This window comes from Nilaparvata lugens, chromosome 5, assembly GCF_014356525.2.
Source record: "Nilaparvata lugens isolate BPH chromosome 5, ASM1435652v1, whole genome shotgun sequence".
NCBI lineage: Eukaryota > Metazoa > Arthropoda > Insecta > Hemiptera > Delphacidae > Nilaparvata > Nilaparvata lugens.
In genome coordinates this window covers 48,777,264-49,930,696 of record NC_052508.1, presented here as the reverse complement: position 1 = coordinate 49,930,696, position 1,153,433 = coordinate 48,777,264, and the positions used below count along the sequence as shown (strand labels likewise).

Sequence of the window (1,153,433 nt, the reverse complement as noted above, 5' to 3'; positions counted from 1 at the left end):
CTTAGGCAATATTCTATAAAATAGGGATACTTTGTCACTTGTGCACACAATCGTCTTCTTTTCTTTGAGTGAGTAGAAGGCTACTTTTGTGTTAACAGTAATCAGTCCCCGTCTCTACAGTAAAAACACAGACAACAACCAGTCACACACTCTCTCTCTCTCTCTCCTGACAAAGTAAGTAAGTCATCTTATTGATTTTTTGTTTTGCTGGTGAGTGTCTCTTTGACCCAGTCTCTCTCTCTCGACAGAATAAAGAAACTTATTGATTTTTGCTGGTTTTTTATGTGTTGCACTTTTGTTTTGATGAAGGTGTGTATGTCGTTTTTTCCAGACATGAGCAGCAACAGTAATACTAATGAGGAGCAGGTGCCCCCAACTTACCTTCCCCCCTATTCACATTTCCCACATTCCCCACCCCCACCGTACAGCTCCCGACCATCATCCCTGACACCCCCATACATCCATCCCCCCATCTCCCGACCATAATCCCCGACACCCCCATACATCCATCCCCCCTCCTCATCACTCTGGGATATTGATGATGTTAGCAGCACTGATTCACTGCCTTCATCCCCCATTCACAGGCCACAATCCTCCTCCTCCTCAACCCTAGCCCCATACAGCAGCTTTGAAGAGAGGAGGATAATGACATTTTTAAGAAGCAATGTCCAAATCTGGAGTCAGCTCTATATCACTCATAAATACACACTAAATTCACCGTCGTTTGTGAATTATAAATGGTGGTCTGGTCTTTTTCCAACCTCAAGAAGCACACCAACAACATCTGAATGAATTTTAGGTGACTGCTATCAAAACTTACTTACAAACATAGGAAAAATCTATTGTTTATAGGAAGATCAAGTTCAAGATCGAACATTATCATTGTGTAATGAACTATTTTGTACCGAATAAATACCATGACTTTCAGATGTCAGCTGAAGAATTAGTCAAAGCAATTTCAGCAGAAAAAGCTTCTTATAAATTTACAACCTTACAAGAACTGATACCAGATCAAAACTTTCCTATGATTAGTGCTACACATTTGAAAACACAACATGGTGATAGAATTTTAGTGAAACTTGAAGTTGATGGCCTCAACAAGTTGTACGTTTTACCAGAACGCTACTTCAATGAGAAAATGTTCAAATTTGACGAAAAAAAGAATAAAATTGACATGACTGGTTATTTGATGTCTGTTCAACCATATGGTAGAACATTTAATATTAAAATATACCAAAGCGAGTGTACATCATCACAATAGAAAAACAAAACAGGTAATAATCTTTTTATTTTATTGTTACTTTACACACACTTATGTAAATATTGTTGCTGTATTATGTTTTTTCTATTTTCTACCGTAGGTAATTGTAGTAGTAACTACAAATATGGCTCCTATTAAAAGGAAACGATTGGCACAAACTGCAGAAGAAAAAAGTCCACTGCTGCAGCCAGGTGTTAGTGGAGCGGGGAATTTAAAGGACAAAACAGATAATTATAATCCGTTTAGTTTATTAGAAAATGAATTTAGAGGTTGTCTAAAAACTTATTATTATAATAATTTTGCACATAGTAAATCCGGTCACGAACCATTTATAGACTATAACCCAATGTTTAATGGTTTAGAGAATTATATTTACAGTCTATTGGCTGACGAGTTTCATGCAAGCAGGGCTTTAAAGTTCAATATTGTTGTGGAATCTACATACATATCAGAAAATCAATAAAGACAGTGAAGAAATTGTTGAGTTAGCCGATGTGGCTTTTAAAACAATCAATTTCATTGTAACATCACTAGACAATCTACCAAAACAGATTCGCGATTCATTTTTTAATTTACTCATAGAAGAGACAAATTATCAAGGTAAATCCAGTGGTTGGTCATTACGATATATTGATGGATTGATGCTAAGAATTAATAGATACAGACCATTGAAAGATCAGGAGGGGTCTTCATATATTAAGCTACCCAAGAGTATAATGTCTAAAAATTGTATCATAAACCCACAGAATCAAACAGATTCTAAATGTTTTATGTATGCGATACTAGCGTGACACATTAGAGGTAGTTGTAAATATCGTGTTGATAATCGTTATTATTGTTTGTTAAACAAGAACAATCCAATATATAATTTCAATAACATTGATTTTCCAACCCCAATTTGTCAACTAGATAGATTTGAAAAGGATAACCCGACAGTTTCTGTTAATGTATATGGAATTGACTATAAAAATCTAATTTATCCGCGTCGAATTAGCAAAACAACTAGACAAGACCACCTTGATTTATTACTGCTTGTTGAAAAAGTGGATGACGAACAGGAGCAGGAAGAGGGCGGGGGTGAGGGGAATGAGGAGGAGGAAAGGGCAACTGATGTTGTCGATGTAGCTACATGTAAAGTAGAAACCAAAACTCACTATTGTTTAATTGTTGATTTTGAAAAACTTATTAGGAAACAACTAACTAAACATGATGGAAAAATAGTAATCTGCCGACGACGTTTCACTCATTATACCAATAGTCTAGACGGAGAAAGACGAATGAAAGAACACGATGAATATTGTTCTCAACAAAAAGTTACAAGAGTTACTATGCTTAAAATGCAAGAGGATGGAACACCACCAGTTTTAGAATTTTAAAACCCATTGAGAAAATATAAACTACCGCTAAGCTGTTATGCTGATTTCGAATGTCTTCTCATTAAACCACCACCACCACCAAACTCAGAGTCTGATGATGATGGTGATAATGGAGAAGCCGAGGCAACTGGTGAAATCGATAGCACTGCAAGGAGGAGGAGGTTAAAGAGAGGGAATCGATCAACAAACACTAAACATAATCATGTTGTAATGTCCTACTGTTTGTATTTTGTTAGAGATGAAACACAAATACAGGACAGTTCGCTACTATCACAGAAAATACCATCGCGTCCTATACTCTATAGAGGTGAAAATGCTGCCATACATTTTCTAACCACTTTAACTGAATATGCTACCCAGATCATAGAATTGATAGATGAACATCATATTGGGATGTTTCCATTAACTAGAGAACAAGAGCAAATGCATTCTGATGCAAAATTTTGCGATGCATGCGAAAAGCCTTTTGAAAATGATAAAGTTTATGATCATTGTTATCTCACTGGATACTACAGGACTGCTCTTTGCAATGCATGTAACTTACAAAGACAATGTCAAACATATATCACAGTATTTCTACACAATTCAGCATCTTATGATACCCACCTAATTGTCTCTGCACTTGGTTCCGTTTGTAGTAATAATTTTCATAAATTAAAAGTAATTCCTCAGACAAGTGAAAAGTATATATCATTTACTATACAATTGTCCAATCGACTCCATCTCAGATTTCTTGATTCATACAAATTTCTACCCAATAGTTTGGTTTCGTTAACCTCCAACCTACTACAACCAGCTGGCCTTACACCAACTATTGAGCAAATAGCTTGTATTCTCAAACACACATCGAAACATTTCGAACATCAAAGTTCACCTCTTGTATCACATAAAGGAATTTTCCCATACAAATATTGTGATTCTTGGGCTAGAATGAACAAAGAAAGTTTACCACCTATAAAAGAATTTTACAGTTCTCTTTGTGATAGTACAATAAGTGCAGATGATTATCAGCATGCACAAAAGGTTTGGAAACACTTCAATTGTCGCACACTTGGTCAATACAGTGACTTATATTTGAAAACAGACATACTACTCCTAGCTGACATAATGGAATCTTTTCGCAACATTAGTCTCGAAATTTTCAAACTTGACCCAGCTCACTATTTTACACTGCCTGGCTTTTCTTTTGACGCTATGCTAAAATATACTAAAATTAAGTTGGAACTTTTGACAGATTACTCGATGTACACATTTTTCCAATCCTCTATCAGGGGCAGAATAGTTACATGTGTTCACAGACATGCAGTTGCAAATAATCACTATACTGGAGCAGGGGTGCCCACAAGGGGGGGGCATGGCGCAATTTGCGCCATCAACATTTTTTGGGGGGGAGGCATGATTTTTTGTATATTTTATGTCAACATTTTGAATTATGATTAAAAAATCAAGGTATTAAATAGAGATATCCTAATGTAGTTAATTTTTCTCACCTTTACAATGTTATATTTTGCTGAGTGTAACTCAATATAAAGCATAAGCACAATTGATAATATTTTGTATGCAGGGATTTTAGTAATTTTAAGCCTATGAGTTTGGAGGTAAATCTTTGACAAAAATAAATTATAACTCCATCATCCACTATTATTCTGATTCCCTTTGCTTCATTTTAATTTTTAATGGTCCTGTGTTTGAGTTTCCTTGCTGTTGCAAGAAATATGCGATATTTTCCTCATTTTCACAGTCTCGCCAGTTTTTCGATATAACAGTAATGCAAGATCAATTTAGGGCAACTCAGCTTATAGATCATGAAATTTTCTCTCATTTAAGACCAATCGCAAGTTTCTATCATGCATTGTACTCATTTTAGAGACTCTTTAATAACAGTAAAATCGCAAGAAAAATGAGAAAATAAAGATCATCATTCAATTGGCTGTAACTTTTGAACGGTATTGAAAACAGAAGTATATTTCATGGGAGTGAAAAGAGGAGAAAATTCATCACAACCTCGACCACTTTTTGGATTTTGCATCTGAAGTGTTCCACAAGATATGAAACGTTGCATATGCCAGACTGTGAGAATGGGGAAAATATCACAAATTTCTCGCACATTCAAAGTTGCGTATCTTGTGGAACACTTCAGATATAAAATCCAAAAAGTAGTCCTGTGTGACCACTCAATTCATTGGAAATTTATTATCTTTAATATTATATAGAGAATGCTTTTTCTCGAAAAATTCAAGGTTCTCAAGATTAAATGGAAAACTTAAAAAAATCCAAAATTTTGGGGTGAAGTCGCCTTCTGGTGTGTCAGCAAATTTCAGATTATAATTCAGCGCCCCAAAATATATATAGGACCATCGAAAAAAATTATTTCGGGGCTGTTTCCTGAAAAATGACCATTCGACTAGACTATAAGTTGTTATCCTATTATAATAGCGAGCAATTTATGGACATCTGTTTATATTTTTCTATTTCTATATCTGGTTATCTGGCTATCTGGTTATTTATGTTCAACGGATCTCGGAAACGGCTCTAACGATTTTCACGAAATTCGGAATATAGTAGGTTTATGGTATCAAAATTCGATTGCACTAGGTCTCATCCGTGAGAAAACTCCCTGAAGACATGAAAAGGATAATTCATCCTTGGAAAAACAGATGATGATTTCGTCTGTGAATAAATCACAGACGAAATATATTTTTCGTAGTGAATAAATCAGAATTTGGGTAAGTAACAGTTTTGGGCTGTGCCTGTTAGTACTTTCCCAATCATTTTAAAGAAATGATTATCAATGAAATAAATCTGTTTATCAATGAATAAATAATGAGCAAAGCTCAGTGCCCCGATATTTGGTATTAATAGATAGAATTTACAAAATGTACTTGTTCAGATGATATCTTTATTCCAAAAACCAAACCATTTAAAGATACATTTGTTCGACTTGTGTTATTTACTCCTGTAATGTTAAAAAGTAAATACTACCAACAACACAACATCAGTGACAACCTATTCCAATTCATGATAAATATCGGGGCACCGAGCTCCGCTCTAGAGTACCTACAAAAGCATTTACAAATTATTACGAAAGAAGAAATTATAATAAATATTCATAATTCATACAGAAAGGTTCTATCTAATCACAGTGGATTGAGATTAATTCGCAGAGGAATGCAAAAATTTCTCTCACAAAAGCATGTTAAATTTTAATCCTGATTCATGTCACGTGAACCAAATCACAGAAGACCATCTCAAAAAGATAGCTTATCTGATTGGTTTTACTGGAATTAAAATTTAAACGGCTTTTGTACAACTGTCACTAAGTACCTGATTGAATTATGTACAAAATTTCAACAGCTGAGTCATAATTTTGTCTCAGTCCCACACACATGCACTCGCTCACTCACTTCCATCATCAACAGACGCCGAAATTATCAGATGTTTTTCCAAGGATGAATAAATTCTTTTAATGTCATTCAGCGAGTTTCCCCAGGGATGAGACCTGGTGTAATCGAATTTTCATATTATAAACCTACTATGTTCTGAATTTCGTGAGAATTGTTTGAGCCGTTTTCGAGATCCGGTGAAATACAAACATATAAACATCTAAAAATTTAAACATCAAAACAGAAATTGCTCGTTTAATAGTATAGGATTTAGAATACGGTACCTAAACTTGCCGACATTATATATTGTATGAATAAAATCGTTCCAAATTTGTATGAATGTTTACCAAGATTGCTATGCAATATTCTTTTGCAATAAAGAATTATCAATGATATTATTATTCAACTTTTTATAAGTAACCTTAACATTTAAAAAGCAAAGCCTCCCTTACTTATCTTTTAATATCCTATTAAAATATGTGTCATGTAGTTTTTCCTGATAGTTCTTCATGTAGGTAGTTCTTTCTAGTCCTCCCGAACAAGAACGGGTGCACTGCTAGTCTCAAAAATAATATCAAAAAATACTTTATTTCTATTTTAAAGAGATAAGAAACGATGGTATATATTTTTACAATATTATGAAAACAGAAAGAATTCTCACAAGACCAAAGGTAAATAATGTCCTTTGGAAGATTAGAATGTAGAGGTGCGTACAGATATATGCGCCGCGAACATGAGCAATTCACTTTCAATCAGCTGATTATATCTGTATTTTTACAGAAACGGTAAAATACAGATATAAAAAGCTTGGCATCAGCTGATTAAAAGTGAATTGCTCATGTTCGTGGCGCGTATATCTGTAAGCACCTTAAGATGTGAATTTTATTGTCATACACTGACTAATGTTAAAAACTAAAGAGTTGGGGTACTTTGCGGGGGGTCATTACACATGGATGGGGGGGGGCATTACACTTGAATTGGGGGGGGGGCATGCGCCATTGGCCTTGGGGGGGCTGGGCACCCCTGTACTGGAGCACCTTACAATACCGAAAAACCCAACAGTTTTCTAGCTGTTTTAGACATTAATAATTTATATGGGCTTTCAATGTCAAAAAATTTGCCAAAAAAAATTTTTGCTTGGATGAGTCGACACAAAATAGACAATGCTGTTGCCAACATGAAAAATTGGAGCGAGGACCAAACAGTAGGCTATGTTTTGGAAGTCGACATTGAATATCTGGTAGAATTACACAACATGCACAATAATTTCCCTTTTCTGGCAAGAAATCAAAAAGTTTACCCATCCAATCAGACTCAACTCATAACCTCACTTACAAATCAGACAAATTATGTATGCCACTATTTACTGTTGAAACAAGCAATAGAACACGGATTGAAATTGACAAACATTTGTAGAGGCATTTCTTTTGAACAAAGCAAATTTCTAGAACCATACATAAGTTTGAACACACATCTAAGACAACAGTCTAAGAATAAATTTCAAAAAGATTTCCACAAATTACTCAACAATGTAATTTTCGGTCGATCTTGTAAGAATTTATGGAAACAAATGGATTTAAAGTTGATTAATAACGAGAAATTGCTATTGAAATATATTTCTCGCCCCTCGTTCAAAGATCGTTTGATTTTTGGGAAGAACATATGTGGTATAACTCTACACAAAGAGAATATTTTGCTAAACAACCCTATTTACATTGGTTTTTTGGTTTTAGATTTGAGTAAAACAGTAATGTATTCATTCCATTATGATGATGTTTTGAATTGAAAAATCAAGTTTATAGGTCCTTAAATAAAAAAAATTAAATTGAAATACCTTTTAGTAGAAATGTGTCTGTTCTCCACTTGTGGGATGAAGTAATATATTTATTACTAGCTGGCCCGGTGAACTTCGTACCGCCAAATAGTTGATGCATCTCATGACAAACTTTAGCTGGATGCACACCTCAAAATCCATAACCCATACAAACGTGTACATGTATGATAAAATCATAACTGACAGATTAATTGATCATGCATATCATTAGCATATAATCAACATTTCAATCAAACATTTAAACATGAAATCATTTGAACATTTGAACATTAAGAGAAATGCCAAACCTTAGACCTCACTTCGCTCGGTCAATAAAATAATAATCCACTACTTCATGTAAGGAATTAGAACTGTGTGTTTGAACTCAATGATCTGTGCTACTATGAAACTCAAAACAGCTGTTATGTTTTCTCAATAAAAACATCTTTCAGCTTTTATTTTTAATCGATAAATCAAAATTCAATCTATCTTCTTCTCTTCTTCTCCTTCTTCTTCTTCTTCTTCTTCTTCTTATTATTATTATTATTATTTCTCTTCATCTTCTTCTTCAGCTCCTCCTCCTCCTCATCCTCCTCTTTCTACTCCTCCTCCTCATCCTCCTCCTCTTCCTAAGTCCCAACATACTGAAATCACACGACAGCCCAAACTACCGAGCCTAAAAACTTTAATTTTTTGCACAACTTGTTTATGGTAGCCTCAAGACATCCACTAAGAAAGGATTTTTTTAATTTTCCCCCCTGAGGAAGCTGGGGCCTCCCAAAAATGTTGAATTTTTAACAGCTCATTGCACAGCAAAGTCATGAGAAATTTTTTTGTTCAGCTACGAAAATAACTTAGATCTATGTCACACACACACACACAACACACACACACACCACACACACACACCACACACACACACACACCACACACACACACACCACACACACACAACACACACACACCACACACACACACACCACACACACACACACCACACACACACCACACACACACACACACACACACACAACACACACACACACACACACACACACCACACCACACACACACACACACACACACACACACACACACACACACACCACACACACACACACACACACACACACACACACACACACACACCACACACACCACACACACACCACACACACACACACACACACCACACACACACACACACACACACACACGAACCACTTTTTGGACTCAGGGGACCATGAAACGTATAGAAATTGGGGTACCTTTTTTTTTCGGAAAGCAATACTTCCCTTAATATAATAGGGCAAGGAAAGTAAAAAATGAAGTAGTGCTAACTATCATATATAAACTTTCTGTATAATCTTAGGAGTTAGTTATTATAGCTTAGTCATTGAATTTCAAAGATTTATTAACTTTAATTATGTAGGCTTCCCAGAATTTGAACACTCTTTGAATAATTATTATAGTAACTAGTTTAATTATAGAAAATCATGTCGGGAAATGCTCATTTAGGAAATGTTCCAACAGTCGCGCAAAAGTAAAAGGATTGAAAATGTTCTCCTTTCCACGGGATACTGACACAGCAAAGATCTGGGTGATCAACTCAGGTGAGTTTCATTTTTATTCGGTATTTATTAATCAATTCAATGTAAAATATAGCCTATATATTGAACAATATCCATGAATAGAGCTTCACTTTTCAAAGTTGAAAGAAAATTTTCAACTTTTGGATAAGGAGATAGCATACATTTGACGAGTATCTAATTTTTTTCATACATTTTCCTTATAGATTCTTTAAGTAATAAAGCATCGTTAGCACAAGCATGTTGAAATGCGGTATTGTACTTGAAAGGTCTACTTATACCTGTTGCATGAAATAAGATAAAATGACAGCTGAAGAATGCTATATAATGGAGCCATCTAGAGAAGCAGAAGACGTCATTAATCGGCACCTAATCACGGTCAAATTGCATAATATATGTTTGTGCAACCTGGCCCTAGAATAGTAATATTTTTTAAACATTGAAAAACTTAATTGATTGTTGAAACTTTCTTGCAATAATTGATAAAACTTTCTATTCAGAAAATAAAGTAGAGAAGTCAATCATGTGTTTAGATAAAAGTAATAGCATCATGTTGACATTGGTTTGAAGTAGCTAATCCAAGTTCTAAGTGATTTCTCATTGAATAAAATACAATTTTTATTCCAGAAATGTTTTAAATTTCTCAGGGAATCCAGAACTGATAGAATTATCTCCAAAATCACTTGGTAAAAAGGAGATATGCGAGCAGCATTTCCAACAGCAGGATATTTTACCCAGTGGACGTCTCATGAGAGGTACGTAAAACAATAATACTCTAAGCAAAAATAATTAACTTTGTAGGAATCTAATCTAACATTCAGCTAAATATGGATGTTTCAAGGGAGTGCAGTAAAAAATGTAGCCTACTATAACAGGGAGTGTACTATAATGGTGAATGGGGTATATTATATCGCGGTTCCACTGTATATGTATTTTCTTCTTCTTCTTCTTCTTCTTCTTCTAAGTTACCTTCTTTATCTAAGTCATTGAAGAACCTATAAATGCCAACATGCTAGCCTCATCATTACTCATTTTAAAATAACAAATAACGCAGGATTTTCTCTGACTACTGTAAAGATGACAGTCTCATCAAAATGAAGCCACTGCTAGAATTGAGCGAAAAATAATCAATAATTTGCATTCTCTATTCCATTTTATGTGTTTCTGACTGTTTTTTCAAAAGTAGGTATTCATCACTATTCTCAGTATACTTATCTATTTTCTGAACAAATACTATTTCATACATTGAATAACTTCACTAACTAATGCCACGTAATACAGTATTCAGAATACTTTTACTGCAGTGAATATTGGTAACTAGATAAGTATTGTCAAGGAGGGAAATTCAATGAATGCTTCTCTATGAAAAAGTAAATTTTTTACATGAATTGTAGACTACATTTTTGTAGATCAGCATTTATCTAATCCCTCCTTGCCATTATTTATTTAGTTGCCAAAATTCACTGCAGTTGAAGTCATACATAATGTGGCGTTAATTAGTGAATTTGTTCAATAAGTAATAATAATAATAGTATAGTTCTTTAGAGAGCAACTCTATTTCAATACAGTACCAACTGCCTTTTTCTGGGTACAAGAAATCCATTTATACCTCTCTCTCTCTCTCTCTCCTCTCTCTCTCTCTCTCTCTCTCACTACTGTTACTTACACTGTAACATACTTCACAATAATTATTCCCACATTTTGGAATGTTTCTTGTCTTACAAAGTTTGATATTTTTCGAATTCCTGCAGCGTACATTTGAATTGCCCGCATTAACACCTCCCCTATAGGATCTCACTGTACTACACAAGTTCACCCATCGGATCTAAATGAGCGGTGAATTTGCAAATGGATCTCATATTACCGCCTTACATGAATAATACACAAGGTCATCTAACGGATCTCAGTGTGATAGTGAAATTCCAAGTTATGATTTGATGAGTTTTCAAACTTTTTAAATGACCAACGTATTAATATGATAATAAGTAGCAAAAGTGTCATTTATTATTATAGCCCAGTCAATAAAGGTTTTTTCGATCCGAAAATTAAATAAAAGCTGAATCTCTCACCATCGATAGAACCCTCCCAGAGGGTCATTCTCCCAAAAGTCCCAAGAAATCCCCCGGAGCTTTCACCCCTAGCCACCCTCAAAGTTGAAAAATGCAGTAACCATTAATCGGGAAGAGTTTTATTATATGTCATTCGATTATTTACATTATGGACTACAATATCAGATCTCTTCATTTTTCCAATAAAACAAACAGTTTTCTTGATAAAATAATACAAATGTAAAAATTTTGGGGATTTTATTTTTTTTGTTTTCTCCGATTAGCTTCGAAGCAAGTTATTTAAAAGAAAAATGAATCCTATAATTAATGTAGCCACTTCCATTGCGAATACACTGATGTATTTTGTTACGTATTTGTGATTTGATTTGACGCCGTGGAAGGGGAAACAGCCGATGCAGTACAGCGCAGCTCAGTCTCTTCTCCATAGTAAACGGTAAACAGGAAATCAATTATCTCTGTAACCATTAATCGGGTAAAGATCTATCATATGTCATTCGATTCATTACATTATCGACTACAATATTAGTCGTATTCATTATCTCAATAAAACAAACAGTTTCCTTGATAAAATAATATTTATGATAAGATTTAGGGGTTTTTCAATTTGATTTTCCTGTTTTCTCCGATTAACTTTGAAGCAAATGATTTTAAAGAAAAATGAGCCAAATCATTAATGACGTCAATTTCATTGCAAATCCATTGATGTGTATTGTTATGTATTTGCGATTCGATTTGACGCTGTGGAAGGGGAAGCAGCCGACGTGGCAGGGAACGGCTTACTCTCTTCATCATACCACAGAGGAAAGAAGCACTACGGTATGCACTGGTTTGCTTATTCTGTGATCATACTAAACAGTAATTTACCTAGTAGGCCTACTGTTTTCTAAGTTGCATCTTACACTATGGCGCTCGAAACAGTCAATTTCTTCTATTGTCTTGACATGCGCTGAAACTAAATTATCACTTTTCAATTCTCTAAATTCTAAATATTATAATTTTCGAGATTCAATCAAGTTGATTACAGCAATTCAGCTGTCATTGCAGGAAATCAATATTTTCTACGTGAATTAATTATTATAATGCCACTATTACAATACAGTCATAATTATTGATGTTTATGTTTTGATTGAAATGTGATAATTAACTCATCATTTTGTTAACTCATCAAAGTTAATCGGAGAAAACAAAAAAATCAAATTGAAAAACCCCTAAATTTTATCATAAATATTATTTTATCAAGGAAACTGTTTTATTGAGATAATGAATACGACTAATATTGTAGTCGATAATGTAACGAATCGAATGACATATGATAGATCTTTCCCCGATTAATGGTTACAGAGATAATTGATTTCCTGTTTACTGTTTACTATGGAGAAGAGACTGAGCCGCGCTGTACGGCGTCGGCTGTTTCCCCTTCCACGGCGTCAAATCAAATCGCAAATACGTAACAAAATACATCAGTGTATTCGCAATGGAAGTGGCTACATTAATTATAAGATTCATTTTTCTTTTAAATCACTTGCTTGGAAGCTAATCGGAGAAAACAAAAAAAAATAAAATCGCAACCCCCCTAAATTTTTTACATTTATATTATTTTATCAAGAAAACTGTTTGCTTTATTGAAAAAATAAATAGTACTAATATTGTAGTCCATTTAGCCCAGTCAATAAAGGTTTTTTCGATCCGAAAATTAAATAAAAGCTGAATCTTTTACCATCAATAGAACCCTCCCAGAGGGTCATTCTCCCAAAAGTCCCAAGAAATCCCCTTGGAGCTTTCCCCCCTAGCCCCCCTCAAAGTTGAAAAATGCAGGTAATCACGGAAAATCAATTATCTCTGTACCCATTGATTGGAAACAGTTCTATTATATGCCATTCGATTCGTTATATTATGGACTACAATGATAGTTATATTCATTTTTTTTAATAAAATTTACAGTTTTCTTGATAAAATAATATATATGTGAAAATTTAGTGGGTTTGCGATTTGATTTTTTTGTTTTCTTCGATTAACTTCAAAGCAAGTAGTTTTAAAGAAAAATGAGTCAAATAATTAATGTAGCCACTCTCATTGCAAATCCATTGATGTATATTGTTATGTATTTGCGATTCTATTTGACGCCGTGGAAGGGGAAACAGTCGACGCGGAATGGCGCGGCTGACTCTCTTAGCCATAGTAAACAGCAAACTGGAAATCAATTATCTCTGTAACTATGAATCAGAAAAAAATCTATTATATGTCATTCGATTCGTTAAATTAAGGACTACAATATTAGTCAGATTCATTTCCTCAATAAATCGAACAGTTTCCTTGATAAAATAATATAACGTAAAAATTTAGGGGTTTTTCGATTTGATTTTTTTGTTTTCTCTGATTAATTTCGAAGCAAGTAATTTTAAAGAACAATGAAACGAATAATTATTGTAGCCACATTCATTGCGTATTCATTGATGTATATTGTTATGTATTTTCGATTCAAGTTGACACTGTGGAAGGGGAAACAGCCGACGCGGCTGACTCCCTTCACCATAGTAAACAGAATAATACTGCTGTCTACATTGCATCTCATTTACACTATGGCGCTCGGAACAATTAATTTTGTCTATTGTTTTGACATGCGCTGTATATAGATTCTCACTTTCAAATACTCTAAAAAAATATTACAATTTTCTTGATTTAACCATGCTCATGATAAAAATCAGGATTTCGTTGTTTGCTCACAGAATTTATTATATTAATTTGAATTGTGCCTTCTCCATACGAGTCAGAGGTAACACAATTTGATAACTCTAGTTTCAGATATTGATGTTTTTCAACGAAGTTTCATAATATATTATGTGTCCGACTCCTTCATCTTATCCTTATTTTGTGAAAAATGAAGATTCAAAATTTCTTTTCATAGCTTTTCTTGCGTTTTATCTTGTTTCATCGCTCTTTATAATTTAAATAATTGATAATGGATTGAATATCATCAGATCACGTGAACAAAAAAAATAAAAGGGTGGGCCCACCTGAGATACTATATGATAACTCTGTTCTCATGATTAAGTTGAAAATTTTCAAGCTGAAAGTAGATTAATTTGTTGCACATTCGGTTCAAATATTAACAAATGTTACCAAATATCACCAATATTATCTATCATATATAGTGAGAACGAATTACTCTGAAGCTTTCTATTCTTACTGACCATGAAGAGGCAATACCAAGCCAGAATCGCAGTTCTGTTTAAATCATTATTATAAGAGCTTTCAAATTGATGCTATGTAAATTTAACTATGGATGTCATCCCCATCTCACAATTTCCCTATTTATCCTTATCCTGATGTAATTTCTCGGGTAGCTAAGATATTAATGAACTGTTTTTACCAAAGGGTAGACGTGGTTAAAGGAAGCTTATTTTTACTCTATGAAAATTTGTTGTATTCAAACATTTTCTCCACCAAATTCTTACATCAATTTTGACTCTACTCTGGCTGCCTAGCCTAATACAAAAAAAAAAACATTGAAAGAGATTTGGAATGGTACAAACAAACAAGAAAAAACCTATCGTTATGCAAAGAAAGTTCGATCGCCCCTTGTCATTTGAGTAGGATTAATATTCGGGACTCACCCATAATGAAGACGCTGAAGAAGTCCATTACACGATGATTTTGGTGATCCACACTCCCGAAACGAATTGATGTCTGAGCGCGCTGTGTTCGCTTCAACAGTTAAAACAAGAGTGCACGGAAAGAATGCAATTTTTGTCTCAGGTCCGACTCTTCCTAGGCCTACACGTGGAAAACTAGACTACGGCAGGGGGGAAGAAGAGCCGGAAACTGTTGATGGGACGAGTGGATGGAAACTATCTTTCCCAGGCTGGGATGCAAGCTAGGCAGTTCCCAACCCTGAGAAAGATCCTCACCTCGTCCATCGGTTGAAAAAATGCAAGCTTTCCGTAGCCTATGCTAGGCAGCCAGCAAATAAAATATTACATTCTAATTTCACAAATTTCAATAATACTATTTCAATTGCTTCCATTACATCACCCCCTCCCTAGAAAAAGGGCGCACTAGGATTCCCGCGGTTCCTCAGGATCCTGGGTGGGTGGTGTAGAGTCCTCTGCAACATCCATCGTAGAGGACTGCTCTGCTGATACCAAAGCATCCTTGCTCTGGGCTGAGTGACGGTGGCGGTCCCAGATCAACCCTGCAGCCAGCGCAGCGACAGCAGCAAGGGTGGCTCCAAAGGCGAGTGCTGAGGTGAGCCACCAGCTCCACCCCTCAGCATTGGATTGTCCTTCCAGGGATGTCAGATGGTGTAGCAGCTGGTCAATGGACACCTCGTCTACCCCAAGTTCACCAGGTTGCAGGCGACCCTCGGTCTGATGATGGTGGATGCCCTCCAGTATCCGCTCTCTAGTCATGCCTGGGATAGTCAGCATGAGGGCAGGAGGCACACTAAGGAGTGCCAAGTGCTTCTGAAGATTGAGGTGCCCTCTGGCACGAGCTGATGGTAGGATCTGGTAGTGGGACGTACTCAAGGTGCAGCCAGGTGTTGCCTTCATGTGTCCAGTTCCATGGAGTGTCAACTCATGTACAATGATCTGGTTGCCCTGCTGACACTGCGAGACAACCTGCCGCTTGGATGCTATACTGTAGATCCAGGTGTCATCTTGATCATTCCAGACCCAAGTGTCTGCTGGGTCAGCGGCAAGCACAGTCAGCTGACACTGTTGTTGAGCTGCAGCAAGGTCGTTCAGGAACAGTGCACTCAGGCAGGATGGATGATGTCGGCTGTAGACTGGAGTCATCACTGAGCATACAGTCAATGGCCCCGCTTCACACTGCTCCAGTTGTTGTTGGTGGATGACTGCAAACCGAGCCCGATCAGGTGTCATCAGCAAGCGGTGGGCAGGCTTCAGCTGATATTGTACCATCAGCTGGGTCTGGTTGTCACGAACTGGCAATGCAAAAGCCTGGAAAAGTTCAAATCTCCGTCCAGGAGACATTAATGGCACCGTCACAATCAGTTTTATCAAGCCACCAACAGATACAGCACGCACTCTCATGATATTGTAGTACAGATAAGCACTGGTGGGGTTCGTCCCAAATGGCAACTCCAACCCATCTGACAGGCTTGATCGAACTTTTTCCAAAATATTACTTAACTCAACAGGAGACAATAAATTGATACTTAACCTACCATATGACACTTCATTAATAATCGTTATTAGTTTTCTTAAATCTAACAATGCATTGCTACTTGCTAATCTTAAATTCTGTAGGGCTGAGGATGTGTTAATATAGGCATTCAAAAGTTCTTCAATCTTAACCACCTTTTGGTTAAGTTTCTTTATTGCAGAGACTATCTCATTAGTGTTCTTTGAACATTCCCTTGCAATTTCAACCAGCTCTCTACTGTTTTCTGCCACTCTGCGACTTAAATGTCGGGTCAGGGTCAAGTGATCCTTCTCCACATGAATGAGTCCTGCAGTTTGAGTTTGGAGTGCTTCCTCGCTGTGTTTCACTGACTGCAGATCCTCATCTTCTGCCACTCCAAAGATTACACGAAGAAGTTTTCCTCCCGCATTGATCAGCCCCCTTCTTCCCCTTCCTTGGTAGAGAAGATCCATCAGGGTTCGAATGGAGTCAGAGATGTCATCCTGCATATCGCTGATGCTGCTAAAGGCTTGCTTTTGAATGTGTAGTGCAGGCATTTTTTCTGAAGCACTGGTGATGGCATTCTGCATTTCTTGGGTCTGATCGTGTAGTTGAGAGAGTTCGTGAGTGATTTCAGTGATGTTGATAACTACCAGGATCCTCCAATGGTCACCTGTCATAAGGACATCTGCTTTCTTCTGGAACCATACTCCTTGTGGATTGATGATCTCTCCACATGATAGGCTGATAGCACCTGCAACTGATGAAACAGCTGTGTCCAGTCTTGGAACGGGTTCATGTTCTGTTAGTAAACTCATCTGTACAGTGTCCTTGCAGTGTTAGATATCTGACCCTGATACCCTTTTCTTGCCACTCAATAGTTGCATTCCTCAGCCCAGTTATTTACAGCAACTTAATACTATACCAACACAATCAATCTTATCCTTCTAATATTAACCAATACAATTCGTAATCAAAACATCCAGAGAACAAAATACACTATCTATCAATGGCTCTCCATTGAATATGAATATTTCAAACAACTAAACAATAAACTCTTAACCTAAACTCACATGAATCTCAATTACTAGATATTATAGCCGATTACAAAAGGCTCCATACACATCACAGTTAAACACGAATACATCAACAGTTCAAGTTCCTTAAAATTAACATAGATTTCTAACATTTCAACATTAAATTCATCTTAGATGTAACTGCATGTGATCCTTCTACTAGTCCTTGTGGGCTTACACCTTCTCACTAAGGATTCATTAAACCTCTGATCAAACAATACTCCACTCAGCTATGCTTCAGGACAGACACACTTCCTCCCTGCCAGGCAGCCATGCTCCTGCAGTTCCAGATAGCTGTGCTTCCTCTCGACCACATACTGAGGAGTCTCATTTGAGCCAGTGACTTCTTCACTTGCTCCTGATTTCCCATGCATACCCTAATGCATGTTGTAACCTGCACACCCTAGGCAGTTACCTGTGCACACATCTCATGTGTGACTTCCTTGGGGCACCAAACAATGTTGCTTCCGACAGTCGACTACTTATCTCTGTTACTCTAGGTCGAGAGATAGAAATATTCTTCTCATCTTGGCATTGTCATTAATTTGATACCTTCTGTACTCGTTGGACTCCATCCCAAATGATATACATTAACATACAAGATAGAACTATTACAATCTTGATCACATGACAATTATACCCTAAAAGTCTACTGCATCAGTTAAACTAAACACATTACATCATTAAAATTCACCAAAAGCGTTTCAATAACCAATTACCAACAGCATTGCCAAAATACTACTATCCTTGTTTTTTTTCAATCACTTTCTTCATATCAACATAATTACAAAAAAAAATGTTACAAAAATTTTCTACTTCTTCATATCTCTTCATCACACTTCTTGTGGCAATCAGCTAACCCAGAGCCAAACAACTCTGCAGCAAAGAATTTCCTACTCGATCCAGAAATTTTTTACCCGAATTTATTGGTTAGGTTGCCGACCTTCTCTGACTTCTCGTTGCAAGTGGGGATCTGGGAACATCTCTTTGAATTAGATAAAATAAAATCCTGCTTGTACCGCACGTGTGAAGGATCCTCTTATCAGCATGCAAGGCGATGATGTTGCTAGCAGACAGCACTTCTTACAACTCCAGATGACATCACAGTTAGGCTCTCCAACTCTGCTGTAGAGCATACTCCGTCTAGGGGTAGGATGTCATACAGCTCTATTGGGCACCGCGAGAGGTGGTGACGTCGAACGCTGTCATTGTCGCGGCCGCTATCGCTAGCGAGCGCAAGAAGGTGGTCTCATCATCTCATCCTCAGCTACCGAGGAAGTGAAGGGAAATTTCATACCGCTGGAGGGAAACTCCTGAGCACTGGCCGGAGGGAATTTATCAACCAGAGAGGGAAATTGTTCCGCGCAACCAACCGGCGCACTGAGTGATCTTCTCTTGGTTTTCCTTTCACACACTTTTTCACTGGTTATTGGTTGTTTCTTTCTGCTATTCTTCTTATTCATCTTATTGGCTTTTCGCATCGTACGTCCATCCGTAGCTTCAGATTCGGTGCTATTTCTCGGAGATAGATTGTCAACTAGTTCTTCTCCTCTCTGTTTTGTTCGGAACTTCGCTTTCTTTTCCAAGCTACAGTCTATAAGCGGGTATTCTCGCTGTTTCTCCCTTACTTCGCCAGTGTTTTCGACTCTATGCTCGACCATACTAATAAATTATAACATAGTATGCTGTTACCATTTAATATGTTATTCCTATTTCATTCGCTTCATAACCATTGCGAAATTACAATTAACTATACCTTTAAACGAACTATACTGAAACAATACTCTAATGACAATAAAATTTCTTGTGAATAAACTAAATTTATTATCGAATCTCTCACAGAATTATTTATTCCGTATGCAATCATAAATATTGATTCCAGAACGCAATAAATGAAACAAATATGTAAATACTAATATATCCAAACAATTTTTGAAAAAATCTTTTTCAAGGCTTTAATAATTTACTTAACTTTCAAATTCTTTTGTTGTAAGACACATTTCAATAAAATCCTTCTATGAGTTAGTTTTTCCCATAAATTAATTTCTTCACTGATTATTTACCACAGAAAATAATCCCACATTGATAATTCTTGTTCTTCAAAAGTTCGGACATCAATCCTCCTATCGCACGAGATACGCCAACAAGCAACAGCATTCTTTGAAAACATTTTTTTTCCTTCAATTTAATCGTAGACTAATAACGTGTTATATCATCATTTCATAATTACTACTGTATTTTGTTTCCGAAATACAATTCACTGTATTTTAATTTTGCGTAGGCAGCCAACTAATGATAATTTATTAATCATCAAGTTCTTCGTCGAGTAGTGGACTAACAAGATCAATGACTAGTAATGAAGCTTCCATCAACAAATCGTTATATTCGTACATTGGAAGCAGCTCCAATAAAACTTCCACTATGTCCTGTACTAGCGTTAAAAAGTTACGTTTTCTAATTTTATAATCAGTGCTACCCAACATTTTTTTTTTCAATCCACTGATAAATTTTTCTACTGATTTCTACTACTGTATTCTATATTTTTGGCATTCTTGCAGCCAAATCCCACCGCTGCCACCATTGTAATTTCTCGGGTAGCTAAGATATTAATGAACTGTTTTTACCAAAGGGTAGACGTGGTTAAAGGAAGCTTATTTTTACTCTATGAAAATTTGTTGTATTCAAACATTTTCTCCACCAAATTCTTACATCAATTTTGACTCTACTCTGGCTGCCTAGCCTAATACAAAAAAAAAACATTGAAAGAGATTTGGAATGGTACAAACAAACAAGAAAAAACCTATCGTTATGCAAAGAAAGTTCGATCGCCCCTTGTCATTTGAGTAGGATTAATATTCGGGACTCACCCATAATGAAGACGCTGAAGAAGTCCATTACACGATGATTTTGGTGATCCACACTCCCGAAACGAATTGATGTCTGAGCGCGCTGTGTTCGCTTCAACGGTTAAAACAAGAGTGCACGGAAAGAATGCAATTTTTGTCTCACGTCCGACTCTTCCTAGGCCTACACGTGGAAAACTAGACTACGGCAGGGGGGAAGAAGAGCCGGAAACTGTTGATGGGACGAGTGGATGGAAACTATCTTTCCCAGGCTGGGATGCAAGCTAGGCAGTTCCCAACCCTGAGAAAGATCCTCACCTCGTCCATCGGTTGAAAAAATGCAAGCTTTCCGTAGCCTATGCTAGGCAGCCAGCAAATAAAATATTACGTTCTAATTTCACAAATTTCAATAATACTATTTCAATTGCTTCCATTACACTGATTCAGAATAAAGTAGTTGATCTCTATAATCACAAAAATCAATGTACAGTAGCTATAATAAATAGTGAAAATAACAAAATTTCTAGTAATAATGCAACTTCTTCTAGGTACGAATTTCAAGGCTCATAAAATGACTTTTTCTCAATCACAGGCAGAAATTCCAATGATCATAATAATAGTAATTTGAAATAGAAATAGAAATTGTTTCTATTGTACATTGTTCGACGTAAGATAAGCTACATCTTTAAGGTAATCAACGTATTTAGGATTATCATGTTTATGAATGAAAGCGAGACTGTGATAGAAGATTAGTCAAACTGAAATATAAACATTATATACAATGCATATTTCTGATCAACTATAATTACAAATGACAGTATCAATCCAAAATGAATTGAGCAATTGAATTTCAAAGTTACTATCCACTGTTCAAATCGCACTGTGATTCCCTTTTACTTCCAAATGGATTGAATTACTCTTCAACGTAACAATTATTGTAAAAAAACTAGTGGAATGTGAACGTCATCCAAATAGCATTTGAATTTCAATTTTCAGATCATGAAATTCATAAAAAACTAATTCTTGAGAGAATAGTGATGAATTGCAAACAGTGCAAGTAACATTGATACAAAGCGATTCAATGAAAATCAACATCGATTAATTTATACTGGACTTATCAAATTTATATTACCGTTAATTTATATTATTTATAAAGCTTATAAAATGTAAAACCAACATTTAAAATTTTCTCTACTGGAGGAGCAAAACATCAATAGAAAATAAAGAAGATCCCATTATAAGCACAATATACTTGTGTACTAGAATTCACTTGAACTAACTCATCACTTCAACCCTTCAATGATCACAATGAACTAGAATGGTATAAAAACCATGGAATTGATAATCAGGTACATTTTTCAAATAGCTTCACCCAACTTAATCTGTGAATTCTAAGTCATAAAAAATCATGTTCAATAGATTTAATTTGAATGCTTCAAATAGAAAATGATGTATTCTTTTGGTGCCCTAATCAAAATCAATTTCAATCAACATTAATCGACACAAAGAAAAGCTTCTGCCAACCTTGTGTAATGAATGACAAGTTGCGAGTGGAGGTGAAAATCAATATGTTAACAAAAATAATAGAAGATGATGAATCATTTTTCAATTATTAATCTTATAAGGTAGGGTACTTTGTGGTTAAATGTGAAACATTTGTGAAAATGTGAATATTAACAGTAGAAAACAGCAAACACTGCACGCTATGATTTTTCAGGAAATTGCCACTGTTAACACTATTGTAATCTATGATTTATCTCAGTTTTTGACATTCATAACTTATGATAAATTCTAGCATAGAATTATGATCATACACACATATTTTAAATATGTATTATATTATGTAATAGTAGGACTATTTATTTTATCGGTTGCAAACAATATCTTTGTCTGTCATAGAATGCATGATTTAGCACATATATAACAACAAAATGATTTTAGAGAATTTAGAGAATAAAAATGTGAAAAATTAGTTTCATCGAATGTCAAAACAATAGACAAAATTGATTGTTTCGAGCGCCATAGTGTGAATAAGATGCAACTTAGAAAGCAGTACCGTAGGCCTTCTACTGTATTTTACTGTTTACTATGGTGAAGAGTCAGCCACGCCGTACCGCGTCGACTGTTTCCCCTTCCACAGCATCAAATAAAATCGCAAATGAATAACAATATACATCAATGGATTCGCAATGAATGTGGCTACATTAATTATTTGTCTAATTTCATTTAGATTATTTGCTTCGAAGTTAATCGGATAGAACAAAAATCAAATCAAAAAACCCCTAAATTTTTACATATATATTATTTTATCAAGGAAACTGTTTGATTTATTGAGGAAATGGATACGACTAATATTTTAGTCCATAATGTAACGAATCGAATGACATATGATAGATTTTTTTCCGATCAATGGTTACAGAGATAATTGATTTCCAGTTTGCTGTTTAATATGGCTAAGAGAGTCAGCCGCGCCGTTCCGCGTCGACTGTTTCCCCTTCCACGGCGTCAAATCGAATCGCAAATACATAACAATATACAACAATGGATTTGCAATGAGAGTGGCTACATTAATTATTCGGCTCATTTTCCTTTAAGAGCACTTGTTTCGAAGTTAATTGAAGAAAACAAAAAAATCAAATCACAAACCCCCTAAATTTTTACATATATATTATTTTATCAAGAAAACTGTCAATTTTAATGAAAAAATGAATATAACTAGTATTGTAGTCCATAATGTAACAAATCGAATGACATATAATAGAACTGTTTCCGATCAATGGTTACAGACATAATTGATTTTCCGTGTTTACCTGCATTTTTCATGTTTTAGGGGGCTGGGGCAGAAAGCTCCAAGGGGATTTCTTGGGACTTTTGGGAGAATGACCCTCTGGGAGGGTTCTATCGATGGTGGGAAATTCAGCTTTTATTTAATTTTCGGATCGAAACTGCTTTTTTGGACCTTCATTGACTGGGCTAATTATATAACGAATCGAATGATATATAATAGAACTCTTCCCGATCAATGGTTACAGAGATATTGGATTTTCCGTGATTACCTGCATTTTTCATGTTTTAGGTGGCTGGGGGGGGGGGAAAGCTCCAGGGGGATTTCTTGGGACTTTCGGGGGAATGATCCTCTGGGAGGGGTCTATCGATGGTGAGAAATTCAGCTTTTATTTAATTTTCGGATCTTATCAAATATTGAAAAGTTAAGTAGGTTGGGTTTTTAAAGTAAAATTTCCAAGACTAGTTATGACTGGAATATCTGATATATATGTTATATCTGATTCATATTTTCACACTCATTTTTTTAATTTATCACCTTTTTTATGAGTTTACTTTTTCACATGCGCAGTCATCCGGTACACTTTGGTATTTTCGGATCCATTAAGGATTTTGGTTGACTTCATTTTCTTTACGCAGAGTGGAGACTTTCGTTCATCACCTAGATCAAGCATTAGAAAGGCAAAATGTACAAAATCTTGTGGTTCATCTTGCGTAGAATATCAGCTACGGTATTAGGGGAAACAGCTCATTGATATTTATTTTACTTTTTGAATTTCAATTTCAATTATTTCAAGTTGAATTTCATTCGCTTCACCATTTAATATGTTTGCAGCAAGCCGAACATCTGAGCCAGCGGCAAGTTGAATACTTGGCTGCTATTCCCATCGAAGAAGGTGATGCCGTTGCAGGCGAAGGCGACCTGGCCTGCATCACCTGCGGAGTCCACAAGCGCTCCTACATTACAGAGCCTTGTGGACATTTTGTCATGTGCGGGAGGTGCGTGACTGTACATCGGCACTCGGTAAACGAGAATGACATGCCATTACCAATAGTGTGTCCCGTGTGCAGAAACACCTTGTCAGGGTACCGACGGGTTTATCAATAAAATTATTTTACCGAGAATGAGTTTGTTTTGCTTAAGTAATCTTTCACCTATGTATTTCAAAGCCGCCAGACGGGTCGCCGCCAACCTGTCTCCCCGACAACTAGTCTCCTCGCTATTTTGATCACAGGCGTCAGTAAATCCCCTGGTAAAATATACCATTGCCGTCAACTAGTCTCCCCGACAGTAAATCCCCTAGTAGAACGAAGGAGCCTGGTTGTCGGCGACAACTTGGCTCCTCACATGCTCACGACAACTAGTCTCCCCGACAGTAAATCCCCTGCTGGATAGGCCTATGAGGGGTTGTTGTGATCGTACCCGACAACTAGTCTCCCCGACAGCTAATACCCTATTGAAACCAGCTTGAAGCGGGCGGGGAAGTAGTACAATCACAGATACTGCTGTTGTACACATTCTATGAATTCGATTATTAGAAGAAAAGCTTGTTAGAGTTATCACTTCTATTACTGCAAACATAAAATTCAAAAAATAAACTACTTCTCTTTCCGAATTCAACTGACTTGGAAATGTACCTTATTGAATGTCAAGCAGTTTCAGAATGAGTTTGTACATCTCGCAAGTGATTCCTGCATACATGTATGCATAGAATATAACATAGTCTATATCATAAAGCAAAACTCTGATCTACTGTTCAGTCTTCAACTTATGGCATTGAAAACTTCAGATTGAAACTTTATACTCTTATATTTTTGTTTTTCCTTGTAATGTGAATTGTAGGAATAATTCTACATCGAAAGTGGAATCCATAAAAGGAAAATCCACTAAGTCCATAAAAGTAAATTTTTCTGGAAATCAATTTCTAATTTTTAACATCAATCATAATTTCCTTATAGTGATTTTTCATAAAATAGTTTTGTGCGAGGAGCTTGGTTGTCGGGCTCGGTGACAACAATCAAGCTCCTTGCACGCTAGCGTCAACTAGTCTCCCCGACAGTAAATCCCCTACTGGTTCAGAGGGGACTAGTTGTCGGGACCGTAGACGATAACTAAGCTCCTCGGACGCTGACGACAACTAGTCTCACCGTCAGTAAAGCTCCTCTCTCAGTTGAAGCCGTCAGTAAATCCCCTCGAATGTGGTTCTAAAAGGAGCTTTACTGTCGGGGAGACCAGTTCCCCGCCAGACGCTGACTAAAAATGCCTAAAATGTATTCCTGAAATATCCTGTTGTGATCCAATCCCACCAAAGTTAATGATGAGTTCAAAATAATAGAGAGAATAATAGTTCATTTGAATGCAATAGTTATTTGTGCAACTAGTGCGCAAAGTGACAGTTTGCTGCACTGAAAGAAACGTTTATGCCCGAGCCTTAGGCGAGGGCGGAATGGTTTCTTGTTGCAGCAGAGGAACTTTGCGCACGTATTTCACATTATGTTTTTCCTACAGTTACCATTGAATATGAAAAGTGGGTAATTATGGGTAAAATTGCCTGAAATCCATCAAATGTATATCTGTGTAATTTTATTATTAATAAATAAAATAGAATGTAGTATGTGTGTTTGAATGGCTGTGTGCTGAATGAGGTCGCTGTCGCTGTGGCTGTCATCCACCGCCTCAATATTCTTAAAACGTGCACCACAGTCACAGTTACCAACTTAATTTTGATTTTGCTGCACTGGTGCTCCATATAACCTACTAACTATTTTGAGTTGTCATGTTGCAAATCTGGAGTGCGGAAAAAATTTTTCCCGCACTAGAGCGGAAAAGTGATTCTTTGCGTTCTGTAATCAGTGCAGCAATGGCCACTTTTCAACGTAACTGTAGGAAAAATGTTTTTTATCTCTCATAGTTTTCCAACTATTACATGAATTTTAGTAAAGTACTCTCACTTTGGGAATATTTCAAGTCTATATTTTCCGTTGATGAACAATATTCAATTGTTAATGTAGCTTTTTGAATATTAACACAGAAAAGAGATATTGATGCAGATTAGTTAGAAATATTGCCATATTGATGCAGATTAATTGATAAAGTGCCAAGTGTATGAGGCATGAATTATGATGTTTTCCAATTTTTCTATGAAGTTGTGAACGAAGAACTTGTGAGATTCACGAGAATAGTAATTGGTAAGCTTTGTGAAGTTCTGGAGAGCAGTAGGCTTATTTTATTATGTTCTACCATAGAAAAAGGTAACGCTATTGAATTAATTATCATTAGTTTATTTTATGTACAATCGCATCATTGGTCTCTGGTATTATTCACAAAGCGGACATCTCTTTCTAAAAAACACGAAAATATTCTAAGAAATTATAATTATTAAACTAAAATCCCAATTGAATGCTGTAAATCACCCCGAAGACTTCTGCTACTGCAAATATTGACAACAGGGTTATTTAATTGGGATCTTCGTTTAATAATAATTATTTATTTATTTGCATTTGAACAAATGCAACTTCCAATTTATTTCCATCTGTATTCTATGAAATAGTCTCCATTCATTCAAATTATCATATTCTGAGTATGTAGTTTCCCAATGAATACCAGATAGAATATTGTATATGTTTTAATCTTGTAATACTTCAAATTACTTCAGAAGAAACAATACGTGACATTATTTCCAAAAAAAACGTATACTGAGAAATAAAACAAAAGAAAATCTAATAAGAGCAATGAAAAGATTAGGAATAATTCAAAGCAGATAATTTTATTCATTTTCTAATGCAGCACCGATGATAAACTCTTCAAAATTTTTCCTCAGTCTCCTTATATTCATATGTAGAAAGTTAATATTTTCATTTCCTATATTACAATTCGTTATTAAGAAATAATTCTTTTTTGAAATTGACTTTCAAATTTAATCAGAATGATCAATTTCTCACAGTATTCAAATAGAAATGCAACTGGCTATAATGAGATACATAAAGTCAGTATCAGAAGTCAGTATCTGTTGGAAAAAACGTGATTGTGTTCCTTGTATGTTATTAGACAAAGCATATATCTTAGGTTATTCATTTTCTAACGCAGCACCGATGATAAATTTATGTAAGGTATGTAGAAGTATGATAAATCAGGCACCAGAATACTGAGTGTAATTCATGGAAACGTAAAATTAAATCATGAAGACATATATTTTCTTCTTCGTCTTCTTCTTCTTCATGTAAATGTGTGCCAAGTTTTTTTTGTGATCGGATATGGCATGTAAAATCTAGGGGCGCAGCTCATACATTCATGCCGGCTCAGCTCAACACATTCTGAGCGCAATCGGTAGAACCGGTTTTTCTATTTCCTTCTCCAGTTTCTCACTCGGCTATCGGTCTGATGGAATTCGATCTTTTGCGACAAAATTCAAAACTTTTCTACCAAATGAGATTCGACTATTTGCGACAAACTACAAAACTTTTCGACCTAATAGGATTCAACCATTTGCGACAAACAGCAATATTTTTCTATCAAATGGGATTCGACTGTTTGAGAATCGGTCAGATGGGAAAATAAAATTTTCGACCTTTTGCGACAGTTGAGATTTTCGGCCAAATGAGATTACTATTGAAACTTTTCGATCATTTGGGATTCGACCATTTGGGAAAGTTCAAGTTTTAGTGGCATGTCAAATGACGGTCATTGTGACAATGACCGATTCCCATTTGGCCGAAATTATTATTTTGTCACAAAAGATCGAAAATTGAAGATTCCCAAATGGTAGAATTGAAACTTGTACTTTCCCAAATGGACGAATCCCAAATGATCAAAAAGTTTTAATAGTAATCCCATTTGGCCGAAAATCTCAACTGTCGCAAAAGGTCGAAGATTTCATTTTCCCATCTGACCGACTCTCAAACAGTCGAATCCCATTTGATAGAAAAATGTTGTAGTTCGTCGCAAATGATCGAATCTCATCGGCTAGATAGGATTCGACCATATGGGAAAGTATACTTTCGACCTTTTGGGATTCGACCATTTGCGACGAACTACAACATTTTTCTATCAAATGGGATTTGACTGTTTGAGAATCGGTCAGATGGGAAAATGCTTCGACCTTTTGCGACAGCTGAGATTTTCGGCCAAATGGGATTACTATTAAAAATTTTTGATCATTTGGGATTCGACCATTTGGGAAAGTACAAGTTTCAATTCTACCATTTGGGAATCTTCAATTTTCGATCTTTTGCGACAAAATAATAATTTCGGCCAAATGGGAATCGGTCATTTGGCATGCCACCTTATAGCCTGGATTGACCATCGGGTAGAACTCATAGAGAATGTGGTCTTATACACCGTTTGTAAATGATCAGTCTATCAACATTCAGTCTATCCAATTTCAAGGCTGTGTCACTCTTTGCTTCTATATTAGGCTGTATAATTGTAGTACTTTTGATTGGGTACTTTGGTTGGGATCGATTTAGTATGTTATTTTGAGCACAAAATCACAAAAAAAAATGGCGGTCACTATTTATTTTAAAATAAACTTTGTTCAAAGTAGCACAATTTTACATGCATTTAACCTATAAGTAGCAGCCATTTTGATTATTGAAATCATCAAATTATGATATTCCTAATCTAAGTTTTCCTAACCTAAGCTTTCTCAACCAAAACTTTTCTAACCTAAAGCTTTTCCTAGCCTAAAGCTTTTCCTAACCTTAGCTTTCCTAACCTAATATATTAGAGGTGTTTGAAATGTCGTAACAAAGTGAGGTTAGTAAAACTAAATTATTTTTTAAAAATTTATGATTAGTGACCGTCGTTTATTTCTTATGATTTTGTGATCAAAATGACATACTAAATCGATCCCAACCAAAAATTTGATGACAGGTATTTTGGCACTTGGCGTACACTTTAGCCAATAGCTCTATCACTGAATCAAATATGTCTACTTAGCCCACTTGTACACTTTAGCCCATCAGGTGTTGATGATAATTGAAAAAATAGTTCTCCAATTGAAATGAGGATGGACTTGAATAGATTTTTGTAAAATAATCATACATCAGCATGATGCAATTATACATTAGCATGATGCAAATGGATGTATTGTTACTATTGGTATAATGTGAGTGCTCACCTAGTGCTCTCAAGGTCAATCATGATAACCTAACCTTTGTTGTTATAATCTATTATAATCCAATCGAACTCAACTCTTTGGATTATAAGGAAAGCTCAACTGGTTAATTACATTCTGGAAGAAAATAAAAATACAAAGAAAAAAAGAATACAATTAACATAGGTTGGACAACATAGCTACACTTCAAATAATTTGCTCAAAATGCCATCCACCTGTTTGGATACATGCCCTGAAACAGCTTTCCATTGATTGGAAAATCTTCACATTTTCTTCTTGAATGATGGAAATTTTTATTTTCTTACAAAATGTATTGAAGTTTCTGTATTATGTAAATAAAAAGCATATTGTTAACAAATCTTTACCTATTTTTTCTCTACTCAAGTGAAATAAATTACAGTTATTCTAAACTTATGCCAAGACCAAGAGTTTTGTGTAATATTAATTATCATTTGAAATAAATGATTATATCATGATTTATAGTGTTTTGTACAATAAATGAATAAATTAATTAATCTAAAATAGCTTACAAATGACATGCAAAGCAGAGGGAGACTGTTGCATCGTTGTGGCAGACTTTAGCCGCATGCCTTTTGGCATGCACTGCAACTAACCCCCAGTGTTGTCCTATCACTATAGCTGCCATATATCAGTTAATATTAGTCCAATCTTGAAAAATCAGATACCCATCGATGGGAAATTAAATAAACGAAAAAGTTATTCTTGTAAAGTTTTTTGTAAAACCAACGGTTTCTTAGTTATTTAAGAAACAACATTTCAAATGGCCGCCATTTTGTTTTATGAATTTTACAATTATCATAATTTTTGTAGCTTTGTCTAGTTGTCATAAATGATTTTACAAAGTTTCATTTTCGTATGTTTAACCATTATTAAGAAAACAAATAAGTGAAAAAAGCAAAATGGCCGCTGTGTGAGTAACTGAAGACTTCCGGACAATTTAAATATGATATTTGGATATGTTTCTTACCCAGGAACAATGCCCTAGAGTAGAGTATTGGTAGGGAGTTCGTAAACTGTATAAGTTTGGGGACTTGAACTTACTACTAAGGTTCTTGAACTTTGGGTTGCATCCTTCGTGAAACCCACTTTTATCATTTGGTAATTCTCTATATTCAGCAATAATCTATAATTCTGCTTAGTGCTTGAATTGTTGTCAATTCCACTAAGGGATGTATGCACCATATCTCAGTTTGAACAGTTATGTCAGGTTGTTTAAACTCTGCATGTAGCACATTATAATAAATGCGACCTCAACCTCGTATACCGTAATCATAGTTTAGAGTTAAACTTAGATGGTGCTATGGAACTTAATCTTTTCCTTTTTGCAGGTAATGAAACTGTTCTTGGATAAAACGGCCGATAGTGCTTCAGCGCGGAAGCAATTGATAAACGTTCTGACCAAAATGAAACGAAGAGATTTAGCGAAAGTCTTGGAACAAAGCTGATGTGCGTGAGCTCAAAGCAATAAATTATTGTTGTTTGAAACTGCTCTGTACTGCTCGTACTACAACCTCTCAACTGGTGGAGTTCAAGTGAGATCTCGGCATGTCAGAGTGTGGTTGGAAGCAAAATTGTAAAAAGTTTCAATAAATTTATCAATGGCTGGAATAGACAACCAATCGGTGATTGTGAGTGAGACATTTATAAATTAGAGGAATGTGAAGAACAGGAATACCACCAAATTGAACAAAATTATTGGGAATGGGTTAAAGAAGAAATAAATTAATTGACAGCATTGCATGATTTTATGCTGAACCCAGTTCAAAACGCTTTGTAGCTAAAAATGACTTTTATTACCTACATGTAACTTGTATTGTTTTCCGTTTTTGACTATTTTTAATGACACTACAGTCTAATATATATATTATTAGACTATACATACAGACTATATATTAATTATTATACTATTACACTATAGTCTAAATCTATTAGACTGTAGTGTTGTTAAAAATAAATCAAAAACGGATTATCACTTGCAGTTGGTTATGGATAATGAAATAGATGAGCTGTATTGTTTAATGATTTATTCTTATAATAAGATTATACTATAGTAACGTAAATTATTCCTTTCACCTACAATTGATGGAAAATATTTATTATTATTTTATTTTATATGCTTACTTCGAATACAATAATTTTTTGATATGAAGAATAAAATCTCGCCTTTGAAGTATGAAATGTGTCGCTCTTTAAACCAATAGAGCGACGGTACAATATAGATATAATCTTTTTGGTTACGGTACTGATTGCGAAGCTTCGCGATTATCATTGGAATTTATTCGAGTATATTATAAAAAGTTGCTGTAGAAACAAATTTGGAGAGATAAAACACGATCTAGTCTGAAATGTATTTTATCACAGGCTTTTAGCAATAAAAATTGTTATTACCGTACCAATAATTAATTAAATTTATAGATGAAGTGAACATCAATGATTTCTACTAAGGAATAAACAAAAGTTTAGAATGAAGGCAAATTTATTACTCATTTATTTCACTATTCATGACGAACTGCAAGTTAAAGTTTTGACCATTTCATCAAAATAGTTCAAAACGAAGCAAATTTATTGTAACAAAATCATTAATTTGGAATGCTTGTCCATCTAGAGAAGCTTTGTGAAGGAGAAAGGGATTTACCTTTCATTTGTTCAAGTTTCATATATCTTCTAATTTGTTCCAGTGCTGAATTCTTTAAATCCATTTTAATTTATAAATAAAAATATACCTTTTCATGGTTCATTTGTTTACTTTATTGAAGAAAAGCTTTGATTTTCACAGGCAACATACAATAATAGGAGCTACAAATCTGTCATTTACTGATGCATTTTTTATGCATACGGTACAGATTCTAGCAGTAGGTAGCCTACTAAAGTTTCTCTTAAACTCTGTCAGTATTGAACACCCATCCAACTAATGCTGACAGTTTGAAGTGGATCTTACTAAAGCTGCATATAACTACAGTCAGGCGCGCAACCAGTCAGATCGCCCCGCCCCACTTTCCAAGTGGGAAAAAACCTCACATTTTCGGCTCATTTTCCAGTTTTCAGCTATTTCTGCCAAATCTCGTAATCGGACAGAAAAATTTGTTCTTGCCTTTGTTGGAGATTTGTGGGCCCTGAAACATCAAAAAATAGGATTAAAAGCTGTTATTTTAACAATTTTACACTTTTAAGAGCGTATATCTCGAAAACTGTTGGAGATATAACAAATCACCAAATAACAAACATTGTAGGAAATTTATCAAGCTTCATTTCTGGATAGTTAGTCATGTCGGTTGAACGCATTTTTTTCAAGATATGAGCGTGTAAGCAAAACATTAAAAAATTCAACTTTTAAACCACCCTTATCCCTTTAGCACAAGGGGTAAGGATGGGGACTTTTGATATGTTCACCCCTATTTGGTCCCAATAAAGCTTCCAAGCCAAAAATTGTGTTCAAAACATTCTCTCCAAAATCCTTTGTCAGTTGGTCTAATTTTGCATAACTGAAGATATCACACTCAACACAGAAGCTGCTGCAACAGTCGTGGGGATGTGCGTAAACTTGTGAAATCATACATCAAATTGAAGAGGATTTGATGCTCGATAAGCTCATGATCAGCATGAATTTTTCCCATCGATATTCAAAAAGTTATTAGAGCAAAAATAGTAAACAATTGAAGGAAAATGTGTTTTTTCAAAAATGTCACATCTTTTAGAGCGGATATCTCGAAAAGTAAAAGATATTATAGGAAAAGTTGTGGGATCAATATTGTAGGAAATTATGTAAGCTTTAATTTCTTATAAAATAGTCTCTGTAAAATGCATAGTTTTCGAGGTATATGCGAGAAACCAAAAAATGGTACATATTTGAACCATCCCCATCCCTTTAGCACAGGGGGTAGGGGTGGGGACTTTTGATATATGTTTACCTCCTTACTACCCTAAACAGAACTGCGGGGTCAAAAATTGTCTTCCAAACTTCTCCCTCTATGCCTTTTTTGAGCATTCATTGCCTGGACTAAAGTGCGAGATAAATTACTTTTAACACGGCTCTTTCTCGAAGACGGAGAGGTCCGATGCTCTATCCTCCACTAATCTCTCCCACTACCTAGCAGCATTCTCCTTCTTTTGTGTCTGAGTGAGAGAGCTTTGTAAGGCCAGTTTCACACGGCAGAGACCTCGCTCCTGGAATATCATATTATGGAAGATCATATTCATATTTTGCAGCTCTCCTGTACTTTCACATGGGGATCTTACGAATAAGCTGACAGATCTAACAACTATGCTGACGTTTGCTCAAAGTATGACTCATCACTTTTTCTCAAAGTCTAACTTACTTAAAAATATAGATAGAAGATTTCGGATTTGGATTCAGTGACCCCAAATTCTTTAAAGCGTAAGTCCCATTTTCAAAAATACCCGAAAACAAGGGAGTTATAGCTGTTTTTAATATAGCTTTCCATTATCATATGATTATATAGTACGTACTAAGATAATAATACTCCTGCCTCACAAAGGGACAGGCAAAGGTTTTAAGAAGTTTTTGAACACCTGAGAAGTTTATACATAAACATTTTTTAATTATACATAAACATTTTTAATTTTCAAAAGTTCTAGTTTTCCAAAAAAAATATTGAACTATGAAAAGATGAATCCGAATATGAAATTATAAATCATCTCCACTCATCACCCAATAAAATAGGAGGAAAAGGAATGTTGTACAGTAAAATTCACTGAATTTCAATTGTCATTCATCAATCTAATTTATCAGGTTCAAATCGTTGAATATCACTTTAAATTCCCAGCAATTATTGACTATTTCTTTTTACAATCAGAAAAATCTATTATGAACATACAGTATAAACATTGTGCTGATCTGAATCGATCTATGGCAATAATAGGAATTGAAAGAATAGAAAATGTCATGGCATTCCAAGTAGTGATGTCTGTGTATTAGAACTGCTGAGTTGATAATGCATACTGAAAAAAAGTCATGAATAACTCAGACCAGCCTGGCCTGTGATGAACCTGTATAAACAATTCATAGAATTCTTAGAATTCATAGGAACGGTAAAAAAATCAATTTTACGAAAATCAATGTACATGTAACTGGATTTAGAAGATCAATACGATAATGTTCTCTATCACAATTTAATCATAGAAATGTTAAAGTGAAAACGTTGGGCGCAAACCTTCTGCCATGAGGAGACAAATAAATTTATGAAAAGCTTGATAGCTTGAATAGTGATCTGATATTTGTTACACGTTTTTATTCTAAGATATAATAATGTCTTAGACTAATTTTTAATGTTTCTTCAATCGGCAGGGAAACTTTGGTTTTTCAAAGTTATCTTACTCCCTTATTTTGGGGTATTTTCAGAAATCAAGATAAATAACCTACCAAATTTCGTACACGAATACAGTGTAAGTTGTATTATAATAGCTACAGTACTTACGTACTGTATAGTACAGTACCTGTTCGTTTTTACCGTATAAATTATATGATAATAGAAAGCTTTATTAAAAACAGCCATAACTTCCTTGTTTTCGGATATTTTCGAAAACGGGACTTACGCTTTAAAGAATTTGGGGTCGCTGAATCCAAATCCGAAATCAGAAATCTTCTATCTATATTTTTAAGGAAGTTAGACTTTGAGAAAAAAGTGATGAGTCGTACTTTGAGCAAACGGCGGCGTAGTTGTTAGATCTTGCCTCTGCTTGCCTCGAGGGGAAAAGACGTGACAAAACGAGGTTCCTGGATAGGAGTCACCATGTGAAAGACACGATTTGACTCAATGTACTTCGACAAAAAAACGTGAACACTGTTCAGTGTTCAAGTTGCACGTCTCCTATTGTGTGAAACGCGGCAACACTCCCCTCCATCTATTGCTGGCAATGTTCCAAGAAGTGAACTGGTCAGCAGGTATATTGGTTTGTGTATGTTACGGAGATGTGTTCATCACAAGAACATGAAGCAAAATGACACCACGGCGCATCCAATTGAGCGCAGGATGTCCGTCTGTGTCTATGCTACAAACTGTGGAGGGAGAAATGGGTTTCTCCTCTTCATGTTAAAAGTAATTTATCTCGCACTTAAGTACCTATACAATGAAGATAGTAAATTCCAAATGATCTCATATTATTAGGAATTTTATAATCTGAATAAGAAGGTGATAGCATTATTCTCTAATAAGGCCAGTTTCACACGGCAGAGTCCTTGCTCCTGGAAGATCATATTTCATATTTTGCAGCTCTCCTGTACTTTCACATGGGGATCTTACGAATAAGCCGACAGATCTAACAACTATGCCAACGTTTGCTCAAAGTATGACTCATCACTTTTTCTCAAAGTCTAACTTACTTAAAAATATAGATAGAAGATTTCGGATTTGGATTCAGCAACCCCAAATTCTTTAAAGCGTAAGTCCCATTTTCAAAAATACCCGAAAACAAGGGAGTTATAGCTGTTTTTAATATAGCTTTCCATTATATGATTATATAGTACGTACTAAGATAATAATACTCCTGCCTCACAAAGGGACAGGCAAAGGTTTCAAGAAGTTTTTGAACACCTGAGAAGTTTAAACATAAACATTTTTAATTTTTAAAAGTTCTAGTTTTCCAAAAAAAATATTGAACTATGAAAAGATGAATCCAAATATGAAATCATAAATCATCTCCACTCATCACCCAATAAAATAGGAGGAAAAGGAATGTTGTACAGTAAAATTCACTAAATTTCAGTTGTCATTCAACAATCCGATTTATCAGGTTCAAATCGTTGAATATCACATTAAATTCCCAGCTATTTCTTTTTAACTTCCATCCAACTTTTGGCGACTTCATTCCGGTCCTTGTAGATGTCAAGACTTTTATCCCAAAGAGCAGGTCGGTTGCAAACTGCAGTAATCAACAGCTCCACATCAAACTCAGACATCGCGTAATGACAGGTGTCAAAGTCAAGTCAAGTAAACAACTGACAAGTCAACAAGTGTCAACTGGAGAAGTGAGTGAGCAAGCATAGTGCTGCCCTAATGCGAAAAGCATAACCATTGTACCAACTATTCTAAATTATCGTAGGTACTGTATTTCGTGAAGCCATGCTTTGTTAAAGCCAGTTACTCAGAAAGCGTTTTTTTGTTGTTCGATGTTTTGTCGTCCTTATGAATTCTGTTGAAGCAAACATAATGTTATTTAAGAAATTGTGCTGAATCTGTATAAAGAATTGTTAGAATTCATAGGAACGGTAAAAAATCAATTTTACGAAAATCGATGTACATGTAACAGGATTTAGAAGATCAATACGATAATGTGCTCTATCACAATTTAATCACAGAAATGTTTAAGTGAAAACGTTGGGCGCAAACCTTTTGCCATGAGGAGACAAATAAATTTATGAAAAGCTTGATAGCTTGAATAGTAATCTGATATTTGTTACACGTTTTTAGTCTAAGACATAATATGTCTTAGAATAATTTTTAATGTTTCTTCAATCGGCAGGAAAACTTTGGTTTTTCAAAGTTATCTTACTCCCTTATTTTGGGGTATTTTCAGAAATCAAGATAAATAACCTACCAAATTTCCTACACGAATACAGTGTAAGTTGTATTATAATAGCTACAGTACTTACGTACTGTATAGTACAGTACCTGTTCGTTTCTACAGTATAATTATATGATAATAGAAAGCTTTATTAAAAACTGCCATAACTTCCTTGTTTTCGGATATTTTCGAAAACGGGACTTACGCTTTAAAGAATTTGGGGTCGCTGAATCCAAATCCGAATCTTTCTATCTTCATTTTCAAGAAAGATAGTTTTTGAGAAAAAGTGGTGACCGGAGAGACATAGAATCACCATGTGAAAGTGACGATTTGTCCGCTAGTATCTCGATCCAAGCCGGTTTCTGCTTGCCTCGAGGGAAAAGACGTGACAAAACGAGGTTCCTGGATAGGAGTCACCATGTGAAAGACACGATTTGACTCAATGTACTTCGACAAAAAACCGTGAACACTGTTCAGTGTTCAAGTTGCACGTCTCCTATCGTGTGAAAGTAGCCTAAGGCGAGAGCAAATTTTTGGACCATCGTGTATCCAGCACAAGGAAATTTTGGTTTGAAATACTTGGTTCCGAACTTCTCTTCAGTTACTACAATCAGTACTACAATATAAAATGCAAGCATCAATGTATATAGTGACTGGACTACTACTGAAGTTGCAGAGATAAGTATCATGACCTTGGCATTTAAGTTAATTTCAAAAAATACAGCTCACAAATGCTGTTTTCGATTAAAAAATTTTCCGGGTGGAGGGTGACTAACGGGGGGGTCCCCTGTACGACCACCCCAAAATCGCCCCCCCCTCCAGATCAGGGTCCTGGATCCGCGCCTGACTACAGTCTGTGCAAACCGACTGTGATTGCAGCATTGCTCTTATGGAGTACAGTGCTGCCAGATTCCACACAATCCAGAGAGCCTGTGAGAGAGAAAAAGCGAAAAAGATCTTTTTATAGGTTTGCACGAACTATAGAAGCATACTACAAATTAATCAAGCGGGCCATTCACTATCTGATTTTTGTCCAACATAATACTTCCAATATTATGGTTGGACGAGTCGGGTGAACTGAAGACTCGACTCATACAACTTCGCAATGTCAGCCGCCTCGTCATTGTCGAGTTGGGACGTGAGTGAGGATGTTGGACAAACTCGTGGACAACCAGTCGGAGAGTGAGTGGTGACAGATCCGACTAATGGACTTATTACCGGTCAAACACTGTTGAACAAGAAATCGAATAGAGAGTGACCCGCTTTATTGCATGATAAAGATCATAGAGATTTCCCTACATGAATCTCATAAATTTAAAAGGTCTCATAAATTTTCGAGTTCAAGTCGAAAAAATAAATCAACAATAACTAACTAGTTTCGTGCATTTTTTTAAAAATAACTAATGTAAAATTTATTGTAAAGTAGCCTTCAGTACTGTATAATGCTATTGTGAGGTCCACGTTATAATGGCAGTGTTTGATTAGCAATTGTATTGTTATCCTTGTCTATCATTCAACAAAGCGGATAGCGCTGTCTCTCTCTCTCTCGCTTTGCTCTGTTGCCACATCGGCTTTTAACAATGTAGAATTAATAATTAATAAAATATTTCATATTAATTATAAAAATTCTTTATGAAATTATTGAAAAATATAATTTCTTGCTTAATAAAATATAATTGATTATTTTAAACGAGAATGAACAATTAATATTACATTAATAAACCTGTATCAGCGACCGTCAAGAAGGCATTGACAAGACAGTGAGGATCGGCAACGTTGATGTTCTATCTTTCTTCACTGCCATTATAACGTGGACCTCACTATAGAACAAAGGATGTTTACAATTCCTGTTTACTCTCAACTATTATTGTTGGATATATGTCTGGAATGGACACGATTATACTTGGTATAGGATTTCCTGCCGCCTTAAATCAGTACCGCGATAGAGTCACGAAAGAGGTCCTGAAGTATTCAGATTTCACCTGAGGAACAGATCTGAGCAAGCAGAAAACATCGTAGGTATTCCTTTATTAATGGATATTATACAACATGCTTTTGTGCAAAATTTAAAACAATAAAATAACGCCATAAAATACATTTTTATTTGATTATACAAACAATCTATTTACAAAATCTAAAATAATAATGATTTCAATAATTCTTTTGAAGAGTATGCATTTTAAAAATCAATTCCAACAATTCAATCTGATGAATTTTTTAATAAAAATGGAAATGTATTATTAGATGCTATTTTAATATCTTAAAATATCTTTGGGTAAAAATGTATATGATTTCATCAGTCATTCATCTGCACATGCACATATTGAAATGATTCTCACAAAATATATACAATCAATTTACACGGAAACAATCATTGAAATTAATAATTAATAAAATAATATTATTAAAATTAATAATATGAAAATAAATTGTAAACAAATTAAATTGGCATCGAACCTAATCACTACAATAATATCATTTTTCAACTGAATTTTTTCAACTAGTTTCACACGCAACAATGATTTACTTAAAAGCACTTTAAGCTGGATTCCCACATATATTAGTGACAGTGATAATATTATTCCCATAAGTTATAGTGGGACTATTTATACTCGCTCGGCCGAGCTGAATGGGAAGAGTCAAATATCTTCAACTGTATCCAATATCTAATAACTGATGGGAAATATATTGTCATTGTATCTGCTACTTTTACTGTCACTAATATGTAGTAATTCAGCAAAAAATGCAATATCTTCAATTTATTCTATTGTCATTTCTTCTACATGTAGAAAACATAGAAACAATTTTTCATAAAAAGTATTAAAAAATCAATTTCAAATAGATTTTCAATAAAAACTAATTACTATATCTAACTACTAACACCAAAACTTCACTCTGATAAGTTAGTGCCTTTGGCACGTTCTTCCAATTACTATACTTTCAAGTGTCAAACATAGAAACAAGTTACTAAATTTGTGCATAGAAATAATGTCTAATTACTGTAATTTTAAAAAACTTTTATCAAAAATAGAAACACATAAAGTTATTCATTGAAATAACTTTTAAATACTTTCATCAAACATAGAAACAACTGAATATCAAGAGATAAAAATAAAACATCTAAGTAACCTTCTTTTTAAATATGGTACTTGGATTTTTTATTTCTTGATAATTAATAGTAACCCTAACCAAAAAGTTAACCAAATTTATTGATCGAAGGAAGATTTGGATGAACCTAATCACTGCCACTACTCTCCGACAAATCAGCCTCTCGCCTGATGGGCGCCCGAGGGGGCCTATTCACCTTCTTCACCTTCTTCTTAGTTTTGAGCACATTGATGGCCTGAATCTTACGCTTGAGTCCCTCCAACCGGTCACGTTCACGCTGGGGAATGAGCTCCTGCCTCGGGGTGGCCACAGGGTGCCGGGTCTCGGTCGACGACGGCCCGGGAACAGGATGTGGGGGCGTTGGCCGGGGTCGTGATCTCGGCTGCCGACTGCGGAACCTATCTCTCTCCGTCGCTATCCTTATCTCGTCCCGGATCCCGCCTCTTCCCCGCTTTCCTCCTCTAACCCTCCTTCCACGCCCTCTACCGCCTCCTCCTTCATCCTCCTCGCCCTCGGCTAGCAAATCTCTTGCTCTCCTCCTCTGTCCCCCCTCCTCTTCAGCAACCCCCTCACCCACCCCACCACCCATGCGTTCCACGGCCCTCTGCACCCTCCGACTAACTCTGTCGTTGTGTTGCGGAATGGCCGGTTTCATGTTAAAGAACGTTTCTATCCTGGTTTGGCTCTGAAATTGAAATTAAATTCATTTTATTCGCCACATTGCAAAATATATTATTCCAGTCCAAGATTTAGGGACTGGTCAGAGTGATCTGCGATAGGTATATATAATATCTATATCCTTCAAAGAATAGCAGATCGCTTTCTGTGTGACCAGGCACTCAGAAACAATTTCACTTGGGCATAATAACATTGACATCAATATGTCATACTGTTCCGAAGATACTCACACAAAAGCAACTAAATAGAACTTCGATTTTTCATAATCGTCCATGAAACGTTAAAAAAACTTGGATTCAAAGATACTTGACAAACGTAAACGAAGCTTGAGGAATTGCACCTTAACAACTAACAAGTCAGCAATGTGATTCCGTACTGGCTTTTCTTTAGTTGTCGTGGATAGGAAAAAAGGGTATAAAACAGTTTTATATGTTTTTTTAAGCACTCGTAAGATGTTTAAAACAAACTACATTTCTCTACTCTACATCTAACTGGTGCGTTAAAGATCCTCATTATAAAACTGTTTTATGAATCCCTTTTTTTTTATTATTTACAAAACAAATAATCAATTCATTGATTGGGAATAATTTAATGGATTAGAGGATTACTTCAAAACTGTTTCTCTCCCAAATTTGTATACTTTTAATATAGGCCTAGTCTAAATAAGGTTATAATTACTCAAGACATAATATAATAATTGAATGCGTTAATGTTTTTAAACAAATATTTGAAAAATAAAATACAAAAGGAATATAACAAAATACATCCCAGATATCATAACTTTCTTCAAAACTATAGTATAAAATAGTAGAACCCCACTAATTGGGAGTAAGAGTTGATATTGTGGAATTCGACAATGAATCTTGTTGATTCTTCTTTTTATTAGAGCACTGGACTGCATTTGCATGGCTCTAACAGTCACATTTTCATAGGTAAATGAAAATACTTGGATAAAAATATGAATTGATAAATATATCAATTTCTGTCGTCATCGGCGAATCCAGAGATGACCGACCGGACGCCTCGCCTCTGATCGAAATATATATCACAATCAAAATATTCTAAGTTACATTCAACTTTGTTCCACATTATCTGGTAACACTTTTTTCATTAAAATACGAATAAGATTCAAGTGATTTCTACGAAAAAATTCAGTTGAAGCTAACCGTTTTCTGAGTGAGACTTTTGATGACGGGGAGTAGTAGTTGATCGACCTTGCTGGGACTCCATCCGAATTTGCGCTGCGCGTACACCTTGAGGCCGTCGATGTCCGGGCTGCCCCATGAGAAGGCCTCCTCCGACTCGTCAACGCACGGCTTCAGGTAAGCGTCCACTACATCTGCACTCGGAAACCCTGTGCAAACACCAAAACGTCAAATTCCTGTACTTGTATTTTCATAAAATAATTTATTAATTTATTTAAAAATATTTATATTTGAGACAATTATTAAATATATATATTTAATATTGTACTATAAACACAATTATTATATATACATATTTAATACAGTACTATAAACAATCATTGACATTCCATTCAATCTGATTGAATTCCACACATTTTGGCAGGGCCGATTTTACAAACGGTCTTATCCGAGCACACTTTGATGAACAAAGCAGAACATTAAAGCATTTTCAAATCAATGAATAATTTTATTCAACACAATAAAAATCAAAATACAAGAACAATGCAAACAAAATACAAAATTCAATAACGGTAAAAAAATGGGCTTCATGGTGTAGGTGTGCTGAATAGTTCCACTCTATCTATCTATTCACACCATAGCTGAACAAAACTTATTACAAATTAAGAATTGGCTAGATAGAAATACCCTATGTTTGGATATAGATAAAACTAGCTACATAACCTTCTTAGTAAATAAAATAGGGCAGCCTGTTGATAATGAAGATTTAAAGCTCCACTCAAGGTGCACTTCAAACCTAGGTATTTGTGATTGTCTCACTATAAAAAAGTCAATAATATTAAATACTTGGAAATCATAATAGATTATCATCCAAAGTGGATGTACATATCAAGTCCGTCTGTAGAAGGATTAGATGTTTATCTTACAAATTCTATCAAATAAATAAAATTCTAAATAATAAAAATTTAGAAATGGTATATCAGGCTCTAGTTAAATCAATTTTTTTAAATTAAAATGTTTCTCACTTTTTTCCTCTTTTCATCTTCGACAATTATTTGTTGAAGCACCGCCGCGTTATGAAGTACGTCACAATATTATATTATTATTCAAATTGCATTCAATCTTTATTCTCATTAATTAATTTTTCATAACTTTTAAAAATTGTTGAATAATTATTAATACTGTCATTAAATGTAAAATAGAGTATACGCCAATAAATATTGTAACATACATGAATAAAGAACTCTAATCTAATCGAATTCTTCCCTTTGTCACTTCTCTTCACCCTTCATTTATAAGGCATTTCCATATTCTCTGTTAGCCTATTTCTATTACATAGAAAACCATATTTGGCTAGGTAATTTTCCTTGAATAGAATTCACCATGAAGGAGCGTTTCCCCACAACTTTCAATCTTAGACATGTGAGTGTTCAACCTACTAACGTTGAAGATTTTGTATCTCCAATTTTTTTATCAACTCTATTTGAGGTTAGTTTATTTTTCTATATGAGGTTAGTTTATTTTTCCAGTGGTTTATTCATTGTTATTGGATGTTTATTTTATGTTAGAAGCCTCTCGCTGATGATGAACATGTGTTTATGCATGACTAGCAGGTAACCCGTGCTCCGCGAAAGTCTATTTACAAACTTGCCAAACTGAAAACTTGACGTACTGAAATCTTGAAAATTTTAAAATAGGCCTACAACCATTCTCGGTAAATTGATAATCAATATGCAAAATTTCAGTTAATCAGTCCAGTAGTTCAGACGTGATGATGCGTCATTCGTGAATTTCATATTCCGTACGTGTATAAGCCAGTTCTTTTCTTTATTATGATACAGTTAATCATGCATTTTCTGCCATTAGTGGCCAGCCTAATAAGACATCTCATCAATGACAAGTATAACTAATGTGAAATGTTAATAGCGCATTAAATTTTAATAGATTGAATAAATTAAATTGATTTTAATATTAATAGATATAAACAGTACGCTATTAATTGATTTTTTTATTATTTTTTTGTGTAGTTGAGAAGTTGATATTGTGGTAATTATTCTTATTAAATAAAAGGACCAAGAAATTGTCAAAAACAATTATTAAAGAAAAGTCTTTCTAAATTTCAATAAAATCTGTGGTTTTTAACAATTTTTTACTCTTTTTGTTTAATATTATTACTATCCTATTAATATAACTTTCATTATTCTTTTATAATGATATTATTGTTATATTATTATGATTCTACCTTCATCGAGCTCGACATCCTTCAACTTCCTAGCCAGCTGCGAGGTCTTGCTGTTGCTGGGATGCTGCAGCCACTGCTTGAACGCGCGTAGAGTAGAGAGGATGCTCTCTGGCGAGCTGCTCGCGGGACGAAACGTGGAGATGATCTCTAGTGCGGTCACCGGCCCAATGCCATTGATTCCCACTGTGTAGTCACTGCCCACAAGCAGAGCTAGTTCGATCAGGTCACCCCGAGACAGTTCTGTACCCAAAATAAATCCGATCAATATTATAAACTATTCATATTTATTAAAAAATATCGAGAAATCGATATATCTTGAAAACTAGAGATACAATAAGAACATTTTACTGGACATTTTTATTGCAAATTTTATGTAGAATTTATGGTCTTCATATTAATGAGATGTATCAACTTTTTGTTGAGGCTACTCTTAATCATCTTTGGAAATTAGAATGGCATTAATAGGTAACATAAGTTTTTATAAAAACGTACTTAGATTTTTGATTTCCAAAGATGATTAGATATATTATGTGATATACAGAGTGTCCCACGAAAGGTGTAACAGCTAAATACCATAGATTCTACATGAAATTTGCAGCAAAAATGTCTAGTAAAACATATAATAGGCTATAATGTATAGCCCATATCTTATAGGCTAAATTCAATGTGATTTTGATTTTGTGTTCAAACTGATGTTACGACTCTGGAATATAGGAGTCTACCTTTAGCCGGTGTTTTTACCTCACTCAGCATTGTATAATGTGAGAAAGATTATATGATTATCTCTATATTTCCATCGTAGTACCTAGCTGATCTTGTTAATTTACTTAAATTTGAGTTCCTGCAATACCTAATTCTATTTGTTCATTTTTTGGCAAATAAAATAAATTTATTCATAAAATATTAGTAGGGTGAAGAGTTCCCACTCACACCATCCAAACTACTTACTTACTGAAAAAGCTCTTGATGTCGTCAGCGCGGAACTGGAGCACATACTTGTTCTGATTGAAGAAGTTCTTGTAGACTCGGTTGGCGCCAAACAGCCAGATGTCGCTGTCATCGGTGATAGTGCCCTGCGTCAGGCCGACAAGGTCCAGGAAGGCGCACTGGGCTTCCGCCTCCATGGGCGCCTTAACCCAGGGCACGCCGAACAGCTGCAGAAGTTCCTGCCGACACAAACTACAGTCTGTTCTGGGAGCCGACATCGATTCACACTAGTCACCTAACATATTTGTTGGGGCGAACGCATACACCAGTGGACAGACGGAGAAAAAATCCCTCGCCAGGGGCCCGTTTGATAAAAGTCACAAGTTACATATATTCACTGGAGTGGCCATAGTTATTCAGAGTGTATTAGATGCTGCCTCTACATTTCATAGACCCGGGTTCGAATCCCGGCCCGGGCAAAATATTTTTTTTCGAGCCACTCCCGTGTTTCGGATAGACACGCTCAAGTCGTCGGAACCGGATGCCTAATAACAGTCTTTAGGTCACGTCAGAGGCCCTGAAATTGATCAGGTGCGACCTGATAACTGTGTGACACTAGACCTAGCCAGCCAGGTCAATCAATATTATTATTATTATTATACTAGTAAATTTCAACAGACTTCTTGCCTTTTCTGTTTTTTTTAGCAGAATTCACCTTTCTTTTTAGATGATGTCAAAATCTCTTCCTATCAACAGTGAATTTTATCAGTAACGTTCATCTGTTATTTTTTATAATATTCAGTTATTTTTATTGTAACTGGTTATCACTACAGTAACAATATCAAAGATATAAATAGTAAATTGTAGTTATCACTAATGAAAACCGACAAGAATTTTCACAATAATTTTGATAGGTCCGTGAAAATTGCTTTTTCCTACAGTTACGTTGAAAAGTGGCCATTGCTGCACTGATTACAGAACGCAAAGAATCACTTTTCCGCTCTAGTGCGGGAAAAATTTTTCTGCACTCCAGATTTGCAACATGGCAACGAAAAATACTTAGTAGGTTATATGGAGCAACAGTGCAGCAAAATCAAAATGAAGTTGGTAACAGTGACTGGGCTGCTATAGTGAGCAGAGGTGCAACGAAGCACAACGCGCTAATTATTACTATTATATATTATAACGAGGACAGCAACAGCACAGTGCCACCACAGCACACACCACACAGCCGCCTCGCCATTCAAACACTACTAAGTTATTTGATGGATTTCAGGCAATTTTACCCATAATTACCCACTTTTCATATTCAATGGTAACTGTAGGAAAAACTTAATGTGAAATACGTGCGCAAAGTTCCTCTGCTGCACTCAAGAAACCATTCCGCCCTCGCCTACGGCTCGGGTGTAAACGTTTCTTTCGGTGCAGCAAACTGTCACTTTGCGCACTAGTTGCACAAATAACTATTCCATATGCTGACATTTTCATTTGAAATTGAATTTTTAAACGTGAATTATTGATTTTTGAGCCACTACAAAAACATAAAACGTTAACATTGCAATATATATGCATTGTTTTTGCTTAGAATAGTTCGCCTTCTTGCTGCTTTGTTGTGATCAGAATTTATATATACTCCTTCCTGCGCTCAGGTTTTTACCTTTGCAGGGAGATATTTCTTCATAGACTAATGTAATATTTCTGTTTCTGTGAATGTATTTTTTTGAGGAAATAAAAATGAATAAAGTTCTAAAAGTAACAGGTTCGAAATAATGCTATAGTAACCAATGTACCTGGAATTGTAGGTGCATTGATAGTAGCCGTACCACGAGATTGCAAGCCGCATATTGAGACGCGACGTGAGTCGTGACATGACAGGACGCGACTCGAGTCTGCTAGACAATTTTATATCATTGACCGGGCGAAGTGAGGTCTAAGATTCAAGTCGACTGTTTTGCATTTCTCTTCATGTTTATATGTTTCGCATTTACGGCGAAACGCAGCAATAGATTTTCATGAAATTTGACAGGTATGTTCCTATTTCGGTTAGTCGGTCGACTTTTTAAGGTTTTTTGAAATTTTGTATTTTAAGGATAATACAAAAGGATCATACTAGAATTATTCATCATAAAGCAGCTATCGAGTGGATTATTAATTGCAAGCAATGAGGCATGCAATTGATAACGCGAAGTAGCATATCATTTCCTCCCAACTTTTCTCTGCTTTCAACTCTGTAAGTTTTTGATGATAGTAGCGTAGTTGTTAAAAACAAATTATTGTCGATAAAACAACCCAAACAGCCATTAGTTGTTTACATACCGATATTATCTCGCCGACACGTAGGACAGGACATAATTCACTCTGATGGACCAGTATTAGAGGAGGCTGTGGTTTCTAACTGCTAGTATAATCATATTATAATGTTCACGTGTTCCAACATCGTCTCAATGTGAACATTATAATATGATCATATGATTTAAATCGTCCAGCAGAATCGCTTCACATCTCAATATGCGACTAGCCCAAATGAATAGTTTCACTAGTGAATTCGGAGTCACCTGTTCCGTTAAAATTCATAGGTACTTGTGACTTCCATGGAACGGGCCCCAGGTATTCGAATGTTGCAACGCACACACATGTCCGTCTGACTCCATATGTCTGCTCACGTCTACATGCGAGCCTTTCATTTTTTCCGTCGGTCTCCTGCTGTGTGCGTTCGTCTTTAGGCACCAATGGTTGTTAAACCTTACTAGGCCTTTCAAGTACCATTTGGTGGAAAAATATTGATCCACATTTTTTTTTAATTCAAATTAAAATAGAACACTGGTCAAATAATTTGATAATTGCTTTTTACACTCAATTCTAATAATTTTTGAGCCAAAATTATTTTACACATAAGCCTCTGTTTGTGAGTGGGTAATGAGATGAGATAATCAAAAAACCATACCCTTAGCGGGAATCAAACTCATGACTGGGCTTAGCGATAGGATACGTTTTTCCCCCCAGACTACTCGGCTACTTCGGCCGACAAATAATGAAGTCTAAAGCTCAAAACTGAGCTGAACTGAACTTTAAAATTGTAATATAGAAGCATTACGTTATTGTTAAGAAGGCATACAGTATTTGTGTAGCAGATTTACTTACCTCGGCTTCAAGCCTCATCTGTTCAGTAACTGTGGATGCCAATCTCTCTTCCCTCCCTTGTACTTGTATCAATTCTACCTCTTGCTTCTCTAAAATACTCTGAAATGAAAAATATAAACATAAAAACATTTTAAATATTAGAACACGAAGCATAATATAATATTAACATACAGCGTGATTAAAGAGGTATTCATATATAACTCTGTATATTTGATATTTTATGATAGTACTATATATGATGTATCCATATCATCGAATTAATGAAAATTAAATATTAATTAATATCAGTCGCATTCGAAATCCACTAACTGTTTCTCATTTAGACGGTAGAGTCTAAAATTATACCAGAGATGAAAGAAATACTTATACCAGAGATTTAAGAATTAAATATAGTTTTCTTTACTCTATGATTATACTCAATATTTGAAAGATAGGTAACGTATCAGACACAGCACAACACAGTAGCATAGAAGCCTGTTAATTTTTAATCATGATTAAATGCCACGAGAACCAATCAGAGAGAGCTTTCTGAAAAGAAGGCTTCTCCGATTGGTTTTCGTAGCATTTAACAGTTGGTTAGAATTTAACAGGTTTTTTTACATCGTGGCCTAGTGAATTATATAATAAAGTTTTTAAAGCCATTTCTCATTCTATATCTATATGGATAGATTCATTGAAATTGCATTTGGGAATAAATTTATGTCTGACATGAAGTGTTACTTATCTGTCTGGTACTGGCTGAGTAATATCCATATCAACAAGTACTTTCATTCATTATTATTCATTCAACAAGATGTCATCACACTTGTAACACATCACCCATGTGAAGGTAAAAACCCTTGTTTTGCATAATGTGCATGAAAATTCGAAAGAGAAACATACTTTGTGCTTATCTGTTACTTTCTTCCCGATCATTGAATAATTTGTATTTGAATAAATGAATGAATATGTCTGTCAAGTGCAGTTAAGCTGGATCTGCACTTAGCAGTGGCAGTGAACAGTGAAAATATAATTTCCTCATTCAACAAGATGTTGAATGAAAAAGACTAAGAAATTGTCAAAAACCACAGATTTGTTGATACTTAGAAACTAAGTTTACAGTTGAAACGAAGTTTCTAAGTATCAATAAATCTGTGTTTTTTCCACAGATTTATTGATAATTAGAAACCAAGTTTACAGGTAAGTTTACAGTTGAAACGAAGTTTCAAAGTATCAATAAATCTGTGTTTTTTTTACAATTTCTTAGTATTTTTCATCCAATATGAATAATTACCACAATATCAACTTCTCAACTACACAAAAAGTCAACAAGATGACATCACATTTGTTACACATCAACCATGTAATGGTAAAATACCCTTGTTTTGAATAATTTGTATAAAAATTCGAAAGAGAAACATACTTTATGCTTGTCTGTTACTTCCTTCCCCATCACTGGATAATTCATATTTGATTAAATAAATGAATGTCTATCAAGTGCAGTTAAGCAGGATCTGCACTTAGAAGTGGCAGTGAACAGTGAGAATATAATTTCCACGAGTCCTAATTTGACTATTGCCGCTCAGCTCGGCCGAGTCAATATGAATAATACCATTACAACTTATAATAATAAATTATACATTCACGGTCACTGGTGCGGTGCGGATCCAGCTTCAATGTAAAGAAAAAGGATCAAGTCTTGCGTAAACCACGGCAACGATAGCCGGAAAATTTTCAGATAACAAACTGCTACAATATTATAACTTTATGATAATTATTTCAATATTAGCAGTAGCAGAAGTCCTTAGTTCTATTTATACAGCTTTCATTGGATATTTGAAATAGTGTGATGGGCTACCGTAGCAAAATAATGTATTTTCTTTTAAGTTATAATTTATTACGCCAAGTTTATTTATAGAGCGGAGTGGCCTTACTCCTTCTGAGTATTTTTAGTTGTTTCATTAGGAGTAGTACACCCTAATCGGGCTTATGCCTAGGGTTGTCCACTTTTATCTCACATTTTTATATCTTTATTTGTTATTTTGTATTATGTTTGTTTGTGAAATAAATGAATTGATTGATAATAATTATCATTTCACACACGTGGTTGAGATAGTCGCCATCATGCGATTCACAAGTGTGCCCAAAACTTATGAGAGTAATATACTTTTGAATTCTATTGTCTTTTTTCTTTAGGTCTACACTTTTAATATCAATTAAAATATAAATCTTTGTACCCTTTTAAATTATTTTGTCACAACAAATTTGTGACAAAATAATTTGAAGGGTACTGAGATTTATATTTTGAATTCTACAATGATAATACAAAAGGTTGTACATACCTGCAAACCTTTGAGTTCCTTCGTGGAAAGTATCCGCTTCTTTCTTTCGGTTTGTGCGTCTTCTGCTCCATCATTGGTAACAGGAACGTTCTCACTACTCTTTGTCGCCGCAGTGTCAGGAGATTTTGCATTGGATTTCACCAAATCCGAATCGGGCGATTTGAAATACTGGCTAGAATGTGGTTCACTACCTCCATCATCATTTCTAACCTCATCCTCAACATGTCCACATTCCTCCATCACGTTTTCTCTTTCATTTTTCTCAACCTCCTCAGGATCGTCAACTGCAGACGAATCATCTTCAGAAATGATGTCATTGATGACGTCATCACTACTACTCGTAGCCGAACTCATTAATTCTATATCTTTCGCCGCTTCTTGTTTGCCCTCTTTCTCCAGTAGATTCACAATATTCTCACTCCCATTATCATTCGAAAAAATGTCGGCAAATATGTCTTCTTCTTCTTCATCACCACCTTCTTTCTTCTGAGTGCTCACTGTGATTTCCAGAGAATCATTTTCTACTTCAACTTGATCAATTCTAGTTAGATTTGATTTCTTCTCACTCTCTCCGTGAATTTTATGGGAATCATTATCTACCACAGCTTTTGAACCACTTACTTCCTTCTCAAAGCTGACTACAAGTAAATCATCATCATCAATTTTTGATTTTTCATATTTTTTCTGTCTTAATTTTGATAAAACGTTAATCTTCTCAGATTTATTGTCGCTACTTTCTGAGACTACAATTTGTACATCATCATTAGAATTGCTTTTATTGGATGACCCTCGAGTTACTGAATAAGATAAATTTTGCACTTTTTCATTATCTTTAGCAGAATCTACCAATAATGCTTTATTTGATACATCCTTGTTTGCTCTACTACTCAAATCTTTGTTACTGGTCTTTGGTAAAGATTTATCTTTTCTTAATAATACATCTTCATTATAAATATTTACATCATCAACTTTATCAACACTCTGTACACTATTTACATCAGATCTCTTATTTCTCAAACTCTTCTCACAAATCTCATTTATTTCATCCGATTCAACTATTTGATGATCGGTTTTCTCACGTTGTCGATCTTTGGTTATTTTATCAACTTGTGCAACATCTTGGTCCACAAACCTACTTTCCCCCAGGTCTTTGGAAGTTGAAGGCACACTATACTCTGCCGATTCTTTGGCTTCGGATGCATTCTTTTGTTCCTTAATCAACAAAAGAATCTGTTCCTGTGAAATCCCCATGTCGTCGGTTGCAAACTGTTTCCTCAATTCCATTTCTTCTTTGACAATATCTTCGAAAATGGCCGACTCTGAGGAATCCTCTTCCTCTTCAACCTTGACTTTCGTGTTTTGTGAACATTCAGTGGTCTCAACATCGTCATCGTCATCTTTTTCAGTCTTCACTTTGATCGCGCCAGTACAAATAATTTCATCGTCGATTATCATGATTTCATCTTCGTCTTCCCATTTGATGTCTTCATCTTTCTTTACGCCATCTGAGCTTACAGTACTTTGCGATAGCGATTTCGATTGTTTTCCCTCTTTCAATAGTTCTGAAAACAAAAATTACAAGCTCTTAGGAAAACTTTCAAACTAATTATAAAAGAGATTTGATATAATAATGGAATACAGAAATCGAATGGATGACAAAAATAACCTCTGTCTGCGCACGAATCTTTGGCGAATTTGGAGAAAAACTAATAAGTAAGAAATAACTCCTTGATTACCTTTCTAACTTTATTCAAATTTAATGTACTAAAGTTGATTCTACAATCATTGAACACAAAAAATATCCACAATAAATTCATACACAATCATAAATGGGATTTTATAGATTTCGCTCCTATAATTTGCGTGTTAAATTGTGGCCTAATTGACGTATTAAATTCCATTGATTATCCGACAGAGTGCAGATCAGAAGATGCTCATAGCAGGACTTCATTTATATACCGGACCTGCGCCTACGAAAAAAATGGCCGCCGTAGGTGGTGGCTGGCAGTTATATTTTAAACGGGAACTGAACGAACTGAGATTCCGACAAACTGAGGCGCTCTCTAACAGCTGATTAGTGATTTTCTTCTCAGTAGGAATTCCTATAAGACCACCACATACGGCGGCCATTGTTTTTCTAGGCTACGGTCCAGTAGAATATAGGAGGTCCTGCTCATAGCCAAGGTCTATAAATACAGGTCATGACACAATCCCGTGATGCATTGCAAATCGCCATTTTGTGGGGGTTCTAGTTCACCAATTTTCAAATTTATCAGCTGTTATCATTATAGATTAATCGACATGATGTGTTACTTGTAATTTTTTCAAGGGATATTGCTTGGCTTTGAATTATAAAATAAATTCTTCCGACAGAATAATAGTATTTAGATTCCAACTAGTAACTTTCAAAATATGTTTTTGATATTAGCCTGTTGTCTCAATGCCTTATGAATAATTATAACATGTTACAAGAATAAGAACAATTTTTAATAATAAATAAATAATTGAACCATCTATTATTGAAATTTCATTATTAAAAAATCTAAAACCTAAATTTACATAATATCTGAACCAGAATATTGTTTTTAAAATGCATAATTCATGATTTTGTTAACGAGCAAATTGAATTAGATTGGATTTTCAAATGTGCCGTCTTAACAAAAGGCACAAAATGGCCGCTCCATAAGAACACGAATGTCTTGACCTGGTTTTTATACTTTGCTCATAGCCAGGGTCTATAGAAAAAATCTGGTTTGGTACACTCACACAACTTTCCTTGCTCATTGAACAGTAATAAAAATATCGTGTGACCTGGCTGGCTCAAGCCTGGTGTCAGAGTTTTCAGGTCACAACTGATCAATTTCAGGGCCTCTGACCACTACCTCCGTAAACGAAGCCATAGTGCATTCGTGTGACGTCAGCATAGGTAGGGTTCCTACACCAATAAAAATTCGTTGATTTCAGCTGATCTATATCAGTTAGTGTTTTTATTGGTGTAGGAACCCTACCTGTGCTGACATCACACGAATGCACTACGGCTTTGTTTACGGAGGTAGTGCTCTGACATGACCTAACGACTGCTTTTTAGGCAGTAAACTGAACTGTAAGCCCTATTCTTAAACGAGAATAATTTAGGGGAATAACATAATGACGATTGGCGGCAACATATTTGAAACTACGATCGGACTACTGTATATGTGTATATTAATGTTTTCAGAGTAGCCTACTTTTTCCTTTGTGTAAATTGTGAAATTTGATGATTTTTTTTTTAAAGTCGTCAAAGCAGCTGTTCTACAGATGAAATTAATATCTCGACTATGTGTTCTTATTATGAGCTGCTCTACCTACCTACATCATGCACGAGAAGGACGTTACAAAGTCAATTTCTCAAGGATGGGATGGACCCCCCATCAGTTTCCCAGAAAGGAGACTCATGCCAGTTGATAGAGCTGATAAATAACTATATAGGGTATAAATTTGAAAAAAAAAATCAAGTAATTTTTGAGAAAATCGTGAAAAACATGGTTTTTTAGTAATTATCCGCCATTTATCTCAAGAATATTACGGAGCTCCTGCAATTTTCCCAGAAATGAGACTCATGACAGTTGATAGGGCTTATGAATAGCTATCCATGGTATGAATTTGAAGAAAATCGTTAGAGCCGTTTTCGAGAAAACCGTGAAAAACATGGTTTTTTAGTGATTATCCGCCATTTTTCTCAAGAATATTACGGAGCTCCTAAAATTTTCCCAGAAATGAGATTCATGTCACTTGATAGGGCTTATGAATGGTATCCATGGTATAAATTTGAAGAAAATCGTAAGAGCCGCTTTTGAGAAAACCGTGAAAAACATGGTTTTTTAGTAATTATCCGCTATTTTTCCCGCCATCTTGACTTTAATTTTATTGTATTTCTTATTGTCGGATCCTCATGGTATAAGGACCTTAAGTTCAAAATTTCAAGTCAATCGATTGATTAGAAATGGAGTTATCGTTTTCACAGACCTACACACAAACACACATACACACACACACACAGACCAACATACAAAAATCATGTTTTTGGACTCAGGGGACCTTGAAACGTATAGAAAACTTGAAATTGGAGTACCTAAATTTTTTTGGAAAGCAATACTTCCCTTCCCTATGGTAATAGGGCAAGGAAAGTAAAAACAGTCTTTCTACAGATCTTGCTCATAGCCGATAGTTATCTATGTGTGAAAAAAGCATGATGATGGGCTGACCATTGGCGTAGACATAACGCGTGACATTGTCGGAGGCAATCCTCCTGCCGGCGGTGGCGGTGGCGGTGGTGTCGACTCCCTGTTCGGCGAGCAGCGTCTCGATGTCGGCCAGACTGAGCGTGTGGCCTCCCATCTCCTTCTCGGCCTCCTCCAGCGACACCTGCACCGAGCGCCGCTTCAGCAGTCGCGACATCTGGTAGCTCGAGAACCCACCCATATCCTGCAATCCAATCGCTACAGTCACAAAGTCCCCATTCAACACTTTTTTTAATTCAGTGTGACTACAGCCATAGAGAAATATAGCATAAGAAGATATCCCACAGTATGGGCCGTTTATGTTGCTAATTTCACTGTTTACTCGAGCCGATAATCCTAGTAGTTATTTTTCTTGTAGCTATGTGACGCTGGTAGTCTGTCATACTGTGCAGTTCTTACACTCACTCTTCAAAAACAGTAATAATGGACAGTGATCGACAAAAAAATCAGCTTGAAATTTTGAACATAAACGACTTATACCAAATTATATTACGGAGTGATCCGTGGTCTAGTGGATAGAGTGCTTGCGTAGCAGCCTAGAAATCCCGGGTTCAAACCCGCTCATCACTAAAAGTTTTTGATCAGTTCACTCCCGTGTTATCGGATGAGTAAGTTAAACTGTCGGTCCCGGCTGAAGTATGACAGTCGTAAGGCCCATTGACGGCTTAAATTATTTATTCAGGCGAGGTGGAACCTTCTCCCAAGGGACTCTCCACCAAAAAAAGCCTTACGAATTTACTTTTTACCATATTATATCTCCTTATGCTATCTTTTCTCAATGCTACAGACTACTTGATAAAGTGTGACCTGTTGGTAAACTATATAAAACCCAGGTGGTAATCTTTAATACTGATTTAACCCTGAAGCACCTGATTAACATGTGTTTGCTATACTTTTCTGTAAGTGGGAAAAGCAGATTGCTCTATCCTTTCCCAAGACCTCACCGTTGCCAAATCGTTTTTGTAGGCTATGCAGAAATGATGTAATGTCTACCAGAATATTTAATCTCAATTATGAAATGTATTATTAAACCGTTGAAAGATATATTTTATTGATGAATACAATATTATATTTGAGATAGAATTTATATTTGTTAATCTGTAATTTAAAAGAATCAACAATTAATATTGAATCAACTGAATTCTATACCAAGCACTCTATACATAGTATAGTTCTCACTGAGATTAAATAAGATATACCGGTATTACTTTAATCACAGCTATCTGCAATAGAAAGCAGTGATAACACAGAGAATCGGCAACTTTGTAGTCCTATTATTTGCACTGACTTTATAAGGTGAATCTCACTGTAGCTGCAGCTGAAAAATGTGAGTTTCAAATTTGGACAGGTAGAGTATTTTGAGCAAAAATCTATTAGATTTTTAAAAAAAAATGATGAAAAACGCGAATTTTGGATATACTTTGGCAGAATTTTAAAGCCTTTTGGACAAACATTTATTGACTACTAAATTTCAACGTTTTTTGTCCATTTGTACAATTTTATTTTATGTCAAGTGTCAAAACAGAATGAGTAGAAAAATGTGATATTTATTGTATGATAAATTAAACTATTTTGATAAATTTCCAATAATTTAATTTTGACACTTTAAAATTACGAAATGAGTTAATTCATTTAAAAACATATTATAATTTAGATTCTTTTATAATTTACAAATGAAAATAACAAAAATGGATTAAATTCAATGGTTTTATATCACGACCATTGTCATTTTATAAACAGAAATACTACTCACTTCAGGAAGTTCATGTATGCGACCCCATGAATTCTGCTTCCTAGTCTCTTTCAGATCGGTGAGAATGTCATGCCTTATGTCGGCAGGTAGCGCCTTGAATTCGGCACTCTTCACGTCGATTGTATGCAGATCCTTGTATTTCTTCTTCTTCTTGTAGTCATCTTCAGATGAGCTCGAGCATTCTTTGATGTCATCACTGTCCCTGAAACAAACACGTTGATTTTCAATAGCAGAAAATCAAACACTACTGAAGTTTGATAAAGAGAAAAAACAACAAAGGCAATGTTCCTGATATTTTGTCGATTTTAAGAAAGTGGTTGGAATGAGGAAGAAGTTTCCAATAAGATTGATATTGTTTGATGTTTCTGAACTTTTCATGAGCTGCTCAAAGTTGAAAAAGTGCATTCGTCGAGTGCAAAGCCAAATTTCAAATTGAACGTCCATAAAAAGTTCAAAGCGTCGAACAATGTAACAAATTACATGAATCTTATTGGAAATTACTTCCTCTTTTCAACCATATCATTGGAATTAGATTATGAATGACAGTTTTCAAGTAAGTGGAGTTTTTCAATAACATCCAGAAATCGATATATCTGGAAAACTAAGGTCGACATAATTAAATTTTACTGGACATTTTTTGTTACAAATTCCATGTAGAATCTACGATCTTCGACTGTTACACCATTCGTGAGACACCCTGTATTATAAGGTATGGTAAACAATTAAGAGAATAAGCAGTTAACAATTTACAATAATATAATAATTAACAACAATTTACTCAGAGTTATCAATTTGCTGAGCTATGGGAGGCAGCTCATAAAGATCAGGCTGCCGTTGCGAGGAGACACCTGGTGTGGCCTTGAGGTCCTCAAGCACTTGTCCGACTGCCCGCTGTTTCAGCAGGTTCTTCAACAGCTGTTGCCGCGCCTTCTCCGATGCAATGGCCGCCCTGTCCTTCAACTGGTTGCGGTTCGCCTAAAACCATCAATTCTCTAATAATATTTGATACAAAATCACAATGGATTTAACCTATCTACATTCAAAATTTCCAAGTGTTTGCACTGATCACAAATTCATCTAGTGGAAGAAACATAACCTATTTTTTGGACTAGTATACTCGTATATAAATCAGAATTTGGGGGAGGAACAAATTAATTTGAGCTGCGTATTTTGGTCCTCCACCATTCATTTTAATAAATTATGTATAATTGAATCAACTAATGAATATTGATGATTATGGCTTTCAACAATTAATCAATCAGAATTACTGTCATAATGATATAGAAAGAGTCACTTTTAACTGTCAGCCTTAATTGAATGGGAGGTGTTGGTGTTATTTATAAGAAATACTGACTGCTTGAATTTCCCAGAACAAATACTCTGGATAATTTGAAGTTTGCATTGCTGAAAATGTTAGCTTATTTGATGAAATCATTCTTCAAACATGAAGTTGAATAGCTTAGGTGATACAGTATATCCATATTGAATAACCTCCACTTATTTATTAAAAGCTCAACAACGAATTTCAGATTTTGCACTGTTAACAAGAAAATTACTTGAATCTTAACAACAATTAGGCTTTACTGAATATAAACTGTACTTTATTAATTAAAGATAATGAGTTAGTGTATATTCTGCTTTTCCATATTAAAGGCTTTGATACTTTTCAAGATTTTTGTTAGAGACTGATAAGGGTATAAGAGCCAAATCTAGTTACACATTATTTCATTAAGTAAGCTAAACAATCAGATGTTGAAGTGATATCAAAAGAAACTATTTTAACGGGTCCTTTTTCTCAGATGTAAAAAACATTTGAATAATTAACTAAGAAAATGAGGTAGAATTCAAAAAAAAATTCAAAAATCAAAATTGAATTCAAAATATGTTGTACAATTCAAAGTTGAAATAAAACATTCTAAGCCTCAACACTACTACATTTTGTGAAGGAGGATTCCCACATATCAGAATCAGTGTCCGGGTTCGATTTAGTGTCAAATATTCTTCCAATAAGTTTAATGGGACTATTCACACTCAGACCGACTGAGCGAGCTCCATTAGAACTCTGGGGAAGAATATTGTCACTGAATCGGACACAATCTCTGATACTGATATGTGTTTTTTTTCTCTACGGTTAGCGTTGAGTTATACGGCAAGACACAACGCCTGTAACTTTAAAAGTCAGATTATAGGCTGGAAATAGACTACTAGAAAACAGAATACTCACAATAGTTTTCTTCTTGAGTACTGGAACACCACCATCGAACACAAATACGGGCCTGATGCGGAAGAACAACAGTTTGCATATCCTATGGAAGAGACCAACGAGATGAGCATTGGGCACTGTGCTTCCAGCTGAGTCCTGGAATCCCTTCATCAGCTGGTGAAGCCATATCGACACATCTACAAACTTTGTTAAGCAAAATCCAAACAGTAAACACAACAAATTAGTCTATTCCAGCAAACAAGATGACATTCAATCATTTAGGACAGTTTTCATAGTGCCAGTTTAAACGGAATATCAGTTTGACAATGTCAATATAAAGTTTCGATTATTAATTTCCAAATATCCAATGTTTTGATCAAGGCTAGGTCTTCCTGGATGCACCGTGTCAAGTAGTTAAAATATAATATACCTATTAACTGTAGACAGCGTCACAGTCCAGCAAAGTTTACATAAAAAAGTCCTTGAAACATATTGCTGCTAATAAAGTTTTGGCTAAAGATGATGCCTACATGAGAACCAAGCTTGTGGACAGACTTTTGAAATCTGATCTAGCAAGTTATTTCAACTTGGATTTTGTTCAACTAAAAATAGCATAGTTTACAACAATAAAATAAAATAGAAAATTAACTCTTTTGTAAAAGGATACCAACAGCAAGAATCTGGTTTTCCAATGTTTCAACAGGAATTGGCTCTCCAACCGAATCCAGTAGCTTCCATAAACCATGGACTCCCATTTTCAAAACATTTATTTTTAGCAGTCACCGCTGTGTGATGTCAAAGAATGGATTAGTTTGTCTAAATATGTATTTAAATTATCTGAGCAAAGAGAAAAATCTTTAATAATATAACTGAGGTAATCATTTTAATCATGCGTTCTATAATTCTTTGACATAAATATCATTAACAGCATGAAAATGACATAACCTTTATTCATTCACTGTACACACATGACAATAACATCGTATCAGAATAGTAGTTGTTTAATTATCTGCTAATCATTTTGAATAAAAATCGATGACCACTCACAATCGTGTTAATAAACGTGGATAATTATTACAATAAATTATAATGTATTATTTTTATTCTGTAGCTTATCCTGAAACCCAAAACAACATCAAAATCTAATATTATCTAATCGAAATTGAAATCAAAAATTGTATCAACAAAGAGAAAGAATATGATATATCGATGTAAGATATATCGATATACGATTAACCATTACCAACATTGGTATTATTACCGAAATGAGATATAGACCGTATATTAATTAATAATATCACAGAATGAAATAATTGAAGGCATAATGATATTAATATGTATTTTGTGATCACTCACTCCAACGACGTTCTCTTCAAAAGCCAGCTAAAAAATGTATAGCTACAAGAAAGAGATTTTGCTTTCCAATGTTGGCAACGCCAACATTGTAAGTAAATCTTGAAAAGTAAAGAATGAAGAATTTATGATAAAGTTCAAAGTTCAACTTTTGTTTGTTATTAATTTTGTTTATGTTTATTGGTTAGACTTAGCCGGCTCTTATTTATTAATTTATTTGTGATAGAAATTATAATAATTTACTCAAATTTTATTTGATATTTTGTTCAATTGAAGGCAGTCACCAAATGAGTAAGTATTTTGCTACAGCAAAAAAGTTATGAATTTGCTAATAATTTTTAATTTTTTCAAGTGAAATCCTTATACCGTATTCTTTTTATTCCAAGCAGTTATCTTTTGAGTCTCAAATGTAAAAATATATCATTATTACCTAAATGTGGTTCAATAAATTTTTGTATTGATATGTTTTGTATAATTCGTCTATGGGTTTTTTTATTTAATTCTTAACCCAATAAGGACATTTAAAACAAGCAACGTTCAAAGACAACACGTGGTTACCAGTACGCATACAAGTGGTTAAAATAATTTTAAAATATCTAGAAAAACCCTAATAGAGCCATTTATACCACTGTTTATTGAATTTATATAAAAATATAAATTTAATTTATATTAAAATATTGAATTTTGATGTCTTATAATTATGTGATATTTCAAATTTCATCAACGGGTTAAAAAAATTCAATTATTGAATTCTCAACCCTATTTTTATAAAAAGAATACAAACCAAGCAAAGACAACTTGTGGTTAGGCATAATTTTACAAAAAAATATTCTCTTACCATTTTTTTAATTTATCATTTTTTACCCCCATTTTCTAAATGCCAAAAATAAGTAGGCCTACTTTCATTCAGTACCGTAGGCATTCATGCAAAAGAGATAGGATTATAGGTTTTTGTTATAATACCCAACCAAAAGTTCATATTTTTTTCAAAATAGGCCAAAAATTATTGAAACACTTGCATATTCTATTTGAACACTTATGCATAGTCATATTATTTTAAATTTTATACAAGAACTGATAAAATATCTAAAACTTATTATATACTTAAAATCATTTTGCATATACAAACATTCCACTAATTTTAAAACTATAATTATATTTTTTTAGAGAAATTGAGTAGAAGTAGAATCTGGGTTATCCTGTGTCATGCGTGATTAATTTTGTTAGATGGAACACTAAAACATAAATAACTAACAAAAATCACACAAAAAATAACTAAGAAAAAGTAAATTTCTAAAGAAAAAATAAAATAAAATAATAATTCAACAATACAGAATACTGCAAATTTGAATCGAGTTTATTCATTCATTTATTTAATCTTATGGTTCACCAGCCTTGAAATTCTTTTCAGAAAATAAAATAATAATCAGGTCTTAGACCCTCGTCTTCAAAACATAAAATATCAGTATCAGGCCTAGCCTGAAAACAAAAATATTCAGTTATTCTTCCAGAGTCACTCACAGTTCAATTCTTAGCTGCTTTAGCCATTCTACAGCTCTGTTTGTGGCTTCATGCAGCTCTTTTAGGTCTTTTTTTTGTAGTTGAGAAGTTGATATTGTGGTAATATTCATATTGAATGAAAAAGACTAAGAAATTGTCAAAAACTAATTTCTAATTATCAATAAATCAGTGGTTTTTTGACAATTTCTTAGTCTTTTTCATTCAATCTTTTAGGTCTCTTTCAAAAGAATGGATTGGGCATTCAGCATTTATTTGGTTCATGGTTTGTGTTTGGCCACACTCACACAAATCTGACTGCTGTAGGCCATATCTCTTTTGCCCCTGAGCGCATCGCCCTTTTTCCACACGGATCCGATTGAGATCACTCCACTCTTTCCTCTGGAGATCAAATTCATGCACCCTTTCAGTTGGATATTCAACTATGAAGTTATTTGTGGGTGCATATTCAATCAAGTTTATAAAATTAATGAATGTTTAGTAGTACAGAATATTCTACATAATATTGATTTCTATTACAATTACAGGAAAATGGCGGATAATGCTTCAAATGCAGCAACAGTTCATGAGCCATCCCAGAAAATTCCTGGACAGAGACCAGGAAGCTGGGTCTATTATAACGGAGGGTATTGTTATCATATCAACAAAACCACCAACGATAAAAGGTGAGCTAATAGAAACTCCTTCTTCACAACAATAACTTGAAACTCTAGTGAATAAGCAACCATTTAGTTTCACCATTTAGAAATGTGTTGTATGAATTCAGTTTAATCATTATTGATTATGTATTAACTTATAACTTATAGCCATTTTATCAGTAATTTCCTCTTGAAACAGATATTTGGTCTGCGCTCAATCCCGGTGTTGGGCAAAGGCGTGGATGCGGCTGGAGGAAAATGCTCCCATCTTCCAGTTAGGGATATTCGTGCACGCGCACCTCCCTGATTACGAAAAGGCGCCAAAAATGCAGTTCCTCCATAATGTAAAAAAGAGGTCGAGGGAGGAGGCTGATCGCAGCGTAAAGTCTATCTTGTTGGATGAGTCACTTAAGTAAGTTGATTTATTGCTTTTCCATTCAATTTATTGTCCTTGATTGTATCATTGCATATGAACTCTCTTTCAAACCATCAGCATATTCATCTATAATAATAATAATATTTATTCATGCATGCACAATACAGACATGGCAACGGCAGGATCTTAGCTTCCCTGAATAACTCTGCTGGGGTTCCTGGTGGCTTCCTAAATATCATTCTCAGTAGCCGTTGTTGCTCTCCGAAGGCCATTAATGAACCGGTGTCGTACCCCAGAATATCAACCCATATGAGAGAGCTGGCTGAAAATATCCATAGTACTATTCTCTGGACCACTTCCCTTATCAATCTTGATATTGCAAACCCCGCTGTATTGAGTCATTCTACCACCTGATCAATGTGATTGTTCCACTTCATTCGTACATCAACATTGATTCCCAAGAATCCACATTCTTCCACTGGCATTATACTTGTTGAATATACAGCAAAATTAAAGTTATTGGGTGTGTCCGAATGAAGTCATTTACTGCAAGTCGATTTTCCCAAACGATAACCAAATTGACATTCAGACAAAATCCTATTATTCTCCTTATATCTAGATATTCTTTTTTGCGCCAATTTCTCAAATATCTTGGAAAGGGACTCTGAACTGATGCTGGCCTAAAATTGGCTATTTCATTTTTTGCACCCTGTTTATGGGGGGAAATAACTCTGCCTAATTTCAAATGTCTAGGGAAGATTCCTGATCTGAACGACGCATTCACAAGGTGACTCATTACACTCTTTAACGGCTCGAAGCATTCCTTCATTAGAGCACAGGGTATACCGTCAACGCCAATCGTCATTTTATTTGTTATTTCTTCGACAGTAGCAGAAATTTCATCTTTTTGTTCTTTAATGTTGAGGTTACTCTGTCATTATTTTCGAGCAAAGTTATTGGAGATGTAGAGCCCTTAAAGTTTTGACATGTGTTTATGAAGTAATCGTTGAAGATATTAGTTTTGTCAAGTGCTGAATCAACAATTAAATAAAATAAAATTAGAGGTGGAAGTAAAATAAGTGTCTGGTGTATTTATTATTGTATGCATTAATATAATACCTCACCAGAGGAAGGTGATGCAAGTTAGATCTTCAGTTGCTTACCTTTATTTCTGCAGCCCAAGGCACGCATCTAATACAGCAAATATGTGTATCCAAACATTCAATAGGCTTTTAAGCCCCAATACCTACCACAAATACCTGGGACAAGTTTCAAAACTTATCAACTCAAGAAGTGATGATACAAGTAAGTTAGGATAGAAGTTTGTTGCATTGAGAACGAACCTTTAGCGATTTTTGTAAAAAAAAACAGTTTTTCAATACAACAAAATACATAGGCCTCTCTCATACCAGAGCCGAGAAAATTCTGGAATTAATGAGATATCTGGCAATCAAACCAAAAAAGATTCATTTCCTATTCAAAATTTCATAAATGGGAGCCAGACAGAACAGGTAGGGGTATGTTCATCAATATCTGATGTGACAAATTCCTCTATAATTACTTTTCGTAAGTAGGAGAAGCTCTGGCAGATGTGATTAAACAAAATAGTCAGCATTTGAACCAAACACAAATGCATTTTGATTAGTAACTGTATTATTCTGGTCGTCGGTCTTACTGTTTGCAAACTCGAAAGAGGCATTAAATCCCTCTCCATTCGCTTCCTATCCTCTCTGGCCTTCTCTAGCATGAATATCACTTGTGATGCTGCATTGCCATCCTCAGCAGAAGACACCGCACTCATACTCTGCCTCTTCAACTTGGAACAAGGTGGACATCTCCAAATCTGACCCTCGTTGACAATACAGTCCACGTCTGCCTTGGTCATGTTAACACATTGAGGATGACTTAGTTTTTTACATTCACTACATGCAAGTTTGCTTCTAGTCGCCGGAATTGCAACCTGGCATATTGTGCATGCAGATTTATCAGCCATATCAAACAATGTTATGAAATAACACGGTTTAATAGATAAGAATTTAAAATATTATAAGAAAAGCGAACAACTATGGAAATGAAATTTGTAATGAGTTAAGCTATACGGAATTCAGGGTAAATATGACGATAGAAGGTAGTTGAAAGGGAAATTGCGTCAAGAGGGCTATCGTGACGTCTTTATACGGATATTGAAATGGGAAGCTCCTGAAACTGGAAGAGGAATACGACAGACAAAAGAAAGAAGGAAAGTGGATGCAAAGAATAGAAAAATTACGTGAATTATTGCGAAATAGAGAATAAATAATAGAAAATAGCTTGAATAACTTTACGTGTAGAAGCTATCTCTTGTCGAATAGTAGAGTAGCGCAGCAACAGATAACAAAGCACTTGAAAAACAACGTCCTATCGCTCCAAAATCCAGAACTCTACTGAGAACTTCCAAATAATATTTTATTTATTCTTAGAGACTGCCAGTAAATTCCCTGCATGCTGTGTTTTCGAGTAAGCTATTTGATACTAACTTCATAAGTTTTGTCAAGCAGTTTAAACTGTTCTTATACGATGTTTCTGAAGGACGGCTTTTCACAAAAAGTAACAAATCTCTTTTCATATTACAAAGGTATCGTAGCAGAGGCGAACACCATTTCAATTTCTTGCTACCCTTAACACATCTCAAGTAAACCACTGGAAATGACTCATTATAAAACTTCAAAATTCATCCTAAAAAAGGTATCGAATTTCCCATCTGCTGAATCATAATTTTTATTGAGAATGCTTAACAAATCGACTCTCTTTCCAATCAAATCTTAAGTTATTCCAATCAATAAGAACAGAAATTAGATTCTTCACGGATCATTCCAACACATACATTTTATTTATTTATTCACAATGATAACAACGGGTTTCCCCAATTATGTCTCCTTTAAAATAAAAATTGTACAGATACAAATGAAAAAAATGATAAAAATTATACAAACTTATGCAAAAAAATAATACTAATTACAAAAATACCACCTAATTCAAAGAACAATAAATTAAAAGATTTCAAATTATCAACGAGACAAAAATTTTCATTAAGTCACCTTATTTTTATACTAGCCGGCAGGCTCGTTTCGCTTGCCTTATCCCTCTAGCCAGGAGGCTCCGGCTGAATCATCCGGAGATGAGAACAGTGTAGACTCGCTTCGCTCGCCTTCATTCTTCATTTGAGCTTGCTTCCTCACGTCAGCCAAATACAGACTTTTAGGATCGATTCAATCGCCAATTGACTGAGATCACGCAGGAAAACGCCAATTTTGGTCGTATCGCTGGCGAACTTTTCAGGAATCAAGAAACTGCTGTGAAGCTGAACCAATTGAATACGACACGGCGATGAAGAATGCGAGGCTTGCACGAAAACGTCCCGGCTCGGAAACCAGTACCACCGGCAAACGTTCAACTGAGCGTGACAGACCTCTGTCAAGGAGCAATCTGTCTGGAGAGGTGTCTGCCTCCAACCTGGACAATGCATCAGCTGTCGGGGGTGATAATCTGGAGGAGCAGGAACAGGCCCGACTACAGCCCCTCACCTGGCATGAGTTGATGGGTATTGACTTGATCGCCGAGGAGGAAGTAGTCGCTGAATAGGATTTGTAGCAATTATTATTATTATCATACTTCTTCAGTATTGTAAGTTATATTTTTGCATGCAATCATATACGTATTCTTCTCAAAACTGCATGCTTTTGCCAAAATACGCATGCATCTTGTAAAATAGTTTATGTTGTAAAATAGGTTATTAGAGTGCCATGATGTATAGAATACTCTCAATTATTAATCCTTAATAATTAATCTAGTTCTAAGAAGAGTACATTTGGAGTAAAGAGGGGAGAAGGTGGCATTTAAATTCGAAATTCAAATTCTACCCTTAAGCAGATAAATGATTCCATAATCGGTCTTATTAATTTGCAATGTTTTTTATAAGAAGGACACTCTTTGTGCCTACTTTGTGATCGAATGATATGATTTATAAATTAATAAGGAGTCATTAGTAGTTTCTTATTTACAATTACTGACTTATAGTCAGTTATTTACAAACTACATTAGTAGTTTCTTCTTTAGGACACTCTTCAACATTGGACCATATAAATAAAACGAGAGCAAAAGCTCATGAGCATGAGCATGGAGCATAAGGTTTTGCTCATGATCATTAGGTAGAAGCATAAGCATTTGCTCATTTTTATATACCTGTTAGAGCCAGTGAGGTGGACTTCTAAACATGTTACTTAGTAGCTCAGAAAATAAAATTGTTACCTTTAAAGGCGTCTCGTTTGGGTATGGCGGATTCACAGTGGACTGTAAGAGCGGTCTCCTCGTTCTGGTAGGCGGTAACACGTTCAGATAATCACGATTCACTTGCACTGGCGATGATGAATACATGGGCCCATGTCGCAGCGAAGAGATTACACAAAGAAGATCCAAATCTAGATATTTAGCGGAGTACTCTAACAACAACTTTTCCTAACTAGTCGCGGTAGTAGTTTAAATTCAGACAAGCGAAGCGGTAATACATTTATAACTTCTTTAAAAGGAGACACAACCGTGTGGCGTCAGGACAACAAGCTTCATCAGCAGCTGATGGCGGTGGCATGCTAGATGGCCGTGGGTGAGCGCGGTCGATTCAAATGGCTGGCCCATACATACTCCCCCCCAAAAACGAACAGTTTTTAAATCGGGTGAAGCAGCAACAAACACTGTACATTGCGGCAGGGCGGTCAGCAATAACTAGATGGCGATTGGTCTGCGGTCTTGAATACAGTGAGCGGAGAAGTCCAGAGTGATGTGGTGTGAACATGGGAGCATGATGTGAAGACAAGCGGGGCGGCACAGCACAAGTTGCGGAATGCGCGTAGACATGAACTGCGGTGCGGTCATAGAAGTGGAGCTGAGCGTCAACAGAGGTGTGGTCATCAAAACAGCTAAGTGAAGCAAAGCAGCAAACAGCGGTGTGGTCATCAGGATGTTGCGGCAGAGTGGATAACACAAGGCGGTGATAACGAAGTGACACGGACAGTCACAGGTTATGCGGGTAAAACCAAACTATTTATAACATTGTTAGATTGTTCTAAATGAGGCGGTGAGTCGGAGGCGGCAGAAGGCGGAGGCGGCAGAGCGGAGCGGCGGGAGGCGGCAGATCGGAGGCAGCGGGAGGCGGCGACTCAGAGGCAGCAAAAGGCGGAGGCGGCAGAGCGGAGCGGCGGGAGGCGGCAGATCGGAGGCAGCGGGAGGCGGCAGAGCTGAGCGGCGGGAGGCGGCAGGTTGGAGGCAGCGGGAGGCGGTGACTCAGAGGCGGCAAAAGGCGGAGGCGGCAGAGTGGAGCGGCGGGAGGCGGCAGATTTGAAAGGCAGTGCCACAACATACCTTCCTTCAGAGGTGCGATAAGTAGTGGATTGGTTTCTCACACAACTCATCTTCGGGTGGTGACTCTTTTCGAATGGGGATGGCATCTTCGGTTTCCCAAAATTTGTTCATGACAGTGTTGAACTGTGCTTCCTGTGCAAACATAGTGCAAATGAGCTGCATTTCGTTGAGCGGTGCGGGCGAGTCCTCAATATTTAATCTTCCACTTAAAACATAACCAAAGATTGTGGCAAAGGCGGCAGGGTTACCAGGAATAATGGAATTTTCTGCGGATATAAAGATGTTGGAGTATAAATCAGCACCAATCAGTAGGTCGATTTCAGCAGGCTCATCAAAATTAGGATCAGCAAGGTCCAGATGCGCAAACGAATTCTTTAGTGCGGGGTGAAGCGGAAAGACAGGAAGATTGCCAGCAATTTGATCTAATACAAGAGCTTCGGTAGAAAGAGCAATATCAAATTGAGGTTCGGACAATATTCTTAACTGCACGATGCCTTTGACAGATGTCCTTTTTTCAGAGATTCCATTCAGTTGGATTTGAGCGGGCACAACAACTAAACCCATTGCGGTGGCGGCTCGGGTGGTGATAATGGAGCGCATGGAACCAGAGTCCAACACAGCACGCAACAAGAAGGGTTGATTGTATTGGTTCAAGACTGTAACGACAGCGGTACCAAGTAAAGCGGAAGCATGTACGGCCTTCACCTGAGTGCAGCCACTAAAAGTGTGTGGTATAGAAGATAGATAACTGTTTGTTACATATTGTGCACTGGAGGCAGGGCTTGAACTTACGGGCGGAGATGCACAACTGTTGACTGGCGGCGAACTAGGAGGCAGATTAGAGCTGATAGCCAGGTTTGGTGCGCTGCTAGAAGGTGCATGATAAGAGCTTACTGGCGGTTGTGGTGGGGCAGCGGCAAAAGTCGGCACAGGTAGCGGACTGAAACCAGGAGGAGGCGCCTGGTGCACGGCGTTTTGGCTAGTACCGGTATGCGGGCGTCCATATTGATTTGGTGCTTGGTGCGGCTCAGCAAACCGATGTTCAGAGCGTTGTTCTTTAAAAAGTAATGATTGAAGATTATTAGCGTTATTGCACAGAAGCGTATGATGGTGATTAGAGCAGCAGTTCTTGCAGCAAATCGTTGAGTTGCAATTTGCTTTCAGGTGAGACCCTAGGCAAACAAAGCACCTTTTGTGTTGCTTTACAATTTGAATGCGTTTGGATACTGATTCTCTTTTGAAAATGTCGCATCTATACAATTGATGTCCTTCTGAACAAAGAACACAAATACCACCACTGATTGGATACACAGTTTTAGTTGAAGAGAAGGGCTGCTTTCTCTGTTGATAATTACTTGTGCTAGGTTCAGCTTTAACAGAAACAGGATCTACATATTCAATGCTGGCGCTAATTACTTGGTCATATTTGCGGGTTAGTGCGGTCACTTCCAGAGATTTTTCTTGACTAGCCACAAAACTCAATAAACGGTCAAAAGTGGGAACTTGATCATCTGGTATGGATTCTTCAAATTTAGTGCTGACAGAAAGCGGTAATTTGCGAATGCACATCATGGTAATCAAAAAATCAGCTTGGTTCAGGTTCATGTTGAATAGCGATCGTTTGGCTGAGTTGAGCTCGATAGAAAATTTTTTCAAAGTTTCAGCCAGAGTAGTAGAAGGAACAAAGGTATCGAATTTATTATATAAACTATATGCTTGATACCGGATATTGTTGTATCGTTTGTGCAAGCTGTCATAGGCAGCTTTGTAGCATTCAGCGGTGTTGGCGTAATTTTGAACCAAGGTCAAAGCGTCACCACTTAAATATGAAGTTAGAAGATGGTATTTGGCCTCACTGGAATAGTCTTTACTGGTGTGAACAGCAGCATCAAAAAGACAAAAACATTTTTGAAAACATTCCTTTCATGAGGTTCGCCTGAAAATGTAGGTATCTGCAACTGAGGTTTCACAAAATTATTAATTGGCAGTTCATTAGCGGTAACAGCAGGTTTAGGAATGGTATCAACCAGCTTGATACTATCAAATCTGGTTTGGAATTGGATTTGCAGTTCAGCAAACTCCAAGATAACTTCCTCAGATAGCGACTCTTTATCTGTTTCCTCATATTCACTCATTAATTTATCAAATTTTTTATCCAGACCAAAATAAAATTCACTACAAGTCATAGGTACTTGTTCATTGTACTTATCAGCTAGAGAAGATATCGATTGGTGCAATCTTCTTAGCTTATTCAATAATGGAAAATTCGATGCCATGGTTGTTATGAATAATCATACAGAAATAGAAAAATAGGTTACCAGATTGAAATTTACAATCGAAAAAGTTCAGATTAGCGGTCAGAAAAGTCTAAGTTAATGGCTGAAAAAGTTCATATTTAAAGAAATAGTTCAAGATCAATGTTCAAAATCAATAGTTTGTAGATCAATATTCACAATTAATAAAAGATAGGCGGTAATTCACTACGTTTAGCGGTAAGAAAACACACCGTTAGCGGTAAAAGTTTGTAGCTGACTGTTAGGCACTGAAGTTCAAAACCAAAACAAAACTTGTTAGGTTATGTTGAGCCGGGTGTAAAAGTTCGATAGTTAACAGCTCGATAGTGGATATCATAAGTCACTAATCGATGTTTTCAGATTTCGATACAAGATGGCGGTCGAAAGCGTCTGAATCGAAAATTTACGATTTTCCAAGAAAACTCACAAAGAAACTCTCAGAAAAAAATTGAAATGAGCGTTTTCACTGTTTGTAGGTCACTTTTCCTCCAATATCAGGCTACGGTGGACCAGGTTTCGTGTTGTAACCAACCTTATTTGAGTAATCTCAAATAAGACTGCCTAACAAGTAGGAAGCAATGCTGGTCATGAGGGCCAGTGAATATTTTGGCAATCCTGGTTGAAATAAAATTTAAGCCAAGTCCGATTGAATCTTATATTTTCAACATTAAAAATCAATTTCATTTCTGAAGTTACAAAATATTCAGTTTACAAGTTTTGATTATTAAATCTATGTTAGTAACCCGGTAGGCCTACAACTGAAGCTTCAGTGTGATGTGGAATCGTAGATAAGCGACGATTAACGAAGTTTGAAACTCATAAAATTCGATGGACTTGGTTGAATTAGAAGCCGAATTGTAAAACAAGTGTTCTGCTTACCCCACTTCGAATTGTAAATGGAAATTTAACTTTCATACTGTACTTGAATTCCAAAATTTGGAATTTGCTTGAGTTTATGGAAAATGTTTAGTCTCCTTCATCCTGTATTTATCCTGGTATTATATTTGTCCGGTCATTCAAAATTAATGGTAAAATAAAAAAAACCCAACTGGGGTTATTCAAATATAAAATTCAATCAGGCATTGTAGATTTACATTTATGCTACTTTAGCATAATTTAAAAGAAAAATTTTGTAGTAAAATTTTAGATATTTCATAAATCAAATCACATGCTACATTTTGAGATGCCACAGCTAGGCCTTTTAGAACAAGAAGAAAAGGAAATCGCTGGCTGGTCAACCGACAAGGCTTCGTCCAGTTGTACCAATCCAACAAATCAAAATTATTAACTAGAAATTTAATAAATGGATATTCAAAGTTATGTCCAAATAAGGAGAAAATAAAATAAATAAAATAAAATTAAGTAATTAATAAATTTTTGGTACAAACCTCCACAACTGGGGGTATTTAATTTAGGAACCAAATTGTACCAGAAATTTATTCAAGATAGAAGTTAAATAAATAGAAAAGGAGAGTAATTGGTCGGCCGCCCAAAGAAAATGAAAAGTAGAGGGAAGAGAAAGGGAAAGAAGAGAGATCTTTGTCAATTGATCAGGTCGACAAGGCTCAAAGAAGAAAATAAAATCTACAAGCATTGGACAAAACTTCAAAAATCCAAATTACCAAAGAGAAAAGCAAGAGTTAGCATGAGTTACCGAGAGAAAACTGAGCAATGAGTTTAGTGAGCAAATAACACATTATCAAAATAACATATACAACTAAATTGATACACTGTAACTTACTTAGTTACGAAGCAATAATAATTACAATTATTAAATATACAGTACATTCTTCATCATACCATGTTACAATAAATCAAGTGACACAATAATTGTGCAGAATCACAAGTTTCCAAAGAACACAACAAAATTTTACACAAATAGAATAGTTACAAGAGTAACTACCACAAACATATGGGTGCGTCCACCACATATGTGTATTACAATAAAAAAATCTCATTATGAGAAAAGTCTACTTAAGGATTATTTCCCATTTTAAGTTGACTCACATGTGCTCGTCGCACAAATTTTTGTCCATCGGTTGAAAATAATTTCACACTGACTGGACTAATCCATTCTTTTATCAAATAAGATCCAGAATACCTGGGAAGTAATTTGGCAGTAATCTGATTACATGCTTTACTAACAGGATTTGATTTTAGGAAAACAATATCACCTATCTTATATGGAATTGGATTTCTATACATATCATACCTCTTTTTACTGGAATTATGAGACTTCAATAAGTTATGATAAGCATCTTTCCATATTTTGTTAGTATCTTTAACAAACTTCGTTGGTAGTATATCATCAATTTTCCAAATATTGTTTATAGGATTATTAACCTTATGACGAAACATCAGTTCATGAGGAGAAAACTTGCTACTCTCATGGAAAGCACTATTGAATGCTAAGGGAAGCCACAGTAGAGTTAAATCCCATTTATTCTGTTTGTCATGATTAAAGCTAATAAGACAAGATTTTAAATTACGATGTATCCTTTCTACTTGGTTAGGTTTAGGATTATATTCTGTTTGAGTTATATGCAAAATTCCCTTTTGGAAACAAAAGTTTTTAAAGAAATTTGATTTAAATTGAGGACCGTTATCAGAAACTACATATTTAGGGACACCAAAGTTTACAAATATTTTCTGAAGCTCCTTACATAAAGACTCAGAGGTTGCTTTTCGTAATGGAAGTAGCCATGAATACTTAGTGAAAGCATCCATACAGGAGAATATCATGGTGTTACCACTTGTTGTCCTTGGTAATGGCCCTACAAAGTCCAAGAACATTTTTTCCATTGGTTGTGAAGCAATAGATGAACAAAGATAACCATAATTAGTTTTTTGTGCTGGCTTACTCAATGAACATAACTTGCAGGACTTGATGAAAGCAACTAGATCTTTAGAAATACCCTTCCAAATAAATTTTTGTTTTATTTTGTTTAGTGTTTTCAGAAAACCAGAGTGACCGCCATAAGTAGTTTCATGATAATATTTGAAAATCATGGGCTTCAAAATACTAGGAAGAACAATCTTGGGTTCCTGATTATTTCTGCTATTATAAAGAAGTACCCCTTTAGAAATAGAATATGGAAAAATATCTTCTCCAGATTCCTTCTTATTCATTATCTCTATTATGACCGGATCCTTTTTTGATAATCAGAAATCTCAGTAAAACATAGTGGAAAGTCAGATAGAGCAACGTTACACAAAGCAGGAGAATCAAGACTTTCAAATTCATTAGGAGAAACATTATCAGTAGATTCCTTATCAGGATTTTCATCAAACATCCTACTTAGATAATCAGCAATCACATTATCAGTACCCTTGATATGTTTGACATCGAACTGGAAAGAACTTATTCTAAGAATCCACCGGCCTATCCTTCCTAATGGCTTGGGATTCTTAAGTACCCATTGCAGAGCACTATTGTCAGTATGTAAAGTAAATTTCGTATGCTCTAAGAAATATCTGAACTTTTCAATACCAAATAACACAGCAAGTGCCTCTTTTTCATACGCCGAATATTTCCTTTCTAAAGTGGATAATGTTCTGGATGCAAATGCTATTGGGGCAAGAGTACCGTCATAATCCTGACTCAAGACACAGCCAATACCTACACTAGATGCATCTGTTTCCAGAACAAATCTACGATTAAAATCGGCAATTTTTAAAACAGGAGGCTGGGTAATTATCATTTTCAATTTGTCAAATGCTTGCTGGCATTCAGTACTCCAAATGAATTTTACATCTTTCTTTCGAAGTGCATTTAATGGGGCTGCAATGGTTGCCAGGTCGGGAATGAATTTATGGTAAAAATTTAACAAACCAATGAATCTCTGAATGTCTTTCACCCTTTTCGGTACAGGACTGTTTACAATGGCCTTAGTTCTATCAGGGTCGATGCTAATAGAGTTGTGAGAGACAATGTGTCCAAGAAAAGATATTTTTGGAACACAAAATGAGACTTTGGTAGGATTAACAGTTAGACCTGCACTACGAAGACGGTTGAATACCTCTCTCAGTACTTCTAAGTAGGATTCAAGAGTTTCAGTGTATACAATTAAATCATCAAGATAGAAATAAACGTTTTTAAATCTAAGGTCACCAAATATTTTCTCCATTAGGCTGGAAAGTACTTGAGCTCCAGAAGAAATTCCATTTGGAATTCTTTTATATTGGTAAAGTGCAAAAGGAGTAATGAAAGCAGTTAACTTTTTAGAACGTTCGGTAAGAGCAATCTGTCCATAAGCATTATTCAAATCAAGAGTAGAGAAGTACTTGGCTTTCGAAAAATGATGAAAGGATGTATTTAGATTTCCAATTGGTGCAGAAATTAATTCAATATTTTGATTTAGACGCCTATAATCTACTACCAGTCTGAAATCTTTCTCTTCAGTGCGATTTTCAGTTTTTGGTACAAGAAAACAAGGGCTGCTATACTGAGAGTCAGAGTTTTCAATAACTCCATCATCCAATAATTTCTGAATTTTACTTCTCATAACCTGAGTTTTGAAAGGAGTAAGAGGAAAGGTTGACATCTAACAATTTTATTTGAAGTCAGTTTGATATCATACTGTACTAAATCAGTACTCCCTACTCTACTGGTCAATACATCAGGAAAGTCAGCAATGATTTTGTTCACCCTTTTCAATTCAAAATCAGAAAGATGAGAAACATCTCCAGGAATAATTTTTTGAATAACATTACTAACCGAGAAATTTCTTTTATTAGCATTGTTGTTTGCATCACGAATTAAAGGAAATGTAGTACTAGGGTTGAAGCAAAAGAAGTATCGATTATTAGGTAAATCAATAATCATATCTGACATTTTTATAAAATTAGCACCAAGTATTATCTTGACTGGCAAATCACTACTCAAAAGGAATTCAAACTTCCAAGTCATATGTTGCAATCTGATTTTCATAATACAAGCCTTTTTTATAGTCATATCAGAAGAATTAGCAGCAGAACAAATCAGGTTTTTATTGAATACATTGAAATCCACCTCATTATTTATTGGACTCAAAATTGTGTACGAATTATCATTTAAGTTACGTAAGTAGCATAACCTTTAGACTGTGTATTCTAAATTAAGGTTTGAAACAGTTTTGGGCAAATGCCTGTTGTTTTTACCTGAATTGTATTTGCATATGAATAAATAAATAAATAAATAAATAAATTACTTTTAGTCAACTCATGAAATAAGTTGTATGAAAGAAAGGAGTAAGAGGAACCAGTATCAATCAAAGCAGACTGAGTTATTTTGCTATTTCCAAAGCTAACAGGAATAAAAGGCAGATTATTATTAGAATTGATAACGCCACAAAGTCCTTTTTTAATCTTTCCTAATTGGTTTTTGTGAGTATAATTCTTTTTTATTTTTAGACTTGCATTAGAAATCAGGTGTTGTCTTTTGGAAAACCGCGCCGCTCGTTTTTTGAATAACAATTACGAGAGATGTGACCTTTCTGATTGCATGTGTAGCATACACTATCATTCCTACGGTTGAAATTATTTTTATTGGGATTTTTATTATTAGAATTGCCAAAAGCATGATTTTGAACAGAAGTATTATTGTACAAATGCATTCTTTCATTATCAATGAAGGCAATATTTTGAGAATGAACTGCAAGCATATTTAGGTCATTGAATGATTCAGGTTTTTTCATGAATACTAACCTACTTCTCTCTTGAGGATTAAGACCAGATATGATTGTACTTACAATTTCAGCTTCACTCTCATCCAATAATAATAATTTCGCTGCTTCTTTGATACTTGTCACGTATGATGATAGGGCTTCACAAGGTCCTTGCAATCTATCAAATTTATCTCTCTTAATTGTTGAGAGAAGACGCTGAGGGATTGCATGACTCAAGACTTGACAAGTCTTCTCCCAAGGTCATGAGTTCAAAAACAAGGTTAGGTTTCACAAGATAATCAGGAATAATTTTCTGAGTTAAAAATTTACTCAGATCAATTTCATCAGAAATAGTCTGATTTAGTTTTTCCATGATTACAAAATCGATGGTTATAGCAAGTGAAACAATTCAATACGGTACAAAATACAAATCATGAAAATAATTGCTCAGTACTAAGCTCTCTCTCAGTAACCATACTAAATAAATTATACTTCAATTTCAACCAAGATTTCCATATAAATTAAAAGGCAGAACCACGCTCCGCTACCAATTGTAACCAACCCTATTTGAGTAATCTCAAATAAGACTGCCTAACAAGTAGGAAGCAATGCTGGTCATGAGGGCCAGTGAATATTTTGGCAATCCTGGTTGAAATAAAATTTAAGCCAAGTCCGATTGAATCTTATATTTTCAACATTAAAAATCAATTTCATTTCTGAAGTTACAAAATATTCAGTTTACAAGTTTTGATTATTAAATCTATGTTAGTAACCCGGTAGGCCTACAACTGAAGCTTCAGTGTGATGTGGAATCGTAGATAAGCGACGATTAACGAAGTTTGAAACTCATAAAATTCGATGGACTTGGTTGAATTAGAAGCCGAATTGTAAAACAAGTGTTCTGCTTACCCCACTTCGAATTGTAAATGGAAATTTAACTTTCATACTGTACTTGAATTCCAAAATTTGGAATTTGCTTGAGTTTATGGAAAATGTTTAGTCTCCTTCATCCTGTATTTATCCTGGTATTATATTTGTCCGGTCATTCAAAATTAATGGTAAAATAAAAAAAAACCCAACTGGGGTTATTCAAATATAAAATTCAATCAGGCATTGTAGATTTACATTTATGCTACTTTAGCATAATTTAAAAGAAAAATTTTGTAGTAAAATTTTAGATATTTCATAAATCAAATCACATGCTACATTTTGAGATGCCACAGCTAGGCCTTTTAGAACAAGAAGAAAAGGAAATCGCTGGCTGGTCAACCGACAAGGCTTCGTCCAGTTGTACCAATCCAACAAATCAAAATTATTAACTAGAAATTTAATAAATGGATATTCAAAGTTATGTCCAAATAAGGAGAAAATAAAATAAATAAAATAAAATTAAGTAATTAATAAATTTTTGGTACAGTGTTAGAGCCAGTGAGGTGGACTTCTAAACACGTTACTTAGTAGCTCAGAAAATAAAATTGTTACCTTTAAAGGCGTCTCATTTGGGTATGGCGGATTCACAGTGGACTGTAAGAGTGGTCTCCTCGTTCTGGTAGGCGGTAACACGTTCAGATAATCAGGATTCACTTGCACTGGCGATGATGAATACATGGGCCCATGTTGCAGCAAAGAGATTACACAAAGAAGATCCAAATCTAGATATTTAGCGGAGTACTCTAACAACAACTTTTCCTAACTAGTTGCGGTAGTAGTTTAAATTCAGACAAGCGAAGCGGTAATACATTTATAACTTCTTTAAAAGGAGACACAACCGTGTGGCGTCAGGACAACAAGCTTCATCAAGCAGTTACAAAACGGAAGAGAGCTGGGAAGCAAAAAAGGCGGGGGAAGCCAGGGAGAACAGTGCCAACTACATATTGAGCTAGGCGACCTCAGAGCGGCTGATGGCGGTGGCATGCTAGATGGCCATGGGTGAGCGCGGTCGATTCAAATGGCTGGCCCATACAATACCTTATGCTCCTGAAATCTGGATCAAATGCTCACATATCATTTCATCAGCTGATTCGTCTTACTCTGTTCTTATAGAATTCTCATAGTGAAGGGTTAAAACAAAACAAGAGCCCATTTCACTTGTAATAAATATATTTCAACAATTTAATCATGATAAGTTTAATTTGAAGTTAATTTATTAGTTTTTCATTCAACTTAATTTATTCGCAATAATGTCAGATATGGAAGATTTTGAAAACCAAAAAGAATAGGTCATTAGTTTGGAGAATACGCTTATTTTTTTAGCAATGAATATTCCAAGCTACCCGGAGGTACTACAAAAGTCCCAAGCACCAAAAATGAAAAACAAAAAGGATTTTGCATTAAAAAAACTTATAGTACTTTACCAAGAAAACTTGGGGTTCCTATAACAGTTAAGCAGTTGATGAAAAAGATAAACAATAATTATGAAAACGAGACTAAGGAAGAAAACTGACAAGAACAAAACAGGCAACGAGAAAATTGAACTGAATCAATAGAAAAAATTTTAGCACTAACATGTTAAAACATTTGTCATTGATGTGAGATAGGCGACATATCGTATTCCCGAAAATCATACGGTGTCGTGTAGCCGAACTGTAAAGTATTAAAACGACTTATAAGATGAAGAAACTTTGAGGGGTTAAAAGGTGAAAGAGTATGTCAGGGGGTTAGGTTTTTGCTTTTAAATGGCGAAATGCTTGTATTATTCGAATGCTTTGATAATTGTAAAGCAGAAACAGGAAGTTCGTGTTATATAGTTTGGCTATACGTCGCCGTACGACTTTCGGGAATGCGATATTTTGCCTACCTATAGGCCTATAGTTAATCAATAATGGTATCAAGATCAAGACCAACTGGATAACTTCGCGGTTACATTGTATTGATTGGATGCGAGTTACACCGGTTACACATTGGGCAGTTTCTGCCGCAGCGGTAATTTCGCCGTCGCCGCCGTTCGAGCAGTAGTCTATAGACTTAAAGCTTACACACTGGGCGGCAGAAACGCCGCGCGGCCATATTGCCGTTGGCGGCAGCTGTGTAGCCTTCCAATGCCACAACGGCTGGCGGTGTTTTTGCCGCTCTTGTCTACGCAGTGGCGTACGTGACCAAATGGGCGTTTACACATTTGGCGGTTGTCTACCGTCGTCGCTGATCAGTCGTCTTTCCCAGTTGCTCCAAGTCAGATGTTTTTGAAAATCAGCCTTTTAATTTGTGTCTTTCTGTAAAGTTTATGAGTTGTTTATAACATTTATTTATTGTTTTAAGTGTTTGTGGTTGACGAGTGTGAGAAAATAAGTGAGTTAATAGACAATGAGTTGCTAATATCATTTGTAGAACAGAGGCCAGTTTTGTGGGACAAAACCCTCGACATATTTAAGGATCGAGATGCAACAAGGAATGCGTGGAAGGAAGTGTGTATGGTGATTAGGGGGGATTTTGAAACTCTTGATGACAAGGAAAAATGCCTTTAATGTGGCAATGTAACTCATCAAAAATGAAGAAACGGACATACGAAAATAATTAAAGAATTTTGCCTCTTCATTTCTCAAGTCTTCAAACAACGTACAAAATGCTCCAACTTATTTTCTTCTCAGGTTTATGGGATGAATCCAAACAAGACGATTTCTCTGTTGTCTTCTTTTCCTTCGACGGTACAGCAAAAGTGCTAAAAGTTGTTGCCTTTCCATTTTGAGTTAAACACTTAATAATATATACTTTAGAAAAATGTGCAAAATACAATTAACTGAACACTCATGAAACAGAAAAGTCACAACACATTTGCGATGAAGAACTACTGCCGCTCGATGTTTGGCGTTATTTTTGCCACTGAATGAGTTAGCTCGACCTTTTTTGAGGCGGCGACGGCAGTTTCGCCGCCGCGCCAGAAACCGCCCAGTGTGTAACCAGCGTTGGGCCGCGCTTACATTTGATGCAAACTTGCGAACTATAGTGAGGTCCACGTTATAATGGCAGTGAAGAAAGATAGGAGAACAACGTTGCCGATCCTCTGTTTTGTCAATGCCTTCTATAGACGGTTACTGATGGTAGCTGATACAGGTTTATTGATGTAATATTAACTGTCCATTATCGTTTTAAATAATCAATTCTATTTTATCAAGCAATACATTATATTTTTCAATAATTTCATAATGAAATCTTGTAACTAAGATAAAATATTTTGTTAATTAATTATTAATTCTGCATTGTTAAAAGACGATCTGGCAATAAAGAGATAGCGCTATCTACTTTGTTGAATGATAGACATGGTGATAGCAATACAATTGCCTATCAAACACTGCCATTATAACGTGGACCTCACTATAGGTATAATATAAGGAATATAAGTTCTATTCCATGAAAGTAATAGAAGCGCAAACGAACTCAACCTATTTCACTCCTGTGACAAAGTGGTCACAGGCATCCATGGAATAAGGAGTAATTTCAACATGTAATCTCAGCACTTGTGTTCCAAATACAACTGTTACTAACAAGACTGCATTGGATTACATTTTAGATTTGCATTTTCAGGAACAATACAATGTGGGGTTTTGAAACCACACAACAAGCAAGAAAAAAAACAAAACCAAGTAGACCATCAAAGAGAGAGTCAACTTATGATCTGAGCAGCAGCTGCAATGAGCTGCCTGGAGGCACAGCATCTACAGCTTATGCTCTGATCTTAATCCCAATGTGCTTGTTTTGGAGTTTGAAGCACAACCACCAAAGAAACATAAATTTCATTCTAAGTCTGAAAAATTTGAAACCAAAAACTTCTCTACAGCAGAACTGCAGAGAGTTGTTCTTTTAGTACAATTGGCTGCAGCAAGGGCAAAGAAAGAGGCTGCTTTAGCCCAAATAGAATATTTTAAGAAACACAATAAAATCCCTTACCTTTAATCTTGAATAGCACTTTTTTACTGTTTTCATATGTTATAGGTCATGTATGTATAAATTTCTATAAAAACGTTTGATCATAATTTTTTTAATAATGGTAAATATCATGTTTTCATATTTAATTTCATAATTTGAATTTATATTTAACTAGACTAGAAGAAACTTTTGCATTAAATTATTCAATAACAAATTCATCTTGAACTTTCCTTTTTATATTTAAATTAGGATATTCTAAAGGTTAAAGTCTGAGTAACTCATAAATTTAATGAAACTGAACTCATTTTTATAATTATAACAAACAATCGATGGTAGCTGTCAGTTGATGCCTGACTTGACATCCTTTCTGTCGGATTTGTCTCTTTTTATCATTTTCAACAATAACTGCGTGACAATTGTCATCTTCGCCATTCATTTCTTCATCTAATGGGTCGGAAAAGTCTGGATCTTGCAAGTACTTGGCAACATTATGCAGTATTATACAGCATACAACTAGTTTTGGAACTTCTCTTAAAGGTATTCTGCAAGGGTGGTGTGTAAAAGGAAATCTCATCTTTAATTGTCCAAAACATCGCTCAATAATAATTACTCTCGTTCTTATTTGAACAGTCCATACTGTTGTATTTTCTCTTTTCAGGGGTTTGCGGATTCAAATAAGGAGTCATTAACCAGGGTTCAATTGCATAGCCAGAGTCTCCTAACATCATGCAACGTTCAAATCCTTTCACGTTTTCTCTTATCAGTGAGCTCTTCCATATTCTGGAATCGAGAACAGAGCTCGGCCATCTTGCATCTACAATTTTGAATTCTTCTTTTGCATTACAAGTACATTGTACATTAATGGTTGTTAATCCCTTCCTGTTGACATATTCATCACCATGATCAGTAGGCTTTAAGATATTAATGTGTGTGCAGTCAACAACTCGAATACATTTAGGAAACTTGAAGCATTCTTGCCATTCTAATTTTGCTGCATTTATTTCACCTTGATTAGAGGAAATTTCACCCGAACATTAACTTTCTGGACAATCAAATCGCTCACTTCATAAATTGTTTTGGACACTGTTGATTGATGAACATGTAGTTCCTGAGAAATTCCTGATTGATATCCAGGATTGGCCATCTATCTGGAATACAGACATTTCAGATAATAAAAATAAATACTTTATTAAGTACAATTTAAAACGTTATCGGCCAGTTGCACAAAAGAAAATTACATTCAATCATAAAGGATGGAATCATCTTATGGAGCTGAATAGGGAAGTAAGCTGTTGCAACAGCTCAGTTGAATGATGTATCTAAGTTAAATTTAATTTTCTTTAGTGCAATTTGACCGAAGAATTATTAGTGCTTTGAATTTGTACTTTCGTGCATGTGGAACTTTTGTGAAAGGAAAGTTGCTACTCAAGCAAGTAATACCTATTGAGACAGATATTCAATCAATCAATCATTTATTTCTTTCCAAAACATACATGAAAAAGTCAAAAACTAAAACTAACTTAAAGCTAAAGAGAAATTAGTGACTGTATAAAATTCATTTTTTTACAGTAAACTCATTTATACTGTAGCATGCTAAATCCATCAAATATGCTCTCAGCAATTCCTTAAATTTTGATCTATCAGGTTCATGTCTTATGCAACTTGGGAGACAACCAATAAATTTTATTCCCATGTATGTTGGACTTTGTTTATATTTTTCCTTATTGTGTTTCTTTATTGTAAAATTATTTTTATTTCTTGTGTTGTAATTATGTATATCTACTTGCCGTGGGAATCTAGATTCGTTAGTTCTTTTATATAATATTGTCCTATAAATGTACAGGCTGTACACCGTCATGAACTTTAACTTACTGAAGAATGGCTTGCATGATTGCTCTCTATCAAGATTTAGAATTATTCTTATAAAGTTTGAGGATACAATTCGCAATAGCTATACCTCTGTAGTTCTTGGGATCCAGTTTACAGCCCTTCTTAAACAGCAAGAATATTTTAAGCCTTGACCAAGTTGTTGGAATTTCACTCGTATCTAATATTGAATTGAATAGGTGAATCATCAACTCTTTTCCTTCGAAAGCTAAAAATTTGAAAAATTCGTATGAAATCATATCCAAGCCCGGTGCACTCCCATTCTTTAGCCTTCTCAGTTTATTCTCTAACTCCAACAAATCCACTGGTTTATCGATAAGTGGATGTCTTACATCGAACAATATACAATTATTTCCAATAGTAGTTGGTTCATATTTCTCTTTAAAAAATCTCGCCCATTCCTCCAAGTTAATGTGGTTAAATCCTGCATTCTTTTTCCCCCTGACCAGCCGTACCGTTCCCCAGAATTCTTCCGCGTTTTTAACATTTTTAAACTTTTGTCTTATATTATCATTGAATTCTTTCTTTTTCTGTTCTACTGTACTCTTGTACAACATTTTACAGCTCATGAAATGATTTAGTGCGCTTAGATCTTGACTTCTACTTTTAAAATTTCTGTATGCTTTGCGTAACTCCCTCTTCAATTCATTACAATGCCTATCGTACCAGGGCTTATTTCTGAACTCGGTGACTCTTAATATGATATAAAATAATGATTAGGCAATAGAAATAAATATTGGAATAAAACTGGGAGAGGGCTACAGCTTATTAATAACAAATATCGATTTATGTAACAGTTTAATAAGGTTGACAGAACGAAAATGCGTCACTCAACCCAAAACTAATTGAGAGTTTTCGTTTAGGCCTATGCGACTGTGACCGATTACTGAGAAAGAATTCGTCTACCGTTGATTCCTATGGAAGTATTCATAGATTTTCATTCTGTCAACGCGTGGGCACTCCAATAAGAAGTAAAGATATTCTTCCTAGGTTGTCGGCCGAAGTCGCATAAGCGAAAACGTACATTTAAGAGTTAATAATCACCTTCAGGGGCCCCCCACACACAGAGTGATGTGCAATCGTATAGGTTTTTATATCTACATCTCTAAGATATCTATATCTGTTACCCAAATTTGTAGAGTTATAGAACAATGTATCCTTAGTTTCTCTTCCCCGATCATCTGTGCTTAGTTGTGAAAATAGAACAAATTAATAACCATTCAAACCTGAAAGCCAATAAATTCAGATACATTTCTTGGACATAAAGACTCAATTTTTACAAATAATTGAATAGGATCGCGAGTATCCATTCAAGTAATGATTATCCATCTGTACATACAAAAAAAATAATAAGGAATTGATTAAAAACAAGCACGCATTCATCAAAAAATTAATTCACGATCAAATAGAATTAATTCTAATTGATGCATGTTTGCTGTACGAATGTGGTAATTGTCTGTCAAGTTATTGACGGTAGATATGAATGAGGAGGCTTTTGAAATCATCTTGAAAAAATAAAATACAGTAATTACATTGTACTTGACTTCATAGGCACATTCAAATCTTACTGTTTCAAGCATTCAATAATTGATTCAAGCATAGGCTATATTTTGTATTTTAATGTGCCTAATTTTAATAAAACTACTTGATGTTGCCACAAGCAATAACGCGTTTAACTGTGACAATTTCAAGTCACTCTATTCAATATGGATATTCACCTTAATATCAATCACCTCCTCTAGAACTTCAGTAAAAAGTAAAATATATTCTTTTATACTTCAAGAAAAATGTCACGTGCATATTGCCTAATATTCTCCATAATATCACCTTATATTCACCTTAATATCACCTCCTCTAGAACTTCAGTAAAAAGTAAAATATTTTCTTTTATACTTCAAGAAAAATGTCACGTGCATATTGCCTAATATTCTCCATAATATCACCTTATATTCACCTTAATATCACCTCCTCTAGAACTTCAGTAAAAAGTAAAATATTTTCTTTTATACTTCAAGAAAAATGTCACGTGCATATTGCCTAATATTCTCCATAATATCACCTTATATTCACCTTAATATCACCTCCTCTAGAACTTCAGTAAAAAGTAAAATATTTTCTTTTATACTTCAAGAAAAATGTCACGTGCATATTGCCTAATATTCTCCATAATGCGATTCTCTTCAAACTTTCGGTTTATTGACTGAGGTTAACCGTCCACTGGAACCGTATTCAACCGATCCGTTCGACTGTTGGATCGGACGAATCTGCCGGCCGTTAATTCGGCCGAATATGGTCATCCATTGGAACCGTTTATGTCAGTCTAGTTCAGTACTTGGCTGGTTGCCAATTATTTAATTAACTACTATCATAACCATAAAATTTTTCATAAAAAATGATTATATTGAGATTTTCTTTAGATTCTATTTGTTCAGCAATCTTTGTCCACAGATTCCTTTGAACATCACGACGATGATATCTTTTGTCTCTCATACATCCCACATTGAAACATGCTCTTGAACCAAACTTATCAACTTTTTATTGTTCATAGTTACAACTTTATAAAACAGAACAACTTCAAAAAATCTGGTGTGGCGCACTCACACAACTTTCCTTGCCGTTATGAAAATTTATCACCTGACGCTAGTGTACACGCGCATCTCAAGCCACTAAAGTGGACTTCACTATAGTTAGTTCGGCCGGATAGAGCCGGAAAATCTCATTCAATTCGGATCAAAAAATGTATCGGCCGGAGACGGCCGTGCACAGCCGTGTATTAACCTGTTGCAATGGACGAGCATCTATTCCTTTCTTTGTTGGGGGATCGTTCGATCGCGTTCGGTAGTTTTCGGTCGATGCTAGTTCGGACAAAAACGGTTCTAGTGGACGGCCCACCTGAATGGGAAGCATCAATGTTACAAGTAATTTTAACTGTTTGAAGTGAATATCACTTTTATCTCAGCAGAAATTCATTTATCAGTATATTTTGACCGAAACCAACCTCTTTAAGGCTAATTTCCACATATCACTATCAGATTCAGTAACTGGAACTGTGAAAATATTATTTTCATGATTTCTCATGGCACTGACTATTCTCACTTAACCGGACACATACACTAATACTTATATGTGGGAATCCTCCCATATAGGACTATATCAGTTATATTGTTTGTTCTAGTGTGTAGTATTGCTGTAGTGAGATGGATATCATACTGAATAGAGTGACTTGAAATTGTCATAGCCACTTATTATTTGTTTGTAGTTTTTATCGATATTACGTTTTTGGTGTATTAATGTAGTTGTACATGTGTGTTTTGTAATATTCTCCATAATGCGATTCTCTTCAAACTTTCGGTTTATTGACTGAGGTTAACCGTCCACTGGAACCGTATTCAACCGATCCGTTCGACTGTTGAATCGGACGAATCTGCCGGCCGTTAATTCGGCCGAATATGGTCATCCATTGGAACCGTTTCTGTCAGTCTAGTTCAGTACTTGGCTGGTTGCCAATTATTTAATTAACTACTATCATAACCATAAAATTTTTCATAAAAAATGATTATATTGAGATTTTCTTTAGATTCTATTTGTTCAGCAATCTTTGTCCACAGATTCCTTTGAACATCACGACGATGATATCTTTTGTCTCTCATACATCCCACATTGAAACATGCTCTTGAACCAAACTTATCAACTTTTTATTGTTCATAGTTACAACTTTATAAAACAGAACAACTTCAAAAAATCTGGTGTGGCGCACTCACACAACTTTCCTTGCCGTTATGAAAATTTATCACCTGACGCTAGTGTACACGCGCATCTCAAGCCACTAAAGTGGACTTCACTATAGTTAGTTCGGCCGGATAGAGCCGGAAAATCTCATTCAATTCGGATCAAAAAATGTATCGGCCGGAGACGGCCGTGCACAGCCGTGTATTAACCTGTTGCAATGGACGAGCATCTATTCCTTTCTTTGTTGGGGGATCGTTCGATCGCGTTCGGTAGTTTTCGGTCGATGCTAGTTCGGACAAAAACGGTTCTAGTGGACGGCCCACCTGAATGGGAAGCATCAATGTTACAAGTAATTTTAACTGTTTGAAGTGAATATCACTTTTATCTCAGCAGAAATTCATTTATCAGTATATTTTGACCGAAACCAACCTCTTTAAGGCTAATTTCCACATATCACTATCAGATTCAGTAACTGGAACTGTGAAAATATTATTTTCATGATTTCTCATGGCACTGACTATTCTCACTTAACCGGACACATACACTAATACTTATATGTGGGAATCCTCCCATATAGGACTATATCAGTTATATTGTTTGTTCTAGTGTGTAGTATTGCTGTAGTGAGATGGATATCATACTGAATAGAGTGACTTGAAATTGTCATAGCCACTTATTATTTGTTTGTAGTTTTTATCGATATTACGTTTTTGGTGTATTAATGTAGTTGTACATGTGTGTTTTGTAGTGTTCGACGATGAAATGCAACTCGAAAAGTGCTCTGCTATCAGATAACGATGAGTGCCGCAGCTCCTTATCGAAAATGGACGACTTGCTAATGAAACAGGGAAACATGGTGCGCAACATGCACAGTGGTGATGAACCGGCGAAAAATACAAAAGTAGTGGTGACGCCGTGCGAAGGGGGTGACGGCCTGCCCAAGCCCAAGAAAGTGTCCAAGTCAGCACACAGACGTATATAATTGAAAACGTTTTTTTCAGATGAAATTAAACATTTCTAAATAATTAAAAATAGCTGAAACTTTACACTATTTTCTCTTTATTGTATTTTGGGTTCAATTTTCTAGTTTGTTGAAATTTAATTCAATAATGTGACTTTGATAATGACTACGACTACGGCCCGTTTCGGAAAGCCAATTTTCTTACTCCAGCTGTTTAAAGTCTAGAACTTAGCTAAATTCCGAGCTTGGAAACCAGCCCTTAATCATCAATCTGAATATACAATTCAGAATAAAACAAACAATTTTAAATTTAAATAGATTAATAATAAAACTTCAGTAAAAACATAAAACAAACTTCAAATTTACAAAATAATTGTATAAAAACACATAAATTTTGAGCTCAAAAATATCACGTTCACCAAGACAACAGCTGACTTATATCATGTAAAGTAATTTATGGTGTACAGGCTACCACAGGTTTGCATTTTGGTTCCGAATACGTTAATGTGAACATGTTTGTTTTGGCAAATCAAAATATTTATATTCATATTCAAAATTACTAGTAGTTCTGTGAACAGTAGACCTCACGCACAAGTACCTGATTGAAACTATAGACCTTATGGAAATTCAGCAATAGACTGGTTCTCCACACATCTGTGTAATCACTTGTCAGCTGATTTATGATGAATAATTCTATAGTCTGATTTTTACTCTAATATTGGAGGAGGAATATGAAGGAGGCTCCTTTTTCCTTTTATACTAGTAGTTCTGTGAACAGTAGACCTCGCGCTCAAAAAGTTACATTGACCTGTTATGTTTTCTTCAAAAATTAATAAATAATTTATCAATTTAAAATGTCTAGAAAAAATCCTAAAAAAACATAGAGCTTTTTGTTCTATCGTACCGTGACGTGTCGTCCCGGAATGTGAGTGTGAGCGCTGTTATCAGGTCTGGCTGCAACTGTCTACAACCTTTATGGACTATACATTTTCAAGATACCGTATTCGATGTTTTTGAACGGGTAGTATTATAGTCCACTGGACAGCTGATTTTTCATAAAAAATGATTATATTGAGATTTTCTTTAGATTCTATTTGTTCAGCAATCTTTGTCCACAGATTCCTTTGAACATCACGACGATGATATCTTTTGTCTCTCATACATCCCACATTGAAACATGCTCTTGAACCAAACTTATCAACTTTTTATTGTTCATAGTTACAACTTTATAAAACAGAACAACTTCAAAAAATCTGGTGTGGCGCACTCACACAACTTTCCTTGCCGTTATGAAAATTTATCACCTGACGCTAGTGTACACGCGCATCTCAAGCCACTAAAGTGGACTTCACTATAGTTAGTTCGGCCGGATAGAGCCGGAAAATCTCATTCAATTCGGATCAAAAAATGTATCGGCCGGAGACGGCCGTGCACAGCCGTGTATTAACCTGTTGCAATGGACGAGCATCTATTCCTTTCTTTGTTGGGGGATCGTTCGATCGCGTTCGGTAGTTTTCGGTCGATGCTAGTTCGGACAAAAACGGTTCTAGTGGACGGCCCACCTGAATGGGAAGCATCAATGTTACAAGTAATTTTAACTGTTTGAAGTGAATATCACTTTTATCTCAGCAGAAATTCATTTATCAGTATATTTTGACCGAAACCAACCTCTTTAAGGCTAATTTCCACATATCACTATCAGATTCAGTAACTGGAACTGTGAAAATATTATTTTCATGATTTCTCATGGCACTGACTATTCTCACTTAACCGGACACATACACTAATACTTATATGTGGGAATCCTCCCATATAGGACTATATCAGTTATATTGTTTGTTCTAGTGTGTAGTATTGCTGTAGTGAGATGGATATCATACTGAATAGAGTGACTTGAAATTGTCATAGCCACTTATTATTTGTTTGTAGTTTTTATCGATATTACGTTTTTGGTGTATTAATGTAGTTGTACATGTGTGTTTTGTAGTGTTCGACGATGAAATGCAACTCGAAAAGTGCTCTGCTATCAGATAACGATGAGTGCCGCAGCTCCTTATCGAAAATGGACTACTTGCTAATGAAACAGGGAAACATGGTGCGCAACATGCACAGTGGTGATGAACCGGCGAAAAATACAAAAGTAGTGGCGACGCCGTGCGAAGGGGGTGACGGCCTGCCCAAGCCCAAGAAAGTGTCCAAGTCAGCACACAGACGTATATAATAATTGAAAACGTTTTTTTCAGATGAAATTAAACATTTCTAAATAATTAAAAATAGCTGAAACTTTACACTATTTTCTCTTTATTGTATTTTGGGTTCAATTTTCTAGTTTGTTGAAATTTAATTCAATAATGTGACTTTGATAATGACTACGACTACGGCCCGTTTCGGAAAGCCAATTTTCTTACTCCAGCTGTTTAAAGTCTAGAACTTAGCTAAATTCCGAGCTTGGAAACCAGCCCTTAATCATCAATCTGAATATACAATTCAGAATAAAACAAACAATTTTAAATTTAAATAGATTAATAATAAAACTTCAGTAAAAACATAAAACAAACTTCAAATTTACAAAATAATTGTATAAAAACACATAAATTTTGAGCTCAAAAATATCACGTTCACCAAGACAACAGCTGACTTATATCATGTAAAGTAATTTATGGTGTACAGTCTAGTTCAGTACTTGGCTGGTTGCCAATTATTTAATTAACTACTATCATAACCATAAAATTTTTCATAAAAAATGATTATATTGAGATTTTCTTTAGATTCTATTTGTTCAGCAATCTTTGTCCACAGATTCCTTTGAACATCACGACGATGATATCTTTTGTCTCTCATACATCCCACATTGAAACATGCTCTTGAACCAAACTTATCAACTTTTTATTGTTCATAGTTACAACTTTATAAAACAGAACAACTTCAAAAAATCTGGTGTGGCGCACTCACACAACTTTCCTTGCCGTTATGAAAATTTATCACCTGACGCTAGTGTACACGCGCATCTCAAGCCACTAAAGTGGACTTCACTATAGTTAGTTCGGCCGGATAGAGCCGGAAAATCTCATTCAATTCGGATCAAAAAATGTATCGGCCGGAGACGGCCGTGCACAGCCGTGTATTAACCTGTTGCAATGGACGAGCATCTATTCCTTTCTTTGTTGGGGGATCGTTCGATCGCGTTCGGTAGTTTTCGGTCGATGCTAGTTCGGACAAAAACGGTTCTAGTGGACGGCCCACCTGAATGGGAAGCATCAATGTTACAAGTAATTTTAACTGTTTGAAGTGAATATCACTTTTATCTCAGCAGAAATTCATTTATCAGTATATTTTGACCGAAACCAACCTCTTTAAGGCTAATTTCCACATATCACTATCAGATTCAGTAACTGGAACTGTGAAAATATTATTTTCATGATTTCTCATGGCACTGACTATTCTCACTTAACCGGACACATACACTAATACTTATATGTGGGAATCCTCCCATATAGGACTATATCAGTTATATTGTTTGTTCTAGTGTGTAGTATTGCTGTAGTGAGATGGATATCATACTGAATAGAGTGACTTGAAATTGTCATAGCCACTTATTATTTGTTTGTAGTTTTTATCGATATTACGTTTTTGGTGTATTAATGTAGTTGTACATGTGTGTTTTGTAGTGTTCGACGATGAAATGCAACTCGAAAAGTGCTCTGCTATCAGATAACGATGAGTGCCGCAGCTCCTTATCGAAAATGGACTACTTGCTAATGAAACAGGGAAACATGGTGCGCAACATGCACAGTGGTGATGAACCGGCGAAAAATACAAAAGTAGTGGCGACGCCGTGCGAAGGGGGTGACGGCCTGCCCAAGCCCAAGAAAGTGTCCAAGTCAGCACACAGACGTATATAATAAATTGAAAACGTTTTTTTCAGATGAAATTAAACATTTCTAAATAATTAAAAATAGCTGAAACTTTACACTATTTTCTCTTTATTGTATTTTGGGTTCAATTTTCTAGTTTGTTGAAATTTAATTCAATAATGTGACTTTGATAATGACTACGACTACGGCCCGTTTCGGAAAGCCAATTTTCTTACTCCAGCTGTTTAAAGTCTAGAACTTAGCTAAATTCCGAGCTTGGAAACCAGCCCTTAATCATCAATCTGAATATACAATTCAGAATAAAACAAACAATTTTAAATTTAAATAGATTAATAATAAAACTTCAGTAAAAACATAAAACAAACTTCAAATTTACAAAATAATTGTATAAAAACACATAAATTTTGAGCTCAAAAATATCACGTTCACCAAGACAACAGCTGACTTATATCATGTAAAGTAATTTATGGTGTACAGGCTACCACAGGTTTGCATTTTGGTTCCGAATACGTTAATGTGAACATGTTTGTTTTGGCAAATCAAAATATTTATATTCATATTCAAAATTACTAGTAGTTCTGTGAACAGTAGACCTCACGCACAAGTACCTGATTGAAACTATAGACCTTATGGAAATTCAGCAATAGACTGGTTCTCCACACATCTGTGTAATCACTTGTCAGCTGATTTATGATGAATAATTCTATAGTCTGATTTTTACTCTAATATTGGAGGAGGAATATGAAGGAGGCTCCTTTTTCCTTTTATACTAGTAGTTCTGTGAACAGTAGACCTCGCGCTCAAAAAGTTACATTGACCTGTTATGTTTTCTTCAAAAATTAATAAATAATTTATCAATTTAAAATGTCTAGAAAAAATCCTAAAAAAACATAGAGCTTTTTGTTCTATCGTACCGTGACGTGTCGTCCCGGAATGTGAGTGTGAGCGCTGTTATCAGGTCTGGCTGCAACTGTCTACAACCTTTATGGACTATACATTTTCAAGATACCGTATTCGATGTTTTTGAACGGGTAGTATTATAGTCCACTGGACAGCTGATTTATGATGAATAATTCTATAGTCTGATTTTACTCTAATATTGGCGTATGCAGGAGGCTCCTTTTTTCTTTTATATTATCCTAGAAATGCAAAATTTCCAAAAACCTTGTATATACGTCGACGCGCAATCAAAAAACGAACATACCTGTCAAATTTCATGAAAATCTATTACCGCGTATCGCCGTAGATGCGCAACATATAAACATTAAGAGAAATTCCAAACCGTCGACTTGAATCTTATACCTCACTTCGCTCGGTCAATAAAATGCAGACCTGTAGTGAGTAGTGACCTGTATTCCATAAATAACTTTACATATGATTTGCATATCATTTCAATGTGAATCTTAAGCCGCGTTTACACCAAATTTATTAACTACTTAATAACTTAATCCTTATAGATTCTATTAGATTGAACGGGACTTGACAAGCACATATATGTTCATCATGTGTATGATAAGTTATGTTCAATCTAACAGAATCTATAAGGATTAAGTTATTAACATTTTGTTAAAATAACACTTACAGAGATTTTACTTATTTACTTAAAGGCTATCACACTATTATAATTGTTCACATAACATAAGATTGGGATTCAAAATCTGAAAACACGGCTAGCCTATTTCTTGGATGGAGAGCCTAATCCCGATCTCATGTTACGCCAACTATAAACACTAAGCACACTTACTCTCCAGGGTTTTAATAATCAGAAGGCTGTTTAAGGCCCTCTTCCCTTTCCTGCCTTCCCAGCTGAAGTTTGTGGCCACTTCATTAGTAACCAGTCGGACTAGTGCTCTCCGAACCGCGTCCTCCACATTCCCTCCCCCTATCCTTTGTAAGAAAACCACCTACAAGAAAAAAATATTCATGGATAAGGATTTTAGATTACAGAAATTACTATTCAGAAGGTTCAAAAGACTTACTTCACCCTTCATTCATTTTTTCAGCAGATGCACTCAGCTGCTGGGTGGCTCTTAGGCCCGCCGAAAAGTACACCCACGCTAATCCACGAAAAGCAACCACGCCGTGGGATGTTTTGTAAACCACTGCTAGGCTTCTCCAGACATGTGATAATACATGCAATGAATAATCCACTTGTCAGCTGATTGATTATGAATAATCCTATAACAATGGTTTACAAAACATCCCACGGCGTGGGTTGCTTTTCGTGAATTAGCGTGGGTCTACTTTGCGGCGGGCCTAAATCAATTAGAAATTTCAATCAATTTTATCAAAATATCTGATCTGTTAACATGACATGGTATACCATTCAAAATTGAAGTATATCAGAGTTTTCAAAGTTGATCATTATTTTACAGTTTTAGGTGATTAGTGAATGTTATTTTGTTATTCAATTTGTTTACAAATTCTATCAAATTCTGTTTACAGAAGTATCTCGTAAACTATTCAAGATAGAGAGGCCATTTTTCTCTTGAATTGTAAAAAAGAAAAATAATTGATTATCCGCAGAGGGATTTTGAAAAATACATTTTCAAAACATCAGACTGGATATTATGAAATTATCATTTTTAAACCTGCATGAAGCCTCTATAAAACTCTTTGATTTGTAATATTAAGTTAACATATGAATTTAAATGAGAATCATCAAAGGTCTATGTGGAGCGATCTTTGACAAAAGAACAGAAACATTGGTTACGGTTATCAAATAATGATTATTATTGCTCTACTGGTGTTTTCAATGTGGACAATTTGAAAGTTCCACTAAAACCAATCAGCTGTTGAAACTAAAATATGCAACGGTATCAAACATCATTCATTGCGAATAATAATATATTGTAAAAGAGATCCTATCCTTAATTTCAAGATAGCGGTTTTATTCGGTTATTCAAAAAATGATTTTTTTTATTATTGCTGCACTGTTACTTGACAATTAAAAAATTTCACGAGAATAAACTAGATGTTGAAAATGTAATACATGCAATAGGTAACTGTATTAAACATAATTCGTTGAAAATAATTGTAAAGGAGATTCTATCCTTCAATTAACAAACAATTTATATCTTTATAATGAAAAGGCATTCAAAGATAGAATGACAATGAGATAGTCTAGCCTATTTTTCGGAAATAGAATTTCCATATTAGCCTACTATGTCACAATTCAACATTAGTTCAATGGATAGAGTGTTTCTGGAGAAATCTGCTAAACCTTTTGGGCCGATCCTTAGTTGCCGAACGGTACTCAAAAAAATATATTGAGATTCAAGACTGATTCGCAATCTGATTAGGAGCCTTTTTTCTAATAGTTTTTGTTGATAGAAATAGCTTGATAATAGAAATTCTTACGTAAATTTTCGAGTTTTAAATCTTTCAGGATCTGAAGACATGAAAATTGTACAATCCGTTTCTTCTTAATTTAATCAAATAAATGAATTCATTATAATAACAAGACATGCAATTATGATTGTAATTCTCACTCACCTGAACAGACGCAGACACCGCAGAAACACAACTGTCAACAGCTATCGTTACTGCCAGAAACTTGATAATATGAACTACCTAAGCTACTCCCTATTAATTAATCCCCTATTTATTTATCCTATATATCTATATAACCTATCTGTCACCTAATACTAAACTCAAAAATCTATAACTAAACCTATCTGTTTATCTAACCTATTTCAAAACTTAAAAACCTATTACGAAGCCTATCTATTTATCTAATCTATTTCTTACTCAAAAAATTATCACTAAGTCTATCTATCGAAACCTATCTACCACTTATTACAATAAATTTCTGGAGTCAAACTAGAAATCAGCACGATGCTATTCTAAGCTTTGTGGAGAGACGAGTGAACAGTGAAGACGAACGAATGACCAGAAATCGTTGTCTTCTTCAAAAAAAGACCTTCACCCCCTCAAACTACTACCTGAGAGTTAGGAAAATGGCGATTGGGTACCGCTATGTTGAGAATAGAAAGTTTAGGGTGTGTGTGAAAGAGAGAGGGTGAGTCAGTGTGGCAGTAGAGAGACAGAGACAAAGTTCTAAACAATTGGAATTCCCAGTTTCTGGAATGTCACAACTATAACCAATAGTTCCCTTTGAACAGCATGCATTAATTCACCACGTGAAAAACACCACTTATTTAGTAATAATTTTAATGAAATAAATAAAATTACTCAATATTGGTTTCCATTACGAACTGCTTGCTATCATTTTACTGTTTTTGTTTTAATCAACAATGAATTTCATTAGATAATCATTTTCACATTGTTTGGTCCTGCTAAACCCGTGGGTTTTTCAGCAGGTGCCAGATCAAAACAATATTATTTACAACGTTAAATTAAAATTAAGTATAAATAAAATAATTTAGCTTACTTGTCGTTAATCAAGAGTAATATACAAGAAATGAAATAAGATGATTACAGTCATAATGAGGAACCATAAGAAACATAATTAGAATAAAAAGAAAATAACTGAAAATTTATAACATGAAATATTGAATCAAGACATCAATGGAATAATTATAATTTAAATAAATACTTGAACAACACAGCAATATAACAATTATAGATCAAACAATACTTCATAGCATATTACCAAAATTTACAGGAACATTAACATTACATTATAGTACTACTTTGGATTGGTACAGGTACTTTAGGACAGGTACATTACTTAATAATTTTAACTACAAGATTTCAAGCTATTGAATAAACTTACAGGCATTCTAATGAGCATAATGATGGTAGTTAAGTTAGAACGAATTACTTGATTTATACAATAAGACTACACTAAACTTGGATGGACATTCAATTTTTCAAGCCAAAACAAAATGTGATTATTTTACTTGGGGCATGCAATAGCAATCATCACACATATTTTATATGAGTTACAGGAAATCCCACTTGTGAAATCACGTACTCAAGTATCAACACTACAAATCAAGAAGCGAATATCAATTGCTTTTACTAGATAAAGGAATACTCTATTTATTTTCCTCCCACTCAAATTTGATAGAAGTACCATTACTTTGTCGGCATCTGACACAACATTTTGGATGAATTCGCCAAGAAAGTAGGAACGAATAGAGTTATACATTGGACAGCGTACTAAGAAATGTTCTATATCTTCTCTCTCACGAATATTACAAATAGGACAATTCGACATACAGTTCAATTTTGTACCTCTGTTATTAACATACAAGTATATAGATACAAAATAGTATCTATATAGTTCCAAATATAGTAATATAGTTCTAAATTTCAAGTCATTCCGTTAATTGGGAGATGAGATATCGTGTACACAGATGCACATACACTCATACACACACACACACACACACACACACACAGACAGACAGACCAATACCCAAAAACCACTTTTTTGACTCAGGGGACCTCGAAACGTATAGAAATTTAGAAATAGGGATACCTTAATTTTATTCGGAAAGCAATACTTTCCTTACCTATGGTAATAGGGCAAGGAAAGTAATAATAGCATTTAAATTAACACTGTACTCTGCCATTTAAGTAATATTAATTAACTAATTATGAATAGTATTGTATAAGTAATTTTGAAGTTTTCTAAAATATTCGTGATTATACCTAATACTACTCTCATACCTAAAATAAACGGAATTTTCTTTGATGTCAATATTTGAAATAACGTTTTGTAAAAAATCAGTTCATGAAATAATTACACGCCAGGCTATTTTCCGCAAATCTTTTGCCAAGATGAGAATGTTCTCTCAGGTGAATTTTATTTTAGTTGGGAAAAATTCTGCAAGAAAAGAAACAGTCACTCGCTGCGAGTATCACCAGTTTGAGAATACCACTGCGACTTGGAAAATTTAAAAATTGATTTTTTATAGTTTTTCATATCGATATTGAGATTTTTATAGAAAAATCCTATGGTAGTCGCAACTTCTGATACTCGCAGCGAGTGAATTTAGCTTAATGTGACTTTCCCATAAGGGCTCACATACACGAGTCAAGTCGATTTGGTCAAGTAGATGCATTTGATTCAATGTTAATGTAGTCCAACAGCTCATAAATGTTGACACGAAGTCGACTTGACGCCTCTGAACCGACTATCATTGAATCAAATGCATCCACGCATCAATGTGATGAATGCAATTCATGCAATGAATGCAATTGATCAATGTGAATGACTCGTGTATCTGAGGCAACAGGTATGGAAGAATGAGAAGAATAAAGCTTCTAATAAATCCATTGTGCTAATTAGAATTTCCATAGACATAATTCGAATTGAGCGTTGGTGGATTTTTATTTTAAACTTATCATACTTATCGATCGCTATACTATAGGTAGAATTGAGAGTGAACAACAGATTATTCAAATGAAATTATTTATTTTAAATTTGGAGTTGATGGGTAGCCTATTGTATCACGGGAAAATTTAGGAGTAGGAGAGAGGAGGAAGAGAAATGAGAGAATTAAGAAAGAGAATTAAACAAAAAGTGGCAGTGAGGGGAACTGAGCAAGTACCGGTTCTGATGAAGATGAAGAAAAAGAAATAATATGTGAAAAGTGCAATAATTGATAATGAAGGAGTAGGTGGAAGAGAGAATAAGAGAAATGTAAGAGGGAGAAGTGAATAGAGAGGAGAAATGAGTGAGAATTGATTACGATGATGATAATGATGCTTTCTTTCACTTGTGCACAGAAACATTGAATTTTTAATTTAAGTTTTATTGAGATGTTATTGTGGGTTAATTTGATTCGATTGAAGAAACAAAGTACAATAGTCGAAATTGTAATGTTTCATACTCTCGTAGATATGTCATTGATAAGACCATTGATAAATATGGTCATATAAGATATGACCATTGATAAATGGTCAACTGTTGACCATCATAAATCAACATCAATAAAAATTTACGTGAATTTTTCAATTGTAGATGTATCCAATTTCTGACTCTATGAAGAAACTTCAAGTTCAGACTATAGTAATAAATGGATTGGAGTATAATATTGGGTCGTTCAAGTTATAATAATAAAGTTCTATGGTAGCTGGGCAAGACAAAAAGTCAGGAAGAAGAGTTTGTGTAGGCTATAGCAGTGCAGAGTGTTAGAAGAATGTATTTCTTGTAGCCTATGTATTTCTCTCCAACTTGTCAACAGCTATAGAAAAAGTCACTTCAGCAAGGACCATCTGGCAAAGTTCATTGTCCAAGCAAATTCCTTTCTTGGTCTTCTCTCTCACTCATCTTGCTCTCGCGCTGCCTACAACCTCTCACTCACTCTTCCACCTTTTCCAACTATCTTTTCTACAACTGTCTTCCATTCTTTGTTCTTTGAATCTACACAAAGTGTAAACTGACTCATAGAACTATGAACTTAGAATATGAACATAGAACATAGACTATACAGTCGAACCTCTCTATAACGAACCTGCAGTTAACGAAAACCTCTACACAACGAATTTTTACTTGGTCCCATGACATTTTAGAGTTTTAGCTGCTTATTTACCTCTATTTAACGAATTTCGGACCTCTCAACAACAAAGTTTACTCTAGACTTCAACATACAAAATGTAGTTTGTATAGGAAGCAGACGGGAATTTTCAAGGAATTGTTTAGTTTCAGCAGAAAGATCAATAGACTAAAAATAATGGAATTTCAGGTAGGAAGAAGACAGGGTGGTAGACAGTCAATAGAGGTTGAAACACATGTCGGAAATTGAATGCAAGTTACTGAAAATAGAATTTTAAGGATTTGTCATTCATTTTCACTTTCAGATTCACCACTTTCAGTATACATACAATTTATTGACGAATAGGCAATAAAATCGCTATGAAACAATGACAAATCAGTAACATAGCGGCTTTAGCCTCAGTACAATTAAAATTCATCAAGAATTTCATTATAAATAATCGTATCTATAATTCACATAAATTATATGTCAATTGTGAGACATTTATTATATGTAAATGATTTACTTTCAGTATACATTCAATTTATACACGAATAGGCCATAAAATCGCTATGAAACAATGAAAAATCAGTAACATAGCGGTTTTAGCCTCACTACAATTAAAATTCATCAAGTTCTCTTTTTTAAATAAACATATGAATAATTCACGTGAATTTACATAAATCATACGTCAATTATGAGACGTTTAGTATATGTAAATGATTTACTTTCAGTATACATACAATTTATTGACGAATAGGCCATGAATTCGCTATGAAACAATGAAAAATCAGTAACATAGAGATTTTAGCCTTAGTACAATTGAAGTTCATCAAGAATTTCTTTTTAAATAAACGTATATATAATTCACGTGAATTTACATAAAATATATGTCAATTATGAGACGTATATTATATGTAAATGATTTACTTCCAGTATACATTCAATTTATTGATGAATAGGCCATAAAATCGCTATGAGACAATGAAAAATCAGAAACATAGCGGTTTTAGCCTCACTACAATTAAAATTCATCAACAACTTATTTTTAAATAACCGTATCTATAATTTATGTAAATTTACATAAATTATATGTCAATTATGAGACGTTTAGTATATGTAAATGATTCACTTTCAGTATACATTCAATTTATTGAGAAATAGGCCATGAAATCACTTTTAATAAAACAAAAATCAGTAGCCCAATTCTTTTTGCTCAACTATAACTAGAATTCATCAAGTTCTTTTTTTGAATACTTGAATGTATATTGTATGTAAATATACATTAATAATAGGTCAATTCTGGAAGTATAATCCATGTAAATCATTTACTTTCAGTAAACATTCAATTTATTGACGAATAGGCCATAAAATCGCTATGAAACAATGAAAAATCATTAACACAACGGTTTTAGCCTTACTACAATTGCAATTCATCAAGTTCTCTTTTTAAAATAAGCATATATATTATAATTCACGTGAATTTACATAAATCATATGTCAATTATGAGACGTATATTATATGTAAATGATTTACTTTCAGTATACATTCAATTTATCGATGAATAGGCCATAAAATCGCTATGAAACAATGAAAAATCAGTAACATAGCGGTTTTAGCCCTACTACAATTAAAATTCATCAAGAACTCATTTTTAAATAATCATATCTATAATTTATGTGAATTTACATAGATTATATATCAATTATGAGACGTATATTATATGTAAATGATTTACTTCCAGTATACATTCAATTTATTCACGAATAGGCTATGAAATTGCTATGAAACAATGAAAAATCAGTAACATAGCGGTTTTTCCCTTACTACAATTAAAATTCATCAAGAACTTATTTTTAAATAATCATATCTATAATTTATGTAAATTTACATAGATTATATGTCAATTATGAGACGTATATTTTATGTAAATCGTTTACTTGCAGTATACATTCAATTCATCCACGAATAGGCTATAAAATTGCTATGAAACAATGAAAAATCAGTAACATAGCGGTTTTAGCCTTACTGCAATTTAAATTCATCAAGAACTTATTTTTAATCAATCATATATATAATCTACGTGAATTTACATAGATTATATGTCAATTTTGAGACATATATTTTATGTGAATGATTTACTTCCAGTATACATTCAATTTATTGAGAAATAGCGGCCATGAAACCACTTTTATTAAAAAAAAAAATAGTTGCCCAATTCTTTCAGCTCAACTACAACTAGAATTCATTAAGTTCTTTTTTTGAATACTTGAATGTATATTTTACGTCAATATACATAAATAATATATCAATTCTGCTAAGTATATTTTATGTAAATAATTTACTTTTAGTATACATTCATTTTATTGACGAATTGGCCATAAAATCACTTCAATTCAGTCAAATATCAGTGACACAGCCATTTAAGCTCAACTCCATAAAAAATTAATTGAGTTTTTAATCTTAAAATTTTCATGTATAATATATGTAAACTATACGTATTTTAAAATACTTGACATAGTTTACCAAGATTGACCTAAAAAATACGTATTATATACGTGGTGTGCTGACTGGGTTACTTGCATTGCTCGAATATATTTTCTCAAAATTAATATGCATGTATCTTGTGAAATGTTGTAAAATTTGTTAGTATTTATTATTTGTTAGTATCTAGCATGTTATAATATGTGATTCAATTATTAACACGTGACAAATCGCGATCTCTTTTTTAACGCTAGAAGACGCTCGTTAGTAGTCTGCTCAAACATGCATTTTAGGCTCCGATGGCTACCTTTTAAAATTATACGACTTGAATGTACCTGTTACTTTTTACAATTAATTGTTCGTTGATCGTGATTCAATCACTATAAATTGAAACGTTTGAACTCAAGACTATTCAACACTAGATGATTGCACTTGGTCAGAACTGAAGTTTTTTAAGAATCAGTTTCAGAAATATACGGAAAATCGCGTTCTAGTTCAACTATAGAACAATTAATTATACAACATTTCGAAGAAGATTGTTAGAATTGATCTCCACTTTCAATCAATGGGGGAACATCCTGCCGTTTTATTTTATGATTTGGGCATTTTTATTTTTGGAGCAGTTCTTTGCATAAACAGTTCCTTCTTTATTAAACTAGCTTCCTCAGCAATTTTTATAATACATTAAGAACCTCATCAAGGGAAAATACTCGATTACAGCCAAGAATTGATTGTAATAATACGTCGTCGTCCCATGGTAGAGTTGCGTATCTTAGTTTTCGTCAATTTTTATTTTTATTATTTTTTCTGCTTGTACCATCAAAGCATGTTGTGGTAAAATTTCGAAAGTGTATCTCGCATTGCTGCCAAGTTACAGCTTGATGTTTTTTCACTTAAGAGAAGAAGATCAATTCTTCTATAAGATCAAATTCTTCTAGAATAATCTAGAAGATCTAGATTCTATCACAGTAAATTTTCGTATCTACTACATGTTATGTTATGTTTGAAGGGACGGATTCAAGGATCTAAAAGCTCAAAGAACCCCACACGTCAACCGGAGCTTATTCTGTGTCCCAAGTACGTTAGTTGGGCAAGCCAAAGCCACAGGGGGCATCTACTACATATATTATGTATTGTGATATATTTTGAAAAACTATGTATTATATTATGTTTATATGTAGCACATAACAGAAAACACTTTAAAGTTTGTGATATAAATTAAAACAGGAGACACAAGACATAAATAGATTGAACACTTAAAAACTTACATTATAAACGGAAATTATAATGCTCGGTTGAGAAAGAAAACTCAGTTCCCGAAAATTTCCGTTTTTAATGGAAGTTTCTAAGTGTTTTCAATCTATTTATGTCTTGTGTCTCCTGTTTTAATTTATATCATGTTTATATGTATATATGTTTATTATATATTTAAATGTTTATTTTATGTTAATATATTTGTATTATATGTGTGTATATTCGTATTGTATCTTGTGTGTGTAAATGCATGATATCATATTATTGGTACTCTATATATGTGTTGCTTTATAGCCTCAATTGAACATCAATTTGAATATTTGGCTAGTTGAAACAAGGAACTCTCTGACTCTCAATCTATGTATAAGCCAATTATTAATTATTCTTCATAATCGACTCATTGACAAGATTGAAAATTCATTTATTTATTTAATCATTCAGAATTTCACAACTTACAGAAAAGTACCACAGGCTTACGCTCAAAAAAATTACAGCTGTGCTTAGTGAGAGAAGTAGTGTGTATTTTTGCGTTCAAAATTTTATAAAATTACTTGATTAATTCAATATGAAGTGATAATTAAGTGTTATATTTAAATATAGTTTGGTGTTTTAATTTCTCTAAATTCAAAATTTTTAGCTTATATATATATTTTGGACGAAAATTGAACTTGAACGTTTTACAGTACAAACATAACCTATTTTTTGGACATTTTATTAATTTATCAAAATTTGGGAATGGAATAGATTTGGGCCAAGCCTGTTGTTCTTTCCTAATCATATTTATATGATTTGTGATTCTGTCCACAAATAAATAAATAAATATCGGGGCACTAATCACTTGAAATTGTCAAATAACGATCAACTTTGAAAATTATTATATACTCTAAAGAGGATTATCATGTCATGTCAACAAATCAGATTATGTTGATCAAATTGATTAAATTGTCTAGCTAGATAAAATTTCTCGCTGATTGATTATGAATACACAGCTGGAAATAATTCTGAGTCTCTCCCACACTGGCAAACGCATCTTCTGTTATCGAGAGACGACGAAATTATTATCTGTTTTCCAAGGATGAATTATCCTTTTAATGTCGTTCAGCGAGTTTTCCAAAGCATGAGACTTAGTGAAATCGAATCTTTATATCATAAACCTAGGTACTATGTTCCAAATTTCGTGAAAATCGTTAGAGCCGTTTTCGAGATCCGTAAAACATAAATAACCAGATATATAAAGAAATTGCTCGCTTAATATAATAGGATTAATCTGAATATTAGTATTAATTTATCATTGTGCATGTTAGACTGCTCAGAAATAAATAATGATGCAAAAATTATTAGTTGATGAAACTATTGGAATCTCGATCTGTAAGGTCTAGTCAAAGTTGTTTTCTCTTCTGAAAAATTGGGTATTTACAGTGACGCAACTCTACCAAATTACCTTAGTGACAACGAATTGTAATTTGTTTATTCATTGTTCCTTATACTGTTTTGCTTAATAATTAATCACCTATTATAATCAGCTTGCAATGTAGTCTTACATAACATAAAAAGAAAATTAATAATTGCATGGTAAGCCACCTCTATTTGAAGCTGACATTCCTTGCTGAATTGCTTTCATATGTACAACATTCACAGTCTAATAAATGCACAGTCTCGTCAGTCTGATACAAAAGTATTCTCCAGTGGCCAGTGTTGCAAGTAGCAGTCAAGGTGGCCGGCAAGCAAAACTAGTTTTATTTATAACATAATAATTGTTGATATCATATTATGTATGTAGTGATTTAAAATAACCTGGTATTTAGAACCCTAAATACCCAAAATTCTTACACACTGGGGAATATTGGGTATTTATGGAATAATTTATGTTTTTACCCCTGAGTACGTTATTATTGGCATTGTATGATATTGAAATAATCCAAAATATAATTATAAAGACTTATTTGCAATTTTTTCAATGACTTGAAGGGACTGATTTAAGGATCCAAAGGTTCAAGAACCCCACACGTCAACCGACGCTTATTGTGTGTCCCAAGTATGTTAGTTGGGCAAACCAATACCTGTGTCCTTTACAAGATACAGGAGTTTTTCCCTATACTAACATCCCACCTGGTTGCTTGCAGCCAAACAGAGCCCTTCTCCTTGTCCCTAGTCTCTCGCAATCCAGTGTTAAATGCTTGGCAGTCTCTTCAGACTGATTGGTCCTCGTGACATACGTGAGTTCCACTCCTGGCCTTTCTTGTAGGTCCTTGCGCTGAGGGAGGGGTAGCCAAATTCCCTCTAGGGCGTCTGGCACCCTCGACTCAGCCCCACATTTTTGTGCCTGGGGTTACCCATCTCTTGTCTCTCGGGTTTCTTATTTCTGCCCCACCGAAACTTTGCAAGGTCAAAAGCCTAACCTCTCCAAAGAAGTTTTGCCTGAATGGCCGTCCTTCTTTGAACAGTGGTGAGGTTTGATCTCTCAACCCGCAAGCTGTTCGGTTGCTTTATCGCATCCTTGGGCATTCTTGCAGATTCTTGCTTTCCTGGAATTCTGAGAAGCTTATCCTCCCTCATGAGTTGGGATGGTGTGATTGAGCTTTCATCATCCATGTCGTGATCAGTAAAAGCCTTCTCAATGTTGATAGCCTCTATATAAAGGTGCGTACAGATTTACGCGCCGCGAACATGAGCAATTCACTTTTAATCAGCTGACTTTAACTGTATTTTTACAGAAACGGTAAGATACAGTTATAAAAAGCTTGGCTGAGGCTGATGTGAATTGCTTGGCATCAGCTGATGTGAATCGCTCAGCTGATGTGAAAAGTGAATTGCTCATGTTCGCGGCGCGTATATCTGTACGCACCTTTAGAGTGCAACGGAACCTCCTGTGTTCCTGTTCAATGACTTGATTTTTCGAATATCACTCAAAGCTTGTAAATGGATATGATTTTTTAATCCAATAAGAAACTGGGTAAATAATAATTGACTAATTCTACAGAAGTTATATGCTAATTTAGCATAGCAGTGTCGTGACTGTGTATTTATTAGGCAATGCACGAGACATGCAAATGCCATGAGATATAACATGAACCTCAACCCATCAAACGGAGAAAGTTGGCCGGCGTGGTAATGTCTCTCTCACACATCTTCCCCTCTCACTCTGCATTCGTACGGCCAGTGTAGAAATTGTTGGAAGTGAGGGTACCAGCTGCTGAGAAAGAACTGACCAAACTCTTCCCCCAACCTAAAAAATGCAGAGTTGAATCTCATGTGGTGGAAGTCAAATGTTCCAAATTTCGTCAAGTCAAATGTTCATGTTAGAAGTCAAATGTTCTTGTTACATCTCGCTGTCTCGAAAATGATTATTAATAACCATGATCAATTATTATTTAGTATCCAATGCTTCTACACATTAACCCTGCTAGTAGGCTAAGTTACTAATCGCCTTGAAAAAAGTACACATAAATAATTGTTCCAATGAGAAATTTTAATGTCCACTTTCATTTGCTTTGCCCCAAACAATGATAATAAAATATAAAATAATATATAAAAAATATATTATACATTAAATATAATTAATAAAAACAATATAAAACCTTGTAGTACCCTTTAATATTAAAAAAAAACTTCAACATATTTTAACGATAATAAAGGGTAATACAAGTTTTTATATTGTTTTTATTAATTTGTACAAAAATAGCCCATATAAGTGAAGTGTTTTTAATAAATATAATATAACTTATGTAATACAACACAGAACAATCGCCAAAAAAGGTATTAGTTTTAATTGGAAAGAAAACTTTCTTTTAAAGATATATAAAGGCGTAAATAATAACAAATTTTATTTTAACTTTCAATGCATATTTCAATTGACAAATGATAATACTTTCAGATTTACAAAAACAAATGTTATAAACATCAATTATATTTGAACTGATTATGAATAATTCACAAAACAAAATAAATATATTTAATGGGCAACTTGCTTGGCTATTGTCTGTTGTCGCTCAAGAAATTGTAATTGAATTAAATTGGGGTGAACTAAATAAATATTACCTTCTAAAATCCTACCTTTTAGAGATCATTGGTCTCTTGGGCAGCACACAGGTCTCGAATGGTTCTCACTTCCGACTTTGAGAAAAAACATTTTTAAGATGATGCGATTAAAACACTACTTTTCCTTACAAGATCCCAATCCTCCAAATACAATTACGTAGGTTTAAACTTCCCGAACTGAGTTGAAAAATGTACAGTTCAGGTAATTGAAAAATCTATAAATATATTTTCATCAGTTTCTAAGTTTCTCCAAATCATTAAATTTTTAATTATTGGAAAAATTCTTTGCTGTCAAGATTTACAATCATTTTACTTCTCCATATACATATAATAACAGATAACAGTTACTTTTGACGCATTACAATAAAGTATGGTCGTTAAAAAATTAAATTATTAATTATTTGGCAACAATTGATCATTTGTCAATGAAATTTGAGGGTAGTTTCTGAAATACAGTACAATTATCGACTCAGCAGCTCGATAGTTTTTAGATGTGGAACCACTCAGTTGACACTTGTTGCAAAGTTGAAAATTTCACCCTCCACATAGAAGCATTAACAACAGCTTCAAAACATGAAAATAGAGAAATGATACATCAGATTATAATTTAATGATCTACAACCCTACAATAAGCATTCATCTTTACGATGCATTAATGGAGAGTTATAAGCCCTGAAAAAGCAAAAAGTAGGATAAAAGCCTGTAATTTCAACAAATTTACACTTTCAAGAGCAAATACCTCGAAAACTCGAATTTCTCTTGGAAATATCGCTCAACTTCATTGTACAAAAATTATAGAGAATTTATCAAGCTTCATTTTTGAATAGTCATGTCGGTTGAACAGAGTTCTTTGTTTCCCAAGATGAAAGGTGTAAGCATAACATTGCAAAATTCAAATTTTAAACCACCCTCATCCCTTTAGCACAAGAGGTAGGGATGGTCACTTTTGATATATTCACCTCCAAACTGGTCTCAACAAAGCTGCAGTCAAAAATTGTGTTTAAAACATCCCTTCAAAATTCCTTTGTCAATTGCTCTATTGTTGCAACACTAAAGCTGCTGCAACAGTTGTGGGGAAATGCGAAAACTTGTGAAATTATAAATCGAAATGAAGAGGATTTGATTCTCTAGAAGTTCATAATCAGCATGGATTTTTCTATCGTTTTTTAAAACGTTATGAGCAAAAATTGGAGGCAAACGTGTTTTTTTCAAAAATGTTACACCTTCAAAAGCGGATATCTCTAAAGCTGGGAGATAAAGTAAAAGTTGTTAGATCAATACTATAAGAAATTATGTAAGCTTTAATTTTGTATAGAATAGTCATGACTAAAAATGTTAAAATGCGAGTAACCAAAATTGGTATCTTTGAACCACTCCCATCCCCTTAGCATAGGGGGTAGGTGTGGGGACTTTTGATATGTTTACCTCCTTATCCTTAACAGAACAGCGGGGTCAAAAAGTTTCTTCCAACGTCCTCTATATCGTTTTCTGAGCATTCATTGCCAGGACTATGTGTGAGGGTAATGGGAAATGCATGGTTGATTTGATGAGATGATCAAACGTCCATGCCACCGGAGGGATTCGAACTCACAAGGCAGGCGGTGCTAGCCAAATGATCGAAGTTTATAACGCTTCTGTCCACTAGACCAACCCGTTTGAATGCCTTGTTTACCTTCCTGTCCGACGCGGTCAAGTATGTCAAAAGCTTAAGACTATAATCACATTCTATGAACTTTTGAGCAAGTGCACGCGTGCTGCAGATGAGAAACCAAATCTAGAAAGAGCCACAGAAACAAGCTGTGAGTTGTCTGTCGCTGCTCACACTGAACGCACAAGCAAGTGTGCACTTGCTATGCGAGCAGTAACATACAAGTCACAACGTGTTACTATGACTCTTTCCAGATTTTGTTTCTCATCTCAATGTGATAATACCCTAAAGCCGGGTTTTCCTTTGTGCGTAAATGCCGTCGTCGACCACGACAGGGTGAGGATATCTCAGATTGGGTAATTTCAAATTGTCTAAATAACCAAAAAGATTATGTTCAATTATGTTTTAATGGAGGAGGTTGAGTTTATACATTTTTATACTTTTAAATGGCAATATGATAATATTATTAAAAATGTTTTGATTGTTGAATAATGAAAAATTATTTGATCAGCTGTTCTAGTACCTACACTTGAAATTTGCCGTCGTCGACTGCGGAAATTTACGCACAAAAGAGAATGCACCTTATTAGCCTTGTATCGCATTCGACCACCAGTGGGTCGCCAAGTGTCCGATTGAGTCAAGAGGCATTAGTTCTTGTAGCGCTCATTACACTAGTTTTGCAAAATTCCGGCCACCCGGCTGATGTTTAACTTGGTTCGCCAGCCCGGCAGCCAATGCTTGCTCTCTGGTGACCCACTTATGAATAAATGTAATGAGCCTAAACGATCAAAAATATATATATACGTATATTAGAATATTCATGATCATACATAATTATGAGGTCTTTATATTTGACAACTTAAATCAATTCAATTGAGCATTTTCAAATGTAATGACGTCATTGAACTGCACAAAGCTACTACAAGAAATCCGTAGTCAGCAGAATAGTACGGTACATCAAGGACGACATTTTTATAAATAATGATTCTCACGTGAATTTTATCTGAGAAGACTTTTAGCCATGCATGTTGCTTAGCAACCAGCTTCAAAAATATAATTGATAGGTTTTTCTTATGTTCCCAGACAACCAAAGCGTAATTGGCTTAGAATGTTCTCAAGAATAGTTTCTAATAAAATCTCAAAAAAATGCCCTTGAAAAAAAAACAACCTTGAATTGCAGGTTTTTCAAAAATATAGAACATCATTTGTACCTTTTTTTGTTTATTTTCAAAACAATAGTTTATTTATAAATCATTAGACAACTGGTCCGTCAGGTTTGCTCGCTTTGATCTCGCTTGACGGAGCAAGTGGTAGGATTTCCTCTTTTGGCTCAACAACAGACACGTTGTCGGGAAGAAGCTTCTTGGGTCCAATTTTGCCGTTCGCGTCCCAAGGCAACATGATCTTTACCTTAATTCCTAGTACACCTGCAAAATAAAATTCGACATTAGAAAATTACAAGTGTGAACAAGTAATCAAATGAGTATTCCAAATACCTTATTAAATCATTATGTAGAATACTTTCTATAGTTTTAACTCCTCTTAAGTACCTATCGTGTCTTATTTTCAAGAGTATCTCATTTAAATAAAATTTCATCCTCTATTTTATTGAACACAATTTTTTCATCTACAAATATTCAACTCATTTTACTTTAACCTTTTTCTGAAGTATCTATGAGATTTATCTTGAAATACCATAATTGAATGCCCTAAATTACATACTATTGGAACTGAAAATCAGTTACTAAAATTCCGTCATTGTTCATCCCTGTGCAGGTGGTTTTGCAATGGATAATATGTGCCGAATTCAAGACAATTCAAAGTTTGCTTGAGTCAAGTAAACTTCAGTAGGACAATTTCCAGCTGAGAACGGCTTGACAAAAAAATGTGTTCAAAAAATAACTTGAGATTTGGCTTGAAATCAGTAATGGCGGCCGCAGCCATAGGTTTGTACATTAGAGAATATCGCACTGAGGTAAATTTCATAATCAACATATTTTTTTATACATCTATCTTATATATTTTCAATGTCGTATTGAATTATATTAATATGAACAATCTTGAATGTTATAACATGGCCGTGAGTTATAACATGGCCGTGAGTTATAACATGAACCTTCGACTCTCACCAAATGAGATTCAACTCTGCATTTTTTAGGGTGGGGGAAGTTTGGTCAGTTCGTTCTCAGCAGTTGGTACCCTCACTTCCAACAATTTCTACACTGGCCGTATGAATGTAGAGTGAGAGGAGAAGATGTGTGAGATAAACATTCCTACTCCTAGATCCCTACCAAGCCAGCCACTCTTTTACCGTTTGAGAGGTTCAGGTTCATGTTATAACTCACGGCCTATAACTTTGTGATATAAAAGCAAACAAAAAGTACTTCAACAATAGTCCAGTCTCCTGAACGTTTTGACAACTGCAATGGAGGACAAACCATTTTATCATTGTACTCAACTTATTTCTCTCGTAGTTCAAAATTATTTCAACTTCTTCAATGAATTAATAGATAAAACTATAAATCATCTTAATCGAGGGAATATATTGAAATTAAAGCGAATTATTTTCTTTTAAAAACTCCTGCGATATCTCAAGTAAGGTTCATATTCTATTAATCATTCTATCATTACTTATTATTACTCATCTATTATTAAATAGCTATTATTAACATTACTATTACATCATAGTCATAGAGTAAGTACAGCTCAAGTGCGAGATGAATTACTTTTAACACGGCTCTTTCTCGAAGACTGAGAGGTCCGATGCTCTATCCTCCACTAATCACTCCCACTACCTAGCAGCATTCTCCTTCTTTTGTGTTTGAGTGAGAGAGCTTTGTAACGCGACGCGGCAACACTCCCCTCCATCTATTGCTGGCAATGTTCCAAGTACTGTTCTGGTCAGCAGGTATATTGGTTTGTGTATGTTACAGAGATGTTTCCATCACAAGAACATGAAGCAAAATGACACGGCGCATCCAATTGTGCGCAGGATGTCCATCTGTGTCTATGCTACAAACTGTGGAGGGAGAAATGGGTTTCTCCTCTTCATGTTAAAAGTAATTTATCTCGCACTTTAGTTAAGTTAGTGTATTGAATGTGGTGAAAGGTGTCTGACCTTGACGCAGTAGCACATGCCGTGTGGCGGTGTCGACATAGTCGATGCAGGGCTCTCCGCTGTGAATCATGAGGCCGTCGACAAACTTCATCGACTTGGCTCGCTGACCACGCAGCTTGCCCGAGACCACCACTTCGCAGCCCTTGGCTCCGCTCTCCATTATGAAGCGCAGCACACCGTAGCACGCTCTGCAACACATACCAATCAAACATAAGCCTTATCTCAATCATATGTGGTCAGCTTTTCCTTCCATCAGCCGTCTCCTCCTCGAAATCCACAAGATTATGGTAGCCTAATATGATCAAGAGTATAAGTACAGAAGAATCATATTTGTTCCAATAAGACTTCAAAGACACCCAAGGTGTTTTGGCTTGTTGGTTACTACATGGCAACGCATTGCTTTTGACAGAAATGTCATTTCTAATAAGATTTTTTATTAAAAAGATTTATTCTCTCTTAATATTGCTTCAAAATTATAATCGCGAAAAAATTAACTGGATGATATTAAACAAATGACTTTGAAATCTTAGTTTATTCATTGAAACTTCAGAATAACTTATCTTCTTTTTTCTGCTCGATTATTGAAATTTTAACCTTGAACTGCACTTTTATTAAAATTAATCATCCAAGCATTTATGCACCTCATAATAATATGAAACCAAACAAATTGAATTTACAGCTTTAAAAGTGATTAAACATTTTCATCATTACATGATTTATCCCGTACAACTAGCATTTATGTTTTGAAATGAAACATTTCTTGAATCGTTCTAATTCTTCCAGCTGTTGAAGGTTTTGTCCATGTTTGATTCATCTTCTCATTTGAGACTAATTTTATAATATTCCTCAAACTGCAGATTCATTACACAGACTCAGCTTACGAAAAGTTCCTAGAAATTCTACAAAAACATATGGAGAGCAATACACATCATTACAGACAAAAGAAGAGGATCAAGAGCATAAAACCATGGATAACACGAGGACTTATCTCAGCTATAAGAACAAGGGATTCTCTAAATAGAAGAAGGAAGCTGGACCCAGAGAACGGAGAACTCGCTAACTACTACCGAAGATACAGAAATACACTGACGTCACTCATCCAAACTACAAAAGAAAATTATTTCAAGATGCAACTAAATGAAGCAAACAATGATGTAAGGAAGACATGGAAAATAATCAAGGATGCTACAGATTCAGATCAGAAAAAGGATATACAACTGAATGCTTTGAAAATTAATGGTGACATAGTCACACTGAAAGATAATCCTAGAGAACTATTGAGTCATGTAAATAATTTCTTTGTTAATATTGGAGAGAGTATGGCTAACAAAATATCTGAGAGTCTGAATAAAAATATTAACGAAATTATAGCAGATAATGTACCAGAATTGCATGTACAGAGTAATATGTTTCTTTTCCCCATAGATGAAAAGGAAATAATAAACACAATTGATTCTTTACACATCAATAGTGCACCAGGCCTAGATGGATTAGATAACAGGACCTTGAAAGGAATAAAATATTTAATTTCTAAGCCTTTAACTCATATTTTTAATCTGAGCTTGTTATATGGTACTTTTCCAAGAGCAATGAAGCAAATCTGTGTCAGACCTATACATAAAGCAGGCGATAAACTAATTATTAGTAATTATAGACCTATTTCACTGATTAGCAATGTATCAAAAATTTTAGAAAAACTAGTTAAATCAAGATTAATAAGCTTTTTAGAAATTAATAATATTCTTTCTCCTAACCAATTTGGCTTCCGCAAAGGTATAAGTACAGAATTAGCTGTACTAGAATTATCAAAATTTGTAACTAGCAATTTAGAGGAAAAGAATAAATGTCTAGCAGTATTTTTAGATTTAGCAAAGGCCTTCGACTCTGTTTCCCATGATTTATTAATAAAAAAGCTTGAGGCAATAGGTATAAGAGGAGTGCCACTTGAATGGTTCAGATCCTACCTCAGCAATCGACAGCAAAAAACAAAGGTTGAGAACCATATGAGTGCAGAGGGTTCCATGAAGTTTGGAATACCTCAAGGAACAGTTTTAGGACCAATTTTGTATTCGATCTTTGCAAATGAGTTGTGCTCCATTCAAATTCAAGGTAGAGTTATAGCCTTTGCTGACGATACAGCACTCCTTTTTCAAGGAAAAAACTGGGAAGAAGTGTTCCAAACAGCAGAGATAGAACTCACAAAAATCACTAGTTGGTTAAGAAATAACTTATTGTCATTGAATTCAGAAAAAACAAAATTTTTAGCTTTTTCTTTAACAAATAGCACAAAACCACACATGACAACAATGAAGCTCCATAATTGTAATAGAAATTGTAACAATAATTGTAATTGCCCACTAATAGAACGCTCTGACAATATAAAGTATTTAGGAATAATAGTAGATGATTCATTGAAATGGAACAAACACATAACATATACAACTGCCAAAATAAGGAAGCTTATATACAAATTCTATCAATTAAGGCGTATCATAGACAAAGAAATGTTAAAAACTGTATACTTAACATTAGTTGAATCTCTTTTAAGGTACGGTCTGTTAGTTTGGGGTGCAGCTAACTTCAGTTTTATAGATCCATTATTTAAAACTCAAAAACGCATTTTGAAAATAATGGGAAACAGGGAAACCCAGTTTTCAACTGTAGAATTATTTATAGAAAATAGAGTACTCAGCGTTAGGCAATTGTATATATTGTTGTTATTAGGGTATATGAAAAAACATCAAAATAGGAACCATATCATAAATCATAGCCATAATACTAGAATAAGAGAACGTTACAATCAAGAAGTACCAAGAATGAATACAGCGTTTGGGCAAAGATCACTAGGATATTTAGGGCCTACAATATCTAATAGAATACCATTAGAAATCAAAGGAGAGGAAAATTTCAATAGGTTCAAAAGAAAAATTAGACATTGGTTATTCAGTATTGGGATACAAAGTAGTGAGGAACTAATAGTAAGTAGGATTTAGATTTAAGCAGTATTCTTTTTAAATAAGGTAATTTATATGTAGAAAATAGTACCTCGGTTTAGTATCTTTGTACTAGGTGATGCTTAGGGTAATAGATATAGTTTTAGATTTTTGGAATTTTTTGTATTGTCTGTTGTAGCATAAATTAGTATTAATTTGATGATAACCTCGACACATATATTATATAGTGAGGTATCATTTTTGTAAACACTGAATATTGTTATATTATTGAAAATATATGGAAAAAAAAATATGTAATGTATGAATTTATGAATAAACTCCTCTGGATGTGTCGTCCAACATCCAGAGAAATTATTATTATTATTATTATTATTATTAGGCTATTTTGTAATTACACTATTTATTAAAATAATTTTGAACAATTTTTTTATTAAAGTAAAATTATGATAATTTTTTCATTAAAATAATTTTGATAAATTTTTGCCAAGTTGACAAACTTTTTTATTTGCATTTTAGAACAGTAATTCTTGAACTACAAGGCCCTGTTGCACAAAAGCCTGTTAGATTTCAATTGCGATTGCGATTAAATGGCATGCGAACCAATCAGAGAAAGCTTTTTCAAAAAGAAGGCTTCTCTAATTGGTTCTCGTTGCATAATCACGATTGAAATTTAACAAGGTTTTGTGCAACCGGGATCAAAAATCTTTATGGAACTACACTGAAATCTGGCAAAACTATGATGTTTTTGTACCATGTGACCTTGATAGCCAATCAAAATTTTAAAATTTGACAAATCTACGGCCTTTTTTTCACCATGTGACCGACAGAGCCAATTATAACATCATAATGTTAGAATTACAACATCATAATACGTTCAAACTATGATTATACATTCTCTATATAGCCTACTATACTATCAATGTAAATAGTAACTGACCGTCTGACAGCCAGTCCGCCGACCAGTTTGTAACGGAGGGATTCAGCCTGGGCAATGGCGCACAGACCTCTGGTTGCCACTTTCTCGGCATACAAGTCGAGCGAGTTTTCTGGGAAGTTGAACCTCTTCTGGACGAAGGATGTGAGCTCCCTGATGTGACGACCCTTGGGCCCAAGCACCTCCTGTGTTCTGGTCGCCATAATGATGATCTCCGTCTTGGACGGTGTGACGCGCACCTCGACACCCGAGTAGCCATCCTCGTACAGCTCGCGGCTCAAGAACTCGTTCAACTCGGCTTTGAACACGCCATCGGCGACAAACTAAACAGATAACAATTATAATTTTAACAAACTATAAAAATTGATTACACCTAGTTACTAGTTAGCAATGATAAAAATGTCTACGATAATGCGAATCCAGTTTTGAAAAAAAAATGGTTACATTATACTAGCCTATATATCCAAAGTCATTATACATCATACTGTGTTACATTCTGAAACGCTTAAACCAACAGCAGATTAATCTCTGTTTAAACCAAAAGGATACATTAATCTATTATCAAGCTTAAGGTTCTTGATGAAGTACAATTTAGTTTATATAGAATCAAAATTCACAAGAAAAATAAATAACATAACCTAATTAGTTTAAATAACACAGCAACTTGAGTTCAAACTGGGTAGACCCTAAAGAAAGAGTTTTGATTGTCAGTTTGAACATTTGCAATATTAAAAACATTTTAGTTAAATTAAAAATACCTTCGAAACCCCGACAGTTTTTAAAATATGCAAATGAGTAGTTTTAACGCTATGTAAATGAGCGTACAATTAATGAAGCATACGCTCTTCCAATAAACCACAATGTATATTTATTGCAAAAGAATGTAAGCGACGCAACACGTATCAAGGTTACTACTTGAGCCGCGTGGTTAAAGCCCAAAAGCCGCCGCGGCTAGAGCACATAACCTATTAATTTATTAGATTTGATGATTCATTGGATATGTTGTTAAAGGTTCATGCTTATTTGCTAAAGCCGCGCTGGCTGTAGCCACGCGGCTCTAGACGCCGTTAATGAATGGCATCTTTAGAAGATGATTGAATAAGACTAATTTCATTATAGAGAATGTGGATAGTTTCGTATCTGGTGACCCTATTATTATTTTATACACAGCATAGGAGTAATTTCTCTGAGTATCATAGATTGACATTGTATAAAGAGAAGTACCACCAATTCGGCTGCGGAAAATATTTAAGTTTGAAATTATTTCTAAAGAAGTGTTTTTATAGTCTGAAGTGTGCACATAGTCACAATTTTGACTACTGTATAAGAGTAAGAGACTAATAGTAATTTAATACTAAATATAAATTCTTTGTAACATCAATGGTGTCAAGCAATTTTGCTAGCACTTCGACTTGTCTGACGCCGTTCCAGACCAACCAGACGCGATGTATATTTATCTATCTGTCGATATTTAAAAATATTGAATATAGCACCATTAAACACTAACAGTATACTGTATACTATATTTTGAATAATCAATAAAACCAAAATATTTCAAAAAACAAACTTTTCTAAACCATTCCATCCTTAAAGCATAAGGGTTATGAATGAACTTTTATACTGAACCTCTTATGTTCAGAACAGGTGTGATTTGCTGTATCGATAATATTTTAACATCAATAATAAGGACAATTGATATGGAACTTTACCCAATATCAAAAAGTTTTATTATAATCTGCCAAAATTATAATTGAAAATTTGGGTAGAAATTATAAGTTTGATAGTGATAAAAAATCATGTTTCCAACTTTATCATAAAAAAGTTTTGGAGCAAAAATTTTCTTGTCAATGGCTACAATGATAATTCGATGTAATTTTATTTATTTAAGTTTAATTAGTATAGGAGAGCAATATACAGTTGCATCTAAGTCTATTATAATAATTATGTTAACCCCTTGTGGAAAACTAACCTATAAGCTAAATGAAAAATGGTTCACAAACACCAAAATAAAAATCAAAAATCTTCATCAGCCGGTCAAGTTAAAAATGAAAAATTATTTTTCGATAAGGCAATGAATACAAATATAATATGATAAATAAACCATGTTTACAAACTATTGTATTTAGCAGCCCCTGCAGTGCCACATGGAAATAGTCTAGAAAAGGCTCAAACGTGAGTGGATTAACCCAAATAACTAAACTGTGAGATGAATTTACTTATGTCATAAATAAACTACATTGATTAGAGTTAATTATTAAATTACTTACTTTTCGCTTCTTTGATATTTGAGTAGTCATGTTGCTGTACAGAAAATCACGACGAAAAGGAGAAGCAGGAACAGGATATCAACCGGCCATAACAGATCACCACAGACAGAGGGAGACATGATAGAGAAATAATAAATCAATTTTTTAATGATACTGTGTAAAAAATGAGCTTTTAGCTCTAATAAAAATTCAATTTCATGTTAAATTCAATTATTAGTGATCGGATATCACTATATTTAAAATAAAAACGTTGAAGAGGCAAGCCTCTGTACAACGCGTTAGCCTCTTGATCCCGTTCATATTAAAATTATCATATAGAAATATTACCAAATTGAAATTTCATTTATTTATGGATATTGATATTATAAATGTTGAAGTATAAGTTGGAATTATAATCGTATGCTCCAATTATTCATACACGCATTCTTACTATCTAGTCACCTGTGACAATTATAACCGCCAACTTTTAAAAGCATTTAGAATTAAAGCTGAATACCCCTGTTCTTTTCTATCTGTGTTTGTACTATAGAATTCAAACACTGATCATTCAATAAATTGAGAAACCTTCAAATTATACGGTAGTATAATGCCCCTGTATTTTATAACATATTAATTACTCCACCATATGGAATAAATAATATAGTTTGCAGCTATAAACCAGTGAGCTGCTATTATTATAACAGAAGGTTGAGCTGAAATCATTATGTTCAACAGAAACTTTCAAAATCTTTTGTAATTTCTCAGGAAACTGAGACACTTGTGTTGATCACACGGCAGTCTTATCATGTTCCACCACTCTCTATTAAGAGCCACACAACATATGGCTCAATGCTGTGGGGTCATGCACCGCGGCCGGCCATATATTATGATGTGCTGCTCCTTTAATATAAAAAAACCCAAGGATAGTGTTCTTCAGGAATCACCGAACAAGCCTTAAGTTTTACACAATAATTGTGAAGAGCAGACTCCTTGAAAAGTCACTCTTCTCTCAGCAAATAGGTGAGTTGAGTGAGAAGCCTCTGTTTTGAGAATCTATAACACCACAATTCATGCAGTTTATTCTAAGTGTATGTGACAAGTTTTTGACACTGCCTATCTGGGAATTCCAGTCCTTGGCAACTATTTCAAATATAAGCAAGAACAGTATTTATAGATCAACGATTATCCGGTACGCTGGGTCATGTAAGCTAGTCATATTACATATTACTAACTACGCTAGGTACTGTAGACCAGAATGCTGTTTTAATTTAGTCAAGATAATCGGTGCACTACCTATATATGCACTTCCAATACGCTTAATATCAATAGACTAATTTGCACATTTAAATTGTACAGTTGTAAGACTCACATGACAGGGACGTACCTACCTACCCAAAGACAGACATATACGAAATAATTTCATCCCCAAATTATATAAACTGTTACCACAAATCGTTGTAAATCATTGTTCATATTAGCAAAAAGGTACTATAATAAAATGAAACTGCTTACCAGTATAATATAATCCCACTGCCGGAGAAGGGACAAGTTCAGTTCTCCAGAAACATTAACAAACTGAACCAGACTAATCCGGTAAGTCCGAGAAGAATATGAATAGGCTATAGGTAAAATGTTATATATGTTTTCTAAAATTATCAATAATAGGTAACAAGTAAACTGTTCTGGAGATCCGTTTGTGAAAATTAACAGTTGTATTTTTCAATGCATAGACAAAGCAAGTAAAAGTTTAGTTTCGTCGAATAGGCCTGAATAATGATAGAATTCATTAGTTTCAGTAAAAAGAGAAGATGTATCAATAAAACAATTAATACATTAGTAGCAAGAAAAAGAGGCTGCTAAAAAACACAACACGAAAAGATTATAAAAAGTGATATCTTTATTCAATACCTTACAAACTCAAATAATCTACAATTTTCAATAAAACTATAAATTTTGATTTTTGAATTCCCAACACAAGGAAATACATTAGGAACTAATCTCTTGTAAGAGTAGAGCATGTAATAACTACTCGGCTGAAATAAAAAAAGGGGTAAAACGTAAAATTCATTTAAAAATTTAAAGTTTCAAAATTTTGAATGCTGCATTCCTTACAAAAACCAGTTATGCAGGCAGGCTACAAAATCACTAGCCTGATAATAGATAATGTGGAAAGGTAGAAGTAAAAGGTAAATGTTCCGGATCTGGTTTAATACTGCAAAGACTGGAAGCACAGACAGTCGTGATACAAATGTGTAATTAAACAAACTTTTTTGAAAACCACTATTTTCTCCATAAAAAGAATCAAAATAACTTGTTCCTAATAATGATTGTTGTAAAATGACAAGCATTATAGTAAGGATAACCTGCCTTAACTATAATCTTGTGTAAGTACATACCCCTGTTTCTATCTCGCACACCATAAAATACTATTGATAAATTTTGATAAAATAATATGAGAATACATCACAATGAGAAATTTCCATTCAAGAACTAAAAAGTTTTCTTCTTTCACTTAAATATAATTACATAATAAAAGCTCATTTAGAATGGAAATAGTTGATATAAACATAATACAAAAATATATAAGATGACATAAATGGTAGATGAAGGACACTTATTATCAATAGAACTAGAGTAAACGTTACAAAACCGGTTAATAAAAAGGCACAGAAAGTAATAAAAGGATAAATTAATTGTTACATATACGTAGATAAAGACAAATTGGTATTGTAGTTGAATTATTGAAAAATGAAATTAAGAACACATTACTGTATAAAAAATTAATCTGAATAAATTGATCTTAAAAACCGGAATAAAAACTGAAAGTCTACGTTTTAGATAGATGGGAATTAACATAGGAATTTAAATTCAGTGCCTGGAAATACCATGCTGTGGATCCGGTACTAAATTAGTAATACATCTTTGGATACAAATACGAAAGTGGCAGTTGCAAAACTATCAAGACCGATCAATATTAATTTGTTTCAATAAATCAAATAAACTATCAGGTAGCTTCTGTTGACAAATTAAGACAAAAAACAAATGTTCATTGTTTATCAAACTAGAAATCAGCATCCAATGTAAAAACATTTTCGTCCTTTCGGCTCATGACTCCGGCCTTCTGGTATTCGCCAACTTTCTTTTCGAAGAAATTCGTCTTTCCTTCCAGAGAAATGTGTTCCATGAAGTCGAATGGGTTCTCCACGTTGTAAATCTACAATAAGAGAGACAGATACATGAACATCAGTATTTAATATTATTGAGTACGTTTCATGAATAGGTAGTTTTGTAGAATATGTAAGCCAGAGCTGACATAAAACTTGTTATATTATTTGGATGTATGAAAGACAGCTATTCCGAAACTTGTAAAATAGGAACTACAGCGACGTTGTGTAGGTAAAGTACTGTATGTGTTGTATAAAATATGATCAAATAATGGAAAATCTATTTCAATTATTGTTATCTTTGTACAGATCATCAAAATGGAACTACACATTTTCAGCAAAATTACAAACTAGAGTTTCTAGTTACTACTTTACTAGAAATTGGTAATGGTCTAAAAAAGATAACTAGTTTTCCATTTTAATAAATATCTCGTTGTGATTTGGGGCAGTTTCAAGTTCTTCCTATATCTATCACAATGGTTTTTTATTCAATCACAGAGTATCATTTCTAAATGTTACAAGTAGAATAAATACTGGGATGAATAATAACGATTAATAAAACCCAAGGTTTATAGAAAGACGTCGGGACACCAATGAGTCTTAAGTGCCATATTGAGTCTCATATTGAACAACAAATTTAAAAATCGATCAAATTTGAACAACCTTATCTCTCTGGAACATCAGTAGTCTAGTTCCTTTGCAAGACTAAACAAATTGGAGGCGAGCAAAAACAGTTTTTTTCAAGAACCGTACAACCGTAATTTAGTATACTAAAATAAAAAGTGAATGTATTTTACTTTGGTTAATAATGGGCCTTATTGAATTTATGGCAACTGAACAATTTATTTGAATTTGAAAAAAGTAAAAGAAACCTCTCAATAAGACTGACCTGACCTCTTTCTATAGACCTTGATCGAAACCCTACAGTGACATATACAGTAACTCTACACTGTAGATTTACTGAATTCCTTTGTAGCCTTTGAAAGATTTGGCAACAATGAGGATGTGAAAAGGATAGAGCTATCTGCTTTATGTAATGGCAAACAAAAAAACAAACTATAGTTAATCATGAGCTGACTTTATAACGAGAATCTCACTGTAGAAATAAGCGCACCTTGTGGAGCATGAAACTCCTCATCATCAGGGGATGAATGTATTCAATTTGTAATGCACTCAAGTAAAAAAAAGTAGCTACTATTCAGCTTTTCACTAAGAAATAACAAGGTCTGGACACGCGGTTATATTGGTGCTTGTTGAAAAGTTTGTTTACTTGCTGTTAGCCTGGGCTGATAAACAGCTATCGTGTTAATAGTATAAAGAATATAAGCTAGTCTAGTATTATATTATAGTGTAGTATATTTTGATATAATAACATATTAGGTCTCGCTCCAAAATTTACATTGGTGTCATGACCTCTATCTATAGACTTGGAGAAATACAATAGAGATTGGGCCTTTAGCATACCTTTGGGCAATCTAGTTCGACAAGCAGCCTGTCAGCGACAAACTCGATGTATCGCTTCATGAGGGTGCAGTTCATGCCGATCATGGCACAGGGCAGCGCTTCGGTGAGGAACTCCTGTTCGATGAGGACGGCGTCGCGGATGATGCTCGTGATGCACGCCACACTCGGCTTCTGCACCAGGTGTTTGAACATCAGGCACGCAAAGTCGCAGTGCAGGCCCTGTCACAAATTCAACTTTCAATTATTACTTATTCTCTATTTTTACAAAAATGATTAAAATTACAATTTTTTACAAAATTACATCATTAAAATGAACGCGGGAAAAATAAGGTTACCTTGAGCTATAAAAATTACATGATTGAAATGATCCACTACTTCAGTAAACAAAGCCATAGTGCATTCTGGTGACGTCAGCACAGGTAGGGCTCCTACACAAATAAAAATTTGTTGATTTCAACTGATCTATATCAGCTAGTGTTTTTATTGGTGTAGGAGCCCTACCTTCGCTGACGTTACCATCAACCACCTGTCTTGCACTATGGTTTTGTTTACGGAGGTAGTGAATGATCGCGAGAGAACAAATAAAGTTACCTTGAGCTATTTCTGTCCTGAATTTAAAAACGAAAGTCCAAAATCGGGTTACGTCGTTTAGGTTACTTTCACAAAATGTTCATTCTAAAAATATTTATACAAACCTTATTTTAGAATTTCAATACATATCAGGGTCTTGACACACAGAGAGCGATCTGTGATTGATCAGAGCGGTCTTAAGAGGATATACTGTAGGTAAAGATATTTAAGACCATTCTGCTCTCTGTGATGAGCAGGCCCGTGTTAAATTTTATTCAAACTGAAATTAATAAAACACTGTTATCAGAGATGTTGTGGAATAACAATTTCATAACGAAATAGGAATATTGAAACACAATAATTTATTTTTTCCTCTATAGTGAGATTCACTTTAAACTGTCGGCATTGGTTCAATAAGAAGCATTAATTTTATGAGGAATGCTGACAATTTCACAATAGGATAGATTTACTTAAACAAAATACAAGTTTCTAATCTAATCGTCAGTTTTACGATGTACTGAATTAAAACGCAACATTTGAACTTGCTTAAAAACATCAATATATTTGACACAATTATTGAACTAAATGTACGACTTACCGACTAACATTTATGCCATTTTCATAGAAACTTGTATTCAAATAGAACCTTCTTAGTAGAGAAATTAAAAATAGAGGGGCCCGCAGATTTATTTTATGAATGCTAGATGATTTCAATCAACTATCAACTTACAAAGATTGCTACATTTTAAAGATTATAAACGAGTAAGAAATTTCATACGAAACATTTTTCTTGAAAAACGGAAGCGTCAACTTTTATTAAATAAAATACAAAATTATGAGGTGATTTTTTTTTAATTTTCAGGCTATTTATGGGAATAACTTCCTGAGTGAGCAAGTGGTATAACGTTGGAGATTCTTCAGTTCCAGGCTATTTACTATGTATACTAACACCCTGCAAAAATTCAGCTTTCCCCAAATTTGTTGCGCATCAATGTCTTTATTGATTGGGCTAAAAGTAAAAATAAGTTTCGTAATTCCTTGGGCAATGTATTATTATAGTACAATTGTGAAAAACAATTTGATATTACATTGTAGTATATTGCACAACATTTAAAAATTTCGAGGACAACCTCCATTTCAAGATATATTATTAAAAAATATATTAGACTACAAATGCCTCGAATATCAGTTTTGAAAATCAAAACTAGATGATGCCATGAGGCTCATGCGTATGAAAACAAAATATTCGAGGGTTACAAAGTAAGAATCATTTGTTGACCAAGCAATATCTGTTTCATACATTTTAGTAGGAAACTCAATATAAAGTTTTGTCTATATTCGAATCAATCTATCTATCAAACTATCTCTAATAAAGTATTTCAAAATAGGGCTATTTGAATTGTTTGATTAATATAGAAATAGCTAGCTACATAGTACTCTTTTTACATAAAAATGACACTTGAAAATGGCTTGAAGGCTAAAACTAGTAATGCTAATGTAAAAAAGTTTAAAAATGTTACTATGTAGCTATTTCTTTATTGAGTACTATTTTAGTCATCTTATAAGGAAGGTGAAGGTGAAATCAGTTAGATGTATACCTCATCGCGCGAAATAAGCTCATTGCTGAAGGTGAGACCAGGCATGAGACCACGCTTCTTAAGCCAGAATATGGACGCAAAGCTGCCCGAGAAGAAGATGCCCTCAACGGCGGCGAACGCCACAACTCGCTCGCCGAACGTGGCCGTTTGGCTGGCGATCCACTGCAACGCCCAGTCCGCCTTCCTCTTAACACACGGCATTGTCTCGATCGCATTGAACAGGTACTCTCTAAAAAACCACAATTTATATGTTGTTTATTGACAAATCCACATACGCCTGCCACAGGCGGTCAATGGATTATAGGAGATAGAATGAAAACTACTTTTTGGATTAGTATATTATAAATCTGAGTAAAATTTGTTATTTAATTCGGTTTTTGAAAGATCTAAATTTGAAATTTCTTGTTTATACGTATATGCACTTGAAATTGGACACAAAAGTATCAAGTAAAAGAGACCTACTTTTTTGACTGGCATATGAATAAAGATTCGGTGGGGAGAAGTTTTAGGCTTTGTATGTTGGTCCTCTCACAATAATTTTAATAAATTGTGTATCATTGAATCAGGAAAGGATTCATAGTTTAAAAGTATCAAAACAAGCATTAAATAACATACATTATTTATTGAGTTATTTTTTAATAATTATGCATAAATTATTTCTCCTGGATATTAGGAGATATCACCTAATTTTTATAAGTTATAGCATTTCCTATAAAATCCAAGTTGAATTTAGTCAAAGTATCAATTTTGACTAGCAGTTATAATCAAGATTAAGAGCAATAAATTGATACCACAAAAAAAGCAGTTTTAAAACATCACGATTGCATGCACGATTGATAATATATTTCAGTAGATTACTTGAAACGAATCGTCAATATCAGGAATAGTCCAAGAAGAATTTTCAAGCAGATACAGACGCAGAAGCTAGTTTAATCAATTACAAGATTAACAAAAAAAATGTACCAGAATAAGATTAATTGGAAAGAAAGAGAGAGAGAGAACAGGAGGAAGAATAGAGATTATAGAAAACAATTGAACTGATAAGAGATTGGAAAGAAAAAGGAAGAGGAGTAGCAGAAAAACGACGAAATTATATGAGAATGGATTGAGGAGAGAAACGGGTGGAAGAATAGAAAGGTAGAAACCGACTAAATCGATAAGAAATGTGAAAAAGAACAAGTACTGTCGGAAAAATGCAACAGTCAAGATTGTATGTGGGAAAAACACATGTTTGTGGCTAGAAGAACAAACGATTGGAATGGAGGTAGATTGCAAAAAAAGAATGCGAAACAAGACAGTACCGATTGCACAAAAGCCTGCTGAATTTTAACCGAGATTAATTCCAAGAGAATTGATCAGAGAAGACGTTTTTCAAAATAACCTTCTCTGATTGGTATCATGATAAAAATTCAACAGACTTTTGTGTAACCGGGATAAAGTGTAGAAATATGTGACACAATGTACTAAAATGTATGTTAAAATGACAAAAGACGAACCTCTGATCAGGGCAACGAATGTAGGTGTCAATGAGCAAGCTGTACATTTCCGAGTGGACGTTTTCCATGGCGATCTGAAAGCCGTAGAAGCAGCGCGCTTCGGTGATCTGCACCTCCTGACTGAACCGCTCGACCAGGTTCTCGTTGACGATGCCATCCGAAGCGGCGAAGAATGCCAACACGTGTGAGATGAAGTGCTTCTCGTCAGCGGTCAGCTTCTCCCAGTCGGATAGGTCCTGCAAATACGCGGTTCATCTTATCAAAAACTCACCACAGGTCTAGAGGTCACTAATGTCTTACAGTTTTGAATATTAACATTGGACAAGCTCAACAATTTGGGTCAGATGTTGTTAAAACATCTGAAAATAATTAGTCGGATCGTCAGATGCAATTCCCAATATTTATAATAAATACTTTTCGATACCGATAACCCACTTCCAAACCCACAAAACGTTGAGAAGTCTTGTGCAATTCCAATGTTTAATATCACACTATTTCAATGTATTATACAACGACATGCAGTCGATTATTGAAGTAAATATGCAATTTTGTTTACTTACTGACTGGAGTACTTTCGATCGGCAACCATGTAATAATATCCATCCTACATGTTTCTACTGCCTGACTGATTTAGTTAAAAATGAACGCCTGCCGTTTGAAAGTACTCCAGTCAGTAAGAAAAACAAAAGTATTGTTCATTTACTTGAATAGTTGAATGCATGTCGTTGTATGAAACATAAAAATATTGTGTTAATACATTTCGGAATGGATCATAATTTATTGTAGAATATCATTTTTTGATTTCTTCATATTTTGTGTTTGCACACTTTAGAGCGAAAATAATTTAGAATACGTAACGTACTTTGTTATAAATTTCAATTGAATATTTTTGTCATGTACTTAATTTTGATCAAGTTCGCAATTATTAGGTCTAAAGTTGAACAAGGGATGGATATAAATTCATCAACCGTACGGTACTTTAAATAAAATGAAATGTATGATGAATGAAATAACCATTTCTAATTGCATGAATGAATCAAGAAAGTTACAAATTAATAATATTAGTTGTATATTATCTGTTTCATTTTATTGATAATACTGTATTTACTTCCTAAAGTCTTGTCAGTTTGGAAAGTTCAACATTTTAGTGTAAAGTGTTTAAAATTAATGGGAGTAAAGAAAAAGCAATTTTTCTATACTTAAACATTTGTAAATTAACCATCTTGTCCAACAAAATAAATAAGAATAAGTTCAAATGAAGATGTGTAATTTACTCGAAGGTTTAAGCGTATTATAATATATTCATACTACACTGTATTACAATTGGAAACAAATACATAATCAAACATATTGTATTTATTGGAATAGGTCAGTGGAAAAGGAATAATAAACCAACATAGCTAAACTGTGTTTATCCAGCTATTTCAAAAATCTTACTAGCTTAGCTAGCAACACTGGACCATTTATTTGAAAGCGGAATACCTAAAAAAATAAGAATAAATAGTATCTAACCAAACAACTGGACATACCTGAAAGAGAATAATTGACAGAAAATGACAGATTTTCATGTTGTTACCTTGGATAGATCAACCTCTTCGGCCGTCCAGAACGAGGCTTCGGCTTTCTTGTACATGAGCCACACATCGTGGTACTCGATCGGGAAGATGACGAAGCGCCTGGGGTTCTCCCTGAGCAGAGGCTCCAGCTGCGGGTCGAATGTCGACACCTCCTTGTCCTTCGACTTATCAACGTCCATTGCGTTTTCCTTGGCTTCCTGAACGCAACAAAGTTACTTGCTTGATAAATGCAAATTTACAACAGATTAATGAATTGTAATCGGAATTATACTTATAAGGGAAGTGCACTTTTCAATTGGTACTTGAGAACTTACAAAATTAGTTTTTGTCTGATGTCATCTCTAATTTTACTTTTGAAGAGTTTAGCAATAAAAATCTACAATATTGAAGAGTTCAAAGAGTTCAAGAGCTTGAATGCATTCAAGGAGTTGCAACAATTAATTGAAGTACCATTAGTGAAACTTTTCCTTGTATTAGTAAAGATTGAGGAAGATATGTATAGAATTCATTGAAAAATTTAGAAACTAGCTTCTACTTTTGACATCATCATCATTATCAAACGATTGTAAAAGCAGTTTGTATAGTACGGTAAACTCTTTACTGATGAGATTATGTTAACAGTTACTTGACTCGTTTATAAATGGATTACAGTTAGTTTACTGTTTTACAGATAGTAAACTCAAGATTTTAGAGATTGTTTCTAGTGTGAAAACCGAGACTAGTAACTCAAATTTCAATAAATAAGTGATTCTGAGATCTTCAAGTGGTCTCATAAAATTTGTAAAAATATTAAAAGTTACTTAGTACCAAGTTCAAAATTGATCTCTTCTAAAAATATGCTACCTGTTAAGATACTTTGCATGTATTTACTCTAGTACTCACAGTTTTTAGTAAATTATCATAGAGAAAAGATAACTTAAAAAGATATCCCATGGTCTAGGGCGTTCATGTCCCAAATTTCAATGTTAACTCAAGCCGATAGTCTAAGAAGTTATTTTCCGTGAAGCTATGTGACGCTGGTAGTCTCTCATACTGTGCCGTTCTTACACTATCACCTCAACAACACAGTAATAATGGACAGTAGTCGACAGCAATCTACTCGAGTCTTGGAATTAAACATGAAAAAAAATCGTCTTGGAATTAGGAACATAAATTACCTATACCATTGGACATCTTCTTATGCTATCTTTCTCTATGATATTATTTACATAACCTCAATGAAGATGACAACACAATTAAAATAAACTGATTACACAAACGAATATATTGATATGAATTCAGTAATGAATTCAATCAAACTGAAGCTCAAAACAAAAGAGAACTTACATCTTTCAATAGTCCAACTCCATTCAGAATGTTCTTGTTCTCCTGGAAAGGTTGCACTCGCACGTTTTGTGAGAGTGCTTCAGCCTGAAATCAAGTTCACAAATTATAAATCAAGTTCAATGTTATGTCTAGTCAACTTTTTTACACTAAGCAACTTGACCTGAACTAAAACTGATGCCCTACAATGAAGCCATTGATAAAGCTTACGTAATATTCCTAAACTTTCTACTCGATGTAGACATTTTTCATCATAATTTTGTCCTATTATCCTGACTTTTTCTGGCGTTTACAGTATGGTTAGAATTTCCTTTTTACATAGCTAGAGGTCACATCCAAACAAGGAAGACATTCTGGTATTTTGGTCTAATTAACAACTTCTTGTTCAACTAGTTCATTGTAGAATAATATAATATACATCAAATTTAGTTGCAGGGAAACTAATCACAAATATCTTGCCACATACATTGAACATGATAGCATTTCAAAACGTAAATTATCAACTTATAACTGCATAGCCTACTAAAGGGAAGTTTGATGAAACCTAATGTATTTGCATGTCTTCTGTATAATATACATTGGTCCGAGTAAAAATTACAATATGCATTAAGCTACAGAAAGTGGAATGACCCCATTTAAAGGTACCATACATGTATCTACCTGATACAGCGAATCAAGGTTGCTTTACATTATTGAGAGAATATTTATAACAATAAAAAAGAGACAGAGAAAAACAATTGGAAAACTGATCTTGTAGAAATGAAGTTTTGATAAAGTTACTTCAGATTGATAATAATTGTTACTATTCTACATGCTATTATTTTCAGCAGTAAATTAGCTAATTGACATAAACAAATTGAAACAACATTAGAAGTTTTATTCAGCACAAAAAGATCATCAGAACGGTACGGTAATTATGAAGCTAGCATTTAGTAGGCTATAATATTTTATAAAAAATATTGATACAAATTATCAATTCGAAAATTGAGCAAAAATTTAACATACATTCTAATTGATTAATACTAATTTATCATTCTATTTATAAAGCCAACCACTCCTAGAAGGATTTCCTGAAAAAAACAAGTTGCTGTTGCTGAACGACCGTAAAACACAAGAGCTGATGTGTACTCTTGGTATAGTTTGTCTGAATACTGCACCAGTTACTGGTACTGTTTTTATCAACATTTAAAAATTTTACATCTGGGTACGTCAATATTTGCACTTTGCCTTGTTCTGTGAGCATGCATCTGCCCTCACAAGGTGATGGATGCCTAATGAGTCTTGTCACAAACACGGGTTTCAGTGTTGATAACAAAGATAGTTGGGGGCAGCGTATAAAAAAGCTATGCACGAAGCTCTCATGTCTCATGAGATAGGTCAATATATATTTCAACAAAAATTAGAAACCAACTCAGCATTAAGCATCTGTAATTGCGGTAACACTCGGTAATTATATCCAGTATAGTATCCTGCTCTAGGGATTGATTGTTCATATGAAGGACATACTGCTTCTACAGAATGTGATTATGCGTACATTGACATTCAGTGCTTGTGACAAGACTCATTAGGCATCCTTCACCGTGTGAGGGCAGATGCATGCTCACAGAACAAGGTATAGTGCAGATATTGACGGACACAAGAAAAAGACTGTTTTCCTGCATTGGTAATGAAGATTTTAAATGAGTTGTCCTCTTCTCTTTAGACTGCTCAATGCAAAAGTTTAAGAAATGTAATGACACGATGGTTTATTGCAAAGAGTTATAACAGCCTGAGTTATTAACTCAAATTAAGCTACCCTTAAAGTAGCCGACTCTTGCCAATCAGGTGAGAAGTTTTTGTTTTATCGACATTATTAGTCAATATTCAGTCATTGTGTTCATGATGCAATCTATCCAGAGATCCGTTGGCATTTAGGCTATCAACAACAGTATTTATTCAGTAATAGGCCAAGCTTGCTTTAAATCAAACACAGGAACAGCTTTAATCTGTTGTTAACCACTCAAATTGAGTTCGACAACGTCATCACCTACCGTAATTTTTATATAATTCAATTCTAAAAACTATCTAAATAAATCAGTAATCAACCCAAAGTAATTTGAACAGTAATTGAGTGATTGAACCTTACTTGTCTCTAAATAGCAAATAATATTGAATTTGCAAATCATCGGCCATGGCACAGAAAGGTTAGTTTTGGAGGGAACTTGTAATTGCGTTGTAATAAAAACAATACTCATGTATATTTCACAAAAAAAAATCATCTTTGAAAATTTTCTATTATTAACCAATTGCTTTAGTAGCTCGGATAGAAAAATATAAGGAATTTATTTAATGAACCTAGTAGAAGAGGTAGGCAATTGATATTTGGAATCCTTTGTTACATCAGCAATTTTAGCCAATATTAGTGAAAAGTAAAATATATTGATTACTGAAAAAATTGTTATTCATCTTGATAATAATTCATTCAAATAATAATACATAAGAGATGTAACAACAAAAAATAATATAAGAAAAGTTGAATAATTTATGCTTCTTTCGAGCTTACCTTTGCATTGATACGATCTTTGGCGATTATGTTGACATTTTCTTTGTTAAGCGATTGTGTGAAAGGCATTTTGATAATTAATTGCACTTAAAGTTTCTAAATAGTTGGTTATTTTATGAAATTTTAGTTGTTTTACTTGAAATTTAAACTTAGAATGAGTCGGCGTCACCAATTCACAATCGCAATCAACACAAGAAGAAGGAACTGTTGTGAAATGACGAGTATAAATATACAGAAAAACCGCGGGAACTCCAACTGTTTTTTAACAACAGCTGTTCATGAGAACTTGATAAGAGCACAATAAATTTAGTGAAAAACATCTTTAAACTATTGAATTTATGCAAAATATTCATATCAATGATCAATAATCATATTATGTAAGTAACTTTCATGTATTCAAAATTAGTAATTATGTGATATTCATTGATTTTATTTGCAATGAATGGATCAATAGAAGATTAAAAAGGCACTGGTTTCGCGCCAGAGCGAATCTCGTTACATTTTTGAAAATTTGAATTTTTAACTGTAATGTAAACTGTAAACGAGTTTTTGTCCAGAAGACATTTTTGTTCTGAATGCTCAGAAGAGGGTACCTATAGAGGGAAATATTTGGAAGACAATTTTCGACCCCGCAGATCTGTCAAGGGTGGTAAGGAGGTAAACATATCAAAAGTCCCCACCCTACCACGTGTGCTAAGGGGGTGGGGTTGATTCAAAAATACAATATTTTGTTTCTTGCATATAATTCGAAAACTATATATCTTACGAGCATAACTGTTATATACAAAATTGAAGCTTACATAATTTCCTACAATATTTATTTTTAACTTTTTCTATATCTTTTATAGTTTTCGAGATATCCGCTCTTGAAGGTGTGACATTTTTGAAAAAAAAAACACTTTTGCCTCAAATTTAACGATTACACACAAGAACAAAATATCTCGGGAACTCTTGGGAATATCACAAAATTCTACTAAACAAAAAGTGTAGAGCATACTTCATTTTTAAATAGTTAGTTATGTCGGTTGAACGCATTGTTATCAAGATATGAGCGTGGAAGCAAAAAGCTGAAAAGTGCAACTTTTAAACCAACCACCCTCAACCCCTTAGCACATGAGTTAGGAATGAGGACTTTAGATATATTCTCTTTCTAACTAGTCTCAACAAAGCTGCAAAGTCGAAAATTGTGTACAAAATTTTCCCTCCAAATTCGTTTGTCAATATTGGTCTATTGTTGCAAAGCTGGAGATTTCACACTCAACATTAAAGCTGCTGCAACAGTTGTAGGAAAATGAGTAAAAGTGTAGAATTATACTTAAAATTGAAGAGAATTTAATGCCTTATAAGCTCATAACCAGCATAGATTTTTAAAAGTTTTAAGAGCAAAAATAGAGAAAAATGGAAGCAAACTTGCTATTTTTAAAAATATCACATCTTTAAGAGCGGATATCTGGAAAACTAGAAAATATATAAAGTTGTGGATTAAATATTATAGGAAATTATGTAGGCTTTAATTTTGTATATAACAGTTATGTTCGAAGATACATAGTTTTCGAGTTATATGCGAGAAACCTAAAAATTGTACCTTTGAACCACCCCCTTAACACACGGGGTAGGGGTGGGGACTTTTGATATGTTTACCTCCTCACTACCCTAAACAGAACTGCGGGGTCAAAAATTGTCTCCCAAACTTTTCTCTCTTAACCTTTCCTTGACTGGACTATTTGCCGAATAAGTATTTTGTTTTCATGATAGACCTGGCATTATCAATAAAAATTTTTGTTTTATATTCCTTATATTTAGTAGGAATACCCTAAGAAATAGTTATTGTTTGCACCGGACGATTGGATTTTTTATCTGAAATATATCAGTGCATTTCAATTTTTCTTATAATTAGAACTTTTCTGTCATGTTTGTTTTTTATGATAGGCTACTATAATTATTAGTTTTTTGATCAATACAAATATTGAATAAAGATGCATGCGGTACGGAAACTTCAGAGAAAGGAAAACATTCTCTATTGAAACTGACTTCTTTATAATAAATTATTCTAAAAATAAAGTTTTACATAAATGTCTGCCTTTTACCGTGTGAATTTAAAGCTCAAGTAGCCTATAGCTACTAGGTATTCTAGAAGTTTCAAAAGCTGAATTAGATAAACTCAAAGAATAGGAATTGAATATGCTGGAATTATAACTATAATTGTTGACAATAAAGATAGACCAATAATGTTTAGAATCTTTTTGTGTGTTGGTTTTCAGGTGAATTTTAAAATAATCCTTGGCAGCAAAAAACGGCAGCATTCAGACCAATGATACACAGATAGACCAATTCATATGCATGCGCAGGGGTAGTCAATAAATTGATATTGACACATAAAATAATATGTTAGATAGTTTTCAAAAAGATTTATTAAATAGTACATAGTTAGTCGAATGAGTTAGTACCGTACATAAAGGATTTCTTTACAAATGTGTAGTCGGTAAAAGGACGTTTAACATCAAAGCATTTTCACTTTTTGTCACTGAGAAATATTTTATTTGAACCTAGTATATTTTTAGTAACTATCTATAAATTAAAATAATAACAATAGTTTCTGGAATAATATTTTCAAGGCATTTTGCAACTTTTCAGGACACAATGATACTCTAAATTTTATTTAGATTTAAGATCATGTTTCATTCTTCTTGAAGAAGATATCTCCTTTCTATAAGGAAATCAAAGCTCAAAGACCGCTAGAAAATCATGATACATGTTACATGTCAACTGTAATTAATATTACAGTTATTGTAAATGTCAGAATAATTGTCAAACAGTCATTAAATTGCCAGATGAAAACTGATTAATTACCAAAAATTAATGAAATGATAGAATAAGTTTACATAAAAAATGTCGTGTTTATAGTATCTACAAAGCAACTCAACTTTTAGCATTCAATATCCCTTTCGCATGCAATACTATATCATCATTTTCTTATTCATACACTCTTGATCTCTTCAATTTAAAACAATAATAATACGTGGTTAAAACTCAAAAGCCTACAAAAATAAATTATTTTTTGGGAATACACTGATGAGCATTGTCTAAATTTTAGGTGGTATTTTGAGGCATAACAGATATGCAGAGCGTGTGCCGCTGGAACAGAAGGAGAGTTATGGAGGAAAGGAACGTTGGAATTGAATTTTCTTGGTAGAGGTGCTGATCAATCAGGTCTCCCAGTGTGTTCGAAAATGGTGTCTCTAACAGCTCCATGTCTCCTGATTGTGATAGCTGCAAAAGAATAAAAAAATACAATATTAATGTTTAATGTCTGGGAAACCACTTCAAAAAGAAAACATAAAATAGTTTGGGCAAACCAAATTGAATGCCTGCTGTATTAACTGAAAAATGACTGTATGAAGGCCATTCCAAAATATCATGATGGAAACAATCAATGATTTTGTTTATGATTTTAAAAACATAATGCATAAGAAATACAATTGAACATTGGGTCAATTAAATTAAAACTAGAATTTAGTGACTAGCAACTAGTCATTAGTTCTAGCTATACAGATAAGATTTTACAAGTGACTCGAATCCTAGCATTTGCACGAAACTTACTTAGAATTAGCAATTGCTAGCTTTTATTCAATCGACCTTAGTTTTTTTAAATTATATAATAGTTGTTGAAATGCTTTCCTCAAGTTTATTAAATTTGAGCTGTTTGATAGGCTCAACTACACTAATAAACTGTTGAAAAAGGATCTTGAAACCTCGGCTGTTGAAGGTCGAAACATAGTTAGAGGGTAGCGGAGAAAGTGGCTGAAAGTGTTAAAAAGTGAAATGCACGTATTCAAAAGTGTCAGAATATAGTAAGCGACAAAAGTAGATAATTTTTCTAACAGTTTACACGAGGTTAGATTGGTGTAGAATGTATTTATTTTACACTTTACACGAAGTTAAGTTGGTAAGGTGGACGATAGAAGGAAGTGGAGACATTTAATTAAAATAAATAGCTGTACTTTTAAGAGTAAGTTTGTTTTTCTATTCATGTTTAATGAAATTTCTCTCATAAGTGAATATTTACTATTTTGAAAATAACTGAGTGACATAAATTATTATAATTTTGGTATTTGAAACATCTAAATTCAAAAATATGGTTTGCAAAAATATTTTTTGACTGAAAATATTGTTCAAGTGAAAACCTAGCAGATATAACCCTATTTTGGACTTAATGTTACCAAAACTTGGGAGAGAAATAGAACAAGGTTTCCTCAGTTTTTCTCCCCCGATCTTTGATTTTTTTTTTGTAAAAAAATATTGAATAAAATAAAATTAGTTAAATGAATAAATTATAATATACTCTTAGCTAAATACTCTACTATCTCATTTTATTTATTTATTTGAAAATTTACATATTTGAGGGTACCGGTACCAGGAACTGAATCCCATTATTACCCTCATAACGCAAATTGAGCATACACTTTGAAAACAATACATTAAAATGAAGATAAGATAACTTAACTAATATACTATTGAGTTTTAGAAAAAACTGAAAACAAGATACAAACAAAATAGTAGAAAACCTTGCAAATATGAAACTTATAGTAGCAGATAAAAGAAACATCAAAATCATCAATAATATAAACTAAAATGATATGGACTATGAAGCAACACCAAAATTATTACGAAAAGAGTTCCCAAAAATAATTCCACTGTGGCCATTCCACAGTGTTTTCTACACTTCATCTTCGCCGCTCCACAATGTTTTGACTTTCAAGTCATTAAACCACTTACACTTCATTACCAACACCGTCCACTCCTACACACAAAGTTTTTTTCTACAACACAAATACAAAACAGTTTTAATAATACAATGAAGTACATAGTTTGTGCAAACTTGAATGCATTGAATACCTTGAAGAGAAGATGTTGATCGGGGGCGTCCGAGTAGACATTGGTGAGCCTGTACATTTTATTGGCGAGCGCATCAACCTTGTAACCGAGCAGCATGTTGATGGCATCTCGAAACTCTTGCCCGGTCATCTTGAACATTTCACACAGCTTCTGGTTTTGTCGTTCCACCGATTTCAGTTTCTCTCTTAGTTCTGGAAATAAATAACACATTGAATCCAAGTTTTCATTTTCACTAAGATAAAAAAGAGATGATAATCAAAAACATCTCAAATATTGGAGTAAACGTTTACTACATATTGTTAAGAAGTTGCGTAATCATGTAATACGAATTAAATATGGAAATTTCATATTGACAACAGTAGCTACTTAATTCATAGATTGCAGACGGGTTCCAAGACACTGGGCACAGTTTTCAGTGCAAGGTACTTCTCACAGAGTACTCAGGTACAGATTTCACAGTACAGTTGACAGGATACTCAAGAGTAGACGAACCAGGTCCTACGCTGAATGTGCGTAGAGTACTTTAAAATAGCCTACATCTGCAATTTATGAATGTCTTATTTTTAAAGTTTTGTAAAAGTATTGTTGTAAATGTAATTTATTTTTATTATTACATAAATTAAGGTTACAGTACTGACAAAAATCAGTTGAATAAACATGCACACTTTACAGTACTTTATAATTTTGAAATTTAAAAAATGTTCAATGGATACATCATCAAGTCAGTTATTAACGGTCTCATGAAGCCGCGTATGAAAAGTATGATACGTTCGAAATCTCATCATATTATATTAATATCATACATTTTATGATTCATATATCTTATCATTTAATGCAAAGTTGAAGTCTCGATTATTCAAGATTATTCCTATTGGCATTTCAATCGTTTTGGAGCCATAATATTAAATAACATATTTAGAATACCGTAAATGAATATTCTTTTGATGCGTAGGGGATTATATTGACTTGAGGTCCAAGTAATAACACTGAGCAGCCACCATATATTCCCAACTCCCAGTGAATGCACAAGTCAGCGGTACTCAAGTTGGACTCTCAAACTCTCTTAGTAGTTTTATGAGTGACCTTTCGATGGTGAAAATGGTGAAATAATATGATTCATGTACCTTCAACTTCTTTGGCAGTGTTGTAGTCGACTCGCTCGTTTACTTGGTGAGTGATGTCCAGTGTTTTTCCTTCTTGCATGAGCCGAATGCGCTCTTTCAGTCTCAGAATCTCGGCACGACACGTGTCCAGGTCTGAATCATGGCTGGACATGGCTTCTGATATTGGGTTCATTCTGGAAATCAATAAAAATATAATTGACAACTCAAAGAAGGTTGATGGAATCAGTTAAATTTGTTTATTGCTGAGGCTGTTTCTTATCCGTCATTAGTGTAAGAACAGTTCGAACCGATATTCAGCAAGCCCCTGTGGCCTAATGGATAAGGCATCGGTCTCCTAAACCGGGGATTGTGGGTTCGAGTCCCACCAGGGGTAGATTTTTTTGACCTGCCTTCGCACTGTAAAACAATTCAATTTTATTCTTAAATGACATCCCTTGAATCAATTACAGATTTGATTCGTGTTAGTAATTTTTATTTTACTGACTTCATAAAATTTATTATGCTGTTATTGATTTGAATCTACTGTATAATGAATACTATTATGATATTCTTCGTTGTTGTATTTTTCGTTGTAGTTATTTGAAACTAGACTGATTCAATTATTGAGTTATGAAAATTCCATGGAATAATATTAGATTTCTACATAGTAAAGATGTACAGGTGTAACATACAGTATATTGAATAGAAAAGCTTGGATTTGTCACAAAAATTTGCTGAACTGGTGGTTGAAGACTTAAAATTGACTTAAACTCAAAATCCTTCAATTAAAAATTATATTATTGGACATGTCGGAATAGAAACTTCTAGACCAACTACATTTAAAATTCTATCACTATCTTACAATTTTAATTGTAAGGACGTTATTTTGTATTTTCCTTGACGAAATTCTTACCTCAAATGCAATATTTTGTTCTGCCTAATATCGAAGTCTCCTTTGAGCGCTCTGTACTCCATTTGCTCGGAGAGTTCATCGACCTTCTTCAACAGAGCTTCCTTCTCCAGCTGAAGAGCGTTTCGTTCGGCTTTGATCTTTTCCAACTCTGCCGCATTGGCAGGACTACCACCGCAACTGTCTCTCATTCCAGGCGCATTTCCTATCGCTAAACCTAAAATTATTCAATGAATTACATTCATGTACAAATTATCATTGATATGTGTTTGATTTTGGTGTGATGACGAGACGAGACAGCTCCATTCCCTAGAAACTATTTGCAGACTGCACAAAAACCCAGAAAGCTTTCAAAACAGAAACCACAGTCATAACACAAGAAATAGAAACCTTCTTATCACGAACGTGGCTAGGAAGGCAACATACCAACGACACTTAAACCACCTAGCACCAAAATTCCACATTTTACTTCCTGCACACATCAAGATAATAGGAAACTCAAGAAAATTTAAAAGCGCTGTTAAAAACTGGAAGACATTATATTGAAAGTTGTGAATAGTTGGATTGATAGTTGAAATTGATAGTTGGATGATGGCGATACGATCGTCACATACACCATGATTCTTCTACGATCTTCTCGTTGTTGAAAGTTATATTTTGATTATTTATATTAGTTCTTCAAGAACGATATTACCTAAAAGATTGGATAGAAGACTATTGTAAAAGTTGAAAAGGAAATGAATCTCCACATAATAATAATTATTGGAATCCATATAAAGTGGATGGTAGATGTAAATCAGCATATTCAATTTTTTATTATTTTTGCAATAAATGTGTATCAATGTTCTCAAACAATGGATGTAGAACAATTACTTCTTTAAAAGCGATATTAGCCAAATTATTAGATAAGAAAGCAGCTACAGTATTGGAAATGGATTTCTGCAACTAACTTTAACCAACTAGTGAAAATTAAAAAGTAGATTACTTTTGTTAAATGTAGATTTTATTGATTGGAAAACAATAATACTCCTGAGTTAAAACCTATGGATAATAGGAAAAGTGTAGCCTATATAACATTTTTAGGATGAAAACAAAACAATTTTAGTAATGCTACAGAGTAATTCATTCGAAACCAAATAATCAACTTTATTGGTGTGCATTGTAGAGAATATTGGAGTAGGGGATAAAACTAACACAAGGTCAAATAATTTTTCAAGGGCAATGGAAATGAAAATCAATAAGAACTTTGGAAATTTTAGAAGTTTTATGATTTTATCAATCGATTTTAAATGAATTACATCGTGATTGATGAAGTTAAGATGAAAATAAAACATTACACATACAACGTTGTTAAACATTGTAAAGTACTCTCTGAAAATCAGCTTGATAGAAATTCGTATTTATCAAACACTTTCAATTAATCATGGAATACTCACTAGGATCAGCTTCCAGTTTCTCCATACGCTGCCTATAGCCTTCAATAACCTTTTCTAGAGCTTCAACTTTGTTGTTTTGCTGCATGTCCAGTGCTGAGCTAGTTGTTACCGTGAACTCTTTTTGGCATGAATCAACCATTTCACGCAGGTCATTCCTTTCCTATAACATACATACATACATACAACATACCAATTGATTGCATTTATTCAATTTTCTATAAGAATAAGTTTTTATCAAGATTACACACACACACGAGAATCTATCAAGAAGAACATAAAAACTAATTTGACTTCATCCAAATTTCTATAAAAATCTGTTTTTATCAAGGTTACATACACACGGTAAAATCTAATAAAGGGGAAAATAGAAAATTAGAAGTGGTCTGGAGAAGAATAACAACCTTTATGATATAAGGGGAAAACAGAACAGCACAGTATCAATCAATCAATAATCCTTTATTGTCATGAAACACAAAGTGTTGTAACAAACGTCAAAATACAATAAAATTAAAAACAGTCAATATACTTTAAAAATAGTAATATAGTCAAAATAATATTTTTGTAGTTTGATAAACATTTAATCAGAACTAGCATTTAATATGGAATCGAAAATTACAAGAAAGATGGACTGTAAACTTATTTCTGACGATGTCCACATCAGACTATGATTGTGTGTTGGGCAATAAAGTGAGGGATATACAAAGAATGTCAGAAAATAAGGCGAATCAAACCTCTGACATGTGCCGGCTTGCCTAAATTTATAACTGTAAGCAGATATGTATGTGGAAGTATAAGATATACAACAGAAGCAGGAAAGGTCGACTGAGAAATAGGTGTACAGATTATGTGGAACGCGATCCAAGGATGCTCGAAGTTTGTAACTGGAGGAGGCAGGCCGAGGATCGAGACTGATGGAGAGGATATGTGAGGGAGGCCAAGTGTTGTAAAGACCTGTAGAGCTAAGGAGTAAGTAAATAAGTAAGAAGATATGTTATTAATTTAGTAGAAATAAACTGAAATCAGAATACGAACCCAAATAATGAGAGAAAGTTGTCGTTTCAATCGTCGAACCACAGCACTGCTCTGTTCCGCGGTACTCTTCATTTGTGCAATCTGAGACCTCAAAGCTTCAATTTCAGATTCCGATTCTTTTTGTTTCTCCTCAAACACTCGTAACCTGAAAATTTAAATGTCAAACGAATTTCTGTTATCACATGCCACTAATTCTCCATTATAATATTATAATGATAAATAAGGGTTTAATGGACAGTATCGATATTATTGCAGGCCCTAAATAGTTATTTATCAAAGTACTATCAGCCTTCAATTATATTTATGTAATTTATTATAGATATTGATAATAAGATAATTTTATGTTAAATTTCAGCTTTTTAAACATGATAAGCAACAATCAAGAAGAACAACTATTAAAAGTTGTACATTATATCATAAGACAAAGTTTATTCACATCTACTGACACTTGATAGACATGTAACATATCAGAAAATGTAATGGAATTATTACACAATTATTGGATAAAATAATTAGGCAATTAGTACTATTAATGAATTGAAAAACTAACCTAGAAGATAAGCGGACCAGAAGTGACAAATCTATTTTTCCATCAAAATAAACGAATACCTATCTTTTGTTAGAGCAGAAGCATCATTGTTGAATAAGTTCAATTAAATTTTGATAACGAAACGCTCTAAAACAGCAATGGTTTCTGATTCATTCACTTATTTGCACGGGTTCCTAATGACATCTCTTCGATTTTTTTAAACAAATGTCTTGTTTAGAACAGGAGGTCGACGCAGGTTCTTCATGTATTTTTGAAAAATTCCAGACAAAACTTCACATTTAATTTGAGTTAGGCTAATCTTCAATTTTGACCTAATTTATGTTAAATACAAATTAATTATTCTGCTCATATCAGACAAAGCTAACCTTTGTTTCGGCACTAGTGAAAATTTTACAGATATGTTACTAGTATCTTTTCACACAATGAAACAAATTCAATAGGTACTTATTCCCCATATTCCGCCAATTTATTGTATAAGTAATATTATATGGGCATTTTAATAATTCAGTGATAGGTAGTGCGAATTAATGCAAATGATATGAATAAAAATTATGTCCAACTTAATACTAAAATCAAATGATTGAACTGGAAAAAATATATTGAGATTCACGTTATAAAGTCAGCACCTTATTAACATTGGTTTGATATCCTCGTTTGCCTTTAGGCAAAGCACAAAGCTCTATCCTTTTCTAACTCCTCAAATACACACCTATTTCAAATCGTTTGTAGACTAAGTAGAAATACAATCAACTACCAGAATATTCAATCTCAATTATTAAGGAAATGTATTACGGAGAAATAATATTCTCTTGATAAAGAAAATTTACTTGGTAAAGCAAATATAAGGTGAATATAGTCTAATATATTTGAGATATAATTGATCACTATCAACATCAGCAATTAATATTAATAAAAAATACCGGGTCACAGCTATGTTTATTCTATATTTTTACAGAATTCACATAATTGAAATGATTAATATTACTATACTGTACTGAGGAAGCGATTGGTTCGTGGTCGTGCTGATAAGCTATCGATTAGATGAGTTACTTACGCTCTATGCGCCTACTACTACTGTTGTAAAGGTGTAGTAAGAGCCAAACTTATCTAAACCATTTATGAGTTTGAAGAAAATCGCTTCCCGGTGGTTCGGAACCCACTTAAAGGTCCACTCATCTCTCACAATCATTGGTCTCCTTACCAACACACAGTCTATAGTGAGGTCCACGTTATAATGGCAGTGGAGAAAGATAGGAGAACAACGTTGCCGAACCTCTGTCTTGTTAATGCCTTCTATTGACGGTAGCTGATACAGGTTTATTGATTATCTTTTTTCTGTATAGGGCTACTTGTAATAAAAATAAAAAACTTCAGTACCATTTTTGAATTATTTAATCACAACATGTTTCGGACATTGATGCCATTTTCAAGTCTTGACTGAAAATGGCATCTATGTCCGAAATATGTTGTGATTAAATAATTAAAAAATGGTAAAAAGATTTTTTATTTTTCTTTCTATTTTTAGGTTTATTGATGTAATATTAACTGTTCATTCTAGTTTAAAATATCTATTTTATTGAATGATAAATTATATTAGTTTATGCAAAGGGAAGCTTCTTGAAGCCCTAAACAATAATGGACTGCCATCCAAAATTATTAAGCTCGTGGCAGCTACCCTGGATGAGACATAAGGTAATAGACTCTAGGGTAAGGATAGACAAGACTGTTGAAGACTGTTCCCGTGTGAAGTATGGGGTAAGACAGGGAGATGCTCTGTTGGCATTATTGTTTAATTTGGCTCTACACGAGGCTGTCAAGGATATTGCACATGAAAGTACTATCGTGAATCGATTGTGGCAGGTCTGTGGATACGCAGATGATCTGGTCATAATAGCAAGAGCTGTGCCAGCACTGAGAGAAGCCTTGACGCTATTGGTAAATAATGTGGAGCCAATGGGGCTGAAGATAAACCAGCAGTGGTAAGAGGCTGTACTACGAACATGGAAATTGGGCACTACACATTTCAGCAGGTGGACGACTTTGTGTACCTAGGATATTCCAAAGAACCAAGAACCGATATTCCAAACATGTTTTCTCATTTAGTGAGGTCCACGTTATAATGGCAGTATTTGATTAACATTGGTGTTGCTATCCTTGTCTATCATTCGACATCTTGTCTATCATCTGACAAAGCAGTCGAAAAATATCCTTTTTTAGCTCCGCAACGTTGCCGGATCGTTTTCAACAATAAGAAATATAATTAGGAAATATTTTTGATTTCAATGAAAATTATATTTATCAAGAACATTGAAAAATATATTTTATAGACGAAAAAAAATATTATTCATTATTTCAGACAAGAACGAACATATTGCATCAGATATATCGGCGTAAGGTATCCTCTATAGAAGGCAGAGAATCGGTAACGCTGTTCTCCTATCTTTTTCCATCTTATAACGTGGAACGACATCCCTTAGGGACGATGAGGTCCATACGTGAATGATAGAAGTTATTTTTTTTAATTAATATTGAAATAAGAGCCAACCTGGCCTCCAAATGCGTTTTGTCGGAAGTGAGCAGAGCCTGCCGCTGTTGCAGTGTCTCGATGTACTGACGCAGACCGACGGGACTGGCCGCCTGTCCGCCCAGAATGTGCTTGGCTAACTCTGTCCACTCCTGCTGCCGCTGCTGCATTACTCCCATCTCCACGGTCAACTTCACCACCTCCTGTTCGCGCTCCTTCAGGATGGCCAACTGTGCACGCAGATCCGTCACCACGTTCTCCAGGTACAGTTTGTTGCCGATCGCTTGTCTGAACAAAAAAAAAAACCGCTTTAGAACAATATAAATGGTAGCAAAATAAGAATGTTCAAGTTATAATTTTAGAATTTTAAAGTAGATAACGCTATCCTTTTCTAAATCTGCTTTGTTTTTCAACAATGTAGAAATATAATAAATAAGATATTCAATCTCAATTATGGAAATTTATTATTAAATGCTTCTTTATAATTAAAATATAATTGATCAATTGAATCAGTTTAAATGATCATTGAATATTTCATCAGATATACCGCCAGCTATATTCTTTAGAATAAAGAGGCAAGGCAGAGAATTGGCAACGCTGTTCTTCTTTCCTTCTCCACTGCCATTATAATGTGAACCTCACTATATGTGTTCACAAAAATCTCAGACTTATTCTCATTCAGAGGGAAATTGTTTAAATTCACTGTACATGTGATCATGTTTAAAAAAATGTTCACTTGAAAAGTTAAACTCATAGCAAAACTGTTAATGTTTTAATCTTTGACTTTATCAAAGATTGGAAAAGGTTTTAAAATTCAACTCTAAAAAGATTCTAAGTCACGATTCTATTCTGAATGCTGAAGATTTATTGACCTGGTTGTCCTATTTTCTTCGCGTAATGTGGTCACTTCTTTTTCCAATTCGTACATTTTCATCAATTTCTTCTGTTGAAGTTTGGCGGCTTTTATAGCTGAGTCGTTCGTTTCTTGTTCGTATTCCAAATCCTAAAAATAAATCGAACATTTTAATCAACTTCAATTCAATAGATTCATCTATAAAGAAGTTGAATAATTTATTATTACACATTACAACACTATCCATATTAGATATGAGACTAGCAAGCTTATAACATCTCATTGTACAGCATATAACATGTTTTATTTGGACAATAACGTGGCAGATAGATTATTGTTAGTTTTTAAAAATAATTATGTAGTTAAAGGTAAACTAATAAGTCGAAATATATTACATGAATTTCAATATTATTCTATTTCACTTTTCATTAAGAGCTTCTGGTTTATGACTATCGTGGAACACTTTAAAACGACTAAGAAGTCTAAATTTTTAGTAAATAATAGTATAGGCCATCTGTTCTAACATGAGCCTCAACCCCTAAAACGGAGAAAGGGCGTAGGGATGTAGGGGTGAGAATGTCTCTCACACATCTTCCCTTCTCACTCTGCATGCATACTACCAGTGTAGAGAATGTTGGAAGTGGGGATACCAACTGATGAGAACAAACTGATCAAACTTTTACTTCCACCCTAAAAAAAAGAGTTAAGTCCTTCATACAATGGGAGTCGAAGTTTTATATTTCATGTGGAACACTTTTGGACTTGACGACCATCTTCAACAGTGTTACTATTATATAATAAAACTTTAGACTGCTGTCGTTGTTCCAAGTGACGAATTTCAAGTTTGTCAGCTTATTTTTCTGATCTTCAAAAATCAAATATCAGAGTTTAGTTTTGTATAAGTGTTATTAATTTGTTGTTTATGAGAAACAATAAATTCTATTCTATTAAATGGTCAAAATGTATGATAGATATAAACAGGCGTGGAAGCAGAATTCATTTTACTAATTTTGATGGGATTACCACTAAAGTGTACTCATTTGAATATGATTTAGTTTAAAAAGTTAATAAGTTGAAATAAATAAGCTTTAAGGAGAATCACTTTCAAATGTAAGGATTGATGCTTAGAATGCATCCCGACACATAGTCTCTATAGTAGGATACTACACGACAGTTTAAGGAAAATAATCTAAGTATGTAACGGACTTTTTTTATTGTAAATGTTTTTTTCATGTTTAGTAAAGAGAAAAAAAATTGATAAATCAAATTACAAATTGTTATTTAATTATTATTAATTATTATTAATTATAATTATTAAAAAATAAATCGAAAATGAACTTACAGCTAGTGCACAAGTTCGCTTTGCTAGTTGTGCAACTTCTTTTTTCTCATTCGAATGTATTATTCATTTCTATGATTATATATGTATTGTATATTTCAATTATTATTGTACTATTAATTGGAAATATTTTAGTGATTTTATATTTTGGGGAAATAAAGATGTTGATTCAAATGTGGCAAATTCATGTGCAAGATAATTTGATTGTATGTCTTGAATAAAGAGTGATTGATTGATTGATGTTATCGATGCAAAAGTGAATCCCAATGTAATGTGAATGACTCACCCTAACTCGCCTAGATAGCGTACTGAGTTTGGCCTTATCTTCCTCCCACAGGAGACAATCCGCTCTCTTCTGCTTCAATTCGGCCTGCATCTCCTCCATTGTCTTCTTCGTCATCAGCAATTCCTCTTTCAGGTCTTCCAGCTGGCTCTCAACGACACTTAATTTCTTTTCCGTCTGAGAAGTTTTCTCGTCGCTTACAAAGTTTACCTGTAAACATGATTGAATAGAATGTGTATTCCAAGCAGTTTTGGGCAAATGCCTGTTGTTTTTACCTGGATTGTATTTCCATATGAATAAATGAATAATCTATGATATATCTTCTTCTTCTTCTTCTATATGCCGGCACCGCGACGGAGATTGGCGATCATCAATGCAATTTGGATTCTATTGACTGCAGCTCGGAACAGAGATGTCGAGGCAACAGTGAGAATTGCTGGTAAGTTGGTGGAACGTGTACAAAGCTTCAAATATCTTGGATGTTGTGTCAATGAGAAATGGAGTTTCGACCAGGAAGTAAGGAGTAGGATTGAGCAGGCAAGGGCAGCATTTTTCAGAATGAGAGGGGTATTATGCAATCGGAACCTTGCTCTCGAGACTAGAATTCGTTTGTTGAAGTGCTACATCATTCCAGTGTTGTTGTATGGATAGGGGAAGGATGGACATTAACGAAAGCATTGGAGGCAAAGCTGCAGGCGTTTGAACTATGGTTGTATCGGCGCATTCTTCGTATTTCATGGACAGAAAGGGTGAGGAATTCTGAGGTATTAGAACGAATTGGGACTGAAGTGGAGGTTCTTTAATGTATTAAGAGTCAGAAGCTTCAGTATTTTGGACATGTGATGCGCAATGAGAAGTACAGATTCCTGCAGTTGATAATGGAGGGCAAGATTGTAGGAAGACGCCGGCCTGGAAGAAGGAAAACATCCTTGTTAAGGAACCTGAGAGAGTGGTTCAACATTGACATCTCTGTTCCTAGCTGCAGTCAATATGATATATAATGGAGGAAATAATCGGCTTATACACGTAAGGGATTGGAAATTCACGAATGACGCATCATCACGTCTGATCTACTAGACTGATTAACTTGAAAGTTTGCATATAGATTCTTAATTTAACGAGGATGGTTATAGTTTATAGGTCTATTTCAAATTCTTCAAGATTTCAGTAAGTCAAGTTTTTTATTAGCCCCTTGCGGATAACGGGTTACCTGCTAGTTATCAATAAAATAATCAACCTGGGAAGGTTACAGGTAACCTGTTTCAAAATGGTCCAGGTTGGTCTAGTGGCCTGATGCGTTACATCCTTTCCAGTCTGCTAGTTCTGCCTGGTCGGTGTTGAATCCCGCTGGTAGGCATGGACGTTTGATCAATCACTCATTCCATCACCAACGCACAAGCAAAAAAGCTCATGCGGGCATTATCAGCTACCATATAAAAAAATAAAAAAAATTCCAAACTCTCTACCTCTTTCCGGGTTGAAATGACCAATACTATATTTAAGATAGCTATTGCACATAGCACATTCAAAATTCAAATTATGTAAACTGAAAAAGGTTTTAGTAAATAACAGATTTGATCTGAGCTTTCATGAGAGGCCATGAAAATATATGCCTAAAACTGATACAAATTTAGCCTATACGAATAGTGATAATAAGTACTGACCTCACTCATTTTCTCCTTGAGAAGCATGTTTTCTTGAGTCAGCGCTTGGCATTTCTTTTCAAGGCTTGAATTATCTTGACGCATCGATGACTGCAGCTCATTCAATTCTTTTCTTGTTTCCATTTCACGTTTCTTCAGTATCTTTAAACGTTGTTCTACCTCAGCAGCCTACGAGAAGATGCAATATTGGAGTCACATAGACATAAATTCATAATAATTATTATACAAATGACATTTTTGGTATAGGTTGCAAACATTTGTTCAAATAGTATTATTTTTTGTTTAACTAGTACCTCATTACAAATTTCAATGTATTGAACTAATTGAACGATCGTCAGCGAGTTCTCACTTTTGACTTACTAGAGCCCAAAGTCGTTGTCCGTCTGTTTGTATGTTCTACAAATAGAAAGAATTGATCAATCAGCTTCAAATTTTAAACACGTATTCTTAAAAACCTTTTTACAGGTCAAGTTCGTTGGACAACAAAATTGATTCACTCCCTTGTCCTTTTTCAGGATATAAAAGTAACATTGGAAGTGCATAAGAAAAAATTGTTTTGGTTTATCATTTAGCTGGAATTAATTGCATGCTATTTCTATAAATTTCCTATTCATTTAAAAAAGCTGATGCTATTTGGGAGTTATCACACAGACAGACAGACAGACTTTATGCACCGACACATGAATTCAGCTGAATAATACACAACATATTTAATTTATAAGCTAACGTCTGTCTGCCTTTCTATTGTCTGTCTGTAACAAACGCATAATTAATAATACTACTTGTGATTGCAGTTGCTATGACGTTGAAAAATTTGCTATGAACATTTTTTTTGTTCAAATTGTTAAATTTGTGAGTAGAAGCTACTACAGGGTGTTTCAGAGAAAGTTAAATAATTTCAAGAAAAACAAATCTTTTCATATCATTCAATAGTAAAATTATTCTAAAATGGCATTATTTATACTATTGAATATGAAAAACTTTATTTAAAGATTTGTTTTTCTTGAAATTATTAAACTTTCAAAATTTACCGTTTCTCTAAAACACTCTGTATCACTGTTCACTAACACTTGATTATCCAATGTAGGTACTCATTTATTTCATTTTTGTACTATTTATTAGTATCTTTAAATGTTGAGATTATTGAAACGGTTTGAGATATCGGTGTACAGGTTTCGGATTACTCCACATATGAGGGATTCAGGTTGGCGGACAAAAGTTTTGAAGTAACATACAGAATTTTTTCATTTGGAATTGGATCCCCATGGAACTTACTGCCATATCAAACTTGTGAATTCAGCTGTTTTCATAATGAATGTCATCAAATCTGTTGCGGTTTCAGAGATCAATACATTTCATGAGCGAGTTCTTCAACCCAGGGGGTCGCTAGTTATTAAATAATATGAGCTAATAAAAGTGGATTAATTAGGCTTCTAAGGCGAGTGAACTGTGACTGTATTTGTAAAATTGGATAATTTATTTATATTAAAGATTATAGCACTCATAAGTTAACTTACCTTGCTTCTCTCTTTCTCAAGAGATTGTTGTAGACTCTTCTTTTCCTGTTCGAATAAGAGTAAAGTTTCCTTGTGGACAGTCTGCATCTGGGTTATTCTTGATTCCAAATTTGTAACTTGAATGCGAGCTTCAACCAATTCCGATTTGATCCTTCTTGACTCCCATGGTGATGCTGAAATATAAGATTAAATTTTGGTTTATAATACTAATTTGATTTGAATACTTAAAGTCTTTGCCAAGGACTGGGATTATCAGATAGGCAGAGTCAAAATTTCAGTCACATAATTTTAAATGAAACGGCATTGTTATTCATGTTGTAAGGTGCTGAATACCCAAAATAAAGGCTTCTTACTCACATTCCATAGTGAGTCGAGCATGGAGTATGTTTTTCACAAATGTGTAGAACCTGGAGTTCTACTTGCCTTATAACTTCTTGGGAAGGCTGTTGAAGATGTAGATGTTTACAGTAGGGATGGGTATCGGAAGACAAAACATCGATGTTTTTCACCTTAAAATCGATAAGTGAAAAACATCGAACATTAAATATCGAAGTTTTTGATGCATCGCCCTACGTTTTTACGGATGATACTATAAAGACTTATCATGTCGTTAGAGTGATTCAGATAGTGAAAATCAATTTACTTTTTTATGTACATATAAAAGAAAGGGACAGAGCTTTTGAAAAGTAGTAAATAATGAAGAAATATTATTGATTGGCAGCAGCCAAACTGAAAGTTTATAAATGTTTGTAGGTAATCAGACTTGACGTTTAGTAACGGAAATTGATATTTAATTTGAATTTAAAAAAGAAAATCCAATATTCTAAAATATTGTTTTATAGATTTGAATACTTGTTTGATATAAAACGAATTAAGACGGTATTCTATTGTTCAAAATTTGTAAAGACAATAAAGTTGAACTATTAATATTACTTTTTTATTAAATGGATGATAAGAATGATCAAATAATTTTGAAAGAATAAATAATACTCAAAAGACATTTCAGAAACGATGGATGAATTGATTTTCATTAGTATTAATATTAATACAGTAATAATAATAATATCGAGTGACCTGGCTGGCTCAGGTCTGGTGTCAGAGTTTTCAGGTCGCAACTGATCAATTTCAGGGCCTCTGACATGACCTAACGACTGCTTGCTAGGCAGCCGGGACCGACGGCTTAACGTGTCCATCCGAAACACGGGAGTGGCCCGAGATAAATATCTTGCCCGGGCCGGGATTTGAACCCGGGCCTCTGAATCATGAAGCCAGCATCTGATCCACTCGACTACGGCCACTCCATATTAATACAGTGAAAATGATATAATGTGCAGTATAATATGAGGGTTAAAAAAATGAGACGGGGCCGCCGAAAACAATGGATGGACAGGTTCCAGACACTCTTCAGTGGTCACCTACTGTTATTGAATTTCTACATTTTCGTGGTCTATTGTTAAGGTTTCCACTCCGATCAATGTATTGGTGAAACAGTGTGCTTTCTAGAAGGCACTTTCAGTTGTAAACCAGTGATAGCATACAGTGATTGGATAAACACACACATTACTGTCGATGACAAGTACAAATTTAGTCAAACGTACGTGGTGTGTAAAGCCCACATCGATTTTTGAGTTTACAGTCATAGCCTGTGTTGGGAAGCTGTTGCAGGTTCCAGCTAGTCTGCTGCGAGGAATTTCCATTGTAACCATTTGTATAGCCTATCACATCTCTTTTTAGCAGTATCTGATTTTTTGTATATCAGCAAGCACAGTACTGGCTATACTCTGTGATGATTTCGAGGCTCCTAAAGAGTTGTCGGCAGTGGTCCCTGAAGCCTGAGTAGGACACTATCTCAGATTATTTTTCTGTAGGAGCAGCACATCATGGACGGCTGGTGCATGACCCACAGTGGTAAACCATATAATATGTGACTCTGGAATAGTGAGTGGTATTCCATGAAGTGGTTAACCTAGTACCTCAGTTTTCTGAGAAGGTAATAAATGAAAGTTTCCTGCACACCTGTTGAACATGGTGATTCCAGTACAACCTCCTTTCTATCCAGAAAGCCAGCAGCTTTACTGGTTCTTCTGCAGCTGTTTACCTCTTCAATGAGCAGACTAGGATGCTAGTTTTATGTTCATTGAGCTTCAATTTGTTGGCTAGAAACCACACCTAAGCCTCCTCAATGAGTCTGGCAGACTTAACCCTCCCTTTTTCGATGATGTTACCTCTGGAAATCCAAGGTGGCGTCATTCACAAAGAATACTGACTGAAGTCGTTTATCAGCAATATGAACAACAGGGGGCCTAGAAATGATCCTTTTGGTACTCCATGCTTTTCATCTTTGCGGATTTTTGAGGTGGCACCTCTCAGCTGGACCACCTTCTGCCTATCCTCAGGACTGTGCCCCCTAGGGCATATCTTTCAAGTTTCCTGACCAATATTTTGTGAGGGACGCAGTCGAAGGCCTTGTATGATCTGAAATTTGGCATGAATATTTATGCTATGAAAACTCAAATTAAAATAGAAAATTTTCGATGTACATATTCAAAATGGCAGCCATTTTAAATTTCTGATGGCAAATTTTACGAAAACCGTTCACTTTACAGAAAATTTACAAGAGACAAAAAGTTAGCAAATTTTATAAAGATTTCAAGGATACCTTATTTATTAAGATTGGTCGAAGAATAGCAGAGAAATAGATATTTTCGTACTGCATGCATGACCACTTTTCACCATTTAAACATCAATATTACATTTTAAATTCCAATTGTATTATTAAAGATGAAGCTTTGAATCTCGGTATGGCTTCATATGGCCATACAGCTGATTTTACAATGTTTTTCAGATGATCTTGTTTGTCTTGCGCATTCATGCAGTACGGAAAGAATTAATTTCTCTGTTATTCTTTAACCAATCTTAAATATCGGGGACCGAGCTTTGCTCTGGAGTACAAAAGCATAAAAAATGTATTACGAAAGAAGAAAGTTTAATAACATTTATAGTACGTACAGAAATGCTCTATCTAATCACAGTAAATTGAGATTAACTCCCAGAGGAATGCAAAACAAAAAATTTCCCTCACAAAGGCCCGGTTGCACAAAAGCCGGTTAAATTTTAATCCTTATTAATTTCACGTGAACCAAATCAGAGACCATTTAAAAAAGATGGATCTACTGGAATTAATCAGGATTGAAAATAACCCGGCTCTTTTGCAACCGGCACTAAGTACCTGATTGAATGATTACAAAGTTCAACAGATGAGTCATAATTTTGACACAGTCCCACACACATGAACTCGCTCATTCACTTCCATCATCAACAGACGACGAAATAATTATTATCAGCTGTTTTTCCAAGGATTAATAATAATTATCCTTTTAATGTCCTTCAGGGAGTTTTCCCAGGGATGAGACCTATTACAATAGATTTTTTATATTATAAACCTACTATGTTCTGAATTTCGTGAGAATCGTTAGAGCCGTTTTCGTGATCCGGTGAAATACAAACATATAAACATCCAAACATTTAAACATATAAACAGAGATTGCTCGTTTAATAGTATAGGATAAATAAGGTATTCTTGAAATCTAATTTGCTAACTTTTTTGTCTCTTGTAAAAATGTTCTGTTAAGTAAACGGTTTTCGTAAAATTTGCCATCAAAAATTTTAAATGGCCGCCATTTCGAATATGTACATTGAAAATTTTCCATTTTATTTTTTAAAGTTGAGTCTTTATAGCAGAAATATTCATGCCAAATACAACATTTGATCAATACAACATTTTGTTCTTGAGATAAAAATAAGGTATTCTAAGTGAAAAAAAAAACAAAATGGCAGCTACAAGGATAACCGCTGAGTTTTGGACACTTCAAATACATTTGTAATCACCTATCATCCAGGAGCAATACCCTAAAATGTTCGACACTACTTCTGAAACACCCTGTATATAACACCTCCTTTCAAGCAGTACCTGATTTTGTCCGGCAGTGATCTCTAAAGCCTGAGTAGGACACTATCCTCAGATTTTTTCTGTAGGAACAGCACATCATGGACGGCTGGTGCATGACCCCACAGTGGTAAGCCATATAATAGTAAAGTAAATTCGTATGGCTTTGTTGGTGGGAGTCCCTCGCGGGAAGGTCCCACCGCCTGAATATATAATTTAAGCCGTCAATGGGCCTTACGACTGTCATACTTCAGCCGGGACCGACGGCTTAACGTGTCCATCCGAAACACGGGAGTGGCCCGAGATAAATATCTTGCCCGGGCCGGGATTTGAACCCGGGCCTCTGAATCATGAAGCCAGCATCTGATCCACTCGACTACGGCCACTCCATATTAATACAGTGAAAATGATATAATGTGCAGTATAATATGAGGGTTAAAAAAATGAGACGGGGCCGCCGAAAACAATGGATGGACAGGTTCCAGACACTCTTCAGTGGTCACCTACTGTTATTGAATTTCTACATTTTCGTGGTCTATTGTTAAGGTTTCCACTCCGATCAATGTATTGGTGAAACAGTGTGCTTTCTAGAAGGCACTTTCAGTTGTAAACCAGTGATAGCATACAGTGATTGGATAAACACACACATTACTGTCGATGACAAGTACAAATTTAGTCAAACGTACGTGGTGTGTAAAGCCCACATCGATTTTTGAGTTTACAGTCATAGCCTGTGTTGGGAAGCTGTTGCAGGTTCCAGCTAGTCTGCTGCGAGGAATTTCCATTGTAACCATTTGTATAGCCTATCACATCTCTTTTTTAGCAGTATCTGATTTTTTGTATATCAGCAAGCACAGTACTGGCTATACTCTGTGATGATTTCGAGGCTCCTAAAGAGTTGTCGGCAGTGGTCCCTGAAGCCTGAGTAGGACACTATCTCAGATTATTTTTCTGTAGGAGCAGCACATCATGGACGGCTGGTGCATGACCCACAGTGGTAAACCATATAATATGTGACTCTGGAATAGTGAGTGGTATTCCATGAAGTGGTTAACCTAGTACCTCAGTTTTCTGAGAAGGTAATAAATGAAAGTTTCCTGCACACCTGTTGAACATGGTGATTCCAGTACAACCTCCTTTCTATCCAGAAAGCCAGCAGCTTTACTGGTTCTTCTGCAGCTGTTTACCTCTTCAATGAGCAGACTAGGATGCTAGTTTTATGTTCATTGAGCTTCAATTTGTTGGCTAGAAACCACACCTAAGCCTCCTCAATGAGTCTGGCAGACTTAACCCTCCCTTTTTCGATGATGTTACCTCTGGAAATCCAAGGTGGCGTCATTCACAAAGAATACTGACTGAAGTCGTTTATCAGCAATATGAACAACAGGGGGCCTAGAAATGATCCTTTTGGTACTCCATGCTTTTCATCTTTGCGGATTTTTGAGGTGGCACCTCTCAGCTGGACCACCTTCTGCCTATCCTCAGGACTGTGCCCCCTAGGGCATATCTTTCAAGTTTCCTGACCAATATTTTGTGAGGGACGCAGTCGAAGGCCTTGTTGAGGTCACACAGTGTAAGGGCAAGAAAATCACCAGCCTGAAAAGCACTTTGGATGTTGTCTGTCAATGTCAATAGTGCACTCTTGGTGGATCGTCCATTCCTGAAACCATATAGTGAAGGTTGTTTCCTTCTAAGTAGTCAGTCAGCTGTTTATTCATCTTTGTTTCAATCACCTTTAAGAAGACATGAACGTTGGAGATTGGTATAAAGTTTGTAGGATTACTGGTCTCACCTTTCTTGTGTACTGGCAACGTTCTTGCTGTCTTAAGAGAGGTTGTTTCTATTTGGTGGTTGCCTAAAACTTTCCTCATTGACTAGGGGAAGACGGCGTTGAAGACCTCAACACAGCCAGCCAATAACTTATCGAACATGTTTGCTAGACTGAGGAGATTGAAGACCTCCAGCCAGTTGATGCCCTCAAGCTTCCTGCTACGTAGAAGATTACCCTCTTTTTAGTCTTAATCACAGATAGGGAGTAGCAGATGCAGTTTCCCCTTTTGTTTGTGAATCACTGTCTGAAGAACAACTGGCTGATTCGATATCATTGGATCAATCACTTTGACTGTATACACCCAGGTTTCAGGTTAGTTATGACAGTGTTAAGACATAAATCACTTCTTGTAGGACAACAGTTGCAATACATTCCATGAATTGCAATGAATAAACTTAGTTTTCCTAAATAGGATATAAGGATATAGATTTTAAATGTTAAAGACTCACAAATAGAAATAGCAGTATTGATAATAATGGTAGAGTATAGAATAGACCAAGCAAAGAAACTTGTTTCAATACTTGCCGTAACTTACATTTTTATTGATTATAAAGGTCTAGAGTATCTCCATAATGTTTTTTGTACATCTGAGTAGTATCCACCCCAGCGCTATTCTCAGAATTTCGAAAGTTTGGGGGTTTCATTCATATGAGCAATATTTCAAATGTGCGAGTATTTCAACTTTTTGGTACTTCTTATTTGTGGTTATCAACTAAAATTATCTAAACATTTGAAATAACATATTGCCATTTGAAAGCCGGAACATAACTTTTCCTTCTACCTTCAAAACCTAAAATGAACAGAATCTTGAAAGTTATATTCATGCGCTAGATAATTTGAAATCTTGCAGATCTGAGGCACTCCCAGAGCTTGAAAAGATCTCACATCTTCTAAATTTCAATATGTCCTGCCTATAAAGTTGGATAAACATGACCCTTAAACGGTGTACACACGTACGTTTGCCTCATTCGCACGTGTGGACGCTGTTCGCTGAGGCATGTGGGCGAACCGGAACCCTGTCGGTATTTTGGCGTGCTCAAAGGCGCCTCGGGCGAGCATTGAATGTACGTGTGGACGCGATTTTGCCATACGGGTGAGGCAAAACGTAAACATTGAAGGCGTCATAACCTAATTCCAATGAATTAGGTTGATGAATGACAAATCAAATTGTGATCCAATAACTAATTGTAAATTGTAGGATTTTTGTAATTTGGTAGGATATGTGGATTGTCAAATATTTAAATAGAAACATGCATGGAGTATATAATTTGTATCATGATTAACAAATTCAGACCTGCATAATTTGAGTGAAAAAAGCTTCTCTACAGGGTTCCTACAAGAAAGTATTCCTACAAATATTATTTTACTGTGGCTATCAAATCATCTTGTGTTTGTTTCATGTTATCAATCAGAGTTGTTAATTAAAATTGTAATCTTCAATATGATATTATACGTTTTAGATAGCTAGGCTATATCTATATCTATAGAGAGATTTATTCAAACTTTGAACTAGGTAAATCTTGAAGCTAATCTTTTGGAGAATCTTGTTTTGTCATGTGTATGAGCAGAATTAGTTTAAAATGGGCAGCAATTTAGTATTTGATTCAATTTATGGCTAATTTCCTTAAAGAAGACTGTCAATTTTGTGAGACAGTGTTAAGTGCTTTGATTAGGTCATCAAAACTTCTGGAATTATTGTAGAAATTTTCTTTTTTTGAGATTCAGAATAGATATTGGAAACTAACAAATGAATCGCCTAATGCCAAGAATCTCAAAGTTAGAGCCAATCGTTCTTGTGGAGTTATTGCTTCCCTCATGACGATATCATTTGTTTAGATAACTAGTTGAATTAGATTCAGTATATTAACAAGATAATGTTTTGACATCCTAATAAAGTTTGAATTGTCAATCTTATGTCATGTAGCAATTTATTTCCTTACTTCAACCTACAATCGTTCAACCCACCAACATCGTTTGTCAAGTTTTATTTTTGATTTTATTATATAAGTCATTGAAATAAAATGATACTGCTGCAATTTGTGATAACTATCTTCAATGATGGAATGACGCCATTGTTGTCATGTTGTGGAAAATCTACATCTATCATGGCTTCGTGTCGTCTGCAAATCAGATAGCTTTTTGAATGCCGAGGCAAACGTGGATCGCGTCCACAAGGACGTACAGTGAATGTTGAGGCATGTGTACATACGATTGTTCGCGCGAATCTGTACGGACGTGTGTACAAGGCTATAACAAAAGGTTCTGTTGATTTATGCTTTGAAGGTAAAGGGAAGGTTAAGATTTTCAATTTAAATGGCAATATTGATATTATACGACATGTTCTAATAATAAAGGCAACTATTTTATTATTATGCCCGAGCTCTTGTGTGCGGCAAAGACCTTAAAGAGAAAAGACCTTTAAGGTCTTTGGTGTGCGGCAGCTCCAAGCATCCACACTATCACCCAATGAGCAAAAATGATGACACGCGGAGAGCGTGACATCATGTTTGTCAGCGCTCGTCTTTACTGGCCTTCGCCTCAAAGCGGAAAGAATTATCCCTTCTCTGTGCCGTCGCTCAATTTTTTTTGCCTAGACCATATAGCCTACTATCCAAAGACCTTAAAGATATCTCAAAGACCTTAAAGATATACCTTTGATACTATCGTCCATGTTTGTCTTGCCATCCACACTTCTACAATGGGGGGTGTGAATAAAAACGAGTACGTCAAGTATTTACTTACAAGTAAAGTGTAACGAGTATTTGAACTCCAAGTAAACCGATGTGAATAAAGCGTCGAGTTTACTTGTGACCACTGACCATGTACTCGCCAACCCGAGGGTTTACTATAGGAAGTACCGTATTTACTCGCGAGACAACTGAATTCACAAGAAAGGCAAGTAAATACTTGTAGCGCCAAACAGACTACTACGCATCATATCTGTTGTGACTTGTTCTGTTTTCGCCGCTAAACGCCGATTGCACGTGAGTTAAACGCCTATAGCACCAATGACAGTCGGAATGCAAAATTTTGAAGCCCAATCTGCCTTGGCCTGATCCATATCTTCCTTCAATAGTGCGTGTTATCCTTAAATCATCGTGTTATCGGATGGGCACGTTAAACTGTCGGCCCCCGCTGAATTATGACAGTCGTAAGGCCCATTGATGGCTTAATATATTCAGGCGGTGGGACCTTCCCGCAAGGGACCCCCCACCAACAAAAGCCATACGAATTTACTTTTTAGTGCGTGGAAATTTAATCCAATCTTCAGACTTCGACACTATTTTATCCAATACACTTGAAAATGTTCTGCTTACGGTACTTCTTTCAAGTGTTGTCGTTGGCAACACCACTTTGGAATCCTGGATCACTAAGGTATCTCAGAAAAATTTCCATCTTTTTCTTTGCAGTTAATCCTCCACCACTTGCATCAGTTTTTTCATCAAAAAAGTGTGAAGTGAGAAAATCTACGTTTTCGCTCTCAAATCGTTTTAGTCCCTTAGATAGATCGGGACTTATATCACGCCGGTCTCTATAACGTTTCACACCATGCAGGTTCATAAATGCAGCCAACTCTCGTGTACAAGTACGACTGCAAGTCTGGGGTCGGGTTGACTTGCGAATGGACGAGGGTCATTGGGCCATTGCTAATGTTTTTTCAAATTCAAATAATCTTTATTCCTTCTTTACAACATAGGTACTTTACAAAAATAGCAAGCGAGATACATATAGTACACGGAATTCCCCCACAAAGACCAATCGTCTGCGTGTGGAGGAGAGTTCCATGGACAACACATTTGCAATCACTAAATATTTTTTATAATAATTACAAAGTAAATTAATATTTTTTTTAAAAAATAAGTAAAATAAAGAAAGATTACTTATTCATAATGAGAGAGGATGGCTCTGAGACCGTGTCACGCTGGGTTACAAATAAGAGAAAGGACTATAATTTATCATTAAAAAAAAGAAGGAAAAATAACATTTATGTCGTGTCAAGAAAAATCACTTAATGATTTCAAGGAATTTTATCTCTACAAGGGTTGTTGGCGGGTGTACCGAGAGCAGAGAAGGGCTTCAGCTGCCTCCCAGCCAATGCTATATAGCCACCTGTCGACACCCCTTCTATACACGGCCAAACAGCACACCTCAGCCTCTCTGATCTCATTTGGAATGTTTCTATATAAAATGTGTGCTAAGTAATATGAATTTGTGATAGTCGTTTTCACTGTGTAGATATATTTAAAAAATTCAAGATTTTGACAGTACCAGCTATTTACATTCTTGAATGTTTTATGTATGTAAAAATAAATTTAGCAAGTATTTCTGTAAATAGCAACATTCACAACCATTACACTAGAAATTCTGAATCTCTTAGAGTGAACCAGTGCAATTATGCAAATACATTGAACTGTTTTAAGGAGTTTGGTATAAGAGCTTATAATAAGCTTCTTGCACATTTAAAAGAGCTAGAAGTGGGTAATTTTAAAAGAGCCATAAAAAAGATGTTAATAGAAATATGTCCATATAGAAAATAGGAGTTTCTAATTTGAGGGCATTTTGTTTGCTGTTTGTATGCTTGTGTTTGTAAATTTATTTCTTTGAATGTAACAACTTTTTATTTAGGTACTATGTTTAATCTATGACGATGCTATGCATTTGTATAAATGTTTTCTGCAATAAAGAAATCTTGAATCTTGAGTATTTACTTGCTATAGAAGTATTTAGGTACTTATTGCGTTTATTCACACCAAAATTGGCATTTTTCGGGGGTTTACTAGCCTCTCAAGTATGTACTCGCGAGTAAGAGTAAATACTTGTTTTATTCACTTCAATTTTGGCGTTTACTTGTCATTCAAGTATTTACTTGTCCTACTCGTTTTTATTCACACCGCCCATTGTGACCATTTGTGGATGCTCAGCTGACCACTCTTTTTCGCCGGAAAAAAATTTGGAGCAATGGCAAGAAAATGCCAATGAAGACGAGCGTTGGCAAACACTCTGGCGCTCGTCGTCATTTGTACGCATTGGGCGAAAGTGTGGATGCGGCGTTAGTCGAGCGAAGGAGAGTGGCCAGCCGAGCATCCACAATGGTCTCATTCAAGAGTGAATGGCAAAACCAAAGTGGCTTATCAACTTTGGCCAGCGTCTTCGCGATAGTGTGTACTAGGCTTAAGGGTATGATCACATTGGATGCACGTATGTGCAAGTGCACATCATGCTTGACCATGAGAAACAAAATCTGGAAAGAGCCACACTCATATCATCGCTCCACTGAACTCGTGCACTTTTGCTGGTGGCGTTCAGCTTCAGTGTGAACATCTACAGACAAGTCACAACGTGTTTCTTTCTATGGGTCTTTCTAGATTCTTATCTGCGCGCTTGGTCATACATGATCTCACGTCAACTTGCACCCAAAGTGATCATACCCTAATTCTCCTGCACATTCTTAAGTACGACACATTCGTATAGCGACAATATTTTTGGCAGATCTTACGATCCATTTTTGTATGGTTGTTGACCATTGTTCGAACATTCACTGAACCAGTTTCCTCGAATTTGCTTACCACATAGCAAGTAGTCCTCTAGGAAGAAGGATTATTGCAACCGTAAAATGGACGAAGCTCTTGAAACATCGTTTGCACAGAACATATTATTTTGATATAACAATTATTCCATCATTTGTATTAGGACTACTGTTGAACGCTATTATAGCTTTTCACAGCAAGATGAAAGATGTTGAACCAATTAGATACCTAGTAGCTTCAAATTGACGGCCGCAATCAGCTTTCAAACTCAGGAAGTCAATGAAAAAGCACCCAATATAATTTCCATTGATATTTCAGAATTATTTTCAGTACGGTAATGACACTTCTCGATTTCGCATATTCAAATGAAAATGATGCCAGCATATTTACTATTTTTCCACGTGTTAGAATAGTAAATATATTTATTCGAGTAAATATATATATTTAAACGATGTAGCAAGTTCCAACTTTCGACTTGAGGTTAGAGTCATTGTCCATTTATGGATTTGTACGAGTATGTTGAATAATAACTTTCGAATGCTTTCAACAATCAACTTAAAAATGTCAACACATATTCTTCAAACTTAAAATCATATAACTTGAACAGATCGAGTTCGTTGGCCAACGCAATTTACCTACTCCTTTGTCCTTTAGATAAAGGATATAAGTAACAGAATAAGATTTAAAGTGTATTAAGAGAAATTGTAGTAATTTATCATTACAAATCACCAGTGAGCTGTATTATTAATTGCATACAATTAATAACTCGATGTAGCTTAAACTATTTCTCTTGACTTTCCACCGCTTTCAATATTAGAACAGCTGACAGAATATGAGCGGCATTTTGAGCGAGTTCTGTAGCCCGGGGGCTCACTAGCATATAGAATATCCTTACACAATAATTATAATTTCAATTTTTCAAATCTACAAACTTTAAAAGAATAGCAGAACAGCAAGAATAGCACAAAACTGACTAGAATTCGGACGAGTACTGGTTTAAAGAATTATCTGAAAAATAGTCGACAAACTTGAAGTCAAGTCTCAGAAACAAACGTAGAATGATATGGTAGCGCTATAGTGAGGTCCACGTTATAATGGCAGTGGATAAAGATAGAAGAATAGCGATGCCGATTCTCTGAATTAATTAATTATATTTCTACACTGTCAAAAACATAATTGGCATCGTTGTGGACCTAGAAAAGGATAGTACCACCGGCTTTGTCAAGTGATAGCAAAGCCAAAGTTGATCAAATACTGTCATTATAACGTGGACCTCACTATAGGTTTGGCTACTATCAAGAAGCAGAGAAACTGAGTTTTTTTTCTTCATCCACCAATTATAGAATCTCAACTATAGAATCTCAACTCAATATAATAGTAGACTAATCAATACTACAGTAACTATATTACTGTAATATAGTTGATATAGTTACTTTAATCAATACTAGCCAGAGAACCCATGGCTCAAGTTGATGTGTTGCGAATACATCACTCTTATAGTCAGAAATACACTTCAAGTAACACCAAAGATTACTTTCATGTTGAAGTCACCCATTAACCTCCCGAGATTATTTCAAAAACATTTCAAGGAACGCAAGTAACATTCAAAACAACTAATAATGGTATCATTTACTGAATAATATAGATAGGGATTTTAGAAAAATTTCATGAATGAAAGTAGTTCCTTCAAGATACATTACTCGCCCATTACAAGAAAATAATATTAAACGGACCATCATTTCAAGAATGCTGTTGATGGATATTTCATTATCGGGTTAGCCATGTAAAATCGGATTCAAGGTAGACAGCAGCTTCTAAAACAATTTAGGTAAATATCTTACATAAATATTGGATGATGGAATAAGAATGGAATATAATAAACTACTTTTAAGATTTTCCCTAAAATTTTCAAACTGAAAAATTATTGTTGAGTAAATCAACATAATTTAGTAAGTACGCTTTCTAATTTTCATTTGTAGAATTGGATAGACGACTATGACTAACAACTTGAATCGATTGTCCTTTGATTGAAGAAGGTTAAAATTCGAACCAGGTACAATAACAATAATGTCAAAATGTTGAGGAAAATTTTCCCCGTATAATGTACAGAATTTTTCAAACACAAACAATAAGTATAAAATACGAGGAAGATTCTCCAAGCGTAATAATATCAAATGAATAGAATAATTGAGAAAGAGTTGAAGTACTTGAAAAGTGCTTAATATTAGAAGAAGAGAGTAGAAAAATAGAAGTAAAAGAGACTACAAATAAATTAACTAGATTTCAGAATGATCAAGCATACGATAGGTTTCTGTTTGAGAAAGCTATAGCCTGTGTTTCATAAATAATAATAATTATTTTACAGTATAATACTAAATCACTTTCATCAATTTTCACTAGTCATTCGAAATTTATTGACTACAGTTTTGTTTTTGAAGATCGCGAGCGTGCTAATTGTAACTGAGGTTTACAAAAAAAACATTGGATACAAAAAATTTGTCCAACTTTCAATTTCAGATAAATCTTTAGCGTGGATTTCGTCTCATGTGGGCAGATTTTTCTGAGTGAAAGTTTTCCCTTGCATAATGGCTGTGATTTCTTCAGCATCGAGTGTCTCGTACTTTAAAAGTGCTTCGGCAAGCATTTTATGCTCTTTGGCGTGAATTTTCAGAATTGATTTCGCTCGCTCGTACGATTCCTGAAATTAAAAATGAATAATATAAAAAACTTGGTTACATACCAGCATACTACTTATAATATAAGTTGACGGCTTGGCGCATCAATAACTAGAGAATGTTGATAGAATGGAAGATTTTGTCTTGTAGATGATAAAATGATATTCGGATAATTTTGCAATTTTATGGTTAGATTTGCATTTGTGATATCAAATGCATAAAAAATAATTGTCATATTCCGTGTTCTATCATCCCCATATTAAAAGAGTAATGTTGCTATAAATTCTATGATGGAATTTGGAATGAACATACTATGATTGATTCAACTGTATGCTGAAATATACCATCTAATATACCAAACTACACAAAATATTTCCGTCTATACTCCAATTTTATAGAACCATGGCTTACTCTATCTATAGTAGGCTGTGATAGAACACATTTTCTTTCGTCTTCAATTTTAAATAATTTCAAGACAAATCATTCCTTCTCAAAACTTAGGTTGTTATTTTTTTCTGGATAAAGATCCACTAGAATATCCTAATGATACATAGCTCAAATTTGTATAAATTAGTATAATAGCTCAAATTTGAATTAATCAACTCCCCTAGTTTAAATATTCAAAAGACGAAGTATATTGCTTTTTCAATGAGTATTGCTGGAAGAGAAGAAACGAGCTGTGTACTTAAACTGCACATTAATTGTGAGAATTTTAACAATAATCTAGTGTAACTGCCCTGACATAGAAAAAACAGCCACATCAAATACCTAGGTATAATTATTATTATTATTGATGAAGGATTTTAATGAAAAAGACACACATGTGTAAGCGATTAGTTTGTATCTTATAACTTCAATAAATTGCGGTCCATACTCATAGATGCAGTTACCAATGTTAAAAATGGTCTACTTTGCAATTGTACAGTCCTTACAGCAATATGGATTAGTGGTTTGGGGGGGGGGCATTCAACTCTCATCTATTAGCTCTATTTGTAATGCAAAAAATGATAATAAAAATAATACTAAATGGACCAATTAATACACCCTTCTATTTTTTCCAAGCCTTTATTTTTTTTATTTAATTGCGGATGATGCCCACATGAGCTTTTTGCTTGTGCGTGGGTAATGGGAAGTGCGAAGGTGAATTATGAGATGATCAAACGTCCATGCTTATTCGATGGGACTCGAACCTGCGACCAGGTAGCACTAGCAGACTGAAGGGTGCAATGCCTAGTCAACTCGGCTTATCTGGCCGGCTCAATGAAATCAAAGTGATGATTGTGCATATATTAAACGTTTTTAAATACTTTCAGAGTAACAAAAAATATTTTTTTAAAATAAATAATAAATAACAACGAACCAGATACAATATGAATAAATACAAATATTATGACTCAGATCTGACAATCAATAGACGAAATAGTATAAGCAGCTTATTTATAGGCTATAACACCAAAAATGATTAATAAATTTCCAACTGATCTCATTGAATTTCCATTTTATAAAAACTTGCCCAAATAATATAAGAGACTTGATTTGCCAGAATTTTTATTTCAATTTGAATATTTTGTGATTTTTTTTTGTACAGGGTGCTTGAAGAAGAGCTCCCTAGTTGTAGGTGTAAATTTAATGTGGAAATTGATTTAAAATTACATCAACAAGTACATACAATGAAAAAGAGAACCTTCAAGTTTTGTTCAAAATAATACACTTCAACATGGGATCCATTTGTTGCCCTAAACACGTCCAGACGATATTCAAGTTCTCGCCATGAATTCACCAGCATATCAAGTGTAAATGTCCCAACCGCCGTGACGATTCTTTCCCGTAAATGGTTCATGTCTCGGATTTCTTTACTGTACACAACATTTTTCATGTTTCCCCCCCACCAAAAAAGTGCAGAGGAGTTAAGTCCGGGCTTCGTGGTGACAAGCAATTGGGCCAGCTCTCCCTATCCACGTTCCCGGAAAGCCCGAACTCATCTGAGAGAACTGTTCCCTGGCGCCGACTCAAGGTCAAGCAGATCTGCTAACTGCAGGGGGACAAAACTTGGACAGTTGCTGAATCAAACACTACAAACTGGAATAGTTTATATAACTTTTTACACATTCTATGACATATTAGAACTAAGGAGTTATTTTCAAACACTCTGTATAAGAAATACGATTTGCCAGAATTTTTATTTCAATTTGAATATTTTGTGATTTTTTCGTTTGAGAATTATGAGTTGCCTGAGTTTTTATTTCAATTTAAATATTTTGTTTTTTTTGTTCATATAAGAATTACGATTTCCGTCATCCTATTTCCCATAAAATGTTTTCTGTATACCCTTTATGTCTTTATACCCTGTCTTTTAGGGTAATCAGATTTATATTCTTAATTATATTCCTGTATACACTGTATATATGAATAAGAAAGAGAGTGCCGTAGTTTTATAGTATAAGATACTCAAGAGATTTTTTCATTTTGTTGTGAATTTTGTTCCAATTCTACGTTTTATTATTTTCCATTCTGTTCAATTCTTTGCTTCTGTGCTAACGCAATTTAAATCAAGTTAAGCGTATGATAATCTTATATCCTACTCCCACTGGCGAACAGAGTCATCTTATGCCAGTGGTTTTTTTCTATTATTAAATTTTAATTGAATTGTATTGTCATGCTGAACTTTATTTGTATATGTATTTATATGAGTGTGAAATAAATTTGAATTAGAATTTTTTTTGAATCAGCTCTAAATATTAAACAATTATGAATGTCTTGAAAGCTATCTAACGAAACTATTCAGGCCTGACTAAAACTATAGATTTTAATTCTAAGAAAACAATATTTTATTTTACATGCAATACCATGGAACATTGAAGTAACTCAAGCAATAATTCTGATTGAGACAATACTACTTCAACACTAAGGATGGAAACATAGTGGAGCGGCGAAAATAGCTTAAAGATTGAGTGTTGAATATATATAATGCATGTATTTAAATGGTGGCGCATATAGTGGAGCGGTATGTTCTGGCCATTCCAAAACATGCATTATATTCAACAATCTCAATCTTGAAGCTAACTTCACCGCTACACTATTTTTTCACCCTAAGTGTTGAAGCAGTATTGTCTCAATCAGAATTATTGCTCCAATCATTCAATGTTCCATGATATTGCGTGTATAATAATTATTGTTTTCTTAGCATTAAAATCTATAGTTTTGTTAAATAGCTTTCAAGACATTCTTAAGGCTGTGCAAAGGCTAAAAATAAACTTTCTACTCGTGATATTTTTCGAAGTTTTTCGATTTGAATATCAGCAAGCTATCAAAATTATAAAGTTTTCTCAGGAAAACATATTTTCCGATCATTACTTTTTGAGATATGAGCGACTGCAGTTTGACTTTTTGGGACAGAACATTTCAAATTCGGTACGATATAAATCCACGAGATTTAGAGAATGGATTCTTCATGGTATATTGCTGATCTAGTGAAACAAAAACTTTCTGAAAATATCAATTTTTGGAAAAGTTATTCAATTTACCAGAAATAAGCGAAAATAACAACTAAAAGTTATTTTTGGTTATTTTTAGTAAATTGAATAACTATTTTCATAAAAACTCATAATTAAATTCATATTTTCAGAAAACTTTTGTTTTACTAGATCAACAATACCATGAAGAATCTATCCTCTAAATCTCATTGATTTATCTCTTACCGAATTTGAAATGTTCTTGTTAAACTTTAGGCGCTCATATCTCAAAAAGTAATGATCAGAAAAAAAATGTTTTCCTGAGAAAACTTTTTCATTTTGATAGCTTGATGATATACAAATCAAAAAACTTTGAAAAATATCACGAGTAAAAAGTTTATTTTTTGCCTTTGCACAGCCTTAATTTTCAATATTCAGAGCTGATTAATTTGAATTTTAGGTATATATGACCCAACAATACATAGCTCCACTGTTTAATCCCAAACCCATTACAGGATTAACACATTAAAAGCTACATCCTAAACATAATTATAAATAAACTATATTATTAAAAATAGCAACAAACTTACGAGCATTATTCTTCTGATTTCGACGTCCAACTGTTCGACAGTGGAAGGACTGACTTCGTTGACAGCAAAGTAGGCCTTGTTGCTCGGATCGTAGGTTCTGAGTCCAGCCTTGTCGGACATGCCCCACTCCTTCACCATTGACGTTGCTATCGATGTCGCTTGCTGTCAACAACGTAAATACACTTCTTAATTGGCTGCCAATTATACGTATATGAACAACGCAAATGCATTGCTACCCTGTAATTTTTTATAAAAACCAATATTTCTTTTGTTAGGACGCTTTTTTGTTATTTAATTTATTTTTTTCTCATTTTATTTTACTCTTATTTATTTTAAATCGAATTTTTGAATGAAGATGTTGTAATGTTTCAAGGAGACATATAAGGGTTTAACCTGTTGTCTCCATGTATGTATTTATTTAAATAAATATGTAAATAAATAAAGTAATCAATCTTCTGTCAAAATTTGTGTTTATGAAGCACCTACTAGATATTTTGAATTACGACGGAAAAACAAAAATTACTCCTGAACACTGCTGATGTAACACTAGTAGTGTTTTGAATGTATATTTTCCAAGTCACTTATGTAGGCCTACACTGTATTGACATGAAAATCAAAAGGAATGACTCTGTTAAACATATTTTCCCCCGGTTAGGCATATTAAAAATTTATGGGCAATATATTAATAATGTTATAATGTACTATAGAAAATTTACTGATTTTAAACTAAGAAATAGTAAATCACATTGTCATAACACACGATCAGGAAGAATTGTTCAGACATAACTTGGAAATATTTAAAAAGAGGACAACTTATATGGGTGATAGATACTTTAGCATGCTGCCCAGTAATTTGAAGTGTATTGAAAATATAAGATGTTTTACAGCTCATCTGAAGGACTATCTGGTGGGAATGTCTTTGTACTCCTTTCAGGAATTTGATCAGGAGTAATTTTATGCTATTTCGACATTGACTGTATTTGTGTGTTGGTTTGTTTTTCAATTTTATCTGTTTAATGTGACAACATGTGTAATGTGACAATGGTTTGTTCTTTTAATTTTATCTGTTTAATGTGACAACATGTGTAATGTGACGATGGTTTGTTCTTTTAATTTTATCTGTTTAATGTGACAACATGTGTAATGTGACAATGGTTTGTTATTTTAACCTTCTCTGTTTAATGTGAAAACATGTGTAATGTGACAATATTCAATGTACTTGTACATATTTGATGAATAAATATGATTGATGGGGGTGGCTAAGGCTGGCCAGGCCACTAACGGTAATACATGCATGATACACATATATTGTTGTGTCATCGCAGGGGAAGGCTTCGAGCATAATTTTTTGAGGTTGGGTTTTTGTATTTCAGAATTTTTCTTGTTTATTTTTCTTCCTGCTCTATTTTAGGTTAAATTATTTCTCTTTCATTATGATTTGTAATTTTCCATCGGCTTATTTGTTGTTTATTTAATGTTAGACTAGCAGGTAACCCGTACTCCGCAAGGGTCTATTTTAAAACATGACAAACTGAAAACTTGACCGAGTTGAATCTTAAAGAGTTTGAAATAGGCCTAGAGCCATCCAAGCAAAATTTCAAATTAATCAGTTCAGTAGGTTAGACTTGATAATGCGTCAAACATAATTATTTCCTTATCCCGTACGTGTATGAGCCAGTTCTTTCCTTTATCATAGTATAGATATGTTCTTCAACTTGATGCTTACCTAATAAAGTGACAGAACTCAAATCTTGTTTAGAAACCTTCCTAAACTTAATGTCAACCTGACAAAATTAGACTGGTTATTAATTTATTTGCCAATTTTAACCATTTTTTCCAAAGAGGTAGTCCCTCTAGATTATAGTTCTATAATTATTAACATAATGGTATTTTGATGGAATGGAATTTGATCTCTAATTCTAAAAAATCTAGAAGGAAAATTGAAATTTGGGCTTCGAGGTGCACGAGATTGATATTTTTAGAATCTATGTGCAAAATTTGGAGATCTACCGTAAATCATTCCCGTTTTTCCGGTATGCAATCCACAAGTTAACATGTTTTGATGCGAACAACAACAAACTAAAGCTGTGTTCACACCAAAGTTATTAACAAAATGTTAATAACTTAATAGTTATTAACAAAATGTTAATAACTTAATCTTTATAGATTCTATTAGATTTAATGGAACTTGACAAAAACATATGTTCATCATGTGTATGATAAGTTATGTTCAATCTAATAGAATCTATAAAGATTAAGTTATTAACATTTTGTTAATAACTTTAATGTAAACGCAGCTTTACTCTCTTTTCTTATTATAAAAAGCCTCTCGTTGATGACAAACATGTGTATGTACATGATAAATATGAATGTTTCACCGTTAGTGGCCAGCCTTAGAGAAAATTTTGAACACGGACCGAATAACAAACTTACTTCTAAAAACATAGATGTTGTAACATAGGTAGTTTTTTGAATGTTTTAATTTCATCCTTTATTGTCGTGAAAATTTTTACAAATACATGGACATCGCCAGGTACATATACGAGCAAATACCACAAAACAATAATTACAGCCATACAATAGACTAGATATTAGACATTATATTACATACAAATACAAGTTCAGTCAATAGCCACAATTCAACATGGATATAATTTATTATAAAAGAGGCCATTTAACACATTCATGTACTTATCAACAGAATAAAAGCTTTATCAACTTTTTGGTGGAGACTACTCTTATTTATCTTGAAATTAAAAATCTAAGTACCTTTTTTTAAAAAGTTTATTCACAACATGCTTCATTATATTAATGCCATTTTCAAGTTAGTGAATCAAAGTTTCCAAAAAAGGGTACTTGGATCTCTAATTTCAAGATAAGTCACTTATGTAGGCCTATACTGTTTTGTGATGAAGGTGACTAACCTTGAGATCACTGGAGGCACCGGACGTGATGCGATCGGGGCCGAAGATGAGCTCCTCGGCGGCGCGGCCTCCCATCATCGTGTCCATCATGGCCAGCAGCTGCGACTTGGTCACGTGGTAGCGCTCCTTCTCAGGGATGTAGGCCGTATGGCCTAGAGACGGCCCGCGCGGGATTATCGTCACCTATTACCAACATAACACATTCAATGTACTAATGCTCCCCAACCAATGCGCGGTGCACACCAGAGAAACGCCATGAAACACCGTTACGTGGTATCCGTACCATGTAGCCGTTCCTTGTAGCATGCACACCGAAGAAAAGTAATCTACTTTAGTTTCACGATGGATTTCGATGAAGAAGATGAGCACTTATCACTGTGTGCACCGCGCCTAACAATATAGTATCTAATAATTCAGTGAGATTCACTTCAATCTGTCAGCTTTGGATATTATGAATTTACTTCTGATATTATGAAATGATATTATATTATATCTTATTATTACTACTATTACTACTCATTGGGTCATATGAATAAAGTTGAGCATTTGCTTATACTTCTATAATATTGAGCATATGCTTCATTTTCTAGAATAAACGTAAGCAAAACCTTTTGCTCATGCTCATCAAAAAAATAGTTTGAGCATTTGCTCAAAAGTAAAAGCTTATGCTCAATATTGTATGAGTAAACTAGAGCATTCGCTCAACTTTTGAATCAAAAACTTCAAAAAGGTGGAGCAGCTTTTCACCTTTTGCTAATAGTAAAATGCCCCAACTAATTCGTATGAGTAAGAGGAAACTATACCAGATACGATCACAACCAATAGTTGAGAACTATAAAACTCTTTTTAGATTCAACCATGATATATATATTACTATTATTCCTACAAAAGTATAAATATACAAAAGATACCTATCCGATATAAAGATAGCCATCACAGAATAGGAAATAGGCATTTAAGAAGATGAGAGTGTAGACGATAAGAAGGCTATTGATATTATAAGAATATGCTGAAGATTATTATAGAGATGACATTTTTTCACGCTATTATTTCAAAATTCTAAACTCAACTAACCTAAAACTCTATTCATAAAAGAAAACAGAGCAGACGACGCAAACACAAGCGGTGTCTATACTTGCATATTTAGCGCTTACGTGAGCTATAAAAACAAAGTAAGGCCACAAAGGCGAATCAGCTGATGAAAAATATTTAAAATACGTGAGCATTTGCTCCAGAGTTCAGGAGCATAAGGTAAGAGTATAAGGTAAAGCTTATTCATATAAAAATGAGCAAATGCTTATGCTTCTACCTAATGCTCATGAGCAAAACCTTATGCTCCATGCTCATGAGCATATGCTCTGTTTTTATTCATATGCCCCATTGACTCTACGGTCCTTGAATTCTAGCTCTTCTAATTTCTGTTACATTGCTCGGTGGTCCATACAGATTATAGATTTTATAATTTTTTTCTGAGTCGACACCTATCAGCCACTAGCACTGGCCCATAAATTCTTCTTAGGATCTTCCTTTCCCATCGATTCAACAAAATCATATCACCACTTGTCAACACCCATGTTTCACAAGCATACATCACCACTGGTCGCAGCACTGTCCTAGAAATTTTAATTTTACTGCTCCAGCTTAATAGCCTTGATCTGTAGGCTGAAGTATGTTAAAAGTTAATATCTCTATGTTAAAAGTATTATCTTTCGAATTTTAGATTATACTATTCTATTGTTTATTGTACTTTCAAAAGTTGTCAGAATTGTTAGTATCATTTTTTCGCAAATAAATATATATTATTAAAATGTTTGAATTCAGGGCTACTTTCTTGTATTTATAAAATAGAATTATAGTACCATTTAATATCAATAAAATCAACGTAACGTTACGTTGCAATTTGTATTCTTGTTTTATTATTTTATTGATTTAAAGGGTAGCTTACTATAATTCTATTTTATAAATTTATATTATTACAATATTATATGTGTTCCAAGAGATCAAAAGATGTATAGGTTAATGTATAGATGCACTAATACCTAGGCTGATACCTAGGTTGTACCATTCAATTGTTTATTGCACTTGCACAAGTTGTCTGAATTGTTAGTATCACTTTTTGGCAGAAATAAATATATATAATGATTCTATTAATATTGACCTTGTGCAGAGGATGCGAGTCCTTGGTGAAGAATGCGACGAGGGCGTGGCCGGCCTCGTGGTAGGCGGTGATCTCGTTGGCCTCCTCGTCGGGGATGCGGGACTTGCGCTCGGGCCCCATGATTACCTTGTCACGTGCACTCTCCAGGTGCGCCATCGACACTGACTCCGCCCCGTCTATGGCCGCGCGCAAAGCTGCCTGGTTCACCTGCAACGTCACCAATTCATACAATTTGCTGAATAAGGATTGTCAATGGTGATAGTGATATTTTCGAGCTCAAAATTTATGTGTTTTTATAGATTTATTTTGTGAATTCGAATTTTGTTCCATGTTTTTACAAAAGATTTATTATAAATCTATCTAAATTTGAAATTGTTTTATTCTGATTTGTAGTTTAAGATTGATGATTTAGTGTAGAAATTGAAATGGACATAACTAGCATAGGTAATATTTGGACAATTTGAGACAAAATTAGGAAATTGAAGAAGTTTTGGGCAATAGCCTGTTTTTTCTATACCGACTATTGAATTGTTTGCTCTATCTAATAAATAAATAAATAAAACTGTTGTCACCACTTATTACATAAATAACTCTAACCGCGCACATTTGACAAATAGATTGTAGACTATGTAGAAATACCAAAATATTTTATCTCAATTATGAAAACTTGTTATGAAATCATTAAAATTATTGAATTTCAAGTTATTATTCAAGTTTTTGGACTATGTAGAAATACAATGAATTACCAGAATATGTTATCTCAATTATGAAAATTTATTGTTTAAATCATTAAAATGATTGATTGAATTTTAAATTATTTTTCAAGTTTTTGGACTATGTAGAAATATAATGCAATACTAGAATATTTCATCTCAATTATGAAAATGTATTAATAAATCTATAAAATTATTATCATTTATTGGTGAATTTGGACATAAAAAAAATATGGATGATATCAAATGGTATAGGGCGTTTATTTTCCAAATTTCACTGTTAAACTCAAGCCGATAGTCCTAATTTTTTCGTGTAGCTGGTAGTTTTTCGTACTGTGTAGTTCTCACATTCTAACCTGGACAAAACAGTAATAATAGACAGTAGTCGACAGTAATCAGATCGAGTTGACAAAAATTGGGTTGTAATTTGGCTATGGCCGCGCGCAAAGCTGCCTGGTTCACCTGCAACGTCACCAATTCATACAATTTACAACATCAACGACCTATACCATGGGATTATCTTCTCATGCTATCTTTTATCTTTGATTAAGGTTAGGTCAGGTCAGGGTTAGGCTTGATTAGGTTGAGTTGAGTTAGGATTTGGTTGTGTTATATTTAAGATATTATTTATTCCAAAAGTACAGATCGGGAGAGAAAAACTAAGGATACCCCTTGTAATACAGTATTTCTATTAATATTGCACCAGTTATAGCAGATACTATATAAGGCAATGAGAAAATAAAATTGGCAACTATGCTACCATATCATTTCCACTGAATTTATAACGTGAATCTCACTTTATAATACTATATGCCGGTTGCACAAAAGCTGGTTAAATTTTTATCGTGATTAATTCCACGAGAACCAAACAGAGAATCCGTCTTTTCAAAAACGCCTTCTCTGATTGGTTCTTGTGAAATTAATCACAATTAAGATTCAACCAGCTTTTGTGTAACCGGGCCCATGCATTTTATGCTATGTAGTTTATTCTATTTATGTAGTTTACGATATTTGCAGGCTTAAACACTAATTGAAAATAGTGGTATATAAACGAAGTACACAGTGTATATGAAAGATCCTCTAATACTGGAATACGTTTTCAAAGCTTCATCACTCTTGTTTGTCAGCCACTGTAAGCGCATATAGCTTTTGTGACAAATTACATGCGATTTGTGACAAAACCAACATTAGCGGCAGCATCTCTACGTTTACTCAAGTAATAGCTGCGGAAGTATATTACTCCTGTTTCTAGACAAGTTTTTCTCAAGCGAACAGTACCGTATTCATTAACCTGTAATGTTTCCTGCAATGTGATATCACTGAATAAAATTTGATTTGACTGCACATATTATTATGTGTAGGTTTCAATGGGGGCGCGACAGTCAAGACCGACGACATTCGAGACCTACGACCGTAGAGGACTGTTTTACAGTCCTCTACGGTCGTAGGCGTCGACTGTCGGGAGTGTACGAAAATTAGAGTGGCCTCAACTGTCGCCTAACGCAGGCGACATTTGAGGCCACTTTTTCAGGAGTCCTCTCCCGTCGTAGGTCTCGACTGTCGGGGCTGTACAAAAATTAGAGTGGCCTCAACTGTCGCCTAACGCAGGTGACATTTGAGGCCTCTTTTTCAGGAGTCCTCTACCGTCGCTGGCCTCGAATGTCGCTGGTCTCGACTGTCGGGCCTGTACAAAAATTAGAGACTCGCTTGCAGCAGGCGACAGTTGAGGACACATCCTACTGCGATTCCAGACAAAATACATTTTATAATGATTATAACTTCTGATTTGTTGAAAACTAAATAATGGAAACTTCCTTCATAAAAAAAGCATATGAACTTTGAAGGTAGATAGTGCTTATCCTTGAAGGATTATCAGAACGATCATCTTTGTGAAGAATTACAGCTTAATCAGTCAAGTATTTCAAGCGTGATGAGCTCACATACAAACAGACAGAAAGACAGACACCATCTCGTCTTATAGATGGATAGAAGATAGATAAATATTTATATTTGTCAATGAAGGAGGCATAATGCAGTAGTAATGGATTCCCATTACTTAAAAATATGTTTAGGGACCATCATCCTAGTACTGGAATGTATATGACTTGACCACCTTTGTTGACGAAACTCAATTGGAAAAGTCCTCTTTTTCAGGAGTCCTCTGCCGTCGCAGGTCTCGACTGTCGGGGCTGTACAAAAATTAGAGTGGCCTCAACTGTCGCCTAACGCAGGCGACATTTGAGGCCACTTTTTCAGGAGTCCTCTACCGTCGCTGGCCTCGAATGTCGCCGGTCTCTACCGTCGCTGGTCTTGACTGTCGCAGGACTCTTCTGTCGTTTGCCTCGTTTGACATCGACCCGGTTTCAATTATTGAAGCTTCTTAAATGGTTTTGAATGAACGGTGGTGCCAACACTTGGCTTTTTGACAGAGCTGTTCGACCTTGGAGTATTGAATAACAACAATAAGATGGAGGAGGCAAATTTAAATAAGGTATGGAAAGCTTTAAACAGTAGATTAATACTAGTTTCATATATAAACCAAAGATTATTTTTTATATTTGAATATTAACAAGCTACAAATTGACAGGGAGTAAGCTGTATTTCCATGACTAAATCTAAACTCGTTCCTTGGGACCCATTATACGGTTAGATATATTTGATGGTATAATAGGTTTATGATTGGTCTAGTGAATCTCACCATGTTCTCTAGGTCGGCGCCCGTGAAGCCCGTGGTGCCCCGGGCCAGCATCTCCACGTCCACACCTTTGCACAGGATCTTGCTCAGGTACAGCATCAGGATCTCCTTGCGGCCGACTAGGTCTGGCGTTGGAACCTAGACAAGCCAACAAGCATAAAATACTCATTTTTCGATAATAATTAAATATAATTCTATCAAGATGAATGGTGAAATGATTACACTAGACAAATAGATTATTTATAGAAATCAACGGTTCAATGAGAACCAGTTGATTGAAACAAAAATCATTTTCATAGATCGCATTCACCAAAACTCATAAATTAGTTTTTAGTAAGGCAACTTACATTGACTTCAACATCGAATCTGCCAGGACGTAGAAGTGCTTTATCAAGGTCATCACGCCTATTTGTGGCTCCTAGAACGATTACACCCTCATTCTGGTGAAATCTGAAACAAGACAAAAACAGCAATAGAAAAATAAATCAACTAAACACCAATCTTCTACAGCAATGTTTTTTCTTGTGTAATTCATCCCATTACCTAAATAAAGACGGAAATTAACTTTCAGGAGATTGTCAGGATCATACAGAATTTTCAATGATCTTATTCTACATATTTTATCATCCTTTCAACCATTCTTAATTTATTTTCATTTTCACAGTTCAATCGACCCATTTCTTAAAACAGTTTGGACATTAAATACAATAATAACTACATATGATAAAACATGTTACGCTTCAAATTGAAATACCACTAGCATAAAAATATTTATAGACATCAGTCAACATACAATACCGTTATTTCAATCAACGTTTTCTATCTCTCAATATAATTTTGAAATATTGCGTCTAAGTTTCTATGACAATATTACAAATCGTAGTAATGTTCATCACTTACCCGTCCATTTCCGAGAGCAGTTGATTGATAGTCTGATTGGCATAGGGATGCAGGACAGAGTTGGTTCGCTTGGCTCCAACCGAATCGATTTCATCGATGAATATCACGCAAGGCGTCTTGTCCTTTGCTGCTTCTACACAAACAAACAACATTCGAAAAATGTAAAATAATTAGAAAAAAATATTTCATATAAATCCGGAAATAAAGCAATGGCTTCAAAGTGGGATATTCTGGTACAATATTTGCAATATTTTCAAGAAATGTAAATCAGTTTTGTTAAGTATACATTTGATGATCATTAGCAATGAATGATGATTATTATCATTAAAAGATCATTAGCAATGATTTTCAGCTATTGAAAAAACATACCAAAATACACACAAAAACACTGAGATTTTAAACCAAATTGGTACAGTACTCCAAAAGCAACAGTTTTATCAAGTAGGCTAAACTCTGGCAAATTCTTTCAAACCTACATGAGAAGCTGTAAAACTATATTGAGGTCAAAAAATTGTCATTTCTTGATTTGTTATTGTTTGGAAAGCAGCTCATATTCTGATAGTTACCAAAATACTCTCTGTGTTAACTAGATATTGATAGCGGGGTATGACAACCGAAACTAGTTTCTCAATTCAGTATCTCAATGAGTTGTGACAATTTCAATTACAATTTACAGCTTCTAGAAAAAGCTGAAAAAAGGCTAAAGCCCAAAACGGTTCCAATTCTAATTTATACAACAATCCAAATTATCTAGGTTATATTCCACATTTCCTAGTTACACTCCAAATTGGACACTGAACTAATAAAATACTTACTGAACAGATCTCTGACTCTCCTGGCTCCCTGACCGACTAGAATCTCGTCAAACTCGGGCCCAGCCACGTGGAAGAAAGGCACCCCCGCCTCTCCCGCCACTGCCCGCGCCAGCAGGGTCTTGCCGGTGCCCGGCGGTCCCACTAGTAGCACACCTGACGGCAAACAACCATTACACCAACTCAAAACAAAACAACCAGATAAAAACGTGATAAATGGATAAAACAATTAGATAGATTTTAATAGATAAGATGGATAAAGTAAGGATAAAATACCATACATCTGAGTGCCTTCTTTTGAATCTTAAACACTCTGTCCATATTTTGTTGAGATGAATTACCCCATACTAAAATAGCATACCTAATATGAGATAGTATAAGTCCATGGTAAGCAGTTAACAGTAGTTTTTTATCATTCAGCCTAGCAAGCTGCCGCAGGACAAATACCCCAGATGATATCTTATTACATATCCTCTCAATGTAAGGATGCCATGTTAATTTCCTGTCCAATAAAATTCCCAAGAATGCTACTTTCTCTTCTTGGTCTAATTCATTTTCCTCTACAAACACATTTATTTCTCTATCCTCTACTGAATTATATTTACTTTTGAATTGTAGGAATTGACATTTCTTACTATTTATTGTTAATTGCCTTTGCTTCAAGAATTGGACAATTGACTGTACTCCAGTAAAAGCATTTATTTCTAGACTATCTAATAAATAATTGTTAAAGATAAGCGATGTGTCATCAGCAAACAACAGAGCTCTGTGATCTTTTAACTCTTTTGGTAATTGGTTCACATACAACAGAAACAGTAAGGGACCCAGAATTGAGCCTTGAGGTACTCCAGCCTGGACCTCCAGTTTTTGAGATTTAATTTTTACTATTTCATTCCCATCCACCTTGGTAAGCTCAACACACTGGTTTCTACCTATGAGATATGATTCAAACCATTTTAGTTCTATACCATTCACACCTACAGTTTTTAGTATTTCCAATAATATTCTATGGTTCACACAATCAAAAGCTTTGGATAAATCAAGAAATATTGCGGCTGCCTTCTCACCTGAATCTATTATATCTATTAGTCTTTCAACAAGGGATACTATTGCAGTCTTAGTAGATTTCCCTTTCTGGAACCCATGCTGTTCATCACATATGAAATTAATTTCTTCCAGGTGCATCAATAGCCTATTTAAAACTACTCTTTCAAAAATTTTACTTATTACATTTAGAATACTAATGGGTCTATAATTTTCAACTCTTTCAGAATCACCGCTCTTGAAAATTGGCAAAATTTTTCCTTGTTTCAGATCATCAGGGAAAATACCCTGCTCTAGTGAAGTATTAAGGAGATGCAATAAAGGGTCCAGTAATTCATTTTCACATTCTTTTAAAATTTTGCTTGAGACCCCATCCAATCCTACTGTTTTTTTGTTATTCAAATTTTTTATTATTCTTGACAACTCATCTCTTGATAATGGATGAAATTTAAATACCTTTTCAATTGGCTCAGCATTTAATGTAGTTGTATTATAAGTATTAGTGTTCAGTGACTTTTGGAGATTATATGCAACCTGTTGATAATACTTATTGAAAAAGTTACAAATGTCTATACTATCATCCATATAATTTCCATGTTCATCGATTATCCTAGGGACATTAGTAACTGTATCTTTTTGAGCTGCTCTCCTATTTCTATTAATTACCTCCCAAACAGCAGAGTTAAAATTGGTACTAGTTGTTAATATTTCAGCTGTTTTCTTACACTTAGCTTTCCTCACTTCTTTTGCATAGTTTTTCTTTAGACATTTGTATTTGACTTCACTCGGAACATCCCTCACTAATTTAAATTCCTCATAAGCTTCCCTAACAATATTTCTTTGAGTAAGAATATCTTCAGTTATCCATTCATCTACTTTGTTTAATTACTTTTTACTTTGACTTTTTTTATCGGACAGCATACACTAATGTGAAATCTTAGAGTATCAATGAATTGCTTATATTTGTAATTTAGGTTACAACTGTTATAAACACTACTCCAATTTTCTTGAAGCAGTTCCTGCTTCAAACAATTTATATTTCCTAGCTCATATTGCTGAATTTCTTTCACAAAAGTTTTTTTTCTGCTTGGATTCTGGCCCTGCAACTTAACATCTAAAATTTGATAGTTATGATCTGATAGATCTGAGCTACCTAACCTGACATTACAACCTTCTATATTTGTGAGGATATTATCAATAATTGTCTGTGAAGTTCGAGTTACTCTTGTATATTCGTGGACCTTAATTTCTAAATTATTCATATTAATAATATCTCTAATATCCTCTGTCATTTTATCCTGCCTGGCAAAATCGGTATTGAAATCTCCTACTACTATAACATTTGTGAAACGAGCGGTTGTAATTTCCAAAAGTGTATGGAGCAGCTCACAAAATTTTTGCCAGTCTCCATTTGGTGACCTATAGATACCTAACACTGCTACCTCAAATCGATCATCAATTTTTAACCTTAGTCCCGTCACCTCTAAATCCATCTCAACAGAAAATCTCTTAACAAAATCCAGTTCATAAGTTTGGGTATGTTTAGCATTGCTAGTGAATATACATACACCACCACTTCTATGAGCTATTCTACAAAATTCTGATCTCAGTGAATAGCCTGGAATCCTAACTTGATTTATTTCCTTTATTTTTAAGCCATGCTCTGTGAAAATAACAATGTCAGGATCCTCCTGTTTAAGAAATACTTCTAATCTGTCAATTTTGTTGCGAAGATACTGAATATTTTGATGATAAATACTAAAAACCTTACCATCTTGTGCTACTCTATCTCTAGCATTTGTAGCTATTTCCCTTTCCCTGTTTTGAGCCAATTTACTAAAAAATCGTTATTTGTTTTTTTGACTGTTTTAAACCAGAGGATTGCAAACGGCTTTCAATCAGCTCTGCCAATCTATTACAAAAGATTACTTTGCCAGATCGATTTAGATGCAACCCATGATTAGTGAAGTTATGTCTTTTCAGCCTTTCATTTAGAAAACAAATCCCCAGTTGTTTAGAATTCTTATTTTTTAGGCTGTTGATTGTATTATGGATTGATTTGTTTGTCGAATTGATTGCTTCATTTAATTCTGGCCTATCAAACCTATTAGGAATAGTACTTATTATTAAGTTTGTTTTTTTGCTGAGTGGCACAATTTCCTTGATTTTTTCTGTTACTTGAGGAAGATGATTCAAGTTAGGTTCATTTATATTATTTGAGCCAACCAGTACAATTAGATAGTCATTTTCATCAAAGTCTTTAGTTTGTTCCCTAGCTGACTCTACAACTGCATTAATTGATGCACTTGGCTTGAAAAAACATTGGACATCAAATTTATTTTTTAATCTTTTATCAAGGAGATCACTGCAATCACGTCCATGACTGGACGTCAGTAGCAGAACTCTCCCTTTCCTATCTTTATTTCCCTCAGCTATATTTTTGGTTGCTGTCTTCAAAACCTCACTGTACGTTTTATTTCGACCATTTTCAGAGCATTTCCCATCATTTAGGTTAGATTCTATTTTTTTGCATTTGGACGGAGGTTCTATCATACATTTAGTAATATCAAATTTAGATTTTATTTTCTTTATTTCCTCCGACATTAGACTACATTGATTTTTTAGATTTAGTATTTCTTTTTTATGGTCTTCATCTTGTAATTTTATAATCAGTTCCAAAGATTTAATTTCTTCTACCATCCCTAACCTTTCTTCCTCAGACGTTTTTAGAGTTACTTCTAATTGGGTTTTTAAATTAGTGTGGCTACTTTGTAGTTGAGCAACTTTTTCGGCTAAAGTAGTTTGAAGAACTGGGGTTTTTGGTTTTGGCGTTTTTGAATTTTGGTTTTGGGAACGCGTAAGTACTCCCGCTATGTGTAGGCCTATATTTCTATTACTAACCTTCGGTGTTCTACTTGAGCTCATCTTCCTATCTAAGAAATTATATTACTTGCAATAATAATAATTGATTTATAAATGATAGGATTTTAATTTGGTTATAATTTTAGCCAAGTAAACTCTCTGTGTTAACTAGATATTGATAGCGGGTATGACAACCGAAACTAGTTTCTCAATTCAGTATCTCAATGAGTTGTGACAATTTCAATTACAATTTACAGCTTCTAGAAAAAGCTGAAAAAAGGCTAAAGCCCAAAACGGTTCCAATTCTAATTTATACAACAATCCAAATTATCTAGGTTATATTCCACATTTCCTAGTTACACTCCAAATTGGACACTGAACTAATAAAATACTTACTGAACAGATCTCTGACTCTCCTGGCTCCCTGACCGACTAGAATCTCGTCAAACTCGGGCCCAGCCACGTGGAAGAAAGGCACCCCCGCCTCTCCCGCCACTGCCCGCGCCAGCAGGGTCTTGCCGGTGCCCGGCGGTCCCACTAGTAGCACACCTGACGGCAAACAACCATTACACCAACTCAAAACAAAACAACCAGATAAAAACGTGATAAATGGATAAAACAATTAGATAGATTTTAATAGATAAGATGGATAAAGTAAGGATAAAATACCAGAGATTTGAGGAACAAAGAGTTTGGCCCGGCTGCATAAAAGCCTGTTAAATTTCAATATATAAAAATAGATAGAATAAATCAAATAGAGATAAAATAAAAGAAATTGTGTAGTGGTGTAGTGTTGACTGTGATAGTTTAGTTTTCTTCAACTTTGTAACTTATTAATGAATGATGACGTTTGTCTCAACATAGTTTATGTTTTATGACAATAAACAATGAGTTGATGAACAAAGAGTTAGGCTCGGTTGCACAAAAACCTGTTGAATTTCATCATGACTAAACTCCACGAGAACCAAACAGAGAATGTGTTTTTTTAAGAAGGCCTCTCTAATTGGATCTCGTGGAATTTGAATGTAACATACTTTTATGTGAAAACTGATAGTTTTCAGAAAATATTTGCAATTTTCATTTTGTTTCATTGCATTTAAGATTAGAGATTAGAAAAGGATTGGAGAAAATCGTTTGTAGTGTATCATAGCACAGCTTTAGAGCTAATTGCATTCACATCAGAACTAATATTTTTCTAATGAATCAATCAGATTAATATATCTTCAAGTTTTTGAAAGCAAAACTAGCTGCGGGAAATCGATGTTATTATGTACAAAGCCAATACTTAAGATCCAAGCCTGACAAGGAAAATAATACAAATTTATGAAACTCTTATAAAGCCAGTTGTGTTGTATGGAGAAAAGCCTGGGTTTGAAAAAAAAATATGAAGACCTACTGAGTAACTGGAAACGAAAGATTCTGAGAAGAATATACGGTCCAGTATGTTTTGATGGAAAATGGAGGCTTCGTTCAAATCAAGAACTGCGTGACCTTTACAGAAAATCACCTATTGTACATGAGATAAAAGTGAGTCACTTCAGTTGGTTAGGTCACGTAGAAAGAATGAGCGATTCAAGAGTCTTGAGAGAAAACCCAGGTAGAAGAAGGCTAAAAGGACGTCCACGAAAGCGCTGTTTGGAGGATGAAGAAGATGATCTTCGGAAAATGGATGAAGACGTAAGGCTGCAAACAGAGAGGAGTGGAGAGGCATTCTAGAAGAGGCCAAGGCCCTGAATAGGCTGTAGCGCCATCAAGTAAGTTTTCGAAAGATGGGATGTATTTTTTTTATGAAGTGTGACAATAGTATCAACAAGACAAAATCTTCATGCAATCAATACTCATAAAAAATCATCGTAAAATTTGGATGAGTTGATATTAATTAATCAATTTATTTATTATATCAATAAAGCAAAATTACAACATATAGAGACTTACAGCTTTATCTTCAAGCCAAAACAAGTCTCATTGAACATAGATCTGAATGGCACTGAATGAATAACTGAACTATTTTGAATAATGAATAATTGAATGAACATAAATATACCTTTGGGAAGTTTTCCACCTAGAGCTGAAAACTTTTCAGGATTTTTCAGGAACTCTACCACATCTTTCAACTCTTGCTTAGCTTCGTCGGCCTGAAATTGAAAAATCATCAATTTAGAGAGAAAATCTTCAGTTGAAAATCATAGCACAGTTTCCGAGCTGATTCATGGACTTTAGGTCTCTTTACACTTAGCTACGCTACGCTGAAATACGTCCTATCTTCCAATGATAAATCCTATCTTGATTGACCGATTCGTAGCTTGTATTATAACAATGGGACGTATTTCAGCAAAGCTTAGGTAAGTGTGAACAGATCCTTATGAAAGAAGATATATCACTACACATAGCTATATGTCACTTGGAGTAAAACAAGTCGAAAACCAATACAGAAAAGTTTGAGTAAAGTTGATGTATAAGCTTGAGCTTACCCCTTTGACGTCGTTGAAGGTGACACTGATTTCTTCAGGATCCACTTCGACTTGGTTGCCTATTTGAATTCGAAAAACTGCTCCGCCGGTTGCAGCTGCAACAAAATAATTATGATAGTATTATGAATTATCTCTAGAAAATTAAAAAAAAATAAAAAAACACTTTCATTTACGTAGGCAATGACCTAGTACTACATTTTGAAATGTTGAAGAATCAATAAATCGCTAGCAAATCCCATTAGGACAAAGGAGCTATGAGATTCCTTCTAGCATGTGTAAACAAATTGTAGCAATGTCCCGATGCTAGTTGGCCCCAATCAAGACTATTTCCATTTTATATTTACTGATTTATCATCGTATTTTAATCAAATGATTCATTCATCTATTTGAATAAAGCTTAGCAACAAGACTATTGCTTGATCAGTCAATCAATCAATCAATCAATCAAATTTCATTTATTCAAGTAGTTGCATATAAAAGACAAGCTTCACAGCATTGAATCGTCAAATCAATAATAAACACAGAAAGTACAATAGTGCAAGGAGGAGACGTCAAAGAAAAACACTGCCTTCAGGAGCACCCCTAGAAGAGATTTTAAAGGAAATTTTTATTTTGTAATAGTTCTATGATATGTAATTTTCTTCCCTCAAGACATCTACACATTCATCCACTGTGTATGGCTTTTTTCAACAGAACTTTCCTTATACTTCCGGTCATCTTTGAAAAGTTGGAAAAATCTTTAAAATGATGGGGGGAGTCTTTTTATAATTTTTATTGCGCAATAGTGTGGGCCTTTCTCCACAAGGTTTAGTCTACGTGCCGGGTAACCGAGGAGTGAGCCACCACTCCTCGTATTGTAGGAATGATCAAGTAAAACGGATGAGAATGCCTTCCAATTTTTACTAACGTACGTGATGATCTCCAGAAAGTACATGGCTGGCAAAGATTATTCTCAGAGCTCTTTTCTGCCTCCTGAAAATTATCCCAAGGTGTGTGTCATAGCCACCCCAGCATATCAAACTGTAACGCATGACAGACATGAGATAGCCATGATAGATCGCAAGCAGGGAATTATACCATACTGCTCCCCTCACACACCTCAGCGAGAACAGAATAGCAGATATCCTATGCAAGAGACGCTGCATCTGATCACCCCATTTCAAGTCATCCTGCAGCTCGACCCCGAGAAACCTCGTCACTTTTGACTGATTGTAGCCTGATAGGTCTACGTTAGGTATATTGTTTTTTAAAGTTCGACGGGATGCTGTAAATTGAAGAATTTCTGTTTTGTTGGTATTTAGTTTAAGGTGATTCTCATTGAGCCAGTGATTTAAGTCTGAAATTGCCGTTTGAGTTTTGATTTGGATATCCCCTTTTGAGCCCTCAACTAGATGAGCTTATAGATGAGAACAATCTAGTCAATTCTAATGAGTGAAAAAATCAATGTAAGAAAATCAATATAAGAAGTATTCACTGATCTGATATAACTGCTTGAAATCTATAAAAACTATGTGCAAGTAATTTTCCTATGCCTCACATAAAAATGTGCAAAAAGTAAAAAAGACAATGAGCTGTTATTTCGCACGTCAATTGCCTGTTATAAATTATACAAGTACATTTCATATTTGAAGTAGGCCTACAGTATTTCAAATATGTCAAATCTGGTTCGGGAACCACCAATAATCATCAGCATCCTTCCAAATGGACAAAAAAACAAGCCTTGACCTACATACGGGCATCACTCACACCAATATAGAACTTCTAATTAATATTTTATTTTTATGATGATACCCAATTTGGAGCTACATGAGGGAATGTCCGTTTCCAAGGCCGACACTTGGAATTATTGTGATGGCCAATTCTCATAATTCTCAAACCAGATTCATTGTGATGGTAATAGATGATAATATAGATGGAATAATAATAGATGGAATAGATCACCCTTCATTGTGATGGTAATAGCACTGACCAATAATGACGAGAACAACAGCACTGATGATGAGAATGTGGGTGAAGAGCTGTTGCAGCACTTTGTACCACCTGTCGGTGGGGTAGCCGCCGCCTGCCTTCGGCGAAGTGGTCTGGCCGGCCAAATAGCCTTCGGCGAATGCGATCTTCACCCTCTGCCGCTCTTGTGTGTTCAACTGTTCGGTTTCCAGCAGACCTGCAAACAAGTTTTACTTGTCACATCACTAAGTTAGCAACCAAGGAACAGAGTACATCATTTCTCTCATTTTGAAGGTTAAAGTAAACCTTCTCTCCCAAATGAAGGTTAGAGTAAATATCACAATTTATTACAATTATAAAGGGCCTATTACTTTAAAGAACAAAACCTGGATAGTTTATGCAGTTTCAATTTTCTCAAATGACAAAGAAATGCTTGTAAAATACAATAAAAGATTGGAAAATATCATTTCCATTGTCCTAAATTTCATTTGAAACTTCTTCGTTTGAAAACAAACACGTTCATTGACGCTATTTCTAAGGAAATGATAGAATTATTTTAAAAAAAAGAACTGTTGAAACATTATACAACTGATAGGGAGAGGAAAAATAAGGTAACCTTGTGCTATTCCTCTCCTAAATTTAGATAACACATAGTCCGAAATAGGTTAAGTCTTGTGGTTCTTCAATTCAAGATATGTTTTAAAATTTTATTTTTAACTATTACCCACGCACAAGCCTCGGGCTAATGTGGCTATCATTCACACTCAGCAAAATATTTAATCGTTACTTGACTGTGGTACTCACAGCAGCGAGATTTTGTATTTTTATACTATATGAAAATACAAAATCTTTGTACTCTTTTTAATTATTTTGTCAGAACATGTTGTGACAAAATAATTTAAAATGGTACTGAGATTTATATATTTTTATATTAAAATTAGCCCTAAATAAAAAAGACAAGGTTTTTATTCTTCTGCTGAATAGAGCAAATTCAATATTATTTATTCAATCCCGAGAATTGTGAGCAAGTTTTAGTTACTCTTGAGGTGCAATTCCTTAGCGTCGACTCGAGCCGCGTGGTTAGAGCCACCGCGGCTGGAGCACATAAGCTATAAATTCATTAGATTGGATTTCAATGATTCATCAGATATGAATTTATAGGTCAAGTGCTTCTCATTGGATTCGATGATTCATTCAATCGATATTTTATTAATTCATATGTAATGAATCATCGAATCTGAAGAATTTATAGGTTATGAGCTCCAGCCGCAGCTGCTCAAACAACGCGGCTCGAGTCCTCGCTGAGGTATTGCATCTTGAAAATTGTTTTTAATCTCAGTAAAATCTGATCAATATTTAATTTTAATAACATTGTATGTTATTGTGATTAGAGTAGTAGTGGGGTGAAAGTTGTGTGGTCCATACCACCCTATACACCTATCACAAGCTAAAACTATTCCTATTCATCAACAAAAAGTAAAATTCTAAAAATGAAATTCGTGTAGGTACAATGTACATTATTTTAAACGATCAATTGAAAAATTACACATAAAATTTGAAATATTGTTGGAAAGAAGCAGTAAATTGGAAACAACCACTACCTTTCAATTTTTCATTTTCAGCAAGTGAATTGGCTAATAGAACAGGCGTTGCAGGCTGCCTTGAACTGAAAGCTGTTCTCAGCCTTCCAAAAAAACCTGGATTTCTAAGCGATTCGGCCTGTACATTTCGATCAGTCTTGAATCCTCTTCTCTGTACATCTGTGAATGAAGCAGATATATTTTAGGCAGAGTGATTATGTCCAATAACAAAAAATAATATATTATACCGACTCTCCTCAATTTTTATGGTGCAGGAATTGCAGTAATAGAAAAAAACTTCTTGCATTCTGGAAGTAGATTAGATCAAAACAGTATATACATTAGTAATAACATAAATCAGTACTATGGTAGGTGGTAGCTAGTGAATAATATTATATTCACTTGTTAACTTGATTTTTATTGTTTGATAGTGAAAGTAATATTTATTTTATGAAAATATCCATACCACTATCCATAATGAATAAAAAGTCTTTGGAATATAAAAAATAAATATCCATTTACATGAGAATAACAAGAGCAGAGTACTCTAGTAATTTAATAGAGATTCTGATAGCAGGGTACACCCATTATACGGTCCAATTTTCTAAGAAAAGTGTCAAAGTTGCAAATCACTAGTTTTCATCTACAAGCTAATAAGAGTTTTACTCTACTTACAGTTTTGATCAAATTTGGTAAAATCACATTAAACTTGTAATTTCCAATGTATCCTATGCAAATTACTTTTTTCAAAACTTGGATGAGTGTGATTAAAATATAATTCATAAAAACTCACTACAGACTAATAACGGTGTAGCAAACAGGAAAGTTTCTCGTTATTTAATCAATGAGTGTGACAATTTCAGGTTTTGCGATTCTATACAGATATCTACCTCTATAGGTATCTCCTTCACTACTTTTTAATATGGTTCGATAACTTCTTTAAACGCATATAAATAGGAATAAAAGTTATCTAAAAAAATAGTTCAGAATACAGTCACACAGTGAAACTGCTTTTGAATTTTCAAGCTTAAAATCGACTAATATTGTTCAAGTTCTGCAAATTATTTTGCTGATTGATTTTTTTTTTCACTAGCACTTACCGAATAAAAGCGATTTTGATGATAAACTTCTAGCCAGTATAGTATTGACAGCCTTCTTCACGTGATCGGAACTGCCAATACATTTGGTGTTGTGTCTCTGTAGCTGCAAGTGACTCTCAGGAAAGCCGTTTTTGTTTTCGAAAAATGTGTTGGATGAGACGTAAGATACGTGTTGTCCGGCCGCTGCATTCTTCAATTTGTGTTTGTCTCGACAGAAGCAGTGTGTTGCTCTACAATCGAGAAGTAGAAAGTCCTTGCTATGTCTGACGGCCTGGAAAACAACAACATCCGAATTAATTTCTGAACGATGAACGAATTCTGAAAGAATTTCTGAATTAACGATGTTCGTGGCCTATTGTTAAGGAATCACAAGTTTCCCATTCCGAGGAATATATTGGTGGACCAGTCTTGTTACCTAAAGGCGCTTTTAGCTGTAAACCAGCGATTGCCTAAACAGTGATTGGATGTACAAATTTAGTCAAACTAAGACCATATATTTAGTGCTATATAATAATAGAATTGATGAGGACGCCAAAAAATCGTACGTTCAATGATTATTTAATTGTATGTAAATCCACTTAGCTGTATACAGCTTGTGAGCAAGTTGAGTTCCACCAAATGAACCATTGGGAATAACGAAATATTACAAGTATTTGACCAGTGATTTGGATTCAATTGTAGAAAATACAAGTAACAGATGTAAGGTGCAAAGTGATAGATGAGTTGGTGCTCGCTACCAGCTATAAGTGCCTTCCAGAAACAAGAAGGGCCCACTAATGATGGCAATGAAGCGGAATCAGAGGACAATAGAGTGTGGTCTATATTCGCAGTTGCGGAAGTCTTCAAAATGTTTGATTGATTACATTAATGCCATTTTTGTTCATTTAATTGTTATAACAATACTTGCCGGCTACCAGTGATTTCTCAAAATTTCTTGTAGAAGATTTGTTTTAATAATAATTGAGGTGGAAACAAATCGACAGCAATAAAACTTTTGAGAATAAATCACTTTTAATTTACGGATTTCATTTTTGTAGGAATTAATGTGGATGACAACCAATTTTTGTTTGTGTGTGCGTAATGGAATCAGTGCAAGGGTTATTGATTAGAAAATCAAACGTCCATGCCTGCCGGCACGATTCGAGCCCAGGACCAGACAGACTAGAGGTTGTAACGCCCCAGACAATTTGGCGGCTCGCACACTTGAGCAAAAAGCAACGGGCAACATTGGTGTTTGGCTACACAAACATTTTTCAATCGTTGCAGCAGTTTTTCAACGAACGATCATGCATTGAATGAATTGAAGAAGAAAATCGACTGTTACAGGCTGTGGGCTTGAGCTCTGACGATTGTGCGTTTTAGATGGAACAGACAGATGTTTTATCTATCAGAGGTTTTTAATTTTCATTCAATAATGAAAAAAATGAGCATTGTTTATACTATTATGTAGTTTTCTGTTCTTAGATTAAGCAAGAGTGTTTAAAAAAACAGTTATTGTTACCAAACTAAAAATGTAAGAATAAATCTCCTTCTGATTCATTTGAGCCCGGTTTGGAACATAGGCCTAACAGTTTTTATGATTCATGAAAATTTAATTATAAAATAAATCATTCAAACAATCAATTTATTTAATTTCGGATCTTCTTCTTCTTATTTGACTAAGCCTTATCCCAATCATATGGGGTCGGCATTTACCTCCTTCAGCCGTCTCCTCCACGAAATCCTGTCCATCTCCTCCCCGTATCTCCAACCCTTCTTTCGCAGATCAGCCTCCACACTGTCTCTCCACCTCATCCTAGGCCTCCCTCGCCCCCTCCTGCCAGCCAGATCCAAATCCTGCACCCTCCGTCCAACATAATCCTCCTCATGTCTCTGCACATGTCCAAAACACCTCATCCTGGACTCCTGCATTTTCTTACCCCAACTGTAGCCTACATCTAATCACCTTGTAACGAATCCTATCCCTTCTTGTGACCCCAAACATCCATCTTAGCATTCTTATCTCAGCCACTTCCATTTTCTTCTCTTGCCTCTTTGTAATAGGCCAGGATTCCACGCCATACAACAAAGCTGGTCTCACTACCGATCTATACACTTTACTCTTCATCTTACAGTCCACTCTCTTATCACAGAGCACACCACTCATCCTTCTCCAGTTGTACCATCAGACCATTCAGTCTATGCTGTATTACTGCATCCAGCTGACCGTCCCTTTGCATATTGAATACTAAATGATGATAGAATTAATATTGAAAATAATATATTATTAGTAGGCCTTTTGGCCGAGAAAATATCAAGAAGGCTTATGGGCAACATGAGCGACCTCTACTGCTTCTCGACAAGCTGGTTATGTGGCAAGAGACATGTGTATGCTCCACACAGGTGACATCGATCCCATATTGCTCTAGTGAGCGATTGAATGGAGAATCACATTCAAAAGCAAAGTTGCTTGTTGAGTTGTGTTGATTGCTTGTTGCTTGTGTATGTCAGCTTAGTATGGCCAAACATGCAAAAACTGCTGCATTCACACGTGAAAAACAGCTGCTGCATTTGCGAGTGACAAAATGTTTGAGTTTTGTGCAATAAAGTTGTTTGTTGCTTGCTGTTCATATGAATCATGATAAAATGAATGTATGTGCGAGCCGGCCTTAGACGAATCTGGCTGGCAAAAATTACTTGAGACAAATACATTATCCCACTTATCTCAAATTTCAATAAAGCAATATCGAACTTACTTCTAGAAGTGAGTAGCAGACTGAAGGAGCATCATTTTTAGTGCGAGGCAAACGGGTCACAGTTACTGGCCGACGACAGTGAGAACTGTTACCGGCAGTCAGTTGTGTCAAATGGAGAACTATCTGCAAATTAACAATTAAGACAATCAAAAGAATCAAATGTTTTTGATAAATAATAAGAAAAATGTATATTAAATATAGTACACTAACTTAAAGATTTAAAAGATCATCCAAACACACTTACATTTGATTTTTGAATAAAAAAACATGCAGAATTTAACAACAAAATTATTATGTTTGTTACATTTTTTAGGATATTTTTCTATTAAATTTTACTTGACATTCTAGTTGTGACCCTGGGTTTCAGGTCATTTTCGTTATAATTCTTCTTTTTTTTCGTTAGCTATGAGGAAGTATTCCAGAAAGCGACAAAAAAAGATCTCTTCTGAATTTTCTCAAGGCCAGACGACATTCTTGGATTGGACACATAATAAGACGCATTCACGTCAAGTATTCTGGAAGGTACAGTAGATGGACAAAGGGGTCGTGGGAGACCCCGGCTACAGTATTCAAGACAAATGACGAAGGATCTGGGTGCTATAAGCTATGAACAATGGACAGATTTAGATGGAAGGCTGCCAACCAATCAAACGATTGAGCTGTAAGAAGATAATTCTGCTGCCGTGCGAGTTACTGCCTATTGTGACCAATGTTAACTCATTTCAGTAGACAATTTTAACCTTGGTGTAGGTTGTACTCTGTGACTCGTGACTTGTTTTCGTGAAATGAATCTTCTGGGTCACCAGGCCACAAGGGCCACGACTAACAATAATTTCATTTCTTTCAAATTTAAATCTATATGCAATAGTGATTGGATACCTTATATACCTTATATACCTCCTTCTTCATCCATTACCCACATCTGTGGGATCGATGGCGTCATTAGAATTGTCCAAGTTGACTTCTAGATCTCGATTTCAATTACATTAGTGATTCTAAAGATAAATTCATAGTACAAGATAAGAATTCTGACCCTGTGTAGGATGATAGAACCTTTAACCTTCCGGTAGTCGTGCCCTACTTAGTCACACGAGCAGTTGCCTTGAAATATTATATACATTATGGAAAAAAGTGGGTCCACCATACCTAGTGTCACGTCAAATAAATTTAGGGTCCGATTAGAAGGTTAACATATAATTAGTTGAAAATTTATCATTTCCTAGCAGTCACTCGAACTGATCACTAATAATTAGTTTTATAAATATCTATATTATGATCATTACTTCAAATTAATAAGGCCATAGATTAATTAGCAATATTGGATTAATTTAATAATTTGCAAATATTGTTAATTCAAGAGGATTTTTATTTATATTATAGAATAGTTTCCTTACAATTTTTCAAGATTTTAATAAAGAATAAATAATACATAAAACAATGTTCGAATGGATATCATATACACAAGAAACTGGATTATTGTGCAGGAATTGAAATCAAACCATAAAGCTGTGTTTACACCAAACTTATTAACAAAATGTTCATTTCTCCATCCTTATAGATTCTATTAAATTTAACATAACTTATCATACACATGATGAGAAATGAATTTGTCAAGTTCCGTTCAATCTAATAGAATCTTTAAGGACAGAAAAATAAACATTTTGTTAATAACTTTGGCGTAAACTTAGCTTTATAGAACTCTAGGCTACTGAATAGAACGGTATATCAAACAAGTCACGTAGTCTTGTTGATATGGTTGTAAAAATTCAAACCCCTCAGACAGCAAAAACTTTTACATGGGTGTGCATAATCATGCGAGAAATATAGTATATGAACTAGGAAAAGTATAACTACATTAAATTTTTGTCTATGGCAGAATTTATTTAACATTAGGCTAGTAATAATAAAGAGATGTCTTAGGTTAGCTAGGTAAGCTGACCATTTGATAAGAGCAGTAAAATGACATGATATTACATCATAGCAGAATACAAAATTGTCGTATTTTATTACCTGATTTTGTATTGAAAACATTTAAACTTTCAATCTATAAAAATATGCAAAATATCATGAAGTGAAACACTGAAATTATTTTGATTAATTGTGATGTAACATGTCCTTATGATCTTATGGACATGGACAATAATTCAGAAAAAACCAAAAAGGAGAAACAGACAAACAGCAGTCAGACTACAGAGTGCAGACAGCAGCTTATAAAGAGGACTTTGATCAGCTGCTGAATGGAAATGTTTATACATGGTGTTATACTAATTCTGTTTTGAGAATAATATAAAGTAATATAAAAATCGATCTATTATTATGAATATTCAACAAGAAATTGAGATTGCCAGGTAGTTTCAAATCCATCATTTAACATTTTATATACAAATTGTTACATCTAGCAACTCTATTATATTCTACTTCTATGTTGAAAATTACAAACGAAATGAAAACTTCAAGGATTTAGGTTATGCATATCAAGGGCTGCAATATTGCGTTATTTTTTGGTGAATTGTTTCTATAAACCTTATAACATTTGTGATTCTTATTATGAAACAGTGAATATTTAAATAATAGTAAAAATGTACTGTCTTCAGTGGCTGATTCCCGTATTACTCATTCCTAAACCAGTGAATCCTGCACTTTTGCAAACTCATGTGATGTTCATGGTGTTATACTTGACTGGATTTTTCCTTGAAAGAAAGCCCTGCACAATTTGCAGTTTAGTATTTCTAGCAGCAGTATTTTTGATTTGCTATAGTGGTGTTGGAAATTGCTTGTTTTGGAGCACTAGCTGTGACACAGTGCAATGTGAAAATGGTTGATCTCTCATTTGATGACTGGATCTGGAATACTAGGTTGTTGAATTTTACTCTACCTTTTTTAATATTTAGGCCACATATTTTTTCATCTAGGATTTTTTCATGAACGTTAACTTAATTGGAAGACTATATTCTAATACCATGGCAGAGAAGTAAATAATTAGACTTCAGGAATCAGAAACCGTATTATAAAATATTCAATTACCGTACTCTTCTTAAAGAGTTCTTCATTTTGATTCACAATGTTCTAATATTTTGACAATCATATTTTTTTCTGGATTTGTTTTAATTGAGGTTATTGTATACATCTTTATTAATATTATATATTGAATCAATTAGATAATTATGAACTCATTTAGAAAATATAAATTCTTCATCTGCATTCAAATTGCATAAAATTGTTGGTTCCTGTGTTGAACAGGGAGAGTAAAAGTTGAAGAAATTAATTCCAAATTTTTGTATTGAAAATTTTACCATCATTTTAATTACTTTTAAATTACTATATTTTGTGGTACAGTACTGTAGATGTTTTGAAGAACCTTGAAAGGAAGGTATTAAGGTTTCAAGTTACTTGTAGCTGGTATCAAGCTGGTTTCCTAAAGCTCAATCAAACTCATGTATGTTTAATGTTTAAAAACATCTAATAGAACTTAAAATTGAACTTTGTATTGAATAAGTTTTTACAAGTCAATTACGATAGTATAGATTGAGACTAAGAACCTAATTTTAAATCATGTTTGAATATTTTGGTAGAAAATTCCAAACAAAAATGTAATTTTTTCAGATAAATGTTTGTTGCAAACAAAACAGACTTAATAAAACGTCCGGTTTCCATTTTTATTTAACTTTATAAAAATTTACTGTCCGTAGTTTAAGAATAGAATGTAAAAACTGAATTTGTTTGCCTTACAAGACTGTAGCTAAAATATACAATGAGAAGCAATGAAACGGCAATATTTTGGGTATTAAAATAAAATTTTCTAGTCATATATTTCAACAAATCGTATGAACACAAATGGAAATTCTGGGTTTATACAGAAATATTACTGAATGTTACTCGTAAGCTCATTGTTCAAGTCTCACACGAAATTCTCAGTAATATTATGTAAGTAGACAAATTTTTCGGTATTGGGCTGTTGAAAATCCTCAAGAGAGCCACTCCATCTGGCCTAAGTGACTGTCTGGTGTGCAAGGTCTTTAAATGGATAGTTTTTCTATATTTTTTAAAGAATGAAAACAGCCACGCAGTTACACTGACATCAGTTCGCTGTATTCAAATGCTGAACCTTACCTATACCTTATACCTGAACTTCGACAATCTCATGTTAATGAGAACACTCATTCTCAACAATATGGTACAAGTAGCCAAACCTAAAAGAGTATACTTTTGAATTGACCTAAAGAGTATTCTTTTTCCGAACAGCTTTCTTTTTCCGAGTACCGTATTCAGTGTCCGATCACCCGATCTTAGCCCGTGTGACTTCTCTTTTTCGGTGTACCTCACGTCAAAGGTTTTTGAGACTCATCCAGCAACAATACATGACTTAAAAATGCAGATTACACAATAAACTAGAGCAATAAAACTAGATGTGTTACAGCGTGTTAGTGAGAATTTCAGTGTGAGACTTGAACAAAATGTGCAAAGTGATGGTTGCCACCTTTCTGGAGTAATATTCAAAAACAACTTTTCTGTGAAAAACCAAAATTTCTATTTGTGTTCCTTACGATTTGATAGAAATGACTTGAAAATAATATGTTATGTGTATTTCATTTTATTACCTAAAATAGTGCAGTTTGACTAGCCCATCTAGTAAACGCAAATTTCATAGAGTTATATAGTTTGATAGAATCTATGTTAACATAAACCGGAAGAAATGTCTTATTTTATAAAATGAAACATCAGAAAATTTATTTATATAACATCAAATGTCTCAATCAATACAATAAATGTTTGTATATGTATGATGTTGAACAAGGAAGTTTTTTATTATTAAGGATTTCATGTGTAGGCCTACTGTTAGAAGTCTACCATTCCTTGAATAACAAAGATAGATTGATTTCACCCAATTTAAAAATTGATAGTTTTCTAAGATATCAAAAGTTAGTGTTTTTAACAATCAATCCGGTTACATATTAATGACATATTTTGGAAAATCATTATAATACTGGTACAATAAAAGCTAGTTACCGAATTATCTAATTTTTGTTATAAATAACTATCTACTAATATTGTCAAAAACGTTTAGTTTGCTTGGTTAAATTGTTGAATTATTATTGGTTGAATGTGTTTTTCAACTAGCATTGGTTTATATTTGCACTCATGTCTTCTATGGTATTGACGCTAATTATTGTTTGTTATTTGTCGTCAATTCTCACTAGTTGGAAATTCACTTGTATAAGTATAAATTGACAAATTTGTCATTAATGGTTTAAAAAAAATTATAATGTCGGGTTTTTTCAATGATATTCAGAATATGGAAATTGTTGAAAACACTATTTTGGCGAATACAATAATATTTCCTATTCTTAATAGTAGAATGTTTATATGAAAGTAATTAATTCTCTACACAGTATTTAATGTAATGCGTTAGCTCAATCGAGTAACAATAAAGTATTGTTTCGTTCCAAAATGTATTCTGTAAATTAAAGACTGCTCAATTTCTCTAATTTTCTCTGTTTAAATATACTTGTTTTAACATTTACATTATCATTCTTCCACCATAATAGTGATTTGTGATGTAATTAAATTATGTTTCTAGAGATAATTCATAATTCCATATTTTCTTTTCACTTTTGTATAGAAAAAACTTTCAATGTGTACAGTTTTTTATAAACATTCTAGTCAATAAATATTTCAAGATTTGCTAAATCTATAATGGCTGTGTGATTTATTGCAGAATGTAATAATCCTCACTTGTATTGATTGCGCATTTTTCATAGGAAAACCAGGAATGTAATGCAAAATGTTTATTCGAGATGTGTTTAAAATTATTTATTATTTTGACAGCTATCAGAACTGGTTCCCAATTCACCACATAATACATTAAACTATTAACTTAGATGTTCCTTATTATTAATCTATTTTGAAATAGACAGTAAATGTTTGTTTAGTTTTTATTTTTTTATAAATTGCTGCAGTCTAGATTGGAAAATAATCTTTATTTTATTTCTTTGAAACGATGAATATATTGTAAGTCAAAATCTAATTTCTTTGTAACTTACTGTACTTTTCTGTAATATTTTGTTGTTGCTTTTTATTTATTAAATTTTTTATTGTCAATTTTGTTTCAGTTCTTGATTATATCCTCATATTTTTATTCTTTCAACTGTACTGCATATGATTTTTATTTGTAATTAGTTTATTAATTTTATGGATCATGACAACTTGTCAGGTACCGTAGGTACTTTCCTTCTTTAATTAATCTGAAACAAACGGTATTGTTTGTTTTATATCAAAAACAATTATTATTCAGATAAGCATTTTTAAAGCAGTTCTGATGCAATCCAATTCCTTTTAGCTATGTGAAAGATTGAAGAGATATAATGAAGTCCTAAATTCTTAAGAAGTGTAATAATTGGAAATGATATAAACCTCTTTTCTTAGTGTTGAGAATATAAAAATATTATTCAAATCCCATGAATGGATGTAACATATAGGCTACCAATAACATAAAGAATTAATCTTTTTTTGCCATTTACTTTAGTTTTGTTATCAGCAATTCCACCAAGTATAGGATTGGTAAAACTATTGATTTACAAAATATCGATATACTATCTCCATGGGAAAAACGTCAGAAATAGGTAATAATAATAGTACACAGTACGGTATTATCTGTAGTTTTTTTTAGAAATTTGATTATCTCTTTTTTTGAAAGAGATTTCAACTCGACTCAAATTCTGTAGAAATTTAGAAGAAAAATTTATTTCATGTAGAATATTTAAAAAAAAATTGGATTCAAACAAGAAATAATATTTTTGAAACATGCATATAATATGTCACTCCTGAAAAATAACTGCATCAGCCTTTGTAGAGGATAGCGCAATAGAATGAGTACTAATTACTAATCAATTACGGTACTGTAAGAGATTCACAATAATTTTTCAGAATAATTTTGTCATGGAAAACAAAATAATCCAGTCAACTATTCAATAATGAATGAAACAATAAATTGTCTACCATTCTTTATATTATTTGTGCCAATTTATGTTTTACAACTTGTAGAACGTGTACCATATATGTTGATAGTAAAAATAATTGCTATATTTTTAATTGAAATGATTGCAAACACAGTGTAATATAGACAAATTACTGTTCTGATGCAATACAGTTAGTTCCTTGTACTATAAGCAACAGGAAATTATTGTCAAGTATTGAATTCTTGAGAAAATTTTATCTTGGTAGTTTATTCAAATGTAGTATCTATCTGAAGCTATATGTAGTATTGTAAAATATATAGGATATAAAATAACAAACCATCTGGATTCGAATTGAATGTGGTCCGAATGTGATTGAAAAATTCTTCTATTGATGGTTAATTTCAAAATTTCCCAAAACATCAAATCAATGTGAATATTTGTGAACAAGTACAAAGAAATAACCATTTATGGGAAACTGGTTGATAGATTACTAACATATACGAATTTCAGCTGAAAATAGTCCGAATAATTGTGTGCATCAAGACGTTGGTAAATAGGACGTCTACGTCTTCCGAAGAAGTATTTCAGCGTAGCGTATTGAGAAGAGACATTTACTGAAGTGTAGCCTACATTAACTGTATTAACTATATTACTGGGTAATATAGTTACTGTAGTGTAGCCTAGTAATCTGAAGCATCGCAACTTCAGTCTGCTATCGCTGCGCTGTGCACTGGTCAGCCCGGGCCACACTTATCATGCAGCTTTCCAATCCGATCACATATGATCAGTGATGACAAAGTCCTGGAATTGTGCATGTCACACAACATGTGATCAGTCCCACCACCAACCCTTCACCCCACAGAAATCTGACACGATTAGGATCGGCTGGCTGCATGATAAGTATGGCCAGGCTTTATTCGTTCAATCTATATATATATATATATATATATATATATATATATATATAAAAGCGAAATGGCACTCACTCACTCGCATAACTAAAAATCTACCGGACCAAAAACGTTCAAATTTGGTAGGTATGTTCAGTTGGCCCTTTAGAGGCGCACTAAGAAATCTTTTGGCAATATTTTAACTCTAAGGGTTGTTTTAAGGGTTTGAAGTTCGTCTTTTAGCATGTATATTCTTCTTCACCCAATCTCTTAATTATAATTGAAATTTCCGTATCATATGTTACTATAGAACTATAATCTAGATAGAGTACCTCTTCGAAACAGTTGTTAACTGGCAACTAAATTAATAATTTTGTCAGGTTGACATTAAGTTGAGTTAACTTTGTTAGGTTGGCACCAAGTTGAAGATTTAAATGCATTTATCGCGGAAAAATTGATTGGGCACTGCTACTTCAATCCTGGGAATATTATATTTTACTAGCAGTCAGGCTAGCTTCGCTCGCCATATCCGTTTAGCCAGCCGTTTAGTCTATGGCGAGCGAAGCGAGCCTGACGGCTAGTTTACAATATTCTTCTGGCATTTATTTGTTTAATACTTCAATCGAATTATCTACGCACAAGCCATGGGCGTATGTGGACTTCAAAATCAAATTAGATTAAAAAATAATGAATGAGATGGGTACTGAACTACAGATGTTTCTGTCAGAAGAAAAATCTTGAAATTGTAGCCAATCTTTTCCTCATGACTGAGCCATCTTTAGCTGGAAATGATTTCATTGCTCATACAATATTTTATAAAATCTTATGGAAAATTCGTTGATGCACACAATTATTCGGACTATTTTCAGCTGAAATTCGTATATGTTAGTAATGTAGCAACCAGTTTCCCATAAATGGTTATTTCTTTGTCCTTGTTCTCAATAACAAATATATTCACATTGATTTGATGTTTTGGTAAATTTTGAAATTAACCATAGATAGAAGAATTTTTCAATCGCATTCGGACCACATTCAATTCGAATCCAGGTGGTTTGTTATTTTATAGGTATCCTATATATTTTACAATACTACATAGCTACAGAAAGATACTACATTAGAATAAACTACAAAGATAAAATTTTCTCAGGTCACACTTTTTCTCAAGAATTCAATAATTTCCTGTTGCTTATTTATAGTACAAGGAACTAACTGTATTGCATCAGAACAGTAATTTGTCTAAATTACACTGTGTTTGCAATCATTTCAATTAAAAATATAGCAATTATTTTTACTATCAACATATACGGTACACGTTCTACAAGTTGTAAAACATAAATTGGCACAAATAATATAAAGAATGGTAGACAATTTATTGTTTCATTCATTGTTGAATAGTTGACTGGATTATTTTGTTTTCCATGACAAAATTATTCTGAATCTCTTACAGTAGCCTACCGTAATTGATTAGAACTCATTCTATTGCGCTATCCTCTACAAAGGCTGATGCAGTTATTTTTCAGGAGTGACATATTATATGCATGTTTCAAAAATATTATTTCTTGTTTGAATCCAATTTTTTTTAAAATATTCTACATGAAATAAATTTTTCTTCTAAATTTCTACAGAATTTGAGTCGAGTTGAAACCTCTTTCAAAAAAAGAGATAATCAAATTTCTAAAAAAAACTACAGATAATACCGTACTGTGTACTATTATTATTACCTATTTCTGACGTTTTTCCCATGGAGATAGTATATCGATATTTTGTAAATCAATAGTTTTACCAATCCTATACTTGGTGGAATTGCTGATAACAAAACTAAAGTAAATGGCAAAAAAAGATTAATTCTATATGTTATTGGTAGCCTATATGTTACATCCATTCATGGGATTTGAATAATATTTTTACATTCTCTACACTAAGAAAAGAGGTTTATATAATTTTCAATTATTACACTTTTTCTTAAGAATTTAGGACTTCATTATATCTCTTCAATCTTTCACATAGCTAAAAGGAATTGGATTGCATCAGAACTGCTTTAAAAATGCTTATCTGAATAATTATTGTATTTGATATAAAACAAACAATACCGTACTGTATGTTTCAGATTAATTGAAGAAGGAAAGTACCTACCTGACATGATCTTGTCAGATAGTATAAACCAAATAAAATAGTAAATAAAATACATTAGATACTAAACAAATAAATCAGATTCTTGTCTATTTCAAGTAGGTTATTTGTAAGACTGAATAAAAACGTCACCCAGCATGAAAACATTCAATCCACATATTAAGTTGAATTACAGTAACTTGATTGATTTACGGTACTCGTAGCATTAGCAAAAAATACCATTAGATACAGTACTGTACTTGCACAATTTTCATTCATAGGCCTATAACAGAAAGGATGACGAGAAATAAAACTCAAAGCAGATACTGTATGTTTATAATACATGAAATTGATAGAAAAAACCTACTGGTGATCCGAATTTAATTGATATTTTTTAAATTGCCAACAAAGTGAAGAATTATCAAATCAACAGTGTCATAAAATAACTTATGTCTTAATCTAAAAATTTAAATCTATAAAAAATAATTACACAGAAATTTGAACAGGAATAGGAATTTATATTGACAGGGATCTATTTATATAAGCATGGATTTTATTGAAATACACCATAAAATAGTTTTCTGGGTCAAGAAAACTACCTAATCATCAATTGGCCTTAATTCTTTCTATTATAGAGTTATTAGGACAAAACAGCAATAATTATTAATCTGAAATATGCATAAAATATTGACGAAGTAATAACACAACAATAAATGATTATCTTGATTAATCAATTGAATACAGTAAGTGAAAATCTAAAAACAAATTAATACAAAGAATAATATGTGACTCAGATAATTTTTGTGAGTAGCAAACTTTATATTTTACTTTACTTGGAAAGTGAATAAAAATGATCCAATTAATTTATCATTTTCCAACTTCATACTCCCGTACCACGTTGTAAAACATGATATTTTGGAACAATGGAAGGCATTGATGATGAATGGATAAATATTGTGTGTTACTGAATTCAACTGGTACCGCTACTGTACATTGCTGCTTTTGTAGTACCTACACACTACAGAAAATCTAGCCAACAAAACAGTCAAATAAATACGGTACATGGTGTGTGTTCTACATAAATAATTTGTTGCCTTGATGTTTTCTATAGGCCTACACCATATTTAATTTAGAATCCATTCACTGAATAGCATTGAAAATATTCGGTTTATTTTTAAAAGATTATACAAATAGTCCAGTCAACGAAAGATTATAGAGGGAAAAGTTTGAAACACAATTTTCAACTCGACAGCTCTTTTAAGGATAGCAAGAGGATTATCAAAAGTCCTCACCCCTACCCACTGTGCTAATTGGGTGGGGGTGGTTTGAAAGCACATGATGTAGGGGTTGGGATTTTTGATATGTTCACCTCCAAACTAGTCTCAACAAAACTGCAAAGTCGAAAATTGCGTTCCAAACATTCCCTCCAAATTTTATTGTCAACTGATCTATTGTTGCTGAACAGAAAATTTCACTCCCAACACTAAAACTGCTGCAACAGTCGTAGGGAAATGCGTAAAATAGTGAAAATATACATCAAATTAAAGATATTTGATGCTCCGTCAGCTTATAATCAGCACGGATTATTTTTTTTTCATGAATCGTTCAAAAATTATAAAGCCGAAAAGATGGAAAAATTGGAGGCAGAAGGGTGTTTTCAAAAAATGTCTCACCTTCAAGAGCAGATATCTCAGAAACTGTGAAGAGATATGGAAAAATGTAAAGGACAAAACTTGTTGGTAATTTTGTGAGCTTCTATTTTGCACAGAATATACATGTTCATAAGATGCATAGTTTTCGAGATATATGGGAAAAATGGTACTTTCCAACCACCCACACCCCTTTAGCACAGGAGGTAGGGGTGAGGACTTTTGATATGTTAATCCTCTTACTATCCTTAAAAAAGCTGTGAAGTTGAAAATTGTATTCCAAACTTTCCCTCTATACCTTTATTTGAGCATTCGTTGCCTGGACTAAAAAGATTTGCCAAAAGATCTCGTAGTTCAGGCAATGAATGCTCAAAAAAGGGTATAGGGGGAAAAGTTGGAAAGACAATTTTTGACCCCGCAGTTCTGTTTAAGGTAGTTAGGAGGTAAACATATCAAAATTCCCCACCCCTACCCCCTGTGCTAAGGGGGTGGGGGTGGTTTAAAGGTATAATTTTTTGGTTTCTCGCATAAAACTCAAAAACTATGTATCCTATGGACTTCACTGTCATATAACATATTAAAGCTTACATAACAAAGCATACACACTCACACTAAAGCTGCTACAAAAGGTGTAGGGAAATTCGTAAAAGCGTGAAATTATACATCAAATTGAAGAGAATTTAATGCCTTATGAGCTCATAATCAGCATGGATTTTTCCCGTCGATTTTTGAAAAGTTATAAGAGCAAGAATAGAAAAAATTGGTGGTAAACGTGTTTTTTCCAAAAATGTCACACCTTCAAGAGCGGATATCTCGAAAACTAGTGGAGATATAAAAAACGTTGTGGAATAAATATTGTGGGAAATTATGTAAGCTTTAATTTGTTATATGACAGTCAAGTCCTTAGGATACATAGTTTTTGAGTTTTATACGAGAAACCAAAAACTGGTACCTTTAAACCACCCCACCCCCTCAGCACAGGGGGTAGGGGTGGGGACTTTTGATATGTTTACCTCCTTACTACCCTAAACAGAACTACGGGGTCAAAAATTGTCTTCCTAACTTTTCCCTCTATAATCTTTCCTTGACTGGACTATTGTCACAGTAAGTGAATAAATTCATTTATTGAAAAAATGTGACTGCTAGTCGTTGTTTTTAAAAGAAGAAATCGATTTTAGATTATATACTCCATTCAATACAAAATAGAAGTTCAAATACTTGTTTATTGAAGTTTTATTATGTCTTATATGAGTATATACAGCAGATAAATACATAAGTTATTGGATAGGCTACTCATACTCCATAGTCTGATATTTATCTAGGAATCAACAAATTTCTGTAAATATGTTTATAGGTACGGTATATTATGTAGGCCTATACTACTCTCGACCAATGAAATAGAAATATTATTAACAAGGTTCAAAACCTGAGAAGAGAACATTCTAGTAAAGTTGTGAGCAGATTTCTTCCAGCACAATAAGATGTATCCTAGTATATTCTTTATTAGGTATATTTGGTGGAATTATTCTGCAGAATGATTTCAACTCTGTATGATAGAATGATATAGTTTCCACTGTATATGGAACTTGATACAAAGCAAATAATATAGATCTACCATAAATATTCTAATCCAGAGGTATTCGAGCTCATTTACTATTAATTGCTCATAATCATACAATTAATGTAAAATTCCATTGGAGAGCTTTGATTTTCCCATCGGTCAGAGTAGCTAATCAGAACTAACTGGAATAAATTAGGCAATAGGTTCCTATATCATACACCGGTATGCAGATAATATAGAAATAAACTAATATGGCAAACTTTTCCTATAAAATCCATTATATAATAAGAATGCTTTTGTGCAAAACTACGTTGATAATATTTATATTTCTATAATGATTTTATACAGAAGAGGAAAAGCAATAGGTAACTTACGGTACCGTAGTAGCCTACTAATTTAATTTCCCAATATTGAATGGTATCATATATACCACACCGTACCTTATTTCTCTGATAGCCTATTAGAACTGTACAATTAACGGTACCGTAGCCTATACAAAGTATGGTGGTATTATGTAATAAGCCTGTACTAATTACTAAAATTACATTATCCTTAGATTTGCTAGAGTATCAATACTCCTGTAGTGAGGTTCACGTTATAATGGCAATGTAGAAAGATAGGAGAAAAACGTTGCCGATCCTCTGTCTTGTCAAAGCCTTCTGTAGACGGTAGCTGATACAGGTTTATTGATGTAATATTAACGGTTCATTCTCGTTAAAAATAATCAATTATATTATGAAGCGAGAAATTATATTTTTCAATAATTTCGTAATCAAGATGATATATTTTGTTAATTAATTATTAATTCTACAATGTTGAAAGACGATCTGGCAACAGAGCAAAGCGAGAAAGAAATAGCGCTATCCGCTTGGTTGAATGATAGACAAGGATAGCAGTACCATTGCTAATCAAACACTGCCATTATAACGTGGACCTCACTATAGAGAGTCCTCGATTAATTTTCAAATTGATTGAATTAAAAAAGCGTATGATTGTACAATCATACAATCATTTTCTTCTAAAGTTTGGTGTGATTTGTATGATAACTTACTGATATTGTGTACGTTCTGTGTACAGTAAATTGTTCCAGTTCCAATCGTAAATTGTTCCATCACGTGACTAGTGCAAAATGTTCCCATGGAACGCCATCTTCTAAAGTTTGGTGTTATTTGTATGATAATTTACTGATACAAGCAAGGGATAGAAAAGTAAAATGTGTAAAATCAAATTTTGACTAATCATAGGAATATTGTAATACCTATTAGAAAATAGCAAATTGGCCTAGAATAGGTGAAATTGAACCTCGAAGGAATTCATTTTAAACCCATTATTATCAATTGAACTTGTGATTCGTATTAATTCTCAATTCCAATATCATTTGAAAACCTATCTTGAAATTGACATTTAAAAAATATAATATAACACACCAAAATCCCGGTAGTTTGGAAACCACCTTAAAGTTAGTCACTAACTTATTAGACGAGCACAAGCCCAGGTCTTGAAAGTACGGTAACTTCTCAGCAAAAATACCAACGCTATAATTTTCATACGTGCTTGAGGTTCAGTCAACCTGGAACCCTAAGAAATGAGTGATGCAAGAGTATTGATGCCAATTTTATTTGAATGATACCGTATCTATTTTTATAGAAACTTGTAGCTTATAATAGCCTTTGATTGTTTTCATCATCCTGTAGAATAAACTAGTACAATATCAGATAAAAACAAAATAATTAAAAAATTAACATAAAAAGAAAAAGTGAACAAACAACATATAATCTGATCATATTTTATCATCATGAAATTAATATTCAAGATAAAAGGAGCTACTTTATAAAAGTGGTGCCAACTACAGTATAAAGATAATCTATAATTAGTTAGATAATATTTCGAAAATAATATGATCAATAAATTATAAGAAAGTGACGGACCCATCGGATGATTTATCAGGGAAGCCTTCCTGATAAAATTTGAGATCTATGATGCAAGTTCGTTCCATTATTCTTAATTCGGATATTTTTATACAAAAAACAATAGAGCTGGCAATAATCAACCATAAAGATTAGAGAATTTATTGTAAAATTTTATTATTTGCTCACAAATAAGTTGCGTCACTGTTGTAACAAACAAATTTTTCAATGATCCATATGATTTTGAAATGTCACGTTAGATTATTGATGAGGATGTCCATCAGTAAAAAAACGTCAAGCACACTTCTTCAAGATACAATCCTAGGAATCACAGGCGGTTCATTATTTAGCTCTAATTATATCACATCCTAGTTGTGTAGTAAATATCTATTGTAGAGAATATGAATGAATAATGACACTGTTGGAATTGGGAAATTAACTAAAAGAATATGCTGAATCCTGAAATAAAACCTTCCTATTTTTATAAGATTTAACCTACTGTAGTTTCAAAAAATAGAAAAGGTAAACTTCACGATATTTTATAATTTCAAGTTTTATTCCTGTGTGATATTTCCTGGATTATGGAGTCCTTGAGTTAAACCTACTGATAGATGGGTATGTAGTACCCTACCAATGAGGATAACAATATGATACATTTTATTTTCTTCGGTAGTAAACAATATTTACAAACTCTAGCCTTCAAATGTTTCCATAGCCAAGCTATGCTACTTAACGTAGATTACAAGTTCATGCTATGACATCAATATCACTCCAACTGGCCAACTCACACAGTGACTTCAAATACGAGAGCTTTTTGCCTGATCCGAATCGTGATAAATAAGGATGATATAGTATTGTTTCTTATAAATCTCCCCCAAAGGTAAGGCACGAGATTTCACTCTTTTTCCATGAAGAACTAAAATTTTCAATACATGGCCTAATTCCTTTAAAAACACCAAAAAGAGAACATTGAAAAAATAATTCAAGACTCTAAATTCCCCGGAGATACTAAGGATTGAAAGTTGGAAATCCAAAATTTTGTTGAAATAAAATACAAAATCAAAGTGTCCTTTCTGACCCAAGATACCTACTGTTCAATAAAATACAGGTATGGCAATTGCACAGTTTATAGAATAATTGTGATTTACTCTTAAATAAGTACTCTTATAATAAGTGTATACTATAGGATCCCAATTTGATGAACTCAATTTGAAATTTAGGGATGGATTATATTTCACAATGGTACCGTAGAGAGAGATATTGCAATGACATGCAATCTGAAAATCCATACTGGAAGAGAATTATTTTTGAAATTTTTGGATTTTACGTAGCTCCAAACATAAAATATTTTTTTATTTTTGGTCATAAAATATCGATTTGAATGAATCCTAATTACAGTTTTTCAATGAGCTGTTCGTATGAATTAACAAAATACATCTGACCTCACTTACAAAATGTTCGAACATGATACATTCGCTGAGTCTGCTTCAATTTTGTTTCCCCATCTTCAACTCATTTGTTTTTTTATTTCTCATCACTATTTCCATTTAACTGGGTCACGTTCTCCAAAACATTGGAACGATATTAGATTGAAATAATTGAAAAGCCTCACACAGATCAATGTCATGTGTTACATCTCTTAAACTAGACAAAAAGCCTGACATATAATTACTGTGCACACATTTAAACGAAACATTTTTACGTTACATCAATGAGTGTTATTTCTCACTAATAAGAGTTTTATGTCAAATAAAAACAAAATTGAACGAGCTCTGAATTTAAATATTTTATGAAGTTGTTTCTGCTCTTTTATATAGTCTGAAATGGGAAATTATCGATAATGTAGTTAAAATTAATCCAGTCGACATATTAAGGAAGTAATTGGAAACTTAACATGGGTTGTAGAGATTACATAAAGTTAGAATTTTATTTTGGATTATAGTAATACTTGAAAAATAGTTTTTTTATAACTACTAGGTACTCACAGAGAAATCTTTCAACATTTGAACAATTTTCAATATCTTATTCAATCTTAAAGTTTAATTGGTAAGCTTTAGTCTTGAAAGTATACGCCTACCTTTATGCCCTTTTTACGACCCTTATATAATTATATCATTATTATGTTGTAGAAAAAATGAATAAATTCTATATTTTAAGCCTTATCAGTAAATGAGTAAATAAGAGCAAGTTGAATAATAGGAAAGAGCAAGGAAAAACTTTTATGAATCGTTTTTCAAAGATATAATAGGCACTCAAAATTAACAACCTAAACAGATTTTGGAATCGTTTAACCATACAGTATAAATTGTTTGTTAACTATCCCAGGTAAGATCTTAGAAACAATTACCATAATAATTAACATCTACTAAATCAAAAGCCAAACAATATAAGTGGGATAGTTTGGAACTTGAATTATAGTAATTTTACAAACTTTTCTGATTATAAAACCTTTACTGACATGTTCGCCGGTATAGTCATTTTCCAAGATTGACATCAAGAGGAGATATTACATTCGAGCAATATGGAATCGTGAGTAGATTTTTTAAATGAATGCATTATCAATATTACTCAATTATTATTACAAATTATAGATTAAAGCGCCTCCGCGATTTTTTATTCAACTTGATCATCAAAAAATGTATTTTTATCAATTGTTTGAAATTGAAAGAGTTATTATAATCCACGAAAATACCAAAGATAGAAGCTACCAATTTATCTATTAGATTATTTGCATTAATTATGTGTGACATTAACAATGATTGTATAAAAAATCATATAATTACTGTAATAATAGCACAACTAATGATATCCTCAAAAATAAGTTGGCGATAACGTCCTGAAATGTTACCAATTTCAATAGTAATAAATTAAAGCATAATCAGCAATTTGAAGAGCCGCCGTTTAGATAAAGTGACTGCTAAAATGGAGCCTTATTTTTTATTTTCGACAAGTGTCAATGAAAGAATGAGGATGCACCGGTACTTGAATACTGGGGATGAAAATTAATGGTATTGAAGAAGACAGGTGCCAATAGTTATTGAAATTTATATAATTTAAAAAAATGTATTTTTTACAAAAGCAATCTCCAAATTGAAAAATGATATAGCCTAATATGGGATTTGAACATTTTTTCAATACATTTTCGAACTTATTGCAGTTAATCCTTCGCTGATCTTCAATATCCTTATTCAAGGTTCTTATTTTTTTTTAAATTAAGAATCATGAGTTTGGAACCTTCTCCTTACTCAGTGAAACCCCGATTATTCACTGAGGTCAATTTCCAATTTTAATAGTTCATACTTGCAAATTTTCCAATATCAAGAAACGTTCGAGTATATATTTCAATTTTTTTGACATTCTTACTTTAGAAAAATACCATATAAAAATCACCATAATATTGATTATATCAAATTGTTTTACTAAAAAATGCATGTTCATTCATCCATTGGATGAAAAATATTGGAATTGTTGTTTAACATCTAAAAAATATTGAGGAAATTGAGAAAAATGAATCAGAAAGAAGGTCATAAATTAATATATTCAAAGAATGTGGGGATTTTTAATGAAATCAACAATTAACAGTCCACAGTAGTTTTTTTTATAAAATGATTAATCGATAGAGAGTCGAGGAGAGAGCATTATAATGAAAATGAAACATGTAATAATTTTTAAAAAATTATTAATCAATAGCTGAGTCAAGGATAGAGGATTATGATGTAAATGAAAAGATCTATAATATTTTCAATTTTCTAAAATTCTAGACTATCATAGGCCTACAGCAATAATGATGAACGTCACCTTATTCCTTATTATCTTCCAGTAAAGTAGAGATAGCCACGAGTAATACATATTATACTGAATATTGTACCTGTTATTGCTGATCACTCCTGGATCACAGAAAAATTTTTAGAGAAATAAAAAGAAAAAGTCGATTCTTTAAAAAAATGTCAAGCGGTGATATTCAGGAAACAGATTGGAAAAGTATCGTATTTCAAGTTTTTCCATTACCATTTTTTTTCACTTTCACTTGAAAGATGAAAATATGAGCGGTTAAAGCACGATACAAACCCAATTGAAGATGAATAAAAGAGAAGGGAAATATAATTTAACAATTGGAACCAGAAAAAGAAAACAATAATAACTTGGCTATGTACGTAAAAAATACTATATTAAAATAGTCCTCTACAACTTCATTTTTTGACTAAACAATATAAACATCTTCATTATCTTTATTGCTTCAACACTCACTATGTATTATATATTACGGTACCATACTGATTCAAATTGCTCCAATAAACATCACTCAATTAGATAAAAAAATAGATTACAAATATAGTAGGTAATTAATTTGAGATAAGAAGGGTAGTAGGTGTAGGCCTATAGAGTGCCTAAGAGTGAGTGGGAAGAGTAGAATATTAAATTCAAATTTTGAAAAGTTTCCCATATAATACAATTTAAATAGCAGAAAGTTGGCTTTCACAGAATTCATCTATGTTTTTTTTAGCATTTTTTTTATTTTATTGCCATGTTTTTAGTGGTTTGTGTACATAGAATAACGTTTTTGCAAATAAAAATCTAAGAGAATGATTTAATATTTTAGTCACGTCTAGTGGTTGAGTGGTAGATGAAGTGGATAAATTAAAAACAGATAATAATAAAACGAAGGAGGCTTAGCACTACAGTAAAGATGAATAAAGAAAAATAAATGAAAAAATAGGAGGGTCAATGGTCAGAACAGATGACGAAATCCAGAATGAAAGAGCGAAAGAGGAAAAGGAAAATATGGAAAAATCCAACTCATACATGGTGACAAATAAAAAAGACTGGAGATAACAATACATTATTATCAGGCTCTAAAAATTTTGTTATTGTTACAATTATCTACGTAAATTAAAAAAATGTCTATTGTTAAACGATGGCATCTAGTTCAAGATTAATTCCAGATTGTTATCTTTACCAAAACAAGCATCATACACCGCTATAAAATTATGAGGAATCTCATTGAATTACATCATTGATGGTGACATATTTTGTTGTTTACGTATTGCCACCGACTTAATGCGGTTTATTTACAAAACTTGAATGATTTCCCCCTTCTTTCAGACACTGTGAAGATAAAAAATACGCTGATTAGAAATGAATTACTGCACTGTGCGCTGTGCGTACGCTGTTGCGTGGCTAGAGCAAGTATATATAATACTGAGAGCGCGGTGGGCCAGTCAGTAGTTTATGTAATCGAGTGACAGAAGTTTCTTGAACGCACGGCGACAGTCGATTGAATCTATTATCGATCTTTTCATTCAAGTTATACTTGGCATCGAGTAAGAGAGAGAGAGAGAGTGAGAGGTCAAGTGTCATCGATATTGTACATAATTGGATTGTTGATATCAGCAGTTGTTATAAAAGGGACAGAACGTTGTCGGCCGTTATCACACATTTTATTAGCAGTGAATTAGCAGCATTAGACCACCAGCGAGCAAGCAATCATGAAGACCGATCCAATCACTTTCCGAGCCGCTTCTTCTCCCATGAGGGCCGCCTACTCGCCGCTAACTCACTCCTTCTCTAACCTCAAAATTGGAACACCAACTTTGGACGCCGCTATTGCTACTAATAATTCAAATTTGTAAGTAGACTATAATTTTGATTTGAATACTTTATACATACTTTTGAGTGAACTTCATGAATTTCATGGAAACTGCAAACTGTTGCTCACAATAATATTTATTGTTTAATTTTATATCCATTAAATTTTATTTTTCACCATTCTAATAACTTTAAATTGTGAGTAGATTTTAGGCCTATTCATATTTTGATGATTATGAATAAATTTGAGTTTTCTTAATGAATTTCTTTGAGATTTTAAAATTATGCTTACTGTGCATATTATTGTTGATTAGTGCACCTCTATACATTTTTATTTCAAATTAGGAAAACTTTTGTAAGGTTTGTAAGGTTTTTGTAAGGTTTCATGGTGCACCCACAGATTGCAGTTTTTTACTACACTGATAGACAAAAAATTGGAACACTCAATTTGTACCCTGCATTTACAGTACTAGAAATATTATGAATCTGAATAGTTTGTAGTCCAAACTGTATATATTCCGGAATATTCCAAGCCGCACTTATATATATATATATTATATGTCTTGAAAGAAAGTAGCCAGGCAAAGTTGGTGAATCACAGAAGCTAATCCACATTAAAATATATATATATATATATATATTGTATGAAGCAAGGCTAACAAAAATTGATCTGTTATCACACTAGCTTGAATACCAATACATTTATTATTTACTTGACTCACAGAAGAAGGTGTTCTTTCCTCTGTGCTTGATGTTATCCTGCCTCATCAATTAATGTGCAATGTTTACTCGAAGTTAAATGGTACAATCCAATAACAATAGGGGAAAATTGTTCCATAAAGCCGGAATAGATAACGTTGACCAACTTACAAGACAAGAGATAAAATTTATAAATATATACACACTACACACTTATCTGAAGATTATACTTACAGAATGACAGGTAAATTGTGTAAGCAAACAAGGAAATGAAATGAATATTTTCCATCCCCCTAACAAAAATAAAATAATGCCTACTGAAGCACATAAGATGAATGGCGAAAAATCCAATTAAATTCAAATTCATTTATTTTTTTATTCGTGCCTTAGGCTAAAGGAAGTCATTCCACAGTTGTAAATTTAGTACCGATTTATTGAAAATTAAATCAATTGCAAGTAGCTTTTGACAAAATATACCTCAGCTTATCCAAAGATTATCTGATCAAATAATTTATTGTGCTGGTCAGAGTATCTATTAAATACTAAAACTTATATTGAATAATAAAATACCATACATATATTTTTTGAATACCAAAATGTATATCAATTTAATAATAGAATACCGTAAATATATTTTTATTTCATCATTTTCGATTGGATAATTTATCAACAACTTGGTAAAAGAGCATTCAAAGTTACTCAATTCTATTTTATCTAGTGAATAATTCAATAGTTCAAACCTAATTTCAATTGAAAAACGAATAAAACTATTTCGCAAAGTACCTAATTAATTTAGCAATGAATTCATTATTGAAGTAAAGTGAAGGCTTCAACATAAAATGAAGAATATTACAGGAATATGGTCAATATAGACAGAATCTGAATTTTTAATCTATTATTAATAATAATAATATTGAATTGAGCTATGATGATCATTCAAGTCTTCAATGAAGTTTTCCAATAGTTTTCAAATCGATAATTTGGGAGAACTGAGATTAAATACTTTTTTATGAAGTCTTCAATTGAGTTTTCCAATCAAAGCAATGTCGCAGTTAGCTAATATTTTTTTTTTTTTTTGAAAGTAAATAAAAATAAACAAAATCTATCACATCTCAATATCCATTCAAAAGAGTGTCGTAGTAGTTTTTTTGCAAAATAATTAAAAATGAATTGAATCGAATTTGAACCATTAGAAAATGCGAAAGTTTGAAGTCACAAAAAATCCGAATTATCAAACTGATATGAGAAATGCGTTCCTATTTAGTGAAATGCGTTCCTATTTAGTGAAATGCGTTTCATGTTTCCAGATTACAAAACTAGGTACTGATTATGTAAAATATATTTTGAAATATTTCACCCAATACCCTGTGTCGTCTAGGGGACAAAGTTCATAGAAAAATGGTCAAGGCTTTATCATTACATTTTTCTACAGTCCTATATTCAAAAGTAAAATGGATTGTACTAATTAAGACCAATTAAGAATAGACAAATTGGTCAACTGTGACAAATTATATCATTGATTTCATTAAAAATATAATACGCAAATTTTTATAATTTAATAATAATAAGATAATTTTATCAGCAACAGGAAACAAGATTTTAATTATTAATGGTATTAATTATGCACTTTTCAACGCAGTAATATGTATTTGGTTAAAACTAGGAAAAAACAATAATTATCCCCGACGCACTCAATATGATAAGGATTTTTCAATTATTGAAGTTTTGAAATCCCTTATGAATAAACTTTTTCATCTAGAGATTATTCACTGTCTTCATTTATGCGTAACGTTCTTGAACTTCAAAGGAAAATTCGCAATTCATTGACTTTCAATTTGTTTTACAGAATTGATTTTGTGCTATTAATAAAAGGATTTCTTTTTCCTCAATAATAATATTATGATTATATTCATTCATTCTAATATCTTGTACTCCTGGAATGTAAGATTCACATTACTATATTTCATTATAATTATACATCCAATACATTACTGTAAAAAATATAATCATTCCATGAACTTTATAGAATGATGCCTGATCATAGTTAATTTGATGCTTAGTTTATTTCAGTAGCTTCTTTGAGGCATATATATTCATTTAAATTCTCATGGAAATATTAAAGCCCAAATGTTTCCAGTACTCTAAATAATCTTCAAAAGGGATAAGAAAAATGTGTAACTCATCTTCTTTGATAATTTGTATTATTAGCATGGGTGAAATAACTATATTATTTTCATTTAAAATGAGTGATTCTTCAACTTCCTATTCCTATTCAATCAGTCGGTACAATTGATTATTGAAAACGTTTGGAAAAAAATGTATAGTCCTGTATAGATGAAGACGATCTGCTAAAGAGAAAAGAAAAACCTCTACAACGCATCTGATATTGATACCATTTATTTGATCTTAGGGATTCACTTGGGGTAGCCTAGTCATGTAATTAAATCATTTCAAACTATTATGTGACATGCAATTTGGTTTTATGATTGGGATAAAACGCTCTCTTTTATTAGACTATTCTATTTCTAGAAAGTTCAATAGATACTGTTATTCTAAAGTAAGCTTAGAGAAATATTTCACTTTTGGATACTGATGTGATTTTTGACTTACTAGGACCGAGAGATAGTGAAAAAATGATCAAGTTCATTTATATCCCAAAAATATTCTCAATCTCAATTCAATTTCAATCTCAATTCAATTTATTTCCACATGAAATTACAAATTTGTACAATATAGTTAAGTTACAATAAAACAATAAATATAAAGATAAATTACTTTACTATTTTATTTAAAATTGTAACATTATTGAAAAGTGGAATCCCCCAAAAAGACTATACATCTGTGAATGGGGGAGAGTTCCTATGAGCAATAGGAATTGTATTATAGGAATAGTATTACAGGAACATTAAATATAACTATAAACTAATAAAACCGATACAGTATGAAAACTTGTAGTACCACTTTAAATATTAAAAACTTTAGAATATTTTAACTATAAACTAGTATTGTCGATAGATAGTTTAGCAATTGAATTGTATGATGAACTCTCCAGTGGAACTTTTGATCATCTAGAATCCTCTCTTTTGATAACCCTGCATCAATTAAGATAGGGATTTTTCAATGCCCATGATATTATTCTGTAAAGAACCTCATAAATCTCACTTTTTTACCCTCACAGTACTTGTTAGCCATTCATATTACATTATAGTCACGAGTATCTCATGTATTTTTTAATTACATTTTTCAGCAAATAATCAATTTTCAGATATAAGCCGGCAATTTTTTCTATATCGTCGTCTTCCCAATCACTAGTGATGTTGTAAAATAATTAAGTAATCATATTTGATAATTACAAAAAATGGAAGTTCGCAGGTCAAACATTGCGTGATTGACGCGTATCAGCGGTAGAATTCCATTTTGACCAATCTCAGCCTCCTCTCAATGTTTCTGCCCACTGGGATAAAACATTTGACATTGATAATGACAAATTGGGGTTCGGTCACTGGTTCAATAATCATCTACGAGGAAAATGTCATACAATCAACTTTCCACTAACAATTGACAATTATCTCAAATTCATTTTTAAATCCCCAAATATATTGTTAAACTTATTACTTGCCAAATATAGACTAATATTCCAAATGAACAAAATTTTTCGAAATAGTATTCAAGGAGAATTAATAACGAAGGAAGAAAATTTACATTTGAGATTGTTACAGAGAATACGTTACGTTACGTAAGTTTTTCATAAGAATAAAAGAAAGAAAAAGAGATAAAATAAGAATAAAAGCAAGAAAAAGATGTAAAATAAGAATAAAAGACTATTTCTAAAATGTCAAGACCTTCAAAGTTTGAACATAGGCTTCTAGAAGAACTCAGAAATAATTTGAGAACTTCAATTGCAAAGTAAATGTGAAGTTGATTAGGAGGGTTGTATTACAGGGGAGTACCGTGAATAAATTATGGAATCAGTTGAACCATAATATACTATTGAGTGAGATCAATGTGAAGTGTTCAATTCTTGGGATATTTCTTCAAAATGTACACCCACTTAATAATGAACAAGTCACTGTTGCGGCAAGGTTCGTTTTAAAAAAGGCAATAATTCTTTCTAGCTTTAGACGACATATTGCTGTATAAGTAAATTCGGATTTCACCTAGTAGGTTAATAATATTTCGATAGAGTAATCATTATTTTTGTTGAATCAACAATATAGAACATAAAACCCGAAAAGAAGAATTTTTCAGCTGCGAAGGTAAAAACGCTGAAAGACATTTTAGGAAAAAGACACCTCTATAACTCCATAGATAGGATACATTTCAAGGGATTTAATCAATTTCCGTGAATTCCAAGGAAATCTTTTTAGGATAATATACCTTCAATTTCGACCCAAAAAAATTCACAATTATTATTATTTTTACCCTCGTACACTACACGATCACATAGTTTACATCATCGTTCAAAAATTAATTCTAGACATATCGTACTTTATGTTATCGTCACGGTGAGTACCATGTTGGTGGGAAAACAACTCATCAACAAATGTTATTTGCTAGATACAATCTAGACTAAATATCTGCAATGTTTCGCACGTGAAAAACGGCATAAATACACTCCTAATACATTATTTATAGAAAAATTACTGTAGGTCATGGTTTGCAACTGATAATCCAACAATACAAATGAAAGGATGATGAAAGAATGCAGGGAAATGACTTTTATTATCTAAACAAACAATATTGCGAGTTGTGATAATGTTGATGCATTCGTGTGAATCACGGTTCTATTGTTGAAAGTCCATGATAACTACTGTATTGAATTGAAATATGGCAGGGATGACTCTATATCGCATATTGATAGACACAGTTGTACAAGGGTCCAATTGCGTAAAAAATTATGAATGAAATATTTACTACAGACATTTTTGTCAAATGAGCTGTTATGTCATTATTTCAGTCACCATGTAGATGCTGACAAAATTGTAAAATTATGAGCTGAGCTCACTTTAGCATGAATATAATATTATGTCATAAAATTCATGCCTCTTTCTTGAATAACACACCCAATATAATTATTTTAAATATGTTGAATAAGTCTGTATAAACTAAGAGATAGAAAATAAATAGTGATAATAGGCATATAAACAGTCTATGTAGACTAGATAAAGTCTATAGTTGGATTTTTTGTTCCAGTTACACCTATGAATTGCTGCAAAGCATTGCTGAATGGCTGAAGAAGAGGGTGGATATCAGACCAACTGTTGGAATTATCTGCGGTTCAGGGCTAGGTAAGTGTTTGAACAAAATCAAGCAAATTACTATTTTAGTAGAATAACGCTGAAAAATAAAGAGAGTCCAATTTTGTTCGATAAATCAAACGATATCTAGCAATAATTTAAAGAATTTCAAGAAAAATTGAAAGATGAACAAAACTCAGCAAAAACATGTTTTTTGAGTAGGTGAATTCAGCTGCAGTATTTCAAATCTTTCATTCAAGTTAGAAAATTCAAAGAACAGACAGCAAATAAATTTTTTTGGTGATCAAATAATTCATTTTTATCTTATCAAAATAAATTATTTTTCCTCATACTGGAAATTTTCTCAGTTCAAAGAAAATTTGAGAAACATAAATCCAAACGCAATAAAACTATGACATATCCGAAGTTCAAAATACTTTTGTTTTCCTCAAATGAACGTTCCTTTCCATTTCAAACGATTTGTAAAGATTCAAGAATAATTTTGATCAACATCTGAAACTCGAAATTATTTTATCTCAAATGAAAATTCTCCCATCACGGTCAATTTTGAAGAAAAGTTCTAATTTTAATAAAAACTAGTAAACCAAATTCTAAAATGCAAAATTCTCCTTTCATTTTTAGGATCTCTTGCCGATACACTAACTGAGAGAAACACATTCCCGTACGAAATCATCCCCCACTTCCCGAAGTCGACGGTGCATGGTCACGAGGGACAACTGGTGTTCGGAAAACTGAAGGGAGTGCCGGTTGTCTGCATGCAGGGACGATTCCACTACTACGAGGGATATCCTCTCTGGAAGGTACAAATTCAACACATTAACCTCACTATTGACCAAACATTTTCTCACCAGATTGTGCGAAATTTTGACCTTCTCATGTTCTGAATATACTTTATGAATATCCTGCATCGGCTGTGTTGCCAAATTGAATGAATTCAACTATATATATATTCAGCTTGCATGAGAAGATCACAACATTGTGAAGGAATATTTTTGTTTGGATTTGTATTTTGAAATTAATTAATCTGATAAATTCAAAATTGTAGTAGATACATTTTTTTGGTCTCAAAATAGTGTGCGAATTAAGTTATAATTATTAGGTACATAACCTCTAGACTGTGTAGTCCAAATTAAGGTTTAGAGCAGTTTTGGGCGAATGGGCGAATTACCTGGATTGTATCTATTGTCTATGAATGAATAAATAAAATATTTCAGACTACCTGGCAACGCGGATATTTAGTCATCTACAAGCCCAAGTCTGAACTTGCTTTATTCAGAGTATACCACAACCAGAGATGACAGAAATAATCTACTTACTTACTAATAATCTAATATTTACTTACTTTATGCCAATTACTCAACCGATAGAATAATTACCATCCTCGATACAGTGCTAAAATGTCTGGTGGGAAAATTATATTGTTTCTTCCTCTTTATACACTTGTGTCTAATTTTCAGTGCAAACAATAATTTTTTTATTCAGATAGATTAAAAACCAAATCAAATCACAAAATTACACTTACTAATTAAGGAGAATTATAAGGATAAGCTATATAATATTTTATAGCCAGCTAGGATAGTCGATATGACTACCTTTAGTCCCTATAGGACTATTGCACCCTTCAGTCTGCTAGTGGTAGCAGTCGCTACCTAGTCACGTGTTCGAATCCCGCCAGTAGGAATAAACGTTTGATCATCTCTTCAAATTACACTCGCACTTTCCATCAACCACGTACACGCAAAAAGCTCATGTGGGCATCATCCGTAATAAAAACTATCAATTTCCAAGGAATATAGTATAGTACTTTGAAAATAATCAACCCGGTTCCCGGTTTGCTCCTGATTAGAAAATTAATCTACCAATGAATACAACACGTATTGGATGATGAAAATTCATTCATTTGGACAATTGAATCTCATAGCTACGACTAATAATAGTCGGAGGGAACTAAATTGAAATGAATTTGTTTCAGTGCTCGATGCCAATTCGAGTGATGAAGCTGATTGGCGTGAACCAGCTGATCGTGACAAACGCGGCGGGAGGTCTACACGCTGACTACCAGCCCGGCGACATCATGATCATGAAGGACCATGTCAACCTCATGGGCTTTGCTGGCAACAACCCTCTACAGGGTGTCAACGAAGAAAGGTCAGTAACAACAAATTATATTTGAAAATAAACCTGTGCTGGGTTGCCTCGACCAACATAAATTCCAATACAGAATCAGCGCATTGACAAAATGAGATTTATTAGTAGGAAATCATAATTCCTGACTGATGTAAAAATTAATCAATGAATCAACAGGCATTCGCCCATAGTTTATATACAATATATGATTCATCATAATCTATAACTTATGATACCTCATGATCTAAAAGTGATTCTAGTAGTTAAGTTCATAATTTACATAATCCAATTTACTCATAATAAAACAAATTTGGATCGAAGAAAGAGAATATCGTGATTGATGCAACCCGGCACTATTTTTCGGGTAGTCTTATCTCAAGTAGAAATGATTATTTTTGGCTCACTATTCTTGAAATCTTGAAAAAAGTATTTTCGAGTTACAGACTTGGGTTGAAGTCATTTCATGTCAAACGAAATACTTTTATTCATTTTTTGCATTGACTTATCTTTTGATTAATCTGTCGGTAGCGATGTATGACAATTAGTCCATGTGGTTATTAGTTCAAACTCAAAGTAAATATATCATAACAATAAATAGCATTATATTGTAAATTAATTATATTAATGCTTGTCTGATGTTAGCTGAAACCGTTTTACATGACGTCTTATGCATTTTTATGCCACTAACAACGGGATGATAATAATAATATTATATTAATTTAATATTAATTAGTTAATATAATTATTTTAAATTATACAAAATTAATTTATATTATATTAATGTTATTAACAATAGGATAATCGAATTGCTTGCTTTGTTCTCTAGATTTGGACCTCGCTTTATCGCCATGAACCGAGCCTATGACAAAGAGCTACGTGATCACGCTAAGAAAATCTCCAAGGACTTGGGAATTGAAAGTTACGTCAGGGAAGGTGTATACGCTGTACTGGGTGGACCCAACTTTGAAACCATTGCTGAACTCAGGCTACTAAAAACCTGCGGGGTAGATGCAGTTGGTAAGTTTACTTATTGTTCAAAAAATATTAAAATAAATTACGATTTTGATTAAGGCTACTCTTAATTATCAATAAATAAAATAAGAAATCGAAGAACACTTTTTGAAAATTAAAAAAAAGTCAAAAAGGATACGGTACTTGGATTTTTATTTAATGATAATAATTAAGATACGTCTTAGTACAAGTCAGAACAGTTGGGACGAATTTCTCATAGAACAGAATGTAAAAAAATAAGAAATGCAAAACCACAGCATTTACATTCACAATTGAACTTGAGAATAGATATCTTACCAAAATCAATAAATAAATCTCTTCATAAAATGTAAATAAATAAATCTCTTCATAAAATGTAAATAAATGTCTTACAAAATGTAAAAAAATAAGAAAGATAAAACCACAGCATTTACATTCACAATTGAACTTGAGAATAAATCTCCTACTAAAATCAATTGTCTTAATGAATATCTGCCAAACTTCATATTAAATTGAAATAGTCAGAATAAATTTTTCAATAGCCCACCATGAAGATGTAGATACCTCAAAAGCATACCATGTTTAGTGCATTGAAATTTATTTCTGGAGTAGAAAATACATTTTCAATTTGAGCCACTGAGACCGAGCAGGGTTTTTGTTACTAATCAACAATATATTAATATCAAGAACACAATAATAACAAATAAGAAATAAGTTGTCGGTTAACGGCAAACTATCAAGCAAACCATTTTAGGAGAAACTGGATTTTGAAAATCATAGCTAACTCATTACTCAGTTTGATCCTTTCATTTTTTATATTTATTTCTATAGAGAGCTACCTAATAGTTTTTTTTTGTAAATTACTAGTACCCTTATGATACTTAGTATACTTATGATACTTTAAATTTGTATGTAATAATTATCAATATTTTAAAATCCTACTGTAGGCCTACATGTGGATCGTAAGAAACTTTTCATTTGTATGAAATATTTGGTCAACATTTTAAAATCCTAATGTAGGCCTACTGACATAGGACAGTTTTTTTTCTGAATTATCACTCGTTTCTCATCTGAGTTGACTAGTAACTATTGTAGTAGCCCTTATTTATAAATGAATTGTTTGTTTTCAGGAATGAGCACAGTGCACGAGGTGCTAACCGCCCACCACGCGGGAATGAGGATCTTCGCGTTCAGTCTAATATCGAACAAGTGTGTCACCGATTACGACGACGATTACGAAGTGAACCACGCCGAGGTCATTGACACTGGCAAAATGAGGGAGCCAATCCTCAAGGAGCTCGTCACTCGGATGGTCATGAAGATGTGCGAGACAGACAATGAGAGCGAATCGCTCAACAATATTGATCCCGCTTCGTTTTTCGAACACTAAAGCCGAGCTTTCAAAAATAATTTGTAAATAGTTTGACGTTTTTAGATAGCTATGATCGCACTCGCAATACATTCATGTTCGTTAGTCATACTGTACACTTTGTTGCTGTAGTAGAAGAGTGTACACATTTGAGGTGAATAGACACATTTACCTCAAGTTTGAGCTTGCCACCTAGTGGTAAAATCAACTTCAAGTTCGCTACACTAAATGCGCATAATTTTCTCGATTTAACACACGGATTCATGGATAAATCAACGAAAATTGAAATCTTCCAAATCTCATTAAACTAATATTATGGAATTATCTTTGGATATTCACAGAAATAGGAATTTTCCAATCATAATCTTCAAATAACAAAAACAACTTGGATACTTCAATAAAAGAATTGTTATTGTTTTAAAATAACAAAACTATAAACATGCTATCAATATTTATATTGCTATATGCTATTGAATATTGATTAAAAATAGCATATTGTTGTTAGTGGATTCGACAATCATTGTCAGTTAGCTAGACGTCACATTCTGTAAATAGTTCACAAGCCCATCAATATTATTCGACTTAATCAGTCTTTTAATCATTTATGTTTATGATAATTAGGTATAATTTTCCAATTAAGGAATGATTACATTTTTCAAGTCGTATTTGAATTGACTTTGGCAGAACAATTATTAATATTATTGATTCAGAGAATGAACCAATCTCTACTTCTTAGAAATTATTTTTCGTATCTATGTAAAATTAATCAAAACCATACTTAAAGTTGGTTTGGCAAAGCAATAATAATTAATGTTCTCACCAAATAAAGCAATCATTCAAATTGAATTATGCAGTCATAGTCGAATAAGTTACTAATAAGATAGTTAGGCAAAGTTTAATTTTCTTGTTCAACAGTGAAACTATTGAATGAAGGACCAGTATTACTTTGGAAAAGGGAAGTCGTCGTATTAGAAAATTATATTAATTGATGCAGAAATGTTTTGTCTTCCTGAAACTTCTCAAGTCTAGATGTTATCTATTTATACTTTAATGTTTTGCAATTGAAAAAGTTTTTTAGTATAGGTTTAATGTACGAATAGTTGAGAGCTCTCATTAAACTACAGTGAGGTACTATTTTTAAAAGAAAGCTTTTGATATCACACTTGAAGATATTGAATAATTATTGTATATTTGTTGTATTTATTAATAGTTTTCTATTTTTTTCATTGTAAAGATTTTATTTTATACAAATAAATTGTTCACTTCAAAGCACTGAACCGAATAAATCAATTCATTCTAAACCACCACCACCTATCTTAAACCAGTAACCACATTGAAGAGAGATCTTATTTTTACGATGAAAAGGTTTCAGCAGTTACAATATAATATTTACATCAATGAAGTTCAGTGCAGCTTTACTAACATTGGGAGATTTTATTGGCTGATTGGATGAGCTGCACTAGGTTCAGGGATGACATTGGTAGAAAGTCAAACCTTCCTTATTATGGGATGGAGGATTAACAATTATAAAATATCAACAAGGAAACAGCAACGAGAATAATATTTATGGGGGAATAAATCTCTAAATAAATAATATTATTGAATCCTTTAGGAACTGTTACTCGCTAATTCTTTTGTTATTTCATATATTTTGGTCAGAAAGTATGCTCTACTAATACCAAATTTATCTGGACCTACCAAAGAGTGCTAATTCATTAGCCATACGTATCACTTAATGAAAAGCTTATTTTATAAAGCTGCACTGTTCTGAAGTTTTTGTATGATTGAGTAACATTCAAAACAAGTATCTCATTGTTTGTACAAAGTTTTGATGTGATATATTGTGTCTTATTCATCGTGTATAATAATTCTTATTAAGGTAATTTATTCAATGGTTATGGATAGGTTAATTATTTATGTATTTATGTATAGCTTATGGATTACTTGGGTACAAGAAAGATAGAATACTTCGCTATTCCATCCTCGGTTATCTCAAGATTAAAAAACTTGTTAATGGTACAATAACTAATTGTAGGCGTTTTAGTCCTGCGTTCCTGGAAACATAAGTTAATATATTGAGCTAATGAGAGAGAGAGAGAGAGAGAGAGAGAGAGAGAGAGAGAGAGAGAGAGAAGAGAGAGAGAGAGAGAGAGAGAGACGCTTATCATGAAATATTATTAAAACTGAAGCTACAGACCTACATATACTAACTCTATGTCTGATAGTATCTGATTTCTCCTATTTTTTTTAAATGAGAAATCCAACTAGAATGCTTGTATTTGACCATCGCCATTTTGTGCATAGAAAGAAAGTGTACTCCTGAACTCGGAACGCCTGACCGCTCTCTGAGTTCATACACCTAAAATCCATTGATGATTTCATAAGCAAGTAAAGCAGTATCCAATTAGATCCTAATAACTAATTCAGCAGACATAAAAAAGCAATTTTCAGATGAACTAATAGATGATAAATGCAAATAACAGCTAGGAAGGATCTAAATGAAGAAAGAACAATCCATCAAGCGAAAGCTAGATAGACACAGCAAACATTAAGAGTAATTTATATAAAAGCCAAATGAACTGAGATACAGGTCTATCAATGTACTAGCTAGTTTCCACACTTAACCAAAAATAAAGTAACAAAATCCTCAATAGAGTTCGATTCTTTACAAAAAATCAGAGGATCTAAGGAAGTTGATTACACTTTCCTTTCACTACAACTTCTTGTTAATGTAATCAAACCCTAGTATTTCGTTTGAATGGGCCTTGACTTCATTGATCAATGTAACTGCAAAACAACTATCTAGAGATAGCCTATTAACTGTCAACTGTTGAAAAATACTATTTCAAATTTTGAAAATTGATCTACGTAGAAAACGTGAAAATTGAAAAACAGAACATGAAATTCCGGTTTCAGAATCAATGGTTGAGCACGTGATCCTCATTGATTAATTTTCAATTTTGAGAGAAATCATGAACCGTCTAACCAAATATTCACGGGTCACTAATATGTGGCCAACTGATAAGTTAGTAATAACTGAAATGGAATGCGCTAAAAAAATACTGTCCAAATGATTTTAATTAGTTTTATTATATAAGTTCTACACAGTCGAGTACAAATAGACAAGTTTAACATGAAATTGCAAATATAAGGATATCAACAACATATTACGACATAAAGCATTTAATTCAACTCAACAATATAATTGATACTTGTAAGAGGAAATCGAATGGAATAAAATAAAAATCTGTATTGTTTCATGGTGAAACTAAAATAAAATTTAAATAATATTTAAAAATCAACGCATCAGACTATCAACAAACAATATAGATTAACATAAAGCTATTCTAAATCCACTAATTTAATTACTAATAGAAAATCGTTTGAAAGCATTGTGTAATTTTATGAACCCTTAGCGAATAAAATTTTGCAACCGTCTTTTGATCGGTTCAGAGTGCCAAAATTAACGAAAACGCACTTTGTGCTATCATTTTTTGAAAATGACCAACTGAATTATAAAATTTAGTTACGATGAAAGTACCTAGTATTTCCAATACTACGAAATTTGCAATGAAAAATTACTAAACAATTATATATTAATAGATGAACTTATTTACAATACTTATAGTATTCTATCTAGATCCTTCACAAATTGCAAAAAATATCTTACCTAAATTAAAATATAAATCTCTATCTAATAGATAAGATAAATCAAATCAGCTTGAATTTAGTTTGAAAATTAGATTAAATGCGGAGACGAGCACACTTTTCACATTTTTTAGTACCCAACTAAATTGAACCTTTTAGTAGCCAACTAAATTAAACCGCCGTTAAGTAATGGAAGCAATGCCAGAACAACCAATGAACAAATTTGACGGCAATGCGATAACTTCATTTGACGGTGGTTAAATTTAATAGACATACGTGCAATCGGGAGTTAGTTACGAATTTAACATTTTGAAAAGTAATCTAATGTGATAGAATCTCTAGAGTTTCCTCTCATTAAAAAGCTCTAGAAAAATGTATAGCTACTTAAACCATCGATTCATCAAACTAATTGGGATGAATCAATATCTTGTAGTCAGATTAGTAGTCACGTTAATAGAACATATATTTATCAACAATGAATTATTACTGATCAAGAATATAAAGAAAATCATTTTCAATGTGAATTACAACCTATAGTCAAGTCTGGAAGAAAATTAGATTAATATTTGAGAAAATTGCCAGGGACCAAGTTTGAAACAAATTGGCATGAAGTCGAAAAGACATTTTTTGTCAACTCAATAACATTTTTAAACTAAAACTCTTGGTAAGTATGAATATAATCAATCATTGGTTTATTAGGTTATTGCATTCTGTTAAATTGTAGTGATTTTAATGAAATCATATAAAATTGATGACATAGGGATGGCTTTAAAAATAGAATAACTGATGATAAAAACCATTCTCACACCCAGCTTACGTTCATCAAAACTACGTCAAAAGCTTTAATACTCAAAGTGTTCATCATTTGAATTCATATCTACTCAAGTAATTACGATTACAGATAAAAAATGTTCCAACATGACGCTAAATGATTATTACAAGTGTCTCCACACAATCGAGTGATGTATATGAAACTAGTACATCTATAGTAATAATGAACATCATCAGTCTATTGCAACGACTCCCACAGATAAGAATAACATACAACATTCATTTAACCTAGTCTATAATTAGATAAATAATATTCAGGGCTTTTCTTGTACCTGTATAAATCAAATAAGAAGTGTTCTACTAACGTATTTGCACTTATATTAGTAGAATAAGTTACAGAAGAGCATAGAGAACACTGAGAGTCTGTTCTTAATAATAAACATATATTTAAAATATATGAGTAATTCAGTCAAAAGGATAGCTCCAGCTTCATCGTGCTATTTCTTCATTTCATAAAGACTATGTTACATTTCATGTTCAAATTAATTTTGATTGTTGAAAATGGATTATTCGTCCATTTCAACATTAATTATGTACATGAAACATGATACATGACTGGTCATGACATTTATCATGGGCACTCGCATATTAGATTACTTCCAGCCATCGATTGAAATTCATACGCTGAACATACTGCTTCTTGCAGGATTTTCTGTCACTGCCATGATAACAGACAGCAACATAACAGACTAGTGGATAGGGTTAGAGTTGTTTAACTAAAGTGAGTGTTGTAATTATTATAATTACTGCATTACTTGATACCTTCAGATAAGGTACTGAGATTGTTAATAAGTACTTGATGCTTGGAGTATCTCTAGTAACGCTAAGTAATTTCCATAATTTCAAGTGACTGAGAAATATTTAAAGATCGCTCTACAATCTTGAATAGGCTATAAGTGTTTAACAGATTTTTTTATCAAGAAAACACTACTTTATAAATTCAAGTGATAGGAGATTATTCATATATTTAAATTCCATTCAGTTTTTTTTTAAACCTGAATCAAATGCTATTTTATCCTTCATTATACTTTACTCTCAGTGTACTTTTAAAATGTCAGCTTTCCTTCTAGTTCATATTTGTTTTTAAAAATGGGCATACTATTAATGCAATCTTCATGAAGAAAATCTCATAGCTAACAACTGAAAGTTAACTGGGACAATACACGAGTATAGAGCAAAAATCAGAAATAGTAAATCCCTAATTTTGATACACGTACACTGATAAACTTTCATACAAATTTTTGCATACCAATTACATTCGAGCAGATATCATTCCAACGTATCACGTAAATACGCGTTCAATACGATGAAACGTACGGTATTCAATTTTTTGTTATTATATCATAATATTATACGTATTTATATTAATGTATGTAGCATTTTTGCAAAATCCACTTTCCCCATGACATCAAACAATAGAAACTCATTTATTCACATCCCTTTACATTGAAAACAGTGTGAAATCTTACCTCTATTTTTGAGTAAAGACTGAACTAATTATTGATCGACATCATTTTATAAGTTGGTGAATGTGATGAGACGTGGGCAAGGATCCTGAATGCAACCTAGAGATCGCTGACGTCTTGGACGCAGCAGTTGCACAAGTCTCAGACGTGGCAGACCCATCATCCAAGTCTCAACTAGTCACTAGGCAGTCCTCCATTTTGTCAACATCCACACTTGCCGCACTTTGGGCATTTGCACTACTACTCTTCTTGTATTTTCTATAAAGTCAAGGAGAATATTTCAAGCTCAAATAGTAACAAAATCGGTTAAGCGAGACAAGAAGCTGAATCCAAAAATTACATTTGATGAAGACTAAAATGGAAGATTTTACTTTAAACGATTAAATTATTATTTGGATTGATTATTTTTTATTTGATTAATTCAGATTGGTTCAAGTATAGCTATTGTATTTTATTAAAAATTGTTGAATTCTCGATAGAAAATGTAAACATCAAAATTATATAAACTTATTATTCTATCTGTCAATGTTATTGAAACTATTTCTTAATTGATAGAGAAACATGTATTCGTTCTGTAATAAAATACTTTCCAGGATCAGATCTCAAGCCAGAACTTGATGGAAGTTATATGATAACAGTTTCAATATGTTTAAATCTTCAATGTTAGAGCTTATTAATCAACGTAAAAATGAACGATGTCGAATGATATTGATGATGAGTAAAATTACAGATAATGGCATTATTTGAATCATTCGACATTCTGTAGACATGGGTTCTGCCCGTTACGAATTAAGTAATAGTATTATCATTATTTATTTCAAGTGAAAATTAATTATTCGAAAAAGTTAATTGTTTAGTAATAATTCATCTATTAATACATTTTTCAATGTCAAAAAATCAATGGAAGATGGCAAATAAAAAAGTGAAACTTCCAAAGTATTTAAATTTTACTCCTAATATTATTGTTTCAATTTATTCAATATCAATAAGCAATATAATTTTTACTTAATATATGGAAATTGATTAGAAATGGCATTTGTTCAAATGATAATTAATGAATAATTATTTTTAAATGAAAATTCTAATTAAATGCTGTAAATCACCTAGAAGACTTCTGCTACTGCAAGTACAACAGGGTTAACAGCTTTTAATTAGGATTTTCGTTTAATAATAATATAATTTTTTAGATAATCAATTGGATTCAGCTTCTTTGGAATACAAAAACATAAACAAGAACACCAAACATAACGTAATGAAATAGATAAGACCATGACACATGAACAGAAAAAGTGTTGAAACATCAGACAGATAAACTAAATAAATTCAAAACGAGATGGAGTAAAATGCATGAAATAGCAAAAATAACCTAATATACATATTATACTACTGAAGCTGGACACCTATTTGGGTTATACATGGAATACATATATATAAAGTGTTGATTATTGAAAACATACAATACAGCAGTTAAGGATAAAAAGTACCCTAGACATGGGAACCTATAATACTGAGCTGCATATAGAAAAACTTAGCAATGATGTCTTACTAGATATATTGTTAGGGTATTGAGAAGTCTTGAGAAGGCCCTAAATCGATGAAATATCATGTTCAGCATATTGAACAAATTAAATTACTTGTAACCTTTTACTTCAAATAAAAGGGGAACAAACGAAAATCTATAAATAGAATACAAAATAGAAAGGAGAAGTATCATGGTTGTTGAAAAGAGAAACTATTAAGTATGAAGGTACACCTACATAATATAGAGAAGACAACCAATACTAATTAATTAGTTATTGAATTAGCATGGAAAAAGGAACTATTTGCCTATTTTACATAAGTATTTTAAACCCTACAACCTACAATACTGGAGAAAAATATCAAGTACATTCTAAAAAATTTAGATACTATCTAATTCTGGATGATGATGATAATACAGAGTTCGTAGCTATTTGCCAATCCAAAGGCTAAATAAAATATGAAGTTAAAATGTAGAGCGTTGGGTGGGTGGAGGGAGGAAGTGCTAATCTACATGACCCTCTTGGGGTCGGGCAAAGCGGTCTGAGACATGGAGACCCGCTTCGCATCCATCATGGCGTTCTGAGCCGCCATTGCGCGTTTCGGGTCAATTGTGCTCTGCGGCATCGAAACACGTTTCGCATCGAGCCCGGCGGCTTGCGCATGCGCAACTGACAGACTCCGTTTATTGGGGTCGAGGCCCGTTTGCGGCACCTGCACTATGCTGTCGCACAGGTCCTCTAGACCAAGACTTTTTCTGAAAACCAGTCAAAATTCGCTTCAATCATCCGAGCACAGCTTGTTAGACATGCTACGATGCTAGAGCACTCAAAGACAGTACAGCAAGTCGTTCTTGATGCAGCTTGTACTTTATCCAAGCAGCCACAGAATATTGAGAGTACAGCATTCATAGACAGTAAAGCAAACCATTATTGATGCATAATGTACATTATCCGAGCAGCTACAGGATAATTATTAACATTCGAGCAGCTACAAGATACTCAGTGTACAACATAATTACAAGCCATTTGTGTACACCATGTACATTATCTAAACAGGTACAAGATTTTACAGCATTCAAAGACAGTATTGTTGACAGGTTTTTGATGTATCATTTATATTTTAAGAGCAGCTAAAATATATGCATTGTACATCATTCAAAGAAAACAGTACTGCAAGCATTATAAGGACAACAAAAGATTGTACAAATTGATTGTATCATTGTACGGCATTCAAAGACAGTTAAGCGGTGAATTTCCAAGGCATTTCATATTAAAACGATCAGAAGCAGTATTTCAAGCCGTTCTTGATGAATCGAGAGAACATTATCAAAGCAGATACAAGAAATTCATTGTATGGCAATCAAACAGTATAATTTTGTAAGCCGTATTTCATCAGAGCAGCAAAAAGATTGTACAGATTACAGATTCACTGTACAGAAACTGAAAGACAGAATTTCAGGCCGTTCCTAAAGTACTTCATGTACATTATCCGAGCAGCCACAATATAATCATTATAACTGGAATGATGAATAACAACATATCCTTAGTACCTATATCATGATAAATATTGTAACAAATATAATATCGAAAGCTATATTTTACGTATCATGTATTCACGCTAGCATCTATTTCATTTGACTCATTAGCATGTATGTATCATGAACAGCATGTGTGATTAGTACGTCATCACTATTCTGAAGCAAAGACCAACCTTGCAGATTGTTTGTTTGATTTTCTGGAATATTATTTAATGTGAGTGTAGGCCTATGTACCGTGGAAGGCAATGCAGCTAATAAGAAGATAATAAATAATATGGGGAAACTATTAAAAACATCAAAACCACAAACAAGTTAATAAAACATATAAGCAGATATTTGTGTTATACTATTTCTTCCATTATTGCTATTTGGCATTGTGAAATTATGATACCACTCAGTGGCGTATCCAGGGGGATGTATCCCCCCCCCCCGAAATGGTATATGGGACCTCATTTTTTTTGTGGCCGGATCAGCCACTAATTAGCTTCAGTCATATTTTCTTTATATTGTATAAGTTGAAAAAATATAAGAGCTGGACAGTGAGTGGTCCAGTGCATAGGGACTAAGATAGCAGAAAACTAAAGATAACACTTGAAAAAGTTAGTCAATTTTGTTACTTTTCATCATCTATAGAGTACACAAAAAATTCCCCAGTTATGATCAACGGGCGCAGTTTACACTGTGGACAGGGGGGACACACATCCCCCTAAGATGCGCACTTTTGCTATGTTCACCTACTAACTAGTCCAAATCAAGCTGCAAAGTCAAAAAATGTATCACAGACACCCCCTTTATATGGCATTGTCAAACGATCAATTGTTGCAGCAATGAAAATTTCACCACCTACATTGAAGCTGCTATAACAATGAATAGAAAACTTTTAATTGTGAAGTAATAAATCATTCCAAAGAGAATTCAATGCTCTACAAACCTACTATAAGCATCAGTTTTTATGATGCATTGTTGGAGAGTTCTAAGCCCTGAAAGAACAAAACATTGGATAAAAACCTATTATTTTAACAATTACACACCTTCAAGAGCGAATATCTTGGTAACTGTTGGGAATATCACAAAATTCCACCGAACAAAAAGTGTAGAGAATTTATCAAGCTTCATTTTTGAATAGTTAGTTATGTCGGTTGAACGCATTGTTCTCAAGATATGAGTGAGGAAGCAAAACGCTGAAAATGCAACTTTTAAACCACCCTCATCCCCTTATCACATGAGTTAGGAATGGGGACTTTTGATATATTCTCCTCCTAACTAGTCTCAACAAAGTTGCAAAGTCAAAAATTTTGTTTAAAACATTCCCTTTAAATTCCTTTGTCAATTGGTCTATTGTTGAAAAAGTGGAGATTTCACACTCAACACTAAATCTGCTGCAAAAGGTGTAGGGAAATTCGTAAAAGTGTGAAATAATACATCAAATTGAAGAGAATTTAATGCTCTATAAGCTCATAATCAATATGGATTTTTTCCCATCGAGTTTTAAAAAGTTATAAGAGCAAAAATAGAAAAAAATTGGTGGCAAACATGTTTTTTTTTCAAAAATGTCACACCTTCAAGGGCGGATATCTCGAAAACTAGAGGATATATAAAAAAAGTTGTAGAATGAATATTGTAGGAAATTATGTAAGCTTTAATCTGTTATATGACAGTCAAGTCCTTAGAATACATAGTTTTTGAGTTTTATGTGAGAAACCAAAAAATGGTACCTTCCTCACACCCTTAGCACATGGGGTAGGTGTGGGGACTTATGATATGTTTACCTCCTTACTACCCTAAACAGAACTGCGGGTCAAAAATTGTCTTCTCAACTTTTCCCTCTATAACCTTTCCTTGACTGGACTATACTTCAATATCATCACTTTTTGAAACAGTTGAATGACTTATAAAGTTGTATTCCATTCCATTTGTTATTAAAAAAAAACCCATAGACCTACGAAATTTTCAAAGGAAAATCGAAATAGTAAAGTAACGGTCTACCAGTATAGACAATTAGAACGGAGTGCTAGTTTTTTATTGGAAATTGGACGGTATATTCTCAATATTTTCTGGGGGAGAACCCCCGGACCCGCCACACCCACTGGTAACCCCCAAAGCTTAGGTGCTTTCTACGCCAATCTTATAATCCCCCGCCCGAATTATTTTTCTGGATACGCCACTGATTCCACTAAATCTTTCTCATTCTTCCATTACCTTCTATAGTCATCACAATGTAGACTACCGATTGTTAATATTGGTTAGTAGTTCATGTAAGAGGAAAGAAAATAATACATTATTCTATTCAAAAGTCTCATTTATTACAAATATGCAGTTTATTCTCCTCTTAGGATCCTTTTTACTACGCTATATAACATTAATATTTTTTCTAATCTTAGTAATAGGCAGTCATTCTATAGTAGTTAATGTATTTTGTGAGTTAGCTAATCACTCAATCTCTTTATTCAGAGATTGATTGAATGATTATGTCAGTAAATGTAATTCTTCATTCTAAGCTTGTTGAAACTACTGTGCAAACATTGCAGCCTGATTACCCCACATCTAAATTACGGATTAGTAGAGAGTAATGAAGTTTAAAAGTAAAATTGCAGTTTAAAACATTCTGCACAGAACGATTAGAAAAACGAGAAATTTAGGATTAATTTTAAAGCAACTTGATGTAACATCTTCACATGCATTTCTGGAAACGGATCTCATAATATCTAACATTCAACCTTATTAAAGAAGTATTGAAAAACAAACATTCTAGTGTATGGATAAATATGTGGAATTTTCAAGCATTCACTACAATCTAAAATTTAGCGATACATTTACCTACATTCAATCAATTTATCATGCATAGTTACACATGCAATAAATTGTAAAATTTTCAGAAGAGAATTGAAGAAATTAATTTTTATAATCATTCCATATATTATTTTATAAAATCCATTTGTAGAAGAAGATAGGTTCTTCTTCATTGAATATTTATTTGAATGAAAACGTCTTTTTATTTAATATAATTTCACCAAAAAGCTTGAATTGATTGAAGATTCAAGATTATCCAGTGATAGAAGATCTGAATGGACGATTTTCAAATTAGATCATTTTATTATTAAGATTAGGTTGACATCAGAAGAATTCTTCAAACATCTGTCCTATAAAAGATAAAAGAGACCGAAGAGAAGACTAGATTAGAATAGAAGTTAGTATTAATTCCAAACAATAACATTCAGGTTAGTTAATCATTGTTATTTATGTTACTTTCAATCTTTTGGTACGTCTAAATATAAATAATTATACAATGAATGCAATCTTACCTATGCTTGTCTTCATTCTTCCAACTGCTGACTGCTATATGAGGTGGAGGCAAAAATGAGCGAAGAGATTGCACCAATTGAATTGTATCCAAAAGAGCTGAAAATGCAAAGACAATGTTTTATAAGACAGTAGTCGAGAATCTTCAAAACATAGTTTGAGTTCATTATTGTGTAAGTTAGCTAATAGCCTAAGTGAGATTATTTGATTTACTTTTAAACTTTATGTATACATTTATTTTTGTATGATATGCAATATATTTAAAAACTGATATATCTTGTAATGATTTATTATAGAAGTATCTCATAGAAAGGAATACAATTTAGAAAAATATTTACTTACTTTTTTGTAAAGATTCAGATTGCTTTCCATAAGGCTTGCACATGGAAGGTCTCACACATGACTTCATTCGAGACATATTTTTCATTATTTCAGCAAACGCTCTCACTATTTTCTCTTGTCCAACTGGAAAAATAGAAATATTCTATCATGATCCTTCCTCTAATAAATTATATCAACCTACAGCTTTCTCACTATCAGAGAAATACACTTTTGAATATTGAATTTACACATGATAATTATAATAGGTTATTTGAAGCTACAAAACGAATCAACGTTATATATTGATTTACAAAAAATGAAAGAGAATGAGAAAAAGATGATGACGTTGAAGTAAGTTACCTAAAACAAAGAAAGGATCAACAATCAGCCAATGCCTAGTCTTCATTACATTTGACGAAATATTGTTCTTTATGAAGATTTACAATGTCACTCAATTGAATTAACATAATGTAAATTATACTCGAGAGTATTAATAATAAAGATTTAGAACGAAACATGTATGTCAAAATTGAACAGAAAAACTGAAAGACAGCAACATAAAATCGGTCATTATTGAGTGAGTACTGCCAAATACTAATAATAATTGTACCTAATTCAGCTGTCAAGAATTTACATAAAATCTACCACACATGAAACAGCAGTTTCTGTGATTTTCAAGATTAGTTAGTTATCAATATAGGCTCAACATTCATTAATATATTCCATTATGTAGAAGTCTCAAATTAGCAGAGAGGCATAACAGGATTATTCTCAAAACTGGCCCTATTCCAATTCATACAACAGTTAATAGCTTCAGAGAAGGTTCAGCCTAGAAATGTTACATGATTTATCATCTACAAATGAATATCTACTGTTAATATATTATACAAATGTAAAATATCGGTGTGACAATCAGTGAAAAATCAAAAAATGAAAATAAAAACAGTTAGAATACCTTGATTTTGTAGATGTCCTTTACCTTCAGTTGATGATGACTGATGTCTTTTAGAGTCATGACTGTCATGATGACTGGTCCAAGATCCATTGTGAGCAGCCAGAAGATCCTGTAAAAATGTTGTGGAAAGTTAGGAATTGGGATGATTCATTGGTAAGAAATAATATGCACTAATATTCAAGAAAAATTTGAATAGTCGAGCAATTCTATCTAATAAACATGTTTATGAACAAAACGTACATCTTTATAAAGTGCAAATTAAAAATTGAAAAAATGAAATAAAATGAGCGCAGTTATGAGCAATGATATAATTTTTAAGAGTGTAGTTGCAACCGAAACAGTTTTCAAACAGCCTATATTTTATTTTAGTGATTTAGGAGACAGAACATGTTGTCTGAGATTGCTAGAGTAGTAAAAAACGTAGTAATTAGTATCTCCTATTCATTCATCTAATCCTATTGATTGAGCTAAGGTTGTTTGTTAGAACTTCTATAACCAAAACTACTATCTTTTACTCTACCAACGAACCTCAGTAGCATCGCTGAGGTTATCTCTGAAGTTGAGTTAGTCTGTTACTGTCGAACAAACTTTTCTACCATTTCTGTGGATTTCTCTCAAATATATTATGTAAATTCAACTATAATTTTGCTGTATTGTAAGCTATTGCATAGAAGTGTATAAGCCAGTATATATATGGTGATGTACATGAATAAAATAATCAATCAGATTGTTTGACAAAGCTATAATATCTAAAAATGGAATATTTTAAGCCAACAGCCGAACGATATTGAAATAATTGAGGTAATCGAGCAAGTAATGAGTTGGTACAGGCTGTTTGGCCCAGACTGATGGTGCAATAGCTTGCATTCAACTGGCGAGCCATCATAACCTGCAGTGAGATTCAGGTTATAAAGTCAGCATCTGATTATGATTTGCTATCCTTGTCTGTCATTAGGCAAGACAGATATCTCCATCCTCAACTCCTCACTGTCACCAAATTGCTTGTACACTATATTTAAATATAATAAGCTATTAGAATATTTAATGTCAATCATGATAATGTATTACAGTATTGGATCATGAAAGATTTTCTTGGTGAATATGATATAAAAAATTGAGATAATATGAACACTATCTCAACGATCATTAAGATAAATTTGATCATGATTGATTATTAATAAAAAGAACCAATAAATAATATTGAACCTTAACCTATTTCGGACTATGTGTAACCTCATCTAAATTTGGGAGAGGAATAGCACAAGGTTACTTTATTTTTTCTCTCCCCATCATTTTGATTATGTAGCCTACTTATTGTATGAATCAATGATGATATATTAGTATATCAGTTATACTGGGATAACTTGAATCACAGCTATCTACTATTGGAGGCAGTGGAAAACTGAAAGTGGCAACTATGCCTTCCTGTCACTCCACTTTATAATGTGAATCTTACTATAAAGGTTAGAATTTGAAGTAAGAGAAAGTCAGTACATATCGCTTTACCTATTATGAGATCGATTCCTAGTGCAGAATATGTTGAATTGAATTATTTCAACTCTCATCTCATTACCATCACAAGAATCTTTGCCAGAGGACATCATCAAATAAACCTCTTACATTATTTCCTTTAGTGAAATTTACTATGAGGATGAGAGATAATGATGAGGATAATGAGTGAGTAGCGATTTTATCGTCATGGCTACAGCCAATGGTATTGATTTGAGAAGGAAGGAGTTGAAATGTGAGTATTCCTTACATCCTATCCACTAGAAAGTGGGATGTCATTCATATGTGCAATATTGTAAATGTGAGAGCATTTCAACTTTGTGATATCCAAAGTTATCAAAACATTTCACATGATATTGACATAAATAGCCATGTAAAAACCAAAGCCTAACCTCTCTTAAAATTTCCTTTTACCTTTAAAATCTAATTGAACAGAGCCTTGTAGGTTATGTTCATACACTAGGAAATTTGAAATCTCGCAGATCTGAGGCATTCCCATCGAAAAGAATGGTATTCCAACTATCCAAAGCCTAATCTCCCTAACTTTTCCTTTTACCTCTAAAACCGAATTGGACGGGGGCTTTTAGGTTATGTTCATACATAAGACAGTTTGAGATCTCGCAGGTCTGAGGCATTCCCATCGAAAAGAATGGTAGTCCAATTCTCCAAAGCCTAATCTCCCTAACTTTTCCTTTTACCTCTAAAACCTAATTGGACGGGGGTTTTTAGGTTATGTTCATACATAGGACAGTTTGAGATCTCGCAGGTCTGAGGCATTCCCATCGAAAAGAATGGTAGTCCAACTCTCCAAAGCCTAATCTCCCTAACTTTTCCTTTTACCTCTAAAACCTAATTGGAAGGGGGCTTTTAGGTTATGTTCATACATAGGACAATTTGAGATCTGGCAGATGTGAGGCACTCGCTTCAAAGTGAATAGTTGGCGAACGCACCTTGTTGGCATCGCTGAGGTTGTCGAGTGACTCGAGGTTGGCCTTGAACATGTCGGCGACCTTGCGTTGTTGCGCAGCGGCAGACTGCTGCTGTTGTTGTTGCTGTTGTTGCTGCTGCTGCGGCGACTGGCGGTGTTGTTGCGCCACCTGTTGTTGTTGCTGCTGTTGTTGCTGCCGCGAGCCCGAGGCCGACAGCTTGCTCAGTCCCACCTCGGAGATGTCGCTAGAACTGCCGCTGTCTGACACGCCCACTGCAAAACATATTCATTTTTACAAGGCTTTCATTCATTATTTTTCTGTAGAAAGTATAATATGATAAACATGGAAGCACACATCATTTCATTCAAGTATTTTGTTAGAGCTAGTTGAAAGTTAATTACAGAGAATCACTAGTATCCTTTTCCTTTTAGACACTAAAATAACTTAATTAATTTATACTAGTAATTAATAGAAATGATTTTTAATTGAGCATTTCTCGCTTTGCCAATACAATAAAAACTCATGTTATAAACAAAAAATTATATAAAGCGTTTTTCTGTTGTTCATCTTGTTTTTGTTTGTTTACTGAGAACAGATGAACAGAGAATATATAATTTTGGTACAACTCAGTTGAAGTTTAAATGTTTTGTCACAAAGTGAATTTTTGTGACGGATGGAGAGCCGTCGACTAATGCATAATTTAGCGAATTTATTCTGTTTTAGAATAGGAATAGGATCGACTTCCAGATATATTTTGTTAGATTTGCAGTTGTGTACATGCACATTATCACCATCGCCGTCAACCCCTTTAAATCATCAGCAGCGGATTCATCTAACCAGATATTTCCAGATCTTGTTTACCACTCGGCTACCGAGTTGAGTCGGTATCGCTCTTCATGAAATTTCTGGAATAGAAATATTGTTTACCGGCCTAATCTACTATATGAATCAGCAGTATTGTCATCATTTGCTGCACCCTTAGCATCAGGAGCAGCTGAGTCAAAACCCCGTCACATGACCAGTGGCGTGATCGTCTTTTCAGACTCTCATTGGTCAGGAAGCTCTTTTCCCCCGGCCTCCTAATTTTCAGCGACCCGGTGCAGCTCCAAGAGGACGAGAGAGAAGGCAGTTGTTCGGTGAACGGGTTTGTGTACGGCTGCGTTCCGAGCGGCGCTCCTAATAGTGGTGTATTAGTGGGTTAATATTCCATTCTGTGTTTTAGTGAATGGAATATTGTATGTCGAATTGCCGACTGTATTTGAAGATAGAACTTCCTGGGGGATTTTCTTTCTTGTTGGTTAGTTTTCCTAAATTCGTATCACTGGGGGTGAACGAATTATCTTTGGTTTTGCAACCAACCTGCAAGGGATCTCAAGTTTGTTTTACAAATAGTTGAGTGGGAAATTTAGCTAGGCTCTTATAGCGGGTTATTTTTGGGTACTTAATTTATAAGTCTCGACTCTGTCGCTTCACGACGTTTTTAATTATAATACGGGAAGTGGGAATCGGTTCGCTATTCTCCGTATCAGTATCCACGTCGATTCAGGTAATCGTATGTCAGGACTGGTAGTCCGTATATTTTTCCTTCTCTGTAGTAAGGTGGCCTTTAGTTTAAAGAGTAATTTTTCTCCATTGAATTTTTATTCTTGTAGGGAAATCCCTGTCCTTTTTAAGAATAGTTTTTCTCAATTAATTTTTATTCTTGTGGGAAAATCCCTGTCCCTTTTGAGAAAAGTTTTCTCGATTAATTTTTATCCTTGTAGAGAGGTTATTATCATTTATGGTAAATTTTCCTTGCTTAGTTTTCATACTATAGAGTGGCCCAGTATTTTAACTTTTCTTAGCAGTTTCTGACTTGCTGTAATTCCAAGTAGGAAAATTCCAATCATTTCCTAGAGAACTCAGGTACAGCTTGAGTTCGTCCTTGTCGAAGTTGGTAGACTGCGACGTCCTTTCTCTTTCTTTCTCTTCACTTTCCCTATTCTAAAATCCTTCTAGCTCTCAGGTACAGCTTGAGGACTTCCTCGCCGAAGTTTCTAGACTGCGGCATCCTTTCTCTTTCTTTCTCTTAATTCTTCCTGTGTTAAAATCCTTCCTGATCTCAGTTCCAGATTCGAGATCGTCCTAATCGCGGGTTTTCAGACCCGCGAATCCTTTCTAAAATTCTGAGAAACCTGTCTTCTTTAATAGCAAATATTATTTGCTGGCTTTACCTGTGGAAAATTCACGAATTTTCCCGTGATCTCAGTTGCAAATTAGAGATCGATCTTTTGGTAGTCCTTAGACTGACAATTACTTGGAAAAGTCTATTGAAATCTTTTCCTGAATTAGGAGTCTCTGACTCGATATTTTCCTTGGGGAAATCCTGGAAAAATCCTTTCCTATCCTGACAACGACAGACTGTTGTCTTCCCGATATTATTCTACAGACTGTGTCTGTGAAAAATCTTTTCTATCCTCTCATAATAGTCGACATACTGACTATTAATTAAAAGCGTTTCGGACGATTGAGAGTGATTCCCATACCCTTAAGGGCAGTCACAGATTGGCTCTTAATAACCGGCACGCAGTCATCAGATTAGCGTGGAAATCCTGTTTAGCAGTTTCAGAATTGCTGAAAATCCTTTCGCAGCTGCAGGCTCGCGATTCAGAAATCCAACACCTAAAACCTTATCCTCCAAACTTTAATTACCACATAATTGAAATTGATATACTGTATTTAGCTAGCAGGTCCAGCTTGCTGAAAGCTAGAGCGCAATTCTCAGATTGCGGATTATTGAGCAGATATTTATTTGCTGTAGAGAATAATAATCTTATTATTGATTCTCTGTTCCCTATACCTTATACCTTATACCTCATACCCTGCACCCTATTCTCTAAACCACATCCCGGGCTTGCAGGTACAGCTTGCTCGCCGTCAATTCGCAGTTGGTTCAGATTGCGTACTACCTTTATAGATAGAATTATTGGTAGGGATCTGATAGTCAGATCCGTCTCCTTGTGTAGGGTTATCTTAATATCCCTTAAAACCCACCCTGTATTCCAAAGGCCGAGGGCCGAATCGGCCAGCAACGGCACGGGCAAACACTCTTCCCCTGAAAGTAAAAATCTCGCGAAAGAAGCAGAGGGTAAAGAATCAGGATAGAGGGAGAAGTGTAGGTCCGGTAACTCCACCTGTCAGTACGGCTACTGACCCCGACCCATATCCGACTGTAGCTAGTCCGCGTTGTAGCAATACTTCGCAATTATTAGGAAACCTAGAGGGTGGAATAGGTCATGCTAATAAAACTGACGTCTCCCATCGTGGGGCTAAGACGTCTGGCGCCCAAGAAAATCGCGAAGAGGGTTTAGGTGAATCCCAATCCGCGATGAGTGTACACGAAGAGACTACTCATCAGGATGATGAAGTCGTACAGGCGGTCCGCCGGGAGGACCTCGCGGAACGCGAAGCCGACCCCAGAGTGTCGTGGGTGTATCGGCTGAATAAGGAGGAAGCGGTCGGCTACCTAGAGAGTCTCGGCCTGTCGGCAGCGGGGACTGTGAAGGAGCTGAGGAGGAGGATTGTCGAGCACCTTCGATCCCGGACCGCTGCTGCCTCTCAACCAGGTACAGAGCCGGCACTGTCCCGCTCTTCAGGCACGTATAGTCAGGGAGAAGTCTGCGACAAGGTAAGAAGTTGGAATTTACATTTTGATGGTGTATCGGATGCTCCCAGTTTCATCGAGAGGCTCGCGGAACTCCAGGGCGCATATGGGATCTCTGGGGAGCAATCTCTTATAGCCTTGCCGGAGCTGATGGAGGGAGGGGCCCTACTTTGGATGCGGAATCGTCGCTCCCAGTGGAGGACGTGGGCTGATTTTGTAGAGGCATTTAAACTCCGTTATTATCCCCATTCTTATAGTAACGACCTTGAGAGTCAGATCATTGCAAGGAAGCAGAGGGAGGGCGAACCGGCTGATGAGTATGCCGAAGCCTTGCTTACCTTAATGAGACGGTTAGGTAGTTATGAGGGGGATAGGATGCTTCAAAGATTGTATTTGAATTTATTACCGAGGTATAAATTATATGTTCGTAGTGTAGGGGTTAAAAATGTAGATGAGTTGTTAGATGTAACCAGAGAGTATGAGGCGATTCGTGCTGAAGAGAAAAACGGGAGGTTATCTCTGAAAAACACGAAAAGTGAAGAACAAAAACGGAGTGATTTTCAGTCTAAAGCCGCACTGAAAACGCGAGAAAATAAGGTAGGAGAAATCCAAGAGCCTAAGTGTTGGAATTGTGATAAAGTAGGGCATTGGAAGTCGAATTGTCCCGAAATTTCTAGTTGTCAAAAGTGTAAAGAAATTTTTGATTATTGTGAATGTGTCTCACAAACCAATAAGGTATCAGGAATCGCTGTAGTGAAGTTATCACGTGTTTTAGATACGAGATCAATGTTGGGGGATGAGCGCATTTTTATTGATGTAGAAATTGCAGGGAAAAAATTTATTGCACTGTTAGATATGGGAGTAGAGGTATCCTGTATTAGCGGAAAAGCTCTTAAAGTGTTAGAGCAAGTAGGGTGTGTTAGGAAAGAAAAGTGTAGTCACCATGAAGTATTAACTAATGGGAAGTATAATAATTTTTCCACAAAAATTATAACTAACTTAAAAATAGAAAATATTTTAGTTTCATTTCAACCGGTAGTTGTAGAGGGGCTTTCCCACGATGTGTCATTGGGTATGTCATTTATGAAGCATCATAATATGAATATTCAAATGCGTAATAGAATTGTAGAGTGGGAACCTAGTATAGTAGATAATGGAGTAACAGGTAGCTTTAAGCGTGAAGGGATGTCTAAGTATTGTATTTCAAAAGTTGCTACAGTAGCTAGCGAGAGACGGGAGAGTGAGAGTGATGGAGGTGGGATTTATGTCCATGTGGGAGTAGGTGGAATGGATCTCAATGCTTCAATTGATACGACGACAGATAAAACATTTATCTCTTCTGAAGTAGCTAACCGTCTTGGAGTAGAGGGGGAGCCCATATTACCGGTTATCGTTTGTGGGAAAAATTATAATTGGAAGGTATCTATCACACCTAATATAAGTTCGCGAATGGTTTTAGGGTTGAAAAATCTCCGTGATATGAGAGCTGTAATAGAGTTACAGCCTCATGGTATTCGCTTAAGGAGTAGGGATGATGAGGGAAAATTATCAGTTGTCTCCGGGATGGAGAAGGTAGAAAAACCCCCTGTAAGAAAACTTGAAAAGTTTTCACCTATCTCTGAACAAGCTCCTGTAAGCGGGAAAAAAGTAAAACTCCATAGAAGAGTTGAATCTATTGAACTTTATACTTGTCCTAGAAATATAGAGAAGCAGGGGAATGCTTTAAATATTGAGAATAGGCAGGGTAAGGTTGTGGTACGGGATGTACTGTCACGTTTTCCTCATAGAGAGGGGGGCGAGTTGAACAGAGCTAACTCAGGTTGTAGTACAACTTATTCAATTGGAAATCGCCGTAGCGGTAGCAAATTTAGTGGGAAAGGAGAATTGAAAACCCGATCCGTGGCAAAGAGATCAGGGGTGAATGACTTTGATAATAATTTATCGTATTACAGTTTTCAACGGTATAGGGGCCGACGAAGAAGAGCGAAAGAAATAGGTAGTATTGCTGATGGGTTGCCGAATGTGCGTTTCAAGGCGCTCGAGTGTAGAAACAGTACTGTATTGATTAGGTAGATCTGTAATGTGTTCCATATGAGGGGTGTATGGTACTCTTTTCATCTTTCATCTTTTTCTCTTTTTTCTTTTCATTTTTCACAGGTTCTGCGCCGCCGTTTTACTTTTCCTTTCCTTTCAGATTATTATACAGCTGCTTTCAGCCAGGGGCTGTCGTTATCGGTGTTATCGGGAGGTAACAAGCGATGAGGTCTATTGCTAACTGCTGTTACAATAGTTGGAGCAACAGGTTGTTTCTTTTTCAGCGTTAGGTCATGCTTATCTTGTGGCTTGGGGAGCCTGACCTACTGCACTAATTATTCTTCTTTTCAGCTTCGAGGAGTCAACCGGTGCCTCGGATGCTGTATTTTCTTCTCATCGCCAACCCCCCCCCCTCCTTAGTAGGAGTGGGGTGTCACAAAGTGAATTTTTGTGACGGATGGAGAGCCGTCGACTAATGCATAATTTAGCGAATTTATTCTGTTTTAGAATAGGAATAGGATCGACTTCCAGATATTTTGTTAGATTTGCAGTTGTGTACATGCACATTATCACCATCGCCGTCAACCCCTTTAAATCATCAGCAGCGGATTCATCTAACCAGATATTTCCAGATCTTGTTTACCACTCGGCTACCGAGTTGAGTCGGTATCGCTCTTCATGAAATTTCTGGAATAGAAATATTGTTTACCGGCCTAATCTACTATATGAATCAGCAGTATTGTCATCATTTGCTGCACCCTTAGCATCAGGAGCAGCTGAGTCAAAACCCCGTCACATGACCAGTGGCGTGATCGTCTTTTCAGACTCTCATTGGTCAGGAAGCTCTTTTCCCCCGGCCTCCTAATTTTCAGCGACCCGGTGCAGCTCCAAGAGGACGAGAGAGAAGGCAGTTGTTCGGTGAACGGTTTGTGTACGGCTGCGTTCCGAGCGGCGCTCCTAATAGTGGTGTATTAGTGGGTTAATATTCCATTCTGTGTTTTAGTGAATGGAATATTGTATGTCGAATTGCCGACTGTATTTGAAGATAGAACTTCCTGGGGGATTTTCTTTCTTGTTGGTTAGTTTTCCTAAATTCGTATCACTGGGGGTGAACGAATTATCTTTGGTTTTGCAACCAACCTGCAAGGGATCTCAAGTTTGTTTTACAAATAGTTGAGTGGGAAATTTAGCTAGGCTCTTATAGCGGGTTATTTTTGGGTACTTAATTTATAAGTCTCGACTCTGTCGCTTCACGACGTTTTTAATTATAATACGGGAAGTGGGAATCGGTTCGCTATTCTCCGTATCAGTATCCACGTCGATTCAGGTAATCGTATGTCAGGACTGGTAGTCCGTATATTTTTCCTTCTCTGTAGTAAGGTGGCCTTTAGTTTAAAGAGTAATTTTTCTCCATTGAATTTTTATTCTTGTAGGGAAATCCCTGTCCTTTTTAAGAATAGTTTTTCTCAATTAATTTTTATTCTTGTGGGAAAATCCCTGTCCCTTTTGAGAAAAGTTTTCTCGATTAATTTTTATCCTTGTAGAGAGGTTATTATCATTTATGGTAAATTTTCCTTGCTTAGTTTTCATACTATAGAGTGGCCCAGTATTTTAACTTTTCTTAGCAGTTTCTGACTTGCTGTAATTCCAAGTAGGAAAATTCCAATCATTTCCTAGAGAACTCAGGTACAGCTTGAGTTCGTCCTTGTCGAAGTTGGTAGACTGCGACGTCCTTTCTCTTTCTTTCTCTTCACTTCCCTATTCTAAAATCCTTCTAGCTCTCAGGTACAGCTTGAGGACTTCCTCGCCGAAGTTTCTAGACTGCGGCATCCTTTCTCTTTCTTTCTCTTAATTCTTCCTGTGTTAAAATCCTTCCTGATCTCAGTTCCAGATTCGAGATCGTCCTAATCGCGGGTTTTCAGACCCGCGAATCCTTTCTAAAATTCTGAGAAACCTGTCTTCTTTAATAGCAAATATTATTTGCTGGCTTTACCTGTGGAAAATTCACGAATTTTCCCGTGATCTCAGTTGCAAATTAGAGATCGATCTTTTGGTAGTCCTTAGACTGACAATTACTTGGAAAAGTCTATTGAAATCTTTTCCTGAATTAGGAGTCTCTGACTCGATATTTTCCTTGGGGAAATCCTGGAAAAATCCTTTCCTATCCTGACAACGACAGACTGTTGTCTTCCCGATATTATTCTACAGACTGTGTCTGTGAAAAATCTTTTCTATCCTCTCATAATAGTCGACATACTGACTATTAATTTAAAAGCGTTTCGGACGATTGAGAGTGATTCCCATACCCTTAAGGGCAGTCACAGATTGGCTCTTAATAACCGGCACGCAGTCATCAGATTAGCGTGGAAATCCTGTTTAGCAGTTTCAGAATTGCTGAAAATCCTTTCGCAGCTGCAGGCTCGCGATTCAGAAATCCAACACCTAAAACCTTATCCTCCAAACTTTAATTACCACATAATTGAAATTGATATACTGTATTTAGCTAGCAGGTCCAGCTTGCTGAAAGCTAGAGCGCAATTCTCAGATTGCGGATTATTGAGCAGATATTTATTTGCTGTAGAGAATAATAATCTTATTATTGATTCTCTGTTCCCTATACCTTATACCTTATACCTCATACCCTGCACCCTATTCTCTAAACCACATCCCGGCTTGCAGGTACAGCTTGCTCGCCGTCAATTCGCAGTTGGTTCAGATTGCGTACTACCTTTATAGATAGAATTATTGGTAGGGATCTGATAGTCAGATCCGTCTCCTTGTGTAGGGTTATCTTAATATCCCTTAAAACCCACCCTGTATTCCAAAGGCCGAGGGCCGAATCGGCCAGCAACGGCACGGGCAAACACTCTTCCCCTGAAAGTAAAAATCTCGCGAAAGAAGCAGAGGGTAAAGAATCAGGATAGAGGGAGAAGTGTAGGTCCGGTAACTCCACCTGTCAGTACGGCTACTGACCCCGACCCATATCCGACTGTAGCTAGTCCGCGTTGTAGCAATACTTCGCAATTATTAGGAAACCTAGAGGGTGGAATAGGTCATGCTAATAGTTTTGTCTTGAGAATACTTCAAAATTTCGCCATAGATACGTCCGAAATTATCAGGGTTTCAGAGTTTCCTATGCTTTTTTAAGAACTAATTGAGAGAAAATGTTCAAATTAGGTGCACAGGCAGGCTAAGTTAAGGTGTAAAAATGTTTTGTTAAGAGTGCTTCAAAGTGATGCCGAAGATACGCCCAAAATCGGTTGGTTTTCTGCGCTTTTTCCACAACAAATGAACAAAACACCTTCAAATTTATTACAGAGGTTGGGCTAGAGTATAAAAGCTTTGCGTAGATATGGATTTAAAATTCCACCACTGGAACGACCGAGCTTGAAATTCTAATTCTGTTCAGAGTTCCAAGGATAATTATATTATATCTAAGTGCTCAATTTTTTCTTCATTTCGTCATGTGGATATTTCTTATGAATTGATATTCCGACATAATTATATCTGATCCTGAATTTAGGCTATAGCGAATGAATTTTGAATCTTACCAGGCTAATCTTGAATGTAGGTAGGCTTGTGCTCAATATTTTTTCATTTCGTCATATGGATTTTTCTTATGTAATGATATTCCAACACAATCATATATCTGATCCTGAATTTAGGCTATAGCGAATGAATTTTGAATCTTACCAGGCTGATCTTGAATGTAGGTAGGCTTGTTGTGCGACAACTCGAGCTGCGTTTTGTAATAGCGACATGCTGGATTCGGGCAGTTCTGCACCACCTCAATTATGAACTCTTTTTCCATCCCAAAGTTTTCTCGACCAATTGTGTAAGAGTCCATCACCTGTTGATATACACAATTCATGTTAAAACACGTAGCGTATTAGGCCTATATCTAGATTTATTGAGTAGTCTCTGTTATAACTAGATCCATGAGTTATTTTTCTAATAGGCTACAAAAAATTATTAAAAATCTGGTGTGGCGCACTCACACAACTTTCCTTGCCGTTATGAAAATTGATCACCTGACGCTAGTGTTCACGCGCATCTCAAGAGTCTACTATTCAAAGATCTGAGCCAGCTGGTGACAGGACAATAACGCTGGATACACACGAGATCTGCTATCTCTTCATAGTGAATGATTCAATAGAATCAACAGTTGCCAACAGTTTGCAATTGAATAATCACATTTTCTAAAATTTCAAGCTTATTTTCAATTTTAGGTGAAAATGTTACTGGACGTTAATTGAAGAGATTTTCATGCTCGATCTTTTCCACTCAAAATTTTTCGTTTGAATTATATCTGAGACCTGATAATTGGAAATCCAAAATCAAACTTTGCATAGATGGGGCGGAGCTCCTGAATTTTTTACAGATATAGGACTTGTGGCAGTTGATATAGCTTATCAATGACTATTTTAGGAATAAATTTGATTAAAATCATTGGAGCCATTTTCGAGAGAATCGCGAAAAACCCTGTTTTTGACAACATTTTTGCCATTTTAGCCGCCATCTTGAATTGCATTTGATCGAAATTGTTTGTGTCGGATCCTTATACTATAAGGACCTTAAGTTACAAATTTCAAGTCATTCCGTTGATTGGGAGATGAGATATCGTGTACACACACACACACACACACACACACACACACACATACACACAGACCAATACCCAAACACCAATGAATGCGATACTTTCCTTACTTATGGTAATAGGGCACGGAAAGTAAAAAACTCTTGTTTATTGTAACATGAACAATTAGGCTATTACTACATTTTATTATGTTTTCTATAATTTTGGTAAAATTGAATGAGATTAAATTCATATATATGTTGATTATTGAAATGGAAGTGGTTTCGACGGTTTCGAAAAATCGAAGTGGTTTCGACATCGTGCAGGATTTGTGTTCTCATTTTTGAAGAAGACTGAAAATTGAAGCCTGGCACTCCAAGCAATATTATGCAATATAACTTACAGCATTATGAATTGAGAGTACTATATATATATATATATTTTTTTTTTTTTTTGAAAAGAAGCTTACAGCTCGAACGGTGCCCTCTATTCCCAGATGAAGACCATGGGGTCCATTCATGTGCTTCAGCATGACAGCGTTGGCAAAGTGCTCAAAAGGTAGGATTATTTTGCCATTTTCTCTGAGAACCAATCTGCCTTGGTTGTCCAAAGTCACTCTACTAGCCATCATCCTGGAAACAAAAAATTGAATATTAGCAGAAAATTGAAACTGTGAATAATAAGTTTGCAAGTATAAGTATACAAGTTTGCCGTATAACTTTGCAAAAGGTATTGCAGACGCAAAGCAAAGCTGCCATATGCCCGTTAATTGACCAAACCTAAAAGTTTATATAATGTAATTATATATATAGAATGCAGTTTTAGGTAGCCAAAGATAAAGAACATAGAAGTCTACAGTGCGTTAAGTTATGACCAGAGCAAATCGACAAACCAAATCCCAACTGACTAACTAAACCCCTAAAAACTAACTAACCTAGTTGTGAAGAATAATCATCTATCTCAGTCTCAATATGGTTTCAGAAATTGTCCATCAATAGCTATTGATCTACTTGCCCTAGCAAGTAAAATACTGACTTTGAGCTATTTATGATATTTCATGACTTATGATATTTCTTGCACTTTATTCTCTAGCAATCACAAGTTTATGTGATCCAAGTAAAACTTTTGATTGTGTGCCTATGACACTGTATATGGATTGGAAAATTACAGAAATACGGTGTCCAGGGTAAACTTAAATAAAATCAAGAGCTCACTTCAGGTGTTCGACGTGTGTGACCACAGGGTTCTGTGTTAGGCCCTCTGCTTTTCATCCCGCTCATGAACGACTTTTCAGATAGCCACAACCACGCCAGGGGACCATCCTCTTTGCAAACGACACCACACTGACTGCTAGAGTAAAAACTATTGATCAAGCATCAGAAGGTCGGTTGAACAACTGAACACGCTAAGGCCTGGTTTTCTGCAAACAGAAGCTGAATAAAGAGAAAACAAACTTTTAATCTGCTCCTTAAAGAAATCTGCAGAGTTCGAGCCAGTGAAACTGCTTGGCTTTTGGGTGGACAGCAAGTTGAGGTGGAACCAGCATATGTCATGCCGGTTCCAAACTCTTGTCAAGTGATTACAAATGACAAGCGCGAGAGTGTGGATAGCTACTATGCTGCCGCTCGCCACCACTCCACCCGTATAGAGCCAGCCGCTCGGCCAGAAATTTGGCAAATAGCTTGGCGAGAGTGTGGCGCTGGCATCAAGTCCTTTGAAGCATGCTATCTCGGGTGATCTACCCACTCAGAAAGCTGAGACACATTGTCGGAAGGAAATAAGTTGTGACACCGTATCAGAAAGAACTTTTCCAAGCACAAAAATCTAGCTCACACAGATGCATGCCCTACGATATAAAAATATATTCAGCAGTCTACGTAATCAAAAGAATACGATATATTTCCGACTAAGGCACAGCTTTTGTTACCTATCACTCAATCTTCGCCTCACACCTTAGATATGGCATAACTACCTGAGGATCCTCAGCTCAAGCAAACCTGGTGAGGATACTGCGGGTACAAAAGAGGGCTGCAAGAACCATGCTAGGAGTTGACAGGATTGAGCACTGCAGAGCCCTCTTCGTAAAATACAAATTCACTAATGTTAATTCTGGAATCCATCATCCAGATGAAGAGATCAACTCATGTACTCAGACCGGCATAGTTACAATACTAGGAACAAACAACATAGACTCCCACAGCATAGACTCCAGAGGTCTATCCAGTTTGTCGCGAAATCTGCCTCATGATCAGGAACCTGTGAAGCTGCTGGGCTTTATGCTGGATTCAAAGCTCAGCTGGGCCAGCGACATCCAGCAAGTGACCAAGAGACTGTCCCGAATCTGTTTCCTTTTGCTCAAACTGAGGGGACACGTGACGGAGGCATATTTGGTCATGGTGTATCATGCACTTTTCCACTGGCATATCTCCTACGGTCTACTCATGTGGGGTCACTCAGCCAAGATTATGGACATACTGAAACTGCAAAAATGGGCCACCAGGATCATTACTGGAAGCGAACATCTTGCTAATTGCAAGACCATTTTTGCTAGGCTGGGTATTCTAGCTGTAATCAGCCACTTCCTCATTCTTTGCCTCATTTACGTGAAGAAGAATCAACAAAATTTGTTGACTCGGAATGATGTGCATCACCACAACACTAGGCATCGAGAGCTGTTTGACGTCCCCAGGGTGCGCCTCCAGAGATCCTGTGTATGCTATAGGAGTTCAGCGCTACGCTACTTCAACAGGCTGCCTGCAGAGGTGAAGCAGCAGTTGGAGCTCAGCGTGTTCAAAAGAGTTGTGACCGGCTTCCTGAGAACCAGGGCTGTTTACGATGTACGGGAATATGTGAATGATGACCTGTCTCAAATGTTATCTGGCTAAAGTGCCATTACGTTAAATAGCAAGACCTCATAATTATGAAAAAGTTTTTGATCTGAACTTGATCACTGCCATCTTGATAAATTTAGTGTTTATATTTTTTATTTCTTTTTATTCATGACATGACGCCATCGATCCTACAAGTAAGGGTAATGGATGAAGAAGGTCAAGATGTTGTATGTCAAGAAAAATCAAGATAAACTACTCAAGCGGAGTGACATACACAGCCACAACACTCGACATGCTGCCAAACTGGAATCACCTCGATGCAGACTGGCGGGGACCTACAGCAGTTTTCCTGCTCAGGCCATTCGACTTTTCAACACACTGCCCAGGGAGGTGCAAGACATGCGATATATGGAGTTCTGTGCTGCAGTAAGAAATGGGCTGCTAGATAGGCCTCTGTATTCCCTACAGGAGTGGGATGAGATGCCTCTTTTTGGGTGGCTGCTCCTCCACTACACGAATGACCATTTTGTGGTTATTACTACTTCTGAAATGACACTGCCGATCTGGAAACCCCAGTCCTGGGCAACGACCTCAAGTATCAAGTAGGTATCAAGCACAGAAGGTTCCATGTACACCGGACCTCTCCTCTATAACAAGCTGCCAACACAAAAGCTTTCACTAAGAATCTAAAGCACTACCTACGCATGAGATCGTACAAAAGCTTAGACGATTTTGTAGAGGAGCATAGGCCTACTTACAGACCATAAGGTGATAAACGTCCCCTACAAAAGGGAAGATGAAAGGACGGTTCCCGAAGCCCTGGCTGCTGGTAAATACTACACAAGTAAAATAAGTATTCTCATCAAAAACTGATCCAAATAGGCCTACCGATTTATTGTTTGGTCGGGTTTCTGATAAGCCATTGTTTTAATAATTGTTTTTCTTGGCACAATCTGTGTGATAAGTTATTAAACTTAAGCTTGTATTCAGTCAAAAACGACAAGTATTCCTTTACAAGCGTCAAAATTCATAGCTTAACATTCCTCACCAACATTACTACAAAACATTTCTTAACATTTACTACAAACTACCATAATGAGATAAACCTATAGGGATACCATAAAGTAACCTTACATCCAAATTAAATTATCTACAGGCAAACGCGCTAGGACATAGCCTATCCAATGAAACAATGATTTTTTAATATTGAAATAATAATATACAATCAACTTAAATCTTAAAACAGAGATAAGAAAATTATAATCATAAATCCCGCCTACAGTATAGTCTACTCTTGTCACGCTAACCAACATTCATGAAAACGTTAAAAAGTGAATGATTAAAATATAAAATAAACCTGTCAAGACAGGATAGCTTTAAAGTATGATAATCTATTGCATGAAAAGAATTCAAATTGGAATCAATACCGTATTTCAATAATTGAAATATTTAATAAAGAATTATTCTGTATTTAATTTAGATTAGATCTCTAGTCAAAAAGGACTTTTGGCTAGTCCAAAAAGTACGTTCGTCTATTAAAATAAATTTTATAATAACGATTGATAATCTTATTTCAATCATTTATTTAAATTAAAACTTAATTTGAAACCAAAAGTCAATTTTGACGTGTAAAACTAAATATAATTAGTAATTGTCAAATAAAATTACGCTCATAATCAATGTAAATAAAAAATAACGTAGCCTACGAACGCAAAAACAGACAACAAAGATGTCCAATACTCACTGTAAATAGTTTGCACTTGGCAATAATGATGCTTCTTTCAGTTCCGTAAAACACTGCAATAATTCTACCGAAGGATTCCATCCTTTATTTTGTAAATACAATTGCAGAAGCATATATAATTTTTCGGTAACATAACCTGAACCGGGAGCGTACGAGGAAGCCATTTCAGTCTGAATGCCTTTGGCCACAATGTTTTTCATGGTTTCAGCCAGGCCAAGGCCCAGATCCATCGTCAGATGATGGGAGCAAGAAATGTAGATTACAGAATGTTCACTTGGCACTCGACAAAAAAGGTAAATGCTCCAAATTAGTTGCCAGACCAGACCACTGTTTTCGTTTCGTATTCACTGTACTCGGATCTGATCGCTCCACTCCACCCCCGCTCCACCACTCCAGGCTCCACTCCACTATTCTATTCCTATTGACGTTCGCTTCAAGTTCCGATCGAATGCGGTTCATTCCGCGGTTAGTTCACAATCGAGTAATAGATCCTCCAAGTGAACTGCTGTTCATTACAGAAGAGATATTTCATTTTGCTATCATGAATTTTATTTGATTAATTTTATTTAATTTTGCAATCATGAATTTTATTTGATTTATTTTATTTAAATTTATTTCATTTTGCAATCATGAATTTTTGAACATTTTATAATAATGTTTTATTATTGTGAAATTATTAATTTATTCCATTATAACATTAATTATTTTTACTTGACATTCAAAATTAATTATTTTAAAAGAAAATTTTGAATTATTGCATGTTCTAGCTGAACTGTTTTTAATTATTATAAAAATTGAATTTTGATTCTACTACTATGGGTACTTTGAGTTATATTGCTGTGAGAATTGGATTAATCCATTTTCATTTGCAGATAGAATTATGATTATAGTTAGCCTAAATTACTGTAATTCAGAAATCAAGACGAATTTCAAACAGTTTTTCTTGATTTTTTTCAGGTTAATAATATTATATATTTTAAATAATTGAAAAACTTTGCCATTTTATGAGCTTTTGAATGAGTAGGTACTTATAGATTTGTAATTGAAATTTTATTCAATACCAAAGTAATTAAAACTACAAATATCCTAAATTTAGAATCTATGGTCTCCGGCTTACACCTTTCACGGGACAGTCTGTATAGTAAAAAATCCATTCATTACAATTCCTTGAGAGAAATAGATATAGGCAGTCTTTACATAATATCTTTAAGGTACGCACAGCATTAGCTGCCTGAACAGGTAGATACTCTCAAAGACAAGAAATATAGTGCTTATGCTTAGGCCTATCCTTTATCTATGATACTCTGGACAACATTTTACAGATGTGGTCAATATATATATATGGGTTCCATGTCAATTTTGGATCCACATGAAAACCTATAGTAGGCCAACACTTCTCAACTGGTCTGTGACATTTCTGAAGGCAAATAGCATCCTTTGATACTCTTCCTCATTTAGTTTGAAGTAACTTAATTGGACTCAAACCAACAAGCTGAGACAGTACACAAAGACTGGTCTATATTCACTGTTAAGGGCCCTACACACCTACGGATTTGGCCTGTCTTGGCTCGGCTCGGGAGAAATCCGTGAGTGTGTTTAGTGAGGTCCATGTTATAATGGCAATGAATAAAGATAGAAGACCAGCGTTACCGATTGTCTGCCTTGATTAATTATATTTCTACATTGTTGAAAACGGATTTGGCGACGTTGTGGAGCTGTAGAAAGATGATAGCGCTGTCTGTTTCGTCGGATGATAGACAATAAGGATACCAGCATCAATGTTAATCAAATACTGCCATTATAACGTGGACCACACTATAGGCGATTTTATTGCGAGCCGAGCCAGGCCGAGCCGAGCCAAATCCGTCCAGGGTTCCTGGCGCGGTTCGGCTCGGGCGAAATCCGTGAGTGTGTAGGCTCTCCCGGCCGGGCGCGTGTAGTTAACAAAAATCGAAATCGCCTAAAAATCGAGATAGCAAAATTTTGATTTCAGATTCGGATTCAGCGCCCTCGAATTAGTAAAACGGTTCGCGGGGACTCTAAAATAGTCGAAAATAAAAACTCTGTGAGCAATTTAATGTTATTAATGAAGAATTCAATTTATATGAAGAATTTTGGTTGAACCTATAGCAAGAAAGTACTAGTACTGTAAAATAATAATAATAATACCAGTGTTTCCCCAAAATTGTTATTAGCTGTAGAATAAACATATTTCAATTTTTATTCAATAAAAATCAACTTATTTTTGTCTACTTGTGTGAAATTTTGAGGAAGCTGAAATTGAATCACAATTTTTTTGTCTCTATTTTTACAGGATAATATCGAGTATGACAACCTTTTTCAATCAATGAATTGTCATAGTATTTTAAATAATATATTACACAAGATGTAAAAGTTCTATATCGTACTTTGGGAGCTGGTTGAGGCTTTACAGTATCAAGTATAGAGGTTCAATTCTCTATCTACTGCTACGCTGTGTGAATAAATTACGGTAAGAGTTGGTGTGTGAGAAAGAGAGAGAGATTGATTGATTGATTTTATTGATAGTGTGTCTCGACAGACCCATTGCACAAAAACAGCATTACTAAATATATATCTAGATAATTTAACAAAATAAACGATAGTATCGTGAACAAAATAGTATTAATGCAATTAAGAAAAAGAAACATTGGTAGATAATTGGAAAATGGCAGATTATTTGTTATAATTATACAATAGCAGAAAGCTCTATCAAGGAGCTGGAGAGAATAGAGAAAAATGAGGGGACCGGGAGAAAAGATGAAGAAGAAAAGTTAAACATATATTATATATATAATATATATATATATAGGGTGTCCCAGATAAGGTGTAAACCCCGGCTACCATAGATTCTACATGCGCAAAAACTTCCTTTTTTAATTATCTTTCGAATGAGACCAAATACAGGTGTCTAGCTCAAATCCTCGAATCAGAATTTCAGTTTAAATTCAATTTTTTAATTAAAAACGAGATTTATCTTGTTTGAGTGTGAATAATATTGTCTACAATTTGATAGCTTTGTGCCGAGTGATTGAGGGCGTAAAAATACTTTTTCTATAGGAAATTTGGCTGAAAAATTCAATGAAACTGGTTAGAAGTTCGTATCTGCAATTGTTATTGAGATACAAGTTGAAAATCGTTAAAAGTTGAGTTAAAATCTAAACTTTTCAAACAGTTTTTTCTTGAATTTTTTTCACAGTAACAATATTATTTTTCCAATAATGAAAAAGCTTTGCCATTTTATAAACTATCGAATGAGTATAAATTTTCCAGGAAAATTTCAAAACTAGAGTGTTAAAATATGAAAATTTTCAAGAAGAGCACCTCAGAAACAGCTTTCTTGGTGATTCCTAGGTAAAACATGTGTTAAGTCTGTGACAAAGTTCATCCTCTAATGAATATTTTCTATCCACTATAATGCATCAAATCAAATCCATTTATTTTCCATAAAAAATATCTGAGTATAATAATTATCATGTCATGTAATATTCTCTGTGGCCTAATGATATGCCTACCTGTTTTGTGTTAATTGATTAACATCAATTGGAAGTATTGTGGATATAGTCCATATGAATAATCATTGTCCATTGATTGAATAAAATTGATATACTTTATTCAACGAAATTCAAAATATCCTCCATTATTCTCTCTGCACCTTCTACTACGTTGCAAGGGGAACGCGGAATTGGCAAACTGGAATTTGGCTAACTGTGATTGTGGAAGTGACTGGCTAGGAACTCACTGATTCTGTCGCAGACAGGATTGGCTAACTCTGGAACCCGCTGATTCTGGCCAGAGAATTGTGGAGAATTGGAAATGGCTAACTTTGGAAGTCGCTAACTCGCAACTCACTGATTATGACGTCATCGTTTTCACCTTTCTCCTTTCGTCATCGGCTCCTCATCATCCTCATCCACCTCCACCAACCCCTCTACAACCACAAGCTCCTACTCCTACTCCTCCTCCTCCTACTCCTTCACCTCCTCCTCCTCCTCCTTGTCATCATTATCCTCCGGCCAAATTATCATTTCTTTATATAATATTCTAGAGGGTATTGAATATATAGCCATGATTGAATTCTCATTATTGCTGGGGTTCCTGTTCTATTATATGAGCCTATTCATTCTATTATTATTGTTTTGTCATAATAACAAATTATTCTGATTTTAAAACTTTGGCATAGCTTTGTACTAATGATAATAACATTGTTGTTATTATTAGTACAAATGTTATTATATTATTATTATTATTATTATTTTGACATTTAAAACAATAATAATAGAATTATTTGAATGAATTTGAATTCGAATTAATATTGTATAATATTACATCAATAGAATTAAATATGATAATAACATTGTTGTTATTATTATATATTCGTTTTAACTCTGTAACTATTATTCAGATATTTTTAACTCAATTACATTTATTATGAGCGTTAGCGAGTTGACTTGAGCCGCGTTTGGACCGAAGTTATTGACAAAATTTTAACCTAATCTCTATACAGAGTGTCCACTGAATCAGGCTCAGGAAATTCCCGTACATTCCCCGTATATTTCACGTTCTTCCCGGTTTTCCTTGCTGGTTGAAACACATGTTTATTGGAAGAATATAATATTCTCAAATAACAATTTCAAAAGTGCAAAAGTATGTTATTCATCAAAATGTAGCATCATTATACGATTATAACTATGTATTTTGAATAATACAAAAAAGGCAATTTAGAAGAAAAATCGAAACTCGCTAATCTACCCTTTACCCTTTAAAACATTATAGTCCAGTCACTACCGGTATATACATTGGTGTTTGCAATATATATTTTAGTTTGATTTTTCAATGAATCGTTTGGATTCATTAGAGAAGTCTAGAGTCTAGAACCAATATTTCATGCAAAATTTTCAATATCCTCTAATTGTCACAATTTAAATGTACAATTCAAAATCCCTCTGGGCGTAATTTTGTGCTCTTCAACCTGAGACCGGAGAGCGCACAAAATCACGCCCAAAGTGATTTTGGATTATACATTTGAATTGTAGCAATCAGAAGATATTGTTGATTGAAAACTAAAATTCATTAAAATTGATTATTTTGTTGAAATTTTACTCGTTTTTGTGACTCAGAACACATTACATATAGATTGATCCCTCACATAGTATATTTTCTACTATTTGATTCTGTACATATCTTCTGTACATGAATTCGTAACAACTGGTTGAATCAGACTGACTCAAAACAAACCTTTCACATACCAGATTCTGCTAACCATGATAGTATCCTCACTGCAAGCTTTTCTCACTTGAAAACGTTTCATTACTCAGAAGCGAATAGTGTTATCAAATTAGCACCTCCACTCGACAGAAAAGTTCTCTTCCCAAGTTCCATAGAAAGGCAAAATGTCAAACTATGTGTTAAGGTATTTGATGAGAAAAATGTAGCAGCTTTAAAAGAATGCAACATTCAAAATGAAAATTTTGAAACCCATGGAGAAAATCCATGCTAATTGTGAGCTCATAGAGCATCAAATTCTCTTCAATTTGATGTATAATTGCACACTTTTACGCATTTCCCTACGACTTTTGCAGCAGCTTTATCTAGTGTTGAATATGAAATTTCCAGTTTTGCAACAATTGACAATTGACAAATGAATTTTGAAGGAGTGTTTTGAACACAATTTTTGACTTTGCAGCGTTGTTGATGCTAGTTAGGAGGAGAACATATCACAAGTCCCCATCCCTACCCCATTTTTTGAAGTGATGAGGGTGATTTAAATGTTGCATTCTTTAGCTTTTTGCTTCCACGCTTACATCTTTGCAACAATGCGTTTAACCAAGATAACTGCTCTAAATTAAGTTTGATAAATTCTCTACAATTCCTGTTGAGTGGAGTTTTGTGATATTTCCAACAGTTTTCGAGAAATCCGGTCTTGAAAGTATGTAATTGTTGGAATAACAGGTTTCCATCAAATTTTTGAGTTTTTTTTATTCAAAGTATGGAAGGTATAGAAAAAGTCGTGGAATGAATATTGTAAGAAATTATGTAAGCTTCAATGTTTTATTGTATAGTCATGTCCGTAAGATGTATAGTTTTCGAGTTATATGCAAGAAACCAAAAAATTGTACTTTTGAACCACCACCACCACCCCCTCAGCAAAGTGGGTAGAGATGGAAACTTTCGATATGTTCACCACCTTACTACCCTAAAGAGATCCGCGGGGTCAAAAATTGTCTTCCTAACTTTTCCGTCTATAAACGTTTTTGAGCATTCATTGCCTGGACTAGTACCCGCAATGCAAAAACGCATTCTTCGATGTGTTCATATTTTCATCAATAAATTGTAAATCTCTATGATATTTTTTATTCAATTTGTTCAGCCTCTTCCTCATTTAAGACATCAAGTCAAGTCACTGATAAACTGACTGACGCACTGTACAGTTGGCCGAAAACGCTGTGGAGTGTCGTGCAGAGTACAGTTCAGTACTGTTCTGAATGTTGCAAATCTGTCAATTGGAAATTTATAATTTAGAAATACAATTAGAAATCTATTTTTATGAAAACTAAATATTGGTGCTATTAAATAATGTTTATACCTCTTATATTTAAACACTTGAAATAAATCTACTGAATTCAGGCAGTGACAATATCAGCCTGTGTATATTTCAAAAAGTACAAAAGCAACAACTGCCAAACAGAATTAGAATTTGAAATAGAACTAGAAATCTATTTTCTGAAAAGCATATATACTTTTACAAATATATTGTTAGTAGACCTAAATATTTTTAAATATTTACCGTAACGATTTTTACATAAACTTGATATTTTGTGCTAAGATGGTTACCATGTGTAATTCTCAGGAGAGACAATAAAAAAAAATATATTATCATCTGTATTCATTTCCAAAAAAGAGGAAATTCCTTTTCCTTTCATATTATCCTTATTTTTTAAAGTCTCTAATAATGAAGGGTACTACAAGATTTTTATATTGTTTTTATTAATTTGAACAATAGTAACCCATGTAAGTAAAGTGTTTCTACTGCAAATATTCTATATCCTTCGGCCGAAGTTCCTAAATAAATAAAAAAATGATGATCACTTGAGAAACCAGAACAGTATTCCGTATTCATGGTACCGTACTGCAACAATGAAATGAGACAAAAAAAGAAACGAAATGAGACGAATAGTGGATTGGTTTCATATTATCCTTATTTTTTAAAGTCTTTAATAATGAAGGGTACTACAAGATTTTTATATTGTTTTTATTAATTTGAACAATAGTGACCCATGTAAGTGAAGTGTTTCTACTGCAAATATTCTATATCCTTCGGCCGAAGTTCCTAAATAAATAAAAAAATGATGATCACTTGAGAAACCAGAACAGTATTCCGTATTCATTGTACTGCAACAATGAAATGAGACCAAAAAGAAAACGAAATGAGACGAATAGTGGATTGGTTAGAAATAGTCAGGAGGGTGATAATAATACTGTAGAAACTGGTAAGTTCCCCCGGGCTAGAACTTGCTAATTTTAGGATTTTGACAAGAGATAAGCTTCGTGCTTCGTTTAGATCTTCGTTTCATTGCAAACATTGGTCCACTCAAAACGATATTGTCCTTTTAATGTAAATATTGCATAGTTTGACCCTTGAATGTTCCATTCCAAAAAGTTAATAGCCTAAATTGAAAATTATATCTTCCTCCAAGTGCAAGAAAACTGTCTACAGCTTCAGATACAATCATTCTTCCCTCGAATAACGTTGTGTTAATCACTATTTACTTGCTAAAGACAATTCTGTTTAAATCAATGATAATTCAGTAATGTAATAATAGAGTAATTTTATCCAATTAGCCTCATGTATTATTTCTAATTTCATCTGTGTGTTGTGTAGGCTACCTATTGTGTAATCACATAGTCATCTTTGAAGAACATTCACATATCAAATGTGGAATTATAATTTGCCCTAATTGTATCTTCTATTAAAAAACCTTATCTTGTGTTGTGTGTACATATTATCATTGGAGAACATGTAGGTATCAAATGTGGAGTACTTATTTGCCTTATTATCATTATTATTTTACTTCCAGTGTACACTATTAAACTATTGTATTTATGAATAATTTAACAATACGATTTCTACAAGAAAAATAAGCTTCTCACACTTTTTATAGCTTCGTGGTAATGACTTGTTTATTATTTTCATGTTTCCTATTGTCACATAGAAAGTAATTATTCTCGTATTTGTTGAGTTAACTAAAGATACCATGGTTGAAATATGAAAACTAGTTTCTATTCCAATGAACAGGTAGTTGCCAGGGCAGCAAGACTTCTTAGGCCTATGTTTTGGGCTATGAATACAGCGACCACATAATACAATAATACAATAAATTTGTGCCATGTGGTTGCTGTATGAATAGGCCTTTGACCTATTCAATAGGAAATCTAATTATAAATCACAAGATATTTTATGATTACTCCAAATTGAACAAACGCATTTTCCCAGTTGCACAAGAGCCTGTTGAATTTTAATCATGATCAAATGCCAAAAGAAGCAATTAGGGAATTCTTTTTTGAAAAGAATGCTTCTCTTCACATAGCATTCAATCATGGTTAAAGTTTGACATGCTTTTGTGCAACCGACCCAATCCTGGATGGCACACTACCTGCTGGCTGTTGTTTCTCCATCTCTTTCTATTCAATGCCATTTCCTATCTTCTTCCTTGTCTCTCAGTTTCATGGCAACTACGTCTTCGAAACAATGACTTTTGTATAATTCATGAGAGAAGAGTTGAAATAAATTCAGAATTATCTAACGTTTTATTGGATAATTCTATCGAAAGAAAAGGTTTCAACCAAAAATGAATTATAAACCAGAAAAACATTTTCAGTGGTGCCGGGGGCGAAGCCGAGTGCAAAGTGCGAATTATAAATACTAGGCACAGGATCATTCCTTTTAGAACTGAATCTTAGATCTCGAAGAAGGGTGGTGGCTTTAAACAGGTACAAAATTATATGACTGATTATATATAGTAATTGTTAGAGATCTTTAGGGTATAGTTTTCAAAAACACAGTAAAAATATCTTTAAGGATGAAGGTTTATATAAAGTTGCCGATTTTTACTTTCCTTGCCATAGGTAAGGAAAGTATATTGCTTTCCGAAAAAAATTAAGGTACCCCAATTTCTAAATTTCTATACGTTTGAAGGTCCCCTGAGTCCAAAAAACTGGTTTTTGGGTATTGGTCTGTATGTGTGTGTGTGTGTGTTGTGTGTGTGTGTGTGTGTGTGTGTGTGTGTGTGGTGTGTGTGTGTGTGTGTGTGTGTGTGTGTGTGTGTGTGTGTGTGTGTGTGTGTGTATGAGTGTATGTGCGTCTGTGTACACGATATCTCATCTCCCAATTAACGGAATGACTTGAAATTTGGAACTTAAGGTCCTTTCACTATAAGGATCCGACACGAACAATTTCGATCAAATGCAATCCAAGATGGCGGCTAAAATGGCGAAAATGTTGTCAAAAACAGGGTTTTTCGTGATTTTCTCGGAAACGGCTCCAACGATTTTGATCAAATTCATACCTAAAATAGTCATCGATAAGCTCTATCAACTGCCACAAGTCCCATATCTGTAAAAATTTCAGAAGCTCCACCCCATCAATGCAGATAGAATCCCAATTTAAATTCGAGAAAATGTGATTATTCAATTGCAAATTATCGTCGATTCTATTAAATCATTCACTATGAAGAGATAGCAGACCTCATGTGTGTCTCCAGCGTTATTACCCTGTCACCAGCTGGCTAAATCACTGAATAGTAGACTTGAGATGCGCGGGAACACCAACGTCAGGTGATCAATTTTCATAACGGCAAGGAAAGTTGTGTGAGTGCGCCACACCAGATTTTTGAAATTGAAATCAACTTCCTAGATTGTAATTATAAGAAGGTAAATTTTGATATAACTCTTTGATATAACTTTTGATTAGACTAATCATCATACTATGTAACCTTTTTATATTGTCTGAAGCTTATAAATTATGTAACTTTAAAATTGTTGTGACGTTGGCCATTCATTTTAAAATGTGTTAATGTGTCAATAAATGAATTTTTAATTATATTAAGTTCAGCATGTAAAATAAAGAAATCCGCATCTTTTCATCCTCCAATATACTTTCGTTAACAGAGGTGGTCAAGTCTTATCAAATTGGAAAGAAAAAATTCTCTTTAATTTGATGGATTATTTAATCGTTTTATGATTTCCATCAATTGTTATAGCAGCTTCAGTGTTGAGTGTCAAATTGTCAATACAGCATCAAGTGTCAACTTGTCGGTACTTCACCTTTAGCACATGGTTTAGGGATGAGGATTTTCAATATGTTCAGCTCCTAACTAGTCTTAATGTATCTGAAGAATCAAAAATTGTGTTCCAGATATTGTGTTCAAATTACATTGATAAATGATCAATTACTGCTGTATTGAGAATGTTGAAATAATACATCAAATTGAAGAGAATTGAATCCTCTACAACTCAACGTTCAGTACTCATTTTCTCAATGCATTTTTGTTAAGTCATAAGCCCTGAAAGTGCAAAAAGTTGTAAGAAAAACTGTATTTTCAAGGATTTCACACTTTTAAAAGCGAATATCTGAAAAATTAAAGGAGATATCACAAAACTCCACTGTACAAAACTTGTACAGAATATATCTAGCTTAAATTTGGTTCAGTTAATCATGTCGCTGAAATGCATTATTCTCAAGATACATGCGTGTAAGCCAGGAATAAAAGAATCAAACTTTCAAACCACCCTCATCCCTTAAGCACAAGGGGTAGGGATGAGGACTTTTGATATATTCACCTTCTAAGTAGTCAAAACAAAGCTGCGAAGTCAAAAATTGTGTTCCAAACATTCCCTCCAAATTTCCCTGTCAATTGATCTATTGTTGTTGAACTGAAGTTTTTACACTCAACACTATAATGGCTGCAACAATCGTGGGGGGATGCGTAAAATAATGAAAAGATTCATGAGATTGAAGAGAATAAGGTGCTCTATAGGCTCATGATTGGCACAGATTTTTTCATTCAATCGTGGAAAAGTTATAAGGCCAAAAAGATGAAAAAATCTGAGCCGGATAGAAAAATGTTAAGGATGAAACTTGTAGGCTAATTCGTAAGCTTTAATTTTGTATTTGACAAAAATTTCCGAAAGACGAATTTGTTTAAGATATATGCAAAAAACCAGAATATGGAACTTTTAAATAACCCCCACCCACTTAACACAGGGAGTAGGAGTGAGGACTTTTGTAATGTTTACCTACTTACTATCCTTAAAAGTGTTGTGGGGTCAAAAATTGTATTCCAAACGTTTCCTTCTATAATCTTTCATTGACTGGACTGGACTCTGAGTCAGTAATGTTATATGACAATATTAGCCTATATTTATTTGTTTGAAAATATATATATATATATATATATAATATATATATGTATAATAAATACATATTAAAAATAAACTACAAATAAAGCACCATTACTTTTAAGTGGTGTTGAAAGATCTGATAATGAAACTGCACTTCAGCGGACCTCAAAAAGCCTACTGAATTCACATCCGTCAGAGAGAGAGAGAGAGAGAGAGAGAGAGCGCGTGTGTGAGAGAGAGAGTGTATAGAGAGACATAAAATATAACATAACAATATGGAGGAAATAGAAGTGAAAATGGTCAGAGTTAAATTCATTAACTCTTTTCATATTCATAGTTGATTTTATGATTTCATATTTGGATTTATCTTTTCAAAGTTTGAATAAAAAAAAAACGTTTTAAAAATGTTCATGTTTAGACCTGAAATTTAAAGTGTTCAAACCTTTCCCTTTGTGAGCAAAACATTATTATCTTATTAGCCTAGTACGTTTTTACTATATAATAGAAAGCTATATTAAAAACAGCCATAACTCCCTTTATTCGGGTATTTTCGAAAATGGGACTTATGCATTAGAGAATTTGGGATCGCTGAATTCAAATCTGAAATCAAAATTCCTCTATCTCCATTATTGGACGATTTAGATTTTGGTGGAGAGGATAGCCTTGAAAAGTACTGCAGGCCGGGCTCGCGTTGCTTAGTACTATAGTGAGGTCCACGTTATAATGACAGTATTTGCTCAACTTTGGAATTGCTATCCTTGTCTATCATTCGACAAAGCCGGTGGTACTATCCTTTTCTAGGTCCACAACGATGCCAATTATGTTTTTGACAGTGTAGAAATATAATTAATTAATGAAGAGAATCGGCATGGCTATTCTCCTATCTTTATCCACTGTCATTATAACGTGGACCTCACTATAGTGTGTAGTGATTTTGCTCAGAGTCGTTCAAGGACACAGGCCAAATCCGTAGGTGTTCAGGGCCCTTAAGATTATCCAAAGATTTTTCAACATCATACAATGTGTATAGTAAAATAATCCTCAAATTAAACGGCTGACTCAGTTCTTCAGATTGTAACTGAATGCTTTCAGGGCCCTGACATGACTAAAACTGCTTTCAGGTAGCCGTGATCAAGGTCTTAACGTGTCCATTCGAAACATGTCCTGATAAGTCTGAGCTTAGTTATAGACTCTCATTTAGAAATACATGAGATAATATAATCTTCAATCATCATTAAGTAGTATTAGGATTGAAGATTATACATATATATCTTATATTTCTAAAAATATGAGCCTATATTCCTCACAGAAGGATATATTATGTTAGACCAGGAATCGAGATCTTTAAATTACAAAGTCAGCATTTAACCACTCACTGCTGGCCAATTCAAAATTTATCCCATTTATTTTATCTCATCACAATTTGCAGAAAGAAAATCTAAAAAGAATCATCATCATATGAAAACGGCAAAGAGTGATAATACATTTTTCAATAAAAAACGTCTATTGTATTATTAAATTGTTACTTTCAGGGTGAGATGATGTAGGATGAAGTAAGGAATTGAAAAATATTATTAAGATGTAATTTTATTTTAAACTCGTGATGTCTCATGTAACTCAGTCTTTGAATTTGGTGTTTTTCAAATGAAATAATTTTTACCGTTTTACTACTAAATCTTCCTTAATATTTACGGCGGACGCACATAGCAACAACAGACAGATGAATTCCATGTACAGACAGAAGCAAATTTCTCTCTATGAGATTTCTACTCTTGTTGGGGAACACTAGGCAGTTTGATGGGTATTCATCCAGTGTTGAGAGTGGCTATGCTTGGGACCCACGACAGTGCCTCCTGCATGGCAATGCTGGGACGCACGACAGTGTCGAATGCCCGAATGCCTCTCTCAGTTTAGGAATTGAGAGTCACACACAAGGTAAGCTTAGCTTGCTAAACTCTTATCTGTATGTAAATGCATTCTGCCGTCCTGTATGGAAAGAGAGACAAACGGAGAAAAAATAAAACGCCTGCATGCAGACGTGAGCAAACATATTAATATGCAGACAGACGGTGTGTGCGTTGCAACATTAGAACACCTGAGAAGGGATATTTCCTCCATCTGTCTGCATACGTCCGTCTGTTATTGTGTTCGTTTGCTTTCAATAGAATGAATTAAACAAACAAAATGCATATTAAAATATCTTACATGTAATTTACATTAGAACATTGTAATTTCTTACCTAATAACCAAATTATTATAGTTAAGTATATAATTTTACTTATTGCACATTTTTCAAAATTCATTCACATTGAAAATAAGAATTAGTTTCAAGACATTAGTTTCAACTACAGATACTGTAACCTAGTATGGTAATAAAAACATGGATTTGTTTAGTTTAGTGACAGTAAGGCCCGCCGCAAAGTAGAGCAAAGTAGACCCACGCTAGCAATCCACAAAAAGCAACCCACACCGTGGGATTTTTGTAAACTATTGCTATAGACATCTGTGTAATGATAATAATACATACAATGTCATACAATCACTTGTCAGCTGATTGATTATGAATAATTCTATAGCAATGGTTTACAAAACATCCCACGGCGTGGGATGCTTTTCGTGGATTATCGTGGGTCTACTTTGCGGCGGGCCTAACACTATCATGTTCTTTGAAATGAGATGCTTCCGTAATTATTGAAATAACATATATAATTGTTGTTTCATTTTGTAAAATATTCTCTTTTGATGATTACTCAATCAGAGACTGATGTAGTTGAGATAGAAATAAGTTTGAAACAAAGAAATAATTGAAATAATAATAGAAGAAAAAACTGATCAGTATTTTTCTTGTGAAAATAAAGACAAGTACATAACTAATGATCTACAATTGAGAATACAAGCGGAACGAACCATTATTGAATGGCATACTAGAATCATTACAATACTTGATTGATTCACAAAACATTTCAAAGTAAATTAATCATAAAAAATGATAGATCACTAAGAAGTAACTATCACAATAGCACGTTGGTTACAGCATCGAAGGCCTGTTTGGTATTTGAGGACATCTTTTACTCTTCAATCAAAAATGTTGTCCTAGTCAAAATATCAAAGTAAATTAATCATAAAAAATGATAGATCACTAAGAAGTAAATAACTATCACAATAGCACGTTGGTTACAGCATCGAAGGCCTGTTTGGTATTTGAGGACATCTTTTACTCTTCAATCAAAAATGTTGTCCTAGCCAAAATATCTGTAAGAAATAAAAAACAATTTTTACAATATCAGTCAATGAGTAGGCCATCACTAAAAATTTTTGATGCGATCAAGCTAAAAGGTTAATTTAAAGGTTTTATGAATAAAAGGTTAATTTGTTTATAAGATATTAAAATAATGATGATAATAATGTATAAAAGGTTATATTTTTATAAAATATTGGAATTATTACTCACATTTCAAATCCTTTTTGGCATCTTTGTCCTCCTCAAATGCATTTTTGAGAGTCTTCAAGCTACTTTTATCCTTATGATTGAATATCAGTAATGCTGCATGTATATTCATCCATCTGATTAGATAAAACAGTCAAGGAGTAATATTAAATTCATGGACGGCTGAGCAATACCTTATCTTTGAGATTTTGAAAATGTAGTTGTGAAACTCAAGACTGAAGAGGGAAATATAAAATAGCCTACTATAGTCGAGTGGAAATTATTTGCTTGTTTCAAATTGAGAAAAGAATCAATAATAATTGTCGACACCACGAATAAAGCCGCATTCCTTTACTGAGTGTGGCAGGCAGTTGAGCATCCTCACAGCCAGCACTGGGGAACAATTCTTCGCCCTTGTCAGACGACGATGATGTAAGATGATCCAAGATCCCCTCTCTCGAGTTTCATAGTAGCGCACTTTCTCTCTTCGTGTGAATGTAGTGATGGGTTTCCTGACATATAGGAGAGATGCTATGTTCCGAAATTAATTTCAATGATTTTTTCCGATGTACATGAGTACACTCCTGAGGGCTGCAGCTGTGGGAGACTAGTGGTAGGGGGTCTTGGAGGCAAGGCGGACTGAGCCAGTGTATGACAAGTATGACGAGGAGCCAGACAATCAGTTATCACTGGAGATGATTCTTGGGTGTTCAAGAACGACCCATTTTCACTGTTCAACATTTCCTAGAGAGTCTGGATCCTCATCATACTGCGTTGCTCAAGCCAGCGCCACATTTTCAGCCACAACGCATCACAAAAACGTCTCTCACGGAAATGCCTGTAACAATTCTCCGGATAATAATGGAATCTTATAGCCGCCTACTCTGACCAATTATACAAAGAGCAGACAAAAGCTGTCCAGGTGCGGGTCTTTGATCATTAATAGAAACAGTAATGGGATAAGTACTCTATACAATCTTACCAAAAATTGATACAATAGAAACTGGTCTCAAGCTGCAAACCTTGATTACCCTTTTTAAAGAAATACACTGTAATGGCGACTTTGAGACAAACTAGGAATATGCTATCCAGCAGACAGGAATTGAGTAGTGGAAGGAGTGGACTAGTAGTACACCTATGGCCTTTCGTACCACATAAGTAAATAAACCATAAATGTCTTGGTGGTTTTAAAAGTCACGTAAAAGAAATTAGGTTTAAAAGTGTTTTTTAAGGAAATTTATTAAGCTTCATTTCTATGTAGTTGATTATGTCAATAGAACTCATTGTTTCCAAGATATAAGCACGTAAATAATAAGTGAAAATGCAACTTTCGAACCACCCTCATCCCTCCAGCACATGATGTAGAGGTTGGGATTTTTGATAAGCTAACCTCCAAACTAGTATCAACAAAGCAGCAAAGTCGAAAATTGTGTTCCAAACATTCCCTCCACATTTCATTGTCAACTGATCTATTGTTTCTGAACAGAAAATTTCACTCTCAACACTAAAACTGGTGCAACAGTCGTAGGGAAATGCGTAAAATTGTGAAAATATACATAAAATTGAAGATAGTTCGATGCTCTATCAGCTCATAATAAGCAAGGATTTTTTTCATCAATCGTTCAAAATTTTTAGGCCGAAAAGATGAAAAAAATGGAGGCAGAATTGTTTTTCAAAAAATGTCTCACCTTCAAGAGCGGATATCTCAGAAACTATGAGAGATATGGAAAACATGTAAACGACAAAAATTGTTGGTAATTTTGTACGCTTCAATTTTGCACAGAATACAAATGTTCATAAGATGCACAGTTTCCGAGATATATGCAAAAAATAAAAAAATGGTACCTTCAAACCACCCCACCCCTTTAGCATAGGGGGTAGGGGTGAGGACTTTTGATATGTTAATCCTCTTACTATCCTTAAAAAAGGCTGTGGAGTTGAAAATTGTGTTCCAAACTTTTCCCTCTATACCTTTATTCGAGCATTCGTTGCCTGGACTAATAATAATAAAATATATGATTTGATTTATTATAATGTGTAACCTTATCTAAATTTGGGAGAGGAATAGCACAAGGTTACCTTATTTTTTCTCCCTGTCATTTTGATGATGTACTTATTGTATCAATCAATAAAGAATATATTAATTATAGCCTAATGTTTAACTTGGGATTTAAAACTTTACTATTGATTACAACAAAATCTTCCCTTCTTGCAGCTCAGGGAATGAGACATTGGAATATTTTCTATTCCATTGCTCAGTTTATGAAAAAATGAGGAATAAGTATATTATTTATAATTTTGGGTGTACTATAGTTAATGATGAAAATAAGCTTCAAGTTTACTGGAGAAAAGATGTTATCCTCTAGCAAGTAATCCTAACTCTATGTTAGGTGATAAGCCACTGATCTTGTTAGGACTGATGTCAAACGTTAATGCGATGATTTAATTGATAAATTACTACTAATGTTACACGGCTTGTTCGGTTCAAATTCGTCAGTGTTTAGTTTGTAAGTATCAGTGATATCAACCTTAGTGTAAATAGAAATAAATTTAATATGATTATGTTCGAAAATAAGCCTTTGATCTTTCAGCCAATGCTCATTCTTGAATCTCAACCTATAGAAAATTCGAATGTAGTGAAAATACTTGGGATGCTTCTGGATAGCAAGCTCACTCTCGTGCCACATATAGAAAATCTCATCAGTAAAATCTCAAAAAATATATTCTTATTGCAGCGATTCAATAGCCATTAAAAGAGTCTTCAGAGACAATCCAGGTGGAAGGAGGCTGAAAAGACGTCCAAGAAAGCTCTGGATAGAGGATGTAGAAGATGATCTTCGGAAAATACGTGTTAGGAGATGGGAGATGTCAGGCTGCCGACAGAGAGGAGTGGAGAGGCATTCTAGAGGAGGTCAAAGCCCTGAATGGGCTGTTGCGCCATGGAGTAAGTAAGTATATTCTTATCGCGCAATATAAACTAAATTACTGCTGGTACTGGAAAAAATTTATACTACTCACTAATATAGGCCTACTCGCATCTGGTTTACGGCATTGAACTTTGGGGTAGCGCCAGTAAAACAAATTTGGAAACAAATTCTGATACAGAAAAAAGCTGTTAGATGCCTTGCTGGGCTTGAATTTGGTCAATGTTGTAGAGGAGTTTTCGTGACTCAGGGTATTCTGATTGTGCCTTGCATCTATATTTATCAACTACTGTTGCTAACGTATTATATTAGTGAGTAGTATAATAATAATAAAGAAAAGTTTTCAACAAACTCACAGGTTCGCCAATACTAGAGGCAAGGGGAATGTGTGTGTTGTCTCATAAAGTTAAGGCTTTTTGAGAAGAAGCCGATTTATATGGGAGTCAAGCTCTTTAATCACCTGCCATCTGCAATCAAGGGTAGAAATCGCAGATATTTCAAATGGATGTATTTTCTTCTTTGGTAGAAGGGGCATTTTATAGTGATGACGAATATTTTTATAATGGAACCTTACAATAATATAAGATAACTTACAAATTATCCATGATTGATGTAGTAGCCTACTATATAGCATTATGTTTTATGTTTTGATTTTATATTTTGACAGTACACTATTTGATACAATCAACTTTTTGTACAACAATGTGTAAATAAAGAATTTGATTTGTCATTTGTATTGTTGTTTGCTCTGTTATAACTATTAATTAATAAGATTTATTATGTTAATCAGAAATCTCTTTCATATTATGTTATATTATTTTTGCATGATTGTTTAAAATTTTGCAACTTTGTATAGGGCACGACCTGATAAACACTTTTTGTATTGAATATGAATTATAATTGATAATTTGATTGGGAATAACTATAATTGGTGGATTCGCGGAGGATCGGCAGCCTTGATTGCAGGTTGATTAGTTTGTGCTTTCCTCCCCTTCCCCCTCTCCCAAAGAGGCAAGATAACCTCTCTCCCTCACCCCTCCTTCATCCTCCCCGTTTATCTTTCAACCCAGCACTTCAAGAAGCGTGCTCGAGAAGTCAACAACGTTTCGTTCCGTTTCTCCTGTTCCGTGGCGTTCGAGCTGAACGCAATTACCTCGTTTCGTTTCGTGATATATGTACAATATCATATAGGCCTACGCATAAAGACAGGATATCGTCAGCAGTAACTTCTACACACGAGATACAGTCCACTTCCTCGCCAGTTCCAAGGTTAGTGCAGATTAGTAGACTTACTTTTGGGGCTGTCGACGTTTTCGTGAATTAAATCTTAACTGTACCCCAATCCATAGGTTTGGGGACAGGACGGGATTACCAATAATACTTAAGCTAAATAAGAAGGATACAGATCATGATAGTAGCGCCACGCGTCGGAGGCCATTGCTTGAAGATCGTCGAATGAAGGATGTAAAACGGTCAATCCATTAAGCCTATAAAAATTGAACGAAGTAGGCCTCGGTAATACCTCCACCTCATGTAGATGCATTTTCAACTCCTTCGTACTGTTGTCAATGTCATACCTGGAAAAATAACTTATATTAGTGAATACTACAAGACATAATAATATGATATATTATATGAGAATATAATACCAATACGTACGTGATCGAAATATAAAAGGAGTTTTGTAGAGATTAAAAGTACCAAAACAAAATGTCTTCTATGTACAAGTAAAAATTGTTGACGTGAACATCTAAGTTTGTAGAGTGTTATGATCATCCTATTTCCGTTTTACTAATAATATTTTCATTAGACCGTCACAATTTGCATACCGTAATTTTCACTCTTAAGCTAAATGAAAACGCTACTGTAAAATATAATTTTCAACTTTATCTCTAATACTAACTGATTTTCATTTATTTAAACATTCTATTTAGTTTCACTTTTTGTGTAGTTGAGAAGTTGATATTGTGGTAATTATTCATATTGAATGAAAAAGACTAAGAAATTGTCAAAAAACCACTGATTTATTGATAATTAGAAAGACCGGTTTCGGTTATTACACCATTGTCAATCTCTGATAAACTCTGAATACTTTAACAATTTCTTAGTCTTTTTCATTCAATTCTATTTAGTTTCTAGAAATTGTTCCTACAATTGAATTATAATATTTCCATCCGTGATTGTTCAGCGGACAGTTGGTAATCTACTGTAATAGCATGTAATTAACCAAGAAATAAAAATTTATGAAAAAGTTCCGATATACTTCCAAAGAGTTTGAAACAGGTTCCAAATTAAATATACAGTATTTTTATTGGTAAAAATGCAAATTTTCAAGAGAACACGGGATTGATATGAGTATGAGTGATATTTATTATAATATTTATAGCTTTACCTGGGGTAGCAGAGATCTATGAAAAAATATTTTTACATATTTTCAATTTTCACGGTACATAAATTGGCCATAAACCTGTTAGGTAAATAAAACTAACCTAACTACTTGTAAAAAGTTCTGTAAATTATGACTGCCTTGAAAAGATTTAAACTCTTTAATTGAAACTAGATTTTTTTCAGTTTACTCGTATTTTAATAGTTTGTTTTTATTTGCTACACAACAAAGACTCTCCTGATTTTACAATATCTACTATAAGAAGAAAATCCATTAATATATGAGTAGAAAATAATCCTAACAATAGATGCATATTATATATTCTTATCAATACAGATTATATTGAAAAAGTGTTGATCACTGTTCAACTAGTAAGTTCAGTATTTTTCTATGGCAATTTACATTTATTTTATTGTAAACAACAATTCTCAGACCAGTTTCTATATTTTCAATACTTGATAATAATAAAACAATTCGAAAACCTGAACACTGGAGTACATCATGAGCTACTCACTCTATATCCCATATGACCTTCAAATTTTCATCAAGGTTTGAGTAAATTTCTCCTTCCAACTTTACCCTCAAATCTGGAAATAGAGAGTGGATTTCGTTTCCTGGATTAGATCTGGAAAAACCCGCATCATAAAATTAATTCAATGATGTTAACATAAAAGGTAAGCATGTTAACATGAATCTAGTAAGCAAAGTTTAAAGAAATAAATTAGTAATCAATCTTCTTCTTCTTCTAGTGCGTCTCCTATCGGAGGTTCGCTATCAGCACAGCAATCCGGATCTTATTCACTGCCGCTCGGAACAAGTCTTTGCTGCTGCAGTCAAACCAATCCTTCAAATTTTTAGGCCAGGAAACACGTCGCCTTCCAACACTCCTTTTTCCGCTGATTTTTCCTTGGACTATATTCTGGAGAGTTATATATTTGTGGCTTCTCATAAGTTGTCCAAGATACAGGAGTTTTCTCTTTTTTATGGTGTAAACAATTTCACATTGTTTCTTCATTCTCCCTAGGACTTCCATGTTCGTGACTCTATCCGTCCATGGAATCCGCCACATCCTGCGGTAGCACCACATCTCAAAGGCTTCCAACTTATCCATAAGGCTCTTTTTGAGGGTCCATGATTCCATCCCATACAAGAGAGTGGAAAACATGTAACAGCGTAACATCCTCATTTTCAATTCTATATTTATGTCCCGGCTCGTGAACAATTTTTTCATTTTTACAAATGTCGATCTGGCCATCTCAATCCTTTTTCTTATGTCTCCCGTCGAATCCCCACTTTCCTCTACCCACGTCCCCAGATATCTATACTTATGGACCCTCTCTATGACTGTACCGTCCACCATTAGGTTTGTCTGAATTTGTCTATTCAAGGCTTTCCTGACCACCATTAATTTGGTTTTCTTCAGATTCAATTTCAAACCAAATTCACCACATCTGTCATGCAATTTTTGGATCAATCTTTGCATATCCTCCATATTGCTTGTCAACAAGACAGTGTCATCACTCATCAGCATACCTTATATTATTTATGGCTTCTCCATTTATTATTATGCCCGCCAACTCCTCCTCCAAGACTTCATTGAAGATAGCTTCGCTGTAGACATTAAAAAGGAGTGGAGACAAAATACAGCCCTGTCTTACCCCTCGGCGGATCTCGATTTCCTCGGTCAATTGATTCTCTATTCTTGCAGCCGCCTTCTGACCCCAATAAAGATTGCTGATTATTCTTATATTGCCTGCATCAATTCCCTTGTTGTCAAGCAACCTGTACATCACTCCATGCCTTACCTTGTCAAATGCCTTTTCAAAATCTATGAAACATGCATAAACGTCTTGATTAGTAATCAATAAAACTAATTAATTAATTAATACACTCATACTCCCAAATATCTTTGAAATATCAAGTGAATAGACGTTCACCCAATCATATGACAAGGAAAGTACTTGATATGGAGATACAGCCGAGGGGCAGAGGCAGACCCCGTCTCACATGGCTAGGTTTAGTTCATAAAAATATGAAGCAGTTGGACCTGTCTTTGGATTTGTCTCCCATTTGAGATATGGCATTGTAGCATGGGGTTCAGCACCACAAGTACATCCTGCAAAAGTCCTCATCATTCAAAAAAGAACGCTGAGAACAATACTAAAAGTAAGCACAATGGAAGCCGCTGTTCAAGAAACACAAACTACTCACAGTGGTTTCCATATATATCCTGGAGACAATAATCTTAGCAAAGAAGACAAAGCCCGCACTAAGAGGTGACAGACGTGGTCTTCATATTAGGAACACCAAGGACATAGACCTTCCAATGCACCGTCTCGCTAAATTTAAGGACTTTCCAGCTTATGCAGGAGCCTTCTTCTTCAATAAACTACCCGTCATACTGAAGAACATCTTGAGGTCTTGAGGTAGTTCAGAATAAGTTTTTGAGGTTTCTCTATTACAAGCGCTTCGGCCAATCCTGTCATTTTAGTTTTTCTACAGACCGTTTGAGAGGTACCTTTCACTTTGTATCATTGAGATTACGACGGGAGAGAGACTCATTGATTTTCGTGCATGGTCTGTTAAGGGGTCGATTTTCTTCTCCTTCGCTGCTCTCATTGATGAGGTTCATATTCCTGCGTTCAATTCCAGAGATCATCCCACCTTTGATATTATCAGATGTAGAACGGTCAGTGGTTACAATGCTCCCCTGTTTAGGTCTCTTCGATTATATAATAGGCTTAATAATGCATTAGATTTTTTTGATTCAGACAGTGTGTTCAGGCGGGACTTGAATAAGATTTATGTTTGTTGAGTTTAGTCTTTTTTATTCATTTTTTCTTTTTTCTTTCCTATGTATTACATAATATATTAGTGTTTTTATCTATAAGTTTCATATTTGCAAAGTTTCCATAATTCTCTTTTCTTTGATTCTTTTTTTCTTTTCTTCTTGAATTCTTCAGTATTAGTTACGTACTTAGTTCTTCTTCTTTTATCTGCTATACTATAAGTTTCATATTTGCTAGGTTTTCTATTTTTTTTTGTATTTTGTTTTTTTTTGTTTTTTTTTTTTCTAAAACTCAATAGTATATTAGTTAAGTTATTTTATTTTCATTTTAATGTATTGTTTTTTCAAATTGTATGCTCAATGTGTGTTATGAGGGCAATAATGGGATTCAGTTCCTGGTGCCCTCAAATATGTAAATTTTCAAATAAATAAATAATAAATAACATTGAGGATGACACTCACTTTACCAGGGCACTCAAGCGCTACCTGATAGAGAGACCGTACTACACCACAACGGAGTATGTGCAGGAGCATACATACTGTCACTACACGGGACGAATGGGGGACCAACAAGACTAACGCGAAACCCCATCGAAGGGAAGATATCTCATGATTCCCCGGTCATCAGACTGATTGATTGAGTACTTTATGTAGATTACAATATATACTGGCCTATACACTTATATAAAATAGCTTACAATACAGCAAAATTATAGATGAGTTTACATAATATAGACTAAGAAAATAATTATTGGACTGTATATGATACGAAAAAAGCAATTTGTAATAACTAAAGATAATATTGTTATGCATCTACATAAATTGGCGGAGCTTTGGACATATCAATGTCCATTCTTCGGAAAGAATATTCAGAATATCCTTCCCACTAACTCTCTACCAAAACAGTAGAGACCTACTGACTGCCAGGGACTACCAGACTGCGGAGAAGTAACAAGTAAGTAAGTAACATTAAGAACTTGATCCCTTACTTTGGTATACTCAACAGCAGACTACTGTGCTTGCACCTAGCTGAATAGCTCTCACGTGCACTTTGTTAATAGACAATTGAACAATGCCATGAGAATAGTTTGTGAAGCGGTACAATCTACACCTCTAAAGTGGCTCCCGCTCCTTAGCAACATTATGCCATCAGATACTTGACGAGGAATTTCACTTCACAAATTATGGGAAACAATTAAGTCCAATCCACAACTACGTGAGAAATCAGGGACAGGGAAGACTCAAATCTAGAATGTTGCTGGGAAATTGGGAGAAGTTATGAGCCATGCGGAGCCCAATGGACAAATCCTTTGGATTTAGGATTAGAATCTCTGATCATAGGTATCTTATAGAAGAGCTAATTAAGCCTGAGGGTTTCAATCTCCCGCAAAACGTTTGGTCTACTCTTAATCAAATCACAACAGGACATAGACGATGTGGGGATATGCTTCAAAATGGGCCCTATTTTCTGATGATTCAGGTTGTGACTGTGGCAGCCCAGCCCAAACTATACAACACATCATGTTTGAGTGTCCAAATAGGTGGTTCTATAGTAATTGGCAAGATGTGGTTAAAATTTCGCCCACATTTGTGACATGGATTGAGGCTATGTATGTGGCACTATAGCTGGAGATGTACAGGACATAAAATGTTTTTTATAATCGAGACAAGGAGATGAAATCTCTGCTAATTTAAGTGCTTCTTGTTATCAAGTAGGCTACATAAGTAAATATGTGTGAAAATTTTAGCCATACAACAAATCAAATCAACTAGCTCTGTATCTGCCAAAAAATGCACAATGCATAAAAAAAGAGCTAAATAAGATGATATAAGGATTCCTGGTGATGACTATTATCATTAGTGTTGAATAAACAGGGCTTAGCATTCAATTGCAATAAAAAATAACTTTTATCAATTTTAACATTGAGAAATTGTTCAAGATGATAACTGATCAATTAATACGTTGAAAAGTCTAATTTAGTTAGAAATGCAAATGAGATTTATATAGCCTAGCATATAAAAATAATGAACAATAAAATTCTTGGCAAGGACCTCGAAAATATGTTGACTCAACATGGCTGCGAAATTTACAGGTTGCCAGCTACAAGAATCACTCAAGACTCAACCACTAGCATTGATGGATGTTATCACAATATGAAAACAAAAGCAATAGAAACTAAAGCATATCCAAATCAAATTTCTGACCATCACACTATCATCTGCAAAATAACTGGTAAAGTGGAATATGAATCTGCTATATATAAACACACCCGAAACTTCTCGACAGAAAATCTGAATCGTCTCAAGGCATTACTTCAACAAGCTGACTGGACAACGGTGACAAACTCTCCACAAGTTAATGACAAATATAATAACTTTCTGAAGATCATTCGGATAAGTATGGACAGCGTAATGTCTCGAAAATTGAAAAAAATTACTACATCAGATAAAAATATCTTCTGGGACGATAACACAATGACACTGAGACAAAAATTGCTCAAAGCAAATAACCAGTTCTTGACAACAGGCTCTCTGAAAGATAAAGAAGAATGTTCTAACATAAAAAAGACTTACGACACAGAAGTAAGAGAAAAGAAATTGCTACAGATAAGAAGTAGAATTGAACAGACAGACAACAAACCGAAAATCCTCTGGAAGATAATCAACAATGAAAGAAACAAAAACAAGTCAGGAGTACAAGGCAACCTAGTGCTGAACTGGGAAAACGAAAAAATAACGAACCCCAAACTTATCAGTGACATCTTAAATACTCTGTTCACGCATCCACCCGCAAAATTAAGCATGAATGATACAAATAGAGAGGATGACGTGATTGATGCTCCACCATTCAGCGAATTCTCCACGGTTTGAGAATCAGACATTGGCTGCCTTCTTGATAATCTAAAGCCAAGTAATTCAGCTGAATATGAAATTACAGGAAAAATAATGAAGTATTGCAAGAACACGTTGAAAAAGCCACTCCTCGACATTGCTAACTCGTCTTTTAGACAAGCAAAATTTCCTTCATACATAAAAATGGCAAAGATCCTAAACTGAAAAAAGGCGACAAAACTGATCCCAGAAATTACAGACCGACTATTAGCCTACCAACACCATCAAAAAATAATTAAAAGGACAGCCTATAATCAACTTACAACCCATCTTAAAAACAACAATATACTTGTCAATCAACTGCATGAATTCAGAAAGAACCTCGGCACAATGACTGCAATATCAAATCTGCACAATGAGATTAGAAAAATGTGGGAAGAACATAAAACCCCCTGTGGACTCTTCATTGATCTACAAAAGGCATTTGATACTATAGACTTCAACATATTAAAAAGCAAACTCAAGAAACTAAAAATAGTAGGAAATGCACTTGCATGGCTAGAAAATTACCTCACAAACCGGCAACAATATGTTGAAGTAGAAAATGAAGTCAATAGCAATGTAATAAACTATAGATCATCCATACAAACAGTCACTATAGGCGTACCACAGGGATCGATATTAGGCCCCCTGCTATTTCTCATTTATATAAATGACTTTCCTAAGGAATTAGAGTCTGACAAGCAATGCATTTTGTTTGCAGACGACACAACAATACTTATGCCCACAAGCAAGGAAATGTCCAAAAAAATAATCGACTCTGATTTAATAAAATCAAAGGGATCTGCTATAAATTAAACCTCACCATCAACACTAAAAAAAGTCTGCCTTACATTCTCGAATATAAAACAACAGTACGAACCCCTGGATGGAGAAATAATAGAGGCCGACACTACAAAATTCCTGGGAATTGTGGTGGACAAAAACCTTACATGAAAAAATCACATAGATCAACTGTGTAAAAAGCTGTCCTCGGCAGTGTATGTGATCCGCAGAATTTACAATATAACAGATGAGAAGACAGCATTTACATCCTACCATGCCCTTTCTGTGTCTCATCTCAAATATGGCATTGTCGCATGGGGATCAACAACAATAGTACATCTGAATAGAATACTGTGTGTACAAAAGAGTGCTATACACACAATACTGAGAAGAAATATGCTGGATCTCTGAAAGAGCCTTTTTGTTCAACATAATATCCTGACAGTGATCTCGTTGTATATTATGGAGACAATACTAGTGGTATTAAAGACAAACCCTATGCTGAGACATGAACTACATGCTCACAATACACGAGCCAGGAATAATATTGACCTTCCTCAACACTGCCTCACAAGGACTGCAAAATCACCAGCCTACACTGGAGCTTTTCTCTTCAATTTGCTGCCGCAATATATCAAAACCACAGCTACTACAAGGGCATTCCGGAAAAATCTAAAGACGTACTGTACCTCATGGCAAGACCCTACTACACAATTGCGGAGTATGTTGAAGAACATACAACAGGACACCTGGACTAATCCAAAATACAATTTATGACGACTCCTCGGACATAGGACCCTTGGGAGGACTGAAGAAGTAAGTAAGTAAGCCTTCAATTATAAACTAAGAAATGCTTATTAAGTTACTACCTTGAGATATGCTTTAGAACATGAACTCTGTTCGATAAATTTGTCAGTGGACCAACAGCTTCATCTATAAGTTGATCACATTTTGTTGAATGGGTCTTCAGATACTTGAAATATTTTTTGAAGAACTTGAGGCCATCATCCATGTTGAATTACCAACTGAATTGATGTATGTGTATTGGAAAACAGTTTTTAGTTTAGTAAAAACAGTATTTACAATATCTAAATTTGTTAACAGTACAGCGGCTTTTGTCTACTTCACAATCAAAACATAACCTAAAATAGCTTACATGTTTCGCAGCTGTTTGAAAACCACTGCCATAAAAATATTGACTTATGAACAAGCTTAATGATCTCTATATAAAGTAGATGAGAATGAAATTGATAATTTGAAAAATAATTATGTTATGAAACTCAGTATTCCATTTAAATACGTTCTAATTTCGAATGAACATATTCAAAATGCAATATTGACGATTTATTCTATAAAGAAGGGAAAGTGTTGAAAGTTCTATTTGCAAGCCTGACAAATGTTGCCAGAACTGCACAGATTTGATTCAGCGGGTATCCCCGTCAGTTTGAATCGAGTCATGAGTATTGTCTTGCAGTGCGCGTAATGTACGTCTTCTGTCATTCGGTAAAATTTCAGCGTGTTTTGTTTGTGTGAAAAAATTATAGTAATGATGTGCACGATGAATGGAAAATTGGGAGGGTCAGAAGACGACTCCATTTCAAAGTCTTCACCAAGCACAGAAATGGTTAATCCATTTGTTCATCATTTGGAGTTAACTACAACTTACGAAAAAATTAAAGTAAGCAAATTTTTCTTACAGCTGTGACACATAACCTGTTAAGTGTTTATTGAATATAAGATTATTAATTTTTAATTTTATAAATGAGAAACACTCATAAATTATAATCTTGATCCCGTACGTAGATTTTGATAATGTTTGGGGTTATTACAATTTCAATTTTGTACCAATCATTTGTAAAATACGGTAGTTGTTTTAGTACTGCACTGATTGATGAAAAATTACTATATAGGCTACACTAGTTTTAAAAAATACTTATTTTTAATAATAAAAAACTCAAGTTGTAACTTGTTACGTTGTAACAACGGTAAAACCTATAGCAAAATAAGATCTTCGATTCAATATGATATTTGAAATGCCAAAATAAATCTTTCTTTACTTACTAGATTAGCACTAAACCAAACGTCCAGGATCCCTCATAAAATGCTTGTAGGTTTCAAAAAAATATTTTTTCCTAGTTTTTACTTGAACTCACTGTATAGTTTACATTCACATTAACAAAAAAGATCTGAAGTGACGTCAACTATTTTTTACGATTGTGTTATTTGATGTCACTATGTACAGTGACATTAATTAAATAAAAAAGCATTGATATTATCTGTAAGGATTAGTGACAGTTCGAATTGAATTTCACAAATGTGTAGTCCATGTCGCTATGAGAGCTGTAGGCTATAATACAATACTAAAAAATATGAAATGCAGTGACATTATTGCTGAATTACTACAGAATCGCACCTAATGATTTGTATACTATAACTGTTAAATCATTCTGTAAAGTAAGTACAGTAATCATTCTGTTTTGTATAAAACATTCGATAAAAATAATATCGTATATGAAATTGCACAACAGTACTAAGGCGTAGCTAATATTAATATTGATTGGGTTTAATGAATAATATAAACATATTTTGTTAGGATAAATAAGAGCAAAGCAGAGGAACAGAACGTATTCAGTATTCATATTTCATATTATAAAATATGTATTCGTTCAGTATGCATTTCATTTTTCTTTGTACGAATTTCAATACACAAGCTGTTTTGAACCCGCTTTTCCAACGGCAAATATTTTTTATTTAGGCGTCTTATTCTAGAATGACTCATTTGCTGAATATAAGTTGGTGTGAAAAATATACATTTCAAAGAAATGCTTTTGTGTACAAACAATGAAGCTCTATATGCTAGCATGGCATAAATTTAATAACTTCTATTGATTACACAGGTGTGTCATCAATAAATTATTTTTACTTTCCTCTTGCTTGGCAGAATCTATTTCATTCGTTTTTTTTTTGAGCCAGTAACGAAAGTGGAACATTATTTATTAATAATATTATTTTTCTCAATGAATTTGTTTTCACGTTTAGAAACTAGACTATTTTACAGCATCCAGTCTTTTCATACCGTACTCTTTGAACTAGCAAAAAATATGTACTCTCGATCTTGGGTCAGTTTTTGAACAGTCTACATACACAGGAGGGTGACTTATGCTCATAATTTGTGCTACAATTCATAGTACTTTTCATTACAGCTTTTTCTTCTATAGCATAGAAATCTTCAAGGAAGATTTTTATTAATTTTGAAATAAGAATCAATATTGATTGAAGCTTTCGTGACCGGAAAGAATGTTTCCTAAAGAGGCGGCTTATAATATTCGAGGTAGTCTTGTATATTGTTACACAATACGGTACCAAGCTCCTCGTTGAAGAGTTACTGCTTCAATGAAGATTATGAATGGCGAAAAACTTGTTCTCCGCTGGCAATGGGTTCCGCATTTTCAATAACCTTGTCTTGTATCTCTATTACGTGGTGTTCGACTTTCAATCTCTCATTTCGCATGCGCTTTCCTTACTATTTGCTAAGTGTTTCGATTTTGCTGACATTGTTGTATCCTTATTTAAAGTTATAGTCTTGACTAGATTGCTAAGTGCAACTATACGCCTCTCTATGTGGGGTGTTGGGTTTATTTGGAAGTAATTATGTTATTATATTGGACTTTTGAAACTCTATCGCTCAGTCTACTTATCGGGTGTGAATCATGGAATACCATGGTTTATTAAGTACTTCTCCAAATTATGATATTCCATGATTTGCACTCAACAAGTCAGTCACAATTACCCAAAGTATTCATCTCAGTTTCGGTTTAGTTATGAAATACGGTGCCAAAAAGTTGATTGGATACACTCTACTAGGATTAGAAAGTGACTTTGCATAATGCATATTAAAGGGTTTGTCTGTTTTTCCTCTTTCAATATCATTTTAATGACAAGTGATTTTGGATGATACAAGTGAATGCATAAATAGATAATCAGATATAATGAATAATAGGTTTCTTCATTTAGGTTACAGATATTCTATTAGAGCATTAAGCAGTCCTTCATTTGTAATTCCGATGAAAATTACAAATGTTCCATGAAAACTCCCTTTTCTGGGTCGCCATCTGAATTTGGTCAAATTCGACCATGGATATAGACTTATCTCTGGTAGCTGAATAAAAAAACTCTTATAGAATTTTCTGTGCGAGGCTGATTTTAATGTGCCGAAAAAATTTGGGGGGCTCTAGGGGTGCAAGGGGGCTCCAGGGGTGCAAGGGGGGTTAAATTTTCGTGATTTGTAGGTTTTCCCACACCCTCCAGTGTGTTCTATAACTAATTTTGAGGTGGGTTTTCCGAGACAATCAGCCGTATTGGCTGTGAAGTTTTTGTCATTTGCAGCTTGAATAGGCTATAATAAAGATTATACGGCACTGTTTCTAGTAATAATTCTGGAAATATTGTTTTACTAATTTATTTATTTCAATCCATAATCACAACATCAAATTAATGATTGGGAGAGGATCAAAAGCGGATGGACCCAAAATTATTTCTCTCCCCAATTTTGGAAAAAATAGCCTTAATGAAGTGATATGGATTTATAATGCAGTACAGTAATTCTATTAATCAGATAATTCTGTAGTTCATTAGGCGAAGAAGGTGAAACTGGGAAGTAGGGTGAGGTTATTGAAGTAGATGTTGAGTGGGTGGCACTGGGTCAAATAAGTGGTAATTGTTGCTGAGCTGGCTCTTTATTCGAAGCTATCTGCGCTGGTAGAGGAAGCACTTGAATGTCACACGCATCACAATCACAAAAGCCTGCTGTAAAGGGATGTGTGAGTGTGAGAGGCAAGAGGGAAGACTTAGCTCTGCTTCAAATCTATAGGTATCCTCACTCTGATTTCAGATCTGTAACTAGGATAGGATTTGAGAGGAGTTATGAGTAGAAAGTGGATAGCGTATTATAGAATCAGATAGTGAAGAGGATCGAGCGTTTAGAGATAGCGTATTCCACAAAAGTTCTCTTTCAATATATTTTTAATTATAGTAGTCCTACCTTGTTATCTATGAATATACAATTGAATATTACATGGTCAAATGTTAGTCTCAATAAGTAACCAGCATTGTTGAAGTATAGGAGTTGACACCCAGTCTTATATTATGCTTCACGAAATCATAGAAGTGCAGTGTGTTCTGTATTAGGATGTGATGAAATTGCAGTGCTGCAGTAATCATAGGGGACGTTTTGTTGAGACGAATTATCAAGGGTGGAGACGACTTGCTGAATTAAATCACGTAAACTGGACTTCTACAGATTTCCTGCCATTTTCATTAAAAATCATGAATATTTTTGTTGCTACATGTTATTCGCATTAGTAACATCTCAAAATGATACCCTCTTATCATTTAATGATCAAATTTGCTACGATTATCGTCCATTCCAGAATATACTTGAATGGAGAGAGGCTGTCAGGCTGGTAGTACATATCAACTTCACTCAACGTTCGTATAATTTGCAAAGTGTGCAAATGAAACTCATTCATCTATCTTTCCTACTGATTATAGGCTGCTAAATAACATAGGTCATTTCATTTCACAGTATAGTGGTATCACTTACATTATCTGCAACCAAGCCATTTTCCAGTAATGTATCTGAAAAAGTATCAAGACTACTATTTTGGATGATTTTAATAATTTTGTATTGAGACGATGGTCCATTCCGAACTGAGATTTAATAACATACTGCTTTCCATTTAAACTTCTTGTTTAAAATATCGGTAATGAATTTTATTACAATTTTGATACTAAAAATTCGCCAGGACTCTCATCCTACTTGTATTGTAATTGGGGCATATTATGGTTCCAATTAGCCAACAACAGACTTGAGCTCTGGAAACAAGCAATAATTATTAAAGTCACAAACAAATCAAAATGGAATGATTAATTCCACAAGAATAAGGGAATCACAACTACTGTACTAGATTCCATGATCTAGGAAGAGTGGAGTGAGTGTTGGAAAATCATTGATTTAAATATTCGGAATTGAAATACTCAAATTGTCCCAAATCAGTCGTTCTGTCTTCATCACGTCCCCGATTCAGTCGAAAATAATTATGACACAGATTATTTTATTATCGTTAACATTCACTAGAAAATTATGGTTGGAATGAAAAATGTTTGTTGTTTGTAAACTGCTGTAAACAGCAAGAGGCGAGCCTATTCTGAGACATCGCCATTTATCGATTGCAAGGGAGCCGGCAAAGCAAACAGCAAAGGCGATACAGAGTTCACTTTTATAGTCGAGTTGGACTTTTTAGGACACGATCGATGGCGATTCATTAAATCGGATGACAACCCTCCACCCTGTCTCAGTCACACACTTAATGATATTGACTGTTGACTTAATGTTATTCATTTGTTCGAGGCTGTGTGTAATCATGTTTCTCAAATCAATGTTATCGACAGGATAATAGGGGAATTACTAAGGTTCACCTGCTAGGCACCACCTATGCTTTTAAACGGAGATAGATCAGAGTTGGATTATACCCGGATGAAGTACATTAAAATAAATGCGACCACATAGGCTACCTACATGGTAATCGTAGATTAGCGCTAGACACCTAGATAGTACATAAGCATGGTCTTTAATGAATCCATTTTTTAAAAGTTATAAGAGAAACAATTGAAAAAAATTGTAGGCAAACGTGTTTTTTCAAAAATGTCACACCTTCAAGAGCGGATATCTCGAAAACTAGGGAAGCTATGGAAAACGTTGTGAAACAAATATTGTAGGAAATTATGTAAGCTTCAATTTTGTATATAACAGTTATGCCTGTAAGATACATAGTTTTCGAGTTATATGCGAGAAACCAAAAAATGGCACCTTTGAACCACCCCTACCCCATTGACACAGTGGGTAGGGGTGGGAACTTTTGATATGTTTACCTCCTCACTACCCTAAACAGAACTGCGGGGTTAAACATTGTCTTCCAAACTTTTTCTCTATACCCTTTTTAGAGCATTCATTGCCTGGACTAATAGAGAGAAAGATGCATTACGGTACTATACTCGGGTTGTCACGAGTTGAAGAGTGTTTAGGAGAGTCTCAACCTCTCTTTTACCAATTTTTGATTACAATTTACACATTTCCAAGTACCTTATCTTTGAACTGATGGAAAATTTCTGAATTTGAGATTCTTATAATCATGATTTTCATAGTTTGGTAGCATATTGATGGCATATACTGTATTTGTCAATTTTTATTAATTTGAATGGAAATAAGGCCTTTCGAGCGTGTTCCTCCAGCCCTCTTGAATAGAAATGGTTCATTTTCTAAGCATCAGCATTATGTACCTGAGACAGCACCGTACACTTTTGCTGACAACAGTGAACTAAGCTTTGAAAGTGATTGATTCGAAAAGCTGGAATTTGATAATATCAATGAAACTTCAACATAACCATGAACCATGATTGTTTATATGGTTTTCGCTGAGGATGAGGCCCACAAGTGTCTTGAACTTGTGCGTGGCTGAAGAAGGTGTAGTTTCCTTTTCCCTGTTTCAATATGCAAGATCCATTGATTCGAGATCATTTTTTGGGCTGGCCCCAAATAGGGGAATGAGAGTTCACAAGATATGCAAGTTAGTGCTTATCTAAGGGTAATTGACCGAGCGAAGTGAGGTCTAAGATTCAAGTCGACGGTTTGGCATTCCTCTTAATGTTTAAATGTTTGAATGTTTATATGTTTTTATGTTGCGCATTTACGGCGAAACGCGGTAATAGATTTTCATGAAATTTGACAGGTATGTTCCTTTTTAAATTGCGCGTCGACGTATATACAAGGTTTTTGAAAATTTTGCATTTCAAGGATAATATAAAAGGAAAAAGGAGCCTCCTTCATACGCCAATATTACCGTAAAAATCAGACTATAGAATTATTCATCATAAATCAGCTGTCTAGTGGACTATAATACTACCCGTTCAAAAACATCGAACGTCTAGAAAATGCATTTTTCCATTAACGTTAGTAGACAGTTGACTATAATACTACCCGTTCAAAAACATCGAATATCTTGAAAATTGTATTTTTCCATCAACGTTGTAGACCAAAGACCTTAAAGATGCATAGACTCGCATGCAGCGCTAGTGTCGTACTTGGAATTGAAATCCGCCATTGAGGGGGCAACCCATAAGATTATTACATACCAATGCCACCAATGCCTCTGTGATCTATTGTATTACAAATATATATAGATATAATATCTCGTGCTAAAATACCCCAATGGCGGCCTTCAATTTCAAGTAAGAGCTATCATTGGGAAGGGATAGGCATTGTGGGTCTATATCTCTTTTTAAGGTCTTTGTTGTAGACAGTTGCAGCCAGACCTGATAACAGTGCTCACACTCATTCCGGGACGACACGTCACGGTACGATATAGGACAGAAAGCTCTATGTTTATTTATGATTTTTTCTAGACATTTTTAATTGATAAATTATTTATTAATTTTTGAGAAAACATAACAACAGGTCAATGTAACTCACTGAGCGCGAGGTCTACTGTTCACAGAACTACTAGTTTAGATTTTCTTCTTCAGAAGGGTAGGCCTATGCTCAACCAAATTGTGATTATAGACTAAATAAATACTGTTTATTCATAATACTGAACAAACAGAAGTGAATGCATTACAAATGGATTAGATTGAAAAGTAAATCGTTGCTTTTCTGTGTACCGTAATAGTAGCAATTAGATGAACTGAGCTGCTTTTACTATCACTACCACTATTACTACTATTATTACTAGCAGCGGTGCGGCAACTTTCTTCGTTCTTAAACTCGTTGAATAAGTCAATGATTCCTGGATGAATAATTGAGACCAGTTTCGGTAGCAGTGATCTATCTAATAGCCTTCATGAAGAGCAACGGTTGAATGACATTGTAGCCTAGCCTTGGCATTGCTCACAATTTAATGGCCAATCTATTTTCTGATGGGAGAGTGCACTTTTTTTGTTGGGTCTATCCTATGATCTGAAGGATTTTGCAGTAGTATGGTGTTTTATGTAACTATTTTATAGCCTCCAGCTCTGCAGTAGATTGACATGAAGTGTTGCAGTGAAAAGAATTGAAATCTTAGAAGGCTTACGAGCAAATAACCATATTCTGGAACATTACAGAAAATCGATATAACTGCACATTGTAGAATATACATGTGTAGCTAAACTTAGAAATAAAGTTCTTGAGCAACAATCAATCATAAACTAGAAACCATTATAGATTTGCATACATCAGCGAGTGCTAATAAAATATGTCACACACAATGCAAGTCTCAATAAGAACATGATGAAAGATATACTGAAGTGAGGCTAAAAATAATATTCCTGAGTAATATTCAAAATAGAACATTCTTGTTGATTGCGAGTTATAAGCGGCTAGTAAAACAGTGTTATGCTCAAAGACTTTCCTAAATGAGAGCTGTTCTAAGCTTCAAAATAAATTTGATGAATTTTCAGTTCCAGCGTAGGCTACTACATCAACTTCATTGAAATGAAACTCACATTCATGTGCTGTAGATAACTGCATCAATAATACATTATGACAAATAGTATGAAAACTGCATCGATAATACATGGTGACAAATAGTATGAAAACTGCATCGATAATACATGGTGACAAGTTTGAAAAACGAGGGATCATCAAGCAAAATTATGCATGTGTAACATAGTCAAAAAGGTAGAAAATATGAGAAAACGTTTGTAGCTCTCTAGAAAAGTTCCTATTACGACAATTGAAAATACTATCATCATTACCAAGTAAGTTTTTCATTTGACCAACAACCGACAACGAAACAACGAAATCATCCATTGAAAACTGGAGTTCAAGACACGAAACCGTAAAAAAATCATAAAAACCTGGATTTTTCAGCCTAGTTACATTATAATGTGAATTGCAACTGGAAGGTCGTTAAGTCGCTATGTTGCAACACACTCATCTAAATGTAACATTTAATTCTCAAACCAGAATTATTATTAAATAGACACGCGGTACACCTCAAGGTTTCACCAATTCACCACTTGTTATCAGTAGAGTATGGAGAAATGAGGACACCTAGTTATAAGATGCATTTCGTTCATCATTTTTGATCTCGACATTCTAATCACGACTTGTTATGCATTTGAAACTCAATCAATACCTTGACAGAGCCCTCGGATATTTTATTTTAATTCTCATCAAAATATACTTCTTCAACTTGTTTCGAGGATTACCAATAAAAAGAGCTACTTCGATTAGGTTATACTTCAATAATTCACTAAGATCCATTTAGATGACAACTTTTCATCTCAGCATGTTTTAAGTTGAATAGGATCAGTTAGAATACTGAAAGTTTTGCAACTTGTCCAAAAGTTTGAGACAGTGGGAATTGATCTATAGCCTGCACTTTAAGCTTTATATTAGAATCTTATCAATTGACAATAAGCAAACATTAAATATTTGAAGTTGAAGACATATTATGAAATGGGATGCTAAAGGGGTATTATATAGAATGCTATCTGGTATGTTATTTATATTGCAATATATTCGTTATTTAAAAATAGTTGTGGAAAGTTGGAATTTCCGTACTAGGCTTGTGATTAGATCAAATCAAACCTGTATATGACTTTCATAAGGAGTGAACGTGTCTACCATTGAGCTTTAATAGACGTTTATAGTAGTGAGGGTTATTATACATGATATATTTATGGTGATACATATGTATGTGGTAGATAGGTAAGGTATCCAAAAAGAGAAACAACTTCGAAATTGTTACATCCACATATTCATGGCGAAATATCCGACACTAGATTCTTTTTTTCTTTGTATGAAGTGCAATGCCAAGTGTTTTCATTAGATGAGTTGAGAAGTGGCAAGGTACTGAGTTTTAGTTGAATTTTGAATCATATATGGTAACTCAGATCAAATACGGTAGTCTCATCTCACTCTAAATCTCAACTGAGTTACTTTACGATTATTGCTGATGTACTAAAATATTATGTGGAAATTGTATGGAAAGTATCACTTATTGTAACATAATATTATGAGAGGAATACACTTAATAATATTAACATTTGTGTCTTAGGCTGTATAGTTTAAGTTTTAAAGGAAAGCGTCACTGGACCGCAAATAAGTCCGATAAATTGATCTTCGATTCCATGAGGACGCTCAGTCACGGTATGGGAAGATCATTATAGAAAATACAGAAAATCTTTTTTCCAAAAAACCGTAATCACAGAAAATGAAAAATGATCAGAAGATCGCAGCGGCGTAACGGCCGCAGAGCTGACAGACAAACGTCTGTAACGATGTGTAACGAATCTGTAACAGTTGTAAACGAAATATAGTAAACTGAATTGTTGCAATTTGGCCGACAACAGAAATCATCGGCAGCACTTGGTGACACAATTGCACTGTCGGATTGTATTGTGCACAAATTTGGCAAGTGTAAAAGGTAGAGCATGATGAACAAAATGATGAGGCGAAAAGAGAAAGTAAAAGGACCCGAATGATAGAGGAAAACTTGGATTATATTGGAAAAGATTATAACATTATATTATATTGAAAAAGAGAAAGGAAGAAGTGAAAATGAAACAGAAGAAAGAATTTCAAGAGACGGGAATAAATATAGAATAAATAAAGCAGGAAAGAGAAAGAAAAATAAGAAGATAAAAGAAACATGGGAAGAAAAACATTCAGTGGAAGAGGGAAGTGGAAGAAAGAGGAAAATAAAGGATAATATGAGATTTTCTTCAGGATGGATAAATGAATATGGACGAGAGGGGGGAAAATGTATAGTGAGGTCCACGTTATAATGGCAGTGGAGAGAGATAGAACAACGTTGTCGATCCTCACTGTCTTGTCAATACCTTCTTGATGGTGCTGAATTTTGAATGTAATATTAATTTTTCATTCTCATTTAAAATAATCAAATATATTTTATTAAGCAAGGAATTATAATTTTCAATAATTTCATAATGAATTTCCATAATTAAGATGATATATTTTGTTAATTTATTATTATTTTTTTATTGTTAAAAGCCTATCTGGCAACAGAGCAAAGCGAGAAAGAGATAGCGCTATCCGCTTTGTTGAATGAAAGACAAGGATAGCAATACCATTGCTAATCAAATACTGCCATTATAACGTGGTCCTCACTAAAGGAAAGATGAAATTTTCAGGAAGAGGATGGTGAATAAAACGAAAACATAAGATAGAGCATAATAGAATTAATGAGAGAGAATGATCAGAAGAGAAAAGGAAGAGGAGTTTGGAAATCAGTTACAAGAAATAAAAAATATTGAATGACGTAGGTGGAGAAAAATAATAGAAAAGTTCACAACTCAATGATAATATAGTAGAGACAATAAGAAGAATCGTTGTTGAATCCAACAGGTTCAATGTTGAGAATCATTATTGAGAATGAATGAGACTGAGAAAAGTGCAAGAATTGATAAGCGAGAAATATAATTATTGAGAAATAAAGAAGATAGAAGAACTAGTCCAATTAGGGGATGGAAGATGAGTTTTGAAGAGAACCAATATTGGAAAACCTTTCGAAGGAAAATGTAACTAACTTTATGAAGTCATTCTCTATAAAGACTCTCAAAGAAACATAACATTATATTGTATATATTATATTGACTATTGTATTGTTTCCTCAATCAAATAAATAAATAGAGATGAAAAGCAGGATTACAAAGTAAGGAGACTCATTCCCAAGAAGGGAAAGGTGAGAATGAAAAGAAAGATAAGGAACTCGGGTAGAAGAGAAGAAGAAACAAAAAAAAAGAAGAGGAAGAAGCCACGAACTGATGAAGATCTTACAACAAATAATACACATATAGTGGATACATTAATAAGTGACATAAAGAGTGAAAACGTGCTCTCTCATGAACTGACACTTTACTTTAGTATTTCATTTTTATTGGATGTTAATGTTGGAATTATAGAATAAAATGTTGAACAAATAAAATTATTTAACAAATACGATTATTTATGTAGGAAAATTATTATGAATTGAAGCAAGCACCAAAATGAAGAAAAAGAATTTAAGGAACAGAGCAGCTGCAGAAATCACAAAAATGAAGAAGAGAGGAAAATAATGATAAGGAAGAAGGTGTGAGAAAAAACAAGATATGATGATGTAGATGAAGAACTAGAAGGGAAATGATAAGAAATATAAGATTAATAGAGGAGCAGCAACGAATAGCAGCTAGCTTCTGTGGAATTGGCAGAGTGGAAAGCTGTGTGCTGACTGCTGAGCCGACGCGAGAATGATCTACGCGAGAAAAGTAGGTTCAGCCGAAAAGTGGGACAAATTCATAGGAGAGAAGATGATGATGAATAAGAAGAAGAAGAAGAAGAAGAAGAAGAAGAAGAAGAGAGGCCTCGGAGGCCGACGATCCTAACTTCTGCACGTCATTGTCGAGAATGGTTGAGATTGAGAATAGAGTAGTCGAAAATGAGGTGCTAGGAGTGTCATGACAATGTCGAATGAAAGGAACAACGTGGAAAAGAGAGAAGTAGAAGAGGAAGCGAGAAGGTGAAAGAAGATGAGATAGGATGAATGTGATGAGTAGGATGTGAGAGGGTGGGAAGATGGGAAGGTGAAGAATATTAGAGGATAGGATTGAAGAAAAAGATGATCATATACTTGGAGAAGGGAGGCAAAATACGTAGGTAGGTGGAAAAGAGTGCAAATAGCGAAATGAAGAAGAGATTGATTGGAGACGAATCTATTTTTCTAGAGACAAATTGAGTACTTTATTTGTCTAGAGACAGAGAAGGTGAAACAAAGAAGAGAAGAAGGACTAAGAAGAGGGGGGTCGGGAGGAGGAAGAAGAAAGAGAAGCAGGAAGAAGAAAAAGAAAAAGAAGAAGAAAAAAGAAGAAGTGGAAAATGAAGAGAAGAATATATGAACAACGAATTAAGAATAAAAGGAAGAGGTATAAGACGTTCATTACTGTCAAATTTATTCATCTATGAATTCCTCGCTATTCATAGATTGATAGTGAAGGATTGATTGCTGATACATTTCTATGACATCCATCATTAGAAATGATGTGCATCATTAAAATGCTTAACAATTGAATTCTTTTTTAAAGCTGCCGACTTTGAATAGTGCCGGATGTACTAGAAATGGGCTGAAATTTCGGAAATGAATCAATATAATAAATGAAAAGGTTTTCAAGTTGAGAATTTTCTTTACTAAGAAAAGTGTAATTTATTGTATACTTTGTATTATGTTGAGTTTGAAGTTTCATTTTTAATTTTGTATGATTTGCCGCTAGGCTACTAATGGGGATTAAATTATAGAGGCTCCTTTGTTCGATTCCAAGTAGACCCGGATATATAAACGAATTAAGCAGTTATTTTTCTTCCATTCAAATATTTTTTTCAAGAGTTATCAGTAATTTTCCATAATGACGAGAATTCATCAAATCATTTTACTATAATATGTACTATTCTTTTCGTCCACAAGTGTTCCAAATGCTTGTTGCTACAATCCCTATATTTGTATTCATTCTGTTCAATATCGTCCTATAATATTCCTAGTTTTATTTATTTCTCATTATTGTCTATATATCATTGTCGAACTTATGTCATTAGATTAATATCCTATTCTTATTCTCATTCATCATTTGTGGGTTAAGTGGAAGAGGGAGCTTTTATTGCCTCAATTTCGCCCACATCACTTTTGAAATTGTAAAGTGTAAATTAAAGGCATTTATCTATCTATTTATCTATCTATCTATCATTTGCCTTCTTGTCAATTACTTACTCTTCTTGTTTTCTTACTACCCTTTTCCTCTCTCTCTCCCTCTCTCGTACTCTCTCTTACTCTTCTCTCAATTTTCTTTCACTTCTTTACCTCTTACAAATAGTAAGATAATACTGAACCATAGGCTACTATCTATAGATTTGCTACCAGTTTCCAGTGCTATTATCTTATGTCTCCAAGGTGTATTTCATTTTGACATGATGTATAGTCAGAGTTGCTAAGTGAAGTGCAATTACTATTCCACTTGTAATAAATTTAACGATGATGATTGTGCGTAGCTGTATGAATTGGATACATTGTCAAGGTTGGACCGTGACCCATTTTTGCTTCAAGTAGCCTGTGATTCTCAAAATGAAACCTTTCGCGCTGTGTGTTTCAACAAATAAATCTATTTGTAAATCAATAGTGTAGAAGCTACTACGACTATATGCACAAGATTGAATTACAATACATCATTACATGTCATCATACTGGTTTAGTATTAGTTTATTATCTAAATTAATAGCTACAATATACTGACAATCTAACAATATGACTGAGAATTCAATATTGTGTAGCATGAATTGAAGAATAAATGAGCAATATGAATAACAAAACCAATTTGATAATGATAATGTTATATTTTATTGAGTTGTATCAACATAATACAGTGAAGTTTCATTGAATAACGTATTATTTATTGAATGGTAGTGAGACCTATGTCCCTATACGTATTTGAAAGTACCTGCTTCGAGACTATTGGAAAAACAAAGTTTCATTCCGTTTTCTAAAGATGTTTTTTTTTCATTTACAATCATAGCCAATCAAAGGATATTCATCCCATTTAGAGTAGCCTTACGTTTAGGGTAAGGTCGATATGTTTCACCGGATATTTTTGACTGTACAGTCAAAACGCGGAACGTTGGGTGCCAGAGTTGCTTTCGACGGAGGTGTGCAGTGATTTGTGTACTATTCGTCTACTGTCCGTCGAAAATGTCCAGTGAAACATTACGTTAGTGGCTCTCATAACATAACACTCGACTAGACGACATAATATTCAGGAATACGAATAGCGAATAATATATAGCTTTTAAATCATTTCCCACTTGGATGGGTTCGAAACACACTCAAAACTGAGATGCTCATTTCCATATTTTCTTCACTATATCCAAATCTTGGACACAAGAGGTATCATCGTCCTTGCCATCGCCCAAGAGGTATTATTTATTTAGTATCCTTGAATTACTGTATTTAGCCCAGCCCAACGTTTTCAAAGCTTGAGAGTATCATCTCTACTGGGCGTCAAATCTCCAAGGTCCTTGGAAACCAATCTAAAAAATCATTAAAAAACAAAGTACACCACTTGCAAGAATAGTGTCAGTTGTCAGTTGTCCCATACAAACTCTTCAGGAGCACACAAAAAATATTGGATATTGAAAATAACTGTATCTACGAGTACGTATATTGATAGTCTTTCAGATCATATGAACCAGAACGTATTCACTTCACACTTGAAGCAAATAATCATTCTAGGAGATAATCAAAACAGATTGTATTCGCGAATGAACGTACTATTTCATGTATGGAGCTGACAATAGTCATCTTTTGAGGTGCCTACCCAACTGACAATGCCTCGATCACAATAGATCATTGGGCTTTCAGAGAGAAAGCTCTCCACCCTTTGTACTATTGCTAATAGCAATCTATCATGTAGCTGACACACCAAAACAGACTGTCTATTGTACTGATCCATTCTAATTTAACTTTCTAATAGTCAAACTAAGTAGTATGGCCAGCCATTTTGAGTTTGCAGATTGATATTAAGCTAACTTCGCGGGATTCACTACAATCTGTCAGAATTCAATATGAAAATCATCAATGGTTCCCATTCAACACATGCTGACAGCTTGAAGTGAACTAAGTAGCTTCGTTACTTTATAACGTAAAGCTGCTGCATGCTTCCAATCGTTGAAACTTTCTTGCTGAATAATTTAACACTCGAGTTATCGTCAAAAAAGGATAGAGAAAGAATAAGGAGAGAAATGGTAATCATTATCAAGTGTACGATGTAATCCACCTGATGTCTTTATGAAGATAGCTTCCATAAATGCAATTCGAGATCAGTACGGTGTAATCAGAAGAAAATGAAACTTTGTCTTGGTAAATTAATGTGTTTGTAAATCATGAGTATTATTACAGTATTCATTCAGTATCACTAAAGCTCAATATATTTTTGATGCAGTAATCAGCTTAATACGACTGGTAATGGGAACTCATTAATTTGTGATGAATAGCCAATCTGGTGGTTCTATTTGTCCTGCAATTGAAATTTATTGCATCAAGCAACTAGATTTCTTCTCCATTAGGATTAATCTGGAACCAATTGGGAAAATTGGGTTATCTTTTAGCACACAGTAGGTACGCTTGATTTTGGAAAGATTGAAGAAATCTTTGCACGTGACCAACTAAAATGGTAGAAAAATGTGAATAGAAATTGAGATTTTAAGCACTTTCTTCAAAACAAACATTTTCGAGAGAAAATATTGACATAAGAGCTTGTTGTGGCTTATCTATGTCAAGTTTGTCGAGAGGCAGAATCCTAAAAAAATGCAATCATTTCATTAACTTATTTTCAGCTACGTAGTTATGTGATACGAGACAATAAATTAAGAATCTCAGGAAAAAAGTTGAGCAAATTGCATTAAGCTCTTGAAAGGAAGTAAAGGAAGGAAACGCATCATTAAAATAAATAATGCCCGAAACTTGGAAAGTAAGCATCCTCCTCTAACAAATCTCATTTTCTTCCACTAATTCAACAGTATGGAAGTTTGTCATTAACTTGAAAAAGTAGGGAAACCAGCATGAACCATTCTCTCTGGGAGAAGATAATATCCCAGACTAATAAACTATAGAAAAAATACCAATCATAATTGTGTCAACTAGTCTTATACTATACGAGCATATTAACTTATCATCAACTCTACACATTGAGTTAGGAAAAGTTATACAACCCTTTATTATATTAATTCTCATTCTTTCTTAACGTACATTCATAGCTCTGTCATAAGATTCCAGTCTCAAATAGTCAAACGTTTTTGTTCAAATTTTTGCTAGTTTCTAGATAATAATTATTCAGCTGAGCATCCTTGTTATTAACTTTCTCAGGTTCTTCACATATACAGGAAAGCCGGAAAACAATGTCTTATATAGGCTATCATACCTTTGAAAATTCGCGTTTCCTCATGTGCATGACGCACTCATATTTTATACATTTTCACTTTCACCTATGTACGTTGCTCATGAAACTGAAATACAGACGTTTGATCGCGTTTTTGCACTGATATTATGCTGACGACTAGCATCAATCTAGGCTAGGATATATGATAAGAATAATCTAGGGTGAGTTTGCAAAAACGTTTAATTGAATTACTTCGTTAAATGATGTCACCGCATTCTCATCAAATTCAATTAATGATTCTCGTGGCATTGGTTCCATTGGATGACGTTATTTTATTTTACGGCGGTTAAATTTGATTTGGTATCTGTGCAACCGTATGACTAGTGGTTATGTCTACATAAATCAACTAGGCTATAGTGTGGTCCACGTTATAATGGCAGTGAATAAAGATAGAAGAATAGCGATACCGATTCTCTGCATTAATTAATTATATTTCTACACTGTCAAAAACATAATTGTCATCGTTGTGGACCTAGAAAAGGATAGTATTACCGGCTTTGTCGAATGATAGACAAGGATAGCAAAACTAAAGTTGATGAAATACTGTCATTATAACGTGGACCTCACTATAGCGTGTCATGAGTTCAAATGTTATGTTGAATGAGCACTAAGATGAACTCTGATGAATCATGAGCAATATACAGGAAAAAAGAGTGAATTGCCCTAAAAACTTGCTTCTGTTGATACATTTTATAGAATTTATAGTCACAAATGAACTGATTCTATAACGTGTTAATTTGTGAAAAAATCACCTCAAAAACAGAAAATGATTAGAGCATTTTTAAGAAGCTTTGGAGCTACGCTATAGAATGCTGTTCAGTATCGATTCTGCAAGGGAAGTAATTAAAGTTGCGTCGCTTTCGCCTTTGACATTTTAAGGTCTCTCTTCTCTTTGATGTCGAGTCAGAAGTTCCTTGTAGGTTTTCATTCCTGAAGGCCTTTGCTACTTTGATTAATAGAGTCTCACGAAACTTTATCTTCAAACACTAACATTACAGACAATATACTTGAACTTGATGAAATATATGGTTCTCATACATCTATAAAACACTATATTATCATCTAAACTTTATTAAATGGTATGTATGTAGTGTCACTTGGTTGATTATTCAATCCCCACCTACAAAAAAAAACAGTTTTAAATCAATTAATCTATTCAAACGTCTACTACAAATTTTCTCTCACGAATATCGATAAATAATTTAGCATTTTTGAACTTTATGTGTGTTCTCAATGAATATAAGAAATACCAATCATTATTTCATTCACAATATATTGTCGTTGAAATAGACGATAATTCAGTTTGGACATTTTAAGAGAAAAACAATATTGAATAAGATCAATGTTGATAGTCACTAAATATACCAATAATTATTATTTAACGAAAATCCTAAATAAATGCTGTAAATCACCCCGAAGACTTCTGCTACTGCAGAAATTGACAACAGGGTTAACAGCTAGATGGAAATTCGATGAGAACTACTATCCAAAAATTAGTTGCCAGCCCGGGAATCGAACCCGGTACCTCCCAATTGCTAGTTCTCAATTGTCAGTTTGGTGTAAGGGTAAGCATTCCTGACTAGCAATTGGGAGGTACCGGGTTCGATTCCCGGGCTGGCAACTAATTTTTGAATAGTAGTTCTCATCGAATTTTCATCTAGCTGTTAACCCTGTTGTCAATGTCTGCAGTAGCAGAAGTCTTCAGGGTGTTTTACAGCATTTATTTAGGATTTTCGTTAAATAATAATTATGTATTAATTAGCATTTGAATAAATGCATTCTCTATTTAATTCCATCTGTAAATATACCAATAATAGAAAACAGTGTTACAATAGATCTTTAGAATTATAGAAGTGTGTATCCAATTTAAAATTAGGACGATAATAATCTGCAACTGAAAAGTAACAATAAATGACAAATGAGAAATGAGATAGGCCTGGATACCGTGAACTTAATATGCTCTCAATATCCGGATTTATTGCAAAACCTATCACGCCAGATCAATCAAGGTTCCCAATTGTATTCAATACTTGCTATGCACTTATTCAATGCCACTCTGCTTTAAATTCAATGCACTCAATGTCTGCCAGAAATCGGATATTGCCCAGTAGCTTGTCCTTCACGTTGTTATAAGCACCACTATTTTGAAACATTTGTCGGTTTGTTGTGAAATTTGGTTATATGAATGATTTCTTTCATTTCTGTTTGAACAATTGAATGATTGAACAGATCGGCTAGGACCGACCGAGGACCTTGATAATGTAATGCAAATCCCAAGATCACACAAGCATTGTTTTTGTCAGCAGTAGGTTGATCTTTCTGAGTATAACTTAACGTGTGAACTGATTTCGTGATTAACGTGAGACAAAGATTTCGAAATTAAAACATGATTAGGCCTATTGTTAGAGAACACAATTAAGATTGCCTTCTGATTACATGCTGAAAAACGAGATAAATGACGTACTCTTGGCACGGCCGTTGGAAGGGTGTTCGCTTCCTGTAGGTTTGGAAGCCACCAAAAACTTTGGGTCCATTGACTTCTAATATCAAACGCTATTCTTATTACTCACGCATAAGCATGATGCTTTTGTGAAAACCGCCATCAACAAAAAACATAGCCTAATAGCATATTATCTACTAGTAGTTCTGCGAACAGTAGACCTCGCTCATGAATACAACTTTCAATTTAATGAGAAGGGCCAGTACAGTAAGTATTGTGAAGATTTAGCCATGCCGAATGCCGATGCCATCTATTATTTTCTCCATTGTAAGTGCTAGAGACATTGTTTGCAGGGACACCGGACTTATCAAGGAGGTACCTTTATATCGTCTCCATATTTACAATATAAACATATATTACAACTTTTCTAATAATTAATTATAAGAAATCGGTCAACTGACGGAAAATTGAATATGCAGTAGGCAATTTAGATGATGAATCGTCTCACAGACGACGGAAAATGATTCTAAATAAGATGGGTTTGTTGGTGACAATGACAGGAGGCTGCTAATGATGTTTTTCATGAAAAGTGGATTCAATGTTATGCTTATGCAGAATGTTAATGCTCACAAATCGGTTTCCGATCTCATACCAATAGGAAAAAAGACTTAAAAGTATGAACATGAATTGCTGAATCTTGAAAGATACGAAATAGTTATTTGTTTATCTAGAGTGAAAAGTGCTGTTTTTTCTCCCTGAGGGAAAAGTTTGAAGCCCGAGGCGAAGCCGAGGGCAACAATTTTCCTGAGGGAGAAAAAACATTTTTCACTAGTGATATACACAACATTTTTCCTCCACCTACATTTTTATAAAAACTGCTAATAAAATAATTTTTAAAAACGTATGTGACCAAACAATGTGTTACAACATAATCTAAAAAGTAAACAGAAACAGCTGGCTTGTAATCACAGTTCTCCTCCGACAGCACTATCTGTCGGCTAAAGTTGTAACAACAATGTCAGCCAAAACTACAGCTATGATGAAGTTCCCGTTTCAAATTTGATTAGTTAATAAGTAATATTCGTTGGCTCATATTTTGAATAACATGGAATAAAAGAAAAAAATATATACATTTATTTTAGTATAGTGATATGAAGTTTGTAATAATAATTTCAGCATACAAACATAAATTTTATATATCGATCAAATGTCTGGTTGAGGTATTGAATTTAGTTGGTTTAATGACTACTCTATATGCTTCCTCATCTGAGCTTAGACCTTCTGACCTATTCCTAATGTACGTTTTTAAAATAGAGATGCTTCCCATTTTATTTAAATGGAGTCACTTTTACTCCCTAGGGAGTTTTTCTGTTTTTTAGTTCCGAGAGCGAAAAAGTGACACTTTAGTATCACGTTTCAGGGAGTAAAGTGAGTACTTTTGACAGTAGGTGGAGGAAAAAGTAACTTTTGAGGTTATTCTACAGTTTTTTTTGAATATTACAAAAAAACCGGAGGTCTTACCAAAAATCGTTACACATACGTTTCTGCGCCTTGTTTCAAAGAACTTGCATACCAAATTTTATCCAAATCGGACAATAACTGCGACTGTAACTGCGGTACAAACAAACAGACAAAAGCCGATCGAGTCAAAACTAAGACCTCAGCTTCGCTTCGGTCAATAAATCTAAATAATGAAAAAAATCTAAAAATGAATTGTTGGTTATTGAGAAGCCCATTTTCCATTCAAATATTTACTGAAATTTGAATTGATTTTCTTTAACCCATGTAGGCTTCATTGCATTGCTAAAAGTTGTGATACATGCTTGTTAAAAAAATAAATTCAATAATTCTGCAATTTGAAATACCAGATAGATAAGCAAATGATATGTTGATTAATTAATTGAACTAATTAAACTCTACCCTTTTTTACATCAAGAAGTGATGTTCCTATTCAATTTACAACAATCATTATTATTTACTGACACACAAATGGGAAGTATCACCATGAAAGATATCATGAACAACCCAAGTTATATTATCATGTTGAGGGTCATTTGATCAATGGAAGCAATAGCTCAATAGCTGGTGGATTAATAGAATGTATCTTCTATTATATTGCGATGTCTGCAAGCTACCTGCTGTTCCAATCTATGAATCTGCGAATGGCTTTTAGACATGTCCTATTAATAGATTTAAATCAAGAATCAATGTTGCTTTCTGCAATAGACAAGCTGGAGTTGGAAGCCAAGCAACCATAACAAATAATGAGCATAGAAAAGGGTAAGGAACTATAAAGACTATTTTATAGGCTAGTTATAGGCTTACTTACAAATTTTCCTTGATATCATGAACTCTATAATGAATATTAATATTGTCTTCAAAAAATACCGATCCTAGTGGCTAAGAAGACTCACTATTACAATATACTTGTAACGGCAAGTCTTTCAAGCTTGTGCGAGCTACAGTAGTATTATAACCTAATCTTTTTCTCATCCAAAATCGGACTGATATGAATAATATTTACTGGCCTACTGTGGTATTGGTAATTTTTACATCTAATAATAATCTATGCAGTAGTGAGTAGATTATTAATTATTATGATTGATAGAAAATTTTTCCTGAAGACTGCGCCATTTGAAAACTAATAATGTTGAGGCACAGGGTTGAAGTACTACAGCTGGTCTAGTTTTGTACGGTACCGGATTTGTTTAATTAAATACAAATTATTTCATTTTGTTTATTTGTTTATTACATTTCCAACGGTATTACCAATTTCAAAAGAATACAATAGTAACAAGATAAACAAAAATAACAAGACAAATATAAATATGAGATACATAACATAAAGACTGTGTATTGTTTGTTCTGAACAATATGTTCATTTTTTGAATGTATCCTTGTTGGAAAAATATTCTCATCAATTTATGAGCCACTTCAGTTCTTCAGTGATGTCAATGTAAATTCTGTCCAAAACCATACAACATAGCGTATACGGATATAATTCAAATTTGGCTCCTTCTTCTGTGACTCAAAATGGCGACTGCGCGTACCTGGTATTTATAGTTCCCTAGAAAAGGGCGCCTAGAGAAAGGACATGGAATGACGTCACACTGGGTCATCAGCTGATCGCACTTGACCACTCCAAGTATATAGGTGAACTACTATAATAGCCGGGTATATCGATATATATAGAGAGGCGTTCCTTCGGCATGCAGATATGAGCACAAGCAGTCTTGGCGTACGCGCGCTCTTGGGCGTACTTTCTTGCAACCTGTCGAAAGTGAACAGAACCGTTCGCTCTTCGCATGAGTTTCCTCTTCCTCACTCCTTCCTTCCTTCCCCGTTATTTACTCCCCCTCCTCCACTTCTTCACCACCTCCTCTACCTCCTCTTCAATTCTTCGCAATCAAACATGCGGAAGAAAGCGAAAGTTGTCCACTTTATCCATAATGAATTAAAAGCGGCACATCAACGTTCCAAACCTATCTCACTTTTCCTTCCTTCATTCATTCATTATCAATCATCTCAATTTTATTTTTTTGATTTGTTAATAAATTATACAGTCTATACTAACTCATTTTGTGTGTGATGACTTCAAAAGTACCTACTAGAATTTCTAATACGTTCATAAGATCATGTTCTATGAAAATTACCCGTTAGATGCACTTAATTTAGTGGAGAGGCTCGTATCACGTAGGCCTACACCTCAAGGATCAATAAAATTTCAATCACTCATAACCTTTTACACAATGATCGGATCTCATCGTACTACAGCTCATTCTTCTCCGCTCGGCAAGGCGGTTCAAAATAATGCATAATTATTCAAATTCGGTCAGAAAATAGTAAATTCATACTTGAGTGTAGGCCTACTTTAACCAGTGTATTTCAATACACAAGAAAATGACATTTTTCTATATCATTGTTGTCAGGTGTACCTGGAAATCTATATGAGATTGTGCGCTCTATCTGATCTCAGATTGTACAGCATAAAATTGCGCCCAGAAAGATTTTAAATTATAGCCTACATTATGGTAACAATCGGAAGATATTGTTGATGAAAAACTAAAATTCATCAAAATTGATTTTTTATTAGAATTTCACTCATTTTTGAAAAACTGTATCTCAGTACTCATTGAAGATAGAGAATCCGAATGATCTCATTTTATTGAGAATTTCGTAATCTAAAAAATAGGCGGTAACGAATTTTTCTGTCCGATTACAGAATTAGCTGAAAACTGGAAAAATAACCGAAAATGTGTGGTTTTTAGGCTATCCTGTACCTAGCACAAGGAAATTTTGCATCAAAAAATTGTTCTGGACTTCACTTCAGAACTGGTCTATCAGAAGCACAATAATAGTTCTTTAATTTGTAGATGTGTAGCTGAAACGTTTGTAACTGATTTTTGAACTCTGTATCAAGAGCTGAAAGAAGCATGAAAATTTAGTTTCTAATAACTTATCTGTTCTACGAAATTTGTTCTAATATCTATTATCTGTTCAACGAGATTTGTTCTAATCCTATCCTGTTATATTAAGCAAGCAATTTCTGTATATATTTATATGGTTATGTAGCTATCTGGTTATGTGATTATATGGTTATATGGGTATATATTTATGTTCAACGGATCTCGAAAACGGCTCTAACGATTTTCACGAAATTTGGAACATAGTAGGTTTATCATAAAAAAATTTGATTGCACTAGGTCTCATCCTTGGAAAACTCGCTGAACGACATTAAAAGGATAATTCATCCTTGGCTGAAACAGCTGTAAATAGTAAAAAAGTAAGTGAGCGAGTGAGTATGTGAAAAATCAAAATATCGCATCCCCGAAATCCATAAGATGACGTGTAGCCAGCTGTGAATATAAACACGATCATTTTAGAGAATAATTGTGTTCTGTTTATCAATTGATGAAAATAACGAGCAAAGCTCGGTGCCCCGATATTATCTATTATCTGTAGACCTTTGTGTTAAGCAATAGAGTTGAAATTTTCAATTGAAATGAATTGATAATAAACTTGTTGAAGTTTTACAAGGCTCTGAAAAAAATGAATTTAAGTTTCACAAATAATATTAGTTTAATACAAACATATTTTCATTGAAAATTGCGTCATAGAATGAAAAAAATGGTTTTCTCATCCTGGCAACTATTACTGCTATTCCAGTTCATTCAACCAACCAATATTAGGCACCAAGATGCCATTTGTACAAAATACTACGATCTTTGAAAATATTCATAGACGCTGCAACTTGTGATGCGCACAATCATGAAGGCAGGCAGACAGAGCGCAGCGAGCCTACAGCCAAGCGAGCAAAGTGAAATGGCAGCGCCTGCGCGCACAGTTTATCTGCTGCTGCGATTTGCGATTCACAGCCAGCTTTCTCCAGCCAACAGCAGCTATGGTGAGGTTCACTCTCTGTCAGCATTGGTTGAATGGGAAGCATTGGCTTTATTCATAGGGAACGCTGACAGTTCAAAGTGAATGTCACAGAGATAGGAGATAGCACACTCACTCAACAGTCAACACTATTCTCAGACATCAAAATGTCTAGCATCCATTCAGCAGCATTGGAAGCAGTGCAAGTAGTTGTAAAGACATGAGTATTGTTATCCGAGCTGAGATCCAGGTCACATACCTACTCTATAGCTCTGAAGACACAGTCGTATGCTGGAGTAAGTAAAATGATAAAATAGATGGATGGTAAATGAAAGCTTATTATAAAGAATGCAGGTAATACATAAAAGCAGAATGAAGGAAATTGAAGGAGTATCAGGAGAGAAGATGAAAAGGAGACTTGAAAAAGCTCGGAGACAAGAAAAAATTTAATAATTTAATAATTTTATTCATGGAGGCAACAGGTAAAAACCCATTTTGCCTCCTTCACACATTACAATCATACACTATACAATCCAAAAATGTATTTTAAGAATTAAGTATGAAGAAATGTTAAAAACAAGAATGTAATGTAAGTGAAATAATAAGAAATAGAAATTAAATGAATCAAAAATACTAACAAGTATTTATACTATATAACAAGTATTTATATATTATAAAAACAAGTAGAATTGAAATTATTGAGTACCGTAGCACAAATAACGAAGGAAGTGGTCTACATTTTTGTAGGCTATTCCAAAGCAAATGAATGAATAGATTGAATTATTTTTTGGATTATGGAAAACATCCATACCATTGCATTTACAGTAGGCCTACATTTTATTTTTAGCGAGATCAGTAGAGCTGCTTCAAATTATAAGTTATTCTTTTTATATTCATTCAGCTATACCAGTTTTATCAGTGAATAGCAGGCCTACTATAGTAAGGTCCACGTTATAATGAAAGTGTTTAATTAGCAATGGTATTGCTATCCAAGTTGTTTTCCTATATCTTTCTCCACTGCCATTATAACGTGGACCTCACTATAGTAGTAATTCTACTGTGATAGGTGAAAAGCTTTGAATAAATGGTAAAATTCCCATAGAATATTGAATGCATTCAGCAAACATAAAAATCAATGCACAGTAAGATTTTTACAGATTTGACGATTATTATTAATTAATTTTGCTTATTATTATAGCTGTTTAATTAAATTATTTTTAATACGTTATTTCTAACTCCATTTAATATTATCACTTTTCAATACTGAAATTACAACATAACAGTCTGATTTTTATGATTAAAAGCTATTGAATTCAATCATTTTATTATTTTTACTTTTTGTGTAGTTGAGAAGTTGATATTGTGGTAATTATTCATATTGAATGAAAAAGACTAAGAAATTGTCAGAAAACCACTTATTTAAAATCAAATTAAAATAATAATTACTTAGTCTTTTTCATTCAATATTTTATGATTTAGCTAAAGCTAAAATCAGACTGCTATGTCGTGATTTGAGTATTGCAAAGTGATCATTAAAAAGCAGTTCGTAATGGAAAGTGAAATTGGAGAATCCATTTAATTCTTCAATCTTCTATTGTTTTTATTTAACTAACATATTTACGTAAAAATTAAAACATCAAATGTAGCCTTTTTTCTTCAACTTAATTTTATGTTGTGAAAAATGAAATAAAGTTGTGAAAAGGGTATACTTTGATTTCTTAATTTTTACATAAATATGAGTACCTACCTAGCCCTTACCAAGAAAGTAAATATTTAACGTATTATATTTATCTAACATTTATCTTCAATTTTTCAAAACCTGCTTATAATAATGATGGTGTTTTTACAGAAATGTTTTTGTTTTTGGTGGTTACAGGCAGGAATCCTGACAGTGCTAGTGCTTCCATTGCGCCTCCTGATAATAATGGGTTTGCTGATTGGTGCCTGGCTGTTGGCGTGCGTTGGTCTCTACGGACTCTCAGAGGACGAACTCAGGAGGAAGCCGCTCACTGGATGGAGGCTGTCAGTAAATATTTTCATTTGACATTTTCAATCTCTCTGATCAAGAAATGTTTTATTCATCTAATACTTGGTCAAATATTTCTAAATTTTAAACAATTTGTATGTTTGTTTGTATTTTTATTTTTAAATAATTTAGATAAACATCTCATATTTGATTAACCATTTTTAATTTTAAACAATTAGTAAGTTATATCCTAAGAGTCACTATTGATATTGTGAAACCGTTCCATCATAAAATAATAAAAACACACAGATTTTTCCAATTCGACATCTATTTATGACTACGAAACTATGATCGTGTACCATAAATATGTACCGTAGCATTGACAAAATCTGTCTGTTTTTATTTCATTTGTATATACATTTATTGTCATTCTTCTTTAATCGTCTCTTTTAAAATTTCAAGAACTTTATATTTTGTCATGCTAATGTGAGTTCTCTTATCTATTTGACAGTAACTACAATAAACAATAATATTCAAACAAAATCTTAATTTCAAAAATATTTTCAAATTCTGTATACTATTCTCCAACTTAATTATCGGCCAATAGGATCTTTTCAACCGTTATTTTATCAAATCAAATATTTTTCGCAAAATTTATTATATTTTGTCGATTTTATTATCCCTTTTTTCTACGTCAAGTATCATAGTCTTCCCAATTAGATTCAATTCTAGCAATACAAAAAATATATACTTAATATAAAGTACCTATGAATTATTATTATAAATACTATAATAAGTTTAAGTATAAAGTAATATAAATGTTTTATTAAATATTGTTTTTAATAGAAATATGTTCAAATTTACAATGAACTTAATATTTTATAAGGATTCCTAGATGTTTATAAACGTATCCATGCGTCATATCTTATAAATTAATTCTATCTACGAGTTCTATGAATATGATCTTTAATCTTATCAAAAAATATTAGTTAGTCGTATGTCAATGATTGATTTTTTCGATGATTCGTACAGATAGAATGTTTTCCTCTATTTAAACCATTATTCCAGCAAAATTAATTTGATGTTCTTAATTGCATGTGGAGCACGACTAACAACTTTTTTCTTCCTCAAGTTGTGGAGATTAATCGTTAAAGCATGTCTGGGTTGTTTATTCACACGTATCTAATAACTAAATATTAAGGTCAAATTTTCTCCAATATATCACATAATACAAATGCTCTACCTACTTGACTAAAACATAACACAATTATCCAAAAAGCATTTAACATAGTTCATCAAACTATGCTTCAATTTTTTTCAAAATGCATATGACCTATACATTAGAGCACAGAGAGTTCAATATCTAGATGCATTCAAGTTAATTGAAAATTGCCTTGACCTAATTACTTGACTATTACATTGCAATAACTGCACACTATCGCTTTAAAATCTCAATTACAAGCTTAGTCAAAATTTATTTTTATTTATGATTCGTTGGAGTAGAGTATGGAAGGTCAGCAGTAATGGAAATTTATCTTGTTAACGGGGAGATGATACGAGTCAGCACCTTTCACTGACAATTTTAATCGATTACAAACAGTCCATCGGTCTAAAACGTGGTAGCAATAGCCAATCAACAACACTTTTAATTTAAAATGTTGAGGACTTTGTCATGGTTATTTTAAATTATGCAATAAATGTTTGTATTAAAAATTTGCTCTGATAAATGAAGGATTAATCCAATTTTTTAATCAAATTTGATCATTTTCTATCAAGTTAATTTCTTGGATTAAAAAAATTCTCTGATGCTGTTACTATTACCTTCTTTGAAAACTCTGTTTTCTAAACATGGCATTTCTTTCATGATTTTTTGTTTCATACTGATAAAATTAAACTGAAGACTTTCTTTGGAAACAGCATGAAACAATTAAAATAAAGACACTCTTATACAGACAGAAATATATTATATAGGTAACACTAACAGCAAGCATCAAGTTAAAATTGCTGAAATTACTTCAGCAATTCTAGGTAGAGTGAAATTTCTATTACAAGTAGCTAGATGACGCCACCTCCACCAAACAAAATTTAAAACTCTTTTATTTGCAAAAATATTGCAAATTACTATATGGGCAAATAGTTTATGTTTTATTGCTGTATTCATATATTTTATCTATCATAGTTTAGTATTTTGAAATCTGAATATTTCCGAAACTGTTTGAGAGATCGATGCGCGGTTTTCACCATCCATTTTCTATTAGAATCATTATATTCAATATAATCTGTTTCGAAATCATGCATCACATTACCATTTTCTAATTTGAAAAAATAAAGATGGATTCAAAATGGCGGACCAAAGTTTTGAAACCACAGAAAAGTAGTTTTTCCTAATTCAAATAAGATCCTTGCCAATCGAACCTTTACCGTACTGTTATAAATTATCCTTGACGCTTGAATATTAAGTCGTTTTCATAATTCTCACCAATCCTGTAGGCCTATAGCCTACTATACTTATCCATTTATATCTAACACATCTGCTTGGCACACAAAATACAACCCACGAATGACTAACCTAACCCACAGAGAATGAGGAATAATCCTGTTTACTTTGTATCTAACCTAACCTAACCTAACATAGTGGCACATGGCCTACTAACCAGCAGCACCCTCTTTCTGTAGCCACCTGAAGCACGCGGGCGCCAACCTGCTGAAGGTGGGCTTTGTGGTGCTGGGCTTCCGCATCAAGGTGTTGGGCGAGCGCGTGCGCCGGCAAGATGCGCCCATCCTGGCCGCGGCTCCACACTCTTCCTTCGTCGACATCGTTGCCTCAGTGTACGCGGCCGGCGCCAGCTCGGTCACGCGCCCCGAGAACCGTCAAGTGCCCATTTTCGGAAGTAAATATTGTAAATACAATCATATTAACTGTGTGTAGAGTTGCAGTGGCTTTTAAACCATAACTTGACTGTAGCACTATAATTTACTCGAAAATTTACAATGCTTTTAGATGACAAGTGTCCATTTTCGGAAGTAAATATTGTAAATACAGTACATTCATATCAACAGTGTGTAGAGGTTTTATGTAGAGCTGTAGTGGCTTGTAACCCTTTTTACAAGGCGTGAAACTGACATGTTTCCATTTTTGGAAGTAAATATTTTTAACTCTACAATTTATTTATCTTTAACCCTTTATATTTTTAACCTTTTTTTAGTAACATGTATCGAATATACGCTTTCTGCTTGAAGCTAGTTAGTCCACAGCTTGGTGCATGCTGGTGTATGCTTTATATAAATTTGCGTTTCATTTTTCCTGACTTAACTCTAGGAACTTCTCCTACCAATATATCAAATCATCATTCATCTACAATATTGAACTACAGCCACATCAGGTTCCAATGCATTTCCACACACTAATGCATCTTTTCCTACAATTCTGTTCATTTCTTATTATTTACATCAATGCTTTTCCACACTACCTACGTTCTTTTTTATACAACTGTATTATTATGTATTTTTTAAACACATTGTATTATAATAATCCTTCCAAAATTGTTTCTATCTTGTACAAATTTGTGTTTTATTGTGTATGTTGTTTTATTTCAGTGTACTTTTCTCACAATGTTTTTATTTTTATAATTATTTCTTTTATTATTTCAAACTGTTGTCTTTCAATGCTTCTCTCACAATTTGTTTTCATTTTTTATACTCTGTCTTACATTTTTCATATTAATTAATGTGGCATTTTGTTTGGAGCACTTTTTTGTTTCATAATTATTTAGTTTGTGTTAATTATTTTTGTTTGTGAACCTTGATGTGCGCTTTTGTGTGACACACAGAAAGCTGCGCGAAATAATCACAGTGCTGGGACGCGGCACGTACTACGCAGGCGGCATGCGGTACACAGTGAAAGGGCGGCAGGCGTCGCGTAGTGAGGCACCCATCCTGGTGATAGCGCCGCACTCCACCTTCCTCGACGCGGGCATCGTCTATGTGTGTGGCTTCCCCTCCATCATAGTGCGGCGTGAGAGTGGACTCAACCCCTTTCTCGGCAGTATGCATAGGTTTTTACGGCATGCTGGTTTGGTGGCGGATGGGAGATTCCATATTCTGATACATTCTGAGGGGCTTTTAGGATAGAAATTGTGGGTGTTCTCAATAATTTAAGTTGACTTTCCTTGGAGAATCTGTGAGAATTATCGGTTTCCAACTGAATTCTTCTGATGGATTTGTTCCACAATTCTTCTGATGTTTCAATGTTTTTCCACAAATACGTTTTATATTTTTTTATCATTCCATAGAAGTATGCAATCGATTTTAATTTTCAAATATTTCCATGATTATGTTAAATCTTCATATGTGAAAATTATGGGTTTCAAACCCTGTAGCTGTAGCTTGTTCTGAGAGATTGGTGTTCAATGTTTTTCCACAAATATTTTGCTTTTCTACCACTCCATACAAGTGTACAATCTGTTCAAATTATTTATTTCATTCATTTATAGACAATAGATACAACGCAGGTAAAAACAACAGGCATTCGCCAAAAAGTGCTGTAAACCTTAATTTGGAATACACAGTCTAGAGGTTATGTAAATGATAACTTAATTCACACACTATTTTGAGTCCAAAAAATGTATGTACTACAATAATTTTGAATTTGTATGATTTGTTGGATTTTAGCTTAATATTTATGCTTATGCTAGCTTATGTTTGTTTGTCATAAATAGCTATAGGCTTCTATAGATAACAGCATTATGAGTTTTCGTCATTCTCATGTAAAATAGGCTTTGATTTAAATGTGTACAATATAGCTATTATGTAGTAGGATGTAGATAACCCGACAAAGGAATTGAAAATATAGTAGTTAATCCTATAGCATCTAGCAAGCGTGAATATAAGAATGAAAGTATTAAATTGAATTGTTTGCCTCCATGCTTTTCTTGAAGTAAGTAGTATTTTATATCTGTGGACATTTTATGTTCATGGTTATGGAAAAATGACTTGAGCAGCTCATGATGAAATCTTAATCTAATTTGCAATTAAATCTACTAGGTACTGTATTAAACGTAATACAACATCCTTTTTCCTCGTCAAAAATAATTGGAACAGTTTTTAATTGCAAAATTCCAACATTTTTACTCTTTCAATACAAATCTACTCAATCTGAAAATAAATCTTTATTCATTTTTAATTAACTGAAATGATTAAATAATTTTACAAATCAATTTTGTCATTTTACAAATCAATTTTGTCATTTTACAAATCAATTGGTATATTATTCTAATCTAGTAATCTTATTTTTCAGAGCTCATAAATTTCACACAGCCAGTGTACGTCTGGAGGGATGATCCAAATTCAAGACAAAAAACTATACAAGAGATAATAGACAGAGCCAAATCGAACGAGAATTGGTCGCAGGTGATGACTAAAAATGTTCAACTTTTTCATTTGCATTATTGATGTTTTTCATTTTTCCCAAGTTTACAATAACATCCTCAATTAAAATTCTTTAAGCTATCATATCCATGTTTTCAAGTCCTTCATTAATTTAGTTTAGTCCACATTATTAAAATAGTTGTTAGTTAATAGAATGGCTACATGATTTATGATACGCTCCAATTATTGGGAATTTTGAAAACAAAATTAGGAAAGATATAAGTTCTGAAACTTAATTTGTTTCCAACTTCTGATTGATTTAATTGACCGAGCGAAGAGAGGTCTAAGATTCAAGTCGACAGTTTGGCATTTCTCTTAATGTTTAGATGTTTGAATGTTTATATGTTGCGCATTTACGGCGAAACGCGGTAACAGATTTTCATGAAATTTGACAGGTATGTTTTTTTTTAATTGCGCGTCGACGTATATACAAGGTTTTGGAAATTTTGCATTTCAAGGATAATATAAAAGGAAAAAGGAGCCTCCTTCATACGCCAATATTAGAGTAAAAATCAGACTATAGAATTATTCATCATAAATCAGCTGACAAGTGATTACACAGATGTGTGGAGAAGCCAGTCTATAATTTACTGATTTCTATAAGGTCTATAGTTTCAATCAGGTACTTCGTACTTGTGGATGAGAATACTGCTTGAGGTCTACTGTTCACATAACTACAAGTCAATTAAAATTGAAAAATAGTCAAAATTAAATTATTATCAGATACTTCAAAGTTACACTAGAAGATAAACAAATGAAGAATACATATTTGTTTTTTTAAAGACATTGGTTCTAAAACTATTTTACAAAGAAAAATCATTCAACAGCTTACATATGAATCTCAAGCCCTGATTTCCAATGAATTTCTGCTCGGCTGGATAGAAAAAGAATATTATTGGTTCATTGGTAGAAGGAAATCATGTGAACACTCCCATAAGAATGAATCGTATCCTTTTCCTAACCAGCAGAGCAGAAATTCATTGAAAAGCAGTGCCTGACCTTACCTGTGAAATTTGAAAAATTCATATAATTGTATTTCAGTGAATTATATTTTAGTTAATACGTCCACATTCATAATTTGGAAAGTTCGTGAAATTGTATTTCAGTGAATTAGATTTTAGAATTAGATTTTTAGTGAATATGTCCATATTCTATAGAGGTGAATTATTTGTTTGTTTTTGGCATAGAGAAAACACAGGTAAGATAGTTTCTATCATCATAGGTTTCTCTATTCTTATTCTATATTTTCAGGTACTGATTTTCCCAGAAGGTACATGCACCAACAGATCGTGTCTGATTACCTTCAAGCCAGGCGCATTTTATCCAGGGGTGCCGGTCCAACCTGTTTTACTGCGTTATCCCAACAAGCTAGACACAGTCACATGGACCTGGGAAGGACCAGGAGTGTAAGCTATTTTCTAAATTTTCCTCTACTGTTGATTTACCTCTTTATAATTAGATAGATACCGTATAGATAGATATTCAATTCATTCAACACAGTGAACTATTACACAAGCAAACAGTTGTACGTCGTCAAACGAATACATTATTTAATATAAATATAGACTACTAAAATGGACCAATTTCTTCAAGGATCCTCCAAATACTCCTACATTGTATAGTAGGCTTTGTATATCAGGTATTTTTAAAGGTAGGCTTTGAATCTATTAAGAGGAATGCTGATGGATGCATGATTTAAATGTATAGGGAGCTTATTATGAAATTTTCAGCTTAAATAACTAGGCTTACCCTCAAAAAACGTCCTCCTATGTGGCTGAATAGCAATCCTATAAGTGTTATTATTGCCACATATTTCATTTTCTTTTTCTATTGATGCCACATAATATATTTTCTTGATGACTTTTCATATTATACGAATATGTAAACTTATTGTACTCAGACTACTTCTCTATCAATTATAAATATGCTAACTTGGACTCATATAATTCAATAATAAAATTCATAGGCTATAAAATAATCATATAATACTGATAATAAAATTCTCAGTAAGTAGTCACGTAAGAATCGATTATCAAAACATTTTATTTAACTGATGGTCATTTATGATAGAATAATTAATTAATCATATTAATTTATTTACAGGTGGAAATTGATGTGGCTTACACTTGTGCAACCACAGAGCAATTGCGAAATTGAGTTCCTGCCTGTCTATCATCCAAACGAAGACGAAAAGAAGGATCCTAAACTCTATGCTCAAAACGTTCGACGGTTGATGGCTAGGTATGATATACAATATATCATCTTTCATCAATTATGTTTATCATCTATCTATTGTAAATTAGTTACAATCATTTCAAGTAAATAATCTTCCATTAAATAATATAGAACTATATTCAGGCGTACAAGGAAAATGCACGAAGTCCAATTTTTCCAAACTTTAATTTATCATTAGCTTTCAATTAATTCTATAAAATATGAATGTTTAATAATTAATTATTAAACAAATGAAGAATATTTCAATTCTTGCAGTATGAAATTATTTTGTGTAAAATCACTATAAGAAAATTATGATTCATGTTAGAAATTAGAAATTGATATCCTGAAAAATTCATTTTTATGGACTTAGTGGATTTTCCTTGTATGCCCACGTAGTTACGTAGTTACGGTATTATTAAACATTCCTTTAAAAACTGTATTCTAAAATGGCCTCAATTTATTACTATTCAATTTGTTAAAGTAAACTTCATTATATTATCAAGTGGGTCTGAAATACAGGAATGTGCAGCTAGATCTGGTCTTACGCGATTTCAACAGTAGTAAGGTTCACAGTGTACTCCACTTCGAAGTGATTAAATAACTTAACACACTAACCAATCGGTTATTCACCCAATATGTTACTCAATATATTCTCATTGAAATGAATTTTTATCCTCATCCAATTAAATATTTGTAATTGAATTATATAATTGTAATTTTACATTCAATAGGGGTACAGTAAACATAATTAACTAAATATTGTTTTCTAATATTAATGATTTACTGAATTTGTTACTATTAGGGCCCTCGGAGTACCTTGCTTGGACTACACCTATGATGATTGTCAATTAGCAGCAAAAGCCAAAGCACTCGGATTGGACCAAAATTCTCAACTTATGCAGACACACAAGTACAGAATACGTTTGGGGTGAGTGCACGACATTTCTCTTTCTCCAAAACTTTTCTTCTTCTGATGCTCAATGTTTCTAACTACTGAATAATGAGTCGAGAGATGATAAAAAATGTCGATCGAAAGGGGAATCGAACCCGTGATTTGATTGTATCACAAGAAACAAGTTGAATGACAAGAACAGATTAATCTTACATTTTTTTGGTTTCAGCTCACTAAAATTGTTTATGCTACTTTATAAAATCAAGTTGTAATGTCGAATTTTTCATAATATTCCATGAAAAATCGAAAGAAACGATCAAACTATGTCAACGTTCATAGAAAATTGAGTTAACAAATAATTTTCAAGTTATGTCAACATGCTTGACGAATTTTGATTTATACTAAGCATTTGAAAAATACATTTTTATCTATCATACATCTAAAATACATTTTATCTATCATACATTTATTGTGGAATTGGACCAAATAACATTAATTAATCGACTTGTTTACCTGAACAATCTATTTTTAAATGTATTTACAATTAGATAACTTAACAATGGCCAGAGTTGTGCTATATATGTTTTTCTAATTCCTAACTGCTGCCATGTAAAAAATTCCAAAGTCATTTTTATTTCATTATGTTGCCATGTTATTCTGAAATCACCTTTTCTCCATCAAAAATATTTAACCGAGGTTATCAACATAGGTAGGAGCCTGGAAGTTAGAAGTGGTATTTGATAAGCCTATGGTATTACTTGAAAACTGATCATAGTTTGATTTGTTCTGGCACTGAGTCATGAATAATATTTCAGATTAACACGGAGACGAGTCGAAGAGTATCTAGTCGCCACCAATAACAACAGTTTGTCGGCCGAGGGAACAAAATGGCTGAACCTGGAGGAGTTCTCAACTTTTTTGGAAGTCCCACCTCACGAGCCAGCCGTCCGACAACTGTTCAATGTATTTATTAAGGTAGTTTTTCATTTTAATATAACAGATTTATTTTTTGATAATACATTCCAATTGCAGATGTAGCAGTAATAGTAGGCTACTGTTTCAAGAAAATCAAGAGATTGAAAGCGTTGAATTTTCCGTATTTTAATTTACTGTTGATAAATGAACGAGAATATAAAAATATATCACGTTATTATAACGTCAACATATCAACAGTCTACTGTCTATTATAGGATAAAAAGTAGAAAAACCTTGTATGCCCTAATACTTCACAAAACTAACTATATTACAACTTCTTTCAAATTTGTAATGAAAATTTGGGTTTTCCTAATTCAACTTTTTGTATGATTTCAGGGAGATGGAGAACGAATAAATTCGAGAGAATACCTTCTAACAGCACTCATTATATCAAAAGCGTGCAGTAAAGAGGATATGTTCCATATAGCGTTCCAGGTAAGTAATTAGGTTTCATTTATACAGTTTTATAATCTATAATTGAAGAGAAGAATTGGCTTATAGATGGGAGAGGAAATTCAGGAATGACGCATCATCACGTCTGAACTACTCAACTCATTTGCAGTACTCACTCTACTCAACTTGCAATTTTGCATATACGTTCTTAATCTACAGAGGATGGTTATAGGTCTATTTTAAATTCTCTGAGATTTCAGTAAGTCAAGTTTTCATTTTGTCAAGTTATTAATTAGACCCTTGCGGAGTACGAGTTACCTGCTAGTACTGTAATAAAGTAGAGCTGCGTTTACACCAAAGTGGTCAACAAAATGTTTTCCCCGTCCTTATAAATTCTATAAGATTGAGCATAACTTGGCAAACACATGACGCTATAAAGACTAGAAAAAAACATTCTGTTGACAAGTTTCGTGCAAACTCAGCTAAGGGATTCATGAAAGATATATCCTCCTATAATCCCTACTAATTCATTACAAGTTGTACAAAAAGTGGAAGGAAATATCTGAGAGCATATTCAATAACTGAGTATGAGATGATAGTAATAATTATTATTATAATGCTTAATTTTGAAATTTGTAAGGAATTTGAGTCTTTACTTGAAACATTTTTTATTAACAAACATCTATTTTTCAACACAATAATACGTCCTCAAAAATATATAACAATTTGGAAAAGTATCGGAGAATCAAACCAATCTAAGCCTGGCACAGATAACTGCGGTTCACATGACGGCGACGATTTTAACCTTTCAACCACAGGTTAACAATTTTCCTGCTCCCGTCGCAGTCATGCGAATCGCATTGATGTGCGCAAGGCTTCATGTAGAATGCTAAATAAATCGGTTTTTGGTTTCTGTAAGACTAAAAGTGGGAGTTTCTATTTTTCAGTTGTGTGGGGACAAGGACGAACATCTCAACAAGGAAGATTTCAAATTTGTGATGAGATTATTCTGCCGATTGCCAAACGAGGAATTGGACAGGTGGTTTAAATCAATAGATGCACAGGAGTGCGGCAGAATATCTTACTGTAAGTAAACTTAATGAATTAGAATATAAATAAAAATATAAATCTGCGTACTCTTTTTAAATTATTGATTGCTACTAATGCAATTTTCAAGTCTTGAAAATGGCATTTAAATTATTTCGTCACGACATGTTTCGGCTACTAATGCAATTTTCAAGTCTTGAAAATGGCGTTATTAAAATGGCATTTAAATTATTTCTTCACGACATGTTTCGGCTACTAATGCAATTTTCATGTCTTGAAAATGGCATTTAAATTATTTCGTCACGACATGTTTCGGCTCCTAATGCCATTTTCAAGACTGAAAATTGCTTTAGTAGCCGAATCTGTCGTGACGAAATAATTTAAAAAGAGTACTCAGATTTATATTCAAAAATAGCCTTAAAGAAAAAAATACAATAATTAATGGGTTAGTTATGCTTGTAAAACACTTATTTTAAAAACTAGAAATACTTTTTTTGAAAATCAAAACTTCAACAAATTGACATTTTTTTACAGATGATTTAGAAGAATACACAGCGGGCAGGTTTGGGGATATCCTCGGCTGTACAGTCAATCCTTTCACAGACAGATTATCAAACCACGACAAAAGAGATTGATGAATAAACAACTGATAAATAATTATTGTACAAATAAATAAGTTGTTATGTATTTCAAAACCGTCCCTTTTATACAGAAGTGATCTGCTCAGTGTATATTATAATAGTTGTAATTTAAATAGCTATTTATGTCTGTGTTATTAAGCTTTTATTATATAAATAAATAATTTAGAATATAATAATTAATATTATTTCCTACTTTCATTTCGGTTCTAAGTTCCACTAAGCCACCAAAAACAATGATAATAGTTTCTTTACGAACGTAACTAAATTTAATAATTATTCAAATTTTGTAAAAACTATTCAATTAAATTAAACTAGATTAAGGTTGCGAGTGAATTTTTATAATAAAATTCTGGAAAGGCAACGTTCAAGATCCAAAGTTACAATTTAATAGATCCATGATTGTGAAAAGTTGATGAATTTTTTCAATGATTTTCTCACTTATAGTAGCGTAAAATATTGTAAAAGTAATGAGTCAAATAATATTAATAGACTATGAAGGCTAAGATTCATTGTAATTAATGGATGTGAAATTAAATTCAAATACCGTACTTGATTTGGCCAATAGTGACATTGCTGATCTTCTACACATTAAGGAGTAGGTAGCCTATTATACTTATTTCTTATACTCACTCACTTGATTGTTAATCAAGTCGCTTAGAAAGGTTACATTCAAAGTTGAAATGTTTGAGATGAGTCAATTCACTAATAAAGTTTGATTAAAAACATTGAAAAATATGGTCCACTATTGACTAAAGTGTTAGATGAAAATTATCTTTATTTCTTGAAGTTGATGAGAAGAACTTTATAGTATCAATACCCCACTTTCCCATGTCATCTAGTCTCTAGCAAAAGAGAATACTAGTTTGGTTTATCAGATAGACTACTACTAAAAGTTGAACAGTATTTGTAAAAAACTTTATTTACTGAACGAGTGCATATTTATTGATTTTGTCATTAGTGCCACATAGTAAGAAGATCTACTCTATTCTCACTTTGTGCAACTACTAAGATATAATTGAGTTCGGGAGATTACTACTCAAAACTCTACCTGTATAAAATCTTTTATTTAATAAATAACACTTCTAGAACTATTGTCTGTTTAAATTATTGTTATATGAAGTTTATCGATATGTTAATGTTATGAAATAATAAAATTTGATAATAAATGTTAATTAATTAATTTTGCAACCTGTTTTCAGAAATAGAGCTTGATAAGATGATACCTGTAATTACAGAGACCAGAGGTTTTAAAATCACAAGCTATTATTATAAATAAAACCATGACTTTATTATCGACTATTATTCGGTAGGAAATGCGTTTTTAGACTAACTGGCTTTCAAAATGCATTGCCCTTGCAGTGAACACCCACTGCTCCAGAGTGCAGTACAATCAACTTCAAGACAAAATAGAACCAAGTAAAATCCAAACCCCTAACCTTAACCTTCAACTAACTCCTCCCTAATACGCTACAGTAACTATATAACTAACTATGGTTAATAAAGTTACCAACCATAATCCTAACCTCATTAAATATGACGCCCCTAGTAATTGCTTTTAGCCGCTCGTTTATATACTGCAAGATGCAGTAGCATGTGTTCTATAGTGAAGTCCACGTTATAATGGCATAGGCGAACAGCGTTACGATTCTCTGCCTTACCACTGCCTTATACAGAGGATAGCTATACCTGTATATCTTATGTATTATTAACTGTGCGTTCTTGTTTGAAATAATTATTTCTACTTTTATTCGTCAAGAAAATTACTAATGATTAAATAATAAATTTTCATAATTGAAATAAAATATTTTGTTAATTATATTTCTAAATTGTTAAAAAACCGATGTGGAAAAGTTGTTTAGCTAGAAAAGGATAGCGCTATCTGCTTTGTCGAATGATAGACTAGGATAGCAACACCAATGCTAATCAAATACTGCCATTATAACGTGGAACTCACTATAACTCAGCTACGGCAACACACTTTTCGTCGTGGTTTTTAAAGCATGTTTTGATAAATCTTTTTGTTTATTAAATGAAATTTAGAAATAAATAAGACCGAGTTTCCTTTAAAGAGAGCTGCAAGTAAAATTTGAATAAAAGCTTTAAATAAAAAACTGAAATTTTAATAATGATTATGGATACTTTAATATATACATTTCCACATTGGTAGAAAACTTTTTCATGCACAATACAAGAGTATTTTCACAATAGTTATGATCCTTTATAATTACAAGCGATTATATTATACTTTCACATGATTAGAAAACCAGTACGGTATTCATACTAAATACAAGAGTAGCATGGATATATTATGAATTGGGAGGGAACATCAAATATATATTCAGGGGATTAATTTCAGGGGGTCACCTCACAAGTAACTAAATGTAGGACTATATAATTTATGAATCTAGAAAGCGGACAAAACATGATTAAATAATATATATTTATGAAATCAATGTTAGTTTTCCATTAATTTCAAGTGAAGTTTATTGTTGAACCTAGCAAGTGATCATTTTGATAGAGTATTACTCTCATACGTATTATACAATACACTCACTGAAACACACACTCATTATAGACCACGAATAACTTGGTCTTACCATAAATAGCATTCGCACATAATGTTACACACATGTTCTACCTAAAGTCACTGTATACATAATAACTGTAGTTTTATCGTCTTTGTAAACAAAATGTTTTAACGTGAGCACGCTTTGGTGCACCAATCAGAAAGACCCTAATAGCAAGTTCAATGTTTCTGATTGGTTCCTGTTATTGGTCGCTAGGCAACTGAAGCGTGCTTCACTAAGACAGTTCTAAGAATCGTTTATAAGAACGGCCTTTTCTTACTGTACATATATAATAATCTTAAAAATATAATATAGACTTACAGCTATACAGTCCTTGCTTCGTGATAATACACTAGTGTCCACACTTTAGTGTCCTATGAACAATTCAGCCAAGTTCGTTGGTAATTTCATTCTCAAATGAAGTTTTGCAGTTCTTCAGTCGAGCCGTCCTCATCACTGGGAACTGGCACGATCAGGTTGTTCATTGGCATCAGGTCGTACTTGAACACGAATCTGGAAAACCGCTTGCACAGGTGCGTTTCATTCTGCAAGTCAACAAAATTTACGTTTAATGAAAATTTCACGATAGATGAATAACCAACCATTCACTACAAAACTAAAAACTACCTACATCATGTATTAGTCAAATTAAACCTATAGAACTAGAAAATGATTTTTCAATCTCCAATGAACCAATTCATCAATCTCTAAACACAATTATTAGCTCTTATTGGAACATCTTTGAAAAAATCGAGTTTGCCGCAACCACTTATTTATTAAAATAGTGACAAGAAACTAGGTTTGGCTATTATAGAATCATTAATCTCTGGTGATCCCTCTAGTTAATTAAATGAATAAGTGATTGTAATCATTTCAAATATTTTTCAATAGGCATGTCTACCACAATATAAACAACTGCTACACAAAAAGTAGACTACTCAATAAATATGAATATTACAATATTTATTAGAGTTCAACATATTGAGGAGCTCTATGCAAGAACGGCGTTAGGAAGCAAACCTTCATTTTGAGAAAACAAGTTACAAAGTTTTCAAATCATTAGACCTTTTTTCTCACCCAAAACCTTTTATTTTGGGTTTCACCCTGAATTAAATTGAAATTTCAACTTTTTAATCATTATAATTATTGTACTGTTCTTGTTCATGTGAATACTCAATGGGCCATATGAATAAAGTTGAGCATTTGCTTATACTTCTAAAATATTGAGCATTTGCTTCATTTTCTATGAATAAACGTGAGCAAAACCTTTTGCTCATGCTCATCAAAAAAATAGTTTGAGCATTTGCTCAAAAGTAAAAGCTTTTGCTCAAAATTGTATGAATAAACTAGAGCATTTGCTCAACTTTTGAAGCAAATGCTTCAAAAAAGGTGAGTCTAGTCTAGAGCAGCTATCACCTTTTGCTCATAGTAAAATGGCTCAACTAATTCGTATGAGGAAGAGGAAACTATACCAGATACGATCACAACCAATAGTTGAGAACTATATAACTCTTTTTAGATTCAACCATGATATATATCACCATTATCCCTACAAAAGAATAAATACAAAAGATAGCTGTACCTAGCTGTTATAAAGATAGCCATCACAAAATAGGAAATAGGCATTTAAGAAGATGAGAGTGTAGACGATTATAAGAAGGCTATTATAAGAAATAAGAATATGCTGAAGATTATTATAGAGAAGACATTTTTTTCATGCTATTATTTCAAAATTCTAAACTCAACTAACCTAAAACTCTATTCATAAATAGAAAACAGAGCAGACGACGCGAACTCTAGCGGTGCACCCTACTTGCATATTTAGCGCTTCCGTGAGCTATAAAAACAAAGTAAGGCTAAAAAAGAGAATCAGCTGATGAAAAATCTTTAAAATACGTGAGCATGTGCTCCAGAGTTCAGGAGCATAAGGTAAGAGTATAAGGTAAAGCTTATTCATATAAAAATGAGCAAATGCTTTTGCTTCTATCTTTTGCTCATGAGCAAAACCTTATGCTCCATGCTTTTGCTCATGAGCATTTGCTCTGGTTTTATTCATATGGGCCAATGACAATCAGAACTAGAAAGGCTTGAAGCCGCCCTTCTTGCATAGATCCATATCACTGAAGTCCTTATTGCATAGATTGCATAGAAAACAAAAGTTTTCCACTATAATAAGAATAAGAATTGCAAATGAAAAAAGGAAGTATGTCATATAAAAGTTATTTTTAATGATAAAAATTGAAATGGGTAAATGTATGCCTTCTGTACCTTACATGTATTGGGTCTCAATAGCAGTGTAAAGATATGTTCCATAGTCTTCTTCTAATACATTCATGTCTATCGCTTCTAGCTCTTCAGGATTAGTTGAAGTACTTTCATGAATAACTATTTCCATTTCAGCATCTGATTCGGATTCTTCTGACTGATTAAATTCATTGGTTGTAACTTCTTGTGGGAGTGTTGTTGTGAAGAGGTTTTCATACCAATTTCGTTGTTCTTCATTCTCCAGGAATTTAAACAAACTTCTGACATCTTTCAATGTTACTCCTCTTTGCATCAATAGAAAGGGCTGGAAATGTCCTGCATATGTGGTGGATGCTGCTAGCATCTGTCCAAACTTATTGTAACGCAATCGAACATAAGATTGTATCAGGAAAGGTATAGGTACCTCTAGAGTAACGTAAGAATATAATTCTGAACACTAGAAAGCAGCACTGCTATTGCTCGGAACCAAGGTCTATAAATACAGGTCATGACACTCGTGTTCCTTATGGAGTGGCCATTATGGGAGGCCTTTATGGCGGTACATTTGAAAATACAATCTGCTCATAAACAAAATCATGCATTATGCTTTATAAAAACAATATCTGGTTCAGATAATATGTAAATTATGGTTTTCGATTTTTTAATAATGAAATTTCAATAATAAATGGTTCAATAATATTCATTTTTTTATTAATAAAATTTGTTCTTATTCTTGTAACTTGTTATGATTCATAAGGCAATGGGACAAGAGGCTAACCTCAAAAACAGTTTGAAGTTCACAATCAATTAAATCAAAAATTCAGTTCCTAGTTTGAATCTAAATATTATTATTCTGTTGGAAGAATTTATTTTACAATTCAAAGCCAAGCAATATTCCTTGAACAATATAACAAAATAACACATCATGTTGATCAATCTATAACGATAACACCTGATAAATTTGAAAATTGGTGAACTAGAAACCCATAAAATGGCGTTTTACAATGCATCATGGGATTGTGTCATGACCTGTATATATAGACCTTGTTCGGAACGTCTATTTTTCATCAAAGAGCATGACATTTATAAACTAATGTGAGCGAATATTTTTTTCCAATTGATGAGCCAACCACTCACCCATTTTTATACTTGTTTCGGTAGATTTTTACCAGTTTTGGAATTGGGACTTGATACTCACTCGTACTCATGCTATATCAATACAATGTATTGACTCAATCGTACTTATCGATAGAGGATTCCCCAAACTTTGGACCGTGGCGAAAACACCAGAAGTATGAAGTAGGTGTACTATCATAGAGATCAGATAGTATAAGAAGATATACCATGGTACAGGACGGTATGTTTCTAAATTCTGATTACTGCCGAAGTAAAAGTCGATTATTAATGTTAACTCAAGCCGATTACTGTCGACTACTGTCTATTGTCCAAAATAAACTGGTTTTGTAAGAACGACACAGTATGAGAGACTACCAGCGTCTCATAGCTTCAAGAAAAATAACTACTAGGACTATCGGCTTGAGTTAAAAGTGAAATTTGGAACACAAACGTCCTATACCTCCTTATACTATCTTTTCTCTATGGTGTTATACAGTACAGCACATCCATTCCCATAACGATATTACCTGGGGTGAGAAATTAAAATAATTAGTTGAAGTCATACTAATTTACCTCGAAATCATCATAGATAACCCGATGGTGGAAGAATGCATGTGAGAATATCCTATAGACTCTGCGGCATACCGAACCAAGTTTTGTCACTGAAGAATCTTTGATACTGACTCTGCAATCAAATAAATAAAATAACTCTACTTCAAATGAAAAACTGAAAATAAGTTTATTCACGACACAAATCTAACGCATGGAAAATAGAAACATCGAATTTAAACTGGTACAAATTACAATAAATGGTGCTATATAGTTAAGTACACACAGAGCTCGAAAATTCTCATTTAGAAATATACATTTAATCAACATAATAAACAAAATAACAACGTTTGAAATTTGAAACCATAACTTATATTACATATTCAACTTGATGATTGCATAAATTAACTTATGCCAATTGAAATGAAATTTCTCAATACTGAGCTCGAACATAATCATGTACAAATAAGTTATGGATATACAAAATATGAACAAAGGTTTGAAATATGTAAAAATAACTAGAATACTTGAACAAATCGATAGCTTCATGAAATACACTTTGCCGACAGATAAGATAAGATTATTAACTATGAAAAGCGAACTATGTGTTCGGATTATAAATAATCTATGTCAACACAATAACAACAGTTCAAGGTTCAGATTGTAATAAATTGGAATATGGAAGTAAACTGAATAATATAGAGAATTGATTAGATGTATCGTCATCTACAGTTTACTGAAACAAAATATTAGTTTCCAGTTAGACAAGAATATGATTAACAAAACAATACTTCAAGCAGTAAATGATTTGTAGATTAGAACCATCCATGGTACTTTCTAATTTACTCCTATATTTAGGCCTATTTGGTGTTTTTTGGACTCTTAGAAATGACTTTAAAATTATAAATTTACTAATTTTCGTGATTTTGACTATTCTAAATCTGGCAGATTAATAAAAACGTATGAAAGAAACGACTTTGTCACAACCATTCACTTATTACAGAAAACAAGATTTTTGGAATGTTTTAATAAACTGTGACAGTTTCAAGTCGTTTTATTCAATACGAATATCTACCAACATTACCTTCACTACAACACACAAATTTGAGAAATAAAGGTGAATGGAATCAGACCATGATTCTAGGACACTTTAAATTTAATCGACCATTAAATCTATAGGTTAAATGGGTTGGATATAGATCATTGAATATATAGATTTAATAGTCCTATAGATTTAATAATTGTCCTAGAAACCGGGTTTAAATCTATCTTTAGTTTCAGCGTTGATTTGATTAGGGAATGAATTGATAAAGCTGTCGGTTTTACCTGCTAGGGAAATATTTGTTGCTATTTAGTAGGCAAGCAGCTCCATCAAGCGTGTGCCTGGTGTAATCGATGGCCGGACATTCTTTGGGCGTTTTGTGTGCGGCGCACAGAAATATCCACTGCTCGGTGGCTGTCATCTGCTTGCAGATTCCCGGATGACATTCACCCTGCAGCTGAACTGCCAAACCGTTCAACTCCATACAAAATTGCCTGCAAACAACCACAAACACATTAAATAGTAGATACAAAATTATCGGGAAGAAATAACTGGTAAATCTGGTAAAAAGTGAATTCGTATAGCTTTTGTAGGTGGGGAGTCTTTTGCAAGAAGGTCCCACCTCGTCTGAATATACGATTATTTAAGCCGTCAATGGGCCTTACGATTGTCATAGTTCAGCCGCCACCAAGTTTAACGTGCCCATCCGATGACACGGTAAATTTGGTATTGCCTACGAATAAGGAAAATTAATTATTAAATAATAATAATACTAATTCATTTATGATCCATAGATCATATATGATCCACAGATGAATATAAGATGATTTGATCCATAGATGAATATAAGACCTCTTCAAACATAAATTTACACACAAGTTGTCAAGTAATCTCCACTTGAAGAGTAAATTGAATAAATAATTATAAAAAAATGCATAAAATACAATCCATTTAGGCACTATAAACTAAAATGTAATATCACAGTTGGAGTTGAAAAATTCTTCTATCGAGTAATAGGGCCTTTCAACTAAGTTAAATAACTAAACAATTTACTTTTTAAAGCTTTATCATACACATTCTTGGCTCCAGCAGGAAGCTTGATAAATAAATTGACACCACTTACAAAGCATGTTCTATATGATTTGTGTTTTACATCTTCGCAGATGCAACATCTGACTGGATCGTGTATTGAAACTATGTATCTGGGACCTCTGAGCATAAGACATCTTCTTTTTTATATAAAGTACAGAGCTTGGTATATACAAGTTAAATACTGTTAAAATATTGAGTCGAATAAACAGAGGTCTACAAGTGTCTTGCTGATTCTTACGAAAACTAGCTCTAATTGCTCTCTTCTGGTACAGCAGTAGATGTTTGAGGTGGGCTGTGTGACACCACAAAGGTAGGCCATAAGCTAGATGACTCTGAACTAGAGCAAAAGAAACCACTCTTAGATGCTGGGTTGACAGCTGTTCTTTTAGTCTTCTAAAGACAAACGTTGATCTCGACAACCTTGTACACATATTCTCGACATGAACACTCCAGGATAGATTTGTGTCTATGTTGAAACCCACCACCTTTACTGCAGGTGCTTGGGGCTCATCTACAGAGCGCATACTGCATATCATTTTTGGGGTCTTACCAATATTTTCAATCCATTGGCTTCAAAGGAAACTTTGAAACGCGAATCTCACTATAGATTAGGCTTATATCTAACCTAATTATAGGTAGTAAGGTATCACACTACCTATAATTAGGCTAGATATAATCTATAGTGAAATTCGCGTATCAAAGTTGGTGGATTTCATAGAATCACTGTCTTTTACGTTCGCACCACATACTATTATAGTTGATAGATGTCATTGAAGTCATCCACTTACATCTGTTCTAATATTGACTGTTGATTCTTGTTGATAATAATCAATTATAAATCAAATATTTATTAGGAAAATATGTCTTTTCATGATTGAATGAAACATTGAATATTCTGGGAGTTCATTGTATTTCTACAAAGATTTTTGGCAACTTGGCAACGATGTGGAATTGGAAGATTACGGAGCCATCTGCTTTGCCCAGTGACAGACAAGGATAAGCATGATTACATTGGATGCAGGTATGTGTGAGAACACGTGTGGTCATGCATGACCAAATTAAAAATAAAATCTGGAAAAAGGTAGCCTATAACTCACACTGAACGCGTGTACTTGCTGGTGGCATTCAGTGTGAGCAGCTACAGGCACCTCACAACGTGTTTCTTTGGCTCTTTCCAGATTATGTTCTCATCTGCGCACTTAGTCATGCTTGACCATGCCTGCATCCTATGTTATAATAGCCCAAATTAGATTAAGACTTTAGAACGTGAATATCACTTTAATTCGGTATGAGGTTTATTGGGCTAATTCCGATATGAGCATTGAAAAGGTTTTGATTTGAATGTAATGTTTGGAAAACGCCAAAACTTGGAAACTCTTTTCAATTTATGAGGTAGAAAAAATGAAAGAAGTGATCATTCAGAGTAAACCAATATTGTTCCCAATAATTATATTTTCCAACATTATATCCTTGTGGAGCAATAGCATGATTGTGGAACCTATTCAAAAGGGATGATAATGATTATGAGACTCATTGACCTTTCAATAGTTTTATTTTAATTTTGTTTAAAAAAAAAAACAGAATATAACTTTTAATTCTATTTAAAACCTAGTCAGTCAAATTAGTTTAGTGGTTTGGGGTGTATGGGTGATACAACCTTTCGTCTGCTGGATTGCTTGGCTCGTGGATTCTAATCCCGCCGTTAAGCATGATTTTTCGAATGATGTTTTTCATTAATTCTATTACCGACGCACAGGCTAAGTGCTGATGTGGGAATAAAAGAAAATGTTTCAAAAAACTAAATGATAAAACATGAAAAGGCAATAAAAGATAACAATTATTAATTTAATGTAAAAGTTTTTGATCAATTAAAATTACCTCAAATGTTCATATTTCCATACACCAACATCTTGTGACTCTGGTGGCGTGAGAATTTCGTCAATGTTAGATGGGTCACGTCTAATTTGTTGCTGAATGTACTGCTGAACAGCTAATGTACTATCCATCTCTTCAAATGGCTCATCGGGCCAATTGTAGAAGTCCTGAAACAAGCATAAAAATGTATATAAATATTAATGTGTAAAAATTAATTGAAACTTATGCTCTATCTGATGCACTCAAAGTACAGTCTGTTTCACTACAAATGAGCTTGAATGTCCGCATAATAACAAAGCAGCTAGTTTTATAAAACTGAGATTCTAACCTAATGTAGGCTACGTTTTCAATTCAAGTAAACACTTAAAATTATGTCTACTGCTTCTAAATCATAGGCTACATAAAATACATAACTTTAAATGATTGAAATACCTGAAAGTATAAAATTACAAGCTTTTACGGCTATAGTCCAGGCCTAATGTCTGTCATCAAAACAATAGAGACCGCCGTTTAAGTTTTTGAGATCATTATAATATCCTGAATCAATTCAACCAAAAATTTGATGACAGGCATAAAGGAACTAGACCTAGAACTACACCGATTTTACAAATTAAACATTTAAGCAGGTTTCCTAAAGTTCAATCTGGCATAGGCTAATTTTAGGTTAGTCTATTCCATTATAAGAGTAATTAACGTAAATAGAATAAAGAATAGAAGTAAAAGTACCTTGGCTTTTGTTCCAGGACGATTTCTTCTCAAAATTGTTGTTCCATCTGTCATTTTCAAATTGGAATTTATGATTCAATAACTAAAGCGACAAACCTACTGTACTTCCAATATTGTCTTTTCCTAACAACTCCCAACCCTAGTGTCTAAAATAGCTGATTAACAAGTCAATGAATTAAAAATATCAATATTATTGATTATTGATTGTTGATTGATATACTGAAAAAATCTTAGATGAAACTCGAAATTTAAAAATAAATGTACAGTAGTCTTGAGCTGCACTGATCATAAAAATCTAAAAATGGCGATTTGTTTTTTGTTTATCGAATCAAGCTATCGAGAATATGAGATCGATATCAGTAGGAGTGAAAACAGGAAATCGACTATCAAGACAGTGATAGTCGAGTCTCGATCTTTTCCCGCTCAAATTTAATATTTCAAAAAGAGGAAGAGCTTGTTTGTTTTGCTATTATAGTCCAGAAAACTATATAAATTCTACTCCAATCATAATCGTAATTAATAAAGTCGGAAATTATAAATTATTTTACTATAAGTAAGTTAGTTCAAAGTCCTCGCCGCCTAGAGTTTCATTCACCTTTGAACTTACATTCAAGCTTCAATTTATTATTACTCACGCACAAGTCTAGGGCTGATATGATCAACATCCTCAGCAAAAAAAAATCTAAATGAACATTTGTCCAATAATTTTGTATGAAAAGTAATTTTTTTAAAACTTCAAATTCAAATATTGAAGGAAAATGCTTTTTGAAACCTTTGTCATCTGTCGCTTTTTTAAATTCAAGGAAAGATAAAATGATATTGGGAGTAATATACAGTATATCCAATTATCATTATCCAAAATAAACAATTACCTAATACACCTGAGTTGGAGTGTTAATGTTATTCTACTCTATTTTCACCGTATTCCAAAAATGTCAGTTACAGTTATAATGGTAATAGTCTTGTTAAGTCACTTTGCAATTAGTCAACGAATGTGATAATTGAGAAGTGTCATCTAGAATCCATGAAAAGTATGCTAGGCTGCCGTTTCTTTCTAGAATGTTTGAAAGTAGGTGTACCAACATTTCATCTGCCAGAAAGGAAGAATGATAATTAGAAGGATTCTGTAAGTATGAATCGATTGATAGATACCCTACCTATGTGAAATATTTCAACGTTACAATTTATTGATTTTCGTTGAGTTTAAAACCTGAAAAACGGACCATAACTTTTATTCTTTTAATATGACAAAACATATTCATTGACAATTAAATTTGAATTGATGAGACTAATGTGATGAACTTTTGAAATTGAGCAGATTAATAATATATTGTTGAATACTGTTAAATGAGTACCGGTAGTACCTGAGCTAGTCTGAAACTCTACCTCATCTATGTAGTCGTGTACTCTACCGCATAGTAGTCGTTGAACTCTTTCATCATCTATGAATTTTATTGGATGAATACCATAAAATTACAGTACCTAGCTCTATATTCCCCTATTTTTCTTGAAGGGTTTCTATACGGGAACCCTATGTGTTCACAGCGGCAAATAGTAAATATGAATCCTTTCATTCTTTCTCCATTTTTTATTAATGGAACAAAATTGAAATGGGCCTTCATACACCCCCCACCCCCCAAATAGCGGAAAATAATTTACATAATATGCTATGCTCCACATGCGGAGCTTACCTACTTTCTAAAAACTACTTTTTCAATCAATTATAATTATAGAATGATTAATTTTTCAAGAGTTTCAGAAATTGCCTTTCTAATTGAAATGGTTAGCTGTATGAGTCTTGAAGAGAAATTCAATGAGATATCGTCTCGACATAGGAGACAACTTACTTATCCTTATGGGAGCGCTATTGGGGTGAGTAATATGAAGAAAATTCTTTACTTCATCATATAAAAGTTTATGATTAATTAATTTCTATTATTAAAATCAACGAGTAAGATAAATTCAATGGAAAGATTTTTGAAATGTATGGTGTCCTAATTGCATTATTTACTCTTTCAAATGTTTCATATGTATATATGTTTTTTCGGTACCTGTATTTATTATTGATCTGAATAGATGAAAATAACTATAGTTTTTCGATTACCTTATTTATCAATCACATATATTGTACAAGTGTTGAACTTTGAATGGCACTACAGACTAAATAATGCTCAAAGCTGTTCCTAGTATAGTTTCAATAATTTATCTTGTTACAGATGTATCTAGCATTTGTTGTGCCTGTTGATCTTCAAGAACAAGACATTCTTTTTTCTTACAACTTTGAAGCCAACTATAACCTACCAACTACTTTGGAACAATATGCATTTCAATCGCTAAAATCGTTGAGAAGTATTAGCAGGCAGATGGCATTTGCATACTTGGAATCTTACCTGGACAGGTTTGTTGAAAAATTATGATTAAAATCATGCATATGATACAAAACGTTTAGCATATAATATCATACATTTAAAAATGTATTACGGTAATCACCAGTAGTTAGCCTCCTCAAGAAATTTATACTTATAGACCAATTATCTGCCTGAATACCTATTGTTATGGAAGAGGCCTTTAGAGGGGCGGCAGAGGAGAGGGGTTTCTAGATTCTTCGAGTGAGTTGGTGTAGAAATCCGCAACACCATTAATTAATTTGGCTGCATAACAGTTCCTGATAATATGTTATCGATTTCATGGAATTTTAACTTAAAAATTATCATTGATTATTTCAAATTCAATGTTGTTTTTGAAGGGTTGACTACGGTAGCATCAAAATGATAAAACATTTTTTGAAAATACCTACATATATTGGGCAATAATATAATATCAAATGATCATCTAGGCTACACAAGTTTGATACATTTTATCAATAATAATTATACTAGGCTACTTATTTTTTCAGACAACAAATAAATGGAAAACAATGCATCTTGAAAATGATTTGTGAAATATCACAGACAGAGCTGAGGCATAATGGTTTGCTTGGAAACCTTATTCATGTTCTATTCACGTAAGTAGAACTTATAACGAGAATATACATCAGCTTAGTCTATGCATTTTCAAGTGTAATAATAATTTGTTTCATCTTTCTGATCAACCGAGATACAAAATTTTTAGTATAATGTATATTTGGACTGTACATTTTTGTGATCTTTATAAAAGTGTTTTCATAACCTCATTTGGACTATTTTTATCAAAATTAGGGAGAGGAACAGTTTTGGGTTTATCCTGTTGATTCTCTCCCAATCATTAATTTGATGTTGTGATTAAGGAATGTAATAAATGTAAATGTAATGTAAAACTTGAAAGAAAACATGAAGCGTGTTCAACTCAAAATACTCTAGATTGCCGTATTGAATTGTATTTGTACAGGCAGTATTTGCTAGTTTGAATCAAAATGATTATGTTTCAATGATTATAATTTCAATATCGGATCACTTTTCCATTCCAATTTTTGTAATTAATTTTCCATGTAGCTCTACTTTGTAATTTTTTGTTGCGTGAGCATAAAATGTCGTTGGAATTAGCTTCAACATTGCAAAAATAATCATTTTAAATTCTATCCTATTTTTATTATTGAATTTACAGCCCTTCCTCAACAATCCAAGAGAAATTCCTAAGTAGAGAGTTCGTATTGGCTGAAGAGCATGGCACAAAGTTCTCCAATTGCACGGATACTTATTCAGAGTGCACGCATAGTTTGCTGGATCTGATATCTTATGAAGAAGACTGAAGACTACCTTGATCAGTGAGTGATCACATATTTATGATTCCATTATTGATTAAATTTACATTGTTTGTAAATTATTTATTCGGAATAAATTTTCTATCGCATACTGGGTCCAAATTGACTGTGATTGCCAAATATATTAACGTTATTAACATAAGGAATTATGTTATTTCATATAGTTCACCATGGATAAGGTCACAAAAATAAATAAGTACACATAATTTTCATTAGAAACATGTCGTTCATTTAATGTACTATTACTGAAACTATTTTACATAATTATATTTTTCTCTATAATCAATAATAATAATAATAATCGATTTATTTCTCTTCTTCGCAATGAGAAGAATTTGGGTAGATTTCTGAAAGCATACAATTCAACTTTCCTAGTTTCATCAAATTGATTTTGGCTTCAAAGTTCTTGGCAACATTTCTTTCATTTCATCCAACAATTTTACAAATCATCATCGAACAATATTACAAATTATTTTCATGATCATCACAACTTTCGACTGGAATATTTACATAAATTCTAAATTGGTGGACGTAATAGCAGCCTATGCCAAGGGACGGTGTGCAAGCGCGCGCGCAACAAGCTAATTCAAGTGCACAACAATGATAAAAATAATTCAATCGAAAAAAGAAAACAATTCAAACATGGCATAGTAAACGATATAAGATGGCCAATTTCTCAATTCTTATTAGCAATACTCAAAATTCGATTCATTGTCTCAGGCTGGCTATAAAAACCCGATTAGATCACAGAATTATTCAACCAAAGCGGTTGTAAAAAATACAATTCCCTTACAAAAAAAAACTCCATTACAATAACACAAGTTCAATATTAACCAATTTGAAAAAATGGAGATGGAAGTCGAGAGTAAGGTGTTCTTATTTCTGATGGAAGAAATGTTATTTTTCACTGCATACAGCGACTATATCTACAGGAAGAATCATACTATCAGACTTATAAGTTGACGTGTATGTAACTGATTCCCTCTCTGAGAAATGAACAATATATTGTTGTCATTCAATTTTAATCTGATTACCATCAAGGAATATTTCACAATATATATAATTTTTTTGGTTCACCTGCAAAAAGTTGTTTCTATATATTAAGCTAGTATTTTTAGGGAAAAAGATGAATTTAAAAATTATACGAAAATGAATATTAGTAGGTAGTAGGTATTGAATTTCTCTATTGGTTGACAATTTTTCCATCGATATTATGAATATTTCATTGTTTTCTTTTTGAAAATACTTTCATTCTAACATCAAAATGCAATTGAACAAACATACAGTATTTAAAACAAAAAATACATATAAATCGTCATTTTTTGTTTTAACCCAAAACTCAAATATGTAATTTACAACAAAAATGAGTATTCTCAAAGATGTGACAACGTTTCAACGAAACATTATTTGGGATAACTTTATTCTGACAGAAAATGAAACCCACAATCACTAAACAAGAACAGTAGGCCTACAAATAAAAAATAGAAAAATGAATCTATAAGATAAGACTGAAGAGATTAACTATTTGAAATCTATGAATTTCAACATCATGATAAACTTCAATAACTACTTCGGAATCACAATAAATGATCAGTAATTCAACTAACAAGCATAATATTTTGAAAAGTACAATAAAATTCTATTTTTCCATCGAGTACAGTAATTTTTGTTGATAAACTTGAATTTTCCCTGAATTATTTCACTGATGAGACTATCTTTCATTACAATGTTCTACAACAAATAGGCAGTATCCATCGAGTTTATTACCTACAACAGAGAATTAAGTTTTGTCTCCAAATCGGTTAGTTTTCATTCTATATACTTTCTAATCAATATGCTGTTATTTAAAAATACTTATCAACTCTACAAGACAATTCTCTACATTTGGAGATTCAAGTTTGATCATTTATTTATTGAACAGTAAATAAATCTATGAACTTGATTATTATTGATTCTTTGAGAAAATACACTGATAAGATAGATCTCAAGCTTTTTAACAATCATAACAAAAGTTTGATTGATCAAAATAAGAGTAAGTTACATAATACAACCAAAAGTATGATTGCTTTTTATAATGGATACAACTAATGTTCATAATTTTTACTTTTCTACACGACTTTGAAATAATATTGGAAGAATACTCATGGCCAGTATTATTTCTGTGAAAGCAGTTCATTTTATTAATCTTATCTAATTAGTATATTCGAATGTCTTTTGGGTTTTTGAAGACAAACAAAACTTCAGGAATCTATCAAACAGTACAAGTTGCTGCTTACTCTTAAATAAATGCAAACAATCAAAAGCATAATGAAATAAATGCAATAATTCCGTAAAAGAAATTAGAGAAGTGCTAGTATTTTGAGAAATCATGTAAAAAATGTAAAAAACAGTGCCAAAGCATACAAAGTGTCATAATAGTATCTCCAATCATTATAGCAATATAATAAGCTCATTTATTTTTGTGAGATAAACGTATTAAATAATGATGTTTAGTTACATAGCGACAAAATAATATAATAAACAGCCTCCAGCCAAAGCTAAGCCTACAAAGCTTCTTCTAATATTATTTTATTGTCCAGGGTTGTGCAGAGGAAACGCATGTTTTTCGAACAGCCAGTACTCGTCAACGGGAGAACGTATTGCCCTGGAACGAATGTTGGCAGACAACCCATACTATGCCATTTTAGTTGCTATGAGCGTTGGAACGTACAACATCGTGTGTTCGCTGTTAAGCAGTTTTTTTAGAAACAATGAATTTGTAGTCACAGTGCAACGCTTTTCCGTCAATATTTTAGAGTTGGGCGTCGAGGTGCAATGCCCGATCGAAATACTGTACTCCGATGGGCTGCACCGTTTAGGAGTACTAGTTCTGTGATGAAAAAGAAACCACCTGGTCTTTCCCGTTCAGTTAGTACTCCTGAAAATGTAGACCGAGTCAGTGTCGTCGAGTCGATCGTTTAGGACTAGTAACAACTGCCGTTCTGACTCGGTCTACACTTTCCGGGGAACGGGAAAGACCAGGTGGTTTCTTTTTCATCACAGAACTAGTACTCCTAAACGGTGCAACCCATCGGAGTACAGTATTTCAATCGGGCATTGCACCTCGACGACCAACTCTAAAATATTGACGGAAAAGCGTTGCACTGTGACTACAAATTCATTGTTTCTAAAAAAACTGCTCAACAGCGAACACAAGATGTTGTACGTTCCAACGCTCATAGCAACTGAAATGGCATAGTATGGGTCGTCTGCCAACATTCGTTCCAGGGCAATACGTTCTCCCGTTGACGAGTACTGGCTGTTCGAAAAACATGCGTTTCCTCTGCACAACCGTGTATTTATCTGATTTACTAGGAAAAATTATTATAATAACAGTTTTTATATTGCCAAGGGAAAAAATTAGTGATTACATAAGTTTAATCATTGAGAAAGATCCTGACCAATGAACTAGATAATCAAATTGGTTACAAAATGGTTTGACCATAATAACATCCTGTCACAGTAACCACATTGTAAAATTAACAATTTTCAACCACGGATCAATTCAAGGTAATAGAATTTATAATATTATCAACTAGTTTAATTACATCACACGAATATTTTTTAGTAGATTCAAACAGAAAGTTTATCTACAAAGTTCAACTAATATCTACAGAGAATTACACTGTACAGTATAAAATCCTTTACGCCCCATTGCAATATCACTATAAAAAGTCATTATGTACCAAGTTCCACCCTCTTATTCACAATGAGAACACAATACATTTTGTAGGCAACAGCAACAGTACATTTTTGTTCAACGTTGTCATCAGTCATTAAAGTCTACGTAGATAGCAAATTATATCAAGTAAATATGCTTAGTCACTCTATGTACTTAGTAAATAGTTATAATTGAGCACCGTGGAAGGATTATATAATTGAATTTGAAAAGACTCTCTGAGCAACCATCATTCGATACATTTATTTATAAATAAAAAGTATAGGAAACTTATGATTAGAATGTATGGCAACATTTTTCAATCAAATAATACTTTCATCCACAAATGCCTTAAAGAAAAGTCATTTGGATGAAGATCATCTTGAAATTCAAGGAGTATAATCTTTCCAAACTCATTGATTGGAAATGATAGTCTATAGAATAGATATTTGGTTATTGAGTTTTAATGACTAACAGATCTACAAAATCCCCTTCAAAAAAGGTCAAGGACATGAATAAATTATTCAAGTGAACCATTAGTTTTCCTCAATAAAAATATATTGGCAAAAAAAAATGGTAAATTTATATTAAAATTTGGTTTTATAATTTGCTTTAAGTTCAATCCTTTTAGTATTATAATAAAGTCTAGATGAGGATAACAATTTATTTTCAAAAAATAATAATACATTTCTATTTGTTATTCAATTTTTTTCTTACATTGAGGAGTGTGAATAATGTATGACGACTATTGAGGACAAAGCTTGAGGAAGAAAATATACATGTAATATTAATGGCACTCATTCTATAGAATAATGTGTTAATTAATGAAGATAAATCTTGAAAATTCATGAAGAATTCGACGAATTTTACAATTTCCAGAGAATTTCAAATTAGTTAAAATGATAAAGAATTTCAAGAGCACTTAAAAATTATTTTTCAATCAAAAATAAGTTTATTGATTACATACCATGATAAGTTGAGATAATTTTCTCAATAATTTGTGTAAAATAAAATATTAATATCATCATTTATAGGTTCATTCAAAGAGTCTCTTACAATATTATTCGAAACTACAAGTGATGTTCAATAACAGCCTCTAGTACTTAGCAGTGTTTCATTGGATTACAGTATTCAAAATAATTCAGTTATTGAAATGTTATAATAGCGATTCAACAAATAATGAATGAAATCTTGTTTCCCCCTGTAGTGAGATTCAAGTAAGTTATTATTACAAAAAACAATACTAATTTCAACCTTTCTTCTACAGTTTAGTTACACGATTATAGGATTATAGATTCTAGAAATCTAGATCTAGAGATCTAGAATCGAGAGTTACTCTAATTGACAGGGTTTCTATTATAATCAATGAAAAAGTGGGGGTTTAACAACCTATTTGGAACTCACAGACTGTAAATATATTAATAATTATTGTTTTTGTAAAAAAATATTAGAAATAGTACTACCATTTTGAAATGATAACGGGCCTTTTCATCCACTTTTTTCAACTATGTTAACAAGCTCTATTAAGCAAGCCTTTAAAGCCTAGAACTTGACTATTACAAAAAATACGAAGTGCAATTCTGCGAAAAGTTCTTTGATTTGGTTGGTTTTATTGTAAAATTATCATGGATTGATTGATCACTGACTATTCACATATAAGATATATTTACAACTATTATCATCATTCATTACTTCATGAGCAACTATTATTTACAAGATTTTCAAGGATATTTACAATCGTTAGGTACACAATATAAAAATCATTCATTTCTCAAATATCACTACGATTATTATAACAGTTTGTTTCATATCTGATAAATTGTTAATTTGACGTTATAGTATTCAAAACATAAAACTCAAACAGATTACGACTAAAATGATTAGAAAGGAGACAGCATAATGCAATGGCAACTGGGTGGAAGAAGATGGAAAAGAGAAGATTGGGAAGTCACCACATTTTATAATTTATGCAAATGTAAATAATATCAGGCACAATTCATCCACAAAAATATAAGTGAAAAATTACACTAATGAAAAATAACATTCTTGTAATAAAGTACTTGAATATTCAAGGAACATATACACAATTTTTCATTTTAGTAATATTTCACGATGTGCCAATAATTTAAAAACCGAACTTATAATGAAACAAAGAAGAACATTCAAAGAGTTTAGAGGCTCAATAAATTTTTATGACAAGTAAATATAATTTTCAAAACATAATTATCCATTTATAAATAAATTAGTACTGTCAATAAATAAATTAGTACAGTAAAATAGTACTGTCTTTTGGAGACGAAAAGTCTTTAATTACTGTTCAACATGCTGATGATATTTGAACTTTTATTGTAACGTACAACCTTGTCTTGAATAGATAATGAATTAAAATTGGCAAAATAACAACATAACATCTTTTAAGGTGCCAATGATAGAATATTATAAATACAATGAGATTATACGCATACTAATAAACATAAAAGAAACACATAGGATACATAAACAATACTACAATTATTAATCTATTGGTTGTATCAGAATTAAAGTCATGTACTTGATGTCTTTTGTATAAACAAAACTGAACTACGTTGAATTTTCGAAGATAACATTTCATTAATGGTTCTGTATTACAAAATGAAAATATAGTTCAGCATAACTTTTGTAGCACTTCAGTGGTAATCCTCTTCATCTATCAAAAACGTTCCTTATATAGTAGCAAAAAAATAATTCACAAACATTACATACATTTGTAGATATCGGCACATTGAATGGTCTGATTCTTTCCATACCAACACAATATTTTTCAATTCTTGAATTAAAATATTCCAGAACACAACAAAAAGTAATCAATATAATATTATTTCAATTATCTACACATTCTCTTCATAAGCTCCCACATTAACCAATAGTTGTAAACTGGACCCATTTGTAACCTTTGTAAAGTTTAAAACTTTGTAGACTTTATCATTCTTCCTCGGATGAACATGATTAATGCTTCCCTTTTATTTGGCTGCTTGATGTTTTGGAAAGGTAGGAAAAATAATTACAAATAAAATGGAACTTAGATGGATGTATGGGGAATTGAACTGAAACCAGATAAAGAGCCACCACGTCTTATCTACAAGATAGACGCGATTACACAAATATCGAATTGGGCCGATTTCAAATGAAACTATAATCAGATTGAAAGTGATTACAAATTGAATCGAGATCAGGTTTAACGGATTAAAAATGAAATAAGATTGACTCAATTACAAATGAAATCTTATGAGAAGCTATACAAATAAAATTTTGAAATCAAATTACAGATGGCTCAGTTACGAGTGTTGGGGCAGCCAACATTTTTCTTTTTTCTCTTTATCGAAACTGAATCTCAATATTGAAGCTATCATAAAGATGTAAAATAACATTTTTAAATTCATCAAATACCCAACTATGAAGGTTTAAAGGATCCGAAACAACAAAACAAACGAAGTTGAAGACACCGGCGACATGGAAGATTTATCGTATTTGAGTCGTGTTGTTGCAGTCTAGTTTGTAGTGGTGGTGGGGTGATAGGTGGGGAGGGGGTGGCGAGGAGGAGGATGAGGAGGAGGAGGTTGAGATTTGAGCTGCTCCTTAGCAATTGGCGAGCGTGTGCAATTGGCGACAGCAGGCGCCGTTGTGCTCGTCTCAGGTCTTCGACAGAGGAATTCGACCTTCCGGTAACAGGTGCACGCCATCCACGCTGAATATTGACATTTCTGCAACAAAAAAAATTATCATTACAATAGATAGATAGGTAAATAATTTAATTTATTTATCATACTTTAAAATATTAGCATAAAAACACATAATCGGGCAATATTTGTTAATGACAAAGCTTCAACATCAACAATATATTTTAATACACCCAGAGATAGTGAAATAAAGATTTCTTTTTGAAATTTATGCGACAAAAGATTGAATTTAAATCACATGGAAATACGAAGTAATAGGAGTCAACTACACCTATAAAGATAAAATTCTCAATATTTTACGGCGCAATTGAACTTTATCATCAATCAATTGAATCTCTTGATCAAACAATTCGGCAATTCTTCAATGGACTTTGGGGCTTGAAAATATTTTTTTTTTCAAAAACTAAACGTTTTTATTGGAATATTAAATATATTAACATATTATTTTATATGAGTACAGTTATGAAAAATATAAGTACTGGAAGTACTGGTTTTTTATAATCATTTCCTAATTACAACTGACAACTTCTCAATTTCAAATCGTATGTTCTCAAATTGAAATGATACTTTCTCAATTGCAAATGATGACTTCTCAAATACAATTGAATATTCTCATTTACTACTGACGTATTCTCAAATACAAATGACTATTCTCAAATGCAGTTGATACTTTCTCAAATACAGTTGGAAAAGGTGTAGAGATCTGTTATTGACATTTATGCAACAGAGAATCTGCCTTACTACAATCAAATCACATTGAAATACCCTGGACTTTGGAATAAATCTACAAAAAAACAACAAATATATACTCCAACAAGGAATTCAAAATTAATGAATAAATAAAGCAAAATATTAACTTTCGACAAACATCAGTAATATAATATAATTGGAAACAGAAGTACGAGTAATATAGTATAATATTGACATTGAGCGGCTGAAGTCATTCATCTGATTCAACCCTACCTAACAAGATGTATTAAGAAAAAAATAGTAAGAAAATCACAAGATTAGTTCTTAGATTGAGAAGCGATGTATTAAGTATCCAGTGATATTAAACGGTTTCCCAAGCTATAGAAGTAGAACTACAATCGTTGATAGTTGATTTGAACGAATTTGCATTTGACTGTATCACTCACCATCGGGTAGATCGTACAATTTCCTAGGTAATGATGAGAAATATCGATGTCGCAGAGCATCTTCAGCACCTATCCTCTTGTCAGGATTCAACTATTACAAACAAAATACAAAATCCATTAGAAACAATATCAAGGTTATTTTTAAAATCCAAACACTATAAGCGTTTTTATAATTGCATTTGAAAACAGAAAAAAAAGTTTAACGTTCAAGGTGATTAGAAAAGCTAGAAACACCAAATAATGCATTTAAACAAAGATAATCAAATTGAAAATCCTGATTTTGGAAACTTATGGAAACTGAAAAATCATATTTTCAGGATATTTTGTGAAATATCTGTACAACCACTTCAGATCCAAACTCCTTATTAGTTTACTGTTTTTTTAGTAATTTTTTCATGGACAGGTAGTTGTCCATCCCGATAACTATCGATCCATTAAGAAATATTTTGAAATAAACAAAATTTTTCAACCTTTATTATAGTGTTTGTATCAAATTTTAGAATACTGTAACGTTACTGGGGTCACATAAACTCTGTGCACTTAACAAAATGCTTACAGAAATCAATGGGAAAAATGGAAACAATCTCTTCCTCGGAAAGTATTGAATAATGGAGAGTATTGAATGATTTTGGTTGAACGTCAATTACCTGTAGGAGTGCCGAGGCCATACTCTCTCCTTCGATGATATCGTAGAGGCGGGGAAATGAAAGACCGAGTTTCTGGCCCCGATAGAAGTTCATCTTGTGAGGCTTGTAGCCCGGCAGATGGGTCACTCCTTCCCAGTCTTCTTCCAACGGGGTACCTAGAATCTACAACAAGTAATCAAATATTAGCATTATTATAATATTCAAGAGTAATGAAAATCCAGTAGAATCTGGAAAGAAATTTTCAATAGAATACTATTTAGTATATTTAGATTATCATCAAACTTACATAGTACATATCAAAGTAATGAGTCTTCACTTGAAACCATGAAAGTCATAAATATCGAACTAATTTACCACAAAATGGTACATTTGCGACTTCAATAGAGAATGGAATATTTCACAATCACTGACATTCACAACACTGACATGTTTTACAATATTATTATAATACAAAATATTATTAATCACTCATTCAATAAGAACAACAAAGTTATCTAGAATAATGAGAGCAGCAGTTAGCTATTACTGTCCTTGATAAAAATTCAAAATTAATTAACTTGACTGATTTTCAGTTGCTCAAGCTCATTATACAAGTAATAGAGCTACATAACAATGTTTATGGCTATTATTTGTTCATTAAATGAGATCAAATTAAGCTAAACTTATGAAGCTGAATTATTTTGTCCAATAGACATTCAAGTAATACAATTATAGGAAACGTTTAAACTTCATTATCTGCAGTCTGGTAGTATCAAGCTTCATCAGCATATATAAGATATATAATATACGTTCAACATCGTACACAAAAGTTGAATATTGATAATTTAAGATTAGTATAACTTATGTATGAGAATTACTCATTATTATTTGTAAAGCAATGCCTGGAAGTGTTTTAAGAAATACATAAGTAACTGAAAACAATAATATTTTAAATGAGTTTACGTCATGTGTAAGAATTGTCAGCTAGAACTGACAATAATATTGGAGAAACGGATCGCTTCTAAGAATTCGAATACCTGTATTTAGCATGTCATTTATTCATCCATTCATGATAAATTGGATTTAAGAAATTATTTGATTTTTATAAAGTAGGAGAATAATGATATTACCCACCGACATACAACATATATTTGTATATTCACTTTTATAGGGCTACTACATATTGTTGGAATGAAATGAAAATTCAGAAGTATCGTTTTTCTCTTTTTTCTGAGAGTCATGCTCAGATGAGCTCTAGGCTAGTGCGTGGGCAATGAGGTGGTTGTTAATGAGAGATAAATGGAACAACAGTTTTACATTTTGTTTAAATGCAAATTGAAATGGAAAATAAATAATAGTGAAAATCGATATTTATGTGTACATCGATATGAAAAGTTGACTGAACATTGTACTTGGACTCTATTGTGGAAAAATAATAATAATAAGAAATCAATAAGAACTGTTGATATTTATTGATTAAATTTAATTTTTTTTAATCCCTCAAATAGCTTGTAGCTAGAGGGATAATATATCACAAATTGTATATGATTATTTTTGTATCTGTTTTGTTTTGAGTTGAATAAATGAAATGAAATGAAAACATTTCAAAAGGGCACCTGAGCATTTTAATTTCATTCTTATATGTATTTTAAAGCAAAGCACATTGTTGTTGTAAGTTTTGATGTTAAGTAATTAAATAATGTTTATTGAAGTATTCAATAAAGTAGGCTATGAGATGGTTGTATGTACCTTGAATATCTTCTCGAGCTGGTCGTAGACCTCCCTGACGCCGGGGAAGGTGGGGAGGCCGGTGATCATCTCGACGAAGATGCAGCCGACGCCCCACATGTCGAGTGACGTCGAGTAGTCGGTCGAGCCCAGTAGCACGTCGGGTGGTCGGTACCACAGCGTCACCACCTCGTGCGAGTACGTGTGCGAAGGAACTGATTTGGCACGTGCTAATCCTGCAACACGCAAAAACACAAACTTATTACAGTGACACACCTTGAAAAACGGCTGAAAAACAACCAGTTCGTATGTTCTTCAAAAGATTATTCATCAGTATGTTCACCTAGTCAGTAAATATTTAAAGACTCACACACTGACTTACCTGCTCCTAGATGAATTATTATTTCAATCACAGACGCACTAGATGCTTCAAGATCCCATTCTGACGTTCTGCCATCTATCTGAGAAGTAGTGAGGTTGAGATGATTAGTTTAATTCAAACTGTGACTTCAATTGGGAGCAGTTTCACTAAGAGGTCGTGCTGATAAGCTATCGCCATAAACTAAGTAAACAGATCTGTGCTATCACTTAGATAAGTTGAGAATCATGCGCCTGTTACTCCCGTTGGATGGGTGACCGCTTGAGCCAACTCCTCTAAATATGATTCAAGTCTTTAAAAAACATTTAATAAATTTATAAGAGACATTGCTTACATTGATCTCTGCTTATTTATTGTTAGTACAGAGACTATCACTGTATTAAAGCCTGTGTAGTTATTTAGATCTGTAAGTACATATACATTGGAAAACCATTTAAAAAATATATCTAACGCTCCTGCTTCAATCAGTGTCACCTCCAGTAATTTCACCTCTGTGGTTTTCACTATCATTCAATCTTGTTTGAGTAGTTCTTGGCTGTAACATATTTACAAATGTCAATGAAAATAATGTTACATGGTGAGATTCACTAGCAGCATTCTTCTCTATTAACATCATCAACTTATTGGAAACTAATAACAACGGTAAGATACACTCTTAATGTTGACTTGAAGGTTTTCCCATCTCAAAGAAAATAACAATAAAAATAATAGTTGGAAGTTGAAGTTAGTTTTGCATTTCGGCAATACTGTCAATTGAATGTGGTTCTCGTACCGAAGTCAGCCAGCTTGAGCTCGCCGATCTCGCTGATGAGCAGGTTCTGTGGCTTGACGTCGCGATGCAACACGCGCCGTCGGTGGCAGTAGGCCAGGCCCCTTAACAGCTGGAACAGGAACAGACGCACGTTGCTGTAGTTCAGGCCACCTCCGTGTCGCTCCATGTACTGCGACAGGTCTGTGTGCTACGAAACAAACACAACTTTTATAATAGTCATAACAAAACATTGAGATAACATTACATAACAACAACCACTTGGCAACAAGAACGAGCGAAATTCGAATAAATATAAAACAAAAATAGTTAAAAAAAATTCATTAATCTTTAAAGAGATTCACTTCAAACTGTAATTGGTCGAATGGGAAGCTTTAGTGTTATTAATTATAGACTATTGTATAAAAGTTACTGACACCTAACAGTTTAAAGTCAATATTAGCCTACAAGCTTTTTGTCAAAAAGAAATGAGTATCAACGTAACAAAGCAGCACCAAAATAACATTTATTATAATTTTGAAACTACATGAAAGTTTCTCAGTAAAATAATACTGTTGATTCAACCCCTTAAAAAGAATCACACCTCAAGCATATTTTATTGAAAATCTTAGAAAATTACAGCAGTTCTCACTTCTTGAAGCGAGTTTTTAAAGATATTATTTCATTTTCATAATTATTAAAATTTGTTGGATGATAGTTGATATTGTGGAATTTTTCCATAATTGGAAAAACACAGTCTAATTTTTGTCACATCCACATTTATTAGACTTGTGTACAAGTGTCTATAATAAATGTGGATGTAACAAAAATTAAACTGTACAAGTTAAACTGTAACAATACATTTGTACACAGTCTTCTATACTAGTCTAATAAATGTGGATGTGATAAAAATTAAACTGTGTTTTTCAATTCACAATTGTTTTAATGGAGCTACTTTCTTCGGGAACATAAACTCTAATTCAATTTCATCACTGAATAAAATACACATTGTACTCATAAGGAAAAAATTGAATCCAATCATCAATGTAATGATAATAGTGCTACTCACAACATATTCGAATACAAAAGTGAGCGTTTGGCGTGTGTGCACAATGTCGTGCAGAGTGACTATGTTGCAGTGCTTGAGCTCCTTGAGCAGCGACGCCTCGCGGATTGCCGTGAACGGAGCCCCCTCCTCCTCTTGCAGTCTAATCTCCTTTAAGGCCACCACTTGGCTTGTCAGGCTAAAACAAACACATCGTTCAACAATCAGTAAATACAACAGATTACTAAAACCTGCATAAATGAAATTAATCCCTTCAATTATTGTGAAGGAAGTTTATTATATGTTAGCTAAATCAACATTACTTTTGGAAAAATATAATAATATAATAAATTCATTTATTCTTCCGATTGATACATTAAACATAATCAGAAATTATGAAAAGTAGAGTATATCACAACAATATTGCAAATTATAAAAAATAAATATAATAAAATAATACAATCACACGTTGTACAAAGGAATCACAATAACTCATCTACATCAATAGAAGAATAAATAATTTCAAGTACCCCTTGGATATCCAAAAAAGTAATAAAGTTATTTATTATTGGATAGCAATTATGAAGAGAGAGTAAAGCATTTGATATTTTGTATGAAAAGTAAAAATATATACACAATAACACCTTTGTTCATTTTTAATCAGTTTTGAGAGTGTGGCTTTCACTTTACATTATTTTTAGAAAAAGTATGTTTACTATTGGAAAACAAGCATGTAGAAAGTGTATAGAATTTGATATTTTGAATGACAAGTTTTGTTCATTTTGAATCATTCTCGGGAGTGTGGCTATGACAAGCTAATGTCACGCCCTCTAAATGGTTGCACTCTCGACTCCGGGATAAACCCACATTTAAAGGTGCGTACAGACTTGTGCGCCACAAACACGCGCATTCTACTTTTTATTAGCTGATGCTTTGCTCATTGAATCATGTGTATTTTACTGTTTCTGTACAATAATACAGATATAATAAAAATAGTATCAGCTGATGAAAAGTGAAATGCTCGTGTTCGTAGCGCATAAGTCTGTATGCACCTTAACAGTCCCACACAAGGTGGAGTTATCTTGTTAGGCTCATATCTGTATGTGAATGCTTTCTGCAGTCTTTATGGGGAAGTCTTAAAAAGGATTCCTAAAACAATACCTACTAGATGGCTTATCTTATGGCAAATTGATTATTATTGATGCTTTATAAAATCATCCGAATAAGCTTGAAGGTCTGCGGAGAAATTTGACTTTCTTATTCGGTATGCTGGATATTATTTGAAAATTTCTTCACATTTTCTCATGTCAAACTGAAAGCTATGTAACACACAAATATGGATTGAGAATGTTTCAGCGTTGATCATGACTTCATTCATTTGAATCATGTACTCATTCGATTTACACATATTCATTTGATTTGAAAAAATATAATGTGAGTTTTTTTAAATCGACAACATCCTATACTATTAGACGAGCAATTTCTGTTTATATGTTTAGATGTTTGTATTTCACCGGATCTCGATAACGGTTCTAACGATTCTCACGAAATTCAGAACATAGTAGGTTTATAATATAAAAATTCGATTGCACTAGGTCTCATCCCTGGGAAAACTCACTGAAGGACATTAAAAGGATAATTATTATTCATCCTTGGAAAAACAGCTGGTAATTTCGTCGTATGTTGATGATGGAAGTGAGTGACCGAGTGCATGTGTGTGGGACTGAGACAAAATTATTTCTCAGCTGTTGAACTTTTGTAATCATTCAATCAGGTACTTAGTGCCGGTTGCAAAAAAGCCGGGTTATTTTCAATCCTGATTAATTCCAGTAGATCCATTTTTTTTGAAATAGTCTTCTCTGATTTGGTTCACGTGAAATTAATCAGGATTAAAATTTAACCGGCTTTTGTGCAACCGGGCCTTTGTGAGGGAAATTTTTGCATTCCTCTGGGAAATTATCTCAATTTTTTATGCTTTTGTACTCCAGAGCGAAGCTCGGTCCCCGATATTAGAAAGGTGAAGTGAGACAATATAGTAGGCAGTTATGCAATCAAAAATGAATGTAACAAAAGTTTTCAATTTTGGTAAGAATACTCACTTGCTATAACCCTTGAAGACAGTCGCATAAGAGCCTTCTCCAAGCTGTTCTAACTTTATGTAAGCTTCTGACTTTCCGAAAGGTGAATCTCCCTGAAACAATGAAATTGATTAATCAAAATAATGCTCACTCATCAGGTTGAACATCACCCATTTAATAAGAGTACTTTACCGACAGCTTAGTTAGCTTAGTTATCAAACAAAATGATAATTTGGGAAAATCACTTTCATTTTCACCAAGCTAAACCCCGGTTTTTAGGACAATTATTAAATCTAATGAGATTTAGAATCTAGATTTAAATCTATAGATTTGATGGTCCATTAGATAAATGAGTGTCCGGAAATCGGACCAAAATATAATAGTCAATTATCCAAACAGAATATTTTCAATTGCTGCACTTTGATATTTTAGGCTGCAATAATCATAACCAAGATGCAATTATCCAACAACTGGTGACTACATTAATTACCAAATACAATTACAATTCACAACACTCACAGCTTTTCGTGTTTGTGTATTCGAGGGAGTATTGGAGTGTTGTAAATTGTAATTATCGTGAACAGAATTGACCTGATTCCCCGAAATCAACCCCAAGAGGGAGAAATCAGGGGGAATTTCTCGAGGGAATAGGATTCAGCGGCTTGGGCGGCATACACTGTTCACCAACGGCACGAAACCAGGATAACAGCCGGCTGGATTTCGATGGTTCGAGGAGGAGGAGGAGGTGAAGTAACTTAGTAGTAGAGGGAAGGAGAGGGAGGAGACTGTAGGACAGGATAACTTGAACTGAGCCGTCACAAGAAAGAGGAAGAAGAAGGAATAGGCGGAAGAAGAAGAATATGAGGAAGAGAGGGAAGAGCAGTAAAAGGAGGAGATGGAGGTGGATGAAGGAAAGAAGGAGGAGGACGAGAAAGAGGAGGAAAAAGAGGAGGAGCAGGAGAAGGAGGCGGAGGAAGAGAAAGAAGAGAAAAATGAAACATGAAAGATAAAGACGATGACGGGATGAAAGAGGAAGAGAATGAGGAGAAGAAAAAGAAGGAAGAAAATAAGTCGAGAGAAAGGACGAAGGGCTAAAAGATGAAGAATTTTGGTAAGAAAGAATAGACCTAGGAGCTTAGCCATAAGGAGTAAGAAGAATAGGATGAGTTAGAGAAGGAGATAAGTAGGAGAGTCGAAGGAGAAGAGGGTGGAAGGAGTAGAAGGAAGGAGAACAAGAAGAGAATGAAGGAGGTTCGGTAAGACGGGATAGACCTGAGCTTAGGCGCCAGCCAGGAGTGAGTCTAATTGCTGTATTCTCAAGAGAGGGTTTACGCCTTTGAGGTGAGGTAGTACACGATGGCTTATACATAGAAATACAAAACAGTGTAAATCAATAAAGGTTTAGTGAAAGTATGGAAGCAAGAAAGAATGAAGAGAAGAAGACGAAGGAAAATAAAAGGAAAATGAGAATGTAAAAGGAGAAGGAATAGGAGGAGGAGAAGGGAATGTATGATGAGGGTAACGAGGAGGAGGAGGAGAACCAGATAACCTGAAAAAGGGAAGGAAAAGAATGACAGGTCGGAGCGAAGAATAAGGATGAGAAAAAAGTATGAAGTAGGAGTAAAAGTAGACGAGAAAAGAAAAAGTGAATGAAGAAGTGGGAGAAGTAAAATGTTGAGAAAGGACTGGAGAAGATGGAGGAATAGGAGAAAATAAGGAAGAGAAAGGAAAATAGAAGAATGTGGAAGAGGGGGAGAAGGATAAGGATAAGGAGACAGATGAGGATGAGGATAAGAAGTAGACTGATAAAATATAAGGATCAAGGAGAAACAAAAGCCTCAGTGGTAGTACTAACAGCAGAAGTATTAGTGGGAAACAACATTCTGAGATAAGGAAAAGGAGGAGAGGAAGTAGATAGCTCAAGAAGAAATAATAGAGATAGGTAGAGATTGAGCAACTATATTGTGAGAGGGTCAGTTTTTGGAATTACACCGAAATACGAGAATAACAGAGGTAGAGTGACAAAATACATGGAAGAGAGGTATCAACTGTATAGTATTCTGATAAGGAAAATCGAAGCACGATAAGCAAATAAGAGGAGTAGAGGAGTTCAGTTATAGCAGCATCCAACCACATTAATCGATCAACCAATTTTAAGCTAACTTGACTGCTACGTGCAATGTGATGGAAATTTTAACGTGTAGTGTTCCTGTAGTGTTTAGTCCCTAGTTGAAAATAGGCAGTGTAGCCTACCTATATCTTGAGAGTATCAAGTGTTATTAACAATGTACGAGTCACCCTTGCACACCTGATATTATCCACATTAACCATAAATGGTGGAATGGTATCATACACATCGCTAAGATACGAGTATTAGCTGCAATATCATACAAAATTGAGTTTTAACAAACTTGGGGAAATATAATAATTGGTTGAATTTAACAAGAATGGATTATGCAGTTACTATCACAGTGATAAAGAATTACAAGATGCTTTTTGTGTAGTTGAGAAGTTGATATTGTGGTAATTATTTATATTGAATGAAGAAGACTAAGAAATTGTCAAAAAAAAAAAAAATCAGGAGTGTATCAGAGATTGACAATGGTGTAATAACCGAAACCGGTCTTTCTAATTATCAATAAATCAGTGGTTTTTTGACAATTTCTTAGTCTTCTTCATTAAATTACAAGATGCATTTACTTTCATTAAGAACAGCGTTTATGTTTATTTCATTAAAATGTTTACGTACTTAAAAATATGAGTAATAACGACGGGACTCAAAATGTTTAGATCTTCTTCATTGGAAATCAATATTGATCTGTTTGACATTCATGTTTAATAATTTATTTGTTCTTTTTGCGTAACTATATATAACTACTAGCCGTCAGGCTCGCTTCGCTCGCCATATCCGTCTAGCCAGGGGGCTCCGCCCCCTGGACCACCGACTGTATCGTCCAAGAATGAGATCAGCAGGCTCGCTTCGCTCGCCTGCATTTTTCATTTGGGCATTTTTATCATATGTTAGGACAATCCAGTCGGGGGTCCAGACTAAACGGATATGGCGAGCGAAGCGAGCCTGACTGCTAGTAATATAATATTCTCAGGATTGAAGTAGCAGTGCCCAATCAATTTTTTCCGCGATAAATGCATTTAAATCTTCAACTTGGTGCCAACCTAACAAAGTCAACTCAACTTAATGCCAACCTGACAAAATTATTAATTTAGTTGCCAGTTAACAACTGTTTCGAAGAGGTACTCTATCTAGATTATAGTTCTATAGTAACATATGATATGGAAATTTCAATTATAATTAAGAGATTGGGAGAAGAAGAAAATACATGCTAAAAGACGAACTTTAAACCCTTAAAAACAACCCTTAGAGTTAAAATATTGCCAAAAGATTTCTTAGTGCGCCTCTAAAGGGCCAACCGAACATACCTACCAAATTTGAACGTTTTTGGTCCGGTAGATTTTTAGTTATGCGAGTGAGTGAGTGAGTGAGTGAGTCAGTCAGTCAGTCAGTCAGTCAGTGAGTGAGTGCCATTTCGCTTTTATATATATAGACTAGCCGTCAGGCTCGCTTCGCTCGCCATATCCGTCTAGCCAGGGGGCTCCGCCCCCTGGACCCCCGACTGGATCGTCCAAGAATGAGATCAGCAGGCTCGCTTCGCTCGCCTGCATTTTTCATTTTTATCATATGTTAGGACAATCCAGTCGGGGGTCCAGACTAAACGTCTGGCCAAACGGATATGGCGAGCGAAGCGAGCCTGACGGCTAGTAATATAATATTCCCAGGACTGAAGTAGCAGTGCCCAATCATTTTTTCCGCGATAAATGCATTTAAATCTTCAACTTGGTGCCAATCTAACAAAATTATTAATTTAGTTACCATTTAACAACTGTTTCGAAGAGGTACTCTCTATAGAATAAAGTTCTAGTCTATATTAACATATGGTATGGACAAAGTCAACTCAACTTAATGCCAACCTGACAAACTTATTAGTTTAGTTGCCAGTTAACAACTGTTTCGAAGAGGTACTCTATCTAGATTATAGTTCTATAGTAACATATGATATGGAAATTTCAATTAAAAAATATTATTATTAAGAGATTTGGAGAAGAAGAATATACATGCTAAAAGACGAACTTTAAACCCTTAAAAACAACCCTTAGAGTTAAAATATTTCCAAAAGATTTCTTAGTGCGCCTCTAAAGGGCCAACTGAACATACCTACCAAATTTGAACGTTTTTGGTCCGGTAGATTTTTAGTTATGAGAGTGAGTGAGTGAGTGAGTGAGTGAGTGAGTCAGTCAGTGAGTGAGTGCCATTTCGCTTTTATATATATAGATGAAGCTCGGGACTCAGCTATCAAGCAGCGATCCAAAACACCCCTTTTCGATATAAACACGGATGACAACGGCATAGAATGGTGCACGCCACATATGTCCCTCATGCAATCTGTCCCACCACCCAACAGATATATCGGTGAACTCAATTCAATTTTATTCAGAAATAAATACATTATATAATGAATTATCAGCATAATTATTATGAATGTAAAAATAAAAAATGAAAATGTAATATTATTAATAAATAAGTATAGATGAATATCACTCAGCTTGGAGGATAAGTCCGTGTACAAGGAAGAGTCGCTCTTGAACAGTAGCAAAAACGAATTAAAGTAAAATGGAATATTAGATGATAGCATATTAAGGTGCGTACAGATATAAGAGCAGCGAACATAAGCAATTCACTTTTAATCAGCTGACTATATCTGTATTTTAACAGAAACTGTAAGATAGAGATATAAAAAGATTGGCATCAGCTGATTAAAACTGAATTGCTCATGTTCGCGGCGCGTATATCTGTATGCACCTTTACATACTAGGATCGGAAATCTGATTCGAGTAAGGTGTAGGTTATAACTGTGTCTATCTCTACAGAAATTATCATCTACAACTCAGATTTGCCAATTGAAATTTATCGCTATCAAATAAAATCATCCAAAGGATCAATGAGAAAAATCTGATCATACAATGTGTTCATTTTTCGGCGTTCCAATTTAATAGACGTATAATTATGTGAGTTATTGGGGACTAGATGTGCGATTGCTTGAAGTGTACTGACCCCGAAAGCCGAGAATCGTTTGGTCCTCCGCCGATGCTGCTGTTGGTCCTTGTTGAGGAAGACCTCCGACTTGGGTCGAGGCGGCTTCTTCGGCCTGAGGATGACTCGAGTCTCCTCGCAGATGTCCTCGTCGAGCAGCTTCGAGTCACTCGACACCGATAGTTGGCGCTTCACCCGTTCGTGTGTGTCGCCCCAATCTATACGAACAGAAAATTCAAGTTGTTAGCGAAATTCTTCAATTTAGAAAATATTGTACATTCGAATTTTCAAAGGATAGAAAGGAATAGAATCTTCCAAAGGATAGTCTTTTGTCTGTGAAAATGATAGTGAACACAACCATCTGATAATCATCCTTGAGTTTGATGAAGGATGGACAATCACATGGTGGAGTACATTGTATTGACATTCCAACCGAAGTAGTTAAGGGTGAGAAAACTTGGTGCAGAACTCACATCACTTGGACATTGTTGAGGGATGGGATAACGAGGCAAATGAATCAGGGGCCCACCTCCTTTAGGCAGTTCTCCGAGCCGAACCACTCAAAGCAATGCACTGTAATTGGCTTACACGATACGAATGGTAATCTTCACAATAATTATCATTCCCCAACAGTCAGTACTTGTCCCCTCTTTTGGACTTTGGACTTTCACTTTCCCCTTCTGGATCGTCTTCTTGATCTTGTTCTTCTTTTTTCAGGTGGACTCCTCACTCTGATAATCTTTGTTTCCTTCTTTATTCTCCTGTTCTCATAGATCTCCTCATTATCCATTTCCATCTATTTATCCTACAGCTTCATCCTCTACCTTCTTCTAGCACTACTTATTCATTATGGCATTTTCCTAATCTTTCCATATCTCTCTACTCACCTATTCCTCACCTTCTTTTGTCTTTATCTTATTATTTCTTTCTTTATCTTCACCGATTTCATCTCACTTTTCTAACCTTTCTATCCTTATTCATCACTCTTATTATAATTAATCTTTCCACCAATCATCGAACATTTTTTTACTTCTCTCTGATTTTATCATTTTCATCATCATCTTCTCCTTCTTCTTCCTTCATATTTAGCTCTTTTCAATCAATTCCTCTTTTTCTGATCTTTCTTATTCATCCTCTTGTTTAACACCATCACCCTCTTCTCTTTTCTCATCTGGAACCTTCTTCTGCATCCCTATTTTCCTCCTTCTTATTCAGCTCATGAAAACGACATCCCCAATTATCTAATGTTCAATTTATTAGGCAGTCGATCAGCGCCAGCCCCCTCACTTTCAATACCTTTCATCAGTATCCACCAATCATTGACTCCCTTCCCTTTCAAACTCCCACTGTCTATTGTTTTTCCCTCGTCGTCTTTCTTACGTTCGTTTTCAGTTTCTCTTCTGTTTCTCACCATTTTGCCAAATTCTATCTCTCTTACTTTATAAACCTCCCTTCCTCACACTCAATCATAGCAAAATTCTATCTCTCTCTTACTTTATAAACCTCCCTTCCTCACACTCACTCATACCTTATCACTATTTTTTCTCTCTCACACATCTTCTCACTCCCTAACGTTCACTTTCCTTATCTCTCTCCTTCTTCGTCATATCCATCTTTCTTTCCTTCCACCACTATCTCACAGTCTCTACCTAGCTTATCCTCCTACTCCCTAATATCCTGAACTACTCCCCACCACATCATCTCACCTAATGTTGCAAATTTATAGCTTCACAACAGGGCGGGTTGGAAAAAATAACACAATTGCCCCACTGCTACCTACCACAAGTCATCCTGTATCCTCTACCCTCTCCCCAAAAGTCCTCCCTCCTACCGCCCACCACTTTTCCACCCTAATTTCACTTTGTAACGAGGCTGCCGCCGTAGAGTCCAATTTCGAATATAAAGAGCGTCCGTCGCATCTCATCTCTCCTATTGTCCCCTAGTATCGAGGGGTGTATCAAAATTAAATACACTCACTACCTTTCTTCCGGCCGGGGGATGTTTCCGTCCGCATATATAAAGTACAAGGAGGAGTTCTTTGTTGATGAAGGACTACTGCTTCACAGTCATTCCATCTCTGCTTTGTGTGAAAGGTACCGGTAGCTCCATTCACATATCCATTCAAAGTGAACAATTATTGTTGAATGAACTATCAAAGTCAAAAGATGGATGTATAACCAAGAAATAATATCTAGAAATAAAAATTGAAAACGAAAATACCAATAATTGAATTGAATACGTGGAATTTTGGATTGACCTTCAATTTTGGAAGGTGAACAGTTCCTGGTCTTCTTTTGCTGTGAATTTGAGATCAGTTGTGGAGAATATTCCATTTAATGGTTATGAAGTTATTTCACCATTTCATACTTCATAGTGATATTCATATTACCTCATCTTATCCTCCATAGGATAAGTTGCATCAAGCGAGATCAATCTTGATTCAAGATCAGTAGTACTATAGTAAAGTCCACGTTATAATGACAGTATTTGATCAACTTTGGTTTAGCTATCCTTGTCTATCATTCGACATAGCCGGTGGTACTATCCTTTTCTAGGTCCACAACGATGCCAATTATGTTTTTGACAGTGTAGAAATATAATTAATCAATGCAGAGAATCGGCATCGCTATTCTTCTATCTTTATCCACTGCCATTATAACGTGGGCCTCACTATATTAGTGTAGAATAATTATGGATTCAACACAATTTCAATAGATTCCGATTTATATGCAATCCTGGATTCAATGTCAATGAATTGATGCACTGTACCATAGCCACTTCTAATAAAAGGCCCTGGCCTACGATATTGTAACGTCACAGTGTAGGCCTAGAATCTGATACATGATTGGAGAAAAATATCAGCTGGTATTTTTTTAAATCTTTTTCACCAATCATGTATTAGATTCTAGGCCTACACTGCAATATCGTAGGCCGGGGTCTTGTATTAGAGGTGGCTATGACTGTACCCGTATGTCATGATGTATGGAGACTTAGAAATATTACAACTAGGAATAGAATGTTCTTCATTGATGTTTTTCGTGAAGAAGAAAAAGAAGAATTGTTGACTGAAAAAGAAGAATTGAACTAGCCAACATGCAGTTTCCGTACCCTCACAACACAAAACCAAACGAAGAACATTTATAAAACCTCTTTGAACCAGAATGGAAAGCGGAAAAGCGTATTATAAAACAAAACCGAGAGGAAAGTTTGACTACCGAAGCCCGGAATCGACCGCTCAGTGGTTTTATTGAGAAGAACTTTGTTGGAGAACCAACCAACCCATGCACGCATATGAATGTAGTAGGTTCACCTGCAGCCCTTCTCTCTTTCCGGATTTTGTTTGGTAGTACTGTTTGCACTCACAATTCGCCCTAATTGAGCGCAACGTAAACAGTCGATTTCAATTTATCTGATCCTCTATTCTAGCCACTCCAACAACTCTTCAACTCCACACACCACAAATAAAACACAACTCTGAACGTGTGTTGTTTGAATGAACCCTCTTATCCGTTCCAAACCGCATATTTTTGCCCAGATACGGATACATTGATTTATTTGAATGCTCATCCACTAGTGTTGTACTCGAGTTCAATTGCATAAAGTTCTCAATTTCAATTCAGTCTGGAATATTTGAAGAACTAGGCGATTATTTATGTGTCACTAGTTCGATTCAAACTTGGATGTTTCGATATTTGTGTCTCGATTTTAACTTGAAACGTTTATAATTTGTTCAGCTCTCATTTTAGTTCCGCTTCCTCTTGTCCACAGCACCTCCTTACTTTTGTTTTTTATCAAGCATACTGCATACATACAAGTTAAATACATTGAACTATCTGAACAAAATCCATTTGAGAATGAATCCGTAACCTCTATCTATTTGATACAAGTGAATGAGTTGGCTTGATTGATATAGGAAAATATTTAAAATACTATCAAAAAATGATAAATACTATCATATTCTCACTCAATACCACAACGGTTCTATACATTGTGGTCTAATCAACTGACACAATTATTAATCAACTAATTGGAACTTGGAAAACGAATCAGAACTTCAATTCTTCGTTAATACTCCTAATTCCAATTGATATATTAGTATATAAATACTTAAGCTCAAACTAACAACGGCTTAGTGAACTAGCTCAACAAACTTTTTACCCTTTGAGAATCAAATCAGTAACTCAGATTCATTATTCGATTTGATAACTTGGCTTCCGTCGCGAGCAGGGTGGGGGGAAGAGGATTATGGAGCTGTAGAATTAATGACGAAGAAACAAAAGCGTTGGAGTGAAGTGGATCGGTGGGTTGCCCACTTGCAGTTGCTAAGTGAAAGAAGTCAGCCGTTTGCAGCCCTTGAAACAAAGGCTGGCCCGGTCATTGAAGGGGGGAGGGAAACTCAATGGAGACTTGCCTTACATAATTAGGATTGAGGCCGATTAGCAAAGGGTTGTTTCGGACAGGTCAACCCTAGGGAAAAGGGAGGGGATTCCCTTCCCCTTCCCAAAGAAGTGACGTCAAATTGAAAATTACCCGGCCTAAATGAGGATCAAAAGCCAGTCTTCGTGAATGGAATTTCCCGTAACCTTTGAATGACCTCCCCTCTTATTCAAAGCTAGCTATGTTACGATTATTACCGCTCAAATACAGTTCGCTACTGAGGTTTTCGGACTATTTGTCATGATTATTATTACTGCAGAACTCAAGTTATTAAATTTCAGTTTCCTTATGATGTTTGATAACTGAAACTGAAGAAATTTGAGTATTTCATTGATTAAAATATTAATAGAATCAGTAATAAAATGTCTGGCGAGTTGAAGTCGAAAGTCAATGAGCTTATTTAAAAGGATTTTATACAGCTTTCGTGCTGCAAAGGCTTACAATAGAGTGAACGATTACTGTAATACCTTACACGATATATATTTTTCTGTATTCCATTGATGTGAGGGTTCTTTCAATAGTTTCATATTAATAATTTATGATGACGATGTTCAACTATTTATTGTATGATGTGGTGAGTGAAATTGATATCTTGAAGTAATTTTGACAACCACTTACTTTATGATGGAGATTTACGACAACATCAATCACAATAATAAAGTATACAACTATCATGTTAAATTCATGAACTTCTTGAGCTACTGCGGATTTTGTGCTGATTATTATTTCTGTGGACTTGATTTCTTATCACTGGAGGCGTCAGATTTGGATTTTTTGTTTAATTTCTGAATCAGTCACATATATATAAATACATAGTTGACTAATGCATAATACATGAAGTGTAAGAGAATAGATCAATAGATAATTAAGCCAGGATAGCATATTAAAAAAATACGTTTTTTATCATTCTCATTACTCTGAAATGAAATGCAAATCGTAGCAGATGTAAAACGTCAACAGTGATCTATTTTACATACAAGTGTGTATCCACTACTCATTGGATCAATTGCACTGGATATTTCCAATGAAACCCAAGTTACTAACATTTAGCACAAATTTCAACTAAACACAATAGTCGACATTTTGAAATTCACAACTGATCCACTTATTTCCTTCAATTATTCCACCATTGATTCTGCTCGATAATAACCAGCACGATGAAATGAGGAGAACAGCGAATGCAAACAATCTATTCCCTATTGTTAGATCCTGTGTGGGCTGGAGGGAGGGTCAGGGACCAGGGGTAGGACTGCAAAGGGAATAATTAAACATTCCATTTATGTAGAGCTCCATGCGGGCTGAAATTTTAGGTCTCTTCAGCATTTCAAAAGTCTGTAAATAGAGCTCATGAACAGAGCTCTTGTAAAGTTTGGGAGGTTTGCCTTCCCCCCTCTCATTTGGTTGAGGAAAGTAGGGGTTTCCCTGCCATCAGATTGGTAGAGGGAAAGTGGGGATTTACCCCCTACCTAAAGTTGGAGGGGAACCCGGGAACTGATCAAACAGACTTTGTAATTAGGCGACATAATTGCGAATAGATCTTCTTCTATGTACTTTACTCTGAATTGCAACAATGTGGTCTTCAAAGATCGCTTTCCAGAAGAGAGGAAAAGTTCATATTATTCATGAAGCAGTTGATGAAGTTGTATAATATGAGATGAACTGTCTCATAAGGAAAAACCTGAACAGTATAATCTTAATTGATTTTTTCCTGACTATGTATCATTGTAAAAATTATGTAATAGGAGTCTACAAATGTATCAATATCTTATGATTCCGAGTATCGCAAATGTGATAGTATGAATAGTATGGTTGTGTTGTATTCAGCACAGGTGTATAAATTCGAACTTTGTATAAACGTATAGACTTTGTAAAAGTTGTATAGATGACTATCGGATAACAAGTCTCTGATAGGCTGTAAACTTCGGCATTGAGTAAATTAATTAAATGGCCACAAACATGAAATAATATGATGAAATGGAATGCCACTAGCAACAATAACATTTCAATTATCAATTCAACAAGTTCATCTGATTCAATAGTAAAATTAATATGACATGAATGACATAATATGACTGAAAATGATTAGTATTTGAAAATAGAATCCAAATAATTTGTTTCTATTGAATTAACTACAGGAAAATTTCTATTCAGATCCTATTTTAGAACAAACTAACCAGGCTTAGTTGCAATAATTCATCACGTCTCCAGTTTAGCAACCCCAGGCCATAAATAATCAACTCTAGGCTGTTCTATGACGTGGCGTGATTTAATTATGTGTATTCGTTTCTATCAATGACAGGTTAGCTGACCGCATATACAGCAGATTATCCCCCAGCAGCAAGCAAGCACCAGCAGCAGCACATTACCATTCACGTCACATCGGATTATATGACATGACTAATGCCATCGATCCCATAAGGCCCTTTAGGCTTAAATATGACAATTGCCTAGCATCACGGGAATTTGCAAAGGGTGAGATGTGAGAGGAGGTATGGTGTAGGGGGTATGATAAGGAAAACAGGGAGGAGAATGAAAAGGATGATATGGAGAGATAAGAGAAGAGAGAAGACACTAAGGAAAACGAGGAGAATGACAGCAGAAAGAGGAGGATAAGGATTAGAAGCAAAGAGAAATAAGATGAATATCATTAATCAGAAAATGAGGTTAATTATTATCAATGAGAAGGAGAGTATAATAAACTCGTTAAAGAGAAGAATTAGAACCAGGAAGATGCGTAGGAGAAGAAGAGGAGGATAAATGGCAAAATAGGATGAGTAGAATAGGATGGTTTAGAAAAAGGATGCGGAAAAAAGGAAGAAGAATGTGTAGGAGAAAACGTTAATAAGGAAGTGATAAAGAAGAGAAAGAGAAGGAGGCCATTGGGTGGGTAATAAAAGGGGAGGAGGAGATACTAATTATGAACAGGAGAGAGACATAGAGGAAAATGGAGAGAGAAGGGAGAGGGTGGGAGGATCCGTGTCAGTTGGCTGATATGATTGGATCGGTTTCAAAAACAGTAGGACATTTCAATCATATTAGTAGCCGATGACTGCTATTAATTATCGGATTATTGAAACAAAAAGGGGATCGATTTGTTGGCAATATCTATTGCATGCTTTCACCATCACGCTTCATGTCATCCACAAACAAATCATATTGGTCTCGTGGATAATAAATTGTCATATTTTACTGTATGTCCATATGGAATACCCAGCATCAATTTCACACAAATTTGCACACAGACTGTTCCATTAATTGCACGTATCTATTAATCAACTAGGTTGCTGTTCCATGACTGACAAAGACTGACCCAAGACCTTCCAGCTTACTGCAAGCACACGAGTAGTTTGAATCAAGTGAGAAGCTGATTGGAGCGAATGTGTATTAAATAGTACTAAATTCTACTCATGGTAAGTACTATAATAGAGAAGCAATAGCGTAAGTAGATATCCCATGGTATAGAGAATTTATGTCGCAACTTTTACTGTTATCTCAAGCCAATTATTGTCAATTTTCACTGTTTTGTTGGAGTGATGTATATGAACGGCACAATTTGAGAGACTACCAGCGTCACACAGCTGTTGTCACGTTATTCTTTATATTTGAATAACGATTAGCCTCCTGCTTGGCATCAGTCGGTAAAGCATGAGATTTGATATAATTAGGTCGTGGTTTTCTAATAGTATTCAGTCTTAAAAAATCTTGATAGGCCTAGATATGGGCTTCTCCTATAACTCTTGTAATTCAATAAATAATAAATATATATAAATGATACTTATACTATAGTGTTGAGGAATAAAAAATAAATTGCACACCATGAAAGTTTCATACATATATTACATAAATAATGCAAAGATCAATCGAGGCAAAAATATATAGAGCGATAAAAAATATAATATAAAAATAGAACAATAATTGAAATCAATAAAATATCACAGGCTAAACTTTATATTCTAGATTTATGGCACGAATCATTACCATGTGCCTTTATCTTAAAATCATATGCATTCTTTTGCATGTAGCTGCGATATGCACTGCTAATACTTGTCGACTTGGACATTTCAATTAAAAATGTGTGCTCTAAGATCAGCTTGATAAATTAGCCACTAATAATCCAAATATTATATATATTAAAATCTCTAATACTTAGTAGATTTCTTTGTATCGAATATATATTTTTATCTCAGGGTGCAAGATTCGGCACCTGACGGAATAGGTAGAGCCATTCATCTAGTGAATTAGAACTATAATAAATTATCGCAAATTGTATTGCAAAAATTAATATTATATGCATAGTTTTAATAGCCTAGATTTCGTACTTCTTTGATTTAATAGAAATTTCTAAAATATTGATCTATATTTTTCTTTCAAATAAATACCTTTAATACTAATTTTACTTGCGCAAGTATTACTCTTATTAATTTCTCAATTTATAATAAAACCCTTTCGGCGAGCTAGCTTTGATCATCAGATTAATTCGAAGCACTAGGGCGCCCATCACTAATTCAAATTTAATCACTCACGTGTCGAAATCTTCTTGTAAGCCGCCGATGTCGATCCAACTCCATGTGGTCCGGAATATGGTAGCCGGAATCGTCTCCTCCAAGGGGTTATAAGTTTAATTCAAATGAAAATGACTTCTGCTTCACAATAGCATCACGAGATCTTTAAGAAATTTAATAATTTACTTTAACTTTAACTTTTACAAATCATTAGTAAGGTACTACGCTCTAAAATATTTGGGGTCCTCTTATGGTGGCATTTGGCTGGCGAGTGCTGGTTCTCTTTCTCAAGTTTTACAGATCCTCTTTCCGACTTTCAATTAGCATAAAATTTAAATATCTTAGTCCTCCGCCATTAGGTTCAAATAGATCTTACAAAAATGCCAAGATATTGCTTAATTATATGATTAATAATTTCTTTGCATTCGAGCCATATCGATACATAGATTATACAAAATTTTAACACGAAAACTAGTACATTTATATAAATATATAGAAATATTTTTGAACTGGCCTACAGTTGCCGCCTATTAACTGCCGTTTTACTATTGGTGCATGCAAATTTTATTCGGTATTCATGCGCCTGGTACTCTTATTTCCTGAATACATTAAATTATTTTTATTTGGTTTTTTATTATGCTCTTGCATGCTAGTTAATATTCTATACATTAATATAATTCCATGCTACCTAATAATTAGCCACGTGGACGGGTGTTTTTTCATATTGCACCCATCTGATTGCAATAAAGCTCTGCCAAGGGTTTTTGGTCAGATTCTACGTTCCTCGGTTTGATCGATCTCTAGGTCACCGATCCGTGAATACATGTACATAACCTCAATCTTCAAATATTTTATATAATTCTATTTTTGAGCAATAAACTCCCTTCAAATCCTTTTTAGGTTCTTGTACCATTTAGCCAGAACAAGCTGATGCTATCTAATCTTAGTTATTATCTATTTGGCGATATTAGCCAGTTACTTTATTTCAGACCTATTACTGTTTCTGTTAGGGCTTTTTATCTACCCAGATTAATATGTTACACTGTATAGAAAGAACTATTGAACTATCGGCTTGGGATAACAGTAAAAGTTGCGACATAAACGCCCTATACCATGGGATATCTACTTATGCTAACGTTTCTCTATGGTACTATACTCTGTCCAAATAGGCATGAGCTCAGAAGGATTAGGCCGACCCTCCTACTACTCACACACACACACAAGCGCGGTCTCCTTTTGTGTGTGTGAGTAAAGGGACGGTCTGTCTACCTGTATACTACGTATAGTAGTATATCAATGGCGCAGGTATGCCGGGCGTGTGTGCCAGTGCGTGGGGGAGCGGAGGCCGGCTTAATCTTTGAGGGCTCATGGCAGTTTGGACAGAATATAGAATAAAATATTAATAAGAACAATATGAAAACTTGTAGTACCATTTTTTTTTATTTAAAATATTACAACGACTAATTCGACATTTAATGACCTAAGTTATGGTCGAAACTAGTCGTAATATTTCAAATAAAAAAGGGTACTACACGTTTTCATATTGTTCTTATTCATTTGTAAAAAGTAGCCCATTCAAGTGAAGTGTTTTGATGAGAAAATATTATGAGATTGCAAAATAATTCATTACAGTTTCACCATGGAATAAGCATACGATTTCTCCATGAGTAGCAATGAGTATTTTGCCCAATAGTTATATAGTATTGGATAGTCGAGTCAGAATACCAAATATCCTAGAAGTACTATCCTAGAAGTGTGGAATATCAAACATAATGATAACACAAGATAATAATGAGTAGATCAACTACCAACAGTAACGTATCGAATAGTAAACTTTAGTTAGTTAACAGATCTAAATTAGCCGACCCATTTTACAATTATTCAAGGCATTTCATACAGGCATTATACAGGCATTCTTCTTATTTTCACAAAAACACATCACTGAAATGGTCGAGAGTGAAACAATAAGCTTATTCTGGGCAATAAAGTAATCATTTCCTTATCCATCAGGATACTCCTGAATTTAGATAAGATTACAAAGGCCGGAATAAGTTTATGTTTTAAAGGTTGCTACTGTCAGTTGAGACTGATTTCGTTGACACTTCAGTTTGTTCATTTTCTTTGAACATTTATTTTTTAATACAGTACAAAGAGCTAACAAATAATGTGAGTAGTTACATGAGATAACATGATAGCTCAACTGCCATGAATATAGCAGTAGCCTAACTTGGCATACTGCTATCATGATCACGGTTAATGCAACCCAGCATGAGGAGTAACATCATGATAAAAACTAACTAATCCATATCCACATCTTTACACTGGTGAAATATAAAATCTCAGATTCCAATGTGACAAGATAATTGATATCTAGCGTCCAACCTATACCTCATGAAACATGGAGGAACAATGACTGCGATACATGTAATACATTAGCCTGTTTACGAAATCTTTATTCATGAACTGCGCGGTATTGTTACAAGCACTTACAATGCAAGCAACAGACAGATTCACTTCAAAAGTCAGCATTCCCCATACATATAATACCAACACTTTCCATTCAAAAATATTGCTGACTGTTCGAAGTGAGTCTCGCTATAGAAGTATGAAACGGTGAACTGTACAAATCTCGGCGGAATCAGTGTGTTATATATGTGAGTAATAGGGCCAGCTACATTTGCATAAGGGCACAACAAAAGCCCTAATGTATGGAAATATGGAGCCAAGTGTTCTGCCAGACTTTATAAATCATCCAGCAGAATGGAGGAAGAAGGAAGCGAGAAAAGAGAAAGAAAGTCAGTTCAAAGCGCGTAGGAAAAATTCCTGACAAAATTGAATATTCACCATATCATACGAGCTGAATATTGTGTTCATACTCCAGTTTCACACTGTATCCTTGTAAAAGATATTCTTTCAATGTTCCTCCTACCTCTATATCTTCTGTATCTTCTTATACATACTTCTTATTCTTTATCATCATTTTCTTATTTCTCTTCTTTTTATTCATCGATCGCTTGTCCTTGTTCTTCTTCCTCTTCCTCTAACATATTTCCTTGTCCATCGCCTTTTCCTACTTCAGTACTCACTTCTTGTTTTTTTCTTCTTCCCTCTTCTCACTCTCAAGATATGGTACTTGATTCTCAATATAGAAATCTTAGGCCCGGTTGCACAAAAGCCGGTTAAATTTTAACGAATGGCCAAGCAGTATGCCAAGGTAGGCCACTGCTGTATTCATGGCAGTTGAATTATCATGTTATATGTTATCTCATGTAGCTATTCACATTACGTGAAAGTTGGTTTCACGAGAATCAATCAGGAAAGGCGTTTTTGAAAAGGCGTTTGACGGCTTCCCTGATTGGTTTTCGTGGAAATAATCACGGTTAAAATTTAACTGGCTGTTATGCAACCGGCACTTAATCTTTTATATATTCTTTTTCGTCGTCTTCTCCTCCTCATTCTTCTTATTCTTCATCTTCACCTTCTTCTTCTTTTTCTTCTTCTTCTTCTTTTTCTTCTCACTCATAATTTTTTTCTATTTCGTCTCACTCTCCTTGTTTTCCTTCTTCTTCGTCTTCTTTCTTTTATCAAAATTACATACTGTACTTCTCGTATTCTTCTCATGAGTATTTTTTCTTCTCCTTCCAATGTTATGTGATTGCCAATTACTTACATTTCTACCATCTTCATCATACCCACAATAAACACTCGCACACATTCTCCCTTAGTCCATGATTCCCCAACCCTTTTCTTGCCATCTCACACCAGCAAACTCTATTAAAAAATACACGACAAAATTCAATTTTTATGCCGAAGCTGGAACTGTGGGAGCATTGCAGATTTTTCGCGAATTTTCCTCACTAAAATTTCCGCTCTGCTGAAGCTTTGTAACTGGAATTGTCCCTATATTTCACAATGATTCGATGGTTGTTTTTTATTCTGTGGAATGAATAGAAAAATGGAATTGAGAATACAGTCACTTGAAAGAGGGAAATTCATCACAGCTATTCAACAATATTGAAAAAATGATTCATTTATTCGAATATTGGTTCCATACAATGATTCAGTCAATAGATGTTTCACTTCGGGAAACAAATAGAAAACTGGAAGGAAATATGGTCTGTTGTCAGAGATATGCGACAATATTTAAAAAATATTATTTGTTCAAAAATGTATAGGTTCTCTGCAATAGCTGGCAAATTTGAGTCAAAATTGTGTTTGAATAGCTTTCATGTATTCCATGGAAATATTAGAAGGTATGAGTGGTGAGCTTGCAGGAATTCAATATTATGGCTAACTTAATTTCACACAATTTCCAGACAGGAAAACTGAATGGATATTATTGTCTATCATGTATTCAGAAAGGTAACTTAACATAAATTATTAGACATACTTAATACGATAGATGATAAGGTTGGGATACATCATACAATACACTACATTCTATTTTCTTTAATACTATGTTTTCATCTAGTGTTGCTTAGTCTCATGATTATCTCCTGCACATAGAATATTTTCAAAGATCAAATATATAAGTAGGTTTGAAAATATTTTTCTCAAAGATCATTTATTACATCATCAAAAAATATTAAGCGAATTCGATACCAAAGAGGATCAGGATAGGATACGTACAATACACTACATTCTACTTTCTTTGTTAATACTATGTTTTCATCTGGAGTTACGTAGTCTAATGATAAACTTAGTATCTCCTATACATAGTATTTTTTCAAAGATCAAATCACAACATTATCAGAATGGATTATTGATTTCATTAGATTGTACAATTCTGCTTTTTCCCAGTTCACAACAAACATGATCTTTTCATATAATCGATTCAGCTCCTGCTATGTAAAGCACTTTATTGAGTGGTTGATTACTACTCCTAAACATTCAACAGCATGAGAAATTAAAAATCAGACATTATCAAAATTTGAAGTATTGATTTCATTAATTGGATGATAACTTCAGTTCTTCCTACATTTTAAACACAAATAGATAGCCAATGATAACTTTAGTTTCTCTTGAAAATCATAGCATCAAAAAATATTGGATAATTGATGAATCTACTCTCTTCTGTACAGACTACGGATTACAATGTAGGTGATCAATGATTTTTGATGATGTAGGCCCCACCTCATCAGAAATCATTGAACATAACAACTCATTACCGAAAGCGAACTCATTCATTTCATTGGATGATAAATTCATTGTTGCCCAGTCCTAAGTGCCAATACATGACAGATGCCGTGCAATGGAGGCCAACATTGTCATCACTCTGACACTCCGTTCATGTGTGCTGCCGATAAAAACTCCAGTTTAGGGTTGGCTAAAATGGTTCATGATGCGACAGAAATAAAGGGTGAAACGTGAGTACTGTTGCTCAATACAGGCTGATGGCGGCAAAATAGAATTAGATAAATTGCTGTCGACTGGTCGGTCTGTTGCTGATCCCCTCCGATGACAATTTGTAGATTAACGGGGAAAAGGACTCGAACATTCTCTGTATCGATATTTCTGTCTCACTCTATTTTCCTTTCATCCTGCACTTCTTTTTCGATATCTCCCTCTTCACTCTTTCCAGTCCTCGATTAGATTATTTTCCTTTAATAGTGCTCATGTCTTAATTATATAATTTATTGTCTCCCCCTCTTTTTCCTTTTCTTCAGCTGTTTCCCTTTCCTCATTCCCCCTCTAATCTCACTAATTTTTATCCTTCATTAACTGTGTTATAATCTTGATATGATTAACTTCTTTTTACTTTTCTTTTCCCTTTCTTCTTCTTATTCCTCTCACATATCTTTTCACGCTATTCCAGTTTCCCCGCATATTTAAAAATGTCTCCTCTCTTTCACACTATCCTCCTCTCTGTTTAGTTACCATTAGTGATCTTTCTCTATTCCATAAATTTTGGTGCTTACTTTTACCCTTCCTTCTCTCCTGATAGATATAAATCATTACATACTAATATTTCTATTTTTATTATTTGCCTGGAAATACTAATTATTATTACTCTACTAATATTTCGTTACCCGTTCGCTCTTCTTCCTACCAAAACACGATTTTCTAATACGTTGAAGTATCTAGATGTTTTCCCTTGAGTTCAACAGTATTTCTTCCGCTCGCTTAGTCTTTCTCTCCTTTTATTCAATTTCTGGTCTATCACACATTCTCTCATTATTTTCCCTCCTTTTGGTCTTCTTCTTTACTTGATTAACAGTTTTTCTTCATTCCTCCATCTCTATTGTTCTTCTTCCACTCCTCTTTCACACTCGGTTTCTTTAGCTTTTTATTCTACCATTCCCTTATCTCATTCTCCTCTCATTTTACTCACTCTTTCACAATTTCTATTTCTTCCACTTTTTATTTCTCTTCGAGTTTTCAACACATCTTCCTTCTCATGACAATCAGTTTCTTCTCTTCCACTATCCATTACTCTTCTTCTACCTCTCACATCCTCCTCTAAACAAGTTATGTTCTTTGTTCACTCTTCTGCAACACCGTTTCTCTCTCACACGCTCTGGCTCTCTCTCTCTCCAACACTCCCTCTTTCTCCCTGTGCACCATTTTCAACACACAACCCTTCAGCCACGCTGTCAGCAGTTGCAAATTATGCCGAAAGGTTAAGCCCATATACTGATCACCCTAACATTGGCCGGTGATAAATATTGGCATCTCCATTGTGTAAGTTCCAATTTGTGCAAATGGTCAAATTTGTAGCCTACGCACCGCCACACATCAACAGGTCGACAAATACACAGCTTTGAGTAAATGTCATGTCGGCGTCACAGCAACAAATTCAAATTAGCGCATCTTATATTTGTTTGCAGAGCTCTGTAGCTGGACATTGCATGGATTAGTACAGCAATTTCAAGGATTAACAAGCATGGGATATGACATGAAGGTGGATGGAAATGAGTTGTGCTACTGTGATAATTGTAGTTATTCATGAATATCATGAATTATACGTTAGGTTTCATCTATTGTCAACATAAAAGGATTCTAAACACCCTTTTTGTAGATCAATCGTTGTGTAGCTATTACTGTAGCTATCATATGTAGTTTTACTCAAGTTATGCTTGTAGAACTAGTTGCAAATTGTGACGTACCGCGACGTAAATGACGTGACGTGACGTGAGTGCTAGATGAGTTACTATTATTTATGATCATATTATAATGTTCACAGTGCAAACTTCCTCTCAATGTGAACATCATAATTATTACGACCATTTGTTAGTTGATATCATATGATCATATTATAATGTTCACACGTGCAAACCTCGTCTCAATGATCTAGCAGACCCACGTCACGTCACGTCAAGTCGCAATTTGCGACAAGCCTAATAAGTCTAAATCAGTTTAGAAAGTGAAGTTTATTCTCGATAGACGTAGCTGATACTGACTAGCTGATGGAAGTGGCCTAATTTCAGTTCTAATCGAACTTGAAAGGAGTTTCGATAACAGCATATTTGGGGAGGATACTGGTTGGCTCTGGAACACGATAGCGGAGTGTTCTCTGACGTTGATGGATTATAGGGAGTACAGAAAGAAAAAGGGAAGAAGATGGGAGAGAGGATGAGGAGGATCAACTTAAAGAGAGATGAAAATGGTGAGAGAGGTGGGGGAAGAGAGACAAGAGACAATGAGAATAGCTGCTAGTGATCATTCGATTTGTTTAAAAGAGAAAGAGAAATTTAAGTTGATTTTCTGTCATTTTGATAGTAGAGAAAGGATTGACTTCCAGGAAAATTGGGAAAATTGTAATAACTTTTGGTTCAAGGAATTGGATGGGTAGGTTTAAGTTTGGGGAAGTGGATAGAGGATATATTAACATCTATGGTATCACTGATGTAATAGGATAAAAATGATGGAGTTTTAAAAAGGAATAATATGGGAGGAGATCGATAAAGATAAGTAGAACGGTGGGATGAAAGTGGTTGAATTAACACAAAATGAATTTGATTCTAGCTGAAATGAAATTACAATGATTAGAAAGATCATGAAAATTTAGAATCATGAGAGTAATTAAGATGGAAAAGTTTTTATGAATGATTGAGATTTGAAATCATAAATACAAATTACGACGGAAGGATTTATGAATGACTGAGAATATAAAGATAACTTTTAAAAGGAGACGGAAAGCCATGTTGTGAAAAACAATGGCTGGAAAGAGGAGATGAAAAACTAGTGGATATGAGAAGATAAATAGGGAAGAGAATGAGCAATAATGAATGAGTTACGAGCCGAATGAAAAAGTTTTAAATGAGAGACTATTGTAAAATAAGGGTTGAATGAAGGGGACTGCATTTAGATGCATGAAAAACATTCGATGCAGGACAACTTTTTATGCAGAATGTAACCGAGTGTAAAAAGGGGAGAGGGGACTGTACCGCTGACCCCCACGAGTACATGTTTCGCAACTGATAATGCAGAAAAGTAGCGATAGAGTGAGGAAGTGAGGTACAGGATAGAGTGAAGCGATAAATGAAACAAAGGTCAGAGAACAATCTATCTGGGATTAATTCATTCAAATAATATACATCACATTATTTAAATAAGTTGTTAGGTTAAATCAACACATGAGTTATAGGATGACAATATTAGGACTACTGCAAATTTTACATTATACTGCAAGTAGTAGTATTGCATTAGAAATACCGATTTGCACTACAAGTAAACGACAATACTACATTAAATAAGTTAACGACATCACAAATGTTATAGGTTTGGTCTTGTGATTAAAATTAATAATACAACAGTTAATCGTAAATACTATTTCCAAATAATGAAATGGAAGATTAATGGGCAATGAAAAATAGCTTTAGTAAAACGATAAAGTGGCCAGTTGAGAATGGAAAAAAGTTTTTATTCTGTGAATACAGTACTATACACATAGTAATTATATCTGGTACATAGATGGATTACAATAGAGATAGTTCTGTTTTTCACTTTCTGTAGTCTACCATTTCAACTCCTGCAAACTGTCACTAAGCTGGGATGGACCTCTCAATTCCGGAGGAACACCCCCTCACCAGGAAGGATGGTCAAAGCGAGCCGGATGCATTCGATGCTTGGTCACCCATCCCGTAGCAGAGTGCATGTATAGTGAGTGGCTCAAAACAGTATGACGCACGTAATTCTGTAGCTGTGTACTGCACTGCACTGCACTGTCTGCAATTAGCACAGCAGCCAAGCTCCTAATCAATACTTTGGCCATTAATGGACCCCTTCCCTCCCCCTCTCGTCATCCACGAAATCCAGTAACCTTTACCCCCCACCCACCCAAAGGGATATCATCCATTTGCAACAACCCACACAAACACACACATACACAATCATGATTAATTCTGATAATGTGATTGGTCATCACTTTGGTCAGTCTGTTTAGCAAAGTATGTATGATATGCGCAATCCACTCCGCACAGCATCCGTCTCAATTGACGTAACATGTAAGCTAGGACTTGATCTGATATTCATCATATACAACGGAATTTATTTGTTCGATTATTTATAACAAAAATCAGTTGATCAGAGTACATAGTTGTGACTCAACAAACTTCTGTTAGATTGATTAATGTGTTTACTGTTTATCATAGATTGATGTGGAGCCAATAAAAGAGTCAAACCAATAAAAATAGGTATACTTTTGCACAAGTTGTAATTTCAAAGAAGTAAATTTATGGATCGAAACTTGTTGTTCATTAGAACCATCAAAATTCATGAATAAAGTAATAATCATGACATGAGACTATATAAATTGACTAATAAATTGACGATCTAAACCGAAACTAGTTGTTCAACTATTTTAAAGTTTTTTTAAAATAAGGGTGCTATAAGACTTATTTTGTTTTATTAATTTAAAAGTAGCCCATGTCAATAAGTGTTTTATTGACGATTAAGTATCATATCATTCTAATATTTTAATAGAAAAACCAAGTATTCAATATTTGAATCAGCAAGTCATAAATAAATATAATGATGAAACATTGTTTACCATATTTTCTGTTATATAAACACTGGAAAACGGGGGTTAATTCAAAGTTAGTGCCGTCTTTAAATATTAAATTATCGTGCGTCATGTTGCTATTGTAGAAAAGTGAAAATGAAAGTATTCATTTCATATTTAGTACTACATTTGAGTGAATGGATGAATGATTATCCTTTTACGAAATGAAACATGAGCTTTGTGAGGAATGTGACACACATATTTATGTAGTCAAATAAGTGAGCATTACGTTTCTATTAAAACAGAGTATGTACTTCCATATAATATACTCTTTTTTGACACACATATTTTTATTGATTCGACACAATATCTTCTGCCTCTACCTGATACACCATTATTCAACTTGACACACTATAAAATAGGAGACAATATCTGCCTGACAGCAGCCTTGTCATGTATGGGGCGATTGAGGGCTAAACAGATTGTGACACTAAACGGAAAATAATCGAGCAACTGGCAGTCGACAGTTGATTAATTGTCACGTCACATCTGGATTTATTGCACAGTAATTGGCCGCTGTGAACTTGAGCAAGCTACTGTCGTAAACTGTATACAGTTGCTGGTGATTGGTCCTGATTTACTGCTTTGTGATTCACTTTGATATACACGCTGTCTCTATCACTGATCTATGTTGTTCTAATGGCATGCTATTGTTTGACATGCTCAACAACAAAATATAACAAGTTGTTAAATTCATCGTGATAAATATGAATATTTCATTCAGTTTTGTGCTACTGATCAGTGATGCAAACATGTGAGAGAACGATCTTGTTTTGACATCTTCAACATTAACTTATTATTGAATGTCATGGTAATAAATATGACAGTGTAGGCATGGTTTCAAAACTGATTGATGGTTGTGTTACTTGGGGTCACTTTTCGAGTTGATATAGTAATTGTGATGAAAATGAACTTGGACTTCTGTATGCTATAGAGAAATGTGTCACTGGCCAATCATCAAGAGCGCTAGTTAACATATCCAACTAAACATGACAAGTTATGAACGTTTCAGGGTTCGACAATTTAGTTATTATATAATATTCTATTATAGGTTTTATATTCTATTATAATATATATTATTAGGTTTTTTCAATTGTAAGAATTTAATTGTCTTTGGTCCGGTTACACAAAAGTCGGTTAGATTTTAACCGTGATTAATTTTACGAGAACCAATCAGAGAAAGCCTTTTAGAAAAGACGGCTTCTCTGATTGGTTCTCATGAAATTAATCACAGTTAAAATTTAACCGGTTTTTGTGCAACCGGCACTCTGTAATCTCGAGAATAATGTTTTTATGTTAACAACATTCAAACTTTCCCGCTCTGGATTAATTTTTATGCCGAGAATTCAACCAATATTACATGAATACTCTCATAAGAGCCAATGATATTTTAAAATGTATATTAATATTTCTTCCCATTTATATTAAAATGTGAGCAAATGAGAGATAGCATCCATAACTTTCCAACTGTTGACCTTTTTGTAAAAATGTGCAGTAGCAGAAGTCTTCGGGGTAGTCAAAGCATTTGATTTGGATTTTTCTCTAATAATCATAATTAATTAATAAGCATAATTAATTGAAAAGATGAAAAACAACCCTTTATAGAATCATGTTGTGAGGATCACTTACAACTGGGTTGCAATGCGAAAATTCAACAGTATCAATTTTTTGTTGAGGGTGATGCCCACATGAGCTAGTGAGATATCAGGTTGATGAATAGATGATAATTGAAATTTCTGAAAAGCTGAATGATCTGGACTTAAGTTAAGATACTACTTACAAGCTTCAATAATGATTATCTTCCAACAAAACGTCACTTACCTGGAACAAAAACAGAAAAATTATTAATTACATTGACAAGGATGTAGTTCAATAATTGTTATATTAAAAATTGATATACGTGCTGAGGATGGTTGAAAGGCAAGGGAGGGATAATGGAAGACAGAATATACAGTTTAGGATGAATTTCACTGATGAGTCTCATGAAAAATCAATGAAATGATGTATTGTTAATATTTAATGGTCAAATATTCAACCAAACTGATATATTTGTTCAGATTTGCATGTTTATTCCTTGTAAATATAAAATTGATCATAATTGTAATGAGTTGGAACAATACTTCATTTCTGAATCACTGTTACTTGAATAATGGTAAAGCTTCAGGACAAAATGTTTCTCAATATGGACATCATCCCTTCAAAAACTGACATTTAGTGCTACCTCAACTGCAATAAATTCCATATAACCTGGTTTTATTACCAAAAACGAGTAAAAACGTTCAATCCATTAGTGGAAAAATGATCGAGTCGAGAGTAAAAGAACGACGGCGACTATAAATCACAACAAATCACTCAGACTTCTTTACTCTTTACTCTTTACTGCGTTCCTTCCTTTAATCCTTTGACTTGATACTTCAGACTCGATAAAAGAAGCTCCATCTCCTTATAGGATTAATAAAAGCGATCGTAATAGTTGACAACTAGCCTTGTGCTGCAGAAGAAAGAGAGAGAGCGAAATGGAAAGAGAGAAAGAGAAAGAATGGAGAGAAAAGAAAATGGACAAAATAAAGCACATACAACTTGTTAGTGGCTAGCATGTGCGCGCGCGCCTGGGGAAATTATAGAGAAAAGCTGGAAATTATTCTACAGTAAAATAAAAGTTTACGATCAAGAAACAAAATCCACCCTACTTGCGTGCGCCTTGCATGGCTTGGATTTACAGCTCACATCCACCTTAAAACTACTTCAACTCCTTCAGTATCTTCTTCTTCTTCCTCTTCCACTTATTATTCTTGTTTTTCTTCACCCTCTTCTTATTTCCCGATTCCTTCTTCTACTCACATTCGGTCCTCTTCAACTGTTCCTTGGAATCAGCGCGTGCATTGTATATACGCGCCTATGCTGGACTTTTACGACCCGGCACTTCTCAATTTTATCTTTCTTTTCTTATTCTTCTTATCCTCCTCCTCCTCCTCCTCCTCCTCCTTCTTCTTCTTCTTTTCTCACTTCTTCTTTTTCATCTATTTATCATTTCCATTTCAATCCATACTTCTAATATTTTTCTTGGTTTTTCCTGTTATTTTCTTCTTCAGCTTTTCGCGTTTCTACCAAAACACCATACACACCAATATTGGTGAAAGGTACAAAAATATCCAATAACAAACTATTTCGCCTTGTGACATCTTTCCTTGTGACATCTTTCCTAGTATCCGCATTCTTTCTCTTGATTAGTCAACAACTCAAAATGAGTCCAATTTAAAATCCTGTCATAAGGTTGCAGCACCCTTGTTGGATGACAAATAAACACTCCACTCCGCCTACTCTCTCCTGATTGGTTGACGTTTCGAAAATAGACGGCAGCAGCTGTTGGGTAATATTTTAGAACATCGCCCAATCTCTCCCGATTGATTCTAAACTTTGCCAATAGGTAGCAGCATTTGATGGATGATATGAAATGATGTTTATGAACGATGATCATAAATTAAAAATAATTGTTGGTTTACTTTTTGAATTTAATGAAAGTCTTCAATGTTCTAACAAACCGTAAATTTAGCCCTGCACTGCAATGGTCCCAAAAATTCACTGGTAGAGCCACTAAACTGAAGTCCTGTGTTCAAAGTAAGAAATTAAATTAACAATATTCAATTGCTTTAATTCAATTTCATCTACATTGGATCCCTCATGGCAATTTGTAGATATCATGCTATTCCTTTTCAAAAGCAGATGCCTTCAATTGGGAGAAAAGTAGCTGCAACTTAATTACCGAGCCATGGCACACGATCCAACTCGGCACGGGCAGAAAAACAAGCAGCTCAAGATAAAGCGGCGAAAATGAGAGGTGACAATTTTCACGTTGATGGCGAAGTGAATGGGCCGAAAACGCTTAGACTGGTGTGGTCGCACTTACAGGGAGTCCCTCCCTGGGGATGCGCCGCTCACAAAAACATTGCCAGAAAGCTTGCCTGCAATCTGTAGTTCACACAACCTCCACTAGGCGGCAAACGTGGAAGAATTAAATGCTAGAAGTTAGTGCAGACAACACAGAAGGGCTCAAAATGAGAGAGAACAGGAGAAAAAACAGACGTAGTGGGGAATATGGTGGGAGACAGAAAGGGATAGTGGTAGGAAGGGATAGAGAAAGAGCTGATAAACAAGTGTATTGATAGAATACTGAAAAAAATGAGATGGGAGAAATGAAAGTGGATATGAGAATGGATTGCAGGAAGTAGAAGAGGATTGAACAAGAAATGAGGAGGTAAAGCAAACAAAGAAGGTTGCAAAGAAACGTAGAAAAGGATGTACAATATGAGAGAAAGTAAGAGAGCGTAGTATAAGAGTTTGAGAGAAAGTAAAATAAAGCAGTAAATAATCGCAGAGGACAATAGAGAACGATGGGATTAAACAAACAGTGGATTGAATTGAGAATATGATTTGAAACTGATAAGTAGGATTAGTATAAAGAGGTGAAGAAGATGATAATGAAAATATGGGAAAGGGAATGAAGAATTATACAAAAAAGATTAACGAAGAGAGCTATGAATTTGAAAAAAGTAAGAAAACAGTATGAGAGGAAGAAGTCGAGGAGGATGAAAAAATGAGCAAAGAGCTAGTCATCAGTTAGAAGAAGAGAGAGAGAATTAAAATAGATTTATTGGAATGTATGAGGAGATAGAAAATGAGGAATAAGACTCGAGGAGGGGAGGAGTAAAAACAGGAGTAGTAAAAGGTGAAAACGGGGAAAAAGATAGGAAGAGGACGAGAAGAGAAAAGAGGAGGAGGATGAAGGGAGAAGTAGGAGTGGGAGAGCATTTAGCAGTGTTTTGAGAGGACTTGCAGTTGGTATCCTCCAGGGAAGGGGAGGGGGGATTTAGCAATGGCAAATCGTCGTCACAGACAAAGGTGTAACAAAGTCACGTAGCCAGGCATTTGCCACAATGGGGGTTGAGGAGATGGCTGGTTAGGTAGTATTTTGATAGAAACCGCGTTTGCAGCATGAGAGGAATACTGGGCCTAATCGGTCGGTTAACCGACATCAAAACTCAGTTCCCGTTCTGTCCTCCGCAACTGGAGCAAAGAAGAAGGAAGACTGAGAGGAGAAGGAGGAGCAGGGTAAATAGAAGAGGAGGATGAGAGGAAGAAGGATCAGGAGAAAGAGTGAATGAGTGAAGGTGTTATCAGGAGAGGATGGGTATACACTGATAATCCACCTACAAGACACACCGCCGCATATTAATAGCGGGCAAATAGGCCTAAGGGATAACATAGTTTTTTCATAAAACCAAACTTTCTTGGCATTTTTTCAATATTCTTTCAAGAAGAAGCCTCTTTGTGCTCCTGATATGACATTATATTTCCACAGTGTTTCACAAAAAGATACTTATTTTACTTATTAGAAATGTTCGCACTTCCTGGATGCTGATTGGTTCAATAAACCGAAACCAATAATTTAATATTTGCAGATATTATGGGAAATTCACAAGGAATGCTGCCAAATAGATCGTATCATGACTATTTCAAAGATAGATTTATAATGAAAAAAAAACAAATATCAGTTACTTATTAGTCTTGAATGCACCAAAAATTGAATGTTTCAAAGTTTGAAATGATTGTGTCAAAACCACCAAAATACCATTGTTTTGTGGAGAAAGAGTGTGATTAAATCGATCATAGATAGATTCATGTCAAACTCGAAAAGACTTGTACAGCAGTAGTGGGATTGGTGGGGGAAGATTTCGAAAAATCAAGAACTACAATTCCACCACTTTGAATTTCCATGGGAATGAATTGGTCGAAAAAACCCTCCTCTCTGGACCATGTCACTTGGAATTGTTCAACAAAGTAGCTGCCAACATACACTGGAAAGGCGGAGTCAAACGAACTGACAGAAAACAAACAGAACTTGATTTCGGACACAAAACAGACAGACGGGAGTCGAGATTGTGACACAAATCAGAGACACGAGTTAGCCAGCAGCTAGCTGTCTTTTTAGCAAACATGACTCAAAGCAAATGAGGCAAGCAGAAAAGAGAGGGAAGAGAAAGAGAGGAATAGTGGAAATGATATGCTTGATCACAAAGTACATCTCATATTAGAATGGGGAGGAAAGAATGAAGTTGACGAGGAGGGATATGCTGAGGAAGGGCATGAGGAAAAAGAGGATTCGGAAAAGAAGATAGAGGAAGAGAAGGAAGTAACGATGAAGATGAAAACAAGGGGAGGAAAGAGGAAAAATGGGACAGAAATGTAATAGAGGGGAGATTGGAAGAGGAGAACATGAATAATAAAAATGTAGGTGGAGAGGAGGGATAGATTGTTATGGTGGGAGAGAAGAAAAAGTTATGTTAGATATGGGGGAATAATGAGAAAGAAAGGAAACGATATGCGATAGAGGATAGGGAACATGGGTGAGGGAATAGAAAAGAGAAAATGGATGTAAAGGGAAGAAATGTAGGAGAAATAACAGAAATATGAAAAAGTAGGAAGACAGAATAAGACAAAGGATACGGAGAAAATGAAATTAAAAAAAAATCGGGCAGGATTGGAAAACATAGAACGAAAGCAAGAAAGAAATAAGAGGATGAAGAGAAAGATGGAGGAGAACATACATAACTAGGACGGACAAGGCGAAAAGGAGAAGGAAAACTACTCCACATGAGAAAAATAAGAATACAGATGCAATGGGAAAGGAATGAGCAAATGAAAAAGCAAAGGCAAAAGAGAAAAGAAAGTTATGATGAAAAAGAGAATGATGTACAGTCGAGGAGAGGAAGAGGTACAGAGGAGATGATAGAGAAAAATTTGAGGTCGATAACAAAAAAGAGAAATTTGAGTACAATGATGACAAGTCAAAGGAAGACAAAGAAACAGAGATTGAGCTCACAAAGCGGATGACACGTTGTAATTGGGAATGAGGGAAAAAGAGAGAGGAGAAGAGAGAAACAGACCAGTTGATATTACTCTCAAACTTGTCAACTGGAAAAAAGCATTGACCAAATAGTGTAGTGTGTGGAAGCCCCGATACTCTTACCATGTATTGATGAGAGCTTTGCTCATACCAGAATCTGTGCTTCACTGGTCGATTTTTTTCTCCCAATATACAAATTAACACTCTTTCCAATATGTGCAGCTAACTGTAACGAGAAAAAAGCTCAACGCTGAACCGCTTTGGAATTAATTAATTGGGGCCTCAAAGCTCCAAATTGAAGCCTACATTTTTTGGGAATGGACCGTTTTAATCATACGTTTCTTTGCGTCATCAATATTCTAACATAAAAACTAGTAAATGGAAAAAATGTGTAGTGGGAAAATATTGGCCAAAGTGTCATTTGATGGGAAACATTTTCCATCACTGATACTTGGTGATTACATTGAATTCCACCACATTCTTCCAGAGACCTTTAGAGTCTTTAGAAGACCATTAGAGCCTACCACAGTATCAACAAGAATCGAGTTCCCTATTCCTTCAAACACTTTCATTATTTTTATTACATCAATCCAGCAGTTTCTTATTAGGTTCACGATTCATTCATTATCCCATTGTATCATTACGACAAATTGCTGGACTCATATATTTGATTTTGAAAATGTAATATTTTTATAAATCGCACGTTATAAATTAAAAGTGTAATATCTTGTTTATTTCATTTGATAGATTGAGGAAATAATTCACAATTGATTAATGTTTTGAAGTTCAACATGACTCGACAAATTATACCATAAGATTCACAACAATGTACAAGAATTTTACAACAAATGTATCAAATAACATTTCCGCGTCATTTAATTAAACAATTCTCATCAACATTCCATTCTCCAACACAAGAAATTCAATTGCACAAACATTAGCTTCCCACCAAACAGTATAAAAAGAGCAGCAATGAGTCTGTCGGGGTTTCTAGAGAGATTGAATACTCTAATCTAATTGAAAATTCAAGTGAACCACGCCAAGAATATCAATTAACAGACCGAGACGCTACCCTTTAGTAGGCATTTGCTGCAATTAATACGCTACTGGCGTATTAATTTGTACGCCACTGGAGCAATAATGTATCACCATGTATTCTGTTAATCGTCGTTCGGCATTAAAAAATACGCACGAATATTACTCATGTAATAACGTAGGAACAGTTTTAATTAAAAAGGAACTTCAGATTAATCAGATACAGTATACAGAAAGTTCCATAGAAATGGATCTCGGTTCAAACGTCTTCAAAAATAGTCTAAAATACACCTGACGGTTTACATTGGGGAATAAATTTATCTACCTCTTAGAAGAACAATGTTATTATTTTTAACTAGGAAAAAAAATACTATCCATAATATTCTGCAACATATATTTTTCCTCCAGCTACTGTCTAAAGTACTTACTTTACTCCCTGAAACATAATACTAAAGTGTCACTTTTTCGCTCTCGGTAGTAAAAAACTGAAAAACTCCCTAGGGAGTAAAAGTGACTCCATTTAAATAACATAGGAAGAATCTCTAATTCAAAAACTCACATTGTAATAGGTTAGAAGGTCGAAGCTCAGATAAGAAAGCGTAATAGAGGTGTCTGTCATTGAGTCAACTGAATTCAATACCACAACAAGAACTTTGAACAACTCATGCAATATATGTTTGTATGATATTATATTCTTATTTTGTAGACGATAAAAATTTAAACAATTTTAAAAATATTTTATTCTATTCAAAATACCAGCCAACAAATATTTTTGATCTGCAATTCAAATCTGAAACGCGTGATCTAGAGTCAGCCATTTTTGGTAGCCGCTCAGCTGATATAATTGTTACAACTTTTGCCGATAGATAGCGCAATCGGCAGTGCCAATCAGCCGACCGGTTTTTAAGTTTTAGATTTTAGGTTATGTTGTTAGGAAACATTGTCACCAATACGTAAGTTTTTAAAATGATTTTATTTGCAGTTTCTATAAAAAAATGTAGATGGAGGAAAAATGTTGTGTACATCACGAGCGAAAAATACTTTTTCTCCCTCAGGAAAATTGTTGCCCTCGGCTTCGCCTCGGGCTTCAAACTTTTTCCCACAGGGAGAAAAAGTCATACTTTTCACTCTTGATATACAAATGACTATATTTACTCATGAGTAAAAATGATTCTGTATAGTTTCATTGAATTTTTGACAAATTTAATATCAGGCCCAAACTTCCAAGTATTTTTTTAGTTTTTAAACAATAGTGAGATTATTGATTGAAAAATGTCAAATAACCGGGAAACAGGGGAGAAATTGGCGTTTTTCTAAGGAATTTTTCTAATGACTACTAAAGCATCAAGTGATACTGTGATCACCTACTTTTTGATAGACACTCTCTTTAAAAAGCAGATCTTCCCAAGTATAGTAATTGTATGGTTAGATTTGACACAAAGGGCGAAATGTCACAAATAATTGTCATCATGCTTGCTTTCAATTAGTGACTTGAATACAGTTTAATCGGATTACTCCAATATCAATCAAATGTGCTTTGTAGCTTGTCTCCGGGGAAATAGAACAGTGCCTGCCTGCCTGTTCTAGTTTGATGAGCGTGCTTTGAGAGCTATTATTCTATGCACTGGAGAGATGGAATTTCTCTGATTCCATTCATAAAAGACTGAATGGAGTAATTGTTTGGAACTGATTCGATTGTATACTTGGAAGGTAGAACACTGTGATAAAATCGAGCAATATTCGAGGGAATGTTTGAAGCAAATTAAATTTTGTTGAAGGTCTTCAGTTCGTACAATCAGATGTTTTCATTCACTTAACTTCTCTCAGGACATAAGTTTAGTAGGTTATACAACTGTTTCAAGAAGCTGTGAATGATGTATTCATTCTAGCTAACATCACAAATGAGACAAGCATTCAATACAGAATGCATCCTTTCCTAATACTGAACTAATTTACACTGATCTCTATGACCTGTGTAGGTTCCGATTGACCTATCCCTAGTCCTTTAACCTTTAACCCTTTCAAGTGACACAGGATGAGTTGCGGAAATTATCTGTCTGCTTCTTTGGAGGTCTTGTTAGAAACTTTTGAGATCGTTCGGTTTCCAAGTATCGAACACGTATAAAACAACTGGCATCCTGACAGGTAAGAACCTGCCGATCTCGTTTTCTTCCTACACTTCTGCCTTCTGCCCTCTACCTGAGTCGCACAAGAAGTGTTCAATTTCCTTCCAAGTTTCTTCCCTTCTTTTCAGAACTCTTCCATCACCATCCTACCACCGGTTTTAGTACTTCGGCTTTTTCGATTACATCTTCTTGCTAGATTGTCTTGTAACCTTTTTTGCTATCTAGTACACTTCTTTTCACTGATTATTTCTTCTTTTATTTTCTATACCATTCTTCTTCCTCGACCTTTTCTTCATTCATCTTCTATTCCTTTTTTCCTCCCCTTCTCCAATCATCTTGCACCGATTCTTCAACCGTCAAAATTAAATATTTTCAGTTTATGTTGTTTTCGAGTAAAAAAATGGACTAAATTTTAGAAGAGAGGAATCACAACCCTATTTCGGACTTTTAAAATGTTATCCACATTTTTGAGAGAAATAGTACAAGATTCCTTAGTTTTTCTCTCTCGGTCAGTGCTTTTTTGTAGAAAAAATAAATAATTATTCTATATTCTTGAATTTATGTCTTGATTTTCAAAGTCTGGAGTTACTTTCTTACTTTCCACTAAAGTAAAATTATAAAATTAGAAGTGAATCTATTATTCCCTTATAAAGTGGAGGATACTGGAAATTAATCTTGATTCTATTTCTCTACTTCTTCCTCCTTCAAAATCTACTTCCTCTTCTTCAAATATTTTTTTCTACTTGACGCGGTTTTCTTTCAATTATTATCTCTATCATTTCAATCTAAAATCACCACCTATCAGTCATTTATAAATTTCTCAAACGCAAGGCTTATTCTTCCTTTTATCTTCTTTTTCCAGATTCTTCTTTTCTGTGACTTTTCCAAACGTTTTTAGAAAATGTCATCATTCATAAAACTCTGTTTCTTCCTGCATCTTCTTCCTCTTTATCTCTTCTTATTTCTCATTCACCTTTTCATCCTATTTTACTTCATCTGCTACCCCTCACTTTCTCTTATTCTTCCTCATCTTCTTTTCCCTTTTCCGTTGAATAATTAGCATTACCGTTAATTAAAATTAGTGTATAAGCCAGTAAATATTGTAACATACATAAAGAATTCCAATCTAATCTAATCTCTTTTTCCTTGTTTTCATAAACCTATTCATCCTTCCTTACTTCATCTGCTACCATTCCTTCTTCATCTTCTTCGCCTTACTTCATCTTACTGAATCTTGTACCTCTCCATCTCTTCTCATTCATCATTCACCTATTCATCCCATCTTACTTCATCACCTACCCATTACCTTCTCACCTTCTTCTTCTTCGTCTTCTTCCCTCCTTCCTTATCCTTATTTTTTCTCATCATCATCATCATCATCGTTGAGTGCTTCTTCTCAGTTTTCTTCCTATTATGATCACTCTTCAATCACCTATTTCCTTAATCTTATCCATACATTTCAACTGCTTCTCCTTTATCTCCTCCTATCCTCCCACACATCACCTTAGTTTTTCTGACCCACATCACTTCACTCGATCGTGTTTTCGGTCCAATCTTGCATCACTCCTCCTCCTACTCCACCGCCCCAACAGGCACACCAAATCTCCTGTATTTCTAGTTGAACGGGTGACATGTTCGGTTCCTTTTACTAGCCAACCAACTTCTTTCTCCACAGGCTGCACCACTCTGGCCCTGCTAACCCATTTTTACTACTTGGCCAAGTGTGGCGTTCCACATCGGCTGACTCGATATATTGAAAATTGCATCGGACAGGCCACCTCCCCCCTCAATCTAACTCTCTCCCACTCTCTCACACCCTCTCTCTCTCTCACCCACACACAAGACCAATGCTCCTTGTTCCTTGTTTCGATTGGAAACCTCCCGAGCGGAAGCGAACGTGTGATCTTCCTCAGCTTTTCCTCTCTACAACCCTTGCACGAGTTCATTTATCCTACTTTTTCCTCTTCCACCGTCTTTTTCCTTCTATCCGCTCTCATTCTCCTATAGTCTTTCATGTTGGATTTCAAGTGTACCGCAGGATCCCCTACAACTTCAATCGATTTGAGGGAAGTTTTGAACTTTCCGAATCGAATTTCTCAAACTAAAATTTGTTGGTTATCTCATTTTGTATGTGTTTGATGTGAGATAGAAGTAATATTTAGAATAGAATATAACAGATAAAGAATATACTGTGAATAGTAAGATTAATGAGCTAGATAGAATAACTAGAGACAAAAAGGGACTATGAAGCATCATGTTACCAAAAGGTTACCAACCTTTTTGGTTACCTGCTATAATTCATATTTTCACTCCAGAAACCAGTCCATGCTCAAAAAAGGGTATGGAGAGAAAAGTTGGGAAGACAATTTTTGACCCCGCAGTTCTGTTTAGGGTAGTTAGGAGGTGAACATATCAAAAGTCCTCACCCCTACCCCCTGTGCTAAGGGGGTAATAATTTCCCACAATATTCATTCCACAACTTTTTTTTATATCTCCACTAGTTTTCGAGATATCCGCTCTTGAAGGTGTGACATGTTTGGAAAAAACACGTTTGCCACCAATTTTTATTCTATTTTTGCTTTCATAATTTTTTAAAAATCCATGCTGATTATGAGCTTATAAGGCATTAAATTCTCTTCAATTTGATGTATAATTTCACGCTTTTACGAATTTCCCTACACATTTTGTAGCATCTTTAGTGTTGAGTGTGAAATCTCAATTTTTGCAACAATAGACCAATTGACAAAGGAATTTGGAGGGAATCTTTTAAACAAAAATTTTGACTTTGCAGCTTTGTTAAGACTAGTTGGGAGGAGAACATATCAAAAGTTCCCAACTCATGTGCTAAGGGGATGAGGGTGGTTTAAAAGTTGCATTTTACAGCGTTTTGCTTCCACGCTCATATCTAGAGAACAATGTGTCCAACCGACTGGAATAACTATTCAAAAATGAAGCTTGATAAATTCTCTACACTTTTTGTTGAGTGGAATTTTGTGATATTCCCAACAGTTCCCAAGATATTCGCTCTTGAAGGTGTGTAATTGTTGGAATAACAGGTTTTTATCCAATGTTTTGCTGTTTCAGGGCTTATACCTCACCAACAATGCATCATGAAAACTGATGCTTATCGTGGGTTTGTCGAGGATTGAATTCTCTTTGAAATGATGTATTATTTCACTATTCCAAGTTTTCCTCTCATTGTTATAGTAGCTTCAATGTAGGGGGTGAAATTTTCATTGCTGCAACAACTGACCGTTTGACTTGCAGATGATATCTGTTAACAAATTTTTGTCTGAACGATATAAAAAATATATTGTGATGCAACGAATGAAAAAGTAGTATTATTCTGTTTCCAAGATAATAACTTTATTCTACTCTTAACTCTACTACTTCTCCCTATACAGATCATTTTCACTTCAGATTTCCATTGAAAGAGAATTTCAAGTTGTAACTGTCCATTAGAATGACTGAAATAGAAAGCTACTAACGAAATTATTAGCTCTCTTGGATGGCCACTATATTGGAGTTGAGCATCAACATTCCCAATGATAAAAATATCCACCAGTACGAAAAATGAAAGATAAGTCATCTTATGCCAAAATGATGGAAAATCTGTGAAAGCAGTACGACTTATTTCGCTTCGACTGTTAAAAGGTTAAATGCTGCCTGACAGAGAGCAGCAATCCGATTACCAATGAATGACTGTCTGCTTCTTCAATTCCCAAAGCATTACAACAGATTTTCTCTTCGATTCGAATGCTACACGAATAACTGCCGTGCCTCTAAAATCACTACCAGCTTATTCAAAACGACTTGACAGATGGAATTTGAAGCCTAGAAAAGAGGCTTATTAATGGAAATGTTCAAATGGTAGCGATCCTTGGAGACAGTCGTTCTAGGAATAGTTGTATTAGGTGGGAATTCCTTCCTTCACTTAAATAATTTATAATTTATTTCATTGAATATAACAAATCATAATTATAATATAAAATATGATTGGGAATAATACGAAAAGTGGAGAAGTACTCGTAATAGAAGTAGAGATGAAAATAATGGGACGTTGGATGAAAGGAAGAGAAATCAAATTGAAGATATAGATATCACAATAAATGAACAGGTGAGAAAGAGGGGGAGTGAGTGACTTCTTTTTCTAGATTAGAGTTCTAATTTATGAAGTCACAATAATATTGTGGCTTATACACTAATTAACATTAAAAAGAGAGTGGGACAGATCATTAGAGTTGGAGAGAAAATATTTCTGTTAGAGACACAAAGAGTGAAAAATACAGATATAAAATATAATAGTAAGAGAAGTTGATAGAGGCTGACTAGAAAGAGAGAGAGAGAGAGAGTGAGTAAGATTGAGGAAGGAGTTGATGAGCAAAAATATGAATTGAAGAAAGAGGGGGAAAGTGAGAGAGAAACGCCGCATTTCTAGGTCATCCAGGCTCTCACATCAGCATGACGTCAGAGAGTGCATGTGTGCGCGCGTGTGGCGGTGAGTCACAAAGCAACGAGGGGCTTTCCCAGCAAATACAACCAGTTCATGAATTTCCCGGCCTAAATCATACAGCCAGCCGGCTTTAGCAGCCGCTTTCCCAGGAGAATTTGTAGTGCGTACAGCAGTTGCTTGTAGTAGTACAGCAGTAGATTCAGCTAATCGGTTTGGACATTTGCTGCACGAGGAAATATTGTAGCGCAGTCTGGAGACTGGAGAAGACGAAGAAAAAGATGAAAGACGGAGGAATAGAGGGAAAAGAAAAAGATGAGAATGAGATAGAATTAGAAGAATTGAAAGCGTGAGGAAAAGTGTTGAATGGTTTGCATTTCACAGAAATGTGCAATGATGGAAGGATATGAAAATCTTGATGAAAACAGGAAATGATGAGGAGGAGAAGATGAAAAGAAAGAGGAGGAAGAAAAGAGGATCGAGACAAGAGGAAAAGAAGGAGGATGTAGAGAAGTAGAGCAAAAGCTGGAATGGATGGGAAGTAGAGAAAAGGAAGAGGAGGAGGAGATGATGAAGAAAAAACATGAGTTGGCGTAGGAGGTGAAAGAAGAGGAAGAGGAAGGATGAAGTGGAGAGGAAGAACGAAATAAAAAGGAAGAATAAGACATCAAAGGAACAATCATGAGATGAGAAAAAATATATCTAAAGTAGTAAAATAGAAGGAAAAGAAAAAGAGGCAGAGGAGAAGGAGAAGAGGGAATAGCTGGAGGAGGAGGTTTTTGAAATACGGGACATGGAAGGAAATACTAGGACGAGGAGTAAGGAAACAAGAAAGAACGAAAGAAGAAAGAGACATCGGATGGGGAGATAAAATAAAAGAAATGTCCAGAAGAAGGGGAAGCAGTGTAGTAAGAAGAATGAGAAGAGGCAGCGGACGCGTGAGAAGAAGGGAAGGAAAATGCTGTTGAATGGGCCAACTTGTGAGATTTCCACGAAAAGAGTTACATGAGTCGAGAGCTCCGAATAAGCAGAATGCTTCACATTCTCTGCAACGTCCATTAATGAAATTCTTTTTCATAATCCTGCAGAGCGGTAATTCTTCTACATTGTATCACAGTCGTCATGAAATCACGTATTAAATAGAAATTGAAACTGTATAATGAACTTCAAAACACTATGAATAGTGAGTTATGGATTTGTTCCATAATCATGGAACACAGTCTATTCAACTAATCAGTAGAATCTATTCAACACGAAATCTCTCATTTCAGTTACCGATATCCGAATGTCCCAATCTGCTTATGTAGGGCTCTGGGGCATGAAACAGTTGCAACTGCAACACCAATGTACAATGATATGGCCAGTGACCACCAGTGCACTTTCCACGTGCTCGAACAATAACCGTGTTTACCAAACGTGCACGTATGCGTGCGCACATGCTTGTGTGAGTGTTCACGTGAAGTTTGCGGTGTGCGGCTCAGAGCTGTGTGACAACGCACGATTTATATCGCAACTATCGCTGGCGAGTCCAATCATTGAAGGCAAACAAGAATCTATGTGCTTTTGCCAAACCAGCGCACGGTTCGTTTGTGGATTTGTATTTTTTCGGCGATGAAGCGATCGCCAACGATTGCGATCGTGCGTCGTAAACAATAATTCTGCTATCAATTCCCGATCGGGCGTTTTGGAGTGGGAGGGGGGAGGTTTGTTTTGGGCAGATTTACTATTTGTGGCCGGCCGATTCTTGTGGTTTGCTTTGTGGTTGTCCGGTGTGAGTGTGTGCGTGTGTGTGCACTCTATCTTGTTTGCTCTTGCCCTCTTCTTTCTCTCTCATTTGAAAATACTTTCAAATGCAGACTGCTCCGAAATAAACCACTGAATCGAGTTCAGTGACTGACAAGTTGAAAGAATACAAAAATCTTATAGTACAGCAGACAAATAAATGCTCGATTACTCGATTAACTTATTCATGATTATATAATCAGGTACAGATTATTAAATACTAAGAAGTGAACAGCAGGGTAAAACTATTATTCCCTCGATATTGAACTGTCTCATAAATAAGGTTATGAATCTCAGTCTAATTTTGCGTAAAAAATTTATACACTGATGTTGATCTCAAAAGAATAAAGGTGCATAATATATGAGGGTTGAGAGAGATTTCCTAGGGTTTGATAAATTGCACAATATCAGTTTGAATATTTCCGCGGTACGACTACTTCTAGTCTTCATATCACTAGTGGATGGGATAAAAAGCTACATCTACTTTATCCAGTGGTTTGATATTAGTTATTGAGTCATTGAAGAAGTATAGTTTAAAGCTATATTCCATAGGAAAACCTGGCACTTGATAAGTAATGATCAACCTGACAACCAATTACAAAAATTTAAGATCCTAAATAAATTATTACTGAATCCCTGACTTCAACAGTATGGTAATGGAAATATAAATATGTTATTGGAATTTGTTCGGCTCAAATAATTGAATATTCAGAAGTGATGTTCGATATTCAAGTAATTAATTTTGGATGTGGTGGGGCTGATATGAGGAATGGTGAATGCATAATGTTTGAATACGAATAAATTCTACCACAAAAATGCTGTAAGTTTAGCATTTGAATTTCAAATTGGAATTCGCTCAATTTCATAACATTTTTCATTATACTTTCGTAATTGCCATCCTATATTCCTAGTGTCAACTGTTTGGATGACAAAACAGAAATTCATAGCTGGAGATATCAGACAAGTTTTGCGCCTTGAAGTGTACAACACTGCTGGGTGTTGACAGACGTCAACCCTTTTCTGTTTCGCACAATGGGGGAAGTTTTTCGAAATCGAAGCAAGAACAAAAGGGATGTTTTTCGTTGTTATCGGGTTGCAAGCTTTCATGACGACAACTGAGGAAGGAATAAAGAGAAAGAGAAATATGTCTATTCATCAAATTTATGAGAAGAGGCTGCGATAAAAGAAGAGAGGGAATACCCCAGTGAGAGAAAAATAATACAAAATTGATATAGAATTATAATTTAAATTCTGATAAAAATTACTAACAGTAAGAAGATAATTACAATTTAGAGTAAATGTTATCACTATGAGCTCTGTGAAAAATTAATATACAAAGTAACAAAAATATGTGAAAATAATAGTGGGTTGTGTTTTAGATGAATGGGTGAGGAGGTTGCATCAGGACTGTCTTTATTGACATCAAAAAGAGAAAGTAAAATACTGTAAAGACGAAATTCGTGTAGAAGTGTGAGTCAAAGTTTCGTGTGAGAGAAAAAGAGTGATTAAATTAGAGTTTTATTTATGTATGTTACAATATTAAATGGCTTATAGACTAATTTACATTAAATGACGGTAATCCTAATTATTCAACGAATTTTAACTAAGTATAAAAAATTAATAATCAATGAGAAAAAAAATTCAATGCAATTAGAATAACAATAATATAATATTGTGATGTATCTTTATGTATCAGCGATGTTTCAACATAATATCCTTCCCATAAACATACGACCGGGCTGGTGAGAGAGAGAAATTAGATGAAAGGGCATAGGAATATGATATAAGATGAGAAGAATGTTGTGAGAGGGCATAGACTGTGTAGGAGAGAGATGAAAAACGGATTCAAGGGAGATGAATACGATGAGAGCATGAAACAAAGAGTTTACAAGATAGAGGAAGCGATAAATAGTGATTGAGAGAGGGAAGTAAGGTTGTGTGAGAAAGAGAGCGGAATTGAAGAAAAGAGTTCAAGTGCGAATAACAAATGGTTTTGTTTACGGAGGGATGATGGCTTGGTTGAGGGAATGAATTGAAAAGGGAGAGTTGCGCCGTTCGACATTTTCTGTTCAACACTGCATCAAGGTTTATGTGTTACAACAGTTGAAGATTTACAGGAAATCCAGATCCGACTCTTGTCAGTGAAGCTGCAGAAACGAGAAGCATAACAAAGTTGCGACATAATCGAATTGGAGAGGAAACTGTTTCCGTGATGGAGGAAATATGATTATTGTTCTAGTTACTAGCGCACGTCTATCACTACATATATAATATATTCACCGAGACGATGTTCGTTTACAAGTAGTGAACCATATATGTATAGATTCTCTTGAGCAGTGATGCTGTTAAAATGCACTAGAACAAGGTAATTGCGTTATTCTGTGAAATTTCAACTAAGTAAGTTCAAACTTCCGTTAATGTAATCAAGGAGTTTGCATCGCACAAGTAACGTTTGTTGAAGTAAACTATTAAGTACGGTAGTAGGTCATAGTATAGTAATAGTGTATTGGAATTCTATAGTTTCATGTTACGTAAGCATAAACTTATTAGTAAGGAGTAATCGTTTTACAGATTTAGTCTTTATACGAGTGAACTCATGACCGCGATTTGAATATACAACATTACAATATCCTAGTCTTCTTAAATTTATGTTCCCAAACCCTTCCAAGAAAGATGATAGCTTATAAGGAGATAAATTAGAGATGTACCTGAATGATTACAATTTCCAGGGAAAAAGTTGCAACGTAGTACCAGATATTCGATTAATTCATCTGGCAATCGATGATTATCCATCTTCGAAACTATAAAGTTCGTTTAATGTTACCTATGAGTTTTATTATACTGTTAAGTTAGATCTGTCAGATTTTTATTGTACTCATTCATAGCATTTTTATTTAATTTGAAAGTATATTTAGATGTGAACATCTCCGAAAAGGTTTGAAATATCGATGTGCAGTTTTCGCTATTCATTTTCTCTTGAAATATTGTATCGAAATTAACATATGAATCCCATTCTATTCGAAAAAATGAGGTTGAATTCAAAATGGCAGATGCAAGAATTTTGAACAACAGAAAAGATTTTCTTTAATTCAAATGGGATTCCCAATAAAACTTATTGTCGAATTATCCTTGTAATATAAATATTAAGGTGCTCCTATACATATTACTTACTCTGTATAGAAATGTTGAAGGTATTCAATTCGATTCCATGACGATTCAAATCAAGCGATGTTCCTGCATCGTAATGTCACAGTTCAATTCAGGATGCAATTATCAGCAATGCTCTATCAGAGATTACTATCAATTATTAGAGAACCTTGTAAGGGTAGGCTACCCCGTTATTTCTGATTTTGTTAATTTCCTGATTGTGCGATAGAGAGGGTTGATTTCGCACTTTATTTCCTCCACTGCTTCCGGAGAGTGGTGCACCCTTATGGCCGATGAGGGGAGATTCCATGGTATTAGGAGAGGGCCGGCCATCATGGACGAGAGCAAGAAGAGAAAGAAATAGAGCAGGTCATTGGCGAAAAAGGGAGGAGATAGTGGGATATAGCGAATATATAGAGAAGGGATGAAAGGAAGGAGATAAAGAAGAATTGGAAGAGAAAAAGGAGAGGAAGAGAGAGAATAATAAAAAAAACGAGAGTGGAGCGAAAGACGTTGAGATAATTAGAAGAGAGAAGAACGAGAAGAAGAGGATGAATTATGCAGGGCAGGAATCGAATAATGGGAAGGCAGAAAAAAGAAGAGGAATAAAAAATATGAAGGAGGAAGGAATAAGAAGAAAAAGAAGACGAAAAAGGATATGATAAATAAGGCCGAGAAGATGTAGTAAGAGGAGAGAGAGGTGTAGAAAACTAATTAAAAACCTAAAGAGTGAAGTTGATAAAGAAGAAGTTCCTGGTGAAATCGTGAGGAGATTGGATTTGGATTGGAGTTCTATATTTATGTAGGAGGAAGAGGAGAGGACGAAAAGAAGAAGGTGAGAGAGGAGAACTAGAAGGGGAATCAACAGCAGGAGGTAGAAAGAAAGAGGAAGTAGAACATGAATTGAATGAAAATGAGTAATATTGGAAGAGGAAGAAGAGAATGACACGACGTGGAGGAGGATTGGGTAGAGAAGCAGAAGAATGGTAGATGAAAGTGGAAGGGGAAGAAAAGGATTTGAGACAGAGGAAGAGAGGAAGAGAAAGCCATAATAGGGAGGATAAGGGTCGACGCCTGAGGGTTGGAGTGCTAGTATGACCGGGGTCCACCGAATGGATATCGATGTAAATACTTTTCATTTATAAATTTACGACCACTGACCGTGCCTACGGTAACCGCAGGGGAGAGGAGAATCACAGAGTGCTAGAGAGTGAGAGTGAGGGAGATCAGAAGCTGCATGCACATTTCCACCGATAGTGTAAGGACGCGATTTCGGCTTGCGAATAATGTGCATGCTTATGGGTTGTGTGGGGATGAATGAGCCTGAAGGGACATGGGACTCGTAGCAAGCAGCCTTCTTATCTTGGCAAAGTGATGATTTAGAAGGCACTTGTGCGGTGCGTCGTAGAATCAATATCTGACACATTCGTTTTCAGTTAGCGTGCATCGTTTGTTGAGAAGCGGGCTTTTGGAAATGTCGTCGAAGCCACGTTTTGAGTTATGCTGTATCAGTGTTCATAATTGATTCCTGTGTTCAATGGTGCGGAATGAAAATATGTTTAAGCTTTATAGGAAAATTTTGTTTTTTGTGTTTATAAGAACATAATTGTGAGATGTGGCTGAAGTTATTCAGGTCACACTGGTTGATTTCAATTTGTCAACTCTCTGACATCACTCACATTGGGTTTAGCCAGCATTTACCTGTGTGCATTTTATAAGGAGTTGTTTGATTTGAGCTGAACTCACACTTATGCGACTCAAGTCGAGAAGAGACTGCGACTCTAATCTCTTCTTGACGCAGCATGTGTTTTCAAATGGTGACACTCAGACCAGTCGATTCTAGACCCAGACTAGTCGACCCAGACCTTACGACTGTGAGACTGAGTCTAGCATCGTCTTGACTTGCATAGTACCATGCATTTTTAATGAAAGAGAGGTTATGTTTTATGAAAGTGAAATTCTATCATTTTGGATGAGAAAATATTCATAATGATTATTATAAAATTTGTTACATGCGCAGAAGTTACGAATAGGATCTCATATTTTTAATAATGTGAGGTTAGAAGAGAAGTAGTGACAAGAGCAAAGAAAAAAGACATAAGGTCGAGAGACTGGAGTATCCTCGAATGGAGTCGTACGATTTGAGTCGAGGTAGTGTGAGTTGAGCCTCAGTGGTTGCGCTGATAAGCTGTCGCTTGGATAAATCAAGAGTCATGCGCCTGCTACTCCTGTTGGAAGGGTGACCGCTTGAGTCAACTCCTCTGAATATTATTCATGAATTGTATAAAATCGCTTCCCGGTGGTTCGGAACCCACCTAAAACTGTTGGTTCATTCATATTTCATTATCATCCACCTCATTATCCTCGCACAAGCCTAGAGCTGATGTGGCCATCACCCTCAGTAAAAAAAAAACCCTTGTTCATCTGAAACACGTATCGACTGAGAAGTTCCAGTTGTTGCCTAAAAGCAACTTATTGGACTTAAAAAAAGAGGATTCGAAAAAAATATATCGCTGACTATGAGGAAAATTTGATATAACTTTCAGTATTAATCTTGACTGTGAGTGTGTATCATCAGGCTTGAAATATGTCAGTTTTACATGGTGACAAATATTAAAGCTTTCAAGTGATAAGTGATCCATTTAATGGATTGATTGGAACAAACACTGATATTAACATTTTCATAAAATTCTATTTAATCATTATGAAGAAACACAAGTATCATATCACTTCCGAAAAGATAATTAGAGATTTTGACAATTTAGAGGTATGACTCACCATATCTGAGATCTTTGTCGGGCGGTATGTTGCCATTAGGCTCCAGTCTGTCTAGGAACTCATCTGAATAGCCATTAAATGGCAGTTTGGTCTGCACTTTTGATCTATCGTCACCCTCATCTTTCGATATTGCTAAAACAAACAAAAAATTCAATTAATTAAAATTCAAATCTGTCTCCACTTGCATCATATGAATCAGATATTATATTATTGAAAACGTCTATTGATATTTGTAGATGGTATCATGCATAATTAAGTGGTTGGAGTGATGGTTATATGATATTATGGTATGATAGTAGACAATATTGTATGAAGATATTTAATATGTGGTATGAAGATTTATGATTCCAGTGGATGAGAATAATTGTATGTGAATCTATGTATAAAAGTAAATTTTTAATGTAGATGGTTGATTTGTAAAAATAAAATAAACCAACAAAACTAACATAAGAAGAAAATCATAGTCTTAACAGGAGAAGAAGTTTGTCGACCTTTTCTACTTCAATAATTGATTGCTGAATGTGAAAACACTTTCCAGGTCGAGTGCAATAAAACATCACATTGAACCAAAGCGCCAGAAAACTAAGAAAGTATTTCGTCGCCACCATTATCGTACATCAAAGGCACTCGCGAGTCACTACCAGACAACTCTATAAAACAACCGTGCATCTAATTCAAACCCCGTTACAAGAATCCAAGTTTGCCGGCAACGAATGAACATATTATGAGATTTACGAGCGATGCAATTTCTTGATTTGGCGGTTCCCAAGTTATTGAAAAAGAAAATGCGACTTTTCAGGGGTTGCGGTAAACATGGTTGAAACTTTCCAGAATTATTATCGCGATTTGAAAGGAAGTGAATTCAAAATTTGAGCGGTGAAACTTTTTAGGGTAAGTTTTTATCGGCGTAAGATGAGGAATTGCGAGGCGTGACTTGGCGGAAGAAGTAGATAATGTGAGACTCACTTTAATCTGTCAGAATTGGTTGAATGGAAAGCATTGATGTTATTCATAAGGAATGCTGACAGATGAAAGTGAATCTCACTATATAACGGAAGTTTTAAGGATGTTTTAGGGGACGACTGCAACCTTCATAGAAAGAAATGCGTTCAACTAAAAGATACTTAGAGAGAAGTCGCAAAGAGTAGTGATAAATGTTTTTGTGGGGGAGTGTGTCTGATGTAACTGAGGGTGGCAACGACGAGGAAGATATTAGAGTTGACACAAGCTACTCAAGGAGTCAGTCCTAGTTCAGAGTGGAGATTGACAGGTAACATGCGTTTTTTCTGTGAAGATGGAAGTACACGAGGTAGTGAAGTCGAAAGCCTGTAGGCTCATCTCAATGAGCAAACAGGTCCCAATTAGTGAGGCTTTGGTAGAAAAAAGTACAAAACGGAAGTAAGGGGAAGATAGGATTATATGTTTTGGGTTCCTTTTCAAGTGAACAGCACCGAATCTTCATTGGCATGATGATTACTGAACTGATTCCAGAGAATTTATCAACCATTATATTCACAATTGACAAACTTTGCATTGAAAACTTCTCTATAAAAGAGGGGAGTTGGAGAGCTTTAAACTAGTTGATGAGGAGCTTAAATGTTGATGAGAATTGATTTTACTGTATAAAATCCGAAACCATTAAACCATTGATCATTAAAACACAAGTAGACACAGGAACACTGTGTGTTTATGACACTAAATATTCTTAATATATAATACACCAACTCTAAAATATATAAATTATTTCTAGTAACTGGAGTAGTCTTCCTACTATATCAAATCATCTCAATACTGTATTGGTGAATCGTTGTCAAAGTATAACCAGTTATTGAGTCATCAGGGTTAACAGAATTTCCTGATTTTCATTGTTTAGAATGATATTGATGATAGAGATAGGCTAATAACTTTAGAATTTCACACTATCCAAATCATATTTCGATTTTTAATCATTTTCTAAAAATATAAACAAACGTTGGGTCGAATTTTTTAAATTAATTTGATTGATGGAAATAAATTAGAAATTGCATTTGTTCAAATGCTTATTAATGAATAATTTTTATTAATTTGATGAGTTCCGTTAATGCGTACTTCATTCAAATGTAATTTCATTGACTCTTTTATAACGATGGTCATTTAAACAATTGCGCAAAAACTGGATGCACAATGGCAACAAATGAGTGAATTTGTGTGTGTTATGTATGATATTTTTTATCCAACTTAGGATCTCAGCAACCAATACATTTTCTAGTCCGCTGCTCTACTTTTCTCACCCCAATCATACATTTTATGACAATGTTAAGGTCTACTGCCGTGCTTGAAATTCTAAAAACCTGAGGTTTTTCATTGTCGAAATTGAACATCAAATTAACTATTCCAGCAACACAAACCATTTTAAGCGCTGCAGTAGACCTTAAACTTTGTCATAAACATCACAAATACAAAAACAACAAAAGTTCAAATCTTCGAACCATGAAAGAGCATTGCGAGAACTCTTTGGCCGAGATACTTATTGGTCCCATTAGAAACTGGCACAAAACACTCCAATAATGTCAAACACATCTAGTTGCTTTCTGTTCATTGGCCACGATTGGAGAAAAACAGAGTCGTCTATTGACACCCTTTATTGTGTTATTGCTGCTCCATTCTGACACTGATCTCTCTTTCTCTCACTCACTTTTACTATCTTTTACCCTCTCACTCTCTCACATTCTCCCTTTCTTTCTCTCACATACACGCACACCAGAGAGGAGTTTCCAACTCTGGATAGAATAACAAGCTCCACAGCACGAGTACAGTCTAATGTGTTTTGTCAGTAAATACTTTGCTATTAGAAGTTGATCAGTTACTTTGTAAACAGAATTTTCCATTGGCAACCATGTGCATGTGCTTGACTACGGTCATGATTTAGAAGTGGAGATTAGCTAATCCATATGGTTCGACAATTATGAGTCTGTTCAGAAAAGAAATACTGCACTGTTTGATTGGACTCCAATTTTAAAGGAACAAACAAAGGAAGTCATATGTACGAACTACACAAAGGGAAGTTATTGTAATGCATAGTTTTAAATGTCTAATTTATGACCTACCCCTTTCTAAAGAATGAATTATAAGATAGTAAAATCTGCGTCGAATACAAAAGAAAAAAATCTGGTGTGGCGCACTCACACAACTTTCCTTGCAGTTATGAAAATCGATCTCCTGACGCTAGTGTTCCCGCGCATCTCAGGTCTACTATTCAAAGATCTAAGCCAGCTGGTGACAGGACAATAACGCTGCAGACACACAAAGTCTGCTATCTCTTCATAGTGAATGATTTAATAGAATCAACAGTTGACAACAGTTTGCAATTTAATAATCTTATTTTATCGAACTTCAAGCTTATTTTCAATTTAAGGTGAAAATGTTACTGAACATTAATTGTAGAGATTTTTATGCTCAATCTTATCCACTTGAAATGTTTTGTTAAAATTGTATCTGAAGCCTGATAATTGGGAATCTAAAATTAAACTTTGCATAGATGTGGTGGAGCTCTTGGAATTTTTACAGATATGGGACTTGTGGCAGTTGATAGAGCTTATCAATGACTTTTTTAAGTATAAATTTGATCAAAATCGTTGGAGCCGTTTTCGAGAAAATCGCGAAAAACCCTTTTTTTGACAACATTTTCGCCATTTTAGCCGCCATATTGAATCGCATTTGATCGAAATTGTTCTTGTCGGATCCTTATACTGTAAGGACCTTAAGTTCCAAATTTCAAGTCATTCCGTTAATTGGGGGATGAGATGTCGTGTACACAGACGCACATACACACACACACACACACACACACACACACACACACACACACACACACACACACACCAATACCTAAAAACCATGTTTTTGGACTCAGGGGACCTTGAAACGTATAGAAATTTGGAAATTGGGGTACCTTAATTTTTTTTCTGAAAGCAATACTTTCTTTCCTTGCCTATAGTAATAGGGCAAGGAAAGTAAAAAAACGAACAAGTTGTAATTGAAACTTACAAAGCTCTTGAATGAAATGTGATTTCCAATGGGAGACAATAATACTCATGTGTATAAAATCTTCAACTGTATGATGTATCTGAACAGCAAAATTACTATTGTTATGGTAATTGATATTTCAAGAATTTGAAACTTAACTTCAGAATTATGTACAATACGAACGATGAATATGATTGATGAGTCATAGAATACAGTTTTAGCAATAATACTTGATAATTACAATAATAATTAGCACGGAATTTTACATAATGTTTTTCTACTACATTATTCAGTTACACTTTGTTTCTTCATTACTGTTAGTGGTTTTTCACACTCAATCACTGACTGTTGAAATTTGTAAAATAGAATGAAATATTCTCTATTTCACGTGAAATATGGAATGATGGTTGAAATTCCTGAAAATTGACGCAGCTCAGCAAGAATAGCATAGAAATATCCTTGCATGTAAGGATTACAAGAAGGTTACCCAAAAGGTATCATATCAATATCTTATCAGCCATTATCATCACCGTTCCCCCAAAGGATGGAACTACAACGCAATTGCTCTGAAGCAGCATTCCATTAGGTAGACCCCCCACGATACAGACCCTGAAAGTAACACCAATCGTAACATTTTACGCCCACTGAGGAGGCCTTCTGCACGGGGCCCACTGAGCAGTGAAGAATTGAAACATTGCAATGAATGATGGACATTATGGAAGGAAGGTTGTACAAAGTGGTGATGGTGATATTGTTGATGTACTACACAAACAACATTCCCCACGAGGGGGAAGGGAAGGGTATCTGGTAGCCCCCCTCCCATGAGATACCCTTCCAAGAATGTTTTCTTGATGGTGGAGTGGTTTTCTTCGATGTTGTTACTCACGTCCACTTCTTATCACACAGCTTTCTTCTGCTATTGGATTTCCTTTTTTCTCCTCTTCCACCATGCTAGACCCATTCTCTTCTCTCTATTCTTCTTTGATGTAGTAGTATTTTATCTCCCAATCTTGGAGAGACACTGATTTCTCTCTTACTAAATCTTGATTTCCTCTTCATTTCTTTCTTCTCCGATCTCTTTTCTTTCTTGAGTGAATTTCAATGTATTTTTTTTTCTTCAATATAGAACAGAATATAATGATAATCATCATCATTATCTCTATTACTTGCTCTTATTTGTTAACACTCGATATTTATTACTCATTACTACATTTGAATTTCCAAACTTCGCCATGTCAACGAATAAAAGAGTAATTCTATTCTATATCTTAAATTTCCCATATATTTCTTCATTCACTTCTAACATTTATTTTCATTTTCCTATTCTTTCACTCTCTTTTTCCAGTAATTCATTTTCTATCTGGTTTAGGTTTATTTTTTTGCTCAACTGCTTCCCTTAACTGCCTTTTCCAATAACGTTGGTACTTGAGATTTTTCTATATCATTCTTTCTTATAATCGTAAGCTGAAGCTTCTCCATTTCTTAAATCCTTATCATTTCAGAAATCTCGCTGTTCAACTCAGAAGAAATTCGCTATTCCCAGTACCTGTCTTTTTCTATTTCCAAAGTGATATTCTGTCTTTTTTTTCGTTTTTCTACCTTCTTTTATCAATCAATCAATAATTTTATTCAATTCAACACTGAATACAAACAAAATGAATAAAAAGAAAAATGTCTAATAATGCTACAAAAAACAGGCTTCATGGTGGGGTGTGCTGAAAGAAAGAAGCAAAATACCTCGTTAACTATGGTTTCCCATATAATAAGCTGGTAGAGGGTATAAAAGTAAGGAATAGAGGGCGAAGAGGAGCAAAGAAGAAAAGTAAAGGTTATTTTCCCAATCTAATTTTATTACCTCTTTCTCCTCTTCTTCCATGGTCCGAAATTACTAACATCCTCTTCAAAATTTTCAAATCATTAGTACGTAGGCAGGACAGGTGAAAAACAATTTTTAACCGTGGATTTCTTCAAAGAGAGTCATCGACTATGTACAGTATCCATAAGGGCAAGAGCCCTCTCGCTCCTCATACTCTTCTTCTTTCAATTCGCTCTTTCTCCCATATTATAACACTAGTTCGTGTCTCAAGGGACTCAAATCCAAGGAAAAATTCGTGCTCAATACACAAAGGAGTAGCAACTCTATACCATAATACATATCACTCTTACAAATACAGTAATAGAATAAATGAATCAAAAATAGCCTATGTTTGATAAAAAAAAAAAAGTCAGCAACAGGATGATCGATCATATTGGAATGATTGTTCGTATCGAAATCAGTAGTTCTTGAGATTATTACAGTAGCAGAGCAGTTTTGATAATAGAAGGACACCTAATTAGAAAACGGATTACGAATTGAAGGGGATATTTGAGGATTGACGGTTTAAGGGACACCGAAAATTAAATAGGAACGAATCCGACGACAAAGTTTCAGCGAAACAGAAAGAGACATAAAAGAAAGTAACGAAATAAGAGAAAAGTTTTAAGCCGAGAAAGAAGTAAAGTTGGTAAGTCCCCTTCTTGTCAAACATGAATGAGATGGGTCTGTTTTCTATGCAAAAGTTATTAGGCCGTTCATTATTAAGACGTCAGTTGAAGAGGAGAAACGAAGAGGAAGAGGAGTACGTTGGAGAGGAAAGGAGGAGAAAACGAGGGTCAAGATGAGGAAGAACATGAAAACGGATAGGAATAAGGTGAAGAAGAAGAAGAGGAAGAAGAAGAAGAAGAAGAAGGAGAAAAAAAGAAGAAGAAAACGGAAATGAATAACAAGGAGAGGCGACGGAGAAAAGGAAGAAGAAGAAGAGGATGGAAAAGATGGAGCAGCAGAAGAAGCATTAGCATCATCAGAAGAAGAAAAAGGAAAACAGAGTCAGTAGCAGAGATAGATCGAGAGAGAGAGAGAGACAGAGAGAGAGAAAAGGAAGAAGATTGAAGAACAAGTAATAATCTGCTGGAGAAGCAGATACCAAACTTACTCTTTTGAGTTTCATCTTAATTCGATTAATTTTTAATGCGGCATTAAATTTTGTCTCCGGTGGAATATTAAAGCAGAAGACATTCGGAAAGTTGGACAAGATAACGACTGGCTGCAACATCATTTGAATAGGATCCGTTCTCATAAATTTCACGTGATTTTATACACAGCCAACTTCCAAATTCCTATGATCATGATCATAATGATATAACCATATTGCATCATAATTAAGGTTTCCTAAAATACATCGAATGCATGGTTCAATTATTCGCATCATTTTAAAATATGAAACATCACTTTATACTATGACTAGCCGTCAGGCTCGCTTCGCTCCGCTAGACGGCCATATCCGTCTAGCCAGGGGGCTCCGCCCCCTGGACCCCCGACTGGATCGTCCAAGAATGAGATCAGCAGGCTCGCTTCGCTCGCCTGCATTTTTCATTTGAGCATTTTTACCATATGTTAGGACGATCCAGTCGTGGGTCCAGACTAAACGTCTGGCTAAACGGATATGGCGAGCGAAGCGAGCCTGAGGGCTAGTAATATAATATTCCCAGGAATAGCTCTGATTGAAGTAGCAGTGCCCAATCAATTTTTCCGCGATAAATGCATTTCAATCTTCAACTTGGTGCCAATCTAACAAAATTATTAATTTAGTTACCAGTTAACAACTGTTTCGAAGAGGTACACTCTCTAGAATGATTATAGTTCTAGTCTATATTAACATATGGTATGGACATTTTTCAATTATAATTAAGAGAATAAGAAGAATATACATGCTAAATGACGAACTTTTAACCCTTAAAAACCACCCTTAGAGTTAAAATATTGCCAAAAGATTTCTTAGTGCGCCTCTAAAGGCCAACTGAACATACCTACCAAATTTGAACGTTTTTGTTCCGGTAGATTTTTAGTTCTGCGAGTGAGTGAGTGAGTGAGTGAGTCAGTCAGTGAGTGAGTGCCATTTCGCTTTTATATATATATATATAGATGCTTCCAATGATGTCCCTATTTGCACCTAAATATATTTTGATAAGTTTGTCAAAAGGTAGAATCTATTGATATGCAATGGCACATATCTTAACGCTAGTCTTCCAAACGAATATCTGATCTATCTGATAAATGTGAGGTTATGTTTAGTTGAAAATATCAAACACATTTCCTCCATACAAACAACTCAAACAATATTAACTCATACAACATATCGAACAATTCACCAATAAAATTGAAAAAAATATATATAAATTGAATACGAATATGAATATAAAAAATGTAAGGTTCATAAGTAGAATGCGTCAAGTTACGTTATACGTTGAATTTTGTATGTTGTATAAACAAGTTTTTTCTTATATAATTTTATTAATTTCTCAGAAATATGCATAAATTTATCATATATAAATTCAAGTATCTTGTCACAATCTGAATGGAATAGATATTTCTATAAAATTATCAAAATATTATATGAAGGTTTAATGGGCCTCTTTGTATGAATCAAAGTTAGAAGAATTTGTGAAGTTGAAGTTGACGATATTTCTGGGGACAAACAAGTAATGAAATACAGAAGTTTTTGTGAAATAGTAGAAGTAAGATGGAAAAGAAGAAAAAGCAGGAAAGAGAAGAGAGGGAAGGGAAATTGTCAAGCAGAAGCCGTTATCCAATCAGAGGAAAGTAAACCGAACAAGTCGATTAGAGTCAAGGTGGTTTCAAGATGTAATGTGTCAATTAAAGGTAATGGATTCCAGCATGCTTCACAGCCTGTGGCAAAACTAGAATGGAACCAGAAAAGAGAACGGGAATATACTGAGATGAACTGAGAAGGAAAGGAGTAGATGATGCATGTAGATGAAAAAAAGGAGTTAATGGGCAAGAAGGAGGAGGAACAGGAGAGAAAAATTATAAGTGGCATAAAAGGAAGGAGATGAGATGATGATGATAAGAAGCAGACGAAATAGAAGAAGGACGAAGAGAGGGGGAAGATAACACAGGAGGAAAACAGGGGAAGAGGAAGAAGAATATGAGGAGAAAGATCAACTCTTCAACAGACGGCTGGAAATAAGGAGGTAAAGGGAGAAAAGAGGGTGGATTATGAGCAAGACGAACAAGGAAAGGGAGAAGATGAAGAGGAAGAGAAGGAGTAAAAGAAAGAGAAGGAGTGGAAGGGGATAGAGGAGAGTGAATGAGAGGTTCAAACAGAAAAAGAAGAGAGAGAGAGAGAGAGAGAGTGAGGTGGAAGAAAATCAATAAAACATACAGATTATAAAAATGGAAAAACTAAGAAAAATAACTACAACAGAATATGGACGAGAAGGGCTGGAACCAAAAAAGATTGACAAGAGAAGTAGAACAATATCAGCAAGAAATGTGAATGGAAATTGAGAATGCAAGAATATAAAAATGTTGAAAAGGAGAACATAAAAGAAAAGATTAATCAGAGAAGGATGAAGCAAAGAAGAAAAAATACAGGAGGAGAAAAAATGATGTGAAAAATGTGGAATGAGAAGAACAGAGGAAAGGATACGAAACTTTAGAGATTGAAAAGTAGAAACCTCTTTACCAAGTTGACTTCATTGTTGCCAATAAGCCATTTGATCGTAAACGTGTCCCACTGAGCGACTTGGACTTCTCCATTGATATGCTCTCGCGTCAACTTCATTCAGAAACATTACAATAAAATCGGATTTTCCGAATCGTAAATGGAATTGGTTGATCGTAAATTCCTTTGAGACTGCTTAGTGCTGACTGAAGCTCAATTCGAAGCAATCACGTTGGAGATTCATATCGTTACTGCTTTGGTAACAATAGGTTTAGATGGAAACATTCAGACCAACTCAGAACACGTTCCAAAAATAAATCTCTAGAACAGTATTAATTGTAAGAATAGGAAAGAATAATAATTGGAGCATGAACTTGACCTATATTATCTGATGGAAAGAGAAGATAACTTCGAAAGCTGAGTCTGGATAGTATTGATATAATTGGAAACCTAATTTAGATTAATTCTTTGTAGGAGTGATGATAAATTGTGATTTTTCAAGTAATTGTTTGTCTTTGAAAGACACGTAGCACAAACATCATTAACAGAAGAAACTAATCCAATAATAAGTAGGCATAATATTGTACTTAATAGATTTGAGGAAGAAAACGTTTGAGTTATATCTGCAAGAATTTACGAGAAGCATGGATTGAGAATGACTTGCACTTACTTGACTTCATTGCTAAGGATGTAAGGTCATCTTTATAATGAAACGTCTAATGGGAGGTAGGTGATTGTAGGTACCTATTATAGTAGGGTAGAATGAAAAAGTTTCAAGCCTCGCATTGTTTTTGAAATCGCATTTGACCATTTACAGTCTACTTTGTATTATAATATGAGCCGTCCAAGTTTGCTAATCTGGATAGCTAGTGGATTAAGACAAGCCATGGTTACATTTATTGTTGTGTCACAATTTGAACCACCATAATCTATTTTAGATTGAACTTAGCTTGTGCATAAGTATATTTATGTCTGGTAGAAAGGTGAACTGATACACAACACAGTGAGTAAAATCTATGTTATCATACTCATCAAAGATGTGTTTAACCAATTATCATGATCAAATTCAATTCGGAATCTCATCTCGAACAAAAGTAGCCAATATGATCGAAAGTAAGTTTTATGGACATACTCGTATTCCACAGAACAGGAGTTTCTCAATATACTAAAAAAGTTATTGTTTAATGTGGAGAATCCACACGGATTTCAATATTATCACCTATAACCTCCGAGATCTCCCCCATCGAATTTTCAAATTGAAGTCCAATTTTACGAGCGTCACCATCTTTCCATTTGTGCACTTTTATCGCGAGATTCTCGTGCCACTCAACAAAACTGTAAAAATCCGTCTTCACTACAGCAGACATACTTGCGGCTAAGCCTGCAGCCTCCATCTTTTAAGATGTCGTTTAGTTTAGAAGAAGTCTTTTACAAAGACGACTAAACGCCCTTTCTTGAAAACTTGCGGGAGGGGACCCCTAAAACGTCCCCACCCTTTTAATCCTAGGGGTTCACTGCACTAAGAAAACTCCCCCCCCCCTCTACACTTTATCAGGCTTTTTGGGTTTAATCGCTCGTGAAAAATGAATAAAAAATGCGCAAAATTTCAAGTCCTACGGCGGCTGTAAGGGAATATCCATTGAAGAGGTGGGACCGAATTGCTTTTGCAGTTACGTTCTATCAGCAACGAAAAAGATAATAAGGAACCGAGAATAATTTTCAAGATGAGGTTAGGATAGCGAGATGCTTTATTATAATAAATTAAAATGAATACTTCTTCCCGAGCTGGTTTTTATCATGGTCTCCATTCTGTTGTTGAAAACTCGTTCGTTTTGCATTTTTCACTTTGCATGCAATAATTCCGTCTAGACTCAGTCTTATATCTGGCCTAAATATTAATGAGAATTTCTCTTGCTTGTGGCTATAATTGAACTCAGAGAAGAATGTAGATTAAGAGCGAGATGAATTTTAAAATTGTTGTATTCAAATTTGAGTACTGTTCTATTGTGAGTTATATTCTAGAGTGGATAAGTCTGTTTTATTTATTATACGTAATTGCTAGTTATGAGATGTTGAGAATGAGTTGATACTTCTCATAAGCTATGAAATATATTAGAGGGGAAATTTTAAAACTACTAGAATAGCCTTGATAAAATTAATTTAAGGTTTTACACAGACAAGTAAAATAATTGTTGAAGTTGAAATTGGTTTCTAGCTATTGATGAATATTATAAGATACAAGATAACTTGATAGTTCTATAGCTTTCATATTCCTCAGTTCAGTTTCAGATAGTGGAGAATGAAAAACCTGCCCGATCTCAATGAATGGGATTCGCATCGAATCCTGAAACTTTCCCATCAGAATGCTCTGATAAAATCAAAACTAACGAAAACTCCGAATTCAGTTTTCACTTAATTATGGAACCCAACTTTAGAAATGGGAAAAGTTTTCCAATATAACTTCTATACGGCAATGGAAAATTCTGTACCTGCAAATTTTCCAATCGATACCAAGTTCTTCCAATATCGATGAAACGTTTTGTGTTGGGAAACACATTACATTTAATTTATTCTTGTATTTCCATTCACCTACGCATCAACAACTGGATGAGTCTTTGTTGGAACTGGGGAAGGGTTGCTAAACTTTATTATTTTGTGGATGTGAATAATATTGCTGAAGTTTACACAGCGACTTTCAAAGTTTCACTTTTTTCACTGATTATGATACCTTCACGATGCCAGGAATGATAATGATGATTATCATGAATTATTAGTTTTAGATTAGTTACAAACTGCCAGAAAGCGATTTTTAACACCTGACATGCCATGATCTCCATTTGGGACTTTTTATGAAAAAATGGATAAAAAATGCAAAACATGATAGCTTGATAATTTTTTTTACATAATTCCCTTATATTTGTGCATTGTTAAAAGCACAAATACATGGAAAAAGATCAATTTGGAAATTTGGCAGTTAATGGGTAATGTCTCAGTTGAGTCAGCCACTTCACAATATTTATACTTGTAAATCACTCGAGAATTATCAACTAAAACATTCATCAACGTCCATAACCATACACAAGTTGTACTAACTCCACCAAACTTTTCAATCAAATCTCAACACAATACCTTTTTGTGTGTGATTTAGTATTTACATTTGAAGAGTCTATTCTATAGCGAGATTCCCTTGAAATTGTGAGCATTCCTTTATTCCTTATAGATAACATTGATGCTTTACCATTCAATCAAAGCTGACACTTTGAAGGCGCGAATGCCTGTTCCAGCAATGGAAGCACAACTCTTTCATTAGGGGTGGTAGGTTGCAATGTCGGTCATTTGCCAGTAATCATATTTACAATATAAGGCCACAAGATTATCTTTCGAATAAAAAAAATTATGTCAATCTGATAATTCATAGTTGTTTCATTGCAATTTAGAGTTCTATACTTCTTAAAAAAGCACCCCGTTACTTATATGAGAGATAACTCATTATCATCATAAAGTAAGTAAATATTATTATTTAATCTATTAGATTATTTATTTAATCTATCATCATACGAGCTTTATTAAGGTGCGTACATATTTACGCGCCGCGAACATGAGAAATTCACTTTTAATCAGCTGATGCCAAGCTGTATAGAAACGGTAAGGTTTCTGTAAAAATACAGATATAGTCAGCTGATTAAAAGTGTACGTATCTTTAGGTTTACAAGTTTGTGTTTCTTCAATGGTTCCAAAATTTCTTAAATAAATCAATATTATTCGTTACAAGTGGTAATTGAGTAGAATATTTCTAATCAATTTATTAATTCAAGCCATCTAAATTCAAAATTTATAGTTTTAATGTTTATTTTGGACTAAAATTTTATAAAAGTTGTACACGTGAAATTCTAACCTTATCTTGGACTTTGTCACTTATAAATTTAGAAGAAAAATATCACAAGGACTACCTTTACCTTATCATTCTATCTACCAATGTTATTACATTAGTGTATTTCGCATTGTAAATAAATAAATTCTTTCAACTCAAACCAAAGTTGAGAATATTTTAAGTTTTCGAAAGGTTTCATCCCATTTCACTCATGATAGTGGATATGTAGCCTTCAAGCTACACGCCAATAACGAATTAATGATTAATAGCGAAAATCATTAATTAAGCTGTTCAAGCCAATTGTTTGCTTGTATTTTTTTAGCCTCACCAGCAGGTTGCAAGTCGAGGTAAAGTGGTTCCATAACACACACAAATCCCTTGGTAGCAAGGAGGCTCCACTAGAGAGAGACCACCATAATCCTCAGCTTTTGTGCGCTGACGAAATTTCAGACGTCAGCCATTGCCTCCACATGCGCTCTGACTTGATCCCGTTGCCTAATGACGCATCAGCTACCCTGAATCTTACTAGTCATACAAGCCTGTGTGCGAAGTTACAAACAGCTTAGCGCTCATACGCACAAGAGCGCAAGCGCGCACAAGTCTCCACGGGGTAGCTTGTCTCCAAAAACTACCCCTGAGGGCATGCACACAGCACACAGCACAACCGTCATCTTAATCAAGCTTTCGTTCTGCGTTAATTACCACTTCTGCCTAATCACCATCATCACCCTTCAACGCACACCTAACACCCTTTTAATATACACACAACTTCTTCTTCTTCTTCTCTTCTTCTTCTTCTTCTTCTTCTTCTTCTTCTTCTTCTTCTTCTTCTTCTCTTCTTCTTCTTCTTCTTCGAGTTTCTCTTCTTCATATTATTCTCAACTGTCTTATTTTAAAACATCACTGTCGTCACCAATTCTCTTCAGTTTTCCCCTTGACTTCTTCTTTTCTCCTGTATTTCTTCCATCTTCCTAATTTGTAATTTCTACCTGTTACATTTCTCCTTCTAATGCTCATTTCTTCCTACCCTACACTTATCATACCACTATTCTATCACTCTATTCACTCACTATCTTCTCCTTCATTTCCATATTTTTTTCTAGTCTGATATTACATCTCGTGCTCTCTCTTGAGAGCATCCTGTTTTCCTATGTTACACCTTCTCCGTTTAATGATCACTTTATTTTATTTTCTCACCTTCTTATCCTGTTCATAATATTTTTTACTCCTCCATCATCACATTTTTTACCCAGATTCGTCGTTTTTCTATTTACTTTCTTATCAATATCTTGCTATTCGTCATTCTCCTTCCTGATATTGGTTTTCAACTAGTTTACTTTCTTCGCTTACTTGCTATTCCTTTTTGATTCTCTAACCGTTTTTCACCTCCTTGACATCTTTTTATCACATTTCCTTTTCAGTATACAACTCATTACGATGAAGCCCTGAGCATTCAAACTTGAGTTTTGTATGAATGAAATTAAGAAAGAACATTGTATTGTTATTCAAAAATTTCATAGTACGTTTCCGTCAATTTTCTATACTTATCTACAAGTTCTAACAAGATTCGAGGACAATATCAGAGGAGGAAATGTAGTCAATAGAAAACTAATGAAGAAAGTTGTTATTTCAGTAATTCATAATACCATTTCCCTTGATTTAGTATACTGATATACGAATTCTATCATCATCTGGATATAATATGAGAGAAAGCAATGAAAGGGATACATACAGAAGAAGTGAAATATCGAGAATATTCAACGAGAATAAAGAATGCACAAGTAGAACAAATTCTAATTCCAGCACACAGAACCAGGATTTGTGGCCGTAAAGCAGCATGTCGTGGCCGTCCCATGCAAGCTCACTATCATGTTCCCAATTTGAAAACAGGGCAGTTTATCTAAGCCTTTATGCGCGCACTCTCATCCGCCGACGCCGACCATAAACTTTGGCCGCAGCTTCAAACTGGCAGAAAACATCGCACCATCCATTGTCTCAAATTATTCTCAACCATAAATTATTTTATTATACCACGCAAACCACATCAGGCCCGCCATGAATTTCTTTAGACTTTTCATCCCACTATTTTTGCTCACTGTACAGAGAAATCCGTAGCTTTATAACTCAGGAAGGTAGAAGAATCACCCATCATAAGTAACTTATGAATTCACGATTTCAGATTATTCATGAATTAACAGAATGAAACCTACATATTCGTACCACTATTCGTGAATAATTATTCATCCTTCATCCTAAACTAGCAAGGTATTGTGATGAACAAAAGCATATGAGAGAAACATAGAAATTATCTAAATAACAGAGAGAAGGGGGGAAAATATGGAGAACAGAAAAGAACCAAGAAGAAACTAGTAAAGCTGATAGAAATGGGATGAGTATGCCAGCGTGGCAGAATGACCAAGCCTACACATACACATGGTTCTGTGCCAGTGTAATTCAAGGGAAGAAATTCCGTAGACTGTAAACACACACCCACGCACGCACGCACACGAGTGTCGAGCATCGCACTTCTTTTATAGGCAGGCAGCCAGTCGGTGGGTCGAGCTCTCGTCAGTAAACATTTATGAATATTTAAACTTTCCGCCGAGATGCTACGCACTTGCGGGGTGAAGGGGGCAGGGGGCACACACATTTAATGTGTTTATCCACTCACCCCTCCCCCCTCCCAAGGGGGGAACACCCCCGATTCGTCCGTTCCCCCGAGCAGGCTGTAACACTACTGCTTCACGCACTCGTATTATTTCAAGTTGGACGACCGTCCGTGACGGTGCGTGAGAGGGTGCACGTAAACCGGGGCTACGTTGTAAGTATTATGGTGCTTGGACCGTACTTGGAGGAGTAGACCAAAAGGAAGGTCAGAAGGAAGAGGAGGAAAGGGAGGTGAAGATGAGTAGGATACATAGAGCAGGAGTTTGAAGGAATAAACAAAATAAAATTGATGTGGAGGAACAAGAAGACAGAAAAGACAGAAAAAAGGTAATAAATTTGAAAATTGGGGAGTACAAGGTAGAAAAGAATAAGAAAGTCGTCGAATAGAGAGAAAAAGCAAACGTAAATAGAAGGAAAGACAGAGAACAAGGAGTGAGGAAAATGAGAAGTGAAGAAGGAAACAAAGATGAGATAAAAGAAGTTGGAAAATGAAGACAGAGGAGAAAAGGAAAGAAAGAAGATCGAATAGGAAACAAGAAAATGAGAACTTGTCTAAGAAGCAAGAGGAGAATGTGATGCAGGATTAAGAACTTGAGATAAAGATTTTTAAAACAATATGAAAAAGAGGTGAGGAGTGTAAGGAATTTGAACGATTTCCATGCTTCCTAAGTAGGGAAAGCAGGTTGAGAAGGATTAGAATATAAAGATTGATTGATTGTGACAGGGAGGATGGAATATTGTCTATTGAGGATGAGGAGAGAAAACAGAAGGACGAGCACACAAAGAAGAAAAGAGAAACATGAACAGAAAGAGAAAAAGTAGTGTAACGTTTGGTGAGATACGTCGAAGGATTTCTAGCAGCAGTTGAAGTGTCACGTCGAAAGGTGGTTGAAGTCATCTCCCTTCGGTCGGTCTCGAGTCACGATCAGCAGACGTGATCAATAGTGCTGATTCGGCAAGGTGCCCTACCAACTTGAAGGGTTAACAGCTGACCTTGTTCAAACACCCACACCTACATCAAACTCTGTTCCAAATTCCATTTCAACATTTATGCCATTTTCACGATTCCAGTGGACTGGTTTTCACGATTTTCGTTTTGGAGGAATGATACCAGAAGCATTCAACTTGAACCCAATTACTTGCTGAAGTAATTGGCCATGTTAACACTGACTTGCACTTGTAACCTGTACGAGCTCACGCGTTTCAAGTTAGTAGCTCTCGGTACCTGCCTCCAGTAACTAGAACACCATCCTACTAAAGTACACGTTTACAAAATCAGTGATATTTACCAATTTTACAAATTGATTATACACTTTTAGAGCAGTTTGCACAGTAAAAGCTCAAACTGGATTTAATCAGCTGAAGGCTTAAACTTAAAATTAACCGCATTATTACAAACGAGACTTGATATGGATTAAATTCAGTTTAAAATGAAATTTAGTTTAAACTGATACCCTATACCACCCCATTAATCATCGTTAGTTCATCTAATACCCCATACTTCTTTTAAATTCCTAAACTCTCAGTTACATGAAATTTTTTTCCTTAGTTTATTGTTAAAGTTAGCATTCATTCTATTTATGTATTTTATTACTTGTAGGCGCCTGCTGTAAAATCTTTAAGGTTTAGCGGGACCAATTTTGTAATGCTTTTTACTGAATAAATGATTGATTGATTGACTGATACTGAGCAGAGACGGTTCTTACTGCACCAAGTTCAAGCTTATCAAGAATAGATTTTGTCAAGTTAATAATAACATTTATCAATTTTTGTTTGTTGTTATCAAAAGTTGTTTGATATTTTCCAAATTGAATTATTATGAATTTAAACTTATGAATTCACACCATCACCAGTTGTAAATTACAGTTGAAGACACACTTAATGATTGATTCTGCAAGCAAAAACTTCTAAAAACATGGCTCCAGGCAAAATGGTTACACGTAAGATAACCGTAATTCGATACAATCTATTGAATACACATAAAGGTATAAAACTACAAAACTATACCTTGCCAACAAAATCCGAACATTAACGATTCTGTAAGCAACAAAAGCTCCCGGATCTTACTATCCTACACTGCTATCCAAAGAATTTACTGGGAGAGGAACAACGCGCGTTGAAGAGGAAGAAAAAGATAGGGGATAAAGCAGTGAGAGAGAGAAAGAGAGAGTTGTAGCAGGAACATCCCAGCCAAAATATCGCAGCCTATAAATTATAACTTTGCTTCCTGTTGCATAATTCAGCGGGTATCGGGCGGGTGCCCATTCACAGATATTCCACACTTTACGGCCCACCCTGTGTTATTCAAGCACAGCGCACACATACACAGCTATCTCGTTTTCACTTTTTTATTGCTGATCCAACGTACATTTTGAAAATCAACTACATCGCCCAGCATTTTTCCACTTTTAGGCTTGAGCATTAAAAGATTTCAGAGACAAAGCACGGTTATTTTCGGTGAATCTTATCTCAATCAGGTCAGTAAACTTCCAACAATCTTGAAATATATCCTTGTCAAAGATACTGTATTAAAATTCAATAAAAATAAAATACTCTTCAGTAGAATACAAATTGAGAAAAAATATATTTCTTTGATGAATAGAAATAACTTAGTTCAATCATTAACGCTACACGGTTTCTAAACGATCTTTTAACATTTTCTTCTCAACATAATTGGAATTCGATACAATTCATCAATTCAAAAAATGTATATGAAACTAGGATAATAGATGAATGGGTTGGAACTTATTATGGAGCTATAACTTGCAAGAAGAAATGTTAGAAATCCAATTTGAGAAAAGAAAACAACCGCTCACAATAGCGAAATACATGTAGAAAACTCCTATAATAGTAAATTGGCTAACCAGCTCATTCTAAAGATTATCCTATCAAGTATGACAAAGAATAGATAGGAAGTTGTAAATTAAAGATTTATACTGAAAACACATATTAACCATCGAGCCCAATTTCCTACCTGTCAGAGCTAGTTCGGCTTACCGTCTAGCCTTTGTGAAGATGATATATCAAATTACTTCCTCCATTACTTCCACCCTTTTTGTGAACTGAACACAATGAATAAATTAGAAAATCTCTTTGTACCCTGAGAGAAAATCGTAGAAAATCGCAGTCAGACAACGAAAAAAGTTCAGTTTACAACGAACACAATCGTAGTCAAATAACGGGAAAAACAAGGTCGGTATACAATTTCCGATAGATTGTGAGAGAGAGAACAAAAGACGAGAAACATTTCGGTAATCCAACACGACATTCACCGTTACATGCTCCGAATCAACCGGAGGATAACATGGAAAATAAGAGGAATCAACCTGAGAATAACATGAAAAATAAGAGGAAAATAAGAGAAAAGCTTCGTATCCAATGTCACCTTCCCCCTCAAGCGCCGCGCAACAGAAACAACCTAAAAATTCATTTCCTTTTGCAGATTAAATTTGGGCGCATTCAAGATGCATGACACATCCGACCCCTTGGCTACATATCACTGTCAGCTTTAATCATTCTAATGAGCGAGAAAAGTCTGCCAGGAGATGGAGAAAACCCCCTCAATCCAACAAAAAGACTATGTTAAACGTATGTAAACACTGACAAAAACAATGCGCGACTGAATAATAAAAACTCCATGAATGTAGCAATAATAAAAATGACTTGCTGCTGAATAAACTGTTGGTCTTGCTTTATGGAGTAGGCTTGTCTTTTTGAACGCTCAAAAATTGCTTTCTAGATTATTACCTTCCGGAACCGGAATAGAAATGAGGAATTAGAAAGTTGGTGAATGTGAATAATCTTCGAGAAAAAGTGATGTTCACTTGAATTTTGGCGTTTAATAGTGAACACTTTATCATCATTATGACAAGATTCTGAATTTGGATGAACGCAGAAAGCCGCACACATTAGTTCAGTGCTTAAGTTCAAAAGCAGCGTATCCTTTATCATATTATTATGAATATATGGAAAATAATGAATAAAATTTTATTAATTTATTTTGAGAATAACATTTTGATCTAATTTAGTCCTCAACCAATATGGAAGGCTGAACCAATGAGTCATACCTACCCGAACAATATTCTTATCAATATAAGCGAAAATAAAATAGCTTATTTGTCTCTAAGTAGGTGCTATAATGAATGATGATATAAAAGAATTCAGCAATGAAATGAAAAGGGCTAAGCATGGTTTTTCAACAATCATTCTATGATTTTGATTATGTGATTTTATCATTGATGGCTAAATGAATAAAAATACAATATTGAACTGGTATTGGTGAAATCATAACTGATATGTGATGTAAAACGTGGATAATGTTTTTATAAATCACAATTGATGTGGGAGTAAAATAAAATAAAATAATTGTTACTAGTATCGATAGAGTACGGTAACAGAACATTATCGATGGAATAGGATAAAATTATAGATTGAAATTGATAACATAAACGCTGAAAAATAGTGGTCATCAAATCACTAAAGTTATGAGATTACATTCAACAATGGAAAAGAACGTTTTTGTATTCAGGTGACCCAAATATGTTAAGAAAGCATATAATAATATTATATTTGACCTACTTTGTGTTGTTATTATTGGTTCTGTTATTCTATACGTAACTTAACCTACCAGAGAAAACTCATTTTGAAATGTTTTTGTTCTCAATAATTTCATATAATTATTTTAATATTTATATCCATATAGATTTCCTATCAAAAACTGGCGGATTCCTTGATATAATCCGAAGAACCGATGAACTCAACTGCAATAGAACTTTCCATAGCATCCTATTCCTATTTCGCATTGAAATTATCGTGACAAACTACTTAAGAAGAAGGGACTGATTAATCAACAATCCATACTACAAAGAACCCAAACCAAAATACTTATTGCGCCAAAACTGGAACGATAAAGGGCCTGCTGATTCATCCACAATTTCAAACCCCAACAAAAACCTCGCTCAAACTTGGTTTACGATCAAATTACGAGCGTGATTTAGGTTAGTCCCACTTAGCACTCGATCCATCATCAAGCTCTGAAACTCATCTGTGTCAGTAAAATAACTTCTCAACCCCCCAAAAACTCCCCCTTCCCCCCACAACCACACAGATGTTTTTACAGTAAGGGTGTCCCCTATCAAATCCCCCACTTCTTTCTCTATCCCCCGTGACACACAAATCTTTATCCTCTTCCGATCCATGCCATTCTATTATCTTCTCTTTCTAGCATACTCTTCACCACCACGACATACTCTGTATCTCTATCGTAAAACCAATCTACACTAGCAATCTTCATATGAATATCTAGGTCACCCTACATACCTACTTCCGTCAATTTTTAGAATAATGCATCCTTGAAGGTCCTTGAATAGATGCTTTCCCACATAAATTACACTGATGCTTTTCAATTGAAGTAATTTTCTATTATGTTACTAGATTAATAGCAAAAGCTTCTAAGTAAATCTTATCAGAATTTATTCAACCATCTTAGCAGAATTTATTCCAATGAGGAAACTCTATTATAGCTGAATTAAATCAACTTTACAATGAAAAACAGTAAAATAGCTCGACTAATATAATAATAACATCATCAAATAATTTCATAGAGTGAAACTTCATTGTGAGAATCAGTAAAAAACTTTATCATTGCTAAAGTAATTCAACTGTACTGGAAAACCCGGTAAAATAGCTAAACTGAACCAAATTTAAAGTTTGCTAATGAATTGATGCTGATTCGAAGGTTTTACAGTTGATCGAGGGATTGATATTCACAGAGTTACCAAAGAAATAATAAAGTTCTTTATTAAGTTTACAAAGTTTTTCATTAATTTGGAATCCATGAATTATGGTTATATGGTTAAAGTGGGAGTTGACAAAATTAATATGTTTGTGTTATAAGTGGGAATTTTCACTACCACTTTTCGGTTCAGAATCCCAGAGCTAATCTTTAGAACTTCCAGAGCAGTAACATGATTTAGATGTTGGAAGTACGGAAGCGTCTACGCACATCTCCAAATATTTAGCTAATGAAAGTTAAATTTATTGCAATTCTATTGAATTTGGGCTCGATAGACATTAATATAGTGCCTTACATCAAACAGACAAACCAAAAATAAGACAAAGTTAGTTTTTAACAGAAGTTTTAATAGTTGAAGCAATATAAATCTATGTTGAGACACAATCTATCATTCATATCATCTCTGTATCACAAAAATCAAGCAGCATGCTTGATGGGAACATACACTGGACAATACAACTCTACATATTCATATATACATTCACAACACATAAAGGAAAAAAACGACACCACAGAAAAATTGGAAAAGATTTGATTGGAAAACAGATTCGTCGGAATGTATCTGAGGCAATGTTTGCGATTTTTCTCTTTTTTTTCGTCGGTGGAGAGGGTGTATTGTATTACACCAGAGACAATCATAAAATCGGCTCCCGTCCGAGTTTTGAGTAATGGCAGGTGCAAAGAATGGAAAAAAAATCTCGCAGCCATGAGTGGACGTTTGCGAACTTGTATTCATTATTCAGTCCACGGGGTGAGCTATATTCTATTGGGGCATATAAATTTTATGGTTCACTGACATTTAGGAAACGTTATGAGGTATTTCATGAAATGTTTCGACAATGGACTAAACAATTTGATTAATTTTGCCAGGTGGCATGCACTAATGATATAATGAGAATTGAAACTTTTAAAACTAAGATTTTTCACTATTGATAAGCATCATGTGAGGAATAGCCACAAAACTCTCCCGAAAATTATCAACAAAGGTGTCATATATTTGTCGAAGTCATTGAATAACCATCTAAAATTATTATATAATTGGAATGTAAAATCAAGTGCATATCTCATAATTCATGTCAGCAATCTACACGCAATCTCTTATTCATGTACAACTTTCCTTTTCATTGAACAACTTGCCTCTTCACTGAACCAACCCTACAAAGCATCCAACACTTCAAACTTCTACAAGTGGAATCATTAGATGTTATTTCATCTCCATCCATATTCCTCGAGTGCTTTCTGCGTGAATATCATCATTATCAGACATCAATTAGACAAAAACTGCACTGCAAAACTTCATATTTCTCCAGATTTTTACTGGAGAAACTGAATGCTGTAATACAACAAATTACGTATTTTTCTGGAACTTTCTGGAGATCGTGGATGCTTCACTGAGAGCTCCACTCATGATCAGTCTTCCTGAGGGAGAGAATGTTCCCCTCTTATATCAGAGGAAGATTTTCCTGTCAATTTCGATTGGAAGTCATTAATCAACGCAATCTGCGAAGTTGGAACTTGAAGGGCCTCCTTAGCACAGGGGAAAGCCGTCAGATTCACAGACTTCTCCCCGTGTGCTATACAACAAAGTTTCACCCTCGGTCTTGCGTTGAAAGACGCATAATTATAGGCACGTTAATGCTGTGATATAAACGCCTTTTCATTCCGAATCCTGCCTGCTTCCATCAATCTGCGAATCTCTATAACGTACATTATTGATAATCAATTTGGCCGGAAGAACGAACTTTTGAAACCCGGAATCATCAAGTATTGTGAATGAAAGAAAATGATTGATTGGGAAGAAAACAGTGGTCGGACCGTAAAACAAGAACAGGCATGGTAGGATACAATCACAGCCTATGAAAAGCATAGAGACCACTTACTTATTTCTTTTCTGTATAGGGCTATTTGTAATATGAATAGAAATAAAAATAAAAATCTCAGTACCCTTTTTGAATTATTTAATCACAACATGTTTCAACATTGATGCCATTTTCAAGTGATCACTTCAAAAAGGGTACTGAGATTTTTATTTTTATTTCTATTTAGACCACTTACTATATAGAGATATGATAAGGAATAAAAGAATTTTTGAAACATCTCTCAATTGAAATTTGTCACAAATTACTCGAGTATTGTAAATCACACTGATTTGTTTGGCTTTTTAAGCAAAACAGTCACGCCCATTTTCAATAATTGGAGGAGCTAGTCCTATCAGTTTACTTCTTTTACTTAATATGTTGAATCATACAATTTTTTGAACAGGAATTTGGTTGATATAGTGTGTTTGATGTTGAATGTTAATTTTTCTTCTTTTTTCTTCGTTTACTGGAGTTGATGATGATGCAGCAACAGTAACTATTATAATAAATCAGTGTTTTTGAAAATATCAAGTTAATTTCATCCAATATTTGGAATCTACCACAGTATTCCCGACCTTCACACCAACACAGAAAACCTGTTCCTTTTTCAGAGCACCAACAAAGTTCACTTTATCCCATACAAGTGAGACAGACGTACGGAGTGGGATCACACCGAGAGCAGGAGCCGTGATTTGTTCGTGATCCCAAAACGTTGCCAACTGATGATGTTCGCCGGCAGGTGACGGGAGAGGAGAGGAAAACATTCGTTGAACTTTTCCCCCACCCCTAACCCAGTCTGCCATGCATCCCCTTATTAATTGCACAATGTCCCCTTGTTTACTTGATTTGAAACAGTTCGGCCACCTAATCCAATTAACACTTCCACCCTACTGCTATCCTCCTGTCTCAATACTAATATAATTTATTATTTCTCTACCACACATTACAAAAAGTACACTTTTTCCTCCCATTGTTCAATCCAACTTTGTTCCTTTGGATTTTTCTACTAATGCAATTTATTGCTAAATTTCCTCATATTTCAGCTACTATTAGTTGATTTAACCTTGAACCACACATTAACATACCTGCTAATATAATTCATTATTGTTTTCCCTATCATATTCCTTGTCATTATTCGATTTGGTTCGTTTATTTTGGATTATTTTTGTCCCTCGTAAAAATCCTCCATAAGCCCACCGCCCCTATAATACGATTAAAGGACTATAGGGTCCTAACTGAGCCCGATTTGCTGAGCAGTCTTATCCTTGATTTGCATGGGTTTTTTCAGGTTTAATACAGTTTGTTATGGGGTGCGAACTGTGATCCGTCTGTTGGTGGATTATAACGATGTTCCCCTACCTAATACGGCAATACCTCACTTCTATATTTGCAATGTTTAATGTTAAAATCATGGTTTTGTTGAACGGTCTGAAGGACCATGGAGATTTTCAGCAAAAAAATCGTTTAGGCATATTTTGACTGAGAGTAAAAAAATTTTCCTCCACTTACTGTCTAAAGTACTTACTTTACTTCCTGAAACATAATACTAAAATGTCACTTTTTCGCTCTCGATAGTAAAAAAACAGAAAAACTCCCTAGGGAGGAAAAGTAACTCCATTTAAATAACATGGAAAGCATATTTATTTCAAAAACTTACATTGTAATAGGTTAGAAGGTCTAAGCTCAGATGAGGAGGCATATAGAGTAGTCAGTCATTGAGCCAACTAAATTCAATACCTCAACCAGATTTGATCAACATATGAAATATATGTTTGTATGCTAAAATTATTACAAACTTCATATCACTATACTGAAAAAATGTATAAATACTTTTTTATATTCCATGCCATTCAATATACCAGCCAACGAATATTCCTTACATACCAATCAAATTTGAAACGGGAACTTAATCATAGTTGTAGTTGTGGCGGCCATTGTTGTTACAACATTTGCCGACAGATAGCGCATAGCGCAGTCGGCGGAGAACTGTGATAACAAGCCAGCCCAGCTGTTTACTTTTTAGATTATGTTGTAACACATTTTTTGGTCACGTACGTTTTTAAAAATTATTTTATTTGCAGTTTTTATAAAAATGTAGGTGGAGGAAAAAAATTGTGTATACCACGAGTGAAAAATGTTGTTTCTCCCTCAGGAAAATTTTTGCCCTCGGCTTAGCCTCGGGCTTCAAACTTTTCCGTCAGGGAGAAAAAACAGTAATTTTCACTCTAGATATACAAATAACTATTGTAGCTTACAAGAACCAATCAACAATGTTTCAAATAAATACAAAATAACTGCAATCTAAAATCAGGTCTGTTTCATAAAAATTTAAAATTCCTGTGATACAGGAACAGCTGATTTTATCGGCTATATTGAGCATGTAATTGGAATGGTGATTCTCCAGTATTACAGGACTTGTAACTTTTATGAAACAGGCCCCAGGAGTATACGAGTAGAAAATAGATTGTTATCATTCCATGCGAAAGCAGGATACATCAATGTATTCAACTGGGTTGTTTTAAATTGATTTTCAATTTTAAGTATTCTCGATTTTTGAAATGAACCGTGTTTTTCGAGCAGGCTAGATATACGTTCATGAATGAAAATGAATAATTTATTCCAATTAACCCTATGATATAAATGTGCTACATCTAGTAGGAAAGATTTTCATGCTTGGATTAGAAATAAGAGAAAAGTTTTGTAACACCTCCAAGAATTATTGGGAATGGAGTCAGGGCGTTAGCGACTAACTTTTGTTGGCTCAAAGCCCACCCCCCACCTCATCACTCTTTCTCAACTTGTAATTTATATCAAATTCTAGCTATCTTATTGTAGCCCTCGTACCAAAGGTAATTTCAACTATCAACAAGATATTGGAATTGTCTGTGGAGAAACTCTATTACGCAGTTAGATCCAAAATACTGAAACTACAATTAAGAAGATATTGGAATTGACAATGGCGCACCTTCATCGCACAGATTCACGGAAATTACAAAGGCTACAATAATTAGGGAGAGAATGCAATTGAAACATTAGCACTGCAGGCATTGGGACAGATTAGTTGGGTGATGCAGGAGGGGGGGCACTCCAGTGAAAATAAGCAAAGGTGAACGAACGACAAATTCGGCAAACAAGAACACAGCACAGTGGAGAGCAGAGCAGAGCAATAGGAGGGTAGAGTGGCCCCGAATAAGCTGAGCTGACTAGACAGCAGCAATGAGCAGCCAGATAATTGGAGTGGAGTTAATTGAATTCCAGGATTGCAGGGCGAACAGGGTGCAGGACACCTCATTGCTCCCTAAATCCGATAGTGAGAGAGAGAGGTAGATAAAACATGGTGAGAAGCGAGGAAGAGAGAGGCGTGCATGAGAGAGGATTGTGGAAAAAACAAAAGCTGCATTCTTGTTAGACGACGGTGAAGACAAAAAACGAACAAGTATTACTTCGAGAAAAATGCGTAGAGATGAGAAGATCGGAGGATGCAGGATTACTTAGATGAAGAGGGGGAATGAGGGAACTGATAATGAGAATAGAAAGACAGCAAACGAATGTGAAGACAAAGAAGGAGAAAAATAATGATAAAAAATAATGCATAGGTACAGAGGAGGAGAAACGAAGAAGATTAAGATTGGAGAAATGCAAAACTAGATGAAGATAAAAAAAGGAAAATATGGTGGTATTTTCAAAAAAGAAAAAAGATGATAGTAATATTGAAGGAAGAGCTTATAACATTTCAGAAGACAGACAGGGAAATAAAGAAGAATAAGGAAAAGAAGGTATAGAATGAGAAAGATTTGAGGTGGGTTACAAGATCAGAAAAACAGAGAAGACAAAGAAGAGATGTATTCAATGAGCAGAGAATGTTAACAATGACAAGAGAAGGTACTGATGTCCACTGCACGAGGAGAAATTTTTGAATCAAGGGAAGAAAAGCGAGGAGCATCAATTAGGAAGAATGCGATTGAGAGAAATTTAGAATAATAAGAAGCGAAGCTAGATGAGAGAACCTGGGAAACAATAATTGGGAGAGCTTAAAAAAATGTTTTTGAAACTTGAGAACGGTGGCATAGGGGGGAAAAGCTGAACAAGGAGAGGTCAAAAACTAGACGTTGATTTGGAAAGTAACTGAATAAATATTGAAAATCAGGAAAAACCTATTGATTTAGTTGGAAAGTAGCTTAAGAAAAATGAAAAAATGAGGAAAAACATTGGTTTAGTTGGAAAGTAGCTGAAGAAAAGAAAAAAATCCAACATAGTACATTGAAGCTGAAGATGAACATCCGGTATATTTACTGAGATTTATATTACGAAAAGTTGTGTGGAAAAACACAAAGTAGTTGACAAAGTTGGAAATCTAGATTAAAAGCGAAAGCGAGACACTGAATTGGAGAGAGACCCGTTCCTAGGGGACAGGTCATCGGGTCATTACCGGGGTCGACTCTCCTAATTAGCCCCCCTTCCACAGAAATAGCTGACTCACATTGTTGGGATGCAGGAAGCCAGCCACCCGCAGACCAATACAGATCAGACCCGGGAATTACAGTTAGCCACCCTCTACTCAAAGCATTGCCAAATTATCGACCAATTCAAAACTGTCGACACTACTTAGTGCATGGATGATCTCCATCAAGCCAAGAATGTAGTTAGCTCTGAGCTTTCAAATTATTATTCGCCAGTTATCAAGTTTTGTTAATACCATATTCATTGAGAAATGAAAATGCTTATGAAATAAAAATGAAATTAAGAAATTGGGATGAAAATGAAATTCTATGTGATGAAAATAGCATTAAAATCCGTTGAATTTAGGTGATGGATTTATTGATGGTTGAATTTTCAGCGGTTTCTAGAATTTTCCTTGAAACTTCTAGTGTACAACCTACTTTTTTGTTTAAGAAAATGTAAAAAATCATGATGAACTTACCAAGACACCAACCAATTAATGCGTAACAAATTTGTTAGCTCAACTCACCTAGAAAAAGAGGAAATTTCAATTAGAATTGAAAATGATAAATACAAAAGGAATCACAATCATCTAAACAATCGTAGTTCAGTCAAGACACATGAAGATAAACGCATAACGTTGAAAACGTCAGTAATTATAAAGACAATAAGGATACTTTACTGCCACTTGTTATAGAAATAGTATTCCATAAAAATTAATTCAATAACTTATAAAGTTAATCTGTGGTAAAAACCACACAGGAGAATAGCAGATAGATTCCTACTTTGTGTGTTGTTCAACTGACAATAGCAAACAGATAATTTCTACTTCCTTCATTCATCTCAATTATTTCGCAGCTTGAAAGTGAATTATCGCATAGGAAGAAGAGCCGATATGCAAATGCGATTGGTTCATTTTCAAAATGAAACAATCTGATAAGGATCACCAACACTGAAATGCTGGAATGCAGCAATAAAATCAATTTCGTCAAATTGGACTTCCTGATTTATATGAAGAATAACTCAATCTCTGCTGATATTATCAGCTCGGCACAGCTTCACTGGATTTATTATATCTTCTTTGAATACCTTTATATCTTCTTCTCGGGATTGAGAGCGCCTATAGAGGCTGAAATGAATTTATTTGATAGGCTTCATAAGAAAATACTTTTCCTTCACTCATTACTTTTCTCTTTCAATCATTCTCTCTCTCTCTCTTTCATATTCTCTCTATTTTTCTTCATGTCTCCCCCATTTTATCTGCAGGGTTACAAGTTTCTTTTTTGTGAGATACGAAATGAGTTCTTTTCTGAAGCGCTTCATTGAAAATTGATTGGAATATTGCATGGAAGAAGAGCAAAAACGCCAGACTTTCTTTTACGGCATTTCATGTTCAAAACAACTTCCATGCTATGACGAGGGCTTCAAGTGGATGCTAATATAGCAGGAATGTGATGAAGTATTCGAAGTCTTTGATAAATTTTTCTTCTAGAAAACAATAATTTTCTTGTGGGATATTCAAGACTGTTAGTTTAACATCCAAAAGTAGATAGCAATGATAGTAATGAAAAACTCAATTTCTCTAACCAGTGAATTTTGCGGAAGTCATGTAGAAAGATCGTCAACCTTATCGCAAATCGTCTTCTATCTTCACTTGGAATTTTTGTAGAATGCATGCATCTTCATCTTGCATAGAGAATGTAAAAAACCGTGATCATAGTAAGAGTTTGACGTACATGTGAAGAATTTAATATTATTGGGCTCAATAAATTCAGAACTGAATTATTAGAATGAGCTTTTCTATTGTGACGTGCATATTACTAACTTCTTCTTTTTTTTTATTTATTTATTTACCAATTCACTAGAAATTTACAAAATAACACTTATCAACTAATATACATTGGTGTGGCTGGAAAAAGAAGCCTTGAGCTCCAGCCACGAGTTCGAAAATATTCTTTAAATTATTGGTACATTTGCCGTGATAATATTCTAAAATACAAACTAAAATATAGTAGGCCAGCTGATAGTTGCAGTGATAGTAGTTTTAATTCTTCTGCTCAAAATGTTCAAGTTTATTTCAATATTATTGAAACTTTCGGATTGTTTAGTGTTATTTCCGGCTCTTGTCAACCCTTCGAAATTTAAAATTCATCAGTCATATCTCGAATACGTATTCTTTGTGTGTTGTTCAACTGACAATAGCAAACAGATAATTTCTACTTCCTTCATTCATCTCAATTATTTCGCAGCTTGAAAGTGAATTATCGCATAGGAAGAAGAGCCGATATGCAAATGCGATTGGTTCATTTTCAAAATGAAACAATCTGATAAGGATCACCAACACTGAAATGCTGGAATGCAGCAATAAAATCAATTTCGTCAAATTGGACTTCCTGATTTATATGAAGAATAACTCAATCTCTGCTGATATTATCAGCTCGGCACAGCTTCACTGGATTTATTATATCTTCTTTGAATACCTTTATATCTTCTTCTCGGGATTGAGAGCGCCTATAGAGGCTGAAATGAATTTATTTGATAGGCTTCATAAGAAAATACTTTTCCTTCACTCATTACTTTTCTCTTTCAATCATTCTCTCTCTCTCTCTTTCATATTCTCTCTATTTTTCTTCATGTCTCCCCCATTTTATCTGCAGGGTTACAAGTTTCTTTTTTGTGAGATACGAAATGAGTTCTTTTCTGAGGCGCTTCATTGAAAATTGATTGGAATATTGCATGGAAGAAGAGCAAAAACGCCAGACTTTCTTTTACGGCATTTCATGTTCAAAACAACTTCCATGCTATGACGAGGGCTTCAAGTGGATGCTAATATTGCAGGAATGTGATGAATTATTCGAAGTCTTTGATAAATTTTTCTTCTAGAAAACAATAATTTTCTTGTGGGATATTTAAAACTGTTAGTTTAAAAACCAAAATTAGATAGCAATGATAGCAATGAAAAACTCAATTTCTCTAACCAGTAAATTTTGCGGAAGTCATGTAGAAAGATCGTCAACCTTATCGCAAATCGTCTTCTATCTTCACTTGGAATTTTTGTAGAATGGATGCATCTTCATTTTGCATAGAGAATGTAAAAAAACCGTGATCATAGTAAGAGTTTGACGTAAATGTGAAGAATTTCATAGTATATGGCTCAATAAATTCAGAACTGAATTATTAAAATGAGCTTTTCTATTGTGACGTGCATATTACTAACTTCTTCAATCCATGTTCCGATACTCAGGTGAGAAAATTGATCAAACTCCTCCTTCCACCTTCCATGAGATTCCAGATTGTATGTTTCTGCCAAAATACACAACGAATCAATCCTTAAATTTCAAGACTAAAACTAGTTCTTGGATATTATACAGGTCGTCTTTTTTATTATCACAAAGGTACCCATTTGAGAACATTCTGCAAAGAAATAGAAATTCGTGGTCACCACGATACAATGATACAGCTCGCGATGGTACAACCCAATTTCAGAAAAACAACATTTCTTCCACAGCCAGCAGAAGCAGAGCCCTGCAAAAATATGTGCCGCTCCACGGTGAGCTCTCCTTTATAACCCTTCTCCTTTCTCCGTTATTGTTTTACGGCCGCGACCCGCCTATTACGCTTCTCATTCCTTTTTCGTACTAAGGCCACCGCCATTATGCCCTTCCTTTTTCTTCATATTCCTTTTCTCCTTCCTCTTTTCATTTTATCATCTGTCTCCACTCCTTTTTCTTCCTTTGCTTCTCTTTTTTATATTTAATTTCTCTCCATTTTCTTTTTCTTATTTCCTCTTCTTCTTTTCCTTCCTACTCTTCTATTCTTCTATAGTGGGGGCAGCAGAATCAGTTCCAAAATCACCTTACAATTATTCATTTGTCTTCACACTGCTCATTCACTACTTACAATTTTTTTCTCCAATCCTTATATTTTTGTTTTTTCTCAACCCTCTCCTGTTTCTACTTTTTGTATTCTACGAGTTATTTTTCAATGATTTTTCATGTTTTTTTCTAATCCTCATTCAAAATTTCTATCTCCAATAATACCATCTTTCCTACTTGTTAACTCACAGCTGATCCTATCTTTTTCCCTCATCCAGTGGCCTACCTACCTTACTCGATATTCATCCTCTTCCATCACCATCCATATACTCTACTATTCTTGTTTCTTCTTTCCCACTTGTTTCTTCTATTCTTGTTTCTTCTTTCAAATTATTAAAACTCTTTCATCCTGTAATACCATATCATCGACTGACGTTTCCTTATTTTTCTTATTCTCCACTTGAATTATCCTTTTCCACCACTGGCATCATCATTCTTCTTCACTGCTAAATTATTCGTATTCTCTGTCATCAATATAAACTTCAATTTATGAATAGTCTACTCATCTACTCCATCAACATTTCTCTATCGTATCTTCATCATTTTTCCACTCCTTTATTTTTACCTCTTCTTCGTTTGTCAAATCTTTTCCTTCTCCATTCTTCCACTTAATTTTTAACATAAGCGTTCTTCTTCTTCTTCCTCTTCTTCATTATTATTATCATCATCATCAAAATCATCATTTTATTTTTTTTTCTTCTTTATCATATTCTTAATCTTTCTTCATAATCTCCTTCTTCTTCTTCTTCCTCTATCTTCTCTAATTCATTTACTTCTTCTAGCTTCTCTCTACCCCTATCTCTCGCGCACATCCATAACTGCGTACCACGAATAAAAACGAGAGGAGTGGATCCCCCCCCCCCCAACCGCTGATAGTCTCAGTTGCAGGCGACCTCAGATTTTTCGCGGGTAAGAAATGTGCCGCCGCCTTATATATTCAGGGGTGGAGATTTATCGTGCAATTACGTATGCCACAAAAGAAGAGGCCAGGTATTAAACCGAGTGAATCTTCATGCTGCTCAATAAAACCACCCGCCAATAGAAATAACGATTCCACTTGAATATAAAAAACTATAATCATTTTATCTCGTATCTTTATAACTACCGCACTCGAAATTAAATTTGAAAATGTTATATCACGATATGGATGAGAGGGATCCAAGAAAACAGATAAAGTTCATGATATACAGGAAATTATTATATTTGTGAATAGCAATTCAATAGATTTGAATATTCTTGAACAATAATATTTCTATACTGTGTATTTTCCTTGAGTGGATTTCAATTAACAACTCTTAGCTCTCAGAGAAATTTTATAAGTCTTATTAGCAAAGATAAAATGATAGGAAATAGCAGTTGTCAGGTTTCACTTTTATGGGTAAAAAAATATATGCCCCTCCATGTGATGTTAGAGCTAAGAGTTTATTTATTTCTGAATTCGGATGAATTTTGTCTAAGGGTTTGAGGTTATGTCTGTATGACTCAAGATTACCTGATACGGATTGTGAATGGATATTATGGAACCCTGAAGAGGATAACCATATAAAATATTCAGAGAAAATAATGTGTAAGCTGTAATAATTACTAAGGTTACTGAGATAAATTTTGTGCATGTCACATACAAGGTGACAAATGAAAATATTTTTCATTTAGTCAGAAACAACGGCGATATACTGATAGACACACCTTGATCTCTTATATGGACCGAGAGATTTGTAGGTTATCCAAGATTTGGGATTGGAATATTTCAATTGCAATGAGCTTCAATAAAGCAATCTCAAAACTATTACCTGTTTGTTGTTCTGATAAAGAGCCAATGCAACCTGAACAAAGTTGAAGATTACAAATCCATGTATGATTGTGTTTCTCACCGCTATCAGAGTTAATAATGAGTAATTTATTAGATAAATATAATTTCTGAAAAGAGGTTCGAGTACAGAATCTAATCTTATCAGTGTTGAGCTACATTGACCTAAATCCTGCAAAATGCCGCAATCACTGCTTAATTTAGACTGGAAATTATGAGCTAGGTTACCGATAGCAACCAATGTAAGAGCAAATGTAAGCAAAATTATAATGATTAACTTTGTAGTGATCAGCTGATACATCAGCAACCATCTACAACCTTCCACTCAATTAATTCCCGACTTGTTTCACTGACCATGAGGTCTACTAAAATACCAATGGTAACGTGTCAAAGACGATATTAAGGTTTTTAGAAAGAAAACGAACTGAAAGATATGCTCAGTTATTTCAATATATTATATAAATATCGGATTTGCGACATTACAAGATGAGCCGATAATAATTTAAAATTTTCAAGTGAATACTGGTGATCGGTATGTGTTCTGGTTTAACAATACCAGATATGTACAATTGATAATTTAATAATTATTTATGAATTAAAAGAGAATAATATAATAAAATTTTAGGTACAGGGTTGTGAGTTCTGCTTTGGAATAGCTTGATCGATAAACAGCTGATTATAATAATTAGTTTAATTTAATAATGATTATTATAATGTAGATTAACGTTGAATTTTCCCTGATTGCAATCTGGTCATGACCATTAATTTTCTCGAGAATTTATGTCGCTTATGAATCGTAGATGGGGCCCCAATTTAGTTACAAGAAGAATAACTCACGCGACTCTGTTTTCCTTTTTCCTTGGTTCGCGAATAATTCTTCTGCCATGTTCTGGATTTTCTGGCCTCCAAGTAGAATAGCTGGTGTATTATTCGGCGATTCATATACATTCAATCGGGTATTTTACGTTAATGATTATTTTTACAGATAAAAGGAACTTTACAATTAACATTTATGCATCGAACACAAATAATTAAAAAACAATCTACATATAAAATTTTTCAACAAAATGCAAGTTTTCTAGGAACGTCCTTCCACGAATTGATCTAATAATTCTTTGAATCTCTCTGTTTCTAATTTGCATAAGACAATTGCTATTGGTTGTAGGTGAGTGACGTAACGTACACGTCATATTTTCATCAAAAATAGTTCCCTTGTTTACATTCAATTCCCTGACTTACAAGACAAATAAATACATTAAAACATAAATATAATTCAATTCAAACGGTGTAGATGAATTTCGATAATAGATAAATTATAATAATAAAGATTTTGACATTTTGAGTTGTATCTCAACAATTCAAATTTTGGTATCCCTTTCTTTGTCCTCTGATTGGTTGTTCATGCAAAGAGGAACAAATCCAGCGAGATCGCTTCCATTTAATATTTATTTGTTACTAACCTAAATAATAAATGTAATTAAATTGAATAATACCGTTCGTCAATGTAGACTTACATACAAAGAGTATTTGTAACTTTTTTGTTGCTACTGTACATCAAGATAATATATCCTTTTTATAATTTGTTTTTCAAGAATAAACTCATTTATTGTGCTAATAATTTCGATTGATTTATTACTATAGATTCCTTTTTCTTTTTTTACAATGAAGAAAAAATAATAATTCATAAAGAATGGCATGCGTTCACATTATATTATATAATACGCAAGGCCTGGTTGATCTCAGATCTATACTAGTAATCTAAGCCTTCAAGCTTAGCTTCAGGTTAGGTTTACCATAACATTTCTTTAACCTATAAATGCGGTTCTAGTACAATAATTTTAATTATTAATATAATAAATAATATGAACTCTCAATTTATTGACTGGAAGAGACTGATTCAATCGAATATCGTTATCAGTTGATAATTTTTTGATTAAGAGATAGTTTGCTGCTTCTGCCTTGATCTTTCATAATATAATTTAAAGTAACTAGTTTTTTAAGTAGTCACTATAAAGAGTCGTCACACAGTATATTCAATTTAGAAGTTGTATATTCTACAATTCGGTGGCATTTCAATGATCACTGTATTAAAACTAGCGTTTCAAACAAACGAACAGAAAATCAAAATTTATTCAGTTTGTTGGAAAATGAAAGGCTAGACTCAGTGATAATACTTGAATAGCCTACACGATACCATAGAAGTGAAAAAAGCTTATAACCTACTGCTCGCAGAAGAAAAAGTACCTTGAAGTTGTGGAGAGTTTAGAATATAATGTAAACGTATTGACAATCGAAAAAAGATGGATTAAATTTAGAGATACTCAACTAAACAATGATAATTATCAAGAGAATGATATATTTCATTCAAAATCCAAGCATTACAATCAAGAATATTGTTCAGTGAACCACGTAGGGCTACTCTAACACAAAGGACATAAATTTCAGCACGAACCATGATGCGAATTGAATTTTTATGAGCCGAACACTTTCGGTGTTTAGAAAACACACCGCGGAGGATCAAGGGGATGATGACATTCTATAGTGGAAGTCTGGAGAGAGGGGAAGACGAAGTGACGGGGATTTGTTGAGGCGCTTTTCTTTACATTCACAGTTTCAAAGTATTGGGGAAGGAAGAAGATGGGGGAGAAGGATGAGAGGGAAAGAGGAGAGGGTGATGAGCAGGATGAGAGGGAAAACAAAACAGCTGCGACCACATTGAACGAGTGACGATATAATTTACGGTTTTGAAATCGGTAACTTAGGCACACGTCGAAGGGGTCGCGGCGCATTTAGGGGAGGATTTGAGTAAGTGACGTAGGGAGGGGGAAGATGTGATGAGGTGGTAGAAAGAGAGAAGAAGTCTGATTAAGTAGGAAGTAGAACAACGGAGAAGAAGGTAAGAATAAGAGGAGGATCAAGAAGAAGAGGAAAGGGGAAGAGAGATGGGAAGAAGGGGAAGAAATAGAAGGATAAAAAGAAGAAGAAGAATCAGAAGAAGGAGAAGAAGAAAAAGAAGAATAAGAAGAAGGAAGAGAAGAATACAAGTAGTAGAGCAGCCAGAGTGTATACATCATAGGGTACCTGGAAGGGTAGAATATAATCGTAGAATATACTAAGATATGAGGACATGAGAAGTGCTGAAAGAAGGGAACAGATGATAGAGGAGATGAGTGGAATGCGATATGATGAGTAGAATGCGAAGAATAGATCAAAGGAGGACAAAAAAGGGATGCGAAGAGGACCAATGACCATTGAAAGCTAAAAGGAAGAAATTAATTCTACAGGAAGAGGGAGAAATCATTTGGAAAATATGGGAAAGTGAATTCAAAGAAACTTATAATAAAGAAACTTAATAATTCGTAGGAAATAGGAAAATAATATAAGATAGTGAAAGGAAGGACATTAGTGAAGGGGGTCAGAATGGGAAAAAAGACCACCAATGTGGAGGAATGAAACAGAAGAACATCTGGGGAGAAGTAGAATGGAACACCTGAACACTCGTCGAGTTTGAGTTGAGCCGCAAATTGGAAAACTCAATTCTGTTGAGGGGAGCAAGATGGCTGCAAAGTTTTTGAATTTCACTTGAGACGTGAGAAGGGTTGAGAGATTGGATACACTGATTGGATAGGACACATTGGATCCAATGCACCGCTAATAGACTGATGCTGCTGCTATTTCCAGCCAAGCAATGTCGCTTATGTCGCCGATCATTCAGATCGGGGAAGGAGCTTGGATGTTAGGTTTACTCACTATCAATCAACAATTAACAATTTGCAAGTCGAATTTGAAAAGATAGCGTAGTATCAACGATGTTATTATAAGTGAGAGTATCTGATGTGATATTTTCTCATTCATTCATCATCTTATACATTATACATTAACAAAACATACATTTTCAACATGTAGAATATAGATGGGAAATATCATATTGCAAACCAAATGGTAATTTCCAATTAATAAGATTTCGATCATCATGCATTTCCATTTTATGCATATTTCTCAAAAATCTGAATGAAATGTCTACTATGGGGCACCATACATCGTGTGCATTATTATATCATATAGTTCACGGCTTATCTATATAAAAGCGAAATGGCACTCAGTCACTGACTGACTCACTCACTCACTCGCAGAACTAAAAATCTACCGGACCAAAGACGTTCAAATAGTAGGTATGTTCAGTTGGCCCTTTAGAGGCGCACTAAGAAATCTTTTGGCGATATTTCAACTCTAAGGGTGGTTTTTAAGGGTTCAAAGTTCGTCTTTTAGCATGTATATTCTTCTTATTCCAATATGTTGTAATTATAATTAAAATGTCCATACCATATGTTAATATAGAACTATAATCTAGAGAGAGTACCTCTTCGAAACAGTTGTTCTGGTAACTAAATTAAAAATTTTGTCAGGTTGGCAATAAGTTGAGTTGACTTTCTTAGGTTGGCACCAAGTTGATGATTGAAATGCATCTATCCAGGACCTCCTAAATACCAATTATTTTATTTAAATTGTCCTGATTTATCTCGGAAAAATTGATAGGGTACTGCTACTTCAATCAGAGCTATTCCTGGGAATATTATATTACTTCGCTCGCCATATCCGTTTAGCCAGATGTTCAGTCTGGACCCCCGACTGGATCGTCCTAACATATGATAAAAATATGACATAACATTTCAAATTCGGTAGGTGTGTTCAGTTGGCCCTTAAGAGGCGCAAAAGAACGGATTTGGAAAGATTTACAAAGATACGCCCAAAATCTGCGCTTTCTCAGCTTTATCGAGAACAATTGAACAGAAAATGTTCAAATTTACTACAGAAGCTCAGCTGGGGTGCAATAATGTTGTGTTAGAAGGAATTTGAAATAACGCCAAAGATACGCCCAAAATTAGCGTATTCTCAGCTTTTCTGCGTTTCCTCACCTTTTTCAATAATTGATGGAAATATATTAAAAAAAATTCAGTACACAAGTTTAGCTGAGGTGGAAGAATTTTGTTCGCCAAAGATACGCCGATATAGTAACTGGTGTTTTTCGAGATCAAAATTACATAATACGTTCAAATTCGGTACAGAGGCTCCGCTGAGGTCTACATGCAGGCGAGCGAAGCGAGCCCGCTGATCTCATTTTCGGACGACCCAGTCGGGGGTCCAGGGGGCGGGGGTCCAGGGGGCGGAGCCCCCTGGCTAGACGGATATGGCGAGCGAAGCGAGCCTGACGGCTAGTCGCTAATAAGCGTGAGACGTAGGTAAATGTAGACTACTCAACCTTGTGAATCGAAATGAAAATAAATCCAAAGTTACACTTCCTAACTGAAAGTAACAATTGAAATCAATCCACCGCAACGGTCGAAAATGAAGCGTTCACAATCTAACCAAATATGAAATTTTCCCATTTAGCAATTCAAATTAGCAATTCACTTATCCAAATACCTTGAAATATTTTGAGAAAGACAATGACACTGAACACCTTTAAAACACACATTCACATGCGGTCAACACGACAGGCTAGACTGCCACTGACTGCTATTGGCAACCACAGCCAAAATTCACTGCAAGTCGCGAAAACAAAAAATAGAAACACTGTCCTACCAACCTACTAGAACTAGACTACAACTACGAGTATTTTACCAACAACGTGTTTGCGCCCGCTAGAAATAAATAGAGGAGAACGTTTTTCGTCACTCTACGCTCTACTGCTCTAAGCTTTGATGTGCTCTTCTATAGTTAGATTCACTTTGAAATGTCAGCATTCCTCAAGTTATAACATCACTGCTTCCCATTGAACAAAGGCTGACAGTATTGAGTGAATATCACTACTATTGCACTGCTACTCTATACACATGTACTTCACTCTGCTCTGCTGTTCACCACAGAGGTGCGAATATAATGGCTGTGTGCCTTTGATGTGAATGGCTGTGGTTTTCAAATACTAGTTAGTGCGAAGAACCCGTCCAAAGGCAACTTAAACGAGCATTAAGGCTGAAAGCTTCGTGCACCTTAATTGCTGTGCTAATAGATTACAGCACATGAAGATCAGAGATTTTTTGTCAAAAAGTCGGAAAACTGAAAGGTGTTATGCACTGTTTGTAATTTGCATCTCTGTCTCTCTTCTAGTCTTATCTCATCTTTTTCAAACATATTTTATTCATCATCTGATATTATGACAGGACATCTCACTCAACATCTCTATTTCTTTTATTTCTGACCTGAGAGATTTGTAATACTAGAGTTTCTCATTAGCCTTTGATTCTCACTAAACGTCTCTGATTCAAGTCACCATTCATGAAGTTCTCTTTTTATCCTATCAATTCCAATAATTATTTCTCCTCATCTTCTCATTCTTCCCTTCCTATATTATTCCTTCACTTCTCAATAAATAACTTTTCAATTTTTCTAGCACTCTATTGAATGTGATGGACCATTGAATCTACATCTGGAATCTATATCGATACATTGAATTCAAGAAGTGTCCAAGAAAGCGGGCCTTGAGATATTGAATATCAATAATATAATCTTGCAATCTCTAAATATCAATGGTGATTGTCATATGAATTATGCATTCTATTTCAATAATTCATGAATGAAAATCGAAATTTTGATGATGATTGTCATATAGATTATCCATTTTTTTCAATAGTTGATAAATGTAAAATCAACTGATTGACGTTCTTCTTGCTAACTGATGTTTCTGCCTAATAAACTTCCATACACATGATTGCTCGAATACCCACCAGTCACAACATCGTTACTAAGTTATAGGGGAGAGTCATGCGAGTACCACTCTACAAGCAGTCGGAAACGGATTTATGTAAGTAATAATATCGATGCCAGCTTTTCCGAACAGCGAACAACTCACAAACGTATCATTCCACGCTCTTGGAAGTCGTGAAAGGCATTCCAACGTAAGAAACGGTTTGCAAGGAGGAAAAGCAGCTACTGGTCTTCACTTTTCCAACAGGATTATTCTCCTTTCCCCTCCTTCTTCCACCGCCAGGACAGTAGGAATTAAAGTGCGGGAAAGGAAAAGCTGAGTGAATTGTAAGCGTGGACAGGAATATCCGTTGGGAAAAGAAGAGGATGCTGGAAGAACCGCGGTGGACAGTAGAGAGGAGAAGATAAGGATGTGGAGGAGGAGAGAAAGGAAGTAGAGGAGGAGAAAAAGGTAGAAGAGGAGGAGAAGGAAAAAGAAACCAGCCAAGCAGTTAATGTTTAATGTTGTTAGAGCCCTGGACCGATTCTCAACGAAAGTCGTTCTTGAGGTTTCCAAAGCGAACAGCTAAAGATGTGCGAGAGGTAACCGACCAAGAAGGAGTCGAAAAGAGAGAGAGTGTCAGGAGGAAACTAAGGGGGAAGAGGAGAGGAACAATTGTGACAGGACTATTGAAGCCTCTTCCAGTGGAACCCACTCCAATCGATCGATTCCCTAAAAAGGATGAAATCCTTTGTCCTGTGACGTCCACCACCCTGAGGTAAATTCTCTTACGTCGTCTGGTCTCTCCCACTTCCTACTCCCTCCTATCATCCTCTCCTTCTCACAATCTTCCACTCTCATACTTTCTCTCCTTTTTTCACCCTATAATCATCGTTATACCACTTTTCTTCTCTCATATTTCCTCTCCTTTTTGCTCCCTATCATCATCATCGTCATCCGAAGTCCTGGAGAATTTATCCTTTCCCAGTTCTCGATTCGAGTCAGCACCCAAGACTGCAAGGGCGTAGAACCCCTATTTTATATGGAGAGCGAACAATAATTTATAATCCCCTACGAAGACCAGTTAACAATGTCCAGAAAAGAGAGAGTTTTATTTTCCATTCAGAAATTTACACGTTATGGTAAAAGGAATGAATGTTCATTTAATATCTGATAGAGGTTAGGTTCGATAGGATTGATAGGTTAGGTTCGATGAAGGTTTGATAGGATTAAATTCAACCAGTTTAAATTGATAACCAATATCCATATTATGGAGTATGTACTTACAATAAAGTGTTAAAGAGTTATTCATATTTTTACTTACAATATATTTTACAAACTCAAGGATAAAGCTCGTTGAAGAGTGTTCTGATGAAAACTTTGGTAAAAAATTATATTATTCTCAGTTTCATTAAAAAAAATGTGTAATTTATTCATTTTCTGATACTTTTAAACATGATCATATGCACCTATTCTATTGATACTCGTTTGAAGATATATGAACTTTGTTTATCTGTTGAAAATGGATTAAAGAATTTTAAATACATGGCTTCTTGAATTTTATAGACTATGGAAGACCATTTCAAGAGTGTATTACTATTGACTCAGCAAACAAGTGTCATTCGAGGGACGTTCTTCCAATATAGTCGCACTAGTTCCAGGGGTAACACGTTCCTAGAGTACCTAACTAAAAATGAGCAAGTAAAATCCCATATTCATCAAATGCCAAAATTTCCCCTCATTCTCAATCACTTATTATTCTAAAAACGTCACTCATCGATCCATCAATACAATTATTATTACAAGAAGAATGTCTATAGAAAATATCATCACATTTCATTAATGCAGACCAATTTCCATTGATGCATAAATGATTTGGAAAGAGCTAATAGCAATAACATTCAATATTCATCAATTTCCAAAGTTCCTGTACGTTGCACCAGTAATTCCTCCACACAAAGTCATTCATTCGAGCATTAATACGTTCATTACACGCAGAATTTCCATTACAAGTGCCGCCCTTTGTGTTAATACGCCTTCAAGCTGCGATCCAATTTCAGCGGCAAGGAAATTCCTGAATGGCATTGAATGGAATGTATACATGCGATTCCAATAATGTAACAGCTGTAGATGAATGAAATTTGAGAGAGAGCAACTGATAGAGGAAGTCAGAGAGAAAGAGGAACTGAGAGAGACTGTCAGAGGCGAGGAGATAGAGGCCTGGAGAAACTCAGGTTGTGAGACGAGGATAAAGACTGCTAGAGAAAGAGAGAGAGTGAGTGAGAATGTGCATAAGAGAGAGAGAGAGAGAAGAGTTGAAAAAGAGAGTCTGTGAGTATGGAAGGGAAGAGGGGGCGTGAGAGGAAGCTAACTGGGAGAATAGAGCAGCAATTCTCGTTTGAACAGTTAATGGAACGCCATAGTGTGTTATTGAGACATCTGCTATTGCTTCCATACGCGTTTGACGGCAATAGACGATTTTCTGGGGCATTGGAGCGTATTCCCTGAATCACCTGTTTTGCCCTTTCAGAATCGTCTCTCGCTCTACCTGTCTCTAGCACTAGTTCGCTGGTCTAGCTTTCTTCGTTTGAATTTGCGATGTTACTCTGAAAGGATTTATTTTTATTTTACTTACTTATAAAACTTTTGGGTCTGAATTGTGATGAATTGAAGAATTGATGTGTTATCCTTCTTCTAATACTAGTTATCTGTAGAAATTAAAACATTTTAAAAAGTCTGAAGGCTTCAGTACATCAATAAAATGATTTTATTTATAATAACAATCGTGGCATTTAGGCCCAGTTTCTAAGACACTAAGTAAATCTAATGGATCATAGAATCCATATCAAATCTATAGGTTTGATGGTGTATTAGATTTAATGAGTTTCTTAGAAACTGTTTCTTTTATGTAAAGAAATAAATGGGTACTTTCAGCTCACTGGGCACCAACATTGATGTTAATTGACCGAGCGAAGTGAGGTCTAAGATTCAAGTCGACGGTTTTGCATTTCTCTTTATGTTTATATGTTTTTATGTTTATATGTTCCGCATTTACAGCGAAACGCGGCAATAGATTTTCATAAAATTTGACAGGTAAAAAGTAAATTCGTATGGCTTTTGTTGGTGGGAAGTCCCTTGCGGGAAGGTCCCACCGCCTGAATATATAATTTAAGCCGTCAACGGGCCTTACAAATATCATACTTCAGCCGGGACCGACTGTTAACGTGCTCATCCGATAGCAGGTATGTTCCTTTTTGAATTTCGCGTCGACGTATACATAGGGTTTTTTTTGAAAAAATTGCATTTCAAGGATAATACATAAGGAAAAGGAGTCTCCTTCTAACGCCAATATTACCGTAAAAATGAGACAATAGAATTATTTATCATAAATCAGTTGTCGAGTGGATTATTGAATGCATGCAATTGATACCTCAATGTAACTTGGTAAAAAATCAGGTGTTGTGTGTACTACTAATTGCATGCAATTTTTATGCACTATTAAATGCACTATTGATTTCATGCAATAACGCTTTCAATTAAAAACTGAAATAACATAATATTGTTTCTCGACCTTCCTCTGCTTTCAACTCGGGCTGACGTGTTGCCAGTATATGTCTTGTAGAAGATTAGCTTTTTATGTTAGCATTTCTGATACACCAACCCCAACAGTCATTATCGTTTTCACACCGATATCTTGCCGACACGACATTCAGACAGGATTTACTCTGATGGACAGTGTAAGAGGAGGCTGTGGTTTATATCTGCGCGAGGTCTACTGTTCACATAACTACTAGTGTAACAACTAATGTACTTTATTGTTCCGATAAACCAAGCCATTTCATTATTTACTATGGATTATGACTATCCTCCTAAAATAAAACTTTTGCTAGCTGAATTCAAAGAAGAAATTGCAAATACGGGAATTCGTAGCAAAGAATAATAACACGAATTTCAAGAATTACTAGGAAAAATAAGCATCTGGCAAATCAAAAAGAAGAGCGTAAAGCCAACAGAAACGAGAAAGGAACGCTGAATTACATAGAAATAAAAGACTTGTGATGAAAAATCAAACATTCCTACCAGTTCCAAGGAAGGTGGATGCTGACTTCTAAGAAGAAAAACGCTGAACATAATTTAATAAATGTTGAGAGTCTCTGGTTTTATACTAATATGAAGAAAGGTATCTTGAATATGTTACTATGGTGCTTTGTTGGTGAGTGTTCCTTTGGTATGGTTTTGGAGTGGAAGCTTCTAACTCATTCTCTCTCTCTCTCTCTCTCTCTCTCTCTCTCTCTCTCTCTCTCTCTCTTTCCTGCTTCATGAAAGTGGATAGAATGTCAAGGCACACATAGCTAAGACCAATTCAAGCAGAGTAATTTGGGGGTTCTTGTTTCTCAAGCACCTTCAAATATTTTCCCCGAAAATTCACTTCACAAATTTCTCGCGAGCTTCCTCTTATCCTTCCCCTTTTCTGTTTTTCTCTGTCTTCTCATTTTCATGATCACTTTTCTAACATACCTTCTAATTATTGTATCAAAGCTCTACATACTTCTTCACCTTTCCAGATCTACATCAATTATCTACATCTTCCTGTGTTTTGGTTTCGTCGTTCTCTCCCACTTATCCTTCTGTCCTTTCTCCTCTCTCCTTCTTTTCTTCTCTCCTAATTATTATCCTCTATTTCTACTTCTGTCTAGCTTTTTCTTTGTTGTTCCTGTTCTAGTTTCACTTTCCTTCTTTTTTCCCAGTTTTCTACGATCTACGACGTCATCTTCTACGTTTCCTGGACTTTTTCCATTTTCATTTTTCCGCTTTCAAAATGCGATCGATTCTCATTCACCTACTTACCATCATTTATCATTCTTCCGATTCTTTCGATTCTCCACTATATTTAATTTACTACTTTCTTCTCCCTACACAACACTGATTCCTCGTAATGGAGACTTTCTCCGTCATTATCTTCCTTCTTCCTTCTTTCTTGAGTTACGAGATTTCCTTTCATCCAATTCGCATCAACTTCTACCTCATCTTTCCTTTCAGCTTATTTCTCATCTTCTCCACCTTCCTACACCACTTTGCTTTGTAGCGAATTTTAATGAGGGTGAATAACGTTGCAGCATAGCGTCATATCAGTCATCTCTTTGTATCTCGCACCTTAATATCCTCTTCTCTTTCCATCTCGTTGAATTGGCACTCGCTCCACCGCTGTCACACACATGTACGTTCTTCATGCATGCTTCATCACCTCTATTCTCCAGTGTAATGTATATTGCCTGTATAAAACACCTTCACTTTCCAGGAAAGTGATTTGTCATCAAACTTTTCCTGTTCACAACAACAAAATGTAACTCACTCCGCTGTTTTAATAAATAGCTTTATCTCGGTTATATGATCATCGTTAGTTTTGATGAGTGGTTTTCGTTATACTAAAATGATTGAACCTCAGTATAGCTGAGATAGATAGATTTAGCTTCAGTTCAAAGTACCTATTTAAAAAAATTTAAATTGATATACATGTTAGTAGAGATATATAGGAACAATGTTTTGAGATAATTTGCAATAAATAGAAATATCATGAATGGACAACTCAATACAAAAAGAAAATCTTTCAATAAAATAACTAGTAGCCTAACTTTTAATTTTTAAAAGCACGTTTAGTTTCTGCCAATTATTGCTTATCAAATGTCAAAAAACGGTCGTGTTTACTAGTGGATTTATTAGAGAAACTATAATGTAGCACTATAGAAATTAATAAAAAATAGAGAAAATGGTGTTTTTACAATTTCTTAAACCAGAGTTGAGCAACTTTGCAGCACCTGACGGATAATATCAATGCTTTGTGTGGATAAAAGCCATCATGAAACCTCCGCATTCTCCTGTGTTACAACTGTTTTCACACGACCCTCTCGTCTTTTTGTTGTTTGTGTGTTGGTTTCCAGTCATTCTATCAACTTACAGTCCTTATTTAATCATTAAACAATCAACAAAACAGAGCAAGACCAAAACTTCCCTTCTTCATAATTGTATTGTACTTTTATTGTCAGTGTCATTTCTTAAACAAACAACTCAAGGAAAAATTAAATAGGAGATGAGTGTATTATTGTCAACGATATCGGTTGGAAGGAGAGAGAGAGATATCAGCAACTGGAACTAATAACGCAGAAAGAGTTCTCCGATCGATTTCAGCTGCCGCCACTAAATACTTGAGCCGATCTATAAAGTTTATTGTGTCGGCCACTCTAATCGCATTAATGCCACTGACGGCGATGCAGCCAGCTCAGCAAGAGTTATTGGCTGGCTCACAACTCGGCTAAGCAACCTGATGGACACAGATCGATGTATGATACAAGCAAAACAAGTAGAAAGGAATGTTGGTGATGAGATGAAGGGAAGGAGAGGAGAGAGGTAAAAAGTTGGTAAAGGAGAATAAAGTAGTAGAATGGAAAGAAAGAAAATGGAGGGAATGAATACTGGAAGAAGAAGAGAAAATGATAAAGCGAGAGACTTGAAGAAAGTATGTGTAAAGAAGACCAAGAGAAAAACAGCATTGAGTTACAAGATGAAAACTTAAATAGATTGGAAAAGATGGGAATAATCAAGATTGATGGTTTATTTGAATCGAATAGAAAATTTGAAGTGCAAAAGTAGGACGACAGAGGAAGAATGGATAAAAAGTGAAAGATCAGAAATAGAATCATGACAGAAAAAAGAAGATTATAGAGAAAAATATGGAACAAGGAGAGCAAGGTTTGAATGAGAAGATGTGGAGGAAAGAAATGTTGGAGGAGATGACCGGAGAGAAAGGTAAAATTGAAGAATTGTGAGGAGGAAAGAGAATGTGTATGAGGAAAAAGACAAGCAAAGAAAAAAGATAACAAGAGAATAAATAAATTTATTCAAGTTTCAATAAGATGTGGAGGAAAGAGATGTTGGAGGAAATGTCTGGAGAGAAAGATGACATTGAAGAATGGAGAGGAGGAAAAAGAATGCATAGAAGGAAGAAGACAAGCAAAGAAAAAAGAGAACAAGAAAATAAGTAAATTTATGGAATAGAAGGTGAATAACAAAAGAAGAGAAGGTTTCTTCTTAAGACAGACAATGATGAATAGACAATAGAAAAGAGAATAAAATTGTGGATAAATGAATGTGGAATTGTGGAGGAAAGGAGAATATAAGGAGACAAAAGTAGAAAGTAAAGTCTGCAGATGTAAGGTGACGGATGAAGATGCTGGGCTTGAAAAAGGAAAACTATACGGAAAATTGAAAAAGGAAGAGGAGAAGAGATGGGCGATGTAGTTGTAGAATATTACAAAAAAGGGTTGAGTACTAGAGTTTTGAGTGGAGCTGAAGAAAGTTGAGAAATATTTTGGTTATTGGGGCAAACTAGGATTAGTGTGCTCGTCCGTCAGTGACGAAGTGTTTTGTCGGTCGCCTGAACCCCCCTCCCAACCCGAAAACCCCCGACAACCAGCCGCTAATGGTCTTTCGAATAAGCATCTCGACTAATGCTTGGCGCTTAGCTCAGTTCCTGCTGTTTTTGTCTGCGTATTCAGTTCTGGCAACGAACAGCTGTAGAGTTGAAAATGAAAGACGGAAGAGTTCCAGGGAAGAAGACAAGAGAGTTAAAGATGATGAAAAAGGAGAAAAAGGGACAGTAGAAGAGAGAAAATGATAAAAAAGGAAGGAGAAGGAGAAAAAGAAAAAGAAGAAGAAGAAGAAGAAGAGGGAAAAGAAAAAGATGAAAATATCAGGAACCATCAGGAAACAACAGGAGTTCACGATGATCACAATTAAGAAAAATGATAATGGAAGACTGCGGAAAAGCAAGTAAAATTAATATGAAGTTCGTGAAATTGAGACGAATAACAATGAATAGAAGAGAGGATAAGAGGATAATCAGAGGGGATGATCAAGGTAAGTAATCAGAAGAGAGTTCGAGATGAGAATAAAAATGAAAAACTGATATGAAAAGAATCAACTGAGAAATAAATCAATATTGGAGGGAATAGAAAATGGAAAAAACGAAAAATGAAGATGAAAACTGGAAGACAAATTTTAAGTGAGGAAGTTATTATTAATAAAAATGCTAAACAAAAGAACAAAACATAGACTGTAGATTTCTGCAGTAAGAAGTCGAAAGAAGAAGAAGAAGAAGAAGTATACGGAAAAATGAGAACAGAAAAAGAATTGAGAGTGATCAACCAGTGAGAAATTATGGATATTGATGATGAAGAACAAGAAGAAAACAAAGAAGTAGGGGCAAAGGGAAGAGAATTGAGAATAAGAAACGTCTGTTGAAAGCCAAGTGTAAAATGTTGAGTTGGCAGCCAAACTAGCAAGCGCTTCCAACAGGATAAACTGCAACTTTTTAATCGTTTTATTCATCTTTCTCACCACCTCACCCCAATCTCATTCCTTCTTCTAATGCGAAAAACTTCCTGCACCCGTCAAGAATTATAATTATATTGCTCAACGGACATCGCTCACTTAGATGCTTGGTTGAGATCCGTGTGGGAAATTTCAGAAGTTGATTGAAAACAGTATAGTATTGTATGGAGAAATCAAAACTTTGATAAATTTCCAGTAATAATTTAGGAGAAATAGAAGTATTCATGAATACATTGGAAAAATTTCGCTGATTTTTGGATTGAACAAATAATCTTAGAATCACTACAAATTAATGAATCATGCGAAATCGATAATTCCTATTTCATTTTCTTTTTGTAATTAGAGCAAATTCCAGTTCAACACAAAGAATTCAAATTGAATTGGATAACCAAAGAGTGGTTTCAGCAAAACTCTTGAATTGAAGCATTTATTACATCTGACTGCTCTCAACATAAGAGCTTATTGTGTATTATAGGGATTTATTAAACGATTATCAGTAAATTAAAAAAAAAACGAAATTCAATAAATTTCAATTAATGACGGGAAAAATGTATTCAAAGAGTCAAATGTATTTACAAGAAATATCGTTGACCGACCGTTATGACCTTGACTAGTACTTTCTCAATAGCACTGTACTTCAGGCGCTGAACGCAACCTGCCTTACACTCTTGCATGAGTACCCTACTGTTGTTTCTATCTTCTCCATCACAGTTATTTCTTAACTTTCCAATTTTCGAATTCCTGATAGTATTGTATTGATATATTGTATTGTATAGTATTGATAATATTGTCTTCCTCAAAGTCACACCCAATCTTCCTCTGTCTTATGATTTCTTATTCAGTTTTTTTTTCTGTTTTTACCTTCAATTCGTTAACCGCTCTGTTTTCTGACCAGCCCACAGAATGTAATGCCAGTTCTCATGAAACCATTCTATTACAGACTCATATTGTGTGAAGCATCGACGAGTACTCGAGAAATAAATAACGTAACGTAATACTGATCCCCTACTGATTGCTAACAGGGGCATCTAGCTCAGCTGGCCATTCGATTGATAAATTGTCCAACGATGACCGAGGATATTAAAAGTGGATCAGTCCTGTTGGGGTTACGCCGACGACAATATCAAGCACAAGAAGGGCCAAGACCCAGGACAAGGACCCTTGACTGATATGGTGGTTTACTGTTTCCCCCTTCCAAAAACGGTAATCTGGCTTCAAATGTTCAATTTCCAGTAGTGGGCTCTTGTCCTCCTCCTACCCTTCTTGTCTTGTCCTCCTTCTCCCTTTTTCATTCTCTTTTGACCCCACTTCCCGTTTTCTTTGTATTTCCCTCAACGGATTCATTCTCCTCAAAATGAAAGTTTTCATTTCATATTTTTTATATGATCTCTTTCTCAATCTTCCATTTCTTTTTTTATTTTTATTTGTCTTTATTTATCTCCTCTTCCGTTTTCATCATCCTTTCGTTCATAATCTATAGTTTCTCCATCATCCCACTTTTTCTCATTAGTTTTCCTCTGTTTCCTCTCCCTTATTCATATAAATTCTTCATTCGTGTCTTTCCTCTCCTCTTACCAACTCAATTCAGCTTCCGTTACGTAATCTCGATAATCATCTCCACTCTCGTGTTATTTCAAGACTTCATCTATTTCTTCTAACTTTATTCTGATAACCTTCTTATCCAACTAATAACACGTCTTCTTTTTCCCAAATTCCACCTCAACTTCCATTTCTTCTCTTCACTACCTACTCATTATTTTTTATCCTTCACTGTGAACCTCCTCCGTCCGCATCAACTGATTTTCACTACAATTTCCATTTTGCTTCTTTCTTCTACATCCAGATATGCTTTTCTCTCCGTCTTTATTCTTGTCCTAATCATCATCCACTCTCATCAAGTATTTCCATTTGTTCTAACTTATCACCTTCATCGTTTTTTTTTCTTTTTTTATTCATTATACTTGTCTTGACTATCTATTTGGCTATTATCTGATAGTAGTATTCATTAAATCAACTTAGCCTTTTAAGAAATTATTCAATGCATAAATCTTCTTTGTTTTATTTGTATTGAATGGTATAGTATTCAAATTTATATTGTTATTGTTTTTGATGATGAACTTTGATTTGATTTATTTTCGTTTATTCTGTGATTATCCTCCATTATCTTTATTTCAAGTTTTTTCTCACAGTCCTCCAGCTTTTCTCTACTTCCACACATCCCCTTCCCATTCACCCTACTTCCTGTCCTTCCTACCACTCTCCCCCCCACACGCACACACACACACATGCATGGAACAACCCACATGTCCTGTCGATAAGTCGGCAATAAATCAATTGTGTTGGTCACCCCCCTCGCCAACAGAGATGAAATGCTTGTGAAGTGGTTTGCGGCGGCATCAGACTTGGTTGTCGACTGTTTGTAAGGGGATCAACTGCATTCCCCTATTCCTCTCCCTTATTCTACACATACTGCTTTATGATGCCCTTTCAAATACCATTTCTCTCCCAAATCATAAATACGTCTTTCAACGTGTGCTGGCCTCGCGCACCGTCGTCAATCTTCATATCGCTAGCTGACTTCTCCTTCACCTCCTACTCCTTCTTTTTCTTCTTCTCTTTCTTCTCCTCCTTTCCCTTCTCATTCTTTTCCTTCTTCTCCTAGCTGACTTCTTTTTCACCTCCTCCTCCTTCTTTTTCTTCTTCTCTTTCTTCTCCTCCTTCTCCTTCTTCTTCTTCTCCTCCTCCTTCTTCTCCTTCTCCATTTTCTTCTTCTCTCTCTTCTCCTCCTTCTTTTTTCTGCTCCTCCTTTTCCTTCTTTTTCTTCTCCTCCTCCTACTCCTCCTTCTCCTCCTCCTCCTTCTTCTTCTTCTCTTCACTTCTCCTTCTCTTCTTCTTTCTCTTTTTATTCTTCATCTTCTTTTTCTTCTTCTCTCTTCTATTCTTCCTCCAATCTTTGTACTCACCTTGTCATCGGACTGTCGTCGATCTTTATACTGCTTCTATTTATGATGCACGATTCGAAGTCAGAATCTGATTGACGTTGGTTTTATTATCCCTGTTTATGATGATTAGACAGAGATGGGCAGACAGTAAGCAGATAACTCCTTACTTCTCTAACTCAACATTGTTGTGTGTGGGCTATGTAGCAATATTACGAACTACAATACAAGAATATTTATTTTAAATGATGGAAATGTATAATAGAAATGTGAACATTGACGAAAGAAATATATTTGAAATGGAATTTATCATTATTAACAAGAATCAACTATCTATACATCAGATATACCAAGATATCATGAACCACAACTATATATTACAGAATGTGGTGGAAAAGGATGCGTGACACGATCGTCTCTTATGAAATCCACCGACTTAGAATCGTGTTCCAACCATAAAGTATCTTCTTTTTCTTTTCACAATACGTTCAGAAGTTTATTACTCTTTCTTTCTCCTTTGATTTCCCGATTTCGTCCAATTATCATTGGATCTCATGATTCTTCACTTCGTCAACTTTTTACTCTTTTTCGTATCACAATCATTTCAATTTTTGAACAATAATTGCGTATTCTTACTTCGTCTCAGGCTTATCATATCTTATCCTTCCATCTCAAGCTGGCTTGTAGAACTTATCAAAAATTCAGAAAGATAGAAACAACTTTATGATATCGGTTCATTGCACAATTTTCCCATCTTCGAGCTGAATCAAATCATACATCTAAATTTATCATGATTGCAATGATTTTCGCAACAAAGAATGAATGAGTATAAATGCATTAGCTAATCGATGAATGGATGAATAATGAAAATTCTGTTCAGCTAAATAATTTTGTTCAATTTCCAACCACAAAAAAAAACATGAACTCTGAAGAGGATTTGAAATTAAATTGTAATTGATTAGCGAGCGGTCGAGTCCAAGCGGAGAATCAATTCAATATCATGTATTCATTAGCGTTACACTTGATTGGAATGGGATAGGCAGATCTCGTTATTACATACATGAACAAGGTCAGGCAAACTGAATTGCATTTTATTTGCTGTTCAAAGTAATTTTTCACCTGTGATCTCGTTCGAAATAATGGAATGAGCTGTATTGGAACGTATAACTTATTAACGAAAATTAATTAGTATTCGCAAATGTTTGTCCTAGTTCAATCAAATTATCTGTCGATTTTAATTTGTTCTTGTTGGTCTAATTAATGATTCTATGTCGAGTGGATCATTGTTAATATAATTTGATTATTCAACAGAATTTTCTGACTGAGCAGAATTGATTAACAAGATTTATTTAGTACAATTGGAAAATCCAATCATTGATTCATTGGAATCACTGCGGTGGATTCAATGCTATTTAAACACACGTTGGCAAAATATTGATGTTGGAATATGTTTCAATCAATAATATATTCAATTGACTAATATAATTGTTGCATTGAGAAGTCTACAATTTAGTCTTGAACATCAAGACTACAATATCTTATATTCAATCTATAGAGTATATCAAACTCTATAACTCTTTTCAAACCAGATTGGAAGAGTTTGAATAACCAATGCGATTTTGAATGGGATAAGACAGATATTGTTTCTCAACTAAGAGCCTCAATATTTGATGATAAGCATTATATATATGATATAATATATTATATTTTAAGATTAAATAGAAAATATAAATACTTAGTTAAGTATTATGATTAGTTTCGTTAAGTATTATTAATATATATTTCTTCTACAATCTACATACTACATAACTTGCGAAAAATTTATCAAAACGCTTAGATTTATAAAAAAAAATTGAAGTCATGTCAAGTTATATAAACTAGAAAATGCCTGTCCAACTGAAATTTATGAAAAACAATCAATTTATCAGATCAAGAGCATTTGGGATCAGTATTTTAATTGAAATGACAACTAGGCTATAACTATGGCTGTATTACTATGACTTTGTCAATTACCTATATTGGTCTACGACAATAAAATCTATTTATTTATTTATTTATTAGGCTGAATACCCACCACAATTCAATTCCAATCTATGATTAATTATAATTTTAATGGATTATTTACTGTATGAAGTACACCAGACTGGAGCTTATAAATTAACTTGAGATAATTGCTGTTAAAATATACCATAATATCATCTCAATCTTCCATACATATGTTCACATATCAAGTTTGTAAACCCAACACCGATTTTAGATAATTCTCAAGATCTTCGAATTCACAGGTCAAAGACAATAACAGAGTGAAAAAAACACGTCTCTGTTCATGACGTCACTGCCACGAACTTCCACCATCCATTGTGCACGGTTGAAACATAGCGAGTTATATGTTGTCGCAAAATTACTTCCTGCTTTACTTTTTAATTTATGTCTCGATCTAAATTAAAAGCAAACACTGCTACCTCCCGACACTCACACACAAACAGCAAGCTAAAACTTAAACACCAAGTGCAAGTTTATAATTAATTGCCGGTTTTAGGTGGAGGCGGTGGAAGTGTTTGAGGAGGAAAAGAACAGCCGCCATGACAGGGAGGAGGTGAGTTAAAAGGCAACCTGCGAGTTTTGGCACCAAGCCACACGGTCGAGAAATGACCCCCCCCCCATAAAACTCCCCCCTTGAAAACAACCTCTATTCCATCCCTTGAACATCCTCCTCATAGGTAGCAACTGGTTGCAAGTGAGGCACGTAGAATTACAATTGGAACAATAGAGCGCGCAGTCTGACTATTTGTTGGAAGTGAATATTTAGTTGAGATAACAGGTCCCAGCAGACAATCGTGTAAATAGAAACTGGGAATTTACATGTGGGAATAGAGTTGTGTCGGTTGCTATAATAAATTTGACAACTGTTCGGAGAACTGTACCTCGAGGAGTATGTAAGTTCCTTAATAAGTCTACTTTAGTACAGTACATGATATGGTATACATGCTTTCCAACTTCTATTAAAAACATTCTGACTAGTTCAGTACTCTTTGGATAGTCTTAAGGTGCGTACAGATTTACGCGCCGCGAACATGAGCAATTCACTTTTAATCAGCTGATGCCAAGCTTTTTATATCTGTAACTTACCGTTTCTGTAAAAATACAGATATATAGAAATATAGTCAGCTACTTAAAAGTGAATTGCTCATGTTCGTGGCGCGTATATCTGTACGCATCTTTAGGCTCTTTTAGGCCGGATTCCTATTACACTACTTATATTACACTACCTATATTGCACTACTTATTGAGTCTGATGAACCATCTATATCAAATCTATCGGTTCATTAAATTCAATAAGTGACCTGGAAACCGAGCCTTAGACTCTTATGCCCTTTAATAGTATGTTGTACTTTAGTTCTACTAGACTCTCCATACTACAAGTAAAAATAAATAATAAATAAAATAAATAATTTTATTCATGGAGGCAACAGGTAAAAACCCATTTTGCCTCCTTCACACATTACAAGCATACACTATACAATCCAAAAATGTATTTTAAGAATTAAGTATGAAGAAATGTTAAAAAACAAGAAATGTAATGTAAGTGAAATAATAAGAAATGGAAATTGAATGAATCAAAAATACTAACAAAAGTACCTATGTCAAATGAATGAGAATGAAATTAAATATAAGATTTTAACAATTTTAGAAAACTTGAAATCAATAATTACTGTATTCAATTAATCAATTATCAATAAACTACAATAAATTAATCAATAGGCCTGAAAATAATTATTCAATTGATCAATAATTATCAATAAATCACAACAAATAAATCAATATTATAATGAGGAAATTGCAAAGGTAATTAATTAAACCCTGAACTTTAAAACTTAATAAAGTCTGTTGATTCAAGTTTAGCCTACAATGAAAAGAAAAATAGAATGTCTGTGAATCACTACCACATAAAATTAATGAAAGAAAGAAATGCAAATCACGAAATGACAAATCACATAATATTATCGACTAGATCGCACGCCATCCTACGGAATTTGTACGGGGAGAACCAAAAGATATCCAAGTGCTGAGAACAACTATTGAAAATTCTCTGTGCTCTATTCAGAGGAGAGTTATAATGACTCACCGTTCTGGAGCGTGAGATATGAAAAGAAAAGGTCGAACGGCGAGCAATGGTATTTATATAAATATTAATTTTGGAAAGCAGATACGGAGAATCAATTTTGTTATTTAAAAGATTATAAAGGAAAAGAAGAGATTTGACGTCACGTCTGACTTTCAGTGATTTAATTTCAAACATACTTCTTAAAGAATTGGTAGGGTAATCAAACGGGCAGAAAACATTGTGCTTTTTATAATAAATACATCTCAAGAATTTATTCTGCATTCGTTCTAGTATTTGAATCTGTTCATTATAATATGGATTCCAAATTTCGCTAGCATATTCCATCAGGCTTCTTACAAATGATTTGTATAACAGTACCAAAGGCACTATGTCTCCAAAGGGTGAGCATGTCCTCAAGATGAATCCCATCTGCTGATTAGCTCTATTAGATATGTAATCTACATGTGCATTGAAAGAAAAATCAGAACTGAAAACCACTCCAAGATCCTTGAACGATTCCACCTTTTCTAATGGTATACCATTTATATGGTAAACATGTATGAAAGGAGAAGACTGGAAAATATAAATTCATGATTTTTCACAATTATATCTTGATATAACCTACATTCGAAGCCTGCCAGTCTCTCAATACTACAAGTAAACAGTTTGAAATTAATGAAAAATTGCATTTTTGTATAGTAGCTCTCATCGAATTTCCATCTAGCTATTAACCCTGTTCAATAATGATAACTAAAAGTGAATATATATATATATATATATATATATATAATATATATATATATATATATATATATAATACCTATATATATATATATATATTCATAATTTTTCACAATTACATCTTAACATAGCCAAGTCTTGCGAAAAAATCTATTTTTCCACTCTTACCGTCACATTTCGATATGCTTGAGTTGAACTGAGAAATTACTCACCTGTAAAAGAGAAAAAAATATTAGTTACAATCGAAAAGTGATAAAATTATCAATCTTTGATTAGAGATAACTGAAATTCCATTAAAAACAATAAAAAAAAATCTGGTGTGGTGCACTCACACAACTTTCCTTGCCGTTATGTAAATTGATCACCTGACGCTAGTGTTCCCGCGCATCTCAAGTCTTCTATTCAAAGATTTGAGCCAGCTGGTGACAGGGCAATAACGCTGGAGACACACATTCTTCATAGTGAATGATTTAATAGAATCAACAGTTGCCAAAAGTTTGTAATAATTGGATAATCACATTTTCTCGAATTTCGAGCTTATTTTCAATTTTAGGTGAAAATGTTACTGAACATTAATTGTAGAGATTCTCATGCTCAATCTTTTCCACTCGAAATTTTTTATTTAAATTGTATCTGAAGCCTGACAATTGAGAATCTAAACTCAAACTTTGCATAGAGATGGGGCGGAGCTCCTGAAATTTTTACAGATATGGGACTTGTGGCAGTTGATAGAGCTTATCGATGACTATTCTAGTTATAACTTTAATTAAAATCGTTGGAGCCGTTTTCGAGAAAACCGCGAAAAACCCTGTTTTTGACAACATTTTCGCCATTTTAGCCGCCATCTTGAATCGCATTTGATCGAAATTGTTCGTGTCGGATCCTTATAGTGTAAGGACCTTAAGTTCCAAATTTCAAGTCATTCCGTTAATTGGGAGAAGAGATATCGTGTACACAGACGCACATACACTCATACACACACACACACACACACATACAGACCAATACCCTTGAAACGTATAGAAATTTAAAAATTGGGGTACCTTAATTTTTTTCGGAAAGCAATACTTTCCTTACCTATGGTAATAGGGCAAGGAAAGTAATATATGGAAGACTATTCAAATTGAAACATCTGTATTCATTTCAACTTTATGAAAACTCTTCTCCTATAGACGAAACAAAGAAATGAAACGCAGAGCTTAAAACCTACTTGAATGGGCCACTTGAACATATTCAGCCTTCACTTTTTAAATAATCATTCACGAAAAGATTTGCATACATTGTGTTTGCTCGGATGGAATATGGAACCACAAAAAGCGAGACTGAAATTCTTGTATTGATCTATATATTTTAGAAACTCTATATTACAACAAGGAAGAAGTTGCAGGAAATCATTCCTAATTTCAGTGGATAAATAGAATGGACACATGTATTTGAAAATCAGTACTGCTGACTCACATAATATACACAACTTTTTTCAAATTTATTACAATGAATAACTGTGATAAAATATCAAAAACATGGATACGGTGATTATAAACAGCTCGAATTAGGGTTCAAGTTTCCAACACCATAACTAATATAGTGATACCAAACTGTTTCAGACTTTTCTAGTCTCTTTTAGATCAGTAACATGTTCTAAAATTTCCGACTACAAGCCTTCTTCCAGTTGATTTTCCCAGCCTATAAGCGGCACAATGATCATTGGTTGGTTACAAAGCGAGGGAAACATTGACAGACTCTCTTCCTCATAAAAAACCTCAACGAGTCAACTGACTGCCTCATTTTCTATTGTTTGGTGAGCCGGAAAAATATTGATAGGGGAAGGAGGAGAAAATTCAAAAAGGTTCTTTGATTGGAGCTTATTACCTACTACGAACTTTGGCATCTGAAAAAGGAAGAATTGGGTTGGAGGAGGGTCTTCAAAAAGAAACAGAATGAGGAGAGAGAGAGAGAGGAGCAGTGGAGAAAAGGTAGAGGTCTGTTGAAGGTGAAAGGAATGAAAGAACGAGGAAGAATGTGTATGATAAGGACGAAAGACTGATAGGGAAGGAAAAGGAGCTGATTGTCAAAATATGATCCCAAGACCATCTTAAAAAAAGATGACTATTTGTGGGTGGGGAGGGTCGGTGTGGAGAGAAACCCAAGAAGAAGGGGCGGGACTGAAAGAAGCTGATTGTCAAAAATTTGATCCCACAACCACAGAGATGGAGACCCCTTTCCCTATCCACTATGGAGATGATGATAGGGTACGGTTCATATTTTTATTTCGAAAAGCAATCGGAATTTTCAACAGAGACCAACCAACTGTGGAAAAACAGTTGAGAGGGTGGGAGGGAAGCGTTGATTGAGGAGAAGTAGGGGAAGAGATCGCGAAGGGTGACTTCCGGGATATGAACGCGGTGAACTTTGAGGAAGCTAGATGGGGTGAGAGGGGTGGATTGCGATGGAAAGGGGGGGCCTGGAATGCCGGCGGCCGGTGAAAGACGGTGAAATGACAGAAGGGTGCATAAAAATCTCGCATCCCTGGTGCCGCTAAGCTAGGCTATTACTGCCACCTAGTGGATGAACAAACACTTTCTTTCTACAACTTCGTCTTATCCTTATTTTCCCTATCCGCTTCTTCAAATTCTCAATTTTCCATTTCCTTCTTGGTCATATAATTATTGTCAACCTTTAATCTGCTCTTATATTCTCTTCTTTTCATAGCTTTTCTTCTTATTCTTTTCTATTACGTTCCTTGTTCTATTATGTATCATTCTCCTTTTTTCGTTATCTTTATTCTGCCTTTCATCTTCTCTTGACTCTTTCTTTACATGTCCATGCTTTACTTATATTATTTACTTCCAATTTCTCTTGCATAGTTTGATATTCATCCTCAATATTTTCTTGTCCCATTCTGTTTCTCTTCTTAGTTCTTTCCATTTTCTTCTTTTTATTCGTTGCCTCTTCATTCTCCTCTTCTATTTTTTTCTTCTCCTGCCTCTAATTTCATACTAATTGGATAATCACTATTACCAATTTTCTACCCTATATTCTATCAATTTTGAAGATGGAACTCTTCTTCTTCTTCTCACTAAATATTTATATCTTCTTCTTCCCCATCTTCGTCTACAACAATTCGTCTACAATCTCATTAAACTTTTTCTTTTTTTTCAACTCTATTTTCGGACTTCCATCCTTTCCAAGTAAATTTTCCTCTTCAACATGCTCCTCATTCTCCTATTTTACATTCGCCTTCTCCTTGTAATTCCACCTCCTCTATTTTCCATTCTCTTTCTCCTTCTACTTCCTCTACTATATCTTCTAAAAGTCATTTTTCTTTATCTCATCTTCAATAAAATTTCTAATTCTTAATCAAGCTCTCTCTTTTTCTATCAATTATCCATCCACTCTTCATATTCTTCGACTTATTCCTTGTCCTCTCCACTCTCATGTCTCTGCACTGCCTCTGTCCCTCCTCAACCGCCTCCCACAACCTATTATCAAAGTGGAATATTGTTATCACAGGGAGAGCATGGAGAAAGTTGATTAAAGGGAATGGCCCGGAAAAGACGCGCGGAGACCCTTCGCCCTTCTTTCAAAGATGAAAAGGCTATTCGCCAATTTTGCTGTCGCTCGTAGCTGTGCTGTTGCTGCATTGCTGCAATGAGTAAGCGAACGATTACCCTGATGAATGCTTGATCCGGATTAAAGCGACTCTGTCAGTTTTGGTGCAACAACCAGCATCGATACTATTTATGCAGTATACTGACAGTTTGAAGAGGATCTCACTATAGAGGAGACAATAATTTCACTCCACCCTGTGAATAAATTCGAGCCAGGGGTGCACGGATCACATAATCACATTAGAATTTGAAAATATTATTTCGCCAGCCTACGCAATCAGTATTACGAGCCGAATTATGTCAGGCTAAATCAGAGGTGGAGGAATTCATTTCTGATGCGTCGACCCTCCTTAAAGGCAAGGATTTAGTTTGGATTGATGGAGCTCATCGCAGTGAAGTTTTAAATGGAAGCTATTTATTTTCCGACTGATTCATCTGAATGAATTTCTTCAGAAGTAACGGATTGGATCTTGGAAGAGTGAAAACCGTGACAAGTATTAAACAGAAGAGATTTAACAAGTGAACAATCATAATAATCGTAATAATTTATTATACAAGTCATACGCCATTTAGAATAGCATTATAACAATGATGGAAGATCAACTTTTTCCGAAGGGGTGTTCAACATAAACCACACAAGTATGGAATTAGGGCATAAATGATAGGTATAATCACAGATACAACAGCTTGTCTTTTTTATAATGAATAATCTCATAACTGTACCTACAGAGTTCACTTTGTTGTCTAGGGTTACTTTTATTTCAATGAAAATTAAAAATCAAAATACCCTTTTTAATTATTATATCATGATAATTTTATTTTTCAATGTTTGAACTTAAAAGCCATTTTCATGTGAATGGGAGTGGAGTATCATTCAAGTGGAAATGGCTTTGAAGTTGAAAAAATATATATGTGAAAAAAGTACTTTGATTTTCAATTATTGAGTTTGTACCTTTAGTGTTCTAGGGTTCCGAAACATTCTTCAAATTAAAATTGCTGCTTACTGCCAATAATTGGATGCCTAAGAAATATGTTTGGAATGTCTAATGGAATAGCATAAAATGAGAATTAAAAATTATGAAGTTTATTTCGAGAATTTCGATTGTGAAATTCGCACACTTTTACATAGAACTGATACATGCAAATAGGAATACTTCTATGAATGACTCACTTATTGCATGTTGTAGTATGAATTAACTGCTACAATGAAATTTTGCAGCACATTTATGTATAATATATGGAGAGGTTTACTATAGTTAATTGGTAAAAATCTTCAATTAAAGCTAATAGCATAGATAAAGGAGCACACTATATTTCTTGTCTCTGCTAATAGTTCCTGGTAACACACTCATAACATATTGAACAGGAGTTGTGAAGACTAAGAATGAAAATGGTGAGTCATCCCATCCCATCTGATAACATCAGGATTGAAAAAACCATTACTTGGATGTCGACATAAGAACAGATAACTGCACACTGATAACGTTTGGTATAGGCCTACCCTCACATTTTGATAATACAGTACAGAGTACAGTATTCCAAAATGAATTCAGGTCTACAATGGATTGAAACTGCAGAAGGGAGCAAAAGTCTTCAATGCAGCCACACACACGAAAGCACAATGGAAGAGTCCCGAAAGTGGCGATAAAATCACCGCAAGCTGCAAAGTAAAAACTCCCCATCGGAGGACAATTGATTCACAAACTGTGCTGCCAGCCTGCCGTGGCCCGTAGCACCAAAGTAGGAATTGATTCCAGTCCCCTTGCAAGCAATATCGCCAGCCCTGGGCTAGGTAGAGGGGGAGAGGTTGCAAGGGAATAGGTGGAGGGGAATAAGGAGAAACAGAGAAGATGATGACCACGAATAAGAGGAGAACGTCGAGAAGATGGGGAATATTGTCAAAGGAATTCGATAAGAAAGAAAAATGTAAATGAAAATTAGTGAGTGTACAGGCGAAGGAGGAAATTAAGAATTGTATATATAATAAATAATTGTAGTAGTACAAGTGAGGGCAAGTAAAAGAGGGACAGAGAGAAATAGAAGAATGAATGAAAGAATTGTGCATGAAAGAGGAAGAAGCAAGAGAAGGTAAGATGATGAAGTTAGTATAGTTTTCAATTCGCTGCACGTTAAGATTGAGAATTGAAGGGATTCAATAACAATAATACAATAAGGAAGCGAGTACAGAATAATGAAAAATGGAAGAAGAAATAAGAGCTCGTGGAAGAGAGATCAAGGGAAGAAAGATGTATTAAGTTTGAGTAGAAGAGAAAGGAGATATTGAGGGAAGGTGAAACATGGTTTGGAGTAAATGGTGAAAAGGAGATAAGTTGGAAGTGAGAATAGGAATGTATTAATAATGAACAGAGAGTAATAATAGAATTATATAGAATACGAGGGAAAAGTTATGAAATATGATAATAAGCGTTCACCAGAGAAAATATTTCTTGGTGAGATGAAGATCAGATATATTCTCAATAAATAAATAAGTAATGCTAAAACGCAGCGAATGGGAAAAGAGGAGAGCGAAAGATGAAACTACAAGGAGAAGAGGAAACAAGAAAACCAGACGAAGAAGAGAAAGAAGAACAGGGCACAGGAGAAAGTCGCAATTCGCACTACATAACTTTTGGTGGCCAGCAAAGGGAGAAGGGAGACCTAGGACAAGGATACAGTCATAAGTCTAAAGCCGTGGTTAGAGTAGTCCACTAGATTTATATGCACGGACAAACCCAACAAAGAACATACAGGGATAGAGTCACCCTCACATACATGGAGGGAGACACATACTCACACATAAATACTCCCCTCTCACACTCATACACATTCACTACACACTTCAACAAAATAGCTACCTAAGAAACGATACTCAAACGACCTCAACATCTGCTGTATGGATGTATTGGAAACACCCTAACAGATTTCCACCGTTTACACATTATCCATCATTCTTATGTAACATTCTTGGCAGACGTCATGTACTTAGCTCACCCTCCTGGATGGGATATGGGCTGGAGGGTGGAGCAAACATGTTTCGGTTGCATCAGATCCCAACTGATCTGGGCTTCAATGGCTTCAGAATTCAGCTTTGGTAGAATAATAAGTAGTGAATAAGTTGTACAAGTACTGTGATTATGATGTAAGTAATGTACGTAGCAATGTGAATAATGTTGACGTATTGGGAGGAGTAGAAATTTCCAGGGTAATGTGTGTAATGAAGGCAATATGAGAGAGATTGTACTGACATTTGGAGATTTTACCGAGGATATCTATAACATATTCAATTACGGGGTGTTTATATCAATGTTGATGAACAAGGTTTAGTAATTCAGTGGATTGATGTAAATTTATAGAATGTGATTTTGCGTTCATTATTTTGGTCGATGACATACTCCATCGAAAATACTACACATTTTTTCTCAAAACATTTTTTCTCAATGAATAGTTTGCTATAAAAATATGAAAGATATAAATTAAAACTTGGTGAGAATTTTTATTTTTCCACGAATATTACATGATTTCATCAATGGAGAGAAGAGATGAAGTTTTTTATACCATGTGTCAAAACAAGGAACAAATTTTCAATTAAAAAAATAATCTCTATGAACTTCCAAAATTAACATGATCAAAAAGAAACTATTTAAATAATTCACAATTTTTAATTAACTTTAAAATTTTGTTGTTCAAGAAATAACATCTTACAATTTGACACCAACTGTTATATTTAAATATACTAGCATGAACTGTGAAAATCCAAACACAGCTGTGTTTGAAAAGAAAATACCTAATTAGGACCGTACGAAATAAAACCTGACATGTATAAAAGCCTCATTCGTTTTCGGTAACGAGACGAACCGAACCGAAAACGAACCGAACCGAATGAAACCGAAAGCGTGTGAAGCTAGCCTTACAAAAATTTCAAAATCAAGCAAAATCAACACAAACATTTGACTTTGAAGAAAACTTGAGGGATTACCACTCCTAATTCAATAAAGATGTTAATTTGCACTTCAAAAATAAGATTTGAGATCTATAGATAATATAACTTTGTGGAAAGAATTTTACAAAATCGAATGAACAAAAATCCATTCACAGTTTCCTATGATTCAGACCGAAATCATCTACATCTACATTCTATGACTGAGTCAACTGACGAGGCTTCATCTCCAAGTCAGCCCCCCCTACTTCCCATGCACATGACCTAAATCCATAAAGCCGGGCATAATATTCGGCAGAAAGTCTTGCTACACATAAGCCCAGATAAGCTCCAAGGATGAGGAGGAAAATCGAAGACGCAATAAGCTTCTCCAGGCGCCTGGAAAACTCTTTCAGATTGAACTTGCCACAGACTGACTCTGACGAATGACAGGTCGAGGAATTAGACTGAATTGGGATGATCACGAATTGAGATGTTGCTGAAGCTCATGATTGGTCGGATGACGCAGGGTGATTGGCAATGACAACCTAATTTCGAGAATTGGAGGAACGTCGTAGTATAAGCCTCCTAGTCTGAATATCAAAATGAGACAGGTGTCAAAAAGTTGCTTCATTCAAAAACTAGCGTTTTAGGATTCTCATACTTGTGAGGTGGAGTGAGAATAAAATTGTAATGATGAAGGAAATATGCATACCGTTCAGTATGACAGCACGCTTTATTACAAATAAAATTATCATTTATTCATTTAACCAAACGTAACAAACTGAAAAGTAAAATGAAATAAAGACAATAATATTTTGTCAATCCCACTTGGTATCCAACATGGTACAGGACCATGTTTTCGTGTTGTGGAGCGTGATTTTTACTCGCCTCACATATGTAGAGAGATTTACCAAATCATGTAGTGTTGTATCTAAATGCCACACGTTGGGCCGGCAAATCATGTGGAGCGCTTCCTGGGGGAGTCACTCTCACCTCCAAGGATAGGACAATACACGTAGGGTGATGTAATGCTGTATTTAAATGCCTCACGTATGTATGGTGAATCTTGTACTGAGTCAATGGTGTAGAGGCTATAAATTTTGCAATGCGTGTGTGGACGCTGAGTGAACACCAGACTGATTGACTCACTACAAGGTTCAATACAATTGTCGGAATCGCGGGAGGCCTAAACGCTCGCTCACCCTTGATTCTTCTAATGACAGATTGTATAATGATGAAATTTTTTATAAGCAGTGTAGCGATCGCTAAACACTGAATACGGATACCTTAAAATTATTACCTGTGAAGAATGAGCATACAAAATCATACAGGTCGAGCAAAAATCCCGATGTAGATAATTTACGGGACTGCGTCTCTAATAAGTTCTGAAGGATTAAAATACGGTATTTGGACCAAATATCGTTCAGAATATACTTCGAGAACAGAGTCTTGTCGGGTTTTAAGCTCTATTGTAGGATTTATATGATCTCTGGCTGCATCTGCTGTACAATTGATGTGTTCGCTCCTAAGTCGAGGTAGGTAACAGATAAAAGCTGATATATGAGCAGGTAAGGACAAAGAATAAATATCTCGATCTGACCCCACTCGCTACATCCACTTAGACCTGTTCCAATATCCAGCTTAATTCAATTATTCCAATGATCGTATTCGATCGGTTCTTGATGATATAGAACGTATCAGACACAATAATTGACAGGCTTAAGAAATAATCGAACTCAGAAAGCGAATTAACAAAACTGAAATATATTATAGTAAAATATGTAATCATACAGTGCAGGTTCAGAATTTGATTTACAGGTTGATAATAATTTAGCATTAACAGAATAGTTAAAAATTTTCTTGTGCTTGCATGATACCATGCGTGATTCAACAGAATTTTACAATTGATAAAATTTAACAGTTTTGAAAAAATAGTGAAAAAATGAGTTATAAAATATTTTTAAAAATTGCTCGGGGTCGTGGTTCTGGCAGCGGAGGATAGCTAATCAACTACAAGTTCTTATGAATTCAATAGGAATAAATTCTAGGCTCTTAAATGCTAAAGCGCTTGTCGGCGTGGCCAATACTTTAACGAAGAAAATTTTATATTTTTCTGCACTGAAATATTTTCGAAGCGTAGATTGGGGCCCCTTTTAAAACTTATAACTCACGTGAATTTCCTTGGCGGTTGTGGTTTTCTTCTTTAGATCAAAAATCGTTTGATCGGCAGCGGGTCCAGGCTTCGGTTTCAGCACGTGTGGAATTTTAATTTAAATATCTCCTTCACCAAATTAATTAAGGGATAATTTACTTTAAACTTTTAAATTTATCGATTGATGAAAACATAAATTTACAAATAACAAATAGATTGGCCTAAAATATCGGCTCACAAATAGAACATATAAAAATCGAACAAGAAATTTTCACAAATAGGTCTTGGTAACTATAAAGAGATCTGAACGGTGAGGATTTCAAAAGGGAAGTGCTGTCTTTTTCTCTAAGCTTCTTGGCTAGACCTTTCTTCTGAGAATCTCGATGTAATAAATTTGCATAAAAATTTGCCATTGGTAGAACAATTGTGACGTAGACGTGACGTCAGTGGCAGGCAGTAGAATATAATTCCTTTAATTACAATAATAATTCAATTTATGTAATTCTTAAAACTGCTTAATCTTCTAGACATAGTTCCTCTCATACAATGTACATGTGCTAGCGTATATGATAAGGCAGGGTTGTTGTCTGATAGTAGATTAACATGTGTTGCTTTCAAACGATCACCCTTTTGGTGCTATTTCTATGCACTATGATTGGCTTAGGCTTGCCAAAGAGATTTAATTATCATGTGGTTCAGTTGAATTAAACATTAATAAATTAATATTCTTATACAATTTTTATTAGGTTTGAGACTGTTAAATAATTAATTTCTGCCGTTTTATCAATAATATAATCTCATGCTATGACCTAGTTAGTTACAATAAGACCTGACATATAATATAATTTCTTAAATAATAAATAATTTCAACGATAATACATACATTTTATTTTTTTATTTGAAATTCTTGGTCCTTTATTGATAGTTTTATAATTTTTAGAGATGGTATTATATCTTACGTGAAGCCAGCATGACATTTGACAATACTTTGAATCAGTCAGCTGCGTTCGAACTGTTTTAAAAAACATCTGATCGATAGTAAACAAAGTGTAACCTCAAAATCAGTGAGCAATTCGTAAATAATTCGTGCTCTATTTGCAAAATAATTATAATTTTATTGAATAATTTTCTAGAAAATATTCGGTACAGAACGGTACTCTTATCTAAAACAAAATTAAAGTGGTATTGACAACATGTGTGTCTCACTTATTCATTATGGACAAATACCACAATATCTGTTCAAAAACAATCAATTTCTCAATATAAACCTCAAGCTTCAGAACACACCCATGAAGTACATAAATATTAAATCAAAATGACACTTTGGAAGATTGCTCGCACTATGAACACTCAGTTGACATTCTGTCAAATAATCAGTATTCAGAGATAAGACTTGTGATAGTGAAGTGGTAAGAGTTGTCGAGGAAATGATGGGTGTGAAGTGAGAAGGTAAACTGAGAATTGATTAACAGTGAATGACAGTTGAAAAAAGGAAAGTTTGACTGTATGTAAGACAGCAGATGAAGTAAGAAGGAACAAATAAGTGATAAAGTGAAATAATATAATATGGTACAGTTGTGACATAAGACACTTTTGTACATAAATTTGAATCGCAGATGTGATAGATTAAGCTAAATTCATCATACAAGTAAGAAAATTGATTATAAGTATAAAAAAATTAAATGGAGGGTAAAATTGAGTGAATATTGGAAAACATATATAATTGACAGGATTTTTCCTACAGTGAGTTTATCTCATCAGAATATCAGATTTTGTATTTGAATAAGTTTTCACAGCTTTATGAGAATTTGTGTAGAATGTTAGGAGAATCGATATTGTTGTCAGGCCATTAAAAATATGGAGTTGGAGATACCATCTACTAGAAGACAGACAGTTCTACAGAGGCGTGCATGGCAATTCGAAGAACGGACGGAATTGGTAAACATCCTGTAGTCTGGATATGTCTCTCTGGGGAGCTTATCTTAATCGGGGCGGTTTGTACATATCTGTTTGCCAAGCGCCGTGTACTACCCATGCTGGTTTGGTTGGCCCACTGATAAGGCAGACAAGTCACGGTCCACAGATCAACGAGAGAGACAGAGAGAAAGAGAGATGGAGAGAGAAAGCTGGAGCAGCGTAGGTGCGTTTTGTTCCAATGGACGCAACGTACACATACCGCTTTCAATTAACAAAGCCCGGACACAATGACAAAATACAGGTTGATGAGTGCTTGTACGTCGGGCTGGCAGAATGAAGGGCTTAGCTGAGCTGAAGGGAAATATTACCGCGCTACCAACACACACGCACTCACGCACGAGAAAGAGTAAAGAGATGAGGTTAATGACTCGAGACCGACGTAGTGGGTACAGGACGACAATGTACACAAACCGAACCGATCTCTCTACCTAAGATAAGATTCACTTGAAACTGACAGCATTAGTTGGATGACAAGCATTGATGTTTTGTCTGAGGTATGTTGACAGTTGCAAGTTCACAAACCAAACTGATCCCTCCGTCAGCATTGATTCAATGGGGAGAATTGATGTATTTTTACACGTAAAGCTGACAGTTTAGTGTGGATCTGACTGTACCAATATGTGTCCCCCCGGAAACGTGCGCCTAATGAAACATCTAGCCCAATAACAGTTGTGAGGGAAGTGCAGTTGTTTTTGGTTTAGAGACACACCAATAGAGACAATGATATTGAAGGACTGAGATGAACCGGATGATTTTTCGAGTTTTTTTTTCTTCAGAATTGCTCAATTGTGTTGATAAAATTCGTTCATATGGAAAAAATGTCTGTGGTGAAATTGGGATTTGAGTTTTGTCTGTATGAGAATAAATTTTGCTGATGAATGGGAAGAAACTTAAAGTTTTGTTAAAATATGGTGGTAAATTATTGAAAATGGATTAATAAGTTAAATTATTCAAAATGAACTAATGAATTGAGATAGAAGTTGTTCATGTATGGAGATATACTACCGATCTTTTGACATATGCGAATAATTGATATAAAACTATGAAGTCTCTGCTTTTGATATTATTATATTTTCGTGAAATCATTAACAAAACTGGATATTAGTTAAAACACAATTGTCAAGTTTTCATTTGAAATTGTTTGATTGAACAGTTTACAAAATAATGAAACATTCTTAAAATTTTATACTTCAAAGCAGTTCATTATCATTTCATTATTTTCATGACACAATAACTAAGTTATCACTTGAAAATATTGAAGGGAATCTATTATAACGTACCTTGAAATGATGACTCAAGGATGACTCTATACTCTGTCATCGTTTATTGTTTATGAATTGTCTCCGTAACTGTCAAACTGTCTTCGTAATTTGTTTGTTGAAGAGATCAATTTCAGTTTTAAAGAGTAAACCATCTCAAAATACTCCAGTAAACTGCAAAGAAACACTCTATCCTAAATATCAAACTCATTGGTGAGATGAATTCAAGTAAATTGGTTCGTTATTTCACTTAGGCCCACATTAATTGGCCCATTCAGCTACCGTAGCTATCAGTGAACGCATCTACTCAATGGACATCAACCTGAATATAACCCTGATGAGAAAATTGATTCATCAGTAGCAACACTGCACAATCACCATCTTACCGTCACGGTAATCGAACGTTACGGTAAATTAAGCTCTCGAGAAAATTCACTTCCTCAACTTGAGCGCGACGACTTTTCGCTTTCTCCCGACAACATTTTAACAAGATTCCCGAATTTCGAGACAAATTGCACGAGACAGCCTCTGCGAGTTCAATAGCCGATTAAAACTGGTAGATACATTCGCAGCAGATGGAATTACGCCTAATCAAAAGAGCACTCGCAAGAGAGAGAGAGAGAGAGAGAGAGAGAGAGAGAGAGAGAGAGAGTGAGAGAGCAGGAGTGATAGAAGAGATCAGTAAGAACGTCTTGAGAGATGACGAAACTCGATTCGACTTTGATCAAGTTGCCAGTTGGAACCCCCTCCCCGAACCTTTTAAGGGGTCCACCCCCCAAGTTTTAAATGTACCCCTATTCACGTCTAATTGCCCCCTCCCCTGTTGCAAGCAAGCCCAGCTAAGGCTGGAGCCGACTGTCATTAGCAACTTTCTAATGACATGTCAGGATTAGCTTGTAACTAAGTATTCCATGATAAAGTCGACAGAAGTTATTAGGTGACTTGCAGCTCCATTTTGTTGACTGAAGTTTGGTTCGCCGTTCGAGATCGGCATAAGAAATTGGGATTGACGTCATGAAATTAGTTCCGGATAATTCAAGTCTTTTGCAAGTACTCGTTGTAGACAACAAAGTTGCGTATATTACATATCAATAATAAGATATGCTGTTATTTTTGTCATACCTCATATGAATTTCTGCCATAATACGCATTCTCTCATTCAAATCAAAACGCAAATTAAACATTACGATATTATCAAGTATTCTAGATTCATTTATGGTAAGTGAGTGTATTACTCACATAGCTTCTAGACTAACCGGTTTCCGAACTTCCAGATTGCAAGTGATTGGAATAAATTCTGATGAATTAAACTGTAATAATATTCCATTTTATAGCTAAAGTAATTCTTAGCCAGTCACTATCAAGCTATCCATAGGACCAAAAGTAGAACCTCGCAATTATAACTGATGGAAATAATTACGATTAATACTGTAGTTAATATTGATATTTGAGAATATTTCCATTAAAGCCTGGAAAAAACTTGCTGCCGATTCACTACAAAAAAGCTTTTTGTGGAATACAAGATGAAGTTGGCTTGTCCAAACAAACTGAGTTGAACGCCAATAACAACAGTGTAAAGCCAGTTACACACACATTGATTTTTGAACGTTCGATTTTTTCCGCCCCTATGAATTCTACCAGATTAAACAGAACTTGACAAACATAATCTGTTAGAAATCATCCGTTCAATCTAATACAATTTAAAGGGACGGCAAGAAAACGTATGTCCAAAAATCGATGTGTGTGGCTTAAGCATGAATCAAATCTATAACGAACAGTTATGTTACTTCAATTGAAAACGAAAAATACGAATATTTATTTTCAAAATAAACGATGTCCAAAAAAAAATGTCTCAGCAACATCACAGCTAATAACAACAAAGTTTCCTGGAAATACAGGTTTTTAAGGTTTCCTGATTTATCAACGGTTCTCTCCTCCAGAACTTTGTTTCCATTCAAAAGCAACACAATTTTTTCTCCATTTCAAAAATGAACGATGTTGTTACGATAGGCATAGTATCACGTCTCAATCACAACATTAGATACCCGGTAGACAAGTTTTTCAAGGAACCCTGATTGTCAGGGTTTCTATTTTGCAGAGCTCCATTCCACAGATAACTACATCAAATCAGAGCAAACAGCATTTCGCCACTTGGCTGCCATGCCACGTCCCGCGTCGCCGCCGGCATCAACTTCCCTTTGATTGAGAGACGCCGACGCCCGCCGAACAAAGCAGCCTGACAAAAGCTAAATTGCAACTGTCGCTATGATTGAGCTGGTCTTGCCGAAAAGGTGTCGAACACAGCTGAAAGGGAAGAATGAGGATATAAATTGATGAAATGATTCTACTGGAAGAGAAGAGTGTGAAGGGGAATGATTCTACACAGAGAGAAGTAAGTGTCAAGTTATAAGTTGATGGAATGATTTCACGGGGACAAGAAGAAATTTGTACGAGATACGAGTGAAAGGGTGATGAAATAATTCCACAAAGAGAAGAGAAAGAGAGAATTAATGTAGGTGGATCGATATGAGAGAAATGTATGATGAGAATTGATGAGCGAAAAGGAGAATCAAAAGTCTTCAAAATTAGAGTGTAGATAGAAATGCATGCAATGTGTGAGAGGAAAATGAAGATATGAAATTTAGGGTTCAAAAGTTGAATTCCAACTTTAAAACCCATTTAATCAATAAATGGTCGTATTTATTATAATGTGTTTCAATTGAGGCAGCAGATGGTTTAAACTAGAATTTTAGTTCAAATTAGTTCGACCCTTAGAAGTTATTCCAAAAAAGAGGAATACAAATAGAAAATTGTACACCAGGAAGAAAGAAGGATTCATTTAAAAAGAGTGGGTAGTATTCATAAAAATACAAGAGAGAATATCTGAAAGATATTGGGATAGAATTTTTCAAAAGATGACAATTATATAGATTCAGGAAGTGATCTCAAAGAGGAGATGAATAAAAAAGTGCAATCGAAACGAGGGTTTGACGAAGGAGTGCGTGATATAAATTGGAGGAAGGAGAAAAAACGGAGAGGAGTAAATTCAGGACACATTGAAGGAGAAATAGATATTGATGGAATGAATCAGCAAAAGGAGAGTAGATGGAAGAGAGTGCACAAAATGTTGGAGTATAAAATAATAAAAATTGATGATTTCTTCAAGTAAGGAAGGTAGAAGATAAGTGTGCAAGAGACCTAGTCACAAGAAAGTGTGAGGGATTTGAGAAGAGAGATGAATTGATTATATATTTTGAAGAAAAAATGAGTTAATACGGGAGAAAATAGAATAAATAATGATGAAGTGATTTCGAATAGAAAGAAGTGAAGTAGTAAAAGGGGGTACAAAGATGAATCAGAAAGATGTTATAGATTGACAATATAATTTCAAAGACTATAAAAGAAGGAATTGGAATGAATAAGAATTGATAGAAAAGAAAGATAGATATGGAGGATTTACAGTAAGAAAATATACACAAGGAGACACATATGGATCGATGAGACGAAGAAGGTAGAAGAGAGGAGAGTGAAATCGGAAGGAGGAAGATATAAATTGAAGGAATAATTCCAGAGGAAAAGAATGAAAGTATTCGGAGATGACGATGGTGCTATCCTGTCATAACACAAAGGATGATCGACAGGTGAAAGGAGATGGAAGATAAAAAAGATGACAGAAGAAGTAACGTGAGGAAATTAATAGTAGGAAATTTCCGTTACGACACCCAAAGTACGCTGATGTTGTTTTTGTTGTTGTATATTCAATGTTGTTGTTACGCATGCGCAGCAAAGTGCAATTCAGTTGTCGAAATTCGGGTGTGATAACTGACATCCATCAATGTCTGCGCTGGATTACCCAGGAGGGTTTCAAGAAGGCCTGGTGGACTGAATGAGATCGGAGGAGGAGGGCAAGGGAGAGAATGATGATGATGAGGAGGATGAGAGGGGGTAAGGTGTTCTCGTTCGACAAAGGGGGAGTGCACTGATTGATAAGGTGCTCTTTTACTTACAGTACAAGACCCAGGACTAGAGTGCAAGCGAGTGATGGGAGGAAGAGAAAGAGAAAGTGTGGGAGGGAGAGAGTGTGAAATGAGTATTGTAAACATGAAACTATGGGGTTGGATTAGATTATTTTTTTACCATTCATTCAAACTAAAAAAAAATATTTTGATTCAGGTTTATAATAATTATCAACAGTTTAAGTGACTGTTCAATGATTTTTACGAAGTATAAACTGTAGAATTAATTATTAATCTAAATGAAAGTAAAATACTTCATTCTTATTCCTGAGATTGATATATTTTCCATTAACACAACCAAAATTTATTGAAGTCGGGAGTTTATTGCTTTTAAATGAAACTTGAAATATATTTGATTGGCGAATACATTGGGATGGATGAAAGAGAATAGATGATTGAAAAAGATACAGAGTGGTGTATGAAAGGATTATGCATTGGAGATGCATTAGAATCGAAGTGGAATATTATTGAAGGTATAGTCTCTAATTTCTATGGATGAATAATCCTAACATGGCTTATAATAGAAAACCATTCATGAATAGATGAATAATGTAGTTGTTACTGGGAAATATATTTTGGAGAATAGAAACTGCAGGGAATATAGTGTATGAATGTTTGGGGAGGAAGTGTGGAAATTTGGAATAAAAAGAAATAAGATGGAGAAATGCGAAAAGCGGCAACGAAGTATAGAAATTTGATGAAAATACGTGCCCGCCATGTTTATATCCAACGCCGAATCTCATTATTCTTCGTCCCCGAATTATTGTTTTAATATTTCGTTGCAAACAAAATATTGTAGTGTTCTACTTATCTACAAGACAACTCATACATACAAATTCAAATCTACTCTAATCCATCATTCCTTATTTGACTCGTCATTGTTTCTTGTTTCTTCTCTGTGCCACATGTTACGTCGCAAACAAAATACTGGTAACTCAAGATTAAACTTTTATTTGAATTCATACTCAAGTTCCTCAGAGAAAGAAAGGATGTCGAAGAAGATGGTTCCTAAATAAGAGGAAAGCTTGGAAGAAGATGAAGTGGAGCATTTGAATTCAAAACAAATATTTTTCCCTGATTGAAAAACTTTCTTGACTTGAAACAAAGAAGAAGATCCTTCATAGTTGTGATGTATTTTACTCATACAAGAGAAAAACTCCAAGGACCCGGTTCTAGGACACTTATTCGAATATTTACAGTGGATTATTATGGAATTGTAAGTTCTATAGGTTAGAATCAGTTATTACCATTCATTAGAAAATGTGGTCAACTTATTTACATTGACTCAGTACCTTCAAGTCCTAGTTATGTTTTTATTTATGTATTCAATCTATGCTGAATGTAAAAATTCATTGGTTTTAGAACTGAGTTGTAGTGTTTCATCCATCTCTGCGATAAGGAATTGTTAAACCCACACTCAAAAAATGAATCGATTCATTCTCTCATAAAATCCACCATTACCTCATTCATAATAATTCTAGGCTTCTTTCTCACTCACACCCACTTCCCCATTCTCTATCTTTTCCATGATCACGCAAATCCATCGACCGGCTTCCATCAGATCGCTTCCATTTTGACCTCCTTATTCCTCCACCATCTCCTCCCACCAACCCAACCATTTATCATGCAATCTTTCATCGCCTCCAGAAAAGCTCAGCTTGATCCATTCTCGTGATTTGGGTATTCTGTCGGCTGTCCCGTGACGGGTAAGCTTATAGTATAGTACTCTCTCCTCCACTCCCGTTCTACTTCCTATTCACTTTCTCCTATCCCTGATCCGATTCTCCTACCTCTCAACACACCCCCTTTTACCCTTACATTACCCTCTCCTACCCGCTCTTACCCTACTCTCATCGTCAACTCACTTTCTCTGATATGCCGTCCCACTCATACCTAAAATCACCCCAAAAAATTATTCAAACGGAATATTTTTCATCAACAAATATTATTGATTTCAGAGACAAAACAACACATAACCTGAATGATCATTACTTACCCCAACTATTCAAATATGAAACAGAAAGCCTGTTGAACTTTTATATTTCTCAAATTCATTCCCATTAACCGTTAAGATATAAGGAATTACTTCTCGGAATTACTTAGAATTAATTCTAAAGAAATAATACTACCCTATCTGTAGGTTCAATCCTCTCTGATCATCAGTTCTCTAATTATCCGTGCACAGGGTCTGGATCATTATTACTGTCCTCATTTGAAATCAACCTTTTACCATCTCAAACTTGCTCCTTCCTACCTCAGATTCAGAAAGGTGAAAATACCAGCACAAACTTCCTTAAAATCCCACTTTTTTATTCGAAACCCTGTTTTTCTTACAACAAATCCCCCCTCTACCTTTTTCCCCCTACACGTCCTACACCCACACACACTTCTTCACCACAAACTCATCTCTCTCTTCTCGATCTCACTCAATCCTTTCTCTCTCTAGCTCTCACTTGGTCACACTCTCTCTCCCTCACTCAATCGCTTTCTCTTTCTATCTCCTTCTAATTTCTTCTTTCTCCATAAAAACCTCCTCTCCTCTATCTCACCCTAACACACTTCCTACATACCTCCCTAAATCCATCTAAAAAATCGTTTGGGGATTTAGAAGGCTGCACTCACTTGCAAGCCGCATCTATTGAGCAGACTGCGACAGCTGGCTATAAAAGCCATACATCATGATAACGGAGAGATAAACGTAGCTGCCTTCTTGATCAGGAGAGATTTTCGGAAGCCGAGATTCTGCCACAGCCTCAGGTTGGATGAGACAGGTTTATGCATAAGAAATGGTCCGTCATTCAACTGTGGGATTGGATAGAAAAGTGGAGAATTTCCCATATTTAGGTTGTCCACATTGTGAAATAGGCTAGGATCAGAGGATATGGTATGTATCTTGACTCTTGAAGAAAGCTGAAAGATGTGTTATTGAAGATTTCAAATGAAAAGACTAAAAATGTGATAATAAGATATCTGGAATGGAGAAGAGATCAAGAAACTTTCAATAAACTAGTTCAAGACATTATACAGGATTGTTCCTTGAAGGCATGATTATAATAACATGGTACATAATGTCTCTCATTCTATTCAATAATACAATCTATCATTTTCACTGCAAGGAACATGAGAAATAACAGGAAAAAGTTTTTCAATTTAAGACAAATCGCTTAAATTTTTTATAAAATCCAACTTCAATACTAAAATATTATTGTTGAATTCAAAAAAATACATTAAACTCTATGTAATTATTTATCAATCAATCAATTAATCACAGTAATACCCAAATCAATTTGAAAATAGTTAAATATGTTAATATTATATAATTATATCAGTTTGAATGAGAATAACAATTTCAAAGAATTTTCAATTAAATTAGAGATTTTATGTCGAGTGTAACTAATCGAGAACCAATATAAACATTTTCGAACAATTCATTATTGTTACACTCAAATTAATTACACATAATTTCTTTGCACTTATGACCTGAACACACATGCCCACTAGACTGGACATGTGTTGTGTACTCACACATGACTGCATCCAATTACAGAGTTGGCAATAACAGGCACCCACACGCTAATACCAATTTAAATGCAATAGCAGATATTACAAGGCTCAGCATGCACTCAGAATTGATGACGTATGAGCGAACAATAATTAACCGGGGTTAACAATTAACCAGGGTTAAAAAAGATGTGCCATAAAATATTCGATATATCTATAATTCACTTAAATAATCTATTTCTAAAATCTGAATAATTATCACAGGCTTTGCTAATATTCACAATAATGAGTTTCAAATTCATAAATATATTATATTTAATACTGATATTTATACTTCCAATCAATACAAAATTCTGCAAACGAAAACCTGTTCGGTCTATAAGTTTGATATGATATAATTTGTTCAATTAACAAAATTATAATTAATAATTAATATTCAACATGAGATCTCAGGGATTTAATGAATTCGGGCTGTGCATGGAAGTAAGCTTCCTACATATATTAAATAAATTTATAAATGTTCTTATGAACTATGTGATATTATTCAACACGTGGTGACTTTTTATTTTAATTCAAATTAATTGGAATAGCGCTTTTTTATTAATTACCCCACTGAACGTAGAAAAACGAGCTCGTTTGACTTATCACTCACTGATTGAAGTTCTAGATGGTCTCGTGGATTGAATTAATTATTTCCAATAATTAATTAGGTAGGCTCCTTCTCGTCACTGCTGGGCTAACGCGTGATCCAGATTTTTATAAGTTTCTTTCGAATTAAAGATATTTTATGGGAATCTTTACAAATTACGAACTCTTTGACAGCACTGAGTTCACAGATAATTGACATTTAATACAAATACTTTACATTAAAAAAGGGTTTGGCTTAATAGTTTTAAAATTTTAAAAGGAGGAAGAAAGAACCCTAAACTCATGTGCATCCTCTCGGGTCGAGATCTTAAGCCAGAATAAGAGGTTTTCAGAAAAATTTGTCTCTTCCACGAATAATTCTGTAAGCTACTCTCTGATTGGCCTTCAATTTAATAGGCTCAATACAATTGGTTGCCTTGGGAATCAGGGCTTCCTCGGCTTTATAATAGAAAAAATCAAATAAAAAAGAGTTTTTATACAAATGTATGGAGTGTCTATCTTAAATTGATTTCATAAATAAACCATAACATGCGGTTTTAGTACATTTAGTTTTTCCTTTTATATGAGTTTTGTATACTCTTGATTTATCAAGCTTTTTTAGATTATAATAAATATTTATACAGAAATAATGGGTGTTCGTTTTTCTACACATCGACTTCCTTTAGTATACATAATATATCCTTTATGAGTAAGTTTTATATAATTCAACCTGTCATATGGGTTGATCGAATAATCAGCTGATTCGTTCAGTATTGATTCTAATAATTATCGATTTATCCAAGATCGACTAAATCTTTTCAAAATGTAAACAAAATAATTCTAACCTCAATGTTCATGCATTTTTTATTTTTTATAATCCGCCAATAATAAGTAAGCCGCTTTATAATTTTTTGATCTTACCAATGAGTTCTCATAATTATTAAATCACAATTATACATGTTTTCTTATCATTGTTGATAATGCTATTACTCCTAATCGCTAATAATACTTGATTAAGTCGATTTATCCTTTGACTAGGTCTAACCTTCTTTCCAATTTTATAGTTCTATTACATTTCATTGGTTCATTTTAAAATATTTGGTGGTATTAATTTACCACGTGACAATGTTTACCTGTGAAAGCCATAATTTTTGTCTTGTCTATTGATATTTTAAAATTGTACTCTTTACAAATTTCGTTAAGAACATAGACTGATTTTTGGAGGTCATTTTCACTGTCTTGAATAATCCACAAGTTATCAGCAAACAATAATGCATTCAGGTACTCGTCATTTGTTAGTTTAATTCCTAAAGCTACTCTACATTTCCATTTTCAGAAAATGTAGTCCACATAAATATTAAATAAAGTGGGTGATAAGCTGCACCCTATTTTTATATTTAACTAGCCGTCAGGCTCGCTTCGCTCGCCATATCCGTCTAGCCAGGGGGCTCCGCCCCCTGGACCCCCGACTGGATCGTCCGAGAATGAGATCAGCAGGCTCGCTTCGCTCGCCTGCATTTTTCATTTGAGCATTTTTATCATATGTTAGAACAATCCAGTCGGGGGACCAGACTAAACGTCTGGCTAAACGGATATGGCGAGCGAAGCGAGCCGGACGGCTAGTAATATAATATTCCCAGGATTGAAGTAGCAGTGCCCAATCAGTTTTCCGCGTAAATGCATTTAAATCTTCAACTTGGTGCCAACCTAACAAAGTCAACTCAACTTAATGCCAACCTGACAAAATTATTAATTTAGTTGCCAGTTAACAACTGTTTCGAAGAGGTACTCTATCGTGATTATAGTTCTATAGTAACATATGATATGGAAATTTCAATTATAATTAAGAGATTGGGAGAAGAAGAATATACATGCTAAAAGACGAACTTTAAACCCTTAAAAACAACCCTTAGAGTTAAAATATTGCCAAAAGATTTCTTAGTGCGCCTCTAAAGGGCCAACTGAACATACCTACCAAATTTGAACGTTTTTGGTCCGGTAGATCTTAGTTATGCGAGTGAGTGAGTGGTGAGTGAGTCAGTCAGTCAGTCAGTGAGTGAGTGCCATTTCGCTTTTATATATATATAGATAATATTTTTCATCAACAAATATTATTGATTTTAGAGACAAAACAACACATAACCTGAATGATCATTATATACCCCAATTATTCAAATGTGAAACAGAAAGCCTGATGAACTTTTATATTTCTGAAATTCATTCCCATTAACCGTTAAGAGATAAGGAATTACTTCTCGGAATTACTTCGAATTAATTATAAAGAAATAATACCACCCTATCTGTAGGTTCAATTCTCTCTGATTATCATTTCTCCAATTATCCGTGCGCAGGGTCTGGATCATTATTACAGCCCTCATTTGAAATCAACCTTCTACCATCTCAAACTTGCTCCTTCCTACCTCACATTCAGAAAGGTAAAAATACCAGCACAAACTTCCTTAAAATTCCACTTTTTTATTCGAAACCCTGTTTTTCTTACAACAAATCCCCCCTCTACCTTTTTCCCCTACACGTCCTACACCCACACACACTTCTTCACCACAAACTCATCTCTCTCTTCTCGATCTCACTCAATCCTTTCTCTCTCTAGCTCTCACTTGGTCGCTCTCTCTCTCCCTCACTCAATCGCTTTCTCTTTCTATCTCCTTCTAATTTCTTCTTTCTCCATAAAAACCTCCTCTCCTCTATCTCACCCTAGCACACTTCCTACATACCTCCCTAAATCCATCTAAAAAATCGTTTGGGGATTTAGAAGGCTGCACTCACTTGCAAGCCGCATCTATTGAGCAGACTGCGACAGCTGGCTATAAAAGCCATACATCATGATAACGGAGAGATAAACGTAGCTGCCTTCTTGATCAGGAGAGATTTTCGGAAGCTGAGATTCTGCCACAGCCTCAGGTTGGATGAGACAGGTTTATGCATAAGAAATGGTCGGTCATTCAACTGTGGGATTGGATAGAAATGTGCAGAGTTTCCCATATTTAGGTTGTCCATATTGTAAAATAGGATAGGATCAGGGGATATGGGATGTATCTTGACTCTTGAAGAAAGCTGAAAGATGTGTTATTGAAGATTTCAAATGAAAATACTAAAATTGTGATAATAAGATATCTGAAATGGAGAAGAGATCAAGAAACTTTTAGTAAACTAGTTCAAGACATTATACAGGATTGTTCCTTGAAGGCATGATTATAATAACATGATACAATGTGTCTCATTCTATTCAATAATACAATTTATCATTTTCACTGCAAGGAACATGAGAAATAACAGGGAAAAGTTTTTCAATTTAAGACAAATCGCTTAAATTTTTTATAAAATCCAACTTCAATACTAGAATCTTATTGTTGAATTCAAAAAAAACATTAAATGCTATGTATTCATTTATCAATCAATCGATCATAGTAATACCCAAATCAATTTGAAAATAGTTAAATATGTTAATATTATATAATTATATCAATTTGAACGAGAATAACAATTTCAAAGAATTTTCAATTAAATTAAATTAGAGATTTTATGTCGAGTGTAACTAATCGAGAACCAATATAAACATTTTCGAACAATTCATTATTGTTACACTCAAATTAATTACACATAATTTCTTTGCACTTATGACCTGAACACAGATGCCCACTAGACTGGACATGTGTTGTGTACTCACACATGACTGCATCCAATTACAAAGTTGGCAATAACAGGCACCCACACGCTAATACCAATTTAAATGCAATAGCAGATATTACAAGGCTCAGCATGCACTCAGAATTGATGACGTATGAGCGAACAATAATTAACCGGGGTTAACAATTAACCAGGGTTAATCAAGGTGGGAAATTGAATAGCGTTGACCCGTCGACGATAGGCGGGCGGCTAATCACGTCCGCGAATTAGTGCAACGCAATTAATTGTGCATTTGCAAATTGCTCGCGAAGGCGTATTACTCGTTCTCAACTTACTTTCCCAGGCACTGGATTTCAATGCAACCTGAATAATGTGGTCATTAGTTGGTGTTAATGTACGGTCTAGCTCTAGATCATACAACGGTACCTAGTCACTTAGTGCAAAAACTTGGCACAGATTTAATGATCATGAAAACAAAAAACGCCTTCAAAATACTCTCAAGACGGAACAACTCCATTGAAGAATAGCTCTGATCTATAGCGAGGTCCACGTTATAATGACAGTGGATGGAGATAGAAGAATAGCGATGCCGATTCTCTGCATTAATTAATCATATTTCTACACTGTCAAAAACATAATTGGCACCGTTGTGGACCTAGAAAAGGATAGTACCACCGGCTTTGTCGAATGATAGACAAGGATAGCAAAACCAAAGTTGATCAAATACTGTCATTATAACGTGGACCTCACTATAGGAAACAGATTTCCTATACATTCAACCGAATTTCATTCAGTTTTTTCGAGTGATATTCAATATTTCAACTTATTCCTTGTATTTTAATGTAGAGCTACTTTTGGATAGTCTCACATCAAGATGTCGGAAGTTTCTACGTCTTCTTCTTTTTCTTCCTTTCACGGTTAAGGCATCATTGCCTGTTCCGAACCTCATAGTCTCTATAATCGGACCATCTTTGTCTTGGACGTTTTCTATCTCGTTTCCCAACTGATTGCTACAATAAGGACTGCTTAGGAATCCGGTCTCCACTCATTCTATTCACATGTTGGAACCAATCATTCCTACTCCCATTCATTTTATCTTTTATTGCAAAAATATTCAGCCGAGCTCTGATATCTGCTTCCACGGATTTTAGCTTAATATTCAATGATGAACGATATCTATATACATAATATTGCATTCTATCAATCTATTGTGAGAAAAAATAATATTTCTCATGTATTCCAACATGAATACTATATGACTCAATACGAGTATACTGAACATGTAATTCTATGGTTTAAGATCATCGCTCTGTAATTTGGTCAATTGTACCACCAGCTAATTAGCATTTGTAATCAGCTAATGGAACAACTCCATCATACTGAGCATGCTGGATGATAAATATTCATGAGAGTAAACAATGTGTGATTGACCCAGCTGTTAGCTTGATATCCAATCCTTCAGATTATGTAAGTGACTAGATAAATGATTGACGTGTCCTCTACTGGCGTTTATCAAGACTTTCGAAATATTATTTCCGATTGGTCCCTACTGATATTTTGAAAGATTGATGTTATTGATGTTAAAGTTTCAAAAAACTGTTAAAATTTATTATTTATTGCAGTAAACTTTATTGTTATCACATATTTCAAAGTTTACTGCAATAAATAATCAATTTTAACAGTTTTTTGAATAACGTTGAAAATCATCAGAATATCAGTAGCTGGGGAAAATGCTGCTTGAAAAGAAATGCAGCCTAAACGCTGAGAAAAAGGAAAATTGACAGATCAACAACCAATAACTCCAATAACAAAAGTGACAAATGGGTAGAAGTTGAAACCAAGAATTCAGTATAGGAAAAAGTTCTAAAAGAATGCTTGCACGAGCAATCTTTCGCAGAGTGAGGATTAGAGAAAAAAGGAGAAGATTCGACCGTGTAGAAGGGAGGCGGAGAGGTGGTGGAAGAGGATATGGAGGGACAGATGGGAAGGAACATGAAAAAGAAAGAGACGGGTCAAGAGAGAAAAATAAGGGTGGAGGATGAGGATTAGAAGAAACAGAGACAACAATTTGAAGAAGATAAAGGAAGAATATGAGGAGGAGGAGTAGGAGGAGGAAGAGAAGTTGGAGGAGCTTGAAGTAAAATCGAGATGATGCAAGAGAGAGGAACCAGAGTAGAATGAGGATTAGAGGAAAATAAACAGGAAGTAGAATAGAAAGAAAAAGGAAAACAAACAGTACGATGGATGAGAAAGATAAATTAAAGACGATCAAACCGCTACGAAAAGCCAAAACTCACAAAGTGAAGCTTTTCTGCAGAAAAGGGGTTTCGAAGCCAATTTATATGGTGGAACAATTCTTTCCTCCACTAAGAAGCTCAAATGCTGTCAGAGATAACAGCTTGCGATCTAGGGCCTCGGCTAGGGCTTCTAGCGCCTTCAATTCTATTTGCTTTAAACGCAATAGTATTTGAGTTTATATGATATTGTTCTATGGAGAGCGTGCAGCATTGATAAAAGGAAAGTGAATCTATACATATTTGATGTATACTGTAGTGAAATTTACTTGGAGCTAATATAAGTTCCATATCTTCTTCAAAATTTCACCAATAGTTATGTGGAGAGCTTTATTCTACTATATCCAAATAATGAAAGGGTGATGTTCATCAAAGGGGAAAAAACAAGGATTCTACTATATTGCATGGTGAATTAGGCTTACATTATCGAATGATAAGTGAAATGTTGGACCAAGGAACTTTTGGGTCAAGTTGAAATGGATTTGACTCTTTTTTGAAAATGTAGCATAACATTATATACTTGAGATCGTATTATTTATCAATAATTTCAACTCACGACCATCCAGTTATATATATCATTAACTTCCAGATAAAGCTCACTCACCTGGAACAAAAAAAAGGTTATTAGTATAAAAGAATAAAAATAAGAGTAATTTGAGAGAATTATAGAAGATAGATAATTTTATAAGAAATTGCACCAACTGCTGGAATATTATTACTGTATAATTATTCAAAACATCTAATGAAGGGTAAATAGTAGCAGAAATCCTTAGTTCTATTTATATAACTTTCATTGGATGTTTGAAATAATTATTATCCAGTGAGAGTTAGGCTAGCTTCTCACGCATTCGGTTTCATTCGGTTCGTTTTCGGTTCGGTTCGGTTTGTTACCGAAACCGGATGTGGCTTTCATACATGTCAGGTTTTAATTCGTACGGTTCTAATTAGGTATTTTCTTCTCAAACACAGCTGTGTTTGGATTTTTACAGTTCATGCTGGTATATTCAAATATAACAGCTAACAGCTGGTGTTAAATTGTAAGATGTTATTTCTTGAACAACAAAATTTCAAAGTTAATTGAAAATTGTGGATTATTTGATTAGTTACTTTTTGATTATGTTAATTTTGGATGTTGAGAGAGAACATTTTTTAAATTGAAAATTTGTTCCTTGTTTTGACACATGGTATATAAACTTCATCTCTTCTCTCCATTGATGAAATCATATAAATGATTCGTGGAAAAATGAAAAAAAATAAATTCTCCCCGAGTTTTGTTTGATTCATATCTTTCATATTTTTTTTAGCAAACTATTCATTGAGAGAAAAATGTTCCTGTGAACTAACAGAAATGAATTGACCATATGATTTTGACTTGGAAAATTTTGAAACAGATAATCACGATATCAGGTTAAAATAAAAACAAAAAAGGCAAGCGTGTGTAAAAGACTTTGTTTTTCCCTAGCAACGAATTCGAATATGATGAAACCTATTCGTGTCGAGGGGGCGTTCGGTGCTATGCGGTTGCTATTCGGTACCGAATTCAAACCGAATCATCGTTTCACACTTATCGGAATTTGCCGAAAAAGAACCGAAAGCCAAATGAACCGAACCGAACCGAAAGTGTGAGAAAGTAGCCTCTTGCTAGCAACGAATTGAGACCTGAAGGAATTTATTAGAGTCAAGTGGGCGTTCGGTTCTATGCGGTTTCTATTCGGTACCGAATTCAAACCGAATCATCGTTTCACACTTATCGGAATTTGCCGAAAACGAAACGAACCAAATGATTGTGAAACTTGCCTTATAGAAGATCAATTTTGATATACGAGTACAAATTTCAACAAATTGTTTCACTTTAGGTTTGTGTAAGTTCGACAAACTATAAATAATATATTATTAACTCTAAATTCTCTTCTTCATTTTCTTTCTTCTTCTCATTCTCTTCCTTGTTATCTCTCTTATACTGTTTGTCCCACGAGAGGTGTAATAGTCGAGAAAATCCCAAATAAATTTGCAACAAAAAAATGTCCAATAAATTTTTTTATATCGATCTTAGTTTTCGAGATATGTATAGAGATTATTGAAAAACTTCAAGAGCTTTGAGTCGAAATCTAATAAGGATATGGATGGAACTTCCAATATGATTCATATAAATTGTTCCGTTCTTTGACGTTTTTGGACAAGTGCTTTCTAAGAGCGCTCAAAGTTGGAAAAAGTACATTCGCCGAGTTCAAAGCCAAATTTCAAACAGTTTCAACGCTCATAAAATGTCCAGAAAAGTGAGAAAAAGGAACAGATTAAATGAATAGTACTGGTAAATTCCTTCTCTTTCCAACGATATCGTTACTGACGTTATTAAAAAAAAATTATAAGATTCGAAATCTGAGGTCGATATAAGAAAATTCAACTGGACATCTTTTGTTGCAAATTTTATGTAGAATCTATAGTCTTCGTGTTACACCTTTCGAGGGATAAAATGTATAATATCACGGTAGATGAATTCGAACGAAAGAATCGCAATAAGTTCCACACAAACTTCAAATTCGTGCTGAACTGATGGAAGCTTGTGATAACAGCCTAATTTGCCAGGAAACAATTAACTAGATCAAAAACTTCCCCCAAATTCCATTTGCATGCAAAATATAAGATCCACCGAGAAAGAATGGGGACTTAAAGCAAATGCTTAATTACCATATTAATCACTACTAATGCGTGCTGAGGACCCCTCACTTTGGACTACGCCCTTTTCACACAGTCAAGGTCAATTCAGTTATCTAGTTAAGAAGTGCTAATATTGGTAGACAGTTAATTGGAAAGTCCCGTAATTTGGGGAAAAAGTTGAAAATAAATAATTATTCTCCTTTATTCCTTCATCTTATTTGCATTACCTTCCTTCTTCTTCTGCTATCAATAATTTTGTAGTGTCTTTCATTTTTATTCTTGACATCATCAAATTGTTTCCTCTCATCATCATCATCATCTTACTTTTCATTTTTCACACTCCCTTTTCCTTGGTCTTCTTCTTACAATGGAAATTCTAGTCGTTTTCCTACTTTTGGTCCTATGTCTATCGTCTTCCAACATTTTGCCACATATTCCCTTCCATCTTCTCTCCTCCTCATCAAACTTTCCCATTTCTACAACAATCTTATCCCTTCCTCTTGGCTAACAGTCATGTTTCTCTTTCACTTCTTTTTCTTTTCACTCTTCTTTTCAACCAATCTTAATTTTCTCATTATGCCTTCCCTTCTCCTTCTTCTTATCCTCTACTTCTTTTCATCGATCTTGTATAGTTTTCATCTTCTTCTTTCACCATCTTATTTTTTGTAAGATTCCAGTCTTCTTCAACATCTTCTTCAACTGTGTGTTCTGTAATTTTTGTCTTTTCCTCTTAGAATATTTATCTTTTCAAAATATTGCTTGTTTTGTTCTATTTATTCACCCGCGTCAACCCATCTTCTTGTTCCTCCCCATCATCTTATTTATTCCTCTTTCTTCTTCTGCTCTCTTTCATCTCCTTCTCATTTTTCTTATTCTAACTGGTAACTGTTCCTCTTATCATCATTTTCTTTTCTCACTCTTCATATCTCCTTGCCCTAATTCTTTTTTCTCTTGCTCTTCTCATTCCCGTCTGCTAATCCTCCTCCTCCTCGCCATCATACTCCTGTTTCTCCTCCTCCCCCACGTCCTCCTCATCCTCCCCCACAACCTCCTCATCATCAATCCCTTCTTCCTTCCGAAAGTTTGTATGTATGTGGCGATAGGCGCGGGAAGGTGGACAATTTGCTAGCAGATAAGAAGAGTGAGTATCTCTCGGCTCACGGCTGAGACGTGAACGGATGGCGGCGCAACGCATTCTCTTCTCTCCGCCTCTCTGCTATCTATTCCTTGTATTCTGCCATACAGACTGCTATGTGATGTGCATGTGTGTATGTGGGTGAACTACAAACAAGACCAACAACATCTCGCGAACCCTCCGGGGCAAAGACAAATTGAAAAATGTCAGCCGAACTGGATTTGAGATTGTCTCTTCAAGACAACATTCATGATGTGGTTGGGAACAACTCAAGATTTGAACATTCTTCAATAATATAAACAAAATAGTAGCTACTGTGATATAATTTGCTAGCTCTACAAAGAGTTTGGTGTGATGGACATAAGACAGCTCTACTCCTTGCAAATAATTTGCAGACTACACAAAAACCCGGAAAGCTTTCAACATAGGAACCATAGTCATAACACAAGAAACAGAAACCTTCTTATTAGGAACGTGGCTAGGAAGGCAATATATCAACGACACTTCAACCACCTAGCACCAAAACTCCACACTCTACTTTCTGCACAAATCAAGTCAAAAGAAACCCCAAGAAGATTCAAAACTGCCGCTAAGAACTGGATTATTTCAACTGGAAGACATCATACAGAAAACATAATCTCAAACAATATGTGAGCTTACTTACCCAACGTATTTGCAGTTTGCACCCCCACCCACAATCTATTACTACTACTAACACCTACTCTAGTACATGGGTTTCCCAAATTTGAGTAGGTTAATTTCCAATAGAATTAAATTCCATATTTTTTCATAAACCTATTGTATTGTAGATATTTTGTACTTTTTATGTTTTAATTGCTTGGTTGTATTTTTTAAAGGAAATAAATTATTTTTCATCATCATTATAACTATTTATTAATTAATTGCAAGATTTCAATGTAAGGTTCAATTGATTGTGAGGCTGAACGTGATTCAAAAAAAATTTAATTAATCAAGATATTGATCGATCAGCACGTAATCGGAGATTTAGGCGAAATTGAGCTATTTTAACGCTTAATTTTACTATTATGTCCAATAATTTCAGTTGACAATCCACATTGGAATGATAAATTCGAAAAAAGGTTGATATTGGTATCAACTGCTCGGAATATTTTCGCTAGTTTACATACTAAAATTTGATCGAGTTACTGAAGGGATTTATGATACTGTAATTTCAACACTGTAATGTTAAGTTTCTCTCCCTTCTAAAAAAACACCAATCTTTAGTTTTGAATTAGGCATGTTAGTGCTTTTCTCTTTTCTGAGCATGTATATGCTTCGTGTATTAGCCTATGGAATGTAAATAAATAAATTAATGAATTTTTGTTTCCTTAAGTCCAGGATATAAGAAAGTATTTAATGTATCAACATTTATTTATTTTAGTTTTGACTGTAATGAACAAGATTTCATTTGATTACGGTATCAAAATAGAGAATTATCAAAGTTTGATATACTATGTTACTCTCACACGATTCATCCAACATTTTCAGTACATAATTTTGTATAAATGAATAGATAATAGATGAATAAATAATGCAATTGAATACAAAGATATTGACATTGAGAATTAAATTCATATTGCAATTAAAAACGTCGAAATCATACTCTAGTTAAATCAAACCCAAACCATCAACAATGTTCCAACTGAAATGAATAATCAACAAACTTATAGGTCATCACAAAACTATTATAAATTATCACAAACTATGTCACATTAACACAAAACTATGATAAATTATCACCAACTGCAGTAAACGAATCTAGTACACTCGCCGACATTCATCAACCGACAACTGATGTCCCAACACAAGCATTACATCAGAAATGAACATGCTAAGCTGTTCCCTGCCGTGGGAATACCTCGATGAGCAGCAACCGTGATGAATGAAAGCCAACAGCCAACAGATCCCGAGAGGCGCTCTCTGCTAAGCGCTAACTGAATAGATGGTAGGCCTACTACTCTCACAGCTCGGACCCGAGCTTATAGTGAAGACAAATGACTCGGCCATAAAGACAATGCTGGTTTAATGGTGAGCAGTTAGTGTCTCTTTGATTATCACCATCATCATAATCGTTGCCATCATAATTTGTGGAAAACGCAACTTTATAAAACGCAGATTAACCTGAATTTGGGATGAGATTTAGTTGCTAGACTTCGTTTTCAGATAGCTGCTGGTCTGCAATGGTTGAATGATAAGCATTGATGTCATTTTTAAGAAGAGCTGATAATTTGGAGTGAATCTCACTAAAGTTGGAAAATTCCCAAAAAATAATTTTTAGTTACTTCTAATTTCAATTTTGTTTACATCAACACATTACACTGTGATATTCAGTTGTACTAAATCAAAAAAATGTTGAAATTCGTGCCTAACCTCTATTTGGTTCATTGTTCAAATCTAGAGGTGTTTGTATTTTTTATTCTGATATTGAATAATTCTATATTATTGTAGTTTATCAAAGTTGTGCACGTTTTAGTACATTTGCCAATGATAACATACAGTACAATGCACATAACAGCTTTCTAAGTGAAACGACTCAAAACGAAACTTTCCCTCCACGTTGTAATATTGCAATAAGCAGGCAGGAAACTTTTGAAAGAGGCCAAAATTCATCTCATGATTGAAAGAGATAAAAGTTGATGGTTTATGCATACAATAGTCTCTTGCACAGAGAGATAGAGAGAGAGAGAGAGAGAGAGTAATAAGATTTAAGACCAGGTTTCATCCAGTCTTTTTCTAGTCTAAAACAGTTCTGGTGGAATAGGACGTGCGTAAAACTTGAGGCAAAGTTTCGGGCGAGCAAGATTTTTATTGCTGTTTTAGCAAAAAAGGAGGATATTCACAAGTCAAAGAGAGCGTTTCCATATAAGCGTATGCTGAGAAGGTACCTTAAAAACGTCGGATTTCCCTCCACCCACCAAAGCTCTGCTTCCTTGTGTCGTCATATCTTCAACTTATTTTTCTTCTTCTTATTTCTCGTTCTCATTTTTTGCTTCTTTTCACCCTTTTTTTTTCTTGTGAAAACGCATGTAGCGAGAAATCACCAATGTGCTGCATTTCCACGATTTCCTGTTTTAAAAAGCACCGAGGCTCCCCTAAATCCCCGCCATCGAATTGAAATTGGAAAGTTCTTTTCCGTCAACCTTTGCTGGGAACTTGTACCTGTCTACATCTTCTCAATCCTCTTTCAGCTCTACCGTTCCATCTACTACCACTAGTATCCATTTCAATTCTGTCATATTCTGCGATTCATCCTTCTTCTTTTTCTCCAAATCGCCATATCATCAACTTCTTTTTTTCATTTCATGTTTTGATATTCTCTTTCAAGAAAAACCCATATTCTGTCTGTATTATCCTCGACTTCAATTATATTTCTACTAATTTTCTTGACTGATGACTGAGATTGGGACACCAATTGAACTAAATATTTGAACTGATTGAGAACATCTCACGACTTTTTCTTTGTTTACTCATCTTCTCTGTTTTTTTTTCATATTTCTTCTTTTGATCCTCCTACTGCAGTACTAATTCCTTTTTATTCCCTATTCACCTTATTGAATGATAATTTCTCAGTTCAATTCATGTATATTTTCGTATAACAAATGGTGTCTTCTTTTCTTGAATCGTCATATACTAAATCTAGAAATTATTGTTCTTTCTCCTACTTGTTTTGGATTTTCAATCCGTTTATTCTTTACATCCTGGATTAAAACAACTACTATTAACAACTAGTTTAACTGATTAACAACTACTATTACTAGTAGTTCTGTGAACAGTAGACCTCACGCAGTTTACTCATCCACAAGTATCTGATGTCACCTGTTCTAGTTGATTCAGTTGAATAACAATAAACAGTTGAATCATAATATTATATTTACTCTTAAAACTGTTATTTGTTTTCTCCTAGATCAAAAACTCACTTTTGTTAATAAACTCAGTTCACGTTTGAATTGTATCCCATATGATGATTTATCCAGTTTTGTGATAATCTTTGCATCTGATAAAAATATTTCTCAACTATTTTAAAATTGATTTTTTCAATCAAGAATATTATAATTTCTTCGGAATTATTCAGTTCATTTAATCATTTTTTATTTCATTTTCAATCACCTATTAAATTTGTTTTCAAATGTGAGAATATTGATAATGATCGGCACGCATCATAAAAAATATTGAAACCCTACCTTAAAGTAGGCGAACACAGATCGTCATCGGACGGATTGGACGATTGGATTAAATCAAATTTTGATGCTTTGTTTTCAATTGGAGTGCGCATACCTATACGATGCGGATAGGTATGCGCACTTCAAATGAAAACAAAGCATCAAATCTAATCGTCCGATCCGTCCGGTGCGTGCCGTCCGTCCGATGACGATCTGTGTGCGCCTACCTTTATAGAAATAGACACGGCCAGACATCTGTGTATGCATGCAATGAATAATCTCCACATGTCAGCTGATTGATTATGAATAATATTATATAGTCTGATTGATCCTATCTCCAAAGTAGATTATATATATAATTAATAGTGATATCAGAGTATGGAGGAATTCCTTTTCTTTTCATATTATCCTTAAAATGCAATATTTCAAAAAAACCTTGTATATACATCGACGCGCAGTTGAAAAAGGAATATTCCTGCCAAATCTCATCGAATCCTATCCAAGTGTTTGGCCGTAATCGCGTTACATACACACAGACAAAAGAAAATCGAGTTGAAACATAGACCTCACTACGTTCGGTCAATTAACTTGATTAACAACTTCTTCTTCAATATTCTCTTCTTCTAGTCTACATTTCCGTTCCTTCCGTTCACAAAGATAAAAATAACTTTCCGAAATTGTATTCTATACCTTCTCTAAATTTTTTTCATCAAAGCTGTTTTCCTCCACATTACTTCTACCTATAATATTCACACTTCAGCAAGGGAAAGGAACTGGAAACGTGAATTCAATCACCGTTTCCGTGACAGAACTTGTGAATTGATTTCAATCAAAATGCACAAATCGAAATTCGGGAAATGATTGAAAAACCCAAAAGCGGAAGAAACGTTGTAAGGCGTTCAATCCCCAAATGAGTGAAGTCACTGCAAGTAAAGCAATCTTGAAAAGCTTTGAAATCGAGGTGTTGCTTGATAGGCGGACTGGAAGTCAAGAATGGAATTATATTCTTTCAATTTCCGAATGCAAGCTCTCTCAAAGAGATTAAAGTGAAATTCTCTAAATAATCAATATGAACTTCACAACAGCCAAAGTAATTAACAAACACAACAACAAAGAGAGTAGAGTTTTAAAGTCGGATAGTTGATTGATATTTAGCTGCTATTACAATAGACTTCTTCATTTCATAATGAAGTCATGATAATTTTTCTCGTATTGAAGGTGATGCTGAATGAAATAAGCACAGCCACATAATGTTTGCACATGAAATTGTAACAATACCAATATGGTATGGATAACGGTATCAATAAAATAAAGAGAATGAGAACTGCATGTTAAGAATGATACGCGAATACCAGACAAGTGATAAATCTGCAAGCACTTGTCTACTTGCTACAAGTTATAAGGTAATGAGTTTCATGACTTCAGTTTGAAATTAAATTGGTAGAGAAAATACGGGTTCAATGAAGCCGTAATCTATAGAATTCGAACGTGAATAGTTATAAATTTCTGAAGCATATGAATAAAGTACTGCAGTTTCGGATAAGAGGTTTAACTAAATTTCACTTGAGAATCCCTTCTTTAGAAATAAGGTACTTGGGGAGATACCCAGTACAATTCAACACAATAAAACTACCGTCAACTGAAAAATATCTGCAGAGGATGACTCGATTTCGTCCAAAGTTACTTTCCGATACCCTAATGCACTTGACTTGTACTTGACAAGTACTGTACACATTTCCCTATTGCTTCCCCCTGTATTACGTTGGCAAAGTTCCACTTCACAACCGAAAAAAGCACGTAGGCTTTGGAAACTTGTTCCGGAAAACGGTTTAGAGACGGTTGCAGACTTTTCAGCCGAAACGGAAAAACAAAAGTTTTTCTCCCCTCGCGGATAACTGGACCCTTGTTTGAAGTTTGAGGAAAGACCAGAAAGCGAATAAGTTCCTGGTTGGAGTGATCTGTAGGGATCTGTTGTCAGACAACTTGCAGTAAACTACCTCAAATGAAGACGTATCAAATAAACTCATTATCCTGAGCGAAAGCATTGGAACAATATGTAATAGTAGAATTTACTTATTTTCTATAGTTTACACGATATCAATTAATCAATCGTCTCCTTACCAATCTATGATGAAAAAGAATATTTGAGATTGATTCTCTCCAATGAGATTTCACAGTATAAATTGAAATTGAGACAAAAACGAGACATCAGTTGATAAAATTACTCTCCCCAATTACAAATTATGTTTATTTTAAATTATGAACTGTTTATTTCAAATTAAGGTTAGAATGGGCTAGATTGCCTGCTGATTGCACCTGAATTGTAGCTATCTATTTTGTATGAATAAATAAATAAATTGATGTTGGATTATATTGAAAACGACAAATTCTAATCTAATGAGAATTTCGAGTCGTTATCGGATTCTGAACTCATAATAATCGAAAAAGAAAATGCATCATCAAAATGCAATGGGCTCAAAATGAAACAATCAATCGTGAAGATTGTGTAGGGTTAAAAAGGATTCCCACAGATCAGTCAACGTGCCGGTACAGTCATTTCATCAGTCATATCATTTTTATGGATTCTAAGAAGACTATGTTCGCTTGGCCAGGCTGAATCGGAATAGTCCCATTAAAGCTCATGTGAATAATATTTCCATTGTAATACGAACGTATAATATTTGTGGGAGTCCAGCTTTAGTTAGCGAGTCCAGCTTTAACAAGAGATAGTTTCCTGAATTATCTGAAATATGAATTAATTATGACAGTTGCGTTAATCATATATTTTTTCAAAGATGGAAGAAATGATGACTGTTTCTTATACTGATAGAAATTACTTAATTTTTTTAATAAAACTCTAAAATTTGAATATATTATGTTGCCTTCATAACATATTTTTCAAAGATGAATAGAAAGATTGACAGTTTCTTATAGTAATGAATATTACTTGAACAATTTAATAAAGCTTCATGTCTAGAACGATTTCAGTGAAAATGATCAAGTGAATTTAGTAATAAGAAATACGTAGAGAGAGGAATGGGAGAGTTGAGAATGAAGTAGAAGCAGGAATACTATCAAGGACAAGATGGAAGGACCAATGTTATAATAGGGCTGATATAGGATAACAACCAACTGCCAACTACACCAAGAAATTCTTATTAGGGAATACTGAAGACTTGAACAAGCGTTTCCCAAAACGTCTCGAATTTTCGTTTCGAGACTTCAAAACCAATTCGAGCCACGTCTCATGTAAACTGTACAGTATTCGATCTCACTGGAAATTCCCCATCAATGAAGCAAATAGAAAGTTGAAACGAGAAGGGACACTTCAACCCTAATACAGCTTAGATCTATCGGAAGCCCTCCACCCACCTCCAAGGGTGTTACGTAATCTAGCGAATTGTATAAATTACAGACGGTAAGGTAATACGAGATGTAGACAAGAATAAAGTAGGAGAAGATGGGGCTCAAGTGAACAAAGAAGGATAGGCAAGGATGGGATAAGTATAGAATAAGGGGAAGAGAAGGTTGGAATTACAGAGGAGTGAGCAGTGGGAAAGAGGGATGAGGAAGAGGAGTGGGAAGAGGATGAGCAAGAAGTGGAGTAGAAGAAAGAGGAGGATGGAAGAAATGGAGGTGTATAGAGAGAAAGAGAAAGGGTGATTTGAATAAAGTGAAAAAAGACGAGGATGAAGTAAGATGATAAGTAAGGAAAGAATGAGAATGAGAGAAGGATAAACGATACCAGGATGAAGAGGAAAGGAAGATGGGGAAGCGGTGACGTATTATTGGGCGGGTGGCAAAGAACTCTAGAAGATTCGCAAAGTACACAAGCTGAGTGCATATATTGGAAGTGTCGTAATGAAGGCTGCTGGAGGGTGCAGAAGAAATCTAAATAGCAGGGAAAAGGCAGAAAGGGAAGAGGGGAATTATAATTGAAGAAAAAATCCGTGGAAAGGAAGAGGAAGAGATGATAGTGGTAGAAGAAAGAGAAGGAAGTAGAATAGGGAAAGGAATAAGTTGGAGAAGAAAATTATATGAATACGACAGGAAGATGTGGATTTGCAGGGAAAGTACAGAAATATGAGTAGAAGCAAAGGACAAACTAATAAAAAAATAGAAAAGAGATAAAATGTCTGATGACGAAAAACTGCAGGGGAAGAAGAATAGTTAGTAGAAAAATACATTGGATGTGGGCAGCAAATGATGGTAAAGGAGAACCTAAGAGATTGAAAGAAAACGACTAACATCAAAACAGATAAAGACGATGGAGAATCGGAATTTGGAACATTAGGGGGAGAAATACAAAAATGGGATGAAAAAGGTTCAAACTAAAAGTAGAGAAATGAGGACGAGTCAAATTAAAGAAATGGAAAGGGAATTTAGAAAATAGGCAACCAAATAATAAAGAATAGAATGATAGTCTAATAACAAATTAACAATGACTCAAAAACGCATTTTCAAAATAATGGGAAAGAGGGAAATCCGGTTTCCAACTGTAGAATTATTTATAGAAAATAGAGTACTCAGTGTTAGGCAATTGTATATATTGTTGTTATTAGGGTATATGAAAAAACATCAAAATAGGAACCATATCATAAATCATATCCATAATACTAGAATAAGAGAACGTTACAATCAAGAAGTGCCAAGAATGAATACAGCATTTGGGCAAAGATCACTAGGATATTTAGAGCCTACAATATCTAATAGAATACCATTAGAAATTAAAATAGAGAAAAATTTCAATAGCTTCAAAAGAAAAATTAGACATTGGTTATTCAGTTTTGGGATACAAAGTAGTGAGGAACTAATAGTAAGTAGGATTTAGATTTAAGTAGTATTATTTTTAAATAAGGTAATTTATAGGTAGAAAATAGTACCTCGGTAATAGATTAGTTTTAGATTTTTGGAATTTTTGTATTATGTTGTAGCATAGATTAGTATTAATTTGATGATAACCTCGACACATATATTATATAGTGAGGTATCATTTTGTAATCCCTGAATATTGTTATATTATTGAACCATATCAAAAGAAACGATGAAAACATTATTACGACACTACCGGGAAAATTTTTAATCAGTGGTTAAATGGTTGAAATCGCATTTATGAAAAAATAATATGTAATGTATGAATTTATGAATAGAAAAGATTGAAATAAGATAAAGAGTATGAAAAACTCAGGACTCATTGATGACGAATAAGATGGAAAACAAATAGAATGAGAAGTAGGCTATAGAGGAAAAAGGGAATGAAGAAATGAAGTAGAAAGAAAGATGGAAGGCTGCGGACAGATAGCGACAAAAGACGTGTTTTGCAGTAGCGGCTGGGTTTGCATGTAGTTGGACTTGAATTAGGATCGTTATAACTTAGTGAGAATCATTTCGGTCTAACAGCATTGATTAAATGTGAAAATAATTGACGTCATATATACGGAATGATGACAGTTTGAAGTGAATCTCACTATAGTAAAGAAAAGCGCTTCCTATCGCCCCTCTCCCTCCCACACACAATAGATGCATGTGCAATGGGTCTCTCACAATATTGCACGTTGATAGGATAGGAGAGGGGGTAGTACGTGTAGAGTTACCATAAGAAGAAGCCCTTCCAGCTTGTGTCATCATCATCATCATCATCAATACAAAGGGTGAAAGGCAGGCAGGAGGCATCAAGGGAGAAAGGATCCAGGGATTGATCCCCTCTTAGCCATTGACACTCTCTCTGTTTTTGGCTCACACCACTTTTTCCGGTAAGACTTCGATGCGGGTTCCATGCGATTTACCATTACAGTACCGTTTACCGAGCCGTTTACCATTCACTGAACAGTCTCTCACTTCCCTCAGTTTCATTTCATTACAGTAAATTGATAAATGATGAATACACTTATTACTCAGGATAAGGGTCATGTGAACCACCTACGTTTCGCCCAAGTCACGATTATTTGAAGATATATGCATGAATGGTCGCATCAATGTTACATTCTGGGTTTAAACAAAGAGCTGATTCATCTCTGTTTAGACAGAGATGGTGGATATGGGCCTTGATCAGCTGCATTTTATAATCTTCATTACTACTTCGACACTAGCGAGAAACTTTTAATCAGTTAAATGATTGAATGGTTGAAATCGTAGCCGTCGCCATCATACGGATCACAGTGGAGTGCACAAGTAAATCGGATACATAAATCGGAGATTTGGACGATATTTTCAAAGATAATGTTGACGATGAGTATCAAGGCTAACTTTATTCTCTTAAAAACGATCAGTAGAGAATAACGTATGGTAAGATGGTATTGGTTATGCTAGTGTTGACATTCATCAACATTACTACACATGTAAAATAGCATGATAAGAGAATAGATGAGAGGAATAAACGCATAACTCACACCCATAGATAAAATCAACAGTTCGTGACACTGGAACTAGAATGCAGAGTAATGAGTGAATGCCAGCCAGGTGGTGGAGCAGAATTATTCGGCTGTATTGGCGTAAATACAACAAATTCTGTCGAATACCTCGGAAACAAATTTCACGATTCCGTAAAACAACATAGCAATTTTCACGAGAATCCATTTCCGAAAAGCACAGGAGAACAGACACAATACAGTTTGATAAATAATTTGCCGTTACGAGGATGATGAGGAAAGCACTCTGCTCCGGCTCACTTGATTGCAACTGATTTACAAATGGAAAATTGAACAACACAAGTGCACCAGCCAGCATCATACGAACGCATATTTATGAATATTGAAGCAACATCGAGAGCAAGAGAGAAATAGTGAACGATCAAAAGACAGGAGGAGGAGGAGAGAGCAAAAAGGGAAAGAGGAATTCGAGAGAGGAGGAGGCATTGAGAGTGAAGGAGGCACGAGAAAAAAGGAGAGCGGATAAGGACGAGTGGAATAAACAATTTTAGAGATGGAGGCGGAGAAAGAAAAAAGAGGGAGAAGAAGAGGAAAAGAGGAATAAAGAGAGGGAGAGAGATGGGAAGCAATATTCAGACAGGAAGTGAAAAAGAGTGGATGGGAAGGAAACTTGGGAATAGAGAGAGGAAAAATTATAAGAGAGGGAGAGATGGAATGAGTATAATCGATGGAAAGAGGAGAAGCAGAAAAATTAATGTACTAGAAAAGTAATGTGGAGATAATACAAGGAAATCGGAAAAGACAAAAATAGAAAGCATAATCAGTGGAAAGGGGTGGGAATGTATTGAATGTGAGAAGAGAAAAAATAATAAGAGGAAATGAAGATAGGAGTATGAATAAATGATCGAAGAAGAAAGTGGTTCATAAAATAGAATAATAATAATTAAATAAAATAGAGAAAGCATGAAATGGAGAAGGGAAAGGGGGATAAGCATACTGCATATAAGGAAAACGTGAAATATTTAATAGAAATAAATATGAACGTAGAAGGTTAAGAATAGAAATGTGGAAAAGAGTTAGATTGGATAATTCGGATGAGGGAGTAGAAGGTGAACAAGAGAAGACAGTAGAGAATAAATAAATATACAGATTGACGTGGATTAACTGATGGAAAATGAAGAGCTACAGAGGAAAAACAAAATTAGAAGTTTTGAATTGCATGATTGCCTTCAATCTTGAAGTAATCCATTTTGATATTTATGATGGTAGGAGGAAGATATAAATGTCGATTATGGAAGAGAAAGTAGGAGTGTGAGAAAGTGAGAATGGTGTGATAGAGACAGCTAGAGAGAGATAGGATAGTACGAGAATGAATAATAGTAGAAATGGTAGTGAGCATATCAATAACGCCCACAAAGCAAAGGAGCATTGTTCCCCACTCAGAACAAAGGGAAGGTCGGAACCCATTGAATGCCGAATTGTTCTAGATAATCATCATCTCACTTTCTCTCATTCATACACACTTTCCCTCTCTCTCTCACTCACTTGCAGTGGACACGGAACATCCCCATTCGTTGATATCTCCCCTGCATTTGCTCCCAGCACCACACATACACGGATAATCACTCTGTGATCCCTGCAGCATTATCCAAAACTAGGAGCACCTTGGCAGGGAATGAATGTACAACTCGGGATAATGGTGTACGACCAATGAGTGCCATTAGTAAATCATGGGAAACACATCACATGGTTCACGACAGGGTAGATGAGCACTTAGTTGGAAAGTATGGAAAAGGATAAAAAACAATGAACCTGATGAAACAACCCTAATTCTAATGAGCAGAAATCAATTTTACATTGGGAGCCTAAAAATATATAATGGGTATTGATATAAATAGAAATATAAATCTGAGTACCCTTTTAAATTATTTTGTCACGACATATTTTGGCTACTAATGCCATTTTCAAGTGATTTGAAGATAAAAAAATAATTTAAAAGGGTACTCAGATTTATATTTTTATTTATTAAAAGTAGCTCTAAAGAAAAATACAATGAAATGGGTATTAATAATATGAGTAGTAAAATAATTTACATGGCAGTTTTTTGGTTACAAAGTTACTATTTTAAATTCTATTTTAACGTGAAGTGTAGAGCAGAAATTCATTAGAGCAGCAAGCCATTTTTGAAAAAGATGATAATGTGATATGTGATGTTCAAACCTTCTTGAATAGGGGCACAGCTCCAACATGTAAGTGATCAGGCAGTAATGCATAATTCACATTATATTCGTAACTCAAATATTAAATTCAGTAACTCAAATACTCATTTGTCAAACAACTTATCATAAAACAATACAGGCGATTATATCAATCAGTTTACGCCAGATATTGGGGGTTTGCTGAAGTTTACATTCACATTGCATCGTGTTTCCTTTGCAAGAGTTCAACAAATATTTTTCATGCATACATTCACGAGCATAAATGTCTATAAATAAAGCCTGAATCACCGTGTACACACACGCACACATTCCACAGGATATTTGGTATTTAATGTTTGTTTGTTTGCGTGTGTATTTTATCAGATGAGTCCCATTTTATTGTGTTTTGCTTTGTGAAAGGCCTGCCAGGCCGAACAACGTCCACCATAAATAACGCTATTAGTTCCGACTACGATTGGTTTTGGAAATCAAAATGTTTACGTTTGAATGAGAGTGAGCAGACAGCACCCAAAAACAAAACGGAAAAGCCTATCGATTGAAAGGCGCAGTTCACACGCCAGTGTAATTCTGTTATCAACGCACAGGGTAAATCATCCCACACGGCAATAACATTGAAAAATGGCAATGAGTCAGGATTTTACTCAATCGTGTATGAAGCAGTATGAAGTCAAATAGTTCACGGTTCTAGAAATTCATTTGTACAGTGTATTCTTTATTTCTCACTTCTACAGCATATTATCACTTGTCCATTAATATTTCTGTTCATCACTCTGACTGGTTAACTAACGGTTATTGACTAACCAGAATGATTCCGACGTTTGCAGGAATGCATGGAAATTTAATTACAACAAGGATTCAAAAATTACTATGTTTCCGCAAAACTCTTGGAATCATTGGACAGTTGTCAGTCACTTCAGCTCCATTCATTTTCTTCTACACTTCCCTCGTACAAGTTCAGAGAAATTGTCAGGATGAAACACAATTACCCAAGATTTTCAACTTTATTTCTTGTCGGAGTTCGTAATATTTTGGTTCAATATAAGAAGGGATTTTCGAAAGGCAGGAAAACTTCTATCGCTAGGAGCGTCCAGAAATACCAACTTCATGACAAAACCAGAATAACAGTAGAATGACACCACATCCATTTCATAGTTCATATATTACAATGACAATCACCCTTAAAAACATTTCAATTTTAACCCCGACCAAAGTGCAGCGTTTAGAACGGGATCCATTCCAATATCAACAAAAATTATTTAAAGTAAGAATATTCGTTTTCAAGTACATCCAGTAAGCAGATATAAAATAATTCAGATGTTTAAATAGTGGTAATCTGGAATGAGATATCAGATATCTCATTCAATGAAATATCTGAAATAGTGGTAATCAGGAATGAGATATCGGAGATATCATGTCTGTACGGTAGTTTCAAATTGAGTTTATTAAATTCTGCAGTTCATGTTGATATCAAGGTAGTCTACTCAATTGTTCCACAGATGAAGAATTATCGCATCGAAATTTTTACTTACGATTTACAGAGAATATAACACACGAACCAAACGAAAACAATAACAGTAAAGTACAAAAACAATAACGGTTCCGTTCCTTTTCAAGGTCAGAAAACTGCGCCAGCAACAAGTCAGCTATGCAACCAGTGAAGCACGCAAGGTCGGCACGCCAGCATTTACATTATTGAACGGCGCAAGTACGGACTGGGTCATGCTGTCATCTTGCCAGCTATTATTATTCCTCTAAAAACAAATTCAAACAGCACGATACCTTTCTAATTCTGTACTGACGTCATATTTCACTGGATTAAACGAATTCTAAACAGGGTAGGTAATTTTATTCATCTAGAAACAAATACGAACATTTGAGTCTTCTAATTTACGTTTATTTTCGTCATGAGTTGATTACACGTATTCTAAGGGACGTAGATAATAATTTCACCACTTTATAACAAATAAAAATTTTGAGGCTTCCACTACTCAGTCCAACGGTAGCATTCACTGATTTGAATGCAGGTTACAAAGACTACACATTATTTAGAGGAATGCCACTGGAGCTTGATGTTTAATACTCTTATGAGTACAATTTTCTCTAGTATTAATTGTAAATCTTTAAAACTATAAAAGCAAGGAACATTGTCGGGGAAAAGAAATCATTGCTAATCTTAGTCATTATCGAATCTAAATATTACATATCAGTCCAAAAAGAGAACAAAATGTACTAAAAAATCACTGCATTTTTCAATACCGTTTTAAGGTAATTTTATGGAAGAAGAGAGCTGATAGTAAAACACACTATATTACTTCAACCAAGAAGAAGAAGGGAGGAAGAGCCAAATTCAAATCTATGCTTTCCATTGGTCAACTAGTTAAGACCGCCCATGGTCGATGTGAACCAATAGGAAGCAAGTAAGAAGCTCTGCAGCGCTGTACCCGTCCAGCAGTGATAACTATCACTTTTTATTGGATTGAATAGAAGATTTTATAATATTTTTGTCGAGTTAGATGACTTTCTTCATGGGATCAGGTTTGCAAAATGTATCGATTTTATAGAATAAGAGACTGAGAAATAGTGGGACTAAATAAATGAATATTGAAAAACGGAATTAATGATGTTAGATTAGAGGAATCGGAATGGTTCTTGTGATTGAAAGAATAAAAATTTAGCTTTATCACCACTATTATCAATCTATTTCATCGAATATTCATTGAGCTGATAGATTTTATAGAACTTCATCTTATTATGAAGATTCTGTAGAAAATGGAGGATTTTCACAATTTTGTAATTCATTCTTCATACTAGAAGTATTTTTGAATTTAGGATCTGTTCTGCTCTTTTTTTTGTTTGAAATTGAATAACAATTATCATTTTGATTTAGGGTATTCTCCAGTGTATTTTCATCTTGTTTACATTAAACCTTTCGATGTTAACGTGGATGAAACAACAAAATAAGCACTCAAGGGAAAGAACATCATTACAAGCAAGCAGGAACCAGGAAGTAGCGAAAGCAGTGGCTCTTCATTTGATACGCCATTAGAGGGATGGATAATGGCCTACAGCCGGGTGGACCTTCATTCATCCGGGTCAATGCTTGCTACGATTGGACCGTCTTCCTTCAACACATTATCACACGAGTATTTTTTCTTCTGAAGAAGCGGTAGATAAGGGACACACAGAACTGGCAACAAAGACAAATTAATGGAGTATAGCGAAAGGGAGGAAAAGGACAAAAATTCGGAACTGAAGGAAAGTGAGAAAGTAAATAGAAGAAGATGAAAGGGTAGGGAAAAAAAGGTGGAAGAAAGGAATAGAAAAGAGAGAAGATGGAAAAAAGAGAAGAAAAACAGAAGAGTGGGAGAAAATCAAGGAGGATGGGGGAAAAGGAAGACCAGCAATAATAAGAGGACTAGAAAAGTATTAGAGAAAAGCAGAAACACGAGAGAAGGATATAAGAAGTGGGAAAAGAGAACATAAAACATGAAAGAAAATGAAGGAGATGAAATGAGTGAGAAAGAGAGAAAAGGAACCTGAGGGATGCGAATAAAACGTTAAAGAGAATATGGATTGAATTGAAGAAAAAATGGAGACAAAGGGAAGAAAAGAAGCAGATCATAAGAGAGAAAATAAATATAATATGAATAATATGAATGAAAAAGTGGAATGACATAAGAGATAAATGTAAATAGGATGAACATGGAAATAACGAAAGATTATAAAGAAAAAAAGTAAGGATGAAAAATATAAGGAAGAAAGAACAAGGACGAAGAAGATGGGGAAGGAAAAGAGTGAGAAAGAAATGTAAAAGAAAAATAGAGATAAAAAAGAGGACTAGATAAGTAGATAAGGCTGGTGAAGGGATGAGAAAGAGGACCCTTACATCAGTATCTTATTCCCACTTCAAAAGAAAGACACACAACATAAGTAAGACACATAGCGAGCAGGAGACACGTAGAAAGAAAGAGGTAGAAAGATAGGAGAGAAGAAAAATTGGTCACTGCCCGCGCATAAAGAAGACGAATGAAGTCTGCAGCAACGAGATTTAGAAGGCTCTGCATCCAAGAAATGAACTGGACTTCTTCGTGTAGAAAGGAAATAAGAGGAAGAAAGCTATACAAACAGGAAGGGAATGAAGAGAGACGACACAAAAGATTTACTTCACTACCTAACAGCATTTACAGTCCATTCAAAATTGAAGCAGTCTCCAGAAATTATAGTCTACTTTCTAAAGAGCCCAGAGAAAATTCTCTTGAAATGCTCATTGAATCTTTTGTGAAAGGGCTGCTTTCCTACCAAATGATACTGAGCAAGGTGAGAATCCCACACATTTTTCAACTTCTTGAATTGCATAATCGTACAATGGATGACCTACATTAGATAAATGGTTCGCTACTATGAACATTTGAAGGCCCTATTCTAGGAAATGATTCCCGTCAATTAAACATGAATATAAATAGAAATATAAATCTCAGTACCTATTATTTATTTCAAATCACTTGAAAATGGCATGAATGTCCGAAACATGTTGTGATGAAATAATTCAAAAAGGGAACTGATATTTGTATTTCTAATTATATTACAAGTAGCCCTAAACAGAAAAGAGACAATAAACGTGAATAGCAGCTACATCTATTCCTAGTACTATCCTATACCTATATCCTATCCTAGTAACTATTCCATGAATATAAATTTGATGATTTTATATGACTAGTTTGTGGGAGCCTCTTCACTATTTTGAACTGTATTATATTACAAGACTTCAGGCTTCTCAATGACACAAGGCATTCGGACTGAAAACAGGATTAATAAATTTACTCACAACCTTCCAGTCATTGAGCTGAACTTCACTTACCTAAAACAAAAGGAGAATTGCATTAGTAAAATTGATTCATTTCATATGATTTAAAAATAGAAGATGGTTGAATTGAATAGAATAAAATGAAAATTATTTCAATATCTTATTGACAAACATAGAACAAATTTTAAGGTACTATACGATCACTAAACGTTTCATTGACATAGTCTGGAACGAAATGCTTCCATGTGATTGGATAGCCGATGTCATGCAGCCAATGACCACAATGTCATTTGAGTAATGTACCACTTACTCATAATTTACCACATAAAATGTAACACATGACAAATCACATACCGAATGAACAATGCAGCATTAGTGCAACAAATTTTATTAGTCTATTGTTATCAGGTCTGCCTGAATTATGTAGGTTTGTCTTTCATAATTTGGCTACAAAAGAAACTGTTTTAAGCGTTATGCAATGATATTATCAGAGGTAGGAGGGAGTTATAAAACAAAGGCTGGAAATATTAAGAAAATGATTAAGCAAAATGGAAATGTAAGCTACTTGAAATGTTTATATTATAGATAACATTCTATTACTTTCAAACAGAATATGTTGCATTAAATAAGCCTACTTGACTTGAAAGCAAAAGAATTCCTTTGTAAATATTACATCCATATTTTAGTTGAAGTATTATCTCCGTTGGTCGTGTTTTATATTAATGCAAGAGGGTAGTATCGCTGTCTTTACAGCTCAAATACCATGAGTCATCGAGAGCAATTTTCTAATTATTAACGAATCGAATCATTCACTAGAAATCATCTTCCAATATTGATGGAAAAGACAAACGAAGGTGATGTTGTCTACAGTCGCAAAAAAACTATTATTCTAGCTCGCCAAAATAATTTGATTTTTCTACCGAATTCACCAGAGAGTTCCATGAGAATATTCAACCCAGATTTTTCATAAATAAAAATAATTAACTTCATAAGTTTGAATCATCACTTACCATAATTATTCTACACGAGAATTCTCATTTCAAAAGTATACACAATTGAGATAAATCCTTTATCTTTATGTATAAGGAATTGTCAGTTATACATTTTGAACTTCTTCTTCAGGATGAAATCGAAATCTGTGAGTTATACATTTAAAAGATTAAAGTTCAATATCAACTGATAAACGTGATAGATTTAAAATATAATTCCATTCGACTAGAATAACAAATTCGATAGAACAAAGTTAGACTACAAATCATCTAAAATTCGCCACATTACACAATAGATAGATAAACAAGAAGCGAGAGAAATTAAGTGAGAGGAGGATTAGCAGTGCTCCACCCTGACATGAATAATGTATTTCAGTCATGGTGATTTTATATGGTCAGTAATGCTAATGAATAACATTTATACTTCCCATTCAACCAATGCTGACAGTATGGAGTGAATCTAGGCTATCCTCTCTCCACGGTATTATTCCCGCACGGTGAACGGCGAACATAGTATCGTGTGTCTTGCACAGACACATAAATTCAGGACATGACCGCCTCGAGGTTCATTCAATACACTGACCAATAACGTTACAGTATAACGTTACACTAACGCTGCCTATATTATCTAGTGGCTGTCAAAATAATCCAAAATATGTTTCCTAAGCTGCCTCTGATAATACAAAGTTCGTTTATAATCCGTTCTAAACTGAACACCGTTATCATTTACTCACGATCACTCCTTCCTTATCTATCTTTATCTAATACACATTACCCTCTCGGTAATCTGGAAACCGCGGTAACAGTTACAGTATCTCAAATCCCAAAATACGTTCATATTGCCCTGGATGATTGAATTACATGTTTCTAATATAATACCCTCTTATTCCTCTATCATCTAAACGAACTCTAAATCCTTTTGAAGTTTCAAACTCACCAAGAACGTTCATTATTCATCATTAGACCATAATTTGATGGAGTAAACTAGTCGGAATTTGAAGCTTTAAATAGAAATGTAACAAATAAAAGAAGAACTGTTATAAGATAAATATTATATTGGAAGAATATGATAAATCAATAGAAGAATGAAATCCACAATGGTGAAAATATAGAGATGGAATCAACTTTAGACTGTCATCTGTGAATAAGTTTTAAGGCATTTTAAGATGAGTGAGAAGGGTTGTACATCAGTACCAGCATAGAATGAGATTAGAGAATCTACTCTCCATCTTTTCTAGCTATGGTTCCAGTACATGTGTATTAGCGGTAGATTCTCGTTCAATCAACTTGAAATAAAATCCTTAATCTGTAATGTTATCACCCATATTCTCTACATTCTACGATACTCACTCTTTTTTCCATTTTCTGATATCAAATCAATTTATTTTCTATTTTTTACTGAAAAATAAATTGATTTGATATCAGAAAATGAAAAATGTGTGTTATGAAATATGTTATTTATATTAATTAGAGCTGTCTACGTCTACCGCCTGGAATGAATCTGAGTAAGCAGAATGTTTCTGACATGTGAATATTCAGGGTTCAAAATGTGGAAAATTAATTGCAAGTATACGTCGCTGTAAATTCCTAGCTGTATTCTCTTGTTTTCTGAAAATTTAGTAATATCAGTTACAGCTTTGGTTAGCGTTATTTAATGCAGAACATTCATTGTTAATAAACAATGAGGATCGATAACAATGTATGGATTACTCTTGACGTCCTGCCAACCTGTTACGGCATCCATGATTATTTATGAAGAGATGCATCAGAATAGTACTGGTACTTTTTATACCTCATTAAAAAGTCGGAGAATTATGATACATACAATGGAATATTACAAGAGTTGATGCACAGGAGATAATTGATACGATAATCATCAGCTCAAGATTTATGTTATCAAACACATTCATGGACATTGTATTTTCGTAACTACTTTTTCAGCCTCAAATAAGCACTGAATTGTTGTAGTTTTATGTAAGCTAATTAGAACACGAGATTTGAAGTAATGGAGTTGACAAGTAAGGAATCGATTCTACAAAACTTTTGAAGCAGTAATTGGGTTTGGTGAGATTTTAATGAGTTGATAATTTTCTTATTAATATCAAAAATATCAATTATGATAGCACGTCTGTACATATTCACAATGTACAGATACAGACTGATAGCAACAGTGGATATATAGTTAAAAAATTATGAATGGATTCATGATATATCATCGTGGACCAGAAATGATTTGAGTAATGTGTAAACAACAACAGTAGCAGTAACTACTCCAACATGATTGGAGAAGTACAATTGAAGATTTCAAAACTTCGACTTCAACGACGAAAGAAAATTTGCACTTATTGCACAATAATTGTATTCGAATACGGTACAACACATTCAAGAAGACATCATAGCAAATTGATTTGCAGTTACAAGACTAGACTAGTGGTTCAAATTTAAATTACAGTATCAATATTGTGCAGCGGGCAAGTGAAGGATGAAAAAAAGGACAAAGAAGAAAATAAGAAGAAAGATAGAATATGAAGGAGACAAGAGAAGAATAAGAAGAAGCTTGACTGCTAATTAATTTGAGCATCCCTTTTAAAATAACTAGGTCGAGTGCTATGCAACGAGACTGTATGAGGCTAACAAAGCTAGGAGAGTGAATACCACTAGACACTAGACATACACTTCTTGACAACAAGCCTTATTTTATAACCTCACTTGCCTTCTCTTATCTTTTCAAGCTCACTCCTTCCCCCATCAACCCAAATAACAACCCCAACCCCTTTCTTTAAACCCTATGCACACCACTAGTTTTCCTATTCTCATTTACTACAGTGCTTACTACAACGAATGAATAGCCAAACACTATACTCGTGAACTAGGTATATTACTCTACCTTCATTAACTCTTACCTCTATTCAAAAATATCTTCACCATATTCATGGACGGGTATCTTCAATGCTATTCACGGGCTGTTGATAGCTGGATGAATATTGTCAAATGGAATTGAACTTTGCTGAGAAATCGCAATAACAATGCAAATTGATAGAGAATTGCAAATAGCACGATATATTTCTGTATAGCTACCGTTGAATTTTAATGAGAGAAGCTCCTGCATTTGTAAGATAAGGTGTTTTTTCAAATAAAATCAGGAATTTATTACAAACAGTTATAGCAATTTGAGTGCAACTGAATTAAGAGGCACACTGAAAATACATTTCTCTAAGACAATAAATAGAAGTTTATCATGAAGTACAATATTCTGAGCATTGAATGCTTTCGAAGAAAACACAACGGATAATTTAGTATAAAAGCTGCTAACAAGGAAAGTAGAATAGATACATTCTATAATAGTATAATATGATGTATTCATTTGAAATTAGATTATGTATTCTAACATTTTTACTACCTTACATGAACATGAGAATAGTGTCTGATTCTGATTCAATAATAACAATTTACTACCTTGTGATCGGTTTCAAATATATTGCAATGTCCTCCGTGAAATTAAAGTATTCCACTCAAATATATTTCACTAGTATACCTAAAATACTTTTCGACTCATAAAAAAATCAATATCAGAGTCACCACCTGACAATAAAGTGTCCGATTGAATAGAAAGTGAGGGCTGCTGCCTGATCCGGTGCAAGTTGATACGATTTTGCCAATACTAGTGAAGCCAAGTGAGCACAGCTAGGGTATCGTCGGGAGAGAGAACAAGCAAGAGAAAAGAATGAGAGAGGAATGTGTGTGTGGTTTATAAGGCAGTGCGCGTTCTTCCAGAATAGCGGATAAAATTTGACGATTCAGCTGTGCACCTCTTGGTTTTAGTGTGTGGGAGGACCAGAAGGGGAAGAGAGGGGGAAAGGGGTCGTAACTTTGCCTGTTTATTTGGTAGAAGCAGTGTGTTTGCAGTTCAGTGCAGTGCAGTCCCCCCCCCCACTCAATAGTAGTAGTTTCTCCACATATTGTTATTCTCGAAAGACGACTCCCACCCAACGCACACATACACACACTCACTCTTATTCACTTTTTACTCTTTTCTGCAGTCGGCCTTTTCTTTATACCCGGATCTTCCTTCTTTTCATCACTTTGTGCTGAAGACACAGTTTCTCAAAAATATTGTTTTCTCCTCAATAAACCTCCCGTTCCGTTTTTTCCTGATGAATTTTCTACTAACATTTCTTAGATTAAACTTTACGGAAAAAATTAAGGAAGTGAACATCTTCATCCAGAATTCTGCACTATATTAAAATTCTTCACTCAAATGCAATCTTCACTTTTGCTTCCTACTTCAATCTTGTGAACCCAGTGTCCGCACCGATTGTTCTCTCTCACCCGGTTGCACAAAGGTCTATTAACTGTTTATCCCGATTAAATACCACGAGAACCAATCAGAAAAGCCTCCTTCTCAAAAAAATCTGTCTAGTTCTTCTGGAATTCAATCATGAAGTAAATTAGAAGTATAATTATTCAGGCTTTTGTGAAACCGGGTCTTAGTATGTTTCTCCTGAATGTTTCTCATTTTTCAATGTGTGTTGTATCTTCTTGATACTCTGGATTCAACACTGAAAGATCAAGATTTAATCTAGATTCGTTTGTTTTTTTTAAATTCTAGAATCTCACTAAACTGGAACCTGAACGAAACTGGAGGTATAGATAGATGAGTACTGACTGTAATAAATAGGTTGTAATTGACTGATCGGATAATCAACTACTTGAGATCACAGGATTGTCTCAACTCTATTCTTCTTTAATCCTAAAAATCGTTCTGTTCTTGTTTGATACTGATGCATATTTCACTCACACACATACACACGAAAATAATGGTGTAACCGTTCGTCTGCCACAGAAAACAGAAAGCAGTTTTGGGTCTCCTTGCTCCTTGGAGACATATCCTTCTCCACTTTTCTACAGAAAAACACTACTTGCTCTCACAGCTGTTGCTAGCTAGCTAGCTATGATGTCATTCAACTTATATATATATATATATATATATATATATATATATATATATATATATATATATATATATGTAAATACATATACTTTTTATATGTAGTTCCACAGCTACTATATATAAATAGTTATTTGCATAACGAAAAACTCAACAAATTTTGTGACTGCTGGCCATTCTTACGAGAGTTTGGAACAGTTGCTATGTTTGACAGATTGCACGCCTATAAATCAGTTGCATCTCTTTTATTGAAAGCGGTCCCAATGTTTTGCTACATGAATGGAATTGATAATATGAGGAGGCTCAAAGAAACATGCTTCATGAGACGAGAATTACATTATTCCATCATAAGCTTCGACAATAGCATAATAGACCCAGTTATTGTTGAAGTTTCCTCATTTATTTTCCTCTCAATTTAGTTCATTTAGAATTGAGAAGGATGTAGGTACTTTATTTTTACAAAATGTTTCACTGTACATTCAAGTCGACATACTTACTAATATACAACCCAACTTTCAATTGGACTCATTGAGCTACACATTTATATTGAATATAGCAGCTAGTTTTGTTGAAAAATCAAAATCGGATGGGCCATATTGCTGAACGGATGTCTCAAGCTTAATGCATAAGAATTTCATGTGAGAGTAAATTGTGATTTTTTGACAATTGAACGACATGGAATTTAAGAAATGTACATATCTATGAAGCCAACTCGGTTAAGTGGTCAACTCAGTCATTAGCCTTTATATTGCTATGTAATCTGCTGACATAACTAACATGTTCTTAGAAATCCGGTTGGAAGGGTGGCTGCATTCAACTGCACCAACTGACAGTCCCCGGTGGTTCGGAGCCAACATAAAACTGGAGGTTCATTCATCTTTCAGATAATCAAATTATCATCATCAAACTTCTCATAACCGGTGCACAGGTCTGAGGCTCATACAGGCGTCATCCTCAGTAAAAGCATTGTCATGGTCAAAGATATCAAGACACTTTGAACTGGATAGGAATTTGAGTAATCATTTTAGAATTACAAAAAAAGACATTTTCAATTTAAAGTGTTGAAAATGTTAAAATGTTACAACTATTGTACGAGGTATAATCGGGAGAAATATTTATGCGATAGACTGATAGCACATAATACACCGTAGAGTTGGTATGATACAAGGTATTTGGAAAATCCCGATAATTCCTACCCCCTTAATCATCATCATCATCATGCAAACTGATGATAACCTCAGATTTCGCCCGAAACAATTAACTAATTGAATTAGCTAGCTATTGAATTGAATAGCAATTGCACTTTGAGGGTGAGGAGAGGTGGGGGATGATTTTCAGTGATGTTGTGGGGACGAAATCTGTGGTGGGCAGCCCTAGAGGGGGAAGGGAGGGTTCGGAACCCCCTTGGGAGCATCTGTCTTCATTTGACAGTCCTTTTCATTAGTGTCACTCGGCCTCTGGACAAATTGAGCCCGCATCGTTCATCGTTTCTTGTCTACCTCTCCCTCTTCCTTCTTCTTATCCGTTTCCACTTACTCCACCTTTCCTTCTTCTTCCTATTCTACTTCACAGAATCCTTCCCTTCTAGAAAATCTTTTCCCTCCACTTTCCCACTTGAACTTCTTGTTCATCACACTTTCTTCCTACAACCTGTCCTGTTCTTTCTTCTTTCATTTTTCATATTCTGATCGTTTTTCTTTGATTACATGTGTTTTCCAATTTTCGCTTTCAAGATTCAATGTCCTCCAATTCCTTGAGTCTTCCATTTTCCGCTCTCTTTCTCTCCAATCTTTCTACTTCCTTCTTCGTGATGAAATTTCCCTTCTACTTCTCTCGTTTATGTCTTCTATATACATATTTTACTGATTATCTTTCCTAACCTTGTTGGATTTATTATTTTTCATTCTCTCTTGAATCCTTCCAATTGTTCTTTACCCTCAATCCTCATTGTTATCCTCCGTATGCTATTCTTATGCTATACCCATTTTTTCGACTTATAATTCTTTGAATAGTTTATATTTTTCCTTTTTCTCAGCTAATCCTGATTCTCTATATTCATTTCTTTTTCACCTTTACCTTATCAAAATCTGTCTATTTCAATATATCCAACATCTTTTATCTGTCTTCTTATGTTTTTATTGATATCTTCTCTCGTTCCCATCATCTTTTCCATATTTAACTTCTTCAATTCCGAGTTCTACTTCGTTTTTGTTTACTTCCAATTTCTCTACATCTTCCAGTTCTCCTTCTGCTATTGTACCCCCACATTTGGATTTATTCCTTGATCTTCTTTGCTTCTCCCTTCGCCTCTTCAAGTTTTTGTTCTTTATGTAATCCTCTTCTCCTACTTCCTCCATCTCAAACTCTCTTACTACAGTAGTTATTTTCAATTTTCCACTTCTCTCTGTTCTTCACCTTTTTTCTCTTCAACTTCTCATCCACTTTATCCTGTTCTGTTTTCTTTTCTTCATTTTCCGCCCCTCATCCACCTTCTCCTTCCAAATTCCCTTCTTCTCCCTTATCCTCACTCACTCGCACACCTATCCTGATCATCCAGCCATCAATCTGTGTCCTTCACTTTCTCGCTTGGACTGTCACCCGCTCCCCACACCACATGACCACTCACTAATTCTCCCATTTTCCATCTCATTGTGTCATCTTCCTTCCTCTCCCCCACCCTTCCTAACCTCCTTCCGTTCCTCCTCAGAGACAAACCATCTGCTCCACTCGCTTCTTCCCCTTCCCCTATTCCCTGTCATAAATTATTCCTGAATGCCCCTTGATTCCCCCATCTTGTGCTGGAGTGGGAGGGAATCTGGGTACAAACACTTGTCAACCCATGATAGCCTCTCTATTGATCATGGCCGCCCTGAATATTATACAAATGCATTGTGCTTCGTTTGAAGTATCACTTCATATTGTTCAAAAATGTATCCGTTTATGATTTACGTGAGAGGGATTCATAAAAAAAAGTAGAACCTGAATCAATGATATTGAATGTGCTAGTATTGAAGTCTAAGATCTGTATGAGTAATATTCCGTATTCGTTATTTGTAAATTTTTTGCTTTCAATTTTTTGATAATGTTTTTCAAGCATTGACAAAATATTTAAAATATTATATAAATTTATTCTTCATTCTTTATTGATTGATATAATAAGTATACATCATATAAATGATAGGGAGAGGAAAAATAAGGTAACCTTGTACTAATCCTCTCCCCAGTTTAGATATGGTTACACATAGTCCGAAATAGGTTAAGTCTTGTAGCTCTTCACTTCGCAAAATTTTCAGACCACTAATATGTTCACAAAGTAAATTTTCAAATTTAGATGCTTCAGAACAAAAAATAGAACAGATATTTCACATTATTATCACTTGAATAGAGAAGATTCATATATTAAAGAAATGATTTTGAAAAAGAACCGAAAAAACAAACTTAATTCTGTAAAAAACAAAAATATTGTAACATTTCTCCACAACCGGAATGGAGAGGAGGTGGATTCCAAAAGGTCTTAAGTCAAAAAAGTGAATTTCCCAGGAACTATTTTTCTTTTTTTGATAATATAATTAAATGCTACTTTGGAATAGAATCAGTCATGTAATTTGCAGTTTCAAATCCTTCTTTCAATTAAAAGTGAGATTCAATCAAAAAATATTTTTTTTTAAGATGTTAAACATTTGGTTTTTTCCCAAAACGACCTTAAGTCAGTGACTTAAGCACTACTGGAAAATTCATATGGGAGACAACTTCAAACTATTATTATTTATAAGAGTATTGATAATCATAGCTTGTCTTCAAGATGCCAACAAAGGTTTTTAATAACCATTCAAGTGCATGACAAAATATCAATTTTTATTTATCATAATTAATCACATTCTTCTTCATTTTACTGACACGATTCACTAATCAAAGTCAATCAGTCAGCATAACCTCAAACTCACAGCAAATAGGTGCTGACTGCTGGAATGCGCATGCGCAAAACGCTTGGCAGCGACTTAAGCCTGTTTGGAAAAGAACAAGGCATGACTAAAGCACTTTTGGAAAACATTTCTGATTTGTAATGTCTATAGTATACTTGACTAAAGCTGTTATGGCATGATTTGTCTTTCCAATGTTAGAAATTATGCTCTAGAATCATATTCAACTAAAACCTCAAAATGTGAAAAAAATGACTTAAGCCCTTTTGGAATGCCATTGAACTTAACAATTTTACTCAATAACTAAATTGAGTGATAAATATGAGTAAAAAGGAAAGAAGGAATGAAGAAAATTATGTAAGAAGGAAACCGTGGCATGTGATTCACAAATGCAATGGAAAATATGGAAACTGGGACTCAAAAAACAATTAATTTTGATTGGAGCTTCTAAGAGCCAGATTTATCATGCACATGAATAAAGTTGCCTGATAAGTCTGCCTTTTTATTCATTTTTTCATGTTTGAATCAAATCCTTGAAATATTCGGGATGGAACAGCCTCTGGGGCTCTCCACCAACAAGAAGCACATACTCAATAGGAGAGTGGGAAATTTCAGGGGATATATTTCAACTAATAAGTGAGATAATTCATTTTCCCAATAATCCAAGCCTATTGAGTTTGATCTAATCAGAATATCCACTTTAAATAATTGACTTTGTTAGTAAGGAGAACTGAAATTTTACAGAAGTTTAGAATCTTACAATGAATGAAGCCTACTCAACACCACAGCACCTCATCAATTTAATTAAAACACAAGACAACACTATCGGTGACTAAGCTGATTGCGGAGAGGCCCCCTCTACATTGGGCGAGATAATTTAATTGAGGTATGAATTATTGAACTGCCCCCCTTTAGAGCAAGCTCAAAGCGTGTTGAATGATGTAAGGCAAGCACTGCACTCCACAGAGCACAGGAAAGAGGCTTGCATCAATTTACATACAAGAAGGAGCGACCTTCTTGACCGAACGCCAAGGAGTATCTTCACAAGTAGTAAGTTGTGTCCCTTAGGGCTCACAAGAGAGGGAGGTTGGCGTCTAAGAAGGGTGAAATGAGAAGGTGGGCTCCTGATAACTGCCCAACGGAGAAGAATTTCCCTTGAAACGTGAAGGAGGAGTAGGAGGAGGGTGTTGGGTGTTCTTCTAGAAGAGGGTAAACTTGCCTGGGTGATGAGTTGTAGCCCAAGTAAGATTCATGTCAGCATTTGTTGAATTGAAATACTGATCTAATATCATAAGAAACACTGCCAGTTGAAAGTGGAAGGCCCTCTTTGATGCCTGTTGGGTAGTTGCATGACTTCCGGTATCTCCAACTCAGACGTCGAGTCTGGTAGCCCGGCAACTCAGCCTTGTAAGCCTCTGTGTGGGGACTAGGGACCAAGCGGCCTATAATACTATGCAAATATTGTGAGGCAAGAAAGGGGACTGTTGAACTAAGAAAGGTGAGGGTGCATGAGGGACAGTAGTTTGCGAGATGAGATGTTGATGGAGGATAAGATGGACTGAGCAAGAAAGAGGAAGAAGACGATGAAGAAAACGAATTAAGAAAAGTGGAAGGAGAAATAGACGGATATGGATGGGAAACGTACGAGAGAGGTAAATGAATAAGGAGAAAAGAGAGGGAAGAATAAGGAATTGAATGAAAGGAGAGCAAATTTGGGAATGAAGATTGGAAAATATGAAAAAGAAATATATATGTAGGAACCATAAAAAAGGAACAAACACAGAAAACACGGAAGAGAGCCAGATCAGTAGGTTTAGATGAGATTAGAAGAGTGGTAAGGAGGTATGAGAGGAGGAGGAGGTGGAGGAGGAGAAGGCGGGAAAGGAAGAGGAGGAGAATGGATTATTGGAGATAACAAAAAACAGAAGTAGCCTACAGTACAAAGAATGTACACAAAGGTGATAAGAACCAACGATAAGAAAATGTTCTGTGCCCAAAAAGGTCAATAGATGATTGAAAACTTGGAACGTATAAAAGAATTCATTCATTTATTAGTGGACAATAATATAATATACAATTTATTAATCAATAGACAATGTAGATACAACAAGTGAGAGAAAGAAGACGAAGAAGAAAAAGGAATTGAGAGAAGTGAAAAGAAAAACAGAGAAATATGAATGAAAAAATAAGAGAGAAATCATGGAATAGGGAGGAAAAAGAAGAAAGAATGAGGAATTGAATACAAGGAGAGCGAATTAGGGAATGAAGGAAGAAAGATTGGAAAATTTGAGAGGGAGTTAGAAGAGAAATAGGAGGAGAACCCATGAAAAGGAAACATAAGAGAGAAATGAAGGAATAATGAGAAAAAATGCGAAAGAATGAGGAATTGAATACAAGAAGAGCGAATTGGGAAATGCAGGAAGAGAGATTGGAAAACTTGAGAGAGAATTAGAAGAGAAATAGGCGAAAAACCAATAAAAAGGAAACTAAGATTAAACAACTGAGTAGAACAAGGTGGAACCACAACAAGTGATAAACTTGGGAGACGGAAGGCAGAAGGAAGGATAACAGAGAGGAAAGGTCGAGAGGTGATAGCATACAACCCGTAAATTGCACAGAAGCCCCTGATTATTGTCCTTGAGGTGCAAAGACCATGCTCCCCTTTCTATTATGACACACCTTCACAAGTCGTCTTAACCAAACAGCTCACTTGCTCTTCTTACTCTCCTTCAACTCTCCTTCTCATCTTTTACCTCCCATTTTTGCTCTCCTTACTCCTCTCTTCACTCTCTTTCTTCTTCTTTTCACTCATTTTTACTCTTATCGCTCTCCACGGGCGCGACCACAAACCACTAACACACACTCAAGGGAAAAACCTAACTGAATTACTCACACTTGCATCGAGAGGGGTGGGGGGATCACGACACCTCACAAAACAAACATTTAAAAAGAGCTACATCAGCCCCCCTTTTGATTCACATAATACTGTCAGTTTCCCCTATAAGTAGCATCGATGCTTCCCATTCACCCGATGCTGACACTTTGATGTGAAACTCAGTATAGCCAAAAAGCCAACCAGTGGCAAAGTAGATTGAGGGTAGCCTCAATCAACTCAGGCTATACAACCTTCCGGTTCCCAGTTACTACACATCTATCTTTCCCCACAACGAATTGTAAGTTATCTTTGATCTTTTATGAGTGGCGGTAGGCATAGGCATACCCCCAATATCAATCTGTTTCAATTTGCATACGTATATTTTACTTCGTAGTGGACACAGAGGTTGGAAGGGATCGTCGGAAATGGAGTTGGAGATGGAGAAGAAGCAGAAGGGGACATCGGAAATGAAGTTGCAGATGGAAAAGGCCACAAAGGGATGAAAAGATGGTCAGAGAAACTTGTAAGTCACAAATCTGCAAATCTGTGACGGATTTTGCTTTTATGGTAATACACGGAGGAAACCGATGTTTTTCTAGAAAAAAAAACTGGAAGTTATTCAAAAAGTAGGAACTAGTCAATTCTAGTTCTGGTTGATGTTACCACATATAGACTGAGCATTATCTATGATCAACAATACCTGGATGCGATACAAACGTGACCAGGGTGGCCACCCATTTTAAATTTAAAAAAAATCATTCCTTTCAAAATAAAAAGTAATTCCCGGTTTTCCAGAGTAAGATTTCAAATTTTCGCGGTAATTGAGGAACAAGATTCATGAAGAATTTATAATGGAAATCTTCAGTTTGATCTTCCATGACGAATTGCGAATAGCGTATTTAAATTTTCAAATATTTTGATAATTTATGACACTACAGCCTATTTTTATGAGGAATTAGTACGTTCTTTCAACAACTCATGTCTGTGGAGTGCTTTCGGACAGGGTCCATTTCCAACACTCAGTGAGTAGTTGAAAAAACGTAAAATTCGTCACAAAAATACACTACATTATCAAAGTTATCAATTAATTTCAACATTTATTATTTTATTCTGAGTTATACTTTTACTAATGAAGCCATATAATGTATGTACAGTACCATAGCCGATTCCGGCTGTTGGTGACTCTTCTTTGACGAAAGTCTTATTCCGAAGAGAATAAAGCCATCAAAATACTTAATTTTGAAATAAAATTGATTTATATCATGACTAAAAATATGATAATTTAAAAATAAACAATAAGTGACCGCCAATTTTTTTCTCTGTTTTAAGCCAACAAATCGATTGAAACCAGAAATTAATGTGGAATCTACTGGGCTAACAGTCTTCAGTTACACCCTTAGACCATAATAGCTTATGATCGCACCAGAGGAACTGTTATCAGAACATTAAGAAGCATTTAAAAAAGTATAGGCTAACCTAAAATTATAGGAAGTCTACTAATTAAATTGAAAGTACACTTCTTTACTGAATTAATTGAAATTTATGAAAAATTCTTGAGTAATTGGAGAAAATCATGAGGAATTCAAGGTCCTCCCGGTTTTCCCGGTAATTGGCCACCCTGGTGACATACATTATAATATTGTTGATAATTATTAAGGGAAAATATAAAATTGAGGAATTAAATTAAGGATTACTCACGATTTACGAGAATAGGTAAACTTTACTGTGTCTGAAACTCACCTGCAAAAGAAATAAAGATTCATTATAAAACAATGAAAGGAAATAGTGAAGAGGTATTACAATAACATCTAAGAGAAAGACAAATTTTGCCTATAGTGATTTTGAACCACTTCAAATAGAATAGGTGAAAAGTAACAAGTTTGAGGAAAACAACATCAAATCACTCCAATTAATCAAATCACTCGACCACATATAATAGAAATTCAAGGAAGGGGAACAAAAAAATCTCTCCAAGAAACAAATCTCTACAAGATGAATGAGACACTGAGCTAATCCCCAAGTTTTTGTAAGAATTATCGACAACCGCTATCCAACACGACAAACATCCTCAGAACTGATCATCGTGCATTAATCTCAATCAGCAAAGTTTTCCGAAAACGACGGCTTTCCCGGCCAACTTGGAAAATGAGTTATTACGAGTTTCCAGCAACATAAACACTGCCAACTGATGAGAAAGCTCAGCTGGGCTGTAGCCCACATTTGCTTGCAACTGTCAGCATTGTTTGAATATATGAGCATTGATTTTATGTAAAAGGAACGCTGACAATAATAAATGAAACTTAGTATAGAGGCGGAATTATTCTTGAAAACAAAACGCCTCCCTCATATTATTTATCCTCGTTGATATCGACTGCCAGAAACATGGAAGCTATTATTCACGAGATACAGTATCCCATAATGATGGAGGGGTTATTCATTATTATTTTGCGACTGGAAATTCGTAATGAGAAAAGCCTCACAGTAGTAATTGTTGGGTATAAAACCACAGAGGGACAGACCATAATTTCATAACAGATTCATGATTTTAGAGTGAATCAAAACATTGTTAATTTATTTTAATAGATTTGTTTGGATTCATTTATTCCATCAAATTCCATCTACATAAAATAAAGAAAAGCTTTCACAACAAAGGTTTTAGATATGATAAGATTTTTCCATTTATTTTTACAAAATATGCTAGCTCAGAATCATAAATTGGGGGCTTTATAGAAACTTGGCTGGTGTAATCTTTTTGACAAGATAATATTGTAACTGTGAGCTGTATTGTAACTGTGGGTTCACTCAAGTCGGTAGTTCATTCATTATAGATCCATTAACTTCTCGAATATGTCACATCAAGGACATTAGGACAACCTGTAATGTCTTTGGTATTCCAGTTTAATCTAAATAACAGCATCACATGGATGAATAAACGAAGATGTAATATTCATCTCAGTTTTCAAATACTTGTAACTATCAGAAATAATGTGTTCAGCTTGGGTAATGCATGAAAATCAAGGTAAAAATTTATTAATTAAGTACAATTGATTACAATTCTATCGGGTAATGAAATTCTATGCACTGGGCGCGATTCGGAATCAAAACGACTGAAAACGTTTAAACAATACAGTATTTGGACCAATCTCCATTTTTTTAGTAATATGGAGCATCTGACAGAAGTTACTTCATAACATACAGAGCAACTTCAGGGAACCAATGTATTGTCGTATTTTCCCTACCATTTTTTGAAACCTTACAAAATAGTATTAGACCTGGTGCTTGATGGAAATAACCAACCCTTCAATTCATTAGTGCTGGAAGCAACCCTTCCCTTCACTTTCACTACAGGGCTAATTGCTACTCATTCCTTTCATTTCCTGCGGCAATCGGAGAGGGAAAATTCATTCATCCCTTCATCAAAATTACAATTTTTCATTGCTAATTCTTTTTCCGGCGAGGGGAGCCAGGGAAAGGGTGTATTAGCATTAATACCATCAAAGAATTACTTGTTAGAGAATGCAAGCTAACAAGAAAGCAATCTGTACAGAAACAGTCAATACAACTTCTTTATTCCTAAAGAAGATTCTAACATAAAACTATTACAAACCTAGCCTTAATTGATCCGGTTGAAGAATGTTCTCTGAAAAAGTGAGCTCAGTGCAACCAAGGTAGGCTAATCTACAAGACATAAATTGTGAACAGAAAAAATGGTGAAAAATCATGATAAACCAGCCAATATAACCACTAATGAGTTTATTTACAATAGTTTCTGAGTATTTTACAAAATACTTGTAAATATGTGATTTTTCAAGTTTTGAGGGGGTTGAGATGGTTTAGTGAGCAATGTACCAGTATTTTCAATGAAAATACAATAAGTTCACTCTTATTGAAAAAAGATAATATAACGGAGGGGAAAAAGGGAATTTTTGTAATCTGATGACTTCCAACTATACATAAATGGTCTAGAGCTGTAGATTAAATATGAAAGATTATTAAGTACCTAAAAAGATTCATTAATATGAGAATTTATTTTGTAGATTAAATTTAGAGACTAAAGATATAACTTCAAATTATAATTTCATTTACATTATCAAATCTTATGGTAAAATATTATTCCAACTAATTTTAACGACTTGGAAGTTAATTCTGTACAAATCATGAACTTGACTTGAAAGCAACCATTTCAAGAACAAATCACCTCACAAACTCAAGAAGAGCTGCATTATTCTGAATATTAAATTTTGATAAATATCCTCGCATCAGAAAACAGGCAAAGCAAACTTCCCAATTCTCGAGTGAACACAACTCAAGGAGGTTATTATTTCTGCCTTTCAGTCACAGAAATTCGCGTCCCTCAATTTCTCGCTTTTCCTTCCTCATTCTCCTTCTTTTTCTTCGTCTTCTTTTTCTTCTTCTTCTTCTTCTTCACCTTCTTTTTAATCTTCTTCTCCATCATCATCTTCCTTTTCCATAAGCAACGTCATGTATTAATCCTGTCTTTCTTCGTGTTTGTTCAGCACATGGCAGATAACTCCCTTTTATTTACAGTGTCAAGAGTTTTGTCGATAGTAAGGCAATTTATTAGATTCTCCACACACATCTGACAAAGACAGGGAGATACACAAAACAAGTAAACGAACAAAGAAGAGAAAGGAGTGAGTATATTTGTGAATAAGTGGAGGGTGAACGACAACGTCAATAAGGAGAATATCTACAAAATATCTGAAAGATTCAAAAGGAACTGCACTAAATTGAAAATAAAAGGTCGATAAAAGACGAAGGAGAGTCTTGTCTTGTGAATGATATTGGGAAGGTTCAACAAGTATTATTACATACAGCAAGTGGTACTTCGAAGATCTTTTATTGGGATTTAATATGAGCAATCAAATGCTACTGAAAGGATTCTATTTACTCTTGGGGTTCCCTTACACTAAGATCCCTTTGTAAGATATTTAAAAACTTTACCTTTTTATTATAGCATAATATGGGGACAATTTCTGCAAGGATTGTTTGATGATATGATTGATTTTCCGAGAATAGCTTCAAAGATTGTATTCGCTTTTGACTTTCATAGACTAGTCTTTCAAAATGTTTAAGCTGCACACAGACTTTTGCGCCACGAACAGGCACATTTCGTTAACTGCTTATATCTGTATTTGAACAGAAACAGTAAGATGCAGATATATCAAGCTTAGCAGAAGCTGATAGAAAGCGAGATACGAGTGTTCGTAGTGCATAAGTCTAATACTGGGAAGAGTATGATAGCATGGAGTCAATGTTTCCTAGTATAGTATCTTGTACTGGAATTCGATGTGAGCGATCAGAATTAGAAATTAAAGTATTTTAATTCATTGAAGAAGATTCCAATTTATTGATTTTCTTAGACTTTATATTCTTTGTAGGATTATAGAAAAAAAGTACAAGTATTACTGCTCTACGTGACGTATTCGTTCATTACAGTTTGACAAACAGAACAACGAGCTCAATAGCCGGAACGAGTGTCACGTTATTTAATCAATACATGATTCTGTAATTTGAAATCTGTAAATCTTGAAATTTTTCAGTTTCATAGAATCTCCTCAATAAACTCTATTGAATATGTTTCACAAAATCATTCCAATAGATTCCATAAATAATAGTTACAAAACCATTCCACCTAATTCTATGCATAATATTTTATAATAAATATTGGTGAATATTAAAAATAATAATGAAGATTAGTGAATAATGGCGGACGGTGGAATAATAGAGAATATACAATTCCACAAAATCATCTCGATGAACTCTAAAAAAATTCCGAGAAAATAATTTAAGACCTGAAAGCCTCAAGAAACAACACAACATTCCAGATGACAACTTTCTTTCAAGTGGTCACCCAATTGTGCACAACATCAAAAGATAAGAGACACTTCTTCGACCAAGTTGCACTTTTGAACCCCCCTCCACCTACCATCATCGGGCGGGGGTGTCAGAGCTGATGGGAAAGTACAGCCCAACTAGCACAGCGCCCTGAGCCCCCGGGGGGCACCGGCTCCAAATTGGAAATTGTTGGTTCTATTCCATTCGGCCGTACTCAGGGGAACCCCAAATTGGAAAACCACTCCCCCCCCCTAACACACTTCCCTGACCACCCCTCAAACCCACCACCAAGCTGCAAACTTCCCACTATTTTCAGCAGCGGGCGTTTCAAAATTTATAGTCGTGCAGAAAAAAGTTTTCGCCACAAAAATTATTATTTCCTTTACTTCGATCTGTGTTAACTTTGATCTCAAAGCTGCGGCACTTTGCTGCTGACGTATATAGCAGTCGAGGAACTTTGCCAACAGATGGACAAAGTGGAGGAGAAGGATGTAGGTGGCTTCATTTTAGTTTCTTGGATCAATAAATCTCGAGTTTTTTCAGATCAATAAATCTTGAACACTTTCAAGATGTCGGGCATACTCATTCTTTTCGCTCGTATTCATTCATCATTCAATAGGCGAGAGACTAAGTGAGACTCAGAAGTGAAATTCGAATATAAAAATACCTTCTAATGCATTTCTTTAGTAACTTCATTCATTAATACAGTTTTTGAATTCCTTCTAGGAATTGAAACTCTATTCTTTTGTTATAAAGTGAGTAGATATCATGACCAAGTGAGTATAAGAATATAATAAGCATACTTCCAGAATCTAGATTAAGAAGTTTAAAAATATTAGTTTCGAACAATGTGAATTGGAAATATTATTGATCAATAGAATAGAATATAGGATTCCTGTTATAAATTGACTAAACAAGTGGGAATATTGAGAAATAAAATTTTTTTAAATTTGAGGAAAACCAGCAGGACCATGCTCATTATCACATAATTTTTTGGAAATTTCAATAAAGAGACGAGTTAAAGTTAATCAATAAAATCTCATACTTGATCAACTCCATTATTAGCTACTCGATTTTCGCTCCTTACAGAAGTTGCACACCTTCTAGAATAATAGCTTGGTGGTCTCATTTTAATTTATTTTTGAAACATAATACTTTTGAGAGAACATGAAAACTATTGTTTACATTCGGAAAGTCTTTTTTCACAAATATAGAAAAATAGAATAGACTGATGCATGAAACAAAACACTTTCCATATTCGCCAACGTTTGTGCAGGTCGATATGAACAAGTAAAAGGCTCAGAAGCGAATTCTAACTGAGAATGGGATTCAAAAGCTGAATTTTAGAACTTTTACAACAACCTGGACCACTAGTTCTTCATGTACTTCAATATCATAACAATTCAACAAGGCGCCCAACAAAAACAGTTGCATTATCTAACAAAACACGATTCCGCACAAAAAAGGCAAACCTACAACCATTTCCAAACTACAACTTCTGCCACACAAGGGGTTCAACTACCACCTTCATAAACATATTCTCTTTAGAGAGCGTGACTCATAGCACTCAGAACCCGGTGGAATTACACCCTTCAAACACACCAAACCACAGAATATCATAATATAAACAAAGCAAACAAAACACTATGAACGGAAATACACAAAGAAGGGTGCTTTTGAGGGGCAAAGGGTTGAAAAACCCCTTTCAGCAGAATAGTTGAAAAGTTGGATAACTTAGGGTCGCCAAGTGTGATTACTAGATGGGAATTGCAATGGCAAAGTGGTGGAAATCCTTTGTTTCAACCAAACTTTTTAGCGTAAAACATTTTCGTGTTATGTGACTATGAATGAGATCTGTAGTGTTGGAGATCAAAGGAGATTACGATTAGATATGAAATATGAAACACTCACGAATATTAAGAGAGCTTTCTTTAAAAAGAGGAAATTTCTAATTTATAAATCTTATGAAAATCAGTTGTGGAGTAAACATTCTACACAAATTCGACTATTACTTGACCATCCTACTTATGTTTCAATTCACACTTGCAATAACAATTGAGTAACTAGCCTTCATACAGGAGCAGGCTAAAGTTGAACATTGAAGTCAGTGAATACTAATGTATTAGAAACATCTTCATCTAATTAACAATGGATTCAATGAATGATGACATAATAAAAGAGGACGAAAAAATGAGCAAATCTTTCAAGCCGAATTCAGTATGAATAACTGCAACAACATCATCATTTTTTATTAAAAGCCACCCTACAAATAAATCAACGAAAATAATATACAAACTAATTTCGAGCACTAGAATAGCAGCCAACAGAAAATGAACATCCATAAAAAGCTGAAACTATGAATACAAATTGAACTGTCTGAGCTTGAAAAAGCTAATATTTTGCAACTTGTCCCAGCGATCTGTGGTAATGTAAACGAGTAACGGAGGGTATAAATAAAGTTGACAAAACGTTTTTATTGGACGGCTACCACAATATGCAACACCGCAAACAAACCAGACTGAGACCAATGCAACGGAACAACCGAGTCGCTGTACTCCAACCGCGACGACAACCGTACCAACCGCGTTTCTCCTTCTTCTTCCTTCTCTCCATGTTCTTCCTCTATTTCCTCCTCCTTCTCTCCGTGTTCTTCTTCATTATCCTTTCGACGTACTTTTTCCTTCATCTCCAGTTCTTCTTCATCATCATCATCATCATCTTCTTCCTGTTCTTCTTCTACTTCTTAATTTCTTGTTCTACTTCACATTCTTTATTGTTTATCTACTATTACTACTCTCTTTTCAATTATTCCATCCTCAATTCTTCTCCATCTCCTTACATCTTCCTATTCTTCAGCATTGTTTTCGTATTGCTTCCATTTGATCTTTTTCTCTTTCTTTTGACTTTATTCACATCTACTTTCAAGACATCTTCTTCAAGATCTTTCTCCTCATCTCCCATCCTCTTTCTCTTCTCTTTCACTTTCCCTCGACCATTTTTTCTCTTTTCCTTGAATCTTCTTTTCCTTTTCCTCTTACAGTTCTTCTTTTCCAACCTCTATTACTTTAGACTAATACTTCTGCAGAAGTCTTATTCAACATTTTCTCACACCACTTCTTCCTTTATCAAATTCTTTCCGCATTTAATCATCTTTCTTCGTATCATTCAATTTCTAAATCGTCTTTTTTCTTCGTCTCCTTCAATTTCTATCTTATTTCGCATTTTTCTTTACTTCTCATTTTTCAAATTTTCTTCAGACACACTTCAACAAGTATTCCATAGCATACTTGTCCCCTATTCTTCATCCTTCCCTCTCGTCTTCTCTCTTCATAAACAGATACAGCTGCCTGACAGCCTCTAAATAAACACGATACTTACATTCTACACAAAGACTACATACGCGTATTATGCATATTCACATAAATATGTGTATAGTTCCCAAGTAAACACAAGTATATGCATGAATAAATCCTATTCAACACTCAGAATCGTTCAGCTAAGCAAAGGTGTTCGACAGAAGCGGAATATTTCCACCCCGTGACGAAACCTCAACATATCGGCTGTGATATAATATGGGTGTGACTTCTACCACATCACAGTTAGCATGCCAAGTGCTGTACCTGACACATCTGCTCAACTTCTATATGGGAAATTGCATGTTTTCTTGAGCGATACATTCGCAGAATACATTACACGTGTAGTGCTTGACAGTTGGGCTAATATTGAGGTGACAGTTGGTTTGAAGTCTTTTTGTATGTTAGCGAAGGTGGAAGTAGGCTATAGGTATCGATATTGAATAGGATTTCACAGCTTGAAGTTGTGAAACTATTTTCTACTGGAAAACACTACTCAATTCTTGCTCCACCCCTACAACGCATTAAAATCATACAAACTACAGTTTACAAGAGATTCTTAATGGTGTCATGTATCAACCAAAACTAGCTATAGTGTTGAAGTTAAAATTTATTTGATGAATGGAGTGCAGATAATTTAAAATTGTGAATCTACATGAAAAACTGTCATTTCCTTCCAGAAAATAACTAAACAGTCCCAAGATCTAAGATCCCTTTCAATATCATACTGTAACAAAATGCTCGATATAGCAAATTTCGGATGTCAAGTTAAAGAAGTACAGTAATTTTTCCTTTCCTATTCTTCATTGGAATCCTTTACAGGAATATTTTTTGAATACTGAGTTGGAATTCTTGTTTTGTGTATGTTTTATATTTTTTGCTCACTTTCTGCAGTATCGAATGTTTAAAGCATGATTTGAGAGAAATTTTGCAACTAATTCAATTGAGGACTCATAATCCATCGATATTTTATCAAGAACTGTAGCCGTAAAAGCTGTATATTTGATCACCAGCTCTGCATATATATGCAAAGTCGTGGTTTCAAATAATACATAATCTATCATACATAATATCATATTCAATCATCATAAGCGCATGCTTGTTCATCATTTCATCATCTCAACGCATTACCCAAGAACAACTAGAGAGTATCCGTGGGCATAATCCTTAAAAAAACAAAACCCAAAACAATTGACTCGACAAATAACAATGACAATAAATTGCACACTTTTAATAATAATTGAAATCGAATCTTAAGGGAAACCCCAATTCAACAGGACGAGTCAATATTATTGTAATTGTTGTGACGAGTCCCTATCATTATATAAAGGGTGGGAAGGAATGTGCGAGCTTTGATTGGCACATCCGTCGGAAGATGTATTGTGGCACTGGCACGGTAGTGAGAGTAGAGTGAGCAATGCCATAAATAGAATGACGAATGGCAGTCGGCTGTTGGCACTTGCGACCAAGAAGCATGAAGGGAGGTGGCATTATTATTAATTGTTTTAGCACGTCACAAGAAGCGCTATCATATTTCTCCAGTTTTACTTCAACATCAGGAAATGGAGACGTTAGAAGTGTTGGGAGTTGATGAGTTTGTTGCTTTCCTGACCTCATTTTTACACTTTCAATATTTGTAATATTTCACTTCTAACGAAGTATAGCTAATACAATAGAATAACTAAAAACTAATCTATATGGCAGTATAATATACTTATAGGCTAAGGCTATTCTCAGTTGATACATGAAGAGAAATGTTTAGTGAGTAAAACAAATAGTGATTAATTTAATGTGTGTATTTTGGTGAAGATGCATCTAATAACAAATAGATAGTGTTCAAATTGAAATAGTAATAACTGAGAATTAGAATGCTTGACAGATATCATACAAATACGAGTACAAGACTTCTACTGTAATATGATATTCATCTTGGAAAAATAGATTATAACTTGAGGAGTCTCAAATGAAATACTTTCCTCTGCCAAAAAAGGAAAAGTAATAACCTGTGATGAATGCGACATTTTTAATACGTCATATATTTGACGATGACAAAATGTTAATTCAAGTGAGTAGAATACTATAAGATGTAACTGAAAGCTTTCATCACCGTTCACAGATACAGTATTTGATGATGCAGTATTAGTACCGTAGTTGATTTATAGAGTATAAATTAATTGTTCAAAAAACTTAATTTATTAATTTAATATTTATTAATTAATTCAAATTTGTATTGGTAAATTGATTTATTGGTAGTTAAATGGATGAACTTAATAAATAAAAAATATATTAATTTTTTACAGGGCTATTAGAAACTCTTATAATGAAGAATCACTAATCCCCTCTATTTTCTTTGATGACCGGTTTCGAATATCTATCCGAATATTTATTTATTTATTGATACGTGTTAATGGGATGGATACCTGAAACCAGTCGTGTCATCAATGGAAATCAAATGGTACATGTGATTCAATATTACCTCATTTTTTCCTCTCTCTATCATTTTGATGATGAACTTTATTTTATGAATCAATCAATAAAGAATATAATAAAATCCATATATTTATTGACTAATAAATTCAGTGGTAGTAATAAATTACTTGAGTAGTATGGAATAAATTGATAGAGATGGAATATTAATAGATGAATGAACAAGGGAAGTATTACACTAATGAATACAGTTTCATTTGATATTCCAAGCAGAATGATATTCTAGAGACAGCAATCTCGTTCATTGCAAAACGCAAGCAGCTTTTGATTGAGAGGCGGGCTTACCTTGCAAGGTGAATTTGTTCTCGAAATAAATGAAAATCCAGGGCTGGAGTCCAGGGCCGGGTCATGAATGGGTGAGCTTGTTTCAAAGGTCAAAGGTCGCGCTGTGGTTATGAATCGAGTTTTGGTTGTAGGCGGGGGTTTTAAGAGGAAGGGGGGACGTGGCGAAAGGGCTTTTCATCTTCCACTCGGCTATTCAATGTTGATTACTTGATTATATTGACGACTACCTTCTGCCACATTGCGTTCAATATGCCACAACCTTGCCTTTTAGGCATCATCTCGATCAATGTATTTTGCGTCTTTCTAAGATTGAAGTTCAAGAGTTTTAGAATGCAATAATTATTATTTTAATCATGCTATCGTTTTATTACCTTCCCTAATTTTGCCTGATAATGAAACTCACATTATTCCTATACTTCTGAGGTTGAAAATTGTTGGAATTGTAGATTTTTAGGTTGGAAATGATGATGATGAGATAGAGATCTCCATCTCCATGTGGCTTCCGAACCATCTCTTGCAACTTATCACAAACCGATTCCCAACTTCTTCCATCTTTTCTACCAATACTTCTAGGTTTTATTTATTCCTCCTCATTTACGTTGTACAGTACACTGCATTTCTTGTCTTGCCTCAATCACTTACCATTTCCCTGTTGCCACTTTCCCTTTCCACTTATTGCTTCTTTCCTTCTGTCTCTCACAGTTTCCTCTCGTTTCATGCGAAACAAACTTTTCATGATCCAATACTAAATGGAATTTGATACCTTCCTGGAGAGGCGGATGTCATTCCTTCATTCATTAATGATTTCAGAAGTTGTGAATTGGAGAAGTACCAGAATTCAGAATAGTGTAAAAATACCGTAAAAATAATGATACCTAGATCAAAAATCTGGTGTGGCGCACTCACACAACTTTCCTTGCCGTTATGAAAATTGATCACCTGACGCTAGTGTTCCCGCGCATCTCAAGTCTACTATTCAAAGATCTGAGCCAGCTGGTGACAGGACAATAACGCTGGATACACACGAGAATAAACAGTTGCCAACAGTTTGCAATTGAATAATCACATTTTCTCAAATTTCAAGCTTATTTTCAATTTTAGGTGAAAATGTTACTGGACATAAATTGAAGAGATTTTCATGCTCAATAGCTTCTCATTGATATAGCTTATCAATGACTATTTCAGGTATGAATTAAAATCGTTGGAGCCATTTTCGAGAAAATCGCGAAAAACCTTGTTTTTGACAACATTTTCGCCATTTTAGCCGCCATCTTGAATTGCATTTGATCGAAATTTATTGTTCGTGTCGGATCCTTATAGTGTAAGGACCTTAAGTTCCAAATTTCAAGTCATTCCGTTGATTGGGAGACACACACACACACACACACACACACACACAGACCGACCAATGCCCAAAAACCACTTTTTTGGACTCAGTGGACCTTGAAACTTGAAATTTAGAAATTGGGGTACCTTAATTTTTTTCGGAAAGCAATACTCTCCTTACCTAGAGTAATAGGGCAAGGAAAGTAAAATTTTAGGTTAAATTTGTCTCTGGTATTAGGTTGTATTTTGTTTTGTAATTTTTAATTTGAGATGTAGATCTCGTAAAACTTTTGTTTCATTTATAACGTAACATTGATTATCGACATCATGATCTTGTTCATTTTTTTATCAATTTTTTTAATTATCATCATCATCATCATCATATTCCTCTTTTTCATCTTTAATTTTAGTTTAAAAATTGTTGTACTTTCTATATTTCTTCAATTTAGTGAATTTTCTATATTAGATTAGGCTTCTTATTATTATTATTATTATTATATTATACTATTAATATATTGGAATTGTCATTTTTAGTTGTATCAAGAAGGCTATTATGAGAAGTATTTCTTCCTGGTGCTCTCATATTGTAATGTAAATAAATGAATAAAGTGTGATTGGACGGAATTGAACCAAGAACGGCTCTATTCGAGTACTGAATACTACTTAATCTTAATTGGCAAAGAAACAAAACATTATGCTATCACTATTGCAAAAAGAAAAAAATACAATTTCGGCACTTAGAACTTATCTTATGAACTTGGACTGTATAACTGTATAAAGCTTTTATTGTAAAATACAATGTCAATGAGTGAGAGCCCATTTCGAGGTACTAGACATGTAAGTATGAGAGGGTCCTAATAGGATAATGAAACTTTTGAACTTTTGTGGTAGGTAGATAAGGAAATTATGATAATAATAATTATTAATTACTATGATTATTCGTCATTGTTTTTCAATATTTTTGTAGACTAGTTCAAGATTATCATAGAATAATTTTGCGGAAACAATCTTACAGAATAACTATAACTAAATAGTGTGATCTGAAGTGATGAAATACGGAAGTACCGGACATGAGAAGCGTTTCTCGAAGACGTTAAAAACTAAAATAATTCTGTAAGTTCTACAACATAATGGTGAGTACATTACGTCAGAGAATCCACGACAAGATAGAATTTCAAGCAGATCTCACGCATGCGCAGTACAGATATAATAAATAATTTAAAAAGGCGGATACGGATATAAATAATTTGAACGACTGACACAAACACAGATTTAGTGGAGCTTATCGTTGCTGGCCGACAATATGCTCTACAGTAATGGGGAAAAACATTTCCGGAACATTTTGAAATTCTTTCTAGAAGAGCGGTAGGGAGGATGGAGATGGCAGTAGATAGAGAACAGAGATTGTAAATTGTGGAGAGAACTGAGTAATGTGTAAGTAGAGGAAACAAGAAGTACTGAATAAGGAGAGGAGGAGAACAAGAAGTATAAGAAGAAGAAGAAGAAGAAGAAGAAGAAGAAGAAGAAGAAGAAGAAGAAGAAAAAGAAGAAGAAGAAGAGGAAGAAGAAAAATAAAAATGAATAAGTAATGTATTCGGTATTAAGAGAGGGGATGAAAAGAGGATAAGAAGGACGATCATGAAAAAAAAGAATAAGTAGAGAATGGGAATAAGACAAAAGCAAAAACTGAAATTATGGTATGACGTGAAGAGGGAGCAAGCTTATTTGTGTCTACATGAACGCAAGAGCATCTGTTCTCATTCAAAAAATCTAAATACCCACCCGGTTTCAAGTAAATATAGAAATCAATGAAGGGGTCTGTCTGTGGCTTACTAGTTATTTTTTAACCTTTTTACGTCACCATATGACCTAGGGGAACAGATATCATTCATGCTTTGTACTTTGATCATCTCTCATTTCTTTTCTACACCTCTTCTTTCTCTTTCTTATTCAACTTCTTCACCCCCACCTCGTCCCTATCATTCCTTCATTCTTACTCTGCCAATACATCTTCTCCTCTACGAATAGTTATTCTTTTTTCCACTTCTATACGTACTCCTCCGTCTTCTTCATCAGCGACTCTTCTTCGCCTGTCATTTTTGTTTATTATTCAATCTGCTCTTTTCATGAATCACTTTAATAGCTCTTACAGGGTTTTCTAATATTTTTAGTGATTCTTATTAGAACTTTCCTCTCACTTCACTTACTTCCTCTCCTTCCCTTTCCTGCTTTATTTTCTCACCTCTCTTTTGATTTGAACATTTAATCCTTTTGTTTATTTCTCGTCTTCTTCTTTCTTCTTCTTCAACCATTTCATCCTCTAATCTCCTCTATAATATTTATTTTCCCCTCTTCTTCACAATTATTCTTATTTTCACTTAATTTTCTCCTTGTTCTACTTTTCTTCATTTCCACTATAATTTTTCTCTTCTACCATCTCTTTTCTTCTCTCTCAATTTCCGTTTCTTTTTTTAAGTCTCCTTCTTCTCATACTTATTCTACGCCTTGGTCTACTTCAACATCTTCTATCCACTCCAACTTCAACAAGTGCATAACACAGAAGCACTCCAATCTTCTCATTCTCGCTTTTTCTCTTATTTTCTCTTTCGCCTTCTCTTATCCTCTCATTGGATTTCTATCTTCTACGTTTCTCTACCTCTTCTAGTACCCATTCTTCTCATTTTTCGCATTGATCTTCTTGTTCAAAATTTTCCCCCAAGTTCATAACACAGTGCCATCTTCTTCTTCCCACTTCTTCAACATCTTTCTTCTTCCCTTCCACCTCCTCTCTCCTTCTCTCAATTTCCTTTCTCTTCTATTCATTTCTCTTTCTAATTTCTTCTTCTCTTCTTCCCCACCTCTTCTTCTCGTCAGTCTTATCACTTTTTGCTGAAAACATCTTCAACGCCCACATCAACAAGTCGATGTAATACACCAGTACACAACACCTCCCACACTCGATGCAAACTTCAAGCCGTCTGCCAATCTTTCATCAATGTTCTTCTCACGTAAATTTCGCCGACAACTGTTGGCATTGAATGTTGATTTGGCATCAACGCCAATGTCAATTCTCCACTCGTCTGCATCCAAATGTCGGCGCCAAATATTAAATTGGACAGATGAAATAAATTTAGAAAATATAATTTATGATCTCTGTTTCATAGCTGATTGTAGCCTTGACAAGTAGAGTCAACCTTGAAACTAGTCAAGACTTCGCTTTCTCATACGCTTAAAGCTATTTAACTGAGATATTTCAAGTTTTATATTGGTTGAAAACAAAGATTGATTTCCAATCTTTTCGTTTGTAATGATCTGATAACAAAGATATCTATTATTAACTTATAAGAGCAGATTATGCTTATGTGATAACGCGGAACTCCCGCCTTCACACAAATTGATAGTAGAGTATAGGATGATTCCAAACTATGTTGTATAATTATTATGTTACATAATCCTGTATTATGTTATTTGGGAAATAAATTTGAATTGAAATGAAGTCTATGGAAAAGTAGCCAACAATGAATTATATTAATGAATGAAATTAGTGGATGACATATGAGAAGACATGGAAAATCTCTTGCCTCTCTTGAAGCAAATTTGAAAGGTTTTATCACTAATTATTGTAAAAAGCTACATATTTTATAACGTGAAGAGTGCAGACACTGTTGCTTTAATAAATTGATTTAATTAAGTGGGTAAGCTTCATAACCAGCAACAGCACCGTGACGAAAATGTGGGAGAAATCATTAATAAGGTGGATGATATACATATTTTACAACAAAGCCAACAAAGGAAAGACTATGACATATCACTCTACAAAGTCTCTTAATCAGGTTGGATCAGCATCAAGAAGTCACATAAAACAAAGTATTTTGTAAAAATATGAGATTAGTCAACAAGACAAGCAAACAACGAAGACCCACCTGAAGATTGCAGGCCTCCCTCATTGTTGTAAGTATAACATGATTAATGGAGACAATATGTTAAGGCCTAATTAAGGCCACGTAAACAAAGCAGCACAATGACCATAGGACTACCATGAAGTATCATCCCCATTCAGGGAGGCGGCCATTAACACTTTGTCTTCTGGTAACTATTTAGCAAGTGGTGGGGGGGATACTTCTCGAATATCACTCTCCTGCCCATTGTTCAATCCCTGAAGGGTGTCGCTTCCCTTGGACCCTTCGATGGATTTTAAAAGTAAATCCATTAGATTACCCTAACGAAGACCCTTTTGTGTTGAACGATGTCCATTGTCCGAGAAACAACTGTAGCCAAGGAGATGGACACCGGAACGAGAGAAGCATATGAGGGAGGAGGAGAAACAGAAGAGTAAAGAGGAGAGAGGTGGAACTGAAGAGAAGACATGAGAGACTGGACCTTCATTGCGAGGCTCGATTTCAAGGAGAGGAAATTGAGAGACCCACGGATAACCAACACTTGAATCCCTTTTAGTATCAACTCCTACGCCTCAAGCATTCCTATTCACAACTGAAAACAAGGGATTTCCAGGATTTGTCAATGTACTTCATTATTTCAATTCAATTATCATGATGTGCTATCAAGCAATGAATTTCAACTAACGTATTATAAATGACTAATAATTTGTAATAACGTTCGGGTGAGTTGCAAGAGCGAGATCAATTGTAATCCTAGATCAGAAAATACGTTTGTTTTATGAATTAAGTATTTCGCTTATTTGCTCAAACAAAAAGCAAGCATAAATTATGTAGATATCAATAAGTGGATTAAAATATATTCCTACTTCAGGCGGGTGCTCCTCAGACCAATTCTATCTGAACATTTACAATAATTGTAATATCATGATTTGGATTCCTTATAACCAATATGAGATTAAGCCACAAAATTAAGAATTGTAGGAGAATCCTTTACACATTTCTGGAAAATTTCTTACCACTTGAAAGTACGCTGGATCGAAATAATAGTGTCCAAAAGGTTGAACGTTACTAAAATCTAGTCTTTCTCCAGCACTTTGTTGAGGACTGTCTAACTCAATCAAAACAAAACCACAAATTTTTCACCACATAAAATGAACATTGCTGAAATATGGAGTTTCTTTAGCATTTAATTGAAGACTGTGAAACTCAATCAAATCAACGAAATTTCCACAACATAAAATGGATGAATCTCATTGAATTAATCACAGATGGCAATGACATAATGAAGCAATGATTAAAAGTGACTAAATGCTTCAAAACAGGCTGCTTTAGCCTACATGAGGTGGGGTAGAAACTTAATCAAATCCACAAGTTACCAAGCACTTGGAAATGAATAAAACTAATCAAATTACTAGCAGATGACAATATAGCACAATAAAATCATGATTACAAGTGACTACAGTCGTCAATCGAGTCTACTAGCCTACTGGAGCAAGCCTAAAACCGTGTAGGAAGGAAGAAAGCATGCAAGTGCCGAGCCAAGCAGCCCACCTGAAGATTGCAGGCCTCCCTCATTGTTGTAAGTATAACATGATTAATGGAGACAATATGTTAAGGCCTAATTAAGGCCACGTAAACAAAGCAGCACAATGACCATAGGACTACCATGAAGTATCATCCCCATTCAGGGAGGCGGCCATTAACACTTTGTCTTCTGGTAACTATTTAGCAAGTGGTGGGGGGGATACTTCTCGAATATCACTCTCCTGCCCATTGTTCAATCCCTGAAGGGTGTCGCTTCCCTTGGACCCTTCGATGGATTTTAAAAGTAAATCCATTAGATTACCCTAACGAAGACCCTTTTGTGTTGAACGATGTCCATTGTCCGAGAAACAACTGTAGCCAAGGAGATGGACACCGGAACGAGAGAAGCATATGAGGGAGGAGGAGAAACAGAAGAGTAAAGAGGAGAGAGGTGGAACTGAAGAGAAGACATGAGAGACTGGACCTTCATTGCGAGGCTCGATTTCAAGGAGAGGAAATTGAGAGACCCACGGATAACCAACACTTGAATCCCTTTTAGTATCAACTCCTACGCCTCAAGCATTCCTATTCACAACTGAAAACAAGGGATTTCCAGGATTTGTCAATGTACTTCATTATTTCAATTCAATTATCATGATGTGCTATCAAGCAATGAATTTCAACTAACGTATTATAAATGACTAATAATTTGTAATAACGTTCGGGTGAGTTGCAAGAGCGAGATCAATTGTAATCCTAGATCAGAAAATACGTTTGTTTTATGAATTAAGTATTTCGCTTATTTGCTCAAACAAAAAGCAAGCATAAATTATGTAGATATCAATAAGTGGATTAAAATATATTCCTACTTCAGGCGGGTGCTCCTCAGACCAATTCTATCTGAACATTTACAATAATTGTAATATCATGATTTGGATTCCTTATAACCAATATGAGATTAAGCCACAAAATTAAGAATTGTAGGAGAATCCTTTACACATTTCTGGAAAATTTCTTACCACTTGAAAGTACGCTGGATCGAAATAATAGTGTCCAAAAGGTTGAACGTTACTAAAATCTAGTCTTTCTCCAGCACTTTGTTGAGGACTGTCTAACTCAATCAAAACAAAACCACAAATTTTCACCACATAAAATGAACATTGCTGAAATATGGAGTTTCTTTAGCATTTAATTGAAGACTGTGAAACTCAATCAAATCAACGAAATTTCCACAACATAAAATGGATGAATCTCATTGAATTAATCACAGATGGCAATGACATAATGAAGCAATGATTAAAAGTGACTAAATGCTTCAAAACAGGCTGCTTTAGCCTACATGAGGTGGGGTAGAAACTTAATCAAATCCACAAGTTACCAAGCACTTGGAAATGAATAAAACTAATCAAATTACTAGCAGATGACAATATAGCACAATAAAATCATGATTACAAGTGACTACAGTCGTCAATCGAGTCTACTAGCCTACTGGAGCAAGCCTAAAACCGTGTAGGAAGGAAGAAAGCATGCAAGTGCCGAGCCAAGCAGCCAACCCGAAGGTGCAGCGGTCCAACACTGGAAACATACTCACATTCACTTTAGCAACTATCAGCAAACCTAACAGAAAACATCACAGCTTCCCACACAACATATGCTGACAGTTCAAAGTGAGGCGCACTGAGGATTCTGTTACATAACTGGCTCATTCACTGCACAACTTGCCTGTACTGTAATAACGCCCACTGGTCGGTCAGGTTGCGTGAATACAAACGCACACACCCGAATGTACCAACTATGAATAGCTGCATCCTATACACTCACTCACTCACTGTCACGCAACCTAGTACAGTAGCCGTGTTATTCAATATGTAAATACAGGAGCCGTACTGTATGGACTGGCTGGACAAGCCTAAAAAGTGACATAATTAGTGTGGACCTGTTGCTTAGTGATCCAGTTTTGAATAGAACAGTAGTTGAGAAGGAGGACTCTTGAGGCAAGCGAAGGAAGAGATAAATATGATCTTCTTCTTGAATTAGACGACTTGAAGTAGTCACACCTACATTATTTGGTTGAAAATCAAGAGAGTAATTATGGTCACGATTATCAATTTCCCGTAAACTGATTTCTTGGATGAAGAAAGAAATGTAGCTCCGGTTCATGAATGAATTTTACCGTCTTATTTACAATTCACTAAAAAAACACGGTATAATAAAAACAGTATAGGAAATATGAAATATAAATCATGAATCAATTGAATTTATACGTTCTTGTCTCATTTGATGGAATCTAAACAACAATTTCACACCTGAGCTGACAACAATCTTCAACCAAAGACAATATGAAACTATTATTGAGGGTCCAAATACACATGGTAGTTGTTTTCTAAGAATAAATTTCTTAAAAACATGTCCTCTCCACAAAACCATACTGAACTGAACGCTATCGTTGAAACAAACCCATAGGAAGATACTTTCCACTTATCATAATAACAAATTTATGTAAATTGAAATTGTTTTCCACTTCACATGGTAACCAGAGTCAATCAACAACAAGGCACAGACGCAGTTCGACGTATAAATAGTTCAGAGAGAAAAGAATTAAAGACAGGAAGAGAGAGAAAGGGATAGAAAAAACTAGTGAGAGAAACGGAGAACTAGTGAGAGAGAAAATGAAAAAACGAGTGAGAGAGGAAAAGAGTGAGACTAGAACGCTTTCAGTCAATGAAGTTCAACAGGGTTTCAATGCAAGTCAAGGACAGAACTATGTCAAGTTGAAGAACAGCATTAATAAATCATCTTCATTGCGACAATCATCCATCCTTCAGGCCATAAACAAAGCACTAATAAAAGTATGGCAACAATCGAGAGAGCGAGAGAGGAGAAGAATATCAAGGAGAAGATGATGAGAAGAAAAGAGAAGGAAGAAAGAAGCGAAGTGGATATGAAGAGAACGAAGAGTGTAAGAGTGGAGAAAATAATGAAGAGAGAAGAAATAAGACGAAAAAGATGAGAGAAGGAGAAATAACTGATAATGTAATGAATAACGAATAATATAGAATAATAAATCCAATTAACTGGAAATTGAAAATGAACAGAGCCCAATTGAACATAAGAGAAGAGGAGAAAGGAAATAATTAAAAGAAGGCTGTAGAAATGGAGAAGATGAAATGCAGGAGCAAATTAAGATGAATAAAAGGAGAGACCAAACACCTTCAACAAGTATAGGAAGAGGAAGAGAACCTGAAGAGAACCAATGGAAAATGAAGAAACAGGGTTATTATTAGATAAATAAAAAAAGAATATCAAGTGAGCTGGGTGGCTCAGGTCTGGTGTCAGAGTTTTCAGGTCGCAACTGATCAATTTCAGGGCCTCTTACATGAACGAATGCATTTTAGGCAGCCGGAAACGAAGTTTTCGCTGTTTTTATACTGACTTCTAGTCTTTTTGTTGTGTATGTGGTGAATGTCAGTCATTTTATCAACTTACAGTCCTTAATTATTCAAAAATTAGAAATGACCTAACGACTGTTTTTTTTAGATATTGGAAATAAACAAGGAGCAGAATGAGAAATGGAAGTGGAAATGGAAGAAGACAGTGCTGAGAAATGGAGGGAGTGAGGAGAGAAAGTTTAATTGAAACGATACAGTGACTGAATGACTCACCATCATTGGGGAGATGTGAGCCCGTGACCCTTTCATAAAACATACACCCTTCTGTTTTGGTATAGCCCAACTTGGCTGGCAAATAAAGAATAACACCGAGAGAGAAACAAACAGAAAGAGAGAGTGACAGAGTGAGTAGAAGACGGAGAGGATAGGAGAACGGAGCGAGATGCATGATACATGAACCATCTCGCCAGCAATTTAATATAGGCTTGACGGTGCCCTTTTATTATTTTGACCAACTTTGCTCACCCCAATGACGTCAGAGGGTCAGAGCTGCCTACTCAATAATTGCTGCTGTCACTAACATGCTACTCCGCAAGCCACAACATGTTTTCAAACATTAGTTGGCATGTTTTAGTTACTATGGTGAGAATTACGTTTCAATGTGGAAATGATAGGACTATGTAGTTGCCAATTTCCATTTTCCACCGCCTTTTATAGTGGATTAATAGATAGCTGTGATTCAAGTCATCCCGGTATGTATCTGATTATAATATTAAAAGTTCATTCTTGTTAAAGATGAATTCTATCTCAAATACGATTAAACTCACCAAGATGATAATTTCAATGATATAATAATAAATTGTCATAATTCAAATTAAATATTCCAGTTATTTATTTTATATAGTTCTTCATAGCCTATAAACGATTTGGTAAAGGTGCGGAGTTAGAAAAGTATAGAGAGCTATCTAGAGAGCTTTGTCTAATGAGAGAGGAGAATAGATAACAAACCAATCTTCATTATCAAATGCTGGCTTTCTCATATCTGCATGAGAGTACTTGTTTACTTCAAAGCTCAAATTACTATATGGAAATATGATTCCATAATGTCTACAACTACTAAGCAATGACTTGTCGACTTGGATAATTCAATCAAAAATATGTGCTCTAAGATCAGCTTGATAAATTAGCCACTAATAATCCAAATATATATATATATTAAAATCTCTAGTATTTAGTAGATTTATTTGTATCGAATATATATTTTTATCTCAGGGTGCAAGATTCGGCACCTGACGGAATAGGTAGAGCCATTCATCTAGTGAATTAGAACTATGATAAATTATCGCAAATTGTATTGCAAAAAATTAAATATTATATGCATATGTTTTAATAGCCTAGATTTCGTACTTCTTTGATTAAATAGAAATTTCTAAAATATTGATCTATATATTTTTCTTTCAATTAAATACCTTTAATACTAATTTTTACTTGCGCAAGTATTACTCTTATTAATTTCTCAATTTATAATAACCCTTTCGGCGAGCTAGCTTTGATCATCAGATTAATTCGAAGCACTAGGGCGCCCATCACTAAATTCAAATTTAATCACTCACGTGTCGAAAATCTTCTTGTAAGCCGCCGATGTCGATCCAACTCCATGCGGTCCGGGAATATGGTAGCCGGAATCGTCTCCTCCAAGGGGTTATAAATTTAATTAAAATGAAAAATGACTTCTGCTTCACAATAGCATCACGAAGTCTTTTAAGAAATTTAATAATTTACTTTAACTTTAATTTTTACAAAATTATTAATAAGGTACTTCGCTCTAAAATATTTGGGGTCCTCTTATGGTGGCATCTGGCTGGCGAGTGCTGGTTCTTCCTTCTCAAGTTTTACAGATCCTCTTTCCGACTTTCAAATTAGCATAAAATTTAAATATCCCAATCCTCCGCCATTAAATTCAAATAGATCTTACAAAAAATGCCAAAATATTGCTTAGATTATATGATTAATAATTTCTTTGCATTCGAGCCATATCGATAACATAGATTACACAAATTTTTACACAAAATCTAGTACATTTATATAAATATATAGAAATATTTTTGAACTGGCCTACAGTTGCCGCCTATTAACTGCCGTTTTACTATTGGTGCATGCAAATTTTATTCGGTATTCATGCGCCTGGTAACTCTTATTTCCTGAATACATTAAATTATTTTTATTTGGTTTTTTATTTATGCTCTTTGCATGCTAGTTAATATTCTATACATTAATATTAATTCCATGCTACCTAATAATTAGCCACGTGGACAGGTGTTTTTTCACATTGCACACCATCTGATTGCAATAAAGCTCTGCCAAGGGGTTTTGGTCAGATTCTACGTTCTTCGGTTGATCGATCTCTAGGTCACCGATCCGTGAATACATGTACATAACCTCAATCTTCAAATATTTTATATAATAATCTATTTATGAGCAATAAACTTCCTTCAAATCCTTTTTAGGTTCTTGTACCATTTAGCCAGAACAAGCTGATGCTATCTAATCTTGGTTATTATCTGCTTGGCGATATTAGCCAATTACTTTATTTTTAGACCTATTACTATTTCTGTTAGGGCTTTTTATCTACCCAGATTTAATATGTTACACGCGCCCCTGGGTTTGAATTCAAAATATTTGAGAATCACAATGTTTTTAATGAAAACCCACCCTTCAATACATCGATATACACTATACTTTATTTATAAATTATACTCTCATACTTCTATCACAGTTTGCAGACATATTTGCTGCATCTCCTTTATACCTTTATCAAATACAATAACAAATTCTCCTCCTCAACACACATAAAATATCATAAATATAAACTTCTAAACGTACTCCTCCTGACAACACTTAAAACATAGTAATTTTTAAATTCGCCGCTTGCAGGGCCGCCAACTTAACTACACACATTTCATAATTCTCATAAATGATTCCTTTTAGACAATAATTTCGATTCATAAACTTCTGGGCTTATATCTTATAGTATTTCTTAGGTCTTAATATAAATAATTTTCTATACATCAGGTACAATACTTTCTTTTGCTAATGGCTCTTTGGTTTTGGTAACTGGTATTCACTTTAAGTCTTTTTCAGGTAACAAACGTGGCATAATTAAAAGTAATAAATATAAAAACATATAATAAATATATCGACATTAATAAATATAATAAATAACAATAATAAATAACTCTTTGGGTACAGTACTTCTTTTTATAAACATATGTTCAACAGACATTACATTCATTTGATTTGGGTGGCTTTGGTCAGCTGGTCGCTGTTCTACAATTCATAGTGCTACATGTTACATCAGAATTTGCTATCGACTTTCATAACTAACCTAACTGCTCAATTTTTTCTCTTAAAAAGGTAATTAACAAATTTTAATTTTATTATCCCCGCTTGTGTCCTTTTTTATCTGATGTATATAATTTAATTACATATTTAAAAATTGTTCTTTTCCTTATTGCAGGCTTCTAACGGCTGGAAGGAATTAAAACATTGGATTGTTGCCACGAGGTCCTATACCAATATTAAATTTATTAAGGAAGGTTAGTAATCGGTTTGATAATAATGTTTTCCTTGATTTTCTTATCATATTTATTTCAAATTCTGTGATATGGCTTAATATTGGCTACATTTTCCCACCAAACAATGTGCGTGTTCTCACTCTCTTGTAACTGAACTGTGTTATGCTGCGATATGGCTACTATAGTGAATGGCCCTGAATAAATTAAAAAGAATTTGCGAGTTACTTTCTCCAAAGCATTTGATAACCTGTGGCTCTTTACTAAAACTTCATCTCCAATGTTATATGAAAATATTTTATATGCTCGGTCGTGGAATCTCTTTCTGCTATCTGCCTTCTGCTCTAGCTTTAACCTTACCAGATGATGGATATTAGGGTTTGTTAACTTACTCACTTCTGAGCTTGGAAAATCAATTAATTTTTCGATAAATGTATTATTCCTTTTACCGAATATGATCTCGTAAGGCGTACGACCGGTGCTTTCATTTAGGCTATTATTATAGCATTCTTCTAAAAATGGTATATACCTAACCCATTGTTGGTGTTTTTCATTACAGTACGTCCGCATAAAACGAGAGATTTCTGCCATACGTCGCTCTACCGGATTAGCGCTGGGGCTGTAAAGAGATGTCCTCGACCATTTAATATTAGCCAGGTGAAGTATTTCTTTCCACTGCTTGCTACAAAAATAGGTTGCGTTGTCTGATAGTACTCGTTTGGGCTTTCCTACTTCACTTGTCCATCTTTCCGTTATGCATCGGGCCAAAACTTCTCCGGTCAATTTGCCTATGGGAAATAGCATGGTATATTTTGAAAAAACACATGTAAGACGAATATGTATTTTTTTCCGTATTGCGCCATGGGCAATGGACCATATATATCCGCTGATATCAATTCCAATGGTGCGCTGGGGAGAATGGGATTCATTTCACCTCTGATATGGTATCGCGGGTATTTGGCTTTCTGGCATATATCGCAAGCTTTCACTATTTTGGCCACTTTTTTATGCATGCTTTTAAAATAACAGCTTTCTTTTAGTAGGTGGAGGGTCTTCGTAGTTCCAAAATGTCCAATGCGTTCGTGAGCTTCTTTTATCAAATCTGTTTCCATATTAGCGGGGATGATTAGGCGCCAGTCGTAAGTATTTTTAGCCGGTCGGTGGAACATAAATCCTTTGTAGCGGGTATACTGTCGCAGGTAGTCGGGCGGTTCGGCAGCTCCTTCTTCCATCAGTTCACGGATCCGGGACAGTCTTGGGTCTTCATATTGGGCGATACGGATTCTTTCAGGTGTTAACATGGCGGTATGAATTCGTGGTTGGATATTGGGAGGATACGGTATGCTTTCTCCACTTTTTACGGCGAAACATCTTAGATTGGTATCTTGACAATATGTAGCGTCTATTTCTCTGGATAGAAAGTCGGCGGTCTGATTTTTCTTTCCTGGCAGATGGGTCAATTCGATGTCGTATTCTTGAAGCGCAAGAAACCATCTAGATAAGCGGTTGTGATTCAATTTGGCTGTTTTGAAAAATGTTAAGGCTTTGTGGTCGGTATTGATAAATATCTTATTGCCGAGTAACAATGTCCGGTACTTAATACATACTTCCACAATACTCAACAACTCTTTTTCGGTCACAGAATAACGACGCTGGGCTGGATTAAGTGTCTTACTAAAAAATGCTAACACTCCTTTCTCTCCTTGCTCATCTTCTTGGAAAATCTCTGCGCCTATCGCGTAATCTGATGCATCGACATTCAAGAAAAAAGGTTTCTTTAGGTTAGGGTGTTTCAACACGACGGAATTTAGGAAGGCTTCTTTTAGTTGTTGGAATATAATCTCTTCTTTGTTAGTCCAAATCCAAGGCTTGGTACTAGACAGTATATGACTGAGTTGAGCAGTGTAGTGTGACATTTGTTTATTAAAACGGCGGTAGAATTGTAAAAATCCAATAAACTTTTGCAATTGTTTACGGTTGGTTGGTGATGGAAATTGTCTGATGGCTAATAATTTGTCCGGGTCCTGTGATATGCCAGTGGGTGTAATTATGTGTCCTAGATATTTCACCTCTCTCGCAAAAAATTCACACTTAGATAATTTGAGTTTCAATCCGCAATTTATCAATCTATCAAATACTATATCTAAATGTTGGCAATGTTCACGTATATTCTGTGAGGCTATTAACCCATCGTCCACGTACAATGTACAGTAGTCACTGATATCGTCTCCTAGCGCCTGTCTCAAACATCGTATGAATATAGCCATAGCATTTCTTAATCCAAACGCTAAACGAGTGAACCTATAATTGCGTCCATTAAACAGGAAAGATAAATAATCGCGCGATTCCGGTGCTACTTGGACTTGCCAATATCCTGCGCTCAGATCTACCGTTGAATATATGGTCTTGCCATGGAAGGTTTGCATAACTTGTTCAATTTGGTCTGGTCCTTCTCGGTCATCATCCAATATGCGGTTCAAGGCGCGAGCGTCCAGACAGAGTCTCACGGTTCCATCCTTTTTGGCTACACACACAATCGGCAAACTATAGGGTGCTGTGGATTCTTCTATAATTCCTAGTTGTTCCATGCGAGATATTTCTGCTATGGCGGCGGATCGATAGGTGAAGGGTATGGGGTATGATTTGCGGTAATACGTGTCGTGTGGTTTAACGTTGAGTGAACATTTGAAGTGAGTAGCTAGGCCAGGTTGTTCGGAAAAAACGTCTGCATTTTTGCGGAATACTTGAATTATTTCCTGTCTAGTGTCAGGGTGCCAATCGGTACGTTGATGAATTCTGTTTATCAGTATCTCTAACAATTCTTCGGTACTAGAGTCGGCTCTTGACGGTGCTCGGTCCTTCGTTGTTAGGCTTAATACCTCCATACACTCCATAGCATTTTCCATTCCGTGGATACCCCACTCCCTCGGCACGCCTTCCATGTAGTGAGCGAAATGTACCTCAGCGATTCCTTCAGTGCGTTTCTTCAGATCAAGGGGTACTATGACTTCGTATGCTTCGGTTTCGGTAAATGCATGAAATTTCGAGGTTTGGAAATTTAAACAGGCCTGGAAGTGTTGTAGAAAATCTGTACCTATTATTATGTGCGGACCGGAAACAGGTAATACAAGAAATGTATATGCGAATCGTTGTTGTTGAAGATTTATTTCCAGTAAACATTGAGTAGTTATATGTATTCGCCGTCCTGGACTGATACCTGATACATATACGTTGGTTAACGGTAGAGTAGCTAATTTTGTTTTTTCTTTCAGACGTTGGAATAAGTCTGTTTGTATGAGGCTACATTGTGAACCACTATCTACTAATGCTTGAACCTTCATTCCATATATTTCTATATCGATATACGCTTGCATTTGTATATCCGGTAGCCTGCTTTCTTTTTCCGTTTCTTCTAACAAAGTCTCCGGTAAATCATTTCTGAATGTGGTGTATGATGTTGAGATGTCTTGTTTTTCTTGGTTTGTTTCACTTGAGTTTGTGCTTGCTGTATCGGGGGTATCATATAGTCATGGTTTATTAGCTGTAGTTTTCTGTATGTCTGGTGGCGGGTCGTTGGGTGTTGGGTTCCGGGTTTTTTGTTGATTCAAACCTATTGCATGTGCTAATGTATAATTTGTACTTACTTGTTGAGGTGGTGGTTTATAATTTCTGTTGTAACTGTTTTGTGTGTGATTATTATGTGAGTTTAATCGATCACGGCCATCATAGTGATTCTTACGATTGCTCTGCTGGGCATAGTGGTTGGTTGTGCGATTTTGAAATTTTTCATTATTCCAGTTACCATTTTGCCTGTGCTCATAGCGGCGTTCAAATTGAGGAGCAGATCGGTAGCGATCATATGATACCGGTTCATAATTTTGGCTGTTATGCTGATTAAATTTTGAATTATGTTGATTTGGTGCGTATCTCCGGTCTGAGCGGTGGTTTGATATTGCCATTGCAGACTGTATGCCATATAAATGATTAATCAGCTGCTTGCAATCAGTAATGGGTTGTGTGGCGAGTGCCATTCTAACTTGATACGGTAGCTTCTTTAAAATAATACTTGCTAATGCCGATTCATTAATGGGCTCGCTCAATTGAGAATTTTTAAACTGTAGGGCAGTGACGAAAGTGGTACATGCACCGTCTAAGTTAGGGTTGAAATCGCATGATATGATGTCCGCTAGCACGTCCAACTGTTTACTTCTGCTCCAATACTGTTCCAGGAAGACAGCGACAAACTCATCCAATGATGTAAATTCATGGGCTCTACTCCGAAAAAACATCAGGGGTTCGCCAATCAATAAATTAGTCAAACGGAGACGCCAAAAATTCCAAGAGGTAGGTGCAAGAGTTTGTACTAATTTTATCTGATCAATGAATGGTTGAGGTTGCAAATGGCGATCAGTGTTATCAAATTTTCCTAGTCCTTGTAATATACTATGTACGTTGAGGTTGTCTGTTTGAATTCCTTGAGGTTGTTGTTGAATATGATTTTCCAATGCTATTATTTTTTCCTGTGTTATCTGCCATTGACTATTATGTGTAATTTTATTTGCGTTTATTTCTTGATTTAATTGAGTCAGAGTGGATTTCTGAATTAGTAGAGTTCCATTTAAAGCTTTACAGGTTTCAGTGTTTTGATTGATGCTACCTTGCAGTTGGTTCATTTTTGTGGACATATTAATCTGTTTGTTTTGTATTTCTTTAATATTGTTAATATTTTTGTCAACTGTAGTTGTTAAGCTTTGATTGGCAACGGTAATTTGTTTGTGGATTTCTTGGTGGCAATCGGCCTTAATGTTATTTGTTATATCCTGAATAGGTGTAGTGATTTGTGTATTTAGGTTGTCTATCCTTTCATTGAGTTCACATGTAACCGTATCTAACCTTTCCGATAATCCTGCCGTAACTTTATCCTGACTTTCTTTTTGTAGGGTTATCATTGCTTTTAACTCTTCCCTATGACTCTCTACTTTAGTTTCAATATTATCCAACCGTTGTTCTACTGATTTTATAGCGCCTGTGGTCTCTTTCATACCCTGTTCCACTGTCTGTTTATTTTCCTCTTTTACTGTAGCAATCTCCTTTTTAATCTCCTGCATCATACTATCCATTGTTTTTTGTAACATAATGTTGAAAGTGCTACTCGTTTGTTCCATTATTACCTTTTGAAGCGGATCTAATTCTGTGATTGAAAATATACTTTGTTTGCCCAGGTGTGACTCGGCCTCCGGCGATGCGGGTTCTGCGGGCTGCTCCTCGCCCCCTTCAAAGTTGATCTCTACTATCCGTTGATTCAATGGTGTGTCAGCGGCGTCGATTCGAGTGGAGGATAGAGGTTGCAGACCTGGTGGATCGAAAACTATCGACCCGACGCTTCCTGGTTCCCTTTCTCGTGGCGTATTGGCATCTACCGTGGTGGGGTTTGATGTGCTCGGAGTCGACAAAGTGGGATCTGTGCAACCGCCGTACATATATGAAACTTCAGAGTTTGCGGGAGTGTGATTCATTATGTCAAATATGATAAATGCTAATTAAACAGTGATAAGAATGATAAGCGAAAATGCTTAAAAAAGAGACACAACCGGGACTTACAGTGAACAGTGATGTGTAAAGTGTTTGGATACTCTTACAACAAGGTATTTATACTTAAGTTTTTTACAATGTTCTAGCGCCCCCAATGTTTTGTTGATTTATTCTTGGCTAGTTTACAGGCTGCGACTTATTTTCCAACCGGCTTAAACACCTAATATATTTTTGACTAGAAAGTAATAGCAGTTTAGGCTTATAAAATATAATCTCTCTCTATAAACATGTAATTTTTCACAGTACTAATAATATAAAATTTTCTTTAAAACATATAATTTCTCTCTATTTAAAGCTCTTGTTTCCCCAAAAAGTAATACAAATTTTCCTTCGCCAGTTTTCCTCACAACTCGTATAAGTTATCTATAATTTTCAATATGGTTATTGACCTAATTTCAAATAATTATTCAATGAGCTTGGCTCTCATCATCAGCCCCACGTTGGGCGCCATGTCTTTCTGTCACGTTATTCTTTATATTTAAATAACGATTAGCCTCCTGCTTGGCATCAGTCGGTAAAGCATGAGATTTAATATAATTAGGTCGTGGTTTTTCTAATAGTATTCAGTCTTAAAAAATCTTGATAGGCCTAGATATGGGCTTCTCCAATAACTCTTGTAATTCAATAAATAATAAATATATATATAAATGATACTTATACTATAGAGTTGAGGAATAAAAAATAAATTGCACACCATGAAAGTTTCATACATATATTACATAAATAATGCAAAGATCAGTCGAGGCAAAAAATATATATAGAGCGATAAAAAATATAATATAAAAAATAGAACAATAATTTTATATCAGCAAAATATCACAGGCTAAACTTTATATTCTAGATTTATGGCACGAATCATTACCATGTGCCTTTATCTTAAAATCATATGCATTCTTTTGCATGTAGCTGCGACATGCACTTGCTAATACTTGTCGACTTGGATAATTCAATCAAAAATATGTGCTCCAAGATCAGCTTGATAAATTAGCCACTAATAATCCAAATATATATATATATTAAAATCTCTAGTATTTAGTAGATTTATTTGTATCGAATATATATTTTCATCTCAGGGTGCAAGATTCGGCACCTGACGGAATAGGTAGAGCCATTCATCTAGTGAATTAGAACTATGATAAATTATCGCAAATTGTATTGCAAAAAATTAAATATTATATGCATATGTTTTAATAGCCTAGATTTCGTACTTCTTTGATTAAATAGAAATTTCTAAAATATTGATCTATATATTTTTCTTTCAATTAAATACCTTTAATACTAATTTTTACTTGCGCAAGTATTACTCTTATTAATTTCTCAATTTATAATAACCCTTTCGGCGAGCTAGCTTTGATCATCAGATTAATTCGAAGCACTAGGGCGCCCATCACTAAATTCAAATTTTAATCACTCACGTGTCGAAAATCTTCTTGTAAGCCGCCGATGTCGATCCAACTCCATGCGGTCCGGGAATATGGTAGCCGGAATCGTCTCCTCCAAGGGGTTATAAATTTAATTAAAATGAAAAATGACTTCTGCTTCACAATAGCATCACGAAGTCTTTTAAGAAATTTAATAATTTACTTTAAATTTAAATTTTTACAAAATTATTAATAAGGTACTTCGCTCTAAAATATTTGGGGTCCTCTTATGGTGGCATCTGGCTGGCGAGTGCTGGTTCTTCCTTCTCAAGTTTTACAGATCCTCTTTCCGACTTTCAAATTAGCATAAAATTTAAATATCCCAATCCTCCGCCATTAAATTCAAATAGATCTTACAAAAAATGCCAAAATATTGCTTAGATTATATGATTAATAATTTCTTTGCATTCGAGCCATATCGATAACATAGATTATACAAACTTATAATACAAAAACTAGTACATTTATATAAATATATAGAAATATTTTTGAACTGGCCTACAGTTGCCGCCTATTAACTGCCGTTTTACTATTGGTGCATGCAAATTTTATTCGGTATTCATGCGCCTGGTAACTCTTATTTCCTGAATACATTAAATTATTTTTATTTGGTTTTTTATTTATGCTCTTTGCATGCTAGTTAATATTCTATACATTAATATTAATTCCATGCTACCTAATAATTAGCCACGTGGACAGGTGTTTTTTCCAATTGCACACCATCTGATTGCAATAAAGCTCTGCCAAGGGGTTTTGGTCAGATTCTACGTTCTTCGGTTTGATCGATCTCTAGGTCACCGATCCGTGAATACATGTACATAACCTCAATCTTCAAATATTTTATATAATAATCTATTTATGAGCAATAAACTTCCTTCAAATCCTTTTTAGGTTCTTGTACCATTTAGCCAGAACAAGCTGATGCTATCTAATCTTGGTTATTATCTGCTTGGCGATATTAGCCAATTACTTTATTTTTAGACCTATTACTATTTCTGTTAGGGCTTTTTATCTACCCAGATTTAAATATGTTACACAAGTTTCATCATAGTCTGGAGTGAAGACCTCTGAACAAGCTAGATAAATTGCTTTGTTTCGGAATTACTATACAGATCCAGATTATTTCCAGCTTAAAAAAACGCTCTGCTAGATTCAATCATAGAAAAATAGTTATAAAGTACCTGCATCATTATATTATTTTTAAATATCTCATTTGTCAGTTCCATTATCAAAAACAGATAATAATTTGGGATATCATAATAATACAGTAGTATACAAGCTTTAAATAAATATCATCTATGAAATAGTAAGAATTGTAATTTTTGAAGCTTTAGTAAGCTGGAATCTCACTAATGATAACCAAGGCAAGTCACTTGTCTTATATTTGGATTCATCTATAAGAGGAATCATTGCAGAGAATTTTAAAATGCTGATTGGGAGGATGTTTTTGCTCAAACATTATAATAGGATTTTCTAGCTATTCAGAATAAAAATAATCTATTTGAATTCATCGAAGTAGCCATTCATCATGAGTTTTATAAGATTTAACCATAGAGAAGCAATAGCGTAATACACTTACGCAATTGTTTCTCTATGATTTAACTTAATGGTAATTCGTTAGTACAGTAACACCAAAGAAATCCCTAAACCAGCATACCCAAACCAACATTCATGTCGAATGTATTCTCTATTATATAATCTATATCAATATAGTTCACACATGGTAATATAGTATTAGACACATTTGCTTCAGCACAACATTTGATGAATAAATAGCATTGATATCAATGGAATATAAAATTAGTCTTAATTTATCGTCAGGTTACATTCCATACAATCCTATCGTTACAACCAATATTATCATGCTAAAAACTGTAAAAAGACAATATCCAGGCACCACAGAGTGTAAAATCAGTGATACTAGATAACATAATGACTCAGATGATTGGTTAGAGCCAATTAGTCAATAGGTGGGTTAATATGAAAAATTAGAAAAAACCCACCAGGGAAGAGTTCAATTAGTGAATTGGGCAATCACCATAATTAATTGAAAGCGATGAATTCGGGATTCATCAGATTAAAACGATAACAGCAGTGCGCTATACCGATCATCAGGGAATTTGGTCCATTAGGGTGATAACGTTTTTCAATTGGAAGAAAAAATGGCAGTTTGAATAAATTGATTAGGCTTCACTTACATTGACTAATGACTGGTAGAACACTCTTTCAAGTAATGATGGAACGGTACTCACCTGAAATAAGAGAGAAAAAATATTAGAATTGAGAAACCGGTAACTGTAATAACAAAATGCGAATGGTTGAAAAGCATACACTTGAGACATTAAAGTAGTATACCGATGATATTGGATAATAATGTTTGATGTTTCATTAAAAAAGTATATACAATACAGTATACTGATATTGGGAGAAGTATTGATCATACTGAATAATATACTATTGAAGTATAGTTATAGCTAAACATTTAAAAAACAGATGTCTGAAAAGATGGTATGTTAGAGATTTAGTACTGTGCAGTGAAATTCATCCGTTGTTTTGAATAAGCTTTTTCAAAGAAAGGGGTTTGTATCATTGAAATTTGAAAGTCTTGGGTGTTGAAAGAAGGATATCAACACACTGGATTTTTTCATTGAATATACTACTGTGTTTCATGCTTGTCCAGTGAACACATACTAACCCTGTCTTAGCTGTTACCCTATTACAATGATGTATTTCTAAGTTCTACTGGAGATTCGCAATAAGTGTATAAGTGTCACATACAATATAGCAGAATAGGTGTAACACATACTAGTTTAGTAATAGAACATGGTACAACATTAATTTTCTCAAATCCCTGTATGGTCCCAGGATAATCTTAATTATGTACTAAATTTCTTCATTTTACACGCAACAACTCATATAATAAACCATTGTCTAAAGGATGAATTGTTGTTATTTAAAAAAATAATAAGACTTTCAATGTAGAACAATTGCTTCTTAGTTATATGATCCCAACAAGAAACGTGAGATTACCAACATCCTATCTAAATCGAACATATGAGTACATGAAAATACTCATTTCCCAAAATTCGTATTTGATATCACGATAGCCTAAAGGCCTGAAACATGAATAATTATATTTGCTCGACCCCATTGCAACTTCAGACTGTAACCGTCATCAGTGAAGCCCCAATTCGGCTTATACTCTCAAGTTGAATTGAAAATCTGGCTGCCTGGCTTCAACAATCTCCAAAACTCCATCCTGAAATCCATTCGGGCCTTTATTATTATTATACGGGCCAGCCTCATGAGCCGAGAGGAGCCCTATGCTCTGTAATGAATATTTTCCTCTAAACCCTTTCTCAGTCTACCATAAACGCCAACTCAAATTACCATTTTACATGACGGCAAATTAATTTGGCGATAACATAAATTGGACCACACGTCAGGCGGGCTTGAGTTGTATTATAGTGAATAATGAAAATTGCTAGCTCAGGCTTTCAAAAATCTGAAGTGAAAGAGAAATTTTTTAGGCGCTGAGTTTGTTCATATTTCAGTTTCTTTAGTTCAGAATATTTTTGTATTTCTTGTACAAAATAACGTATAAAAACACAATATATCGAAAATATATTCAAAGACGTAGATTTAATGTTAGTTGAGTAGTTTTATCGGAGACAGAAGATATTACAGGAGGCTATTACAATACCTTTTCGAGCATAGACCCAACTCTTTACTGCTTCAAATCATGCACAGCTAATGTGAGCTACTGGTGAAGTTAGGGCACATTACCCCCTTTCTCACCAAACCTCCCCCCCTCCCCCACACCCAAACAAACGCAATCACCTTAACCATTGGTAGGTTTGAAATTGAGTCGCGCGACAAATCTTCATTTCCAATGCTTCCGCAGGGTGAAAACTGTCATGCCCCACTGGAATGTTCTTCTCCTTAATATTTGGAAACCCCTCGTACCTCTTCCCACCTAGCAACCCCCTTGATGCGTTCGTAAATGCCCCATTTCCTATGGATGACAGAATTTTACATTTCCACCTTTTAGTTTTCCGCTCCACCGTATTCCGTTCTACCATTTTACTCCTCACCGTATACATTTCCATCTTTTCGTTTTCCGCTCCGCCGTATTCCGTTCTACCGTTACGTTGGTTATCGTAATCATCGTCATGATCATTTTCCGCGTTGTGCACCCCTTGGGTTATCGGTTCTCTGTTTTCTATCGAGTGCGAAAACGAGTATGGAAAAAAGGTAGGCCTTGAAAAAGGTCGAGTTGTTTTGAATTTTTGATACGTTATTACGGGTTGGGAAGGTGATGGGAATTCAAATTTTATTTAGGTCACCAAGCATCTAGGTTTCCAGCATCTAGGTAACAACTACTTTTATTACTTTAGACATTTCCTTAGGGTATTAGAATAGTAACAGTATATAGTAGCATCAAAGAACACAGTCGTTAAATCTAAAATTGTCATTGGAAATCCTGTAAATGATAAAATAATATATGGTAACATGTAAGCTTTGATCAAAATATTTGTCTTTTCTGAACAGTAAATGACTGAACACAGAGAAGTCCAAGATGAATTAACTATCGGCGCAAGAGAATCTGCATTTAGAAATCTAATAACCAGAGACGTTCATAATTCATGGTAAACGTATACTGTGAAATACAAATACAGTATATTGATTCTCAAAAGTCAATTTTATTGTCATTAATGTTGATATCATCCTAGTAAGAGAGATGATCTAACTTCTAACAACAAAAGCTGAGTTTCAAATGAGTATCCAACATCCGACCAATGATTAAAAGAGAGTATAGAATGTATAAATTACATTCTATACTCTCTGATGGTTAACTAGCTGTTATGCAATATTGATTGAAACAATAGAATAAAGTTCCTTCATAGCACAAAAAGTGAAAGTTTTGCGTGTCTTCCAATCAAAACTGACATTAAAAGATGTTCGATAATGATTAATAGAGATAAAGTGCAGTTGAGAGTATATTGAAAAAAAATCTAAATTAGCTATGTATCATAAAATTGAAGTATTGAAAAACTGATATGCAGTATATATCAGTACATTCAGTATTATTAGTACCATATTAATGTTTTGAAGAGCACATCGAACATTAGAATCTCAATCTAAACATATTGGTAAAACCAATTGAAGAACGTTCATTGCACTGATTGAACTGACCATCACGACTTGTTGTTGAGATCGAAAGACGTGGCAGATCATTGGCCACTTCCTGCTCACTGCCAGCCAATCAGGACCGCATTCTCCAACAATCGCGACAATATTGTCACGTACCACATACTCCATGCTCTATTGATTATATCTCTCTCCTCTCCTTCTTCTTCTTGATCTATTTATCCTCATATTTGTAGTTTCTATACTTCATCGGCTTGGCCTTCCATACTTCTCAAATTTACTACTTTCTTCTCTTCTACGTCTACTTCAGCTTTATTCATCTTCTCAGCATACTGTCACCTCTCCATTCACCATTCTTCATAATCACAATCATTCTTCCTCAATTTTTCTTCTTCTCGCCATTATCATCTTCTTCTTCAATTACGTTCTTGTCATTCGCAACTTCCAAAACTTTCTCCTCACCCATTCTTGTTCTAATCTACCTCTGATTTTTTTCTCCTTCTACAATGCGATAGTCTTTCCTTACTTCTTCAGTTCTTTTTGCTTTTCTTTTTCAACTTTTACTGCATAAAATCTGATTTTTCCTCTCAGAGTTGTACTTTTTTCTATTCAATCATAAATTCATCCTTCTCCTATTTCCTCTTCAATCTGTTCTTTTTAAATCTTCAACTTTCTGCTCAAACATTCCATGTCTATCCTATTATTTCTTCCGGTTATTTACTTCTCTATATTTCTATTCTTCTCTTCTTAATAATTCTTCTTCAGCAAGTTGTTTTCTTCCCTACCATAGTTTACCTTATATTATATTTCTTCTCTCCTTTGTTCATCATCTCCTCCACGATCAAAATCATTATAATCTTCTTCACCAACAGCTTTTGCTTCTTCTACTCCTTCTTCATCATCTCTTCCACCTCTTCCTCCAACACGGTCTTTCCCTCTCCCACTTCTTCCATAAATCTATCCACCTTTCTTTCTACATAGTATTATATTCTTTCACTGATGGCAGAGCGTCTTCTACAGTAGCCAGCCAGCCATCTCAATGTTACGGCTCAATTTTTCAATTGGCCAAGGCATCATCCAAGTGTTAATCTGGCCTTGAATGAAATTGAAGGTCTTCTCTGAATAGTGTGTAGTAGTTGTGATAGTGATTCTTTAGTGACTGTAATCTGTGTCTCTAGAAGCAATTCTATATGATTTGAAAAAAATAATATGATCACCTCAGAGTATTTGCAGGATTTAAAATACATTATGTTGGGAAACTTTGAATACTGTTGTATATCGTAAGCTCAATATATTGTCAATTCTAATGAAATGAACAGCCAGCCCGAACATCCTGACAGAAGTAGCATACGCAACATATTGTGTTTTTATTCCACTGTGGAGATTCGTCCTATCAAGCTACTTCATACAAATTAATACTCATCAGTATTGAAACACAAATCTTCAAGACTAAATGTGATGTTCCAGCGAGTAACGAATCAGTGCATATTCTTCTTCAGAAAGTAATCTAGAAACACCTTCAAGTGTGCATAATTAAAGTTTCATAAAGTGTGACAAAGACCATTCACCCGTGTCATCCCCAAAATACTTATTCCCGACTCATTTGCAACCCCTCGATGCTGCTACGTGTCGATAATTGATTAAATTATGGAAAATGGTGTTTATCATGCGTAAAATTATGATTTCCCCTGGAAACTAGGGGGACGAACATCTTCAAAGATACCCAAAAATGAACTTCAAGGTAGGGGAAGATTTGGGAGAGGTGTTGAGAGTGAGAGGAGTGATCAGGTGGAGAAGGGGAGAAGAGCAAATCAAAATTAAAAGCCGTAACCCCCTCCCCCCGCGAATGGCTTCCTGTCGATCCATCATAAAATGAACGGATTCCCGGTAGGTGTTGTGAAGAGGCACTCCAGGATATCACTTCCTCTCACTCCGATATCACTTCCTCTCGCTCCGATCATCACAATTCACAGTTCACCCAATCATGATTCACGAATAATTAGAAATCGACCCACGTCACCCCTCCCTCTCACACCCTTCACACTACAGGTCCCTATGGCGGAGGGGGGCACTCCAATAATGTCTTCTCTGGAGAGCTCCCTCCCTCAGGAATCTCTGGTATGCCCTCGCTATATCGGTCGAGGACCGCACTCGTCTGCTCTCTTTGATTTTTCACTGATCAAATGAAGGATTCCGATGTTTTTTTTCCAGCGATTGGTCATGAAGTGTGTGATTTATTTTTGTTAATCAAGGTTCGTTATTATAATGGTTTCGTAGCATGAGTGAAACAAATTTTAATTTCTCCTCTTTTCAACGATGATAATTAATTCTTATAGTACAATAAAGTGAATTCTTTATTTATTGATTTTTTTGTTTCCAAATCTTTTTACCTGAGTCATAATTGAGAGCTCTACTTTATGATATGTTTAATTTATCTTTTTTTAAACGATAATAAATAATTCTTAGTAAGATTAAAATGAATTCTTTATTTTATTGATTTTTCTTGATTTTCAATTTTTTTTAATGAGTCATATTTTGAGAACTACCGAACAAGCATGCCTCGGATGTATCTGTATCTACGAGTGTATCTCATATTTTCACATCTGATAACAGGTATTCATAAGATATTTAATCTATTTCTACCTTATAATTTGTTCCTACGTAATATCTGTTGAGGAATATTATTCATTCAATCACATTATGATGACAATTGAAAACGAAATTGAGAAATGAAATGAAATATTGTTAATGACATTATTAAAGAAAATAGAAATAAAATACTGCCAACCAACCCGAAGACTTCTGCTACTGCAAATATTGACAACAGGAAGTATTATGCATACAATCAATACCTTGCATTGATAAACAATAGTTGTTTTGTGCTATACTACAGTAGTAAAATAATCATTTTCACTGAAAACATCACTCTACGAATGTGGATAAAATCGTCACACAAGAATTTCAAAATTAAACCTCAAAATAAAATTCACGGCGGTTTACCACAACCAGAAGACATTTCGCTTTGGCTTAGAGCTACAAGCTGACTAAACAAGTATTACACTTGAAGCGGTTCTCGAATTAGAATTAGAATAAGTTAGGCCTAGTTGGTCAGTCACTGACAACAGTCAAAACGCCCTCCAACCACCAAGACGATTCCCTAATGAAAAACACCTCCACCTCGCAGATCTGAGGTGGATTCGGTCTTGCATCTCGTTTCATATGAAAATGAGAGATGAAGAGGAAGGCTAGAGTGAGAGAGAGTGAGAGAACACATCTGCAGAAGACGTGTCATCTTACTTGCTAATGACTACCTGCCAGAAACCCCACTAATTCGGCTTTGTACGATCCGTACAGTGCACAGAGCCGCACAAAGCATCAAGCACAGGTTAAGTCCGACGGTGCTTCGCCGCTCTAAGCTCCTTAACAAACGCTGGCACAAACACACGTCAGTGGTCGACAAAGCTATAGTTGGATTCACCGCGAACTGACAGTATTCCTCATTAAATAACACCAACGAATCCCATTCAACTAATACTGACTGTCAGAAGTTATAGTGAGATTGACTTGAAACTGTCTGCAGTCCTTGTGAAGAACATCAATGCTTCCAATTTCACAAAATCTGACAGTTAGAGGTGAATTTCACTAGGCTGATAGCACACACGAGCACAAAGCATCTCCATTGCCACTGATGGATAATGCTGGATGTTTAGTACCAAATTCAAAGTAGTTTCATTTGTATTTGAATAAGGAGAGTGGATCATAATGGTGAGAATTATCTGGTATACTAACACAAGAATTGGAAGATTATTATTGTTTGCTTACTCTAACAGGGTTTAGGCTGATGGTTTTAAATGGTTTGATATATTATAAATTTGGGGAAAATAGATGATGTGATAAAATTAGTAGAAGATTGATTTGATTGTAAGAATTTGTTTATTATATTAACATTGAAAATACTGTTTTTGGTAAGATATAGTAATATTGGTCCATAATAAAACACTACAATATTGGTTTAAAAAGTGAAGATGACACCATGGGTATTGTAACATGTTTGTAACCTTTTAATACATACAAATTATTTATAGATATTTTGAGACAATATTCTAGTGTTTTATTATGAAGATTTGTCAAGAAATATTACTACATCATGCGACTATCAAGAAAAGAATTGATTTTGATTAGAGTAACTTGAGCTTCATATTTGTGTTTGTTTTTATTTATTTATTGATCAATACAATAACAAATCAAATGAATATGATCCGGAAAGAACAAAAGGCAGAGCCCAAAACTATTCTGTTCCCAAATTTTTGATAAATAATTTTGTTGCTTTGGCATATCAAACGTATCAAATGTTGAAGGACAATTGGATGTTCGGACGTACACACCATAGAACTCATTCAAAAATAATAAATAACAAATCAAATGAATATGATCCGGAAAGAACAAAAGGCAGAGCCCAAAACTATTCTGTTCCCAAATTTTGATAAATAATTTTGTTGCTTTGGCATATCGAACGTATCAAATGTTAAAGGACAATTGGACGTTCGGACGTACACACCATAGAACTCATTCAAAAATTATAACCCCCAAAACCTGTATAAAATGATCAATTGTGAGTAGATATGGGAGAAAACTGAGAGTAAGAACTGTAAATTGAGAATTTTGAACAAAAGCAGCGTAACTGAGATGAATGCAGCAGCAGCAGCAGCAATAGCAATTGACGGCGAATAACAGAAGGTGCAGCTGATAATAATGGTGAAAAAGGAGATTATACCTTCACAGAATAGAAAACCCGAGACTACTCAATCTGAAGCCAGGACCCAGCCAATCAATCTTCGCCTTTCAGATTTTCATTTTATAGCGGTAACCCCACAAGAGAGCTAAAGAGATTGAGAGAGAGAAATATAGATAAATGGAGAGTGTGTGAGAGAGAGAGAGAGATTGGGGCACAATGAATAATGAATGACCTGTTTTCAATTGAACGTCGTCGATGATGGAATTCAGAGCAAAGCCATGCCGTGGATGGAAGCTGGCTGATAAACCTAAATTCGCGAGTATAAAGAAGTAGAAGGGAGACTGCGGTGATAGTGGGGCGACCAGATTTTAGAATGGAGCAGGCGTAAAGTGGAAGTATGGTGACACGGAATATGAAAGAAAGTGAAAGAGGTAGACGAGAGAGAGAATGAAAGAGAGATGAGAAAGAGCACAAAGGAGAAATAGGAAAAGAAGGTGAAACGTGGAAGAGGTTGTGAACTGTAAACTAAATAAACAAATCTATGGTAGAACAAAGAGAAAAGGAAATTACAAGAGAATGAGAGAGAGAGAGAGAGAGTGGACAAGAGAGAGAAACGAAGAGCAACATAAAGATAAAAGAGAAGAAGACGAACATAGGGAAGGTATAAGATGAAGAAGAGAGGTAAGAACGAGAAGGAAAGGTATACTGAGAAACTGGAACGAAAGTAAGACTGAAAATGAATTGAAGAGAGTACATTGATTCTGAGAGAACGAAAAAAGAACATGAAGTTTGGAAAATACAAAAGTACAAGAGTAGAAATTATCTTTATATATAATATGGGGTAGGCCAACTGTGTAAGAGAGAAAAATACAAAACTTTAACATAGGAGTGAGTTGTAGAGGTTGAAGAAATAGAGATGAAGAAAGGATATGATAGAAGGAAATGAGGGAAAATGGAGAGAAATAAATTCGATTGGATCTAGTATAGGGATAGAAAATAATAGTAGATAAGAAATAAGGAACAAGAATAAGGAAGAGAAAGAGGGAAGAGAAGGGAAGAATAGAGCAAAGGAAAAAGAAGAATGAGAGTGGTAATTGGTTAATAAAGGTATGGAGATGAGCTCAGGAAGATAAGAATACAAAAATCGGAAGAGAAGTGCAAAATACCTGTGAGGGGACGCTGAGAACGGAAGGGAAAATAAACGAATAAGAGGATTGGATGCGAAAGTCAAAATAGAAGAAAGGGGGAAATATTACACAAAATAAGTAGACGTGAATAGAAAAAGATTAATGATAAAAATGAAAATAAAAGAAGGAAAGCTTCATAATAATTATAAAGAGAGTATCCTGTATATACAAGAAAGTGATGATAATGGAATCTCAGAAGAGTAAGAAATGACAGAGACGTTCCAAATGTGCAATTATCAAGAATTCACTCTATCTCGTATTATGAAGCTAATTTAGAAAAGGGACTTGCTAATCCTCTCCTTGCACCCAATCCACATCCAAGGAATGCCTTGAGCACATCTTCCCAATGGAAAGAGAAAAAATGAATATCCAAATGGAATCAGACCTACTTCCGGAAGAAGGAGCAGCAACAAAAAATGGATAACCAAATGGAAATGGATTCCAAACGACGACAAAAATAATAAAGCGTTGTCGGAGTGGAAGAAAATAACAACGCTAATTCATTACGCACCGGGAAAAACTTTGCGAACAAGACATTTGCAATTCAGAGCAGTCTTAATTCGCAAGCTTCTTCCTCACGGGAGGCTCGACGCATTTTAGGCCTACAGAGTAAAGCTGCTGAATTCCCCGGCAGAAATTGGGCCATTTGATTATTGTAGTAACTTAGGTGACTTACTATTTTTCCTATTAAAAGGTGACTTACATTAGGTGACTTACTATTTTTCCTATAAAAAATATGACTCAAATTAGGTGGCTTACTATTTTTCCTATTCCTATTTTTTCACATAAAAGTTTCTTGGGATAAAAATTTGTGAGTTACCACCATTAAAAGTACATTTGATCATCCAATGAAGCTTCAACCATCCAAGTAAAAACTAGACATGTAGTCTGTTCATTATTGAATATATAGAATCAGACCAAGAATGGTATATAGACTATACACTATCCTTGGAATCAGACTACATCTACAACTACTGCTAGTATAGATAGACTTATTGGAACAGAGGCTACTACTTAGAATGAACCGTAGAAAACACGAGGAAGGTTGGAAAGATAGGAAGGAGAGGAACAAGAACACGTTGAAGTAGATTAGTGACTGATATGAATGAAATAGTTTCTTTTCTCAAAAAGCAACAAATTACAAACATTGGAAATTTACATTATTACACAATAATTTTATAGAATAGTACTCCACACCTAGAAACTATTCAACGAATGTGGAAGAAATGTGGAGAAATGAAAAACAATGATTGGATTGGAGATTATGGAGGAATTAGGAGGAGACTGTTAGAAGATCCTGATGGAAGTAGGAGGAAAAAATTAACTTGATAAGGAAAAATACAATTAGGATGGGGAACTCTCTGATCTGAAACAACGGAGAACATGCACTAAAAACTATGATAAGATGGAAAAGTGAGTAGAAAAACTAAAAATTAAAGAACGTTTCTCCGATAGAGAATGATGACTAAGAAGAAGATGGGGAAAAAAGTAAGAATAAATCGATTTTGATGATTGCAATTTCTCTAGAATTGAATGAGGAGGAATCCTGTTGCCTCGTGTAGAGGCGGCTGATTGTGGATGCGAGTGCGTGCGATCTAATGGATTTGATTTAATCTCAGTCTAGTGGCTACTGTGTTTGTGTGTGTAGACACGAGATGTGCTGAATAGTGAATAGACCCATGAAAGCCGTTTCTCTTGAGTACTCCACAGTTCTATCGGATTACTGTTGATTGAATATCTTTGCAACTTGGGTCTGAATTACTGACTTTCAACAAAAGTACACTTTTTGAACCAATATTTTCATTGGTGTCAACATACAGGATTGAATGTAGTTCAATTATCTACCTCCAACAAGAGTATTTCAAGTAGTGTTTCAGGTGTCAGTAGTATTTCAAGTAGTGTTTCAGATGTCAGTAGAATATACTATAGATACAGCGCCAGTGATTACATGCTCGAGAACAGAGCTGCAGTTGAAGACTCTTTCCAAGGATTTGAATTAGTTGGGGACAATCCAAAGATTTTTGTAAAATATAGAGGCGGATGAAATGTTTTGTAGAAGGGTTCTGTAGGATCTCACTTAATTCTGTATAGAACAATTATGTCCATAAGATTCATTTTTTTCGTGTTATATGCGAGAAACCAAAGCACAAGAGGTAGGGGTGGGGACTTTGATATGTTCACCTCCTTACTACCCTAAACAGAACTGCGGGGTCAAAAATTGTCTTTTGAACTTTTTCCTCTGTAACCCTTCCTTGACTGGACTTAAATATAATTCGACATATTATATTTGAAACAATAATTTTCATAAATCTGAGATACAAAAAAAAAGAATGAATACTTGTTGGAAATTATAAAGAAATACTATAATTATAAAAACTATTAGAGGAAACAGGTACTGATTATTAATTTCTTATTATGTATTATTATTTCTCTATACTCATTCTAAGCTTATTATCATCATCTTCATAGCTTGGAACCGAGCATAGGCCTAGTGTACTGTATACTAGAAGAGCATATTGTGGAAACGAGCATAGACTGTACTAGTATATGCCTATAGAGCATGAATACTGTATGGGAGCTACAATTTCATTACAGTTCTTGAAATTACAGCTTAATTCCAGATACAATTTTATTACAGCAATGGTATTGCTTTGTTTATTTTTTAAGAAAGCAATAAACCCTCAACTGATAGGTTTCAACGAAGAACAATGAAACTAACACTCAACTTATAAACTATAACGCAATTTGAATAACTATAAAACTTAGAATGTATTAGAGATTGTATAATCTTTGGTATCATCGATTGATAATGTTTATGGAAGCAAAATGAATACCTCTACTTCCACATCTCATCAGTTTGCAATGCACTCTATCACTAGTCACAACTGATCGTTAACGTTGACCCGTTTCCAACTAATTTTGACGCGCAAGCATCATCAGATCCCTAGGGCGTGGCCAACGTTAATAACGTCGCTCGCCTGTCGTCCATTTTAATATCCATTAAACCAGTTATATTCATGGATACTCTTGTGCTATTCCTTCGATGTGGCTGCCATCATCCATTAATCCACTCATCCATTCCACTACGTCACTAATGGTGCATTACCTCAATGTGCACATCCGTCTTGCCAGACGTCTATCAATAATAGAAGGTATTCTCAAGTTTGGTGTTCTCTATCAGAGAGCCAGACATCGTTGCATCAGCTGATTGCCTATTGTTCATTCGCTTAATAGACTATTGCAATATTTTGTTCCAGTCTTAAATCATTCCTCCCGTCATAAGTTTCCTCTCTGTAACCTCTCCTTATTCTCCTTGTCATTATCTCACAAGTTTTATATACATCCCTCCTTCTTTGGCTTGGTATTTTTTCTTCTTCCACTACTTATTATTATAATAATTTCATACAATTTCGTTATATTTATCTACATTTCCTTTCATCCCTCTTTCATTTCCTTTCTATTCTTTCTTCTTTGTTCATTTTCTCGTTTCAATAGCATTTACCTTTCCACAGATGGAAATTACTGAGTAATTGCAATTATTTAAATGCTAATGAATTAATTATATTTATTATTAAACGAAAATCCAAACTAAATGCTGTAATTCACCCAGAAGACTTCTGCTACTGCAAATATTGACAACAGGGTAAACAGTTAGATGGAATTTCGATGAGCGCTACTATTCAAAAATTATTTGTCAGTTCCCGGGTGAATTACAGCATTTAATTTGGATTTTCGTTTAATAATAATAAAGCATTCACCTTTCCTTCATTTGAATTATTTTCTTTTCTTTCTTCTTATTGTTTTCCACTGATATCACCCTTCACCAAGTCTACTTAATCATTCTCCTTCTCCTTCAGTAGAGAGTTGCTGGGAAGGATATTTCTAGTATTCTTTCCAAAGAATGGGCATTGATATGTTCAAAGCTCCACCAATTTATGTAGATGCAAAACAATATACAACTACAAGACAACCAATTTCGGACTATGTGTAACCTTATCTACATTTGGGAGAGGAATAGCACAAGGTTACCCTATTTTTACTCTCCCTATCATTACGATGATGTACTTATTTTAAGAATTAATAAATAATAAAGAATTACAAGCTTTTTGCTTTTAGAAAAAACGACTAGAAGTCAGATATTTTACGATAAATGAATTAATCACTCACTGTGACAACGAAATCTTTCGGCAGTTCCGCCATCTTCTTGGTTGTCTTGGTTTAAAATATCTGACTGCTAGTCGTTTTTTCTAAAAGCAAAAAGTGATTTAATAATAAGCAGTTCGTGATGGATAACAACATTGAAGAATTACAAGCTCTAAAAATAATTATTTATTATAAGTGTATATTATTAGCCAGTATTTATAATCAACTGCATGAATGAAGCAATAAATCAATCGATCTCGATTTTTTCTATTTTAATTTTCTTCTATCTCTTATCCATCTATTTCTTCATTTACGTTTCTATTTCTCCACCTATTACACATTTATCTTCTACTTCCACTTTCACTCACTCATTCTTACTCATCACCAACTCTCCTCCTACTTCTTCCCAGTCAACTTTATATCTCCACCATCACTCCAAATATACTCGACATCCTCAACAATATTCATTCACTTGAATCACTCACTGACTGCATTCATTCAGCATCTCTCCATCCATTTGTGCAGCTGCCGAATATGATCTACACTTCAAAACGTCAGCATTGGATGAATAGGACACAGTGATGTTATTAATGAGCAGGAATAATGACAGTTTGAAACTGACAGAATTCATTTGTAAATAGCATAAATACTCCCCATTCGAACAATGCTGACGTTTAAAATTGAATCTTGCCATAGAACTCATGACAACACTACTAATGACTGCTCTTATCTCCAGATTCACTAACAAGAAAGTTGCATACTCCGATTATTTCCTTCCCCACTTCTCCACCCTCACCAGCATCACTGAAATATCTCCCTCTCTCTCCCAACTCATTTCTCCCATTTCAAATTACTACAACTGATCAAACCGATGTTCCTTGTAAGCCTTGTACTTCGCCTCATTTGAAAGACCAGAAACGCGAGTAGAGTTACCGTTATAACTTTCTCGAATTTTCAAAGTAAAGCAAAGGCGGGAAGCACACTCACTACACTGAAAGGGTGTATAACGTGATTAGTTGGTGGAACTCCATGAAACCCTCCTGCACAACTCCTATGCGGCTGCATCATCATCGACGATATCAACATCATCATCATCATCATCATCATCATGATCACTATCATCGTAATCAAAGACACAAAGAAATTCTATACACGATCTGCAACGATTCTGTCAAAGGGAAATATTGTGCTTCGGTGCGCATGAAAAACAGCAAATTGGATTTCTATTACGTTACTGAACGTATCACTGTTTTCATGCAACAGAATATCTCTTCAAAAATGCTGACTGAATGCGCGAGATTTTGTTAACTAGATTGATACATTTTTGAAAGAGATAATTTCCACCTCTATAAAGTCAATTCCGAGATGTGAATGATGTTGATGATTTGCCAAATGTAATACTAAAATATCTATTTATTACATTTTACATCACTGATGTTGTTTTAATGAAATAAATATCGATTTTCATACTCACCTGAAAAATAAATCAAAATATTAATAAGAAACCTGGATCTATTTTCATAGTGATAAAATTAATTTAATCATTCCAACTAACAATAAATAAACTATTAAACAATTTTTACTCAAATGAATACAATAATAAAATCACTTCAGTCTGGTTGCACCGGTTAAAAGCCTGTTGAACTTCAATCAAGATTGAATTTTTTTTTTTTTTTTTTTTTTTTTTTTTTTTTTTAGATTACGTCTTAAAGACTCCAGTCATGGAGTATGAGACAAGTCATGTTATTACATAATAATTCTAACACTAAGTAGTTCAACCTAGTTTAGGTTTGAAAGGAATTCTTGTACACTATAAAAAGCTCTATCAACTAAATATTTTTTAATTTGTTTTTTGAAAATCTTCAAATCATCATTACTTTTCAAGATTTGAGGTAGCTTGTTATAAAATTTCCTACCAATATAATCTGGTTTTTGTTCAAATAACCTACTATTGTGACCCATTATATGATAATCTGCTCTGTTTCGCGTATTATACTCATGAACATCTGAATTCTGGATCACACCACTCGTTTTCACATGCATTACAACTTCATATACATACAAAGATGGCACAGTTAATAGACCAAGCTTTTTAAATAAAGGCCTACAAGAGTCTAACCTATTCACTTTCTCTATACATCTGAGTGCCTTCTTTTGAATCTTAAACACCCTGTCCATATTTTGTTGAGATGAATTACCCCATACTAAAATAGCATACCTAATATGAGATAGTATAAGTCCATGGTAAGCAGTTAACAGTAGTTTTTATCATTCAGCCTAGCAAGCTGCCGCAGGACAAATACCCCAGATGATATCTTATTACATATCCTCTCAATGTAAGGATGCCATGTTAATTTCCTGTCCAATAAAATTCCCAAGAATGCTACTTTCTCTTCTTGGTCTAATTCATTTTCCTCTACAAACACATTTATTTCTCTATCCTCTACTGAATTATATTTACTTTTGAATTGTAGGAATTGACATTTCTTACTATTTATTGTTAATTGCCTTTGCTTCAAGAATTGGACAATTGACTGTACTCCAGTAAAAGCATTTATTTCTAGACTATCTAATAAATAATTGTTAAAGATAAGCGATGTGTCATCAGCAAACAACAGAGCTCTGTGATCATTTAACTCTTTTGGTAATTGGTTCACATACAACAGAAACAGTAAGGGACCCAGAATTGAGCCTTGAGGTACTCCAGCCTGGATCTCCAGTTTTTGAGATTTAACTTTTACTATTTCATTCCCATCCACCTTGGTAAGCTCAACACACTGGTTTCTACCTATGAGATATGATTCATGAGAACCAATCGTGGCATTTAAACGGGATTGAAAAGTGACGAGCATTTGTCAAACTGGGTTATAGAGTGCTAGGATAACAGTGAATAGTAAAGATTCATAGTCAGATTTGATTCCTTGTAATCATTGATATGCCCCAATGACGAATGGAGCAAAAATGAGTAGAATAATTTCTAAACGAATTATGTGTTAGGAGAATTGTAAGACAAGTAAGGAAATAATCTAGAATGTTGAATAACAAAGCTGCACTTCATATTTTTAGAAAGATTATAGCAATGATTTTTATAACCAAGGTTTGGTCAATATTTCTGAAGCAGTCTGTACACAGGGAAATAGTACCTAGTTTCTACTAGCTGTCGTGGGAGCGCGCAGATGGAAGTGTCCGAAACTCAAATAATGTACATGGAATTTCCAATTCTGTGTTACCGTGATGGCTAGTAGACGCTTAGTGGAAGCTGCTATTGTCCCCATGTGCAGTGTGCAGTGTGCTTTAGGATTGTTGATTAAGTAAAATTAGAACGTAAATTATCAGAAAGATTATGTTTTTTTAAATGACCTAACAATTTTGGTGAAGTGACACTCAATATACGAACCGTTACGTAAATTGTAAACTGATAACACCACCAACACATCCAATTACCAAGTTATTTCTTTCTCATGAACCTAATACAGTTAATCTATCTATTCCCATTCCTCTTCCGATAAAGACGACAGGCGGACTGATAAGGGAGCGGAAGGCTGGAATAACAACAACAGATTAAAAAGGGGAAGGGCCGCCGTCACTTTTCATCAGCCCTTTCATTTCTATTTCCGGTGCGGTTCTTCCGCTCTCTCTGGCGGGCTTTTTGAAATTGAGTCGTCATCCTCCGAGGATAATCCGCAGCATTCGGCAGAAGGAACGTCCTGCTTGGTGTGTATTAAGAGAAAAACCAAGAGAAACGAAAGATTGATCTTTGTCAAGTCAGTTGGTTGAGAACCCTGATGATCATTTGTTTCAACTACTCTTTACTTTGAACTGTTTGCTTCACCCATTGACATAGTTCTTGCTAGAAACAACTGAAATATTTGTAAAATTGATGGAATCTTGGCCAGTTGGCTAAGCCCTTCTACATGATGAACATTTGTTTAAACTTTTCTTCTACTTTCAGCACAAAGTTTTGACATAGTTCTCACTACAATAAACTCAAATTTTCATAGAGTTCAGTGAAACGTTGTAGTCGATTGGTTTAAATCCCTTTAAATGAATAGTTTTACAACACTTTACAAATGAAACGTTTGCTTTTCCCATTGACATATTTCTCACACTATTGAATAAAACCCCAATAAAATTTCAATAACCTTGGATGAGTCAGATCGTTGAAACACTTTTGAATTAATTTATTTCTGGCCAAGAATGGTCTTAAGAATAGTTTATAATTATAATGGCACTAACAGTATCGACAATCTGAGATGAATCTGGAAAATAACTGATAAATATAGATTTTCATCAGTAGAACAAGAACTGATACATAATAAATTATTTTCAACACACTTGTCACCGGTCATTTAATATTATTAACAAGTTTCTTGAATGTATAATCAGATTTCAACAGAGATATCACATCGAATCGCACAGACTGTATTCACAGAGAAGAATTCCTTCTACTTTGTGCTGTATTCCAACAGAAACATCAAATTGATTCCAAAGGTCTCTCCATTTGAACTGAATCACCTAACAGGTATTTTAATCCTCATGAATTTACATTACTATCCAATAGACTGACAGGATAAAGTAAGAGAACAACTTAACAAATAATAATGTCATCGTCGAGTCTAATCGACCTTCAAATTATTATTCATCAATTGTACAACCTGTATTCAAATCACCCGGCTTCAAGACTTCACTAGTACTTGGCCTGTTTTGCATTTATGGAATAAGGCACGCTAACTTCCGTGGTAAAGGCTAGGTGCAATCAAACATGTACTGTTCTGAATGGTAGGAAATGGTTAAAAAATTAATTGAACATTACTCAATAGGTTTATTCGATTGGGAATTCTTACATTATAAAGTTGAATAGAATATCAAGGTCGAGGACATTTTTTTACTATGAATAATGAATATTAATTGCATCAGATACAACTGTTTGAAAAGTTAATTCGATAGTGGAATTGATGTTCTAGTTGAACAGATAGGATCAAATTATATTAGACTAGCTGGTAATCCGCGTTTGCAATGGGGAAAGTTTTGTGTTGTAAAATGCTTCTTATGTCCAGGAAACATAAAATATTTAATAATTAAGTTATTTATTATTTTGTACAAATTACATGGATAATCCTCATCACAGTTAAAAATTTCCAGCAAAAAAATGAGTTTTATTGATTTCGAACCCGCAACCTTTCTTTTATGAGTCGCGCGTACTTCCAATTAAGCTCTGGAATCACTTGTAGCTTATGTTGTTGCGTAAACTTTGAACCACATATTTAATAAATTTGGTTGATGTTTTTATGGTGAATTAGATATCTTAGTTCAACAGTGAAATAAAGTATTGGAGAATAGTTTTTAAAGCTTGCTTGACGACATTGGAGTTTCCCTAATTTCAAAACGATAGAACGAGGAATTGGCGAGCGTGCAAGACTCATTGAAGGTGAGAAATACAAGTAAATCATTATTATCCACATTATTATTTATATGTACGAGGAAGAGGACCTACATTTAAACAAAAGTAGATATCAAAAAGGAGGAAAAGAGAGGGTGGAAGGAATAGAGGGGATAAGAGGGAGATAAGGTGATGAGGATGGAGAAAGAGTAGACGAGGAAATTAAACAAGTAGGGAACAAGTGAAGAAGGGAGGAAGAAAGTGAGGGAAAAGGAAAAGAATGAGGGTGGGGCTGTTATGGGCAAATAGATAGGGAGAGTGTAAGTAAAATGAAGGATAAAATTGGAGAGAATAAGATAATATGGAAAGGAAAAAGGTTCATAAGAAAAGAAAAAAGGTGGAGGTGGAAGTGAAATAAAATGGGAAGGAGGATGAAAGGAGAAAGTTGGATGAGAACGTTAAATGGAAAAGAAGATAAAAGAGAAGTGGAGAAAAGGGAAGGAAATAATGAAGAATAAAGAAATCGAAGAAGAATGAAGAGAATATGAAAAAGGCAGATGAGGAGGGAAATGGGTGGGCTTGAGAAGAAAGAAGATGAAGAAAAAGAAGGAGAAATATATGAAGCAAAATACACGAACTTCCAATATAATATTCCTATATTTTGGAGTGAGAGCAGCATATAGATATAGACCATGAATGACTCACTCACTGCATGTTCGTGTTCACCAATTAAAAATCAGTGCACTCTATCTGATATGAGCAATTTTATGAATAGATTAGGGTCGTAAATTTAGCTGCACATAACAATGAGATCATTTTCGTTCATGGAAAAAACCTTGAATCATGGGTCAAAATTAGAAATGGATGAATTTCAACTGAACAATTAATTTCTGATTGTAGAGTAGCCTACTGCTTTTGAAACATTCCTTTTAATTTTTTTTTAGAAATAATTGTAGGCTTGAGATGATTCACAATACCTATCCCGGTCTTTTTATCAAAAACATTTTTTTTTAATTGAATCTTTGGAAATAATACTAACGGAATCTACTTTATGCTATGGATATGAAAAACTATGGATCTAGCTTCACAATAACTTACAGAACTCGTATAAATAACAATTTAATTTCAAATATAATTGAAAATAAATTGTTATTGTTAAAGTTTGGTTTCGTTTTATTTTCAAAATTTTACTGCACGCAAACGAAAAATGAAAAAAAATCCGACGAGGATGGGATTCGAACCCACGCGTGCAGAGCACATTGGATTAGCAGTCCAACGCCTTAACCACTCGGCCACCTCGTCTCTTGAATCACAAAACTGCTTCGTCGGATCACTATTGAAAATCTAAAAATAGACTGTTTAATTCCCTGAATCTTCTTCATCAACATCTAGATACAGTGGTTCTCTAGATTATTTATCAAGATAGATTTATGGTGTACTTAAAGAATATTTATAATTATTGCCCTATATTAAATCTTTTCAACACTAATGAATTAACGAAATCTACTTTAATGAATGATATATCAAATTGTGAAGTCCTTTTTGAAACACGCCGTAGATATCGGGATTGAATTTCTCTTCAATTTTTCAGTACTTTTACCATCCGGTTATTATGACTGGGTGATGGCTATAAATTTGAAAATATGGTTTACCAGTATCAATTATTATTTGTATTGTTGCAATGAAAACCAATAAAATCTTTAAAATCCCTATGGACAGTTGGAAAAACTATTCTAATTATTATTCAATCAATCAATTTATTTATTTGTTTTATAAACTAAGTAGCATCGTTATTAGACTATTTTATTACAGATCACTTTATTCCATAAGTAGCTTATAACTCTCTTCATCTGCCAATTTATTATTGGAATACTGTAATTTGAATGTACTGTAATAGATCGGTTAAAAATATTATTGGTATGAGGTGATGTTGAATGATAAAGTAAATAAACCAACTTTGAAAAAAGGTTGATAGAAAAATCATAAGTACTTCAACCAAAATGTTCATCTCAACATTCCTCGAATACTTCATGTTCAGTTGATTAAAAATTCCTAAAATCAATTACTTCCATAGTAATAGAATTTATATTTACTCGAATTATAATTGAAATTAAAGTTTCTGAAAAATGGAGGATGATCTTCACTAAAATTCCTAAAATCAATTACTTCCATAGGAATAGAATAGACATTCACGTGACTATGATCCTCATAACTGAATTTGCACCGATGTGAAATTCATTGGCGAATTCAAAACTACTGGTCATTCCAAACAGACTTTACTGTTGATGAGTAACGTACATGGATAGTGTCATGTTATACACTGGAGGACGACATGCTCAAACACCAACCCCACCCCTAACTCTGTCAAGGATATAACACATTTCAACCCCCCTCACACCAACAGGAACCCCTAACCAAAAACCTCATAACCACTCACACGCAACACACTCTCACACACCTACATGTTATCCTATACTTAACTTGCTTATATATCTATCTTTGCTGCACTAGTATTAATGTATACGTATACAAATACATATGTGTGTATGAACTATGAACACATTATATTAGATCCATCCATCACATGCTAGCAACTGTGCCAAAAATACATTACAACAATCCCCCTGGACCTGAACACACATGTTCAATTCACAGGAAAGGGAAGTAGCGTGTATTAGTTTTGAAAGTTATTATCTCACTGTATTCCTCTATTATCTAGTACTCGTGCTGGGATGCTCTATTCTGTATCTATAACAGCATCAATTATTTATTGTTTTAAAAGCTTTACCAGTACAGAATACAGTACTAAACATTTTCTACTATTGCGACTCAATAACAAATCAACGTTTTTGAATGGTCACTATTTATTTATTTATTTTTATTTTATTTTTTATTTATTTATTTATATTTTTTTCAGAGAAGCACTGATTGGGAGAGGAAAACTAAGGATACTCCTTGTACTTTTTCTTTCCCAAATTTAGATAACACTTTAAAAGTCCAAAATAGGGTTATGATTTCACTTTACTAAAATTTAGTCCATTTTTACTCAAAATACAACGAAAACTAAGATTTCAAATTTTGACGGTTGAAAACAGAATGAAAAAACAAAAATATCACACTCAAATCACCATTAATTGTAAAATTTTTGAGTAATTTTAGAAAATTTAGAGCCAGAAAAAACACAACTCACTATTCAGCACAGCTGAATATTATTATTTACCGTACTTATTTACCATTTACAACCAACTTAACAAAATCCATGATGATTACATCATAAATTTCATGGAAATGCAATTTTTGGATTGTTGACAAAATCCATCATGAATTTCATCGAGAAAGAAACAGACTACAGGCCAAAACTTCTTGAGATTACTTTGTGACAATAAGTCTTTTTATTCAATAAATATACTACCACACTACTTGCTTAGATAAACTTATTAAAAAAAATATCACGGAATTTAAAATTAAATTTTAATGAGACCAATTTAGAACATCACATGATAAAATTCTGGTACCAATTTGATTTCATTCAATAACAGCCCAACTCCAAAGCATTCCGTAAGATGATCCATGACAATTATCTGTTGAAAAATAGATAATCTGCTATTATTATTAGTTGAGGTCTGTAGACGTTACCTATAGGTAAGTACATTATTTACCAGATCACTTACGTATTTGTGGATTTATTGTCATAGAATATGTTATACTGTATCAAAGTAGATATTAAATAGTTGTTAGATGAGGTAACCCTTCATATTGGATCTACAAAGATTGAACCTTGAATGATTGAACAATGTGGATTCATTATAATTTCATTTTTCACATAACTCATAATGCCTTGACTTGATGAAAATATTATTATTACCATGTATACAGTCAGGCATTGTATAAATAAGCTCACATTATCTCACCGAACATTGATTCAATACAACATTGTGACACTGTAATAGGCTTCAACATTTATGTAAATATTTTGGGGCTGCGAACCAACCTAATACCGCACATTAGTTAATAGCAGATGGTGTTTGTTGGGTGTGTACTTGTGCTTGTATTATTTAGAGTGCAACATGTTTGAAGGCGCTGCCTGAACACAGATGCATTCAATTGCTTGTTTGTGAGGAATTTATTTTCGGCCCACCCTGTTTTCGATGTGGTTGGAATCGATGTTACGAGAGAGAGACACAACTCATGTAAAGAGCACGTACATGTTCAAACATGTAACAAAGGGTAGGAGGTGTTTTGGGAGTCAAACAATAAACTAACCTGAATTTGTCTGGATAAGCTTTAACAGGGAAGTTTTCGCATACATGCTGAATTTTAACGGGTTGATAGAATTTAGTGATTAGTAATATTAAATATTGAAAGTTTATATTATGTAAAGTATCGAATTTGGGTAGATAAAAATCCCTAACCGAAATAGTAATAGGTCTGAAAATAAAGTAACTGGCTAATATCGCCAAATAGATAATAACTAAGATTAGATAGCATCAGCTTGTTCTGGCTAAACGGTACAAAAAACCTAAAAAGGATTTGAAGGAATTTTGTTGCTAATAAATAGATTATTATATAAAATATTTTGAAGATTGAGGCTAGGTACATGTATTCACGGATCGGTGACCTAGACATCGATCAAATCGAGCAACGTAGAATCTGACCAAAACCCCTTGGCAGAGCTCTATTGCAATCAAACGGTATGCAATGTGAGAAAACACATGATCACGTGGCTAATTATTAGGTAGCATGAAATTAATATTAATGTATAGAATATTAGCTAGCATGTAAAGAGCATAACCAATAAACCAAATAAAAATAATTAAGTTTATTCAGGAAATAGGAGGTACCAGGCGCATGAATACCGAATAAAATTTGCATGCACCAATAGCAAAACGGCAGTTAATAGGCGGCAACTGTAGGCCAATTCAAAAATATTTCTATATATTTATATAAATGTACTGGATTATGTGTTAAAATTTTGTATAGTCTATGTTATCGATATGGCTCGAAAGCAAAGAAATTATTAATCGTACAATCTAAGTAATATTTTGATATTTTTTGTAAGATCTATTTGAACCTAAATGGCGGAGGACTAAGATATTCAAATTTTATGTTAATTTGAAAGTCAGAAATGAGATTTGTAAAAATTGAGAAAGGAGAACCAGCACTCGCCAACCAAATGCCACCAGGAGAGGACCCCAAATATTTTAGAGCGTAGTACCTTGCTAATAAATTTGTAAAAGTTAAAGTAAAATCACATTATTAAATTTCTTAAAGGACTTCGTGGTGCTATTGTAAAGCAGAAGTCATTTTCATTTTTTAAATAAATTTATAACCCCTTGGAAGAGACGATTCCGGCTACCATATTCCCGGACCACATGGAGTTGGATCGACATCGGCGGCTTACAAGAAGATTTTCGACACGTGAGTGATAAATATTGAATTAGTGATGGGCGCCCTAGTGCTTCGAATTAATCTAATAATCAAAGCTAGCTCGTCGAAAGGGTTTTTATTATAAATTAAGAAATTAATAAGAGTAATACTTGCGCAAGTAAAATTAGTATTAAAGGTATTTTATTGAAAGAAAAAGATAGATCAATACATTTCAGAAAATTCTATTGAATCAAAGAAGTATAAAATCTAGGCTATTAAAACATATGCATATGATATTTAATTTTTGCAATATAATTTGCGATAGTTTGTTATAGCTCTAATTCACTAGATGAATGGCTCTACCTATTCCGTCAGGTGCCGAATCTTGCACCCTGAGATAAAATATATATTCGATACAAAGAAATCTACTAAGTACTAGAGATTTTAATATATATATATATATTTGGATTATTAGTGGCTAATTTATCAAGCTGATTTTAAAGAACATATTTTTTAATTGAGTTGTCCAAGTCGACAAGTATTAGCAAGCGCATATCGCAGCTACATGCAAAAGAATGCATATGATTTTAAGATAAAGGCACATGGTAATGATTCGTGCCATAAATCTAGAATATAAAATTTAGCCTGTGATATTTTACTGATTTCAATTATTGTTCTATTTTTATATTATATTTTTTATCGCTCTTTATATATTCTTTGCCTCGATCTATTTTTTGCATTATTTATTTAATATATGTATGAAATGTTTATGGTGTGCAATTATTTTTATTCCTCAACACTATAGTATAAGTATCATATTTATATATTTATTTTTTATTGAATTACAAGAGTTATAGGAGAAGCCCATACCTAGGCCTATCAAGATTTTTTGAGACTGAATCCTATTAAAAAACCACGACCTAGATATATGATTATATCAAATATCTCATGCTTTACCGACTGATGCCAAGCAGGAGGCTAATCGTTATTTAAATATAAAGAATAACGTGACAATTATAAAAGTGATTTTTCAATCTGATTATCAACTGCAATAATTTATGAACATGATTGATTTCCACAACAACAGTTGGACAGTTTTGAATACACTAACTATTTTTCCTAAGTATCATTTACCAGCTCAAATTCATGGTTCAATCGTTCTAGATCCTATTTGAAGGGTTCCTTCAAAGCTTCAGGCTATTTCATATCTACTTTGATACAGTATATCGTATTTTTTCAATGGTTCAAATACAAAAATATGTATTTCGTCTTGATATCAATTAAGTTCAATGTCTCAAGTTTTCAATTTATTGTTTCCTTTGGTACATTCATACATACTATTTCTTACGTCAACCTTCAAAATTTAATTTTTTTCAAATAACTATAGGGCCCCATACACTAGGGAACTTCGATAGGGAACCAAGTTCGTGTAGGATTTGCCCACATACTGTAGCGGGGAGAGCGAACAACCGTTCGTTACTTCAGTGTCTCTTGGGGTCTAGAGATGAGCGTTTCAAAGTTTGCAGCTGCTGTGGGAAGAAAATATTTTAAATATATATATAGATATAATATATCGCCCTGGCGGACGAACCGAACAAAGTTTTTAATCCAGATTGAAGACCAAGTTCGTCACGAATTTGGTTCGCGGTTCGCCAATTTTCCACATACATTGGGGAACTTAGTTCGCGAGAACCAAGTTCGACGATCCAAGTTCCCTAGTGTATGGGGCACTTATTCCTGGACCGAAAATTCAGTGGTGAAGCAGTGTTGTGTGATTTCACAACCTAATAATAATTTAGTCATAAACTTTTTTCAAAATTTGTGAGAGAAATAGTACAGGCTCAGCATAGTTATTCCTCCATAATTGTAGTGTTTTGTACAATAAATGAATATTATTCATTACTTCACCAGCTCAAATTTTTTGGGGGTTTCTCTTATAATATCTATTTTAATACAGTTGAATCTTCTTTTGCAATGAATTGAAGATATAATTAGCCTACTCATTTTTCTTGCATACTAGACGTCCATGTACTCTGGTTTGACAATAATTATGCATGTTACATCTACTGTCATACATAATAATTACAATACATATTTTTTCAAAACTGTGAAAACAATTTTTTTCATATAGTTTGCACTTCTTAATCAAACAGTTAAATCTTAAGAGGTTTTAACTACTCTCAATTTTTCACTCTCATTTACTACCACATATTATTTGGCCAGTTTGAATAAAGAATTACGTAACTTTTCTTCTTCTACTCTACTTGTTTGAACTCAATTTACCAGGGATACCCTGAATACTCTTCTCTGAACCATTAATAAACATTTCATTTTAAGAATTCTTTCTTAATCCAATTACAAAATGATTTATTAATACCATCATAATCTTCTTCTAATTTGTAATTTTACATGAAGTTTTATTCTAGACGACACACTTCATCGGTCATGTTCGACGCCTAGATCATTCACTCAAATATTGCTCTACGAAATAGAAAGTGAATTGGCCAACGCAGAGCGCATGCAGTGAGTCACCGAGACTAAACACTGAATAATTCAGCTGAATTTGAGCATTTCAAAACACGTCCAACAGGTTTGACACTTATCCTTCCATATTTTTCATCAGGGCCTTATTTGGTAGCCGGCAGCCAGGTCCCATTCCACTGCCCACCTCTTTGCTTGCAAACTCGCCTTCCCACGTTTTTCTACTTCCTTTTCGCATTTCCTTCATCATCTCCTTCGTCGTCTTCGTCATCTTTTTCTTCTTCAAACTTAATTGGGTTATTTTTCTTCACATTTTTTCATCTCTACCATACAATTTTCATCAAGATTCTCCTTTACCTCCTGTTCATCACCACCTCTTGTCCACCCAGGGTGGCCAAACGTCCCGGTTCTTTATCATAACACCCGGTGTCCCGAAAAAATGTCTCGGGACGCTAGAAAGTCACGGTTTTCAATTTTGAAAAAAGTTTATGAATTTGTAATCCTACATTTGTTATTTTTCTCTTGATTATATGATATGAAACACGACTTTTAATAATACCAATTGCTTTATAAACACAATTATGTAGTATATTACTAGTATATTTATTTGAACTTAGTCCTGTAAGTGTTATGCACTGAGCAAGAACTCAACTCCAACACTGACTCTTGAGTCGTTCCGCTAAAAAGCAGCCGAGTTTGGCAACTCTCTGGAATTAATCCTACAGATTCTGTACAACTACAAAATAGACTGTGAACAGTTTTACAACTGTGTCTTGCAGAATAAAAACATGATCAAGATGGCAGGAAGGAGTGAAAAATATCCTTTCCTCCAATCAGCCCCATCTACATCTACAAGCACTGCCCAGTAACATTTTATCATAGATTTTAAAGTAGCCTACTTGTTTTGTCTTGAACAATTTTTTATAGTCACTATTAAACTCATGTTTATGGAAGTATAATAATTATGTTGTTCTTCTTTTTACTTATTTTTCACCTGTACATATTTTCGCTAGTCCAGTAATGGGGGGTGCAAACATGGGTATCCCGGTTTTTTGCCGGGGATGATATGGTCACCTTAATCTACCCCATAATTTCTTTGATAACTCATTCATCTCCTTCTCCTTCATCACCTAACGCAGGCGACATTTGAGGCCACTTTTTCAGGAGTCCTCTACCGTCGCTGGCCTCGAATGTCACCGGTCTCTACCGTCGCTGGTCTCGACTGTCGCAGGACTCTTCTGTCGTTTGCCTCGTTTGACATCGACCCCTTTCTTCAAGTTCTTTCTCTTCTCTTCTAGCTTCTCCTAGATTCTGGTAAACTCCATATACTATTTGGGTCGATGTCAAACGAGGCAAACGACAGAAGAGTCCTGCGACAGTCGAGACCAGCGACCGGCGACATTCGAGGCCAGCGACGGTAGAGGACTCCTGAAGAAGTGGCCTCAACTGCCGCCTGCGTTAGGCGACAGTTGAGGCCACTCTAATTTAAGGCCACTCTATTATTTTTTCTTAATTATTTTTTCTTTTTCAAGACAGGCCCCGACAGTCGAGACCTGCGACAACAGAGGACTCCTGAAAAAGTGGTCTCAAATGTCGCCTGCGTTAGGCGACAGTTGAGGCCACTCTAATTTTCGTACACTCCCGACAGTCGAGGTCTACGACCATAGAGGACTGTAAAACAGTCCTCTACGGTCGTAGGTCTCGAATGTCGTCGGTCTCGACTGTCGCGCCCCCATACTATTTTAGTCATCTGATTGTCATATCATTCACTCTCTTCTTCTTCCAATTCAAACATCTTGTTATTTTCCTATTTGTTTCATCTTATTCATTTCTAGTTAATCGTATTCTTCTAGTCCAGTCTTCTTCATCTACCTTTTGATCTTCTAATTCATTTTGTGAAATATTATTTCGAGTTTACTGGTTCTCTCTTCCTTCAACTGTATTGTCATAATTATTTTATATCTTACTTAATAACAAGTTCTTCCTATCACTTATTACAATTCACTATTACTCATAATTCTTAAATATCTTACTCAATAGTTAGTTCTCCTTAACAGTTATTTGATTCTACTCCAATTAGCTTGTTCTATCATCTTTCTTATGTCAGTCAACTACTTCTCCACTTACTCCTTTTATCTTGTTCTTCCTCTTCAATCTGCTTTTCTCTTTACTAACTTCCTTCATCGACATATTCATATTCTTCTTTTTCGTTTTAATTTATTCCTAATCTCATCCGCCCCATTTTTCTCAAGTATGTATCAAGAATTAGAAATCTCCATAAATTGATACTGAAATAAAAGATAATATTCTCCTTTACACACATCATTCGTTTTGATTTTTGTACAGTAAACGAAAGTCACAGATTTGTAGAGTAGAATTCTACTCCAAAATTATTTTTTCTCCATTAGAGCATTCACAACCAACTCCCATTAATTGGCGAAGGACAGCCTGTCGGAAAATGTGTTCCCGTAAAAGAGTGAGCAGAAAAATTTGATTTGGGAATGGAAATTGAATTTCAATTAGCGAAAAGCACTCGTGAGTGTAAGCAATCAAAGCCAGCGTTCAACTGTGGAAATGTTAAAAATGTCTCACAAACGACTGGCTTTTAATTTCTGATTCCACCAAGAGGCGACAATATTTTTCCTTTCTACAGCAAAAAACTGCTACTTTGAAAATACCTACCGTCCGACAGTTATTCAATGATGAAGGGTCATTCAATGATAATTGAATCTGCCACTCGGACTTTCATTGCAAAGCTGGAGATTCTTTATTAAATCAACACAACCACAAATATTGTACAATATTGGATTAAAATATTCATAAGATGTGATAGATTTCCCTCCCCCTACTCCTCCTTTTCCTCCTTCATCTCCTTCTCCTCCATCTGCTCCTTAAGTTAATAATTGCTTAGACTTATTTTTTGGTAGAGACATGGTAAGTTTTAATAAACAATAATATCGAGTGACTTGGCTGGCTCAGGTCTGGTGTCAGAGTTTTCAGGTCGCACCTGATCAATTTTATTATTATCATTATGGTAAGTTTTAATTGATTTAACAAAATAGAACATACTGTTCCATTCCTGCGGATAAGTTCATGAACATAACTTATTTCAGAATAAGCACAGTAGATAATTACACAGAAAAATGTATTCCAGGTTGTTAGAAACGAAAGTTTACGCCAATTTAGTCTGATTTCATTAGTAAAAACAACATCTATTATATTTCTAGAGACTAATGACTTATGGGCCACTTTGAATATTGATTTCATTTCCTGGAACAAACAGTGATTCACAGACCGTCTCCATTATTAAAATGATAATTTTGGTGTGGCTGTTTGCAAGTGGGTGAGAAATGATGTACAGTATGATGGCGAGACAAAGAATGGAGAATTGGTTTATAGTATACGGGTAATGTACGTGACAGAGCCAACATGAGTCACCTCGCAAGTGACAAGGCCACTACACCTACTATAGTAAGATTCACTTTCAACAGTCAGTATTGACTGAATGGGAAACATTCAAGTCATCTGTAAGGAATGCTGACAGTTAGTGAATCTTACTACAGCTTAAAAATCGTCTGTTATGTGGTTATAGTGTGCGTCTTAAATCTTTACTTATAACCCTTTCTTCTATAACCCTTCCTTTAAAGCTTATTCATACCCCATTGATCATAATCACCCGGTCTTTTCATTATTTTTTCTACCTTACTTCATTGTCCTGTTTTTCAAACTCTTCTTGTTTATTCCTACTTCTTGCAGTTTTCTTCATTCTCTCCTACTTGACTCTTTTTCCTATCTTAATTTTTTTCCACATCCACCAACATTTCCTTCTCACTTCAAACTTCTTATATGCTACTTTCTGTCTCCTACTTCTCATTCTCAATTTTTTTACTGCTCTACTATCTTCTTCTTTCTCATTTATCTCACCTAATTCTTCAAAGCCTCCTCTAACTCATCATATACCTACTACTCGAACTGTTCTTGAAGTTATCTGATAGTATTTTTCATAATATATTTTCCTCTTTATTATATCTTCCTCCTTACTACCTCCTCTCCCTTCATTTTATCTTCACCTTTACACTTTCCAGGGAGTGAAGTGTTGATGGAAACGATATTTTGAAATATTTGTTCTCCAACACAAGGATTTGATATATCAGTTCAAACTCTGATGATTTATGTCGAAACAAATCAATCATTATATTATGTAATCGTAGTTAAAATTTTATTTCATTTTCATACCGTTCAATAACTATTATTATCTAGTTCACAACTTGGAAAAATTTCTCCTTCAGCCTCCTCAATTTCCTTCTCTTCTTTCTATTGTAACTAATCCTCTATTAGGTGGATCTACTTATTATATAATCGTAATTAATTGCATTTTATCTTGATATCGTTCAATAACTACTATCCAGATCGCAACTTGGAAAATGTTTCTTTCAGTATCCTCAATCTGCTCCTCTTCTTTCTATTCTATTCAATCTGCTCCTTCTCATCTTATAATACCACCAACCACAATCTAAAATCCGATAAACTTCCACTTTCCATAGTTGATCGGTAGGAATGTCATCTCAAGTGCTTACCAAGCTGTTGATCTCGTGGCTTAAAAGCTCCTCAAAATTACTCACACATACCACCACATACTCACACACAGACACAATGGGTGATAAATTGACATGAGCCACGAATAACCAATGATGCCACATCCGTTTGCCTTCCTAATTTATGCTAAGTCTGTCTACTAGTGACTAGTCAGAGTCACTGTCATGGACGAGGAGTGTTTGTATTGTTTCTACATAAGGCAGTCTTCAGAATAGTGCAGTAGGTGTCAACTATAATGAGTCAGTATGTTAACAATCAATAAACTATGTCATCATATGCAGTATAAAGTATGATATAATGTGGTAATCAGAGAGTAAAGAATGTAGAGAATTCATAAGATAAGGTGATAATAAGATTTTTGTGTACTAGTGAAAGTGATGTGGTAGATATCGACATAGAAATATTTAAAACCCCTTATTGAAATTTGTTTAGAATCTGGAGTGATATTTTCAAGTATTTTCATGCGATGATATAGTATCTTAAGTCACAAGGACGGGAAGAGGCCTTTTGCAGGCGAGAATGATGTTTCATTCGAGCACTGCAAAAGACATTCACGTCCCAGTAACTTACACTATTTTTAGTCATAATAATCTAGAAAAGAATAATTATTGAGAAACAGAAAATATTACCTGCTTGTGCTGACATTACTACATGCATTCTTGATTGTAGTTGACAAAACTTCCACCTGGAGCGCTAAAAGGCGGTTTTTTGTACCAGTTTTGCCGTTCCTAATTCGGAGCTATAGTGAGGTCCACGTTAAGGTGCGTACAGACTTTCGTTCCGCTCCAAGACCGAACGTCACTCCAGCAGAGCGATTGATGATCGACCGGCGAGCAACAATGGTTCGACCGGGGAACGCGAGAAGATCTACCATCTTCCGTAACGTTCATGAGCGGAGGCGGAGCGATTGCTGTGCGATGGTGGTACGTGGGCGGTACGAGGGAGGAGCGTGCTCGGTGCGGGTTGGAAGCACGAGTATGTGTACGCAGCTATATAATGGCAGTGTACGATTGACAATACTGTTGCTGTCCTTTTCTGTCATACAAAAAAACAGATAGCACTATCTCTCTCTAGCTTTGCAATGTTGTCAGTTTGCCATAATATTTTATTTTTACTTTTGACAGTGACTGTTCAAAAGTAACTCATTGAAATGACATTTTAAAAGTTGATAACTAACCATCCTAGACTTCATCCCTGCTTCAGTTAGCCTACACGTTTAGGTTAGACCTACTCGTACCGGTATAAATAATATTGAAAGGTTATTTCAGAATTATTTCCATTGAAATAACTTATTTTAAAAAGGATTTCTATTTTTCTATCATTTTAAAAGCAATTTGAATAGAATACCTACCAAAGAACTTAATTTTCTGTTGTTTTGAAAGTCAGATTGGTGTATCACAGCTTTTTAATTAGCCGCCATTTCAGGTTTGTATAAAAATAAAAATCTAATCTTAGTTGAGGAAGCAAATTTTTGAATCAAATTATGAAAAAATATTTTTTCTTGATTAATTTGACATTAAATTGATTATTTTGTCGAGGGAATGATAATTATTATTAGTCCAAATTTGATGGGATGAATTGAGTAACAGCTGTGTACAATCAGTGGCAAAATGGAGAGACTTGGCAACGTTTTTCTCCTATCTTTCTTCACTGCTATTATAATGTGGACCTCACTATAGGAAACATACTCGACTGTAAAGAAAACATATGATTTTATTACAGTATAGTATGCTGTAATGAGAATCATATGTTCATTTGTTCTACAATCAGCTGTTTACTGGCTTGATTTCATGGATGTAAAACAGCTGAAATTAAATGACTATGACAAAAAATTTAGGTTTAAAGCTAGAGTTATTGTGATATGAAGAAGTGGAACCGTGTTGAGTGATACTTATTCATACATTGCAACCTAGTAAACTAGAATGTTTTTTGTTAATATCCCTCAACTAGCTATTAGCTAGAGTGATTAAGATATATGTATACTGTTTTTATTGAAATTGTAGATAAACTAAAATTCACGAGCAATCCAGATTATGCCATTGAATGAATTGCCTTGAAGTCACAAATAATCCAGCAATAAAAAATATATTGTTCTCTTGATATTTTTTAATGAGAAATACACTAATTTAACACATTTGAACTGAATACACTATTATAAGAATTCTAATAGTTGTTGTTCACTTACATAATCGTCCGAAGCTGTGAGATAACCGTTTCTTGATCTTCTGCACTCTACTAAGGGCTCCACTCTTCTTTTCACGCATCGTCACTCCTATAAATGAGAGAAAAACATTGAAAAACCATCAAATATTACAAAACTAGAACTAAACAGCCAATAATAAATAAAATAATATATTTTATTTAGGTGTTGTAATTTCTTTTGTAGGTACCTACTTATATTTTTTGAAATTTCAATAAGGTTTTTTATTTGATTTTTATTATTAATTGAACGAGCGTCAGCAAGTTCTCACTTTTGACTTACTGAAATCGCCCGTCTGTTTGTATGTTCTACAATAACTTTAGGAAGAATTGATCAATCAGCTTCAAATTTTGAACACGTATTCTTCGAACCTTTTTACAGGTCAAGTTCGTTGGACAACGAAATTGACTCACTCCTTCGTCCTTTTTCAGGATATAAAAATAACATTCAAAGTGCACAAGAAATAAATTGTTACTACAGTTTTTCTATTCATTCATTCATAACATCATCTGACGCTATTAGGGAGCTATCACACGCGCTGACACATGGTTTTATCTGGTTAATATACTCCGTAATTTACAATCACATGGGCACCTTCTCATTTTAAATAATGGACTTGGATTCATATGAGGGTCAAAGATGTTCAAGCGACGGAGTAATATTTGAAGAGTAAGTTTCCATTTCAAATGGGATCCCAAATGAAACCTACTGTCAAATTATTCTTGCAAGAGAACTATTTAGCTGTTTTCATCATTTCCATCAACTCTGTATAATTATTAAAAGTAGCGGGTTTCAAAAATTACAATACAACAGTTCTTGAGCAAGTTCCCCAAACCAAGGGGTCACTAGTTATTTAGGTGTTAATTTTAAATTTTTTGTTTGAAATTTCAATACATTTTTTTTTAATCCATTCATATTATTTATACTAATTAATATTATTAATTTATTATATAATTTATATTCAGCTCATTAGCAGAATAACAATTTTGCAAAAATATAGTGTATACTATTCATGATCAACAGCATTATTAAATTTATTCTCCATCACGCAAATAAGATTCAAAAGTAGACTTCTTCTATGTAGCGAGAGTTGGTCAAAAAAAACTACCCCTGGTGGGACTCGAACCCACAATCCCCGGTTTAGGAGACCGATGCCTTATCCATTAGGCCACAGGGGCTTGCTGAATACGAGTTTGAACTGTTCCTATATGAATGATAACAGTGAATAACAATGAAAATCACAATGAAGTATTAACATTTTGATGACTTTAGCCTAATTTTTGTACTGATAAGCAAAATTAATGTTTATTCAAATAAAAATGTAATTTATCTAATCACTGAGAATTTAATTGAAGTATGTTTCTCTACAGTTTGAATCATTTACGGAATCTATAAATAGCCAGTTGCCAGCCTATTTCCTAATCAAAAGAATATGTACGGAATCTATAAATAATAGTCTATTTCGTAACAAACAATGAAATTGTAGATTCTTTTAATTGAATCATTCTCATTATTAAACACTTCATATGATATTCACATTAAAATAATAATGAATAATTATTTATAACGTTTTTTATTGCCTTATTTTTCGTTTGCTGCATTCTTTTCTATGAGAGAGCTTCATTCGAATGTATTTTTCAACAAACAATTTCAATCAATACACTTTGAGAATTAAAAAATTTTAATATACTCTCTTTTCTGAAATTTTTAATGACTAAGAAATTTATTAAATGAAGATGTGGTGCTTAGTTACGGTATATTGAATTTAAAAATATACGTTAAAATATAAGTCTAACAAAAAACAAACAGCATACATAGAATACATTATTATAGCCTATAATTCAAACACGAAACCACAGCACAAAATATTTTGGAATGTTTTCCACCCTTACTAACACTCACTTTCAATTACATGATAAGATACACGATCTCTAATGCAACGTAATTGAGTATAACACAAAGGAAAAGCAGTAACTATTCCTCATTAAAACTAGCGCAAGGCAGTGGGCTTGTAAATGTATTATGTATTCACTCACATACTTTCAACTTCCAACAAAAAGTACAGTATATGTATATCGTATTTAGTTGTTCAAAGTAGATAATATACGTTTAATGTTCAACAGAATATGTATATGTTATGTAGTTTAGTTGTTCAACAGTATATGCATGTGTTATGTATTTGTTGAACAGTACATGCAAACGCGAAATGTATTTAGGTGGGTAGCTGCAAGTAGAAAAAGAACATTTATGCACAGTTTTATGATCATTTATAGCGGCTTTAATAGTGCGGTTGTGGGCGAAACAAGGCTCCTGCCTCTCTGCCATACAGTAATTCAAATTAAACTGGCTAATAATCAGGCTGGCTCACCCGAGCACCCGAGACGTATTTGCAAACCTGTCTCGTAAATTTCAATGAGCCTGCATGCTTTCAAAGAACTTGATACCACTCATTCTTTTCAAAATAAATTTGGCTGAACTTAAATCACAAGCTTGACATTGAAGGTGGTTTCGTTGAACAAAGAATGAAATCCAATAATTTCAGTTCATCTGAATCATAAGTTTGACAATGTAGATGAAATATGGGATTGTTAGTCAACATAATATATTAAAAAAAATGAAATTGAATTACAAGTTCGACATTTGAGGTGCCATTATAGGACAAAGTATAAAATGAATTCAGTGAAATTTGAATCACATGTCATAGAACAAAAAAAATTAGATTTTCTCTGCACAGGTGTGACAATTGAGGTGGGATCATTGGACTAAGATATAACAAAAAATAAGATCAACAATCGAAACAGTAATTACGACGATAAAATGAACCAATTTGAAGATTGACTTGAGTGAGAGTGATTTGGTGGAAAGTGAGCTGTCAAATAAGTAACACCTCTCCCTGCAATCTCTCAGCACACAACAGTAAGTGTAGTGTTTACTCGCACTTATCCAAGACATTTATTGCATTTGATGAGTGCTTCTGTTTTCGAATAAAGCAAACCTCGTCTCGGGCCCTTCTTTATTTTCGGGGTAGTAAAGTTGCCTAAAGGGTGGACTACCCCACCATTTCCTCACACCCTACGAAAACTTTGAATCGTCTTGAGTGCTTCCTAACCACCCTCCCTCCCCCTCACCATTCACTACAACAAAAGGACCAACAGCATCTTGGAGACGCAACACTGATGCTCAACATTCACACCCGGAACTCTTCACTCTTCTGAAGAAGAAGATAGAAGTATACAGTAGTAAGAATATGAAGTAAATAACAGGAATAAGACGTCGAGGGGGGGTCGGGTAGTGGACGGAGGAAGAGGAGGAGGAGGAGGGGAGGAAAGGGAACATGGAGGAGGAAGAAAGAAAATTGAGAAAAAGAGGAGTAGTGCATGGGAATGGTAGAAGAATATGGAAAGAATAATACGAAGTAGACGAAGGGGAAGGAGATGGGAATGCTTTGAAGAAACGAAGTTGACAAATGAGAAACTTAAATAAGGAGCAAGAAGGACAAAAGGTAAATTGACGAAGGAAAAAAGGAATAAGTAGGGGAAATGAAATGTAAGTCAAATGGGAAAAAGTAAGTTTAGAAGAACTTGGAGAACTTGGAAGAAGAATGGGATTCGAAAAGAATGAAAAAGAATAGTTGTGTAAACAAAGAAGAAATTAACAAGAGAGAATAAATAACAAAAAATTATATAGATATTGATTTTGGTAGAGAAAAAAAATTAGACCTGCAACGGAGAAGATGGGAAATACTGTCAAGAAATATAAGGAAAATAATAGAATGAGGAGCAAGGAAAAAGAAGTGAGAAGAAGAAGTGAGGAGGAGGAGGAGGAGGAGGAGAAGACAAGGAAGAAACGACAGAAGAAATCATCAGTTTTCACTACCCTCTGAGCTGGTTGCATGTTGGCCCGCTCAATAGCTGGCTTAACCTTGTCATAAAACGCATTCTTATCGTCATGAATTTCCGACATCTTAATCCGCTGCTAGCAAATAAAATGCATCATAAGACCTTCCCACTTCCCTAGCGACGTATTTCAATCAAGCTGAGATGCCTCTGTCAAGTGCTTCAGCTATTCGAATAATAGCTGGGATTTGCGTTTATTGTGAAAGCGATTTTCGGGAATGTTCCTCCTTCAAAACCTGCTATGAGATGATAGGAATGCAAGCCGATTTAATAATTATTTTATTGTGATGTTGATGATAAAGGAGAAGATGATATTGGGTATTGATAATGATGAGGATAATTGTTTGATTATTCGTCTTCTTTACCATTGCTTCAATGGATTCTAGCGTTCCTATTGGTCAAAAATGCAAGGATTTAATTTTTAAAATTAAGTCTATTATTACGGCCCAGAGATTTCAAATTTGATAATAACAACAACATTGATGGATCACATCAAAAGAACGAATAATGAAATTCTACAATGATCTGTATTTGAATCATTAAACTTAAATAAAAAACGGCCTAATAGTTTTAATGTAATTCAGTTAAATTCAATTCCATTAACAATTCAAGAGTTTACCATTTAGAGAAGGAACTTGACAGAAACCACATTCTCCATTATTCCACCTCCACCATCGATCGTCTTGGAATCCATTACTACAAAATGTGTTGAAGGTAATTTACGGAAATGAGAGCCGCTGAGCAAATTTATTCAATTAGGTGGCAACCTGAAATTTGGACAGTTAAACTATTTTATGGCACGCAAGAGTAGAATACAAAGCATGAGAACCAAATCCTTTTCCATGCTCCGCTTTACACCTAACTATGGGAAATTTGCCTACTGTGGTAATGGGTAAGTAACACAATGCTTTAACAAATAAACTGTGCTAAATACCTGGCTACTCTAAATGGAAATACCATACGAGTTCAACAAATTATTCTTTCATTGTTTTTCTACAGATATCAGTGAGAATGAAGAGTATATTCAAATAGCACCAAGAAATCACTTTTCAAAATGAATCAATATTTCAATTCTTCCAATGTTCATATAATTCTATAATATAATATATATAATTCTATAATTCATATAATTATATATTTTGAATCATGTTCATATAATTCATGAAAATACAACACACTACTTTTTACTTATGGGAAGAATGTGATGTGATACCGTACATAATTTATAATATCGGGGCACCGAGCTTCGCTCGTTATTTATTTATAAACTATTGATAAACAGAACACAATTCTTTAAAATGATTGGGGAAGGACCAACAGGCACAACCCAAAACTATTTCTTCCCCGAATTTTGATTTATACACTATAGGCCTAAATAGTCCAGAAAGTAGTATGTTCATATGTGTACTTATGTATAGTCCATAAGTGTATGTTCCATACACTTATTCAAGTTCAATTTTTAGTCCAAACATTTAAAAACAAAAAAGTTCTAATTTAGATTATTTACGAACCAAATTGAATAACAAAATAACACTCACTAATCACTTAAAATTGTCAAATAAAAACTAACTTTGAAAATTGAAATCAAATTTTAACTTTAACAAATCAAAATTAACTTTGAAAATTATGATATACTCTAGTTTAGAATAATTATCATGTCATGTCAAAAAATCCGATTATATTGATCAAGTCGATTAAAATTTCTAGATAATATTTCTCACTGATTGATTACACAGCTGGAACTGTTTTTCCAAGGATGAATAATTGTTAACCTATTCATGTCCTTCAGCGAGTTTTCCCAGGGATGAGAGCTAGTGCAATCGAATTTTTGTATCATAAACCTACTATGTTCCAAATTTCGTCAAAATCGTTTTTCGTGATCCGTTGGTCATAAATAACCAGATGTAAATAAACATAAATTACCAAATATAAACATATATAAAGAAATTGCTAGCTTATTATAATAGGATTTGTCATGAATTGAAATGAGAATTGATTCGAGAGAAAGCCTGTTTTTACCCTACACACTCCCTCATTCCTTTCTTTCATTTATTTCCTCACATTGTAATGTACTTTAATACATGTATTCCAATTTAAATTACTTCCACTGTCTTCGAACAAGCTAAGTAAGTCAAGCTATAGTCTTATGTTAATATCATCTTCAACAAAAAAACTCTAGGAAGGTTTTGAAAGCCAGGGGTTGAAACTTTCAATTTAGAGGTTCTTATCTCAATCTCTAGAAACACTCTAAACTTTATCAATCAATTCCTTATTTTTTCATAACAGGGACTTCTTGATCTAAATCTTACTCTTTCAATTCAATAATTCAAATCTCTAGCAAATATATCAATATTCTCTTCTCAAGAGCACAAGATCTTGTTTTCAATTATCACTCTCTTTTTTATTCTCAATCTTAATCTATAGAAAGACTGAACATTACCCAAGAACATAAGATCTGATTATCGATATACTATTGTCATGCTCACTCTCAATCTCTAGAAAGGTTATGAACATGATCAATCTTAAGAACAGGATCCACTTAATCTCATTCATTCTCTTCATAATCAATTTTAATATTGTATGCAGAAGAGCAATAGGCTGTATTTCTATTCTTTCTAAGAAGAGGATCTTAAATCTCTCAAGAGTGTTAATCTCTCACTTTGAAATATAAATATTAATCTATAGCATTAGGCATTATCGGAATCTTTCTAAGAACAGGATCGTCTACTGGATCAGCTTAATCTCTAGTTCTAAAAAGGCTTTGAACATTAGTCAGCCTTTCAAAGTTCAACCATCCAACACGTACAAAACGAAAGTACAGTTAGTAAGGGTACAGTACAAGAGTGAAACCGCTGTCAAAAGATGAAAGTGAATTAGAATGCAATAATAATTGCAGCCGACTAAATAGCGCAGGCAAAAGCAGTCTGCAGTTTGCACTGTTTGTGCAGTTGATCGTGAAAATCAGTTAGTGAACTAAAACTGGCTGCGAGGAGCAGAGTGGAGTAGAGCTGCACAGAGGCTGTGCATTGCAAAGGTCATGGCTGTAGTCGGATTCACTTCAAAATGACAGCATTTGTTGAATTGGAAGCATTAATATAGTTCATAAGGAATGCTGAAGTTTGAATGTTTCCATAGCCAGCCAACAAGCTGCACTGACCAGATTCCGCCTCTCCATCACTCCTTGTCCCTCCTTACCTCATCATACTCAATCTACTTCTTCTTCTTTTTCTCCTTTCCTTCTCCTTTCACGTTTTCTTCGTCTACTTGACCGCCTCTCACTTCCTCGATCAGAAGCAATCAAGCAATACAACGTCTTTCTGACTGAGTCACTCGTCATTCAGTGGAAACATTTTCATTGGAATTTCTCAAACCAAAGAACGAGAAGATTATGTAGGATAGATTGGCGCATTCTATCAATACCTTAAAATGAGAAGACCCATTTTCATTTGTTAGCTTCTTCTATTATGCAAGTTTGAATCAAGTTACGTTCAATTTATCTCAACTATTTCTAACAGTAATATTCAAATTTTTCTTTGCAACTGAGAAAATATTTTTTGTTTCTCTTTATGAGCTACCCTATTCCACCTTCACTTTTCTTCGTATTCCTTTAAAATTCCCTTCTGCAAAGTTTTCCTTCTAAATCACATAAATATTTCATTGTTCTTTTTGAGTTCTACTGTCTTCCCATATTCATTTTCTTCCATCAATAATGTTTCCTAATTTTCTAAACCATTTCTGTTTTATTTTTTCTTCTACAACAGATCTCCTCCTTCCTCTACTTTTTCTTCCACCTTCACTTTTTTGGAGGTTCCCCTATTGTCTTCCTCGATTTTCACCTCAACTCACATCATTCCTTGAGTAGTTACCATTTCTTCTTCTTCAATTCCAGTTTCCTTCTTCTTCTTCTTCTTCTTCTTCTTCTTCTCCTTCTTCTTCTTGTCCTCACTCGAAATTCTCATCTTACTCCTCCGACTACTTCTTCTTCCACGTCTTTATTTATCCCAGAAGTTCATCTCATTCTCATTATTCTTCCTCTTCTTCTCATCCTTCATTTGCCACTTCTCCACATCTACCAACCTCTATTTCTCCTCCTCCTCCTCCTCCTCCTTATTATTCGATTCCTTATCCATCCTCCTCCCACTCCTCCAAAAGTGATCTCCAATTCGTCACCCATCACATCATCTCAATCATCTCACGGCTCTGGCATCCTCTAAAGCAGCAGTGAACTCCTACCGTGAGATTCACTTTCAACTGTCAGCATACCTAATGTGAACACATCAATGCTTCCCATTCAACCAACGGTGACAGTTAAAAGTGAATCTCACAATACCAGACATCTTTGTCGATTAGGAGACCGTTGCACCGCAATGACGTCATCACCTTCCTCCTCCTCCTACTCCACCTAAACAGCCTCCTACTCCAAGACTGAAGGCTCCGCAAATTCCTGCAACATTCTCTCCTCTCACCAGTTTCCTTTCCTTCCTCCATAGCACCACCCCCTCTCACTCACTCACTGCAATAACGCTATCAAGGAATACGTTGCACTATAAGTACTGGCATCAACTACTGGTATTTACGAGGGTCGACCAGCAATTAGTTTCCACAATATTCCATTATGAAATATGCAGATTTCCATTTGTTTAGTTAAATGAAACAGTCCTATTCAATATATACTATTTTTCCACGCTAGCTTTCAAAATTATAGGTTTCATAAAACAATCCTATTTAATATATACTATTTTTCCACGCTTTTTCAACTTAAAAAATTACAATCACTTATTTATTTACAATGGCAACGTCCCACTTTTAAGTATTTAAAGCCCAAGTGAAGATGAGGGGATGAATGATAAAACTTGATAAATAATAGAAATTAGTAATCTCTACAGTCATTGGACAAAACTTCTGCAACTTTTCTATACAGACGGGATAGTCATCTGAGAATTGGGTCCCCGTATACTTTTGTAGTGTAGTGAATAGTTGAATAGTTGGGAATTGCTACTCAAAATCCATTTGATCCATTTAAATAAAGAATAGATAACTAATAGGTAATAGGTAATAGCTAATAGGTAACTAATAATAAATATTTAGGTAAATGGATAAAACCTAAATTTAGTCTATTGATAATTTGATCCGATAAATAACAATCACTCTAGACTCGAGTCTATTGATGATTCGATTTGAAAAATGAACAAAATCAAACAAATAGTTAATGGAAACCATTGCGATTCAAGAAAAAAAATGAGAATATGAAAGCATATTATCAATATTAAAGCATATTTTCAACAGTTGATCAGTTGTGAACGTGATAAAAACCTAGAAAAAACTGCGAATTTTGGACCGCCCGGTAATTAAATATTTATTTACTGGACATAATTTTGAAGAAAATGTTTTGTTCGAAATATTGATAACTGTTCAACAACCGTAATTATATGGTCAAATTTATTGTTCATAATAAATCTGTCGTGATGGAATGGATTGATTTATTTTTTTATTTTGTCTTTAATCAATGAGTAATTATGTCAGCAGAAAAAATGTAACTACATGAGAAAACATAAAAATAATCGTGCAACATATTACTATAGATAGTTTGTACAACACCAAATGGATAGTGATTATGATGCATGGTTTGTATAACAAAGCGAAATAGATAATACGAGTGAGAATGAAAGAATAAAGAATTGTTTCTATATCTTGTTAGTTCTGTTAGTTACTAAGTTCCTCTTGATTGGTTGTTGAGAACGGTTCATGACCATACTTGGTATAGTTTTGCTGGTCCTGTCTCAGCCAATGACAGTGGATCTAAATAATCTCAACGTTCGTTGGTCAACATCTAATGGCCAATCCGGAACTTCACCTATACTATACCGTATATTCTGTTACTCAATGTTCAAGCTTAACAGGCGAAAGTAGTATATAAAATTGTTTTTATAAATAAGTGGTCTTGACAATATCAAATCGTTTCAATTCAATATGGGTATCTACCGCAACACACAAAGCATAAGGCTTGTTGAGCCAAGCCACTCCGGGCAACCATCTTTTCCTTGATTCAATCATACGTCGATCACCTTTTGCTAATGAAACCATGGGGAAAGTATCACACCACTTTGATTGTGATCTTACTATGCGATTACTATATAGTAACAATAAGTAAATTTTACAGCAATACGGAAAATTCTACAAATTCAACTTTACATTGAACAGCACAGTATGAACCTTCTACAAATTCAACTTTACATTGAACAGCACAGTATGAACCCAGATCGCACAGTGAAGTATACAAAATAATCTCAGATCTCGGGCGAACCAATCAGTTTCCAGGTCTTTCTATATTATGATCCCCATCACTGAACAAAAATATTACACAACAAACGATTCCATTTGAACACACGGTGACAGAGATTTGGACTCTCGATCCGACGCAGCCAATTACAGAGCCAGACATAGACTGCTCTGAAAAGATAATCTTAGATTACCTTTGATCTAAATTGGGAAGCTGCTTTCCAGCTCCAACTAAATCTGATGATAAAAAGTCTGTCTGCATTGTTTCATCCAGATGTGAGATTTTGTTGTCGCCGGCTGCAATCTCCCATTTGCAAACGAGCTCAACAGGGCAACGAACAGAGAACAGGGTGCGACTTTTAGAAAGCTGTATGCTTGGAAATAAAAAAGATTTGTGAATAATTGACTCTTTTCCAAAGTTGCATGAGAACAAAAATAGAGGCGTATTTGTAACAGACGTATGATATTGACTAATTTTCAAGTTTTTGTTTTGAAATTTTGCATCCACTCCAGACAAAGAATGGATTGAAATACACGGTTATCATGGCAAAATTTGAATGTGTCAAAAATTTTATGTTTTAAATTTTTCAAAATTCCAAATTTTCCGGACGTGGATTAGTGATTTTCGTGTTTTTTTTAAATGTTTGGCTTTCTAAAATCAAAAGGAGCTTTTTTCGAGCTATGTATCAAGTATATCTATTACAGTTTTCTGTCATGGGATTGTGGTTATGTCGGCGAGACTACTCCCCACAATCCAAACCATACTTGTTTAACACATATTTTGACGCTTCTGTTTTCGAATTTTCGACCAATTTATTTAGATTGACTCCTTGGGTTTGTTTTAAAAAACTTCCAATTTCTAAGAAGTTAAAGTTTATTAAAAACTTGAATAACAAGATAATAAATGAACTATAATGTAATTCTTAATTTATAATGAAGATAGATTGAGAGGTTAAGTGGTAGAGATAGGAAGGACTTGAAAGTCCTAACTCCGCCGAATAACGAATTTTTTATTTCATTTCTTAGATTATATCAATAGTTTGAGAGTTCACAATAGGGCACAGTGGTAGTACTACTGTCACCGACTAATTAATTATGCCATTGAATTCAAACAACGCCAGGGCGTATCGTTCACTCAAGTTATCATGAATGGTAATAGAAAGTAACGAAAAAAGAAACAGACAAATTGAAATAGAAAGTGCTCAATTTATTTTCATACCCGTAATGAACTTTAGCGTGAACCATGTTGTGATGATGATAAGCTCAATGACATAAGGCTATTGTTTTAATTACGCTGCAGAGATTGGCCTAATCTAATTATTTATTGTTGATCTAATAAATTGCAGCCGCCGGCAGACAGATGGCTGTGACTTCCTCATAGATTAGCAGCCTAATTCTGAATTTCATTGGAAGACTGTAACACTTCTGATTAGAAACGGTGTTAAAGTATCACAGTTCTGTTCACGCAAGACGATCGTGAACGTTTGTTAATGGAGGAGGAGGAGGAAGAGATGGAGTGGGTGAAGAAGGAGAGTGGGATGGAGGAGGAGGAAGAAGAGGAGACAGAGCAAAATAAGGAGTGTTTGATCAAGAGCAAAAATCAAGGAAATATATTTCCCCTCTTAGTGCCGGTTGCACAAAAGCCGGTAAAATTTTAACCGTGATTAATTCCACGAGAAGCTGTCTTATTAAAAAAGCCTTCTCTGATTGGTTTTCGTGAAATTAATCACGGTTAAAATTTAACCGACTTTTTGCAATCGGGCCTTAGACTATTAATCCGTGTGTACGGAAAGAATTATCTTGAATGGCCTTGAGACATAGAAAATACAGTAATTGAATTCATTTCAATTAACTTATTAGGTTGGTGCTATATAAGTTCGAAAGAGCCAAAAGATTAAGATTAGAAGCTGGTGAAAGACTGACAGGGAACAGAAGAAGAAAACAAGAGTCAATACTTGATAGGAAATGGTCAAGAAACAATGAGAAAAAGGAAGGTAACATAAATAAAAATAAAATACGAAATAAAAGAGAGAAGAAGAAGATAAAGGAAAATGAAATGGAAAGAAGGGAAGAATGATAGGAAAATAAGAAAGAAAACTAAGGTAATCCTAGGAAGGAGTTGAAGATGGAGGATGGAAAAAATAAGAAGATATACAATAGGAGAACCACAGCAGAAAGATAAAATAATGGAGAAAGTAGAAGATGAATAAATATCAGAAGATGAATGAATGAGAATAAAGAAGAATGAATGAGATGTTGAGGAACAAATTCACAGTTTCATATCATTTCAAACTTTAAATAAAGACCATTTTGAATAATTATCGAGCCTAGCTAGCATTCACTCTACTCAATTATTTTCAAACCGGCGAGTTCAACAGCTAGTTCATTATTATCACACCAAACTCTAAAAATCGCATCAAACTTGCATATTTTCAGCTGACACTAGTATTTCAAGATAACACGGAGTCTCTCCTACTAACACATACTCTCACTCTATCTACTCATAACTCATACCCTAAACATACTCCCACTCCATACATTCTCATACTTCTATTCTACACACTCATAAATCAGTTGCATGGAAAGGGGGCGACGCAAAATAAAGAGCATCACCGAGGACCGAGCAAGTTGGAGTGGAAAATAAAGACGAGCACACTATTTTGCTGTCGGTTGCTGGGCGGAAAATGTACAGCACTGAACACGTCTCTCAAGTGAAGGAGAGGGGCGGTAAGGTTAGAGGGAGGGTGGTTCCGATGCGCCTCATCACAGGCGAGTGAAAGGGTTGCAAGGGTGAGTGATGTAGGAAGCCGGGAGAAATAGGTGAAAGGTTTACTTTCTACTACCCTTCTTCCCTGCTTCCTCATCATGTGCTTTGTCACTGCTTCATCACGTACAAACACTCTTTCCAATTTTTATTTTATTTTTCCTAACACCTAGCAGATCTATATATTGTATTTTTAATTCTTTTATTCGAATTATGTTTCTTCATCTTATATCTCTATTTTATACAACATCTTTATGTTGTATTCTTAATTCTTTTATTCTAATTTTGTTTCATCATCTTAAATCTCTTATTGTTATAATTATCTTCCTTAATATATGTTTCTACTAATTTCTATTCCATATCGAAAATCTCTTTTAATATTCTTATGCTTCACATTATTCACTTTCTTTGAACATTCGTTTTGTTCTTCATATGAACCTTTGGCTGGATAATTTACTAGTAATTCTTCAAAATCTCCTCCACATAATTTAACGTTGTCTCTGTACCAAATGTTCTGTTAATTTGCATTGCATTTCATATTTTATCCCCATTTCCTCAACAGTTTTCAACTTCTATTTCATTCCAATTTTTCAATATTCTTCTTCAACTTTCTTCCTTCTCCATTCGATTTTCAACCTAGATCACATTTTTTATCATTCTACTTCTTATCACTTTCTTCCTCTACCTTTTTTCATCTCTTACTTTCTAAACTACCTCTGCATTACCAATTTATTCAATTTTCTTTCAATATAGTAGGGATCGGTTGTATCTCACTTTGATATTTCCTCCTCTTTGATATTATCATTATCTCCTCCACAAACACCTCCTACTTTTGTTTCTCACAAACTTCCAATTTCTCACTTCTCTTTTTCAAGTTTCACATCCTCACCTTTTACTTTCGTTTCTCACTTCTTACTTAGCCCACGTTGTCTCCCCTTCCGATTATCGACCTTGAGAGACAGATGATAGAGGAAATACGAGTTGGAGAGAAACAGATACTTTGACGTCAGAGCCCAGCACCCCCCCCCCCCACAGCACACACACACTCTCAACGTTCAAATTCTACTTTGTTCCCAATGTTCTAGTTGTTCTGCTGTTGTCGAAGACAAATGGATAGACAAGAGAGAATCGAATCGAATGCTTGCTTGTTTTACTAGATCGAACTAATCGGTTTATAGGTCATGGGGCCAATGCACATCACACGTGTTGAGGGTTTAGTATTGAAACAATCTTCTGTTGAAAATGCGTTTCAAATACAATAGCGATGACATTATTCCATGTTATTAGGTTGGATTCAATGTAGCCTCATACTCCATTCAACTGTCATTCATATCAATATATATCCTTTTCAATTTTTCGTTTCAACATTTTTATGAATACAGATTATAAGATTGAATCCTATATGAGTTTGTGGATGATTTCATGAATAATTGTTTCAGATAATTTATAAATAAATCTTGACCTCATTATAATGGCAACTGAGAGCAAATTATCAATAACTGAGCCCACTGCTTGAAGACGTCGAGGAGTCTCAAGTGGAGGAAAAGTAATTATTGTTTCGAAATTTATGAGTCATGCTCAATCAAAGCCTCAAATTGTGTTTCGTCTCGAGATTATACACAGAGAGATATGAGTGTAATTGAATGCAATTCAAAACGTTCTTATCAATTGGAACTGTTATGAAATTCGAAACGTTCTAATAAATTTGATCTGCCACGAATGTGCATTACAAGAGGAGATCAATCTTTTGTCAATCCTATGAAGAAGTGAGGTCTGATAACATGAGGTAGTGGTTGATTCTGCACGAAAAATAATTCACAATGGAATAAAAAAATCAAAATGAAGAGCATAAAATGATCTACTAAAGTATCAAATAGAGAAATATAAAAATTATCAAAACACTACTAAATAGAAAAATTCTATGATAAACATAATTACCTAAAAACTGAGCAAAAACGGTTTCAATGAGATTACCACATTCAAATCATATAAATCAATGTAGAAGACCAATTTTTTAGATCTAAATGTTTTAGAATTTTCTAATTTTAGTAAGATAGTTTGGTAGGAGAATCAAATTTCATTACTTTAACATGTTGTGAACCAACTAAACACAAATAAAAATAATACAGTAGTCAGAGTGTAGTGTAATGGAAAATAATTTTCACTTTATTGACTCAATGGCCAATAGTAACTGAATACAGTGACTAAATGTGTACAAAATATCTAATTAATCTTAGGTTGCAGATTAACTCTGCCGGTAAACTCCGTTGAAATTATTATCTTATCCTAGTCAAATGACGAGGTCGAATAGGTTGAATGTCAACAAAAACCAACCTATATATCTTAATGAGTTCAATACATGCAAAGAAAGAAAAGTGCGTTGAAGAAAATTTATTGCTACCTCTTCAACTCCAAGGTGATATCTTAACATTGAATTATGAAAAATAATAACGGATAAGAATTGAGTTTCATGTATTTTTAACATTATGCTAGTAGCTAGTTTCAAAATATATAAACACAATATTATTGACCTTCATTTAGTGTATAGTTGGAGATACTTCTCAACATGAGAGTTGAGATAAATTATTATTTACTGCTTTTAGCTTCCGGATCACAATTCTAGACTATTTCTAGACATTTTGACGGTCATGGATTCGATTCTAGAATAGGTTAAATAAAAACACCATTTTTGACTGAATGAATATTGTATTTGTAATGTTATTATTGTCTTTCTGTACTCTATATGTACTGTATTTCAATTCTGCATATCTTTGAAAAGAATCACTATAAAATTTTAGTAATTCATAGCAATGTAGATGAAGTATAAAATTATAGTTTTTTATTAATATATTTAGAGGCCAATGACCTCTACTCTGCCGTTTCATTCCTGACAGGGTTTTTTTACAATATGGGTAATGAATCAAATAATGGGAGCAATTATGTTTATTTGCATATATATTACTGGATGAATAATTAATGACTATGATAAGATATTTACATTATTTTGTAATTGAGTGGTGTCCAGTCTAAGTTCAACTACAGTAATCACAAATATTTTGTTATAAGTGGTCCTGTTTATGACAATTCAGCCTTTTGTGTTTAGTACTGTTTGTGGATTTATTACATCATAAAAAGTCAACGAAAAAACAGGAAATTTTGCATAGTGTATATTTGAAATTAAGTAATTGAAAATTAAATACCGTGATAAATTTCAAAATAAGTAATTGAAAAAAGTGTGAGAATTCAAATTTCGCGCCCATTGTATGGAAGCCAACATTCAAGTAATTAACAGAGCTCCATTTCAGAGTCTACAAACGTAGACGATAAACATAGCATGTTATTTCTAAAAATAGTTAATAGGCTAACTAGAATAGAGAGCATTCTAGTTCAGACACCTTTCCTATCAACTCTCACTATCTAGTAAAAACGAAACACTTTGCAACTGTTTACAACTCAGTGCGTCAATTTACTCCACTATAATGTCTTCGATTGTATCTAAATTCAAATTCTCAGAAAAATAATTCAACAGCCATTGATAACTTTTGATATAGTTTCGTTTCAACTATAAGATCACAATCTCAGAAAGCCTGTGGGAATGAATTTTATAAGAATTATTATTCAAATATCATGCTTACATAGAGAGGCCCATCAAATCATCTCTAAATTTAGATTTGAAGACAAATAGCGAGATAATTTTTCGTGTCAACTAGGCTATGTTTATGAACCGAGAAAGTCAGTGGAATGGAATTTTACCAATTAAAACTTGATATAATACGCTAGTTATGAAATACAATATGGAACTGGGTGATAAACAGTATTTGTGTCCTTGATCTACTATTTCAAGCATGATTTAGTCTAAATATACCATATCATTATTACTAATATTTATTTATTTTCGTGAGAACTAACTAAATTGATCATTTATTTCTTCATTATCATTTAATATCGGGGCATCCAGCTTCACTCGTTATTTTTATTTCTTGATAAACAGAACACAATTCTCAAAAATGATCGTGTTTATATTTCACCACTGGCTATAATGTCATCTTATGAATTTCGGGGATGCGATATTTTGATTTTTCACATACTCACTCGCTCACTCACGTTTTTACTACCCACAGCTGTTTCAGCCAAAGATGAATTATCCTTTTAATGTCGTTCAGCTAATTTTCCCAAGGATGAGACCTAGTGCAATCGAATTTTTATATCATAAACCCAATATGTTCCAAATTTCGTGAAAATCGTTGGAGCCATTTTCGAGATTCGTTGAACACAAATAACCAGATAAAAAAAATATATACAAATACACGGAAATGCTCGCTTAATATAATAGGATAAAAACACTATTCTAAGATCGGGAAAGGACTACAGTGTAAGCCTGAAAATGAATTTTCATCAATAAAATACTCTTATTTAAATAGTCTACAACTTGGAATATTACCATTAATAGTTAGTTGAATAATTCTATTTATCTATTTTTGTTTGAGACTCCCTTTGTTCAATTTTATTTAGTCCAAATTTTTATTGAAAACCTTTCGATAAACTCATGTGAATCAAATTCACATGATAAAAACCTCTAGAAGACACAAACTATAAGAGGATGTGGAGTAGTTTCAAGGTGATAATTCACGTCAAGGAATCATACCGTAATTTTTAATCCACACTACACGAGGTCGAATAATAACAGTAATTTCAGGCCAAACGATTGTACGCTGATAAATTAGATTTGTTATCCGAATCTAGTGTATCTCTCATTATAAAATCCAAGTGTAATAATACGTCGTCGAACTACAGGTATTACACAACACTAGAGTTCCAACAAGTTCCGTAACTATTCAGTATTTTTGCTCCAATTTCTGTAATACTTGATATGTTTTTAATAATTTGTTAGTAATATTTTACCATCATATTATTTATTAGGTTTAAAATCAAGAAAGTTTTTTCCAGTAGAAAGAGGCAGCTTTCGGCTGAAAGAGAAGTGTCTTTTATTTTTAGCATAAATGAAGATATTGTGATTGGAGTGGAATTTCTGAACAGTAAATTGAATAAGATTTATACTGATGTAGGATTTTTCCCCAATATAGTCTGCAATGGAAATTATTTTCTAGAATATTATTATCATATTTATCTAATGTTATTTAATTTAAGCATAGACATATTTAACGCATATTTTTTGAATTATGTTGGTATTTTGATATTGAGAGATGGATTAGATTTGTATTTGATGAACAAACAAATCCATTCAAACAATGAATCAACTAACCTAACAACCATCAGACCCCAATTAGACAACTAATCGGTACAGTAATCATGAATATTTGAAGCATCAATTAGGCTCTAAAAAAATCTTGCATTGGACAGTTCCCTCATTACTTTTTTACAGTATAAAATATCAGTTCAACTGATAAAGGGATTGCTAATATAAAAACAGTAACTACTATCAAAATTGCAATTGTTACAAAATATGACTTAGCATGTTGGAATGCTGAGCAAGAACATTATTGAACTATTTTAAGGACAAGACTAATTTAATAAATTGTTATACAGTAGCAATAAAATAGTTATCTTTTCAACATTTATAAATTTTTAGACTGGTATTTCACTAAAATTGTAATCAAGTGAAGCTTTGAATTATAATTGGACTACAAAAATATTAACAAAATTTGGAAGAAAATGTTTTGTGTTGAGCCTGATATAGATGATCTGAGCTTCGTACAATAAATAAATATACAATATACACACACAGGTACTTCAATAAACTGAACTGAAATTCAAAGTTAACTTTCCGTTAAGTTATCATTCAGTTGTCGGTGCCAGGTAAACCATACTGCACACAGACGTCGCACGTCAATCGATAATAACAACGTAGCCCACAAGTGGAGACAAATAATAGCCTATTGTCAAATAACTTTCAAGGCTTCAACAGTGATCAGCACATCAGTCTGCAATCATTACATGTTCACTTCTTTCCTCATAGCAATGCTTGCAGTATGTTTATTGCATAGCGACTTGTAGGCCTACATTCAGTTGCACTTGTCAATCAACCTTCATTCATGAATGAGCATTTCTTCTCATTCAACCCATTTACTGAGTTACATCTGTTAGAAAAACTCACACACCATTTTAGGAGTCTGCCAGGTTATGAGTAGTGGAAATGTTGATTATTCATTTGATACATGCAAGTAGGAACAATAATTTATTATTCACAAATACCATTAATAAGCATCAAATAACTTCCACCTTGGATAATAGCCTTGTGAATAGCCTACTAGTAGTTCTGTGAAAAGTAGACCTCACCCAGTATTCTCATCCTCAAGTACCTGATTGAAACTATAGGTGGCTTCTCCACACATTTGTGTTTAATCACTTCATGATGAATAATTCTATAGACTGATTTTCACTCTAATATTGGCGTATGGAGGAGGCTCCTTTTTCCGTTTATATTATCCTTGAAATGCAAAATTTCCAAAAACCTTGTATATACGTCGACGCGCAATTAAAAAAGGAACATACCTGTCAAATTTCATGGAAATCTATTACCGCGTTTCAACATTTAAACATTAAACATATAAACATTTAACTATTCAAACATTTAAACATTAAGAGAAATGCCAAACGGTCGACTTGAATCTTAGACCTCACTTCGCTCGGACAATTATAATAAATACCAATACAAATAGTGGGAGAGATTCTGGCCAGGAAAAAAGTACAGTCTCAGGGTACCAGGACTTATTATTTTAAAGTACCATGGTCCAGAGCTTCCCAGAGGTTTCAGAGTTTATTCACAGATTTACTATTGAATTATGAATAATCAATTTTTATAATATACAGCTGTTATCAACCCTTTCCAAGGATATGGAAAAGTAGATCATTGAGGCAAAATCAATACAATACGGTTTCAAAACTGAATGGTACTTATTTTACTGTCTATAACAAGCGATACACACATATTTATTAAACATGCACCTATGAAATACAACTGGTGAGCATGAGAAAGCTGTTTTATTGGAAAGACAATAAAATACCAACAGTCTACGTGCGACGGAACTGGTAAATTGACAATGAAAATTGAATAATGAAACAGTATTACATCAATGATCAAATACCATCAACTTTCTAACGAGAAGTCCTATTATCCACACAAGTTGAATGTGAAAAAACTCTTTTATTGTCCAGCTCAACAAAAATAAATAATAATTTCACAACACGATATTTTCAAATCACAAATATCTTCTTAATTATAAAAATGGATTGATAGTAATATCTCATAAGATCACAACAAATTAATTCTCAATCTAAACAAAGAGTAAAAAGCTCAAACTGGAAGACTTCTGTGGAAAACAAAGGATCATTTCAACGGAACTTTTAAAATATTCAACACCACAATTAAAACTCTACTTTGGATAACACCAACCTGATAAAGAATTGTACAACATATGATTAGAAATCGCTAATACAACAGTAAGATGTTGACACAGAAGATGGTGAAAAAACAAAACAATAACATTCAAATCGAAGCAGAGAGACATAACTTTTGAATCACCAACATACCAATGACAGGCTAAAAGTTGTTTCAACTAATTATTCATAATAACTCTCTAATATTAATTTAATCTGAAACCAAATTTTTCCAACTTCCAAGTGCACAGAACATAACTTTTTCAACTCCAATCATTGAACAAGAAATTTTAACCATAGACTATGTAAACAGATATGTGATTGATGTTTCCAATGAAATACAAGCAAACTTGAAATCAGAAGCACATCAATAAGAAGTTGTGTGCTTATTATCTTATTTGCATTCAAAAAACTAATGAAGTGATGATAAACATGAAGTCACCAATATTTGAGCCAAAAATGGTGGAAATGAAAGCACAACACTGCAAGGAATCAAAACAATGTCATCACAAACAATGGGTGAACACAAATATTATAACTGTATTACAAATAATTGAAAATTGATTCATGTGATGAACATTAAAATTAAACAAACATTACCTGGTGGAGGGAGTGACTGCAAGTGTACAACGGTGGTAGCAATTTCTCACAATTTATTATGTAAACAAACGTGAAACAACAATTCACACCCGGAAGTTGACTAACAACAGACAACTGCTCTCTGTCTCGCAACAACTGGTCACTTCAGATCACTTGGAAAAACCAAAAAATCGCACAGACACCACGACTAGAGACCTGGTTCCTTCCGGGTGACCAAAACAATGAACGACGACAGAGATACGAGTTCAGCTAGCGACCCTCACGAGACGAAGGTCGAAACAAGACTGAAGAGCGAACGTGAGCAGGGAATCTGGGCAGGTCACGTGGTGCCCTGCTACCCCCACTACCACTCCGCCAGCGCTCAGCTGACTGCTGACTCATCCCCACCACCACGGGTTCATTGAGCAGAGGTAAACACTGCATCTGGGCATCTCCTCAGCAGGTCACTCTCAAGTCTGCGAGTTCTTTGCTCCTCATGGATGCAAGTGCACCTAAACTTGTTCTAAAGTGATGTGCAAAGAACAGACAGACATGATGCTACAGGGCCGCAGATATTGTATGCCAGTCTCAGGGTGTATGTTGAAAATGGGCTAGGCAGTGTTCTCAATGAATATGAGAGGTGACGCTGATATCAGTGGTGAAGAATACCAGAGAAAGATAAAAAAGATATCCGTCTACAGTGTTCGAAATACTGATATTTAAAAAATATTCTCTTGTTGACGAAGGAGATTCAACTCATGTTTTAGAATTGATGGATTTAAAGTATCTTCTCAGTATCTAATGAATTTTACAAAGCCAAATTGTTCGGTGGAAAGTTCATTTGTGGAGTGTATCATTAAAAAATCAAGCCGATTTCTCATAAGCTGTGAACTGAAGGTCAATCTCATACATAACATTGTAAAATAGCTCAATCGGAGATTGAAATTTTATGAAGGTGCGTACAGATATACGTACAATTCACTTTTAATCAGCTGATTATTTCTGTATTTTTACAGAACCGGTAAGATACAGATATAAGAAGCTTGGCATCAGCTGATTAAAAGTGAATTGCTCATGTTCACGGCGCGTAAATCTGTACGCACCTTAAGAGAACAAAAGTTTCCGTTCATTATTGAGTTCAGATGCATTACAATAAGTTACGATCTTCAATCGCGTTCCTAGACATTTTTGTTTTCCAACTCCTGATTAAATATAAATGACATTTGATACTTTCAAGAAGAAGAATTCATATTTGACCAATCATAACAACCATGATCAATAAAGATGATAACCGTCATGCTGAAGTGATTAATTAATCAAAAATAAAAACTAGTATCTGAACAAACTCATTAAATTTCTAGTTTTCTGTTCATTTGATCACTATCTATCAACGACATTACACAAAGTTTTATATACACAGCTCTGCTAGCTATATAAAGTTCTGCTAGCTATTTGAAACGCTCCATCAGGAATAGGCAAACCACCAATTCTAACATTCCGTTAATTTATTTAGAGTGGTGTGAAGCAGCAAGTTATTCAGAAATGTTGGGACTGAAAATGTGTTTTGGCTCACTTCAACAGCAGCAGCAGCAGCAGCTACACTGTCGCTGGAAAGTCGCCTGATGCTATTGCTGAGAAAAGGAAATCCCTTAATTACCTCGAATCCCTTTGAGGCCACTGGGACAGGGCCCTTCAGGGTACAGGGCGCGTCCTTCAAAGGGCCCGCACTCTAAAGTGGTTCCTGCCAGAGTGGAGAGAGCACGAGAGAGAGAGAAAACGCAGAAAAGAAGAGAAAACGAACGCTAAACAGATGGAGTACCATAGTGAAGCGAGGTAGAGAAAGAGCAACAAAGTGACATGAGGAGAAAGAGGAAGTGACAAGGTATTAGAGAAGAGAGGAGAGAAAAGGAGTGAGAGAGAAGTTCACAAGAATTTCCTCACGCAGAAGTAGAACGAGATGGAGAGCAGCTAAAGAACGTAAACGGAAAACTGCATTCTGTTATCAAAGACTGCGATGTTGTCAAAAGCTTTTGCTTCACCTCTACGTCCTCTACTCACTCCAGCATGTTGTCCTTTTTGAGACTGATTTTCAAACACATCGTCGTATCCTTTATCCGTGTGTTTCATTCCATTTTTGTTTTTACTAGCGGGTTGTTCTTTATACTCTTTCTTCCTTCTCATCCTGCTTTAACCATTTCTTCTTCTATATAAACTATTAGTTTCTCACTTTCATTCTCCTGACTCTTCTCATCATTGTGTCTCCGCATTACCTCCTTATTCCTCAATTATCTACCTCCATTTATTTTCCATCCTTATTAACGTCTGAAAATCGCCATCATGATAGCCAACCTCCGCCATGGAGACGGTACATGAAGAAGAAGATTGACATCTAGTTCCTCATCTCTCTTCTTTCCCTATAATGCATCTGCCTAGTTTGTCGCCGTCCACTTTGTCGCCTCCTTTTCCTCCTTCTACTTCATCATGCTAGTCTATCAGTATTCTCTTCTATCACCTTATCCTCAGCCTCATTCACCTCCTTCTTGTTTTCTACCTCTTCTTCTCCTCCATTTATAATTGACTCAATCTTCTCATCATCCTTAACTTTCTCCTTCATCCTTTTCTAATCCTTCTCTTCTCCTATCTGCATTTTCTTCAATCACCTGCTTTCTTCTTCTCCTTTATTCTGTCTTCTCAATTTCACTTTCATGCACACACTTTCTCTATCTTTCCCGAACTCCTCATGCATCCATACAACACCATACTCTTCCTTAACTCACCCTGTTCCACCTTTTTTTTCTCTGTATCACTTTTGTCTTCCACTACTTCCTTTTCTTTTTGCCCTTACTAACAGTTTCCTCATTTCCTTCCTTCTTCCCTCCTAACACTTCCTCCATAGCACTCATTCTTCCCTCTCTGACGCTTCTCATTCTCCTCCTAAATTCTTTTCCTCTTAACATTTCTTCTCTGAACGAACTTTCTCTCATTTTTCATCTCCTCTCCTCTCGTCTCTTTTCCATTCCCTCCTCCCTCACATTCGGTTGGGTTAGGTAGCATTAGTAGGCCATTCATGGCTGGCATACCACTCACCGTCTTTGAAACCTTTGTAAATGGCCCTAATTAATTGCGGCATACATTTACATTGACATCAAAGCTCCCCATAATAATGTCTTGACAAAGTTTTCACTTTCGCTCAACAACATTCCTGCTTAATTTTTCGCCTCTTCTTGGGTTGATGTTGTTTTGTGAAGAGGAAAACTTCACATTTCAAGATGTATTCTGCGGAAAATTGCGCCTGAATTGAATAACCGTACCCCTAGAATTTTCAATATTTAGAAGCAGCCAAGTTTTTTTTTCAAAAAGAAAGTTCTTATATTTGCCAGACAGACATAGGCGTACTCAGATCAAACAACGCGAGGTTTAGCCTACGTGAAAATGATGAAGAATCTAGTCTAATAATTGTGGTGTCCAAATTTAGTCAAAATTAAATATTCAATAAGCTATTTGGTTCCTTCAGAAGGAGATATTTCTATCTTAATATACCAACTTTATAATAATTATTAGTGGAAGACTTAAAACTAATACTTCTGAGCTTTCCATTTCCAAGGATTTGAAACATAATTTTTAAATTAGGTTAGATATACGAGGACAGATTGAAAGATTTCCGACCAAGCCATGAAGGTGTCAACTCTCGTTAATAAAATCTAGAGTAGCTTAGTCGTCATATTTTCAATAATTACTCACAAACATTTCAGCCATTTTTCACGCGAATTATATATTGTTACAGTCGAATAAGTAAATAGATGTCGGATCTACGTCCAGAAAGAATACAAATGTATTAAATAATGTACAAAATAACTGAACATGATTGAATGAACGGATGAATGAGTTCCTACTCTATTATATAATATGATCTATATATTAATTATTCATATTAAATATTAAGAAATAATAAACTTAATATTTTAATATTCCATATTTCCTATTCTATTCTCTCTGACTGCGACTGTTCACATCAGACCAATAATTGATTATTATATTTTCTGGAAAAATTATCAATTGTGTAAGTAAAACAAATCGTACCAATCTTTCAGGACGAAAACCATTATCCAGCAAAATTTTCAAAAATATTAAAGGCACATTTCGTTTTTAGATGTGCGTGAGAGAACTATGTTTACCGAATAGGAAGGAATTCTCTCCCAATTCCAACCTGGTGCTTCTTTGTTGAAATGATCACAATAGACGTCAAACGGACATCATTATTTTGGTGCATCATGTCCTGTTTTTTCTCTTTTCACGCTCTCCGTTTCTTTTTTGCACCTCTCCATCCTTTTCCTCTTATATCTCTTTCATCTGTCATCAACCGCCAGAAATTTCATTTTTTGTGAGACGAAATGTTTGTAGGAAATACCGGCGAACAATGGAGAAGATCGTTGCAGCGGAAAAACGGTATGGTTAGCGTTAGAGGGTGAAAGAGAAAGACAGACAGATGAAAAGTGTGAGTGAGAGAGATGTAATGCAGGGAGATAAAGCAGAAAATTTAGGTCAATGCTAACAAAGGACTGATATCAAATGAGTAGTGGATGATATCATCATCAGCTATCAACAAACGAAAACTACGAAATCCGATTCTATGGAATGATATTTCAGTAATGATCACACAGCCCGAATTACTTACCTCTATTTCATATGTATGAAGTTTTATGAATCTTGTTTGAACAAATTAGACAACAACCAAATCACATACAGTATTATTAATTGACTAGCTCATAATATTATCCTTAATTCTCCTTATACACGTATTTTGATAGAATATATAATAACATTCAAATTTATCAGCAACTCTACACTCCCACCCCTGAGCAATTACCTGATAAATATGCTTGACTGAAGGGGAAAGTATTGTCGAAGAATAGAATTAAGTGTGAAGAAACCTTACCAAGAAGAAACAATCATGTCATAGTTATTTTTTTGAAAAACTTTTACTTCAAAAGTAAGAAACAGTATGAATACATGAGAACTTCTAATGATGCAAAGTAAGCTACTTGTTGTAGTTACAACTGGTTACCAGCAGCTTGAACTTTCAATTCACACCATTATCATTGATAAATTGGACTGAAATATTATTCTTTAGCATCTTTCTATATATTATGAAAAACAACTAAGCAGAATTCTAATGCTAAGGGTAAACAAGTAAAGCTCATGTAGGTAGTTGAACCCAAAACCAACTAAAAACACAATTTCCAAGGTGTATCATAATAGATTCTACCGCAGAGCCTATATTCCTAAATTTGAAAAATACAAAACACACAGATGACACCGGCCTCATTAATATAGAGAGAGGACAGGTTAGAACAAGGAGCCAAAATAAAAGGACAGAGAGAAACATATCTGGCAAGAGAAAAAAGTGATGAGGAGGCGAGTGAAAAGTGATAGAAAAAGAGATAGACTGCGTTAAAGATAGAGAAAGGGTAAATAGACGAGGTGAGAAAGGAAAAAATACAGTGCAGAGAAGAAAACCGTATGAAGAGTGCCTGGATCAAAGTGAACGAGAGTGAGAGAAATGGTAAGATGAGGATGATGAGAGGAACTGTTTCCTTCTCAAGAGAGTGGAAGATATAGGAAAAGCAAAAAGGATTGAGTAAGAAATAATAAGGAGGGACCAGAGAAGAAAGAGAGAGAATGGAAAATATATCAAAGACAGAGAACGATATTGAAGACAGAGAGCGTAAGAAAGGTTGCAGTATATGAGAGAATCATTCGGATACAAAACACAGTCCGATACAGTTTGAACTTATAGTTCCGGTTGCACAAAAGCCGGTTAAAGTTTAATCGTGATTAATTCTACGAGAACCAATCAGAGAAGCAGTCTTTACAAAAAAGCCTTCTCTGATTGGTTCTCTTGAAATTAATCACAGTTAAAATTTAATCGGCTTTTGTGCAACCAGGCTATAGAGACTTATCACAATGATTGTTTAAATTTAAAATCAATCTGTAAACCCAGACAATTTAAAAATATAGAATGAAAATGAGAAGTAAAATAGAAATTCAATGTGAACAAGAGAAAGAGAGTGTGTGAGAGAAAGTGATGGAGAGAGTTGTTTGAGATTCATCGCACCAGAAAAAAAATGTAAAAAATAGTGGATGCGCAGGCCTAGGTCTACCTGCTATTATAGGACGTACGACCCAGTTTCCTAGCGTTGGAACATTTCACCCCAGGGACTCACCCTGTACTGTACTTGCTAAAACCCCACATACACATGCGACACACGTATGTATCCACAGCATGTGTGTGGGGTTATTGGCGAGGGGATGGGGGTGGAGGCATGCATTATGGTGTTTGTCGTTTCTGCGATAGCTATAAGGTTTGTGGGAAGGTGAGGGGGGGGGGTAAAATCGCCCTTGTTCAGACCGGCAGAAGTATACATAGTACCATGTACGTGTGCGGTATTATACTCCCTGACCCCGCACGTACATAGCAAAGTAGACCTACTACGCTCCTACCTCGATACAAGCTACTGTCTAAACTCTACTGTAATACAAATAGGTAAAATTAAAGATCCTGATACAAAAAATATGCAACACACGTTTAAAACTTCACATGAAATGTTCAAATGTACAAGTAATATTAGGGAAAGGACCTTCCAAAACCCTTTTGTCTCCTTCTAATCGTAGATGAAACAATCAATGTGGGTTTTTCTCTGCTCTAGCTTATGAAGCCTGCAGAAAGAGGAGAGAAGCATTATTTTAGTAAGAGGGAAGTGCTAAATACTGTAGCATAAATGAACTGAATACGGAATTCATTTCTATAGAAATGAAATTAAAATAATAGTTATGAGAAATACAGAAGGCCTACATACCCGAGCATACACATTCATTGGGAGATACCAGGTTTTCTAGTTTGTAAGTTGCACAACCAATGGTTTCACATCATTCAGAAATGCAGAAACGTTTATGAAATTTCTAAAAAAAAAAATAATGACAGTGATGCCAATATGAGCTCTTGGCTTGTACGTGGGTAATGAGGCCGATGATAATGGGAAGAGATGAGTGGACCTACAATATAAGGTAGGTACCCCGAACCACCGAGAAGTAATTTTTCAACTCATAATCATTTTTCATTAGCTTATCTGTAATATATTCACGGTTTGTTCGATTATCTGGTTTCAATTATGTTCATCGTAATGTTTTTTAAATGTGTGAGTATCCAAGGGTACGCCAGCTTTATATCATAAATTTTATGTCTTAAGTTTCAGGAGAAGCATGTTGTTCCGCTCCCAATCATCGGCAAGATTTTTTGGAAATATAAATGAATAAAGTCTATAGATCGAATTCAATTATGAAAAACATAATATAACTGCAAGGTAGACAGGTAACCTATTACTTCATTAACATGAATTTGTATTATGTGATACATTCAATCAGTAGAAGAAAGAATCTCAACACCATGTATACATTCATCCAATATCTGTTGAAATACTGCAGGAACCTCTAAGCAAGAAGAGATATAGGTTATGTGCAAGTGCAAGCGGTGGTGCAGTGTTATGTGTAATTTGATAAATGACCGGTAAAGTAGATAACGATGTTGGTGAACTACGCTTCCTGGCTTTCTTCCTTTTCCTACCACCACACATGTATTAGTACATGAATGAGTGTGTGAGTAGGAATAGATGTGAGACGGATATAGATAAGGGAAAGGGAAAGGGATAGAGAGTCAGAGATAGGAATAATTGTATTGGTGTGGGAATAAATAGAAATATAATATGGCGAATATAGGATGATGAGAGAAATGAGACAGGCGAAGAGGACAAAGATGAGAAAGAGAAAGAAAATGGGAGTGAGGAGATGGGGGTAAAGTGAGAGAAATATATATAGAGTAGGGAAAGACTAATATGAAGGAAAAAATACAAAGAACAATGGGAAAACGAGAAAAGAAGGAGAATGCTAACTAAGAAAAGAAAATGAACAGCATAATTAATGCGGGAAAAGATTACAAGCATAAAAGGGATGTGAACAAAAGTAGGAGGAAAAAGAAAGCATGATGAGTTCAGAATAAAAGAGAACCAGGTTCAGAACAAAAAATCGCGGAATAAGAAGAAGCAAGAATATGATGTGACTGGATATGGAAAGTAAAGTGAAATACGAGAAGTGACATAGAGAAAAAGATTGAAAATAGTAGATGAAAAAGAATAGATAGAAGGAAAATTTGAAATAAAACGCGGAATTCGATGTAAAAACGTAAATGGAGAAGAGAAAGAGGAAAAAGTGGAAGTACTGTAATTGGTAGTGGAAAACAAGAGGACGTACAAAGGGAACATATTGAATTGAATTAGATTGCTGCCTTTATTTTTTTCCCTGGAAGGATGGAGTTATGAGGAATGTACAAAAGTGAGACGAAGAAGGAGGATTAAAATTATGGAATAAGAATGATAAAAAGGAAGTAAAGCAAGAAGGGATGAAAGTGGAAGAATGAATAAAGAAGGAAGAGAAAACTTCGGAATTCGGGATGAAAAAATAGAATCAGAAGAAAATTCGAATGTCGAAAGTCATAAGGAAACAGATATTGGCAAGAGGAAGAACAAGAACAGTATGACGTGAAAGAAGAAGGAGGTGTGCACGAAGATAGGGAGGAACAACATCAGATGAAGGAAAGAGAGAATAAGTAAGGAGGAAGGATAATAAAGGATTTGAAATCGAATATTTACGAGAGATGAAGCAGATATTTTGTAAACCGCACACTACACAGTCATATAACAGCTTCAGCAGTACAATAGTTCTTGTCTGGTATAGAGAGAGGGAGCTAAAAGGGTTTCCCTATATGGTTTACAGGCCACATAAACAATTTGGTCCGCTTACTCAAACTGACGCCAATTTACGGCCTAAATTATCTGCAGAATTATTGGGCCCATCTACACTCCACACGGCATCAATATCCTATATCAGTGGGCTGAGTGCCTGTAAATTATTCCCAGAGCGGTTCGTAAACTTTAGAGCCTTGAATGAAGTAATGAAACTGTTAACTACTAAAAGTTCAACTCAAAATGTTAATATTCCAGGATGGATTGCGCTAAAAATGGAACAAACCATGTTAATTCTCAATCACTGAAATACTACTATATTACAAGCTAGTAATTCAATTTCAATATTTATCCAGGAATTAGAAATCAAAATATAACTTATCTAAAAGGAAGATTCAATAAACCAAATTCATTGATATTCTGTGAACTCCCTTCAGAAACCTCATTAAACCCCATTTTTTTGGTTCAATATTTTAAATAAATACCTATTGTTCCCAATAGGATGAAATTGTGTGTTCATGCACCTGCCATAAATACTATAAATACGGCATTTGCACTACGGTTCTCCAATTAATAAAATTCCTCCAAAGTACATGTAATAGAAATTACATTCTTTATAGGTGGATCTCTGAAACAAAATAAGATGAGACTTCTCATTTAGATGGTTTAAATACATGAGCTCAAGGCAAAGTCGAACTTCTTTGTTAACTTTTTAAAGATGGTCTACTTTATTAAAAGTGCAAATTACAAATGACAGTTCTGGCATCTTTTAATAGTAATCTTCGAAAGATACTGATTACCATCGATAAATTTTATTCATATAGTAGATTATGAAAATTGAGAATATTTCACACCTGGATTTCTACACTGTTCCAAACAACAAAGGAATCTCACAAACACAAAACACAACTATTTCATCCAAAGTAGTAAATTCTGATTTAGCCTCCAAAAGAACATCAAACGAAATTCAATCAATGGATTAGTAAGCTTAGCGTGGAATGCTTTTAGTGGAACTGGCCTCGGTCTCATTCTATCACAGAGACTGGAAGCAGACCATTGATAAAACCAGTAACAACAACTAACCAACAGATATACTTCCCTTCTCAAATGTAATTTCCAAGGATATAATTTATAATAACAGAATTGATGACAAAAGCTACAAACAAGCAGATACTGTTGATCTGTTGTACTTTAATTTACAAGAATATTTGCTGAGAAAATAATCAAAGGATCAGCAGCGGTAAATGGTACAAACAATTTTGTACCTAGTTTAATTCTAAAGAACATGCTAATTTTTTATCTGGAAACTACTGTAATTATATTTTAGTGACAAATTGACCAACAATTTTTGAAAGTCGAATGTAACATCTTTTGGAAATGCAACTGTTTATAAAACTTGGGAGAAGAGTAGTTCTGGGCTGAGCCTGGTGTTCTCACCCAGTCATAGCTACATGATTTGTAATATTTTATTAATAAATGAATGAATACTTTTACAAGATCTCAAGTATTTCGTGATTGAAATATATTACGTGATATCTACATTTATTATGCTATAGTCCAAGCAAGTAATGTTCAAGAAGAAGGCTCAGTAGATTAGAAGGAAATGATTTGTACACAATATTTTAAATTCATCTCTGTTTAGTCTAATTAGGAGGTAAACATATAAAAATTCCCCACCCCTACGCCCTATGCTGAGGAAATAACCGTCACAGAGTTTGTAACCATAAAATTGGTTAGCCAAATCAACAGCTACTTTTGAAGGAAAACTGAAAGGAACTAAAACTGTAACCAACACAAAAGATAAAATTTGCCGCAACCTATAATGCCCGTGTTATCCTAGCTACGCAAAAACAAAGCCTTGTTAACGAAGTTCTCAATAGCCTGCAGCTCACATTCAGAGCAGAGTCCACTAATACTGCAGTGCTGTTACTTCCTTCACATTCTGAAAAAACTCAAAGCACCTCCCTCGGCCCATTGACTCCCTTCCTTGCACGACTATCTCAACATCTACTGACTGAGATTCATTTCAAGTTACGTTTTCAGAATGCTTTGAACTGTATAGTACAAGTAAACTACAGATGAATTAGAAATGTAGAAGAAAGATGACATATTGAGTGAGATGAGAAAGAGTAGAAAGAAGAGGGATTAAAAGATGGAGAAACAGAACAAGGAAAATTGGAAGAAATACTGCACGGGGACAATCTAATAATGAACAAGCTGGAAATTGTAGTAATTGAATAATAAAAGGAAGGTGTTATGATATTTCAATAAATTAGATATAAATTTTGAAAGATCTACTGTATAGTATACCACTCAGTGGATAGCATTGACTCACCCCAATCGAAATACGAATGTCGTGGCGATGAGTTCAACTCACCTGCAAAAATTTGTTATTTGTATTGTAAATTTCTTATTTTGTAAAACACTTGATAATGAAAATATCGATAACAATAAGGAAGCGAAACGAACATAAGAAAAACAACGGAAAGGAAAATGAAAAGTAACTCTAGTAGCGAAAGATATAACAGACAGTTCACGATATAACAAGAACCTACAAAATAATGTCTAAATACATTAATATGATAAATGGAGAATGTATTTCTTCTAAGGTTTCCATCTTTAATTGAACAATTTGTGAGGAACTAAACTTTTTCTTTCACTTATATAGAAGAAGAATAGTGAAGTAAAGGATCATAAAGCTTAGTTACAAACTCACAAATGGACTACATAGGCTAGGGAGAAGAAATCCCAAAGAAATCCAATGAATAATAAAACTGATTCCTAAAATTAGTGGTCGGATGAATGTATCAATTATTCAATGAATGACTGAATGAATGAATACATAAAATTATGAATGAATAGAAACAGGAATATTTAGCCAATTTCTGGAAATTTCAGCTTATAAGATGCCTGAATCTAATATGCAAAGTTCTGATACCTAGTTTTATTTTCCAAGCACATAATATAACAATATCTATTGTTGATCAGCTCTTTGCTGTTCTACAAAATTTACACGAACAAGAGTTCTGTACGTTTGAAACAAATCATGGATAAATTAACGAACTATCGGGTTGCTCACGAACTTGCCGGCAAGTATTTGATTTGTCGATAACAATCTTTCAGCCAGTCATTGAATAGAATAGCTAATGGGGCAGCATTTCAACTTGACTGGCAATTGAATAAACGCAATTGCAGCCCGCAGCACTGCTTAATGTCTAGAAATGTCACCGCAGCACTAGAAATGTTTCGATCAATAAGATCTACCGATACCAGTTACCACGTACAGTAGCAAATGAACTTGCCTCTGTGGTAGGGACTTCCAAAGCTCCAGGCTCATCTAACGTACTCTTTGATTCACTCAAAGTAAATTAATTTTTGTCATACTTACCCAACTGCAGCTGTTTTCCATGCATTAAATCAAGCCGGTAAACAGTTGTTTGCAGAACAAGAAAACATGTGATTCTCATTAAGTATACTATACTGTAAAGAGATCATATGTTTTCTTTACAGTCGGGTATGTTTCCCAGTTCTATGCTAATATTATAATAGCTCAAATAATAATTTAAGAACTCATCTAAGAAGTTTCAAGTTATAAGAACTCATCTCAAATCTTATAATATACTCCTTTAATATACTCACTCACTCCTCTGTTATGAACTAGGCGCTACGGGCTAGGTCATGTTTATAAAATGCAGTAACTCGAGCATAATCAGGTAATAGTTTTTGTTTCGCAGCAATATTATTCTTTCTCAGATAAATATGACAAAAAATATTGTAAGTAACTTGTAAGGTAACGTATTTACCGCATTCGTATGATAATTCTGCCCTCAACGTTTCGGGCAGAAACAATCATACTTATCCGGTAAATTACCGTTACCGGACTTGTGACGTAAAGTACTATTATATTCATGAGTGATACTATATTTAGTTATTCACCAACGTTAGTAATATGTATGGACTTATGTATTTTTCTGAAACTCATACGATAAAATTGATATTTATTTTGTTCGTTATCAGGTTTTTGTATTCAGGTATTCGTTTAAAATAAATTCGTTCGAAATTGAATTAAGTCATGTCAAGAGTGCCTCTACATGAAGGATGTAAGAATAGAGTATAATAAAATTTCAACTTTTCAGGGTAAATTGGTCGATTTTGATGTCATCTCAGTGTCGAGTAGTGACATCAGATTTGTTTTTAAATGAAATGTTGTCTTTTTTTAACCTAGACTAGACTCATTGAAATGCATTTTGTAATGTGTGTATTTTTGACAAATTGATGAATCCCCACCAAGCCCATGGACATCCCACCTGAGATCCAGCCAAGAAATGTAGCAGTTTGCGTCCCCTCCCACCTGTGGGCACCCCTGAATCAATGAGACTAACGAAAAATCACACTAACGAATTCAAGAGCATGGTTCAGCTTCATTCAATACCAACAAAATTTTATTGCTCACATTTTTAATACAGTGGAATATGTTGTATACAGTGGAATTGTTCACACCACAAAGCCATGTGGCACATGACATTTTCTCGACTGATTGTCGCACAAAAAGTAGCTTTTAACTATGTCAATTCAATTTTTATATAATGCCTCATGTGAAACTTTGAATTTAACTTCTCTTACTGAACAAAAAACCTGATTTTCCGAAAACAAGCGTTTCCACTTTATAATATCACAAGACTATCACGTTTTTAATCCGTTTTTTACGCGTAATTTATTTTCAGACAACCTTGAAGTGTGTTGGCGTAAAGTGATTATCTGCTATTGGATTTGCCATCTCAATCTTCTAATCCATCTGCCTTCCAGATGCTTTAACACCTTGAAACAGTTCCGCACAAATCCGCTCTCAATTCCAAAACAAATTTATCACCGTCAAATTCCAACTTTCCCCGATGCCTCAAGTTTTGTTTATTCAATAAACCTCTATCAGTCCATTAGAATGCGGCTCAATATTTCATTTTCGAGAATAAACATATCTCGCAAGGTCTGGAGAGTGAATCTGATGTGGAACAAAAATAGACATTCCAGTTTCGACATGCTCTATTTTATGACCGAATTCTTCACATTTATTCAGAATGGCGCATCGATTATTTTGATAGTATGCTGGTGCCAATCAGGCCTAATAGCGAAAGCAAAAGTAAACATTTTCCTGGCACATTCAAGATATTTTAAAACTTATAAAAGTTTTAGTAAAACATAAAATTCAATTATGTATATTGAATAAGATTTACATCGAATAATGTGATGAACAAAAATATTGATCCAATTTCCTTATTTGTGAGGGATTTTCGAACTAGATTTTAATAAATTTCATCAGTGAGGATGGTATAAATATTGTGAACTTCTACATGAATGCTCCATAAATAACTGATAAAGACAAAAGTTTTGTTATTTGAATTCGAAACCTGAGTTGCATAAGGGTTTCGGATAATTCTCAGTTAATCGGTTAGTCGCCACAACATTCATCTACCTGTATGGATAATAATAACTACAGAAACCAATGTACCTAGAATACATAGTATTGATAGATAGAATTACAGAGTATTCAAGATACATTGACTGGAACTATTTAGCATTCCCAAAGTTTAAACTAATTCCAACTCCAACTGGGATTTTATCTTAATAATAATTTTCTTTTCAGATGCCAGTGCTTGTCTTTTTCATCTCAATTACAGTTCTATAACTTAAATACACATTTTATAGTCGTATAAAAAATTGTACCATCGTCCTTGATGAGAGTCCATGAGTTGAGTAAAATAGAAAAATCTGTCCGTGAATGAAAATAGCAAAAATATTTCAATCAAAGTTGGTTTCAAGTTTGGAAAATTCTCTCCACCCTAAAACAGTCGATTTTGAATAATTTGTAACAAGTCACTCTTTCCAACTAGAAACATGCTCTTTGATGTTGCAAAGTTCTTGAAATTCCACCATCGTCTATATGGGCGTAGAATCCAGCATCGATTTACTCATTTACAGGAGTAGTAATCGAATTTCCAATTAGTGCTTAAACCGTATAAAAGGATTGGAAATGTTAATTTATGGCCTAGAATCGATTTGCTCTTGACCCTCTCGAGGACGGCTCTCTAAACCTTGGTTGGAAGGGTTTCAAAGTAACACTCAAGGGTTTCAAAGTAATTGCTACAGCTTGTGATAGGTCGTAGACTAGGGTAGTATCCCCCCCCCCCGTTCAGAGGTGTGAATTCGAATCGGTGCTTCCAACTTAACGGTCTGAAAAGTCATCGAGTGCAGAGGCTCCGAGCAGAGATCATCGGTCCGACATACACGGGTCATGGAACAATGCAATAAAGATAAGAGCACCATTCAAAAACGGCTGATTCAGTTGGAAGCGCTGTCCAGTGTCTTCTTCGAACTAGAACCAAATGAAAATATCAGTATAGTTGGTAATTCAAAGCAAATATATTTTATGATTCTATTCGTCCTTGGACGATTTTCAAAATCAACTGTATTCAAAGGATTTTTTGAAGATGATTGCTACAATATGAACAACAGTGTTATAGTCTATCAGTGGTTTCTAGTGTAGCTCACCTTTTTGTTTTGATTTGAATTTGATTTTGCAACCCACTTTAGGAAATTTTTTTTGGCTATTTTCCGCTGGTCTAGCTGACTAGTTGTTAGACTCACCCTGTACTGCAGGATTTTATAGGCAATATCGAAACTAAAACTGTATTGTAATATTCAACGGACTGACTATAAGGATAATTGTCTAGTCTAGATTTTCATAGTGAAGGATATACGAGCTGCGATTTGCTGTGAATGGATATGAGGAAAGTTAGAGAAACATACAAATATTTCCTACTTCGAAAGTTTGATTTTCCCCTTTATAACAGCCGCACAAGTAGAGGAACCTGGACCAAATTTATAAACTTAGGCTATTATACTCGAATCGATAGAACAGCAAAGAGGAAATTTAATTGACCGAGCGAAGTGAGGTCTAAGATTCAAGTCGACGGTTTGGCATCTTAATGTTTAAATGTTTGAATGTTTAAATGTTTATATGTTTTTATGTTGCGCATTTACGGCGAAACGCGGTAATAGATTTTCATGAAATTTTACAGGTATGTTCCTTTTTTAATTGCGCGTCGACGTATATACAAGATTTTTGGAAATTTTGCATTTCAAGGATAATATAAAAGGAAAAAGGAGCCTCCTTCATACGCCAATATTAGAGTAAAAATCAGACTATAGAATTATTCATCATAAATCAGCTGACAAGTGATTACACAGATGTGTGGAGAAGCCAGTCTATTGCTGTATTTCAAAAAGGTCTATAGTTTCAATCAGGTACTTGTGGATGAGAATACTGCGTGAGGTCTACTGTTAACAGAACTACTAGTGTAAATTTTGCAATCTAACAGGATAAGAAACTAAGCCTTCTTCAGCTATTCCAATGGAAAAATTTTATTACTTCGAGTTTAGCTTTGAAAATGTGACTATAGAGAGGCTATTTGCAAGTTTAAGTGCATTAAGGATTGATTATTAAAAATTAAGGTATACGATTAAGGATTGTTAAGGTGCGAACAAAACGACATAGTCGCGATGGAGATCGATGTCACTAAACAGTTGTGCAATGATGAAAAAATTTCGTGTCATTAATATGAATATAACAGACATAGATATAGAAAAAAGCTAGCGAGCTGAATTAATATTGAATCGACATTACCGTTCTGTTCGTTATTAGGAGAAACCTAGGAGCAATCTAGAAACCCTAGCATTTACAGGTTGGCAGGACTGGACTGCCTATGAATTGTCTTGGTTTTTTTGCTCCGTGTCTTTTGAAGTTTTTTAAAGTGTTTAACTAAGTATTAAGAATTTGGTTACTGTCGAGTGAATTGTGAGTTGTGACTGATCTACCTGAGAGGCGTGTCCAACATAGTCCAACTTCTTGTGTGCTGCCGGCGTTTGAGAGGTGAATTGCACAACTGCCACGGTTTTAGAGTTGAATCTTCCATTTTTAAAACCAGTGTTTGCATGAAACGTGAAAAGAACAACAGCTGAATCTGTCAAGTGAGTAAGGAGAGGTGACGTCAGTTGATAGATAACGTGAACCCATGCTGGCTGTTATCGCTTGTTAAGGTAGGCCTATTCTTTCTCAGTCAGCTGACTTGACTCCATTTTTGTTTACCGGTAACCATGACGATAACTGATCTCGTATCCAATCCCAGGCTGTAACGTTCGACCCTCTGGAGAGGGCGGGGTAATTGAGTGCTGTCCAGCTATAGCCTAACTCTGCCCCGTTAGGTCGGCAGCTCATCCCTGGGTAGGATTATTACGAGACTTGTGATTATTATTATTAACTTTCACGACGAAATGACACACTCCCATCCTATAACGAAGCAGCAGACACCTAGTCCGCGAATTTCAACAAGAAATTATCTTAAAATGAAGCTTCTAGAGACAAGCTTAAAGACAAGCTTCTTAAAGACAAGCTTCTAGAGACAATAAAAAAACATTGATAGACAAAGGTCACAGTGTTAGAAAGAATGTGGATAAACAAGTAATTAATAAAACACCAAAAATAATAATATAGTTCATGACATAGGAGTAAACACTAAAAATACAATTAATTTGGTCACTTCCATGCTAAACAACGAATGGGTGACTGATGAGGTTCTCCAAATCTATTTCAGCGCAATGAATAATTCTATCAACAATAGACTCTCTATATGTATATTAAATTCTGTAATTGTTCAAGCGGTAAAATGCCTCGACGATATTTCTCAGTTAGTGTCACCATTGAAATTAGAGGACCAAGAATACATATTTTTACCTATAAATGATGCTAAGAGCACTGAATTGAAAGAGGAAGGCTGCCATTGGAGTCTTGTAGTTTATGTTAGGGCTCTCAATGAATACGTCTATTTCGATTCGATTGGAAAACACAATTTGAAAGATGCATCTATAGTGACAAAGAAATTGGCTAAATATATTAACGTTGATTCTAATATGAACATACCTTTATTGCCTAAATTAACTCCTCAGCAAAGTAACACGGTGGATTGTGGTGTTTATGTGGTCTTAATGACAGAAACAATCATCTCGAGAATACTCAGAGCTGAATTCGGATTTTCGATGAAAACATTCTCACATTACCCACTTTTACTGAACTCGAAATATGGACAAAACGTGCACAAGTTGCTTCTACATTGTATACTTATGACACATCAGTATATTCGGTGAAAAAAATTGATGGATATGCTGCTAAGAAGACGCGACGAATCAGTTAATAATGAACACAATAATATGGAGTTAATTGGAAAAATGGATAGTTAAATAAAGACTTTGGAAGATGAAATTCAGCGGTACACTAGACAATTGCATGAACAGGATTTAAAATTACAGAAATTGAAAGGTGAAATGGATGTGCGAGACAATAGTGATAAAACTAGTGTCAAAGAAATCGAAGAAGTTGATTGGGAAACGAATCCATGGAAACGAACATCAAGCATAAGAAACAATGTTCAACACTGTTAGAAGCAAATAAGGCTGGAAACAAGTTTAAACAAGTTAGAGTAAGGTGTTTCTCTGACAGTCAGGGAAGACAGGTCACAAATAGGATCAGGTCAAAGAGTAATTATGAAGTGTTTAATATGATGAAGCCAGGGGCGAAATTGAAAGAGTCACAGAGGAGAGTGAAAGTATGTGCTCTGATATGGGTAATGGAGACCTCGCTGTGTTTATCGCCGGAACAAACGATGTGGCATGTAACGAATCTAATCGTCTGATTCAATCGTGTAAGCGGAGACTCACAAATATGCGCCACACCAATGTATTGATCTTCTCAGTTCCACATAGATATGATCTACCGAGATGGTCATGTGTGAACAAGGAGATTAGAAGAACCAATGAACGCTTGGAAAAAATAACCAAACACTTCTCCAATGTGTGTTTCTCAGATTTAAGTTCTTTAGGGCCAAGATTTCATACATCACACGGTCTTCACTTGAACTATCTGGGGAAAAAATTCATTGCCGATACCATATTGAACACCGCATCGAGAATCACGGAAGCCATGGAGTCACCTAACCAGCCAATCCCTTTAGGACAACAGAGTGAGAACAATAGCATTTTTTTAGACTGAACGGCTCAACTACTGACCTATCGCCACCTTCCAGGACTTCAAGATGCAATGCGAAAGCAACAGTGAATAATAATTATATAAGAACTCAAATTGAGGGTTGCCAGAGCACTGAAGTGAACATAATTTCATGGAACTGCCAGGTTTAATGAATAAAATCAATTACCTAGAAGTAATCGCTCTTGAAAATAAATGTGACATGTTAGCACTAAGTGAGCACTGGATGAGTGATGACGAAATTGTCAATATTGGCTTCGAAAATTTTAAATTAGGATCATACTTTTGCAGATCCAATAGAATTCATAGTGGGGCTGCTACTTTCATTAAAAATAAGTTAGAGTTTAATGTGATCCATAAAATTAGAAATATGTCTGTGGAAATGGTGTGTGAAGGTTGTGCAATCAAAGTACCTGAATTGAATGTAATCTACATGTCATTATATAGACCCTTAACATAGATAGTGCAATCTTTAATAATTTTCTAGTCATTCTTAATGACATGTTAAGCTATCTGTTTACTTTTAAAAAATTCAATGTTATTCTATGTGCTGATTTCAATGTTAATTTTAATCAAGAATCTAGTCAAAGATGATCTTCTCAATTTACTAAATAGCTTTAATATGCAAATAACAACAAATGAGATAACAAGACCAAGTGCAACTGGTGGCTCTTGCATTGACAATATTGCTACTGACATTCATTTTAGTAGATGGGAAAGTAAAATAATAAACACAATTTTCTCAGATCATTTCGCTATTGGGCTGTCAATAAAACTGGAAAATACAATAAATTATGGCAAGAATAAGAATATTATTTTAAACACAAATAATAAGGGTGAAGGCTTAAAGACTAAAACAATGGGTAGGAAGTTTGGGAAGTCCCAAATTCAGCGCTTTATAAATGATCTAGATAAATTGGATTGGACTGAACTTCATCAGAGTCCTGTAGAAAACAAATTTTCATACTTTTACAATTTGCTCAAATATTATTTTGATCTTCACTTTCCGTTTGGTAGAATAGTAAGAGCGAAACAATGTAGTAATAAGTGGATTGATAATGAGATTGTCGACGAACATAAAAGGCTAATTGAAATGCATCAGCGATACAGGAAAGACCAAAGTAATATAAACTTAAAGAAAACTATAAAAGCACATAAAAAGCATCTAAAAAGAATTATCCTCTACAAAAAAAAAGAATTATATTGATCAAAAATAAAAAATCAACAAATGTAAACAGAACAATATGGCAAATAGTTAACAATGAAACAACAAACAAAAAGGACAAGAAAGTTATTAAAAATATTGTACTTAAAGAGAATGGTATAGACATAGATGATCCGTATAAAATTTCAACATACTAAACAATGATTTGTAGGGATGGTTGACACTCATGTCATCCCTTATCTAACCAAAAGTGACGTAACAGATGAGAAAAATGAAAAAGTTGCAAAATTATCATTTAGATGTAAAACAATTGAAGAGAAGGACTTAAGTAAAATAATAGATTCGATAAAACCAAATGGTCAGCCGGCTATGATGACATACCAATAAAAATAATGAAGGATGCTAAGTCATCACTCATCAAACCTCTTTTGCACGTAATCAATGCCTCAATTATAACTGGAGTGTACCCAAACGAATTGAAGATATCAAAAGTAATACCAGCATATAAGAAAGGAGATCCATCTGACCCTCTCAACTACAGACCTTTGGCCATCCAACCTGCCCTATCTAAAATATTTGAAAAGTGTGTACTAGTTCAGTTAATTGATTATTTTGAAACTAATGGTATACTTGACAAAGAACAACATGGCTATAGAAAAAATCTGGTGTGGTACACTCACACAACTTCCTTGCTCATATTCGAAACTACGATCAGACTTTGTATAGGTGTATATATAATTGTTTTCAGAGTACTTTTTCCTTCGTGTAAATTGTGAAATTCAATGATTTTTTTAGTCGTCATTTTTTTAAAGTCGTCAAAACAGCTGTTCTACAGATGAAATATCTCGACTATGTGTTCTTTTTATGAAAGGCTACCTACCTACCTCATGCACGAGAAGGAGGTTACAAAGTCCATTTCTCAAGGATGGGTGGACCCCCCATTAGTTTCCCAGAAAGGAGACTCATGCCAGTTAATAGAGCTGATAATAACTATACAGAGTATGAATTTGAAAAAAATCGGTCAAGTTATTTTGAAAAAATCGTGAAAAACATGGTTTTTTAGTAATTATCCGCCATTTTTCTCAAGAATATTACGGAGCTCCTGCAATTTTCCAAGGAAAAAACTCATGTCATTTGATAGGACTTATGAATTTCTACCCATGGCTTGAATTTGAAGAAAATCGTTAGAGCCGTTTTCGAGGAAAACCGTGAAAAACCTGGTTTTTGGTCATTATCCGCCATTTTTCTCAATAATATTACGGAGCTCATGGAATTTTCCTAGGAATGAGACTCATGCCAGTTGATAGTGCTTATGAATATCTATCCATGGTATGAATTTGAAGTAAATCGTTAGAGCAGTTTTCGAGGAAAACCGTGAAAAAAACATGGTTTTTTAGTCATTTTCCGCCATTTTTCTCAAGAATATTACGGAGCTCCTGAAATTTTCCCAGAAATGAAACTTATGTAGTTATAGGGTTATAAATAGCTATCCATGATATAAATTTGAAGAAAATCGTTAGAGTCATTTTCGAGAAAAACGTGAAAAACATGGTTTTTTAGTAATTATCCGCCATTTTTTCCGCCATCTTGAATTGAATTTTATTGAATTTCTTATTGTCGGGTCCTCATGGTATAGGGACCTTAAGTTTAAAATTTTAAGTCGATCGGTTAATTAGGAATGGAGTTATCGTGTTCACAGACATACACACACACACACATACACACACACACACACATACACACATACACACACACAGACCAATACCCAAAAATCATGTTTTTGGACTCAGGGGACCTTGAAACGTATAGAAAACTTGAAATTGGGGTACCTTAATTTTTTTTGGAAGCAATACTTTCCTTACCTATGGTAGTATTCTGCCATCACTATGGTATCACCTATGGTAGTATCAACCATTACTGCTTTGATAGAGTTCATAGAAAACATTTTAGAAAACTTAGATGAGGGATTAAATACTATGGGAGCATTCCTGGATCTAACCAAAGCATTTGACAGTGTGAATCATAAATTATTATTAAATAAACTTCAAAATTACGGAATTAGAGGTAAAGAGCTTAGCTGGATCGAGTCATATCTAGAAGGACGGCAACAGTATGTAAATATAAAGTATACAAGCAATAAAAATCAGTACAATATTGGATCAAACTTAAAATGTAATGACTATTCTGTACCACAAGGATCGGTGTTAGGTCCATTTTTGTTTCTGTGCTACTTAGGGGGGTTGCCTAAATACATGTGCGATTTAGTTGAAAATAGTAAATTATGCTTATACGCTGACGATATAAGTCTGTGCATTGCTGATAAGGACTGGAACACAACAGAAATTAAATGTAACAATTCTATATCATTAACTAAAAAGTACCTAAATCACAGACATCTGCTACTTAATGATAACAAAACAAAGTTCCTCCATTTTACTTGTAGAAATTCAGAGGTAAACAACTTAATTCCGTAGATAATAAGAAAGAAATTAAATTTTTAGGCCTATATCTTGAAAACACACTTAGTTGGTCCGTTCACATTCAAAAAATATGTAAAAAATTAAGCTCAGGAATTTTCGCGCTGAGACGACTAGCAAAAATTTCCAACTTAGAAACGTTAAAAGCAGTGTACTTCGCAATGATCACTCCCACATTTCATATGGAATTGAAATATATATGGAGGAACAAGCATCTCAAACTTAAATAAAATGCTTATATTCAAATGGGCCAAAATATAATGCTCCACTATGTGCGGCGCCACCTTCTAAATTAAATCTAAATAGTAAACAGTAGGTTGGGGGTAGCGGATAGTAATTACTTGGATTTTCATTCAATAATTAGTACAACCATAGACTAAGTAAGCAATATTATATCAATATATCTGTGGTACAACTGATTATTGTATTATTATAATACATGCATTACAACATTCTACACTCTCAAGCTACCTTCGCCGCTCCACTATGTTTTCACTCTAGAGCCAGTTTACACACACATCGATTTTTGGACGTACCATTATTTGTCATCTTCATGAATTCTATCAGATTGAACGGAACTTGACAAACATCAACTGTTTAACATCATCTGATAGAATTTATAAGGACAGCAAAAATCAACGTCCAAAAATCGATGTGTGTGTAACTAGCCCAAGTGTCAGGGCCGCTTAAGTGAGGGGTTCTAACTTTTTCAAAATAATTTCATCAAGTATTGAACATTCTAAATGATTGAACATTCTATAGTTGTCGAGCATTGACGTTCAGTACGTAAATTTTCAGATGAACATCAAGCTTTAGAGCGTTATAACTTTAGCTCAAACAATAAATTATCCTACAGTACTTCATTCACGAAATGATAAAACAATCCCTACAAGTTGGATAGAAGTTTGAAAAGCCAATTTGTAGTCATAATAGCCAAACGAAATAGCCCGATAAATGTTTTATGAAGTCCAACCTTGGATGCTGCCGGTAAATCATCAGCTACATTTTGATTTAACCTATCATGGATTTTGGGACTAGTACCACTACTGGATGAAGAGAGATAGTGATAAAGAGATATAGGTAGAGAAATAAATAGGGGAGGAGGAAGAGAGAGATAGATAGAGAGAGAGAGAGAGAGTTGAGTGGCCTGATGAATATTTGATAGCGCCAGGAAAGATCTGGTCTGCAGCGTCCAAAGCCCAACAATCGGAGTGTTAACATAACCGCATCTAGTTAATTCATGACGGTTGGGTGATACTCCACTCCAGAACACTGTTCTATCAATATTATTCCACTACTTGATTGTTCACAAACCGGAGTTCACAACCGACATACTGTACTAATATTATGACTCAATTATTTATTAGTGAAAACATCCTTTTCCTGGACTACTATGGAGCTGATGATGAAGTTATTGAAAAACTATGAGAGTAAGAATAATTTGAACATAAATCAAAATTATAATAGTAGGGGTAGTTAATAGCAATTATTTGGATTTTCGTTCAACAACTGATATTAATTAATTAGCATTAGAATAGATGTAACAACTCATTTCTTCACATATGTGTGCTGTTATTGATTAACAGGCAAAAAAGTCAAATTCAGCCAAATTCAATCTTATTAATTGTGAATGTTCATAGAATGGATAATAATTATTGTAAATGGTTTTTTCATGAGTTCAATTGTCCAACATATCAATTTTCCCACGTCATATTCATCAAGAGAACATTTTTTCCGAGAGTGATAAACCTTGTGATGTGAATCCGAATCTATTACTACATTTGAGATATTCACACAAAACTATTTTCCATCGCGCATCGCCTCATGCAATCCATAAAACAGGTTGAAAACAAACAAACTTGTTCCGATCCGCTCATAAGTGGGGCAACTCAAACTTTTGTCGAAGAGTTGAATAATGTGCGTATTTTCGTATTAGTCCCTTCCAAATGGAGGCCGATCCATTTCACAGTGTAGTAATGCCATGTTTTAATGTAATGAAAGCGAGAAGGACCGTGCATTGTGACAAAAGCGAGAAAGAGAGAGGTGATAGAGAGAGAAAAATGAAAAAGAGATAGATTTAGAGAGGAAGAAGGAGACAAAGAAAGATAGAGTACGAGAGAGATGAGTGAAGAGTAAAGAGGAAGAGCGAGCTTAATATTTGTGGAACAATGATTTCATTTCATATTCGATTTATCGTTTTGGTAGAGAAATAGTACAATACGAAAAGATAAATAAGATATAGAGAGAAACGTAACTAAAAAAAGAGCGAGAAAGAAAAGCAGAGATTTTCGGAAAAGCGAATACGACTGACTGTACCGGAATTATAAAGTTGGAAACTCAGCAGACCCTGGGTAAAGCTGGGCCTATACCCGGAAATATTTTCGCGTTTTAATTCTGCCTTCAAGCGTTTTGGGTCATGGCCCCTGTTTAGGGATGGGGGGGAGGTTGAAGGGGAGTTATGGGACCCCGAATTCTTTCTCCAGCTTTGCAATGTCGATTGTGTGGCGCCAAAGGCTCCTTATAGCTGGACCGTCGATGGGAAACGGGGTAAAGAACTCCCCTAATTCTACACCATTTTCAAATGAAAGTCGTACATACGATCCGAATGACATTATTTTGTCGCCATCATGCTTTCTACCAGTTCGTGTCTTACCGAGTGCACCCTTTTTAAGGAAGCATGAAAATTCCATTTACTTTCAGCAGAAGATTATCCAAGCCGAACTTCCCAATATGTACTATAAATAATTCATTGTTCGTTTGCTGACTCCTCGATATAAACAATGAAAAAGACTTAGCTTAGAATTTCAATCAAATTTAACTGCTGTAAAATAATATCTTCCTAGGGAACCAATGAACGAATACAACTTGGAAACAAAAACGTTCTATTACAATGGTTAAATTCATTTATTTATCAGCTGTGTTGATTAGTGAATTAATTTTTCTTACTCAAAATTTTATGAAATTACTAAAAATTCCCAAATTATGGTGATCTGGGTGGAATATTCTTGTTCTTATTCAGTTTTCAACCATCAAAGTTTGAAATTTCTAAATTTAGTTGTTTTGGAGTTGAATGGAGAATTGAACTCATAATTATTATTTAGAAAAGTGAAACATGAACTATTTGTTTTGGAAACTTTGAGGTATCAAATTTTGAGAGAAAGACAGTTTTGGGTTCAGCATGGTACCCTCTCCTAATCATATTTTATACTAGCAGGTAACCCGTGCTCCGTAAGGGTCTAATTAAAAACTTGACACACTGAAAACCTGACGTACTGACGTACCTGGGTTCAGCATTCTACCCTCTCCTAATCATATTTTATACTAGCAGGTAACCCGTGCTCCGCCAGGGTCTGATTAAAAGCTTGGCACACTGAAAACCTGACTTACTGAATGTTGGATAATTTAAAATAGCCCTTTAACCAACTTTGGTAAATCAAGAACCTATATGCGAAATTTCAAGTTAATCAGTTCAGTAGTTCAGACGTGATGATGCGTCATTCGTTAATTTTCTATCACGTACATGTATTAAGCCAGTTCTTTTCTTTATTATGTATTATATATTATGATTTGTAGTTGTATTAATTGAAACAGATGAGTAAATCAAAATTCGTGCTACTAATCTACATGATCGTTTATATAAATAGAAGAATATTTATTAATTTCTCAGTAATGATTTTTGAATATTCAATTACCAATTCTTGTCTTATTAATACAACATTTCCATTACAAATAATTTAATTCAATACAGGTACTCAAATTAACAAAGTCTTTTTATTTCGACAGCTGAAGTTCAAGTAAAGCTCTGTTACTTTTTAAGGGAACAAACAGAACGGTTAATTCGACAATACAGATTTTAGCTCGCTATCGACCTTCTATATCTATAACAATGACTCCAAATGTTTTTCATTATTGCACAGCTGTTTTGTGGCATCGATCTCTTCGTACCTAATGCTGTTCCAATAGAAAAGTTTCTTTAATTATGCGAGTACAACGTTTCAATAAAATATCCAAAATCGTGTATAGAACAAGAACTTACTCAACAATTCACTATTCATTTCCAAGTTCTTTGAGTTCCCAGTTGGAATACTCGTACTGTATTATTTTTAATTTATTGAGTGGATAAAAAATGTGATTTAAAGGGCCCCATACACTAGCGAACTTGGATCGGCTAACTTGGTTCGGGGAACCAAGTTCGGGTAGGATTTGCCCACACACTGTAGTGGGGAGAGCGAACAACCGTTCGTTACTTCAGTGTCTTTAGGGGTGTCAAAGATTGCAGCTGCTGTGGAAAGAAAATATATTGAATATATATAGATAGAATATATCGCCCTGGCGGACGAACCGAACAAAGTTTTAAATCCAGATTGAAGACGAAATTCGTCACGAATATGGTTCGCAGTTCACTAATTTTCCACATACACTGAGGAAGTTGGTTCGCAAGAACCAAGTTCGCCGATCCAAGTTCGCTAGTGTATGGGGCCTTTTAGTTTTAAAGAACGATTGCTTCAAATGAATAATCAAGGAAATGAAAAGTGATAATATTGAGAACTTCACATCACATTCTGCTAGAGCAATGCAATATTATCAGCAATTTTGTGATTCAAGAGCTTCAAATTCAACTAGTCATAGTGTCGGTTGCACAACAGCCGGTTAAGGCTGTGCAAAGGCTAAAAATAAACTTTTTACTCGTGATATTTTTAAAAGTTTTATGATTTGTATATCATCAAGCTATCAAAATGGAAATGTTTTCTCAGGAAAACATTTTTTTTCCTGATCATTATTTTTTGAGATATGAGCGCCTAAAGCTTATATTTTTAGGACAGAACATTTCAAATTCGGTAAGAGATAAATCCATGAGATTTAGAAAATAGATTCTTCATGGTATTGTTGATCTAGTAAGACAAAAATTTCCTGAAAATATCAATTTTTAAGATAGTTATTCAATTTACTAAAAATAACCAAAAATAACTTTTAGTTGAGTTAATTTTGGTTAATTTAATAACTTTTCAAAAAATTTATATTCAGAAAATTTTTGTTTTACTAGATCAACAATACCACGAAGAATCTATCCTCTAAATCTCATGGATTTATATCGTACCGAATTTTAAATGTTCTGTCCCAAAAATTCATACTTCAGTCGCTCATATCTCAAAAAGTAATGATCGGAAAAAGATGTTTTCCTGAGAAAACCTTTTCATTTTGATAGCTTGATGATATACAAATCGAAAAACTTAGAAACATATCACGAGTAGAACGTTTATTTTTAGCCTTTGCACAGCCTAACCGTGATTAATTCCACCAGAACGAATTACAGAAGCCGTCTTTTCAAAAAAGCCTTCTCTGATTGGTTCTCGTGGAATTAATCATGGTTAAAATTTAACCCACTGTTGTGCAACCGGGCCTTAGCATACATTCATGTTGGGTGTACCTACTGGGATCAACTAATCTAGAAGGTGGAAAGGATTAAAGACCTTGCACCATATTGATCCTTATAATAAGAATAAATTATATATATACAAATTTAAGTTAACAAAAATCCAATGTAAGCAATGATTTTAATTCAACAGAATATTGTTTCTATTATCCTATGCTATTATTGTTAGTAGTTATCCTTTCCAGGATAGCATTGGACTCAGATTGAAGTAAATTTTAACTGAATCTTAGTATTGCGTTGGTGTGTCCCCACCACAAACATCTCTGAGCTGTGGTTCAGCACTTTCATTTCAATGTTCAATGGCAGCCCCACCCACCCCCCTTACCGTCATAAGTACCGATAATGCAGTACTAAACCCTAAACTAAAGCCAAGTGCCTCACATTTACTCACTCAAGACTCTTCTAGAGACCATCTAAAGTCTTTCACGTAGCATCTCTCGGCTTCAACGACACCAACTATGCGACGATTAAACAATTTTAACGGCCATCAAATCCCCAACATGGCCGCTGATCCTCAATATCTGGTTCTCTCTCACACACACAAACAGCAACAGACATCACCACCATTTATGGCAGCATTACCATTAAGGCTTTATTAGTCGACTTAATCACATTTTGAGAGGAGACTCCAACTCCATCAAATCGTCTTCAATAACTTGCTTGCTAGCAACCGTCCTAGTGTGAGATGTTGTTAAAGTAATTTTGAAAAATGTAAAGAGTTGAGTAAAATGTTTTCCCATTAAATCAATGAGCATTTATGAATCCTTACGAAAATATAGACTACTAATAGGTCGTTGAAAAGGTTGCGAATTCATTTTCATTAGATTTCATTTTCACGAAGTATACAATATTTATGAAGTTTTACATGCATGTTCTAAAAAAATATAATTGGAACAAGAAGATTCAGAGATAACGGAATTTGGTTATAAAATTTACAAAAGTGCATAGTTACATAAAATTAATAGTGCATATCCCAATAATGCTCAATGAGTCATGACTTAAACATATTCTTGAAACAATTCAAAGAAGTTTTTTTTAGAATTTAGAGTATTACCACAGATACAACTCTGTTTGTAAAAGTAAAATACAATATACAATATAAAATGAAATACCGTCAAATAGGATGAAATATAAATATATTAATCAGGAAGTCCCTGCAAGGTTCGTAAAAACCGAACGCAGAGAATGAGTTTTATATTTAACACAAAACCGTTATCAACACTACTCAAGATCGAGATAAACTGAAAATCGAGATAAAAGTGATAGTAAAATCAAGCAATCAACCCAACACAAAATGATTACTTTAAATTCCATCCTTAACAAAATTGATAGTTTCTACGTAACAACTAATACTGATAAAAGTAAGATAAGTCTGGTTTATAATTTTGGTGAGAGGGTTGATGTTATGATATCTTTTACAAAAATAGGAAATAGTATTAAAACATCCAAAGGACTCTCTCTGCTTAGAAATAAAAAATATTTCTCTCTTGAAGAATGGAATCACCTGAATGTGTTACGAGATTCTAATTGTATAAGAGTTTTGTTTTCTGATAAAAACATTCCTATTTTCATATTAAATGATGGTGAAAATGGGGTACTTATTGATCTTTTGAATAGAATAAATGATTGGAGTAAATTCAATTACCCTTTGATTATAGGAATTGATTCTTTTAACAATCTTGGTGAAACTTATTTTGATATTCCTGCCACTGAACTCTTGAGTACTGTCATAGGAGCTAGAGATTTGAAGTTTATTTTTATTATCGAGGTTATTGTGAAATTAATTTTCTTAATATACCTAAGCTATCTGATAGTCCGGGAGTTGAGTACCCTGTAGGATTCTTTGAAGGTAATAATAAACGTGAAGCATTCATAAACTCTATGATTGAATTACGGACTCTACTTCAAAACACTGATAACGAAAATGCTAAAATATATAAAAATATTCTTCTTAGGATCACGCATAGAAACATGTCAATATCAGGTGATGAACTAATAAGCGTCCTGAATAACAATATGAACATCTATGATAATAATTTGAAAAGATTCCTATTCAAAACAAACTCTAAATACCGAATGGGATATTGCTTGGAGCAGGGTGGAAGTTACGTAGAATTTCAAGAGGATACTTTAAAATTCTCTACTAAAGAACGATATGTTTTAGTCACACGTAATACTACACTTATGCTGAATAGCGAATTAATAAAAACTATAAATAGAATAACTCTTCATGAGTGTAAACTTCCTAAAATAAAGTGGTATGACGGTGTTCCCGGCTGTGGTAAATCTTACTTTATAGTCTCGCATCATGAGCCTGGCAAGGATCTAGTACTCACTCAAACACGGGCAGGTATTAAAGCAATCAGTGAAACTGTCATTGAAAGGTATGGTCGAAAACATTGTAATCGTCTTAAGCTTGATTACAGAACAGTTGGCTCATATATAATAAATCATAATCAGAATAAAACATACGATAGAGTTTTTATTGATGAAGCTCCACTTATGCATGCGGGTTACATCGGGTTTATTGCTAACTTGAGTAAGGCCTCAGAAATGATTGTTGTTGGTGACGCAAACCAAATACCCTATATTGAGAGAAGTAATTATGCCACAAGATGGCATAAAATTTCAGAATTCTGCGAACCTTTTACAAAGCAAACGGTAACTCGTAGATGTCCTATCGATGTTTGTTTTGTCCTTTCCACTGTCTATGAAAATATTACGACGATTAATGAAAGAGCTATCTCAATTCTGCCTACTTACAGAAATGGGGAATACCATCTGATACAACCCGACACTTTGATATTGACATTCACCCAAGAGGAAAAACTTATGGTGGGTGATACTATAAAGTGGAGAGAGGATGTTGCACTTCACACAATCCATGAAGCACAAGGGCTAACTCATAAAAATGTTATTCTAATCAGAATTAAGTACAAGGAGAATGAAATCTATAACAGCATGCCCCATGCGATTGTCGCTTTGTCTAGACACACTGAAACTTTCAGGTATTTAACAACCAGTCTAGTAGATGATGCTGTGGACAAACTAATTAAGAAACTTAAATTCATAGTTAATGAGGGGCTTGTTAAATGGAACAAGGAAAAGAGAAGTGGACCTGATGATATAAGTTATGAGTGACACTGAAGAAGTTCTGAATATTTTAGAAACAGAAAATGAAACAGATGTAATCGACGATTATTTGAACTATCATTTTCTCGAGTACAGAAATAAAGATGCTGAGTGTTTCAATATTATGTCTATGAATATACGTAGTTTGAATGCTAATTTCGATCAGTTCATTTGCTGCCTCAATGAATTGAAAACTGATATTCACATTATAATATTAACGGAGACCTGGTTGACTGCTGATATGCCGTTCATTTTCAACATTCCTGGATATACGGCAATAAATAAGTTCACTAAACAGAATAAATGTGATGGATTATGCATGTACATGAAAGATTGTATAAGATTCAATGAAGTTTCACTCGATATTACTGATGCTAATGTAGTTAGTGCTGACCTAAGAATTGATGATTTTATTGTGAAGGTGATTGGGGTTTATAGATCACCAAGTAATCAAAATATTGATAATTTTCTTAATAGTCTGAGTAATGAAATCAGTAATATTCCTAATGGAATAAATGTATGTGTGGCGGGAGACATGAATATAAATACACATTCAACTAGTGTTCCTGTTCAAGATTATCTGCATATTTTCAATAGTAATGGCTATAAGTCTTACATAACTGGTGATACCAGAGTAACAACCACAACAAATTCTTGCATTGACCACATTTTTTATAAAAATTCAGGCAACCATCCTATGTCCATTAAAGGAGCAATATTTAGGACAACCATAACTGACCACTACGCGGTTGTACTGAACTTGGTGAAGGTTCCTATCAATAAGAATAATAGAGAAGTATTGATAAACACATTAACTAGAACCAACTATCATGCACTATTGGAACGCATAAGGAATGAAGATTGGGAAGAAATCTATACCGTGAATGGAAGCATTGACACTATTATGAATAAATTTGTCGATCGTTTGACCAGTCTCATCAACCAATGCAGGAAGGTAAAAGAGATACCTAACAGACTTCGTCCCCTGAAGCCCTGGATATCTGAAGGCATCATAAGATCAATAATCACGCGGGACAAAATGCATTCTAGACTCAGAAGAGATCCTAATAACAATATATTAAAGAATGAATATAAAGTTTATCGTAATGGTTTGAATAAGATCATAAATCATGCAAAGGAAGTCTACTATAAAGGGAAAATTGAAAATTGTAATAACAACAGCATGAAGTTGTGGAAGTGCATAAACGAAGTTATAGGTGAGGACAGTATCAACGACAAGAGTACTGAACTTGATGCTCAATCCCTCAACAATTATTTCACAAATGTGGGTAAATTACAAGCTCAAACTATCAATATCCCTGATAATACTGGTGATCGATTTCCTGAAATACAGATCGATAACACGTTTTTTATGAGACCAACGTGCCCAGTTGAGGTTGAGGCAACTATTAAAAATCTAAAGAACAACTGCAGTCCTGGTATTGATAGTCTAGGTAATATTACGCTGAAGAAAATAGCCAATTTTATATCTCAACCTCTCTCTTTCATTTTTAATAGATGCTTTGAGGAGGGATATTTTCCTGAGCACCTCAAGTCAGCCAAAATAAAACCTCTATTCAAACAAGGTGACCCGACTAATCCCTGTAATTATAGACCGATTAGTCTTATCAGCAACCTTGCTAAAATAATGGAGAAACTTATAAAGTCAAGAGTTGTTTCTTTCTTGAATCTTAACAAAATAATCAACAAGAACCAATTCGGTTTCCAAAATGGTAAAAGTACATCTGACGCTCTAATAAAATTCGTCAATACTTTATCTGATAAAATAAACTCCAATAAGAAAACTATTGCAGTCTTCCTGGATATACGCAAAGCTTTTGATACAATACCTCATAATACTTTGTTCAATAAACTGGAGTCCTATGGTTTCAGAGGAGTCTCGCTTAAATTGTTCAAAAGCTATCTGAGTAATAGAACCCAGTCCCTAACCATAAATGATCAATCTAGTGTAACTAACTTAACTTCTTATGGTCTTCCTCAAGGTACTGTACTTTCTCCCATCCTTTTCATACTCTATGTAAATGACTTTTTAAATTTAAGACTTCTAAACTCAACTGTGATATCCTTTGCAGATGATACTGCAGCTATTTTTCACGGTAATTCATGGAATGAAGTTCATACCATAGCTGAAAATAATATGCTTTTAATCAAGAAGTGGTTAGATAAGAATACCTTGAGTTTAAATATTGAAAAAACGAATTACATAACTTTCTCTGCAAATAGAGTAGGACAGCCCAACGAGAATCAAGATTTGAGACTCCATTCTCAGTGCAATTTAAACTTGGGTAATTGTGATTGTCCCACCATTAAAAAAGTCAATAATACTAAGTACTTGGGAATCATAATTGATGAAAACCTTAAATGGGATGTTCATATTAAATACATATGTAGAAAAATTAGATATTTATCTTTTAAATTTTACCAAGTTAACAGAATTCTTAATAAGAACCACCTGAAAATGATGTATCATGCTCTAGTCAAGTCAATTCTGCAGTATGGCATAGTTGTTTGGGGAGGCTGTTTCAACTGTCATATTGCTGAATTATTTGTAGCACAAAAACTGATAATTAAAACTATATTAAGCAAACCCAGGCTCTATCCAACGGATATGGTTTTTAGTGATTTTGAGGTCATGACTATACGTCAATTATACATAAAAACCGTAATTGAGTACTTGATAAAATATAGATCCGATTTTCCTCTCACAATAAACTCTACACTTAATTATTATAATCTAAGGGCCACTGCTAACAAATATGTAACCTATAACACTAATATTGAATGTATAAGGAGGCAGTTAATTTACATAGGTACTAAAATAATAAACCTCATTCCAAATCACTTTCTCATGGACAATAAGATCAGCGGAAAAATTAAACTGGATATAAAAAACTGGACATACAGTAATTTCTTCTTCCATTTAGATATATGACTCGAGATTTCTGCTCCAGCATTGTTTTTTCATTTTTCAGTGGACTCGCTTACCTTTATTTTGAGTACCTATTCCTCTGTTTTCTTCCTTCCCCCCATTTCTCCCTTACATTTTTCCCTCATTACTTCTCTTCTCTTCTTTGCCGGCCTATTACATGGGAAACCATAGTTGGCTAGGTATCTTCCTCTCTTTTTTTTCTCTTCTCCAACACACCCAACCACAAAGCCCATGGTTTTTTATATTTGTAACATTTTATTGTGTTTTATTTGTTTCAAATTCTTTGTAATTTTGTTTTGTCTTGTTATGTGTGTTTTTAATAATAATAATAAAAAATTGAATAAAAAATAAATAATAAACTTCCTCAAACTCAGTAACGAAAAATCATACTATTCCTAATTTAACTTCCAGTAATAGACTCGTTGATGTTAGCCAGTTGAAATTAAACGGGAAGCAATGGTCAAATAATAATGTCACAAATCGACTACGTCATAGCATGTAGAATAATTTTACGGTCCAACAGTTGCGGTGAAATGTTGAGGTTAGCCGCGATGCAATGCATGTTATAGTAATGCAAATATACAGAGTGGTGCCAAAAAGGTGCGCTAGCTAGCATACTGGATTAAATATTGCTATGGCATCGTGGAACGACACATTAGAGACAAGAGGCAACAACTGTAATTAGGGGACGGAAACAGAGAGCGAGTGAGACGGAGAAAGTGAGAGATAAAACTACCAACTAGTTTGGCAACATTAAAAGTGCATCAACGGTGCCCCGCTGAATTTAGATATGACACTATCCTCTCATCTAGTGACTCCTAAATTTGGGAAACTGTCAGATAGCAGGAAATTAGAATTTGAAATATGGTATGTTACATTATGTCTCCTCCTATAATAATTATAGTAATTATAATAATTATTATGTACAAAGTTATAATAAAAAAGTAAATTTCAACTCGAGATGTAGTAGAACTAGAAATGTATTTAATGAATGGGAATGGAAGATGTCTCAAGAGTTGAAAATTTTCTATAAATCTGTTGAATTACTAGAACTAGAAATGTATTTAATAATTGGGAATGGGAAACGTCTCAGAGTTGAGCATTTTCTATAAATCTGTTGAATTACTCGACTAATGGATATTAGAGGTGATGAAGTTCTTGTAATCAGGAATATGTTTGATAAATAAAGAGTTAAAATGAGCATAATTATCCTCAATGAAGAAGTGCATATTTTTTTTAATATGGTAGTAGGCCTACAGTGAGACATGCCATGCACTAAGATACATCGACAGAGCTCTAGAAAAGGAATAGCATTTCTATTACAAAAGAACAAGAAGAGATTGGAATTGGAGCAACGAAGAATAAGAGGAAATGACATAAAAAGATAGAGTGAGAGAGAGAGAGTGGTGCACTGAGATAGATTCCATTGTAGCATGAAGAATAGTCAAGTGAAGGAGTATAGCACAATATGTGAAAGTTGAACTACATCATGTCTGACACGAATAGTTAATGGAAAATAACTACTAACTAGGCTAGTTATTGGAAAATGGATACTAATATTTCTATAAATAATAACTATATAGAGAGCTAAAGTCATATGTAAGATTAGAAAATGCTTTTAATATAGGTAATAAAGAATACTCTGATGAAGGTAAATAAAAGTAATAGAAACGAAAAAAATATCTTTAAGAAATTCGACGTACTGTAAAGGATGAAATTCATTCATTCATTATTGTATAAAACACTTTAATCCTGAAAGGCTACAATTATGACATTGGAGGAAAAACTAGGCTGAGTCTGTACTATTTCTCTCAAAAAATGTTGGAAAAAATAATGTTAATGTTGTCCAGAAGTTAAGGAATTGAATGGGACAATCAAGCTACATAACCACAAATAACGTGCCAATAAATCAATCTAGTAACTCTTGTAAAGCCGTATTTGACCTACATGTGCCCAGCTGGCAATCGGTCGGTAGAGCATGTGATATTTGAATATATTTGATATTTTGACACCGGCTGAAATAAAGATACCATAATTATGGTTCTTACCAGCTCTTCGAGGAGCTTATACCAAATTCCGCTATCAACTGCTGCAAACTGCTGCTGCTTTGTCAATCGGTAATCTTTACCGCTGCATTGACTGACTCCACAATATTATAGATGTTGAAGAGGTTGTAATACTGCTTCGACTTAATACTATGACCCTGTATTTCAATCAATTTGATTTCAGTGATTAGGTTGAACCATTTAAATAAATCTTGAGAACATATTATTTCTGAAGATTTAGTGATCGATAATTTTATCCAACTTATTCGATGAAGAATACAGTACGTTGATAATTCTATTAATTTGTCAATAAAAATACTAGTACAAGATTGGTCATGCATGAAGACAGGATTTAAAATGAAAAGAACACCATTCAATCAATAAATATATAATTACAATAAAATCAACGAGCAAAAAATAATATATGAAACAATAAATGCAAACACAATATGAGAAAGTATACAAGAAAAATATCACAGATGGCTCAATTAATTCTCTTGTTCTGCTTAACAGCATCAACTAATTATTTATTTATTTGAAAATTTACATATTTGAGGGCACCAGGAACTGAATCCCATTATTGCCCTCATAACACACTTTCATGATTTTTATATCAGCATACATTGTACAGATTTCTATAGCTCAATTATTCAACTCGCTTCTGCTTATCGAATTAGCATTTTATAATTCAATATTCCAATAATATTTGATCTTTTTAATATAAAATCTTAGGGTATAAGTTCGGCCGTCAGTGGAAGTTAGATAAATAATTTATCTTCTGAATTTTGAGTTTCCATAATTCTTATTATGCTAATAATACTGATATTTGAATACATTAACTGCTGTGCATATTTAATCATTTCAAATAGTGATATTTAATTTAACATTTAGTTCTTATCTGTATTCTAAACAGGACCTTTCCCTTATTTATATAATTGCACAATTATGTTTAGATCAAGCTTGATTTTTAAGTAAAACCTTCGAAGAGCTAGCTTTATGAAATTTCTATTAATTCGTTGCACTGAGGGCCCTCTCAAGAAATTATTCTGTAACTCATGTGCGAAGATTTTTCACAAATTTTAAAGATGTGGCATGGATTCGCCTCGTGTGTCTTATGCCTTTTTGGTGGGCTGTTGTCGTCCTCTCCAATGGGGATATTTAAATTAATAACTCATGTCATAGAGCGACTTCACTGAGTTAGGTTTATTACTTATTAAAAGTTTTTGATACTTAAACTTTGGCAATAAATACAAATTAATTTATATAAGGGAATCAGTCTATTGCTCTCGTGATGGTTGGCGTCTTGGTCGGTCTCTGGCAAGCAAGTGGGCAGTTTGTCTTCCCCTATTCTCTTTCGACGATACTTCCGATTCTAAATTTGCATAAAATTTAAATATCTTTTCCTATTGGTGGATTTCAAATAATCCGCAATGACGCAATTTAATACTGTCAAGTAGTCCACAGTACGAGAGCATATTACTATATTAAACATGAATATTTCTATCCTTAACTTTTATTTTATTCTAATTAGAGTCTTTCATGCATTCTACAACAACTACAAATTTTTATAATTTTATCCCTTTTATTTTTATTATGTTTTTGTGTTTTTTATTTACTCACATATATCAAAAAATATTTATATTTGCTTTTTAAACATTCATATCCTTTATTTTGCATGCTATAATATACAAAACCCTTTTGTCCTCGTCTTAACGAATGCTACTTAGATTCAATTATTTTGCTAGCGAGTATCTGATTAAATTGTAGATGTTCAGCTTGACTGTTATTTATATTGCCGACAAGCGTTGTTTACAAAGAACCTAACCTCGAATTCATACAATATTATTATTTTATAAAATAATTGAGAAAATGATTTTCATTTCAAATTGTTAGCCATAATCTGAGCCTTTCTAGTCGTTATCGTCTTATCTATATCTTTGACTGATAACACCATTGGTGACAGATATTTTTGTTTGCCTGTCTGATACCTAATAATTCATTTCAATTAAAGTTTTTATTGGTATCAAAATGTACTGTCAGACTCTATTAAGCAACATCATTGCAGAGAATGACCAATACATTCACAAAATCAATAACTTATGACAACATTTGAATATTACATTTACTTGTGTGATAGTTCCACAATTTTTATAATGATCAGTGGATCTGAGGATAAAGATAAATTCTTGAAGGATAATGATGTATGGCAATGGGATCTCGCTTTGATGGAACCTGAATAATTAAAACCTGACTAAAAATAGAAATGAAATAGTGTATCAGTACATCTGAAGAAGGCGTAGTTTCTTATGCTGTTCAAATACATCACTTTCAATAATATGAGTATAAATAAAAGCAACATTGGAAATAAATCATAATTGCCTTTATTAAGGGCTGAGTAAGGACTCTAGGTTCTCTCTTCCACACATACCTTAAATGACAGAATAATAGCAAGAAAAACTTGGAATTTCCATAACTAGCATTCCAACTCTTGTTACCGAAACTTGTCCGGTTGACAATCAAATGTTTGTCATCGCTGTACAATGAGAGGACAGAAATTGACTTCAATTATTGCGAGCTACAATTGTAGCGACGCCCCACACAGGAAGTGCGTGCGTGAGTCAATGCTTCTAAACAGGATGCTGGGCTACTGGTGCATGTTATCAAACTACAACTACAATACAACACCAAAACATACTCATTCAGGTGTGATTACATTGATTATAATTAGCTACATCATGATTAGAGAGAAAATTTAGATTCTCAACTATGATCAAAGGATAATTTTATAAATAACTATGGATAATTTTATTTAATGTGAATATATTTATTAAAATATATTATTTATGACATTTACTTTGTTAAAGAATAAAAATGAATACAGACCAATCACATTAAAACGTCATACATCAATCTACAGTCACTCTCTTATCGGTAGTCGGGTTTCAAAATTACAGTAGAATTTCTATTTACTAGAATAGAGGCAGATCACTGGAAGCATAAAGCTTAACCTTGTAGACTCGTACTTGAACAGGTTTCTGGTTAAAAGTGAAGTATATGTTCACAAGGTTCAAGTTAAGTGCACAGAATATACAATTATATATAATTTATATTCTGGTTGAGTGCATCTGTACTCAGAGTGAGCATAATAATAATAATATAAAAATCGACAAAATATTTTGTGAACGATTTTATATTCCAAGTATCTCTCATATGAATCACTTTGGAATTCTATTACAATGATATCCAAAGTACAGTATAGTCCAAATAGTCCAGTATAGTTCCAATATTGCAAAGACATTTGTATCATAAGTTATTAGTCTATTACATCAGTATCTGTTTACAGTACCGGTCCCGAGAGTGGAAGATAATAAAGATCGACGGATAAAAGAGATTTCAATTCAATTCAGCTGTGCTTCTAGGAGTAAGTTCGTTTTTCGGTTCTTGTTTAATTTTTTTCCAGTGAATGAATATTTTATATTTTGAAAATAACTAAGAGGTAGAAATTATTACAATTTTGATATTTGGACATAAATTAATATTGGTTCAGAGGTTTCAATTATAATAATTTGTCACTGATTTACAACTTATAAAGTTCATAGAAGTGAGCAAATTGTTCTCTAGAATTTTAGCTTGCTACTACTTATGAAACTATTTGTGCAGCTTCTTACGCCTACCGAACTACAGAAGCCAGTAAAGGGTGAAGAGTCTGTAATATTTATGCTTTCGTGACAGAGCGTCCTAATCGGCGGTTACCAGACGACACGTGGCTGGCTAGCCACGCGACACAACACGACACGGCACGATTCGTTAGCGCAGCGTTGTCGGCCAATTTGAACGGATTATCGCCCCGCCACAGCTTCTCAGGGGAGCGGTAACTTGCGTGAGTGCGCCATGAGGCGCCATCACTCTCTACCTCACGCGGCTAATGAGATTGAGTTGAGATGAGGCAAGAGGCACACAAGAGGCAAGCATTCTGACAACAATGTGAATATTGTCAAGATTCAAATATTCAACTATTGAGAAAATACAATATTTTGCATAACAGCAATTCTATTGGGAGAGGTGTATTCTTTTTGTGAGAATGAGCATTGTCTCAATGGGTAGCTGTTATGTTATTATGAAAAGCATTGACAGTTGGAAGTGAATCTTCCCATTCATCAAAGTGTCTTCGTCCACCACCTCCTTAAACAAAGCCATAGTGCATTCTGGTGACGTCAGCACAGGTAGGGCTCCTATACCAATAAAAATGTGTTGATTTCAGCTGATCTATATCAGCTAGTGTTTTTATTGGTGTAGGAGCCTTACCTGTGCTGACGTCACTAGAATGCAGTATGGCTTTGTTTACGGAGGTAGTGCTTTGTCTCAGGCTGAGAAGAGATAAATATCCTTGACAGAGCATATCCTTGATAGAGCAAGAGGCACAGAAGATGCATGAAGTCTGTTGACAGCTTGCATTTATAGAAGTGAAACTATGAGGTGCATGAGAGACAGAAAAGAGGCAAGATACTGACAAAAAACAATAAAATTTAATCTAGAAGTGTGTTTTGATATAAGGTAACGAGGTTATTTGTATCGATTGTGAGTGTATTGCTATGAGCCCAAGACGCCAATTAACACAGAAGAGGCATAAGAGCTACACCAACATTTCTATTGATGGGTGTCTAGTTATTCTATGATATATGAGGCACAGAAAAGGCACGAATTACAGAAGTACGAATAAGTAGCTCTATTTGTGTTATGTGACACGAGGCATGGACTCAGTTAACAACAGCCAACATTTATAACTTAAGCTTATAGCATACAAGCTAGCATATATTCTATAGCTACAAACGCTCTATTATTGGTATTGGAATCGAAAGGATTGTTGAAACGGTATCAAACAGTCTTTAGTTGCCTAACTAGAACCAATCAAAATACTTTTCAATAGATGGATGCAAGGCAACTAAACCTAACTTGATTGTGAATGTTCTAATTATTGTGAATTGTGTATAAATCCCTTACATCCATGAGGCAAATTGGATTTGAATTGATCTTGAGATAGCCTACTTCCAAGTTTCAAAACCAAACCTAGCCAAAAACAAACTGTAATGAGTGTCAGGGCTTGAGGAACTTGACAATGCACCAGCTATAGTAAGTTTGAATAGTGCGTGTGGATTTAGGCTATAAAATTTCAAGTTACCCATTTTTAACGATTTGTTTAAGATTTCTATTATCTTAAGTTTACATCAGCTATTTCTAAATTCAACATTTGTTTGTTTTCTTGTTTTATACAGTAAATCCTTCAATTCAAAATGTATCTCTTTTAAACCTTCATTTTTGGACTGTATTGTATAAATTGAAAAATGAACAGTTTTGGACTTGAGCCTGTTCATCCTTTCCGCGAATCATTGTACTTATTGTAATAAATTAATGTAAACATAAAAACGATACTCCAACAATACTTGCTAGCCCTAGACTAGAGTGATCACATTGCAATCCATGAGGTATGCAACAAGGCACGGCCCACCTGCATTATTATACAGTCCGATAAGTCACTGCTACCCAAGGATAGTATATAGCTATATATATACTATCTATATACTATTCTTGACTGCTACCAACACAACAGATGGTGGTGGGACATTGCTACAAGTCACAACCCACCTTACTTATTACCAGTAGTTGCAACGTTAATGCTCTCGTTTGTAACACAATCTGCCACCCCCACAAACAAGCGAGTGGAGAAAAAGGAAACTGAGGAGGTAGAGGAAAAGTAGGAGGAGGAGGAGGATGATGATGAGAAGGAGAAGGAGAAGGAGGAGGTAAAGGAGGAGGAGATGAAGGAGGAGGTAGAAGAAAGGGAAAAGGAGGAGGAAGCGAAAGAGTAGGATGCAGGGGAAGGGGAAAAGGAGGAGGGAGAGTAAAAGGAAGACGAAAAAAAAGAAAACGAGGAAAGAGAAGAAAACGAGGAAAGAGAAGAAAATTTGAAAGAAGAAAAAGCAGAAGCAGAAGCATGGAAAAGAACAACTTGCAAATGACAAAACAACAACCATAACGAATGAAGCCCATTTGATACAGTTATCCACTGCTTTGAATTCCTACCTTCTGTCATTGTAAAGCAAAAGCCACCTTAATTAATAATTTATAAAGAGGTCGTTATGGTTGAAGGGTTGTTGTAGGAAAGCTGATGGATAGTAATTAAGTACAAAACTGATCTTTAAAGCTAAGCATAAAACATAATTTATCCTAAAAACATTTCAAAATAAGGTAGGCATTGTAGGAACAATTTGTTGAGTCTTCAAGTCTACAAAAAACCTACTATACTTTGATATAGGAGAGTAGACATAAATCTTGACTTTATACTGTATTCCAAGCATTACAGAAAAGAAATCCTGGCCAATAACGTAATTTATTGGTATTTGAAGTAGCATTTTCGACCCTCACAAATAAAATTACATTTGGAATTAATGTTTTGTACAACGCATCTCTTAAACTAGAACACATAAAGCACAACACCAATATATTTCAATATTTTTTACCTCTATTACAGCAGTAATCCCGTTCGGTAAGATCTAAACAAACAACAGAGCAAAGAAAAAATGTAAGCACTTTGAATGTATAAAGTACACTCAACATTCAATCTGCATTGGAAAATATACAAATAAAACCAAGTTGTAACGTACTTTTAGAAATTTATAAAGCATTTCAGAAGTAGATAGAAGATAGAATTTAATTAAAAAATAAGATTTCAAATATATGTTATAGCAAAACATTAAGACCTAGATCAACTCTGATCTAAGGCTGGCCACTAACGGTAGAACATGCATGATAAACATGTTGATCATGCACATACACATTTTCATCATCAGCGAGAGGCTTCTGACATGAAATAAACAACCAATAACAATGCATAAACCACTGGAAAATTACAAATCATAATGATAGGAAAATAATTTAACCAAGAGACAATAAACAAAAAAAAAATCGGAGATACAAAAACCTAATCTTGAAAAAATGTTGCACGAAGCGTTTCGCTGTGATGACACAACATTGTATTTTTATCATTCATGCTCCACCGTTAGTGGTCAGCCTGATATGCGTCAAATTCAATATTGAGCGTTATTTTACTGAGTATGATGCCCTAGGTTCGTGCGTGTGTAATGGTAGAGCTGATGATAAGAGAGATGTATAGATCAGTTGTAAGTGGCTTCCGAGCCACCGTAAAATGATTTGGAAGCTCTTAACTGTCAGTTAGTGAAGCTGACCCTTTCTAACGGGAGTACCTAGTGAACGACGTTCAACTAATCTAAGAGACTGTATATTATGCTAACTTCTAGGAAGTGAGTGAATTCCATGTTATTGTTGTTCAAAATGATTACAAAGACTAAATTATTCTACTGTAATAGATATATTAGATTAAACTTCTTACTTATTGAACAAGTGTATAGTGCTCAACATGTATGTTCGTACTTTGTAGAACATGGCATATACTTCGAATAGTGATTAAGTAGACTGTAGTTAAATAGGCAATGTGTTGGTGAAAAAGAGTGAATGAGCATACTAAGCAACACTAAATTACATTCTAAATAGAAATTACGTTCAGGTTATATTGTTGTTGCGTCAATATTCCTAGGTGATTGAACTCAAAAACACTTGAAACTCAAGTGGTACACATGTTAATAAACTTGGCAGATGGAAGTCGGCTAACCCGCTATATTGTTCATAAATTCATTGCGAACAGACAAGCTTATCCGAATTAATATTGTATTCCATAATCAAGTTCAAATCTGCTATTATTTGTAACAATAAAAAGTTTTTACTGATTACTTAGTTGGATTTTAAAGAGAATTGTTTGAATTTATCTCCGACAAGCCTACAGGCTCGCTTCGCTCGCCCATTTGACCATATTTTTTTCCTAAAAGGTCAAAAGAAACTTTCATGCTCGATTCAATCACCAGTTACCAGTTTTCTTTGAATTATGTAATGCAGGGTTGAGTGATGGTCCTTACTACTTCTGTTACATATCAGCCGGGACCCGGGACGACAATTAAACGTGTCTATCCGATAACACGGGGGTGTAGTCCGATGAGCGATTTCCGATGGGCGATTTTGGGGATAGCAGTCCAGTGAGCGATCCATTGTTCAGAATAACAATAAGAATAGGCAGACGCTGTGATTGGGAGAACTTGGGTGTCAGTGATCATCAGGTGTCATCAGGGACAGTGACGGAGGAAGACCACAAGCAATAAATGGGTAGTGACATGTGTATAGTCGCAATACGATATATTGATGATGATGATTAAATCAGTACCTATATCCACTAGACCACGTATCACACCAAATAAATAAACAATATGATCGGCATAGCTATTATACGACAAATTAATGATATTCAATTATTGTAAGATGCTGCTAAGGCATTAGTTACGAATACTCCTTTAAATAATCACTGAGCTTAATTTGATGTGATTTCCCTTTGTATTAGGTGAATATTGAATTGAAATTTTCTCTGACCTCTGAGGTAGTGAAAGTTTCATGTGTTTGAGTGCTAGTATAGCTCCTGAGAGCTCCTACACTGGAGAATCTCGAAGTAGTCTCCTGGTATTGCGGGTTAAATAAACTCTGCTATCTCCATTATTTCTACTTTTCGTTCTTTCTATTTTCTTTCTCCTACTAAATTTCTCAGATTCCCCTTCCACGCAGCGGTGTAAAACAATCAGGAGAAGATTGACAAAGCAGGAAATCCCAGAGCAATTTTGTTTTTCGTGGAAGTTTCAATTTGAATCACCGCGTTTCTGGCTTTAAAAAGTTTAGAAGCTTGAGTTTAGTGAAAGATTGTGTGTTTCTTTAGATCTTCCTTTTCGATTAGGATGCATTGTTGGATTCCTACTTAATATTCAATGCCTTCCTTAGATTTCAGTAGAATAGATTTGGTTGCCATGGAAAAATTTGTAATGTGAAATTTTCAGCTTCAATATTTGAATCAAATTTTTATTTTTGCTTGCTTTTAAAATGTGAATTTGTGTTTAGACATACGCTTTCTTAATTTTAAACTATATAAAATAGAAACTTAGGAAGTGATAGAGCAAATTTTTAGTGAGAAATCATAAAGAACCCAACATATAACTTTTAAACTTGAGTGTAGATAGGAAAATATCGGGGCACCGAGCTCGTTATCCTATTATATTAAGCGAGTAAATTCTGTACCTATGTCTGTTTATATTTTTATAACTGGTTATTTTTATATCTGTTTATTCATGCTCAACGGATCTCGAAAACGGCTCTAACGATTTTCACGAAATTTGGAACATGGTAGGTTTATGATATAAAAATTCGATTGCACTAGGTCTCATCCTTGGGAAAACTCGCTGAACGACATTAAAAGGATAATTCATCCTTGGCTGAAACAGCTGATATTTTCGTCGTCTGTGGATAGCAAAAAGTGAGCGAGTGAGCACTAAGTACATGATTGAATGATTACAAAAGTTCAACAGCTGAGTCATAATTTTGACACAGTCCCACACACATGAACTCGCTCATTCATTTCCATCATCAACAGACGACGAAATAATTATTACCAGCTGTTTTTCCAAGGATGAATAATAATTATCCTTTTAATGTCGTTCAGCGAGTTTTCCCAAGGATGAGACCTAGTGCAATCGAATTTTTATATCATAAACCTACTATGTTCAAAATTTCGTGAAAATCGTTAGAGCCGTTTTCGAGATCCGTTGAACATAAATAACCAGATATAAATATGAATAACCAGATATAAAAATACAGAAATTGCTCGTTTAATATAATAGGATGACATACGGTAATACGGCGAGGCAGAACATCCAAAAGGATCTCTCTGCCGATAAAAGTCATATGAATAAAAAATAAGTAGAATAGAAATGAATCATTCAACTTGTTTGCAAATATAATGGAAGAATAGTTTGTTATCTATTATTGACTTCTTATCGACTACTATTTTTTAATTGTTTCAATAAATTTGGTACGAAAGAAACATTTCTAACATTTTAATTTAAATATATTTTCAAGTGAGTGGTTAACACGTGGTTAACCCTGTGGATAATTATTTACATGTTGAAGTAGCCAAGTAGATTGAGAATTTGATGATCTTGTTCTATGTTCGTCAACTTTTTAACAGTGATCACTCTAATACGCAGTTATCACTAGAATTTAGAAATTATACTCATCTCATTGAGATAATGATAATACATTCATGTATAGAATCTGATCTAGAAATAACACTTCTTACGATCAATTCCAAAGATATACTGTATTTTCTCATTTCATTATTTTACAACGTTACTACTGTATACTCAAGAAATGGCACAACAGATTTTTTGTTCCAGCGAAGTCAATCTATTGCTATTATTTCCATAGCATTTGATATTTGGACCTCGGAGTTGTATGCGACAATATACAATCCAGCAAGTCATAAAAACAATGATTGGGGTGGAGATAGAAGTCATAACGATTACTGCCGAGAAGGCATTTCAAGCTATCATTTCATCCCCCAGCTGAATGCCTGTGGGTATTGTGCCACGGATAAGAACAGCATTGCCAATTGAGAATTGTTTCAACTCTGATGTAACTTCAATCAGTCTGAAATAATTTGATTGTATGGAAGGAGATGTTGTGGTATTTCTCCATAATAAGAAGAAATACACTGATATCTTTTCTTTTTTTCATTATTGAATAATTTATAATTTTATTTCTTCATGAGAATTCTGTGAGTTGTATAGGGTACAGTAACAATTTTTTAGAAGTATTTTGGTAATTGAAGTTTTTCTTTAATAATTGGAAAATTTGTTTTATCATCTCCATGAAATTGGTCGTATTTAATGATTCTGGCTCGCTGCCAATCTATAACTTCCCATAGCCCAATTAGAATAACTTATTACAACGTATTGATTGTTGATCCTAGACGTTTCTCAAGGATCCAACTGGGAGACATAAAATTTTGTGGAATTTTTCATTTAGGTAGTAAATATGTCAGGGATTTAATTTTACCTACTGAGATACAGTATAGTTAAACTACATAAATTATTAGAATGAAGCCCCTTCAACAGTTGAGGACTCATAGAATGATAGAAATTCAATTAAACTGTTGCATACTTCTCAACACATTATGAATTATTAATGAATAAATTTTCGTCAATTTTCCATTCAACTACGTTATACTTCACCCTTTTCACATAGACAGCTATCTTTTCCTTGTCAGACCATTCTCATCCAAGTTTTCATAACTTACCTGAAAATGAAAACAAACAATTATTAGAAATTAAAATTTTGATTTTTGATTCGTGAATGATCATAACAAACATAAATTTATTTTTACAGTTGTGTTGTGAGTGATGTTGTGGTACTTTTCCATAATGAAAACACAAATTTGAAATTGTGAACCACTTTTTATTATTATAAATTATTATAATATAATACAGAACCAGGTTTCGTGGCTTTACCAGCTGTTTGTTTACAACTGAAACAACTGTAAACAAACAGCTGAAGATGTGGCTGGTAAAGCCAAGAACCCTGGTTCTGTATGTATTATAAAAATTTATAATAATAAAAAGTGGTTGACAATTTCAAATTTGTGTTTTCATAAATTTATTTGTTCAGTGGTATGTGAAAATCATTAAGCAATATCATTGCAATCTCGTAATTACTGATTATTTAAATTGCCGGCCGGGTTGGTCGTTAATTGGAACGTTACAGGTTGGTAAGGTTGGAAAGGAACGTTACAAACTCCGGTCTGCTAGAACCACCTGGTTCGTGGGTTCGAATCCCGCCGATGGCATGAACGTTCTATCATCTCATCGACTCATCAACATACACACTCTCCATTACTCACGCACAAGTGAAAAGCTTATGTGGGTATCATCCTTAATAAAAAAATCATTGAATATTTAACTATTTTCTCGACCAGAGAGTATTATTATGTTACATTCTATACTAGAATTATTATAAATTCTATATCTTTAGAATATAATTCTATACTCTCTCCGTTTTACTCTATAATTAAAAAAAAGGCACATTATTTATAATATTAAACATTTCTTATTTCTAGTCTGTGCAACAATGACATACAACCAGATAGATGTAGTTCACCAGATATGTATATGGATCATACTTGGAAAAAAGTAATTTTTTATTGCAAATCATAACTTTACATTGATCTTTCGTGCCATGATGACTTTCATCTTCAAATTGACAGTCATAACATCACAATACATTCAACGCAATTATCTACCACTAAGAAGATAAAATCAATATAATTCAAGGATAGAAATATCCCGTATCAATTGGCCTCCCCAATAAGTAGTACAAATAATACCGTAGATGCACTGCTACTTTTTGTCGTCAATATTTCGATGAAGATGCTCTCGTTAACATTGATCAAATTCTTTTTAATGCTCCTCTCCAAGCTTTCAACATGCACCTCATTAGGCATTGCTTGTGAATGATTGTACTTTTCAGCGTAATGATTTGCGTAGCATCCAATTAAATCGTTGACAACAAAGAGATCCCAACTCCTCGATTTAATGAATTGAACTTTTCCATTGTCAGAGCACTCTCTTCATTTTCTTACAACCAAGTAAACTTTTAATCAGAGTAAAAATCTCTCACTCTTCGTGTCTTTGAAAATATTGGAGAAGCTTAGTGGTAGGAGCTGTTCTAATTGATGAACACCAGTTTTTAGAGGATTTTTTTAATAATTGCTTTTTCTTTGATAATTTCATCATTTTTTCTCTCTATGATGAATCAGGACTTTTCATTATTTGACAAGAGTTTGAGAACGAACATATTTTGGAATATATTATTGGTATGCTTCTATCCACTTCTATCCAATAATGAGACTTCTATCTCATTATTATTATACGAACAGAGATATTAGAGGAAGGCGTTGAATATCATATTGTGAAGTTATGATTCCTATAAAATGGTATAAATTAACCTTCATATAAAATGGTACAAATTAACCATGCATGATAAAAAGCTGTTTAAAAAATGAATACCATCAAATTAACAACTATGAGCTACTTGAAGGCTACTAGAATTATGTGACTATGTGAATAGGCTATTGAATTATATGTCTATCAATAATCACTTAATTCAAGTTAAATCTATTAAATTAACATTTATTTATTATTTACTTTATGGAACAGTTCTAGATCAATTTACAACTGTTCCATACTGAAATAAAAACGCAATAATTTTTTTCAATAGCATTGTAAGCGACAAAATTATCATTCTTATGTTTGAGCTTATCATTCATTATGTTTACGCTGTAAAGTTTCTATTGAGTTTTGTTTCACATGAATACAAACTAAGCCTGTCTTGAAAAATTTTGTTTGATATTCACAAATCGTTATTTGTAAAATATTTTTCAGATTCCACAGTCAAAAACCATTAAAGGGTGGGTTTCTGTGAGATGAAATGTATTAATTTTAATTTGGAGATGAAAAACGATGGCTGCCGACGTTTCAAACTCATTTGAACTTAAAATTTGGTCATAACAAAAAATTCTGGTCGCTTGCCAAGCTGGACGCTGGACGTCTCTCTCCTATTTTTATGTACTAGAGTCCATGACATGTCGCCTGCAATAATTATTATAAATTCAAGCCACGGATTCCAATTCTGTGTAGGCTATAGTACTGATGTTGGAATTCCGATGGAAGAGTACGGTGATTGTACATGAAATCTTTTCATTTGATAAGTGTTATTATATTCTACATTCACGTGCAGGAAAACTGACAGCTCTGTTGGAATCATCTATAATACCTATAAGATGTTGGGAGAACGTCAAAAATTGTTAAATTTTCTACACGTCTCATCAATAACAAATACCTAATAAAAAACAAATACGTTCAATTGATAAAATAATTGAAATTAGTTCCCTTCCAACGCAAACATTCTCAAATCTTGAGTGATCTGGAAGAAAAATTAGCCACAGTATGGAATAGAAAAACAAAAATCTACAATCGGAAACCAATCCAACAGTAAATTTCATAGCTGGGAGGGAACAGATGACAGTCAGTAAGGAATCTCAGAGAAAACCTTTTGCTACAAAAGCTTCTTCTCATAGTTCCATTTCTATAATATTGCTAAAATATATATAATACATTTCTCCAATACGACTAGAATTTCTCTATCTCTGAAGTATAAAACTATATATTTATATATCTACATTCTCCACTATATCTCTATTTCTAGCGATCTCTCTCGTTGAAAAAGAGCATGTAGCAATATTGAAAGGTTGTGTTCTTTGGTGCATCTGCTCTACAAATATCGAAAGATTACATAATCGATTCACTCCATATCGATTTGGGACAAATCGATCTCCACCATTTCCACTACTTGTGAAGTGGTAAATTGCAAATCCTTTATAGAGGATGCGATGTTCTTGATATTTATAAGAGCAGTTGCTAAAGTCCCTAATTTGTGAATAAATTCACAAATAGTTAAGGCCGTCCGGCTCGCAAAATTTCTGGGTTCAAACCGCAGCTTTAGCTCAGTGGTAGATACATGAATTTTCCAAATATAATTAATCACCACAGGGTTCAATGACTGGTGATTAATAATTCTTACCGCTGCCTCTGTGAAGTTCTTGAAGAATACCAATAAGGAAATCAAAAAGACAGTTGATGACTGATTATCAGTAACCATGTACACAATAGAGAATAATGAAGACCAACTATGGTTTTTTCTAGTTGATCCTTAAAACGCTTGTCATGAATACAGGTTTTCACCAATTTATCCTTCTGAAATTCCTTAGAACTTACAACGCCAGTTCTTGAAGCTCTCTGGATCCTTATATGATATAACTGGAACCTTATTAATATAATTATCAATATATTTTTTCTGGCGGACTAAGGTGACTATCATCAAAGGATGATAAGTACTGAATGCTCTTAACAAGATCAATATTAATTGATTCAATAATTTTATATGCTGCTGAATATTTTTTCTTTGATACTGAGACAGCCCAAACTGCATATCACGAGATGAATTAGGATAAAATAAACTTCTATGATTTGTATGCTGACATAAAACACAAAATATATTCCCATAAAACAATATATAAATAAAATATTCTATATCTATAATTTTCTTTAAATAAATTATTTTCTAATATTTGAATAATTATCACAAGGTTTACTAGCATTCACAATACTTAATACTGATACTTGTACTTCCAGTCACTTCAGAATTCTACAATTTAAAACCTGTCTGGTCTGTAGATTTGATATGACATACTTTGATCAATTAGCAAAAATAATAATTATCAAATTAATATTCAAAATATAAGATCTCAGGGTTTTTTATGAGTTCGTGCCGTGCATGGAAGTAAGCTTCCTACATATATCAAATAAATTCATAAACCGTTCTTATAAACTATATGATAGCACTCAACACGTTGCAAAATTTCCTTGATTCGAATTCATTTATATAGCGCTTTGATTAATTCCCCAACTCCAATAAAAAAGAGGCCTTTCCTAAACGAGCTCGTTTGAACAAACACTCACAGTAATGATGTTCTTGGAGGTCTTGTAGAATAAATTAATTATTTCCGATAATTAATTGTGCAGGTCCTTTTCGTCTCGGCTGGGCTCGCGCGTGGTCCAGATTTCTTATAGATTTCTTTCCGTATTAAAATGTATTTATGGGAATTGATTACAATTAAGAACTCTTCAACAACACTGAGTTCACATATAATTAAACATTAATTACAAATATTTCACATTTAAAAGAGGGATAGGCTTGATAATTTAAAAATTTAAAGGAAGAAAGAACCCTAAACTCCATGTGCATCCTTTCAGAACGAGATCACAAGCCAGAAGAAAGTGGTTTTCAGAAAAATCTTATCTCTTCCTTGAACGATTTGTAAGCTTCTTTTTGATTGGCTTTTAATTTAGCAAACTCAATACAATTGGTTGCTTCAGAATCAGGGCTTCTTCAACTTTATAATAGAAAAAATAAATTAAAATATTTATATAAATATACGGAGTGATTGTCTTAAACTATTCTGATAAATAAATCGCGATGTTAACATGTAATATATATATTTAGTTTTTTATACGAGTTTTGTATACTCTTGATTTTCATGCTTTTTTAGATTGTAATAAATATTTATACAGCAATAATAGTTGTCCCTATTTATTTACATAAACTTTCCTTAGTTTACATAATACATCTTTTGTGAGTAAACTTTATAATTCAACCTATACTGGTTGATCAAACAATCAGCTGATTCGCTAGGTATTGATTCAAATAACTATCGATTTATTCTAGATCGATTAATTCATTTAAAAGTGTAAACAAATAATTCTAACCTCAATGTACATGCAAACTGTTATTTTTTATGATCTGCCAATAATAAATGAGCCGCTTTATAATTTTTAAATCTGCCAATGGATCCTCATTAGTTGTTGAATTACAGTTATACATGTTTTTTCTTATAATTTTAGATAATACGATTATTCTTTATCGCTAACAACATTCGATTTTATTTGAGTGGTTCTTTGACTAGGTTAACTTTCTTTTCCATTTTATAATAATTCTATTAAGGTTCAATAGTTCATTTCAAAAATATTTTGTGGTGCTAAAATACCACGTGACATAATGTACAACTGAGTTTTTCTATATTTGCTTGAATACTGTTTGTCATGAAATGAATTCTTCCACCTAAAATCACATACCTCGATTCACTCCAGTTAAAGTTGCTTAATCGCTGAATAGAGTTCATTCACTTTGCTCAACCGAATCTACAAATTCGAATAATTTACGGATTCGCTGATTCGGATTCACTGACTTCTATTCACGTTACTTGGTCACCTATCGATTCACTGACCCGAGCTTTCGTCGCTCAACCTTGGGCACACATCAAAGGACAAACTGCATCCTCATTAATTAGATGTGAACAATACTCCAATAAACACCAAAATGCCAGTGAGTTATTGCTCGGTTTTATTTGGCTTTCGTCTACAGATGAGGTGTGATACGCGGATGTCGGCCAATGGTAATCTTGGGCTTCAATTTGGCTCCTCCTTTTCTCTATGCCTTCTCATTGGCAACAATGGACAAAAATAGAACCATTCCAAAATTATTCTGACTTTACAGATATGGCAATACAGATCTGACTTCAATCCGGCAGTACATTATGGGCTGGTTCCAAGGATACTTATTTAATCTAATGGACCATCATATATTAAATCTATGAGTTTGATGATCTATTAAATTAAATAAGTGTAATAAATAGAAACAGGGCATATACTGCTTATATCTTGAAACGATGTGTCTATTCAAAAGACTTAATAACGTCTACTCAATCTGAACTCCTATATTGTGATATTTGTCTGAGCTCTGCAAAAGGATTCTTTTTGGTCTGTGATGGTTTAATGTATTATTGATTTCAATTCTTGATTCACAATGTGTTTGCATAGTTATAATGACTTCGATTGGTTCGTTTATTTGATTGGTTGAGTCACTTTTTTACCATCAAGTTGGATTTCAAAATTCAATTTATTCTTCCAAACCTTTCGGAAATTCAAAATTTATTCAAATGATATAATATCATCCGTGCATGGTACATACAGTAAAACGGTTTCATAGGATATAATATCATCCGTGCATGGTACATACAGTAGAACGGTTTCATAGGATATAATATCATCCGTGCATGGTACATACAGTAGAACGGTTTCATAGGATATAATATCATCCGTGAATGGTACATACAGTAGAACGGTTTCATAGGATATAATATCATCCGTGCATGGTACATACAGTAGAACGGTTTCATAGGATATAATATCATCCGTGCATGGTACATACAGTAGAACGGTTTCATAGGATATAATATCATCCGTGCATGGTACATACAGTAGAACGGTTTCATAGGATATAATATCATCCGTGCATGGTACATACAGTAGAACGGTTTCATAGGATATAATATCATCCGTGAATGGTACATACAGTCTTCTGAGATGACTCTTCTTGAGAACGTACTTTTTGACTTAAGAGTATTGGTCACTTTTAGTAGTCATGACAATTAGACCTAAACTTCAACACAGTCGGTCTCACCCACTCATTATAATAATAGAACAGTTACACGAATAACATTCTCACAGGTAAACCCTCCACTGTTTAATTACCAAGTTCAACTGATTTTGAATGCGTAGGCGCACTAACAAAAGGACACAACAACGAGTGAGATGAGATTCACGCCAGTTAGCAGTGTTGTTTCAACAACAACTTCTTGGGTTGAATTAGTTAGTTCAATTCAGATGGCATAATTCATCGGCTTCCGCGCAGCAACAAAGGCAAACAGGCTTCACCTGGTCTTTTGGTGAGATTCACTCCAATCTGCCAGCAATGGGATGCATTGAAATGCTTACAGTTTGAAGTAAATCTTACAACAGCATGCACTCCTCAGTCAGCTTGGATCCAATTAAAACTTTGCCAGAACGGCGCTAAGTTTGCAAGTTTACGAAATATATTAGGCATATGTGCATGACTTTGAAGAATTGAACACATGGACTGCTATCACTCTCCCAATCCTAGCGTGTGATTTGGATGAGATTGAAATTCAGCCTAGAATCAGTTTTAGAACATTGTACAGTACCTTTACTCAGTTTGGCTAGCACAAATTCAAACTTACATGAATACATCATCTTAAATCCGATGTATTCGCCAAGATCTAATGATCGGGAAGTCTTCTAAAGAATTCTTAATTTATTTGTACAAAAGACACTAATATAATAGTGTCATTAGCAGTGTAGCCTGATAGTACATAATATTGGAAGAGTAATAGGAAAGCTGCGTACACATATTCGCGCTTCCAACCCGCACCGAGCACGGTCCTCCCTCGTACCGCCCTCGTACCACCATCGAACCACAGTCGCTCCGCCCAAGCACCCATCATGAACGTTACGGAAGATGTTAGATCTTCTCGCGTTCCCCGGTCGAACCACTGTTGCTCCCCGGTCGATCATCAATCGCTCTGCTGGAGTGACGTTCGGTTGCGGAGCAGAGCGAGAGTCTGTACGCACCTTAAGGCATACGTGCCTTATTATTGTACCATCACTCTTAATTAAGTTCAAACAATATTGAACACTAAGGGCCGTTTGCACAGTGACAGTTTAAACTAAATTTCATTTTAAACTAAACTAAATCCGTATCAAGTCTCGTTTGTTTTTTTTTCTTTTTGAGTTCAAGCAACCAGCTGATTAAATTCAGTTTAAGCGTTGACTGTGCAAACGGCCCTAAAGGTGCGTACAGATTTACGCGCCTCGAACATGAGCAATTCACTTTTAATCAGCTGATGCCAAGCTTTTTTATATCTATATCTTATACAGTTTCTGTAAAAATACAGATATAGTCAGCTGATTAAAAGTGAATTGCACATGTTCGCGGCGCGTATATCTGTACGCACCTTAAGAAGGAAGGTATTGCCTAATAGCTGTGAAGCCCAAGTTGCGATGAAGCTTGAACGAGCTTCATTGAATGAAGTGAATGCTGTACTACACTCATTCGGTTCAAGGTGGATTCTAAACCACCAGAAAATGATCTACGATTAAAAAAGCTATTCGTTGAAAGATCATGTTATTCTTTATTGATTATTGATTGATTCATACACCAAGTACATAATCAAAAATGATACGGAGAGAAAAATAAGGTAATCTTGTGCTATTCCTCTCCCAAATTTAGATAAGATTACACATAGTCCGAAATAGGTTGTCTTGTAGTTGTTCACTTTACATGTTATAAAATACATGTTTGATGTTTTTCACCAACCAAATATTTTTGATTCAGGAAAGTTTTTCTTCCCTCATTAGGATTGATTAATTAAAATTTGTTCTGAAAGTGAACTGAGGAATCAGGCTGAGTTACACAATACAGGTTTTGATCGATGACTTCAGTCACGAATTTAATAATTTTCATTTTTCATGATTTGCAGTAGGCTAGACCTATTTTCATATTTTAGAAATTAATTGATTGAAATTTGACTCGTTAGTTCTGAAAGTGATGGAAGTGACATGCGACTGAGTTTGGTGATGACGTAGGTGATATGATTGAGTGTCGCAAAGGCGACTTTAGCATTAAATGACTGCAGTGGCCCGGCAAAGCACAAAATAATATTAATAGGTTTATTAGTGAGAAATGGGCCGTCAAGCAGCGCAGTGGTGAAGAGGGAGAGGGTGCTATTTTTAAGACGCATCTACGCCCCCACCCGCCACTCAATGTGTGCTGCTGTGTGTCATGTGAGGTTAGTTTTGAAACCCTGTGAGAGACGCTGCTAAGCATGGTACATGGAAAAAAGGGGAAAAGACAAGTAGAAACCGACAATTTTAGAAACAGTATGAACCCAAGGGATCTCTGGTTCGACTCAGGCTGGTATAATATGAGCCTATACTATCCATGGGTTTGACAGGACACTTGAGTTACCAAGACAAGATATTCAAAGCTTTGTATAGTCGTCATCTCTCAGCATCTTCCCTCTCAATCATTACCCACGCACAAGCCTAAGAGATTATCTGGGCATCAGTAGTATTATTATAAAGCTCCTCATTAACATCAGTGAGATACTCACTAAATAAAACTAGGTGCCAATAATAAAATTGAATTTTTGTTTTTAGAACTATTTTGAGTGGAAGGTTTGATTAGTTCATTGTTTTCTTCCGAATAAATATCTTAAGCACAAAGTAACTTAGTTTCAATACTAAATGTATTCAACTCAGGTTAATCAAGTCAATTGAATTAATTAAATCAAGTCTATATATGTAAATTTAGTGATGGATTATTATTTATTGACTACTACTTTCTTTGGTTTCTTTCTGGTTCAAAACTCTCAAGAATTGAGTATCAATACTCTTATTAAGTAGTATTTAATTATCGACGAGCATGGTTATGGAGACATAGAATTTGTTACTATTATTGTCCTCTGTAAACTCATTCAAAAAAACAATTATTGAAATTTACACACGACAGCAGAAAGAGTATTCATATTCATATTTATTTACTTGTCATGAACATACTATAAAGACAATATTGTCATACAATACATAGACAAACAAAAACAGTTACAGAATAGAAAGTCAATTATTGAAGAGACTATTGAATAGTCAATAGAGTATTGAACATTCGAATTCTAATTCTATAGTCACTTCGATTTCTATTTATTTAATTTAGTACAATTTCATATAAAAAACACTTTGTAAAACCAGACTGCTTTAGAATCGAATCAAAGTCGAGTCTTTCCAGTTTAATAACATTGTGCATCTTTGAACCACGAATGCTCTGAGCTCTATCTACTGCTAGGTACGTCAACAGTCAATTAAGTACATCCCGTCTCAATATAAACATAACCTATTCATTACTTTTTACGAGCAAGTTGGGAGTTCATAGTTTGTACAAGCGCTTCGATGCCAACCTCTGTATCTGAACTAAATCACAGACAGAAAGTTACGGAATCTGAGAAGAGTGAGAGATAGGAAGAAGAAGGAGAGACCGGATGAGTGAAAGAGAGTTAGAGATGGATGAAGAAGTGAGTGGTGGAAGATAGGATAATAGAGACTTCTCTAAGAAAAATAAATTCAGATTTCAGTGCGAAATCTCATCCCCATATCATCATCAAATTACGATAAGATCGTAGTTCGTAGTGCATACCTTAAACAATTCAGTACCCAGTAAATCTGATATTATTGGCCAAAGTACCTAATTCTTCACATAAATATAATCAACTTTTAACCGGAATTGAAATGGATTAGTAATTTCCAGAGTAATATTTTTTATGAAATGGATATAGCACTTGATCTATCTACTTTAACTCTTGATTGAGATGTGGAACTTCTTCTTATAAATATGAAATAATAAAACATGAATTGCAAAGATAATTCCGATTCGGAAAAACCAAACTCTAGTTTCATGGTGTAATGAAACAAATCTCATGGCATCAAAGATTTGTTTTCTGGACCAATGCTCAACTTCCAATCAATAACCTATACATCTCCACTTTAAGAAAATATCATCATCATCGTCGTCATGGATTAGGCTTTTCAAGCCTGTTCCGGCGTCCAAAGAAAATATAATACATAGATTTCTTTAGTAAGAATAATTACTAATGAGCATCAGAAAATTGAAACTACAGCTTTGGCGTTTCCAAATGAAATTAAGTTTTAGAATTGATAATAACAATTCCATTTACTCATCTGGATCTTGTTTTATATTGGTCGTCCTATCAGTGGACTACTGTAACGTGTGTAAGGTCAACACATTCTAGCTACATAAGCACACGTTTAAAGGATGATCTCTCCACTAGAAATTAAGATTCCAATAGAACAATTAGCATTTTCAAACTCACTTAACCTGTAACTTTTAACACGAGGGAGAGTTTGACACATTCTACCCACACAAACACACATTTAGACAGAAAGGGAAGAGAAGCGCGTTTAGAGGAAGAGAAGGAAGCAGAGTTGAGGCAAATTGAAAGATTGGAAGCAGGAAAACTCGTAACCCCGTGACAGTTTAGTAACTGGTGAGACCACCAGGACTGCACGGGTCCCCCCCCCACTCCACAGTTACAAGGCAATTTAAATCCGACAAAAAGCGTCCCTATGCCCCCTGTTTCAAACCGACGTCGAACCGATTTTTTTGCGAGGGGCGACAAGAGTGAAAAGTGAAGTAAGCTCGACTCTCAATCGCGGAAATAGAGAGAAATGGGAGGGGGAGGGCAAACACCAACGCTGCCGGCAACTGAGTTGTTAGATGTACATTGAGAAAAGACTAAATAAAAAGCTTTTACTCTCAACAACTACTGTACAGGATAAAGACGGCGAAGAGTGGTGGGCTAACACTTGAAGGGAGGGAATTGAACTGAACGACAAGAAAATCTCTTGATGCTTTTGCCTACCAGTTGGGCAAGCAGCGGAGGGATGAGAGTTGCAAGAGGGAGGAGGAGAAAATAAAAGAATACAGAAAAAGCAAGATGAAGTCATAGAACTTGAAAGCAGACGAAGAAAGAAAACGTAAGCAAAAGAGAAATAAGTATCAAGAGAAAAAAACATAAAAGAAGAACAAGAGAGAAGAAAAAGCTTTAAATAGGAGAAGAAACAAGGAAAAAAGCAAGAGTGAGAAGCAGAACTTGAAAGCAGATCAAAAAAGGTAAGCAAAAAAATAAGTAGCAAGATAAGAAAGCATATTATAGAAAAATAAGAATTAGGAAGGACGGAGTCAAGGGATAACATGTAGCAGGAGAAATAAATTGAAGATTAAGACGAGGTTTATAAAAGTATTAAGGAAAGGTAACAAGATGATGAGGGAGATGGAGAAGAAGAATGAGGAGGTGGTGGAGAAGAATGAGAGAAAGACAAGTCTATCTTCCGGGAAACAGAAGACAAGTTAATACCACAATTCAGTCAACCTGAAAGGGAATGAAATCATTGAAAATAGTCTTCTATGTAAACCCTCAGAGTTGTCTCTATGTTTTCGCCCTTAAGGCTGTGCAAAGGCTAAAACTAAACTATCTACTGGTGATATTTATCAAAGTTTTTCGATTTGTATATCATCAAGCTATCAAGATGAAAAAGTTTTCTTAGGAAAACATTTTTTCCGATCATTACTTTTTGAGATATGAGCGACTATAGTTTAAATTTTTGGGACAGAACATTTCAAATTCGGTAAGAGATAAATCCATGAGATTTGGAGGATAAATTCTTCATGGTATTGTTGATTGAATAAAACAAAAATTATCTGAAAATATCAATTTTTGTAAAAGTTATTCAATTTACCAAAAATGATGATTTTTGGTAAATTGAATAACCTTCTCAAAAATTTATATTCTTGTTTAATTCAATCAACAATACCATGAAGTAATTTATCCTCTAAATCTCATGGATTTATCTCTTACCGAGTTCGGAATGTTGCCCCGAAAATTTAAACTTTAGGCGCTCATATCTCAAAAAGTAATGATCGGAAAAAATGTTTTCCTGAGAAAACTTTTCATTTTGATAGCTTGATGATATACAAATCGAAAAAGTTTGAAAAAATCACCAGTAGAAAGTTTATGTTTAGCCTTTGCACAGCCTTAAGGAGTGGCAAAGGGAGGTGGAGAAGAAGAATGAGGAGGTGGCCGAATTTAAAATGTTCTGTCCCAAAAATGTAAACTTTAGGCGCTCAAGTCTCAAAAAGTAATGATCGGAAAAAAATGTTTTCCTAAGAAAACTTTTTCATTTTGATAGCTTGATGATATACAAATCGAAAAACTTTGATAAATATCACCAGTAGAAAGTTTATTTTTAGCCTTTGCACAGCCTTAGACTAATTCTCCCAACTCAACTACGACAGCTACAATACAACATAGTAGTTTTAAAAGTACAGTATTCCAGAACACTTTGTTTGGATTGAGTAATGTATCAACCGAAACTCATATCTCATATGGCTTATATCTTATTGTTCCACTAAATTGAGTGTATGGAATGGTCAACAAATCGAAAAATACCTCGTACTACAGGTATTGATCAAAATCGGATAATTCTAAACATTAATTTGTTCTGGATGTCATTGAGAAAATCATTAATATGCTACTCTGCTCTCATCAGCTAGTGTGAGAAGTTGGTGACAAATGAGTGAACACTCATGTTACTCTTGTTTGCTGATAGTTAAACCCATTGTATTCTAATACTAGTCTGAAAATTACGTCGATTTTCACGTCAACACTATCACACACCTTTCAGTCAGTCACTCATCACCAGACACCTGCTTTTGTTTCACTTTTTCATCATTGAACTTCATTAACTCAAATGACAAACGTGATTTGTAGTGCTACATTGTAGATGATCTAAATGTGAGAATTATCAAATTTTTCGTACTGATGGACAATATTTATCAAGTCAATTGGGAAATCGTGAAATAAAAATAAAAACCTATACTGTATTAGTAAAACCTGTCGTAAATAGAGAAATCATCAAATAGAAAATTGATCATGACCATCAATTCATAAACAATTAGAAAGAAGATTAAGCCCTAGTTGTACAAAAGCCTGTCAAATTTTAATCGTGATTAAATGTCACGAGAACCAATCAGAGAAGACTTATATTCGAAAAAGTTCCTTTCACTGGTTCTCGTGACATTTAGTAATGGTTCAATTACTATGATTCGTCTAATTTATCACCATCGAAAGGGGTATTTGGATAAGTCGATAATTTAGCCAGATGAAAATCTGGCTTTATAGCAAAGATACATTAAATAATATATACATATAAAAATACTAAGAAACCTAGCTCATCTCGTAATGTGTTTCAAATTCATCAATTTGAGTATGCATAAATGCTTAAAAGTTGCTCCTTCATCAATACTCTGAATTTACTCTCATACATAGTGGTCCTGTGTGTATCTTTTCGCAACTCTCTCCCATGCCTTGTTCCACAATTGTAGAAATGTGCGCGAGTTCTGAATTTATCCTTGTTCTTATCTAAGGAACATACTGCTTCCAGGATATACACGCTTGGAAGAGGGAGAATTTTCATCTCTTTGAAGTACGGTCTGCAGCTTGAACGTATGGATTCTCCAACAATCACTCGTATTGCCCTCTTCTGGATTCGGAATATGGTCACTTGACTCGAGTTCCCCCGAAATATAATCCCCTAGGTCAGAATAGAATGAAACATTGCGAAATACACATCTTTCAGAGTTATTGTGTCCAACTATCATTTCAAGTTTCTAAGTAGGAATATCACGAAATTTTAACAGGGTTTTGTGCAAAGGGATTTATGTCAACAACAATCATTGATTGCTAGGCTACTAAAAACCTGGCTTGGTTCATGTTCGTACATGGAATTCGTTTATATACGGCCGTAGAAGTAACATGTTCCGTGTATTTCGTGATTCCTGAATTTTTATGAGAAAGACAGACCCTAGAAGATTACTTTTGAATTGTTCAATTTCATGATTTCAACATAATTTTCTACTTGTATGACAGTATGTTTCGAACATTGTTAGTTCATCACTCATGAAACCCATTCGTCCAGTAATGTCACACTGATATCATATGGGGAACATAGAGTGCTATCGATCCCCAGGTTACAGTGAAATATCGCCGCAAGCGGTTATAATGAAATTCAAGACTTAATGCAATCGGACGTGGACGTATGACCCAGTAACACGGTGGGGGGAGGGGAGGGGCAAAGGGGCCATGTGCAGTGCATAACTGCAGAACAGAGTCAAGGTTGGAGTTGAGATGGCCGAGAATCGATAAAGCGCACCACACGGCGAGCGAACGCCCTAACCGCTAGTATGCCCAAATTATGCCACGGGTTTGGGCAGGTATGAACTCGAGTATGAGGAGGTCATGTAAGTGATTTCGGGAGTTTTGAGAGGTGATTCCAAGAGTAAATTATTCCAGGGGTATGAGGAGAATGAACAGGTGTATGAGATGATCATTTTAATAATATGAGGAAGTCATTACATGGATATGAGGAGTTCATAACAAAATATATAATTTTATATATTTTAAAATATTATAAATATATTATATTCAATATATTAAATGTATAATATTGTTATGCCACATCTATAGGTTGGCCCAGTCGCTGGCCCAGCCCGCCCCAGCCTGGAAGGTAATTCAACGTAGGTCAAATTCAAATCTTTATTTGTCCCAAAAAACATAATTACAATTACAAAAATGGTTATAAAAGAAAAAAGTAAAATACAATATAGAATGAAAAAAGAAAAATACCATTAAATAGGATTATACATAACTATATTAAAAACGGGAAGTCCCTGCAAGGTTCGAGGAACCTGAGCGCAGAGGCCGAGTGTTCAATGCTTAACAGTAAAAGAACATAATAATGGGTTATTATTAAGAAATAGGGAAGAGAAAAAGTGAGTGAGGAAGGGAAGAGAAAGAGCAGAGTAGGTAAATGAAGGCCAGATTGGCCTTCGTTGGGTCAACATGTAGATGATGCATCAAACATTTGCCAAGTATGAACCCAGGTTTACATGATTTTTTTAAAGGGGATTAGGAGTGTAATGTGATCATAACAGGATTATTATGATGTCAAACATGGACCTAAGGAGAGTTGACATCATACATAGACCAGAAATTAATGACGTTTTGCCATAGAGACAACATATATACTAGCATACATGAAAAATCACTTTCTTTCACTCTATTCATACTCTCTCTATGAAGAGGATCATACCAGGAGTGTAAAAGGAAGCAAGACCAGTCAGTTGATTTAATCACAAAAGTATTATTTCAAACATGTACATAAGGTTGTTAACAAAGCAGAACAGAAGAATGACATTGTCATGATTGGAGCAAAAGGGAGGTATACCAAGATTTTAATAAAATGTCAAGAAACAATGGACACAATCATCAGTATCAGGGAATGATATCAAGAAAATATCACAATGAAATCAAGAGTACAGGGGAATCATTTGAATTAGGTATGCAATCATAACAATAACATGAGATTGATTGATTGATTTTTATTATGAGAGAATCATACCAAGAAAATTAGGGAGTGTGAGAAGAGAACAACAGCATAAGGAAATAATCAAAAGTTTATTCATTTCTATCAACATCATAATGTCATAATGGGGGACATACCAATGATATAAATAGATCATACCAATACCAAGAAAATACCACCAACAAGATTATGAACACAACGTACCAGAACCAGGGTGACGACGACATCATACCACTACCGCGACTATCTCATACCAGCAGTAGAGAGAGATAGATAGATAGAAAGATAAATGCCTTTATTTTTTACACTTGAAGAGAGAGAGAGTGAGAGAGGTATGCAGAGCAGTGCTCACTCCCATCCATCATACAGGCTGCTAGGAAAAAGGGAAGCCAGTAGCACAGGGAAATTGCAACCATACATCATCAAAAAGAATCCGGATGAGCATGTTTCGTGCACCCCTAACCGCCCCCCCCACCACGTCCCCCTTGAATTATGGCCGTCGGGTTCTAGCTGCATAGGGGAAAGTGGTACACTAAGTTCGGGGTACCGGTACGATTGCAACAGCTTCAATATTCCATTTATAAGCATTTTTTATAATATCATTTAGCCTAGAACTAACTATTCATTATACTGTATCATATTTACACATAGAAAATAATAACTTATAATTAAATAATCACATATATTACCTAATGAATTGCATAATAATAATTTGTGATTGTCAATGAATGAAATGGAATAAATAAATGTAATGTGTCAATTGTGGAAGAGGTGTCCACCCCGAAAAACTTTTCAAATTTAGCCTCAAAAGAGTGTTCTCAAACTATTTGAGAGCAAGGAAAATTCAGAAAAAAGTTGAACATGTATTTTTGTCTCAAGAGATACCTGTAAAAACAGTAGCCTACTAGGAGTAAGTATTTTAAGGGATTTAAAAACATAATGATTAAAATTGGGATCGAATTGATCTCTTTTATAAGAACTGAATTTAACAGAAAATGATAAGGTGATGAAAGTGGTTGGGGAACTAGATATTAGAAGGTGTTTGGACATTAAAATCAGATATTGAGGTACTACTGACCCATAAGTTATTTCAAAACATATTCTAATATTAAGAAAAATATACTAACATATATTTGAAACAAGTACAAAAAATATCAAAGATTGCTAAAGTAAAGACTGCTTTCCTTACAGTTTGAAATACTTAATAATGTGATGTAATTTTATGACCTGTGATATATTGTTAAATTTGTGATTGCTTGTATATTTTTGACGATGTCTTGCATTATTGTTATATATATGTCCTGACAATAAACAAATCTTGAAGGATTTCAGTATTTTGTTAAAATTTAGAGCTAGATATCAAATTTGAGTTAGATTACTCCAGCCATTATTAGCCAGCAACTGTTTTTGTTACCTCTATTATTAGTATAGTGAGGTCCACGTTATAATGGCAGTGAAGAAAGATAGCAGAACAACATTGACGAACCTCTGTCTTATTAATAATGCATTCTATAGATGGTAGCTGATTCAGGTTTATTAATGTAATATTAAATGTTCATTCTCGTTTAAAATAATCAAATATATTTTATTAAGGAATAAATTATATTTTTCAATAATATAATGAATTTACATAATTAAGATGAAATATTTAGTTAATTATTAATTCTACATTGTTAAAAGAAGATCTGGCAACAGAGCAAAGCGAGAAAGAGATAGCACTATCTGCTTTGTTGAATGATAGACAAGGATAGCAATACAATAATTCCTAATCAAACACTGCCATTATAACGTGGACCTCACTACAGTAACATAAATAATTAAGTTACTGAGTAGTTGTGGAGGTGATATAGTGTTAGTTATCCATACTGAATAAAAAGTCAGAATATTGTCCAACCACCGATTTAAATTTGAAAAAATCATCATAATAATCAAAATATTGGGTAATGTAATTTGTAGAATAGCTACAGTAAGTAAAATAAATAACAATGTACTGTAAGCCTACTTGCAAAGCAAATATCTTATATAAAAAAGCATTCTAGATATAAATCATCTAATAAATTATCAAATCAAAGACAAAAACAATAAAAAATATTATTAACACCCAGCTTCCCTCGCTATTTTTAAGCTAATAAAATATTTGAAATCGGGCTAATATTTAATCTTTTTTGTGGAAAAATTAAAATACCAACTTGAGTTGTAAAAATGCAAGCATATATGGTTTGAGAACAAAGAATATTTAAGTTTACATTTGGATCTATGCTTAAGTTTAGGCTAATAGTTTTTGTCACAAATTAATATAACTTTCATTGTTTTAACTAACTTAGGGTAGATTTTTTCAACATCTCAAAAATGAGCCATTTATTAAAAAACTGGGCATTGGCTAATAGTTGAATTTAGGCCTGAACTCTGATTAACAGTTTCCAAGTATCAATCTGGTTAAATTTTAGCTCTTGCATTCCATTTTCACTACAGTATAATGACATAAATATGTGAAATAAACTACATTAGACTTGAACCAATCAATGCTGCAGTAACGGTGATCATTCCAGGATATGTAATAATGTACTTTTAATTATATTTATTTATTTATTAGATTCATAAAATTAGTGATTAATCTAGTTGTAAATTGAGAGGTTAACCAATATTTGAAGTAAACAATGAACACTAAAATCACCATTATTTTATGTTGACCTAGCTATTTAAAGTAAGAGTAGTGAATGACCCTAATGTTTTTTAAACTTGCAATTTAAATGACATTGCTTAATTTATGTGGAAACTGTTAAAATTTCTTGGCAAATAGTGCACGTACGAGAAATTGGTACAGCTGCATTGACTTACCATCTTTGAGTTTCGTAGACGAATTGCTCGTTGTCTTGTCCACCTGACAATACATCATGTGACACAATTACACACTTCTACAGTAAATTTATCAACTTTCACCGAATAATTAAATTCATAACTGATAAATAAACACAATTGACACACATAACCCGAAACACTAAACATGCAAAACACAAGCCGTAATCGCGATCGCCATTGCAATTGCACATTGCATTGTTCAGAAAGCGTCGCCAGAGTGCAGCACAGTAGCTGAACAGATGACAGATTAGTTCTCAAAATAAACATCAGATCGCTGCAGCATACAACTTTCATTCATTTAGTGGCGCTATTTATAAAAATATCGCAACTATGATCGACTACAAAATAAATTATTTTGTGTTTTTCTTTAAAATTCCATCAATATTACAATCCAATAAGAAAAGATTATGATTATCTTTACATTCAACCTGTATATCGTCAAGAAACAAAGAATTGAAGAGATCATTGACATCAGCGTAGAGTAGCTTCAATATTGGGAGAAAGGACGAATACGTCTTCCAATACGTCGCCAGTAAAAAATTTCGGGGAAGGATCATGACATTCGCCTAGAAAGCACTTAAACTTTGGGGGGTGTGGGGAGGAATTGGGGACGTAGGCTATTCATCAAAGGGTGGTCCAGGAGCTCTCTTCCAGAAAATTTAAAAAAAAAACTTCAATTTGGTGCGATTCTACGCAATTACCAGTATAAAAATCAATAGGCTACTACCATAGAGAAACAATAGCGTAAGTAGATATCTCATGGTAAAGGGCATTTATGTCGCAGCTTTTACTGATCTCAAGTCGATTATTGTCGATTTTTACTGTTTTGACCGGGTAAGAGTGTAAGAACGGCACAATATGGGAGACTATAGTGTGGTCCATGTTATAATGGCAGTGGATGAAGATAGAAGAATAGCGATGCTGATTCTCTGCATTAATTAATTATATTTCTGCACTGTCAAAAACATAACTGTCATCGTTGTGGACCTAGAAAAGGATAGTACCGCCGGCTTTGTCGAATGATAGACAAGGATAGCAAAACCAAAGTTGATCAAATACTGTCATTATAACGTGGACCTCACTATACCAGCGTCATAAAGCTTCACGGGAAAGAACTACGTGGACTATAGGCTTGAGATAACAGTAAAAGTTGCGACATAAACGCCCTATACCATGGGATATCTACTTATGCTATTGTTTCTCTATGCTACTACTTATTATTTCAATTTCCCTGAAAAATTCCATAGGTCCGTTTTTTTTATTAAATAGCAATATAGCACTAATTTATATACTCTTAATTATCAAGAAATAAATAAAAATATCTTGTACCCTTTTAAAATTCTTTACTCCAATAACATTTTTTAAAAAGGGTACTTGGATTATTTTTTACTAGCAGGTAACCCTTGCTCCACAAGAGTCTAATTAAAATCTTGATAAACTGAAAACTTGATGAAATGAAATATTGAAGAATTGAGAATCGGCCTGCAACCATTCACAGTAAATTAAGAATCTATATGCAAAATTTCAAGTTAATCAGTTCAGTTTAGTTCAGACGTAATGATGCGTCATTCGTGAATTTCCCATCCCCTACATGAATAAGCCGATTTTTTCCTTCATTACAATTTTATAATTGATTTCTTGATACTTGTACAGTACCTAATAGTTGAATGAGCGAAGCGAATTCTATGTTTCAAGTGAATCGGCGTTTGCCTGTTTGTTTGTACCGCAGTTATGGTCCGATTTGGATAAAATTTGGTATACAATTACTTTGAAACAAGGCGCAGAAACGTATGTATAACGATTTTTGATTAGACCTCCGGTTTTAATATAAATTGTGCCGCTCTAAAATGTGCTGAATTGAAGGAATGGTATCATTGGAATGCTATCGATAGAGGACAAGAGTGTTGTTGTCAGCGGTGAACCTTGAAACATCTGAGCCGCTCCAAATCATACTGTATTTATTAATTGAAGAAAACTTCTCACTTGATTGCACCATTTCTTCTTCCTTTTTCAACACGATATTTCCCAGTTTCATAGATGAATAGTTTCTAGACCTACCGAACCGGCCGGAGACATCACAACTTAGTTAGCTCTTGTTTTGTTTTAGTATGAGATCGGAAGCCGACTTGTGAGCATAAACATTCTGCATAGGCATAACAAGCCACCATAACATTGAATCCACTTTTCATGAAAAAAATTATTAGCAACCTCCTGTCATTGTCACCAACATACCCATGTTATTTAGAATCATTTCCGTCTCACTATCGTCTGTGAGACGATTCATGGTCTAAATTGCCTACTGCATATTCCATTTTTCTGTCAGTTGACCGATTTCTTATAATTAAAAAATTATAATTAGAAAATTTGTAATATTGTAAATATGGGGACGATATGAAGGTACCTCCTTGAGAGACATTTATAAGTCCGGTGTCCCTGGAAACAATGTCTTTAGCACTTTCAAAGGAGAAAATAATATATGTCATGGATAAATCTTCACAATATACTGTACTTTCTTAATGGCCCTTCTCATTAGTTTGAAAGTTGTAGGCTATTCATGAGCGAGGTCTACTGTTCGCAGACTACTAATTAATTATTTTTTTAGAAAACATAACAACATGTCAATGTAACTTATTGAGCGCGTGGCCTACTGTTCACAGAACTACTAGTATGACTAACACAGGGGCAGAGATCATTGAATGATCAAAGGGAATCGATGTTTCAAGTCAATCGGCGTTTGTCTGTTTGTTTGTACCGCAGTTACAGTCGTAGTTATGGACCGATTTGGATAAAATTTTATATACAAGTACTTTGAAACAAGGCGCAGAAACGTATGTATTTAAATTTTTTTAATTCATTCCCGTTTCAAGATGGCGGACCTTTATTCAGAAATTTTACCCAAAAATCAACCTAACTTTTCAATACTTTATTGGATCAGATTCAAATTCGGCTCATTCTTCTCAGCGTTTCAAAGCGGAATTATTTCATGTATCACATGTTCATTTTTTGAATTTAATTCCCCCCCCCCTAAGTAACAATCCAAGTTTCAGGTTTCTTATCTTTTCAAGCGTGCTTCTGAGCTCATAAGTGTAGAGGACCTCTATTCTTCAGTGCTCCAAGGTTGTCTGATTTCATAAAACTTATTTCATGTTCAAAATTTAAAAAAATAAATAAATAGAATTCGATAATCCCCCCCCCCGCCAAAAGTCCAAAATTTGAAGTTTCAGATTTTTTATCTCTTCAACCGTGCATTCTAGCTCAGAAGTGTAGGAGTCTTTCATTTTCCAGCATTCCAAGGCGGCCTTATTTCATACATCACAAGTTAAAAATTTGTAACTTTGATAATTACATAATTTTTTCCAAGTCCCAAATTTCAAGTCTCAGATTTTTTATCTCTTCAACCGTGCATCCTAGCTCAAAAATATAAAAGTTTTCAAACATCATCTTATTGAATTCTATTTATCTTCAAAAAATGACTGATGAGCTGGGGGTTTATTCATAACAATTTGTTCTATCCCGATCATATTCATATGATTTGTATATTATATCAACGAATGAATAAATAATAAATAATAAATAATAAATAAAAGTGTAAAGAGCTTCTATTTCTCAGCGTCCTCCACCGATCCTATTGCATATAGTTATCATTATACTCTAAATCCAATTTGTATGTGTGTTTGTGGTGAATAAGCGGGCGTGTGTGAGAGTAGCGAGTTCTACTGTTCTCCGAACTACTAGTGTTAATACGTTACATTTCACCTTAGCATTACACCCAATCTATTTCAATGTCCAATAGATTGATATCAGTAAGTTAAAAGCTGCAATATAAAAACTACTTCCTTCTTCCTATGAGAATCAGTATTGAAAAAAACTCCAGCTCGTTTGAATTTTTGGCGGCATATTGAGATATTGCTGTAGCTACCATCTACCGGCGAACGGTAGAACTTGAAGGATTGAGAAATCAACGATTTTGAAAACGTCATTATTTGCTATCTATTTATTATACACTTGTTTCTCATCAAATCTATGTATCTATTTTTGTGATGAAATGTAGGGGACATTATCTGGCATGCGATATAAATTCTTTTATAGCATCATATTCTGATAATGAAGTATTTTCTCCGTACCTCTCGCCAGAGAAATGTGTGAACTTTTGTAGTGGAGCCAAGGGTGTAGATTAGTAACTCATACTTACCTGGCGTGGGGGTTACCGTGATCAAGAAGGCGGTTCCCCCAGGGCGAGGCCTTGTCATGGCACTGCGACTTGGTTGACCCCTGCGAATGCCCCAAATGTGGGCATCTCGGGCGCATAATTTTTGGTAGTCGGGACTGCGTTCGCGCTGTCCCGGTCCTAATCTAATAACTTATTATTCTCAGCCTTTACATTATCAGTGATAAATTTCAGCTGTGTTGAATATTGTTGAATTGGATTCTCCATATTAGAAAGTTGATTCATTATTATATAAATGATGTTGTAAAATAATAAGATGTGCTGGATCTGCACACAACATAGAACACAGTGCAAATAATATATGATTCCCAAGAGCTGTTACAGTAGGATTCATTCATTTCATTTTATTCATTTACAATGCAAATAATACTAATGTAATAACATTGAAAGATAAAATAATAAGGTAGTCCTTGTGCTAGTTTCCTTCCAAATTTATGGGTGACAAAGTCCAAGATAAGGTTAGAATTTCATGTGTACAATTTTTATAAAATTTTGATCCAAAATAAACATTAAAACTATAAATTTTGAATTTAGAAGTCTTAAATTGATGAATTGATTAGAAATATTCCACTCAATTACCACTTTTAACGAATAATATTGAGTTATTTAAGAAATTTGGAACTATTCAAAAAACACAAACACACTATTCATACTCACTTGGCCGGGGGAATTACAATCAGGGGCCTGTTTCATAAAAGTTACAAGTCCTGTAATACAGGAAAAATCACCATTCCAATATTACATGCTCAATGTAGCCGATAAAATCAGCTGTTCCTGTATTACAGGACTTCTAAGTTTTTATGAAACAGGGTCCAGGAGTAGGATTGTAATTAAAACACTTTATGCTATTTATACTTATAGAATTATATTATTTTTCACTGTTGTTTGGGAATCCAGCTTTATGTTTTAATTTATCTACAGACTGAAAAATGAAGTTTTCAAACATCATCTTATTGAATTTTATTTATCTTCAAAAGATGACTGATGAGCTGGGGGTTTATTCATAACATTTATTTGTACATGAAAATGTATTTATGTTTTAACATTGATTTATACACTATCATAGTTGGGCTTGTAACTTATATTTTATGTTATAAAAATAGTAGTGCATGTCTAGTGTATTTTTAAATACGGTACCTCAATGATCAATATATTGCTGTTAAATACAAAAATCAATCAATCATTTTATTCAGTAAAATGCATTACAAAATTGGTCCCGCTAAACCTAAAAGATTTTATAGCAGGTGCCTACAAAAATAATAAAATTCATAAATAGAATGAATGCCAACTTTAACAATAATCTAAGGAAAATAAATTCATGAAACTAGGAGTTTGGGAATTTAAAAAGGAGTATGAGGTAGTTAATGAACTAAGGATGATTAATAGGTTATAGGGTTAATGGAAAATTAGGAAAAATGGAAAACTCAAAAACTTCAAATCATAAAACTAAATTTGTTTCACAGATACTAAAATTCATTTTACCAGCAAACTAATATTTATATAATAATTAAAATAAAAAAAGCAAAAAATTAATGATTTTTCTCTATCTAGTGTAGACTAAAGTATTGAAGCAGTAGTGTCACAAATGAAATCATTCACAATGATAAGATGGAAAATATCTTCCTTGGAGTAATCTCGGATGATGATAGGAAGCAAATTAAAACAGTTTTGGAATAGTGTATTTCAATGATCTTTTTCCGTACAAATTATTATATCTAGGAATTGAATATACACTGAATGCTCTAAGATTATATTGAGGTATAGGTGCAAATTGTCGGTATGAATAATTATTTCTGCACATTAATGCTAACTATATAGATAGAATTTTTTTGGAGCGTGTGAAAAAATCGTTGAACGGATTGTTTATCATGAATTGTAAAATTTAATCGGTTAAGCATAATAATTTATCAAATTATAATAATTCTAATACAGTACCTAAGTTTGGGTTGACCTGTTTGTTGACTATAATGTAAAATTGTCAAGTATGAATGCAAAAAAAGTGCCAACAGCATGTGGTGTTCCCAAGCGGTCACCCATCCAAGTACTGACCACGCCCGACGTTGCTTAACTTCGGTGATCGGACGAGAACCGGTGTATTCAACGTGGTATGGCCGTTGGCGACAGAAGTCGCTTTTTAAAAGTTAGATAACTTCAACAGGTGCTGCACATGTGATTCCAAATAAAGTTCTCATTTTTGTTTTTCAATGATCTACTATTTTGAGAATTTCAAGCTACATCTTCTTCTTCTTCTCTATACTTATAAAAGGCTAAGCCCCTACAGACTGAAATCACACCACAGCCCAAACTACTGAGCCTAAAAACTTGAGATTTTGCACGATTGTTTATGGTAGCCTGAAAACATCCACTAAGAAAGGATTTTCAGAAATTTGCCCCCCTGAGGGAGCTGGGGCCCCCCCAAAATTTTGTACTTTTTAACCGCTCATTGCACAGCAGTCATGAGGAACTTTTTTGTTCAGCTACGAGAAAAAATTAGATCTATGCAGACAAATTTAGATCAGGAGCACAGGGGGGTCCAGGAGGGGACATTTTTCGAAAATTTTGATGTAAAATCACACTACAGCTCAAACTAATTGTCCTACAGACTTGAAACTTTGCAAAAATATTCTTCAAACATGCTAGAAGCGCACTAAGAACGGATTTTGAGATATTTTGCCTCTAAGGGTTTCAAAGGATGAAAAAGGATCCTATTAAGTAAGGTTATGAACATGGTAAGGTGAGTGCCATATGGAAATGAGATAATATTTATTTATTGACATATGATATTCTAACATATGTTGTAATCATTGGAAATAACAAAATAATATGATAGAAATTCAAAAAAGAACATCTGTTCTATTATTGCTTTCTACCTGATTCCACTCAACCTCAATAATATTGTTCTGATAATTGATAAATATGTTTAATAATATTATTATTATTATTGATATAATAAAAGTATTGTTTTAATAATTAATTATTATCATTGATATAATAATAGTATTGTTTTGGTTATCAATAAATATTTTTATTTTCACAAACTCTGTATAATTTATAATGGTGAATGTGAAACAGCTGCATCAAAGAAATTATCTCAAAAACATATGTTTAGGAGAACCATAGTTTTGAACTTCGTTCTCCTGATGGAATGTATAAGCCTACACGTGGCATTGTATTATTAATTTTTCAGCTAGAACAGTTTTTTGAGACTGCTAAATAAACGTCTACAGTTTCATCAATGCTGTATCGGCAATATGAAAACTCATGCAGTTAATATGTCTTTAAATAAAGGTGTTGATATCTACATGATAATTATTCTCTACCATTTTTATTTAATTAAAATTTCAAAATTATTCAAGCCTTGATAGAATGATTGACTCACTATTACAGTCAGTCGAAAATTTTAATATTGAAATGAGGGTATTTTGGCAAGCTGAACAAAAAAGTAAGGTCCTATGCACCTTTTTGATATTATTTCTTCAAATGAAAAATGAGTTTTGTTGGTTGTCAAAACTCCCCCTGGAAGAGAACTATTCATTTTATCCTATCTTTTAGTAAAATAACAATGATTTCTGCATTGAATAACATCTATCTTGTCAACAAGAATCGAGCTCTTTGTGAATTCAGATGTGACCTACACTTTAGATTTATATAGATCTATTAATTCATGGAAATTGAAGTACTTTTTTCAGTTAGTTGATGAAATTGATTAACAATAAATAAAATAAGTAGTATTAAGTATCCACGTTGGTTTAACAATGATATCATAAAAAATCTCAAATTAAAAATAAGTTAGCCCGTTTGAGAAAGTTTTCAAATCATTACAAGGAAAGGTTTCGAGAAGTTCGAACTAAACTGAAGTTTCAAATAACAGTTGCATATCACAGCTACATAACAGGTGTACAAAACAGTGCTAAAACTAACATTAAAAGTTTTTGGAACTACGTGAAGGATAGAAGAGCAAATAGAACCGTACCTGGGGAATATGAAATTGACAATGTGAAGATTCCTGCTAGAGAAGTATCTCAAGCATTTGCTGATCATTTTGCGTCTGTTTATGATAATGATGCTCACTTTGTTCTCGACGACATAGTAGGTCCCAATAACAATTTCAAAATAAACGGTGTCTCGGACTCTTTTAATATAAGAATCATTACTGAGGGAGAAGTAGCTGAATCTATTAAAAACCTAAAACCTAAAAGATCTTGTGGTCCAGATAACATACCCCCCTATATAATAAAGGGCTGTGGGGAAATTTTGATTAGGCCTCTACACTATTTATTCAACCTGTCCATCCGTAAAAACAAGTTTCCTAGAAGGTGGAAGGAGGCAAGAGTCACTCCGATTCCTAAGGGTGGAAAATTAAATGATTTGAAAAATTTCAGGCCAATATCCAACTTGAATGCAACTGCAAAAGTATTCGAGTATGTACTGTTTGAGCATATTTTCAATAATTTTAAAAACATTATAACGGTTAGTCAGCATGGTTTCCTTAAAAAACGATCAACTGTCAGTAATCTTCTCCTATTTACTAATTACATTTCAAGTCACCTTGATAAAGGCATACGTGTTGATGCAATTTACCTCGATTATTCCAGAGCTTTTGATAAGGTAGACCACAAAATCCTTCTGCAGAAAATGTTTGCCTTTGGTTTCACATCCGAAATGGTTGCCTTCTTTCACTCATACCTCAGTCAGCGTTTATTCTTTGTGTATTTCAATAATATTAGATCAAAATGTTTCACGAGTGGTTCAGGTGTGCCCCAGGGGAGTAATCTTGGGCCTCTTCTGTTCCTTTTACTTATTAATGACATTCCAGAGTGTATTAAAAACAGTAATTGTCTCATTTATGCAGATGATGTTAAAATTTATCGAACTATACAGAATGATCAGGACTCTCAGATGTTACAGGAGGATTTGGGCAGGTTGAATGATTGGAGTGAAAAAAACAATCTGGCATTAAATGTGAAGAAATGTAAATTTATTGTCTTCACTAGACAGCAACAGATTTTTGCTGACTACAAATTATTAGATGAACATCTTGAAAGAGTTTATGTGATTAAGGATTTGGGTGTCTACATAGACTCCACTCTCACCTTCAGAGATCACATTAATTACATCCTTAATATTTCAAATAAGATGCTAGGATTTATCATAAGAAATGTCAGACACTTCACAGACATTGATTTAATCAAGATGCTGTATCTGGCCCTGGTGAGAAGTAGACTTGAGTATTGTGCAGTTGTTTGGAGTCCTTATCAAGAGATATATATTAGTAGTATCGAACGCATACAAAATAAATTCCTCAGATTCATGTATTACAAGAAGTATGGACATTCATGCCCGTATGACTTTTCTATGAGGTGTCTGAGAGTCAGTTTTCAAATTATGTCGTTGAAGAGCAGGCGTGATTTCGTATCATTAATTGTTTTATTTAAAATATTGAATAATCATTTAGACATTCCGAATATTATTGAACTCTTTAGTATCTTTGTTCCGTTAAATAGACCTAGATTAAATATGTTTTTTGCTTTGGATAGAATATACACTGTACATCATGCAAATTGCTTCTTACAAAAAAACTGTTAGATTGTACAATTCTTTGAATACGATTCTAGATGTATTCGCTGATAATTTGCGCAATTTTAGTGAACAATGTTATCAAGCTCTTAAATTATAAATGTTTAATCAATTTTCAGACCATAAAAATTTAAAATTCAAATTCTTCTTCTATAATAGGCTTGCTACCTATTCTCTTTTTTCGATTTGCCTTTTTTTTCTTTAGTCTTTTTTCTATTTTCTATTGTGTCTTGTGTTATTTCCTATTTATAATCTTTCTTCCAAACTATTTTTATTGCTATTTTTAGTTTTTTTTCTTTCTTACTAATTTAGTTTCAGTTTGTGTAAACAATTGATTTTCAATGAGGCTTGTTTTGGCATAAAGCTGTAAGCCTCTATATGTTGTTGTAATTTTTCTATTCATGTAAATAAATAAATGTTCGCATGTTTTCTTTTTTGTGATGGATAGCCAAAATATTGTGGAGAAAGCTGCACGGCGAATTGTAATCGAGGGCTCTGATTGGCTGAAAAGTTCAGCGTTCGGAGTGAGGTGAGGCGAGCAGTTAGAACAGAGGCAAGCGGCACGGCGAATGGTTCGGAGTGCGGTACGGCGAATTATTAACAGCTGATTTTTAACATTATGAAACATATGCTCATGTTCGTTGAAAGGCAAGATGCTCGGAGGAATGCACGGTTTGCTGCGCGGTTCGAGGTTCAGTTCGGCATGTGTGGACGCACCTTTAGTTGTTACAGGACATTTATACAGATCACAGGCCAAAGCTTCATAATAATCTATTTTCTTCTTCTTCTTCTTCTTCTTCTTCTTCTTCTTCTTCTTCTTCTTCTTTTTCTACCTAAAAGGTAGAGGCTATCTAAAAGGCTAAGCCCCGACAAACTGAAATCACACCACAGCCCAAACTACTAAGCCTAAAAACTTGATATTTCGCACAATTGTTTATTGTAGCCTCAAAACATCCACTACAAAAAGATTTTCAGAAATCTGCCCCCCCTGAGGGAGCTGGGACCCCCAAAATTTTCACTTTTTAACCGTTCATTGCACAGCAAAGTCATGAGGAACTTTTTCGTTCAGGTATGAAAAAAATCAGATCTATGCAGAAAAATTCCAATCAGAAGCACAGGGGGGTTCAGGAGAGGGCACTTTTCGAAAATTTTGATGTAAAATCACACTACAGCTCAAACTAATTGGCCTACAGGCTAAAAACTTTGCACAAATATTCTTCAAACATGCTAGACGCGCACTAAGAACGGATTTTGAGATATTTTGCCTATAAGGGTTTCAAAGGATGAAATAGGATCCTATTAAGTAAGCTTATGGTAAGGTGAACTCCATATGGAACTGAGATAATTGACACATGATATTCTAACACATGTTGTAATCATTGGAAAGCTTAAAACAATTTCATCAATTAGCTGATCGAATTGATTTTGCGTTGATTGAGAGCGCGAGCTTACCACGTGTTTTACGTGGTAAACGTTCTACAGATTTATAGAATTCCTGGTGATTGAGCCTGTCTTTTTCAGCGTTGTCTATTAATAATAAAGCTTAATTTACAACTAGCTTACCCAGCGAACTTCGTACCGCCAATGTATCTCATGTTACACTCGACTTTATTTGGTGAATCATTAAATTTATCTGACAATCAACATGTTCATTTACATCTCAATACGGACTTCCTATGTGCTTAGTCATGCAGCATTCATTATTCCGAAAACATATTATTCTTCTCAATCAATTGGTAGTAATATCTATCAGTAAAGTTTTCAATTAAAAAAAAATGTTATATCAGTGTTTCAAAGAAAAATATTCAAGGTTTTCATAGCTGTAGATTGTCGATATATGGTCCAGGAAATATGCGATGTACGATGAATCACACAGAATTCCATATTCTTTCCATTTTAGGATGAATATAAGCTAAGCTAAATTCAAAAAATTGTGAATTATTCTTTCATTCTTCAGTAATTAATGAATGCAATATGAATACTATACATATATACTATACAATATATACTCTCTTTCATTAGGTGATAATTTTTTTAAACATTTTCCAGTTTCTCAATGATAGGGGAGTGATAATTTTTTGTATAGGTCTTCTAAGGAATCATTATCAACAGCTGGTACCAATCAACTACACTTCAACTCTAAACTACCGTTTTAATACCAGTACACAATAATTTATCACAGGGTGATATGTTTATTACAGCTGGTAACCTTAGATGCTAAATCATATTATCACAATATGATCTTGAATCATGATCATCTTTTCGTTCTTCAGTAGCCGCTCGGCCGAAAATTTCGAAAACATAATGTCTGTAGAATGGATTAATAAATAATAATTATTAGCCCCCCCCTATTAAAATTTCTGTTCAGAAACCAACCCACAACATATTCCCAAGTTTCATGCTGTTATGTCAAGTGGTTTTCAAGTCTACAGGGAACAAACAAACATACAAACAAACACACGTAAACAGACATTCATTTTTTATAAATAGATTTCCATTCGGCTCAAACAAAAGCCTCTCTAAATGGAGGTAGAATGATAAGGATTCAGTTTTTTGTTTTAACATTTTTTAAAATCACTTTCAAAAAGTCATGTAGTACCTACTATTGTGTTTGAGACACTTCTGGCGCTATCATAGTTTCACCACTATTCTGTTCCACAGTCCTATCTCTTGCATATCTACTATATCTACTATATCGTTAATTATATAAAGTAAAGAGCTGGCTTATGCACATACGGGATAGGAAAATTATGTTTGACGCATCATCACGTCTGAACTACTGGACTAATTAACTTGAAATTTTGCTTATAGATTCTTAAATAACCAAGGATGGTTATAGGCCTATTCTCAATTCTTCAAAATTTCATTACATCAAGTTTTCATTTTGTCAAGTTTTAAAATAGATCCTTGCGAAGCACGGGTTCTTGCTAGTATTATTATATAAGGTCCCATTTGTAATTTATTGACTGACTGAGATAACAATCATTATGAATTTTGTAGGTTAGAGGACAAGATCAATAATAGTAGAATGAACTGTTCAGCTCCTGAGACTATACTAGCACATCCTAGCAGGCATTTTTAGAACTAGCACAACAGTTGCTTGCATTTCAGTTAAAAAATTCTAGTGTCATATATTATTCTGATTATCTATTGTAATATTGCAATTATGCACGATCTAATCAATGAAGTTGATGATTTTCCAATTTTTGAAAGGTATGTAAGTATTCCCACACTAATATAACAATATTCCATCCTGGAATGGTTGATCAAAGTTGAGGAATTTTGTAAACTCTCGCCAGAGTTTTGTGTGAAGCTTGATATAGTAGCTCATGATTCCCAAATGTCCGTTATCGCTTCTCGGCCTGTTGGCTAAGATCAAAATGTTGTATCTGTTCTTATCAGCTTAATATCTGATACGCCGCACATTGTGTGGCCAGTATATTAAACTGATTTTAGGAAATAGATGGAGTGATAGGGGGGTTTGCACCACCTCCATCACGGGTCGACCTGGCATTGCAGTACAGTCGGGACCACTCATCCGCAATGGGATTTTTTATTTTGTGATTATGATCTGGTGCATTATATTACTAATTTATACCCTTGGCTCCACTACAAAAGTTCACACATTTCTCTGGCGAGAGGTACGGAGAAAATACTTCATTATCAGAATATGATGATATAAAAGAATTTATATCGCATGCCAGATAATGTCCCCTACATTTCATCACAAAAATAGATACATAGAATTTGATGAGAAACAAGTGTATAATAAATAGATAGCAAATAATGACGTTTTCAAAATCGTTGATTTCTCAATCCTTCAAGTTCTACCGTTCGCCGGTAGATGGTAGCTACAACAATATCTCAATATGCCGCCAAAAAATCAAACGAGCTGGAGTTTTTTTTTAATACTGATTCTCATAGGAAGTAGTTTTTATATTGCACCTTTTAACTTACTGATATCAATCTATTGGACATTGAAATAGATTGGGTGTAATGCTAAGGTGAAATGTAACTTATTAATACTATAAGGTACTCTACAATTACAAGTATCAAGAAATCTATGATACAATTATTATAATAAAGGAAAGAATCGGCTTGTACATGTAGGGAATAGGAAATTCAAAAATCATCACGCATCATCACGTTTGAACTACTGAAATTATTAACTTGAAATTTTGCATAAATATATTCTTAATTTAAATAGGAGAAAAATAAAAATTCTCAGTACTCAGTACTCTTTGAATTATTTAATCACAACATGTTTCAACATTGATGTTATTTTCAAGTGATATGGAGTAAAAGTTTTTACTTCGTATCACTTGAAAATGTATTTAATAAAAATTTTTACTTCATATCACTTGAAAATGGCATCAAAAAGGGTACTGAGATTTTTTATTTTTCTTTCTATTTATATTTCAAGTAGCCCTATACAGAAAAGAGATTCTTTTTGAATTCTCAGTAAATTCTTAATTTACTGAGGATGATTGCAGGCCTATTCTCAATTCTTCAAGATTTCATCACGGTACATAGAGTTTTCAGTTTGTCAGGATTTTAATTAGACTCTTGCGAAGCAAGGGTTATCTGCTAGTAAAAAATAAAAATCCAAGTACCCTTTTTAAAATTTTTTATTTAAATTAAGAATTTAAAAAAGGTACTCAGATTCTTATTTATTTGTTCATAATTAAGAGTAGCCTTAACGAAAAAGTTAATAGAAGTATATTTTTTTATTATAGCCTAAAGGTAGGCCTACTACTCCTATTTTATTTTGCTATCTAGTTGCTGATATATTTTAGCTTTCAGTTTATACTGAATATTCCTATAACAGAACTATTCTATTAAGTCTATATGTGAAAAAAGTTCCGATTTTGTGAAGAAAATTCAATTTTATTCGAGTAATTTAGCTTTCGGTGACACTGGCAACACTCAAGGTGTTCTTTTGAAGGCACTATTGATATGGATTACACTGAACATACTGTTACGGTCGCCTCTATGTCACAAATCAGCATCATAATCACAAAGATTATGGATCAAATATTAATTATTAAGATTAACTATTCACAATTTTAATGCTTAATAATTCTATAATAGCATGAGAGGTGAATAATAATTTTAACTATAAAAATATATTGCACAAAAATTTGTTGTATTCTTAAGTAACTATAATCCACAAAATATGATCTGGTAGCAAGAATAAAGTTTGCATCACATTTTTGCAGTCTATTGATTTGGCCTCTTATTATTTCTAGTCCTATTTCTATTGCTGTTACGTTGAGGCCTATTATTGTTTGTGTTTCTTTTGTTTGAACTTTGATTTCTATTGTTTGAACTTTGATTTCTAGTGTTCGAATTTTGATTTCTATTGCTTAGATTGTTGTTGTTCCTATGAGCAGTTGTTCTAAATTGCTGCAGTCTGTTGAGCTGGTTACTGCTACTGCTGACTGTGTTGGAGGAGGAGGAGGTAGTAGCATTGCTGGGTCTTCTATTTCTCCTGGGCCTGCTTCTTGGATGGCCTTGTGCGTAAGGTTTGTTAGCATTTGTACTTAAATAGAATATTCCTCTCAATCTGCAACAAATACACATAACTAATGTAATCTTAAATGACAAAAAAAGATGTTTAAAAATGAATACCGTACCGTATTTCAAATGAATGAAACTTTTTTTCAAGTACAGTAGAGCCTATATTATATTGTAGATTTAATAAATGTATAATATTATATTATATAGGCTACTGTACTTTGCAGACTTTGCAGTCTTTATGAGCAATAAAGAAGGTGATATTTTTTTAGATTATGTTTTTGAGTTCACTCGAGATTGATAATTTTATAACAACTACTGAGACCAGCTTTTGTTATATTAATAAATAATTCGCTTATTATTAATATCATCAAATAATAATTTTAATATTTTATTAAATATTTGTTTTCTCATTAAAAAATTGTTCCCACTAATAAAAAACAAAACAACCAAAGAGTTAGTAGGTCTACTTACTTAGGAGAAGCGTCCTCTCCCATGAGGTAATACTTGGCATCAGGACCCGTGCAAAGGCCCAAATTGTAGAGAACTCGATTGGCGCACGATACCGCCCAGAATCCTTTTTTGCTATTGATTGACTCGATAAAATAGGGCGTCACTTTTGTGTGATCACAAGACAGCGTTCCTAGAAACATAAATTGAGACGCTGTATTTAAAAATACAGAAAAATACGCAAAAGTTGTTCATGCTGAAAATATAGAAAAGTGAAATGCATCCAGGATAATTAAATCAATCAACAAGAGTGTTGATGAAATTAATAAACTTATAATCACATTGATAATTATAATATATAGCCAATAACTTTCCAATTTATAAATAGAAACTAATAATATTGAGCTGCTTTAGCTGCTGTGTAATTAACCCACCGCCTTCTACAGTAGAACCTGTGATTCGTCAAGTCATCCTGGTATCTGGTGTAATATAATTAGTTCATTCTTATTAATAATTATTAATTATACCTCAAATATATTATATATTTACCAAGAAAAATTATATCTCCTAATGTTCCAATAATTTATTTTCATAATTATTGAGATTAAATATTCTTCATATAACACACTTACATACACTTCATAAAGTGTGCTTCACTTTACTCCTCATAGCCCATAAACTATTCAAAACGGTTTGGTGTTGGAAAAAGGTAGAGCAATGTGAAATAAGGATAGCAAACCAACCTTTGACAGATGCTAACATTCTATTTATTACAATTAATTTACACAAAATAAAATCATTGATTGGATAGATAGAATCAACAGGACAAACCCAAAACTCCTTCTCTTCCTAATTTCGAAAGTTGATATCATGGAAAAAAGATAGCTTAAGATAACTTCTTCTTTCTTTTCAAGCTATGATAGAAAATATAAAAAATTCTAGAGGGATAAAAATACCTCAACTATTTTTTCGCTAAATGAGGTTATATTTATACTCATTTTTATTATCACAAAAATTTATAACGTGAATCTCTCTATAGTACCATAGAGAATAGATAGCATAAAGAAGACATTTCATGTTATAGGTCGATTATGTTCCAAATTCTCAGACGATATTTCTTGTTAACTCAAACCGATTACTGATGACTACTGTCCATTATTATTACTGTTTTGGCCTGGTGTGAGTGTAAGAACGGCACAGTAAGAGAGACTACCAGCTTCATGAAACACAACAACTAGACTATCAGCTTGAGTTAACATTGAAAATTGAAACATAATCGTCCCATACCATGGAATTATTCTTGTGCTACCGTATCTTTTCTCTATCATAGTATTCTTCTATTTTCATTTATCTAAATTTTGTTGGTAGATGATGGAGATCTCACTGATAATAGAGGTGGAGAGACAGCCGGGTTGACTGGTGCCGCCGTTGACATAGAAGTCGGCATGGCCGTTGGGTCCCCACTGGCCGAGCACCCCGGCGCCCGTGTGGATCACGTCAACAAAGTGAGCGTCATTCGGGTCCAGGTCCCGCGTCGCGTTGTTCCCCATGTAGAAGATTATTGTCGGGTCCAGGCCTGAACACAATTACAGTTCAAGTTTTTACTGTAATAATAATTGTTCAGAAATAATTTACTTTATAATCAACAACAATAATAATAATAATGAGTACAGAAATAATTTACTCGTGACAAATGAGAAAACGCTTTGCACAAAACAAAATAATTGTCAGTGTTATTAAAGAGTTTATATTCAATTAAGTTTATAAGATTAAATATACAAAGCTCAAGCTTTACGCTTTTCTGGTAGTGCCTGTATAATTATTTTTGATTATCCTATTTATCATAGTATAAAATATCATATTGTATGTATTATGTCATGTATATTTTTGAATACGGCAGTAAAAATTATTTCAATTTCAATTTATATTAATTGGTGTTGTCAACTCCAATCCACTAATAAGGTTGACAACTGAAAAAACTTTGTAGGTAAATGAATTTAAATTAAAAGGATAACGGTTACAATACTACTAGAAATATTACATCTGAATGTGAAAAAATTCCACGAATAAGAGATTTGGATAAGCTTTCAGGAAAGAAACACGTATAGTAGGTGTGTTATGATGAGCTGAGAAAATAACTCAGCAGTGAACTGTAGCTAGAATAAAACACCTCAATAAAATTACCGTATTTGTTTTTGATAACGTTTTGAGCTCTCAGGACACAATACCGTTAATGAAAGTAAACAAATATTGTAACTTCATCTGGAACTTATTACTACAATTTGTTAATAGAGTATAATATTGAAAACCTCCAAAACGTTTATGTAGTCTTCAGTCAGACTGAAGTGAATAGTTCATTGTAATGTGTGAAGTGAAATGAACGATCATGTGTAAAATGAAATGAAATAGTAACGGAAAGTAAGTTATATTAAGATATCCAATTGCTTGAATTTCCTATCTAGTTGTGTTGGACAACATACTTTGCTACAACTATAACTTTGAAGGAAATGGTAAATTTTCCACTAAATAATCAATTTATTACCTAAATATTGGAGATTTCTACTCTCTCACAGAAAGGTGCTTATGAGAGGAGCATTCAATAATATTCTATTACATACTCTTCAAGTTGATCTGAAGAATAAAATAAAATCACATAGATTTTTATTGAAGAATGATATGCATGTTCTCATCCATAAGGCCAATGCACACAGCAACACAAGAATGGAAAATCCCTCCCCAGGCAGGTTATTGAATGTTGCAACAGGTACAGTCTGTCTGCGTATATCTGCTCACGTCTCACGTCTGCATGCAGACGTTTGATTTTTCCTCCGTTGCTGCGTTCGCCGTTAGGCTTACTGACTGATGTTTAAAAAATAATGAATTCTTGTAAACGAGTGAACAATCACAAGCTCATAAATTGATTTGGTTGCTCAATATGTGTGATTTTAGTGCTCCTTTTCTTGCTGTTTGCTCCCATTTTGGTGCAGTTTGCTCTTTCTTTTTTTTTTCTTTTGATATAATATCTTTTGTTCAAATCAAATCAAATCAAATCAAATCAAATCAAATCAAATTAGCTTTATTCCTCGAAAATATAATTACAGGAAATTAAACACACTTTACATAGATACAGGAATACCCCTACAAGACTATTCGTCTGTGGGTAGGGGTGAGTTCTGGGTAGCCTGAAATATATCAGGCTGCTAAGTTAAATAAAGTAATAAATTAAATTGTGAGGAGAAAAAATAAATATTAATATTCGGTTTATAAATAATGAATGAGTTAGATAACTAACTACAAAGAAATTATATTTACTTAAATATGAATAGAAGTAATTTGAAAAGTTAATGGAAACATTTAAAAGGAATGCTAGTAAAAAAAAAATAAATAAAAATAGATAAGGAAAAAAAAATTAAAAAATGATAGAACATGATAGAGCAGAGACAAGCGGAGCCTCAGGTAAGATTTTGGAATTGAAAAAAATATATATGAAGGGATTTGAATAAGAGAAATGGAAATATCTGGGTGAATTCCAAGCATCGTAGAGGATAATAGATTAATGCCAGTACATAGACCGAAGCAGGCTTTCAGACATTTCTGTGCCAAGGCGGTATAGCCACCCCTCCACCATACGCTTGAATGCTGGCACACTGCATACCTCCATACTGATTCATCTCAGCCGGCAGATTCCTGTACAGAAGTTGAGAAAGATAGAAAGGGGTTCTCAACTCCAGTCCATGAGCCACCCGCGGCGTCGCAAATCCATGGTTGACTCTAAATCGTGTGGGGTAGGTGTGAGGAATTTAGGGGAGAATGTTATATCTATTTTTTTTTAGAAAGAGCAGTAGAGATTTTATGTAAAGTTGTCTAATATTTAAAACAGGAAATTCAGTAAATAATTCAATTGTTGGGTAGTGCTGTTCCTTTTTCAAAACTGTTTTAATTATTTGTCTTTGCGACACCGCAAGCGGCTCCAAGAGAGTAGCGTGCAGACCCCCCCAGACAAGAATGCCATACTGGATGATTGACTGGACGTAAGCGAAGTATACAGTCCTACAGTGTGCCTCACTCAAAACATGGCCTAGCTGGGAGAATGCATACAATAAACTTCTAAGTCTCTGCTTCACAAACTGGATATGCGGACCCCAACTCAAACCACTATCAACTATAATACCTAAGTACTTATACTTATTTACTCTTTCTAGTTTTGAGCAATTACAGACAGTTGATGTTGGATCCCTGCACGAATGAAGTATTAAGTCTCTTGGCTCTGGATCTTGCTGGTTACGGGTTGTGATGGGCATGTATTTGGTCTTATCTATATTAACGGTTAAGGAGTTATGGTCGAACCAGCTCTTTATTCTGGCCAAATCAGAAGTAGCATTTTTGAATACATCGTCCCACTGTTTTCCTGATGATACTACAGCTGTATCATCAGCAAATAGAAAGATTTTACTATTAATGTCAAGCAATGGGAGATTGTTAATATAGATTAGGAAGAGAATTGGCCCAAGGGTACTTCCCTGCACAACGCCGTAATCAACCATTTCCAAACCACTTCCACTGTCATTGATCTGGACATATTGTGTCCTGTTCTGTAAGAAGCTCTTAAACCATTGTAGAGCAGTCTGCTTGATCCCAACCATTTCAAGTTTGAACAATAGCTTCTCCCTATCAACAGAATCAAACGCTTTAGCAAGATCAAGATAAGTTATCATTAATTTGCTTCTTATAATTTAATATTATATGTTAACTGTGTTTTCGTGTATTTTATGCTTGTATTATTTATATTATTTGATATTCAAATATTGTATATTATTTATACTTTTTTGCTTGTATCTGTTTTTCTATTTTTCCTGTAAAATTGATGTTGTATGAATAAATAAATGGTGTTGAATGAATAAATGAAGAGATTTGAATTTGAAATCCATAGTTGCATATTTAGTTGAGATCTGACCAGTGATGCGGCCGAGCTTTCCGTTGACGACAAAGTTGGCGGTGAGGCCGGCAATGTGCGCCCCAATGCTGTAGCCCATGAGGTGCAGCTTGTCCGGCGGCACCCCTCGTGGATGCTCGTTGAGGTACTCGATCATCTGCGCAATGCACTGTGCGCAGAAGCGCGGCGACCACTCGATCTGGTTGAGGCAGGGGATGCGTACCAGTGTCGAGTAGTCCACTATTATTATGTTGTAGTCGCCTCGCTCAAAGTATGCTGCCCAACATAACAAAGCCACAAACCTATCAATTATTATGGAAATCATTGTCTAGGTGAACTATAAAAAATGACAACAATGTCTAGTGTACTTGCTTGTACCTTTTACATGAAATAAAAAATGAATATAATCAATAAATGTAAAAGATAATTAAGGGGTGATGTATCAGAATACTGTATTATTATTATTTCATTTTAAAATTGGAGCTCCATTCTAAAATCTCGACTTCAAGGTAATAACTTTCTATCAAGTATGGGTATTATATTACACATGAAAAATTATTACGTACTATTAGATGCTAACTGCGTACTTTCTGGATGTTTGACCAATTAGAATGGTACTAGCTTGATAGCAAAGACACGTGCACTAGATTCCAATCCCAAACAAGTATAAGATTAATTTATTACTTTCACTTCCGTGTAACTTATCTTGGATTACTCTCCACAATTCCTACATGATTCAGATGAACTTGCATATGACTCAATTGGAAATGGAAAAAAGGCAAGAGGAATCTATTGATTTTTATATGAAAAGGACATTCTATAGAAGCAACACTATTTCTTTGAAGTAATTATCAATTTCTAGGAGCAGTAATTCAATATTTAGTAAATAATATTCTATTTGCGAAAGATTATCATATGTAATTTTTCTAAAACGTTTTTCAATAAATATCTTAGCTTGAGCACTATTAAAATATTTTATAAATGAACTCACCATCTCTCAAATCAGTGCTGGGAGAGAAGTTTCGACCGCCTTGAAAGCCATGGATGATGACTCTAGTTGAGTTGATGCAATAAGATACACGAAGTTCTTTTTAGTACCTTCAAAAATGTTTTACATATTATATGTAGGCTAATATAAGCATACCATTTTTAAAATGTAACATTATTAATATCGAATTAGTTATCCATATATTATTAACTTTTGCAAAACTTGAAACTTTAAACGCTGTAAAAAATGCACTCTTACACTGTTGCAACAAGATTGTAACAAGTCGACTAACAAGCATTTTAACAAGTTCCATAATGTTATTCAAATAATATGCAAATGCTGCCAAAAAAACTAGATGCTATTACTTTCTTTATGCAGATCAAAATCTCTGGATGAGATACGCCGTATTTCATAGACTGTGAGAGAGTTAGATCCTTCACTTCTTCAGAAAATATTTGGCACATCTCTTCAAATTAATTTGCCATTTATTAATGTTATAAGAAATCAGGAATAAAAATGAGCGTTTGAAATTTCCATGTCAAGTATTAGGATCATATAGCCTACACCTTACACAGCAGTCTGTTTCAGGGAACATTATAATATCTAATCGCTCAGATCAAATAAGCTCTTGGTATTCCCGTTGCAAAGGTGACTGCCAATGAGAATGAGTAGTGTGACGGCTAAACTAATTAATCCACTGGCTGGCAGTTGAGAGCTGCAAAATCATACTCCGGTGGTTCAGAAGCAAACCATTTTATTTCCCATCTACCATTATCCACATACAAATATATTACAATTCGGCCTGTAGCTCATGTGGAAACCACACTAGGAAAAATGTGTATATACACTGCTTATATAATTTCCAAATCTAGAAGTACCGTATTCTAAAGTATAAAAGTTGTTAATTTGTACAATAATGTAGCTGATTTATGAAGTAGTGATAGTTTGTTTTGTACCTGGTGTATAGATAAAATTGAATGCGATAGTGGGGGCACTTGAGGGGCGGATCGACACAGGAGGACGTGTTGAAGAGGTCCCTGACGCCCGTCACCGAATTCAGCTCGTTGTCGTCTTGCGTCTGCGGCAGGGCGGGTACTGCCTTCTGCGCAGGCGCATCGATTTCATTATGATTCTGACACTTGACTATTTGTCCTGTAACAGACAAGAAAAACATTATTTATTCATCTACTTATTTATTGGATAGAACATACAATACAATAGTTAGAAAAGAAAACATATGAATTGGTTGAATAAAACGATATAAAGCAGTAAGAAATAACGGATAAACTAATTAACCAGAAAATGTTTAGTTTTTGAAACAAAATCAAAAGCTGTTTTAAAAAGTTGTTTAAGATCTTTAAAGCAACATATTGGAAGGATTAACACTGAATGAAACAATAAACGGAGATATAAAAATGATTACAGATACTGTTTTTGGTGAGTTATAGTCATACTTATTCATAATAAAACACTAGGATATGACTGTATAAAAATATAATGAATTTATAAAAAATTTACATACATATTCCAGCATCTATGGTGTAATCTTCAGTGAAAAATTCTCACACTGAAGATGACGCCATAGGATTGAAACTTGTATGTAACTTTTTAATAAATTCATGATATTTTTAGACAAATTCTAGTGTTTCATCATATTATAAAAATGACCGATTCATGAAAAGTTAGAAAGTTTTGTAAAACTAAAACAGGTAACTGTTTAGTGGATCCTCTTGAGAAATCAATTAGCATAAGAAGTATCTTGAATTTTTTTATTCATAAATATTTTTTATTTATTATTTTTAATTATTTATTAATATTTTTTTTTTATATTCTTACCATATATCGTTTCTCTATGATATTAGGCTATCGGATTAAAAGTTACGGTATCTATGATGAAATTTTGAACATAACTCCACATAGGACTGTGTTGTGGATCAACAAGTTAAATAAGGAAACTTTAAACGAACATGACTTACCGGTACCATCTCATTCATAATATTCTATCAGCTACGAATTATTTTTTCAAAGAAAATGTCCAGTCATATTTCTTGTTCAACCAGAAAGAAACTCATGTCTAGTAATTAATATATAACAGCCAGCAGAAAATTTAATGTCAAGTATTGACAAGTTCTAAATTATGATCATCAACTCAAATGACATGCCTTTTGACGCGAATCTCTGACTAATCATTGGTTGTACTTATAGGCTTACCACACAAAAGTTCTTATTTGAGTCCTATTTAAATGCTCATGGGTCATTGCCTCCATGAATACGGCAACTCTCGACAGAACTTTCCATTTTATTCAATAGTCCTTCAAGAATTAAATTGGGAAATGCACACCCACTGAATTCAGATTTACATTTTAAGTACGAGATAGTGTACCAGTACTATTTAAACCGCGATGTATTATTCAGAATTAACCAATAATGTTGTGAAATAAATTGTTATTGTAAAATGACTATCCCATGAATTCTATAAACATTTATTAGTTATCCTAGATGCTAATAGCTAGAGCCTAGTCCCATCTCCCACGTTTATCTTAGAAACATCAAGATTTTATTTTTTCACTTGATTAAACAGTAGATTTTGTGAATAATTTCTAAAAGCAATTGGACACAACACCTAAAGAGAATTAACAAAATAAAGTAAGTTACTGATAACTCTATTTTGTACCCGACTGTTAATATTGGTTGAAACTGTAATACTGGTACCTAGGCTACTCTCTTTTCAATGTGACTACTTATTTGTTCCCCATATTATGTTCTCTTTATGGAATCGAATGAAAATGCCATTTACTAAAAGAGCAGTTTATTCAACACACAAAATAATCGGATTAATAAGCTTAGATTATCATTTGTTGTCCAAACATTAACAAAACGGTTTTGTTGCATGCCGTGTAGGTATTTATATGAGTAGCATACCAGTATAACATGATAAAGAAGGAAACATTTTTTCACATTCATGACTATTTGGGAGTGAAAGTGAAATTTGGATTAAGACACAACTATAATGAATCTTTTTCTTTTTTCAATTCATCATATTTAGTGATTAAAATCATCATCAATGAACAATAAAATCTGAATAAAAGTGGCTTAGAGTTATTATTCTTTTCTTAATTAGCTCTTGACATTATAGCTCTACTCAAACTTATTTTACATAAAGGGAATCTGATAAGGTTGATGAACCAAGATGATATGATGAATATGTTGATTAATTACTGTAATTATGGAAAAATTAAGTCATCAACATCCACTCAATCAAAAAAACAATTGAGCCGCGATAAACTGATTCCTTAGAGAATGAATCAGACCGGAAAGACATTGAATACCGTACTGATGACATTCAATAGAAGGCTGGTGTGTGGTGTCTGATGTATATTGTGCGATTAGAATATTAAAATGTCTCTAGAATAACAATATAAGTGCTTTGCATACTAAACATATTGTTCTCACAATACTTAACGAATACAGGCAGTACCTATCATACTATCTCAATATAATTATTACAACGGCAGTATTGACACCAATCATCACTCAATTCTAAACGTTCTCATCAATAAAATTAGAAGGATGGTCTGGTCTAGCATAATTTCTCCATTACAAAACGTGGAAAGATTCTACGTGAATAAACTTTGAAAGGTGTATAAGCTATCGTAGGTACCAAGTTCATTAACTCATCATTTATTGAAAAATAATGAATATAATAGCTCAGTACGCCTATGTTTCATACACACACTATAGGTATACGTCTGTGTCCGTCGTAATATAAGTCTATTAAATTTCTAATTTGAAAACGTTTGATGATGAATTATTCACATACAGGTTGATTGGGAAAAATAGTTTTAGTTAAGTGGGTATAGTAATCATAAGCTACTGTAGTAACTTATAGTTAATACCAACGTGTTCCCAAGTAGAAAACCTAAGTAGTGTATGATGCTCATCATCTTCATCCATCATGGACTAGGCTTGTAAAGCCTGTTGCGGTGTCCACCACTTCCTCGGTCTTCCGACGTCCCTTTTCCCATCCAACTGTAACTTCCAAGCTTGTAGTGGAAGACGAGTTGGTGGCATACGGCGCAGGTGATTTGTCCATTTTAATCTGTATTTTTTAATGATTGCTGTTAGTGGTAGCACATTGCACTCACTTCGAATTGTTTCATTACTTATGTGGTCTCGTCTCGAGTATCCTTGAATGCTGCACAGAAACCTCATCTCTGATGCCTGAATTCGTGAGTCATCATTCTTGGTCTTTGTCCATACCTCACTACCGTATGTCATTAAAGGGATGGCCATTGTCCTATAGAACTTAACCTCAGTCTCTTTTCTGGCCTTACCCTTTAATGTTCGGTGAATGACTCCACAAATTGAGTCATACACAGCAATGGTGCTCATACACAGTATAATTTTCCTTAGAAATCAAACAGATAAAACCGGGTATTTGGGCCTTTGGAACCCTTCACCTCTGCATCACTAGAATTTACACAGTTTGCACAATGCAAAGTAGATAGAATACATAATGCAATTTATTCTATTCAAATTAAAAAAGTGTAAGTTTAATCTAATTCGGAACAACTGTTGGTTACACACAAGAAGTGCAGCAATGTTTTAAAATGGAGACTTTGTTAAAATCCACCAGCTTGTTTAAACTTGAACTGTGCAAACGGTCCCAATTATAAATACACATTTACAGTTTTTAAACATTGTTAATGTAAATCAGGGGTTTTATAAAATGAATCTAAAGAAAATGTAAAGAATTGAATGTAAAGAGTGTGATGATTGTGAAGAAAATAGGGAATGTCATAGTTAGGTATTAGGCCTATTTATAAAATGTAAATCAGGGGTTTTATAAAATGAATCCAAAGAAAATTTAAAGAAATGAATGTAAAGAGTGTAATGATTGTGAAGAAAATAGGGAATGTCATAGTTGGGTAATAGGCCTATTTATAAGATTTTTCTGGCACCCTGCAAACGAAGTTTCTTTACGAATAAATGGAATGAATAGAGATATTGCTAATAGTGATTGGAAAAAATTCACTTCACAGGAAATAGAATAAACGAAATGGATTGAGTTACTGCATAATTATCCTTATACTGCAGAAAACTTATGTTTGAATAACAAGAAATTGATTCAAATCAATCACAATTCATTATAGTCTTGGGTCCACCAAATTATTTTGGAAATACAGTACCTACAATGCATTTTTGTTTTTAATGACGAGCTTATAAATTTTGAAATCTCTGGCAAAATAAAGATTCTTGAATCCTGTCATTTAAATCTTTAACATATCAAGAAGGTTATATAGACCCCTTTCATAGTGATATACCAAGAGCCAAGACTACCACAAGACACATATTATATAGATCACTTAAGCACGCGCACATTCGCAGACGTGAGCGTCAATGAGTCTGTTATGACCGATGGACCGATGGACCGATGGACATATCATAGGAAAGTGAGTGCATTGAACGTTATGATTAGCAGCAGTTGAATGCTTTTTGATAGCAGCTGATCAGGATCTAAAGTCACGTTCGCAGTTGCTGATTCTGAGAAGACAGAAGAGTTGTCTCCTGGTCTGAGTTTGCGGATGACGAGTCTAACTGCCAACAAACAAGTCTGATGGCCTAATTTCGGTTGCGCAACCAGGCCTGCCAATGTGCCAGATTAGTCTTCTTTATTTAGTTTAGCAGACGAAGACAAACAAGAGGTTTGGAGAAGATTGAAGGAGAGCAAGAGGAAAAGAATCATGAGAGGTTGGAGTACAAATGAATAAAATAGAATTAGACATAAGAGGGCCTACACATGGAAGGGATAGGAGAACTTTTAAATATGGATGTAGCGGCTTTGAAGAAGAAATGGAAAATATATCATATATAGACGAAGGAGGATATCAAGAAATTTAAAGTGAAAGGAGAAAAGAGAAAGAGAGTGGGAAGGACATATGGAAGTGCAAAATCGAAGGATAAAGAGTGAAAAATTGAAATAAGGATGCTGAGGACAAGAAATGGAAAATTGAAAAGAAAAGACATAAGAAATGTTCATAACATTTATAATATTAACTATTCAGATTTGACAATAGTGCGAAGACAATTGGGGTATCTAAGCTCAAAAATAATAAATATGATGCCAAATGCATTGTCAGAATATCTTTCTAATAGGGGTAGACAGAGGATGGAACAGATAAATAAGTGGGTGATACAAAAATTTTTCTTCGACATCAGTCAAATATTATAATTACTAGTAATTTATTGTTAACTTCGATTTTTTGTAGCTTTGATTATTAGTAAATAAATTTTTATATTGTCTAAACAGCTGATACTCTCACTCAGCGGTCAGGGTTTTGCCCTTGTTGGGTGGTGCCATGTAATTTTAATTTATTTGTAAAATAGCATAATATTATAATCTAGAATATTTCTTTTGTAAGTTTTTTATTTTGTACTTTGTTTTTTAAAGATGTTTAAAAAAAAGACAGAGGCAGAAAAGAATGATAATAATATGAAAAAAGAGAAGAAGATTATAGAGAAAAATAAAAAGAGTTCAAGAAAAAAGGAGAAGAGTCTGAGAAGGATTGAAAAGAAAGAGAATTTAAAGAAAGATGGAAAGTCAAAGGAGGTAGAGAACAACAGTAAAAGGAAGAGAAACAAAGAAAGAAGATGTAAAAGATTGCCAAAATGTTCCAATGAATTGAATAAGATGAATTATACCGTAACAATAACTATCACAATCGTGCTACCAAAATATCGAATAAAAAAATCGAAAATACTATCAAAATAATCGAATTGTATACCTCAACTCGCAAACAAATTTCCAAAAGAAATCAACTAACAAATAAAAAAATTAACGTATAATTTTTAGGTCAGGGAGGCGTTTATGTCATTATTAAACGGCTCATCATCACACTCTGCGTAGATTTCACTTTCTAAAAGAAGTGATGGGTCATTAATCATCGTAGGTAATATATAGCAGTCAAGAGTCACTTATGTTGTAATGGATTTTTCAAAAGTTTCCAGCCAGAGTATAATAAAATTGAGAATTTTTGGATTGATTTACATTTTTATTTTAAAATTTAATTGAGATTCACGAACTTCGAAAAGATAAAAGTACGGTAAGTGATGTAATTAATAATTTTTAAATTGTAGTTCAATTTACATAATGTATTTAAAGTTTGATTCAAAATCTGGAAACATAATATCTTGGATGATATAATAAGAAATTCAAATGTTAATTTTTATGATTTTATTTAAACGTGAAGGTTTTGAAAATTTACAATCTTTTCAACAGTGACTTAACAATTTATTGAACATTTTGCTGCTGTATTTATAATAGTTTATATAGTTAAATTCATTCCCAATATCATGAAGTCAAGCATAAGAAAAAATGTAGATGCCCCAGATCTCTGACTTTTTGAAGTGTTCTTGATCCATATCAAAGAATGATTTGGGGAAGATGCAACAAACGAGTGATCATACAATCGGTATTGGTATCACAATTCAATCATGTTCCCAAATCCAATCTCACAAAATTTTATTAATATTTTCCAAGCATGAGAAAACATTTCAGTTTCCATATTGTTCCATCACACACCAAAAAACGACCAATCATCAATAATTATTATGACCAAAAATCGATTGCATAGATTCAACCCATGTTCTAAAAACAACTTCACCCCGTAACTGCAATACTGTGTAAGAAGAAGTATGTAATTAGAAGCAGCCTAAATTCAACACACCTCTCATTTGGCATTCCTTCTTTGAAATGACATTTGGCAGAACGACTTCTCATAAAATGCGGGTAAACTGGAATAACCCATGAACAAATATGTAGGTACAGCAAGTATGTTTATATATACATTATAGAACTATATAGTATATACATCGAGTATATGAACATACATTTAATGGTATATAGCATATGTACAGCCTGTTACCTCAGTCAACAAGGAACTGGTTCCAGAGGCGGGTTATTGATCAGATCAATTACGAAATTGCTTAATAAAATGAGCATGAATAAATTTGAAGCCAATGCTGCAATTGTTGAGAAATATATAATTACTCACATTTAATAAGGTGGTAATATCAATTCTTAAGTATTATTTGAAACTTGTTAGAAAGTGCATATAAATAATAGTGAAAAATGATAAAAAACTATAAATACCTGAGTTGAAAATAACATTGATATTAATAATGGAGTTATCAGTTGAATTTTTTAAGATATCATCAGTTATTGGAAATCCACTCAGAAACATTTACCGGTAGCCAACTGTAGGTAGGTACTGTATTCATGTCTCATATGAATATCATACCTTCTATAATTCATACACAAGCCTAAATCTTTTGCAGTCAAAAAGAAAGATGTACCTACAAGGATGTTTGAGATCCTTTACTTGTTTTATTGGTTGCGTGTAAAATGGAACAGACTGAATCTTTATGATATGATGCCATAAGCAAAAAAGAAAAGATTTCCATACTTACAGTGAAATTGATCTTTCAACAAATTTGAAAAATCTACCCAATAAGTTTAATATCTCTTCCCATCAAAATTTCTTCAATGAACATGAATCTATTTATTTCTACTCCATTTCACCCAATACCTACTTATATTTACACAGTAATATGATTAGAACATTAAGTATCATGTCAATAGGGAAAATAATGACAGACTCTTTCAAGGTGAATATCAATAGTGGTTTTAGTTTTTTTTTGTTTCAGTTATGTTCAGTTTTGCTCATAAACTGAAAGTGGAGCAATGAACTATATTTTTCTAAAAATCGGTTCACCAAACAATAACTCTTACAATAATAGTTAATGAAGTTATCATTTACTCTCTCCTGACATAATTGCTAATTCTCGAGCCATTTTTCCTTGGCAAACTGACAGTGAAACGTTTAAAAAATGTCAAATTTTACAAAAAATTGCTGAAAAAACTACAAAAAATTGCAAGTGTTCCAACAGTTCTTGAAAGAACTAGCCTACCCCTGGAAAAATAACTACATAGACCATGTCTAAGATTATCTTGAAGTTACGGAAATAGAATTTGCATAACTACTCTCTTTGGTGATATCTATAACTATGTTCACGAGGAAGTGAAACAATCAAGTTTCAACATCCTGAGAACTTTATAAAAGATCGAAGCTCAACCATGAGATGATCTCTATTATTTAAATTGCCAGAAAGACAAGACAATGCTTCAAGCCCACTCTTCATTCAATAATATTGTGAATTACTCGAACAGATCAACTGACATTTGCAGTGAAGTGTAATGGAGCAAAACCCAGCTCTGACATTACTCACAGCCATAACCGAGGATCGTTACAACTCTGCAATCTTTTGCTTTCACTGGACGGTGGTTTCAAGACAAGGTCTTGATCAAAATAAAGTCGTCATGAGCATTAAGACATTATAGTGAAATTCACTTCAACCTGCCAGTATTAATTGAATAGGAAACGTTGATATTATTAGTAAGAGATGCTGACAGTCTGAGGTAAATATCACAATAGTAGGCCACTTCCTCTGGCTGGCTGATTAGGTTCTTCAACTTGATGTAATAATCGATACATCCAAGGTTAATATTGTTGTATGCTGTAATTTTTTTCATAAGAGAAAAGTGAGTGTCAATTTTGATGAACCTATCAGGTGCAGGCTACCTACTTATTGTGTATGTGTACTTGAAAATTAATGTCAAAAGATAAAAGTAATTTAGTATAGTACCTAGAGCTCTAAAGTTGATTCTCTTTGAAAGTTGCTGATTAAATCAATATTGAACTTGAAAATGTTATTAAGATGCTGATTATGTAACAATGATTTGGACTACCACATTCTCTCTTTAAAATTGAAATAAATTTAATATACAAATTTGAAAATAAAATCATGTAAAATATGAATGAGCACCATACTAGTTACGGTAGTCAGATTGCGCAATAATAATTACAGCTATATCAATTCGAATGTCCAATTGCTACAGGTTCATCATGATTTGTGAATGATTTTCCAATGGAATGAATCAATGGATAGAAAAGAAGAAATGATAGAGAAGGAAAAAGTAAGGAACTGGAGAAGCAAAATTTAATGATGATGAAGAAGATGAGCCTGCTTTACTGGTTGGAGTAGTTAAAAAAGAACTAACTTTTCGCTTCAAAAACGTTCGTTCACGTAATTCCTAGTATGAAAACTTTCACTACAACTAAAACAGCGTATAACTTGAACGGAACACAAGTTCTGTCATATCGAACCTGAGCACTGAAAAAAGAACAATGTCAAGAAAATTAATTTAAAAGTCCAATGGCATTGAATTAAATTGAAGGATATTGTGGTTTCAATTCCAAAGATAATTTTTTCGCTTGATGAGATTCAATAATAGAGTATAATATCATTACAGTAGCATGTTATTATAATTATAATCACTTCTAATTTCCATGGCCCCTGAACACTACAATATTGTTTCTGAAATTGTTTTGTATGAAAATTTTGGATGAACTTTTGCAATAAGTTTTCTTCCTATAATATTGATAAATTTGGGTATGCCACTCGTTTTATTCATAATTTCTTCATCTTGAATTAATTTTCGGATATCTCGACCTAATAAACATCATTAATTTCATGTTGAAAATGAAATAATTTGGAAGCTTAAACAATGAAAACCACCAGCTGATAACTGAAATAAAAAAAAAATTAATCAACTTTTGAACTTGATGATTAAAATTTTGTTTTGCTGGGGGTAATGCCCACATGGGCTCTAGCACAGCCTACTATAGTGATAGAGTAAGCCATGGCTCTAGGCTTGTGCATTTGTGTGTGGATAAGGCGGGATGCACACCAAAGAAACGCGTTTCGTGAAAAAAGTTTCAGGAAACGTGAAACGAAAGCAGCTCGCAATCGACTGATAAGATTAAGCAGGGAACGTTTCTTTTGTATGCATGCGCGAGTGAAACGGATTGCATGAAACAAGTTTCATGAAAGAGGGCTTCACGAAATGCGTTTCTCCGGTGTGCATCCCGCCTAATGGGACGGATGAAACTGAGTGATGAGTATAAACTTTAAGGTATAACCTAAAAATTCTTCTCGAACCACCAGGAAGAGACTGTTCAACTCATGAATCATATTCAATGGAGTTGACTCAAGTTTTTATTACCCTTCCAACGGGAGTAGCAGACGCATGATTCTTAACTTATCTAAGCGATAGCTCACTTTGTGGAAAATTTCAATAACCATTGAAATTGACGAAGCAGTGATATAAATTGAACAAAAATAATAGAGGAACTACAAATTTTTATTATAAATACATTTACAAGATTGAACATTAAAGGATGCTCTGTTGTATATCCATACTTTTTCACTGTTAAAATTAAACTTGAATTTTAAAAAACACTTTTGAAGTGAAAATACACTTACTTTTGTAGTGACGATCGTTTCGACCTGTTGTTGGTCATCATTACAAAAGTAAGTGTATTTTCACTTCAAAAGTGTTTTTTAAAATTCAAGTTTAATTAAAGGATGCTTTAATAGGAAAATACATGTCCGTGGATTACGGAAAAATTAATAAATCACTTTTTGCTATTAGAAAAAACGACTAGCAGTCAGATATCCGACAGATATCCGATTATCTGACTGCTAGTCGTTTTTTTCCAATAGTAAAAAGTGATTTAATAATAAGCAGTTCGTGATGGAAAACAACATTGAAGAAAAATTAATAGGAAATTGGTATCTTTTCGAAGAACAGTTTTCGTTTGTTTTAGCTTGTTATACGGTAGGTTATTTTAGTTTGATACCGAGGGGATGCATGCAGTAGTATACGCCGGGGTGTAGTAGTAATTGATTCACTGGGTGTAGCAACAAAGACAAATCAAACTCTTGCCACTAATAATAATTTATTTCAAGAAACGATACTGAGTTTGAGTAAGTTTGAGCTTTTCTATTTTGAATTTTGCTCTTATTTAGCCTATGTATTCAACCTTTCTCAGATTATTTTCCATATAAAATATTTGTCCATCGGGAGGGCTGCCCATCCCCCCATCGTCCATGTCGCAAAATCCCCCCTCCACATTTGGCATCCATTTAGGTACTTAAATTCTTGGATAGTCAGTTAGAAACTGTATATTGAAAAAGTCCCCCCCCACATACCCTAGTTTTTTTTAAATCCCCCCAAAATTTAGCCTCATGTCGCAACTTGCAAAATCAAAACATGCTGTGGGCTCCCCTGTGTCCATGTCATTTTTCATTTTATAACTGAGAATGAATCAATATTAATTTATTATAAAGCCAACTTCTATTAATTTGTCTATATAGTATATACTGTCAGTCTACAGAGAATTGAAGAGTATGGTAGGGTTCAACTGAACTTGTAGCAGATTTTTTTTGTAGCAGAACTAGAATCCACATGACTGACCTGTGAGAAGGCAGCAGATGCCAAGGAGATGAATGAAGAAACAGACTTTGCCGGAATGAGCGATGCGAGCAGCCATGTGTCCTCATCGCAGTGAGTGCGCCACCAGTGATCACCAATCCAATCAACACACCGCTTCAACACCGAGTACCACTCAATAAGGTCATCACGCTACCTGCATCAAAGGAAATGCGAATCAATATCATTGGTGCTACAACACCAACCACCAAGCATCACTGAATCAAAACGAACATTATTTTGCCTGAAAATAAATGAAATTGATACAAATCAGCTTTTACAAAAGTATAATAATTTTTCATTTTTGTATTTTGTATTTTTATAGAATATTTGTCTACCTCCTCGATAATTAGTTTCGATATCAAAACTAACATTAGCCTATTCTACCTGAAAAGAAAGAAAATTTAAATTTATCTATATACAAATGTATAAATGTATATAAAATTAAGATGCTACAAATATTTTTTCCATTTTGTATAATTCTTTACTTCCAAATAATAATTCATTTGCAAATTTCATAATAATAAATCTACATTAATGATATAATAATATTGGACGAAACCGGATGTCTTCTAGAATAGAGGGTAGGTAGGCCTACTAGTTATTCTAAGAAAAAAAGTGTCGTGTTGAAGTGAGCGCTGAAGATTCCAGCGTCATTATTCCTACAGAATATCTGGGAATAGGTTAATAGATAGTGTTCAATTTATAATCTTGTGAAATGATGCATGTTGGATAATGCATAGATGCATAGTTCTAAATTATATTTTCTTAGAATCATGCATGATACACTATTATCCCTCGAAATCAGTTTGAAAAAATCCTTTCATAAACCTAAGCAACTTCCCAGGAAAATACGTGTGAAATGCACTGTGGTCAGGGGTGCCCTCAGAGGGGGGGGGAAGCTTGGACGCAGACTGCGTCCTTGAAATTCTTAGGGGGGGGGAATCTAAAAATACAATCTTTAGGGGTCCCAAAAAAGGTCAGCAGTGTTTCAGTGTTGAATGACTACTGACAGACAAAATTTTTTGGGTTTTCAAGTCAAGGTTTTTTAGGGGGGGGGGGTGAATCCCTGAGTACCGTACTGATAGACCGTAGTGGAAGAAATGAAATTGAAAAACCAACAAATAAAAATACGGTAAGCTAACAAATCTTCATTTCACATGATTTTCGCACATGCTTTCCAGTTACGGTACTAGGTACTTCTTCTCTAAAGCACGACAACATACATGTTTCACTTTACCAACATGCTCGGTAACAAAATACAAGTTATACATTTCTTTAAATATTCTAGCTTGACTCCAATAACTAAACATGAAATATTTCTTGACAAACTAGTAGCGAAATCATGCTAGCCAACTTAACAACATGTAATTTTGATATTCTTTAGGTTGTCAACAACATACTCAAAGGTTTATTTTCAGCGAACATGGCTGCAAAAAAATAGGAAATGAGTTGGGTATTATTGGTGACTGGGAAGCCAGCAGTTAATCTCGTCTTGACTTGAGCCGCACTTGCACCTTTCTCGTGAAAATGGCGACAATCCGGAAGCAGCTTCCGCCATAAGTGAGTGTGCAGTGTAGTTTACTTGCACAGATGGAATCCACCCAGTAAAGCAACGTCCAGTCCACTTCCAGTTGGAAGAGAATAACAAAAAAGTCGTCACTGGTGACTTGGACTCTTGGACCGGTTGCTTCACGTGACGGACGGCGGTGATGCAATCAAAAGTGATAGCAGCTTCAATATCATTGATTGCAAATGCTGGCAAAACAATATTTTGCATAATTTATACAGAGTGTCATGAAAAAAAACCCCATGCAGCAGAGTGTGCATTTTTGACAATTAAGCCACTGAAGATCAAATAACCTTTTGTATTTTTAAATTTAAAATACAAAATTGTTTACTCTACAGTGAAATATAGACTATACCTCAAAAAAGGTACGTTATGGAAATAAGGTAAGATATGATTTTCAACCCATCCTCTATCCTCCTCAACTTCTTCAATCTTCTGAATATTCTATTTTTTCGTCTTCATTCGTTGTTCTCCTTACAGCATCATCCCTCACTTTGTTTCTTCCTTCTATTTCTATTTTTGCATACCATTTCTTCCTGTACCCTAACCTCCCATTGATTTTTCTTTTATTACATCTTCATATTTCACCAGCTTCCATCTTCAATTCTCTCATCTGTCCCATCTCCATACTCAATTCCCTCCTTTCGATTCCGATTAGTATCTATGTTGTACATCTCTTCCTTATTGGCACGCATAAGTATCCTCTCCTTTGGTACTCTTTCTTTATTTAAATCTTTCGTAATCAACATATTCTTCAATCATCTCCTTTTCTATCCCTACTGCTCTTCTATTATTTTTTACTTTTTCATCCAATCTTCTCCATCTTCTCCATCTTCTCAATCAATCACTCTTCCTTCTTTCGTCATCAACAAATTCTTTATTTTCACTTTTTGTGTAGTTGAGAAGTTGATATTGTGGTTAATTTTATTCTTTTTTTCTATTTCTACTCTTCTAAATGTTTTTACTTTTTCATCCAATCTTCTCCATCTTAATTGTCATTACGTCTTCTAGCTACCTCTTCCACTATCTTCTTCTTTGTCCAGTTCGTCTTTCCCCCCAACATAATTCCTCAAGCATCTTCTTCTTTATTCCTATTATCGACTGGGATTGCTCAAGCGGCTCACACGTGCCTGAGGTACTGATAAGACTGCTTTGTCCTTCACATATCCGTCACCGTTAACTCTGATGGAATTTCAAGTTGTCAAAGATGTCGAATTCTTCTCAGTACATCATTGAGCAAGAGATTGTTCTAATTGAGTGGATGACCTTTTAGGAGCCAGTTGATTGTAATTATAGTGATTGCAGGTTAATTAGAGGTCATCAATCACTGAAAAGTTTTCTATAATTTACTATGGGGTCTTCATACTTCATACAGATAAATGGTTTTGTTAATTACATTGGAAAGGTTCATTGCATCTGACTTGGAAATGGAACGTAATATTTCTGAAAAGAAGTGAGATTTAAAACTTGATTATAGGAAAAAAAATGAAATTCATGAAAATTGTGAATGGATTGTAATCAAAACCCAGCAAAATTTGATCCATAGAAATTTTCTGAATGATATACAACTATTTAAACACAATTAAATATTAGAGACCAAATTAACAGAGATGAATGGATGGAAAAAACAATGAATGAATGGAATAATTCATTTAGGGTTTCTCTGCTCTTTAACATAATAGTGTTTCACGTATCTCTCTAATGGAGGTGTATGAGGTGTAGTAATTTGATTGTTATTTTGTGATTATTGCAGAGCTTCCGTACTCTACGACTATTTATTTACTACTACTCTACTACTGTACTTGGATTTCTACTTCAGAAATGAGACGCAAAGAAATTATTCTCATTCCTCCAATTATATTATCTATGCTCTTATTATAATGCTGTCTATCTATATTTTCATTCACGTTCTTCCTCTCACATTGATTCTCCAATAATATCTATAATTTTGAAAATTTCTCCCTATTAAATTGGATTACTTATTTATTATAATAATGTAGACGACTTATATATGCTGTCTTATTCACTACATGCACTCGAAGGTCTACTTCTCTTATTGGTCATTATGGTCTCATTTTCATATATATACCGTCTACGTGAGAGAATGAGAGAGTTAATGCGTGTGTGTCTGAGAGAAAGAGAGAGACAGAGAGTGAGAGATAAATAAAATCAGAATGCGTACGTAATTTCACGAATGTTTCTGAAGATCAGTTGGAGAGAAAGCAGAGACTTATCACTGTTGATGAGCTCCTCAAGGTGCAGGATATACGAACCAAGGTATGCAATACTCGGAAATACGTTTGGGAGGAAGAGAAAGGCAGAAAAGGAAACAACACGAATCAGCCAAGGACAGAAGAAGAGACAAAACTAAAGAGAAAGAACACAAAACCAAAATACAAAGAGCTATCATCACGTGCTTTACAATTTCACTAACAAATCACCTTCAAGTCCTTGAACCTGACCAAACTATCATGTTCGGACATCTAGATTTGTAACTTAGTTAAAAAATTACGTATTCATAATATACGTGTTTGTAGTATGTGGCAGTGTGGTACCACATATATAAAGCAGCTGCACCACTCACTTTTACATAATATTTAATTCGGAATCTTTCACAACTTTACTTGGAATACAAACAGGTTTATTTCCATTCAGCGCTGAGGTCTCAAACGTGACAAAGACGAAAAATAGACAAAAAATATATTGCGCTTTCACGAAATTTTATCAATTTTGGTTTCTACTTTATAAATATTCAGTAGTGATAGTAAACTAACGATGAGGAAATTTGGATGTTTCTGAAAAACAAACGTTTTAAATCTCTGTAGCTTGTTTTGGCATGAAAGATTAATTGACATCGACCCATACTTGGGTAGAACAGATTCGTAAAATGACACCTTAAATTAATTATTAATTCTAATGAAAGAAGATTTTAAGCGATTTGCCCGTTTTCTCTAGTTTTCTTTCAATTTTGTAACTTGTGATCAAGCTAAAGTATATTGTAGGCCACCTGTAGCATTACCATGTAGAGTTGAAGTGATTAAATGAAACATTATACAATTGGAACAATTGGACAATTAAAATTAGACGTTGCCTTTAATATGTATTTATACAGAGACAGCCTGATAGTCATTGACCAAGGGCTAAACGCATGCATTGGAAATTATAGTTTTGTATGCAAGTTTTTCTGTCTATTAGATGAAAGCTTTTCTTTTCTGTATTGAAAAGAGACATATAGTGCAATGACTCGGTAGCGAACAACAAATTCAGCCCAAAAGTGTCCTCTCCTAAAAGTCTGATTATAATGATTTTTTAGAATATCACTGGATAAAATTATTATAATGGAACTATTCCAATACTAATAATATTATTAGTGATTAGTGTAATTACATTATCACATGATCATGATTACAATGCTTATTAACAATTTGACATACTTCTCTATGGGGAGAGACAACTTATCTCAATCCAATCTGCAAATTAACTTGATTCAAACAACAAATTGAAAAAGGTCGATTATATATCAAAGATCAAACTATATTTATCTCACATTCATCTTCCATTAATATTCCATATTCATTGTAGGCTATATTTTTCTAGTACAGTAGGCTATTTTGTTCAATCTATCAAATGGACGTTAAAACTCACCATTACGGTACCAGAATAAAACATTGCAAATACAATGTATTTGAATATTATTTTATTTTTTGAATGAATTCAAAACAAAATTGGATAGAAGTCAACAGCTCTTCGTTGAGTAGTGATTTTTATTCAGTTCATTAAAATGTAGTTGAATAAATTTATAATAATTATTTGGAGAGACAAGTCAAAAGTCAGTTTCGATTACTTGCTCTCTCCAATCTTATTAATTAGCCTACGGTAATGTATTGAGGATCGTGATGAGACTTGTTTCAGGTGGTAAGGTTTTATAGAAATTGAATAAATAAATAAATAGAAAAAGTATGTTAGTTAACCCATGTCTTAATGAATAAACTTACAAAAAATCAACTCCAAACAAAAAGAAGTCAACCAGTTACAATGTTCCAAAGCTCGGCGAAAACAAAGCACAACCGTATTACACAACAATTAAACCGACAAAAACACGCTTAACAAACAGAGAAGAGTAAAAAATAGTTGGGATCAGCTGATGGCAACAGCGTGGATGCGCGAAGCAAACTGGATGAAAGGTAGTGGCACGCGCGCGCACAAGCCCAACCTGGCGAATCTCAAGACTTGTGAAAGTGGTCAAGGGATCACTCTCCCTCTCAGTTCGGTATTCTCCCTCCAAACCTCACTCCAACTCACACACTCTCTTACTCTCTCTCTTTCTGTCTGTAAAGTTGAAGAGAGGAAGACAGTTTTATTTCTCTTTTTCTGTCTGACAAGAAGTTGGAGAGAGGGAGTTTGAGGGTGATAGAGACGTTTTGCAAGTTGTAGTGGAAAACGATATCTCTAAAAATTTAGAGAGATACTATATCTCCATCTCCTTTTCTGTCTGACAAGAAGTTGGTGAGAGGGTTGTGAGGGAGATTGAGACGTATTGCAAGTTGCAACGGAAAACTATAACTCTAGAGAGAGAGAGAGTGAGAGAGAAAGAGTGAGTGTCTTGCAAGTTGAAGTGGAAGTATGACTCTTGATCACCCAAAAACTGAGGGTGAAACTTGGAACTTGGATCGTAAAGAATTTCAGTAGAGTTTTCTCTATCATCATTCTATATTCTATATTCTCTCTCTATGGTCGTGTGTTGATGGGAAGGATATTATTTTTCCTCCACCTACTGTCTAAAGTACTTACTTTACTCCCTAAAACATGATACTAAAGTGTCACTTTTTCGCTCTCGGTAGTAAAAAACAGAAAAACTCCCTAGGGAGGAAAAGTGACTCCATTTAAATAACATGGGAAGCATCTCTATTTTAAAAACTTACATTGTAATAGGTTAGAAAGTCTAAGCTCAGATGAGAAAGCATAAAGAGGTGTCTGTCATTGAGTCAACTGAATTCAATACCACAACCAGAAATTTGATCAACTCATGAAATATAATATGTTTGTATGATATTATATTCTTAATATTAGTAGACGATAAAAATTTATACAATTTTTAAAATATTTTATTCTATTCAAAATACCAGCCAACAAATATTTTTGATCTGCAATTCAAATCTGAGCCGCGTGATGGAGTCAGCCATTTTTGGTAGACACCCAGCTGATATAATTGTTACAACTTTGGCCGATAGATAGCGCAATCGGCAGTGCCAATCAGACGACCGGTTTTTAGGTTTTAGATTTTAGGGAGGTTTAGATTGTCACCAATGATACGTATGTTATTAAAATCATTTTATTCGCGGTTTCTATAAAAATATGTAGATGGAGGAAAAATGTTGTGTACATCACGAGTGAAAAATACTTTTTCTCCCTCAGGAAAATTGTTGCCCTCGGCTTCGCCTCGGGCTTCAAACTTTTCCCACAGGGAGAAAAAGTCGTACTTTTTACTCTAGATATACAAATAGCTATTATATCCTTCTTAGAGAATCGACAATTATTTGTTGAAACACCGCCGATTTATGAAGTTACATTACAATTTTATACTATCGTTAATCTGATTGCATTTAATCTTTATTCACATTGATTAAATTTTTATACTTTGTAAAATTCGTTGAATAATTAGCATTACCTTCATTTAATGTGAATTAGTGTATAAGCCAATAAATATTGTAACATACATAAATAAATAAATCTAATCTAATCTACTTCTTACTAATCAGTCACCATTCATCTTCTCTCCTATTCTATTTATCTTGTTTGAATCATTCAGCAGTCAGTCCCTTTCTCTTCTTTCTCTTTTTCTTTTTCCAGCTTCTAATCCAACATCAATTCCTTCCTCATCTTTCTTAACCAATCAATCAGTTCTCTTCTGTCTTCTACATTATAAACTGCACTATGTAAATCATCTTTCACATTCACTTGATTAGATGATTACATTCATTTGAACCTATCAAAAAACTTTGCATTTGAAATTATTCTACTTACTTCTCAGCTCTACAGGTCTTTAAACCCTTGGCCTCCCTCACATAGCCTCTCCATCTGTCTCGATCCTCGGCCTGCCTCCTCCAGTTACGAACTCCAAGCGTCCTTAGATCGCGTTCCACATCATCAGTCCACCTATTTCTTGGTCGACCTTTTCTTCTTCTGTTATATATTTTCTCCTTCCATATTTCACCACTCTTCCATCTCCCATTCTCAACATATGCCCCATCCATCTTAATTATTCTACTACTCCTTTTAAATTTGAATTGGACTTCGACTTGCATATTATTCATTTATTTTATTTTCTAATCAGAATATATTGAATAATATTAATAGTTTTGAACTCCTATTTGTAGAGAAAGTCTACAGTAATAAATCAAGAAGTTATTTTATTTTACCTACTTTATATTCTCCACTTTTCTCAATCTTTAATACGTCTTTATCGTTCATTCCTAATTTTTCATTGATATATTATCCTTTATCTCTCTTCTATAATCAATTTCAAAGGTTGATACACACAAGCTAATGAAACTAGATTCTCATTAGCGCTTCCAAATTTTCTCCACCTTCAACGCTGCTCCTTCTCTCTCAATCATCCTTTTTCTCCACAGTGGTCAACCCTCCCACTCTTCATCATTCCCCCCCCCCTCAACAACTGATGGGACTTATTGAAACTAGATCCTCTTCTTTCATAACTCCTCTCCTTCTGCACTTTCTTTCTAATACTTTCTCTCTTTCTCCTTCATACCTTCTCACTCCTATTACGTGCATTATCCGCAACCGAAGAGCAAAAGGTCATGGCCAGCTCTCCTAAATCTTCCCAACCCTCTCACTCACTCACTCTCTCTCTTTCACACACTCTTTCTCCGTCAGCTGGACATCATACTCTTTATCTGATTCGGTTTTTCGATGCATGCAGCAAGTTGCGCTGTCTATTGAGCAATGTTGTCTTGTTCCTGGAGGCGATCCTTCAAGGACTGAAAAGTAGGTTAGTGGAAATCCCAATGACACTGGCACTTTTTTGCAAAACACATTTTTCTTGTCGTTGATGATGATGCCCTCGAGCCCCTCGTGAGCTATTGACTAATGAAAGAGATGAATGGAGCTGAAGGTGGGTTCCGAAACACCGGGATTATAATAATAATAATGTTTACATTTTTTGCGGTCACCCGTAAAAGAAGAATCAAGAGAGCTCTTCACATTAAAGTAATCATGTGTGAGTTGTAGTCTATTCTATAATAGGTCTAATAAAAATTATCAAGTGTAGCGTACTGACTATTGAATAATACTAGCGAGATGTTTTACTGTTTTGCTGAGGATGAGCCCTAAGCTAGTGCATGAAAATGAGAGGGAAGATACATGCTTTGACCTAGATTTATGGATGGGTTATGAACCACCGGTTTTGAAGCTCATTTCTGTTAATGTTATTAGTGATAGTGGAGATAGCCCTCCTTAAAATTATAGGATAACCAAGTTTATGGCGCTCATATAAATATAATTTGTTGAAATTTCAATGAAGTTTAGGAAAATATACATGAACTGTAGGCCTACATGAACTGTATGATGAAAGATAACTCTAAAAAATAAAAAGACTACCGGTAGTTTTAGAATCAATATGACCTAGTAGAATTGATTACTAAATAAAATACGTGTAAAAAAATCATAAAAATTCAATTAAAAATTTTCATTGGAAAATTCAAAGAGAGTAATGAGGAATCTCATGGTAATTATAAAATTAATATCAAGGTCAAGAACAATGTTAGATGAAGTCATGCAGAAAACGTTTATAGAGGCCAAGGTTTACTTATGACTCTACAGGAAACAGACAGTATGTTTATGGTTATGAAATACCTTACATGGTTAATCTTAATCATACCCATGACATAAACGTTACAACATGAAGCTTTTAAAGCAAATACCAGTCATATTTGAGTCCTATATTGGTGTGCTTGGGTAACTTGATGGATGATGATGAGAGATGAATGGATCTGCAGTTTTCTATGAGTTTTGGCCACCTTGCGTGTTATATGCTCTCCTAATAGCTCCTATTATTATCTGTTTGGATTCTTTGAATTGTTCATCCTTTCATTGTTTTATAGATTTTACCTTATTGAAATTCCTTACTGTACAGCCTTGTATCACATACACTCATCATTTCATTGAAACTGAAACAGTTATATCAAAAACTTAGTAACTCAAATAATAGACTTCCAAATATTTTGTGAATGTGAACAAGAATGAAAAGAAAACATGAAAACATCTACTGCTAGAATATTACATCAAATGTCAAAAAAGTCGACAGTACATTGAATCGGTGTGGAGCTTGGTCTTGTCGTCCCGTTCCGTTCCCTGATTTTTTATTTGAATTTTATAGGTACTGAAATTTAAATAATGAAACTCAAAGATATAATATAATAAGTTTGAAAACCAATCAAAACACCTTTTTGAATGGGAATAGGCCTAGGTAGTACAGGAACAACACAATAGTTTTGGTACGGTAACAATAATTATTCCAAGTGTAAAAATGGCGATCTAATCTTACCAAAAATATTGTAGATTTAATGTTTAGTTTTGTCAATACTTTAATTTATTATAATTATCATTCTTTGACATAGTTTTTCATCAAGTTACACAATGAATGTTAATATAAATAGAGAAAATAGAGTGGGATTCTCATTCATGAAACACCAATAGAAATTTCTAATCTTTCTCTTTTACACTAAAAAATAAACTGCTTCGCAAATAACTGAAAGTAAACAATAAACTCTCGCCATATTATTTCATTAGTTGTCCTTGGATTTTATGTCAAGATTGAATTCTGAAAAAAACTTTTAAAAGTTGATGAAACTATATCCCAGCAAATAAATTTTATGGCATTATTATCCTGTTCATGATTACTATTTTTATGAGAGAATGAGATAATACAAGAAGAAATCCTGTAGAAACAAAACAAACATAATGAGTAAAAGTATCTTAGAAAAATCAAGAACAAGATACTGTAGATGGATAGTTGTAAACAAATTATTCCATCACTTTCTTGCTACATTTAAAAAGTTCACCAACAATCTTCAGTTATTAATTTTCTCAGTGATCGATAAAGCACCAGAATTGCCATGGAAGAAAGTTTTACTAGCTCGAGTATCTCATGACTTGAACAGTTTAAAAATAAAAACATGAAAGAAGAGTTGATTCATTGTGAGATAACGTAATGTAACAGATCTAGTATAGTCATACTCATCATGTAACTTATGTTTAATTGAACATGTCATAGTTATCGACATCTGAAGAAACGAGCCATAGTTAACGTAATTATTATTATAGTTTAGGAATGAAAGTTGTAATGTTAGTGCAAGCTGTGCGTCATGCTAGAGCAAAGAGAAAACGTTTCCTATTCAGTGGGCAAGTATGAAGCGCGTCTCAGTTGAAGTACCCATCATATGGATGGAGTGAAATAATAATTAGATTGTGGGTGGTAGGAGAGATCAAAATATTGTTATAATTCAATATTGAGCGCTGTAAGCGCTTTAATAATGATGATTATCATGAATAATGCTGATATCTAATGGAGTTTTTGAAACTTTTGATGAAACCAAAATAACCAAATAACTAATGCCAATACGATATTGGAATTGGGATCATGAATTGAGATTGGAAATTTCGTGTGTAGGCTACTAATGAAACACTTTCCAATAATTGAAACATTCAAAAAATAAAAATGAAACATTCTTTTATATTAATGCTATTAAAAAACAAAAAAAATACTATTGTTAATTTTATAACATTATGAATATAACGTTGCAAGAAAATACAGATTCGTTTGAAATTAAATAGTCTAGGTTATCGAGGCGTTTTATTTTCTTTCCAATCATCAAAATGGAGGAATAAATTAAATGTGACTGAAGAGTTTCTCAACTTGCAGGCATAACTAATTTAGCAAGTCATTTTGTTTTCTCAACTTGAATTCTTAGTTAAATATTATTTCTTCACCTATAATGCTTCGATTGTAGTTGCATTGGAATTTACAGAGTGCAGTAATACTTGGAAAAAAGCTGTATTTTATTGCAAAAAAAACAAAAGCTTTAAATTATGGAATAATGAAAATATATTTCATAACTGGCAAATTATTCAAAGAAAGATTTAGTGACTAGGATGTTATTCAGAATTTGTAAAAGAAGATCAGTGAATATAAAATATATAGCTTAAGTGATTGATTGTTAACTTATGTTTGAATTTGAAATGATTTATTCCATTTCATTTTAGTTATTATACCTATTTTATGAATATTTTTGATTGAACTGCTATTAACTAAGCAGCATTATGCGACGAAAGAGGAATAGATCATACTATAAAATCGTAATTTAAAGAAATAAATGATCAGAGAGTATGGAATATGACTCAAATAGGTAGATAATATTATTATTCTGACCTTCAATTCAATTAACACGAATAAAGGGATTTCAGCATGTAGGTTTATGATTGATTGCAAAGTGCTTGAAGTGGTTCCAAGTTGATTCATAATTCAACAATATTTCAATTGATAAATCAAGAACTAATCGACCCTTGATAGAGTAATGGCATTTATTGATTTATTCAATGTTTGAAATTTTATAATTCATGGCAATCAATCAGAACCCTGTCCATACCGTGCCCATACCGTACTGTATCAACAAGACAAAGCCATAATTACGATTATGATTGGGTAGCACATTTAGATGTAATAATCCATATCAAGGGCTTCTAATACAAAGGCAATGAAAGTCATAAGTTCGACCTTTATTTGAAGGATCTTTGATTCATCATTCATCATGTAATGATCTAAAAATAAGATAAAAAATCCTATTACATGAAATTTGTAATCAGCTTTACAAACATCTTGCTTTTTACCTTCAGTTCTTCTAAGATCCAACTTGTACTAGATAATTGTATATACTTGAACTCACTACTCATTATTACTGGACAATGATATTGAAAGAGAACATCATTATTACTCTCTTTAACCAGCGCTAACTTCATTTTTTCTCAATCAACTTCCATCAAAAATAATAATTATTACCGTATTAAAAAAAGGAAATAAATGTAATTATTCAACAAGAATTTTTTAAAACTACCAATTTATTTAAAACTCATTACTTTACTTTCGATATTACATTATATTCATGCAATGAAATGGGACTTAATACTTTAACCAGGAACCAATCTCACTTTTGAAAAACATATCTTGACCACAATAGTCTTGCTTTTAGATTGCGATGAGCATCGATAATTTCACATTGCATAACACAGATAAAATGCAAATTTACAAAACCAACCAAACGGGCTCTTCTGCAATGGTATATTGAATTTAATAACAATTTGTAGTCGTATTATTTATGCATGTGCATCTAACACAGCAACACTTCCTTGATAGAACAATAGATGGCGGAATCTGATTTGTTGATGAAGCTCTATGGTCTTGTGAACAGGAACCGGAAGTCCCCGATAAGAAGTTCGTTTAGAGAAATTCACATATTAGTCACGTGCATCTATAAAGTAATATGTGTTTTAAGCAACTCTGCAGAATGTAGAATCACCTTTGACCCTAGTCTGATACCTCAGACACCTAATTGAACTTATTAGAACTCCTAATTTATGCTAAGATTTTCTTGATACGGTAATCTTGAATAGGCTTAAGCTTTTGAAAATGTGGAATTACTAGTGCACCTGTAGCCTACATTGTTACAAAAGCTGTCACCCAGGTGAATAATGTATATAACAGAGATTTATTGATTATTATAGTTCATGCCCAGGTCTTGCAGATAAATTGAATGAGTGTCAAACAATTTTGAATGATCAGTGAACAATGTTCGTTACACCTGTTACCTCTATTTGTAAAAAAACTTGTTGATCGAACTAATAGCTCATGTTACGGTATATGTTAAGATTCTCTTGATGATCTAGTACGGTAATGATTAAAGCACCCACTACATACAGAAAATAAGTAGATCAAACTGCGATGTCAAAGCCATCCATTTTTTTCTGTCATGCAACCCATGTCAGAGGTATTTATTAAACATGGAAAAAACATTTACAATTATTGAAAAAAGTCCTTTACATACTTGCATTAATTTCCTTAAACTATCGTGTAGCATCCCACTATAGAGTCTATGTGTCGGGATGCATTTTCACTTGAAATAATTTATTGTTTTACACCTCTCCCAAATTTAGATTAATATCAGTTTCAAATAGGGTCACCGTAAGCAGGCCGTACTCAGACCGGTTTTCTCGGGGCATTTGCCCGGGGCCCGGGCCCATTAATTGTTTACAGTGGCCCGGAATAATGAAATACAATATAATAATAACTGCAGTTGAATAATAGCAAATAATGTTTGTTTTTATAGACAAATAATTTTGGATCTTTATTCATTTAGACTTGCGTTTTTTCGGAGTAGGACCTCCGGAACCCCCTCATCCAGGAGGGTATTCCATATCCCCCTGACCCCCAGGGGGATCCCCCTAGCCCCTGCAATTATCATTGGGCCCAGGTGAAAGGGGCCCGGTCAGGTGATTTTGCCCGAGGGCCGTGAAACCTGTGTACGGCACAGGTCACTTTTAACATTTCACTCTACAGTTACAATCCTCTGCCAAAAATATATTTTGTACTTGAAATTTGAAATTTAGAACGATAAAGTAGACAATAAAATTGGAATACGGTACCACAGCTAAAACGCCAAAGTAAATTTTATAATCTACCCCATAAATTATAGGCTTCCATCAATCAATTATTATCCATGCTTGGTCATGAACTGTTTTCTTTCTCTATCTTCACACTCTCTTTCTCTCCCAGTGAATGTTACGAGAAAAAATCCCAAACAAAAAGTGTGTGTCACATTCCAAAAACTCTAGAAATCGACTTTTAAGAGAAGTCAAAAAAGTTTTAATTTTGAAGACTTATTATTATCAATTGAATCTGTTTTCTTATTTATTCATTCACGTTTTTCTCTTCTTGATGATTGAAAAACATAATCAAAGTACTGAATTGAATCCTACAATCAATTTATTGTAGGAGGAAACATTATTATCAGCTGGAGGTCAAAACCGTTATCGTTGCAAATATAAAAATATGCCTACCTAGTCTAAGGAAAATCTGTGCATCTCTTTAAAAGCCAAACACTCTTTCAACCCATAATCACTCAGAGCCACATGGAGATTACGATTACCTAAATGAAGAAATTTCTGAAAAGAAAACAAAGAAAGAGAATGTAGAGGAAAGTGATCGCGTGAGTGTGGAGTGTCCTTGGGTGAGGAAGAAGTGGATGGCTGAGCCGATAACTGTCATTAGAACGAACCCGTTATATAGATGAGATTAGGAATCTACCAATCCACTGACAGGGTCCACTGAAATTTCATACTGATGAGACAACCAAAAGCATTCAGGCATAAAAAGGCCTCTAGACATAAAAATTACGTAGCCCAGTCCCCAAACCAAACATTTCCTTAGAAAAGACCTCCCAAATCCATGATCCTCCCAAGTCCGAGAAACCGTCTATTCATTTCACTTTTTCGTGCTTCACGTCACAATCCTCACCAACCTTTTGTAGAATCTTCATTGAACGACTTTCTTTTGAGATATCTTCTTTTGGACAGTTCGTCATTACAGAACGGAAATTGGCGGATCAGTACCAATTAAAAATGTTTTTTATTTGTTTTTGTGTCGGTCAACTTTTCTCTCTTGTCATGGAGAGGAGAGACTGATTTGAACAACGGTACCCTTATACTCTATTTTGAACTACATACAGAATTTTTTTCACACTTTACCACTGTGAATTAGCAGTAATAATTCAGTGGAAATTATTTAAAAATGCACTACACGAATCCTTCTAAAAAGTAGCCTACTGCCCCTCAATTTAATTTTTGCAATTACAAGTAGACTACTTCTTGCTTTCTCTAATGAATCTCTCAATCTCAATTTTCAATTCACAATCTCCTGATCTGAAGAATGTTATCCACGTTGCAAGATTGCGAACTATTATTTTGCTTCACTCCCATACAAACAAAAAAATTGAAAATTGAGATGAATCTAAAAATATCTAGTAGACGGAAAGAAAATTTTGAATCGACATTTGAATCACCTACGCTAAATATCAAGAGAAATTAAATCTATTGAATTTAATTTAAATGTCCTTACAATGAACATTCAACAGATCCTTAAACGTTAGCATCAACATATATTTTATTATATTTAAGGATATTTATTTCCAATGAAACAACGACTATGATATTTTGAATATCCTGAAAATCACCCATCAATAAGTAATCAACATGTCATACAATCATTCATCACGAAATTTAGCTAGGCCAATCAATACTTATGTGATGTTTGTGAAGTATTTCACTATCTTTGTTTTGCCTAAGATAGATGATTCAGATGAACTTGTTTTCCTACTCTTTGAGGTCGCACTGTGCGCTATTTAGTTCTACACAACTACTAATACACATCAAATCTTAAGATGCTTTTCAAAAATATTACAAAAATTAAATATATCACAGGAATATTCATGATACTTCAACATCGATACATTGTTTAATTTATATAGATCAAGAGAATAAGTAGGGTAATATATTAATGTACACTGTATCTTTTCTAAATTTGCCTACAGTATTCCAAGGTCTATGATTATGTTAACGTTCCGTTAGTATAATCTGCCTATTCTCGACATCCAAAGATAGTGATTTAGCGTTGTTGACTATTTTCATCCCAATGGACTCATCTAGAATGCGTTATACAATTTTTCAGATAGATAGTTTTCTTGATTAAAAAACAAATTCAATTTGATTGAATTATACTATTATAACTTAGCGAAAATAACAAGTTATGTGTACTTCTTCATATTTGTGTGATTTGAATGGATATAGCAGACATCATTCAAATATTCAAATTTCAAAACAACTATACATAAACGCCATTCCTTCAGTATTCAACAGTTTCAAAAGAAATCAATTCACTGGGTGAACGATTTTAAAAAATGAGCTTCTTAAAACTGTAATGGGTTATAATAATAGCTGACCCTACTCTAAAAAATTGCATAACTAAGTTCACACCATCTTCAATTTTTATTTATATTGGAAAAAATTCAAATACAGCAATTAATATTATTGTTCAGAGTAAATCCACTAAGTTTGAATAATCCACAATATTATAATAATAGTCAAAATTAAAATACGGTAATAAAATATTGTTTAAATGTTGCATCTATAAACATTGCTAAATCGTCCACTTGAATACCAGTTAGTCTATTACACAGTGCACATTGAGAATTCACATTCAGTTGACATAGGCACATTTAAAGGGTAAGGGAACATTCATACAGTCTAACAAGAAAATTTAAATTCACTCTTCTCATGGGGGAGGACATCCACATTTTTTTTGGAAATCGAGGAAATTTCTTTTCAGTACACATATAATTAGGAGTAATTCATAAGATATTCCACAATAGAACAAGACAAATATACCTTGGTGAATTTTCAACTGCGTAGGTACCGCAGTATTTGGGTAACACAAACAATTTTTCTCGAATCATACACATAATCATTGCACTTAAACAGCTAATAATTACATTCTATCTATTAACATTAACAATATATTACACTATAATTAGTTATTGCTAATCATATCTCGACAACTATAAATATAATACTTTGAATTACACACCTTTCATTTTTAATTTGGCTTTCACACTACAGCAATTTTTCACCAATAAATAATCAATACCGTAATGTAAATTACGTCTTAGTTGAAAAATGCTGTAAAGAATCTTTTGATTAGCAGAAAATACTTTCAAAATACACATATTATCTCAAGAAGCACATACAAATTAGCCTATATCATTCAGGAAGATTGACCACCTCATTGTAATAGTATACAGAAAAAGATTAAATAGACTAGTATATTTCACATGGTAAGCTATAATGACACTAAAATACATCATTTCAAGGTATTAACATGGATATTTACATTGTTAGTTAAATATAGTATTCCAACACCAACACCTATTATGATGAGTACCTTAGGTAGTTATTATATTGATAGTTGTTGAATGTAGATTGATACTATAGTTACTATTCAAAGTTAGCCTAGGCTAATTCTGATTTATACAAAGTTTTAAATGCATGCTGTTCAAGATTACAGTTTTTTTATTTACATCAATCATATTTCAATTGCATTTTCAAATGTAATCAAACTTGAACATCTATCATAATAATGATATCATATATTGTAAAAAATTCAAGTTTTGAAAATGTGCTTCCTATCTTCGAGGGATCTATTCGCAGGCGATTCATTCCAATTAAGAAATATTTAATGAATTTATTTAATTGTAACTTATTTTATTTTCCTGGAAAGCCAATGCACTGTATTTGATTACTTCTATTTTAAATTCAATTGCACAGTGAAAACTTTCCTATCATAATACTATTCTCAATATTATAACTTACTTCTACAGTACCGGTATTGACTTTATAACATTCAAATCATATTTTTCAAATATAGAATCTAATTTATTCAATGATTGATTATGTTATTGTATTAACTATGAGATTGAATAACTTGGAAATGGAATAAGGATCCTAATGGTACTCTATTTTCAAAATTAGAGAAAAATCAATGCAATTTTTATCAATCTATCAATGTTCTTGAAAAATGTTGGAATTCTATGAACAATAGAAAATTAATTGTTTTTCAGAAATATACTGTATATCTTTTTTTCAAATAATTTGGTTCTAATGTCAAGGAATACATCATCGTCATACATCATACATCGTCATACATCATTATCTGTGAAGATGCGAAAATTGAACATTTATTTTATGTACCTACGGTAGGTACCATTAAAACAATATGTGAAAAAATAATACCAAATTATTGTTGTTGATTGACTTGATTCTATCATACATTTATTATTTATTTTTCTTAACTATAGGTAACTTAAATGAGATATAGTTACTGAAATTACTTAAGTTATTTAATTCATTACAGTACCGTATTGGAGTATCAAGTACAGCAAAATTAATTTATATTTGTTGCGAAAATTTTGCAGAACTTCTTCAATATTGAATTTAATCTTCATTACATTAAGTTATATAAAATAATTAATAATGATAGTTGTCAAATTCAACTAATGATTTTTATATTATTATCTACATATTATTTATCTCAATGAACAGTTTTGTTTTTAATGAATAATAAGTAGGATGTGGCAAAACTGCCTCGAGCCATATAGGCCTACTTGTAAACTTTTCAGCATCATAAGCAACGTCAAATTTCACTATGTGTACTGATTCTATCCAACAGTCTTTCTCAATGAAATTTATAGATTTCTACTCAAAGCTTAGTATCTTCTCAAGAATTTAATCCATCCATTAAATTACATTTTTTAATAAACTTTCAAATTTATTTCATATGAATACCGTAAATTATGTTACAGTACTAGAATTTACTTGAAATTCGAAGTAGGGCTTTTATGCTCTATATATGGTTTTTATATCAGCTATCTTTACAGTATAGGACTATATATGATGACTTGACTGCTTTATTATTTGTATTTACAGTGGAACTCCAACTATCCAAAATAATTAAAAATTAGCCATGCCAATCTACCTACCTTCTTCCACTTCCCTATTACACACCCTTCCCTTCCAGTTATACCTTACCTGCCTATTACATGGGAAACCATAGTTGGCGAGGTATTTTCCCCCTCTTTCTTCCAGCACACATCATTTTAGCAATATTGTCTTTTAATGTGTCAATATCATTGTTACTGTTATTGCTATTGTTTTGTTGTATATTGCCTTTACTCATTGTATTTTTGTGTGTTGTGAATAAATTGAAATTTTAAAATTGAATTGAATTGAATTAGGACTGGACCCCATTCGGTTATACAATTATTCGGATAATTGGATTCACAAAAAATGTGAAATTCAGAAATAAATACCTTCATTAAATTAATGTATTAATTTACTTCAATTTTAACCAGTTCATTGTCAATTTCAAATTTTATTTATTGATCTCTATTCTCAGTTTATTTTAATTCTAGTACGGTAATTATTCTTTGCATATTCTTCAGGTACTGTAGATCAATACATTGAACTTTGCTAATGGTTTTCAAACATATATGAAATTCACGAAAATTTCGCCTACTCGGCGATTTGGATTATCGGCGACTCTGATAGTCGGAGTTTGGATAACTGGAGTTCTATTGTAGCCTCCTATATTATTGTATGATCTATTGTATTATTATTCTGAATAGAATGTCAATTTTTTAATTTATTCATTGATCTCTATTTTGAATTCATGTTTATCCCAGTACCGTATCTATTGCATCCTGATACAAACTATTTCAAATTTTAAATTCGAATGCCCAAACTAATGTGAAATAATATGTGTTTATTATTATCTTATTGTTTGAAAACATATATTAGAAATTTGATAGTTAAGTTTGTTGAAGTACGCCCATTATGAAGAGACTATAGAAGTGAAAAGCCTCTCATTGATTTTTCATTGTCCGCTTCATCACAGTTACCGTAAATGAATTGTGTATAATTTATACGCTTCAATAGAAAAAAATATATTATAAAAAAATAGCAACAAGTAAAACTAAAGCTATAGTCTACTATAGTAGACCTACTAATTCTTTTTTAACTAGTGATACTCGCACTATTGCTAAATAGAACAACAAGGGTTGTTTACAGCAGTCTTACATTCAAAAGTACGGTACCTAACTAGTTAGTTCATAGAAACAGTACCGGTTTAGTCATTTTTGGACATTTTTAAATGCCTTGAAATTCTCAAAACTGTCTCAAATTGACATTCAGCCAGACTAGTGTATGATTTTTAATTCATTTTACAGTGGGAACGAACGAATGGGCTAAGTTGTTTAGTCTCTCCAGATTCGACTCATTCTCAAGAATGATTAAATTAAGATTTAATAAAGAGATAAATACAAAGAAGTAAATATATTGATTTCAATAATATAATTCATCAACAATAAATAATTTTGCTGTACTTACTACTATGCTCAACTAGTGTTAGGTATGGAAGAGATTATTACACTTATATCGAGTAGAGTATCATAATGCTTAACATTTAATTATTTCCAATAATCATTATATTACATAATGATATAATAGAAGTAGTAGTACCGTATTTCAAACCACCGTAGCACTAATATTACAGACTATATTATCTTATACTATTTTTATTTATCTTAGCAACTCTATTATGCTATTGGGATATTTGCGTGCTTAAAAAATGTGCATAAAATGTGGAAGTTACTCAAAAGGACAATTTTGTGCTCGAACAAAAATTGTGCATAAAATTTGAAGCAATTCAAAAAAGTGCAATTGTGATAAAGCAATTATGTGAAAACAAATAAAAATTGTGCATGGGATGTGAAAGGAATTTGAAAGTGCAATCGGTGAAAGTGCAGATGGAAGTGCTGTAAGTGCTGTAAGTGGAAGCGAACACAAATTGCAAGCAACTCAATAAAACTTGTGAAGGGGGGGGGTGATGTAATGTGCAGTGATACATTAGGATAAATGATACTTTTCAAGTGCCGCAGACTATTTAAAACTCATAATGCCATAATTCAAAATGTGCAATAATTGTTACTGTGATCTGTGATAATAGTATACAAATAATTATTAGAAGTGCCACCAACTATTTGTAGTTTTGATATTAAATTCCAAATGTGCACCAATGGGGAGACATGAATATTCCAAGTGCTAGAGACTTCAATTGAAATTTTATCGCACAAGAATTTAAAATGTGCAGTGATTGTTTAAAAAATGGAAATCTTTAATTGCTACCTATATACCGTAATAATAAGCCAAAGAGTCCAATTTGTAACTTATTAAGCTAAAAATATCAACATTGTGCAATTATTTGTGAAAGTAAATGTTTCAAGTGCTATATTACGTGCCAGAGATTTGAGTTCAAATAATTCCAGGCTAGGGATTTAAAATGTGCAGTGATTGGGTGGGATTAAGAGGGGATTTGAAGTGCTGTATATGAGTGCCAGAGTCTGAAATTTAAAATGTGCAGTGAGTGATTAAAATAAATTGAAAGTTTCAGGTGCTGAATTCAAGTGCCAGTACTAGAATTTAAAAAATATTGTGCCACATATAAAAATTAGTGATTGATATTATAGCCAAGAATTTCAATGTTGGAGTGAGATTTGTGCCATATATAGTAGAATATCCTGAGAAATTGAGAAATGAATTCAACGTTTTTCAGTGCTCACTTATAAGATAAGTATTGAAGAGAAGAATATTGTCAAGTGCGCTTATTGAAAAATAGGTGCAACCATAAAATACGTTATAATAATTGAATTGTTGTGCATTTAAACACCAATGAGAAAAATGAAACTGTCTTTCTTCACAGAATCTATGAAATATTTGGAATTTATGAATAATATTTGATTAGTCTCTAATACTTGTTGAAATTCATATTGTCTTTGAAATTATTCAGATATTCCAAACCATTAATCGCAAATCATAGTTGGAAATCTCATAGAGAATTCAAGTTTGAGTCAGTTTTTCTACTTATAAATGAATATCTACAGTTTTCTCATTGATGCATAACTTTCAATTAAAGTAAGATTCAGTAAAAAAAATTTTTATTGTCATCTCACTTTAGATATTGATTCAAAATTGCAAAGTTATACAATATTTTCGATTTCAATACTCACTCAAAACCTTACAACCTATTTATTGTCGATTTCTATTTCAAAATCTTTAGAAGCAATTCCAAGTGAAGTGTTTATTTTTAACCAGTGCGTCAAGCATATCTGTATATTTATTGTGCACAATTTTCAACTGGTGCAGCATTCTACGTTATTTATCATTCAAAATTCTTTCGAAATTTCATAATATTTTCATCATTAAACATTTAAAAAATACAACCTTGCTCCCAGTAAATACTTCAAAATGATTTTAATGTGTAGATTATTGTCTCCTTATAGGCAACGTATGTAGGATTATAGGATACATGTTTGTGGCATTACAATACAGATTAATCCAGTACAGCCTACTATCAAATAGATAAGAAAGTAATTCATAAATGAATGAGATGAGAAAATATAATGAGTGTTTGTTGTGAATTTCGTAAATACTCAGCTACAAATTGAAAACATAATATGTCAATGTTAGAAATTTAAGATTTAGAATTAATGAGTAAAGTAAAGGACTAACTAGAAATAATGAACAATAAAAAACTGCAAGTAGAAACAAGTGGATTATAATGATTTAATTTGAGAAATTATAACTTTTTAAATAAGGAGATTATATTTATTAAAAAGGAAAGTCTTCTACAACAAAATAATGCAGTCTGGTTGGGATTAGGAATTAGGTATGATTATGGTATGACAATATGAGTTGAAAAATAAGTTTAATGAACATGAAAAGAGAACTAAAATTAGCTATAAGCTCTCAGCTATTTTATGCTTATTATTATTAAACTCCCTAAGCGATTTTCACCTAACAACAAGGCTCACGTTTATACTATTATTATTTTATTCTTATAATTAATTATTGTCAACACAGCCTTGTGAGAATATTATTTCTCATTATTTTCTATCAACAAGCCACAAAATTATTCCAACTCTCATAAATATTATTTCAATTTTCCTGAGAACAAAACTGCAGTCAATTATCATTGAAGTACGGTACTTAAATATACAAGTTCTGCATTTTTGATAACTTACAGTTTAAAAAAGTTTTTATTTTTTTAGTTCTGTGAAAAAAATCTCTGCATACTCTTGACTTGTTGAAAGAACACAACAGGATTTGTTTATTTTTGAACTATTAAGTTGTTTAAGTAAACAAATTATTCACTTTGGGTTAAAGTCCTGAAATGTCTAAAACACGTCAATATCACACATTGCATTGAAAAACGTTTCAGGCTATTCGACATTTGAGTGATCTAGAAGTATTGAAATTATTTTTTGGGGTAATTATTTCTATTATATGATTTTAATTGATTCGAATGTCAAGGATTGCATCATATCACACAACACAGTTGACTATTGACAATTTAAATTTTTTGAGTTTAGAAATATTCAATTTGCTATATGGAATATTACAATATTTTTATTCCATAATACAGTTTATTCTCTATTCCAAGCTGAAAATGGAAGTGATGTCACTCACAATAATTAAAAACAATGAAACAAAGACTCGATTGTGATTCATGGATTCTTGATAATTGAGAATGAGACTCAACTTAATACCGTATCTATCTGTTGTAGGCCTATGTTGTATCCTGTTATGTAATTTGTTACTTTCTTGATTACCGTATTTTATAAAGTGCCCCATGACCCAAAAATCATCCAAACCCATGAGGTTATGATTGTGATCCATAAGCTCTATGATGGGGAGTAAGGTTTGTATTACTCTGCATATTCAGTCGATGTTCATATAATATAAGATATAGGTTGCCAGTATAAATCATGAACTAGAGTTGGTGGATTTCTTGTTTTGAATAAGCATACCTTATCCACACAGAAAACTTACTTGAATTCCATTTCCAAAAAAATTGAGACTTAATTCATGAAGCTTGGAAATTCCTGTTTGAAAGACCTTTCAACAAGTTTTAGAGCTGTGAAATTTGATGTGTTGAGAGACAAAGGCAAATAACATTTTATTGGTGGTTTGGTATTAACCTGAGACTGTACACTGTAGATTTGTTTTGCATTGCCAAAATAAAAATATATGAGGATGTACCGGTATTCGAAATACTTTTTTAGCAGATACAATAATATTTTCCAATCAGTTCGGTTTATAATTAGATAAAACAGTCTCCTTATAGACATTTATTATTCTAACATGACTTGAAATAACAATAATTGTAGTTTTAGATGAAACTCGTGAATTTCATGACTTGAACTCCACATGACTTTGAATAGCCAAATCGAGTTGACAAGATGTCATCTAAAATGTATAAAAAAATATTGTTTGCCAGTGTCTCATCTAGATAAGCACTAGAATTTGGATCATACCCTCATGATAGCTCTTCATCCCTATTTTGGCATTCAGAAGCCCAACGATATAGTAATAATATATAGAAATCATTTTCGCGTAAGACGTTAGCCCACTTTTTGAAATGCCCTCATCAATAAAAACCAGATTTTCTATTATATCCTTGGAAACCTCACTTGTATGATGAATTAAGACCTTAAAACAGATCATCAATAAACATTTATTTCATCTGTCATCAAAAACTATTTATGAATAACATCAAGGAAAGATGTTATTTATGTGACGTTTTTAACTCAATAATGAATTGAATAAAATAATTCTGTATTGAAAAAAATAATCTAGTAATAAATTACATTTTAATTTGATTAAGAATAATTGTCATGATAAAGGAGGAACTATATCATGTATATGCCATTTCGCGATTAATGAACGAAAATCCTTTCTGGTGATTTAGACTGTCTATTAATGTTTGTTCAAGGCTCTCACTGGAAATACCTCGAACATTTATGAAGTCTGAATCGAAATAAGACTGAGGTGGATTTCCAGGTTTCATGATTCAAATTCTAGTGCATGAATAATCTGTCACAACAAAATTTGCATTTGAAATTTATTATTAAGAGACATCAAAAGTGCAGAATATAAATATAGAAAGAGCATGCGATTTTTTAATATAGAGCATCGAAGTTGTGCAAATAATTTAAAATTGAATTCGATATTCAACAACTAGTATTAGGCCTATAATAGATTGTTTTGTAAAATAATAAAAGATTCGAATGCTAGAAAAACACATTTGCGCTCCCTTTCTTACAAGAATCATTCATAAAGAGTCACTCATGCATCCATACACGGTATTTCTTGATTTTTCTAAATTTCTTGCATCTCTCTCTCACTCTTCAGTTCCTCTTCATAAGATTCACATCAACATTCTCACTCTATTTACTAAACTCTATCTCACTCTCACCATCCATCGTTTTCTCTCTCGATTCCAGTCATCACTTCTATCAGTATGAATCTACAAACCAAAAATCAGTTTTGTTATCAGGAATTTCACAATCTTTCAACAATATTAACATTTTTACACGTCATAGAATATATACTCATAATTATTGTCTCTATCTAATTTATATCAACACTAAGCTACATTAATTGAATTCTTTTCATACACTCTTACAGTTTATACAATAAGTACATATACCATAATATACATTGATAATGTCCTATGAACACTCCTTTATAAGGAATTATTATAAAAAATAATGTATTCTCAATAGAACAAAAATAGAATTTTAAAATATTTGTGGAAATTCAAAATGTCTTGAAATATAACACGTTATAGATTTCAACAAAATTCAATAATTGATTTCATATACTACTTCAGCTAAGATTAACTCGATATCTAACAAGAAACAATTAGATGTGTGTAGTACGATTCATAACTTGGCAGCGTGAATGGAATAAGAAGACATGCTACATCTGTACCCGACGCTGCTAAGTTATTTAAAGACTACAGTAGCCTACCTACTCAATCGTTCATGGATGGTAATCAATATTTATTGTTTCACAACTTTCAATTCCAGCTATTCACCTTTATTTTGACCATAGAGAGATACTAGTTCCATAGTTTCAATAATGAATTTACAGCCTACCTCATCTCTTTAAATTTGTAAGATTTTTTCCAAAATAATTCTTTTAGTGTAGGTATCGTGCCAAACAATGTGTTTGAGTTTTTCAATTCTACTTTGATTATGAATAACAATAAGACTCATTTTTTATATGTTTGATTCATTTAGTTATTGGTACTTGTTCACGTATTTATTATTCTTATTTAATTTAATTGAATATTCATTGATATTTTTTATTAAATTCTATGGAAACTTCCTAGGAAACTTCCGAGTGGCCACCATATTATAACAAATCTAACCACAGTTGCAAAAATTTATATTTCTCCTCTTTTTTAAACCAGGACTATTCAAATCTTGATATTATTATCATATTTTATATTTTTATCAACTCTCCTATCTTACTTGAATCTTTGATTTGGTATTTTACTATTTGTGCGTGTGAATAAAAGTCGGTTATACATGAAATTCAACCATTCTATATTGTAACAGAGTATCTTAAAGATCCGCCTCTATAATTTTTAGATTTCAGGGTAACCTGTTTTTTCTTTCATAATAATTTCGAATAGTGTCGACTATTGACAAAAATTATTTTTTTGATACTCCTTTGAAACAAGTTGATCAGAACTCAAAATCAACTTGAAACACCATTAGCAGCCTACTGGGTTGTAAGTAGCTAAGTAAACTTACTCACCAAGAATCACTAAAGTACAATTTTGACTAATTACGTTGTGAACCAACCATTCTTTCTACTGGTTATGATTTATTGAGAACGGTTCTCATTATAAAATCATGCACCACCTTACTGAGGAAGTGATGGACGCCGGAACAGAGTGAAAACTGAAAAGCCTAATCCATGACAACGATGATGATGACCACAGTATTGTGAGAAATAGACAGGCGTTTGTCCAAAACTTGAGCAAAGTTTTGCTCCAATTTGAGAGATATAACTGAAATTCAATAAAATATTGATCAATAACTGGAATAGAGTTGGAACATTTTAAAATTTCTAACCTCTCAACAAGCTTTTGAAGCATTTCATGCCGACTTTATTTTGCAAACACCAACTCAAGGTCAACAATATTTCTATAATGAGATTCATTTCAAACTGTCAGCATTTTTTTTTATAAATAATATCAATACTTCTCAGTACTCATTCAACCGTACTTTAACTGTCAACATAAATAACACCAATAATGCTTCCATACTGACAGTTGAAAGTGAATCTCACTGATAACCAACAATATAAGATCACAATAGGTTGCCTGGCAGTGGTGGGCGTGGCTTGGCCTAGTAGCCTCCACCATGCATGTAGGTGTCTCTGGACTCCGGTTGGACCTGTTCAGTCATCACGTGATTGGTGTAGCCATATTGACCTCCTTGTTGCCCCATGCTGCCATAGTTTATCATCTGGTTCTGTCCGTCCATAGTCTGTGAAATAGATAAGTTTACATTATGATAAATGTTCCTTTTATTGAACTATACCTTATCGTGATGATTATTCATATATAGTTCACAATTCATGATCTATTGTGATAACATATAATTATATATTTTATAGTATATATTCAATATATAATAGTTATATATTTTAGTCCTTTTTTGCAACAATAGTTAATATTTGAGTAGAAATTGTGAAAAAAGATCAGTAAAACTACTAGGGATTAACCTTGATTCCAAACTCACTTGGAGTACCCACACTGAAGCTCTTTGCAGTCGCCTATCCAGAGTAATATTTTTATTGAAGAGGTTGAAATTGTATACTAGTGCTGGTTTATCGTTGATGGCATATTTTGCTCTTTTCCACTCTCATTTACAGTATGGCACCCTATTGTGGGGCAATTCAAGTGGTGCCAGTGACGTATTTTTGTGTCAGAAAAGAGCTCTGCGAACCATTTTTAATCTTGGTAGAATGGATTCCTGCAGGCCATTCTTTAAAAGAAACGGCATATTGACTCTGCCCTGTATATTTATGCTGCAAGCTCTGGCATTTGTCAAAGATAATCTGAGGCAATTCGATCTAAGATGCGATGTACATCAGCACTTTACAAGAGAGCGTAAACAAATAAATACCGGACGGGTACGACTTTCCAAAACACAAAATATGTATGTATATATCGGTATAAAATTATTTAATAAACTGCCTGAAAGTATCCGTGATAAAAACTCTAGATCGTTCAGGTACGCAATTTCCAAACTATTCAAAATAGGGCTTTTTATTCGATTGAGGAGATGTTGGCAGCTGATATTTCATGTTAATATTTGACCTCTATTATAATATTGTTATTGCCAATTAGAAATATGACTGTATATAACTGTGAAGATACTAAGTACGCGGGACTGTTGGCTGTGATAGTATTTCTCTGTTTTGAGTACCTACGTGAAATGTATGTATAATGTATATGTTTACCTGATGACTTTGTCAATACATCTATTTGTTCACGGCAATAAAAACATTTTGAATTTTGAATTTTTTTTGAATATAGGTTCCGGTAAGAAATGTTTCGGTTGGAGAGGAGAGGGGTGTCTGGAGCATACTTGGAGGGGGGTCTGCCTCCAACAACACATTTAAATTCAGTTTTAAAAATTGTGTTATTTGCGAGCAAACCAAAAATTAAAAATCCTGAAGATAAAGATTAAAACATTTTTTATCGTCACGCAATTTTATATTTTCCATATCTATATTTAGATTTATGTTTATTTATATTTATATTTCTATTTATATTTAATTTGAAAGTGAAAGTGAAAAAGTTGATTTATCATTTACACAGTCAATGGAAATAGATTAAAGGCTACTGAGCTTTTAAAGTTCTTGGTGGACAGTGAAGCTTATCAAACAGTGGTTGGAGTCTCTTCAAGACCAGTCTCATAGTGGAATGTAATTAAGTCTATCAACTTATAATAATAATAATAATAATAATAATAAGTTGATGGATCAACTTATCTGAGTAATAAGATATCAACGCGATCTTAGAGCCAAGAAATTTATTAGACACTTTTCAGTCAAGTACGGTAGTCATAGTTTCTGTGTGTCAATATTTCCTTTCAAATTTCCTACGACATGGTAGATTGTTTTTCATTTGTTTTTTTAGAATTGTGTGGAAATGATATCAGTTGGCATTACACTATTTTCAATCTGATGAGATAACATTTGCATCTCTGGTTAGTCAATCAATAGTTGACAATTTTTTATTAGATTCTATAAAAAGGATCGAGCAACTAATATGTAATGCATTGATGGCGCACTCACAGGTTTGGTAGCGTCCTCCATGGGGTCCCAGGTGGGTTGGGGTGGATGAGGTGGCCGGGGGGGCGGACCTCCCTGAGGGGGCCCAGGTGCCGGAGTGGCGGACTTCTCCTCGCCCACAATGGTCTCTGCCCACGGCTGCAGTTCGCCCGACGCAAACATCGCGTAGAACGACACACCGAAAAAGTGCACCGTCGCCGCCATTATGAACACAAACTTCCAACTTTCTGGCGACTGTGAAGATACATTTTTTAAACTGGTTGAATCAATAGTTCTGAATATGGAACAATATATTGGAGAATTGATAAAGTTAATTGATAAGGTACTACACTTTATTATGTTGGATCAGCACAACACATAGTGGAGTGTGGTCATTCAATAACTAGGGTATGACCGAATCCTGGCAGACAACTTCAAAGGTTATGTCAGTCACCTACCTAATAATATCTATAATATCTATAGTGGAGTATCATATAATTAGGACCAAGTTTATTATTAGCAACTTCTTTTGTATGTATATTATAACTTTTTTTCATTTCATTTTTCATCTCACTGACCACCTATGAAAGGGGTATAAGAATTTGTCAATTTTAATCTAAGTCGTCAATCTTTGCATTCCATAATGCAAAAAAAAATCCTCACTGGAATAAGGACAAACCTTCTACAACTCGTCCCTCACCTTAATTCTAAACTTCTCACCTGTGAGATCCTTAACGCGTGTTGGCAATGAATTATAAAGCCGAATTCCTGCACTTTTTACCCCCCTCTCATACATACTAGTTCGATGAATGTCGTCTCTGAGGTTTTGTCTATATCTGGTATCGTATAATAGGTATAACTATTTTGTATATGTATTTGTAAATAAACTCCTCTGGTTCGAATTCATTTACAATGAGACAAATTATTATAATAATTATTATTACTACATTGTTATTGGAAATGTCTATTTCCTTACAAGAACCTTAGAAAGTCCCGTGATAGATATTATACTGAGGTCTTCAGCATTGGTAAATTTATTAATATGATGTAAAATAGCACAATAATATTGTGTAATGATATATTTCCAAGAAAAACTATGCAGGTGAACTTCACATGTCACTTTACCTTCAAATCTGCTGGCGGACTGGAGAGGGAAATACAGCAAAGAGATTCAATGGAAACGGTCTGTGTCATCATTCCTTATAAATAACCCATATTATCAATGTTGACAGTTTAAAATGAATCTTATTACTATAGAATGAAAACTTATTGAAAGAGTTGCTTTCAATAAATCATACAATTATCTCTGAGATAAATAGAAGGACAATCTTACATGATCTTTTGTGATGTTGTCGATGGCGATAGGAAGGAAGAGTCCGGCTATCGTTCCGACTCCATTTGACATTCCCATCAGAATACTGGCGTACCTTGGAGCTATGTCCAGATGGTTGACATTGAAACCTGCCAATAGGTAATACTAATGATATTATACTGTTCATCCATAGTACTAGTATGCATTTTTTATAATACGAATTTGTACTTACAATTATCTATAGTTTAATATACCAACTGTAGCAATGTGAATGTGGAATAACTAAGTGTGTACATGATGAAGTGGGTGTAGTTCCACAAAGTAATGGCAAGAGCACGTTTTTTCAGACGGCAACCCAATCAACCAGTCGGTGAGCTTCACACGCCCTGCCGACTCTAAATAACGCCGTCTGAAATCACCTGAAGAACGCTAATAAGGTCTGACCCTTAGCAACCTAAATTTTTTCAGAGAGTTCAATATCTTGATTTTCAATATTTCCGGTTTTTTAAGAATGGAATTAGGATTAAAAAGATAAACAATATGATCCATTGCATACTCCTGATAACGAACAACCTGAGTCTATTAGCCTAAGCCTATAGCCTTTACAGTATAGTTCATCATATTTCTTCATAGGCTACAATTTGGTAACAGTGCGGCCTTAGAAAAGGATAAAGCTATCTGCTAAGTCTGGTGACAGACAAGGACAGCAAACCAATATCAATCAGGCTCTGTTTATTTTGCTACGAATTTATTTTGTTCTCTGTTTATATTTGTTATGAATTCTAAAAAAAAATGTAAATAATATAATCTTGAGAAATTGAACGCCTATTACTCATTTCACCCAGCTTACATTTCATATCACAGACATCAAAGTCACAGTTTCAATATTCTCAATTGATTGTAATCTAGGTTGCAATGAATTTTGTTTATTGAATCCCTATGAAGTATTTCCTTATCAAATGCACGGCAATACACAGCTAATAATAGTAGCGTATACTAGTAGTCCTATTATTGAAAAATGCCAATTTACAATATTCAAATTTGTAAAATTGTTAGACATCACCTAGTAGCTTCCAGAAATTATAGAAAAATTATAAAATTATAGAATATTTCCAAAGAGTTCACACCTATATTAGGCTTATTATATTAGGCATATTATAGCTGCCCATATCTCACACATGGGTTTTCATTTTTAAGGGTTTTCATCTATATGAGTTTTCTGAAAGTGTTTCAATGTTGTTTCAAGACAAGTTAATATTTTTGATAATTCCTTCAGGAGTTTTTGCTTAATATGTCAATCTAATTTCGCTCTATTGGTATTCTTGAATTTTTCAACATTCCATTAACAATTTTCTTTATCGTTTTTGGTTCCCAGGATTTCAAACAAACCAACAAATAAACCAATAAAGTAAACAAAATCCAAACCCTCACCAGATATAGCAAACCCGCTAAACGCGACACCACAGGTTAGCGCGAGGTTAGCGGTGACAGCGGAGTGCGCATGCGCGACAACCAGAAAGAAGACAGCCTCCATGCCGAAGCCGCCGCAGTTGAAGAGTTTGCGCACATTGGTGGTGGTGAGGATGCCGCGCTTGCGCACGTGGTCGGCCAACATGCCGCCCAGCGGCACGATCACTGTCATCAGCAGGTGAGGCAATGCGCCCACAAATCCCGTCTGCAACGTACATCACAAATACTCATCATGAACTAGAAATAAAAAATATAATTTAATGATCACAATAATGACATTGAGAATAGGTTTTTATGACCACAAAGCCAGTCTGCAACACACAATATAAATAATCATCAACTGGAATTAAAAAAAAATATGATCATAAGAATGGAATTGAGAATCAATTTTTATGACCACAAAGCCCATCTGTGGCATTTATGGTTTTATTTTTGGTTTAAACGATACATCAGCAGTTAGTTATTGGCCCTAAACCCGGAATGAAACACAGTATAATTAAATGCGACCATGCCTCCATGTAAGAATAGATTAGCATTAAATGGATGAAGCGTAGGATGATGCTCTGTCGAATGATTTAGGATATATATATATAGAATATCGGATAGATTAGGATAGCAACACCAATATCTATCAAATACTGCCGTTATAGCGTGGACCTCACTATAGTATTCAACAAAAAATAACCTTTTACACCATCAAGTCCATATATTTGACCGTGTAATGGAGTAATCTTGCAGGCAAACCTCCTGTTAGTCATATTTTTATCTCAATGATTTTGCCTACAGCCTCACCTCAGCAATCTGCAGATGAAAGACATCGCGCAGATAGGACGCCTGGAAGAGCACGAGCAGATAGAAGTTCCAGGAGCGACAGAAGTTGGCGACAATGATGGCGTAGACGGGCATGGAGGTGCTGAATGCCCGCCACGGTGTGGTGGCCATAGTGGGCATGGCCTGCTGCGTCGAGGTGCCGAGCGACGCCTCTATGTACTGCAGCTCACGGGCCGAGATGGTCGGGTGCTTGGCCGGCTTCTCGAACGTCAGCCACAGCCACGACAGGTACCACAGGATGCCCACCACGCCTGAGTGCACCAAAAAAGGTTCAATGCATTTATTAACAAAAAAGGTTGAGATTGAAGCGATGTTCATTAAAAAAAATATTTGGTCAGAAAAGTTCAAATGTATCAGAGAAGAATAATTTGAAATGAAGAATAATAAATTAATTTTATTTAATGATAATACATTCAAAGTTAGGATTTTAAATTCCTCTCTACCACTTAACATGATCAATTTATATTACTAATTGTGGTTTTAGCACTTGAATGACCAACGGCGATGATTATTATAACTCTATGGCGTATACAGACGGAGATATGCATGCAGACGAGAGCAGACATATTGAGATGAACGGAAGTTCACAGAGAAGTAAAATATTTTTTACTTTGTGGTGCGTTGCAGCATTCGAACACCAGAGGAGGGATTTTTCTCAGTCTGTCTGTAGGTGTTCCCCTTTAAAGTGTGAGTGCACAGTCGTTCCTATTTCTGCGTTCTTGGAAAGTGAATAGGCCTACATGATAGCCATCATGTAAAGTTGATTACTGAGTTGGTACAAAAATACATGCTTATCATATCATTAAATTTACACTGAAGACACAATACTAACTTTGTGTCTGATGGTATGTATCACTCTGTATGCTCTGGTCTGGTGATATATTCTTTTCTTCAATTTTTCTAGCTCCAAATAAGAAATTCAACTGGAACAATATTCAACCGCCACCATTTGTCCACAGAAAGAACGTGAACTGCAGAGCAAGAATCGTTTGACCGCTCTCTGTGCGCACACACCTTTAAGTTAACTCTATAATAAAAGTTATAACAATTGGAAATCTATCTTCACAATGAAACTTTCAAACTCATATTGTAATGATGTAACTCATGAATGGAATAATGAGAATGAAAATTTCCAACAACACCAAGAATAGGTATGTTTCAATATTTGAAATCCACTTTTCAAGCTCTTCAAAAGATTTATTTCAATACAGGACAATCAACGATACTTCTAATTTTTATGAATGGTAAAGTTTATTGTGAATGGTAATGGTCCAATAGTTTGGAGTTAACACTCTTATTCAACGGTAAGGCGTGTCCTTTTGAAACTAAGTTTTATTTCAAACTGGATTAGATTTGTATCCTGTCTCATTAGTCTTAATGTGGTTCATTTTGAGTTTATGCCACCAGCTAATTGAATTTCGTTCAAGCTTTGACTGTGCAAACGTCCCTAAGATTTGGGATCGATGAAGCATTTTTGTAGGTACTGACCATAGAAGTAGAAAGGCGCGCGCCAACTGATGCTGCCAGTGAGTATGCCGGAGAGAGGCATTCCGAACACAACTCCCGCGTACGAGCCGCAGAACGCAATGGTGGCCAGTCGAGAGCGCTCTAGCGGCGGCGCCCAGAACCGCCAGATGCCGTGACATGCCGGGTATGTCACACCCTGTTATAGAATATTTGGTTAATTATTACATTATGTAAATCAAATGTTTCATAAAGTAAAAATACATTGTATGGATTTACTAGATAGTTTAAGACCATTGATTAATGAAACAAGATCTACTTTGTCTCCTCGTAAGGTGGGTACAGACTTAAGCGCCATGAAGACGCTTTTCATTTGAATAATTTTCATTTTTGATTCTACGTAGTGATTCTACGCTTATCATATCTGTACCATACTTATTTGTCTCTTTCCTGTATAGGGCTACTTGTAATATAAATATAAAGAAAATAAAAATCTCAGTACCCTTTTTTTATTTTTATTTTCTTTATATTTATCTGTACCATACTATTTCTGTAAGATACAGATATAATCAGCTGATGAAAAGTGAAATGCGCGTGTTTGTGGCGCTCCAGTCTGTAGGCCTACGCAGCTTTATAGAAACAAGATGTGTCCTTTTTCTCACCTCTATGTCCAATGACTGGAATGATATAATTGTATAAGTGGTTGTCAATGGTTTCTTTGAGAACTCGATACCTACGTTATGTAGGTTTACCATAGTACCATAATGGTTTAGTTCATCTTATTAATAATGAGATTACTAAGTACTCAATCTTATTTCACTCTTCCAAAAACGGGCTATTTATCAAATATCCCACTCCTACTTTATCATTCATTATTTATCCATTATTGAAGGTTCATAATATTATTGAGTGTAATAATTATATAAAAACTACTTGATTTTGATGTTGTCTTCTTCCTCTTGCCTTCAAGGATTTGGTATATTTGCCTTTTTTGATGAACAATAATTGATCAATATACAGTACGGTATAGTATGTTGTAATGACAATTTGACTAAAGGCTATAAATAGATTATTTGTAATGATTGTTATTGTAATCAAAAATTATTGATTACTATTGTAATCAACAATATTATTGATTACATTTTTTTATTTACTCCACGTTTCCAATAACACTAAATTTTTAGATAGCAGGAACAAAGTAAATTCTAATGAAATTAATATAAATAATAGGAGAATCTGTAACAATAATTGAAATAAAGAGTATTTTGGAGAAAGCACGGCAATATATGTATCTTCACAGTTTCACAGTTTGACTCTGTTTCCCAAATCAGAAATTCGAGATGAGAAGAAATTTATACATTCTACTTCATTATTCATAGTAATTTAAATCTATCCAACAATCGCTTAACCGTGTACCCAAATCACATCGCCCGATTCTCATTCGGAGCAACAAAACCGGCGTTGACAAGTGGCTTAGAGTGAACGATTCTGCAAAGATCAGTGGACAGGCTCTAATGCGGGCAAATGGCAGGAGGGAATCAGCGAGTCGATTTGAGTGATGGGTTCAAAGCCATTGATGCTCACTGGCTGGAAGAAGCGGATAAAATAATACATGAAACCGACGAGGGAAGGAATGAGGAAGAAGGACAATATAAATGGGTGAGGGAGGAAGAAAGATAACGATGGTGGAGGGAGGGGAGTATGTGATGATGTTATCCGCGGATAAAGCGCTGTGATTGTGCTTCCTCTATCCTTTCCTATCCCGTCTTCCTCTTCTTTATTCTCCGGCATTCTATCGTGACAAAACATTTTTCGGAAATAAATCCGAACCCGGTCTCGAATATTGTGCCGTTACAATGGAGGGATGAGGGTGCAAAGCTACGAGCTGCCTGAGGGAGAGAGCATCGTAAATTGACTGACACAAGAATAGCTGGATGATTTTATTGAGTTGTTGGAAAATATTGATAGACTGTATTGGAAACAAATTTTAACATGTTTTACATCAGGCAAGGACTTGCACTTCTATTCATTCTATACACATTATATTTCTGGAGAATATAAATGCTATTCTGCAGAAAACTCAACAGTCAAAGTAAATTGGATACCGTCAAGTGAATGTTGGTGGTTAAACTCACTATATATAAATAGTACAAGTAAAGTAGAATGAATGAAGCAGAATATGTAAAGTAGAATGCATTAGGCATCATCGCCGAATTTCTAATGGATATATCCCAATTGATTCTATTCATAATATTAAAGGGAAGTATCGTTGAATAGTTTCGGGAGACCTCAACCAGTTTTGTAGGTTTATGAATTATTTTCTATCACCAGCACTGTTTATTAGTTTTTTCAGATCTGAATGTGGATCTTACCTCTACTAGACCCTGCATAACGCGAATTATGATGAGAAATTCTGGCACACTAGTTGCAGCCGGAACTAGAAGATTCAGGAAGGAAGATATCGCTATTGCTGTTCCGAATATTCTGCAAAACAATTATAGACATTGATGAAGATTCCTCAAGTGCTCAAATAATAATATTGATTAAACTATACTAGGAGTACAAGCCTACCTTAATGAGTACAATACCATTGATGAATTACCAATTGCACAGAGCAATACAATTTGATTTCATATTACACCTAATATGAATAGTCCAATCTAATTGATACTTAGATTTATGACTCTTTTGATTGGAAAAATGAAAGTAATATTAACTTATTCACAATATTAATCTACTGCAGAAAATTTCGAGATTACACTATTAAGTTTTCTAGAATGAAATTGTAAAAGAAAGTTACGGCTATAATAATAAAAGTCCAAACGAAGTGACTGTTCTACAACTACAACTACCATTGCAAACTGATTCAAGAATTTGCGTCGTTTGCTTATCCCCACTTGAATGCAAGGTTGCAAAACAGTTGCGCGCGCAACTGATTTGTGAGTGGTTTGCAACGGTAGTTATGAAACAGCCACACCGTGTGCACTGAGCCTCACTTTAATGAGAATCCGAATAGAAGTGTCATATGTCATGATAAAGATCATAAGTTATCTCATATAACTAAGATAGCATAAGGATATCTTCTTAGTTCTTATGCCATCTTTTTCCTATGGTTATATGTAGTAATTGCAAGGATATTACCTATTTGCAGGGTACTTTGAAGCTAGGAATCCACCAGGCACCTGAGTGAGCAGGTAGCCCCAGAAGAAAGAGGAGTCGACTGCGCTCTCCACGGCTACCGACCAGTTGAATCTCACGTCCTGCAAATTCCCACAACTCATTTTCAATTGAATAAGCCTACTTTACTTCACACTCTTAAAACCTACACCTCAAAGTCCACCCTCTACCCTTGCTCCATTTAATTCTAAGAGTATACAAAGTCCGTTTTCAGAATATGTCGAAACTGTACCAGTCGTATCTCTTGTCGTATGACGCCACATTCAAAACTATATCAACTGAATCTCATGTTCTGAGAAAATTGAGTACTCTTTAGAATAAATTATTTGAACAAAAATTTACATCATGAGTAGAGTCACGATGTACCAAAGAATTTTCATACTAAGAATTATTGTAGTTGACTAAAATTTACATGAAAACTTCAAAAAATTTTGAGAAATTTGCACAAATTAAACCAATGTATCTAAAGAAATCGTATTCAATGTAAGTTGAATATTAAGCTATGTGACTATGAAATCATTATACTTACGTCATCATCATCGTCATCACCAGATGGTGCATGTGTGGTTGTTTCTGATGAGTTACTGCTGGTTACTTGATCCTTTGTATTCCATCCATCAAATTAATTGCAGCGTGAGCAGAAAGTTATTTATTGAACAGTCATTCAACTTTGTATTGCAGCTATCTGTGAAAACTCCTGTCATAAATTTGAATGAAATAATATTGTGATTAAGTGATATATCAATAGTCCCCACCAATTTTTACGTACTTTTAGCAAAACCAAACACTGTAAATATGATTACTAGTATAAAATAATAGTGTGATGGTGTTAACATTATCTTCTATATATATAAAAGCGAAATGGCACTCACTCACTGACTGACTGACTGACTCACTCACTCACTCACTCACTCACTCACTCACTCACTCGCAGAACTAAAAATCTACCGGACCAAAAACGTTCAAATTTGGTAGGTATGTTCAGTTGGCCCTTTAGAGGCGCACTAAGAAATCTTTTGGCAATATTTTAACTCTAAGGGTTGTTTTTAAGGGTTTAAAGTTCGTCTTTTAGCATGTATATTCTTCTTCTCCCAATCTCTTAATTATCATTGGAATTTCCATATCATATGTTACTATAGAACTATAATCTAGATAGAGTACCTCTTCGAAACAGTTGTTAACTGGCAACTACATTAATAATTTTTTGGTCAGGTTGGCATTAAGTTGAGTTGACTTTGTTAGGTTGGCACCAAGTTGAAGATTTAAATGCATTTATCGCGGAAAAATTGATTGGGCACTGCTACTTCAATCCTGGGAATATTATATTACTAGCCGACAGGCTCCCTTCGCTCGCAATACCCCGTTGAGCAAGACGTTTAGTCTGGACCCCCGACTGGATTCTCCTAACATATGATAAAAAATGCTCAAATGAAAAATGCAGGCGAGCGAAGCGAGCCTGCTGTTCTCATTCCTGAACGATCCAGACGGTGGTCCAGGGGGCGGAGCCCCCTGGCTAGACGGATATGGCGAGCGAAGCGAGCCTGACGGCTAGTATTATCTATATAATAAGAGAGAGTAGGGTTGTGTTTGTTCGTGTGTTTGTTTGTTCGTTTGTTCGCATCAAAACATGTCAAATTGTGGATTGCATACCGGAAAAACGGGAATGATTTAGATCTCCTAATTTTGAATATATATTCTAAAAATATCAATTTCGTGCACCTGGAAGCCCAAATTTCATTTTTCCTTCTAGATTTTTCAGAATTAATGTTCAAACTTCATTGATAGTACATACGATTTCATAAAAAAATCACCAAATCATATGGTCGGAATCAAAAATTTTTATTAGTCTATATTAAAGAACTGGATTATACACGTATACAGGTGTAAAGTAGTATAGGAAAATTATGTTTGACGCATTCAATAATTATGTTTTAATAATATGATACATGATTCCTATACAGGATTTCCAGAGAAAAAATATGGTGAAAACCGCACATCGATATTTCAAACCTTTCAAAATTTATTCTCATTCATTTCCTTTGTTATAGTATAGAAGATAATAGGTAAATGGATGATATATCCATCTATCTTTCATCTTCTATTCTATAATAGTGGAAAGGACTGGCTTAAACACGTATACACACGTGTAGAGGATAGGGGAATTATGTTTTACGCATCATCACGTCTGAACTACTGGACTGATTTACTTGAAATGCTGCTTATAAATTCTTAATCAACCGAGGATTCTTATAGGCCTATTTTCAATTCTTCTGGATTTCATTACGCCAAGTTTTAAAATAGACCCTTGCGAAGCACGGGTACCTGCTAGTTTGTAATAAATAGATGAGATGAATTCACAAATAGTTCCCCTCTTTCCACATTTTTGGATCCACTGTACATCGATTAGATCATTCATCAAGATTGGATCTTATTTTCAATCATCAAATCATAACGATAATACTGAATAATATGAGAGGTTTCTATCTGATTGTACTTGAGAATTAGGTTTCAAATTATGAAGAAAAAGGAGTCAGTTAAAACATATTTGTACGATCTCTGTGATTATTATGAAAGGCTGTAGATAAATAAAGACAGTAACTCACCGGTCTCCTCTCGAAGCGTAATTTTGCCATTCCCATGTTACACCTCATTCCAAATGATATTATGAAACCTGTCAAAACAGAATCCAAATACTATTGAGTTAATAAAAGTGATAATAAGCCTACTATAATTTAGTATGTAGTATGTAGAAGATCTTAAAGGTCTTGCACTTACTGAAAGTCCCATATAGGTCTTGAATAGGTACAATATAAATGAGCAGTAAAGTTTAGGTATTTTTATTAAGATGCCATGATTGTAAAATTATATTGGGAACTTGATGCAAAGTTTCTCTTTTAACGTTTCTCCCAGATAAATTCTCTTTTCTCCCAGATGAAGTCATTTTTTCGAAAGTGACTATTCTCAACTTATCTAGAAAGGGCTATTCACATGTAACATCTAGCCTGGCAATTTCTTATCGAACACAATGAATATAAAGGAGGTAAGGTAATTGGATCGGGCTCAAAAAAATCCACAGAATAAATATTTGAAAAAACACTTCTTTCGCATGGGCTACTTTTTAAATTAATAAAACAAAATAGAAAATCTTAAAGCACCCTTTATTTAAAGAAAAAACTTTAAAATAGTTCAACAACTAGTTTCGGTGATCACACCATCGTCAGGTTATAAAACTATAACCTGTTGAACTATTTCAAAGTTTTTCTAAAAATAAAGGGTACTTTAAGATTTTTTATATTGTTTTATTAAATATTTGAAATATATATTTGAATATAGACAGTTTCACGGAGATTCAATCAAATTTAACGACCATAAGATGATGATGGAAGCTAGATGGATTTCTCTAGGAAAAATGATAGATGAATCTGATGACATTGTGATGAGGTCGTTTTACGGTTGTTTAATTCAATTGTATCTATCTCACCCTTATTTTTATTGAAGTTTTTAATAGGGGTTCAAGTTTCATAAAACAAGGTTCAGTTGTTATACCATTACATTAACAATCACTAGTATGCGGTCAAGTTGAATAGAGAATATCTAATAAAATAGAAAGACCGCCTGTATTTTCCCTAGAGAGCGAAGTTAGGGCACAGTCGGCCCTTTCTGCCACTCATCTATGAAGCCACATTTGATGATGAATCTATTGATGGTGTAACAACGGAATACAACAATGGATATAGATTTTCTATTCATCATGTAGAATGTACAGTATTTTCAAGGACTACACAATATCTTCAATATGAACTATAGTAGCCCACCCTTTTACTTATGTTATTTTTTTCTATTTCAACTAAGTATTTTGCATTAGTTCAGATATTTATCCATTACAGGGCAAATTATCATCCCGACTTCTACATGGAAATTTAATGACTCGATAATAATATTGTTGTGAAATATGAACTGGTGTCGTACCTACGCAAGTGAGCAGTGCGACCGTGTATCGCTTGGTGAGACAGGGAAGCTCCGGCTTGATGTATTTGTCGATGTGGCGGAGGGGGGGTCGCTCGGGTTCCGGCAGGGAGTCGGGGGTACCGGCTCCCCTCCCCCCTCCCATCTCATCTGCCCCGCCATAGTAGCCCTTCCTGGAATACAGTTAATATAATACTATACTATGGCCCAGCTGCTAAAACATATGTTAAATTTTAATCGTGATTAATTTCAAGATAACCAATCGAAGGAAGAAAAGAAGGCTTTTGAAAAGAAGGCTTCTCTGATTGGTTCTCGTGAAATTAATCACGATTAAAATTTAACCGGTTTTTGTGTAACTGGCACTTTATAATATACATAGACTCAGATAATATTGGATAGAGCTACTTGTAGTTGTCAACAACACTTCGGATAACTACTTTCTTCATGTAATTCGGGTAGTTTCGGTTGTCGAACCATTATATTTTTATCAATCTCCAGTGATCTCTTAGAATACTATGCTATTCGAGAGTTAACTCTAGAAATATTTGGATTTTCTAGATCAAACTTAAAAATAACAAGTTAATTGTGAATTAATGATTGAACTGGCAATCGATAATCGTGTAAAAGTTTCGATTAATTTCTAGAATTCAAGTAAATTAGTGGCAGTAACAGCTTCAAATCGTTCTATGAAACCTATTGGGTATCCACCACTGAATCACATTCTGCACTACAAAGGAACTTGAAATATGATCAATGACACATAGACGTATCCAGTCAGATCAATATTATAACTCTACAGCTGTAAGGATACCTATCATTCAGATAAAATATTTTTATGAAGGGGTTGTGGTGCAGGTATTATTCTTTTGTACTTAGTTTCACTGTATTTGAAAAATGTTCGTCCAGCCCCTACTTACCCCACGGATTCCTGGTGTTGTAAGTCTTTGTTAGGTAACTCAAATTCCTCATATTCGATATTTCTGGAAATAAAAATAATATACATTAGATAATGATACATTAATAATAGGCTACCTAAATGAATTCAAGCAGCCAGTGATTGGGAGATAGATGATAGGATTGCATTATAATTTAATTATGAATATCCATTCAAATCAAATTGACAAAGATTGTCGATTCAATAATACTTTTCGACGTAGAGCCAATTTGATAAATGCTTAACAACATTCAACCCTCAAAACCTGAAAGTAATGCGAGGGAAGGAACAAGTATGTTTTCAGAAAAACCAATAAGGGCTACGGTTGATAATAGTCAGCTGGCTGGTTGAGACAACTTCATTTGGGAGACATAAAGTTGAATTTAGTACTGCGTTGAGTGTTTTTGGGGTCCTTTTAATGAATAATAAAGTTGAGTCTTTAAACTGCAACTTGAAAGTGACACAAACAACTTTTATTACTAAGCTCTAAGCTCCAGCAAACATTCTTCCACGCCACTACAAATTTGCTCCCACTTGAAACTCAATCAGTAGCAGGCTGGTGGTCTAGCAATGTTGGAGCGGTGGTAAGACCACAGATTTTCCTTCCACGACTTATATTTCTGCGTTTTCTCAGCTTTTTCGAAAAGAAAAAGTGTACAAATTGAGTATAAAATTTAAGCTGAAAAGTGAAAATGTTGTGATAGAAGGATTTTGGATATTCGCCCAGAATCAACGGTTTGTCAGCATTTTTCTGCGTTTACTCAGCTTTTCAAGACAAATGAACAAGAAATGTTCAAATTCAGTAGAGAAGTTAAGCTGAGGTGTAAGAATATTGCAATAGAAGGACTTTGTAATAATGCTAAGGACATGCCTAAAATCGGCTGTTTTCATATCAAGTATTCAGAACGCTTATTTCTCTATAATGATTATTGAGTTTTATTCTATAGCAATTTTTCAACTTTTTGGAATCACTTCTAACTTCCAACTCATATAAAATAATGAAGCATTAATATAACAATATCCCTCCACATTGGAATAATTAAACGTTAATTCCGTCAAGCCTCGTTGCCTTCCTATTCTTAAAAATGTTCAATTTCAATTTCAATTAATTTATTTCAATACACATCTCATTAAATACAAAATTCATAGATATTTTAATCCCTCTAGCTTTTAGCTATTTGAGAGATCAATGCAATTCTCAATTCGTTCAATGTCAACTGATCTATCAAAGTATTACATTCTTATCATGGAGTATTATTAATATTTTTAATGTTTATAATGATTTTGTATCTATTGTTTTGAGCTGATCGTCACTGGTGGTATGACTCAGGTTGTAGGGTTGGGTTGTGGTGGGGGTGGGTAGATGAGGGGTTGATCGAAAGTGGGTAGAGGGGTAAGTTCTGTTTGACATGAGCTGCATAAGAGGATTAGAGTGGCAGGTAATGGCTCCATTACTGAGGCTGCCATTCTGGTTGCTTTGTGCTTCCGTCAACTTGGTCATTAGCATTGCAATGATGAGGCTTTCTGCCCAATTAATAGGCTTATGTTGTCGACGTTTTTCAAAGGCCTTGCTCTCATAATATTGGAACCTTCTCGAATTTCAATCGGCTTCTCTTCTCTTGATCACTTGCTCCTCTGTCTTTCGTTATCTCTCTTCTCCTATGAAATATTTATCAATATTTCCTCTTCCTCTTTCGCTTGATCACTTGCTCTTTTGTCTCTCCTTATCTCTCTTTCCCTCTAAAATATACAACAATAGTTTCTCTTCTTCTTTTTATTTTAAGCTTTATAGCTTCATAACTGAAATCTCAATATATCTAGATAAAATATTAATCCACGCTCTCGGTCACTTGCAGTCTTGTCTTTCGTTCTCTCTCTTCTCGCAAACTATTAATTTATCCAGCTTTTCCATCCTGTTTTGCGTTTAAGCTTGTTAGCTCCCATAACTCAAATCCCAATTTCTAAATGATATATAACTCTTTTTTCCATGACCTGTTTATATTATTTATTGTTTTTTATGTGTGAGTTGTGAAAACATTGTTTGTTGCCATTGATATTGGTTCAGTTTTTATCAGGTTAGTAGATATTCGTTACTTTTACTATAGCTTATCAAAACTTATACAGGATAATATTTATTAATTTATCCTACATTTTTTCAGCCACATTCAATGTATGGTGAGGAACTTCGTCAGCTTCAAATGTGTTTGGCCATGGAAAGAACATGGATTTAAGAAAGGTTCATAATGAATGAAGGTTTGTATGCTCTTCCTCCTCTACCCTCTGATTGAACGTAAAAAACGGCAAGTATAGAGAAGTAGAGTCTAAACACGTAAACGCTTCAATAAATGAATAATCACCACCAATACTTTTTAAGAGATTATAAACTCTAATTTCATGATTGCAATTTCCAATACAGAGGCTGGTACTATTGGAACGAGAGAATGAAAAAAATCAGTTGGTTGTGCTTGAACGCTAGAGTGAGAGAGGGCTATTGACATGATGGCTCTGCCCTGCACCCAAGGGAGTCCTATTCGAGAGACCACCTCCTCCACTCGAGAGGTGTCTGAGAGTTGGTACTGACATCAAGAGCTAACCGAAACGAGACCCCATTCACCCCTCACCCCTCACCACCTCTCACTACTCTTACGGCCAATTACTTCCCTTCTCTTCTCTCATCCCTTGCATTCTCACCTTATTTCTCTTATTCTTGGTTATCCCTGTTTCTCTCCAATTTTATCCATATTCCCATCTTACAGTGGAACTGTTTATTTTTATCAGTGTTCTCTTATCATATTCGTCTTCTTATCTTGCTCCTCTATCCCTTTCATTTTCATTATTTCTCTATCAATTTATTTTCCTCCTACTATATAGTCTTATTTTCATTGTCTTATTTTTCTCATACTTATCTGACGGTCTAGAGCTCTGCAATCCAGTCATTTCAATACTAGTTAGTTTTTTCAACATTCCTTCTTCTTAGCTTTAACTTCGTCGGCTTCTACTCCCTTTCCTATCTTTATTTTTAAAAATCATACTGAACTTCTTCTCATCTACTCTATTAATTCCTTCTTAGTCCTTTGCCTTATTCCTGATATTTCTTATCTTTCCTGATATTCCTGTTCATACTGCTTTTTTTCATTGTCTTATTTTATAATCCTCTTCTTGAAACCTTCTTTTCCCTCCATTATCTACTTTTCTCTCTCTTCCTCATTTTACCCCTTCTTCACCCTTTCTTATCTTTAGTTCTATTTTCTGAAAAAAATTTCACCTGCCCTATTTTCTAATCTTTCCTCTTGTATAATAAAGGCAGATTCCCACATATTCATATCAGTGAACGTGCCTGGTAAAGTGAGAATATTATTCCCATATACGTTTTAATAGGACTATTCATAGGAATAGTCGGCTGGGCTGAGTGGGAACAGTCCCTTTAGAACTCAAGTGAAATATATTTTCTCTGTACCAACACTGACTCTGATATGTGATACTATGTTTATACTGATATGTGCGAATCATCCTCCATTCTCTTCTTCTTTCTTCCATCCTCTTCATTTCATTCTCTCTCGGCTTCCATTTTTCAACATTAATAATCATTCTCTAACTTTCTTCCCGTCCACCCCCTACTCCTCCCACATCCATCATCCCTCCTTCTTCTCTTTCCTGTCGCTCTCCTCACCTTCAATCCAACCATCTTTCTCTGAGGAGCGCTTCACAACTTTCCCAATTCTCAAATGCATTCAGACCGATGCACAGGCACTCACTCCTTCACTCCTTCACTCCTTCACTCCTTCACTCCTTCACTCCTTCACTCCTTCACTCCTTCAGACCCGTCACCTTTTCAATTATCCATTCGGCTTCATTCATCCTTCAATTATCAGCCTCCTCCTCTTTCTTCTCCTTCTCCTCATTCAACTCTCCCTCCTCCTCCACCAATTCCTTCATGTCCTCATCTACTCACTCACCTCCTTCTTCTTTTCTCCTCCTACCTCTCCTTTCCTTCTCATTTCATTCAACTCTACCCTCTTTGTCTAATGAGCCGTCATCTGCGGTTGTTGGAGGGATCGTCTCCGCACTGCGACAATACACACTCTTCACTCCTCCTAACATCATAATTATAATTATTGTTGGTGGAGTCGACGACACTCTTCAATCACACACAATTAGTACTCGAACTTCTCCGTTCAAAGTTGGGAGAAAAGTAATGAAAAAGGTCTTTTAGTTTTGATTAGGAGTGATATCCTTACAAAGCTTGGTTGATGCTCTCAAAATAATAATGATGAAGAAGATCTGTGTTCTGTCGTATGGATAATTATGTACGAGCAGATGTGGAACCAAATTACGCATGAACTTGAAAAATGAATTAGATAGGTGATTTGAATGCTGTGAATTTATTGAATCAAAAATGAAGTCCGAAAAAAATCACTCAAATACTATAATATTACCAAGATATTCAAGTCATACTCTGGGAATCATGGATGCCATTTTCCATGATCTTTAGTTTGGTCAACTACATCAGAAGCTAAAAATGTTGACTATCTGGAAAAATGTTGACCAAGTTTTAAACTACTTGTTTCGCCATTGACTCCATTTGCAAAAGTGAGATGTATGCAATGTTTCTAGATTGTTAATATCTACATTTGAATTTTTGTAGAGTTTTTCTCAGCTTCCATCTAGCGTGAATTAATTGGTCTAGGCTGGACTGTGAAATACGCAAATTGTAGAATTAGCGGTTCAGGTTCGCTTGTAAATAAAAGGCTGTTAATCAACAGTGAAGCTGATAAAATATTAAAACTCATAACAGTTTTGAAAATGTTTTTCATATGGTTCTGTTATGTAAGAGGGCTAGTAAAAAGGTAATAGAGGTCACCATAATTCTCTGCTGAAAGAACATTGTTTAAATACAGACAGAATAATTTAGAATTATTTGAAAAAAATTGGAACAAAACAGTTTTGTCATTCTAAAATGGTCATGTATCACAAGGAAGCTGTAGTCTCATGATTGGTCAAACCTGGGTGATATAATAAACCGTAGTTTACGGTCCACCTAACATTAGTACCCACCAATAGAAATACAAAAGTGTTACGTGACATGTGTTTCTCATTGATCCAATGAGTAATGCATAAAGTACGAATTTATATTCCTTCTCCAATAAGGCAATATCAGTACTAAATATTCCAAGTCCAACTCGATTCTGTAGCTGAGAATTTTGACTGAACTAGAAGGAATCGTTTCAGTAATGGGTCCAGTACAATAAAAATGTACATTTGTAGAACGACTTAGAGAAATATATAATTGTAATTGTACTGTAGAAATGTGTGCATGTAATTGAAAGGAGAAGACACTTGACTTCATCTGGGATATTACTTGTACTATATTGTAAAAATGTGCGAGTGTGGAATACCTGTCAGACGAAAGGGCGAGAAAAAACATCTTCAAAGTGTGTTTATGTGCTCCATTACTGGAGAAGGGAGTCTGGAAGCTCTTTGGGTCCAGTCACACTGGGTCAGGAGAGGCATTCTATCTTATCGATTACCACAAGCTCACCACTGAAAGTGAGCACAAGTCTTCTTGTCATATTCTCAAATCATCTTCTTGTCATTAGGTTTGTGTTCCTCTCCTCCACTAACATTAGACTCTATCTTATCCATCAGTCTATTCATTGTGCATAAATTTATATTTTCAATGATATATTTTTATTGCCTGAATACAGTCTTAGTTCACGGAGGCCAAAGCCCACACAGAGCTAGCCCATACACCATTAGGTATGGTATGGTAGAGTCTGTGTTTTATTCTTTATTTCTCCCTAAATCTCAGTTTCTTTAATCTATGTTTCATATCATAATAGAATAAATTACATTACTCAATTGATATGTTTGGTTTGCATTAATAATTTATTAATTCATCTTTCAATTTCATCACCTCAACCCCCAAGGTTTTTCAAACATCATTCTTTCGAACATGAAACATCCTCTCACGTTAGTGTTGTCTCTTCTTCAAGCCACGGTTTCAGGAAATATTTATAATTTTTCAAATCATTTCTGCACTCATCGTAATTTAGATCCCCTACTTCCTTTTTCCCTTCATCTGTCCTTCCATTGATAATTTAGAGCCACTTCTTTGATAATATTAATACTATACTCTTACATGACATTTGTTCCTCAACACTTTTCCTCTTCCGATTGCGGTCTCTTCTCTCTGTTCTGACCCCAAAAGTAATTACTATTTCATGGCTTTTTCGACAACCCTTTCACTTTCCCTGGAGACTCTTCTGGTGTGATTACTTCACATGTGGCGAGCAATTACCGCAATTGCTGTTTGTGGTCCACATCCATTAATCTTCCACCCCCGGCAAACAAATTATTATTGAGATCTGGATAGCTTCTTCCCACTACAACCTTCTGATTATTTGATAATATCCTTTCCAGAGCATGCATGCATACATTAGATTCTGGTTTTTCTGGTGTTTCAAATTATTGACAACCGTCATTCCAGATGTATATTTTTTGTAAAATCGATTTCAGAGACTTCAATTCAAATTATAATTCATTGTAGATCAAAAAATATAGTATCATGGATCAATAGAAAAAGTTAATCATCCTCAAACTTTCTCAGGAAGGAGGACAACATTGAGCTCAAGAGATGATGATAAGACTATGTAATAACATATTGTATGTAATCTCAGATTGATTTTTAAATAAATCTCGTCACAAGAATTAAAAAATGGAAAACTCTAGAAACTCTCGGTAAACTCTAGAAAGCCTAAACATCCTAGATTAATTATTAGACTGTAGTTCATGCAATTGAAGAAATCACGCATCACTTTAAATTTCAAGTTAGATTCTCACATATCAGTATCAGTGAACGTATCCGGTACAGTGAAAATATAATGCCAAAGAGTTCAAATTGGATTATTCCCACTCAGCCCAGCCGAGCGAGTATGGATAGTCCTATTAGATTCTATGGGTATAATATTCTCACTGTACTGGAAACGTTCAAGATGCTGATAATAAAATACTATTGTGTGGGATTTCAGCTTCAGTAAAAAACTCCATATTTTTTATAAATGTGGAGTTGACGCAAACTGAACTCCCAACACTAATACACTAAAAGATAGCAATCTCTAATAATGACTTTCTTTTCAGTCTTCATTTCACTTGGTAATATTTCACGAAATTAATGACCAACTTCCCCTCCAACGATCATCACCACATCAATGACTGTACTATACGAGCGATTGTTATTGAAATGGCAGTGACTTGGATTGACAAGGACGATGATAGGATGGGCTGGAGATCGTATTTCTGTGCGCCATGAAATATGTAACAAGTCCCGATGGAGTCATAACTTACGGGTTAACAATGTATCGAACCAAGCCAGGCTTTTGTCACCCCTCATCAAATAACAAGCAACGCCTAAAAAGGCGCCGATTTTATTCTACAAGTCTTCCTTCTTCTGTTTTCTATCTTTCTCTCTTCCTCTTAGTCTATTTCACACCATTCTCATCTTTCTCTTCCTCCCCTTTCGTTTTTTAGCTTCTTTGCATAATTTCCGCTCTCTTTTTCTTAATTATTTTTCTTCTTCACAACTTTCCCCTATAATTTTCTTCTCACCCGCTTTCTCTTTTTGTCCTTTCTGATTATTGTTACTTATCATTTTTGTCTTCTCATGTTCAGTTTTACATACCTCAGGATTCTCTTCCTTTTCCAACTTCCTCCCTTTTATCAGCTTTCTGTTTGTTCACTCCCCGATTACCTATTACATGGGAAACCATAGTCGGCTAGGTATTTTTCCTCTTTTCTTTCTTTTCTGCACACCCCACCATGAACCTTGTTTTTGTGTTTTATTAGAAATTTATTTGATTGTAATTTTTTGTATTTTGATTTATTTTATGTACAGTATATTGTGTTGAATTGAATAAAATTATTGATTGATTGATTGATTATTCCTAGTCCTTTTCTTTCGTTCTCTTTTCTTCTCACTACTCCACTGACAACTATTTTAATTTGTTCTTCTCTTCCTCGTTTCTGTTTCATTTTCACCTGATACTCTGCTCCCCACCTTCTTTGTTTCCTTTTTTCTTCTGCCTACTTTATATTTCATACCTTCATTAACCCTGTTATTCCTTTGCTCCTTCTACTTGTTAATTTATAATATTTTCTACTCTCTACTTGTCATTTTTTATTTGTAGATTATCTTCAATCTTCTTTCATGCTTCTTCCTTCTTCTTCTGCTTACTATAAATTATTCCTTCATTTATTCTGCTATCCCTTTGCGGCTTCTACTTGTTTTATTTCCAATATTTTTCACTCTCTACTTTTCAGTTTTTCTCTGTAGATAATTTGCAGTCCTCCTCAAAACAATATCTTTTTTTGTGATTTACTAACCCTTATTCTCCATTCCTCTCCTTATTCTTTTTCTTATCTCATAATCTTCACATACCTCCTCATATTTCATTTAACTTTTTCCCATTCTTCAACACTGCTTTCTTCTTTCTCCCTCGCTCATGATTCTCATTTCTTCTTGTTCTACGTTCTCCTTTCTTTCTTTATCTCTCCCTCTTTCACTCTGTCTTATAATTTGCCCCATTGCCCTTTTTTCTTCATTTAACCTTTATTTTACTCTTCTCCTTCAACTTCTTGTTCACAATATCTTCTTGCTCTTTCCCTTTTACTGAACTCATTCTCCACCCAGCTGAGGGGCTATTAGCCGGAAAGGCGACAGTGCGTTGAATGTTGCATGAGGCCGAAATGGTGAAAGCAAACGAGAGAAAGGCAGCACCGTATAGAAACAGGCCATATGGCCCACAATAACAGGGCTGAGCTGAAGGGCTTTGGAAAACGATAGCCCAGATTGTTAGAGCAAGCAATAGAGTACGCCTGAAATATTGCCACTCATCCTCATCGAAAATGCTATCTTATCTTCCTGGATTCGGTTACTGCTCAACGTGGAAAGGATTCAGCTGATAGAGAAGTTGATGTCTTTTGAAGCCATGGTCTTATAAATAGAATTGCTTGTGAGACGATTCAAGTATTGTGTCGAAATAAACAATATGAAAATGATGTTGCATTATTCAACTTTTTTTGACCGAGCGAAGAGAGGTCTAAGATTCAAGTCGACGGTTTGGAATTTCTCTTAATGTTTATAGGTTGCGCATTTACGGCGAGACGCGGTAATAGATTTCCATGAAATTTGACAGGTATGTTCCTTTTTAAATTGCGCGTCGACGTATATACAAGGTTTTTGGAAATTTTGCATTTTAAGGATAATACAAATGGAAAAGGAGTCTCCTTTGAACGCCAATATTACCGTAAAAATCAGACTAGAATAATTCATCATAAATCATCTGTCTAGTGGTCTGTAATACTACTCATTCAAAAACATCGAACATCTTGAAAATGTATCTTTCCATCAACGTTATAGACAGTTGCAGCCAGACCTGATAACAGCGCTCACACTCACATTCCGGGACGACACGTCACGGTACGATAGGACAGAAAGCTCATGTTTATTCAGGATTTTTTCTAGACATTTTAAATTGATAAATTATTTATTAATTTTTGAGAAAACATAACAACAGGTCAATAAAACTTACTGAGCGTGAGGTCTACTGTTCACAGAACTACTAGTTTTATTTCATTTAACCGCTTTTGTATTCAAGTGTGTGAATAGAGGATAAATCTAGTTTGAGAGGCTTTTAAACACAGTTCTCGCTTGCTTGCTTTCATGTGTTTGGTTATCGCTTTCAACATGCATAATAAACGTTCCTATATCAGCATCTATCACCTGAGCTTCAGATGATTGCAATCTCCAACTACAAATGCTAGTAAACTGTCAAACTTCAACTAAGAACTATCTAGAGGCAATGATTTATTTTATTCAATTCATGGATATTGGAGTGTATTGCTCACATCATTATAGCTGATAACGAAGTTGATGACTTTTGGATCAATAGTCTCATAGATAAATGCAATTATTTGTAAAAAAATAATTGAAGTATTGTTTCGAAATGGACAATATGGAAACGGTCATCGTTACATCATTACATTGTAATCACAGATCTAATCTTACTTACTGTTTACTTAGTCTATGATTGTAATTGATAAAGTCCAATACTTGCAAATCATGAATCCATAAATGCAATTGCGTGTACAAGAGCGAATAATACGTACATGGTGAGTGGAGCCAAAATACGCCAGTACATACATGCTCAGATTTAATTGTTCTTTCACATGATGTTTGACTTTTCATCATTACTCAATGATAACCAGAGACAAACAAATAGTCTGGCTCTGGCTCTTACGCTTGTTCTTTCTCTATGATGTTAACCACTTGATGTTAAGTTGTATAGGGTAGAAATGGTGGATTTGCATAATTTTGAAAAACCTTTAAAAATGATTTTTTTAAAATTTGTTGCACCAAGACCAGAAATCCCGCGCGACTACTCAGTTTATTAAGAATTTTGTTGTCTTCAATTTTGTGGCGAATGCTGGAAATTCAGAGGTTTTCGAAATAAAAAGGAATATTTGAAAAAGTCTCAAGATTTGAGGGTTTTGGGGGTTTTTAGGGGTGGAGCCACAGCCTGGCATGTAAGCAAATTTGAGATTTGAATTCAGCGCCCTAAAATACATGTAAAACCGACCAAAAAAATTCGTTTGGGGCTGTTTCCTGAAAAACTACCATTTGACTGGACTATTATATTGTTTTAAATGTAGGCTTCACAGTACATAAATAAGCTGTACCCCACATGGTTCAACTTGATACTATAGTTTCAAAATAGATATTACAATCGTTAATGTCTCTTATTGACCATTTGAAATTGGTTCTACAAGTCAGTCAGTGCTATTCGTAATTCTTCAAATACATTTTGTAATCTGTAAGCTTATCTTCTTTTCCAATTTCATTTTTCATCAATTTCTATACACTTACAGTCAAGAGTCAATATCAGTCATCACAGGTCAGGGCAGTCATTATTCTGATTGGAAAATACGCTTCAATTCTTCAAGAGATTTGGAGTATGTAAATTTGATTATGTATCCCTTAATCTTCGCTCTCTATTCTATCTCTTATGAAGCAACTTTTTTCAAAACAACTAACAACTTGACTTTCACGCAGTTTTATTTCTATTTCGTGAAAGGTTTATAACAATGATTTCAATATTTGTAGATGATAATACACAGTAGCTTCTAGAATTTTCATACAAGCTAATTACATTGTAGTTTGATTATCAAGGCATCAATTCAATAACAATCAGATGAATTAAAGACTAAACAGTTATTATTCCCACTGTAAATTTATTATAACTTACAAATTCTAATTATGTAGTAGGTTTATTTATTTATTTAGCGTTTGGCAGATACACAACACATATAAAGCTCATGAGCCTTAAATGTCTACTTATTCACTGTATCCAATTTATTCGAGATGTTTGATAGTTTCTGCTAGTTTCTGGAGAACATAAGTTCGTCCGACCGCCATTATTTGCTAGTCCATTTAGCGTTGACAAATGTGCACTATTTGGAGGCGAACTAACGTTCTACATATTGAATTATGCAAACTGATTGCTAGAACAATTTTGAGGTTGAAGAGGGTTGAAATTGAAACTTTCAAATTTCACAAAAGAAAACTTTCTTCACCATTACAAAGGTCCAAAAGTGTTTCAAATTGTAAATTATTACATAGAAACAATCCGAATATAGAATTTCTGTTTGAAATCTGCGCCCAAAAAATAGGGTATATTTGCACCAATTTGTATGTCATATGGGTCAATGGTCTTCAAAATTTCCAATTCATACATTAATTTCTTCATTCATTAATTGAATTCATTTAATCTCTCTACAAGAGATGACTGACCGGGAGAGAAAAGCTAAGGATACTCCTTGTACTATTTCTCTCCTAAATTTAGATTACATTTTGAAAGTTTGAAATAAGGTTATGATTCCACTCTTCTGAAATGTAGTCCATTTCCACTTAAAAACAACAAGAAACTAAGAATTTTAAATTTTGACAACCAATTGTCTCGAAAAAACTTATATAGTCACAGTAGCTCAATTATCAAACGATACATTCCTTAACGATCAACATCCAAGAAGGTCAAATTGTTATAATTGCCATTGTCAACCACAATGCTCACCTTTTAAATTATTGTAGGTTAACCAATTCTCACACAAAACCATCACTTGGAATAATCTACAAAGATTCCATTTCAAACAACGAAATAGACGATTAACACTAAAAAATTCAAATATATGTCAGTTATTGATCAGAATTACATTACATGAAAATATTAATTAGCATTGAGTCAAGTAACAAAACGTGATGCAGTGCAGCCACATTTTATTCACAAATTTCATAACTTTCATGAATGGAATCTACATGTAGTACTACTGAATATGCTAATTTGGACATTTTATTATTCAGTATCTTAACACTTACATGCATCAAATAGGTACTAAAAAGGGAATATTCTAAAGGTGTTTGAGACCCTGAGAGGATTACTGACCTAGTGAGTATGCGAGAGAAACGCGACGTGAAGGCAGAAACCTCCAACATCAAGTAGAGCTGGTCCAATAATTCTTCTTTATTCCTAGACGCTGTGAAGTGCGATCTCCTCCTTCCTTCTCTTCCCTCTTCACCACCTCGATTCAAGTCCTGAGGGTTCGTCTGGAAGCCTCGGAGACGTCCCGACGGCACGCAGGGGCGATTCCTTATGAGGGTGGAAAGGCTCAGACCGTCTCCACTACCCTTCTGGCGCCTAGCGCATAGCATTCCTCCCCATCTGCTTCTCCTCCTCCTTTCCTCCTCATTCTCCTTCTTCTTATATTTCTTCATCCTTTTCTTTCTCATTCTTCTCCATCCCCTCCAACTTCACCACTCACACATAGCATTCGTCATCTCATCTCGTGCCTTCAAATCAAAAAGGAATGCTATCCTATTATTCCTTATTTAATTCTGCTTCTCTGCTTCTTCTCCGTCTCCTTGTTCTGCTCCTTTCCTCGTCGATCACGTACTCATTTTTTTCATCAAGGTCATTGCATCTTGACCTTCTTCTTCTCTTTCCTCCTCCATCAGTTGTTCCTCATACGATTATTTTATATTTGATTCTGCTGTGTTTCATAAATTTTGTTCACTTACCCTTCTCCTCTCTTCATTTACTCATAATTTATCTTCAACTTCACCTTTATCCACCCAAATCTTTACATCCACTTCCAAACCATCTCTAACGTTTCCATGCTTTTTCCTTATATCATTTAATTTAGGATTATTTCTTTTATATATTATCTTGAGGCTCAATTATCTATTCAGATTACTACTACTACAATTATCTACTGATTTATTTCTTTAACCAGCTTCCTTCCTAATTTCTCTTTCAACTCCCTAACCCTCTGTCTCCCTATCCTTCTGCTTCTCTCCCACCTTGTTAATTCTAGCTGCTATCTGTTTTTTGTTTAGCCTTCCTTCCAATTTCATTCTTCTTATACTACTCTCTTTCAAAGTTCTATTCAATATTTTTCTTTGTCTTCATCTTATGTTTCGTGATCTGAGATTGTAAAATGCGTTAGTCTGTTTCATTCAATTCAACTCCTATTTTATTTACTTCACCTGCTTCTTCTCTTATCATACACCCAATCCGCTCTCTCTCTCTCTCTCTCTCTCTCTCTCTCTCTCTCTCTCTCTCTCTCTCTCTCTCTTAAACAGCTTCCCTTTTTCGTTATTTCAAGTATCTGTAATCTAGGTTTCTCCAATTTTCCATCTTTTCTAGTTGATTCATCAGACCACCTCCTATACTCCTTCTTTGACTGTCTCTTTTTCTCGTCCTCACTCACTCTTATTCTTCCCTACAACTCCATCTTCGTTTGTCGAATTCCTTCACTCCTGGCACCCTTCGCCAGCACACAATAATTCGGCACGTTCTTTTAATTTCTTCACGGCCGTCTTGCGGCCTACCCCTACTCCTACCTTGTCTCACTTCCCCTCTCATTCCATTCTATCACATCACCACGTCTTATACTCGAGCTCAACATTATTCGATCAATAAAGCATTTGATAATACGATAATACTTGTTTTCCGGTAAACTAGTACATCGATTATCGTGCAAAACGTTTATCAACATTATTGTTTTTGTAGTATGTGGTGTATAGCTTGTATGTGGTGTGTAGTTTCAACTTCATTGTAATAAATATTTGAATCCATAGTGAATTGATTATCTTTCAAACTTCTCTTAACATTTTTAAAGTGTATAGAGTTTAGTCTCAACTACGTCGTATTATCAATTTTAGCTTGTCAATGATTACAGACAATAATTATTATGAAAATCACTTTGATGAATGATAGACTCTAATCTTTATTCATTCATTTTATTTCAACAAATAGCACTTATCATCAGCAATATTATTGTCAAAATAAAGGAAATTGCTCAAATATTTTACCTCACCTTATGAAGTGTTTAAAAACACTGCTTATATATCTTGTTATATTTCCTCAACAATTAAAATATATGACAGAATTCCCATCGCATTACTATTCTTTATGATTGATAAAAACTAATCAAACTAATCTTATTGAATGAAAAAGACTAAGAAATTGTCAAAAAACCACAGATTTTTTGATACTTAGAAAGACCGATTTCGGTTATTACACCATTGTCAATCTCTGATAAACTCATTTATTTATTAACTCGTTCAGAAACCGGTCTTTCTGAATATCAATAAATCTGTGGTTGTTTGACAATTTCTTAGTCTTTTTCATTCAATAAGAATAATTACCACAATATCAACTTCTCAACTACTCAAAAAGTGAAACTAATCTTATTTATAGCCTATCTTGTTATATTTTCTCAACAATTAAAATATATAACGGAATTTCCATCGCATTACTATTCTTTATGATTGATAAGAACTAATCAAATCACATAACATACCAAATCATATAATGCCAAAGAACAATCCTTGGAAGTCACGATTTCATCATTCAACATAGTACAGCAAGGATAATGCAGATAATAATAGAGTGGATAAGAGAGATTTCGAGGATTTAGGACTACTGAACGGGCAGCATCATCGTAATCATCTGGAGCTAGCGAAACAGGACTATCGAAGCTTCAAGGGAAAGTCTCAAAGGATGATGATGATGATGCTGATGATGATGAAAATGATGATAACGTTGTGGGTGCACTTCAAAGAATGCCAGCGGGTTCTGAAACGTGGTGTACTCGTATATTGGCTCTACACCCTTCTCCTCCTCCTACTCCTCTCTCACCCCCCAAACAGTAAACTGTATTAAACCTACCCTTAGATCTTTTACAACAAGCAGCAACAGTGTATTACTGTTATCCCCTTCTACAAAACATATCCTCCCACCTATCATCGTCGATGCAATACCCTATTAACTTACTCCCATACACACAACACACCCACACCCGGCACTGCATTCAAAACGCTACTGGGTATCTTATTGAATTTCTTCTTCAGTAGTTTGATTGACAGTCATTCGACTCCATTACAATTCCGAATAGTGGATACTATTGTAATCATTCATTCTATTTTGTTGAACTAATAATTGAAGCTGATTCGGAGTTGTGATTGTATCAAAATTCCTTTTTGAATTTTCTATTCCAGTCGTCTATATGGAAGTTTTGTTGACAGTTGGTTATATAATATTATTAGTGTTCAAAATTCCTCATTGAATTCTCTGTTCCAGTCATCTATATGAAAGTTTTGTTGACAGTTATATGATATTATCAGTGTTCACAGTTATTATAAATACTATTAAGATCATTCAACAAAGTTCAGTTTGGCTTTTTGATTGAATTAAAATTAACTTAGAACTGTAACTGTCCTAAGAGTTCTCCTTGCACTTGAATTTGCTTTTCAGTTGTTCAATCCAACCAATATATTAATTGTGTTCCAAAACTGAAATAACGATTTCCCTTTCTTCTCATTGACTCCAAATTGAAAAATTAATATTGAAAATGAAAACGTTCTCCACATTCTCCCTGGAATACACACGAATCCAGATGATTTTCTCAGCTTGAAATTCAAAGCTTGGAAAGAAAATATAACTTTTTAACGCTCGATTATTTTTTAAGTAGAGACACTTTGGGATAATTGAATTAATCTGCATAGTCTGTACCTCAATTCATACTTGCAAGTCTAATTTGCAGTCAATTGTTTTTTGCATCTGTTTTAAGGATGCACTACAAGAGCTCTTCACTACTCCTCATTTGAGACCCACCATTGTTGAACTAATCGTCTGTAAACCTTTGAAGACCCATCCCCATCCCTAAACAATGACCATTTGATAATTACAAATCTGTAAAACCTGTATGCAACCTGTAAAACAATAATAACTTGCTCATCAAAGAGGACGGTACTCAACTCAACTCCAGGGTCAAAGATCGACAACCATGGTTCACCCTTGTTGTTCCAAAGGGGCAGAAAGCCAGTGGTCATCTGCGCCATCTCCTCCCACTGTCAAAACGAGTAAAGAGAGAGATGAGAAGGAGAAGAAAAAGGAGAACAAGAATGAGAATTATAAGGTGATGAAGAAGAAGGAGAAGGAGAATGAGGAGTAGTTGGCGGAGAAGGAGAATGACAACACACTCTGGGGTTGACAGACACGGTGATCAGTCCTTGATCCTGGCGAGCAAGGGGGAAGGGACAGTCTTTCTCTCACTTTGTCTTTCTCTGAGAGCATTCCCAAAGTCTTGGAGCGACAGGCAGAGGAAATGCAGTTCTCATGTCGTCTTGTTCAGTTGTAACAGATATAAATGAAGGTTACCCCTCCTTCGCCATTCCATATGAGGAGGAGTGGAAGTTGACCAAATAGGGTATGGTAGGGGGGGAGGGGAATGAGATTGCTCTTTTGCCATAGTTGGGGTTAACCGTTCAGCTATGATGATGACAGTATCAATCAGGCAAGCAAGGTCCTGTGCGTTTGGCTGTGGAATAAGCCCGGAGCTGATTGATAAAAATAAGGTACTGCGTTAGTTCTGGGAAATAGCCTCAATTGTTGCTTTATCTGGAGAACGTATCTCAATCTATCTATTATATAAAAAGACTAAGAAATTGTCAAAACCACAGATAAAATCTGTTAAATTTTTCAGTTTTTTTATTCAATATGACCACAATAATCACCACAATATCAACTTCACAACTACACAGGAAGTATCTCAATCTAGAAAGTCGAGTCAGTAATTTGTAAGCAAATGGTGTATAGAATTTGTTGCACCGCTTTGTAAACTGGTGAAAAGTTACAGAGCATTGTTTGGTCATAACAGATGAATTATGGAAGCCACAATAGTATCTTGTTATTTGATATGACACTAATAGATGTGGTGCATATAAAAAAAATCTGGTGTGGTACACTCACACAACTTTCCTTGCTCATATTTGAAACTACGATCAGACTTCTGTATATGTGTATATATAATTGTTTTCAAAGAACTTTTTCTTTGTGTGAATAATTGTGAAATTCGATGATTTTTTTAGTCATTTTTTTAAAGTCGTCAAAACAGCTGTTCTACAGATGAAATATCTCGACTATGTGTTCTTTTTATGAACTGCGCTACCTACCTACCTCATGCACGAGAAGGAGGTTACTAAGTCCATTTCCCAAGGATGGGGTGGACCCCCCATTGGTTTCCCAGAAAGGAGACTCATGCCAGTTGATAGAGCTGATAAATAACTATACAGGGTATGAATTTGAAAAAAATCAATACTTTCAAAAAGAAAGCAATACTTTCCTTACCTATGGTAATAGGGTAAGGAAAGTAAAAACTGTTAGGGTTGAATTCTTCCATGACTAATACTAGCTCGAAAAAAAGATTGCTGTCTACTCAAAAGTTTATAGTGCGTAAATTGAAATAGAAGGTATCAAAACTTTTCTTTCATGGAACAAATTCTAGTAATTTAATCATAAATATTATGCTGTGAATTTGAAAACGATATTGTCTAAGTTTCAATTTATTAGTAATAGAGTTAAAAAGGAGAGAGTGATTTCCCCCAAACAGAAATCGAATGATCGAGATGAAAGATAAAGTGAAAAACAAGGGGTTGGTCGAAGGTCATTTATTGTCAACTGTCTTCGTCTAGGGACTCGTTTCTCTCAACTTCCTGAATGGCTGACATTTTCACTATTTCTCTTATCTTGGTTCTTTATCATTCTCCTTGCCTTCTCTTATTCCACTTCTCACTTCCAATTCACTTTCTCTCTCCTAACATGCTAATCTTCTTTTCAAACTTTTTCCCCACCATCACCTCATCACTTTCTGAATCAATGTCATTTTCTGACTTTCATCGTTCTTCTACGCTTAGCTTCTTATTTAATCAGCTCTATCCTTCTCCTACTCTTCAGTGCCCTGTACTTAGTTTCACAACTTCTCTTACTTTGACGATCCTCACTTTTCTCAGCTAGTTGTTCAGATATTCACCTTCTCATACTATTATCATTATCTCTTTTCTCCTTATTCATTCCTTTGAATTTTCATCTAATTCCAGTGTGTTATTTCACCTATGCGATAGAGAAAGTGATATTGCAGAGTCTTGCTCCTGCACTACTTATGCCTTTCCATCAAATGATGTTCCAGTCATTTTAAAAACTAACTTATAACTATTCTTTTCTTCTTCATCAGCAACCTCTATATTCCTTTTAAATCTTATCTGTTTTCACCGAATCAATCTTCTCCTTTTCCAAGTTGGGAAAGTAAGTTCATCCACTATCTTATTTCTCCCACTCACTCCTCCTCCTCCTACTCTTCCTCCTCCTCATCCTACTCCTCCTCATCCTTCTCCTCCTCATCGTACTCCTCCTCCTCCTCCTCCTCCTCCTCAACCAATGACCCAAGCTGCGCTAGTCCCTGCAGAGTCTACAAGGACCTCTTTCAATATGTATAAGTTGTGCAACTCGGTGCCGCGCCGCTAGAGGGTGTTTAATGAGGTGCAAACAGCTCTTGCCCGATTGCTTGACTCCTCTACCATTTGCCAACTCCCAGGAGACCAGGCGACCACCATACAATTGATTAAATAGCGGTAGAGGCAGCCAGTCACACCTGGGATCTGCATTATTGTTGGTGGTCCTAATAACACTTAGCACAACATCAATTTATTCCAAGGTGACCGATGAGATGCTGCCCACAAGAAATATATACTGTCATTATCAACACTTTGACAAACTATGTGATTGTAGGCCACGTGGAAAAATATCAACCTTCAACCATCATCTACACTCAGCGGCAAGATTGATAAACTACAGGTAAAGAGGGTTATAAGTTCAAAACGTATTATCCTCTTTGCTAAAAGGTAAATGCACCAAAGCAATCTAGATAATTCAGTCCACTCAGAACATAATTGATGTATTCACAACAAATACACACTGTACCCACTTTATTAGTTCTCATAACATAGCATGTACATTACATTGGAGGAAATTACAAAAAAAAAAACTGTAGATAGAGGAATAATGGAATTATAAGTTCAGAGATTGATAACTATGGAATGGCTGGTTATTTATAATTTAGATCCTTTTGTTTCAAAACCACAATTTCACAATGAAAATTTCAATAATTTGAAATTGGTATTACAGGAATGGTAGTAATTATCCCAAAGTTCAAGCGATATAAGCCGATCTTAAGTTCATATAATTACACTGCTTCACTAGATCTTGGATTACCTCAGATGAAGTGTCACATTTTATGTTAAGACGATGTCTCTAAAGTAACTGGAAGACCAACTCAAAGATAGTACAGTGTATCTGAAACTGATAATAATACAGTAAGAATTAGGATTTGTTACTTGTTATTTCAATGTGGGAGTCAAATCAACTCTTCTAAACCATCTTAGAGAACTGCATTACCATCTCACTTCAATGAAAGCAGATGAAAATGTAATAGCTTGGCTTACAAAACTGGTTGGTTGCAACAAAGTGTCACCTTAACGCTCGCACTCAACAAAGTGAACGCATAAAATGAACGCGCGTTAAAAGTCTAGCGGCAGTAAATCTGCACGCGAGGACGTTAATTTGGTGGACGAAATTCAATACGAGGCAATTAATCTAGCAGCGGGCGCTGAAAGAAAGCGCTAAGCAGCCTTTAAAAGGATATATGGCCGGCATTTTCTCATTCGTTTCACCCCCTCTGAGCCCCCACCCGGCGGCAACCCCCTAACAATCACAGTCTGAGCCGCACTGTCTTGGAAACAACGCGTACTTGCAATCCCCCTCCCCCCTCACTAGACTACCACTACATCTATCAACAAGTCGCTGTTTCTTCTCAGGGCTTTATTAGGATTCTTCAAAAGTTGTTGGGTGAGAACTTTTGCTTCTGCAGTACCTATATATTTATAGAGATTTGAGATACTGTAGTATGGTTAACTAACATGCCATTTGATAAATGTGTTATTAAATAAAAGTATAAATCTCAGTATCCTTTTGAATAATTTAATTTTATTGAGATTCATATTTTTATTTATATTGAAAGTAACCCTAAAGAAAAAAGACAATGTGTTATTAATTATTTATATATTATTTCATATAACGATTGGAAGATAAAGCTAATTCATTAAATAGAAGAATGAATATTATCAAAATCCATGAATGTATAAATTTAATATTGAATGTAAGATGTATGTTCAAATGTAGTATGAAATGATTTTAAGACTGTAGTGGTTTTGCGATTGGATATACAACCGATGAACCATTCTACAAGATTACATGAAATACCATTTACTGGTAGGTATGAGTGTAGAAAATACAACTGTTTGGCCAGCCACGAATATTTAAACTCGCAGGACATTGTTGACTGTACAGTCAAAATCGCAGCCTAGTGCTAGTTGCTTCCAATGCAGTAGGTTTGCAGTAGTTAGTGTGATCTTGCTGCAGGTCACCTGTTACAGAAGACTGATGTTCACATATCAGTCGAAAATATAAACGTTACGAAACTTTACTGTATTGACGTTCACATAATAATGCATATCTACAGCATAAGTATCCTCACTTTTTCGATCATCTGATTTTCAAAAATCTATCACAAAACGTGCTTGTTAGCATCGAGTGAAGGAGAATAGAGAAAGAAAATCATGGGATGATTGGCCGCTCGTGCGAATGGCTTTGAATGGACAGTAACAAGGTGACATGGCCACGCGTGGCAAATGGCAGAGAAGTGGTCGCTCAAAAGACCAGCACTGCAAAACTGCAAAAAAAGAATCGACAAGTGGATCGACTTTTGAGCATTTTTCGCGATTGAGAGAGAGAAAAGAGAGAGGGTGTGTGAGAGGCTCATAACGGAGCCATTGTCTGTTGATTGCTTCGTTTCCGGTGGCGCTATCTGGATGCTCTCTCTCCCTTTTAATTAACTTCCGGGCGACGAAAGATGCTTCACGGCACGCTCGCTTTAACCGGCTACCAGTCACCACCCTATCAAACATCTCCTCTACTTTCTCCTCTAAGTTCTCCTGCTCCTCCAAGTCCTTCCTCTCTTGTTGTTGTTGTTGTTCATCTTCTTCTCCCTCCACTTCTTTTACTTCTTCTTCTTCTTCTTCTTCTTCTTCTTCTTCTTCTTCTTCTTCTTCTTCTTCTTCTTCTTCTTATTCTTCTTCTTCTTCTTCCTCTTCTTCTCCTTCTTCTTAACCTTTTTCTTCCTAATATTCATCTTATTAGTCTACTTTCAAACAGCTTATTGGTTTTTCTCAATACCTACGTCTTCTCTTACTTTGTATCTACAACGATACTACAACTAAAAATCATATACTCTACTGGTAATCAACCAATCGAATAGTCGAAGCAAATACGAGGAGTAAACTCATTATAGGTGGAATTATATAGGAGAATTGTTTGCCTTTCCCGATACAATATCATTATGAGAAAGTATTCACATTTAAAGTATTTATTCACATTGTACAAATAGGTACTTAACATGAGGAAAGGCACAACAGGCTCATGCCCAAAACTGTCCCATTTCCAAGTACCATACAATACCATCATGAGAAGTTGAAAAGTACCCCAGTTCTCACATCGATGGAGAATTAAGATGTATTTTCCAGAAAGAGATACATGAAGAAGGAAATTGAATCTGTTTGTATATACAAGTTGATATCATCACAACTCAACTTCTAGATTGTAAATGATCTTGTGAAGTGAAGCTGTTAACCCTGAAGCCCTATTCCGTGCTCTCCCTGAATGGAGCCAAGAATGGAAGGATCTGGCACTTTATTGGATTCTATGTTGTCCGCCTATTGTAAAAGATACCGCTCTCTTCTTCTTATCTTGTGCATCCACTTCTTTTTCCGACATTCACTCAGTTTTGGGCTCTAAGCCTGTTGTTCCTTTTTCAATCTGATATTGATATTGTATGTATCAATGTATAAATGAGATGAATAAATATTTTTGATTGATCCCTTATAGGTCCGGTTTCTAGGATAGTTTTTATATCTAATGTTTCATTAAATCCATATTTAATTTGGAGGTTTGCAAGGTTTGAATGATCTGAATGGAGCCAAAATATAGTAATATGCTCGACATAGCACTTCTACAATACGATTCCACCCAACATTTTTGTATCGCATAACAGCAAGTAAGAAGCTTGTGATAATCTTCATCAGGGTAAGTTAAAGGTCGTGAATTGAATGCACAATGTTTGAATTGTCAATTCAAAGCACAATTGCATGCCCCCCCCACTGAATTCAGAAAAATTCAGCGTCAGTAGTCATTTTAAACACTACTGACCTTATTTTTGGACCACCACTCAAGATATAATCTTGGGCCTAATTTTGGGATTTTGAGTTTCTTTTTGGTTAATTTTAAGGACGCCGTTTGTGAATTTTGAGGACGCCGTCTGTGTCCAGAGTCCAGACTCCTGCCCGTGGGCACCTCTGTTCTATAACCGAATTTGAAACTCAACCTCTCTAATATTAAGAGATCACAACTTTCAAAGAGGTCAGATATAACTCGAAGCAGTTACAGAATACACCAAGCATCATACACACACACAAAGGTGCATATCTTTTAATTGAGCTTTTAGAAAGGGAAAAGTGCAAATGCGTGACTCTTACAATGCAAAAAGAGATTCCAGTGGTATTAACTTTGGAGTAAGACCGAGTCACCGTGATAAATGACATTAGAAGCGCGCGCGGAAAACTTACAATCGAGAAGAAAAATCAACAACCAGACTGGAACAGGATATTTGTGATTACTCTCAAATGGCAAAAGAAGAGTAAGAAGAAGGAGGATAGAGATAGTGTGGGGAGATAAGCGAGGGACGTGGTGGGGGATGAAAAGAAGAGGAATAAGAGAAGGAAGAAGAAGAAGAAGAGAGAAAAAAGATAAAGGAAAAGGAGAAGAAAGAGAGGAAGAAGTAGTGGAAGAATTAGTGGAAGAAGAAGAAGAAGAAGAAGAAGAAGAAGAAGAAGAAGAAGAAGGAGAAGAAGAAGAAGTAACAGCATAAGAGGAAGAAGAAGTAGTAATTGTATACGAAGGATGAGACATGGAGAGAAGAAACAGAACAGATGAAGCGATGGCATGGAGATGCGAACAATAGGGTGGGCTTGGAATACACAGAGAGTATGAGATTGTTCAGCTACAACAGCCATTAACATGATTAAACTCTCTGTGAACCTATCTGGTAGCGCTGGGGTTTTCTGGTCCACCACAAAAGACCTGCAAAACAATCTGACAAAAGAAACCTCTGTGGTCCACCGAGCAAGGATCTTCTAAAACACTTGACCAATGTTATTGTATCGGACGAGTTTGCCAGCGACAATATTAGCCCTTCAAAGCGCTGATCAGTGATTGTAGAATTAGTTTCCTATGAGTTGTTTCATAGATATAATTCTTTATAGAAAGCTAGACTTGAACTTTTTATATCAAACTTATATAAACTTTTATAATAAACCATACCGTATTATGCATAAACCATACAAATTGGCTATCATAAAGACAACATCAAACTTAACTGCTTGGGTTTTGCAGATGATTTGGTTTTCCGTGCAAATGGAGTAGCAGAAGCACGGCAACAAATAACATCTTTGGAAGAAATAGCAGGAAAAGTCGGACTGAAGATTTCTTACGAAAAAACGAAATTCATGATAACTGATCCTTTGTGTATAAATAAAATTAATATTAACGGAAGTCTTATTGATATTGTGGACAGTTTTAGATATCTAGGAGAGACGATCACATATAATCTTAGTGAGAAGGCCTCATGGAAGGCCAGAATTTCAAAGCTTTCCAAGGGACAGCATGTAACTAGGGACACTTATAAGAGAAAAAGTCTTTCCATTCATACAAAACTGAAACACTACAAGGCAATTCTAAGATCACAAGCAATGTATTGCAGTGAAACACTTTTCAATATTGATGGAAATGGAATTAAAGAAACTATAAGAAGAGTTGAAAGACGGATTCTTAGAACCTGCATAAACAAAAAACATGTAGTTGACAACCAGTTCAGACTCCTTCCAAGAGAACAGATTTATAGAGAAATTGAACCAATAACTGACGCAATGCGCAAAAAGAGAATTTCTTTCTTTGGACATATTCTCAGAACCCCAGCGAATCGATTGTTGAGAAGACTTATTGAAAAATTCATGAGTGCGAAAACAGACAGAGCCACAATTCCTTGGCTTGTGGAAATAAAAAAAGACATATCGGAACTAAATTTAACTATTGACGATGTCAAAAATCGCACAAAAATCTATAGGGAAACCATCACGGACAAAAAGAGGATCTTATCTATAAAAACAATAAGGAGAAGGCAACAGGTTTGTTCAGATGAATTGAGAAAAGAAAGATCTGACAGAATGAAAAGGTACTGGGAAGAGAGGAAGAGAATTGAAGCGAATAAACAAAGAAAGAGGACTAACCAGAGACTACAGTGATCCTATGTGGTCATAAAATTGAAAAAAAAAAACCATACCGTATAAATACTATATATAGTATATAAATACTATACCATAATAGGCTACTCTTCTCCAATTAATTATCAATTGAATGATAGGCTACTTAATATCCTATTTCAATATTGTATGTTAGGCTGCTAAAAAATGTATTTTTCATTTCATTATAATATATTCGAGATGAATGTACTGACATTTCCAATAAATTTCAATTTTAACATCACTTAAAACGTTCACCAATAAACGATGATTGCTGTTATGAAACAACGATGATGAAACAATTGATTGCTGTGAATCAATCAATCCTCCAATAAATTGCTGATATCGAGATAGATTTATTTGAGTTGCAATGAACTCAAAGAATACAGAAATTATATATATCTGCTTCCTTAACTCAAACTATCTAATATATCATTTGCTTCAATTAGCCATTTCTTGTGAAGTATATTATTGGAAAATTAGTAAGAAGAGAAGGAAATGGATAAAAGATTGACAATAATACTCTTCATTATTTTTTTACGAGAAGAACATCATGAAAATGATTGAGAGAGAAAAAATAGGGTTGCCTTGAGCTATTTCTACCCAAAATTACATAAGATTCGTGCGTGCGTGTAAGGTTATCTATATGCCAATATTTGAGTGGTATTCCACTGTTCTAACAAAGAACATAAGATTTACAAACACAAAGTGTTATTACAAAAACAAATGTTAGGTCTCCACTTCTACAAAATGAATGAGAATGAATAAGTTACCATATGAGCTTTCCAGATCAATAAGAGCCAGGACCAATCACAGAATAAATGAAGTCTATGACTCCGCCTTATACCTTATTGGTCGCCAAGGGTTTTCGACTTCTGTGGGTAGATGGTAGCTAGTTAAACTGGGCTATTTATGACTTCAAGGAAATAGTAAGAGTAGGCTCTTGCATTTCTCATCTTTTAAATGAGGTCAGATAATTCGTATTTCATTGAACTTTTAAAATCAAATCCACATCCATAGCTCCCAAGCAACCTCCATTGAATCTCAAAAAATTCAAATTCAAATTTTTTATTAAAAAAAAAAAAAAAAAAACAAAACAAGTATTACAATCACTTCAATAATCGCCCAGGGTCTGTATTTGGGTCGATGTTACAGTAGGTAGCCAATCATAAAGTAATACAATAATAGAAACGTTACTATAGCAAAAAAGTAAAAAGTAAAAATAAAGATAATATTCCTGATCTCCACAGTTTAAACAGCTGTTCATTTATAATTTCTCCCGACCAATCTCCAAGGTATTCATTAGCACGGTTCCCAGCCTTTCGAGAGAAAATATTCGAATGATATTCTCTTCCTGCGCTTCACCAAGATTTATTCAAGATTTTCGACGCAACTGAGATTGGAGTTAATACTGGATGATATCGTTTGAACAAAGTTTATAATGATGACAACAGTGATAACTAAAAATGTGAGAGGGACTGACTTGACAACAAAAATGATCAACCCCCTGAACAGGAAGTCGAACATAACACTGTGCAACTTTTAATGGTATGTATGAGTTATTCTTTTATTCGAAATTTATGTGCCGTATAAAAGGCATATTTTCGACCATAGCGAATCACTCACTCCCGCACTCTCCCCATTTATATTATACATTCGCACACAAAGAACAGGAAGGAGAATAATAATGGACCGACGCCGATAGAAGGGTCGGAAAAGAAGAGAGAACGGAAAACGTGTGAGGAGGAGGGTAAACCTATCCAGAAGAAAGAGAAGGTGGACTGGAGGATGAGATGGCCTGGGAGAAGAGAGATGGAATATTGTAGGAAGAAGTATAATGGAAAAAGAAGATCAAGAAGAGAGAACGAAAAGATGAAAAGGAAAAAGGATGGGCGATAGAGGGTAGATAGATAGAGGTGAAATTACAAGATGGACGATCGGAAGAAGAAGTGGAGGTGGAGAACGGAGATGAAACGAAATAAGAGAGAGAAGAGGAAATGATGGAAGATGAACGAGAAAAAGGGTCAATGGTGAGAGAATGGAAAATGTCAGGAAATAATATAATTCATTAGAGAACATAATCATTCATAATTTATTACGCATTACGAATAATGACTACCTGCCGGTTTGCAATGGTATTTGAGTTGTTCCAACGTTCTAATGTTGTGAGTCATCTTATATAATCAATTAATGACGTTACTATAACGTTTAAATTTCTTGAAATACAATTAAAAATCTCCATCATCTACTACAGAAGAACTGTCTCACATCTTCATTGATTTATTTGCTAAATAAACAGACGTTATGTTGAATCTTCTTCTTTTCCAAAATTAGGTCCAATAAATTGCCCAGATAATGATTATGTCTAAAAATTTCCATTAGGAGAAATATGGCTGGAATAAATTCCTAATTTGATATTTTCGAGGGTTATAACAAAATGAAGGTAAACCAACCATTTCAAAACCTTGGGAAAAATTCATAATTTTTGAATTTTTTTGTCCACATCAATAAATCTGCATGATCCACGAAGCCAAAAGGATGACGAGACAACATGATTCACAACTTAACAAGCCGAGAGAATCTTTCAAGGCAATTGCTGAAATATTAGAAGATTTTCGTTAACAATAATAATCATCATAATATGTCGAAATCCTGAAGAAACTCCTACCTCTCCTGTTGTGTGGGATTATACGATGTAGACTGCAGACAACTCGTGATAAGACTTGAGCGTCAGTCGTCAGTAGGCGGGTTTGCCGTGGAGTAGCAAGTAGACAATAGTAGCTGGGGTCACAGCAGAGCTGATTCTTTTGACGTGTGACTACGAAGCAAACTGAGCCCGGATCATCCCTACACTGATTTCCCGCAGGGCTTAGATTTGCTGCACACTTCAATAGACCCATCATAATATGCGTTTTCCAATGCTCCCTCCTCTCTCACTCTTGTTCGCTCTCTCTTGCACTAGGCTTCTTATCAGTTGCCCATCATTTCTTTTCAAGCATCACCCATTCCTCATTCGCATTATCCTCCTCATTCTGCTTACCTTTTTGTTTGGATCTCCTCCTGCTGTGTGCTCTGGGAGGATCACAATATTCTGCCATTCTTCTCTCTTTTACTATCTTCTGCTCTTTCTCCCCAACTTATTCTTATTTTACTGTATTTTATCGTTTTCATTTTGATTTTCCTCTCAGGTCTTCTGTCTATTGAGAGAAACGAAGCGTGGATCATGATTTGGCAGAAGTTGAGGATTTTGTAAGGATGACTAAAGATTCTCTTTTTAGGGGATAACAGGTTAAGATAGAATGTGTTCCCCTTATAGTCAGATTTACTTTGGACTGTTAGCGTTAATACTTGCATTTCATTTGAAACTCTTTCATTTGGTCACTCGCACTGAAGAGAGTATGTGACTGATTCAAGTGAATTTGACTCTGTTTAATCAAGCGCGTTTTATCATAGAAAAGGTAGCGTAAGTTGTATCAGGCGTCTCTGGTTCTATCAAGGTCTAACTAGCAGGTAACCCGTGCACCGAAATGGTCCGATTGATTATTAAATTAGAATTCATTGATAAATAACAATGTAAAGATGCCTATGACCATACACGGTTAATTCAGAATCTCTATGTAGATTTGCATATTTATCAGTTCAGTAGTTCAAACGTGATGATGCATCATTCGTGAATTTCCCATCCGGACTTGTGTAAGCCAATTATTCGGACGAATGAATGAACGAAAGCTGTTGAGTCTTTGTTATACGGCTAGGTTGCGGTTTAGTAGATTTTTCTGATCTCTCACAAGAAACATTTGAATTGAATTAAATTTGACACTTATTGAACGAAAGGAGTGGAATGAGACAGGCTAGTAACGATGGGGAGACAACACTTACAACGTACCTGTTGTAGGCCTATCAATCTATATCAATTTTATCAACTTCTTAACAATCTTATTTGTTGATGAAATTGATTCCAGAGGATCCGAAAGACAACGTGGTAGCAGTGTCGAAGTGTGTGGAGACGTCAGTCTACCTGCGCCATTGGAAGAGACCTCGTATCACTCAAGTGCCATGCAAATGGGGTGCATTGATGAATGGTATCCATTTCAATGTCTTCAATGGTCTCAGATTGCAAGTCTTCACTTTTTGCTTCCACCCCATCATACAGGGACACAGTTAGTGACGCATATCATTTTCCATCCCCTATCAAGATTTCGAAATTATTTTCCTCTTCTCATTCATCTCTTTCTCTCTTGTACATGTTCTTCTTGTACATTCTCACTCTTTGGAATGAGCTATCTGAGCAAATTCTCTAAACTCAATACGGAACTTCATTATCATATAGAAATTCATGATATAGAAACAAAGATAATGCTTCATCACAACTTATTATTGCATATCAAGGTAAAATATTCACAGAAATGCAGGATACATATTCTCCAATGCTACTCTTATCATTATCAATCAATTATCATTGTACAAACTAAAACTATTCAGTGTACAAATGAACTTGAAGCTCCCAAGACTAATGTCTGACCGTGAGCTTATATTAGGAGGATAAAGAGAAAATACTGAATAACAGAAGATAAATAATTCAAATGATGAATATTATTCCTTCATGTGTCGCTGCCCTTTGTCCAAGACTCAGAAAAGCAAAGAAATCAGTCAACTTCGCATCATCTTTCTGTATTTTTGATAATACTATTTATTTCTCCTTTTCTCACAAACCCCTGTCTCTCTGAATCATACCAGCTCTACGTTTTGTCTCTCACACTCACTGTTTCTTTTTTACCTCCCTCCCAATAGCCGCATCCCTCCATCCCCTGTATTGAAATAAATTAATTGTAAACCGTCAGCGTCAGCGCAACTAGCTTTTGTGAATCAAATGTAAAATACTGTGAAACCTGTAGGAGTCTGAATGGGGTCGGATATAAAGGGTGTGGTGTGGCGTGGCGCACCCCTCCCCCACCCCACGCTGGGGCGGTGACTGCCTTACAGTTTGGCACTCAGCGACGGAAGGAAGCCGTGTAAATATCTCTTACATCGATTAATTTATTCATGAACCAGGCACTCGATAGAAGCCCAACTACATTAGAAAAGAGACTCGAGATGCCGCTCAGATGTAAATGAGGTTTCTGTTTGAAGAGCTCTGCTACGTTCTACTCTTTGTGATTTCTCGCTTGACAGAGAAATGGAGAAAGAACGAGAAAGTGAGAAAAAGAGAGAGATAGGAGAGAGTGAGAGACAGTGAGAGAAAGATGGTCAATTAACAAAGATTAGATTAGATTTCTTTATTAACGAAGATTGGATTTAGTTGAATCTATTTGCCAAAGATAAATCTCCATAAAATAGAATAAGGTAATTATAGTATTAATATTTTTTATATACAATATACTGCAATTAAAGACAATGGATAGATTATATGGATAACAATATATTCATATTGATACAATATTAATTATATAGGTTTTGATCCTAGTCCAAGCTTGAAATAATTTGATTATATGGGAAGAGGAGTTGTTGTACTTCTCCATAATAAAAAGAATAAGAAAATGTTGTTATCAACATCACTACTGTATATTACTACTGTATAGTGGTATTGAGAACATCATTGTCTGATTCTATTCATTTACGATAATTGAGAATATCGCGGACTATTCCATAAATTTAGCCAAACGAAGAATGGAATAGAAATTATTGAATATTATAGAAATTATTATAAGGTCAAGATTTTCCAGTGATTATGTGATTGTGATGTATTCACTACATGATACAAAAGTAGTCTGAATATTATCATTCTCAATCATCATTCTTGGAAAAAGATGTTTGTCTATATTTTTCGCATCAATATCCTCAACTGGAAACTTAAACGAGGAGAATTCTATTGTAATAGTAAACTGTAATTGAAACTGGAATGGAATATTGAAATGATAATGGTTGACAATGATTAGAATATGATAAGATGATAGAAGTATAATAATAATAATTTGTAAATAATGTTGTCATGAATCATGATTATCATTCAAATGTTCTCGGGTTGGACAGACTCAGTAATTCTGAGAGGAAGAGAGGAATACCTCAGGGAGACAGAAGGATAAGAGAGAGGGAAATAAAAGACAGATCTGAAGACAGTGAGAGAGGAAGAGAATGATTGAAGGGAGACACGACACGACTCAACATATCCACAAAAGTAGCGACTCAGTAAGATGATCAGAACAGTAGGTTGCTAGGTTACTGCCCGTCTGTATCTCCTTAGCACCGACCATAAGGAATGTCATGCCTTTCTTCAGATCCTCCCGCTCCCTTCTTGCTTTTCAAGGCCATTCTTGAAAGTGAGATGGATCCTTGAGGATTTGAGAGGGTGGGTGAAAAAGTGTAGTTGCTTTGCTTTGCTCCGGAAGCAGGAAGTAGAGGAAGTAGAGAGAGGGAAAAGGGAGAAAACTGTATAACGACGACCGGACCAAGTAGTAGGCTCTCAGTATTCCTCTCTGCCTGTGTCAACAAGGCTGCTCCCTTCTCTTCCTTACTCTCTCTCTCTTTTCACGATCACATCCTCAATTTATTCTTCTTCATCTACTTCTCATTGCTATTCAACATTTTCTTTCTCCTTCCCTCCTCTCTTTATCAGTCCTCGTTCACTTCACTTTTCTCAAATTCTTCATCTTCTTTCCTTATAACTTCTCTTTTTACTTTCCTCCTACTCTTCTCTACTATCACATATCTCTCTACTCTTCTCTTCACTCATTCTCTCTTTTCTACTCATTTTTTCTTACCCTTTAATCTCCTCCGCTTCTTCTCTTTCTTCAGCACCATCGATTTTCAAATTTTTTGAATTTCTTGAAAACTCTTGCACAGTTTCACCAAGCTCGGTAGATAAATTTGTTTGACATGGTCAAGCCAGATTCGCTTCACAAGTTTAGTGTGCACTGGAATGTTCGATATTAACTATCGTCATAGAAATTATACGTTGTGGTGCATTCGTTGTGAAGCGTACCTGATTTGACCGTGTGCAAATGTCTTGACCGAGCTTGGTAAAACAGGATATCAATGTTTTCGCTTCAAAACAGTAAATAGCCCATTCACCATAAGATTATTTTGAATTCTCTGCATTTAATTCTTTATTCAAATTAAGAAATTCACCCTATTTTGCTGCTTACCATAATTTCATAGATACAGTCGTAAGGGAAGAAAAGTTTAGAAATTAAGAATAGACAATATATTGACTAAATCATTACAAATATCAATATCATGAGTCACTAATAGGAAACTACTAAATCATCTCTTAAGATTTATGCATGATATCATCATACCTCAATTCGAGTCAAAAGTTATAGTCTCATTCTCCAAGTAGCTGAGAGAACTCACCTGGAATAATACAAACAAGAATAAATGACGCATTTTTTACAGAACAGAACACAATTTGATTACCAAACAATCATTTATACAATGGAAAACTTCACAATATTAACACTCAAGCTTGTTAAGTCTCCAAATTCATACATTTTTGATTAGAATCATTGAGACTAAATGATAATGCGATCTTACAATATACCACTGTGAATGTCTAGACGTATACTCAAAGTGGAAATCATATGAAACCTGTAGGAAGTTGAGTTGAGAATATTCATTCGTTCATTTGAATGAAATAACAATTATTGGAATGGATAAAATCACATAGTGCGTTCATCTCATTCATACAGTTACATGTCTTTCCAAGAATCCTACACACAGAAGAATCCAATCCCAGCATGATTGAAACTCAGACCAGACGAGCAAACAGAAGCATGTAATTTCAGCTAGAGTGCTGGGGTAAGGGACACACCTAATCTCCGTGACAAAGTACGGTCTCGTCACAGTGGTCCTTTGGACACAATAATGAAGTCCTGTGATGTTGAGTGGGTGGCGGACGTTTGGTCAAAGTTATTAAACAGTGGTTTCATGTATAATGGGCCACCCCTCCACCGAGCACTGTAATCTATCCTCAAAGTACCCCTTCTCACCCACCCTGAGTGACGTCACAGCTCACTTGGAATCAGAAAACATCATCATCAACATAGTCATCATCCTAACCATCATCATCATAATCATCATCATCATCATCATCATCTTCATTATAATCAACATCGACGTCGTCATCAGTTGCAGCTCGGTTGACAACATTTCAATCCAAACCGCAGTCTAGACTCGAGGTGATCTCCCTAGTGGATTCAGAAGAGCAGCACACTCTTTCAACTGTCCTAAGCCGCAGTATTTTCTACACTCGAACATCCCTCGAAACAGGAGTGTAAGACCCCTGAAACGGTTACCCTCACCCTGTAAACTGTCGAGGCTGAGAAATGTGACAGGCTTGATCGACCTCTAAAAGTAGGCCCATAGCGGGATATCGCACCACTAGTTTCAACTTGGTAAGTTGAGGTTGCAATGTTTATGGCGTTACTACGCCAAAGAATCAAACTTTCAAGTAGGGAAGTTATCATTTCCTACAATTAATGTAATGTGTGAAGTTTTTAGCTCAAAATTTCTAGTTTCATTCAGAATTTGAACTTTTTGAATAATTACTAAGTTTCTGTTCTAGATTTTCTGATTTTAGACTCTAATAGTACCTATTTGATTCAAATTTACTCGTTTATCTGAGTATTGGAGAGCGTAAATTGTATTTTGTAAAGTGAAAGTGACATAACCAACATTTTGATTCGGACAGTACGGTATACAGTAGTATAAATTGGAAATGGGACAGTTTTGGGCATGAGCCTGTTGTGCCTTTCCTCATCTAATGTATTTGTACACAATGTGATTAATGTGTGTGATTAATTTGGGAATAAGATAAAAACAGTTGTCAGGCAATGTAGAATGCATGAAAACAACTCAAAAGGAGAGTATGATGCACGAAAATAATGAAATGTGATAAGCTTGCTATACGATAATTTCTCAGTGGTTTAAAATCACTATGAAGTTGTGATAAGTCATTTGTAATACAATATGAGTTGGTAATAGCATGCATTTCGAAATACATTGATGAGTATTTTCTATAATAAATTTAATTCAATTATTTGTTCATTTATCCATTCAGAATTACATCACTTCTAGGAAAGTACCACAGCAAAACCCGAAACGGTTCCAATTCTAATTTATACAACGACAGTCCATATTCAGTTAGATTGTTGTTGATGAAAAAGTACAATGAGTTGAAGTATAATTCTTGTTGTTTTCAAATCGGATAATATCATTGGAAGGCTGAATCTATCTTGAAGCATAACCTTCATAGTTGAAGAAAATCTTTTATTAAAACGCTTGGTAATGGAAACCAGGATAGAAGAACAGAATTCCAATAGATATATCAGTTTGGCGACTCATCCAACAAACTCATCAAGTGCTAATTACACTTGAAACCGAATCCACAGCATGACAAAACCACCATCGATCATATTTACGCAAGTACTCGACTGAAGCATGTCCCGGCTTTTATAACAAGTTTTCAAAGAACTTTCTGAAGGGCTTTGTTCAATTTTAGCGGAGCGCGTGACGTCACAGCTCTCACCCTTCAGCCGTCGTTTGTCTTCATTAGCGCTCATCACTGAATGAGAGGGAACTGTGCCCCCCCTACCCCATGAAACACTACCTCCCCCCCAACAACACCCTCCCGATCCTACCACATAACTACAGCCGCCGACTAGAAATTAATTAAGTAATCGTTTGGGCTGCATTACGTTTATTGAAATGCTGGTTGATGATGACTTTCGAGAGAACGGCTGAAGGGGACAGTTTATCTTGTTGAATGGTGGAATATGTGGGTAGTTGACGCTGGAGGTGTTGATAGATTAACACCGAAATATGTACAGTGGTATTTGAATGAATGTCATTCTCATTTCTAAGATAACATTTCTTGAAATAATTGAATAGATAATGATTATTTTTATTGTATAAGACTATTTATATACTTATATATGTATAATCAATACTGTTCTTAGAAACAGTATCGTTGCAGAACCAAAATAATAACTATAACTAAAATAATTACATATTTTCCAATTATCGTCAGTTATACTCGTCTTGTCCGGCCCTACAGGATGACAAATTATTATTTGATAAACTGAATGAATAAACAAAAGTTTTACTGGTATGTTGAGTTGAAATTCTACAAATTAATTACAAACTCTACGGAATAATATTCCACAAATTCCGTCAATCGAAGTTTCTCTACAAAACTATAGGCCTATCAGCCTCTGATAGATCTTCGCGAAGTGTAGAAACTATTCACATATTACAAATCCTCATAGAGTGCAAATTACATACTTTGTTGTATGATCTATTGATAATAAAATAAAAATACCTCATATTGTTGAAATAACTACATCTTTTTTTAATATTTTACTTAATCAGTACCCAGGTTTCAAGAAAGACCTGCCACATCCTCAGCTGTACCAGAGAAAACTCATCTCATACGACTGTTTAAGTTCTCTCTTTATAAGATTGTTTTATTCTATAACTGTACTTGGCAGGTGATGTAGCAGGTTTTGCCATGAAACTTAGGCACTGATAAAGTGTGTAAAGTGTTTTTGGAAAAAAATATAGTGGAATTGACAATATAAATGTTTTTATATTGTTATTATGAAGAAATACCACAACATTTCCTCCTATTAAATCAATGTATCTATTGATAACTTTTATTGAGGATCAATGAACTCTACCACTCTACTACAATGAACTCTCATCATGCCCCAGAAAATGTTCCTTCATAGTAACTTATGGATAACCTTTTGATAAGCTTATAGATTCCAGCAACATGAAACCATTCAACCGCACCCAACTCCACTTCTCATGCACCAAGGATTCTTGCCAAGATCACGCTTGCTCGTGTGTCCCCTTGCTATGCATGCTGAGTGCATTCGCAGCCACCATAACGCATAACCACTAGAAACGTGAAGCAGTAAACATTAGAGATGGAGGGGACAGGGAAGCTGGATGGATGCATGTAATATTTCGAGTCGGGTCTGTTTTTATTATTGGGCTGGAATTGAGTTTGCAAGGGCAGTGAAAAACAAGGCGCGGAGCCGTGGCACCACTTTGTCTGAAAGCCCTTCGATCGCTACTAAGGCACGCGCCAGTCGGCGTCGCTTTTTCCTCTCTTGCTCACTCTCTCTCTCTCCGCCACTCTATCTTTCTCAGTCCTCTCTCTCTTTATCTTTCATCATCTCTTTCTCTCCATCTCTTAAACTTCTCTATCACTTTTCTCCCAATATTATTCGATTCTTTCTCATTTCCATTTCAAACCTTTTCAATCATTTTCATTTTCATCAACAATAAGTTTCTTATTTAACTAATTAAAAATATTTTTTTTCTCTTGCATCTCAGTGCTCCTCTATGATTTTTCAAAATCTCTCTTGATTGAAAGGAGTAAATCAAGAGAGGATGAGTAACAAAATATTATTTCAATCTTTTCCACAAATCCAATCTACATTATAAAACTTAATGTTTGATAATACTATTCGAGAGTCAAATTGGAAAAATATAATGATAGTATATAGGCCCAATATAAACCCAACTCATTTTCAGATCCACCAACCAGGATCCATCACAAATAAGCTAATTAGTTTGTTTAAATAATAATAATGACTAATTAGTTTCAATATATATCCTGATCCTGGATTGAACAGTTCTTGATTGTTGCAATCCATCATTTGCAAATTGAAATACTAGCGCATTTACAAATATATCCAATATCATTTGAAATACTTAATACATCCGAAATCATTTTGATCAGATCAAACAGTAACTGGGAAGTGTTTATCATGAAATATAAAATGTTTGATTAACGGAATATCCACGCTTATAACGCAGTGAGAACGCACCTTGAAAAGGAAGGACCCTGAGTAGCCTACTACTGACAAGCTGACAAAAAATAATTGAAGAGTTGGCCCGTCAGACGATAATAATTGACTGGCGAATGCCTCAAGCCTGAAGGCTATCAGTTGGCTGACTGATCAGTCCGTGTTTACAAAGAAGAAGAAAAAGGAGAAAACGAGATAGAAGGTGGTGGAGAAGAAAAGAGGAGGTAGGTAAGAGCAGGGAGCAGCAGTAAAGCCCTTATCAAAGTTTCCAGACGGTGAACCTTGATATTTCATTGCGTTCTGACAGCCTCCAACCTCCACTCCTCGCTCTAAACGTCAATCGTCTCTTCTCGGCTCACTTACCAAAGAGAACGCGGAAGATGATATTGCGTTTGGCCAGGAAGTTATCAGACCAAAGTAGGATATTCAGGCACATTTCTAATGATAATCATAGTTGTTGAGAACTTAATGTAATTATTGAGTGAAATCAAAACGGTAAGCTCTTCAATTCCCTATATGTCAGTTGTGTGATTGTTTCAACGAGTAACATTTGCATGATATATTCTTATTCATACATTTTTCTCTGTCTATATGAATTTTCAAGTTTTGCATGGGTACCGGGAGCAATACTGCAGTAAGATAAGAATCGACCAAAAGACCACCAACACAGTAGAACATTACTAAGGAGTGACTTGATCTCAGACCATGTAAATAGTAGAATGTGTTTGAGTAGTAGAAAAAATGGCTGGAAGATCATAGTATTCAGGGTCTAGTATATATGTCACACATCCAACTAGCAGAAAGTGATACTTTGGAGAAGTTTCAAATTTTCAACTTTTACTACCCCTCAGTATAAATGAATTGGATTGGTTGACTTTATTTAGGATGGAGCCGTGGAGGTGGGACTTGCAGCTTCAAAATCCAGGTACTGATACAGGAATTGGAAATGGGAATACAGGATAATTGGGGAATGGAAATTACAATGCCGAATAAATTTTTCGAGGGATGAATAATGTGCTTTGATACAATCCCATCTAACACATTACCAGTAATTTTCAAACAAATATTGAGAATACATATTTTTAGATTTTATTAATGCTTGAGAGAATATTCATTGAATTCTAGATTATTTTCAATTGGATATTTCTGACTATTGAATTTTAATTGAAATAGAATAGTGGAAAATGATTGAAAAAGACACTTCGATTGCTTCTGAAATGACTACTACATGAATTCGGAATCATCTAGCCAATCTGACATCTCAGCTCTCAACGCTGTAATTAAAAAACGGATACTCCGATTACTAGAGGGTGCAATCCTCGGCGCTTATTGAGATTTCAATAACTGTTGTTTGCAATAAGGGTTGTTTCAAATTGAAATGCAAAGGGTAAACCAACAAATAGGAACAAGCGTACGCTATTAGGTCTGACCAGGCAGGCACTCTACTTCAGCCTTTGTTTATTCAAGGAATGGTGCTGCTTGTCAAGCTATCACCGTTTTATAATATAAATGATAATTTTGTGTAAATGAGAGAGAAAAAGAAAGAGAGACAAAGACAGGGATAACAAGAAGACAGAGTAAAAGAGAGAGAGAGAGTAAGAGTGAAAGGGTAAGTGAGAGAGATTGAAGAGGACATATATGACAAAGGGATGAGGAGATGAAAAGATAACGGATGAGAAAGTTGGGGTGAGAGGGCTGTAAGAAGAGAGAAGAGAATGAAGAGAGAGATATAAAGAGAGATGGGATGATGATGATGAAGAGAGAGTGAGAAGAGAGACAAAGATGTGGAAGATGAGAGACCAGCTTCTCTCTCGCGCAGTAATATTGGACCTCTGTCTGCCTCTGACTTTTAGTTGAGTAAATATTTGAAGCAATGATGATTGCAAACAGTTTCCCCCTCTACCTACCTTCCCCATCCACTCCATCATCTGTCAATAGCTCAGGAAGTAATAAAGAATCTCAGTTCCCCCCTTTCTATCTCAGCAGCTCAGAGCCCAGAACTGAGAACTACTTGAAGCCGCAACCACACAGACAGCCGATGAAAGCGTCTGGTTGTGAACACTCACAGCAACTTATTCGAGTCACATTTCAAGCAAAACTTCATATAATATATGAACTTGGTGGATGAATTTTGACTCAATGAAGGTTGGAGAGCTTCTTCATAATAAAAAATTAAGTAGTAGACGACTGGCTGCTGGTCTTCTCTATAGTATTCCTAAATAATTAAAGTAGCACCATGAGGAAAATTGTGTAAACTTTATAGTGCATAATCTATATCAGAATCAGTGTAAGTCATCGGCAAAGTGAAAATATTATCACCATGAGTTCAATCAACCCGGTCAAGCGAGTATATATGAATAGTCCCATGATAATTGAAATGAAATGAAAAAATCTTTATCATGCGGAGTTAGGACTTTAAGTCCTCTCTACCACTCAACCTCGAATCCATGAAGAAGATTACGGGACACTTCCACTGAAACTGATAATTATTAAATTTCTTACAATATGAATTAATATTAAGAAGTAACATGAATGTTGTAGAATGTCTTCTGAATGGGAAAAAAAGACTGTTTGTTCTATTCTACGACGATGAGCCTACAAATTTTGTATTACTTTCAGTTCTTATTGACAATGTTCTTACATTGATTAAATCTTTGGATTTTGAACTGAATACTGTTTACATACATGTTGGAGAATTTCTTTATAACGAGATTGAGAATTTCTCCTGAGATTTACAATTGTCATGTATGAGATAAAAAACATTATATGAATTATTTCTGAAATAGTGACAAATTTTCACATTTCCTCTTAATATTCCCAGTACAGTGCTTGAATTAATAAATATAATATCCTTGTTTGAGCAGACTATTTCAGAACAGAGATTAGTTAGCAGTTTGCTTCCATAAATATCTCTTCCTCTCCAATGAACTCAACATTTCTCCTCGAAAATTGTTATATATTACACAAATTCCTCAATCAATTGGCATCCATTTCTCAGCCCATCAGTAGCTTCCACAGTTGAATATCACATTATAATATAAGATGAGTGAAACAATAAATAAATTATCAGGAAATATGTTTCTCCAAGAACCATTATTTTAAACCGTTCTAGGAATATCTCTCATTAGAAGTCAAAACTATAAGAAAACACTATATTGTAATCTACTAAAACATTATACATTTTGGCCAAACAAAAAGCTAATGAAAAGCTCATCTCAAAGTCTACTAATGTTAACAGAGGAGCATGGACTGTCGTCAGGAAAGAATTAGGCCTGTAAAATTGTAATGAGCAAAAGATTGAATTGTCCAATGGCGATGATGTGATCTCCGATCCGGTAAAAGTAGCATCTTTTCTCAATGATTACTTTTTGGAGTGTAGTACTGAAGGGTTGAGCACTACTAGGGTAAGTAGTGGGAAGCAATATCTCGAGAAAATTGGTAGGCAACACGGCTTGTTCAAATTTAAAGCTGGTAGTGGGAGTGAGGTGAAAAGGGCTGTCTTAGGTCTAAAAAATACTGGCTTGTGTGGATGGGATGAGATTTCTTCCAAGGTGGTAAAACGAGTATGTCCCATTATACTACAACCTCTCACCTACATCATCAATTTGTGTCTGAAGGAAGGTGTATTCCCACAAAAGCTGAAATTTGCAGTCAATAAACCCATCCATAAAAAGGAAAGTAGGAAAAATGTCAAAAATTATCGTCCCATTGCATTGTTGACAACTTTTTCCAAGATTTTTGAAAGAGTAGTATTCCAGCAGATGTCTGCTTACTTGGTGGATGAAAACATTCTCTATAATAGGCAATATGGTTTTAGAAGAGGTGCGTCGACTAAGTCTTCGACCCATGCTTGAGCCTACCTAGGCTACCACTTGAGCCTTGCTCAAAAATGTGTGGCTTCACGCAACTAAATTGTAATAATAATAATAATAATATAATAATATAATAATAATAATAATAATAATATAATAATAATAATAATAATAATAAAATAATAATAATAATAATAATAATAATAATAATAAGAGCTTAATAATAATTGAAAAAAAAGAAAATGTAATAATATATTAGTTATAGATTACTAATTCAATTGCTCTACAGAAAGTTATTATTCTGTGGATTGAGAACCCATATCTAGTGTGTCTAGAGGCTAAAAATTCAAAGATATCACAATGAATTATTATAAAGGAAGATTTTAATTCGTACATTGAAAAAATCCAATTAGTAGCACATGATGAGATTCACTTATCATCCTCACAAGTCGCAGCTATCAGAGTTATTGGTGAGAACAGCAATAAATACAGGCAATTGTACGAATATAACGTGGGACTGTGAGGGTGCTTCCCGTTGCTTGGTGGGGAGGGGTGGTTGGCTGGAGGGTGGTGATGTTCCTCAGAGATGCGGGGGAAAGCGATCACTACGTCAAAACTAATCGGTCCTGCCGGTTATTGGTGGGTGAAGGGGGAGACTAGAGGAAGGAAAAGAGATATAGTGAGTAAGAGACAGTGTGAGAGAGAGTGAGATAGAAAGTGTGTGAGTGGGAGGAAGATTGAGAGAGGAAAACTCAATGCTCTATCGTGGAGATTAAACGCATTTGAAAGCAAGCGAGGGTGGTAAAAGCGCGCGTGCGAGAGTGCTAGAGAGAGATTTCTAGCCTGAATTATGGCTTTTCCTTTCACCCCTCCTCCAGTCACTGCACCCCTTCTTGGGTCCATTTCGATCTCACGCACTGCTGGAAGCATCCATTACTCTCAAAATATGAATATCCACTTGTTATCGTCCCTGGATCGTAGCAAAAGTAATGCACCCTTCAATGCATTGTCTTGAGTTGAGTGCGGTCGGCGGATTGATGTCATGAATAGTATTCACGTAGTACCCACTTCTCAGCATATTTTTCTTAAAAAACTCATTTAAAATCGCAATGAGATATGGATTATTTTGATCGTCAAATTTAAAAATCTGGTGTGGTGCACTCACACAACTTTCCTTGCCGTTATGAAAATTGATCAACTGATGCTAGTGTTCCCGCGCATCTCAAGTCTACTTGTCTAAGATCTGAGCCACCTGGTGACAGGACAATAGCGCTGCAGACACACGAAGTCTGCTATCTCTTCATAGTGAATGATTTAATAGAATCAACAGTTGCCAACAGTTTGCAATTGAATAATCTTATTTTCTCTAATTTCGAGCTTATTTTCAATTTTAGGTGAAAATGCTACTGAACATTAATTGTAGAGATTTTTATGCTCAATTTTTTCCACTCAAATTATTCTGTTTAAATTGTATCTGAAGCCTGATAATTGAGAATCTAAAATCAAACTTTGCATAGATGGTGCAGTGCTCCTGAGATTTTTACAGATATGGGACTTGTGGCAGTTGATAGAGATTATCAATGACTCTTCTAGGTATGAATTTGATCAAAGTCGTTGGAGCCGTTTTCAAGAAAATCGCGAAAAACCCTGTTTTTGACAACATTTACGCCATTTTAGCCGCCATCTTGAATTGCATTTGATCGAAAATGTTCGTGGCGGATCCTTACAGTGTGAGGACCTTAAGTTCCAAATTTCAAGTCATTCCATTAATTGGGAGATGAGATATCGTGTACACAGACGCACACACACACACACACACACACACACACACACACACACACACACACACACACACACACACACACACACACACACACACACACACACACACACACACACACACACACACATCTTTATAATATCTGGTATTTGATGACACTTTTCAAATTAAGATGGATGGTGTTAACACTTTATTTATTGCTGCATTACTGAAAAGTGTTCATTGATGAATAAAGTTTGTTTAATATCGATCCCTTTGATATTATTGAAAATCATCTCTTGTACCCAGATTATTCACTTGAGTTTCCGAAGATTATTTCCAAATGACTAGTAGGCTTATATTAGAAGCCACAGCATCACAGCATCTCAATCTTCAAAGAGTTTTCCCGGATTATTCACTCATGAAAACCCTCTTACAAAGTCAATTTCTGACTGCTTCTAGTTTGATTCGTTCAAGAATATCAGCCTTTCTTTTTGATACATCACTTGCCTCTCTTTGCATCTTCTTCTACGCTTCTTCAAGGTACATTCTTGAATGCATCAAGTATCAATAAATCCTGCATCAGAAATGGCACTCGAACAAAACCCACTCATGTGTTCCAACCACATAAAAACTGGATTAGCATAGTTCATAACAGTTGTTAGTAGTTTTGATAGCATATAGTTTACAAGCCTGTATTTCAACATTACCTGAATAATTTTTCAATAGAAAATTCAGTTTAATTTCAACTTTTATTTTTAAGACTTAACACATATTCAACATTTTTCTTTGTTTTTCTTGATGCTCAATCCCTCTGGTGGTAGTGTATTCTCAACCAGAAGAAAAAAAGGTCCGATAATTATAAAAATATTTTCTTCAGTAACAGTCTAGAGGTAACACTTTTCTACAAAGGCTCAGTCTAACGAGAATGCAATTGGAATTGTCATGAGCTCTATGAATAGTTTGCGGAGAAATTATTCTGGTTCTATCCTGAGAATTCAACCAACTCATTATCCCTTGAATGTTTCTGCCGAATTCTATTTTAGGAAGTTAACATAAATCGATTGTCATTCAGAGAATCTACTTGTTTTGCTCAAACAGGATACAAACGTTGTCAGTCACAATGCAGTATGGCTTTTAATGAATGGAACCAAGCAGTTCCAATTAAGTGATGCATTAGTTGAGCGGGGGAGGCAGCAAACAGCAGGAAACGACCGTGAGTGGCATGCGGCAAGTTGAAGTGGAAAGTGACAAGAGATGAGAGGCAAGTTGCAAACAGCAAGAAGCAAGTAAAATGAGGCAAGTGGTAACACATGAGAGGCAAGTTGCAAACGGCAAGAAGCAAGTAGTGGTAAAAGGTGAATGGCAAATGCCAAGAGGTGAGCGGAATGTGGCAAGTGGAAAGTGGTAGGCAGCAAGAGGCAAGTGGCACGCATCATCCTCACACACTCATCACAGGGCATTGATTTTCTATAACAATATAAAAGTGATGCGACGGCGTTTGAAGCAAGCGAGCAGCTTTGAAGCATGAAAGAAGAGAGCAAGAGGGTTGTTCGGTCGCTAATGTGAAAACTTGGTGGCAAATTGAGTTAGCGTGGGGGGTGGTGAGAAGGGGAAGCGACTCTCTGTCTGTTAGAAATGCCGAAATGCAGTTATGAGTCGAGAGGGATGAGAGAGGGGGGACCTAATGAAATTGAGTCTGAAACCTCCTAGAATAGCGGCAGCAGAGGAGAAAGTGAGAGGAATTTATTGTGGGTGACAACACAGCTGAGGGAGAGAGGCTAAAGGATGGAGAGAGAAGAAAAATTAGAAAGAGAAAAATGTGGAAGAGATTTAGTGAGATAGGAGGAAGAAAAATTAAATCGAAAAGAGTGTAGAAGAGAGAGGATAGTAAAGGGAGGAGTAACACTAATACTATAGAAAAATCATTCAATTAACATGTTAAAGTGTAATTGTAAATATTGTAGTTGTGTAATTCTGAAAGGTTAAATAGATTGTATTTGATATTATTATAAGTACAGAAAAATATTTGGTATAAAAGTATTTGGTATTATCATAAGTACATTAATTATGGTAGGGAAGATGGATAATTTCTGAAGGAGAGACTTGAAGATGCACTGAAAGATAAAAACAGTGCAATAGATGGAAGTAGGGGTAAAGTGAGAGTTCTGGAGAAAAGCTGGCTCAAACCTGCCCCAAAGCTGCCCCCAAATCTGCCCCAAATCTGATTCTTGGTTCTAACCTTGCCCAATCCAATGTAATCTGATCTAACCTAACCTAGCCATACCCCTAATCTCACAATAAACCTCAAATGAAGATTTCCCACTTTTTTGGAAAAAAAACTAGATCCAGTTTTTTTTATTTCTCGAATAACTAAGAAACCGTTAATTTTACAAAAAATCTACAAGAGTAACTTTTTCCAGTAAATCTAATAACGAATCCATTGACACCCCATTTGTCAAGATTAAACAGAAAATAAGGATCTCATGGGAAAACTAGATCCAGTTTTTTTATTTCTCGAATAACTAAGAAACCGTTAATTTTACAAAAAATCTACAAGAGTAATTTTTTCCAGTAAATCTAATAACGAATCCATTGACACCCCATTTGTCAAGATTGAACAAAAAATAAGGATCTCATGGGAAAACTAGATCCAATAACTAAGAAACCAAGAATAACTTTTTCCAGTAAATCCATTTGTCAAGATTGAACAGAAAAAGTAGATCTAATTTCTTAAATAACTAAGAATAATTTTTTTCAGTAAATCCATTATTTGTCAAGGGATCCTAACTCTGAAACTGAGCAACAAGCATTTTTATGTTGAGACCTTGCTTAAACCTCAGCACTAAACCCCCCCCCCACCCCCACGGGGGGGGGTTGGGGGGGGCTTCACCCTCTGCCTTTAACCTGAACTACTTGAAAACTCACCTCAGGTTGTATTAAACATTTATTATAAAAATAGATCATGAGTGTTGATAAATTTGGTCGATATTTGTATGATAAAGATAATAATAGAGATATTAATGTTGATATCAAAAATTTGATTCAGAATTTTTTCCATTTTTTACAATGTATACCATTAGCTGCAACTTTCATACCAAACATTAATCTCAATAATGAAAAAGAATGGAAGTATATGACTGATCCAAACTTAATCCAACAATTCTCACTCTCTTCTGGAATCTCTTTTAAAGAATGGTATGAAAAAAATGTAATAAATATAGGTGAAAAATCTTAGGTTTAGGTGAGTACACCCAGAAAGAAATTGTAGATGTAGGTGAGTACACCCAGAAAAAAATATAGGTTTGGTTACCCAGACCAAGAACATTATTCAACTTTAATGAAAAATCTAAGCTCATATGGATACATAGTCAGTATTTTGCTTTGAAAGAAGCTGATAAATCAAATAATAATATAAAATGCTTTAAAATTAAATTTGAAAGAAAATGGTTGGAGATCAAGACAAGAACAATTCTACAAATTAATGGGATGATGCTGAAGGTAAAATATTGATACATTTGTAGATAATACTTTTGATTTGAATAATGTCTAGTTTTTGTTATTTTATAGAAGATTTATAATACTCTTTTTACTGTTCCACTCAGTGGTGTATATTCAAACTCATTATCATAGAGGATTAAACAGTAGGCACTGGTTTTTTCTGAGAAATTATTTGTTGTTTCCAATGTCAACTTTATGTCTATTGCACCAGATTTCAATAGTTCATTTTGCTTACTACAGTCTATAACAACCAATGGTGCATATTCATCGAATGTTTTATACTCAATTGATGTACTGCTGTTATAAGGATAGTATTCATTTTGGAATTCAGAGAACATGTGATACAATAAATGTTTATTACCAACAATATTTTCATAGGGGAATGATTGAGCATTTAAATAGAGATTAACATTGTTCAGATTACAGAAATCGAAATGTGACCTGTTAGCAGTTATAACATTTTTCCTATTCTTTTGAAATCCAAGAATAATGAATCTAGGTTTCAATATGTTTGAAGTTGTCTTAACTGTCCATTGAAGATTAATAGTTTCAGGTAATTGTGGAAATTCATGCAATTCCCATGACCTGAATGGAATTGTAATTGGTATATCACTATGTGTTAAACTCAGCAGATCAAGACGAACAGTGTCAGAAGCATGTATATAGGGTACTTTCCATTGTAGTTTTGTAATATCAATTTTCACCGATTTTGCTGTCTCTGATTCAATACAATTTAAGTCTGATGATGATCTTAATAGAACAATTTCCTGACGAACATTTAATAGAACTTTTCTATAGTCTTCCATTACACCTAACCACATATCCAGAGGAATGCAAAAGCAGAATTTATCTAAACTTTTCCATCCAGTCAACTTCCATCCTGCATTCTCCATAATTTTTTCATTGAGTTTTGATTGACGTAGATAGTTTTTCATGGTTGTTGTCAATCCTACATTACGTGTGCGATCAACTTCAACCCCTCCCAATTCATATCTGATTTCATCAAATAGGTATGCAACTCCATTATTGATAAGTGAGAAGTCCTTGGTGTCAACATCATTCTTATCTTTCACTTTGATTTCGCCTTCAATTATGAGAAAACTTCTACTTGGAAGTGTATAAATATCTTCTTGTTTTAAACTAATTCAAATTTCATCATTGTAATTAAATGTCTGTTGAATATATGGTGTGTGAGTGATATACTCATATTTGGTAATACTCTCATCAAGATGTACACTCTGATCAACAAGTAATATATCTGACTTGACTTCTTTCTTATACATTTTTATTATATATATTTTTTCTTCTCAATACAACCTGAGGTGAGTTTTCAAGTAGTTCAGGTTAAAGGCAGAGGGTGAAGCCCCCCCAACCCCCCCACCCTGTGGGGGGGGGGTTTAGTGCTGAGGTTTAAGAAAGGTCTCAACATAAAAATGCTTGTTGCTCAGTTTCAGAGTTAGGATCCCTTGACAAATAATGGATTTACTGAAAAAAATTATTCTTAGTTATTTAAGAAATTAGATCTACTTTTTCCATATTTTCTGTTCAATCTTGACAAATGGATTTACTGGAAAAAGTTATTCTTGGTTTCTTAGTTATTGGATCTAGTTTTCCCATGAGATCCTTATTTTTTGTTCAATCTTGACAAATGGGGTGTCAATGGATTCGTTATTAGATTTACTGGAAAAAATTACTCTTGTAGATTTTTTGTAAAATTAACGGTTTCTTAGTTATTCGAGAAATAAAAAAACTGGATCTAGTTTTCCCATGAGATCCTTATTTTCTGTTCAATCTTGACAAATGGGGTGACAATGGATTTGTTATTAGATTTACTGGAAAAAATTACTCTTGTAGATTTTTTGTAAAATTAACGGTTTCTTAGTTATTCGAGAAATAAAAAAAACTGGATCTAGTTTTCCCATGAGATCCTTATTTTTTGTTCAATCTTGACAAATGGGGTGTCAATGGATTTGTTATTAGATTTACTGGAAAAAGTTACTCTTGTAGATTTTTTGTAAAATTAACGGTTTCCTAGTTATTCAAGAAATAAAAAAAAGCTGGATCTAGTTTTTTTTTCCAAAAAAGTGGGAAATCTTCATTTGAGGTTTATTGTGAGATTAGGGGTATGGCTAGGTTAGGTTAGATCAGATTACATTGGATTGGGCAAGGTTAGAACCAAGAATCAGATTTGGGGCAGATTTGGGGGCAGCTTTGGGGCAGGTTTGAGCCAGCTTTTCTCCAGAACTCTCACTTTACCCCTACTGATGGAAATGGACTGTATGGAAGATGTGGACTATATATTATATACATTATCCTATTATATTAAGCGAGCAATTTCTGTATATGGTTATATGGTTATTTGGTTATCTTGTTATCTGGTTATCTGGTTACCTGGTTATGTATGTCCAACGGAACTCGAAAACGGCTCTAATGATTTTCACGAAGTTTGGAACATAGTAGGTTTATGATATAAAAATTCGATTGCACTAGGTCTCATCCCTGGGAAAACTCGCTGGAGTACATGAAAAGGATAAGAATTATTCATCCTTGGAAAAACAGATGATAATCTCGTCGTCTGTCGATAATAGAAGATGTGAGTGCCTGTGTGGAAGAGAGACAAAATTATTTTCAGCTGTTCAACTACTTGCAATTAATCAGCTTATTCACGACAAAAATTAACCTAGAAATTTTAATCGATTTGATCAAAATAATCTGATTTGTTGACATGACATGGTATATCATTCTAAAGAAGAGTATAAATCATCATTTTCGAAGTTTATCATTATTTTACAGTTTTAAGTGATTAGTGAGTGTTATTTTGTTATTCAATTTGGTTTGTAAACAATCTTAATTGGAACTTTCCTGCTTTCATATGTTTGGACTGGAAATTGTACCTTAATTCAAGTTCATGGAACAAAACTTCCTTTTGGACCATTTATATTGTATAAATCAAAATTCGGGGAAGAAACAGTTTTGGGCTGTGCATATTAGTCCTTCCCCAATCATTTTAAAAAAATTGTGTTTTGTTCATCAATAAATAAATAATGAGCGAAGTTTGGTGCCCCGATATTATAATATAAATTCAAGTGAAATTAGAATTTCCAGATGAAATTCAATGTGAACTTTCAGATTCACTAAATTACTATTCTAACAGCAAGGGGGAACCGTGTCAGAAATTTCCCCGCTTCCAATCATTATGATTTTAATTTACTACTATCGATATCAAGGTGATGGTGTGGTAAGGTAATGGTTGAGAAGTAGAAGATATGGATGATAAGGTTCACAGATAAAATAGAAATTGGACGATAGAGAATGGAAAAAGAATGTGAGCAATCGATTTAAGATGTCTGGAGACAGAGATAATGAAGAAATAACATAGAAGAAAATAATGGAGAAGAAAGTGAGAATGAAATGATGAAAAACTATTTGCTGGGCATCCAATTCCACACGAACAACAGAAGAGCGAAATCAATTTGCATTCTTATATTTTCTTTGAATCATTATTAAATTTTTGAAGCTCCAGCACCCACCTACATCATCGTTATCATCATCATCATTGCGTCACGATCATCATCCATATAAAACTCGTTTGTGGGAAATTTGAAAACCAAACTCGATTTTTTTTACAATTCACAAAAAACTCCGTCGAAGACACGTTGTTGCATTGATTGAATTTTCGAAGCTGATACTGATCAATCAGTCGAGTGGTCTGATTGAATTTGACGCTATCTGTTCTGAATTTCTAATGCGAGAATCTCGTTTGTCAAGTCTTCAATGCCACCTTCCAAGAAGTGTTCATTGTATAATTCGATTTCGTCACTTTGATACCATTATATTTGAGCGGTTCTCATTCCAGTTCAATTCACTTGTTTATCATTTCGTATGATTCATGCTAATAAGCGATGCTGACGTGATAACGAAGTAATCATAGAATTATCAAATGTAAATATAAATAAAAATATAAATCTGAGATTCATTTTTTTAAATATATTCAAAAGTAGCCCCAAAGAAAAATGTACAATTATCAAATGTTTTTCATGATGCCAGAAAATGATAACCTTCTCAACATTATTTATACCATCGGCAAAAACTATACAGGGCTGTAACTTGTAATACCCATTATCCCCATATTATGATTCTCTCTTACCACGAGTGTTTCCCAGATATTCGTGTACAATTTTTTACTATTCTCATTAATCGATTTTAAATCATTATTTGCGATGTTTCAGAAATTGTATTCATTTGAAACAGTAATCACAGAGAGTGATTATATTGCCATTATCGTGTGTAATTTTAAAATGATCAATACTTAGAACAAAGCAGTCTTGTAAGAGGTATTACCAGTACTCAATGTTACCTTCATCATTAATCTTGTGAAAGAGACTCTCAACCGTTCGCAACTATCATAGGTTCTCAGAATAAAAGTTGATTATTGAATTGTCACTCATTACTATCTACGACATGACATCGACAACAAAGATTACATCAGTTACCGAGAAGCACATTTGCATGGTGGACATTGGTGAAACGTGATTTGTAAGCGATTAGGCCAATCAACGCTTGTCATGTGATGTGGCCCTCAATTATGATCGGGGATGATACTCTTGATGGTATTAATATACAGGATGAGTCGACATCCAAGCATCTCCTCAACTAATCTCTATATCAGTTGCATAATAGTGTGTCAGTACTCTTAAAAAAGGGACAGTCCCCAAGGAGGATGATCAACTGCTACCACCATTTCAGTTGGAGTGGAAATTTTGAAAAACCATAACGAGGGGTGGTGGAAGAAGCTTAGAGTTTGAGAGATGTGGAAGGGTGGTTAGGGTGTAGAAGACCAGATAGGGACAAGTGATGATTGAGTGCTGGAGTGGGAGTGAGAGGGAGTATAGTGTTGTAGTGAGTGCAACAAGGACAGAATAATCTTCCATCAGCGTATTGTTAGCTGTTATTAGCGTGTAGTAGGCAGCAGTGTACTAAATACTAATACGCCTCTTTCCAACCCACTTTATCGTCCCTTCAAGTTTCTATAAGTTCTGCACAGCTTATCATCCTCTTCCTCACCCCTGTTTCTTCCAGTTTTCTTTCTTCTGTTTTTCTATTCTTTTTTACTCATTCATCTCTTCCTTTTTCTCCCTTCAATTTCCTTCTTCTCCTGTACCTATACTTGTAAGCTGTCTTCTTCTTCTAGCCTCCCTTATTCTTCTCCCTTCAACTTCTCCTTCTTCTCCCTCCTTTTCCCGTCTTTTATCTTCTTCTTCTTCTTCTGTCGCCATACTTCTCCTGTCCTATTCTTCTTCTTCTAGCCTTCCTTATTCTTCTCCCTCCATTCTCGTATTCCATCTTCTTCTTCCTTCTTTCTCATCCTCTCCCTTTTTACTCTTCTCACTTCTTCCTCTTTTTGTTCTTTTTCCTCTTCTTCTTCTTCTTCTTCTTCTTCTTCTTCATCTTCTTCTTCTTATTCTTCTTCTTCTTCTTCTTCTTCTTCTTTTTTGCCCTTTTTCCAATGTTCTACTTTTCTCTCTCTCCCTCTTCTCCTTGTTCTTCCTCCTCTCCTCCTCCTTCTTGCTTTCGTCCATAATTCTCATTCGTTCTTAACCCTTTTTCTCTCGCCTGATCAACTCTTTCTTCCCCCGCTTGCATCCATTCATCACATTTATTAATATCGTCGCCATGCCACACGTTGTCAGCACACCGATCTCGCACTTGTTCAATTTACATTCGAAATAGTCATAATCGTGTTTCACACTCCATGTAGCGAGTCAAAATGCTGTAAATGTCCAGATAACACACATTGGGCCTATCTGCGTTATGCAGTGGGTATTTACTGAGAGAGCACATTATTAACTAGGGATCAAAACCAAACGAGCTCCCTTTATGAACGATTCAGTAGTTTTGTTATGAAGTACCTAACTCTTGTTGTAGATTCATCAATGTACTAACCCTATTCAAAAGAAAATTGAAGAAAAAAAAAGGAAAAGTTACTGAAATGATGGAAGAGTTTGAAGTTGTGAGATAGTACGCATGAAGTTTGAGAATATCATTGAGAGGAAGTTGAAAAGTATTCAATGGAATAGGTGAGAGAGGTCACTGAGTAGTAAAATATGGACTTAAGTTATGAAGATTTCATGCTTTTTAATAACCAGAATTTTATAGAATAGCCCATTAAAAAGAGTATTGAGAATTATTCATTTGAACAATAATATTGAATGTATAAACTGATGATAAATTGGATTATTTATTTGATCAGAATTCCAGTACTGGTTTTGTCACTACAATTATTATAACTGTAACAAACTGTACAGATACATTAAGCTATTATCAGTGATCAATACATCATTATCAGGGGCGAAGCGTGACTATTTAAGTCCTCTCCAGGAACAATTCAGTTGAAAGTTTGAATGAAAGTTGCACCCCCCTCCACTACTTAAAATATAATACTGTTTCATTTTAGACGATTATTTATCGAGCAATATGACTTCTAGAATAAGATAACTTTACTATTTAAAATCTTAGAGTTGAAAAGTCTAGAACTTGACTAAATCTCAAGCTCGGAAACTGGCCCTTAATAATTAAAATAAATTTGAAAAATTGGAATGAAATTATAATAAGTATCAATATATTAACAAATTGCAAAAAGAATAATAATTATCGTACGGTTTGTAAGACTGGCGCGAAACAGTAGACTCGCAGAAAATAGCGATTTCTTTGACCGTATGCTCCACACGGGGAGAGGGAGAGTGATGACGCAGAAGAGTGGTGGTAACCAATGCTAAATAGCATTACTGGAATCTCTTATTTTTGAGAATCACATTGAACGGATGGAACTGATGATGCAGTAGTCTACTTTATTCAAACTTGGCGCCCTCGCATGAAAACGATTATCTTTTGGTTTCTTCACATTTTCTTATATTTATTTTAAATATTTTCAATTTAATAATATACACATTACATATCAATTTCGGTCCAGTCATCGACGAATCCAGAGATGACCGGACGCCTCGCCTCTGATCATTATCATTCTCAAGTGCAGCATACTCCAGTTTATACTCTTTCTGAGTCTAAATACATGATACATCTTATCACTCATGTTCTCTGTTTGAATCTCAAGTTATTGACTAGTGAAATAATTATTCGCAAATCATTCATTAGTACGAGATTGGTTTATTCATTATTGAGTTTACTCAATTTTTAGCTATTTCAAGGTGAGTCGAGAACGTATAAAATCTTTATTTAGGGTTGTTGATACATACAATACAAGCGTATTATGATGATATAGATCCACCCACAAACTTCATTTAACACCGGTATGTTGATCACAGTAAAAGTGAGAACCTGAAACTCTGTACATGAGACGAATGTCTTGAAATTTGAGTGGGAAGTTGAAAGATGATTGAACAGCAAACTTGACTCTTGATGAAGACAACAATTGAAAGGGTCACGTGGGTAGGAGCACAGATGGAGAAGAAGATGACTGAGAAGGAGATGAAGTTATTATTGAGGAGAAGTCGCAGGGGACCTTGAGCAGAGAACAGAAGTGAGGAAAGCAAATCAGAGTGAAAGTCTAAGCGAGTGAGTGAGTGAATGAGTGAATAAGGACAGCCACGGCTTTCAGCGGAATGATCTTTGTTTTCCCGCACGGTTAAACAAGAGGTCGGTGAGGTGAAGGAGGCCGAAGCCCAGGGAAGGTGGGGCAAAGCATTGCAAGGATTGCGGTGTTCGGTCATTGTTCCTACCGGCTACAGAAAAGTCATTAGCGGTAGGAGCTGGATGGAGGGAAAGAGAATATAAGATGACAAAGAGGAAGACAAGAAGTATATAAGATGAAGAAGAAGGAAGGAGAGGAGAAACACGGAAGAGAAAAGGTCGAGGAGGAGATTCAAGAGATAAAATAAGAGAAAGGTAAAGTATGAAGGTAAATAAGAGTTGTCAAGTTTGTAGAGAGAAAAGGATGAGAGAATATGGAGAAGAGGATAGAGGCACCATCCTCTAAGAAGAATGTACAATGAAGCAGGAACATAGACAAAAAAATCAGAGGAAATGAAGAAAAAAGAAACTTGTGAATTAATGGAGGAATATTAACAGAATAAACACAGAAGGATTGAGAGCAAGATAAGATGCAGAAAAGAGGAGAAGGGAACGGGAAAGGATGAGAGAAGAAGATATACAATTTCTTCATGTATATTATGAATTACAATATAATATTCTGGCTTACGCACTAACTTTCAATAAAAGGCAACATAGCTAATTATCAGATGGATTGTAGAAGGGTATGAAATACTATCTGAGAAGAAAATCGTCCTAGTATAAAGAAGGAAGAACAAGTAGAAGAAACATAGAGAGATGAGGAAGAAGAGGGAATTAAAAGCGTAGAGAGTATGGAAGAGAGGTGATCAGTTGAATGAGGGGGTATTATATGAATGAACGTAGAAAGTAGAGGGACATAATTATGAAGAGAACAAAAAGTATGGAACATATAAATAATGAAGAATGCAAAAGCTAACCATATGATGTTCAATAAAAAGAAGATACAAAGACAAGGACGATATGGGAGAGGAAATTCAGAGAAGAAAGAGAAGGAGGAGTTGGAAAAGACAGAGAAGGACGATGTGGGAGAGGAAATTCAGAGAAGAAAGAGAAGGAGGCGTTGGAAGAGAAGGAGAAGGACGATGTGGGAGAGGAAATTTAGATAAGATAGAGAAGGATTTGGAAGAGAAGGAGACGGACGTAGGTTGAAGACGGTCTCCGAATGTCAACATTGCAAGTAGTGCAGAGCTGTAATATACCGTCCGCCAAGTGATTACGCTGAGTGCACTTGCCCTGCCTTGCCTTGCCCCCTTTGCCTTGCCCTCCTTGCCTTGCCCCCCCTTTCCGTGCCTTGTTTTTGACCGTTCTGGCTCACAAATCGATATTGGCATTGCTTTCCCAAAACCACTCACTATACCACTGATAACAGTTTCCCAAAATGTTCCAAATGATTTAATTTATTGGTTTGATAATTTTTCCATCTACGAGGTAGATGGTATATAGCATCATTTTTTACGTAGAACCAAGAAGATAATTTCTTGGTATTGGAAAGCTCTACGAATATCGACATTAGAATCAGATCGATCAATCATCAACTCTTAACTATTGAAATCAGCTGCTCCATCATTCAATTGACTCGGCCAAGAGAATAGTTGTAGAAATTACAGAGAATTGGATTGATCTACCTCGCTAATAAGTTTCACCGTCACAAGGCAAAACTCTTGATCCATTTACGAGGAACCATGTTCTCAAGAGTTTTCTCCCAGAAATGAGGAAAGCTAGGAAGAAATTCTAAAAAAGTCAATTTTGTAGAGTAACCAATTGCGGATCACGAGAAAACTAGGAGGTGGTTATTGGCATTTCCTCCGGGGTCTATTATTGCTTGTTGTAGGCTTGTTGCTTCTTCAGTACCTTGGAGATACGATGGTGACAGTCTTTTAGAACTCTTTGACATACTTGTAAATTGATTTACATTCTTAAAATATTGTTTATATAGTTTATAACAATCTTAACAAAAGGAATTATATATAATATCAATAACGCATTCATGGCGTAAACTTTTCACAATAATAATAATCATTTAACTAATTATTGAACCAAATAATGAACCTATTAATGAACCTATTAATGAACCACTCTTTGCGCTGAACAAAATAATTGAGTTTCACTTTTCTCATGACCAATATAACAGAAAAACCTCTGCGAATAACAATTGGACTGTATTTGAACAATATCAAGAATAATCAGTAATTGAAAAACATCTTTCATATCAACTTTATGAAAGAAAGCTTCCCTTGGAATACCCCAGCAAATATCAACCAATCATGAGCCGGGCCTAAGTTCACTCTCATCATTCCATTAACTGATATCAGCAATAATAAATTCAGTTCATAGCAATCTTATAAAGTACAATCATGAGTAATAATTGACAAACATCTGCTATATTAATTTTATGAAACAGAAATCCACTAGGTCACCCCCAGCAAATATCAACCAACTATGAACCGAACCTCCATCGTTTGACGGGTTTATGAAGAGTTTAGAGGGGTCGATCAGAATAATGCTGTTGAATGCCTGGAGGCGTCGACCAACGTTCCAACCAGGAAGAGTACTCCAGACAATAATATGAAACCTGTATCTGCTTATTAAATTCTTGGTAGCCACGCCACCCGTTCAAACTAATGAGGAGGAAGGAGTCTGTCTGACACCCCTTAGGCTTTTTCCACCCTCCTTCATCTCTTCTCCACCCTTTCAAACACCTATTTTTCATCTCTTTCTCCCACTCTTTCCCTTTTTCATCTCTTTTGCACTCCTCCATCCACCTTTTATTATAAATTTCCTCTCTTTTTAACTTGCTCTCTCAAACTTCTCTATCTTTATGCATATCTCCTGTCTCTTCTCTCTTTTCATTTGCTCTTCTTCCCTTCTGCAACCTTCGATCCCTCTATCTCTCACCTCTTCTTACCACTTGCTCTCCCACCCTTTTTCATCTCTTTTGCACCCGTTTATCCACCTGTTGTCTGTCCTTCCTCTAATAATCCGGTGACGTTTCTCCTCTCTTTCCCTTCCGCTTCCTCATCTTGCAGATTATTGTTGCGATGTTGTCAGCAGCTCGTTATTTACTGTCAGATGTCGGCTGTCAAATGTCACGTGGCTAGGATGTCCGATACGACATCTTTCTCACTCACTCTACACTTTCACTTTCATACACACACCCAAGGATCAAACCTGATACTGACTGGATCCAGTGAATAAGTAAGACATATACGACTAGACATTTACATCAGAGTTGAATAATAAATGAAAGTTTCGCTTCATTCAAGATACTTTTGTTGTCCAGTGGTGTATAATTTGATTAGTTGTAGTGTTATCAATAAATTATAATTTCAATAAAAAAACTTCATTTTCACAGGTGATATTAATTGAATTCATAATAATATAATATACGTTTGGACAGTAGTATATAATAATAATAAAGCTTTATTTACATTCATTACATGAACAAAAGCCTCTCTTAACGAGGTATTTGAGGTTGACAGTCCTTGATTAATTAATTACAATTATAAAATCTGTTTACAAAATATATTTACAATCATAATTTCTTTATTATTTTAGCCCATAGTTGCCTATTTCTGGCCGTAGTCGCCCATGCATGGCCCACTCTCTGGCACAACTCGTCCCTCCATCTGGTCGGTGGCCGTCCTCGTCTCCTGGTCCTGTCCATCGGTACCCACTCCGTGCAAATCCTTGTCCATCGATCTTCAGGCAGTCTCGCTACGTGTCCGGCCCACTTCCATTTCATTACATGAGCCTCTTTTTGCAAGTACTTCACCTTTACTTTCCTTAATATATCCCTGTTTGTAACTCTTTGTACTTGCATCAGGCCAAGAATACTTCTCAGCATTTTAGTTTGCGTCGTCTCCAGCTTCTTATCTTGATTTTCTGTGAGTGCCCAGGTCTGCGCTCCATATAGTATTGCAGGTATACGCACATTGATAGAGTTCTCGCTTTTAGATTGTTGGAATAGTTTCCCTTAATATTCTTTTCAAAGCCCAATACTTTTTCCATCCTTTGTCAATCCTGTGTTTCACTTCCTTTGCCGCTCTATTCGTGAATGATAGAATCTGACCCAGATACTCATATTCCTCCACATACTCAATACTTCCGCAGCCTACTTGCACACTTATTCTTTCTGCATTGGTCATTATTCTTGTCTTCTGTGCATTTAGATGGAGACCCATCGCTTCACTAGCACCAACTAATTCCTCTATCATTCCCTTCATCTCTATAGCGCTGCTTGCTATGATCATAACATCATCTGCAAATCGGAGATTCGTGAGCTCTTGGCCGTTAATCCGAAGCCCTCTGCCTTCCCACTCCAATCTGCGAAATATATACTCCAAACAACAATTGAATATAACCGGGGACAGTGGACAACCCTGCTTGAGTCCTTTCTCTATTTTAATATTTCTCCCTCTTCTCTCAAGCTCGACATATACCTCCGTGTTCTCGTATAAACTTCTAATAACATTTATATATTCTCTATCTATTCCCGTTTCTCTTAGTGCATCCCACATCCTACAATAATAAGACTGTCAAACGCTTTATGGAAATCGATTAGACCCAGGTATATCGGTATACTATATTCTGTGCACTTCTCAATAATCTGATTCGCAGCCTGTAAATGATCAGTTGTAGAGTAGCCGGGTCTGAATCCTGCCTGCTCAGTTGGATGGTTTTCATATACTTTATTTATTATCCTGTTTTTTATGATTGAGGCAAATATCTTATATATAACTGAGGAGAGAGTAATCGGTCTGTAGTTTTTAATATCAAACCTTGATCCTTTTTTAAACAGTATTATGATCTTGTTTGTTTTCCAATCACTGGGTATAACCTTTTCCTTTAGAATCTTGTTGAATAGTATAGTGAGTGGTTTTATGAGTTTCTCCATTCCTGTTATTATTGCTTCACATGTGACTCCATCCTTTCCCGGGGCTTTTCCTTTTTTAAGATTTTTAATGGCATGTTTATTTCATCTTCCAATATACTTAATCCTTGAAAACTCCATTTCCACCTGAAGACTATCTGTCTCTGTACATATTCGTTGGGGTTATCTTTTTATACAATTGCTCATAAAAGACTGTTACTGATCCAAAATTTGTTTTCTTTCAGTTGCTGTTCCATCTTCAGTATTCAACTTGGAGATCCATTTCCTTGTAGTGGAACTAAGCTTCTGATTTATCTTCTTTGTCGAACCCGAAGTTGACATAATTGTACTTATAACATTTTCTTCGTAATCTTTCAGCTCTCTCCTTATTCTTTTTCTTACTTCTTTCCTAAGATTGCTATGTTCGTACTTTTCCTCTTCAGTCTTCATAGGTATCCTATTTAGTGCTTCTCTCCTTTCAATCAGACACTTCGTTTCAGGCGAAATTTTATTGCTCCGTCTTCTCCCATTCTGTTGCACTCTCTCCAGTCCACTATAAGCCATATGAATAGATTGTATTATATTTTCATAAATCACTTCAATACTGCTTGTTTCCGTCAAGTTACGCTCTCCCACCCTTTTTCATCTCTTTTGCACCCGTTTTATCCACCTGTTGTCTGTCCTTCCTCTAATAATCCGGTGACGTTTCTCCTCTCTTTCCCTTCCGCTTCCTCTTCTTGCAGATTATTGTTGCGATGTTGTCAGCAGCTCGTTATTACTGTCAGATGTCGGCTGTCAAATGTCACGGGCTAGGATGTCCGATACGAACATCTTTCTCACTCACTCTACACTTTCACTTTCATGCACACACCCAAGGATCAAACCTGATACTGACTGGATCCAGTGAATAAGTAAGACATATACGACTAGACATTTACATCAGAGTTGAATAATAAATGAAAGTTTCGCTTCATTCAAGATACTTTTGTTGTCCAGTGGTGTATAATTTGATTAGTTGTAGTGTTATCAATAAATTATAATTTCAATAAAAAAACTTCATTTTCACAGGTGATATTAATTGAATTCATAATAATATAATATACGTTTGGACAGTAGTATTGAAGGACAATTTTGTGTATCATACTGGTTTGTCTTCAGCCTACTCGAGTTCAGTAATCGTACAAATGATGGAATGAATAAAGTAATAAGTGAATATCATTTGGAATATCAAATGAGAAATCAATTGGAATAAGAATATGATCTATCTAATTATAGTTGAAATCTTCCAGGGTGATATTCGATAATACGTCATTATATTCGAAGATAATTATCTATATGAGACCTCTCATGCTTTATAATTCAAATAGGATGAATTGGACATGGAATGATGTTCTCTTACGCACTCTGTAATTACCTGAAAATCATGTAGGACTCAATTATGCATCATATTTCTTCATTTTTAAAACCAATCTTGTCAATTGAACAACGAACACTGTTTAAATTAGAGCTCAATAGATGACCTCGATACATGGATTCGGTGAAAACCGAAGCTCTTACTTCGGAATCAACGACTAATCAGGAGAAAGTGGGGAGAGCATGAAAGTAAGTCGGTGGAAACGCTCTCTCTTCTAATTGGTCAACGATTGAAAAGCTATGATTTCTAGAGGTATTAATATTAATACCACCATTCAAATATTCTCTTTGTGAGGAGTAACTACATAGTTCAGACAAAATAAACCTTAGACAACCTATCTATCCATGTTCACACCAGGAGAAGTACACACGCAATAAACGCAATTTGACTATCCAAATTCAATCATCTGAAAAACATTCAATCAGCATCCGCACACCCCCACTCATACTACGCGATGCATAAGTTCAATAATGGGGATTGCAGCGTTGCCTGGTTACTCTCTCAAAGAGAAGATAAAAGTACAGGCAGGTGTTAGTTCGAGTCACTTAGGCACCAGGTATTCCAATAGAGTCTCATTACTCAGTTTGCTGCCTCACCGACTTGCTTATTGCAATCATCCTTCCTCTCCCTCCCACTCACGCCTCCCTCTTTCTCCATCTCTTCTCCACCCTTCGCTGTGTAGTTTATCTCCTCTTTAGTCCTCATTCATGCCTACTCACTCCAGGTAACTATGGCTACACCGTTTCTCTGCAAATAATAAGGCACACACAATGACTTTAGCTTTCCTCTTTTCCTCTTCTCTCTAAAGCACTCTCTTCATTCCTTTCTCATTCACTCTCTTTCTATAACAATCCGTCTCAATCACTTTACACACTCAATTCATTTGTCTCTTCCATTCTCCATATTTCTCTTCTAATGAGAATCTGATTTCAAAATCGTCAGTTTGCATTTGTAAAGTACTGAGTTTCCCAGTTGGTGGAGGCAGTGATATGCATAATTTGAAATTTAAAATTTAAACTAACATTTTGAGAATCTTATTTTCCTAAAGTGATTCTATTATTCAGTATTAAAGATGAACATTGGAGGATAGGAATTATTGATATAGCATCGATGTATTGAACATGCGTTCAGCAGAACAATAGTGTAGAGTGAATTATTATCATAGAATCGTTAATGAACAGTTTTTAGATTCTTAAAATTGGAAGCACTTTTTGCATTTGGAATGTATCTGATTTATCGAAACTCGTGTTTCAGGATGAAGAAGAGAGAAGAGTGTATTGTAGTGTATTGAATTGATTCTAGTAACTGAGTTATAAAAATGAAAGATGTATGTCATAATTATGCTCTCCTCTAATATTTTTATCCTCGGTCCTCCTGTTGGAAGGGCTGTTCTCCAACTGACAGTTATGAGTCACTTTTCTATGTTCCATAGCTGACAAAACTTCAATGTTTATACATAATATCATACCTTAATATCATTATAACACCAATCATAAACGCACAAGCGAAGTACTAGGGCGAATTTTATAATATTAATAAAAAACAAGATAATTGATGACAAAGAGAGTTTATGGAAAATAAATAAATAAAATAGTCATGTACGTTTTTGAAAAACGTCACAGAATGTATTTGCATGCCAATTCACGTTTCCAATAAATACTACAAAAACTTCACCAATTTATTTAACTCATCCAATTTCATGTTATCGGTAGCAAGTGCAGCCATTCACTTTGCTGAATCGGATAGGCTGATGAGCAAATCGGCTTTGCAGCCAACCAAGCCATAAATGCAATTGTGAGTCGCAAAGATATCGTCGTCGTCTGTCTGATTGATTGCAGGGAGCGTCGCGACGCCCGTGGTTGGGGAGGTTAGTGGTGGGCAGGGGGGAGGAGCATTGGCGCCAGACCAGGAATCGATGCACATTGTTATTATGCTGCTGAGATGGTCCTGCAGTTATCCGGCCCTGCATCTATGGGGCTATAACAAATTCGCCTCTCATTTCTCTTCTTCTTTTGCAGCCACGTTCTTCTTTCTATTTTTTACTTTTCTTATTCTTCTGGTCATTGACTTTATTCTTCTTGTTTTCCCATCCTTGTTTCTTTCATTCTTCTGTTTTTTTTTTCATTCTCTGCATCTCTTCGATTTTCTTCGTCTAAATATTCTTTTTCTTGTTTAATCCCATCTCCTTATCATTCTTATTCACCTCATTTGACCTACACTTTTGGTTTTCATACTTTTCCTTGTAATTCTCCTATCAGTGAAATTTTGTTTGGTTGTCTCTCTTGTCCTTCACTTCGCCTTCACTGAATTCATCTTTTGTGCATGTTTCGCTTTCTCTCCTCTCTTAGGGCCGTTTGCACAATGGAAGTTTAAATTAAATAATTCAGTCAGCTGGTGGCTTAAACTCAAAATGGATAACATTATAACAAACGAAACTTGATATGGAGTCAACCAGTTTAAGATGAAATTCAGTTTAAACTGAAACTGTGCAAACAGCACCCAATGTCTGTTCTCTTATTGAAGTTTAATATAGCTTAAACTTACTTATACATTCATCCAGCTCCCAATCAGCTCTCTGCTTCTCATTTCTCTACTTTCCTTCTGATCCATCCATAATTCTACATCTAATTCTCTTTCCAGCTACCTTCTCAGCTATTCAATCCTCTTCTCCATTTTATCCTTTATACATTCACATTCTACTTCTCTAATTTTCTTTATAATTTTTCCCTTTACCTTTCTCTCCCAAACCATTTTTTCTTCTATCAATTTTCATTATTTCTATTTATTCTATCTCATTTTTAATTTTTATCTCATATTTATTTCAATTTATCTCATTCTTATTCACAGTTTTTATAAGATATTTCTCAATTTTGTAATTTTGTCTTCATTCTCATTTTCTACTTCACCTCTTTTCTCCTATTTGTCTCGATTCTGTTCTCTGGCAACTCATCCGCCTTTGCAACTGTATTAACATCCCAACTCTCAAAAAGCATCACATAACACTATGATTCTCTTTTTTCGGGGCGATGAAAACAACAGCCCCTCCCTAGCCAACTTCGAGACTGATTTTTCTTATTTTTGATGTCTCTTTGGCTTTCCCCAATTTCTCTCATACTCCCTATTCCGACTACAAACTCTTACTAAAAATGAGAGAAATCAGCCATCTCAGCTTTGGCGCCTGTATGTCGCCAAATATCGGCTTGATAAACAGATACTCTAGGGTGAGAAGAAGAAGACGATAACAGTGGATGGGTGAAGACGAAGAAGAAAAAGAAAAAGAAGAAGAAGAAGAAGAAGAAGAAAAAGTAGGAATCAATGAAAAAGAAAACAAAAAGGGATAGCAAGAGGAAAAAGTGCAGCGGGAATCAAATCGAAACATTAGTATGGAACATAAATAAATAAAAGTACTAACTTATAGAAGAAGATGAAGAACATTGATGTCATTTGAATAATAAAGGAAGAAAATATGACATGAGGAAATAAGGGATATATAATTATTGAAGATATGATGAATCAGAATACGAAACCATTTATTAAGGAAACGTTGGATAAAGAGGCATTTAAGGAAGTAAGAGATGGAATGGAGATAGAACTAAGTAAGAGTCCAGGAGTGACTGGAGGGAACATAATGTGTAATGAATCATTAAATATTTATTTGGGAAATAACATTTGAAAAGTAAGAATATACTGAAAATATATAGTAGGAATATGATATATAGTGAGAATATAAAGTAATATGAAGCAAGCAGAATTCGAAGAGTAAAATCATACAACAAGAAGGAAGAAGAAATCATGATGAGGAAAAAGAAAAAGACAATGTATGTGAAGGATAAGTAATGTATTGAAAAAAGGTGACAAGTAAATGAAATTGAAATACGAGAACAGTATAATAATTAGGACGAAGAGATGGTAGGAAACTCTGATATCAACTAGAGGAATGTTGTAAGCTTTTTGTGTAGTTGAAAAGTTAATATTGTGATATTTATATCAAAGAAAAAACTAAGAAATTGTCAAAACCCACAGATTTTATTGACGGTTAGAAAGTTACCTAAACTCCAAGAATGTTATCAGATATAATGGAGTTTATCAGAGATTGGCAATTGTGTAACAACCGAAACTGGTTTTTCTAACTATCAATAAAATCTGTGGTTTTTGACAATTTCTTAGTCTTTTTATTCAATAGAATATTGTAATGGATGTAATAGAATGTGGAGAAAAGCAAAAAATGATAATAAACAGGAAGGGATGTAGAGAAAGAAATAAAACGGCAAAGCATAAGTATAAATAACAATAAGTGCGAGGCAGGAGGCTGATAACTGTTAGATTTATGAAAGTGGAACGCAGTTACAAATCATGCACCCTCTATGTTGTCTCGCCCCTAAAATCACTAAAATCTTGGCTCACGGCCACATTTGTCTGCCGCTATGCTGGCGACGATAAACACGGCACTAATGTCTCCCCATGTATGTTGTTACTACTTTGCCTCAGTTCTCAGCTGATAGCCAGCGAATCGATAAAGATGCTGGAGCCAAGAGGATGTAGGACACACACATAGAAATAGAAATTCGAGTACATCTTTCGTTGGGATGATATCGCCAAGCATTTCCCTTTCTTCCTCTCATGTAATGTCTTAATGTGCGTACAGATATATGCGCCGCGAACATGAGCAATTTACTTTTAATCAGCTGACTATATCTGTATTTTTACAGAAACGGTAAGATATAAACAGCTTCGCATCAGCTGATTAAAAGTGAAATGCTCATGTTCGCGGCGCGTAAATCTGTACGCGCCTTTAGTCTACATTTCTATAGAGACCTCCAATATTTTCAGTATTATCATACTGACCTCCAAGTCAGCTGAGAGAGGAATCGTTGAAGATATTGAAACAGATACAAATATGAATTCGATGATGATATTATGAATGGATGATGATATCGATTATCTTAATATGTGAAATATCGAATAGGCCTTCAAATTTTCACGTTGAGCTATATCTTTCATTCTGTCATTAATTTTGTATTCCTCACTGTATCCATTCCCAATCATTTTATGATTATGTGTTTTATCATTGTTGAATAAATAAATTAAATAACTATCCAAAATAAAGGAATCTAAGGTCTGAGATTCTTCAGGTGTGACAAAATAGTTTAAGAGATACGGTATTTGACAATATTTTTTGCGGTTAATGTATAAGAACTTTGCAATAGTTGTAAACCCGTACTAACTTGTAATCTCAGGAATTTTCTTCAATATGTGCTCACTTTTCGATCAAATGAGGACATGAAATCGACAAACCATTCCTCACTATTGGAATCATCATAATAACTATTGATAAAATCACTTCACTTGTGTGGGCTACTTTATTAAAGTTAATAAAAACATGTACCTAGTACCCTTTTTATTTAAGAAAGTTCAAAACTTGAAAATGGCCGAAGTAGGCCGAAATTAGTCGTTGAAATTTTTCAAAGTTTTAAAATGTATTAAATAAAAAGGGTACTACATGTTTTTATATTAATTTTATGATTGATAATTAATCTCTGAAAGTATGGGACACAATAGACAAATTATTTAGCTGTATAGTGTGATGAATCGTTTTAAATAAACCTCATAAGAGGAGAGAACTAGCCAGAAAATTGTGATTACTCTTTTAAAATGAAAGAATTTGCTAAAGGAATAGTTAGCGACCGAGCGATAGAGCTTCCCTATCAGTAACTGTATATCAGATAAGAGTACCGTTCTGTACTGCATATTTTCTAAAGAATTATTTAATAAAATTATAATTATTCTGCAAATTGAGCACGAACCATTTATGAACTACTCATTGAATTTTGAGGTTACACTTTGTTTACTATTGATCAGATGTTTTAGAGCAGCTCAAACACAGCTGACTGATTCAACATATTGTAAAATGTCATGCCAGATTCCATGCAAGCTGTAATATTATTTCTAAAATTAAAAACTATCAATAAAGGATCAAGAATTTCGAATAAAAAATAAAAATGTATGTATTATTGTTGAAATTATTTATTATTTGAGAAATTATATTATAATGTCAAGTATTATTGTAACTAACTAGGTCATAGCATGAACATTATATTATTGATAAGAGCAGCAGAAATTAATTATAACAGTCTCAAACATAATAAAAATTGTATAAGAATATTTAAATTATTAATTATTGTTTCAACTGAACCACATGGTGATTGAATCTCTTTGGCAAGTCTAAGCCAATCATAGTGCATAGAAATAGCACCAAAAAGGTGATCGTTTGAAAACAACATTTATGTTAATCTGTTATCAGACAACAAACCTGCCTTATCATATACGCTAGCACATGTACATTGTATAGAGGAACTCTATCTAGAGAATTAAGTAGTTTAAAGAACTATACAAATTGAGTTATTATTGTAATTAAAGGAATTATATTTTACTGCTTGCCACTGACGTCATGTCTACGTCACAATCGTTCTACCAATGGCAAATTTTCATGCAAATTTATTACACAGAGATTCTCAGAAAGAAAGTTCTAGCCAAGAAGCTTAGAAAAAGACATTTCACTTCCCTTTTGAAATCCTCACCGTTAAGACCTCGTTAAAGTTACCAAGACCTATTTGTAAAATTTTTGTTCGATTTTATGTGTTTTATTTGTGAGCCAATATTTTAGGCTATCCTATTTGTTATTCGTAAATCTATTTTCATCAATCGATAATTCAAGAGTTTAAAGTTCAATTATCCCTTAATTAATTTGGTGAAGGAGATATTAAATTAAAATTCCCCACGTGCTGAGACCGAAGCCTTGACCCGCTGCCGATCAAACGATTTTGATCTAAAGAAGAAAACCACGACCGCCAAGGAGTTTCACGTGAGTTGTAAAATTTAAAGGGGCCCCAATCTACGCTTCGAAAAAATATTACAGTGCAGAAAATATAAATTTTATCTTCGTTAAATTATTGGCCACGCCGACAAGCGCTTATTAGTTATTAAGAGCCTAGAATTTATTCAATATAGAATTTATAAGAACTTGTAGTTGATTAACTATCCTCCGCTGCCAGAACCACGACCCCGAGCAAATTAAAAAAAAAAACCTTTTGTAATTTATTTTCACCATTTTTTCACAAACTGTTAAATTTTATCAATTGTAAAGTTCTGTTGAATCATGCATGGTGTCATGCAAGTACAAGAAAATTGCTAATCATTTTTGTTAATGTTAAACCACTTTCAATCTGTCAATCAAATTCTGAATCTGCACTGTGAGATCATATATTTTATTATAATATATTTCAATTTTGTTAATTCGTCTTCTGAGTTCGATTATTTCTTAAGCCTGTCAATTATTGTGTCTGATACATTCTATATTATCAAGAACCGATCGAATGCGATCATTGAAATAATTGAAGTAAGCTGGATATTGGAACAGGTCTAAGTGGATGTAGTGAGTGGGGTCAGATCGGGATTATTTATTCTCTGTCCTTACCTGCTCATATATGAGCTTTTATCTGTTACCAACCTCGACTTAGGAGCGAATACATCAACTGTAGAGCAGATGCAGCCGGAGATCATATAATTTCCTACAATAGAGCTTAAAGCCCGACAAGACTCGAAATATATTCCGAACGATATCTGGTCCTTGTACCCTATCTTAATCTTCGGAACTTATTAGAGACGCAGTCCCGTAAATTATCTACATCGGGATTTTTGCTCGACCTGTATGATTTTGTATGCTCTTTCATCACAGGTAATAATTTTAAGGTATCCGTATTCAGTGTTTAGCGACCGCTACACTACTTATAAAAATTTCATCACCATACAATCTGTCATAAGAAGAATCAAGGGTGAGCGAGTGTTTAGGCCTCCTGCGATTCCGACAATTGTATTGAATCTTGTAGTGAACCAATCAGTCTGGTGTACACTTAGCGTCCACGCACGCAGTTACAAAATTTATAACCTCGACACTGGTGATTCAATGCAAGATTCACTCTACGTATGTGAGGCGAGTAAAAAACCGCTTTACAATAGAAAAATATTTTGACCTAGATTGGAGTAGAATTGATGAACATAAATAAACCGTATATAATTATATTAAATCAATGAGTTCAATAATATCTACTTCACATCAAGAGGCGTTGTTTGGAGTCTGTGGGGGAAAGGTGCTGAGAGTTGCCAAATCCCGATAAGAAAGTGCAAAGTTGCAAATCCGACGACACGCGAGCGAAGCGTAATCTTGTGAATTGTTGTTGACATTGTCTTTGGGTGAAGGGGGGGGGGAAGAAAGAAGGTTTTCCTGAAAGGGTGCGACAACATTGGAGCGGCTCCATTAACTCTGAATCTCTTAATCAAGGCTATTACCGGGGCCATTAGGGTGAAGCCCAATGAAGAATGGCCTCGACGCCTGTCTGAATATCAAGCGAGTGAGAAGTAGTGATTCTACTACTCCCCCTGACCCCCCTGTCAACAATTACTTCTCATCCATCCCTTTCCTACCCACTACTTTCCATCCGGAGTTCCTTCGGAGGATTGGAAAGAATGAGAAAAAGTGAAGTTGGGAGAAAGGAGGAGAATCATAGAAAGACTGGGTTGATAAGAGAGCATAAAAATTTAGCGAATATTGAGTGGAAAGAGAACAAGAGAGAGATAAGTATAAAATGAAAAAAATCTGGAAGAACGAGAATGGGATGGTAAGGAATGGAAGAAGATATGATATGATGTATCTGAACAAAATTGGAGAGAAAATGGAGAAAAGGGAACATGAAGAAGTCGAGGAAATGGTGAAAGTGTAGGAAGATAGGGGGAAATAGAAAATAGCAGGAATGAGAAGAGGATGGGTGAGATTGTAGAGAGTTGAGATCATTAAGAAGTAAAAGAAGTTGTCAGTCCAGATGATAAAGAACAGAATGGATAGAATAGAACGAGGGAAAGTCAAATTACTCTAGAGAACCTCATGAAGAGAAAGAAAGGTGACAGAGAATAAGATGAGACGAAGAGGAATAAAAGCCAGATGTCAAAGTGAAGAAGAGAAGAATAGTAAATGAATATAAGGAAGAGGAGCAGAATTGTGAAACATTGAGAAAATTTTGATGATGGAGAGTCTGCGATGATGAAAGAATATTATAAGTTAGAATGTAATGGAGAAGAGGAGGGAGAAAAATAAGGAGGCGAATAAAACAAGCTGCATGAAAACAATAGATGTGGCAGAAGAAAATCAGGAAACAGCTCAGAACAAAATGGTAAGCATTCGCAGAGCAATACTGAGACGAGAAGTATAAGACAACCGAGGTAAAACTGCGTAAGAAGAAGAGAAGGTGAAGGAGAAGAAGGAGAGGAAGAATGAGCGGAAACTGTCCATGAAGCAGCACAGACAGAGTAATCCAGAAACAAAAGGGGAGTCAATCTTCAAATTGGTTTTAAGACGTTTTCGAGGCATCAGTGTGACTGGAGCAGCCATCATCACTTCTCTAACGGCTTTGCAAAGTCTTCTTCACTTCCCCTTTTTTCATCAACTTTAAAGCTTGTTCAAACTTTTCGTGATTAACGCATCTTTTTCTTCGTTAATATTTGCAACTTTTTTGTTGTAGTCAAGAAAAATCAAGCAAATGACAGTGAACATGTTGAAGCATGTTGTTTGAGTGGTAGAGAGCACCTGACTCCATCAAATGGAGGATATTTTATGTCTCATTTGAAATCCATATTGATTGATTTGAAAAAAATATTTGAAAGTTTGTTCGGATAGTCCGATTCCAACCCCCATTATTATCATTACCATCATCAACATCATTGTGTCATCATCATCATCATCATCATCATCATGAAATAATATTATTCTCTCATGGTATTCAATTTCAATTTATTTTTGTACACACTTCAGTATTACCTCCCAGAAATTCAGTTTACAATGGAAAATAGTTATGTAAATCTAAAAAATATTCATGTTTTATTTAGCTCAACTTGTAGGCTACAAATCGCAAGTTGTTGTTCTTTATACAAAATTTACTCATCAATTATTGCTGATATTCGCCGGTGAAATTCAGCAACGATACAATTATAAAATTTCAATCTATCAGAAGAGAGAAGGTCGAACTTCGATAGTCATGGTATAATCTATTATATATCACAATCTGGAATATTATGTTCTGATCTTTTTTAAAACGTAATTACGAATTTCACGTTATAATAAAGCAAATAATCACTATTCACGTTAATCTTTTTTCCACAAATAAAATAATATAGTGGTAAGAAGTTGATAGAATTTATTACCTTCCATTATTGAAAACTATGAACATCGTAAATCTTCTGTTTCTATTGGGTACTCTAAGTAACCAAAATCAGTATTTGAAAATATATAATAACTCTTAACCGACTATTCTCATGCGATACCATTACAAAGTATAATAAAGATCTATAGAATATATTGAGTGATAATAGAATGATATTTTTTCTACCCTGTTATTTGAAATACTGTAATTATCTTGAGAACATAAATTGGAATCAGCAACCACTTTTATCGACTAACTTGATAATTGTCAACCACTTTCAATTCGTGTTTTCATTATCGAAAAGTATCACAACATCACACACAACACAGCTCTAACGTAATTATTTTATCTAAAGCTTGTGCAAATAAACTAGATGGTGTAAGATAGTAAGATCGATATTATCACTTGAAACCCGTAATTATATCTATCCCAAATTATGTTATCCATAAATCCAATGGAAACTAACGCTACTTTCCAAGAGAAACAACGACTTCAAAGCAGAGCCTAACTGGGAAAAAAGCAGCACGAAACACTTACGCATAATCCCTTGATTAATGAGCGATCAGACAACGTCTTCACAAAGATAATAAATCATCGTCAGAATGATGGGATGCCAGAACATGTATTATTCCCAGAATGTTTCTCATTCTTAAAAACAAGGCTCCAAGAGTTTGAGTCCTTGTTCCAACATTTTTCATAATATTATTGGACTCCTCGAAAAAAGTTTACAAGAACTTGACAAGACTGTCATTGTCAAAACTAAGAGTGTTTTTGTGATAAAAGCCCCCCTCCCTGATTACTGATCACTTCTAACAAAAATCAACAGTTACTATTCTTATATCGGTATGAATTGAATCACAGCTATCTACTATAGAAGGTGGTGGAAATAGGAAACCGGCAACTACGCCATCCTATCATCTCCACTGACATAATAACATCATATAGATGGAGGAGACTCATGCAAGTGAACATCATCTTCCGAAATAAACTATTACTTGGTTCAAAAATTCGAATCAAAACTACCATAGTATTCTAATAATCAAATAGACATTCAGTAACATCAAAAGTAGATTTCATTACATCATTACCGTAATAGTGGAAATGAGAGAGTGAATGATATTGGTAGAGCTTCAATGATAATTTGAGCTTCATCTACCGTACAATAAAATCAGTTGAATGTTGGAAAGGTGTGTGTGACCATTGATCACGCGCGAATTGTGCATTCGTATCACGAGTAACGTGTCACGTGTCTGCCTCATACATCACCTCAAGCTTCCCCCGTTATCAAGTCACACTCACTCAATCACGACTCACTCGCTCTCTCTCTTCTATATGACTGCAGCTCACTCAAGTCATAATGGTGATGACTATCATCATCATCATGATAACGATGATGATGATGAGGCGGATATGTTCTGCTTGTTGCTTGATGCGTTATGACTAATACCTATTAACATTAATATTGCTAGTTGCTACCTACATTGAGATTCATGCTATAGTCAGTAGCTGATTATTACTGGTTTGCTATCCTTGTTTGTCATGAGGTAAAGCAGAAAGCTCTATCGTTTTCCATCTCCGCACCGTTGAAAGAAAGTTTGTAGGCCAAGAAGATGAACTATGAAAATATTTAATCCAAATTACGAAAATTTATTATTGAATCATGAAGAGATACATTTTTCGGTGAATGCGACTCATTAGATTTGAGATGTAATTGGGCATAAATGATAAAAATACTCATAATTTCTACTGGCTTTATTACGTGAATCTCACCATTAACGCCTAGATTATAGTTTGAGTTCTTTTATAGGTTTAGTATTAAGGATAGGTGAGCAGCAGAGAGAGGCTGCTATAAGGAGAGGAGTGCGACAGGGCTGTAGTTTGTCACCATTGTTATTCAACATTTATATAGAGCAAGCTATTAATGAATGCGAGGAGTGCTGTAGTGGCATCAAGGTAAATGGAGTTCGGACTCAGATGCTTCGTTTTGCAGACGATATAGCTATAATAGCGGATAATAAAATAAGTTTAGAAAGAGCTCTAACCACCTTGCATGAGATTCTACGAAATAAATATGATATGGAGATAAATAAGATAAAGACAGAAGTAATGGTCTGCTCAAAAGTCCCAGAGAATGTGTCCATTAAATTAGATAATTACGCCCTGAAGCAAGTAAAAATGTTCAAATATCTTGGAAGCATTATATCAGAAGATGGAAAAGATAGACTGGATATAAAGCGCCGAATCAGAGAAGCTAAGGGTATGTTTATTAGTAAAAGGCAGCTTCTTTCCTCAAATAGTCTAATCTTGGAAATAAGAAAGAGACTAATGAAGAGTTGTATTTGGAGTATAGCTCTTTATGGGTCTGAAACATGGACTATTGGTAAGGCTGAGGAAAAGACTCTGAATGCTTTTGAAGTGTGGTGTTGGAGGCGTATGCTCAAAATAAAATGGACAGACAGAGTTACGAATGAGGAGGTATTCCAGAGGGCGGCAGAAAAAAGATCTCTTCTGAATTTTCTTAAGGCCAGACGACATTCTTGGATTGGACACATAATAAGACACGACGCATTTACGTCAAGTATTCTGGAAGGTACAGTTGATGGACAAAGGGGTCGTGGTAGACCCCGGCTACAGTACTTAGGACAAATGACGAAGGATCTGGGTGCTATGAGCTATGAACAATGGAAGAGAGTAGCAATGGACAGATTTAGATGGAAGCCTGCCAACCAATCAAACGATTGAGCTGTAAGAAGAAGAAGTAACCTAGTCAGTAATCCAAACGTAGCACTCAAAAGAAGATTGCACTCGAATTCACATTTCCTATAATGAGAGAATACTTCCACGCAATACAATCGCAATCGTATTGTATTGATTTATATGCTTTTCCTGGACACAGAAGTACGAAACTCAAAGTGTTTCCTGTATAATGACAGGGAAAGGATTGATAATCCAACTTCTTATTTTTGTTACGATCTTGTTGATTAAGAACAGGATTATTCTATTTGTCTTAAATGGATCCATCAACAGTCTAGCAATTTGTTCAATGTAGCGTTTGTTCACAATTGAAATGAATCGAATGATTGGAATTGGACTATAAACAAGAATTGAAAAAAAGACTAAGAAGTTGTCAGATACCACAGAAACCAAATATGTGGTATTTGACAATTTCTTAGTCTTTTTATTATTAATATGAGTAATTACTACAATATCAACTTTTCAACAACTACACAAAAAATAAAAAAGAATGATTGGAGATTTGGAGAGATGAATGAATCACAAATACCAAAAAAATATTTATTATTTTTGATAGCTTTGTGAATATCATGTTATTGTATTCCTTTTCCCACAACTTCCATCTTTCTCTTTTAACAGTCACTCATTCATTCTCATTCATTTCTTCTATTTATTCTATTCCTTCATTTTTCTCAATTGCTAAGGCGTCTCTCTGACTTATTCCCCCACTCCTCCTGTGTCTTATTTCCTTTCTCTTCACCCTGTTTCTCTTCATTCTCTCTACTTTTTCGAGTTTCTCTACACACCTTTTTCAAATCTACTACATATTTTTCATTTTCCTTCATTTTGCTTCTTCTTCTTTCTAGTCCTTCTGATTATCCCTCTTCTTCCATTTCATCTCAATCTCAACTCCTCTTCTTCGTCTCTCACTTTTGAGGCTCTCCTCTTATTCCGATCATTTCTAATTCGGTATATAATGCCACTTCTCTCCAATCTCTTCCTTTTTCTCTTTATATAACTTAGCTGAATAAATATCATTGCCAACTTCACTCCCATCAACTGTTTTGTTTTTCTCAAGTCCCCTCCCACAATCACTCTCTCTCTCTTTCTCCTCCTCCATCTCTCTAATGTAATCTGATCTCTCTCTCTTTTGTTCACCCTCTATCTTTCTCTTATTTCTGTGAATTTTTCACAATCAACACAGAGCGCCGGCGGAGAAAGTAAGAGAGAGAGAGAGAGAGCACTTCTCGTCAACTCAGCAAGCACCGTAATCTGTAAATGTTATTCAACGTCTGGTCTCATTTACAAAACAAATACTCGGCAAATGGATTCAGCAAGTGATGTGTGAATTATGGCCCTAACCCCCTCCCCCCTGCCACTCGCCACCAGAACGCCCCTCGGCAGGGAATCGAATAGATCGATCAGTGCGAACACAACATTGTTGCTCAATTGTAGCGAGTGAATGTTGAGAGGGGTGGACAAGATTAATGTACACATGCTCTGCGGTTATATTAACTTGGGTATTGGGTAAAGGGTACTGTGTTCTGAACTCCGAGTTGAAGTTTATGAAATTGGAGTTCAAATTCAAGTAACATTTTGAAAATTATAAGGTGGCAAGTATGTAAGTAATAAAGAGAATTTTACAATATAATCAGTGTTTTTTCATCGAGAGTTGGAATTGGCACCTACTAGTGCGATACGATACGCAATATGACATTAAAAACTTGCCAGTAAGCACTAAAATGAGATCACATTAGTGAACAATTTTTGATGGCATTGCTGCCACTTTTTCGTGATTCTATGATTCGTGTTGTCTCGTACATCAGATCTGATATTAATTTTTGATTCTTGTTAATTTGCTGATAATATGTCTATATTATAATCTATATAGCTAATAAATGCTTGTTAATAATGAATTCTATCTCATACATTAATATTTATCTTTATTTGTCAAGAAAACAATTTTTTATGATTTATAATAATAAATTGTCATGATTGAGATGAAATATCTTGGTAGTTCATTATAATATAACAGAAAATTTGGCAACAGTGCGGATCTAGAAAAAGGATATAGAATGTTTTGTCTAATGGATTGCAAGGGTTTAAAAAGGGGAGCTAATCAATGTTAATCAGGAGCTGACTTTATAACTTGTACCCCACTATAGACTGGTTGGTTCCTCAACACTTTCATGTTTATGTGTAAATTGTGTCGGATCTGGACCGTGTTCCTCCTTATCGTATAATATGTAGCGTATATCGCATTTGTGAGGACCGAGCAATCACTGTTTAGAAGGTTGAGTGAATTAAAATTAAGAATTGCTAATTTAATTTGTTCAATTGATACGTTAGATACGTTAGAAGTCACGTGATGTAAAGATTTCTGTTCTCTACTACACTAGAAAATATTACCATTGATATTATAATCGAGCAACTGCTGCTATTTAGTATTCGAAAATGATGCTGTTCGTTGATTCGACAACCAATCATGAGAGAGTACCGTCTTTGGAGGAGGGTCGATAGGTGTGGTATGATAAATTCTCTAATGACTACCAATTACATCACTTTATCTAATTACTGTGCAGTCTCAATCTTTGGAATTTCTTGAAATTATAATTCTTTATTGGAGTTCATATTTTCCCTCATATTCACTATGGTACAACATTTATTTCATGTTGCTTCTTGACTGTAAATTTTGGGTAAAATCACAGTAATCACGTACCAATGGTAGCCTATTCTCAATCTATACTGTTGTCCAATATTGGAAATTCATTCATTTTTTTTCAATTCTGATTACTCTATTCATTTCATTCATATAAACATAAGGTTATACTAGTAATGCGTTAGTACGTGCAGTTAGATCATGCGTTAGAATCTGTAGTACAGAAATCTTCTGAGAGGCACGTTATATGAGAATTTCTTAAGTATATTAGTACTAGCCGTCAGGCTCGCTTCGCTCGCCATATCCGTCTAGCCAGGGGGCTCCGCCCCCTGGACCCCCGACTGGATCGTCCAAGAATGAGATCAGCAGGCTCGCTTCACTCGCCTGCATTTTTCATTTGAGCATTTTTATCATATGTTAGGACAATCCAGTCGGGGGTCCAGACTAAACGTCTAGCTAAACGGATATGGCGAGTGAAGCGAGCCTGACGGCTAGTAATATAATATTCCCAGGATTGAAGTAGCAGTGCCCAATCAATTTTTCCGCGATAAATGCATTTGAATCTTCAACTTGGTGCCAACCTAAGGCAACTCAACTTAATGCCAACCTGACAAAATTATTAATTTAGTTGCCAGTTAACAACTGTTTCGAAGAGGCACTCTATCTAGATTATAGTTCTATAGTAACATATGATATGGAAATTTCAATTATAATTAAGAGATTGGGAGAAGAAGAATATACAATCATGCTGAAAGACGAACTTTAAACCCTTAAAAAGAACCCTTATAGAGTTAAAATATTGCCAAAAGATTTCTTAGTGCGCCTCTAAAGGGCCAACTGAACATACCTACCAAATTAGAACGTTTTTGGTCCGGTAGATTTTTAGTTATGCGAGTGAGTGAGTGAGTGAGTGAGTGAGTCAGTCAGTCAGTGAGTGAGTGCCATTTCGCTTTTATATATATAGATACTATACTGTACTGCTTCCATACCTCTGTTCATGAATACTGTGCTGCATCACATCTCAAAGTACCTATACTAACTTTTTCTAAAAAAACGCATTTTCAAACATCATGTCATCAACAAGAGCTCCTATCTCTTCTGCTACGTTTCAAACGATCATGATATCCCCAAGAAATGATTGTTACACCAAGTTTTTAATCTGGAGAAACGTTTGAAGTGAGATTTGAAACGACAAGTGGAAGACATGGGGGTGGAAGGGGGTGGCAAGACGAAATAAACAGTCCCTTGTGGATAAATTCGACAAGGGTATTAAGGGCATTATACCGGATTGCGTCAGGCTTTCTTTAAGAGGGTGAGGCAACAACTGATTTCTCCTCATCCTTCTTGCATGTCTCTCTAGTCAACTCACTCCTTCTTAGTTTATCACAGTTTTTTCCATCGAAATTCAACTCTCTATTCCATCATGTCTTTCTCCCTAAGTTTTCTCCTTCTTAAGTTTTTCTTAAAAATTCAACTCTCTGTCACTTCATCTCTTTCTTAATCATTCTCATTCTTCAGTAAATTCTTTCTCTCTCATTCAATCCTCTTGTATATCATCATGATCATGACCATCCTCTCTTTTTCTGCTCACTTCTCCTTGTCCAACTCATACTCTATCCTCATGCATCTCTTTCTTCTTCTGTTAGCTCTCTTATTCTTTACTATTCCCTGATATGATTATTTTCGTATTTCTAAGAAGTTTCCTCTTCACTTCACATCTACTACCTCTTCTTTCTACGCCCAATTCTGCTTCCCTTTTTCCTATTTTTCCTTTATCTCAGCCTGAGTTCTACGTCTTTTCCATAATTCATTCTCTAGTTATTACTAGTATCTACCTCTTTCTAGTATCTACGTCTTTTTCATAATTCATTCACTAGTCATTACTAGTATCTACCTCTATTTCATAATTCATTCTCTAGTCATTACTAGTATCTACCTCTGTTCTAAATTTTTCATACTTGTCTTTCTCCTTCCACAGACCATTTCTACTCCTCATTTTCCCTATTCCCCCCCTCTTTCTCATACCCTTACATCACCTTTATTCCTTTCTTCTTCATTCCATGCCATTCTCTCGCATCGTTCTTCTCATTCTATGATCACATCCTCTCTTCCTCCATAATCTATTCCCTCTTTTTTCCCCTTACACACATTAGTTTCTAACATTCTTTTTCACACTCTCATTCAACTCCCAACAATTCTCTTATTCATAATCTTATTCTTAATCAATAATTCAATCAATTCATACTGAAATTTTCTCATTCCCACTTACATATCTAAATTTAATAGATTTACACTCTCATATACTGTACCTCCTGAATTTTCTGAACCCTGCAATTTTCCTCACACAAACTTCTCTCTTCTATTCTCCTACTTTTTTTCTCAACCACTTCCTTCTTTTTGGTTTCTTGTCTTCTCATCTCTCTTACAGAGAGATCACCATCCAGTATCGTCGCAATCAGTGAGCTGCAGTTGCAAGCGCGTCGTAGTCACTTGTAATCTGGTTAAGGAGATTTCAGGGTTTGTGCGCTGGTGGTGAAGAAGAGGAGAGGGGGTTTAGGATGGTCCTACTGCTCGCCTCCGATAACAGCTTTATCGGCATTTGCGCCGACTTCCCAAGTCCTAATCCCCGACTGCTCTGACCTTTCATCCGTTGCCGATTGCGCACACAACCAAATCATTCCGGATTATTGTCGTTCCAGCTCAAAGTCTTTTAATGCTCTTCCAAATTGTTATGATGTGTTATGACTGTAGTAGTTTTAAATTCTTGTTATGTTTATATATTTTATACTGTAGTAGTTATTAATGTCATTCTTATGGTCTTTCCTTGCTATTTTTCTAAGGATCATTCTGGATTTCTTGATAGTTGATTTGTTATTGACTGATTCAGACGTTTTGTTATTTGTTATAATTGATATTATCTTCCTCTTCTTTTATCTCATATTTTTATTCATTTATTGATTCAAGAAAGTTTATTGATTTCGTGCCTTTATTGTTGTTCCAAGTGACCACATGATTTCTGTAAGTTTTTCTTCTCCTGTACGCATTTTGTTATGGAAGTTATTGGCTTTGAAGAGTTTATGTTAGATTTTCTTCTTCTATCATTTAATGAGAGTTATTTTTTGTGAGTGTGCTCTTGTCATATTAGTTCAATAAAAACTATCATTTTAGTTTTTATTGAGTTGCTGTTGCTCATTGCCACCTATGGCTGCTTGTACTCTATGCTTGAGATAGGACTTGGAAGACATATGAAATCAAACCCTTCCCCAGTAAATAGAGCTTCAAAAGACATTTTCAATAATACAGTCATCCGAATCGCTTTTAGAAATAATTAGACAAATTTTATGATATTTTCCGCGATTTCTAGACATGTTCAAAAATAATTAAAATTTCTTGCAAAGTTTTATTTAAACAGTGAAGTATGTAACAATTACAGGAGTAAAGTTGATACTATAATACCATAATATATTCATGGACATTTTTCACTAAATTCCACTTTAACGAAGAAACTCCAATTATCCAAATATCTCATCAACTGTATGGGGTCCAGTCCCCATTGATTTGGATAATTGGAGTTCTACTGTACTAAGTTAATGTTGTGGCTGTAAAACATCACGCTCAGTTGACAATCTGGGAAAACTTCAAGATGGCAAAAGCTGAAAACAAAACTTCCATTGGAGAATCCATTGTTTCCAAACAATCGAACGGCGTGCTCCAAACGTAAGGTGAGACACTTTTCTCAAAGTATTTGTCATTAATCAATGCCATTTGAAAACGAGAAAGCTTTCACGTCACAGTGACACATGGAACACATTGATGAGAAAGCTGATGACTAAGTATCTCCGATATGAGTAAAAGAGAGGGGGGGATGATAGAGAAATATACACAAAAGTGAGAGGAAGGGAAACAGTAGAAAGAGAGAGAGAGTGCTTTAGTGGAAGAGGAATTCGACTAAGTGTATCCAGGATGAGAGAGACAAACTCCCAGAGAGAGAGAGAGTAAAAGAGAAAGATAGAGTGAGTTTAAGGGACAGATCAAGTGTGAGAGAAAGATAGTGTAAGACAGAGAGTGAGGAAGATCTTCTAGTAGAGTGGCGGAGAACAAGCAGTTTATTAAGATGTAACTGGATACATGAGCCATCAGCGAGAGGACATCTTCTCCCTAACTCTCACACACTTCATCACCCTCGCTTTTGTCTACCCTATCTTTCCACTCGACTAGCCCTTCTGCAAACAAAGCTATTCTTTCGACGCCGCGACTCCTACTCTCACTTACTTAATCGATCAACGATTACATCATACGCCACAGATTTCGGTGGCGGGATGACTTTTGTGCAGCACAGATATAAGGCGAACCGCTCACACAGCAGCGAAGCGAGCTGTGATTCATTGCAGTGTTCCACAAAAAATCATCATAGTCGGAGTGTTGAGGATTCATTCATATTCGAGTTGAAAAGGAGGCGAATATTTAATAATGTTTATTGGAATGACTTGAGAAACTGAATTTTTGTCTTATGAGTATTGTGTACTCTTTGGTATAAAGTAGGAATTATTTCAATAGTATAATAAAACAATATTTTACATGGAATGTGACATTCCAAGGTAGATTATGTGGTGTCTTAATCGTCTAATTTGGTATTTTGATATTGAATGAAAACCGCGACAACAGAAAAGTGTGTCCAGAATGTAGAGTAGCTTGATGAGTTGATCTTATCATTCGGTAGAAGATAAATCAACTAACTAACCAACTCAGACTAACCATAACTCACACATAATTTTTCTGTAGAGTCAGTCAATAACAAAATGGGAAATGTGTGTAGACATTTATGTTGTGGTAAATGATAATAATCAATCGACTCTTCCAGATTCCATTTAATTCCAAGCTTTAAGTTATTGTTCTACTATTCTCTCGAAGCTAAAATCAAACCTCATATTTTGATTCAAACCCAAATCATTTGGATACCGTACATTTAGAGAAATCAATATTGATATTTTTTTCTGGTTTCGAAACCAACAACCAAAATATACTTCGATACAATAACCAATCATTTTCAACCGTATAAATTCTTGTGCATGTTTCAATCACCGCACAACACAATAAGAGAGCGAGGGTTGATCCCTACTTGCTTGAGTGTTTGTCGGCTGCCTCATGTAACTTTTACGCGCAACGAGCCAGTCTTCGCGACCTACGACGAAAATGAAAAAGGGCGTTTTGTACGCTCGTTTGTAGAGGATGGAGCTAAAGTGAAATCCTAGAGTGTGAGATTCACTTTGATCTGTCAGCATTGGTTGAATACATAAGCAATGACGTTATTTAGAAGTGATGCTGACAGTTCAAAGTGAATCTCTCGTCGAGTGACGTCACATTAACGTGAATAGTGTCGTCGTTTGGCAGTCAATTTTCGAGCGAGTGAAAAATAAAACGTCAGTGAAGTGTTGCACTATGTTGGCGGGAAACCGCAGAGGGTGCAAAGAAATAGCTCTCAGAAAATGCACCCTTCAAGTAATATACATTTTATTGCTGCCAAACCCCCGTCGAAGAGGAAAGTCTTACAGGGAATTCATACTTCTAAAAAGGCGTTAGGGGACAGAGGTCATGAATGGAGCTGATTTATGGATGAGTGATTGATATTTGTTGGAGGATTAATGAGTGACCATAGAAGAAATATTTTCTACAAGTGTGATTCCCAAAAAAGTGATTGATATTTCTGAGGAGAGCACTCAGTTTTAAGCAGAGAATCCTTTTGCTGCTGATGAAGATCCCAAACCCAATACTCATTTCAGCACTTGATAAAGCAAAAAAGGGCTGAAGAGCGATTTCAACTTGACATCTGAGTTGTAAATGAATGCAAAGATTCAATTTGTGAAACCATTATAAATTGAGGATGGAATCATCCTAGTAGTAGTGACAGCTTGTATCATTGGATATCAACCATAGTAATTATCATAATCAGAGTTACACCTTTTCCACAAATAGCAATTTACATTGACATTTTTTCCCAGCGAGAATAATATTGATGTATATACGCGTGTAAATTTTGAAACCCCTTATAAACTTGAGCAACTGTTCAAGTTTTACACCGCCTGTTGAGTTATGATTTTGAATCACAAAAATCTGGTGTGGCGGACTCACACAACTTTCCTTGCCGTTATGAGAATTGATCACCTGACGCTAGTGTTCACGCCCATCTCAAGTCTACTTATTAACAAAGATCTGAGCCAGCTGGTGACAGGAAAATAACGCTGGAGACATACGAGGACTGCTATCTCTTCATAGTGAATCATTTAATAGAATCAACAGTTGCCAACAGTTTGCAATTGGATAATCACATATTCACATTTTCTCGAATTTCGAGCTTATTTTCAATTTTAGGTGACAATGTTACTGAACAAATTGATCACCTGACGCTAGTGTTCACGCGCATCTCAATTATACTAGTCAAACATCTAAGCCAGCTGGTGACAGGACAATAACGCTGAAGACACACGAGATCTGCTTTCTCTTCATAGTGAATGATTTATCAATAGAATCAACAGTTGCCAACAATTTGCGATTGAATAATCACATTTTCATGAATTTCGAGCTTATTTTCAATTTCAGGTGAAAATGTTACTGAACATTAATTTATTGTAGAGATTTTCATGCTCAATCTTTTCCACTTGAAATTTTTTGTTTGAATTGTATCTGAAGCCTGATAATTGGGAATCTGAAATCAAACTTTGCAAAGATGGGGCGGAGCTCCTGAACGTTTTACAGATATGGGACTTGTGGCAGTTGATAGAGCTTATCAATGACTTTTCTAGGTATGAATTTGATTGGAATCGTTGGAGCCGTTTTCGAGAAAATCGCGAAAAACCCCGTTTTTGACAACATTTTCGCCATTTTAGCCGCCATCTTGAATCGCATTTGATCGAAATTGTTCGTGTCGGATCCTTATAGTGTAAGAACCTTAAGTTCCAAATTTCAAGTCATTCCGTTAATTGGATATCGTGTACACAGATACACTCATACACACACATACAGACCAATACCCAAAAACCACTTTTTTGGACTCAGGGAGCCTTGAAACGTATAGAAATTTAGAAATTGGGTTACCTTAATTTTTTACGGAAATCAATACTTTTCTTACCTATGGTAATAGGGCAAGGAAAGTAAAAAAAATGATACTCCATGTAAAGGAACTAAGAAAGGTTTGAAAAATGAAGCCAGTTTTTCATCATTACGCTGCTTATCCGACTACAGTTGATTTAATCAACGTATCCTGAATCTTCCACACAAAATTTCAATCAAATGAATACTCTTATTGAATCACTTGTAAAGTTGGTCCAAGCTGTGTCGATGAGTATTGGGCAAATCAATGCCGTCATCACAATAAGCCATTTCTATTCAGACTACTTTGGACGAATTCTCTGCAACAGGCTCAAGGCAAAAGAAATATAAAAAAGAGGAGAAGACAGAGAGAGAGAGAAATAGATAGAAAGACCCGTTACAGAGAGGGTTATGAGTGTTTATTGTTTAAAAGGCTGAACGCGCGCGCGTTATGTCCATTAATGTCCTTTCAGCGACATCTGATGACGGTGATGATGATGATGTTTGGAAGCAAGGGAGTTGATGTAGACTACGATAAGTGACAGAGGGTGGATGGAAAAGGGCTGAGGATGCAGCAATCTAATGGCCTAGCTTTGTGCACTTTTTGCTAGCGTGACGACATTAGATGCCATTAGCGGCGTATGATTTTCGTCGATTTGTGACCACAAATTGCTGGCGACTTGTCTGCCTGTACAAAAAACGCTCGCTTTTGCGGCTCCCTAAACTGTGATCAAAGCTGGCGTTATCTCTTACTATCTCCACTTTCTCTTACTATCAACAGTTGTTGTAACATTTCAGTGATGATGCTAACGGAACATTATTGGTTATTCATTATTAGAAAAATTAATTTATAGTTAATCAAGCTGTATACGCATTGAATAAATGAGTGTTTATATCTGCTTATTTCTTTCTATTTTCGACTCTACAGCTCAGCGTAAGCTTTAGCCTCTTCAACTATCTGATTCCATACCAAACTACCTTCTATTTCCAACCTCTGACCTCCATCAATCTCATACCCGCCACCACTTCATCCATCCAACGATTCCTTAGCCTGCCTTTTTGCCTTCTTCCCTCCAATCTACTCTCATATATTTTGGGGCATTCCCTGTTCAGCCATTTTTTCGAGGTGCCCAATCAATTGTAGCCTCTGGGATTTTTAAAGCGTACAATGCCTCCAGCCAGGAAAATATAATTTATTTCGTGGTTTCTCCTCTGCCTCCGTTCACCTCCTCCTATTTTTACACAACACTCTTATCGTGTAAGTGGATATACAAGACTTGGGATTCATTAAATTCAATTGGTCAAATTTTCATTGAAACTAGGTAGGATGAAGCTGTGAAATACAGAAATAATAGTTCAAACATGTCTAACATACCAATAATTATCACTATGAAACTTTTAAAACTACATTCTCACAAATCCTTTTGAGAAAGATTATCGCTCAAACATGAATAAGTTTCACATGAGGACATGCATAAGTGTATTAAACTTAATATTGCAAATTTACCAAGGCTTAATATTATATTGGATAAGTTTTTTTTTACTAATAGTGAGTAGTTTTTTGATTTTGTATTCAAATTTTTCAAATAAATGCACTATTTCTTGAGTTTTTAATTTATCGTGATACATACTGTGATTCATTTAGGGCTGGTTTAGTCTAGCTAAGTCCTAGACTTTAAACAGCTGGAGTCAGAAAATTGGTTTTCCAAAACGGGGCGTAGTCGCAGTCATTGTCATAGTCACGTTTGAATTAAATTTCGAAAAGCTAGAAAATTGAAAACAAGATAAAATAAAGAGAAAATAGTGTAAAGTTTCAGCTATTTTGAATTATTCAGTAATGCCTAATCTCGTCAAGGAAAATCGTTTCCAATTATAGAAATTAAAAAATAAAAACTACGACTACTGTTATAAAAGCTGCGACTACGTCCCGTTTTGGAAAGCCAATTTTCCGACTCCAGCTGTTTGAAGTCTAGGACTTAGCTAAATCCCGAGCTCGGAAACCGTCCCTTAGAGTACCTATAAAATCAACCTTAAAAATTAAAAATTTTCAAATCATTATTCCTGGACCGAAAATCAAGTGATAAAAGCAGTGTGTGATTACATAACCTTACATTTTGGACAACATTAACATTTTTGGAGAGAAATAGTACAGGCTCAGCCTAGTTTTTCCTCCAATGTCATAATTGTATCACGTTTATAGTGTTTCACACAATAAATAAATGAATGAATGAATGTTTGCACCGAAGGCAGAGTATTGAAATGTTCCAGTTTATTATCAAAACATTGTACTTTCGTGATTTACTCTTAAACAGTTGTGGCATATGATGCGTACTATACTACTAGTAGAACAATTATGAGTCAGATGGGAATTAAATAATATAAAATAAATTATTGAGTAAATGTATTATTACTCACCGGCCAAAGAGTGATTGTGCTTTATCCTTGAGGATGGTAAGGGCTGGAAATCCTAACATTGTGAGGTCACCACTCCGCACTACAGGTCAAGGGTCACTTTTCTCCCATTCTCTGGAGCTCACCTGCCAATCAACAAACAATGAAAAAGCAATGAAAAATGAGAAAAACGACAAACTCCTTGAAGTAGTGTGATGAGAGAAATAATGAGAAAATGAAACAGGAAATGGACGCTGACTCAACAGAATTGAGAATTGAAGACATATTTGTGGGAATCATGTGGAATTGTGTATTCAAAGTTGGCTGGATTTCAACGGTGTTAGCGATCTCACACTTCATAAAGGCAAAATACTGTACTAGATAGAAATTCATAGAAAAACTTCCATAAGTGAAAGGCTATTACGATCAAATTATAAATGAACCAACATCAAAATCAATGTTCTCTCATATTGTGACACTCTCAGAGCCCTCTACAAAGCCTGCAAAGTCTACCAAGTCCACTTACAACATTTTGTTGCCTATAATGAGAAAGATGAAGTTCTGAGTTTTTTCTCGTAAATAGAAACAGCTATCAATTTCTTAGGGAAACATCTATCAATTTTTTAGGGAAACAGCTATCAATTTTTTAGGGATATTGCAGCTCTTTGCAAATGGTGACCGTGTTAACCAATAATTAAGTAATTTCGAAATACATTGGTCCAGCTAGATCAACCTGTTCATAGACTGATGCCGGATTGTCTCATGGGTTCGAATTCTGGAACTCATGGATTTTAGATCATGTCATGATCAAGTAATCATGTCATGATTACACATGCAAATTTTAATTCGCTATAATAGAGTGATTTCAATTTATAATCCATCTAAAAAAATTATTGCTATTAAATTTTCTTGATTCCCTCGAATCGAATTTATCCTCAAGCATAATATTAGAAGGTATATTTGAAATGTACTCGTTCAAAGAAATTGCGGCTATATTATTTTACATGAGATGAGGGCTTGCGTGTGATTGGTTATATTTGATTCAGTTATTAGTTTCCAGTTCCATCATAACTTGCATCATCAATAGTAGTAATCATCGAGAAAGTAGGATATGATGAATAAGTCTAAATAGCCTAACGAATAGTTGGGATTGTGTAGTCAGTTGATTTGTATTATCAGTTGACTGGAGTTTCTAGTAGGTGTTTCTCATAGCTCCAATTTTAAATGGTTAACAATTTTAATGAATAACTGATTTTTGAGAATTGAGTTTGTCTAGAAGCTATCTACTCGTGTAGCTTTGAGGTGGATTTCCACATATCAGTTTTAGTGTATGTGTCCGGTACAGTGAAAATATTATTTCCATAATATTATATTCTCATTGATACCCGCTAGGCCGGGCTTAGTGGGAATAGTCCCATTAAAAATACTCATGGGAATAATATTTTAACTGTACCTGACAAGTAGAACACTGATACTGATACTTGGAAATCTATCTTTATAGTTTTAGTATGGAGTAACAACACTAGATTGGTTATTAAATGGTTCTAGTTAGATCACTACCTCTGTAAACAAAGCCATAGTGCATTCAGGTGACGTCAGCACAGGTTGGGCTCCTACACTAATAAAGATTTGAGGATTTCAGCTGATCTATATCAGCTATTGTTTCTATTGGTGTAGGAACCCTACCTGTGCTGAAGTTACCATCATCCACCTGTCATGCACTACAGCTTTGTTTACGGAGGTTTAAGGTGGTTAGATTCGATTTCGCAGCTATCAGCTATCAGTGCTTGGAGGGTTGCATTTTACTACTCCTTGCTATGAAAGTTGCATAACCTACGCCTTCAATATTCGGGATACTGTAGTACAGTACTATGTACTACTTTTAGTCCAGTCACTATATACATTGGTGCATGCAATTTATATTGCAGTTCTGATTTTTTAATATATTATTTGGGTACATAAGAGGAGTCCAGAACCAATTTCTTCATGCAAAATCTCCTCGTGCTAGATACAGAGTGAAAGACAAATAGTCCAGTCAATATAGACATAAAAAGGGGGTGTGCTTGCAATTTATATTGTAGTTCTGATTTTTCAATATATTATTTGGGTACATGAGAGGAGTCCAGAACCAATTTCTCCATGCAAAATCTCCTCGTGCTAGATACAGGGTGGCCCAAAAACCTCGTATTTTCGGCTAATTTTTCAGTTTTCAGCTATTTCTGCCAGTTATCGTGATCAGACAGAGAAATTTGCTCTTTGTGTATTTGGCCATTTTTAGTGTATTGGAATATGGGCTTAAGAACACTCAACAATAAATTTTCCATTCTCCGACCGAATTTGACTTATGATGCATGATTTTGGACCGCCTTGACGAGCCGAGAAGAATGAAGTTTAAGACGATGAAATCTGTGTATTGTGTCAAAAGTTATAAGTGTTTGAAATTTTGATCCTTGAGGTGTCCTTAAGCGCGCCTCCCAACTAGGAAATACTGAAATGAAGTACATGTAACGGGTGATTCTCATAGAACATAATCTCATGAACTTATGTCATTGTGCGAAATATCAATGTGAGGACAATGTAGTTGGTGATGATGTTTGAAGCTGAAAATTAGATGTTTTTCACAATACAAGGAGCATTGTTGTCAGGTGTACCTGGAAATCTATACGAGGAAGAGCGCACTACAGATTGTAGAGAACAAAAATACGCCCAGAGTGACTTTGAATTATACATCTAAATGTTTACAATCGGAAGATATTGTTGATCAAAAACTTAAATTCATCAAAATTGATTTTTTCCTCAAATTTCACTAATTTTTGAAAAATCATAACTCAATACTCATTGGAGATAGAGAGTTCCAAATGATCTCATTTTATTCAAGATTTTATAATCTAAAAAAAGGCGAGAGCGAATTTTTCCGTCCGATCACGGTTATTGGCAGAAATAGCTGAAAACTGGAAAATGAGCTGAAAATACGAGTTTTTTGGGCCACTCTGTATCTAGCACAAGGAAATTTTGCATGAAGAAATTGGTTCTGGACTTCTCTTATGTACCCAAATAATATATTGAAAAGTCAGAACTACAATATAAATTGCAAGCACACCTCAATTTTTATGTCTATATTGACTGGACTATTTGTCTTTTACTATGATTCTGAAGACGGATCTCGGGATAATAATAAAATTTTCTGTCACTTTACGTTAGTATTACCATTACGTATAACGCTAGTAAAGTAAAAATGATCAATCGGCTCGATAATATGGAATATGAAGTCTACCCAACAAAAATGAAGGTTTTAATCATGAAGGCTAAAATTTTCACAAGTACCACACACTAACTAGGTATATTGTTGATATTTTTTTTTATTTAGGTACTGTCCATTTCAAAATCTAACTGGGATAACCTGTATTTGGATGGATTGATGAATTCAAAATGTTTTTAAGTTATAGAGTCAGTTCATTTAGATCTTGAAAAGAGTTTTCATGGATGGAAGATCTTATTGAAATTGTAGATCAACCAACTTCTGGGATATTATTACTTTATACTTCATAGCGCTCATCGAATTTCCATTAAATATGGCTGTTTACCCTGTTGTCAATATGTGCGGTAGCAGAAGTCAACGGTGTGATTCACAGCATTTAATTTGGATTTTCGCTCAATAATAAATACTTTATACTCTATTTAAAATAATTATTATAAAGTTTCCATACATGTAAAAGTGTTCAACTTCATTCAATTTAAATCACTTTCTTAGATTTGAATATACAACCTATTTAGTTTTCATTCAAACTAGAGAGAATCAGAAGCACACCTCATTCTTTCTGAATGACAAAAAATGATATCTCATTGACATTCTCATATTTGAGAATTCATTTCATGGTTAGACCCCAAAATCAAGTCATATTTTCAATGTCATACATTTTCAATGTATAATTATTGATATTTACTAGTAGTTCTGTGAACAGTAGACCTCGCGCAGTTATAACGACGTCCCAAACCATAAGCACATCCACACTGATACACTAACTATTTATCTGATCAGATCATGCTTACACAAGATTTAATTATCATATAACTCTTTCCGGAATTTAGCGCGAGAAAACCAGAAGACATCTAGGCACCCAGACGAGCTGTTATAAGTTCTTTGCATCCTATTTAATAGTGCATAAAATTGCATTCAATGAGGCATGCAATTTATAGTCTACACAGCTGCTAATTTTTTTACCAAGTTACATTGAGATATTGAATTGCATGCGTCATGGCATGCAATTTATAGTCAACTCGACAGCTGATTTTTATGATGAATAATTTATTCAATAGTCTGATTTTCACTCTAATATTGACGTATGAAGGAGGCTCCTTTTTCCCTTTATATTATCCTTGAAATGCGAAATTTCCAAAAACCTTGTATATACGTCGACGCGCAATTTAAAAAGGAACATACCAGTCAAATTTCATGAAAATCTATTACCGCGTTTCGCCGTAAATGCGCAACATATAAATATATAAACATTTAAACATTAGGAGAAATGCCAAACCGTCGACTTGAATCTTAGACCTCACTTCGCTCGGTCATTAATCTAGGAGTTCACAAAACGCCATCTTCTAAATATCCATTCCTAAAATGTTTGTCTATCCTGGTAAGCTTTTTTGATTTCACCAATTATTAGATAAGTAGTAAGTTGATGAAATTTTCAAATAATTATACACTCATGATTAATTCAATGATATTACAGATTTCCTGAGTGACTTGGAATCGATCCTGAATGAATTAAGAGGGCAACAAGTCATATGTGCCGGAGACATGAATATTAACACCCTTCAAATTCGTCCACATCATCAATTGAATGACTACTGCGATCTTCTAAGCGAGCATGGGCTCAGACTCTGCATTAAACAAGCAACCAGAACTACAACAGAAACTGCATCTTGCATAGATCACATTGCTACCAACTCCAGAGATAATCTTTTTCCAATCATTTATGAATCAACAATAACTGACCACTTCACCACAATTCTAGGAGTGCAACATATTTCGAGAAATAGTGCAAATGAAACTGGAACACATGAAATAAACGAGAAAATAGACATTAATAGCTTGAAGAATGAACTGCTGAATGAGGAGTGGATTCATGTTTTAGAAGATAATAATCCAGATACATCTTATGACACCTTCTTATCAACTCTGAGACAACATATACAAAATAATATCAAGCAGCATCGGCGGCAGAAGAAGTACAAACCCATCAAACCATGGATCACCAGAGGTATAGTAGCAGCAATAAGAACCAGAAATCTTCTCAACAAAAGAAGAAAGGAAGACCCAACAACATTAACTTAACCAACTTCTATCGTCGGTATAGGAATACACTCACAGCTTTAATTCATGAAACAAGGGACCAATACTATAGAGAGAAATTGTATGAAGCTGGAAAGGATAATAAAAAAATGTGGAAAGTAATCAAAGATGCTACTGACTCTAAATCAAAAACAAAAATGAAATTGAATGCTATTAAAATAGTTGATAGGATTTTCAATCTAAAGGAAAATCCAGAAACTGTGCTCAACCACATGAATAACTTTTCACAAATGTAGGTGAAGAAATGGCGGATACAATAATAGATTCCTTAAGAAAACCACTAGACCAAATCATATCCCAATATAAACCTGTTACAAGAACTCTACACTCCATCTACTTTCACCCAGTAACTGAAGATGAGCTTCTTGAAGCTATTGGTAGTTTGCGAAATGACAGTGCTCCAGGACTTGATGGAATCAATAATAGAACATTGAAGTCGATAAAAAATGTAATTGTAAAACCATTAATTCACATATTTAATTTAAGTCTGTCAAAAGGAATTTTTCCAAAAGCTATGAAAGAGACATGTGTTAGACCATTACATAAAGGAGGCGACAAAACAAATGCCACCAATTACAGGCCTATTTCACTTATAAGCAATATTTCTAAGATTTTGGAAAAACTGGTAAAGAAACGTCTTGTGAATTACATGGAAAAAAACAACTTACTATCTAGGAATCAATTTGGTTTTCGTGAGGGGAGGAGTACAGAAGATGCGGTATTAGAATTGTCAAATTTTGTCACAGATAAGCTAGAAAATAACAAAAAATGTGCAACAGTGTTCCTGGACCTAGCAAAAGCTTTTGACACTGTTAATCACAGTTTGCTGCTGAAGAAATTAGAAGCCATGGGAATTAGAGGAGTTCCTCTAGCATGGTTTAGATCATACCTCTGTGACCGGCGTCAAAAAGTCAAAGTTGAAGAACATCTCAGTTCAGAGGGAACGATGAAGTTTGGGATTCCCCAAGGAACAGTTCTTGGGCCAATTCTGTATTTGGCATATGCAAATGAGCTATGTTCAATTAAGATAAGAGGAAGAGTAATAGCTTTTGCTGATGATACGTGTATACTATTTGAAGGAAACACCTGGGAGGAAGTTTTTAATCTGGCACAGGAAGAATTGCTCTTTGTGTATTTGGCCATTTTTAGTGTATTGGAATATGGGCTTAAGAACACTCAACAATAAATTTTCCATTCTCCGACCGAATTTGACTTATGATGCATGATTTTGGACCGCCTTGACGAGCCGAGAAGAATGAAGTTTAAGACGATGAAATCTGTGTATTGTGTCAAAAGTTATAAGTGTTTGAAATTTTGATCCTTGAGGTGTCCTTAAGCGCGCCTCCCAACTAGGAAATACTGAAATGAAGTACATGTAACGGGTGATTCTCATAGAACATAATCTCATGAACTTATGTCATTGTGCGAAATATCAATGTGAGGACAATGTAGTTGGTGATGATGTTTGAAGCTGAAAATTAGATGTTTTTCACAATACAAGGAGCATTGTTGTCAGGTGTACCTGGATATCTATACGAGTAGAGCGCACTACAGATTGTAGAGAACAAAAATACGCCTAGAGGGAATTATACATCTAAATGTTAACAATCGGAAGATATTGTTGATCAAAAACTTAAATTCATCAAAATTGATTTTTTCCTCAAATTTCACTAATTTTTGAAATATCATAACTCAGTACTCATTGGAAATAGAGAGTTCCAAATGATCTCATTTTATTCAAGATTTTATAATCTAAAAAAAAGCGAGAGCAAATTTTTCTGTCCGATCACGGTTATTGGCAGAAATAGCTGAAAACTGGAAAATGAGCTGAAAATACGAGATTTTTGGGCCACTATGTATCTAGCACAAGGAAATTTTGCATGAAGAAATTGGTTCTGGACTTCTCTTATGTACCCAAATAATATATTGAAAAATCAGAACTACAATATAAATTGCAAGCACACCTCCCTTTTTATGTCTATATTGACTGGGCTATTTGTCTTTTACTATGATTCTGAAGACGGATCTCGGGATAATAATAAAATTTTCTGTCACTTTACGTTAGTATTACCATTACGTATAACACTAGTAAAGTAAAAATGATCAATCGGCTCGATAATATGGAATATGGAGTCTACCCAACACAAATGAAGGTTTTAATCATGAAGGCTAAAATTTTCACAAGTACCACACATCAACTAGACATATCGTTGATAAATTTATTATTCAGGTACTGTTCATTTCAAAATCTGACTGGGATAACCTGTATTTGAATGGATTGATGAATTCAAAATGTTTTTAAGTTATAGAGTCAGTTCATTTAGAACTTGAAAAGAGTTTTCATGTATGGAAGATCTTATAGAAATTGTAGATCAACCAACTTCTGGGATATTATTACTTTATACTTTATAGCGCTCATCGAATTTCCATATGGCTATTTACCCTGTTGTCAACATGTGCGGTAGCAGAAGTCAACGGGGTGATTTACAGCATTTTATTTGGATTTTCGCTTAGTAATAATTACTTTATACTTTATTTTAAATAATTATTATAAAGTTTCCATACATGTAAGAGTGTTCAACTTCATTGAATTAAAATCACTTAAAGAATATACTTATTATACTTATAATAATTATTAGATTTGAATATACAACCTATATAGTTTTCATTCATACTAGAGAGAATCAGAAGCACGCCTCATTCTTTCTGAATAACAAAAAATGATATCTCATTGATATTCTCATATTTGAGAATTCATTTTATGGTTAGACCCCATAGAATATGATGTCCATGCATTAAATTTACATTTTGAAAAGTACTGTGCATAAAAATATTTGTAAAAAATCAAGAACTAAATAGATTATTTGACACAAGCAATGATTTGATGAAACTCAACCAATAGCTATTTTAATGATAAGAATTGATTAATATACCTGAAGAAAACTATTTCACTCCCGATGATATTGAACGATCTGTGATTGGAAGCATAGTTCTCAATCACCCGTAACTTACAATCACAAGATTTGAAATGAATTCCTGATGATTACTTCTCGAATTGAATAGGTTCAAAAACTATCATGGCAGAGTCTTTACTGTATTATGCCAATGAATTTATTACAAGTCTAAAATCAAAAGAAGTGATTGAAGTTGCTCTTCAAACTCAATTTCAAAATTTATAAAGAAAAAATAATTATATTTCATTTGAAGTATCGCGAATTGCATAACATATTTCATTGATTAAATTCTCATTCATTCCAAATAATGGATTCTATTGATTAATTACAACTTACAAACTGATTGACTCCACATTGAATATGATACGAGACAAATTTGCTATGAGTTATTGATTATGCTATTAAGTTTTTAAAACTTTTTATTTTCTTTATCAATTTTCTATTTTTCCAGCTCCACACTAAATTATGTGATACAGAATCATCAAATTCAAATTAAAAACAATAATCAGGGGAGAAAGGAAGTGGAATAAATTCGAGTACAATTTCGAGTATTAAATATAATATGAACTGGACTTTTATAATTACTCTAATTACTGGGTTAAACTTACAATATTCTGAAAATCAAGCAAAAATTGTAAATAAGTTAAGAAATATGTTTAATGCAACAAAAGTGGACTTTTTAATGTTTTGAATTGACAATTATATTGATTTTTTGAAATTGAGTATGAACTTTACAGAATCCCTCGCAAATAAACCTCTGGTAACATGCTTAAATGAAGGAAAACAACGAAATATGGAACCTATATTTATGAGCACATAATAGAGTGCGCGCTAATCGGAAAAAATAAGCCAAGAAATGATAATAATTGAATGAAAATTTTGAAATATAGCAGAGAAAATGCGGAGAATTACCTTGCAGTGAGCATTTGGCGCCAGGGTTGAAAGGACTCAGCCCGAGCTGACTTTCCCGGGTTTGGCGCCTGCGCTGTGAGGGTGTTGTGAGCGAGGCCTGCCATTGGCCGACCGAGTCTCCATTCGCTGTTACATTGTGGCCAATCAGGACGCTGCTCGGAAAGTGTTGCGCAATGTATCAGTGGGGTGGGAGGGGGTGAACTTTCCACTCGACAAGGAAGGGGACAAGCCGAGATTTTGGGGACCGCATTCTGGGACCCCCTCGCTTCTCCCCCACCCCCCGCCAAGACCACTGCATCGACCCGTGAAGGTGGTTTGATTCTACCCACCCTCTCTCACACACTCTCTCACAAGCATTCTCACTCTATCATTGTCTCTCACAGTCGAGTAGAGACCCTGTTAACGAGGAAATACAGAAAGGGTTTGTAAAAGCCAAGTCGCTAATATTCAGAAGAGTTTTTTCCAATTTTTAATCATTATCCATTCTTTTATATTATTTTCTCATTAGTAGTTTATACTGGATACTCTATATATGATAGTAATAACGCAAAGCCTACAAATTCCTCACTTTCAACAAAAATTTTAAATGAAATTATTCCAATTAACGCAAGCATTCGTTTCATTCGTTTCTTGTATTAACAAGAATAGTTTACGGTAGACCTTACATTTGTGAATTCCAAATATTGTATTGAGTTTTCTATGAGAATAAAAGTATTTTGCTGTTACTATGTTTACAATAAGAACTTTTTTATAATCATAGAGAAATTGGTGTTTTTATTCACACAAATATAATATTGAAAAATCATAATTTGAATTTCATGCATACCAGAGTAGCACTTATCAAAATCTGTGTTGGTTGATCACTAATTATCATTTTCCTAACGTTAGGGTCGTTTCAAACTAACATTTTTTCCTAAACATCAGCCCTATTGTTCTATTTTTGGTTTGAATACTCAATAAAACTTATGCATCGCTCATGTAATCTCGCAAGTACTCTTCAGATTAGACTGGACGATCATGTATCATATCTTCTATGTGTATCATATTCATGTTTAACTGTTTCAAGATAACGATGATAACTTGATAAAAATCGAACTAGAACTAGACCATTTTTTCCCAAGAACTGCTTAAATTAGTTCAAATAATAAAAACCTTTGAAACCGAAAAAATCTACCTATTCAGCCAAATCAAAGCAGTTTTCACAGTTTTCTAACTGGAAATCGATCAAAAAAATCAATTTCAACCTCATTATTAATCATGTAGCCAATTTCAATTTTTTTAATAATTCAACCTCATTAAACTGGAAATCGATCATAAAATCAATTCATTTCAACCTCATTATTAATCATGTAGCCAATATCAATTTTTTTAATTATTCAACCTCATTAAACTGGAAATCGATCATAAAATCAATTTATTTCAACCTCATTATTAATCATGTAGCCAATTTCAATTTTTTTCGGAGCGTGGAGATCAACTACTATTCCATTAGTTGACACCATCATTATTGGAAAATGCATCTGTGAGTAGAAAATAGTTTCATTCTATTATACTGCGCTTTCTTCCAAGTCAATTTAAGAACATTATTGCCTCTATACTGACAATAACCAACAAATGGTATCTACTGGTCTATTCAGAAAGTTTTCAGCCGAAATTTCACCAATTAGGACGTAGAACATAGCCTATAGGTGTATCAATCAGAACAGGATAATATTGTCTTCGATCCTCCGCCTTTACAAAATTTGACATTCAAAATCAAAAGTCCGTCATTTCCGAATTTAACATACTAATCAAGAATGGGCATGACGTCATATTACTTAAATGGAGATTCTTTGAACTTTTTTGAGTTATTATTGGGTTTGATCATAGGTATTGAGGAATCACGAATACCCTAACAGCATATAATATCATACGTCTGCAGGTTTGAGGGAAATGATAAGAATCAACCCAGAGAAATCTCCACTTGATATCAGTTCTTCATCCTACCAGCTAATTGCTACACCGCATGAAATTGCATACAAGTCAACGAGACTGGGAAACGTTTAAAATAGATTCTCCACTTGTCATCGACAATTTGTGAGAATATTGAGACTGCGTTGGTGTGTATCAGGCCGCCATCCATGAATTCAGGTGCTGCATTTGAAGTGTGTGGGTTGGATCACCCACTCACTCTCTCATCACTCAAATACGGTGCTTGAAGCTTCTGACGTTACAGTAGTGTGTGACGTCAAGTCTTGATCATGATCTCACGTGACTAGCAATACGTGTGGGATGTTGAAGTCGTGTGTTTTGTGATATTCATTTGAATTCCAGTAGCGAAGAAGAGAAATTGTAATAAAGAAATGAAAATTTCTTTAAAAAGAAATTGTAATAGAGGAATTAAGATGAAGAAGAATCAAATTAACTGATTATCGACTGTTTCCTATTTCAACTCTCCTAATATTACTAGCTCATTCCTATACAATGGATAACGAACGCTGAACAAACTCTAAAAGCAGATCTCTCACTAGTTCTATCATGGTTGTATTCTATATTAGGCTTCGATAACCAACTACTCAACAGGATGCATTCGTGCAAGAATTCAACATGAGCAGTGAAAAGGAAGTAAGTAACAGGATTTTGAATCATGAACCAACCTTGATTGCATGATTTATATCAATTCAATTCAAAATATATTTAATAATTCGTGCATTCGAGGTTGATTCATGATTTGAAATCCAGTTTGTTGCTCATGTTGCATTGTTGCACAATAAATTATATCATGCTTTTACTTATATTCATAATACGTTACTGTGGATGTAATAAATAATGATGTGATCCGAAAGAACGGGGACTCCAGATCTGTAACGGAGAACAATAAGTCGCACTTTAAGATTGGGAAAGAAATTGCTGATGATAACAAAGTATAATTTCCTAATTATATCCAAGTGATAATAGACTGTGGAACATCAATCAGGAAATCTTTTGATTTGATTAGTAATAGTTAGTGGAAGGTTAATATTATAGAGAATATATACCGTTAATTGTTTAACCATTTCATTATTTTTCTCCAGTGATATCATTCAATTCGCTTGATATGTTCAAAGCATGTCAGCGATTCTATTTTCAGCGAGCATCAGTTCAAAATAATTGACATTCAAAACTTGATCAAACCTCTCAACCTCTTCAATGCTAAAGTACAATATTGATGTTACGACTCCATAATAGAGAATAAAGACTTATAGATCAATTGATTCAATTGTCTGTCCAATTAAATCTCAGTAATTGTAAAGAAAGCTCGAGAGGCACACGGGAAAAAGCATATTTGTTAGGTTTGGAAATCAGACTTCTAGACTACTCAAATCATTTTCATTTGAAAATATTGTTCTATTAATTGAATAGCTCCCTCATCTGGAAACAGTCCGCGTTAGCATTGCCATGTTTCCATTGGTTAGAGTTGAGAGTGACGACCACAACCTCATGGCCTGTGATTGGTTGAGTCCGAAATGGCGGAGGATTTCTAACCAATCAGTGAATGAATTCCCTTGGGTTTCAAGGCGTGGTGTACGCCTTACCATTATATCTGTCAGTTAAGTGTATTCACGCAATTCCCCAAGTTTACTCATTGTTTTGCGTGTTCAAGTACTTCATGGTCCTTTGAGAATGAGAGTAATTAGTAATGGAGGAATGAAGTGCGGGCAAAAATTATCACCAGATATCAAAGTAACAAAAGAACAATTTGCTCGGCATATCATCACATTATTTACATATCGAAAACAAACTGCTAGACTTGCAGGATAATATTTCTGTATTACCAATATTTCTTAGTATTTCAGCTATTGCTTGTTCATATTAATCGGGATCTATTTAAAATTCGAGTGAGACTTGAAATATTTAAAATAGATGATTATCACAAGTATTTGTCACTATTTTAGTATCACAAATTTGATAAAGAAGGACGGAATCAGTGCGATTCGAGATTCAATTCTTCCAAGTCCAATTTTTTTAAATCATCCATCTTGCTCGATGAATGGCATAAGATACAAATGATAATCTCTCATGAAGTCCATGCATGAGTATTCATGATATGCTCATATGAATGAGCAGCTTAGACTGCTCAAAATATTTTAAGTTTTTAAAAATTCAAAAATATATCCTCATTCCCACTATGCTGATGGAATAGTTTAGTTGAAGTCTTTTCATTCTCTTCAGTCTTGTTCTCTGTAGTAAATTTGATTTTCTCAACTTCTCTAATAAAATTCATTGGTACAATCCGGCTCTGCGTCCGGCTTTGACTATGTGACCTTTATTCTAAGCCTGTTGAAATGTGAATGACCAAGTTATATTGAAGTATTCTTAATCACAATCAGTATTATGACAACAGTATGGCAGTATGGATCGTAGTTTCCGCTTCCTTTGTATTATTCTATAAAATTTACCTGACTTACTTGCCAAAAGCCATCCTCGCTTTCACACTATTCCACTGACACAGACTCGTCTGCACTGACTCGACTGCACATCGAGTAGCATCGCTTATATGACGTAATCACTACAACACTATCTATTTCCAGAGCGGAGCATGAATATTCAGCAATTTATTTGTTTTATTGGTGGGCTTTTTTCATCATAGTCCACATACATCCTGCGCCCACATATTATATAACACCCGCGAAAGGAAACTAAAAACTTCCTCCCTCATGATTCGTTAAGTCAGTATCAAGGACTCTTGAAACAGTGAGGCAAATAAAAGTTTCTCACTGACGGGATATTTTCCACTTGCTAAAGTTTGAATCTGTCATAGCACTTAGTTACTTACAATTATCTATTCCTTCACACTTAGCTCCAACGTCCAAAACATTTAATGTTTTTTTATGCTTTTTTCAGGAGTATCTGGGACTCCTGAAGGCAGTGATTGAGGAGGACTTGAGGCAAGGGAGAAGTTTGTCACCGTCGAAATATTTTTCACTTGGTGGAATGAAGACGGATACTTGCCTGGTCACGCGTCGTGTAATTCACGCTCTGCCAGCTTTCCAATATGGCGCGTGCTGAGAATAATTCAGCCACTTGAGTCAGTCTCTCGTATTCAACTCGACTCGCTCTAATGAAAAACTCGCTTCGTCACTTCAGCACCACATGTATGTGTGTACTACACTACTTACTCCTACTCTAGAGAAAAGTATACTAAGCTATAATAATACAGTATTATCAGTAATATTCAATCTCCACTGCTACATTTACTGATGTTTACTATACTACTCAATGTAAACTATACTATACTACTGACAATATCATCACTAGAACTTCACTGTAGCTGAAGAATCAACAATAATTTGTATGAGTAGCAAACCAAAACTCTTGGATGCTTGTTGCCACTGTAAATTGATTTCTAGAAGTTATTCAAGTTGTTGAAATTGTATAAGTTAGGTACCCAAGTTACATAAATTGTATAAGACATACAAGTTTTACATTTAATAGTGCATCTATATATATAAATGCGAAATGGCACTCACTCACTGACTGACTGACTCACTCACTCACTCGCATAACTAAAAATCTACCGGACCAAAAACGTTCAAATTTGGTAGGTATGTTCAGTTGGCCCTTTAGAGGCGCACTAAGAAATCTTTTGGCAATATTTTAACTCTAAGGGTGGTTTTTAAGGGTTTAAAGTTCGTCTTTTAGCATGTATATTCTTCTTATTCTCTTAATTATAATTGAAAAATGTCCATACCATATGTTAATATAGAACTATAATCTAGATAGAGTACCTCTTCGAAACAGTTGTTAACTGGCAACTAAATTAATAATTTTGTCAGGTTGGCATTAAGTTGGGTTGACTTTGTTAGGTTGGCACCAAGTTGAAGATTTAAATGCATTTATCGCGGAAAAATTGATTGGGCACTGCTACTTCAATCCTGGGAATATTATATTACTAGCCGTCAGGCTCGCTTCGCTCGCCATATCCGTTTGGCCAGACGTTTAGTCTAGACCCCCGACTGGATTGTCCTAACATATGATAGAAATGCTCAAATGAAAAATGCAGGCGAGCGAAGCGAGCCTGCTGATCTCATTCTTGGACGATCCAGTCGGGGGTCCAGGGGGCGGTGCCCCCTTGCTAGACGGATATGGCGAGCGAAGCGAGCCTGACGGCTAGTACTATTTATATGCAAGAGCAAGACACATAAATTACACAAGGAATGCAATGACTGGAATGTTTCTGATGATTGTGATTCTATCATCTGATTATTATGTATCAAGACAAGCGTTGAAATTTTAAAATCTGAGAATGGGTGGCTATGGAATCTCAACAGAATTTAGTAGGTACAATTGATTGGAGATCAATCCTGCTGGACTCAACCATTCCTTCATCATCAATTAACTTTATTTTTTGCGTTTAATACTTGAAGAGGTCTCTCTTCAAAAGAGAACCCAAAAATTGAATTCAAAGCATTGGCTACAGAAAGGCTCCTAAAACCGGGGTCTCCTTTGTGCGTAAATGCCGTCGTCGACCACGACAGGGAGAGAATCTCAGATTGGGTAGATTTCAATCTATCTAAATAACCTGAAAGGTTATGTTCAATTATGTTTTTTGGGGTCGGTTGAGCTTATACTTTTTTACGCTTTTGAATGACAATATGTTGATAATATTAGAAATGTTTGATTCTTGAATAATAAAGAAAAATAATGAAAAGTTATTTGATCAGCTGTTTAGCACACTTGAAATTTGGACATTATGAATGTCAACAATGCTTGCCGTCGTCGACTGCGGAAATTCACGCACAAACGAAAATACACCTTAAGGCAAGCCAACGTTCCATCTGACATTTCCGACTGGCGGTGAACAGTGTTCTACAAGAGCAGACAAACTACTGCACATCTGAGTATCAACTGTGGCAACTGACAGGTTTTCCACTGTACAGTTAAAAAAGCTCAGTGAAACGTCAACCGAGGGGCTTGCGGGAGTAGCATCAAGGCCTGTATTTTCAACTTTCGTGGATGGGTTTACAATATTGTTGAAGACTTGGTTACAATTTCAGGCTACAAACTCATATTCAAGAGAATGCAAGTTGGGTCTCTCATCTCATATGACTTGACACACTGCTGAATATTGTGAAAAATAAATATTGGATAATATTATTATATATTTATTTATTAAGATATTAAAAGAAACATTACTCATATGATCAAGGTCTTTCGAGCATGACCGCATAAAATACTGATTGAGTAGCCTTATATATAGAATATATATCGTAAATTACAACAATGAAAAGAGTTTGCTCTTTCCAAGTCTTCTTCTTTTGGTTCCTATCCGTTCCGGATGTTGGCAACCATTCTGGCTATGATGACCCTGTTGACTGCCGCCCTGAACAGCTGTGCTGTGCTCATTCCATACCATGTCCTCAGGTATCTTTCCAAGTAAGGTTAATGAATCCAATATTGCCCTGAAAGTTGATGGTGAAGATGAATGAAAAATTGATCATCAGTCCATCAGGAAAATCAAGACCTCATCACAGTTCTTGCTTGAATTTTTTCAACTTGGTGTATATAATATAATATTTGGTAACAAACAATACCTTAGAATTTTAAAAAAATATCTAGAGAGAAGATGGAGATGAAGTTTTGAAACAACATTAAGATTCATGTAATAAGCTTCTATCTTGAAATATCATTACATATAAATGTTTTGAATTGTAATTTATGGGAATGAGTTAGTTTCACTATCCAGATGTCCTGAAACACTGTATCTCAATTACTCGTGATAAGAAAAGCCTTTCACTGTGAGGAATTTCCAGTTTAAGAAGCGGAATAAGCCAAGCTGGAAGCATATAGCGGCAACCCTATCGGGCTTAGCAGACAACTAAACGCACGAGAAGGCGAGAGAAAGAGAGGATGATAGAAATAGTGAGAGGGTGAGTGAAAAAGAAAGAGCGAGTGAGTGTGTGAGAGGACTAGCGCGTTCAAACGGACAACGCAGCTACAACGATTTACCGTGCAAATCCAGATAATCCTTTCCGCATATAAAACGCCGGAGGGAGAAAGAGTAGAAGATATACAAGATGAGTAAGAAGATAGAAAGAAAGAAGAAAGAAATGAGAATAGGAGTAGCGGTAGGACTTGAAAAATAATGGAAGATTATCAAGAGAGAAGAAGAATGAGGAAAGATAATGAAAGAAGAAAGATAAGATGATAAAGATAAGTGAAAAGTGAAGATACGGCTTAGAAAGTTACAGAAAAATCAGTAAATTGAGAAGGAGAAAAAAAGGAGAGAAGAAAAAACTGAAAAAACAATTTGATATGTTCATTGAAATGAGAAAAGCTTAAACCAGGGAAGAGACAAAAAACAAGGAATGGAAAAAAACAAGGGAAAAAACAAGGAATGGAAACAAGAAGATGATGCAGAATAATAAATGAAAAAGTAGACATAAAATAATGAAAGAATACGAAGATGTATGAGGACACATGGAAATATAGAGAAAATGGCATAACCAACCATGATAGAATATAACGTGTGAAGTAATGGGAAGGTGAAAAATAGATAAAATATTATTTAAAAAATTAAAATTATGAGGAAGGAGTTGAAATAAAAAGTGGAATAGAATAAGGTGTTGGAGGAGATACGGCGAGGTGGAGAAAAAGTAATAGAAAAAACGGAGAGGAAAGCTAAAGGAAGATAGGTAATCGAGGATGATGACATGACAAGTAAAATAAGATGATGAAACATGAAATGGGAGAAATTAGAATTGATTTGGAAACAGAGTGACAACAGCATGATAAAAAGATGGAAAGTGGAGTGAAAGATAAGAATCCAGAGAGGGAGAAGATTTTGAACAATATAAGAGAAAACGAAAACATATGTAAAAACGGAGACTTATGTACAGTACTTAGAAGTGAAAAACGAGAACAGAAGACATAACTTAGGAAAAATCAAGAGCGAGAAAAATGATACCAATATCTGGAATAAAAAAATGGAGATGATGAAATGAAGCAGAAGAAGAATAAGTAAAATAAGATGATGAAACATGAAATGGGAGAAATTAGAATTGATTTGGAAACAGAGTGACAACAGCATGATAAAAAGATGGAAAGTGGAGTGAAAGATAAGAATCCAGAGAGGGAGAAGATTTTGAACAATATAAGAGAAAACGAAAACATATGTAAAAACGGAGACTTATGTACAGTACTTAGAAGTGAAAAACGAGAACAGAAGACATAACTTAGGAAAAATCAAGAGCGAGAAAAATGATACCAATATCTGGAATAAAAAAATGGAGATGATGAAATGAAGCAGAAGAAGAATAAGGAAAAGATGATGAAGAAGAAGAAGAAGAGAAAAAGAGAAGACTGTGTTGTCGAAAGACTGGTACAAGTTTGAAGAGGGATGGATTGTTGGGATGCACATGATAAAGGGGTGAGTGGGCTTACCCTCCCTGCCACTCCACTGAAAACTGCTGACGTTAATACCCTCTCTTCTCCCTTCTCTTCCGCCAGACCCCCGACTGGGGATTAACTACCGGGGAGTTGCCTATTAAATTAGTACACAATCCGGGCGCTTAAAATCTATTAACGTGCCTTCTCGCTAAAACTCTGTAGCCTAGCACTTTGTGCTAATTCGAACAGAGGATGAATCTAACCAGCAAAATGTTTTCTTGTGAAAATTGAGCTGGAAAAGGCTGTTCTAAAACAGAAATTTTCTTTCCAAGTTTTTTCCAATGTATTTGATAATCACATGAGTCTGCGTTTTGGGTTTTAGGATATAATCTACTAGGAAGAATTCGTTAACATATCACACGTGAACTGAACTGAGTTTTATGATACACTCTTATATATTGCTGCGGGTTTCTACACTAATAAAACACTTGATATTTATAAACACTAAACGATTTATACTGATTAGATTTATTACTTACAACACTATAACACACGGAGGTAAACTAGAAACAACTATAAACTGATAACTACCTGAAATATTACAAAGAATTATCACAAGCTTACGTTAACTAATATCAATAACTGTTTAAGAATTACTGTCACCAAGAATAATAACTGTATAAACAACTACGAAAGTCTACAAAAGTCAATTATCACTTAATCACTAGTCTGTCACGATAAGAAGAAGCGAACAATACGACTGTAGTCTGTCAACTCACTCGCCATTCATATAGACTCAGCAGAACAATCTAGAAAGGTGAAGAATACAGCAGAACTCTACAGAAGGGTCTGGAGGTGCGGTGCATGGAAACCGCCAGAAGGTTCGAGAACGAGCTTCCTGATGCATCCTGACGCTTCCTGATGGTTCGCTTTTGATGGTTCCTCGCATCAAAACCTGAACACAATGGAATGATCTAGAGGCCCCCTGCCTACTCCGTGTTGTTCACCAGAAGATTCCAGAAACCCTCCGCCTCTACCATCCCTCTAAAGGCCTCATCCTCATATCATGTTCACAGCTTTATGCCCTTTATCAATACCAATACTGAGAAATTCAATTCAATGAAAATAAAAAAATATAAAATATTAACTGATAGACTAATTTCAAGTTCAATTTTAGTTCTAGGAGTTTCAAGTATAATTTCTAGCTTGGCAATATATTTCACTGTACTTACTTTCTGTGTCTGTATTTCCTACGAGCAATTTTAATTATCAAAAGTATTTAATTGATAGGTGAAAGTATTGAATAGTACCTTCTAAATGTAAAATAAAAATATTAAAGTCGAAAATCGTCTTCTTTCTAAGAAACTTCTGAATTTAATTCATTTGCTTTTTGTGCATTTATAACTAACTATACACCGTAATGATAATCGATAGTTCAATAATATCTATCAAAGCAGGGAATATATTCTACTATCATTTAGTTTTTGTTCGTAATAATATATATCAATTTATATAAAAGCACATCATCAAGTACCCTACACTTCATTATTCTTTTTTCTTTCAAAACAAAACTTGTTTTCTTTTTTATTTAGGAAGAATGGCTTTAGATGAGTTGAAACTAGTCGTGTTTTGGAAGAAAAAATACAAAGAGTACTTGAAGATTTATATCATGTTTTTAAAATTTCAAAGTAGCCTTATAAAGAGAAGTGATAATTTATATTAATAATGAATTAATAGGTTATTGAAAGAATAAATTACTGGAATAATGATAATTCATTCAACTTTATTCATTAACTCAATTATATTATAAACTGGAGTAAAGCATGGTCGGCCTGAACCACACGTTGCCATATTGAACGTGTCCCGGCCTTCTATGTATGACCCATATCATTTTGTTGATGTAAAAGTTGTGAAATATGTTGAATATTAACCAGCTGAAATCATGTGTCAGCGCGTGTGATAGCTCTCAAATATCCTTAGCTGATGTTTTGAATGAATGAATGGAAAAACTATAGTAAATTTCATGCAATGAATTTTTCAGCTGACCAAATGATAGATCATAACATTTTTTCTTATGCACTTCCAATGTTATCGTTATATTCTGAAAAAGGACGAAGAAGTGAGTCAATTATTTTGTTGTCCAACGAACTTGACCTGTAAAAAGGTTCGAAGAGTTCAAAATTCGAAGCTGATTCTTCCAATGTTATTTTAGAACATACAAACAGACGGACAACGACTTTGGTCTTCAGTAAGTCAAAAGTGAGAACTCGCTGACGCTCGTTCAACTATCGTAAATCGTGAGACTGCAAGGTATGTAATGTTGAGAAGTAATATCTAACGTAAAGTTCTTGTGAAAGGCATTTTAAATATAGAGCTTCTATATCCTATGACTGCTTCTGATACCATTTTTGTACATGCTTGTATATCCTAATTTTGTTATGCTATTTCTGAATCAATAAGCATGAAGGTTGTTCTAGAATGTTGAAAAAGTACTAAAGAAAATTCCGTGCATCCTACATAAATCTCTACGGAGTGCATTTTTTCATGATTTTCCTCATGAATTATGAGATTTTGATCAACGTTCCAGGACATTACAAAACAACATCCATCAATAATACAAAAGCAACAAAAATGTTTTTCACAAAATGCATGATTTTCTACAAGTTTTAATAGCTCTGACTTTCAAGTTGACATACTATTAGAATTTATTATTGAAATGTTAAGTCAATAGTATATTTCGCACCTAGGGCCGAAAATGAGATATTTCCGGCTCGAAATCGGTTTTTAAGTCCGAGGCCGTAGGCCGAGGACTAGAAAAGATTGAGAGCCGGAAATACATTTTTGCCCATGGTGCGAACGCTATTTTTCGCCACACCCAAAAAAACTTCCCAATATATAAGAAATAAAAAAATAAATAAAATTCAAACAGCCTATTTTGATAGTTTGAATCTTGGTTATGACAACTTTTACTGTCAATTAATTTCAATATTACTAATTAATAATTTACAATAATGACCATATTTTTATACTATTAATATTAGGCGCCAGCTTTGCGCCCGGTGCAATATCATGGATAGATGGATGAATAGAATTTTCATTACTATTTTGAAATAATGTGATGAAAAAATTAATATAATTGCATATTTCACAGTTTTGTCTCAAAATATATCTAGAAAATTGATTGAAATTTAAATTACGGTAACTAATATAAAAAAAAGGTAAAGGTAATAAAAGTCGAAATTCATCGACAAAAAAAAAGTCATTGACCGAGATTCGAACCTAGATCATATGTTTGTTATACACTGAGCTTTGAGTTCTGACTGACGCCTTTATGGTCTCGGCCATTCCGTACTGTTGAACGTTGGGGCCTGACTGATAACCCTTAGCTTACACGTAATACTGTAATACTACCGTACTGTAAAAAGCGTACCGTACAACAGACTTTGGCTCATGACTTATATTATTAAAATTAATATTATTATCTGTCTCACAATAAAATTTTCACTCTGAATTAAGTCAGATAACGTAGGCTATGTAGGCTACTATAATAATAGAGTATAGCGCAAATTTGAAGCCGGTTTGCTGGCATTTTCACAACAAAATATTGCTCTGAAAATAGTTAATCTTAGAGAAAACATTCGAAGATTCAATCTTGAGTGGGCCTAATGTTTTCTCTATTTATGGTTTAATATTGAAAATTATCTAAAAGTTTTAATAATGAATTACGGAAAAATTACTAGGAATTTTTCAGTCAATGCTGAGTTTCACCAGTAGGCTTACCTTAAACTTCAGATCTGTGCTGTATTTGCTTATTATTATTGTTGATTGTATTGCATTAAGAAGTGGAATTCGATAATAAAAAAGAAACAATTATTACTCTACCTCACTTTTAAATATTGATACAATTATTGTACTTTGAATTCAAATTCGATTCTTCACTTTTAAATACTTGCGATACGTAGCCTACCTTTCTGACAATGGACAATGTAGCCAACATTATATTGTTGAGGCTATGGAGATATATCATCGTATTCTATTGTTTGATATCAAAAACACAATAATAAATATTAAATTATGGAACAGTAATTTATAAAATATATTATTATAGACATAATACCGCGATTCACGATACATAATTATATAGATTATTACAGTCATTATGAGATTATCTCTCTATGATTTTTGTGAGATCGGACACGATCAGCTGTTATTCAAGGTCATTTTACAGCCCTAGGGCCGTAAAGTTTTACCGGCCTGGTCGGAAAACAATCACTTTCGGCCTCCATATGACGCACGTAAACCAGCTCATTACATCCAAGTGTGGCGAAAAAATTTTACCGGCCTGGTCGGAAAACAATCACTTTCGGCCTCCATATGACGCACGTAAACCAGCTCATTACATCCAAGTGGGGCGAAATAGTATATTTCGCACCTAGGGCCGAAAATGGGACTTTTCTGGCTCGAAATCGGTTTTCAAGTCCGAGGCCGTAGGCCGAGGACTAGAAAAGATTGAGAGCCGGAAAAAACATTTTTGCCATGGTGAGAACGTTATTTTTCGCCACACAGGAAAATAAACAATATATATATGAGAATAATTGTCTATTATAAGCACTTCCGAAAGCAAAAGTGGAAGGTCATAGCTCTAGCAAATCTGAGGTAATCTGAATATCAAGAAATTGTCCAAGTATTTTTATTTTTTATTCTGATTTGTCTAAATAACCTAAAAGATTATGTTCAATTATATGTAAGAGGTTGAGTTTATACTTTTTATTCTTCCAAATGACAATAAGATGATATTATTATAAATGTTTTGATTATTGAATGATAAACACAAAGAATGAAAAGTTTTTGATCAGCTGTTTTAGCACACTTGAAATTTGGCCAATCTGAATGTCAATGGAAAGTTTTTGATCAGCTGTTTTAGCACACTTGAAATTTGGCCAATCTGAATGTCAATGGAAGTTTAGGTTAGAAGTTCTATCCTACTCTGAAAATAGAATTATTTGAATAGTTTATAATATATATCTTATCTGTATTTTATTCATCCAAATAAAATGATAGTATATTATTACAGAATACTTTATTGAATTCTAAAAGCATAAAATGATTCCGTTTATCCACCATGTTCCATGATAAACGCTGTACTAGGAGGTTTGAGGTTAGATTCTATTATACTCTGAAAATTGAATTTGAATAGTTTATAATATCTCATTATTTGTATTTCATTCATCCAAATAAAATGATAGTATCTTATTGCAAAAACTTTATTCAATTCTAGAAGCATAAACTGATTCCGTTTCATAAACTATTTTGTAAACACGTTCACATCAAAATAATCAGAATCAGCTGACTTCAAGGATATTTTACAGCCCTAGGGCCGTAAAAATTTTACCGGCCTGGTCAGGAAACAATCACTTTCGGCCTCCATATGACGCACGTAAACCAGCTCATTACATCCAAGTGGGGCGAAAAATATATTACGTGTCTATTCCATTTGATTGAAGTAAACGATCTAGCAACTTCTGCCATCTATCATTTTTGTGGTGGAATTCAGAGATAGTAGCTTTAGAGGCGTTGACCAATCGCCTCTGAGAGAAAGTATTGGAGTTGTGTCAGTATAGTCCAGTCAATATAGACATAAAAGAGGGGATGTGCTTGCAATTTATATTGTAGTTCTGACTTTTTGATATTATTTGGGTACATAAGAGAAGTCCGGAACCAACTTCTTCATGCAAATTTCCTTGTGCTAGATACAGAGTGGCCCAAAAACCTCGTATTTTCGGCTCATTTTCCAGTTTTCAGCTATTTCTGCCAAATATCGTAATCGGACAGAAACATTTGCTCTCGCCTTTTTTTCAGATTATAAAATTCTGAATGAAATGAGATCATTCGGTACTCTCTATCTTCAATGAGTACTGAGTTATGATTTTTCAAAAATGAGTGAAATTTAAGAAAAAAATCAATTTTGATGAATTTTAGTTTTTGATCAACAATATCATCCGATTGTTACCATTTAGATGTATAATTCAAAGTCCCTCTGGGCGTATTTTTGAGCTCTACAATCTGAGATCAGGTAGAGCGCTCTATCTCATATAGATTTCCAGGTACACCTGACAACAATGCTCCTTGTATTGTGAAAAACACCTAATTTTTAGCTTCAACCATCATCACCAACTACATTGTCCTCACATTGATATTTCGCACAATGACATAAGTTCATGAGATTATGTTCTTCTATGAGAATCACCCGTTAGATGCACCTGATTTCAGTATTTCCTAGTGGAGAGGCGCGCTTAAGGACACCTCAAGGATCAACATTTCAAACACTTATAACTTTTGACACAATGCTCAGATTCCATCGCACTACACTTCATTCTTCTCGGCTCATCAAGGCGGTCCAAAATCATGCATCATAAGTCAAATTTGGTTAAAAATTGGAAAATTTATTGTTGAGTGTACTTAAGCCCATATTCCAATACACAAAAAATGGCCAATTTCTATATTCATACATCAAAATTGACTTTTCCTTCAACTTTCACTCATTTTTGAAACATCTTAACTCAGTACTTATTGAAGATAGAGAGTTCCGAATGATCTCATTTCATTCAGAATTTTATAATCTGGAAAAAGGCGAGAGCGAATTTTTCTGTCCGATTACGATATTGGCAGAAATAGCTGAAAACTGGAAAATGAGCCGAAAATACGAGGTTTTTGGGCCACCTTGTATCTAGCACAAGGAAATTTTGCATGAAGAAATTGGTTCTGGACTTATCTTATGTACCCAAATAATATATCAAAAAATCAGAACTACAATATAAATTGCATGCACCAATGTATATAGTGACTGGACTAGTAGGCGTGATCTAATCTCCAACTTATCTTCATTATATATCCGAGAACTTCAGTTTGTGGATTTTATCCTTTTATATTATAATATTACATTTGATTGTGATATAATATCTTAAATCAATAAGGAAAGTTATGAATTACGAATTATAAAGTCAATTTGATAATAATAGATTACTTCATGAATTGAATGATCACTGTAATAGATTCATAGATTTTCTAGTTTCACATCATAATTATTACACTTACAAGCTAATAAATAATCAGCCCTATTCCCATTCGTGTAGTGAGACATTCGTTATGCCCGATATTTATAGATAATTCCAACTCCCTCTTGATGTATTTTAAGGGTTCATGTCACATACAATCTAGGCTCACAAAACAAATGTATCAATTTTCACCTGAAAACATTTTTAATTCTACATAGAGATTTTACAGTAATGTTACCCTATTTTGAATGAGTGGTTATTCACTTCTATATTATTAAAGAAAATTTTGTTTAGTAGCAGGAAGTACCTAGTTGATAGCTGTACTCAATCGGTATACACACCGCAGTGCGAGTTGATTATCCTTGAGCGCTGTGACATTCTGTGTGAATTCCAGTCATCTTATGAACTGAATGTTTTTCATAGATATTATGGTGGAAAGGGTCATGATGTGTATAACTTTGATGAGAGGGAATTTCAAAAAAAATCTATAATTATCTTCAGTACGGTAATTAATAAACGAGTAATGGAATATTATATTTCTGTAGTATATAACATCTACCTACATATTTTAATTACAACTAAATTTTCGATTTATAAATCAATTGAAAACTGGGTGACAAGACTGTAAAATCACTCTGTACTAACTTGTCTCCAGATCTGTTGAGGAAATCAAGTGAATTTGTAAAAGTTTCGAAATTGTATTATATTAATACTTATTCAATTTCTTCATTCAAATAAATAAACAAACAAATGTATCCCAGAAAGTGAATACAATATTGTTTATATAATTTTTAATTTGTGTTCCCTGTGAGCTACCATGTGTGGGGACACATATATATTTAATATATATTATAATATATATAAATTGAAACAGGAGACACGATATAAATAGATTGAAAACACTTAAAAACTTAAATTAGAAATGGGGAAATTTTCGGAGACACAGTCTCCTCATTTCTAATGTAAGTTTTTAAGTGTTTTCAATCTATTTATATCGTGTCTCATGTTTTAATTCATATTACAAACTTTAAAGTGTCTTATGTTATGTGCTACAAATAATATATATGAATAAACAGGGTGATTCATAATTATGGTAAAATAATTCAATACGTGATAGTAGAGGTAAAAATGAGAAGAAAAGTTCTTATAAACATATATCCATAAACGCTTCATTAGCGAGCTATACAGGATGAAAGATTTCGCCCGGAATTCAGTTCCTCTGATGAAAAACACTGATGCTGAATTGTTTGGGGACCAGTTTTTAAAAAACGTATGGTGGATTCATATGGAAAAATATCTGAAAAATTGAATAAAACTAGTCTGGAAGCTGTAGTGTGAGTAGTTTTTGAGAATAAAGTTAAAATATGCAAGAAATCTACGTAGAAAAACACAGACTTCTACGTTTGATGCTCAATAACTTTCTTTAATGACCAGTAAACATATATTTTTTTGAAATAACAATTGTGGAGAATACAAATACCGTGCAAATACCAGCACGGGGAATACAGTCTCGTGGCAATAGAGTATGAACTTTCTGGAGGTGGTATGGATGTAATTGTTGCTCTTTTAGGATCCTCAAACTAATAGATTGATTGACATTAAACTGCACTGATTATTCTCTCGTGCTCTTCTCTGGATCTTCATAAATTTCATTAAGAACTTGTTCCTTCAACTCAACAGTCCAAGTGAATCGGGGTCTGCCTGCATAAATGTGCTCTTTGGACATCAAAGAACCTGTTTCAGACAGACGTTGATGAATAGTGGCAAAAAACCTCGAACTTGGACATACTCGGTTAGGAAAGTTTTCTTGATACAAACGTCTTGCTTCAGTTCTATTACTGTGTCCCATCCCATACATTAAATGCACGTCAGCTAATTCGGAGTATGAATAATGTCTAAAGTGACCTGCCTTTTTTTAAAAAGTTAACACTCAACACAAAAAAGCAAAGTGAAATGGTTACAAATAAATAGTTAATAGATTAAACAAAAAACACAGCGCGGTTACAGTAGGCCTAACTTACAGTTTGTTGTTTTGTTCAACAGTGAGCTAAAATATTTCTGAAAATAATTTTCAGCTGATAATTTCTTTTGAATATTTTTTTTATTTAAAACAGAATAGATCAGCTGTTTTGGAACAGCTGTTATTCAAATCCATGTTTTTTTGCAATCAGCTACAACCTATGAGTTATTAGTTCTCTCCTCATAAAACAGCAAATTTTTGTGGTGTAATGTACTAGAGCATATTATAATAGAATACTATTAGAATATTAGACTATAATAGAACTATTAGAATACATTTTATTCAACTTTTATTAGAATTTAGTTCACACAGCTTACCTAATTCTTTTCAGAATTAAATTCTCTACAATTTTTATTTCAAAAAAAATTTGTTTACTGGTCATTAAAGAAAGTTATTGGGCATCAAACGTAGAAGTCTGTTTTTTTCTACGTAGATTTCTTGCATATTTTAACATTTTTCCCAAAAACTAGTCATACTACAGCTTCCAGACTAGTTTTATCCAATTTTTCAGATATTTTTCCATATGAATCCACCATACGTTTTTTAAAAACTAGTCCCCAAACAATTCAGCATCGGTGTATTTCACCAGAGGAAATGAATTCCGGGCGAAATCTTTCATCCTGTATAGCTCGCTAATGAAGCGTTTATGGATATATGTTTATAAGAACATTTTTCTTATTTTCACCTCTACTATCACGTATTAAATTATTTTACCATAATTATGAATCACCCTTTATATAATAAAATAGTAATATATAGATGTAAATGGTATTTAATAAACAACATAATAAATGAATATGATACAGTATTGAGATGAATCAATATGTCTATTTATAATCATTCTTGCACACTTTCACACGCACGACACATAAACTTGGGAATAGTCATTTGTAAGTCAAATACCATCGAGAGTGGTTGATAAAAATAGTGGATGATAGTATTGAATAACACCATGTAGTTCAAAAAAGAGAGAAATTAAAGTATTTGAGATTTTTTTTTATTTTTATATATATTGGTATTTAGAAAATACGAATTCCTACAAATTATCATTGGATAGAAGAAGTTTTGGTGAGCTATTACCTGGTATTGAATATTTCTCCATTAATTACAACGAGGACAATAATTAACAACATTCCAGTTTCAATTAATTAAGTTTTTAAAATTAATAGGAATGAATATTCTTCACATCATAGTTACTCTCAATTTCATAATTATTTATTACTTCTCATGCCTCCTCAAATAAAAATTATTGAGATATACATCATATCATAATGTTACCATATTATTAAGAAAACTGCAATATAAAAGAAAAAATATATATGATTGAATGATATATTAAGGTACATTTTTTACATGTTGTAATGACTCCTGAAATATAAGTAAATTTCATTCATCATCTGCATTTGAAGCTTTCTCAATTAATATACAATTTGAATGAATGGATGATCCAAACTTCCCGAATCATCTACTTCTACATCATCTACTTCTCATTAACGGATGAAAATTATTACAAATTGATGAATCCTCGATAAATTCATAAAGTAATTTCAAATATTAATGAATAAATTAATGCTGAATATTTATAACTTCTCGAACACAATACCCGGATTTCCCCATAACATTTCATTTTCTCAGAAAATTATAAATAACCATTTTTGAGTAGATTATTGATACTATTCCACTGTAATACTGGAGAATGTGTAGATTGGATCAGACCAAAATGTTTCGCTACTGCACAGAAGAAGGAAATGTTCTTTGTTATTTTCTTTGTGCTTCTGCGATTCAACAATCAAAACAATTTTGATCTATTAGCTGTGATTCGAAGTGGTTTACCCCGGTGGGAGAAGCATTGTAACACTCTGATTCCTGACTAGCAAAGACCATCAATTCATACAGTATTCGCAATCAGCGTCAATGCCGGGATATCATTGATTGAGGTAATTTTCAATCACTATGATTGACGTAGCAGTTGAAATGGAGCTGAAGCTAGTCAGTCAGCTATTAGGGTAAGGATATAATCGGGACCCTGTGTGTTTTGTGGCGGGTGGGGAAAGGGTAGCAAGTCTACATAATGATTATATTGATTCTCCCTGGGGAGCAGGCGCGATGACAGCGCTCCCCACGGGCTGACACTGAATCACTTGCTCAGCTCAACCTCAGCTACGTTATCCTACTGTTTCATCTCATATTCTGCCTCACCCTTTCTTCTCCTTCTCTTCTCTTCAAACTTTTTTTCTTCTCTGTGTTCTCCTACTTATCATTCGAGTACATCTCATCCACCACCTTCATCTCAATCACTTTCTTCTCGATTTCATCCGTACATTCTTACTAGCAGTTTTCTTCTACATTCAGCGCCTTATTACTGTCCATTATCACCATTCCCTGATTCCATATTCTGCTATTCCTCATTAAACTATGTCATACTTTTCTACTTCTACTTGATTGTTACTCTCATCTCTCAGTATTTTTTCACAAAGTTACATAATTACATCATTCATCCTTCATCCTTCTTCTTGTTTGTTTCTATCCTTCCAGTTATCTCTTCAGAAGAATGAGATCACAATTCAGGTACCTTTCCCATTGTTTTCTCTCCTTCTTCACAACTATCCTAGACTTTTTTCCGCCTCCTCACTTTTTCCACTCCTCACTGTGATTTTTCCACTACCTGATTTTCTTCCCTAAATTTCAGATTTTTTTCTACGTCATTCTTTTCATCTCATGAACATTTTATGTTGTATCTTCATCTCCAAACATTTCCATCTTACTTTTATCCTTCTTGTCGAGCGATCATCTTCTACATCATCTTCATTTCCGTTCTATCCTCATATTTCACTCCTCTCATGCATACTCTCTATAATAAATTTATGTTTTTTCGGTTATTTCTCTCTTACCATTTCTTTCTATTCTTCTGCTTCTTCTCTGCTAATCTCTGCTGCGTTTTGTTCCTTTCTCTAGGATAATCTGCTTTCCAGTTTCGATCTCAGTCTCTACAATAATATTATGGTTGTCCTTTTCACATTTACCAGCCCCTCTGCTCCGTTTTATTCTCCAATTTTCTTCCAATTCACAATCACCTAACTTCCTTCACCATCGATCTTTTCATCTCACATCCTATCTCTTTCCATCTAAAATTCCTTTATGCGATTCTATTGCCACAGCCCCTCCTCACCACCCGGACCCCGTAGTCTACTACCGCTCACGTCACAGCACAAAAGTTCAACTTCGCGCCTGACGAAGAGCTTTGTGCTTTGTGCAAAACCACACAACTTCAACTCTTCTACTCGATGAAGGATGGAGAAGGAGAAAGTGGATGAACATCGAAACAGGAGAACAAGGATCAGGAGATAGGAGCAGGAAGGAGGAGTTTGCGAGAGGAGAAGTGTGAAGATGGGAGGAGGTGAAGGGTAGGGAGAGAAGAAGATGGGAAATAGGGAGAAAAAGAGAGGAGGAGAATAAGTGGAAGATGTTAAAGTAGGACAGGGACATGAGTGTAATATGGTGAATATTGAGTGGTTTGAATTGTAGTTTTTTTGTGCCTTTCTTTCAGGTTGTTGAACTGATCAAAATTGAACTAAATTTTTCCAATATGAACTCTAGTGAACCTTGTTTTTGATTGTTAAAGGATTTATTCATGCACAAAGTAAGCACCTGAATTTTGGGTTGCCAAAAAAGATTTGCTAACTTGCTTCTTATCCATCCAAATTATTGCAGTCTTCTAGCATTTCCGTAGTACTGGCTTGGATTTCGTAATGGAATTAATGCAAACGTATTTAGAAATGTATTTGAACCGTGCGACCCCACGACGTTTCGGGCGCTCCACGTGTTTTCTTGAAAATTGGAAAATTTGAGTGGAAGAGCAGCAGTTCTAAACGATTCGTCACCGCGAGAAGATGTAGTCATAGAACTTGTCTCAGCCTCTAAACTAAGCTTCGGCCTATTTAGAGGGAAAGTTTTATTCTTTTTACTTTGTATAAATTAAAAGCATGTAGTTTGAAAAATAGTACCGTAATGTAAACGTGAGTGATTGTGAGTGCCGATCTATTTGTTAAATTTTCGATTCCATGGTGAGTGCCAAAATTATTTTATTAAGCTCGAATAGATTGACCAAAGGCCCTAAATTTATTGTAGAGTGAGTTAGCAAATTCTTGTAAATTATGAATCGTTGCGATAAAGTCGTAATTTGAGAGAAATATTCTTTGAAAGTTACTTGTTGCTAGAACAGGTGTTGTTAAACACAATAGTGAAGATCTTGGCATTTGCATGAACGAATTCATCCAAAGCTCCCAACCGTAGATTCAAATAATTTAAACAGTTTAATAGTTGAGTGAAGATTAAAAAGCAGTTATTATATTTTTCCCTTGTTACAAAATTGGGTCCTCTCATAAATAAATCCCTCCTGGCTTCCCACCAGTTACAAATGAAGTCAGTTGTGGGGTAGTGTTATAGATACCTCCACCCATTACAATAGTGTCAGGTTTATGGTAATTTTATAGGTAACTTCGAACTATTACAATGAGGAATAAGAAGAAGGTAAAGGGATGGTGAAGGGTGGAATGAGAACGGAGGAAAATGGAAGAAAGGACAAGAGGATAAGGAAAAGGAGTAAGACGATTACGGAAAAAAGAGGAGAATAAGTAGATGAATGGGTGAGGGAGAAGAGAGAGAAGAAGGGGAATTTGAAAATGAAAAGAAGAAGAAGGAGAAGAAGAAGAAGAAGAAAAAGAAGAAGAAGAAGAAGAAGAAGAAGAAGAAGAAGAAGAAGAAGAAGAAGAAGAAGAGGTAGAAGAGGAAGAAGAGGAAGAAGAGGAAGAAGAGGAAGAAGAGGAAGAAGAGAAAGAAGAGAAAGAAGAAGAACAACAACAACTAAACAACAGTAAAAACAATAAAGCATAAAGCAGCAACAAAAAAAGGAAAATAGCAAGACGAAAAAATGAAGGATCAAAATAGGTTACTAAGGAGAAGTATAAGAAGATCAAGGGGGTTGAGGTGTGAAGAGGAGTAGGAACTCTATGCATGAAAAGTATCGTCTCATATCGGTTTCAACTCAAAACATCCTAAGTTTCCAACTCAACTCTCTCAAGTAAAATTCCCTAGAACTCCGATCCTCTACCAAATTATTTTAAAAAAAATTGTGTATGATTGAATCAATAAAATAATCTTCCAATTCCTATGATGAATGATGTTGTGACAATTGAGTTGTAAGTTGAATCTATATATATAAAAGCGAAATGGCTTTTAAAAAAGCTCACTGACTGACTGACTGACTGACTCACTCACTCACTCGCTCACTCACTCACTCACTCATTCGCAGAACTAAAAATATACCAGACCAAGAACGTTCAAATTTGGTAGGTATGTTCAGTTGGCCCTTTAGAGGCGCACTAAGAAATCTGTTGGCAATATTTTAACTTTAAGGGTGGTTTTTAAGGGTTTAAAGTTCGTCTTTTAGCATGTATATTCTTCCTATTCTCTTAATTATAATTGAAAAATGTCCATACCATATGTTAATATAGAACTATAATCTAGAGAGAGTACCTCTTCGAAACAGTTGTTAACTGGTAACTAAATTAATAATTTTGTCAGGTTGGCATTAAGTTGAGTTGACTTTGTTAGGTTGGCACCAAGTTGAAGATTGAAATGCATTCATCGCGGAAAAATTGATTGGGCACTGCTACTTCAATCGGAGCTATTCCTGGGAATATTATATTAGTAGCCGTCAGGCTCGCTTCGCTCACCATATCCGTTTAGCCAGACGTTTAGTCTGGACCCCCGACTGGATCGTCCTAACATATGATAAAAATGCTGGAATGAAAAATGCAGATTTCATTCTTGGACGATCCAGTCGGGGGTCCAGGGGGCGGAGCCCCCTGGCTAGACGGATATGGCGAGCGAAGCGAGCCTGATGGCTAGTGATGAATAAAATTCTGATTGCATTACCTGCAATGTTTTCAATAAATTATTATTATCATCAAAAACGTCCAAGTCTGCTATAATAATATAGTGTAAACTGCTGAGCATACATAAATGAAATATTTATGCTACAATAACCTGGTAGTAGGGAGACAAAAGGAGAAAATAGTTAGATAGTTGATTCAAAATAGATAATTCATAGAAGAAAGTTCAATAGTGATTAGTAGTAGTGTATCAAGTGTTTCAAGGCTGCTCGAGTTGTACGAACGTTTTTTACTGATGATATTTTTAAAGGCTTCTAGATTTGGATACCATTAAGTTATCGAGATAGTTTTCTCAGAGATTTTTTTTATTCTATAATACCGTAATTACTTTTTGAGATGAGTGCCTAAAGTTCAAATTTTTGAAACAGATTATTTCAAATAGCTCGAAAAAATAATTCAACTTACATTATTTTTAGACATTTTTTGAATTGTAATTTCTCTAAAATTAATATTTAGAGCCACTTGAGAGTAAAGTGCAGGCAGCTGAGATGAGATTTCTTCGCAGAGCTAAGGGCTGTGACAGAAGAGATCACATCAGGAATGAGGATATACGGAAAGAGTTGAATATCTTCTGCCTGAATGAGAGAGTTGCATCTTATCGTCAGCAATGGAAAGAGCATGTGGAACGAATGTCAGCTGATAGGCTTCCTCACAGAATTTTCAAGTATAAACCGGTAGGCAAAAGAGACATAGGCAGGCCACGAAAAAGATGGCAATGATCATTATATTTATTAGAAAATAAAAACAGTAGATTGGAGTGATGCTTATGATGATAGTGATGATATTAGATTAAATTATATTGATGTTATTAATTAAAATATTTTTTTTATTCTAATTACAAGCTGAATGTGAGTCGGAACAGGCAATAGCCTAATCCCTGTTTGAAAGAAGAAGAAGAAGATTAATATTTAGAGCAAAATTTTTCATTCAATAGGGGTATTCACAATGTTGGAGTTAGCTGGCTAAGTCGAGCTATTCGCCAACTCCAGCTATTTGCTAAGTCTGTGTTAACTCAATGTGCTATAGTGGTACGTTAGAAAAAATTAGCAGACGAAATAGCAGATAGCGCAGGTTTGAGTCCGCTAACTCTATAGCTATCTCTGTTCAAACCAGCAGCCATTATAATCTTACTTTTTCAAACTAACTTTAGTAACACAAATTATCCGCTTGGATCGCTACTGCAGTTAGCTAATAGCAGATGGTTTTAAATGGGGCGTTCACAATCCAGAGTTATCAAATAGCTCTCTTGCTGTCTAAAACAACATTGTGAATACCCCTAATAAACAATATATCCTTAAAATTTCATAAATCTATCTCTTACTGAATTTCAAATGATCTGTTCAGAGAGTTTAGACTAATGGGCGTTCATATAATAGGAAAAACAATCATCCTGAGAACTTATTTTTATTTTGACAACTTGATAGTATATAATTTATTCGTAAAACTTATCACTATAGTGAGGTCCACGTTATAATGACAGTATTTGATCAACTTTGGTTCTGCTATCCTTGTCTATCTTTCGACAAAGCCGGTGGTACTATCCTTTTTTAGGTCCACAACCATGCCAATTATGTTTTTGACAGTGTAGGAATATAATTAATAAATGCAGAGAATCAGCATCGCTATTCTCCTATCTTTATTCACTGCCATTATAACGTGGACCTCACTATAGTAAATATCAGCAGTAAAAAGTTTCTTTTGCCGCTAACACAGCCTTATGCTGGATTCCCAAATATCGGTATCAGTGATCGTGTCCGATACATTAAAAATATTATTTCCATAAGTCTTTATGGGTCTATTCACACTCGCTTGGTCGAACTGAGAGCAGTCTCATAAGAACTCATGGGAATTATTTTCCATTGTACCGCAAATGCTTTCACTGATACTGCTGTGTACGAGTTCGTCTTTATACAGTGATTGTACAACTTAGTTTAACTTGACTAACTACTCATAGTTACTGTATGTAGTTGTGGTTTCTAACCAAAGTTGGCTCTACACTAAAATATTTGTGAAATCTCTCAATGCCATCGTTTTCGATTCCGTAGCTGTCAGCCTGTCAGTGCTGGGAGGGTTGCGTTTCACAGCTCCTTGCTTTGCAAGTTGCATAACCTTCGCCTTCAATATTCGGGTTCTGCTACTTGATTCCATTATACTATGAACTACTTAGTTACTATGATTCATGGGATGAATTTCAAGATTAAAATCGTTAATTACAGTCAGTATTACTATACTCAGTACAAAATTACTTTTGACTTGGAGGGATTTGCGCAGCAGAGAAACGTAGGGATACAGCGGCGCGATGTTGCCTTTCTGAATTGGCCAGCGTTCTCTAATATTCAATGAGTGTTCAGCTGCTCATGATATGCATACGGATGTTCCCTCTCTGGAAGAGAGAGGAAGACAGAGTCTAATCGGCAAATTGGCAACTGCGCTTCTACCTATGATTCTATTCATCACTGTAATTGGCTGATCTCCCTCCATTTCTCTGCGCCGCATATTCCTCCAAGTCATTGGAGAACAGAATTGACGCACTCCTTCGTACTTTTTCAGGATATAGAGATAAAATTGAAAGTGCATAAGAAAAAGATTTGTTGTGATTTATCATTTAGTGAGCTGAAGAATTCATTGCATGCAACTATAACAGTTATCCCATTAATTCATTCTTTCATTCATAACATCAGCTAAGGGCGTTTGGGATCTATCACCATAGCCACCTCTAATACAAGGCTATTGTATTGGAGGTGGTTATGCTATCACACGCGCTGACACAGGATTTCAGATGGTTAATATAAAACATAATTTACAACTTTTACATCAAAAAAATCCATATATATGAAAGCGAAATGGCACTCACTCACTCACTCACTGACTGACTGACTCACTCACTCACTCACTCGCAGAACTAAAAATCTACCGGACCAAAAACGTTAAAATTTGGTAGGTATATTCAGTTGGCCCTTTAGAGGCGCACTAAGAAATCTTTTGGCGATATTTCAACTCTAAGGGTGGTTTTTAAGGGTTTAAAGTTCTTTTATCATGTATATTCCTCTTATTCCAATATCTTAAAATTATAATTGAAATTTCCATACCATATGTTAATATAGAACTATAATCTAGAGAGAGTACCTCTTCGAAACAGTTGTTCTGGTAACTAAATTAAAAATTTTGTCAGGTTGGCATTAAGTTGAGTTGACTTTGTTAGGTTGTCACCAAGTTGAAGATTGAAATGCATTTATCCAGGACCTCCTAAATCCAATTTATCCAGTTAACCAAAATTAGCGTTTTCTCAGCTTTTCTGCGTTTCCTCACCTTTTTCAATAATTGATGGAAATATATTCAAAAAAATTCAGTACACAGGTTTAGCTAAGGTAGAAGAATTTTGTTCGCCAAACATACGCTGTCACGTGGTAATTTGAAACCACCAAATATTTCTAAATGAGCCAATAAAATGTAATAGAACTATAAAATTGGAAAGAAGGTTAGACCTATCTAAAGAGTAAATCAACTCAAATCAAGTATTATTAGTGATTAGGAGTAATAGCATTATCAACAACGATAAGAAAACATGTATTATTGTGATTTAATAATTATGAGAACCCATTGGTAAGATCAAAAAATTATAAAGCGGCATAATTATTATTGGCGGATTACAAAAATAAAAAATAAAATAAAATGCATGAACATTGAGGTTAGAGTTACTTGTTTACGTTTTGAAAAGAATTAGTCGATCTTGGATAAATCGATAATTATCCGAACCAATACTGAACGAATCAGCTGATTATTCGATCAACCCATATGACCGGTTGAATCATATAAAATTCACTCATAAAGAATATATTATGTATACTAAAGGAAGTCGATGTGTAGAATTACAAACAACTATTATTTCTATACAAATATTTATTACAATCCAAAAAAGCATGATAAATCAAGAGTATAAAAAACTCATATAAAAACAAAATGTATTATCTATTAAAATCATATGTTACGATTTATTTATGAATTCAATTTAAGATAAATACCCCATATATCTGTATAAAAACTTCTTTTATTTAATTTTTTCTATTATAAAGCCGAGGAAGCCCTGATTCCCAAGGCAACCAATTGTATTGAGTCTATTAAATTGAAGGCCAATCAGAGAGTAGCTTATAGAATTATTCTAGGAAGAAGCAAATTTTTCTGAAAACCTCTTTCTTCTGGCTTAAGATCCCAACCCGAGAGGATGCACATGGAGTTTAGGGTCTTTTCTTATTCCTTTTAAAAATTTTTTAATGAATTATTAAGCCAAACCCTTTTTTAAATGTAATGTATGTTTGTTGAATGTAAATTGTTTGTGAACTCAGTGCTGTCAAAGAGTTCGTAATTGTAAAGATTCCCATAAAAATAGCTTTAATTCGAAAGAAACTTATAAAAATCTGGATTACACGTTAGCCCAGCAGTGACGAAAAGGAGCCTACCTAATTAATTATTGGAAATAATTAATTCAATCCACGAGAACATCCAGAACTTCAGTCAGTGAGTGATAAGTCAAACCAAATGAGCTCATTTGTCTACGTTCAGTGGGGTAATAATTAATAAAAAAGCGCTATTCCAATTAATTAGAATAAAAATAGAAAGTCACCACGTGTTGAACAATATCACATAGTTCACAAGAACATTTTATAAATTTATTTATTATATGTAGGAAGCTTACTTCCATGCACAGCCCGAATTCATATTAAAAGCCCTGAGATCTCATGTTTGAATATTAATTTATTAAATATTAATTTTGTTAATTGACCAAAGTATATCATATCAAACTTATAGACCGAACAGGTTTTTATTGGCAGAATTTTGCATTGATTGGAAGTCTAAGTACCAGTATTAAATATAATATATTTATGAATTTGAAATTCATTATTGTGAATATTAGCAAAGCCTGTGATAATTATTCAGATTTTAAAAGTAGATTATTTAAGTGAATTATAGTTATATCGAATATCTTATGCACATCTTTTTGTGGGAATATATTTTGTGTTTTATGTCAGCATACAAACTTATAGAATTTTTTATTATATCCCAACTCATCTCGTGTTATATAGTTTGAGCTGTTTTGGTACCAACAAATATTTAGCAGCACTTAAAATCATAGAATCAAATAATATTAACCTTATTCAGAGCACTCAATATTTATCATCCTTTGATGATATTCATTTCATCAGCCAGAACAAATATATTAAGAAATTATATTAATAAGGTTCCAGTTATATCATATAAGGATCCAGAGAGCTTCAAGAACTGGCGTTGTAAGTTCTAAGGAATTTTGAAAGGGTATATTGGTGAATACTTGTATTCACGACGAGCGTTTTAAGAATCAACTAGAAACAACTATAGTTGGTCCTGATTATTCTCTAGTGGTACATGGTTACTGATAATCAGTCATCAAATATTCTTTTAATTTCCTTACTGGTATTCTTCAAGAACTTCATAGAAGCAGCGGTAAGAATTATCAATACCGGGTCCTTGAACCTTATGGTGATTATTTGTACTTATAAAATTCATGTTTCTACCACTGAGCTAGAGCTGAGGTTTGAACCCAGTAATTTTGCGAGCCGGAAGGCCTTAATTTTTTGTGAATTTATTCGCAAAAGAGGGAATTTAGAGACTGCTCTTATAAATACCAGAAACACCATATTATCTGTGAAGGAATTACAATCCACAACTTCTCACAATAGCTTCATAACGTGGGACTATATCATAAGAGATAAACCCCCCAGAAGCACAACTTCACACAATGGCGCCCAACGTGGGGCATGATGAAAAGCTTACCTACTCAATCTTACTATCAATGATTAATGAAATTATTGATAAAACTGAAAGCTGCAAGAAACATAATCTGAAGTTGTTTCGACAAGATATATCTGATAATCTATTGTAAGTTCTGGCTAAAATAATTGAGTTGCTCTTCAAATTAAAATTTTTCAAGCTGCATAAATACAGACAAACTGTATCACACGAGTTTGATAACATAATTCTCATAATAGAGAAAATTGGATGGAAATTTCCATAAAAGTTATAGTAAAAATTTGATTTTGATCTTTGAATCTAGACATTGTATGCTGACCAGGGTTATAGGTTATTTGAGGCATTATAATACTATCGTTATTCAGGAGGATAAGACCCTAATTAAAATTTTAAGAACTATATTAGTGTAATTTGTAAGCCATATCTGTCTATGTTGATAAGCGTACCTGTAGCACTCGAAGGTCTTTTTGTAATATATGTATATGACACTTGAAACTTCAACACAACACAATTTTATCCAGAATAGGCACTATCACTGAATCCACTTTAATATTCCTGAGACTTGGCAACACACTTGGCTATTTACTCAAAGTATTCCATAATAACGTCACCATGAACCAGTCGCCGGCTAACTCGCAAATTTCCTACTTCAGCGAACATCCCCAAAACTATGTAGCCACGACACCGGCAAATCAACAGCCCCAGGACGATGCAGCGGAGACCCCACGAGAGAGAGAGGGAGGCAGCATATGCTCCATCAGTTTCGACCCGCAAAACTTGGCCCAATTGTCTTCTACGAAGATTGATAACGTCGTCGATGCGATTAATTCCGATGAGAGTCCGGCTGAGGGAGATGAGGGAGTGAGGGCGTCCAACCCGGTACCGGCGTCTCCGCAGATCGCTCCAAGCGTCGCCGAAGGAACGGAGAATGCCGCTACCCAATCGCCATCCGATATCGCCAGTCAACCGCCATCCGCAATCACCAACCTAGAGAAACACAACACCACATTAGACTCTTCAGTCGGTTATATTACCAATCTCATAGCAAATGATTCTACAAACGAACTTAAACTCATACTCAGTCAAATCTTAGCAAGCCAAAATAACAACACTAAAGCCATCCAGGATAAAGTGGAGGAAAATACCAAAGCTGTACAAGAGGAGATCAAAACGGTCAGACAGGATGTCAAAGCCGTACAAGGAAGTGTGGAAAAAATGGAAGAAAAATTTTCTAACCTCAAAGAGGAAGTGAGAAATATAATTGATACCAAAATAGATACACAATCTGCAGTCATCAAAAAGTTAGAAACTCGTATAGATGACGTTACCTGTCAAATAAATGAGCGGTTGGATGACGTACCAAAGGAGGTTGAAAACAGGTGAGCATGTTGGGTAAGGAGCTAGGCACCACTATCATGGGAACTGTCATGGAAAGGTGTTAGAAAATAAGGGCGAGATAGAGTCGAAAGTAGAAGAAAATAACAAGAAAATAATAGAGATAGTTAAAGAACAGAGTAACGTGCAAACAAGTATAGAAAACCTAAGAGAGGAGGGGACACAATCAAGAGAGAGATACGGCATGTTGGAGAATGCTATAGGCGGACAACAGTTGAAGCTCACCGGATTGTATGATGAAGTTAATAAAAACAAGAAAATTATGAACGATAAATGGATCGCAAGTGAAGAACGAGTCTCCAGAATAGAGACACGTATGGAAAACATCCAGTCAATCGGACGCATTATACACCAACAGAAGCAATAAATGGCACTCAACTCTTCCAAAGTCTGGGAAAATTCGATAACTCCCACCGTCACATGCAACCCAGACCATTTATAGATCAAATAAAAGCTATTCAGGAATTGATACCCACCTCTTGGTTAGTATGGCGCTTCAACTGTCCAGTCTACTACTTGGCGAGCCGCTGATGTTTTTCCAGAGCCGGATGCGAGATATCAACAGCCTGGAGGACTTCATCTCCCAATTCCTGCAGCAGTATTGGAGTAAACGTAAGCAGATGGACGCACTATCAGAGATTATATCATGCACATATGATAATAGAGGCAGACAATCATATACTGAATTCGTAGCTAAGATGATGTGTAAGAATTCGCAACTAGACGAATCTTTGGCGGATACATCATTAGCAATATATTAACAAAAAAGCTTCCTTACAATGTTCGCATGACACTAGCAGTATCTTCGATTTCCAGTTGCAAAGAATTAATGGAACATTTACACTGTATCCAATCCGTCACTTCTGAATCCAGTCAGGTAAACGACCGTACAGGAGATTCCAATCATTCTCCTCATCATAATAGCAACAGCTTCAGAAAAAATTATAATGGTGAAAATCATATAGCAAATGCTAGAGCAAATGCGCAAAGAGCGAAGTATACTGAAAATATAACAGAGTTCAATCATTTGATAATAATTATAGAAATAAGTTTCAATACCGAAAACAGAAACAGCATCACAAAGAGGCATATTATGATAACAGAGATCACTGGAATAGAAATAATAAACGGAAAATAACCTTCACAAAACAGGACGAAAATAAACAAAATCATAACCAAACAAATACATCTTATACAATAGCACATACAACAAGGACAACATACAGGAGAAAAGAGGCATGCACCGCAAGGCCAGGAGGCGGAAAGTCAAGCGGAAGAAAAAGAAGTACCGCGCGCGACGATGGAGGCCGCATGCACGTTTCAAACGCCCGAGGAGGACACCAGACCGAAACCAGGATGGAGGACCGGAGATCGACGGCATGCATCCGCGGCACATTCGCTTTAAAGCAGAAAATCAGCGATGTGACCAGAAGAATAGGCCAAAGAAATGGGATAAAACCGAAACATGCATGGATGATAATAATAAAGTGGACTACGTATTGAGTTTGAGGAAGGATAAACAGCGTTTAAGAAGAGTAAAAGAAATAAGAAATTATAATAAGAGAGTGAAAGTACCTGACTATTACATGTTGAGAGATTATATTGTTAAAGAAAGGATAAATGTTCTGATGTATTGTATACTATTTGTTATGGCTGTGATATGGATAAAGGACTGCGTTGTAGGTATGATAGAAGATATTATGTTGTTGTTATTAAAGAATCTATTATTGATGATGGGAAAGGTAATATTATAAAAATGTTTATTGTTGTGAGCCTACTAATTTATAACGAACTGAAACCAAGAATATTAAATGAAAGTGAGAGGAAAAATGCATTAAGACTACAAGATGATTGGAAAAAGAATGGACTGAAATATATAACCATTAAGGAAGCTAAGAATTGTTTGAAAAGGTATACAAGATACCGAGGTTTATATTATGAAGAATAAATCATCATAAGGACAGCCTCATCTATAAATAACAACGGACAGCAGCCGTAACTGAACGTAATACCGTTCAGTTGTATGAAGAAAGCAAACCAAATTTAACTTGGTGGGAAAATATTTCTAATCTCAAACCGTATTATCGAGACAATAAGCGATAAGAATATAAACAATAATATTTGGATTCATGGATCTACCTGTCAACAAATACGTACCAAACAAACACCAGGCAACACACTTATTTCGCAGACGAGTATCCACTTCGAACAACAACACCTGAAAATAAAGAAATAAAAAATTTAGAAACCATTTTTTTACCACCTTTCTTATTAATGAAACAAGAGAATAAATAACTTCTAATGTTTAAAAGCCAACTTACCTCCATGTAGCAGGAAGAAACATCAAGATGGCGACAAGTGACAAGCCGAAGCCAACGTAAACCAGCTGTACACTACGAAAACCAGAGTAGTCAATGCCTATTAAATCATCAAAGTTGATACCCCGAATAAGAAGATCAAGTGTCATATAAATGTGAATTGCATGTAGAGATATTATAAAGATATTATATTATTATTATTATGTATAAACTATTAAGAAAATCATTAAAATTATCCGCCAAATGATCAAACCGCATAGTTACCACCAAAAGCATTAATCCCAAGTCTCAATGTATTAGAGGAATAAGAAGTTCTTGTTGATAAAACCTACCAAAGATTATCCTTAAAAATATCCATTATATGAAAACAAAGCCCAATTTCTGCAAGAGAATGAAATGAAAATGTACAAATCACTGTTCTATGTTGAGGGAGAAAATATGTTATACTCTGCAAGTCGGAGAATTATCAGTTTGTTAGGTTGGCAATGATTTTGCACCAACATTCAAATATGCTTCTGGCCTGAGGGCAGAGCGTGGATCAGAAAAAAGATTTATATTATGTATGGAGGAGGAGATAGTTTATATTGTGTATTGTGTGTAGAAGGAGATTGGCCGATGTAAGGCGTATGTATTTGAATTGAATTTATTTATTGTTGTATATGCTGTTGAATTGTTAGGAGGTAAGATTCTCAGTAGAGTTATTAGCAGACTTTGTAACATATATGATTTCTGATCCAAAACCAACTGGATCATAAAATTTATATTATATTCTCGAATTGTCGTTTTAAATCAGAAATCAGAGGGCGTTTTGTGTCACGTGGTAATTTGAAACCACCAAATATTTCTAAATGAGCCAATAAAATGTAATAGAACTATAAAATTGGAAAGAAGGTTAGACCTATCTAAAGAGTAAATCAACTCAAATCAAGTATTATTAGTGATTAGGAGTAATAGCATTATCAACAACGATAAGAAAACATGTATTATTGTGATTTAATAATTATGAGAACCCATTGGTAAGATCAAAAATTATAAAGCGGCATAATTATTATTGGCGGATTACAAAAATAAAAAATAAAATAAAATGCATGAACATTGAGGTTAGAGTTACTTGTTTACGTTTTGAAAAGAATTAGTCGATCTTGGATAAATCGATAATTATCCGAACCAATACTGAACGAATCAGCTGATTATTCGATCAACCCATATGACCGGTTGAATCATATAAAATTCACTCATAAAGAATATATTATGTATACTAAAGGAAGTCGATGTGTAGAATTACAAACAACTATTATTTCTATACAAATATTTATTACAATCCAAAAAAGCATGATAAATCAAGAGTATAAAAAACTCATATAAAAACAAAATGTATTATCTATTAAAATCATATGTTACGATTTATTTATGAATTCAATTTAAGATAAATACCCCATATATCTGTATAAAAACTTCTTTTATTTAATTTTTTCTATTATAAAGCCGAGGAAGCCCTGATTCCCAAGGCAACCAATTGTATTGAGTCTATTAAATTGAAGGCCAATCAGAGAGTAGCTTATAGAATTATTCTAGGAAGAAGCAAATTTTTCTGAAAACCTCTTTCTTCTGGCTTAAGATCCCAACCCGAGAGGATGCACATGGAGTTTAGGGTCTTTTCTTATTCCTTTTAAAAATTTTTTAATGAATTATTAAGCCAAACCCTTTTTTAAATGTAATGTATGTTTGTTGAATGTAATTGTTTGTGAACTCAGTGCTGTCAAAGAGTTCGTAATTGTAAAGATTCCCATAAAAATAGCTTTAATTCGAAAGAAACTTATAAAAATCTGGATTACACGTTAGCCCAGCAGTGACGAAAAGGAGCCTACCTAATTAATTATTGGAAATAATTAATTCAATCCACGAGAACATCCAGAACTTCAGTCAGTGAGTGATAAGTCAAACCAAATGAGCTCATTTGTCTACGTTCAGTGGGGTAATAATTAATAAAAAAGCGCTATTCCAATTAATTAGAATAAAAATAGAAAGTCACCACGTGTTGAACAATATCACATAGTTCACAAGAACATTTTATAAATTTATTTATTATATGTAGGAAGCTTACTTCCATGCACAGCCCGAATTCATATTAAAAGCCCTGAGATCTCATGTTTGAATATTAATTTATTAAATATTAATTTTGTTAATTGACCAAAGTATATCATATCAAACTTATAGACCGAACAGGTTTTTATTGGCAGAATTTTGCATTGATTGGAAGTCTAAGTACCAGTATTAAATATAATATATTTATGAATTTGAAATTCATTATTGTGAATATTAGCAAAGCCTGTGATAATTATTCAGATTTTAAAAGTAGATTATTTAAGTGAATTATAGTTATATCGAATATCTTATGCACATCTTTTTTGTGGGAATATATTTTGTGTTTTATGTCAGCATACAAACTTATAGAATTTTTTATTATATCCCAACTCATCTCGTGTTATATAGTTTGAGCTGTTTTGGTACCAACAAATATTTAGCAGCACTTAAAATCATAGAATCAAATAATATTAACCTTATTCAGAGCACTCAATATTTATCATCCTTTGATGATATTCATTTCATCAGCCAGAACAAATATATTAAGAAATTATATTAATAAGGTTCCAGTTATATCATATAAGGATCCAGAGAGCTTCAAGAACTGGCGTTGTAAGTTCTAAGGAATTTTGAAAGGGTATATTGGTGAATACTTGTATTCACGACGAGCGTTTTAAGAATCAACTAGAAACAACTATAGTTGGTCCTGATTATTCTCTAGTGGTACACGGTTACTGATAATCAGTCATCAAATATTCTTTTAATTTCCTTACTGGTATTCTTCAAGAACTTCATAGAAGCAGCGGTAAGAATTATCAATACCGGGTCCTTGAACCTTATGGTGATTATTTGTACTTATAAAATTCATGTTTCTACCACTGAGCTAGAGCTGAGGTTTGAACCCAGTAATTTTGCGAGCCGGAAGGCCTTAATTTTTTGTGAATTTATTCGCAAAAGAGGGAATTTAGAGACTGCTCTTATAAATACCAGAAACACCATATTATCTGTGAAGGAATTACAATCCACAACTTCTCACAATAGCTTCATAACGTGGGACTATATCATAAGAGATAAACCCCCCAGAAGCACAACTTCACAACGCCGATATAGTAACAGGTGTTTTTCGAGATCAAATTGACATAATACGTTCAAATTCGGTACAGTGGTTCCACTGAAGTCTACATGCAAGCAAGCGAAGCGAGCTCGCTGATCTCATTTTTGGACAATCCAGTCGGGGGTCCAGAATTCGGTACAGAGGTTCCGCTGAGGTCTACATGCAGGCGAGCGAAGCGAGCCCGCTGATCTCATTTTTGGACGATCCAGTCGGGGGTCCAGGGAGCGGAGCCCCCTGGCTAGATGTATATGGCGAGCGAAGCCATAGCCTGACGGCTAGTTATATATATCATATATTATAAATTATATATATAATATAAATTATTAAGATATCAATGTGAGGTTTTTGCCATTAATTCCCTCATGGAACTCTGTATCAAAATCATGTATCACAAGACAACCTTCTCATTCCAAAAAATGAATTTGGATTCATATGAGGGACTAAGATGTTGAAGCACAATAATTTCTCATTTCAAATAGAATTCCAAACGGAACCTACTATCAAACTATTCTTGTAAAAGGAATATTTAGCTGCTTCCATCATTCCCACCAACTCTGTGTAATTGAGAATTGCGGGCTTCAAAGATTACAATACAACAGTTCTCCAACCCAGGGAGTCACTAGTTATAATACAGTCATAACATAATATGAAAAAAGCTGTGAACATTTATGAAAACCCGTGATAAATGAGATGATTTAACAGGGCACAATGGAATCGCACAAATAAATTTTCTCTAAATTTTCAAAAAACATAATAGAAATGGGTATCGAAGTATCAATATCATTGAGATAAGAGAGCAACAGTGTGACTCTGTGACAGATAGACAAAGAGCGAACAGAAAGAAGCATTGAATGGAGTAGCGTACAGGAGTAGAGTGCAACCCTATCAAGTCAACTTGTGAATTTGTGATTTGTAGCCAGGGACCGCATTTTGCATGTTGCTGTGCTGAGCTGTGCGTGTGCTGGTGTGTGCGAGTGCGTCGATGAATTTATCGATGAGGGTGGAACAAACTTACTGAAACGACATCGGTTGTGGGGTGGCAGGAGGGGAAAGAGATTCGGTTTGCAGGAAAGCATGCCATCAGTCACAAACGCAAAACGCCGTGAAATCAACTTTGCGATTATTGTATTAATTCAGTGCCCTTCCTCCCCACCCCTCCTCATCACATCAAGCAATCGCTGCCGTTTTGGAAACATCTCCTTTACGTGAAATCTCCTCCTCCAAACTCTTTCCCGTTTCTCCTTTTCATGTTTCTCCATCTTCTCCCCTTCAAGCATTCTTCTTCCTTTCCTTTCTTCTCCTCAAAACCTTTTTGAAATCAATTCTTCTGCTTCTTATGATACTTCTTATCTTAAACTTGCTTCTCTGGTCCTTTATCTCCTCTTCATCGTTCTCCTTTTTTCGCCTCCTCAACATTATTCCAATCCTCTCATTCTCCCACTTCTTCTTCTTCTCCTTCTTCTCCTTCTTCTTCTACCTCTTCTTCTTCTTCTTCGTCTTCTTTTTTCTTCTTTCTCTTCTCCTTTTTCTTCTTCTTCTTAATCTTCTTCTTCTTCTTCTTCTTCTTCTTCTTCTTCTTCTTCTTCTTCTTCTTCTTCTTCTTCTCCGTCCTCTCCTTCTTCTTCTCATCCTCACTATTCTTCACACTCCTGTTATTTTTTCATTCCATCCTTTTATTGATGTTTCGCTTCTCATTACCATATTTAACGAATATCTTTGATTCAATGTTCACATTCCTTTCTCTTGCTATCACATTCCCTTCCATCTTCTTCTCCGTTTCTCAATCAGTTCTGCTTAACATTACTTTCCTCAGATCCCATCTTCTTTTCTTATCCTTCAACTTACTGCTTCTATCTTAATTTTCCATGTACTCTCTGTGCCCATTCTGCTTAGTTCTACTTAACATTACTTTCTTCTGTTTTCATCTTCTTTTCTTATCCTCCAACTTGCTTCTTCTATCTCTATTTTTCATGTACTCTCTGTGCCCATACTCTCGTGTCCACTGTCCTTTTTCCTCTTCCCTATTTCCTCTTTCCTCTCTGTGCTTATCAAATATGAAGATTTGAGAGAAGAAATTGTGTAAGATGAACCATGATCAATACAAACCAATAATACAAACACATTTACAGACCAATACAAACCAGCCTTTTTGTTTATGAGTTCAATGCACTTATCAAGGAAGCTAGAAATATGCATAATATAAGAGGAAGAAGAAATCCAAAAGCGTATCTTTTCATATATGATATTATCAATATTATTATCTTGCCAACTTCCTTTCACATTTTTCATTTACTCGATTATTAGTCTCGTTGACATTCAGAGAATGCTAACTGAGCAGTCATCCACGTTCGCCTGTTGATGCAAGATATCACATTGTATTCCACCCTCCTATCCGTTTAATTATCGTGATAAACATCAAAGGCCTTTTTTAATCAGGATCCAACTTATTATGAGCGTTTAAAGGACCCCTTAGAACCGAATCTTAGCAACATCTAATTCGCTCCCCCTTTAACTCTCAAAGTCAGTTTTCTCCAACCCCTTTCTAATTAGCAGGTGTTATTATTCTCATGGAAGCTACAGTCTCAGTAACAGAATTAATAATATTTCATTGACAAATTTTCAAATTGATGGATTTCAAATTGATGGATTTAATGAATCACGAATGTAAGAATTTGATAAATGATGATCCCAATTCATCTTCTAAAAATATATTTATTACAAGTAGCCCGTGCTCCGCAAGGGTCTGAGAAAAACACAATAATGGATTGAATTATAGTTTCCGATGCTGAAAATTAAAAATATTATCCTATCAACTTACAACAATAGAAATTCCTCAGTAAAAACTTTGAATAAATTTGTTTTGATAAATTGATTGGAATTGATTTATTCATAAGATGGAGATTGTCCTATAACCATCCTGGATAAATTTAGAATATTTATTCAAAATTTCAAGTAGATCAGTCAAGCAACTCAGAAGTTCTGTCAAATATGTATTCCCCACCCCGTAAATATTAATTTTAAATCTTTGTTTTATAGGACGAGCGTTAGCGAGTTCTCACTTTTGACTAACTGAAGGTCAAAGTCATTGTCCGTCTGTTTGTATGTTCGTCTGTTTCTACAATAACTTTAGAAAGAATTAATCAAACAGCTTCAAATAAATATTTCGAACACGTATTCTTCGAACCTTTTCCAGGTCAAGTTCGTTGGACAACAAAACTGACTAACTCCTTCGTCCTTTTCAGGATATAGGAATAAAATTGAAAGTGCATAAGAAAAAAAATCTCATGATTCATCATTTAGACAGCTGAAGAGTTCATTGTATGCAATTACTACAGTTTTCCATTCATTAATTATTCATAACATCAGCTTAGGCTATTTGGGAGTTATCCACACGCTCTGATACATGATTTCATGACTGTCCGGGCGCAAATGTCATTCTGTGGTCATTTTTGGGTAACAGCCGTGGAATATGTCCCAATTTCTTCGTTAGTTCTAGCATAATAATGATCGTGATGATGATAAGTCGAAATCACGGGCAACACATCAAATATAAAATAGCCCCCAAAATTTCTAGGGTCATGTTATATCGCTTATATTTCAATAACCGTTCAAGATATTCAACCGTTTTTTAAACGAAAATATTTCAATGACCTTACTCTACAAATTTTCTTCTATAACATTTTCCTCTAAAACGAATATTTTATCATTTATGTTCTTTAATAACGCCATCATTGACAGTTCAAAAAAGTGTCTGTCAATGAAGGCCGCCATCTTGAATTTTTCTATGATGACAAATATACTGCATTTCTAGATGACAAAAGATTGCACTAGGTCTCATCCCTGGGAAAACTCGCTGAAGGACATTAAAAGGATAATCCATCCTTGGAAGAACAGATGATAATTTCGTCGTCTGTCGATAACAGAAGATGCGTGTGCCTGTGTGGGAGATCAGCTGTGTAATCATTCAATCAGCTTAACGTATCTCGCGAGAAATATTATCTAGAAATTTTAATAGACTCTATCAAAATAATCTGATTTGTTGACATGTTGATTTTGTTTGTTTGGTTTATCACTCTAAATTAGAGTATATCATGATATTCGAAGTTAATCATGGGGACTTTAGATATGTTCTCCTCCCAACTGGTCTCAACAAAGCTGCAAAGTCAAAATTTTTGTTTAAAACATTCCCTCCAAATTCCCATGTCAATTGGTCTATTGTTGCAAAAATGGAGATTTCATATTCAACACTAAAGCTGCTGCAAAAGGTATAGGGAAATCCGTAAAAGTGTGAAATTATACATCAAATTGAAGAGGATTTGATGCTCTATAAGTTCATGATCAGCATTGATTTTTCCCATCGATTTTTAAAAAGTTATGAGAGCAAAAATAGAAAAAAAATTGGTGGCAAACATGTTTTTTTTTAAGAATGTCACACCTTCAAGAGCGGATTAGTATCCTAATTTTTACTTTTCTTGCCCTATTACCATAGGTAAGGAAAGTATTGCTTTCCGAAAACAATTAAGGTCCCCAATTTCTATACGTTTCAAGGTCCCCTGTGTCCAAAAAAGTGGTTTTTGGGTATTGGTCTATGTGTGTGTGTGTGTGTGTGTGTGTGTGTGTGTGTGTGTGTGTGTGTGTGTGGTGTGTGTGTGTGTGTGTGTGTGTATGAGTGTATGTGCGTCTGTGTACACGATATCTCATCTCCCAATTAACGGAATGACTTGAAATTTGGAACTTAAGGTCCTTTCCCTATAAGGATCCGACACGAACAATTTCGAACAAATCCAATTCAAGATGGCGGCTAAAATTGCGAAAATGTTGTAAAACAGCGGGGTTTTCTCGATTTTCTCAAAAACGGCTCCAACGATTTTGATCAAATTTATACCTAAAATAGTCATTGATAAGCTCTATCAACTGTCACAAGTCCCATATATGTAAAAATTTCAGGATCTCCGCCCCATCAATGCAAAGTGTGATTTTAGATTCCCAATTATCAGGCTTCAGATACAATTTAAACAAAAAAAGTCTAGTGGAAAAGATTGGGCATAAAAATCTCTACAATTAATGTTCAGTGACATTTTCACCTAAAATTGGAAATAAGCTCGAAATTCGAGAAAATGTGTTTATTGAATAATGCAAACTGTTGGCAACTGTTGATTCTATTATATCATTCACTATGAAGAGATAGCAGACTTCGTGTGTCTCCAGCGTTATTATCCTGTCACCAGCTGGCAGATATTTGAATAGTGAACTTGAGATGCGCAATGCGCGTGTACACTAGCGTCAGGTGATAATTTTTCATAACGGCAAGGAAAGTTGTGTGAGTGCGCCACACCAGATTTTTGGGTATTGGTATGTATGTGTGTGTGTGTGTGTGTATGAGTGTATGTGCGTCTGTGTACACGATATCTCATCTCCCAATTAACGGAATGACTTGAAATTTGGAACTTAAGGTCCTTTCACTATAAGGATCCGACACGAACAATTTCGAACAAATCCAATTCAAGATGGCGGCTAAAATGGCGAAAATGTTGTCAAAAACAGGTTTTTTCGTAATTTTCTCGGAAACGGCTCCAACGATTTTGATCAAATTCATACCTAAAATAGTCATCGATAAGCTCCATCAACTGCCACAAGTCTCATATCTGTAAAAATTTCAGGAGCTCCGCCTCATCAATGCAGATAGATTCCCAATTATCAGGCTTCAGATACAATTGATAAAAAAAAATGGAGTAGATTGAGCATGAAAATCTCTACAATTAATGTTCAGTAACATTTTCACCTAAAATTGAAAATAAGCTTTGAATTCGAGAGAATGTGATTATTCAATTGCTAATTATTGTTGATTCTATTAAATCATTCACTATGAAGAGATAGCAGACCTCATGTGTGTCTCCAGCGTTATTGCCCTTTCACCAGCTGGCTCAAATCTTTGAATAGTAGACTTGAGATGCGCGGGAACACTAGCGTCAGGTGATCAATTTTCATAACGGCAAGGAAACTTGTGTGAGTGCGCCACACCAGATTTTCATAATTTTAATCTAGGCAACCATATGATTGATTAATCGGTTTAGTGATGGAAAACGTAAACATAAACAAAACCAAACCTTATCATGATCGAGTGAAGAACGTTAGTTTTAGAATGTATATTTATAATTTAAATGCAAAGAAAAAATTGCTGTTTCAAGTTAACACCTATAAAACTACATAGTTTTTAAACAAAATATCATCTCATAATGAAATCCATGAGTTTTATAAGGAATAGAGTACTATTTTAGTGAGTACATCTTTTTCAATACGGTAGCTGATGTGTCTGTTGGAAATAATTACCGATGAAACAGTTTTGGGCTGTGCCTGTTTGTCCTTCCCCAATCATTTTGATGAATTGTGTTCTGTTTATCAATAAATAGATAACGAGCGAAGCTCGAAGCCCCGATATTATTATGTAAATGAGAAGTAAAATTGCTTCACAAATTACTTCAAGCATTTAATTAAGAAATATTTGAGGAAGTGATGCAATATGATAATGAGGGAATGAGTTAATGTATCCAAATGAATATATTCCTCATTGAAACAATAAATTTATCGTGGGAGAATTTTCATTTAAAATGTATGAAACATTGAAATATGCTCAACTTTTTTAAAAGAACTGTTGGCTTGAGCCCCGAGTAAAACGTTTAAATGAATAACTTTGTATATGGCGTGAGAAGTTCACAGAAACTGTGTGTTACAGAGATTTGATCAGTGCAATCACTATGTCGAATATTTACAGATAGAATAAGCAATTTTGTAGCTGTAATTAACTGTCACAAATTTCCTTCAATTTATGGAAATAAATTTATTCATTGTTGGAACATTCATTATTTCTCCATTCACCATTCTCATTAATGTTTACTCATCCAGTCATTTATAAATAAAACAATCATGATAATGATTGTAAGAGAGACACGATGTTGAGTGAATGACGAGTAGCTGATGACTACGACAGAAAAACTAATTGATACTCAACGTTTCAATATCCAATTTTAATTATCCAACTTTTTCAATATTTCAAACGAATGAGTCTCCCTCTTCCAATAAGCTATGAAAATCAATGACGTTGAAGCCTGAAGCGCTCTCTGCCTCTAAATTCTGACGGAAAATGGAATGATGAGGCTAGATATTGAAAAGCAGCTACTGAAGCATTGAAATACACCAGCAGCGATTGCTTTGGAAATTTCCAGGGATTGCTTTGGAAAAGGGGAGGAGTCAGGGGCAACGTGGCCACGCCCTCTCTTCGAGGTCAACCCCTCGACCCCCTTTATCATGACCTCACACCCCCTCTCACAAAGGGATGGTACACTGTTTCTCATTAACTCCCTAGGTGAACTGAATTTCCCTCCTGTCTTGCAGCAGTTTCCTTTTATATCCTATTCCCCCTCTTTGGTAGCCCCCCTTGATTTTGGGCCCCAAACTAAATTCTCTTGAAGTGTTCCTCCTGAATCAGAGGACTGTCATTCCCCCCTTTCCCTCCCCCGCCGCAACTCGAATTAGAGGAACAGCACAATGCTGAATGATCCAATTGATTTATCATACAACTCGCTTCTTGCTATTATTTTTTATTTATAAATATTTATGCCTCTATGCTATTGGTATAATCATAATAATTATTATGATTAGCTCCATTACTCCTTGATCATACTATAAAGAATCCAAGACACTATAACGTATTAATATGGGTGATATGATGATATTCCAAAACTAGATATTACACCATCTACCAATTGTTAAAGAATCCTTGTCTTATATACGATGGAACACTGGACAGGTGGATTCACAGTGAAGAGGAAAAACTCAAGTGAACTATTAAACGTTTATGAAACCCCATTCTGCATATTGATAGTGTAACATCGATTCCTTATTGACACGAATCATGATGTTTCAAATCCACAAATCCGTTTGTTCTCAATCAAATAAATGTAGAATTTGAGATCAATATAATCAATGATCGAGGGAGTTATTGCCCATTAATAGAGTAGGGTCTACAAAGCATCATAACAATTTATATGATAAACATCTTTAAAGTATTTTCAATTTGCTTTGAATACTTTATTGTGCTATACTTGAAAACACTATTGTACAAGATATACAGCAGTTTCCAGCTAAGATGGATGTATGCAAGCTATCAAGTCTTTGAAAGTCTGTAATCTCAATGGAAATCAAGTTTTAAACGAACAGCTTTTATACAGACGATGTATTTAATGGGATATTGAATTTGATCACTTTTGTACTTCCTTCATTGTAAACATGAAGGTTATTTCGATCCAGGGTAGGCCTATCATTATAAATATAAGCATGCTGACTGTCGTTATCAAATCCAATAGTAACAATTAACAAGTTATACCATTCAATTTCATAATATGTCAATTAATTATAACATATTTATGTGCATTGATAACATAATTTGTATCATATTGAATAAAATATTATAATTACTTCCGATTGATAGAAGAAAAAGAAGGAGAAAAATAAGAAGAAAAGGAGATAGAGAAGAAAAATAAGATGAAGAAGAAGAAAACTGAATAGAAGTATGAAGAGAATAATAAAAAGAAGAAGAAAGAGTAAAAGAAGAAAGGGAAAAAGAAGAAAAAGAGGATGAAGAAGAAGATAAAGAAGAAGAAAATAAAATAGGAGAACATGTTTTTACTTTCCTTGCCCTATTAGCCATAGGTAAGGAAAGTATTGCATTCCAAAAAAATTAAGGTACCCTAATTTCAAGTTTTCTATACGTTTCAAGGTCCCCTGAGTCCAAAAACATGATTTTTGGGTGTGTGTGTGTGTGTTGTGTGTGTGTGTGTGGTGTGTGTGTGTTGTGTGTGTGTGTGTGTGTGTGTGTGTGGTGTGTGTGTGTGTGGTGGTGTGGTGTGTGTGTGTGTGGTGTGTGTGTGTGTGTGTGTGTGTGTGTGTGTGTGTGTGTGTGTGTGGTGTGTGTGTGTGTGTGTGTGGTGTGTGTGTGTGGTGTGTGGGTGTGTGTGTGTGTGTGTGTGTGTGTGTGTGTGTGTGTGTGTGTGTGTGTGTGTGTGTGTGGTGTGTGTGTGTGTGTATGTCTGTGAACACGATAACTCCATTCCTAATTAACCGATTGACTTGAAATTTCAAACTCAAAGTCCTTATACCATGAGGATCCGACACTAAGAAATTCAATGAAATTCAATTCAAGATGGCGGATAATTACTGAAAAACCATGTTTTTCACGGTTTTCTCGAAAACGGCTCTAACGATTCTTTTCAAATTCATATCATGAATAGCTATTCATAAGTCATATCAACTGGCATGAGTCTTTTTCCTGGGAAACTAATGGGTACCCACCCCATCCTTGAGAAATGGACTTTGTAACCTCCTTCATTAACCTCGTGCATTAGGTAGGTAGGTAGAGCAGTTTATAAAAAGAACACATAGTCGAGATATTTCATCTGTAGAGCACCTGTTTTGACGACTTTTAAAAAATCATCGAATTTCAAAATTTACACAAAGGAAAAAGTACTCTGAAAACAATTATATATATACACATACAGTAGTCTGATCGTAGTTTCAAATATGTTGCCGCCAATCGTCATTATGTTATTCCCCTAAATTATTCTCGTTTAAGAATGAGGCTTACAGTTCAATGAGCAAGAAAAGTTCTGTGAGTGTACCACACCAGATTTTTTTGTAATGACAACTCCTCCCTACATTTTGAAAAAAGTCATCCGGGACATAAGGAAACAATGATCAAAGTTTCATTATTTATGCCATTGCTTTAGCATTGGGATCAGTGAATTGAAAATTTTCACGTATCAACTTATGATTTGATGATCAGATGTTGTGAAACAAAAATTGAATTTTTCATTGTTCACTCATAGCAAGAGATGGGAGGATAGGATAAAGAGGAAGAGAGAGTGAGAGAGGAAGAAAAGAGAGAGAAAAGTAGAAGAAGAAAAAGGAGGAAGAGGAGAAGGAGAAAGTGTTGATGAAGAAGGAGAAGTGGAAGAAGAAAAAGAAGAGGAAGAAGATGAAGAAGAAGAAGAAAAAAGAAAGAAGATGAAGAAGAAGGAAAAGGAGAAAAAGAAGTAGAAGAATAAAGAGAAGAAGAGAAAGAGGAAGAAGAAGAGGAGGAAGAAGAGGAAGAGAAAGAAGAGGATAAAAATAGTTTATAAAGAGGCACATTCGTACGACCCGGGATCACCTAGTATGATATTATTTGAGAAGAGAAAGTTATTGCAATATGAAAGGGTAGCAATAAATATGTACGTTACCAATTAAATAGGTACAGCTATTCTATACCTTTTTCAATTCTATTTGAGAAAGTATCAAATTGATTTGAGAAAGTATCAATTGTATTTGAGAATAGTCACTTGTAATTGAGAGAATGTCAGATGTAGATGAGAATAGTCAATTGTATTTGGGAAGTCATCTCATGTAATTGAGAATAGTGAATTGTATTTGAGAAATCGTCAAATGTAAATGAGAAGATATCAATTGAAAATGAGAAAATTTCCCCATTGACATGTCGTGACTCTTCTGTAGCCTACAGTACAGGTTTGATTTGAGCAGGAAAGGATACTGTACTACGTACACAGTATTCCAATTACTATCATAGACTTTGCATGGGGGAAAATTAATATTTTCAATGGTGAAAGTATTTCCCCTGTACTGTTTACGAATGATTATTAAGAATATTATTTATATGTATGTATTGGCAATGCGACTTTTGTCTCCATACATTTTGTGAAACATTTAACTTGATGAAGATCAAATTCTCTATGTTTACGGCGCAATTGAACTTTATCATCAATCAATTTGATCTCTTGATCAAACAGTTCGGCAATTCTTCACTGGGTTTTGGGGCTCAAAAATAATGTTTTATTCAAAAACTAAACGTTTCATTGGAATAATAAATATATTACCATACTATTTTATATGAGTACATTTATGAAAAATATAAATACTGGAAGTACTGTACTGGTTTTTTAAAATCATTTCCCAATTACAACTGACAACTTCTCGATTTCAAATCGTATGTTCTCAAATTAAAATGATACTTTCTCAAATAAAATTTACTATTCTCAATTACAAGTGATGACTTCTCAAATACAATTGACTATTCCCATTTATATCTGACGTTTTCTCAAATACAAATGACTATTCTCAATTACAATTGATACTTCCTCAAATACAATTGGAAAAGGTGTAGAAACAACTTGCTCTACTTAACGCCTTTTTTTTGTTTAGTAGTAGTTACGGGGGTTGGTTATTTGGTGGTTGTTGAGTGTAGCTTCAAGTGCACCATGACCACCAATGTTGTGGTGGGGGGGTTGATAAGGGGAGGATGAGTGGATTGCCGCTCGACTCACGCGGGTGTGGAGTGTCAGGTTGTCGAGATAGTGAAGATGTCTTGAAATTGGAGATTTGTGGACAGCTTAGAACAGGGGACAATCACTACCCCTCCTCCTTACCACTCCTCCTTACCCCTCCTACTAATCTTTTCCTCACACCAAAGCTACACGTTTCTCCCTGTCAAATTACGTCCCACGTTCAATCACTCATATACACTCCATCCTTTTTCTGTGTCTCACTTTCTCTCTTTCTCTCTTGTCATTCCTAATACTATTTGTAAGCAAGATGTAGAACGGCGGGAGAAGCCTCCACCAAAATATGTAAGCAAGATGTGCCTTCAACAAATATGTAAGGGTGGGAAAAATGAAAAACAAGAAAAGATCGTACAGGTTTTTGATATTAAAACAAAACAATAAATTATTTTATTAAGAAATTAGAATTATAATAAGAATTTATTACGAAATAATAATCAGATGAATATTACAGGGGCTACTCGCTGTGCCGATCTGTGGTCGTTCAGTTTATGATAATAAAACTAAAATTACTATTTAGAATTATAGATCTTACTTTACCTTAACAAATAAATCCCTTGGCCTGCTCTTCAAAGGTCCAGTTAAAACACTCCCCAATTTAAACAAAATAATATTTCAAAAATTGAATAGGTTTTGATGTCATGTATGACACATTTTATTTCTTATTCCTAGCCATTGTACTCACACTAGTAGTTGAAATGATATCTTACTAAACTTGAATATTGTACTCACCCAAGACACATTAGGCCCACCTCTAATATTGATAGTGCACATGAAATTATATTATTGTTATCTTATTGCAATAGAGTAACAAATATGAAAATATAGAAACATGAGACACAATTTCAAAGTTCATCACCTTGTACATATTTTTTATTCTTTGTATTTCTCTATATTTAGCACTGTTATCTGATCGCCTTCTCTCTTAGGGCTACTCTTAATTATCAAAGATAAGAATAAAAAAATCAAGTATCCTTTTTTCAATTTTGTACTCACAACGTGACTGTGATTATGTCATTTTCAAGTAAAAGAATAAAATAATGAATAACATTAAATAATTATCATTTATTTAACAGAAACTAGAAGTCATTAATAGCATTCATTCAATGTTATTTATTTATTTATTTCATACACTCACTTTAAAATGAGATTAATGCTAGAACATTTTGTAACAATTTAAAAAAAAGGTACTGGATTTTTCATTTTAATTTGTTGATAACATTGTTTTCTATCTTATATTTTGCAATCTCAGTTGTCTGTCATGTCTGACTCTGTCTGATAGTAACAAGGCGCAATTCAGCCCTACGCCATTCTCGCAGCACTAATAGCGCTGCTAACAAGACAGCCAGACTTGAACCTTGTTGACATCTATCACAAGGGTTGTTGACATTCTTCACCTCTGCCACCAGCTTCTCACTGCAATCATCTGCCGAGCATTATTTCTCACGTCACAGGGCTCTTCTTCATCGGACCAAGTGACTGACACAAGTTACAAGTTTATATGAGCTTTTTGCAGTGGTTATTAGCTTATCAGCAAGTTGCAGTACTCAACATCTGAGCGGCAGTTCTTTATCAAATTATAGAAACGACAATTTAAATGCATTATCGGCATGTTTAGGAGCTTATTAGCTAGTGGAGCTGTTCAGTTCAAGTGGTTTGTCATCATTGTCTCTTATTAAATCAGATAGCTCTAACTTCTTTTAAAGTATTATTCCATAATTCCTCATCACTAAGTGCTGTTTACACAGTGTCAGTTCAAGTTCTAATTTCATTTTGATCTCAATTAAATTGATATCAAGTTTTGTTCGCTATAATGTGGTACATTTTGAGTTTAAGACATCAGCTGATTAAATTCAGTTTAAGCTTTGACTGTGCAAACGGCCCTATGAATGATGTTCCAAACGATATAATAACCATAATAAATAGGTTTGTAACCCAATTATGGGATGTAACCATAACAAATAATACAATTTGTGTTATGGGTGCCCATTTTGAAGATGTCGAGTTAGAGGTTTACCGCGCGGCTTACCTCGACCTCTTCAAGCTGCGGCCACTCTTAACACAAAAATATGTATTTGTGGTCCTCTATCTCAACCTCTGCCTCCATCTCTGTCGCTACCTCCTTGTTATGCGTTCACCCTTATTGGTGGATATTGGTATGAAAGGATTATGAAAATGCTTGAATCGAACTAGCTTCAAGTTTGTGTGCTAGGCGAATGCACACAACAGCAGACGGCAGGAAAATCACTCCCCATGTATTGAAATGTTACAAGCACAAAGACGTCCGTATGTCTGCTGCTCACGTCTGCATGCAGACGTTTGTTTTTTACCATCTGTCTGTTTCTGTATGTGCCTTGTAACAATATTTTTTGGGCATTTCCCAAAAACTAATATTGAAAGAAATTGATAGGTCTCAGCACAAGAAGCTGGAAATTGTTATCACCAGTTACGGTATCAATTGTCTAGAGATTAGATAATAACGACTCTCAAGGCTAAGATTATCAACAGCCTAATGAAAATAAAAGTCTGGTTGCAATTATTTAATATGATAAATATAATATTTGAGGTTAGGTTTTTTGATATTAGCTAGTCGGCGACCTTAGTAATCGGTCGAGCCGTATATTTGAAAATTAGCCAGACACCTTGTGGCAAATTAATTGCGTCTAGGCAGCATTCACTAAGGCTAGGATCAGAGGATTTAGTAAGCTAAGCATGCCAAATAAATGTAAACAAAAGCGATTGAGAAAGCACAAAAATATTTATTATATCAATGAGCATGAGCAAAAATATAAAAAACAAAACAAAAAGATGAAGGAAATGGATCTAGTTTTATTAAGTGCAACATACCAATCACAATGCAGTATTTGACCAGCGCTAGAAATGATTTAATTCAAAATCTCCACATGGTCTTTATAAAACTTATAAAAAATTGTAATTGTTATAGAATGTACGGAATTATGTAATCAATATAAAATAAGAGTTTAAGACTAAAATATTCACTCAATGGATAGTAATATGATGTTTTGTTATGGACTATTTGACAGTACTAAATTACATCATTGCGGAGTATTTAAAATCCGCCAATGGGAGAGGATATTTAAATTTTATGTAAATTAAAAAGACAGAAGTATCGTTGAGAAAGAATAGGGGAAGACCCACAGCCCACTTGCTTGCCAGAGGTCACCAGGGACACCCACCAATTATGAGAGCACTAGACTAAATCCCTTTTAAACATTAAATAATTTTTGTCAAAGTTTAAGTTTGATTCATGTAATTAAAGAATAAAATTCATAAGACTCAGTGATGTCTCAGTATGACATGAGTTGTTAAATTTAAATATTCCCACTGGAGAGGACGACAGCAGCCCACCAGAAAAGGTTTAGGACACCGAGACGAATCCAGACTGCCATCAATAATTGTGAAAAATCAACACGTAAGTTCAATCATTATTAAAGAGGAGGGCCCTCAGTGCTATGAATGAATAAAGCTAGCTCATTGAAGGTTTATTCAAAAATCAACTTAATATTGAAATTTGCACAAATATTCAAAACGTAAAGGGAGTCTTATTAAGAACAATTTTTGAGAATTTAATATTTAAGTATGCACAAATAAAATATTTATTAATATTTGATTTATTATATATGCTCACTTATTTATCTTTTTTTTATCAGTAATTTATAAGAATTTTCTGAAGCTCATGTTCATAAGATAAACTATTTTATCTGATTTCCACCAGAGGCCAAACCCAAGCCCTGAGATATTTTAATATTTTTTATTTCTCATATTGTTTGGAAGCAAGATTCATAAATTTTATTTGACAAGCAACAGCAAGTCAACAACTGGGCCATATAAATAGAAAGAATATATGCTGATTGAAGGAGCAAATGATTTATTAATTGATGCTAATAATCGAAGTAAAATCTTTTTGTGAGCTATCTGTGATACTTTTTGCTATATATAATTTCTCATATTATTTTTATATTTATCATTCTATCTTTTATTATTGCTTGTTGATATTTTCATGTAATTATATATTTTATTTGTTGAATGGTGTAGCCTTCATTTATGATCCTATCTTCATGCATGACCAATCTTGTTCTAGTCTATTTTATTACTACTATTGACAAATTATTTAGATTATCAACCAACTATATTCTTCTTTGGATAAATCGGCGATATACAGCATTGATTATCAAATCTTTGGAAATATTATGTTCTTAAGATTTACTTAAATTATTCAGAATCATCACATCTGATTTGGAAGAACACAAGTGTCATAGTATTAGGTTGCAGCAACAATATAAATTAATAGAATTTATAAGGTATTCTGATAGAGTATCAACTTTGATTCCACTCAGTATCATCTCACACTGCTGACCCCTTTGTCAGATGGTGGCGAGTGGCATTGATGTTGATACCATATTGTCTAGTGCAAAAATCAGAATCCTTATATCTATCTACATCTTCTGCATCTATATTTGTGGAGTCGACCAGATCAGTCATAAGAACTGTAAACTGATAAAGCAGCCACCGTTTGCAGCCGTTGAAAGCAGAGAATTATTTGAGCTCCTTGAAGAGCTGGTAAGAAATTTGTGGTATTTCTCTTTCAGGAGGCGTAAAAATAATAATATTATTCAAAAATCTTTTGCTCTACCGACTGCTGCCAGCAGGGCACATGTGACGCCAAATATAACGTCACAGCCTTTAGGTGGGATTTTTTGTATTAATAATGTGTTCTGATATAATACACATGTTTTGGATCATGGTACTTGAAGTCTTGCTGATTTGATCTTGCAATACATAGAGGATGCAAAAAACCAGTAATAGAGAATACTAGAGGTTCCCTGTTGATATAAAAAGGTGTTGGCAGAAGACATTGTAAAGACGTGCTTCTGATATTTGCAAGAGCAGTTGCTAAAATCCCTAATTTGTGAATAAATTCACAATAATTAAGGCCGTCTGGCTCGCAAAATTGCTGGGTACAAACCGCAGCTTTAGCTCAGTGGTAGATACATGAATTTTCCAATATAATTAATCACCACAGGGTTCAATGACTGGTGATTAATAATTCTTACCGCTGCTTCTATGAAGTTCTTGAAGAATACCAATGAGGAAATCAAAAGAATAGTTGATGACTGATTATCAGTAACCATGTACACAATAGAGAATAATAAAGACCAACTATGGTTTTTTCTAGTTGATCCTTAAAACGCTTGCCATGAATACAGGTATTCACCAATTTATCCTTCCGAAATTCTTTAGAACTTACAATGCCAGTTCTTGAAGCTCTCTGGATCCTTATATGATATAACTGGAACCTTATTAATATAATTATCAATATATTTTTTCTGGCAGACTAATGTGACTATCATCAAAGGATGATAAGTACTGAATGTTCTTAACAAGATCAATATTAATTGATTTAATAATTTTATATGCTGCAGACGAATATTTCTTGGTACCAAGACAGCTCAAACTGTATATCACGAGATGAGTTAGGATAAAATAAACTTCTATGATTTTGTATGCTGACATAAAACACAAATATATATTCCCATAAAACAATATATAAATAAAATATTCTATATCTATAATTTCCAATATATAGAAACTCTTCAACAGTTTAACAATTATCACAAGGTTTAATAGCATTCACTATAGTGAGCTTTAAATTTATAAATATATTATTATGTTTAATACTGATGCGTGGACTTTCAAGTCAATTCATAATTCTACCATTTAAAACCTGTTTGGTCTATAGATTTGATATGACTTACTTTGATCAATTAGCAAAATAATAATTGTCAAATTAATATTCAAAATATAAGATCTCAGGGTTTTATAATGGGTTCGTGCCATGCATGGAAGTAAGCTTCCCACATAGATAAAAAATTCATAAAACGTTCTTACAAACTATGTGATAGCACTCAACACGTTGCGAATTTTCCTTGTCTTAAGTTAATTTGTAGACTATATATTGCGCTTTGATTTACTCCCCAACTATGAACAGAAAGGCCTTATAACGAGCTCGTTTGATCTACCACTCACATTAATGATGTTCTTGATGGTCTCGTAGATTGAATTAATTATTTCCAATAATTAATTATGCAGGTCCCTTTCATCTCTGCTGGGCTCGCGCGTGGTCCCGATTTCTTATAGATTACTTTCTGTATTAAAATGTATTTGTGGGAATTGATTACAATTAAGAACTCTCAACAACACTGAGTTCACAGATAATTTAACATTAATCACAAATATTTCACATTTTAAAGAGGGATAGGCTTGATAATTTAAAATTTAAAGGAAGAAAGAACCCTAACTACATGTGCATCCTCTCAGAACGAGATCACAAGCCAGAAGAAGGTGGTTTTCAGAAAAATTTTATCTCTTCCTTGAACGATTTGTAAGCTTCTTTTTGATTGGCTTTTAATTTAGTAAACTCAATACAATTGGTTGCTTCAGAATCAGGCTTCTTCAACTTTATAATAGAAAAAAAATAACTAAAAGTTTTTATATAAATATATGGAGTGATTGCCTTAAACTATTTTGATAGATAAATCGCAATATACAATGTTAACAAACACTATACATTTAGTTTTTTATATGAGTTTTGTATACTCTTGATTTTCATGCTTTTTACTTTCCTTGCCCTACTACCATAGGTAAGGAAGTATTGCTTCCAAAAAAAATTAAGGTACCCCAATTTCAAGTTTTCTATACGTTTCAAGGTCCCCTGAGTCCAAAAACGTGATTTTTGGGTATTGGTCTGTGTGTGGTGTATGTGTGTGTGTGTGTATGTCTGTGAACACGATAACTCCATTCCTAATTAACCGATTGACTTGAAATTTTAAACTTAAGGTCCTTATACCATGAGGACCCGACAATAAGAAATTTAATAAAATTCAATTCAATATGGCGGAAAAAATGGCGGATAATTACTAAAAAACCATGTTTTTCACGTTTTTCTCGAAAATGGCCCTAACGATTTTCTTCAAATTTATACCATGGATAGCTATTTATAAGCCCTATCAACTGGCATAAGTCTCATTTCAGGAGCTCCGTAATATTCTTGAGAAAAATGGCGGATAATGACTAAAAAACCATGTTTTCACGGTTTTCTCGAAAACGGCTCCAACGATTTCCTTCAAATTTATACCATAGATAGCTATTCATAAGCCCTATCAACTGGCATGAGTCTCATTTCTGGGGAAATTCCAGGAGCTCCGTAATATTCTTGAGAAAAATGGCGGATAATTACTAAAAAACCATGTTTTCACGGTTTTCTCGAAAACGGCTCCAACGATTTCCTTCAAATTTGTACCATGGCTAGCTATTTATAAGCCCTATCAACTGGCATGAGTCTCATTTCTGGGGAAATTCCAGGAGCTCCGTAATATTCTTGAGAAAAATGGCGGATAATTACTAAAAAACCATGTTTTCACGGTTTTCTCGAAAACGGCTCTAACGATTTTCTTCAAATTTATACCATGGATAGCTATTCATAAGCCCTATCAACTAACATGAGTCTCATTTCTGGGGAAATTCCAGGAGCTCCGTAATATTCTTGAGAAAAATGACAGTTACAAAAAAACCATGTTTTTCACGTTTTTCTCAAAAACGGCTCTAACGATTTTTTTCAAATCCATACCCTGTATAGTTATTTATTAGCTCTATCAACTGACATGAGTCTTTTTCCTGGGGTACTAATGGGGGTCCACCCCATCCTTGAGAATGGACTTTGTAACCTCCATCTCGTGCATGAGGTAGGTAGCTATGAAATGCAGAACCAGATCAAATTGAATACTCACTCGCGCTTCAACATAATCCTGGTAAGAGAGTATATCTCCGTTGCCAAAAAGTGGTGTTTGTCCAGCTAGCGCAGCACATGTTTCAATATAGTTCCAATCAGCAGAGCGCGTGTAGCGTTGCTCTCTCGAGCGTCCGTGAACCTGAAATGTACAACATTTCAATAACTATAAAATCGAATAAAATAGTTTGTTTGCCATAATATACCATTAACCTACAATATTTGACAAAATGCAAAGAATTTGAAAAAATACCAGGATATACATAGACAGATTGAGCACGATCATTGAACTAAATTGCATTTAAAGGTGCGTACAAACTTGTGCGCCACGAACGCGCGTATTTAGCTTATCATCACCTGATGTTTAACTTATTATACTGTAATGGTACTGAAACAGTAAGATAAAGATAAAATAATAAGCATAGGGTCAGCTGATGAAAAGCAAAATGCGCGTGTTCGTGGAGCGTAGGTCTGTACGCTGCTTGAAGATGAATCAAACTACTGCATAGGATTTAGCAGCAATTAAAAGTTTCTATTGAAAAAGAAATAAGAGAAATTCAATTCATCATCAATGAGAATACAAACGACTTGAATTTAATTTCTGATACAACAAACCGACTTAGTGTGCCAATTTCTTGTAAAAACTTACAGTTATTAGAGATACTCCACGATCACAAAGACCGCTTATGAGCTTATGCGCAGTATTCTTATCGCTATACACTCCCGTTCGCATCTTTATAGTCAAAGGTATATCCAGCACATCATTCATGCACTCCACAACTGAATAGAGAACCTTTTCTCTCCTCATAAGGCCACATCCACCTCCCTTGAAAAAAGTGAAATCTGTTATTAAAATTTCTACTCACAATATGCAGTGTCAAAAAACATTGATTTGAAGTTTTTTATTGCCTCTGGTATAGTATTTTTCATCAATTTCAATAATTTTGTTGATTTTCTTGTGTATTCCATAAAGGCAATAGTAATGCCTGTAGTACAGTTCTATGTTATTTCTTGTATTGTACAACTATATAGGTCCACGTTATAATGGCGGTATTTGATAAACATTCGTGTTGCTATCTATCCTAATTTATCATTCGACAAAGATAGGGCTGTCCTTTTCTAGCTCCGCTAAGTTGCCAAATCCGTTTTTAACAATGTGGAAATGTAATTAAACAATTGGCAACCCTGTTCTTATATCTTTCTCCACTGCCATTACAACGTGGACATCACTGTAATTGATCATCTTGTATATATTGCATTTTTATATAGCCCTATACTTTTTACTATTCTCGGATAATTTTATAATTATTTCGTGCTAATCGTAAAATCAATTCCAATTTAAAAAATATATATTTGAAATTAGATCAATGGATGAGAATATTATATAATTGATAATAATTACCTTTTAGATGACAAATTATTATATTAATTAAACATACGTATAATTCACTAACGTTGATGATAGCAATGTTACTCATCACAGAATGTGAATTCAATTTTCACTTGTTAAACACAATGCCCAAAAACGTTTGAGAGAATAGATCAAAATAATGCACTGTATTATTAATAATATAGGATAAAAAAAATATTGCTCAATAAAGTAAATGGGACCGTTTAATACCTGTTGATAGACTAGATCAATCGGACAGCCCATGTTGATATCAACAAAGTCAATGTTGGCCTGCTCTTGAAGAACCTGAGCACATCTAGTCAGAACATACGGATTGTTACCGCAAACCTGAAATAAATTTCATACAATATCAGTATATTTATATTATGTGTATGGTATTTCTGCAATGATGACTAAAAACCAAATAAATATGGAATAGAAAATATTTTTAATATCATTATGGGCCGGTTTCCGAGCTCAGGATTTAGCTACGTTCTAGACCTTAAACAGCTGAAGTCAGAAAATTGGCTTTACAAAACAGGGCGTAGACGCATTTTTTATGACAGTGGTCGCAGTTTTTGTTTTCTCATTTCTAGAATTGAAAACGTTTTTCTTTGACGAAATTAAACATCTCTAAATAATTCAAAATAGCTGAAACTTTACACTATTTTCTCTTTAATTTGTGTTCAATTTTCTAGTTTTTCTAAATTTAATTCAAACGTGACTATGACAATGACTACGACTACGCCCCGTTTCGGAAACCAAATTTTCTGTCTCCAGCTGTTTAAAGTCTAGAACTTGGCCAAATCCCGAGCTCGGAAACCGGCCGTATAAGGCTAGGTTTAAAAATACAGAGATTAAAAACAAATTACACACATTTGTGGATAATTAGAGCATTAGAGGTTAAAATCTAATCCATCCAGTCAATCCACTACTTAACCTGGTGTTGCAGAAATAAAATCCTGAGGCTGACCAGCATAAGGTTGGCGGCTGCAGTTGAAAGCTATGTGTTCATCTGTTTGTCTCGGCTCGCCACAGTCACACTCTGCACTGGGCCTCATGCCCCATCTTGTTAGGGAAACTTCACAACGCCGATGCCCTGTTCGAACCCTATTGTGGCGACACCACCGTTTCCTTGACAGATGAAAGCCACCAGGCGGTTTTGTCGAATCCAGTACACTATGCCGCTCTGCTGGTGCTGAAGCACCATATGAAGTTACCATCTCCGTAAACAAAGTCATAATGCATTCTGGTGACGTCAGCACAGGTAGGGCTACTCACGACCTCCTACACCAATAAAACCACTATCTGATATAGATCAGCTGAAATCAACAAATGTGAGTTGGTGTTTTTATTGGTGTAGGAGGTGGTGAATAGCCCTACCTGTGCTGACGTCACCAGAATGCACTATGGCTTTGTTGACGGAGGTAGTGGCTGAATCCACCCATTCAGCCGCACAATCAAATTTCTCTTCAAGGAGACTTTGAGCAGACTTGGCTAAAGGCAATAGTAATGCCTGTAGTACAGTTCTATGTTATTTCTTGTATTGTACAACTATATAGGTCCACGTTATAATGGCGGTATTTGATAAACATTCGTGTTGCTATCTATCCTAATTTATCATTCGACAAAGATAGGGCTGTCCTTTTCTAGCTCCGCTAAGTTGCCAAATCCGTTTTTAACAATGTGGAAATGTAATTAAACAATTGGCAACCCTGTTCTTATATCTTTCTCCACTGCCATTACAACGTGGACATCACTGTAATTGATCATCTTGTATATATTGCATTTTTATATAGCCCTATACTTTTTACTATTCTCGGATAATTTTATAATTATTTCGTGCTAATCGTAAAATCAATTCCAATTTAAAAAATATATATTTGAAATTAGATCAATGGATGAGAATATTATATAATTGATAATAATTACCTTTTAGATGACAAATTATTATATTAATTAAACATACGTATAATTCACTAACGTTGATGATAGCAATGTTACTCATCACAGAATGTGAATTCAATTTTCACTTGTTAAACACAATGCCCAAAAACGTTTGAGAGAATAGATCAAAATAATGCACTGTATTATTAATAATATAGGATAAAAAAAATATTGCTCAATAAAGTAAATGGGACCGTTTAATACCTGTTGATAGACTAGATCAATCGGACAGCCCATGTTGATATCAACAAAGTCAATGTTGGCCTGCTCTTGAAGAACCTGAGCACATCTAGTCAGAACATACGGATTGTTACCGCAAACCTGAAATAAATTTCATACAATATCAGTATATTTATATTATGTGTATGGTATTTCTGCAATGATGACTAAAAACCAAATAAATATGGAATAGAAAATATTTTTAATATCATTATGGGCCGGTTTCCGAGCTCAGGATTTAGCTACGTTCTAGACCTTAAACAGCTGAAGTCAGAAAATTGGCTTTACAAAACAGGGCGTAGACGCATTTTTTATGACAGTGGTCGCAGTTTTTGTTTTCTCATTTCTAGAATTGAAAACGTTTTTCTTTGACGAAATTAAACATCTCTAAATAATTCAAAATAGCTGAAACTTTACACTATTTTCTCTTTAATTTGTGTTCAATTTTCTAGTTTTTCTAAATTTAATTCAAACGTGACTATGACAATGACTACGACTACGCCCCGTTTCGGAAACCAAATTTTCTGTCTCCAGCTGTTTAAAGTCTAGAACTTGGCCAAATCCCGAGCTCGGAAACCGGCCGTATAAGGCTAGGTTTAAAAATACAGAGATTAAAAACAAATTACACACATTTGTGGATAATTAGAGCATTAGAGGTTAAAATCTAATCCATCCAGTCAATCCACTACTTAACCTGGTGTTGCAGAAATAAAATCCTGAGGCTGACCAGCATAAGGTTGGCGGCTGCAGTTGAAAGCTATGTGTTCATCTGTTTGTCTCGGCTCGCCACAGTCACACTCTGCACTGGGCCTCATGCCCCATCTTGTTAGGGAAACTTCACAACGCCGATGCCCTGTTCGAACCCTATTGTGGCGACACCACCGTTTCCTTGACAGATGAAAGCCACCAGGCGGTTTTGTCGAATCCAGTACACTATGCCGCTCTGCTGGTGCTGAAGCACCATATGAAGTTACCATCTCCGTAAACAAAGTCATAATGCATTCTGGTGACGTCAGCACAGGTAGGGCTACTCACGACCTCCTACACCAATAAAACCACTATCTGATATAGATCAGCTGAAATCAACAAATGTGAGTTGGTGTTTTTATTGGTGTAGGAGGTGGTGAATAGCCCTACCTGTGCTGACGTCACCAGAATGCACTATGGCTTTGTTGACGGAGGTAGTGGCTGAATCCACCCATTCAGCCGCACAATCAAATTTCTCTTCAAGGAGACTTTGAGCAGACTTGGCTGAAGGCAACCTAGATTTTAAATTGGAAAAGTTGGTGTCGTTGATGTCCTCATGTATAGGAAGGTCTGGATTGGAACATATTTTCGAGTATTATAGTTTATCATATTAGTTTTTTAATTATATAGACTATATTACATGTATATTGAGGTGACATTTGTAATGTATTTATGATGTGTATTGTTTGATGAAATGTTTATGACCTGTGTTAATATTGTATTATATACGATGCATAACATGAAAAATAAAATTGAATTGAATTGAGTATTCCCTAACTAATACTCTTGACCGACGAATCTTAGGTGGCATTATATGACCTAATACGGGCAACCAGTGCAGAGGTATAGATCTCAAGGAGCCAGAAACCATATGACAGGACTGATTGAGAACTGTATCAACTATATGGATAAGAGCACTATTAGGCTGGTCACACACCGATTAGTCAAGACAAGACTAGTCACAATACTTCACATAGTTGCTTATGGAGTCATGTCTAATTGCAATGACTAATCAGTGTGAGTTGCGTCATAAGCAACAATATGAAATATTGTGACTAAACGTGACTAGTCTTGTCTTGACTAATCAGTGTGTGACCAGCCTTAAGCCAAACAGAAGAGCAGTATTCTGCAGGAGAGAAGCTCATTTTTCAAAAAGAAGCAGGTTTGAGCAGCAAACCTATTCCTCTCTTTCCATGAATTAGATAAATTTAGCCTATTGAAAACATAAAGATCTAAACAATTCCGAGAAAATTTACTTAATGAAAATCGAAATTTGAAATAGTGATTAAATGATTTATAAAACTGGTAGATTAAAAGACGAAAATATTGAAGATATTAAATGCTTACCTGAACACCAAATATATCCTCGGTTGCATGTCGCTTTATCAGAGCCCATTCTTGATTTGCACCCTGTAGGATGTTCGAAGCCATTGCCATTTCGCCACAAGTGATATCAACACCGAACTCTTTGCATATTCGGCGGAAAGGCAAATTTCCAACCGTTGTCAGAGGAGAAAGATACAACTTATCTTTCCAGTCTATCTATAATGATACAAAATTACTGGAGGTGATTGAAGTGAAGTGGTCAATTAAATCTATCTTCACAGATTTGCATTATAACTTTGACAAAACTTACACAATGCACAGGAAATTGTATTGCAATGTGAATAAAAAAATGTTCTTCCAGCCACATCCAAAAATACTTTTGGTTATACTGTTTATTAGTAAGTTGAATTTACAGTATGTAGTGAATGGTCAAGGAATAATAGTGATAATAATACTGATATGTTTCTAGTTTATAGTGAGACTTTTTAGGAAGTCTTATCTCGCCGTTTACTTAAAGTAATGGGCAAAATGTTGAAATTATTATTCTAGGTATAAAATAAATAATTATAATATAGAGTTGTTTCCAGCATGAGCAAAATGTAATAAAATGGTACAATGACTGAACAACGTTTACCTTTTTTGCTTTTTCTCTAGGAGATTTGAAGGTTTCAGTATCAGCAGGACCAACACGTTTCTCAGCATCACCCTTAGTTTCAGTAGATTCTGAACCATTTTCGTTGACGTCTGCTGCTTTGTCGGATTCTGGTTTTGCCTTTGGCTTCCGTTTATCCAATCGCTGAAGAGCTTCTTCACTTCTTGCAAAATCGTATTTACGTTTCCTTAGGTCAACCTGTACTGTTTTCGAGAGCGAATTGATAGTTTGTACTTGCTCATTCGAATTCCATTTGTCTAGTAAATTTTGGTCTACAATACTATTGCCTTTTTCATCGATATGTTGTGAACCGTACCTGATAAATGAAAATTACTATTACAACAAAACTGACATTTCATTTCAGGTGTGTACAGCGTTGGCGTACATTGTCAATGTGTCGACTGTATAATTAAATAGATTTAATTTTTCAGATAAAAATAGATAACCTAGATTTGATTTCTTACTCATTCGATATTCAATTCATTACTGCAAAATGTATTTGATGTTGAAAATAGTCTTTACTAAACTGTTCTTTTTAAAGATTTGAGTCTTTTCTATCACTCAAAGTTGTTATGTTGTTGTTAACTCAAAGATATTATCGATACAAGAAATTTATGCCGCTCTGCTGGTGCTGAAGCACCATATGAAGTTACCATCTCCGTAAACAAAGTCATAATGCATTCTGGTGACGTCAGCACAGGTAGGGCTACTCACGACCTCCTACACCAATAAAACCACTATCTGATATAGATCAGCTGAAATCAACAAATGTGAGTTGGTGTTTTTATTGGTGTAGGAGGTGGTGAATAGCCCTACCTGTGCTGACGTCACCAGAATGCACTATGGCTTTGTTGACGGAGGTAGTGGCTGAATCCACCCATTCAGCCGCACAATCAAATTTCTCTTCAAGGAGACTTTGAGCAGACTTGGCTGAAGGCAACCTAGATTTTAAATTGGAAAAGTTGGTGTCGTTGATGTCCTCATGTATAGGAAGGTCTGGATTGGAACATATTTTCGAGTATTATAGTTTATCATATTAGTTTTTTAATTATATAGACTATATTACATGTATATTGAGGTGACATTTGTAATGTATTTATGATGTGTATTGTTTGATGAAATGTTTATGACCTGTGTTAATATTGTATTATATACGATGCATAACATGAAAAATAAAATTGAATTGAATTGAGTATTCCCTAACTAATACTCTTGACCGACGAATCTTAGGTGGCATTATATGACCTAATACGGGCAACCAGTGCAGAGGTATAGATCTCAAGGAGCCAGAAACCATATGACAGGACTGATTGAGAACTGTATCAACTATATGGATAAGAGCACTATTAGGCTGGTCACACACCGATTAGTCAAGACAAGACTAGTCACAATACTTCACATAGTTGCTTATGGAGTCATGTCTAATTGCAATGACTAATCAGTGTGAGTTGCGTCATAAGCAACAATATGAAATATTGTGACTAAACGTGACTAGTCTTGTCTTGACTAATCAGTGTGTGACCAGCCTTAAGCCAAACAGAAGAGCAGTATTCTGCAGGAGAGAAGCTCATTTTTCAAAAAGAAGCAGGTTTGAGCAGCAAACCTATTCCTCTCTTTCCATGAATTAGATAAATTTAGCCTATTGAAAACATAAAGATCTAAACAATTCCGAGAAAATTTACTTAATGAAAATCGAAATTTGAAATAGTGATTAAATGATTTATAAAACTGGTAGATTAAAAGACGAAAATATTGAAGATATTAAATGCTTACCTGAACACCAAATATATCCTCGGTTGCATGTCGCTTTATCAGAGCCCATTCTTGATTTGCACCCTGTAGGATGTTCGAAGCCATTGCCATTTCGCCACAAGTGATATCAACACCGAACTCTTTGCATATTCGGCGGAAAGGCAAATTTCCAACCGTTGTCAGAGGAGAAAGATACAACTTATCTTTCCAGTCTATCTATAATGATACAAAATTACTGGAGGTGATTGAAGTGAAGTGGTCAATTAAATCTATCTTCACAGATTTGCATTATAACTTTGACAAAACTTACACAATGCACAGGAAATTGTATTGCAATGTGAATAAAAAAATGTTCTTCCAGCCACATCCAAAAATACTTTTGGTTATACTGTTTATTAGTAAGTTGAATTTACAGTATGTAGTGAATGGTCAAGGAATAATAGTGATAATAATACTGATATGTTTCTAGTTTATAGTGAGACTTTTTAGGAAGTCTTATCTCGCCGTTTACTTAAAGTAATGGGCAAAATGTTGAAATTATTATTCTAGGTATAAAATAAATAATTATAATATAGAGTTGTTTCCAGCATGAGCAAAATGTAATAAAATGGTACAATGACTGAACAACGTTTACCTTTTTTGCTTTTTCTCTAGGAGATTTGAAGGTTTCAGTATCAGCAGGACCAACACGTTTCTCAGCATCACCCTTAGTTTCAGTAGATTCTGAACCATTTTCGTTGACGTCTGCTGCTTTGTCGGATTCTGGTTTTGCCTTTGGCTTCCGTTTATCCAATCGCTGAAGAGCTTCTTCACTTCTTGCAAAATCGTATTTACGTTTCCTTAGGTCAACCTGTACTGTTTTCGAGAGCGAATTGATAGTTTGTACTTGCTCATTCGAATTCCATTTGTCTAGTAAATTTTGAACTTCCATAATAATTTTAATATCTTCAGGAAACCCACGCATACAAATACTCTTATTCCAAAAGACTCTAACCATCCATGGCAGAAAAAAACAGCAGCATTCAGATCAATGATTTATAGATTGATAAATATTCCTATTGATAAGATGATATATGAGCAAAAATATAAACAAATTAATCCACAAAATGATAGAAATTCAGAAATAAGGAATATATTTGTGTTCCATATAACACTATTCTCAATAAGGCAATTAGGAAGACATTTGACAAACAATTTTATTTAGGATACAAAACCACAAATAATGTTTTTAATTTAATAAAGAAGATTTCTAATAAAAAAATACAACAAGAACAATTTAAAAAATCAGGCGTTTATAAACTGGAATGTAGTAATTGTGAAAAATTTTACATTGGTCAAACACGTAGATGTTTTCAAAAAGGTTCAATGAACATATTCAGGCTTTAAATTCAAAAATACTACTCAAAAATCAGCGTTTGCTGAACATTTAATTGAGAATAATCATAATTATATCAATATAAATTCTAATATGAAATATTAAGCATTGGTAGTGAAAGTAATAAATTGAATGTAAAAGAAGAATTTTATATCTATAAAACTGCAAAATTGAATAGGAATAATTTAATAAATATAATCCAATTTGACTTAAATAATCCCATTTTTGATAAAATTAAAATGAATAAATAAAATTAAAATTTTAAAATATAAATTTAAATTTAATAACTTTTACCATAAATAATTAGTCATATGAATTTAAACATATGTCAGTTTTATATCAATTAGTAAACAGTTATTGAATTTTATTTATTTATTTTAGAACCTGAAGATGGTTTTAGAACCGAAACTAGTTGTTCAACTATTTTAAGTTTTCTAATAAATAAAGGATGCTACAAGTTTTATTTTGTTTTATTAATTTAAAAGCAGCCCATTTCAATAAGTGTTTTTTAATGAATACAATGTATGATTTATTAAGATTTATTAATCAACCTTCAAGGCTTTCAACTGATTATGTTGGTATGACTATTTCATTAAACAAGCTATGTTTGTGCTCATTAAATCTATCCAAAAATGCCTTGGCTTTTTTCTATGTTGATTGATAAATTGTAAATACTGATGCTCTATTTTTGCTGATAATACAAATAATAAACTTACCCGCCAATAATGAATGGACTTCCTCTTTCTCTATAATGCAATATCATACATCTTCAAAAGAATAAATTATTACCTCATATTATTGCTTTGATCATCCATTCTACCTTTCTCCTGAGAGTCCATTATTCACTTTAGATGTTCAATATCGAGGCACCGAGCTTCACTCGTTATTTTTGTTTATTGATAAACAGAACACAATTCTCTAAAATGTACGTGTTAATATTTCACAGCTGGCTATATGTCATCTTATGAATTTCGGGGTTTATGATATTTTGATTTTTCACATACTCACTCGCTCACTCACTTTTTTATCCACAGCTGTTTCAGCCAAGGATGTATTATCCTTTTTATGTCGTTCAGAAAGTTTTCTCAAGGATGAGACCTAGTGCAATCGAATTTTTATATCATAAACCTACTAAGTTCCAAATTTCGTGAAAAACGTTAGAGCCGTTTTTGAGATCCGTTTGAACATAAATGACCAGATATAAATAAATAACCAGATATAAAAATAAAGAAATTGCTTGCTCAATATAATAGGATATTGTGCCGAGCACTCCTTTTAATTCAGGCCTTTTCCCAAGTTATAATAGTAAATTTAATACGCAATAGACTAGAGCCATTATTGTGAGTTAGCGAAATAAATTATTTTCTCTCTCTATTATGAACGGCCATGACTTCGAGTTTCCCATGATAGATATTTAAAAATTGTGGCTCCGAGTCGTCGAGGAATGTAGATTATGGAATTATCTCTAAACTTAGCCTTCGTGTCACGACATAAAGTGCGATAAGCTGGAAAACAGCAAGCATTGAAATTATAACAAACTACCGATTTTGCAGTTACTATTTGGTCCAAAGGCTCTAGAAGCCACGCGACGATTGGTCAAATTGATTCCCTTCGCCCAATAGGAGACCTGTTTCTAAATACAGTAGTGGGGATTCCCCAGTCGAGAGACCAGATTACGTTTCGGAGGACACTTTGCTAGGAGCACTACGAGAGTAAAGATGTAGTCATTATGTTTCGCCCTTTTGGGCAAGTTTATAAGTTTATTTTATTAGTTAATGTAGGAGCTAGTTTTATTTTTATTAAAGTTTAAATTTTCTAGTAGTGCCATGTCCTGAAAGATTAATTGAAGTTTTCTTGACTCTAGCCCGTTCACCTGCATGAATTAGGTATAGACTCAGGTATTTTCTAGATGTGTCGGCCTATTACTAAATTCTAAATTTTATTCAAAATTGTCTTCTTTATCATCTTTTAAAAGGTCAGGCACAATATGACAGCAGCAGAAGCTCAAACTTTTGACCAATAGGAGCTCTCAGGTTCCGGTTAGTCTTTTGTAGATCATTGACCAAGTGAAGTGAGGTCTAAGATTCAAGTCGACAGTTTGGCATTTCTCTTAATGTTAAAATGCCTATATGTTTATATGTTGTGCATTTACGGCGAAACGCGGTAATAGACTTTCATGAAATATGACAGGTATGTTCCTTCTTTAAATGGGCCTCGATGTATATAAAAGGTTTTTTGAAATTTCGCATTTCAAGGATAATTGACCGAGCAAAGTGAGGTCTAAGATTCAAGTCGACGGTTTGGCATTTCTCTTAATGTTTAAATGTTTTAATGTTTATATGTTTATATGTTGCACATTTACAGCAAAACGGGGTAAAAGATTTTCATGAAATTTGACAGGTATGTTCCTCGCGCTAAATTCCAGAAAGCATTATCATGATAATAATTGAATCTTGTGTAAGCGTGATCTGATCGGATAAATAGTTGGTGTATCAGTGTGAATGTGCATATGGTTTGGGACGTCATTCAGTTGTAAATATTATTTATTCTATTGATAAAATTTTTGTTCATTATTTGTTATTATATTCTTCAATTTTTATGAGTTTTGGAATTTTGAATTCTCAATTTGTTTAATTTTTACTTTTTTCATAAGTATTTGAAATCTTTGTATTTTTCATTTTTGAATTAGGTGGTATTTTCATTGTTTGTATTTATTTATTATTGCATAATTTCGTATTATTTCTATCATTATTTTTCTTTTGTATCTGTACAATTTTCATTGTTAAGGAGACATATTTGGAGAAACACGTTGTCTTCATTGTGAATAAATAAATAAATGAACTATTGATTGTGTGCAATAGCGCATGCAATTAATAACTAAAATAACATAGTATTGTCTCTCGAACTTTCTCTGCTTTGAACTCAGGCTGTCCTGTTGACAGTATGTCTTGAAGGAGATTAGCTTTTGATGTTATCATCTTTGATACACCAACCCCAACAGCCATTAGCCGTTTTCACACCAATATCTCGCTGACACGACTTACAGACAGGATTTACTGTGATGGACAGTATAAGATGAGGCTGCGGTTTATTACTGCGCGAGGTCTACTGTTCACAAGGAAAAAGTATAAAAGGAAAAAGGAGCCTCCTTCATACGCCAATATTAGAGTAAGAATCAAACTATAGAATTATTCATCATAAATCAGCTGACAAGTGATTAAACAGATGTGTAGAGAAGCCAGTCCATTGCTGTATTTCCATAAGATACATAGTTTCAATCAGGTTCATTTCTATGATGTATACTTATTATATCAATCAATCAATCAATAAAGGTACTTGTAGATAAGAATACTGCGTGAGGTCTACTGTTCACTGAACTACTAGTATGTTTTCCATGGGTGTAGGATAATCAAAGATGGCGACCCGTTTATGAACTGTCAAAAGTTCCCCACTGAACTCTATACTAACTCTATACGTTAGTATAGAGTTCACTGAAGGTGAAGTTCCCATGGATCATGGTTTTTCTGCTCCGGTGCAGTAGGGGCAGTAGATCTAGTCCTCCCATAACGTACTCTTTGTTGTCTGTGCAAATTTTCTAACCTATAAATAATAATTATTGTTGTTTTCTTTCGAAGTTAACGTTTCTTTGCTTTTTAGAATCACAAAGTATCCTAGTGTAGTTTTTTTGATACAAGTAAAAAAATACTATGGAGTTTTCTTTAAATGTCATTATTTCTATTTACTAAAAACTCAAAACTTGACCAGCAATCAGAATTTTTCTTGTTGAAGATGGATTCCAATTGCAATGAGCAATAGGTTAGATTGATATTATTACTACTAAACTAAATAGGCCTAACAGAATAGCATTGGGTTGTACTAAATTATTTTCAATTTTGATTTTTTTTTAAAGAATTGCAGATCAGTATCAGTATAGATCATCAACTTAACTAGCTGTGCTGCATGTTTTCTTTGGTGGTTAGGTTGTACAGTAGGTCCACACTACACAATTATAGAAAGATTAGCTAGCTTATCACTTAGGTGGTCTTTGAAGAATATTTCGTTTTAATATAGTTCGTATTAATCAATCAATTATAAAAATTGCTCACGTGCAGTTAAAATCCATAGTTTGAGTCATAGAAGGAAGGCAGGTGAAATAGGATGTCTAGACTTCCAGACGTCTCGGAAAGCCTTGGAATTTCTCACTCAAGTCTAGGTGTCCCGAATAAGTTTCTAGAACTTTTAAAGGTCCCGGAATTTTGTGTTGAATAACTTAAACCTTTGAAAGTAGATACTTTATATGGGTAAGTCGCTTACTGTAAAAAAATTGTGTTAGAGTTCCAGAATTAGGTTTCAAAACAAAAGACATGATCAAGAAAGTTGGAAGCAGTAATATATACTTTCCCGAAAAATGATACTTCTCCAAAATATAAATTAACTGTCTCTAAATTTACAAGTAGCGTTCAGTAGAGATATAACTTAGCTGATTTAAATTTCTAAGTCGATTTTTATATCATAGATTCAAAATCTTTTTTATTGTTAACGCTGTATTGGTGAAGATGGAAAGTGTCCCGGTTTTCCCAGAAAATAACTTGGACACCCTAGATGCCTAGATTAGTATTTTGTATTTCAAAAAAATTGAGTCGGAAGAAGAGTTTTGATTGTGAAGTGTATAATGGAAAAATTTGAGTAAATTAATTTTTCCATGTTTTTGTAACTAATAAAAATGTACCACAGTAACTCTTTATTTACTTAATTGAGCTGTTATGGTGAATAAGGAGGTGTCTCTCCTCCCCAAAAGGTTGCGCATCAGGCTTCCAGAAACTAGGTACTACCAGAGTACCAGAGATAGTGGAAATAATTAAACACTTTTTTTAAATAAGTTTACTCCTTCAAATGAGTCAAATATCCACAATTTTTCAATGTAGATTTGTTTGTTGGCAGATTCGTACAGTGCAAGTGTGTTGGTGCGCGGCTAGTGAGTCGAGTACTGGCGGCCATGTTGGATCGGGTGCGACCGCCGTGGCGGGGCGGCAACGGAGAGGCAAGACGCATGCTACTAGGCGCGGTGCTACCGCTCATTTTGGTGCCGGCTCTCGGATTTGTTGCCGCTCAAGGCGTGATTGCTTCCGTCATTATCTTCTCCACCCTTCCCATCGTTCTAGTCTACGCGCACTTTTTGTGCGCTCGTGCACACTCGGCGACAAAGTTCTTCGCCGTGTGGGCGCTGGTCTCACTCGTGCTAATCTTCGCAATTTTCGAGACCACAGTTGTGCAAATGTTGGAGATTCGTAATGATGAGAATATGTCGTTCTACATACTCACACTTGCTCTAGGAGTTTGTGTGTATAAGACTAAGGTGTTGGCGGCGGCGGGGTATCTGAGCAACGACGTCAAGTACAGCGAGGCTCTGTTGAGAGAGTACGACACCATGTGCCCGGTTTGTCGCAAAAGTGTGCCCTCTCGAACGTTCCACTGTCAAATTTGTCACTCGTGTATTATCAAGCGTGACCTTCATTGTGCCTGGTGAGTTCATAGAGGTTTTCAGCTTGGAAAATCGTGCCATTTCAATTTGTAACCATGCCATGGTCCGGTGAGCATCCAGGTGTTTCAACATAAAAAAAATCTGGTGTGGTACACTCACACAACTTTCCTTGCTCATTGATCTATAAGCCTCAACGAGGATAATTTAGGGGAATAACATTATGCCGATTGGCGGCTAAATAACTACGATTATACTATTTTTATTGTGTTCAGAGAACATTTTCCTTTGTTTGAATTATGAAATTTCAGGATTTTTTGAAAGTTGTCAAAACAGACAGCTGTTAGGCAAATAAAATATCGACATGTGTTCTTTTGAATAAACTGCTCTACCTACCTACCTCACGCACGAGAAAGAAGTTACAAAGTAAATTTCTCAGGGATGGGGTAGACCCCCTGTTAGTTTCTCAGGAAGGAGACTCATTCCAGTTGATAGAGCTGATATATAACTATACAGGATATGAATTTGAAAAAAATCGGTCAAGTCATTTTCGAGAAAATCGTGATAGAAATTTAACAAAATTCATTCTTCTCAGGAATATTACGGAGCTCCTGCAATTTTCCCAGAAATGAGACTCATGTCAGTTGATAGGGCTTATAAATAGCTATCTATGGTATAAATTTGAAGAAAATCGTTAGAGCCGTTTTCGAGAAAACCGTGAAAAACATGGTTTTTTAGTAATTATCTCCATTTTTCTCAAGAATATTACGGAGCTCCTGCAATTTTCCCAGAAATGAGACCCATGTCAGTTGATAGGGCTTTTAAATAGCTATCTATGGTAGCCTATAAATTTGAAAAAAAATCGTTAGAGCCGTTTTCGAGAAAACCGTGAAAAACATGGTTTTTTAGTAATTATCCGCCATTTTCTCATGAATATTATGGAGCTCCTGCAATTTTCCCAGAAATGAGACTCATGTCAGTTCTTAGGGCTTATAAATAGCTATCCATGGTATAAATTTGAAGAAAATCGTTAGAGCCGTTTTTGAAAAAATCGAGAAAAACATGGTTTTTTAGTAATTATCCGCCATTTTTTCCGCCATCTTGAATTGAATTTTATTGAATTTCTTATTGTCGTGTCCTCATGGCATAAGGACCTTAAGTTTAAAATTTCAAGTCAATCGGTTAATTAGAAATGGAGTTATCGTGTTCACAGACATACACACACACACACACACACACAACACACACACACACACACACACACACACACACACACACAGACCAACACCCAAAAATCATGTTTTTGGACTCAGGGGACCTTGAAACGTATAGAAAACTTGAAATTGGGGTACCTTAATTTTTTGGAAAGCAATACTTTCCTTACCTATGGTAGTAGGGTAAGGAAAGTAACAAACATAATTTATTGATTGATTGAGAGGATAGTTTAATGGTGATGCAGAGGGCATTTTGGTTTGACTATGACATGGATCTCACTGCAACAATCTTTCCATGTGTTGAGTTGCTCAACCGGTTTTCTAGGAAATGCAGATCCTGTTGCCCTTACATTAGACTTTCATTTCCTGAAGCACGCTGCACAAATAATAATACTGATGGTGATGCCCACATAAGCTCTTAGGCTTGTGCGTGGGTAATGAGTGAGAGGGATGATGATGAGAGATGACGACTACTTTTTAGGTAGACGGGACCGACGGCTTATCGTCTCCTCCGAAATACGAGGTGGCCGTATCTATGTAATGTAAATGCAATAGAAGCTTCCACTAGCTGATAAGGGAACACGGAATTGGAAATGACATTTCCTGTACATTTTGAATTCCGCGACAGCTAGTAAGAACTGTATTGCCCGTGTGCAGGCTGCTTAATGGTTTTTGCATTCAGACGCTGTCATGATAAGTTTAATCAAACCACCTACAAACAAAAAGCCCTATCAACACTATCTTTACTTTAAATTAATTTTTCTATAGCAAAACCTCGATGCCTACTTGACCACGGGCATGGTGACAACTCGAAATGACATTGTTTTCCTCACCCAACGCCACTAGTACTGCTCTGTTACATTTGCACATTCCAATGATTGGTTTAAACTGTGAACCATCTCTGCCTCACCTAGTATTACTTAATAAATGGCAGTTCACGATATTCCTGATACTTCAGGAACAAGAACATCACTCAGACCAAGAATAATTTTGGAATTACTTTGCAAAAAACCGTAAATTTTACAAATTATTAGGACCATAAAAATCCTAGAAGATTCGTGGTTTCACCAAAATTTCAGAATGGCAAGTGCCACTTCAGGGGAAGAAAACTGAAATTGAAGACAATAATTGAGAATTTGGGAATTCTTCATTTGTGGTCTAAATTATAATAAAATAGTGAATTGTATGAGTTGGCCGTTATGACTTCTCTTCTATTTATAATGCAAATAATATTACAAATATGTGTGATGGAACTCAGCTAAACTATCAGGTTGCTGATCACCCAAGAAATTAACAAAAGTGAACATCATTTTTTGTGAATACGAAACATCTCACTGTAGAATTGCAACAAGTTTAAATGTTTCAGCACTACGATTCATGAATATTAATATTTCAATCTTAGAATCATACTGCAAGCTAGAGGACTGTTTCTTTGTAATGTTCATCAATGTATAGAATATTTTCTATGATTTATAAAAGTGTCTTATTATTTTTAAATTCATGAATGTATTCAATCAATTCGAATTGTTTATTTGCAGGCTTGATTGTTGTATTGGTGAGACAAATCATGGCTGGTACATGCTGACCCTGTTGACGCTGATAGCTCAGTTGACTCTGTGCTCGAATCTAATCCTAACTACCGCCTGCCATCCCTTCGTCGTATGGGGCAGTATCATGCTGCCTGACGACTGCTCTGATGTTTACTTTGATATTGTGTGAGTATTTTTCAAATAAATAATACTATTTCACATTATTTTACAAGAACTACTCATCAAGTCATCAACATTTCTCAAAAGTCATTGATGTGATTGAGAGTAGAATAGAATAGGAAAAGGAAAGTATATTAGAATTTTATTCTAGGTACATTTAGACATTATAATTTTAACGGAAGTTTATCTTCATCGAATAATTCGTGTTACATAGCTTTGAATAGGCCTATGAGTGAATAAATTCAGTACTCATTGTACACGGAAATAGATGTTTCTTACATCACGAATCGGTTGCTAATAATAATTCCATTACAGGTTTAAGTTGTTGTAAATATAAATACAAAAAAAAACATCAAAAATACTTTATAATCGAGGGTACATGTGTCATAACAATAACATAGGCCACATTATAAAGTAGTTGATGCTTTTTGTATATCTATTCACGAGGCAAATCTGTAAAAGATTTCGCCAACTATAAAACCTATTCTCAATAAGTGCGTCCTATCCTCATTTTAACTTTGGATATGTGTTTGAGTTCATGTTAGCTCTTTGGATATTGCTTGTGTTTTAGTCCCTGTTAGCTCAGTATGTGATGCATTCAATTATTTTTCAGCCTTTGTAAACAATCTGATTCGAGCTCATAGAATGAAGTCCTTTATGGTTCAATCTGATAATAAGTATTTTGTATTCCATTGAAACTTCGTCAATCAGCACCCTTACTACATTCAGCATTTGATTTGTTTATCTAGTTAGTCATGTATAATTATCACATTTATACGAGAATTTACAAAAGGCATGTGACCAAAACTGTCCCTTTTCAAATGTGTAGGCCTACTACAGTCCAAATCAAAATTTAGGTCAAGTTATCATTTGAAGGAATAAATGGCAAGTGGTAGATGTGTACAGCCTTGGAGCAGTCATCAAACACAAATTAATAGGAAACAGCATAAAAACCAACCAAAGAATACTAGGGAATACAAAAACAATGAGAATACCAGTGGCACGTAAAAGTTATAGCAGTTTTATTAGAATCACGTGAACCCTTCTATTTTCTTTAATGAACTATTATTTTGAAGTAATAATCCATTTGTACACTTGATAATGGAATGAATTAATGTCATTATTTTTTTTTATTTATTACAGTTATCTTTATTATGATTTGTAATTTTATTTTTGAATAAATGAATCAATGTTAAATGAATACCTAATACCGGTCGTGTCATCAAAGAAAATAAAAGGGAATCACCAGTAGTGATTCTATATGATGAAACTATCAAGTAGCCGTAAATAAATAAATGAGTTATATGAGTGATCACTTATTTGCAGTTAGTTTTCTGTTTGCCAATGTAATGGCAAACAATGTAATTTTACAAATACACCAATGTAATGTGAGAACAATCCCTTAAGAACCAACGGTATTCATTTTCTCCTCAGCAGAGCAAAGATTTTATTGGAAAGCAAGGTTTTTGGACAGTGTTTTTTTTTTTTAATTTTATAATTAAGGAAACCTGGAATGTTTGTATGCTACTCCCTATTCAACTGACAGACTGAAAACAAGTGAGCACTCCAATAAGAACCAATTATTGGCTATACATGCACCATATTATGGTATTTGCTCTGTGCCCAGCAAAGTAGAAAACCAGGATAGATTGTGTGATACTACGATTAGATTGACTTTGATCTAGCAGCGTTGGTTAATGGGATGTATTTTTGTTATTCATAGAGAATTGTTCATTTTATTTATAAAGAATTATATAATTTACAAGCGAATTTCACTGTTTTAGACACTTTGGGAAACAGTTGAACTTTACTTTCGATTCCCTATTTATTTTTCAATCAATATTACCGACTAGACAATATTATTATAGCTGTCATTCTCATTTCTTCCACAAGATAGGATTTTGAGGCTCACGGCTATAAAACTAGATTCAGAATATTTTTATAGAGTCATCTGTTGGAATTTTCCAAGTAAAATACTTGAAAATGCTGCCTACAGTAACACCTAGGTACCTAAATGCAATCAATAGAAGATGTTAGAACAATTAAGTTTGAGGCTTAAGGAATAATATCGGGGCACCGAGCTTCGCTCGTTATTTTTATTTATTGATAAACAGAACACAATTCTCTAAAATGATCGTGTTTATATTTTACAGAGCTGGCTATACGTCAGCATATGAATTTGGGGAGTAATCCAACGTTACTATGAATTTCGGGGATGCGATATTTTGATTTTCCACAGAATCACTCGCTCACTTTTTACTATCCACAGACGACGAAAGTCTCAGCTGTTTCAGCCAAGGATGAATTATCTTTTTAATGTCGTTCAGCAAGTTTTCCCAAGGATGAGACCTAGTGCAATCGAATTTTTATATCATTAACCTACTATGTTCCAAATTTCGTGAAAATCCTTAGAGCCGTTTTCGAGATCCGTTGAAAATAAATAACCAGTTATAAAAATATAAACAGATATACAGAAATTGCTTGCTTAATATAATAGGATTTGATAACTATATCTCTGTACAAGAGTTAAAAGATATCTAACGGTATTTTTTATTATATCTATATATTTTTTACACTGTTGTTATTTACCTGTATATGACATTGATAGAAATATTCTCTATTCAATACTAAATGTTACTATCTTCCTGTCAAGTATAGCATAATTCCATCGCAAAACAGGGCTGTAGTGTAAACTTTGGGAATACATCGAAACACAATTTCCATTAGGCTATGTGGCTATGGTTCGAAACAAATGTTGCATATTTAGTAAGTGAAGTTTGTGGTGATTCAGGTACGGCGTTTGCTTCGTGACGGCCATCTACTGCGTGCTGTGCGTGGTGTTCGCGCTGTCTCTGCTGTGTCACGAGGTGTGGCTGATCACGCTGGGTGTGACGGGTCACGAGTGGCGGCAGATGAGTCACAAGTGGGGCTCATGCTGGGGCATACGTGAGCCACGGCCCTTCAGTCACGGCTGTCTCGGCAACTGGACGCTCTACCTGCGAGGTGCGTCGCGATTCCATCTGCTGGTGGCGCTACTTGTTTGCTTGCTCCAGTGCACGCATTATGTGTTCATTGACTTGCCCACTGATAACTATAGCCATTTGAATTTGGTTTGAAAAGGTGCACTCTAATCCTTCGCATGCTCTAATACACGCATTATGTCTTGACTCAAATTCAAATATTCTTTATCCCACTAAAATGCAATCATACAATAATAAGTACAATTACAATAAATGTAATAGAGAAATGGATGAAATAACCCAACAAAGACTATACATCTGTATGTAGGAGTGAGTTCCGGTCAGCCTATTAAGGCCTAAATATTTTCACAAAATGAGTTATAGAGATCTACTAAATGCAAATTCAACATTTATTTATTCAAACTCACAATATTTACAATCAGAATCAATAAGAAAAACAAAAACACACAGCTCAGTAAGATAAAAAACAGTTAGTAATAGTTGCAACCAACTATACTCTAAAATAAATAACTAATAATAGTTGCAACTAACTATACTCTGAAATAAATATCTAAAAATAACGAACTAAAATAAATGAAAATAAATCAGCTCTTGGTAGTAGATCTGTGTAGGTTATACTTGTATCTACAATAGCAGAATTACAGAATGTATTAATGAATAACAAATTCAACTCAGTTGAAAATCCAACATTCAACTTAGGGAACATGTTAATAATAGAGACCAGCGACTCACCCGGTGACTTCTCATTGAAAAAAGAGAAAATGAAAATCATGAGATGAAAGAAAGAAGCTAAAATTCAGGAAGAAAGACAACAAAGCACCTGTTAGAACTGACATTAGTGTCAATATTGACTGCCCGGTGATAACTGTAGCCATTTGAATTTGGTTTAAAAGAGTTCACTCCACTCCTTCGAATGCTGTAATACATGTTGGTGGCTTCTTCTTTTTGCATGAGGCAGTACAAGCATTGTGCTTAGATTGACGTGCCAAATGATAACTAGGGCATTGATTGTACTCTTAATTGTGTCCATTATGATTGAATTTGATCCAAGATATGTGCAATATGATTTATTGAATCTGATCCAAAATATATGCATTATGATTAAATCTGTTTTGAACAGTGTGCAATTTGGATTTGGTTGTGCTTTTTTAACGCTTTAGTGCATGCATTATATATTTATTCACTCGCCAAACAATAACTATGGACATATGAATTTGTTTTGAATTGTCTAGGATATAATTTGAAATGCATGCTCAGGAACTATTTCTTGATCATCTTGCCAAGTGATAACTATGCATTTGTTTCGAATTGTGTGGACTATGGTCCATTACTGATTCATTATATTCATAGATAAAACATAGGTAAATTTCTTATATTCTTATCGGATAGTATAATATGCTCAAAGAATTATTTAAACCAACCTTAATTTTATGATTCAATTCCACATTAAAATTAGTAAACTGATCTATTTATTTCATTTCTGTCTTATGTCCGTATAGGCTACATACTTGTATACTTTATTATCGATTACTTTTATAATTTGTATTTGATTTGATATGCGTGTTCTGTATTTAATTGATTTGTCAACTCTGTTTTTTCAAAGCAGTATGTGCAATTCTGTGCGTCATCTATGTGTTTGGTTGCGGTTCTTCTCGTTTGCATGCAACTGTAAATTATAAATTAATAAAACAATATAAAAAATATTAAAGCACCCTTTATTTTAATGTTTTTTTTTAAATAAAGGGTACTTTAAGATTTTTTAAATTGTTTTATTAATTTAAAAAGTAGCCCATGTGAATGAAGTGTTTTTAGTAAATTATATCTAAGACACTTGAATTTAGTATGGTATGATTATGATTTCTCCAATATCATTACCCTATAGAATAACCATTTTTATAACTTACTTGCTGAAGAATGAGAGAGTCACCTCAGTTATGAAAATTACTTACAGTCACCTTAAAATAGTATAGAAGTATCATAGTCAAATAAGAATAAAAGATACAAATAAAAGTGGAGAATATGAAAGTGGCAATTTAAACCTGATTTCAAATGTGTGAGCTTTATTCATCCGATTTGTTCTGTAATCAATACATCTTCAAGGATTCACATAATGATTATTGGTCCACTAATTATCAGCTAACCAAGCTCATTGTTTATTTTATATTTGATATAGAGTACCTAACAAAAAAATACGATTCTTGTTCAACTGTGATATCTTTATACAAAACTCAAGTTTCAGTGCTCATGAGTTCATGACGTCATAGGTCAGTTGTATGCAGAATTGAAACTGAAATCCCGATGATAGCATGAATGTTTAAACTTGTTTTTTTAGAGAATTGATTGTCTCTGTACAGCAAGTCAAATAATAATGGTTATCATTACATTCACATATGAATTCACGAGTTTTCTTGAGGATCGCAATTTCTTATCATTACCACAATCTCTATGAGTATCGGGAAGGATAATGATTTAGATTCCTTTATTCATGTTTTAACAAAACATAATTCAACTTACGTTCTAGTGTTTAAAACAATATCAGTAGCGGTAAAATTACATGGTGAATCATATTAAACTAATGAGTTCTACAATAATATTGAGCAAGAAAAATGATAAAGAATGCAAAAGTTAAGGTACTACTGTAATGTTTCCACATGAAACGGTGAAGTTTGGACCTTAAGAAGTCCATTCTCAGAGAGGGTATCAAGGATACCCTCCCCTTCAGCACTTAACCGTAAAAAAAGTAAAGTTAAAAATTCAAAGGAAATATTATGTCTAAGCGAAAAAAAATATCAATAAGTAAAAACCAAATCATAGAAACGATAAATCATTCAGAGTTAAATCAATTAACAGAGAAGAGTAAATAATAATAAGGATAAAAATAAAGAAAAAGTTAATTCCCAATAATTAGAAAATCGATATGATATAATAATTGGAATAATGAGGGAATGGAAGTTATTATTAGAAAAGAGATTTGTTGATTTAAATCCAAAAATAATGTTAATAACAAAGGGAAATTATTGTACAAAAGAGATTAGTTTATGTAAATAACAAGATAATATGATTATGAAAGTTCATGAAGAAATAATAATAATTCTAATTAGGGAATTATGAAGGGGAAATTATAATACAAAAGAGAGGGTAAGGGATATAGAATGAGGTTGCTAAGATCCACTCGAGGAAGAGTTTGAATAAGAAACGATCTTATGCTAAATTTATGCACTAAACTTATGCACATTTTTTATGCTAAATTTACATGAATGAAATAAAAAGAGAAAACCCATCATTTTTACTTGGGAGTGGAGGGAAATGATTATAAAGGATAAGGATAGGGAATAAGGAAGGTTTAATTGAATGTCATGCTGCTTTAGGGTTGGACAGTTTCAGCCATTTTTTCTAAAAGATAATGTCTCAATGTACGGGTGAAGCCCGCTCGACTCTCTATGGACCTAATTTGATTTGGGAGTGCATTCCATGCACGACAACCGCTAACAAGGAAGGATTTTGTATAAATAGTTGTTCGATGATTTGGAATTCTTAGAGTATTTTCATCTGTTCTAGTGTGGGAAGCATCAATTCTCCTACCTTCAGAGACAAATTTAAAATCGTTTTGAAATAGATTGGTTCACCATATCTTAAAATGTCCCTAACAAGTTTGATTATATGAGCATTCTCTGATCAGGTAACTTTAAAGTTGAACTGTCAATATGGGCTTGAGTGATTCGTTGATGGCGTTGGAGAGAGTAAACAAACCTGAGGCAATAGTTTTGACATCGCTGAAGTTTATCGTTTAAGGTTACTCGCATATCATTGAGCACAGAATACAATACATAAGATGTGGGAATATGAGCGATTTGACTAGTAACAATCTAATTTTTCTGGGAAGAATATCTTGCTTCTTCTTCAATGAATGCATGGCAGAGAATACGAATTTACAAGTCTTATTAATTTGATCAGACCAGTCAAGATTTTTGTTCATAATAATTCCAAGGTTTTTAACTGAATCACAGTTAGCTACTTCGACACCACTTTGATCAGAGATGAGAGGATGAGAGGTGGACAAGCTTCGAAAACTGGAAGCGATTTTCAATCCAATAAATGGATTACATCACATTAATTACATTCAGTTGATTTTGCATTATCCAACTGGAGTAACAAGCTCATTCCTCTTATAATATTCACCTAATTACATTGTTTCACATGAAATGTGAAAAAGTGTAATATGAAACATGATCTTGAACTTGAACTGTCTAGTATAGTGTGATTGATGGAATGTGTTGATAATTTTTTATTATGAAAAATGACGAGTTCCCTCATTATTTTTTTTCCATTTCGAATTTAAGATTTTGACACTTTAAAATGGCATAAGTGCTCAAAACTATTTTTGTAATATGTATAAAAAATATTAAGAGTATTAAAGTACTATAGTCCAGTCAAGGAAAGGTTATAGAGGGAAAAGTTGGAAAGACAATTTTTGACCCCGCAGTTCTGTTTAGGGTAGTAAGGAGGTAAACATATCAAAAGTCCCCACCTTACCCCCTGTGCTAAGGGGTGGGGGTGGTTTGAAGGTACCATTTTTTGGTTTCTCGCATAAAACTCAAAAAATATATATCCCAAGGACTTGACTGTCATATAACAGATTAAAGCTTACATAATTTCTTACAATATTCATTCTTAAACTTTTTTTATATATCCTCTAGTTTTCGAGATATCCGCTCTTGAAAGTGTGATATTTGAAAAAACACATTTACCACCAGTTTTTTTCCTATTTTCGCTTCTATAACGTTTTAAAAATCGACAGGATGAGTTCATGCTGATTATAAGCTTATAGAGCATTGTATTCTCTTCAATTTTATGTATAATTCACACTTTTACGAATTTCCCGACACCTTTTGCAGCAGCTTCAGTGTTGAATGTGAAATCTCCATTTTGCAAGAATAGACCAATTGACAAAGGATTTTGGAAGGAATGTTTAAAACACAATTTTTGACTTTGCAGCTTTGTTGAGACTAGTTAGGAGGAGAACATATCAAAAGTCCCCATTCCTAACTTATGTGCTAGAGGGAGGGATGAGGGTGGTTTAAAAGTTGCATTTTTCAGCGTCTTCCACGCTCATATCTTGAGAATAATGAGTTCAATCGACTTAACTAACTTTGTCGAATTTTTGATATTCCAAACAGTTCCCGAGATATTTATTCGCTCTTGAATGTGTGTAATTGTTAAAATAACAGGTTTTATCCAATGTTTTGCTCTTTCAGGGCTTACACCTCTCCAACAATGCATCATAAAAACTTATGCTTATCGGAGGTTTGCAGAGCATTGAATTCTCTTGAAATAATGTATTTTTTCACTATTCCAAGTTTTCCTTTCATTGTTATAGCAGCTTCAATGTAGGGGGGTGAAATTTTCGTTGCTGCAACAAGTGTCAACTCAGCTGTTCCACACCTTCAACAGAGGGGATAAAGATTCGCACTTTTGCTATGTTCACCCACTAACTAGTCCAAATCAAGCTGCAAAGTAAAAAATTGTGTCACAGACACCCCCTTCAAATGTCATTGTCAATCGATCAATTGTTGCAGCAATGAAAATTTTACCCCTACATTGAAGCTGCTATATACCAATGAAAGGAAAACTTGGAATAGTGAAAATACATCATTTCAAAGAGAATTTAATGCTTTACTAACCTACAATAAGCATCAGTTTTTGTGATGCATTGTTTGAGAGTTATAAGCCCAGAAAGAGCAAAACATTGGATAAAAACTTGTTTTTTTAGAGAATTGATTGTCTCTGTACAGCAAGTCAAATAATAATGGTTATCATTACATTCACATATGAATTCACGAGTTCTCTTGAGGATCGTAACTTTTTATCATTACCACAATTTCTATGAGTATTGGGAAGGATAATGATCAAGATCTTCAGCTTGAGGTGGGCTCCGAACCACCGGAAGCGATTTTTAATCCAATAAATGAATTACATCACATATTAATTACATTTAGTGGATTTTACAATCATCAAACTGCAGTAACAAGCTCATTCCTCTTTTTAGACTATATCCATCTAATTCATTGTTTCACATGAAATGTGAAAAAAGTTGAATATGAAATCATGATCCTGCAACTTAAACTTCATTTATAGTGTGATTGATGAAATTTTTTAATAATTGTTTAAAATGACTAGTGCCCTCTTTATTTTTTAAATTTTGAATTCAAAATTTTTACACTTGAAAATGGCATAAGTGCTCAAAACTAGTTGTGTTTATATGTATAAAAAATATTAAGAGTAGTAAAGTACTAGTAATTTCTATTACAATTGAACATTCAAGTACCTCTATTAAAATACTTCATTGTTAATAATCATTTCTATTTACAAAAAAAAATCTGCAATCACCTCGACAATTTTTGATCTCTAGAACAGTTTTTACCTAGAAAATGTCATAGCGAGTTCAAAGATCCAGATCAAACAAATAAATCTGTACGTCTAGATAAAATTACAAACTAAAGAGAATGCAGGCTTATTCGCATCTGTTCAAATAGTATTATTTTGAATGAATGTTTCATTGTTATCATTGTGAATCTGTTATTTGCCGGGGACCATGCTTGCATGGAAACATACACATATTATCTGAATTGATGAGAATGTATTGTAACTTCCGCTACAATATATGTAAATACAATAACTATAGTTTTCATTAAATACTGTAGATTATTATATAAACTATATAAGTTGTAAAGTTTAGTGTCAAATATGCTATTATTCAGCTTGCATGGAGTGCTATATGGCATGATTTGAATGAACTTGTCCACGGCTCTCAAGGGTTATTGTAAAACTCAATTCATGTCGGTCAACTCTGACTAATTAAAATCAGAAACAAATTGTGTTTAAAATTGTTTTCACATAACATAACGAGGGTATTATCTCAACATGTTTTATTGCTTGACTATCAATTTTAGAATGTAGTTTATCATTTTTCATTATACTAAATCCATAGAAAATATAAAAGCTCATCAAGTTCATCAGCTCTGCTCTTTTAATTAACTTTCTATAGTTCTTTGATAAGTTTTTATTAATTTCTGTCTAGATTATTTGAGTACAATAAAGTAAATTTTGTTTCATGCATGTTTGTCTCTGTTAAATATTTTATCGTTGTATTTTCATGTACTTTGATTCTGTCGAATCTTTGCTTATTCTATCTTACCTTACTCGAATCGTTAACTTTTGTAACGAATGCATGCATTGTGACACTCAAGCCAAAAATGCGAAACATTATTTGGGCAACAAATTTTTCAGGTAATGCGTGTTTTTTATTATTTTAAGAATATTTCCTTCACATCATGTTTTCTATTCCTACATTCTTCAGTTAATACTCTTATTCAAACAAGTTATTTTGCCTCCTTTATCAATCTATTCTTATTACCATCATTGTTCGTATTCTGTATTATTGTATAAAAATAAATAATTTATAGATCGAAATCGCAGTGTTAAGGTAGGCGCACACAGATCGTCATCGGACGATTAGATTTGATGCATTGTTTTCAATTGGAGTGTGCATACCTATACGATGCGGATAGCATCGTATATGCTCCTTGATGCGGATCGTATAGATATGCACACTCCAATTGAAAACAATGCATCAAATCTAATCGTCCGATCCGTCCGATGGCGATCTGTGTGCGCCTACCTTTAGAAGACGTTGTTTCTGGAATCAGTTGTTACTCGTATAAATTATAATTCAAATTATAACTCATTTCCCTCACTTTTGGCTACCGAATAAGGGGACATTTTATCAAAAAGTAATTTCATCATTTTGAATCATGAAATATCTTCTAGAAATCTCAATCATCTTCAAATTGCAATCTACTACCTACTCCAATAATTTCATCTCATTCATGTTATTAATTCATCTGTGTGCCGTACATTTCATGTCAGTTGATTACTGGCAAAAACTACTTAGTTACTGGCCATCCACTTGCCCAAATTACGTGAGAACGACCAAAATAAAGTTGTCGATATCCATATTTGAATAAAAATAATGTAGATATTATTTGTGTAATATGAATCAATAAGTTATTACCTACTTTTGAAAAATGAAGTCTGATTCATGGGAACTTTGAAGACATTTTAAAAATTGTGAATTTATCAATTTTTCAGGTCCAAAGATGACTAGTAGCTCACAGACTGTATAAAAAACTCGCAGGAGACTCACCAAATTCAGATAATAATTCCCAAAGCACAAATATCTAGGATAGGTGAGTAAATTTATAATATTTCTTAAATATATATTATTGTAAAGTTCATCCTGTAAAATATAATGGGTGCGGCAGGAAGGGTGGATGTTTTTAGAACAGATAGTATTCTGATTTGGGTAGTCGAATTGGGGCAGCTGAAGTGAACATGTGTTCGGTAGATCATACCATTTTTTCTAGTCATTGTTTAATCGGCATCATGGATTCGTAAAATGTGCAACATCGTGTGTTTACTTACGACAGTTTTGTGCATAATAATGAGAGTATCATTACAGTTCAGCGCGAGTTTCGTCGTCATTTCAATCTTGCGAGAAATGAAAATGTACCCACTCGTAACACCATTTTACGTTGGGTTAAATCATTTCGTTCAGTAGGAAAAGTAATGAATAAACGACCACCAGGGGCTCATCGCACTGTACGCACTCCACAAAATGTGGAAAGAGTTCGGCAAGCCATACTCCGTAGTTCTGCTAGGAGACATTCTTCTGAACTGAACATCAGTGATCGGTCAGTAAGACGTATTTTACATAAAGATCTAGGATTTCATCCCTTCAAAATGGCCATGGTTCAACAATTGAATCCTGGCGATTATGTAAAGCGGCTGAATTTTGCTCGAGAAATGGATGCCATATTTGACCAAAATGAAAACATTTTGTTTACGACAGATGAAGCACATTTTCATTTGAATGGTACCGTTAATCAGCAGAACTATCGTTATTGGTCAGATGAAAATCCAAAATTAATGCATGAGAGACCATTACACAGTCCCAAGGTGACAGTTTGGTGTGCTGTGAGCAGTATATTTGTTATTGGTCCAAACTTTTTTAAAGACGACAACGGGACCACTGTAATTGTAACCTCAACGTTATAGACAGATGCTCACTGAATTCTTCCTTCCTGAATTAAGAAGGAAACGTTTTCCAATCCGGCAAGTATGGTTTCAGCAGGACGGGGCGACAGCTCACACAGCAAGAAATTCAATGGAAGCAATTCGGGCTGTTTTTCGTGGTCGCATCATTTCTCGGTTTGGTGACATTGATTGGCCTCCTCGTTCTCCAGACCTGTCCATGTGCGACTACTTCTTGTGGGGTTTCCTGAAGTCACGTGTTCACCAGCATAAACCACGTACACTTCAAGAACTAAAGGGAGCAATTCATGAGGAAGTCGAACAAATTGGCAGGGCAATGTTAGAAAGAGTACAATCCAACTTCCGAGAGCGGCTTGTAAAGTGCATTGCTGAAAACGGCCGTCACCTGTCAGATATTGTTTTCAAACATTAATTTTCTAAAATTCTAAAATAATGTGAATATTGTTCTGTAAATAAATGTTTTTTTTTATGCATAGGTAACGACATATTACTTTTTTGAAAACCGTTCATCCTTTCTGCCGCACCTTGTATTTTGTCCATGAATTGAAAGGTTCGAATTCTAAATAGAATCTAAAATATCAATCTCAATTGGTAAAAATGGAACAATGAAAAACACTTGCTGATGTATAAAATGTATATTGCATAATAAAGAATACAAAGTTAATACACGATATAAAAAAATGTCAGTAAGAGGTAAGAGGAATACTTTTATTATTATCCACTTACTCGATGTATTGGCAACGATTTTAGAATTTAATCGAATGTAATGTTGTGGGCATCATCCGCAAAATACAATAAATCTACTCATGAAACTTCACAAATTTTGTCTGGAAATTGAAAAATTACAGTACCCTTTTTTAAAACTTTATTTTATACTCACTACGACATATATGGCATTTTAAAATGTTTAAGTAAGTTATTAAGTAAGTGAATCACTTGCTTGAAAATGACATTAATATGTGGAAACATATCGTGGTGAGTAAAAAAGATGAGTTTTTAAAAGGATACTGAGTTTTTTTCTAATTTCGAGATAAATCTTGGAGCAGCCCTCACGAAAAAGTTAATAATTTCACATTTTTATAAATTCCAAGTCAGAAATTTGAATACTGTTTCAAAAACTACCTACTTCATATTATGTTTGAAAAATACATTCACAAAAAAGTTGATAATAATTTCACATTTTTATATATACCAATTCAGAAATTTTAATACAGTTTCAAAAACTACCTACGGTACTTCATATTATGTTTGAAAAATACATTGTCAGACTTGTATTAATCTAATTATAAAAAAGCTACTCAATTACTCCAACAAATTTTATATTTATTGTCTATCTTTTGAATACTTTTCAACCCTGTGTAGTTTCAAGTAATCTCACATTAACGCATTTTTCTGAAATCCTAGTAATTTTGTACATATTATGTTGAAAATATTTCAATGAAAAAATGGCATCTTATTATAATAACTTATTATATGATTCTCCTTCTTGTTTTTGATACTTTTATTTCTAGCGAATCTTTCTTTATTAGTCAGGATAGAAAAAACATAGCATAACATTAAGAAACTTGTATTCTCTTGAGATATGAAATGGATGGAATATTTAAATACGTTTTAAAAATGTGAAAAATAGATTGAATATATAAAGTTATTGATTAGAATTGTTTGATACAAATTGAAATAGTCTATATTAATTTTATTATGTTCTAATGGCGACTTTACTTCGGGTGAATCAGAATTGAATTATTGAAGTTTTGTAATCCCCAAAGATCAAGAATCATCCAGCAACACTGGACTGAAGTCTGGGAGTATTTCTTGTACTTTGTCGTGCCATTGTCTAATCCTCTGCTCTTTCTCTCTCTCCTTGTACATGAGTTTTGGAAACTTCCTCCAATTGTCCAAACATTTCTTCAGTAGTTTCCTAGAGCAATAGAAATAACAGAGAGCAAAATTAATTAAGCGAGCAAATTCTCAGAAGAGAGAATAAAAAAAAAGCATAAACCAGAAAGGCAAAACAGTCAAATCGGTTATATCAATGATAAAATAAATACCAATCAATTGTCTGGAAACCTTGAAGTCGTGTTGGTAACCAAGCATAACGAGATTGGAGTAGTTCTTCTGAAGCTTCCCAACCAATCTGGTACAGCCACCTGTCCACCCTCTTCCTAAACACTACCAAACTAAATGCCTCTGCTTCCCTAATCACCCCTGGCACATTTATGTACAAGATATGGGCCAGGTATGAAGGATTTGTCAATTCAGAGCCGTGAGTCAGCTGAGGTATCTCACAGCTGTAATTGGATCTGTGGCGAGTTGAGTAGCTATGGTTAACTGTTTCTCCCAGAAGTTCAGTTTTGTATTTTTTTGATGTGGATCATTAAAGATTTAATAAAAAGCTGTCTAACATTCAGTACGGGAAATTCGATAAACAATTGTATTGTTGGGTATCTAAAGTCTCTCTTTAATTTTTTTTTATAATATTGATCTTTGGGTGACTGCAAGAGGCTCAACGACTAAGGAGGAAGCCCCTCCCCAAGCTAGAATTCCATATAGTATTATAGATTGGACATAGGCAAAGTAAACTACTTTGCACTGATCCACACTCAGAACATTACTAAGCTCTGAAAATGCGTGAAGCAGCTTTCTTAGCCTATTCTTAGCACACTGGACCATGTTGTACCCAACTCATCTTGGAATCCAAGACAACGCCCAGGTATTTGTGATGATCAACGCGCTCAATCATACTACAACTACATCCAGCAGACCTGGGATTATTAACATATAAGGATTATTATATAATACGTTTTATTCTGTGCTTGCAAATCACAGAAAATGTCCGGTGTTCAATGCATTTGCTCCTAAAGATTTCAATATATAACAAAAATTATGTTCACCTGTTATGATAGTTGGAAGCTATTTCAGCCTTTTCCTTCAGGGTTATTTGCTCCTGCTTTCTGAACATCTTCCATCTGCGCAATACACGTTCTTGTACTTTAGAGTCGAAAAAATCCTCAGCTACTTGTTGGTTCTTTACCGATTCTTTGTGACACTGGAAAGTTGATCAAAACTAATGAAATAAAAATTATTGTTCCAACATATACAGTTTTGAACTTCACAATTTTGCACGAAAATAAGCTTGAAAATAGGTTATGAATAACATATTTTATAAAATCCTATTCAATATAATAAACTGTTTCTTGTTTATCCTTGTGTAATCAAAATTTTTTAATTAAATCTCTGTTTCAGGTCACTGACTCAACGATTGATGGCTCATGCGACTGGTTAAATTAGATTATTCAATTATTGATGTAAATAAAACCGCATTGCTATCATTACAAGGTCAAAAATGCTTACAAGCATATAAATAAGCATAAGTAGATAGCCAAAAAGCTTATAAATCAATGAATTTGAGTCATTTAATAATTTATTGCTATAGTAATAGATAAGTAATTCCCATAGTATTAGTTAGGTAATTTATTGAAATAACTCGTATTTTAATTCAAATATATCCAGTTATTTTAAATAATGTTGAAGCTATATGAGTTAGTGGAAAGGAGATGTTTTGTTCAAATTTTTCAATTGAAGATAATTGATAATTTATGTACCAAAGTATGTTTTTGATGCCACCAAAGTCGGTATAGGAAACGACATGTGAGTTTGTATGGGCAGCTAAGCAAACCTTCTAAGATGGTCGCTATGGTCGCTTCTTGAAACGACTCAACTATAGTTTATAAGAAATTTGTTCAATAATCATCCTTCTCTGCTTTCTATTGTACCCTTCAATTTATTTTTTTTGGTTGTGTAGGACACTTATAAGTTAATGTGAACCAAACAATATGTCAACTCATCGCATTTTCAAATACCTACTTTACAATGCTTTCTAGTTCATTCACAAATTTAATTTTTTTGTGGGTTTCTAGTTAGAACCAAGTCACACGAGGCGTTTTTCAGTCGACACGTCCGGACAGGACGCTCTCCAATTGGCTTGACCTGAAGTTCACTTGATTCGCCATCCCAATCAGTCAATCATGTCCTGTCGTGCCTAAAAAAACCCTCGTGTGGCTAGGCCCTTATACAATAATATTTCTGCCCAAAGCAAAATTTCGTGTACATCTAGTCACAATCAAAGTTCTTGAAACATGGTGTATTCTATCAACTGAATTATTGATATGATTATACATTATGTATTATTATACATTGTATTATTCTTCAATGTGATACTATATTAAGTCAAACTATATTAGTCCCCATCTCATATCCGAAAAATCCTATTCAACTAGAAGTTCCTATATTATTTGGCTACTATTCAATCTGAATTTCTTATTGATGATACAATTCACGACAATACATTATCAACACTCTATTCAATAATACAATAATTGATTAAATGTTCAACTTTTATCATTATACATGTGAATAAATAATTAGTAAATGCCATTCTGAGATGAAAATGTTCTTAATTCAAATCAAAACAATATTAGAATAATGTCATTTTAACAACAAGTACATTAAAAATAATTAATAATGTATTTTAACAAGTGTGATCTATGTGAGTGATATCTCAAGTTTTACATATCAAGTATTACCGGGTGTCCCACGAAGAGGTTCACACGGTTGATTTTATATTACGTGCCCATTCATGCACCAAACTATTTTAAATTTTACACACTTTACAAAGTAGGTTCTGAAAATATTCTGGGAAAATTTCAGCTCCCTAACCTTCGTAGAAACAAAATGGCGACATTTTGATTTTAACAATTCGCTTCCTATAAAAACTACTTTGATGAGTTATTATCTGATTTGTTCACTACGTTGCGGTAGTCTTGCCTCATTGGATGGTACCAGAAATGGATCAAGCAATCTCCCAACAAGATGGTGCTCCACCACATTTCGCAAATCATGTCAAGTAATTACTAAATGACAAACTCCATGGCCGTTGGATTGGTCGTGGAAGTGATTTTGTAGATTGGCCACCCCGATCACCAGATTTAACTGTTTGTGACTTCTTTTTATGGGGTTACTTGGAGGAAAGAGTTTATACCCATAGCTTCAATAATGATGAGGAACGAAAACTATAAATAGAAGAGGAACTTCTCCGGATACCGCAGAGTTTCTTTTTAAGAGCTTACAAATCATTTCTTAAGCGCTGTTATCAGTGTGTGGCTGTGAATGGATTTCAATTTTGGACTTTAAGGTTTTTCATTAGGCTATGTTCTAGTTTTTTTTCAAGTCATATTGCCTTGAAGTGCAACAATAAAAATATTTTATAAAACCAAAAACACCTTTGTAATGTCCTTAAGGTATAGTTTTTCAATATGCCGCCATTTTGTTTCTACGAAGGTTAGGGAGTTGAAATTTTCCCAGAATATTTCCAGAACCTACTTTGTAAACTGTGTAAAATTTAAAAAAGTTTTGTGCATGAATGGGCACGTAATATGAAATCATACGTGTAAACTTCTTCGTGGGACACCCGGTATATAATAGTGAAACTTGATTATTCCGAAGAGTCTACCCACAAGGTAAGGCGTGTAGATAGTTTGATATCAAACAAATTCCTAGTAAGCAGGCCTATTTATTATAGTTATGTCTTATTGTTTCTTTATAAAAGAATAAACATAAGTTTGGCTTTTGATAATGTGAGACATTGCTAGATTGATTTTGAATTGTAATAAAAAGTGTTTGTTGTTATAACTTTCTCTATTAATTTCAACTACCACATACAAGTCGTATGATAAGAGAATAATATTTTTGCTCATTGACTTTGATTTACAATTGTTTCAGTTTGCTCTCATGAATATCATTTCAGGTAAAACAATATTCAAGATTTCCATCATTTTTTCAAAAATCAATTTAAACCACTAATGTTTAGAAAAATATAAAAATTGAAATTCTGAACATATTCTATATACAAACAGTTGCATCGCCTCAAAGGTTTCAAGTGCTGATATTTTGCATAAAACCTCTTTAAATAATTTAACTTGAATATCCAAAGAATATTCATTCATAAATAAATGTTTATTGATAATTTTCAAAATATTCCCTACTCACCATGATCCATTGATCCCAGCATCTTTGCAGTGTGTTATAGTGACAGAACGCCTCTGCCAATAGTAACTTGTGTGTTAGGGTGAAGAAAGAATGATTTTTCCAAGCATCAAAACATTTCTTCACCATCTTCATATTGAAATGTCGTTTGGCTTCAACCAGACTATCTTCCACTAGCGAAACATTTTTGCTCAACACTTTGAAAACCTTATTCATCAATTTAGCTGCGTAAAAATCATCAGCCATGGCGCATTTCCTGTGAAACTCGGCGATTTCCACCTGTTTCTTCCGTTCTTGCTCCTTCTTCATTTCGGCTTTCTCTTTTTTCTCTTGTAAAATTTTCCTTCGGCGTTCTTCCTCCTCGTTTTTCCGTTTCTCTTCTTCAGCTAACTTCTCTCTTTCGGCTTCTTCTTCCTGCATCTTCCTCTTCTCTCTTATCACATTCCATCGCTCCTTCCTGTGCTCTGCGCGATCGTTCATCCTTGTCACAAAATCGAATTTCGCATTTTTCTTCTCATCGAAACCTCTATTTATGTCGCTGATAACAGCTTTCAAACACTTTGCGGCTGGTTTGATTTTCTGTTCGCAGTTATTCAACGTTTCAATCACATTTAGTCGAAGATTACTCTCAGACGCCTTAATTTCTTGTTGTATTTTCTCAAACTTCAACTGCTCTATCAATTTGTTTTGCATCTCAATTTTTGATTGTTGCTCCTTTATTATCGATTTTTGTGCTTCGAGTCGATTCGTGAACACTTGGCTTTGGGAACCTACACTACTCTCTCTGCTTTTATCACTTGATGAACTTGTTCTCTCACTTGATTCATCAGACTCAATTGACAACGATCTAGATATAACTTTCTTTCTCTCCTCCAGTTTCTTCAAAAACCTATTCAAATTTCTCTCACTTTTGTTCAAACATCCCGTTTTCATTTTTACCTGTTTTGAATTGTTCCTCTTAGCCAATACTACCCACTTATCCCAATACTTCCTCAAAATGTTATGAACTCTTTTCGAATCAAAACTTCTCTCCCCAATCTCTTTTTCCTCCTGCTGCTCCTCCTCAAGATTTGGAAACTTTTTACTCTCTTTTTCTGCCTCCTCATACAACCAAGTCTCCTCACAATCAAACCCACCAACAACTGATTCACAAACTATCTCTATTGCTTTGAATTTCTCCGCAGAATTCTCCTGAGCCTCAACAACTCTATCCTCACTATATCCATTTGTAATTTCTCTAATAACTGCACCACCGCCTCCCATTTTCTTATGAGGGCAGAAACTTGACGAATAGCTGGGACACTCAATTTCTGGAAGAACGTTTTTGTAACTCAGTACCTCTAATGGAGCCGATTGAATTATAATTGTATGATTCGCAGGTATATCCTTATTGTTTGTACTGTGGTAAGTCTCAGTGTTTCCAATGCAGTCTTCTCTCACGTTGGTTTTCAACTGTGTGACAACATGAGTGACAGGCATTGCTGGTGGACTGCATATCTTAGCATTGCTCCTATTGGCTAGCTTACTCTTACCCAGCGTTGTCAGTTTTGCTATCAGATGCAGTTTTTGTCTTTCGTAATCCACTTCTTTCTTGAACTGTTGTATCTCGTTCTCTACTTGCAGCATTTGTAGACGGATGTGATGTTCCTTGGAAGATGTAGGTGGTTTCCTATAAAATCATCAAAATAATTGGTAAATTCAGATGAAAATTTAAGTATAGGAATAGATTTTCTGCACTTATTTATTCATAGACAATAGATACAATCCAGGTGCAAACTACAGGCATTCGCCCAAAACTGCTTTCAACCTTAATTTATAATTATGATTTGTGATTGTCAATGAAATAAATTCAAAATGAACAGTCCATAGGTTATGTAGAGATCATGATTTGATTTACACTTAATTTCAAGTCCAAAAAAATGTATCAACTAGAATTTTTATTTTTTCTGATTAGTTCACTTCCGAACCGAACAAGAAACTTCTATCACAATTTTTTATTAAAATTACACTGATATTAAATATATCTGCTATAAGTTTTGTTACTGATAGCCTATTGTGACACTATAATTATAATACTGATATTGCTTAATCATATTATTGTACCATGGTTTTTTACAATAATAATGCATTGTGTATCAAGTTTGATTTTTGTTAAAAGCCTATATATTTTTCAAATTTACTATGTCGGTATGGTGATGCTGACAACTTATTTTTTTAAATAATATCTTGGACAAATTCGAAACCAGAAGTCAATTGAAATGAATCTATCCTAGCTGAAAGTCTGCATTTAGCAAAAAAAAACAATGCTGTAATACATTACAGGCTACAGTAATTCCCATAAAAAATTAGCTTAGGTACCATATTTTATTTCCAACGAATTTTTCAACAAGCATCCACACTCTCTTCGTCTGTATTGTATAATTTTTTTCTGTTGTTTGTAAAATTCTACCAGTGATTGAATTTCAACATAAAAATATATTATAATTTTCATTTCTCCGTTGTAGGCCTTAAGAATTTCAATTCTTAACTTGAGACATTTGTTAATAGCTTATAACTCATTTACTTATCAATTGACTTGAAATATAATAGTTTCCTCTCTTTACCCAGGAATAAAAACAAAAAAACCAAGCTGAAATAAATAACTTGGTTATTTTTCCCGTAGATGATGCATCAACAGAACAGAATGGTCTTTTATTTATTTATTTTTAAAAAGTTAAGAATATAGTGAATTGAGAAACTTAAAATTAAGTCAAATGGATATTGAAACTTCATCTGAAAATAGAAATGTTCTATAAGCCTACTTACTGCTTTCCTGATCCGTTGCTAACACCTTGTGAGTGCCTAGTAATTTTCTTGTTTACCTGAAACATGTTTATTAACAATGAACAGTTAAAGTATAACTTAAAATCTGCTATAATATTCAACATCATATTGCGGTAGGCTGGACATTATAGAAAAGAGTGATGATCTTCAGTAAATAGAATTGGATGAGAGAAATAATTTGCTTGAGTGATTATTTATAATATTTCAAAGTTTTACATACCTCAGACCGGCACTGGCAAGTCTATACATCAACAAAACAAGTTAATTTCATCCATTTATTATACTCAACTATAAATAAGCTCAATATATTACTTAATTACAAAGAATTACTACCATATAAGTAAGCTACTACCTTATAAATAAGCTCAATATATTACTTAATTACAAAGAATTACTACCATATAGACTTAATGAACGAATGAACGAATTACTACCATATAGACTTAATGAACGATCTGTTAGGGAAAAATTATTTTATTTCAGACTCGATAATAGGGGATTTTATTCCCTATTATCAAAAGTGTTATGAAAAATTGATTATGGGAAATAAATACTCATAACTAGTTATTGTGTCTAAAATAGAATAATATATTATAACGGCGATACCGTACAGTATACGGTATTAGTAATTCTGAGTAATTAAACTTTTAAATATGTAGCCCAATCAGTGATTAAACTTTTAAATATGTAGGCCCTATCAAAATAATGAAACTATATAAATAAGCTCAAGTTCATCCATTATAATAAGTGTAATGTAGCCGATTATTTGACATGATTTTTACAATCCGAGAGAGCATCCATTGTTTAAAAAATTAAAAGTGTCGACGACGGTGAAAATTCATGACAAGTAAAATTGGACTGAAAAATGTATGCCTCTTGGCAGTCGATTACGAGGACGGGACCTGGAAGTATCTACAGCAGATAATCGGGCCCGGCTCTACCCCTCTGTTACGAGACACCATTTTCCTGGTTCATTGAGTTTCTAATATTATCAATTTTATCATTATATATTATTCATCTTTTTTATTGAAGGCAAATCCTGTAATTATTCTATTGTTTGTTTAAAAAGTTTTCTTAATATTATTATTTTATTTAAGGTTCCAATTTAATTAAATCGGTTCTCCAAAATATATTTTTAAAAAAAATGTAATAAGGTATTAATTTATATTAGAGGTATGGTATTGAGCTGGTATCATAGGGTTGTGAGAACAACCCTAGACATTATGGTAACAACTTATAATGGGGGAATCGCTTGGCTTGCGTGAGGTTAAATTGATCTATAGTGAGGTCCACGTTATAATGGCAGTGGATAAAGATAGAAGAATAGCGATGCCCATTCTCTGCATTGATTAATTATATTTCTAAACCGTCAAAAACAAAGTTGGCTTCGTTGTGGACCTAGAAAAGGATAGTACCACCGGCTTTGTCGAATGATAGACAAGGATAGCAAAACCAAAGTTTATCAAATACTGTCATTATAACATGGACCTCACTATAACTCTATAACTCAAGAGAAAGGAACTATATTTTAAAAGGATAAAAACAACAGATTATATTTTGGAGACTAAGTAATCAATTTAATTAAATTGTAACTCAAAATGAAACTGGAAACTTAAATAAAATAATATTTAAAAAAAACTTTTTAAACAAACAATAGAATAATTACAGGATTTGCCTTCAATAAAAAAGATGAAATATATATAATAATAAAATTGATAATATTAGCAACTCACTGAACCAGGAAAATGGTGTCTCGGAACAGAGGGGTGGAGCCGGGCCCGATTATCTGCTGTAGATATTTCCAGGTCCCCTCCTCGTAACCGACTGCCAATAGGCATACATTTTTCACTCCAATTTTACTTGTCATGAATTTTCACCGTCGTCGACACTTTCAGTTTTTTAAACAATGGATGCTCTCGGTTTGTAAAAATTCATGTCAAATAATCGGCTACATTACAACAGCTTACATAAGACATAAATTGTAGAATTGAATAAACAAACATTCAGTAGTTATTAAATTGAAAGTTTATTCTTTATCGTAGCCTAATAAAACGTGAAATTATCTCAATTGAAATTTACACATAAATAGTTGATTTGAGAATACCTACATTAAATATTACAATTAAAAGAAAATCTTTATAAAAAGTGAGCCGGTATGTACCTGTTCATGTCTTGCATCCATAACAACTGCAGGATTTGGCATGAAAATTCTATCATTTTTTAGTAAATGTACATTTTTCATGCTAATTATATTGGAATCTAGCAACTCTTCCATTACATCATCAACCAGATCTGGGTGAAGCCCAACTTGTCCGTAAACGCTCATAATTCTAACTATTTTTAGTATCCTTTTAATATTGCCGTCTGCTATGCTGTGACATTTTGTATACAAACAAGAGGCTGTCTGCTGCTCTCATATATTTGTTTATAAATCCGTTGCTATGTGAACTCATTTCGTTGCTAAGGAGAAAGACGTCCGTGACGTCACGTTATCGCATTTCACGAGATTCTATCTGCAGCTGCAGTCTGCTCAAGCTCGCAGACAGCACAGCTGAAGGTGGGCTCGAGATTCTAGGCTATAAAATCGAAATCGAAAAACGCGATTAAAAATTCAATTTAAATTGTTTTAGTCATTGGTGATTGAATCTGTAATGTTCTGAAGGATTTATCAACAGTTTGATTGTAAGTATTAATCTGCTTTCTTCCTAAATCCAACTTGTCTCCAAACTAAATTGTATCATTCACACCCTCCGGTTCTAATGGAACATTCCTAATAATTTTGTTACTCATCTCAATATTTTGTGATTCTTTTCAATCCATCAAACTTGTTTTGAAAATAGCCAAGAGATTTTCTATTTGTTATTCCTTGAACACAAATCATTTGTTGATATCACAGATCCAGAAAGCTGAATATTAGCTGCTTGAATTTAAATTTTATGAGGGGTAAAACTAGGTAACAGCTGAAGCGATTGAATAAAATCCAATGAAACAGTGAATTATAAGTATGGCGTCATCTATCTATAAAACTGTCTATCGTAACTGTACAACTATCTAATGCTAAGTTTAAGAAGTTCTTAACAGCCTATTCTGATTGGTAGACAGCATCAAATTAAAAATGTATGATTACTATAAGAACTTTTACTGCCACCAAATATGTCTTGCTTGAAGATTGTTCTTTGTCTTTTCTATTACTTTGTTTTATCCATTATCACAGAATCTTGCTTGCAACTAACCTCACTTTGTAACCTAACCTATCGTTCAATATTGATGATGCGTTTATTGTAGAAATCCTATGATTTTTTGTAAGTTGAACAGTGCAGCTAGTGCTTAGTAGATTATATAACAAGGAAAATATCAGTCAATATTTAATAATATTGTATAATTATATAATTACTGTTCAGTTATCAAAAAAGCGAATAGTTTATCAATGTTGTTTTCCATGATTGTACTGATGAACCAATTAATAAAAGCTCTTCAACAGGATTCAAATGAAAAGTGGTTCACTAAAACCACTCAACTGGAGGTCGTGGACATTTTTTGGCAGTCTATTGTGAATTTTTTGGGCTTGAATGGGGTAGCTGCTATGCGAACTCGACAGTCAGGTGGCTGGTTAAGTCCCGCCGCAAAGTTAGACCCACGCTAATCCACGAAAAGTAACTTACGCCGTGGGATGTTTTGTAAACCATTGCTATAGAATTATTCATAATCGCCGTGGCATGTTTTGTATTGATATAGAATTATTCATAATCAATCAGCTGACAAGTGGATTATTTATTGCATGTATTACACAGATGTCTAGAGAAGCCTAGCAATGGTTTACAAAACATCCCACGGCGTGGTTGCATTTCGTAGATTAGCGTGGGTCTACTTTGCGGCGGGCCTAATATCAGTGCGACTTCTTGTGTTATGCTGATACAATAGACCTCAATCTTGGAATCTGTGGAGTTCCCCATTCAGCTGTAGATATATTGGCTGTCAGTACTTTTAGTCTGAAGTAACTATTTAAGAGGCCGTGGTAGGCTGTCAGAGAAGGTACATGATGGTTACTTATCTGGTATATCGTTATATTTCTGTACCTTATACCTTCTTCTTCATCCATTACCCACACTTGTGGGATCGATGGCGTCATTTCACAATGAAAGTCAGAAACAAAAAAAAAAAAAAACACTAATTTATCTTGATAAGATGGCAGTGATCAAGATAAAACACACTTAGTTAACATATAAGGCCTTGCTCTTTGACTTACTGGCAAGTTAGCCAGATAGTATTTGAGAAAGGTCATCGTCTAAAAAATCCTGTACATCATAATAGAGCCCTGGCTCTCAGAAAACCGGTCACAACCCTCTCGAACTTGCTGGTATCCAACTGCTTCACTCCTGCAGGTAGCATACCCGCTATCTCTGGAGGCGCACCCTGGGTATGTCAAACAGCACTCGATGCCTGGTGCTATGGTGATGTACATCATTCCGAGTCAACAAATCGTTTCCTGTTCTTGAGGCAGTCTTCGCGACAAGCTGCAGATGATGTTTTGCGTCTTGCTCTCGTTTAGTTGGAAGCGATTGACCTGGAACCATGAAGTTGAAGACCGCAGATGCTCCGCTGACATCTCCAACACATGCTGAAGATCATTGTCAGATGATAGCAATGATGTATCATCAGCGAAGAGAAGAGTTGAGCCATTGTCGTCCAGGTCATTTATCATTATGATAAACAGGATTGGCCCCAGTATTGAACCCTGAGGCCTAAATCAAAATCTTGACAACGATCTGGAGATGGAAAAGGATGGAGTTATCTGCCTTGTATAATGACAGAAACGGATAGCGAACCAATGCTAATCAGATGCTAACTTTAAAACGTTAATTTCACTCTAGGAATAATTATAAATGATATAGGTAGTGGATTAGTAAGTGACCATTCAACTACTATTATTTCTGATTACGGTACTCTCTTATTGCTGTATTTAGTCCAGCTTTTGGGATAAACTGTATGTTCTTTCTAAAATTCCGTTATGCTTACATCAAATTCGAAGCTGTTGATTTAAGAGTTGGGCTCAACTCACACTACCTCAACTCAAATCGTACGACTCCAGTCGAGTATACTCCAGTCTCTCGACCTTATGACTTTTTTGCTCATTGTCACTACTTCAGTTCCATGCATCTCCATTTCTAACCTCACATTATTAAAAATATGAGATCCTATTCGTCACTTCTGCGCATGTAACAAATTTTATAATAATCATCATGAATATATTGTCTCATCTAAAATGATAAAACATAACCTCTCTTTCATTCAACTGCATGGTACTATGCAACTGAAGTCGAGGCTCGACCAACATGTCGAGTCGACGCTCGACTCAGTCTCACAGTCGTAAGGTCGCGTAGACTAGAATCCACTGGTCTGAGTGTCACCATTCTTAAAAAAAAATGCTGCGTCGAGAAGAGGCTAGAGTCGCAGTCTCTTCTCCACTTGAGTCGCATGAGTGTCAGTCCAGCCTTACTTGGTTGGAAGTGAACAATAATTCAGATTACAAAAAGGAACAAAATAATAAGAAAACAAAGATATTGTCAAATTTCACTAAAAATTTATTAAAAACTTTAAAACAGAACCATGGTTTCACGTAGTTAACCAACGCATCATCCTCAGTACAGCTGATGGTTTTTAATAAATTTTTAGTGAAATTGACAATATCTTTGTTTTCTTATTATGGAGAGATTTCACAACATCACCATCAATTCTACTAATTTTATAAAAGGAACAAACATTGAAAATGAAGAGATGAATTCATCATTGTACCAACTTTGATCGGAATAAGTAATATTTCAAGATTTTTAATATTAAATTAAATGTTCATGCTTTAAGAGCATATATTTTTTGTTGAAATATTATCCTACTATAAATTTTATAATCAATCTTTTACAATTTTTGAGAATATGAAATGTTTCTCCTAATCCCCTTTCAGCTCAACTGAGAGTAAGTAAACGTGGGCTTCACTCACATAAGATTTATATCCATCTCCATTAAACCCTAGTGTTAAAGAGACTTTAAATGCCAATTTATTGACATATAATCCGCAAGAAAAAGCTTATTAGTTGATGAAACCTAAATTTTCAACGAGATATTTAGCTACATTTAAATTATTTCTCTTACTTTAACCTTCTATTTCAATATTGAGAATCCAAGTACACACACTTTCAGTCCCTTCAAATTCAAATCCAATTCTAGAGGCGTCAAATCCGTTCCGTTTGGTTGGATCTTCTATTTGGATAATACATATCATGTCGAGTTGAGAATAGACCGACTTTACATGTTGAATTATACATAACACAAACACGTGCCGCAGACTAAAGTTCAGGTTAGGTTAGTTTGGTGTTGGGTTGGGTTAGGTTGATGTCGAGTTAGGATTTAATTCGGTTTGCTGTTGTGTCACTCTTGATGACATGTTGGTGAAGAGAAGAGGAGAAGTTATAGGAGGAAGCAAGTTGCATGTGTCTACAAACAGAAACTGACGGGCAAAATTCTAGAGCCTCAGAATTTAATGCACAATGCATGTTGCAGTGTTATTAATAGCATTAGCAGCCGGTCGATATGCAGCCTTAGCCTGTAAGCATGGCCTAGTCGAGTCAGCTGACATTGAGAGCAAAGTGTCAACACGCTTCTGCCTGTGTTTACTGTTTATCTTTGATGTGAAATTCGATTCATGTCGTTGATTTTTGTCCATTAGGGCCGTATGCAACTCGGTGCATCTTAATCAAGCAGCTGATTGTTGAACTTAGAAGATGCTTAACTCACGGCTCCAAATCTCAACAATCAATAACATGAACTTAGTAACTTAGTTGCACAGCATTGAATATAAACAAACTGAAGAAAGTCGATGGCTCTCAATCCTTTAGCTGATCGGATTAGCGTTAATATCTAGTGGCGGATTAAATAGTTCAACTAGATTTTTCATTATTATTTATTATTATTACTATCAATACTAGTAGTTCTATGAACAGTGGACCTCACGCAGTATTCTCATCCACAAGTACCTGATTGAAACTATAGACCTTATGGAAATACAGCAATAGACTGGCAACTCCACACATCTGTGTAATCACTTGTCAGCTGATTTATGGAGATTAATTATATAGTATGATTTTTACTCTAATATTGGCGTATGAAGGAGGCTCCTTTTCCTTTTATATTATCCTTGAAATGCAAAATTTCCATAACCTTGTATATACGTCGACGCGTAATTAAAAAAGGAACATATCTGTCAAATTTCATGGAAATCTATTACCGCGCTTCGCCGTAAATGCGCAACATATAAGCATATAAACATTTAAACATTTAAACATTAAGAGAAATGCCGAACCGTCGACTTGAATCTTAGACCTCACTTTGCTCGGTCAATTATGATCAGTTACAAATCCTATCCTATACTATTAAACGAGCAACTTGTTTATAAGTTTAGATGTTTATATGTTTGTATTTCACCGAATCTCGAAAACGGCTCTAACGATTCTCACGAAATTCAGATCTTAGTAGGTTATAATATAAAGATTCGATTGCACTAGGTCTCATCCCTGGGAAAACTCGCTGAAGGACATTAAAAGGATATTTATTATTCATCCTTGGAAAAACAGCTGATAATAATTATTTCGTCGTCTGTTGGTGATGGAAGTGAGTGAGCGAGTTCATGTGTGTGGGACTGTGTCAAAATTATGACTCAGCCGTTGAACTTTTGTAATCATTCAATCAGGTATTTAGTTCCGGTTGCAAAAAACCGGGTTATTTTCAATCCTGATTAATTCCAGTAGATCCTTCTTTTTGAAATGGTCTTCTCTTATTTGGTTCACGTGAAGTTAATCAGGATTAAAATTCAACTGGCTTTTGTGCAACCGGGCCTTTGTGAGGGAAATTTTTGTATTCCTCTGGGAATTAATCTCAATTTACTGTTATTAGATAGAACATTTCTGTATGAATGTGATTATAATTTCTTCTTTGGTAATAATTCTTTTATGCTTTTGTACTCCAGAGCGAAGCTCGGTCCCAGATATTTGGGTTTAAACCTCCAGCTAATTCAATTATGCTTAAACTAAGGATGTGTTCACACAGAGATCGTACAGAACGGGTTTAGGAGGATTTAGATATCCATATCATGCCATTCTAAGACCGCTGGAACTCGTAACACCTGACCGCTCTCTATGTGTACAAATACTCTAAGATAGTGCATATAATTGAGATAGGCAAACGGAGAATATAGTTCATCTGGTTGCTATTGATAACCAGCTTTGGTCTAATTTCGAGTTGATTGATAGATGCCGGTAGTTGAGGATAATTTGGAACAATATTTAGGTGTTGTTACTTTACTAGGCTGGCAGGAATTGAGACTCTTTTTTAGGATGCTTATAATACTCGTACATTAGAAAACCCATTAGATTAAAATTATACTGGAAAATGCTGATTCAGTCAGAGTTACCACCAGATATTATTTGAAATCAGTGGTGTATACGGCCCTCATAGTTTTCAAGCTATCCTGATTTTTTTTTTATCCAGTTATGTAAATCACACTTCGCGTTCCATTTAATTTATACAAGGTACTTATTATCTGTTAGATTTTTGCTTATATTAAACGTTTTAGAAATAAGTTAGATATACATTTAATTGTTTAGGTGGTAGGCTAATATACTTATTGGTTAAATTTAAATGCTCCTCCATCTTTTTAATATTTGAACTCACCTCAAGATGTGAAGAAAAGTTTCTTATGTGCATGTAAACATATTCCCATGTACATTATGTATAACTTGCACAATCACTCTCAAAAATCTACCTGAATAACTTTTTATTATCTAACCACACCATAACAAAAAATGTAGTAAGAGTTGGTTGATGAAAACCACCTCATACATGAATTACAGAATTAGAATAGTTATTTAAACATAGTATAAGAAAAAAAATGATGGCATTAGCATTCTAATGAATTATGAACTTATGAGTTTTGGAATATTATTAACTTTCAGATGGATACTTACTCAAGTTCTTTTTTATCCATTCTCTATCTGTGATCAAATCAAAATCATTCGCTACAGCATAGAATCTTCTGAGGAAACATCGATAAAAAATTAAATTGTACAAATTTTTTTAAATCTAATCTTATATATACAAAATTTAATTCTAAGGTCTCATTATGCCATGTTATCTCATGTATCACAATTATAAGTGAAAATAAAATCTACTGCAAAACATTATAATATTTTTGAATCCTATTATTAAAGGGTGTTTCCGAACTCCCTACCAATATTCTGGGTCATTGTTCCTGGGTACAAAACATATCTGAATATCATTTTCAAAATGTTCAAAAGCTCTTAGTTGCTCACACAGCCGTTTGTGCCTTTTCCACTCACAATTTTCTTTTCTAAATAATGGCTGAAGATGAGGAAGTGAAACTTTGCACAATCATTTATGACATCTAGACAGAGCTACAAAAATTATGACAATTTTTCAAATTTATAGAACAAAGTGGTGGCCGTTTAAAATTTTATTTCAAGAATAACCAAAAAACCGTAGATTTTACAAAGCAATTACAAGAATGTCATCTTTTAGTAATTTTAATTTCAAATCGATTGATACCTTATTTGTCAAGATTGAACTAATATTAAGTGAGATATGTCAGCTGAAGGTTTGTTGCAGTGCACACCAAGGCATGCTGATAAAATCACCTCAATAATGCAACAATTTCCATTTGCATTACATGTTATTAGTAAACGATTCTAGATCATTTACAATAGTATATTGTTACATAACCCTCTAAAGGTAGGTTACCTATCACTTGAGCTGCCATATCTTTTCAATCTTGAAAAATGAGGTGTCAATCGATTTGTAATTAAATTTACTAAAAAGAGCTATACTTGCAATTTTTTGGGAAAATTAACGGTTTTTTGGTTATTCAAGGAATAACATTTTAAAAGGCCGCCAATTCGTATTATGAATTTGAAAAATTGTCATAATTTTTTTGTAGCTCTGTCTTATTGTCATAAATGATTGCGCAGTTTCATTTCCTTATGTTCAGCCATTATTGAGAAAAAATAGTAAGTGAACAAAATAAAATGGCGTCTGTGTGAGTAAATAAAAGGATTTTCGGACAGTTTTAAAATGATATTTAGATATGTTTCTCATCCAGGAAGAATGCCCCACAATATTGGTAGGGAGTTTGGAAACACCCTGTAAGATTAGCTTAAATATTAGTCATTCATATGAATAATTGGTATCAATAATCCATCATTTATCAATAATGTGTTAAATCCTTATAATTCTCTCAAGGACACAAGGAACGTTGTCTTTTTACTTTTCTCTGTTCAACTTTATGATGTTTTATAACGTCTTATTTCCCAGTTGATAGCATGAGAATTAATTCTTTCTTTTTCAAATCTATTGCTCACATGAATAAATGCATAAATAACTAGAGCAGCCTAATGTAACTATATTACCATATCATAACATGAAAATCAATGCAATCAATAATAATTCTACACTGAAAATGCTTTTCGTGAAAAAAATTGTTAGAATACAGTAATCAAAATTTTCATGGATGCATAAATAATAATATCTGTATTATAAGCATTACCATATTATAACATGAAAATCAAATTCATCAATAATTTTACATTGATAAGGCTTTCCGTGGAAAAATGCATAGAATCCGGTAATCATCATTCTCAACAGAGGAATTTGGCGAAACGCAACAATTCGCCCCAATCAATAACAATAATAAAGTCAGCACCATCAAACTTGATGCAATGCACATGTTGCCTACCTAGCCTAACCTGCATAAATCAGTATGATTATGCAGTCATTTCGCATAATAAATCACTGCATGAAATTCCTCGAAGTTTCGCCCGCACCGCGTAGATTGGCCGGCTAATTTCCATAACACCGGACTATTCAACGGGGCGGTGATTTCAAACGATTTCCTGTGTTTTTCCCATCCGCCTGGGTCTTTGTTGATGTCTAGGTGGAGTGGGGGGGTTGTTGAAGGGTTGCATGCCGTGAAATATTTTTGATGGGGTGGTCCGGAGGGGGGGTGAACTTTCCGTCTTGCCTCCTCCTTTCACGTTGTTTAGAAGGGGTGTCTAATGCAAATTTGATTGATCCTGAAAAATGTAGTGGAGGTTGGTTGCGGAGGAGCAGTGAGGGAATGAATGAATCACAACCCCCATTCACGCGGATGGCTTCCAAGAAGCCGTTCCATCGCATGACTCACCTTCCTCCCGCCCCCTCCCTCTGCCCTTTCTGGTGTCGGGAAAACTTTTTCGCTGGCCTTGAACTCAGTGGTTGGGCCGACAATCGATATGATAGCGTCGCCGGTCGGTGTGATGTTGTGGCGCGGAATGTGGACCGGCTTATTTGTTGGGCTGGTGCTCAGTTGGTTCTCTGTTCAGTCGGTCTCTGGAGAAACGAGTCGAAGGTGGTGATAGACGAACGAACATGTCTGACACCTTGCTACCCGACTACAACGGCAACTTTGCCTACTCCAATTACTGGCCTTTCTGTGTACTGTGTCGCCCGCCACCTTCAATTATTTAGCACGCTCGCACTGTGCCCGGTCAATTATTCACTCATAGAAGCCACACTTTCATTTGTAGTAGAATTACACTTTACTCGATCACAACTTGTAGAATAATCCTACTAAATAATGTTGTAGTGTATGGAGCTTGTTCCAAATTTTGAGAACATTCCAGTGCTATCTAGGGCTAAGATTGTTTACTTTCTGGGAGGACAAATTACAAATAATAATCACTTTCACTTGTAGAATGATATTACTTGATCACAAATTGTAGAATAATATAATTCAATAAATTATTATAGAAAGTTAGCAGTACCCTCTTTATAGTATTTTTTATAAGAGCACATTTATTTTAGACTCATTTCAAGTAGGTAGTATTTCTACTATTCTCAAGTGTGCTTGAAACAAGTTGTGGTTATATAATACATAAAAAGAGGGTACTAGTAATCCTCTATAATAATTAAACATTCAAATTAACCCTATTAAAATACTTCATTAGATAATTCAATTAATTTATACTTCTTGTAGAATTACACCAAGTTATTCAATTACAAGTTATTCAAAACTGCTTTTAAATTAACAGCCCAATTATTTTTAATCCTATTGAGCTACTATCAAGCTGAGATTCATCAACAATAATTTAATAAAAACATTTTAATAGTTTTATTAAGTCCGTTTACTTTCTGTCGATGGATCGATGCTTGTAGAATATTTCTCTTCTAGCCTATATTAAGTTTGTTCACTCTTTGATATTAAATAATTAATAAAAAAATCATTACAGTTTCACTTACGCAGGTTAACACTACTCGATTATTCTTTAGTCTGTTGAACTTCTCAAATTTGAAACCTTTCCAATGTTTTATATCAAGTTTGTTGTTCAAGTAAATTTTGTATATTTCAATCTTATCTATTGAGTTTTAGTTCATTTTTAAAGTCAACACTCAAACAGTCTCCTATGCTTTCAATCTTTGAACAATAATACTAAATTATTTTCTTTTATATTTTGCAACTTGAAAATTTAAGATCTCTTGAATGTTTTTTAAAAAGTTGGTTTACTTTCTTGAAGTCAGTTCTTCTGCTTTAGGTCAGCCTCGCTGACAGTTTTATAAACTAATCACTCTGAAATCCTTCTAAAGCTTTAGATTCATTCAACTCGTGATCATTCCTCAAATTATACATGCATGCACCTTGGGTGCCCATTGGGCATCATTCTAAGCAAACCTATCCTTAGTTTGTAGATTAAATCATGGTAGTTGAATTAGAACACAATTTCATATAGATTTTGCAATTTTCCTATGTACAGTAGAGGTTTTTGGTAGATTCACCGATATAATACCCTTTTTTATGCATAAACATTTTTCGCAATCTACTGAAACTGCCATTAACCATTCTACAGAATGAACCATTTTATGTTGCATAAAAATATGTCTATGAATGAGACATTATGAAATATCTGCCATTTTCTGTTCAAATAATTTGCTCTAGTATAGATTTCAATCTTTGTATCAAATTCACAGCCATGGCAGTTTTATTAGAATGTTGAAAAACATATTTGATTTTGAAAAACTCAATATAATCTTTCTTCACTTTACAATTAATAATCTATAAATCTGGCAGATTTGAAGAAATTAGATATTTTAAAATTCTCATTTATATTAAAAAGAGAAATTCCCATCCCCTAATTAATTAAATTTTAATAATTGTATATTATATAGTACTTCAATAATGTTATTCAATAATGTCATTGATCATGTTCGAATCAATCCTTCAGATGATGTACAGTTATTTCATTCTATTACCTCCCAATTAATCTGAGCAATTTATAAGGAATGTATCACAAATCATCATATGAATATTTTTCCTACTCATCGTGTAATTTTTCACTCAATTTCACCATATTTTGAAATTCACAGTATCATCACGCCATATTATTTTATTTTAGTTAATAATGCATAGTAATTCCCAAGGAATTTGTTCAGTAATTTATTGATTGTAATTACTATTTTTATCTATTGATTTTATTGATTATTATTCATATCAATATCAATACTGTGAAATATGATATTGAGTTATTTTATTTTATATTAAATATATTGCACTTCCCTATCACATTACTGAAGTTGTAACTCTCTAGAAAGAACTAATTGTCCTTTATAAATATAATTGGACTTTACTGGGCTCGAACAGCAACATTGAAAATATTATTGATAAAATCAATTGAGAATGAAAATGAAAACGATAAATACTTTCAAGAGTGATCTATAAACCAATCATATTAAATTGTTATTTATTATTCATTACCGTACCAAACAAGATATACAGATAAAATCACAAATATTTATTCATTTTTAAAACATAAAAATCACCCACTCATCTGAATAATTTATAATATTAATAACAGATTAAATAAGTTATCATATTGAATTATGCATCAAATGAAAATCCAAGTTAATGAGTTATAAATACAACAAAAAACTAATTGATGAATCTCAACTTCTTTTGTTATCTGCTTTTTCAACTCAAATATTTTTAAATGTATTCTATTGAATTACTCCTTCTTATCCTTGAAAAATTACAACAGCTCATGTTGGACAACAATTAAAATTCAGGAAGTAGGTTGAAAAATACACTCACATGCAATAATTTTCGAAATCCATTCAAATTTGTTCAATCTAAAGCAGTGTTTGATATTTTATAAAAACAATATAAAAATCTTGTTTAGTACTTTCTTTAAAGTTTTTGAAAAATAAAGGGTACTACACGATTTTATTATTGGTTTTATTAATTTGTTAAAAAGTAGCCCTTGTGAGTGAAGTGTTTGATATTTAATACATTTCTATCAATAAACTATTGTCCAAAAAATTCACTGCATCATAAGCAATAAAAATTGATCCTAAATAAATAACACATTAATGAAAAAATCTAATGATGATAAGCACTAGAATGAGTACTACAGTACTGAGTAATGTAGAAAGATTACTGTAGTTCAATGGTGTTTACTTGGTTATTGGCCGGTAGGCCTGACAAGGCCAAGGTTTGTAAGTTCGTTGACTTTGTGACAACTTAATGAGGCCATGAATTCCATTGCGGGGTGTGTGGAATGTTGTCGGTGGCGTGGAGGGGTTGGGGTTAGGGGTTGATGGAGCTTGTTTGTTTATCGATCTTTGATTGAAGGTCTGCATTCCAAACTTTCTTCTCAGTGGGTTCAACCATTTCTGCGAATTTTGGACTGCACTACCTCCTACTAGTACTACCAGGTTCACTTAAAGTGCCAGCATTGGTTGAGTGAAAAACGATGAAGTTATTTCATTAGAAAAGCTGTCAGTTTCTAGTGAATCTCATTGTACCACCTACTTCCTCGATACAAAGGAAAAGGTGAAGTGTCTGACTCATTGTTTGCGATTTTATCCATTTCTCAGCACTTTATCGTGACATGTTCTGATCTTCCCCTTCCTCCCATACTAACCCTTTAATCCCCTACCCCTTCAATCTCCCCCCCTACCCAATATTTATTGCTGATACGGTACCTACTTGTACCTAGCTATACCTCGCTCTACCGAGCTCAATCCAATGACTCACGATTTCTTCTAAACTTTTTCTGATAAATATAGAAAATTTCACTGACTCCAATTTTGTTTGAATATTGTGGACTGTTCCATATCGAAGTTGAAGATACATTTGGAGAATTGTACCGCCTGAGAACTGGGCTATTTCATTGGGAGGCTATTTTCCTATCATGTTTGTAGCTAGAATGAAAGTGTTGGATAGTCAATAGTCTATGAAATTATTGAGATTATGATAGTCATCTATGGAAAAATTATGAAAATTGGAGAAGTCTCAAAATAAATGTTGAATTTTTTATTCAATTTTAACAAATTCATGCACAATTAACTTATATCAGAACAAGCAAGAAAAACAAAAGTTTGAATGGTAAAAACATAACAGAAGAAGCTTATTTTATGGATATGAAACAGGATCACTTATAATGAATTCTACCCAATTCATTTTTTTGATTAAAGAAGTACTGTTTTTAGTATTTTTTTTCATTATTACTGCATATAATAATACTATACTATCATATCTATATTCATAATTTCATAATATTATATAAAATAAATTATTGTATTATTATTTTTTCATGAGTAGGCTACTGCATTATATTTTTCTGAATACAGATATTTGCCCGAAGCTTCTGCTCTCTCAAAATTTAATCACTACCTCCTGTAATGGAATAAACAAATCTCCTTCTGCTCTCTTTTCTTCCTTTTGGAGAAAGAGAAGGAATCCTTTCTTTTCTCCTTCTTTCTTCTCTCTTTTCTCTCTTCTGCTCTCTCAAAAATGAAGCCCTACCTACTGTAATGGAATGAAAAAACATGCTCAACCAAACTACTTTCTATCTTGGTTTAATAATGCCTTAATTAAGGTTGTTATTCTAATGATTTCAGAGTGAGGGTGGTGTAATGGAGGATGGCACAAAGGAGGACGAAGATATGGGTCCACACGAGTGGCCTCCAGATTCTTCGGCTGGCAAACACCCTGATCCCAAGCTGCTATTTCTCACGGTAAGTCTCTCTCTCTATTAACATTTCACATGGTGGAAGTGATCATTTCTTGTCAAGATCCGATATCAAACCTCACTTTCTCACGGCAAGACTTATTCAGAACTACCTATTTAATAATTATTTTTCCTAGTACACTCCAATTATATATTATGCAAAGCAAGGTGATGAGACCTCGAGGTATTTTTCCTCCTTTATTTCTATTCAGCACATCCCACCATGAAGCCTGTTTTTTGTATTACCTATTATTGGAACTTTGTATTTTGATTGTATTGTTTTGTATTTTCTTCTGTGTTTTTTAAAATGTATGAATTCAGGGCTACTTTCTTGTATCTATAAAATATAATTATTGTACCCTTTTAAATTAATAAAACAAGAATACAAATTGTAACAAATTTCTTCTGTGTATTTTGTGTTAAATAGAATTATTGGTTGATTGAAGACAATAAATTTGTAGAAACAATTCCACATTGAATTAATCATATAAATACAGTGACACTTCTTTGCAGCTATTTCATTGTTTGTATGATCTTCCTTCACTGAATCATCCTTATGAACCTCCTTCACTGTATGATCCTTTATTACACTGAATAAAAACACTTAGAAAAACAGACATTTAGCCCTGTATTACATTAGGACAGTGAGACACCAGTGGTATTCCAGCGGTGGCCTGGCTGGTGACCAGCCACCAGCGGGAGACACCAGCCGGACGCTAAAACCTTGTTTCTGGCAGCCAAAATGTGGTGTTTCTAGTGTAATAAACGCAATAAGAAGTATGCTGATGCCCCACGACACTTGGTGCTTCACTGGTGTCTCAGCCTGCTGTTCTAATGTGAAACGAGCCTTAGTTGAAAAGAAGAGAACAATAGTCGAAGTATTACCAAATGTTATTGAAAATGAATGTATCTCAGTAATTTCTCCATTGAATTATTTAGACTTGATCTCAAATAAGTATATTGTATGCCATTATTAAAATAAATCTATCTTATGTTACAAATATATGTAGATAGATAAATATATATATTTCTCGATTCATGAAACATATATAGATGCATAAGATCACGTCAAAATATTAGAACACATTCATAATAGAGCACAAGTCAATAAATTATTATGCCTATATGGTTTCAATGGTTGTTAAAGCATTACAGGTCTATGCTGGATTCAGGCAGCTGAATAAACTCTTCAACATCATAGAAAGGGTTTGAGCAGAGCTACGTATGTAGTTTTTTTGAACTGTATGGTTCCCCTGTCTCTTTATTAAATTTATTAAAGATCCCTGCAATTTATTAAATAAACGTCTACCCATTATCAGATGACTGGACATTAGCCTCTCCAGACGGACAAAAGGAATGTTGATGTCATGCCTATGTCGAATATTGATCTCATGAACATTCGATCTACAATGGAGCGTTTCCCTACACTTATGAGTGTGAACAAGGCTACTGAATATACTGGGTGATTCTTAATTATTATGGTAAAATAATTTAATACGTGATAGTAGAGGTAAAAATAAGAAAAAAAGTTCTTATAAACATACATTCATAAACGCTTCATTAGCGAGCTATACAGGGTGAAAGATTTCGCCCGGAATTCAGTTCCTCTGGTGAAATACACCGATGCTGAATTGTTTGGGGACTAGTTCTTGGAAAACTTATGCTGGATTCATATGGAAAATATCTGAAAAATTGAATAAAACTAGTCTGGAAGCTGTAGTGTGAGTAGTTTTTGAGAAAAAAGTTGAAATATGCAAAAAATCTAAGTAGAAAAACACAGACTTCTACGTTTGATGCCTAATAACTTTCTTTAATGACCAGTAAACAAATAATTTTTCGCAATAAAAATTGTATAGAATTTAATTCTGAAAAGAATCATGTAAGCTGTGTAAGCTTACAGCTTCCATACTAGTTTTATTCAATTTTTAAGATATTTTTCCATATGAATCCAGCATAAGTTTTCCAACAACTAGTCCCCAAACAATTCAGCATCGGTGCATTTCACCAGAGGAACTGAATTCCGCGCGAAATCTTTCACCCTGTATAGCTCGCTAATGAAGCGTTTATGGATATATGTTTATAAGAACTTTTTTTCTTATATTTTACCTCTACTATCACGTATTAAATAAATTATTTTATCATAATTAAGAATCACCCTGTATAGAGATTGACCACCGTAAGAATGCCAAGCTCAACAAAAAGTGGCTTACAGTGGGCTATTCTATCAGCTCTACTCATTATTCTGATTGCTCTTTCTGCATTATTAATACTTCTCCAATTCTGGTAGCATTACCCCAGAACACCAGACCATACCGTAAAACCGACTGGAACAGAGCAAAATATGAAGATTTTACATATTCAAAAGGCACACATGTCATCAAACGTAGTAAGAGGAAGTTCACTCGAGACAACCTATCCAAAACCGTATCAATATGAGGAGCCCACGACAGATCGCTATCCACCGTCAGTCCAAGAAATCTGGCCTTATTAGAAATCAAGGGGTCGCTCACGTATGGTCTTAAACTGAAGACAACTGTCTGTGTCTTGGCTTGGTTCAATAGAAAACCATTAGCTGCAAACCAATCAGATACCTGTCTGATTGCATATTGGCCCCTTCACCAACTGTCAGAATATCACGACCAGTATTTATTAGAGTAGTGTCATCTGCTTAAATATATGTATTGGCATCCACATTATAAGGCAAGTCATTTACAGTTACCAAAAAAAGCAGAGGCCCAAGAATGGAGCCCTGAGGAACTCCACATTCAATACTTACTGTAGGTGACACTCAATGTAGTGAGCCTTGTTCTCTCTCCTGTTTACTTATCTTTTCTAACCTGCTACATCTTTCTGCTTAATTAGAGATTACTTGATTATCAAGAATACTTGATTACATGTCGCTTCAATCATAGACAAAATATGTATTTACGTAATACATAGATTATTCTTCACTATATGCTTCAATTTATGTTTTCTCTCCCTATCATTTTGATAATGTACTTATTGTATGAATCAATAAAGAATTTGAATATTTTTGTGATTTTCAGGTGGAATACGTGGGAGAAGAAGCAGGGGGGTTTGGGGGCGGTGAGGAAGCAGGGTTGATGTGTGACTTGGAGCAGCGCTGTGTGAGTCAGTCGCTGGCCCTGGAGGGAGCGTGCTATTCGCCCGCTGCTGCCGCCTTCGCGTCGCTCGCTCAGACCCAGCCGCCTTCGCCGCCTCCACCCCCGCCCCCACAACATCAGGGTGAGCAACGCACTCATATCACACTACAGCAAACGTTAACATACAATATGAAGTGAAATTTATCTAAATTATTCGAATTGAAAAAACGAAGCAAATTCATACAAACGTTGAAAAAGAAAGTTGTAAATAAATAATTAGAGGTGATATAATTGATGGTAATAACGATTTCAGCCACGCACTGAAATGATAAAAGAATAGGCTTATGAAACATATTCTTTTCTCAATGAAGGAGTGAGAAAAAACTAAATACACAATAATAGTCAATAAAAGCTGTATATCACGAATAATTTGTGTGATATTATAAATAAGATCGCATCAATTAAAACAAATAACCATATCCAAAATCAACAGTTGAATGGCTTGAAACCCACCGATATGAATTTTATCTTAATTAATGAATGCTTTTCAAATGTCGTCAACTTATCTGGAACATCAGCTCGGAAATTGTAACATGTTTGTGTTTCAATATCGTTCATAATATTAAATTTTATAATGTTTACCTATTCAGACTTTTTTTGTCTCCTGTAATTTTTTTGAAAATGGAAATAGCAAGTTACATTTATAGTCGACAATATTTACGTTTGAAGTAATTTTAAATTTTGAAATATTTATTGAATAGAATACACATTAAAATATTAAATAAATTGAAGCATATCCTGAAAATAAAAAAAATGAATGTAACTTCTTTATTCCAGTGTAAACGGAGACTGCCCTTTTAAATTATTAATTATTATAATTGAAACGGATTTATTTCATTGTTCATTGATGAACTAGAAATTTTATTGATAACCAGCAATTGAATATAGAAGATTTTTCAGAATATTGATTTGTAGATATTAAATATTTATACCAATATATATACCAATATTTGTACTTGGATTTTCGACTTCAATCCATTAATGAGCAATATATTGATGATTTAGAATTGTGATTTACAGCAACCGAAAGTTACATTTTCTCAATTAATAATCTCTGGGTATTTGACTTACGCTCTTTTGAATTCCCAGAATATGTGGAAATTCACAACGCTAATCTCCAACGTTCCTAGAGCGTTTTTACTTGATTTTTTGTTCTATTTTTAGCTATTGGATCTATCAATCGTTGGATTGTTTTCATTTTTCTTGCGTGTCTTGCATAACGTAGCATTAGTCTACCACTTCACAACTGCCCAACAGAAATATCATAGTTCACTGTCCGTCCATCTTGAAAATTAAAGAAGTGTTATTTTCAGCTCAATAACTGTTATTATTCATATATGTCACAGTGATTTTAATATAAATGTGATAGGAGTATTTTTAGAAGAAAAATTCTGAAAGCTATTTAGGTCTGTGACTTTGATAAAAATAGAATCTGCTCGCATGGTCTCATTAATTATGTATCCAGTTTGTTGCGAATAATTCGTGCAATTGGCTTGTCAGAAAAATTAACACTCACTTCTATCAAGTGTAGGTAGATTGCGCAATGACATTTATTGTTATTCTACCTTTATCATTTCATACTAGATTTATTTTATGATTTCATTGCCCTCTTCTCTATTACCAGCTATGACGCACTGTTTTAGTTAGTGTAAAATATTTTGATCTGCTTGAATAGATTAATTCCATTAATGTGAACGACTTTCTACTTCAAAGTTGTGAAATATTATTTAAATGAAAATTTTGTCAAGTCTTGTAATTCTGACTAGGTTGAACATAAACTTGCATATATATTTTTTTAATCTAGGATCCACTGTATTTCATTGACTCACTGTATGTTTAGAAATCGGAGAATGTTCTGTAGAATGCTCCATCATTCTAATTAAATATGAAGGAGATTTCTTCACTTGAAAATTTTCTGCATGAGTATTAATGAATGATTGATATTCAACCAATCTACAACGCAATCCTAGCTAGCATTGTTTATAACATGGAGAACCATAATAACCTAAAGTTATTATATAAATCATATACACTGACTTGAGCTGTACGATTTTTATTGCTGGATTGCTACAAAGTTTCAGTTTGATGTTTTGGAATTTAATTTATTGTCAATTCTAGCTTGGATTGTCAAAAGTCTAGTTTGTCTCAGTGACTCAGTTCGACTTTCATTTGATAGAACCCACTATTGGATTTCATCTCCCAATTATTCCTGTCTCAATGTTTAAGTTATTTGTGTTTGTGTTAATAAATGAAATGAATTGTGTTACAGACGATGCAGTGTTCCTGTCCGACGACATGGTAGACCAGCAGCCATCGCAGTCACTGATCACCAACTCCTCCCCCCACCACCACCATCACCACTCGTCACCCTCCTCCTCACCCCTGCTGGTGGCCCCCTGCAGTCCCTTCCCCCCTCCGCCACAAGCCACCTCGGTGGTGACGTCATCGCCAGCCAGCTATGTGACGTCACAGGCGGCCAACTACTATCGGCAGTCGCCTCGTGGTGCCTCTGGGGCCGAGTACGTTCTGCCTGGAGACGGCCAGGGTGATGGGTCGTTGCCTAGCGACCAGGTTGGTAACTTATTGCCTGTGAATTACTCGATTTTTATATATATATTTTTTGGCACTACAGCCCAATATGAGCTTTGGCCGCCTCCACTACAGCTCTCCATGCTTCTCGGTCGTCTAATTATCCATTTTTTTGGATATCGTCTCTCACTTCATCTTCCCACTTTATTCTCGGCCTTTCTTCTTGAATGTAGCCTCTCCTTGAATATTATTTTAGGCATTCTGTTCTCATTCATCCAAACCACCTAAGCCGCTGCGCCTTTATATTTACAATATTTCGGCCTTTTATCAATTATTACTCGAATACTTGTGTTTTTTCACACTTGGGGTCTTACCAGTACGTGTGAGGTTCTTTGACCATTTGGATCCTTGAATCCGTCCCTTCTAAACATAGGACAGGTCTTACGGTCACAAATGGTACTTAGAATACTTACGGTCACAATACTTCTCTTCACTACGCTGAAATATGTCCTATCTCCCAATACTAAACCCAAGCTACGAATTTGAACGGGACGGACTCATATAGTATGGATCTAACATTGGGAGATAGGACGTACTTCAGGGTAGCGTAGCTAAGTGTGAAGAGACCCTCAGTCGTAGATTGGATTTGATTCATGTCTTATATATTATACAAATACATATTCCTTCCAGATTCGACATTATAATTAAAATCCAAGACTTGGTTGGACGTTCCAAGTCTATTAAATTTTGATTTGTGATGTCTCTACTCAGACGAGTTCTGTCGGTCTCATTGTGTCTGGCCGAAATATTGTAAATATAAAGGAGGTTTGAAATCGTTAATTTTAAAACGTAAGATTTAACTTCCATTAACACTAAGATGTAAAGAAATGGAGAATTGCGAACATTATTGGTTTAATGTTGTGATTTAGTGTAAATTTTACTTGAATATGTGATTTGCAGAACATAGCAGACCAGTTTCAATTATTGTGTTAATATGTGTCAACATATAGATAGAAATTTTAATATAACCATTATTTCAATAGAGTGATATCTTTCTTGATCCATGGCCTTATAGATGCATCAGATCATGATAAAATCATGCAGGTTTAAACAATATGATCAAGTTATTATTATTTTATATAATGATGAAATGTAGGTACAATTTAATTAGTTCGAAATTATTTTTTGTAAATTTCTGAAGTTTAACTCTATAATATGCTTTACTGGTTTTCTAATTTTAGCAGATGAGAGGTCTGCGGGGTGATATGAAAGTTGGAGATGGAGTTGGTCAAATCGAGCTACTTCTGGATGATGATGGGGTGGCTCTCACGGTCATTGATCCTCAGGATTCTGATGTCATTCAGGTGAATAAATCTTCATGTTTCTTTGATATCATATACAATAATAACCATAATACCCCATTTCCCTACGTCTTCTTCTGGTTTCTAATCACCTCTTCTTTCTCTCCATTTTCTTCCTCATATTTTCTCTTCAACAATTCTTCTTCTAATTCTCTTCCTTTCTCACTAGGTCTACCTACTCTCAGTAACTTAGTAACTACCTACTCTTGTTCTTACTGAGATTATTATTCCTGACATCATCTTATCATTAACTTGAATGCAGTTGGAATAGTTGTAGTGAGGATTAAAAACTATTCCATAATTCCATCTTTCAACGTTAACTAACTAATGACATATTGTTTCTTATTTCTTATTTTTCAAAAATCTCAATTCTCAACTTTTTACAATGAAACTTATTTTATTATTTTATTGATTCAATGATACACAATTATGTTTTCAAATAATTTGGCGGAGGACCAATAGGTACAGCCCAAAACTGTTCCTCCCCCGAATTAAAAGAAATTCAAAGACATTGTTAGCTCCGATACTCTATATTTTTCCTTTTGATACGAAGAATTCTAATTTTTATTTATAGATTCCTGGAGATTGTCTGATGCCATCAAATCAAAAACCTTCTGACATCGGGGTATCTGGAGACGAAACAAACTTCTATGACTCCATTAAACCACAAGGTAATACTATCAAACAGAGAATCTCAATTTTGTCGTACAATATTTTTTTATTGATAACAAACAAAAATATACGTGATACAAAAAGTATTGTGAACTCACGCACACAACAAACTATATTTTGTTTGATCAGGGGAGTCAAAGTACGATCAGCTGATTCAAGACACTTGATCCCAGTTGGTGCAACTCAAGGTAGATGGTGCACCCAGTTGGTGGATGCAACTCACCAACATAATTGCAAAAATTTCTAAAACTCAGTAAAGCTCGTATATTGGAAAGATTCGAAAATAACGGATGAATCCTGAAACTATAGGCAAATTCCACATTTTCCAAAGTATTAATTTATGATTTTCGAACACGTTTCAAAACACTGGTCCTATCTCCTATCTACAGTGGAATTGATACTAGGTTATAAATGAATATTCGAGAAGAATAACATTTTAGAGCACTCTAATAGAATTCTCATCTTACAACCTAGATTATTGTACATTTCGTCAGTGAAATACTATTTCTCGTGATGAATATGAACACTAAATTATTAGCGTGCTGTCTATGGAGTTCGTTCAAGTCCCAAAATATCATTCAGTACACCAGTGATGGATAATAATACATTACTACAGAGAAATATAAGCAATAGTGGTGTATTAATGACACTACCCTGCTCCTATTCGCACATTACAAATCGGCTCTTATATAGTATAATCTTATTATTGGTTTTATTAACTCAAGAGCTTCTACAAACATAGAGTTTCGTCACACAGTAATTTAGAGTCAAAACAATATTAATATAAGTTCCATTCCATAGTCTATTAGATACTAGTAGTTCTGTGAACAGTAGACCTCGCGCTCAGTAAGTTACATTGACCTGTTTTTATGTTTTCTCAAGAATTAATAAATAATTTAAATTTAAATTTAAATTGCTTATTAACCTAGACCTTTTTCTACAGAACATGTTTAATTAATGAAATCTAACTGTTGCAGGTTTAGTGGTAGAAACGAGCGAAAACGGCGAACTTCGATTTGTGAGTTTTCTGGATACAGTTGAAACAGAAAACCAGCTGGAAGCAATCGAAGAGCAGGCTCAATCACCAATGACACTCATCATCGACGAAACCATTTCCAATGTCTCCTCGCCGGCGCAGGGCGAGTCCATTGCTGCCAATAATGGCCCATTCTGTGAGTAGCTTATCACTAAATATTATAATTTCAATTTTAATGAATAAAGCAATCAATATTCATTGTTATAACCTACTTTCAGTTGAGCATAGTATTTGAAATTTGTTCATCCTAAAATTAGATTCATCAAAGGCAAATGGACTTCAAAAACTCCAAGAAACGAGTATGTAAAAAAGGGAAAATCTCTCAATGGAAAAAAATGTTTTACTCTCATTAATGCTTTTTGAGATGTGATGATCTAGTTTTGAAACTAAGTTCGTAGTTTAATTTTGTACATATAATCAATAAATTTCTCTATTTTTCAACCTCATTTTCTTCGTCAGCAACTTATCATTCGCAGCACAGAGATCAATAATATTTTCGAATAAAATATTCTGTAAATCAATGAGCTAATCACAAAAAAACTGGTCTTATACGAGCAATGATTCCAAAAGGCGGTATTTGTCTCTCTGTAGTTACCATTAAGAGATTGAGTGCTTGTTGCACAAAAGCCTATTGAATTCTAATCATGATCAAATGCCACGAGAACCAATCAGAGAAGGTTTTTCGAAAAGAAAACTGCTCTGATTGGTTTTCGTTGCATTTAATCACTATTAAAATTTAACTGGTTTCTGTGCAACGGGTACAAAGAGTTAGGTATGTGAACACTTGATACCTCTGCCACTTGTCTAGCTAGTAAATTTGAAGAGCAGATTTTAAGCAATGGCCTATTGTCAACAAATTGTTCTTAATAGAAGCACATGAAATTATTATCAACGCATAATTTATTGTACAGGGTGATTACCGGGAAACGCATGTTTTTCAAATAACGAGAACTATTGCAAATCAGAGTAAAAAATGCATTTATTAGTGAAAATGCAGTGTACACAATATGCAATTTCAAAATAAAATTACTTACAATCTATTATTTGAAAATTACATCTCTAAGGTGGTCGCCTGCTGCTTGGATACATTGTTGAAGGCATTCTTTAAAACTTGCTACGGATTTTGCTAACATGTCTCTAGGAATGCCATTGATTTCCTGGCAAATAGCTTTTTTAAGTTCTTGGATTGTTCGTGGTTTGTTTATGTACACTCTAGCTTTCAAGAATCCTCACAGAAAGAAATCTGGAATTTTAAGATCCGGTGAGCGAGAAGGCCAAGTGACATCACCAAAACGCAAGATCACTCTTGTAGGGAATGTTTGCCGAAGGAATTCCATACTAATGCGAGCCGTATGTGCTGTTGCCCCGTCTTGCAGGAACCATACATTACGTATCTGTATATGTTGACGGCGCAGTTCTGGCAGGAAATATTCTTTCAACATATCCAGGTACCGTTGTGCATTCACTGTGACTGTTCTGCCATCGTTGTCTTCAAAATAATAAGGACCAACGATCCCCTTTTCACAAACTGCACACCACACAGTCACACGTAAGCTATGATGAGGTCTCTCTGCCAGTATTTGAGGATTGTATGCACACCAAAGCTATTTTCCAGGAAATCAATGGCATTCCTAGAGACATGTTAGCAAAATCCGTAGCAAGTTTTAAAGAATGCCTTCAACAATGTATCCAAGCAGCAGGCGACCACCTTAGAGATGTAATTTTCAAATAATAGATTGTAAGTAATTTTATTTTGAAATTGCATATTGTGTACACTGCATTTTCACTAATAAATGCATTTTTTACTCTGATTTGCAATAGTTCTCGTTATTTGAAAAACATGCGTTTCCCGGTAATCACCCTGTACTATCAAATTCTTATGTGGAGATGTTGTTGTCTAGCTAACGAGCCAGTAATTTATTTTAAATGTCCTAAGAGATGTTATGTGTTCTGAAATAAAATAACATATAAAATAACACACTTTAGAATTGTATAATCGTTTCAACAGATCACTGTAACCTGATTGAAAAGGTTTTGGTAGTCCTATCGAGCAGGAAAAGTTGTTGAAGGTGTCCCATGCACTAGCCATTAGCATAGAGAAAAGATAGCATAATAAGATATTCCATGGTATAGGTCGTTTATGTTCAAAAGCCGATTCTCTGTTAGCTAAAGCCGATTACTGTCGATTATTACTGTTTTGGCCAGGTGAGAGTGTGAGAACGGCACAGTATTGATTGATTGAATTACTTTATGCAGATTGCAATAGATACAGGCTAATAAGCAGATTAATAGCTTACATCATAGCACATTATTAATATAACATAAAAGTAAATATGAATTTGAGAATATTGATAAAAAAGCAATTTGAAACTACTATGATATAATACTGTTTGTATCTACAGTTCTAGAGACTATCAGCTTCACATAGCTTCACGACAAACAACTACTTGGACTTGAGTCGTTGATCGGCTTGAGTTAACATTAAAATTTGGAACATAAACGCCCCATACCATGGGATATCCTCTTATGCTATCTTTTCTCTATCACACCAGATCATAGCAGGGTGTTTATGTAAATAATTGTGCATTTTTACTTTCCTTGCCCTATTACCATAGGTAAGGAAAGTATTGCTTTCCGAAAAAAATTAAGGTACCCCAATTTCTAAATTTCTATACGTTTCAAGGTTCCCTGAGTCCAAAAAACTGGTTTTTGGGTATTGGTCTGTATGTGTGTGTGTGTGTGTGTGTGTGTGTGTGTGTGTGTGTGTGTGTGTGTGTATGAGTGTATGTGCGTCTGTGTACACGATATCTCATCTCCCAATTATCGGAATGACTTGAAATTTGGAACTTAAGGTCCTTACAACATAAGGATCCGACACGAACAATTTCGATTGAATGCAATTCAAGATGGCGGCTAAAATGGAGAAAATGTTGTCAAAAACAGGGTTTTTCGCTATTTTCTCGAAAACGGCTCCAACGATTTTGATCAAATTTATACCTAAAATAGTCATTGATAAGCTCTATCAACTGTCACAAGTCCCATTTCTGTAAACATTCCAGGAGCTCCTCCTCATCTATGCAAAGTTTGATTTTAGATTCTCATTTATCAGGCTGCAGATACAATTGAAACAAAAAATTTCGAGTGAAAAAGATTGAGTATGAAAATCTCTACAATTAATGTTCAGTAACATTTTCACCTTAAATTGAAAATAAGCACGAAATTCGAGAAAATGTGATTATCCAATTGCAAACTGTTGGCAATTGTTGATTTTATTAAATGATTCACTATGAAGAGATACCAGACCTCGTATGTCTCAAGCGTTATTGTCCTGTCACCAGCTGACTCAGATCTTTGTTTATTAGTAAACTTGAGATGCGCGTTAACACTAGCGTCAGGTGATCAATTCTCATAACGGCAAGGAAAGTTGTGTGAGTGCGCCACACCAGACTTTTTTATGTTTGTGTGAGGGTATCTAAGGCTGGCCACTAACGGTAGAACATGCATGTTTATCATGCTCATACACTTGTTCATCATCATCAGCAAGAGGCTTCTAACCATAAAATAAACAACCAATAACAAAAAAAATCGGAGATACAAAAACCTAACCCAAGACGCATGTGGATCATGCATGTTCAACCGTTAGTGGACAGCCTTGAAATCACTTTTTCCCGTATTTCAATATCCTACACTTTCATGAAAAATAGCTCTGAGTTTCAAAAAATAAAATGGATGATTTCTAACTGATGAATATATGCAATCTACAATATTGGTTGGTGGCATGAAATTTTTGATGATTTAATCATTTAATGATGTGTTTTTTTTGGTTTTGTCAGGGTGTGAGGATTGCCAGATGTCGGTTGAGGCGGAGTGCAGCCTGCACCGAGTGAACAGCATCATCTGCGACAAGCCGGTGCCTTCGCGGGCCAGGGCCACACTCCCCGCCTCCTATTTGGCCATCAATCTCGTCAAACCAAATGGTAACTTGTCAATGCAACACTCATCTAGCAACATTATATTTAATGCTTTTATGCACCTCATACTAGTAGAATTACATTAGAAATATTAGCAGGTATTTCTTGAGTTGTGGGGAAAATTGTACGCTCTCACTCACTACATAAACTCTAAAGATGACACCATCGGTGTTGAAACATGTATGTGACTTTTTATTATTTTTCTTATCAACAAATTCATGACATTTTTAGAAAACATTTTAGTGTTTTGTTATGGACTAGCATGTAACCCGTGCTCCGCAAGGGTCTAATTAAAAACTTGACAAACTGAAAACTTGATCCACTGAAATCTTGAAGAATTTAAAATAGGGCTATAATAGGGTGAATTAATAATCTATAAGCAAAATTTCAAGTTGATCCGGCCAGTAGTTCAGACGTGATGATGCGTCATTCGTGAATTTTATATCGTACGTGTATGAGCCAATTCTTCCCTTTATTAAATTATTATAGATAAATATATCTCACTAAAAGCAGTATTTGACGTAAACTCTGTGTATTTTACATGCAATGAGTTCAAATTGTGAGTCTTCAGTGCAAACGTTGTTCATGAATGAATTTAATACTCATTTTGTTCCCAGACTGGTATAATCGCAGAAAATTAAGTTCCCAATTCCCAAACGATTTTATATTGCTTTTTGAATTCAATAAATTTGAATTAAATATTCAAAATACAGATTGTTCAAAAATTAATGTTATATTCTTTCCGATTGCGGTATATTCATAAAGAAAAGTATTTCGAAACGATTTTATAGTATTTTTTTCTGGAGTAATAGATTTTAATTGACTACAGAACATACTTTTTGTATCATTTACAAATAAATTCTTCAAGCTATTTATGTGGTTTGCTTTATACGGCACATTTGCATTAAAAGCGATTTAGCACCGATTGTGTCCTACTAAGTGTATTTGATCTTTTGGTATCAAAATTTCATAGTTTCTTCAAAATATGAACTTTTCTTATTAATTGTTTGTAATTGATCTTAGAAGTTTTCTTAAATTTTAAATTTTGTTTTTGATTGTAATTTAAAGTGTAACTCAGAATGTGAAAGTGACATATTGGTAAATAAGTAAATATCATGAAAAAATAAGTGACATGTAACCTAGCAACATTTGGAATGTAGTATAAATTAGAATTGGAACCGTTTTGGGCTTCAGCCTGTGATACTTTTCTAGAAATTGTGTAATTCTCAATGATGGAATAAATAAATTAATTAATGTATTCAATTGGAATTGCTTTTTCAGTACGAGCATTGCTCAAAAATGGAATTTTTATGATGAAAATAAAGGAATTCTTGTGTTTTTTTTTCAGTTTACGGTATATTCGCAAGGAAAACGATTCCGAACAGAACGCAGTTCGGGCCGATCGAAGGCATTCTGTTGAAGTGCGAGGACGTGTGGACTGACTCTCCGCTCGAGCTGCTTGTTGAAACTGAAACTGGTGAAATGCATCGTCTTGACGTGTCTAATGAAGGTTGGTTTCATCACTGTTATCAGATGAATTGAATCAAATAGTGGTAAGAATTCGTTTAAATCCTAGATTACGCAGATGTCGTCTGTGCAGCCAATCAAGAACATATTTAATGATGTATTTTCGTTAACTTTATTCTTCGGTGAAAAATATCAACCAAATATCCCCACAACCATAAATTAAGAAAATATATGTAACTTAACCAAAAATTAACAGATTTTTTAGAAATGAAAAATGAAGTTGCTATAATAAAAATTAATATAGATAATGTTGTAGTATTTAAAATAAACTTCAACTTTTTTGGCTGAAACTACGTGTGTTTCTGCCCCATATTCTTCAAATTTCACTTATCCAGATTCAAAATTAAAACTGTTCGGTACACCTTTTTATTTTCATCCAAATTGGATAATCATTTTCAATATAATTGTTAAGATAATTATAAGAGTGAGAAAAAGTGGCAACTGAAATTTTTAAGTGGTCTAATAAGCGAGTTATGGGTTGTTGAAGTGCTAAACTCCGTTTTCTTTCCAGATCAAAAACGGTTTCGAAACTCTATTGGAGTTTTTTTTTAATACATTCAGTATATCATTGGCTTTGTTCTAATATGCTTTTTTCGCGATTAATGTCAAAATAAACAAGTTATCGAATTTACAAAAAATGTTACTTTTTACTTATGAACGAAATGGGGAATAAAATGTTTTAGTTTCGAAAGATACATTTTTTAAATTTTTAAGAGAAGTTCTAATAATATAGTTGAAACCGTTCTGGAAAGAAAACGGAAACTGGAAAGTTAGCACTTCAACAACCCAAATCGCTTATCGCTTATTAGACCGCCTAAAAATTTCAGTTGCCACTTTTTCTCACTCTTATAATGATCTTAACAATTATATTGAAAAATATTATCCAATTTAAATAATGAAAAAGGGTACTGAACAGCCTTAATGATTCAATAGCGATTTGCAATTTCAAGTGGAAAGCTTCGATTTGAACGTACATTTTATTTTTTCTACTAATACTGTAAAACAAATGAGTCTATTCGAAATCGGAAATTCCTTTAAAAGGCAATATAATAGTAATTTGGACATTGAGCATACATAACCTAAATATTAGAACTATTTATGTCCATGATAATAGGCTACCATTTTGGGCAATTGCAAGCTCCAAGGTAAATATTGTATTTTTGAATCATCCAATAAATTAATTTAAAAAAAGTAATTATTTATCCTATAAAAAACACAATTGGTTCAGGTCAAGCATTCTTCTAGGTTCACTCTCTATTATAAATTTTCCTATTAATTGTATCGTCCTTATACTAAACGAATTGCAAAATTGATCATAGCTTCTCAGGCATCATTAATTTTGGGTGAATTTAAATTCGTTTTCGTCAAATTAATGGTTAACAACTCTTACATTTTCGTGTTTTGTTTTGGACTGTAAATCTTTGAAAATGTGACACATAACCTTCATCTCTTCTCTTCATTCATGAAATCATCGTAAATGAAAACTTTTGTATTATCATTCATCCCCTCATCATCACCTAGGCTTAAATTACTTGATAAAAAGTTGCCTTTGTAAATTAATCAAATAGAAAATAAATACGTCACTCATGCTGGTTTTATTTGTGCTTTTATGTGGAATTACCTAGTACCATATGATCTTAAATTCTTTTCTGCACATTTTTTAACGTTTGTTGCTTTATTGCGTTGTTAGATACGTCAAACTGGATGCGTTTCGTGCAGCCAGCGTCATCGGCCAAGGAACAGAACCTGGTGCTGAGTCAGCAAGGCCACTCGCTCTACTTCACGAGCACCCGACCCATTCACCCGCGCCAGCAGCTGCTGGTCTGGTACAGCGCCGCCTACGCAGCCAAGCGCCACCTGCCGCAGCTGCTTGAGCCGCCTCAGCCGCCACCTGGTCAGTCGCCAACTCAGTTTTGTTAGTTCGAGTTGGGCCTGTAGGGCGCAAGAGTCTCGTTGTATAATAGTTGTTAATACAAGAGTTTTATAATGTGGGTCTTTAACGCACGAGTTAGATGTAGAGTTGAGGCACAGGTGAGCGAGCGAACAAACAAACGCGTGTCTCAAGCATCTCACGCTTTAAAGACCATATAAAACTTTTGTTTACACTATTTTATCTACGACCACTTAAGCATAGTATCACATTGCTCTCTTGTTGTAAGGCTAAACATCAACCAACTAGCCTATATGGTAAAAAGATTGAAATAACAATATGTCAAAAACTACTCAGAGTAAGTGAACTGAAAACTTGACGAAATAAAAAATTTAAATAGCCTACTCAAAAAAAGACAAACTGAAAAATTGGCGAACTGAAAACGTAACTGATTGAAAAATTTATAAAATCAAAACTTGATGTACTAAAAAATTGAACTGAAAATTTGACTTACTGAAAACGAATTAAAAACTTTTTAAACTGAATGCTTGACAAACTGAAACCTGCAGCCAGCATCAGAAACATTGTTTTAATGTTATGCCACCAGCATCAGAAACCGTGTTATAATGTTCAAGTCGTTGCATAATATTCACATTATAGACTAGTATAGTTTGCGAAAAGACCCCATTGGAATTAATTGTTATGTTGTAATGTTTACATTATTATATGGTCTAAGATAAACATACATCCTTCAACGAATAATGCATCAATTTCCACCGATAAAACAATGTAAGTTTAAAAAAATATTTCTGAAATTAACTGACCACTACATCGAGTAAGTGTCGTCTGTGTGTAACTGTACTAAATAATTTGATTGAACATAGAAACTCCATTCCGCATTTTTTGAACTTTGGTTCAAGAAATTCTAAAGAGTCGCTAACAGAGACCTTCAACAACGGTTCAGTTTTGTTTCAAAGTATGATAATTTCTTTTTCCTCCACCCACTGTCTAAAGTACTTACTTTACTTCCTGAAACATAATACTAAAGTGTCACTTTTTCGCTCTCGGTAGTAAAAAACAGAAAAACTCCCGAGGGAGGAAAAGTGACTCCATTTAAATAGCATGGGAAGCATCTCTATTTCAAAAACGTACATTGTAATAGGTTAGAAGGTCTAAGCTCAGATGAGAAAGCGTAATAGAGGTGTATGTCATTGAATCAACTGAATTCAATACCACAACAAGAAATTTGATCAACTCATGAAATATATGTTTGTATGATATTATATTCTTAATATTAGTAGACGATAAAAATTTATACAATTTTAAAAATATTTTATTCTATTCAAAATACCAGCCAACAAATACTTTTGATCTGCAATTCAAATCTGAAACGCGTTATCTGGAGTCAGCCATTTTTGGTAGCCGCTCAGCTGATATAATTGTTACACTTGGCCGATAGATAGCGCAATCAGCAGTGCCTATCAGACGACCGGTTTTTAGGTTTTAGATTTTAGGTTATGTTGTTAGAAAACATTGTCACCAATACGTAAGTTATTAAAATGATTTTATTTGCAGTTTCTATAAAAAAATGTAGATGGAGGAAAAATGTTGTGTACATCACGAGCGAAAAATAATTTTTCTCCCTCAGGAAAATTGTTGCCCTCGGCTTTGCCTCGGGCTTCAAACTTTTTCCCACAGGGAGAAAAAGTCGTACTTTTCACTCTAGATATACAAATAACTATTTTGTCATACTTACTCAATTGCAGCTGTTTTCCATGCATTAAATCAAGCCGGTAAACAGCTGTTTGCAGAACAAGAAAACATGTGATTTTCATTACAGCATACTATACTGTGAAGAGATCATATGTTTTCTTTACAGTCGAGTATGTTTCCTAGTTCTATAGTTGATATAGTCCTATGCTAATATAATAACTCAAATAATTTAAGAACTCATCTAAGAAGTTTCAAGTTATAAGAACTCATCTGAAATCTTATAATATAGGCCTTTATTATTTTATTTGAGCTCGATGTCTGTTATGAACTAGGCGCTAGGGGCTAGGACATGTTTATAAAATGCAGTAACTCGAGCATAAGCAGGTAATGGTTTCTGTTTCTCAGCAATATTATTCTTTCTCAGATAAATATGTCAAAAATATTATACGTAACTTGTACGGTAACGTATTCGTATGTTAATTCTGCCCTCAACTACGTTTCGGGCAGAAACAATCATACTTATGCGGTAAATTATCGTTACCGGACTTGTGACGTAAAGTACTATTAAAGTGCAAAGTTCTATACCTGTTTAATTATTGTATGGTAGACACAAGTCAGGTGTACAGGAGTCACGAGTAGAGGCTTAATGGAAAGTATATTCTTTCATATCATTTCCCAAGGATTGGGTGTTACCTATTCAAACTTCGATCTATGTAGTTGCATCAAAATATTATATCACATCGTCTTTTAAGTTACAATTCATCCGCATTCCGATCAATCGTTTCAGATAGTACCTAAAAAATACAAATTACTTCTACTAGAGTAAATAATCTACATACTAGTAAAAATTAAATTACAATTAAATCATTGAATAGTTATCTATTATTATTTATAAAATAAAGCGTTTGTGATCTAATCTAATCCCAGGCGAGCAAAACCAACAATTGAATATCATACAATTAACAAAATGAACCAAACTGTAGTGTCTGGTGGAAATTTAGTGAATATTTCAAGTGCAGTTGCAGTTGATTAGTGTGGTTCATTCAAGTAATCAGCAGTGCTTTCTATCCATGTCTGTCACAATATCAATGATTTTATCCTACTTCAATTCGAGCCTTGTTTCTACGATTCTCGGTATTATGTAAACTGATCAAGTACGTGATCACAAGCTTCAAGTTACATGCTTCCATTAATCTGCCTCAAATAACTAAAATTCAAATTTATATGAGGTATAAAAAATAATTCATTTTTCGTGTTCTAGTTCCAGAAAAAACCTACTGGACCTGCTTTGAATGCAATCAGAAGTTTAAATCGTCTGAAGAGTTGCAGAAACATCTCAACCTACATGAAAACGAGAGGGTATGTAATAATAGTATTCGTGAATATAATTGTATCTTTTCTTATTATACATGAGGTGCATTATTCTATAATAAATTATGTAAAATAAACCTGCAATTATAATTCATCATTACATCATTTAAGGTGTTATAAATTTTCGGCTCTAAATTTATTGTCTAATTTAATATTTTCTGAATTTGGCTTAGTGGTTTTGTGCTTTGTTTCGGTTTCGTATATGTTTGGACTTTTTAAAATAAAAAAGAACTCTATTTCAAAGTGAATAGTGTAAATTTAAAGTATTGTGCTCACTATAACCTTAGTGTCCGGTTTCCCATTAGGGAACTTTGACCTCGTATATACGGCGAGGTGGAACTACCCTTGGGTCTCCCCACCATTGAAAGCCATTCGCTAATAATAATAATTAAATCATTAAAATACTTGATGCAAAAAGTGGATACAATAGTAGTTTATGCAACAGTTTTTAGGGGTCTTTAAAGCACGAGTTAGATGTAGAGTTAATCTTCAAAAAACAAACAAATCTTCAATCAATAGGTATCCAAATTAATTTTTTAGGTGTTGCAGGAGGTGAGAAACTATGAGCTGATGAAGACCAGGTCATCTTCAAAGCGTAATGGCCTTCAGCTGGCACTGCGCGAAAAGTCACAAAATATCGATGATCCCCCTCCCCCAAAGAAACAGGTGGTGAGTATAATATTCATTCATTTATCAAATAATATTGATACAATTGCTATTCAGTCAGAGACTCCATCCACATGAATCACGTCATAAATGTTGACAATAACTAAAATTCCACATGATAAAACTCGAGATAACAAATTAATATAAGATTAGTCCAGACAATGAATGCTCAAAAAAGGGTATAGAAGGAAAAGTTTGGAAGACAATTTTTGACCCAGCAGTTCTTTTTAGGGTAATAAGGAGGTGAACATATCAAAAATCCCCACCCCTACCCCCTGAAGATTTCACACTCAACACTAAAGCTGCTGCAACAGTCTTAGGGAAATGCGTAAAGTGTGAAATTATACATCAACTTGAAGAGAATTTGATGCTCTATACGCTCATAATCAGCACGGATTTTTTCCATCGATGTTTAAGAAGTTAGTTATAAGAGCAAAAATGGCAAAAAATTGGAAGCAAACGTGTTTTTTTTAATGCCATACCTTCAAGAGCGGATATCTCGAGAACAATAGGATATACAAAAAATTGTATAATGAATATTGTAGGAATTTATATAACCTTCAATTAGTTATATGCGAGAAACCAAAAACTGGTACCTTTGAACCACCCCACCCCCTTAGCACAGGAAGATATCCTTAGCACAGGGGGTAGGGGTGGGGACTTTTGATATGTTTACCTCCTTACTACCCTAAACAGAACTGCGGGGACAAAAATTGTCTTCCAATCTTTTCCCTCGATAACTCTTCCTTGACTGGATATCAAGTTACAAACTAAAATTAACAATTGATTGAAACATGGAAATTGTAGGGAGAGATAGGACATTAGAGATTAGGAACTGAGAATAGGTTGTTAGAAAATTCAGCCAAGCTCAGAATGCCATTCAAAATCTAAATAACTAGGGTTTTAGTTTAAAACAGCCTTATTCTAAAGTTGTTGAAAATATGATTTTTGCTTATTTTAAACTAACGAATGAAAAAATCAAGGGATTCTGACAGTTTCCTGTCTAGAAAAGATCTATAATGAGGTCCACGTTGTAATGGCAGTGAAGAAAGATAGCGTTGAAGAGAACAGCGTTGCCGTTTCTCTGCCTGCAACTGCCTTCTATAGAAGATAGTTTATACCGGTATATCTTATACTTTCAACTGTGCATTCTTGTTAAATATCATCAAGTATATTTTGTTTGCCAAAAAATATATTTTTCAATGATTTATTAATAAAATGTCATAATTTAGATTAAATATTTTGTCAATTATATGTCTACATTGTTAAAAAACGAGCTGGAAACGGTTCAAAGCTAGGAAAGGATAGCGCTATCTACTTTGTCGAATGGTAGACAAGGATATCAATACCAATATCAATTGAATACCATTTATGCCACCATTATAACGTGAACCTTACTAGAGGTGGCCAACAACTGAAAATATGTTGGTTTTAACACGAATTGTATTAGTAACACCAATGTTGAATCAAATACAGCAGCCATTATAACGTGGACCTCACTATAGCCAATGTATTAATCGATTTTTTTGTAGTTTTCAATTGATTTATTTGTATTTTTTTCCAAATCCAATCTAAACTTTTTCATTTTCTGTTGAATAGAAGTCGTCATCGCAGCAGACGTCGTTCGAATGCACCGCCTGCAGTCGCAGCTTCCCGAGAATGTACAGCTTGAAACGTCATCTGCTGCTGCACTACGATAAGAAGTTCAAATGTCCGCACTGCAGTCTCGAGTTCAGTCACGCAGATAATCGCGACAAGTAAGTCACACGAATTCACTAAAAATGTATTTGGTTTTGATCGTCTCCTTGGAGATTTAGCCTCTCAACTGTACAAACATCTACATTAGTACGTGAAATGAATTATTGATATATGAATTAATTCATATATGCCAGTAGATTTCCACCATGATTATGCTATTTGGAGTGTTGAATAATAGTGTCTATTCAGTTTCATTGTGCATTATAATACTTACTAGTTACGAATAGAAGTATTGATACTATCAATACAATTATTGTTCAGTATATTATTTTTTAGTAAGGAATGTTCTTTATTTGGATTGATTGTAATTCATTGCATTTGTATTGTATAGTTGAAATATTTGTACTTTGTGGAAATAAATTTTAATTTTTTAAAAATTTCCATCTTCCTCGATCAGATTAAACTACAGAAATCGTATTTCAAAATATGTTAGTCAAAGTGAATTTTGACTGAAAAATTGAAGTGAAAATTGTATTCGAAGTTTCTGATTGAAGTGAATTTTTTGATGGGAAATTGTATTGATTTTGTTGTAGCATGTAAAGAATATATATGTAATTCTAGTTTGTAATATTCTTTTGGTTTTGTGAATGTTGCAGACATGTGAGGAAGCAGCACAGTGACAAGTGCGTTGATTTGAGAAATATTTTCAACAGTTCAGTGAACACCGACAAGAAAATTGATCAGTAAGTTGTACTCAATATCAATTTTCTGAATATAAACTGCATCAATAAGTAACGTATAGCGTTATTTCTTCAATTGAATGTTCTACATTCATAATATAAATTAATATAATATATTATATTGTTATATAATATATTATATTGTTGGTGTTTAGCGTAGATAGCACTGTTAATATTGAAATGTATTTTTCTCCTGAACAATATAACTTTCCACCCTTGCAATCTGACATTTCTGAAGAAGTAAGCTTAATTACTCACACATTTATTTTTGGACGTAAGATTTTTTTCGGTCCTTATAAATTCAATTAGATTGAATATAACTTGACATAATTATGATCACATCATGTGTTTGACAAGTCCCATATAAGTAGAATAATAAGAATATAAAAATACGTCTAAAAATATATGCGTGTGTAACTGACTTAATTTATAATGCATTGATTACTCATGTAGAACTTGTAATTTAAAACTCGTTTCTAACAGATTTTATTTTAAGATTCAACAACAATTCAGTCAGTAGGTTAGCAGACACATAAATCTGTAATAATAAAGTATTACACTTGAAAGATATATTTATTATTTTTCACTCGTCAAAGTTAGGATGTATCTTTATTATAATTCTGATAAGTTGGTAAGCACTCTTATATGACATTCGTTGGTGTTTACCAAGGATACATGTTTTACATGTATGTGACTCATGAAAGTTAGTTATTTTGGAGGTGTCATTGTAATATTATACGAGTATGTATATTATACTTGAGTAGTATTTACAACTTCAAAGTTGTAGTTACCACAACTTGTGACATTAGAAAATTGACCAACTTTCAATTTAGTTCGTGAATTATTGTAATATCATACGAGTATGTAAATATTCAACGGATAATTCTCATGATATAATATAATATTGTAATGGGTGATTTTGTGATACTTGCAGACAATGGTTGTGCAAACACTGCAACCTGACATTCGGCAGTGCGTCAGTGCTGAACCTGCACACGCTTGCCCACGCGGCCGACAACCTGGAGGGAGGGGATAGTGCAGGAGAAGTGGTGGGGGGTGGACTGCCCTCAGACTTCGCCCACATCTACCACAACGGCGAGTTCATGGTCGAGAATGGCTCCATCCAGTGTCCGCAGTGCACCAAGGTAACCACTCAATTAGGCCTTAGAGAAAAGATAGCATGAGAAGGTATCATGGTACAGTGCGTTTATTTTTCTAATTTCACTGTTAACTCAAGCCAATAGACCACGTAGTTGTTTTTCTTGAAGCTATGTGGCGCTGGTAGTCTCTCATACTGTGCCGTTCTTACACTCCAACTCCAACAAAACAGTAATAATAAACAGTTTAGTCGACAGTAATCAACTAAACAAAGAATAACAAAAAAGTTAACAAAAAATCTGTTAAAAATTTGTAACTTAATCTTCTTATGCCATTTTGTTTCTATGATTAGGCTTTAAACTTCTGTGATCGTCCTCGTATCAAAGTAGAACCTCGATAATCCCACCCATACGGTCGGAACACTAAAAACGACGGAATATCGGATTAACTCGTTTTCCTACATAAAAAACATTCGCTACATCAATCAATCACGAAGCTTAAAAAGATGAACAAGTAGAATAGAAAGAAGATTACTTAACAGAAATAGAATATTGGACAGGAAGACTGAAACCATCACTAGATACATCATAGAGAAACTATAGCATTAGTAGATATCCCATAGTATAGGTAGTATATGTTCCAAATTTCAAGCCGATTCTCTGTTAACTCAAACCGATTACTGTCGACTACTGTCTATTATTGCTATTTTGGCTGGGTGAGAGTGTAAGAATGGCACAGTATGAGGGATATTAGCGTTACATATCTCCACGAAAAAGAACTACTAGGACTATCGACTTGAGATGACAGTGAAATTTGGAACATAAAATCCCTATACCATGGGATATCTTCTTATACTATCTTTTCTCTATGTTAACACTTATAAAATTAAATGAAGTTGTCTCATTATTTATAATCAGAATATTGAATAAAGAGGCTTAAATTGTCTCATTCACGTATTCATCAAGTTAACGAGAATCTAGTCTTGCTTGTTACCACATTATCAACCTCTGAGTTTCAACTTAAAATTCACTAGTGGTTTTAATATGTTAGGATATTAAACTCTCCAATACGGGTAGCATTATAATAGTTTCACTTCCACTTTGACACCGAAAACCTTCATCATCTTTAAAATGAGCTGTAGCTAATAGGCACACGCAGTATAACTTATCTATGGTTATAATATCAAGAATAGAAGAATCATATGGCTTGACGATAATCTACAAATTATGCTGGAAACGTAATTCTCTTGAAGATTGTTAACTTGATAATTGAGTAATGATTAGTTATTTTCAATAAGCGGAATCGGTGTTGAATATGTTTTGCAATAATTAATTCCAATATCGATTATTTTTACGTCCACATTTTCCTGACTGAATAGTGGAGAATATAATTGAGTTTGAATACATCAAAGAGAATAATTCAGATTCGTAAAGTATAAAGTAACCTAAGTTAGGTTACTATTTATTTTCACTAAAATTGATATTATTAGCTTATTATAATTATAATTCAATTTGATGAATGAGTTTAAAGTTCCACATAACATAGTAATAATTTAACACAACAATAGTTGGGGGATTAAATATTCTTGAATAAAGTGGATATATTTATGAAAAGTAGTTCTGAAACTCGTAACGTAATCTTTGCAGTTGTTTCAAACAAAGCGAGAATTGGTCGATCACGTGTCGACTCACGGTCGACCCAAGCAGGAGGAGGAGGAAGAGGAAGAGGAAAATGGTTTGGAAAACTTTCCCGACGAAAATAAGTTTGGCTGCCTGTACTGCACTCGAAGCTTCGACACTGCTGACTGTCTCAAGGTAATTAAACATAAAAATCTTCAACTTGAGTTACGATTCTTAACGCAAAGGAGACAATGAATGAAAAAATAAACTTACATGCAAATCAATGACTAGATTTTTGTTTACTAACTCACGGTTGCACGTTTGTCTCTTTAATTCGACCATGATTAAGTGACGGGTAAGTGCTAATGAAAGAAGCTGAGGACGTTTTCAATCAGCTGTTAATCACAGTTAAATTTGATAGTCATTCGTTCAACCGGACCTAAGACTCAGTCATAACTTGAGAACTAAGCGGAAAGTTTTTATCTCTTCAAATTTTATCAATAAATTACATTTTATTATTCTAAACAATAAAGTACTTTCTGGTTGAGCATTATTTTCTTTCATTTATTTTATTTTCCATACAACAATAGGCTAGGCTATAAATAAAAAATATAAATCTTAGTACCCTTTTAAATTATTTTGTCACGACTTGAAGACTTTAAAATGGCATTAATAGCCGAAACATGTCGTGACAAAATAATTTAAAAGGGTACTAAGATTTATATTTTTTATTTATAGCCTGGCCTATTGTTGTATGGAAAATAAAATAAATGAAAGAAAATAATGCCCAACCAGAAAGTACTCTTTCAAATTATTTTGTCACGACATGTTTCTGCTACTTATGCCATTTTCAAGTCTTGAAGTCTTCAAGTCGTGACAAAATAATCTAAAAGGGTACTAAGATTTATATTAAAAGTAGCCCTAAAGAAAAAAGTCAATAATAGGCTATTATTGGGAGAATTCAACATGCATAGCCCAAAACTGTATTTTCTCCCAAATTTTGATGAATAAGAGCTTTGGAAAAAGAATGAATTAATTTTTTTACTTTTCACTTTACTTTTAAGAATATGTAATCTCAGAATTCATCTCTTGAGTAGGCCTATGTATAACTTTGAACAATTTTATAACGACACAGCAGTCTGAAATTTGAGAAAATAACAGTAAAAAATTTCTCTCACCATGTGGAGCGTTTTCCTTCATGATATCCTTATGGAGTTGTGAATGGTCATATTAATGAAAAATGAAAATGAAGAATTTCGAGTATCTATAAACTTTGAGAATATAGTTATGAATTGTAACTGTTATGATCTTATTAATCACTTGATAATTAATTGAACTTCAAGTAATTGAGAAATTAAATAATGAATAAAAGCATTGAATTATTCAATGATTGAAGTCAGCCAAAAGAACTAAAATTGACATTTTAGTATAAATACATGAGTCTATCTCGGTTATCTGATGTCTGACACGCATTCGATTCACAATTTTCACTGTTCAATAAAAATGTATGTAACTTTTATTCTGTTTAATATTGTTATTTCTGAGTTGTATTAAGTTATGATCCAAGTTTCGTTTTTGCAGCAACACAGTCTCACCCATGTCAGCACCGCAGTGCAGTGCAATGTCTGCTTTAAACGATTTCTGAACAATTCGGCTCTGACAGGACATCTGAAATCTCATGCCAGTAAGTTTAAAAACATGAACAATATCATTGGTTTCATTAATTCATTTTGTAATTTAAATCATTTATCTGTTTTGGTTTCCAGTAGTTCATTTAAAAGTTAATATGACTATTTTAAACTAATTATTGAATTTTATTTTAAGTAGCATAGGGGGAATAACTGTATCATATTCCATTATCAGTGAATGCTTACAATAATTTATCATTGATATTAAAGTACTAGACAGATCCTTAATCTTAACAGTATGCTAACAAGAATCATATTATATGTGATAGAGTATTTTGTAGATAATTTACGGGTGATTCTGAAGTATTTTACTGTTTACTTACTTAGTTATTTTTGCATTGAACATTTCATTTTTGACTCTCGCAGAGGTAGTTTCCTTGCAAGTGTGATGATGCTGAAATGTTTTCAATTTTAAATTTACACTATGAACAGAGATATTGTAGAATTTCTCAATATTAAGGTGAAATGAGAGCGATATTGTCAGTTCCACATGATTTATTTGAAGACCACTTATGATTATGCCTTAGTGCATTGAAACTTGAGTTCAGCTCAAATAAATCATTTAATTTAGTGGAACTGACAATATCGCTTTTATTTTACCTTGATGTTTTCAATTTCTTATTTTTGTATTTTATATGAATTAGTAGGCCACTGATTACTTCATATCCCCACCATTACTTCCTATGTAACCTATTTTTAATATGCAACTTTTACATATATTTTGCTCACGTGTAGCGCAAAGTGGTGAAAATGTTGCTCTTCTTTGAAATGGTTAAATACAAATAATATACATGATTTTGTAAAATGTTATTGAATTGTTGAATATCATGCATTATTAGATACAAAATGAATAATTCTATTTAGATTGCTAATTTTATATTACTGTATTTTCATGTTTCAGTACTGAAATCATTTGAATGTCCAATTTGCAAGGAAACATTCGACCACATGCTGTCTCTGAAAGCGCATGTTCAAGGTCATGCCAATAATGGTATCTTCACTTGCCCTCATTGCAAAAAGGTAATTCTCAATTGATCAATTTTATTGTGGATTTCTAATCGTCATGCTTCACATTTATTTGATCGTGTCGACTAGATTGTTCTTACCATTATATTCACCAATATTTTTACCATTGCATGCTTGCAAAGGTTGAGAGACTTAAGCTTTAGTTCTTGTAAGCTTCCTTCTTAATTTTCTTCACCTAGGAGACGTTTCTTAGATTAATAATAATTATACTAAACTTTATTATCAAAAAACAATGTGTAAAAATAATAATCATCTAGAGTCTAAACTAACTTTAATAATAATACTTGAGCATATTATATACATTCTGTTCTTCTGACAATAAATACTCTCATGCAAGGGAAGATTCTCTCTACGCATGGAGGAGTTGCTGCAGACCTGGGAAACTCTTATAGTAAAAAATCTATTTTCAATAATTTATCGCATTATAAACTCTATATACTCTTTTGTTGCTGTATTCTCTTGAAATAATTCTTCTTTCTCCTATTCCAAAGTAACTTATACCATTTTTGTTGGTGTATAATGGTTATTTTATGTTTTCCATGGATCTCATCAAGACCTATTCTTTCATATTGTCATATTGTTTTCTCTCATTTTTGGAATCATAATATTTTTTTATAATATACTTTATATGTATACTTTATAGGCATATATGTAATAATTTCCGTAGATCTGAATGAGATTAGATTATATTTAGCTTTATTATTATTTGTTACATCATATAGAGTTACAGATTATTGTAACCACAGATATCTTAATATTTTAAGTTAATATCACCTAAATTATATTACCTAATATTTTATAATACAGTATATACATACCTATATTACATTATTTATAATATCCAACATTGCAGTTAACATATTATACTGTTAAAACATATCTCTATTATGAAATGTAAGTTAATTTCATGTATTTCTCAATAATCTTGTTTTGTGGAATATCGTCCTGTTTATTTATATTTTTTATTCGTTTATCGACAGGAATTTGACGAATATAGCCAGATACGAAAGCACATTCGATCTTTTCATTGCGATCGCAAGTTCATTTGCGAATATTGTCAAAAACAATTTCACACGCAAGACAAACTGAGGATGCATAAGCTCAAGTATGTATTTTTTTAAGTCACATTGTCTTGCGTTTCCAACTACTCTTACTTATTGAAATTGTGTTTCACCTTATTGATTCCTTTAGCCTACTCATGTCATTAGTCCTCCGTATATATTTCTATGCAAAACAAAATTAGTTAATTCCATAAAAACATTTCAGTAACTTGTGATTCATTCTATAAAAATTATTCTGTAAGAGTTTAAATATTATTCATTTGTGGAATGTAGTGCTCAGCGCTTAAAATCTTCAACATTATATTATTTATCTATCAAATCACAACCATTGACCATTATTGAACCAAAAAATTACTCAAATTAAAATGGTTGAAATGTATCATGTTGTTTCACGGAACAATGTGTTTTGAAATGAAATCATTTTTGCAACAAACATTCTATGAAGAACGATTAATTGGATACCGTCCTACATATAAAATTGAATAACTGTTCCATCTTTTTTTTTTAATGGATATTAGTACAAGAAAATTCTTTTTGCTTAGAAATCCTCATTTATTTGAATGTTTTAATATAACAATGGTCAAGGAAATTGAATGATAAAAGATTGCTTCTTCTGATAGTAGTACGATGTTTTTTGAAAGAATAACATTTCATTATTTCTATAGATTCCTTATAGAAAATTGAAAATTATGCGTTTATTATTTTATGCAAGTGGTAATTTTATTTCACTTTCGTATTTCCTAAAACCAAAGGCAAAATTTGGAAATTTTATGCGGGGTTGATCTAACCCGGATCAGCTATGTCATGGTTCCTTCCATCCAATACTTCTCTATCAACAACACTCATTGAATTGTCATCTCTACTTCATTTTGTAACCCGTGATTCGCACTGGGGAAAAAATTGTTATGAAACACGATATCTTTATAAACAGGACGACAGTAAAATTTAAAGTTCCCTCCCTCACTCCCTGTTTCTCTTCCCGTTTTTCTTGATAAATGTTAGATAACAAAACGAAGTTGCGAAGTATTTCCTTTAAAAAAGTTTTTACTTTCATGGAGAAGTTTCACAATACATTTTTACACATGTGCAATACTTCTAATTAATAATTTTCTATTTAGTAATAATAGTACTTAGTAATTGGTATTAATGGTTTGTTTACGTCTGAACTGTTTTGTTACTCGTCTCCAGCACAAAAACCAATAAGTTAACACCGATTTATTTGAAGAAATTCAACATTAAATTTTTTGTAATTACAAATGATTTTTTGTTATATTGTTTTGAGGCAATAAATTAATTTGAGGAAGAAAATTGAATTTGAATTTTGTTTTAGGCACTCTGACCACCGCGAGTTCCTGTGCGCAAACTGTGGCAAGCAGTTCAAGCGTAAGGACAAGCTGCAGGAACACATGAAGCGAATGCACACATCCGAGCGAGACCTCAGCAAACAGCCCAAGTCGCCCCGCCCACCGCTGCCCAAGAAGTTCATACCCAAAGTTGTTGTCAGTACCTACCCACACTAATCTAATCTAAGTTCTTTCTCTAATGACCGGTTTCACCAAGCTCAGTTAAATATTTCTTTGCCATCGTCAAATTGACCATTTCAAAGAGTAATAGTTTGCTCAAATATATAGGCTAACTGTTCTATAAAATTCGGTTGGTTGAATCTGATCACGGTCTTGTTTCTGAAGTTGGCTAACATGATAGTGTCGGCTGGCCGGCCTGAAGTTTCTGGCCGGGCTGGTCTAGTGGTAAGGAGCGTTACAAACTTCGGTCTGCTGGTTCGTGGGTTCGAATCCCGCCGATGGCATGGAAGTTCGATAATTTCATCAATTCACCATCGCACTTTCCACTACTGGTGAAACAATATTAGGCTTATTTGACCAGTTGATACATTTTGACCATGTTCAAATGTTTTGACCAAGCTTTTGAAACCGGCCATAAGTTGTTGTAAGTACCGAGTTAAATCTTGAAATTATTCAATTAATGAATTATTAAAAATTGATTATTATTATTAATAATTAATAAGTTTACCCTGTTGTCAATATTTGCAGTAGCAAAAGTTTTCGGGTTGAATTACAGCATTTAATTTGGATTTTCGTTTAATAATAATGAATTCATTAGCATTTGAATAATTGCAATATCTCAGTAATTTTCATCTATTAAAAATTAATTGAATGCTAAAACTAGTAGAGTTTATGTAAAAAAATTGAAAGAATGTACCTTATAGTTATTTCTATATTAATTAAATAATTCAAGTAGCCCTATTAAAATACTTTGTGCCGGTTGCACAAAAGCCGGTTAAATTTTAATCGTGATAATTTCACGAGAGCCAATCAGAGAAGGCTTTTTTCGAAAAAATAAGTTTTTTTCTAAGTATTTTTAAATAAGTTTTTTCGAAAAAGCCTTCTCTGATTGGTTCTCGTGAAATTAATCACGATTAAAATTTAACCGGTTCTTTGCAACCGGGCCTAATTCAATATTAATTGCGATTCGATTGCTGAAGTTTTGAATTGTTGGATTGCAGCTGGGTTCGTCGGACTACGAGCGCTTCATCTTCAAGTGCCACGCGTGCCAGTTGGGCTTCAAGCGGCGAGGCATGCTGGTGAACCACCTGGCCAACCGCCACCCGGACATCACGCCCGACTCGGTGCCCGAACTCAATCTGCCCATCCTCAAGACCACACGCGACTACTACTGCCAGTACTGCGACAAGGTCAGTTCACTCAACCAACGGTTATACAGCTGTGACCCCGCAGCTCTGTTTTAGGGTAATAAGGAGGTAGCGTATCAAAAGTCCCAACCCCTCCCCTTGTGCTAAGGGGATGAGGGTGGTTTAAAGGTACCAGTTTTTGGGCTTCCGCATATACATGGGCTTCCGAAACCATGCGTCTTACAAACACGACTATTTGGTACAAAATTGAAGCTCACAAATTTCCTAATAACTTTTCCCATACCTCTTATAGTTTTGGGGAAATCTGAGCCTAAAGGTGTGTTATTTGAAAAACACGTTTACCTCCAATTTTTCGCTCTTTTTGGCCTTATGACTTTTTAATGATTGATGAAAATTCCATGCAGATTATACCTTCAATGATACCTTGAAGTTACCTGAATGGTACCTTCATGATATTCGTTCAGAGCTCAAAGTCTACTGTCTGGGAGAGAAGGTTTACCAGCATCGTCGTTTCTGGATGGAGCACGTTGACAGAATGTCCGCTGGAAGAATTCCACCCTATTGAACAGGTCACAGGGAAAGAGGGATGTCGGATGGCAAAAAAAATTTCTCATTAAATTGATTATCAATTAACGTATATAAATTGTGAGTCGGAACAGGCATGTGCATAATCCTTGAAGGCAAGAAGAAGAAGAAGACCTTTAAACCACCCCCACCCCTTAGCACAGGGGTGGAGCCTTTTGATATGTTTACCTATCTATTAACCTAAACAAAGCTGCGGGGTCAAAAATTGTACTCCAAACTTTTCCCTCTATTCCCTCTTTTGAGCATTCAACTCACTTTACTATAGTGAGGTTCACATTATAATGACAGTATTTGATCAACTTTGGTATTGCTATCCTTGTCTATCATTCGACAAAGCCGGTGGTACTATCCTTTTCTAGGTCCAGAACGATGACAATTATGTTTTTGGCAGTGCAGAAATATAATTAATTAATGCAGAGAATCGGCATCGCTATTCTTCTATCTTTATCCACTGCCATTATAACGTGGTACACACTATATAATAATAATAGAATTACGCAACTTGAATCCTAACAGTCTTTAGGTGTGAGTTGCGCAACTTCTCCAACCATCCCTATCCCTTCATATTGAAAGGTTTATTATGTATATTTGCAGTGCTACTCAATAGTTTCTCGAATCAATTTAATAACTAGTACCCTCATGTTAAGGACCCTCTTATTCTTGAAGACTTCATGTTTCGATATATTAATGTAAGTTTCAAGTGTCAATATAAAATTATTAGAAGTTACTATCGTTAGTATCGAAGTTACGTTATAATGGCAGTGAAGAAAGATAGGAGAACAGCGTTGCCGATTCTCTGCTTTGCCATTGCCTTCTATAGACGAAGCTGATACCAGTATATCTGATACTAAATGTTCATTGTTGTTTAAAATAATCAATTATATTTTATTAGTCGAGAATAGTTATTCTAGTGCGCAAAGTGACAGTTTGCTGCACCGAAAGAAACGTTTACGCCCGAGCCGTAGGCGAGGGCGGAATGGTTTCTTTGTGCAGCAGAGGAACTTTGCGCACGTATTTCACATTAAGTTTTTCCTACAGTTACCATTGAATATGAAAAGTGGGTACTTATGGGTATAATTGCCTGAAATGCATCAAATGTTTTTCTGTGTAATTTTATTATTGATAAAAACCTTAATCCTAAAATCCTAAAGTCCTCGTTGTCGTTGGTTATAATATCTAATACTAATAATTTGCGCGTTGTGCTTCGTTGCACCTCTGCTCACTATAGCAGCCCAGTCACTGTTACCAACTTAATTTTGATTTTGCTGCACTGTTGCTCCATATAACCTACTAAGTATTTTGCGTTGCCATGTTGCAAATCTGGAGTGCAGAAAAATTTTTCCCGCACTAGAGCGGAAAAGTGATTCTTTGCGTTCTGTAATCAGTGCAGCAATGGCCACTTTTCAACGTAACTGTAGGAAAAATATATTTCTCAATGATTAAATAATAAATTTTCATAATTGAGATTAAATATTTTGTTAATTAATTATTTCCTGTTTCTACATTTTGAAAAAAAATAAATTGGCAACATTGCGGAGCAAGAAAATGACAGTCGTATAATAAACAAGACTAGCAACACCAATGTCAATAAAATACTACTATTATAACGTGGACTTCACTGTAGATAGATGATCACCACAATTCCAACTTCACTATTAAAGAAAAGAAAATATTTAACTGTCAAAAACATTAGTTTTTGATATAAAGTTCCTTAACTTTGAGATTAGTGTTGCTCTTTTCCCAAAGTTATCACATTTGTCACTTTCTGTTTCAGATCTACAAAAGCAGTTCTAAAAGGAAGGCCCATATTCTGAAGAATCATCCTGGATCGGCATTGCCAATGAGCAATCGTCAAAAGGTATAAATTATCGTAATTGCTCAATTAATTTTGTCCAAATTCGTTATGAATTAGGAAAAAAATACTGAATAATTATAACTTATCTGAATGCCAATAATTTGCATCCAGATGAGTTCATTCACAAATACAGATATTATTCAGATAACAAATTGCCAATGAGCAATCGTCAAAAGGTATAAATTATCGTAATTGCTCAATTAATTTTGTCCAAATTCGTTATGAATTAGGAAAAAAATACTGAATAATAATAACTTATCTGAATGCCAATAATTTGCATCCAGATGAGTTCATTCACAAATACAGATATTATTCGTTTGCTGAAAATAATTCCAATCTTTATCATGAAAACACACTATAAACTGACTTGAATGACTTCATATAAAGTAAATTCATTCTATTTCAGTCTTCAACTTTAGGTTTCTTATATAACGAACATTATAATGTTTCTTGCTCATTTTGTGTATTTGTCTGTGTTTTAGGGAAGTATTTCATCTTTTATTTCAATGGTTCTCGTTATATGGGTTTGAAGTATTGATATATAGGAGTTTAATTACTAGCACCTTCAATTTCTCTCATCTTTCAATCAATGAAATTGTTTGGTATTTTATTTTTCATTCAAATTATATGGGTTTGGAGTATTAGAATATAGGAGTTGAATTCTAGCACCTTCATTTTCTATCATTTCTGAATCAATCGATCCGTTCAATCAACCAATTCTCACCTCGAAATTGCTCGGTTTTGACGAGAAATGTTGTTGGGCTAACTAGGACGGCATTGGCCAACTATGCATTCTCACCAAGAATTTGCTTGGTTTTTGACTTGAAATGTTGTGTTTGTGCCAACTAGGGCGGAGTGCCGGAGATCCCGGGCCAGCCGAACCCGACATTCTCGCAGACAGTGGGCAGTGTGACGACGACCCCGCACGGCTGTCAGTGGTGCCACAAGCAGTATGCGTCCAAGGCCAAGCTGCTGCAGCACCAGCGCAAGAAGCATCTCAATCTGCTGCCTTCTGAACAACAGGTCTGCTATTTATCCATTCAGATTTTACGTTATCAAGTCAGTGGACGTGATAGTTCAACAAAGCTACCAATGTTCTTTATTCTTCTATTGATTCATACAATAAGTACATCATTAAAATGATAGGGAGAGAAATAATAAGACAACCTTGTGCTATTCCTCTCCCAAATTTAGATAACGTCGCACATAGTCCGAAATAGGTTAAGTCATGATGTTGATCACTTCACAAAATTTTCAGTCCTTAATTATTTTCTCAAAGTAGATTTTTAAATTCAGATGTTCCAAAACCAAACATAAAAGAAATATTCTACATTATTATCACTAAAATAGGAAATATTCACGTAATAAAGAAACAATTTTGAAGGACCAAAAAATGTTCTCTCACCACATTTTATAGTTCATAGTTATGATTCATATTATTCCGGTATATCTTATGTAATATTAATTTATTGTTGATTCTGTCCAACAATAATCATCTCTATCTAAAATATAGTTTATTCGTCAAGATAATATATTTTCTCACGATTCAATTATATTCAATGTTATTCATGAAATAAAAGCATACATTTTTTCATTTATTAATCAATACAATTATAAATCATGATGAAGATATGGACGATACTGACTGGGCGAGAGCAACAGGCCTTGTCCAAATCTGCTCTACTCCCAAATTTCATAAATAGTAAACTCTCCAAAAGATAGATTACATTTTCATATACATAAAGTAATAATATTCATAACTAAAAATATTAGTAGTTCATTAAATATTTCCTCATAGTGAACAGACGATTTGGCTACGGTGCGGAGTTGGAAACTGATAGAGCTATCTCTCACTATACTTATTGTTGATAAAATATAGTCTTATTTCACGAAAATACAATCAATAACGACTTGACTTGATGCCATGAGGCCAAATCAAGAACTGAAATGTTCTTGATAAATTCTCTTTATACAGGCTATTATTATTTAGTTTCAGACAGGGAATGTAGTGATGGGAAGTTACTGGCGGTAATCTTGAGATCAGATTTAGCTGAAGATAAATGCTTGTCTAGCAACAAGGAACAGTAATCTTAAAATAGATTGGCAGCTGATATTGATTCCTAGGCAAAGAAATCGTGTATTGATTATGAAAAAATTATGACTGAGAAGGTTGAAAACAATATGCATAGGAAAGACTGATGTGCTATAGTGTGGTCCACGTTATAATGGCAGTGAATAAAGATAGAAGAATAGCGATGCCGATTCTCTGCATTAACTTATTATATTTCTACACTGTCAAATACATAATGTCATCGTTGTGGATCTAGAAAAGGATAGTACCACCGGCTTTGTCAAATGATAGACAAGGATAGCAAAACCAAAGTTTATCAAATAATGTCATTATAACGTGGACCTCACTATAGTACATCGATGCCGATTGCAATATGGCATTCCTATTGAATTTTAATGCTTCATTCCGATAAAGTCTTACTTTATATACAAAGATAGTGAGTTGCTCCTTACTTGCTTCACCTTCTGAGAAACATATTTAACTAAATTGAATTGAACTTTAATTTATTCATTTTGAGTCACTCTTCTGTAAAATTGTGTGATGATGATTTAGCCGGTCAACATACATTTGACATGTTCAATTTAAAATTTTCTTTAAATAATATTGCATTCTCATTTTTAATTAATGTTTCCACAGCAACCACGACCCGGTAAGTGCATGTCGACTGATATCGATAATCAGCCTGCTCCACCTCCTCCACCGCTTCAGCCAGTCATCGAGCCGAAGCAGGCAGCAGCGCCGACGCCCATTGGTCCGCAGCTGGAAGGGGGCGTGGCCAGTAATGCAGCTGGGGGCGGGGCTACAGCTGTTGCCATGGCAACTGGGCCGGGCGACAACTCAGCCAACGCCATTGCTCTTGCGCCTCATTGCCAGCTGACGCTGTCTGGGCTCACTGACACCATTCTTACTGGTAATTGTGTTACATTCTCATCATTCCAAATTTATAAGAATAAAACCCGGTTGCACAAAAGCCGGTTACATTTTAATTGTGGTTACTTTCACGACAACCAATAAGAGAAGGCTTTTCTGAAAAGACGGCTTCTCTGATTAGTTCTCGTGGAATTAATCACGATCAAAACTTAACCGGCTTTTGTACAACCGGGTCTAAATATTTTATTGAATAGTTTGGTTGAATCACCGAAATTATGCATCTTGACGCAAAATTGTGACTGCGAAGGAATAACTTTCACATGGGATTAATAATGCTTTACAATTATTTTTTTTTATTTATTTATTTTTTTTTTTTTTTTTGAATTGAATTGAATTGAATTTATTGCCAAAATTTACAAATACATATTTTTACAATACAATATTTAAATAACATTGATTGTAACTTGAGTGCATCAATAACATCACTGTAATACTTGGCACTGCCAACATAAGATTCCTTGTGTGTTGGCAGTGAGTTGCAGTTTATTTATTCTGTATCAATTCAGGTCAGTATATGAATTAATATACAATTGATAATGCTAACGAAGAAATTACAAAAAAAAAATTAATAATGCTAATGAAGCTATACCTATTATAAAAAAAACGCACAGGCTCATAGAAAAAAAATACTTGAGAATACTATACATACTATACTATGATGAAAATTTTAATCTAATTAATCACTGTGACATCTAGAGGCCATCATGACAGTGAAACTTTCTCAAAGAAAAACAAATGAACTGATACAATAAAAAGAAGTTCCTGTAATGTGACTTGGGACAATTTACAAGCCTGGTTCAAGAGTATACATGCCCATCGCTCACTGTTTTTAGTAACAATTATTTGTATACAACATTATACTCTATACCACTAGTTTAAAGAATACATTTTGGTCAATCCAATATTCTATATTTTTAATTGAATCGCGTGTGATTTTTTCATCTATAAAGTCATTTGGAATTTTGTTTATAATGTAGTTACAATAATATTGAAATTGTTATTAATATTGTTATTTATGTTTCCTAAAAATGTTTATTTTGAGTGTATGTGGTTGTGCAAATAGACAACTCAATTATTCAGAAGAAGAAAGACTCAATCTCGAATTTCATCAATTCATTTATTTTCTGTTATTTTATTTATTTTTCTTACATTTATTTTGTTGATTGTTTTGTTTCGAGATTTGTGCATTATTCTATTTGTTGAAAGTAAATCTATATTTTAATTATTAGGATGACGGGCTCAACACTAGCAAATGTCATGCTCAATACTCGCAAACTATTAACGTTAACGAAAATGCATGATGATTAATATGCAAAATATTTCCCTTATTGGCTGTTCAAACAACATCTACCAATTATGCAAATAAATCCCAAACTTGGATAAGGTGCCTTCTGTTACTGGAACTACATGTCTCCAGACACTTGTTGTTAATTATGTAAGTGTAGAGACCAACTGATCTTCTATTGAAATTTATAATTTTTTAAAACCTATTTCGTATTTCAGAATATGAAATAGCAACTGGTGATACGGACATTGCTGAGACGGGAATTGTTATTGATGCGGCCACACTGAAACGTGCAATCAAGGTACAGCTATACATATTCTTAGACAGATGTTCACTTTTTTGTTTAGTGCTACTTGTATGTACATAAAAATTGAAAAAGTACCCTTTCTAACATGTATTTTCATTTTTGAGTTCAAAGTCATTTGCAAGTGAATCTTAGACATATGTTTTCTGTATTGTAGTAGCAGTTGATTACTTAATAGTATAGCAGGTATCCATATCAAATTAATAAATATAATATATACAGAGATTTCGTACAAAAGACCTGAAAATAAACGTCCCGAAGATTTTTAGCTATAATGTCATTCAACAGGGTTCAATATTCCCGGTTTGCAATCAGTAACAATCACATAACAAAACTCTCACAAACAATTTGTTTCAAACCTCTTCAGGTAGCTGTTTGTCTCACTGAACATATATAAATAAAATTTGAGCTTCATCCTTCATCTAGCAATCAATAAACACGGAGGAGTGGGAAATCAAAAATTTTCCGGCCAGCGTGGCCGAGTGGTCTGATGCTCGTAACTCCAGCCTGCATTGTTGCGCCTGGTCGTGGGTTCGAATCCCATCCACCTTCTCTCATCACCCACGAACGAGCAAAAGCTTATGTGGGCATCATTCACCAAAAATTCATGTAAAGTTTATTAGATGCGCTGTAGTAATAAATGTGAATCTAAAGCGAGAATGCGGAATTGGAAATGTAATGTACAGATTTATTTTTCTAGCCACGCCAATTATTTAACAAAAAAATATGTATTTATTTTGTTGTAAGACTGTTGTTAATTGGTGAATAAATTTGATTTGATTTAAGTTCCGGAAATTCTCAATTCCGCGTCTCCACTGTAGCTATGGTGAAGTTCACGTTGTAATGGCCGTGGACAAACATATAAGAACAGCGTTGCGATTCTCTGCCTTGTCACTGCCTTCTAATAATTGCCACTGCCATTAATAATAATAATTATTTCTCTGATCGAGGGTACACCTCGACCAGAGGAGTTTATAAAGAATAAAGACATGCAGATTACGAAAAGCATATAAGCTACAATTATTTACCAGTATACTAGTATATTTTATGTAATATTAACTGTTCATTCTTGTTAAAAATGATAAATCATATTTTAATCCTCAAGAAAATATATGTTTTAATGATTTCATAATATATTTTCATAATTGAGATTGAATATTTTGCTAACTAATTATATTTCTACATTATTGAAAATTGATCTGGTAACGTTGCGGAGGTATAAAAGCATAGTGCTATATGCTTTGTCGAATGATAGACAAGGATAGCAACACCAATATTAATCAAATCCTGCCATTATAGCGTGGACCTCACTATAGTGGAAGCTTATATATTGGGTCGATTAAATAAAAACTAGAGTCTAATGACTAGCAACTAGTCATAGCTCTTGCTATACAGATGAGATTATACAGCTGATTCAAATCCTAGTATTTGCTTCTTGAAATTACTTGAAATTAGAAATTGCTAGCTTTTATTCAATCGAGCTAATGGGCCGATTGAATAAAAACTAAAGTCTAATGACTAGCAACTAGACATAGCTCTTGCTATACAGATGAGACTATACAGCTGATTCAAATCCTAGTATTTATTTGCCTGAAAATCACTTGGAACTAGCAATTGCTAGCTTTTATTGAATCGATCTAATGTCTTTGTAATGAGGCTGTAATGAATTGTGTGATGTTTTTGCACAGAGCGGCGACACCCTGCTAAGCGAGCTGAGTCTGAACCTGGGCGCCTACCTGTCGCAGGAGCAATGCCTCAAGTTGATCCAAGTGGTGGCTGACGAATCGCTCTACTCGCCATACACGCTGCGCTGACGTCACACGCCACCCTGTCACACGGCGTCACTTGTCTGCCCGTGAGGCTCCATGGAACGGGTCTCGTTTGAACGGGCGATTTTGTCTCTTTGTTGCGGCGGCTCTCACGCGGCGCCTCTGTTGTTGGCTTGGTTGCGGCCCCGGAGCGGCCCTGCTTGTCACTCTTGGTATGTCGGCTGCTTTGGGCAGGTTGTGACGTCATCTGTCACTCCTGTTTGCTAACGGTATTACGCGAACGTATGGAAAGGTTTTTCTCCGTCACTGACAGATGATCCAAGTATCCATCATATTGTTTGTAACAAGGTCTCTGATGGATAACTATTGTGTCCTTTATACTTGTTTGATTGTAACACTAGATGGATCTCGTCTGTCACTTGTATGATTGTAACATCTGACGGATGGTTGTCTTGAATGTAACATCGGGTCTGTTTGTTGTTGTATACTATTACTACACACACTCACACATACACACACACTGTATTCTTCTAATATTGCATAGCTGTTTGTGCTTATTGTTTTGTAGATCGAAGACGGTGTTGCAATAATCACGCCAAAGTCATTACATTTACTACCCTATAAGCTATTACTACTATACCTTAACAAAGCTGTTGTTATAGTTTTAGATGGTTGTTTTGGGTACTAGTACCTCTGCAAAGCTCTGTGTATAGTGTTTTAGATTGCTATTTCGAGTATGCTACCTTTATAAGACTCTTTGTATAGTTTAGATCATTGTTGTCTGGAGTATCAATAACTCTACAAAGCTATTTCCGTAGTTTCAGTTTATTTTTTGGCACTAGACTCCTTATTCAGCTTCTTTAAAAGTTTTAGATCATTGTTTTGTTTATTGCTAACATAACCACGCTATTATTTAGTTTCAAATCATTGTTTTGGTTATACTTTTTGTGTACTACCTCGGCACAGCTATGCTTATTTTTTGTGGATCTTTATGTTAGATACTACGAGCTGAACAGAGCTTTTTGTAATTGTTCATTGTCATAGTATCATTATCTCTACTAAGCACTTTGACAGTTTTAGATAATGTTTTTAGTGCTTCTGTCTTAGCTAAGTTCCTTTCATAGTTTCCGAGGCTCATTCATTCATTCATATCAGTGGTTTCAGTAATTTTGTGAGGTAATAGTTCTTTTATAGTTTTAGATTATTATTTCCATTAGTACTACTTTTAGAAAGCTTTTTCAAGCTTGATTCAAAATTTGAATTATTCTTAGGCACCTGTACCTTTTTAAATCCGGTTATTGTTCTACTCCCAAAAAGCTTCTCATAGTTTTGTATAATTTTGCTTTTGTGTGGTACTAAATATTACTGCACTACTTGAAGAAAGTTGTGGTTGATTGAAAATCTAGCTAATAATTGTTTCGGGTTGTCTATTTGCTACTAAAATGTGGTTTTAGAATAGCTAACTATTATTATATAACTCTAGTACTCTTAATTAGAAGTAATTGATGTTTGGTTTTCCCCTCTCAGCCCAAAACTCATTGTCATCATAGAATTTTATCGAATGGGCTGTTTTAGCTTGTATCTATGGTAGAGCGTAGATCGGTGCTCTATCAAATGTTGTGTTTCTAAGGTTTAGTTAGTATAGTTCGTTTCAAATTGTTATACTAGATGAACTTTTGTCTCGCTTGCGAAATACCAAGAGATCTAAATTTCATCAAAATCTTGAGAATGTGTCGAACAACCAGTAGAAATTTGAATTGATATCTTCAACAACTATATAGATATGTTTTCATAATTGGATCTATAGTAGATCTGTTGGTGGTAGTTGACAATATTAACTATTAAATAATGTTGTATTTGTATTGTAAAATTTTCCGCTAATTTGCCTATTGATAGATTTTTCTGTTCAGCATTGTCTAGATTTTCTTAATGTAACTGATGGTTAGAAATGTGTATTAGCGGTTGTTATATGCTTCACAATTTAACGTTCAATACAAGATGCAAGATGCAACAACTATATAGTTGTGTGATTGTCTCTGTAGTTGATTTAATTCAATTTAACACTAATTGTCATAACTTGTGTTGGTAACACAGTCGATACACATTTATCCTATTATATATTCCAGCCACTGTAATGATAGATTGTTAGCTTAGTGTAATAATTAGATTGGTTCTTGAAGTTGTCTAAAATTAAAAATATTGTATCTACAGTACTATTATATCTTGAAATATTGGTTTACTTGGCTGTATAATTGAATATTTTTTTTTAATATCCTAGATTTAAGACGATTGAAGTATTTTTAAATATTCTAGTTGTTAGGGAAAGACAATATATTTGATGATCTTGATAGACAGTAATAAAAGTAATATATTACTGTTAAGGCTTACTATTAATAAAATTCATTCATTCATTGATGTCAAATCATTAAAATAATTGATGTGTATGCAATCATTAAGGTTAATGAATTATTTCAATTGGGCTTCATACGAACGATGAATTATAATGGTTTGCGATTAATGATTGAGTGAATGGATTTTATAAATGAATTGTATTTTTCTAATGTGTATTTTCGTTGACTAAACTGCATGAATAGAGTTTACAGGTATATTTTTAGCCCTTCTGAATTTTTATTAGTTTATCACTACGCCAAAGAACATTTAGCCCCTACATAACATACAGTAAACATTTTGCTATTCGCCATTGTAAATAACTGAAATAGTTTTCTAGTATTAGTAGTTTTCTGTAATCACAACACGTAGAGACCTTGAAAAATTGATGATTAAGTGTAAATTTTCAATAAATATTTTGTTGTAAATATAATACTATTGATATAAAATAGCGAATTTATGTGTCTTGTATTATTAATATTGGATAATATTAGTGATAAGGTCATATGAAATTGATGTTCACAATTATTGTTATGAACGTTTTGAGCTCTCTAATAATTATTATTATCATAATCATCGATTGTACTGTTAGGACTGTTGCATGAATCACAATACCTTTAATCAAAATTACAATAGATGATACTGAGTGGTCCATTGATAAGAATTAGTGAGCTTAGATTGTCTTTCATTATTTGTAAGTGTAAATTTAAAACTTGTATTGGTGCTAAAAGTGAAGATTCTAATTGAACAAGAATTGAAGCAGGATTAGAACCGGGTGTGTGATCTAACTGATTTGTGACCAAGTATTTAAAAAAGAAATCCGTGTTGAGATTGTTTTAGCCGCTATGTTTTTCTTAGGCCCTCAATCAAAATACAGTATATCAATCCTCCCCCTCAAATCAAACAAGTTTTTAAAAATACATAGTCGCTGTTGTCTTCCTATTAATGATAATTAGTGGGTAATTGTGGTTTTGAACCATGGGAAATTTAGTCAGTTTGTTTTCTAATTGGCTACAAATATGATTAATTTAATACAAGCTTTTCAATTTATACTTTTTCACTTTCTTAGAGAAACATTAGAAATTGTCCAGTGTGACTTCTTGTTAAATTTTCTTTTCAATTCGATAGATGATTCAACTGAATTACTAGTTTAAATAACGTAAATAATAATTCGTTTATTCGGTATTTTGCATTTTTGAATTTGTCCATGAACAGGTCTGTTGTCGAGAAGTTGACAATCAGCTATTCAAACATTTTTAACAGCAAAATAATTAGATCACGACGAATTTAAGACTTGTAACGAATAGCACCAACACGTTCACCGAATTAACTGTATTCAAATTGTGTAATGATAAGTGTAAGTACCGCCGACACCATTTATTGTGTAACACCATGTATTTTCATCACATTTGCTCGTTATTTTAGTCTAGTTTCCAATCATAGTACATAAATAATATAAGCTCTGTACTAAGGATTTGTGAATCGGAACAATTGATTTTTGTGGATGAATACGATCACAATTATTTTGTGCAACTCACTTGAATTGTCAGCTAAGTGAGTCGAATCGATAGTTACAGAAATCAGGATTCGGTTTAATTTTCTTCGAAGAGATTTGAAGCGAAAATGTCTTATAAATTAAGACATTTAATTAATGTCTTATAAATTAACCGTTTTTGGGCTTAAGCCTGTGGTACTTTTCTGAAGTTGAAGTTAAATTATTAATTGATTGAACATAAAATATTTTATTCGATTTCGAGCTCTTGTTTTAATCGAGATCATTTAAGAGTAGGATTTCATATTTGTTTATGAACTCACTCAACTTGTTGTGGTTCTCAAGTTTTTATTTGCTTGAATCATATTCAGTTGTAACATATATATTCTCAAACTGAATTGTCTTTTTGATGGAAATGTGGATTCAAAACAAAATTCATTTTCAAACATGAGTTGCATTTTTACAAGAAAAGAGTTCGTCTCAACCTTTCATATCTTGGTAATAATAACATTAATTGAATGCCGGAATCCTGTGTAACGGTAACCACCGATTTTTTCTACCTTTAATGAAAAAGCTTTGATAGTTTTTTAACTCACCAATCACTTCCATTCTCAAGAGCTCCATTCATTCTCCTCACAATCTCTAGTTATTTTTGCTCTAAATATAATTTTCTTGTCACATCTCATTCTCCTTTCCATCTTTGGAATTTTTACTAAATCATAGTAATACTATTAAAATATCACTATTCAAATTTGCCATTTAGAATTAAAATTCACTATTATTGCATTGACTCCGCAGATTATTTATTGTCGAGCATTTATTGAAACAATGAAGTATCAATCACCAGTTGTTGTCTGATAGCAATTTATGCATTTAAGAATTTAACTTTCTAAAACTTGGAATCGCATGAATCTGTAATGTATCAGTCATTTATTGCTTTAATAATTGTGCATTAATTCTTATTTCTTTGAGATAATGTCATGCTCTCAATAATCGATAACATTCGCTTGGAACCAATCTAGAATTGTTGTTCCATTCATCTCTTATAATCATCCCTTCCATTATCCACCCACGTTCAAATCAAGGGCTCTTGTGGGTATAACAAATACAATTTGTATTTGTCTTTACTATCTTCAAAGACTTGAAAACAATGTATTTATAACAATAGAATCAGTTTTTAAATCATTCTGATCAACTGGATTTGATTGAAATGAATGGGAGACTCACTTTGCTTTAATTTAAGAATTATTAAAACTTTTCACCATTTTAAAAATTACTGAATCACTCCAAGTAGCTAGCACTGATTCAATATTTTGTAGACGATTGTTATATCTCAAAATATTTCTAAAACTATTTGAATACCCATGTATGTAATTTAAATATTCGTGTGATGATAACATATTAGAATGATAAGATGAATTTATTTTGTTGACTCACACCAAGGTTTAGCATTATAATCCATATTTTTCTGACTAGGATTGTCTTCTATCCTAGTCAAATCTAGTCTTATGTGTCTAGGTTATTTTCAATTAGAATATTATTAGATAGTAAATTTATTTGTTAGTTACATTTGTACTTGGAACTGTAACGCTCGCTCATTGCACAACACACTCTAATATGCATGTTCAAAGTACCTATTCGCAAATTCAAAACTAGACTTCCTTGTTAAAATTGTGTTTCAAGAATAAATACTCTTATCAATATTTTTTTTTCATTCTTACGACCTCACTATCGTACTCTTTCATTGCAGGAAAATATTCATTGACATTTTATTCTTACGTATATTTCTATTTTAAATTAAATATGAATATTACGTTTTAGCGTTATACTTGCATTAAGTTGTTATACTTACATCGCTTTATAAAAATTTAAACTAAGTTTTTGTGGTTTATCTAATATATTGTAATGTGCAAGGAGCGTTATTATAGTTTTTCGAAGCATGTTCCTGAATTTATTCAATTAGATTATTGTTATCGTGAATGGCATCTGGGTGTTGTACTTTAATATTTGAATATTGGATAGTGTAGTTTCCATTAATAACAGCTTTACAAATTGTAGAATCAGAACAATGTTGAAGTTTTTTTATCGAAATAGGTAAACACCTATTCATACTTATTTTATACTCAAGAATTTATTGTCATTTCTTATTGTTCTAAGCAGTTGTTTTTATAATCTTCTAGTTTCGTTAATTTTCTATTTAATTAAAAATGTTCATTGTTTTCTGCCTAGGTATCTCTCAATTTTATATGGTTGATATTATTTTGTTTTGATAAATCTATAAACAAATAATAATTTAATTCATTTTAAATCTTCAATTGTTATTCCAACTGTTAATTTCTATCTTATGAATTACATCAGTTACTCTTTCTTATCCATGTATAAATCTAAAATCTTGAAGAACTTTCAGGAATTTTAAATGAGTAACCAATTAATTTTGAAATATTATTTCAGAAGTTTATTTTAGTTTTGAAAAGACATGCTTTCTATCCACGTTTATTCTTAACGTTCCTGATTACAGTATTTGGAATACAATCTTCATTTACAGCGTTTTTTATATTCGCAGTATATTTTTTGTAATCTGTTAAATATTTTAATTATTTTGTTAATCTGTCACTCATCGTACCCGCTCAATTTTCAGTCAGTCACATAGCACAAATTCCACCAAATTTAGAGATAAGATAACAAAATATTTATGGTGTTGTAATGATATAAATATTGTACTAAAATTGTATGTGCACAACATTGATTGTAATGGTTGGTGAAATCAAGTTATATTCAATTGAATAATTTTCCTGTAATATTTATTTGAAGTATTTTTTAGTTTTCAATCCCGAAAGAAAATTACTGACAGAAAAACGGATGTGGCAGTCTACCCTATAATGATTGTAAATGAGTTTTCAAATGTTATGTATTTATTTAACAATATTTTGCCTTGGAAAGCATCATTAAACATAAGTGTTATACATTTCAACATTTAGCTTCAGCAGGTTATTGAAAAAAAATGTTTTAAATCTACACTGATAAATAGTTGTCATTCCAAAATATTCTATTCTTGCTGAGGAGTGAGGAGAGTTCTATCTCTGAGGGATTGTTAAGAAAATAATTGTTCACAAAATAAAGTATCGAGTGACCTGGCTGGCTCACGTCTGGTGTCAGAAGTCAGAGTTTTCAGATCGCAACTGATAAATTTCAGGGCCTCCGACATCACCTAACTTATGACATAATTGAACCAAACTCACAGTATGGAAAATTTTCGTATTTCTTAAATATATCCCAGAATTGAAGATATATTTTTCAATAAAATTTCCATGGGCTTGCTAACACATGAACTTATAGCAAGCAATTTACTTTTACAATAAATTTAACAGATCTTTTTCACAAAAGTAGTCTATGAAAAACAGCCTTACATCCTGTTGTTTTCGCTGCTGTTCAATAAATGTAGGATTGACTGCCACATCCATGCTGTGAGCAAATAGATCATTTGTTTAAAATTAATAATTGCTTTTGTTGCCCCAATTTTCATTTATTGCTGTTCTATTCTTTCAATTAATAATAAAGAATATGAATATTCTTTTAATAATGACAAATCAAAGATCTATTTTTTTCAATCGAATTTGGTTGTAAATGTCGAGGAAAATGGGGAATAATTTATTCTTCTCCAATTGGCTTTTATGTTCGTTAGTTGTTGATTCCGACCCCAATTGAGTTTCTTTTCAACTTCGAATAAGTTACTTAGGCTACTAATAATTTTCAAGCGATATCATTGTCATGCATTACTAAATGTAGGTAGTATATTATGTATCAATGGAAAACATCTTGTATGTGATGCTTTCCAGAATTTCTTCAATGTTACTAATGATAGTTCTAAAAAAAATTTTGTTATTCAATAATGTAACTATTTCGAATATATCTGGATGTATTGGTGGTTTTATCAGCTCTGTTTGTTCAATATATTTGATGTTGTTTTCTGCAACTATTAATAGAATTGATGTCGTTAATAATAATAATTTGATGTTACCGTATATTTTACTACTATTGTATAATATTTTAACTTGTTGGTGTACTTGGAAATTTAATAATATATTTGGCTTTTCATACATTGGCATGAGATATCTCTTGTTGTTATGATATTAAATTATTGTAATCTCTAGTCATCATGTATGATAATACAATATATTTCAGTTGTATTTGGAATGAAGTTTCGGCAAATAATATATTTTCAATGTTGAACGTTGAGTTCTTTCATTTATGTCCTTCTTCAAGCATGCGATGATTGAATATAATAAAAATAATAAGTTGAACAACTAGAACAAATAAAATAGAGATATAAGTCGTATAATATAATATATTATATAACTTGGAAGAAACTCACATGAATTCAATTTATGTAGTATTCATTCAATTCTTTTTCTATGTGTTGTAACATATTAGTATGAAAAACAATAATTCCATATCAATACAATATCGAAAATGCAATTGCTAGAATATTTTCCGGGAAAAAAGATTAAATAGTAATGAGTAAAATTATTGAAATAGGATTAAAGTTTCTCTGGCCTGGCTTCTCAAATCGAAGAATTGTTTTGGAAGCCCTCAATATTTTTAAAAATCATAACGTTAATGGTGGGAAGTATTTATATCACCCAATTCACACATGATACCATTGTAACGGGAGGAAGCCAGGGGGACTTACGGTAGAACCCCATTTTGTTACAAGTAGAAATATATTATAATTGCTTTATAAATCTCTACTTAACTATCAACCCGTTTGAATTATTTGAATCCACGGGATATGGGAGCTTTGGATGGATTCGTTCATCCAAATGCCAAGATCTTCACTATTGTTTAACAATAACTGTTGTAACTAAGTAACAACACGGGTTGTTACAACTAAATAACTTATCACGAGCCAGGAACGTCAAATAAAAGATTTGTAGAAATGCTACTGACATTTATTAGTTGTATTCAAACTCAAAATTATTGATAACTTTTGAAATTCTGTTACATTCAATCATATTCTTCAATGTAAACAATCCGGTTACCTATTCAATTATTTGTTTCAAAATTACAATATTAAAAGTGATTCCAATTAATATTTCTCAAATTGAGCCTTTATCGCAATAATTCATAATTAATATTTAGACAAGAATTTGCTAACTCACACTACAATTTAGGACCTCGGTCAATTTATCTGGTCAATCTATTTGAGCTTAATAAAAGAATTTTGCCATTCACCATGGTATCAAAATTAAACAAATAAATCGGCACTCACAATCACTCACGTCTACATTCTACCATAGATAAAGGAGCATAAGCTATATCTTTTGTCTCTGATTCTACCTACTATTTATCATAATACATGCTTTTTAATTATACAAATTAATAATAAGGAGACTTTTCATCTAATCAGGCCGAAGCCTAAATTAGAGACCGAGACTTGTTCTGTGACTACATCTTTTTGCGGTGGTGACTGCCGCTTTTCCATTCAACTTTTCCGATTGGCAAGAAAAAAGCTGTAGCGCCCGGCCTAATTTCAAATTAAGTCGTGGGGTCGCACGGTTCAAACATTTCCAAATACGTTTGCATTAATTTTATTACGAATTCCAAGCCAGTACTATGGAAATGCTAGAAGACTGCAATAATTTGGATGAATAAGAAGCAAGTTAGCAAATCTTTTATGGCGAAGCAAAGTTTAGGCGCTTACTTTGTACATGAATAAATGCTTCAACTATAAAAAATAGGGTTCACTAGATATATTGGAAAAATTCAGTTCAATTTCGATCATTTCAACAACCTAAAAGAAAGGCACAAAAAACGACAATATTCCCCATATTACAACTTCGTAATTTACTAATTCATATGCTATTCTTGGAGTGGAAATAAGTAGAGAGGTTGAAATTGATAATGAACTTAACAAAAATGAACAGTCTGAACAGAAAACTAAAGTAAAAATAATTTTCATTAATAATTTATGAATGATGAGAAATGAATGCTCTTACACTTTCATGAGTGTTTCCAACTACTGGAAAGGGGTTTTGAAGCCCATTACTTTCAGTTGAGTTGACCTCAAGCATCTAATAAAATAGAGGCTATTGTGTTTTTATTTAATTATGGAAAGTCTATGTGAATCTTATGAAAATCCCTGAAACAAGTGTTGAATTTATTAAATCAAACTTGATTAAACGGAAAAATCATTTTGAAATAAAAATAGGCTATGTGTTACTGAATATATATGTGTTGAGATAAACCTTGTGTTACTTTGATTTATTCAAATAATTGGATAATTCAAAGTCGAAATACTGATCTTGAATCTTGCATTAATCTTGAAGGAAGTTTGGAAAGGATTTTTAATGCCTGTAATTTGAAATAGGAAACTTGAACTTTATGAAAGCCAGTAATAATGACTCACATTTGCCTATATAGTGAGATTTACTGGAAACTGTCAGCATTCCTTATGAAAGCAGGAACATGCTTCTCATTCAGCCAATGCTGACAGTTTTATGTGAATCTCACTATAGCTGTGTTACTCATCCGGCCAGATTTGTTTATCGTCAAGATCAGATAAGTCGCTCACAAACAGCCTACAGAACACATGTCGAATAATTAGAGATGGGAAATAAAAGAGGAGAGGAAGAAAGAGGGTGGACAAGAGATTAAGAAGCGAAGTTGCAGGATAATTTAGACGAGGAGTAGTCGAGTAGTTGTCTTCTTTTCTAAGAAGAGTGCCGACCGTTTTTGGAATTGGTAAACAGGAAGACAAATAAATAGCAAGTATCTGGACAAAATCATCGCATGGGATTTTATATGGCTTAACAGCTATATTACACATAATTACATATTAGCAGCAGCAGTAGGCCTGGAATGGTATAGGCTTCTCACTCCGCTAAAACATTTGTTTTTCGAGTAAATTTTAATTGGTTTGTATGATTGATTCAAATGGAAAATATATTATGATATTCTTACAGAATTTATAAATACCTCTTCATGATATTCTCTTCATTTCTTCAGCTCAAACAATTTTTATTGTAGATTAGGCTACTATACTGGTAAAATATATTTGAGAATTGAGATTACAGTATTAGCCTAAAAATAGCTTCCAGTTGTTGTTGAGTTTGCAGAAAACAGTTTGGTTTTTCAATAATTATCTATACGGTATCATTGATTTCTCCTTCAGTCAAAGTTGATTCTGCAGTCCTATGAACAATATTATTCAGGGTTTCAGTTCACAACTGAAGGAGAAGACTCTTCAAACTTCAAACTAAATTTTTTTCTCCAATCTCACTCTCAATTCTTGACTTCTTCGTGCTGTTCAATATCTTTATCAACTTCAACATGATCGTAACATTCAATGATAACTGGAACATAAAAATTTCCCCTTTCATATTTCTCCTCCTATTTCCATTTTTTCTTCTCTCTCTTTTCCACTTTCATTCCGCTCCTTTCATCCTGCCTTACTCTTCTTCTTCTCCGCTGCGTCTTCTTTTTTCTCACTCTTGAGCTCCCAACTCAAGTGTTGACTGAATGGAAGCAGAGATCTGGTTTCTCTATTATTATAGCAATTCACACTATGGACTATGCTAGCCGTTAGTTGATCCAACTAGTTTTATTAACCGTTTCTCGTTATCAACGGGTTGAATGCTACTAGTACTCACTTCCCAATCAAACCAGTTACAGTAATATGTCAAATCTCACTATCCTCCAACTGAACGCATTTTAACAAAACTGTTACAGGAGTTTACACATGGTTAAACGCACACCCCCTTAATTTATAAAAATTCCATCCTCTACCAACCCCTTTTACAAATAAATTTCGTCACCATTTGAACACTGATTACTTTTTTGGGACCCCTCAAGATTTGATTAGTCCCCCTCCAAGAATTTCAAGGACACAGTCTGCGTTTTCTAACCCCAACCACTTTGGGCATCCCTGGTTTAAATACATTATAATCCAAAGATTGTAGTAAATAACTAACGATCAGTTCTCAATCATTTGTTCTTTCCTTGTTGAAACACAGTAATAAATTAGGGGGAAAATTCAAGGACGAATAAGAATAAATTATTACAAGAATAAATCGAATAAACAAGGTATCAGTTCGTCAATTATTAATCAGTTAATTTTTGGCTATTACATTTTTTATTGTTGATCAACGGAAGATAAGTTTTTATTGTAATTTTGTGTTGAATAGACAAGTGGAAGTACAGCTCGTTAATTACTCTTTACTTTGAAAAACTGTTTTTATTCTAGGTTTAAAAACGTCAACTAGCAACTACTAACATACTATCCAACACTACTAAACCATGTAGAAGTGAAGTATTCGTGTAAAATACGCATGCACCCGTTTTCTTTTCTTTCTACTTTTGATTTTTGCTCTTTTCTTCCCTGCCATTTGTCGGCAGATTTCTTTGAAGTTCATTCTGTCTCTCAAGCTCGGACTTTGAAGAGCTTACAATACTGTAACCGATACAGGCCTACTCCATGTTTGATCATTGGGCAGAGTGTAGAGGAGAGAGAGACAGGAGAGAGGGAATGAGAGAGATAGGAGTAAGGGACAGGACTGCAAGTTGAGAAGCTGCCTTGGAAGCTGTGTCTATCAAATGCGCGTTTATGCAAGCTTAGCTTGAGTAAACATTCTGTGGCCTTCAACCTTTTCAATGGGTGTAACTGCACTTCTTTCAAGTGAAGGCGTTGCAGCTGGGATATCGATTGCACTTGGGATCCAGATTGAAAAATGCAATGCTTGATCGGAAGAAAATAAACTGTAGAAGAGAGAGATACAAAATGTGAAGAAAAATTGAAGATTCAAGATTCGAACCAGTTGTTCTACCAGAGTATGATGATCATAATAAATAAATTATAGGCCTACGCCGTACGTTCTAACCAGAGACAACTGATACAAACAGTTCTATGCCTAACCTTATGCATGAGTAATAGGAGGGCTGATGATGATGGATAAACGGACCTATACCTATTAATATAAGATACAAAAGTCAACTGAAAATTGATAATTATTGAGGAATCCAATTGACACTTTAAAAGTCTGATACAAATGGATAATTACAAAAATCTGGTGTGGCGCACTCACACAACTTTCCTTGCCGTTATGAAAATTGATCACCTGACGCTAGTGTGCACGCGCATCTCAAGTCTACTTATAAACAAAGATCTGAGCCAGCTGGTGACAGGACAATAACGCTGGAGACATACGAGGTCTGCTATCTCTTCATAGTGAATCATTTAATAGAATCAACAGTTGCCAACAGTTTGCAATTGAAATAATAACATTTTCTCGAATTTCGTGCTTATTTTCAATTTTAGGTGAAAATGTTACCAATTATTAATTGTAGAGATTTTCATGCTTAATCTTTTCCACTCAAAATTTTTGTTTACTTTTTATCTGAAGATAATTGGGAATCTAAAATCGAACTTTTCATAGATCGGGCAGAGCTCCTGAAATTTTTACAGATATGAGATTTGTGGCAGTTGATAGAGCTTATCAATTACTATTTTTGGTATAAATTTAATCGAAATCGTTGGAGCCGTTTTTGAGAAAATCGCGAAAAACCCTGTTTTTGACAACATTTTCGCCATTTCAGCCGCCATCTTGAATTGCATTTGATCGAAATTGTTCGTATCGGATCCTTATATTGTAAGGACCTTAAGTTCCAAAATTCAAGTCATTCCGTTAATTGAGAGATGAGATATCGTGTACAAAGACACTCATACACACACACACACACACACAAACACACACACACACACACACACACACACACACACACACACACACACACACACACACACACACACACACACACACACACACACACACACACACACACACACACACACACACACACACATACACATACAGACCAATACCCAAAAACCACTTTTTTGGACTCAGGGGACCTTGAAACGTATAGAAATTTAGAAATTGGGGTACCTTAATTTTTTTCGGAAAGCAATACTTTCCTTACCTATGGTAATAGGGCAAGGAAAGTAAAAATTTGTGATCTTGAAAACATCTGAATCATCAACTTAGCATCTGAGCATAACTTTATAACATCCATTGATCAAAAATAAATTAAATTAATTAATTTCTTGCTGCTAATATTTAACTCAATCGTGTGTCGTAACAATAACATTCCACAAAACTATCAAATTGCCCCAATATTCATCGATTACAAGGGAGCACTGGGTATCTGCTCTGCAAAGCTTAAAAAATCCATTACAATCTGAAAAAATGGAAAAACAATCAATATAAGCCCAACAACAATATAATATTGATTAATGAGTTCAACCTAGCTCAAAAAAGTTTCACTATATTGGAAGTTTAACGGTCTACCAGGTTTAACGGTCCCAGGCTGCACGAAACTACGCCCGATTGAGTCGTACATAAATTTCAATTGTAGAAATCAGAAGAATGAGTCGATTAAAAACGAAAATTCCTTAGAATTTTGGTTTTCCGCAAATTTGACTCGTTTTTGAAAAATTGTAACTCAGAAGTCAATGAAGATAGAGAGCTCCTAATTATTGCATTTTATTCGAAATTGTATTGCCTAAAAAAAGCAGAGTGTGATTTGTTCTGTTCGATGTCTCGATTTATATTTGGCAAATATCGTAGAAAACTGGGAAAGGAATCTAAAATCCGAGGGCATTCTGTAAAAAGCTCTAGGGCTAGAAGGTCAACTTTTTGTATTTGAACTGTCCAATGCTCCAGAATAATTGCACGAAAAATTGATTGATTTTATTGATTGTTGATTTATTAATTGATTTTATTGATTGATTTAAAATTGATTGTTTTTTATTTTCCAGCAAAAAGTACCTGGTGACTGAACTAATAGTGAAATTCATTTTATAAAAGCTCTATATTATTTTTCAGCACCGTTGCCAAGTAATTATTGTTTGCATTCTATGTAGAAATTTAATGAGCTACAAGAATTTTCAATCTTCTAGTCGATTTTAGTTTTATACCCATGCACTTCGGTTAAGAGTGAGGAAGTTTTTTGAGAGAGATGATATACATTATAATATATCGAGAGCCATATTTAAGAGAGAGAGAGAGAGAGAGAGAGAGAGAGAGAGAGAGAGAGAGTGAGTGTGTGTGCGTGTGTGAGAGAGTGATGGTGAGAAAGGGAGGGTAAGGAAAAGAGAGTGAGAGAGGGTATTGGGCACGGTCGCCAGCACTTGGGGCGCACAAGTAGAGATGACAGCAGTGATAATGTCGAAAGTGACAATTAATTTGAGTCGGTCGATTTGCGACGAGTCGCAGCGACTGTGACGAGTGACGACGCGGCGGTAATTAATGTGTGACGTCACCGCATGCCCTCAACACTATCAAAGACTTTCTTTGTTTCGAACCAAAATTAAACCGAGGCAATGATTGGTATCGCGGTTTGAAATATTGGTGCGACTTTATATCATTCTGCTCAAGTGAGTAGGTTGCTTGCTGGTCCTCGGGGGAAGGGGCACACGTAAATGAGAGGGGGTGGAAGGAGAGGAAAATGAAGAGGAGAAAGAAGGAAAATGGGAAGAGAAGAGGAAAATGGAGAAGAAGAAGGAGAATAGGGTGATGAAGAAAAATAAGAAGTAGTATAAGGAGTGATTGATTGAAAAAAGAGAAAAATAGGAGATAGAAAGTGTTAAGCGGATGACGACAGGAAGAATAGAGAATGAAGGAGGAGATGGAATGAGAAGATCGCGAGATGAGAAGTTAGAGGGAGAAAATAAGGGGAAGGAGGATGAGAGGCACAAGGAGATTGATTGATTGATTGATTTGCTGCCTTTATTAAAAAACCTGGGAGAAGGAGAAGGAGAATTACAAGAAGAAGGAGGCAATGATGAGAATTATAGATTTTGAGTAGAATGGAATTGGAAGGAGAAAATCGACGAGCTATGATGATAGAGAAAGTAAAAGACGGGAGGATAAGGAGAGAGGAGAAAAAGATCGAAGAGGTGATGAAGGAGAAGTAAGTGAAGGATGCAAAGTAGGGCGATGGTCAGGGAGTGAGGAGAAGAAGAAATGAGAGAAAAACTGAGAAGAGTTCGAAAGAAAAGAGAATTGAAAATGATGGAAAAACATGAGAACGAAGAGTGGCAAAGGATGTTGAAAGAAGAATGAGAAAACAGGAAGGGGAATAGCAACTTATGGTATAAAGGAGGTGAAATCAACAGTAGAAAGATATGATTGCAGAAGGAAAACAAAGAGAGAAAAGATATGAAGTTTGGTGAGACAGGAAGAGGAGGAGGTGGAGGAGGAGGAGGAGGATGAGGAGGAGGAGGAGGAGGTGGAGAAGGAGAAGGAGAAGAAGAAGAAAAAGAAGGAGAAGAAGAAGACGAAGAAGCAATGTAGGAAATATAAAAGTATGTTAAGAGGAGAACTAGAAGCGAAAACAGTCAAAAAGTAAAGAGGAGAAGGAGAAAAAGAAAGAGGATAAACTTTTTAAAGAGAGAAAAAATTAAATCAGGGAGTGTGAGGGTTGGTTCGATTGCTGTATGAGATGATGATGATGTGATGATGCTGATAATGATGTTGATGATGAGCTAGAGATGTCTATCGGTGATGCCTTGCCCTAGCGTCCAACATGCTTGAGAAGTTTCATCTCTCCAGCCAAATCCATTTCTAGTATCAAGTCCTAATCTACTGAATGTATACATATATGAACTCCTCTATAGTTACAATCCCTGTCGCACATAATTTATTGCTGTTTTTCCTGTTGCTTACAACGCTAATAGCCTGTTTGTTAATTTAAGTTCGGGTTCATTTATTCATGTTTATTCAAATAATTCACTTGCAGGAAGTGTTTTTGTGGATGAGATTTGTGACAGCTTGGTGTAAAATAGGAATATGAGTTGACTCAAATGGTTCTACCTCATTATATGAATCATTAGATCCCACTAAATGCAATTCATAGATTCCTTGAAGAGTCCCATATAGAGAGCCGAAAGTCCTGAAAGAGTCTCATCTTGAGAATTCATAATTCATTAACTAAAACAAATGTAAATGCTGTTTTAAATTCAAATTCTTCATCTACATCACATTAACCCTTTTTCATTTAAAAAATCATGGAACAGAAGTTTCTGCGATGTCAATACAAATAAAATAACATTATAAGATAATATAAGTTTGGAACTAGAAATGATTGAAAGTAGAATACGCCAAAGATTGATTTATTATAATTCAAAAGAGGTCTAAAGAGAGACAACATCTATAAACGTGATTTTTTAATTTATCGTTTGTTACATATTTTGACCTAAAAAAGAACATCACTTCTAGAATCTTGGTAACTCGAATAAATAATTTAGCAAAATCCACACGAAATTCCAATTGGAGCATAACAAAAGCCCGTCTGTAAAACGGATGATAAATCAATGAGGAATACAGTCTACCAGGTGGGCACTAGACCGAATGTTTCCATCTCTCGCTTTCTTGCTAAGAACTTCTCGTTTTCTCTCATCTTCCACCGTCTCACTATCTCTCTCCAAATATTCATGCCGATTTTATGAAAGAAGGCTTTCATAATTGAAAAGGAGGTAACAGACCGCGGACTATGGTGTGAGCAAACAAGATACTACTTGTTCTAGCTTCACCACTAAATACCCGCTATTAATGTGTGTTTCCACCACTAACAGAGATCATCAGGTAGTCTGCTAACTGAGTTAATGAATTAAAGAGCATTCAAAAGAGCTCGACATCAAACGTAGCCGAGTAAAATGAAGTCGTTGTTATGAGGGGATTCACATTGGAAAGCTCCTTTACACTTCACAGTGGTCTCGTTAATGACTCAATTACCTCTCTATAGAAATTAGTTCTTGTTGACTACCTTTGGATATGAATGGTTAGTGGTTAATGAGAGGTGAAAAATTTCTGTAATATTTGTCTTCATATTTGATAGGAGAGGTTTAATTGGAGTAAGTTTAATAGGATAGATAAAATTCAAATCTTTCTTGTCAAATACTAGAGACAAAAATATTATAGTAAATTTATTATGTTAATGGGAGGAGTTGACAAATTTCTGATTCAAAATTTCATCGATCCATGACATGTTTTTGTAATAAGTTTCAGGTTTGTCGGTTTGTTCTCCGACTATGGATGCGCCTGGTTGTAGGCTTGAATCACGTGCAGCAGCAGCACTGAGTAAATGGATGATTGTTCATCTCATATCATTACCCACGCATACAAAAGAAGATGCGAACATGTGGACATAATCCAACAAAAAAAACAGAATCCCGTGTAAAAATCGTATGTTTTATTGGATTGGTCTATTCTATATTGAGTTGTGTTTTCATTTCAGTTTTGTAGAATATTGTTTGAAGGAGACCTTAGTGAAATCGAGCAAGTAACTGGATTACACTTTACTACACTAGGATTGTGGATTGATTCTTTTTTAAAATATTATGAGATTTTTACTCCTATGTCTACTGTGTACCAATATGTCTGAGCCTGTAATATATGTGGCACTCCTTCCTCTTGAACCTTCTTTCTCTTCCTTTTAATCCTGCATCTCACTCTTCACCCTTTCCTCTTTTTACTTGTCTTTCTTTCTTTTCACTTCACCACGCCTCATCGTTTTTGAACGCATCCTCCATCCGGCCGGCTACGGAATTAGTTACGTGCCATTTGCAGCCGTCACTGTCATTATCAGGAATCCTTCTAATCACTGTCACATGTAAAAGGGTCGACAATCTTGTCGACACTCCAATTTTCTCAAATCGATTCGATTCCCGGAGCCAAGTGTCTCACGATCTAGGGAATATCTCTACCATACTGTCAATTAAGCAAGCTGATTGCTTAATTAAACGATTGACTGTTAATTAAGCTAAAGCTTTGAAGAAATTGGACATTATATTCTAAATGTTCATTAATGACAAGTGGTTTCAGTAATGAATAAATATATTGATTTTATTATTGACTACAGGAGTTCTATACAGAGTGTTTACGAACTCCCTACACTAGGGTAACAAACATACCTAAATATGATATTTAAATTGTATGGAAGTCATCAGTTACTCACACAGTGGTCATTTTGCTTTTTTCACTAGCTAGCTTTGCTTTTTTTTGTAAAATAGCTTACAAATGACATGCAAAGCAGACGGAGACTGTTGCATTGTTGTGACAGACTTTAGCCTCATGCCTTGGCATGCACTGCAACTAACCCCCCCAGCGGTCACCTATCACTAAAGTGTCATATCTCAGTTAATGTTGGTTCAATTTTAAAAAATCGATTATAATTGAATTTTATCAATCGATGGGTGATTAAATTTACTAAACAAAGTTATTTTTGTATATCTTTTATAAAACCAACGGTTTCTGAGTTATTTAAGAAACAACATTTTAAAAGGCCGACATTTTTTTATGAATTTGTAAAATTATAATTTTTTTTAACTTTCTCTAGTTGTTATAAATTTTGTGCAATGTTTTAATTTCGTATGTTTAACCATTATTTAGAAAAAATAAGTGAAAAAGCAAAATGACCGCTGTGTGAGTAGCTGAAGACTTTCGGACAATTTAAATATGATATTTAGATAAGTTTCTCACCCAGGAAGAATGCCCTAGAGTATTGGTAGGGAGCTCGTAAACACTCTGTATAGATTAAATTTAATTACTGGGGATCATGAATTTAAATGCTTGAATTCAATTAGAAGCGATTTCATCAAATGAGAGAATAGTTTAAGACGTGGATAGATTATACATTTATTTACTTTTATTTATTTATTTATAAACTTTACAAAGGAGCACTGATCGGGAGAGAAAAACTAAGGATACTCCTTGTACTATTTCTCTCCCAAATTTAGATAACATTTTAAAAGTCCGAAATAGGGTTATGATTTCACTTTTCCAAAATTTAGTCCATTTTCACTCATACACAACGAAAACTAAGAATTTTGAATTTTTACGGTTAATAACAGAATAAAAAACAAAAATATTACCCTCAAATATTTATATGTAATAAGTCTACAAATAAAAGCTATATAACAAAGTATTCTTGCATTGTTTTTTCCAGAGGAAATTCACTCACTCAACGACTATTTATCGGATGTTTCCAAATATTTCTCTGCTTCTCTCAAGAGTTACTTTGTATCTTCATATTCCACTTTATCAAGCGCGTTTTCAATAGTACACCATTCGAATGCTTGATGTTCAGAAGATAATTTGACAGTTGCATTTTTGTCTACGATTTCTACGTGCAAATAGGAAACCGTCTTCTGTTTCCCAAACCCTTCATACACTAATATTGTTTATGAAAATTTTTGTCGATTTAGAATGATAGCCTTCATAATTTTGATAAAACATTTGAAAGAAATATTTTGGAAATAAAATCACGATACAACCAGAGACAAATAATCTAGGTGAACAGTATTTTTACTCTATGATACAATTGGATATCAATATTTTTTTTTCTAGAGACTAATAAGCTATTCTGTCCTGGCTTTGATTCATGAGAATATTTTTTGTGGAGCTATGACGTGTTGGTTCAGCCTTCTAAATTGGTTGAGGACTAAATTAGATGAAGATAATTTTCTCATGATCTCAATTAATAATGATTAGATATGTGGAGGTAACTGGATATCAATTGATATGATAAAATATTTTGATGATTTGTTTAGGCGTTTATTCTAAATGTAGATGTTTCAATTTTCATAGGATACAATTTCATGTCGGTATTCCACATTAAATGAGACAGGATTAAACTACATGATTGGCTGAACTCTGATTTAGATACGTGTAGAATGAATTTGTAGAAGTATCATAAGAGTAATGAATAAAATGTCAAATGTATGTAATCACCTAATTAAAGAGTTACGGAGCGCTGAACTTTGACCAACAGAGAATTTGTTTCCGCGAGGTGATTTATTGCCCTGAGCTGAGTTCAAGATTTATGAAGCTGTTACCTTTACAGATAATTAATACGATGACAGGTGCTTTTGGCAAGGAACATAGATAGGTATCAAAATTCTATTTTCCTAAAAGTTTCCCAAAGTCTTCATCTCAAACTTATCCTCTCATTTTATAAATTATAATATTTATTTCGAGGCTTTCCAGTTTCTACAAATGAAATACAACAATTAGTTGACATCAGAAAGAGAGAAACATAACAGTTTTTGGGAGAGAGACAACAAAAACTGTTCCTCTCTTGACTTGAAAAAATTATACAGTATATCGAATAATCATTAAATTTCTCATCAGTGGTGTGATTTCGGAGAAATGTCTTACCTTGAAAGAGTGTACTTCCGGCCATGATAACAGGGAGACTTCCTCCTGTGATCATGTCACGAGGAAGACAAAAAAAAAGATGAAGGAGTGGATTGCGGCAGCAGAGGATGTTACCACGTCAACAGTGTGGTCCTGCACCTCATTATTGGAGCACCCCTTGATGGCGGATAGAAGGGTGGGTGATCCTTAAGGGGTGGGGGGTGACCCACAAGACGCCGACAAAGGCCCGCCACTGATTTATTGCCGTTTTGTCGTTGACAAATTTCTGATCTGTGTCTAGTCGGGGGTCGTCTTCTTCAGCCACCCAGTAAACCAGCCAATTTATCCCATCTTCCTGAAAAGGTTCAATTTCAATTTGATTCTGTACTTAGGAGATTTCATTACAGAAATGGGTGCTAAAAAACTAAATTTATAGGGGCTCAAAAGAGGATGAGTGAAATTTCAGCTTTTCAGATTAATCTAACAGATTCGTGTAGCAGATTGTACTTTTGCTTTTTACACCACTATACTTCACCCTTTTGTACTTGGCGTATCAATACGATTCCGAATCTTGCTGTTTAAACCGGAATCAGAAATAATTTTGTCCAAGATTGGAAAAATTCCTCTCTTCTACTAGCAAATAATTCTCTATGTAAAGCAAAATGCTGCAATGACATCGGTATGCTGTGAATTGGTTCATGATAAATCGAACAATATCAAATTGAATCGTTTAGTCGAGTTCCCTGTCAAATTTTGTAAAAGAGTTATAAATTAATAGTTATTTGTATATCTAGAGTGAAAAGTACTGTTTTTTCTCCCTGAGGGAAAAGTTTGAAGCCCGAGGCGAAGCCGAGGGCAACAATTTTCTTGAGGGAGAAAAAACATTTTTCACTCGTGATATATACAACATCTTTCCTCCACCTACATTTTTATAAAAACTGCAAATATAGTTATTTGTGCATCTAGGGACTAAAGTGCAACTTTTTCTCCCTGAGGGAAACTGTTGTCGCCCGATGGCGTAGCCGAGGGCGACAATTTCCCTGAGGGAGAATAAGTACTTTAGTCCCGTGATGCACACAACATTTTTCCTCCACCTACACCAATACCTATAACAATGAATAATTTTACTACATCTTCAGACAATATGCGAGACAATATGGTAACAGTGACTGGGCTGCTATAGTGAGCAGAGGTGCAACCAAGCACAACGCGCTAATTATTATTCATTGTTATGGGCAATTATCATTCTTCAATCGCGGCGTTGTCGGACTTCTTCCCATGTTAATCTTATGGGTTTATTTTTACTCCCTTGGGACTAAAAAGTGATCACTTTTCCCGCTGGGAATTATTTTTAGTCCCCATGGGAGGAAAAGTAGTACTTTAGTATTCGATTCCAGGGTGTAAAATGAGACTTTTGATAGTGGGTGGAGGAAAAAATAATTTTTAAAAACGTACGTGACCAAACAATGTGTTACAACATGATCTAAAACGTAAACAGCTGGGCTGGCTTGTAATCACAGTTCTCCGCCAACAACGCTATGCACTATCTGTTGGCAAAAGTTATAACAACAATGGCTGCCACAACTACAACTATGATGAAGTTCCCGTTTCAAATTTGATTAGTTAATGAGGATTACTCGTTGGCTGATATTTTGAATAACATGAAATATAAAAAAATATTTATACATTTTTTCAGTATAGTGATATGAAGTTTGTAATAATTTTAGCATACAAACATAAATTTCATATATTGATCAAATGTCTGGTTGAGGTATCGAATTTAGTTGGTTTAATGACTACTCTATATGCTTCTTCATCTGAGCTTAAACCTTCTAACCTATTTCAAATGTACGTTTTTTAAAATAAAGATGCTTCCCATGTTATATAAATGGAGTTACTTTTACGCTCTAGGGAGTTTTCCTGTTTTTTCCTCCCGAGAGCGAAAAAGTAACACTTTAGTATTATGTTAAAAAGAGTAAAGTAAGCACAGTAAGACAGGAGTTGGAGAAAAAATAAATTATATAAAGATTAATAGGATTTCTATCGACGATGTTACGATTTTCTATCCTGCGTAATATGTTTAAAACATATAATGAAATCTGTTATTCAACATTTACAAAAGACTGGAAAATTCCAAGTTGGGCTAAAATAAGCACGGGATATGTTTGGATGATTGATAATAATTTTGAGTCATGAACAAGTACTACTTCGACTCACTGACGTTTCACTAATGTCATATATTGCCAAATTAATTATGAGAAGAATATTTTATATTTACTTTGACAGTGACTGTAAAAAACTGAACAAACAATTGTACTATCGTAAAATCATAGCCTAAAGCTGGACTCCCACAATACATCAGTGACAGTGAAAGTGACCGGTAGGCCTACAGTGAGAATATGATTCCCATAAGTTCTAATGGAACTATTCATACACGCTGGGCCATGCTGAGCTGCTAAAGTCCAATCAGATTTAATGGAAATTATATTTTCACTGTGCCGGCCACTTCCACTGTCACTGATGTATTGTGGGAATCCAGTTTAATTAATTAGTCTAGTAATAATTATTCCAATATTTAATTGGAGTGAATATGAAATTGGAAAATAATGCAAATTTGCCAGTGGCAACCAATATAGGCTAGTGTTACTCATCACCGAAGTAAGTTTCATTATGGACTTAGGCGATTCTCAATAAAATTTCCATTATTCTCCAAAGAATCAACTAGTACCCTTTCATTTGTATTTTTATGTCTTTCCTTCATCCTATAAGTAAGAAAATGAAATATAAATAGTATACTTGAAAATGGAATGGCATCTTGACATAATGGTAAATTTAACATAAGCACTGTAATGCATGTTATTGCATTATTGGAAATACATTGTAAAAAATGATATTGATGTGTATGAAACGTGAGGAGAATGTAAGTTCTGAAGTTTAACTGAAATTTCTTGACAACCACGATTAAGAAAAAATAATACCAAAAGCAGATCTAGAGCTACGATACAAGCAGGCGTACGGTATTTAGACGACGGTGGAAGCATGCTCGACTGGCAGCCAATGGCGTGGCGGCAAGGGGACTCAGCTCGCTTCCCATTGGCCGAGAGCCGAGACCTCCAAACCGCGCCTGACACAAATTAATTGAACAAGTTCTCTTCGCTGGGAAGCATCTTTCTACTTGATGATAGCCTACGACTTGAAAATGGAGTCGTACTTGGTATTCAGAATTATCTGGTATTTCTCATGCTTCATATCTACTGCAATTTGTTGAGCTTCATCTTTCTTCCTTTCTCCAATAATTACTCTGAAAAAATTAATTAAAATCTACCACTGAACTCTTCAGCTTCTTAATTTAAAGATTTGTTGGCTTAGATTTTTCAAAAGACTATTTGAAAAGTGAATGTCTCAACTCTCGATTCAAATGTGTGATCAAAGATAAATTATGAATTTATAACTCAATCAGAATACACTTCCAAGCAACAGTTTGAATACATCAATAAGCATTGAATGCTTATATGTAGTGAATTTGAAACATTTAATCAGGATTCATTTAGCATGTATCTTCTTCTCTGAGCTCTTGAGCTTCATCTGTCCATTTATAATTAAAGCGTTAGCGAGTGCTAACTTTTTACTTACTGAAGGCCAAAGTCGTTGTCCGTCTGTTTGTATGTTCTACAATGACTTAAGAAAGAATTGATCAATCAGCTTCAAATTTTGAACACGTAATCTTCGGACCTCCTCAAACGTAAAGTTCGTAAGAAAACAAAATCGACTCACTCCTTCGTCCTTTTTCAGGATATAAAAATAACATAGATAGTGCATAAGAGAAAAACATTGTTGTGATCTATCATTTAGTCAGCTAATGAATTCATTGCATGCAATTACAACATTATTACTATGCTCTTGTAAAAGAGATATTTAGCTGTTTTCATAACTTTCACCAACTCCATACAATTTAAAGTTGCTGGTTTCAGAGATTACAATCTAACAGTTCTTGAGAGAGTTCTCCAACCCAGGGGGTCACTAGTATTGAATTGCAATTATTACTATGTTATGGACAGATTTTTCCAATCTAGTTCCATTCATTCATTCATCCATTCATTCATCAGCTGAGGATATTTGGAGCTATCACAAAGACTTTCTAAAAAATTGATTTAGATTCATGTGAGCGACAAAATTTTGAAGCGACAGAGTGAATTTTGAAGAGTGATTTTTCATTTCCAGGATCTCCAATGAAACCTACTGTCAAAGTATTCTTGTAAAAGAAATATTTAGTTGTTTTCATAATTTCCACCAACTCCATACAATAATTGTATGGAGTTGCGGGTTTCAAAGATTACAATCTAACAGTTCTTGAACGAGTTCTCCAACCCAGGTGGTCACTAGTATTCTAAATTCTAATTCTAGAATAATGTTTCGGATTATGTCATACAAGTCATGAAATTGTTATACGTGGGCTTTGATAGGTTTGATTTCTCTCAAAAAAATACTTGATAAGTACATGCTGGTATAAATTTGAAGTAAAAGCAAATAAATCAATGATCAATACTATCAGAATTACGATTTTGAATGCATTCTCTTAGCTAATGAATAGTAGCCCATTGTTATCAAAAGAACATGATTGTATGGCATGGGCTTCATTCAATAATATATTATGAATAGTATTCTGTATGATTGCAAGATTCTGTTATTAACATTATTGGCGTACAGTATTTATTTATTCAGAATGGATGAAAAAGATAGTTGAGTTTCAATTACTATGCTATGGACAGAATTTTCCAATATGAACCCATTGAAGGGTGAAGCAAAGCAAAATTATAAAGCAAGCATCGTAAAGCAAAATTATCTTGCATTCCTTGACCCCTCAAATATACGTCATGTCTTTTCTTTTCCAACTTAGGCAGGTATCTAAGTTTTCTGCCACCTTCAGAATCTTAAACTACTAAGATTCCGGAGGAAATGCATTCAGAATTCGTTGGATATAAACACATGATACAGAACACGTATCAATCAATAATATTTGATAACGAGGTTCAGATGCTTTAAAAGATGATTAATCAACTATTCATCGTCCTGATTGCTGTTATCGTAAAAAAATACACAAAACGACATAATATTTTTATACAGTTTTCAACCCATCAGACTGTAGTAGGCAATACACCCTTGTGACTCAGTTGGTTCTTCCTTCCTCCTCACCAATATTTTAGCTTGTACGTAGTCTGATTGTATTTGTTATTATCATTGTTTAGATTTCTCAAATACTCATATCTCAGATCCTAATCCATCACATCATTACAGTATTATACATTGTATTAAATGTAACATATTTGTTAATACACTATTGTGTTGAATGATGTAGGCCTACAAGTCGATGTACATGTCGAGTAGTAAAATTACTTCACTTGTTTGTGTTACTTAATTGAAAGTTATCAAAAACAATATGAAAACATGAATACCCTTTTATTTAAAACATTTCAAAGTAGATGTAATATAGATAGGCCTGCTTGCCAACAGTTTGATATTGTTTCAATATTATAATCTAATAGAGTTGGATTTAAGAATGATGTTATCATGACTGTACAATCTATAGCTATTTAAGAAAAATACTGAAAAATACAGTACTAGAATGTAAAAGATGAGAGCATTAATATCATGATAATTATACTGATTTGTCGTTGATATTGTACTCGGTTAAATTTGAACCAAAAATCATACACGTTCAGTGGAAACTAGTGCAGTGATAATTATTCAATTCATACTGTCAGTATTGTTCCATTGGGAAGCATTGCTGTTTCTTTCGAAGAATGCTGACAGTGAGTAATTCTCAACATAGTCTCCGCTAAGCGATAGCGTAGTAAGCACGCGGGTTGGGTGTCGGAGAAGGGGAATCCCACATCTTGGCATGCTGTGCGTGTCTCAGTTTGAGTTTGCCCGTTGCCCGTTGCCCCTCAGTGGCTCAGTGCATCAGTCGGTGTGATTTGGCCGTGGTGATAGGTTCTCATGGCTGCCGCTTCGGTGTCGAGTAATGCCAGTTTGAGTGCGGCGTGTTGTTCAGTGGTCGAAGCCAGCAGACGCGGTGCCATCATGGACAACAACAGAACAACACAAACAACCAACAACAAGGACAACGAGGAAATCAACGAAGCTGTCAGCAAGGTGCTGCAGGGCTTTGATTGGACGAATTTGGTGGTGCCCAAGATCAACAAGTAAGTTCATACTTCAATTTACTCACAAGTAGGCCTATTGATAGATTGTTGATCTTATCCATGCAGATCCGTGGTAGAGTGGACATTACTGTCCAAAATTCGCCTCATCATGAATAAAAAAGTCCATTAATTATTTTTCTACTTTAGGAAATTCAATCGAGAGACGGTATTGATCCTTCAGTCTTCAATCAATTATCAGTTTTTATTAAGCTCCCAAACTTCGAATTGAAAATATCATCAATAATTTCCACAATTACAAGCATTGTTAGGTTACTAAATTCAATGATAACCAAGATTATTATCACCAATTTTAATGTGAAGTAATAAATCAGGTTTATAACCTCATAAACACTTGGGCACTTCGGTGATCAATGGATGAACTGAAGTTTCAAAGTTTTTCATAGTGTAAGAATTTATTAATTTATGCATTGAAATTGTTAGTTTCTGAGACTACAGTTTTAAAGATTTATCATCATTAAGAAAATTATCAGACAGGAATAATTATAATACTATTCTTTTATATTCGGAAATGTATGAATGAAATACGAATGTTGTCAATTTTGTAGTGAACATGATGCTAAGATACGTGCCCTATTCTTGTGAGTCAAGACTTGAATGAACATAAATATACACTCTTAAGTGAGTTCTGAGCGACCAGGAATTGTTTCTAAAAATCTTATCTGTCAGTAAGTGAAGATGGTTTCAAGTAATCACCCTTCCAATGGGATTACCGGAAGACGTTATTTCCAAATTAATTAATTTTGTACTATTCAGTACTATTTTATTAGTAGTCACATTTAGGTAGGCTAGTACAGTATAATTTGTTCATTCTTTGTAATTCATTCCACAGTTAATGACATGATGGCATTTTTACACTCTAATATTCGATCTTTATTTAATCTACAAGTTTAGATTTTTCACTCTCATTTCAAGTTACCTATTAGTTTTTTTTAAACTTGTTGTGTTATCGGAATTCCAGACTGAATCATGTTTACTAAACAAAAAGAATATTTCAATACGGTTATTTATTCATTCATTCTTGATATAAGTAACCTACATACATAAATACTTTTGTTGCAATAACAAAAATAGATAATTTGGTGTGATTCGAGCTCAAAGAAACCGATGAAATTTCATTCTCAATTAAATGTGATTATCATTACTCTCCATTGAATTACTTAATACTGGTAAAAAATTATAATTTACGCTTCAGAATATTAAGATATCTTTACCATGCTTCTCCATTTCCTAATTTTTCTATTCATTAACATATTATCTGTGTCATTAGCGTTTTTAAAAACTATTATCAAAAACATTTATAAAATTTAACAGTAAAGCTGCGTTTACACCAAAGTTATCAACACAATGTTGATTACTTAATCCTTATAGATTTTATTAGATTGAACGGAACTTGACAAACACATATGTTCATCATGTGTATGATAAGTTATGCTCAATCTAATAGAATCTATAAGGATTAAGTTATTAACATTATGTCGATTTGTTAATAACTTTGGTGCAAACGCATCTTAATATTGTGAAATGGAGAACCATGCAAAGTGGAGAGTGCATGGATAAAAACAGATTTTAATATAATCTTATACGTTTGTTTATTGTTCAGTTGTTCACCCAACATGAATCATACAGTCTTTACAAATAAAAGGTGTTAAATTTAATAGCCTACTTCTACGATAACATAAAATAATATGTACTGTATTCATGATTAATACATAGTAATGCAGCACAGTTATTATACGCTAAAATGAGGCTCTACATTATAATTAATGAATGAACTAACTTGTGTTCAGCTAGTAGATAAGCCAGTGCCAATTTCAAGACAACTAAGATTAGGTAAACTCTTGGATTATTAATTCAGAAAATGTAGAAGGTAACATTATCGATAGAACGAGTCCGGTTCAACTATGATAAACAATGATGCTGACTTCAAATTCAAATTCCATTTATCAGTCTGAATGAATGAATTAGCATTTCTCTAAGATCAAATGGGGAACTATAATATTATAGTGCGTACAAAATCGCTGATGTGAGCAAAACACAATCACCCTTCTCCTCCTCTAATTCTCAGACATGTTTATCTTCTCACACTCATATCGCTTGCTTTGTCATATCTGCTGTCTCATTCGTCGTTCCCCCCCTTTTGCTTGCGAAAACATACTAGAAACTGTTTTCCCACAGCTTAGCTTATCAACATATCATTGGTCATCAATATCTTGTTCCAATATCGTACTCGAACCATTGCATTGAGTATTTACATTCTCACTCAAACTGATAAATTTTGGTTCGCTAGCATGGTATTTTATTCATTGACTTTGTATGCTTCTGTAATACAGAAGCAACTTCGTAAAACTAATTTATTCTATTGAATGAGCCTAGCGAGTTCTCAGTTTTGACTTGAGGCTCGAGTATTCGTTCGAAGATAACATAATTATACTTAAACACGTATCTGCATGAATAGGGAATGCATTCATCAATCAACCTCAAATTTTCAACACATATTATTTGAACCATTAGCCTATTCAGATGGAAATTGTGGGTTTGTCGTTAACAATAAAATTCAACTATCCTCAATCGGACGAGAAAGGATAGCCTACATACTCAGTATCACTATGTATCATGTTGTATGTTAGAGATTGAATAAATAATCAAGAAAAGAAAAAATCATGTGAAAGTCAAGTGGAATATTGTAAATAGTCTATTATGCTATATGCCTATGCGAATTATTTTATTATTATTAGCGTATGGCTTTCAATAGTGGTGAGGCCCAAGGATATAGTTCCACCTCGCCGTTTATAGTCCAAAGTTCCCTAATGGAAAACTTTGGGAAACCGGACTCTAAGGTTATAGTAAGCACAATACTTTAAATTTACACTTTACACTTCGAAATAAAGTTCTTTTCGATTTTAAAAAGTCCAAACATTTACAAAACCGAAACAAAACACAAAATCACTATAAGCCAAATTCAGAAAATATTGAATTTAAACAATAAATTTTATTGACGAAATTTGATAGAAAATTACATGTTGCCTACTCGTTGGAATATGGAATTGAAGCGGGGTGAAAAATGCTACGTTTGCGCGTTATGAACCCCCTATTGTTTGAAACGGCCCTTAAGCAGGTGTATTTGACATTGAAGCATCTGATATTGTGTTGGAGCACCTTACTTTCTTTATCAAGAACCGAATTTCTCCGTTGAAGTATCAATATCACCTAGAACCTATCTGTTTCTGTTCTTGCCTAAGTAGGCCTATGTTGAAGCTGAATAAACAAGTCTTCAAATCCTCTGTTAGTAGAAGTATTACCTATAGACTGTGACAAGGCAAATAGGCAATAGGCCTAGCAAAGGTAGACAAAAGGTAAACAAAGGCAAAAGGCTGTAAGCTTTGTATGATGTTGAGGAACTAAACTCTTCCTAAGTAGGATTATCGGATCGGAATCCTTGAACGTTTCTTAAGTTTCGACGATTTCACACAAATTCTGTGAAAAGAACAATTGATTTTTTTTAATTTTGGAATTCAATTGAATAGACTTAGCTTAGCTTAGACTTAGACTTTGTTCTCTGAAAACAGCAATCTGTGGTAATTTGGTTACTCGCTATCATAAATCAACTTCTATGAATATTATCAACGACTTCTACCCAATAACAAAACCTCATTAATTGTTAAATTTGAACAACCTAGGAGACGCCCTGGTAGACCGCCGACAGCCTGGATGGATACCATCTCCAAGGATATGAGGATGACGTATTTAGAGCCTGAATTAATTCAACAACGCTCAGATTGGCGGAAAAGGATCAGTACTTGTAATTGAAAACAAAAACAATATTATAATCAATTGAAGTCACTATTGTGTTAATAATAAGTTGAGTGCGTTAGTTCGCCTCCATGGTGCACATTTGGTAACGCTAAATGTACTAGCAAATAATGGCGGTCAGACAAACTTATGTTCTCCTGACCAGAAACTACACAATATCTCAAAGAATTTGGAAATATATACAGTGTATATCTAGGTATTTGAGACTCATGAGCTTGAGCTATATATTTGTTGTGTATCTGACACATGCTAAATAAATAGATAAGTTGAGACGAGAGAGCTTAGTATAAACATACCATACCGTATGGTGATATTATGTCGATTAATCTCATTACTGTACTTGGCGCCGAACCTTCTGCGTCAAAAAAGAGGATTTTATATCATCAAGATTTTCCAAAATAATTTCTTCTATTTCTTCCACATTTAAGGTTAGTTTTATTTTTATACGTTCATTTGAAATAGGTAGTAATCATTCCTCTCAATATATCACCATCCAATATGAGTAGATGTAGTTTCAAACAATATTATTGTAATCACTTAACATTCATTTGAAATAGCAATCGTTCAACTCTCTATAATATATCACCATCCATTATGAGTGAATGTAGTTTCAAATAAGCTACATGTTGCATTTTTAATTCGAAATATTCATAATATTGTGATGAGTGTTGAGTTTCACTATACTTCGTTTCGCTAAAAAGGGTTCTCTTCTACTACTGATTTCCTGTGTGTTTCCCTTTACTGGTTTATCTAAAACTAAGAGCAAAGGGTCAGATTGACTTCATAGTGAAGCCCTCCAAAGAGGAACAAAAGAATTTTTTCCAAATTTCAAATGACGTCGACCTCTTATTGGTTACATCCGAATGTGATAAAATTATTGGTTCTATCGCCAAGAATAAACAAAACTGTCCTTCAGGTATGTTTGTATCGCTTATCTCTGTTTCAACCTCCCTGACCTGCCTTTTAATCTCCCCTAGTTACGTCTTTAGGTCGAACACTTCCCAATGCTGTGGTGATAATTTTTATGGAGAGCAAACAAATTCTCAAAAAATATCTCTAGCTGTTGTAATTCAAAATGGGTTTGGGTGCAGCTATTGGTTTGATTTTATTTTTTAATATTAGCTTCAACATTGATCGTCATGACATAGAATTGTACTGGTTCGTAAAATGTATGTATTCAGGGCTACTTATTTTTATTTATAGAATCACATCATAGTATTCTTACTATGTTTTAAACTTTTTATAGTAGCCTATTGATTGTTTTAAACAAAACTTTCAGTTTTGTTTTAATTTGTGTTTTTAATCTGTTATTTTATATTAAATAGAGATATTCTCCAATGTGATATTATTATATTTTTGTTTCTTTTCCTCTCGATAGAACACGATTTTCGAGCTATTACGTACGATCTTGTTAGTCGTATGACATCGTGAGCTTCAAGATACTTTTCAATTCAATGTTCATGTATCACTTAATGTTTCTTCCTGAAAGGATTAACACTAAATTTAATGATAGGCAGAATAAGAGAAATAGAGAAAATTATTATTATCATAATAGTCTATCATTTTGGCCAAACGGTTGCCTCTACCATTTATCATTGTACTGTGTTAGACTGGCGGCTATTAATGTATCAGTTCGACTCCGTTCAAACTGTCAAACAGTCAATATCCAATTTGTGAACTATAAACCTTTAAATATCGATTCATTTATTTATCTATTATCCTTTATAACAATAAAAGCAATGATATGGTACATGAAAATGCTCTACAGCCTTCATAGTCATCACATTATTATTAACTTGGAAAGAATGTTACTATTGGTAACTCAAATCAGATGCCTTCAGTACAAAGTAACTGAATTTGTACATACTGCACTGTGATTGACTGAGTAGCCTGATTGATGCAAGGAAGGTCCACTTTAGCTACTAAGATGAGTTTATTTACCGAGTTTATACACTTTTCTAGCGGAGTAGGAAATGTAAATACTATCCTTAACTAATGTAATCGAAAATCGAAATCAATACAGCATGATATTGACTTTGATATGATTGAACTAACCAAAGATTGAGAATATGAAGTACTATAAACAGTATTAATTTCCAAATAAATGCACGATTGTAAATAGCGATACATACAATTCAAGTCTTCTGTGGGATGTTCAGTATCAATGAAATTTATATCAACCGAACACCCCCAAAATACATATCCATTCTATACATTTCCTCATTGAAAATTTGTTTTCTAATCTCCAGTGACCTAAGATAAACCAAAAAAGTGTTTATGACCTTCTGAAAAATTGCAATAAACATAACAATCGGGATAAACGTTTGGACCGTTGGAGTTTTCGCGAGATCGTCACAAGAAATTTAGGTCAATTTTATTATTAGTGTCAAGATCGCGAGGTTAGTCGGTCATTGGTCTGTTATCAATGGGTTATGCCATATTATCTCGATATGCTTTTTTCATTATTTATTAGAATAAATTCATATCTTCTCGCAGATATTTTTGCCAGTCTGACAAGTAATTATTAAGAGCTGCATTAGTGGAATCTAGAGATTTATGACCCTGAACCAAGAGGCAGATGAACATAAATGGTAAAATGCGTAGTGCTTCATATAATATTGTAATCGTAATTACTATTAATATTTATTAATTTTGTTTTGATATTTGTGATTATTTTTTGCTTTTGCCTCATCAAAGTTGAGATCCAAGCCAAAGTGGGTAAATAGGTACAGCACATAAATTACACCTATAATCTTTTGTGTTAAGTATTTCCAAAGCCAAATATTTTCAAGTGAACTTCTGTATACTCCATGTTACAATATTATTTTGTACTTTGGTGATGGATATAGATGATGTTGAAACTGATGTCTATTGAACCACAATAAATAAATAGGAGACGCGTTTGTTAATTATTATAGAAAAGTGAGTGAGTAAGAAAAGAAGTTTTTATTTTGTCCAATGAAGAGCAATGAAAATTGGGGACGATATAGGCTACAATTCCTATATAAGATGCGGAATAGAATGGCAATAGATCTTATGACCGTAGAAAGCAAAAATATTGCCTTCAGGTTGAAATCCAGCTCAAAAAATCAGGTTATTGTTGAAGGAATAATATCTATGAAATAATGCTCATGCTTTGAAGGAAGAGTCATCTAGAAGTCACCCATTATTGATCATAATGGTATTCGTCTGCTACTTCATATACATAGTGGTATATGCTAGATTTTATGAGTGAGGAAATGATCATAATTTTCATGAAAAATGTTGGTAATGGTAAAGGCTATGATGATGATTATTATTGTTACAAAAATGATGTTGATGTAAACAAATTCCTGAAGCTGGCGAAAAGATCTAAAGGATCATAATCTTTATTTTGCTGACGATTGCGATAAGAAGCAGTAGCAGGCACATTCTGGCAAAGTCTTTAGTTTAGAAACTTACAATATTTTAATGAGCTCCTACATCTTTCACTAGCGGACAGCAACACAAAAAGCTCAGATGCAATAATTCGTGATTTTATCTCACTCTCCGTTTTTCGTGTGCTGAAATCAAAACGTTTCTCGTAATATTACGATCAAATAAACCCATCAAGAGTTTAAACTAACCTGGAATGTCAATGCGTTCTTCATCAACACTATCTTCCATTCTTTTTCCTTCTAATATCATGATATCGTGAAAAGGCTCTCACCTCTCACTCACGAAAATTTCAAATGAACACACAACTAGCATCACCTTGTATTTATCACCACCGTGCATATATTTATAGGGTTATCGTATTTCGTATATGAATGAATCAGATATAATGATTATAAGATTAGACGAAGATGAAACTATAAGATAAACATGTGATGCTAAGGGAAAGAAGAAGGGAAGGAGTCTGAGTCTATTTGTATTGTATTACTGAGTTCCATTTATATTGTTGTTTCAATAATGTCTTTATTATTAGTCTACTGATTTGCTATCTTTATCCGTATTGATATTATACTAGCAACTTTTCTACTATTCCCATTATCAACTGATACTATCAAGTATGAACTCATACTAAATTGCTCTAACCATCTCCCTAATTATTGCAAAACTTTATTGAGGGCCCCCAGTCAAATATGTTTACACCATACCCTTTTCCTACACGACTAGGATTATGCTCACTAGCTAATAATTCACTGTTGATATGTTGAACATCGGTTGATGACAAGATAAAACAAGAAGGAAGGAGATGATGACGAGATTAAATAAAGATAAAAGCTAGTGAGAGTGGTGTGGGGGTGACGGCCCATTTGCGTGCCTAATGGCGGTCTGTCGGCAGCAATCGGCAGTCGACTGGTAATTGGACCGACTGCCACATAAATCACAGCGCAGTCGGCGACTCGACTCGACTCAAAGCGACTCCGAGTCTCAAGCGCGACAGGCGACAGGCGACAGGCGACAGAGACTATATTCTGCCAGGGTTGCTATAGTACAGGTGGCGGCTAATAGGTGAGGGGGAGTGTAACCGACCTGGAGAGAAAGAAGCATATGGATAGATAGATAAATGTATTTTTATTTGTACTTTATAGCATAAAAAGAGATTAGATGGTATAGAAAGAAATTCGATGGTAGTTGGATTAGATAGAGAGAAGAATAAGGAGGAAGGAATTTGATTCTGGTTCAGATTGGATTTATTTATAAATAAAATTTTTCATTCATGTAATATGGGGAATATTGAGAGTTAGATATCACATTTTACTGTGTGTTAGAGTTTCTTTTCCAGGTTATTCGACTGAGTGAACTAAGTAAAAGTTCTAAATTTGAACTGAAATTAACTTTGATTTTGACGAAATTTAACTTGTTGAGAGAGCTATTCCTTTTCAAGAAGTAGCTGCCTTAAAATAATTGCGTTTTTAGTGGATTATGCTAACTTGCCTTCAAGTACTCAGTCAAAATGAAAATTGAAACATTTTTTATAACATTTCTCACATTAGTCTATATTCTAACATCCATACTGATCCATAATAACTAAGTATATTAACCAATTATAGACCCACAATGAATTTTATGAGGTTGATGTAGGATAGAAAGAAGGAAAAAGAATAAGTGGAGAGAGAATACCGGGGAAAATAAAGAGAATGAGAAGGGGGAGTAGGAGTTTATGATGATTAAAATGAAAGAAAAGGATGATTAAGAGGAAATCGAAAGACGATGATAGGAGGAGGTGGAAAGGTGAAGGAGGCGAGCAGACTGGCATTAGAAAAAGATGTGGAGAAGAAGTTAACGATGAATAGATGAGAAAGAAGGAACAGAGAAAAAGAAAAATACATTTGAAGGAGGAAGATAAAGGAGTAAAGGAGGAAGATAAAGAGGAATCAGGAGGATTGAACAAGAGTGAATTATAGGTAGAACACATCGATACGGAAAAATTTGGTAATTCACTCATACCACTCAGAAGAAAAAGGGAAGGTTGATGATTCACAAGATTAGAGTGAGGATGAGGGAGGACTTCTGATGAAGTTGGAAGAATAGAGAAAGAGAATGGAGAAGAGGAGGTGAAAAGACGGCTGATTGACTAGCTCTGAGAAGACCTATTGCAAAAAAGAAGGAATACAAGGGAAAATATAAACTATCATTCAAAATTCACAAACGACATAATAGCAGGATCAAAATAGTAGCATATTAGTATATTTAAAGTTTTAAATGAGAAGAAAAAAGAGGCTAGAGAAGAAAATAATGAAATTTGAAATGGATAAAGAAGATTAAGAACATAACAGGCGGAAAGAAGAAAGAATATTTCAGTCGATTTACTATATTTCAGAGGAGTCTAGTCTTTATCTAGGAGTCTAGTGTTTATGGGAACTTCATCTGCCGTACTGCCGAGAAGGAGGTTGAAGAAAAATAAGAATAAGGGTGAAGAGTGATAGGAGATGGAGACAGTTTGAGTGTCTGAGGAAGTAGGAGGAGGGGCACAAAAAGGGATGACAAGAGAGGGGCCAAGTTTACTCAAGTCACTCACCCGATTACCGAATTTGTCTAGGGACAGACAACCTGTCAATCTGTCATCCAGACTAATGAAGGGCACAGATTTTTCCAAATGAAAAAATTTTCTTCTGATAGTCCAGTTTGAATGCTCAAAAATGTATGTTACCGATATTAGTAACTATTTAAATGTTGTACGCTGGAAAATGTGTGAATCTAGTAATTTATTCCTCTTGTCTTGGAGCTCGAACATTTGAATAATCTTCTCTTCATTTGATCTTTTGAGGAATCCCATGTACTTCTGATTCAATTAATTTGTGTATTATATAGAGTAATTTTTTATCCTTTTACCCAGCTTTCATATCAATTTATAAAACGAAAATTCAGTTGTAATAAAAATGTTCAGTTATATATAAAAGAGATACGATAGTTCATTATTCATTTCTAAGTTACTGAAGATTATTGAAGAATATGTTCAAAATGTCCACTCATTGAGGTTATACAAGTTTTGACTCTTCCCACCATAATATCAATGTTCTATGGTAAAAGACCTCCACATAGATCAAGGATAATTAATCAACTCACACTGTCGTGTTTATACCAATTGAGTAAGCTACCAACTTCGTCTGACAAAACAAAATTTTCCTTTTTCAGGAATAAATTACCACACACTAACAGTAGAATAACAGCATAGAAAAATCACTCAGTATAAACCATTACTACTCAATATTAGGTATTAATTAGGATATGATGAACAAGTGAATTGAGAACATCAATATTTATGGAACTCTTTAACTTTGCTTTCAGTGTTTAAACGTTAATCAATACCAGAGAAAACTTCTATAATATTGTATTCTGTGTCAATACGCACTGTAGTTTTCCACCAAATTCATCACATGCTGTTGCAACTGTTCAAGAAAAGGCAACAGCCCGAAAAAAATTGGAATGTTTATTTCCCAAAAAAACTAAAACTACTACATCAATTACATAAAATATTAGATAGTGTATGTAATTGCATACAATAGTTAGTTTCAGAAATTTCTTATAATGTGTCTTCTTCATATTTAGGTAGTGTTTTCTGTGTGGAAATCTACTCCACTATTGAAATATTGATCTACTCCCCTATATATGGCGTACCATGTTCTAGAATAGATTTTGTTTTTTTTGTGAGATATACATTTTATCAAAATGAAATATTTCAGCTTCAACATTAGTTTATACTTGTTTTGTTAATAATTTCAAATAATATTATTCAAATACACTTGACCCTCATGTCTTCTCAGTTTCTTGTACACTCGAATTTCAGAAGTTATGTTACATTCTATTTGATCACGGAATGCTTGAAAAAGTTTAGTCTGTCTTCAACATAAATATTCCAGCTAAACAAATAAAACGGTAATGGAAAAAATTACGTGTTCAAAATAGGAAATTATTTTTATAATTAGCAAGTGGCTGAGAATCAAGTGCTGCGATTTGGAGTCTACTACAAATTTTACTAATTTCCTCACTTAGGTCCCAGGTTCTAATCCATTAGACTTTTAAAAGCAGATGGCTGGAAGCGTGTGAAAGCATGTGTATTATCTTGAAAATCCAACTTAGTCTTCGAACGATTTTTATTTGAATAATTTTCGAAACTCGATAGCAAGTGTACATATTTTGATCCATGATATAGGCTTTTGTCATTTGTAGCATAGTATTGGAAATTGGAAATCTCCAGATTAAAAAGGTTTTGTGTTGAGTCTTCATATAATACATTATCACTAACATCACAATAATAATATATATCAATATTATTTTAAGTATTTAAGAATTCAAGTATAATATAATAACTATTATTGTTTGATCTTATCAATAATGCAAGTGAGAGAGATACGAGTAGACTTTCAATTTCAAGTACTTCTGAAAATATTACTTGTTTGGAAATATTACCGAATTTTTTCCACAATTCCTGTTTGAAAATTCTGGTGAGACTAGTTCAATTTTGTTTTTTATTCAACGATTTCATTGATATGATTTTTCATATCAATATCGATTTCATAGCACGATGTGAATGCTGGTTCTATTAATGACAGGCCTTCAACTGTATCGATCGAAACCAATCACCAACCAATAATAACGCATTTCATATGGGGTTAGTTCAGGACCTCCTAAATACCACCTAAGTATCTAGGAGGTCCTGGTTAGTTACTACTTGCAGAGAGATTGATAAAGTTGTCAATAAAAGTTGTATGAAGTGTATTATTATAATGAACATGAATGAATGAATGAGAATAATTGAAATGCTCATAACAGAGTATTTTGTGAGTAGGTGAGAATTATTACTGATTACTTGATTTTTCAATTGCAGATCTACCAATGGAAAACGTAAACAGCACGTGAAAAGGCCGATGAATGCATTCATGGTTTGGGCTCAAGCAGCCAGGCGTCATCTGGCTGATCAGCATCCACAGCTACACAATGCTGAGCTCAGCAAATATTTGGGCAAATTGTGGAGGTGAGTTGTTGGTGCATTTTCATAAAATATGTTCTCATTCAAAGGATGAACTTATATCAATACTAGATCTGGAAATATTTTATCAGTTTTTATTCTTGGAATGAGACCTTCCCGACCCATAAATCCCTTCAGGATTATCTCACGTTTCGCTACCGTACTTTGCTCAAATACTACATGTAGCACTAGAAGAGCTGCAGGTTAATACTCTAAATCAGATATCAATATTATCACTAAACGAATGCAATTTTTTTTTATAAAACTGATATCATCTTAATAATATTGGCTGACATAGATGAATGAGCAGGGCATATCCTACTATCCTAGGATTGTGGTACGGTACCTATAAGGTACCTATACATTCACTGATACATGTAGTGAGTTGAGTCTACTACGTAGAAGTTGAGCTTATGATAATTGTTCAATAGTAAAGAGAATGCAGTGATATAATAGATCTATCAAATTAAATACAAAATACGAATTAAATGAATTAGAGAGCAGAACTGAGAACGGTGTACTCTCCCAGCAGTGCAAAAGCTTGAATTTTTCACATCAATATTTTGCAATGAACTCACTCGAATTTTGATCACGATTGGCAGATCATAGGTCAAGTTGTAGATACCGGATGTAGAGAATTTAGGAATTTTTATCAGAGTTTCGTAATCTTAGCCGATTTTTATTCAAGTATAAAAAATTGCTAGTCTGTCTTTTATGTCAGCAGACGGTGTTTGATAATGTACCGCGTCATTCCATTAACGACGCTCACAAAAATGGGATTCTCTTTATCGCTCAAAAGTTATTTTTTTACATTTCTTCTTAGAATATCTTGTACTAGTTGGCAATATTAATTGTCAGAAATATTTATAGGAATGATATGAATGAAATGAAGATAGATAGGCTGCATCACTGCAGATATCTAATAATATTCAGAAATAAACATAAGTGAATATTTTTGAAAGCTTGTGTACTCAGCAGCAGAGAAAGGAAGTGGTGAAATTATTCGAAAGACACCTGGATCAATTCAGCTGGCTTCTTATCAGCTGATAGCAGTCTTGGCACGCGTCTACGCCAACAACTATTTACAGTTTTTATCAGCACAAAGGATGCGATGACGACTATTTCCCAGAATAAAATCGAAATATGTGCCGAATTACTTGACATTTTTGAACCGATAAAATGTAGGTCTCCTTAGTTGGAGAAAAAATTGATCATCTTACCAGCTTCTCAGTGATAATAGTCTAACTGATTATTTTTGTTGAATCTTATTCATTTTCCATTTTGGATCAGGAGAATTTTTATTAAAAAAATAGAGTCTTATAGAATCTCCATGATAAATGAGCATCTGACTGTAAGATGATCATTCAATTCTTCTACAATTCATTCACAAAGTATTCTACATTCTTCCTTGGGCACACACACAATACAATCGTAGCGCGGCCAGTTTGTGAATATCTAATGTGAAGGCTTCTTGGAGTCAGTTACTATTGTGTTTTATGAATAGAGCATTTTAATAGAGTACCTGAAGCTATTGGGGTTTTAGTATTTCACTAACATCTTTGATAATAGACCCTATTTTTCATTGATGCCCAGTAAAAATGATTCTTCTCGTGTTTTATATCGATACTGAATTTTATGTGGATAAAATTAAGAAATTTAGCTAAACCAGGGGTAGGCTGTACTGTTTTCCAATCAATTTCAAGTGAACATAGTAAAAACTGAAGTGATCTCGAGAAAAGACTACCAAGTTATGAATTGATAGCAGTTAGCTACAGGGATGCTTTAAAACCATTATGCCATCTGTAACAGAATTAAGATGTTCATTTATAATCGTATTTATTAGTATTTATTTTACAAACTGGATAAAAAAGAGGATTCAAATTAGAAAGTAGAAAGACAATAAAAATCGGATTATTTTTTCTTGAAGTGTTTTGTATCTATATTTTTCTATTACAGAATGTTGCAAAAGTTGCGCGGATTGCAAATACGTCCCCTGGTCAAACTCAATTATCTTGAAAATCAATCGCTCGATTAACTTAGTCCAATCACCAATTTCCTACACTTTGATTTAGTTGACTCACTTCAGAGTAATGTGTGATGAGCTGATGAGATCACTTATTTCTGTTCCGGCAATTACAGATAACAATGGTTTGAGAATTTCAAGAAACAATAATATTAAAATTTAGGTCTTCAATATAATAGAACTAGTTTCGCTAGTATCAGAGCATTATTTATAATAATTTGATATATTTTTCGGTCTAAATAGTGAATTTTCTATTGCAGACACTTGAATGAGACAGCAAAAAAGCCGTTCATCTTGGAGGCAGAGAGGCTCCGGCTGAAACACAAGCGTGAACATCCAGACTACAAATATCAGCCTCGCAGACGAAGCAAGCCAACTAAGCCAAAACTTGCCAACGTCGCTGACTCTACTCAGTCTGCTGGCTGTGTTTTGCAAACTCAGCAATCCGCCACTCATCAACCTCTATTGTACAAGTATGTTGAGTTGACACTATTCTATCTCATTTTATATTGTCATTTCATGTTATAATGATATCGGATATTTGTGTGGGAATGTCGCCAGTTCATTAGTTTACGTCTATGACACACAGTTGTCTCCAGTAGTGACGACTTATCTTCTAATCCTTATCAACCCTAGTGGTTATTCATCCAATTATATTCGCTTTTCTGTTGTATGAGTAATTTTATATTTACCTGACGTAGGTGAAATCTCTATGAACTGAGCAGAGAGTATAGACTGTAACATTCTATCCTTGAATATGGATAGATAATCAATCTATCTATCTAGATGATCTATTCGATAATATATTAGATAATATATCTATCTTATCAATTCTAATGTTACATTCTATCCTCACTGGAACTGAGTGGGAAATTGCTTATTGTAGTTTAGTGCAATGCGTCATTTTTGATACTAGAATCTGAAGTCACTAATGAACGAGTATAAGTAATCTTCGAGAACAGTAAAAATGTCAACACTTCAGCTAGTTTAGTTCTAAGTTAGACTATACTCTGGAACAAGTTGGGACTTGTGACAAAATATCAGTGTATCGAACAAATTGCACTCATTTCATGCGAGCACATACGACTAAAAATACATTTATTTGAATTGATAACTCTTCATCGAATGTGTTGCCAAATTGAATACTATATTCAGTTTCCAAGTCTTGTGGGTTTGAATGACAATTTAGAAATTCGGCACGATTTGGCAAAACAGATACTTTGTCCAGTCTGAACTTGTTTAATTCATAGAATAGTTATGATATAGTAACTGTAGTTTGAATGAAGATATGCGAGCCGGATGGGTGATTCATTCTTGCTGATGACGTCGTCATAAGCAGAGTCCATCCATCCATCAGTATCCTATATCCTTCATCCATTCACAGTCCAATTTTTTGTTATAACCTCCGACACTAACGTCTCTTGTATTTTTCTGATAATGATCAAGATTTATTCAAATACTGCTTTTGATTATGAATAAATACCTAAATGAAGTAGCTCCTGGTATTAGGCCTACATACACAAATGAAAATATGGAGATATTGACTTTCTATATTGAATAAATCATGCATATTTTTGTCTAGTCTAGTGGTATTGGGTACTTTATAAATCTAGTTGTATTAGGTACATTATTAATCTTTCCTCTAAGGAAAATGACATTGTGGTAAATATCCAATATCCATACTGAATCCAGTAGACAGACACAGTTATCTCAAACACAGATAACGAGGAACTAGTTTCGATTTTACACTTGTATCAAACAGCAGTAGTCAGTGAATTTACTGGAGAATTATCTTCTTCTTACAGCTCAATCGTTTGATTGGTTGGCAGCCTTCCATCTAAATCTGTCCATTGCCACTCTCTTCCATTGTACATAGCTCATAGCACCCAGATCCTTCGTCATTTGTCTTAAATACTGCAGCCGGGGTCTCCCACGACCCCTTTGTCCATCAACTGTACCTTCCAGAATACTTGACGTGAATGCGTTGTGTCTTATTATGTGTCCAATCCAAGAATGTCGTCTGTCCCTGAGAAAATTCAGAAGAGATCTCTTTTCCACCGCCCTCTGGAATACCTCCTCATTCGTAACTCTGTCAGTCCATTTTATTTTGAGCACTCACTTCACAAAATTCACAAATGAATTTAGAGTCTTTTCCTCAGCCTTACCAATAGTCCACGTTTCAGACCCTTAGAGAGCTATACTCCAAATGCAACTCTCTATTAGTCTCTTTCTTATTTCCAACATTAGACAACTTGAGGAAAGAAGCTGCCTTTTACTGTTTTACTGATACCCTTAGCTTCTCTGATTCGGCGCTTTATATCCAGTCTATCTTTTCCATCTTCTGATATAATACTTCCAATATATTTGAGCATTTCAACTTGCTTCAGGGCGTGAAGAATTATAATGACTCAAATAATGGATCAGTAGAACTTGACAATGGTGTAGAAAATGGGTCTACAAGACATTGATAATGGCTCAGTAGTCAAATAATCAGTTCAGTATAAATTGTTCATTTTGCTACAGCCAGAACTAGTTCTTAAAATAATAGAATGGTTTGTGACAACTTGAAGCCTTTTCATCGTATCCTTGTTTCTTCATTGACTTTCATATTCATTCATTCATTACACCATAACACTAATTAGTGGAAATGAACAACATGCTCAAGTCCAGAACAGTTTCTAATTTATACAATAACTAAGTCCAAAAATGATGAAACCCTCTTATCAATTTCTACTACATTGAAGCACAAAGTAGAAGGAATTCTTTCATTCTCTGTGATTGTAGGTTTTGTTATTCTTGTATTTTTTACTTCTATTATCTCTCAAGTTGAAGTGAATGGAACAATAATAATAATTGATTGCGTTTTGCATTTTACAGAGGCCTGAAGAAAGAAGACCAGCACTACTTGGAAGACGAACAGACGAGCAGTGCTTCTGCCAGCATGGGCTGCCCCTCCCCCTCTCACTCCACACCCCCCACTCCACCCACGACGCCCAACACCAGTCAGCTGTCGCGGCTGCGTTACTACCCTCACCCACACATTGTCAGCCAAATCATACCACAAACAGGTGCGCATTATAAGATTCCAATGGACTTTGAATTGAGTTTTTTTCTGGAGCAATCATTCTTTAAGCCGGTTAAATTTTAATCGTGATTAATTCCACGAGAACCTATCAGGCTTTTGTGCAACTGGCACGAAGTGCGTCATTCTTCAATTTCTCTAATAATTTTGACAAACGTATACGATAATTACAGACAAGAGAAAGGATGCAAACACCTTTATTTTCGTCTTTAAAAACTCTATAGAATAGAAAAATGTCATGCAACATCATAGTTTGTCAATGTAATTACAGTATCCTTTTCAATATAATGTAGTTTACGATATTTCGAATTACATTAACAATGGGGTATTTCTTCTCGAATCAAAATCTTTTTTTTTTTTTTTTGCTCTTTAGCGAATAGTTTTTACAACTGATGCAGGAAACTCTCTCCTACATATTTAATTTCAAACTTAAATTTCTTCCTGTGTAACAAACGTTTTCGTTTTTTCTGAATGCTGTTTCTCTGTAGCAAATGCTAATCTTTGTTTGTATCATCTATTATGTTATGAAAAATATGCATGATAAGAATAACATCAAGTTCTATACATTGGAATGCCAAGTTGATTCACAATAATGCATGAAAATAAGCATAAGCTAGTCTTCAAATTTAGTACTATACTGCTGGCTTAAAAACGATTTATCAGCAAACAGTGGAGAGATATGAATTTGAAACTTCATTCTTATTATTCACTGCCCAATGAAATTTAATTCTTATACCATTCAACCTATACAAAGTAACATCGTCTTTATCTGTTGCTTATTTCATTACTCAATTTTCCTATTGAATGTGTATATACTGAACTTAACCGAAGTAAAATGACGTCACATCGCATTGTCATCCGAATAATTCTCATTGTTTCTCATGGCACGCTTGTTACTTCCGTTTGATGACGATTTTACTAGACTAAGGTTAAATTTTATAAGATTTAAGTATAACGAGGTGTGTGGATTCGAATTTGTAATCAACCAAACTCCTGCTCTTTATTTGATCATTGATTTTCTCTGATTTGAGTTTTTTTTCTATCTAATTTGAGTTTCATCGTTTTGATTGAACGATTTTTGTATTTGTTTGCAGGAACGTTTCCTAGTCAACAGGAGCCCGCGACAGGCGTTGAGCTGAGCCGCTACGATCCTTCGCAAATGCACACCTACACAGACTACTCACTGCCCGACACTTGCAACACAGAGGATACGGAGCTCGACCCCTACGTGCAACAGTATCACATGCCCTGGAGCTACATGGGCGACTCGTGGACTAGTCCTGCTCCTCCTACACATCACACTACCACGGACCAGACCATGCACCACGACGCTCAGAACAAGGACTGTTCGAAAAACGTTGGATTCTATCAACCGGTGCAAGTGCAACCAATCCAGTACAACCATACAAACTCCTTACAATGTTTTTCACCAGTACAGTATTCCTCGCAAAGAGCGCTTGATAACCATTGGGCTGGCAGAACTTGATGGCCGGTGAACGGCGATAAATTTTGATCTACGATCAATTATTGTGCAATTTATATGCTGAATTGTTCACGAAAAGGAGGGACTGCCGTAAGTTTGATAGATAGGTAATACATATTAACCTCATTGGGACTTTTGTAAGGTGGGTTGACGAAACTTCAAGGCAAATGGTTACCTAAACGACAATCAAATCCAATCTACGATCAACTAGTGTTTCTATACTTTGTGAACAGTTCTTGGATACAGACGATACTGCGGTAAACTGAACATCACTGTCGGACGATTGAGTAATTATCGACTAATTTTAATTTGAGATTTCTGGTGTATTACTCTCCTCATCAAAATTGCTGTAAACAGTACTTGAAGCATAACTAACGACTTTTCACGTAAACGTCGATCAAATTTAATCTGCCTACGATAAGTTATTATTGGTATGCCTACACTTGGTTCACGGAAAGGAGAGACTATACTTATAACTGTGCTTGAAGAATTTGATGCATCACTAACGGCCGGTTAAGTAAACTTCGATCAAGTAGTTTTTCTTCTAATAGAGTAGCTAGACCTTGTTACTCTTGTAAGGGAGAGGCTGAACTCATGTGTGAGTCAGGAAGTCCAATAATTCACTGTAGTGAATCCTCAAATAACAAAATACTTTTGAAAAACCAATGACACAATATTTGAGCTAGCTGTTGTATATGTGAGCCTGTAGGTGCAAGTTCTATTTGTATTTGGGAACAGTTGGGTTAAAAACTGAAAAGTGAACTCTAGTATGATAGGAAATGAGCTCTCTAATAAGATATTCAGTAAGACTCAATAAGAACCAAGTCCTGTTTCAAAGAAATTTTGGACTGGAAGAGCAAATAATTGGATGTGCATACACTATAACAAGTGTTTGGAATGCTGCTAATTGAATTAAATAGGGATTTGACAGTAGTTTATGCAACCAGCCGTTATTTTGTAAATAGTTGCCTATATTATTAATTATCAACATTTCTGATGAAATTTGTAAGTATCGTAATATGAATAATTCAATTATTGAATTTTTATTCAATTGTATTCTGAACTCTCATTTCTTCTTAAGCAAGTAGGAACCCACCAACAGTTATGACAATCAAAAGTGTGCATAAGAATTATATTGACTGCATTCAAATGTATCACATACTCAACTAACGTTTGTTAGAAACGTATTAAGTGCCATAACGCATACGTGTAAGGTGTAAAAGTTAATAAGTGCCATGAAATACCTAAACCCGAAAAGTACATGTAAAATGTATAAATATGAATATAATTTTATATGATCGAGTTTGGCAATATTTATTATTATATATTGAAAAACTATTAGGATTTCAATATTTTCCCATGAGTTTGAGAGAGTCTTAAATCTCGAATGTGTTTCAATGATTATTATAAGCCATGACATTATACTTTTTGATTGTACTGCCATATAAACTTAAACACGTCATGATTGTACAGGTTAAACACTTCATATTATTCATAAAACATTTTGATACATCTTCCATGGAATAACTATCATTATGGCTATTCTCTGCCTCTTCGTGTCACCCGAATATTGTGCCTTGAATTATTATAGTTATAATTATTACAATAGTTTCTTAGCTTTAAGTTTGTAAATATTAATTTACCAAAAGAAAATTTTTACATAGTCCACATTATTTTAAGCTCTACTCATATTTACAAAACTAAAATTTTCTCTCAATTTTTTTCATAAGATTTTTGTATGTTATCTGAAAGTATCTAAATTATAACTCATGTAGACAGTTAAAGTAATAAAAGTTAAGTGAGCGATATACAATGGAAATATGACTATCATGATGATTATAGTTTCTTATCATTTGTATGTTTTATACCTTAGTCAATTTTCGTAGGATACAATATATTCTACAGAACCATAACTCCATCAACTATCAAGAAACAACTTCTTGAAATGTAGTGGATACTGAATGTAAATGATTGTAATATTTACTGAGTTTTTAAATGAATTGAATTAATGTATTACAATCTGAAATGTTAAGTCTACTACTAGTCTATACAGTTTAATTTGGTGGCGAATTATTAATGAAATAATTCAGGGAATAGTTATTTTTTGTAAGATCATGTTACAATTTTACTACTTATTGTTACCTGTATGCTGTATCTATACTAAACGCATAACAAAAATTGATATTTGAACAGCTTGTCTTTTTAGTCCGTATTACCGCGGAGATGGTATGTTATCAAAGATAGTATACACGATAGCACACGACGGTCTTTTTCGTGAAGCTATGTGGCGCTGGTAGCCTCGCCACTGCTTGTATTGCCGCTTAGTCGGCCACAGTGAGTATAGAATTTAGAATGTAACATTCTACACATCCTAGACATTCTATACTACTGTTACATTCTATACTCACTGGTCGGCCAAGACAATAATCAACAATAATCGACTTAGCATAACCGTGGAATTTAAGTGCCCTTTAACCTTGACATATCTTCTCTTATGCTATATTTTCTCTTTGGTATCACCCTGTGAGGTAAATTAATTTATATAGCTCTCTTAGGTTATCATGCAAAATGTTCTCTATTTATTATTTTTAGAAAGAATTACCATACGTTGTAGCGTAATAGAAATAGCAGAATGACCGAGAACAATGAAAAATTAAGCATATAAGTTCCTTCTTAAGAAAAGAATTTCAGTTACTCAGAATGTCGGTATACTATTTATTACCACTCATTTGTATATGGATATTTGTAAAATAAACATGCTATTATTTTTCGAATTTTAGTTTCATATTTATCAAAATTTTCATCATCCCATCCCATACTAAATTCTTTTTGATTTCACATATAGTTGGAAGTCATTGATTCCATTATAAATTCAACACACCATTTAATTATCAATGTGAATTCAAAGCCAGACCATCCATCTGTGTTCGCATATACAAATCATCATTATATACAAGTATCAAATATCATAAATAATATAAAAGTCTAGGGCCCGGTTGCAAGACATTTTCTGGAATTTAAACAAGATTAACTGCTGATTGAAGGCTTCATCCGCATCCGTCATTGGTTCTCGTCGTCATTTAATCACGGTTGTAATTTAATAGATTTTCGTGCAACCAGGAGTAAGACTTAAATTGACAACATCACACTCAGCAATTTGGACACTTACTAGAGTCGATACACATTTCATACTTCGAATAACATACTGTACTTTTAGAGACCGCTTCGGTCCCAGGATGTAATTATTGACAATATATCCAGATCTGCATATTGAGAGGATTATCTTAACGGGGGGCAATACGTTTGGCGGTCGCTTAATTAATTATCTCTTGACATCTACAGCCAATCACAAATCACCTCTCAGCAGGGTTGACATTTGGAGAAAAGAGAAAGGAGATAAATGATGATAATGGTGAGCATTAATACCACTTATCACCAAAGAGGAGTGGGAAAGAAATTAAATAATAAAAAGTATGACGACTTTAATCTGGGAGCGACTGATACAACTGTCAATACATTCATCAATTATTGTGATTAATTGAAAACGAGTCGGATCCGGGATAACTGAAAAGAAAAATTTGAATGTTCAATAGATCCATTTGAGGTGTGAACGGCGGTTAATAATTGATTGATCCGTGATTGGAAGTGATTTTCAACTTCAATTTTAAACTATTATCTTCAATTGTTATAACTGTGGTATAATACACATATTCTTGTCATGATACAATAAACAGATTACTTCACTCCCTCATACAATAATAAGAAAATATGGTAGAGTACAATAATTGTAGAAAAATCACTAGTTATAGCCTTTCAGTTATTGGTTCATTTTAGACAAATGAATTTCTGAATGTTACTCAACTGTTGATTTACACCGGTACTCTTCATTTTCCAGTCGTTTAAAAATATATACTTTCATTCTTCACTTTTCACATTTCTTACGATTGCATTTTCAATAATTAGGTAGTTTGTTATTCGAATTTGGCAATGCAATTTGCGAAATTCTCAATTGGTCCAATATTATTCGATACTCTGTAGATACATGAGCATGTAAATTCAGAATAAAACATATATATATATGATTACTGCTCTCGGAACTTTTGTAGCAGGACACTTCTCTGTTTGATGTCGAGCTTGGAAACATACAACACGTTGAGCAAGAAAGTTAGATTCCATTGAATTTAATTTAATTAGCACCGAAAATTACTTGTCTACTTTGAAATATTTACGGGTTCGGAGTAATTATTGAGAAGCTCTCTAAACTTCATGTTTCAAAAAGTCTTCTCACGCCTCACTATAGTGGCAGAAAGAATGCAAATATTATTGGAAAGGTCAATAGTAGTGACAAAGTCAATAGTCAAAAAATTCTTCCAGCTACTTAACAACTCGAATGAAATAGCTAAGATAAAAAGAGTTTTTGCCATGCTAATATGTATGTACTTTAATAATTTGTGAAACAAATACCGTATGTGAAATGCGTATGCGTGAGATATTAGAAGTTACCAATTATTGCAGTACACTTTGAATATTTTTAAAAGCATGAGAATCTTTCAGGGAACTCTGAGTAGTTCAGATACAGAAAATGAAGAATTGCGAAAGAAACCGAATTTCTTGTGAACCATCCATTGAGAGGTTTATTCAGGCTCAAAGTAAGACTACTACTAACTTGATTTAAATTACTGTTAATTTCATTGAAGAGAAATCTGTGAGCTCTTATTACTTATATTTCCAACAACTTTCTTACAAAATTTTCTATTAAAATCACTCAACCACCGACAAATAATGATGGTAGCCTAACTCTCCATCATCTCTCTATGACTCAACTCTGAATTTTAAAATTTTTTACTTATATTTTTTAAACCCTAAGACAAGTTTCAGGTCACCAATTTTTACTGATTGTATCATATTATTCGATTCTAATCTTCAACAATAAATAATTATAGTTCACCTCAGCAATGATTCATTTCGTAAATAAGTGACATTGAATCAACTGGCTTTTTCATTTTGCTCTCTCAAATCAGGGCTGAGTCCAGCAGACTGGTATAATCTAGTCTAGACTTGCAGATTATTGTCGATAACTGGCTAGCATATTATTCAATTTCCATAAACTTGTCTGGTTGCCTGCTTATACTCACTGTCGGCAAATCCTTTGATGTTGATAAATCATTATTGATTTAACATTAAGATAAAGCAAGCATTAAATTGATTGGTCAGACGTTGCATTGTGTGTCAAACTTCAATCACTCTCCGATGCATAAATCCTTGCAAAATTCTTCTACTTGATTAGAAACGGATTCTGACCTTTGATTCATATCAAAAGATCCGCTTTTTATGTTTTGGGAAGATTAATCTTTCAATCTTGAGAGATCTATTCAATTTTTCTCTTATCTCATTTGAAAGTCCAATTTATTTTCAATATCTATCATCTATCAATTATTAACTTCTATTGATTTATTACAGTTGCTTTCTGATTATTATAATTTTCGAATAAAAATGTTAAATCTTGGAAATGTCTTATATTGTGACTATTAACTTACCCTACGGTCAGCGTAGTAGTCGTAGGCCTAATTGATGATCATTTGAATAAAATAGAAGAAGCTTATTCTTTGGCCTTGGTTGTAAAACAATATACCGTACATCCAAAATAGTCCAGTCACCACGTACGTTTTGCTGGTGAAAACTTCAAACAAGTAGAATTTTCGTGCAATAATTCTGGAGTATTGATTGGACAACTTAAATACAAATAATAGGCCTTGGAGCATTGGGATTTGGAGCTTCTTATAGAGTGCCAAAAAACCTTGGATTTTCTGTTCCTTTTCCAGTTTTCTGCGATTTTCGCTAAATCTAGCCATAAGACAAAACAAATCACTACTAGCGTCTTTTTCAAGCTAATAAAATTGAATCAATCGGAGCTCTCTATCATCAATGAGTACTGAGTTACAATTTTTGGAAAATGAGTCAAGTTTTAAGGAATTTCCGTTTCAGATTGACCACTATATCTTCCGATTTTCATTATTAAAAAGTATGATTTAAAGCCCTCAGACGTAATTTTGTGCTCTACAACCTGAGACTAGGTAAACACAAATAGTTTACGCCTAAAAATGATGTTCCTTAAATTCAAGAACATTCCATTTTTAGCTTTAACTCCATTATCTAACTCTATCACTCACATTGAGATTCCGCACAGTAATATAGGATCCTGACCTGAGATCACGTTCTTCAAGTCGAAAAATCAATCCCGTTAGATTCACTTAATTTCAGTACTTTCCAGTATATAGGCGCGCATATAGGGACACCTCAAGAATCAAAATTTTAAACACTCATAACTTTTGACCCAATGAGCAGATCTTCAGCACATTTCTTCAGCTTATAAAAATCAAGAATCATAGAACAAATTCGGTTCTAAATTGGAAAATCCATTCTTGACTGTACTTCAAGCCATATTTCCATTCACAAAAAATTACCAATTTCTATATTCAAAGCTGTGTATCTAGATAGCGTGTGGGTGAGTGGAAGGTGGTTATCGACTCGAACAACGTTCCTACAGTGTTACAATAAAAGATAAGGGGATAAAGAGGAGGAACCAAATTCACGTAAGAAGAAGGATGAACTGAAAGAGGAAAAGAAGAGAGATGATTAATAGAAGTTACACATATGTTTGCTAAGGCATAAATATGTTTCAAAAAAGATAAAATAACAAACTAAATTTGTAATTCATTCGATACTGAATAAAACACTTCTAGTTTCCATTAACTGGATCATTTTTTTATTAAGCTAATTTACAATAACTTATCATGGCAACTAATGAAAATAGATAAATTGATAACCTGAAATGATGAAAAATTTATCCTTTGTCTTGAATTCTAGAACTGAATTCCATTTTTCATTTGCAGTAAATAATATAATGAAAAAGTATGTAAAGTTTGACTCATTCGTTTCAAAAAATCAAGAAATTGAATACATTCTCCTCAGTATATCAAATAAATTTGATAGTCTCAGTAGTTTTCGATGAAAAACAGTCGATCAAGATTGATTATGGCATTAGAGCTTGTAGAGCATAAGGCATTCTCTTAAATTTGTGACCAACGGTTCTATCAGTTGTATCATGTATCAGTATCTATTTATAGGTTGTTGATCGACAGTTGACTTGTGAAAAACTGGGAAATGAGATTCGTCTAATTTGATTGTAATTTTTCAATAGTGATAGGATCGTTTATTGGAAATTGGAATGGAAAGGAGAGAAAATTCTTTAACAACGTTGACTAGATTTCGAATTTTTCATATCGAATATCTCACTATAAAGAATGATTCATTTATTGTTGAAACTGATTCAACAATAATCATGTATGTGTAATCAAAAAATCGTAATTGTCCAATATTTCCCTCATATTAGCCCAGTCAATCAACACATAAAACAGGGCTTCGCAATACTGAGAGCTGAATTTTTGAAGGGTGTTAGTATATAAATGCTACTTAGCCTGGAATCACTAAGCTGGAATCATCTTCCCGCTTATTAAACTTTTTGTATTTAAGTTTTCCAATACTCCCAAATTATTGCACGAAAAATTCAGCTTGTAAGGAATTAATTACCCAAACGGCCTTTTTTCAGTACCTGGTGATAGGACTATAATGAGTAAGAGAACAAGATCTTGTCAAATCACATTGATATCTGGGAATAACGAGCGCTCATTTATGGTTGTTAAACTACTCAATTGACCTCTAGAAATGATTAGCGGTTCTAGTGAATTGGAGAATAATTTTCTAATAAGCTTCCTCGTATATTATTGATATGCTGTTAACCTACTACCTGACACCTGATATAGCTATAGCCTACCATTGTATTAGCTTGCAACACATGCAATGTTTACAATGTATCAGCATGCAACTCTAACTGTTCTTTTCAATGAAAATCACTACTTGATGGTTCGGAGCTGACCAATTTTAGCTCTAATGCACAACACACTTTTCGATTATCTGACGCAATTTCAGTCTGATATATTTTTGTTCATGAACCAATACAGTAGTCATTGAGTTATACATTACTCGTGAAATTCATTTATCATTTACCCAATATTGATTGGGTTACCAATTCAAACTGAATGGTAACCCAGTGGTCATTCACTCATTTAATCAATATTTATATCTGCTTGAACTTAATATCAAAACATTTCCTATTTGTTCTGGATATCACACTCAAATTGTAGATCAAACATCTCTACAATCTACTCAATTGTAACTTCCAACTTTGTGAAACACATATAAATACAGTAAGCTAGGAATAAGAATACAATGTATTCCAGTTCGGAAGTTACATGAATAAAGAAATATAGTCCAGTTAAAATGAACCTTCGGAAAAACCAAAATCACTTTTTGAAGAAGCCTAAATCATTCTTACTCTATTTGTATATGAGTACACAGTGTAACCTGTAAGCTGTGAGTGTAACGATCCTGAAGCTGGAAGTGATTTCTGAACCAACAGAAGTGTCAAAGCACCTTCTACAAGTGCATTAAGCTCCGTGTGGGTCTTAGTTACAAGGTGTTAATTTAGACTCTACTGGAAGCAGGGCCTCAATCCTTCTGTTCAAACACTTTCAACAACCTCTTGACTTTACATTTACTGCTTATATTGCTTGGCTCTGGCGCTGACTCTGGTCTGACTGCTGGTTTAGCTGATCGTCGACTAAATATGTCACGCAACTCTGATAAGGAACTGTCAATGAATACAAAACATTGGTCAGCACTCCGCTCGCACTCATCGTACTCAGTCAGGATAGAATGTATTACATTCTATACTCTCTCATCGTACTAGCAATTCTCATACTATCCTCTCACTTCTTATCATACTAGTAGGTGACCCGTGCTTTGCACCGGGGAATATTTGGTGTTGTAAAATAATGCAATCTCCTTATGTCCAGAAAACATCAGAAAATATAATAATTATTATTTTTATTCAAAATCACGTGGATAATCTTTATAAGAGTTTTAAATTTCCAGCCGAATAAAATGAGATCATTTGGAACTCTCTATCTCTAATGAGTACTGAATTATGATTTTCAAAAATGAGTGAAATTTGAAAGAAAAATCAATTTTGATGAATTTTAGTTTTTAATCAACAATATCTTCCGATTGTTACCATTTAGATGTATAATTCAAAATCCCTCTGAGCGTATTTTTGTGATCTAGAATCTGAGATCAGGAAGAGCGCTCTATCTCATAAAGATTTGCAGGTACACCTGACAACAATGCTCCTTGTATTGTGAAAAATACCCAATTTTCAGGTTCAACCATCATCATCAACTAAATTGTCGTCACATTGATATTTCGCACAATGATATAAGTTCATGAGAACTTATATGTATGTTCTTTGAGAATCAATCGTTAGATGCACTTCATTTCAGTATTTCCTAGAGGAGAGGCGCGCAACTCAAGTCTACTATTCAAAGATCTGAGCACAGAGGAAAGAAACACTATATGCTTATTCAGTGATCTGAGCCAGCTGGTGACAGGACAATAACGCTGGAGACACACAAGGTCTGCTATCTCTTCATTTCATATAGTGAATGATTTAATAGAATCAACAGTTGCCAACAGTTTGCAATTGAATAATCACATTTTCTCGAATTTCGAGCTTATTTTCAATTTTGGGTGAAAATGTTACTGAACATTAATAGACGGACAACAACTTTGGCCATCATTAGGTCAGAAGTGAGAACTCCCTAACACTCGTTCAATAAGAGGATTAATATATCCAACATGACTAACCTAACAACGTAAATAAAATAGTCTGATGTTATCATATTTACTTTCACTACATACTGTGCAAGGTACCGTAAGCCTACCGCACGTTAAGGCTGTGCAAAGGCTAAAAAATGTCTACTTGTGATATTTTTCTAAGTTTCTCGATTTTTATATCATCAAGCTATCAAAATGAAAAAGTTTTCTCGGGAAAACATTTTTTTCCCGATCATTATATTTTTTGAGATATGAGCGCCTGAAGTTTGAAATTTTGGCACAGAACGTTTCAAATTTGGTAGGATATAAATCCATGAGATTTAGAGGATGGATTCCTCATGGTATTGTTGATCTAGTAGAACAAAAATTTTCTGACAATATCAATTTTTGAAAAAGTTATTCAATTTACCAAAAATAACTCAACTAAAAGTTATTTTTAGTAAATTGAATAACTTTCTTGAAAATCGATATTTTCAGAAAATTGTTGTTTAAATAGATCAAAAATACCATGAAAAATCTATCCTATGAATCTCATGGATTTATTTCTTACCGAATTTGAAACGTTCTGTCCCAAAAATTTAAACTTTAGGCGCTCATATCTCGAAAAGTAATGATCAGAAAAAATATGTTTTCCTGAGATAATTTTTCAATTCTGATAGCTTCATAATATACAAATCGAAAAACTTTGAAAAATATCACCAGTAGAAAGTTTATTTTTAGCCTTTTCACGGCCTTAAATCTCTGCAATCGCTTTCTTACTTGTTAATATAACTTAGAATGAAGGTCTCCACATTTGAAATTAGCAATTCCACAGACAGACAGACAGCAAAACCTCTTTTATTGAGTGAACTGAAAAGATTAATTTATGACTTTAGAATATGTTGGTGATGGATATCCAATCCAACAATATCGCTTGGAAATCAATAACAGGAGTAGGGAGTTGGCCTACATCCAAATACGAATACCAGCTTCTAGCAATAAAATCATCAGTAGTTGATACAATCACTTCATGATTGTGTCAGTTGATACAATCACTTTATGATTGTATCAACTCTATCGGAAACAAAATATAAAATATTGTAATATAGTATTAATAATCTAAATCAGTGTTACTAAGAAGTAATATTGTGGAACAATATATATACTGTATTATACTCAAGTGGGGGGGGGGGAGGGCGGTTAATCCGGGCCTGGGGCAGCGTTTGAGTGTCTGAAATGTATTACAACAGCTCCATAGTTCTGCAAACACTAGATTGACACGTTTTTTGCTTAAAATGTTATATCCTGTTTTTTTCACTTTTTGGGTAGTTGAGAAGTTGATATTGTGGTAATTATTCATATTGAATGAAAAAGACTAAGAAATTGTCAAAAAACCACAGATTTATTGATAATTAGAAAGACCGGTTTCGGTTATTACACCATTGTCAATCTCTGATAAACTAAAACTAAATACAAGAGCAGCAGAATTTATACTAGTAGGCGAGTACTGCTACTGGTCGAGGGCATGAACGCCTGCCATTGGCCTAGCTAGACAGTCTCCTCCCACTCAACGGTGTGACAAAATGGCGGTTTAAGCAACAGAATCGCCATGATAATAAAATTTACTTTCAGTACAAAATAAGAACCAAGAAAACAAGTGTGAAAGATAATAAAACAAATATGTAAATGGAAAAACTATTGACTAATGTATGCTTACAATTTTATGATAAAACTAAATTCGTAGTGTTGTATTGGTTGAAATGAATCTGGTCATTCAAACTATACTGGGAATTTTCCTTAATTACTCTTGTTATTTCTAAAGCCTCTAGAATATTCAAAGATCTGCCTTTGTTATTAACATGCAGAAACTCAACATTCTCCTTAACTGTGAACTTGTGATTATTTGTTATCAAATGTTCTGCAAAGTTAGAATCCCCATTTCGTTTATTCCAATCTCTGATGTGTTCTTTAACTCTACTTTTGAAACTTCTACCAGTCTGACCCACATAACAAGCATTACAATCATCACATTTAAGTTTGTACACCCCGCTTTTATCCCAAATATCAATTTCGTCCTTACTCCAGCTAAATAGACTATTTAAAATCGGTTTGGTCTTGAAAGCAACATGAAATCCATTCCTCTTCAATTCCCTACCTATCTTATCAGATACAAGGCCTAAATATGGGATTGTTATCCAAGTCTTCTCCTCACAGTTTGAGCCTACAAAGCTAGAATTGATTGAAATTTGTCTATTAATTTCACTCAATAATCTGTCCACCATACTTTCTTCATACCCATTTGTGACAGCTATCTGTTTAATTTTAGTGATCTCAATATCAAAATCATGATGGCTCATAGGTATTGTTAGTGCTCTATAGACCATGCTATTGAAAGCAGCAAGCTTGTGAGAAATAGGATGACAAGAATGAAGAGGAATGATAACATCAGTATGGGTTGGTTTTCTGAAAATAGAAAACTTGTGAAAACCAGTTGCTATGATCTATTCTTAAATCTAGAAAATTCAATACACAATCCTGTTCTACCTCTACAGTGAATTTTATACTCTGATGTAATCCATTCAGATAGGAAAGAAAATTGTCTAGTTGTCTGTTACTTCCTTTCCATAAGCAAATAATATCATCAACATATCGAAACCAGTAAACAATTTTATCTTTGAAATGACTATTTTCAATGATTCTACTTTTTAACTTATCCATAAATAATTCAGCTAGGAGTGGTGAGAGGGGTGACCCCATTGCCAACCCCTCTCTTTGTTCAAAAAATCTATTGTTATTTTAAATCTTGTTATTTTATTATAATGTTATGATAAATAATATATTGAAGTTTGAAGAAAGTGAATTACTTCCTGAATTACCGCACACAAATTAATATTTTTTAAAGGTTTTTCAAATTTAATATCAATATGATCACTGTTATTGGTGCTAAGGAAATAACTAACTACGGTACCTATAAAATATAAATTAACTAAAAAGCCAGCTAAGTTATGTTCTAATAGACTGCTTTATAATTTGTTTATGTATAGTCCCTTATGTATTTTCTCCCTTCCCTTTTTTCCTCATTACTTCTCTTCTCTTCTTTGCTTGCCTATTACATAGGAAATCATAATTGGCTAGGTATCTTCCTCTCTCTTTTTCTCTTCTCCAACACACCCAAACACAAAGCCCATGATTTTTTATATTTGTAACATTTTATTGTGTTTTATTTGTTTCGTAATTCTTTGTAATTTTGTTTTGTGTGTTTTTAATGAATTGAAATTGAATCAATAAATTTCATTAGAATATAATATATATTATCGAAGAGAAATGATAATATAAATATTATAAGAGGAAGCTATCCTTTCTCCATGAAAATATAATATATATTATAGCCTACTATTGTTGTAAATAAATAAATATAACTAGTAGTTCTGTGAACAGTAGACCTCGCGCGTTATAAACCGCAGCCTCCTCTTATACATACTGTTCATCAGAGTAAATCCTGTTTGAATGTCGTGTCGGCGAGATAACGGTGTGAAAACGGCTAATGGCTGTTGGGGTTTGTGTATCAAAAATGCTAACATCAAAAGCTAATCTCCTTCAAGACATACTGTCAACAGGACAGCCCGAATTCAAAGCAGAAAAAGTTTGAGAGACAATGCTATGTTATTTTAGTTATTAATTGCATGCGTTATTGCACGCAATAGTTCATTTATTTATTCACAATGGAGACAACGGGTTTCCCCAAATATGTCTCCTTAATAATAAAAATTGTACAGATACAAATGAAAAAAGAAAATAATGTTAAAAATAATACGAACTGATGCAATAATAAATAATACCAATAACAAAAATACCACCTACTTCAAAAATGAAAAATACAAAGATTTCAAATACTTATGAAAAAGTAGAAAAAAATTGAGAATTCAAAATTCCAAAACTTATAAAAAAATTAAAGAATATAATAACAAATAATGAGCAAGATTTTATCAATAGAATAAATAGCATTATTTATAACTGAACGACGTACCAAACCATATTATGCACATCCACACTGATACACCAACTATTTATTTGATCAGATCATGCTTACACAATATTAATATTATCATATAACGCTTTCCGGAATTTAGCGCGAGAAAACCAGAAGACATCTAGGCGCCCAGGCAAGCTTTTTTAAGTTATTTGCATCCTATTTTTAATAAGTGCATAAAAATTGCATTCAATGAGGCAAGCGACGAGGCATGCAATTTATAGTCTACACAGCTGCTGATTTTTTACAAAGTTGCATTGAGATATTGAATTGCATGCGTCATGGCATGCATTTTTTAATCCACTCGACAGCTGATTTATGATGAATAATATATATTCTATAGTCTGATATACTCTAATATTAGCGTATGAAGGAGGCTCATTTTTCCTTTTATATTATCCTTGAAATGCAAAATTTCCAAAAACCTTGTATATACGTCAACGCGCAATTAAAAAAGGAACATACCTATCAAATTTCATGAAAATCTACTATCGCGTTTCCCCATAAATGCGCAACATATAAAAACATTAAGAGAAATGCCAAACCAATGACTTGAATCTTAGACCTCACTTCGCTCGGTCAATAAAGGAAATTTCTTTAAAGGAAAGAAAGTATGGGATAGGAAAAATGTTTGAGGCATAATCACTACAGGAAGAACTGATTAACTTAAAATTTTTCATTTAGAATTTAGATTCTTATCCAAGCAAGGATGGTGGTTATACGCCTATTTTCAAATCTTCAAGATCTCATTATGTCAAGTTTAAAAATTAGACCCTTACAGAGCACGGGTTTCCTGCCTGATAACAATCACTAATATTGATTATTATTCACTTTGTTAATGAGATTAGGTGGGCCGGTCCCGACTGTACTGCAATGCCAGGTCGACCCGTGATGGAGGTGGAGCAAGCCCCTAACAATCCATCTATTTCCAAAAATCAGTTTAATATACTGGCCACACAATGTGCGGCGTATCAGATATTAAGCTGATAAGAACAGATACTACACTTTGATCTTAGCCAACAGGCCGAGAAGCGATAACTGACATTGGAGAATCATGAGCTACTATATCAAACTTCACACAAAACTCTGGCGAGAGTTTACAAAATTCCTCAACTTTGATCAACCATTCCAGGATGGAACATTGTTATATTAGTTTGGGAATACTTACATACCTTTCAAAAATTGGAAAATCATCAACATCATTGATTAGATCGAGCATAATTGCAATATTACAATAGATAATCAGAATAATATATGACACTGGAATCTTTTGACTGAAATGCAAGCAACTGTTGTGCTAGTTCCCAAAATGCCTGCTAGGATGAGCTAGTGTAGTCTCAGTTCATTAATGTTGATCTTGCCGAACTGGCACTGTAACCTCCAAAATTGATAATGATGTGATATTAATGTTCACCAATAATAACAAATGAGACATTATTCAAGTACAAAATAATTCATTTATTCTTAAATGTTAGAACATCAAGTGCCAGTTGCACAAAAGCCCGTTTAATTTCAACCGTGATTAATAAGACGGCTTCTCTGATTGGTTCTTATGTAATTGATTACGGTTAAAATTTAACCGGCTTTTGTGCAGCCGACACTAAGAAATAATTATAAAATGATTGTGTGCTTCATCTGGAATCGAATGTGGAGGAACTGTACACTTGGAATATGTTTTTAAATTTTATTCCTTCCGCCAACGGCCATACCACGTTGAATACACCGGTTCTCGTCTGATCACCGAAGTTAAGCAACGTCGGGCGTGGTCAGTACTTGGATGGGTGACCGCTTGGGAACACCACGTGCTGTTGGCATTTTTTTGCATTCTTCCAGAAAACTGTGTTCAGTAGAGCATTATTGTCACAATCATAATAACAGCTCAACTCATACCATGTATTTTGAAATAAATAAAAATAAAACGTTTATTTTGAGTACCGATATTTTTTTAAATTTTACTCACAGCATGCTTCAACAGTGTTATTTCATTTTTTAAAATTTCTCACTTGAAAATTACTACTGTTGAAATATGTTGTGGGATTTTTTAAAAAAAGGGTACTTTGATTTTTATTTCTTGGCAATTAAGAGTAGCCCTAACAAAAAAATGTATTAGAATTATTATAGTTTGAAAAATGATTATGCTTTGGCCATTCAGGTACTTATAATATAACATAGACATTGGAAAGAGGTCAATGGAAAACATTATAAAGTAATAATCAATTTGAGTAATTAATAAATTTCAATCTCCTTACAATAAAATACTAGAAGTAGGAACTTCTCAGTCCTACTTCTCTCCAATCCCTCTACCAAACACCTTTTCCAGCAACCACCCACCCTCATTTATTATAAGCAACCTCCCAACCTCAAGAAAATTCTCAGTAAAAACAAATCACTCACCTCTGATGAAATCCCAACTCCACCTGGTACCCTACCTTGCAAACGCCCCCGCTGTAAAACCTGTCCTATCACTGATTCTTCCATCTCCTTTACCAGTCCTATCACCAACTACACCCACCAAATCCATCAATCCAGTAATTGCATCTCCAAAAATTGCATATCTACCTCCTTTCCTGCAACTTCTGTCCTGCCTTCTACATAGGTGAAACCACCACTGCCATAAACCTCCGGATCAACAATCACAGGGCTTCCTTTAAAAATAATACTGCCCTACCCATGGCTCTGAGCACAACAAGAACTTTGACCAATGCTTCAAAGTCAAAGTCCTTGCTACCCTCCCTCCCGCAACCCCCTCAATAGATGTCAAGACGGAAGAATTGGCTTTTATTTGGGTGCTTGGAGCTGCTTTCAGTCCTGGTCTCAACAGACAGCAATAGTACCATAGCTACCAACCTTTAATTAAATTGAAATAAATTTCATCATATCATAATAAATTTCACAGCTATCAAATATAATATTTGAGCATATTAAATGCTCAATAAAAATGAAAAATAAATTTCATTCAAGTTCAATTCTACAATTCCTTTTTCCAATTTTAATCTAATTCTTTTTTTATTTCTAATTTTAAATCTCCTCTCTTCTATCAAATCATAAACACTCGGTGACTCAATGAGTAAATAATAAGTTTATGTTAAATTGTTATTAGATTAGGACCGGGACAGCGCGAACGCAGTCCCGACTACCAAAAATTATGCACCCGAGATGCCCACATTTGGGGCATTCGCAGGGGTCAACCAAGTCGCAGTGCAATGACAAGGCCTCGCCCTGGGGGAACCGCCTTCTTGATCACGGTAACCCCCACGCCAGGTAAGTATGAGTTTGTAATCTACACTCTTGGTTCCACTACAAAAGTTCACACATTTCTCTGGCGAGAGGTACGGAGAAAATACTTAATTATTAGAATATGATGCTCTAAAAGGATTTATATCGCATGCCAGATAATGTCCCCTACATTTCATCACAAAAATAGATACATAGATTTGATAAGAAACAAGTGAATAATAAATAAATCGCAAATAATGATGTTTTAAAAATTGTTGAATTCTCGATTCTCAGAGTTCTACAGTCCACCGGTAGATGGTGCCTACAACATCATCCAAGTATGCCGCCAAAAATTCAAACTTGCTGGAGTTTTAGTGAAATCATCTAAACATTTAAACATCTAAACAAATGAATAGAAATTGCTCGATTAATAGTATAGGATAGTAGGTATTGGTTATACGCCCTGAAATAGCAAAAAATTGGATGAAAAGCTGTTATTTCAACAATTTCACATTTTCAAGAGAGTATATCTCGAAAACTCTCGGGAAAATCACAAAACTCCATTCTAAACAAAAATTTTAGAGAATTTAACAACGCCAATGCGGTGCATTGTGGCGCAGTCCTTTAGGGGGCGCAGCCTGGGGGGCGTGATAAACTGATATTCTATAAAATTGTTACATAAAGTAGCAGTTAGTTATCATAGAAGCAATAATAATGAATAAATAATATTAGCTGCATGTAACTGCATCTTCTATGAATAGAACTACTATACCTTTGGGGACCGTGTGATATTCAAGCAAAACCTTCAACACGTAGGCGAGAGTTGATAACTTCTTCATCACTGGTGTTTTATTTTAATCTATAGTGAAGTCCACGTTATAATGGGAGTGGAGAAAGATAGGAGAAAAACGTTGACGAACCTCTTTCTTGTCAATATGTCTTCTGTATACGGTAGCTGATGCAGGCTTATTAATGTAATATTAACGGTTCAATCTCGTTAAAAATAATAAACTATATTTTATTAAGCAAGAAATTATATCTTTTATAATTAAGATGAAATATTTTAATAAGATGAAATACTTCTAGTATTTTATTGTAAGGAGATTGAAATTTATTAATTACTCAAATTGATTATTACTTTATAATGTTTTCCATTGACCTCTTTCAATGTCTATGTTATATTATAAGTACCTGAATGGCCAAAGCATAATCATTTTTCAAACTATAATAATTCTAATACATTTTTTTGTTAGGGCTACTCTTAATTGCCAAGAAATAAAAATCAAAGTACCCTTTTTTTAAAAAATCCCACAACATATTTCAACAGTAGTAATTTTCAAGTGAGAAATTTTAAAAAATGAAATAACACTGTTGAAGCATGCTGTGAGTAAAATTTAAAAAAATATCGGTACTCAAAATAAACGTTTTATTTTTATTTATTTCAAAATACATGGTATGAGTTGAGCTGTTATTATGATTGTGACAATAATGCTCTACTGAACACAGTTTTCTGGAAGAATGCAAAAAAATGCCAACAGCACGTGGTGTTCCCAAGCGGTCACCCATCCAAGTACTGACCACGCCCGACGTTGCTTAACTTCGGTGATCAGACGAGAACCGGTGTATTCAACGTGGTATGGCCGTTGGCGGAAGGAATAAAATTTAAAAACATATTCCAAGTGTACAGTTCCTCCACATTCGATTCCAGATGAAGCACACAATCATTTTATAATTATTTCTTAGTGTCGGCTGCACAAAAGCCGGTTAAATTTTAACCGTAATCAATTACATAAGAACCAATCAGAGAAGCCGTCTTATTAATCACGGTTGAAATTAAACGGGCTTTTGTGCAACTGGCACTTGATGTTCTAACATTTAAGAATAAATGAATTATTTTGTACTTGAATAATGTCTCATTTGTTATTATTGGTGAACATTAATATCACATCATTATCAATTTTGGAGGTTACAGTGCCAGTTCGGCAAGATCAACATTAATGAACTGAGACTACACTAGCTCATCCTAGCAGGCATTTTGGGAACTAGCACAACAGTTGCTTGCATTTCAGTCAAAAGATTCCAGTGTCATATATTATTCTGATTATCTATTGTAATATTGCAATTATGCTCGATCTAATCAATGATGTTGATGATTTTCCAATTTTTGAAAGGTATGTAAGTATTCCCAAACTAATATAACAATGTTCCATCCTGGAATGGTTGATCAAAGTTGAGGAATTTTGTAAACTCTCGCCAGAGTTTTGTGTGAAGTTTGATATAGTAGCTCATGATTCTCCAATGTCAGTTATCGCTTCTCGGCCTGTTGGCTAAGATCAAAGTGTAGTATCTGTTCTTATCAGCTTAATATCTGATACGCCGCACATTGTGTGGCCAGTATATTAAACTGATTTTTGGAAATAGATGGAGTGTTAGGGGCTTGCTCCACCTCCATCACGGGTCGACCTGGCATTGCAGTACAGTCGGGACCGGCCCACCTAATCTCAATAACAAAGTGAATAATAATCAATATTAGTGATTGTTATCAGGCAGGAAACCCGTGCTCTGTAAGGGTCTAATTTTTAAACTTGACATAATGAGATCTTGAAGATTTGAAAATAGGCGTATAACCACCATCCTTGCTTGGATAAGAATCTAAATTCTAAATGAAAAATTTTAAGTTAATCAGTTCTTCCTGTAGTGATTATGCCTCAAACATTTTTCCTATCCCATACTTTCTTTCCTTTAAAGAAATTTCCTTTATTGACCGAGCGAAGTGAGGTCTAAGATTCAAGTCATTGGTTTGGCATTTCTCTTAATGTTTTTATATGTTGCGCATTTATGGGGAAACGCGATAGTAGATTTTCATGAAATTTGATAGGTATGTTCCTTTTTTAATTGCGCGTTGACGTATATACAAGGTTTTTGGAAATTTTGCATTTCAAGGATAATATAAAAGGAAAAATGAGCCTCCTTCATACGCTAATATTAGAGTATATCAGACTATAGAATATATATTATTCATCATAAATCAGCTGTCGAGTGGATTAAAAAATGCATGCCATGACGCATGCAATTCAATATCTCAATGCAACTTTGTAAAAAATCAGCAGCTGTGTAGACTATTAATTGCATGCCTCGTCGCTTGCCTCATTGAATGCAATTTTTATGCACTTATTAAAAATAGGATGCAAATAACTTAAAAAAGCTTGCCTGGGCGCCTAGATGTCTTCTGGTTTTCTCGCGCTAAATTCCGGAAAGCGTTATATGATAATATTAATATTGTGTAAGCATGATCTGATCAAATAAATAGTTGGTGTATCAGTGTGGATGTGCATAATATGGTTTGGTACGTCGTTCAGTTATAAATAATGCTATTTATTCTATTGATAAAATCTTGCTCATTATTTGTTATTATATTCTTTAATTTTTTTATAAGTTTTGGAATTTTGAATTCTCATTTTTTTTACTTTTTCATAAGTATTTGAAATCTTTGTATTTTTCATTTTTGAAGTAAGTGGTATTTTTGTTATTGGTATTATTTATTATTGCATAAGTTCGTATTATTTTTATCATTATTTTCTTTTTCATTTGTATCTGTACAATTTTTATTATTAAGGAGACATATTTGGGGAAACCCGTTGTCTCCATTGTGAATACTAAATGAACTATTGCGTGCAATAACGCATGTAATTAATAACTAAAATAACATAGCATTGTCTCTCAAACTTTTTCTGCTTTGAACTCGGGCTGTCCTGTTGACAGTATGTCTTGAAGGAGATTAGCTTTTTATGTTAGCATTTTTGATACACAAACCCCAACAGCCATTAGCCGTTTTCACACCGATATCTCGCCGACACGACATACAAACAGGATTTACTCTGATGAACAGTATAAGAGGAGGCTGCGGTTTATAACTGTGCGAGGTCTACTGTTCACAGAACTACTAGTTATATTTATTTATTTATTTATTTACAACAATAGTAGGCTATAGATTATATTTTCATGGAGAAAGGATAGTTTTCTCTTATAATATTTATATTATCATTTCTCTTCGATAATATATTATATTCTAATGAAATTTATTGATTATACATAAACATACTATAAAGCAGTCTATTAGAACATACTGGCTTTTAGTTAATTTATATTTTATAGGTACCGTAGTTAGTTATTTCCTTATCACCAATAACAGTGATCATATTGATATTAAATTTGAAAATCCTTTAAAAAATATTAATTTGTGTGCAGTAATTCAGGAAGTAATTCACTTTCTTCAAACTTCAATATATTATTTATCATAACATTATAATAAAATAACAATATATAACATTTTAAGCAAAAAAAGTGTCAATCTAGTGTTTGCAGAACTATGGAGCTGTTGTAATACATTTCAGACACTCAAATGCTGCCCCAGGCCCTGATTAACCCCCCCCCCCACACTTGAGTATATACAGTATATATATTGTTCCACAATGTTACTTCTTAGTAACACTGATTTAGATTATTGAAACTATATTACAGTATTTTATTTTTTATTTCTGATAGAGTTGATACAATCATAAAGTGATTGTATCAACTGACACAATCATGAAGTGATTGTATCAACTACTGATGATTTTATAGCTAGAAGCTCGTATTCGTATTTGGATGTAGGCTAACTCCCTACTCCTGTTATTGATTTCCAAGCGATATTGTTGGATTGGATATCCATCACCAACATATTCTAAAGTCATAAATTAATCTTTTCAGTTCACTCAATAAAAGAGATTTTGCTGTCTGTCTGTCTGTGGAATTGCTAATTTCAAATGTGGAGATCTTCATTTAAAGTTAACAGTGTTTCAAGTAGTTGGGTAGTTTCTTCTTCTTCTTCTCTAAGCGCTACAGTCCTGGGCGGACCTTGGCTTTCCCAACAATTTGCCTCTATTCATCTCGCACCACTGCTTTTCGTCTCCAGCCTCTCACTGACATTGACGTCAGGTCGTTCTCAACATCTTCCAGCCATCGCCTCCTCGGTCTACCTCTCTCCCTTGTGCCCAACATCCTGCCTTCAAGCATCTGTTTCTGTATTATATTGTCGTTCATTCTGTATACATATCCTAGCCAGCTGATTCTCATGGATTTGACAGAACATAAAATATTGGCTCTTTGTACAATTCTGTCAATTTCTTCATAAGATCTTATTTTTAATTCTCCATCGTAATATACCGGCCCATATATTTTCCTAACTATTTCCCTTTCGAATATTTTGAGGGCATTGGAGTTAACGACGGAGAGTGTCCATGCTTCTGATCAATATGTGAAAATGGGGTCTGATAATGGTTTTATAGAGCTTCATTTTAGTTGTTCTTGTCACCAGTTTTGATTTTAAAAGCTTGGCATTTGCGTAGTAGATCCGATATCCTTGGTTTATCCTTCTCTTTATCTCTTGACTGAGGTCGTTATTGATGTTTAAATCTGTGCCAAGGTATGTGAAATTATTCACAGATTCGAAAGTGTAATTTCTCACTTTCAAATCTTCTGGCTACAGCGGCGGTCATCTTTAAATACTTGGTTTTGTTATCATTGACCATGAGACCTATATCGCGTCCTGCTTTTTCCAAAGTCGAGAATACATCTTTCAGTGTATTTATGTTCCGGGCAACCAGGAGTATATCGTCAGCGTAGGCATGGTCCTGTTCAGACTTATATATTATGTTTCCCTTAGGATCTATGTTGTGTACCACCTTGTGTAGGGCAAGATTGAACGGCAATGCTGACAGTGCATCTCCCTGTCTTACGCCTTTAGTGACGTGGAAACCTCTACTTAATTTACCTTCTACCAGGACTCTGGCCATGTTGTTTTTCAATGTCATCCTAGTAAGGCGGATAAGCTTTCTGGGAAAACCAAAACTTTCGAGCACAACCAACAGCTTATCATTGTCTATGGAATCAAGTGCCATTCTGTAATCCACAAACAACATGTGCAGGTCTATATTATATTCGGTGCATTTTTCCATGACCTGTCGGACTGAGAAGATTTGATCAGTTGTACCTCTCCTAAGTAAGTACCCTAACTAAGTTGGGTAGTTTAGGGTACTTTATTCTTAGATGAAATAGGTGCTGTAGCGGAGAGAGGAGTTTCAATTAGAGAAGAGATCGATGTAGAAATTGAGATGGTTTGAGCGAAAGGAGATTGCAAAGATTTAACATTCGGTAGGCCTAAGGTACCTTGCACAGTAAGTAGTAACAGTAAATTATTAAGAAAATAGAATAACATCAGACTATTTTACGTTGTTAGGTTAATCATGTTGGATAATCTTCTTATTGAACGAGCTTTAGCGAGTTCTCACTTTTGACTTACCTACTGAAGGCTGAAGTCGTTAACCGTCTGTTTGTATGTTCTACAATAAATTTAGTGAAAATTTATCAATCAGCTTCAAACTTTGAACACGTATTCTTCGGACCTTTTTACAGGTCAAGTTCGTTGAGCAACAAAATTGACTCACTCCTTCGGCCTTTTTCAGGATATAAAAATAACATTGAAAGTGCATAAGAGAAAAATTTGTTTGGTTTTTATCATTTAGTCAGCTGGAATTAATTGCATGCTATTTTTGTAATTTTTCCATCCATTTAAAAAAGATTATGCTATTTGGGAGATATCACACATACTGTCTGCCAGACATTATGAGCAGACACATGATTTCAGCTGAATAATACACAACTAATTTAATACTAAAACTAATATAGAACTAAGTTCTATATTAACTCGCTTCCCTTAACATCTGTCTGCCTGTCTGTAACACACATGTAATTATTGTGACGTTTTTAACAGGGTTGGTTCGGGTTTTGTTTGAGTGGAACTACAAACGAATATTATACTGAAATTTATTGAAATTATATAAAAGTAATATTCTATGGCACAGACTTTATTCTTAGATGAAATAGGTGCAGTAGCGGAGAGAGGAGTTTCAATTAGAGAGAAATAGAAATAGAGAGGAGTTTCAATATTTACAGAGAATTAGAATACAATAATTTGATAGATTATAAGACTCACTACAATATTAAAATTACTACAGTACAAACAAAAGTCCATCAAATCACACTGAACATAAACTAACACTCTAGCAGAACAACTTTATGATTTCTTCAACTCTCAAGAGATTAACTAACATTGACAGATTGTACACTACACTTTTACCGTTTGTTCACACACCGCTTGTCTTCATCAACGATCTATATATTATACTAACTTAGTATATATAGATCATTGGTCTTCATTCGCCATAAACTCAATACTGGCTCACATGTCCAAGTTTTCCCTCTAGCTGCGAACTTTCTAGACTATTCCAGAGACGTTCCCTTGTTTACCACCTGTCAATCAAGCTCCAAAGAATGTTCTCGAATTCTCCAGCAGTCCCAAACCTTCTACTGGTGAATAGGTGTGAGAGAGATGGATGGAGAGGAGCAGAGAGGGGGAGTAGCTGGCCGCATTCAGCTGTGCTGGAGACAACGTGACTCCTGTCCCTTTGTTCCATCTTCTCGAACTTTCGCCCATTCCCCTGCCCCGCACCTTCATGTCCCTGAGCCTATTTGTCACATTGTTAATAATACTAATTGTGATAACAGCTGCTATGACGTTGAAAAATTTGCTATGACATTTTTTCAAAGTCTTAACTTTGTGAGTAGAAGCTACTGTTAGTGTTCACTAACACTTGATTATTCAATGTATAGGTACTCATTTATTTCATTGTTGTATCAGTTTATTTCATTAGTATCTTTGAAGTGTATATTGAATATATTATTTACGTTGAGAAAGGATAGTTCCTTCATATAATAATTATATAATCATTTCCCTTCCATCTATATATATATTATATAAAAGCTAAATGGCACTCACTCACTCACTGACTGACTGCCTGACTCACTCACTCGCAGAACTAAGATTCTACCGGACCAAAAACGTTCAAAATTGGTAGGTATGTTCAGTTGGCCCTTTAGTGGCGCACTAAGAACGGATTTGGAAACATTTCCAAAGATACGCCCAAAATTTGCGTTTTTCCAGCGTTTTTTAGCGTTTTCTCAGCTTTATCGAGAACAAATGAACAGAAAATGTTCAAATTTAGTACAGAAGCTCAGCTAGGGTGTAATAATGTTGTGTTAGAAGGAATTTGAAATAACGCCAAAGATACGCCCAAAATCATCTGCGTTTTTCCAGCGTTTTTGCGCTTTCTCAGCTTTATCGAGAACAAATGAACAGAAAATGTTCAAATTTACTACAGAACATTACTGGAAGCTCAGCTTGGGTGTAATAATGTTGTGTTAACTGAATTCATATTCGAGAGAGTTGGATAATGAATGATTTGTAAATTCTTCACGTCATTCCTACTAACAAAACCTACTCTAGAACATGGTACGCCATAGTGGAGTAGGTCAATTTCCACACAGAAAAATCTAAACAAGTAGAGGACACATAAGATTTTTTGTAACTAACTATTGTATGTAATATTGTAATTTATCTAATATTTTGTGTTATTGATGTTGTAGTTTTAGTTTTTTTTGGGAAATAAACATTTTATTCATTTTTTTTATTCATTTCATTCCTATCTCTAATTTTAAAGGCTAGACTGGAGTACAATAATTCTCATAATATCCTAACGAAGTTTTCCTCCCTGCACTAAATAATTGAAATTAATCGGTGATTGAATCGAGCGAGGAAGTACTTTGACTTTCTGATGGATTAAAGCATGCTCAAATGAAAAATGCAGGCGAGCGAAGCGAGCCCGCTGATCTCATTTTTGGACGATCCAAGTCGGAAAGGGGGCGGAGCCCCCTGGCTAGACGAATATGGCGAGCGAAGCGAGCCTGACGGCTGGTAATAATATACAGGTATTTTAATTAAAGTTATTGCTTATACAAATTATACAGCAGTCTATTAGAAACATAGCTGGATTTTTATTTATATTTATTATTATTAGTTATTTATATTTTATAGGTACGGTACTGTAGTTAATTACTTCCTTAGCACCAATAACATTGGATATATTGATATTAAATTTGATAATCTTTAAAAAAAAATAATTTGTGTACTCAGGAAGTAATTCAATTTCTTCAAACTTCAATATATTATTTATCATAACATTATAATAAAAGAGCCGGATATAATTTGCGGTCTGTCTGTGGAATTGCTAATTTCATATGTGGAGACCTTCATTTTAAGTAAGTATAAATGGTTCAAATGTTTCAAGTAGTATAAATGGGAAGTTTAGGATACTTTATTTTTTGGTCGATTATCCATCTCTCAACAAGTCTTCTCTCCAAGAATGATATAGTTGGACAAAGCTACCGCATATTGATTTTCAAATTCAAGTTTTGTATGATTTTTTACTGAAAGTTATTTTTTATAATTTGAGAAGATTTTGTATTACCTGTTTATAATGCGAAGAAAATTAAATATTCAATACGTCACACTTCACGTCAGGGTTTCCCTTTTCTCACTAGTCAATTTTTTAATTATATTTTGAGTAGTTTTGACAGAAATGCCAGATGGAATTGAGCACTACGCCAAGCAACAAAGTGGCCTACTTTGGTGGGCTACACAAAGTGGCCCAGTTGATTAGTTTTCTATGATCAGAAATAAGCTATATTCTACCTAAAAGAAAGATCGATTTTACAACAATAATATTGATAGGCCTACATGACCTGAGCAAACGTCAAAGAGCTCTTTCTTAACTACATATCTGATGAAATAGGAAAGTAGCGGAGAGAGGAATTTCAATTAGAGAATAGAGAGAATGATGAATATAATGGCAGTGTTTGATTAGCAATTGTATTTCCATCCTTGTCTATCATTCAACAAAGCGGATAGCGCTCTTTCTCGCTTTGATCTGCTGTCAGATCGTTTTTTAACAATGTAGAATTAATAATTGATTAAAAAATATTTCAATTTTATGGAATTTGAAATATTTTTCAAATTATGAAAATTAATTATGAAATTATTGAAAAATATCATTGATTATTTTAAACAAGCATTAACAGTAGATATTACATCTATAAACCTGTTTCGGTTACCGTCTATAGAAGGCATTGACAAGATAGAGGATCGAAAACGTTGTTCCTATCTTTCTCCACTGCCATTATAACGTGGACCTCACTACAGTAAGTGGGAGGGTGTGAGCGGAAGGCGATTGCAGAGATAGGCCTGCAGAGATAGGCCTACGGTACCTTGCACAGTATGTAGTAACAGTAAATTATTAAGAACATACGAGTACAATAATATCGGCGATCAGACTATTATAATTGTACGTTGTTAGGATAATCCTCTTATCAATACATCTATCTGGAGATTGCTGAAGTAAAAACTCAAATAGTCACAATATTATAAGGTTTAATTGAATATGTGTTAAGAGTTCAATGAAAAAACAACACTAGTTCTCTTTTCAATTTTAATTCAATTTTATTCAATTTCAATTCACAATACAAAGCACAAGATACATAGACAACATATCTAAAAACAGATTTGTGAATATTTTCCCCACATAGACGGATCTGTGTGTGGGGAATGACTAACAGTACAAGAATTAGCCTAAAATAAAATAATAATAAGTATAATATATCTATTTATATATATGAAAGATAATAATAATAATACGAAAGAAAAATCCTATCAGTAAGCAAGGTCCGAGAAGAAAGGTATTGAAGAAAAAGAAAACTATAAATATCCATGTGGGCTAATGCTTAATAGATTAAAAGAAAAGGCGAAACGAAAGAAGAAAAAATAAAAAGGAAGAAAATCAGCAATAGATGCAGATGTGAATGATTGTTAAATGGAAATAAATGGTGACAAAAGATTTCTCGGTACTGAGAAAGGCAACAAAAGGGATGATGAAGATCCAAGCTATTCGATCATTATGAATATGACAAAAAAGCAGAATCAGAGACATGGTAACGGTCGTCCAACTGAAACAAAACTTAGTTTTCAGGTCTAAGTCAGCCTAAAGAAAATGTTCCTATCAACCCAACTCTGTATATCTGAGAGTAATGATTTGGTTATATTTCTGTAAACAAAGCCTATTGGTATTTTGTTGATTAAGTAATTACAATAGTACGGAAGTTGATGCCTGCATATAGTGAGTTTTGTGAAGTGTATATTGAATCTATTTGTGTTATTTGCTCGAATTTTGTAGGGAGTTGTGTGAGTGGTAAATAAATGGTTATGTTTATTCAAGTACAGAATTACACTTTTAATGTAAGTCTGTCTTAGAGTTGGAACCTTTAATTCTAGGAAAATTTCTCTACTTGAGTAAATTCGAGGTCTTCCCAGGGCCGCTCTAATCATGTGCTTTTGTAAGATAAAAAGCTTTTTTACATGAGAATCGAAAGCAGCACCCCACACCTCTATAATATATTGGAATAATGAATGTGCATATGCGAATAAATTTTCCTAGTGATATCTATATTTCTTATTCTATTTATTTTGTAAAATATATGGATCAAATTATTTTTATTTTTAAGGCGCTCTTATTTGATTCCTAAGTATGATTCCTTATTTGATCATAATTAAAGTTGGCTACTCAAGACTCTTGAACACACTTGACTTTTCAAATGGACCATACATTACAATCAACAACGTTCAATTGCAGTACAGTTCAGATGTTAAAAATTTAGGACTTACTAAGACCAAGACTTTGGACTGGACAAATCATGTAACTTTGACTTGCAATAGAGTCATTGCGGGCATAATGACTTTGAAGAAGGTTGCTGACTGTATCCCTCTCTCCACAAGGATTATGTTAGTCAAGACTTTGATTTTTCCAATTTTTAACTACTGTGACATTGTGACTCTTGATATGACAGTTCAAATTTTACAGAGGATGCAGCGTGCCCACAATTAATGTGTACGCTTCATCTTCAACCTCAGACGTGATGACCATGTGACTGAATACTTTGACAGACTAAATCTCACGAGGCTGCATGATTGTAGGGCACTTCATGCTGTTATTTTTCTGCACAAGACAATAAAAACTAGAACACCTAGGTATATTGCAGAGGATTTTCAATATTTGAGTGATATCGGTCGGGGTGGTACACGGCATGGTTCCCATCTGCTGGCTGTCAACAAGTCCTTTCTTGTGACAGCTTGTGGATTGTGGAATTCATTGCCGGCTGAATTGAAGCGCATTGAGGGTCATCGTTGGTTCGGCGCGGCTATCTTCCGGTGGATCATGAGGGGTGGGGACGGCTGGGCTTAGCGGGGAGTGCATCATTGGTCACGCGCATGTGTTCGTGTGTGTGTGCATGTATGTGTGTGTGCATGTATGTGTGTGCGCGCATGTGTGTGTGTGTGTGTGTGTGAGCATTCTTTTCATGCTTTCATACTTTTCATACTTTTCATAGTTTTGATACTTTCATTTATTTAGTCTTATAATTAATCTCTTTAAGAAATTCAAGTTCAACTTTAAAAGTAAACTCTAAAGACAGATATTAAAAAATACTCTTTTTATCTCTCAAAATTAATTTCATGCTAGAAGTATTCATTAATTTCCTTATTTTCTCATTTAGCTTATAAGGTTTGTAGCCATATTGCTCTTTTTTGCTTCTTCGATCCTATCATTCTGTAAATTCAGAATTCATAAATTCTGTATTTATTTCCCAACAGATCTTTGTTATTTTACATTTTAAGAATGCTCTACTTTCAAGTTTATTCAACTATTCCACTTATTATTATTTTAACTTTTTTCATTTAAAATATCGTTTTGTTTTATTTTATTTTACTGAGTATTGCTTGTTAAATTATAATTTAGTATTGCATTGGAGGGTTAAGTGTAAGAGAGGGCCGACTGCGCCCTAACTTCGCCCTCCCAGGTATAAAATAAAGGCAGTCATTCTATTCTATTCCTGCCTTAAGGCAACTGTTTATTTTTTCTTGACGTGTCCTAGTGGGTTTCACTTTAGTGATCCCTTTTATGGACCCAATTAATTAAATACTCGGAAATTATGTTTCATAATAGAGTATTTCTAAGATTTATAGATCTATATTCAAATTTTCAGATAGTATGCTCTCTATTCTTAATATTATGTTTTATAATAGAGTGAAACAATAATAATTATCCTATGGAATTTTGGCGACTCCACATTTGTAATCCAAGTTTATCAACTGTATCTAGCTTTATATTTTTTTTATAAGTTATGTTAATAAATATCTTCGATGAGGTCTTTCTCATGGTGAGATCCTTGGTAATAAATATCCTTATTTTAATTCTCAACCCAATAAAATAGACTGAAAAAATCTGTTATTATACTATTACAGTCCACCTCAGCCAACCATATTAGAGGAGTTTTATTAGAATAATGAGTCTCATTAGAACAGTCATTACCGTACTATATTTGCCTTGCCGCTTCTTCACCTTACAATAGCCCATTCTTACCTTAATACCCCACCTTACGATAAACCACAAAACCAATCAGAGAAGTCGTTATTTTGGAAAAAGGCTTCTATGATTTGTTCTCTTTTAATCATCTCAACAGTGATGCACAAGAATTATCTATCTACAATATTATAAAGGAAGGAATTTGTTTATTCCTGAAAGGTTGCGGATATGAAACCAATCAAATTTAATTCAAATTGTTAATTCTTTGCGGTAAATTTTCTTCTGAAAAATAATACCGAATCCTTGTAATCTTGAGAAAATAATAATTAATTATACATTTTTTGACGTTTCCTGGACTTAAGAAAATTTCGTTTTACATTACAAAATTTTCCCCGGTGCAGGCTACATGCTAGTATAATATGAAATTGAAGTAATAAATTTGAGTCAATTAAATAAACATTATGAACAATCATTTAATTTTCATCGTCCATAAATCCACATTAAATTGAATTTAGGCGCCATTTAAAGCACGTTCGGCATTGCCAACGTCGAATTCTTGATACGATAATTTTTTTAAAACTGTTTGAAAAATATTCTTCATAATCTGCATTACTTGATTATAATATAAGACTGCATTATTCAATTTGTTCTAAATTGAATCTTGGAGAATTATTGGAAACTTGAGCAAAGTTGTGCAATATTTTGTTTGTCTACTTTTATTAATAGCGGCATGCATTTGAAGTGGAACTGGAACAACAAAACAAGAGTCTTCCACCCATTTAGGTTATGTTTTTCTTCATACTGTAATTATTATATTATCACATCATCAGAATCTGTCCTGTAGCTGTATTTTGTTTTCTTTGATGAACAACTTCAAAATCAAAGTATACTTTAGGTTATAGTATTATCACAAAGCAAAGGTCAATTCTTGCATATTAAGTAATCAAGTCTCATTACTACTATGAGAATTTTCAAGGTGAACAACTAACAAGTGCATCCATTTTAATTAGGCCACACAAAAAAGTGTAATGTTCAAGTCATTGGTTAGGTTTTCGTTGTCAAATGGTGTTGCGGGTAATCTGACAGTTCAAACTACTTTACGAGCTATGATGAGTAGTTCCAATTCTGGAAAATTAAATGGAAAAGTAGCTGTAGTCACTGCTTCTACAGATGGGTAAGTAGAGACAGCTTTATTAATCTCAATTTATTTACGCTATATTTTTTCCATGCTAAAAAAGTTCAGTTAAGTATATTGATAATAATAATTATTATTTGCTGAGTAACACAGTACAAACAATAGGAAATATTGTTTTGTATTGTTTATGAATTATAACAATTAATTTGTTCTCAAGTCAGCTATATTAGTGAGGTCTACGTTTTAATGGCAGTAGAGAAAGATTGTAAGAAACCGTTGCCGATTCTCTGTCTTGTCAATGCCTTATGTAGACGGTAGCTGATACAGGTTTATTGATGTAATATTAACGGTTTATTCTCGTTTAAAATAATCAATTATTATATTTTTAATAATTTCTGTAATTGGCTCTCGAAGGTGACTTACCTTATGCGCAAGTTGAGGAAAATTGTGTGTGCCGAGAACCTACCTGGTGACTGCGTACCATGCTTTGTTCCACAGTCATATTAACTATGGGATTGTGCTTTGGGGACATGTGGGTTGTTGTGAGAGGGTTCTGCTTTAAAAAAAAAGGTGATCCGCATCATTGCATTCTCGTCATACAGTACCTGGAACATTGCCGGCCGCTGTCCAAAGAACTGCGGATCCTCACAGTCTTCAGTCAGTACCTGCTTACCTTCTAAAAGAACAGCTACATAAATTTCAAGTGAGATTCCAGGTTCATAATTATTATACTAGAAGACGTGTTGATGTAGACCTGCCCCAATATTGCGATTGGCCAGATCACACTCCATTTTCCCAATTTGCACCCTGAAAATATTCAACAGGCTCCCATTGTGTGTCTGTGAATTGAAAGATAAACAATATTAAAACATGTACTTCGAGATAAACTCCTCCAACTCCATTCCTTGAGTGAAGAGGAGATCACTCGTTTTATTTGTCTCTCTGACATGCCATCTCGAAGTTAGTGTAAATTTTATGAAGGTTTGTGTTTTTAATTTCTTATGACGAAATCTACTCAGTTTAAAGACTTCATAATTTGAAAAATATTTCAAATTTCATATAATTGAAATATTTTTCAATTCATTATTGTACATTGTTAAAAGACGATCTGGCAACAGAGCAAAGCGAGAAAGAGATAGCGCTATCTGCTTGATACGCTTTGTTGAATGATACGTAGGGTCCCAATTGACAGAATCCCAAACGACCAAAACGCTATATTTTCCCAAACGGCCAAAAACTACTTTTTTCCAATTGGCAGAACGCTTTCTGTCATTTGCGACAAACTAGAAAAACTTCCTGTCGTTTGGGAAACCTACCACTTTCGGTCGTTTGGGACTCTCACCACTTTCGGCTCAATGGGACAAACGGGGGACAAACCACGTTTTCTGTCGATTGGGAAAATTCTTAAAAGTTTTCTGTCATTTGGGATTCGGCTGAATGAGAAAGTTCCAGTTTCAATATTTCATTAATTCTGCCAATTGGGAAAAAAGTAGTTTTCGGCCGTTTGGGAAAATATAGCGTTTCGGTCGTTTGGGATTCTGTCAATTGGCATGCCACCGAGGATACCAATACCATTGCTAATCAAACTCTGCCATTATAACGTGGACCTCACTATAGGCCTATTAAAGAAAAATAATCAGCTAAATGTTTAACATTTTTTTAAATCTTCCATTTAAAATAATTGAATCTTGGTTTGCGAATTAATAATAATTATCATTTAACTTTTGAAATTTGACAGAATCGGATTTGCTATAGCTGAAAGACTTGGCAAGGAGGGAGCCAGTGTTATGATAAGCAGTAGAAAGCAAGCAAATGTTGAATCTGCTGTTGGAAAACTAAAAAATCAAGGGTACAAAGTATCTGGATTAGTTTGTCATGTTGGAAAGAAAGAGGACCGTGAAAAACTGTTGGCTGAGGTGAGTAAAATATTTCAATATTTTAGTCAGTTGTTAATTAATAGGTATTATTATCTGTCTATAGTTCTTACTCACATAAAATAATGACTAATTAAGTGATATAATCAAGCGTCCATTCTCCTCGAAATATTGGGACTCAAGATTTCACGATCATGTACGGTAACTAGCTACGAAAAAGTTGTCATGTTTCATAGTTGCTCAGAAGCTAAGATGGGGCTTTCTGAATTCTGAAGATTGCTAAGATTAAGGTACGTCCACACTATGCCGAATGGGGTCGATCGACTCTGTTGAACATGTATGGACATGTCGCCCGGCTTTGTCGAATCATGTCGGCCCGAACCGAATTCAACCCGAATCAAGTCGGTTCGGATCAAAGAAGTTAGTCAAATGGACATGAGCAGTGTGGACGTGTTGAACCGGGTTGCGCAACATTTCACACTGTTGTTTCAATAGTTGTTTAATTAAAATTATGTAAATTTTATATTATTACATTAATTTATCTATCATATTATATTGATATGATGGATTGGAGTGACGACCAAACAATTTCGTTTATTGAAGTGTATCGTGAACTTAGCTTCTTGTGGGACCCAACTGATTCAGAATACTAAAATAGGAACGAAAAGCACGATGGACTAACCGAAATCGCTGTATCTTTTGGCATTGAGAAATGCGAAGCCAGTTTTCCAATGAACGAAATAAGGAGAAAAAAATTTCTATTAACTGGGAGTGGTGCAGACGATAGCAAATGGCAAATGGTTTGCATACAAAAACACTCAGGATAGAGAGGTAAGATACACTTTAAATTCACTCTACACCGGCGTGTGCCGCCTGACTAGTCCACATTTACGGAGGTATGTGGAAAATTCAAATATCGAACGTGTCGATCGACACGTGCTGATCGACTTTGTCGATCGTCATAGTCTGGCCGCGGCTTTACAAGCACACTAAAGGCGGAGCGGGGTGTGGCGTGGTGTGGTCAGAGATTGTTTGTCAAACATAAGTATGATACACACAGGAAGCGTCTGAGCGTCAAGCCTAGAAAATTGCGTTGTCTAAGTTTGCACGCACATTACTTTGTGAGAATAATATTAGGCTACTTAAAGTATTGGATATTAGCTAAGGAAAAAATATAAACCAACTTTTCCCTACAAAATTACTAGATGGTGAGAGAATTGATGAATTTTTAAAATTTCATAGAAATATTAATGAAATGGATTAGAATAGCCTTACTTTTGATTTCAAAGTGCAATAGATAAATTTTCTCTTTTGAATAATCAAATAATACACATTACAGGGGAATTTGGGTAAACATTAAACATACTAGTGTACTAGATGGTGGGAAAATGTAGTAGAACAAGTACATTATTATTTATAAGAGTAGACCGGACTGGCACTTGCACTGTGACGCTTCGCTTGTAGACGCTCCAAAAAACAAACCAACTTGTTCCAAAGTTTGAAGCCACGCTCCGTGAGTTGTCGCTTCCAGTGTGTTGCACCTTATTACTTAACATAATGTTGTTCACAACGCCCCGCTCCGCTCCGCTTTCAGTGAGTTTGTACCCTAAGACACAGACCACTTGCCTATCGTGGTTGGTATTTCCTTGAAATTTATTCATTTTTCTCTTAAAATGTGTTTTATCCTTCATGCCTTTTGGCACACAAGTGATAATGCTGATAATAGCTGACCTATTCAGTTGAGATTTACCTGTGCCCTTAAGCTGGCTACTAACGATAGGACATGCATGATACACATGTCATCATCATACATTTTTGCGTCATCACAGCCAAAGGCTTCGAGCAAAATATTTCGAGATGAGATTTTTGTATCTCCATTTTTTGTTGTTTATTTTTACATCGCTGCTTTATTTGATGTTAATTTCTTCAATATTTTGTAATTTTCCAGTGGTTTATTTTTGGTTATTGGTTGTTTATTTTATGCTAAGCCTTTCGCTGATATCAAAACATGCATGATGAATATATGTGTGTGTGTGCATGTTCCATCGTTAGTGGCCAGCCTTATTTATTTAGTCTTTGTATAGTCCACAATCTTGATTCATGGATTCATCCTTATGTAATAATTATTATTGATTACTAATTAGGTCATTTAATTATTAATATTTTGATAGGCCTACATAACATAGAAACATGAACACATTGATCAAGTAGTTTGTGTTGTTGTTCAACAGGCCAACTCATGAAATATTTCTAATAATGTTCAGTATTAAAAAGACAATTACTTGGGCGTTATTGTCTCATAATTAAAAACTTTCTTTTTGTATACCGGTACCGTGCTGATGATACCACATTGATGTCTTCTCACCGAAATCTCAATCAGCTGGAGGATAATGTATTGTTTAATGCTGCTGGAGGGTGGTTGGAAGCAAATAAGTTGCTACTGAATGTGGACAAGACTCAGAGATTGGTCTGTAGGCTACACTGAGTCGCAGTCAGGCTATCAGCACTCACAGTGTGTCACACTTTATTCCATTCCATTCGCAACCCATCCGGCCTTGCTGGTATCGGTTCTAGTCTACTCCAGCTTCCTACATCATTATTACCTAGGCTACTTATTTTACTGTTATTGTTTCTGGGAATTTTTGTTTATAATAATTTGACTGTGCAAAGTAGAGTAGCTGTAACAGTTCGATAATTATTGCTGTTTTTCAATTTAACTGCATATCTGTTTTTATGTTACAGACTGAATGTAAATTTGGTGGAATTGATATTCTTGTATCCAATGCTGCAGTAAATCCAACCGTAGGATCAGTCTTAGATGTAAGTATTTCAAGATACGGTACCTACGCAGTCTAAACTGGGATGTAAGATATTATCTTCCAAAAATATTAATAGCCGAGCCTACATATTTTTGACGCTTGATAATTGCGAGAATCGTCCGAAACTAGTAGCTTCTGAAATAGAATCGGAAAGGGTACCGGTACTCTACCAGCTACTAGAAGTTCTTTGTAATAATTAATCTTTCAAGTAGCCCTATCAGTAGGCTTTACTTGAATGAATTACCTTTAGGTACTTTATTTCCATTTCCTCTAAGATTTCAATAGTTTTCTCACTTCACTTCCATTTATTCACAGCAAGTACAATGAGTTGATAGTAAGTTAATTAAAAGGGATTTAATTAATTACCTTTTTGATAATATTATGCATTATAAATTGTAATACTAAAAAGTGTTTTTCATTAATCATATTTAATCCTGTGATTTGTTATAAAGCGTTATTTATATTAATTTTATTACCTCTATATCTAATCTAATCAATAATAATTATAAGTTTTTTGATCACAAGTAACTAAATTGGTTTCTTACACATAGGTAAGTAATTTAAGTTTTCAGAAGATGTTAATTGAACTGAAACTTGATATAGGATTATTCAGTAGTCAATTTTCTAAAAAAACAACATTTTTATATATTCTTTCAAATAATTACTTTTCTTTTCAAGGCTACTGAAATATTATTCAAACACAATAAATCAAGTACCCTTTTATTTTATCTCAAAAAAACTAGTATCAACTTTTCAAGGGCTATTTTTAAGTTTAAAATTCATTTATTTTCTTTTAGGTTTGAAACTAGTTTTGGTGTGATGAAATAAAAGGGTACTTGACAGGGGTGCCCACAGCATGTTTTGATGTCGCAAGCTGCGACATGAGGATGAATTTTGGGGAGGATTTTTGGAAAAAACTAGGGAAAATGGGGGGATTTTTCAATATACAGTTTTTAAGTAACTAAATGGATACCAAATTTTGAGAATTTTGGGGGGGAATTTTGCGACACGGACCATTGGGGGGGATGGGCACCCCTGGTACTTGATATTTTTTGTTGTGTTTCAATCTCAAATAAAATGTCTTCTTTATTCCACAAATACAGTAAGTACAATAATAAATAATATAAAATACAAATAATAAAGTAGGTACTTGAATTAGGGTTTCATTATATACATTATAGATTGAGGCTGTGGGACTAAGGCCTGTGCGTAGACTCAAAATATATAATTCATATTATATATACAGATTTTTATGTGATCTATGATCATTATTATTTCACTATTAGGTACACAGTATAAAAATTCATTTTATCATACCACACATCCACCTTCAACTTTATTTCTTTCATATGATGATGTTCATTATATTTGCAGTGTCCAGAGTCGGCATGGGACAAAATTTTCGAAATAAACGTGAAAGCGGCCTTCATGTTGTCCAAGGAGACTCTGCCGTACCTCAGGAAAAGAGGTGGTGGATCAATCATCTATATATCGTCAATAGCTGGATACCAACCGTTAGGAGTAAGTATGCCACCTAATTGATTGCTATTTTCACAGTTTTCACAACTAAATTCACAGTTTTTGTTTACTTTTCGATTTAGGCATTTTTAAGAAGAAATTGAAATTTTCTCAATTGGAAATAGCTGACAGTAATAATGTGCTCCTTCTCCTAATTGACCGAGCGAAGTGAGGTCTAGGATTGGCTAGGCCAAAACTTTATTTTTATTATGGCTCCAAGGGCCGGTTTCCGAGCTCGGGATTTAGCTAGGTTCTAGACTTTTAACAGCTGGAGTCGGAAAATTGGCTTTCCGAAAGGGGGCATAGTCGCAGTCCACATTTAAATTAATTTTCGAAAAACTAGAAAATTGAACACAAAAAATAGTTAAAGTTTCAGCTATTTTGAATTAGGAATTTTTCATCTCGTCAAGGAAAAACGTTTTCAATTATGGAAATGAGAAAATGAAGCTAAATCCCGAGTTCGGAAACCGGCCCTAAGTGAAACTTTTACTATTTTTTGCAACTTTGATAAACGGGTTTTTTTGGATTCGTATCTGAAAATTTATTAATCTGATAGATTCAAAATTTCATTAGATACAGGTACATTTTTTAGTCTCAAAACTGTGTGTGAATTAAGTTATCATTTTCACATAACCTGTAGACTGTGTATTCCAAATTAAAGTTTAACAACATTTTGGGCGAATGCCTTTTGTGTTAACCTGAATTGTATATGTACAATATATTTATATTGTATATATTAATATATGAATATGAATTATGTCATTCAGGCATGTTTCATAAAAATGTTCTATAGTGAGGTCCACGTTATAATGACAGTGGATAAAGATAGAAGAATAGCGATGCCGATTCTCTGCATTAATTAATTATATTTCTACACTGTCAAAAACATAATTGGCATCGTTGTGGACCTAGAAAAGGATAGTACCACCGGCTTTGTCGAATGATAGACAAGGATAGCAAAACCATAGTTGATCAAATACTGTCATTAAAACGTGAACCTCACTATAATTTTGTGGTTCCTGTTAACTTGTAATTAAATAAATAAATAAAATGTTTATTTCCCAAAAAAAAAAAAAACTAAAACTACAACATCAATTACACAAAATATTAGATAAATTACAATATTACATACAATAGTTAGTTACAAAAAATTCTTATAATGTGTCCTCTACTTGTTTAGTTTTTTCTGTGTGGAAATTGACCTACTCCACTATGGCGTACCATGTTCTAGAGTAGGTATTGTTGTTTTTTTTGTGCGTATTATTAATTAGTTAGTGTTTAGTAAGTCATTAGGTGGTTAGTTGTTGTTTGAAATAATGTTTTCTATGTTCTGTCTTCCTTTGCTCATCAACCAATTGTGTACTATTGTTTTGAACTTTCTAGGATGATTAATCTGTTTAAAGTTTGCAGGAAGTAGATTATATAATTTTGGTGCTAAATGATTGAAATGTCTCTGGTATAGTGCCTTCCTTGCAACACTAGTGATGAGAAGATTCCTGTATCTGGTGTTGTGGTTGTGGTTTCTGGTTTGAAATGTTGTTGGGTTCTTGTGTAATCTGCATAGTATCTCCTTGGAGTAAAGCTGTCTTGGATCCATCACGTCAAACTCATTGAATAGCTGGTCTGATGAATAGCGTGGAGGCTTCTGGTTGATGACCCTCATGATCAGCTTCTGTACCCTGAGGAGCGGTTCGATGTGCAAGAAGCTTGCACCTCCCCATCCCACAATCCCATACAGCATGAGGGACTGAGCTAGAGAGAAGTAGATAACTCTTAGACATCCCTTGTCGACCAGTGTCCTCAGAATCCTGAATCTGCAGATAGTCTTCCTCAGTCTCCCGCATAATTCATTGATATGATGATCCCAGCGCAGAAAAGAATCCATTGTAACTCCCAGGTATTTCTGTGACTGTTTCCTGCGAACTGTATATGAAGTGTTATTCCGTTGATTCTTGATTACTATCTCATCTCCTGTTGGCTGTCCATGTTGAGTCGCCGAAAAGGTCAGAAAGAAGGTTTTCTCGTGGTTCAATGTTAGCAGATTTTCACCCAACCAGCGAGACACCCTCTGAAGTCCAGTCTCGGCTTCTCTCCAGGTCATCTCCCAGGTCGGTTCAGAGAACAGTAGAACAGTATCATCTGCAAAGGTGGTGATTGATCCATTAATTTCCATGTTGCATAATGGGTTTATGTAGAGAAGAAAAAGAATTGGTCCTAGTACTGTTCCTTGTGGCACTCCAAACTTTACAGTCAGCTTGTTGCTTATACATCCATTGACTCTGACACATTGTGTTCGGTTTGATAGGTAGCTCTTGAAAAGATTCCATGCGACTCCTCTTATTCCATAGTTATCAAGCCTTGAAAGAAGAATGTCATGTGACACCGTATCAAAAGCCTTCTTTAAATCTAAGAATACTGCCAATGGTTTCTCTTCAGTGTTTATTTTATCGGCAATCTGAGTGGTCACATAGTGGATAGCATCATTTGTACTGCGACTAGATCTAAAACCATATTGGTTTGGCGATAGAAGATTATTTTTTTCAAGAAAGCTGATCAGTCTTGTTTTGATACTCTTTTCAAAAATTTTTGATAATGTACTTAGTAATGATATGGGTCTGTAGCAATTCATATCTTTCTTATCTCCTGTTTTGAAGATTGGACAAATGACAGCTTCCTTAAGACACTGTGGAAAAACACCTTCCTCAAAAATTCTGTTTGCAATATGTGTTAAAGGCTTGGCAAGTATCGTATTATTCTGTTTGAAAAAATCTGGTTTTAAATTATCGAGTCCAGGTGCACTATTATCTTTAAGACTATTAATGATTTTTATCATTTCGTCCTCACTGACAGGTGTAAAGAATAATGACCGGCAGACTATCTGATCAGCTGCCGCATGCTCATCTGCGCCATTACAATCGCTATTTAGAATGTCCTGGGCCAGTTTTGATCCAATACTAATAAAAAATTCATTGAAAGAATTTGCCATATCTTTATCATCATCTCCCAATTTCAATTCTCTCCCTTCCAAGTTGATTTGGTGGATTTGTGTTCTTGGCCGTTGCACTTCGGTTATTTCTCTTATTACTTCCCATGTTTGCTTGGAGTTGCTGGAAGTTTCAAATCGCCTTGAAAAGTATTGTTTCTTAGCATTTTCTATTACAGTTGTTAGTAGATTTCTGTACCTTCTATAATACTCTCTAAGCTGTAGATTCGCTGTATTATTCTTGCTTTGTCTGTGTAATTTATCTCTCTTCCTTATTGATGTAATTAATCCATTTGTAATCCAAGGCTTAATTTTTCTTTTTGTGTGCGATACTCTATTAATAACTTTACATTCTTCTGTGTATTTCTTCAGTATTTCTATCATTTTCTTCAAAGCACTATCAGCGCATTCCTGCAGGTACACGGAATTCCAGGTCTCATTTGTTAGTGCTAATGAAAGTTTATTATAATCAATACTTTCATAGTAGGGTTTTCTTCTGTTGTGATTGTGTTCCACCGCATCATATTTAATTCCCAGAATAGTTATAAAATGATCTGTAATAGAATTTGGGAAAACTATTGGTATTATATCTTTTTTAAAGTTTATCAGAATATGATCTATACATGAAGCGCTATTATTTCCAATACGAGTTGCCTGCTTTATACAATGTAGGAATCCATATTCACTGAGTAGACAATTGATATAGATTTGTGGATTCACAAGCATAGATAGGTATGAAAAATTCGCCTATTTGTATGTTGACTTTTTTCTCTATTATATCAGAATGAGGTTATTACGAAGAACCTAATACTTACCCTAGTGGATAAATGTATAATGTTCTAACAATAAAGCGTACTCCCCTCTTTTCACCTTGAGCTTCAATCGTACTTATTTAGGAGTTCTCCTAGGGTAAAGGTCAAGGTATTTCCTATTTTGTGAATGAGGCAAAATGAGCTTTTACCTGTTGTCTCCATGAATAAATAAATAAATATTCTGCCATTCATAATTCAGTTTTTCTGGACAGCATTAAAATTTTACAACTAATCAATGTTCAATTCTATGTTAAGGAAAGAAAGCGTCCTATATGAACAGTTGAATCAGATTATCTTTTCAATTGAATTTATTTATTCGTTGCAGCTTCACGAATCAGAGACAGCTAGGGAAGCGGCACTCACTCAAATTCCTATGAGGAGGTAAGCAAACAGATTATTGTTTAAAAACGGAATATGTCTAGAAATCATTCGTATGCATGTGAAGATGATGAAAAATATTTTATTTTAAAATATCAAGCAAGTAATTTCAGTTTTTTTATCAGTTGAGATTTCTGGTCACTAGTCACTGGTCACTAGTTTCTCAACTGTCTTTAAATTGAATCCTCCGCTATTACTGAGTTCCTCTTCCAAAATTATTCAAGTATTTAAGTTATTCAAGTATTAAGTTATTCAAGTATTTCATTAATCCCAAAATTCTTTAAATCAAACAAAAAGTATACAAAGTATTGTATCTAACTTGTAAACAAAAAGTATCAGTACAAAGTATTGTAGTATTCTTAAAGCCTTTTTTGAAGATTACGTTTAAGATATAAATAATTATTTATATGCGTACTAAAATGAATGTGTTTGTACCACCGATTCTAACTTCAAAGTTATGAATTTGCAAGAATAATTTATATGCATGATTGCCATTGCGTATTCCGACTTTATATCACACTATCTACTTATTGTCTGAATATAATGAATTGAGACTAGGCCCTCCCCCGACGAAATATCAACGTTGATAATATTTGTGACAAAACTGAAACTAAATTTTCAATTTAACTAAAGCATTGTATGTAGAATATCATCCTCGATTTCCCTGTAGTGTTCAAAAAGTGTTGGAACAAATTTTAACGGGGAGAATGAAACGAAATAATAGGGGAAATTTTTCCTCTCTATTTTACACAATCTGGCGACGTTGATTTGTAGGCTGGAGGGCCAGCTCCCAACTTATTTAATTCAAACCAGTTATTTGCTCAGCCTATGCTAACCAATTCTAGTAAAGGTCAATAATTGCACCAGAACATGTTATGTATTTAAATTTGGTAAATTAATAGTTTTGAGTTCCCTCACTACGATTGAATTGATTTGTGCTAGTAAAACTAATAACAATAATTATTATGTATTAAAAATCACTTATACATTTTGAAAATTTAGGAAACAGTTTTGAGATAAGCCAGTTGTTTCTCTTCCAATCATTGCAATGTTAAGGTGCTAGTATGAATTAATATTTATTTAATTTTCCTTCAGATTGGGAGAACCGAAAGAAATAGCAGGAGTGGTTGCATTCCTGGCCTCCGAGGATGCGTCTTACATTACAGGGGAATCGATCATAGCCTCTGGCTGTATGGCATCAAGACTGTAAACAATCTACTTTTAGGTCGAAAAATGTGATGGATTAATGTTTTATATATATTTTATACATTTGTTATTAGGTGGCATGAAGAAGTTGAATAATAAAAATGAAGTTGAGGTGACGAGAACGTTGTTATTCTGAATAACCTATTTAGAAGCTGATGTGTGAAGATTTTAACTAAACGAACTTAATATAATATTCTGGTTAAATATAATGCACAAGTGCCGGCTTATCAAAAACTTTGTGGGCTCAATTTTTCCAGGGGGTCAGGGGGGGAATCTCGAAACACAATACAAATGGTTTAGATGCTGAGTAAGGCTTGTTTCACACGTGATTCGGTACTGAATAAAACCCAAACAGCACCGAACGACCCCTCGATACGAACAGGTTTCATCAGGTTCGAATTCGTTTCCAGGGAACAGAAAACTGTTGAAGTCCTCAACACACGCTCGGTTCAGTTTCTGTTTCAACCTGATAGCGAATGAATCTGTTTCAAAATTGTCCAAGACAAAATAATAAAGCCAATAATTCATTCTAGCAGTTTTTAAAATAATTTCAGTTGAAAAACCTAAAGTTAAAAAAATAAAAGGATTTTCAGGATCAACTAAACTTGAAAGCCTAAACTCAATTCACAGATTTAAAAAAAACCTGAGAAGTTTGGTTTAGGTAATGGTGGTGTTGATTTAGAGAATGCTTTTTTTACAGTTTTTCAATACCTTCTTCTAGATTTTTCAAGTGGATTGTAACTCGAAAGGGAAATGATGTGAATGATGCTTCAAAGTTCTGAACATTATTTGTTTCTTAAATTTCAAATACCTACACTGAAATACCATAATATATTTTCCTAAAAGTCTTACACCTTAATTATGACTCTGCGTGGGAAATTATATTTAAATTCAAAATAGTATACATATATAAATTCATAAGTATAATATGGTTTATGTTACAGATTGATTGGGGGGCCTGAGCCCCTACCTCGTTAAATTTGGGGGGAAGAAGCCTCGCAAGCCCCCAGTTGTCGGCGCCTATGATATAATGATGCTATTCATTTAAAATGAATAAAGTTATAAGTGATACTGAACTTTTCTTGAATTACAAGTTTTGTCAATCAATAATAATTATTAGCAACATGATCGTCCACAGTAGGCTCTCTGAACAGGCCGAACGATCTCACAACAAAGCAATGAATTGAGGAGCGTCCATAAGAGCAGTCTTGCTCAGCCGTGAATAAAATAATCATCCACCTGGCAGTTCTAGTGGACGGGAAACCTTATCCTATCCTATTATATTTAACGAGCAATTTCTGTATTTTTATATCTGGTTATTTATGTTCAACGGATCTCGAAAACGGCTTCAACGATTTTCACGAAATTTGGAACATAGTGGGTTTTTGATATCAAAATACGATTGCACTCTGTCTCATCCCTTGGAAAACTCGCTGAAGGACATGAAAAGGATAATTCATCCTTAGAAAAACAGATGATAATTTCTACGTCTGTCGATAACAGAAGATGCGTGTGCCTGTGTCGGAGATCAGTTGTGTAATCAATTACCTTACCGTATCTCGCGAGAAATCTAGAAATTTCAATTGACCGATCAAAATAATCTGATTTGTTGACATGAGATGGTATATATCATAATATTCAAAGTTTATATTAAGTTCTAATATTCAAAGTTCTAAGTGATTAGTGAGTGTTATTTTGTTATTCAATTTGGTATGTAAACAATCTAAATTAGAACTTTTATGTTTTAAAAATTTGACCTGAATTCAAATGGAACATAACCTACTTTTTGGAATATTTATAGTGTATAAATCAAAATTCGGGGAAGAAACAGTTTTGGGCTTTGCCTGTTAGTCCTTCCCCAATCATTTTAAAATATTGAGTTCTGTTTATCAATAAATAAATAACGAGCGAAGCCCGGTGCCCCGATAGTAATAATAAACAATTGACTTTTTTCAAACAATTCCAAAGTAGAGCATGAAACTTAATGATATTCTTATTCGCTGAATAGGCCTACTTGTTCTTTTGTTGAATAATAAAATCAAACCAAGACTAGTAAAAAATGTTTTATTCAAACCGTTATCTATCTATAATATAATAAAGGAAAGTGTATGAATGCTTATACACGATCAGAATTGAAAGGAAAGTATGTATATAAAGGCTTATACACGAACAGGATAAGAAATTCACGAATGGACGCATCATCGCGTCTGAACTTCTCAACCGATTAATTTGAAATTATGCATGTAGATTCTTAATTTACCGAGGATGGTTATAGGCCTATTTTAAATTCTTCAAGACTTCACCAAGTCAAGTTTCCAGTTTGTCAAGTTTTTAATTATCAGACCCTTGCGGAGCACGAGTTACATGCTAGTAGATACATAACTGTATCAATTCAGAGATAGGTATCCTATCTCTTGCTAGGTAAATCAGGTAAATAGTTTATAGTAAATAAATCTTGCTAGGTATCCTGACTGGAATTATGATATTCTATTCGTTTTTCTTTTTTGTAGTTCATGAGAGGTACCTGATATGACTGAGTTTGTGTGATCAAACTCCCAAATTTAGTTTGAATTTGATCAATAAGTTGAAGTAAGTGATAAGTGGTGTATAAATTGAAATAAAGACAGAAGCAGGTCAGTTTTTCATGAGAAAATGTATGTACAATCACGCAGTTCATGTTGTAAAACATTAATAAATTCAAAACTTGAATAAATAATTAAAATTTATTCTAAGAGTATGTTGAAACGAGCATGAAGTGTTTGAAGGATAACACTTCGATGACAGACAGATGGTTAGGTAATTAGATACCAAAGTTAGTAGACAGTTGTCTGTCTACTAACGTTGATTGGATACGACCACTTCAATCAAAAATGAAAACTGTTTACAAGAGGTTTTATTTATTTCATAGTGAATAACAGTGTTATAAAAATGTTAAATGCTAAAAACGTTCCATCCAATGACAATTAATACAGTTTGCAACAAGTCCTATTGAAGTTTATATTGGTGGTAACAGTTACAAAATAATTCATTACATGAATATTCCTTGAACTTATCTGAACTAATGTCAAGCAAGAGTCGGTAAATATGCAAAAGATGGTAATTACAATTTAATATTCTAGTCGATGAATGATGGCGGGAGATGGAATGTTTTCATGATAAGTGGTAGTTTTCTGTGGGGAGTAGCTTGTCCGCTTCATAACTGTCCCAGATCCATTCTGATTTCACTGTCACTACAGTCGGATGATTCTCAATTATCTGAAAAAGATAGAAATTGAAATACAAAACCCGTATTAAAAAGTCAAAAGAGCACATTGGAACATTAAAAATTTACTAGGGTCATTCAATAAGTAACGAGACAAATTACTAATTTTCAAAAACGGCTAAATTGATCCATATGAAACTTTCAGGACATGAAGTTGGCAACCTTGCTATGACATCTGATCAGTTGTTCTATTGTATTTCGAAAATATAATCGAAAATTGACTCAGTTAACAAAGGCAAGTCCGCTTGAGAATTGTACCATAGAAGAACAACGTGCCGTGATCAGATTTGACTGTCGTTTTGACTCTGACTCAGTGGTGGATCCATGTTTCATGACATTCTCCTTCAGTCGCATAACGATTTTTCAAATGATGACTGATTTGAAGCCGGGTTTCTTTGTGAGCGTCCGTGAATTGTTTGGGCACCCATCTTGCACAAGTTTTGTTGTACTGCAGCTTGTTGTGAATTATAAATGTTATAAACTGTTCCATCACTCGCGTTTAATTTTTTACTTATAAATTCAACAGTGATACGCCTATAGTCCCGAATTAACGAATAAATTTGAGATTCGAGAGAGGAAGTCCCAACTTTGGCTGGTCGTCCACTGCGTTGATTGTCACAAACTTTTGTACGGCCACTTTGAAACTGTTCTACCCATTTGCAAACGTTTGAACAATTCAAAAAAATGGTCTCCGTACACTCTTTTGTGGGTTTTACTACCTTTCTTACATTATGCGACTAAAAATCTGATCACAGCACGTTTTTCTTCCACGGTGCAATTCTCAAGCAGACTCGCCATTGTTAACTAAGTCAATTTGCGATTATGTTTACAAAATACGGTGGGAAAACTAATCAGATGTCATTGCAAGGTTGCCATATTCATATCCAGCAAGTTTCATATGGATCAATTTAGCCGTTTTTGAAAATTAGTAATTTGTCTCGGTACTTATTGAACGACCCTCGTAGAACGCATTAAAGAATTGAAAATATAGAAGGAAAGAATTGAAAAATGCAAGAATTAAAATAGTGAGAATAGTTCAAGCTGTGGTAGTACTGCTCTTATTTTGGTACTCGAAACTTCTGAATTAAAAAATATTGTTTGTAAAAATTTGTTTGGGCTAGAAGTGATAACCTGAATGCCAACTCTATTCCGGACTTTTTAATGTTAATTTTATCAAACAAACGATTCAAGTCATCATTAAGCATTCGCTATAATCGTCCAATACAAACGATCGTCAAAGTGATCAACATATTATATTACTTAATATCTGATTTGTGAACTATACATCTAGATTGTACAAATTGGAGTAGAATATTTCAATAACTATTATCTATTAAATAATTAAATAGATTCCATGGAATAATTGTTTTTTGGTAAAATTACCTTTTCAGCTATTGTTTTGCTGTCCGTTATTGCATAATCAACCCGATTACTGAGTTGCTCGAGAATCGTTCTGAAAATGAATAAAATATTGTAATTTAAAAACATTTTAATTAGCATTCTTCTATTAAAATGTAGTATGATTTTCGAATATTACTTCTTTCAAGATATTGCATTTCCAGCAAATACGTTCTTCAGACTACTTTTGACAATTAGAAAAATAATATGAATTATTTCTTTCTCGCTTTTACCATCTAATTATCTTTTCAAGTTTCTAGCATGATGAAAATTTCATACTATCTGCTTGGAATGTCTAGACATTGACGAATATAATATTAATTAAAACATAATTATAGGTCGGATAAAAATGATCCAGACACCAATGGAGAGGAGACAATCTCCTTCTTATTTCGATATATTATTTTAGAGACTGTAATTAAACATTTACTATATAACTTACATTCATATCATAAGTTATGTGGACTTGAATCAATAGGTTAAGTTAATAAAAATTAAACAACACAAAAAACTTGGGTGAAGCCTGAAACTTTGATAAGCTATCACTGCTTCTGGAATGGGGTCGATTCCCATTCTGTCTTGCATCTCTCAAGACATTAAACTATTACTATTGTACATTATTTATTTGAACTATTTTAATAAATTGTGTTTTGTGAATCATTGAATGAATAGACAGGAAATGTACCAAAGCAAAACTTTGATATAATTCGGGTCATAAGACTCATTTTTTGGAATAATCTGTTGGCAATAAATGGATATGCCATTGCTTAATAAATGTAAAAGTTCAACACCATAATCTCTACAGAGAGTAAAAACACAGTAATTTTACTGATAACGAAACAAAACAATAGAATACATATTATGTTCATTACTCACCCATCAAATGCAGTGATGTATCTTACAAGATACTCTCTGGAAACTCCTTTTTCATCGTCAGCTATGTAATAGGTATGAGGAGATATATCAGGCAGAGCAGGCAGATCTAGGTTTATTGTGTCCGGACGATTTGTGTCTGAAATTAGTATAATATACAATATTTACTTATTGCTACTTGAATAAATGTGATGTAGCTCACTATATTACTAGAACTGTGCCAGTGACAGGTTTTAATATATTTAGAAATATGAAAAAAAAAATTGAAACCAAATGTATAATTATTATTTAACGAAAATCCTAAATAAAAGCTGCAAATCGCCCCGAAGACCTCTGCTACTGCAGACATTGACAATAGGGTTAACAGCTAGATGGAAATTCGGTGAGAACTACTATCCAAAAATTAGTTGCCAGCCCGGGAATCGAACCCGGTACCTCCCAATTGCTAGTCAGGAATGCTTGCCCTTACACCAAACTGACAATCTCTGGATAGCAGCGCTCATTTTATTTGATTTGCAGCATTTATTTAGGATTTTCGTTAAATAATAATTATATATTAATTAGCATTTGAATAAATACATTCTCTATATAATTCCATCTGAAACCAAATGTATTTTGGATCTTTCTGAGTGTTCTGTGGGTTGTGGAAATAGCGCGAATATCTGACAACTGCGGAAGCTTCGATTTATTTCCCTTTTTTCTGTTCTCATATAATCTGGCGTAGTATGGCAATTCAATAGAAATATTTTTCATAATACAAATTTTTCTTTCCGAAAAATTGCAAGTCTTCAAAAATTTATATCAGGATATTACACCTATCAAATATCACTTGATTTTCTAAATGATTGATATAATATTATTCAAAACTATTTGAAACTATTATATAAAATGAACATCACATGATCTTGAGGCTGTACATCTGAAATTGGGAATTCAAGCAGTTAGGGCCAACACTGTATTTTATTTTATGAGAAATTAGCAGGTCACCCGTGCTCCGCAAGGGTCTATTTTAAAACTTGACCGAGTGTAATCTTGCAGAGTTTGGAGTAGGCCTAGAACCACCCTCGGTCAATTCGATCTCAGTCCAGTAGTTTAGACGTAATTATGCGTCAAATATAATTGTCCTATCCCGTACGTGTATGAACCAGTTATTTCCTTTATTATAGTATATATAAGTTCTTCAACTTGGTGCTAACCTAATAAAGTGACAGAACTCTTGTTTAGAAACCTTCCTCAACTTAATGCCTTCCTCAACTTAATGCCTTCAAAAATTGGACTGGTTATTAATTTAGTTACCAATTTTAACCATCTGTTTCGAAGAGGTAGTCTCTCTAGATTATAGTTCTATATTAACATTATGTACATTTCAATTATATATTCATGTCCCACGAATGAAATTTGAACATTAAATTCTGAAATATCTAGAAGGGATATCAAAATTTTGGTTTTAAGGTGTACGAGATTGATATTTTTAGATTATAATTATGTGCAAAATTTGGAGATCTAAATCATACCCGTTTTTCCGGTATGCAATATACAAGTATTTTTGATGCGAACAAACACAACCCTACTCTCTCTTATTATATAGATGATCTATAATAATATAATAAAGGGAAAAAATTGCTTATACACGTACGGGATAGAAAATTCACGAATGACGCATCATCACGTCTGAACTACTGGACTGATTAACTTGAAATGTCGCATATTGATTATTAATTCACCGAGAAGCCTATCTAAAATTCTTCAAGACTTCAGTATGTCAAGTTTTTAATTAGACCTTGGCGAAGCACGGGTTACAAGCTAGTTTTTAATAAATATTATGAATGTGTAGAAAATAATTTCAATCTAATTTATTCCTCAACCAGAATAGAAGGCTGAACCAATGGGTCATATCTTCACAAACAATATTATTATTAATTTAGCCAAACCAGATTAGCTTAATATAGTCTCCAACTAGGTGTTATAATAATTATGAAAAATCTGGTGTGGTACACTCACACAACTTTCCTTGCTCATTGAACTGCAAGCCTCATTCTCAAACGAGAATAATTTAGGGGAATAACATAATGACGATTGGCGGCAACATATTTGCAACTACGATCAGACTACTGTATATGTGTATATTATAATTTTTTCAGAGTACTTTTTCCTTTGTGTAAATTGTGAAATTCGATGATTTTTTTAAAAGTCGTCAAAACAGCTGTTCTACAGATGAAATATCTTGACTATGACTGTGTTCTTTTTATAAACTGCTCTACCTACCACATGCACGAGAAGGAGGTTACAAAGTCCATTTCTCAAGGATGGGGTGGACCCCCCATTAGTTTCCCAGGAAAAAGACTCATGCCAGTTGATAGAGCTGATAAATAACTATACAGGGTATGAATTTGAAGAAAATCGTTAGAGCCGTTTTTGAGAAAACCGTGAAAAACATGGATTTTTAGTCATTATCCGCCATTTTTCTCAAAAATATTACGGAGCTCCTGAAATTTTCCCGTAAATGAGACTCATGCCAGTTGATAGGGCTTATGAATAACTATCCATGGTATAAATTTGAAGAAAATTGTTAGAGCCGTTTTTGAGAAAAACGTGAAAAACATGGTTTTTTAGTAATTATCCGCCATTTTTTCCGCCATCTTGAATTGAATTTCTTATTGTCGGATCCTCATGGTATAAGGACCTTAAATTTAAAATTTCAAGTCAATCGGTTAATTAGGAATGGAGTTATCGTGTTCACAGACATACACACACACGCACACACACACGCACACATACACACACACACACACACACACACACACACACACACACAGACCAACACCCAAAAATCATGTTTTTGGACTCAGGGGACCTTGAAACGTATATAAAACTTGAAATTAGGGTACCTTAATTTTTTTGGAAAGCAATACTTTCCTTACCTATGGTAGTAGGGCAAGGAAAGTAAAAAAGTGAATAATTGCAATTTGTTCAATTGTTTAAAGCCATTTGAATCATCCCGTATTATATTTACAGAATAAATGAATAAATTGTTGATTTTTAAATTGTTGAAGAAACTTATAGATAAAACAGTTTAAATTGTTAAAATGAAAACTACCTTCATCGCTAGAAACAAGAACATCAGCAACTCGCGACACCAGAGACAAATCATGTGCATTGCCTTTCTTAGGTTCTCTCTTCACGTTCACTTGGTTTCTCACTCGCACTCGCACTTGTCGCACTCGCTTTTTCTTCTTCTTCTTCTTTGGCTCGTCGTTCTCACTGTCTGTGTCCAGTTGAGTTTCTGAGTCTCCCACATCATCCTCATCATCATCATCATCATCATCATCATCATCATCATCATCATCATCATCAACTACAATCATGCTCTCATCTTTTTCGCTGCGCTCTTCTTGGCTTCCCAGCTTGAAATCGGGGTCGGCGTCTGAATTATCGCCACCTTCATCCAATAAAAAATATAAAATTGTAATAAGATTCAACTATTGAATCAAGCAAATAGTATATAGTTTATAACATTCATGAAAGAACTAGGCTTATAACAGACAAAAATCAATTGTTAGTTTAAATTAAATACTATTAACCTTTAAGGTGCAATTCCTTAGAGATGACTAGAGCCGAACGGCTAGAGTTGTTGCTAAGGAATTGTACCTTAAACGAGCCTTACACATTTATGGGACAAATCAGGACTAGTGGGGGCCAGTAGACACAAACTAAATATAATTATAGCTGAGTTAAAAAACAAAGCGTACCGTATCATTGGAATATTTTTTTCTGTTTCCAATACTCCTATGTAACACATCTAAAATGCTATCAATGATGAAACAATTAGTTTCGGGGATTTCAACCCTAAATGGAATTATCATTGCAAACCTCATTGTAAAAATGTAAAAATCCCCTGCCACCCGCTTAAATTGAGATTTCATACAACATAGTTTAGCTAAGGTCCGCTGTACCCCAAAAGTCCGTTTAAGGGCTAAGTAAACAATTATATTTTTGGCAGCAGTATTTCAAAAAATATTTCTAGTTTGCTGATTTTCACGTGAATGAAACGAATTCAACTGGAGATAAAAGATAGACTAACAGAAGAAAAACGACAGGATCTAAAAGGTAACTTGTATAATTGAAGATTAAAGTTGGTTGTTAAAAAGACAACTTGACAATTTATATATTTCTCTCAGTTAAATAGTGAAGGTGATATTATTGTAGATATCCATATTGAATAGAGCAACAAAGAACCGCAAAACCGCTTATTTAGTGAATGAACACGATGAACAAATAGAATTGCAATAGCATAATTAATATAGAAAAAACTACATAGTAGGCCTACCCTTTTTTAAACTAGTTTCAGTTTTTAAGCCATTTTAAGAGTCTTTTCAAAATGTAAAATTATTTTCAAGTAAACATATATTTTAACTTTTATTTTATTTCTTCAAGTGCATAAGGACAATTTAAAATGGCTTGAAAGCTGGAACTAGTAGTGTTTATGTAAAAACGTTTTAAAAAGGATATATAGGAAATTTAACAGATGATTCGCCACAGATACTATTTAGTTATTTCTATATAAAGAAAAATCAAGTAGTCCTACTAAAATACATTATTAGAAAATATTTAGCATAATTGAACACATTCTATTATTTAATATTTAAAGATTCGTTGACAGACCTCTAGAATCTGAATGATATTTCATTTCTTCATTAGGTATCAGGAATTACTATGTTATATCCCATTTTCAGTTTTAGAAGAATAACATTTCGAAAGTTCAACTATCAATACTTCATTATTTTCATAATAAATGTAAAACTTCGATAGTAATAACTTGAAAACAATCATAATACTCAAGAATCAATTGAATTTGGAAGTAAACTCTGCGAAAATAGACTACAAGAATGTACTGCAAATACACAGTTTGAACAGCAAAAATAGAACAGGTTTTGAAGTTTTGATTGAGAAATTGGAATCATACCGAACTCATCTTCTTCATCCTCGCTGACGTCAGTGTCGGCATCGTACAACTGATCACGTGTTTTTGTAGCCGTCTGCTTCCTTCTCGGAGCGACACCGGGGCCGGCGCCATTCGTCACACCATTCTTAGCTGCCAGTCTTTGCTTTCTTGCTTCAACTCTGAAAACAAACGAATTGATCTCTGAGTAAGTGTTTACGGGGATCGAATGGAAAATGGAAAAGTAGTCTTAGGCTGGCCACTAACGGTAGAACATGCATGTACAGGCATGTTTATCATGCACACAAACATGTTCATCATGCATATTTCATCAGCGAGAGGCTTTTAACATGAAATAAACAACTAAAAATTATTTAACCCCAAATAGAACTGCAAAGAAAAGTAAACAACAAAAAATCGGAGATACTAAGACCTAACCTGAAAAAATCGAAGCCTTTCGCTGTGATGAAACTACAATGTATGACGACATGATGTGTATCATCCATGTCCTACTGTTAGTGGCCAGCCTTTTGTGGTTTGAAAAAAAAGGTATATAAATGCTATAATGAGAGTCACTTTGAACTCTAAGAATTCTTCAAGCCTGGTTTTCATTAGTAGCTAGTGGTATACAGTTTTCTGGGCAAGTACTAACTATCTTGTGAACTCTCTCAATGAAAACGTTCATGGTAGAGTAGAGCCATGGTAGAGTACTAGTTTTTAGTTGAGTAGAGTGGGATAGTACTCTACCACTTGCCTCCCCTCACCACCGCTTCTCATTCTACTCTACCACTACTATGCTAATGAAAATAGTCTCGAGATAGTAGAATAGAGTCGTGCCGTAGGCTATCAAGTTTAAGAAGTATTTTTATTTAATATAAAAAAGTATTAATAAGTGTTTTTTTATTCAAAAATATTGAAATTTTAAGGTTAGTTCTGTTCACTAGACAACACACTTTACCTATTATTCTCAATTGTACTCGACCAAGTAAGTAGGGTAGAGTTACCTCGGTAGAGTTAGTTTGCCAATTACTCGACCACTAACTCTACTAGTGAAAACCAGGCTTTATGGATAACAAGATCGTTTCCAATACTGATAGTTAGAATAAGTGATCGAATATCACTGTACGGCATTGTTGTAAATAGTAGAAAATTGTTACTTTTGGACCACTTAATCTATTCAGAGACGAGAGTCTAAATTGAAACTTAATCATAACACTTTAAGTTTTTAGTGATAAATTATTATTATATCTGGTGAAAAAACAACAGTTTTTGTCACTATAAACTGTTTTTAAGAATATAGAATGTATTACGGATACTTCATAGAACTGTAATACATTCTTTGTAAATTGAAACAATTTTGTATTGACAATTAATTAGGTTCAATTATTTTCAGTTTCAATAAAAAAATTGATTTTTTTCAAAACGCACTAGTGGTCGGAATTGTGTAAGTTTGAAAACTCAAAATTGATATGTAATATGAAACATTTTACCTTTGAATTTCATCTTCAGTATCCGACGAACTTTCTGAAGGCAGCCTCTTTCTTCTGTCACCTTTGGTTTGTTTCTTCTTATCTTTATCATCTTCTTCCTCGTCTTCTTCGCTTATCGGTTGTTGTCGATCTCTGTTATCGAGAGCAAATCTGAAACAATCATGAGCCTTGACCAATAAATAAATTTACAACCTGAAAATGACTACTCAACTGAAAGATTTTGTTGTAACTGTGAGTATCTTTCAAATAGATATTCAAAAATAGACCACTACTCGGTGCTAATGTGAATGAGATGAATTTAAAGTCGGTTAATAATCGGAGTTCAATTGAGGAATAAATCAAATCAAATTAAATCAAACTTTATTTCCAATACTTACAGAAAAACACTTACATGAATATGTGTGACAACATCAAATAGATGTAAGAAAATAACGAAATTTAAAGCATAATGATTAATCAATAATCAATAGCCGCTGACACAATAATCAATAAGTAGATGAAACAAAATAAAAACATGCCGAGGCTTAGCCTGTGGGGGATCAATAGATCAATGATTTTGATGATTAATTGAAGAGACCAAGATATTTGATAAATTTTGTGTCAATTTCTACCCCATTTCAAGTTTACTGTTGTAATCTATTTGAGAAAGTCAGAATTTAAGAATGTAGAGAATTTTTTAGGTCAGAGCCACATGAAGCGTTTTTCAGGCGTTTTTGCACTGGCGGCGGACAAGTTGGCAGGGCAGGATGCTCTCCGATTGGCTGATTATCATCTGATTGGGTTGGCGTTCGGGAATCAGCTGATAATCAGTAAAATCGGTGAGCTTCATGCCCTGCCGACCCGTCCGCCGATAGTGTAGAAACGCCTGAAAAACGATTCATGTAGCATGGCCTTTAATCGAGAAAGATTAGAACAGAACATTTATAATACAAACATCCTTAAGTATGTAACTACCATAGCGGTGTGAACAATAGTTACAATGAAAAGTTGAAGTAGATAATAACAATAATCAATTACTTATTTTGCATGTTCTAAACTAATCACTAAACAGACTGCACCAAACCATATTAGTTTAAACTGGGGATCAGCGATAAGTAGGTATTAGTTGATTACTTGATACAATTCATCATGAGGTAACATGAATTGTATTCAATTTCATTTCCGCTATCAATACAGATGTAAGATACTTTCCATATGACCGGGTCATTATATAAGTAGACAGAGTATGAACCGAAAATACTCACTTCCTCCAAGGCAATCTCCTTCTTTTAGAATGACACTGTTCAATCCAGTCCCGTGTAACAATTTTCCCATGACCTTTCACTTTATTGAACTTTGGTGTATTTATGAACGCGCATCTGAAAAACAGAAAAAATCGACGTTTATTTCTTTATATTCAACAATGCACAAATAAAATACATGATCAGAAAAGGACAGTCATGTATTATAGTCAATAGTTCAATTTCAAGATAAAATTCATTCGTAAAGCTACCCAATACGAGAGCTACAAAATTACCCAATATCAAGTAGCTCAAAAATGATAAAATGAATCACTGTTTAAACTTCTTCACATGTTAAACTGTTTTGTATTTTTGTAAAACATGTATTTCATGTTTTGTTAAACATGTATTTCACCATGATTTATCCGAAGTACTCTTGAGTGTCTATGTCTATTTTATTTCATCAAGAACCAATTCATTGGCTTACTATAAATTGTTATACTAAATCTATTCAGAGGTAAATTTTTAATGGTTTTTCATTTTGTGAGGTAGACATTACAAGAGGTTTCCAAATTTATTAATGCCTATTAGACCCGGTTTCTAGGACACTTATAAAATCTAATTTAATTTTAACCTAAAGATTCAAGAGTACTAGAAATCCAGCCTTACGTGACTAACTTAATAATATTTTTGTGATTACTTTTGCAAGTCCTTGAGCTAAAACATTTTAAGAGACCCGGTAGAGAAAATCTCAACTTTGAAACATCTTGGACATTTCATTTTTATTTTTTTTTTTGGTAATTTACACAAAGTAATCTAATCCAACTTTTACCAAGCAACTAATTCCTGGAAGGATCACATTATGAACTTGATGAAAAAATTGAACCAAGCTTATTTTGTTATTTCAACTCTTTCCCACTCACTTGACAGAAGCACATTATTGACCGTCTATTATGCATATGTTATTGGCCCACTTGAGCTACGGCACAATGTTTTAGGGTAATACTGTAGACAGTCGTAGGATTTTCATCATGCAGAAAAAGATATTGAGAGTCATCTGTAGACTGAGATCAAGGGACTCATGTGAAGCATTTTTCAAAGACCTTAATATTCTTACACTTCCTTCCATTTACATTTACCAGCTAGTAGTTTTTGTTAAAGCAAATATCAATAAGTTCCAATTTTGAACAGATAATCATAAATATAATACTCGAAATGGAAATATTATTGCATTTCCAATCCATAAAAAATGTAGCTTTTGTAAAAAATCCATTTTATTCAGGAATGAGAATCTATAATAGGCTTTCAACAAACATTCGAAACATTGAATTAGTCATTCTATTCAAGCAGGCAGTCAAAAAAATGTTGTATGTATTACCTGTCAAATGGGATTATTCCCAAAATTGATGTAATGTAATGATTATTAGTAAATAAATAAATAAATTTTGCGATTTACTATGAATTATATAACTTTTATCTTGTTAGGTTGCTTAAGATTGGAAAACTTTTGGTTTATTTTTAACTTCATATACAGAGTGAGTCATATGTATGGGAACCGTTCAATAAATTGGAGACTGTTGTAGATATAATATTGTAACTTTCAGGATAAGTTATTGGTCAAATAATCTACCTTTTGAAATTCCACAACTGAATTTCAAACCCTCATAAGGGAGTGACTTGGGGGTTTTAGCTAGTGTACTTAAAATATGAATACCCATTGTGTGGTACATCATTTTGAAGGCCTTTTTAAAATAAGAAAAATGGCATCGATAAAAATGTTCTATGATACTTGTATCCAAAATGGCGGCTGATTGAAGTTTTCGTTTTTGAAGAAATGATGGGTAAAATGATGTATCACACAATGGGTGTTTACATTTAAAGTACTCGAGTTACAACCCCTAAGTCATCCCCTTATAAGGGCTTGAAACTCAGTTGTGCGTCAAAAGGTAGATTATTTGACCAATTTGAAAAATATTACATCAATAAAAATGTTCTAGAAAATTTTTCTCCAAAATGGCGGCTGATTGAAGTTTTAGTTTTTAGAGAAATATTGATAAAGTTTAATCAGCCGCCATATTGGATAAAAGTATCATAGAACATTTTTATTGATGTAATATTTCTCGTATTGGAAAGGCCTTTAAAATGATGTATCACACAATGGGTGTTTATATTCAGAATATTTGAGTTATAACCATCATTTCTTTAAAAACGAAAAATTCAATCAGCCGCCATTTTGGATACAAGCATCATAGAACATTTTTATCGATGCCATTTTTCTTGTTTTAAAAAGGCCTTCAAAATGATGTACCACACAATGGGTATTTATATTTTAAGTACTCTAGCTAAAACCTCTAAGTCACCCCCTTATGAGGGGTTGAAATTCAGTTGTGGAATTTCAAAAGGTAGATTATTTGACCAATAACTTATCCTGAAAGTTACATTATTATATCTACAACAGTCTCCAATTTATTGAACGGTTCCCATACATATGACTCACTCTGTATGTGTTCGAATAGTTCAAAACAAAATCATTATCAAAAATACAATTATTACTTGAAAAGCAATACTTTTATGGCTTAGCATAATTTTGAAAGCTATAACCAAGCATAATATTGATACTCAATTACTTTTTATGGTTGAAATAATAATTTATTAATTCAACTCACATAAGATGAGTACACCTCGTATCCCAGTCGTTAGAATACTTGGCACCCATTTCCAATCCCTTATTCCTGATCTCGCTTCGCAGTGGGTTTTCATATCCACTCAGCGAGAATCTCACATCATGTAAAATTTTGTTGAAATCAACTGTGGGCCGTACTGGTTCCGCTGGAGGATCCCGATTACGTTGCTGTGTTGTTGTCTCTTTTCGTTTAGCTCCTTTCTCATCTGACGACTGTTTCCTAGGTGTTACTTTGTCTTTCTGTTTTGTTTCTGCTTCATCTGTCGAAGGTTTTCTTGGACTTTTTTGACGGTCGTTTTTCGAGTTGTCAGCAGTTGGCTGCTTGTTCAGTCTGATTCTGTTGAATGGCAGAGTTGAGGTAGAAGGTTGTGATGTGCCTATAATCAATAAATCAATACGACATTATTCAGTTTAGCATTTTTAACAGTTCTCTGTATTACGTCAATCAATAATTGTGTAAAACAAGTGGAATCAATCAATTTATCTGTATCTATCCATGATGTACAGTGATTATTATGTTATTATCATCGTATAAAATTTCACTCGAATTGATAAAGTGAAGATACATAGCCTACTTTTTGGTCCTATTTAATTTTTTTGGTCCATAATTCGTGAAAAGATCAGTTTTTGGGTAAGCCTGTTAGTCCTTTTCTAACCATGCATATGATTTGTGTGTCAATAAATGTATAAGTAAATGAATGAATATATGAAAAAACCCAGAGACTATTTCAGCATGACTCTAATATTTTTAACTATTTGTTCTGAATTTGAACAGGTTATTTCAAGTTTATTCATTGATATAAAATAATATTATCGAACTCACTTGCATCTAGACGCTTCAGCATGTCTTGTTTCCAAGAATTTATATCATCTTTCGTATCATCTGTAACAAACAAGATTAAACATAAATGATGATGGTTGAACATTATTATTGAAAAATTCAGTATCGTTACAATAGTATGTTCTAATCAAGTAGAAACTTTGAATTGTACAGACTGTTATAAGAGTTAATACTCAATGAGGGTTATTGAGACTGTACCTAGATTCATGAATAAAATACTTATTTATCACGAAAAAGCTCTCACGATTTCTCTGATGCATTGAATTGAAAAATCTGAAATAACTGTTATGAAAATCTATTACTGTAATAAAGGATCTGATTCGAATTCCAAATAATCAATTATTCAGTAATTTCCATCCCTGATCGACAATCGCCAGACAGGTTTCGTCAAAAATTAGGAGGAAACTTATCGAACATCAACTTAAGATGACTGTAGATAGCTTGTTTTGTGTGTATCTCAGCAGAAGACATAGAAACAACAATTCAAGTCCAAGGACATCCACATCATGATGCAGTTTCAAAATGGTTCCGCAATTGAGTAGATTTTAAAGAGTTTGAGCAGAAATTGATTCTCATGTAGGAGACAAAGGAACCTCTCAATCTCCTCTTACAAAGACGGATGTCTGTTCATGTTCTGAATATGTGCAAAGTTCGCAAGTTCAATGTGCAATATTGCGTCCTTGTTATTCTGGAGTAGGGCAGATCAATATTATCTCGCCTCCTAGTGAGTGTTACGGCGTTGTAGGTATGCAACTAGCTTCTCTGAGAACCTCACTCCGTAAGGGTGGAAACATAGTGTAGCAGAGGTAAAAGTAGCTTTAAGCTTGAGAGAGTTGCATTTAATGTATGTAATTCAATGGTGTCGTACTCTAGTGGCGCAATATTTATGTGTGCCACCATTTGAATATCGCTCCACCATTTTCTAGCCAAAGAGCAGCAGTGAGCCGTACAGGCACGGACTGAAGATAGTCACGATTCTCAAATACCTGAAAATAGGCCGACTGTGTTCCCAGTGTTTACTTTACAAATAATACATACTTTACCATCTTCTAGGACAATAATTTTTACAAAAATCTCAATAACTATCTAAAGTACAGGCATTCAATGATTTGTTTCAAAAATAGAAGACACACAAATTCTTTAAAATTTATTGATATAATTTACACCATTTGTTGAATAGTTTGGATGAATAAATCCAAACACATACGACAGAGATTATGGTTTGCATTAGGTCAGTCGAATGAGAAAGCGCTTCCAAACTTTGATAAACTGCTACAATAACTATAGAGGGACTGAATCCGGCCAACTGCCTGTTTGTTTGTTCATGTCATTATCTCAAGTTTCACACACTCATGTGAAGCGTAGAGAGCGGGAAGACAATTTTCATTCAAGACAGATAGATTCTTCCACAGTTAGGACAATTGCTATGCAGTTGAGTTTATCACGGACTGCAGATGTGTATTGTCTATCTAATTATGTTATCAAGCACATTATTGATGCAATACTGCTTCCTCTTAATAATTCAATTAACCTGATTTTTGTAGTTTTCCCAGATGCTCTGAAATTGACAAAAGATAATCCCTGTTTTTAAAAAGGGGGACCACAGTAAACCAGAGTGCTATAGACCCATTGCCATAGTACCTATTGTAAGCAAAAACATTGAAATGTGTGTATTGATTCAGCTTTATGAGTATTTCACATGTAAGGGTTTATTGTGTTGCCATCAATATGGGTTTAGACCAAAGCATTGCACAGTGATGGCGATTGAATCTGTGGTAAATGAAATACACGGTGTTTGAAAAAGAGCTCCCTAGTTTTAGGTATAAATTTAATGTGTAAATTGATGAAAAACTACATCAACAACAAACTACATACAATGAAAGAGAGAATCTTCAAGTTTTGTTTCACATCAGTACACTTCAAAATGGGATCCATTTGTTGCCCTGTACACGTCGAGACGATATTCAAGTTCTCGCCAAGTATTCACCAACATATCAGGTATAACTGTCGCAACCGCTGTGACGATTCTTTCCCGTAAATGGTTTATGTCTCGGATTTTTCCACTGTACACAACATTTTTTATGTGCCCCCAAAAGGAAAAGTCCAGGGGGGTTAAGTCCGGGCTCCGTGGTGGCTAAGCAATTGGGCCAGCTCTACCTATCCACCTTCCCGGAAAGCGAGTATCTCGAACCGCGCGCACATGGTTATTGTAATGAGGAGGGGCGCCATCTTGTTGATGGGTCTGCAACTGCAGGGGGGCAAAACTTAGACAGTTGCTGAATCAAATACCACAAATTAGAATAGTCTATATAACTTTTTACAGATTCTATGAAACATTAGAACTAGGGAGTTCTTTTCCAAACACTGAAGGGCTTTGAAAAGAAATTAGTAACTGGTGCGAAATTGATAGATTTGAGCCGGGCTTTTGAGAGCATTCGCCATGGAAAATTGTTGGATAAGTTAAGCTTCTATTGTGTTAAAAATAAGGACCTTAAACTTCTCCAATCATACCTAATTAATAGGAAACAGAAAGTTGTGATCGCTGACACCACGGAAAATTCTCAATATATTCAAGTACTAGCAGGGGTTCCATAAGGCTCCGTACTTGGACCGTTTCTGTTCATGGTTTTCATGAATGACCTTCAATCCAATGTTCTCACTTTACCTGTGCTCTATGCAGATGATACCACTCTGATAAGTAGGACGGTCGTACGGAATATGTTGAACCAATCCTACGTTGATGCAAAGCAATGGTTCACTTCAAACGACTTGTGCATTAATGAGAGCAAGACAGAAGAAATATTCTTTTCACTCAATAATAATATATTAGCAGATATAATTATATTATATTATATTGGTGTCACCTCTGTTAAGTTATTGGATATGCACTTGGATTCAAAGCTTGATTGGGATTTGCATATCACGGAATTATGTAAAAGACTGGCTAGTTACGTTTTTGCTCCGTAAATTAAAATTCTGCGTTAACCATCAGTTTTTGAAAATTACATATTTTGGATTGTTTCAATCTATTCTGTCATATGGTGTTTACCTTTGGGGGAACTCAAGCCATAGATCAGGGCATCATCCATAGATGAGGGCAGCGATAGATCAGGATAGAACATCAGGGCATTTTTGTGGCAGAAAAAAGCAATACGAATCATGAGTAACCTTGGTGTTAGGGATTCATGCAGAGAAGCTTTTAGACAGAATATTATGACCTTACGGGCACTTTTTTATTTATCAAAATCTGTTAAAGGTAAGACAAAAAAAATCCAGTTTTGATATCCAGTCGAATACCCACCATTTCAATACTAGGAATAGGGAGAATTTAACAGTGCCTCACGTTAGACTGAGGAAAACTTACAAAAGCCATTATTCACAGCAAATAAAATTATTCAACAGGCTGCCGCTAGAAATTAGAGCACTTCCAGTTGGTCGTTTCAGGATGGTAGTTAGCAAGAGGGTTACATCTAAGTCCTTCTATACAGTGCAAGAGTTTCTTGAATGTGATATTGTTATTAATGTCTAGCAGAGTAGAGTTTGTATGTGTCTGGTTCATAAAATAAGCTATATTGAAATAATGTTACATTTGTGGTAGAGTGCTGAGTGTTCTAGTCAGTTTTGTTTCTTTGTTTTCCTATGACTGTATTTGGTTCGTTTAGTTGTTGGTTGTATTGTAACTTTTATTGTATTGTTACTACTGCCAGTGTTATGATTTTGTTACGTCTATTGTATTGTTTGTATTGTGAATTTTGCCTATTGCATTGTATATGTTTATTGGCAATAAAAGATATCTTAATAAAAGCTAAGTAAATTTCAAATGAAATGAGCTGACCTGATAGAGCGCTTTTGTCCTCGACTGGATCAGATGTATCACCACGTTTGGGAGATTTCTCGGTTTCATCACTCTCACCAATTGATTTGAGGACAAAACAAGTCAAGCCATACCGACAATGTGGATCATAGGGCTGTGAGCAGACAACCTTCACTCGACTCCATTTCTTCTCTACTGCCTCTTTGTTCAAATCATCTTTGATGAAAAAATGTACGCCAGTCTTGTTGGCCCCACCTCTGGCTTCACGTAAGGTCAGAATCTCAGTTGCAGGGAGCAACACCTAGTAATCGAAAACCAAATATTAATTGACGGAAATGCCTCTCTCAACCAGACATTAAATTTGAAGTCGTCAATGGGCCGCTCAACTGTTATTAGCCGGGCCACCAATTTTTCGTAGCTTTGCAATAGCACGGATGAAGAAGCTAGAAATAAACTTGTAAAAAATATTTAAAAATAATATAAAGTTGATAAAAATGAATTGTTAAGTAAGTCTGATGTATTAGTCGTGGAACAGGTCTATAGATAGATATTATTGAAAAGACCACTGTTAAAGTGTAATTCCTAGCGATCACGGCTAGAGTCGTTGTGACTGGAGCACATAACCTATAAATTCATTAGATAGTAATCGTAAAAGCAATATTGTAGCCAACATTAATAATCCATCTTCCATCATAGCGTTCAAACAAAATAAAAATATAATATATAATCTTGAAATTTGATCAATTTATAGGTAAAGGTGCGTACAGACTTTCGTTCCGCTCCAAGACCGAACGTCACTCCAGCAGAGCGATTGATGATCGACCGGCGAGCAACAATGGTTCGACCGGGGAACGCGAGAAGATCTACCATCTTCCGTAACGTTCATGATCGGTGCGAGTAGAGAGCGGAGGCGGAGCGATTGCTGTGCGATGGTGGTACGTGGGCGGTACGAGGGAGGAGCGTGCTCGGTGCGGGTTGGAAGCACGAGTATGTGTACGCAGCTTAACGTGCTCCAGCCAACGTGCTCCTACAACGACTTTAGCCAAGCGTCTAGAATCGTCGCTAAGGAATTGCACCTTTATACAGATACAAACATACCATTCAACAAAAAAGCATAGTATAAAACAGCTACATCGTATTGTTCAAAGTCTGTAGGTGATAAAATATTCCAGCAGAAATTGAACTGACAATAAATAAAGATCTGTAGACAGAAGTGGATTACTAACGAATTCTTCAAAACTCATTCCTTGAACTACATGGCTTACCTGATATTCTTTCTCGGTTATGTTGTCATCTCCAACCAAAACCTCAATAAACGATGAATTTTGATTTCCAATGGTTATATTTGTGATCTGTGCTTTCTCCTTAAGCTTAAATACTATATGAGCTTGTTTCTCACCATTTCTCTGAGTTATCCACTTCTTGACATCGTTACCAATAGCAGAGGATAATAGGTTTTTGGCAGGATAAGCCTGAAAAAAGCAAAGCTTGTTTAATATGTTAAAGAGATATAATTTAATATAAAGAAATAATTGACTAACCTTCTGATAATACCGTCAAGGATATGCACTTCATGGTTTGAATTATAAGTAGTGTTGCCTGAATGTGAGACATGGGACATGATAGATCCTAAACTCAATTCATATTATCTAGCTAGAATAGCACAAATCCGTATAAGACGAACTGTTGCCTGGGAAAAAGAGAGATTTTGAAGGCAAATTACTAATGTCATCTCTGTTTGAGCAACAACCTATAGTTTATCGTATAAAATCCAGTTTGATTGTAGTATGTCTGCCCTAGAGGACTACCCTAAAGATAATTGGGAAAGCTGGAATTACAAAAAAACTAACAAGAGATAACTGACATCCTGGAAATGATTTGCGTTTTGTGATGCGGAAAACACACAACCGTTGGATGTGGATTTGGATAAAAGGAGTTTTCTGCATTCTCAAGGAAAGTTCTTGTGTAAGTATAGAGCCATTCAGGATGAGGGGCATCTGCTTAAATGCTCACAGCTAGATTACATTTATTATGCATTGAGGAATTTATTCTTGTGAATGACAACCAATTGAGCTGCTTTAATATATTTAAACTGGAACATTCTCGTATAATGCTTAGAAAATTAAGAATACTAACTGTCTTTAGCGAGTGTGTGCTCTACCACTTGGTTTTTGTGACAGCTCAGCTACCTCAGTTTCACATAATAAACAGAAAGCCAAATCCAAGCAGATACACGGAGTTATAAGTAACATGATATTTGCATAAGTTCCCACACAAATGAATGACCAATTAACACATAGATGACGCATTAAAACAAATAGCATACTTCCACAGTGCATTCAATGAATTGTTCAATATTAGATAATAACCTAAAATAAATTTACAAGTGTAGGCTACTTACGGGATCCTCGCTTGACACATTTATCACGCTGTCAATTTGCAGTCTAGGCATTTTATAAATCCAATTACTAATTATTGTTCAACTTGACGATGACATTGACATTGAATTGAAAAATTGCAAAAAGTGTAGTTGATTTTTGTTGAATATGAATAGATTCTGGTTGGCGCTTGGCGGGAGCAAATACTTTTTTGAGGTTATATGCTGTTTGAATTCTTCAATTCGATACTTGATATCGATTCTCAATTTATTGAAAAACATAATTATATAAGTGGGACGAGAGTGTGATATAATATTAATTTTTTTTAATTTCGTGATTTTCTTAACAATTTTTTATAAATTTTTCATTTATACAAAATCCATTCTAGTACAATGTTTAGTTTCCGCACCTGACTATCACCTGTCATGAATCGGCCGACAGGTGACAGTTTAGTTCTGCACAAAAATAAACAATAAACAAGTATTTTGTGTTTATCAACAAAAAATCTAGTTTTACAAAATATTACTTGAATTTTTATTTAAAAGATTAGCTAATTGAATTTTTATTCATTGTTATCTTCATTTTATTTTTTCGAGACAGAATAAAAAAATGAAGAAACGTGATGAAGAAGATAAGATTCCTCTAACAGAAATACCACCAAGAATTACTCAAGAAACGAAAGCAAGATTTGAATCCCTTCTAAATGCTGCTTTGAACAATGAATCAAGCAATGCTCCTTCTAAAATTGATGATCACTGTGTAATTGAAATTGTAAGTACAACTTATGAAGATTTTTTCACCTTTCACTAAAATTATTTTTATGTTATCAATAGGCCTACTATTATATCCTGTTAGAATAGACCTGAACCATTAAAAATACATCTTTATATACACAAATTGTAGAGTTTTTAAGATTTTAAAAATGATTTACTATTAAAATTTCCAGTACTCTAATAAGTAAGGCTCCTTCATCCTGCGGTTTCAAAATCAAAATGATCGTAATTTAATAGGTAGCCTACCATTTGATGAAATTGCTATTTTCATTCTACGTGATAAAATTATTTATTTTGTGCACACATAGAGCGGTCAGGCGTTTCATGTCCTGTGTTCTTGAAAACAGAAGTTAATTTAAGTTATTGAAAGAGATGCTTATCATGTTATTAAATTGATACCAAAGCTGTAGATACAAGCTCTTTGGTTCTATTTTGTTTTTTCAATTTAGAAATCCAACTTAGAATGATTGTATTTCACCGCCGTCTTTTTCTCCATAAAAGATCATAAACCGTAAAACTCGGAGCGCTATTGCCTGCACATACGCACCATAAGTGTGTGATCATATTGAAAGCGTTTTTCTGCAAGTGCACGTTTGGTTATGCATAATGTAAGCAGACGAAACAATATCTTGAAAGAGTAATAGAAGGACTCACACTGAAAGTTGCTAGTTGCGTTCAATGTAAGCAGCTACATGCAAATCACAACGTCTTCAATGGCACTCTCAAAATTTTGTTTTTGTCATACATGATTCAACGTGCACTTGCACTTATACCCATTTAATGTAATAACATCTTTGAGCTAAATTTTGGGTAATGGTTGCGATAATGATACAAATGTACCTTGAGTTTTTGGTGAGTTCCAAACCACTATCAGAAGTGATTTTGAATTTTAGCAGATTGGGTATGCTAACAGTTGCTACTGTTTGCGGTAGAACAAACATAGTGGAGAATCTAATCTCTGCGACCATGGCACATGTTCTTACCTCTGAGACAATTATCAATTTTACAAATCAACTATTATAATAATTGTAAAAGAAACTTGGATGTGTTTACCTGTCTACTTTTTTATTGGTAATGTTATTTTCATGTGGGTTTTGGCTTGCAGGAGAAAAGTGATCCACCAAAACCATGTCCAAGGACTGTAACGCTTAAGAGAAAGGAAATCTTATTGCCAGCTGGTAACAATCACAGTCGAGGGGGCTCGTCAACCTCATCCAAATCTTCTGATGATGTTTTTTCTCCTGGATTACAGAAAAACAGTAAAAGGTGATTATAAATTTGCAACTTAGACCAATTTATATTTCAAAAATTCTAATGATAGTTCATGTAGCAATAATATTGTCCTACTACATTATTTATTCAACTTTGATATAAAACATTTATGAAGTAAACTTCATACTGTAGGAGTTGGCTACTACTGCACTAATAAATGAAGTCCGCCTTTTCTTATTCCTCTAGACACTATTTGGTTAAAGCTGTTGATTCCCTGATGCCACACGGTATCAGTTAATTATTCAAACTCATTAAATGTGTACACTCGTAATAAGAATAATGTATTTCGATAACTTTCAAAACTAAGCTGAAACTCTTCGCTATAATTTTTTCTGTCCATATCCACTTACTAATACATTTTATCAGATGTTGAATCTATCTCTGCCACATGCACCGAGTATTTATCATAGACATAGACTAGACAGTAGTGGAAAACTCACACTGTTAACTAAGCTCTGCCACCCCTAGAGATTGACAGGTGAAATCAAATAACGGTTTAAGTCAACTCAAGTCTTCAAAAGGTCGTTACGAACACTGTGAGTTGGCATATTTTCAATCCTTGAATTTATTTTGTGATTTACATTTGATCAATGTTAACATTTCATGAATAAGATTTATTTATTTCATTGGCAATTACAGATCATAATTATAATAAATATAATATGATAATAATATATATTATATTATAATATAATATTATAATTAATATTTCTATGAATATCAATCATGATAGTTCTAACCATTGTGAAACCTAGAATATAATTTTATTGATAGTCGAAAACAACAAATTTCCACCATCTATTCGTATTTTCATCGATGACGGCAGATTCTTCTCATTTTTATAATGAATAAAAAATCTGTTTATTTGTTTTATTCACTATAAATTTGTCTCAATTAATTGCAGGAGCCAGCTAGTGCACTCAGCCGAAGTGCACACTTCTCCCAAGCACCTTGGTGATTCACCCAGGCAGTCTCTACTCAGTTCCCCAGAGCAGTCAAGTGTGAGCAGCAGTTCCCGAAAAAAGCCACAAGTGCTTCCAAGAAGCACCACATTGGTGGCCGAGATTCCTCCCACCACATTGGTGGCTGAGATGCCTCCCACCACATTCGTGGCCGAGAAACTTCCCACCACAGGCTGGGAGAACGTCTCCGACACAGAAAGCTCCGAAGTTGTCACAGAGTTGAAGCTGAACACTCAACAGGACAAATCCGAACTATCAACAACCGAAATACTGGAACAGGTGATTAGTTCGGACACTTCCGATCTCGTAGTTGCCAAAATGGTGGAAGTGAGTAGGAAAAGTTCGATTAGTGATGAGAAAGTTGAGGATAGTCCGTTGAAAGTTAAAGTGCCGATTCCGTTGCCCAGGAGAAGTTTGACAACGTCGCAGAAGTCTGGATCGACGTCTGATGAGAGGAGTGCGAAGAAAGCCGAGATTGATTTGGAGAATGAGAGAAAGAGAGCGTCGGCGGCCAGTCTCAATCTGCTCAGCTCTTCCTCTCATGAGGAAAGTGTGGTTACCAGGAAGAAGTGAGTACCTTTTCTGATGAATTGTCCTCAAATACTTACAAAATAATACAACACTAGCCTAAACATTTGATTCAAAAGATTGGAATACACTTTACACTAAACGATGTAACACAGCACATTCATATCAATTATGAAACAAATTAACACTTGATACAATAGAGCACAGAGGCTAATGTAGTAAATTACAACACAAAATTCTAATCAAACGATGCCACCCAGCAGACTAGTTACAACAAGAATCAGCTCGATTCAAAGCAACATAAGCACTAGATACAATCGAAACAATACTAAGAACTCAATACAAGGGAAAACGTTTGATTCAATACAACACATCCTACTAAACTGCATAACGCGGATGTATCGGCCGCCATGGTCATTCATACGAAGTCGTATTGCAATAGGACCTGTATCAAGCGCCACTTATAACAGCTGACCCACTCCCCACAACGCACTTGATGCCGGTACCACTAAACAAAACAAACTGAATACAATATAACACAGGACACTTGATGCAGTGCAAAACACATCATTCGTCTTATAATAGTCTACTTCTACAATACATTCGATATTATACAATACAACACATTGCACTCCATACAATTCAATACATTTTGTGCTTGAGCAAATTCGGTGTGTTGTGATGTATTTTAGTAGTATTTTGTATTGAGTTGTGTTGTACTACATCGGCATCCAGTGTTTTTTATAGATTGTGTAATTGTGTTCTATTGAATTTTATGAATTGTATTGTGTTTTATTGGAATTTTCTATAGTTCATATACTTGAGAATTGACATTTTATTGCTGTGTAATTATAATTGAATTCAGTAAAAAATGTTCAATTGTTTAAATTGAGTGAATTAGTAAACTAACAGTCTAAGGTATTTTATTATGTTTTATTTAAGATAAGTTTCAAGGAGTATAATGTTAATATATAAATAATATTACCACAATGTTGCAATTACATAGAATGATAATTTTCAAGTTATGAGTTGAGAGAGACAAGAAATGAGATGTCAATTACAATATTTTATCATTTACAGAATTAAACGAAAAAAGAAGACGAAGAAGCATGAGGCCTCCGAACAAGTAGGAACTGAATTGGCTGAAATCCATTCTTCGGCTAAGAGTGTGTCACAAAAAGATATCATCGATAAGCAACCAAAAACATCAGGTTAGAGATATTCTTAATTTATATTTTTCAATTAATTACTATTAATTTAAAGTACATTATTTTTTATATAATAGGCCAATGTTCCAAATTGAGAAAATTAAATACATGTTGACGTATTCCACTAGCTAAGTTTTATCGATTCAAAACTGAATTTTTGATGCTCATAACTTTGAATATGTTAATATTTACAGGTATTCCACAGAAATAGTCATTAATTTATTATATTTTAAATCATGAATGTATGAGTATTACAATTTTTATCCTTTTAATTAATAAATTTATGGTTTTCAATAAATAACTTGATAAGAATTAATCAAGTTCACCCGTAGAAAACTATGTTGCATTTTATTATGAAGCTATTTACTACAACCCGAATGATTTTTTCCGTATAATAAAGCTGATTATTGGATAATGCTTGTCTCTAAAATGTTTCCACTGAATATTTGATCATTCTTGTAACATATTTGCTAGTAATTGAGAGGTTTTTGTTTGTGATTTGAATTAAAGAATGATGATTGTAACAATCAATTTTCATAATTCAATCCGCTATTTCTTCAAAAATATTTGCTAATACAGTAACTACTTGATTTTCATTTGTGATTTCACAGATTCAACTATGATGAGTGTTGTTATTCACTTCCTTCAATCCTAAATGACTATTTCTCATGAAACATCAGTCAGTAACTGAATTATTGTGATTCGTCACTTCACAGTTACTGCATTAGGGTATTTCTACTCATTTTCTCTGCAATTTTATGTCTAATTCAACAATTCAGTTCAGTTTATTTGTATACTTCTTCTAAAATATACTGTGTATTCTGATTGATTGATTTGACAGTGACAACGATGATGGGGGTAACTATACACGGTACGGACAGTCTGGAGCCTCATACACTACTCAGACATCCGATGGTGAGAGTGCACATAGTCGACTCCACGTGTGGTGAATACCTGAAAAAGTCTGATCCCAATCGGTGTGTCAGTTTCTGTGAGGAAGACGTCGACTACATTCTGCCAATTATGACAAGACATTACGATTTCAAGGAGAATCGGTGAGACACACTTATAAATTGTCTATTTTTTCAAATTTTCTTTGAAAAATTGAATATGGAATCAAAGAGAATTAGAAAAATTCAACTGTTTTTTATCCAACCTACAAAATTATATATCAATCATAAATGAGAAGTTCCTCATTCTATTGAATTTTTCAAAAATATATATTTTTTAGTCAATTGTATTCCAGTCAAATATCTCATCAAACCCGAAAGAATGGCTGCATTATTAAGTGTTTTTGTAGTAATGTTAATTGGCCGCATATGAGTTCTTCAGATTTCCAGTGTTTTATTGTGATATTGAATCATTAAAGAAAGAATGATCAAAAGTTGATTATATCAAGTGAAAAACGTCAGTGTTTAAATTTTTGCAATGGATAAGGTACAGAGAATATAGTTAGATAATAGCGTGAAATAAATGTTTGTTGGATCTTGTAGACGTTTCATAAACCATAAGCAGTCCTGCACTTGAAACTAACTTTTGCTGTAAGTGCTCTTTATACTTGATGCAAATACGTTTATTTCATTCAGCCTATCGTACAAAACACTATAATCGTAATATAGGCTGATTATGACCATGGAGGAAAAACTAGGCTGAGCCTGTACCATTTCTCTCCAAAATTTTAATGAAAAGTTAATGTTGTCCAAAGTATTATTAGGAATATAAAATCACACATCAGTCCTTCGCATCTTAATTTTAGGTTCAGTTTTTTTTTAATTTAAGATTAGCGTAACTGAACTTAAAATTCAAGATTGATACAGTAGTCTATTAAAGACACGTTTGAAAATCTTCAACTACATAGGCCTACTATAAAACGTAATGTAGCTCCCAACGCAAGTCATGCAACCCAACTAACATTCAACTATGAAAACAGTTATATTTAAGAGATTTTTAGAATTCTTGAATGAAATTGCTCTTCACATATGTATGTTATCTAACTCCTCATTATTCAATGTTCGTGATAGTATTTGATAGTTTTCAAAGTATTCCAATACTCCTTGAAAAGTATTTTAGCACTCAAAAGTATTTTTAGTAGTTTGAAGTTTCTTCAAATTAAACTACCAGTGTAATAATGATATCTAAATTTATTTCAAGCTCGAAATGCTAGTAGCTTAGAATTCAACGTATAATCCAACTTCCCATTCTGTTTAAGAGATAATATTCAATACAGTAGCTTAAATATTTCTCCAAATTATTGAAGTGATCCTTACATTAAAACTTAGTTTAGCTGATGATTCATACAACCCGATTTCCAGTATTCATATTGCCTTATTTCAGAACGTTGACTCCACAGTGGGAAGAAGTGTTGATATTCAACGAAGACATATCACACATAGTGAATCCGGACACGCTGCTCTTTTTCGAAATCGTTGACTTTGTGAATTTCACAATCGGGGGCATGCGCTATCAGAGACTGGGCCACGACAGTGGGTGGCACTACGTGGCTTGGGCGTTTCTCAAACTAGTGGCCGTCACTGGTGAAACAAACACTGAGAAAAAGTTGCGACTTCAACTGTACAAGCCCAATGTGCGATACAATGTACACAGAAAGCAAACCAGTCCTGTCGTAAGTCTGCAGGATGATTGGGTAGTTCTGAAAGCACTAGTCACATTTGCACTCGTAGTTGATGGGAACATTTTGAGGAGATTTTTAGGTGAAGTAGTTCTAAATGCACTCTAAAACACTATTCCTGAAGTACAGGGTGTTTGAAAAAGAACTCCCCAGTTTTATATAGGTATAAATTTAATGTGTAAATTAATGAAAAACTACATCAACAAGTACATACAATGAAAGAGAGAACCTTCACGTTTTGTTTAACATCAGTACACTTCAACATGGGATCCATTTGTTGCCCTGCACACGTCGAGACGATATTCAAGTTCTCGCCGTATTCACCAACATATCAGGTGTAACTGTCCCAACCGCCGTGACGATTTTATTTTATTTATTTATAATTTTTACAAAGTAGCACTGATTGGGAGAGAAAACTAAGGATACTTCTTTTACCATTCCTCTCCCAAATTTAGATAACATTTTTAGTCAAAGTCATTCAAGTCCAAAATAGGGTTATGGTTTCACTTTTTTAAAATTTAGTCATATTGGGAAGAAGATTGAGTAGTTTTGAAAGCACTAGAACACTCATAAAGAATTAAACTAAACTTAACACTTTTTTAGTGACATTTTCACTAAAAATGAATATTTTTGCGTAATATTTGACAAAATTTAGAGCCAGAAAAAACACAACTCACTATTCAGAACAGCTGAACGTGATGATTCTTTCCCGTAAATGGTTTATGTCTCAGATTTTTCCACAGTACACAACATTTTCATGTTTCCCCAAAATAAAAAGTGCAGAGGAGTTTAGTCCGGGCTTGGTGGTGGCCACGCAATTGGGCAAACTCTCCCTACCCACCCACCCACCTTCCCGGAAAGCGAGTGTATGTGTAGTGTCAACTGAAGGAACTGTTCCATGGCGCCGTCTTAAGGTCAAGCAGGTCTGCCAACTGCAGGGGGGTAAAACTTGGACATTTGCTGAATCAATCACCACAAACTAGAATAGTGTATATCCCTTTTTACAGATTCTATGACTCATCAAAACTAGGGAGTACTTTTTCATACAACCTGTATATGATTGTCAGTTCATCGGAACATATTGGGAAGAAGATTGAGTAGTTTTGAAAGCACTAGAACACACATAAAGAATTGAACTAAACTTAACACTTTTTTAGTGACATTTGCACTCTTAGTTGATGGGGAGATGTTTAGATAAAGTAGTTCTAAACGCACTTTGAAACACTACTTCTGAAATATATGACTCTTAGCTCATTAGAACATATAAGGACCTATGAAGAGGCTGTAAATTACCACCAACATGTTGAAGCAATCCAGTTCTTGGACAACTTAACATTAACGAGCAGATTGAAAGGAAGAAGCCAACAGATCTGGTGTAAACCTCCAGGAGTGCTTAGTGAAAGTGGAAAAAAATATAATTCAGTGCAGTGATCATGAATGAGCTAATTTAAAACAAGGAGAAGCTATTACAAGATTCTTCTTGTAAAATGACTAATTATTAATTTAGAATAGAAATAAACTGATCGTTAGTCCTAGCACTAGTAACAGTTATATCCAATTAAAAGAAAAAATAGAACACATTTATTTTAGAAGATTGAGTGGTTTTGAAAGCACTAGAACACACATAAAGAATTGAACTAAACACCTTCAAATAATGAGGAACATACGTGCACCTATGATCAATAATCTCCATTATCTTATTTTTCACTTATAATTCACATTAGCTATTGAAGCTCTCCACTTGTTTCTCTCTTTCTACATTCTCACATCAGCATGTAGTAGGTAGTAACACATGAAAGCCTTTCAAGATAGTTAGGAACATAAGAGCACCTTAGTTTATTTCAATTGTGTTTACATTATATTAGGTTTCCGTTTTTTTACTGAAAAACTTTCTAATTCGAATTCTCAATCAATGCATATTTTTCTCTTAAAAATAAAATGCTGTTCACATTTTTGCGTTGTTAACCAACTACAATTTTCTATGAAATTACCCCACCTCATTCCTACATTGTTTATTGTTCTTGTATTTTGAATATTGTGCTTGGATGAATGGAAAACATTATCTCGAATGTACTGTATTGTGCTACTGTAATTTACATACTTCTACTCCAACAATCTCTCATAAATTTCCTTTGTACGTTGTCTCATTTAATTTGCTGTATCATTCTTATCTTAATTTCACTCAGGACCTTACTGTGCAACGCATTTATTTCGGCATTTATTCCACTCATAATTTCCCTTATTATATTATTAGTGTATTTTATTTGTAGAAACATCCAGTCTAAACATCTATCTGGCCTACATGGTTGTGTAATATTGTAGAATATCCCCGGATTTGTAACTTTTAACTTTCTATATCGTTCTAGGTGTTCGACTGGTGGAAAGAAGGCGTAAGATACGCGAAGAAGTACTCGAGCACACTGTATGTGACAGTGGGGGCTGTCACCCCTCCCCCCGCTCCACTCACCCCTAACTTGCGCTCGCGGGTTGCCCTGCAAACGGAACAGGGATCGGTGAGGGGTGGAGATGGGGGCAGTATTACCCCTGCTTTCTTCACCGACAACGAGGACGAATTGGATTCTAGTGCACGGAAGAATGATCGGGTAACTATTTTCAAATTGTTAAGTATCTATACCGTAGTATATAATTATGTTCATCGAAAAATGAGAAAACAAAAACTTGAAATTGGCGCTTGTTAGTATTTAAAAATGATGACTCATTTTGGCTGTAAATTACCACCAACATGTTGAAGCAATCCAGTTCTTGGACAACTTAACATTAACGAGCAGATTGAAAGGAAGAAGCCAACAGATCTGGTGTAAACCTCCAGGAGTGCTTAGTGAAAGTGGAAAAAAATATAATTCAGTGCAGTGATCATGAATGAGCTAATTTAAAACAAGGAGAAGCTATTACAAGATTCTTCTTGTAAAATGACTAATTATTAATTTAGAATAGAAATAAACTGATCGTTAGTCCTAGCACTAGTAACAGTTATATCCAATTAAAAGAAAAAATAGAACACATTTATTTTAGAAGATTGAGTGGTTTTGAAAGCACTAGAACACACATAAAGAATTGAACTAAACACCTTCAAATAATGAGGAACATACGTGCACCTATGATCAATAATCTCCATTATCTTATTTTTCACTTATAATTCACATTAGCTATTGAAGCTCTCCACTTGTTTCTCTCTTTCTACATTCTCACATCTTCTTGTAGTAAGTAGTAACACATGAAAGCCTTTCAAGATAGTTAGGAACATAAGAGCACCTTAGTTTATTTCAATTGTGTTTACATTATATTAGGTTTCCGTTTTTTTACTGAAAAACTTTCTAATTCGAATTCTCAATCAATGCATATTTTTCTCTTAAAAATAAAATGCTGTTCACATTTTTGCGTTGTTAACCAACTACAATTTTCTATGAAATTACCCCACCTCATTCCTACATTGTTTATTGTTCTTGTATTTTGAATATTGTGCTTGGATGAATGGAAAACATTATCTCGAATGTACTGTATTGTGCTACTGTAATTTACATACTTCTACTCCAACAATCTCTCATAAATTTCCTTTGTACGTTGTCTCATTTAATTTGCTGTATCATTCTTATCTTAATTTCACTCAGGACCTTACTGTGCAACGCATTTATTTCGGCATTTATTCCACTCATAATTTCCCTTATTATATTATTAGTGTATTTTATTTGTAGAAACATCCAGTCTAAACATCTATCTGGCCTACATGGTTGTGTAATATTGTAGAATATCCCCGGATTTGTAACTTTTAACTTTCTATATCGTTCTAGGTGTTCGACTGGTGGAAAGAAGGCGTAAGATACGCGAAGAAGTACTCGAGCACACTGTATGTGACAGTGGGGGCTGTCACCCCTCCCCCCGCTCCCCTCACCCCTAACTTGCGCTCGCGGGTTGCCCTGCAAACGGAACAGGGATCGGTGAGGGGTGGAGACGGGGGCAGTATTACCCCTGCTTTCTTCACCGACAACGAGGACGAATTGGATTCTAGTGCACGGAAGAATGAACGGGTAACTATTTTCAAATTGTTAAGTATCTATACCGTATTATATAATTATTATGTTCATCGAAAAATGAGAAAACAAAAACTTGAAATTAGCACTTGTTAGTATTTAAAAATGATGACTCATTTTGGCTTTAAATAACAGTTAACAATACTTTTATTTACATTGAATCAAGTACTATATTATCTAGTACAGTCTATGACAAAGATGGTAGGTGGCTACTGTGAATCAGTTTTCTACACAAAGATCCTCTCTCTCACACGTATGTTTGTTTACATCGTCTTTCTATTATTTAATATGCTATTACACCGTCGTAATAGAATATAGTGATGGTTTAACCTGTTAGTGTAACTAGCAGATAATCCATGGCCCGGTAAATCAGTCATTTATCAAATTAGTCTTTTGATAAGTCCGTTCACTTGTTATTCTGATAGAATAATTTTTCATTTATTGGTTGATAAGGCTTTCCAATTTATATAAATAATTTTTCCCTATTTCATCTATTTACATCAATTTCCTAAGATAATATTACATATTCCGATTCAATATAAGGGTGGCCACTAACCCAACCTAGCTTAAAACTAACGACAGGACAAGTGTATTGAACATGCTCGTCACAGATGCTGTGTCATTAGCGAAAGGATTCGAACAAAATTTCTTGAGGATAGGTTTTTGTATCTTCGATTTTTTTTGTTGATTTTTTCTTAGTTGCACTTTTTAAGACTGAATTATTTTTGCATCATCATATTTTGTAATTTTCCAGTGGCTATTTTTTTTCATTTTATTTATTTGCCTAAACGAAATACAAAAAATAAATATAAGCTACTGCACTTTACTGAAATACAAACAGTATAAAAAATATATTAAGGTACTGTTAATTTATTCAATTGGAAATAATAGCGGAATGATATCTTTATTCATAATATTAAATAAAGATAATAATTAAATAATAGATAATAATTATTAAATGAAGATTTAATTTATGCTCCCATGAGTACAGTAGGGAGCATAGTATTTATTATTATTGGTTGTTTATTTTATTTTGAAGCTGCTGTCAAACACCACTTTTCGTTAAAAGCTTTTCGTGTGAATGTCGTACGAAGACATGTTCGTTCACACATGCTCAACAGACTTGCCCTTTCATTAGTGGCCACCCTAACGGTTGATTCCATCATTAAGTAGCCCATTAATAATAATTTATTTATTCAATCATTCAGAATTACACAACTTACAGAAAAGTACCACAGGCTTGCGCCCAAAACGGTTCCAATCTAATTTACTGAGTTCAGGATACAGACTAATTTGGAATTGAACAGTACCTAATTACATATTGAACTTGAAACACAATATAGCTTAGTATTCCTTCCTTTGGAAATTTTTCTCTGATTGCCCAATTCAGAATGGTACTCTTTAGTAGCTTCAATATTAAATACACAGTTATTAGGCGTATAATATTCAGGTATGCTTCGCTCAGAACTCAATGATTCAATGACTTCATACACTTCCTGAGCTCATGTTATAAGTCACGACTAGTAGAAACTCAACATGGTTCATCAAAATTTAAACTTCACGACTACTGGGAGTAAAACACGACTTAGCTCTTGTAAATTTCAACTGAACTATGGAATTTGAACTTTGAACTAGGTAACCTATATGAGACAGAAGTATTTTTTGCGTTTTTTCTAGAGACCATCATCACCAATTGAACCACCAGTTACGTGGACCAGGCTGCCAGCACAAAGCTGTAAACTAACCAACACCAGGCTGGCCAACATCCCTATCGCTCCATCGGGCGGGTTTTCGCTTGCTTTTTCGCACTCTGGCCTGCTTCTGGCATGCGGCACCTCGGGACCCATCCACATCTATGCTGTGCCCAGCTTCAAGTTGAAAACCACTCTTAGTGGACATAAAGGTTAGCATCATTCGTTCAATATTTATTTCTTTATCAAGTACATACAGTAGGTAATGAGAAGCAGAGGTGCACTTATTTTCTATCAGGATCAGATTATATAGAGTTATTTATTCATATAAGTTACAATATATTCAAAATTATTTGTCGTAGCTTCCTTTTTACTTTCCTTGCCCTATTACCATAGGTAAGGAAAGTATTGCTTTCCAAAAAAATTTAAGGTACCCTAATTTCATGTTCTCTATACGTTTCAAGGTCCCCTGAGTCCAAAAACATTATTTTTTGGTATTGGTCTGTGTGTGTGTGTGTGTGTGTGTGTATGTGTGTGTGTGTATGTGTGTATGTCTGTGAACACGATAACTCCATTCCTAATTAACCGATTGACTTGAAATTTTAAACTTAAGGTTCTTATACCATGAGGATCCGACAATAAGAAAATTCAATAAAATTCAATCCAAGATGGCGGAAAAATGGCGGATAATTACTAAAAAAACATGTTTTTTACGTTTTTCACGAAAACGGCTCTAACGATTTTCTTCAAATTTATACCATGGATAGCTATTTATAAGCCCTATCAACTGACATGAGTCTCATTTCTGGGAAAATTGCAGGAGCTCCGTAATATTCTTGAGAAAAATGGCGGATAATGACTAAAAATCCATGTTTTTCACGGTTTTCTCGAAAACGGCTCTAATGATTTTCTTCAAATTTATACCATGGATAGCTATTCTTAAGCCCTATCAAATGACATGAGTTTTTTCTGGGAAAATTGCAGGAGCTCCTTAATAATCTTGAGAAAAATGGCGGATAATTACAAAAAAAACACCTTTTTCACGATTTTCTCAAAAATAACTTGACCGATTTTTTTCAAATTCATACTCTGTATAGTTATTTATCAGTTCTATCAACTGGCATGAGTCTCCTTTCTGGGAAACCAATGGGGGGTCCACCCCATCCTTGGGAAATGGACTTAGTAACCTCCTTCTCGTGCATGAGGTAGGTAGGTAGCGCAGTTCATAAAAATAACACATAGTCGAGATATTTCATCTGTAGAACAGCTGTTTTGACGACTTTAAAAAAATGACGACTAAAAAAATCATTGAATTTTACAATTCGCACAAAGAAAAAGTACTCTGAAAACAATTATATATACACATATACAAAAGTCTGATCGTAGTTTCAAATATGAGCAAGGAAAGTTGTGTGAGTGTACCACTCCAGATTTTTTAATTTGTAATTTAATTTTTAATTTGTTACTTTGTCTTGTCGTTTGTGAAGATTGGAATGTGGCCTAGTTTCCCTTAATATTATTTATTTCAGTTGTTTGTAATAAGCTCTATTTTTCTTCTTCTATTGACATGTTTATCATACCTACTTGTTCGAACTCACTGCCGGCGCACAAGTTGTTCTATGGCCGGTAGGGCCATACTGTAATTGAGAATAATTATTTTATTCGTTTGTCTTTAATTCTTATGGCATTAAATGAATTTGAATATTGTGGTTTGTAAAATAATTTACAATAAATGGCATTTTAGCTAATAATTCAACGAATTTTACAAAGTATGAAAATTTATTAATTGGAATGAAGATAACATAATATTGTAATGTGCGGAAACCACATGTATCGGCGGTTTTTCAACAAATAATTGTCGACTCTCTGAAAATTATATCCTCCCCATTAACACATAGAAAATAGAATAAAGGCTACGTTATTAATAAACAATTATCTACTCTACTTCATAGATTCACACTAAGAAATTTATAATTTTCAAGTCTGATAATAGTAGTCTAGTCATTTGAAAATCATATCAATCCAAGAAAATTCATAAATATTAGTATAATTCACACTTTTAACGTTGAAGTTAAATTTGTTGAATACTTTAACAATTGCAAGAGTAATAAAAAATATAGTTGATTTTCTGAATCTCCTGATACCCTGAAGACTTGTAAAGACGAACATTTGCAACAGGACCAAATAGCAGTGAAAATTCTAAGAATGCTACCATCCAAAAGATTGTGTCGGCTCAAAAAATAATATAATTAAATAATAATTTTCGAAAATAACTATTATCATGACTAAATTTTATGGCTAATTTTAGAAGCTTTTCGTAGAGAAGTTTTTAATACTGAAACAATTCTTTCCTGATTACACTACACATGGATCGTTATAGGTGGACAACCTTCTCCTATATTCCAGGATTCATAAATTTTTATCTAGCAATCCCTTGTTTTGGAAAGTTTTGTTAGATGTTTTTTAGTTTGTAAACTCTAATAGATCAGAAAAAACAGTGATATTTGCTTGCTAGATTGATAAAGACCATCACATACTGGTTTCATTTTCTAATATCTACGTATAGTGTAAGAGAGCCTTTCCCCTAAAAGAATTTCTGATTTTCCATAAAAAACATAAGCCCACCATTCCAAAAAAATCACACTGAGATTAGGAATATAGATAATATGGAGTATGTTGAAGTTTTCAATAAATTAGAATTACTTTTGATTGAATATTTTTCAGGCCTGGTTTACGTTGTGAGATGGTCGAGCGATGACCATTATTTAGTATCAGCGTCAGCCGATTGTACAGCGTGTGTGTGGGACATTAGGAGAGGACATGCTCTTCAGGTAATATCTTTTATTTCCGAAATTATTATTATTGTTGATTTTGTATTCAACTAAGAGAAAGTCCAGTTATAAAGTATCACTGTTATAATTATAAAGTTACCTTCAGATCAGACATTGTGGTGCCTTTAAATTGTCAACTGTCCCAGAAACGTTCTCAATATGATATTTATATTTTATGCAAGTTGAAAATGAAAATGCAACTTTTTGTCTAGTGAAAAGTTGAAGTTTAAGCCAACCAATGAAACCTTCAAAATTGGGTAACAATGTGTTATACAGCGAGGTGGAATGCCTTTGCTGGTTTCTTCACTAGCAAAAATCGTAAGCTCTACTGAAGCTACAACTTAGTTTAGTTTCCCATTCTCTACAAATCAGTCCAATAATAATATTTCTAATTATCATTCAAACAAACTCTCACATGCTGGTTGGGAACAACAAGCATCAATCAATATCAATTATCTTGAATCAGCTGATCCTAATATTATTACTTAGCATTGTTCTAATCCCGCATTATAATTTATCGCGTATTTAGTTTGATTTGTCATTGACTGAATCTTCCTAGTGAGGTCCACTTCATAATGGCAGTGTGGAAAGATAGGAGAACAGGGTTGCTGATTCTCTGCCTTGTCACTGCCTTCTATATAGGATATCTGATACCGGTATATGTGATGTAATATTAACATTCATTCTTGTTTTAAATGATCAATTATATTTTTCAATTCAATTCAATTCAATTCAGTTTATTTCCAAAAACATATTACACGAATAAGAAATACAATATACAACATATTTTGGAATCCCCCTACTAGACTATCCATCTGTGTGTAGGGGGGGAGTTCCACTTTATACTTAATAAGCTTAATCTGCTCATAGAAGTAAATAATAGAGAATACACTTATATTATGGATGTATTATTAATATTCTGATTATAAAATAGATAATATATGTGCTGATGTATATTTAAGAATGAGTATGTAGGAATAAGTATACTTAATACCTTGATTGATAAAAGAATAAATAAAGAAGAAATAACAATATTTTTTTGAAGACCGCAGTGGCAGGGATTCCAGAAATTCTCAGAAGAGAGAATGAAAAAAAAGCATAAACCAGAAAGGCAAAACAGTCAAATCGGTTATATCAATGATAAAATAAATACCAATCAATTGTCTGGAAACCTTGAAGTCGTGTTGGTCACCAAGCATAACGAGATTGGAGTAGTTCTTCTGAAGCTTCCCAACCAATCTGGTACAGCCACCTGTCCACCCTCTTCCTAAACACTACCAAACTAAATGCCTCTGCTTCCCTAATCACCCCTGGCACATTTCTGTACAAGACATGGGCCAGGTATGAAGGATTTGTCAATTCAGAGCCGTGAGTCAGCTGAGGTATCTCAAAGCTGTAATTGGATCTGTGGCGAGTTGAGTAGCTATGGTTAACTGTTTCTCCCAGAAGTTCAGTTTTGTATTTTTTTATGTGGATCAACAAGGATTTAATAAAAAGTTGTCTAACATTCAGTACGGGAAATTCGATAAACAATTGTCTTGTTGGGTATCTAAAGTCTCTCTTTAAAATTGTTTTTATAATTGATCTTTGGGTGACTGCGAGAGGCTCAATGACTGAGGAGGAAGCCCCTCCCCAAGCTAGAATTCCATATAGTATTATAGATTGGACATAGGCAAAGTAAACTACTTTGCACTGATCCACACTCAGAACATTACTAAGCTCTGAAAATGCGTGAAGCAGCTTTCTGAGCCTATTCTTAGCACACTGGACATGTTGTACCCAACTCATCTTGGAATCCAAGACAACGCCCAGGTATTTGTAATGATCAACGCGCTCAATCATACTACAATTAAATCCAGCAGACCTGGGATTATTACAAGAATGCATCGTTAGTATTAGAGAGCCTGGATCAGCTTGATTTCTTGTAACTATTGGCATAAACTTCGTTTTTTCCACATTTACTGTAAGGCTATTGTGATCAAACCAGTTCTTTATTTTTGACAAATCAATTGAAGCACTCATGTAGGCCTCCTCCCAAGTGCTCCCAGTAGACACTAGTGCTGTGTCATCAGCAAACAGATACAACTCACCTTCAACTACTAATTTTGACAGATTGTTGATATAGATTAGGAATAGCAGTGGCCCAAGGGTGCTTCCCTGGACTACCCCATACTCAACATTCTCTTTATCACTATTTTCACCATTTATGCAAACTGATTGCTGTCGATTATGAAAGTAACTCTTAAACCATCGGAGAGAGATATTTTTTATCCCCAATGATTCAAGTTTTTTTATTAAAATTCTCCTGTCAACTGTATCAAAGGCTTTTGCCAAGTCCAAAAAGGTTATCAGTACTTTTCTTCTTGATTTAATACTACTTGAGATAGCCCTAGACATATTGAAAAGAGTATCAGATGTATTTTTGGACTTTTGAAAACCATACTGTGAGTTGGAGATGAGATTGTACTCGTTTAAATACTTAGTCAGTTGTATTTTTATACACTTTTCGATTATTTTAGATAATGTTGCCAACAAAGAAATAGGTCTGTAATTGGAGAATATGCCTTTGGGGCCTGATTTATAAATAGGTATTACTCTGGCTGTTTTGAGAGCGCAAGGAAAGTGTCCAACCAGAATGCTTAAATTGACTATATGTAGGATAGGATGTATTAATATGTCAATATTGTTTTTAATCACTCTAGTAGGGATTCCATCACAACCTGGAGCTGATCGCCCTTTCAAACTCTTCACTACCTCCTCCAATTCCTGCCTTGAGACCGGTTGCAGTTGAAATTCAGAGTCCGCAGCATGTTCATCATCTCTCACTACTGGTGCATCCTGGGTTATTATAGAATTTGCTAGGTTTGTCCCAACTTTGGCAAAATATTGATTAAATTGGTTGGCAATTTCTTTAGTTTTTTGAGAGTCGATGACTTCACCAGGGCGGGAGAATGCACTAACGGGGAATGATTTACTATTATCTATACGACCTGAGATTTCGTTTATAACCGACCAAAATTTTCTAGGGTTACCAGTCGCTTCTTCAACTTTGTTTTTGTAATAGTTATACTTGGCTCGCTTGATTGCTGAATGTAGCATATTTCTATATTGAGTAAACTCATTTCTAAGGAGATAGTTAAATGGTTGTCTATTGAGTTTTTTTCTGAGTTTATCACGATGTCGAATAGAATTTACTAGTCCAGCAGTTATCCATGGTTTGAGTTGAGTATTTCTAGATGAAACTTTTACTTCATGTGATTTTTCGGCAATTATGTTTTGTACCGATTCAATGAAAATATCTGTTGCATTGTCAACGTTGTTTTGTTCAATGACTCTATTCCAATTGTGACTAGAAAGTGTGTTCCTCACCTTTTTCCAGTCTGTTTTAATAATGACTCTATCTGTATTAGGCGGCTTATGAGTTTTTGTCGATAATATATTCAAGCAAATAGCATAGTGATCGGTAACCGAGGACTGCAGAATAACAGAAGATGCATTGAAGAAACGCGGAAGCTTGACAAAAAAGTGGTCAATACAGGTTCCGCTGGCCGGCCGTGTAACCTTGTCAATACAGGGCACAAATCCTGCGTCACTCAAAATATCGATATAATGCTCCTCAACAGAGCCAGGGGCAACATTCAACGTATCGCAATTGAAATCACCTGCCAGAATTCGGACGACACCTGGCGATTGTTCATTGCAATATACGTTTAACGCGTTTATGAATGTAGTTAGATTAGTGCTGGGGCTGCGGTAGACAGCTAGAATTTCGCATGCCGCCCCCGCCCAGGTAAAGGTGAGAGAGAGACAGGTGGCCAGACCGCCCAGTACCAGTTCATTGCAAGTGACTGGAAGTCCTTCATCGATGTAGACCACCAACCCATCGCTCTGGTTCAGATTATTGAATGATCTAAAAGAATGGTAACCTGAAATGTTAATTGGATGGCTGTCGTCGTTAAGCCATGCCTCAGTTAATATTATGCAGTTAAACTTATGCCCTAATCCCTGTAATACTGTTGAAAATTCGTCAAAGTTACGTCTATAACTACGTATGTTCTGATGAATGACCGAGAAGCCCATGCCACTGCCGTTTCCCATAGAATCTCTATTACTAAATTTACCATGAAAGTCAAATATATCAGCACACTCTGTGCATCTTATTAGAGATACATCAAGTTCATCAAACGATTCTCTTATCATCCACCTTCTAGTGCCTTATGATCGGCATCCCAACGTGACAGCCGTTATTTATAGTAATTATTATAGTAGAAATGTAACTATTTCGTTTCACTAATTTAACATGTTAAAGCAGGAGAGGAAGAAAAGCGTTACTACTATTTTTATGTTTTTCTTTTAGATGACAATAACCCATAGATGAAAAGAAAATTATGTTGAACAAAAAAGAGTGAAGGCTTGAATAGGTCAGCGGTCTGATAAAATAAAGCCCAAGCACAGATTGCAAACTTGACTCTGAAGCAATTTCAATGCATCTTGCATTGCACAACAGAGACTAAGTTCGACTATGTTAATTAGTTTTAAAATATCAAAATTTAAAATTTTTAGTTTAGGCATTAGTTTTGAAGTGTAAATTGGACTTTTTGAAGTGAAAAGTGGAATCTAACCTCCTTTTTGGAGACTTTTATTTGTAAAAAAAATTTGGGAGAAGACAGTTTTTGGGCTATGCCTGTTGTCTTTTCCCAATCATATTTTAATTATGATTGTGATTGTGAATAAAATAATTAAAATAAAATGTTTACCTATTCATAACAACGTAAACAATCATAATTTCAGCTATGACCTATGTTAAGATAAACAAATTTACGATGATGCATAAGTTTAAGACAAGTTTGGTATTATATATGTGTGGCATAGAAAAAAAAATATGTATAGCCTATCAGAAACTAATGGCATTACGATATTATTCATGGTTATTAATTCATCCATTTGTGGAATTTGAACCTACAATATTGGTGAAACACAGTAAGCTTAGTAATCTTAATTGAGCTGTGGTAGCACCAGTGAGGATAGAAAGAGAGAGCTACTCTCTGGATAGCACCAGTAAGTGCTTACATTGCTATTCATTCATTCACACAATGATATGATATTTACATCCTAAGCGTTTTATAATCAAGTCACCAACTATATAACAGCAGTGTGAGAGCGTTCAACTGCAGGCCACATACGAATACATATACATACACATATATACATATACATACATATATATATATATACACATACATACCTGCATAAGCTGCATATGCTGCATTTGTATTATTGAAGCTAAATTGCCTACTGGGCTCAGAATTACTTTGAGTAATTCTACTGTAGGAACGTGGGAAACTATTCATGAGAGATTGATATAAATATTGTATCTGTCTGCCATAGATAGTTGGCGCTACACTTCTTGATGATAGTATAAAGAGGAATATCGACAATAATGCAATTACTATGACCTAGAATTGTGTGAATATTGCGAACATTGGAAAATTGAAGGTCCCTTATAAGATCATAATATCGTATATTTTAGTAAATTCAAGTTCGGAAAAACAAACCACGTCTGGTTCCGTATCTTCTCCAATCTACGATTCTCAGATTGCCGCTATTTAGTAGTCGCAACAACTAAGTAGAAACAACTCTCTTCATTTTATTCGTCAAGAACATATAATTATATTCCAATGATTAAATAATACATTTTAATCATTGTTATTGAATATTTTGTTAATTCATTATATTTCTACATTGTTAAAACACAATCTGGCAACGTTGCAAATTTAGAAAAAGATAGTAGCGTTATCTGCTTTGTCGAATGATAAACAAGAATAACAACATCAATGTTGATCAAATACTGTCATTATAACGTGGACCTCACTATAATATTTATTGACTGCATTGTTTCAACTGTTCAACTTTTATATTGTTCTATATTGAGAAGAATTATGCTAATAATGTCATAATTTTTTAAATTTCTTATCACTTATTATGAAACGTATGTAGGATTCGCCTGTATTCCACTCCCAAATTTAGACTACTATACCATAATCTGTCCATTTGTAATATTATAATACATGTACGGGATAGGAAATACACAATTTGGCGCATTATCACGTCTGAACTGATTAAATCACGATTTTGCATGAAGATTCCTAATTTACCGAGGATAGTTATATGTCTACTTTCATTTTTATTAATCAACTAATTATAATTTTATCAAGATGAATTTATTCAATTTCTGATACAATTTTTACATAAGATAATAGCCCAATCAAATAGTTTTACTTTTAAAGTTATTACAGTTGTTAATAGTTTCAATATCAGAACGGAACTATAAAATTGAACTCAATATATGTGTGCTTTTAACAGACCCTTGCGGTGCACGGATAACACCTGCTTTTTAGTAAAAAAATGATCATACATTGTAAGATGCTTTTCACAAATATCAAAATCAAATCACTTTTATTTTGACATCATACAATAATGACAACTTCACATTATATAACATTTTGTAGATTATAAATTAGTACACATCCAACTAGGATTTAACAAAAGTAAAATGAAATTTGTTAACAATCATTCAAAATTATCATTTTTCATTTGGTCAAATAAAAGTACTGCTTGCTAAATTATAAAAAAAAATTGTTTGCAAGTAGGATTCTCTAATTGTGTAAAAAATATCATTAAAATCTATTGTGAAATAATCTAGATCCCAACTACACACAGGTGCTGAGCCACCCATCGTTCGTCTACTGCGCATCGTTCGTGGCACACTACGGGCGTCGCGCGCTGGTGACCGGTTGTTGCGACGGCGCAGTGCGCGTCTGGCGACAGGTACAGTCAGCCGCCTCCCGGTACACTCTGGTGCAAGAGCTGGCGCACGGCCACACTGGCTTTGTCGGCGCGCTCTGTGTGGACAGTGATGGCCTCACTCTCTTCAGCGGCGACAGTTTTGGCCAGATCATGGTCTGGACCTGCGATACTCATTGGTATCTATTCAAATTCAAATTCAAATTTATTTCACACTCATAAAATACATGTACAGAAAATCAAAATAGAGTCTAGCATGACAAATAGGCTACATTAATTCAACCGAAATTCAACAATAGATTGTAAGTGAAAAACCCACTGGCATAAGATTACTCTTGTTCGCCAGTGGGATTAGGAGATAAGATTTTCATACACTTAACTTAATTTAAATTGACTTAGAACAAAAGTAAATATATAAACAGAATATAAAATACTAAAAAGAAGATTTTAAACAAAATTCACAACAAAATAAAGAAATTTTCTCAAGAGTATCTCATATACTTTATAACTATGGTACTCTCTTTCCTATTCATTACAGTGTATATGAAAATATTACATAAGTTAGGATGAGGGAAAATCGTAATTCTTATAAGAACGAAAAAATCCCAAGATATTTGAATTGAAATAAAAATTCTGGCAAATCGTAATTCTTATACGAAAAAAATAGTAAAATATTCAAATTGAAATAAAAATTCTGGCAAATCGTAACTCTTATACAATATAAATTTCAATATCTACTCATTTCACAGTTGAACCGTAGGAATTGTTAGGTCAGATTAGGTTGTTTGGGTTGGGATAGTGTTCGTTAGATTAGGTTTGGGTAGAATGGGTTTGGTATTAAAAAAAACTAATGGTTAATTTAGGTATAATTTATTCTATGTTAGAAGCCTCTCACTGATGATGAACATGTGTATGTGCATGATCTACCGTTAGAGGCCAGCCATCCATAGGATCACAGCCTACTATAGATAGAGTATATCTAAAGTAAGCCATGATAGGATCGAATTTACCAAAACAAAACCTTGGTTTGAACGCCAGTTGATTCTATAAACAAAAAATTATATTACAAAACCAATTCAAAATCATCTGACTTAGAACCAATTGCCACTCAAACCTAGTTTTCGTTTTTGGTGAATTCGGGCCTAAGAGTAATGCTGTAATCAACGTTTTGTACAGACTATGGTTGATCGCTGTGATAAACCTAACAATGTATCCAATATCACCAGTCGGAAGGTAGAGATATCACAAATCAACGCGCTATTTCATAGAATATTCTGATAAGATTAATTTTGTAATCCAATGATCAACTGGCCTATTTCTACTTTTGCAACAATAGGCCTACTGCTATAATTTGAGGTAGGTCTACTGTAGCCTATCCGTTGTGAAGAAGTTTATTTTTGTAATTCAGAGAGATTAAAGTTAATTCCAGTATCAAACTGGTGGTTTGTTGTTGAATAGTGAAATTCCGAATAATATGAGATTCAAATTAGTCAATAATCAAAGTAGGCTAGTTCTAAAACCATATCAATGTCATACAAAAATAAATATGGTATCCTTAAAATCTTGATAAAATTTGCTAACTTTTTTGTCTCTTTAAATTTTCTGTAAATTTAACGGTTTTCGTGAAATTTGCAATCAAAAATTTAAAATGGCCGCCATTTCGAAAATTTACATCGAAAATGTTTTATTTTATTTTTCAAAGTTGAGTTTTAACGCATAAATATTCATGCAAAATTTGAGATCAATACAACATATCGTTCTTGAGATAAAAATGTCTAAGTGAAAAAAACAAAATGGCAGCTATAAGGATAACCGCTGAGTTTTGAAAACTTCAAAAAATATGACATTTGTAGTCTCCTATCATCCAGGAACAATACCCTGAAATGTTCGACTCTACTAGTCTTCTGAAACACTCTGTATATTGTACTATCCCACCTGGTAATGTTGAAAAACTAATTCTACTTGCGCATTTCTAACTAAATAATAGCTTTTGAAGCAGTTGCACTAAATATGAATAGGCCTATGGTTTTCGAATGTCTTGGGTAATTGTGATTGTCCCACCATTAAAAAAGTCACTAATACCAAGTACTTGGGTATCATAATTGATGAAAACCTTAAATGGGATGTTTATATTAAATACATATGTAGAAAAATGAGATATTTATCTTTTAAATTTTACCAAGTTAACAGAATTCTTAATAAGAACCACCTGAAAATGATGTATCATCATGCTCTATAGTCAAGTTAATTCTGCAGTATGGCATAGTTGTTTGGAGGGGTTGTTTTAACTGTTATATTGCTGAATTATTTGTAGCACAAAAACTGATAATTAAAACTATATTAAGCAAACCCAGGTTCTATCCAACGGATATGATTTTTAGTGATTTTGAGGTCATGACTATACGTGAATTATACATAAAAACCGCAATTGAATACTTAATAAAATATAGATCCGATTTTCCTCTCACATTAAACTCTACACTTAATTATTATAATCTAAGGGCCAGTGCTAACAAATATGTAACCTATAACACTAATATTGAATGCATAAGGAGGCAGTTAATTTACATAGGTACTAAAATAATAAACCTTATTCCAAATCACTTTCTCATGGACAATACGATAAGCGGAAAAATTAAACTGGATATACAGTAATTTCTTCTTCCATTTAGATATATAAGATTCAAGATTTCTGCTCCAGCATTGTTTTTTCTTTAGTTTTTTCCATTTTTCAGTGGACTCGCTTACCTTAATTTTGCGTACCTATTCCTCTGTTTCTCTTCCTTCCTCCCATTTCTCCCTTCCCTTTTTTCCTCATTACTTCTCTCTTCTCTTCTTTGCCTGCCTATTACATGGGAAACCATAGTTGGCTAGGTATCTTCCTCTCTTTTTTTTCTCTTCTCCAACACACCCAACCACAAAGCCCATGGTTTTTTATATTTGTAACATTTTATTGTATATTTTTGTTTTGTAATTCTTTGTTATTTTGTTTTGTCTTGTTTTGTGTGTTTTAATAAATTTAAATTGCATTGAAATTCAATCTTTCGTTACAAATTGTGTATGTTCTACCACTCCAGAGCAAAGCTTGGTTCCCCGATATTCATTACCTAACAGAGAAATTTGCTCAGAACAAAGGTGGTTTTATTATTCGGAAGTTGGTAGGCATGCTATTGAAGTGGAAATGGTTTTCATTAATGGATGGTTCTAGTGTATGATTTATTTTGACTATTCTTCTCTTTTGATCTTGCCGATTGCGGCTGACTGTAGGCACAATCAATTATATTTTTCTACTTATTAGTAGATTCAAGATTCTTTATTGCCAGAACAACTTTACTATGTATAAGTACGTAAAAATATTCAGTGTATATTAATGATCTATCTAAGCCTAAGGCATCACCTGACTCATAATTAATTATGTATGCTGATGATACAACTGCCTGAGCATCAGGCTCTAATGAGATAACACTGGCAAACAAATTAAAGAGTGCTCTGGAAGTAATGGCAGAATGGTTTGAAGCAAATGGCCTCACTTTGAACTATAATAAAACACATTTGATCCAATTCACAGCAACCCGTAGTTTAGCAGCTGTAAATAGAATTCAACTTCCAACAATAGAAGACCGGTTAGCATCATCCTCATCATCATCATCCATCAATTAAATTCTCAGGTCTAATTATTATAGATCAGAGTTTCTCTTGGAAGAACATATCCAATACTTAACCAAAAAAAAGAATGAACCGTGCCTATTTTGTTAAACTAACTCTATCTCACTCTCTTGACAGAAACACCCTTTTGGCAGTTTATTATGCTTATGCCTATTCCCACTTGAGCTATGGGACAGTTTTTTAGGGTGATTCAGTAGATAGCCACAAAATCGTTATTATCCAAAAGAAGATATTAAGAGTGATTTGTGGATTACAATCAAGAGACTCTTGTAAAACGTATTTTAAAAACCTTGACAATCTTACACTGCCTTCTATCTACATATATAAATTGCTAGTTTTTTGTTAAACTAGCAATTTCAATTGGTATTTTGTTAAATACCAATTTCACTTGTGCACAAATAACCATGAGTACCATACATGTCATAGAAACTTGATTGCTTACCCAATTCATAGGCTCACATTCATGGAAAAACTCCCTTTTACGCCACAATGAGATGTTACAATAAACTATCAGCAGCAGCCATTAGAGATATAAATTCGGTAATTTTTTTTTAAAGCAGTCAGAAAAGTTCTGATTGAAAAAACCTTGTTCTCCATTAATTTCACAATTTTAATTAAATAGAATAGATAGACATTATAAACAATTATTTTGTATACATGAATGCATTCTATGTATAATCATTCATTTTTTTATCATTACTTACACTTGACAATACTGTATGTATAGTAATTAATTATATAATAATTTAGATTTAGTAATATTGACATGTCACCAGTCATATGAGTGAAACTCGAAAACTTGATGTAATATGACAATGAATGAATGAATAAATAAATAATATAACACTTGTAAAAATAAGTATAAAATAAGCATGTAATAATAGAAATCATACAACTTGACTATACTACGATAACATTTTGTCTTATTCTTAGTTAGAAACAAACTACAATTCATATTAATAATTAATAAGTTATAAAAGTTATTTATCTAGTTTAGTGTTACCAAAAATTAAATGGTACATGTTGCATCATGAGCATTTATTATATTGAAAACTGAAGATCCTCATCTAACGAATAGTACACCACCCTCTCTGCCAATTTACTTTTTTACAATTTTAGAATTCATAGATCGGCAGCTCTCTAGTTTCTAAAGAAAGATTGTTATAAATTTTGGCTTGTTGAAAGATATGGCTATCTCGTGTCTTGGAGAGTCTTATTTGAAGCAGAGATAAATCATTACCACGTCGGGTAAAGTAAGAATGATTGGCTCCCAGACGCGAAAAACATTCTTTAAATTAATTTCAACGTTTTTAAGTAGAATTCAATAAAATCACTTATTCAACGACAAGAGAACTTTACTTGAACAAATCAGTCTGCTCTGTTGCCTTGGCTGTAGCTGACCGTGCTGTGCCTCTAGTCGCTAATTGTAATTATTTATTGTTTCGGTGCATTGCCACCAAGTTTTCATGGAACGGCTAATTGAGGAAGTAATATCTCGTCCTGTATTGAGGGTATCTGATTGACAATAGACATAATAAAATCACTTATTAACTGTATGTAATTTGCTGTGTATGAAAGTTTTTTCATTATTATTAATGTGTGATCAACATGTCATAAAAATTCACGGAAAATATATGTTGAATTGCTGCCTTTCAGCAAACAATCAAGAAACTCACTACGTAATACTTCAAACTACAATACAGTGGATTAATTATAATAATTCCGAGAAATATTACTCCTGAAGTATATTAGAGAGATTGTATTATTTATATTATATAACGAACGATGCAATAAAAATGTTTCAATAATATATTTACCTCTAGCATATAAGTAATAGAATTATAAATGAACAGTAACTATTGCCATGCTACCAATTTCTCCTAATTCGGTTGGATAGCATTTTTCACCTATTAACCTAATGAAAGTTATCGGCTCCAATGTAATAGATTCTTGATAAACTATGAATGGATCTATCGCCTATGAATGAGAAATCCAGTTTTCAGGGCAAATCAACTTATAATCTTCAGAAGAATTTTGGCAATATACTACACAAATACACAAAGAACAATATCTTACACGCTTAAGCATCTAAAATCATTACGAGCTAAATACTTATCCACTGATATAGTTGAAAAACAATGGCTATAGGCTTGTAGACACACAAATCAATTAATTATAGACAAAATAGAACACTATAAACTGTTCAAAACTCAATTTAAAACATTAATAATTCACTTAAACAGAAAAATATTCAGAGAGCACAAAATGAGAACACACGCAGCCAGCCATCATTTTTTAGAGAAAAAGGACGCTTCCTCGTCAGAACAAAAACCACATCTCAAAATCAGTGTCTACGTCATGGACATGTCACCAAAAATTTATAAATTACAAGTTTAGAATTCACATTTTATATTTGTTCTCAATAAAACTTTATTTTGAAACTATTATTTTAAATTTTTATATATCACCTCTATTTAAATAATCCATTTATCTGTTAATTCTGTCAACTCAGCCTCGGTGACACCATGGAACATGCAACACAATCATTTACGATAAATTCTCAGTCAAAAAGTTATCCGTATATCGATTACTCTGATATTTACTATAAAGTTTTATAGATCTCGAATTGAAGATTCGATTCCAATCGAGAAAAAATGTAATATTACACTATCAACATACTATCATCACTACGCATATTTTAACTCCGAGAAAACTGTGATTACTATCATAGGATGAATCAATAAATGCAAAACGTGATTTATGATGAGTTCATCAATAAGTTGGAATTCCAATTTATACTATAGTGAGGTCCACGTTATAATGACAGTATTTGATCAACTTTGGTTTTGCTATCCTTGTCTATCATTCGACATAACCGGTGGTACTATCCTTTTCTAGGTCCACAACGATGCCAATTATGTTTTTGACAGTGTAGAAATATTATTAATTAATGCAGAGAATCGGCATCGCTATTCTTCTATCTTTATCCACTGCCATTATAACGTGGACCTCACTATAGTAATTCTATAAAATACTATTAAGTAGCCCTGTCTAATTAATTAAAGGTTTCACAGTGCTCAACAGATCAGAAAGTTGTATTTAACTATGTCAAATAGCTCACAGACAGCTAGCAGACAGCTAGTCGTTCTCTGCTACTTATAGATACCCTGTAGCTGATATCTTCTTATTTTATTTTATCATTAATAAATGATAAAACTTCACTGAATTGGTCCTTACTAAGTCTGAAGTACACCCTAAATTTGTCTTCATCAGCATGGAGATATCGCATCAAGTGATGGAACTCGCCATAATTTTTTCTTCTTATATTTATTGAGTGCATCCAATGAGATCTACCACTACTACTACAAGAGTATAACAAAAGCAGATCATCGTTACCCCTATTGAGCCAAGGAACACTTTTATTAAATGAACGTCTACACCACGGCACATACTGGTTTGACATCATCTTCCCTCGGCCAAAGTCAGAATGTAACTGAGAACAGAGCGAAAAGTTCTGTCGGCCCACAGGTGTTTTTTGGTGTGAACACAAACTCTGTGGACGTTCAGATATCTGTGCTCTGTTACTCTGCTGCTCTGCAGAGTGAAATAGATTGGTTTGAACAGACCTTTGACTGATCACAACTTGAAGCTGTGATAAGCTGAAACTAATGTATGACTGGTTTAATGCCAACTTAATTTCGATAAGACACAAAACTTATCTGTATCATATTGTAACCTGATTCCAGTGCACTTCTGCCAAGTGCATCACTTAGTACACTGGGTTCACATGAAACTATTGAACTATGTATGCTGTAACCATTTATCAAATCATGTACCACTATTATACTTATATAAAAAATCATGTAATCTAAACTCAAATCATGATGTGCTACCGTAACTGGAAAATTATAATTACAGAGGACTTCTTATTCGTGAGACACATTTATGATATATTCAGGTTTATTCAATTTTATTCAAACAATTTTGAATAAACTCAATATTCTAGTTTTTGATAGCATATGAAATAAATTTGTATTGTTGATTTGTGCAGTGTTGAATGGACGTGCAGCAAAGAAGTGAAGCTGAGAGAATTGAGAGGTGTTGTGATCAACAACCTGGTGCTGCATCCTGGTGGCAACCGCCTGCTCATTCACTCCAGAGACAGCATGCTCAGGATGGTCGACATTCCCTCCTTTGCTGTCATTCAGTGGTTCCACGTCAGTTCATTCTTCATTATTTTCTATAATATTTTAACATATAATATATTTTATTTCAAACGCCGGTCCAAAGTGCTGTAAATGTTTTATTTTATATTTAAATTGTTTTATTGCTTTGAATAATTGAATTAGCTTATGCAGATGATGTTGTCCTAGTCTCAAGAAATCAAAATAGCCTCAAAGAAATCTTTAGCCAAATGAGGGAAGAGGCAAGAGAGGTGGGTCTTGAAGTTAACATAAATAAAACTAAATATAAGAGAATGTCTGCAAATCAAGCAAGAAGGCAAGTATGTAATCTTGAAATAGCCGATGACTGTGCTATAGAAGGCGTCAGAGTGTTCAAATACCTTAGGGTAACCCTGACAGCAGACAATAAGACCAGTCAAGAAATACACAATCGGATAATGATGGGCAACAAAGCATACTTTTCTAATCAAAAAATATTTAAAAGCAGGCACATATCCAGAAAAACAAAGGTGAAAATGTTCATGACGCCTAGTGAGACCAGTTGTAACCTATGGGGCCGAAACATGGACTATCTTGAACAAAGATGAAAAAGCATTAAGGTCATTTGAAATAAAAATGTACAGAAGAATCTGGTGACCAATATGTGACGGAGGAGTGTGGAGAGCCAGATTCAATATTGAGATAGACCAGGCCATTGGAGCAGGAAATATAGTGCGTTTCATAAAGGCCAGAAGGATTGAATGGCTTGGACATTTAACCAGAATGAGTGACGAGAGGGTACCATCAAGACTCCTGGAAGAAAGAATGCTACGGACGAGAAAGAGAGGTCGACCACGGACAAGATGACTGAACGACGTGATTGGAGACCTCCGTGTGCTGGGCGTGGCAAACTGGCGACGGAGTGCTCAGGATAGAGACGAATGGAGGCGCTATGTTGAGGAGGCCAAAGTCCACCCAGGACTGTAGAGCCGGATAAAGTAAAGTAAGTAATTGAATTATATTAAGGGCCGTTTGCACAGTAGAAGCTTAAACTGAATTGAATCAGCTGGTGGCTCAAACTCAAAATGAACCGCATTATAACAAACGAGGTTGTATCTATAAACTGTCATATTTTTGAATTATTCGTAGCGCAAAAACGTATTATTAAAATTATGAAGGAACTGTTGTTCCTTTCCCAATCATTCATAGTTGAAAATGATATTGTATGTATCAATGTATAAATAAATAAATTTATTTATTAATCCAAGCAAACCTAGTGTACCTAACCGAGATGGTTATTAGTGGCTTTGAGGTAATGACAATACGCAAACTATATAATTATAAAAACATCATCTAATAAAATATAAATCCCATTTTCCTCGCACTTTAAACTCAATTTTCAATAATATAATTCAAGGCCCACTGCAAATAGATATGTCACATAAAACACTAATATTGAATGTTTAAGAAGACAGTTGTTCTCTTGTACATAAGTACTAAAATAATGAACCTTATTCCGGATCACTTTCTCACAGACTCTAGGATTAATAGAAAAACCAAACAAGACATAAAAAACTGAACCTATAGTAACTTTTTCTTCCATATCGACGTATGAGACTCAAGATTTCTGGTCAGATCAGACTATTGAATTCAATACAATTTCTTCACTCGCTTATAAATTTTGCTTTTTTCTTGCTTTTTTTTTATCTTCCTCTCCCACCTTTTCACTCCTCTTTACCCTTCATTCCTTACTTTTATACCTTTGAACAGTTTATTACATGGGAAACCATAGTTGACGAGGTATTTTTCCTCCTTTCCTTCTTTCTTTCTTTTCAGCACACCCCATCAAGAACTTTTTTTCTTGCATTTTCATTGGAAAATGCATTTCTGTTGTATAGTTTTGTATTTTGATTTTTGTTGTTTTTTGTGTTGAATTGAATAAAATTATTGATTGATTTTTTCCTACTTTTGAATGAATTGAATTTACCATGATTTATTATTTATTTGTAAAATAACACCATAGTAGCCTGCCCTTTTTTGAGATCTTTTTATTATAAAATGTTTTGTTTTGTAATATGTGACGATTGCGAAACAATTTTATTGTTGTACATGGAAAGAGTAATAAATTCAAAATAACAAATAAAAAACTACTAGTTTCTGTGCTTAGGCCCAGTGGCGGCTCGTCCTATGTGTTCAATGGCTCATTGAACCCCCAGAATTGAATCAACAACTTCCTATACAATGATGAATTTGCAACTCAAATAATTATATTTTTATTTTATACTCATGAAATTACATGACAAAATTTTTCATCTACGTAAACTTAACGTCGATGATTTGCGGCCGGTGCCTGAGAGCCCGGAGTGGCTTGCTTGAAACAGCACCGAATGGCAGGACGAGACGGGTGGAGGTGGAAAGCAGTGTTTATTTCCCGATGTGAACCCAAAAACAGGGCTGGGAGAGGTAGTGGAACGTAGGAGGGGAATCGGTTTGCTAGCACGGATTTGGTTCACAATCCTGTCTGAACCAAGTTTGCACGAGTTCATCCGAGAGAAGCCGAACCTAGCCGAGGCAAGTAACCCTTTACACTCGGTAAACCTCGGAATGAATCGTGAGTATTCATGATACGGATACAGTGCTATCTTGAACTTGCTTATAACCAATAAATTTAAATTTGGTGGCAGTAAACAGTAAAAAAGTTGTAAACAAGAAGTAGCCTAAGCGTGACAGTTTTAAGGTTATACAGTATGGTTTCGGGTATACACTGTATACAGTTGTGATAGATTTCACTGCATTTTTCGTTATATAAATTTGTTTTGCGTGTAGAAGAATATAGTAATTTCTAGTGTGTTTCGTGTATTCGTGAGTATTTCTAGTGTGTCCATTTTCTTTTAGTGAGAGTGTTAATATAATTTATTGTGTTACCGTAATAGCATTTTGATGAAGAAATATGAATAAGATTCAGTATTTCTTAAATACAAACAATATTAATATTGAGGATAGGTTTAAAATAAAACATAATGGTAGACCAACTCCCGAAGTAAAAATCAAACAAGAAAAATATGAACAGGACAAAAAATTTATATTTGTAGAAAATATGCTCAATATTTGGTAATATTGTAAGTGTAATTCCTTGAAATTATTATTGATCACCTTTACACTTGATTATGCTAAATACTCTATATCCTCTTGACATCTCCCCACTAGACCCATTGACGGCTTAAATTATATATTCAGGCGGTGGAACATTCCCGAAAGGGAACTCCCCACCAACAAAAGCCATACGAATTTATTTATTTTATTTATTTATTATCTCCCCACTAGATCATGAGGTTGAACCCCCAAGCTAAAAGATCACGAGCCACTACTGTTTAGGCCTATATCAGTAGCGATAGGAAAATTATTAGTAGTAGTATCAGTAGTAGTACTAGGAATATTATTATCATAAATATAATATAGATATATATGATAGGGAATAGGATAAGGTATTAATAGTATTATTTGTATTACATATCTCAAGTTGTGTATTTGCTCTGTTGAAATATTATTGTAAATTGTGTAAATTTTGCTGAAATAAATTCAATTCAATTCAAAAACATTTTCAAGTTTTAAAAATGATGTTTTTTTTTTAACTTGAAAATGATGTAAGCATCGAAACTAGTAGTTGTTTTTAATTTATTTTATAATAAAAGATCTCAAAAAAGGTACTACGTTTCTATTTTTAAAATAAGAAATTAATGAATTAGCCCTAAATAAAATATACATGGGAAGAACAAGAATGCGTTGGATTGACGACGTGGAGAATGACTTGAGGCAGATAGGTATCAGAGGATGGAGAAGGAAAGCTCAAAATCGGGACGAATGGAGAGGCATATTGCGGGAGGCCAAGACCCTCAATGGGTTGTAGAGCCGAGGAGTAACAAGTAAAATATACATGGAATTACCTTGATTTATTTGCCAAAAATAAATTAGAAGATGAAACTTTACAAAATCGAATATTTTGTTTGTTAATAGTTGGCATTCATCTATTTTTGTATTCCATAATTTGGCGCAGCACTTATTGCTTGTGTTTGGTTTGCAGGGCTGCATGAACGAGCATATGATGCAGGGCTGCTGTGTGTCGCCGTGCGGCAGCCTGGTGCTGGCCTGTAGCGAGGACGGCCTCATGTGCGCCTGGGACAGCAACACGGGTGCGCAGCGGGCGCTCTACGCGCACCTGTTCGCCACACGCGCACCCGCCGCCGTCGCCTACCACCCGCACGAGCACATGTGCGCCGTAGTTGCGCACACGCCGCATCCCGCCGCGCCGCAGCCGCTCATCGTTGCTGGATACGACCGGTTAGTCACATGTCAAGTGCTTTCATAGTATTCAATATTCAAAATAGAAAATATTTAGTCTAGTTACAAAAACAATAAGACAGGATTTAGTGTTGGATAATGGATATGGAAAATAGATATAGTGTAGTTACAAGTAAATTCGAATTCATTTTATTGAGCCATAAACAATAAAACAATACACATATAGGCCAATTCAAAACATCAAAATAAAAGACTAAATAACAATGTACCATAAACAGGGTGCAAAAAAAGAAATAGCCAATTTTAGGCCAGTTTCAGTGCAGAGCCCCTTCTCCAAGATATTTGAGAAGTTGGCACAAAAAACAATATCCAGTTACCTGGGGAATATGATTTTGTCTGAATGTCAATTTGGTTTTCGTTAGGGAAAATCAACAATCCTTGCAGTAAATGACTTCATTAACCAAGTATATGACTCACTTGACAAAGGGAAAAAAGCTCTAGGACTCTTTGTAGACATGAAAAAGGCATTCGACAGCCTTAATCAAGAAACTCTGATGGAGAAAATTCATTTTTATGGTATCAGAGGCTTGGATTTTGAATGGGTGAAGTCTTTTCTTAGTGAAAGGTACCAATTAATTGAGATTGAAGAAAGAAATGGGGGAATTATCAACTACAAATATCGGTCAGAAATCCGGCAATTGGAAAAAGGAGTGCCACAGGGAACTATACTTGGCCCAATATTGTTCTCACTGTACATTAATGTCTTGCCCGGAAATTTGCCCTCAACCGTAAACAGTTTATTTTGCTGACGATGCTAATTTCCTACTGACAGGTGATACATTTGAAGAATTACAAATTGAAGGAGAAGAAGTAATCTAGTGCATGAAGGAGTGGTGTGAGGCTAATGAGTTGACAGACAACGTAAAGAAAACATCCTATATGAGCTTCAATATTGGCTATTTAGACACACCCAATACCTTTAATTTTGCTGTGGATTCAACAAGTATAATGCCAGTGGAAGAATGTGGATTCTTGGGAATCAATGTTGATGTAAGACTGAAGTGGAACAGTCACATTGATCAGGTGGTAAAAAGGCTCAATGCAGTGGGGTTTGCAATATCAAGATTGATAAGGGAGGTGGACCAGAGAATAGTTCGAATAGCGTACTATGGATATTTCCAGCCAGCTCTAACGTATGGCCTGATATTGTGGGGTGCGGCACCCGCTTCATTGATGGCCTTCAGAGTGCAAAAACGGCTACTGAGAATGATGTTTAGGAAGCCACCAAGAATCCCATGCAGAGAGTTATTCAGGGAAGCTAAGATCCTGCCGTTGCCATGTCTGTATATCCTAGAGGCTGCATTGTATGGATTTTCCCGCCAGGACGAGTGGACTACAGGCGCTACCGTACATGGCTACAACACACGGGCAAGGAATATGCTGAGACTCCAACCTCATCGAACAAGATTTTTTGAAGCTAAGCCAGAGCATGTCAGTCGAAGGATCTTAAACGCACTACCAGTGGAAATTCTCGATACTTCAAATAGAAGAACATTCAAGAGACTACTGAGGAATTGGCTACAAGAGAGATGTTTCTACAGTTTACTGGAGTTTTTCTCATATACAGTGTGAGAAATAAACCTAGTGAAATATTAAAATAGTTGAGATGATGTCATCTTTATTTTTTGGACTTCAAATATTCACGGAGATTTTGATGACCTGAAAGATTGTATGATTTTATTGTAACTGACAAATTCGAAACATTTAATGTAAAATGTACATGCATGAATAAATATTATTAGTATTACCACATTAAAGAGTTGAGCAAATAACTACGGTAAAAAAACATTTTAGTCACATAAAGGAGTGTAAAATTGTCTTTTTTTTAGGGCTACTCTTTAATATTCTATTAATGGCATCATAGCCGAAATACGTTGTGAGTAAACAATTTAAAAAAGGGTACTTGAATTTTATTTTTATTTCTATGTGTGTAAAACTATATACTATTGGTTGAATCGGTTACAGTGAGATTCACTAGTCAGTCATTGGTCATCAGTTACTGAAACCATAGAGAGAAAATAGCTTAAGAAGGTTCTCATGGTATATGGGTAGTTTACGTTCCAAATTTCAAACCGATTTTTGTTAACTCAAGCTGATTACTGTCGACTACTCTACTGTCTATTATTACGGTGTTGTTTTTGGCCGGGTGAGAGTGTACGAGCGGCACACTATGATAGACTACCAGCACGTCACATACCTTCACGAAAAATAACTACTAGGACTATTGGCTTGAGTTAACAGTGAAATTCGTAACATAAACGCCCTATACCATGGGATATCTTCTTATTCTATCCTTTCTTTATGCTGAAACTAAACAATCATTCCTTTTCCGTTGACTATTATGATAGCAGATGTTCTTTATAAAACAAACTTATGGAATATTGATTTCTCTATAAATTCTATATTCTATTTCTCTATCATTTTCATTTTTTCTTTTTTTTGAGAATTTAATTATATTTGCTGTATATTCAAAGTATTTTGTATTCATTGTTTTCTTAGTCTTCTAGTGTAGTGTAGTAAGTTATAAATTAGTGAGCCTATAGACTAATTATCCAGTGTATAACTCACGTAGAATTTAGTTCTACTTTTGGAGAAAGAATTATTCTTCTTTTCTATTACTCAGCCGATTATTCATCTTTTCCAGATCGTCATCTGGCGAAGGAATGAACTTGAGACTATTGGAGCAAGAAACCAACCAGCCGTTACAGTTGAGAGACTCCAAGTCCGACTCAAAGAACAACGAAGACATCTGGCAGAAACTTGAGCGAAGCTCGTCGAGTCACAGACTCGACTCGGCTCGACTCGACTCGGCCAGACTCAGCTCTCAGCTGGAAGAGTCTTCAATACAGACGAGTCAAACAATTGAAGACAACCGATTACTTCGGCCTTTTGCCACAAACAACACTCTCATTAAACGCAAAACAAAGAAGAAGCGATTGGAGAAAAAGGAAAGCAGTTGGTCAAAGTTGACGAAAACGTCTGGATTCTTAGTGGAAGTGACAACTAACAAAGGAGAGTTGAATAGAGGGTTTGAAATCGACAGTTTCACTACAAAATCGACGGAAAATTTGTTGGATAATATGTGCAATCGAAACAATGGCGGGGGAGACGCTTTGAAGTTGGACAAAAACCTATCAAACCCGAATAAGTTGGCCGATATCATAGAACGTATGGATAAAGTATTGCTAGCCGCTAATAATCACTCATAGAAATTAATTAAATCAATATTCTTGTTTGTAATTCGAGACAATAACTAAAAGTAGATGAGAATACAGATTTGCCGTTGATTCGCAAATTCGCTGATTTTTAGATATATTTTTATTCTTATTCCTTATTTAGAATACACTTTTTCATTTTTGATAACGGGGTTTCTGCTTGAAACTACTGTTTTCATGAAAGTGTTCTATTCAAAACTTGTGAGGATTTTTATACTGTCTACTTTAATTTAACCGTCGATTCATAGTATTGGTCCTTGAAATTATCTCATTTGTTTTGAAGCACTACAGCTTTAGATAAAGAAAATTAGCAAAATGTCAAGAGTTTATACACAAGGTGTTCATGACTCAAGGCTGTGTAGAAGACATTTTGTCTTATTTTTGTAGCTGCTTTTCAAACATGAAAATATATTAGAATGTAAACGTGTTGAAACGTTAAAAATCAATCTGTCCGAATAAATGTAGCTCCTAGCTATTCTAGCATAATTTCAAGAATTTTAGAAAATTCTATTATATGTTTGACAAACGTTACACATTTTACAAAAAAAAAAAACAATTATCCCAAAGCTAGTTATGTAAACATTGTTGAAGTTATTGAAATTAATATTTAATTAGCCAATATAATTATAATTATATAATATAATTCTTAGAAAGTGTACGTTCTGTGTACAGTAAATTGTTCCAGTTCCAATCGTAAATTGTTCCATCACGTGACTAGTGCAAAATGTTCCCATGGAGCGCCATTTCAAAATCGTTGGTTCAAGCTTTTGGCGCGCACATATAAAGTTGATTTACACTAAACTGTGTCGTTTACTAGCTGCGTGAATGAAGAAAGGCTGTTTTACAAACCTACCGTCTAGAAAAGTGTAAATTTCTTTTATTCCATTACTCTCAAATTTTCTATCGAGAAAAATTCATTTAATGAATGGTTATCAAACATCATATTGTTGGTTATGTATTCTATGCTATGCTATATATGGTAAACAAACTATCAGCGCATGCGCAGAGAAGCAAGCAGACTACAATAATCGACCAATCAGAGCTCAGATAGTTGGAACTGTACCAGGTCGGACAATTTACCACACTTCGACTGTGGGGCAGAAAGTTGGAGCTGGAACAGGATTCTGGAACAGAATCTGTCAAAATTCCTCCCATGGAACGTGGAACTTATTACTTGGTAAATTGTGAATCAGACAATTTACCACATTCCATGTACACAGAACGGGCCCATTGTGAGACTAATAATTATTTTGAAAATCCTATTATAAACGCATACACTTCGTACTTAGTTGTTTTTTTTTTGTAATCTATTACTAAATGCTGTGTGTACAGTTCTTAAAAGTTGGAAGATTATTTGTGCTAGATTCCCCTAGAAATCAAAAATGTGTTTACAGTCTGAATGTTATTCACCTAAAACTGTGATTGTTCTAATAACATTGGATTTTTTTATCAATATAACTAGCAGGTTCAACCCGCGCTCTGCAAGGGTCTGTGGATAGCACATACATTTTCTATTCTGCGCATGTTAATTTTATTCTATTAATAGTATAGATAGTGAAGATACTCTCTCAATATTATATTGGTTGCAATTGAAGTGATTTAATTAAGGTTGAACTATGAGTTTGAATTTATGTTTGATTATCAAAAATAAGAATCAAAGCTATTTTTATGTTTCAAAACGTACTTGGTAATTTACCTAGAATAAGTATCGTTCTTTTTCCAAAAATTATGAACAGAACATATAGGAAATAGAAACATTCTGAAACAATTAAGCTATGTTCTTATGTTAACAATCGTTCAAAATGTTATTCACTATACATTGTCAGTATAATAGTTAATAATAACTTGATATCATTATCTATTCACCCTAGTCTACATATTTTTCAGCTTCATTTTTTCTGCTCAACTTTAAAAATGTAAGAAGGTTGCTCATGAATTTGTGTTCATTTTTTCTTGATATGACAAGTTTTTGGGATTGAATTGTAATATTGTAACTTAATTATACTCACTCTTCTTTCAATCTCATGAAATTCTTTGTCTGATTATAATAAATTCCACTTGTACTTGAAGCATGGTTTGAGATGTATATTTCTTTCGACTATTCTACCTATGAATATTTTTCAATAATACTACAATCACATTCCGGTTTGCGATTGTCTAATCAAGTCGTAAATGTATGTTTGTATAATTATATTGTATTGTGTTAATTTGAATAATAAAGCATTCTTCCTATTCTATTCTCTCTCTACTACAATCTCATACTTTGTATTCTATATTTTTTATAACTTATATATGCAACTATTTCAAATCAATTTTTACACTATTTTATAATTATATAATTTTAAAGTGATTTTTTATTTTTAAATTCTACCAATAAATGAGGTGGTGTAAAAACGAAATTCTCATTTTGTTCATTTCTATAAACAAATTATATTTTATACAATACACATTAAATATAATTTTCCCACAGTTACCCGAAAAAGTGCTCATTCCCGCATCAATAATCAAATCAAATCAAATCAAATAATTTTTTATTTTGCATCAAAACAAATTATAGTACAAGTTCCTTCTCTTGAGTATAATAACATACTGTAATTTAAAACTAAAAACTATATACCGTATAATAAGAGAAAAGCAAAAAATGATAAACACTAGCTTTAAAAATAACACACAGACTGTCAACAAGGAAAAATAAATTCCTCACTTAGAAGTAAGACATTAAAACAACAGTATCACAGTACAGACAAAATTGTGAAAAAATTGCAATAATAATAATATCAAATTAAAGACAAGGTTGTATATATAAAAAAAACCCTAATTGATGAGTACACAAAAATATTTAAGTTCATCAACACCACTGAGATGGTGTTTAATTATAGACAAAGTCGTAGAACTCATCAATGAGTACAACAAATAAAAAATAAATTAATAAAGGTAAAAAATAAAAGTATTATAGTTCTATAAACATCATTAAATCTTCAAATGACAAACTCAAAAGCCATTTCTTTACTTTCACTTTGAATTGTGTCAAAGAATTGATTCTCCTTATGTCAGTAGGGAGCAAGTTGTAATATTTGCATCCTAAAAATACAAAACTCTTTTTATACCTGGTACAATAAGGCCTTGGTGTTGCTAGCAACTCTCTTGTTCTTTGCCGTGTTACCACTTCACCCATTGGATGAGTTTCAGGCGCAATCCCCATATTTCGGTTCCCACTCATTTTAAAGAACAACGACAGCACCTTGAACACATACATGCTTCTCAAGGGCAGAACTTGCAAAATTTTGAAATAAGGGAACGAGTGAATCCTTCTTTTAACACCACAAATGATGCGTATTATGGCTTTCTGTAGAATTACAACTGGATTATAGTGACAAGCATCTGTTGACATCCAGCAAGATAATCCATAATCTAGTTTTGAGTGAAAAAATGCAAAATACAATTGACGGAGAATATATCTAGGTAAGAATTGTTGAAGTTTATAAAATTTCCTAATTAAAAAAAGAAGTCTACATTTCAAATTTGTTATGTGATTTGTCCAAATTAATCTGTCATCCAAAGTCATACCAAGATACTTCAAGGAATTAGCTTGATAAATACTATTACATTTACATGACTCTGCTTGACAATCTATCTCGTGATACTTTAAAGGGACTGAGAATTCAAAAACCGTTGATAGGGAGAAATTAATGAAGTTAGTTTTAGAAGCATTTAACACTATTTTGTTCCCATCAAACCAGAGTCTCAAATTGCTCAAGTCTGACTGTAACATCATTTGTAATTCATTTATACTATTAGCTGAATAGGCCAGTGCAGTATCGTCAGCAAATGATGTTACAGATCCATGAAAATTCAATGAGAATAAGTCATTTATATATACTAAAAATAAGAGAGGCCCCAGGACTGAACCCTGAGGGACTCCACAATTGCTGTTTACAACCAATTCACTATTAATACCATTTATACTAACACATTGGCTCCTATTCTCTAAATAAGATTTAAACCACTTTAAGGGGATTCCACGAACCCCAGACATGAACAACTTATTTATCAATATATCATGATCAACAGTGTCAAAAGCTTTTTTAATATCAAGGAAGAGCCCTGAAACTTTCATCTTACCACGAGTATTCAAACTATTATAATATTTGTCATAAAGTGATTCAGCGCAATTTCAGTACTCAAACCCTGTTGAAAGCCGAATTGGCCACTGTAGAAGAATTTGTTAACATTGAAAAAATCTACAATTCTCTTCTTTACTAGTTTCTCTAGTATTTTAGAAAAAACTGAAAGCAAAGATACTGGCCTGTAATTGGCAATATCACTTTTTGAACCTTTTTTATAGATAGGCACAACTTTGGCTATTTTCAAGGCATCAGGGAATACTCCACAAGAAATACTACTATTGAAAATGTCACAAAGAACGGGAATAATTGATGTAGACACTATTTTAAATAACCTACCACTAAATCCATCCATGCCTGGAGACTTGCCATTCTTTAAACTCTGAATTAACTTATCAATTTCATCAAAATGAAAAGGCTCAAGGAATATTGAATTGTAATAATTTTTTATTTTGAATTTATTCCTTAACAGTTGCTTATTTTCATCAGATAAAGGTTTCACCGAAGAAGTTACTTCAACCGCTGCTTTAGCAAAATAATTATTGAACTCCTTAGCTACAGTCTGATCTTCTCTAACAATTGTACCTCCTATCTGTAAACTAATTGTTTGTTTTCTTGACGCTTGACCACACAATTTATTGATTTCTTTCCATTGTTGCTGGATAGGTAAGACATTGAGATGAGAAAAATACCTATGTTTTTGTTCATTTATCCACACAACTAACTTTTTCTTAAATTTCAAATAATCTGATTTTAATTTATTGTCATTTGGATTTCTGGAAATTTTTTTGTAAAGCTTATCACGATTTTTTATAGCAGCACACAACCCTTCAGTCATCCAAGGTTTCAATTTCTTATCATGGCTGGTTAAATTTACAAGAATAGTGTACTTTGACTGTTTTAAGTAATTATTCAAAACACCAATAAATGTATTGAATTTAAAGTTAACATCATTAGAAAAATATACCGAACTCCAGTCATGATGCATTAATAAGCTGTTTAATTATCATAATCTATTATTGATTTCTCCGTTGAAGACAATCTGAAATTTTCACAACTACTTTTAGATAAGGAAACGGCTACAGCTCTGTGATCAGTAATCTGAGATTCAATTACTGCACTTGATACAGCTCTTTTATATAAGGCTGATCTAAAAAATATATGATCCAAACAAGATGAACTATCATTCAATAAGCGAGTATCCATGTCTATAAGACACTCATACCCATTGCTAAACAACATTTCTAAGTATTTTAAAGTTTTAATATCACCAATTCTGCTTATATCAATATTAATGTCACCTATTATAAAACAATTTGCAGCTTGGTAGCCCTCCAACAATTCATTAAGACTATCAAGAAAATTCTCTATTTGTACACCATGCCATCTGTAAATACCAAGAATACTAAAACAATAGTTAAACATGCGACATTCAAGTAATACAGAATCAGCACCGATGATATTTGCTGTAATTTCAGAGCACGTTATACCCGCTTCAGTTGCAACAAATATTATAATACCAGAAGCTCTTGTGAAATCAGCACCAGCATGATATCTATCATACCCTTCAATGTTATACATAGCTGCATCATTTTCAGATTGAGTCCATGTTTCAGATAAAACTATAATATCCGGTCTTTTATTCCAACAATTCAAGTATGTGATAAAGGAGTCAAAATTACGGTTCATACTACGAATATTTTGGTGTATTATAGTAAGATTATTATTACCAGTAAGAAAACAATTGTTAACATCATCTACACTCTCAAAAAACTTCACATTAGCCCCCATAAAAGAATGATAAGATTGACATACAATTTAGTAAGTTGTGACAGAAAAACAATAATTTTTTTATTCCCACATGCAACATTCACACTACATTCATACCTCATAATAAATGATATTTTAGACGAAATGCAGAAACAGATTGGGTACATCTACAATAGGTACTGAATCTGAATAATAATGCACAAAGCAGGAGACTCCTCAAAGAAACTTTTAAAAAAATCACATATAATGTGAAACACCAATATTGCCTTTATCACATGATTCACCGTTCATAAATTAATGTTAACGTTTTCAATTTAATCAATTAAACAAAATCAATAATAATAGAATTGAAATGAATTAATTCATCAACGTATTGTAAAAACGTCTTAGTTTATGATAAAATAGAATGAAATATATTGAAAATTAACTGCAATTAACTTAATTATTCTTGTTCCACTCACATAGCATTCAAAACGTGTATCAGTTAATAAGCAAATTGGCATAATAATCAAATTGGCATAATAATCAAATATCAAGCAAGCAAAATTATTGAAATCATAATAAGAATAGAAAAAAATAAAATAGAATAAATAATATAAAAAACATTAGACGGCAATTTGCACTCTCTACATGCCCACATAGCCTAGTATGACAAAAATAGATCAATCAATCAAAATTTATCTTTTAGTAACTAACTTATTGAAGTCCTCAATTCTTGAAATGTGTACACTTTTGGAAAGATCATCAGCTTTGACGAATACATTGCCATTTTTGAACCACACATATTTCAAATGACCTTGTTTTTGAAGTTCCTTTCCTTTGTTGAAGATACTCTTGCAGAACGGAGACATAGTTTCATTAATGTAGATTACACGAGCATCATTCGACCACCCAATATCACTGGCTAATATTCTTCCCTTTTTACCCTTGCATTGTAGGAACTTTTGTTTGTCTATGTTCTTAACAAATCTAACAATGATAGGAGGTGCCATCTCACGATTTTTACCGGACAACCTATGACAGTTAGAAATCATGTCCTTATTGAAATCAAAGTTCATGAACGAAGATATGCTTTTCAGGATATCAAAAATGTTCTCATTGTCCTGTACTGGTACTCCAACAATATTAATGCAGTCTTTTCGTGAGTACTGTTGCAAACCTGCAATTTCACTATTGGCCCTATCTAGTTCATTTCGCAACTTTGCAATTTCACTTTTTGCCGAAGCTAAATCCTCAATACACGAATCGATTTTAACCCCTTGTCCAGTAATAGTTTTTTTATTGTCGCTGATACGTCCAAAACAGTTTTCAATTGAATTGATAATATCTTTCTGTTCCTTTTTAATTGCATCAATATCACTTTTAATTTCATCAACGTCGCTTTTAATCGCCTTCAGTTCGTCGATAATGAAGTCCAGTTTCCGATCCAGTCTCTGCGCCACGTTATCATCGAGTTGGTCGTTATCTGGGAAGGCCGGTTGATTGACGTTATCGCTAGCTGCTGCTTCGTCTCTTGAACCCTTCCTTTTAGGCGGCATGTTTAATATTGCACAACGAAATTAATAGCACCACGCAATACTAAATTCGCAAATTACTCAGGAACGGACCACTCTTATCAAAAACCGATTTCACACATCTATCACCTATCTACTACCCGACTACTATGCCAAAACTCATAACAAAGTGCTCACATTTACCGGTCGAAACAAACAAAAATTGAGGAGCTCCGAACAGCGTGCCTTTCTATCTCAGCATTACTGAACAACAATAATTTATTATAGTACGCAAAATACCTTATTCCCACACCCAGTGCGGGAATGTAGATTTGAGTGCGGCAAAGACTTTTTGCACTCCAAATTTTCAACATAACAACACAATAGTTATTTGTGCAACTAGTGCGCAAAGTGACAGTTTGCTGCACCGAAAGAAACGTTTACGCCCGAGCCGTAGGCTTCTTGGGTGCAGCAGAGGAACTTTGCACATGTATTTCACATTAAACTTTTCCTACAGTTACTATTGAATATGAGAAGTGGTTGATTATGGGTAAAATGATGGCTGAAATCCATCAAATGTTTGTGTGTGTGTGAAGCTGTTATTAATAACAACCTTAATTCATTTAAAAATTAATAATCCAATTGAAGTTGAAAATTCTCATTTTTATTCATTCAAGAATCAGAAAAAATACAGATAGAACAAAAAATTTGCATTCAAAATACACGCCAACAGCTGATTGGGATGGCTGTAAGTACGGTACTGAAACAGGATTCAGAAATTTAGACTTGCTCAAATTACCGAGAAAAATGCTCAAAGTAAACTGAAAAATATTTATAAAAATAACATAGACAACAGAGAATATTTATTGTAGTATTCTTATGTTTTTTATTATTTTTATTTAAATGGATATTGAATGGTAATCATTTAACCTCAAAATTCGAATTTTAAAATGTATATTTGCTACTTTTCTCATTGCTTGCAGTTGAAATAATAATATTATCAATAGAAGAGAACTATTATTTATTATTAAATGATGAGAATTCGTAAATGATGATTATTTAATTATGATTTAGATGAACATTATTCTTGTTTTGGATTTCTAGATTGGGATTTTATCATAAATGTAGGGTAGCCATTGAAATGATTCTTATCTAAATCTAACCACGGTCATTGTTACCAACTGAATTTTTGTTTTCATGCACTAATCCTCATATAACCCACCAACTATTTTGTATCGCCATGTTGCAAATCTGGAGTACGCAAAGTGATACTTTGCACACTAGAGCGGAAAAGTGATTCTTTGCGTTCTGTAATCAGTGCAGGAATAGTCACTCTTCAAGGTAACTGTAGGAAGAATAGTTAACACGCTTTATGATGGTAGAGTGCAGCAAAGTAAAAGAAATGTTGCTAAACCTAAATATGTTGCTGGCTGGAAATTTTTGTAAAACAGCTTATTATTGCTGCGAGATATTGAATAACAAACAGTAAATGAACAAGAAGTTTTGATAGTATTCAATATCAGTATTTTATTTCTATTCAAGTTATCATGAACGATTTTTTATGTGTGAGATGCCTATATTTTTAACTGGAAGACATTGGAGACATTTATCAACCATTTTTATGATCAAGGAATCAAGTATTTTTATATATTTATTTACTTTTGTGGTTAGGTTACTCTTGTTACTGATTACTGATTGTTATATTTTCAAAACAATAATGTATCCATTAGGTTTGAAACATAAATATTTACACTTCAAAAAAGTTATTCAGTTCTTCAACTCCCCGAATTATCTCTACTCACATTTTTGTAGAACAACTTCAATGAATGCCGTTGATGAATTAGAAACAGAATACAGAATAGATGTTATTGAATACTGTAATCAAAAACACTGGATTTACAATATCCTGTTTGCTCAACAGTGACTTGAATGATTGAATTTCGGCATTTCAGGTAAATGTAATGTTTATATAGTATAATTTAATCACATTTTAAATCATGCAGTATAACCTTAATTATACATTTCATGTGGCTACTGGGCGCTTGGCCAGAAAGCAGAAAGGCCAAATTGACACGTTTACTAATGTATTTACAAGAAAAAACAAGCTGAAACTATATTTTGACACTAATTGTGTATCATATATATCATTCAGACTCAAAATTGAGGATATTTGGAACTGGAATAAATAGTACACATGAAAATTTCATAGAATGGTCAGGTTAGAAGTCTGTCCTGAGGGCTGATCACTAGCCTAATCCTTGATCAGTCCTGGGCCTATTAACTTATTTATTTATTCAAATTAATAGAAAAATTAAAACATAAGCTTACAGCTTTGATCACATAGACAAATTAATCAATAAAACAAATTAATGGGCGCTGTATAAGTAACTTATAAGCAAAGTTTTGCTGCATAACTTTTGTGTTTTCGGATAGGAGAATATTAAACTGTTAGTCACGGGTGAAGTACCTATAACGTTTGTGAGGCTCATTGATGGTTCAAAATACATATATTATCCAGACAAGTGATATGGCCATTTCTACACTTGCTGATGACTTCTTGTAGATGAAGTATTATTATAATTGAATCTCATATAACTTTATAATACTCATTCTATTCATTTAGACTGAATTTGAAATAATTCTGTTGTGAATGGTTGCAATATTTATTATCAGCATTAAAAATACTGAAGATTTGCACAAACAAACATTCTATTTGGTATAGGACATGTTCACTGTATATTACTGACTTTTCACATTCTATGGTAACTGTAGGAAAAATTTAATGTGCAATAAGTGCACAAAGTTTCTTTGATGCACTCAAGAAACCATCATTCCGTAAACGTTTCTTTCGGTGCAGCAAAGTGGCACTTTGCACACTAGTTGAACAAATAACTATTAATCTATAAAACAGGATTCACAATACTCAAAATGAACTTCAGAACAATTCTTGGCTTTCTCTATAGCAATTATTGTTATAATCTATAATACAGGATTCACAATATGGTACTCAAAATGGACTTCAGAACAATTCTTGGCTTTCTCTATAACAATTATAATTATTGTTCCTGTAATTAATAGTGCTCAGCAGTAATTGAAGCTGATAGAAAGAAAGATTTTGTCAAGTAAGCAAGTAGAGTAATTATCTAGTAGACAGAGAGTACAAAATGTACCAACCGGGGTGACTTTGTCCCACCTCTAGAAAAAATATTCAAATCCATTCATCTCTGATCTCTTATCAGAAATTGATGTTCAATGTCGATAGCCATATGGTAGTCCTAATCATTATCAATGTTGGTTCTACAATTTAGATGTTTTTCGACTCTTAATATATCAGTTGAACTATCAACATAAAAATAATCTTCCTGTTGCATCCTGATTTCATTGTCAGAAAACTTCAAATTATAGAGAACCCATTTCTAAAATACTTATGATATTGTTGAGTACATTTAATTTTTGCATCTTTATTATATTTTGATAGGTACAGGATAGCCCAACTCCGGGGATCTGGGGCTGCTCCCTCGGGTGTGATGGCGGGCTGAAAGGCTGGCAGATCAATGGGTATCAGCTTCCATTCACCATAGGAAGCTGTTGATATGAGCAAAGAGCTCCTGCAGCCCTGCCCACTATGGTGTGCCAAGCGAGTGTGTGGGGAAACAGCGATGGAATCACCCATGCAATGAACAGCAAGTGGTAACAAGTAACCCACCACTGATTCCAGATGCCAGGTGAATGGCGACAGAAGATTGGGTGGGCGTCACCTTGCCGGTTATAACCAAAACCGTAGTGCATTCGTGTGACGTCAGCACAGGTAGGGCTCCTACACCAATAAAAACACTGGCTGATATAGATCAGCTGAAATGAATGAATTTTGATTAGTGTAGGAGCCTTACCTGTGCTGTCACACAATTGAACTATGGCTTTGTTTATGGAGTTAGTGTTATAACCCACTGTTGACTGTTCCTCCGTGAAGGGCTCGCTCTCCACAGAGGAGGTCGAGCAAGTCGGCCTTGTGGGGGGGGGGAGCAGTAGCGGAGTTACCCATCCACAATATTCACTCAACATATTCCCAAAGTTTCATGCCGTTCTGTAAAGCAGTTTTCAAGTCTATAGGGAACAAACAAAGTAGCACACAAACAGACATTTATTTATGTATATAGATTCTATAGTGAGGTCCACGTTATAATGGCAGTATTTGATTAGCAATGGCATTGCTATCCTTGTCTATCACTCAACAAAGCAGATAGTGCTATCTCTTTCTCACTTTGCTCTGTTGCCAGATTGTATTTCAACAATGTAGAATTGATGATTAGTTAACAAGATATTTTATCTTAATTATGCATTCATTATGAAATATTGAAAAATATAATTTCTTGCTTAATAAAATATAATTGATTATATACATATTATATCAACGAGAATGAACAGTTGATAGTACATCGAAAAGCATGTATCAGCTACTGTCTATAGAAGGCATTGACAAGACAGAGGATCGGCAACGTTGTTCTTCTATATTTTTACATTACCATTATAACGTGGACCTCACAATAAACGCTGATCCAACTCGCCAAGCGGAGTGGCTATTGATGGAACTTCCATTCAATACAGAGCGCATGTGTCACGTGTGTGCTTGTGTTTCAACAGTGTCAAGTGATTGCTTGATTTTTTGAAAATTCAAAATTCGATAGTAACAAATATCAATATTATTATCGGTACTATCGAATGTGATACTATCGATAATTGGATTCCATAATTGTATTATTTTTCTCATAAGATTATTATTTTTCCATGCTGATTGATCCTTTGGGGAAGAAAGGGGTCCTCCTTTCTTCCTCTAAGGAATGATCTATCCTCCTATTCTGTTACAAGCAATGTAAAAAATACTATCGATTTCACTATCGATAGCATTAAATGTGCTACTATTTACTATTGATCCTATCGATTTGTTAGTATCGTGTGTGTTACCGTGGTGTTACTATCGATACCAATAGCGCATGCGGTAACGTGAGTGCTTGTCGCTCCATATGGTCAATCAATAGAAACCTTAGACTAGTTATAGAATAGACACGCCTCATTGTATATTTGTACTGAAAGTCGATGAAGCCAACATCTACTGCCACATCATGACGTCAACATTGGATAGAAAACTTCCCTGTAAATTCTG

General features: G+C 34.3%; 25 protein-coding genes and 11 non-coding genes across 60 annotated transcripts; 15 read left to right on the top strand and 21 right to left on the bottom strand.

Moving 5' to 3' along the window:
* Nucleotides 1-39,015: 39,015 nt before the first annotated feature.
* Nucleotides 39,016-66,985, bottom strand: LOC111048643 (DNA repair protein complementing XP-G cells). The gene is made up of 12 exons (XM_039428543.1): nt 66,968-66,985; nt 59,463-59,580; nt 58,817-58,992; nt 57,371-57,567; nt 56,593-56,794; nt 54,804-55,023; nt 50,560-52,121; nt 48,239-48,337; nt 45,123-45,336; nt 44,171-44,410; nt 41,950-42,137; nt 39,016-40,790 (listed from the first exon to the last, which is right to left on the bottom strand). The coding sequence occupies exons 2-12, from the start codon at nt 59,548-59,550 to the stop codon at nt 40,233-40,235; spliced, it is 3,744 nt and encodes a 1,247-aa protein (XP_039284477.1). The 5' UTR covers nt 59,551-59,580; nt 66,968-66,985; the 3' UTR covers nt 39,016-40,232.
* Nucleotides 59,619-87,535, top strand: LOC111048637. 3 transcript variants are annotated; one of them, XM_039428546.1, is made up of 4 exons: nt 59,619-60,439; nt 62,194-62,331; nt 62,504-62,716; nt 87,238-87,535. In XM_039428546.1, exons 2-4 carry the CDS (start codon nt 62,198-62,200, stop codon nt 87,248-87,250), a joined length of 360 nt encoding a protein of 119 aa, XP_039284480.1. In that variant the 5' UTR covers nt 59,619-60,439; nt 62,194-62,197; the 3' UTR covers nt 87,251-87,535. The 3 variants fall into 3 exon arrangements, with proteins under 3 accessions (XP_039284480.1, XP_039284479.1, XP_039284478.1); XM_039428545.1 differs by lacking the exon at nt 87,238-87,535 and adding an exon at nt 81,532-81,858; XM_039428544.1 differs by lacking the exon at nt 87,238-87,535 and adding an exon at nt 80,532-81,770.
* A 21,867-nt stretch (nt 87,536-109,402) lies between these two features.
* Nucleotides 109,403-117,769, bottom strand: LOC111047299 (40S ribosomal protein S3-A). The gene is made up of 4 exons (XM_022333019.2): nt 117,475-117,769; nt 115,211-115,530; nt 111,320-111,507; nt 109,403-109,628 (listed from the first exon to the last, which is right to left on the bottom strand). The coding sequence occupies exons 1-4, from the start codon at nt 117,502-117,504 to the stop codon at nt 109,456-109,458; spliced, it is 711 nt and encodes a 236-aa protein (XP_022188711.1). The 5' UTR covers nt 117,505-117,769; the 3' UTR covers nt 109,403-109,455.
* Nucleotides 117,770-119,330: 1,561 nt separating this feature from the next.
* LOC111047300 (ribonucleoside-diphosphate reductase subunit M2 B) lies at nt 119,331-131,444 on the bottom strand. The gene is made up of 7 exons (XM_022333020.2): nt 131,188-131,444; nt 128,649-128,732; nt 127,322-127,519; nt 125,746-125,981; nt 124,250-124,478; nt 122,082-122,300; nt 119,331-120,667 (listed from the first exon to the last, which is right to left on the bottom strand). The coding sequence occupies exons 1-7, from the start codon at nt 131,254-131,256 to the stop codon at nt 120,515-120,517; spliced, it is 1,188 nt and encodes a 395-aa protein (XP_022188712.2). The 5' UTR covers nt 131,257-131,444; the 3' UTR covers nt 119,331-120,514.
* Nucleotides 131,445-133,580: 2,136 nt separating this feature from the next.
* LOC111047301 (mitotic spindle assembly checkpoint protein MAD1) lies at nt 133,581-149,480 on the bottom strand. Its single transcript, XM_039428542.1, has 11 exons — nt 149,295-149,480; nt 147,778-147,945; nt 146,117-146,323; nt 144,511-144,641; nt 143,660-143,926; nt 140,565-140,709; nt 139,533-139,692; nt 138,100-138,313; nt 137,208-137,380; nt 136,084-136,274; nt 133,581-134,457 (listed from the first exon to the last, which is right to left on the bottom strand). Exons 1-11 carry the CDS (start codon nt 149,379-149,381, stop codon nt 134,278-134,280), a joined length of 1,923 nt encoding a protein of 640 aa, XP_039284476.1. The 5' UTR covers nt 149,382-149,480; the 3' UTR covers nt 133,581-134,277.
* Trnar-ccu lies at nt 137,508-137,580 on the top strand. Its single transcript has one exon. It is a non-coding gene; the product is annotated as a tRNA-Arg (tRNA).
* A 13,184-nt stretch (nt 149,481-162,664) lies between the features above and the next one.
* On the bottom strand, nt 162,665-193,450 carry LOC111047303 (ATP-dependent zinc metalloprotease YME1L). The gene is made up of 15 exons (XM_039428541.1): nt 193,268-193,450; nt 191,258-191,380; nt 188,523-188,793; nt 187,444-187,602; nt 185,865-186,059; nt 183,896-183,990; nt 183,469-183,559; nt 181,821-181,973; nt 176,707-176,839; nt 176,154-176,256; nt 175,810-175,944; nt 172,399-172,605; nt 170,241-170,423; nt 167,317-167,478; nt 162,665-163,297 (listed from the first exon to the last, which is right to left on the bottom strand). The coding sequence occupies exons 1-15, from the start codon at nt 193,286-193,288 to the stop codon at nt 163,142-163,144; spliced, it is 2,187 nt and encodes a 728-aa protein (XP_039284475.1). The 5' UTR covers nt 193,289-193,450; the 3' UTR covers nt 162,665-163,141.
* Nucleotides 193,451-193,704: 254 nt separating this feature from the next.
* LOC111047302 (bladder cancer-associated protein) lies at nt 193,705-194,162 on the top strand. The gene has a single exon (XM_022333023.2). The coding sequence runs from the start codon at nt 193,837-193,839 to the stop codon at nt 194,077-194,079; it is 243 nt and encodes an 80-aa protein (XP_022188715.1). The 5' UTR covers nt 193,705-193,836; the 3' UTR covers nt 194,080-194,162.
* Nucleotides 194,163-211,344: 17,182 nt separating this feature from the next.
* LOC111047307 (purine nucleoside phosphorylase) lies at nt 211,345-223,635 on the top strand. The gene is made up of 6 exons (XM_039428540.1): nt 211,345-211,955; nt 217,808-217,902; nt 218,494-218,672; nt 219,845-220,020; nt 220,826-221,016; nt 222,120-223,635. Exons 1-6 carry the CDS (start codon nt 211,816-211,818, stop codon nt 222,377-222,379), a joined length of 1,041 nt encoding a protein of 346 aa, XP_039284474.1. The 5' UTR covers nt 211,345-211,815; the 3' UTR covers nt 222,380-223,635.
* A 1,794-nt stretch (nt 223,636-225,429) lies between these two features.
* On the bottom strand, nt 225,430-253,600 carry LOC111047305 (myb-like protein AA). 6 transcript variants are annotated; one of them, XM_039428539.1, is made up of 8 exons: nt 253,207-253,600; nt 249,101-249,263; nt 247,746-247,902; nt 238,397-238,647; nt 235,938-236,046; nt 235,000-235,126; nt 234,664-234,760; nt 225,430-230,578 (listed from the first exon to the last, which is right to left on the bottom strand). In XM_039428539.1, the coding sequence occupies exons 1-7, from the start codon at nt 253,434-253,436 to the stop codon at nt 234,676-234,678; spliced, it is 1,122 nt and encodes a 373-aa protein (XP_039284473.1). In that variant the 5' UTR covers nt 253,437-253,600; the 3' UTR covers nt 225,430-230,578; nt 234,664-234,675. The 6 variants fall into 6 exon arrangements, with proteins under 6 accessions (XP_039284473.1, XP_039284472.1, XP_039284470.1 ...); XM_039428538.1 differs by having other exon boundaries at nt 225,430-228,561; XM_039428536.1 differs by having other exon boundaries at nt 225,430-228,561; nt 235,004-235,126; nt 253,207-253,559.
* Nucleotides 253,601-266,193: 12,593 nt separating this feature from the next.
* LOC111047309 lies at nt 266,194-280,969 on the bottom strand. The gene is made up of 5 exons (XM_039428533.1): nt 280,676-280,969; nt 273,876-273,986; nt 272,379-272,552; nt 268,076-268,188; nt 266,194-267,876 (listed from the first exon to the last, which is right to left on the bottom strand). Exons 1-5 carry the CDS (start codon nt 280,816-280,818, stop codon nt 267,839-267,841), a joined length of 579 nt encoding a protein of 192 aa, XP_039284467.1. The 5' UTR covers nt 280,819-280,969; the 3' UTR covers nt 266,194-267,838.
* A 265-nt stretch (nt 280,970-281,234) lies between these two features.
* On the top strand, nt 281,235-320,597 carry LOC111047308 (lysophosphatidylcholine acyltransferase). Of its 3 annotated transcripts, none has more exons than XM_039428531.1 (11): nt 281,235-281,484; nt 307,514-307,659; nt 311,434-311,648; nt 312,900-313,012; nt 314,282-314,436; nt 315,134-315,271; nt 316,050-316,175; nt 316,955-317,114; nt 317,451-317,549; nt 318,455-318,593; nt 319,089-320,597. In XM_039428531.1, exons 1-11 carry the CDS (start codon nt 281,353-281,355, stop codon nt 319,187-319,189), a joined length of 1,524 nt encoding a protein of 507 aa, XP_039284465.1. In that variant the 5' UTR covers nt 281,235-281,352; the 3' UTR covers nt 319,190-320,597. The 3 variants fall into 3 exon arrangements, with proteins under 3 accessions (XP_039284465.1, XP_039284466.1, XP_039284464.1); XM_039428530.1 differs by lacking the exon at nt 311,434-311,648 and adding an exon at nt 310,280-310,494 and having other exon boundaries at nt 281,243-281,484; XM_039428532.1 differs by lacking the exon at nt 319,089-320,597 and having other exon boundaries at nt 281,242-281,484; nt 318,455-318,739.
* Nucleotides 320,598-321,293: 696 nt separating this feature from the next.
* On the bottom strand, nt 321,294-330,731 carry LOC111047310 (MOB-like protein phocein). Its single transcript, XM_022333033.2, has 5 exons — nt 330,407-330,731; nt 329,684-329,847; nt 326,998-327,207; nt 325,696-325,807; nt 321,294-322,307 (listed from the first exon to the last, which is right to left on the bottom strand). Exons 1-5 carry the CDS (start codon nt 330,458-330,460, stop codon nt 322,176-322,178), a joined length of 672 nt encoding a protein of 223 aa, XP_022188725.1. The 5' UTR covers nt 330,461-330,731; the 3' UTR covers nt 321,294-322,175.
* A 739-nt stretch (nt 330,732-331,470) lies between these two features.
* Nucleotides 331,471-334,133, top strand: LOC111048303. The gene is made up of 5 exons (XM_039429521.1): nt 331,471-331,532; nt 332,158-332,278; nt 332,623-332,804; nt 333,303-333,410; nt 333,989-334,133. Exons 1-5 carry the CDS (start codon nt 331,513-331,515, stop codon nt 334,131-334,133), a joined length of 576 nt encoding a protein of 191 aa, XP_039285455.1. The 5' UTR covers nt 331,471-331,512.
* Nucleotides 334,134-337,313: 3,180 nt separating this feature from the next.
* On the bottom strand, nt 337,314-668,831 carry LOC111047296 (cyclin-dependent kinase 14). Of its 6 annotated transcripts, XM_039428523.1 has the most exons (13): nt 668,607-668,831; nt 644,820-644,852; nt 613,341-613,382; nt 581,280-581,366; nt 395,570-395,701; nt 354,427-354,623; nt 349,320-349,411; nt 347,245-347,419; nt 346,200-346,386; nt 345,070-345,284; nt 343,342-343,503; nt 342,695-342,785; nt 337,314-341,582 (listed from the first exon to the last, which is right to left on the bottom strand). In XM_039428523.1, exons 1-13 carry the CDS (start codon nt 668,662-668,664, stop codon nt 341,512-341,514), a joined length of 1,542 nt encoding a protein of 513 aa, XP_039284457.1. In that variant the 5' UTR covers nt 668,665-668,831; the 3' UTR covers nt 337,314-341,511. The 6 variants fall into 6 exon arrangements, with proteins under 6 accessions (XP_039284457.1, XP_039284459.1, XP_039284458.1 ...); XM_039428525.1 differs by lacking the exon at nt 613,341-613,382; XM_039428524.1 differs by lacking the exon at nt 644,820-644,852.
* Trnas-gcu lies at nt 567,871-567,952 on the bottom strand. The gene has a single exon. It is a non-coding gene; the product is annotated as a tRNA-Ser (tRNA).
* Nucleotides 582,400-582,472, bottom strand: Trnar-ccu. Its single transcript has one exon. It is a non-coding gene; the product is annotated as a tRNA-Arg (tRNA).
* A 3,980-nt stretch (nt 668,832-672,811) lies between the features above and the next one.
* Nucleotides 672,812-672,973, top strand: LOC120351718. The gene has a single exon (XR_005571494.1). It is a non-coding gene; the product is annotated as a U1 spliceosomal RNA (small nuclear RNA).
* Nucleotides 672,974-674,855: 1,882 nt separating this feature from the next.
* On the bottom strand, nt 674,856-674,974 carry LOC120351736. The gene has a single exon (XR_005571510.1). It is a non-coding gene; the product is annotated as a 5S ribosomal RNA (ribosomal RNA).
* A 6,807-nt stretch (nt 674,975-681,781) lies between these two features.
* LOC120351724 lies at nt 681,782-681,975 on the top strand. The gene has a single exon (XR_005571499.1). It is a non-coding gene; the product is annotated as a U2 spliceosomal RNA (small nuclear RNA).
* A 1,581-nt stretch (nt 681,976-683,556) lies between these two features.
* LOC111048301 (phospholipase A1 1) lies at nt 683,557-708,494 on the bottom strand. The gene is made up of 9 exons (XM_039429520.1): nt 708,280-708,494; nt 702,700-702,871; nt 691,233-691,472; nt 690,686-690,736; nt 690,324-690,419; nt 689,354-689,608; nt 685,784-685,975; nt 684,424-684,592; nt 683,557-683,998 (listed from the first exon to the last, which is right to left on the bottom strand). The coding sequence occupies exons 2-9, from the start codon at nt 702,773-702,775 to the stop codon at nt 683,653-683,655; spliced, it is 1,425 nt and encodes a 474-aa protein (XP_039285454.1). The 5' UTR covers nt 702,776-702,871; nt 708,280-708,494; the 3' UTR covers nt 683,557-683,652.
* Nucleotides 708,495-719,027: 10,533 nt separating this feature from the next.
* LOC111043828 (vesicular glutamate transporter 1-like) lies at nt 719,028-839,340 on the bottom strand. 2 transcript variants are annotated; one of them, XM_039428521.1, is made up of 14 exons: nt 839,265-839,340; nt 830,067-830,188; nt 745,295-745,357; nt 744,381-744,550; nt 743,015-743,082; nt 740,941-741,012; nt 740,376-740,494; nt 739,607-739,718; nt 737,259-737,433; nt 735,732-736,021; nt 734,901-735,144; nt 733,491-733,618; nt 732,182-732,412; nt 719,028-730,362 (listed from the first exon to the last, which is right to left on the bottom strand). In XM_039428521.1, the coding sequence occupies exons 2-14, from the start codon at nt 830,123-830,125 to the stop codon at nt 730,222-730,224; spliced, it is 1,872 nt and encodes a 623-aa protein (XP_039284455.1). In that variant the 5' UTR covers nt 830,126-830,188; nt 839,265-839,340; the 3' UTR covers nt 719,028-730,221. The 2 variants fall into 2 exon arrangements, with proteins under 2 accessions (XP_039284455.1, XP_039284456.1); XM_039428522.1 differs by lacking the exon at nt 839,265-839,340 and adding an exon at nt 838,332-838,539.
* Nucleotides 839,341-888,983: 49,643 nt separating this feature from the next.
* On the bottom strand, nt 888,984-902,151 carry LOC111049371 (tRNA-dihydrouridine(47) synthase [NAD(P)(+)]-like). Its single transcript, XM_039429519.1, has 6 exons — nt 901,796-902,151; nt 901,182-901,378; nt 899,073-899,189; nt 896,181-896,357; nt 895,483-895,673; nt 888,984-889,140 (listed from the first exon to the last, which is right to left on the bottom strand). Exons 1-6 carry the CDS (start codon nt 901,890-901,892, stop codon nt 888,984-888,986), a joined length of 936 nt encoding a protein of 311 aa, XP_039285453.1. The 5' UTR covers nt 901,893-902,151.
* Nucleotides 902,152-903,558: 1,407 nt separating this feature from the next.
* On the bottom strand, nt 903,559-904,495 carry LOC120351631 (tRNA-dihydrouridine(47) synthase [NAD(P)(+)]-like). The gene is made up of 2 exons (XM_039429517.1): nt 904,199-904,495; nt 903,559-903,780 (listed from the first exon to the last, which is right to left on the bottom strand). Exons 1-2 carry the CDS (start codon nt 904,493-904,495, stop codon nt 903,574-903,576), a joined length of 504 nt encoding a protein of 167 aa, XP_039285451.1. The 3' UTR covers nt 903,559-903,573.
* Nucleotides 904,496-908,506: 4,011 nt separating this feature from the next.
* LOC111056889 (palmitoyltransferase ZDHHC23-B) lies at nt 908,507-931,118 on the top strand. Its single transcript, XM_022344302.2, has 6 exons — nt 908,507-908,755; nt 909,881-910,462; nt 913,171-913,347; nt 916,133-916,344; nt 924,471-924,568; nt 928,677-931,118. The coding sequence occupies exons 1-5, from the start codon at nt 908,745-908,747 to the stop codon at nt 924,503-924,505; spliced, it is 1,017 nt and encodes a 338-aa protein (XP_022199994.2). The 5' UTR covers nt 908,507-908,744; the 3' UTR covers nt 924,506-924,568; nt 928,677-931,118.
* On the bottom strand, nt 926,359-936,737 carry LOC111056879 (golgin subfamily A member 6-like protein 22). 2 transcript variants are annotated; one of them, XM_039428519.1, is made up of 5 exons: nt 936,460-936,737; nt 934,281-934,336; nt 931,479-933,144; nt 928,325-928,479; nt 926,359-927,351 (listed from the first exon to the last, which is right to left on the bottom strand). In XM_039428519.1, exons 1-5 carry the CDS (start codon nt 936,622-936,624, stop codon nt 927,201-927,203), a joined length of 2,193 nt encoding a protein of 730 aa, XP_039284453.1. In that variant the 5' UTR covers nt 936,625-936,737; the 3' UTR covers nt 926,359-927,200. The 2 variants fall into 2 exon arrangements, with proteins under 2 accessions (XP_039284453.1, XP_039284454.1); XM_039428520.1 differs by lacking the exon at nt 934,281-934,336.
* An 84-nt stretch (nt 936,738-936,821) lies between these two features.
* On the top strand, nt 936,822-998,788 carry LOC111056922 (PR domain zinc finger protein 10). 5 transcript variants are annotated; one of them, XM_039428518.1, is made up of 26 exons: nt 936,822-936,980; nt 950,289-950,405; nt 953,446-953,644; nt 955,832-956,133; nt 957,333-957,455; nt 958,027-958,123; nt 959,102-959,296; nt 962,994-963,137; nt 964,480-964,641; nt 966,349-966,552; nt 969,509-969,600; nt 970,162-970,281; nt 971,878-972,035; nt 972,633-972,719; nt 973,651-973,861; nt 975,461-975,628; nt 977,015-977,117; nt 978,023-978,141; nt 979,128-979,252; nt 980,539-980,707; nt 981,733-981,921; nt 984,239-984,322; nt 985,169-985,342; nt 987,027-987,300; nt 988,824-988,906; nt 990,598-998,788. In XM_039428518.1, exons 2-26 carry the CDS (start codon nt 950,304-950,306, stop codon nt 990,721-990,723), a joined length of 3,810 nt encoding a protein of 1,269 aa, XP_039284452.1. In that variant the 5' UTR covers nt 936,822-936,980; nt 950,289-950,303; the 3' UTR covers nt 990,724-998,788. The 5 variants fall into 5 exon arrangements, with proteins under 5 accessions (XP_039284452.1, XP_039284450.1, XP_039284451.1 ...); XM_039428516.1 differs by having other exon boundaries at nt 970,153-970,281; XM_039428517.1 differs by having other exon boundaries at nt 969,503-969,600.
* Nucleotides 998,789-1,017,667: 18,879 nt separating this feature from the next.
* Nucleotides 1,017,668-1,039,583, top strand: LOC111052389 (transcription factor Sox-9-B). The gene is made up of 5 exons (XM_022339048.2): nt 1,017,668-1,017,953; nt 1,030,081-1,030,227; nt 1,032,505-1,032,717; nt 1,035,122-1,035,312; nt 1,036,421-1,039,583. The coding sequence occupies exons 1-5, from the start codon at nt 1,017,748-1,017,750 to the stop codon at nt 1,036,810-1,036,812; spliced, it is 1,149 nt and encodes a 382-aa protein (XP_022194740.2). The 5' UTR covers nt 1,017,668-1,017,747; the 3' UTR covers nt 1,036,813-1,039,583.
* An 11,810-nt stretch (nt 1,039,584-1,051,393) lies between these two features.
* LOC120351723 lies at nt 1,051,394-1,051,586 on the bottom strand. The gene has a single exon (XR_005571498.1). It is a non-coding gene; the product is annotated as a U2 spliceosomal RNA (small nuclear RNA).
* Nucleotides 1,051,587-1,052,245: 659 nt separating this feature from the next.
* LOC120351735 lies at nt 1,052,246-1,052,364 on the top strand. Its single transcript, XR_005571509.1, has one exon. It is a non-coding gene; the product is annotated as a 5S ribosomal RNA (ribosomal RNA).
* Nucleotides 1,052,365-1,053,657: 1,293 nt separating this feature from the next.
* LOC120351717 lies at nt 1,053,658-1,053,819 on the bottom strand. The gene has a single exon (XR_005571493.1). It is a non-coding gene; the product is annotated as a U1 spliceosomal RNA (small nuclear RNA).
* A 1,476-nt stretch (nt 1,053,820-1,055,295) lies between these two features.
* On the bottom strand, nt 1,055,296-1,055,414 carry LOC120351734. Its single transcript, XR_005571508.1, has one exon. It is a non-coding gene; the product is annotated as a 5S ribosomal RNA (ribosomal RNA).
* Nucleotides 1,055,415-1,056,073: 659 nt separating this feature from the next.
* LOC120351722 lies at nt 1,056,074-1,056,266 on the top strand. Its single transcript, XR_005571497.1, has one exon. It is a non-coding gene; the product is annotated as a U2 spliceosomal RNA (small nuclear RNA).
* Nucleotides 1,056,267-1,067,853: 11,587 nt separating this feature from the next.
* Nucleotides 1,067,854-1,079,959, top strand: LOC111049473 (dehydrogenase/reductase SDR family member 4). The gene is made up of 6 exons (XM_039429516.1): nt 1,067,854-1,068,286; nt 1,069,986-1,070,163; nt 1,072,864-1,072,941; nt 1,074,315-1,074,479; nt 1,078,486-1,078,634; nt 1,079,727-1,079,959. The coding sequence occupies exons 1-6, from the start codon at nt 1,068,141-1,068,143 to the stop codon at nt 1,079,839-1,079,841; spliced, it is 831 nt and encodes a 276-aa protein (XP_039285450.1). The 5' UTR covers nt 1,067,854-1,068,140; the 3' UTR covers nt 1,079,842-1,079,959.
* Nucleotides 1,079,960-1,082,711: 2,752 nt separating this feature from the next.
* Nucleotides 1,082,712-1,102,972, bottom strand: LOC111049477 (DNA repair protein XRCC1). 5 transcript variants are annotated; one of them, XM_039428507.1, is made up of 13 exons: nt 1,102,759-1,102,966; nt 1,101,623-1,101,829; nt 1,100,379-1,100,658; nt 1,096,526-1,096,585; nt 1,095,686-1,096,079; nt 1,093,044-1,093,157; nt 1,091,800-1,091,949; nt 1,090,334-1,090,491; nt 1,088,725-1,088,809; nt 1,088,468-1,088,694; nt 1,085,374-1,085,509; nt 1,084,483-1,084,552; nt 1,082,712-1,083,092 (listed from the first exon to the last, which is right to left on the bottom strand). In XM_039428507.1, the coding sequence occupies exons 1-13, from the start codon at nt 1,102,807-1,102,809 to the stop codon at nt 1,082,988-1,082,990; spliced, it is 2,037 nt and encodes a 678-aa protein (XP_039284441.1). In that variant the 5' UTR covers nt 1,102,810-1,102,966; the 3' UTR covers nt 1,082,712-1,082,987. The 5 variants fall into 5 exon arrangements, with proteins under 5 accessions (XP_039284441.1, XP_039284442.1, XP_039284443.1 ...); XM_039428508.1 differs by having other exon boundaries at nt 1,088,468-1,088,688; XM_039428509.1 differs by having other exon boundaries at nt 1,088,468-1,088,809; nt 1,101,757-1,101,829; nt 1,102,759-1,102,972.
* A 209-nt stretch (nt 1,102,973-1,103,181) lies between these two features.
* LOC111050184 (jouberin-like) lies at nt 1,103,182-1,143,372 on the top strand. The gene is made up of 13 exons (XM_039428502.1): nt 1,103,182-1,103,506; nt 1,104,614-1,104,774; nt 1,105,685-1,106,311; nt 1,107,351-1,107,481; nt 1,108,320-1,108,533; nt 1,109,813-1,110,101; nt 1,112,474-1,112,710; nt 1,115,834-1,116,059; nt 1,118,572-1,118,678; nt 1,125,399-1,125,661; nt 1,133,200-1,133,365; nt 1,137,393-1,137,649; nt 1,140,315-1,143,372. Exons 1-13 carry the CDS (start codon nt 1,103,345-1,103,347, stop codon nt 1,140,877-1,140,879), a joined length of 3,405 nt encoding a protein of 1,134 aa, XP_039284436.1. The 5' UTR covers nt 1,103,182-1,103,344; the 3' UTR covers nt 1,140,880-1,143,372.
* Nucleotides 1,143,373-1,153,433: the final 10,061 nt, after the last annotated feature.

Bases quoted from the DNA above. Each gene is read 5' to 3' on its own strand.
- LOC111048643 (XM_039428543.1), bottom strand. From the start codon at position 59,550: ATGGGAGTCCATGGTTTATGGAAGCTACTGGATTCGGTTGGAGAGCCA. The intron at 55,024-56,592 runs GTGAGTAGTATT...ATTGGATTGCAG, and splicing joins GCATACATGAACTTCCTGAA to GATATGGGTGGGTTCTCGAG. The intron at 42,138-44,170 runs GTAGAATCATAA...GTGTTTGCACAG, and splicing joins GGATGTCGAGCTCGATGAAG to GGTTTCCGAGTGCAGATGTA.
- LOC111048637 (XM_039428544.1), top strand. From the start codon at position 62,198: ATGGCGGATAATGCTTCAAATGCAGCAACAGTTCATGAGCCATCCCAG. The intron at 62,332-62,503 runs GTGAGCTAATAG...CTCTTGAAACAG, and splicing joins AAAACCACCAACGATAAAAG to ATATTTGGTCTGCGCTCAAT. The intron at 62,717-80,531 runs GTAAGTTGATTT...TTGCATTTTCAG, and splicing joins TTGTTGGATGAGTCACTTAA to GAACAATACAATGTGGGGTT.
- LOC111047299 (XM_022333019.2), bottom strand. From the start codon at position 117,504: ATGACTACTCAAATATCAAAGAAGCGAAAA. The intron at 115,531-117,474 runs GTAAGTAATTTA...TTATCTGTTTAG, and splicing joins AAATATCAAAGAAGCGAAAA to TTTGTCGCCGATGGCGTGTT. The intron at 109,629-111,319 runs GTCAGACACCTT...TTTATTTTGCAG, and splicing joins GCATGTGCTACTGCGTCAAG to GTGTACTAGGAATTAAGGTA.
- LOC111047300 (XM_022333020.2), bottom strand. From the start codon at position 131,256: ATGCCTTTCACACAATCGCTTAACAAAGAAAATGTCAACATAATCGCC. The intron at 127,520-128,648 runs GTAAGTTCTCTT...TGTTGCGTTCAG, and splicing joins GAGTTGGACTATTGAAAGAT to GAAGCCAAGGAAAACGCAAT. The intron at 122,301-124,249 runs GTATACATCTAA...AATTTGTGACAG, and splicing joins AGCTTATTTCGCGCGATGAG to GGCCTGCACTGCGACTTTGC.
- LOC111047301 (XM_039428542.1), bottom strand. From the start codon at position 149,381: ATGCAGACTGTCCACAAGGAAACTTTACTCTTATTCGAACAGGAAAAG. The intron at 143,927-144,510 runs GTCAATAAATCT...TTTTTTGTTCAG, and splicing joins GAAGAAAATAGGACAACCAG to ACAAGCGATCGGCAACAAAC. The intron at 137,381-138,099 runs GTAAGAATTTCG...ATTGATTTCCAG, and splicing joins AACAAAATATTGCATTTGAG to AATGAACCCAATATCAGAAG.
- LOC111047303 (XM_039428541.1), bottom strand. From the start codon at position 193,288: ATGTTTTCAATACAAAATCAG. The intron at 187,603-188,522 runs GTAAGTGCTAGT...CTTCATTCACAG, and splicing joins ATCAAAATCGCTTTTATTCG to ATGTACAGAGAAGAGGATTC. The intron at 176,257-176,706 runs GTAAGTGATGAA...GTCTTGTTTCAG, and splicing joins CTGCTCTCGGAAATGGACGG to ATTTCACCAGAATGAGGGTG.
- LOC111047302 (XM_022333023.2), top strand. From the start codon at position 193,837: ATGTACTGTCTTCAGTGGCTGATTCCCGTATTACTCATTCCTAAACCA.
- LOC111047307 (XM_039428540.1), top strand. From the start codon at position 211,816: ATGAAGACCGATCCAATCACTTTCCGAGCCGCTTCTTCTCCCATGAGG. The intron at 220,021-220,825 runs GTCAGTAACAAC...TTTGTTCTCTAG, and splicing joins CAGGGTGTCAACGAAGAAAG to ATTTGGACCTCGCTTTATCG. The intron at 221,017-222,119 runs GTAAGTTTACTT...GTTTGTTTTCAG, and splicing joins CTGCGGGGTAGATGCAGTTG to GAATGAGCACAGTGCACGAG.
- LOC111047305 (XM_039428534.1), bottom strand. From the start codon at position 253,436: ATGGATCTGGGCCTTGGCCTGGCTGAAACCATGAAAAACATTGTGGCC. The intron at 236,047-238,396 runs GTGCGTTCGCCA...ACATTTTTACAG, and splicing joins ACCTCAGCGATGCCAACAAG to GATCTTCTGGCTGCTCACAA. The intron at 230,579-234,663 runs GTAAGATTGCAT...ACTGGTTTTCAG, and splicing joins AAGAATGAAGACAAGCATAG to AAAAAGTCTTGGTCTAGAGG.
- LOC111047309 (XM_039428533.1), bottom strand. From the start codon at position 280,818: ATGGATGATGGCCTCAAGTTCTTCAAAAAATATTTCAAGTATCTGAAG. The intron at 272,553-273,875 runs GTGAGTAGCTCA...TTATTTTTCCAG, and splicing joins AAGGTCATATGGGATATAGA to GTATGACATTGACAACAGTA. The intron at 267,877-268,075 runs GTGAGTAATAAT...TATTTCTTACAG, and splicing joins TGCCAAAAAGGATTTGAAAT to ATATTTTGGCTAGGACAACA.
- LOC111047308 (XM_039428531.1), top strand. From the start codon at position 281,353: ATGATGTGCACGATGAATGGAAAATTGGGAGGGTCAGAAGACGACTCC. The intron at 313,013-314,281 runs GTGATGACTAAA...CTATATTTTCAG, and splicing joins CGAACGAGAATTGGTCGCAG to GTACTGATTTTCCCAGAAGG. The intron at 317,550-318,454 runs GTAAGTAATTAG...TCTATTTTTCAG, and splicing joins TGTTCCATATAGCGTTCCAG to TTGTGTGGGGACAAGGACGA.
- LOC111047310 (XM_022333033.2), bottom strand. From the start codon at position 330,460: ATGACAGATGGAACAACAATTTTGAGAAGAAATCGTCCTGGAACAAAA. The intron at 327,208-329,683 runs GTAATTTTAATT...GGTTGTTTGCAG, and splicing joins TGGAAATATGAACATTTGAG to GCAATTTTGTATGGAGTTGA. The intron at 325,808-326,997 runs GTAAAACCGACA...ATTTGATTGCAG, and splicing joins AACAAATATTTCCCTAGCAG to AGTCAGTATCAAAGATTCTT.
- LOC111048303 (XM_039429521.1), top strand. From the start codon at position 331,513: ATGATAATTAGAAGGATTCT. The intron at 332,279-332,622 runs GTGAGTAATATG...ATCTTGTTACAG, and splicing joins CTTATGGGAGCGCTATTGGG to ATGTATCTAGCATTTGTTGT. The intron at 332,805-333,302 runs GTTTGTTGAAAA...TTATTTTTTCAG, and splicing joins TTGGAATCTTACCTGGACAG to ACAACAAATAAATGGAAAAC.
- LOC111047296 (XM_039428523.1), bottom strand. From the start codon at position 668,664: ATGATGTATTGTCAGGTGGACAAGACAACGAGCAATTCGTCTACGAAA. The intron at 644,853-668,606 runs GTAAGTCAATGC...TTGTTTGTTTAG, and splicing joins GTCTACGAAACTCAAAGATG to ATCTTACCGAACGGGATTAC. The intron at 346,387-347,244 runs GTGAGTAGCACT...TTTGTTTCGTAG, and splicing joins CTTTTGTATTCGAATATGTT to CACACAGACCTGTCGCAGTA.
- LOC111048301 (XM_039429520.1), bottom strand. From the start codon at position 702,775: ATGGCTGCTCGCATCGCTCATTCCGGCAAAGTCTGTTTCTTCATTCAT. The intron at 691,473-702,699 runs GTCAGTCATGTG...TGTCTGTTACAG, and splicing joins CATCTGCTGCCTTCTCACAG to GACAAATAGTCAAGTGTCAG. The intron at 690,420-690,685 runs GTAATAGCATCT...GGTACTAAAAAG, and splicing joins TTTTGATCTGCATAAAGAAA to AACTTCGTGTATCTTATTGC.
- LOC111043828 (XM_039428521.1), bottom strand. From the start codon at position 830,125: ATGTTAGGATTTCCAGCCCTTACCATCCTCAAGGATAAAGCACAATCA. The intron at 737,434-739,606 runs GTAAGATCCACA...ATTCTATAACAG, and splicing joins TTATGCAGGGTCTAGTAGAG to GGTGTGACATACCCGGCATG. The intron at 732,413-733,490 runs GTAAGATTGTCC...GTATCTTCACAG, and splicing joins ACAACATCACAAAAGATCAT to TCGCCAGAAAGTTGGAAGTT.
- LOC111049371 (XM_039429519.1), bottom strand. From the start codon at position 901,892: ATGGTTCAGAATCTACTGAAACTAAGGGTGATGCTGAGAAACGTGTTG. The intron at 901,379-901,795 runs GGTAAACGTTGT...TTGTATCATTAT, and splicing joins CCTAGAGAAAAAGCAAAAAA to AGATAGACTGGAAAGATAAG. The intron at 889,141-895,482 runs GCACGAGATGGA...AGATGATTGCAG, and splicing joins TTCATAGCTACCTACCTCAT to TGAGAAGCTGGTGGCAGAGG.
- LOC120351631 (XM_039429517.1), bottom strand. From the start codon at position 904,495: ATGGAAGTTCAAAATTTACTAGACAAATGGAATTCGAATGAGCAAGTA. The intron at 903,781-904,198 runs GTAAACGTTGTT...GTATCATTATAG, and splicing joins CTAGAGAAAAAGCAAAAAAG to ATAGACTGGAAAGATAAGTT.
- LOC111056889 (XM_022344302.2), top strand. The intron at 910,463-913,170 runs GTGAGTTCATAG...GTTTATTTGCAG, and splicing joins CGTGACCTTCATTGTGCCTG to GCTTGATTGTTGTATTGGTG. The intron at 916,345-924,470 runs GTGCGTCGCGAT...TCAATTTTTCAG, and splicing joins CTGGACGCTCTACCTGCGAG to GTCCAAAGATGACTAGTAGC.
- LOC111056879 (XM_039428519.1), bottom strand. From the start codon at position 936,624: ATGAGCGTTTACGGACAAGTTGGGCTTCACCCAGATCTGGTTGATGAT. The intron at 934,337-936,459 runs GTACATACCGGC...AACATGTTTCAG, and splicing joins TGGATGCAAGACATGAACAG to GTAAACAAGAAAATTACTAG. The intron at 933,145-934,280 runs GTAAGTAGGCTT...ATGATTTTATAG, and splicing joins AGCAACGGATCAGGAAAGCA to GAAACCACCTACATCTTCCA.
- LOC111056922 (XM_039428513.1), top strand. From the start codon at position 950,304: ATGGAGGATGGCACAAAGGAGGACGAAGATATGGGTCCACACGAGTGG. The intron at 969,601-970,152 runs GTATGTAATAAT...TTAATTTTTTAG, and splicing joins ACCTACATGAAAACGAGAGG to GTGTTGCAGGAGGTGAGAAA. The intron at 987,301-988,823 runs GTAATTGTGTTA...TTCGTATTTCAG, and splicing joins CACTGACACCATTCTTACTG to AATATGAAATAGCAACTGGT.
- LOC111052389 (XM_022339048.2), top strand. From the start codon at position 1,017,748: ATGGCTGCCGCTTCGGTGTCGAGTAATGCCAGTTTGAGTGCGGCGTGT. The intron at 1,017,954-1,030,080 runs GTAAGTTCATAC...TTTCAATTGCAG, and splicing joins GTGGTGCCCAAGATCAACAA to ATCTACCAATGGAAAACGTA. The intron at 1,035,313-1,036,420 runs GTGCGCATTATA...ATTTGTTTGCAG, and splicing joins CCAAATCATACCACAAACAG to GAACGTTTCCTAGTCAACAG.
- LOC111049473 (XM_039429516.1), top strand. From the start codon at position 1,068,141: ATGTTCAAGTCATTGGTTAGGTTTTCGTTGTCAAATGGTGTTGCGGGT. The intron at 1,072,942-1,074,314 runs GTAAGTATTTCA...TTATATTTGCAG, and splicing joins CCGTAGGATCAGTCTTAGAT to TGTCCAGAGTCGGCATGGGA. The intron at 1,078,635-1,079,726 runs GTAAGCAAACAG...ATTTTCCTTCAG, and splicing joins ACTCAAATTCCTATGAGGAG to ATTGGGAGAACCGAAAGAAA.
- LOC111049477 (XM_039428505.1), bottom strand. From the start codon at position 1,102,809: ATGCCTAGACTGCAAATTGACAGCGTGATAAATGTGTCAAGCGAGGAT. The intron at 1,096,080-1,096,525 runs GTGAGTTCGATA...TATTGATTATAG, and splicing joins GCTGAAGCGTCTAGATGCAA to GCACATCACAACCTTCTACC. The intron at 1,093,158-1,095,685 runs GTGAGTTGAATT...TCTGTTTTTCAG, and splicing joins ACGAGGTGTACTCATCTTAT to ATGCGCGTTCATAAATACAC.
- LOC111050184 (XM_039428502.1), top strand. From the start codon at position 1,103,345: ATGAAGAAACGTGATGAAGAAGATAAGATTCCTCTAACAGAAATACCA. The intron at 1,106,312-1,107,350 runs GTGAGTACCTTT...TATCATTTACAG, and splicing joins AGTGTGGTTACCAGGAAGAA to AATTAAACGAAAAAAGAAGA. The intron at 1,116,060-1,118,571 runs GTTAGCATCATT...AATATTTTTCAG, and splicing joins CACTCTTAGTGGACATAAAG to GCCTGGTTTACGTTGTGAGA.